At 38.8% G+C, this 1,153,433-nt stretch overlaps 4 protein-coding genes across 13 annotated transcripts in view; 3 read left to right on the top strand and 1 right to left on the bottom strand.

Moving 5' to 3' along the window:
- The window catches only part of FAF1 (Fas associated factor 1), a 144,906-nt gene extending 121,506 nt beyond the window's left edge, over positions 1–23,400 (top strand). The window contains exons 16-19 of the mRNA XM_085231272.1: positions 4,227–4,307; positions 4,766–4,843; positions 8,313–8,528; positions 20,251–23,400. Coding sequence (XP_085087398.1) covers positions 4,227–4,307; positions 4,766–4,843; positions 8,313–8,528; positions 20,251–20,334 — 459 coding nt within the window. The 3' untranslated portion in view covers positions 20,335–23,400. The remainder of the gene's footprint in view (positions 1–4,226; positions 4,308–4,765; positions 4,844–8,312; positions 8,529–20,250) is intronic.
- An 11,462-nt stretch (positions 23,401–34,862) lies between these two features.
- DMRTA2 (DMRT like family A2) lies at positions 34,863–37,016 on the top strand. Its single transcript, XM_085231772.1, has 2 exons — positions 34,863–35,885; positions 36,005–37,016. The coding sequence occupies exons 1-2, from the start codon at positions 35,393–35,395 to the stop codon at positions 36,871–36,873; spliced, it is 1,362 nt and encodes a 453-aa protein (XP_085087898.1). The 5' UTR covers positions 34,863–35,392; the 3' UTR covers positions 36,874–37,016.
- A 164,627-nt stretch (positions 37,017–201,643) lies between these two features.
- ELAVL4 (ELAV like RNA binding protein 4) lies at positions 201,644–275,897 on the bottom strand. Of its 6 annotated transcripts, none has more exons than XM_085231638.1 (7): positions 275,743–275,897; positions 241,909–242,149; positions 219,904–220,007; positions 210,586–210,739; positions 209,966–210,191; positions 208,605–208,643; positions 201,644–204,410 (listed from the first exon to the last, which is right to left on the bottom strand). In XM_085231638.1, exons 1-7 carry the CDS (start codon positions 275,758–275,760, stop codon positions 204,083–204,085), a joined length of 1,110 nt encoding a protein of 369 aa, XP_085087764.1. In that variant the 5' UTR covers positions 275,761–275,897; the 3' UTR covers positions 201,644–204,082. The 6 variants fall into 6 exon arrangements, with proteins under 6 accessions (XP_085087764.1, XP_085087761.1, XP_085087765.1 ...); XM_085231635.1 differs by lacking the exon at positions 275,743–275,897 and adding an exon at positions 262,243–262,374; XM_085231639.1 differs by lacking the exon at positions 275,743–275,897 and adding an exon at positions 260,140–260,303.
- Positions 275,898–291,410: 15,513 nt separating this feature from the next.
- BEND5 (BEN domain containing 5) lies at positions 291,411–1,144,763 on the top strand. 5 transcript variants are annotated; one of them, XM_085232376.1, is made up of 13 exons: positions 291,418–291,482; positions 307,516–307,638; positions 334,832–334,956; positions 503,327–503,421; positions 628,856–629,072; positions 741,382–741,421; positions 938,917–939,006; positions 962,568–962,682; positions 997,109–997,220; positions 1,046,518–1,046,670; positions 1,060,744–1,060,906; positions 1,131,942–1,132,038; positions 1,142,380–1,144,763. In XM_085232376.1, the coding sequence occupies exons 1-13, from the start codon at positions 291,440–291,442 to the stop codon at positions 1,142,501–1,142,503; spliced, it is 1,497 nt and encodes a 498-aa protein (XP_085088502.1). In that variant the 5' UTR covers positions 291,418–291,439; the 3' UTR covers positions 1,142,504–1,144,763. The 5 variants fall into 5 exon arrangements, with proteins under 5 accessions (XP_085088503.1, XP_085088504.1, XP_085088502.1 ...); XM_085232377.1 differs by lacking the exon at positions 1,131,942–1,132,038 and having other exon boundaries at positions 291,411–291,482; positions 1,060,744–1,060,969; XM_085232378.1 differs by lacking the exons at positions 1,131,942–1,132,038; positions 1,142,380–1,144,763 and adding an exon at positions 1,062,871–1,069,161 and having other exon boundaries at positions 291,411–291,482.
- The last annotated feature ends 8,670 nt before the right edge of the window (positions 1,144,764–1,153,433 follow it).

Genomic DNA, 1,153,433 nt, shown 5'->3' with positions numbered 1-1,153,433 from the left:
GTGCTGCTGGCTGCAATCACCGGATATTAGCTTTGCTTCTCTTAATAAACCTCAGCTTTCCCTGCAACCCAACCCACATCTGTAGTCATCCACAAGGCCATATGGATGACTTCTCATGGAAAGTAACTGCAGGTCTGTTTCTACAAGGTTTTGTTTTTGTTTTCATTCTTATCACTCGAGGTAAATTACAAAAATCAGTATCTGGAATTGGGCTGATACAAACAGGTAGGATTCTGCCTCCCCACCTCTGCTTCTGCCACCACAGAAACTTTCCTCTGCTTTGTTTCTGTCATCCCCATATGGCTCATACACTTTGTGTACACTTTTTTCTTCTACATATTCCCCATCGTGTATGTTTAAGTTACACAATGTGCAAGTCTGTCATCTCCAGTGAGTCAAATTAATGCTTTTATTAAACTGGTTTGTTTGGACAAAGGGGTGTTTCTCCTTAACGCTCCCATGAATAGCCTAAAGCACTTGCAGTTTTTAATTTCAGGAGTGGTTCAGTGAGATGAGCCATCTTTCTGGTGAACATTCAGCGTTTGTGAATAAACTTTTTTGTTTTGTCTTTTGTAACATCCATTTATTCACTGATGCTCTGGTAAATGTCTTTTGCTCATGCTGATCTTCTCAAGTTGTTTTATCTGGCTTTACTTCACAATAAAACTCATCCTAGAACGCAATGGGGAATAAAATGTAGCACATCTCCCTTGAAACCAATCAGGTGCAAAACTAATATCTGGGGTTAAATCATTAAATCCTACCTACAAACAACAACAACAAAAAGCCCAGCACTTCCAAGGTTGACATATCCAGTAAAATATCCCATCCAAAAAGCTGCCTTTTCTTTTTTTATCCTTGTGTATTTTTTCTCTGTATAAGCAGCAGGAGAAGAGGATGTTGCTATCCTAAATGCAATCAGAAATCCAGCTTTTTCATCCTCCTACATCTGGCAATGTCTGCTTTAGGTGCTTTAGAGGTGACTTCACAGAACGAATAAGGAATAATTATTGGAGAGTGTTATCCTATATTTCTTCTTAACCTTAACTGAGTTTTTTCTTAGTCTTGTTGCTGTGAATATTACTCAAGAATATTTGGTCTGGTCCGTTTTAACCCTCTCATGAATGTGTATTTACTATTTTTTGTGTTGTGATTTAACATCTCTAACGTGCATTGTAACAGAAATTAATAACTAAAGAGTACGTTCTGTAGAAAAATTCATATTCTCTTTATTGAGGATATCAGCTTTCAACTGAATGAACATCCACCCTTACTGGTGCACAGTCAAAATGGGAAGGCAAAGACCTTTCGTTCACCTCCTTAATGAATGCTTAGGTCATACGTTTTCATCTTGATGAGCAGTCTCATTGTTTTTGTGGTATCTTTGCCTGTAGAAATCTTTCAATATCTCTGTAATGTTTGACACTAATCACTGACTTGTCTTTACTCTTGCTGTCTGCTTTCTTGAGGTAGAAGATATAGTCCTGTGTGCTGTACTGTAATCCTCACATGGTTTCAATAACTTGTTTTCTTCCACTTATGAGTATGGCCTCTGTTTCTGATGTAGGCAGTTCAAGTGAACTAGGATAAGACTTTGTTTATGTCTTGATTTCTTGAAAATGGAAGATTGTCATTTTGTATTCATTGCAAAAGTAATGTGGAAGTGCATTTATTGATGTTCAGTAGATGTTGCAAAAATCTCACATTTTGTTAGTAACACATGTGACATGATTTTTAATTATTGCTTTTTAAAAAAATTTTTTTAATGCATTCTTTGTTAGTGTGATGAAAGATTCTTTGCAAAATATTTAGATCTGCTTTTTCTGTCATTTTAAAAAATGTTTTCTGGTGAATGTGAGTCATCCTTATACTTTGTGTGGTTTCTCTTAGAAAAAACAATGACAAAAATAAAAAAAACTAGACTACAAAAATAACAGCATCTGATGTTTAAAATTCCTCCGAAGTGTAATTCTGAATCAGAGAATACATTTGCTGTAATCACTGTAGCTGTGGTTGATCCTGTAGAGTGGGGTTGGTGTCAGCAAAACACAACAACGCAGAACTGCATTCCATATGACTGATTACATCTGCTTTTCTCCTATGGAAGCTGGAATTCCAGTGCTGTTTATTCTACCTGCAGATGTGTTTCTGAGATGTGTTTCAGTAAAAAGAATATTGTTTCCGTGTAATGCAAAGATTGGTGGCACAGTCATTTGCTTTTAGATGTGGCTTACATATTTTTGTGAGGACCGGGCAGTCATGCATAGCAATTCTTCACATTCCTGGCATCTTTTTCATAATCCAGTTTTAGGACGATGGTGACTGTGATGAGCAAGGAGGAAACAAGTATGTAGTTTTTAATGTCTGGAATTAATATTTATACTCTTATGGTAGGATCTATAGCATCAGTATATTTTGAAGGCACCAGCCAAATTATGTAATTTAAACTGATTTCAAAAATTACTCAGTGAAGATCCTTGTAAGTAAATGAAGCCAGTGCTTATCTGATGGACTCACTTCTCACTCACTTCTTGAGTTTTCTAGGCAGTTTTTATAATGCAGGATAAAAGTCAGTACACAATTTCTCATCAGTCGGAGGGTGGGTTGTTTTTTTTGTTTGTTTTTGGTAAACTGAAGTAATGTATGTTAATTGCTAGCAATCTTTGGCAAAAGAAAGAGCTTGTAGTTGCAACAATTGCATCTGATCTTTCACTTTTCCCTCCGGCATTACTGGACTTGTGCGAATCTTGAAATTCAGTAATGACGATGCATGAAGTTGCAAAACATGAAAGCTGAACAGATTGTCTCCAAAACAATTCTTAATATTTTTTTAAATGCTCATCCCCTGGAGGTTACCTCAAGTAGCCTTCTGTCTGTAAGTTGGTTTGGGAAGATAGTTTTACTTCCCACCATTTTAACCTTACGGTGTGCTTACAGAAAGTACAAAACGTTTTGGAAGAATTCAGTCTACTCATGTTGTAGCTCTGCTGAACTAAGGTGATGGTTTCTCTATCTTCTGTGAGTGAAATTTAGGAGGAATGATTGCAGAACAATGTGGGGTCCTGTTTTATAAAGAAGAGTTTCCTCTAGAAATACCTGATTACTTTCCAGATGGAGGTTGTATACTTTTTCCTGCAATTTATCCTTTTCTCTTATGGTTATGTGCAACTTCAGAAGTTCTTAACCACCAATACGTTAAGGAGTTTCATTTGAGGAACATTCCAGCATGTTTGCATAACCAGACAATAACGGTTGATGTACTCTCCTTCCATTGAGTTTTTGCCAAGTAGAGAAGTTTCTCGGAACAAATTGATTGGATTGTTTGGAAAATGATTCCTTTATGTGGAACAATCCTTTCAGATGAATGGAAAGATTACCATAATGCTTCACAAGGGAGTGAGCGGTAGATTTTCATTTCTTTGAAGCCCCAGTGTAAGTGCTGTGTTGCTGCTAACTCTGGGTGACAGCACTCAGCCCACCAGCAATTTTACAGCTAAATCTTACTGATTTTTGTAGGAAACTCTGCAGCCTCTACGGGGCTCTGGGAGGATTATAGGATGTGAGAAGAATAAGCACAGAGCAGCACGCCCTGTCTATGGCTGCAGCAGCAGAGGACAGAGCTATGGATTGCATACTTTGCTTTGTCAGATATCCCTGTGATGCAGTTATTCCAGCTTTCAGGGATATCTGCATCTTGATCCTCCTCTGTATGGATGATACCTCAGTTTGTCATTGGCATATTTTACTGTTTGCTAATAAGATACTTTGCTAGGTTTGCTGGCATGCTAACCTCATGTTTCTTGTCTGCTTGCCTCTGTGTGTTTGAGACATTTCAGGGCAGAGCTTGTTACTTTAAATCGTTGTATTCAGTATGAATTGAGGTCTGTGGGTCTTAATAGCCATGACCCTAGGCAGATCATTCTGAGAACAAGTTTACCAAGGAAGGACCTGGGAGCAGGCATCCTCATGAAGGACGAGCATTTGCCTGCTGTCAGTTGGAGCAGAAAGCAAGCTAAAATCCAGCCTTGTTCTCTAAACGCAATGCCCTTCCATACTACAAGGCAGACCAAGTGGTCAGCTGCATGACTGACATCCCTATGAGATATCAAATATTCTTCTGTTAAGTCATTGAGGGTAGAAAATAGCAGTGAACATGAAGATATGTGTCCCGGTTGTCACTGTGTGCTGCTAGTTTTCATTTTCTTTTTCTTTTTTTTCTTTCCCAGGATGAACGTGAAGCCAGAGAAAATGTGAAAAGGGAGCAGGATGAAGCATACCGCATATCGCTCGAAGCTGACAGAGCAAAGGTGTGTGTGGGAAAGTGGCAGTGGGAATGCTGGGACATGAGGCTCTTTACAAGCGGTGAAATCTCTGTGGAGCAGAGGATTCCCTCACTTCAGTTCTGCTTTTTAAGATTAGACCTTTGCTGTAGGGACTGTAATTGCCTTAAATGGCAATGAAATGGTTAGACAATTCAAAATGGAGATTTCAAAATATATGTAAAAAATCATAATAATGTTGTAAATTCTTGACGACAGAAGTTGAGTTGAGATTACTTTCCATTAACAAGCTTCAAGAGGACTATGAAGGTTTTATTCATATGGCTTTATGTTATGCAGATATGTCAGTCATCCGTGAACCATTCCTGTTCCAACAGAACAGTTAAGAAGTTTCTTTGCTTTCATACAGCTTAATGGACACCAGTGAACAGAACGCTGGAAAGTGAGGTGAACGTGTCTGATTACTGTTTGTTTCTATTTATTAGAGGGAAGCACAAGAGAGAGAAATGGCAGAGCAGTTTCGTTTGGAACAGATTCGGAAAGAACAGGAGGAAGAACGTGAGGTGGGCTGTTTGACTTTTTCAAGCTGCTCTCTGGATTTTTGGCGCTTCTGGAGGTTGCAGCTTTCATTCAGCACATTTTGTAACCTTAATTCAAAGTGTACTTTTTAATGTGAACCTCAAATTAATATTTTTATTAATTTCTTACCATATATGTGTAAAAGAACATAGGCATACGCTGCAGGTATAAATTACCGTGTAAACGGATTTACTTGTATTGGCAGCTTCCTCTTTTTTGACTCCTGGCAAGTATAGAGTATAGTTTGAAAGAGAAGAAAAAAGGCTGCGTTACAGCCATGTTTCTTCCCCTGAAGCCCCACCACATTTCAAAGGAAAGGTGAAACAGGCTAGTCATTAGAGGATTTTCTGCTGTTCTGTGAAGTGATCTTGAAATAGATGTCCTTACAGGGCTGCTATGAAACACAGCTATTTGAAAAGGACTTTGAAACCTTTGAATAAAATTTTCAATACACATAAATGTACTGACTGAAAGCAGAGTTGACTCAGTGTTGTCCTTTGGCTTCTAGGCATTGATGATTTTGTGAGGAATTTGCTAATGACTACAAAGTTGTATCAACATCCCAATTGAATATATATTTCCTGAGTATAGTTTCAATATTACCACAAGTATATAATATACTTTGAATATTTAATATTTATAAAATATGAGAGTTCCTTTTTTTTTAGTGGAACTTATATAACTTTTTTGCTCTGTCTCCCATCACTGATGGAGATTTGAAATTCGGCGTTATATTCTCATTTAATTTTCCGTTTAGTTGAAGCCTAGTAGAATCCTGATAAATCACTGCCTTCCTCATCCCCCCCCTCCCAGACTTAAACACATACTTGACATTTCAGTCTTGTGTACTTTGCTGATGTATGAAAAAATTGCATTACACAACTGAAAAAAGTTGGCTACCGATGCATCTATTATTCCCTGAGATAAACCCGATAAACAAACTTTATAAGCAATGCATTTGCATATATATTTTGACCAAGATAATTGCATTAGAAAATCTGAACCACCTAAGCATTCAAAATCCTTTTAAACAGTTCTGCATTGTAAATACTAGATTCAGTCAAAACCATCATATTCAGTGGTTTGGTAGAAAGATAGTTCACTTCTCCTGTATTATCCTACAGTATCTGGTGAGTTTTTTAGCTCCTGTTGTTAACATAAGCCAAGAATCAAAAATAAAACACAACTGGGTGGGTAACGTACAGAACTGGACTGTGAGAATTTTGTTGAGGATTCAAAAGGCTGCCATTCTGTGAGGTTAATAGCAATTGGAAATAAATCAGTACTGTAGCAGTAACAGACTACTGAGAAATCCATCACCAGATTGAAATAATAAGTATGTTTTATTTATTTAAGTAATTTGGTATGCATAGAAACAATAATTCACTCTGCTTTAGTATATCTGCTCCTGAACCTTTTCTTACACGTTGCCCTTCTGAAAAAAACTGTTTTCCTACATGAAGCCTGCAAAACTAGTCCCTGTTATCAAAACAGATGCGGGTTTCCCTGTTTTAATGTAGGCTGCAGTAATGAAAATAATAGGATCTGTTTGCTTAGTAGAACAAAAGGGATTTTAACAATAATGTTTACTAACACTCCCATTTTCAAGTATACAGATTACTTATACTGAATTGTTTTGCAACAGTGTTTACTTACAGAAGTGCCTTTCTGTTCAGTTCATATATTTAAAGTCAGACTATTGAGCTATTCACATACGAACATCTTTTTATCAACAAAACTGAAATTGCTTGTTCAGATCCAAGAGTTATTAATGTGATCCAGCTCATCATTGTTTTCTGACTTGATTTGCTAGTACAGAATATCCATTGTAAATTGCCATTTCACGTTGAAGCCTGGGAGACTGGTTACTTTGGGGAGCGACGCATTCTTTGCACAAAGAAAAGAGCTCTAATGAGCTACTGTTGTTTATTTTTCTATAATATAATTGATTGGGATCCGTAAATAATGTAGCATCTGTTGTTATACTGTGTGGGGAAATGTCAAAACAGAAAGACAGTAAGCAGGTGGTTGAGTGTGGAGAGAGAGAAAATTAAAATAGAATCTATTTAAAATATAATCTCATAGTAGATGAGCAAAAATGAACTCAAGTTCTATGTATAAATATTTATACTGAGCTATAATTTGCTTAGAGATTCGTGTGTAAGAAGTAGACTATTTAAAAGGCTTCATCATCTTGCTCTTGCCCATTCCTTTCTCTTCAACATAATCATCCTCCATCAGTTTCTGTAACTAAATGACCTTGGGGAGATATTCAAAGGCACAAATAGCAACTGTGCATCATGAAAGTTCCTTGAAAATCCAGGTGAATCAGTGCCTGACTGCCTCTTCATTTTGGAGAGGTGCCTTTTGGATGAGGGATTATTATGCTTTTTGTATTCGTTGCAATTCTCATTAACTGTTGCATTAAGTGAGGTGGTAGCTAACAAGACTGCTTTCTAAGTATGATCTAATTTGTAATAAGAATCAGTATCTGTCCAAGAGAGCCAACAACACTTGGTATCCCTGAAAATCAAGCCTACTTACTGCAGCAGTCTGAAATCAGGTATCTTTGGTGATGGTGGTGTTTGATTGTTGATTTTTTTTTATTTATTTTTTTAATTCTGATCAAAGTGTTAACATAGGTCCTGGAGGCAGGGAAAGAAGACTTGATTTCTGCCCTTAAAATCTTAACGTCAGCAACACACACCGTGTCAGCAGGAAGACATTTTTAGATACATGATGTGCCCTGGCCATTGCAGTGCTGCCTGGTTGCATGCATGTTGTTTCAGAAGATGTGCGCACCTGTGCTTGGAATAATTGTCCTGCAAATAATAATAGTAATTGCTGTCTTAAAATCTTAATGCTCCTATGTCTGTCTGCCCAGTTTTCTTCTTTGACTGTTCTGATTTTTGTATATACTATAGATATCTAATACATCTTCATGATATTTTTTATTATGTCTAGCAGTGGTTTAGTTTATTCATAGTAAATCTCTACATATATTTCTTCTTATTCTGAGCTGCCACCAAGTGCCCTTGTCTCTGTTACAAACTCTGTTTAGGAGGAAGGCAGTTTGATAACAAGTGCATTTCGAGAAATACTTTTACTACCTTCAATTTATAGCCATTAAGGAAGCAATTGGCTGCTTGACAACTACTCTCTTTCAAATTTTTCAAGGCTTTCTGCCAAATGATTAAATTACTTCTTATCTCTTTTGTGCGTTAACAGTAGACCCAATAAGATGTGTTATAAAAAAGGATTTATTTTTATTAGTTGTGTGGTGGGCTGTTATTAAGGACTGAATAGAAATAATTTTGTCATTGAGATATAAAGCAAAACTGTGGCTCTGAACACTGTGGTATATCTTGAAATTCTGTAAGACTTAAACAAAAAAGCTCTCTATGCTTTTCATCTGTTGTTAATATTGCAACCTAAATGGTTATTTTTCCTCAGGCTATCAGGCTTTCTCTTGAGCAGTCTTTGCCTCCAGAACCAAAAGAGGAAAGCACCGAGTCGGTCAGCAAACTGCGGATTCGGACGCCCAGCGGAGAATTCTTTGAGCGACGTTTCCTGGCCAGCAGCAAGCTGCAGGTTGTCTTTGATTTTGTGGCTTCCAAGGGATATCCTTGGGAGGAATACAAGCTTCTGGGCACCTTTCCGAGGAGAGATGTGAGTAAATATCCCTTCCAGGAATAATACTGCTGCTTCTGAGTTGTCCATGTTTAGTTGACCGGTACGTTATAGGGTGGTAGAAGATAAAAGATATGCTTGTGTAAGTTAGAGTGCTGCCAAGTGCCGTGGTTGTGAGCAAGCCAGATGCTAACCTAACAGTGCTGTCACATTACATACAAAAATGCACTGTTTCCAAAGTCTGTTTCCAATGGCATTAAAAAAAATGGTCAGTTTCTGAAACAAACAATTTGTGGATCACATTTAGTGAAAACTGCTTGTAAACACTGACTGTGAGCCTGCATCTCCTGCTTCCTGTCTCACAGAAAACAGCATCAGTGGTAGCATGCTGTTTAGGTCTGTTACAGGCTGGTATTTCTAGTCATTTTATTTTTGCCATTTTGTTGCAATTTTATTTCATGAGCAGGAGGAAGGCTCAGTGTCAGATAATAAATGGTTTTGAGCTAATCAGTATCCTGTGATGAATTATTCATCCACCTGTTACATCATACAATTAAGTAATCATTTATGCTTCCTACCTCCAAATTCTGATGATGTACTTGCTTGGGACTGATTTTCAAAGTCAATACCGCATATTGCTTACAAAAACAAATTCAGTTCTGTTGGTTTATCAGTGGATATTTATGTGCTGGTTACTTGATTTCCCTCAAAATATGCCTATTACTCTACTACAATTTAACTTTCACTTTTTATCTAGTCATTCATTACCTTACAGCAAAAGTGAAAGTCAGTGGATCTAACTGTGATAATAGGAGGTGCTGCGTGAAAGGTGAAGGTAATGGGTGATACAGAGTCGACTACAAATTGAGCCAATCAGTGATGGGTGAAATACAGCAGGTTTTGGCCATACTACCCCCAGTACTGCAAATGAGTTGGGGCAGCTCTGGGCTGGGGAAATCTTCAGGTGACTAGTAAAACCATTTTTCATCAAAGGAACTCACTACCTGAGTTGCTTTTCCATTTTCTTTCTTATCACTGCCAATGGAGGAAGTTCACTAGGAATAGGGCAATAGGGCTCTGACTGGCGTGGTGACAGTAACATTTTGTAACATCAACCTATTGCTTTACCATCCGATTTGTAAGCTGTTTCAAGCAGTACAAGTACTCCAAAAGGGGAAGAAAATAATGTGATTAACAGCTATGACCTTGGGAGTGGATGTGATTTCTGAAGATTTTTGGCATAACTCTGTAAACAAGATTATTGTAGTACTTGCAGCTTTTTTTCGACCTTGTCTTATATTGAGAATCTTAATCAGTCAGACTGAGAAGGAGCATTTAGGGAATGTCATTAATCACTAACTACCTTTACTCCTTAAGCATGTGATGTTGTTTCCAGTGGAACCGTAGATTAGAAGTCAGCTGTGTTTCCGCTATTATAGATCATTCAGTTTATTCAACAGAAAATAATCTTTTACAGTCCAAACAATGTTCATGTGTATTTAAAATATTCTGCAAGTCGTAGCTCTCTGCTTGTAATACATTTGTCTTAGTACAATTTGACTTCTACAAAAACCTATGAAGACATTACTCTCTTTTTCCAGTTTAAAACCTCACTGTCTAGACTGGCTGTATCTGTATATAATCACATCCTTGTCACCATTAATTGACTGGATGGCTCAAATGAGAATGAGCAAAAAAAGAATGGAAAAGAAAACAGGCCACTAATTCAAAATGGGGTGGTACCTTCAGTAAATTTGTGAAACTACAAGAAAGAAAACACTGAGGCGGAAAAATAATTTTATGGCAGGCTACAGAGCTGTTGGTCTGTTGCAAGACCCTGTCATCTTTTTGCTATGATTCCAACTTAATAGTGCCATGTCTGAGGAGTCACATAAATGATTCATGCTGATTTGACTCAGTGGCAGTGTATGAATCTGGTTGCCATTATGACCACCAGAACTAACAGATAGAAAGTAGTCCCCAGGGGGTTTCTAACTATAAATGACATCTGCCATGTTCCACAGACTTGGAAAGCTGGAATTGTTTAAGTCCACAAAGAGAAAAGTTTTGTTTGTTTGTTTAAAAAATGAAAAGAAAAGATGAATGCACTGAAAGCATGCTAACTACATTTGTTACCTTAAGCTTTGTGGCATACAGCCTCTTAAAAGTGCAGTGTAAGTTGTCAAGACCCCTCTGCTGCGTGTGTCACAGACATCCATTGAAGTCTGTGGAAAAAAAAAGTTTGCAGTGCTTGTGCTCAAGAAGAAAAAAGATAACATTTAAATTGTCTTTGTAACATTTTTGAAAGAAAAAAAAAATTGTTTTGAAGTTATCAGAATTACTTTGTGGAGCATTCACTGCAGCTTGATGAAAACATCTCAAGTTAATAATCTTTCTTCTCTCCTAATCTGTATTACAGTAACATACACACTCTCAGAAGTCTCAGACTTATCTAAATGAGGGGATTATCTCCAAGCAAATCAGCATTTTCTGGTGGGAAACTTGTCAGAAGAATTTTTACCTGTTTTTCAAAATATGCTTTTCAAAGCCATCAGTCCTGATACATTGAAGTATTTTCGCTTCTTTGGTAAATAAAAATTCATTAGATCTTAGTTCTATGTTCCAGTTGCTTACACAGATATCCTTAGCTAACTTAAAGTTGGTATCATAACCCTACTGTAAATACAAACTTCTACACATGAGTAAATACCCAGATTAACCTTTTCTAGACACCACTTGTAGTTTTTAAAGCAGCAGTGACATTCCAAAGCATTTAAGCACATGCAGCAACTTGTTATTGGGTCTTTGTCACTGACTGTGTTGTTCTTTCTACTAGCACTGAAATTAGATATTAACCACCTCCTTTCTCAGTACCTTAACCAAGACAGGACTGCATACCTTACCAGCAAGGTATTCCACACTAGTAGGCTGAGCCAGCAGGTAATTTGTTCCTCTACATTTGAAAATGTTTGGCAAGCACATCTTTCTGAGCAAAAAGCAGTAGTACAAGTTCTCTGCCTTATTCTTAAATGCACCTGCAAAGGCTTTATGGAAGTAAATGAATATGCTGTTTAAATGTGTGTGCTGATTCTAGATTTATAGTCCTTTTTCTTCCAACAGTCACTCCAATCTTCAAAATGCATTCAACTATAACAGAAAAGAGCTTACACTGAGCATATTAGCATGCTCAGTCAACTTTCTCTTCGAATTTTTTTAATCAAGGCCCTTTCTCTCAAAAGCCTTCCCAAACACTAATTTCACAAGTCATCTCAGCCTGCTTTCTGCAGGTCTGTCTTCTCCCACAACTCTGTAGACCTTCTGTGTGACCGGTTCCTCACTTCCTTCTGTGGAGATCTGCAGAAGTATTCCTGTAACTCTTTAATGTCTTGTAGACTGGGCGTTTGATCATGCTGTAGAAAAAAAGCTGAAATGAAACAATCTAGTTGAAGCTGTACTTCAGCTGAACAAATTCGCCCAGATGAGTGCTGTAGGGATTAATGGTACATTTGTAGAAGTTTTGCGGTTTGTATCAGAAGGTGAGGTCCTGAAATGCTCTCACAGGTCCATCTCATTAACAAATAAAGACTGAGCTTACCAATTTCATCTAAAAAATCAAAGCTACAGCGTACAAATTCTTCTGCTCGTTTCTCCTTGAAGTGGAACATCAGTTATGAATTTGGAATAATGCATTTTGCAGACTGCATTAGAGACTTAAGCTTTTTATTTACTGTATCTGGAAGCCCTAGTAAGCCAACATTCTACAGTATTTCACATTTTGTTTTTCTGAGGCAGAGCTTAGGATCAGGTGTCAGTTAAGTCACTTAGGGTTATTTAAATGCATTTAAAATGTTGCTTAATAATTCAGAACCAGTTTGCTCTGTTTAGAGTATTAAGATTTTTTAAATCCTTTTAATTAACCAATTTCAACAGCAGTTTGAATAAACAGAAACAAAAATCTGTGTCCCTTGAAAGCACAGCAAATGAATTTAACTCAAGTCACATGTCAATTTAAATTAGGTACAATCTGGATTTCAGCAAGTTTGGTGCCAAACCATTCTTCATGTTGTGTAGAAATACAGAGTTAGACAAAGCCAAATAAGATTGTTCATTTCACTGTTCTGGTGGGAGAAATCCTTTTTGACTCCCACGGTGAAAATGCAGCAACAGGATTGTAAGTTAAGCATCAGTACTCAACACTCATCTGAACAGGTGACTATCCTCTGATATTCTCCAAAGGGTAAAGTTATGATCTCTGTACAGCTGTGCTAGGTAGTTTAGCAATTTTGTGTACTTCAGTCCATTCTAGAATCCATTCTTTGTATGAACTGTTCTGCATTGCACCCAGTGCAAACTAATTCCTTCTAATAATTTGCTTTTAAACTCATTAGGTAGTTCCTGAAAAAATGCATGACCAGGACCACTTCTCAATTTTAACATCATCTTGATAGAAAGAATGAAGAAATATTTAGCTGGAGAGAGGATTCGTGCAGTATCGTGGTTATACCTAATAGCAGTTTTAGTATTTAGTCACTCACATAATCTGGGAAAGGAGCTTGAACAAGGAGGAATTCAGAAGGACAAAATGTAACGATTCACATAATTTAAGCAATAATATTAATTATATTTCCTACTATGTAAAATAGTGCCTATTTGTTTTCATTCACAATAATCTGAAATTATTCAGGGCAATATATCTGATGATGGCATGTAATTATCAACTTTATCTAATTTGCAGGAGGCCACAGACACAGAGTTAGTCATCCCTCCTCCTGGCAATTAAAACTGTCATTATGTCAGTACTACCTGCCCTTGCTTTTTCTCTCTTTGAGGATATATTATTTTATTTATTCAAGCAGCTATGTTTAGCTTAGTTAAGACACTGAGAATTTGTCTAAGTAAATTGGCCATAGCAGACTAGCATATTCCCGTGCCTCTTCTAAGGGCATGATTTCTGGTCTTTCTTCCTGTTCGCTGTTAACAGCAGAGCGATGGGACTGATAACTTTGGAATTCCAGAGGGCTGGAGCACGTATAGTTGCAAGCAGAATGCTGAAGCTCTTGCAATCCTTATGTTTTGTTGGTTTTGGTAAGTTTGTTGCTCACACAGAGTAGTGTCACATTCTTTCAGCCAACACCTACAGAGGGAGTAGTTGATATTCTCATCCTGAAGTTGATGGCAGTACTTGTAGTTCCTGACATTATAAGAGAGTAGATGCTCCTTGAAATGTAATGTCTGTTTTTGTGCAAATGTAATTTCTATATATGTAGTAAAAAAATCTGTAAGTATTATAGAAAAGATTTCCATGTTTTCTTCCAAGAATGAAAGATTTGATCAGCTTCTTTAGAGCTAGTGTTTGCATAACTGATATCTAAAGAGAAAGATTAAACCACTTCTTATATAAAGTCACTGAAAGGAAATGTAAAAGTTTGTTTACTCTAAAAATAATTGTGTTCTGTAGGTGAGTATAGTTTCTGATCTCGTATGACAACTGTCTGAATATGGGGAATGTTTAACTAATGTTAGCAAATAGGAGTGCATGTCAGATAAGCTGTTCTACTTAAGACTCACTGAAGTAAGCATTCACCAGAGAACTGAATGCTCAGTGCTGTATGTGAGCTCTTAGTTGAGTCATCCTCATTAGTTAACCCAATGACTAATACCAGCCACGTGATTAATATATTCCATCCAAGCACATCCCTCTGACCAGAAGTGTTCTTTTATTCAGCACTGCACCATTTTGCACGTGTTATTGTTAAGAGGAAGATGCCTTAGTTAAGCTGCAGAGCTTTGCTGTTGGGTATGGCATGATACAGCATAAAGTAGCTCAAAGACATCTTTTACTTTTTTTCTGCAGAATTTGTGCTGAATGTCAGTTTTGCAGTTTTATTCCCCTCGTAGGAAGAAAATGTAATGATAAAATACCAATAAAGAGCCTTTGTAGTACTATGATACTAAGAATGCTGTGTCTGCTTACCAGAAAATTTAATGATCTCCTGCTGTTTTGGTAATTGCATAAGTAATACATCAGACTAAATCACCAAAGCAGTCTTAGGCGCACTTTTCATTCTATTTACCTATCTACCACTCACAATGTTATACAGTAGATACCATTGTGCTAGCTGAACATCTTAATCCTTTGAACTTGATAAAAATCCTTTTGGATTGTTTTTCCATGCAGTTATAATTAAGTTCATATGAATCCAATCATGGATCGCTCTCACGTGTGTGACTGTGTTCCTATCTGTTCCCCTTCGGGACCTACGATTGCAAAGCAAAGTTCTTGCAGTATATTTGAGGCACTAAATGCGTTTGTGTGTTTGCAGACTTTCAGAAGATACAGCTTTCTTTTAGCATGTCATCAATATCTACTGTGAAAGCTACACTATTTCTGGGGCTGGGATCTGTCGTCTCTGTAGCTAGCACGTTTTTTTTAAATAATTAAATACACGAATAATGGTTAGTTTGGTATAAGCACGTTGGCAGCAGTGCCACGAGTAACAGACTGCTTTGCTCCTTGGCACAGTAGAAAGGACGCTTAACATACAAATGCTCTGATCTGTAAATGCCACTATTTAAATCTTTTCTACACTCAGCAAGAAAACTGAAAGTAAACAGTGTGAAGGTGATGGAGCTTTTCCTTTGTCAGGAAAAGAGCTGTTCCAGGCTATTCCATCAGCTTCTCTTTTTTTTATGAGAAATCACAGAGAGAATTACTAAATAGATCATTGATTTCAAACCAAACAGAAGGGATAAAAGACCAAAAAAATCTGAAGAGAGCTTTACAGCATCTCCTTCTGCACTCAGAATCTGGAGTTCTCCGTTGCTGGTCTGGGATTTGCTGGCACCAGGAGAGCTGCACCATCAGGTGTGTGCAGGCAGCTCATCCCACTCAGACACCAGCGCTAACCTCGACTTCTTGCTCTCCGTGCAACTTCTGTGATATTCTAGTACTATCACCGTTTCTTTTACGTGCATGTAAGAATGATGAGTATTTATGTCCTTTTAAGCTTTGTTCTGCAAACGTGATGTAGTTTTCCCAATTAAAAAAATTTTCAGTAGAATCATGAATTCATAATGTTGGACTTTTAAAAAGCACAAATCACTGCAACATCAAGCTTGGGCTTCTTATTTACACTGCTTATTTATACTATCATTATACTTAGTGTTTTATAAAACCAAGAAGAATACAGTTCCTATTTTTTTTCTTCATTTACTGTCTTAAAAGACAAGTAATGCAATTAAGGTTTCTGCACTGATTATAAGCTATGCAGCAAATTCTTTTCTTCTACCTGTTAAGATAAGTTGCTGGCAGTTTATACTAGATAGAGGGTATCTCAGGCAGCTGTACAGCTTTTCTAAGACTGGAATGCTTGCTCAAAGTACAGGTTATAGCATCAGTTTTCTGTCTTATCTGTATCTGTTACTTTGCTCTGTAAATATACTTATTAAATATGCTGGATCTAAAATAATGTTTTGAGAAAATCATTTGAGTGAAATGAATTGGAGTGTGATGTATCTGCATGAAGGCTTTGAAGTTAGAATGAGACTAGAGGTCTTTTAGTATGACTTATTTTTTCCTTATTTGAGATGGCTTTCTTCAATTCAGATGTAAATTATCTCAAAGTTTATTCAACTAAACCAGATCTAATTGCATATATTTATGTGAATTAACCCTACTTTTGTTTGTTGCACAAGTTGGACATATTATCTATATAACCCACAGATATTTCAATATGTGAAAAGAATTCACTATATTTATGTGTCATTCAGAAAATACAGGTTTTTTTAAACAGACCTCGTACTTTACCAGGTGTGCCTTTAAGTAATTTCTATTGCATTTATACTTTAGGAGGATTAGGAAACAGAGTAAAAGAACTCTTTGTCCATTAGATTCATTAAATGTATTCATGCGTGTGTAAATGGTATAGAGGCTGTGCTACTCAGGAATCAGATCCTTGTCCTAGGGTGGAGAGAAAAGTGAAGGGTGTGATATTTACTGCTTGGGTAAGTGTCATAATAATTGTGTATTTGATTCTTTATTTTTAAATGACCTTCCTGGGCATTAAGCCAATTATTTTGTCTTTATCTTTTCCCTGCAGAGTTGGGAAGGGTGAGGAACCACACCTTTGATAGTATAAAAGTACAGCTGTGCAGGATGCGAGCGTGCGATAGAATGGATAGGTCAGCAAAGGGGAAGACAGAAATTATACTGAAGTGATACAAGAAGGAACAAAATGTTGTTTATACTAGCAATATTTTTCACAATTGAGTCTTTTTTAAAAAAAAACAAACAGTACAAACAAGGTATTTGTTGAAAATAAAGCCTAAATAGTTAATATGTTCTTCGAGAGAAACCCAGAAATTAGCACAGCTATCCTTCAGTGGTTTTGCATAGCTGTATATCAAACTTCGAAGTGCTGCAGAAGTACTTCAAACCAACTACTCTGTGCTTAGTTGAAATAACTATCACAGAATTAATTTAAAAAATGCCTGTTGCAATAACGATTTCCTGTGCGCCAATCCAGTACAAGTTATATAGTGAAGCTCTTGGAATTAAAACCTTGGATTAAACCTTAGCTCTATTACACCAAAGCATAAGACCCTATAAAACTGTACCCGTAGATGGAAGAAAAATGCTGTTTTACCAACTGAAATGTACTTTGAAACGTTTTATACCTTGATTGCAAGATACAGCACTGACAGAAATAAGGTCTTGTTACCGCCCTCTGGGCACTTTGCTAGGAAACCTTCCCCTGAAGAGTGGCAGAGTCTGTGTAGAAAGTCATTTGCCTAAAAATGAAAACTCCTAACATACTGTTTGCTTTGGCTTTGAGTCAATGCTAAATGCATTTGCACGTTATTCTAAAGAATCCTGTGTGCTTGAATATTTAGCCATTTTGCTGTCACTTAATGTACTCTCAGCATCTCAACATTGTGCCTTTCCTTCGCCACCCCCCTCACTATGCAAATTTAGAACCCCATTTTTGGGGCTTTTATTTTACTTTTCATTATATTATAATGCTAAGAATTCACCTTAATAAAACCATAAAATGTGTGTTTTTAAATACATTTGCCTCACTAATTACTCTCACCATGGGAGTTGTGTGTAGACTCTAAAAATGCATATTTTAGTAGTAGTAAGACAAACGTTGTGGGACTTCAAAATACAAAGAAACATTTAAGCTTTTGGTATTTGATTAGCAAGTGCTGAGTGTTTAACTCAATTTATTCTGTAACCATAATCAAGAAGGCATGTAGTTGAGCATTATGGGTACCTATGTTATGAGTGAGTTCAATAGGAGCAAATGAGATTAAATATGTAAATACATGCTTAAATTATTTCCTGCATAATTGCTAATAATATGCAATAAATCTTTAAGTAATACAAGTATGGAGTTTATAGACAGTATAACTTAGATAATGTGCAGAGCTCTTTAGAGCAGAACACAGTGCAGTGACATGAGAGCAAAGTCTCAGCACTGAAATGACTCCAGAATGTGCCCTAATGCTGATGAAGCAAAGTACGCATAATGAAAATATTTTAATTCTTTGCATTGTGAAATAACCCACATAAATTTACTTAATGTAACTTATTAATATGCTACACTGGACACATCTTTGTGGGTTACAGCTCTTCTTTAATCTTTATTATACATAATTCTTTGGTTTCTAAGTCTATTCAAAAATACTTTCAAAGCATCTTAGGTTATATTTCATATGTTTACAAGAGAAACCATTTATTTTGGTACGAGATGGATTCACTAATAAGGCTGCTATTCTTTGTAGTGAACATCATGTTTACAAACCACAAATAACAAAGTAGAAGCTGCAGAAGGGTTATGGTGTGATAATTAAGTACAATGGCGACCTATATGAACAGAAAATGCCAAGGAGCTAAAACAAAGCAACAACAGCTTTGTTTGTTGACAGATGCATGAGCCATATTGTTAGTTAATTGGGTAATGGTGTAAACATTTGCAAACTCTGCTGTCCCTCAGTGAATTAAGCAGCACATTGAAATTATGGTGAAAATCTGCACAGTCCTTTTGCTGCAGGTACTCCACAATGCTTTTAAGTAACCTTCTAAGCTTCAGGTCTTTGAGGAAAGAGCATTACACGTTGTTAAAATTTGAAGTACTTGAAGTTTGCAAACCTTAGGGTTTAGATTAGGATATGAACCTTGAATTAGGATACAAATAATAATTTTTAAAATAGAAATAAAAATGCTAATAGTGAATAATTATTTTCCATAAGCTTACAGTCTAGAATATTTTTTTCATTGCCTACATTTGCTTTTCGTTGTTTTTTCATCAAATGTAGGGAAGATTTGTTTTTGTTCTCTCCTGCTTTTTCCTGCAGAAAGAGGTTGCAGGGTTTTAAAGCAGAGAGATCTAATTAGATAATAGCTTTAACTGAAAAGGAGAATTGCTTCTATCAGGTGCACAATACTTATGTGCAGTGAATTGCAGACTCCTGTTTGCCTCTCTTTCTGTGCTGGAGCGCAGTGGACTGTAGTAGAATACTAAAGCATCAAAAAATGCAACAAGATACTTAATTAGCATACCTCTGTAATCACAAACTTAAATGCACTACTTTGGCTGTTTTTTACATAACAGATTTGCTTTCTAAGATATTAACCTTTCAATAATTTAAGCGGCACCTCTGCAGGAATGCATAATTGGACTGTAGATAATAGGAATCTAAAATTGACTCTGGTGTTTTTACAAATTATTTTTCTCTTCAGCCACTTAGCAATAGCTCACCACACTACTAGAAGTGTAAGAAAATATGCCTCTGCTTTGGAAAACTAATTAATATCAGATATATATATATGCATCTGTCTCATACATGTATGTTTTAAATTCTGTTGCAGTCAGAAAGGTGAAACTATGTCGATTTTAATGGACTTAGGAAGTGATAGGCTCTTTAAAGGTAATTCATTATTTAAACAAGTATAGTTATCCAGCGAAACAAGTGAGATACAAATATATTTTAAATTTGTCTGTTTTAGTTGGGAGGGGAAGAAAAAAGACACAGTACTGTTTCTGTTACTTGGTAACAGGAGTGGTAAATTATGCATTTAAGGAAAGTACTACATTTATAATTTCTTACATTAACTCATAATATGTTGTTTGATTGAGGCTGATTTTTTTTCAAAGAATAATTTTAGAAAGCAGTGACGTGAAATGGTATAAACAAACTTAACTTCAGGAAAAACGCCCACGAGTATGGATTTGCATTTATACCCATAGCATAAAGCTATGATCTCTCACTGGAATTCTGCTGTGTTTCCACCTGCATTGTATGCATACCTTTATAATGTGAGAAGAAGTCAAGACTCCAGTAAACAATCCTATAACATGAATGTATGCATGTAACTGTGTAAATGTAAACGATACGTAGACATATTCCACTCACACTACGTATATATGCATGATATACATGCAACATAGTAGTTGGGCAGAAATGCAGTTCTGCCAGATGGTGAGCTGATGTAGCATCTCGCTGCCAGTGAAAGGAGGAAGGTCCCGCTCTCTCCCTTCTGCTTACTGCGGAGCACTTTTACTGCCTGCCTTGCACTGGACTTGGTGTTCAGTAGATTTCGTGTCAGTTCCACTCATTTCTCCACCATATTCTGGGGATTAGTGCTGACAACTTCCACGATGACTGACAGATTTCTTACAGTAAAAAATCTCAACTGTGAAGATAAGGAATTCAAAATAGTTTACTTACATGTATCTTTTCGTTCTCGTCTTTACAGGTGACCCAGCTGGATCCAAATAAATCGTTACTGGAGGTAAAACTGTATCCTCAAGAAACCCTTTTCTTAGAGGCAAAAGAATAGATCAGACAAGATTGTAGGACTAAGCATCTTTCAACAAGCCAGAGGCACAGCATCAAGAGGAACACTTCATCAGCGCCATCATCCAACTCAACTTAATGTCACAACTTTGCCTCTTGCAAGAATCCTGAAAATTTGAAATAACATAGCTACTTAAAGTTCCACGTACATGAGTATATGTTCCAACCTCGTTTAAATGAGCAGAGGATGAAATTCTGCTTTGAACACTGAACATTATGACTATGTTGCTCACTTATCATCCAGCTTTTGTTATAATTAATGCACTGTTAAAATGTGAGTGATTGTTAAGTAGAATTTTTACTCCTCAAATGCCCCTTTTTCACCAAGAAATCTTGGACATTTCTGCCTGTACTTTTGACACTAGAATGCTGTATATTTGATATCTCGCTGAGCCAGTGCTCTCATATATATGCATTTTATCTCTGTGTTTGAATTTCTACTTTGTCACCTAATTTAAAAAGGCAGAAAAAAAAAAAATAACAGGACATTCTCAGCCATGGAAATTTAACAGTATTATGGTAGAAAGCATATAATTTTTGTTAGTACTTTCTGACTTCTTTGATAAGATGTAAGGTTTTGTTTGAAGAATATAGTTTGACATATATGCGAGGTATTTATTTACTGGTTCTGCTTTGGGTCTCAGTTCTGATTCATATAGGAAGTATTTTCCATTACAATGCAGTGTGTGAAACTGCTTATTGCATGATGTGAATATTTAAATAACATTAGAAACGGCCAGGACCAGAAAGCTGGTATCTTGCCAACACTTCAGGAATCAGCCGATATTGAATATCAGCTGTTAAAAACCTTTCAAATATCAGATACAAAAGTTCTTTATTTCCCATCGAGAAAGAAATGGCAGTTCCCATGTTGGTGGTTTTCCTTCATTCTGGCGCTTGTTTGTATCCTATTACTCTGTTGTCCTAAAGCACCTTGTTTGTTTCATCAAACAATGAGTATCTCAAGAGATGGTGTAATAAGAAATCTGCCTTACTATTGCACACTTTGGACATTTTAACAGTAGATTACTGATCCCATCTCAAATTAAAGAAATCCTACTTCTGTTGTCTGAAATGTATGCACCAGGTACCTGCTGACTGATGAGGAGAAATCTGGTACTTAAAATATCTCAACCATGGAACAAACATACTGAGTCTAAGATCAGAAAGTACACTTAATGCCAAATGTGCATCAAAACAGGTTGGTTGGGGGGGGGGAGGGGTTGTTTTGTTTTGTTTGGTTTTTAAATCTGGACTCCAGGATAGTGCACCACAGCACTGCAGAATTGTCATCTACTAATCAAACTTGTTTGGTAGTGCCTGGCAAATTGTTTTCCACGTGTTTCTATGTAATACGCAGTGTTTATCATAGCAGGAGTTCTGTTTTGGAAAATTCATACTAAGCAAAAACCAACTGCATACATCTTCTAGTCTTTAGTCTTTTCTTTGGAAAGATGGTGATATAAAATTATATGTATGCCTATTATTAGGGTGTTAGTGAAGCTGATATATTGTTACCTTTACCAAAAATATAAATTTTGGAGCAGGGGAAAGCCTTATTCTACCTTTTGTAATTCTGTAATTAGTGAGTGCTACATCAGACACTTTTAGAAATGAATTATCTGTGACAAACAAAAGGTTTGGAAGTGTAAGTGAATCTTAACCATTTGCAGTTCACAAATAAAAGAATTCATAGCCAATAGAAAGATAAATGTATGTGTAATGGAAGCCTAAATGCAGATGCTTCATTCTCAACTTCTGTTTTCTTGGTAAAAGATCCACTGTTTATTAAATAAGACATTAGCATAGGTTGCAAATTGGGGTGACGCTGTTTCTACAAACAATCACAGTAACACATACAGGAGGATTTTAAAGTAATGCATATCTTTTTTTCTTTCTTCTTCTTTCTGAGCTGCTATTGAAGAAAGGAGTTGCTGAAATATTGCTGCAATTGAAAAGCAACCTTTCAGCTAACTTGTTTCTGTTAACCTGTTCCGTTTAACTTTTGTTTGATCTCACGGGCTGTTTTCTCTCGTTCAACTTTATTTCTGTATTTTGACTTTATATTCTTTACTTTGTTACTAGTTTTGTAAAGTTATCAAATGTGACTTGAATATTTGTTGAACGTGTTGAAGTCAGTGCTCCCAGGTTCTGTTAGGCCTTTTTTGTTCTAAGACAAGTTTTAGGGCTTTTTTCCCCTATTTTGTTCACATTGAAATTGAAAAATACACTGTCATTATCAAAATATTGTGTTGAGAATTAACTGGAAGTGTTGAAATTGGTGGTGTTACTGCCCTCTGGTACAGAAATCAGGAGCAGTATAGAAGGTGCATTCTGCCAAAATAAGTGTATCACTCAATTTAAATAAAGCATTTATGATTTTGGTCCTTAAATACTGATTTCAAAAAGCAGACATCTAGTCATCTTTCTAAATTACATCCTCAATGCAAGCAGTTTTCTGTCTAGAAACATTAATATTCTCTGCCATCATTTTATGCTCTCTTAAACCATGGAATTCACTTCATGTGCTCTGCTGGTTAATGCTCTCGTCATTCTACAGACTAATTTTCTAATTCAGTATTAACCTAAAACTGTAACACTTCTATTGCAGAAGTTATCCCTGATTCTACATTTTTTATCTCCAGGTTCCTCACATTAGTGGATTATCATTAATGTGATTAATGCATTAGTTTTAAGTCTTAAGGAATTACTGTTAATGAATGGAATCCTGTACAATGTGTTGGCTTTTGATATTGGCCTTCAGCGCATGATGGTGAAGTTGGGGCTGTCTTTGGCTTTTGAAGAAACTTCCTGCCTGTAGACATTGCTGTTCTAAATCTCCATTAGAGAATGTGCAGAGCACAGGTGTTTGTTGTGTATTCTCTGCATAAGCACTCTTTAATTTAGTGAGAGTGCCAAGGGAGTTTCTAATGGAGCTATGCTGGGGGTTTGTTTATTCTTTTTAATGTAGCAGAAAAGGACTTCGGCTTTCGTAAACTGTACGTACTCGGTGACATTAGAAATTTAAAATAAATTTTCAATTACAGTACTACTTCTACTAAAAAGCTATATGATTTCACTCTTCCGTGTGTGAAGAAAAGCAAAATCATTGTGACCCGGATTCACAGAAGGACTAAAGCATTTCCTTACTGAGCCTTGTGGTCGGACTCCTTAAATGACTCAGAGTAAGACTGAGGTTCCCTAGAATGAGGTCCATAACAAAAAATAAACCAAAAACCCTACAGAATACATGTAAAGAATCGCTGCCAGGCAGAACCAGAAAATGGTTACATGGGCTGACAGAAATGCTGAAGGTAGAGATGTCTGATGGACACTGTTACTCAGTGAAGCTGAAGGTTCCTGCTCTGTGCCAGCCCAGGGTGCCGCGTGCCACTCGGGGTCCACAGCTCAGAGGCCTATTAAGATAAGCATCGAGTCCTTTATTCCAACACCTGGCAGCACAAGGTACATCTTTATTTCAGTAGTGGTGGTCTTTCCATCAGTCTCCCCTGAAGTTTTTTACTGAATAGTACTTGACACTGAAGTTTTCCCAAATTGTGGCCAGCATGGGCCTGGGGAGAAACAAGCCTGAGTCTTCAGTGTTTCAGAAGACTGCTGTAAGATCACTATAGCACAGGCTACTTCTACTGTGCGAACTCACTCCCTGCTGTCAAAGCGGTTTGCCAAACAATGTAATTATTTAAGCTTGTTTAGAGGGAACGTGCAAACAGGAGTACGATTTTTCAGGTGAGTGACTGAAGTGCTTGCCTGGGATGGGCTATGCAGTCCTTTTCCAGAGACTGTTCATTGCAGTCCTTTTCCAGAGACTGTTCGTTGCAGTCCACTGCTTGGTGTGTGCATACCAGTACCAGCAAAAAGCAGAAGATGAAGCAGAGAATGAAGAGGAAAGGAGCACAGGAACGTTGCTGCTCCTGCTGCTGATTACACTACTCATTCCTGTTGGATTACATGGATTATGGGCATGAGCAAAGCTCATGGATACCCTTGCAGAATTGGGGTTTGGTTCAACACCATTCATAATTTTGAAGACCACTGTTATACCTTCGTAATTCTCTCATCTCTGAATTTGAGGAGCTCTTAGTTCATGGGTCTGCTTCATGTATAAGGTCAGTCTGGGTGGGGCTCTGAGCAACCTGCTCAAGCAGTAGATGTCCCCGTTCATTGCAGGGCAGTTGGACTAGGTGACTTTTAAAAGTCCCTTCCAACTCAAATGATTCTATGCTTCTCTTTTTGTATGTTTTTGCCTTCCCCGTATCATTTCTAGTATGTCCTATGCTGAGTGAATAAATTTCATGCCATCTTCCACGAAAGACAGGACTTGTATCAGGAGCTTACGTGCTGTCCTGGTGACACTGGTGACATCATTTTATTCTCAATTCCTTCTCCAATAATTCTTTTTTTTCTATTTGTCCCTGAATACTACTACACTTTCTCACATAAATATCCACAAAAAACCTACAATGTCTGTCTTAGATGGTAACACCTGTTTTAGGAGAGAGACCCATCTATAGAGTCAAGGCTATTCAGACTTCCCCAAATACACGAGCTTTACACAAGCATGTTACATGATTGCTGCACATCAAAATACTTTTAGAATGCCGTGTCATTATCTTAAATTTAGTATTCACTTTTGAATTTCAAGCAAATAAAGCAAATGGTATAAAGATTTTGCTAGCTGAAGCTTGTACCTTAGTCAGGGCTTTTCTCTGTGGATTCTTTATATGTGTAATAAGGGCTGAAGTTGTGCTGCAGCCTTAATACAATTCAGTTAAAATGTGACTCAACTGCTAGTTATAAAAGTAGACTTCATTAGTTTTTGTACTAAAAATAAAACTATTGGCTAGCAAAATCAGTATTTTGTACTTATTAGCAATGAATTTTGTGTTCTGTTTTCCCAACTTCATGCTGTGACAGCCTTCCACAGTTCAGTGCTATTCATTTTTGATCCAGTCACCTTGAGTGAGTCTGTATCATTCATTAATACCTTCGCCTCACTGCCGATAGTGTTTCCCAGGTACTGTATGAGCACCTTAAATAACACAGATTTCTACAAAGATCCCTGGGCACACTGCTGGTAACCCTTCTTGCTGTTAAACCCTGCTTACTACTTCCAGCTATCACTCTTATTTCTCTTGATAAAAGATGTTTTCACTGCAGTAAATGTTACTGCAGACGACCAGCTTAGCTTTCCTGCAATTGCCCTACTTTCATTAAGTGCTCCTTTTACACCCTGAAAATATGTGAGTCCAATTATCTTTCTGGCAGGCTTCCTATTTCTGATATTTTTAATTATCTTTTACACCTTTGGCAGTAGTTCCTCAAGATCTGTAGGTTGTTTGGTGTATTCCAGAAGTTAACGGTCATGTTCTCTTCCTTCTCCTCACATGAGTCTGTCTTGCAGTTACATCCTTCACTGTGCTGGCTTATGTGGCTCAATCACTGGGGCCTGGGGGATGGGGAAGAGAAGGGGTGAGATTCTAGAGTCTTTTTAAAATTAAATCTATATGTATTCTGAAGATCTAGGACAGTATCTTCAAATATGCTTATTCTTTTAACTGTGACAATTCAATTTCACTTTAGTATCTTCCTCTTCATGTAGTTTTCTTTGATTGAAAAATTAATTCTGTTTTTTTTTGTTTGTTTGTTTGTTTTTTTTAAGTAAAATACTGAATTTGAATATATTTTCATTCACCACAAAAAGTGTTTGGTATCATTTTTATTGCTTCTGTACTTTATTTAAGCTATTCTTGCAGTCTCCATTAGCGTGACTTGGTAGCATTCATAACTACATCCTATTCCTGATCTTGCCTTCCCAAAATTTACTGAGATTGAAAACTTGTTTGAAACTTCAAGTTCTGTTTAAGCCATTTTAAGTGTCTCACTATTATTCTAGTGTGCACGTAGAAACATTTCTCATTTAGTCAGATCCATCTGCCCTTTTTATATGGCCTGATTAATTTGTACTTTTGTTTGTGTAAGGAAAAGGAAGCATTTCCTAGAAGTGGTGGCAACAGAGAGATTCTTGGACCACAGTCATAAACTGACATCTACAGAGGAACTGAAATGATTTTGAGATCTATTTCCAAATACCCAGGGATCTTTTCAGCTTGACTGTAGGTGTTACTTTGGCTTTTTTGTTTTTACTGTAAGTATAATCAGATAGTTGCAGAGAGCTCTTAGTTACTGAAAAATACTTCAACATCTTTGTGATTTAGGCAAAGGAGAATAGCAAGGCATTGTGTGGCTGTTGCTGTATTGTGCAATGCAGCAGGAAAATGAAATGAACTGACACTTAGAAGATAACAGTTCCTTGTAAAATTTGTTCAATTCATTTTAACTTTCAGTTCACTGTTGTTCGCTGGTCACATGTAAAAATGTTTTATGCACATGAATTGAAAGCATCAAAGTATTCTCAACTGGAAAGTCTTAGTAGATGTAAAACTTTCCTTTCTTGCTATGAGCAATTTCAAGGCAAATGTGCTGTTTACTCCTCAGACAAAACACTGTGGCAGATACAGAATTCCTTCATTGCTACCAGTATTTTAGATGTTTTCAAAGGTATTTTTTTTCCTTCAGATAAAGTTTATTATCACGTTTCCCTCCTTTTCATGAGGTAATCACTGTACAGGGGATATATTTCATATCAATCAAAAAGGACTGTATTCAGAAGAGGATACATTCTAACCTCTTAAACCTCTTCTCTTGAGAACTCCCAGTTTTGCTTAAGAAACACCTTCCTGTTTTTATTAGTGTTTATTCAGCTCCCATCGCTGTCTGCTTCTGGAATCAAACTGATTTCCTTCCAATATTGCTACTTTTTTTTTTTTTTTTTTTTTTATTGTAACAAGAATGCTACTAATAACAGCAATAATCGTTGAGCGAAGAAGAAGTGAAGTTAGCACTATTTAATTCCAGTCTAGTGGCCATTTGGTGCCTGACTCATTGAGGTCAAATTTATCAAATACTACAACGATGTAGTAAAATAATTTCCCATCAGCAGAGCTCTCTCCTTAGGAGACCAATTAAACTAACTTTGCCGCATCTACGCACTCCTGGGTTTGTGAAAGGGGCTGGGCACAGCAGGACAAGAATCAAGCTCACAAATGAAGAGCAGTCAACACAGAGTAATATGGAAGGAAATTGTACTGTCAAAATGCTACTGAAGAGTAAAGCATTGTTACAGAAATATTGTTGTTTGATCTTTCCCTTTAGAATTTCAGTTTCTGTTGGGTTTCTTCTTTGAAGAAATGGTTAAAAACATTATACAAATTGAGATTCTTTTTTTTTAATTGCTGGCTCATGAGAATTTTATAGCAAGGAGGAAGTGGAACTGATTGCCTTCAAAGAGTAATTGAGACTTTTCTTTTAAAATCTTTCTGTTACCGTAATCACAGCTATTTTTAATTGCAGCCAGTGCACTTATTTCAAATGGGTGAGGGAAAATAACAACAAAAAAGATTGTCAGGTTATGTAAATATCACCAAGGAAAAGACCTAACAAAGGTGGTAGGATTCATATTAGTTTAACAGAATAGGACCCAAAACTTCATGCACTCTGTACAACGTGGTGGTGTTTGTATACATCATTGCTTAAGCACTGCAGGAAAAAATGTTCTGAACTGAAGGGGAAATAAATGATTTTTTGGAGAATATGTTGTAATTAATAACGAAAAAGAGGTCCTGTTCTTATATAATGGTATTATCCAAACCTGTAATTACATGAGAGAAAATAACATTTCGACGTGGAGCTACTGTAACTTCTCAACGTGAGCCTTAGGTCCGTAGCGTGTGATCTCGGGGACTGAAGGTTCTGCTGCAGCACTGCTCACCAGAAAGGGGAGCAAAGCGCAAACACAACCCACCTCTCTCTGGAGGATTTCTTTGCACTTTGCGCTGTCTGCGTTCATGGAAGACCTCGCAGGGTAAGCTGTGCCTTTCTTCACCCGGAAGGAAAAAAAAAAAAAAAAAAAAGAAAAGAAAACGAAAACGAAACAAAAGTTTTCCAAGTTTGCCTGCTTTGCTTTAGTTTGGTTTTACTTTCTGTGGTGATGATGTCGTTCAGCGTCTCCTGAGTTCAGCCCTTTTGGGTAACTCGGGTAGTAGCAGGCTCCTAATGTGACTCCGCTAGGGCTTCTACACGAGGTTGTGACCGCTCCCCGTCTTTCCCGCCGCTGTCCGCCGGCAGCACGTAGGGGAGCTGAGGAGCGGGGTGCTGCGGGACCCGTGCGATGCCACCTCCGTGTCCCCACCTCCCGCAGCCTCGGGCCGCCCTTTCCCTCCGTGTTTTCTGTGTCGACCGGACGTTTCCGGCGCCTCTCGCGCTTCGCTACGGGGATCGGCCTTCCCGCCTCCTGCCGGCGCGAGGGGAGCCAACGGTTCCCCTCTCAGAGCCCTCACAGAGCGCTGGGCGGGAAAACAGCTCCTCGGGCGGGGAGCGGCGGCTGGGGAGCCCTCGCACACGGCGGGATGAGGGAAAGCAGCAGGCAAACCGCGGCCTCGCACCTCGGGCTGCCTCGTGGGGAGGCGGGGAGGGAAGCGCTCCCTCGCTTCATCCCTCGTATTTATCCTCCGCATTCTGGTGGGATTGCGGGGCTGCCGGGGCAACAAGCGCCGCGGGGCGGGGAGGGAGGATCCTCGGGCAAATCCGAGAGGAACCGTCAGCATCGCGAATAAAAACGAAAGGCTGAACGCGCCATTCGGGTAGCGGAACGGTTGGGCAGGGCGGCAGCCGGTGGGGCCCTTCGCTACGCCCTGCCTCGCTCCTTCGTTCCCCGCAACGCTTTGCGGCTCGACACGCTCGGAATCAGAGCGGTTGTGACATTTCGGTGGCGGCTCATTGTGCGGAGCACTTAAAGTTTAAAAAACAAGCCCCATAGAAGCGGAGGGGCTTAAAGCAGCCCCCTTTGTGGGGCGAGACATAGAGTTTTGATTCGGGACAATGGTGTTTCTCAAATTTCTTCCAAAAACCTGCACCCCATCTGTGATCTCAATGAAATCGCTTTTCTCTCTGCCTTCAATTCATTTGGCAAAGGCGAAGCAGATGCGTGGGACGGGGTCTGAATTTTAATCATTCCGTTTTACCTGAAACAAAACGGCCGGTCCTTTTTACCATGTGTTTGAAGTTAGGGGACGGGCAGGGGGAATATAAAATATCATTAAAAAGCCCTCGGATCGTTAGAGAGCTGACGAGAGCCTCGTTAATGAAGCTCGCGGAGTGCCCCGTGGCGAAGTGCCGGAACGGAGCGGAGCGTTCCCGGCTCAGCCCCGCGCCGCCGCTGCCCGCTACCTGCGCGCCGTGCCTGTGCGGCTGCGGCACCCGCGCGTGTCCCGGCGGAGCCCCGCAGAGCCCCGCGGGCACCGGGCCGTGCTGGGAGCGCGGAGCCCCCCGGCACAGCGCGTTTAGCTGGCGATAAGGTGCGAAGGGAGAATCGTCTGTCGCTTTAATCCGTGCCCGAGGGGCTGGGAAATAAAAAGACAGAGTGGGGGGTGGGGGTGGAGGGGGAAGGAATGGACTCAAAGAGGCGAAAATCCACGCAACCGCTGAGGGAATGCCGGGGCGCAGCTCTGCTCCCGTTCGCCCCGCCGGCTGGCACCGAGTCGGCGACAAACGCCCTGCCAGGGCCGGCAGGAAGGCAGAAGGGTCCCACCCCGCGCGGCACCCCATTGCCGCTCCTTCCTCTCCCCCGGGAAGCCGCAGCCCCGAGGGACCGAACCCCGGGTTGTGGGTTTTTGCTCCGGCGCATGGGGTGGAGATGCTAGGGGGGGGTGAGAACAACTTCGCTGCGTGCGCCGTTCTCCTGTCCGTATGTGTGCGTGTGGATGGGCACAAGCGCCGAGAGAAAAGAAATTTTAGAGTAACAACTAAAGGCTTTCTTGTGCAGTTATTTTAAGGGCTTTGTTCAGTGCCTGAAGGGGGATGCGCCCATTTGTTCGGGAGGGGATTCATCACATGCCCCTTTCATGTGAACCAGAGGTTAACAACCTAATGAGCACTTGGTGAAGAGATGAAGCGTGTAAAGAGCCCGATTTTCCCAAATCCCGGCCTGCCGTCTCGGGGCTCCGTGGCTCCAACCTCCGCCGCCGGGTCGGCCCCGCAGCCCCCGGCCTCGGCGCTCGGGCGGGCGGCGGCAGCCAGCGGCCCCCGCGCAGTGCCCCGCCGGGAGCCGAGGTCGGCCCCGCCGCTACATATGTTGGGTCAGGTCTGCCCATTGTCAGCGCGTAAAAAGGTGTAAAAACTCCATCGGCTGTAGCTTTTTTAAAGGGAGGGCTTACCCTGGATTTGTTGCATAATGGATTGTTTAAAAAAAAAAAAAAGAAAAGTAGAGGGTTGAATTAAAACTGTTCCCTAGTCACTTTTAATTAGACCACTCTATTTAATTAGCAAAGTTAAAACACGCAATTAAAATTAGCTCAGTTTAACACATATTAAAGGAAATGGGGGACGCGGCTCCGGCTCGTGTTAAAGCCAAGTGGAGGCGAAATGGCGCAGTTCGCGTGGAAGCGGCGGTGCTCGGACTGCCGAGCGCGGGCCGCTCCCGGTTCCGTAACACCGGCCCTGAGCAGCAGCACCCCGACCCCAATTGCGCCGTCGGGAGACGGAAGCAGCTCCTCCGGGCTGCGAACGCAGGGCGGGGTGTTGGTAAAGCCCGAAAGCCCCGTGCTGGGCTCAGCAGTCCGAGCGGGGCGACGCGGAGCCCCGATTTACCGCTTATTCCCTTCCACGAGTCTCCTTCCCTCGTCTCTTTTTCCTCCCCCACTGGGAGCGGAGAAATGGAGTTAATAATGTTTCGGATAGAGGAGAAGTCCGGGACGACGGGACCCCCTCTGGCGCGCCCCGCCCGGGACCGGGACTCGGCAGGGCCGGGAGGAATGCGAGTCCTTCCTGCTGGGGGAGGGTAATTTCCATCCATGTAATATTGGTTTGGGGATAATTACTTTTAATGTCAAAAAGATTTAGTTTAATATCATCTCTATTAGGCTGCTGGGCGGATAATTAAAAGTGAAGATGATAGCAGCAGGGAAACAGATGGCATTTGCTTACTTTGATTCAGTAGGTAAATAATGAAAAAGTCAATGGCAAACCCCCTAGAACAATTGAAACCTTCGAGAGCACCAACATTAGCGGGTACTTACAAACCGTCTTCCGCTAAGAACGAGATGAAAATACACGAATCGAGAACTATATTTCTCTGGGCTGCTTCCGGCCGTGCGTGTCTGCCTTCCCGGCCCGGCAGCCAATGGCCGCGCTCTTTTTAATTAAGATTTTACGGCTGTAATTGGGGGAAGATGCGGCCGCACCGCTGCGTGCGGCCCTCTCCAAGTTTTGCACGGAGCTGCGGTGCACAGGGAGGGTTTGTGGGGAAACCGAGCGGGAGCGAGGAGAGAAATAAACAGCGGGAAATTCGGTACTAAATTACCGAATGAGGAAAGAAAAAAAAAAAAAAGGAAAGAAAGAAAAGAATGGAAAAGCTCATGTTGAGTTGTGTCGAGCTGTCAGGATGTACAGCGCTGTTCTGGAGGCTGCCAGAGCCCGGCACAGTGGATCACGAAGGGCACGCGCGGCTCCGCAGTCGCTGCCGGGACCGCTCGTCCTCCGGCCGTCCCGTGAATGGGCCGCGGCCGAACCGCGCTGCGGGGCTTCGGGGCCGCGGTTCAGTGCGTGCGGAGGTGGATCCTCCCCGCCTCGTCCCCGCGCTGCGGGACCCCGAAGCGAGCAGCCCCCGAGACAGACCCCAGGGGTGCCCCGACGTCGCCCCGTGCCTCGTCAGGGGATGCGGAGCGGCGGCCCCTTCCGCACGCGCACGCGGCTCTGCGGGCCGGAACGCGGCTGAGGGAAACCCGACCGCCCCAAAGCACGGCTTTGTGTCCGGGCTGATCCGCAGCCAACGCGGGTTTTGTGCGAATAAAACCAAAGGTGCGCGCCGCTCGTCCTGTTTCACAGGTCTGGGATTGTGAGAGCTACCGAGGCATTGGAAGGAATGGTTACTGTTAAAATACCTCTGAAAAGTGACAGTCAGGGTCCGGGCTCCTGTTTGTTCGGGACACTTTGTACGAAAGCGGCGAGAATCATTGGAACCCGTTTGGAAAGGTCGCTTTGGGCGGCCGGGCTGGGAGGAGGCGGCTGCGGGATTCGGGATTCGTCTGGGGCCGCACTGGGACGGGGAGCCGGCCGGGCCGGTAAGGGGCAGCCCTGCCGCCGGGAGCCTTCCTGGGGCTGCGGAGAGAGCAGGGCGTGGGAACCCGTTAAAATGTCGTGGTAGAGCCGGGCAGCTCTGACAGGCGTCTGCGGCGTTGCTGAGACCCGGGGCTGCGGTCTATATTCTTGCGATGAATATACGTATTTTTTCTAAATAACAGTTGAATATTTCTGTGTTGCATTCGTACTAATATTTGAAAACAAACAAACAAACAAACAAACAAACAAGCAAACACAAACCAACCCGCGCCCGGGGAAGCGTTGGGGATGGGAGTGTCTGCAGGGCTGCCCTGGGACAGAGGCGAGGAGGGCGTAGCGGTGTCCGAGCGCAGAGCGCTGCGTTCCGCCGTGCCGAGCCCACACGGGCACCGCCGCGCTGCATCAGCCCCGGCGCGGTGCGCGCTGCCGGGGTGAAGGAGCCGCGCAGTGCTCACGGTGCTGAAAGCCCATCGCCGTTTACAATCTGACCTAAGAGTGAGGCTCCAGCAGCAATCGCGGCGTCTCACAAGCTGCTGAGCAGCTTCGTGACTTTCTTTTATTTCGTATTTTTTTCTCCCGTGGCTATTTCCAAAGTAGATCACTTACAACCGCCGTGAGCGGCACGAATGCCTCAGCTCTTTCGTTTATAGCGAAGCTGAAAGAAAAGAGAAGTGGGAAGAGAACGGACCGCGTCCGGTGCCACCGACTGCTGCGGCAGAGAGGGGGGGAAAACGAGATCTGCGGGAAATTAACAGCAAAAACACAGCAAAGTGCCCGGAGGAAGAGGGGACTTCTTCCTGCTCTCTCTCCGTACAAGTCAATATTTTAAATGTTCCTCATCTGCCTGATGGAGTTCTACGAAATCCCACTGAAATCGGTTGAGCGGAGAAATTTTCCCAAGAGGGTAAAATAGTGTTTGCAAATAAAATTACATCGGGTATTTTCATGGCTGTGTTAAATAAAGGTGTTATAACACCTACATCACGGCTGCGGGCGGCAGCTGCACACGCGGAAAGTCAGTGGGAATGTGCTCATTTCGTAAAAAGAAAGAAAAATAAAAGCAAGAGAACGATAAAAGTGTAATAAAAATATCAAAAGTTGGAGGGATGCGCTGCCTTGCAGAGTTATTTCTCGTAGGCACTGTGACAGAAGGGCTGTGACAGAAGGAAAGGGGCAGCGGAGTGGCGCTGAGCGCTGCTATCCCTGCAGCGGCCCTCCGCAGCTCTCTGCGGAAAGTGCGCGGCTGCGAGCCGGGGGCAGCGGGGTAAGGTGCGGGGGAAAGCAAGGGAAAGGGAAGAGAAGAGAAGCCGGGCACGGTAAGGCAAGCAAAGCAAAGCAAAGCAAAGCAAAGCAAAGCAAAGCAGGGCAAGTAAGGCTAGGCGAGGCCGGGAGCTTCGTGCGGGCAGCGCGGCCCCGGGCGGCTCAGAGCGGCTCCCAGTCGGGTCCCATTCTAGGGAAGGAGCTGCGGAGCTGGGAACGAGGGGCAACAAATGCCGCGGAGCCCGCAGGCGTCCCGTGGGAAGCGGAGGTGCGAGACCTCGGGCAGCGGGAGCCGACGTTATCCGCCGAACCTCCCGTGCTGTTACCTCCTCCCCGAGCGGCGAGGTGACGTCAAAGCGGAGTGGTTAATGGTGGTTAGGGGTGGTTAGGGGTGGTTAATGGTGGTTAATGGTGGTTAATGATACGGGCGCACCGCTCCCAGCCCGAGCTCGGCACCGGGCCCCGCGGAACGGCAGGGGGACGGCGGGGCAGTTCGGGATGCGGCACTGCGGGTCTGCGGGCGCTGCGTCATCCAGCTGCGGGGCGGGGGTCGGGATGAAGGGGAAAGAGAAACAGAACGAAGGAACGAAAGGGAGAGAGAAAGAGCAAAAGGTAGAAAAGAGAGTAAAAGTGAGAAAAGAAGGGTGTCGGTAGATACCCTACAGACGGAGAGAGCTGTCGTTAGATTCTATTACAAAACAGGCTCTCCAGGTGGAAGGGAGACCTCGGCCTGACTTGTCACTGTATTTCCCCCCCATCCTTATGACAAGTGACACTCGGAAAAAATGTAAGAAACCCAAGTAGTAAGCGAGGCGATTACAATTTCAACCGGATTAAAGGAAAAAAAAAAAATCGAACTCAGGTAGCGAGCGATCGAGCACACTTTACACGCACGCACGCACGCACACCCACGCCCGCTCCGCGCTCCCCCCGGACCCTCCCGACTCTCCGCGGGCGCGGCGCGCTCTGGCAGCCGCCGGGCGGACGCGGCGGGCCCGTCGGGCGGCCAATCAGAGCGGCGCCTCCCGCCCCTGGCCAATAGCAGGCGCCACATTGTTGTCAAATGTTGCCTAATGGCAACGCGGGGCGCAACAATAGCGCGAGTGGCGGCGGGCGGCGCGGCGGCGAACGCGGTCTCCCGCTCTCCCGGCAGATCCGGCCGCCAGGGCCGCACGCGCCGAGCGGTGCGGGGCGCGTCCCGAGCGGGGCCGAACAGAGCGGAGCCGGCCCGGCCCGGCCCGACGCCGGAAGGGGGTCCCGGCTCCGCCATCCACTGCCTGAGCCGGGCCGGGGCTGCGGTCCGAGCTTGGCGTGGTGCGGCGGCTCGTGGGGCGTTTTTTATTTTTTACCATTTTTAAAATTCCTGCTGGATTTTAGTCGGCGAGATCGCGTCGTTGGAGGTGCCGCCGTGCCGTGAGGGTGTCCGCAGCTAGAGCGGGGAGCGGGGAGCCGGGCGGGACCGCGGCGGGATGCGCTCGGGGCCGCCCCGCCGGGTGAGCGGGGGGCAGCGCTGAGCGGCCGGGGTCGGCGCGCCGAGGCCGTATCGGGCGGGCGCGCGGCGGGAGCCGCGGCCGGCAGGCGCCGGGATGGAGCTGCGCTCGGAGCTGCCCAGCGTCCCCGCCGCGCCCCCGCCGGTGCCCCCCAGTTCAGTGGCGGCGGCGGCGGCCGCGGCGGCGGCGACCCTGCCGGTGAGCGTGGCCGGGAGCCTGCTGCGGGCCCCGCCGCTGCTGCTGCGGGCGGCCGAGAAGTATCCGCGGACGCCGAAGTGCGCGCGATGCCGCAACCACGGAGTGGTGTCGGCGCTGAAGGGCCACAAGCGGTACTGCCGCTGGAAGGACTGCATGTGCGCAAAGTGCACGCTGATCGCCGAGCGGCAGCGCGTCATGGCCGCACAGGTGGCGCTGCGCCGGCAGCAGGCGCAGGAGGAGAACGAGGCCCGCGAGCTGCAGCTGCTCTACGGCACCGCCGAGGGCTTGGCACTGGCGGCCGCCAACGGCATCATCCCTCCCCGGCCCGCTTACGAGGTCTTCGGCTCCGTCTGCGCCGGGGCCGGCGGCGAGGGAGGCGCCGGCGCCTCAGGTGAGGCCGCGCCGCGGGGGGACGGGGCCGCGGGCAGGGGGGCTGCGGGCCGGGCTCCGTCCCTCGGGCGGCCGCGCTGACGCGCTCTCTCCCTCCCTTCTCCCCCCCGCGCTCCGCAGAGCCCAAGGTGCAGAAGTTCGAGCTGTTCCCCAAGACGCTGCTGCCCGGCCGCGCCGCAACCCCGCAGCAGGCGGGCGGGAAGCCGCCGTCCCCCGACGGGGAATCCGCGCCCGGCACTTCTTCCCCGGACGGCCGCCACGGCTCGGGCTCGGAGAATGGCGACGGAGAGTCCTTCCTCAGCTCGCCCGTCTCCAAAGGGCCGAAGGAGGGCGAGGAGAGCCCGGGCTCCATCAGCCCGCTGGGCTCGGACTCGGGCTCGGAGGCGGACAAGGACGAGCGGGACCCGTCACCCTCGGCCGGCGGCCGGCAGCGGACTCCCATCGACATCCTAACGCGCGTCTTCCCGGCGCACCGGCGCGGCGTGCTGGAGTTGGTGCTGCAGGGCTGCGGCGGGGACGTGGTGCAGGCCATCGAGCAGATCCTCAACAACCGCGGCCCGGAGAAGGGCCCCGAGGAGAGCTGGGCTCGGGACGGCGCCCTGCAGGGCCTCCCGCCCGCTCCCGCCGCCCACCACCGCCCGCTGATCGCCGGCGCCATGGCCCCCGCCATCGGCGCGCTGGGCAGCCGCTCCGCCTTCTCCCCGCTGCAGCCCAACGCCACGCACTTCGGGGCCGAAGCCGGCGCCTACCCGCTGGGCGCGCCGCTGGGACTCAACCCGCTGCGCCTCGCCTACTCGGCGCACGGCCGCGGCCTCGCCTTCATGGCCCCGTACTCCACCGCCGGCCTCGTGCCCGCGCTCGGCTTCCGCCCGCCCGTGGACTACGCCTTCAGCGACCTCATGCGGGAGCGCTCCGCCGTGCACAAAGAGCAGGTGTACTCCGGCGGGCTCTACGGGCCCATGGTCAACAACAACCCCGAGAAGCAGTAGCGCGGGGCGAGGTGTGCGCGGGAGCGTCGGGGCGTGGGTTCCGCTGCGTGCTTATGGCCATAGGCACGGATATCTGCGGTGTGGGGCGCGAGCTCCCCCCGCACAGACGTATATATATGTATACTAGCAACTGTATAATGTTATAAAATGGAAATCTAAGTTATTAATGTAACTCGTAGGTGAACTCGGTATTAACGTTAAGCTAAGGGTTAGGCAGCGCGTCGTAACGCTTCCCAGCGAAGAGGCGAAATCTGTCTCCGGACCAGAATACGCCGTGCACCACCCTCCGTCCTGCCCCGGAGCCGTCCGCACACACGGAGCGGTGATGGCTGTCCGTAGGGGCCGGTGGGTGATTGCCTCCTCCATGTGTGATCCCAAGGACATTGCTTTCTTGTTCTGCTGTAGCGATTCTTGCTGTTCTAACAGGTAACTCTGTGTTTCCATTTCATAGAAATAAATGTTATTTTCTATTAAAAAAAAACAACAAAGGTATAAGTGGAAGTGCTTTGTCAGACGGTGAGGGTGTGCTTTGGGGAATGCATGTGGTGAGTGCAGTATTTAAAGGAGTTTATGACATTTATACAAACGCGTTTAATCACGTTTTTCATCGTTAAAGCAGAAAGCTGTCGGAAAATGTACAAATAAAAGCTCAGCGTGCATGTGGGAGTGACTTCCTATCACCTGGCATTGTCAAAGGCGTTTGTTTCCAGTTCTGCTCTTATTCACACCCGCAGAAATAAAACCGGCAGTGCACATTCAGCCGGGACATTTCCCTGAATACCTGAACTATTTTGCCGATATTCTACTTTTATTTTTTGTCATTTTCAGACAATCGGTAGCGCGGCTATAACAGACGTGCGGATGTGCAGCACTCCTTCGCCCCCCGGCTGTACGTGATTTGTTTACTATTATTTATTAACAATGTTTCATTTTTTTCTTGCAATAGCGAGCGGGTTGCTCTTCAGAAGCGGCCCTCCTCGGCAGGGAGCGCCGGGCCCGGGAGAACGATCCCTCCCGCAGGAGGAGTGCGGAGCCGGCGGAATTCAGGCTGTCAAAGCTCCTCAAGTCGATCGGTTCGGAAGCCCCATCCGGGCCGCGCTGTTGGCACTCTCCCTTCGCAAAGAGCTCCGCAATTACCGCTGCGCGATGACACGGAGGGGCGCGGGGGCGGCCCCGCTTATTGCAGAGAGCCTCCGGGTGAGCGGGGGAGGGAATGGGAAGGAACCCCGCCAGCCCCGTGTGCTGGGTGCGGTGTGCGCGTTCCTCCGGGCAGCCAATAGTGCGGATCGCTCCTCGGTAAACACTGCTGACCCCGGTCCGTCTCGGAGCGGCCAAATCAATATCGAGAGGGAAACTTTGCGGAGTGTCGTGTTCCAAGGGCGGGGGAAACTTAATATCACTACAATAAAACGGTTTAATAAAGAAGGGCTTTAATAGTGAGCTAATTTGATTGAGTTTCCTAATTCCATTTTAATTGGAAAAGGAGTTGTCTGTTTGGCTATAAAGCACCGGGGTTAAGTTAGACTGGAAAAAAAAAAAAAAAAAAGAAAAAAAAAAAGAAAAAAAGAAAAGGAAAAAAAAAGATGGACTTTGAGCATCTGAATAAACTTTTTTTTTTGGTGTAGGTCGGCTGACTTATTGCAGGATGGGTTTCCTTGCCCAGCGCCATGAATGGGCCGTAAAGAGCCACGTTCGAGTCCTGCTGGGGGCTGTTGGTTTAACCCGGCTCTCAGTTAGAAAAGGCCGTGGCGGTGGCAGAGTGGAGCATTACCAGAACTGCCGTGCCTTGGGCTTGGGTTCGTAGAGCTGGTAACAGGGGATCGCAACCATTAATTCTCATATGGGGACAGGAGGAGGAGGGGGTGAGTCCCTATGGGTGTCATTCCTCTGGGCATGGCAAAAATCCCAAAACCTTGAGTTTGGAGATCCGCATAAGGAAGCCTCTGGCACGCATCAACTATTCAGCGCTCTTTCAGAATGAAATAAAATGCCGTCACTTGAATAAAAATCCGCGGAATCGCCTATCAATTATTTGTGAGCCGGCGGCTGCTCGTAAACTTCGCTGTTAATTAAATCTTAATCCGGCGGTCTCAGGGACGGAGGCGGCTGTACATACAGCGGGACACGTTCCGCAGTTACATGAACTGCTGCAGTGTTTAATATGAATCAGTCCTAATCCACAGCATAATAAAGATCAAATTAGACTAACCATTTAGTAGCGAAATGACATTCCCTCACCTAAAATGAACCGCTCGGTGCCCGTTCGCGGGAGGCTGCTCGCAGCAGCTCCGAGCCGTTGGGGCCGTTCCTGTCCCACCCTGCGCCAAAGCCGCGTCCCCATACGGAGGTAAAGAGGGCCGGGGATCGCTTCCCTCCGGCTCCGCGTTTTGCCTGGCGCTCCGTCCGAGGCTCTGCGCAGCGCCCAGCTGGGTTGGGAGCGGCTCTCCCCGTCCCCTCACCCCGCTGCCTCCGTGGGACGTGTCCCCTTCGTTTCCCCCAGCGGCGCGTCCCTGTTCTGGGCTGGTCCCGAGGTGGGAGCACGTAGCTCGGACCCGTGCCGCACACCGACTGCCACGTTCCCCGGGAGAAGGGACACCTCTGCCTGTCCTTAAGTAGAGGGCACTACCCGTGCTGCCATAACATCCCCATAGCAACTGCAGCAGTCACCCCCGTGCCAGAACTACGACGACCCGAAAGCATTTCCTATGTCTCCATGCGAATAGCAGGTGAGGACCCCGAGAAGGAGCAGCTCCGCGGCCCGAGGGCGGCCCCGAGGCTCCGTGCATCCCGGGGGCCAGCGGCGCTGCTGGAGCCCGGCGGCCGCTCCGCGGTTCGCTGCCGCTTTTGGTGTCCATGAAGACACGTGAAGATCCATCGCGATGTCCATCTCTTTTCAGCTGGGTTCCACCAGAAATGCCAGCTCTTTTTTTGCAAAAAACATTCTTGCCTCGTTACTGTTCTTTTCCAGCATCCTTCCCCCACACCCTCCTCCCATCCACCTTTCTAATAGAGAAAGAACGAAAACCCACTGCTGGGTCTGAGTTAGAAGAAAAGAGAGACAAAACTCAAAATAAATGTACACAATGCTTTGCCTTTTTCATTTCTAAAACGAGCTTCTCATTCTCGGGAAAAAAAGAAAAAAAAAAAAAAAAAAAAAAGAAAATGAATGCTGGCAGTCGTTTTCATCTAAAAGCTGTCCCGTCAACCAGCTCCCTGCGTTTCCTGCATAAGTAGGAAAGAAGCCAAACTGAAGGAACTCTCTTGACCCGAGGGCCAAACATGCTGCCGGGCACTGAACTGCAGGGCACAGCTCGGCACTGCACGGCTCAGCACTGCACACCGGGGCACTGCCCTGCATGGCACAGTTCGGCTCGGCTCGGCAGGGCACTACATGGGCACTGCATGGCACTGCACTGCACGGCTCTGCACTGTATAGCATTGCATGACACCACATGGCTTGGCACGGCTCGGCACTACGTTGGCACTGCATGGCTCTGCATGGTACCGCATGGCTCGGCGCGGCGCACGACGCTTACAGGCAGGAGCAGCCCGTACCGACAACTGCTGCCGATCCCGCCGCGGTTCTGCCCGCTCCTCGAAGCCTCGGGATTTGATGGGAATTACTGAGGGCAACGTCAGTGCTGGGAGCCGACCGGGATGAGTGCGGGGCGGGGCAGGGTGCAGGTCCGCCCCAGGGAAGGTGCGAGGGGTTTAGCGGGGGAGGTGGAGCTGCGTGGAGAAGTTGCTGTGCTGGTGGAAGAAGGAAGGTACGAAGTAGAAAGTAGCGAAAGGCCTTTGTTTGCACAGCTCCTGTGCCGAGCAGTAACTGTGAGGCGGGACCCAGAGCAGAATGGCAGCTCAGGGCCAGCAGGGAGTTTGGTTTATAGGAGCTAAAGGAGAGTTCAGTTCCAGCGGGTGGGAGGCTGGGAAAGACAAGGGTGAGGCTGCCAGAAAGAGCCCTGCCTGGAGGAGCCTTCAGAACTTGATCGTGCGCAGTGCTAAGAGAAGGAAGATGCTCTGTGCAGGATTTTCTTTTTCAAGGAAATTTAGGAGTTCTTAATTACAGTTATAATGGCAGATCAGGAGATTCAGTTACATATGCGCTCACAGGGCAGGCTGTAAAATGTAAAACGGTGATGGGAGTTTTTACAGTGACTCATAGAGAGCTCATGTGGAAGCAAGTAAGTGGGAGAGATGGAAATGCTTAGAGACAGGAAGGCATTACTAACAGCCCCAACTACAGTGGGTTCTCTGCTGAGCATTTCTAACAGGGCAAAATTGGAGGCTTGCTCCATCTTAATGTGATAGTGAGCTCCTGTTTGTCAGCAAGTCAGTTTGGAGATGTTTTTCCTGTCTTATGTTCCCTCCTTTCTTTCATAACTGTTGTTTTGAACTTTGTCAATGTACTGTAAAGCTAGTAAGAATTATGTTAAGAGTTCTCTATGGTGATTATTATTATTTCTCAATACAAGAATGGACGAGAAATGACTGGGGAAGACACATCTTGATTAGTTGCAGAAAATGATGTAGAAAGTCCCAGAAAACAGTCACCTAGAGTCCCACTGCCCCTCAATAGTTGCAAATCTGCTATGTGTGTCTTTAGAAAGTAGCTGACTGTTGAAGTTGGCATATGTGATGGGTAGGATCTGCACAGATGTGTGTGGGGTTGTGACAGCAGGGCAGATGCTGGGAGGGAAGAAGGAAATGGAAAGAAAACCAGTAACAGAGTAAATCTTTTGATGAGGTCTGACAGGCAGATGGAAAGCATGAATTACAAAGGCTTTTAAAAAGATCTGTTTGGGGTTTATGTTTATGTTTACAGAGAGATTTAACAAGACTGGCTGGCCTTAAAATGCAGAGGTCTACTAAAATCAGATGTTTGGAAGTGCAGTGGGTTGCTTACTCTGACCCAGAATATAGAAGAGGTTCACAGAGATTCGACAAGACATTAGCAAGGCTGGTGAGGCAATGCCCCTGTAAATCATTTGGCAGATTCTGAAAAGGGCTTAGAGGTCAGCAGGTTGTGGAGTCAGGGAAAGGAGGAGGGCCTGATCCCTACTGAAGAGAGCTGGCACCATGAGATGCCAACCAAGAGCATCTAGGGCAGCAGGAGAAGGCACTGTCAGAACAAGCTTGGATTTGTGCAGCAGGGACTGACTTGCTGATGAAATGGCTTTATGGGGAACAAAGGTGTAAAAATGTTACCTTGCTTTCTTGTAAATGGGATATAGGATATTGATTTCTTCTTATGGCTTGGGGAACTCCATGGTTTTCTTGGGTAGAACCAATGGATTTCCCCAGTTTTCTAAATCTCCCTCTTGAAAGGTTAGCCACAGCTATTTACAGCCAAATGAAAGGGGCTAACACTGGAGATTATAATTTAAAGAGCTTTTGCTTTCCAAGGGAAGACTTGGATATCTCACACTGGTTATGAGAATTTAATTAAAGACCTGTTCAATAGGAGTAAATGGCAGGTGTTCATGCACACAGAAGATGGAATAAAACTGCAGTGCTCAGTCTAGTACACTAGAATGAAACTGCAAGATATGTCTGGCCCTTTCATGCCTAGAGGGATGAATTATGGTTAATTTTGCTCATGATTCCTTGCTCCTTCATAGAAAAGATAATCCTAACACAGTGGGACCAAGAGTAAGAAAATACTCTAGTACATCTGGCAGGCAAACTTGGGACAGTCCCTCTACTCCCTCTCTAAAATCCACAGCCTTCTTCATGAAAGCTTCGCCTTAACCACTGCAGCTCAGAGTTAACAAGGCCTCTTTACAAGTTATATCTCCTTGTGCAATGAGCAAAAAGGATCTCAAAACTGCAGCTGATTATCTTTCTGCCTATCTCCCTCTCACCCCTCCCAGATTCACTGGAACATACTTTTCAGAATGAAGGGGAGAAATATAAGGCCTGCTGGATTTGGGAATTCATCTATTGTAAAGCTTCCAAGTGTCATCTCTTGTACGCCAGAGTAACAGGTTAACTATAAATTACCGAGATGGTATTGAAGTATCCACACCTTTGGCAGACTCTGGAGAAGCTGGCGAAGACATTATGCTGTGCTTCACCGTTCTGAATTGTTTCTCAAGTGTTACATTAAAGTGTCTAAGGATTCTGAACTGTCCCAGTGGGAAATTATCCATTTTAGCTTATTAATATCTAGTCTTGGGACAGTGCCCAGCTGTTTTTTCAGTGCCTGGTGCTCCGGTCACTAAAAGAAAAGCTTGTTTTATCTTAATGTGGGAGGATATGTATATCTTTGATTTACAGTGAGCTCAAATCCTGTGCAATGTGTGTTCACCATCATATTTGGAGAGTAGGGTTGTTCCTAACTGTAGAACAGAGCTGGCAAAATGAGGTACTCAGCTATCAAATAGGAGATGGTTCTGTTTAGCTGCAAGTCTGTGTGATGAGGGCAATGAGCAATACTCACATGTACTAAAATCAAGGCTGACCTGTAATCCTTATCTCCCATGTTATTTTACGAATATTACTCTTCACTGAGTTAGTTGTGGTTAGGTGGGCTGAATTGAACGAGATCAAACGATACGCCATAAACTGTAAAAAGCTAAGACTGATGTGGTGGAGTCACTGGTAAAGCCTCTATTTCTCTTGGGTGCCTAGCAGGGTAGATGCTGCATCTGATGGATGTGGAAGATATTGGACAGAGGCTCTCTCATTAAGAAACTGCCTGCTGGAACTCCCTCCAGCCATCTGGCATCCAAAATGCAACAGAGAAAGGGATCCTGTTGGTGATTTCAGTAAATATTTTGCACAGAGCCATCTTTGTTGACTGTGTCTATTGCTTTGCAGATGTTTGTGGCATCATGAATCTTTTTCCAGCCTTAACCGAAACTCATGCTTTATCAATCCAAGAATTAACTTCATCATAGCAAAAATTGCTTTTTATCTCAAAGAGAACAATTTTTTAGACAGATCCTCAGATCATTTTGTCTCAACTATATATATATTTTTTGCTTTCCAACTACTATTTTTGTTAAATTTCATAAAAAATATTTGAACAGGTGAAAACTTTCAATGTTATTTATTTGTTTTCTGAGCATTGTTTTTTTTTTTTAATAATAATATATTGTGGTTATTTATATTAAATCTTTGGAAGGCCTTGTGAGCAATAAAAACAATTACAATATTGTATTAGCGTAATGCCCTGATTGGCAATAATTGGGTTTTATTGTGATGCAAGTGGCTGTGATTTAGTTTCTTTTCCTTCAGTTTAATTTTTGGTGCATGTGGGGGTCTCACATGTTATATTTACAGATTCTGGGCTCACCTTTGTTTCTTCAAAAAACCAAGCATTGAATATTGCCTTGAAGCAGGATGCAAAGCACAGAAGTGCTTCCTGTGGTAGCAATGTATTGCTGGTGCTCAATGGGTGCAGGCTCCTGATCTGTTCAGAGATTAATTAAATGAAGTTATTCTTGAAATAGGCAGGACTGACATTTCCATGAATGTGATACATTTAAAGTAAATCATGTTTATTTCTTATACCAAGTCTTTAAAAAGGCACAATTATCCCTTCTCTTTACAGGTTGGTTTGTTTAACTTTCTCTGGCTTATTCTCGTGGAATAAGAATGAGATACTGCAGTTGCAGAGGAGCATTGGGACCTTGTAAATGAAGGGAGATGTGAGGTTTTGTAGTGAAAACTGCACATGAGTCTCAGAAGATTTGGTTTGTGTACTAAATTCTGCTGCTTATTTATCAACACTGTGTGACCTTGAGCTACTCAAAACAATTTATATTAAAAATAAATGTCAATTTTTCAGTTTTAACATGAGATGTATAGGGCTTAAGTTGCAGACTTCTGTGTTACTTGAGTATTTATTTTTAATAAGGGTCCTAATTAATCATGCAATCTCTATTACAGGAAAGCTCTCCTGGACTCTGTCTTCATTCATTAAAATGTGTCAAATTCCTCGGAGTTTAGAGCAGAGCTCTAACAATGGCAAAAGAGACCCTATGTCCTGACTATAAACTAACATGTGCCAAAGAATAAGCTTGTTAATAAGTACTTGTTCAGTGAGAAAGTATAGCAACAAGGGGTTACATATTTCCTCACTTCCCACTTCACCAGCAGAGCCCCGACTTGGTTCAGGAAGCTATACTGTTGTGAGACATGGAGAAGTAAAATACGTTCTGCTTTATAATAAGTAATTCCAGCTCTGTCTAATTAACACTTCTTAGTGTTAATTGTAACCCTTTGTTCCATGTTTTTCAGGGACAGTATTTCCCAAGCACCGCTGATGAAATGTCAGGCAGGGGTAATAATTTTGTTTTCCTTGCTATTATAACATTGTGCCACAGATATAGTTATATACAGAGATATGTGCCAATCAACCAACAGAGCAAACAAGATGAAGAAGAGCAAACTTTCTCCTTAGAGAGCTCCTTAGGCAGACAACGATTTATGAGTTCTTCACCTAGAGAACTTGCACTGAAAATGGCTATTCCTACTGGCATTACCTTACTGAGATTAAAAATGATGAATAATTGTAGATGGCTTGTTTTATCAAGTCAGTAGACTTAACAGGATGGAGTATGGAGTGGAGAACAAAAATAATAACTAGGCTTCTAACATTAATGCTACAGAAATACCATTTTGCAGAAAGGCATTTGATGAACAATAAAGACATTCATGTTGATGGAAGTGGGGGAAATCCTGTTGGCTCTCCAACAAACCTATCTGTCTTGATTCTGAGGTCTGAAGGAATGAGAAAGTACTCAAAGAAAGTGGGAATGTGAGACCTACTGTCAAAACATCGTTCCAGTGCTGGCAATGCTGTAGGACTCTTTAATAGACAAGAAAATTAGGATATGGGGCCATGGCTTAAGAAGGTTTTTTCTTATGGAATAAGACTCAAAAATTGAAGGTGGAATTTAGTCTGCTGAGAGGGAACATAGGAAAATCACTGTCTCATCTAAACAGTTCTATGTGTGATAGCTGAGGAGACAAATACTGCTGTGATGACTCAGTGTTTTATAAGAGGATGACAGTGAGAGGAAAACCCCACTAAGGAGAAAAACAAAACCAGCGATGAACAACCGCTGTGATGAAGCATGAAAAAAACATAGTGGTGATGTGAATACCAACTGTAAGATGACAACAGTGTCCAACAGTTTTAGTCGCATCCTGTACAATTAACAAGCATTTCAGCTTTTATAATGCACTGCATTATAAAAGATTATCATCCTTTTACAATCTTGCTGGAGCCAAAGTCAGCATTTTGCTGCTGCGTGAGGTAAGGTGCAGTAGCTGCTTGACTCTGCTTTGGGTGGGAAGACCCCCCTCAGTGCCGCCCTGATGATTGCACCTGCTGGGTGCACCTGTTGATGAGTGCAGCTGTGGGAAACCCAGCAACACTCCACTGCCTCCTTCTCCCCCCAAGGATTCAGCCCCAGGTCCTAAAGCTGCCTCTGCACCCCCTGCCCAAGCTCTTGGCAGCTCTTGATGGTTGTGGCTGAGGTAGGGGGTTCGTTTGGCTTCCCGCCATTTCCTGATTGCAACAAAATGGCGGCAGAGTGCCCTGTGCTTCAGCTCCCTCAGCAGCTCCTGCCCCAGAGAGGAGCTTCCTGGGAAACCTTCTCCGGCCTTTGCAGTCTGGAGGACCCAATTCTTCATTTTGTGAGTATTTGATTTATTTTCATGTGTATATCTTGAGTTCTATCTTCTATTAAGCAACTTTTGTTAAGCACGGGTGTGATTTTTTTTTTCGCAGTATTGTTGAAGCACACTGCAATTCATCAAACACAGAAGGGTGGTGGAAACAAGATACGGTAATCTTTTTATTTGAGATTTTGGGTTACTGTTGGCTTAAAATATTTTAAAGTATAAGCAGGCATACCTGCTGTATCTAAGATAAGACAGATCTGGTAGGTGGCACTGACTCTTGCCATGTGAAATTACATTATTGTTTTCTGTTTTCATTGTTGTGGTCTTTTGAGAAAAGTGTTGAAATCAATGTGGGATATTACTTGTGTCTTTTTGCAGTGCATTTCTGACTTTGTAAGCAAGCAGCAGGTTGCACAGAGCCTTGCAGCCAGGTGCAAACAGCCTTGGCAGGGCTCAGTGGCACCCATGGGTCCAGCAAATGTGTTCTCAAGAGATCAGTGAGAAAGTGGTGTTTTGTGAAGGTTGTGTTGTGTATGTTGGGAAGATAACGATAGGGAGATGATCCTCCACTTCTACTTTGTTGTGATAAGGTTACAGTTAGATTACTGTGTCCAGTTAAAAAAAGACAGGGATCTTCTAGAGAGAGTCCAGCAGAGGGCCACAAAGATGATAAGGGGACTGGAGCATCTCCTTATGAGGAAAGGCTGAGTGATCTGGGTCTGTTCAGCCTGGGGAAAAAAGAATACTGAGAAGGGATCTGACGAATGTTTATAAATGTCTAAAGGGAAGTGGGAGGCAAATGGATGAGGCCAGGTTCTTCTCAGTGGTGCATAGCAATAGGACAAGGAGTAATGACCTAAAACTTGAGCATACGAACATGTGGAAGATCATTTTTATGGTAAGGGTGACGGAGTATCGGAACAGGCTGCCCAGGGAGGTGGTGGAGTCTCCTTCTGTGGAGATACTCAAGACCCATCTGAACACCTATCTGTGTGACCTATTGTAGGGTACCTGCTTTAGCAGAGGTGTTGGACTTGATGATCTCTTGAAGTGCCTTACAACCCCTCCAATTCTATAATACATATGAGAAATTGGAATGTGACATTAAGATCAAAATCTATACCTGAACCAGCTCTATGAAATTTATACTTCAAAGGTAAGATAAAAAGTAAGGTGGTAGACCTGATAGCCAATTTTAAACTTGAAATACCAAAGGCAATGTGTTAGACATGAGCTTGTAAATTCCTAACAAATCTCTCTCTCTTTTTTTTGTCTAAGTGACTTTCATACTGACTTCTTTCCTGTGTCTTTGAAGATTTCACAGTCTAGACAATGCAGGAATGCTTCTTCTGTGTGTCCTCAGGAATTCACCAAAACACAAAACTCAATAATAACAAGTTAGATTTTTTTTTTTTTTTTAAACATTGGTGAGGAAAAGCAGGTTGGGTGCTAACCTTGTGAATATGTTGCTTCTTCATGTACACAGACTAATGTTTCAGTTATCAGTGCAGTAGAACTGATAGTGAAGAGGAAAGTAATTTATAGTCAAGAAAAACACAACTGAGAAAAAGGAAAGGCTTTCTTTTTTCTTTTCTTTTCTTTTTTTTTTCCTTCAAAGATCTCTAGGGATTTCATGTTATTTTACTGATACTGAAAACTAAAAACCAAACAAAAAAGTCACTAGTCTCATTTTTCTTGCATCCTTCATGTAGTTCTTTCTTGATGACTAAGCAGATTTATATGAATATAACCCAATGGGCTCCTTACCTTTCCAGAAATGCACCACAGAATATAAATAAGGAATTGCAGAAGGGATGTGCAGTACGCATATTGAATTTCATCTTATTAACTGGAGCTTTGTCAAAATGAAATCTGATGTATTTAAGAGAAATAAGTTCTCACAAAGGAAAAAAAGAACAATTTTGGCAGACCTCTTAATATGTGTCTCAGGGTTATCTACGAATAACTAGAAAAAAAGTATGTGGGCCAAAAGAGTATAAAATGAAGTTACAAGCATATCTGGTTTCTATTAGTGATCTATTTTGGGGTAAGTAAAATTAAGTCATCTTAAGATGTATCTTTTTTTTTTTTCCCTATCTTTTATTACATCTCTGTTTAAAAATTCATTTTCTATATTACTTATTTATAAATATTTTTATTTTTTTCTCTATTTATTTCAGAAGTAGAAAGCTGCATTCCTAGAAAAATATTAAGAAGAAAGGGGAAAGAATACAGAAAAGATTTCCTTCAGATATATCACAATTATATAGGAAGGCAATCCAAAACCTCAGACCTTTTTGAGGAGACTGGATATTAGTTTAGACCTTTCTTAATTTTTTTTTTAACATTATAGTTGTTATCCAGTGCTTTTTTTTTTTTTTTTTAAATACCATTGCTGTGAAAGGCCTCTAGCCATAAAACTACATGTTAAGTTTTGCACTGAAAGTTTTTAATGAACAGCTCATAATCTAGCTAAAAGAAGGCATTTCTTCTTTGTCCTTCTGCAGCAATACTGTTTTCTCCTCTATGTGCTTTGTACTTTAATTGGCGTGTCTGTCTTTAACAGAATCTCTTCACCAACTCTTGTTCTGCCTCCTAAAACTTCGGCCCTCCTCTCCAGGTTAGGTAGCAGATTCCTGTGATTGCACGTGATACAGTTTTCAAAGTGTCTTCTACCTAATTGCCATTACAATCCTTTTGAATATCTCACCAGGCGCTGTGTCTTCAGCCTGTTTCTTCCTTGCTGAGATTTAGTCACAGAGCAGTGGTGTAGGATGCTTGAAAGGGCTCAGGAAGCTGCCTCTGTCCTGAGAAAGGCTAAAAGAGTGATTAGGAGAATGCAGGAGATCAGTTTGTAGTAGTGGTAGTTTACCCTAATCCTCTTTGTTTTAACAATCATGGCTAAAACCTTAAAGGTGCCATCCGTGCATGCTGAGCTCTTGTTCAAATGTCCGTAGTGGAAGTGCAGAGGTTAAGAGGTGCCTCTTTGACAAGTAAATTCAGATGGTGGTGCTGTGGTTTGGGCATCTGGCTGAAACTTAGAAGGCTTTGGTTGAATTTCCTGCTCTGTCAAACAGTTCCCATGTGCATGAGAGAAGGGTCACCAGGGGACTGGAGTGAATTCCTGCCCAAATTGTCACATACAGTGACTGGATGGAGTTTGAAAGACAAAAACAAGAACAATTACCGCACCTGTAAGCACTGGTCAAGGTGACTTGCTGAATATCTTCTACTACTCAAAGGATTTCTGTGAAATCTGACTCTTGAATTCCTGGTAGTCCATGAGAATCTCAGTTTGCTTTCAAGTAAACTTTTAACAACCTGGTTGAGGGAGAAAAAATGAAGTCACCAATCACAAAGGCTTGACAAAATTGAGGGAATGACATTGCTTTAAACATCACATTCTTCCTGGAAGTCCAAGACCAGATCTGACCTGTTGTTAAGGAATCCAGGCTGGAAGCACCAGAAGATAGGCTTTTGCCAGCTATCAGAAACAGACAGCAGGTAGTGTCTCACACTGACTTCCAGGATCTTTAGTCTTAAATTTAAATTATTTATGTGGTTAATGAATAATAAATTTAATAGTAATGATTAAGGCAGATGACTCCCTCTCCAGTTACAATGGTCACAGACAACTGAAAAATGTGTATGTTGCATACGCACTGCTCTGCCCTTCTGAAGTTTGTGTGCATTGATTCCCTGACAATCCTGTTTAATGCTGTGGATATTTCACTTTTTTTTTAAAAAGTGCTTCACCATTTCTTGCCACACACCTGGCTGCAACAGCATGCTTGGTTCAGAGGAAAGCAGCTCATCAGTGTACAGCATTTTGCTTTTCTGTGCAGTGAGGATCCAGAAGCCACAGTTTTCCTTCCTAAGAGCTATGGAAGCTGATGTGCCATTCCCCACTGGCCTATGCACATTGCCTGCCCTGTGACAGATTTCTGGGACAGGCACAGTGTCCTAGATGTTCTCCTTTCCCCTCCAAGCTGCCAGCCCCACTGTCTGTCCTGGTGGGAGCTGGAACAGCCCAGCAGGGGTGTGCAGAGAAGGGCAGTGCTGGCTTTGGGCAGGGTCCCTGCAGGCTCTTCAAGAAGACGGAAAATACTCCATCTCTTACCTTACCCTTCCTTCCCGTCTCCGCAATTCTGCTCGCTTCCTCAATGAGGCTTTGCAGAGTCTACATAGCACTTTTTTTTTTTTTCTTCTTCTTTTTTTCCAAACATTATTCCTCTTACCATTCCATCTGGTGTTTGTTTTGCTGCACTGCCTCTTGATTGCCCCATTTGAATACTATGGGAGCCTTTCCCTGGCTGTTTTGACAGGCAGATGCTGTGTAGCAAAGGCCATGTAGATCTGCAGGCTCTAAGCTACATTAACTTTCACTGTTACATGACAGCTGAGATGCACTGGTCTTGTGGGTTATGATATTTACTCAGAAAGACCCCAGACTGTCCTGGGACATTGCTCTGTTGTAGAACACTATCCATGTACTTGGTGGTAGGGAGGAGATCCTGTGTGCTATCTTTTTCTGGTGACCATCAGAAATGAGCTGGGCTCACCCTGCGCCTTTGCAGTTCCAAGCTTCTTCAAATCCCATTGGCTGTGGGAAGCATAAATAGTCACTGAATTGGTCGTTCCTGACTTAATTATGAGAGTGGGATCAGGCCCTCTGCTTGTGTTTCCTGTTACAGCATATTTATTAGTTCTGCTCTTAAGAAAGCTTGGATTTTACTTTTGTCTGCTTAGCAGAACTCCCACTGTTCTGCAAGGATCCGGTGTAATAAGTGGGCTGGAGCCTTAGAAAGTTTGCTACTGTGGCACCAACAGCAGATCTCATTTGTTGAAAGAAGTCTTTTGAGCAGAGTCTTGATTCTGCTGCCACTGTGTGGTCAAAGCGGAGCTGCTGCTTCAGATATTGCTGTTTTCCACCAGGATTTGCATGGAGCCATCAGTTGTGATCCAACGTGTGATTCTCCTCCACAGAACTGAAGATGGAGAGTAAATGCACTGACTCAACAGATTCTTTATACGTCTTACTGGAGCATCCAGATGCACATTTAGAAATAAGGGGCTGTTGTGCTGAGTAGGTATTAGGCCAGGAAAAACTGACAAACCATCCCTTCCTCAGCTCATAATTTGATACTATGACCACATGTAACAAACATAAAATGGACACGGCAAGGAAGAACCTTCTCATAGACACACATGCTTGAAATCAGAGCCTTGAAGGAAGGGATTTCATTAATGCCACAATTCCTCCCCACCCCCCAGAAAAATACTGGCTTCTCCTATGTTTGTAGGGTTGAAATGTAGTAGAACTTTCATAGCCTTGCATGTTTTTGAGGTTTCAACAAAGCACGCAGCAGAACCTGTCGTACTGAGCAGTAAATGACTGTAAGAAATAATCAAGTACAGGTGTACTTAACAAGAAAAAAAAGGCTTATATTAGTTTTGCTTCAGAAAATAATATAGTAATCACTTTGTTTTGCCAGTTTAGTAATATCCAGGAGGTTTCTCAGTCATTAATTCACTTGAGTGAATTAGAAATGTTTTATTGTAGTAATAAACAGCAATATGTCTTCAGGGTCTTTCAAAGCAAGTAAAATAGAAAATGTAAATTACTCTGTGGTTTTGTTCTGCATTCCTTGTTCATTCAGGATTTTGGCTTCAAGGAATGCAGGAGCAAGCCCCAAATATTTGTAAGGAAATCAGGTTGAAGAAATGCGCCTTGAGCCTAAAGATTAAAAAGAATAAAATGTCAGCTCTAGAATTTGACAGAGGGAGAGCATTCCAGCTGCTAAGGGAAAAGCAGGCTGAGAATGTCATGCAACACTTCTACTAACGCAATGTGAAAGGCAATTTAAATAAATCAAAGGACTATATCTGCAGCTTTAAAAAGTCCTTCTTCAATTCAGATGAAAACAAATATGTCACAAATATAAAACTGACTTGCAGTCATCCAGTGACCTCAGGTCCAATCTTGGCTTCATACTTACTGTGTTCTCTCCAGTTTTCCACTTTGTGTTGTAGAATCCACAGAGCTTTTGGGAAGGGACTGTTTTTGCAGGGCTATGCAATATCTCAGCTAACCCTGACTTGGGGAATGGGATTTCTGCCCACCACTTGGACACCACTGGCTGTTCCTGGCCCTCTGTCCTTAACATTTTGCCGTAACCCATTTCATTCTCATGCTGACCTGTTTACTTTTTCTCTCCATTTGCTCTGAGATAAATTGTGTGAATTACTTTGCATTTGCAGCATAATGGCATCCCAACACAAATGGGTAAGTTTGATCTTTTTTTTTTTTTACTGGCTTATTATTTACCATTTGATTATTTTTATTATAAAATAAATAGGAGTTAGCACCAAAGCCTCCAGCCTTATGTGTAAGTGTGATGTTGGCTGGCAGCTTTGCAGGGAAGGTGGTTACAAGGACTCTCTCTTCTATAAAGCTGCACAAACTAAGTTCTTTTGAATTTCTGTAATTTATGAGACTTTGGCTGCAGCTTGTTGTTTAGACAGAGTAGTGATAGCAGTGAGGGTGACCGGCACACAACATTTGCATGTAGGATGGTTGCATAAAATACATTTCCCTTGGAAACTGGGTTAAAAATAGAAGCCCTTTCCAGTGCCAAACTCGTCTCTTGTAACTAGTAGAGGCTTTTTGCCCATTCATGGGTGGATTGAGCTACCCACCCTTCTTCTGTGCCAACGTGTTTGTCACCTTGATTATACTTTCATGGGATTTTGTGAAATGCTTTTATTAAGCACGAGATGAGGAATATAGATGGGTGAGTGAATATAAAGTGAGTTTATAATGTGACCCTTTAAAAGTACTTTTTTTTTTTCTTATTTAAGGAAAGCCTTGGTCACATCTTATGTAATATTTCCAATTTCCTGGGTGTTTACATTAAGGAACAGCGTTGTGTTGCCCCCTGGAGATGCAGGCTACAGTATGCTGCAATCAAGGTGTTTCTATATATACAACAACAAGATGATTATTACAGTAGCATTGTGTTAATTCATAGATGATAGTACAGAGTAGAGGATCTCGGGATTTGCTTTTCTAACTCAAAGGAGCCTTGGAAGTAAACCTATAAACCTCTATGTTAATAATACGTAATAATTTAAGTTTCTAATTGCGGCTGGAATGGATCACTGCTCCTACGGCTGAGCGATAGCTGGAGTGACCACTAGAGGGCAGCAGAGACTGCGTTAAAGCCGCCGGTTGTCCCTCGTTTTAAACGACTTAGAAGAGGAGACAGCGTCTGGCAGCTGGAGGTTAGGCTGCCTCTTTTTTAAGAGGCACCCCCCTATCTCCCCTCTCTTCCCCCCCCGCCCCCCCCCATTGTTTTGTTCAAGAATCAACTTTATATGCCCTCAGGTTTCTCTGATGTATAGTAGTCCAGTGGAATGTGTACTTTTTTTTTTTTTGACTGTGATTTGTTTTAACTGCAAGTAGCAAGTTAGGGAAGATGCTCATCTAAATATGCTTTGGGCACTCATGACCCAAACTGGATTTCTGATTTTTTTTTTTTTTTTTTTTTCCCCCTTAACTGGAAATGTTTTTTTAAATAATGGCTGGTATACTCTTCTAGTGAGTCTGTCTGCAGTGATATCTGAGGGATTTTATCCCTTCAGTTGAGTATGTTCTCAGCAAAAAAGAGAATGAAGGTGCTTGAATGGAGCAGAACTATCTATCTGTATTTCTAAAACACAATTACTGCAGTGCAATTGATGTGGCTGCCAGGGTTCTTGGCACCAACCAAAGAGAGACAGCAGGTGGATAAAACAACCAGGCAATGAGAAACAGTGGGCACTCAATGGGCAAGTGGCATCAATTCCTGTCCCCAGTCTTGCACAGACCACTTCAGACTTTGTCTCAGGGGGAAAACTCAGGGGCTTTTTTATCTTATTACTCAACATGAGTAAAAAGTGCCAACAGAACTCATCTTTTTTGGCATTGTGAGTTTCTGCCTGATGTAGCACGAGAGAATGAAGCGACTGAGACTTGTCCACTGATTAACTTGTTAAAGTACTATTATGATTAGTCTGGGGAAAAGGAGGCTGAAGGGAGACCTTATTGCTCTCTTCCAATATCTGAAAGGTGCTTACAGCGAGAGCAGGGCTGGTCTCTTCTCACTGGTGACAGGGCGATGGGAAATGGCCTTAAGTTGTGCCAGGGTCACAACTTAAGTTGTGTCCTGGATATCAGGAAAAACTTCTTTACAGAAAGGGTTGTTAAGCACTGGAATGGGCTCCCCAGGGAGGTGGCTGAGTCACCATCCCTGGGTGTGTTTAAAAACCGTTTGGCTGTGATGTTAAGGGACATGATTTAGTGGAGGGTTGTTAGAGGTGGGGTAGTGTTAGAGGTTAGGTTGTGATTGGACTTGATGATCTTTAAGATCTTTTCTAACCTGAGCAATTCTGTGGTTCTATGATTATGCAGAAGTTATTTGGCATTTTGAATGACCAATCATGGTTATTACTCCCACAGACTGTGCACTGCTGTATCCAGAGTTCCCAAAGCATTCCTTTATACAGAGGATGTGACACAGACCTTGTCACTTGCTGAAGGAGATGCCATCTCTGTATATGTGCATATGCCCAATAACTAAGAATTTGCAAATTCTGTTGATTTGATGGTGGAAGTAAGAGTCTTGATGCTTCTGAAAATCCCTATGTATTTTTTTTTTCCACTTTTCGATAATTTAAAACCTTTGAAAGTACACCTCACAGTATACTATAGCTTGACATACTTATATTTCAATTTTGAAGAAAACCAGCTCTGAAGTCTGCAGAAAGTAACTGTGGCAGAATTATTATTGGTGGCATTTATTCTGTATGAGCAGCTGCAGATTACATTATTTAATATCTGTTTTATCTGTGTTTCAGAACTGATTTTAGTTTTACAACAAAGGCAGGCTTGTCTTATGAGAATCAAAATTATACTTAATTGAATTCTGCTTTGGGAGTTACTGTCAATCACACAACTGTGTGAATTGGGTAAGACACATGATTGCAACTATGATTAACTTCTTCAGAGTCGCTCTGAGTACTGTATATCACATTTCATAAAGAGTTGTAGAATCTTCAGAATAATTGTATTCTTCTGAAGGGTATCTTTTGAATGTCAAAATAACTCCATTTTCTTTGAGGGGACGTAAGAGGGATGAGATGAAGAGACATTCTTAAACTGAAAGTTGTAAAGATTTCTGAAATAGGGTCAGCTAAGATAATATTCATTTGACACGTGTAAACAATTAAGAGGGAATTAATAAAGAGCATGTCTGACAGCAGGAAATAACTTATGACCAAGTGGGGCAAATTTTCAGAGATTAATGCTTTGCTTGAAGGCAGGAAGGATTGTTGGAGGGATTGGCTGTGACACCTGCACTAAACGAGAGTGAAGAAGGCATAGTGAGTTAATGAACATTCATAACAAAATTCAGAAGACTTTATTTAATATTTGGAAAATCAAGTTGAGTGGTTTTTTTTCTTTTTTTTCCATTGTGTTACATAGACTCAGCAACAGAAGTTCTGCATTTGTTTCTAAAGTGGCTGGAACAGCACCAGAGACAACAAAATTAAAGAGACTAAGAAAGAAAGATACACTTTGGTCTTAATTAAAAAAAAAAATGGTGAGCATAAGGGGGATCAGTGTTTTAACTACAAATCAACTTCTGAGAGCAAATCAGCCTAGCTCAGAGCTGCCACTTGAGGGTGCAGTTCTTCACAGAAGCGCCCTTAAAAGGAGGTAGCTCCATGTGAAGTAGTCTTGCTCTCTTCCTCCATGTGTACTTCCTACCACCACAGTGTAAACCAGCAGTGAATTTCCTCCATGAGAGCAGCCTACATGTGAGTTAGCTTTGCAGCATCTCGAGGTGGGCAGGTGGTAAATTAGCAGTAGATATAAGCTGTCAGTGAGTCATTACGAATGAATGTTTATCATGCTGGTGTATTTCAGCCATGCATTTGAAGTGTATACCAATGCAGTGAGTTTTCCTGTGTTTATGTAGTCTGGTAAAAGAAACTAGCTTTTCTTCTCTTGTCTTACTGGTTCACCTTGCTGAGCTGAAGTTTAATCTTCTTTTGTTCCTGGCTCTCACAACTTAGCAACAGAGAATATAGACCACTTTTGCTGTTGATCATGAGCCTTTATAAGAGTAATTTGCTCTGAAAGTAATGCCTCCTATTTATTTTGGTGGAAACTACAAAAGATACAACAAGCACATTAACACTGATAGAGCAAATTCTCAGCTACAAAACACTAACTTTCAACTAGTCATCACCATTAGCTATACATTTTCACCAGTGATGAACAAAAGCCCTCATGCTGCCCTTGTAAAAAAAAAAAATTGTTATGGCTGTCTGGAGTGTGGCTTTCATCTTCCTATTGCCACTGCTGAAACATACCACCCATCCTTCACCGTGCTCAAAACCACTGTTTGATCTCTGTAAACATTCAGTAAGTATCAGTGAATGTCTGTGGGTGCATTTTTTCTGCATGGAGGAATTCAGCGACGCACCTTTGCTTCATCTGCACTTGTTGGACGTCATTTTGTCACACTGCTCCTCTGCTGCCATCTGTTGCACAGCAGCAACACGTAACGGAATGCTGGCAGGAAGGTCCAACCCCTCCTGCCATACCACCAACATTCACCTGCAATGTCACTGGCCAACATAATGAAACAGGAGGCAGTATTTTTGGAGCATCCTTTGTGTTAAGGTTTGTAACTTACCAACTTAATTCTTACTGTTGTAAGAAGACATGTTAAGAAGTGTAAGTACTTAGTCCAGAAGTAACTGCACTGGAGATTTCTAACTTTGGAGGGCAGCAATAAGATTTTGCACCCCTGGTGGTAGTTACCCTGTGTTAATATTCTCTTTGCTTTTATCTCTAAATTGCATCAACTGTCTCCAGCGACATTTAACTTACATATGTGAAGGGATGGCATTTTTAGATCATCAGAGTGTTATTGGATGAAAAAGCTGATTTTGTCACGGGACATCTGTTTTATTGTTAATTAGATGAAATAGGAAAGACATCAGAAGAGTACACACAGAAACTATTTCATAGTTCCTGCTTAAAATCTTGCTTGGATCCCTTGAAATTAACGATGCTTTACAGATTTTCACATTTTGATGTGAATTTCATTTAGGAAGTTTCAGGAACAAATGACAGAGAGTTGTTATCCATCTGTGCCTCTGTCTTTACAATTCAATTGCTCCATGCCATTGTACAGTCTCTCTTTTCAAAGCAATCAGAAGAAAGAGAACAACTGAGCAGTTCATTTGTCATTAAGAAACAAAATCAAAACAAAAAACACCTAAATCCAACAACTTATAGCATCTCAAGTTTTGTGCTTACCAAAATTAGAAGTGCTGTCTATGTTCTCCCATCCAGCTGAGTTGATCTTTTTGATAGCTGTCAACTTGTGGATGCTAAGATTCTGTATCCTGAGCTTTTCCTCCCATTGTGCATTTTTTTTTCTTCAACGTATAGTTTAAAGACTCATGCAGACTGGCTTTTCTCTATTTTCAGTTGTTTCCTTAAGTTCTGTCACATTGATGTGCTGCAGAAAAGGAAGCAGGTATAAAATATGCTCCTCAGGAGAGACAGAAATTGTCATTTGCAATAACTGGTGATGATATGTCATATTATTTCAGGATGAAGGAAGACAATGTTTCTCAAAGGAATAAAGAATTAAGAGCAATAATGAGGACTATTATAATGATATAGAAGTTTAGCTGGAAATAGGAAAAGATGTCAGGTGAGGCTGAGGTGATTTCATCTTTCTCGCTTGCAATAATGCACCTGCTGGGCTGGCACTGAGCACCCGATGGGTACAGTAGACCAGTGAGGTGTGTGGGAAGCCCTGCTCTCTTGGCTCCTGAGCCCTTTGACAGACACTCGTGTGGCTGGGCGTAGGGGGAGCATTTGAGGCAGTGGGCAATAGCAATGCCAGTGGGAAGAATCATGCTGGTGGGAGCAAGATGATGGAGGAGGAAAGGATGCACAATGGTTCAGTAGACCCTTATTGAGTAACTCTTAGAGCTGGAAAGGAGAAAAATCTCTTTTGCTGTTCCTGTCTTAAGAAACATAGGGGAAGGAATACATGGAGAATACAGAGCAAGTCATGGGCTGCACAGTTGGTGTTAGACTGTATCAGTGCTCGCTAAGTGCTGGTGTGGGGAGCAGATAGAGCAGAAACAAGGAAAGTAGAATTTAATTTGGGAGGGGGAAATGGATTTTAAGTCCCTAAAGTGATGTTAGCAGGAAAGCGAAGTGACTTTAAAAATGCAGTCCTCAGCTGTGTGCACAGAGCTCGTATTAAATTAGGATTATAGGATGGAGTTAGACTCTATCACTTTATTATTTAACTTTTTTTCTTTAGCGTGGCATCTGGCATAAGATGTGCAGTGTATTGAAATGAGGGTGTTAGACCATGTTCTTGGAGCTGTGCTGACTCCTGAGTTGAACAAAGTTGACTTTTCCTGTTTGCAACATTAACTGATGAATCAAAAAATCAATCTTTGGAGAGATGAGAAAATATTTGAGAGTTGGAAAATACCTTCTTCTGAGGGGAAAAAAAAATATGGGGGGGGACATGATAGGGAAAACTTAAATGATGTCAAAACATTCTGATAAATAATGAAGGAAGTTTTTTCACTAGTGCCAAAGTATTGCAGTATTTTAATATTTTTCTAAAATAATTATATAGCTGTATTTTGGAAGGGTACTTTAAAAATCATCTTTTTTTTTTTTAGTTTTGAAAAACAGCAGAATCTGATGAAAACTGTAGGCTAAGACAAAGGCAAGAAAATTTTATCCTTTTAAAAGCATGAACTATGGAAGTTATTTCCATTTAATTCAAACTGATTCTTTGCAGAAGAGATATAAGACATTTGGACAAATATTATTTGCCTGTTTCTGCTATTGTGCTTTGAATCTATTAAGCTCTTTGCAGCAGAGGAATTGAGGCAGGTGAAAAGAGATCCATTCCAGACCTCTCCAGTACATAAGTGCCTGTTGAGGAGCAGAAAGACAGGCCAACAGTCACAAGTAAAACATTTATGCAGAAGATGCTTTGTTGTTTTTTCCACTTTACCCATTATCTTGTCATTCTATGCCATAGTTTCTCTATTAATATTTATGCTTACAAACTCTCAATACCAGGTTATGCATGCACGTTTGCCACACCAGCTCTGCTAAGTGATACAGAGGTAGATTTCAGTGGCCGTTGCAGTGAGAAGTCATCCTTTCAGCTGATTCCCAGATGCTGTTGGTACCTCGGAGCTCAATGCTGTGTCCTCGTTTCCATTGTATTTTAGCTTTTTTTTTTTTTTCCTCTTTTTTTGGATGAAGCTTAAGATCTGCAGTGTTTGATGATCTTGATAAGGTGCTATTTACTCAACCCTTTTCACTCTCCCACAATCTCTAGACTAGAATACAACTAAAAAGAAAATAGAGCTTCTTGGTTCTCCAGACATAGTTGTTATCTTTTGCTGTGAGGGACCTGCCAGTCCTTGGAGAGTAACTCCTCCTCTCCTGAAGAACTTCATAGAGACACTTCCCTCCTTGTATATGGGGAGCATATATGGTTATTAGTGGGAGCTTCAGTTCCTGAGCTGCCACATGAGAACAGAGTGCCATCAAGTTAGGCAAGTGTTTTGCGACGAATATCGGCAAGAGGAATGAAAGAGGAATTGTGAGGAGGGATGTCTGCGCTAGCTGTGTTCAGTTCTCCTGGCTTTGAAGGTATAAAACCCTTTGAATTATGGAATAAAGTCCCTAAAACTCCCCAAGGCTTTTATAGAAGTGGTCAGAAAAGAATTGCCTTCTAACTGACCTCATGAAATATTGTGGAGTCTGCAGAGCTGTTATATATGCCTCTTAGAGTGAGGGTCCTGGCCCTTTGTTTCAAATACAAAGTGCACATTATTGTCCTATTTCTAGTGCAAAAAAAAAAAAAAAGGTTCTCAGTTCTTCTAATATGTAATATCCATTAACTAAAAAGATACATTCATTATTCTCAATGCTGTACCCCTTTCCTCCCTTGCTACTTGGTCTGGGACTCACGCTAGGGATTAACTTGGCAAAATACTTTCATTAGTGTGACTAAGAGAAGCTTACAACATGTTTCATTTAAAAGGGAGCAAGATTGATACCCTTTATTAGCGAGCTGGAGCAATCTCTGCCTTTTCTTCTAAAACAGCTCCGTATCTGTTTGGCTCTGGAGTGCACAATCTTGATGAATTGTGAGTTAACTTAATGGAGAGGAAAATGTGTGTAGTGCTGTGTGAGGGCAAAAGGGAGAAATACGGAATAAGAATCGATGGAAGAGAGAAGAGACTTGATGGAAAATGAAATGGCCTCTTCCCAAAAAAGTTGATGAAGAGAAAACAAACAGACTGGCAAGCAGGCTCAGATAGGGAATAAGAGAAACAAGACAGTCATTAAGGTGAGAAATGGATCACAGGCATAATGTATAGATTTTGATTTGGAAGAGCAGAAAGTGTGGGAATACTTGGATCACAGGCTTTGGTTCTGGCCCAACTTTGCTCAAATTAAATAAGAGAAGTTCAAAACAGCAAGAAAGGTGAAAAAATTCTCCTATTCCCCTTAAGGATAGGATCTGAAATGAATACCACTGGAAATTTAAACTCTATTGGCAAAATGTCAGAGTACTTTAGTGTATTTTCCATGGTTTCTGTTTCCAAAGCAATTGCTTATGAATGACTGCTTTTTTTTTTTATTTTTTATTCTTAATCCTATGGTTTTCTGTACTTGGGTATGTTTAGAGTTATCCTCTGTTACTTAACTGGCTAAGTCAGTGTTACTACTCCTGCTGGGACTGTAGTGACAGTTCAGACTCTCCTGGTATCTTATTAACCAATCTGATTTCACAAAATCTGCTGCTGCTAATACATAAGCCAGAAAAAACCTTGCTTGGTTTTTAGAGCTAGGTGATCTTCATGAGTGGCTGCTGGGACTGAGGTGGGGAACATGTGAAAATTGAACTGACTTGAGGAGGAAATCACTGGGAGATGGAGCAAGAAAGCAGGACTCTAAATACCAACGTGCTCTCATGGTGTTCCAGTGGAATTTTCTCCAAACGATAATGTGTAGAATATAAAGATCCATCCCAAATTTTAGATGCAATAAATCAACCTCAAGTTCATTTTACTGACTGATATACAAGACCGTTGCATTGGTAGAGTTGAGTATGTGTTTCATAAAACCTGAATATCTGGTTTTTGGAGATGATGAGCGAGGACCCTGGAGGATATAGATGCGTGTTACTGTGTACACAGCAGCTGTATCAGGGAACAGGTTATAGAAATCCTAAACACAAATGGATGCCAATGTTTAGAAGCCGTTTCATCAGAGTACCAGCATTTAGTAACTCTGTGGGTGTGTGCATATATTCCTGTATATATTGCATCAACATTGAACAAGCTCTCTAAGAAATTTGGTAAGAAAGAAATAGGACTTGAAATAACTAACAGAAGGTGGAGAGAGAAAAGAGAGAAAAAGGAAAAAAGACAATCCTCTACCCTTCCTCTGCCCACCCCCAAAGCAGATGAAAAGAGACTAAATTTTTAAAGATAGTCTTGGATAAAAGACTAAAATATTTATATCACCTTTTTAACCTGAATTTTATGGCAATGAAGTTTCACATGCATCTTCTATTACCTTTATCAAGTTTATGAGTAGTTCTCATTTATGGCTCCCTTAAATATGTATAAGACAGTTTTACTTATCTTGTTTACATGGGTTTTCTCTTTGGGCATTTGTCTCCATCACTGCATAGCATGTTTATGGTAATTTACTATAATACATGTATATCAAAGGCAGTTTAAATGACATTTAGCCTTGAATATATTTGAGATTTTTTTTCCTTTTAGCCAGTAGGAAGTCAAAAGATATATGAAAAGCTATTAATTTTCAAATGATAGTAACATAAACAATATTAAAATTTGTATTTGCTTTTTGGAACAGTGTGAGCAAGAAATACATAACAAATGGGGCATCACACATTCAGTTATTAAAGAAGTAAATAAAAAGTAAATTCAATCTTTTCACATGTCAAGGGTAATTTGGACAGTAGCTTGATTAGAGAGAACAAAATGTGTCTGATTATTTAATTAGCTTTAATGAGTGAAAGGATAACTTTGACTCCTCAATAAGCATTTGTTTTCAGTGGGCTTCCTTTCCGGATCTGTGTAAGGAGGTTGCCTTGTGCTATCCAGAAGTGTCCAAGTTGTGCATGATGAGTCATTTCTTTGCTGCCACTGAGTCCCAGTACAAATCTCCTCTGTGCTAGGGGCCAATGCTGTGCACAGCGTATGCTGTGTCTATGCAGCAAGGAAGTGTTTTGATGCCAAGGTATTTCAGTGAGTAGAAGTGGAAGAAAAAAATAAATAAAGCTGGGACCCTGTTGTTTAGGTACCCAAAATTGTTTTCCCTACCTGTGCTGTCTATTGATGTCAGAACTGGAATTGAGCACAGAAGCTGCAGGCCTGGATGTGCTTTACTGAGTGATCTGTGTTACTTTCAGCTATGTAGAAGAGTATGCTTTTACCGGAATGGCAGTGTTTTGAGGTGAATAAGTCACTGATTTTGTCTAGGATCCTGTTCATTCCTACCCCTAAGTTTGGGAGTACCGTTTACATATCTTTACAAACACAAAACAATGTCTGGGTGCAATGGAAAATGGATTCCTTGATGCACTGCAAAAAATCTCTAGGTGCTTATCTGCTCTGTTTGGTGCTGGAGAGCCTTTAAAAACCTGCTTACTATTATTAATCATTTAAAAGTTATTGTGCTGTTAGAGATACATTATGGAAAGCAGGAAACTTGTTCAGAAATCAAATTCCGAATATCAGAAAGCCCAAAGCCCAACTGTTTGTCCTGTTGGAGGTAGGAACCCTTCAGTACTGCAGAAATTTGACAAAAAAACTAAACTGCTTCCCCTCTTCCTCAGTCCAGGTACTGACTGCATGCTGGGGTGCTGACAAGAGAAAAGATTCCTCTTAGACATCACTTCTCTGGAGCATGTGTTTAGAGAAAAAGCAAATTCATTTTTACTTTTAGAAAGGATGGGTGCAGCTTTCATAGCACACGTACACAAATGTGTAATTGTGAAGCACTGAAATTTGCTGTATTTCAAATGCAGAAAGAGCCATCACGTTGCTTCAGAAGCGGAAGCAAGGACTTAAATTCTTTTTATGAATAAACCCAAATTGAATGATTGGGCATATGCATTTGTATTTGCTTTCTCTTTGTTCTTTGTTCTTCCTTTAGCAATTCATTTACATGCAGACTGCTAGTGATCAGAATGCAGAGCTCCCATACAGCAGAGCTGCGTGCTGGCATTGATCTAGTTGTCAGTGCCAGCTCAGCGGTGCAAGATTTACTTTAATTTCCTTTTCCCTTTGGTTTTTTTTTTTTTTTTTGACTCTGTGCTTTAAATAAAGACTTTTATTACCTCTAGAAATCTTGAGTAGTCATAGCTATTTTATATCTAAATAACCATGGCCCATTTCTATGTGATAGATAATTGCAGACCTCCCAATTTGGTGGATCCCATTCTTAGATATGTCTGAGTTTCTCATAATTGTTAGGTTTGGGGAAGGAGAGTGAATGTTTTGAGGCTCGCAGGGAGTGTAGCTGCAGGCTGTGTGCTTCTGGGGAGAAAGCTCTCATACGGTTCTGATGGAAGGTCTCAAAACTGAGTAAGGAAGGACCAGGAGTATTTCCTTTTCACTTAAATATCTGAGTTGATCAAAATTAGAGAGAAAGTACATGGACAGGCCCTAAGGAATGATGAAGCATACGTGGCTTGGACATCCTTTTTTGTACTGCTAATGACACAGGGCAGGCAAATATAGTAAAACATATCTTTAAGTCTCCATTACACTGAGAGAAAGAGAGTCGAGGTTGTCTTTTACTTGCTCATTTTTCTTGGCAAGAGCCACACAGATTCCTTTGTAAAGGAGAAAGATTTCATAAATGCTGCTATAGTTGGAATGTATTTGGTATGTGCTTTTCCCTATGAATTGTAATTGCATAACTGTGCAGTGGTGCAGTGTGTATATACACAGAACGATACAGGGTCAGGGGTTTCAGCCACTTTGCCTGCTTTCGGCATGGCTTTCATTAGTGAATTTATTAGGAAGATGTCCTGTTTAGAAATTGGAAGAGCACATTAGATTCTGTTCTTTAACTTTTCACATAAAGCACACACATTTTCTAAAAGAGCAGTGTGTGATGGCTGCACTAATTTTCCAAATACATTTTTTACTGGTTATTTTCAAGGCTGCCTTTAATGAAATCTCATATGAGAAAAATGTGGAGAATGTTCTTGGGTTGTGTTTTGCGCTTTTCTTTTTTTATTTTTTCCCCAAAGTTATTTGTAAATCTTGCTTATTTCTGTGATCCTGCCCAGTTTCCCCTGTCCTTCACATTGAGATGCTAACAAGCTATTTTAATATTCTTGCATAGAGCTGTTCTTGTTGCTCCACAGGTGTGCAGCAGCTCAGCAAACAAGGCCCTGCAGAACTCCTCCTTCAGCATTCTGTTTTTAGAAGGTGGCTCTGCCGAGGGCTAGTGGCTTTGTGTTGTTCTTGGGGCTTTTGACCTCCTCCTTTGCATCTGGGATTCTCAATCTGTCAGCTGTTCGGAGGTGAAGCAAATTCCTCTTCCAAGCTGGCAAATACCTAGGCCAGCATCTCCTCACACAGCAATACCCTCCTCTCAGCTTGTAGACAGGGCTTCCAGTATGTTGGAGCATTACAGCTGGTGTTTAGCTGTGATGGCTGGTTAGGCAGCAGTTCCCCTTGCTGCAGGATCTAATGATGATGTAATGGACCATGACCAGAGTTGTGTGTCTTGGTGTTGTGATGCAGGTGAGCACAGCAAGGAAGATTATCTGCTAGGCAGAGTCTGCAGCAAAGGAGGATGAATGCTGCTTTTAATGAAGAAACTGAGCAGAATTACAAGCAGCAGATTAATTACTTTCCCAAAAGGAAAATGTGCTTAGTTTCAAACTGGTTGTTCTAGTGAGCCTTGTATTGTATAACACTCACCTGAGACAGAGGCTGACAGGCCGTCCCAACCTTTAATTGACTAATTAATAGTTATTAATTAGTATTCCCTGCAGTTGTAATCTCAACCACGAGTTAATTGATTCTGATGGGGAATTAAATGTCCCATGTCAGAGATGAGTGCCCATAACAGCATCTGAGGCAGTTATTTAGTGTAACAGACTGAAACAAACCTGTTTTGTGTGTGTGTGTACGCTCACATCAAATTGTGTGAACTTTTGGTTTTGTTTATTTAAACCTATTGCTCTGTGCCTGCTGGATAACGTGGTTTGTAAACACTTAATGGAGACATTTAACTCTTATGTAACAGAGAGGGAGGAAGGGAAATGAAATTTTCAACCCCTTAGCTCTGATATGGGACTATTTCTCTCCAAAAACCATTGCAAAAACTTCTGCCTTTCTACTCACTTCTGCCATGAGTTAGAATCCTCTGGCAGTGAGAGCAAACTACTGGATTTGGTAGTCAAGTGCTCCAGCACTTGCAGTATTTCATAGAAGCATAAGTACCTTTGTGTATATTATGATTATTTAAGATATTTTGGAAGATAACTTCTAATGGGCAACATGACTTGATAGGCAGGTACAGCTGACAGAACAAACATTGGTTTTTCTGTTCATTTTACACTGTTTTCTGCTGTTGAGCCCTCTGTCAGGCAGCAGCAGTGGGATGGCACTGTTTTGGGTTGCTGCTGCTGTGCTGTCTGAATCTTCTTGTGGTGCTAGAACTTCTGAAGTCAAAGGAAGCCTTTCTGAAGGCTTTTCAGCCAAGTTATCCATTAGCTGCTTGTTAAATTCAAACTGTAAGCTTTGATTTATATAAATAAGTAAAGCTGATATTTATATTTCTATCGGCTTCATGGTGTTGAAATAGCTCCTGGCATATCCATATCTTATTGTTTAAAGTAGAAACATGGCAAATATATGCATATATGTTAATAGGAAATATGCAAACTCTGGAGCAGCGTGGGTCACTGTCATATTCTAGGCGATGTACAAACTATGCAGGATAAATCCTGACCCGCCAGTGTTGATAGGTGTTTGCCAAGTAGTGGAACCAAAATACCACTGGGAGCATGCAAGGATATCTGATAACCTGGTGTTCCAAAGGGAAAAGTGCAAGGATGTGGAGCTCCATGGCTGCTGCTGTTATACAACAATGGCATGGATTCCCAGACTTCTCTTGATGACTGTGAATGGTAAGCCCAGAACTGAAATTGTGTAGCCCATCACAAAGAGCACCAACAAAACCTTTCTGTCACCCAGACATGGAGTATTTTATATTGCTTAATTTCCTTGGTTATTGATTAGAATTCTTGATGGAGGACAGTTTGATCTTCTCTAACGTGATGATTGAGAGATGAATGGGAAGGTAAGAGAAACTGATAAATGGTTCTGAATTTAACACTTCAGGCTAAACCACAGAACTCCTGATTTCCATTTAAAAGGAAGAGAATTGCCCTGCAGGTGACAAACGGGATGCTAAATTATTTTGAAAAATTCAAGTGTCAGGCAAAGATGGGGAAGATTTATATGTTAATGGGATCCTCAGCACCTTAGAGTGGTGATGGCAGAAAAATAAATGCACCTATCTGCACCTTCAGATGTTATCACATAAGTCCAAACAGTCTCATGCTTTTCTAGGACAAAAATATAAGTGAATAAACATGTGATTGGGCAGAGTGCCTGCAAATAAACCTCACATTACTTTCAAAGCCTTTCTCTAGGATGTGCTGTCCCACCTGGCCTGACAGTGCAGTGGTTTGGGACATAAACTCTGCCTGCTGTAATGTGGGTATGGGTTTGGGTGCCCACAACTAAGGCTGGAGCACTGGGGAGGGTGCTGGCTTTTGTGAGCTTGAAAAGAAGTGACAGAGACCAGGAGCATTTCTGATGGGACATGACACACGCAGCTGAGCCCAGCTCAGCGCAGCTCTGAGCAAATACTTGCAGAAATCGCTGTAAGTGAGCTCCAGGAGAATACTGATCTGGTTGGACTTTACTTTAGGCCTTAAACTATATGTGTGTGTGTGTGTGTGTGTGTGTGTGTGTGTGTGTGTGTGTGTGTGTTTGTGTGCATTTCTCTATACAGCCATTTCTGTTTATTTCATATAGTTTCTTTCTAAATTTTTTTTTTCCCCTCAACTTGGAAATCTTTGGAATGAACCAGATTTTGCACTGGAATAGTGCAATCTGCCTGTGTCTTTTCTCGAGATGTACCTTGTTCTGAAGCACCCCACCAAGGGAAAGTACAAAATAGTTGCATTTTGTAAGTTTATTGAATTCCCGACTCCAATTTACTTTAATAAACTTTGAATTAAACTGAGGCTGGTGACAGAAGCTAAAAGCAATAAAGCGCTCTGCTGTCATCTTTGTACTGAAGAATATTTTACATGAAGGATCCAATAGCCATGGCAATAGTTTTTTTTCCTTTGTGTTAATATGCAAGGGCCTAATAAGCTTGCTAAACATTTCTGCAGAATTATCTGCTATAGCTAATTCAGCCTGGGCAAGGCATTTGGGCCTGTGGAGAAGCTCTTAGAAGATGTCAAGCATTTTATAAATCAGATAATTTTCCTTGGTCAGTAAAAGCCATGGAGATGCAGTCTCTGGGCAGATTGCACTCTTCAATTGAGACGTTAAAGTTTGTTTCTTTTCAGAAGCTGTATGAGTCAGCTTCAGGCAAATCTGAACATTACAGCGGAACTAAAACAAACATGAAGTGGAACCAATCCTAAATATATTTGCATCTAGATTTTGGCAGACATTGTTATGGCTTTCTGTATTTTATGTGCCTTTTTCATTTCCCTGTGAAATATTTTTTGGTAAACTGATAAGGTTTTTAAACCACTTTAAGTTGTTGACTCTTCCACTTATGCTAATGGTATTTCTTGCTTCACTACTTTAATTTTAAAGAGAGAATGACTTAGAGCTTTGCTTCTGCATTAACCCAGGCATCTGGTAGCAAGAATTTGTGCTCTTGAGATTGTGAAACAATTAAAAAAAACAAACAAACAAAAAGAATAAAGGAAGCAAAGATTTTTTTTCTTAAAAACGTGAGGATGGGCAAACACTTCTGAGATTGAAACCTCATATTTAAATTCACTGTAAGCAGGATAGAAGTGTAGCTAAAAACAAAAACCCATCCCATCCTTGTGCAACCTTATACTATGAAAGAAAGTATAGGAGTGGATAGAGTTTATATACATGGGAATGTAGATGTTCAATCAATGTGAGTTAAGCTTAAGCTCCTCCTTGTTCAGATAACCCAACAATGGGGACAGCAAACTCAGTTCATGGAAGGTATTAGTTTGAAGTGACACTAAACTGAGACTAACCTTAGTGCTGGCCCAGAGCTGGTAGGTACAATTCTGTTCTGTTCTTAATAATAAGTTTAAATGTATTGGAATACTTCAAATTAACAAAGTGGTTGTTGGTACAGTTTATTAGACTGACTTTGGCAGTGAAAGCACTGCACATAATGTACATTATTGTTAACCTTTCTTTTTAGTCACATCCTTTTCTTTTAAACTCTGGTATCCAGAAGATGGCATTGAGCTAATGCAGAGAGAATGGTTATAATGTCTCCCTGTCTCTTTCCTTCAAAATAAATGTGCATCAACCTTTTTGGTTTAAACGAGCTCTTGGTAGAGATGAGAATATTTTTCAATGGTTATGAAGATTGCATAAAGAACACTTTAATGTGGTCATCTGAGTAGGTACATAAAATACCAAATCCACTTCTCTTGTGATGATGAAGTGGTTTCACACTTGGTGGTGTGTTTTCCTTACAGTTTTTCAAGGGCCAGGTTAATTAAGAGAGCCATGTGTTCAGGTACTCTGTGAGGGATTCTATTTATTCTTCCTTCACCTTTTAGAAATATTTTTACATAGAATTATAGAAATGGAAAATAATGGATATACTACTAAAATCTGTTTTTTTTTTTTTTTTTTTAAGACAAAAAAGCCTTCCCAAACTATATATAATAGTTGAATAATTTCTCATCAGTTATTCTTTTTTTGTGTTCCAAGACAGAAGAAATGCAGTTTCGTAGTTAATGTTATAGATCAGCTCATCAGTCTTGCACACACTAGATGCACAGCATATGTATTTGATGAGTAGCCATGTTTGGCAATTGGCACTGCTTGTATGAGTAAAGTTACTTGCGCTTGCCTACTTGCAGGCTAAGAAAAACATAGAAGCCTGGTATATTTATAACAAGGTCATTGTGGAGATTCCTGGTCGATGTGGAAATAGAGCAGACAGGAATCTACCAACTACAGATAATCAATGACAAAGTTTTAAGCAAATATTTTGATATAATCCTGCCCCTAGAAATAGCTGAGCTGTTAACTGGTGATGTTTAAATGAAAAAATAAATAAATATGAGTTGCAGCCCCAAGTTTTGCATAGTTACAGCAAGCCTTTGCATAAAGACTAAGATACACTTGCCTAAATACCTCAGAGTTTGCTGTCAAAGAAACTCCAGAAATTTGAGCTTTTACTGCACTGTTTTCAAGATTCCTTTTGTGATTAGAACTGTCAGTGGAGACCCCATATTGTTCATCATTGAATACCTGCTAGGAGATGGTAGATACACATGTATCATAAGAATAATAATAAAACCTCAGAGCTGCTTGATCTAGCTATGTGTAAAGGAATATTAAAATACCTTTGCTATGAGTCTCTCTAATTATAGCACAGACGATACAGTTTCTTGCCATTAACAAGGGCATCCCTGAATAAAACTATTGCAAACATGTATAGTATGATCTTCATCACAAGGCTTTCTTATACCAGTCCTATAATACCACTAGCCAAGGCTAAATGTAGGTTACTAGTTTGCAATATAGATTCCTTTATGCTGCTAGAAAAGTACAAAAAAGCTGATATAAATGATAATAAAAGTCTAATGTATTTTGTTCTCTTACATCAAGGAAGCTTTCTGTGCAGTAGAGAAAGTTCTTTATGGACATGAAAGCTTTAATAATAAAAATCACTCTATTTTGGTGCAAATTTATTACTTTTTGACATGTTAATTATATCCTGCCCCATAAAGTGATGATTGGTAGTGTCAAGATTCCTAATCTGTATCCATAAAATACATTTTCCTGTTTTTTTTTTCCTTCACTTTCATTTTTGTGTAATATTCATTCATGTAGTCAGACATCAAATTGCAGAGAGGGGCATCCCATCCAGCCTTCCCTCTGCAGGAGGTGACAATACAGTGGAAACCTTAAGAAATGACTCAGCCTCCAAAAGACTTAAGGGGAGCAGACTGAAACAGTGTGCCCTGTCCTTGTTTTGGTGGTGTGGAGGATAAGATGTACTGTACAAAGTCATAAGGAATTTTGTTTAAGTGTTAGTGTTATTAGGTGCTAGTTCAACCGTGTCTGGTGCTCTGCTTTATGCCCCAGTGAAAAGTCCTTTACATCCATGAGAATGCTTTTCAGAACAAGGGCAGAACAATAAAAATGAGCCTATTAGTTTCTAAGAGGCCTTATTCCCACGCAATTAAAGATTTTTAAAGAATTTGGCTTGTTCCTGTGAAAAACTGTTCTACTGAAGTTTTGCAGATCAAATGTACCGGTCTGCAGCTGTACAAATTCTCTTTCACAGAGCATGAATGCTGCAATTTGCTAATGTACGTTTTGCTTTTCATAATATTCACAAAACCAGTTTACGGTTCAGAACGTTCACAAAGCTGCCATTTTTAAAAGTCTGAATACATAGCATGATTTTCCCCACTTTTTAATGCAGGTTTTTTTTTTTTTTTTTTTTAATGTGTCTTTTTACATAAACAGAACATTCAAATCTAGCAAAAGTTTGAAGGAATGATCCAAAAGCCTGAGCTCCCTGGACAGAATGCCACACACTTTTCTTACTTAAATTCAGTGTTTCTGGACATCCACAAGGATGCATTTACTTGACTTTATAACCTCTTGGTTAGTGCATGTTCTAATAAGCTTAGTAGAGTGAGTGAGTGAGGGATGCTACTGTTAATATCCTGGTCATGAGAAAACATTTCTAATGTCTTCCCTAATTGCTTGACCACTGGATAAGATGAGTGTGACGGTCTTTGTATGGACCAAGAGTTACGTCCTGCTTTTCTTTCTTTCGCTGATTATGATTTATCAACAGAAATTTCAAGTGTACATAACCCTGTACCATGCTGTGCAAATAGCTGCAATGGAGGGAGAATTCTCTTGTGAAAACCTCGGTTAAATATTCTCTGTAAACAGGAGAGGATGAGCAGTGCCACTCTACTAATGCCTAGGGAAAGATGGTGGAGAGTTTTGCCCTTACTGTTGCTAACAGCAATAAATAACTGTTGCACAACCTCACAGTTCATTTCTGTAGGTGCTTTGAAGCAGATGATTAAGAGGAATGTGAGTGAGTCAGAGGAGAGAGTTCCAAAGCAAAGTGCTGCAATACCAGCTGCTTGGATGCCCCATTGCAGGAATTAGTGTATAGTTTTAATGATGCCAGGGCTTGGATGCATTTCTTTGAAACTCACGCTTGAACTGTTGTTTACTAAAGTGTTGCCAAGGCGTTATGCATTGGGGATATTGTTATGGAGGGGAAAAACACATTGCCACAGATGCAGCGTGGTTTTTTATTTTATTTTATTTGGTCTGTCTGTATTGACTCAGCACCATGGCAGCTGTTCTCTTTTCAAATAGCTTTGTTTTCCTGAGGCATAGTCTATACTTATTTCTGGAAGTTGTAGAGGAAGGGGAACAAGTAAAGGGCTCCAGATGAATTTCTGAACACAACCATTCTCACGCTGTTCAGGAGTAAATTTTACACCCGCGTGGATTTTGCAGATGGCCCGGAAAGCAACAGAAACTTTAAGACTTAAGCTTTACGACTTAACAGTATTCTGAAAGGATGGAGTTGCCTGTACCTTTAGCTGTGTGTGTGTGGCTCAGGCCTTGAGGTAGTGTGGGCAAAGGGGAAGTGTGCCCGTTTTACAGGTGGGGAATAGAAGGGTGGCATTTGATGCTTTGCCCAGCATTTCAGAAAGTCTGTGACTAAGCTAAGGATAAACTCAGCCTTGCCATTAACAAGAAATTGCCAGGGAGTGCTTTTGGGGTGAGATCTGCATTATTCCTTTTCTAAGCCTGAGGCCATCTGAGTAAGGTTTGTTAGGTCTGCTGTAGTGATTTGCAATCTCACTCGACTGTTTGCTCCTGTCTTCCAAAAATGTACTACTTTTCTCACTGAGGCAAAATAGCACAGACCTTGTTGCAAACTCATAGAGAAAGCTCTTAATGTTGGAAAAGAGCTCCTTGTCTGTATAGTGCATGCTCCAGAAAGAACATTTAGTATCTGATTAAGGATTACTTTCTTACAGTAGATTATTTTTCCCCCATTTGTCATTTATTTTGCTGTTCAGGACTTTTCCTCACATACCATTTCTCTTTCCCACACAGTACTCAGCTTTTTGTTTGAAAGTTGGGAGGAATGCTATGTAGCCTCTCTTTAGGTGATTTGTATTCAGTAGATTCTCCCTCTGTGTCCTGTTATATGCAGCCTGAGACACTTGTCACAAGTCACCCAACAGATTAAGAGAGAAAACTTTGAGTCGCTCAGAATTTCCTAACCATATGCTTGGCCTTAACGGATGTGTTAAGTATCAGGTGATTCAAATTGAAAAGCTCAGCAGCTTTATAATCTCCTGGCCTCTTCAGTCACTCCAGCTTCTGATGCCAGAAGCTGAAGCTCTAAGACAGGCTCATTGTTGTGAGCACTCTGTACACCTTACCACTGCTGCTTTAGGAGCAAAGATCCAAAAAGAAAAGCTCTTCATTTCTTTCCTGTCATGGAGTAAGTACCTGAAAATAATTATACCCCTTTACTGGAAACATTTGGCATCAGTGCTGTGGCTCCACCATTAACATTTTCTGCAGTTTCTTTCCAGACTGCCAGTTCTTTTTTATTACTGTCTTGTTAGTGTGATGAAATGATGACAGTCTTCTATCCTTGCTGTGGATGCAGCCAAATGGCATAAGAACGTTTGTCTCCAAAAGTAACTGAACAAAAGACTGAAATGGCCAATTAATAAAAGCATCTGCCTTGTATTATCTGTAGAGACTGGCCATGCATGGCCCACAGTCTCAAGATTTTGTATGCTGCATCTGAGGAGATATGATTCTGTTTTAACTAAATCCAAGTACAGTTCTCCAAAATATGACTTATTCTTTAAGGCCTCCCACTTTATCTCTTTCCAAAATTCAAGCAGTTCTGCTGTTTGGATACCAAGTCTTTGGCAAAACTGTCTATGTTTAATGGGCCTCTGAACAGAGGACAATCTATATAATTGAGGGCTGATCTTGAGCCATATTTGCTTATTGCCATCACAGAAACACACAGCAAATACCCTGGAACTTTGAAAGGGCCTGTCTTGGACAATACAGGTCTGGATCTTACCTTCTACAGCAGCTGGTCTTTTATCTGTGTAGTGTTCTTACCCATAAATCCCAAGTTATTCTTGACTTTGAAAAGGTTTGTCTTGGCCTTCATTCTCTTCGAACTAAGCACAAATGACTGAACATCTCTTACAATGGCTACGTGTCTCTGCATTAGCTGACTCAAACAAATGTGATGCTATTTAATAACTGTCAGGAAACAAAAAGTCATTTTTCCACCTGAAATGACTACTTGTGTATCTTTTGCCCTTCTGTGGCTTACTCGCTTTCCTGATCAAAAGCTTGTTGAATCAGAATGTGAAAGCACCTGTGGTATCCCTTTTTGCTGCTATCAGTTCACTGTTGTCTGGCTCTTTATTCTTGCTCTAACACAGATATTTATATTAAAAAAAAACCAAAACCCAGAAACCTACAAAAGATGTGTAAGTTGCTTTATACTTCTCAACTTTTGTCTATCCTCTATTGTTTTTCTTTATCTTCCCTCATGTTCTAGATTTGTCCAATTTAAACTGCGTGCCCTTAGGGCAGGACACATCTTGGTGTGCATTAATTAATGTTTGAACCTTCCTATTCACTGCAGCATGTCAAGCACATTCTCTACTGGCTGGCTGAGACCTGATGAGCAGTAGGAAGGTTATAAAGCACTGTTTGAAATGGGTCTCTGTGTAGTCATTAAAGTGCATTGTCTGTCTATCTGCCTATCTCCTTTCTTACTGTTTTTTCCTTCAGTTCTCCTTGACCCAAAATTACATTCTCATTTTCCATCAATTTTCTCTCCTCTTTACCTGGCCAACTTTCTAATTTAATTCTGCAACAAAACATTCAGTAGAACAGAGGCACGATTATGCTTTCCTTTAGAATCAGGTCTAGTACTCTAAGAAGGAAAAAAAGATGGAATTTTGTGCTAGCTTCTCTTATTCACATTAGTTTTCTATAGTGACCTCTTCTATCCTGCAGATCCACTCTTAAAGGATTTCTTTGGAAAAAAGTGTTGTACTGGGACTGCTAGACGGTTATGTTCCTGCTGTTGGCACTACAGAAATGGACCGGGGATGATAGTTTCCTGCATCTGTTTGCTGGTTTGCTGGAGCTTTCTTCCTATCTGGCATTTATTTTAACATCGTCCTCTGAATGTGTTTTTTTTTGGTTATTCTGTTTGTGTTTTCCAGTCGTCTCAAACTCAGCTGCATTCCTATAATTTCCTTTTTTACTTTCCTACTTTCCTGTATAAATGTACTATCTTAAGAGTGTGTTTAAAATGCTGAAAACTGCTTCGGTGAAACATATTTTTCTATCTTGATGGCATCTTTGAAAGACTACCTGAAAGTAAGTATCTGGTAAAACTGTAACAATAATTGCGTTATGCAAAGTAACTGTGTGTTTTGATTTGTGAAGAACAAAGAATCATGTAGGAGATGCCCAGTATAAATAAAACCTCAGGACTTTATGTGGGAAGTTGTCTCATATCTGCATGCTAAATAGGCTTCACTTGATCCATATCTGCAAAGACCCTCATGTAACTGTCTGCTTCTCTAACATACTACAGTCAGTCCTCTACTTAAGAAATATTCTAAAAGCAGAATTGCCCCCTGGCCTTATGGGTGCCTATTTTTCCCTCAGGTGGCATTCACTAAGCTGCCTGTGGGGTAATGCCATTCTACTGCTATCAAGCTTTTTGCAGTTCCTGTTTGAGCTCTTTAACCAGGTTTCTGAAATGCAACGAGAAAATACATCTTTTGAATAGAATGCAATTTCCATTCCCTACATCCAAAAGGATAAGAGGAGAGAGCTAAGTTAAAGGACAGTATTGTGGCTGCTTTGAGCAGGTATGAATGAATACAGAGTGAGGGTAAGAGAGTTATTATATTTATTAAGATGTGGTCACCTGAAGCAGCTGGCTTTGCTTGAGCACAGAACTGTGAGAGAATAGATGCTTGGTGAATGATCCATGCAAGGGATGGAGGGAGCAGTTTAAGGCTCCTCAGTCCAAAATCTCAGTTTGTTTCTTGGAGCACTGCAGCCTCACTCCTCTTCTCCCCATATTCCCTGGTTCCTCAGCATCGTGTGCATTCTGTGGGGAGCCTGAGTGCCCAGCTTGTCGTGGAAGCTCCTGGTCAGCAGCTTCAAGAGTCAGAAATACAATGCTGAGTGAGAGCTGGGTCACTTCTGAGAAAAGGGTGAGGATAAGGATGCTCATTGAGCTTCTCACCAGGTGTGCAAAATCCTTTGGGAATCTTCAACATAAAATGTGCGGATGCCAAGCTGTTGTGTCTTTTATGTTCACAACATTGTTGATGCCTGGTAGGTGCATTTCCTTACTCCTCTCTCTACATTTTCTTGATGGACTGCTAAATGTCAGAGAATGGGTTTATTTCTGTTAATTTCTACAGAATTCCCTCTTTTGTCATCATCTGAGAATGAAATCTAGCCGTTACTTTTTATGAGAGTAACAATAAATTGAGTCTTTTAAAATTCAAGCCAGTAGATGTCAGCAGTTCCTTTTCAAACGGCTCTGGGATTGCAGCAGTAAATGAACTGACTTGTTTGCATCCAAACTTATATGATATAAAATATTTGCCCCCCAAAGCAGGAGCTGGATAAAATATAGCCAGCAAATGAGGACGAACAGCCTCCTCCTGGCTGCTTGTGAAAGTGGCATTAAGAAATGCAGAGAAATTCTTGGCAGCTATGAAATATTAAATATACTCTGTTTTAAAGATTATATATAAAGATAATCTTTGATCAGGCCATTGCATGACGCACCTCTATGAATGTTAAAACTCTGGCATATTTTTTTAAAATGTGAGGGCTGTGGTCTTACATGGTTATTTTTTAGCACAAGAAGTGCAGCACGTGCCGTGTGTTACAGCTGATGGATGAGATGGCAGGTGTTGGCCTGCAGTTGGATATATATTTTGTTCATACCTAAATTAGAAGAATATGCATTGTTGTCTTTTAATGACAACATTTTAAAATTTGATATTTCTATTTTTTTTAGGAGTGTGAAGGTTTTTATTAAATGGTTCTTTTCTGTTCCTCTGTAAATCAAGATCGCTTTCTCCAAAATCGGTAAAAGCAGCACAGGGGAATAAAAATAAAGCAGATAATGCTCTTGTTGCTAGCTTTTGGCCTGTGTTGTTAGCTGTGTTTAAATTAACATCCTTATCCTGTCCACTCCTTTGACCTTGAGCCAATATCAAAAGGATTTGCAAAGCTTTCCGAAGTCGTTTCCTTTCTTTTCGCTTCTGAGTCAGCAGGGGGAGCTCACACCCATTTGGTTCAATTAGTCAAATATTGGTTATTAAAGATGCTCTAAACTAGGCCATTTTATTTACACACCCACCCACACACCTCCTTGTATCTATGTATATGGAATTCACAGAGCTTATAATCCACACCTTAGCAGACTGTTTAAAAAGTCTCATTACCATATTTACCATATCCTCATCATAGATATCAGTTCTTATTAAAAAGAAGGGTCAGATGAACGAATGTTTAAAAACAGACCTATAAAACGATTCTGTTTTATTATCTCAAGGTGGGTGGAGGGCAAGAAGGTTTCCCTACAGCTCTCCAGGAGCTGATGCTCAGCTGAAGAAATGCTATGAGCTGTGAGCGAGCCTGGATCTCTAAGGCAGCTGGATGCTTTGGCAGCAGACATTAAGAAAGGAGTTAAAACTAGGCTGTTGTCAGTTCTTTAACACGAGAAGAGTAAAAGCAACATCTTTTTCCCTTAAATTTATTGGGAAAAGACACAGTCTGATTCATCTGACTGCCTTTGTGCAAAGCTGCTTCATTTTTATGCTGTGTGAATAAAAAGTAGACTTTTACTGCATGTTCACAATATTCTCAAGAATATCATTTGGATATGTTACTGCAAGTCAGAGAGTCTGTGGAAGTTCTTTCCTACTGCAGCTTTGTGCTAAATACTGTCACTTTATTAAATTATGCATATACTCCTGATATTTAGAGGCGTAGAATCATTGAATGTAAGAGAAATACGATTTTAAGTACAGATCATGAGAAATTTTAGCGAACTAAAAAAATAATAATAATTTTTGGTGGCAGGGGACAGTGAAGTGACTTGCCCAAGGTCACAGAGCAGTAAGACAACAGGGCTGGGAATAGACACCCTATCTCCTCCAGTTTCTGTGTGATGCCATGTCTGTGCCTTGGGCAAGCAGAGAGATTTTCTATTTTCTGATGGCCTTTAAATTTTCAGATGTTCATTAAGGTATCATGTATTATTTCCCCAGATACTTTTTCATTGTAACTGAGAATGTTTTAACTTGTTGATTGTATTGATTTTTTGATGTGGAAATAGCGGACTGCTCTATTTCAAACTAAATTTCAAGGCCATGAAGATGGTTAGAATGGAAAAGCCACTTAGCTCAACACTCTTGTTCCTTTTATTTTTATCTCGCTCAGGCATAGAAAGAGCCTGAGAGGTCCTATCCCTATCTTCTCTATCCTGGATGGAATCCCAATTACTTTAGGTGCTGGAAGAATTAGGAGGAAGAAGCAAATGTAATCTGTGATATAAGCAGATATGTAGCTGGCTGTGCTGGTGCTAGCGATATCTGAGAACACAGCAAGCACATTCAGCCTCCACATTCAGCAAATGTTCTGGCAGGTGCTGCTGCACCACTTTGAAGTCCTCTCTGAATCAGTGACAAATGGTGACTGTCCCTCTGATGGTCCTTTTGGTACCTTGCTAAGCTACAGCAGCCAGAAGTGCTTTGCATTTTTCTCAACTCTCAATACATTTCTGGATCCTCTATCACCACCTATGTTTCTGTGTTATTATTTTTATTTGTTATTTATTATTGTTGTATTTTTTATTCTGAAACTGTAGTCCTAAACCTAAAACTAGGGCTTTTAGAAATTGTCCTTAAATCCTTTTCCTACAGTATGTGCATAATTGTTCCGTTTAATATGGATTTTTTGTTTGGGTCAGTTGCTCCTAGTCCTATTTCCTCACAGTCGTCTACATTTGATGTATGTTTCCCTTTACAGGCCCAGTCATCTCCCTCAAGTAAGTCATTCCCTGATCATGACAGGCACGAGCCAACACTCTGCGTCTACGTTCTCATTGTTTGCAGTGAATTTGGAGCCTGACACTAAGGATGAAAGCCTTTGTCAGCTGTACAGGTTAGTGAGCAGCTTTCATGCAGACCTTGAGTTCCTGGGTGGAGGCAGAGAAAACACTTGGCTGCTGTCATCCTGGTGCATTTCTGTATCACTGCTCACACTGTGCTGTAGAAGCTGCAGTGTTTTAATTTCATTTAATTTTTTTCTTTTGAGGCTTTTCCACACACCCCTTTCCTGCATCCACAGGAAGAATCACTGGTGTAAACACAGAGCTTTGCTCTGTGCGTTTGCAGGTTACCCCAAATAGCAGAGCTAATGCTGCTGTGCTGTGCTTCTGGAGCTCTCAGCCTGCGGAGGGCAGTGTTTTTCAGCTATAAATTTGGTCCAGATCTAAAAGTGTGTGGCAAGTGCGTAACTGGCTCCAGTTCTGCCGATCTCCAGCTGCTTCCATTGAACCTGTGAGGATGGAGAGGGTTTTATTTTATGATTGTAGAGCAGAGTGAAGGAGTGCGGCAGGTGAAGGAGCAAGTGTAGCTAGCATAGGCATATATTCTTTTTATTTCTTTTTTCAATGTGTGTATTTTCAATACATTGCTATGGCATTTAAAATGCAGAGTTAGGAGAAAAAAGGAAAAAAGTGGTAGTGGTGAGGACTTGAGGACTGTACCATTTACACTCCCCCTCCTTCCCAATACCCATCAGCAAATTGTTAAACCACTAAGACGCTGGCAGCTGTGATATGGCAAAATGATGCTGTTTAGGGTAGCTCTCTCTTTGGCACAGGATTGAACAGTATTGGGGAAGACATGAAATTAAAAAGAGCTCGTTTAAAATTGACTGCTGATTACTCACTTCCATAAATACATTGGAACACAAGAAATTTATTGCACTTGGACATATTTGCAAGCTGCTTTTTGGAAATGGACAAAATACACTCTGAATAATTCACTTTTGCTTCTTGATTGGCAGGCAATCTCTCTATGGTTCTACTGAAAAACAAGGCTAGATTTTTCAGCAGGATGGATGTCAGAGCTTTGTTTTCATTCTTTCTGTAATGGTTACGAAAATTTGAAAATACAGGAGAACTAAAGAGAGAGTTGTTCCACTGTAAAATGCAAAACTGTAGTACTTTTCAACAAATGAGGAGTATAGAAGATGGTGGTCTGGATGCTGACTGAGCAGACTGAATTTTCATAAGCAATCTGAGTGAGAAAAGTGTAGCAATACAGACTAAAATAGTCTAGATAAAATTCCTTCTTGACTATAAAGTAGAAGAAGTAGATATCTATAAAACCAAACGTTTCAAATCCTTTTATCAGAGTTCTGAACAAAGAGACTAAGATCTAAGCAAAATGGACAAACAACAGAACCACAGGGAAAGAGCTCTGGAGGGTTTTTTTTTTTTCCTTCCCCTAGAAGTGATGCCATTCTTTTCCAATGTACCAACAAAAAATTGACCACAAGCAGGAAATGAAAGAAGTTATCTCTGAATAGTGTGTATAAAATACTCTAAAATAAAAGAAGCTAACAGGAACCAAATTAGAGAGTGATGTGAAGCCTTCTGATATCACACAAGGCATCATCTAAAAACAAAACCATAATGCAGGTCTATAATAGACCATGCTGTAGTCTGAAAATTCTTTTTTAATTGCCTCCAGAGCAGAAAAGAAAGCCCAAATTGATGCTTTCCCACTGCCATATTCTTATCTACTTTGTAATTACATGGGATAGCTAAAATCCTTTCTTTTTTAAAATAATACACCAAATTTCTTTTGTGCTTATATAAAATTGTATAAAAATTATTAAGACCTGAATGGTAATTAGTATTATGCCTGGAAATTAGTTATAATCTCTATAGGGTACATACATAGCTGTACACAGCTACTATGGATCTGTAAATGAGGGCAAAGAAGTCTGAGTGTTAAGGACAAAGTCATGTAAGTCATGCAGGCAGTGACAGAACTGGGAACAGAACAAGTGGAGCTTCGTGCTCAGTCCTTTTGCACTTGGAACAAACTGTTCCACTTATAGGCAGGGGAGGAGGCTGCTACTGAAGTGGCTTACTAGAAGTTATAGGCACTGAGTGCAACTCTGCTAACAACAGAAAAAGTTGGTGTTTTACCTATTCCATGTGTGAAGAGGTTTCATTTAGAAAGCTCTCTCTCTGATTTCATCCATGTTTCTCTGCTCTGAGGGAAAGTAAAGGTGGGAATGATATGTCCAATAGCTGCCATGAGCCTGAAAGAAAATTCATTTATTCAGTGCAGCAGGTACCTTTTCAAAGCTCTGTTAAAATACAGAAGTAGAGAAGATACATTTCTACCAGATTTCAGGGACATCATCTGATATTTATTAATGACTTAAAAATTTGCTTCTTCCTTGATGTGATTTAAAGTGTTTGTGCAATTGAAGTTTTAAAATTTGTTTTAAATCTTCTGCAAATTGTGACTCCAACAGCAAATTTGTTTTCCATTTGACCTGTAATGTCAGATATCATTGCACTGAGTCATGTGCTGCATCCAAGCAAGAAGACAAATTCTGGCTCCTTATTTTTCATTGACATTGTTTAAATGCAATAATTTTCAGCAGCTTGGTGATGCTGTTTGTAATACTGAATGATATTTGAAAGATAACTCAGCTCAGTATCTCACATCCTGTTAGATCCCATGTGAATTAAGCAGTTTCACACTGCAGTCAAAAGAAATGTAAAAGTAATGTGATGCACTATACAAAAACCAAAGAGAAAACAATTTTTTTTAGCCCTGTGGTGAAAATGTTATTGTATGTAGATATCTGCATTTTACAGATGGGGAAGCCAAGGCTGGAATTGTTTGCTGAAGATCTCGATGAGTTAGACCAGAACAGAAGTTGCACCCCCAAATGCTTCCTCCAACTGCTGATACCTATAGCTCTTTGTAATGGTTTGGATAGGCATGTGACCATTTATGATCCACCATTGGTATAAGCATTAATCTCAGTGATTGAAATTCAATATTTTAGTCCTCGTTATGCCTTTGGCAGGCTGTGTGTCACGTGACAGAGCACTTCACTTCTACAGAAATCATTTTTTCTATCTGTTATAAGCTGCAGTTAATAATGGTTACCCAGTGTCATGACACGTTTGAATTAGAAAAAATCTGAAACAAATGCCAGGTGGTATTACTAATTGTTAGGCTTTTATTTTAATTATTGCATGGATATTCGTAGAAAGTACTTCAAGCTAAGAGAAAAAAGCACTTCTGTTAGCAGAATAAGGCAAATGGGAAAAGGTTCATTGGAATTTGACAGATTAAAGGTGCATTGCTAAAATGGTGTGGTAGCCAACTATTACAGCTTAGAATGTTTATGTATAAGTATATAAATGACAATGTTTCAGAAACCTTGAATTTTATATAATCTACCTATGATCTTCCATTCAGATGAAAATGAAGACTAAGGCAGGAAAAAATACAGATTGATTGTACCTTTTTTTCTAGATTTCATTCTGTCTTCAGGAAAACTGAGTCAATGGCAAGAACTACAAAAACAGTTGCATGCTATCAGTTATATCATATAATATTGAAGAGATTAGAGAACAGACAAAAATGATTCCTTGCTGAAGGATAAATTCTCTTGATCTGCCAAGACAGTGCTTCATCTGCTTTCTAGCCTTAGGAATTGACTCCTAATAGGTGAAAAATATATTGTTCTATTTTTTAAGCCTGTTTCTACGTGATCAGCTGAATCCTATTTGTGAACTACTGTATTAGTAATTAAACTGATCATCATACTAACACATAGGAGGTTAGGATCTGGGAGCAAGACTGGGATATTCAGGTCAGTTCAGTAGCATGATAGGATCTACACAATGAGAATCAGGGTCCTATTTATAAGTACCTAACCATTCTGGGACTGAAGTGATTCAGTTGTTTTCTGAAAGAAAACTGAAAGAAAAAGCTTGTGCATAAGTCAGTTAACTCAGGGAAATTTGCATCCCAAAATCTCCTTGGCTCATAGGTCTACTCTTGGTCTTTTAAAAGTACTGCATAAAGCAAATAAGTGACATGCTTCTCCTATAGTACACTGAAAAGCTGAAAATCATATTCACTTATACTTAAGAAGCAATTTGTTGCAACAAAGAAGGAAATTGTAGTGATACTCTTTCTGAGCAGTTTCTGGGGTGGAAAAAAGGCTTTTCCAACTTTTCTAGAGAAATTTGCCCCTTTCTTCATTGCTCAGTAGTTTTGTGTGTACCAAAGAAGAGGATTCCATGGCTTCTGATATCAGTTTCATCAGAGCAAGTTGTTCAGAATGAGAGAGGAGACTGTCAGTGGACTTACTCGCTTTCTTCAGTGAGGATAAACAGAAGTGAACCCTTGACAGTAATTTGAGAGTGGTGGTTAATGTCTCTGAGATGGTATGAGGCTGACCTACCAATGCTGTAATTGTGTGACTCTGACTTGTTTCTGGATTATTTTCTAAATGTCATTAAAGCATTACTGGGGCTTCTTGTGCCTACATTCTGCTGGAAGCTTCTGTGAGATGCTTCCTTAGTGAAAGTTTGAAGCTTCTTACCTATTCTGCTATTGTCTAGAGTGCTGATTGTGTTCACCTGAGATGTTCACTGAGCAGATGAGTGAATTCTCAGAAAAGAGGAGGACTCAATGCTTCAGTGAGAGCAGCATTTCATTGCAAGGGGAATGAGAGAAAGATAGTCCAAAAGAGAGGAAAAGGGAGAGCAGGCAAAACAGTCAAACGGGAGACTTTTCAATAGTAAGGTCTCACTGAGCTTTGACAACAAAGACGGGGCTCTGCTGAACACGTAGAATTTCAGACAGGGACCTGAACTGATAAGACCCTGCTTGCAGCTCTAACTTATCCAGTCTTAATTTCCTCGGAGACAGCTAGCAAGATAGAAATGTATCTGAAGCAATGACAGCAGTGATCTGTGGTGTTTGGTGCCAGGATCCCAGTACTATCGAGGTCAATGTTTGCATGAGGTTATCCATCCCATAAATTCAAATTTTCTGGAGGGAGCTTTAACTTGCATGTTTGTCTTTTATACATATGTATAAGTAATATGTATATACATTCACCAAAACATGCATACATACATATGTGTATTCCATTTTAGTGTTTCTGGACATAGCACTTCCATTGCTGATGTGTCTATTTTCTTCCCTTCACTTCTTTGCACCATTCCCTGCAGAAGGCACCTTTGGGACTGCGTTCACCTTGCTCTCAGAACAGCAGAACTGTGCTCATGTTGCCGTTTCTTGTGCTTGGAGAGAAGTCTGGTGGACAAGTTTTACTTGACACAGAGACAGTCTCCTATGATGCACTGTGTATACTTTGAATGACATGTTGTCTCTCTGGTTGGAGGAAATATGTGATAAAATATAGCAGTAGTGAGAAAATGGTCCAAGAGCAGCGCATTCTGAAACAACCTCCTCTCCCCTTTTTAAAAATTGCCTTTAGTGTGGTTGACGGTAGTATTTCAAAGGCAGCAGTTGATAGCAAATGGGAAGAAAAGCAACAGTGAATTAAAGAAGATTTGAAGAGATAAAAATGGTAATTTATAGGTGAGAAAGTCTGATTAGAGATGTTGTTACTTTTTAGTTAATGAAATGACCTATCTAGTCAAATTGGATAATTCTCGTAGTGAGATATTTTTTCTTTATTACCAGATTAGCGGAACCTCTCTCTTTCCTCAGTGAAAATGAAATGGCAATTTTAGCATTCTTAATTGGTTTGGTTCTTTTCCACAGTAGCAAGTGAACTGAGAAAATACTGCTTATGAACAGGTTATGAACTTAAGTCTAAAATCCATGCACTGTCTGCATCAAATAAAAAAGTGGCTAATGAAACAGTCTTCAGTTTCTAATTTCACAGAGAGCTGATGTTGCTTTAAGGTGTAGTTCCTGCATAGAATGCATGCAGTGAATGAATATTAGTAATGAGAAGCAGAGTTAATTTGTGGTTGAATGGTGTGTCTGTACTCAGAGTGACAGAATGTGTAGCCAAAGCTATATATTATACCAAATTCCACTGAAAGCAGTAGTAGAAGTGTAGGAAAATGTTAAAAGGACCTCTTTTTGTTCCCAGACAAATCTGCAGGTGAATTAGAGATAATGTATAGAATGCTTGCAGTGATTCATAACCAAGTTATGCACTCTAGAATAGGGAGTATTAACAGTAAATTTTTAATACGGTGACTTAATGCATGCTGGAAGAGGGTGAATTAAGCAAATTAAACTGTAGGTGCCAAATGGATATTATTTAAGAACAGCAAAGTTTGCCTGAAATTGAACCAAAATGAAAACCCACCAGATGTTTGGTGTCCAACTGTTCCTCCTGGTGACATGTACAGGTGCCTCTAGTTGGACTCCTGTAAGTTTCCTTCTGGTTCTCAGTGCATGTAGCTCATTTCTCTGATGTTTTCCAAAATTCATAGCAGAAATGATCTCCTCCATCATCTGGAGTGCTTTGCTCCTCATGCAATTTTTTTCTTTTGCACCCAGTACTGAAGTTAATTCCCCTTATTTCTCCTGTTACCCTCTACCATCTCTGCCTCTCTGTTACAACACTTAAAAATTCATATGAAAGTCTGATATCTTTGTCCATTTTTTTTCTCTTTTCCAACCCCACGCATTCCTTATTACATTCCTTTAAGCAGATCAGTCATCTCATCAAAAAACAGGAGATTTCTAGCAGTTGGTTCCCCTTATATTTCTATCTTGCAAATGATTAAAACTACACTCAGATGTATAAAGTAACTATGGGATTTCTGGAGCACAGCGTGTATTTGGTACCTTTTTGTCAGACAATGCTCTTTGGGTCAAAACTTGTTTCCTTGAAAGGAAGATGTTTGAAATTGGAATGCTTTGGTTACATAATGTCTGCTCCCAGTGGTTTGTCCTCAAAACTACTCAGTTCAGTGCTGTGTGACAGTTCTTCACTAGCTCAGGTTGCAGGGAACTATATTGGTGATTCTGAAAAATGAATTCAATTTCTGTCAACAGAAGGAATAAATGTGCATCTGTGCAGGTAGACATGGATTACTGCATTGTCACAAGCCATTATGGGAATGTAGATATGGTAAACTTGAGAGAGAGAGCTGTCATCATGAACTGGTAGAGAGTAAGTAGTCACACAACCACCTATTGTCTGCAGTGCTCTGACAGGCTGGCACATTTTGTTTGTGGAATAAAACTACACTTCTCTAACCTCCACTGCACTACTCTAACCTCAAAATGCTGATAGGCCAGCTGTGAAGGTAGATTGTTTCCTTCCTAGCAGTAGTGTCAGCTACGTATTCTGGATTCCTCCTACACTCTGGCAGTAAGACTCAGCTTTGTTGTATTTTATCCTCTTTTGTTTTGATATAAAAAGAATAGATGGATACTGCTACTTATTCTGAAATATGTCCATAGCAATGTTAAAGGTTATTAATTCCATCTTGTTGCTTAAAATACCCATATAGCCATGGGAAGTGGAAAGAAAGCACCACTTGAATCAATCCAATTTTTGTTTTTGTAAATGGATTTGTTTTTCTTCCTATGATTTGGTGCAGGTGTTGTCAAGATACCTGATTTATGGATTTTAGTAACCCAGGGACAACTCATCACTTTCCTAATTTAAACAGCTAAGAAAAAGTTGACCTGTCTACTAAAAAGTGTTTTTTTCCTTTTGGCATGAATTCCAGAAAGAAAGCACTGCAGCTTTCCTAGGGACTGGCTGATGAAATGTTCTGCACGGTATAGTAATAAATATAGCAAAGGAGAAAAGAAAAGGAAAGCACACATCCCTTAAAATACAATTGTTCTTACCTTTCATTCTGAGTCTCTTTTGGCCATATATATGAGTGAAGCCATCCCAGATCCATTCCTGTAAAGCTAATGTAATTAATTGATGTAATAACGACCCTTATCTAGATACTGGTTCTGTAATTCCTAAAGGTATTATTATTTTTTTTTTTACATGAGAAAGTAATTAAAATAATCAAAAATACAGTGGAAATGTCTTTTGTTGTTGTTGTCTACAGCAGCACCCATCTCAGGTATAGAATCAAGAGCTGTGCTTGGGCTGCTGCAAATTGTATGAGTGAAAACAGACTTTGAGAGCAAAGTATTCACTGTTTTTGTTCAGTGTAGCTCCTGACCTCAGTTGCCACTGCAGACCCTTATAAATAATCCTGATATATTTGCGTTCTATAACTTCCTAGAAATTTAAAGTATTTGGAAAAAAATGCCTATATGTTAGCTCATATCTGAAAGCTGCAGTTTTTAAAAGCCTTAAGGAAATAATGCAAATTTGAGCAATAAGTGTTAAAATCCCTCTATCTCAAGTCCAAACTGAGACACACAGAATAAATGACTTTTAGAGTCATGCTGTGTCTAGCACAGGGTTTTGGAAGCCTTGAGTTGTTTTTTATGAAAAAGTTGCTAAATGGAGTTAAACATAATAAACATAAACCCAGAGCACTCTGGGTTGTTCTGATTAAAAATAGTTGCCCTGTAACGTTACAGTCACTTTTGTGTGCAACATCCTAGCATGCCTGATTGTTCTCTGCTTTTTTCATTTTCTTTTTAAAACATTAGAACCTGATCTTTTGGAAAATGGTATTTCCATCTGTGCTTGAACAGCAACAAGCAAAAATGGACGTAGAGTGAGGAGCTTATGGGGTAGACTAGCACAAACACTGACAACAAAGATTGAGGGACTTCTCAATTTTGATTTATAAGGTCAAGTCTTTGCCTCATGCCTCCATTTTGGGACTGGGGATACAGTGACAAGACCAGGTAGACAGCGATGGCTCCAGTCCTCCTACACGGTGCTATTATGAGCAGAGGCCATCGGTGCTGTCAGCGAGCACCGTTTGCCTGTGCTAAATTTGCTGCTGAAAGAATGAACCCACTATTGATCCATATGGATCTGTGCTGCAACTGGAGAGCTATACGTTCAGCATATGAACTTTCCTTGCGCTCTCCTCACTTTGGTAATGATTAGCGATGAGGGGCAAAAAAAGAACAGTGTGAAGGATGTCCGTGTCTCAGAAGAATCTAACTGAATCAACATTAGTTTTCTTCCTGTTGTCTCCCCTGACGCACAGGTCTATTATAGTGGTGATTGATGCCTCTGAACTTGGATTTTTTGCTAAGTCACTGTGTCTGTTGAGTGTGAAGGATTAAATCATGACCTTAAAAGGTAGAATGGTCTCCCTTTCACAGTACTTTTCTAACCTTGGAGGTGTGGTACAGAAATGTGGTGCTGGTGTCTTAAGGATGGACCACTTCCAAGCACATTAAATCAATTTTAAAATATTTATTGTGAATTGCAATAAATAAATTGATTGGTTTCTAACAGTGCTTTTGGGGAAAAAAAGAGAGAAACTCAGCAATCTGAGCATGGCCGAGAAAACTCATGGCTAAAAGTTTGTGGAGAAAATACTGAAGTGCTCACATTGTTGCTTTTAACATATCTGTGTCAAATAGAGTGAAATAGAGTTAAATTGGTGAGCGCTGCGTGAGCACTATGGGAACTATGCAGAGACAATGATTATCATGACTTCAGTAATCATGGATGCTACTGTGCGAAGATTTGGTCAGTTATATTCTAATCATTTAAAGGCATTTTTTTTATTTGCAGCTTTAGACTTAAATATTTTTTATTTTCAATTTGGTTGGCAAGAGGGTTGCTGCAAATATTTATAACAAATCACTCATACCAGAGGACACATTAAGTCTTGCAGCATAACAAAACTGAATTACCATGAAATAAACTTTCTTAATTAAACCAATTAAATTTCTTCCCAGTATGTAATTTAGAAACTCTGATAAACCCTGGTTGAAAAGGTTTGTTCTAGCCTTAAGCTGGCCTAAGAAAGAGTGAACATCTGGCCTGTGTATGAAAGGCCTATTTAGGCCTTAGGCAGTGTGCAAAACATTAGCTTCTGTCCATGGCATTGAATACTTTGCGTGGCCCCAGGGCTTTGCTAAAGGACAGTGGTATCATTAGGACACAATCATGTTTATGGAATATGTTGCAACTAAGATAAGTGAGTCCTCAGACTTGCACTGCAGCACTTAGAGCTGATTGAGAAATATTTCTGCTGCTTCACACTGTAGTTGTAATTCTACCAAAATAGATGCATTGGAAAAAAAACCCAAAAAACTTAAATGCTTTCTGAATGTCGATATTGGCAAACAGCACAACATTTTATGAAACAGTTTTTCACATTCCTTTTCTATTTCCTTTTCTATTTCACATTTCAATATTTTTTCAGGTATCAGTATCCATAAGGAGTATTGCTAGCAATATTAAAAGATCATTTTTAAGGCTACCATATAGAAATGATGCCTACACCTCGCTGCATGAATTCTGTTACAGGAACAGTCTGCAATGGTAATCAATAAGAAAGAAATACTCCAAGTATTTAATGTGGCTGGAGGAAAAATAAAGAAAACATAATGTGGCAAAACCATGAAAGTTTTACTCTAAAATATTTTGGTTGGGTAAACTCAAGGCTTTAATTTTGGAAAGCTAGTAAGTTTACCCAAGTTTGAAGAAAGACATGAACTGTAAGTCCAGAAGATGTCATCTGTAGCTTTTTCTCCTGAGCTCATTCCCCAAATAGGAGACTTCAGGAAATTATGTTGAAGACAACCTTCCCTTTTCTGGTCTTTCAACTAGTTTGGGTTGATATTTGCAGTAAAGACACCCTGTTTCTTATTTATAACCACATTGTCACTTCAGAAACATAGTCCTCAGATAACTAATACCTCTGATAGCTCACAAAGACTGCAGTCGAATTAAAAGTAAAAAGGCACTGAGCTGGAGAGAGTTGCAGCTAATCATATGAGGTGTTTTGTTTCAGAAATATGTAACATGCTATTATACATCTGAAAGTGTAATAACTTCTGGTTTGTATCTGGATGCAACTGTAATTACTGGCCAGGCCTGTGTTTAAGGATCTTGTAGTTGCCTCTCGTTTTCTCTATGCAATAGTAAAGATCAACCAGTTGGTCTGTGAGATGAAGCCATCATGAATCAAGCAGGATTTGTTACTTGAGGGCTTCTGCTTTGAAGTCATGTTCTTGGTCTCTTTACAAGAGATTTAATCCATTTTGTTTAAGGGCACAATAAGAGCATCTTCTATTCAGTTTGTTTTCTGTCCCTTTTCTTCTGAGTTTTTTTGTTTAAATATAAATAGGATTGGTAGGGTTGGAGTACTGTTCCTTTATTGAAGGAAGTGTGAAGAAATGCAAGCTGGGAGGAGCTCCTTCTCCACCCAGAAAAAGGAAAAAAAGGAGGAAAAGAAAGAGGAGAAAAAAAAAAAGGAAGGAGCGGGGACAGAGCAAAAATCTGTTGAGGGCTTTTGAGAGAAGCTGACGCTTTCATGCTTGTTTAGGAGCAACTTTGTCAAGAGAGGAAACTTTAAGGTAAAAGCAGGGACACTTGAAAATATGCTGTCATCTAAGATTGAAACACAATGTGACAACCAGTAGCCTGCTGCCTTAGGAGGAAGACACAATGCCTCAAAAACACAGTATTTATACATGGAAATGCAGTGTTCACAATTTATTCTCAGAAAAGTCACATATACGTGCACAAAATCTTGCTTGGTAAGAGAGAAACAGCCCTTACAGAGGCTGGAATCTTGCTCATTAGGATGCAGTAATACTGCAAAAAAAAAACCTGTCATTGTGCCAGAAATATTTCAGAGAGCTGCTACTATGGTCTCTTCTTCGCCAGTCAGGAGATGGAAGGGATGAATGTCCTTCTCTCAATAAATCTGTGATACGTTTGATGAGGAATTAGTTTAGATTCTACAAACTTATGCTGGTGTTACAACCATGGAAGTGCTGAAATGCATAATGCCTGGCACTGCCAGAGCTGCTGAATGATTTGCAAATATCTTTCAGTAATACTCAAATTTAAAACTACTGGCTTTTCACTGTTTCTCAGCATGGAAAAATCATCATCATGCTTACAACCAGCCCCTCCCCCTTTCTTTCAGCCTGTTAAGCTTAACAAATGTCTGAGAGAGAATATCGTTGCAAAGTCCGACTATTTCTGATGTTAACTTGACATTTCTTAACATAAAAAGGATTTGTTTTTCACTAGCCTGTATTTTTTCCCACCAGATCTTATCAGTGATTTCCCTCAACAAAACCAAGATCAGTTTTAGCTATATCTTATTTTCTTTTTTTATTTTAGGCTAGTCCTGCTTGGAGGTAAGCAGAAGCAAATATATCACAAATTCTGCTGTGGTTTATATTATAGATTCTTTCACAACTGTCTTTGAAAATGTTGCATTCATTTATTAGTGTGTCATAATGCTATTAAAACATTATGAAAGAATTGCTTTATCGTGGAAAGAAATCATCCAACATGTATTTGTTTCACCGACCAAATTATTATAGGCAACCTCATGGATCATAAAATAATTGGATGCTGTCTAATTAAGCATTATTGGATTTTGATTCCTACTTCTGATTCTTTTCTTTTGCCTTAAGAGTCTTCTGTGAAATACCTTTGATAAATGAGTTAAAGCTGACATGCAGACATTTTAAAATAAGGACAGACACCTGAAATGACGGTAAAAATTTTTATGGAAGTATCTTAAAGAGAAGAGGAAATCTATATTAAAAGGGTAAGGGATTGTAACAGATGCATGGTAACATGGCTTGCTTAAACTAGGAACACTCCTTATCCATGCCATATGCCCCTTAGCAATTTTCTCTAGCCCTACTGCCTTGGGCTTGCCTTCAGTTTTCCTGATTTCTGGCTGCTGCTGACTTCTTTACTCATTGTTAAGAAAGACATCCTTTACCATTTTCTTTTCTTGAACTGCTTGTGCTTGTTGTATGTCTTTATATGGCTCCATTACTGACTGCTTCCAACCTTAATTTCTACAAAATTACCATGCAGTGAAGAATTATTTAAATTGCATCACTGGGGAGTTTCACACAGAGGGAACAGGCAGATGTACCCAGTAACCTAACTCCTACCAAAGGTGTCTTTTGATAAAGCCGTGAGAGAGCCAGGAACTCTTGTTGCAAATTTCTCATCTGCAATTGCACCCAGGCTCAGGGCTGAGTTCAGATGGGCTTTTACCAAGATCTCAACCATCCAGACTTCCACATCCAGCCTGCCTGATCTTTCTGCATCATTCTTCAGTCTTAACATCCCAGCTTTCCTTGGCACTTAGCGTTCATTGTTCCCGATCACACTCAGCAACACATTTCTCCTTTAGTTCCCTCTTCCCATACTTATTTTTGAATTATTTTGCCAGTATTTTATTTTGTCTGCTTTCTCTCTGGATGGTCTTGTCCAGTCATATAATTTTACCTGTTGTTTTTACACAGTTGAGATGCAGTTCTGTTCCTCTGCTTCTGACTGGTCTCCATCCAATCCCATCTTCTTGTTTCTCTATCTGACAATTGCTCCTGGGTATTATGCCATCAGCTTAAACTTAATTGTATGCCTTTCTTTCTCCATCTTCTCCTTGCATGTCATTGTCGACAATGACAATATTGACACCATCACTGTGACTTGCAACCTGAGGCAGGTTTTTTTCTTGGTGATTCTGTTTTCTTCTGTGCTGCAATAGACAAGTCCTGTAGAGAAACAGTTACAGCTAACAAACACAGAAAACTATCTGAAAGCGGTGAGTGTGCTGACATGATGTAGAAGAAAACAGCGCTGTTGTACCACTTTTAAGTTTCAGGAGATTATGCCTGTAGCAACTAAGGTTAAAAAAACAAAAACAAAAATTGAAAATGTGTTAACTATGAGGACTTTAGACACTTTCATTATTTAATTTAAGACTTTAGGTAGGCTAAGTTAAGTGGTTAGGTGTTGTGCAGTGTTATTCTAAATTAAACAACTTCAAGTAATAAAGGAGAAACAGGTACAAAGCTGATTCCAATAGTGCTTGTTTTGATAATTAATTCTAAACATTGCATTAGAAGTTTTAGGGTGTTGTTTTGTTTATTTGTTTGGTTTGAGACTTGTATCTTAATTTTATGAACACAAACTATTTTCAGATTATTTGTCTTCTAAACGGCACTCCTGAATGTACAACTTCAGCCTTACCAGGCTGGTGTATGTTTGGATAACAAGAACTGAATTTGTCTTGACATCGTGTTTGGAATATTTCTAATCAAATATTAACATTAGCACTGCCTCATGTCCCTGTTATTTCCTTTATCTTTTCGCTCAGTCCCACAAGCTTTCGCTAGATAAGAATAACACTAATGCATTACTTAAAAGTTCTTTTTATTCCTTTACTGGAAAGCCTAAATAATATACAGCACAGAATGACTGGCAGCTATGGATTTCTGCAGAAGAAAACATTTAAAATTCTCCCAAAAGAGCCAGACCCCGTGGAGACTGACTTCATTCTTTGGCTTACGTGTATGTGTCATTAATGATACAGGAAGGACTAAGCAGTGACAAATAACTTTAACAGATATGGCTAAATCACCGTTTTATTGGAATTATGTGACAAAATTGAAAGTAAAACAGAATGCTTGATGTTGCTATAAATCTTTAATGAAAATTCCGTATCGTTGTGATATGTCAAAGATAGTCAAGCGCAGTCCTTTCCTTACACTAAAAGAGAAGCAGAGATGGATTTTGCATTTTATCTGTGGACAAAAAGGAGAAGAGGAAGGGTTAAATAGTACTGTAAATCTGCCTTGCATGCATAGAGACTGGCCTTGATGTAGCTAATGTATAGATGGAGAGAGGTGCGGGTGGTGAGGTTGTGAGCTGGGAGCCTGTCCTTGTAGCTTGTGCCCAAGACATGTGCTCTGTGCAGCAATGAGTGGACTGGGAGGCTGCGTGCCTTCACAACTCTCCTTGCCTGCACTGAGAAGCCTGTGCGTGAGATATGTGAGTTAAACATTTTTCGTGTCCTTAGGTTCTCCCTTCTTCTGTGTTTGAATCAATGTGTTATACTTAATTATTTACTGTCTGAATGCCTGCATTTGATGTGCACAGCCCTGAGTCTGCTTTTTGTAAGATAGTCTGCTGAAACCACACCGGATCCCATTTTCTCTCTTCCGTAGTTCTAGTGGTCAGATGTTCTGTCTCATCTTGTAGGCTTAACAGTTTTGCTGATAAATCTAACTCAGTGCTAATGGATGTGCTGTAATACAATATAGAACAGAAGCTAGGACCCTGTGGCCTGTCATGGACCGTGCAATTTATGGCTGAAGCGTCTCAGATATTTATGCTGACAAGAGAAATGATGTTTCCTGCAAATGTACTGGCCTGCTCTTCTGATTCTAGATACTTTTTTGGCCTATTTTCCTCCACGTCTCTTCCATTCTTGCCATCTACTCCATCACTCAGGGCTGTCAGAGCTCTTCTTTTGCTTCTGCTGCCCCATTTACTTTAACAGTGAGAGCAACTGGATGGCTGCAAGGATTTGCCTGGAAATGAAGTAGGTTCTGTAGTCAATTAACGCCAGCACTGTTATCCTTCTAACACTGATGTTATGGTTCAGTTTCACATGACTGGGCATGATTTAGAAATCACTGAGTGGCGTTCTCTGGCCACCATATTCTCTGGCAATTGGACCAAAGAACTCATACAGTCCCATGAGCATCAAAAATCTATGATACGTCAATCTTTTCTTTAGATATGTTCACTTTTGCTCTCTGAATCTGGCATTACAACCACATATTTCCTTCCTTCTCACACCCCTCCAATCTGCATTAAATGTAAGCAGCCTCTGTAAAAATATTGATTTGTGGTTTCCTTGCCATATAGACTGTAAATAATCTTTTTTCCCCCCATTTCTGATTGTACAAAAAATGCTCTCTTGTATTTTTTCCAGCATTGTGCAGATGGGGATGGCTTTGGTTACTGAAGAGGCAGTTTTCACTAAATTTTCATTTTAGTCTTCCGAAGAGTGCCCAATAATATGTCACGTAAAAAAAAAAAAAAAAAAAAAAAAAAAATTACATGAATTTTGCCACCCTAACACATTGTTCTGAGAATGAAAGAAATCAGGACATGTCATCATAGGTATAGCAAATCAGGCAAACATAACATAAATATTTGATAGTTCTTTTTCTGCCACACACTTGGTTTTTCTTTTAAAATAAGTTAAGGACAACACTGTGTTCAGGTTCGGTTATGCAGACACCTTCATCTCCTTTTCTTTTAAATTGTGTGTTACTAATGTCTCCCAGTTTTTTGCTTGTATTCATCAATGCTTTAATGGTTTCATAAAGTATAAATCCTCATTATATTTTAGCCGTCAGTCATGTGTACAAAAATCCTTTAATTTTACCCTGCATAGACACTGAAATAAAGAGTAAATTACATATTTAAAAATAAAATAGGACAACAGAATTCAAAATTGCCTCAGCCACAATTTGTTTATATGAGAATGAAAGAGAAGAGGGGGAGACTTATCCTTTGGGACTGTAAATGGCACCTCCTGCTGCGGTATTAAATTTACCATTTGCAACCTCCTGTGCTTCTCTGAGTGCAGAGGGTGGCTGGCGCCTGGCTTCTTGGCGCCAGAGAGTCAGCAAAGGTGTCTGATAGATGCAGACGTGGAGATGGGGTTGCTTGCTTAACCTTGCTCCAGCTCTGCCCCACTGGGGACAGCCAGCTGATCCCCCACCCTCACCCAGGAGAGCAAGGAGGCTCCAGAAGCAGTTTATGGCGTTAATAATTTATGTACCCTCGGTTAATCTCCCTTACAAGCAAGCAATTAGTTGGGGAATATTCGTACTGCCTTGCTATATATTTTTTATATAGTGATCAATTAGTGAGAAAATAACAAGGTCATAGAATAGCAAGTGTGGCTATTAATCTTTGTTCTTGGAAAAAATGCTTTTGTAAATATTTTTTTGGTAAAACGAAATACAGAGCAGAAAATGTTTTTGGCGTTTTGGGCTGCTGCTCAGCATTTCCTAAAAAGCCTTTAACAATGTGCCTGGTACTGAGTTTGATCATCAAGGCTCTCGCCCTACAAACATGTGTTTCAGAGGCTTGAAATTGCTCATGTGGGTAAACTTATTCACACACATAAATCTTTACAGGACTGGGTCTTTAATGATTTAGGGCAAAGCACCAGTGGAAAAGAAATGTTTGTTCTGTTGCACCTGCATGATGCAGCAGATATTGTGAGAGCACCATTAGCTACTTAACGTACCAACTAATGACTGGCAGACTTAAAGGAACGCAGCTGAATGGCGGGCAGCCCAGACCACGAGGGTTAATGGCACCAAATGGCGGAGTCTATAGGAGTACTGGAGGCAGCTTTGCTATCACACAGGGTTTCGGTAGCACTGTGTCATAGGACTGTAGACGTAGGGGTGACACAATGAGAATTGTTGACTTCCCTTTGAATTGACATTAATACAAGAGGAGAAAAAAAACACCCTCATCGAGCATGGGAAGGTTTTTTCTTTAAGCACATAACCACAGTAAATCTACATGAGCTCTGGTGGGTTAATAGTGATATATTTCTACTGTCCATCTAACCTTCCTTTGCATAATTATATTCCCCCTCCCAGATGAGGAGAGGAAACCTATGAAATCTATCACTATGTCACCTACTTATAGGGAACAGAAATCTAGATAAGAATAGCTGGAAGGAGCTGCAGCTGTGGCAGATTTTTGTTATGAGTGCAGCTACTAAAATAGGGTATAAGAGAAGAAAAGCAAAGAAGAAGAAAACAGAAATGATTCTGGAATACATCAAAGATACAGCAAAGAAACACAGAATAGAAAAATACTTAAAAAAAAAATTAAGATCAAATGCCAGCTCTAGTTTTTACCACAAAACACTAAGCTGATTTTTCATAAAATAAAAGAAGTCCCTGAATTGAGAAATATGTGTGTCTCTTAGATTGGATTGTGCAGTGAACAGTATCAAGAACTAAGCAATAATAAATCATCAGGCTGTATGTCAGAGTGAGCACTACAGGATAAACCCCTGTTGGAATTGTCATGAAGGTGACCTTATAAGTAAATACAGAAATACTAAAAAAAAAAATAATAAAAAGAAATCAATGTTCCCTTTAAAACTTGGAAACAAATCTATTCATGCTTTGTCTTTCACTATATTTGCTATTTTAATTTGCTGTTTATTAAATGAAATATTGTCCTATCTAGGGAACACTGCGTGATAAAATTATTGAAGATGCTGCTGGTGCAAAGCTATTTGTAGCAAATGAAATCCTGCTGTGTGCAATTCAGAACTTCATATTGAACAGTCCAGATAGGAGCGTCTGTGGATACCTCTTCAGACTTGCCTTAGTTTGCTTGTTTGTTTTTATCCTGTGTTATTGATCTCTACCTCATCATATGTTTGTGTGGGGAATGGCTTTTCAGATGCCAGGAACATATTTAGAGTCAGGTCAAGTGGATTGAATAGAGGCATAAAATCTGCTGATTCCTAGAAGATGTCAACGCATGACAGAGGGAGTCTGGAGAATGGGAGACCTCTTAAACTGGTATTGACATTGCCCAGAACTCCACAGCATAAAAAGGGGAAGAGTGTTCTGTCTCATAAACAAAGCTTGCACTATCAGCAGTGCCTTTGTGAGCTTTGACAAATAACATGCTATTCTTGCATGTGCTCTGAAAGGTGCAGTCAGTGTTAGTTTTTGAACACTGCAGTTAAGACTAGAGGATAAATAATGCTACAAGTACAGAATGTTTTACTCATTGCACATGTCAAAACTGTAAAAAAAAAAAAAAAAAATCCCCATGCTGCCAGGATAACACATCATTCAGATTGATTCAATACCCTCTGGACTATACAGAAAAAGAAATGTTTTAAAAAGGACTATTTGAGCTATGGTGAAGAAACAGGAATACTGAGCAATCCCCTATTTTCTGTTACAGGCCTCTTTGTGACCTTGGGCAAATTATTTATCTCCTTGTACCTCAGTCTCTCGTCTGTGATAAAATAGAAGTTGTAGTCACTTTTCTGGTAGAGGTTTGGATGCTTGGCATAAATGGACAAACCTGGATGGTGCAGCTACCATGGGACACACTGAACAAGGTGATTCAGATGCTAAAGTGGCTCCTGGCCACTGAGCTGGCTGCGCAATTTTGGGTATTTCTTCACTTGTGCCATAACTTGGCTATAAACTGGATAAACTGTGTGCAGTTTAATTGATCATTGACTGCAGTATTTTAGCATCTCGAGGGTTGCTCAGAGGCTTGATTAATATTTAAAAAGCCTTTTGAGATACAGTGATGGAAAGCTTTTATTGAAATAGAAAGAAATTATTGCTACCACTGCTCAAAGGTATTGCTTTCAGGGTTTGTTTTGATATAGTCTGCAACTGGACTGTCTTATCAGGTGTCTAGCATTGTTGTAGGATAGACTACAGTCTAAAACTCTTGTACCATGAGATTTTTTTCATTCCTCTATTCAATAAAATGGTTACATGTCAAAAATCTAACCAGGACAACACAAACTTGTGGCTTTAATATTGAGGCTGCTAAGAATGAGCTGCTCTTGCACAGAAAGGTGTTTAGGGTATGCAGGCAGGATCTTGAGGCAAAGATGTGCTTCTGCAGGCAGTAGCATGCCACATCAGAAGTAACATCATTGTGTTGTCACAGACTGTTGATTCAACACCTCCCATAGATTCCTCTGTTCACCTATCCAAAATGCTTTGTTACATAGGTATCACTAAATAAGTTGCGTGAATCCTACTGTGTTTTCAGTGCGATAAATCAGTTGTTTGGCAGGAACAGAGGAATTTTAAGCATTTGTTACCTCCTGTGTGTTTCTTTTAAGAATGAACTATTCTCACAGAGTTTGGGTATATGACACAATGTGTGGATTTGTTGGTATAAATCAGTACTATGAAGACTTTGCAGGATTTGCAAATATCTTATGAGCTTTTCTGTTCGAATAGTAAATAACTGACAATTTTTTGAGAGTTTTTTGCCCTTTTCTTCAGACCAGCTGCAGAGTAGATGTGACTCCTGCAGGACTTCTGCCTCAGTAATGCTGCTGATCTCAGTGCTAATAAAGAATGATTCACTTTGCAGCAGACACACAGGAAATGAGTAGAGCAGCACAGCTATTCACCAGGCCAGCTTTCTGTTACTCCTTCCTTTCTTTCTTGCTTCCATTTTTTTTTTCTGTAGCAGCAACTGAATGGAATCAAACTATTGATTGGCTTAGATTCACTGCAGCTAACAGCTGTGACTTCGGGTGTGGAAACAACCTGAGTGATGTCTTAAAAAGAAACGTAAATGTGTTACTGAAACATAAATGCACATACAAAAACAGTTCCAGAATCTTGTGCAAAAGCATTGTAGCCTGATTCTAGAGAATGGTCTCAGTTTGAAAAGTCAGGCATTATTTATTATATATTGGTTATCTATGTAATCAGTCTATCTTTGCGATGGGGACCCTGTTTCTCCCTGACTTGTATGCCTTTGTGCATTCTCCAAGGAGATGTGTAAGGTGAGAAAAAGCTTTTCCCCATCTGGTTTGTCTCGTGTGGTGGAGTCAGGAGGTGAATGAAGTGTTGAGTTGGGCTGAGGATCTGGGAAGAACTCCCAGGTCCTATACAGTGGGCATAGCCAAGTATCTGCAAGTGATAATCCAATCTGCTTTTGGCATTCTCTCACAAATAGTGCAACTGGAATTATTCCCAAACTCAGAAGTTCCAATGTAAAAGCACATTTTCCAAATGTGAAGGAGAGAATGAAGGCAGAAGCTTGCAGCAGTCCGTGCAAGACAAGAAAATGACATAAATATATTTCATAAAAATCTGCATAGGCATCTTTCCTTTGCTGGTAAGTGCTACCATAAAGAAATCTTGTCTTTGCCATGAGAATCTTGTACGTTTGCCCCTTGGCTACAGAATGCCTCTTGGCAGCCTAGAAGCAAACATGCTTCTTTAGCAGCACGGGGATCTGAGTTGGCTGCAGCCCCCCACTTAGCACCATCCTGTCTTTTCTGGTAGTATTTTGTTGACCTCTGTTAAAGACCTCAGTTGTGGGAAACTCAGTCTGCCATAAGCAACATATTCCAGGGCTGCACTGCCTGTGTTGGTGTGTTTTTTCTCAGTTTAACTTGGCTATTTCTGCATTAGCTGAGTATGTCTTGTTCAGTTCTCAAGGACATGGGGTGTATGTTGTTCTTTTTCTGTTTGCATGATTTTTTATTTTTATTTTTTACACAAGAGTGTCTTTTAAGTATTAACACCCCTTCTCAGATATCTTTTCTTTAGCATCTATCTTTTTTAACTGGTCACGTTACCTAATAGCAAGTAAATGATGTTTTCTTGGCAAGGCAACTTCCTGAGAGAATCATTGTTGGGTGCAACTCCTTTCCTTATTATCTTCTAGGCACTTATATGTTTGAATATTTAAATCCTTTTCTCTCTTCCTCCCTGCCCTCCCTCCCCCCCCAAGAAATGAAGCTGAGTAATAATAATAATTTATTATTAATAAATATTATTATTAATTTGTTAACTCCTTTACAAAGAATGGAAAGTATTGTATAAATCTAGAGCTTTTTTCTATTGCAAGCTTATAATTAATTTCCAAAGCTAACCATTAATGGCTTTGAGATCACTCGTAATACAGGTGTAAGCCTCCTAGGATACTATTAACTTAACTAAGTATTGCAAAACAGATACAGATTTGGTGTTCAATTGGATTTCCTTATGGCTATCCACTCTTTTCTTTTGTTTTTAAATATTTATAAGGTTTTCAGTACAACTGGTGGCCAGTCCATTAGGGTGAACTTTGACCAGGCAAGAAAGTCTTTCTAAATCTCTTTCACCCTGTTTTTATAGGAATGCTCAAACTTGTTCTCATATTTCTTGTAAGGTAGTCACTAGTGAATGCTGTTAGACTTAGCTACGAAGTTACTCTCTAGTAATACTCTTAAGGTAGTGCACAAATAAAACCTCTCTGCGTCATGGAAATGACAGCAGTTGACCCAGTAGCAGCTTCAAAAGACTTCCCCTAAGTGCTTTTTCCCTACCACAGACATACAGAAAAGGCATGGTGTTGGACAGTGATTTTTCTGGAAAATACATCACTATGGCACTGCCTGAATCAGACTTTAAGATTTAGGAACTGAATACAGATAGCTTGGTATTGTAGCTCATGCCTGACTCTACTGCTATCAGACGTTCTCTTTCTCACAACTTTTCTAACTTTTTCAGAGTTTTATCTTCAGGAAAACAATGCAGGGATCTGCCTGGCTGTGGCTGCTACTAACAGCACCTTCTCTGTATTTTAATAACTTTCTTCTCCTATCTCCCTGCCAATAGCTGAGCATCTCCTGATCTTTTTCTATTCACTTGGTATAAACATAGTAATGATGCCCATGTATCTTCTTAGTCAAGAGCATTATATACCTTTTACATATATAGAAAACAAATTTTCCAGAAAGGTAGTGATAAGGGTCGTTTTGTGCTGCATGCTATTTAATCTTCCTTGTGTCAGCCTTGACCCTTGCCAAGGAATTGAAAAGATGTAAAACAGCAAAAAGTAATTTACCTTCCATTGTTTAGTCCATTCAGCTTTCAGGATCAGATTTAAATGGTTTGCATTAATTACAGTGAAACCACATGAGACTTGGAGATCTATCTTTACGGGGATGGAAAAGATATAAGCTGTCTCAGCAGAATAAGGGTAGAATTTTTTAATGTGCCTTTTGCTTTAAAACCTTTTCTGTTAAAAATATAATAATGTATATATAAATAAATAAAACTTTTTTTCCAATCAGCAAAAAATAGTGTTAACTTGGCTGGAATAAAATGAGAACCATATCTGAAGTTTTAGTCTGGAATGGTCTAGTATTTAAAATACAGAATTTTTGCATGTGGATCTGCATAGCCCAATTTTTGTTGCCAGAGCAGAAGTCATAGACAGAATATTGATTTTTGTTTATAAATAATACTCTGTGTGTTTTCATGTAGCTCCATATTTTGGGAAGGTTTTCTGGGGACTAATGAAACTGGCAAGCATTTTAGCACTGGCAAAGTGATTGCATTATAAATGAAATGGACTTTCAGTGACGTACTGCTCAAAGTTGGTGGAGACAACTGGCAAATCGAGGGTGGGAAAAGATCAATACACAGAATCTACAGGACTTTGGATCTGTTATCCGAATTATTGATTGAGTGGAAAATTAAAGCAGAGATGCAGTGAGTTTAATTCTGCTGTGTGACAGGTGGAAAATGGGTACATTAATTAGGGAGACCCAGCAGGAACGTTCTCAGCAGGACTTGTGGCTGCTCCAGGGAATTCTTTAGTAATTGTGCCTCATTTTGTGGTGGGTTTGATGATGTCATGCTGAAGTCTCACTTTTCTGCATGCTGTATATTTTTAATCTTTAAACATTCTGTATTGGAGAGAGAGAAAATAATTCTGTATAGTGAACATAAGCAGGGAAGGCTTGTGTTTGGCTATGTCAGACTTCATTGTTCTAAAAACATAATCATAAAAGCTACCTGTTACCATTTTCTGTGCTTAACAAGCAGCAATCTCCTCTGTAAGTCCTTTGTGTTGCATTTCAGAGTTGTCTGGCTATTTCTCTTACACGGCACTTGAGTAGTCACTTGCAAAACCTGTGCTGTTCTCTCAATTTATTATTTTATAAGTCTGAAATAAATATAACTTGACTTAAAATAACCTGTTGCTTTTTGGGTTAGGCAAAATATAGCAGCTTGCATGAATGACCACAAGATACGTGAAGGGAAAGTGACAAAACAAATGCATCCCACAAACCAAGTGCACCTCACAGACCCATTTATCTGTGATCAATCTCCTCCCTGACACAGATCTCGAGAGATTTTGGAATGATGTGTGCCATGAGGGTCTGGGCCAAGTGCTGTGCTCTAAGATCTGTCTTTTCTTGAAAGTGGAAAACATTTTGTCCAGTACAAATTTCTGGTGGTTCCCAGCAGATCAGAGACATGCTACCAAGGAGGCTCTGGCCTGGGAAGAATTTGGTCCTAAAAGTGACAAGAAACGCCAAAAAAAAAAAAAGGTGAAAAGTAATACCTGAAGCTGTCAATTAATGTAAGACTGTCAGAACCAATTCTAAATTCATCAGAGTCTACATTCATTTGGACTGTTGCAAGAACTTTGTGTTCGAAATTCTCCTTGACTACATTCTTGGTCTCAGTCAGCAAAATTGGTTGTCCCAGGAAGGAGACAGGAAGAGGTAAACATAGAGAACTTTTGAAGTAAATTTCTCCCTTGATTTATTTCTGTCTCGCCCCTACAGGAGGTAACGTTTCTGCTATTTTTCATCATGATATTTGAAACATTAAAGTCTTAAAATAGGCACTTAGTTCCCTGTATTCAAATGTTTACTCACAGTGGTCTAGCAATTCATGTTTGCTGCCTGAACAAGTTCATCTTCTTTCATGAGGTTCAAAATGTCAAGGGGACAAAATTGCAGTTGCAATTGCAAAACTGCAAAATTGCCACCAGTGCAGTGCTAGGTTGAGGTGTCCCAGCAGCCATGCCTAATGCAAGCACTTTAATTTTGATGTAGAAAGAGTGGGTTGCCGAGGATGCTTTCAGGATCTGTAGCCCCAGGCTTACTGCACTGAAGCCGTGAAAGCCATGGCATCTGCAGCTCAAACCAAGGCTCTTGAGATTACTGGGTTCTCTTGCACAAAGCAGGCATTCAAAGCCTACAAATCTGACTCATCATAGAGCCTGGTGCTCTGAAAATGTTATAGCTACAACTTTTGGGGTTAACCTGAAAAGTTCCCATTGCAGCTGAGCAGTACCCACACAGTGGGTCTCTTGCTAGGTCAGGAACACCAACAGTTCCAGGGTTTGTGGCTCTAGCACAGCCAGCCAGTGCAGCTGCCAGGCTTCCTCTGTGACATGAGGCATGTGAAAGTCCTGAGTGGCCTCTGCTTAACCCACAGCCTACCCCCACAGCAGAATGCATGAATGATTTGCTTAGGAAGAAGCAGCGTGCTGCAGGTATGAGCTGCAGCTGGAGGGCCTGGAGTCCTTTGAGGTGCTTCCAGCCTGCAATTTCAGAGTGTTTTCATAGTTTTATACTTTGCATTTTAGACTTTTGGGCCAAGCAAAGAACCGGACAAGGAGGCCCAAGCAACTTGTCCCAAAGCAGAAGGCTTGGAAATACTGAGCAGACCTGAACTGGAAGAGAGTATTCTCATCCTTTTCATACTGTGAATATCTGGGTGATTCCCAGCTAATCTGGGAAACATTATGTTTCAGTGCTCCAAAATGTGATTTTTTTGAATGCCTCAAATCTCCAGTTCAACCTAATTTTGAACAAAACATTGAAATACGCATTTTTGCCAGTTGTGCTTTCTTTACTTTTGCCAGGTCTACAAGTTGTAGAAAATGAGCTGCAGCACTGCAGTATATCCAGGTATCTACCACATGCTTTTTAAATGGAAATCAGCCTGGTGTGTTTCTGTTACTTCAAGTACATAAACAACATGTACTTACAGACTTAGAATAGATGCAGGTGATCTTTAAGAAAAGCTTTGTGAAGTGTGGTTATAAATATGAAATGCTGAGTAGAGATAAGTATTTCAGAGCTTTGAAAGGCACAAAATTTATATTAGCAATGTCTCTAAACAAATATATAGAGAAGTGGTCATAAAAGTAAAGAGAAAGGATTGATTAAAGCCCATTATTAATATTGGTCCTGTTCATCCAGCATAATATCTTCCTAGCAGTGCCTGCTGTCTAATAAAACATAGGCTGATACTTGTATTAAAATGGTGACGATACTTTAATTGATCATGAGCAAATGAGCAAGAACGATCATGTGAGTTGTAAAAGTTGGTAAAGGCCAAAATACAGCAAAAGTCAGCAACAAAGTCAGTTACTGTAAATTTCAAGGACTTTCTTATGTGTCTACTGGCGCAGCCCAACTATATACTTTCAAAGGTATCTCAGTACAAACAGCAGTTTTAGAAAGGCTTACTGCCTCCATCCAGAGTTGTCCCTAGAGGGATGTGATTTGGCATGCCATGGTCTTGTCAACAAAATCTCAATCCAATTAGGTAATGTGACATTGTGGTACGTTTAGTTACCCTACCCGATTTTGTTTAAATATTTTTGTTGAAAAGTTACTGTCCCTATGGAACAGGATTTGTTCCTCCATGCTTTGTTGCGTAACACAGTTTTGTGTATAAATCCCATTAAGCAAAGAGTAACACTGAATTGCGTTATATGTGATCCAAATATGAAAGTTCAAATTTGATTTTTCTTAAACATTGCATTTGTGATTATGTTCATGACTATACAGTATTTTAATAAAGTGAAATGACTGGGACATGACATATTCAAAGCAGAGGTCAGATAATTAATTCACACATCCGACTATTTTCTCTTCCATCTTTCTAAAATTTGTCTTAGTATTCCTCTCTTTAATTCAGCATAATCTATACATTTGTGAAAAGGCATTAATTACGTCTGAATTCTTGAATCTTGTAATGCAGATTACTGTCCAGACTGTACGCACTATACAGTACATAATTTAGCCATGGGTGGCTATCTTGATAGTCTATGGATTGATTCTTCTTAGTGGTATACATGTTTTAATGGACAAACCTCAGGACATGTGATAACTATTAAAATTTTGCATATAGATTATCTAGAGTCTTTGTTAAAGTTTTAATTATGCAGTCAGTTGAAAATCCCTGTCTTAGGGATCAGTAAAGAACAAGTAGAAAATTGACATGATTAAATTCGAAAAGTCCGTGGCTGATAAATGAAGATAAGGAAGCAAAGAACAATGGATCCAGCAGTTAACTCTCTGCTACAATACAAAGCATCTATTTGAGGCCCTTTATTTAAACAGAAGGGCAATTTAATCTTTAGGTAACCAACAAACTACAGCAATAAATCCAAGTCCAAACAGAAGTGTGCTTGTCACAGTGGATGATTAGGGCCATTGTGAACAGAGGCCCAAAGCACTGTGGTATTAGGAATGATATATAAATAATAATGTAATATATTGTAGCCAGGGCTATTAGATAAGTTTTTACTGGGAGAAAAAATGACTTTCTTTAAGCAATGTGACTGTAAGAAGCAGAGAGGTCATGTGGTCTTCAGTGATCTGTTCTGCTCTGAATGTTGTCAATATAAAGAAATAATTTTATAAAGATTTGTGGGTCAATATAATATTGAGAACTGTTGTTAAAGATAGTTTCCTGCGTAGTTCAGTGCTCGTCACAGCTCAAATAGAAAAATAAAATGTACAAGTCCCCCAAGAAAACTAAGTTATGCAAAGAATCCACTGATTCCTGTCCTTCTTACTTCTGTAGATGAATACTCTCAATTGTCACTTGAAAAACCTGGAGTGTAGCCTGTTGTATGATCATAAACACATTCTGCTGTCAGAGAACTAGCAGCAGCTTTCAGCATCTAAACAAGGGCTTGTATCAACAGAGCAAGTGCACATTCTCATGTTATTCTGATGGTACTTTTTATTTCTTCTCTGTTGGATATTATATCACTCTTTCCTCCTACTCTTTCTAATAGCATCCTGATAGTGTCTGTACATTTCTGCAATCAATTGCCTATCCATGCTTACTGTCTTTATGATGGTTAAAATCCTTACAGAAGCTTATTCATAATAATCCACTTGAGCTAATCTTGATAGATGCATCAAGGTCTTCTGTTCTACTACATTTTTGCTTTTTTATTACCTTGGATGAGATGCATATAAAATTTCAAAGGCATTTCTTTGCCTAGCGTTAAAACTCAATGAAAATATTCCCTTCTGGTCCATTGACCACGTTAGTATGAGTGGAAACAATGCCACCAATGAAAATTGAGACCATTCTCTCTAATGCTTCAGCATCAGTCTTGCTCCTGTGAAAAGGTGGTGTCTTCTTTTTAGATAAGTGTTCACCAACCATTATTTGTTCTAATACATTAAACATAGTTTTAGAAAGGCTTGGATTACCTCCTTCTTTTGTTTTGTTGCTGCATTTGGTAATTTTCTCTGCAGAAGTCATGACCTAAAAGGACTTCGCTTAAAATCTAGCTTACTGGTAACCTGCATATCAGATTTGTTTTCCAGCATAACTGCCTTCTCCTCCTTTCTTTCCTCAACCCATTTATGTTTGATTTTACTGCCTTTCCACTGTACATAATTTTCAGGAGAGGACTTTTATTTATAAGTGCAAAAATAAAACTTCCAGTGTTTTGTAGGAGCTGAAGATGAAAACAAACTTTCTCATAAAGTGTCATTGGTTTTTTTTATTGCCTGAAAAGTGTTCTGAAATTTCAGAGCCCAAGATGAAGTAAATCTGTAAGCAATAGCATTTGGTAAAATACAAGGGTATGATGCCAAATCCTTCTTTTCTTGTAGTCACTTAAATCCAGCACAAAGGAAGACATTCTAGCTCAGGTCTACCACTTTTAAGCTAACCTGTATTTTGAATGTATGTTTTTTGTCATGGTACTTACTGATACATTTGTAGTATTATCAAAATAACCTGACAATTTGCTTTTATGGGAAATGAAGTTATTGATCTTAGCATCCAAACAAAATTAAAACCAAGGAATCATGATCTTCATGTGCTGTAAGGCTCCACTTTTCTCTGAAATAAGAATTGTGAGAGACGTGTCTGTCATTCTTGCTAGTGCATTCTCAGAGGAATGTTTATGTAAATGCTAACTAAAATCAAGTGAGCAGAACATCAACCAGGAACAGAGTGAGTGGAGGCAAAACAGAAATTTCTACTATTTCATGCAGACACTGAAGCAACAAACATGAGATGGGATCATTTTTTTAGCAAAGGAAGCTGTAGCAATTAGCAACCAGTAGGCGTCTTCTCCAGAGAAGGCAGTGAGTCTGGCTGATAAAACAGATGAATACTATCCCGCAGTTAAATTATTGCTACAGGAATTATGATGATATTGTTTACTGGTGCAGATATTCATGGAAATGTTTATTTTAGGTAGACTGGTGTCTATTTAATGTGTTTAGAATTATTTTAGTTTTGATTTCTACAACCCTGTGAAATTGATCCTACCTGCTGATAGTAACACGACTCAGAGGATTTGACCTGGTGGAGAATTCTCTAAAACAGTTAATAATCATTATTTTCCATCTGACAAAAATGCCTTCCCCAGCTGTATTTTCTGAGTCCTAAACTAAAGCGTAAAGGTTTGCTGGTATGGCAGGCCCCCCTTGTGGACACGCAATATTATTAACAAGATGTTGCTTGTGCCAGTGTAATCCAATACTACATTAAAGCTTTAACTTACTCAAAAAAAAAAAAAAAACAAACCAAAAACTATAAATTAAAAAGAAGTCACAAACTTAACTGACACAGCGTGGGTACAAGTTTTTAGCTTAGACGTGGCCTGAGGGAAGATGCAGGCTTCATCACTGGCTGGAGGTAAATTGCAGTGGAAACAAAATTTCCTGTTCTTATTTCTCAGAAAACTGACCCAGATCGTCCCTGGTGCTTCTTGTTCTGTTCATCCCAGGTCAGTTCCTCCTTATCTCTGCTTCTAACATTTTGCCTCCTTCATTTTCTCTCAAACATACATCAATTGAAGTGTCCAGTAAAGGAAGAAGATGGTCTGAAAAATTCCCCAAAACATAAAATGATACCACTGCTCTCAATCCACAGCTGCAAATCCAAATAATCTTTGCTAATGCTGAAGAAGAACAGAATTTGACCCTCCTTCTTAATACTTTTCTTATCAGCATTTCCCTCCTTACTGGTCATGTAGAGAACTCAGCTGGAAATCTCTCTATCACTTATTTTTTCTTAAATTTATAGTGATATTGGTAGTTAGTTTCTTCAGTCCTTTGACATGTATATCCTATCAAATCTGGACTGAGAGTCTGAAATATCTATCTTTCTAGGCTCTTTTCTCAGCTTTAGAAGGCCAACATTGAGTAGGTTTCCAGGGATTAAGAAAGTAACTTAGAGACCTATCGTCAGTCAGTCTCTTTTCTGCTGCATGCTTCATGATCGGGGCAAATAACTTGGGCACTTAGTGACATTTCTCATCTCTAAGGAGTACAGATGTGTTAAGATATTCTGAGACTGCAGGATGGCAAAAGTGTAAGGTGCAGTGAAGATATGAGGTTTGAGGGTTATTATGACAAAAATAAAATCAGAGCTTTGTGATGCATCTGCAGTCAGCAAGAAGCAGTTAATACATTTCCTGAGTCCTGACATGGTGAACTTTAAACTTTTATCTGTAGACAATGACATATCCAGCTTTTCTTTCTCCCTTACCAGTTTAGCTATATGACATAGCCTGGGTGAAAATCAGAAAACTGAAAATTTTATGAGGGAAAGTAAACAATGCTTCATAATTACTTGGATTAATGTTTCTCTTACAGGCATGACTTTTCTTGTGTACAGGATTTTTGAAAAAAGCAGAAGTCACAACATGTACTGATCATCCATGCAATTAAAGAGTATTCTGTGCCACGAGATAGACTTTCCTTTGTGATATTTTTATATAGCTGGAGTTAATGCTGAATATAATCTACATCCAATCAATGGTATTGTGCATCATCAGATGAAAAACATATTCAACATAACTGCTGTTAGTTCCTGTTTAAAGCCCTAATCAGAGTCTATGCCAACATGTAATCACATTGCAGAATAAATTGTTATAATATAAAGTATGTAGAATAGATACTAAGACATGCTAGAAGACTGCTTTCCATCTCCAGAAATAATTCCTGAGAGGTTTCCTTGGAAGTGCCTCAAACCACATGATCAAGTGACTACAACAGTTCTGACAGTAAGAGCTGCAGGGTAAGAATCTGTCCAGTATAGGAGCCAAGAAGTGTGGGAAGGGAGAAGGTGACCAGGAGGTTGATATCATGTGATTCCCCTTTGTGCACAGGCCACGACAATGTTCAGGTACCACTAATATCACCATAAATTTAAGAAAGACTAAGTGATGCAGAGATTTCCATCTCTGTTCTCTACAAGTACATAACTGCAACTTTCAATGCAGTTAATGATTATTTGTGCCTTTAAGCACCTCCTTCAGCATAAATGGTTCATCCTAGGAAACCTGTCTCGTCAAAGATAGCCTTTTGATGCACAATTCTCTCCTTGCATCCCTCTTGTTCTGCACAGTTCCTTGCTGGCTATGTTGCCAATTTTTTTTTTTTGTGTGTGTCAAGCAGCTTCTCCTAGCTCATTGTGATGCTGTTCCAAGTCTCTCTCCCCAGTGCCCTGTCCCATAGGCAGGAGCTAAGCAGCAGAGTAGTATTTGTATGACATTTTGTTCCTCCAGTCCAGGTTTTGTACTGCCTAGCAATGTGTACAAGAATCTCCCTGTCTTCACATGCTTTTCAGGTTGAAGATATGCCATACAACCCAGCTTGACTTTAATGGAATGGATAGTACATCTTTGTTGGTATGACTCTTTATGACTGAAAAGTTTACCAAGCTGACAAACTAGAGAAAGTGAGCTCTGATAGGGTTGGTACAGAAGGCCTCTGAACTCAGTCCACTGAAAGAAGTATGCAACCCATCTAAGGATCTGCAACTTCCTAAAGCCAAGAGGACTGAATGCTGGGCAGCTCCAATGGCACTAATGTGGAAAGATAGGAGTTCCCTTCTAATGAACAGCTTTGTGAGCTGCGGTGACAGCTGCAGGATAAGGAGGTGATTTACAAAAGGGCTGTTCCTAATGCATTTCCTTTCTCTTGTATCTCTCCTAAATCTCCATTGCTCTAAAAGCTCATTCTGGGACCTTTGTAACAGCCCAGAAGGCATTAAGCCTTGAAGGGAGCTAAGACAATGAGTGCCACATACTGTTTCCTACGACCTGACAGTTCATATATGCAAACATCTGCGTCCAGTATTTGAAATGTCTGTGAATGATCCTGCTAAGTAGAACTGTTACGTGGTATTTCTTTGGCAATTTTCTTCTTCGGGTTGCTGATGTATAATTGCCAGGGCTTCAGTATTCAGTAAGTACTGGGGTGGGTCTCAGCTGGGTAGTTCTGTCATAGACACATGTCTCCCAGAGCCAGGGGCAGTGTCAGGCATGTGATTCTCAACCAGATGCCCAGTCTGCTGGAGAGCGTTACGACTGTTGCCACCTACTGCACAGTTCATAATGATCCTTTACTCACCTTTCCTATCATCTTCTGATGGGCTCGTCTTTCCAAAATTGGAGATGTATGGATCTGTCTTGCTTTTCCCAGAAGGTCTTTGCGCTGCTTTAGAGAGAGCTATCAAGCATGTCCAGTGACTGTCACTCTCCCTTGTCTCCTGGAGCTCCCGGACCCATCTAATTAAGATGCTGTGCTTTGCTCTTGGCATGTGTGCTCACAGAGCACTCAATACACACACACAAAATCTGTCTTCTCTTCACTGATTCTCTCCTGTTTGGACAAAATGAAAATCAAGTGCTGAAATATAAACATGAGAGTTACAAAAATCTTTGAATGTTATTCCTATGGAACACATAGGCCAGTAACAGAATTATGATTTAAGCATTTTCCACACCATGAATCTGCTATTGCACAGTTTTTAATAAAATAATTTGCAGCCTCTCCCAATCAGTTGTGTCAGCAGATTTAGTTCGTCTTTGAGGCCCAGCAGGGATGACAGTCTATTTGTTATTAGAGTAATAAATAAACAAGGAACTTGTCAGAGGCAAAACTGGTATGTGTGCTTTTGTAAGATAAATGCTGCCTTTGAATAGACAAATATTTACGGTCTTACAGACCAAAATTGTCATCCTAGCTAAAGGCCTTGTGTTGTGAAAGTAAAAGAAAAAAAATCATGATTTCTGGATCTTTCCAGCGCAGGCAAAGATAGCAGTATGTAATGAAAACGTATCAAGAGATTTTATGATAACAAGCAGGCCATTTCAGTAAAACTATAGACCTGTAACCCTTTATCTTTGTACAGAGAAATTTATGTTGGGTCTTTATGTCACTGTGCTGTGGGATATAGCAAATATTAAAAATTTCTAACATCACCTCTAACATCATGTTCTTAAGAATGCACTACATGTGTTCTCTGCAGCTTGTGGCAGGAGGCTTTCTGAAATATCTTAGGGGAATTAGAGGAAATGATTTACAGAAAATCAATGCGATTCTTGATTCGAGTGCGGGAGTCTTTGAAAATCTTCAGAGGATGAGAGTGAGGGTGGTTGGTTTGTTTATCCCAGTCTAACCAATATGAAGTTATATTTTTGGGAATAATTATATTCTGTACAGAACTGGAAGGATATGCTAAATTTTAAAGTTTGTTATACAGCAAGTGATCTTTTATGCAGCTCTTCTTTTGTTGTGGTAAGCCAGTCACTGCATCAACTGACAGAAAGAAGTACGGAGTTGAAGGGTCAAAACAAGACTGACAAGGCTCTTAAGAATGAAAAGATGTGAAGCGTGAAAGCAAAAGGATGCCAGCTGTTATCAACTTTTAGGAGTTAAAGTTCCTGCATTTTGTTAAAAACTGGGGAGGAAATAAAAGATTCATTGAAGTAAAGTGAAAATTCTCATGTTCCTGTAAAGATTCCCAGGAGTTCTAGAAACACCCAAGAGGAAGGGGAATATTGTACATTTAATTCACTCCTATATGGAGCACAGATTATGTGGAGAATACTCCTTGTGATCTTCAGACCCATCGAATCAGTGTGTTTATTTGCTTGAGTAAAATGCAGCAACATAGAAGTTTGGACAGTTCCAATATCAAGTAGATCTACAGCTCCCAGTTCCTTGATACAGACACTGGTTTTAATGGGATGCAGGAGTCTAGATGATAAATGTCATCAGTAGTCATGAATGGCATGACTTTTTGGCATGAGTTTTATCAGATGAGAGATGCTGAGGGATGAAGTGGTGCTAGTACTGTCTCTATTCATATTTTGACATAAGGAATTGTAATTCTAGCTACCAAGTTTCTTTAGAAAATTCATATTTAAGAATTTTCTTAAATCATGCCACCTCTTATGATCTTCATGCTATGATTATATATCTAAAAAAGTCTTCAGAGGGAAATCACAGCAGGGCATTGACTCTAAGTTACTTTGTATTCTGAATCAAATCTCATTTAGAAGCAGATAAGACTTATTGGGGACTATCTCAGAGTTTCTCTTCAGGCAAAACTTTAATATGTGTCCTGTGTTGTTATGGTGTGATGACAGCTTATGTTTGAGTCAAATTCTGTTCTCACTTGCTTTAATTTGTCAGTCTTCTGTGACTATCAAATTTACCTTGTTTATACCTGCATAAGTGAAATGAGAAACGTTTTGCATTTCACAGGAACTACAATGAAGAAGTTACTGCTCTTACTTTAGTAGTATTTTTATAAGCTGGATCAATCTTTTGGTGCTGTCATTATCACGCAGTGTATTATGATCTGGAAGCTAAATAGTCTAAGCAGCAATAAGAAGTAAATTAAAAACCCCAGAGCAGTATGATTTCATTCTTTTTCACTGTGCTTTAACTGTAATGTAAAACTTGCTTTTTTTTTCAAAGGAAATAAAATTTGCTCTTCCGTCACCTTGTTTCTCTTTAAGGAGACTACCTCATAGCCCAATTTACCAAAAATAATTTCCTGGGCCCATTATGTGTGCTGTATCCTGATATACACTCAATTTGCTGAGATCATTTTTTCTGACTGTCATCCAGTCAGCCACACTACCACTGTGCTTGTGCCCCACATGGGACACAGAGAAGCAAGATTAACCACCATCTAATTTCTACTTTTGTCATAAATGTTGCCCATAACACATGGCAGACAAAGTGTGCTCTCTGTGGAGTTTGACACAGCCACTGTCTGGCAGTCTGGGTGGTAGAGAATATATTATTTATCATACTCAATGGGATGAGGCGGGCACTGAAGCTACTTATTGGAGCAGCTGTGAACCCCCAATCTCCTTAATTTTCGAAACAGGTAATTAACTGGAAAGTCATTTATAATAAACACTGACATCTCCAGAAATCATGGAATGGGTTGTTAACTTTGCAGCTTTATTGTACTCATATTTTTGTTGACAGCTCAGTACTGAAGTCTGTCAGAAAACTGCATATTCTTTGTACTGAAGGAGAAATGTATTTTAACATTTCTGTCATGTCAATATTAGGCATGTACAACAGAAGATATGTTTGGATGCTGGGTGATTTGGAGGACAGTGCAGTAGGAGATTCTTGTATTTGCTTGTTTTTAACTACAGTGTGAAAAGAAGTGACCCAAAATCTGAAAAAGGAGCATTTAAGTAAGTTCTGCCACTTAATGTTTGGATGCTGAATTGAGTCCTAAAATAATCAAATGCCTCAATATAAAGGCTGATGAATCAGTGAGGGCAGTGTACCTGTGGGTGTGAGACTGCTCCTGGAAAAAAATCTGCTTTATTTCATCCTAGCTTAAGTAAAGGGCCAAGGTCCATGCAACTGGGAGGATGAATTGGTTCTAACAGGGCTGTCATCCCAGATAAGCAATCATATATTTAAAGTAGTGATGTGGAGACTCACGTTATGAGTCCATGTATCAAAAATGACTAGTAAATGGAGTCACTTATGGCATCTAGGTGCAGTGATAAGGGTCTGGCAAATGCATTAGACAGATTAGATGCATCAGATAGGTGTCCTTACTTTGTACTCTGCTTGCCTACGATAAAACCTTCTATCTTCAAATGACTGTCAGAGAATATTAGACTGAATTTTCTGCTCCTCTCAAGAAGGTTGTTTAGGGTGAAAGACAGCTGATTTAAGCAAATGTTTCTGTTTAACATTTCTGAGATACGAGTTATCTTTATTACATTTTGATTCTTGTGAACGGCAAGCAGAATTTAGCAGAAACCTGTTGTTTGCTAACTGAATATAATCTGTCAAAATATGTTTGATACTAATAGACTAACCCCTGAGTATGTGGTAGTAAGCAGCACCATAGACTATCTATCAGGAGATGTTTTTTCTTAAAAAACTTCCAGTGTTGTGCTGGAGCTTGGCTTTACCTTAGAAAATTGCTGTGTGTGGTTGTTAGACAATGAGGGAAGTTCTTGGTAATATCACAAACAGCAGATCTATGACCCTGGAAGTAACAGCAGCTTTTTGATAAGAGCGATAGCTGAAATTATTGGTCTGGATTTGGCAGGATTTTCAAAAGTACTCCTCCATGAGTAGTTCTGTATCCACTGACATGTAGTAGCCATTACTTAAGTGGGAACAGAGTTAAACAAAGGGGGATTGCCTTGACAAAATCCATCCTTTTGTGTAGGGCGTAAGTATTAACGATGTGTGTTGAGACAATGTCTTTTGAGCAGTATTTCCAAATGCTATATTTCCTCTTAATTCAGAAACTTTCAAGATTAGAAAAGAAGGATGGAAATAGTCAGACGGGAAAAGAAAATCCAGATGTTATATGAAAAGTCTATCCGAAAACTGAGGCTGGTTCTCCTGCTGACTGCCCCTGCTCTTCATGCTGACTGAACACCATTCCCTGGTATCACCAGCTCATTTTGTGTATGCTGTGGACATGGAATGGGCAGCAGAATTCAACTCTGAGATTCTATTTACTAAATTCAATTTTGTTTCTGTGTTTTTACGTTTGCCTAATTTAATTGCATTTTGTCTGTTGTGGTGGGAAGCACATCTTCCTTCTTTACTGAACATAAAATTAGCTTTCAGTGGTGATTTGGGTTTGTTAGGATCTATCTGTGCTTTTTCTCTAAATGAGTTTGTTCTTTCTAAAGCAAATATCACTCTCATATTTTGAAGGTGCAGAAAATTTGTAATCTTGTTTCTTCGTTTTCCTTATTATGTTGTGTTAATTTATGTATACATTAACATGTATTTGCATGATTTATTCATTTAAAGCTGTAAATGTTTGTTTGAAAAGAAGCTCAAAGAGCTTTATCACAAAAATGCTAAATTCAAAATCATTGACAAAGTGTGTATTTTTGGATTTCAGCCACAAGAATAAAAACTAGGTCTATCATTTCATTTGATTAAAAAAAGTTTTTGAAGCTAGATTTTCATTTGTTTTAGTGTCTGAGGATGAACTTTTGCTGGCAATATGAGGCTCTGCTGCAAAAGACATTTTCTGGAGCATTTTCTTTCAGTCCTTGCATAATACACGTAGAGGAAGCAACAGTAGATCAGGGTGTAAGCTTATGATTGTAGAGAATATGCAATCACTAACTGTTGTGAAAAGGAATTCACAAAATACATCTGCAACAAATGAAGAAAACATATTTTTCCTGTAAAGATAAAAAATGTCTTCATTTCAATCACCAGAATGAAAACTTGTATTTGTACTCCAAGATATCAGAAGTTCCTTGCCATTAACTGCAACAATGAAATCAATTTTATTGAGGGGAAAAAAAAAAAAGAAAGTAAATATTCAGGAAATTTTCAGATAGTTCTGCTCCTTCTTTAGCCTTGAGCACATTGGACCAGAGCTAAGTTGAAGTAAAGCATTGACTCTTCCTGGAATCAGTCCTGGCGTCCAGTCTTCACTGCACTGCTGAGCTCTGACCATGATCTTGCAGTCATACAATCTTGACAGTGTACCATTCATCACCATCAAGAGAAAGCAGTCCTGGAGTATCAAATTTGCCACAAGAAGAGTACAATGCAAAGGGCTGGTATTTGTAGTGTTAAAAAAGCCATTCCTGTATAATAGGACAATGTCTTAGATTTTCTGTTATGAATATTGTCGTTCCTTCAGTTAAAATCAAAATTAGAGGCACAATGGTGCACTCTTTTTATTCTTTTGTTTATATAGTTCCTGCTGCTCTAATAGTTGGATATTTTTGATTCCTTCTGCCCAAAAAAAGATGAAATCACCACTTCAGTGTCTTGTTTTGAATAGTTGAAATTAAACTAAAAAAATTAAAAAAAAATAGAGAAGCTGAGTGGAAAATTGAAAAATCTGTAGCAGTGCATGGTGCTGTGTAAAATAATTGCCATTAATTGCTGTTTGGAGCAGGAAATAAGCGATTTTCAGTTGATGTTACATAGAAAATGACTTAATGAAAATTGCTATTAAATGGGTACACTTATACAAAAGCAGTCAATAAAAAGTATGGGGCATGGAAAATTTTTCTATTACTGGAAATTTTTCATTAAGTGCCTAGATATTCAGCATATGGACCATTTATCCACAGTCATCTCACATTTTCTGATAGGTCATCTCAACCTGACTAAAGAGCACCGTCAAGGCACTCCAGCACTTTAGAACTGTATTAACATGCTTTCGCTGAGGAAGAGTCCCTCAGGCTCTCAGTTAATTGTGGTCTATATCCATGTTCAAGCCCTGCCCAGTGCCCACACTGTAAATCCTCCCACTGTGCTGAAGAAGCTGCCTTAGATGCTTCTCCAGTGCTTACTGCAGGAGAGGTGGGGAGGAGGTTGGCCTCGTTTGCTCTGGTAAATGGGACTAATTTCTTCACTGCGGCACCAGGGTGGCTGATCTTAGAGGCAACAGAGCTTCAGGGCTGGACCGAAACTACCAGTCCTGTGACACACATTGTCCCACTCTTCTTCCACACTGAAGCAGTTTCTGACTTGCTCTGTTACTTATAATGTGCATAGGAGTTTTCACCTTGTGCCCAGCAAGCTTTCCAAGCTGCGCTTCACCTGACAATAGAGAGACAGCCCACTGAGACAACTCAGAACTTTTAAGACAAAAATGCCTTCAGTTTCTTTGTAAGTGTTCACTGAGATACCATCACTTGCTGTGAAAGTAATGCAGGCCTTTGCTAAGAAAGAGCATTTAAAATCTTTACAGCTTAACATTTCAAGCCACAGTGCATCTCCGACCATCCGTTGTTCCAGGTAAGCATTAGATGAGAGGCTTGCAAATCATCAAGCTTGCAGAAACCAGCCTGGATCAGCTGCACAGAGCTGTCTACTTTGGAGATATTTCCCTGACAAATGTCTCAAGGTGTTTCCTGCAGAGCTGTGCTCTGGGAAAGTCCTCACTGCATTTGGTGAAATAGCAAGAGGACAAGAAATTCAGTAAATTTGTAACCAGACTGCCTACTGATAGGTCAGATAAATTGGATACCCGAACAACTATAGGGCTACATTGTAAAAAACTGTTTCTGGTGCCCTTGGACTTCGGAAAGGAGAGCTTGCTCCTGTAATCAGCTGAAGATCCTCTTCTCTTCAAATCCAGTCTTCTGTGCTTTACCTTGAGGTCAGGATTCAGTCCTGAATGATTTCAAGCAGCAAGAGAGTGTTTTTTTTTGCTCAAGCAATCCAATTTTAAGCTGCTCAGTCTGCAGTTCTTTTCACACATACCCACTCTTCGCATGCTCTTGATGATCTGCAAATAAACAAACAAAAAAATCAACAGCCACCAGTTGTGAGTCCGCCAGCCTACTCTGTTGGATTGCACTGGAATTGTGTAGGCACAGGGATATTAAAAGAACTGTGTTGAAAAGGTTTTGCGTATAAGGTTGAACCTAGTACAGAAAATGCATGTGATTGTTACTGCACGTAACTGGATGACACAATTAGCTTAAACAGGGATAACAGAGCCTTTTAAAAATTCACTTCAGTCTCATTTACTTTATTCTGTGAATCAGAGAGATCCGAGGCCAAATAATGAAGATGGGAAGGAAGTACCCAAGTCCTGTGATGGGCACCAGGCAACTTGAATTCCCGGCATAACACAGAACTCCTTAAAGGCTCAGAAGCAAATCACAGACTTGTAATCTGAAGGTTTAAAAAACAAGACACTAATTAGAGGTCAGAGTTCAGCTCACCAGGCAATCTTGGCTTACATTTGTTGCTTTTGGATTCTACTTCTTGGATTCTGCTTACTGTATTATGATATGACACACTGGCAAAAGCTTCAGTGCAGATGCTGATGTGCAGAAGTGAATTCCGATTACACTTGAACTGGGATCGGAATTCAAACTTCTTGAAGCTACAGGTCCAGCATTGTGGTTTTTAGCCTTCTTTGCTGACAAAACTAGTGTTGTTGAAATGTAACTTTTCTGGATAAGCATCCACATCAATATGTCAGAAACATGAAAGGTAGGTTTTCAAAAGTGCTCCAAAGGCACATTTTGCAAGGAGATAATGTATCACTTGAATTTCAGAAGCACCTAGTCACCCTCTTCTGACTGATTTCCAGTGAGCTTTTTGAATTGTCATTAATCATTATCTTACTTCTTCAAGTTCCTCAAAACTTTACAAAACAGACCCTGATTGAGCTGAGAGTGCAAGTAACGTCCATCTGCATCTAAATTTCTAAGTTGGATCTTTCTGGAAATCCCATCTGTGGGATTTCCTGAGATATATCTGCACAGTGTTTTTAACAACACTGGAGTTGGTGCTAATGCAAATAAGGATGAAACTGAAAATACAGGTTACTAAATGAGCCCCTGCTGCATGAATCACATACTTGGTCCTGGCTTGGATCAAGGCCAGCCTTGGGATCTCAGGTACAAATTGTGATCATGAGCTGTGTGTGTATCTCTTTGGGAGTGTAATGAGAATTATAGCCTGATAGAAAGTCATTCAGGAAGAGTAGTGCTTGCTACATTTTGTACAGGATGGAAATTCTGGGAAATAAATCTTGTGATATTTCAGCTTTCCAGCTGCTCCTTTCATGTATGCAGTAGAAGGCCAAGCAGGTTCTGATTTTATTGGAGGTCATTCACCCATCCCTAGGAGTTGTTGCCTATTAATTCAAATATAGCTAAGATAAGTAGCAGACTAGAAATTTTGCTTTCTTTTCTATTTAATTTTCTCTGTGTTTTCCTGTGGTGCAGTATCACTGTAATTCACATATGAATTTTGGTTTGAATGGTGTTTTTGTTGCAAAAAAAAAAGTTTAATAGGAGCCTGAGGGTGTATAATATTACTGAAATGAAAGTTTTTTGAAACTCATATTTCAAAGCTCATTAACTTACACAGTTCTGTGGGGGGTAAGGATCAGCAGATGAACAGCAATTATCTATAATCTGCAGTACATGTACTGGTTTCTCCCTTAGCCTCATATCTAGGTTTGTATCTAAATAGATAACCAGTTATATGTTCATACATATGGTACAGATAGAGTATTTATCTTTCGAACCCAATGTTTAACACTACCAAAATACAAGGGCCAAATGATGAGTGCCCATGTAGTCACCCAAATCTCTCAAGGCTCAATAGCAGGGCTACATAGGTAACCTGAACCTGTATTCTACTGAATTGCAAGCTCCATATCTACTGCTCTTCAGCCAGCACTTCATTTAAACCCACAACAACATCAAGCAGCAGCAGAACAGGCCTCAGCACTGCTTAAGTGCAAGGTAGGTTCTTAGGGCTGTACTGCACTAGGCTTTGCTGAGGTTTCACTGTCTGCAATATTCATGGCAGATAGTGCTGAGCTGTTTCAGATTTACAGCATATGTCAGTCTTTATCTGTTGTCTTAACTTAGTCAGTTGTAGTAAAATGGATTCTGCTCTAATATCTAGTTTTAAATGGTTAAAAAATAAATAGACAAGTATTATAGCATGTTAAGCCTATAATATGGTCAAGTCAGAGCCAGTGTTGGCATCAATACTTAAAGACAGTGTTCCTTAGAAAAGCTAATTTTCAGTTCAGATTTTCTCTTTGTTTATTGTTTGGTTTCAGTCCAAATGCATTTAATTTATATTTCTGATAGGTCTATATATACTTCTCTCTTTACCTTTCCATAGGAGAATTTGAATCAGTTCTGCTGAAATTTCCATGTACAGTGACCTTTAAGTAAAGACAAAAAAGCCCAAAGGAAGAAAATAAGGGAATATGGGGTAGAGGAACTTAATGGATGAGATAAAAACCTTTTCTTTTCTGATTCAAGGGGAGCAGCTTGGCTAATTCTGACTCGCGATGGCCCAGATACCAGTGATATTTGTAGTACAAGAGCCTGGTGAATATGGCACATAGACACAGGAAGACATGTGAACATGGGAGACTGTGGTTGTCAAACCCAAGTGTGAATCTCAAGTGTTTGTGATAGCACTGCAGCTCTGAGGTACAGAGACTCTTATCTCTGAGATTTTTCACATTTGTAAATTTTATATTATAACTTATAACTTAGTAGATATAACCTTCCCTCAGATTCACTGCCTTCATATTTTTCTTCTCCTCGTCCTTTAACTGCAGTTCTGTTTCCAGGATTTCAAGGGTTTGCCTACAGATTTGGCCCTACGGCTCTGTCACTCTGTGCGTTTCCTCTGCTATGCCTCACTTCTCTTGCTATTCTGTTTTCCCATAAGACTTTCCCCTCCACTGCAATTCTGCTTCCTTAACCAAAATCTCTTCCTCTGATGTTTTGCTCTTCTTGCTCCCTTGGAATTCATCATCTTTGTGTCCTACAGGACCTCTGCTCCCATTGTTTTACCCTGGAGGTTTTCTTGCCCCGTGTCCAGTTCTTGAAAGAATTAGGAAGCACTGAGTGCAAGAATGTTTTCCCTCTTCAAGTTTCAGCACTGTATGCCAAGGCAGCTTGGAAGGGATTAGTTTTTATTTTAAAATGCTATTTGGGAGTAATAAAAATTCCTGATTAAGTTTTTCAAATAACAAAGAAGACTTGTTAAGGGATAAATCTGAGGTTTCCTTATGTCTCTTCTTTCAGCTTACAATATTTCACATTGAAGATGTTATACCTATTTGAATATCAAGTCCCCAGAGCAAGTAATTCTCCCCACTGCATGGGCACTGCCTTGCATGTACTCTTCTGCCTTGCACTAGCCACTGTAAGGGGAAAGGAAAGAAAAAGTAAACCTGATTTCTGAGATCAGACTGGATTCTCTTCATTTAGCTGGGTAGTAGCGTTCATGAAAAGTACCTTTGTGATTTTCTGATGGCACTGGGGCTGGGACAATCTGTTTACACTCTTGAAGGGCACAAGGACTAACAGAATTTGCTCACTTGAGTGTATTGATGTATGGAGCATCACTGTTTGTACAAGTGGCACTCGGCATGCTGGCAACTGTGTATATCTTATAACAACAGCCAACTGAACTAGTCTCTTTCTTCTTGACCCTTTGCCCACTACCAGTTCTCTCTCACTCTATTTTTTTTCCCTTTCTCTTTTTCTCATTTTCTTCCCACCACTGTTGGAAATTTAACAAGAAAATTTCCTATTCCCAGATTTGTAGCGAACTGTAGCTCTTTCAATTGCTTTTACTCAGGGCTATGACAGCTCTTCACTTTGAATTTTTATTAAAAAAGCTTAAAGTGGGATGGGGAGTTTATGCTCCTCATCTAACTTTTAAAAATAAAACTGTTATAGTTCAAAGCCAGGACAGCTGCTGGTAGCTGCCATTCAGAATGTTGTCTGTCAGTCTGATTTGTAAAATGCCTGCTTCCCTCTTCCCCACCCAGCCCACATTCAGCATTGAACCTCAAAGCTGTGATGTCACCCGGGGGCTGTATGTACAGCAAGTGCCGACTTAAACATCGCTAGGCTTTTGAAACCAAATAATTGAAAAATCAGTTTCTTCTTACTTTCCTGCCAGTACGACAGAAACACCAATGCTGAAGAAGATCTGCCTGTTGTCAAATCAGTGCCAAGAACATGAAATTATGGTCTTCGTCTTCCCCCCCCTCACCCTCCCCATAGTTTCTGATCTGCTTAAAACCAGTTTAATAAATTCAGATCCAATATGAGTCAAGTGTTGGAGCTGGTGCCAGCTTGCCAATTGCTGTAGGATGGGCACAGAGCTCTGAAGCTAGGAAGAATAAAATGTTTCTATCTTATAAATGTACTGTTTTGCATGCTTATGCACACGTATATCAGGTGCCAAAAACTGCCAAATGTTATAAATTCCCGGCTGGCTCTCTCACTGGTGAGCTTTACAGTGTTCATAGTGGTTTAAATAATCATCTTGCTCCAGAGGTTTGGCTAAGAATACAGTCCTCAAATCAGACTCAAACTACCCTAGAAGCAGTGAGGCAGGAGGCAATGATAAAAGGCGATACTAGGAGCTTGCTTTGAAGTTTTGTCTTAGGTAATCTGTAATGCTTATGATCTTGAGCAGCCCCGAACTGTATAAAGAACCATGCTTGCAAACTTCCATCTTCATGGGGTCAGCCCTACAGGAGATGTGACCACTCTGCTTGTACATGCATCAGAAAACAGACAGGTGCTGGGTGTTACTTAGCCACTCCAAATAGTTGAAAGGAAATAGTTGTTGTCTTCCTCTCAGATACTGAAAGGGTTAATTTTGTTTTGTTTTGTTTTGTTTTGTCTTCTGAGTGGCTGATGTAGCTACTGCTGCAATTATAAAACCAAATAGTCTCCTTTTGTAGAACTATTAGCATTGGCAATGATATCAAGCACCAATTCATCAAGAGCCACAGTGTCAACTTCAGTTTGGTAGTGCAAAACAAACAGAAAGCTGAGATGCTGTTCTGGGGAGAGGAAAAACTGCTCTGGGGAAGGCATCACATTATGGGCACCTTCTTCTTTTAACAATAACATTTAATAGCCTTTTAAAGAGCATTTTCCCCATTCCCCCAAGTAATTTCTTGGCAGGCAGTTAAGAGAAAGGAAGAAGTTTTTTTCTAAGGGCTTTTATATGATACTAAATAAATCTAGCAGCCTTCAGAACAACAAACCCCTCCCCTGCTTATGCCTACTGTGCTGCCCAGACTGTCTCTTAGTACCAGCCCTAGAGTGGCCTGATGGTGTCTGTCTGGTAAGTGCTGAGAGCATTATCAAACCACACTGAGGGCTCAGCTCTCCAGCAGATGCCAGATGGAACCAGCATTAAGTTATTATTATTATTTATTAATTACGCACCTGACTAATGCACAGAGCAATTAGTGCCAGTTAAAAAGCACGTTTTAAATGGAAAACAAGAGACCTTTTCTCAAAAAATGTACCTGTTATCCAGGGATAGACACCTTCTGAATGGAGAAGGTTTGTCCAAGACAAAGCAGAAGAAGATGGAGTCTTGGTCTTCTCAGTCCTGTGTCTCTCTTGGCCTTCTATTTCCACAGTGACCTTGCAGACCCTGCTGTCACACACAAGTGGTGGATGACGACTGAAGACTACTGAATTTGCCCTACTCTTTTACAAAGTTTGTCCTGTGTGTACAGAGGATCTCCCAACTCTTTTTGCTGGATTCCACTGGTGCCCACAGAAAAGCAAATAGAATTTGCCTGTGAAATGGAACCAGATTCTGCAGTTGAAAGAAGGTGGCAGATGTTGGAGATGCAGACCACAGTCATGCATCTGAGCCTATGATTCCCAACAAAGGGAAAGAAATATAAGCAATTGTTTGCAGAGTGACCAAGAGGTAACAAAGATAAAAAGCCTCTTCTGGCAACTAGAGGCAGCATTAAACTCGTAGGGGTCAAGGTACAAGACATCAGACCTTTGTTCTTCCGCTATCATTTGTAGGGATACTTAATTTGCGGTCTTTAGTGGAGTGGGTATTAGTATTACTTGCCCCAAAAGTCAGTTTTCCACGCAAGGTGGAAGTACTGACGAGCAATGAATAAGTGATGGTTACACAGAGAGTGGGGTGAAGGCTAAGATATTCTATGAGTCAGAAAAAATCAAATCAGAGAAACAAGTGAGTATAACAATGTGGAAAGTCTTCTCACTCTTTTGCCGCATCCTTTTCTTGACATTTTATGCTCTGTTGTATATTTTTTCTTGCCCTAAGAACTCACGCGGGCAGGATTGCTGTGGCTGAGGGATTTGAAAGGATTTGGGAGTGGCTGGTATATCGTGGAGAAGCCAATGCAGAAACTTTTGGAAGATCTGGGAATGGAAAAACCAATGCAGAAATTTGTGAAGCTGTTAGGAGCAGCTTTGGGAAACATGAGTAAGAGGTCAGAAAGAAAGAAATGAATCTACTTGTCTGCTCAACATCATTCTTGGTAAGACAGATGGCTTTGTAGTGGAGCCAGGATTCCTTGGCCCAGCCAGAACTGACTCAGGTTTGACTTCCGGAGGTAGTAGATATTTCTTGATATTTTGTCCTCAGCTGTAAGCTTTCCTGAGGCATATTTTTTTTATTTTGAATTAAAAAAAAAAAAAAAATAGCACTTAATGCTATACTCAGCCTGTGAATTGGACTGAATATTCTGCTGACGATCCAGTTCTTGACATTTGCATGCCATGGAGTTATGTAGTGCAACGTGCTATACATTATTCATGCTTTCATGTACCTCATTTTCACTCTCTGTGACAGCACTTCCAGGATCAAGGTTCAGCACACTTCAGTGGACCTGCAAGCTTTATGGTTCTGATGCCTGGAAGCAAAACAGCAAAGAAGCATTTGGGGATGCGAGGTGTCTTTTGCCCAATGGATTTGCTTTGGATCATGCTGGTTAACCAGGTCTTTGGTCAGCAGGCAAATAGGCAATATGTTTGGCTCAAGCATGCACCTTAATTAAAATGAATCAATTAATGCAGATTAAATTAAGATTCAATTTTAAAACAGCTTAGTTAAAGCAAAACAGATAGCTGTGTAGACATTTTGATCTTTTTAAACAAGACTTTTTTAGCTGAGTTTAAAACATTTAGGTCGACGTGAAAGAAGGTGCTTGCCAATTAGTAACAGGAGCTTAGCTCATCTTCAATAAACTGCTTTAAGTAAATCAGAGTAAGCTTGTGGGCAGATAAGGACTAAATAGGTCAAAGACAACTGGTGTTGACTTAATAGATTTGCATTTCCTCTTGGTTAGTCGAGAGCTGATGCCCTCACACTATAGGGTGCCTTTGCTGATAGTGCTGTTTTTCAGAGTGTTATAACGCTGAGTTCCTGACCAACTATGAAACCCCACATAATGTTCTTTCCTCTTTGTGCTGGCCTCCTTCTATTTTGAATCAAATTTGTGCTTGAGATGTCTAAAATTTAAATCAATAGATTATTTTCTGTGCCTATAGCCCTTATCCTGGAATGTGGCAATCAACAAGTGCACACCTCACATCAGAAGGATGTTGGAAAGATACCTTTAAGACACTTCTGTAATTCTCTGCTTCACTGTAGGGATAGCAGAGCACTGTTTTCCATGCAGCATCCACCCAGGTGGCTCTAAATGATGCTGCCAACAGCCCTTTGCAGCTGGAGAAGATTAACCTCATCATCCTCTTCAGCAGGCTGAGTACTCTCTAGAAGAGGAGTTCCTATAAAGGTGCTGTGCTGAGTACATGTGTGTTTCCATGTTGTGATCATCTTTCAGTAGATGACTTCTTCTTATGCTGGCTGCAAGGTTGTCTGGGCTGCTGTGGGAATTGCAGACTGCTTCTAGAGGAAGTTCTGCACTGATAGTCACAGGGAACATTATATGAGTGTAACATACTGGTACTGGTGAATTTGGGATATTTCAGTGGAATAACTCAATGCTATATGTCTGAGAGTTGGATTCCATATTTTTCCTTCTTTTATGTTATATCAAGTAGCTCTGGAATGGTTATTTTAGTGGTGAGAAGTATGTACTCAACAGGTATTTAGTACCTTGGTTTTTAGATGTACACGTCAAAGACACCCAATGGCTGCATCACTCCCTCATGTCCTGATAATTTCTTGAAGAGAACTACTATGGTGTCATGTCGCTTCCCAAATATCAACTGACCATTGGTAAGGCTTCTGGAAAAGCTATAGTATATCATTATTTTCATTATATACATGAGAGCTGCTGGAAACAGGAGCCCATGGCCTCTCGGGTAGACCATTTTCTGCTGAAAATGTTATCTGAAGCCTGCATTCAGTTTACAAATGCTTTGGTTCCTCACAGATCCCAGTTCCTAATAACAAATAAACCATGTTTATCATGAAAGAAAAGAATGATGAAAACCCCAAACCCAGAGAGAAACAACAGTCAAGTGGGAAGCAGTGGGTGCACTGCGCTGAGCTCTGTGGGTGCACTCTGCTGAAGTTTTGTGGAGGGACACAGAGCATGAGAGACCTTATGTTGCTTGGAGACTGCTGCAGGGACAAGTGTCCTGAAACTTCTGCCTGGTTCCTTTTGTTTGGCCCAAACTTGTTCTCTGATTGCCCTCAATGTATATAGGACTCTTAGATAGGAGCTCTCACCTGACACCTACATGATGAGGTGCTCTGTGCAGAGGGCAGCGTTTCTATTGGTCTCCCTGTTTTTGTTTTTTTTTTTTGATGGGGGAACAAGTATTGGATGTTTCTGGCACCTTTGAGCTCGTTAATCATAGCTGTGAACTCAGTCCCACCCAGGCATGATGTAGGGTTGCCAGGTGTTCATCATTTAATCCTGATGAATTATTGGGCTCTCCTACCAAGGTGATCCTGTTGGCTCTGCTTCTCAGTTTCACTGTGTCGCAGTGTTAGGAAGGGGTGTTGTGTTCTGTTGTGTGTGGCCAACTTTCCAGACTTTGGAGCGTGTTACTGGAATACTCTTGGATGTTCTGTACCTGTAAGTACTCATTGTGCTTTCTGTGTGATTGTGTGATTAAAATTATTCTCTAAGGTTACTATCTGAGTGAAAATTCAGCTACCGTTTCCATGCAGAATCTTCTCCTGTACTTGAAATGTTGTCCCATTCTATTCACCCGTCAATTTAAAATGACAGATGTCATTTCTAGAGTGGGGCTGGTGCTCTTCTGGGACGCTTTTACTTGTGAGCCAACATATCTCTTGTTTATATTTATTACAGTCTTCTTCTGTATGTACGTTTTGGGTTCTCAGTAATAGTCTGCGTTTCTACTGTGCTTAGGAAGAAGAGAGTCACGTTTATGAATAGGGGTTACAGGTTGTAAAGTAATCATAGTAAAAAATGAGGCTTGTACGAATCTGGGCCTTGCTGCTAATCACGAAATAGGATGCAATTGAAATTAAGTTCCTCTTATTCTCTTCTTTTTTCTTTATTGTCATGAGTAATGCTGTAGTATTTCTAGGAATAGCGTGTAGAAAAAAGCACGTCAGTGAGGAGTTAAAAATATTGACTTCTGGTACATATGATAGGAAGACTTTCCTTAGTTCTACAGGCAGACTCATATCAACTTTGAATTCAGTTTAGGGATTGAATTTAACATGCATAACCCACTGGGTTTGAAACTATAAAGGGACTTAAAAATGTACAGCAGATAGGACCTTAGAAGTCTAAAGGATCCTTCACAAGATGAAAAGTATTTTATGTTGTTTGAGATACAGTAGTATCTGAATTACACTTCAAAAAGCTTACCACATTCTTAAAATACATTTACAAGGAGAGATAATAATGTGCAGTCTTAAATTTAGGCAGTGCATGTTCACCAATAAAATTTCATCATCTTGAATAATTTATGCTGGGTGGATGTTATCACTGAACTTAAAGAGAAAACTGAAAAACGTGGAGACCCCCGCTTAGTGCTGATGACTGTGTAATGTGGTGAGTGGTTGGAAATTCTTTGGGGAGTCCACCAACACATTCTTCTTGTATATTTATAAGGAAATGGTGGTATTAAAGTTTCATTTTCTTCTGTTTTAAACCTAAGCAAAAACAGGAGTATAAAAGCCATCGAGGAATGCAGGAGTATTACTAATGTTTCAGAAAATGGAATTATTAACCATAACACAATAATGCTCAGGGCCTGCTAGATGTTGCCTACTGATCAACCCACCTTGAAATTATGTTTATTTGCTTAAGTGAGTTTTTGGTTTATATTCTGTGAAAACATTCTTTTTCTTTTTCTTTTTTTCTTTTCTACACGTGAACCCAAAATTGCTTAGTCTGTGTCCTTTTCCCTCGGATACGATACCATAGCAGCAGCAGCACACGCAGTTGCTAGCTAGGTAGCTTATTATTATGGTCACACTCCAGCACACAGCATACTTGTTGGAAGTTTCCAGAAATATTGCACTGCAGTCATTTTCCTTGCCGTTATGCTAATGGAATCAGGAAAATCAATTGTCCTTAAGGAACAGGGGAATGAGATGTGCTGTAAATGCCACAGGATGAGTGATTGGTTGATTGCAGGGATGGTGATTCAAACGCGCCTCATCTCTACATTATCCTGATGAATTTTTATGGCCCTGCCTTTTTTTCTTCTATAGCTGTGGAGGAAGGTTTATGGCTTGCAGCTTTTTAGTTGATTGAATGCAGCTGGCATTGTTGCAGTGCAGAACAAATAGGTACTTTTTCTTTACAGCCTTAAAAGTAGATTGAAGAAATTGCACACCAACATTTTTGCAACAAAAGCATTCTTAAAAATGCAGATATTTTATGAAATTACTTTGCTCTCCTTCTCTACCGTGAGTAATCTTTCTATCAGAATAAAGGACAAAAATTGCTTGAGATTCTAGAGGAACATATCTCCAATTTTTTATTCTTATCACAAAGAAAGCTAACTAAGGGGTTTCATTAGTATTCATTTTAGCTCAATGTAATTTTCTCCTTCCTAGTAACAAAAAAAAAAAGAAAAAAAAAAAAGAAAAAACATATGCCTGTAACACCACTGAACCAAAGAAGGTCATCCTAAGTATATCAGCGTTTTCTGTACCTCCTTCAGACTGTATTCACAAGGTAGTAAGGATAACTGCTTCAGCTCAAATTATAAGAGTTACAGAATATAGAACACTATATAACACAAAGGATCTTTTTTGATTGACTAAAACAACGCCTGTGATCAGCTGAGTGCTGAATTGCTGATAGCTAAAACCAAACATGCAAGAGCTTTCTATTTATGTCCAATTAATTTTCTGATAATTTATTCTTCTGCTATATGGTTTACGTGTTACAGACAATGTTCATATAACGTAGGGAGCTTTTTTATGCAGCGTCTTCTACAGACCTGGAAACTCAGCCTTTTTTTTTTTTTTTTTTTTTCCCCATTGAATCAGTAATCTTGAAGAGGCGTTAAAACTTGGGGTTATAGTATTTCCTTACAGATTATATAATTACACCATTACGACTCAGTTTTTAAACATTTTTTCCATTATGCTTTGCGTATATTTAATATTTTCAAACACAAAAGGTCTACAGTAGCTATGCACTGTGACATCTTTCTGACACAGCCATGTCTGTGTATTTCTACCCTGATTTATATAAACTTTTTTATTCTTGGATTGCTCCTAGACATTGCCTTCCAGCCTCATGATTACTTGCTAATAATTACAGAAATCTATAAGAACTTAAGATGAGGTCAACAGTTTTTCTTTCATGCCTAAATCTGGTGATCGTCTCTGTAAGTGAAAGAGTGTGCTATTGTTTTAAATACAGAAGGGCTGATTCACCACTGTGTTTAATCTCATAATAAATTGCGTCTGTGCCAAGTGGGTGCAAAATATTACTGCTGATATGCTTGGGGAATTCTGGTTTCATCACATTTTACACTGAGTTTGCACAGGTGTTAATATCAGCATGAGTGTAAGAATATGGGGAATGCTTCCTAAATTAAACGTAACACCTCTGTATGGAAAATCAAGTTCAAATTCATGATATTGAAAGGTTTTGCTTTTACATAAGCGTCACTGAAATAAAAGATTTCTCTAAGATTTGGATCAAAACTGAATTTAACAAGAAACCTATGTAGCAGAGGATCGTGCATGTGTAACAGATGATAGTACACACACCGGGTAAACGCAGGTTTAAGTAGGATATAAGTAATACACAGTGCTTGTCCTGTGAATTTCACCTACTGACAGCATTATAACGAGAAACAGAGGTGCCAGATCTTAGAGCTTACCTTAACAGAGCAAATGCAATATGATTTTTTTAGCATTGTGATGACTCTCTTCACAGATGTCATGGATATTGATGACACTGTGTTTTAGTTTTTGCCGCCAGGTTACTGGAAGCAATTTTATTTTTATTCCTTTATTCATCCTGCTACCTCTGTCATCAACACTTCCCTACAAAATATGTATTCATGTTTTCTTCTTGTTTCCGATACATAGCCAGATAAAATTATTGTGAATTGCAAATGCCTCATCTTAGAAATATGTACTCTTTTTTTTTCTTCCTGTCAGATAGATTTGCTTAGATTTAATTTTGTATACGTAATATTGTTCTTTCCAGTGTCCTGGTTCCACAATGAAGCAATTTCCTCCAAATTGGTAATTCATTAATGTGAAGTGGTAATGACCTTCTTAGCTTATTTGTTAGTGATGATTCTTTTCTAATCTGAAGCACATAAATGTAGTTTCATTAGCACATTTTATTGTCAGAATTGTCGAAGTTTTTTGTGTTCTGTGTGGTTGGGATGCGTATCAGACACAGAGAAACAGAAGAGCAGGAGCTGCGTCACAAGGGCTTGCTGGCACAGATTCGTGTCTTCCGCCGTGTGTGTGGACTTACATTGATAACGCCTTAAGAATGGCTTATTATCATAGTTACACAGGCAGCGAGTCAGAGCTAGCACTCTAACACGGGTGGTCTTTCTTGCTAACGTTTTGGTCAACCATCTAAGGGGACGCAGGGAAGGAGAAAGAAACCATTTTGAATATTAATGAATGAGGGAAAATCACTGCTCAGCAGATTACAAAGCCCACACTCATTCTGGTGAGCAGCAAAGAGAAGATGTTCCTACATCTGTTTAGGCAGCAGAGAGATATTCCCTGTGGAAGCACGGGGGCCCTAACAGCCCTGTCTCCTGTGGACGTTTGTGTTTTCAGTGCATTTATTTACATTAGGGTTGTTTGAGCTGTATTATGCCTGATTGAACCAAAGTCTCTTGGAGAGCAAAGTGCTTTTATTTTGACATTTTCACATGGAAGTCAGCCATCACCTCTATAAGGAGAGTAAGCAAGATTTATGATGGGAAAATTGATTTCCTTTATACTCTTTTACAAAATACATCCGAGCACAAAAGATAAGCTAGACCTCTTTGTTTGCTCCTTCGTGCTGCCTGATGTCAGGGCTTGCTGGAAGTGCTGTAATATTTTAAATCCTAATGCAGCGAGGAAGGCAATTGGCTATTGTTTCTGCATCTTGATATCTACACTTAAAAACCTTAGATGATGAGATCTTTATTGAGACCAAGCACAGCTTCCAGCCTGTGGGAAGGAGGAGCTGCCTTCAAGGTGAAACTGTGCCTAGCATGTGCTTTTGGGCCATCTCCATTGTTCATTGACACAAGTGCTTTGGCTTGCCCATAGCATGTTGCCTAGGCCAGGACAGCAGTGATGTCCTCTGGGGAGGGAACAGTGTGCTCCACACACCAACACTGCCTGCCTCCTGGTTTTTGGGATATGTTTGTGCCTCTCTTTGCTTCTGTAGCTGCCGTGAGGAAGTTGGAGCAGGGATGAAGTTGTTACCAGACCTACAGGAAAGCTGGGGAGGGACTTTATATATAAGAACATGTAGCGACAGGACTAGAAGAAATGCATTTAGACTGGAAGAGGGTAGATTTGGAGTAGATATTGGGATGAAAATCTTTACTATTAGGGTGGTGAGAAAACCGGAACAGGTTGCCCAGTGAGGTTGTGGATGCCCTCTCCCTGGAAGAATTCACAGCCGGACTGGATGGGGTTGTGAGCAATTTGGTCTAGTGGGAACTGTCCCTGCCTATAGCTAGGGGTTGGAACCAGATGAGCTCCTAACTCAAACCATTCTATGATTCTGTGTCCCATCCAGTGTGTAGCTCACTTGAATGCAACACTTGGACCAGTTTTTCCAAATGCTTTATATATGTGGTTTGTGAAGCACCAAGAGAGGCCATGCTGAGTTTGTGAACTGTGCCTGGCTCCTGTTATCATGACTGACAAGTAGTTCTTCTCAGTGAGAACATGATCAGCCCAACAACCACAGATCAGGATGTGTTTAAGTTGTTCCAGGATCTGTGTCCTGGTAATTATTCCCTCACCTTTCACTTCATTTATCATGGGCCTGATTTTTTTCCATAGTAAATATTTTGAGTTAGAAACAACATGGGCAGTAAGTCAAATAACGATGTTAACATTACTGTGACTTTTTGCTGTTTTCCAATTTTGCATAAAGTTACAGAACACTTTTAAGGTAGCTAGTACTTATAGTGCACAAAACCCACATTTTCTCGTTGTCTCCTTATTATACATATCTCGACCTTAAAAAAAAAAAAAGTCCTTTTTTTTTTCTTTGAATAGAAAATATTTCTACTTGTTTTAAGCTGAACATAGAACCTAGCTCAAAACCCAAAAACTAAAATTCCTGATTATTATTTTTTTTTTTTCAAATTTGTGTTCATCAGAGTGCTATTTTGCTATATGCCTTACTAGAAAATAGCAATAAATAGGAGAGATGTCAGTTAACCTTGGAGTAAGCTCATCTGGGAATGTACATACATTCTTTTGTGACTCTCCTTAGTTAACATGTGTACTATGAATAGAAAACTAACAAAATTGAGAGAATTTGATTACTATAAAGTAATCCCACTAGAGGGTGCAACAGAGTAAATTATTTCTTGCATGGCGATGTGTTAAACGTGCTGAGAATCAGAATGATTCCTTGTGACCGAGCCAGCTCCAGGAGTGACTAAAGCTCCAAATGTGAAGTATTGTCTGCCTGCTACTCCTCGGTCATCAAGGCTATGGCATCAAGGCAATTTTTCTAGTAACTGAGCACTACCTGAAGTAGAGAGCTTTATTCTGAATTGTGCACTTAAAGCCTTTCTGGAGCAGACTCTATTCTGTGCGACAAGAGAAATGCAGAATATCCACCTTTGATTCGGGATTAGATATATATATATAGTTTTAATATGGAGTTATCTGATATATGTATTTTTCTGAAATAGACACATCCTTTTTTATTTTTAAATTTGGAGATGCTGTGAGTGGCAGACATATCAAGTAAGAGCCATTTGATGTTTTGGTTTCTTCCTGTTTCGTTTTTATCATGCTTAATTTACATGCTATACTTTGATGCTATACCCTTTTTTTTTTTTTTTTTTTTTTTCCTTTTAAAATCTAAGTGCTAATCTCACATGGTGTGTGTATTCCAACAAAGAAAGAAAGATTTCCTGGTATCCTGTGCAAAGAAAAAGAATCCAAATATAATTATGTGGTGCGTTCTGTTTTAATGAAAGTTACAGATGGATACAGCTTCTGCTATCCAATAACAGCTGATGTGCAGCCAAGGTGTATACTGTACAAACATGTTAACGGTGCTGAACCATTTCTTTAAAAATTACCTTATTTCCTGCAGCAGTTATCTGTAAAATAAGCCTTTCTGCTTTTCCTTTTGTTTTTCTGTGCTTGGAGAAAGCTGTTCCCACAAGCACATCAGGGTTCGTATACTATTCAACCAGTATTTTCTCTACATTTGTAGAGCAACCCTATTTGGAAAACAGAGCATTAAAAATGCAAAAAAAATGCAAAAAAAAAAAAAAAAATCCTTCAAAAAGCCATTTGTGAGTAAAGTGACTTGCAATTGCTACTGGATTTACAGAATTATTGACTCTTGCTAATGGTACAGCGTCAGTCCGATCCAAGTGTTTTGGCTGTGTGTTTGCTGCCGGTACTGCTTGGTCAAGGGCTGTGTGAAAGAGAACAGTTCCGTAATCTCTCTGAAAACAAATATTTAATGAGAGATCGTGCAGATAATTTTTTGGTACAATAATTCATTGTTGTGTGCATGTGCATGTCGGAACAGCAGTTTCTGAACCTCGAGCTTTGTGTGCTGTCAGAGAAAAGATAAGTTGAAATAACATAAGGGTCTGGTGTAAATTGAAGAAATACGGGAAATTCAGTTAAAGGCTGAAATGCCATCTTCAGTTCTCCCCTGCTGTACTTGGTTATTGAAGCATGCTTGGGAGAGAAGGTCACCCACTGCTCAGAGTCTCAGCTAAGAGAAGGTGCGATTATCTGAGATGCTCAGGTACAAGGGGATTACTGAAAGATGATGTTTTGGCCCAGCTTTGGAGTTTTCCTGGCTCCGTTTTGTTTAAATGAGTCTTTTAATGTGTTTGCAATTTTCTTCTTCTGGCCTCCCTTTTGGATTTTTTTGTTCTTGACATTAGTAAAGTTTACAAACTTTTAATTTTTTGTGTTTATTGTATCCATGTGTTTATGAGTCTGAGATATCAGAGTCATTCTGATGAGCAGCCCGAGTTCTATGGAGGAACTATTCTATCCATGAAGTGCTTTAATGAAGATTTGGAGTAATTATGGCCTAATGTTAAACCTGCAGCTTGGGCTTCACTGTTTTTTGAACAGGTATTTATTACATTTTAGTAATATTAGTACATTTTACATTTTAGTAGTATTATTTTAAATGCTCTAGGCTTGATCTATGCCTGGTTAGCTTCTTTGGTGCTTGACTCCTCTCTACTGTACTCAGCAGCTTAAAAAGCCAAGCATGATGTAGTCTGGGGGAGACCTATCATGCACAACTGCATAATACATTGTTGGGCCAATGCTCTGACAGCATTTTTAAAGGAATGGAGTTGCCAGGATCAGATAATGTACTTGGAGATCCTGGTTCTACCTTGCATCTTAACATGGAGACGTACAATTGTCACACTGATTGTTTCATAGAAGACTTTAAAGAAGCTTTGTCCTACAATTCTGGAGGCTCTGTGTGATAGGCAGCTCTGCTTTATAGGGCAGATGGAGGTGGCTGACCTTGTTTCCCTTAATCAATGAGAAAGGAAGGGGCCAGTGGCTGAGATAAATGCCTTGCCCTTGCTTACAGAAGAAATCTGCAAAGCCAGGAACAGCAGCAGAGTCCAGCAGAGACATTTCATACATGTGTAACGAGCATCTGTCCTCAATGTTAGGACTGTTAAGTGATGTCTACTTTATCATTTATCAATTTCACACACAATAATTTCTTGATCTTGTCATTTCTGCTTTAAGAAAGCCTGGCCTCCCACATTCCTGGCTGCCTTTGTTCGCCCCTGCCCTTCCCTGCCCTATCCCCCATTACCATCCTTCAGTTGATTGTGGTCAATGAGGCAGGTTTGGTGTGCCACATAGCTGAGTAGCTAGCAGGCTGTAACATCAGGAGTGGAATGGGAAGGTCCTAAAATCTGCTGCTGATGAAACACAACCATTTTTCCTTTGTGATGTTTGCTTTGGAGCCTTCCTCATTCTGAAATTTCTTATTCTTCAAGCTTTGCTAGTTCAGCTACATGTGGGCCATGCAGAACAGGAAGAGAAGCAGAAGAAATTCAAACAAATAATAAGATTACCATTTTTTTTTTCCCCATACTGGTAATAGCTTATACTTAGAAAACAGCATCTCTGCTCTGTATTATAAATAGGGACCTGGGAGTTTTGTTATTACTGCATTTTGTGCTCAAGTCAAAGAGAGATTTCAGGGAAAGTCATAGAAATCTATAAACTTGATCTCCTGATATTTCGAGTTTTCAGGCAACTGTAACTTCAGATGACATATTGCTGTGTAGCTATCATGGTCTGGGCTAAAAAAAAATCAGCCTGAAAACTCTTTCAGCTTTTGGCACCTAAATCCTTTGGTATATGGATTTATTTAGAATAAATTGTCAGTCAGATCTGTAGACCCAATATGTGCTTCATTAAGTGTTTGACAAAGACATCTCAGACAGTAATCAGTATTGATGCTTTCTTAGTAGTAGTAGAAAGCGGTATGTGATAGCATTGCTTGGACATCCCTGAAGTTTAATTCCATTACTGCATGGAATATCCTGCTGTTGGTTCTGGGGAGGTGGCTGTGTCTTGGGTGTGACTGTATGGGCATTGAAGGCATAAGCTTGCTTTTTAGCAGAGATCTTGGAAACAGAGTCAGTGTGTCTGATGTCTGCAGAACCATGTTCTTATTACAGTAATGGTGTTCTGTGGTTATGTAGAAAGGTAAAACTTAGAGATTGTGGTGCATATAGCAAGTTGCTTGGCTATGAGGAGCTAAATGCCTGTTGAGGTCCTTGGGATTTGTTTGCGTGTAGCCTGGTTACATACCCTTGAGATTAGACTTTTTTATGTTAGTTACTAATGAAGTGTAGATATCTCCAGAAGAGACTATGTCAGCCTCCTCTGCAATAGTTCACTCCACGCTGGAAATGTGGGAATATTTTATGTTGAGCAAATCCATCCCTAACCAGAGAAAGATAAAGCTTATCCTTATATGTCAGTAACTAAGAGGAGTTTCCAAACACATTTGGAAAAAGATGTCTAGCCAAGTGTTTTTTGTTTTTTCCCCAGTAATTTTTGAGAAATGAAAGGACAGAAATAGTCCCTACAGTTCATGTACTGTCAGAATTCAGTCTCTACTCTAGATCTGCTGGAACATTCCTGCAGGAAGTAGCAGTGACCTCAGCTATGTGGGGACTCATCTGTGGCTGTGTGTTCACCTTGTAAAGCAGGAGGTCTGAACTGCATGGTTTGTGAAACCACTCCAAATATGTGCCAGTTAGGTGCATTGTGCATTGACGAGCCCTGCGTAGACACTGTCCTCCATGTTTCATTCCCGTGCTGTCACTGAGGGACAGAGAAGGGATGCTTATTGGACATGTAGCATCTAAATAAGAAAGCATTGCAGTTTTAGAGTTCAATGTCTCATACTGTCTATGATTTGTAGGGCAAAGCCAAGGCACAGATGGAAGATAGACTTGTAGAAAAAATTTAAGGATGAGGAAGCCAACTTTGTCTTGAATAAATGACATGAAATGCTGTTTCCTTTCTGATAAAATCTGGGACTTCTGTACCTAAGAGTTTCTACATTACAAACTTCTGATATTTTTTTAATTATTATTTTTAATAAAGAATCCTAGAAGACTTTTGTAGGTAGAGAACTCAGCTGTAGTAATTGGCAGTGGCAGCTTTCAATTAGCAGATTTTTTTTTTAAAATTCTTGTGTTCCTAAGTGTAGTATCAATTTTCAGAGAACACATGGCAATCATTTGTATGTTGACATTTCCTAGAAAAATCAATTGGATATCTTGTAAAAGGAATATTATGTAATACAAATAAAAGTCTTGTGGTTTTATTTACTCCCCAGTTTTTTATCCTGCTATATATTTTTCTTTAAAAAAGCAACAAAACCAAAAAACCTATTCAGCTACATTTATGGCACAGACTTTATGGGGTCTGTGGCAATATACAATACAAATTTGTATTTCATTCAGTACGTTTGTTGTAGTTCTTCCTATGAGAGTTACAGGTGATTTGTTACCTCTGCTCTGCAAAGGTTCAGGATAAGACATGTGGCTGAAGTTCCTGACACATGTAACAAGTGAAGAGAACCTCATGGCACACCTGTGTGCAAAGAGTTGTGTGAAGAGATGCTCAATTTTCTAAATATCAGTCTGTTTTTGCCAGAAGTTCAGCAAGAATTGGCAGATTGAGATAAGGAGAGAATGATTACATATCTGGATGCAACACACTGATTGACTTAGGAAAGCTGGCTTAGTTCAGGGAAATAATTGGCAGGTGTTTTGTCCTGTTTGCTGACTTGAGCCGTGAAAGAAACATTGTGAGCTTGAGGGAAGCCCGTAAGAAATCTGTATGTCACAGTTGCATATTTGGTGATCAACTCAGGAAAATAAGAAATGGCTTAGAGAGAAGAGCCTGCACTATTTAAGGAAGAATAGTTTGTGATGGGAGAAAACACCAGTCTGTGCTGAGCATACAAAGATAAAATCAGATGAAATGCTGCATGTGAGCATTTTCAGGGTGACTGTAGGAGCCTCATGCAGCCAGCAGTGGTTTTGCTGAGTGCCAGCTTCACTGACAGAAAGTGTGCTCTGGGAAAATAATATAGAGAGATGGGCAGATGTTTTGGCTTTGTGATACTGATATGTACTCTTTCATTGTTTGATAAATCACATGTAAATGAAAGGATAAAGGTTCAGTTTCAGAAGTTATCCACCTCTGGAAAATAGGTCTTCACACCTAGAAATAGAAATCTAAGGCAGAGCCAGTGGAAGCCAGTACACGGACTGCCAGCTATTCGTTCCACTTGGAACATGTTTGGAAAATGGATAATTATGGTAGGAAAGTAATAAAGAGCTCAGCTATCTGCTGCCTCTCACGACGTCTTGTTGCCTACACGGTGCTGAATGCCAAATTGGAGCTCTGCTGTTTCTGTGGTCTGTGTGGGTGCACCCACTGCTCTCCTTTGCTCAGGAGACCCTGGGACAGAGGAGAATCAGGCTCTTTTTGGGGTGTGCGATGCCCAGAGGATGCTGTGCAGCAAACAGGGACGTGTTTAGCACAAGGCAGTGTCTGGCACTCTGGGTGTTGTAGCAGAGAAGACCTCGTCAAATCAAGGATTTTGTTAAGTGAGAATGCAAAGTGAGCCAAAAGCTACAAGAACGTTGCTGTGGGCCCCATCTGGGAAAATGCCACAGATGAGATATTGTGGGAGTATGTAAGAGGATAAGTGGTAAGAAAAATGATATCTCAACATATATAAATCCTCAAAAATACATGAGGGTATAAAGTCTTAATATTAATTTCAGCGATATTCAGAGATTTTTTTTTAAAGTGGTGCCTCTAGGGGCTGAAGTAAATAGTTCTCTTTAGTATAAACGTTCGATTGAATTCCCAGTGTGCCAAAGTGATTGGATATCACTAGTAGTCTAGAGTTGCATGAACTGAAATAATGATTGGTGTAATCGAATCTAGCCCAGCGCTTCGAGGCACAAGCCGACCATTTGTGGAGATCAGGATGGAGCTCTTCCATCCTTGTTAGGGTCACTTAATGGATGTTACATCAGGGAAAGTGTTTTTGTTTTGTTTTTCATTTCTGTTATAGATTGCTCAGGGGTGAGTACAATGCCGTGGACTCATCTGTTGAGGGGAGTCATTACAAGCAATCCTCAGGAGAGCTCGCTAACGAAAAATTAGTGAAAGGTGAGAAAGGTCCCACCTGCGTCTGTTCCCTTCAGACTACTGAAAGCTACATTGTGGCTCAGGCTGTATCCCTAGTCAAGGAAACCTCTCCTATACCCCTGCATGAAGTATTTGTACATCAAGATCTGGTCATTATATGTACGTTCAAACCAGGAGAATGTAAACCTTAGAGCACCAGAAGGAACCTGGTCTAAAACCTTTTCTCAGTTTATGAAGTGTGTAGGGAGATAGACTGTGGGCAGCTAATGTACATTCACATTGTGTCTCTTTCTGCTGGGTTTCTTGGGGGTCAAAACCTTGGAAACTAGCTGTGGAAATGCAGCAGACAGCTCAGGAGGCTAATCCAACATGAGAAGTATTTCCTCACAGTATCATCGAGGAAAAAATAAAACCCTCTCTGAAAGCCCTGGAAAAGAAAGGAGAAAGATTGGAGAGAAATGTATTTCAAACAGAGCCCTTGATTTTCATGCTGGAGTGTGCCACGTACATAATGAATATGGACATCTCTTCTACCCAAAAGGGCTTCGCATCGTTCCTTTTTTAAAGTGGGTCATTTACTGCACATGTGATTGCAATAGGTATCATTCATGGAGGCACATGATTTAAATATTGTGATTATTGATAAATGCCATAGCCAGTTCCAGTAAGAAAATATGCAAGTTAAAAGAAACACTGAATCATGAAACTCTAAAATCTGAAACATTCCCCCCTCACCTTTTTTAAACCAGAGGTGAAGAATTCCTCAGGCACGAGTCTTCACTGGAAGTTTTCCAGCTAGAGCCTCATTATCTGGTCCATTACTGCATTACTGTAAAACCTATTGATTTCAGCCATAGCGATGTGCTAGGAAAAATACCCTGTTCAGGGATTTAATCACAGCTGTAGCCTTCAAGCCAACCAAAGAAGTACATGGAGTTGGTGAAGAACACAGCTCATCCACTTGAATTGACGCAGGCCAGGGAACTGCTTGGTCTCTGTTCTGGGATGTTTCTGAGGCAGGAGAGGAGGTTGGGTGCATTCTTGTGCTGGCTGGAGAGATGCATTTTGGTCAGCTGCAGCTTGCTGGCACCAGGGAATCTCTGCTCTGGCTATGTGAAATGAGTGTCAGAAGTGCATTAGTGCTGTGGACACATTTTGAAGTAGCTGGTGCTCTTTCCCAAGTCTGTAATGGCAGCAATCAGGAAAGCAAGATGACTCGCCAGAAAACACAAATGGCTTGATACTGAAGGATACCTTGCATTTATTAATTTTAGTTATGTGAGATACAGACTAATAAACTACATTTGTAGTATAGTTGCCAGTTAAGTTTTTCACTGACTGAAGATGACCAGGAGCTTTCCAAGCCTTCTTTGTTAAAATGTATATTTAAACCAAAACTGACATTTCAGAGAATATGGAGTGATTGGCTGTAGACACATGTCTTTGTGTATCATTTCTGAATATGCAGATGCTGAACAGTTTTTTTTAGCAGAGTAACCTTCAGGATGGAGAATAGAAAAAAGTACCACTGGAATGTACAGAGTGAAGGAGAGGGATAGTACGTCCAACTGGCTGTGGACTCAGCTCGCAGTAAGTGCATTTCTCAAGGAGTTTGGGTGCCTGGTTCACAGATTGCAGCTGTCGTGGAGCGCACATCACAAGGCTATGCATTATGAATGCGTCTGTCTTTTAACTTGAGGCACAGGAGGAGTACAAAGACTCTTTAGGGCCTTCCCTAAATGAAGGAATGGCTGACTTTCTAAGCTTATATAAGTCAAATCTTGGGCATGCAAACACCAGCACAACCTCTGGTGAGAGGTATGTGGCTGTGACCTCTGTGCTAGCTGATCTGGGTAATTCTGGAGTTGCATTGTAGCCCTTCCTGCAGTTCTGACTGTGAAGATGATATGTACTAGAAAAAAGTGGGGCTCTTATAACAGGTTTAAGGAAATTATGTTGCCCACTGTTTCTGTTTTCCCAAAAATGCAAGAGTAAAATTGAAAGCATTTATGATAAGGCCATCCCGAGTGTGTGAATGCTCCCAAGTGAATCCAGAACCTGAGACCCACCTGCAAATTGCCTTCTGCTAATGCAACCTTAGCATGAGTGCACTGATGACTGAAACTACCAGCTGCAGTGGATCTGGGAGCAAAGGTGTGAGGAGTACTAATGTATCTGCAGAAAACAGCACTTAATTAGTTGATTGTGTTTTTTGCAGTTTCTGATTGTTCTTAACCTGTAGCAGCTTTATGAACTGTTCTCTTATTAAGGGGTGACAAGGCCTCTACCCTTATAGGTATTTAGATGCCTTGATTTCTGCGGGAGTTAGGTGGCTCAGCACTTCTGAGGCTCTGAGTCATAGTTCAGTTGATGGATTTCAGCTGCAGGACTTCTAGTTAGTTGTGAAACAGGTGGTTATGTTGATATTGGTTTTAAATGAAACACTTAATCTTGGTCAAAAGCAATGTTTTTCTTTGTGGAGCCTCTAAAGTCTACCTGTAGCTTGTTCCAGTCCTCTTTATCTCTTCTATAAGCCAGGGCTTGTCACATGGAGAAACATCCCTGCTTCAGTTTGTGGTGATGAGTAGTTAAGTCTGTAGCACAGAGTGACAGTATTTTTGTGGGACTTCCTCTCAAGTTAAGGAAAATGGTGAAATACTGTCTCTGTTTAGACTCAGAATAGCATCTAAAAATTGGGTATGCACTCAGATTTTGAAATCATTTACCTCTACTTAAATTTGGAATGTGATGTTTGTTTCAATAAGGTATGTACAGACCTAAAATGAAAGTAGCATTACTGCAGTTGTTGACTTATGTTAAAATCTATATGGAATAACTCAAATGCTGAAATGTTTCTCTAGTAAAGGACATGTCAGACATAATTTTGATTTGGAAAAACCTAGAAGTAGTAGTGGCTGGGGTCCATGCATTTACAAAGGTGAACCTATCTATTCAACTCCATTTTGGAGCTAAGAGAAAAAACAAAAAAGACAGCTAATACATTTTTTTTTTTTAATTTTTATCATCATGCTATTTGTAACTGATCTGATGAAAAAATTAATATATCACTTCAAATTAGAAATCCTTCCATTTGATTTCTACGACAGGCTCAGCATTTCGTAGAATGGAGAGACTGTAAAGTCTGAGATATCATGTTCTGTGCTTGTATGGGGAAAAAAAAAACAGTGCAGTGTTAGTCCTTGATTAATTCTTATATGATTGTTGTTTTTTACATGATCATTATACGTATATTCCTCCCAGAGAACACAGCAGAGTAGGTACCCTTATGTGCTCTGTTAACACAAATCAGAAAACAGCTTTTCATTCTCAAATTTCAGTGAAGCTGTTTTTGAAACAGGAGTAAAAATGGACATGAGGTTTTCCAGGCAACTGCAGGGTTTATTTATACATCAGGAAACCTGATGTTTAATATTTGTTCAAAAGCCTTCAGTAACAATTTCTACCAGCCAAAGCAACACACTTGACAAGGAGCAAAACTGAACTCAGCCAACAGGCAATTTATGGCTCCATTCTGTGTGTCTGCTCTCTACGTATTACTGCAAATGTCAGTGTGGATGCAATGAGGAAGCTCATTGCTTGACCTCAGAAAGAAGAGTGACCTATCCTTTAATGGAAATCTGTTCCTTAGTGTTGAGGAGTGGTTCAAGGAGTCACTGGACTTCACCCTGGCATTTCCAGACTTTCTTTTGCTCAAATTGTTGCTGTAAGTCCATGCACAATGCCTTATCTGGTACAAAGAGTTTGGTATGTGCATAAAGAAGAAAAAACTCCCTTGGCAGTAGATGAGATGAAGCTGGACAGTCTTAGAACAGCTTACCTGATCACAAAGTAGGATCAAAATAAAGTGTCTCAGGGTTTGAGTGCAGCCATTGCTCTCCTGAAGTGGGACTGTTTGCCACTGATAACTCCTGGAGTTCTGCTGGGCCGTAGGTAAAAAGTATATTCACAAAAGGATGTAAATTAGATCTCTTAACATATGCAAGTATTTAACTCACAGCCTGGCTAGGTCCCAGGCTTGGGCAAGGACTGTTAGGGATTGCTGCTTGAAAATGCCTTCATGGAATATCACCACACTGAGAGATTGCCCTTGCTGAGAACTCCAATCTTGGCTACTTTTTTTTTGTTTGTGTGGATTCAAAGTCAGGGCTAAGCAGTGTCCCAGGGGCAGGGGGTGCAGGCTAGAGAAGTTTTAAGTGAGTTACATAATGTTTTTTTGTGTGTGTGAACAGAAGTTGTTTAAAGCTGTTTTAAGGAGTTCAAGGAAGGGTTAAGCTCTTTGCACAAACATAGCTAGAGACAGGAAAATGTACTTCTTGAATGACTGGTCTGATCACAAAACTTTACTCTAGTGCTCTTTGTTTGCCTTTTCAATGAATAGAACAAAATGCTTCATAAACATTTGATTAATGTTTCTTACAACATTTTGAACTCTGCCTTCTTTTAGTATTTAAACTTAAAAACCTAGTGCACTGATTTACCATTTGGTTATAAATTTGACTGTATCACTTCTCTACCATGAGAAAATACTCCCTGCGCATGAATACTGATTATTTCACAGTTGTTTATGAAGTGCATAATGGCTGGAGTAGGTTAATACATTTAACAAACAAATGAACCACCAGGCAACCTGGCAAATATGGGATAAAGAAAAGATGACAGCTTAAATTCTTTATATAGTCATAAACCCCAACTCCCACCAAGATAATCATAAATAATAAACTACTCATTTTAATAAAAATGTGTTTTTGGAGAGATAAGAAAATATATAAATTTATGTTAATGTTGCTTGTAGCAGACATCACTATGAATATTAAGAAAGTGCAGCTTATATTTTAATCACAGTTGTAATTTACATTCACAAAATATTTTTTTCCCTATGGTCAATTAGAGGGGTAAAGATTTTACTTTAATTTTTCTAAATAAATAACTGAAATGAAATGTTTGTAAATTGCTCTGCTGTTGATCCTCCTCTAGGACGTTTTACTGCTTTCAGGTAATTTGCAGGTTCTTGTCTGGAATAGTTATTTAGACACTGACATTTCTCCTGTGTCTGGTGATGCTTTGATATTGGGGGAATGTTTTAGATTATGATTATTGTGACGCTCTGCTACAAGACAGCGCCTCTCACTCGAAGATCTGCTTTTAAAAGAATACTGCTTCTTTATGAAAGGAGAGAGATGGTGAAGACCTCATAAAATCTGATCTCTGAATCTTCACTGCATCCACACAAAAATTTTTCTTGACAGGCAGTTTCTTGGCATTGACTGGCTGTTAGCAGGAGCAGTGCATCTCCTAAAATGCCAAAGTCCAGTTTTCTACACTGAGTGGAGGAGGCTGCATTGAGACTTCTTCCATGACATTTCTACAATAGTTATGAATTCATTCTAAGTCCATTCTAAGGCAAAACTTGCTTAGCATTGTAATGGAATGAATGCAAAAGTTTAATCCAGCCAAGTGTTGAGCTATATGTAAAGTTCATTAAGTCTTTGCTGGTCAAATAATACTTTCTGCTTGCAAGTAAATCTCAGCAAAGTTTGTTCTTGGTCCTCTCCTTAGGAGATGGGAGTCTGTTCTTAAGTTTCCTGCTTATTTTGATTTTTACTTAAAAAAACAAAACAAAACAAAAACAAAACAAAACCAAAAAATCTGCCCATCTACTATGTACAATATAATTTTAAGTTCAGTTTATCTTTTCATAGAATGTTTCTGTCCCACTGAAACACACTATCATGGCAAGAACTGCAAATTTGTGAGATGTAAGCATGTGTTTAAGTTAAGAACATTCTTAACTTTGCTGAATTTTGACCTATTTGCTCATGTAGTAAATGAATTCATTCTTATAAATCAATACTATAAACACTATAAATCTGCTACTATAGGACCATTCTCCGCCCAGGCCAAACAAACTATCGTTATTTAACCCTGTCCTATTTACATGTCCACTCAGCTGATGTGTAATTTATTAAGAGGAAGGAGGTAAGGTTATCTCAGTGCTGTTTTAAAGAAAAGAGAAGTATTCTTACTGGATATTTAGTGAAATACTTTTGAATTTATAAGGCTGTTCTGACAATTCCTTTTGCGAGTTTGGGTGTCCCCACATGAACCAAGAAGAGATGTGCTTCTTTGGTACAGCGGTATGTCTGGGTTGGCAGGAAACAGATTGTTCTTATGGTGTCCACAGACAGATTTAGAAAAATAGCTCACCAAGATAGGTCCCAAAAGGGACTAAGGTTCTTGATGCTTGCATTACCTAAAATAAGGTTCTTAGCTCTGGGAATAGAGCTCAAAAGCCAAAGGCAGATGCTTGAGTTTTCGTATGTTGACTAGAGTTGAAGGAACAAATGTAATGATAGGAAACAACTTAAAATGAACAGCATGCTGTGCCAATGGGACCATCCAAACTCCTCTCTTCTGTTTATTAGGAGCTTGCAGTCAGTGATCTCTGCAGATGAGTATCCAAATATCATAATTATTCCTACATTTAGAATGCAAAAGGGGCAAGGGTATAGGACAAACAAAGCAACTAAACTCTTGCGATGAGAATGTTCTCTTTGGAAAGAAGGAATTTAGATTAAATTTCACTCCTATTGAGGAGGTTCATATATCTACCTCCAACTTTCAATAAAAATATTCTTCCTATCAGCAAATTAGCTATTTTACAGTGGTAGCAAGGGATATGTTCTACATCTCCAATTGAAACTGGGCCAGTGTGCAACCAATTATACTAGAGTCATGGGGATGGAGAGAGAACAAGCAAGAAGAAGTCTATAATCTGATGGCTAGAACTGAAAAACAGGGGTGTAAGGATATTAGCGTTTGAAAGAGGGCCCACAGATGTACTTTTATATATATATATATATATATACTATAAATATCTGAGATGTGGAGGGCAGAGTGGTGAGGCCAGTCTCTTTTCAGTGGTACGTGGAGACAGGACAAGGGGAAACGGACATAAGCTGCAGCATAGGAAGTTTCGCACGAATGTGCATAACAACTTCTTCATGGTGAGGGTGACGGAGCACTGGAACAGGCTGCCCAGGGAGGTTGTGGAGTCTCCTTCTCTGGAGATATTCAAGTCTCGCCTGGATGCCTACCTGTGCGACCTGGTATAGGGAACCTGCTTTGGCAGAGGGGTTGGTCTCTATGATCTCTAGAGATCCCTTCCAACCCCTACAATTCTGTGATTCTGTGACTTGCTGCTTGACATACAGTTGCCTAAAGCTTTGCATTGTTATAGTAAAATAAAATTGAAAAGTATCAAAGTACGAGGATGCAATAAATGAAGTCATCCAGGCAGAGTGGAGTTGTTATAGTGATTAGTTTTCTGGACATCAAAAGAGACAACAGTGTAGCATAACCAAGGGGAATTTATTAGCACAAATCTGCAAACATCTCCATGGGAAGACTATGCTCCAGAGTTCTCAGCAACCCTAAATATGTATCACGTAAGTCAAACCTATGCTTTCTGTGTGCCACGGGAAGTCCAAAAGTTCCTGACCTCATTGCTGGAAGCAAGAACAAATAGGCACTGATTAGACTCAAGTTAAGTACATTTCACCTGAGGGCTCATTAACTGTAAGAGAAAGGGAATTGGGATGTCTTTTGAATGCAATAAAACAGTGCTTGTACTGTAAAAAAATACTGCCTTGATGGCAAAAAATGTATATAATGAGTTTTTTTTTTTGCAAAGATTATAGAGATACAGCTTAAAAAACAATTTTCCAACAAATAACAAATAATAAGTACAAGGCTTTATGTTAAAGTTTGCAATTACTAATATGGATACTAGAAAATACAGTCCAAAGCAAAAAAAAAAAAAAAAAAAAAAAAAAAATAGCACAGATAGAGTATGGTTTAAATTTATTATATAAGTGGGTATGAAGGTGAACATAACCACAAGAAGGCTGATTTGCAAATACAGAGATGGAAAAGGAAAAAAAAAAAAAAAAAAACCACATGAAAAGCCCCAAAACAACAGAAGTAATAGGGAGGAGATGTTCCTAAATGAAAATAATACTGATATTATATATAGAAGAATAGAAAAAGTAATTAGCATATCAGATTTTTAATCTGGTCAAATCCAAGCTAACAAAAGATACCCTTTATTGAAAAGAAAAAATGACAACAGCAAAAACCCCACCCTCTCCACAACAACAAGAAGAAAAAAAGTGAAGCATGGGTACTAATTCATCAGAAAATTCATCTAAAGGAAAAATAATTAATAATGCCAAAAGGTCACTTTAACTCCCTATGGAAGGACTGTTCTACTACTATTGAAAATAGTCTTTATTTGTACTTACATAAGTAGTGCAGGACTGTAAAAGAATCAAAACAGATCCAGAAGGAAGACAACTTTGTTAGCAATGTTTATTGTATTTTGTATATTCAATTATCATTGAAAGATGAAGACATCAACATTTTTAGTGTTTGGTTTGTACTTAACAGGCATGGATTCACAGATAATACTCATCAGCTCAATGCAGGGTACAAAATCAAGTAGCTGTTGTTAAAGCATAGAGGTTGGAATGAGTTTATGAAAACCAGAGGGAATGGGCACATGAAGATTCCTACCTTTTAAAGGAAATACACTTTATTTCTCTCAATCTCTAAAAATACCTACTAACATCTCTTATGTGACATTGTCAGTGTTAGATATAGGGCGCTGTTAGATAAAGACATAGGCAGTATCTCTGACTATGCCCTGATCTTAAAAATAATGTCCATGTCAGAAGAAAAGGTGAAGATTAAGTAGCACTGAAAAAAGACTGTATGTAAAACAGCAAATCACACTGTAATCATATGGTGGACAATTCCTAACAGAATTCATCTTCAGAGTCCTGGAAGGGAAGCCTTTAAAGCAATTGTAGAGGGATATGTATTTTAGTTTGTAGGGTGGTTTTAGGGGGGGAAGAAAGCGGGGGGCGGGGAGGGAGTGATGTAGAATTGACCATGTGGACTTAGAGCAACAAGTTCGCACTGTACAGGTGCAATAATGAGATAGAATTCTGTGAGAGGATACATATGAAATATTCATTCATAGATAGAACCACTATGGATGAAAACAAGAGCCAAAACTGGGTTTGCAAACTCAAATTTTCATTTGCGGACAAGTGCCCTTCAGCATTTTTTTTCTTCCTAATGGGGAATAAATTAGGCACATTAGCAGCCAGATGTTTTAACAGATGATCTGAGATGGCTGCAAGAAGCAAAAAGAGGGCTCAGAAAGAAGGCCAACCAAATTAAAGGGATCACAACATGCAGCTGACATATCCCTGTAAAGATGGCTATTAATAAATATGCAAACACTGCACAGTTTCTAAAGGCCTTGCTGTATAGCAGAGATACAGAGTCCAGTGACACAGGAATAGAAATGACCACTTTATTAAAACTAGGAAAGAGTCATATACCCTATGGATGCTGCTTAGAAATATGTGGAACCAAAGTATCTTCCTCAGGAGGGCTCTTTGGTGGAAACCAAATACTTAACAGATATCTTTTCTGCAGTTAAAAATAGTTTTGTAGCTCAGCCCAAACAAGGATGTACCAAATCAGCCTCCCTCCTGAGTCAACAGAAAGCATTATTTTCCACAAAGCACTGTCAGGTCTATAGACAACAACTGCTTAAACTGATGTAAACAAAACTGTTTTAGATGAAGAAGTCCCTTAGATTAAATACAAGGAATTCCTCTGTAACATTTAGCACTAAGTCTAAAAGGACATTTACTTTCAATGTGCAGGTACACAGAAAGTGTTTTTCTTGGTAGAATATTTCTGTGTTCAAGTGCCTCAAAAAGGAGGAATGAGACTGTTCTGTTCATTATAATTTGTTTAATTATTGAACTATTAGTGGCCAAGATTAGGGACACCAGAGAAGTTTAGTAAATAAATGTACTGGGAATAGGCATTATATGCTGATTACTTCATGCTAGCTATACAAAATATCAATTTAATGAAACAGAAGCTTTCATTTGGGAACAGCTTTACATACAATGCCTAAGTTTAAAAAAGAAGATAACTGTCTACTTAAAGCAATATCATAAGGGTTGGATGTATAGGTATAAATATCAGAAGAGCTGTGTACTTTATCATATTAGATTTATATTATGAAAATTTTCTATAATGAAGTAAAAAGTTGCATGTTTCCATAGGCAGAATTCATGTGTTCTACCTATAGACAAGCATTCTTTTCTCAGGGGTTGATTTACAATGCTCAATTCTTTTTTTCTCCTAAGAAAACAAAGATGTTAATAAGTATATTTTTTTCTGTGGTCAGCATGAAAAACAGTAGGAACAGCAGAACTGCATAGATCACTCATTTGTGAAGTGACAGATCAGTCTAGAGCTAAAATGCATTTTTTCTGGAGAGAATCTATTATGGACTAAGAGCAGAACAGAGATGAGCGTGAGTGTCAAGGCAGAATCTCTTTATCAGGCTGCATTTCATAATTACGGTCCCAAGAATGTGCATTTATTAATTAGGTCTTTGTGAGGTATAAAGAAAATAAATTTCTGGGCTGAAAAAAGAGCATTTAGGTGATAAAAATAAACTCAAAGTTCTCTTTTGGGATGCATGATGCTGGAATGAAGGTACATTGCGTTAAAATGCATACACAATAAGTTAATATGGTTTACTTGTTTTATTGAAACACATCTGGAAGAAAATAGCAACAGTAACTGCATAAAAGCTTTTCAGACATTGGATAGCATTTTGGTAATTAGGCTGATGTCTAGACTGTCTAGTAATGACTTTTTTTTTTTTGAAGGTAAACTACATTAAGCTATTTAGTTATGAAATACAGATTATAAATATGAAACAATTGGGAAAGAATAAAATGCTAAGAGCGAAATGAGCAGAAGTAGGTGATAAGTATTGGCTTTGCTACTAATCAGGTGGTGTTAGTTCTGTTCTGCCTGGTTCACAGAATATGTGTAATAAAGTACATCTTGTTGTGTTGGATGTCTGTCTAAAATGCCAAACAAACTGTCTTTCAGAAAAATTATATGGCACTGTTGCATTTCAATGTGTACTGGAAATGTGACAGAGATAAAAAACAAACAAACAAAAAAAACAAAAAAAACCCAAAACAACCTCAGGCAGGGAACTTTGCTTTAGGACTTAAAGGTATGCAGTGGGAATTGGTGCGCTAACAAGATTCCAGTTGCCCTTGTCTATAACCTCCTCTAAGCCTGAACCTGCGCCCTATAGTAATCTTTCTTACAAACCATGTAGGAGAAATAGCATATCCAGTAAGAGAGGATCAGTACAGTTAGGGTATTAAAGAGAAGTGTAAGAGGAGTAATGTTTAAAAAAAAAAAAAAATAAAAAAAAAATCAACTAAACAAGAAATTAAGATGATGCTGCGGTATAATATTTAGATGGAAAAGAATGGGAAATAATGTACAGGAAGATCTTTTCTTAATAGTCTGCACTTGTCCTGTCTCAAATGTCCTACTCCTGCCCTGCTGAAAGTCTTCATCTTCTTGAAATCTAAATTCTTGTCTTCAAGATGAAAGATTAACTGTAAAATTAAGCTGTACTTTTTAATTTAAATAAAAGATAAGGGGTTTTCTCTGACAATTGAAGACTAATATAGTATGTATATATATATATATATAAGCTCCAGTCATTGGAGACTACAGTTTTCTACATTTTCTATCGAAGAGACAGTATAGGGACATCTACGTTTGCCAGGGTAAGGAAAGGATCACTGTCACCGACACAGGATATGCAAAAGTTTTGTGCAAGCAAATGTTCGTACCAATTACAAGGAGGTCAAAAATTGACTTCTGCCTACCTTGGCAGTATCTTTTTAAGAGCCAGCTGCAAGTGTCTTTTTCGGCACTAAAATTATTTTTAATGTAATGTTTCCTACTTTGGATGAAAATAGTTTTTACAATCTAAAGTGGGACTTGAGCCCAGTATCCCAATATATAAAGCCATTACATTAACCAGCTGAGATGCTCCGTCATAAAAAGATAACTACCTTTACATAAATAACTCCTGACAATGCAAGCAGGGCTCGTCTTTGAAGGTGAGAGAGTACATCATAGTTTATTGTATTATACAAATGATAAAAATGATATTTATAGATCAGACTACATTGACCCTAGTGATGAGCACTGAGAGATTTACACTTTAAGGGAAAAAACTTTTTAAGAACTGACATCATCATCAAACAATTTGTGTTTCTCAGTGAATCCATAAGCCGAGCCTAGTGTTTTAATGACTAGAAATCATGAATATTAAACTAGAGAAAAGTTGACAGTATTTAAATGAGCATCATTAAGAGACACATAAATTAACAGGATTTTTAGTTCTTGTGGAACCGCCGTTTCAATGTTAATTAAACAACTGGAGTGCTCTTGTGCATTCCCAGCAAACTGTCCCTAATGTGTTCTGCTGAATATCATTATGGGTGGCTGCCTTGCTGTTTAATTATTTTCGAGCTGATTTTTTTTTTTTCCATTGCTGCAGTGGTTTTATGCTTGTCTTGCATTCAGAAGGTGATGGGGCTTAATCCCAGAGGAGTCTGTCAGTTTGATCTACATGTGGTGCCTATACTGAAATACCCATTTTTGTAACTCATAAAACATGCACATATAGTGTTGCTGCCTAACCCTGCTGAAAAAGCCCCACTGTTGACTGCATTATCTTTGTATGTAACAGCCATTTGATGGCTTACTGGGATTTTAGCAGTAGTTCTCTATCACAGTGGTAATCGTTATTTATTCCATTCTGCACACGCAGGTGGTAAAGAATATGAATTTAGTTATAGGGAAGGGAAGCAAAATAAGCGTGAGTTCTAGTTATTTTGTAAATGTTAAGAGAAATGCTACTCAAAGAACTATGTGCTATATCTGTCTAGCAAATTCACTGTCCAGCTGTTTCTTTACTTCTAACTGCAGTAGGCATGTGTAAATCAGACATTAAAACTGTGTGTCTTTTCAATTTTGGACACTCACCTAGTCCTCTCAGAACCAGGTCTATGGGAACTGCAGACTTTGTACCTCCTTTACTACACCTTGCTTTACCACTCCCCTGTTAAGTGTCTCTGCATCTATCCTTTCCACTCCACCTACCTTACTTTATGTTTGAAGGAGACATTTCCTCAAGCTTTCACATTTAAAGGTCAAGTTGGGTGGGGCTTTGGGCGACCTGATCTAGTGGGAGCTGTCTGTGCCCATGGCAGGGCAGTTGGAACTGGGTGGTGGTTAAGGACTCTTTCCGCCCCTAACCATTCTGTGATTGATCATGAGGCCTGAAATGAGGCTCTATGGACTTTTGGCGATCAAGACCACCTCTGCTTTGTAAGTTTTTGCTCTTGTTACCTCCTCTTTTGTTGATAGATCATACTGTGTTCTGTGAAGCTCATGTCTAGATGCCAGGCTGTGCAGGTGACAGAGCAGGTAGGCATGAGAGGTGGTGGGATCTCCTCCTTGGAGACTTTGCAAAGCCAACTGGATGTAATCCTGGGCAAGCAGTTCTAGGTTGCCATGCTGGAGCAGGGTTGGACCATGTGGACCAATAGGACCCTGCCAACCTCAACCAATGTGTGATTCTGTGTTCTTTCCAAGCCCAGGCAGATTCCTAAGTCTAGCACATACAAATAGACATCTCAGTTAAGTTAACCATACACATTAAGGTGCTGTACTGTAAAAATGATGCAAAAGCAGTGCCAAACAGCTATATAGGCTGCATATAAAGAGGCCATTGGAGATTGTGCAAGAAAGAGAATGTGCCTTTTCTGTGCTGCCTTTGCAAAACAGAGCAAAGGCTCTAAATACTGATTAAATGTAAATGAAGTCATATGCTGTCACCCTGCTTTCTCCCCTGCTACTCTGCAGCATCATTATGACCAGAGAGCACTGCCTCCACGTTATGGTTGCATGTTACTGAAACCTGTCAGATCTAAATCTTTGGGTCTGTTAATACATTCTTAGACTGTTTAACCTCAACTGACTGACAGCCTGGCCTGCAGAATAGAAGTGGATGGCAATGTGACAAGCTGCTGGCTGGTCAGCCAGAGTTTGAGGAAAGGTCTTCTATAAAATTTGTGAGCTGAAGGAAGAAAGAAAAATCCTCCTTTTCTGCCCAGGAGAAGTCAGACCTGGTTGTATCAGCTGGAGGTGTTTCTGTACTCCATATCATTGCTGTGTATCTAAGTAAAGCGAGAGTGCAGGTGTTTAAAAAAAAAAAAAAAAAAAAAAAAGGTCTACCATCCTCCACATTTTGTCACGCCAAAACTGCATAAACATGCCTATTCCTCGGAGTAGCAGAGGTTTTCTTCATGAAGTACAGCAGTCCATAGAGATAATGTACTTAATTTTGCTGTGCTGAAATTACGAGTAATAAAGTAGACGGAAATTAGAACTCTGATACAATCCTCAGTTTTAGGATTATCTTTCACTCTGAAATAAAATTTTTAGCCAATTTTCTTGGAAATGTGACTGAACATTTGTTGATGGGGAAAAGTATTTTGCATCCAAACCTCAATTTAATTAACTAAAAGTTGTTTCTGAATGTTTTTCCTTCCTACCTACCTATTCACAGTTGCCTGTATTAATAGAAACAGTTGATAGATGTCTTCAGGGGAACTTCCTATCTAATTAGTAGATTTTTTTCATACTGCTTCTTGCCAATAAAAACAAAATCAAAATAGCCAAACAAAGCTAATTATGTGGTGCTTTGAAATACCTGTCACTTAGTTGGATGTACATTTCCTCCTCTCCTTATTGTACATCACATCAGTTAATTGGCATTTATATATAATGCATTTGACTTTCTACTGGAATACTGTTGTGACAGTTTGTGTAGGAAGTGATATCCAGGTCCTTTATGAACTCTTCCTGACTGGAGCAGCAAGGCAAGAGACAGCTGTACTTTACAGAGTAAGCAGGTGTGTCATGCAAGCAAGTTATTGACCCTATTTGTTTAGACTAATAGCTAATATGCTATGCTCATCTCTCTTCCCCCCTTCCCCAAATCTCTAAGTAACTGGCGTCTGTAGGTTTGAGTATTGAAGGTAGATCTGGGACTGCACAAAATTCTGGGTATCTGGATGTAAGATTTAGCCTTGGTTATATTAAATGCCTGATTTAGCCTCAGTTTTGTGAAATGTGAAATGTTATTCATGTGTGATCTCTTACAAGGTATAAAATTGTTCTTGGTTTTGGGCTCCAGTACTGATTTAATAAAATTTATTCCCTTATTCTCTCCAGATTTGTTCTAACTTAACATCGTGTTGCATTACATTTTTATTGTCTTTATTTTACTTAAGTGATTAATGGGGCGTTTTTGCAAGTAGACTTACTCTTCTATAAGTCACCATCTCAAAGAACTTCTACCAGCTTTAACAATTCACTCAGGCTTTCCTGACTTTGGGTTGGGGACATGGGGGCTGAGAGACAGAAATTTGTGCCGTTACATTCTATATCACATAAAGTAATGTGCAGCTCATTGAATGCATGCTAAATATTGCTTTCATAGCTCTATTTAAGTAGTCTGCATGGTTTCAGATTGTATACTACAAGCAGCTGGCACAGTGAAGACAGCACTGCCTTTTGTTGTTTTTGAAAGTCTTGTCTAAGGAGAGGTGTGTCAGCTCCTATGGATATTTAGAAGGGTAGGAAGCTGAAAACGCCAGCAGCAAATGCAGAGGGTTGCAGCTAGTGCAGAGGGAAACAGAACTGTATTGAGTGAAACTCTTGGCTGCAGGTTTCAGGAGGGAGAGCAACAAACCTATGCCAAACTTCCATCAGGTTAGCCAGCCAACAACACCAACAGTAATTCAGTAATTAAGAATAGGAGGCAAGCTTTCTTTTGCTCTGAAATTTGCAGGAGGAACAATGTGAAGCCCATAAGTGGAGACCCTCAAGGGTCATGCTGAACATGTATTCCTAGCACTATTGAAGGCTGTGTCTTACATGTGTTGGAGGGCAATGATCTTCCTCATTTACATTTATTACAGCGGCCAGGCTGATATGATTCTGATTTATTAGACTGACATTTACCTTTGCCTCACTTGTATTTCTTGGAAATATCTACTACAATCTATAAATTCCTATCTGTGTTCTGGATGAAAAAAGAAATGTAATGCTTCAAAAAATGCATTTTATAATGAAGACAACTATGACATCTTATTTCTCCTCAACTGACTTCCTTGTGTTTAACTTCCCTAGTAAATACTACGGAGCACAAACTGCTACTCTTGAACACAAAGCTGTATACAAAACAGTCATTTAATTTTGCTGGGCCAATACACTGGATCAATTGCTGCTGTTTAGATGCAAGGTGTTTTTCAGAGATTTTCAGAGTGTTTCTGTGTCATTTAAGTATTGCAAACTGCAAATAGTGTTTTGTCAATAAGGTGTCATAAAGGTGAATGCATTTCTAAAAGTCCTAAGAATAATGAAAGTGTTTTAATGCTCTTCTCTCCCTGTTTTGCGTTCTATTTTGCACTCTGCATACAGGTATCAGTGGTGCAGCAAAGTGTTGGAAACCTGGACTAAACTCATGATTTTTTTTTTTTTTTTTTTTTGCCGTTCCCATCAGACTTGATGAAATTGTATTTGGATGCCCTCCTTTTGAAAGGGGTAGTGTACCAGAGGTGAACTGGTTCCCAGGCATAAGTAGTAGCTTCTGTGTGCAGTTTATGGTGCAAAGGCACAAATATGGCAAACCAGGTCACGTTTTCCTTAGTGTGTAGGAGGAAAGAAAAGGTTGCAATCCCACTGTTTATAGAAAGTCTTTGCGAGCCTGTAGTGCAGTGAGATGGGAATCAGGAAATGCATGAAAGCAAAAAACCCAGCAAATAGTAAAGGGCTTGAGGAGAGCCCAGAGCCTAGGGAATGTTTGAGGAGCAGGAAAACAGGGACATCAGCAAGAGATGAACCCTTGCTGTAGTGTGTGGTTCTGCTGGTTTTGCTTTTCTCCGGGCACAAAATCACTGGAACTAAATGGAAGATATTCATTTGCTCAAAGCAAACCAGTCTGAGGCTTTTTCCTCTTATATCTCACCTTCAGTCTTGGACTGATGTGCCAGTATCTTGGGCTGCGAGAGACTGAGTTGCAGTCCTTGTGCAGCTCCGGGTGCCTGGTCAAAGGGTACTGTGTGTGCAGGGAGCTCTGGCAATTTGCAGGAGGTTTGTGATCACAGCATTTGGAGACAAAAGGCTCCTGAGCAGGAGCGGTTAGTTGGCTCCCTATCAATTGAAATTCAGGTTTTCATGCAGCAGTAATCTGATATTCTTTGCTTCTGCCATTCTGGGCTGCTCCAGCATGCACATCAGAGCTCTACACACAAAATCAGATATAAAACAGCTTTTCAAAATTCTTTCTTTGTTCTGAGCTTTTAATGTTTATTTTTCTTCTACACAATGGCGATTCTAGTTAAAATAGCATTGCATCGTTTGGCTCTGGTTGCTAGATAATTGGGGAATCTTTAAAGTGGATTTTCAAGTTGAGAGTAATGGAGACAATTTATAGCAGAACAGATGGTTGGCCTTCATTTGCCTGTTGACAGGTAACGTGTTGTCAGCACTTCAGGTTGTTATCATACAGAGAACAGCAGTTCAGGATCTTAATTGGGACCCAAAAGGATATACTCTACAGCATTTCCTGGGCATTTACAGGCACGGGAAGATGTACAAAACAAAATGGGGGAGGAAAGAAAGCTGAGGCATACATATGATTCAAATGCAAAAACGTTGAGTTTCTGCATGATGATTTCACTGTGCAAATCTTTTGACGAGAAGAATACAAAAACTGAGAGGATCAGAGAACAGGGCAAACTACTGCTTCCTGTGCTCAGGGTACAGCTGGGGTGCCTGCATCCTCACACAAGGACATCCTGCTGTAGCAACTGCAAGCAGTTCATTACAGCAGCAGAACACGTTGTGCATGGAGCTATGCAGGGCACCTAGAAGACGCTTAGGGAAGTTGAGGGATTTCTCACTGACACTTCTCTGTGATTCAGATGTTTGCTATACAAGTAGGGGGCAGCTGATACCGCTGTCTTTGAGGAAGCAATGTTGTGGTTACCTGTAATGTACCTGTCTGAACAGGAAGAATCATGGAAACACAGAGTGACTTGGGTTGAAAGGGACGCCAAAGATCATCAGGTTCCAAAACCCTGCCGGAGGTGGGGCCATCAACCTCCAGAACCAGATGTAGGTTGTCCTGGATCTCCCCTCCAAACTGGTCTTGAACACCTTCAGGGACAGAGCATCCATAACCTCTCTGGGCAGCCTGTTCTAGCACCTCACTACTCTCTCTGTAAAGAACTTCCCTCTGGCATCCAATCTAAACCTTCCCTCCTCGAACTTAAAACCCCTTTCCCCCTTTTCCTATCTCTATCTACCCAAGCAAAAAGTTGATTCCCTTCATTTTTATAATCTCCTTTTATATACTGAAAGGCTGCAATGAGGTCTCCTCGCTGCCTTGTCTTCTCCAGGCTGAAGATATCAAAAATCTGTAACAGTTTTCTAATACCAAGGTTTACATGAAGTATCAATTGCTAGCGTTGTTATACTTTATATTGTTATGTTTAATTGCATAATTTGGTGTGCTGACCTCCTCCTGGGAGGCTGTGTTTCCAGAAAGTCAGTGGTTCCAAAGGGTTGGAAGAAGAAATGCCTGTTTCAATAACTGCTGGGAAACTAAAATATATGCTGTCAGCAAGCAAGCTGGCGGCATGGCCCATAGGGGACAAATTCCTCTCTCATATGTGCTGCTTAGAGAGATTCCCCTGAAATAATGCCATTATCCTCAAGAATATTGTGAACTTTTGCTCTTCAAACATTCTTTACCTCTCACGTCCGGTTATGAACTCCTTTCACAACTCATTATTATTATTGAGGGCTAACAGTGTGCTTGGCCTGAGTCAGTAGCACGTAATTCCTGCCTACAGGGCTAACAAGCTATGGCGGGCTGCGCTCTTTCAAAAATGAAATCGGAGTCTAGAAGCAGGTCACATCCCAGCTGTGATATTTTCCCAAGGAAAGCAGCTCGGTTAAGCATACAGATAAAGCATGATCTCCATCTGAGAGGCACATGATGCTGTATTATTTAGGAATTACTGTTTAAAAAAAACAAAAGCAATCGCTACCAGGCTGCCTTCTTCAAGCCCTGGGACAAAGAGTAGAGGAAGGAGACACCTCTAACACAACTTTGTTTTTAAGAATAATGAGACATCAGATGAGATACTATTATAAAACTCATTGAGATTCCATGCAGCAATAGAGCACCTATTGCTCCAGAAGTTTCAGGAGCACGTGCGAAATGCGTGCAATCTGGATTAGAAACAGAATGCCCTCCAGCAAGATTTGTTGTTGTTGTTTTTTTTCCCCAGCAAGCCACAAATGCAACTCTTCTGCTCAAAAATAAAAATGGGGAGAACTTTACATCCATTGAGGAGAATGAGAAATTCACACCACTGTGCTTTGCCTTGTGGATAAGTAGCTGATCTCTGCTTTCAGGAAGACCTGTTTCTTCAGTCAGGCAAAATTACTGGGCTTTATTCAGTCTACAGCAAGGCTTGGATGCTCACTGTTTCACCCTTGCAAAAGACTATTTGGGCCAAATAATGATTAAAAGGATATTTTTAACTGGCTTCTACAGGCAAAATGTCAGAGGATTTGTTTATGAGTCAGAGATTTAACTTCTGTTTAGGGAGCAGCTCTGGAGCACTTCTGAGTTGCTGCAATATTCCAGTGCAATGTGCTGAGTTTACTGTTCTGTGCAAAATTGAGTGGGTGCTCTACATTGGACTGAGAGCAGAGCATCCATACATGGGTTCATTGATGCTCAGCTTTAGATAGATGAGATGTACCATGAAATTAGCAGGCTTACTCATGCTGAAAGCCATGCGTGGTTTGGCGCTTTGCAAGACTGGAGTCGCAGAATAATGGAATGGCTTGGATTGGAAGGAACTTGAAACACCATCCAGTTCCAACCCCCCTGCTATGTTCAGGGTTGCCACCCACTAGATTAAGCTGCCCGGGGCCCCATTCCTAAACCAAAGTTGCCTTTTGATGCATGGTACAGATATAATACAGGTAGCATCATTAGCAGCTGGTCTACTCCTCCCTGCTACTGCATCCTTGTGTGCACTTGAAATGCACGAACAGCATAAAAGCACTGTTTATTTACTCTCTTTGCTCATTTGGATATTGGAGACTTTGTTGAATCCAAGCTAGCAAAATTAGCTGAGCTCAGGTGGCACAAACATGTTCTCATCAGGAAGCAAGTGAAATGCTCCTGACCATTTCTATGAAAAATTAAGTAGGGATGAACTACAAGTGCTGTAGAATTGAGGGGGCTGTTGAATGGGCTTTGTGACACTACTGCTCTCTTTGGGTGTGCCTGATAATATTTAGCTCCTATGTAGTGCTTCCAACTTGACAGAAAACTGCATATCTTGAAATCTTGGCCAAAATTTGTGTAATCTCAGGCATCTCTGACAACTTTATGCACAATATGATGAGATGAACTGCTGTAGAAATGAGACGTAAAGGAATAAGATTTATTTATTTAGTAAAGAATGGGATTAAGGATTTATGCTAATAATGTACAGTTATACTAAACCTCTGTCTGCTTTTGGCTACTCTTAAGCATTTTCTCTCTATCTTGTGTTTTATCTGTTAAATGAACCTGCCTTAGCTGCAGAGATATGAGCAGATGCCTGGAGCCTACCTTGCTGAGAGGGATAGAAGCTAAGATTTGGTGATATTTGACAGATATTTTACAGTTAACTGAGCAAGGATGTACCAAATTCATTTGCTATTAAATCTCAGGGAGAAAATGGATCTCACTGGTGTGCTAGGACCCAAATTTTGTTCAGGTTAGAGCACAGCCCCTATCTGCAGCCTGCCAGCCCTTCTTAGCCTAAGTACTGGGGCCCTCCACCCCACTGCCTTGGGGGAGATGCATGCAGCATCTTCTGGGGTTTGTGGGACTGGAGAGCCCAGGGCAATGCTTTGTACCCCCTTGCTTCCCATCCCGCACTCTGGGTGAACCAAGCACATTCTACCTCTAATTATCTCCAATTCATAATTAAGCAGATTTGTTTGTTCCTCTGCTTTTAAAGCTTTCTCTTTCCCTTCCTTTTTCTTTCCTTACTGTAACATTTCCTTGTGATACTGAAAAGAATTTCTTCATTGTTTGGACTAATTTCCAAACAGATTAAAAACTGTTGTAGCAGTCAAGCTTCAGTTCCTTCGTTTATTAGATTCAGAAGACAGCAAATTCCTTAAAACACAGATATAAACAATTATGGTAATGCATTCTGATTTTATAATTAGTTTTCATCACATGAAACATATATAAGTTTGGGCTTCAGGTTGTTTTTTCTTTTTTTCCTGTCCTCTTCTTCTCCCAATTCTAAGTTTGGAGTTCATGCATTTCTGTTCTCAGATGTGCTCACAGTCTTTGGGCCATGTGGTAAGGGGTGTAAACCTACCCCTCAGAGACACCAAAATATGAGAGAGAAGGCCGCAAATGCTGGCATAGGAAGTATTTTACTGTAAAATGCATAAAGTCTAACATACCTTATCTTTTTTTTTTTCTTCATTATGAAAAAGAGAAGGAAATTGTATAAGCCTTGGGATGCTTTCTGAATATTTCCATCCCCATTTCACTGTGAGATCAGAAACCCAGAAACTCAGAGAAGCATTCAGAGTCCAGGTGAAATGAGGCACAAATAGTGCTAATTCTGAAGTAGGGTAGAGTGGCTCTTCTCACAGTGAATGCTGGAGGGGAAGTTTTTGCCCACTGATATAAACATGAAACTCTCAAGTACTTCATGGTGAGTCTGACCTCGCCCTGCTGGAGTCAGTGAGATGTTTTCCAGTGACTTTCTTGGGCATGGAATCAAGACGTTGAGGCTTTGCTGAAAGCTGAATTTGGGCCTCTCCCATTGTTACATACAAGATCTTCTTAATTTTTGTTTTAATTACTTTTGTCTTGCACATCCAGAAGGATAGGAAATGAGTTTTATTAATACACTGAGAATGTAATGATCATTAAAGAATAAAGAAAGGATTATAGTAGTCTGGTCCTGTCCTCCCACACAGAACCCCGAAACCTAATTGTAGCCCTTGAGGGTTTGAGTATTGCCCTGCTTAATGATAATTTGTGTCACTGCTCCAAAAAGGAAGTGGCTGTGAGGGCAGGAAAAAAGCTCTGATGAACAGTAGGAGAGATTAAATTAGCATGAATGGGAAGAAGCCCCATATGGGATCGTAAGATCCATTAAGAGAAGTATTTCCAGGAGAAAGAGGGAAGCATTAATAGCAGTGTACAAATGCTGATGAGTTTCGAACGATCTCATCTGTATAATTCTCATCACTTACCTTCAAGGAAAATGAAGTCAACCTGAAACAGGTGCTGGAAAGGACAGCAGGGTGACAGAGGCAGCTGACTGGAGGGCCTGCCTGACAAGTGGGGACACAGCTATTCTGTGCGTTGAAGGACAGCAAAGAAAGCCTTGAGCTAGCACCTGCCCAAGCTACTATCTCCAGATGGTGCGCTCAATGTAGAAACAGCAGCACTAGTGTAGCCCTGAACCTCTGCTGAAGTACACTGCAATGCAGCAGTGCTTATTTGCTCAGGTGAAAAGCTGTACCAAAGCACCTCTATAGCTGTCTAGAGCTGATGCTGACTCTTGTGGAAGCCAGGTTGCACAGCTTTTCTGGGGCTGTTGCATGTCCTAAAAGAGTTTGCTGAACCTATTTGAGTCAAGACTGAATGGATATAATTTCTCTCTTTCTGAGGAGAGAAACACATACTGAACTGTTGACTGAGTGCATGCGTGCTGTGGGAAGGGTGGAGGAAGAAGAGAGAAAGGAGCTGTTTAATCTGGGGCAAAAATAAATGTATCTAAAGTGATTATGATAACAGAAGGAGCTCTAACTGGCAGAGAAGCAGTTTTGTAGTGGCTTTACATTAAGAGTTTTGAACCCACTTCTTAGCTGATGTTCATTAAAATATACTTTAGCTGGCAACTGGATCTGCGTGGACTTGGCCTTCTAGTTCTGCACCCTGTAGTCAGTCCTTTGCTGGATAAAATATCCCACTTGGAAGTGAGAGTTGTACAAAAGGAGTCATGATTCCTGGGTAAATCTTCAATAAGTGCCAGAATGCTCAGTAAATTCCCTGAGGCCAAGAATTCACAGGGTTTTCTGGGCTCGATAGTGGGGTCTACTATAACTAAGCACAATCTAAACACAAATGTAATCTAAATATTTTTAACATTTTATGAGTAGAACTCACTGCAACCTAGAAAGAGTCTCAGAATCACATAGAAAAGGGAAATACTGTCACCAGCAGGCATGGAGAAGTGAAATGGCACAGCTGTTGTTGCATAGTAGGTTGGGGACAGAAAGAATCCAATTACTTGGGGCCAAGTCTAACCAGTGGCTGATTTATACCATCTTGAGAGGATGAATAAGGGCACGTGTAGAAGATAACTTTACCCAGTGCAGATGTGCAGCCACTTCTGGCTGATATCTCTGAGATGGAAACTAAATTATACGTGGTGACCTTCAGCAAAGCCTAGGCAATGGAAGTATAGATTTGGCTAGAACTACAGAATGTTTTGTAGACCAAATCAGAACAACCAATTTTTTGTTATTTGATATAAAGTTTGCTTTGAAGTTTCTGGCAAAAAAAAAACAAACAACAACAACAAAAACCAACAACAAACAAACCACAACAACCCAGCACACTATCAAATTAGAAAAACTTTGAACGTTTTCAAATGCCTGATGTTGCCACTGGCTGATACCCTGAGATCTGTGCTACAGCACTGTTTAAGTATGAACTAAGTAACTCCTCTTAGTATGAACTGAACTCTCCAACATTCTCACTGGTCCTACAGCTAATCTTGATTCATCTGTGATGGGTCTGAGTGAGGATGCTACATGTATGGAATGTTGGTAGCTCCTTGTTTGTGCCAGGACATAACCCAGATAATCCTGCACAGAAGGCTGTGAGTGTAATATTGCAAAGAACTGAAGCTCAATTGATACAAAGATCTTTTTACTTGTGCACAGGGCAAGGATTTTAAGGTGAGCTGCCGATGTGCAAGGGCAACAATCAGTTCTTGGGGGGCAGGACCTGTCTAAGATCAGTGTGAAGGCATGCTGAATTTATGCTGTGTATTCTTAAGCACTCTGTCAAAGGCAGGATATATGCATATGTTTATTTCACTCTTCGGGGCAATTTATACAGACTAGAAGAGACAGAGACAGTACAGGTTAAATTTTCAGGGTGGAGATTTAGCCATGTGAATCCTTTTAAGGTTAATGGAAATTGTACCACTAAGTCCCTTCACATCACTCAGTGAATAGTCAGTAACCCTTCTATTATATGCTTTGACAAGAATTTTATCATAAACAGGATCAGCACCAGAAAGAAAACTCATTTGATGAGCCAAATGTATTGATTATTTTAAGGACAGCAAGTTCTGTTGTAGTTGCTGTTCTGTTCAGAAGCCAAGACATATGAAGAGTTGGGAACAGATTAGGTTTCTGTAAGAAATAACTTTTGTTATCCTGTCTGAGATCCTTTAATAAGCCTTATGATGCATCAGTTTTCAGTATTACCCCCATGAAGAAGATGTCATCAAGTTCTCATCCTGTTCTGTTCCAAATACCTCCTGAGAAATTTGAGCCACCTTATCTACAATGAGAACTGTGTGTGTTGAGCATTTGGCACAAGCTGAGCTGTAGTGAGAGGGTTGCCAGATATGATTTTAAACTCAGATCTAGTACTCTGAAGTCCTGGACATGAGATGCTGTTTTTGTAATATCTGGATGCAAAGTATTCTGACATCAGTAGCGTTGCACTCTGTGCTGTTAGGTTTCTTTCTATTGGACCACAGCAAAAAACAAAAACAAAAAAAGCAAACCCAAACCAAACCAACAAAAAACAGGAGAGCAAGGGAAACCTCTCCTGTGCAGTGATCTGTATCTCACCAGCATGCAGTGAAGCTGCTGAGATCTTCACCTGAGCAAATTTGAGTCCTCCAGCACCAGACCGTCTGTAACCTCCTGAATATACTCCCCATCACTAAAATCTCACTGCTTCAAAAGTGGCTTTTGAAATATTTTTTTCCTTCAAGTCTGTTAATCTGTGACAAGATAAGGGTTAAAAAGCCTTTCTACCTCTAGGACAAAGCAGTAGATTATCAGCTTTATCCTTCTCATGAACACCCAGGACACAGGTCAGCTGAACCCTTATGTGAGTCAGGACTCATTTTCTCTAATATAATCATATGTTTGGTGATGGATTCAAAGAAAATTGCCTAGTACTTGCAGGGTTAAATCACTAATAATGATGTTAGTAGTGATCTGGCTGGCGAAGTATAATTCCTCTGGGATCATTTTCTCCAAGAAAGGCAGCAGTGTGCTGTCGTGCTTTTTGTGAGGAAGGCATAATACTCTGGTTTCCATGTGGATTAGCTGATGGCTTTCACATCTAACCCTTTTTTGGCACTTGAAGTTATATCAGTGCTGTGATAAGAGGGTGACATTCACTGTTCTCTGCCCATCTTTTGTCTTCATTTGTCTTCATTACCGGGTTTTGGTAACCTTGGAGAAACAAGTCACAGCAACCATCAGCCCAACTGACAAATTTGCAGGCAGGCCAGGGTGCAAGCAGGACGATCTGATGGGATGTGAGTCCCTGCTTCTCCTGGGTAATGCACCTTCACAGACTTCACTCTTCAGGATGATCTGGTGTAGCAAAAAGGTGTGAAACAGGGAAATCCAGACCCAGGTAATTCAGCTCACGTTTAAAAGGAGGTTTTGCTTGTTGATTAGGTAATCCTTCTCTAGGAAATGCATGGCACCAACTGCTTTTCATGCTAGATTAGTGCTCCTGTGGTCAATTTGCTTTTACTAATGTCAGGGCCCCACGGAGCAGGTTCATCTGTCGCATAGCAACTGCTTCAGCAGCAGTGGAGGTAGCCATGCATAAAAGATTACACATGATGGCAGGGCACAAGTGTGAAGATTTTCAAAATTAGATACAATCTCAGCATGAATATGAACTGCAGAATTGACATGGAAGGATTTTTTTTTTCAAGTCATCAAGTTTCCATATTTATCGGAAAAAATGGCTTAACTGCAGCGCATGTAAAACCAAGGAAATGCAGAGGGCAGTCATTTAGAAAGAGCAGCAAACAAGCCAGTGTCTGTATACAAATAAATGTAAACAGAAAGCCTCACACAGTTTCTGCCAACTGTGAGGCTGCCTTTAGTTTCATGGTACAGATGCCCTCAGGAGCAGAGACAATCTACAGTATTTTATGTACATTTGAAAAGGTCACACTCTAAAATGTCCCACACTCACTGGTAAGAGTGGCTGATATAACATACGGGCCTTCATTTACAGAGGGCATCAGAGTGACCCGAGCATTTCCTGAACCCTGCTCCAGTGGTGCTGGGCTCTGCCTGCCTTGCTGCTTTGTCCTCAGGTACAGCCAGCTTTTACTGGCTGCCTTAGCTCTGGCTTCTGCTTTGTCACACAGTCCAGCTTTCTTGGACATTTCTTTTCAAACAACATGCAGTCTTCTCTTAATAGATGGACAGAGCAAGAGAGATTGATCGATCAGTTATTTTAGAAGCTATATGTCAAGGACTTTGTTTTGTTGCTAAAAGAGGTTTTTCTTTTGTCTCCAAAGTAGAGCAAAAGTGAGAATTTCAAGATCTTTGTATCTGAAGTGCCCTGCTAATTTGATGGACTACTTTTGCAGGGAAGGTTTGTTTTTGTTTTGTACTCTTCTGTATTCCCTCTTACCGGCAGGACAAAAGGCTCGGCTCCTGCTGCAGAGCACCGTGGCTGATCCTTTTGTATGCAAGACCATCAGACTTGCCTGAAAGGGGAACCTTGGAGGTAAATCAGGCTAATGAAGCAGCTCAGAGAGGCAGTGTGCATTATTTTGAATCCCACAATGATTTCAAAGTCAACACACATACCGTACCAAGTATTTTGAAGCCTAACACACCTGTAGGAGAGCCAAGAGAAGGCTGTTCACCTAGTCTCCCTGATGCTTTCGTTTAACCGATACCAATTAGGTCTCCTTTCACAGTGAGGAATACAGGAACCATTTTGCACTCTGGATAAATTTTATCTAGGCAAGAAATTATGTTATGACAGTTGCTATCCGTGATGCTAAAATGCTTTTATTAGGACAATTACAGCTCTTTTTACTCCAGGCTGATAGAGAATGCGAAAAGCTAGCTTTGCTAGAGAGAAATCAGTTTGTTAGGAACGGCCTTTTGCTGCAAAATATCAGGGTCTTCTGGATTAATCTCCGGATTATAGAGATTTCCCAAGGATAAGACAGCTAAGTCATCCTCCGCCTCTAAGGAAGACAGCATTGTAGCTACTTTGGCTAATCTAAGACAACAGCTTTTCCCTTAGAGGGTGTCAGTAATCCAAAAGATTGGTAGATAAAATAATTGAAGTTCTCAGGGGTTAAGTTTAGACACTGCAGCCATTTTTGCAAGAGCAGCAACTTATTAAACTGACAAAGCCATACTTCGGTACCCACTGGCCCTCCCTCAGCTGCCATCATAGCACGATCTCCTCAGCTCATGTTTGGGGCATTCTGAGGGGATGAGAAGGCAGGAGGAGAATAAGTAGGGCCTCATAACCTTCAAAGCCCTTCCTTGCCATGTGTAAGATTGATAATAATGTACAGTTCCTCTGTATTTATCAACTTGAGATGTGAAAGCATACTATAGACTATAATGAGAAGGATTATTTTGCTCTATACCAAAAAAAAAACCAACAAAAAAACAACAAAAAACCCCCAAAACTTTTCTATCTCTGTTTATAAGTGGGAAACAGGCGCAGAGTGTTTAGCTGACATTTACCATCATGCTTTATACTGGTGGCATGGGAGGGAGAAGATCCCAAAACCCAATGATCTGTTTTGTACTTTAATGACCCACCTCATGTTCTGTTGGACCCAATGGAGGACCTCAAAGTCCAGTAGCTGGTACTGTGTCATAGAGATGAATAACAAGGAGTTAGCCTGTGCCTGAAGCCTGGCACACCAAATAAAGCACACAGTCTGTGAACCAGAGGGCCCTTCTCCCCTTTCTTTATCTGTCTATGTGAGCGTGCACAGCCTTGTGAGCCACAGCAGCATTTCATGGGATGTCTCTGGTTCCTGACCCTCCCCTTGCATGCTTCTCCAGAAGGCATGGAGCCATTTAGCTAGGGAATAGAAAACTGTTATTAAAGCAACGCATTATTCAGGCTTGGTCTTGATGAAAGAGAGAGACTCTCCCAGGGGCCATCCAGCCATGAGTCTTTGTGTTTGAAGAGCCCCATCATTAGCCTTCACTGTTTGCAGATTATCTGACATTTTCAGGCAAAGTTTCTGATAAAACACATAGAATAATTTTCAGCCTCTTCTTACGTGATATTGCCATGGGCTCATTTTCTATCTTACACTTGCACTGCCAGCTGTATAAGACCAGCCCTAGCTTTACTCAGAGCACGTTTGGCAACTCCTATTTTTCAAACAGTCAAGTCCTTCCCTGTCAGAGTGTGAGCAGAAACATGCTGCCATTTTTCTGGAGCTATTAATAGGAGACAGATCATCTTCCTTCCCTCACAGAAAGGCTGAAGTAAAGATAGGAATCTTGTCTTTCTGTCTGGATGTAGAGAAGGTCGTAATTATATTTGCACAATGAAAAACAATTGTTTCTAAAATGTATGTGCATCCTACGAACAAACATGTGTACTAGTTTAGTACTTATGGTATGGATAGATTCTTTTGTTCCTTTTTATACTGTCTTTTATTTTCTTCTAAAAAACACATAAAGAAGAAGGAAAGAAACTGCCCAGTTTGACTGATTAATGATTAATGCTGTCCAGCCTTGCCTTTAACAAAAGTCAGTGCTGGTCCCTGCGGGAGGAGATGCAGTTCTCCTGGAACTGTGGGATAATGGTGACAGTCACACCTTCCTACTAAACTTGATAGGCGAAGTTTGGTGCAGTGAGGTGCTTCAAAACTCTTGTTTTTATTTTTTAATATATTTACTGCTTTCATCCTGCATATACTGTTGGTCTACTGCAGCACATTTTCAGAGCAGTACCAAAGTAAGCAAAACTATCAAGTTAGCAACCAGCCTCATTGTGCCTTTGTACTTGTCAAAGGACATGCATATTTACAGATAATTGAGTAGGGCTATAAAGCTGCATTTTAAACTTTTATTTTTCATAACTATTTTTTATATTTTTTAATATAAATAGTCCCAATGTCTGCAATTTCTTTTCACATTCATTTTATCTTACCACCCTGTAAAATCAAACCATTTTATGTTGGAAAAAAATGAATAGGTTTGGAGTGGCATAGCAACTAATATTAATATTTTTTTCTGGTATTTGTGGTGATTGTATATCAATGATTTTATGCTTCAGCAAAACTGTATGTAGCTTCCAGATCCTTCAGCTGAAATCTGTAAGGCTCTGATAGAATTAATTTTATCATCCTTATCTGATCTTAAATATTTACCAGCACAGCATAACCTCTCTTCTGTCTAATACTGTATTCTGCATATTTTTACAATTTATTCTACAATTGTAAAAAGTCTGACACTAATAAGAACAATACGTGATGTAATGGCCTTTTCCCTACAAATATTTCAGATCTGATAATATCATCATTGAATTCTAATTGTGAGCAAATTGTGTTTTATTAATTAGCCTGGTTCATTTTTTTGAAACAAAGTTCTGGAGAATTATGACTCTGTTGATTCACTCACAGAGGTAGTAAAGAAAACCATTAGATTCTGAAGGAGACTGAGTTCATCAGAAGATACGTTCTCACTATTAATTTTTTACCAGTTAATACTAAATTAATGTTAAATGTACAAAAATTGGCCATTTTGTTTGATTCATTTGCCTATTGTCTGGATACATATTTACATATTTGTCTTATTTTCTGGTCATCGAATTATACATCTAATGCTCTCTCCTTCCCCTTTTTAATCCTACTTATATCACTGGTGTGAAATTGATCACTTTTCTCCTTTTATTTTTTTTCAGTGTATAGCTGAATTTCAGTGATTTATTCAAGTTTACCTTATTTTGGAAAAGAAATATCATTCATGTTTACGTTTCTTAATTTGAAAAATATAATTCAAGAAGAATTATGCTGTATAAAATTAGAGAAAAATAGTCTCCACTTTATTTTTCATTGATAACAACATTTTCTTCTGGAAGAAACAATCAGCCTTTCTGTTTTCTCTTACTTTGTTTTCCTCATTATACCTTTTTAGCTTAATAGCATTTTGCTATCGCCTACTTTCACCTGAGATTTGATGCTTCCATTTTATTGTATATTCAGTTCTACAATTAGCATTAGTTAATTAAAAACATCATATTTCACTCTTAATAGCCACTGTATCCTATTCCTTTCTTTATTTAGGTACAGTTTATTTTTCTTAGTCTGCATTGTTTAAGCACCGTGTCAGTACTGTCTCACAGCAGATTCACAGCCTTCATCCATCAGTGACAAACAGAACTCTTTGTTCATCAAAAATTTTTGCTTAACTCCTGGATTCCTGAATGACTATAAGTGAGCTTGAACTCTTTACCTTTCCTCATCATCTCTTTCACTTTGGAGACTTAAATCTTGTCTTCAGTGTCATCTACCTCATCTAAGGTATGGCCCTGACTTCTCTTTGGTTTGTTTTCTTTCTGTATGATCATGAACTCCAGCATGCACTTCATAATTGAGAGGCACTGTGGTAACATTTGCCAAAAAGGTACCTAGCACTGGGAGTGAAGCCTAGTTAGTTGTGAGGCTGCCAGTACAGATAATGGAAAGACAAAGGCACCTCGAGAGAGCAATTAAGTTTACCTATCTCAGGCATGTGCCATAAGATGGATACAAACCACTGCCAAGGCAGGGTCTTTTCCTCTCACTGGTGACTGCAGTACGAGCTGAAGTGACTAGCTTAAATTCAGAGCCCTGACTTACCTGAGATGACTAAAGCTAAGTGAGGAATGAATGTATCATCCAAGGGTTATACTGAACACATCACCTCCTACCTCTGGCAGGGAACGAGGTGCTCCATTTGGGAACCAGACATTTAGTCACTGTATGTGTATAACAAGATGCAAGCAGCCCCATCTCTGAATGGAGATGCTCTGGACAAAGCAGTTTCTACTCACCTAGATAATTTTTCTCATGATGGATTTTGCTGCTGATGCTGTAGATGGTCAAGCCCTCAGCTCCCACCAGTTATGCCAGTTTATTCAAAGGCTGTACCTAAATTTTGGGACACAAAGATTGTACTGCAGTTTCCAAATGCAGGCATTTCTTGCATCTCACCCATATACCACAGTGACCTGAGAAAATGCTGTATGGAATCCTGCATCCCTTATTTCTGATCTGTCAGTAAACTTCAAATTGATCTTTAAGCTTAATTTTATAATAACCCATAGGTAGTTTAAATATTTCAGTCTGTTCACCTCCTAATCACCTTTCCTTCAGGCTAAAAAATTCCCATTTCATCATTTTCTCAGCTACTATGTTAGCTTCTCTAGTACATTAATCATTTGGTTGCTTTCTGCTGTGCTTTCTCCATTTTATCTACATCTCTCTTCCACTCTCATGACTGAAATTGGACATTAAATTCCAAATTTGGTCCATCACCATGGGATCTTATAAAGTAAAAATATAATTTTATTGGTTACAGATATACCTCTTTCTTTATGTGTACTAGCATATTACAAACCCTGTTTAGTGCTGCTGCCTGTTGAACTGAGGATGGATTAGATGGATCAGTCAAATACACCTAGGGCTTCTTACTCTCTAATGTTAACTACCTCATTACCAAATCATCTATTTTCAGTCTTCACGCATCTCTGTTAATATCAGCATTATTTGCTATGTGGATACCAGTTTTGTGTGAACAGCAGAGGAGGAGATTACAGTATGCAGTGAGGATACTGGCACAAATCAGAAAAATATTTCTTTATAAATTTCAAGGATGATTTTTAAGGGTGATTTTTTTATTGGGGTTTGTCTTTCTCTTCTGTTTTTTATTTTATATTTCCTTTATATCCTTCGCTTTTCTACTAGTTCTAGCAAAACTATTATATAAATGGCTACATCCTTCAGTGGTGGTCAGCTCTGCTTTCATGTCACCTGTATTCTTTGTAAATATAGAGAATAATCCTAAAATGGTTAGTCTGGGATATGACAATATAGCGAATGTTTCAAATCCTGTCTAAATTGCCACTGATTTTATCAGGGACACAGACTCATCTTTTTTTTTTTTCTTAAAAAAAAACCAAACCCTATAAGCACTCTCAAAACATATAAACAAAAACCTCAACCAGCTGATAAAAAAAAAAAAAAGCACCTTAAAAGCAAGCAAACCAAAACCAAAAACTCCCCCAAAATCCCAAACAAAAAAATTCCCATCAATCAATGAGAAATCTGTAATTATATTCTATTCAGGAAAAATATGGATGCTCTTGTTTTCTGGACAATATTAATATTTTTTTTTTCCTCAAATATTTGATTTATATAATCAGTCTTCCTAGGATTTCATGCAACCTTGTATTTATACAGATTTACATTAATCAATTGAAAGTTTCCTTTGGATCAGTGTCTCATACACTTTCAGTAATAGAATAGACCAAGGGAATAAAATATAATGCTAGAATAATGTAGAGACAAATGGATACAACATAGAGTTTTCTTTTAAATTTCTTACTACATTAGTGAGAGATGGGTCCAATAGTTAAAGTATCAGGTTCAGGTTGAGGAAATTTGAGTTCAGTTGAGTTCAGTATCAGGGCAAGTCATGTCATTTGTCTTTGCCTCAGTTTCTCTGATGAGAGAACCCCTGTAAAAGCTGAAAGCACTGGATACTGTGGCCACAGAGACCATGTAGCAAAATTAAGATTTCAAATGACAAGTCTATTGTAATTCTGTTTTACAGAATCAAAGGCTATGCATTTATGCAGTAACTAGACTTATGGAGAATATGGAGGATTTGGTCATTAGGCTTGGAGGGTTTCCAGTAGGCTTTAATGTGTGGAGGGAAGGAAAGAAGTATGGAGCAGCCACGCATTAGTGCACTAGTTTGCCTTCTGCAGAAAGGAAAATGGGCCTTCCAGACTTCTCAGGAAGCCTCAGAAGTACTTCTGGACAGAATACAAGAAGATTTACAAGGGCTAAAAATGTGGGCCAGACTATCTGAAAAAATATCCCCTGCATTGAGGACAAAACAACTGCTAACGTTGTTTTGGGGAAAAAAATGCCTTTCATTTTGAAATGTTACAGGTTGTTTGGATATACATTCATCCATCCATCCATATAACATACGAAGTTCCATAGAACATATGAAGCTTTGTATTGTTCATCTAAAGTAGTTTTCTGTTCTTTTATGATGTTCAAACAACACGTTCCATTTTTATATTGACATAGGCACAAAATTGTGTCACTGAGAGCTGTTTTTAATGTATGATATTGAATTTATGGAGCAACTGATGCAATATGATGGTTAACCACATTTACTTTAGAAAATACTTGATGATTCCTGAAATTCTCTCTGCCCAAAATATTAGCCAATATTTCAATAGATGTAAACTCAGAAAATGGATGCAGATGATTGCATCTCTGAAGAAGAAATCCCCATTTACCCCAGATGATGACTAGACTCCAATGCTTAGACTGAATATGTACGATAGTATTTATTTTTTTTTACCAGAAGGCAATCAGAAGTAGGATTTTCAAACAGAAATTGTACTGGTATAATCTATTTATCTGGGATTTAAGGATTAAAAAAAGAGTAAGAGAATGACTTGGATGCCCATGATGTAAATAAGATTAGATAATGAATCATTTCCTAATGCATTGAGAAAATAAGATTAGGCTTTTCCTGGTCATATAAACAGCTTTTTATTGATGACCAAATCCAAGCCACTGAAAATAATCCTTTGCTTATCTTCATCTTTTACATTGTACTGAGAATATGTCCTTAGAGATGATAATTTTAGGCATCAAGGGTGAATACTGCAGTTTTTTGAGATTGTAGGATATAACGTGACAATGAACTGGTGATCCACAGCTTATAGCATTTTCTGTCTCTCAATTTCTTTCATTACCTTATTTTGTGAAGTTTAAAAGCAAGCTGAAACTGTAGAAGTAATGGAGTTATACTACTAGTTTCAGTGCAGCCAGAATTTACCTGGGAGATTTTATGTCATGTCTGTCCACCAAGCACAAAGAACTAGACTTGAACTATTTGCTATGTGATAACAAATAATGGTCCAGGGAAATAGTACTGATGTTAGTCATCAGCTAAAGATGGGGAACAGGAACAGTAAATGCTTTATTTGCTGAGTCTCCATCTTTTATCCTTTTCAGGTTTCAGATGTCATTAAACCTTTTTTATCAAAGTAGTTTTAAATTACCACATTAATTTCAAAATCAAGCTAAGTGAACCATTTTCATCAGTATCTGAAAGAATTCATTATAAAGTTGATTCACTAAGAGCTCTCAACTTCCTACATCAAAAGAACAGCACAATTTTCACAATTCAATATGTTCTTAGGGTGAAGGTTCAAAATATTTGTTGAGCTTCTATTGAAGATTCATGTAAAACATTGTAAAAGCATTGCTGAATTTTTTTTCTTCCCAAATATGTATATGGGGCCAATATGCCATGGGATATGCATCTCCAGCTGCTGTAAATCACTACGGATCTGTTGATCCCATCCAAGCTACTCTAATTCATAGAGATCTGACCTATTAAAAATTGTTATTTCTACTTCTACATGTTTATATCCTACACAGTCTTCAGTGATGGTAAAGGCTGAAAGTAGGGAGTTGATCAGTGTGAGAACAAATGTTACAATTTTAACTGTGTTCATTGGTATAAATAATGTTGTAATACTCCAAAGTTCATAAAGCACATAACACAGTGGGATTTGTGTAGTTCTTGTGTACTACCAGAGAATAGAAGAGAAGGCCTGGAGAAGAGGAAGCTCAGGGGAGACCTTATTGCTCTCGATAACTACATGAAGGGAGGTTGTAGTGAGCTGGGGTCAGCCTCTTCTCTCATCTAACTAGTGATAGAACTAGAGGGAATAGCTTCAAGCTGCAAGGGGAGATTTAGACTGGATGTTAGGAAATACTACTTTTCTGAAAGAGTGGTCAGGCACTGGAATGGGCTCGCAGGGAGGTGGTGGAGTCACCGACTCTGGAGGTGTTCAAGGAATGTTTGGACGTTGTGTTGAGGAACATGGTTTAGTGAGAGCTATTGGTGATAGGTGGATGGTTGGACTGGATGATCTTGTATATCTTTTCCAACCTTGGTGATTCTGTGATTCTCTGAAGAGAAACTGGAAGTTTGGACAATTGTTTACTCAAATCCCTAGAGTCTGGAATGACAATTTTGCACTAACCTTCTTTTGTTGATTACTTTGTATGAGTAGTATTTCTATATATAAGGTTGTTTTGGATGTAGTTTGAATGAACTCTACTTGAAAAACCAAAAGCATACTCTACTGTGAAATCTTTATGTGGTCTTGCTGGGTAAGTGAAATGAAGCAATTCCTTTCAAGGTGTTTAGTGTCACCTACAGCTTTATTCTTTGGCAGTCTTGCTTATTTTTACTGAAAAATAGAAAATCGTGCTCAGATCTAGTGAGAAATTTTCAGGGAATATTCTGTTTGACATGGCAAAGTGATTTCAACAAAGTAAAATCACAGTTCTGCTTGCCACACCATCCTCATTGTCTGATAGCAGGGAGTGGGAAAATTTAGATTAGATATTAGGAAGAAATTCTTTACTCAGAGAGTTGTGAGGCACATGCATATGTTGCGCAGAGAAACTGTGAATGTCCCCTCCCTGGAGGCATTCAAGGCCAGGCTGGTTGGGACCCTAGGCAGCCTGATGTAGTGGGTGGCAACCATGTCTATGGAGTTAGAACCAGATATCTTTAAGGTCCTTTCCAACCTAAGTCATTCTTTGATTCTATCAGACCTTTCACTAATAGCAGATGGGAGATACTGGTCCCAGAGATAGCCTAAAGGCTTGGGGCCGTAAAGATGTTGGTTTAGACTTGTGAATATACTTTTTCTTAGGGTTTCATAGTGAAGAACTATTGCTTGTTTCAGTTTTTATTGGTACCATGTTCCATATGAATCATTCCTTTGCTTCTGAAAAAAATGCCTTAAGGGAAGTTTTTAAGATAAGAATTTTGGAGATTTTCAGTCCTACAGAAATCCCTCTCCTGAACATTTTCATGGAGAGTGATGTTTGGGTCCAACAACTCCAAAAGCAGATCAATATCTACAAAAGCAATTAAATACATCAGCAGAAGAATAAGGAGAGCAATTCAAGAATGGTTTGCCACTGCTAGGAGAGCCTACAGTAATAGATGTCCTGGTGAGGAGCAGCGAATCACAGTGGCACGATATTGCACACTCAAAGCTGACAGAGCACAAAGAACCAGAGAATTATAGAACAGAACCACAGAATATTCCAAGTTGGAAATGACAAACAAGGATAGTTGAGTCCAAAACAGGACCACCAAAAAATCAAACTATATGTCCAAGATCACTGTCCAAATGCTCTTTAAACTGAAGCAGTTCGGTGTTGTGATCTTGAGGAACCTGTTCCAGTATCTGACCACACTTTGGTGCAGAACCTTTCCCTAAACCTGACTTGACCCTCCTCTGACACAGCTCCATGCCGTTCCCTTGGGCCCTGTCACTGTTAACAGAGAGCAGAGCTCAGGACTGCCCTTCTGCTGGGTAGAGACAGAGGCCTCCCCTCAGTCTCCTCTGCTCTGGGCTGAACACACTGAGATACATCAGCTTTTCCTCATACATCTTGCCCTCCAGATCCTTCACCATCTCTGCTGCTCTCCTGTGGATGCTCTAATAGTTTTCTCTCTTTCTTATGGTGTGATATTATTAGAACTGTTAATGAATCCCATACCCTGTGTATTTTCTTTAGAGTAATCATTTCACATGTTCGCTGGAGCAGCTGGAGCTTGCCAAATGGAGGCAGTGAAGGTCAGGTATCCATGGAGAGAGAGAGATGTTACTTCACCTAGCTGACTCTCAGGTCACCAGTATAACTAATACTATATTTTACCTTCTACAAGAACTGTCCTAACTTTTTTAATTGTCTCCAACACTACACAACAAAATTCCTACGTGGTATCTAGTTCTCTCTGACATTAGCAATACACAAGAGTCTTAATCTTGAAAATTTTTTCAGAGATATAATAACTCACTTTCAGATAGGATATCTATATGCAAGCAGTGTACTAATGTGTTAATATTCCCTGGAAGTGAACACTTGGGGGAATTTGTTCAATCACTTGATGCCTCTGGGTGCATCACATACCATTTGGGTTCCTTGTGTGTTCTGGCAGTGGGATAGAAACTTCTAAAAAAAAAAAAAAAAAAATCAGCTGTGAGAGCAGCCTTTGTTAATTTCCCTCCTTGAATCACTGAAAGGAAGTGTGCTAAGGATGATACAAGCCTGCTTGTAAAGAAGATACTGAGGAGATGTTGGGTTGCTAAGGCTGTAGATGTGAATTGTTCTGTCACAGCACTTTCTGTAGCGAAGTCACATTGTGCAACAGGTGCGTAGCTATTGTTACGAGATATGTTTGTGATTATCCACAGTTATATTGGTGTGGCTGATTTAGGGATTCATCAAAATGAGCTTGTACCTTCCATAAGTGTTAACTTGGACTTGTACAAAGAGCATTAAAGATGAGCAATCTTCAGTATTATGCTCTTCAGAATTTTACAGTGAATGAGCTACGTGTCTTTGATTATTTACGGAGCACTCCACACTGTAGTAATTTCAGAGTAATATCAAGATATATGTATTCTGAAGCTTGTTGGAATAGAAAAAATGATGCCAGCGATATTTTGTAAAATAAGTACAGTATAAAGGTCATTGTGGGGAGATGTAAAATTACAGGATATCTTGGCCATGAAATTCAGTTGAAATAAGTTCAGAAATTATTAATCTGTCCTTAGAGTGAAATGATGCATTGGCAAATCTACAGCGAACTGAATTTCACTTAGGTTTTTGTTTTAAGTGAAAAACTGAAGGGAAGAGAAACCCCAGCTGCACAAAGATTTTCGATTTCACCATGTTCCCACAGAAGAAACTGCAGTTTTGACAGGGCTTCAGCTTCAACTGGCAGCATGTCCCATAAGAGATTTTTTCCTATCCTTTCTTATACAAAGACAGTGTTTAGTATTGTATCTCTGTGTGTTTGCCTGGAGCAATCTAAGGTACTATGGTTTTTCTAATATCAATTCACATTTGATTTTCATATTATGGCTGTTCAAGGTTTCCAGTAGTGTTTTAGTTTTAATTTGGCAGAAAGTATAAGGAGAAAGATATCATACATCAGCACCGTACAGCGTATTGTCACACTTCCTAATTCATTAGACAATAAGAATAATCTACCACTTCCAATTTAGATTCAGTAAAATAAACACATGTATATTAATGATTTTAAAATATTTCTGTTCAGCCAAGCATGTCGTCTTTATGCAGAATAGCATCAGATCAATAATTAGTTGCCATGCATTTTAATAACAAGAGTTTTTGCTTAAGATTGTTTTTCATAATTTTGCATTTATGTTTGACAAGTTCAGGAACTTGTCTTATTTGAAAAGAAAATATTAATGCAGAAATTACTTCTCATTGTATTATTGCTTGCCAAATCTAATATGTAAATACCCAGTAGAACTCATGCTTATGTTAATGGGGAGAGGATCATAGAAATCTTGTAGACAGAGTCTATTTGTCCCACTTTGTTCCACACATTAGTATTCTCTATGGTACTTAATTATTCAGTGTTTTAATTTTAAATTAAAAATAAATACTGTACATGAATGATAATTTGAGTGAAATGATAGGAAAACATCGTCAAAATGAAATACAAGATAGGTTCCTGTATGGCGTACTTCTGGTCAAAAAGAGTATCACGAAGAACTTGTTCCTTTATTTCCTAAATTTAACTCTCTGCCATTGCTGTGGATCTGAAGAATACATATCAGTGACTGGTTATAATGTGGAAAAGCCAGCTGAAACTGCAGTATAGCCAAAGGCATAATGAACTTATTATTTAATACTGGATTTATTGCTTCTGTGCACATTTTGCAGAGTATGAAGATTGTCACCTTTAGTTAGAAAATTCATAGCTGGCATAAGAAATAGTTTTTATATACGGATTTTCTTTTGTGTTAGTGGCTTCTCAAAATAATTCATTAAGAACACTCTTAGAGATGACAATTTTGCCCAGATTTGGCTCTGAGAAGAATGTTCTGGCTATACTGTTATACCACTCTGAAATGAAAGAAAGCTTCTATCTCCCATACAGAAATGGCTTCAGAAGTGACCTTCCTCTAGAACAAGTTTTGTTTGTTTCTTTTTTTTTTTTTTTTTCATTTGTAGTAAACACAGAAGTTTATGACAGAAGCAGTTTTACTAGGGAAATCAAAATGCTATTGCTATGTGCAAGACTTGAACACCGAGTGGCTCCTTTAATTTGATTCCAGGATGGAAAAGAAATTTGTGCATAGGAACAAGGAGCCAGAAGCATCTTTCTTTCTTTTTTTTTACTTCTGATATTTTGGCTTGATTCAGAGTGGGAACTTGTACTGGTCGCTATCGTAAGGTTGTTGCACTGATATAACTCTCCTAATCATCTTGCTTCTGCAACTTCAGTGACTGAAATGCAACATGATTTAAGTCACAAAGTCCTTCTCTCCTGTACTGATACAATGAGAGCAGCAGTGTCTTTTCCATATCTGTTTATGAGAACCTTGTCATAGAAATAAGCCTAGAACTGGGAGGGAATTTCTGGGTCACTAGCTGTGAATTTAGAAGCTAAATACTTGGGCTAGCTCCTTTTCAGAGTTACTGCATTCTTATTCTAAAAAAGTGATATTTATTACATAGCCACCACACTAAAGCAATGATGTGTAGATTAAACCTATTGCTTCCTTCTTCCCCAAGACTGCTAGCCTGTGTTCAACTTGTAAGGACTAGAAGCAAACCCTCCTTCACAAATCTTATCTCCCTTTCTCAGAGGTACCTGATGTCATTGGCAGGCTCCACCTGCAGGCAGGTGTTCCATGACCAAGGACTTTGTTCTTTCTCAACTCATTTCTGAGGTAGTTCTGAAAAGCTCTCTGCCTTCCTGCTTGATTATGAATGAAGATAGTTTTCTTTGCTCCCTTAAAAACAGGAGTCATTGCTTCCCTTCCATGAGAGCATTTTGCTTTGCTGTAGTTGATTTTTCTTGCTTTCCCTCCCAAGCAGGGACCTGCTGTAGCTTGGACCTGGCCTGAGCAGTGGTTCAGTTGCTTTCCACTTTTCCTCTTAACACATTCCACTTTAACCACATTTTGAAACGCACAAGCTTGTTAGGTGCTTTTGTGCTTGTTGCATTTATTTGGGGGAGTTTGGAAGAGGCTCTCAGCTCTAGCAATACATAAAACATGTAAAATTACACATTGTTATTGATAACAGTTCAAGTAAAAGTCTGATTGTTGCATTGTTAATTCACAGTGGAAACAAGCAGGAAGGGCAATCCCCTGTTGTTTCAGGTGCTCAAATTGTGTAATCCTGTACATTTATATTAAGCTCCATTATACGAGTGGTTGGATTTTATTCCCCCAGTCTTACTGAACGGCTGTTCCAGAATATCTCTGCTCTTCTGATTAGAAACTTTCTAATTTCTAGCCTAAATTTATCCTATTTGTACATTTTGCTTTAGTAACAACATTAACCTGTAGTGTAGAATATTTTTCTGTCTAAGGTGTTCTCCAGGTTAAACTGTTCATTGACTACAGCCATTTCCCCTCTCTTTCTTGCCGTTGTCCCTCATCCCTCCTGTCTCAGCTGACATTCTTTGTACCCATGGAATTTTTTCTTCTTAAACATGAGGTGCAGAATTATTCATGTTATGAATATAAGCATATGAATTCCTTGTGCCATCGTGTTCACCCTTCACATTTGGAAATACCTTCCTGGATACATCCTGAAGCTGCATTTGTCTTCTCAACAAGTTTGTTACACCAGCACCTCACACTGTACACGGTCATGGGGGAGCAGGGCTGCTAAATTCAGGAGCTATTCTGAGTAAGCTGGACTATGTGTGAAGGGTAGGGATGTGAATATATATATTTTTTTAATAAATCAACACTTCACTTTGACAAAGTATCTGTCAGTTCTAATTGGTAAATTCTAATAGTTTGTAGGCTGTAATTTAATAATGAAAGGCTGGGAATTCTAAATGAAACAAAGACAAGAATCAAAGCAAAATCTATGACAGAAAAAAGTTACTGCTAAGAATTGCATTATCCAAGCAGTGTATTTTGCAGTTAAATTTTTTTCAATTCATTATATTTGTCCTTCTGGTTATCTGAACAAACGTTCTACTTTCTGTGCAAATGAACAAAACAAACAGATTTACCTGAAATGTTGAAGCACTAGAAAATGTATATTTTTTTTTGCCAACTTGTAAATGGAAACTGGGTAGTTATTTGTACAGGAGACACACTTCTTCACCTAGAGAATACTCCAATAAAGAAAAATAGAAATAAACCACCTTCCTTAGTAACACATTCCTGTTAATTGAGGTGGTAAATCAGTACCAAGGATATAGGACATTCAAAGTCTTCTCTAAGTGTTAAGATAGGAATAGCCTTTTCAATACAAAAGCAGGGGTATTACTGCATATTACCATAAGATACTTAAAATTATGATTGGAGCTATGTTTAATGTTAATTAATTCCAACTGCATAGAGAAACTACAATCTGAATTTCCAGGGGGGCAGAACTTAGAATTTTAAATGAGTTAGAGAAACATGTCATATTGAAGTGAACTGTCCAGTTGTGTGGGGCTGGAATGGTGCACTTGATATTGGCAGCAATATCCCAATCGTGGTATCAAATAGACCTTTTATCCCGTAAAAGCTTCAGTTCCTGTGTATGAAACCAGGAGATGATACTAATTTTTCATGAGATACTAACAGTTCTACTCAAGCATCATGTGTATGAATTGCACAGGTGTTCTGGTATACTATATATATATGAAAAAGCTACACCAAAATAATTTAGTTATATGTAAATGCGACTTTATTCTGATGCCAATACTCATAAATAATCTAGAGGGATAGATAATTGTGAGCAGCTGTACAAAATAGTCTGTAACACTACACAGCACAACAGCCACACCAGTTTGGGTGTGCAGGTATGCTCTTACTTTTCACATGGTGCCTTAGAGTTCAGACCCTAATTTGTCACAGCATTTAATCCTTGGTTTTAATATGAGATAAGGTTCAGTGGTGGATTTATATTTAAGCTGAGTCTTAAGACAAGTGCTTTGCCCTTTAGTACAGATGCAGTAGGATATTTTTTTTCATATACGGCCCGGAAGAATGATTGGCAAAGACTCATCAACTTAGAGCATATCTAGTATACCCAACATTAGGAATAAAATGAATTGGCATTACAAATAGATGTTTTGGTAATGCAACAAGATCTGTACTGCATTTGAGTCTAACCTTTGTCATGATACAAATAAGCTGGGCCGTTTGTGGGATTGCAATGCGCTTCAAAAACCTGTAAAGCTCCAGAACTTTGTGCCTTTCTAAGGATGACTGTATTCAGAAAAAAGGGTTTTGCAAATGTGCAGCCTCATGGTTTAACTTGAAGGTTTGACAAGTGTGTATTTTAGAGAGTTGTTTTTCCTTTAGTCAACAAAAAACGCATCAGACCCCACAATATACTTTTATGCTCAGAGCCTTACAAAGTCAAAATTGCTATGGAGAAGGGGGTAGATTGCTATATCCTCTTTGCAGTTTCAATTAAAAGGCCTGATCGTCAAATGAACTCACTCTTCGGGCTTTGCAGCAGGCCCTGAATTGTCATTCACTTGCTAATTATACAGTCTGTGGTGCTGGTGATTAGGGAGAAGAAAATAAAGGCTGAGTTTGACTGCAGATCTGAAAGTGAGCTTTCAAAGGTGACTATTAGTGAAACCCTCTTTTGACTTGCAAAGCTGATACAGAGAAAGATTAAATCTGGATTCAGGAGTCTTGTTTTGATTGAGAGACATTTCCAGCTGCAGCTACACTTTGCATGGTTACATTTTAGCCCAATCAATATGCATAGCGGGTGGGCCATGAAGAATCCGCAGTATCAACTGCTCACAGGGTTAGAAGTTTGCTTTCCAATCAGACATGAACGTTAGGCTTCAGTAAATCTACTGTACTGAATCTGTGAAGCAACACTTTTCAAATATAAGGCACTATTGAAGTAAGTAAGTATAAAGAAATTGCGTTATGCTGTATAATAGGTAATAACAAATTTTGGCAATGCTTTAGAATAAATGTTCTTCTGATATTGTTCTGTTACAGATATTTCTACTGAAAGAAAATTCTGTAACTTCAAAAATGGCAGTCTTCCAGAAATGGAAATACATTGATCAACAGGAAACCTAAGGTCTAAAACTGCAAAGGTAAGATTTAATATCAATTTAGAACTTGAAAAAGAAGTTAAAATATATGGTAGAGTATTTTAACAATCAAGACTAGATGATAGCAAGGAAAGAAACTGTGGATGGCTAAAAGGGGATGAATTTAACAATAGCACAGATGATTTCCAAAAATTTGATGATTTTGTGTGCTTCGGTAGCCAATTCGGGCAATGACTCTGGACTTGAATGGGAAAAAATTGGCTTTATGGAAATGATGCAAAAATCAAGGAGTTGTTTCTTGGGATTTGTGTCACAGTAGTTTGAAGGAATTGACATTTGAAACTGCATTCGTACTTGAAGAATATTTTGGAATATGTTCAAGTAGGAGTGGTATGAGAAATTTCAGACACGATTCCTATATTTAAGACAGGAAAAACTGTAATCTAGTTAGGTGTAGGTATATTAACGTGACATCAGTAATACGGCAGGCTTTGGGAAAGAAGAGTAATAGAGAACACAGAATATGGAAGAAGTGGGATAACACACAGTATCGGTTTACCAAAAGCAGATTTACTGGATTATCTTGATAATCTTTCTTTAGATTATCCTGATCTTTTTAGACAAATAACATAGCAATGGATGTGATGTATATCCACTGTGAGAGAAGCATCTGACACAGAGGTACATGGAGAGTCATTTGACTGGAAAAAATAAAGATTATACCCAGAATTGTAAAATGGGTAGGAACTGCCTAAAGGAGATAACAGATGATGTTGAAAGAAGGAATACCAGGTTAGAGGGAGATAAAAATGGAGTTTCTGAAGTCACATTCTGGGGACCTATATCGCTTAATATTTTCATTAATCAGCTAGGCACAAAAAGAATAAGAACCTGCTAGAGAAATGTGCTGATGGCTTAAGCTGGGAGGGAATTGTCAATAGCAAGGCACTTCAGACCATACAAATAAAATATCCTCAAGGACTGGGGAAATTTAAATGGGATTACATTCAACAGATCAAGTAGCAAGGTCATGTAGCTGGGGACTAATGACAATTTCTAATATAAGGTAAGGCTTGTTAGTTGGACTGATACAGGAGAATTGTGCATATATTTTGGCACTATTTCAGAAGAAGCATTTCCAGTCAAAATTGGAGTGCAGAAGGCTTTGGTAAGACTTCCCCAGGAATATGGAGAACAACTTTGGCCACTAGTGTTTGAAAGAAATTCAGCCTAGAGCGGGAGCAGAGAAAAGGTGAATAATTTGATGGGGGAATAGACATTGCACTGCAGCATACTGAAGGCTTTAAAGAAACAGCCATAAACAGACAGGAGTGAAGAGGAATATTTTAAGCTTTGACAATATTGATAAATAAACAACTAATAGTAAACCACTCATCAGTAATTTTACCTTGTGTTTTAGCAAATAGTTTCTAATGTAAGAAATGGGTTTCTGGAAAGGCATTTAACAGGAGCTGTGGGGAAAGCCACTCTTAATTGTGGAAATGGGTACATCTGAGTGATTCAGCAACGCATCTTCATGCTGTAACAGCAGACTGGGCTCTGTAGGTCAGTGGTCTCTGTTCAGTCATCTTGTTCTCATTCATTCTGTTTCTATGGTCCTACAAAACAATTTCAGCTTTTAACTCTGAAGTCCCCTTAGATGAAACCCAAGTACTGCTGATCCAGAGCAGGGTGGTGACACTTGTAAAGGCTCAGCAAATTTGGAGACTGGGGGAGTGTTTTACCTGTACCCATCTCCTTGGTACTGAGAAGAGAGAAGCAATCAACTGTAGTCCATAAAGAGCTGAAATGGGCCTGTTCATAAATCAGTGGTGTGTTTCCCCAAATATTCTGTTGACTAGTACAGCTTTAATCCAGAATACTTAGCTGAAAATATTGGCTTTTCATTGACAAACTGAACAATTTCCCTTCCCCTAGCCATTACTTTTCTTTTGTGTGTTTCTGCTCATATCTCTTCCATTTCCCTTATTCAATTTGTCTAGCAAGAATGAAATAAAAACATGCTGACATTTTCAAAGAAATCAGATACTTCCCATGAAAGTTTTGATGGAAAATTTTCAGAGAGCCCTGAGGCTCAGGAGCTAGTTACATTGGGGTATGGCCAGCTAAATCTGCTGCCTGAATCAGTGGGAGTAATGCCTCAGCCTCTCTTGGATCTTTCAGGTGATTTACTTCTGAGAAGGAAACTTTTGCAGGGAGCCTTGTGCTCTGGGTGGCAGCAACTTTGCTCTCACAGCAGTTCTGGCTGACCTTGCTGCGAGTGGTGCAGAAGGCTGAGCCGTGCCTGCCTCCACCCTCCTCTCCTCCCCCCCTGCACTGCAGAGGCACACGAGAACTGACCACAGTATAGCATTAAATGTTTTATTTTTAAATTTTGCCAGACAACACGTGTATCTGAGGAAAAAAAAAAAAAAAAGCCAGAAAATGGGGTATAAGTGCTTGTCAATGTCAGACTTGATCATTGTCAAATAGGGGCTGGATTCTGCAGCTATGCTGCATGCAGGGCTCCTGTTTCCTTCAGTGGTGCTCCCAAACCACAGCAATGTATGCCTAGAGAGATGGATAAAGGCAGACAGACATAGATACAGACTGACAGAATCAACCCCCAGATGGAGGTTGCTTGAATTTACCAGAAATTAAGATGCTGTACTGCTTAAGAAAGAGTTCCACGATCTCATTAAGTCTCTTTTATGTCTCCCTTTTTATTTTGTCCTCCACCTTCCTACAGAAAAATACTTTGTGTCATTTCAGATTGAATTAGAGGAAAATTGCCTATGGACTAAATAAAATGTTTGTATACTTTCCTACTAGCATAGTCCTACACTGAAGGCTTGTGTTTTTTAAGGGAGAAGAAAACACAGCACATCGTAGTAATGTCGTATATTCTAACTTACTGTAGCAAATCAAGACTTTTTAATATTTTCTTATTAAATAAAAATGCCATTTATCATTTTCAAATGAAGTGTTAATAGAATCAGCTCATACACAAACTCATGCATATAAATCTATAAATAAATATAATATATACATAAAAAAAAATCCTTACTGCAGAAAATGATCAAGCACCTCGTCAGCAATCCATATTATATTTGTTAATTTGATTCCTGCTAAAAGATCACTTAAGTGAGACCTGATTTCTTTCTTTAACGCTTCAGGCTCCTTTCATCTAAGCAGTGTTTATTAACCTATTTCTGGAAATCAGCATAAGCATAAGCTATATTTAATCTGTTCTTTGCATGTGCTTTGTTTCTGTTTCTGTGTTTTACTTTGTTTTTAATTCCAGTTTAAGTATTAGTTACCGAGTATTGGTCAGTATTAAAAATAACTGAGTTCAAATAGCAAGAACTGAAATAATAAGTTCTAAGATTTATTATGTGTGTTTATGTCCTTTAGGAGGATTCTGGTTGTAGTTTAATTCCAGAACTAATGATAATGACAGCAAGAATAGAATACCCACTGCAAGAGTATTACTGGGACCTGATGAGTGAGTGTTGGGGTACTTCCCACTTTTACTGGTGGCCCAGTTGTTTTGAATGGCAGACCTCTTGCCCGTATTGCCCTGGTTCCCCATCTGAAAAGTGGACGTAAAATATTGAGCTCTTCCACTGACTTGAAATCTGCACATTGTATTCTATGTCTAGAGTACTTTCTCATCAAAACTTAAAGCCCCAGTAACTGAGATATTCAGGATTTCACTCACACATTTCATCAGCAGGCCAAGGGGAAGGAAGGCTGCAATAGGGCAAACTGTTGTGTTCAGTGTGAGAGCACATCAGCTCAGGATCACCCATGTGAGCTGTGCACTGTATGTCCAGCTACATCATCAAATACCCTCATTCTCCAAGGGTTCCACCTTCACAATGTTAGAGCTGAACTTTTGCAGCTCCGAGGAGTTTCTCCTAACAGTTTATGTTGTGGGAGGTTTTGTCTTTCTCCTAGCTTTGTGTGCAAGGACAAAACTCTTCTGAAACTAAATTCTCTGCCAAACTTAACAACTCTCCATTTGCCCCACCTAGGGTTGTGGCTACAGATTTATAGAGGAATGAACCATATTGACTGGAGATCCACAGAATTCCTACCAAAAGGATGAAACTTTATGCGAAGCTACTTCAAGGAGAAGATTGTGAGAATGAGACAGTCCTTATAAAAATGAACGTAATCTGAGAGCAGAGGTGAAATGATACCAAAAAAATCAGGTAAGAAAAAGGTATTTCGCTGCTTTAGCCTGTTGGTTTATAGCAGTAGGTTGCCTACAGCCAGGAGACAACTTTGGGTCCATTGGAGAAAGTTCCTAGCCATTCCCCATCAGGCACGCGGGGCAAGCAATGAGATGACTTGTTGAATATTAGAGACTGAATTGATTTCAAATTCTTTGACAGAACCCAGAGCAAATACAATTTGCTGGAGCCACTAAGTTCAAACATGTTCCTGAATGTCTCTGTACCTCACAAGTGTCTTGGGTTTGTATGCATTGATAAATAGAGAGGTAATAAATCTTCATACTATTTATTGCTCTGCCAATATGTATCTTGGCAATATTCAAAGATATGTATGCATACTTATGAATTTTATTTTTCTTCAAAGGAGCCAGCTCCTTGTACTAACAATCACAGCTATGACTTGATAGACTCCTCTTTACCTGTCATGCCTACAGAAATCTCCAGAGAATTAGAATTCTCATTAAGTGCTCTGGAAAGCAGAATTTAATCAAATGTATGCCAAAGCTCGCTGTGAAAAAATGTGTGACTATAAATTGCATTTCTGTGGAAGTTGTTGCAGTCCTACAGTAACCGCTGAAGTCTTTTTTATTTATCGTACCAAGAATGCAGAATAGATAAAATTAAATCCTCCATAATCAATGGCTGCAATTTACATGTGCTACTTGTCAAAGTGACTTTCTCCAGTCCCCCAAAAATGCCATGTAATGTGACATCTCACACATTTTCAGGAACACCCTAAGATGAATCTGAAAGATAAATATTGCAGTTGTGAGTCTTTCTGTCACGATTCAAATAATTTTAAAATTGCTAAGATGTATTCCTCCAACAATGTTAAAATTGTTCTAATGCAGGATAAAATGGTAGTTTTAGTCTCTGTAATTTTTACAGCAGCTTGTAATTTCCTTGCACTCGTTACAATCCTCAGATGAGGAAAGATTATGGGAGAAAATGTTTTCACTGGGAAGTCTACTCTGTTGCTCATCTTCCCCATAAAGAATATACTGAGTATTTAGAATTGAGGAAGGCATTTACAAGTTGTTTGGTACTGTAAGTGTAAAGTTTGGCCATTTGATTTGGATTAGTGCCATTTCTGGACTTCGTTACAGGGATAATGATGAGCCCACCTCCTGGTTTCTCCCCAAAGCTTCCTTTTATGAACACTGATGCACTCATTTATATCTTCTGTCTGGGGTCACTCAGCACTGAGCTGGGAAATTTTAGAGAACTGTGAAATGTCAGAGTGCAATACTTGTGTCCTTCAGTTCTGCTTTGAATTGGTTTTAAGCCTCTAGATTAGAAGAACTATGATTACCACAGAAGGAACTTTAGGAGAAATGTTTGAACAGTAAAACACCTCAAAATGCAGGTACCTTAAATGTACTGAGATCTGACAGAGTGCTGTTGACATGTGTCACTACTGTTATATGCACTGCACTGAAACTTCGGGCTTATTTGGTGATGTGTACCACAGTGATCCTTTCAGGCTGTCGTTGGGCTAGGTGCTGCTGTGACTGCAGCTGTGCTGACATGACAAAGGGAAAGAACAGATACTTTCTGGGTAAGCTGATGGAGAAGGAGGAACAGGGCCATCCTCCGGGCTCTTGCTGAGGTTGAGAGAGGAGGAGGATGAGGTGGTGTTCAGAGAGACCTTTGTGAGGTTGTTGCATCAAAACATGTTGAATCTGTGTCTTGAAATATTGTCTACAGATATTAATGCTCTGCCAAGCTGTACACTTACAGCCACTGCATCAGCACTGTGCTTTTGCTGTGACGAGGATACATTTCAAAGGTGGAGTACCAGTATGGGCTTAGGTATGTCATTTTGGTACATGTGAAGGACTGTGCACAACTATACTTCTCCATGGTGAGTTCAGGGAAGAGCCTGAGCAGATCAGGCAGGAGGAATCCTATGGTGACCTGCTGGCACAGAGTGAACGTTTTAAATTAGACAAACCCTCTGCCGTGGGATTGGGCTGGCAGTTCTGTGCCTCTCTCTGTTTGCCTGGGAACAGCCTGGATTTTCAAGGCAGGGAAGAGAGAGGGTTTTTTTTTTTTTTCCTTTTCCTGTATCAGTGGTCAGTAGAGAATTCCCTGCACCCCTCTCCCATTTTATATATCCCCATACCTTTCTGGGGCAGCCACTGGCCTTTTCTCATTCTTTGGCTGCCAGGACCGGCTCTGAGGCACAAGGTCCTACATTACATGCCTAGAGAATAACAAATCTGGCCTGTGCCTTTATACTCTCTATCTTCATTGAGGTAGAGATCTAGAAACTAAGAGATAAGCCTCCTCCCCACCCCCTTAAGAATGCTGTATATCTTTTTTTCTTATAAAGAGCTGTTGAATACATCATCACCTCAATTACAATTAAATAGCAAAGAAATTCCACACTGGGAAAGGTTTTCTGAGGGTATATTCTCAGTTACTGCTGAAGATTAAAAATAACCTTCTCAAGCAATAAATTGGTTGAGACAGTAACAGGACCAAAATCATAGTGAAATCTAGTAATGAAATATTAATGCTACCATGTTAAGCTGGGAAAATCATAAAAATTCATTTTGCAGAGCTGCGTAGATCCTATTACTGGTGTCCTGAGCTAGCTGGATTTTAACGTGCAGGGCTTTCTACATGTGTCCTGTTCCTATATACAGTTCCTATTAGCAGAAGAGATGACCAAACTCTTAAGTCATGTAACTGCTTCAGGAAAGCAAAGAAACTCTGTTGGAGTACATGGCAGTAGCTCTCTAGAATTAGCAGGCATGTTGTGAGTGACACAAAGAGAGCTGTCAAGTACCTGATGCTTTGCTTTACCGCTCCGCTAAATGGCCATTGTAGAGCTGTGGCAGACATACGGGGGAATTTTATTTCTAGGGCAACATTATTTTGTGTGAAACTGAAATTAGATAAAAACTAGGCGTAAAGGTACGTTTGAATTTCAGTTGATATTCGTGTGCTGAAAGGACCTCCCTCGGTTACTCAGTCTAGCTGCAGGCTTTCTTTCAGGTCCTGGGACCTGCAGCCTTCAGAAGTCAGGCCAATTTAAATTGTGTAGATTTTGTTGCTTTACATAGCCTATTTGAATTCTGTAGGTTTAAAAACCTGCAAGGTAAATAGGTACACTCTGCATATGCCTGTCCTACTGTCTCAGGCCGTGGCTTTCATGTCACACAATTAAATAAGGTGGGCAGAGGAAGCCTTGCAAATCAAATACATAGGTGCTTTGCTACCTGTGTGCCAAGGATAAGGAAGCTAAACAAAAATATCCCAGCAGTTTCCAGGACTATGCCCGTGAGCATCACTTCGCAGCCCTGGTCCCTTGGCACACACGAACCTTGCTGGCCTGAATTGTGCCATTTGCTGAAGGCAAGAGCCTCACAGAGCCACCAAGGGGACTCTGCAGGGTGGCTTTGTTGGGTACTTGTGCCCCAGGGCAGTGCCTCGGTGTGCTGAGCCTCTCATCTGAGGGCTGAAAGGCAGCAGAGAGCATAATCTGTTTTAATGGATCCTTCTGCTGCTGTTGAATAGCTCCCTGGTTTGGATTACTTCTGCTGCAGGCACGATTAGTCAGCATTTGACAGGGCAGGGGGTCTCAGCGGGGAGTCCACAGCTAGCTAAGAATAGGAGCCAAACATTATTTTCTGGCTTATTTGGGAGAAAAAGCCTGAAGAGTGCAGAAAGTTTGTCCCTCGTTGTTTTCCTGGGTAGGGGAGCAGTCTCAGAGGTGATGAGACAAACACTTGAGGATGGCTGATAGCACTGGAGTGCAGAGTAAACAAGAAGATGGTACTGGATCCCAGAGCATGGAAAAACATCGGGAAGAAAAGCTTACTGAAATCACGTGAAGTCATAAAACGACTGACAGGATGCACAAACGGTTCTCACCCCTTTCCACCTGAAAGAACTGGGCATGTTGAGAAAATGCTCAGTGTTTGCCTTTGAATAATGAGATAAAATATAATGGTCAGTAAAGTTAAGCTTTTAAGAGTAAATCAGTTCTGTTTTCACTGGAAGGCAGCCTGGATTACCCTGAAACACTGAAGCCATCTGCAGTTCCCACATCGATTTTCTTCTCCACGGCACCGAACATACAAAGCCAGCAGGCGCCTTTGAGTGCTCTCTCAGCCGCATGGAGAAAACAGATAAAGCCCTCTGGGCCTCCTGCATGTTTGTGCACAGCTTCACCTGTGTGACACCTGGCTGTGCCCAGCACAGGAATCAGCACAGCGAGCTGGGAAGTCTGCTGAATTGGCATATTTGTGTGGAGGGGGAAATGCTGCCAGGGAACTGTGACCTGCCTCTTCTCTGCAATGCACCGACGTGCAGCATCCCAACAGGAGCAGCATTGTTTTGTGCCAAGTGCCTCGGAGACAGAGGAGACTGTGCCCGATTCGGTGGAAATAAAAAGCAACCTCCTATTTTTGTTATTTGCTGCTCTAGTGAAAACCGTGCTTACCCTGATCCATCAGAAAATACTGTTTTGCTTTCAGGCAACCATAGTTTTGGCCTTTTCAACTGAAAGTGCCCCAGAAGGGAGGCAGCTTTCTGCACTGTGCCTGATGTGCCGCTGCCCAGATGACGGTTGCACCAAGAGCAGCTCCCATGCCTCCAGCTGCTGGAAAACTCCATTCTCCATCAAGCCAAGTGGCTAAGCAGCGCATGGCAGTTCCTGTGTGCCTCCTTTCATTAGACACTCAGAAAAGTGAGAATAGCATCAAATAAGGTGAGGGGCCCCACTATTAATAACCAGCAAGCGAGTGTATAGTTACAAAAAAGATCCAAATAAAAACCTGTGAGCTCAAGGAGAGACCAAAACAGCCTTTGATGTTTCTGGGCTCTCAAGTTAGGTTATAAGCCCCCATCATAGAGCTCAGAGTCATGGCAGTGCTCTCTCCTTGCATTCAGCATAGCTGCAATTGGTGGAAGTATATGTAGCAGGGAGCAAGGCTGCATGGCCTGCATGCCCTGCACTGTATCTGCATTCCCTGCAAAACCAATACTTCTGCAAAGGGCACCAAACCCATCCCCAAGCCCCATGAAGCAGAAGACTGGGTGTCCTCATCACTCCTGGTAATGCTCAGCATGGGAATGGCACTACTGCTGCTCTGCTGCAGCCCTGTGTCCTGCAGAAAGCCACAAATGTCAGAGGAAGATGACGGAGTATGAATTCAAAGGTTAGTCTGTTTTTTCCCCTAAGCTGTAAAGGAGGGAATCACTATCTTCTGAGATGGATAGTACCATTAATCAGACACTGAAGGGAGTTCAGTCCCTTGTACAGTGCCAAATCATCCGGACTTTTATCTTCACAGCCCTGTGCAGACAAATCTGGGCATGCTGGTGATGGGGGGGGATGGGGACAGAGTTATTAGGGGGAAATTTTTGAAGCATAAACAGAATTTCAGCAAAAGGTTGCTGCTGCCATGACATGATTATAAATGAGATGATCAACCACAAAGAACATTGTTTTTCATGGCTTTAGCTGTTCCAGCGGTAGAAGTAAAAAATTTAAAGGAAAAGGAAAGGAGTTCTTTTAAAAAATTCCAGACATTTTAATTAATGCCAATAGCATTAAAATATTACGGCTTGAGATGCTTATGAAAAGTCTCTTTTATTCATTAAATTTCCTAGACCCAATATAATTAGAATTCTTAACATTCATGATCTCTCAGCATTGGCTTCCAAAATTAATGGTCTGAGTAATTTTTTACAGCAGATGACCTGAGCTTAAAAATAAATGTATTGCAGTAGTAAACATCAGCTTTTTGTAAAGGCAGTGCACCATTTAACTACCATTTAACTCCTCTGAGGAGGAGAATGCCCTCCATTTTCTCTCATCCAGATTTCTCTGTTCAAAGGACATATTGAAAGACCGGAATTTCCCACATGTGTAGGAAATCCCTGAGCATCACACATTCTTTCTGCAGGTTGCTTATCTGTGTGCTGTGGAAACAGAGAGGGCTGTGATGATTGCAGTGGGCACGGGGAAGAGTCCTGGGTGAGGCAGCTGAATGGTGTCCTGCAGACGTGGCTGCTGCCAGCTCTTGCTCTGTCAGCCTGTGGCGGTCATTTAACCCTGATGTTTTGCATGGGGCTGCTAAATGCGTGCTGCTCGTTTTGGCATCTGCTTGCCAGAGCACAGAGCTCCTGCTGCTGGGATGTGAACTCAGAAGAGCCATGTGGTGCTGGGGATGGAAGCTGCTGCTTCCCACCGGGCGTGGCAGGATCACACAGATCGTCTGGCAGCTTCTGACAGCGAGCCTCGGGGTGCTGCAGCAGTGGAGAGGAGAGCCAGTGGTGCCGGTTGGTGCAAATCATCTGCCTACTTCCCTGTGTCTCATCCTTTCTCCAGGTCTATCTCTTTACTGTGATGGTCACAACCCCCACTACTATTTCCCAAGACTCAGTCCCCTTCTCACTCTTCAGCACCGGGCTTCCCGCCCCGTCCCACTGCCTGGCCTCACTATCTTCACCCAACCCAACAAACTGTCCCTATCACTCCTTGTGGCTGCAGTTTCTCTTGGAACCTGGCCTGAGTCTCCTCTATGCTAACCTGGCTGAATTAATTCCCCTTGTGGTCTGGATGCTGGAACACGAGTGATCTTCATGCCCACAGGTCAGTGATAGGGCCATGGGGAACCGCTCTGATGCTCAGGACAGGCCATACTACCTGGTAACCCACGGTGTGTGAGGCTGTGCTGAGGGTAGTGCTGTGTGAGCACCTCTGCTTGGGGCTGGAAGGGACTGCTGTGTTTGGGGTGAGCTGCTGGGCAAGGCAAGCGCTGCAGGACAGGATCTGCAATGCTTTTTGGATTTCCCATTGCAGAAAGTCTTTACTGAGGAAGTCGGGTTGGATTTTTTTCAAGTGCTCTCACTTGGCCACACTTACATGGATTTTCACAGCAGCAATGAAAGGAGCATCCTTAATACAAAGGTCACAAGTCGGCTACATTTCTGCTCCCCTATCCAAAGCACGAGGAGACGTGGTGCATCTTAAAGAAGAGGATGTCAGTTCTTTTTCTCTTTTACCATTACAAAACAGTACATTGTTCCCTGGCCTTGCCCTTGGGAATAGCTACATTGTTTTGGCTGAAGCTTTCCAAAAAAATTCAGCCTGAGGCAGATGCCCAGAATGGAAAATGACAAGTTACTGGTCAAAATATGACAGTTATAAGCAGCTGAAAGTAGGGTCTTGTAATTGGGAATGTCAGACGGTCTTGACAGTAGGCAGTGCTACCAGCCCACCGACCTCAGGAAGGCAGCTCAGGATTCGTGCGTAGGTGGAGCACTGTGTGCGCCTCCTTGAAGCCCTGGTAGTTCTATAAGTGCTGCAAAAAGGGGCGGCAGACGTTGCTTTCCTGGGTGTTAAAGCAAATGCTGCCGCCAGCTTTGTCCTCTATTCAGCCCCGAGCTGGGGACTGCTGCCAGCTCGGCACAACCCCGCTGCTGCCTCCCAGACAGGGAAAGGGGACAGAGCCAGAGCCGTGCGGCCAGGCATGCCCCAGCTGTCCACAGCTGCTACTTGCTGGAGGAGCTGGTGTCCCCATCTCCTGGTTGCTAAACTGAAGGCTTTGGGAGCAATCTCACAGGGAGCAGTGCAGGTCTCTGCCAGCAGCCCCATATGCTGTAGGCACTGGAAGTGCCCTGCGCTCCTCTTCATTTCTTGGCCTGCTACAAGTGCAGTGAGTGGGTTTGTATCTGTGAGCTCTCTGCTGGCTTCATTACAGGGCACTGTGACTTGAGCTAGGAAGGCTGTAACAGGCCCCAGCCGCTGCGTGAACCTCTGTGGGATGCAATTCCAGTCCCTGGCACGGGGACAACTCCCAGCGCCGCAGTCAGTCACTGTGCTTTCATTAAGTTTTATATTTAACTTTCCCCCAGCACCTGGGACCAGGAGGAGTATGCTAGTGTCTCAGAGCTGGAATACTACATTGAATTACCTTGTTGGTTTATCTGGTCATAATAGCAGGGAAGATCCCACTGCTATAGTTAAGAGTCTGTCAGCATTTCCATTATAAACCTCCTATTCTCAAGAGGTTTCTACTTAGCTGTAAAAATCTGTTTCCGTTGCACAAACTTAGTTTATTACATGGCATAGAACTATATTTTATCTTTTAATATTGAAAATACACACGCAGTTCATACTGAAGTATATAGCTGAGTATCCGAAGAGGTACTGATCTCTAGCACAGGGAACAACCTGTTCAGTGTTGCCTCTTCAGTTTAGCTGACAAAACATCACTCTGGCTATTTTCACAGATAAGCTACTGCAGTTTGACAATCTCTCCTATTACTGGCACATGAACTCATTATATATATAATATACATTAATGTGACCATTATACACATTATACATAATGTGAACAAGTGCAGCACAGTTGACGTAAAGGAAAGGGATGGGGTTTGGCACAAAGGCTGTGAGCCCCTCTTTTCCCTTTGCTCTAGATGCTGATTCAAGGACAATCCCCACATGCTCTGAAAAAGCAAAGCCAAGCCTCTGACCGGCTGCCTGGCAGGGAGGGTTTGGCAGATGTGTCATCATGGGCTTCTGTGCTGTGCTCTGTGGGGAAGAAGGCAGAGGGAACTGAGGCACAGCCCTGCAGGTCCCTATGAAGCACAGTTCTGAGTTTTTTCTTTTCTCCAAACACAGGCTGGCACAGAAGGAGGGCACTTCTCTCAGAGCCTCCATCCTCCTGAGAGGGTATGGCGATTGCAAGACACAGAGCAGGGTGTGCTGTGCAGTGAGCCTCTGTGGTGAGTGTCACAGTAACATTTTCCCTAGAAATTTCTTTCTTTTTTTTTTTTTTTTTCTTCTGGTAAAAAATTGCTCCTTATGTTTTTCCTTGGCCTTTCTGTCTTTTGAAAAGTCACGGCAAAGCAGATTATGCCCTGGAGACCTAGAAGTGCTCCCATATTCCTGTTGTGGCTGTACTGCTGTCCAAGTGACTCTGACAAGGCACCTTTCTGTTGGCTGCACTGCCTGGCTGCCTTGGCTTCCCTCCCAGCCCACCTTTATTCCTGCTCATTTGGTGACACTGCTGAATTTGATGGTGTTTGCTCAGGTAGGAATTTACCTTCAGCTTCCACTGCCTTCACTCAAGGTGGCTTCCAAGTAGAGTCAGGGTTTTCTTGCTCCCAGCTTTCCTTTCTCTTCTTCCAACATATGTCTTCTTCTAACAGTTCTGTTTCAATTCCCTCCCTTTACACACTTCTAGCCCTTTGACAAGGCTCATTTTTCAGGACAGAGGTTATATTTCTCATCAAAATGCTGGCAAAGATAAGGGTCACATAGGCCCATGGACCAGCTGATGGAAATTCATCTAAATCCCACACTGACGGTTCCCCACCAATAGCCAAGGCTATGCAGGCATGGCTGCGAGCCCATGATTCAGCAACTTTCACTGATTAATCAAGTCACTTCATTTTTTATGCATGCAAGTTTGCCCAAGGCAGCTGTGTTCAGTTGCTTTCTCGTCAGAATGTTAGCAGTGCTGCGGATGTCACAGGGTTTGTGATATTGATATAAATACATATAGATATGCGTAGGTTTCTGATTAGGTTGAGATTTTGAATACTCTTTAGTGGCGTTCGTTCAGTTGATAGAATCCCTTCTGCACATTCACATGCACGTTGTACCTCTGATGCTGCTTTCCTTAATTACCAACACACTTTATGTGAGCAAAACATGTAACAGGCCCCTTAGCATAAATTATACTTGTGTGTGTGCTGAGAGCCCTTCCCAGGTGTGAGGGGGTAAACACATTAGAAAGCACGCACACCTTGGAACGAGTTTAGGTAGTCTTCTCATTTCTTGAAAAATTCTGCTATGTCCCTTAAGAACACCACTGTGGAGCACATGGTGGCTGGGGCAGAGGGAAGCTGTGCCCTGTGTTTCCTGCATGACCTCATGGGTTACTGGGGATGTGGTGTAGATTTCTAGATGCTGATGGGTTTGGTAGCATCGTATATGTGTGCCTTGAGGCAGCTCTTGTACTGAGCAGTGAGGCATGTTCTGCTGGTAGCCTTGGCCCACAGAAGTCATTGCCTTTCTTGCCTCTGAATAGTGATTCAGCTCGGTGCCATATCCCAAACTCTGCCCCTTGCCTCAGTAAAGGACAGGCAGGAGCTCAGGACATGGGACTTGACATTGTGTGGCTCTGCCAAGTGTAAAATCAAGAGCACACCTTAAATTAGTGTGTTAAAAAAAGAGGAGGGAATATTAGAATAGGAACATCAGGCTTCAGTGGAGTCAAAGAGATACAACAGATATTTGTGTTTGTTGGCATTTTTTTTTATGGCAGCAGTATTTGTTGATGTTTATTTTTTTTCTCTTCAGTAGAACTGTGTTTGTTAATAATTCTAATAATAAAACATCCACAACCAATGTGAGATTTGCCAAATTTTCAAAATTGTGGCTAAGTTGAAGAGAAAAAAAAAAGGATTTCTATCTTTTTTCTTTTTTTTTTTTTCCAACTCTCCCTAAACCCACAGCACCAGGTGTGAACTGGCAGCACCTCCACAGTGACTGCGGCCACCAGGAGTTCAAACACACCCATTGGCTTCGCACTGTCAGTTGCAGCAATTATTGCAAATGAACAGACATCACAAACAAAACAGAAGCCCAACCTTGCTAGAACCTACTCGCAGATGGACAAATTTGTTATTGTTTTCACGATCTTTTGCAGTGTGTTTGCAAGTTTCTACAGCCTTGTTTAAATTCTAGCAAGGACCTTTTTGCACCAACTTTGCAGGATTTCATTTGTGAGTTGTACATTTAATTCTCCACAGCAGATGGTAATGTGTGGGTGTACCGCTGTATATTTGCAACAGATTCCTTATCCTACAAAATTAATTAAGTGTCTCATGTGCTGATTTAAAATCAGAATTGCATTGTTTGTAAAAAGCTAATTCTTGCATATCATTTTGCTGGGACCTGTGCAACTCAAGCACAGTGTAAGGAAGAGAAGGCTCAGTGCTCCTCTATAGCACATAGCAGCGCTGCCAGTCCTGTGTGCAGTCTAAGAGCTCGAGATCTCTGTGTTCGTTACTGAAATAAATGTCCTTATTTGATAGTCTTGTGGGGTCTGAAAGGAAGCTGTGCAGCTGCTGCTGGGAGGAATCCTGGCTCTTCGTGGCCATTGGTGCAACGCTGATGGCTTCTGGGGTGGAATCCTGCACTCGGCACCTGGTGTGCATTAGGTCTGAGGGACAGAAGGAAGTGGCCTTGTGCTGTACGTACCTGGGAGCAAGCAGCAGGAGCTAGGACAAGGCTGGTGATCCCACTGCTGTGATGTAAGGAGGGCACTTTGCTGGGGAGCGGCTCAGGTAGCGGACTTGGGATTTTGATCTTTTGCTATTTCAATGGGAAATAATTTGTAGCCTCTTAAATTTCACTCAAATTTTAAATGTTAATACAAAATAGTTTAAGCTCTTTAAAATGTGCTGTTTACAAATGTGATACATGTAGATGGCAAAATGTCAAGCTTTGTGTGAAAAGCAGCTGCTTACGTGTGTGTTTACATCCTCTTCCCAGTTATTTCTGCTGAAAGGGCATTTCAGAGAATTGCTAATATGATGATAGATGAACCTGTCTGACATCAGATGTGGTTGGCTTAAGTTAATTGGACCTTGTGTCTGTCCCTCTGTTTGCCTTCCTTCCTACAGCTTTTCCCGGTGCATTTTCGGGCTTTCTGAAATGCAGGATATGAGAACAGGAGCTCCAGAAGCTCGGTGACACCTCAGTGGGTCAGCCTCTGTGCTCCCTGCACGCAGTTTCTGCTGATGGCCTCAGCTGTGCCTGTCACACCAATAGTCGTGGTTCTCGTGCGGTGGCAGTGACCCCTCACCACCCCTGGGATCACAGCGAGTGCTCAGCATTGGGCTGCAGGAGCTGCGCGCCCTGTGAGGTGTGTGTGGGTTTTGCTTTTGGTTCCTCCCAGCAGCTCCTGTTTTGCCCACTTCAGAACCTACTGAAGCTCGGCTGCATTGTCTCCATCACTTCTGGGTTTCAGAAGTCAGTTATTTTTAGACTAGAAATACTGGATTAGCCTGAGACGGCAAAGCTTTTGTAATGTTCTGGATTTGTTCTTTCATTCTGCTCCCAGTGAACAATGAATTACTGCTGTGCAGTGAGCCTGGGCTTTGAGCTCCTCAGGGCAGGGAACGAATCTGCCCAGTCCTCGCTCGCTGACCCGGCTGTACCTCACCTCACTGCAGCCACTGAAGGGGACGTGCAAGGTGACAGCCCTGCCTGCTCCAGGTGATGGCAAAAAGGGACAGTCCCCGAGGCCTTTCTCTCTTGCCCCCACAGCTGAGCCAAGTGCTCAGTAACACCTGGGTGAGGCAGGGTCCATCCAGCCCCCATGCAGTGCCAATGGAAGCAATTAATGGTAACAGGAATGAGTCTGTATGTGACAGACCTGCTGCCGTAGTACTGGAAGCCAGGCTTCCAGAGCAGAAGCTGTGGGCCTTCCCCCTACCAGCCCCTGCCCACCCTCACCCCATCCCATTCAGCCCAAGCACAGCACTGAGGGAAGCACGCTCCAACCCCCCAGGTGATTTTCCATTTAGGCAGCAGGCTCGCTAATTGCACAGTGATTACCCTTTCATGAAAGGAATATAGAAGTTGATTACTTTGAGTGAGTGGTAGGGAGCAGTGGTTCGGAGCAGAGCCTGTGTTTCAGTAGGAATTCCTGGTTCTGCTCAGGCAGGATGGGTGCAGGCAAAGGCAGCACTTGTAGCCCCTTTTATCCAGCACACAGGTGTGCTGCTCTCCTAAAGCAGGTCAGGACTTTACATATCACAGCCATGACACCAACATGGCTTTTTGTTTTTCTTAAACAGGCATAAAAGCCTTTGTACAGCTGATGTAAGAGTGTTTATGAGTGCGTAACAGGGACATGGGCACCTCATATCAAGAAGATGCTGAAGAACAGCAGCTGAGCCTGAAGTGGATGTAAGGAAATTAGGCCCTTTCATAGTCAACATCACAACCTCCAGAGCACAAACAGGCTCCTGCCTTAACCAGCCCATCCCATGCTGCCTGCTCACTGCTGGTCTGGCCATGTGAGGTACACAGCAGAAAGGAGGAAAAAAAAAAAAAAAAAAAATCAGGTGAAGGGAACAGATGGTGTGGTGTACCTGGTGGCATTCTATTACAAGCACTACTGCCTGGGTAGTTTTTTTTTTTTTAAAACAAAGTAAGTTAAGATAAAAAGAACTGGACTGGTGCATGTTAAAGCCCTAACGTGTGCATCTGTGTAGATCAATGGAAGGCATGCTTCAGGGCCAAGTCTTTAAACAGAGCCACTGCTTCCTGTATTTCACACCATAGAAGGGGCAGATTGATTTAAGGATGAATAAAGCCAGCCATAAATTTAAGAACCAACTCATGCTGGGGCCTGAAATTAATTATTATAATCAACAGGGTAACTTAATCTCACAAAAACACGAGTTTATTAATAGGTGAAGGAGCTGAAAAATTGCACAGTCCATCCAGCCCACTGATACTTTTCCTAATCTGTTACGAGATTCAATGCTGCAGTTTTACAAGGTACACATTCTCAATTAGTGAATGTTACATAACATAAACATGAACTGAATATTTGCATTAATGGGATTCAAACAAGTCAACTGAAATATCAATTGTTATAACATGGTGAAAAGAATTAAATTGGGAATGTGGTCACACACTGTTGTACAGCAGGTATGTACACTGTTTCATCTCGCGTGACATTCACAGCATGGTCATAGAAAAGTCAAACTAAATGACTTAGAAAATATTAATGCTGAAATTCTCATTACTTTTGTTTAAAGTTGATACTGAGTTAATATTTTCATTGTGTAAAAACATCGTATATGGTAGAAACCCTTCAGCATCTCCCACATTCAAATAAAGGTATTGAATCACAGTTACAATTTGGTCTTTGGTGTCAAACATCTTAAATGGCAGATTCCTTCTTGCCTTCAGAAGGAGAAAAAACAAATAATGAATATTCTTAGTCTGGTCCAACCAAGACATTCGTCTCCAAGACCTTGCTTCTGAGATCAGACTAACATCTCCCTCATAGAAGGTGTGGCTGGGATCACTACGACATCTGAACACGGTTAAAAATGTGGAAAGTCCATAGCCATTCTACACACTTTCATTTATTGTCTGGACAATTAAAGTACAAATAATTCAAACACAACAAGGTTATGAAAAAAACATTTACAATACTTTCCCTCAGAAATGATCTAAACTAGCAAGGTTAACATGAAGTCATTCATTATAACTAAAGTATACAACTGCCTGGTCCTAAGAAAGATTTTTTTAAATTATTATTATTCAGATAGTAAAACACATTGTAGAGAAAAGATTCTGACATGCCTTCCCCACTAATGCTTAGCAAATGCATCAAAACTTTCCCAGCAAACTGCGCTCATTCATAGCAGATGATGTATAAAGGTTTCCCTGAACATTGAATGAGTGTTCCTTTAAACTAAAATCTAACATTGTTAAAGTAAAAAACTGATAAAATTATGATGCAGCCTTTGCTTCAGTTATTTGTCTACTACAAAAGTTTGCCTCTTCAGTGTGAGAAAACAATACTTAGTCTACATGCAGTTAGTGGGTATAGCATGGAAAAAATGCACAAAATAAGCACAAGTTATAAATAACCATAACGTTTTATTACCATTAAGACTAAACTTGTATTGAAAAGATTTTATATAACAAGACAAGAAAAGCAATAGCAAATTTAACTATCAACTAGATTATGCATAGCGAGTAACTGTTTCTAGTACTCAGGGAAGAGCATGACCCTTTTTTGTTTTAAATATATAACCGTACAAAGCACAAACATACTAAAATGATCAGTGCACTGGACATGGGAGAGCACCCCCTCAGTCATTTTGTTCCCTTAGCTCTGTTTTCCCCAATCTGAATTACATTAAAATAAAGACCCAGTTGTTTTCTTTTCTACTGTGCAGTAAGAAAAAATATTCACAACAAACATGACAATATATCAAACAATATTTCTACACAAGTTACCTTGATACCTCTGTCACTTAAGTATCATAAGAAAACATTTTAAGACATATACAAACAAAACTAGCAAAGTGTTACAACTTATAATAAATTAACCAAAAGAAAAAATAACTTTATATATATATATATTTATATTATATATACACATACACACACAACAAAATGACACAATAATATGCTTCTTCCCATAGTTTAAGTAAACAAATAAGTAGACTAGCCAAACTAGCTATATTTGATTTTGGCCATATGCATCACATCGGCAATTAAATAAATAAGTGTTTCAAGCAACATAAACAGTGTTCCAAATGTGCCAACACAGCCCAATTATATTAGCATGGGCTATAAAGTGAATTTGAAAATTCTTAACAAATTTAAAGCAAATGTATTCTTTCTAAACACATTACATTTAACTATGATACTAAGATATGTAAATAATTTCGTAGCACCTACTGCTCAAACCAAGGAAGTTTTTGATCAAAATTAAGTTTTTTTTCTTTTTTTTTTTTTAAACTTTTGTTCTGCTGATATCCCATACTGATGACTTAAAGAAAAACCATCTTGCAACTCATCTCCTTGCTTTTGGGTTTTGACTGTGGGTAACTGCGTGCCTGGGAAGAACACTCTCCCGTACTGTATTTAATATTTTTATTACATGCTATGAAAAGATACGAAGATCATCTGTTTGTAGCCCATCCTTCAAAAAACAATCTACTAATCCAGTTTAAAACACACATCTTGATCTCTAAAAAGTTACCAGTGCAGTATGAACATGACAAAGTTGTCAATTTCCCCTAAATTAGCCAGTCAAAATATTTTTTCTCAAATCCAGATTCTCTTGTAAAAATTCTTTATATTTTATAAAAATAGATTTTTCTTGAAACCCATTTTCAGCAAAGAGACCACCTCTTTGGCAACATTGTTAATGTTATTTAAATTGTTATGTCATCAGGTATCCCCCTCTACCCCATTCCCTAACAGAAGACTGTTTAGTTCACATGATATAAAAGAAAAAAGGAAAAATAAAAAAAGTTGCAAAATTATGTTCTTCTTTTTGCAATTTTTATTGTTCCTCTTTAATTTACCAGGGGGGTTTACCAATCTGATTAGATCAATGTTTTCAAAAGAAGAAAAGAAAAGAAAAATCTTTTTTCTCGCTTTTAATCCCATTAGTTTGTAAAAATTGTTTTTGTTTTCTTATTTTTTTCAAATGAGTGAATGGTCATCTTAAAAAGACCCACCTTCAAGGAAGGTAGTAAAACTAGCTGGCCGGGTAAAAATCCCTGCACATTGTTATCTATGTATATTATATTCAACAACGACAGCTATGAAAGAACATTCAATGCATCAAAGGTTTTTTTTTTTTCTAAGCATTATAAAATCCTTTCCTGTTCCTCACAGGATATCCAATGTTTTAATACTTAGGCAACACTGGCTTATAAAGTCCATGGTTGAATATAAGCCTTGAAGAGTTTTTTTTTGTTTTGTTTTGTTCGTATATATATTTATATATATATATTTTAGTAAGTAAGGATATGAAATTCAGGATTTGTGGGTTTTATTGGTTTTAAAGGAAACTTGCAATACTCTGTCTCCTAAACGGTATCCATTAAGGCTGGCAATCGCCATGGCAGCTTCGTCGTAGTTGGTCATGGTGACAAAGCCAAATCCCTTGCACTTGTTGGTGTTGAAATCGCGGATCACCTTGACATTATTGACTGCTCCGAAGGGACCAAACAGCTGCCACAGCACGCTCTCATCTGAGTCGGGAGACAGGTTGTAGACGAAGATGCACCATCCAGTTCCAGTGTGACCAGGTATATTCATTCCGACAAGGCTCGTCATACCATCAATTGTGATCGGGGAGAACCTACCAAGTAAAAAGAGGGGTCTATTCTAAATATATCTCTTGGTACAAGCTACATGGAACCAAGACTTCCAAGTAGATAATTGGGTGTTAGCTTAGGTTCTCAATCCTATCTCTGGAAGATTACCACATAACAACCTGGGTCTCTAACTCCTATGCATGCAGAAGGGATCTCTACTAGATAAAAAAGACAATCTGGGCAGAAAGGCTTTTCCCTTCAAGGATATAGCCAACTGAGATGTTATAAACATCCAGAAGTTCATCCTTAGCACTTCTTTCAAGTCAAATACGGTCTTCACGTTCTGCCTAAAGGAGTCTGTAGGAGTTTTCCTCATATTTCCAACATCGTGTTTCAGAGTGATGAAAAACTAACGCTTTACTTTTAAGAAGTTTGCTGTGCAAAAAACAGTCTTCGAAGTTTAACTGAAAGAGTAACATGAAATACCATTGTCAAGATTCACCTGTACCAGTAACCTCTTTTGGCTGAACATACTATCAGAGAGCTCTGGAAGTGGTAGATTTTAATTCTCCCCTCACAGCCCTTATCTGACAAACTGGGAAAAAAAATCCAGTTTAAAAAGTCCTAAAGCCAGTCAGCCAAATAGACAAAGATTTACGCAGCAATCACAGAAGTCCATCAATGTCATCAGTGGGCATATGTCACTAATACCTTCATACTGTGAGACTCCATGTCCATGCAGGATCTTAGGCTCTTCAGACAGTCAATGGAGAGAGAGACAAGCTCCTGGAAATCTAACACAGAACTTTAAGCCCCCTGCACTGCCTTTTAGGGGCCTGTTGTGTTTATCTGAACATGTGAACTAGAAAGCTGAAGCCAGGTGATGTGTTCATGGACAAAGAACTGACACAGATAAGCACAGGCTGGGCAGGACCTATGGAGGACATCTGAACAGCCTTCTGCTTCAAGCCAGACTAAATGGCCTCACCCACAAAACATTCTGAAATCTTCAAGAGTGGTAACTTCACTTGAAAACCTCTGCTCTGGGTTTGACCATCCTCACTGTTCACAATTCTTCCCATACATCCAGTTGAATTTCCCTTGCTTCAGCCTGTTTCTGTTGACTCTTGCCTTTCGCGCAAATGAACTCTAAGAGCTTGGTTTCATCATCTTTTTAATGCCCTTGCAGGTATCTGAAGACAGCAGTCGGGGGCTGAATTCTGCACTTGCCTTTCCTGAATTTCACCAGGTTCCTCCAGCTCAGCAAGGTTACCCCAAAAGCAGCCACAGCCAACAGCACAAGGGACTGGCCCACTCCTGCACCACACCAGTGCTGCCCAGTTAGCTACAGGGGGGTGCGCTGCAGCCTGTGACTCAGGTTATTAATGAGGATGTTAAGCAGTATCAGCCTTCAGGATCAACATAATTTTCCATTCATGAGTTTGAAAAAAAATGACATGATTTCTGAAGCTACACTTTGGGATATGTTTTAAAATAACTGCACAGAGAAAAAGTCTTAATAAAAACCCAGTTTCACACCAATTCAATGATGAGTTTTAATACCAGAACTGAATAATAATTATTCCTCAGGATTTTGAGGACTGAGGGAATGGAGGGGGGCACTCGCAGCATCACTAAGATGCTCGTTCACGCTCCAAGACTTCTTTTATAATTCCAATGTTTCCACACCCGTTTTGCTATCCACACATTATGCAGTGCATACTTCATAACTATAAAAGAAACTGCATACTTGATGGCTGCTTCTTTTGACTCCTGATGGCACTTTATACATATATTTGAGGAGAGTAGATGCTTGGAATACGCATTTGGAGCTGAAGAACATCACTGGGGTATTGCTACGCTATAAATGAGCAGTTTGCAAATGCTCACAGCCTTGGATCTTCAGACATACACAGACGTTTGTAAAAACAGCTTATTAAGAATAAATGACAGTCTTCCTACTGAACTTCACTTTTTGCAAGTGAACATCCTTTAGTTTCTCTCCCACATACCGGATCTAGCAACAATATCGCAACAGTTCGTTCAGCAAGGCTCTGCTAACTTGCTTCTACAGCTCAGGAAATGGAGATGGCAGGACAAAGCCAGTTTATATGATCTTTCTACTACCTGACATGATGGAACTGTACAGAGGGCTGCAAGGACAAGAGCTTGTACAAGCCAACAGCTTCACATTCCTTTGAAGTCAGTAAGACGGAACCTAAAGCCCACTGCTGTTAAGTGCCACTGTGCTAGTAACATATGTAAGCCAGAAAAACAGTTGACTGTTTTCTGCTATGTTTAAGATGAAGACAGCACTAATGTGTACACAATCTTGTACGTGACATTACTGTAAAACCTGTAGAATGCACAGAGCCATGCCTATCATGCTCTTACATAAAATTCTGCATTAGGAAGTTCGGCATGGATACAAAGGGGTAAGGTTTCATACAGTTCACTCAAGAGCAGTTTTTCCCCTTGATATATTTAGTAGCTACACAGCTTTCTACCAGTGGGCCATGAACACAGGAGATAACACGATTCCAAGGAAAACATCCATGAAACCAGTACAACAAGTTTACTGACACAAATACAACATTACCTACTGGTGGGAGCAGAGCTCCGAGTTACACACATGACCTGAAGTCAGTGTCAATAAAACCTACGGTCCACCCAAGCACATCTCATCTGCTGTCTGTATTCCCCTAAATACAGGATGCAGGAGAACAAACTGAGCCCCTGCACCCAGGAACACTACATAGTTTAAGTCAGTTCCAGAAGCCAATACAGTACTTTTCTAGTGACCCTACATCTATATAATTACAGAATTTGCTAGTAAAATTTTTCAAGATCTGAAGGAAGGAAAAAAGCCAATCCAAAATGCCTGAAGAACAACTATTTAAAACAAACAAGCTGTTGCTACTTCAAGTTCATGCAGATGTATGACGAACAAGCAGGAAACTCATTTTTGTTCTTTCTGAAGCTAATAAGAAATCAGAACTGGGAAGCCTCACTAGTTAGAACCAAGCACTGCAATTCTGAAGGAGTAAAAAACCAAAGAAAACTCCCTGAACACCACTGTCTTCCGAGAGTTATTCGCATCTGATAGATACTCGAGGCTCTGAGTTCTGCAGTTTCTGGCAATTCATCAAGAGACAAAGGAGAGGGAAGAACTCAGGAGATGCAGAGCATGGCAGATTCTGGTGCTAGTTCTGAGACCACCACCACTAAAATCACAGTCATGAAAACAGTGCACTGACGAACGAGGAGCATGCAGGGGAAGCATGCAGCCTGTTTTGAGCACTGCTTCACTTCCATAAAGCAATCTCTCTCTGTACAGCAGCTACTGTGGCAGCAGTTAGAAGTATGCTGCTGTCTTCTGCTACAGATATACTTACCGTGCCATTTACAGCATGAGCTTTGTAAAAAAGATCAAGCCATTTTCATGTGTGGTGAGCAGACCACTTCAGAAGATTAAGTAGTATTTTCTCATCTTAACTGTGGGAATAGCTGGATGTCTTACATCAGGAGTAAGAATACAGCTTTATTTTGCCGTAAAGTTTGCTTGCATTGATGTGTGCCATTAGGAGAAACACTGACAAAGTCAACTCATTTTAGCTATCAGACATTGAACACACTGATGAACACAGCGCAAGTGCACATCAGCTGGACTTTCACACACAAGAGCACATACACACAAACACATTGCTACTTGAAACAAAAAATAAATCAAGCATCACTAAAATTTCAAAGTATTAAACCTGTAACAAAAGAAACATAGGGCAGATTAAGGTGCACACAGCTACAGCCTGAAGTCAAACGTGGGAAGCCTGACATAGGACGATGAAGGTCTTAACTGAGATTTGGACAACAGTAGCTGAATTCCATTTTCAGCTGTTATGTTTCACATAATCAAATCAGAGATTATTTAAGAACTCAGTAGTTAATAGTTCTGAGTCTGAACCAAGTAGACAGGACAACTTGAGTTTGAATGCTTGTAGCTGTTGCACCTCAACCATTTGAGAAGCCCGCCTGTAAATAAAAAAAGGTTGAAAAACCCACAGAATTTGTGTGGCCTTGAAAACGAACAAAACTGAAGTCCAAACTTAAAAAGAATTTGACATGCTGGTGGAAGAAAAGAAGGAATTAAAAAAAAATAAAGTTAGTGAATTAAAAAAAATAAATCGTAGCACCAATCTGTGCCAACACGGACATCTGGCAATCTGTGGAATTCTAATTACCTCTTTACGCCATAGGCCATATTAAGCAAATTGTCCAGCCTGAAAAGAGAAGGAGGGTCTTTGGGTTAATGTCTCACAGATGGCAAGATCGCTCAATGGAACTATTATTAATAGCGTTCCATTTTCAAAGAAGAAATGTTCAACAAGTTTCCCACACATCTAAAGAGCCTAACAACTCGTGGCCTGCTTTGTTAAGTTTGAGATTGTGCTTAAAGTTTCCACCACTGCATTTAAAGCAATTTTAATTCATCTATGGCCTTAACAAAAACCTTACTTCTCCTGGTTTGATTTGGTTTTAACAAGATTGACTTTTGTTTTGTCAATTTAGACAGTATTACAAAATTTTTGCAAATATTCAACTGCTCACCTTCCAAATTAACTCGGAAAGAATGACAGTACAAAATGAATGGAATTGAAGATCTTGATTTTAGCTACTTTAACAATCTCTCCACTAGGATAAACTTAGTAACAATCCTGCACAATACATCCGTTCAAATGACCACAGAGTTTTGCAGAACGCATACAATCATCAGCTTTCTGTAAACCCTTTACTGACAGAAGCTGTAACTTCACAGAACACAGCTGCATTGTCAGATACACTAAATACATGTTTGCTTCTGAATCAAATTACTTTATGATCTTCATTCATTAGCACTTGCTAACTAGAATAACCTTTGAGTAATTTGGTAAAGCTACTCAGTTATAGAAACATTCACTTTTTTTCCCCAAAAAGCAGCTTCAATTTGAATGCTGAGTTGCCTGAAAGCTGTTAAAAGAATAACGAGGACATCATGTATTGCAAACGCTGGCTTATGTATCAGATGGAATCAATATATTCAGAATATATACAATAAGGTATCTCCAAAGATATTTTTGGAAACACATCAAGCACTAATACAAGGTCTCTTCACAGTAAGAGCAGATATCTTAGGCTAAATTTAATGATACTGCTGCCGACTGGAACAAACTCAGCTTTTTTCCTGCTACCAATCCATTGTCATTAACATCAAAGTCTAGGCTGCATCAAAACTGTAATAATACAGCAGAAAATAAAAGCATTACCAAAAAACCTGCTAAGAACAGGGTAGTCACTGCTCATTTGATTATCAGTGCAACTTTGTTCTGTCCTCCCTTTTTTCTGAGGCTTCATGAGATCCGATAGTACAGAACTTCAGCTGTTTTAGTAAATACGACATGACTACTGCTGTCAGCAGATTTTCCTCCTCATTCTCCAGGAAAGAATATTTAATTTTACAAAGAAAATCAGGTCAGCCTACGCAACTAAAGCACATTTCTCCTGCACAGCACCTGCCCCACATCATCGTCGCTGGTAGAACTTCAGTTCTTTTCCAGGTAATTACCTGAATCTCTGAGCCTGGTGGTGAAGCGGTCCAGGGTAGCGTCTGTTGGGAGATTGATACAGCTGTGAAAGGAGTGCCTGGCTTGTTTTCTGGCTGGGGTTATTGGCAAACTTCACAGTAATTGGTTCTGTAGCACCGCTAGGCTTCTGGCCATTTAGTCCCTTTATGGCTTCTTCTGCCTCTATTCTCTTATCAAAACGGATAAATCCCACACCTCGAGAAACTCCTGGGAAGTAGAAACATGCAAACAAATGAATATATGCAGGAACAGCCTCATCTATGTCACGATGAAACAGAATGTTCATTTTGATTTAACACGCTGCTTGCAAATTAAGATAAGTCTTATTATAAAGAAAAATACCATTCCCCAGTTGTGTTCTTCGCAATTAGACCCTACAGTATTTAATATAATCATTTCAAGAAAACAACACTGTTTTCCAACCCCTCATTAAAAAAAGCAACCAAGTACAACTCTAAGCAGTAATAACTACAGAGTACTGGATATGTATTTTACACTAGAAAGAAAATCACATCATCTTAAACCCAACCACCAGCAAGCATGTGCAATTTTACCATCTGGAAAAACATGCACGTGTCAAGGAAACTTTTTTTTGTTTAACCTGTGACTTGATCAACCAGAATCCGTGAGGTGATGATGCGCCCATATTGTGAGAATAACTGCTCTAATTCCTTCTGGGTCATTGTTTTCGGAAGGCCGCTGACATACAAGTTAGCATCTCTGATTGATGCTGAACTTGGACGGGCATACGACACCTAGGGATTTAAGAAAAAGAAATACCTATTAGTAAGCAGAGCTGCCCTTTGCATTTTGAAGACAGATCTTATTCTCCACTAGAATAAACTCTACATGCAGTAGGCTGAACAGCCCTGAAGCCGAGGTGCTACCTGTCAAAAAAAACCAAACCAACCAAACCAGGAAAGGTTACAAGAACAAAGGCAGCTGGAGACTTCGACAACAAATGCAAGGGTTCTTTAAGCACAGGCACAAAATAGCTTTTGTTCAGAGGTAGATTAATGTGTGACCTCCTACGCGCTGCTTTGTAAATTTACCCCCATGAGTTGTGGGTGTATGGATGATGTACTGCATCCAACGTGCAATAACCTTGGAACACACCGCACCCTCAAGTTCTAGGGTCTTTTCTTCAAGTATCTGAAGCAGATCAGGTTATTTTCAGAGTGATCTTTTGTGCTCTTTGTATTCTCATCCTGAGCTGGCAAAACCTGCTCCAGATGAAGAGGAAAACACTGGTAAAATGCAACTAACTGAACATCTGCTCAGGGAACTGCATACTGACACTCATCATCATATCTGCAGTTTATCACAAGAAGTTCCCTTGCACTGCAAGCCCAAACCAGACCATAAAATATTATGGCCAAATAAACAAGAAAAGCAAGCTGAGGCACTGCATGTATGCCATCAAAAAATTATTAAATCAAATCCTTCAACTGCTCTTCTGCCTACAAAAAGACAAATCCGGAGCTAAAAGAAAAATCAGATCTATAAACTGTAATCAGATCTATAAATTGTAGTATGTGCATGAAAAGCCCTCTGCACTAAGATATACGCATTTAGCATAGCAAATTGAACAAGAACACTTCCCAGATAAGGCCTAATTGCAAGCATTCAGTACAGATCACGAAGAATTACTTTGCAGCACATCTGAAACAGAGTCAGATCTAAACCTGAATATTTTGCACTTCATCTTGATTTAAATATAAACAGATCAGTACATTCCTGCACCATGTCTTAAAATGCCTTCTGGAAGAAATGAGGGGTCCTGTCACAAATATAAAGCTTTCAGTGATCGTTTTCCTCTCTTCCCCAGCCTCAGCCCCAACACAAATGATGTCAAATGGATGTCTTTATGTGTTTTGTGTGTCAAAGAGTTGTCTTTATGCGCTCCACACCTAAAAATAGATGTTGACTCAACACAGAAAATGATGTGAATGACTAATATTTGCTTCCACTATCTTCTGCACATAATAGCAGACAAACTCAAGATTTCTCGTTTTAATATTTTTGGCAACTTCTTTATAACTTGTACATTTATACATAACCTTTTCAAACGAACATTTTGAGAGAAGGCTAAAAAGAGGAGATAAAAAAATTAGGGAAGAGATGGAAAAAAGAGATTAAATAAAACATTTGGATCGACTGAGACAAGCTCAGGGGAAGCACACAGGCCTAACAAGCTGGGGAACAGTAGACATGGTGCCTGAAATCAGTTTTGTTGCGTGTGGTTTGATGGCTTCACGCTCACCCCTCAGGCGAGTACTGCTGCATGGCCACTGTGTGATCTGGCACAGACCCTGGAAGACCAGCTCCAAAGCCTCCCAGAACTGAGACCTGCTACCAGGCACAAGGAACGGGACCAGGGTCAGTGTTTGAGTTTCAGAGCTGGAGGATCAGCCCCACACGGGGTGCAGAGCATGGTCCTGAACCCATCTCCTGAGGTCAGAGAGGTGCCTGCTGCACCACACCAGAACATCAGGCCAAGCAGAGCCTCTCTGTACCCTGCAAGCGCCTTCCTTAAGACGCACTGCCAAGGTTCAGACACCTCCAGCTTAACCTGCTTCAGAAATAACAATTTAAAAAACACTTAAGAGCCTCTCCGGAGCAGGGGTAGGGACCTCTCCTATTCCTCAAAACTGAGCTCTGCAAAATTAATAAAGTTTCTAGGAAAACAGCCAGAGGTTTCCTTTGGGTTTTCTCACTCTGGCACATTCATTAACCAAACGCCACATTACAGGGAAGATGAAAAGTACTAGGATATGCAAAAACACCGCTTCCCAGAGCGGTGAGTGCCTGACATTTATATATAAGTACATACACACACCTCTACGTAGGAAAAAAAAAAAGGCTCAGCTCTTTTCTTGTGGGCTATGCAGAAACGCAGAGCTAAGAGCCTGCATGCTCAGAAATTCATCTTCTCTCAGTACATGTAAGACGCATCATCACTCAGATCTAATTCTTATTTCCTCCTGCAATCAAACACTCAAGTTGCAGGGGAGCCTGGGCCAAAGAAAGAAGCTGCCAAAAGCAACTCAGCTCTCTTCAATATCAAGGAGAAAAGGTTGCAAGCTGAATGGACATGAGGCAGTAGTGTCAATTATTTATCTCCTTCTGAATCTTTTTCATCTTCCCTCTGAGGTCAGCCAATGACAAATCGATTGGTTACACCACACCATCCTGCTTTCAAGCTATTATTCAGTTAGTGCTGAGGAGTGGATGTCTTCCCATGTATTAACTACCTAAGGAAGAAAACATCCACCCCAACCCTCCCTCCATCTGATCAAAAGCAATGTATACTAAGCAAGTTAAAATGGGTGCCGAAATCAGCCCTCATTTTATCACTGAACTATAAAGGACTCAGGAAGGCTGCATTAATTCTTTATTAACATTGCTCAGAGCAGTGTTAATGCTCTATAACAAAATGGCCTGTTGAAAAAAGAATATGGAAATCTCAGCCACCATAAAAAACCAGCATGAGCCAAAGTATACCAAACTGCTGCCTGAACCGGGCATTTCTCAGCACTCAAAGTGTCTGTCCATTTGTATGGGCACGACAGATTATTCTTTGCTCTTCTGCAAGGAAGATAAAATACCATCTAGTCATTTTACAGCTTACCGACCTCTAATGTTAGTTTCTAAAATATACAGAGTAACAGTATCCTAGCTAGGAAATCTCTCGTCTGTGAGCATCAACCTGTAAGGGCTTCTCTCCAGGATGAGCTACCTTCAAAAGAATCTAGGCTGCACTGCTCTCTCCAAACACTGCTGGGGAGATACAGGGTCCAGTATTTGATACCTTTCACAGTAATGAACCATTCTCTTTGCTCATGAGCAAAGAAGAATCTCCAAGTCAAAGTAATTACTTTCCCTATTGATTCCATACTATTTCCCAATGCAGGAAACTTTTCGAAAAACATCTAACCTCCAGACTTCCCATCACAAATCAATGCAGTCTGGTCTTTCCAAGTCAGAGAGCCCACAAAGACACTCAGAGGCATGAACGCATCCCATTTGTCTTCCAAGGCATGGCTCTGAATGTTATCAGCCACCATTTCAAGAATGATGCTCCTAACTGTTTCACTGCTGTTTCTCTTCAAAGACTCCTTCAGCTCAAATGCTAATCCTGGACTTGTCAAAGTCCTTATGAAACAAACCAGAGTGACCTCCCGGCTGCTGCCCGCTCCAGAGAGGACATCACTGTTAAATGACACGCTGGGCAGCCTTCAGAAAGTCCTGTGTAACATCTTCAGAAGTACTGAGCTTCACTGTGACCTTAAAAACATTTCTGAAAGGCTCTGTTTTGCCTGCTTGATAAGCTCTCAGAAGTATGATCACTGGCGTGATTTTGGGGTGAGTCGCTCAGCTTTCATGCAAGGCCCAACTACGTAAAATGGGGACAAACCTGTCCTGTGTCCACCACCTTCTATGGCACTGATGTGCTGGAAGCACTTAGACAGAAGCAGTCAGAGCTCCACACATGCATACAAGCACAATCTCCCTTTCTGACCATGATCTACATAATGGCAGACAACTCATTACAGCCAGAATACACTGTTTCCTCACAGCCACTCACCCATGCCTCAATCCTGTGCCAAAACTCAGTCAGAATTAACTCTGTCAGAACCAACCCAAGAACTAAGATCTGGAATATCTTCATGTCAGAGGCACTACTTTCTAGCCCTGGGCTGAGGATGGCAGTGACAGGGGTTTTTGGAGAGTGACAATGCACTTTGCCATATACCAATTCAATGCTAGGACTCATGATTGTTGGTAAGATACAGTCTATCCCAACACTTCAGGGGAAGCATCTACAGATGACAACCTACAGGCACTCCGGCTGTACCAAGAGCTGGACTAAGAAATAATTGCTCCGGCTCTGTAGAATGAAAAGGAGCTCACTGGCAAAACTGAAGCAGTTAAAAAAAGACATTTCAATTAAGAGCAGATGCACAAAACTACAGGTAAAGACTCTCTGGTGCCCGCTGAAAGCAGCGGAGCCAAATCTGAACCTTCAAATTCACCCCTGAAAGGTCCTTTGAGTCACATCATCGCTACAGGCAAAGGGATTTGTTAACCAGCATTGAAGTCCAAGCAAGAATGCAGACAGAAGCCCTTAAAGAGCAAAAACCTCAACTTCATCACAGCTTTCCAGATCTGAAAAATCCTTCCATCCAAGGCTTTATCCAAGTGCTGCAGTTGCAGCATACACTTCTCTGATGAAGATTCTAACATGCAGAAGCTCAGGAGAAGCTATTACCTTGATGACCAAAGGAGGCACAGAGCAGTCATGTCCCCACCATCCCCATGCCCAGCTCCTGACTCCCCACAGCCCCGCTCAGACCCACCACCAATAGCTGTTCCTTCCACAGAAGGGACCGGAGCTGGCTGATCTTCGGTTATCCTACAGCAACAGGATGGGCTGCAGCTTGGCAGACAACCACGAGTTGCACAGAGCCTTAGTGCTGTAGAAATACCTGGCCTTTAAAGAAACACCAGAGCAACTAAATAGCCAAGTAGTAACACTGTTACTTCACTTGCAGAAAATACAGGAGTATTTTCTCCCACAGATCTACTTGCTATATTTTCAACTACCACCACCCTGTCCCACTGATCAGAACAGATTAGAGTAAAGTAGAAGTAAACATATGAACAACAGAAAAATAGTAGCAGTTCTATCCCTTGTTATTTTTTCACTGAACTGAAAATGAGAATAATCTGAGATGCAGAAGCAGCCCCTGACCAGAGAGGAATGATGCTGTTTCTTTGGTATTACGTCCACCAAAGCTTTGAGACAGAACCAAAAGGAATTCAGGGCTCACAGAACCCAGCTCCTTTCTCCCCTCACAAAGGGTTCTTTCCACTCCAGCAGTTGGCACAGCACATTACCTGCTCCTGCGGGAGAAGAACAAAACAAATCTATTTCTCAGACAACAGAGAAAAGGAAGGAAAAGGGGATATAAGACCACACTTCAGGTGGTCAGCTGCTATTTTTTTTTTTTTTATTTCAAACCTGCTTTCAGAATTCTGTTCTGCCCTTGTTCCAGCAGCCTCCAACATGAACCAGGTCACCTGAATCACCAGTAAGTAGCAGAACACCTCCTTCGTGTCCTTTCAGATGCTGCCTAGTTTTTTTCAGGGCAATGTAGGATTTAAGCAGCCTCTGCCCCATGCACCACACATTGTTTTCTCATATTTGATGCAACTGAATTGCCAGGCAATCTTCAACAGCAACAGTGACCTTTCGTATGCTTTTATGGATGGGCAAATTTAATTTCTAAAAATAGATTCAATTTCTGGAATATACATTTACTTCAACACATGCTGCATCTTCCCCTCATTCTAGATTTTGTAGAGCTATGCCAACCTTTCGCTGTAAAAATGAAGTGAAGCCCTTTCCCCCCCCGACAAAATGAGGGTGCTATGAAACAGCATAAATAACACATGCCCTGCAATCAGCTGAGGAGGATCGTAACGTGTATAACCTATTACCACCGAACTCATAACGCTTCCCTCAATGCTTGCTTCCCCCAAACAGATTTCTCCAAATAGTCACCTCTCGACTTTGACTTGAAAGGGCATCACTGACTTAAATAATATGCACATAAATATTTTAGCTGCTTCAGTGAAAAGGGATTATTTATTATAACGATGAAATAACAAAATGCATTTCATTCGGTTATTTTAGTCCACACATCTGAGAGCAGGCTGTGCTGGGCTGTTCTGCTGATCCTGCTGGAAGCCAGATCCTCCGGAGCCAGCATGGCTGCTTTGCAACGCATCAGGAGGAAGAGAGAACATTCGGCTGCCACGAGATGTTACAGTAGTGGAAAGGACAGGATCTGGGGACACATGCAGAACTGGAAGCTACTGAAATTATTATTATTATTTCTTTTTTTTTTAATTCTCATCAACAGGAATTAAGGCTTATGGGGTCAAAAAACAAGTGCAAATGTGACCCCCCTGGAGCCAGCTATCACCCAGCCCAGGCACACGGACACAGGATTGCTGAAGCAAGGAGATGGGAGGGAACAGCCAGCAGAGCCAAGGTGACCTTGGGGTGCGGAAGCGAACCGTGTCTCTAAAAGGCCTTGCACAGCTTATTTATGTGAACTTGCTATCCAGGCAGCTCTCAGACAAAACGCAGCTGAAGAAATACTAGTGCAGGCTGCAGCTATCCAGCACCCACAGATAGGCAGAAGCTGAGGGCTCAACCCATCCATCAGTACTGCACAGCAAAAGCTGAGCCCTGCTCACAAGGAGAACAGCATAAATTCATGCTCACTACTTTTCCCCTTCAATGTTATTTTAGTGTTTTAACTTATTTTTAGCCTACAGAGCTGTATGCCACCAAGTCCCTCTCCATGTATCATCTGAGAAACTTTAATGCATCAGAGGCGAGCCTTTAATAACTGTAAGGGCATCTCTGCTAGACTAAAGTAACAGGCTCTAGTAATGAGGCAGAGGAGTTCCAAGAGATAGCATGCTGGCAATGTACCTGGCAATGAACCCCACTGCACTGCAGGGCAGTGCTGCATGGGGAGCAGGTGAGCAGAACATAACAGCACTGAGCACAGCTCCGCTGCTCCAGGCAGTGAGCACATGGCTGGTGGCACAGGCACGGCCAGAACACACGGAACATGGCTCACTGCTCAGTTAGTACCAACACAGGAAAGTTTCCTTCTCTACAGCAGCACCAGGGAGAGAGACTTCATCTAGGAAGTTTTTTTTTTTTTTTTTAAATGAGCAATGATACAACTTAGAAATACAAAATGCCATGGGTAAGGTGAGGCAGCCACACAATCCTACAGTTAAGAACAGGGTTAGAGGCAGCTGGTTTGGTGTCCCTCTGTACAAAGGTTGGCTACTTCAAGAGCAGACTCCTTTGGTTTGGTTGTTGGTGACAATTAATATTTAAAAGCACATAAAAGAAGTTTATACAATTCCTCCCAACCCCTGACAAAATTACGCAGCTCCTGTACACGTAGGTTAGGTTGATCTCTGCTTATTAGATTTAATGGCTTTCAGGGGTCCAACAAAGTGTCACATGCTCCAAAAAAGTCTTGCAGCTATTAATAAGCATGAAACAAACACCAATCTAATAAACTATTGGTACTGATAAAATTTGAAGGGAATAAAAAATAAATGAAAAAACATTTGGAAAGGAGTTCTGGCATGGTAGGTTTCTGTATAGCACAGAAATTTCATTATTAAAGATAAACCATTAAGCCTTCCCTTTTTAATTCTGCAATTTATTTAAGTGCATTCATGAGAAATGTAAAATCATTTCAGGAGTTTTGGAGGTTATTTTTAAGCTTACATGGTTCTGTAACTGTGGAGTATCAAATACAATAGCACTGCTCTGGCTCACAAAAATAAGAAATGTCCTGATTTTGTGTTGTACAAGAAATGCAGCACCTCTGATAAAGCTAATAGTGTTCAAAATATAGATCAGTTTTTTAAAAAAAAAATCAAGTGTGGCATTAAAGCTGCACTAAGTTATTAACAAAGTATTTAAGACACAGTAAGTGTTCTCCAAATATTTTACTTTTCCTGACAATGTAAAAGTAATCTGGAGAGCAACTCACTTCCCAGCTTTTAACTGTAAGCAGAAGAAAGTGCTGAGTCCAAGTGCACATTTCCACCTGCAGTGGTAGATAAGACTGGAGATTCTGCTGCTCTGCCATATTTTTCCTGTAAATTTTTCTCTCAATTTAACTTCTCAAAATCAGGTGGAGTGCACTCAGATATACAGCCTGCATCCATACCTATGGGATGGACCTGTCTGACCTAAGGAAGGCCTGGAAGGAGTAAGGTCCATGCAACTGCTATGCTTAAAGCCTTCAGAACCTCTGCTCCTGACCAGCCAGAGCAGAGAAAGCTTGCTTAAAATGATCCTCAGTGATGCTAAGAAACTTAAAAATATATATGTTTGCCTTAAAGAACAACACTACCTAAGCCTCAACCATTAGAGAGAAAAAGAGTACTGACCATATGCTACTTTCTCTAAGATAAACTAGTTCATGCTCCATGGCTGCTTTCAAAACAAAATTGTTCTATTTTTATATTCTATAACATTTTTAGCTTTAAGCACAATTGAAGTACAGAAGAATGTTTAAAAAAAATGTTATTAATCTAGGTTCAGCATTCTCAAATAATCTACTGCAGTTTGAATCACATTTGCTGGTTTGTACCCTTAAGTTTTTTTATTCATATGTCTTAAGCTGCGCTATTTATCAGATCTCAGGATGGAGAAATCTTCTGTAAGCCTTTCTGAAACAGTTTCATCAGCCAGGCAGCAAACAACGCGACTGTAGAAATTTGCTTTTCTTGTGAGACCACTAAAAGAGGTCATTGAATAACTAATGGTCTATTACAACAATGAAATGAGAGACTTCAGTGGGATCTCTAATCCCTCCAGCTTTTAAAAGAGTAAATCAGACTAAGGATGGGGAAATGGAGATTTTTTTTTTTGAGAATGAAATACCCTGACTTGAGAGATGTACCTTCAATACCTGCTAATGACACAGGTGCCACTGAAGACTAATTCCATGTGAAGGTACTTCCCATTAAGACAAAGGAAAATGTGCGAGTTAATTACAAATAGGTGGTCCTGTATTTTACATCTGTTTATGGTAACAGCATCACTGCGGCTGTTCTATTCTACATTTAGATCTCACTGCAACATTTTAAGGGAGAGGGAATAACAGGAGGCTCCTTAACAATAGCTGCAATTTTAGAGAAGAGATTTCATCTCCTGCACATCTTTCCCCTGTTCCAAGAAGGAGCTTGTTAGCTGAGTGCCCCTCGCAATGACAGATTAAAGTAGTGGTGAGATTGCCAGAAACTGTTTCAACTACTTAACCTTCTTCCTGAATTGAGCAAAAGGCTTTTCGTATTGTCTTACCTTTATGGTTTTGGTCTGGAGTCTGAGTCCATTTAAAGTGTTAATGGCTTTCTCTGCATCCTTTGGATCAATGTAGTTAACAAATCCATATCCTAAACTCTGCCCTGTTGAAACAAAAAACAAGGAAAAAGGACTCAATGTTTTTAGTTTTTTTTGGAAGCACACAGCTTTCAATATCACAATCAACATTTTCTTTCACTGTTCCTTTCACCACTGCTATCCCCTATGGTCTGTATGCCACTCTTCACTACTTCGTTACCACCCAAAACTTTTTTTTATCAGCTTCTGCTGTTAAAGCTGTCGCTCTAAAGATTCTACTTGCAAAACAGAAGGAAGCAAGCCCCACCCTTCTCCAAGAGGTCACTGTAAAGGTACAAGGTTTGACATCAGCAAAATTACGTAAGAGTTCCCAATAAACCTAACTGGTTGACTTGCCAGAACAGTAAGGAGGCCACCACTTCCAAATTTTAAACACAGATGCTACAGTTTATAAACAAACCTATAGGTATTTGACAATGCGAAAATTAGGAAACAATGTTTTCACATCAACCTTTAGGCAGCTGGCTGAGAAGCAGACAGCCACCTTTACATCTCATTTCATTGCTCAGCGAGCAGCCAGGAAATGGGAGGAGAAAGGACAGCTCTCAGATAAAAGATTGCATTAAAGCTTCCCTCAGTGCATATAAGATGACAGCAAAAGCAAAACAGTACAACTGCTGCTGTGCATGGGATGGCAGGAGCCCATTTCAGCAGCCAAAATCATTCCAACAGCTTCTGTTCTTGCTGTTTGACTAGCCAAACCTTGCTCGTGATTGCAGCAGGAAGAGGAGACCCAGATAGAAACTCCGGCACCAGCGAGGCAGCAGCAGCACTACGAGAACCTTATTCACACAGCACAGGAACAGAGCAGTGCATCTGCAGGGGGCCATGGAAGCCCTACCAAAGACCTCTTCCCAGTTCCCAAGAATCACATTGCAGCATCGATCTGAATGCAATGCAAGAGCACGGCTTCCCCTCCTTCCTCTCACGCCTCCTCCTGAAGTTATTTTGCACATTTGGAAAACGCAGTAATCGCTATGTGTTTTTCCTTAAGGCATACGTACTTAAGACCCCACAGGCACAGATAAGCTCACCACAAAAGCCACACGAGCCCGAGCAGGAAGCAGTGCCTCCTGCACCTTGGCCGCGTTGCTGCCGTGTCAGCAAACCCAGCAAAAGAGGGGAGTGTGAACATCTCCCTAAGGGGGAAGCAGTGCCCTTGGACTTGGCTTGCCAGGAGGTTTCCATCCACACAGCAACAAACCCAGCTCCCTCTCACTGGAAGAAAGCAGTGGCTGAGAAAGCAGCCGCACACACGGAGCGCCTGGATGTACCCCGCAGGCATGGACTCTGCCTCCTCGGCACAAGGCTTTGTTTCTTTGTCTCCTGGACTACAAAAAAAGCATCTGTGTTTTTCTCAGACACCACCAAAAATACGGTGCTTGCTGTACCACAAATAGGGAGTGCTTCTGTCTTACAAAATCTGATCAAAGCACTAAGAGCTGCTAACCACGCTATGTAATACCTTAAAAATCCATGGAAACACTGCAGCTTGTTCCTAAAGTGCCCACATGCAGGCGTATGGGTAAGAAATGGCTGTTTTAAACTACAATGTATTCAGGGAGCAATTTCATCCAATCAATTTAACTTCAGACAAAAGTCTAAAAACATACCCAGTCCTCTTGGAGAACTGGATTAATCCCAGCAAAAAAAAAAATTCTTACCTGATTTACATAGCATTAACCAAGAATGAACTGAAGGCTGCCTAAGCAGAAACATGGAGCAGATGCTCCTCCTGCTATGCCTTCCTCCTATTGCCTGCCCAACGTGCTCCATACAGCCCTAGCTCCTGTGCATCTGAATGTACCTTAATGCATTTTGCTCGGTACACTCCTAGGGAGAAGGGAGCCCTGCTCTAGGAAGCTATCCTTGTTTTGATAGAAGATAAAAGGGATCAGGGCCTGGGTACCCCACATCCATCTGCCTGCTCTTCCATCTCTCACACACTGATCCTCAGACACATGCAGCTAACACAAGGCTGGACAAGGTGCTGGGACTTGTGTCATCCAAACACGGGCTTCAGTGTCCCACCACTGCTACGTCCACAGCACAGGGGCTGGCCAGCTTCTGTGCTACAGCAAGGACTGTAAATACAGGAAAACAGTAACACACAAATTTCAGGCCATCCAATCTTCTCCTTGGACTTCTCTAGTAATACTGCTCAAGTTCAGGTATTGGCATCCCCAGTTCTTACTACCACTGGAACCTTATACAGGCATTTTGTCCAAGGCAAAGGATAAGCCATACTAACGCGAACAAAGCTGTTTGTGTGCATGTCTGTAGAACTTGGTTTAAACAAAACAATCACAGTCAAAATTTTGCTTAGAGTAATAGCTACACAGATATTTAATCTTTATACTTCTGAACATCATAGAATGTGCAACTACTGACAGCTCAAAGTTTGTTATCCATAAGCTATCTATTGTGACTTCGTATTACTATCCTAACTGCTTTAACGGCTGTTCTAAAGATGTTAGGACATGTCTACTCAGCACTCTGAACACTGAGCTCCTGGTAAGTTACTGGGTTTTCTTTAATTAAGATAAAAAGCCCAAACCTCATACCCTTCGCAGTCTGAAATCTCAGTGCCGTTGCTTCAATCAGCAAATCCCCACTGCTGCATGAGGCCATTTACTTCACTTTGCACCAGTGAAGCTGAAGGGGAAAAATACCTTTCCATTAAGAGCATGCCTCTTCAGAAAGATCTTTTGCTTGGACTACTTTGTGCTTTCAGGTATTTGGTATACAGTGCATCTCTCATGAATGCCACTGTTTAATGAAGACAGACACACCTCTCTCAGAAAGTAAGAAATTGGAAAGAAAATAAACCCAGAACCAAAATCATTTTGTGCAGAGCTTTACGACTGCTGGCAGACATCATAAAGTTTTACTGTGCTAAACATTTACAGCTAAGAAGCAACAAGAAAGATATACCCAGCTAAAAATATTATTTTCAAATTACTCTCAGGAGCAACACACCTTATGTCAGACAAAACAGACTTCAAAAATGAGTAACTAAAAATCTTTCTTTCTGGGAAAGAAAGAATTTCATTTCTTCTCCATATTCTGTAAGTAAGAGCTTAGGCTCTTATCCATCTCCATCATATATTCTTATTGCCTGTACTCAAAAAGGGCAACATTTCTTAGGACGCAATCTGGCACCGCAAAGGAAGCAGCTGGACCTCTCAGTGGGATGCCACACAGACACTGAAGTTCATTCCCATGCTACGCTTCCCAGGAACAGCACTGTAAATAGTAAATATTTCCTGTAATTTGGAATCTAGTAGGTCACTGCATGCTGTGATTCAGTAGGGTACACAAGAGATCTTTCCAAACGATCCTAAAACATCACCTTTCTGTAGCACTATTACCACTACTTTCATTACTTGTGAAACTTGTAGAAAGTAAGTAGCAGACCTCCTGTGATGAGGTAACAAATAGGTCCAGTCAGTGCTAGAAGTGATCCAGATTTCACTGCCTTAAAATAAACCCAAACACGAAGTCAAGTCCAAGCCTGCAGTGTAAATATTGGCTACTTCAAAAGGCTTCGTTTCAGAGTTGGAAGCCACTGAGATCACAATGAAATCAGATGAGCAAGGTGGAAAAATAAACATAACCTGTTCAGAACATTCAACCACACATCCTCAAACGTGCAACTATTAATGAAAGCCATACTAAGGCTTTCAAGGCCTGTACTTGCCTTCCTCTACCACGCTGCCTGCTTGAGCTAATGCCACATTTATACTTGAAGAGATAAAGGGGAAACAGATGGCAATGTAAGCAACAACAGAAATATCAACGGAAATTGAGGTAAATAAAGAGCCCAAAGAAACTCCTGGCAAAGAAAGTTCAGAATAACCCTCTTCTTAAAAAAGAAAAAACTAAGAAACTACAGGTTGAAAAGAGACCTTCAAACTAGCACTGACTCACTAGTCGATCTTAATACCAATGGGGCAGAGAGCAGATGTGTTATATACACCTAAAGAAACACTATGAAGTGCAACCAGCAACTCAGGTGGACGGAAAGCAGCTGCTCCTAGCATTGTTCACGTTTAAATGAGATGACTGTGCTACTTGCACAGAATAGCCCTCAAAAATAAGAGGCAAATGACTCGTTATTTTCAGTAATTCTTAGAGCACTAAGCAAATTCCAGGAGCTTGAAGGAAAGAATTCTGCACTGAAATAGAAAGAGGTTGGACTGCATGACCCAAGTAATTACAGGTCCATCAGCCTAGTGCTGAGCAAGGCAAAGTTACAGAACATTTGATGCTGGACTCTAATAATAAAGAATTAGTGAAGGGTAATATAATCAGTGTCAATCAAATTAGCTCTATGGAAAATAGATTCTGTCAAACTGAACTGACATCCTTCTTGATGGGATTACAAGTTGGACTTATAAATTTTAAGAATGTCAATTTAGTAGCATTGATAGACTCAGTTTTCTATAAAGCACTTGATTTGTTACTGCTTATTAGATGACTAAAAATTAACACGGTACACTTAGATGAATTAAAAAATATCAGCTGACATTTCAAACTAGGAGTTGTGAATGGGAAGTCAACAGAAAGATGCTTTTCTGTCCATCTCTCTTTGTAAACAGATCTTGGCCTTGAACTGTTAAAACATTTTTGTTGACAAGTGGAAAAAAAACTCCTGGCTTCAGAATGTTGCAAACAGCAGAAGGACAGGATGAGAGGAAATGAACCAAGAGGACAAAACTCAGGTACAAAGCAACTGAAGCTCCCCAAAGCATTTCAAGTAGCTACATACCTTCAGACAGCACACACCCAAGATCACAGCCCTGCAAACCACAACTCCCAGTGCATTTCCCAAGTACAAATTTGCAAGGGAAGCGAAAGACTCAGAAATATGGAGATAATCAACTACATGTCAACCCTGCAATGCTGCCAATAGGGTTACAATGATTCTTTGCGGTACAAAAACCCCACACTTGAATAGTGGAAAAAAACAGTAGTTGTAATCCAATTCAGTTGCATGGTTAACTGCTGTTCACCAGACCTGGGCATGGTGCTGTGTGTTTCATGTTGAATACCAGTACCTTGGAGATGGTAGAGAAGAACCATGAGAAGAGCCAGGACTGAAATGCTCTTTCAACTGAAGAGTTAAGAGATCGATCTGTGCTAGAGATCAAGGTGAAACTTAACAACATATATCAGGATTTGAAGTACAGATTCCCACCCCCCCCCAGTAGTGTCAGTTCTCTGGATTACAGAGAAATACTAAAAAAAACTGTGGTCCCCACTACAAAGAATTACTCACGAGAATAGCATTGGTGCTCTCCTGTTCTCTGCTGACTTCCTTAAGCTGTGTTTTTTTTTTTTTTTGCCTCTTGCCCAAGTGTAATACCTAATTAAAGCTGCCCGCCTGACAGCCATAACACGCACAGCACCAAGTGCCGATGCCTCTGTGTGACATGATATCTTCCTCCAGAACTAGGCCAAGTCTGACAGCTCATCTCGCATTAGCCAGGCAGAAGCCGTCAGACTGTAACAGCCTTCAGTCACTCTGGGTTTAGGACCAAAGGACAGAACAATGCTTACCGCACACTCTCCAAGGCTTCTGGCTCCAATTTTCAACCACTTAAACCTCAGCCAACGTTCAGGGAAGAAAACAGTGCCAGGCTGAATGTGTCTATTGAAACAGCTGATCTCAGCAACCGCTGCCCACATGTGACTTTGATGCATGCACTTGTGCACTTCTGGACCTGACCAACAATCCCCATTCATTAGATACATTCCCCAAAATACTATCAACAGTAGCAAGAGAACATGCTCATCACTTTTGCTTGCTGGATAAAAGAGTTACTGTTTTCTCCATCTTCTAAATAACAGCCTCAGAAGAGATTTGATGCTCAAGGTTCTGCTTCTGGTAGCCTTCTTTCAGAGCACAACCCTGTAAACCTCCAATCCATCTCAGGAGTGTTTTAAATACTTTCCTGGAAGGACAAAGAACGCCTGCAACTTGTATGAAAAGCCGTATGAAGAAGAGGCTTTTGGAGAAGGTTACATAAATGCCACTGAGATGATGCATTCAGAATGTACAAAGAAGGTCAAGTGAATTGTCGGTATTTTTATTTTTGTATAAAGTTTCGGTAACATTTATCAACAAAACACTGTTTACCTAGAAAAAGGAGATGAAATATGTAGAGAAAATTCTGACTAAAGGAACATGATATTCAAGCATAGGACTGAAGCTTTTCTGTAATAGCACCATTAGTTTTACTCATTCCATACTACTTCATCAAGAAGCAAAACCTGCTCTCACCCCAGCAATGCACTCCGCAGTAACAGAAGCCAAATGGAAGGGAAGCAGCTCGAGCACACAATCCTCCTCAGCCCAAACTATTAAACCAAGGCCACACAACTTGCCATAACAACTACAAAGGTAGCTAGCATGCTCTGTGCTTAGCACAGCTCTCACAGCATCAATCTAGCCTACAGTAGTACTGTACTACTCATACAGAAGCTACATATTTCTACAGTCTAGGATATAATCAAGAAATGTTGCCCATTAGGAATGAGAAATCTTCCATCACACCAGGACTTCCACTTTTGCCAAACTTATGGGAAAAATATGTAGCCTTAAAATGAGAGAGATGAGGAATAGCTTTTTTATTCCTCCACTTCTGTAGGAAGCTTTGTTCAGGAGCTGTGTCAAATTAATGTATAATGGGTACCCTTATTAGCTCTTCTCAAAAGATGCTCCTCAAGAATAACAAGTTAGTTGGGTTTAAATATAGCCCAGCCTAGAACCTCAGACGAGTTTGATGCTACAGTACACCTACAACTGCAGAGCACTGCTAGCTCTTAGTTGAAACCGTTACTGACAAGATTCAAATAGCAGTGGAAGATGCATCTGCTGAGGTCCCACCAGAGAAGAAAGGCAGGATTTAGCCTCACACAGGGAAACCCTTTTAGCAGTTGCCCCCCCCCCCCCAAAAAAAAAAAACTGTCTGGAGTTTTTAGAGTGAATAGATAAGCAAAATTAAACCCAAGTCTCAGCAAAAAATCCCTTTGCTCCATAGGCAGAAGGCTAGATCTAGCTAAGACACCTGCGGAAGTGTACATGCTGACACAAACCCTGCTCAGGAAGAAGATCCCTCAGCAAATTCTTCCCTTAAAACACCAAAGCCCTGATCCCCAAACAGCAAAGGCTGAGTTCTCCTTGTAGGTGGGAAGAAGTGCCAGGACTGAGGCAGTGGTAGGAATGTCAGAGAGACCGGAATGAGAGCTTGTTTGCACAGGAGACAACACTTCTGGGGGCAATTACTTACACAATGCACTCCCAATATGATCTCAGCACTGAGGACTCAATCCCCCCCAGCCCAAGTGGAAGGGGCTTCTCCATCCCAGGCCCACTCTGCAGGCACAGCACTGGATAACTGAGAATCCCCAAAAGGAAGCCCTTGCCAACAGCATGCTGCATCCCACGTAAAGCACTCCCTCAGGGAGAGGATAAAAGGGAAAACGAATCAGACATACAGACACCACTCACTCAATTTTAATATCTGAATGGGAAGTGCCAGATACCATGACAACAAGCCTCTAAGAATAAAAGGGGAAAGGAAAAAAAAAAAAACATTGCCCAAAATGTGAAGCCAATGCTATAAATGTAGCTAAAACAATCAAACCATTATTGCTAGTGAGGTATCTGTGATCCCTGATCTCACTGCTGCCATGAGGAAAGCCACCAGGCCCAGAATACAGTCACCTCAAAAATGAGAGACTCAAAAAGCAAAAGCCCACAGCAGAAAACAAGGTCATTCAGCCAAAACCTTGCCTGAAGTGAAAACTTGATTTCACCAGGCAATGCCAGAGGAGATTAAAAGAGGATCAGTTTTGTCCTTCTTTGCAATTTTGACAAATCCTTTAATACAAGACGTTATTTAATGCCTTGGTTTTTGGAGATGCTGAAGCAGTAACAGCTTTTACAGAAGTGAAATACCAACTGACAGCGGCTGCCTTTCCTCAAAATTAAACACTGAAATGCTTCTCATTCTGGATGTAGCCCTACACACCCATCCACAGAACAACACAAATTAACAAATTAAGGGTGCTAGGCACAGCCCGCTACCATCCAGGCACCACTAGATCCTCCCAAAAACCAGGCTCCTACAGAAATTTCAGGAAGATGTTCAAAACCATGCAATCACTTCCTTTTAAACACGACCATAACAGTAATATAAAACATGCTTACTCTTGCATACACTGCTTCAGAATCTTTTTAAAGGCTTCTAGCATTTCAGATGTTCTGCATCTCGTGCAAAAGACAACTTTGCTCTTACCTGCATGCTATACAGAGCCCTAACAAAGTCAGCTGTGTAATTACTGTACTTGAGGACACAGACTAATCTGCATGCAAAGCTTAAGTGTCAGTTTGAGACAGATGCTGCTGACTTGGCTGGAGCCTTCTGTGGTTCCCATTACCACAGCATGGAAGTGCTTTATCTCTGCAACACACCTTTCCATGCAAACACACTTTCGAGAAAGTACTTTGATTCTTATTTTAAAGGAAGAAAAACTGAAAGGCAATGCAATTTCCAGGGTAAACTTGGATGGCAAAACATTATCAGAGCAGGAAACTAAAGCTGTATTCCCCCTTCCCCCCACCCCTAGCAAGACAGTAACCTTATTATTGGACCACAGTGCTTTTGTGTGTTGTGCTGGGCTGGAGAATCTTGTAAACAACACACACATTCCACATGCTACAGAATATCTTGCCTACTTTCTCTTGTGATATATATAAATTTCTGTTTGCTGCTTTTACCAGCTTTCTTCAAGTGCAAGAACTCATTTTCAGCATGGGTACATACACACTACTGGATGCTGTGATCAAGTCTGTTTTCAGAAACCACTGCTCCTGTCATACACAGGGCAGAGTTCAATTTCTGAACAAACATTAGGATTTCTCCCCTCCTCTGATTGACATCTCCTACTGTGTTTTTTCAATCTTCCCCCTTCCCTAAAGGAACCACACAGCTCCTGAATTAGCAGCTGTTCTGAGAAGAGCAAGGCTGCACTCCTCCCCGCTTTGTCCCTGAACAGAACTGGGACTGTACTACAAAAATCCACTGTTCGGGAGACAGGCATGAATGGAAAAGAAGCAGCCATGACTTATCTTAAGCAGTACATTCAATTCTGAAGAAGGGACAAATTGAACACAAGAAAACAAAACGTAAAAACGTAACAGGCTAAATTATACTAATACTCAATAAGCAGCAGCGAAAACAAACCACAGAGAAGTGAAAAAAACAAACCAATGCAGAAAGTGGGAAGCAACCGTGTGGAAATAAATTTGCAATAGCAATTAAAGGAGTCACTGAATTAGACAGAAACATGTCATGTGTGGAAGGAAGCCTTCCACAGCCAAAATAGGCTGCTGTCACATCATGCAGAGGGAATACAACATTGCTGGAAGAGCAGTGTATAAAAAAAAAAAACAACAAGCAGCTACCTTCAACTGTAACAACAAATGTATGCACTGAAGATGCAAGGAGAGCAACAAACTGAAGACAAATGTCAGTGATCAGCACGGTTTTAAATCAAGCATGACTTAGGGCTTGAAATGACTTAAGATACAAGATCAGGAATGCACAATGTTAAAAAGTTGTAAGATGCTACCTCCTTGGCTTCATGGAGACTAAAAGGAGAACCAAAAGCCTAAGATACTTCAAATGGGTAAAGACTGACTGAAGAAATATATTTGGAGTGTGTTACTCAGTGTTACACAAAGGGTGAAATTAAGAAGGTAAATTATACGGTCCAAAACCCAAGAGGAAAGGTACCCCAACAGTGACAGTGCTGGTCATCAGCAAGGTACATCAATGACAGCAAGTGCACCTTCCTCTCCTGCATCCTATTCCAGAAACTGCTATCTTCAGATTTTAGATGGAGCAGAAAGCAGCTCAAACATAATACATAACGAGGGAACAGAAATGGAAGGCAGACTAATTTGATTTAGGTCAGGCTTCAAGCAAAGTGACAGTGACTTCTGCATATTGTGATCCCATCACACAGATTTGGTGCAAGCACACCAAACCTTCAGCTTTTTGTAAGATGGCAGACATTGAGATTATGTTTGTGAGATGTGCTGCTGTAGAAGGTGAGAGTGGAGGGATGAGGAGAAGAAAAGTAGAGCTACAGTAGAGCTCAGCCACTCACTAGGCTTCAGCTTCCCCAGTGGATCAGAACATCACCAGCACAGAGAAAAGAAAACTCTGCCTTAATGAAATACAGCAGAGCTGAGTTTATAGGAGATGTTTGTTACAAGATTAAGAAAATGCTCTCCCACAGAGGAACTACATAACTGAAGGAATCAGGAAAGGCACAGCTGAAGTATGAAAATCCAGTGAATCTTCAAGCCTGGAAGCACTTTGTGGGGGAAACAGCAGCAGTAACACTTGAAAGGAAACGACAGAGGCACATAAAACTGGAGAAAAGGGAGTATGCTTCGCAAATTATGCAGGATGTAAAACAGCAGCTATGAAACGTGGTTGGCCACAAATTCAAAAAGCCGTGGTATTTTTGTCATTAAGTGATTTAATTTAGCAATATTTACGGTTTTTGTATCTAAACAGGCTGTAGACAACAAAAATCCAAAAGCCACCACAAGACTAAGAAATCGCACAGCAATTCCTAACAATGACTCAGAATGCCTATTCTGTCTCAAGAAGCCCACTAATTAAACTCTGAGCTCTACTAGCCAGTCTTTCCAATGCAGAGGACAGTCATTTATTACAGGCCAGAACTAAATTTAATATTAGCAACAAAATCTGTGTCTACAGCATTTTTGATCTGATCAGTGAAAACAAATAAAAGCTGCAACCTGCCAACTCCAAAGGTTAATCTGTAGTATTAGATTTACTCAGATTACTTTACATAGCATCTGGGAAGATGCTGAGAAAAGTAAAATCACTTGATCATATTTCAAACTGTACTACCTATAGAATTCTGCTACCTGTAAGTATTTGACTGTATCGAGCCTACTTAAATTTGCTTTAGCTTTAACGTAGAACTTTCAAGAACTGCATAACAAGAGGATTTGTTTTAAAAAAGGGTATTTCCAATGTCTGTTAATATTTCTCAGACACTTACAGAACTAACGAAAGCTGTTTAAATCAGAAAGTATTAGAACTGTTGTGTGCATTACTAGCCACTTCTATCACTCACATTTATCGATAATTTCACTGAAAAGGAAACCAGTCCTCAGTAATTGCTTCCTTCCCCTCCCTGGTCTAAAGCATGTTTCCACATGCTATTTTCAAGCCTATCAGAACTAATACACTCTTCACTTGATTTTTCTCCAGATTGAAAAACAAACCTTTTTAAGGGTGACACAGTCTACCAGTATGTTCTTCAATGCTACCTATACAGTTCTAGATACACCATGTGCAGAAGTCACAATCACAAGCAATTCTGGCTGAGTAATCACCAGAAAATGTTGTACAGATTTTGATAGATGAGTTCAGTAAGGAGACATTACTTTTCACAATATTAAGCATGTAGGTGGGTAAGCAGTGGAAGGGACAGGACAGAAGGAGCAGTCAGTTTACACATTTTTTCCTTCCTTTTGTTTCCAGATAGCAGAGTACCTCACCTAGAGCAAGAAGGTACCACAGCTTTACAGAAGAAAATCAAGGTAACAAAGCAGCTATTCCAATGCAGTACAAAGTATCAGGGCAAAGGACCTACCCAGTCAGTCTGCCGCCCAAGATGCTGTTCTTAAGGTCTGGAGTTGTTTTGTTTAAGAATGAAGTTTCCAGAACAAGAAAGAAGAGAACAAAATGGGGGGGAGAGATGCATGGGTAAATGAAAATGACACAGATACAGTATGTAGGAGAACAGAGAAGTCTAAAAAAGGAATTGCTGGAAAATACTTTTTCCTTGTTACATGTCCTATCTTACCATGCCCTACCTACCAGGGAAACTGAAAACACCCCCTCCATCTAACCAACAGCATCTTAAGGAAGATGGCCTCATTTTTGGGTCCTAGAATGCTGTAAGCAAGAAGCCCGTGGATGGTAAATTCAGGTGCTGTAAGAATATGTGTGAGACTATCTGTATAGGGCAGCAAGGACACTATACCTCCTACCACACAAACAGCATCCCCTCCAGTGCAGCAACAATTAATCATACTGAGGATGCTGCCATTTATTTGCTTGCAGGTGAATACAGTGCAGTTTTTCATCCATCTGCTGTTTCAACACCCTTTTAAAAACTAACTAATTGAAAAATATTCCAGGCTCCTGTGAATAAAAATAATGAGTTCAGTTTTTTCCTCAAGCAGATATATTCCACTGATTAAACAGATGCTATGAAAGCCATAAGAACAGCAGTACTGGGTCAGAGCAGCACTCTGCCTAGTCCAATATCCTGTCTTCAGCAGCACCTGCAAGACAGTAACTTGCACTGAAATCCCCCAGGGAAACAAGCAGCAACACCTGCAAAGTCAGTGACAGATCCTGCTCAAGAACACATTCAACAAACCAAAGCAGTGAGTCAGCAAAAACAGAGCTGGTGAGCAGAGTCAAAGAAATAGATCATGGAATTGCTCAAGTTGGAAGGGACCTTTATAGGTCATCTAGTTCAACTCTCCTGGAATGAACAGGGACACCCACAGCTAGGTCAGGCTGCCCAGAACCCTGTCTAAAATTTACTGACAAGAAGGTTCTCTCTTCTTCCTCTACATTTTTAGAGTCAAAATCTCACAGGGAAGAGAGGGACCCTAAGACAGGCATCACAGGTGGGAAACATGGTATCTGAGCAAAACCTGAAACAAAGCTCAGAGTCTAAACAGAGATACAGAGGGCCTAGACAAGACTCATGCTGTACAATCCACCGTATAGGAAGTCAGAGGTTGCAACTCTCTTACCAATAACTGCTCCAGGAAAAGATATGAATCACAAGTCTAAGCTCAAAAATGCCCATTTGCTGCCAGAGTCTGAGCATCAGAACAACTTCCAATAGCTAACAGATTACTTACTATAACCAAGTAACTGCTGTTGAGCTGCATACAAAGGTTACCGGACATGCAATTTCAGCTACCAAGTAAAACTATTCTCTAAGAGTGAGTACTGAATAGATAAGCAGCATTAATGATATGCAGGTGTAGAAAACTAGTAAATCCTCCTCCTATCTACTCTTGCATATAACGACTGTTTGATTACAAAATGACCCTCTTAAGTCCAATACCTTTCTTGAAACACTGGAGTTTGAACCTCTGAAGTTTTCTGAAAGCAAAACAGAAGGATTTTAAGTCCAGCAAAGCCTTCATTTAATAGCTATCCCCAAAGGAATGCTACCCTCTGCAGAGGGTCACTCACTCAAGACACAGATGGGAGACAGGTTGACTTGATCACGTAAATGGGTCCTCACACAAGTTAGACATATCAAAATGACTCCAAGAGCAGAGATCTGACAGATGGGATTTAGAATGGATGGGATCTGAAGAGGCACAACTGGGATAGCAGCAGTAGAGAGGAAGAAGAGGGGAGTGCTCAAGATGTATACTCCCATGGGCAACACGGATTTGAAGGTCTCAAAGTTACTTTCAGAAGCTGAACTGAAGGAAACCTTGCAGTACTCTTCTGGCTGTATGGAGAAGCATCTGCACTCTAGAAGAGAAGTGATGATGGATCAGCCCTGTAACAGAAGGGGCAAGAATTCCTAGCTCATGGAGTCTGAGAAAGCTACTGCAGGCAGGTCAAATCATCCTGACCATGATTTATAAGACGCAATCTTATAGCCAAGAAGAAACTCCTATCACAGTGTTAGTAAAAAGCAGAGTCTTGTGAAAAGAAAGCAGGAGCTAGGGCAGTTTCAGAACTATTTAGAGTGGTTTTGCACAGGTCACTTCTGTCCTTGAACAAACTGTCTAAGGAAAAAGCTGGACAGATAAGCAGGGGTTAACTGCTGCAGCATGGCATGCTGAAACACAGAAGATCTTCAGCTGCAGACAATGGATGAGCACTTGGAAAAAAAAAAAAATCAACCTTGGAGCCCTGGAAGGTGAAGTATCTCTTGGTGCACTGCCTACTACTGCCTTAACAGGCCCCAGGTCAGCTGGAAGATGGCACAGCATTAACAGACACTGCTGCCCATCTCCCAGTGCTTCACTGGAGTTTATTCCTTTTTTCCCCTTTTATCCTTGTCTTCCTCGTGCTAAAAGGAAAGAAACAAAGAAGTTAAATACTGGAAAGCTGGACGAGTGCTGAAGCATAGACCTTGTATATTAAGAGGCACTATGGTTTAAAAAAAAAAGGGAAAGCAGAACACTGGAGCCAAGGACAGACCATCACCAAGCAGAGGATTTCACCAATCAACCCATTTCACCTGACTGTTTCATGGTAGATGGAACACCTTCATACATGCGAAGGACAAAAGCAGCCTTAGACAAGAAGGGCAGCAGATACATGGAAATGCCTCATCAATAATCTATCAAGAGGTCACAGTTCCAGAAGTAAATGTGCTAGTGCTCTACAGGAAACAGTACTTGTAACTCATTAGACTTGATAGGAATATATTACTTAAAACAAAGAACAGTAGACTACACTAAACACGCATTGAAGATATCTGACACCTCAGAACTGTCCAGTATTCAGACTGCTTAATCACAGAATGGCCTGGGTTGGAAGGGACCTCAGGGATCATGAATCTCTAACCCCCCGCCATAGGCAGAGCCACCAACCTCCACACTTAATACTAGACTTCAGTCAATTAGAAAGGTTTCTCTCAGCTCAAGGGTCAAGCCTTCTTGTTCTCTGCCTATTTGCCTCTACACTTAAACTACTTTTCCCCAAATAATCAAGAAATCAAAGTTCTTTTATTCACTCATGCAGGGCACACACCAGATAACTGCAGAGGCGATAAAGAAAGTGACAGATGCAAATTTGGTCATTTTCCCCGTGTTCAGAAGAGACATCAAGTCAAGCCAAATACAGTTTTAGAAATCTGCCAAGATGCTCATCATTACTTCTGTGTTCCTTCCCATACAGCACTAATGAATTTAGTTCACATACTTAATGCAAATACTCTTTTAGCTGATCAATATTTGGGAATTGTTTTGAATCCGCAGCCCTTCGAATAGGCTAAAACTTAATTTCAGTGTTACTTATCTCCTCTCCAGCAGAGAACATACTTCAGGAAATCAGAAGCTACAAAAATAAACTGATCTTAATTTGGTGACCTAGTCATTTTATCAAGCCTTTAATAACATTCAGAACCATACAGTTATAATAATTCTGGATTTTAGGTTTAAAGGACTCTGACATGTCTGCTTTTTATGTCTTCCAGTATTTTACTTCCATGTGCAACAGATGTTACAAAAAACAATTATAGCCAAAACTTAAAGCATGCTCTGTGTTCCATCTGATTTGTGGAAAGTCCCTTTTTCCAGAACATACTGCAAGAGTTGTCTTCATGAGGACCTGACTTTCAGCTATGCTATTCTGACCACTCTTTCCACACTGCATTTTGACCATGGACTCACCTCTCACGTACATCTGTTATCTACTGAAACATAGTGAGGCCAATCTCAAATTACTTTCTGAACAACTGAAGGTTATTCAGTGAATTTGACATTTTCCAGTTAAAAGAACTCCAGTAGAGTACTAGCTCTGCTGCATATTCATCTATCCCCCCTACTTCATTTCAGCATGTATTTTAAGCCCTCTACTTTTAAAGAAGTGAAATGGAGGGAAGTGAAATACTACTGTTTACAAGTTTTTTCATCCCCCCATTTGGGGTGGAGTGTGCTACTAAATGTTGCCTCTAAATACAAGTTAAATCCCAGAATTGTATTCACTTCACAAATGGTGAACGCCACAATACACAGCGCTCTTCTATTCTGAAGTACTGCAAATTCTCATCTACCACTGGAACAAAGCAGCTGCTGTCAAGCTGATCTGACAAGATCTGTACCAAATAAGTAATCAGAGATCAGTGACTAGTTATCACTGCTTCACAGAGAATTACCATAATATCCTTCCAAGTCAACAAGGGAATAAACTATCTCTACAAGGTATTTTTCTCCTAAACCCTGTTATTAGGTAGGCTTTATGCCATGAGGCATGAGTTTATATATTTCCTAAACATTTTTATAAATCTTATCTATCTAATCCCTACATTTTGTAATCCTGTCTATTTAATGTATTTTGAATGGGCAAAAACTGCTGGAACAGGTAATATCTCAAAATGGAATGAACTTCCCAAGCACAATCAGCAAACAGGACATCTAATGTAGAAGTAGTTTATGCCCAGATGAGGCTGTTTCACAGCGAGCTATTCTTATCTGCATATGGGCCACATAGCTATTTTCTTCTTGCCAGCAGGAAACATTTTTGGTATGCCCTTTTACAAAATTGCTACAGCAAACGTATATAAAGCACCAGTTGTCTTTGTACATGAAATTCCTACAGCTCCTAAACATAAGTGATTCAACAATTTATTTCAAAATGAAACAGGTATTTCACCCCATGTTAACAAAAAAACAGTACAATTTTAATATCTCAGCAACTTCCAAGCTGTGACTTTCCAATTCAGACTACACCACCCAACTGTCATCTACTGTCATGAACTGTATTACATAAAAGTCTCTTTCCTAAAGAGAAATACAACTAGATGTCTTGCTTCTGCTTTGTGTCTTTCATTATGGTCTTGGTTTTGTTCCTGGAGCTTTCCAAGTTCGCTCCTGATCCCAAGATGGATACTGTGACTTTGCTCTTACCTACTCTATCAGGGAGCAAAATCTCCCACTGAAATAAAGCTTCGCTCCAAGCAGTAGGCAATACCAGAAGAGGCTGGCTTACTATGCTTAAGTACTGTTTTCTTGCTTTTGCACACTTTGTCAGACTCAAAAACTTCCCTTCTGGAGAGTCTTACTATTAGGCAACATGATTATACCTGGCTTTCTTCCCTCTTGCCTCCTACGGTCACTGTCACCACTTGCAGTGCCAATTAATGGCTTCTCCTGAGGATACAGACCCTTTTCCATGCAAGGCTCTCAGAAGTCACTGGTCCTGGATGTGAGAATTAAAACTGCTTTGAAAAAAAAAATATATATATTTAAGTCCTAGATTTCACAAAGCACCAGATAAGAAACCTCAGCACAAAGCATCCCAGACAGAACCACCAGTTCAGCACCATTCACTATCTATCCCAGTTAAATTACATGTGTGCCTTTCATTTTACAGCAGCACATCCTGGTACTTGTTTGTAAGCCATTTCTTGTACAGGGAACTTGGGAAAAAAAAACAACAAAAAAACCAACTAGTACAGAGTAATGAAAGATACCAGCTTCACCCCTCACGAGGTTCTAGAACAGAACAGATTCACACTGGTGTGCAGGGAGTACTGCCAGAATACCTACACCACTGCAGACTCAATTTACTGTTGTCTGTAGAAATAAGCCGACATTGTGAACACTGCTCACATGGAAGAGAAGGCTGTGCTTGTACTCATAATACTGTGTAATTTCTGATTCTGCCATTTTGTAGCTTTTAGTTGCTGGCTGGACAATCCACTACTAGACAAATCAGTAGTTTTCTCCTAACATGTTCTAACACAGATGATACCAAATTGAGTCAACTGTGTCTTCATTCTGCCTCTGAATCATCAATATTTATATTTACAATGCCATGATTATTTCTGAACTGCAATCTTAATCCTGGTCTGTATCAGTTCTGTCATACTTGAAGTTAAAATAAAAGACATGAAACTGTATAATCAAGAAGGAATTCAAAAGGAACAATTTAAAACAGAAATGCTTTTTGGGGATAGGAGCAATGAAGTTCCTTGATTACGCATGCAAAGAACATCAAATTGCACCACAAGAAGGAATATGCAAACTCTTGTCATATGTTAAGTGATGCATAGAAATTCTGTATCAATAAATATTCTGCTTTACAGTGTGCCTGAATCATTGTAAGGTATGAAAAGATTGAGATCTGAAGACTCTAGATACTGTTCATTTGAAGATCAGGTGATATGAATTTCTGTGTAGAATACAGAGAAAAAAATCTTAATTCAGAAGAGCTCAGATGGGTTAAAAAAATCAAATAAAAAATTTTCACAAGCATCTTTCTTCTCCCACCCACAAACAAAAACAACAAGGATGTGGTTGGCCAGCAGCGCTCACGATGCTTCTGACGGACACTACGCTGACTGAATCTTTTACTTCCAAGGATGGGACAGAAGGTCGGAAAATTCTGAGAAAATGCATGCTGATGAACTCAAGCCATTCCCTTCCCCAGCTTAAGTCAGAGATTCGCTGCTAGCTTTCCTGGAACAAAAGAAGAAATGAAGTGCATCTGCAAAAACATGTGGTTTAACATCACTTGTAAGCATAGAGCCTCATACCCATCCAAAAACTATAGTGCTTTTCCATAAAGTCATCTCCTTTCATCTAAAGCTGTACTAAAATGTTTATGCCATTTGTGTTTCTTTCTTTTTTTTTAAACTCAAATTCCTTCTCCTCATTTTTGGAAAGCAGCTGATTAAACCTGAACAACTGGGTTGTTGGACGAAATATGCTGTAGCTATGAAATGGTACAGCAGGGACCAGTTTCACTGTTAATTTAAAATGCTAGAATTAATTAGGTAGTGTAAATGAAGAATTTAATAAGCACACTTTACAACCACAAGTTCTGCTTTTATTAAACACCCCAGCCAAACGAAGGCAACTATCTTCAGTCTGTTTTTCCTTGTCTTGCTCCCTTACAATCTCTGCAGTGAAAAAAAGCATTTTCCTATCACAGCCCCTCCCCCATAATTAAAATTTATGCCTGACTTCCATCTCCTCTTTCGAGTCATTAGCATCTTTTAAAAATGCTACTGTATATCCTGCCTGTTCTGCAAAGCTACCAAACAAAACCCAAGTTTACAATTTTGGTTTTGAATACCAAATTAAAGGCTGTCTTAGAAGCTGTCATTCCTATTCAACTCGGCACGGTGTACTACCAAATTAGCATATATTTTTTAGTAAGGGAACATGGTTGTTTAAACATGTGTCTTTCCAAAACGAGGGGTAACATCACGAATCAATTTCCTTAAAAAAATCTAGTGCTGTTCTAAAAGACCTGCAAAAAGACGCAGAGCAGATGATTATTGCTGACATGTACTCTTTAATCCACTTAAAATAAAACAGCTCAGACCACAAATTCTCTCAAAGGGATACTTTAACAGACTTTGGTTAGCTTTAACTCCCTGAATAAAAGCATTTTGAGAGTCTAAACATTTTTTCACAGTATCTGTGCACCTGCTTTAATGGGATAGGAAGCACAGAATTTAATTGGTTCATGCAAAAAAAATTCAATCTAGCCTCAGAAGTATGTTGAAGACTTTATAATACTGTTTCTCCAGACTAGCTACTTAACATGATTTGGTCTGTGACATTTTCCATGCCTCTAAACAAATATTTTAACATTTGTTTACCAGCATACATTTAGCTGAGATTTAAGATAAAATTTTGAGCAAACAATGAAAAATTCAAAAGCAAACAAACCCAAACTAATTGTTTCAGACTTCACCAGTTCAGCGCAAGTAGCTTAAGAATTTAATATTTCTTCTACAGTACAGCTTCACTGTCAAATAAATCTACAGTGACTTTTAATATGGAAAAGCAGCAGAAACCCCCTGAGAAGTCAGTTACTCTTGTAACAGCCTACTGCTTTAGTAACCCTGAATTAATACAAGGGTGAAAAACGCACCCTGAAGTGTAGCGATGCTGTATCATCACAGGTCTCAAACCTGATCAGATTAATTGTTTTCACAAATTAACAGGCTTTGGAAGACAATCCTGCTGGCTTTTTTCCTACCCGAATTTGGTTTGGTTAATTTCTACTTGCATCACTTTTTAAAACATGGAGGCTCTACTTCACACAGGGATTGTGTCCAAAAGCATATATATAAATATATATATATTTTTTTTAATTAAAAGGAATATTTGCTATGAAGTTACTGAATTAAATTCTTTATAAGGTTTTTAAAGAAAAAAGTATAGGTAAAAAACTACCCAAGAATGTGTCAGTGAGATCACTTTCTCACATCTTCAAATATAGAGACAAAAGCCTGGAGATTAAATAGAACAACCAGATGAAGTAACAGCTCTCCTGACAAAGACTGCCAATTCTCTACAAAAACACAATATCTAGAATTCTGAGATTCTGTTTCAAGGAAATCCCCATCAACAAGGAACACGGGAGGCAAAAAAAGTTACTAAAATACAAGATCTGCCACAATCAAAATTCAAGCGAGGCACACTTGTAGATGAGTTAGTAATTCACTTGGGTCTCGAGTAACTCACAGTTCTCTTCCCCAGACCATTTTCAGACTGGAAAGAAAAAAATATCTGGGGCTAAAGCTTGTCTGGTAGTAGATATCAAGTGTGTCATTTTGGGGTACTGGGACAGACAGGCATGTAAAAGCAGAGAACTTCAGCTCTCGGCATGGAAATTTTTGGAAAGGAGAATACGAGCAAATGGTTTTTCTTTTAAGTTGAAAAAGAAGAAGAAGAAGAATAAATAAAAGAAGTCAAGTTGATTTTTCAATCTGTTTTTTTCCATACCCTGAAGCTGTGCCCCAATCAGAAAATATATTGAAATAGATACATCATGGTCAACGTGCAAACAAAGCTCTACCGGACCACACTTCTGAGGACTTGAGCTGCCCTGGGGCTACTGCCATTTATTATGTGCCTTGCGTTAAACAAGAACATTGCTGTATGTCAGGAAGTAAATAAAAAAGAAACATTGCATGTTTAGAAGTACTAAGCAGATAATCCTAATGCTGCCAATAAAACAGCTGCCAGGCTGTTACAGATGTAGGTATGAAGACTTGTCTTTTCAATTCCTCATTTTGACAGTGCCTCTTTCCAGATGATGCACACTTAAGCTGCCAAGAGCACATAGTTGAGAAGGGACTGCTCCTATGCTAGAACCCTTTCCTTCCCAGGTCTGCTGCATTTGGTGCTGAACATAACACTGGTGACATGCTGAACAGCAGAGACATTTCAGCTGTTCACTACCTACAGTGCAAGTAGACAACCTATAAAACTAACCCATAAAGCAAACTACATGAAGTCACTGCTCACCCCCGCTGCCGTTCTGTCCATCAGTGAATTTCTGGCTGTGGCAGCAAGGATGCAGAGGTGCATCAGCACCTACCTACACCTTCTTTAGCAAAAGTGGAGACACCACTGTCTTCCATGAGGTAAGATCTGTAATTGGAAGCTTTTCTCATACTGAAGGCACCAATCAACGGGTGCCACCCCACAAAGGAAGAGGTCATTGCAAACTATGGTGTTTTCAGGAAACAAAGTTCATTAGCCAATAATCATATAAATGTTTAAGTGAGATCTGGAGCAGTAGCTCCTAACTACACACCGCTGTGCTCCAGGAAGCCAGAGATAAGGGGCTGTGAGGGACACACAGAACTACTGTGGCTCTGAAATGTTAACATGCATAAGTTTGATGAAGATACTATGAAGTCCACAAGAAGGCCAGAATTGTGAACTGTTGGTTGGTTCAAGCAACTCAGATACTGTTATACAACTGAGTCAACGTTAATCAGGAAAAATAAAAGAATGATGAGGCAAGTCATGTCATCATCTGAGCTCTGCTGCAAGAAGCTGCCTAGGAAGCATTAAATACACGCACACTGGTAGTGTCTGTTCCACTCCCCAGAGCTGTATGTGGGCTGAAGAACAAGGGTTCACCTGTGATCTTCAGCCAGTACACAACTGAAAACTAAAGGCTTACCATCAGATGAAGCTTATTATGATACCTGCAGTATTTCAAAGCACTTGCAACATAACATGCACTGAGGTTTTGCTGACCTTAAGTGTAAGCAGACCCTGATGTACAGGAAAGCAAGCAACACTCAAGAGCTTACCTGTGATTTTGTCTCTCACAAGCTTGCAGGATTCTATTTCACCAATGCTCCCAAAGAGACTCCTGAATTCCTCCTGGGTCATGTTCTGGGGTAAATAGTTGACTATGAGGTTGGTTTTGCTGTCATCTGTGGCAGCCCCCGTCTGCATGGGGGAAGGGCAGTTTCTACTGTTGCTGGAGGGTCCATTGGTTGTATTGGAAGTAGGGCCATTCGACACCTGAGGCTCCATGGTGCTAATTATCTAAATTAAAGAAAAAGAAAAAGAGAAGAAACCTTAAGTTTCAAAGATATAACTGCTGTTTTTAAAAGATACTTACAAACGAATGAGTAGGTAGCATTCACAGCCAATTTAGATACTTCAACAAAAGAAACCGGCTTGATTCCTCTGTTATTGTTGCAAAGTAGGTCATGCTAGTCTTTGGCTGTGAGCATATACTAAGATGCAGTTTAAAAAAAAATCCTTTTTTGTTAATGCAAAGCCGATTTCTGCTTTCATCACACAGCCATTTTCACAAATGTATATTTAAACCACATAAATTTAATTATAATTTAAGGTAATAATCATAATTAAAATTATAGTTCCATTAAATCAGATGAAATAAGTGTACAGCTCTATACGAAAAGGTAAAATATTTTACCTATTTAATAACTGTATCACAGAGTGCAATGACAACAACATTAACCAAGCACAGCCAATCTGCAAAGTGTCATCATTCCAGCTGCCTTTAGTTAATAAAGGCACTGTGTCCCAAGGCATACCACCTACTGGTTCCTGGGATGACCTATATTCTCCAGATATATTTTTTCACTAACGAACTGACACCTCTTTAAATAATAAAGCCCTGGATCTGCAATCTTCAGAGATACAAAGGTCTTCAGGTAAGTTACTGGAAAGGTTTAATCAGATAAAGCTTATTCAGCGCAGAATGGTATTTTAACAAGTGGTTCTAACTTGAAACATGAAACTCCAATTTTTCACCAAGACTTCTCTAAAATGCCACGTAAGAAGCCATTTTGCTCACACAGACAGGTGACTGTGTCCCTGTTGTCACAAGCATACCCAATCATGTGGGCACAGCTGCCTGCATGCCCCTCTGCCTGCAGGATACACACTGGAGAACGCAGTCTGCAGCAGAGCTGAACAGACATGGATGAAAACAAACCTGGGTGCTCCAGGGCTCCACAGGGACCTGCTGTGCCCAGGGATGGGGCAGGACACAGAGTGAGCAGGAGCCATGGGAAGGTGCACCACAGGAAGGGCATGGAGGAGAGCTACCAGCACTGAGCCTCGTGCTCATCTCATCCTGTAATTATTATAATTACTCATGACTTAATTAGCTTTCTTTTTTGAAGCCAGGGAGGTATGTATTGCAACAAATTAGGCTTGTAGTTGGGTTGAGAGGGGGGCACCAGAACAGAGGAGTATGATCTAAAATTAACTGTACCAAGGTGCTTAAGTCTCTAATTAGCTTAAGTTCTGGTCAACATTTTTTGTTTTTACATTGATACATTCTAGCCTTTATTTAAAGCTACGTTTATTAAATAATCCTTCATTTTCATCAATGGAAACAAGTTTTAAATTACTATGATTTTGATTACTGGACTCCGGAATACAATACGTGGTTTGACCATTTCCAAATAAAAGGAAACCTTGCTACATTATGCTTGAACAGCAAGGCCTTCAGCCACAAAGCAGAACAGTTCCAAAGAAGTGCTAACCTTGAGGCAGCCAGCAGCCTAAGAGCCCCACTGCCCACTCTGGCAGCCACATATGCCCAAACTCCACTGACACCTCAAGTGAGGCAGCACCCACCCATACGTTCAGCACTGCAGACCTTCTGCTTACCCAGAATTAGCCATACTCTCTTCCCCAATCCGATTTCCGACACGTATTTACTCACACACACTAAGTGCTTCAGACACCACTAAATCTGTTTAGCTCAGATGTCCAGCTGGAAGATAATCTTTTGATCTCCGCATCTCTAGCCTTACGGCGGGTTCTTGCTCCAATCCTAAGCTTTGCTAATAATCCACTGCTCATGCAGGCTCCTGCCACTCTAGAGGTAGTACATCAAGCTCAGCATGCTTAAATTATACACATACAGACACACCATATCAGTCTCATTAAAGTAAAATCCAGTTGGGGTTTTCCCATTGTCCCCCCCCCAGGAGCTGAGGAGGAGAACACAGGCCATCTCAGGCAGGACAAGGCCTGGTCCTGCCCCACCAAGCAAAACCTGACAGTTAGCCAGGTTCAGTCAGAAGATGCAGCGACAGAGACATGGCTAATAACAGTGAGACGACTTAGAGCTGCATCCTTTCCAACACAAAAGCCACCAGACACACTGCAGTTTTAGGTACTGGCCTGGCCCTCTGAAGCCAAAAGCACTGCTCGTGGCTCCAGCTGCAGTAGAAGCTGGCCTTCAGCACAGCGTGCTGACAGAGCTACGTCACCTATTATTAGCAGCAGCAACAAAAGCTATGTATAGTTCCTCACGATAAACAGAAACCTCAATCTCTTAAAAAAAATCTATTCAAAATTTGAAGCTGGCTGTGTCCTACTTCCATGTTACGCAAACTCCTTTTAGCTGCATTTTAAGCATGCTTACCCTCGATGCAGTAAATACAATTTAAGGTATTTAACAAATACAGAACACTGGGAGTACATAGGCTGCTCAGTAAAGTCTGTTCTTGAACAAATACACTTCCTCATATAGCATCTCCAAATACCTCAGTGTAAGCCAGTGTGACCCCAGGCACCAGGGTTTCCTCCTGGCTGCTCTTAGCTCCAATCAGATCTTCTGACTTGTCAGTAGTAGTGAAGCATTTCTTTTCCTGTTGGCCCTTCAAAAGTACTACAAAATTGTAGATCACTACAAATTGACCAGTATATAAAATTTAGATAAGAGACAGTATTTATTTACTGCATAATTTCAAGTCTGTACAGAGCCATTTCTGCATAAAGGAGCTAAATGCCAGAGGAAGCAGAGAAAGTTCTCACAGACCAAAAGGTGCATCAGTTATTTTACACATGTACTGATTCACATCATTAGTAAAAACTTAGAAAATTAGTAAGAAACGTAAATCCCAGTCCTCCTTTTCACCACTGTCCTCAACTCTACAAATCAATGAGAACATTGACAGCAGTTGACTTAACATTAAGAAGCTGTCAGCACACAGTTCTTTGAATTCATGTAGTTATTCTCACGTGAAGTTTCAGCATACCATTCACCTCATCTACAACTTGAAGACAGAGACTTTGAATTCAATACTTATATCGCAATATGAATATTTTCCAAGTAGATGCTACAGTTTCCTCAGCAAATAGTTCATTCTCATTATGTTGTAATTACTGCTGATAACATTAATTAATGTTAGTACTTCCTATAAAATCCTATGAAAAGAGGTTATGAATTTATCTTTAGCTCACGAAGGGCTCACCTGGATATCTACAAAATAAATGTGGAAAACCCACCAGTGACTGCATACAAAGATTTTTTGAAATATAAATATACTGTAATACCTTAAAGATCAGTTATACCTCCTTACACGCTACTTCAATCTAGCAACATCTTTGTTGTTCTGCAGCCCTTCTCTAACCTACTTTAGCTGGAATCTCACTAATGCAACCACTGTGTACTAACGTGCCCATGCTACTGATACAGAATCACAGCTTTTTGCTCCCCCTCTCATTCCCTTTCTATATACAGATAAACAATAACTGGATAAAAAAATGAACTGCAGTTACTATTTTTATACATTAATAATTTAAGCACCAATACTTCGAATGTTCCATGTTTGTAACATTCAAAACCAAAATTTCTAAGACTGCAATTGCGTTTTTTATTTTTCCAGTTAAAAAAGGCAACTCATACCTCAAATTCTAGGTACATTTCAGATTGCTGCTTATAAGAATTGCTTCTTTGTGTACTACTTTTCTCAGGATGGCAATGCATCAGCCAGGCACCAGGTATTTTGATTTGACAGATTTCACAAAAGGAAAGCTTTGCTGCTCAGGAATTCAGCATCAGCCTTGCCTGCATTCTGCAATACGCTGCTTACCAAAAGGCTTAGTATATCCCCTCCTACAAAATATCAGCAGCACATGCATATTACAGCAATCCCTACATTCCAAACTATATTTCAGAAATACTTGTCGTATCTCCTTATACATTTTCTCCAATTAATTCAATTAATTTAATGCTGCTGAATTATTAGTGCCAACAATAACGCAAAGAATACCTGTATGTATAAACAAAGCGATTACAAAGCTTAAACAAGCCACAATGACTGACATTTATCTTCAGTTGCTATTACAGTAAGTGTGTAACATCCATCTACCATTACAAAGCACAGTTAATGAATCATTTAGAAAACTACCCACAGACTGAATTAAGACAGGCTTATCTTCCTATTGCATGCATAAACAATAGCCAATGGCTTCATAAATGTAAATATACATGTTTTATATTTACAAGATTTGCTCTCAGTAGACTGAAAGACGTCTGTCTGTTGGACTGAAAGACTGTCACAGACACACACTGCGAGGAGTGTGTGCTCAGCAAATTATTTAACACTCATTCTTGTTATCCAAGTTACATAAGCTCTGCTGCCCATTTTCCACAATAAAGAGAAATTAATTTTAGATGTCGAAAAAAATACAGTAGCAATTAACAATCTTAAAAATAAGCATATGCGCAGGCACTGAAGCGCTTTAAACATACCACAATCTCTCCCTTAAGAGCCTGAATAAAATTCTAAGAACTCTAAAGGATTCATGTGGACAGCTCCATTTTGAGGACTCAGAAGTCAAAAATGTTATCTGTGAATAATAAACTGTTCACAGCACCTAAATGCCAAGAAAAACGATGGGAAATTACACCTCATGAAGAATTCATGAGGTCTAATTTTATTTTATTTCTAACTGTTCATTAACGAACAAACTCAGAACATTCTCTCAAAAAAAAATTTAAATAATGCAGAGCTCTTACTTCATCTAAAAAAGCTCTTTAATTAGCATTGCAAGTTGTTTGCTTTTACATGGGAAAACAAATGGTGCCATGGCAGAGGTCCCACAGCCATCTCCTGAATAAGATGACAAAAGGAAAAACAAACAGAACCTCTCCAACAAAATAGAGTCACAATAGTTTTCTTTCTATAGAAAGAAAGAGGTTTTTAAAGTCCCAGCTTCTCTCTTCCTCTGAAAGCAAGGAAGTCAGCATGGCACACCAGCTTGGTCCCACAAGAACTTTCCCAGCAGGTTGGAAAGCCCAATTTGTGAGAGCTACCTGAGCAGCCCAGCCACAGGCCTTCCATCAACCCCCACCAACAGGAACTGCCGTGCCAAAGCCAGAAGGGCCCCTCACAGGCACTGAAACAAGGACCTTTAAGACCTGGCCCCCCTCAGCCCTCCACCAGCACCATACGGCCCTACTCCGATTTCATGCTGCTCCTTCTACTGACTTCAGTGGCATTAAGCACAACTCTACATTTTGGTTGAGTTTTGCTGGATCATAAAAAGCAGGACAAATCTTGTCTTCCTCTCACTGGAATGCTTAAAAACAATAACCCAGAGTTCCAGCAGCATGGGTAACAGGCACACCTCTCCTCGTGGGCACACTGCGTGCTTCCGTCAGCGCTGACCTTTGGAGAGGCACCGAGTCTGCACCAGAGCTGCACAGAGCTTCTCCTCTATAGCACAACTGTCAGATTTCACTGTCAATTACGTTTTTATTAAGGCTTATGTACCACACGACTAGACTTTGCTACCATTTACTTAATAAATACATCGTGAACATGAAATAAAGGAAGAAAATGAAGCTTTTCAGCAAACTTGCCTGGAAGCAAATCCAATATCCCAGAAATTATTTTTCTAAAACCTCCGTATTTTGACTTACTCCCCAATGACCTACACGCTCTCACAGGTGCCCTTCGCCTCCCTTCCAGAGGAAGGGATACTTGATGTCCTAAGAGATACGGCTCAAAGACTCAGCTGAAGATGAGCAGTCACTGCTGATGGTGGCAAGGCTACTGTCCTCTTACTGATCTGTTTCAGAATGCACTGTACTCGAGTTGAAATGGTGTCCAAACATTTTCACCAAGTTCACATTTACCAGGTGCCATAAAAACACACAACTGATCCCAGTGGAGAAGACAAATGCATTCACTTCAATGGAGTACTTCTGCTCAAACAAGAAAATTATTTTCATAGCTCAGCTTGTCACGATCTCGTTACAGGCTGTTGTGTGACAATGCCAAAACAAAACAGCCTGCCCCCAAATTGCAGCACAATGAATGTAAAGTTTATTGGCAACATGACTTATCACAGTAATGCCTGAAGGACAGAATTGATACCAGAATCAAGTTATGCCAGATACTGACAGGGTAGGAACTGTTGCTGCACCAACACAATGAAAAAGTTTATTTTCATTTCAAATTTTGCCGAAGGGGCAAAGCAAAATAAACCAAAGGAAAGTATAAAGGAAAGTATCTTAGCAGATTGCTGTAGACACATGGTAAGCTGTGACAGCTCTAGAAGGCTAACTCTGTATCCTCAAACCCAGCCTAGTCATAGGGTTACCTTCCCTTACCAAACTGGTAAAAGGCAAAACAGCATTATGATGCACCAACTCATGATTTACCTGAACTTCATGAAATGGTAATAAATGCTTTCTGCTCCCACAAAGTATGAGATTTACAGATTTACATTTTACTTCCATGACAAAAAAGATTGGGTGGGGAAAAAAGGCAAGACACTCAAGTAAGCTGGATCCATTACAACATCAAGGTCTGAGTGAGGAAGCCATTCTCAGAGTTACGTCCCGTAACCACACAACAGATAGTAACAAATGCACTATATCAAAAACTGCGTGTGGTTTCTTATCCTCAGTGCAGGTACTCCAAGGTTGAGAAACAGGACTGGGAAGCAATACAATTAGGGTCCTGTAGTTCAGCACTTCTCAAACCAACAGGAAGCATGCTGAACTGGAGAGCAAACACAGGCAACCACCCCACACACAAGGAGATTTCTGGGAAGCACAATAAAGCATGCACTTGTAAAAGGACACTGTCAGAAAGAACATGAAAACAACTTTATCAGATGTATTACCTCAATCCACAGTAACTGTGGTTCTTTAGGAACTTCTACAAGGCTTGATTTCCATCATGGCAAGCAGATACTTTAAGATGTCTATGGAGAAGTTATGTGGCTTGGAAACTTCAGCACAGTTGAGTTCTACTCTTCAATGCTCTCCAAGCATCAAGCAAAGGTCTACAGCAATATACCAAACAGCCCTGGAGTGCCCAAGCAGCTGGACTTCATTATTCTAAGTCCCTTCTGCCTGAAACGTTCCATCAGCATAAGGAATAGGAAGAACTAAGTAACAGGCAGCATCAGGGGAGTTACCTACTACCCCTGCATGAGGTTAACTCTCTTCTAAAAGTAAACTAACTTCTAGGAAGTCAACTGGTTGTACTTTAGAGTCGTTTCACTAGAATTTGCTTGCAATCGTTTCTGACATTGAACTTCATTTACATATGAAGATATAAGAGAATTCAGCCTTGATTTCACAGTATTCAATCTTCAATCATAGCTCAGAATGCAGCATCAAAAGAAGCAATCAGAAAACACCAGGAGAGGAAAATGGATGCATCTTGGGTCAGCTTGATAAATTCTACAACCAGCTCAGCTTAGAATACTTTATAGTTCCTTGTGTGCCACACATCACGGCCCTGAACAAGAGCTCATGGCAAGGAGCAGGCCTACCTGTGTGCCAGAACAGGGCCACCAGTGTTCCTGGCCCACTGTGCCCTTAGGGAGGCCTCTGCCAAAAGGCCCAGACATTTCTGAAACCTAAGCAGAGGAAGCACGGTCAGACACTGCCTTTTGAAAGAACACGGTTTCAATCATCCTGCTGCCTCTGCCAAACTCATATTGGACAGCTCCATTCCTAAAATCTCACAAGGGTTTACGTTATTTATTTAATCAATCTGTACTGCTCCTTATTCCCTCCTGGCTTTTTCAGAAATCAGGATCTACTACTTGTTCTTTCAAGATGCATATGAAGGCTGAAGGAGTCTGAAAAACAAACAATTTCAGCAGAAAGATGACATATTTCTCTGATTGATGCTCCAAGCCAAAATCTGATGAAAGCATCTTTTCTGCAATGGATCACATTTTATTAGACTGATGCCACGAAGGCAGGAAAGAAGTCTCCCACTAACTGCTTCATCAGTCTTGAAAAGAAGATGGAGACTAGGAAAACTGTATTTAAAGATCTGCCTCTGCAGGATGATAAAACCAGAAAACGGCGAGTATGATACAAACCCGTAAGGACCCGCAAGGTTCTCAAAAGCCTGGATACTACATAGTACTAATAATACTAGAGAATGTACTAATAATACAAGAGAACGCAAGGGTCAAACAACTGAAACAGCCCATAAGTGTAAAGTAAACAACCTAAAAATACAAATATCATACAAAAATTAAGTGTACTTAAATCTTTCTGTAGTTTTTGTGACTTTCTGAACTCTATTCTCAGCTCAGTTTAGTTTCCTAGCCGCTGCCTACTTTAGGTAATATATAACACAGTAATGTAGTCAGTAACTTATGTTAGAATTATACTACTGGTGTGAGAAAACCTATGTCCTACCATGTAGTTATGCAGATTTCCACAGCTATGCATTGTTAATGCAATAAGCAGAGAGCTGCAAGTCTTCATTTGCTGTAGACCTGTCACAATTCCACCTTTTTTCCCTTTAAAGAATACTTAGAATTAATTGAAACCCACAAATTTAGGTAGTGAGAACTGTACTACAAGCCATACTGTAAAAATGCTACTGGATCAAGATGGAAAAAACCTGAAGTCTACTTACCAGCAGTTAAAGCAAAGGCAGGCCAAAGCAGACTCTCCCTGAAGTCCAGGGACATCCAATCCCCCCACCTGTTATTACTATCAAAGTCCTAGAAGCAAAAGCTATGATTTTCAAAAGCCTCTAAGTGATCTAAGGTTCATTAACATTCACTGCAACAGGATTTCTGCTCCTAAGCCATTTGTTCTCTCTTTAGAAAGTACTGCCTGTATGTTTTCCAGGCAAGCGAAGATTATGTAGGAGTTTATAGCTTAGCAAAACACACCACAACCAATGTATTTCAGACTCTGTCCTCAGCAGGATCTTAATGAAGACACTGGTAAATGCAATTCAGAAGCACTAATCAACAGGTGTACATCTTGACTGCTGGCAATAACATCTCCATAGATACTACTGCTCACAACTTCAAGAGATATACCCTCCGAATGGACATGGGGAACACTGGAATTTCCATTTTACTCATTAGAAATGTTAGCCTACTGCAGAGTAACAGCACTCTTCCCTGTCCAGTCTTCAGCTGAATTAGATCAGTAATGAACAAAAATTCAAAGCATTTCTGTAATTAACCTCTAATTCTACTGCCCTGTAACACACCATTATTACTTCCAGAGATATCTGCACAAAAAATAGGGATCCTTGCTTCTGCAAGGTGCTATGGTAGACAAAGTTGCAGTGAATTACCCTGGAGTAATATGACCACATAAGATGCAGTGGGCACAAACAAAATTTAAGTTGAGGATTTGAGAAATTCCTGGTGGTAAATGGTAAGAACTGATCTTCTATGATACGGAGGAGTTGCTTAGTCTGATGCTATCACAAGTGAAGCATCTACAAAACCGCTTAAACAGAGTTAAATAAAGCAATGTATGGGACAAATATCTCAATAGTATAGAAAGATCCCATACAGAAAAAGCACCTATGCTGAGATCAAAGACCATTACCCACAGATTAACAGCATACTATTCAATTGATGAAGGACAAAATATCAAGCACATGTGTGCCTATCACAGCTCCAGCTAGAAGATCCTACCAGTTTATCCCTGACAAACTCCAATAGCGTCTACACTAAGAAAAGGAAATAGGCCCCAGGCCAAGCCAAACATTTTCCTTATTCAAATTACTAAGATGCATCCTGAAGTTTCTAAATAAACTCATTAACTACATTCTTATTCAAATAAATGAACATACCCTGAACATTCAAATATCTTTTGAAACTCCTCCTAAGATAAAGGAGTGAGCCTGAGGATAAAGCAGCCCTGGTTAAAATACAACAAACGCTCCTGCCAGGTGCAGAGGCATGAAGACAACAGGTCCCAGCCACCTGCAGAGCCCAACCTCAAACCCTATACACTGGGTTTTGCTTAGATGACAATAGGCAATCATTAAGAAAGTAGAAGCATTAGCTATTATTAGGCAGAACTGTCCTAAAAACCCAAACACAGACTAACAGCTTACATAGGTACTTAAGAACTGAAGGAAGAAGAAAAGAAACAATGCTAATACCTTTTCTGTTGAATAGCCTCTCCTTCCAATCCTCAGCGTCTAGACTCAAAGCTTCTTTAGAGCTGGATCCAGTCCGTCAGTGTTTCACCTCAAACAAGAACTCTGTCATTGTCTCGAGGTGACCCTGGGTCATTATTAAAGCTTAAAAAAGTCCTCTAAGCATCTCTGGTTGCTGGGGCATTCAGCCTAGTCACTCTGGGGCGGGAATATCTTCCTGCAGCAGCCACCAGGACCACATATGGCTGTAAAACTCCTTGATAGCCAAAGATCATCATGCAAATGCTTGTTTTTTTTTTTCTAAGTAGCAAGGACTAATCATGGAAATTAAACTCAATTTCTATCCCAGTGAGCATCTACATTTATGAGCACTTCTTTCAGTAGCTGAGTAATGACAACCAGAGACAATAAAAAAGGAGTCTAAAAATACACTCCTCTTTTTCCTGGATTAGTGTGTCTACAGTTAAATATAAACTGTGCTCTATAAATTATCAAACACAATGTCAAATTCTGAAGCGTACTCCGGAATCTCTCACAGAGCACACGAAACAGAAAATGATAATTTTGTCCTGGCCCACTTAGTCTAGAGAACAAAATGCTACCGTGCTGGATCAGCGAGGCCCTTCCATCCCTGGTCACATTGAAAATGGCCACAGTCATCACAGCAGTTGCATATTGAATTTTTTTTTTTTTTTAGGGCCCTCTGCATCAAGCGAAGAGATTAATTCCCTGAACAGCTGCTCTTACAGGAAGGAAATCAAACTGCAATATTGCTACAGAATAGCTGGCACATGCATATTAGGAAGAATTTCCAGTGTTCGCGCTTTCTGCTAAAAATGAACTTCCCCCTACTCATCTACTGCCAGTAACTTCATTTGGAACAAAGATATGCAGGGAACACTATTAGGACTGTTTTTATTTAAGGAATACTTGTTTACAAGCATTATTACTTCTACAGCACTGTGACAGTGCTTTCTGCTCTGCAGGAATGAAATGGACAAGCGTGCCCACAAGCCTCAGCCTCTTCTAGAAGCATACGGTAGAAGAAGCCACTGGCCACCATCAGAATACCGAGATCTACCAGCAGAAGGTGAATCCAAGGACAGCAACTTAGTGCTGCACTTATCTTTTCATTAAGTACCCCCAAATCTGATTCCCAGTGAATAATGTGCTAACACCTCACCACAAAGTAATGGCTTAAACATAGGTTAATTTGTATTATCTAACATGGAAATGCAGAAGACTAGGGGAGGCCACACAACAGCTCCAGAGGGCTGAGGAAAGGCCTGGCCTCCTCCCCACGTACCAGCATTTGACTCTCACCAGAAGGCTTCTATTATTTTGCCCAATTCGCCATAAACTCTCAAACATGAACTACTAGGAACAGGTCAACTTCCACACATCATAGCAAACATTTAGAATTTAACTGAACTGCAAAGTCTTCCAATAACGCTTACCCTAACAATAACAACTTTCAAGTCACAAATACCAGCTTTCCTTCTAACAACAATAGAAAAAAAAAACAGACTTACAGCAACTGTACTCATCTGCCCCACAAGAGATAACGTGACAGTCAGCTCCTGGAATTCCACATTCTCAATGGGCCACTGCGCACAACATTACGGGATGAGTCAGATCCATCTTAAATTATAAATTGTGAGTATTGTTGTCTTTGCCAGTTTTCAAGTATGCAATAATGAAAAATTCATGAGGGGAGAAAGAAAAAAGGACAAGCTTCCTTCATCCCTCATGTACCTACAAAAGCTTTTAAGCAGCACTCAACCAGGGAGTGAATACAGAGAAGCCATCAGCTCCTCCGACCAGCTCGCACGCAATCACAGGCAATGCACAGGTCCAAGCGCAGTGCGGTGCCCTTCCATCTTCTTTCCAGCTGCATGTGAAGGGTTAGATGGGACCACATCCTCACCAGCCATCTCAGAGGAAGTAAGAACTAAAAAAAGGGACAGCTTAGTGGCCACCTGACAGCTCTGCAAACACTCCAGACTGAAGCAACTGACTCCAAGGAGCTATGCTACTGAAAGGGCTCCAGTGGTGCCAGTGCCCTCTGCCAACATTGAAAGTCACCAACAGGGACAGAAATGCATTACGCAGAGAACATTCCTGAAGCACGGAATTAGAGAGCAACTTTCATTTGCATCTGTTCTGAAATACGTTATCGTGCTGCATCCCCACGACTTCTGGAAGCTCAGAAGTCAAATACTCTACAGCCCCAACCCTGAAAAGTATTGGTACATGATCTCACACTGGGGAAAATACATTTAACTGTAAGATATTTATTGCTATAAAGCATCTCATATGAATTTAGTATTTAAAAAAAATATAAGTGAATGTAGGGAAAATTATTTGAGACTTCAAGGATGCATAACTCTCCATCACAACAGCATCGCTGACGCAATTCCATGTGCCTTAGCAACAAAAGCTTACTACAGAGTCTTACATACATCACAACTCTAAATATCAAAGCCAGGCTTGTCTCTCATGGTGTAACTAACCCATTTTCAGAAAGGACACAAAGGTCTAGTTTGTGGGTCTGGGTTTTTTTTTTTTTTTAGTATTTTCTGTCTTTAAATAAGGATTTATTTCTTGACTTTTACAGATTTGTTTCACTGAGAGGAGAATTAAATACGTTGCCATCAAAGATAGAACAATAGGTAAAAGACGCTCAGCCCCTTCCTTCACTTTATGGGGCCCTAAAGAAATAATTCATTAGGTGACCCAGTATGATTAGGGAAAACAGATTATCATTGCCAAAAATAAAGATAAATCTAACACTGGTGTTACTGAGCTCATTCTGAATTTATGCAAGCAATGTAACTGATACAAATAGAACAATATTAGATAGTTGAAAAAATTGCTTTCTTACTCTCTCATCTGAAAGCACCTGATTACTAACAGTGATATTCCATTACTATTGCATTCTCTCAGAATACTCAAATAAGTAAACAACAAAAGGTCTCATCTTCACTGCCCCAACCCAAAAGTGGTTATAATTAAAGGCACGAACAAAGTAAGTAACAAACCTGCAAAGTCAAGGCTCTGAGAAATCAGCGGGCATCACACCACCGCACCAGCTCAGTTCTATCACTCAATACCTCCCAACTAGAACAGCGCAGTTTCACGTATTTGTGCCTCGTTCTTTCCTCCAAGCTTTTCCTTCCTTTTCTAGACAGTTAATTTTAGACAATTACTGCCTCTGACACACTGAGACCTTCTCTCTCCCTTCCTCCTCTTACTGTATATCTAGTGACCTACAAAAGCCCCCTACACCTAAAATATTCAGGAATTTTAGAAAGATGGATCATTTGAAGGAGGAAAAAAGAGCAAGGAAATTCATTTGAACGCCCACTTCTTCAACATCTTCACTTGACAGTATCTCAAACATTCCAATGCGCTCAAACATTACATCTAAATCCATATTAAATACTGATTTTACTACAACTAAATCTGTTTTACTTATTAAACTGTAAACATTACCTTCCTTTTCTACAGAGTTCTGCAAAAACGTGTCCTGCTTGTGGAGCTACTTGAAGTCGTACGCTTTTGATAACCAGATGTACGCACAAACAACGCAAGAGTATTACCTTACATAAACACCCTTTCCATTTTCACCCCAATGCCAGCACTTCCTTTAGCATCCATGTGAATGGCACAGAAAGACACACACATGAACAAACAAAACGCATGCATGCTCATCCCTTCCTCCATCCTTTCTGGAAAGGAGAGAAAGAAGGAAAGAAGTGCAGTGGGGGGAAGGGTGCTTTTCCAGAGATAAGCAAATTTTGCAAAATTTGGCCTATCATTTACAGAGGCACCACAGTTTTTATCATCGCTTCACTTGCAAAGAAAACTTTGCACCCACTTCTCCCCCCAAACCCCAATGACATTGAAAAAAATACTGCATTGCAGTATTTGCCAGTGCATCCAAGTGTATCCAGTCAGCTGTCCCACCGACAAACAAATGTACATTTTAATGTGTCCAGGCATGTCAATTAGTTGTCTAGCGGACACAGATTGCCAAAACAGACGAGTAGATTTGTCAAGTTATCTGCATCTCTCTCACTGTAACATCCTCTGCCACTGCCCATTTCTTGCCTGGAGTGCCTGCTGAAATATTTTCAAAGTGCAAGTTACTGAAGAAGACACCAGATTCCCCTGCCAGAATGTGGGATGCAATCAGACTTTATTTCTCCCGAAAAAATCTCGAGGAGCAGAGAGGCTGTAGGTTATGTACCACCAGTACGACAACTGCACGCAGAAGATAACCCGCATTTAATTAATACCCTCACAGCATTTCAAGTAGGAAGGTTGGTGAAAAAGTCATCGTAGCCTAAAAGATGTTTCCAAAAATTAATATATGTGAGATTAACACAACCGGATTTTCTTTCAATAGAGTCAAAATATTTATCAGGAGCAAATAAAGATGAGGAAGACTATTCCAAACCCATTCAAGTGAGATTTTTAAGTACACCCCTTCTAATTCATCCTTTGTCACAACAGCTCGGGCTCACTTTGAGAGCTCAAAAAGGAAAAATTAATAAAGAAGAAGAACGCAGAGGAGGCAAGAAAGGCAGACAACAGCAGAGACATCTGTATCTAACATGGGAACTTGATTAGTAAACTACATGGAGACGGGATTTTTAAACTGATGGCCAGGACTCACACTGCATCAAAACCCAATTCTGAATTTCATCCTTTCTGACTAGATGTTCACCAAGATAGCAGTGGCTTTTTCTTCTTTCCAAAATATGCCTAAACACAGCTGCAATTTCTCCACCTTTTTATTTAAACTGGAAGAGGCTTTACGTTTTTATCTTTCTATAGTAATTCTGAGCAATTTAACTATTAATTTCACTAACCTCACTGCTATTTTCCTATTTGAAGGTCTACAGTGTGATCCCTTACATGCAGAGAGAATGCCACTATGTTGTACAGGCTGTATTCATTAATATCATCCTAAAACAAAGAAAAGAGGAAGACTGAGGCAGGAACACGTGCGCCATAAGACAAGGACCACATTTTTAAATCTTCGTAGAAATACCAAGCTGAACAAAAAATGAAAATGTAAGTGCTAGCTGATGCTCTTAAACAATGCAGCTGTGTATAATAAAGGCACCCTTATTTATTGGCGTGACTAAGTTAACAGATTTAGAACACAGCATCTCTGTTTCAGATGGAAGAAAAATCATTTTACTCACACATACAACTATAATACTTGTCAGAACACATCTCTGCACACGGACAGGCTGTGAAATACACAATTTTACACATGCACACACACCCTCAAGATTTTCCCCCTTTACAATGTAAAGCAGCGCAGCTTTCAGAGGGCCATTCAGCCACTTCTTTACAGAAAGGACTGCAGCAGAAGCAGTACTAAAAACAAAGCAAATCAGAAGGGGGATTTAATTTCTTTTTATTCCTACTCAAATCGAGCACTAACGTCCCTGCTCCGATTTGCATTTGAAGTAATTGTGCACGAGAGAAAAGAAGAAAGTAAGAAATAATCTGAAAACGAAGGCAGAAAGAAAGGCGTGTTCTGTATCCGTGCTCTGCTCCTCTTGTGCCTCCTGATGTGTGATAGATGAGCACGTTCTGGGCAACCACATTTTTATATCTCTTACACTACCGTCTATCGCTCAGTAGCCGCTACGCCGTTTAACGCTCCAGCACCGACTGCCTCGCTTAAAGACGCACTTCTCTATCGCACATTGTTTGCCACCACAATGAGAGCCCATCACCACCAGCAGAATATTCAGCTGCAGTTCCCAAAGTAAAGTTGCCACGCGCAGCCTGCCATTGGAAGTGGCACTGCTACAGCAGATGGAGAATAGACGGTGGCTCAAGGTGGGGCTGGAGACGGAGAGGAAAATAATCCCATTATTTTCGTAAATTCTGCTCAGCGCATAAACGGTAGGATCTGGTGAACTCCCCTGAACTGATTATCCTGCCATATAACCATCTGATTTTGTAAAAATACCAATATCACTTAACACAAAATCACCGCTTAGGGTAAATTCATTCTACCTACTGTTCTCATAGGGACATTTGCTGGAAAATTCTAAGAAATGATTTGCAGAAGCTATCAGCTGTGGGAGTTCACTATTATACCTCTGTCAACTTCATTCAATATAATTTACATTTTTTTTTTTTTATACTGCCTCGCAGGATTCCTTGCCATTTTTTGCACGTACAATTTCACAGCAGGGAGGGGGAAAAAAGAGGAGAAAAAAAAAAGATAACCCTCTTTTGCAAAGGAGAAAGAACAGATGCTTAAAAACAGATTTCTAGAAATCACTGTAAGCCTGAGCCAGAAATGTAATTAACACCTATTTATAAAGAATAATTAAAGTTGTGACTGCCACAAAGAATAGCACAGATAATCGAGGTAGCCCCTGCTTTTTTCTTTTTTTTTTTAGATTTTTTTTTTTTTTTTTTTTTTTTTTTACACTGTTTGCAGTATTCCCACATGATTGCCACCTGCTCCCCCACTCAGCTTCCCCTCTGCTCGTTTCCCCGGCAACCTTTCATTGGCTTTTCCTCCCAGCTATCGCTTTCAGTTCGGCTGCTCAGTCTAATCTTATTTGTTTTACACCCATCAAAACAAGCAGGCAGACAAAGGCAATCCTGTAAGAAAGGGAAAAGACCGCCGCTTTGTTTCCCCGGCCGCGCTCCGTGGCGGCGGCGAGGGGACCGGGCGGGGGTGCATTGTGCGCGGCCCCCCGCCCCCGGGATGCGATCGTGCCATTTTGCACAAGGCGAGCACAAAAGGGGAGAGCGCGGCTCGGGTCCCTCGGCTGCCAGCGCGGGCTAAAAATAGAATTACTATCCGCGCACAGAAATATGGCTTTTTCCCTTCTCCTCGGTACGAAGGAAGAAAAAAAAAAAAAAAAAAGATGCAAAAAGCTCACAGTGCGCGGCCCCCGGCCCCGCGCAGCCCCGCACTACCTGACTCCCCGCGCACGGCCCCACGCGGGGCCACCCGCACCCCCCGCGGCGCTCCCGGCCCGGCGCGGCGCTGCCCATCGCGGTGGCGGCTCCCGAACAAAGAGCCCCGCGCGGTGCGGTGCGGCGGGGCGAGGCGCCGCGCTCACTTACCATCTTCAGGCCATTCCACTCCATCTGGGATCGCCAAGATGGACCCTCAGAGCCCCTCACCGAGTCGGAAGCAAAGAGAGCGTTATGTAAAAGCTGACATTCCTTCTTACAGCGCGGCTGCCCAGCGATGCAACAAAATCGACATAGACTAGGCGCTGCAACACACACAGCCTCCTCCTCTTTTTATGAGGTCATGACAGGAAACTCTTTGAAATACAATATGCAGCATTTACCGAAGCTCATATAAATCACTCGCTTTTAAAATTACCATACCTATTGCGCAGTCCACCAAAAGAAAATTACCAATCTCGAGGCTTTTTTTTTTTGTCCTCCCCTCTCCTCCCCCCCCCCACCCCCCCGAGGATTTCGCATCTCCGAACGCCGCCGTGCACGCACCCCCCGCTCGCACAAAGCCGCCGTCCCCGCGCCCGCCACGCACCGCCCGGCATCAGCGCTCCGCTCCGAGCGTACCGCCGCCACCTCGCAACGAGAGTACATCCTTTATTAAAGGACGCGCAGACATTAAATATGAAAGGGAGGGAGGGAGAGAGGGAGAGAGAGAGAGAGAGAGAGAGAGAGAGGGGGGGGGGAGAGAGAGGGAGAGAGATCATGGACGAGCACAGCAAGCCACCCCCGTGTGAGACAGGCGGAGAGCGATGCACGTTTGGGGAAATCTATGTCAGCCTCTACGTCTACCTCTACAGACACCCGCTGCGCCCCGATCTTAAATCTACCAATACCTACCATAACCATTCTTAATGGCAAATATTGGGTCTTGAAAGGCTTCAACTCTTCTACAGACTGGCTAAGGTTTCGGGGACCTGACTTTTATTGGTATTTTTTAAGATCCACCAAGCACAGTGTGCGCAGCGGGCGCGGGGGGCGCGGGGCGGGCGGTGGGGCCGCGCTGCCCGCTCGCTGCTGGCGCTGCCGCTGCTGGCGCTGCTGCCGCCGGCCCCGCGCCGCGCCCATTTATGGCCCCATCTGTCAGCGGCGCCCGCGCGCTCATTGGCCGCCGCCGCGCGGGGAGGCGTCGCGACATCAGGTGCTATTGAAATGAGCCGCCGCCAGATTGACGGTGTTAATGAGCCGCTGACCTCCGCCCGCCGCGGCACCGGGCGGGGTTCCGAACCGCGCCGCTCGTTAAGGCCCGCGCAGAGGAGGGCCGCGCGGCCCCTCCGCGCCTCTCCCCGCGCCTCTCCCCGCGCCGCCGCCCGGCGGGGAGCAGCGCGCGAGGCCTGCCGTGCGCCCCAACGGCCGCGCCGCAACGCCCCCCGCTCGGGCAGGGGCGGCCCGGCCCTCGGCCGGCATTGTGCTGAGCGGAGCGTGCCCGAGTTCACCACACACACACACACACACCCCCACACACACCCGCGGCCCTCCGCTGACAGAACCGCCGCCCCACGCAGCGCGGCGGGTTAGTGACAGTTCTCACAGAGCAGCGCGTTCGTGTTCCATATTCTGCGATTCCTCGCTCGCAGGTTGGCCGAGCCAGCAAGGCGCGGCATCCTTTCATCGCAACTGACCTGGAGTTCGCACGCACTCCTACTAAAGCGTACTGCTCTACGCACACGCAGGGATCGCCTCATTCCACCATTCGGGCGTTTCTGGCAGCAAAGACGGTCCCTCGCAGTTCAGTACTAAAGGGAGCACTCCCAAGCCTGAGGTAAAAGCGAAGCAGTGGGATGAGCCCACACGGAGCTCCTTCTGAGGAGAAAGAAGGGCACCTCTGTACAAAGCACCACACACACCTTCGAAAATGCCTAACTGGATAACCACCGCTCTAGAAGTTACATTTTCTTTTTCAGTATAGATGTGCCCCCTCGGAGCTGCTCAGCTCAGAGCTGACAGCCGTACATCTCACATTTCTTTCAGTCACACACACGCTCACAGAACACATGAATACAATGTATGAAATACAGTCAGATCACAAAGCTCAGCTCCAAACTGACCCAGCACAGAGAAAAATTACATTTACAAGACATCACACAACCTAGCTGTGTAATGAGTACTGAATTTGATTAAAATAGGAACAATGTGAGGAGGCTGCGGAGGGTTTCTCTCACCATACATCTTTTTGAGCACATTTCTAGCTTGGGAAAAAACTAGCAGAGATTAAACTCGCCTGGAAGATCCGTTTCCTAACTCGAATATTGAGGTGACCCGCTCACCAAACACCGGCATCACAATGCTACGGAGCCACTTTATTACCATACATTTGTGTGCAAATATACATTGAATATTGAAGTTAAATTTGTAATGCAAATTTTTACTTAAGGTCTCTTCTGGGTTAATAACAATTAAAGAAGGAAATCCAGAAATTTTATGCCTTTTCAAGTTCAGCTTACTTCGTTGCTATAAATTGGTTATGCATATCAGAAGATTCAGCCATTTTTCTGAAACAATAATTGCACGCTGCTCTCCTAAAAAATACATCAGCTCTTTCATTTGTCTATAAATCCAGGTGCTCTGCACACCGACCGCGTTCCCCAAAAGCGCCCCACACACAGGCTTTCCGAGGAGCACTAAAACAAACGCTCAACCGTCCTCAGAGGCCTCCCTCCGTAAAGACAAAGGCAGAATCCTATTGTTGAACAAGTCAACCTTATTCTCGTCTTTCCAATAGTACCATTTATCTCTCAGAGTAAGCGCCTGGCCACGGCATCACAGTTGTGACACATTCGTAAAGCATCAAATTCTCAATACAGCCCCTCCAGAATCCACCAGCGAGCATATTTTTAACGCAGTCTTCCATCCCCACAAAACAGAAACTTGTCTTAAACAGCTAATCCAATATCAAAATGAAATCACAGGGTTGTTTCCCACCCCCCCCCTCCCTCTCCTTACCATAAATGAGCAGTTTCTTGACTCATTAATGACAGTTTCCCTTAAAAGAAGTGATCTCATATCACTGAGCCCCTCTCCACCACGCATACATCCCAAAGGTTGCGGGTATCTTAGCATCAGTAGCCGCTAGCAAGCTCTCTCATACAGAGCCCAGATGGACTATACCAGAAGCCAATTCAGCGTTAATAACTACCTACTCTGTGCAGTTTAGAAGCCTTACGTGGCATAATGTCCTAGGCAACAGCAGCCGATTGAAACCGCAAATAAAAGACAACCCAATTCTCCAAAAGCATCAAAAGGAAAAAAATCATAATAAATTCAAGAATGATTTTTTTAATCTCTTACTTCCAGAAGATTAATCTGAAGCCTTCATAAACATAGGAAAAAGGAGAAAAAACAGATGCTGCCCAGAAAAAGTGACAAAATATTACCTCATTATTTAACAAAGCAGCATTAAGCGTCCTGCTGATTTCAAACATCTTGCCACAGATTTTGGTTAAGAGAAAGAATCCTTTGCAAGCCCTCTGTCTGCAAAGGGTTCTTCAATTTTCTTGCGCACAACAGAATAGTCAATATGTTATTTCCCTAGAGTTCGCACATTAAAACATCTAGTCAGTGAGCTGAATTTTCCCCTTATCACACAGTAGACTCCTGTTATATGTACTGCTCTCTTTGCAAGATTAGCCTGCCCCAAACATGGCTGTTGTTTAAACTATTCTTTAAAGTAACAGTTCACTCCATAACCACCAGGTGGGCAGTGTACACAGATTCAAGTAACCATCTTAAAGATTTCTTCTTGGAATCGCTGTAGGTTGTGATATACAGCAGAACCTACAGCATTATACCTATCAAGCAGGAGAAAAAAAAATGCACGTATGTGATTTAAATACATATATACGGTTTGCACTGTTTTGTGCACTTCTCTCTCCAGAAGTAAGCTCAACTAAAAGAAAAAACACCAGAACTTTCAGCATTATTATTTCTTTAAAGAGACCTTAAAATTTATGAAGGACCATTTCTTCCAGCAAAAATGGACTAAATGGTAACACCCAATCAGTTCAGAGAACAAAATGTAATTAGGAGGGAAAACACACCCATTGAAATGGTCCGTACTGCAGAACAAAATTAGCATCAAGTTCAGCGTGACAGCATCTCAGGAATACACAAAATTCAGTGTGTAAATAATTCACATGTGGGTAGAGTCTGTTGGAAAATACTAACTATACCTCCAAGCAAGTTTGCAGACAACTTGATAAGATTATGACATGACGTAGTCTGGCTTAAATTCATTTATGAAACCACTGTTGCATGCATCAAAGCATGTGACTGAAAAAATGTATGGGAAGGACACACTTTTCAACAGTGCATCTCCAAATTGATCAATTCCCCATTCCCATGTCTGGGAGCTTCCCCCCCCCCATTCTTACTTAAGACCAAATAACTCAAGAAATACTTCCATTACTATAGAAAACAAATTTACTCAGTGCTCTACAGCAACACCCAGAGGCCTGAATGAGATCGGGTTCTTTTGCGCTCGGTGCTACACAAACTTTTGAAGTTGTTTCTTACTAAAGGATTTAGAAGCACACTAAGACAGCACAACACAAATGTGGGAGAAGACACAACAAAGATAAATACCAAGCGTCTTTGTGGGCCAGGATGGACAGCTATGAGAATTACGGGATCTCCAGCCACTTCCTACACTAAGGCAGAACGCAAAAGGTTATTTACTGTGGTTAAATAATGGTATGGACCATGGATTCTTTAGAATTTTTACCTAAGAAGTATCACTAATTCTTTCAAACACAGCAATCCTTGCTGAGTAAGTACACACAGAGTAGTGGTTTTCTTTGTTGGCCTTTAACTAATATTAAAGTGATGCAGTAATGACTTAACCTTCTTGAATATGTATTGAGTTTCAAGTCATCCCTTTTTATATGAGGAGAAAGAGGAGAAAGGTTATTTGCATCGATTTCTGTTTGCATGAAATAAGCTTATTTTCTCATTCACCATATGCCTTGAACACTAATTAAAAGTGTCACTTTCTTCTAATGTAAAAGCATAATCATTCAGTAAATAAGTACCCTTGGCTTTCTGGACTTTGTGATAATCTATTTAAGGACTTTTTATTTCCAGGTAACTTCAGTGCTTGAATTACTACATACTCCTCTGATTTAAAGTGAAGTGTTTTATAAACATACATTTCCATCCCCCCAAACAAAAAAAAAAAGTGCATCTTTAAGGCCCCACACTCCTCTTATCCCGAGGCAAATCCATCCAATCAATATGAAACCATTCACATGCCACCATCTGCCAAGCTGTAGAGCAATGTGGCTGGAACAGACCTCTTATAAAGCAGCAGTAGTCTCATTTTCAGTCTATTAGGAAAGCACCAGAGCCCTCGTGCAAGGACACAAAACTCCAGCTCAGCCTCTTTCACACCAGTTCCTCTGTGCACTGCTGCATAACTCCTGTAATTTTGCTGCTAGAGTTTTCATGCTAATCATCAAAGCATGAGGGAGGAGAAAATGATCAGTAACAGTCCTATTTCACTGCAGTACAAAATAAAGAATTCAGTTTAATTCTATCCTAATATGATTACAGCAAACCATTTAAGTGCTGCTGCCTGCGAACTACAGCCTGACATTTCCCATCGCCTCATTTTTCACTCTTCCAGAGGACTGAACATTTACACTTCGAACTGCATTTATTCTTTCTGAAGACATTTCTATCAAAGTTATTCTTTGATCAGAATTAAATATTTTGTCGCTTGACAGATAGGAAGGTGCAGGTGGATGAGGAACAAAGGAGATGCATGTGAGAGTAAGAGATGGATTTGAACTCTAAAGTGATTTAATACAAAACAACAGACTAGGGAAGGACATTACACAATGCAAGCACTAGGGTTTGCCCTATGCAGTAATTCAAGAACCTCCACAGAAAGTCTTCTCTTCAAGCTATCACACATCAACACTATCTTTAACAACACTGAGCTCACACATAGCCTTTTCATCAGCAGATCTCACAGTAAATTAAGAACTCATCCACCACTTACAGCATCGGCAAACTCACTGCATGAGTCTACCTTAAATAAAGCATTAGAAGACTAAGGGAACATATCAGGGCACAGCCACTTATTAACGTACACAAAGAAAGTAGTTCATCTCTTAAAACCATCCACAACATGCCAAGAAAATGGGAGAAGATGCTTGGGAAATTCAGGGATGCAGGAAGTCATGAATCCAAACAGATAAAACTAGGGCCAAACAGCCCATGGCACCTCACTGCAAATCAGACTTCAGCAAAGAGAACAGAACAAAAAAGCAACCAAAAAGCCAGTCCAACAGATCACTCTGAATGAGTACAAGAGTTAGGATACAACAGAGCAGAGGTTTCTCCACCTGCTGCTCCTTGAACAGCTTATTAACTTGTTTATATACATACCAGATTTTTCTTTTTTTTTTTTTCCCCTAAACTGAGTAGTGTTAGAAAACCCAGCAAATAAATCACTTCACCAGCTACCTTGTGGAAATCAAGGGACTGCAATGCTTTTTAGGCAATTGCTCTTTGAGGTTAGTGAATTTATTAGGTGTTCGAAGAGTTGAATTTAAGATCTCACTATAAAAATGTATAAAAATAGTGATAGCCCACAGGCGGAGCACAGCAGTTTTTGACGAGATAGGTGCTGAAACAAGACAACAGTTGTGGTCTGGAACTTTTGTTCCCTTCTTTTATTTGATGAGCGTCTCACAAGGACAAGAACCCATCACTGCCTCCTGTTCTGTCCCTGTTGTGGACCCACCAGCAAACGAACAAGCCCTAGGCTGATGCAACATGCTGCTTATGTGCTGAAGCTGCCCCTGCAGCAGGAAGACTAAACATGCCATGGAAACCCTGTCACCTTTCTAATTGGTGCCAACAATGACAAATCCAAGAGGAGTTCAGGATCTAGCTCCTCAAAAATGCCAGGAGTAAAAAGATGAGATGTAAAAAAAAAAAACAAAAAACACAACCAGGTAGATTTAATACATAAGCCTCCTAAAGAAATCACAATTCAGCTGCTTCTGTACAAGTATGCTATTTAATGTTGCTTGCCCACTTTTCTGTTTTTCCATGCCTTATGAGATGTGTAATTTGGATGCTGCATTGCTGCTCTAAGTATCATACACCAGTTTTCCACAGACGGGTATATTTGCAAATCCCACTGTGGATACTTACGTATGAAGGCTGGGAGACTGGAACAAAGCTCCCAAGGGCACAGCAGAGCACAGAGGTAACAAAATGAGTAGATGTAAATAGCTCTGATCACGAGCAAAGTCTCAGCAATGCACTCAGATTTGGACATGCATGTAGGGCAGTGAATAAACACACATCTAAGAATCTGGTGAAACCCAGGAAACTCGTCCCATGCCAGCTGCACAGGGCTCCTGAGGAGGCAGACAGCCCCGCTAAGGGCCAGGAGGACTGGGACACACAGGAGTGGCACCTGTCCTACACTTCCCACAGCTGGTGTTGGCATCACAGCTCCGCTCTGACTCTCAGCAGACAGACACCTCAGAGACCACAGCATCCCTTAGTCATACTGCTCCTCTTCCCTGGCCAAAATTCAATGCCTTTTAAAGAACCCAGAAGCACTGCACTAAAGTAAGAGGCAGAATATATTCTAGGAAGACATGTTAATAAGAGATAAAGCCAATTCTTTCCTCCCTTCTCCCTTCCTGGCTGCTTTACTTTTGCTTCAGAAATACACAATTCAACACTTTCTTCCCGATATTGTTTCCTTCCTTTTAAAGCTACAGATTTTCAAACTTGGATTCAACAGCAGACATCATGAAATCAGCAGCTTGCTTTGCCATCACTGTGAGCAGAATTCAACCCTATCTACAAAGAGGGTAAACATTTCTACCTGCTGTCAGCTTTGCATAAAAAAAATTTGCAGTTTCAACCAAGCACAAATGAAGAAGTTCTCAAAGATTTATGACTGCATTTTTAAAATGTATTTACTTGTAAATAATGAAAGGACTTAAGACACTGAATAAGTTGAGACTTGCCAGGGAGATTTACAAGAGTTCAGCCATTTTTAATGCACCTATGCATGAGCACAAAAACCCTCACAGAAGTGGAAGCGGGGCCCTTCAACAAGCACTGCCTAGTTTTAGAGAGGCTGATGAATTTGGTTTAGACTCTTCTGTTGCACAGCATTCTATCCACCTTGTACTCAGGCCAAATAATACCAATAAAAACAAAGCTAAAAACCTGAAAGGGGGATTAGTCAGGTGACTTTTCCAAGCTTTGAGACAGTGATCAGAAGAAGATCTGGGGAAGATGTGAGGTGGTTGATAGGGGATCACAAGAGAGGTGTAGCAGGAATCAAAGGAGACCAGCAAGCAGAGTGCAGAAGGGTTACAACTCCTTCAGCCTGCAACTATGCAGGAAAGATATAGAGCCAGGGAAGACAAAAAAATACAGAAACAGTACAAAGAGTTATCCGTTGTCCCAATTTCTTATTAGAACAGCTGGCTCTTGGAGCATTTCAGTAATAGTAGGCAGAATGGAAACTGGTCTTAAAATTTCACATTCAAAAGTTATCAGTTTCAACTGAGTCAGCCCTATCATGCACCTAACAGTAACAGCCATACTACCCAAACCTAAGGGGCTTAAAAGGCAAAAAAAAAACCCAACAAACAAGTCTGAAGTGGCTGAACTAACAAATCAAACTTTTCTTGCAAGTATGAGCATAAGCTCTGGGACACAAGCATCTCTACAGGAAGCTTCTAAACTACACCTATTTTTTAATGCCTTTTATTTTATAGATAGGTAAGTAAGTGTTAAAAACCTGCTTGAAGAGTACCCCAAATCCCAACTCAGAGACAAACGGCTCCATCATGAACATGACTCATATCTCTTTATTGTGCAATCCAGATTCCAGAAGTGACAATTTTATAACCATAACAACAACGCTAAGGTACAGAGAGGCTAAAAGGTGGAGGAAAAATAAAGCAGGCACAGTATTTCAAGATAGGCCAGTAATGATTCTGAACTCTCCATACTGAGACTTGAACAGGAAGAGGTTATAGAAAGGCAACTACAAGAACAGCAAAGAAAAATCACAACAGACTCTTTCTCTCCAGGATTTATGCTGCTCATGTCCTGGGATCTGGATGCCTCTCAGTGGTCTGAAAGACTTCAGTTTTTCCTGCCCAACTTTCACAAACTTTCAAATGCATTTATTACTTTCATCACATTACTTCTTGCACTGTCAGACATATCCTTGCAAATACTTCTCAGCTTCCTTTGAATTAAGGCAGATGAAGAAAACCTATTCCAAATTCATTTATAGCAATAAAAACTTGTCTAAAGGTTTAACTTGCTAATAAAATGACTTGGGTTACAATTCCTAAGTAACACATATGTAGTGCTTGGATTTCCAGGGAAGCCCCAAGAAAAGTATTCCAACCCATCCAATTTATAACTGACAGGACAGCAACAAATTGCATCAGAACAGCTGCTCTGGAAAGCTACCCAGCTACAGGCCATCTCCCTGCAATTTAGAGAGTATTTCACTCCATCACTTGAACACATTTATATGCTTCCAAGCAGTTTTCCTGATGTTTTACAAGGATTCCCCAATGCAACAACAAACAATCTTTCTTTTAATAATATCATGGGATGCATTGTAACCCGCATCTAGGGACACCCCACTCTGCTCAGGTAAAGCTTAGTTGCTCTTCTAACATTGAAGAAAAAAAGAAATTTAAACTTGCCCAATAAAGTTTTTAATTTTACCATTTTCCATAGCCTCAGTGCCAACAGTAGCATGCATCAAGAAAGCAATCTCTTGGAAAGTATTTCAAGAGAGCTCAAGTAACCTGCATACACCTAGTGAACAAAGAACACATTTCCTCTGTTAAACCATGACAAATGAGACTTACTCTTGCCTTTTCACCTTCCATCTACCACTGGCTATAGCACAGAGGCTTCAACGCTACCAGCACAGAACGCTGTGTCTCCTCACACCCAGATTGCTTGAGGTACAAATCTTGCCCCACTGACATCAGTTCACAACTCCAGTCTTCACCATCAAGACACACCACATACACTGCCATAATGCCACAGGCTATGCAAACACCCATGATGGAGATCACACACTGCACACATTGCTGACAGACGTGAAACTTCCCAAAGCAACAAACTCTGGAATCCCATCACTCGCTTTTCCCTGTGGAAAGCAGGGCCAACCTTTTTGTTGTATCGTAAGATCATAACAGTAATTTATTAAAAGAATCTGTCAGAACTAGACACTACTGCATGTTTACTAAGCTTTTAAGTAATGAATGAAGGAAAAACATCTGACAGATACATCACATCAACTACACAAACCAAAATAAAAAGATACTAAAAATGCTGTTGAAGACAACATGTAAAAGTAAACACTAATATCCTGCTCCAAGTGTTTCCACAAGACTGACAGAAACAGTTTTAAAAATACTGCAAGCGTAATGAAGGTTCTACTTTATTCAGATCCCAGAAAAACTACAGTTTCTACACAAGAGATTGCTTGTAAGGCTCAGATTAAGACAGACAGGCCAGATGCTCTGCAGTGCCTAATTCACCCATCAGCACTTTACTATCCTGTCCACAAACTCAGCTTAACCATTCTGTTAACAGGTGACCACTGAGTGCCACATCTGACAGGTTAACAGCACAAAGGAAGCAGCATGTGGTATGGGACTTCCATTGAGTGACAAAAGAATCCCCAAAGCATCATTCAGTGCTAGATAAGCAACACGATCTGGCAAAATTTCAGCCAGGTTTCCAGGCGGATGATCTGCAGAGAGCAGCATCAGGTTCAGAGAAAACTTCAGCAGGAAAGCTTCAGATTCAGAAAGCTACAGCTCCTGAGCCTCCCCTACCTCACTCCTCAGACTCTTCTTTGTCTTCAAGAGGGGACAGGAAAAGCTGTGACCCCGGGAACACCTTTCAGGAGGTATGGCTGGTACTTCTGATGTCATTGTGAACACCTAAAGGGCAGATAAGTGAAATCCATGCACAGAGCCAAGAAGTACATGTCTGTGCTACACTGCAGCATCCCATTATTACAGATGATTTCTTTGAACTCCTGTTTCATAAAGAGTAGTTAGTTCTGGGTGCTAATAACCCTGATTCAGAACTCTACTCAGCAATGTACTCATTAGCTAGACCATCTGTGTAAAGGGAACAACCTACGCTGTCACAGCACACAGAGCCTGGGGCTGACCTTAATATCTTCCCCCACATACCAGCAGAGGACAAGAGAGAAGCCTGGCATCAGTTTCATCCTTTCCTCTACTGAAGGAAGATGTCTGGGCTAGCAAGCAAGCTTCACACCCCTGAGGTCACACTGCCAGCTGTGGGAAATGCACTGTAGCAACTCCTTTCTCTACAGTCCTGGTGGTAAGGTGGGAAATTTGGCTGCCCTGTTAGTGTTAAGACATGACAGGACTCTGACTTAATAATGAGAGACTTTACAAGCTATGTGAAATAGGCCTCCTGACACTATTCACAGCCACTGTGAGTTAGCTGATGGACTGGAAAGCACCCAGCGTGACATGGAACTGCAAAGTCTACAGCATTTGTTGCTTTTCATCTTCTTGTTCCTTCCTCTGTATCATAAATCTACCTGCAAGGACAAGCTACCACAAACTGCACAGCAGGCTCTTCTGCAGGTTCTTCCTACCTGCATGCAAGTCAACCTCAAGACTCAGACCAAACCACTTGGGTGATCCATCAGTGCAGGAACAGTCTTCCCATACACAGCTTGAAGGACAACAGAACAGTGAGGACAATCCAAAAGCAAGTGAAACTGCAAGTTCAGATTTTGTCCTTTTCAAAGCAACTTAATTCTTCTGGAACCTGCTTTACTCATCAAGAAGTTTCACAAAGCTGGTATCAGCTTAGCATCTTTGAAACTCCCACCTTTCTGTCATTCATTCCAGACAGGCCAAGGGGTTAGAAAGCCATCAAGCACAGAACATATGACAAATAAACAAGCAGGACAGAGTAAGGACTTTTCTTAGAAAACTAAGATTAAAAAAAATCACCAACAAAAACTATTTGAAAACACATCCACTTGAATGAGGAATGGTTTTATGTTACTGGCAAGTGACAGACCTGGAAACAGGAGTCTCAAGTACATGACTGGATTCATATAAACACTTTTTAAACAGAGCTTGCTAGCCTCCCATCTATAAACAGCAACAACCTCTAGCAAAGCCACTAGTACTCAATACTACACTGCAGCATAACCTGATTTGGGACAACCAAGCCCTACATACCCAAAGCAGCCAAAACCAAGTGCTCTGCAGATGCCCAGGAAACTGGGATCACCCAGGCATTGGCTAACTTGCAATATTCCTCAACAAACTGAACCAGATTAGCTGGGGATATTATTATTTCCACAAAACAGCATGCACAAGGTGAGTAAATCTTCACAGCTAGACATAAAACAGTGTTTAGCATCCTGCACCTGGTCAAAGAACATGCCTAGAAGAATGAGGTTTTGAGGTCTTAGTGGGCAATGCGCACAGGAGATAAGCAAGCCTTCCTTGCCCCAAGGGCTCCAGACCTTCTCTTTTGGACCTAGCAAGCCTCTCCAATAACAGTGCTCCTACTAAATTATGACAGTTTTGATATACCTTGGAGGATTGGAGTTCTACATTATCAGTGAGCTCAACCAAAGGTAACCTCACATGGGCTGCTGCAACTAGAAAGGATGTCAAAGTGCATGAACTGGGGTGTGAAAACACTCAGTACAAATTTGCAATTATACCTTCTAAGCACAAATAAAGACAAAAAGGGTACAGAGTGAACAGGCTTGCAGGGAAGATTAAAATCCACTATTTACATCCTACCCTCAAGGAAGCATCAGCAGTTACATATTTTTTTATAGCAGGCCAGTGCACCTAGCTGAAAACTAGAAATAAAGGGTAACTTAAATAATAAGATGCAAGGATTATACATTGCAAGGAAGTATGGAGGACAACGGTTCAAATAAAGTCAACCCTGTTGGAAATAGTGCATGAAATCCCAGAAGTGACAAAACTACCAGTCAGTGAAGAAGATGAAAGGAACCAAGTGGAAGAAATCAATCAAGAAGAAAGATTTTTCTCCTTTTTTAAAAGGCAGGCAAGGGGCTAGATAACATAAGCGGACACACATGCAAAAAGAAACCCCACAACATTAGCTGTGAGTACAGCAAATGATAAATTTGATAATAAACTTAGACACAGGAACAGATTTGCTTCAAACTTAGGAATGACAGCAAGCATTGAGGGGTGCAAACAATTTTTCTTGCACTGGAAAAGAAAATTGTTCTAATGCAAATGGATGAGCTGATTAACAAAGCTTGCAGAGTCTGTTGTGAAAGACGGGTGAATGGAGAGAACCCGAGGGAGACACTAAGAGCACGTAAACCAAATCAGGGAGCAGCTGACTGCATTTAGAAGGAAGCAGCTATAGGAGCACTTAGAAACACGAAAACAAGAATATGACCTAGGCACAGTAAACATGCTGAAGTGGATGGGAATAGAAGGCATCTGTTCATTGTATTCTTGAACTGGAAAAGTATCAGTGTAGTTTCACAAATACCATTTGTTATTATTACTTTTGACAATCAGGAGGAGGTAGGGGATTATTAGAGCTATTATTTTTTACTGAATTCTTAAAAACTTATTTGGAAGCTATATTTACTTTTTCCAACACTAAAACCAACTGTTGAAGAGGGGGAAAAACCCTTAATTTATGGAAATCCCAAACTCACTCTCCCATGCATTAACTTCACATCATTACTAGGACAAAGGCTACATATTTTCTCTATTGTGAGGATATACAAGCATTTTTTTTCTTGAAAAATAGTTTACTACATCATTGAAATTGCAGAAGCATCTGTGCACTTTGGGGACTTCAAACATTGCATCAATTATCTGAATAAATAATGAAAAGACACTGTGAATAAAGTGTTCCATCAAGCCCCGTTCACAAGTCAATTGCTTTTTGAGTCTAGTAATATATTGTAATATTTATATGTTATTCCATTTTACAGGAGGTTAGGAGTTTTCTGTGCTTCTGTGCTATAGTTACTACAGTTTGGGGACAAAAACTGCTAGAATACAAAAGGCTACAGGAAGCATAACACACACTTAGATCCTGCACTGCAAAAATCTCTTTCCATACTAAAACCAAACAAAGGAAGCATCAAAACTCCAACTGGAAGCAAAGGGACACACCAAGTCCCACCAGCAGGTCAGGCCAGTGACCAGCACTTAATGCTTTAAAATTGCGTCCCTGTCAAGCAGCACTCGGTCAGGGCAGAGCACGAATGCCTGTTTGTTGAGCTGTCGTTTCCAAAGAGTCTCTGGCTGGCACCTGGAAACAGCACAAGCATAAGGCTGATTATCATTTCTGTAACCCCAGAGGAAAACGATCAGGCAAGATGTTTGAGTAAGAGCAATGCTGTTCGAAGGCAGCATTCATAAACAGAACAAAGACTAAACAAAAAGCTAAACAAGTACATCATAATTAACAACAACCACCAAACTTTTAATTAAGATACGCAAGAAAAATCAAGGAGAGCTAATTAAAAAACACAAGCGTATATACTTCCTTAGAAAAATCTGAATTGGTACTGCAAAGCAAACAGGCTAATTGTAAGTGATCACAATTATTTTGTCACTGTTACACAGCTTAGGCACGATTTTTCAGCCTGCCGTTTTAATCCTGATCTTGTTTGTACTTCCCTGTTCTCTGATGTAAGATTCTCCCAGCCAAATTCTCCCAAAACTGAGCAAAACTGAAGAACACGCCACAGAAACTTAACTTCACACAGCAGGCCTATTTTGTAATTAGTCTGAGGCACTCTTTCCTGCCTAGGACAGTATTATTCTCACAAGGCCAGAATTCTAATTACGGTGCACTCCCCCTATTCACTCTGAACAAACCCAGAGCTCACAGAAATGGGTCCTGATGCACAGCCACATTAGGGCCACTGCACTCCACCTGCTCTTATATCCAAGGCTGCCAGACCAATGTAAAAAATATGATGCAATTTCATGTATTTATCTGGTAGGTACGAACTTTCCTTAAGGCTAAAAAAGAAGTTACAGATAATAGTAATCTAACTGACATTATTAAGGTTTCACTACTTTTCTCATGTAGTATCTTTCCATAGAAATACATCCACTTGGATTACTAATCCAATTCTTCAAAATGGTACCAGGCCAATCTGAACACTACCAGGTAGTTAACGCTGTCAGAAACGTGCCAAGAACGCCGACAGAGTTAAAGAACTTATTTGCTACATATCTATTCCCAGAAAATTGAAGTTTAATATAGAAAAAAGCTATAATAACCTCAAATATGCCTAGGAAAAAATAAAAACAGGTACAAAAAGGAATTACCACACAAAATGCCAGAACGCCAACACCAAGATGATTTACAACTAACAGCCTCCACGTCCCCCCAGAGCAGCGTAGAAATGAATCTATCACCCTACCAAGACCAGTGCAGCTGAGAAAAAAAACTATCTTTTAAAGTTCTTTCTGTGCCAAAATCATACTTTTTGAAACTCTTAAAATGTCTTACATACAATAGGAATTGACAGGCCAATGGAAGTCACGTGCAGTTGGTGAGGGAAAAGGCTCATTCCTGCACGAAGGCCTTGTTGCCTGCACAGCCATAAGCCTCATCTCCTAATCAGTCTATTTTTTTAAAACCCAAGCCTTAATTGAATTAATTTGCTACGACTTCTTCTCTTGCTTTCCCCTAAAAAAACTCCAAACATTAACAACCAAATAAATGCCACAACACTTTAACACCTCTGAACGCTACCTGGCATACAAATTTGATTTACTTCTCGTTGTTTCAGCACCCCCACCACCCACACATCGCTCAGCACAGGTGATGAACTCACACTGAATGCCCACGGGGTTCTGCTTTGACCACGCCGCAGGTTGCTCCCCACAGCCCCCAGCACCGCACTCCTCACAGTGCCCTTCAAGGTGCTTTAAACAAATAAATAAATGTGAACGGCTTAAAAAAAAAAAAGCTTACTTTAAAGATCCTAACCGTTTTCTTAACCTCGAGCAGACAGGTGCTGGCACAACAGCCTCACCCGCACCTGTGCAGTACTGCAGCACGTGCTGGGGCAGCAGGCGCAAATGAGCAGCCACTTTTAACACATTACTTGCACTGACTCACCGCAAAACAAACTGAAATACTTGCAAAGTTCACTCTTTTCCCCCGTTTATATGCAATATCGCAATAAGCAACACTGCTGAGCATGAAGCGACCTGCTAAGACCTTAATTAATTGCAGCCCTCTCCCACCTTCCCCCATCCCACAAAGAAAAGTTCAGAAAACTCCCCGAATCCATTTTTCAGCCCTACTTTATAAGCCCCCCCCCGACCCCGCAGGACCCCCACACTGTGCTCCCCCCCACCCCGCAGCCCCCATCCCGCGCCTCACCGCGCGGTGCACGCGCATCTTCCGCCACGGGTTGCAGGAGGCGCGGAGTCGGCGGCCCGAGCAGCGCGTGCGACGGTGGCTGCGGCGGCACGTGGCGGCTGCGGGGTCTCCCGCGCTGCAAAGCGGGGCGGGACGCGGCACTACGCAGCGGCGTGAAGCGGCGCCGCCATCTTGTCGGCGGCAGCGCCCGGCGGATTAGGGGTTGGGGGAGCGGGGATGGGCTTTTTATCTCGGCAGGCGCTGCGGGGAGTCGGCTCCGTGCTCGGCGGCGGCGGCAGCCGGGAGAGCTGTAGGGCGGCCGGGGTGGGGAGGGGAGGGAAGCCCGCGTGGCTCGGTGAGCCCCGGGCGGGGTGAGCCCGGAGGTGGGTGCCTGAAGGGAAGAACCGAGCCGGGGTAACGTACCCAGCGGGTGTGCAGACTCTGCTCCCTCCCGGGGCCGCGACGCATCCAGGTGCCTCGCGGAGTGGAGCTGGAAATAAATGAAAGGCAGCCGGTGGGACGCGGTGCGTGCAGACCCCTGCCTGGGGGTGCTTCCTTGCCGCCAGTGACCTCCTCCGATAAAGATGTACAAAGAAGAATTTTGAGCAGGTTAAAAAGCCTCTTTTTCAATCAATGCTCAAGGAACGGATAAGATGATGTGACACAAATGTATGATCGTGTGCCACAAATAGAACATTGTGGGAAGCTTTCCCTTAAACATAAGCTTTGTCCTATATTTTTTCAAACAGTTTATTTCCTTGCAGTGTAGGTCATTCTTAACATTAGGCTAAATTTAGCCGAAGATGCACCAACAGCAGAGACAGACCGCCTCGGAAGCTGAGCGGGCTGCAGGCTGACTGCTGGCCTGGGCAGGGGGCTGGCTGCAAACCCTTCGCTTTTTTAGTGCTTTTTCTCTGCAGCTCGATTAGGGGTAATAAAGCCGCAGCTATTTAAATAAAATATCTCTAGAAAACTAAAAGTTTACAGTGTGGTTTGTGTGGTACACTCGTGTTGCAAGCCTGAATGCAACCTGCATTAATTTCAAGGGTATTTCTACCACATAGCGAGGGAAGACTGTCGCCCTAACATCTCAGGGCTTTTGAAGATCTGTACCTGGGACTTCAAAACAGAGGCCTAATCTCTGCTTCCACTAAGGATGGCAGAATTTGTACTTGTTTATGGACTTTGATTTTCAGTTCTTTGTGTATAAATTTAGCTGTGGGCGGGGTATCCTCGGCCAGATTTTTCCGTATTTGCTATACATAACAGAATGACAGAAAGACATACATGATTCTGTGTTAGATTGACAATGAATTGCATTTGCTAGCAAATACTGGATCAGATCCATCTGTTTCAGAAATTAGCATAGCAGCAATTTGTTTGTTTGGCTTCATCTGTCTATTAGTTTGGTCAGAATCCTCATTTTAGAGACAAACTAGCACATACAGAAAGGACCTGTGATATTGTCTGTACAGGCATCCTATGAAACAAATTATTCTAAAAAATGAGGTTATGAAATGCAATTACCAGAAAAGTAGACAGAGCTAAATTAAGATTTCTTCCTTTTTTTTTCTTTCTTTTTTTTCTTTTTTTTTTTCTGGAAACTTTTTTTTTCTTTTTTTTTTTGTTAGTGCATTCTAGCAGTCTTAATATATGAGAAATGTCATATCCCTAAGCAGTATGCTGGTAGCAAAATACTTCTCTCAAACCTAAGTTGTGTTGCTGTACTTGTAGATACTCCGCACCTTTTCTTTTGGTATATTTTGACAGAATTAAGGAGATCCTTCCTGACTCGCAGCCTCTACAGCCATCTTTCAAGGTGGTATTGATATTCTTAAAAATTGAGAAGTCCATTTTCAAACAAGGACATAGTCCATTAAAAGATATCACCTAATGAGACCACAACTTTTCTAAAACCATTTCATTCTAAAGTCCTATATGCCTAAATTAAATTACAACTTTTAGAAAGATGTGCTGTTTTTTTTTTTTAATTTACAGTATATTGAATCTGCACTTTTCCGTATTTCAGTTGTTTCCAATGATTTATTAGATTATTGAAAAAAATATTTAAAAACTATACTAAATATTGGTTACAATGCAAGTGTATCTCCACAAGCGTAGAAAAAGGTCTGCATCACACAGTTAATGATCCTTGTGTGATATTTCCTTGCTGATACGAGTCTGGATTCATAGGATATTCCTAACTGTCTTTTAAAACTATAATAGTAAATAGTGCTAAGAAAGTCTTCTGTAATCTTCAGAGTACAGACTGAAATTTATTCTAAAAAAGACAAATCTACGTAGGTCTGTTCAAATACGAAGAAACGTGGATTGTTATCAATATGTTTCTTACAAATGAATAGTGCTAATATATTTTTTAACTACGTAGTATGCAGAGTAGATTTACTTCATTCTCATGTCACTTCATTTCTTAGTTACATATCAAAGCCACCAACAAAAACGCCTTCTAAAATAAGAACTTACGTTTCTCCTTCAGAAAAATGAGTCCTATGTTGTAGGCAATGAAAATGCTGTGTAGTCTCAACTCAGAGGCTGTGAGGGCTCATTCTACACAGGAATTAGGAAAGCACCTGTGTTGCTTTGTCTACGCACATCTGTCTCTTCCTGAGCATCTAATTCATATTACTCCTCCCACAGTCCGCCCCATTTCTTTGTCTAATCTGAGCACCCAACAATAGGCTCCGTAGAAGTTTAGGAACCTGGGCCGAATGGAGGGGGTGTGATTTGCTAATGAGAAGTGGCTTACCTGGTTCACTGTTGAAATCATCACAGTTTGATTGTATTACGTTACGATGAATAAGAAATACTAATGTCAGTGACAAAATCTAATAGCTTCACGGGGCTATATGAGCATGAAGTTGAAATCTCCTATTCAGAGTACAGTACTCTAGATCAGTATATTGTTAATGCATACCACTTTTTAGAGTAAATACCAAATGTTGTCAGAAATAAGTATCTGTGTTGTTTTTTTTTTTGTAATAGAGGGAGAGTATAATTTTCAAGGTAAGCTTATCTTTGCAACTGACTATAAAAGCTATAAACACATAAAAGGCTTAAAAGACATCAGATACAAACTTCGATTCTTCACGTAGTCAAAACTCCTGTGCAACCAGTGTTCCAACAATGGGTATTCTTCAGGAATGCTAATAAACTATATGGCCAGATTCATTCAGGATTTTCATTTAGATCATGTTACAGTGTATTGAGGAGTGATTTTTTAAATTATAATTAGATATTGAATGTAAGGCAATGTGGTACCATAGAACAAAATTTGTTAGATGTTTTATTATTACATAAGAAAAGACTTGTAAAAATGTGGCTTCGAGACTGCAATTTCAGTTTGTTTATAATGGGAAGGTTAAGAGATTGTACTTGTGTTACAAGAAAGATGGCTGAAAATTCTTCCAGCTAAAGAAGGATTCTAGACTTCCATACCAATTTCAGATTTCAGAGGGAAACTACTTTTTATTAATCTTCTTGTCCAGCTCTATCGTAACGCATTTAGCCCATCAAGCACTGTAAGATTTAGTTAACATGTCTTCCTGATTTTTGAAAATATGCAGAGATGTGGCTCACTATAAATACTGAGCATGACATCCAGTCATCATAAGCTACTGTATAGAGAGGGGATGAAAATGATGGTGGATCCCACTGAAGATTAGCCTTAAGTCTCTTTCTGGTTTTACTTAGATTCAGAATAGTAGGAGTTGGGAGGAAGAAATAAATAAAACATTTTTTTGGAAAGCAGGTGACTATCAGAGCACTGATTTAAACCATGAAGACTCATCTCTGATCAGCCCTTTAGCTGATCAGAAGAATAGTGTTAAGAAGTGAGATTGGTTAAGAACTCTCCACGCTGCCCCCCAAGTGGCATTTATCAGAAAATTCCCGCTTTTCTTTTGACTGCTATTGCACCCTCTCTGAAGTTCTCCGCATAATTTAGTCAGTGAGTCCAACTGATTTATCACAGTCACTCAAACATGTTTTTACACCATTCATTGAATATTTCAGTACAGGTCTAATCTCATTTGGATTTATTACGATTTATCTTGGATTAAGCATTTATCTGCTAAGGATTTTGACCTATACTATGAGGTACTGATCAAGCATAGGAGTTCAGGAACTTCTAAGCACATTAGAATGAATCAGCAATGTTCTTTTTTAACACAGACTTCACACATTATCTTTTTTTTCAATCAACTTTACAACATTCATGCAGATACATTGAATGAGCATCTAATTTTCACTTAATACAGCCAGTAACCTGGAAGACTCTTAGCATGAAGTAGGAGGAAAGATGCATTTAATTAGGAGCGGCTTAAAAGATCAGGCCTCAGAGCCATGTAACTTCTTATTCACTCTCCCTTGAACAACCAGTGTAACAATTGTTTTTTTATGTACCAATTTAAATGTCTTCTTTTTGAACTGAATTTTAGCAAGTCTTCTACCCCCTTTTTCTACTTATTCTTGTTTGCCAGCCTGAAGTGGAAAAAAACAAAAACAAAGACAAAGATGAATCATATATTTATCTTAATGTTATTTTTTTCTTATTTGGATAGGTTCATACTGCTTCCTCTACTGATATACACGGTACTACACCAGTGGAAGTTGAGTGTGGTATTCTCATGTGACTAAAAGAAGTCAGCCTTTGGCTTTAGTTTGTGGCAAACCTACCAACGTATACCCAAAAAGAACTTCTAGATTTTCCCATGCTTACTAATTTTGTATATTTATCATATTTTAGAACTCACATTTTATGCGACTTTAATTGCACAAAAGTTAGAGAATTGGAGTAGCCGCTTTAATTTTGTATGTAAGCTTTTCTCATAGCTTGTCTTTTTAATTTATGATAACACAGCACAAAGAGTGCTTAAATACCTTAAGGCAGTCTTTGGTAATACTAGAAATCAGACACTGGATATGAAACTGCACAATTTAACATGTTTACACACTCTTATTAAAGGAATTAGGAAGAAAATGTATGTTTCATTTCCAGTATGCATTTCTACCGTTTGCTAAATATTGTCACATTTAGAATGTGCAGTCATGTAACAAATGACTATATTGTAGTAGTATTAGTCATGTTGAGGACTCTTCTTGCTTACTAGGGATGTACAGTATGGATGTAACTAAAGAGATGAAACCTACGATTTTAAGAAAACGCTAGCACCTGTATGTCTGAATTAATTAAATGGAATAATGGAATTTGATTGTGTTTTTCACGTGAACACTTCGTATCTCGTTTCTTTACAGCGTTGGGGTACAGCATGGTTTGCACACCTTGCCATTCCATCATGGAAGACAGATGCACTTGGTCAAGCACGGCAAACCTTGGTCAATCCATGCTGACTGCTATTCACTTTCTCTTCCTCCTTCTCCAGAAATTACATCTAAGGATGTGCGCCATTATTTTCCCAGAGAAAAGCAAATGCTGACTAGCCTATAGGTCCCCAGATTGTCCTTCTTGTCTTCACAGAATGGGATTTTGGGTGGATTTGTGTGTGATATCAGACTTCCACTTCAGAGTTAAGAGATTTGACATAGTCCATAATAATACGCTCCATATAAACCAGGATTGAAAAGTCTATAAACAGTTATTGATCTCCACATGCTACTGAGGAAATTTTCCAAGATCAGTGACAGCTTGGAATCACTGGCATTTTAAAATTATAGATCACTGCTTCACTTTTTTGGCATTAACAATCTTGCATTATGGCGATGAGCATGTTAGATGTGCATGGAAAAAAAAAAAAAAACAAAATGCTTTTAACATTTTAGCATTATTTGTTTGAGCAATATTAAAGATAGAAATTTCCTGATACAATTCAAAATAATGGTTTTGTTTATTAAAGATATACATGCATTAAAATGAAGTTAGGATAAGAAAAATGCTTGTTTGTGTGAAAAGAATATCTGCTTTCTCTACACAAACATCTCCTGAGGTTACTTTGATTCATACCTGATTATGTTAATGACTAAAACAGGTTTTTACTTCTGGTAACATTGCAGAATGCCTACAGTTATAGATGAGTAAAAATAATTTTCCATCTGCCCCAAGTCCTTGGCAGTACAACTCAGTCATTTCTTTCCCTGAAATTATTTACAATGAGGAGGATTGGTTTCAAGTCATTGTCCTTATAGACACTGTCAAAACCTCTTTGAACTTCCCTATCATTCAGGAGGAACTGTGCACTTACCTCCAAAAGGGCACATTTTACATGACAGGAAAGGGTGTGTTTATAATGTGTTAACATGTTATGTGTTAGCTGTTAGTACATGCTGAAATCACCTCTTCGTTGTTGATGACGTTTGGAAATCCTGAGCTTGTTCCACGCTGCCTGAGGTAGGAAGGACCTAATGCTGTTCCCACAAGGATCCTTCCAGCTGGTGAAGTATTTGCTCTGATGCATTCTGAAGGACATTACATATGCCTTGGCTGGAAAGGTGATGATTTCTATGTATTGGCTGAGAGAAATGAGAAAAGTAAACAATGGGAGTGCTAGTTTCATAATTTACTGTATTAGATTCCTGCACCACAAAAACACATTTTAGATATGTTTTAAGAATTTGACTAATAAGATTAGTTGGCTAGTAATATTTTAAGGGAAATGCAATAGAAAATGTTAAATCTGAATTCGTAAAGAGGAAGCAAGCATTGCAAATGATAGGCAGCTTTGAACTAAGAACTTTGAATACAGACTCAAATTGTCTAAGATACAACTGGGCTTGCTTTATTTCTATGACAGCATCAGTTCATCCACTGTCTCTCATGGCATGATATATGCAAAGGTTTGTTTTGCTATCTCATTTTCTTTTAGGGAAAGAATTGTGATCACTTATCTAGCATTAGGAGTACAGAGACTTTCAAATTTCTCTTAAAATATGTGGTATTGCAAACAACGGATATAAAATGAGATTCACACACATAGCTTTGCTCGTGGCCAAGAACTGTGTTGCAATATGCCGGAAATCCAAACATCCTCCTACTCCCAGAGCCTTGCTGACAGATCTGCAACAACTTCTTTCTCTTGGAAAAGCTACATACAGAATCAGAATAAGAAATAGAGAAGCACGCTTATTCTGAGAAACTAATCTAATCTATAAAATGAAGGCTAAAGATTCCTTATCAATATGAAAATTGCATTATTTTTGAAAATTCTACACTGTCAGGTAACAGATTATCTAACCCCCCCGAAAAAAAACCACAAAGAGTAAACCTTGTCATTCCTGAAACAGCAACAACAGCAACCCTTAGGATTAGTGTCATTGTTTTCTTATGTAGGCATTTAGACTGACAAATCATTTGGTTCCTGCGTAAGTACAGGGGTGTGCATTAATGGAACTTGATACAGAAATAGAACCTTAGTTCAGCAGATCCTCCTTTGTAGAAAAACCAATTAAAAAGCAAACACAAGGGAATAGAAAAACAAGTAACTTTTATAGGAACGTATTTTTTAAACAGAGCATACTTTGCAAGAAGTGCTCTATTAGATACTACATATTTTAATTAGCTGTTTAGAAAATCAAGTTGACAGTGTCCTTTAATTAGTAGACGTTGACTTATTCCACATGTATTATGGCATAGTGAATCTTATTAAGATAAATGTTTCTCTCTGAAGAAACGAAAAAAAAATCCACTATCATTTGTTTGCCTACCAGATTGCTCGCCATCAATATGTCTGCTACTTAAAATGATGAATTTTAGTCACATATTTAATTAGCTAATAGCTGATCTCACTGTAGGGTCTTGATCCTCCTTACATGTATTCTTTCATCCTCAAAAAGTCTCTGGTTATATCTTGTTTTTGAAGTTTTCTTTTGAAATTGTCCTTGCTACTTTCAGACTTCAAATGCAGCAAATTAAATTAATAAAAGTAAAAATTATTGTGAAAACATTTAAGGTTTTGAGTACAGTTGTATATCTACTGTTCATTATAACGCATTGCTAGAGGCTATGGATTTTAAAAACATTTAAAAATGTTTGTTTTTCCACTTGGATTGCTTCAGATACTTGGTCTGAGAGAAAATTATGTGTGCTTTTAAACGCTATTCGCTTATTTAAGGTTTCTGTACATTTGCACATCGCTGCTCAGTATGCAGCCTTCTCGTAGAATTTGTGTTGTTTGATGGCAACAGTTGGACAGTTGGACAGTGAATGTACTTGATTCTATTCCGGGTCAAGATAACTGTTTAAAACAAAAAGATGTCTTAATTGTGTTCATGGACATCATTGGTTTGGAAGAGAACTCTTTGGGAGATACTTTGTTATTAGCTGTTCATGGCATATGACAAATGGTACTTCTCAGTCCCCTCTAATAGAGCAACATTCAAGGAGAGTGCTTACTGAAGTGGGAGCCTATGTCTGGCCTCCAAACCTGTGTTTTTCTTTACGAGGTGCAGTGATGTATCATGCCACCAGTACCAAGAGGACAAGCAAGAAGAAAACTTCTTTGTTACAGGGATTGCGTTTGGACAGGCTATAGTGACAGGTGTGGTGCTGCCAGAGAGGACCAGTGCCAGAGATGGTGGTGCAATTTGGAGCTTTCCTGTGAATAACCTGGAGGCAGACTAGGGGGCTTAGGGAAATGTTGGCTGCCATCACTTATTAAAGTTCTGAAGAAGCTCTGCGAGATGGATTTGTCAATGAACTTGTAGCTACATGGACTTGTCTGCACCTGCCATTCAACTGGCTTTAGCTGAACTATTTGTCTATATATATGCACAAAATATCTGTCTTACTTGTAAATAAATTTTCTTTAAAAGGAAACTTCAAAATGCTATATGGTTATTGATATGAGTCCTTCACAAACCAGATATTCCTCACAGGCAGATGACTCAATATCAGAGAATTTGTTCTGTGAGAGCAAAGGGTATGAAGGAGCACCTAATGGGTGGACTATTGTGTATGAATACAGTGTGATATTTATTAGGCTGTTTTTGCTGCTTTCAGCTTCCTCACAAACACTGAACAGTAATCTAGCTTCTCTATAGAAAACTGACTATATTACTTAAAGAAAATTATTGTTTGACCTCTGGAGCATGTTATTACTAAGAGAAGGCCATAACTGACTCTTTGGATAGACAGTTATTTGTTCTTCCTGTTGTCCTATAACAGCGTGGATTATAAACCTTATATCCTAGTCATGCAGGCAAAACAGCTACTCTAGCCCTGCTGTTTAATTAGTTTTTGCAATTGGACATTGTTTATATCTCAATAAATGTTGCCTGAGTAAAGACTTCCCCTCACCCAAATATACTAGATGTTTTTTTTCTGTGAAGGTCTGAAGTAAGTAGCATCTATTCTCATGTTTGTTTTCAATCCTGCCTATTGTGTAAATCTCTGTAGGTGTGCAATGCTAGGCTGGGATATTTTACTAACATTTCTATCACTTTTTGCTTCACTGAATGGAGCAGTTCTCTTTAAACATTCTTGCTTACTGTAAATCTCAGGTCTACCCCCACAAACATCAGGACCATATGTACCCATCCAGGCCTGAAACTTGGGAAACCAGATCAGTTCATTGCCCTAGAGTGGGCTTTTCAAATGATGTAATAACTGGCAAAGCATAATTGTTCTTGCTGTTCACTGTAGAGTGTGAAAACAAGCGTAAGGCAAGCAAGGACCTTGATGGCTGAGTCTCACTGATCTAAAGCCCACACATCAACCTAACTACCAAAGGCTATCTACATGCACCCTTTGAATTCACTCCTTTGATACATTTAAAATATATTTTTTTAAAAAAGCCCACGAGTGCTCACTTCTGTCATAGGCTGATTTTACCTCTCTCATCTTTCCAGAGATACAGTACCTACATTAAAAGATTTTTACTCCTGTGGATACTAAAAATGATTAAAAGATACAAGAGAATTGCAGAGTATATAGAATCTTAACATACAATGCTTAAAATATGCCTGCAAATATAAGTATAGGGAACAGTCTGGAAAATAATAATACATACAGATTCATGAAAAGTAATATTTATTAAATATTTTCCAATAAATATATTAAAACATCACACAATCATACATTTCAGTTTGAAGCAGCCAGCAGGACTGTCAGAGTCAGGTTAACTCCCTGGAAACATCAACAAAGTACCAGGGTATAACACATTGCACATTAGGTTTGAATGTTCCTCAGCTGTCCTCATCCACACATTCAGACACCAAGATATCTGACTCAGCCCTTCATCTTTCCCAGATAAAATGCATTTTTCTTGTGAAACATGTAAACCTTTCCAATGGGAACTTAAAAATGAAGGTTCTTAATTTCCCCAAAATAATTTTAAAAAATTGATCTCGTAATAATGAGGGTTTGCTCCTCTCCTTGGGTCACATTTATTTTTCCATTCTGCACCCAGTTGTCTGACCCTGACCTTTCCCCTGGGGTTCTTTCCTTTCCTCACCAATTGCAAGGCATAAGCTCATACTGGCAACCAACCTCTTTCCAACAAATCATAGAATCACAGAATCCTTGGTGTTGGAAGGAACCCTTAAAGATCATCCAGTCCAACTCCCCTGCAACGAACAGGGACACCACAGCTAGATCAGGTTGCCCAGAGCCTGATCCAGACTTGCCTTAAAAGTCTCCAGGGATGGGGCATCCTGGGGTCACAGATTGCTCACCTGTGCTCAGTATGGTTGTAATGTACTCACTGGATTCCTTAGGCCAGTGTTTTCTCTGTGTAATTACACAATACTGATACACATCCATGAGGACAATCATTAGGGCCCGGTAGTTCAAAAATATCCGTAAAATGTAAACTTAAAAAAAATATTTTCAGGAGTGAAATGAGATAGTGCTTCGATTGCATGGGCACAAATTGATCCAACTTTTGTGATCATGATGTCTCAGGTCTCATATCAGTTATCTCAGCATAACTTTTTGATTATTTCTGAAGTCATGCACGAAATGAGGGGAGACACAGTCTGACCTTTCCAGACTTGCTGCATTTTAATTTTTCTTATGCTTAGAAATAATTCAGAAGAACCCAAGAGGTAATATTATTTTTGTATAGAACATCTTAAGATATACTAGGCATGTTCAGAATACATTAAAGATACTGTCCTGACCCAAGAAATTTACAATCTGCTTTTATGTATTACATAACTAATGAGAGAAATAAATGCTAGAGGAATGGAAAGAGTGGAATGAGTTTACAATAATAAGATTATAACATTTCTCCAATATATGCATGTTTTAAAATTCACTTCAATTTTGCTACCTCAGTATAGGCTTTGATTTTCATTTTGGCTCTTTATCAGATTACATTTTCTCTCTGAATCTACCAGACCATAACATCCTGGCTAAAAACTCAAGCCAGACTATTTTCTTTTTTTAAATTTTGTTATATGTTTTATTTTATTTGGATTGTATCTCCTCTGCTCTGCCTTCACAGCCAATGTTGGTGGCCTGTTTCTAAACCTTATAGCCTTTGCTCTGACCAAAGCCAAACAAAGTTGAAGTACCTGCATTGCGTGTACTCAAATTCATGCACTACTTCTTCTGGTGGGGTGGGGGGAAAAAAAAAAAAGATTATATGATTTCTATATAATTGCACTTAGATTTTTATATCTCCACTTTGAAAAACGTTATTGTACCATACACCATATGTGAGGTGCTTGAAATGCATGCACAACCTGTGCATTAATATTCTAAATTTCCATTCTCATCCAGCCTTAACAGCCATTTAAAAACAATTTGTGAAAAACCAGTAATGCCCTTTTTTGGCTTCTTTTTTGCTATGTATAAAAACGTTTTTTTTTTTCTTTTTCAACTTGCCAATTTTTTAAACACTCTGAAATTATCAGGATTGTAAAATTGAGTTTTTATTGATTTTTCTGGAAGATATTTGAGATTTCAACGGGTATGTATTGACTGCAGCCACCTCTAGTTGAATCAGAAGGACTGAATGCACAATGCAAGTCAATCCATCTTTGACATATTTGAATTATCTTCATGTTAAGAAAAAAAGGTGTGATTAGAAACAATTTTTCCTGTATTTGCTTTTGTGGCGTTATGTTGTCTCACATTCTTTTGTAGCCATATAATACTGTGGACTGTGGCAAAAGATAAACAAAACAATAGAAAATCTAACATTTTAAATACAAGAAAGATTGAAAAAATAGCATACTCCTCAAGTCCCTATAGACTATAAATAAACAGAAAGATAGCACAAATCCATATTTAGAAAAATAATTTCTTCCTCGATATTTAGAACGGGGTTGTCAGTCACATTAATTTTTATGTAAATTTGTCTAAGCTGATGAATCATAACTGAATAATTGCCTAATCTTCCTGGTTTTGGCCAGTATTTCCATTTGTATTTCTATTACTGCGGTTTATTTTTATTTGTTTATATAATGCTTCTTAAGAGTCCACTCTGGGAACCCATATCTAACACAGCAAAAAGACAGCGCCTGCTTCAAGTCACTTTCAGTCCGCACAAGTTAATGCCAGAGACAGACAAAGATCAGAATAAGACAACACTAGTCACACTGACAGACAGTAATCTTGGCACACAGCTGACTATTTATTATCATTTCTTCAGTAGACATCACAGCATAGGAGATTTTTAGGGAGGGATTTGAAGGAGAAAAATTAGGTGAGTGGGAGTGAGAAGCAGCAGTGAGGGAAAGCAAGAAGGTGCTGGTTTGAAAATGTAACAAGTAGAGTTATTACTGAATGAAATGTGTGGGGGGAAGACGTTGATTTCTCTATAGGATATTAAAAGATGATAGGGTGGGAATAAGCTGTGAAGAGCCATAAAAGTGAAGTAGCTCTTGCTTGCTAAGATATTGAAGGAGGGATGCAATAAAATAAAGAATATGGCTGAAATAATAAATGTGAAGATAACCAAGGAGATAGCATTTTGCTGTAGTATTCTGTTACTCCCTGTTGTTTCATGATGTCCAAAATTAGATTATTAGCTTTGGAAGGGAAGGGACCAAAGACATCTTTATACTAAAGAGCACCCTAACATCTTTTCACATGCTCTAAAAATGCATAAATAAAAATGAACGAGTGTTTCTCCTGATCATTCTTTCCCTCATTTTTCAGTCCTCATTCTTTAGGTTTACACCATTCAGGTATCTTTCCCTTTTCAAAAGAACTTTCTATATGAACTTTCCAGTTCTTCTCTCAAGTCAAATTAGCTTACTGTTTTTGGAAAGACTGCATATCATCTATATTTAACATCATTTCAGCTTGGTGAGGTGACTATAACATAGCATTAAACTCAGACTAAAAAAAACTTGAGCGTGGCATTTCTAGGTTTTTCAAGTGTGTTAACTCAGAAAAGCTAATTTGACTGAAAAAAAAAATAAGTGCTTTCCCCAGATATCTCTTATTTCAATACACCTACAAATATGTGAGTTACTGGCAGCTGGAGGCAGAAGGCCTTTGGATTAGTATTTGTGGTCACCATAGAAGTGAGTCTCTCAGAGAAATGTGAATAAAGAGAAGGTCATACCAAGAACTGATTTGGAAGGTTTCTCCACAGGCACTTAATTCTTAGAAATTTACGGATGAAAAATGCTATCTGACTATTAATAGCTAGGAATGAAATATGGATGAGGGGACACTAAAGCTGGAATAGCAAGTAGAACAAAGGGGATAGGGGACTTGGGGACGTAAGAAACCAGACAAGAGCTGCAGACTTGGACAGAACTATGTAAGACCTAGATAAAAAAGGAAAGTTTAGATAAAAGAATGAAGAGCTGAATGTTATGAGAAAGTATTTTAAGAAGGACTGGGACATGGCTACCAGGGAACCTTAAATAAAAGAAGTTATACAGACAGGATAAAAGATGAGCAAAAACAGAAAAGTTGCCCTAGCTACTGATATTGATATGGTCAACTTTGCAGGGAGAAAGCCAGAGTTGATAACAGTCTAGAAAAATAAAAAGGAAAAGCAGTCAGGTTAGGTCTGTAGCAGGCAGGAGGTACAGTAATGCGTGGAGAGAGTTTCCAGGGGAGAATGTAAAGTACATTAAAAACTTGAATTAGTGCTAATAACATTTCCAAATGAATACACAGAACATTTGATATAAGCAGTCATCAATGAGGCCTGAATGGACAGAAGATAATACATGCAGCATAATCTGCAGTGAGGTCTCCCAGGATCATTTGCCAAGCAACAAACAAGGCCTGGGAGATTTTCTAGTCCAGGGAAATGGTGTGAATGGAGCGCATGGGGTGGAGTGCTCACCATAGTTCATTGTCAGCAGAGAGACAAACCAGCCTTTGCAGTGTCCTAGTTACCACATGTAGTTTACGAAGGTTGAAGAAGTGTAGACATTGTTTTCTCCAGAGCTTGAATCTAGATGTCCCTTGATGGCTTTTAAGTGCTGGCACAAAGCAAAGGACAATATCCACGTTCCAACAGGACTTCTAACCTCATCAGAAAACCCCCTTGGTGAACTATTTTAGACATATATTTCAGTCACTGAAACAGGAATGTGGCTGTGTTTGAAAACTTGTGGCCGTGGCTGTGGTACAGAAATATGTTGAGAATGAAGAGAAAAATAACCAGAACAGTATGAACTCAAGGAAGAATCAACAAGGCTGCAAGAGCCAAGGAAAAACACAACAAAGAGGAGGTAATAGATCCTACAGAAAAATCTAGCTGTGTAGAACTATGTGAGTCTTGTTATCAGGTGTTGCAGTGGAGCAGAAAATACACATAGAAGATAGGAAAACAGAGAGATGGAGAAAGGTACAGTTTCACTTGCCTTGATTTTCAGACTTGGAGTGTTTCAGTAACAGATCACTGGTCTCTGTGGTAACATTAATTTATTAGCTGTAAGTAACCAAACACATAAATGTTTATGTAGCCATAAACAGTCCTGCCCATTTCCATTGCTTAGCATTGCACACACACTTCCCATTTTAGTTAGCCACTCAGTTTGGAGTGTGTTCATCCCTCGTGTCTGTCCATGGATGCAAATACAAGTGACTGAAGGATCTGTGCCCACACTTGTGACGCTGCCTGCACCGAGGACACATGATGAAGGTTTTGTCTCAGGCTTGCATTAGCGAGACACGCACGGTCAGACCCAGCACTCCGTGTCGTTGAGGAAACACACATGTAATTATCCCCTCTGCACCACACAACTCACTGCTGTATTTGCCACATGCTGGGTGTCACCCAGCGGGCCTGCAGCACACGTAGGAGCCCTCTCGTCCCCAGGAAGCCTGACTGTGTTTGCCATATGGTCGCACTCACCTGCTAGGGCGAGAGACAGACGGGCAACACACACACTCATAATGAAGCCCCCCACTGGGCTGCCCTAAAAAACGAGGGAAAAAAATGGCCGTAACTGCTGTCTAATCAGAGCGCCGTGAGGGCTGTGCGGTAGGGCGGGATGGTGGCACACCTCTGCCCGCGGCCCGGCCCCTCGCGCGCGGCCGCCACGTTCGCCAGCCTGGGAGACAGCGGCAGCGGCAGCGGCAGCCCAGCGATTGCGGCCCGCTCTCGGGCTGGCTGCGCGCCGGGATGGCTTTTGCAGGGCGGGGGGCTCTGTCAGCGCGATGCTCCTCCACACCCCTCACCTCCCCTCCTTTCCGTTCCCGCCGCGCCACGGCGGCTGCGCGCGGTCCGAGGGAGAGCGCGGGGCTCCCCGGCGGTGACGTGCGTTGCTATGGCGACGGCCAGGCAGCGTCTCGCGCCGTGGGGGGGGGGGAAGGGGGGCTGAGGGGATGACAACAAATATGGCGGAGAGGAGCAGGACGGCAGAGACGGGTCAGTGCCAGCCGCAGGCGCCTGGGCGGGGGGAGAGGGGAAGAGACCCCATCTCCAGGGGATGAAGGCGAGGGGCTTCCAGCAGGGAGGAGAAAGCATGCCTCGCTTGGAGTGAAGGGAACGGAGCTCTTCTCGCCGGGGAAAGGGAGGGAAGCTCTGAGGTGCAGAAGGGGCCCGAAGCAGGGAGAGAGCTCCTTGCACGGGGAGCTGCGAGGAGGGGCAAGTCCCATTCCCAGAGGGACGTCTTCCAGGGGCGAGGTGGCCGTGGGGTAGGGAATGAGGAAGGGCTGCTCAGGACCCGTGCGGGGACTGCTCCGGCTGCGGGGCTCTGCGGGGCGATCAGCGCCGCGCACGGGGACGGAGCGCTGTGGTGAGGAGGAGAGCAAAGACTGGCGGGAGGGAGCACCTCACACGAGAAACCTTTCCCTGCTTTTCCTAGAATGGAAAGTAAATGATACGTGAAGGCTGAGGGTTGGAACTGAAGCCGCACCACGGTGCTGCCGGCTCTGGGCTGACCTGCAGGTGCTGCCTGTCCTGTCCCTGGGTCTGTAAGGAGGGCTTCGCTTATGGCACCTGCAGCGCTGTCAGGGGCTCCAGCCGATGGCTGAAGTGGGATTGTCCCTTCCGACCCTGCTGGTGATAGCTCTGGCTGTGTGTGCGAAGATAAGTTTGTAGGTGAAACTCAAGTTCTGGGCTTCTTCACGTGTGGTATGGATTGTCTAGGTACAGGGCTCTCTCCTATTGTAACAACACAGCGAAGGTCTTTTCCATCTCACAAAAGCTCCCAAACTAACTTATGAAAATTTATCAACTGTGAGGATGAAACAAAGGTGGTGACAGCTTTTTTGAGTATTTAATACCCCACAACATCATACATGTGAATTTACTAGATTCCTGGACCAAAAGCTCATTTTTGTTGCCTGCTGTGCATGTGCTTTTCTCCCCCAGAAGTGGCTCCACGTGTGTGGAAGATGCATTATCCGTAGAACTGACTTTGGATTTTTGGACCACTCAAGGTGAAATAAAGTGAAAAATATGCGAAATGCTCTTGTCCTCTGAAAAACAAAACCACAAGGGCTGTATCTGAATTGATTGGCCTAAGGTTCTTGAACTCGCAGTCTGTTTCAAGCCTACACTTTATGAACCTCTGAAACCGTGTTGAGAAGTTTCTTATATATTAAGCTTTCCATGGAGCAGGTGATTTGTTTCATCTGCTGTACAGCACTGTACTAAACACAGCTGATCAACTCTGGCTGCACCATGGAATGGAACGCATCTCCAGTGGTCATTTGACTTTGTCAGCTTCTCTGCAAACTTCATCCACCTCTGCGTATGTGCTTGCCAGTAACTTTCTATACAACATGGTAGAACTTGCTCACTATTTCTGGATTACTGCATAAAGTAACTTTTACATTGTGTTTTCTGCTATATTCTTTAAATCTGTATCTTTACAATATTTGGTTTTTGTTTTTTACTCTGTCATGTCCATTTCAGCTGGGTAATCCATCATTTTCTTATAAATGCACTGGTTCCACGAGCTTGTGCTGAGATCAAGTTTTGTTGCATGTTCCAGATACATGTTCATTTCAATTTTTCAGTGCCTGTCTGGCCATTTTCTAACTCTAATTTGCAGGCCCCTTCCTGTCTGGATTACTAGTTGAGTAATTTAAATGCAAAAAGTCACAAAAATAGGAAAAAGAAGTCCCAATATTTTCATGGGGCCTGAGGAATCTGAATAAAACAAACTTGTGGTCTTGGCCTATTTATTTAGAGAGGACATAAAAGGTAGGCTCTAGAAGTGTCTGTCTCCCGCCACACCTAGTATAGGTTTCTGACACTGATGTCATATATTGCAGGTAGGGAATACTCTTTTTGATGGCACATCCTACTTCCTATGTCATCATGCTCTGTCAGATTTGGGACATTCTTGAGGAGATCTGAGTCTTGCTCTGGAACCTGTGTGCATTTTTACACACATTCAAATATTTCTGTGTGGTTGGATTGGATTATCTTTGAGGTCTTTTCCAACCTTGGTGATTCTATGAATCCAAGATTCTACGGTTTGCAGGGAGAACAAAGCTATCAAAGGACAACATTGTTCAAACTATGTAAGTTGATTTAGCCAGTGTGACTGTTACACTTGCTGTTACTTTTTTTTTTTTGCAAATGTTTCTGTTCCTGAGTCAGAAGATACAAATTATAGCTGTCTTATCTTCTCTTCTTGAAATATTGTTAGTTTTAATTTTCAAATGAGAAAACTGCAGGACAGGAAGACTGAAGGTAATTTACCCATGCTTTACAGCAACACAGATCACTTGTTATGGAAGTGCTATTATTTTCCTTGTTTTCTTACACACATCTGAGGTGTTTTTAACCTGCCTAAATTTAGTTTTGAAATAAGCTGTGTCAAGAGGTTCTGTATATCAATTTTTGGTAAACATTATGGAAAACATACCTTTTATCATGTAAGAATTTTGTATTTCAGTTTTATTTGTATTTCCTTATTCTTTTGTCATAGGAAATTAAATATTAATTGTTCATGCACTGATCATTGTAGTTATTGTTTCTTTATAAAAACTTTTAATATTTTAATTCTTTTTTTCATGTAGAATATTTTTGTTTCTGTAGTAGATTTTGCACATTTGTAAGCCTTTTCTATTTTTTTTTTCTCATAAGGAAGATGAGGACACTCAACTTTCTATGAAGTACAAAAGAAAGACTGCCATCAACCCTTCTTACACTGTCATACTTAGCATTATTTTTTAGATCACAGCTTAAGCCAATCTATGTGTTTTAAATGAGATTGAGATTTAATACAGAGGGTAGATTACTTCACATCTGTCTACTGCAGTATTCATATTCTGCATATTCTGCTACTGGGCACCCTGGATTAGGCAGACATTTGTTCTAATCCGTTCAAATAGTTCCTGTGTTCTGATGTTTGGTTACAGTGCTGCAAAGCAACTACTTTTGGCGGCTGGTTCCTCTGAACTTCTCAGATCAGCTTTCTACAATCAGCCGTAAGTTTGTCAGCTTCTGTGTTTAGGTTCTCCATGTCACAAGTTTGGGATAAAGTCTGCAAGAGAATGAAAAGTATTAAGACTAATGAGTTACTTCCAGGTGCTTCTTGGTTTGCCTTCTTGGTGTTCTGCTCAATGGCCCTTGATGTCTCACACCTGTAGAAACATGGGATGCAGCAAGATAACCAGTTCAGTTGAGTTTCTTCAAAAATCAGGTCAACATCATTCTTACAATTCAAACATGACCTTATTAATTGTCAAAGGAAGTTTCAAGAACAGGTCTGAGTGAGTCCAGACTGCCTGAACTTGCTTATTTTTTAACCTGTAAACCAACTTCTATCAATGTTTACATAATCATTTCATCTTTCTCATAAATTGAACATGAAGATCAAATGAAAGTATTTATCTGACTTTAATGTGACAGTGCTGAGTTGCTGTTTTGAAGCAGAGCTTTTTACTATTCAAAAAATGTTTGATCAGGTATGGTATGAACGCATTCTAGTATGAAGAACTTCCTGCCATCTTTTAGGTGGCATTAGTTGTTAAATAAAGAGCTGAATTAACTAAGACAACCAGTTCTATAGTCAATTTTTTTTTCTTTAAATATAAGCCTTATGGGAAACAGAACTCTCATCCTTTAGCTTTGTCATGAAGAAATTTAAAATAGGGTAAATTACCTATTTTAACACTAGTACTTGTAGTCTTGGTCTTTAAAATAACGCCAAATGTCACTGGTATTTCTGCTCTCCTAGGCAAATTTAATTTCTTAAATTGAGTTAGGCTTTCTTAAATTCTTTCTGAATGTTCACAATGCTCACATGTATATAAACAATAAAGCTTATTTCCTAATCTTAGCTTTGCAGTTTACCAGTCTGTATGCATAGCTGAATCCCATGCTGGGGAAAGGAAGTGCATCTGCCTCCTGTATCCTCCTATCAGCAGGAAAAGATTTCAAATCAGACAATTTATAAGGGTATTGGGCCCAGACTTGCAGATGTTCCACATGGTAAAGAGCTATTTGCAGATGTTTATAAAATGCTGCAGTATGTATTTGTAAACAAATTCAAAATTCGTTTTGTTCGACAAATACGTTTGCCAGAAGTTACTGACAGCATGGGTACTTGATTTAAGGCATGTCGAAGTCATGGAGATACTACAGAAAAGTTTACTAGTAAATGTTTAGCACTCTAAGACCATTAACTACTTTGCTTTTTATTTATAGAGATGAATAATGGTTGCTACAGAAAAATAATATAATAATCATTACAGTATATTACTGCTAGACTCATATTCACCTTATTTCCCACTTTTTAAGTTATGTATTTGAAACAATCCCCACTGGAAGAATTTGCTGAAGAAGAGCTGCTAATATCTTTTTGGTGCTTATAGCTTTGATCATGTTCTGTTGCATAATTTGCCATATAAGGAAATCTGAGAAATATTAATGAAGCCTTTATATACAGCCAGAAGATATAATTTCAGAAAAAGAAAGAGAAACAGCAATGTGTTGGGTATTCCAGTTGCCACCTCTTAATGGTTTACCATTTCCTAGCCATATTTCAAACACTTTTTTTCTTTGACAGATAATCAAAGCTTTTGAAAGTTACTTACCTCAAGCCTCCCAACATTTTTCTTTCAGAGAAGTTCAAAGCACCCTATTAATTATTAGCACTTGTGAGACGAGGTTTTTGAATTTATAAAAAGTAAAATGAGACATATAGTGAATTTAAATAGGTTTTATACTGAGATTTGTAAAACAAGTTTCTGCAAGTTTTTTAGTGCTGCTGTCACTGTATTTGCAGAAATGCCAAAAAAAAAAAAAAAACAAAACAAAAAACAACGAACCAACCAAACAAAAAAACTCCCAACAAATAAAACAACCAAAACCACATCAACCTCATTGCATTTATATGGCCTACAGAGCATTAGTATTTTTTTGAAGTCCATTTTAAGTTCATGAAGATAGCTTTTACATTCAGCTTCCTGTGCTAAAAAGTTGCTGGCTTGATCTCCATGTGGGGCCACTAACAGGCCTGGGAAACTGATTTTCCTCACAAGCAGAATTATCAAATAGGATACCTAATAATGATAGCTGTTATCTATCACAGAACTGGGCAACTTATCTAGCCTTTTCCTTCCTCCTGCTCTTCTTTCCTCCAGCAACACCTGTTTAGAAATAAGAGCAACAGAGTGAAAGGACCATATCATCTTTACATTTCCTTTTTTTAAAAGCTAGGATATATAGCAGAACAACACCAAATCTTGGATGAATCAGGTGCTACAAGACCTGGGGAAGAATTTGGTACAGACATTTACTGCTAGCATCGTTCAGATCCAGCAGTGCTGCCACGGCTCAGCAGCAGCACTGAAGGTTCAAATGGGCTCCAGCAGACCCACGTGGCTGTTTGCACCATGCTACATCACTCTAGTTTCTGGAGGGTTAATTGTACTGCCCCTTTCCAGAACTGTGTGATCGTATAGAAACCAGCTCAGGTTTCTCAAGTAATCCCCAAATGTAGTTGGCATGCAGAGCTTTGACACAGAATTGCTATGTTTAGTTTGCATTTTACCTGAGATAATAAGTCTTTCCAGCCTCAAGCTGTGTCTGCAATTAATCTGTGATAGAGGTAAACCAAATTACAAGGAACTGAGAATTGGCTATAGGTGCACATTTATGTGCCCCATATCCCAGTTTCTTTGTCACGTTGTCTCAGTAACTCCTCTTTTTTTTTTTGACAGTGCCACAGAGGGCAAGTTTGTCATTTAAGAACTTTGGAGTGCCATACTTTTTAACATCAGTTTGAAATACGTTTGGTGGGGTTTATTTTTAAATAGTAATTTTATGATTTGTGTGTCAAAATTGTTAGCACAACTCTTTGATGAGAAAAGATATTCACATATGAATGTGTATAGTAATGTGCTTTCAGGATTGATTCTAGTTTAGGTCAAGTAATGTATTAAGGCTAGAGAAAACATTTATACAATGTGGTACATATGGTTACTGATATGCCTGTCCCTATTCTTGCAGCATGGTTAACTGGCTAACTTCATAGACTTGTAGTGGCAAAACCCATTAAAAAGAGTGTGTGGGTAGAAAATAGTAATCTTGAAATATTATTGTTACATAAATAAGCTGACTTTATTTCATTTGCTTGCTAATTCACACAGCTATTTACTAAGCAGTGGCTCTCTCAGTCGTGAATGAGAACTGGCAAGCTTTCACTTTTATGTATTATTTCATAATCACCTTGAAAAATGTGTTGAATTTCAATCTCTTCAAAAGCAAGAGGAACACCAGTTCCTGTGAAACGCTAAAGCAGAACAGCAGGAATCCATTCCAAAGAAAGCCCGACTGGATTCATTACAGGTCTGCTGATGTGTTTTCATTTGCAATAAGCAGTAAAGCTAGTCTGCGATTACAGTAAACTTTAGAATAGGATAACACCTATCAAGTGGCTATTATATTTTCATGCATATAATCTGCACATGAGATAGCATGCACTTGATGAATGAAATATTCCTTAAATAACCTATACAAATCCAAAGTCAGTGTGGTTACATTAAGGAACCTGTCCATGTAAAATAGGATTGTGAGATAAACTTGCCTGTGGACTGCTTACCTGTGCCTGTAGTCTGCAGTCCTGCTGAATCACAGATGTTTTGTAACTGCACAGAATAACATTATATCAGGCAGTTTTTTTGTTTCTAAGGAGTACAAATAGTTATTAATTTGATCATAGATCTTTCTCTGCATAAACCTTCGAGTAGGTAGAATTTTGGTTTGTGTTCTGAATATTTGAAATAATTCGTATGCATTTCACATTCCTATAAATATTGTATCAATGTAGCATTTGCACAGTTAAAAAACTGCTGAATATGGTGTATTAGTAGTGTGCTCAGTAGTGTTCCTGTTACTACATTGCTGATGCAAGGGACTTAATGGATCGAATTTGCTTTGCTGACACTTTTATATTAGAAAACAGGAATTCTTAAACAACACTTAAACCTTTTGCTCCACAGTGATTACACTTTGTGAGTAAAATAAAACACCGTAATGATCTAAAGATTTAATTTGATATGAAATTCTAGATTACGTTGCAGTGTTTATTACGTAAAGAACAATATCAGCTATTTGTGTGGGCAATGCTTGGGTGGAAGAAACCCTCAATGGACTAAAAACTGTTGCTTTTTGGAAGGGGCTATTTCAGAAAGTAGAGGGAGAGACACTATTTTCAACTAAGAATTTAAAGGAATTCTTTCAATGAGTAATTATAATTATGGCAGTAATTAATAGTTGATTAATTTCAACAACCTTGGGGAAAAAAGTTATTCCAAAAGTAGCTCTAAAATCCCCAAATTATTTTTGATGTATTCTAATTAAGAAAATTTTAACTTTGTAGTGAAGGAATCAAAATCTGTCTTGCTGTGTACACGACTACTGTTGACTGACGGAAAACATGCCTTCTGCTAAACGAAAAGTAAACAAGAGGCAAGGATAAAACCATATCTTTAGATTGTGCACATTTGAGAGCCAAGGAAAAGTAGAACTTCAACCCAGAAAAAAATGCAAAAATCATGTTGCCTAATGCACAGGATGGAGAACTGAACTTAGGGATGGCCCAGTTTTCACTTGTTGCACTTAACCCTGGCAGTTGCAGCACTATGCAACTAGCTCTTTTCCAATCACGTGTGAAATGCAGGGTGTTGAAGAGAAGGGTGGTGCTATGCAAAGCTGCTGATGTGCTCCCCCATAAGATTTTGTGCTTGGTGGAGCCACTATGGAAGGCTGTCTCCCATGGCCAAGGGTCTGTTGCCAGTGTAAAGATGTCAGCGGTTGAATCAGGAACTGAATTCATGTCTCTTGACAATTAGACACAGTGATATTCAAGTTTTTTTTTTTTTTTTTCTTTAGACAGGTCAATCCACATCAATTACTGCAACCACAAAATAGGCACTAAAAAAACACAAAAACAAACAAAAAAAAAAAACAACAACCCAAAATATTTCTGAAGGATGGATTTGGTGTAGTACCACACCTGATGGTTTTGGGGAATACTTGGGAATGAGAGAAAAGCCAGATCCAAGTTAGAAGCCACAGCTGTATTGCCTCCGTGCCAAACCTGAATTAATTCACGTAGTCTAGTTTTTATCTCAGGCACAGCATCCCATCTGTAGCTGGCTTTCTTTGGCCTTTTGTGGCTCCCAGCAGATAAGCTAATGTCCATCAAAATATGGTATGGACATCTCTTCAAATACAGGTCTGGAAGCCCCTGCAAAATCAGCAGTGAAATGTGAAAGGTGTAATTTTCTTAAATGGCAAAATACTGTTGATAAATTTCTTTTATAACCTAGCCAATATTGAAAGAATGTAGTGTTCTTATTCTGAAAGCAATAGAGGATGATTGTACTACATAGTCTGTAGGTCAGATCTGCTGTTGCTTATTCAGTGTAAGTATGGATTAAGTCTGCCTCTCGAAAGCCTTCTGCATTTAAAATTAAATTTGATCTGCCCCAACCATAACTAGCTGAATCAACATCTTTTGGCTGGTGCTATTGAGGTTACTCAGAAATATATTTTAGTAAGCATTTTTTAGGTAGTCATTCTGCATTTAAAAACTTTATCAAAGAAAAGCTTTTGAAAATATCCAGTATAGACTTGTGTCTGAATAGTGTACCCGACAGCTTATGCTAGTTATCCTGCTTTTATTCAGTGCTTCATACCTTGGGCAGATATTGGAACCATGCATGTGCAGATTGTTCCCTTCCTTTTCTACCACTTCCATCTTCCCCATGTTACTACAAAAATAGGTGCAAAAAAAAATTTTTTTTTTTTTTTTGTGGGTTCCCCCCAGAATTATGCAACATGGGAAATGTTCACAGCTTTTCAAGAGGATCACCCTTCCACTTCTTTCTCCAGTTTCTTGTACATTTCAAAAATGCATGAGATCCTGAGAAAGAAAGCTGTAGTACGACACAGGGCATCAGCTTTAGCTCTTCATTTTCCCCCGTGTCATTGAATCCTTATTTCTTCTTCCTTGGTAGGAAATGTTCCCTCCCTCCTCTAATCCTTTGCTGATCTAGAACTTGAATTCCTCGGTAGTCTTCAACTGGCATTTCATCATCTCCCATTACTCATATGTAGACCCAGTTCTCTGAGTCATCTCTTATGGGATGGACTTCCTCAAACAACTGCCTTTTTTTTGGATGTAGTTCTGAGGACTAGCTGAGTCCTGTGGCTATTTACTCCTTTCTCTGCTAGTGGGAGAAGTATGTGATGCATCACACTTTTCCTTACAATTTATATGTTTTATGCTTCTATTTGGTTTGTTTTTTGTTTAAAGAAGTATTGCTACTATAGCAACTGTAGCATCATGTGATACTTTTGATATTATCAAATGCCAAATACTTGTTAAGGAATAGATCAGTGTATCAGATGAAATTCACTGTTTCTTTCAATGTTTCTAAATAAACATATTTTTTCAGTGAACATACTTAGCACTGTTAATTTTTTCAGCATTTTTTTCCTTTATGGTGATGAGTATTTTAGTGGAGAGGTTAGAAATTGTAAGTACAGTAAAAAGAGTAATGGATATTATTTTTTTTCCTCCTTTACTGCGTTTGAAACACAACTTGCATCTTTTTTCTTCTTTTATGTAGGAAAACTCTTCATACCTTCTTGGATATTTTTGGATTCACTAAAGGGATACAAAAAATTCAATTTCCATTTGCATCTGACAAGAATATATATCCTTGGAGGTTGTCCATGTTTAGGTAATAAATAAATATTCTTGAAGTAAATAACGAAGTTACACTTTTAGGTTCAAGACTGGAAAGAAATATTACCTATAAAACAAAAAAAAGTCATATTCTCTTTTCCTACAAACTCCTAAGGTAATACCAGTATCTCGGAATGAGGGATCAATGTTCAGAGCCAGATGTTGTCTTCAGTTTTCTTCACTTGGTTTCAGAAAGGAGGTATAAATGACCTTGGTCTGATAATTGGATCTCTATCTGGATCCATTTTTTTTTTTTCTAAGATTTCTCATCATCTTTTCATGCTTAATCAGCCAGTAAGTTAAGTTGACAAGCACCTTTATGTACTTTTTTGTTTTTGCTTCCTTTTGGGCCTCCTACTGTCTGCTCAAAGTGAGCACTCAAGCAAAATGTCCTTTGCAGTACTACCAAACCCTTCATACAGACTTCATGTGAACATCACTGATTATTGTACTTTGATATATTTGCATATAAGAACAAGACTTTTTCCACTCTCAGCTTTGATGCCATTCCTCTGCTTAAGTACATCAGTTTGGACACATATATCGAAGGAAGCATGAGGTATTTAGGTGTACTTGGCCTTCTGACTCAAAAGAAAAAGTTAATGGTGCATTAGCCAAGGAATCGCATTTAGAAGGTTAAGAGGGTCTGTTGCCTGGTAGCCTCTGTAGAAAAAGAAGCCTGCTCAGTAGAAGTAAAAACATACAAAAATGAAAAACAAGTAATGGCAATGCTTCCTTCTTATTTGCACAAGCTACCATACGCTTTTTCTAGTTGTTAACATGAGCTGGCAGTTTATTTTTCCTGAGCAGTTTCAGAACCTTTGCAAAATTCAGAATTTACCTGGTAATCTCTGCAAAAATTGCGTTTGTTTTTTATTTTGTATGCATTCTTGGTTATGAATATCTTCTTGGTGTTGTGAGACAGTCTCTTGACAAGCAGTCTGTTGGTCAAACTGTGGGAGTAAAGTAATTGAAGTGACAATTACTGTAAAGATGCTACATTTCAAATTGTGTTTCTAAATAATAATACAAGATGTTACTATTTTTTAGAACTAGACCAAGCTGTGAGAGAATGTGGTATTATGGCATTCTAATTGTTTTGCTTGATCTGTAAAGCAGGCAGAAGTAACAGTGTGGGCACACAGTACCTGAACATGAGACATCAAGTATGCTTGGTTCCTGGAGGGTATTTTTCCAAAATCTTGGGATCTGTAGTCTGAATGTAATTTTTTCCTTTTCTCTTCTGCTTACAGATTGTGTGAGTTAAGTACATTTCAGATTGACAACATTATGCAGTGTGTTTAGATTCTGAGGATCATGCCCAGTCCCTTCTTCAGGATGTGTGGTTGTGAAGACCAAACTGACAATTGCTTTTTCTTCTCTTTCATTGCATTTTTGAAGCCAGTGGAATTGGAATTCCAAGTTCCTGACTGTTGCTGCTCATAGAATTTGTAGGATAGCTATAGAGCACTCAGAACTTGTAGCAGACATAAGTTCTACCAGTGTTGCAGAAGCTAAGGAATATTATTATCTGAATCTTTTAATTAAAATATTCAAAGAAAAGTGGAACATAATGAGCTATTAACAATACAGATTTCTTGGAATTCCCCTATAAATGCAGATATAAAATAATTTTGATAATATTACACTGTTTGCAGTTTTCTGATTGGTGGAGAAAACACTGTTATTGACATATCCTTCATAATAGTTTCTAGTCCAAAACATAAGTTGAATAAGATTCACCTATGGACTTGTTACATTCAGAAGCTATTAGGAACTATTGTTAAACACCTGAGCAAATTTCTGTTTATTGCAGACTGTACTGAGAGTCCATATTCACTTCTTTGTATGGGTTTACAACAACTGTATTGTTCAAGGCTGATGATGGTCTTTGCTACAATACTTGGAAACTCCTCTTGGCCTCTGGAGGATGAGAATCTGGTTATTAGATCTTTAAGCAGTGTAAGTTATCATCATAATTGGCCAATATCCAGATAGGGGAAAATTCTATAACAATTTTACTCTATTTGGCATTAATTTAGCCAAGTTTCAGGAAGTCACTCAAAATAAAACAGTTTTCACTGTGTATATTTTAGACCTATTGACTTGATTTTGATGTGTGTATGGGAACTGCTGAGTCACAGCCTGAAGCACTGATTGAGCACGTGGGGAAAGGACGGGCTCAGCCCTGGGAGCACAGGTGAAGGCAATTCAGCTGTGTGACCAGAAGGGGTGGAGCCTGGCTGCACCTCTTTAGACCTCGTTTAAGGGATGACTGGCCCTGTGGAAAGTTCTCTGGTTGGAGATCCCTCTCTTGCGGTGTCTTTCTAGGTCTTTGGAGATAGGTGAGCACCTTTACTTTTCTTTTAAACTACCATACTATCCATGCAAGTCCCTTTCTTGTTACATTCCTGTACCGCCCTTCTACTGTGTTAATCTTTCCGATTGTAACAATGGGTCATTCAGAATTCAATTCCTATTCTGGACAGAATTCAAAGTAGAATATTTAGATTGTTCACAACTGATTAAAAGAGCCAGTCTGTGCTAGATTTGTAATCAAAGGTGAAGCAAGTTTGTTTTGCTGATTTCTTGTGAAGAGCATTGGATTTTTTTGACTTATTTTTTGACTGTACATAAGAGATGAAATTAACTTGAAAATTGCCGTATTTGGAAACCAATTTGTTTGCTCATCCTATTGTTAAGAGCGATAATTTAACAGCTATAGAAGTTCTCTTTTGTGAACAACAACAATCCTTATTTTGGTCCTGATAACAGAACGAGCTGAGAGATGTCTTGATGACATTTGTAATATTTAAAGAAACACTTTGACAAAGATCAGTTGCAACTATTGGGTCTTTTCAGGTTATCTTACTTTACCACTTGTTTATACCTGTTAGGCAGTAAGCCTGATTATGAGTATGATGTGGGTTTTCCAGGCGAAGTTCTATCTGTTTTCATGCAGCTGTGCTCTCTGCTATTTAATGTTGCATGGGGATAGCTGCTTGCTGCCATCTCCCTGGAGTCTGAAGTTCATCACAGCTGGAAGTGGGTTTGTTATTTACCCAGTGCAGGGAATAACTATTACTTACTTTCTCTAGAAGCTGCAGGTATTTTTTTTTTCTAAATGTACCTAAATTAGCATGATGTTTACTGTAGCAAATACCGTTTCCAGCCTTGCCTAAATTAAAAAATTGTTTGCTTTACCCTTTGAACTTGAGAATAGTAAGAAGCTCTGGAAGTTTCCAAAGTCTTCCTGCTAAGACAGGAAGTTCCTTGTAACTGATTCTGTTCATTCTCACTATTTTGATGTGAAGCTTCACCACAGTGACCATAGTGGTGCAGACACTGGAAGACACTGTCCAGATTGTATTTTAAAAACTTGTATAACAAAAAACTTGTATAACAACTTACAGAGATTTTGTATACTTACAGATTTTTTTCTTGTTAGAAAATTGCCATTGAAGTTTAATACTGTGGTAGAAGTAAATGCTAGCGATTTGCTGGGGACTTCAGGTGTTTAAGATACGGAGAAACAGTATAAATAGCCATGTGCCTTTCAACCTATAAGGAAAATAATTGACCAAATAAGACCTACATTATGAGAGAATTTCTTTGCTAAGTTACTTTTGCCTGTTCTTGTTTTATCTGACCTTTTTTCCAAAGGACAACTTGTTCTTGAGAATAGTGCAATATGTTCTTCAGTTAATTCTCTTCTTCCCCTTTCATTTGGTTGAGGTTGGAGTGCTACCCTACCCCATAATGTTCAGTTATGCATCCTTGCCATCATCCAGGAGTAACTACATGGGGTTCCTAATTTGTGAAGGGAAGGGGCCTTCAGCACCATGTAACATGGTTCTCACTATCTAAATATTGTAATGTATTACAAGCAACACTTGCTGCATCTGCTGATCAGACAAGTGTGAAGCCATGTTTCATTTTGTAATACAGCAGTGCAAGTTCAGCTTAAGTGCTCTCTGTATCAGGTAACGGAGACAGACCAATTGGGACATAATGTTGTGTAGTGTGGTCTGTTCATCCTACAGTAGTCTTGAAGTGGCAGTGCTGTTACCTTTCCTCATTTCACCTTTATCTAAGTAGTATTTCCCAGCAATCTTTTAAGAATTAGAAGCCTATAATTTTCAGTTGAGACTTGCAAGAGAGCATTTACGAAGAGAAGTTCAGTCTTCTTACTGCTGTACTCAGCTGCCTCCCATCTTTCACTTTGGTCCTTGGCTACCCCAGCATTCTTGGGGGAGATCTGCAGGTTTTCCCTGAATGTTGTTTTGTATTTTGGACTTAATGTGTTGAATTGTAAACAAAGATTTTGACTAACTGCTACAGATACGTGGGATCTCTTAATCAAAGTGGCACTGAACTGCAACTTAGGAGATTGTTTTTCTGTGGCTGCTGTTATTAATTGCATGATTCAGAGGGATAAGTTGCATTGAGTGATATGATCATGGCCATACAGACATATGGATGCCCTGTTCAGGTCTAGGTCTGCCTCTGGTGTTACCAGCCATTAGCAGCATTGCTGACATATTTTGCATAGACTCTACAGTGTTTTGTTTTTGTTTTTTTTTTTTTAAGGATGAAAATATGGTTCAGCAAATGATTTTATATTTAAAGAGAACAGTTATCCACAAATTGCTATCTATAGGTAATCATTCATTCTAAAACTAATAACCTTAAGGTTGCGAATAATAATTTGGCTAAAAAATGTTAGCACACAGTATTTAAGTTCTCAATTTTTGTATTATGATAAAATAGAAAAATATCTAAATTCTCTGTTCTGTTACAGGACTTCTTGAAGAAAATAAGTTTCAAATTTCTTCTATGGAAGACTGCAAATTTGTATGCCAAGTATTGACATAGATATACGTATTTCTAAATCTGGATTTATATGCCTCTGAAAATATGGGTGTATAATGGAAGGGCTGCCAGACCCTTTAGCTGTGGTGTCACTAACACACTGATGTAATTTGTTACCTCAGCTAAGGTGTTTTGCCTCAAGAGGTAGAATATATTTATGTATGGAAAGGTCACTTTTAATTAATAAGCTGTTTTCATCATTCAGGGCAATATGAATTGCTTGTAACATTTGTGTGAAATAGTTTTCAATATAAAAATAAAACAAATTGAGCTTTATGTCACATTCATCATCGCCTATAACCCATTTAAATGTCAAAAAATCAGTTCAGACCAGAAGTCTATTTCTAGAAGCCTCAGTAGCTGTATTTATCAGAGTGAAATAAGATATTATCATCCCATTATTCCATCATGCACCTTTTGCACTTGAAGACATAAAGTTTACTTCTAGTTTTCCCTAACACAGAATATAGTTGTTTTGTTGTTAAGTATTGTTGTCCAAACAGTAATTAATGAAGAAAATGAGCCAGTGTTGGAAGAATGAACAGCAAATTATGTTATTATATATATCTTTCATTAAAATATATAATGCAATATACAAATATTAAATTATTTTCTTCTACATCTCTCAAACGAAAAAAATCACTGTTTTTGCATTTGTATTTGAAAACAAATTTTGTACACACTGTAATTTACTAGGCAGTGTAACTTGACTGAGAGGACAAGGTTTTCAATATGAGCACTATTGTGCATTCTGACAAAAGTTATGTGGTGGTATAAAAAAAATTGTCCTCATATTTTATTTTGAAATAACTGTATATTTTGAATTTTTTCTCTACTCAAGTTCACTTTCTGGCCTTGCTTGTTGAGAAAGCAAGGTTTGCACGATCACCCCTCCATGAATGTGTCTCTAAGAAATTTAAATCCACAAATGGGAGTGGGACCTGACTGTTCTCGGAGATTCTAAGTTTACAGTGAGATGCATGAAAACAGGCAGTGGGATAGAGGAAAAAGATCCCATTAATGTCCATAGGAATATGATGTGATAGGTGTTCAATTCTAGGCAGTCCATGCAAAGTGTGTGTATTAGAGAGTTCCAGTCAAACTAGATCCAGCTGAAGATTAAATTTCTTTGTGTAAGGAAGTTCAGCTGTAGGACATGGAAAAGCCAAAAATCAGGCTGTGTGGTTTGTTAGAGAAGCTTTAATTTACAGTGTAATTTTAACCAAATTCTTAAGAGAGCTTTGAAAAGAGCTCATTGACTGGTGGGAATTCCATATTATTTAGAGAAGCACATTCATTTATTGGTTTTTAATTGTGTTTTTTTTTTTCCATGCTCATGCTTTATTTCTGCTTTTGCTGCCATAGGTAGTGACACAGGAGGTGATGAAATCATAGCAGGGAATGTGAACAAATACACTGTTCTCCCAGCTGGTTATTCTGGACAGCCTAAAAAAGGACATCTTGTATTTGATGCCTGTTTTGAAAGTGGTAAGCATTTTCAGCATTTCTTTGTTACCAAACTGTCAGTATAGTAACACATACATCACTTTTTGATAAAAAGCATATTAATTTAAAGACTTGTATTAATCACTATTTTACTCACTGATTCGCTTCAGAGATGACATAGAGTGCCCAATAAGAGAGAATGTGAAGTCTCTTACCTACAATACACATTTGAATGGGTCTTTCTCTCTTATTAAAGGTAGATACATAAATGGGTTTTCCTCTAGTGCTACATGGATTATTATACATGCAGTACTTCTAGAAACAAATTGAAGATTTGGGATATTATAAATGTTATTAAAAAAAATTCTTAGGTTTGCTGCAGACGTTCACCTAACAAAGTATCAAGCCCATTCTTATGTAGTTAAAAAAATGTTATAACAGTGTACTTATTTTCTTCAAATATATTTTTTGTGTTTCTTGTGGCTGAGTTCTGTGTTGCTGTGGTTGTTCCAAGTTCTGCCTCTGATGTCAATGGGAGCAGATTTAGTTTTTAGGAAGCTATTTCAAATTGAAAGAAACTATTTTTACAAAAGTTATAGTTAGTATACTAATTTAAATAATCTTTTTAATTGTGTGTTTATATGTATGTGAAGGTGTATAGATAATATATATATGAACAGATAGCTCAGTTTAAATCTTCATGTTACATATATGCTTGTCTCTAGATTTTTTAGCTTACATCTATTGTTACTGGCTTACAGACCTGCAGAGTGCTGTTAAACACCATATGTACAAAAGACATTTGGCAAGATAAACTATAGTTTCCAGCATGGTTTATATGAGGGATGTTAGTAATGCCAAAACTGCTAGAGTGTCATGTAAAATGAGGTTTTTATGAAGAGTTACATGCCTCAGGGTAGAATAGTGGCTGCCAGTTCCTGGATAAATATTAAACTGAGTTATTTAAATCCTCTGATTATTTTGTGTAAAAGGTGACAATGACAGTTACTACTAAATAGTATCACTTCTATCTCTGGAAGTTCTAACATTAGCACATTTCTTAAAATATTTTGCATGCTATTTCATAAGTTATCAATTTATGAATTTGTAAATCTAAAAATAGTTCATGAAATTTGTTCATTAGCCAAGTTAAGAAATTGAGTTTTTTGTATGAAGCTGCTGTGCAGTGAAAAGGAGGATCAATTGCAGCCATGAAATTATATGTGAAGTAATGTGAAGAATGCTGTGGTGGTTAAATTGCAATTCTTGAACAATAGACTTAACAGTATTTTTTAAAAATAAAGCTCTGATGTAGTTCAAAGGTAATGTTCTTAATTTGACAGTTATAGCATGTGGTAGAGGCAGATGCTGTATGAAATACTGTGTTTGTTCACACTGTAGCATGATGAGTCTCTGTTGCTTTGCATATTCAGACACCTCCAAAATAGAAATATGAATAAAATTAATAACTTCATTTATTTTTGCATGATGATGATGTATTAGAAAGAATACTAATAATGTTTTTATTTAACAATGAAGTGAATTTACAAATTATGTCAGCCAAATAATTGTTTACAGTAACTTAATGGGTCAAAACAAATTAACTGCTTATTGAATATTTGATCAAATTGTTTTTAAGGTTACAGTCTATCCCTTATATTAACCTAAGAGTAATATACAGCATTTCATAGAATCATAGAATATTCTGACTTGGAAGGGACTTACATGGATCATGGACTTCAACTCTTGACTCCTTACAGGACCACAATGAGAGCATTGAACTCCTGCAGGCTGGAGTTTTTCCCTGGAGGTTGTGGTCCTGATAAAATTGACAGGATGAAGCAAAACTGACTGACATTGATACCTGGAGAGTAACTTGATGATTCCCTTTCTAAATAAAAGCTATATTAAATGCAATTCCAGAAGTGGCTTTCCTATCCTTACATTCTGTGTTTCCTTGAAATATCTGGTTGATAGAACTGAAGGGTCCCTTCTGGATTTATTTTTCAATGACTCTTTAATTTTTATATTGCAGAAATGGAGGTATGTACCTTTTTAGAAGAGAAAGATTATGACACTTGTAGAAAACAGGAAAAATATTAACACATGTAAAAGAAATGTTAGTAATTCTTTGATTTTTTTTTTTGTGATGGCTGTCACTAATAAGTAGTATTGAGGTGTGTGAATTTGAGGCAGAGGTGTGTTCATGTAGTCTGAAAAGCAATGCCTATTTAGCTGTTTAAAAGGACCTTGTTTTATAAAATCATAAAATCGAACTGAAATAAATGTAGTTTCTTTAGTCCACTCTTTTATTGAAAAGCAAAATATACTACCTATACTATTCCTGACAGATATTTATCTTCCCTTCTCGCAGAGACTTAGTGAGGAATGTTTCAATAAGAAAGCAGCAATCCACTCTGATAGTTCTGTTTGCTCATTATAAGAATCTTTTTCTTTCAATGAGAGATGTTCTCACCGAAAATGCATTAGTCCTTTTCCAGTATGATGGGTACAAAAAGGAGATTACTCCTTTCTTTGACTTAGTGGAAAGTTGTTATCTTCCCTTGACCTTTCACTCCTCAGGTTAAATAACTGCTATTTTTTTCAATAGTTCCTCACTGGCCATATTTCCCAAATTTCCTATCGTTCTTTATTTCCTCTGCACTGCTTCCAGCTGTTCCATGCCTTTCTTGATGTGCAGTGATCCTAGATGAACATGATATTCAGATATGCTGATGCCAATACCTTGTAGACTTTATTGCATGATATGCTTTGCAATCTGTTTACTTCTGTGACTCAGTCCAATCTTTTTCACAATAGCATGGCACTACTGACTTTATTAAATTTGTGATCCTTTATATTCTCCAGATCCTTTTCAGATGAGCTAGCAACTAGACTGTAGCTTGCACTTAACTTATTCTAGATAATTTTAATAGTAGTGAAAGAATATTTACTGTAAAATAAATAAATAATTGAAAAGGAAGAATAGAAGTTGAATCATTTATCTTATAAATAACAGATGAAAGAGTAAAGCAGAGAGAATATAATCAACTTGCAAATATCTAAAGAATTTGAATTTGTGTTCCCATAGTTCAAGCTAATGTTCTAACAAATGGAATCTTCCTTGTTGTCTTTATTAATATTTAAGAATATGAGTCCAATAGGAACTTGTCACATTCACTTATCATTAGCATAAAAGAAGAAAATTTAGATTTCTTGTACTCATATGTCACAATGTATTTTTTTGGGTGCTGATTTTCCCAAGATATGAGTTGGTTGTGTTCCTATTCCATCCCAAAACTATCTCTACAAAGAACTTATAAAAGGTAATAAATCTCATATTTGAAATGTATGAGTTTGGGTCAGTCATAGTTTCTTTTTGCTATTATTCATTAAAACATTATCAAATTATCCTGCTGGAGTGTAGTGCTCTGTACTGTAAATGTTTCTCTTATCTTCTGCTTTAGAAAAACTGAGAATTTTGCAAAGTAAAATCCTTCTAGGAAAGGGTTGTGTTCACCCCTGCTGTTTGAAGAAGTCCTTCCTAATTGTGTCCAGTCCAAACTTTGATGTTCTTTAGGGAATCAGGTACTTTAACATCTTCAGGGCAAATTGGTATTTCAAGCATTTTATTTTGTGAGGACCTAAATGAAATTAAATTTAGTTTAGCTAGTTACCTGTACTGTCTTGTTTTGGCTTAGAACTTATTTCTGATGGGATTGGTTCGGTCAGTGGTCTCTTTAGTGTTGTGGCTAGGGTTTATTTTTATTTGCTCAATTTTGGAGATTATAAACTAGTATCCCCCAGTGATGAGAACTGTTTTTTTCTTCTGGGAACTTATGTAACAGCTTTGCTTTCTTTTGCAGAAGGTAATAATTCTTTATTAATTTCATGTGACTCACATGAAACCTTTCAAATCTGTTTTGCGAAGTGAACAAAGAAAACATGAAGCAAATGTCTTGGTCTTTAAAAAGAATCTGGTATTTTTATGGTACAGATGCCAGTTCAATCTTTTGTGAAGAATGCCAGTCTGATGTTCCCTCTCTACAAAAGGAAGGGTTTGGGCAATAATCCTGCAGCATGGGAACTTCAAGGGTTTGACCATAAATTTTCCAGGCTACAGAAATGTTTTATCAGGACTCGGATAGAAGGAAGGACCTGAAAGGGACATCATGACTTTCTTCTAAGCCCAAAAGCATGACTGAGGAGGCCAGAGTATAATATTGTAAGGTATTAGAAATAATTCTGTAGCTCTGAAATGGACTACAAAACATGGAGAGATTGAAATCTGTGCATTTGAATTAATGGTTTTCTTCTGAGAGTGGTGGTTTATTGGGTTTCTGGGTGTTCAAACAGACTTCCTTGCACAATCAGCTCATAAATACGGAGAAACCTCAAGTGTGCTGGATTCTTGGATTACTCTAGAGGGTGCCATCAGACAACATGGATGACTTGTTCTTTTGAAATGCTGTCTAGAGACTGTTCCAGGAGGGTACAAAGCATGGCACATGCTGGCATGTATTCAAACTGTGTTTCTACAGCCTTGAAAAAGCCTGCAAGAGGTGACATCCACTGGGCAATCATCTTGCTCACTGCACTGGTCATAGTGCTTTGATAGGACCAAATTTCCCCTGAGCTGAGAATGCATGTGTACCAGAGAGGCTTGCAGACCATTTTTTGTACTATGCAAGGATTGTCTTTGCATGTTAGTCACAGGCAGAATCAAAACAAATGTGTCTTTTTCCTTCCCCTGATTTTTTGATGTAGAGACCTGGCAAATGAAAACTGTTGACACTGCCAGCTATGTCTTCACTGAAGGTCAAAGCAATGAGAATTCAAGTATTGCTCCTTTTGTTTAGTATATCTGGATTGTCAGTCTCCATAGGAGTGCTGGTTGGTCAGTCTGGCCTGTACATGTTTGTGCATTAACCACAGCACATGGTCTTGCCTGGAAGGATGTCATGGGAAGCAGGAGTTAGCGATGGACTGTTAGGTGCTGAATTGCAGGGACAGCTATGGCAGTAGAGGAAGGAGCAGTAAACAAAACCCTGATGTCCCAAACCTGACAAGTAGTTTCTGCTACTCGTAGCTCAAATTGCTTGCTTTATCATTACGTTTGAGGATTAAAGAGTAAGACTGGCTCACAGTGGTTCTTAAATCTCAGCGTTCATGCTGTTAAATACAGGGGCCTGTTCTAAGGTTTTGAAAATACATATTTTGGCTTGTTAGACGAATATAATGCTGTTTAAATGTTAAAAATACTGTGTTTCTTGAAATTAGAAATGAAGCAGCCGTCTGCTTTTATTCTCATTTCAACCAGAAGTGGAACTCCGCCAAGAGTCATTAAATCTTCCATCCTTTGGATGGATTCTTATTTTTTATGAAAAAAATGTTGTGATTGGGTAATTTGTGTATTGTGGCTTATGTTCAAAAGGTTGTAATTAAAGTTCTGTGAAATTTGAGATTCAACCTCAATTACTGTAAGCCTCATTATTATGTTGATAGATATACCACCACCTTACAGTGAATGTTTGACAAACATTGATGTGTCTTTTCCTGCAGCTGGTTTATAAAATATTTCATATTAGAAATCTGATAAAAAATTCAGTGCTGATGAAAACTATTTTAATCAGCTGGAAAAAAATTAAAACATACAATGTATTAAAAGATCCCACGTGACTGAGAAGTACCCTCATATCTTTTTTGTTAAGGTTTTAAATATCTTTCTGTATTTCAAAAATAGGATAATGCACTTATAAAACACTTTAAGCAACACTTAAACTTAAAGTAAGTGATTGTAATTCTGCTGATCTCATTGTAGCCACTTACAAGTGTGAAATAGGCCTTTAAGCTTTACCACCAAAGATATCTTTTGAACAAAACCCAAGATGGTGTAGGATGAATTGCCCTTTGGGGATACTTGTGTCCCAGTTGCTAAGGCTTGACATGTAACTTTAGATAGGTAATATTAGATGAGATTAATCTTACCCATGATTACAAAATTACTGTAAAATTTGAGTTATAAGAAATTTTCTGAAATGGGTGTTTGTTTGCATAAAGTTTAAAAAAAAAAAAAAAAAAGGAAATTAAGATGATACAGAAGATGATGCTTTTAATGTTATGGACAAAGAAAAACTAAAGCACGCCGTAGGAAGTAGTTGCATTTTGTCTATCTAATGAACTATTGTAATATGCTTCCAAAATTGTCAAACAAAATACCCTTCTTTCACCTTGATTTCACTGGCACTACTATAATGTACTAGATGGTGAATAAAACAATGCAAACAAGACTAAAAATAACATAGTAATAGAAATAGTTTTTTTTTAAAAAAATTACTGGTTATTTTCTTCCAGCACATTTAAACATTGCTGGTAGGAGACCAACCTGCTTGTTGGAGCAAAAACTTATTTTTATTCAGACTTCCTATTTCATGGTAGGCCCTGTTTAGTTAGAATCGCTAGATCAGGTAGATTTTTTTTTAGTTTTTCACTTCTATAAGAATGCTCACATGCAGTGTAGAAGCAAAATAAATGAGCATTGATATATTATAATTAGTGATGATGCCTGTTTTCAGCCTAGTTTTGTGGCATTGAGGTGTATCTGATTAATGAAACAGTTTATTTTAGTTATTTTCTTATTTGTTGGCAGTAATTTATACCATATTTCACATCAAGATATTAAGTGGTTATTGCTTCCAGCAGGGATAATTTAACAAATGTTTCCCTCCTCTGAAAATGTCTGTTCCCAGTTCAAAGCAGTGTTATTCTATCAGAGTATCAATACTTGTGGGCTACTGCAGGTTAGAAGTCACAAAAAAATTAAGAACAAAAGATTGATTTAATATTTTTTATTTTTTAATGATGACCCTGGGCATAGATTAATGGATGTAGCATGCACAAAGTGATATCAGTTAACATATATGACATTACTCAGATGTCTCAAACTCCGGAAAAAGCATGTGAATGATTTATGGAATTGATATTAATCTCTTTCCAGTAAATGCATTACTAAAGTTACATGGGAAATTGATGTTACTGCTGTAATGCCAAATTAATTTCTTTCTTGCTAGGTCAGCATTTCAAATTGAACTAAATATTAACCTTTTAAATATCTAAACAGATCAAGTATGGAAGACTTTTACAAATGGAGGAGTGCTTTGTGTTGATGTGATATCAGTTAACAAATAAAGTTTTAGTCAAGTATTTTAACTTAGGAGAAATGGATATCAATGACTTATGGAACTAATGACAATGTGTTAAGAACTACAGAGTATAATGGTATTGCTAAAAATTAGGGGATTAGCTGTAGTTAGTGATATACATTTTCAGTCAGTTTACTTGATAATCTTCAAGACTTAATCTTTCCTTCGCCTCTTACCATGTTTGCATCTTTACAGCAAATACAAACACCGAAGTGGTTGATTTGTTGTTTGACTGGCCTGAAGAAGGTTGAGAATAAGCAGCTGGAAATGGATACAGAAGTGTCTTAGATTGGATAATTTTAAGTTCAGAGCAGAAATTCAATATCCTCTGTATGAGGAATAACCAAATAGAGTAGGACTCCTTAGTCAGGAAAATAGACAACTGACAAAGCATATATTGGAGGTGTATAAAATTATAATTCTCAGTCAAAATGACACTGAATATTGAGCAGTTGCTCTCTGTCTCTTTGTACAAAATATGGGGGCTATTGGATGAAAGTAGCAGATAATATAAGAAAGGCAAACAAAGGGCAATGGTTACTTGCATGTTGTTTAATTAAGTTGTGGAACTTGTTCCTTTGTGATATTGTGGATGCTAGTTTGTGTCATGCTTTCTACCAATAAAACATCTGATAAGACCAGGGAAGAAAAATCATTTGAGAGTTACTATACACTGACACCATCTCTGGCTCAGAAGTTTCATAAGATGTTTATTGTAAATCGAGGGATTAATCAAAAGAGAGATATTTAAATGACTGAATTGTTCCTGCTCTCTTATCTAGGGATCCCTTTCTGGCACTGTTTCTGCCTAGAACTTGATCTCACTAGGTAGATACATCTGGTTAAATGCTTAGTCATTTTTAGTTCATATGTTAATATTTTATATTTGACTATATTCTAAAAATAGATTAAAAGCTATAATCACAACATTAGCATCATTCAAAACTATAATTTGATAAGATAATTTCAAGATTTTCCTTCCAATTAATGTTTCCATTCAAAATAATTTCTTATGAAGGTAATGGTTGAAAATGCTTTGCTATCATTATCAGCAGTTATCCAGAAACACCTTTGATGCAGATCCTTTAAGATTTAATGCTATGTATTCCTAGTTCCTACTTAAATACATTTACATCAAAATTTCAGATTTTGGTGTTTTTTGTTCTAAAATTGCTCTTTGACATAAAATTAAATTATAGAAGATCAACAAGAAAAATATAGTGTACAGAGATGATAATGATGTTTTTCAGAATAAGTAGAAGAATTTTCATGTATACTGGGTTCTGAGATAAATTTCCCAGTTTCCTTTTTCTGGCTCCATTCAGATTTTTCCATCTGGAAAAATGATAAAGGGAAGTATAAGAAAGAATAACAATGTCCTTGCCAGTATGAAGGAACATTACATTACATTGAGCAAATACCCTTATCTGAATGTACAATCACTGAAATAAATGCAGCTGTGTTTATTTCAGCATAATCAGATATATTTGAATATAAAATCATTGACATAAATGCAGCTGTGTTTATTTCAAACTGCTCATGTTAATACGAACATGAATATAACATCAGTTAATCACTCATGAATGTATAGAGATAGGTATATACAGTGACACAACAGAGGGGCCTGTAACTGTTGAAAGTACCAAAAAAAACCCACACCCAATTGAGTTTGTGATTTACCTAAGAATATTTATAACAGCACTGGATGTGGAGATGCAGAGTTCTTTGAAATCCCTGGATTTGAATAAACCTACAGTTACTTCACAGAGAAACAGGTGATCTGTTCTTTGGTTACTAAGGGAATAATCACTTTGAAATATCGATTCTTCAAATAGAGAGCCAGGTTAATTTTCAGTCATAGTTGGGTTTGGGTCAATCTCTTCTGGTGGATGTAATTGATAGCATTGCAGACCCTATCTTTACCTTAGTTTTTTTCTCTGATTTTGAGCCTTGAGAAGAGCTGTGAACCACTATTACAGAATTTCATCTTAGTGAGTTCTCAAATCAAGGGAAAATCCAGAGAAGAGCAGTGCCAGTGGGGAAAAAAAATCAGTATTTTTTGTTTTATTAGGGATGCTTCTTGCCCTTTCCTCATTGTAGTTCTCTGCCTTCCCTGTGCTGTTTATTCTTCTCTTCCTTTTTGAATCAGAGCTGTCCAGAATTAGAATAAATTTGTAAATGTACTTTATGCAGATGATGGTATGTAGATGGAGGAGAAAGAATGGCTGTACTCAGAATAAGGTGAAGTGCTGTCAGAGTAGTAAATATTTTGTAGCTAAGAGGTAGTTGTAAAGCTTTATTTCCACCTGGGAGAAGGCTGGAATATTCTGCAAGACTCAATAGTGGTATTTTGTTCAGTTCAATAACCTGCATTATTATTCCTGTTATGAAGAAGATAGCAGCACAAAAGACTTGGTTCTTGACTGCCTAGCAGCTTTGTGAAATGAGTGCAAAGTGGTTGAGAAATGTTGAGTGCCTTGCATTAGTTTTGTATAAACCAAATGATGAATGAAATTTAGGAAATTTCGTATCTTATCTTGTATTATATCTAGTAGGATTTGATCCAGCAGTGATGTTATAAAGAATAAGGAGAGGGGCTGAAGCAGTGAAAATACAGTGTGATCTGAAGATTTCCATCGAGTCTGCACTCACAGGGATACTGTCCACACAGTTTGGTGCTGCTATTACTCTGCTCTCACTGACCTTGAACTGAATGTTCTTGGTCATTTCCAGAGGTCCCTCAAAATAATCTAGAAGATAGTCATCTTTTTTAAAGTTAGAATACATCTCAGGTAGATTGTGTTCATTTCCTTCTCCCTCTACATTGTTTAAAAACTCTCAACTGCCTTCTGTTCCAAAGTTAACAATTCAAATTAAGAGCTTTACTGTCTTTAGCTGCCACTGTAATGTATGAAGAGGCAAAAGACTGAGATAGGTAATGGTCTGTAGTCCTGAAAGAATAATTGTTGAAAAACATAATTCAGAATTGGTGTTTCTACATCAAATGCCAAATTTTTATTCTCTGAGTGATACTGTTTGATTTTTAACATCAAATATTTTGCTCAGCTTAACAGTACTTTAAAAACATTTTGGGTACATTAAAGGTTGGTTTGCATTTATTGATTCTGTCTAGTAACCTAATTGCCTTCTAGGTTTGGCCTTTAGCATACTAATTTTGATTTAGTGTTTGTATTTCTGAAAACAAACTGGGAAGAAACCATATGTTATCACATGTGCTCTTTAGGCAGCTACTGGAATTCCAGGAACTACTACGTACCATAATGGGAAGGTAAATTACCCTAATGCATTAAGGATTTATTATTATATTCCAACAATTAGTGGTAGAATCACATTTCTGTTTCTTTCAACTAAATCTATAACTCTGTGTTCATAGGCAGTATGATTTATTCTGTTTTTTAAACATTGTTTATTGTTGCTACTGTACTGTAATGAATAATTTATTTCCAGTAACTTTTTCCAAGTTGGTAAATGAATGTCAAATTTCTGAGATGAAAAACTTTTAATCTTTTTCATGAATGCAATATTAAATAAAAAAAAACACAACACACAACATAGAGCAAAAGAGTAATACATTTAGATTATTTTTTTTTTGTTCAAGCACTTTGGTCTTTAACTAAGAAATTACATTTGCAGTGAGTTTTGATAAGTTTGGATTTTTTGGAGACTTACGTTCCTCCTTCATCTTTATTCTTATTTCCACTTTTTTAGTTGTTTGTATTAAGGTTCATTTATGTGATGCCTTTCATATATCTTTCATGTTGCTGTTAAGTTATATGATTAAATATCTTCAATACTCGAGTGATCATATAAAAATGTATATATACCTGCACTGAGTTGACTGCCCCTTTTGTAGACACATGCATATTAGGTTTCATAGCAATGGTAGCATAGCCCCAAATGTCTTTAGACTAGACAAATACTGAGATTGTTATTTTACTCTTAGTATTGTGCTGTTACATTGCTGTCAGAATATCTGAACTGGCCAGTTTGTGCCTGTATTGGACAATGTGATGTGATGATGCACTTATTCCTCTGAAATGTGTCATAGACACATTCCCTATTAAATAGTAAAACTAAGACAAGGAGTAGATCACCAATGTAGTAAGTAATCTCTGCTCTTGTCCGAAAGCTAAAAGATGATAGTAAGTTGTAAATTCAGCTTTTGGCTGTTGCTCTGCATTTCCTCCAGTTCTCCTGTATCACTAACTTTAGAATGGATCCATTTTCACTTACTCCAAATAATTGCTAGTCTCTTGCTTGGTTTTCATAATCTTTTCCTGTGTTGGTTTTGTTTCCTCTCTGCATTTTTATAAATGTTGTTGCTGAAGTATCTTCTGTTTTGTACTGAGAGAATTTTGGGCTTCATTTCATGAGTGCATATACCCAGAGCTATATCAAATTAATGATTGTTATCTGCATCTCCAGGACTCTGTTATTTTCTTTCCATTAGCATCTACTTTGTTTTTCACTACTCCCGTCTGTGTGCTCTTTATCCTTTTGGATTTAGCGATATATTTGTTTCTTCCCTCGTATTTGCACTAAATTTTCATCAGGAAATGTTTCAGTCCATTTTATTTCAGTCGTGATTTCCATTCTGTTGTTTTTCTTTCCAAATATCCCCACAATTGCTCCTTGAAAGATTTTCTTAAATGTATCCTTCTAAAACATCTCTCCGCTTTTTTTTTTTTAATGGACCAGGATATCCTTAATCTGTCTGTATGTTCTTTTGGATGGGAAACTTTTCCCATAAAAAACATTGACTGTGCATGTTAAAACTTTTCTCCAGCATGGAGGATTTATGCTTAAATCTTTAGAGCCTGGTTATAAGCAGAGATCTTTGGAAAAATTTCAGTAGAACTATAGTGATTTCTGTTGTCTTTGGATGACTCATAAGTTTGTGAAACTTTTGAAACTTTCTATAAATTAATAGTCGTGTGGCAGTTGGGAAAATTTTCTGCTGGTCAGAGGTCAATATGAGTGAATGCTAGAAGTAAGATAACTGATTAGATGACATGAAAATAAGAACATTTTAAGCAATTATAATCAGGTTCAATTAAAAGTGTCTGCTTGGTATGTCTATAGTGTAACAATCATTATGACATCTATGTATCTTTTAAGGTACTTATGCTTAAAGTCTCTTGTTACATATTTTTCATTATTAATAGAAATGTTTAAAAAACATTAACTTGCTCCTATTTCATTAATACAGTAAACATAAACATTTTTATTTCTACATGAATAAGCATACCTTGTAAAAGTTATACAGATAGAATATTAAAATTAAAAATCAGGAATAATTAGTTCATAAGGTGATAATTGTTTTTTTGTGCAATTCCTTGCACAGGAATGAAATAAATGTTTCTAATGCATTTAATATAGAGATTTTTTTATGCATTACAATGAACATGTTATGACAAGTGCATGCACATAAATTCAAACTCAAAGTTGCAATTAACCTTGGATATATTTAAAAACTAATTTTAATTAACCCTTTTATCTTCTGGTTAATGTGCTTTATATACCAAAGGACTTACATTAATACACCAGTAGCTTCTTAAATACAAACAAAAATTATTTTGTTTAAATTTCAGTATAAAATGACCTTGCTATGGATTCTCTGACAGGGTGTATGTACTATTAGTATAATATAGTATATAACAAAAGTACTGTTTTTGTTTTTTTATTTTAATTGAAAAGATTTGAATACACCTTTGGGTTATTACATAACTAGGTGAATTAGCACCTCTCTCTTTAGAAATCCAGTAAGACTGGTTTTGAATAGAAATAGTGCTATGTGTATGTCACTGCTTTTGGAGACTCAAAGTAAACATTCAAGCTGTAATTGATCAAGGTCATGTCATGCACACAAGAAACTATAATACAGCTCAACTATCACTGCATTTTTCTTGCTTCACAATATTGATTTTATTTTCCATTTTTCCTGGCCATCTTTTAGGAAAACAGTCTGTTTTTAACATATAGGACCTTGTTTTCTCATTTTGTATTACTATGGTCCTACCAGACAGAAATAACAAACTTGAAGATGCAATAAAATTAAGATTTTTTTTAAAATAATCCACATAATTGGAATCCTAAATGAAGCTTAACTGGACATGCTGATAGGCTGAAAACTCTAGATAGCAAAGAATTACTATAAGAGCAGAGAAGTCAGTATTGTTGGGATTACTTTAATACTGGAGCATCCCTGCACACCGTGCCCGTAGATAGCCCAATCCTCTCATTTAGCTCTCCTTCCAAGGTTTTGCAAATAGCTTATTGACTCAAATATGCCTCTGACTATACTGTGTACTTCAGCCTGTATATAGACATAATTAACAAGAGAATAATCTGACTGTTCATCTTACTACTTTCTTAATATGGAATAAAAATTACACAGATAAAGCATCTCAGCTGAAGACTTGCTGAAAAATAAAGATTGTTCCTCCTCAATAGGAACCAACTGGTTTCTGTAAAACCAGGTGCTACCTGTCTTTCTTAAGAGATTGATAGAAGTCAGACCTGCAACATGATGGAAATACTCAGAGAAGCTGACAACTTGTTTCTGAATTGTGAGGTGGTACTTCCCCTTCCAGTAACTCTGTGTTTCCTTTTAGCTTAGGAAGGAGAAGACTTGCTCCTATTACATGGATATAGTGAAGTAAATTCTCCTGTCTCTGTGTCTTAGACTCTTCAAGACCTCTCTGGGCCCTCTGACTCCTCTTTGCTGCCTACTAGCATAGCTGTAACATAAGTACTGTTTTGTCATAATGTTTTTGTTGTGGCAATTCTCTTATTTTTTTGGCCATCAGAAAGGCACTGGGATTGTGGAGACTTAGTTGGGAGAGATTGTGAATTTTTTTAACTGTAGTGTCAATATTTGGCTAAGAATTCGATTATGGTTGTAGCAGAAATGCCAAGTCACAGCTTAAAAGAGTGATTGAACACCTGGTGGGCAGGCAGGGCCAACTCAGAGGAGCTCAAGAACATGCAGTGCACTTGAGTGACCAGAAGGGCTGGAGCCCTGATTCACCTCTTCCCAGACATCCTTTAAGGGTTGGCTGTGGAAGTGATGGTATCTCGTTGGAGATTCCTGCTTATCTGAAGCCTTCCAAGGCTAAGCGCCTTTTTTCCCCTTTTATTTCTGTATTCAGGCTGTTGCATTTGGACTTATCCTTACTTGCTGAAGCCTAGGACTCTGCTACCCTGCTATTATTGCTGTGCTTTCCATCACATTATAGTGTTACAAGGTAACATAGGAATTACAATAATAGTCATGTTTTAATGTGACTTTTAAAGTCACAATTTCCCTTTTTTATTTTTGTGTATTGAAGATAAATATGATAAGTATCAGTAAAAACAAACAAACAAAAAGGTGGGAGGCTTTGTTGGACTGGCTTTACCTCTTTGAAAAGGGAAACCTGAAATCCTGGGTTATGAAAGTAGTATACTGTAGTATCCTTTCTGCCTTTTGTGAAGACATGAAAACTGAATACAAAGGGCATTCTGAGAAGGATCTACCTAGTATTGAGTTATTTATTTAATTGTAGCACTTGCATTGTATCTGCATATATACATAATATTTGAGCTCTTATTTGAACATCTTTCCTACCAATTTCCTCTCTCTAACAGTCTTTTCCTCCATTGTATACCTTCCCTTTTCTTTGCCCTCTACCCTCTATATGCTTTCAGCATTACTTTCTGATGAAATCTTCACTTGTGTAAACCTGGGGAGTAAAATATTATGTTGATGGTTTGGCTTCTGTTGGTATTATGATGATAACCGTGGAATGTGCTGTCATTCTTACTGTAACTGTCCAAGGCTGAGAACTTTATTACATTTCTGAAAATCTTTTTACTTTCATCTGAAAATGAAAGGAAGCAGAATAAAATCAAGTTTACATTTGAACTAAGCTGCATGATCACTTATGTATATAAAACTCCTTAGGAAACCAACTTTAATTTTTTCTGTTAATACAGTTTTGTTCCCACTTTATGACAATTATCATATAAGATATTATTTTTTTTTTTACTGCCACAGTTTAAAGTGAGAGCATTAAGTTAAATTAATTTAACTTCTGTTGGCTAATGGTAATAGTAGTACTTTAACAGCTGTTTGCTTTCCTGAATTGTCCTTGGTGCTGAAATTGCTTTTGTATCTAAACAGCAAAATGTGTTTATAGGGCTACAGAATATGGAGATAAATTCAGCCTGTCAAACAGATATTATTGGGGCTTTTTTTATACTGCATTTCTGGGAGTAGATCTTGACTACAGTGCTTTAATTCTAAGCTGTGTTGTGCCTTTGGACATCTTACAGAACTGTTCATGGAGCTTTTCTGTTTGATTTATGACCTTGCCTGCATGGACTTCTGATCAGATTTTATTCTCATTTAGTGCAAGAAGGGCTAATTATGAAAGTGACAAAGACTCTTTCATTGTGCTAAAGCTTTTTGAATGACAAAAAGGGGGCTTTAAATTAAAATGAACTTTAACAAGGCATTTTCACATTGAAGTGATACACACTCTACCACTGATAGAGTAATTCATTTTCAACCCTTTCTGATTCTATAAACACATTGTCTCACAAGATCAGTAATTTTTTACCTCTCAGGCTAATGAAGAGTGGATTGTAGACCAATGAATTCTCTTCTTGCAGAGCTGTTTTGACATTCTTAATTTTTTCTTAAATATCAAAGAAAGGACAAAGAGCTGTGATTTTATTGCATTAATATTAATAATCATTTATCTGCCAGAAAACATTTAAATATCACTTGACATTTGCAGAGAAAGATTAATGTTTAATTTACTACAAACATAGAAATACTTTGAAATAATAAGAAAATGCTTTTGGATTTGCAAAATGGAAAAAGAGAACCCCAAATTAAGACAGACATTCAAATATAGTAAAGTACTAACTATAGCAGAAGACAAAAACATGTTGCTGCCATTTAAATGTCAATATTTAAATAATCACTTATGATTGAAAAAATTACATCAACTAGCTTGTTTAGTTAAAGTTTTGACTAGATCTTAAAAAAAAAAAAGTGCAAGCAGTTTTTTTTCTTTGTACATCCATGTTGGTACAGTTAAGAAAGCTGCTGTAATTTTGATCAGTATCATACAAAGCAACATAGTGTAGCTTCTTGTATGTAAATTGTATATTATGCACTGGAATAAAGCTGAGTTCTAAATGGTATGGGTATTTTATAATTGCTGGTGAGACTGGAGTTCAAGGAGGGCTTCCAAAGCAGGCTGGTGACTGGAGAACTGCTAAGATAGCAAGCCACAGGAGTCTGAAGAATGTGCATGAACAACTTCCATTTCTGAAAGATCAAAATACAGTATAATAAATAGGAACACAGAAATCACCTTGTGTAAAAACACATCATACTAAGAAGTACAACAGATCAGCAGGTAGATAATGAAGCTGTGCATGTCTAATCGGATGAAATAGCTAAAAATGTGCCTAGATTGCAAGAAAACTTATCTGTAAATTTTATCATGGAGATTATAATACAGTGACTTTAGCTCAAGGTAATTAAATAATGGGGTTAGTGTAGTGAATAAGAATAATGTTTCTAGCCTTCAAAGTGTGGGTTTTTTTCCCTACTAGATTCATAGTAGCATAGATAACAAATTCAGCCCTAGTAGAAGTCTTATATAGGACAGGCATTTGTAATGAAAATCTATCTCAGGCCAGGGTTCACTGAAACATTTTTTTAAGTTACAGAAGGAAAATGTTAGCTATAAAACTTTCAATTTCTTTAAAAATCCCACTTGTGATCCATCTCAAATGCAAGATTCCTGTGCAAGATGATGATTGGAATCTTTCAATTTTTACTCATTATTTAAATAATAATAACAAAAAATCAAACTAACTTACAGCTGTAGAGACGTGTGGAGAGGTCTTTGAGGAAATAATTTAACTATAGGTCTTGAGACTGATTGAGGTTTCTATCAAATAATTTTCCTCAAGTGGCAGTTAGTAATTACATTGTGGAAGGATTCACCTGGAAAAATAGATCTGTAAGTCAGGTGCTAAACTAGACCAATTGCAGAATTACAGCAATGCCATAATAATAATGCTGTAATAAATGAACAGAAATATCTTTGCTTGTAGAATGAAATAACTGCTTTGTCTTTTGTCTTAGACCACATAGTCTTTGCAAAATGATTTCTGTACTGGGAAGTAAGCATTAGATAAATAGGGCTACTGTAATGTACTTCAGAATGAAGATGTGTAACTTTCATGTTTTAACTATTTGCAATGTGTTGCTTGCCCATTTGTGATGTCTAGGCAGCAGATAAATAAAGTCTTCTTGTGCAAGAGGCAGCAAAAGCCTTTAATGATACATATTGAGCATCACGCCTGGGCAAAATAAGTAGATGTATTTCTCTCTAATATGTACCAATAATGGCACATCCTGTTGTGGTACAATAGTTCATATTCTCTGATCTGTTTTCTTTTATGGTTAAGGCTGTGGATCTTATAATTTATTTATTAGCTTATTAATTATTTATTTAGGATAGCACCCATTATATGCTAAGTGACTTACAAAGAGAGATTTCCCCAAATGCTTTTAGTTTTAAAGCTCTACTTTGAAAGATGAGATACATACAAAATAGTGAGCTACTAGTTCTGATAACAGATGTATGTATTTTAAAACAGCTGAGTTTTGTGATACTAATACACAATTGTATTCTCATTTTCTTTTAACAAAGATTCACTGCCATGGGTAAATAACTGCCCATCTGTCATGGTGGTCTTTGGGGAGTTGATAAACAAGGAGCAAAGAAGTCAGTAGTACACTGTTTTTTCTGGGCATTTGGTGGTTTTGGTGTAGTGGGTGTACAATGGCCACCTTAGGATATGGGCTACCACTTTTAATGCATTCATGACACTCCCATCTACTCTTTTGCTCTTCTACTTCATTGCTGCCAATTTCTATATTTAAATCATTTCTACTTTATTTGGAGTATTTATACTGCAGTCTTGGACTCTACTGATATTTTTTGCAGTTCTTAAATATCTCACAGATGTCAGATTAAAAATACTGCTTTTTTCATTCTTTTCAATTTCTATACAAAATGAACATTGATATTTTATTATTTACAGCTTGAGATTTTTAGCTCCTTCAACTGAAAGCATCACTATTTATTGATAATGACAGTTTTGAAATGAGGTTCTTTGGCTGCAAGGGATTAAATATCAATCTGATATGATCAAAACTATAAAATTCCTGAAGCAAGATTTTATCATAATTTCATTATGTATACTGCTAAACCAGCTGTTTACACAATAATGCTTGTAGTATATGGGGATGTCCATTACTACATTGCTTGTGGTGGTTATTTTGAGCAGTAATCACAGAATTGGAGGGATTGGAAGGGACCTCTTGAGGTCATTGAGTCCAATAATAATATAGAATTGTTGCTTTTTGTCATTGTTCTCTAAACTGACGTCAATATCAAAACAGGTTTTGTTAATGAATGTACAAAGAAAAAATAATCCAGTTCTTAGTTCATGCTTTCCTGAAAATTATGGTAGAAACAGAACAAAGGTTGCTCCAAAAGTACCATGGACAGTACAACAAATAAAAATTGTACAATAACTACTTGATAGAGCAAATTCTAAGTGAAGACAGTATTTTCAACATACACCTCCATTAGCTATTTTCACCAGTGATGAACAAGAGCCTGCATGCCATGCTTGTAACAATCGATGTCAGTGGGGATGTTAACTACTGTCACCACTGCTTAAGTGTATCATCCACCACCTCACTGTTGTGGACATCCATCGTATGGTCTCCATAAATGTTTATCAAGTGTTGATGAATGTCTATGGGTTCCTTTTTTTCTACATGGAGGAATTCAATTTCACACCTTTGCTTCATACATACTTCCATGTCAGATGTCATTTTGTCGTACTGCTCCTCTGCTGCCATCTGTCACACAGCAAAAAAAAAAAATGTAATCAGAATATTGTTGGGAAAGTTCAATTTCTACTGCCATACCACCAACATTCACCTCTGATACTGTGGGCCAATCTTATAAAACGGCAGGAATTACTTCTGGAGCAGCTCTTGTATACCTCATGTCTTTTTATAAATGAGATGTAGTACTTCTGTATCTTTTCTGTACGTTCTTCTATACATGTTTCTAATCCACCTTGTTTCACGTGAAACTCTCCTGCTTGTTTTCTTTCTAAATGATGTTGTTTATTCTTCTGAATTATCTATAAAGGAATGTACCAGGTAATGTGATTAAGAAGCCTTTGGGACAAATGCTTGAGAGGATTTAAATAATTTATTTTGTGAAATCTTTAATAGTGTCTCCACCGAAGGAGAACCTTCAAAGTACTGCCCCAAAAATATTAATGACAAGTCCTTTTCTTGCAAAGTCTTTTGCCTTCAGTAATTTTCTACTCTAAAGAAAACTCTTTGGCCTCCTTAAGTGGCCATTTCCTTTTTTTTTTTTTTTTTTGCTTGATTCAGAGGCTGATCACACAACTTTATTTCAATCAAATGATACAAATTAGAAGCTGTAAGTGATAAATTCTGCCTTTGACTCTAATTACAAAGTTTCAATGAGATTGTAGGTGTGATTTAGTCTAAACCACGCTGTTTATCAAGTTAAATTTTGGAAATATTAATACAGAAGATTTATATGTTTATTCATTATGCTTCATGGGATCACTCAAGCAGTCGCTGTGATCCTTGATAGGACAGAATGATCTTCAGGGAATGGGCCTATGCACCTTACTTATATCACTTGCAAGGAAAAATATTGGAAAAAGTATAATTTGAAGTAGGATCCTGGCCAAGTATGGAGAATTACTTGAGAATCATGCTTTCATAATTATAAATCCAGAGGAACACCATTCAAATCTATGTTTCACCAAGAAAAGTTGAATTGGAAAAGATGAGATCATTTTTAAGTTTTGGATTCAACACTCTCCATGCTATTGCTGAATCATTTCATAGTGGAATAAATAAACAAAGGGAGACCAGTAAATTATATATACTTAAAAGACCAACAAGATGTATTTTATGCTTTATTATTCATGGATAACAAAGGTGTAAAAGCTAGAACTTTGATATACTGTCAGTCACAATCAGATTTTATCATGTGGTCTAATTTCAGTCAGAATGGTTTCGCTTCTCAAAGTTGTGTATTAATATATACATCTCCCTTTCCAGTGATGGGAGCTGGCCTTTTACCAGTTGATGTTCATTCCTATAAAGTCCTTTTCCACAATTAGACTCACAAAATCTACTCATTCACTGCCCTTTGGATGTTGTTATTGATAGAAATTTTAAAATTTAATGAAGGCATAGCAATTTTAACTTGTTTAATTGACGTCGGGTGGGATAGAGAAGAGACTATCAATAGAAGTCTGAAGCATCCAACGTATACTTTTGAAACACTTTGCCTGTTTGATAACACCAAGTATTTTTCTAAGGCTTTGTGGATTTTGATAGAATGTTATGATCATCAGTATTGTTTTACGAGAGATGTCAGGTTCTCAAAATGCTTAATTTTGAAAAGTATTGTGATTATTTTCAAAATATTGATTTAACTACAGCAGTGTAAATACTACTTTGCTGTTTATAAATACAATTTCAATAATTTAAATATACTTAATTCTACACTTTTTACTTATGCATATGTGTGTCTTATGGTATTTGTTTTTATTCAAATTGCGTTTTTTGCAGTTTCATGAATCTTGATTTGACATATGCTTTGGGCAGGAGTCCAGATGATGCTAAAATAATCAGAGGTTTTCAGATATAGTTGTTACTTCATCATAGTTTTTCTTATTTAAAAATCAAATTGTATTTACAAGTTGTTTGGTCCTAATAGTGCTAAACTACTTTTTATAAAATCTTTCCACAGATAAAAAAGCATAAAGCTAGTGAGAATTAACAACTTATTCTTAGATGTGTGAAAGATTTTTTTTCTTCTGAAAAAAACAAAGTTTTTACAGATCTTGGTCCCAGTGATTCTGCTTCTATTTAGGATATATCGGTAAAAATTTCTTTGCGTTATCATCTGAATGTGTTTTGTGTTCCTTAAGTATGAATACTATTGGGAGTATTCCACTTTCTAGATTTCACCTTATTTTGTAAGATATGGAATTGTATGAAAATATAGATTAATACTGTATGGTCATCTTTGGACTTGATCTCAGGTTCAGCTGGTGAAGATGATGTATATTCTAATATGTTCCTTGGTTGTTTTTGTTTAAAGAATTTGTATAGATTGAAATGCAGCTGCAAGTGTATTAGTGATTTTTCTATTTCTTACTTGTCAAGATTTTTATTGTGTGGATGAAAAATAGTATTTCAAAACCTGGCAGCATATTGACAAAAACAGAAGAGCACTTTATGTAATTCTTTTTGAAAAACTACCTCTTTTAGAGGCAGAGATTGCCTCGGCTCCTTCCATTCATATGTAACTTGATCAATAGATTTATTGATAGCTTTTAGCCAAGGTTAATTTTCCCCCACCTTTCCACAGTTCACCATAGTGCTCGCTATTTGGAATTAAGAAACTAGAATTAGGCTCTGTAAGCAGGGCACGCAATATGCAAGTGTGCTAGGTGTAAAAGGAGGCATTTGACCTTTTGTTGCTAATCTGTGACAGGTGCAGGCTATTTTCTTCCAAATGGTGTTAATTTTCATGTGCAAATCCACCCCCTGAAACCTGCATTCTATATATCCACCACAGGGGAATTGGTGGTCATCATGAGTACTGTAATGGACAGCTGAGAGGGATAATCACTGATATTTCAGCACATTCATGCTTTGCAACTTAGTCGTTTTTAGTGCACTTCTGTTTTCACTGCTTATTAGGGAGGCTGAAGTTAGTTATTCATTGCTGGACAAAAAAGTGTCTGAGAAAGTTCATGTGCAGGGAACAGCACATTGTTACAAATTAGTTTCCTTTACCATTTCTGGCAAACTCATTACAAAGTAATCGCGCCCTGTGCTGAAGTGCACTTCCTCTGGGACCAATAACTGTAAATAAGCAGGGCTGCAAGCTGGCTGATAAGTTGTTGTTCTGAAGATAACGGTCCTTTTTAGCAGAGTGTTTGACCTTTTTCTTTATATTGCCTCAGGCTTGTCTAAGACCCTCAAGGTCTATTTTTCATCTTAAAATTCTCTGTAGGAAAGCACAATGTGTGGTTTAAGAAGATTTTAGGATTGCTTAACATATCTATATTTTTCTAGCATTTTTATGATAATTGTTAAAATGCATAGTAAGTTTAGCTAGTGTTTTCTTAAACAGGTTTTCTTTCTTTGTGTAAAGTATACTTACTATTGATGTAGGAAGCAATATATGTTAATATTTTATGAGGACTAAGTGTGTGTTGCATGATTAATAAATAGTAACATGTTTTTTCCCTGACTTCTATAGAAACTTGAAACGTGTCATTGACCCCTTTTACCACTTGCATTTTGAGAGCATTGCACTAAACATTACTCTGTAAAGCAAATATAATTAAAAATTTCAGCTTGAATGATTAAAGAAAAGGATGTCTCTTCTTTTCTCAGAATGTAAAGAATATTGAACAGAACTGTGACTGAAAATTGAGCATGTCTTAAAAACAAACCTCAGGGAGACCTCAGGGCTAAGTGAAAGTCAGTTTATAGACATTTGGGAACCTAATTTGTTCACATCTTCCTTCGAGTTTAAAACCAAATCTGTGCCAGTAATTCTGTGAAGTAAAATAATAGGGGAAAAAAACCCACAACTATTTTCAGAGTGACCAACTCCATAATGGTTTGTAAATGCTGACTACTCCAGCAAATTTTTTATTTTACTTTTAAGTTACAGTCAGTGATTTCACAAACGCAAGTGCACCCAAGCTGTAAAAAGAGAAATAAAGTAAGAAATACCTTAAAATGACAAAATTCTAATCTTACTGCTAAATTTGTTGTTTTTCCTCTGCTGACTGCATTATTTAATTAATAATAGTATTTAAGATAAATGAAAAGTTAAAATCTTACGTTTTACAAAGTTATTCACAAAATATGCAAATCGCAAACTGTACAGTGATGATCTCTTAAAATCTCCTAGTTTACTATGCATTTCACTGTGTTATGTGTAGTATTGAAATATAATTCTCACACATTAGAATATATTTCCCAGTGTCGCTGTGAAATTGTTAACTTAGATTATGATTAATGTTGGGAGGTTTCTTCTTTGATACAAAAAAAAAAAAAAAAAGAAAATGAACGTCAATTTTTTTTTATGAGGCATATATGAAAATCAGGAAGTGTTTTGTTCTTGCAGTTCTAGGCTTCTTTGTACCAAAACTGCTGTCTTGTTTAGTGACATCGCTATGTGGGTTGAAATTAGGCTGACAGATTGTGAGCAAAGGCTGTGATACCACGAACAATAGCCTATTGAGCATGAGGAACTTGTTGAATTGGTTACCAGAGGCATTAGTGTTAGGTCCAGCCTATTTAGCATCTGGAAGACAGAGAAGAAGTACTGTGCTAATGGAAAGTACAAATGATACTAAACTGCACATGGCTGCAGGTGACTGCAGCAGCTGAGATGTATTGTGCAGGAACATAGTAAGGAGCAGTTCTAAAGGCAAAAGGCAATAAAGTGAGATACAACTCACAAAAGGAAAATAGTGCATTAAGCAGGTAAGTATTCAAACCGAGTATTTGGGATAAATAGAATAAAGCGGTGTTGGGAGTCTCTGGGAAATCCTTCACACAGTGTTGCAGCTGCTGCTGGGTTTGAGTTGAGTATGTAGCTCTCCCAGGGCAGACTGGGACCAGCTTTTCACCATCAGTGATTTCACTGACCTGTTCCAGTTCAGGAATCCCCTGGGCTATGCGAAAAAGTAGCTGTGAGTGAGCAAACTGTCCCTGGAACAGTTTAGATCAGTTCAATGTTAAGACAGAAGCTGAGATGTGTGATAGGTCAGAAATCAAGATTTTGTTTTCGATGGCTTGCAGTTGAAGTTCTTAATGGTCTTCGAACTTAAGTAAAAACATTCAGACTTGAATTTTATTTGGAAATCTTTCCATCAGATTTTGTCTGCTGTTTTGTGCTGCAGGTAATTTGCTCTGCATGGGGGGGTTACTGGGATCATTGGAGGCTTTTATATCTTGTAGTTAAGAAGCAGGACCTATTCCACAGTCTGTATTCATCAAGCCTTCTGCCTTCATGTTAAAGGATCTGTCAGTACTGCACAGACCACTTGAGTTGCCATGACTTTGGGTGCCTATGCATTAAGCTATGTTCAGAGAGGGCTTGTGACCCCGTGACCTGAAGAGTGGCCTGTTCCTATTCTTGTTTCCCTGTGGCCCTATGTGAGGTAACCGGAATCCAACCTATGCTGCTACACAGCTTGGACCACCCAGCTGTAACTCTCACTGCTCTTCCTCAACAGGAGGGGAAGAAAATAAGATGAAAAAATCTCATGGCTTGAGACAAAGGCAGAGAGATCAGCTAGCAAATACCATCAAAGACAAAACAGAGTCGATGAGGAGAAAACTTTTAAATTTATTGCAAATTAAAATAGGATTGGATAGTGAGACAAATTAAGTACCAACTTTCCCCACCCCTCTCTCTTTCCCAGGATCCTTTGTTCCTGCCCCCACAGTGAGTGGCACAGGGGCACGGAGAAGGGCAGGTTCTCAGTTTCTAACAGCCCCTCTGTTCTCTGTTTTTATCCTCACACATTTCCCTGACCTGGCGTGCATCCTGCCCAGGCAGCAGGGCCTTCAGGAAACAGCCCCCTGCTCCAGTGTGCTCCCTGTACAGGCTGCAGGTTGTCTGGCCCTCAGCACCTTGAGCACCCATTGCTGCCTCCTCCCCTGGCTGTGGTGCTTGCAGGGCTGCTCCTTATCTGTTCCCTCAGAGTGTGTGCCATGTTTTGCCTTTCCTTGAGCACTCCTTCACCCCCAGCATTGCTGAGAGACCTGGCCGTATGCTGAGGAGGGGCTGTTGGAGCAGGCCCAGCATCTCCACAGTTCCTGCACAGCAGGTGATGTTATCTGTTTGCAAAAGATATTCTTGCTGCACAGCATAGCTTTTCTCCCCACCCCCCCCCAATATTTCTAATTCCAAATGTATCCTTCAGGCAAGTAGTTAGGAACAGATTGTTTGCATGAAGAGGTTTTCTGAAGTGGGAATCGGTGAGAAGAATCTTCCTCTGAAAAGGAGGCTGTGGGCAGGAAAGCAGAGGATAACATTAAAAATAGGGAAAGTTGAAAGTTCTTGCTGTTCAACTGGTAAAGCCAGTAACAATTTAATGAAGAAATTCTGCAAATGTATTGGTGAACAGATTTGAATTTTATTTACAGCTTCTTTACCCAAAAGCAGTTTATGATCCAAATTTTCGTACTTCTGCTCGTGTTTAGTAGCATGCTACTGATGATCAGCTACAGTGACTGAGATGAGACTTGCTGAGGAGGAAGTTGTTTAGTTTCAGTGATGTTATTAAGTAACTATTTGAACAGCTTATATCCAACTTGGGAATATATATTTAAATCCACAAATATATCTGAAACCACAAAAACAGATTGGGTCATCTTATAGTGCTAGTTTGTTTTACAGGCATATATTGTAACAGAGCAAAGTTCAAATGATAAGGTGTGATAGGATGATATTTGTTTTGGATGAGGAAAATGTGAAGCTTGTTTTTGAATTAGTATTTTTGTAGTCCACTGTGAAGTGGACAGTCTAAACCGCGTATTAGATATCCTAGCACACTTCAAAGGAAAAATGCCAATTTAGCAATTTAAAAGCACTCAGCAAGTTTTCCCAGTGCTGAACTTCGCTTCTATAGACTGTGTTTGCTTGCTGAATAATGCTATGGGGGAAATTTGTCTTGATTACATTTAAAATTTTTATTCCATGAAGTTCACCAGGAAAAAGATGAAGGCTTGTAGCCTCATTTGTTTTGTGAGCTGATACTCACCTAGATTGCAAAGAAGTATTAGGATGGCTCTTGAATCATGGAAAATATAAGGTCCTTGCCATCTGAGGAAAGAGTGGGCAGTGAGCACCAGCCTGAGGTGCCAGGTGGAAGTCTGAGGCTTTCAGAGGTTGCTCTGACACGAGCAGCAAATGGAAGGAAAGAAATCCATGCACAAGGGACTTGAAAGAGATGAAGAGATTTTTTTTTTTTCCACAAAGTAGGAAAATAAAGTTAATACAAACCATCCTACTATCATTTCTGTTAACAGAGAGAATCAAAGAAGAGGTCAATTTGAATAATAAAAGCCCTTGCGGTTGTTTTTTTTTTTTTTTTTTGTGTATACAGATATGTTTTGTTTACTGGTAAGTGTGAGGCTGCTCTGAAAGTAATGCCTCCTAATTTATTGTGTTGGCCCATGACATCAGAAGTAAATGTTGGTAGTATGGTAGTAGGCTTTGAACCTTCTCACTGGTATTCCATTATGTTTTGTTGCCATGTGGTAGATGGCAGCGGAGGGGCAGCCTGACAAAATGGCGTCTGACATGGAAGTGCATACCAAGCAAGGGGTGTCATTGAGTTCCTCTGTGAGGAAAAAATGGACCCACTGAAATTTGTTGACACTTGCTGAATATTTGTGGAAACCCATAGGTGTGAGTGCAGTGAGGTGGTGGGTGGTGCGTTTCAGCAGTGGCTACAATAACATGAAATACAAGGCACGTTGTGGATGGTCACAAACATAGCATGCAGTTCTTGTTCATAGTTGTTGGAGACTAGATAGAAAAATACTGTTTTGTAGTTGAGAATTTGCTCTATCAAATAGTTATTTTGCTCTTTGTAGCTATTGAAGTTTGTGGAAATAAACTACTTTGAGTGAGCTATGTATTTTACTCTGTGACCATAATTCAGTCATTTAAAAATAATTTTTTTCTATTGCAAAGCCCGTTACACATGCAATATACATTTTAAACAGCAAAGTTAAAAATTTTTAAACTTTTCTCTTTGTAGTTCTTGTTCTAGGACTTATCCATTTATTCAAATGCATTATTTTTCAAATGCTTTTTTAGGTAACCTTGGAAGAGTGGACTACATCACAGAATTTGAGTACGACCTTTTCATCAGACCAGATACCTGTAACCCACGCTTTCGAGTTTGGTTCAACTTCACTGTTGAAAATGTAAAAGAATCACAGGTAAGTACATATTAATTTAAATAACATGACAGCTTTAAACATTGCTTACACCAGAATATCTTATATTTTCCTTCTAAAAGAAAAAAGATGTTGTCTAGGGCTTGTAACTATCAATTTGTTGTAAAATACGTTTCTGTCCTTTGAATTTTGGTAAGTAAAAGCAATTAGCATCCTGACTGGATATCACTATGTCTATTTTCTGCTGTCTAAAACATGTAATCATTACAAAGACAGCATAAGAATTACCACCTAATGTTATTTGTATTGATAATGGCTGATGTATACTAATATATATATGTTTATCTGATCTATATATGAAAACCAAGTCCATCATACGTGTTGAAGTCTTAGCATTCAAGCCTTCATTTAAAACATCTAGAATGAGTTACCATTCCAAACAGATATTACTGTTGTGTCGTGTAACAGAAGAGAGGTAGTCTTCATGTGGGTCCTGTAGAAAACTTTTATCTTCAAATGTGAAAGAACTTGATAGGAAACGGCTTCATCTACTTTTAAATAACATATATTTACATTAAAAAATGAAACCAGGACAACAAAAACATGATAGACAACTGGAGAAAGTAAGTATTTTTGTTAGTTTAAAACAAGTGATAATAAAAAAGTCTTTATTTTCACATTGATAAATCAGCAAAGATTTATTTCCACTTTCCACGTGTTCCTGGTATTTTATTGTTTATCACAATCAGACTTTGATTTTTCACCTAATGGTGGGAAAAACCCCATGCTTAGTAAGAGAAAAACTGGAGAATCTTGATACTTGGATTTCTACAAGACTAATATCTTTATATCCACCACTGTACTATTCCTGTTACAACTAGAAATCATGAAATTTTGTTTATCTTCCTGGAGCCTGATAGTTTATCAGACAGGCCCTTTCCCCTGCTGTGCCTTAGTCAACTATGATCAAATTATATAGTCACGAGATGAATGAGAATCTGTCTCAAGGAGGCAAAGAGATCTGGTAGAAAGATACAATATATATCTAGTGCTTACAGGATATTTGTTTTCATGGTTGTCTACATGAAAGAGAACAGTTTCACTATTTAGTTTGACTTGTGAGGTCTGTTTTTATAATGTGTCTTCCTATAATCTTTTTTTCATCTCTCCAATTTCCGTTAAAATGAGACCTGCATGAACTTAATCTAGTCTGGAACCTTATTTAGGTCTTTGTGCTAGCAGACACGGGCAGTATTAGTCATTGCATCTCAGCTATATTAAATGAATTCTAGAAATTGCTATTTCAAATGTTCTGTGTAACCTGGTTTGTGCATCTTGATTATTTTTATTGCTGTAAAATAACAAAAACCATCTCATGCCGTATTTTACTTAGAACTGTTGCACTAATGTGCAAGTAACTTCTATCTCTTTACTGGCAGAAGCACATATCTTAACTCTATGAAACTAATTGTCTGTATAAATTATACTTACTGTTGCTGTAACATATAGATAATGTGGCAGGTAGACAGTTCTTTGTGTTAACACATCTCAGGTCTGATTTCAGCCATTTAGATGAGGTTACTAAACTTACCAATTTTTTTTCATATTACGTATATTAAATTTCCTTCTTACTGTTCCTTTTCATTGTTTAAAAATCTTAACTTAGATTTAAAAAAAAAAATTGAGAGTTTTCATACAGTAAGAATCTCTTCAGCCTTGCTTAATATTTCACACTAAAGCTTTTATTCATAATGAAATTTATTTCAAACTTATCATGAGAAAACAAGTAACTTCCTTTCACTATCTAGCTTAGCAATCATCCATTTAATCTTTCTTCTGTTGCATCAGACAGTGACATCTAACAGTGGCAAACTGATAAAAAGTGAGTGAAAAAGGCAAGGTGGAAAGGCAAGAATGATACAAACGCTGAATTTTTCATTTATTTTTCAGTTTAACTACTAGAAAGTAGTGATTTTTATAGTATGTTTAGTACACTGTGGTGTATTATGAATCTAGAGAGAAAAATGAGGAGAAACCTTGGAGATATTCTTGTCAATCTCACTGTCCATGTGTTCCGTTTTTTTATAGTGCAATTTTGTCTTAAGCTGTGGAGCTTTCACCACTTGTATTTGGAAACCTTTCCTCTCACTAATACCGCTGCTTGATATTTAGTCTAAAACTTTTCTCTATTAAATCACTTTATTCTTAGTTGTAATTCTGCTTAGTAACTTCTGATACAAAAAAATCTTCTCTATCTTTGACTAACGTACATTTGTTATCACATTCTTCAGCATTTATCTCTTATCCTAGCTATCATGTTTGGTTCTTTCTGTCCTGTATCTGACTGATCACTTCAGCTTAAAGTATTTTTCTGCTTTGGGACCTTTGGACTTTCATAAGTGAATCTTTCCAACCCTTTGATAATTAGCCTAGTTTCCTAGGGAAACAAGTCTTATATGATCACACAGTCTATGTTATACTTGCTAGCCCAGATTTTTGTGTAGTTAATGATCTTTCTCCACTCCCTTCTCTCTCAATAGCTTTTTAATCTTAGCCCATTTCAACCCCACTGGACAGGAATTCCTGTAAGTTTTAGGGAAGTAAACAGCCAGATGGGCGAAAGACCCCATTAGTGTTCCCACTGGCAGAAAGGCTGTAGTATGAGATCATTTCTTATTCAACATCAGAGAATCCACAGAGGAGATGCACAGGAAAAAGTACTCATTGGAATTTGCATATTTTTAAGATAGCAGAGAATCCAACCATGAAATCCAAATCCATAGCACTTAACGGTTTTACTTCTTGGAGAACTTCTTTTGTTATTATTCCTCTTCCTATTCCTACAATATTTTCTTCATAATATGGAACTGGCGTTTAACAGCCAATTCTGAGTTCACTAGCATGCCAGCTTACAGACAAGAGATTCTGGTCCCTTTGCTCTGTTGCTCTCAATATAGACAGCTGAAAACTGCAGCAGCCTTTTGTTACTTTGTCACTATGGAAACCCATACCTAATTTGTTGTTCGCTATCGTACATAAGTCTTTTTCAGAGTGATTGCTTCCTTTCTTATGTTACACATGTGTTAGTTCCCTGTTGTACTTCACTAACAGGGGCAGGTAAAAGAGCTGTTGTGTAGCACAGCAGTGAGAGCCAGAATCTTTTCAGAATTACTTTTAGAAATTTGTGATGAATTTATTTGATGCTTTTTGCTATATTACGTTAGAACCAGTATAAATTTTCTTTCATGGGGAAACTGGTAATCAAACTCCTTTATCACTTGGGCTTTCAACATCACACGTGATTTTGTTAGGCAAATCTTACGTTTTGTTTTGTTTTTAACAAGGAAAAATAAAGTAGCTAATGGTTTATGTTTATGGGTAGAAAGAACCATTATATAATATGCCTGTGAGGTGTAAAATTTGGCCTTCTGTCCTCCCCATATGGTTTCTGACTTGCAAGTCAATTGGTCTGATAAGATCTGAACTGTGGATTCCTTTAGTAATTTGTTCAATGAATTCAATTAACAAGGATATGGGAACAAACAACAAAAAAAACCTCACAACTGATGTGTTCTATGTAAGGACTGTAACCATGCTATGATTACACTTACAATAACCTTGGAGAATGAAGAAAATAGGATTTTCTGTAGAACACTCATTCTGATGGGCAAAGCCACCAATTTCTCTAATTATACATCTATCACAGGCTACTGTCTATTTCTGGACAATGCTCTTTATTGGGTAAGATTTTTTCCCATTAATTTTAACCATGGCCTCTACAACACTCTGTGATTTTGCTAACCTTCTTTGTGAAATTGAAAACTGGATGAACAAATGTCACATCTAGTTTGCATTTCAAGTATTTTAAATAGACAGTGCTTCAGATGCACGACTGCTTCTGAGCTAGAATGTCATTAAAGGTGTTAGAAGCAACAGTGATTAATTTGAGAACTAAGGAAAAAAAAGTGTGTACATGTGATAAATTATAAAAAAGAACTTGCAAGTATACCTCAGAAGATTTTACAGATGGAAGTAGTAATTATTTCATTTTGGGGCCATAATTAGGAATTCTAGTTAAGGTGTAGACCATCAGTGTTCCAGATACAGTAGCCACACTAGGGAAAGATGATCTCTGTACTGGCAAATTTACTTCTGCTGAATTTGAGAAGAGATAAGAGATGAATGCAGCAAAGTGATGAGAAGATGAAAAATATATTTGAGGTTATAATTACTCTAAAGAACAGCAGCCATATTATACCAATGCACGTTTAGGCTATACAATCTATTTTGTATGTGTATGTACTCTGAAGAACTCTGCTGATGAATCGTGCTCAGAAGTGATATTTTCACTGAGATTAAAAAAAGAATTTCCAACATAAGGGGTTTCCTAATAGTGCCAAATTTTGTTCAGTAAGTGTTGATAAATATGTTAGGAGTTCTCCATCATAAAGATACTGACAAAACATTGAGAAGGATAGAGGAAAAAATTGGATATCTGGTGAAGGATTTGATCATTATCTCTTGTTAGGAAGCAAACCAAGGTTAAAATCAAAGAATCGAATGTTATTTACTTAGAAGGCATTCTCCCTCTTGTAACATTCTCCCTCTTGTAATGCAGTTGCAGCTGGATTGAGAATAGAATCTTGATTCAAGTTTTCTTGTTATGTGTTTCTATGGAGTAGGGCATAAGTTATCTTTTCTTTAGAAGTTAAACAGGATGCCAAGTTAAGATGGTTAATATATTTGGTCACTATAAGTTCACAGAGATCTCAGTAATAGTTTATTCTCTCTCCCCCACAAAATAATTTAAAAAAGAATAAAAAAAAAAACCCACAAAACAACAGTAACCAAACAAACTGCAACCTGTACAATCTTTAATTTATTTTTCAGTGTATTTTCAGTGCATATTCATCACTGGCACTGGGCTTTTTAGTTTTCCCAGGTCTCTATTACTGTCCTAAAACAACTTGGAGATCATTATTTGAGATGCTTTTTTACATATATATCTGCATGCCTTTAAAACATGAGACAAGCTATTTTGAGTGCACTTTGACATCTTTTATGTAACTGCATTTAATACAGGGTAAGCAAATTTTTATAAAACATATGCCATTCAACTTGAGGGGGGGGAGAAGGAATGACATAACCAGATTCATGATGCAAATTTTGTAAGATCTTATAGGACTGTAGCATCTGATAATATGGATCCATTACATTTGTTATGAGAAGGGCTTGAATTATCTGAAATGTGTATTAGAAAACATAATGGATTATTTTGAAGGAGCTTCAGAACTTCTAAAAAGTAGTTTCACCGATCTCTTCATTAGAAAGCCTTTTAATATTGTTGTAAGTTGAATGTGCAAAGTGCTTAGGGTTAGATGATATGTACAGTAGTAATTGAAGTCATTATTTACTGAAAAAGCCACATGAAATGTTAATTAAATAAAAAGCAAAACAATGACATTTGAAATAGATTATATGTTCATCTCAACATTAAAAAAAAAAGAAAATCAATTGAACATACCGCAGTTCTGAAGAAAAATAGTTTTTCCATTTTTGAAACTTGTGCCTATGTCGGTCATGTATAAAATTAGATTTGTAAACAGTAGTTCTTCCAAGTTGGAATCCTTTCAAGCATGCATAATTTTATTTTGAATCAATAATTTTTGTTGTGCTTGTAATAGGTTGAGGGTGCATGCAAAGCTTTAGTAAGTTCAGTACAGTACGCATGTCCATGAAATTATCCAAAATTGTCATGATGTGTCATCTTCTGAAAAGTTACAAAGTTTAGTAAATACAGACAATATTCAGTAAAACAACTGCTATCCAGATGAAATTTTCTCTTGGCATGATAGTGTTAAATTCATAAACTTTTCCAGGTGTCACAAAGAAAATTTTTAGATGCCAGTGTTTTCTAATTATTGCAAACATACAGTGTGTTTGAGATATTACTCTGGCTTATGCTTACAGGAGACTAATGGCCAGGTGTGTTTAATTTCCTATTATGATGGCATCTGTCACTCTGAATGTCAAGAGTATGTTATAAATGCCATAAACAAAATCAGCATTATGTCGATCTCGATGTCAGTGATGTGACATGCTTATTTTCTTTCATTTTAAAAACTTTATGATTAAAACTTTATGATTAAATACCTCCTTTTTTTTATTTCCAGTGTTAATTTTCGTTCATGCAAATCTGTTTTAATTCTATTTTTATAAATGGGAAGTGTTTATGCAAGGGTTGTCATTGCAATATTTTAAGGGGGCTTGTAAGAAAGATGGAGAGGAACTTTTTTTAAAGGCATGTAGAGATGGGACAAGGAGTAATGCTTTCAAATTAAAAAATGGTAAATACAGATTTATCATATGGAAGAATTATTATTTTTTCGTTATGATGGTGGTAAAATCCTGAAACAGGTTATTCAAAGAAGTTGTGTGTCTCATCCTAGGAGATGTTGAAGACAAGGCTGGATGGGGCTTTGGGCAACCTGTTCTCATGAAAGATGTCCCTGCCTGTAGCAGGGGAATGAGACTAAATGGTCTTTAAACATTGTTTCCAGACCAAACCCTTCTACAGTTGTAGAAAGTGAAGCTAGTGCTGAAAAATTTTCTTTTTTTCTGCCAAGAAACTCTAAGAAAGGAATGATATTTTGCAGGACACAGTTAGCTTAGAAATAGTTTGGAAAGAGCAGTGAAGCAACCAGTGCTATGGCAGGTGATTAAGAGTGAGTCTATTAAGCATATGCCTCTAAGAATCCTCTATTCTGCTTTTAAGTGTTAGAGATGAAATGAGAGCTAGATCCTGCAACCCGTTTCCTTCATCATTGTTTTATGCTACCTGTGATTTTAACACTTGAGCCCAGTATTGGGTCATTGTGCCCAGAGTGTTTTTGTGTTTCTAATACAATAAATGGGAGGGAAATCAGAAAAAAAAAACCTTGAATTTTGGTGTTGTGAGAAGTAGTAAATCCTTCACTATAGTGAGCACCAATAGCCTCCATCAGAATAATAAGTACTACATCATGCAGTACTGTCGCTGCGTTTTGTTGGAAAGAATGTGTAGTTAGGAGACCCATTTAGCTAGCATGTATTCACTCACTGCTCGCCAACCAGCAACTCACTTTTAGTCCAAGTATTTCACACATTTTTTCAGTAAGTTTTGTGGAAATCCAGTCATGACTCAGGGCTTGTGAATTCAAATCATATTGCTCTTGGATTGCACAAGAAAACCACAAGCAATTCGTCCTACTTTTAGCTGAAGTAGCCTGACTCACTAAATAATAGAAACTTCTTCAAAGCATAAAGTGACAAGGACTACAGGTCTGGAATGTGGGTCTGGAACTGCTCTGGAAAGCTGAGGGGTATTTGTCTAATAATGAAAAATGATGGAAAAGCAGCCCACCTGTTCCTGCTGTGTTCTGCCCTGTGTCACTGATTCTTTTCCATCTTCCCTCTTTTAGCATTTTTGTCTTGTTATTTTTGTGGAATTTAGAAGTGGAATCATACTTACATAGCAGGTCAAGTTAAGGATACTTCTAGTCTGGTACCCTAATCTGGACAATGTCCAGTTGATGCTTAAAATACTATAATGAATTAGGAAAATATAGAGTAATCCTCATTTTAAACACCTCTGTCAGCAGTATAAGCAGAACTGATCTGTGCACATTGCACACACTGCAGGAAAATTCTGGTTACCTGCTGGTCAGCCTGATTGATATTCATCATGTTGTGTGTTGTGATACCACAGAGTTCTCACCCTTCTAAATGATCAGAAGTCACCAGAAGCTGCCTCCAGATTACTTTGAGCAGAGGCAGGTGTATCCTGTGAAATATTTCATGTCTGTCTAACTTGACTGTATATTTTGTGAACTTGAAGCAATATTCCTGCAGGTTAATTACGTGGTTTATATAAAGACTATTTTCTTTTTTAAATGTGCTGTTCAATATTCAGTCTCATTTTTTTCCCATTATGAGAAATAATGGATCAGGTATTTTGTTCTATTGATATATTTCTTATAAGCATACAATTTGTCAAATTCTAGAGATAGTAAGCTTTAAGTTATACAACTTAAAAAAAAAAAAAAATTACAGGGAGGAAAGAAAACGAATAGCCCCTGGTTTTATAGCTATTATTTATTTTTACATAAATTGAAACTGGAAGTTACCTCTGCACAGTATAGGTGACCAGGATATTACAATAAGTATAATTAAATCAGTTTTTTCTAAAGCCAAAAATCCTTAAATCTTCCTTTGAAGAAACTGTGAGATCTTTTTTTGGGAAAGAAAAAAAATCAATTTTTTGCTTTGGGAAATCATGAAGGATAACAGTGGATTTATATATTGACTCCTCCCCCCTCCCCCAAAGAGAACCACTGGCTATTTAGTACTTAATATGATATCACCAACTGATTATAATTATATAATTGTAATTATATAATTAAATATATAATTGTGTATAGTTGCACTGGTGTAAGATCTGGCCTGTAAGCCTTAAATAGCCAATGTCTGCTTATACGTGTCTGCTCATAATGGCTCTGATAAAGCTCTATAGAAGCTTCTAATTTTCATACTAGTGCTACTGTGATGAACTGCAGCTCATTACTGTAAACTGATGGCAGCTGTTAATAGTATTACAGGCAGACACTTTTTATTTAAGGGAAACATTAGCCAGTAACTGGTAGATTTCTGACACAGTATTACATAAAGCTTCCTGTTAGGAAGGAGAGCAAAGAGAAATGGATTCGAACCCATTAGTATCAGAATTACGTGTCAAAAAGCTAGAGCAGAGTTCAATTTATTTCTGCAATAAAGTGTAAGCTAGAGATTGACTTGACAATTATTTTACCTTACATTGCTCTGGTTGTTCTGAGATGACTATTCCAACATCAAATCATCTTGTTTGGACATCTTTTACTAAATAACGTGCTAGTCTAAATATGCATTATGTTATGTTGTAGCTAAAACTCAGAAGGCTTTTCAAGAAGAAATGAGTTTTTTATTACTGTTTTTACTAAATTATGCATATACAGTGGAACGTATTCAGTGTAAATTTAAAACAACTCCAAGTGTTTCTGTGAAATCTGGTGAATGTTGCTGACTATAGTTTACATTGTCATTGAAAGGATAATATTTCTGAAGCTTTTAGTAGATTGGTATAAGCAATATAAATAATCTGCCCCAAACTTTTGTTTTCTTTAAGCCTGCTACTGTATGAGATTATTGCTTCTGCTTGCTGTTTTCCCTAATACTTTTCCAGTGTAAATGACTTCCTTACTACAATTTTTAAAGGTGAGAAGGGTATTCTTAACACCATTCTTGTGTGTTTTATATGTTTAGCCTCTAACACTGAACTCTAACACTGAAGACCACGAGTTCAAACCTTAAACTTACACATTATAACAAGCTTTTCTTGGAATGTCGAATCTGACTATTTCTCTTACAATGAAACAGTGATTCTCTACACAATGCTTCTAGTAGTATGTAGTATTTTTTGTTTTGTGGAGGCTTGTTTACGGTGCTCATACAACCCTCTGAAAACTCATGTGAAGCTTCACACACAAGATTATTATTTTTGTACACTGAGGTATGGTTTCTCCTTGCAGGATTTACACACTTTAGTGCATGACTGTCAGAAGTGACGCAGAAAGTAGAATGTTGCTTACACTGCATCATCTTGTTTGTATTCTGTGCAGTTATGTGGGCAAAACTAATCCCAACGCTTGAGGACTGCAGAATATCATGGGATTTGTGGTAGGACATGTTTGCTCCTTAAAATTTGATACTGAGTTCCATATGTTAGATTAGAGTTGCCTCAATAGCCAGATTAAACAGAATATCCTTCCAGCAGGCGTGTGGAATGGCAATTCCATGGGTTTGGAATAGCCAGGATTCAAGTATAATAGCTGTTCCCTGTGGGTTGTGTCCTCCCTATGGCTGCAGAAGGAGAAAACAAATTTATGTGAAGCAGAGGCTAATACAGCTTCCTACCTAAGTAAACTGTTATTTTACATGAATTCTAGCTGTTTTTATCACAAAACTAATTTGAGTAATGTATACTTATTTTATTGATTTAAAGACTGCTAACTATAAAAGCCTGCAGAAAGAGGCTGTATGCATAGAGGAAAAGAATTTCTTTTTGCCAAGAATATCTCATGCATAAATACAAATGAATATTTTAAATGTAAATGTTTGGTTAGATTAGTCTTCAGAGATGCATATTGATTTCTGTTGTTACCCTTCAGTGAGATTTAATGTAGGTTACCAGGAAATCCTTTCCAAGCACATACTGGAGAAAAAAAAAAAAGAGAATATTTCCTTGACAGTCAGTGAAAAGAGAACAGAGTAAATATTAACAAATTAACTGTGTTTACTGCATCATCCCTACTGGGAGTCTCTTTCAGCTTTTTAAAAAAATTACTCATTTGATGCTTATTGCAGAGAGGTTCAAATTGTGGTTGATGTGCTTGGAAGAAGGTTTTCCAATTCATAGCTCAGTGAAAACAAAGCTTCAATGTTCTTGATTTTTCTTTCTTACACTGGATGTAGAGTTGTGGCTCTGGCTCTCTCACTGTAGCGGTAGAAATAATGTGAAAGTTTGTAGTTTAGACGCGCAATAATTTGGATCTCATGGTATTGGAGGTCAAGTTCAGTACTAAAGTGTGTTCTATTCAGTTCTCTAATAAGCCTTGTATTCAGAAATTTCTGAATGTTTCATTGGGTCTGATAATTAGGGATTATAGTAATTTTACACCTCAGTGGTTAAATAAACATTGTTGAAGAAATAAGATACTTTTTCCGTATTTTTCTTCTTTGTTATTTAGATGTTACAAAGTATTTGAAGAATTGCATTGGTCGGAAGAGGAACCCAATAGTTTTCCCCCACAATTTATATTATTTTATATCTATCTATAAGAAAGTATCAATTTTAAATCAGTCACTTTTAGTTTTCAAATACTTACTAGAAGATTTGAGACTCAGGAAATATTCTTAGGTCACTTGGATAAAATTAACTTTGCAAACCGCATCTGGCAAAGCAGGGATTTTCCCCCTCTTGTTCTGCCAAATTGGAAGTTTTAGGTAAAGCTATTTGAATTAAAACAAAACCCAGGCAGTTACAAGGAGTCTTAATATTATCTTTAAACTCTTATTTCTGCTAGTTATGGCCAATTGTGTAGTTGGGTTATTTAGTTTGCAAGTAATCCATAGAATTTTATATAAGAAATGCAGTCGTTCGTACGTGAGTTTAAGAGGTATAAATATACAATGCAACCAGGTACAAGCAGTATCCCATATCAGCAAATGAGTAAGAAAACAAGCAAATGCAGCCTGTTGTCGGTCACTTGTATTTTTATTGATACTGATTGTGTGAGTAGAAATTAAAGTTATTTTAAATCTTACGTAGTGTTTTTGTCTTGACAGCACTGCTAGCTTTAAGTGTTGAACCTTGATATTTATTATAATGTACATCAACAAATCCTAACAAATCATACGACAGCTACAAAATGGAACAATTTTGGCTTTCTTGACAGTGCTATTGCTAACCTTCCTTTTTTTTTTTTGCAAATGGTTTCAAAACTATTAATGTTATGTCACTTAAAGGACTGTCAATGATGCAGGAGAAAACACTGCAGCACTCCTGTATATTACTTTATTGTAATAAGGTTAAATCAGATGTCCTATGCTCCACATTGCTTATTGTGTAGAATAACAAACATTCAGACTTGTTAGTAAAACTCTGCTTCTGCTATTTCAAAGTAACAGTGATGCTTGTAGTTGTATAGGGATGGTTGTAAAGTTAGAAATATGAACATTAAGCATCTATGTATTTGTATGTTCTCAAAACATTTGGGAGCATTTGGAATTTGGCTTTTATTATGATCTCTCTCAGATGTACTTGAGGAAACAAAGCAGAAAGACTTTAGGAAAAATATTAGTCTTTGTGGTAGAACTGGCTTTATAAAAAGTCAGCCAAGCAGAGGCTTTTAATATAATTTTCTCCTGACTTAAAACAATCTGAATTTTATCACTTTATCAAACTGCATTCCTTTGCATGAAGTATGTGCAGGAGATACTTCTGAATTTGCATTTTCATTAGATTTAGCATTCAGTACCTAATGCCATAAATTTGTTTTTGAAACTTTAATTCCCCTGAGTGTTCCAACATAGTGAATGCTATTTGCTTTGTATTATGTTGGCAGCAAATCTGCAGTGAAAATGCTGTCAATATATATTCATAGCTAACATTGTTAACTAAAAGCAATATTGTTTTTCTATTGTAAGCTGTCACAAATGTTTGGCACCCTGTTGTGCAAGCCAAAAATATGTCAAAGAAAGGAATGAACGTTTCTGAAGAAAAGTGCAGTGATAGTTTCAAATTTTCTACATTGAAATACTTCTCTGTTTGTACAGACCTTTACATTACTATGAAGCACAGTTTTTAAGGATTCTAATGTTAGGATATTGGGAGAGCATGCATTCTGTTAGAGATATTATGTGACATGATAGGAGCACAGTAAATGATACAGCTATTTCAATTTCCAATGCAGTACTAATCGAGCTGTAAATTCTGTTCTATTAAACAGATTATTTTATTAAAGATGTACTATTTATGGAAAATGAATGAAACTTTAAAAATACATTCAGGTATAGTTATTTTTATTCTAGATCAAGTGTATAAATAACTGCAAAGTTTTTAAACATTCCTCCAGGAGTTATTTTTTTGTAAGTTACACTGATTTGTTTATTAGATTTTTCCTCAAGCATTCATTCTCTTCTAAAGAAACTGGTATATTTTTGTCTGCATGCATCTCTTGCTTAGGGACATCTCAGAACAAAGTACTTCTGTGGGTAGTAACAGGTGTAAGAATAAAAAGAATAATCTGTCTACCACACAAATAGCCGTGGTAATGCTAATAAATAATAAATGCCTATAAGTTAAAATAAGACAAATTGAAATCGTTTATGCTACTCTTGCAAATATTTTTAAGCCAAAGTACTTTTGACCTAGGCAATGTAAATTGAACTTCTAAGATAGTGGGGGAAAAAAAAAGGTGCAATGAAGACTGCTTGCCAGTGTCATTATTGGGATTTACCTAATCATAAGGTCATGTATTTGGGAAATGTTTTTGGGAGAACCTTAACACATGGAATGTTCAATGAAGTGTTCAAAAACATTCCTTACATTCTACAGTATTCTATTCTGCTGTTCAAGTACAATCCTTGGTAAGTCTGGTTGACCACCTCTTTACACCCAGCAGTATATTGGTGATACATACTAATGTGCATTGTCTTTTATAATATTGGCATGTATCCCAAGTACACTGATTTAGCTACATGCTGCCAATAATAACTTAGTTATTCCTTTCAGCTGGTTTTACCAGTCTGCTTTATAGTAATCTCTGCTTTCTTATGCAGTTTACCAGGGGAATTTCTACCACAAGTGATTTCACAGAGTCTCTGTTATGGAATCACGATTTTCACACATTCTCTGAGAATGACAAAATGACAAAAGTTTCCAACGACTTCAGTGAGATTAATAAAATACAATCAGTATGTTGGAAAATTGGCCATTTTATTTGCTTGCACAGTCTTCTATACGTTCACTAATGTACTTTCAAATATGATTGCAGAAAATTCAAAGCTTCCTGCAGTGATAATGGAACAATATATGACAGTAGCATAATTGTGGTGTACGTGGCAAATATTTAAACATCAGGAGACATTTGAAGTAACTATCTTTAATGCTGTTTTGCTTTTTAGTCTCCAGTAAAGAAAGTTAGGAGAGGCATTTTTCTCAACCTGTTTAGAGCCCACCTTTCTGGGATTGTGCTCCTACATTCATTTTGAGAAGACAATCACCCACCCATAACTTTAGTACTTCAAGAGAAGAGCATTCACTAGTAATCACTTTTTCTCTTAGAAACTGTGTACACAATAGATGCAGTAATGTGAGGCACAAATTAGAGAAATAGCAGAAACATAAAGGCACGTACTGATGGCTCCCTTTACAACTGGTGCCTGTGACTTAGTCCTACAAACTTCTATGAGAAAGACAATACTTAATGTTCACTTTCCAGGGAAATTCATAGGCTTTACCCACTTCAAAATATTTTTTGTCCAGGTGTAATCTTGATGTGGACTGAGGGGACAACTGCATCCATGCAGGGAGACTCACAGTACTTCCTAGTATAATGTAGGTGACCATGTCAATAAATGAGGTTGGCCAGTGCAAATGAGGATGACAAAAATCAGAGCCGTGAGCATGTGGCATTTTCTGAAGACTGGTAAAGTAAAATATACTGAGTGTGCCATCTCTTGTAACTAAGTTTTGTTTATTGTATCAGCCAGCATGGTGTAACTTAGAGACAGAGAAGTAAAACTAGGGCTTATTCATTTACAGACATAGAATGCACTTCACAGACAAAGGAATAGTAGGTTCTGGTTTTTCACAAAAATACGTCATTAACAGTAAAAAAAGACACCAATCTATGATTAAGTAGACTATAACTTTGCATAGCTACTTTCATTACAACATCAAGAATGTAAAAAAAAATCTAGAAAATATTTTTATTTTCAAGAATGATACGGCAGTTGGAAAATGGAGTTAGTGCTGAGAGACTTTAGAAAGCGAGTAGATTTTTTTTCAATCATTCAGCACCTTGGTTTATCATGTCTAATGAATGTGCTTGTGTACTATGGTAGTCAAGAGATAGTAACAGAAGCAGGCATTTCTGATTATCGCATGTTCTGTTTTAATTAGGTTACATCTTTTACCTGACTTTCCCACTAATGTCCAAATTATTGACTATACTGAAAAATAGTGTTTTGTATCTTAGAATTCACTCCATCAAATAATGCTGTTGTGCTCTTGGTACTTGTTATAGCTTCCATTGAAATGAGTAGGAGACATTACTTTTGGTGCAGCCTACAAACTTATTGTTCAGGATCATTTTCACTGTTTTGTTTTACTGTTTTGTTAGATAAAAATTTGATGCTGTACCAAGGATGAAATGTGTACAACAAGCTATTGTGCACAAGCCTTTGTTTCTATAGCTTGTCCACATGAATTTCTTTAAACATTTGTTCTTTGACTATTACCCTTGCATGAAAAAATATAAACATTTCTATTTTATACTGTTCAGTTTAGCCTTTATAAATGATGGCCTGTTGCCAGTGTCCGTTTGGAGAAGTGATGGCACAGAAATGAGCAAGACACTTTTAAACTTTTTCTGGTAGTTAGATTTATGCTTACCTATTGAGGTATTTATATGAAGACTTCTCTGTGATGTGTTACCCTCTTTTTCTACTAGAAGGAATGACTCAGAATTATCCTGTGGGTGGCTATTGCTGCAGTGGAGCACGAAGACTAAGAAATTAATAAAGTAAATAAGAAGGTAAATATAGACCAAAACATCCTCATTTACTGTTAGAAATCAGAGAGGAACAGTATTAAGGTACATAGATGAAACAAACCAGCACTTATCCACAGTGAAATCTATAAAATGTCTTCGATTGCTCAAGGGATCTTTAGATATAGCATTATTTTCTCTATCTTATGGATGACTTGACCACCTCCGCTATGAATTTTTCATGATTTTCCTGACCCAGCAGCTCTTGCCTGTGGAGAGAGTAATACAGTATTGATTTGGGTGTTAGGTTTCTGCCTTTTTTTGCCACAACAGGATTTTTGTAGACTAGAAACCTCAATCCCTGATTACTCATTAGAGACTTGAACAACTTTTCTTAGATTTGGAATGTAAAAGGAGAATCACTTAGTTATATTGTCATAGGTAGCCTTTGTAGAGGAATTTCATCTCATCTTGATAATTAGTGTTGTTGTTATTAAACTTTCCTAATTGAATTGGCACTGGTAGGCCTTCAGATTGAAAAGATACTGTTGTCTGTTTAACAATTAGTGTATTTGCAGCAGAAATTATGCTGGTGATTGTGATTAGTTAGAACCATACTGAAAAACAGTAGAATAAGTAGGGGTCTGTCCTCCTGCATTCATCCTGGCGTTGAGATCTTAGTGACTTATTTTCTGTGCTTCTCAAGCATATTAGAACAATATTGAAAAGAGGCCACGATGTTGCGATTTCTCATTTAAACTGTTTTGGTTTTTTAAATAAAAAATCCATATCTTACATCCTCAGAAAACTTACTCGCAGCATTGCCATGGAAACAAGATTTTTAAAAGGGACTTAACTGAAATTTAGCAGCAGTTTTTATTTCTTTGTGATTCATACTTCATAAAAATGCAAATGTCAGACTAATACATGTTTTACCTTAATATTTTATTCTACCATTTAGGCTTAATTGGTCTAATGTTTTTCTTAATTAAATTTTGAGCATCTTTGAATGATTTCAAAATTGTACTGTGGACCTATCAAGCTTTAAATTTTGACTGTGTGACAAACATTTAAGATATTGTCATAGAGGAAAATCAATCATTTCAACCTGTAATCACAAGCACAGCAAAAGATTTAGAAGATCTAAAAAGCCTTTTCTTCTGGGAAATTTCTTGTCCTTTGTAATCTTCCTTTCTAGTGAAGTATCATACAGCAAAAAGCATCATTTGTTTCTTTTTCTCTTTATTCCATCCTACAATGGATTATTGGATAAATTTTGTTGTTCTCTTAAATAAAGCTTTTATTCATAGATACCGTAAGAGGCATATTCTGATTATCCGAAGTCACAGCTTGTACTTTGGTATACACTCATATCAATAGGTGTAAATATGCTACATAACCTGAACGTTTTCATTAAAAAATGAGTATCAAGATCATTAGAGTAGACAATCTGATCAAGACTGAAATGCAGTGTTGATGTAGAAATGCAATCTATGTGCTTTTACTTTCAGTGTGCTCGGTTGAAAGAATACTATAGTACAGATTGAATATGACTTTGAAATTGTTTAACTTTAGCTGGCTTAAAAAGATAGAAAGATAGAAATGCATTATGTTAGAAGACAGTTGTAGCTGTATCTCATCTTCCTAAAGAAATGTACTGTTGCCTTTGAGGATGTGTACATAGTCCTTTAAAATAGTGCCACAAAGTTTTGAAATTTAATCTTTTTGAAAATTTTAGATATCAGAAGTCTTACTGCGATGTCTTTTTTAAATGAAGAAGGTTTTGGGCTACTGTTAATGATTCTGCCTGTTTGCTAAAAGTTAGGAAGCCAGCTATTTTTCTTATTCTTTTTTGGCTATTACAGACTTAAATATTATATGAATCTTATGAATAAATGCACTTTTTTTTAACATTGTCATGGTATATTTACATGAGCAAAATTCCAAAATTTATGGAAGGTGAAAATCAGTTCCTTTAGTTCTTTATTTTATACTTGCGTATTGTCCACACAAAGCAACTTACACAGTGTTGTAGCTACACTAGTTCTTCACTGGTGAAATAAGAATTGGTCCTTTACTTCAGTAAGACAGCCACTTAAAGCCAATGTCTTTTCTATGATGGTACACTCAGCTATGCAACCTTAAGAGTTTGTATTACTAGTAATAGAAATTTTAAAAAATAGTGTTCACCAATGCACTCACTTAAATTGCTTGTGCAGTACTTATGGTCAATAGATGCTACAACACTGAACTGTAAATAAACTACATTTCCTTTTTTCTTTGTATTTTAACATGTTTTGAACATATCAACCAGGGGAAGATTCATGTAAAATTGTTTTACTGAAGAAAAGAGAAGTGTAGTCACATTAAACGCAGAAATATGAAAGCTTTTTCCTAATTGACGTAAATCTTATATTAAGAAACTGTCTGTAGTAATTTACATCCGTTATCTTAGTTTAGATTTGCATTAGACCTAGTCAAGATTTATGAACATAAGCATTTTCCTCTCTCTACAAATACCTTGTTGGGATTATAAAGGTTATACATGTATGCTGAATGATGAGAGTCCAACAGTATTTGAAGCTAAATTTTATGGTAATTTTCACTGAGATTAGGCAGCATTAAATATTTATAGTAACCTGCTAGGAAAAAGGTAAGTTTTCCCATCAGACAATGATTGCATGAATTTGACCACTCAGTAGAGCCTGTGGAAAAATGTTTTAGATATATTTGTGATGTTTAGTGCAAGTGAAAGATAAGTGCATTTATTCTGAAGTTGTCCATTATTTAAATACATGAACACATCAAACAAATGTATCATTTCTGTCTATACTACAACTGCATTTAAAAGCTCAGAAACATGTTGGTCAGGTTCCCAGAGCTGCCCACTCAGATTTAGATGTGTGTATAAAAGCTTTCTGTTGTAAACACAGCAAGTCCTACAGTCTGAGCAGTGTTTGCCCATTTTTACATGCTCAGCTTATGTACATCCTTTTTAGGATTAATGCTTGACATTCGAGACTAGTTGTACTTACCACAATGAAAGATAAAATTCTTCAATATTCAGACAAGTGTGCATTTGCAGGAATAGTAGTAGAGAACCAAAATAAACATACTGAAAACTAATCAAATCTGACTTTTGTACTGAAACAAGCAAATAGCATTGTTCAGCAGTGTATCTACAGACACTGTTGCTAGCATATTAATACCACACCTAATTGACATGATTCCTATTTATGCTTTGAGCTTGGTACTACTTGCAACATTCAGTTTTCTTTTTCAAGGCCTTGTTTTGGTAAAGTTGAAGCATGTTCTTCCAAGTTCCTGTTTTACTGAAGATACATATTAGCAAACTTTTTTTTTTAAATGTAATTGACATGAATGTGTTTAACAGTTAGTCTTGAGTTCCTCATCTTGTAGTCCTTGAGTGAACTCAGAATATGTATTTGCCCATAAAAGAGCGAATGATCAGATTAAATGCTTGTTATCACATACAAAACTGGAAAGGAACATAATTGTTTCACTTTCCTATTTTCTCATATGTGTGCATTCAGTTAGTTGTACATAATAAATTAACTTACACAGTTTCATTTCCACTTTGCTTTTTAAGAAGAAACTAAGGGGTAAAGAAAAGTTAATGACTAGATTGTGATCTCTTCCTGAAAGGCACATTTCTAATTTCTTCTTCACAGTGAGGGTGACGGAGCACTGGAACAGGCTGCCCAGGGAGGTTGTGGAGTCTCCTTCTCTGGAGATATTCAAGTCTCGCCTGGACGCCTATCTGTGTGACCTGGTGTAGGGAACCTGCTTTGGCAGGGGGGTTGGTCTCGATGATCTCTAGAGGTCCCTTCCAACCCCTACAATTCTGTGATTCTGTGATTTTCACTTTGCATAGCATCAGGGCAGAAAACACATTTCTGATAAATGTTAATAACTGCACGTTATTCAGAAAAAAAGTTATCAACAGGGGGAAAGAGGTCATTTTGGCTTCAGGTGCTGGTGTGATTCCTACATATACTCACGGTATAATGTAAACAAGGGATATGCAAAGATGTCTCCAAACTGTAGAGTTCTTAAAACAAAGCAAATAGACAACTAATGATTGCTACCTTTTATTTTAAAATTTGTAGTACTAAGTCAAAAATAACATGGATATTATCCTAAAATTTAGATTACCAATTTGATGTTCTTTTTCTATTTTGATTCAAAGTATAAGGAAAACTAAATGCAGTTCAACCAGCATGTTGCTTGATATAGTTTTTATTTTTGTGGGATTGTTTTTCTTGTCCCTAGAGAAATCCAGCATTATTGGGTCTGGATATCCAGGCCTGTTTGCATGGACTTATTGAGCAGTAAGCAGTTGCTTTGCCTCCATGAGGGATTCCACTTGCCAACAGCAGGATCATAAAAAAAAGTGCAGTAATTCTGAATAAAAAGCCCCAAACTTATGTGACTGCAGACTGTTTTGATAGACATCAATGAAAAGAACTGTAACTATAGAGAAGAATGTCATATCAATTCATACTAAGCTGATTCAAGTTAAATGGAATGGTAAACAGGAAGTGGTGCAAGATAAGATTTTGATTTTAAAAGGTTAAGATTTGAGAATGCAGGGAAAGTAGGACATAGTAAGAACTTAGTGGTCACTAGCTGGTCATCTTTTGACTGTCCTTCCTCCTGCTTCTGATATACAACAATAACACAATAATGGATGTAAAAGGAGCTTCTAATTTAGAGAGTTCAGTGCTTTGTTATGTAAATCTTGAACATATGTCAATGAATGTCAGTGGGTACCATTTTTTTTGCATGGAGCAATTCAGTGCCATACCTTTGCTTCATATGCATTTCCATGTTAGACTTCCCATCTGCTGTCATCTGTTGCATGACAACAAAATGTAATGGAATACTGTTGAAAACATGCAATCTCTACTGTCATACCACCAACATCTGCCTCTGATGTCTGATGGTGACCAAACAGTGGATATGAGCACAGTAAGGTAGTGGGAAGTGTGTTCACTAGTGGTGACAGTGATGTGAAAGACAAGCCATGTTCTGGATGGCCATGCACAACTGTCCCATCAGGAAATGAAGAGTGACTTGGTCAGCACATCTCCATTCATTGGCTCGTGGTGGTGACTATGTTAAACAATAATATTCTGTAGCTGAGAATTTGTTCTATCAAACAATGCTATTGTGCTCTTTGTATCTCCTGTAGTTTCCATAGAAAGAAATAGGAGTCATTACTTTCAGAACATCCTATGTATTCCTATACATGCTGATAGCGTCAAATCATTTTAACATGTAGCTTTTAGTGAAAGTAGCAATTAAACTTACAGTGATTTGTATTTCTAAATGTTGCAATGATTAAAGGTGTTACCACGATAGTGAGAACAAGACACGTTTCACCAAAAAAAAGGTGAAGACTATGTCTGAAAGCAATACATTTTATTTTGTTAGTGCTCTTATAGTTGCATGAGTCTGCTAGTTCAAGTTTCTGTGTGTGCTTTTAAAGGTTCACATAAAATAGTACGTGTAGATTTTTAGTTTCTTAAGCTTGTTTAGAGCACTAGAATTCTACTTGAAGGGAGAAGTGCAGAGCCAGGACTGTACTTCAGTTTGATCAATACATTCTTCCATTAATATGAACTCTGGTCTCAATATTATGAGATATAAATAAAATATTAATGCACATAATTTGTGACCTAATATTTTCCTTGGGTAGCCCCAGAGCAATAAAGCATTGGTAGAAATAAAACTGTAAGCATGGCTGCTGCAGAAGGACAATTTCAGATTAGTATTGAGCAGGAACTGTGTCAAATATGGGAAATCTGTGGAATGTGGTTCTTTTCTCATAATACTAGGTTTTAGTTGTTTAGTTTTTCTGTGTGAATCCTGAGACCACACAAACACATTATAACCAGTAACAGTTATTTATAATCTTTCACTACAATTCCTGGAAGTCTCACTTTTCAAACTGCAGTGCACTGCAGTCCACTGATACCGTTTTGTTGGTTCAGAATGGTGATCTGAGCGACTCTAAAAGGCTGAGCATAGTAGCATTATAACAACCAATAATATGAACTAATAACCAGCATCTTCCATCTACTGGTTAGTCAGCTAGCCGGGGGTTGAAAAGTAAAATATTATTAGTCAAAGGTTAATATCATATCGTGATATCAGATGCGTGAATAGAAAATACAAATAGATAATGAAATACTTGTTTAGCAGCCTAAATAATGCCAGTGAACAACTACTTTTTAATGACATGCTACTAAAAAATAAGATAGCACTGTATGAAAAATGCTCTTTCTGCCTATCCTGCAATCTTGAAGTCTATATTACGTCAAGATAAATTGGAGAGTGTTAATAGATAGAAAGCTTGAGAATATGCTGCCTAATAATACAGTATAATGCTTGATGTGTCTGTATGGTGTGTGTAAGGGTCTACCAAAAGTGTGCAAAAAGGAAAAATCTGACTGGCCAAAATAGTTGCCCCTTGTTTCTCTCTTTTTTCTATAAATGTTATGTATGTGGCTATAATTTACTTGGCCTTTAAGATTTCTTAGAATAGCAATAACTAAAGATAGGAAAGAAATATTAGCTGGTGGTTTTTTGAGAACCAACGAAAATTACCAGCTAATCAGAGAGGAGAAAACTCTAGTTCATGCATCAACAAGACTAAATTTGATAGTAACATTTAATATTCTTTACCACACTGAAACATTCTGTTATTTGTGGTCTCACTTACTCTGTCTTTCTCCAAGACTGAAATTTTATTTGGTAATGATATATTGATGATTGTTTTTCCAGTTTTTTTAAGCTTTTTAATTTTTTTTTTTGTTCTTTCCTCCTCTGTTTGGTGTTCAGAAATTCCACAATTATGTTATAAAGGAAAATATTCACTATATTAGTTTTACATTCAGTGGTAGATTTTCTGCAGTGAAAAATTGTGCTGAGAAAATTTTAAATCTTTATTCCTCCTTATTTTAAATAATTTATTTAATATTATATTTATTTAATGATTTAAATATGAAATATATTTTTTTTGTAATAGGAATGACAGGAATTTTCCTGGGCAGCCAGTTCTAGTGGGTGGCAACCTTGTCCTTGTCCATGGCAGTAGGGTTGGAATTAGATGATATTTAATGTTTCTTTGAACTTAAGCCATTACTTCTATGGATTGTTTTCAATTCATAGGATTTTCATAATCCTAACTCTTAGCACTTTTGTTGTGAATGGCAATTCTAGTTTTGCTGTATGAACAGTGAACAGAGTGCAAGACCCCCTGTCAGAAATACAGACTTTCATGTAATGTAAGGAATTTTTCAGGAGTAGAGAAATAGACTTTATTGGAGACAATCTTCATTTCAGGAAGCAAATTCTTATAATTATTGATTAGGTTGGTTTTCAGCATAAAACAAAATTTGGACAAATGAAATTTAATGTAGTAGTTGAACTTGTAAGTAAAAATCTGATTTTCATAATAAAAGCTAAAAGGCAAAGAGTGTGCGAACACAAAGAGTAGCATTTTGATAGTGATTTGGAAGTAACAGCATTGGGAAGCTTCTTGTGAGAAGGGGAGGTGAGAGCTGAAAATGCAAAGGAGGCCAAAGTGGACTTCTTGCAGGTGAGGGAAGCAGGGAACGACTCAGGATGGTAGCCAGATTTAGCCAAGTGTCCATATCGCCATGCATGTCCAGAGTGAGACGCCCGTGTCAAGACCGAGGGTCAGAGTGGAGTATCTGACAAGGCCTAGACCGTGTATACATACAGCTCATGTGAAAGTCAAAGTTGAAGCATGAGCTTAAATGCAGCTCCCAAATGAAGTGGCCCATGCCCCTGTATCTAGCAGTATTTCCTTGAACAACCTGAAAGAAGATTGCACATCAGGTCTGGCCTTGCTAAATGGGAGCTAAAAGCTTTCACAGAAACTGAGATGGGTGTTTAGGGGCCTTCAGGTAAAGTTTCTTAACGAGAGAGGAATATTGGAAAAAATAGGGGATAAACTGTAATAATTTTTTTGTTTCCTTTTTCCCAACTTTGAAGAGCATTCAGAATCAAGATATAATAGGGACTGAGGAGTTGAGATTAATAATTGTTTGAAAGTTAATAGTCTTTGTAGCATCAGAACTTATAGTTTTTACCTTCTCTAATGTCAGAGGATCTTTACTGTCATGTATTAAAGAGCTAAAAAAAAAAAAAGGCAGCAAAGTAATCTTGTTATTGGGGAAATAAGGAAATTATTTTTGTCCTTTTAAAATGCCTCGCTTTATTTCTTCTGATTTAGATGAACTGAAAAATGAAATTTGCAGAACCTCTGAAAGTCTCTATCAATGCAGAATTGTATGTTACTAAGACTTTAATTGTAATGAATAAATATACTTGATAAAATTTAATATTTTTTTCTAAAAAATCCTAACTGTCAGGAAAGTACCAAAAAATATGAAACAACAAATACTGTGAACATATTAATAGAATGAAGGTAAGAGAATCACCTTGGTAAATATTCTGGAAATGTTTATGGAACAGTGGAGCAAAGATTAAGGAGGCTGTATATGTGACAGGAAGGAAATGTGAACCAGTATGCAACAGTGGTGTAGTCAACAATTGTACCTGGAACTGTTTTGTTCCAGTTGTAATAATCAGACAAAAGCAGCCACAATGAAAATAACAAAAGTGATGTAATAACATTGATTATTTCTAAACTGTATATAGGTGTAAAGCAACATATGTACTGTAGTATATAGAAATGTGAAATAAAAAAAAATAGACAACATAATTTCTAGTAAGTCGAATGTAAAAAGTGAAACTACTGTAGAGGACAGGCATAGAATGAAAAATTACTGAGCATACACAAATGAAAAATAATTACAACCAAGATGAAACTGATCAGTGCAGTACTGCCGAGTTTAGTGACAAGTATAATTTTATTTGACAATTTTCTAAATGATGTGGAGAAGTAATAGACCTTGAATTATGTTCTTACACTGTACTAAACTGGAAAATGCTGTGTGTTAATGAGGACAATAATACTTCAAAGGTACTGAAAGATTTTAAAAATATAAATATATTTTATAAATATTATAAAGTCAAAGAGTTTGAAAATAAGAATCCCTTAAAAGAAAATTAAGCCATAAATGTTATGTCGGTCATATATCTGAAAACTGGAAAATGGAGATTTTACTAATCTCAACTCGACTAGTGTTGACTTGGATAAGGAAAATATATTCTGTTAAGAAGCCTTAGAAGAGAAGGGTATATTATCTGGCAAAACTGCAATCCTTTCAAAATTCTTCATTTAAATAAACAATATTTCCTGCAATGTAAAAAATGTTTACTTTAGACAGATTTCATTATGTTTTATGATGCAGATTAACAGAATGCATTAGACACTGCAGAGTAAATTTTTCTCCAAATCTGAATGATTTTATTTACAAAAATATGTTTCCAGGTAATAATAGTAGCTTGTCTTTCTGGAGTGTTTCTGTACGTTCTGTAGAGATTTGTACCTTGATTAATTTTAAAATGAGTAAACTACTCCTTTATTAATTTTAAAATGAGCAAGTAAATCTAGGTAAACAGCACAAAGTTGGAAAGTGTGGGTATCTTTCTAGGATTCTCTTTGCAGGCTATGCATTAAAAATAGACATGAAGTTTATATCTGCAAATATATTGATATACTAAATTTTGCAGAGTACAGATTGATTTTAGTTTTGCAGTCTTTTAAATAATAATGCCTTCATGCATGAACTTCTCAAATTTTTCTCTTAGAAGGATGGAGAGAGTAGGCAGACTACAGGATGGCATTATAGAATCCTCCAAGGTTATTGTGATGAGATATAAATTTGGTTGGTTTTTTTTCTTCATTAAATGAATTGATTTTTGAACCTTGAATATCAGGTGTGTGTTACAAAAGTAATCAGCTAGGGAATATTTATTAATTAAAGTAAATGTAAAAGAAATATATCTGAAAGCTGGAATAATGTCAAATTGCATACTGCTTTTTAATTTACTCAATAAAAATACAGTGCTATGTTTTGCTGAACAAATAGCTTACTTCCTTTATTATTCTGAACATACGCCCTACATGTATTATTTTAGCAAAAAAATTTTTCATACCTCTGTCTCTTATTTTCTTGCATTTTATTGCTTTTGCATTTATTATGTTTATCACTTGCAAAAGTGTTACATTTTTAAATTCAGCATGCATATTGGAGTGGTATCCCATAGGAATGTTAGGAAGTACTGATCCTCCAAAAGACAATGTATGTGTGAGGCTCAAGGATGAGAGGTGCTTATTAAACATTATGTATAGTGCACCAGATAACCTCAGTCAGGCTTCAGAGTCAGTTTTGAAATTGAAGTTTTTACTGTCTCTGTCTTGTAACTACGTGCTTTACCTTCTCACTTTATTTGTGGGCAAGCTTCTTTTTTGTCTATCTGTCATATGAAAAAAGTTATAACTACTGTTTTTTTCTAGAGGAGCACTGCAGAAAAATGCTTTGTCAATCTACAGTAATACAGAGATCTATTTGTTGTTCAAAACAAAACAAAAATTTCATCCACAGGAAACCATTCAAACAAAGTGTGTAATTCACATCCCAGGTGTTTCTTTAAATAGAAATACAATGATAGATTTTTCCCTAGCTTGTTTGAGGATATTTAAGTTTCCTTTTACTGGCATTAGGAAGAATTTCAGACCAATGATTCAGTGGTTTCTTCATTGGAACATAGTTTTTATCTGCTCCTGAGCTTCTTTGGCATTTTCATTAGTAGTTTTCCATAACTGCATTGTGCCAAAGAAATTTCAAGAATAATATGAAGATGGGACACATTGTCATTAAAGACAAGGATCAGATTTGATGAACGTAGAGGATCGTGTAAAATTTAAGCAATATAGTTGAAATAAGGTATGACAACACGCACTGAAAGATTTAGTGACTAATAAAATGGATTTATGTCATAAAATGGAAGCTGTTAATTGCTAAACACAAGACATGAGCAATTGTGTATATTAGCTGATTAGCTGTGACTGTGAGGCATCAGTAGTGTCATTATGAGAGGCAAGACCTATTGCCTTCAATTCTGGTTACTACTGTTGAAAAGAAGTTCAAAGATTAACCAGTACAGAGAAGGGTTATTACAATTATAGATAAGTGCAGAGCTATCTTAGAAGAAATGACCAACCCTTCCTTTACCTAATATCTGTTAATTGTGAAGATATTGTCCCAGTTGCTGAATAAGTTGTTTTAGCTGTTAATTATCTCCATTAACAGAATGTTTTTCCTTACTTCTGTATTTGTCTAGTTGCAGTTTCTAACTATTGGGTATCATTATGTCTCTTTCTTTTGGAGAAAATTGCTGTCTATAACTGTCTGGCATTTTCTACAGAACTTCAGCTGCAACACACAGTCTGTTTTAATCAAAATTAAATTGTTTCAATCTCTTTTAATTCCTTTATCAACTGTTTTAGTTGTTTGAAAGAAGATGAACTTGCTGCTTATAGTATACTTTCACAATTCCAGAGAAATTCGTCTCTAAATAAGAAGTGTGGATGTACACGTATATTTCTGTCTTTGGGAAATAGAAATATGTTTGCTTTCACGTAGCTGGCTGTCTTTACTGACTCCTTAATCCTCTAGCAGCCAGCATGCAGAGCCTTTATAACATAAAGAAAAAAATTTCTCATGGCCTCCAAGTTTTGGATGATACTTATATGAGATGACCTTACATTTAAAGGAAGAAGGGAAAACACTTACTTTACCATTTACGTGTTAAGTATGTTTATGGATATCTATATAGTGTTTCCCACCAAATGGCACTAAAGTTTTCATGGCTTAGTGAATTGGGATTTTAGAACTGCAAGGCTATTCATTCCAAAGCAGTTTTTGTAAATTCTTTTATATGCCAACTTGTGTTGGTAAATCAGTAGATGATTCTTTAATTAGTAATGCCAGCAGGACTGCAGATGGAGACATTATGCTCTGAAGGTGCAAATGAAGTAGAGATTCCAATCTCTAGTGAACATTAAATCTTCTGGGATGCCTTTCATAGATAAGTGTTGACTAAATATATTCACTAGATTGCATTTTGGTCTTTGTTTCTTATCTTACTTCTTATTTCCATCTTACTGTGGTTAGAAAACGTCAATTGTATTTCATCTGCAAACTATATGTTCATAATGGTATATAGAGACAATTTTAACATTAAGTTCAAAAAATATATCAACCAAACAGTCTTATAAAACAATTGAAACTTAATTTTCTGAAGCTTAATTAGGTTTCTGTGTTTCACAGTCTAGTGTTACATCCTATAGTGTTTTCCTAGTGTCAGAAGATAGTTTTGAACAGGACAATGGAAGATGAATAATATTCAGTCATTTCTTTGTAATTCTCCCACAGTTGTTGTCTGAGTAAAGCTGATACATATAAAATGCAAAATTACAAAAGTTTTAATTTCTAAAACAGCTGGAAAAATGTTATAAGGAATGCAATTTTTGACAAAAAGTGTTCTCTTTTCACATTGTCATTAAACACAAAGTATACTCAGGCTCATAAATATATAGGAGCTGAGAACTTCATCATTATCAATAAGCGTAGAACAAACAATGAAAGAGCAGAAAATTTATTCTTTGAGTAGGTTTTATTTCATTCCTTTAACTTCCTGAGCAACAAATTCTTTTAAAATTCTGGTATAGTCTCTGGGGATTACCACAGCACCTTTTCATTCAATAACAGAAAGTCTCCCATGTAAAGACAATAATTACAAAATCCTGGGCTGTGTCACCAGCAGAGATTGGTCTCCAAGATTGATGTATAACTAGTGCATAGACTTAAAACAATGAGGAAGTGTGCATTAAATAATTTTGGATTGAAATACGTGCTGTAAAAATTACAAGCAGAGCAAGAGCTATTGCTGTTTATTTATACATACCAGTCACAAACATGTCAACTGTAGAAAGGCAGCTTAGAATATGTAACTAGTCTACATATTGCACGATGTTGACATAATTGCTACCTCAATTACAAACATGCATACGTATGGAAGTAGAAATAGAGCCTTCTTTCATAACTACACTAAATGTGTTGAGCACTAAAGCTGAAAAGACTTCCTTTAAGTTAACAGAAATAGCAGGTTACATGTTCTGTTCTGTTTAGGAAGGTGTCTGTTAGAAGTTGTAGATATAAAACCAATGCCAGGCTATCTAGCATTTGTAGGACAGGAAATTCCATAATTCAAGAGTTCAGGATGTTTTTTCTTCTTTCTTTCCTTCCTCCATCTCTTCCTTCTTTCTTGCATGCCTTCCTGTTTCCTTCTTTCCTAGTTTTCTTTTTCCCTCTTTCTCTGTTTCTCTTCCTCTTTCTTTCTTTTCCTTTCTTTCTTCCCTTTTTCTTGTTTTTTTTTTTTTACTTTTTTTTCCCCCAAATATTTTAACCTGTGTCTGTTGTCTTGTCCTATTTCCAAGGACATTTGATTCCAAAGATAACTTTAAACAAACACCGAAGAGCGTTAACAATATTTATTGACTTCTGCCTGCCAGAAGGTCTTATGGCTATGTGAATTTACTTCCAAGATGTCTAGGTGATCAGGCTTAATCATCCTTAGATAACAGAAAATTTAGAATTGCTGAACACTTTGTCGTTCTATGTATCTAGAAATAAAGTGTGCAAGGAAATATTTGAAAACCTCAGTACATTCATAATGGAAGAATCTTTTTAGCTGAGTGCTAGAGGAGGATAGCATCAGGGTAAACTAGAGGGGTATTCCAGTGTGTACATGGTGCAGAGGATCAAGGCTCAGAGGTGCTACCTCTCATACTGTGATCAGAGGAGAGAAAACTAAAGCACGTGAGTTGAATCTTGTTTGGTCTTGTATGGCATATGAAGTCATTCAGTATTTTTTAATTACTGCAAGAAAACTTGGACACTACATACAGTTCAGCAGAATAGGTCAACATAATGGGTTGCTTCTAAGAGCCTGGTTTGTTTATTACTTGAATTATTTAAACCTCTTTTTTCTCCCAGCCTAGCTGTTGTCATTGCGGATGCCTCCTCCTTGGAGCTTTTCAAGTCAGGTTGGATGTGATCTTGCACAAAATGATTTCGCGTAAGGCTTCCTTGCCATAGGCAGAGCAGTTAGAAATAGATGGTGTTTAAAAGTCCCTTCCAACTCAAAGCATTCTATGATTCTATAGTTCTGCAACCTGGAGTAGTGCAGATGTTACTGCAGAGTAATTCTGAGTTAAGGACAGTCAGATCTATCCATAACTAACAGAAAAAAAACATAAGGAAATTACAACTAGTGAATCTCTTAGAGGTTTTGTTTGAAACATCAGAAAATGACTTCTTTAATTTTCTTCAGATAGTACTTTACTGACATGCTGACTGTATAGTCCGAAGACTGAAGATTGCAGTTAAGACAAGATTACTTGTCATAATTAATTTGTTAAAGGAAAAGAGAAAAAAAATACATATTCCTCCAAATTAAGTATTTCTGATATACCCTGTAAATGCATTTTCTCTTTAAATAATCCTTTTTTAAAAATTTGTCAATTTGCTCTTTTCTCTTTACACTTGAATCTGTTTCATTTTCATTTTTCCTCCTTCAAGCACAACTGAGCTCTTTTACCTTTCTGACCTGGTCTAACAACTGTGCCCTGGTCTGTTTACCAGCTAAGTGAGGCTCAAGGGTATTTGAATTCAATTTGGGTTCATCTTTATTCCAACAACAATGTTGCTAAATTAATATTATTACAGATTGCTATGATACTGAATATGAACACAAAATGTCTAAGAAATGTTTTTTTTTGTGGCCAAAGTAACTAGTGCATAGTTATAATTAATGTTCAAAGATAGTACATGACATACTATAAATTCCGAGCTCTGTTTCATGTTCTGCAAAATGCTCTCTTGTCTGTTCTTTTTCAAAGTTGATTCCCTGTAAGAGAAGTTTTCTAGAATTTTTTTTTAATGATTCATTTAAGCTTGACACATCTTAGTGAATGCTGGAACACTGGGGACAATATTTTTCCCCATTTGTGTTCTTACCAGACAACAGCTTGTCTCTTAAGAGGAAAGATTCCCCACAGTAAACTGTAAAAGCAATGTGGTTCTTTTTGTTCAATAAAAGAGAGATAATATTAGAATGCTTTTTAAGTTTTTCTTACAGCTAAGACATAGATGGCTTAACTTTATTCTATATAAAACAATTCTGAAGTGAAGCAAATGTGAAATCCAGGAGAAGCTGAGGTATAAATTCAACAGCAAAGTCTGCATAGTTTCAAAAAAGAATATTTTGTAAATTTAATGGATAGAGGAGAAACAGTAAATGCTGTTTAATCCTGATCTATCCAGACTTTTGTCTCTTATATTACTAATATTAGTAACAAAATGAGGAAGTAAGGTCTAGGTGAAATTACATTATGAGTGATAAAGTATTGCTTTGAAAGCTATCTAGAGGGTGCTTTTTAATGGTTCAGAGTCACAACTGAAGAAAGTATTGAGTGGGACTCTGGTGTTCTGTTGCTCCTGTTAGAGTTCCTCATTAGACTTTGATGATAGAATTAAACTTTTAGTTAACAACAGCATTCTGGAAAAGATAATTAGTATACTGAGATACACAAATTGAATTCAAAATAATCTGACAGCTGGAGAGGAGAAACAGCATCCTTCAATGTAGAAGCAGAATCATAACCTACAAAACATGTGGAGTAAATTTTTTAGCTCTGCATTGCGTGAGAAGGGTCAAAGCGTAGCTAACTTTGCATACTTCCCTTGAAGGAAACTGTGAACTGATTGAATGCAGCTGAAAGAATGTGAAGAGACTGATCAGAAATTGGGATAGAAACTTACAGACTTAACCTGAGAATTCAAAATTAGGTGAAGGTGTCTAACTGTGGAGGCAGCAAACCACTTGAATGGCCTGCCTGGGAAAATTATGGGGTGTCCATCATTATGTATCCTTAACATAGATTAAACAGAAAGCTGCTTACAGTGGCAAAGATAGACCTGCTTCTTCTGTGTGTTGCTGAGATGCAGTAAATGACATCTGAAACCATTTGCTTTAGAATAATGCTTATTTTCTTGGTAAATCAAACTTTAATTCATGTTATATTCATACTAGTAGGAAAACAGCAGAATCTTGATTTACATCTTGATTACCTCCTTTACCTTCTCATTACCTAGGGGAAATTAAGTAGTTTGCATTAAAATTGGCTTGCATATAGAACAATGTAAAATATTCACTAAGAAATATGTACAAACTGCATAGTGCAACCATTCTTGCATTCAAATTAGCAGTTTCACACATTCCTGTTGACAAATGATAATCATAGGGATTTGTATGTAAACCGTAATTCACGTATGGGAGCCTGATTTATGCAAGTAGCTAAATAAAACTACTGCTTTTATGATAACAAATAAGTTTCAGAATTAAGATTTTAATTAACTGATCTGGGGTCAGTCCTGTGAAGTTGCAAACTGTGGCCCCCACTTAAGCTGATTTTGTCCAACATCAGTGAAAGTCTCCTTGTGGTGCAAATGAGGAGTTTGTTTCACTGGATGCTTCACAGTATGAAGGCCTGAATATACATCATCCTAGTTTGCTGAGTCATATTTAATCAAAAGATTCTTTCGATATGTTCTAAAGTGGAAAATCATGAGGTGTTACAACTTGAGAGAAAGCATGTAAATACCTTGAAAAAATGATGTGGGCCCATAACGTTATTCTGTGGAGAGAAGTTGGAAATAAGGAATTTCTCTGCCCAGATTATATCTTCACTATATACCCAGGGGTTGTCCATACTGTTAACTCAGCTTCACCTGTTAGAAAAGACAAAAGTACGTAATATATTTTTAAAATAATATGTATTTGTGTAAAATACTATATGAATTATTGATATTATTATTTCTTAACTTTTGTTACTAATTCTAATTATTTTTTCCCCAAAAGAAACATCTCTAGTTTAGAATACACCTAAATTTTGTATCTTGTGTGAAATATGGTGACTTAATGAAAGTCAGCTGAAAAAATATTTGTATTTGTTAGTCTGTTAAGTTAGTGTTAAGTCTGTTGGCAGAAAGATAAAGTTTGTGTACATATATGTATATCTATTGATTTAAATGGGTTTTGCTGCCAAGGCATTACAAATGGGACTGTCAGTATAGCAGCAGAGTACATCAGCAGTATCAGGACAGGAGACTTGGACAAAATTCTTAATGGACAAATCTTATTTAAAAGCTAATGTAACTCACTTTTCTTTTACTCTTATACAAGAAAAACTATAATTTTGAGGTAAATATATTTTTTAACTGTCACTAAAAATGAATCCAATTTGGGGAGTACTCTATCTTGAGTAAGTATTTGGTTATTCCATACAGTCTTCTTAAAAATGTCTTTTGGAGGAATCTTTGCCAAATGGATTCGTTCTACTTTTATTGAAGTCAGGAGAAATGTACTTGTCCAGATTAGAGTATAATCTGTGCCTTTGCTTGCTCCTTATATATATACATGGGAATATATATATGTTTATATATATACAGTAGTTGTGTTTTTAGCCATAAAAGACAGTAGCTTTCTTATGGGTGATGCTAAGTACTCAGAGCTGTACTTGAACTATTTTTGTAAACCAGGTTTTGATCTTCAGATTTTTTCCTTTAAAAATTGGATTTTATTCTCGGTTCATGAGATGGGAAGTGTTAAACTACACTTGTCCTTGATTCAGTTTGCTGCTTCTTCATGGTCCAAATTGCCCTTCATGCAGAGCTGAGCTTGTAATATGTACTCGAGATGCTGAGTAAATGCTTTCGCTGGCTGTCCCTGGCTAACTTACTCAGCCAGTCTGAGTCACCTTCAAAACATCAAGATTATGTGTACATGCACTGCAATAAATAACCACCTGCACTGAGCTAATGCAAATTGAATTTGTTGAAATATGGCCTATTATATTAAAATTTATGTTTCTATTATAATTTTTATTGTATGAAACAAATTTGTCCTGTATAAAATTACTGAGAAATAAGACCTGTATCTACATACAGGAAAGCTTATCTTTTCTTGTGAACTATTTAATAATAGAAGATATGTGCATGGCAAGAATCTAAGTGACTTTCTTTTTTTGCATCCTCTTAAAAAATTCATAGCTGGATTTTGTCATCCTTAAAACAGGTCAAATGACTTAGTCACAAAGTGCTCATGTATATACTCTGAATATATATGATTAGAGAATTGGTTTCTTTTTGTTCTCGAGCCAGTTATTTTCTAAATCATATCAGTAGATTAGAAATACACCTAAAACATACTTGCTAAGGGAACTTCAAGACAAAACTCAGCTGTAGGACTTTTCTAATTCTAAATCTGTAGAAAAGGTAAAGATGTGTTGAGAACAGGGGATCTTGTATAATGCCATTCAGAAGCTGATGTACCTCTAGCTTTTACTGGACTGAAACGAGTTACTTAGTGAACCGTGTACTTTTTCTGAATGAGAGAAATAAACATTAAAGAAGAAAATTTGAAATCAATTGGTAAATATGCAGGTACTACATTAGCCTTATTTAATGTTAATTCAGCTTCATTGAATTCATATCGCCATCCATAAAAGCTGCCTCTGCTGTTCAAAGTAATATCCAGTATATCTCAATTAATGATGTTTTAACCTTTCATCCAAGTTGGCAAACGGAGTGAAGCTACATCGTTTAACCATAAAAAAAAATCGAAATAAAAGCCTAAGAACAAAAAGAGAAGTTGAAAGTATTTTTATTTCTGATCACTGAAAAATTATAAACAGAACAGACAAAATAACATTAAATCATGAACATTCCTAAGTCTGATAGAATGGATAGTGCTTTTGTGGGGTTTTAGATATTTGAACTAGACTTACAAAAACTGCAAGAGTTTAAAAAGAGTTGAAATAGTAGTAGGCCATACCTGGTTTTAGGTTCCGTAGCCTGCTTAGGCCTAATAGAGAAACATTACATCTGAAGAGGTTGTGTCTGTCCATTCCAGCAGACAAATGGGAATCTTGATTGAGTCTATTCTGGACAGCCTTCTGTGGGTTATTTTGCATTAGTAGTCTATGCTTGCTGGCCACTGCAATGAATAATGATCTAGGCATTCATTGCTATAATTGTGACAACGTTTTTCTATTTATTTAAAATTCAAATTCAAATTGAATTTATTTAGTTTGTAAAATGTATCTTTCTGCTAGTATGGTTCATAGAAACTAGGACTAAGTATAACAATTGCCACTCCTATTTTCGGCCTTTTAGTCGTAGATTTTAATCATTGGAATGGGAATGGGATACTAGGTCTTTGGAATTCAACTCTTTTATTTTCTATAATACCAAGATGTTATTTTTTATTAATTGCTCCTGGTTTGTTTTAAACCTTATTAGCTATATGTGGCATTATTTTTTTTAATTACAAGTAAAGACTTTGTGCTTTTACTTTTTATAAGTAAAGAAATCTTTGAGGTTCCAATAGCATTGTCTCACAAATACGTATTGTTATGAATTTAAACTGTTGTATTTTTCACTTTTTTTTTTTGTCAAATGTAGCCCTAGTACTGAGTTCTTAGTACTTTGTGTTCTCAAAATACGTGATAAATCATATAGGATGGGTGATGTTTCTGAGTTAGTGTTGCTATTAATACCTTCACTCTTGAATCCCAAATTTTGCTTTTTTCTGGTACAGTCTGAATATGAAGCTTTTTCTCCTTTACTCCGTAACAGAAATGGTGGCTGTCATGAATGGAAGGGCCATATGCTGCTTTGAAAAAGCAGCAGGGGCCATAGAGGCAGTTTATAAATGATCTGAGTAAGAAATGAACAGAGACCAATTAAGCTAGTTAGGAGGCCAAAGGTTTTGGGAAGTGAGGATGCTAAATTTGATTCGCTTCAAAAATGAAGATAGAATGAAAAATTACTAAAAAAATGTTTCTATCTTTTCCCTAATAACTCCTTCATTGAATAAACTATGGCTTTATTTCTTCTACTTTTTTTTTTTTTAATGTGAAACAAGGAGTTCAACATTGGAAGTTGTTGAATGTCAGTGAAATTACCAGGGCAGAAGTAGTGGCCACTCACAATAGGTCTTTTGTCACTGAAGGAAGTCTGCACATTAAAGAATGCATGCACAATTACCACGTTAATCAGGCTGGTCAAAACAGGTGATCCAGTGAATGTCTTTGTGCCCACTGCCTTTTAATGCTATTCACCCATTTATCTATTATAACTATTCATTTAACACCCCAGGTGTGCTAAGTGCTTTGCAGATACCCTGAAGATGAAACTTCCTTTCTTAAAGAACGTAAATTCAGAATATCCAGAATACAGATTGGATGGTAATAAATACAGGAAAAATCTGAGTGATTCTTTTACCATACTTCTGTTAATTTCCTGATTCTTATTTAGTGTTTGAGAGCTATTTTGGGAATATGTTTTAGTCTTTTTCAGGTCTCTGGAAAGCATCCAATTAGTGAGAGAAGAGGAAATAGCCAACCAAGGGTTTCCAGATGTAAAAGGCAAAACGAAAATGTGCTACAGAAGGGAGCTAAGGGACAATTTGAATGCAAAAAGCAGGCAGATTAAGACACAAATGTTTTATTATAGTTACTATTATATATTTCATAAATGCTAAAAAAAAAAAAAACCAAACCCAAAAAGTGAGTTCAGTATTCTATCTATATTAATTATGTAGAAAGAGGAAAAACAGGAGACACATTGTGCTGACTTATATGTGTGGGGAAAATTCATATTTACAGTTATGAAGACATTTATTACAATAAATTTAATCTTTAGGAAAGAAAATACTTTCTACTAAGGAACATCTGAGTAGCCTTAGACAACCTTAGATGTTAAAACATCATGGATATATTTAAAAAGAAAGATTACACAAATAACTACCACAAACTTCATACTGCAGTGTGTGAATGACTACAAGTTATTATTTGACTGCTTAGTGATAGCAGTCACAAAATTAATCCATTATTTGCTTTTCTCTTCTTCTCTAGCATAACTTTGCCTCCCTCTATACATACTATAAAACAATGTGACAAGGGCTGCACTTCTGTTGTATGGGGACCATACAAACATTGTTTGACCAGTGCTGTCTCACTGTTTCCTTGTGCTTTCCCATATGTCTGCCTCTTTGTGTACTGTGCGTAATGCACTTTTGACAGACATCATTTCTTATTTCTGTTTTCTGGCAGCACCTAGAAGAAGAGAGATGCTGATCAATGTCTTAATCTCCTAGACATTAGGGTATATCAGCAATACACAACAGTAGCAAAATAATGTGAATAATATAGATTTCTGTTTTGCCTAGATAAACAGAACAGCGTAACATAGAGTATATGAAGTGTACTGCATATTTAAGTACCTCAAAACACTTCAAGATTATTGTGATCCATTGTAATTGCATCATGATATTGCCATTATATTGCAGTCATGTTATCATTTCAGTAATAAACATTTATCGTAGGAATGTTTGTGTGTACAACATAATTAGCTCTAGAATAAAGCATGCTAAACACGAGGTGTGATTCATTAGAAGGCTGATACAATTGATTTTTAAATTCTAACAAGTTCTTTTAACTGTTGCTTGTTAAAAGTGAAAATAGACAGTAAAGTTTTGTTAATTACAAGCTCTCACGTAAAACAAGTAGTGATTGAAAGCTTATATGTATTTAAATACTAGCACAATTAGTTATTGTTGAATTTTTCATTTTCTGTCACTAAAATTTAATTACTAAGTCTAGATCTGCTGTATTTATGGTGTGAGGTCTTAACTAAGAGTGTCCTTTATGTACCAAAAAATGGATTAATTGAAGAATTTAAACTGGGTCTTCATGGCAAAATCTGACCTTGAGATTCAATATAGTTGTTTTGTTAAGTAGCTATAAAATAAAAAATAATTCCATTCAGTTATTGAGATAATAACCACAAAAGTAGAAGCTGGAAATCTGTATAAAAGTTTGCTGAATTTTAAAAGCAAAGTATATTGTTGTAAGCTAATCACTTAATTATTCCATTTGTTAAAACTTCTGCCTTCTGAGGTTTGTCTGTATAAGCTAGTGATCTAACTCTAACTTAATTAGCTTTGTTACTGGAAGAAATATAGTTGTATTAGCTCAATGTTTATATAACAGTAAGTTATATTGTATCCATGTCTTCTGAGACTAAGGATGTCATCCAATTCTTATAGGTATGACACATAACACCAAAACAAACAGGGAAACAAACCCTGGAATTGTTGAAGTGTCATTTTCATGACATAATCTAGTAGTTTTTGAGGTCAATGCAATTAGCTGTAGATTGAACAAATTAATTTACATACCATTTTCACTGCTGCTTTTGGGTTGCTGTTTCAGAACAGCATGAAATTATGCTTACTCGTTTACCTGTGTAGTTGCCTACTTGGTTCCTGCTGAACCACCTGAATTTTGTGTCAGTTTGGTGGCAGTGTTTAACTTAGATGTGGTTACTATTATATGCTTTCCATCAATAAGAATCTTTTAAATATATGTGGGAAAAAAAATCAATGTGTGTATTATCATGTGGCATATTATGCTATATATTTCAGCAGATATCTAATTTTTTTTAAGATTTGTTTTCTGTCTGATTTCATAGGAAAAAAAAAATCATACATCTGGACAAAAACTAATGCTTGTAATGAATACTTTTCCAGATCTCAGTGTGCAAAGAAAAAATGGCAGCTTTTGTTTGTGAAGATGTTTAAGGACAATAAGGGACTATGGGGAATGTAGAGAATGACCTAGTTCCTTTCAGCTCCACAGAAGGCACCAAATAATGGCTGGCTTCTTGCAAAGAATATTCTTATCAAATTTAACACCTATCAGCAATAACATTTTTCTACAGTACTTTTAGTCCCTGTATTACATATCTGCAGGTTTTTAAATTGCTAGTCAAAATTGAGTACTCTGCAGCTTTATAGGGAAAATAACTATCAGCTCTTTACTAGTTATTATAGGTTAGTCATATTAGAATCAAAGAAACATAAGTCTGATCAGGAAGGGATCTATCCAAACAATTTCTGTCTAAGTCTATCCTGTATTCAAGTTGAAACTTTCTGTAAGAATCAGATCATGTATTCTTCAAAGTGATAAATGATTGTTTACTATAGGTAAGAGCAGGCCTTATTTCCTAGACCTTTTCTGGAATTTAATGACGTGTCATCCTGCCAATTTTTTTTCTTTATTTGAACTTTTTCGTTGTTATGTTCTCTAAGTAAATCACTAAGTAGTTAAAGCCCAAACTACTAGAGATTATGAGGTCTCCAGTATTCATTTTTGTTTTTCAAAATATTCTTATGAATAATTCCAATTTCCCCTTTATTTTACAACTTTATGTGACAACTTATATTGTTTCAGTATGGTTTGTTGCAGAATGTAACTGCTACCATTTCTAACTCTTCAGAATTAATTTTGAAATTCTTTTACTATTAGTCAGAATAATCCCTTCATCATGTTATTCTGTTCACAAAACTGTCTGCATTTATTTTAGCAGTTCCTTGCATGCTTTGAAAATGGAGGGCCAGATTTCCCAAGATCCATGTGAATTGCATTTCCCATATTCTTTTTGCCACAGCACAGTATCTGCTTTTATTGAAACAGAAGAACGTAAGGGAAAAGCGTATGAGAACTCTTTATCTGATCAATGAAGTAACGTGGAGAAAAGTATCTGATTCATCAAGTTTGTCAATGGCCAATAAATATTTATCAAAATCTGCATAGAGACCCCAGGATCAGAATTATATTTTGAGTTCTCTAAAGTTCATACTAAAGGAAGATAAATTAATGAAAATAATTTAAAGTGTTTAGATTTTATATCATTATATCAGACTGATAAATTTTTGGGACATTTGAAGATATAATAATATAATCTCTGTACAGGTGCAGTTATTACTACATGTGCTATAGTATTCACACTGTGATGATCAAATAGAGCTTGGCAGATGTGAAATTAAGTGTTATTGCTCTAGCTGATTTTTATTTTTTGAGAACAAAATAGCATTATCCTCTTTGGAAATGGTCTCTTAATCTGAAGATATTTTCCTCTGAGGAGATGTGAGTTATGCATGGGAAGTGGTACTCAAAGCTTTGAATATAGACCTCCTATGAATTTTTTTTCTTTATATATATACATATGTCTTAATAACTTCAGCAAAGAACAACTTCCTACAGTAGTACATAATTTTTGAACTCTTAGACTTATATTACTCATCGTTAATATCACAAAAGAAAATAAAATGCTGATGAAAGTCACAATAACCACAAACTGGGAAAGTAATAAATAATGGTAAGGACGGGTGTGCACGACCATATAGGAGGGGAACCTTTATCATAGAAAGAAAGGCTGTGAATGAAACCAGGGTAAAATCAGGGTAAATTATGAACTGAATATAAAGTCAAGAAGTGTCTGGATAAATTGGAATGCTCTAGAGAAGAGCCACACAAGAATGACAAAACAATGCTTTGATAATGACCTCTTCAGTTCAGTAAGTAAGAGTTTAAACACAATCACTGAAAATTCACAGAATCATAGAATGGTTTGTTTGGACTTTTAAGATCATCTAGTTCCAAACTCTCCCCGTAGGCAGGGACACTTCCCACTAGACAAGATCTCTACTATAAACTCTTCCTTAAGTTGTTTTGCTTCTGGTAAAATAAATAAAAATGCTTCTTTCAGGTAAATAGAACATAATTACTACCAAGCATTGTCAAGGTGAAGTGGTAGGCCTGAAGATTCTGGGAACTTGTACACCACAACCAGACTACTTCATTTTAATCAGAAATGGTACCTTCCTGAGATAAAGTACATAAATAAATAGAAATCATAGGGGAATGCCTACAATTGAAATGTGTTGTCATATGAGCAGAATGGAAATGAAGCTTGCAGAACTACAAGTTCTGAAATTTGAGGATATACTTATATTTAATCATGAAGAAGACATATTTCTTGTATTATGTTCCTTTTCCAGGTTTGTATTTGTTTCTTTGAAGCAGCATGTGTTGGCTCTTGACTAGGGTGTTGAACTAGATAAACTTAAAAAGGAGTTAATTTTTTGCTAACCTGCATTAAAATTTCAGGTTGGCCAACATGATTTTCTCTCTTTTAACACTTCGCAAACAGCTTCACTAGTTTGCATTGGAGATAACAATATTATTAATCATTGAGCAATTAATTGTCATAAGATTCTGGCTGCGGATTTGCTTCTTACTTTAAAGAGAAAGTTGTGTCATTAATATCAAGAAAACCTCGATAGGTAGTGCAATAGGGAGTTACCTACTGAGTAGCCAATGTGTTTAAGGGACACAGTGAGAGACAGTTCTTCATGAACTGCTCCGTCCTGAGTCCTTCCCATGGAATACAGTTCTTTAACAACTGCTCCAGCATGGATCAAAAGATCCATGAGATTCCACAGAGTATGGTGTGCTGTACCTGTTCTATGCAGGAACAGATTGCTCCAGTCTGAGTCTCTCAAGGGCCACAGATTCTTCCAGAAAACCTGCCCCAGTGTGTATTCTCTGTGCGCTGCGACTTCCTCATGGCATATCCATCTGCTGCATCGTGGAGTCCTCGATGAGTTGCAGTTGGATATCTTCTCCAATGTGATACTCCATGGACTATATGGGAGCATGTTTCCTTAAGCTCCTCTCTAGGGGCCCCAGGCTAATCTCTGCTCCAGCACCTGGAGCACTTCCTCACCTTCCTTCTTCACTGACCTTGATGTCTGCTGAGTGCATTCTCTCACATTTATCTCACTCTTCTCTCACAGATCTAGGTTTCCAGGCTAGATCAGATGTTGAAGTTCTCTCTATACATCAAAAACTCCTAAGGCTCTCTGAGGGCCATTCATCCCATTTTAAAACAATTTCTAAGGGGGAGTGATGGACTGCTCTATAGAAATACCTGTTTGTCTCAATTTCTCCAAACCTATGCTTTTGATCACACCTATCAGCCTGACTCTTTGTTTGATCTATATCCAAGCCTTGCAAGCTCTTTCTTTCATCTGTTACAGATGTTATTTCTTCCCTACACATACTCCTAAACTCTTCCTCCACAGTACTTCCAACTGAATTGCTGTTGTTCAGATATATGGAAGACAAAGGATGAAATTAAGAACCCACACTTATGTGCATACACGCTTTACATGAATTTGTGTGACCAGGACCCACACCAAACAGAATCCCTGTAATTCCACTGCTCTGTGGATATGCGAGCTTCCCATCCCACATTCCCAAGGAGAGACCGCATCAGTATTTTGTTTTGTCTTCTGTTTTGTTTGTGTGTAATCCTAATGAGGAGATCAACTTCTCTCTCCTGAGCCAACATCCTGTAGCCACATCTTAGCCAATAAGAACATACTTTTATCTGTGTGCCTGTTGTCAGTCAGAACACCTTGGAAGGACTAAACTATCTCCTCAAACCTGCAGGTACAAATTTTGCAACAGTAAAAATTCCCCAAAGTGTAAATGCCATGGGAAGGAAGTTAGTCATTTTGTTATCAAGTGCTATATGTAAAGGATAGAAGACTGACTCTCCAGAAGGACTAACATTTTTTTGACAGATACAATTGGCTGGTTTTGTCTATGTCCTACCTTAATGGATGACACCTGTAAAAAAAGTACATCTATTTTTAATGGGATAATATGCCTAAATGACCCAATTTCAGGAAGAGTGCACTTTCATGAATATTTATCTAATATGAAAACACTAAAGTAAACTAGAAACAACTTTCTATAAATAAAAACAGCCCGGAGGGTCAAACAGTGATAGACTGTATGATATGAAAGGTAATTTAGTATTGCCTTATGCGCTAGGTTAGCAAAACAGAAGCTAGTACATAACTGCTCCTCACAACAGCAGTCAATAACTGTTTTCTTACCTTTACACAAGCAGTTTCTTTGTACTAAGGCACTGAGAGCATAGAGTAAGGAATGTCTGACGCAGATAACATAGATAACACATTTTAAACGTATTCTCATGGTTTGCTGTAACACCCCCCTCCCTTTCTTTCCCCACACTCTAATTTTCTTTCCTCCTTCTATACAATTCTTAATTCGTTGTTAGTGTGGGCTGACATTCCAGTTTATAGTATGTTTAGGCAGGAGATACATTTGAGCTTGCACGTACAGCTGAATCCGTAGTTATCTAGCAGATTCTTGCCAGTAAGTTTAATTTCATCAGGATGTTCCTATTCAATATAGACTTCTTTTTCCTATAGCAGAACAATAGCCAGTGCTATAGGATGTCCTGGGAGGTGAAATTAATGCCAACAAACAACATTTGGGGATGTGCACTTATTGATTGTATTCATAGACTATCCAGCAGAGTGAAGTTAGTCCTCTTCAATGCTCTTGAAAATCAAATGAAGTCGTGTAGGCCTACCATGTGATGTATATGTTTTCTTAGGTTGGCTGTTTTTTTGTGTGCAGTTTATTTAGTTTCTAAATATATCAGTAGGATCTAAGAGTGGGCCACTAATATTAATTAGAACTAGACTGTACTCTTATGTCTGTTATGCTTACAAATGAGGGGAAGCGATCTAGATAATGAGAAGATCAGTATTAGAGCAGAACAAAGGACTGTACTCCTATATTCTTTCAAATAAACATATGGAATAATTACAAAAACCTATTATTTTAGTAATCTTTATCATAAAATTATATTGTAGTCAGATAAACAACATATTTATGCTGAATAACTTTGTTCAAGTTATAAGCAATTACATTTATTTCAAAGACATTCGTATAAAATTCTGTAATTTTTAAGTTTGGCTTTTTTATATGTAAATGCCAAAACACCTTATCCTTGACCAGTGTTGAATTTGATGCTTTACCCATTTAATCAGGTATTGTTGATCATAACATTTCTCTCTACTGCTTTTCAGTAGAGTAATACACCTTCATTTATGGAATAATCAGTATTTGAAACAAGGCAACATGTTGATATCACTTCTTTTTTTATTATTATTCTTTAAGAAACACCAAATCATTACTTTTTGAGTTTAAAAGAATATCCAGTTTAAATAACAACATATATAGGAAGTATGTGAGAATTGCTTTCCTACACAGAGATGAACTATATGCAAACCATCTGGTTCCAGACAGACTGTAACTCCTGAACCCACTAAATTCTTGCAGGTTCTGTTTAGCAGGCTGGCCTGGGTGCCTTCCCTTACAGAAAGCCAGGCCATTGTCAATTAACTTATCATTAACAACTTGCTGCATGAAAGCTAAAGCGCTCAATGGTATCAATAGGAACACCGAGACCTGGAGCCACTTCCTCGTAGGAGGATGCTGAGTGGATTCATTTTCTCCATGTCATGTATCAGTCCTGAGCTCGAGTTATTTTAGTATCCACCCAAAGCAGTGAGCCTCTTGACTTACTTGAGGATGGTGAATACTTTACACACAGTTGTTCTTCACATATTTAAAATTACATGAGGTACAAGAAGATGGAAACATTTTAAGAGCTGAAGAAAATGCTTTATAGTGGGAGATTTAAATAGCTCAATCTGTTTATCTTATCAAAAGAAGATTGATAGGTAACATGATTACAGTGTGCAAGTAAATTCACAGGAAGAAAATACCGGGTATTAAAAAGCTTTTTAAAATTAAAGTACAGAAGCATGTTAGAAACTAATGCCTGAATCTTAAAACAGATAAATCAACTTGGGAGTAAGGCACAAATTCTGACTGATCGGCATCATTAACTGCTGGAGCAAGCTCTTAAAATGGGACTCTTTGTCTTGTGACTTCTTTGAAATGGGACTCAATATATGCTAGCAAAACCCAAGTCCTAGTACTAAATAAGAGGGTGAGTGGCATCTTTAGTGACCTATGAGCTGCAGGAAGCTAACTTAAACATCTTACAACGCTTTTGGCCAAACCCTTTAAGGAATCTATGAAATGCCAAAATTCTCTTCTGCTGGAGACATATTGAGCCCACATGCTGAGTTTGTAAAAACACTTATGCACATGCTGAACCTTGAAGTGTTCCAAGATAGTCAAAACCAGAAATGGGAATTTATTATTTGCCAGGGCTTTTAAATATTATTTTGTGTGACATTTTATAGCGAAGATTCTCGTGCTGAGGTTCAATAGTAGTATGCTCACCTCTTGCATCTGATCAGTTGCAGAGGGTTTTGTTTTTCTGTTTTTGCCTAACAACATGTATTTAAAAAAACAAAACAAAATGCTCTTTGACTTCACAGAAGTCAAAGACACACGTCTAACAAACTGAGACAGGGCTAGGATTTCACCCTAATATTTAGCTAACACTTTTGTCTGGATATATATGCAGCTCCTGTACCTGTCACAAAGCTTTTAAGGTTTTATGAGTTGGCAGATGGAAGGCCTTGGACAGCACAGTTGTGAATGAAAGAAGTTGATTATGAAATTACCTTATTATTATACATTATTATATGTTATTAATCATACTAGGTGGAGTGTTATGAAAAATATTGTGAAGTTTTATTTTGCAGTATTTGATATTTTACTTATTGCCATATTTTATTGTTATAAGGTCATGGCAGTGCACTGAAATGCTGGACAGCAACAGAATAAACTGGGAGCATCCAATACATCTCCACATATACTACAAACGTTTTTATTTTAAAAGTCAGTAAAATAAGTAAATGACTCTTTCTTATTTTACCAGTGCACAACTTTTTCCTAGATTGCTACCAGTTTTTCATTTTCAAAGTCCATATTCTGCATCTTTTCTGTCGTGCATCCTCATCTCCCTTTTTATAACACTATCTCAGAGTGATTCATTTGTGACAGTCACAGAAGCATGCACTCCAACACCCACACGCAGGTAAATCTGCTGTGGTGATATATTTTAATTACAGATTTAGTCAAAAGTAATTAAGGTTTTATGTCACAGGGATAGCGGAGAGTTTTAAAAATTCATGTGGTTTCAGTCTTTGTGAGTGTGCAGTTTGTGACACAATGGCTTGCAAAACAAGAACGACCCCTTAGTGCTGTTAGATTAATTAATAGAAAGAGAATAAAGTTAATGGAGCTAGAAAAGTGCAAAAAATTGTGTTTTTTACACTGTATATCACACAGATGGAATGGTCGTCCTGGGATTGCGGCGGGGGACAGTAATTGCATTTTAATTACAGTGCTGATGGCTTCTGCTTCCTACCAGATGGAAGGCCCTTTTAAAATAGAGGCACAATAGCAAGCCTCTGCTTATTTTCTCTTCTGATACTGGCTAACATAAAGTGACACAAGACAAAAGCTATTATGGTATGGTTTGATCAGAAAGACTTTATTCAGTGCTATAATACTTTCTAGCATGAAGCAAATCCATTCTCTGCCAGTATTAAAGAGACACTTTTTCTGTCTAGAAACTAAAATGCAAATATGCAGTAAACTACCTACTGCTTTTATTAGTAACAATCATAGTTAATCACATTGTTGCTAGGTTGATAATTTATAGAAGGAAAGACAGACAACTAAGACTTTCTTTGTTTAGAATACATAGCAAAGATGGTTCTCAGGGTGTATGGAACATGGAGTAGGTTAGACTGAAGTTAGCAGATGTGAACTTTACTGTATGTCCTTTATTTTACAAATATTATTGGAAGTTAGCAAACATGAAAGTGCTGATTATTGAGAAACTGGTGTTGTGGAGAAGGGTCAGATCTGTAAATAGTGTGAAAATTGCATTCAAAGCTATTAAATTACATTAAGAAGCATACCTTTGTAGATGCACATACAGTATTCATAAGTGAATAAATGAATTATATTTAATAATGTTCCACCTCTTTGTCATAGTTTAAGTGCTTTATACGTTAGTTTTCTTCAGCAAGGTGTCCTTCCACTGTCATTGCATCTTCAAAATTAGTCTTCATTGTTTGTTATTTTAAAGATATATATGTATAGCAGTAATATTATTTAATAATCTAATAATTAATAAAAATTAGCACATTGTAGCTCAGAAAGGTTTGAATTTTAGAGCTAGGTTGCCAGCAATTGAGCTTTCTCCTGGGCAGTTTCCAATTTACCCACTGGAGTCATCTCCCTGTTATCAAGTATTTCTGCTCAGAAAAGAAATTCTGAGCAGGCTGCCCAAAATGCATGCTGTGGGGCTTGTGAAAATGGGGAAATGTTTTGGGGAGATTGGAAGGTCCAACCAAAAGATTCCCCCTGCCCCTTCTGAAGCTCTGTGGATTTTGAACACAGACAATAGTGAAAAATCTCCAGTCTGATTATTTTTTGTAAAAATATATTTGCAAAAGCTAGCATTTTTTGCAGCCAAATAAAACATTTACTGTTTTTTCACATATTAAATAATGTCAGGTTTTTTAGTATTATAAAAGGTCACTTTGAGTATCAAAATGAATTACTGAGCAAGCAAAATATTCAGTTCTTTCCTCAGTTTGGTTTTCATCAAATAGTAATCAGTTAATTTATTGTAATCAGTTAAAGTGGGAAAGCTAGCAAGCCTGCTGGAAAAAGGTCTGAGAATTCTGAGTATCTTGACAAAACTGCGGAAATGATTCAGTAGAGGCAAAAGCAGAGTGTTAAATGTAGGAAGGAAAAGTAAACCTAGAATGAGCTGTAAAATCTTCTATTAGGGAGTGTGCCATCTGAAATGGAGGGTGACAGAGAAATAAAACCTGAATTTGAATTATTGTAGCTGAATGGCAACAAAACAAAACAAAACCAACCCAAATAACAATGACTGCAAACAACAGATATTATTCTGAAATTTGAGATTTGTAACTGTAAATTTGTTGTGTTTAAAACATAAATATTACACTTCACCTTAGACTGTGATGTTAACATGGGTAACATCTCTTGCTGTAGACTTTACTTGAAGAAAGATAGAAGGAACTTGATGTTTAGAGGGAAGCAGTTTAAAGATACAGTAATCAATGATTCTTATCTTTATGCCATGGGATTTTACTTACAGAGAAAAATATTTAAATTTAATTGTAAAGGGTTTTTCTAACTACAGGGATAATCAGGCATTCAAACGGACTGTTTAGGTCATATGAAACCTCTTTTTTTTGAAACTTTAAAGATATTTCCATAATCTAACCAGGGATGTGTTGTCAAGATGAAATTGCAGTTATCTTCATAGGATAAATGCCTATGAAGAGTAGGTTTGGTGTATGTCAGTCTATACTTCATCTCTGTTTATTATCATCTCTTACAGTCTAGTTATTATGTGGTTTCTTATAGCTCTTCACTGCTTACAATTCTCGCTTTTTTGTTCTTTCTCTAGTTCCTCTAGATAAATATAAAACAACAGCAACAAAGCCAGACATTAGATAAGGTGGCAAAACAGTGCCCCATATAAGATATGAAATTTCTAGTATTGAAAATCATGTTTGTGTTGGGAGTTATGAAAGTGGTATAAATTGTGAATTTTTTTTAAGCAGCTTAAAGCGTGACTACAATTTTTTTTGGACATTCAATTCAGAGAAACACTGGTATGTTGACTAAGTCAAGAGAAAAATGACAAAAATAATAATGAAATGGAAAATAATTACTTGCTACCACGGACAAGGATTGAAGGTCATGATGCAGCGAAAGAAAACGTGCACTGCAAAGTATAAATAGGTACACTGACATCAGGGTTAGCACATCCTTTGCTTAAATGCTCCCTTGGGTAAGATATGATCAAATAATGTTTGGGAAAGGCACATGATGATGAGCTGTAAACATTTAAAGGCTAAAAAACTGAAAGGAAGAGAATTTTGATACAGTGTAGGAAACTATTAAAAACTAATGAAATAAAAGAAAACGTTATTCTTCTGCAATATCAAGAAGTAATATATCCAGTTACATCTGAGGATGAAGGTATGACAGTGGGATGTTAGGATGGTTTTCGAAGAGTGATGATACATAAAAACATAAAGGTGGTAGCATAATGTTGGAAAGAAGTCCATCTGTGACAATCGCTTCTGACCTTCAGCAGATACTTATGTTAGAAAATAAAAAGAGAACGTGAATAAGAAGAAGCTATGGCACTCAATATTTAAAAATCAGAAGCAAAAATCAGTAGAAAAAATATGATAAAAACAATGCAATACTGATTATTGGAATGGGGTACATGACTTAACTTTGTGTTCATGGTCAAAAATTACTCCTCATTATTGCAGTGTCCACTCATATTTTAGCTTTTCTTCCTAGATATGCTGCTACATCTTTGGAAATAGAAAAAAAAAAAAAAAAAAAAAAAAAAAAAAAAAAAAGTATTTGCCAAGTAGAAATGAAGCTTGTAATTCTTTCTAAGTAATTTAAATATCAATATCTAGTAGTGTCAAGTGGAATTTAGAGCAGTCCCATAAAGGAATAACTCAATGAAATGCATACTGACTATGTTGTTTCATTGTAATAGTGAGGTTTATATCACTGTTTGCAAAGGTCTGAAATGGCTAAGAATTCCCCACTGTCAAGCTCCATATTTAAAGACATTTTTACAGATACAATATTTCTAGCATTAACATTATAGAATTATCGCACACATTATACACAGACTAGAGTACAAAAATGGCTTTAGACTTGAAAAAATTAATATGCAATTCTTCATGTGAAAATTGCTACTAATCATCACAACACTTGTAAGTACTTTGTATGATAAATATCTTATGCATTCAGCATGTATACTTTTGTACTGACATGATTATGATAATCTGGCCTCCAAGATTTCAAAATAGAAAGTCGTAAGTTTTCTTTCATTCTAAGATATAGAGCAATTGCACAAATATATTTAGATCACAAAAAGTGTAATAGTATTGGCAAACACAATGGACATTCTTATTAAATATCAACTTTAATTGTTTCTATTATATTTCTAACAATAAATAAGTGAAGATTCATCTAAATACCATGGATATAGGTGCTATAGAAATTAGTTAAAAGAAACAAATATTTGACAAGTGTATGTCCATATTTAGGCAAATTGATGATTTCTGGCACTGTTATAAATTTCTACATTGTAGAGAAAGTTTGCCAGCAAGGAACAGAAGGAATATTGACTTTTTACTAGAATGACATTTCTATCAAATTAATTATAAACTCAGGAAATATTAATCTAATTGAAATAATAGTGGTAAAAGGAAAATGTGTGCACGTGTTTGTTTTTTTTCGTGACAGTTTAATAGTTAACAGAAAAAGGAAGGACCTGAAATTCAGTAAGAATTAGAGGAAGTAATTGCAAAGATTGTAGCAATTCATATAAATATTATTGAAAAGTGCTAAAAATAATTGTTTATTAAAACTCGATCTGACAACTGTGGAAGTAATTTATTTGTTACTACAAATAAAGATAATTAGATAATTAAATAATAAATAAATAAATATGTAATATTTATGGGTTCTATATCAAGACACGTGCCAATCAGCAGATTATTATACATAAGGAATTTTTATGACACAACAGGAATGGCAATAACCAAATGAAAGCGGGATTCACCTTCCTGTTGCATTTTTATTTCACAGATTAAAGAAAGAGTATCCTAAAATAGATTACAGTGTTTAAATTTAAAAATTGATATACTCTTAATGAAGAAAAGAGACTATTGGTGAGGTTAGTAGAAGCCTCAAGTATACCTCAGGCAGATGTTCAGATGGACTGTACTAAAACCAGAGTGAAAGGCAGATGCTGAGAAAAAGCTGTGCTGTCTTGAGAGGTGAGGAGTTAGGGGGCGCTCCGCATGTTTTAGGCACAGTACTTCAATGTAGAGTGGTTTAAATGCACACTTCCGTTAAAGCGCAGTATACAAACACGGACTTAGAATAATACTAGTTTTTTCGCCAAAAAACAAACAAACAAACAAACAAAAACAAAAAAACCCAACCAACCAACCAAACAAACAAAAAAAACAACCAAACCAACTGGCCAAGTGAAAAAAAAAAAGACAAAACACTGAAAAAACTGCAATGGCATGCATCTTGCTTGCGACTGTAGTGAATTTGATAATGATCTGTAAACGCTGAATTGTCTTTGATGTTGACGCCATTTTCTTTTTAGGTGCATGAATGGAAGTTGATGAACCTGGAAAATGTAGCACTGAGTGCTCTTGACCCCAAATAGTTTCCATCAGTATTCATGGCATCTTCCATTATATAGAGAAACATATTCTTAGCGCTCTGCTAAGAGAGAAGCTACAACGGCCTTTATCACCTCATTTTGTACTGACTATGAAAAACAGGCTACAAATAGGCTGGGTGAGAGTGTGTTTTAGAACAAGCTTAGTAAGTGGTTGATTCTTGAATCAGGAAGTTTGCCTGGCAGTGTATAAGACTTCCATCTTTTGTTAACTTCTTTTGTTATCTTCTGAATGACATGGGATGATAATTCCTCTTTTTAATTATATATATATATATATTTCCTAATATATTGCTTGGTTTACTGAAGAGTTATTGCTGGAAAGAACAAAATCTTTCTTTGCACCATGAAAAACATGGAGCTCCTCAGTGGCCATCAGTACATATTCCTTGCTATGCCAGCCGTATGTATGTTAGGCTATTTATTTATGGGAGGTTTGCTTTGCTCACTGCAGCACTCAGTTGCAAGCCCAGCACATCTCTTGGTTCATCTCCCTTTTGAAACACTCAAGAAAAAGAGATGACTGTCAGATGGAAACTTCTTAAGAACAGTGCCCAAAGATCAGCACAATAGGGCTTTCAAACCTGGATTTCTCTCTTCTGTCAGGACACCTTTGAGCTTTTGAATGGGCACACTTTTCATTTTAAGCAGCCACCGGATTTGGTAAGCAGTAATATTTTATACTTTCCTGGAAAAGTGATCCAAAACCAGGTTGAAGCATCGTGTCTTACTGTCTGAGCAATACTAATGTTCTGAATTTTTCTGAAGGTTGCTTTGGGCCTGAGAAACTAGTTGACTGATTCTTAAATGTTCTTAAATGGGCTTTCCAAACTCTAACTCTATTAGATTCAGAGGAGGTTGAGGTATCTACAACTTGATTGAATTCTCTGCAGGTCCTGGTACTGGCCATGTGAAAAAAATTGCATCACAAGTGATAACAGCACGTAGCTTGATTTTTGTTAGATTTGCAAAAAAGTAAAATAATTGGTGCTGCTTGAATCTCTGCAACTTTCTCTTGAGAGACTGGTTGTATTCACAAGGTAAAATTTCTTTTCCTGCTTGTGAACAGTAGGTGGGTAGAAGCCATTCTTTGGGGAAGGTTGTTAACTATAAAATAAAATGAACCCATTCTTGCTATATCCGAAAGCTGGATTTTGGAAGCAGAACATTTTGCTTCAGTGGCATGCTATGGTGAGGTTTGCACACACCTATTCCCATGAGTCTTGCCTTTAATCTGGGCTTTCTAAAGATACAGGAGCTTGCTTTATGCATGTTTTTCTAAATAGCAGTTCTTACTTTTGCTCTGAAAGAGCTTTGTCTGTGTAGGGATACAAAGCATAATAGAAGGGAATGGTTTTGAAAGCAGCTGATACTTCTGAATGATGTGGTATAAAGAATTAATTATATTCCACCTGTAATGGCAGTTTTATCTCTACCCTTATATAAAACACCTGTGCTTTTGGTATAACAGTATTACAAATCTATTGTTCCTATTGTATGTGTAAATTTTAACATTGTATCATCAAATACATCATGGCTGCATGTTGCTTATTTTTATTAATTTTCTCACATAATAAAGATAGTGTGAGAATTACACAGAAATGTATCACTTCTCCAGAAACATTTATTTAGGTAAGCATTTGCATATTCTCCATATGTTGATTCGTCAGTGAAGTGACAACCCTTATCTAAAGGATACCCACATAAATAATAGAGTAAATAAATATATAAAAGACATTTATCAGAGAGCAGCTAAATAAACCCCAGCATAGTAAGAAAATATAAATATTTTTGTATCTGTTACTAAGAGTAGAGGTTGTGTTTGACTGAACACTGAACACAGGAGATTGTATTCACTGTCTAGGGCAAATCTGCCTATCTGCTTGCTTCATGTTCAATATCTATATTGTGGGAAAAATATTGTTCTTATTGACTTCCTTTGTGAAACAATTTTCAGATTTAATGCTGAATAATGCCATATTTGAGATATGTATTATTTATAGAATACTGAACACAGAAGTACAACATCAAAGGGGTTTTTTGTGTCTAGAAATTATCCAGAGTGTGGATTTGCAAGTTTTCTGGAAAGCGTGTTACAGCCATTAAAAAACATAGATACAATTTAGACCATTTAAACTGGGGAATCACTGTAACAGGAGCCACGTAGTGGTAATGTCTATGACAGGACATAGAGAAAAGACTGCAGCTCTGTACCAGTTCTTTGAATCACTTCCTATTTATTTTTTAGCCTGCAACAAGAATTATTCCATTATATAAATCATGTTTAAATTCTATAGAGGTTCCACAGTTTTTAAGTGTTGGCTGTAATTTAATTTGATTTATGTATAACAAAGAATTAAAGTGTGCATGTCAATATTGCAAATGCAATAGTTTTATCACTCAGTTGAGTAATAGTCTGTATGCAGGCAAAACAACTTCAGAACATATCCACTCTTTTTCCTTTGCCATTTGTTATTGGTACTCTGATTCCTCATTACATTGAACAGGATGGGGAGAATTGTGTGTGAATCCTTTTACAAGTATCTTCTCCAGCATTACAAGCGTAATATATCATTCTCTTTTCCAACATTTCTACATAGATTTAGTTCTAAAAATAGATATTCCCTGAGCAGAAATTCTGTTCCACACTGCTCATTCCCATGTCCAAGCCCATTCAGTCAGGTTGATTATTTAGAACGTCTTCCACAGCACAGCCCAAAAACTCAATGAGCTTGATGAACACAGACAAAATAGAAATTATGACTTATGAAAGACCACGGAAGATTTTTTTCCTGCCACAACAGTGTCATTATGCTCTGACAGTTCCTGTTTCAGTACAGCTCTTCCTTCGTTTCCTGAGTTCTTTCTAGACCAATCTATCTTCAGCAGTTTTCTGGTTTGATTGCCTGAAAATATCCTTATGTAGGTCAGCTTATTGAAATATAAAATTGAAGGAGTACAAAACCTGATTAAAATTCCTCTTAAGACCAAATGTGCCTGTTTAGATAACGCTCTCCCTACAGGTTTTTCTTTTAGAATAAATGTTCTCTAAAACTTTTTTTTTTGTTGATTAATCAATATATTATTAGTAAGATCTTTTGCTCATAAAGGAATGTATTTTATTAGATGATTCCTTATGTAAAAGTTCTGATGCCTCCTTATGGAGAAGCCTCTTTTCTGTCACATATTCTGTGCATAAAACTATCTGTTTTTATGCATATAAATGCATGTGCATTTACACTACACAGATAGAGTATTTCTTTATAGACTCCTTCTGTTCTTGCATATCTCAAAATTTTCTCATTTAAGTAACATTTATTACTACGAATACTAACAGAGGACCTATTCAGCTGTGATATTCATCTAAGAAGAGAGCAGCAAAAAAACTATTATGGTTATAATTATCCGAACAACATTTCTGTGATACATATCCTTAACAAAAATTGTAAAAAGAAGAGACATTTGTTTATGAGAGAAATGGTCTGCAAACTTAGCTTTCATTAGAGTATCATGTCTACCATGACGTTACAGTATGACTTTCGTTTAGCATTTGTATAGAAAAAAAACTGTTTAGCAATTAAGTTGTAGCCAAGGTCAGCAAGAAGGAAAGAAAATGTGGGAGAAGTACTTAGTATTAAGTACAAGCTATAGCCATAAATCTACTGTTCTGACATGGGTCAGCTAATGTATCATTTCTCCACCTCCAGTTTTTAAGGTAGTAGATTATTTGAAGCCAGGTTGATGTGCTAAAAACAGAAACATGATTATTATTATTTTTTTCCTCTGGCATTTGACATAGTTCTAGAATCAAAGACTGAAATTCTGTATTTTAGCATTTATTAGGGTTTAATATATAGGTATGGTGGCTCTTATTGGATAGAATGGTGAATATGTGTGTCAATATGTGTATCTGTTAGGTTATACTTATGCACTGGTTCATGTGCAGAACAGTAATCGCAAATGTATTTCTTGATTTTGCTTCACTAAAATTCTCACCAGCAATATTTCATTAATGTGTTTGTAGCACTAATAAGTTTCAGTGAGCCTCAGTTAAAGAATGTTAATGGCCATAAGTAGATATCTAAAGTTTTTTGTAATAAATTGCATTTAAAATATTGCGTTATTGCAGTATCATGTGACTTGAGAATTCAAGAGGTGAAGTGAAGTGAATTTAAGGTACTGGCACAGAAAAGACCTGTATTCCCTTCACAAAGTTTTAGTCAAAGTGAAACATCCATTACTGTTAGAAATAGTTTACACTCATATTTCCAGAGAAATTTAGTTCATCAAGGGCTGAGAAAAAAACACTATATATCTTACCACTGAATAAAATTAACAGTTACATCTCTCCCACCACTGTCAAATTGAAGTCCTGAAAAGAGAGGACAACTTGATACAACCTCCTTGCGAGGACACAAAAGAACAGAAGAGAAGGATCTCATTCTTTTGTATAGAGTCCTGCCTAGAAGAAGCCTATGGGTTACAGCCCTGGAGTGAAGAGAGATCCAGGAGAGACAGTTGATTTTTAAGAATCAGCTCCTCCAAACACACAAGTAGAAGCAAAGATAAGTGACCTGGGAGAAGTATAAACATACTGAACAAGCAGGGATAGTGTTTGGAAAGCCAGAGCTCACTTGGAGTTGAATCTGGCTAGAGACCTGAATGACAACAAGGAAACTTAATGCGGGTATTTAGCAATAGAAGAAAGACAGGGAAAATGTGTCTGAATCCCAAATAGGACAGGGAATAAAAGGCACAGAGAAGACTAAGGATATTTGAACTTCTCAGTCTTTTCTGCTAAGAGCAACGATCAGGAATCCCAGATCCCTGATACTACTGGTAAAGTACAGTGCAAGAAAGGATGTGGGAGTGAGTATCTGGTTAGGGAACATTTAAACAAGCTAGATTGGCAGTTTAATGGTCTTATCAATGTGTGTAATATCCAATGGCAAGGTATAAAGAAGACACAGCTATGCTCTGTGATGCCCCATGAAAGAATAAGAGGCCATGCATGCAAATTATGATACCAGAAAGTCAATTCAAAGAAGAGTAAATACCTTTTTTTTACTGTAAAGTTAGCTGAACATTTTGACTATGCTAAAATACTTGGTCCATTCTTTATGTGGTTACTAAGATTAATGGCCTTTTGTGTAATTCAAAGAGCTTTAAATATACTGAGTCTTTATTTAAATTTTCTGTGTGTGCATGCTTGTTGTGCAACAATAAAATGTTTTGTGCTCCGTACACAATTTTCAAGGCTTACAATAAATCCCAATGTTTTTATATCTCCTTAAACAAAGGTTGAAAGGGAGATAAACAGGGGAGTCAGTGCATGGTGAGGGAGTATGATTTCAACTTCCCACTTTCATGCAGTGCAAATGGCAGTTTCTTGCTGTAACTGTGACCTGAGAAATAGGACTGGAATAGTTATCTTAAGGAAGTTTTTTTTCTTTTTTTTTTCTTTTCTTTTCTTTTCCTTTCTTTTTTTTCTTTTCTTTTCTTTTCCTTTCTTTTCTTTTCCTTTCTTTTCTTTTCCTTTTCCTTTTCTTTTCTTTTTTCCATAGCATCTATCTTTGTTCTGATGCCTATTTCAAAATACAGAAGAGGAAGGATATTTGCTTTGCTTACGTTGGTTGCTGGCATCTGGCTTGCTTATTTCATTAGTTTAAGAAATATGTGCATAATAATAACATTCTATTCTATTAATGAATTTTAATGCAGCTGTTACTTAAAATTCCCTTGATTTCTTACAATATTATATATTTTGGCACAGATTTCAGGGAGATTTTGATCTTTGCCTTATAAAAGTGAGTGAGAATTAGGAAGTCAGCATGTCTTTCCAAAGCTAACCTTAAATCCTCAAGGATTCTTGTGTGAAGAGATAAAAAGAATAAATTCAGAAAGGAAATCAGTCCGGTATAAATGGTACTTTTATTTACCTTCTGTGCTGCAAAGAAACTGCAAGGTGGGCAAGTCTTTTGGTTCCTTTAGTTCATAAAATCTATATGAACTGATTATGATCACACAAAAAAATCCACTGCATAATCTTATTAGAAATGACAAAGGGTTCTGGGCCTTGTGCTCAGACTGGTAGGTCATATTGCCTCATTTAACTTAGAAAGGTACTAGGATTATTTAAATCAATTACTTCACATTTCAGTCTCAAAGCCAGGAACAAAGGTGTCTCAGCTGTGTCTGCAGGCCCTTTCCCCAAATTGCTGCCAAATTTTTCAGTGCAGGTTTTTTTTTTTTTTTATATATATATATATATATATATACCCAATGAGTTAATGAGTTTATTTTCTTGAAAAATTACATAAAGTAATTTTCTAATATTTCCATATAAAAATAGATGTATAGGTTGCATGCATGTTTGTGTCCATTTGTTTGGTTACAGAACATTAGCATGCCAAAGTGGTATAGTACTTGCTATTAAGAAGTAAGCATTTGCCATTGGTTACTTGCACAGTGATGTACCATAACTTCACTCTGTTAGTTTAGGTGCTGAAATAAAGAACAAGATAACATTTCTGTCAAAAGGTGTTAGTGTAATTCACTAGAGACAGAAGCACAGAATAAGAAAGTTTATGACAATTTTCAGTTTGCACCTGTATGAGCACCATAGTGTTTGAGCCTGGGTTTAACCTCAGATGGACACAGTTCAGTATGGAGCATCCCAACGTATGGGTAAGCAAGCTAGGCTGTATTTCCACATGGTTCACGTTAGTATGATCAACTCCATTTTTAGTTTTATTTTTTTCTATTTAAGATGCATGAGCTGAGAACAGCCCAGCTTGTCATTCAGACCAGAGGTTGCATTTATGTGGCTGGGAGTTAGCATGATTCTCTCTTCAACAGTAACAAGCAATTAGACATAAACATAGTGGAAAGACAATAAACTAGAACTCTGGACTACTACCTTTAATGCTATTTTTCACTATGGGCCTATGTACTAAAAACCACCTGAATGCTGCCTTAAGGAAACTGATATTTCACAGCCTGAACTGATTGATAATTGAGCACCTGGTGAAGGGAGTGGCTGGCCCAAGAAGCACAGGTGCAAGCAATTCATGTGCTTCCCAGGTGAACCCAGGGTCCATCCCTCCCAGAGCTCATTTAAGGGCTAGCCTCTAAAAGGAGTGTCTACTGAAGGACTGCCTCATGAGAAGAAGTGGTCTATAGGCAGAAAACTCTATCGTTGGTTGGGTGAATCAACTTTTTCCTGTATATGATTGTTGATGTTTGTAATAATACTTTGCCTGATATTGCAAAGAACGTAACAGAAGCAATTTCATCGTCTCTAAGGACCAACATCTAATTATAGAGGTCAAAAATTACTTTTAAGTTAAAAAAATAAAATAAATTAAAAGTAAAGTTTTTTCTTTAACATAAAGTGGGAGTGCAATAGAGAAAAACTCTGGTTGCTCCTTTGAGTTGTTGTGAAATACATCAACTTTTAAAGTACCACCATATTTTTTATACTTTGAACCCACTGAACTTGCTAAGAATATTCCTGAAGTTGTGGTGCCTCACATTTAAAAACTAGGCTGCCTGCAGTTTTAATTTAAATGTATGATTGGATGCTGCTTTGTTTTGCTGGGGAGGAAAGGATTAAACAGTTGTTTTTGAGATATATGTTGGTAAGCACCTTCATGGGACTGATATAGTAGGGTCTGACAAGTAGGTAATAGAAATTGGAGGATGGGTCTTAGAACATCCTGTTTTTTAATCCTACTTCTACAGACCTTATAATAACAAGTGAAGTTTTTAAGACTGTGAAGGCTTGATGGTGTTAAGAGCTTGTATAGTTATGAGAACTCCAGGTTACGACAAAAGCCAATAAGTAAAGGAAGCGTTATGCAAAACAGATGCAACAAATACTTGATAAGGATGGTACCTCTGAAAAGTGTGAGGACTGACTGTGGACTACTGAGGAGCTGGAGATGCCCACGTAGACTTCTGTGTGAGCACGTGTTGTTGTACGGTCTCCAAACACACAATCTCATACTATTTCTAGTACAAGGTAGAAATTTAATGAGTAGTGATTCAGTATTTTGTTTTATCATGTTCATGTGAGCTTCCAGGCTACAGTATGTGCTGTTTACTGTATGCTGTTTAAATGCTATGCTAAAGGCGGAACAGTTAACTTTCTCATGGGCTTTTCTGTAGCACTCATTACTGCAAGACTGGAATATCCTACAATCAGAAATAAATTGACACCTCAAACCATGTACCTGTACCTTGAGGATAAACTATTTCTGCTCTCAAGCATAGACAAACATCAGGCATACTGTATATGCCCAGTTTGGAAGATTTGAGACTTGATTTCTTTGAGTACTCACTGGTATGCAGTGCTTTGCTTGATGCATACATCCTATTTTCTTTAGTTGCAGCTGAGACTACTCAGCCATTCTGCAAATTGCGAGCTGAAGAAATGATATAAATAGGAGCACCTGGGAGGATCTGCTGTTTAAGTTGTTTGCTCTGGGTTTGGAATTTCTCACAGAGAAAAGGGTTATGTGCAGCTCTGTTTTGTATGAGGTAGTTTTTGTGCACTCCTACTGTCATGTTGAGGCTTTAGTGCAGTAATTTATAATGCTGTGAGGTAAGAGCTTTGGGTTATTTATGATTTTCACTAAGTTGGAGCAGGTGGATAACACTGCAAGAAACTTTCAAAATTGCCCAACAACGTAGAAGCAGAACTCCCATTTTCAGAAGCACATAAATTGCTTATAAGCTTAGGTGCTTTTGGAAAATTACTTTGTCTTTTTCTGCAATAAAGATGATGAAATAATATCTATATCATTGCTGAAAGACAAAAATTCTAATCTGAAAATTATCTACATGCTATTTCCAACGGTACTTTGAAATTTAGTTGAAAGCTATTAAAGAAGTATAGCTGAATTAAATAAATGCAATATATATCTGTCTTGTGAACAATATATAATGATACTTCAAAAAAAAAAAAAAAAATCCATTACGTAACAAGGCTGGTTCTTTAGAGAACGTGAATACTTTTTGAGGCAACACCTTTAACTTTGCAGCTGCCAACAGCAGCACAAATATTTGGTCTTCTCTTTATTCTTACTCAAAATGCTATAGTAAGTGTTCTTGTCTAAGGGAAGTAATCTCCTTGGACTTACAAAAATAAATTTGCAATGTATTTATGAACACTTCAAACTATTTTAAACTCTGTGTGGAGTACATTGTCTTCATTGTCCAGATAAAGATATACCTGTTCTAAAAGGTCATCATGAGAAAAACTGACTCTTTTAAATTCAACTGAATAGTTGAATTTAAAACTGATTATTTCGTAAATTGCTGCATGTAATTTAGTATATTAGCTTCGATTAGTGCTAACAGCATAATGTAATGAAAATACATAAATTGCTTCTCAAAACTGCATGGGAAAGGATGAAATAATACAGGGAATATCACTTATGAAACTGAGGAACATTTTCATAATTAGTAACAAATTAATATGGTGCAGAACATAGAATTAAAATCATGCACAATTCTTTCTATTTATTCCAGATTTCATATGCTTACCGTTTCCCTTAAATACTTCTGTTTTCTGTAAAGCTCCTCTGAAGTATTTGGAGGACTGCTCATATAGAGTGTAATGCTTTCTCATGAGGATAAAAACGTGTGTTACCGTAATGTTCACTTTAAACCAGCTTTTGACTATGAACTGACCTGAGATCTCCAAGTTCAGTTTTGCTATATCTTCTGGAGTTTTTGGTATTGATCTGACTTAGCTTCGTGCTTTCAGTCTTGTAAACTTTTGAAATACAGTCAGTAAGTCAGCTCTACCATCTGGTTGCAAACAGTGTTTTCAGGAAACTTTTTCACTGTCAGTTCAGCAGGTTCCTACTATATCTAAATAATACATACTTACTGATATTCTCTAAGGCTAATTCTTAGGTTAGTTTCAAGCAGCATGGAATGAAATAGTTCATAAAAGTGCAGGTATATTACATCTGTGAGATTAACATGATCAACCCTACTTTCAGTTTAAAATAATAAAATCAGTTTTGACAAGTCTCACTTCCTGTAAAATCACTTTGTCTGGCATTATTTATGTTCTCTCCTTTAATTCTTTATCAACAGAATCCCATATCAGCTTTTTCCTCTATTTTCCCCACAATTTGTAGTTACCTGGGTCATCTGCTTTGCCCTTCATGAATATTTGCATCATCTTTTAATGCTGTAAGAATTTTTTTCCTAGTTCTGTTAACTTTGTTAAAAGTAGCATCCCTTGGAAGACAACTTCAAGTTTCTAAGAATAATTGACTGAAAAGACATTTATCTGAATTATTATGTAATGCTTTGAAGCACAGAAAGTGAATCATTCAGCAAGCAAAACTGTACAAATACCAAGAACCATTTCAAATTGTCTGGGCATCATGGGTTGTAATTTGTATTCTGGGTTATTTGGGACTGAGTTGAGCCCTGACATTCCTTATGATTCTCTGTACTATAGAAGAACAGAATGATTTCCAATAGCTATGTCTAACAGAACAAATGCCTGTCTATTTGTTTATCTGCATTTGAAAGATTTGTAATACACAATTGTTAATTGTGTTTGCTACAGCTAGCTTGCTAAAAAGAAGTGCATAAGAAAGGAAATAAGTGTGGTGTTTGTTGCAGAGTAAGGAAAGTGCAGGAAAGTATACTTTGGCCAATCCTTTCACATTGACTCATCTGTGGTTTGGCCTTAACATTGCTCATTTCTGTCCTGGCAGTTATGGTTCTTCTTTTTGAATAAAGCTGAATTCATCATATCATATATCTTGTAACATTTTTTTAAGCCCATTAGGAAATTACTATAGAAATGCAGTTCATAATTTTATGGCAAGGATTGCATGTGGAAGTAATATTAACTTCATGAGCATAATGAACTTCTTGACTCTGTCCATGTTAATGGTGAAATCATCATTTCATTCAAGTAGGCATAGGATTTGTCGAAATCTTAATTCATTGTCAGGCCTTTTGGTTATCAGTGAAGAAAATGGTCCCCAAATGAAACTGAATTCACTTATTTTCTTCTTCAATTACAAACTATAATTGTCACTTAAGAGTCTAGAATGTACTTATTTTCTAAACTATTCACAATGAAACTTGGGAAAGAATTGCTGCTGCAACAGTCTTTACCAAAGTTCAGTTTAGGGACCAACCTGCAGAGGAAGCCGAACAGGGAATTCAGCCTTAATGAGTAACACTTCCTTCTGTGCCTCCTCCTTCTTAATGTGTTTATACTGAACTTTGAAAGGTCCTTGATCCATTCTGCTTGGCCATGGTAGTGGGCAGATTTCAGTCAGATATGGAACACATGGGGAAAACTTTAAATAACAGTTTTGTGTTGCTAGGTTTTGTCACAGTTAAATGTCAATAGGTAACAATTCTTGTATTCTCTCTCCTTGCTTCCTGCCATATTGCACACTGAGGATTGAAATGCTAGTCCTTAAACTTTTTTTCCCCCCTGTATATTTATTTATAACTTATATACATATATATTTATGTGTGTGTATATATATATATTTAACAAGGAGAAGACTGAGGGGATCTTATCAATGTTCATAAATATCTAAGGATGGGAGTCAAGTGGATGGGGTAAGATGGTGATGCCCAGTGGCAGCACAGGCAAGGGGCAATGGGCACAAACTGGAATGATAGGGAAGTTCCATATAAACATGAGTTAAAACCCCTTTGCATTCAGAGAGACAGAGTCTCTAGATCAGTCTCTCCAGAAAGATAGTGGAGATGTCCAAAACCACCTGGATGCTTTCCTGTGCAACCTAAACCAGAGAGCCTACTCTAGCAAACATTTTGGACTAGATAATCTACAGAGATTCTTGCCAACCCCTACAGTTCTGTGAGATATGGTACTTGATGTGTACTATTATACGTTTATAATAGAATTACAATTAATTTTTAAGTGTGTTTCTTAAATGATTTTGACATTAGAGGCTCTTAATGAGTTAAATACTGGAGTGAAGTACTGCACAAGTTCTGTGACTCACTTTGTATATCCTTGATAAGAGCTAAGGCAGAGTGAGGCTGATAATCAGATCTGCACTTAGAAAACAGGTGCTTTTTCCATACTAAAAAAAATCTGATCTCCCAATCCTTCAAAAAAAAAAAAAAAACAACAAAAAAACCTTAACCTATCTTTGAACCCTCTAGAGAACTCACCTGCCAAAGCTATGTTTCAATTGCATTGTAGCCAGGTCTGGATTTAGAGACACAATACGTGTGCTTTTTCTCATATTTCTCCTTTCTCTGTTTTTCTTCTATGCGTGTTTCTCTTTTATTTTGGCATTGATTCTGCAGTACAACTCAGATGTGCTCATGTGAGCCCACACAATGTAAGGTAGGTGCAGCAAATTGCACAATCAAGCCTATTAAATGGAATTTTACTTCCATAACAGAATATGACAGCTGTCACTTAAAACAGAGAATTCTTTTCCCCAACAAGCATATTTTATTCTGAGACAGCATCACAGGAGATCCTCCCCCTTCAAAAGGGACAGAAAAACAGATTATAATAGTTATTTTAATCTTGTTTAATCACCTGAACAAATATATAGCTTGGATATGAACTGATTTACATGTTTGACACCAAAAGGTGGGGGTAAGAAAATTTCTAGCAAGTGACCCGCATTTCTTTGGTATTCAATTTGAAAAGTAAAACAGGCTTGAATTTTATTTTGATTATTCCATCTTGTTCATAAAGAAACTATTCTAAAGTGAGAACTCAGCGCTGCACAGGCTTCAAGTTCTATATAGCCATTTGTGTTGTGTTTGGATCATTGGGATATATTCTAGTACTGTTCTATGCCTGTGTATATGCCAGAAAACCTAAGATAATCATAGGTAGAACACAGAAATTTACTCTGCACTGTAGCCTTTCCATAGAGTCTGTTTAAAAAACAAACAAACTCTGAAACTCTCTACTGCAAAACTCATAGGAGGACTTCTGGGAATAGTCTGTGGCATTTTTATTCCTTCTTCACTATAACTTTTATGAATAAGAATTGAAATGTGTGTTATTAATAATTCTGCTTCCAGAAAAAAACTCTTCATAGAATAGAAATACTGGTTTTAGCTCATGATCTCATGCGATATATGTGTATATGCTTATAACTGAGGCCAGGAGTCCCAGATTTGGCTAGGTGAAGGTAAAATGATTAGTAGCTAGATTATTTAGGTTGTCTTCTGCTTTCTATATGATGCTTGAACTCTGAGCGTATGAAAATACAAAAAAAAAAAAAAAGTGTAGAAACTCATGTAAGTGCCAAGTTAGATAGTAATGGCAATATAGTAGGCTATTGGATACAATATGCTAAGCGTTTGAAATTTCTCATAGAATCAGAAAACCTAGCAGGCAATCTGTAGGTCTATGAAACATTTGCCTTACAAAAGGATAAGATAGTAACAGAAGCTAAACAAAATTAGCATTTTTATTCACATTAAAGAAGTTTAGGGAAGCTAGCACACCAGAACCTATGAGATTCTCACATGCAGTTTCTACAATCTGTTTTTAAAAAAAATCTATAGTATGAGTAATAAAATGCTTAAGAGATCGTAGAAAGGTGTATGTCTGATATCTCCTAAACTGAGAGTGGCATAAACAATTTTACTGGATGCTGCCCAGTCTTGTTATCTGGCAGAGCGTTTCACACAGCAGAAAATGCTCATGTAGACTACATTGCTAGACTTTGTTTTAAAAATGTATTCTTGAAGACATTAGACAAATTAATGTTGGGCAGCATCTACAAGGGCTACTAAAGAATGCAAGCTAGTTCTTGGTGTTACTAAAATACTGACTACTGGGACATACTGGGAGCAATACCACTCCGTAGCTGTCATGAAATACCATTTCCATAATGGCCACTGGCAGACAGGATGCTGTGCTAGATGGACATTTGTCTGTTTCAGTCCTCCTGCTATGTTATGCTTACAAAGGAGCCGTGTTAGACTGAAAAAAAAGTATTTGAAAGGTTGTAAATAGTGAGTAATGGGCTACCTAGACTGGTGGAATTTCTGATGTGCTCTTGCTAGCACTGCTGTGAGCTAAGATCGCAGAATAGCTGAGGTTTTCTGTACAGACAACATGTTATCTTCTGGAGGGAGTATGAAACTTTGAATAAAATACATAAATGATAGTAAGTTGTCAGAAATTGAAACTGGCAGTGAGGGCAGTGACTTATTCCAAGGACCTTGAGGTCTAGTCTGACCTTCTTTGGTCTTCTGGTGAAACTTCCACTGAATAAATTTTTAGAAATGTAATCGCTAAAAAATGATGTTATTTCTTCAGCTCTTCCGTGTGTACTCAAAAACTGCCAACCAAAGCTCACCATACTAATTATGTTACATTCAGTGGAAGATTTGCTTGTGGGAGGACTGCACTGAGCAAGGTTTCCTCCATTAATAGGAAGATATTTATTCTTCTGAATACATTCAGAATTAGAATAAACTTGAACATTTATTTGCATTTCTGTGAACAAAACACAAAATTCTCGTACTATTAGTACAGCTTCATTCATCTGATTAAGAAATTTGTTTTAATGAGGCTATTCTGCATTAATTTTTACACGAATGTGCTCTTTTCCCCATAGGTTATATGTAGAACTGGCTTATAATAGCAAAATTCATACTGTTGGAGGCCAGGCTCTCATATTAAAAATTGCAATATGAATTGACAAGTATTTGGAGAAAAATATCCAAGTTGAGAATTTATAGAACCTTTAGCTTTGTTAAATAATATTTAATAGCAAGCTGTTGACTGGATGGCATTAGAAAGAACCAATTTGATGTAGTTTTTTTAGCTTCATAAAGCTGTATTTTTTCCTGTCTCTCTCCTCAATATTAAATTTCATGTCTCTAAATGGTATGAGTTGGCTTTATTTTCCTCAGTCAGAGCCTTTAACGTTGATGTTATTGATTCATTCTAAAAAAGGAAACTATGAAAGGCTTCTTCAAAATATGTGAAATTTGATCAATTTTCTCCTTTCAAATTGGAAATACAATATGCCTAGTACTCTAGGATATGTGTCTCTAAGTGGACATACATAATAATTTTCCGTTTTATTTGAATGTTCTGGCTCACCACCTACATTTTCTAGATGCTGATGTTCTAAAGTTAAGTAAGCTAACATGGTAGTTCTCAAGTAGTAATTTATATTGCAAGTAAGGCATTATTAAAGTTAAGTGTTTCACAACCAACTCGATCATGTACATTTTTCAAATACTTAGTATGATATTTGTAGGTGCATTTCTACCATACAACAGTAGCTTTTAGAATATGGTGTGAATTCCTATCATTTTCTCTCCAATATGAATTTTATCTTGGTGCATGCAGTTGTGTGAGTGCTAAAACGTGAGTGACAATCCAAGGAGGGAGGAAAATATAAACAAAAATGGGTATCTTCTGTCACTGTCTTAGGAGCAAGCAACAGTCCTATCTTTTTTTAATTTAATTTTAATCACTAGGGGAAATAACTTTCTTTAAAAAAAAAAAAAAAAAAAGAAAAGGAGAGATCTTTGTCATGTGGGTAATCAGATCAGTAGAACTACATAGTACTGAAGTATTCAACTCTGAATTTCTGCTTTTACTGTGTTGTGACCTAAGAACTGAGATTTATGTATTTCTCTAAGGTAAAATGAACAACGCTTATTTTCTCTTCCAGAGTGACTTCTCTTTATACTGGAAACATAAAAAAAAGAAATCCCATAAAGACTTCTTGAATGTAGAAAAAGATATTTAGACTTCAAAGTTCATTTTTGTTGTTTTTAGTAACAGACTGACTATACAGGTAGAACTAGCAGTTCGTAGAATGTAAGCGGAAAGAAAGGGTGGAAAGCGCATGATACAGAATATGTGATTGGTCCTGCCTGCTGGGAAGTAGTGAGTAGATGGAATTTTCCTCAGATATCTCCTATAATCAACTAAAACCTGAATGTTTTTGTTGATGTCTTTTGATGTTGCAGGTACTGTTGGGAGTTTCATAGGTTTCTGGAATTCCTCCTTAGGGTGCAAGATCTGGCCTGTGTTACAGGAAAAGGCATGAGTGTATCTGTGAGGGGTGCTGAGCTTTACCACATCAGGAAAGGGGAAATGATGGAAACACTGCTTCTTGCTAAATTTAGGTGTTTCAGAAGTAGGGAGTTAATGCAACAGATAGTAGCATATGAAAAGGAAGGGAGTTCTAGGGGAAAGAAGCCCTTGAAGGCTTTACATAACAAGTTAGTAAGTATCTAAGATATCTAAATTGATATTACTGTGACTCTGAATTATCTTCTTTCTTTTAAACTTGAGAACAAACATTAGAACTAAAATTATTGGGGGATTACATAATAGCAAATATCTGTCATTCTCTTTGAGGATTATTACCTAAGGGCTGTGATTTCATGCTTGGAGTTTTTTTTCTTCCTATAGTCCGTATCTTGGCTCTCAGAGTGAATTTTACAGATAGGTATTGAAGGCACCCAGTTTTGTTTTATAATGATGGTTGTTTTGGAACATTCAAAGTATAATATAAAAGCAAAAGCAGTACATATTGTTCTTGCTTTCAGAGGGTAGATGCACTCTATTGCACATTTTTACTCACTTTATAAATTCCAATCTGTCTTTTCGTAACTGCTTCCTTTATCCTTTTCCACAGAACTTCACATCTTTTCTCTGTTGTACCATACTTTTTTTGTGCTCCTTTTCTCTGTTAACTCCCAGTGTAACTGTTGTTTTAGCTCCTCCTGAACAACAGCATAATCCCTGCTGGTGAAATTCTGTCTTTAGCCCGGAAACTAGGAATCTTGATAGTCATGCTGTTTTCTTTGTTAAAAGATGTACAGGTTTTTAAATTCACTTAAAACAAAGAGGAATTCTAGTCTTTCTTTTAAAATACAACAACAGCAAGTAATTAAGTCAAGAAACTATCTTTAGACAAGCTTTTCATCATGAAGGATCTGGAGTTCTTGTCAAGTTAATAAACGACAGGATTAGTACCTAAAAAATCTGCAGAGCCTATAGCATCCCATTCTGTTTTGCATATTGCATTTAAGATGATATTTATCTTGGAATGCTGGATGATATACAGTTAAGAGGTTATAAGTCAGCTTGCCTTAAAGCACTTCCTTATTAAACTTTTAATAAGAACATTAGCAATTGGCACTAACAACTTCTGTTTGTACTGGAGATGACCATACTGAGTGAATTGAACTGCATGGATAAATGTAATAAATAACTCAGAGATGCTGCGTTTTGCTGTGTAGTTCATTCTTTAATTAGATTGGTATCTTTGTTTATTTAATGATGGTGATCATGCACTAAAATGATTTTTTGAGGACATCTTGTAAAGAAGAGGAAATCTGAACAACAGGAGAGCAGTGTTCCTTTCCTTAGCATTTTTCATCTTGGAGGCTTGCAGGGAGTATAGATTACCACATCCAAAAGAAGATAGATCTTAGGATAAAAGATTTGTTTGTTCTTTTGCAATTCACAAAAAAAAAACCTACTTCTCACTAGTGGAGTCTATCAAAATCTTATCCTCGAGCTGGTTGTTTTCATCACTTGAGTTGGCGATAATTTGGTTAGTCACTGCCAGTGTTTGGACCCGAGTGATGTAGGATGTTACCAAGAGGCTTGCATGTTCAAACATACTTTAAAAGGGGCTAGGCCTAGAAATGTTTTTTCTAGCAGTCCTTACTGAATTACTCATTCTTAAAGCTTTATTTTTGCGTCTTCAGAAACCTCAGTGTGAGTGCATGAAGCTCATTGTGTCCCAGTATGAAAGCATGCTACAAGTACCCTTGATATATAAATGGAGAAGATTCTTCTAGGCTTTGCCATAGTGCCCGAACTTATTTCTTAAAGAATAAAACTTTGAGGCAAACTGAAAGGGATTTTTCTGAAGCAGTGGGGGGGCAAACTGGTTACTTTAATTCATCCAAACCTAAAATAAGGGTAAGGATGATGTATCATAGCTTTTTGTATTGTTTAAGTCATTGTTTTTAGTTAGAATAATTAGCCCCTATTATAAGTAGGTATTAATTATTTAGTATCATTTAGTTCAAACTTTTAAATCAGCAAGAAGCTAGCCGTGTATTTGTCAGTCGCATGGCCCTTTTAGTATTGTTTTTTTCTTCAATTCTCAACCTAAACTAAAGGCACCTGGAAGTTTGCCAGCAAGGCTCTCCATGCATTTGGCTATAACACTGTTCTCAGGTTTCTACCTCTACCTCCATTTACCTTTTCTGATGATGGATGTTTCCCTCTCATGAATATTCAACAAGAATCATCTGTTAGTAAAACATATGTATATCTTTCACAATGAATATAAAAATGTGTATAAGCCAAGCTTTTCTCTCAATGATGCTGCTGGCATAGTGAAGTGACTTTTTTTGAAGACAAAAGAAATGTTCTGTACTGTCATCAAATGAGTGAAATTTGACTTTTTTTGTCCTGCGCTTCACTGATTGTCAACTTTTCAGAAAGTGTTTCCTGTTACCTTGTCAAAAGTAACAAATGGAGGTACAGTTTTTGTCACACAGTGGGCTTGCACTTTTTCTTTTGCATTACATGGCGATATGATGTATTCTAGTGCGATGTAAAATGCCGATGCCTCTTTTAAGCCCTACTCATGTTTCAGTTGATTTGACTGTAGTAGCAGGAGCCCAGCCTCAGACAAGGTGTTTAAAAGAATCTTTTGTCTAAATTAGATGATTTCTTCTGTTCCCCAAAAGCTTCTCCATCCATTTCATTCTGGCATGTATTTTCACTGATTTCTGCCTAATGAATTAGGTTTTTGAGCAAAAAAATTACCTGATTTTTATAGCTTTGTTTCCTTGAGTGAAAAGCATTATTTCCATTAAAGACAGGAAACTTTTTTTAAATCTAAAACTACATTGTTTTTAAAATCAAACTCATGTGGAAGTTGTGTATCTACAAAACTCTGCTCTCAAGTCACAGAGCTATCTAAGCAATAATTCCTATAAACAAATAATTTGTTCTCTTTTTATTTCTACCTTTTTGCACTTTTTTTTCCCCTGGCACTTTAAACTTTCTTTTTGCTCGAGGAGAAACTAAACTAATAGTATCAGAACTCTCAATCTCTGGCATAGATTGGCCAGAGAAGTCATCATAAAGCTGAAACTTCCTTTGAACTCTTCCTTCTGAGATGAATAATGTGCAACTGCCACAACATTTCAGCTCCTTACCATGCAGCTGACACAACGAGTCTTATCTAAGAATAAGTAAAGCTATAAAAAAAAAAAAAAAAAACAACTCTGGAGGGTTTTCTTTGTTTTTGTATTTTGAATAATAGGTGGCAAGTCATGTTTGACATAAGGCTGCAGAATGATTAGGCTAAGGATTTGGAGTGCAGCTGCACTGATGACATTTGGCAGCCTTATTGACACACTGTATTGCCTCAGGCTGATGATTCTTTGCAGTTTTTCAGACATCTCTCGCAGTCTGTTTAGGGAGAAAACACTTAATTATATCTACTTTTGAGGTGGTTTGTCTCCAGCCTCCATCTCTCTCAACTTGTGGCAAACTGAAGCAAATCCTAGTCAATGCAAAGTTGACTAGCCTGCTTCTGACACATAAAAGGAATCCTTTCTTACACAGCAAAATACCCCTCGCTGGCAACCTTCTCAAGACTGACTTACAAGGTGATAGTAGAAAACTGCTTTTGCTTTTTCCTCATTTGACTTGAGTCATTTGCAAAATAAATTCTGTGCGGTTTGTCACAGGCACGAGTTACCCAGGGCAGTTTCGGGAAGTGGTATTCCCTACACCTCTGTCCTACTCCTTTCCTTCAGCATAACACAGCGTGTCTGTAGCTACGCAATGTGGTTACAGTCAGGTCTCTCATCCTAATCATCTGGACACAACCTAGATAATATTGCAGTCACATGTATAACAGTAATTGCTACTGAGTAGATTGCTTAATGGATTATAAATATCTTTTCACAGTTAACTTCTCTGGCTCTCTGACATGTCTTGTGTGTGTGAATTTGGTGACCCAGGTGCTGTCCTTAGCACCTGAGATCATTACTGGGCTGGAAATAAACTTGTGCTTGGATTCATGACACCTGTGGCAGTGCTGATCATAAGGCCACAACTGAACCACAGAGTGCACTCCAAAAAATGGTGCAGTCTTCTGCCATGAGGCACATGCATATGACATGTCCAATAGAAATCACAGAGACTTGAAAAATTACTACTGCTGGAAGCTATGCAACTGTTCCCGAGGTAAACTTGTGTCATTAGATATATAATTCATATTACACATCTCATCGTTGCTGTTCTTTAAAATGATTTTTACTCAGTGGTCAAAAAAATCAACTATGCAGAAATTCAAAGCTTTTTCATAACTTTAACTTTGCTGCATTTAAATATTTGGTCTGATGTCCTGATTTTATAAGCAATTCTGAGGCCATTTGGCCTAATTTGAATTTTAGAAAGGCAGCGGGGCACTGTTGTGTGACAGTTGTCACTGAGCTTTCCTGTTTCCTTGAGATGTTGTTCTCTGATGTTTATAACTGTGCAGTCATCTGCAACTGAATCTTTACCTGCTCCTCCTCAGTGACATGTGGGTTATCCATTAGCTTGTGAATAATCACACTAGAGGTAATTTTGTTTTTCAGCACGTACTGGATATCTGAATATTCTCTTGCAGAATTTTTGGAGGCTCAATGTTTTTTTTTTTGTGTTCTACAAAAGGTGAATTCAAGCAAACATGGTTTGTCTAAAAAAAAAAAAAAAACCTTTTTTTTTATATATCCAAAGTATTACATTATTTTTCAGACACACTTCAAATCCAAGATTAAAGATATGGAGTACTATGGGATTTCCCTAAATAAAGAGCCTGCAATGTTACTGTTATAAATGACTTCCTGAGAGAAATTGAAATAATAAGTTTGAAAGACTTTTAGCTGGGACTTTGTGTGTAAAAACTATGCTGTAATGCCTCTTTTATAGCAAAATAATCTGAAGAAATTTGCCTTTTTCCTTCTTCCTGACCATTGATTGGGAGGAGTGAGAGTGCTGACAGGAAGCTCTCATTCTGCTTCTTCCTTTCTAACCATGAAAGATAAGTAGAACTTCAGCAGGAATAGGAATTGGAGAGCTTTACTGAGGTTTGTAGCCCCACGGAATAAAAGAGCTGATGAACTTTGAATGAAGTCCATTCTCCACTCTCCTCTTTATGGTATGAAAATGATGGCAACACTACTTGGTCTTCCAGTGCCGTTTTACTGAAACGTTTAGACAGCAAAGAGAGACATATGTTATCTACAGGTATTCTACTCTCTTCGCTTGTAGAAGGATTGAGAATCTGGTCATACACTGCATGCTTTGAAGCTAGTTCATGTGAAAATACTTTCCCTAATGAGAAAACCCATTCAGTCATCAACAGATACTACCAAGGGTAAGATGTGAAACAGATTTTTTTGAAGAATTCTAATAAATATTTTTTTCCATACAGTTTCTTTTATTTCTACATCATTAAATTTATCCAGTTATAAATGCCTGAGTAATCCTACAGCTGAAATATTTCATGCAGAGCAATTTACAAGCATGTAACTGACTAATACAACTATTCTTTGAAAGCACAGTGCATTTTTTTTCCCAATTTTTGTTGGCGATATTTTCACTCATTTGCTCAAAAGTATCTCACGACAAACTCTGTTATGTCAAATATTTGAAGTACAACGATCTACTTTTAGATTCCACTATGGATTGTTGTGAAATAAGATCAGTTTTGTAAGTTGGCTGTTTGCATTTTTTCCACTTCCACAGTGGTGCTTGATCTTAATGAGATCAATTCTTGAATAGTGCAAAACACTTTCCTGTTTTTGTGGTATTATTTTCATTGGAGTCACTTACTAAAGACCATATAAGGTGTGGAAACAAAGTCTTACCTTTATTTGACTGCATACAGCAGGAATTACACTGACCTAAGGCACAACTGTATTTTATCTGATGTATTTTACTTCTGGCAAAGAAAAATGTGCTTGTCAGTATCATTTTTATTTGAGCCCTAAAATGTGGTAAGTTCACACGCGCTCTCACACACACACAAAGATATCAGATGGTTTAAATATAGCTTTCTTGAAAACTTTTTAAAGGTATCTCACTATTTTCACACATCAGTCAAAAAGTTTCAGTGATTTTTGGATCTTCCAGACTTCAGATTTTTCTTGGTATTATAAGCTTGCCCCAGTTAAGTGTGTTCACTACAGAGCATTTTGTCACTTTATAGCTGTATGACAATCCTTTGCAAGTGAATATTCAACTATGTGACTTTACATGATTTACTCCTCAAATCACAAATAAGGAGTGTATGTTGTAGTCCCTCATACATAAAATAGCTAAATTTATAGTATAGGAAATGCGCAATAAAAACACACATTGTAATGACAGAAATCAGCTTTTTGGTTGACTATAATTTCTTAAATTCTATTGTACCAAAGGATTAAAAACAACAAAACAACAACAAAACAACAACAAAACAACAACAAAACAACAACAAAACAACAACAAAACAACAACAACAACAAAAAACCCAACAACCTGGCCTTTATTATCTGTATGAAGACTTGCCACTAAATGTTTTTTCTATCAATCATCCTGCTTTGAGGAATTCCATTACAGGATGGGCTACCATTAAGGTTAGGAAACAATCTAGTGTAAGACATTCACAAAGCAGAAACCTGCTATACTTTGGAACAGATGAACTTAGTCTATATTAATTTATTTGGTGGAACAAAACTCTCATTAAATTACTTCAAGTAAACTTGTTTCATTATTTGGAGAATTAGAATTATTCCATCTCAAATCATGATGGTGGGATTTAATGTTTAGATACTTGTTTTGACGCTATGTTCTTTCATGCAGCACAAAATATCAGTAAACTTGAAACAGACAATTTAAACCAACCATGTGATGTTAACCAAACTGAGTGTAGAGGTATTCTTTCCTACTCTCTTAAGAGGGACATACCAGAAGCACTGTAGTTACATGTCTAAACTAAAGCTCTGCTGAGGTTCAAATCCATATCACTTCAGTTGAGAATGAGTATGAAGAAATGTGAAATAAAGTGTTTAGACACCAATGTACTTTGAGATAGCAGAAGCTTTAAAAACTGTGCAGTAGGGTGACAGGAGCAAAACCCCGCTGATGTCCTATTCTGCTGCTGTTTTGACCAGTTAACTTTCCTTGTGTTTTCCTTTGTATAAATGTTTTACATGTTTAGTTAAGATAAATACCCTTAATTTAAGCTTCTTAGTCACTTAAGTGCTATGATCATTTGGAGCACCGTTTGTGATGTTTCTAACAATTTCCTGTGCTTCTGCAGTGAAATCATTAGTAATTTCTGGTTTTGTTTGTAATGCTCCTTTTTTGTCCCATGAAAGGAAAGCATGCCTTTTAAGAATTTAATGCATTTACTTGATAATGTCCGTATCATCAGGAGTCCTCAGTAACTGAGAAAGACTAAAGAAGTCTGAGGTTTGTTTGCTGCGTGCAGTTGTGTAATTACTGTGTGACTAATGGGAAGAATTGAGCTCAGTGGGATGCGTTTCACAAAAACTGGAGTTTCCAACAGTTTATTTACTCTAAGCAAGTTAACTTGCCCTGACTTCAACGTTTGTCTGAAAAGCTGTTATTTATTCCCCCACTGCAAGTCACTATATTACAATGGACAGAATGAATGCTTTATATAGTTTTGGTGTCAGTGAACATCATAAAAAGTTATACAGAAAGATTTTTAAGCCCACAGGACTCTGCCTGAGGGGCAACAGGAAGACTATTGATGGCAATATCTTTGAAAGGTCATTAAGAGGATTTCAAGGATTAAGCCCTCTCTTTTTGTCTGGGTGGAGATTAGTGGGGGAACCTGTACCAGTGGACATGTGGCGCAATCAGACCTGACTGCGGAGTTCCCTTTGTGCTGTGCAGGCAGTTGGACAAAAGGCATCTTAAGACTGAGAGTGTTGGCCTTGCAGCGCCTGGCGCAGAGGGGTTGGGCTGCATAGAGGCAGGGTGAGCGGCTTTGGGAGAAAGGCAGCTCGAGGGTGAAAGTATAATGTCAATTAAGACAAAAGAAAACACTGTTATATACAGATATGGAAACTAAAGCTTATAGGAAAGCTTATGGGGCTGAAAAATAGCAGAGTTATAGTTCTTTTTTTTTTTCTCCTTTATAGATTTCCCATTTTACAGATCTTGGCTGAAGGTAAATAGGACAGTGCAGCTCATAATTACACAACAAGTGCAAGAAAAGCTCAGTTAGTACAAGAATTTAGTACTGTATGTTTAAGAACATCTTTGGTGTTTGGGACGAAGGACAAAACTTGGTAAATCATGGAAGTACTGAGGGAAGCAGTAGAAAGTTGTAGAATGGTATTAATCTTCACATTTCGCTATTTTTAAAATGAAGTCATTTATTCTGCTAACCACATTAATATTTTCTTAAGCAGTGGCTGGTGATGATTTCTGTTGTGCGTATATGGAAAGAATTATGGGAAAGTTCAGCTTGCTCTGCATGTCTCCGGACCGGCTTCTTGCCTAAAGCAGGACTTAGTTCTAAGCTGAACCAGGCTGTCCAGGGCCTTTCTCATAGAGTTTTGAAAATGTTTTAAAATGGGCACTTATACTTAAACCCACAGAAGTTATATTTGTGTATAATTTTGAAGGGTTTTTTTTTTTTTTAAACTTGTTGGAAATTCCCTTGGTGGTTTAAGGCCCTGGACAACCACATTTAGTGGGTGGTAAGTGTGCCCATGGCAGGAGTATAGAACAAGATGATCTTTCAGGTGTCTTTCAACCCAAATCTTTCTATGTTTGAAGTTGTTAAACCTGCTGCTGCCTCTTACTTTTTGATGTTTTCCTTTTCTGATATTCAAAAATCCAATTACACTGCCATTTAGCTTTCCATTCTCCAGCATGAAAACCACCTCCTTTGGCCTCTTCTGCACTGAGAGCTCCAGGTCCTGCAAATGATCTCTCTGTCTATCTTCTAGCATGTCTCCAGTTTTCAGTTTCCTTCTTGTAATGAAAGCCCCACATAAGACACAGTACTCCCAAAGAGTGCCAACTAGTGAACAACATTTGCTTTTCTGCTCTGTGTAGTCTGCATGTCTGTCTTATCTAAGTACTCATAATAGATAGCAATCTTTTTTTTTTTAATTGCGAAAAGACTGGAGTTACTTAATGCATTTAAGAGGGCAGTATGACTTGGAACCAGCCCACAAAATAGAAATGTAATATTTTATATAAAATATACTGAAGTGTCTGGAATTATTGTTTGTCCATAAAAACTGGTAGGGATTTCAGGAAGAACTGATGCAGGACTACTGTTTCAACATAGCAGTGATGCTTTGATGTGTGGCCTGGAAAACATAATGGATTTTAGAATAACCCTAGTCTTGTGATCTATTTATTTTTATTTTAAGGTTTTTTTTACTCATTAGTTTCTAAAACTTTGTAATTTGTATTTTGTATGGAAATAAAGTAGTCTCAGTGAAATTAGCCATTTCAAGTTTGCATTTGCTTTTCCCTTGTAATAGATAAAAACATTATAGAAGGAAATAAATATTAGAGAAATAAAGGACTTTTATACAGAAGGCTTACACCAAAGTGCCTGCTAAAAAGAATGAAAGAATTTAAAATGTAATTGAAAAATAAAAATGAAAGACGCTTTCCATAGAATAGTTAGGAACTAATGTTCATGGCTTTGCAGTATATGAAGCAATAAACTGTTTTCATGGGTGATTAAATGCTGAAACGAAGCAAAGATGTTTGATCACCGTGCAAGTAATTTATTTCAACACTATGAAACATGATTCCTACCATAAGACAAGATAAAAGAAGATAGAACAATATTTCTCTTCCCTTGTGAAGGTTGGTTAGAACAATTAATAACAGATACCAGATGGTTTCAAGGTATAGGCAGTGGACTCTAGACTGTTCTTTTAAATTTGGAAAATATCAACAGTAAATAAACATATCATCCTTTTTTTTTTTTTCCCTACCATATGCAAAGTCATCCGTTTCTACCAGTCTGTTTCTCATAGACAGCGTATGCAGCATCAGAAGTCATCATCATGGTTGGCATGTTTGGTCCTATTTCAGAAAACAGAGTAAAGGATACATTGACAGTGTCAGTTGGGAGTGAAGTAAATGAGTTTATAAACTCAAATTTGTGGAATTAGGTGTGCACAGTTGCCCACATATATTTGCAGACTAACAGACCATGTGTAAACACAGATGTATTCTAGGCTTCAGTTAATCTCACTTAAAAAAATTTTGGCTCATATCCTGTCCTCTTTTGGGGTTTTAACTATTAGAAAGTACTTGAAAAAAAAAAAATAATAATACAACCGAGTATCCAAATACCTGAGAAGTGAAATAGAATAACAGCCACAAGACATCATCACCATAAATTGATTTATTTTAAAATTAACAGAAAGATGTATAGCTTTGAAAGAAAACCTGTTGAGTGTTTTTAAATCAAAGTAAAAAGATTAAACTTAAAATTCGAAAGCCTTTCTTTCATGGTAAATTCTGACAGACTTTCAATAAGTATTTTACTGTTCTGTACTTTATATGGTTTCTATTACTGATGAACTCCTATGTTGAACTTTCCCAATTAGAAGAATCTGTCCCCTATAAGAAATCAGGCCCATGTATGGAATCCTAGTGGGCAATTTGGTACGCATGCACTGTTACTAGTCTGTACAGTTGATTATTCTACCATATTTGCATTCATAAATATCTCATTAGAAGTGTTCTTTTACAGGAAAATATATTGGATGGGCTTGCTGATATCTTCTATCTATTGCTTCTGTGGGGTGAAGAAACAAATTTGCTAGGTTTTATGCAGTTTGTCTTTTAGTTCGTTATTATTCTAAATATGGTATTTCTTTATGCCTACTTCATTTTAGTGGTAGAATACTTAAATTTATCAACAGTGTCTGGGCTCCCCAGGACAGTGGTCTCAGGCTTGAATTTTGGGTGGTCCTTGATGGAACCAGGATTTGTCTTGATGAGCCAATTTGGGTATTCTATCACTCTATGCTTGTTGCTGTGGCTTTTCTCTTCAGTAGAAGAGGAAGTAAAACTTTGTATGTCAAAAAGTAACTTGTCTAAAGCAACAAGCTTTGGCATTTACAGTAAGCAACATTTAATAAAAAATGGATTCCGTAGTCCAGAAAACCTTTAATTCTGCATGTGAGGCAGAATCTTCATTATAATGGAAAAAAGAACTTTTGTTTAAAGTATAAGTCTGTATCTGGGATAACTTCTACTTTGTCCATCTTCCTTAGTGTGCTATATATATCAGACCCCAAACTGCTGGAAACAGTTCTTCATGCCATATCTTTCTAATAACTTAGATTTGCTTAAAACTTACCATGAAATCAATAAAAGTATGGATGTTATAGATTATCATAAAATGATAACCTGTGAGATGGGATACAGACTGCATTTGGTTACAAGATCCACTCTCTCCTCAAAAACATAAAGTTTAAATATACAAAGGCAATAAAGCAGAAAAAAAATGTTAAAAACAAACATACAAAAAAAACCATCCCCAAAGCCAGCAACATCATCTTCTCATCATGAGTTCTCTTACTCTATAAAATTCCAAATGTAAATAAACATATGGCTCTGTTTAACCTCGGCAAACAGAACTGATTTATTATTTTGTGTATTTTTGCATATGCTTAGTACTTTTAGTTGTTTGTTATATTTCTTAATTTTCTGTCACCTCTGTCCTTGACAATTTCTGAGTATTGTGTAGCAGTGACAGATTTTCTTGTTGACTGTAGGATTTTACTTTATTGCATACCAGTGAATTCAGTTTTTTGTTTTTGAAGATTAAATGACATTCAGAGAAAAATTAGAGCGAAACACAGAAGTGAATATATAGGCTTCCTTATGCGATATGCACCAATATACACGAAGTCTGGGAATGTGCTGGTATGACCATTTTTTTAGTTGTATAATACACATTAATCAAATGAAACAGAATGCACTATTTCTGTCCTTGATTTGATTGGGAGAGTATGTTTATATTCTCTCCAGAGAAACACACAATTTGCACAAGGATCTTAGAAAGAACAGTAAGCTCTAACTAAACCATAGTTGTCTTGAAGCATTGAGAAGATCTTGTAAAAAGGAAGGGAGAAGAAAATAGGACTTCTCATTGGCAAAATGCTGGGTGGGAAACTTTGAGTCGTGCATAGCATTTGCTAAAAAAATTAAAATATCAAAGTTGCTATTTGCATTCAGCAAGTTTGGCTGAGCTGTATTTGCAATTGCTTTGCACTAATTTCTCCTCAGAATTGCAGCAGTGCAGTATTGCCATTTGCAGTGCATAACTTTCGATGAAGCAATCAGTCCTGAAATGCTATGATTTAGGCAGATTGACGTCTAATGCCACACTCAGGATCCTGTGCTAGTTTTAGAGCTGAAGGACATCTTAGCTTTTAGCTCTTCCCTGTGGCCTCTAAACAAAGATGACATTCATACTTGGGGAGTTCTGACATTCAGATTTATTATGAAATTCTAATTGGAAATGACTTTTTAATAGAATAGTAACATCCACAAAAGTAATAAGGAAAGAGGATAATAGTGAAGCGCTCTGACCATTTAATTAATGTTAGACTAACCTTAAGATGTCATAAATGTCATTTTCCGTTGCCTGTGTTCAGCCTGAGTTTGGATTTTAACCCGCAGCTATGTGTGGTTGGTGGTGGGCAGAGCACTAAACCTCATCTGCCTGAGGATCAGTGCCTCTTCTCTTCCCCATACCCTTTGGCTCAATAGCCATTCTATTTTCTTCCTGTTTCTCAGTGTCTACTTGTGGCTAATGCAGAGGCTGGCAGGCATGCAAACTAGTTTGAATACCTGATAGCAGTGGGTGTGTTTAATTATAATATCTATGTTAGCTGTTAAATTTATTTTATTTGGTTTTGGTCTTACAGAGCTCTTTGCATCTATTCAGTACATAATAGTAATAATACTGTTACAACATTTATGATTTTCACAGCATTGTACAAATGCTGTCTAATTTACCCTATCTGTCTACTGCAATACACATGCTAAGAGAGTTGAAGTGGCAGTTTGCATGGAAGCTTGGGTCCTCGGGGCCTTCCCTTCTGCTTTGTTGCTTGTTCTCGGAGACCTATATTTACCACAGTCCCACACAAATCGTGTACTTCCTCTCTGTAAAAAAGCCTGAGACAGAAATCTCAGATTGTGCACAAAGGTTCTTATTTTCCTATCCTTATTCTGCTGTTTTTCTGTGCTTAACAATACTCTTTTCCATCTGTCTCTACTTCTAATGTATTTCCTCACTTTAAACCTAGAGCTAATCCTCAGTGTTCTTAGTTAGTATTGTAGCAGTCAAAGTAGCTCTAGTCCAGAATAGTCTTCAATGACAGGATGAAACTTTGAGTCAGTGCGAAAACCTTTGCAATATTTCTTCTGGTGCAACAATGCCTACAAGACATTTCTTATTCTCTGGATGAGAATAAGCTGCAGTAAGAATCTCTGTGGATCACTGAAGTACAATTTATGTAAATTATAACAGCAGCTTCCCTGAAATTAAACAAATGGATCTGTTGCAGCACTCACTATTTAGTGGCCTCCCCCCTTTTTTTTTTTTTTTTTTTTTTTTTTAGGGCCTACAAACAGTTTCCTCTTTTTTGAGCAACTGGGAATAACTATTGCTTCACCTTGGGACTCCTGCAAGTTATGAAGTGCAATTGCCCTCCCCCCTCATTATATGTGGGTTAGGTCAGAAAGAATCTACTGCAGTATAATTCAAATTAATTCATTCACATTGTCCAGTGTTGTTTTGTCAAGTTGTCTGTAAAAATCAGGCCCTAAGCTATGGTAAATGATAAAACAATATATGTGCCATTTCACTTCCACTTCTGCTAGGAACAGTACTAGTCAGTCACATTGTATTTTCAACTCTTATTCATCTGTTCAGCTTGGTAGTTCATATTTGATTTTAGGATAATATATTTTGTGAAATACTCCCCAGCTTTGGTTCCATCTTTGCTCAGTAAAATTATTTATTTTACTTTATTGGAACAGGAATTCTTGGAATAGCGGTGGAAGCCTGCTGGTTAACAAATAGTGAATCTTTCTCTTACTTTACATAAATTTACCTCATGTATGATATAGGCTCTTATAAATTGCAGCAATTTTCCAATTATTTTCTCTGAAACTAAAGATATGTTTGAGAATGAGATTTTAATTTTTTATGAAATGTTAAGAATGGTTAGAATTTTAATAGAAAAAAATTAAACATTATTCTGCCTTATCTTTTCCTAGATAAGAAAGTGGAATACAAAGAAGAATGTTTGTGATGTGACTGGAGAAAGCTAGAAAATATTAACTTTAATACATAGATGCAAGGTTCTTAAAGCTCTCCAGTCTTACTGAAATTCATAGAAATTAAGAATATTCATATCTTTGAAGATGAGCGGTTTCCTAGGGATAGGCTGGGGTGAGGGGGGTTGTTTGTGTGCTGTTTTTTTCTTAGCACATTGTGCTGTGATTTTATTTTTTCTTTCACCTTCGATTGAAGAAGTGTAGCTACTGAAATGAGAGCTCAGTAAGAAGGCACAGAATGGTAGCTATTCTTCCCTCTAACTGTAAAGAATGCATTTAACATGCTCTTAAATGATGATACAACAACTTTTCTGCAGCCAGGTGCTAGGAGGCACTGTGGTTTAGTGAGTACAGGAGCGGACTGATACATTTGGTTCAGTCACTGGACTATGGAACTGTTTAGGGAAATTCTGCTTCAGATAGAATTTATCGTAGAATCACAGAATGGCCAGGGTTGGAAGGGACCTCAAGGATCATGAATCTCCAACCCCCCTGCCACATGCAGGGCCACCAACCTCCCCATTCAATACTAGACCAGGCTGCCTAGGGCCCCATCCAATCTGGCCTTGAACACCTCCTGGGATGGGGCGTCCACAACCTCTCTGGGCAGCCTGTTCCAGCACCTCACCACTCTCTGTAAAGAACTTCCCACTGACATCCAACCTAAATCTTCCCTCCCTCAACTTAAAACCATTTCCCCTTGGCCTATTGTTATCTACCCTTTCAAAGAGTTGACTCCCCTCCTATTTATAGGCTCCATTTAGGTACTGAAAGGCTGCAACGAGGTCACCCTACAGCCTTCTTTTCTCCAGGCTGAACAAGCCCAGCTCCCTCAGCCTGTCTTTGTAGGAGAGGTGCTCCTGCCCCCTGATTATCTTTGTGGCTCTCCTCTGGACCCTCTGCAACAGCTCTTTTTCTTGTACTGAGGGCTATCTTCTTTTCCTTCGTAGATTATTCTACCCTCTCCTGTTGAAAGTATGGAATTAGACTAAGGTATATAAATAATGATTTCCAAGGAAATATTTTATTTAACTCAAAATTTTCCAAGGAAGACTAAGGTAGGATGCAGTAATAGCCTTCAGGATTGGCAAAAACATATCAGAATTTCTGGTTTCTCTGTTTAAGTATGAAATGTTTCTGTCATCTTATAGGGCTGAAAAGTGTAATTAACATTTTATGGAAACACAAGTTTTCATTTGTAACTTCATTTTGTAATACTGAGTATTCCTGGAATGTGAACTCCATCCACATCAAAGCAGTCTCCCATCTGCAATAAAACCAGATTTTTTTCTCTCACATCTGAAAGAAAGGTAGACAAAAAGGTTTTCCTTTTGTTGAGGCTAATGAGGGTCGGTCCCTGCTATTGTACTCCCAAGATCATGACAAAAACTTAGAAGAAGGTAAACTTCTCCATTCCAGGTGTCTGTTAAGTTGGATTCCAACCACTGTATTGACTTGCATCTAGTGACATTCTTTATATTCTTAAACTACAACTATAGTCTTAAGATAGTCTTTGGTTTAATGTATCTTATACATGACATCATTCTTGGAGTCCATTTGGTCTCTTATTCACCTGCTGCTGTTTTATGGCTTTCAGACAGTTCAGTCAAGGAATATATGTGAGGCTCACCCTATGACCTTCTTGACCTGGCAATCTTCAACTAATCTTGAAAAAACTCTGTCTTCTACTAACAGCATGTTCTGATCTGCTGATATCATAATCTGAGATAAATCTTTCCTTTCTCCTAGTCCATTCCTTTTTGCCCCACAAGGAGAACTTCCCAGTCATCTTGAAGGATGTCTGCTGGCTCTATTTCTTTAACTACTGTTTTTTTTGTTTTTTTTTGTTTTTTTGGTTCCTTGCTTTCTAGTTCTATTGCCCATAATTAGAAATGTATTGGGAAGCAAACATGAATTTGCTTCTCCTCCCTGATGCAGACCATTTCCTGGAAGCAAGAAATGTGGATGGTTTTTTTTTTTTCTGTAGATATCAATAAAGACATAGATGAGGAAGGATGACTTCTGTCTTTGAAGGTCAACCTTAGTCCTGCTAAGTCAGCCTTAAACTACACTGTAGACATGCATATTCCTTAGAGTTATTTTAATGTTAGAGCATGAAAAGCTTAATATGTCTTGAAAACAGCCTTCAAAAATACAAGAACGTAGGACAAAAGGAAGATAGGAATTGTATAAGTCACAGAGTCTAGGGCTTTTCTATTGCAGAAAGCCTCATACAAGTCCTCTCATTCGAAACTCCATCTTAAAATAAATTGGAATTTTTCAAATAATTACTTGGTGGTTTTTTTTGCTTTCAGAACTGAATCATGTGAATAATATAATAAAAATACGTGGAAATATTATTAAAACTAACTGTAAAATTGCATTTATGTTTAATATAAAAATATGTAGCCCACAAAGAAAAAAGCCTTCATTATTCTTATACAATCCTAAATAGTTATTAAGGTGCTGAACCTTTTAATAAAGAACAAGATTATTTTTAGAGCAAACTCAAAGTAACAAAACCCCTTTAACAAATTATCCATAGGAGATTGTTAGAGTTTTAATCGGTTTCCTGTACTTAAACTCATTTTCCCAGCATGATGTACACTATCTGTGGGAGCTTTTCATAAGAAATTCACACTATGATTACAGCACCAGCTATTTCAAGTAAAAACATTGTGAAATATTACTATTGTTTGGGCAGTTGGAACTGAAATGATTGAGTGAAGGATGATAGTTATGCTGCGGGCTAATTACATGGCTAATGTCTTTGCTTTACATATCAATAGATGCTTCTAGAGATGAGCAATAACCGAGACTCCATTATCAGTCCAATACAATGCACTTAAATTAGTCGCCATTTATGAATACTATTAAAATAAAAGCTGGTTAGTGCTTAGTGATGTTGCACTTTATATCTTTTTTGTTTTCAGTCTGTAGATACTGGACATGGCATACTAGGGAGTTTTGACATAGAGAAAATGTTCTTAAAATATTTTGCTATTAACTACATATTGATTAAAATCACATTTTTTTTTTTTCCCAGTCGAGTATGAGATCACAAAAGGTCATTGGAACAATAGGAAAAAAAGGCATTAAAGCTAAATGTTACCTTTGCAAATGCAGTAAACTAACTAGCAGACTGTTACATCAGTGAGAAGTTTCATTGCCAAATGCCAAAGCTCATTGGTGCAATGCTAATAGATGCTTGGTTTCAATTTCATAGCTGCTTAAGGAGCTATTTTACTTGGAGGAAAGGCAGATTTTATGTTAAGCAAGATATTGTCTCTGCATTGCCACTGTTTTCAGAGTGTGGGGAAAAAATGTACAAGAATGTCATAGAGGCAGCACACAGATGAAAAACAATTAGGTTTTGCTGACGATATGCCTTTTCTACTGGCAGCTTAACTATTTAAACACAAAGATTTAAAAGATAGGATTAATTATAAATCCCTATTAATCACAGAGTTCTTGTTAGATGTTCCCCCCTCCCTTCTCTGCTCTTGGACAGCACAGTACTTATCATACGGGATACTTCACATCTTTTGACAGTAACATTGAATGCAATGGTGATATCCAGAACTGATTAATATTTGGTGACAGCAGGCTTTTTTTTTTTTTTCACTTACTTACACAACATCTAGTCTTCTATAATCTAACATTTATAGAGCAAACTATCAATCTTCAACACAAAAATAGTTTTGCTGTGCTATATTGCTGTGGAAGCTAGGAAAAAAACAAGAATTGTACAGTCAAATTTCAAAATGTTGTCGAAAGCAAATGCTTAGGAATATGTTATTTAATTAAGAAGGGTATGTTTAAAGCAAATGCTGAAATTCATTAGATGTCAACTTGCCTTAGAAATAAAGAAGATGGAAATATCTAAGATATTTTTGAAGAAAGGCAGCAATGTATTTCCCTTGCTACATATGGTATTAAACAGGAAAAGGATCAGTCAAGTAAAATGGCCAAAATTATTGCTCCATGAAACAACACAAAGCAAGGAGAGAGATGTGTATGGTGAGCACTTTCAAGTGATGGACAAGGACTATGAACCCTTCTTTAAATAAAGAAACTGAAATTTACATGCAAAAGTTACTATAGGTGTAGTTCACACACAATTGTTTAAACAAAATCTTCACTGAAGACTGGAAGAACAGAGAGATAATTAAATTACTTTTGTAATATAAGTTTTGATCAGTTCTTGCATTCTGTGTATATTTTTTTCTACACTAGAAAAGACGTTTCAGGCAGCAAGGCTTCAGGGATGTTAAATGTTTGCTGGTTAAATGTTTGCAATTATAATCATCATGTTTCACTTGTGGAAGTTGATATTAATATCAGTTGATTTCATTCTGTTTCTTCACATGAATGGTATTTAAGAGATGGATTTTGTTTTTAATCAATTTTGTGTCAAAGTTACAGATAAATATGGCTTGCTAAGATTGCTGAGTTTTTGAACCTGCTCTGATTACATTCCTAGGAAATGTTTTTAAACAACCACTGAAGTAGAAGGGAAGTATGCCAGCATGGCACCAAGTTGGAGATCTCATTTATAGATTAAGTTCTTTTTTTCAACTTATAAATTCCAGTAAATGAGTGTGTGTGTGTGTGTGTGTGTGTGTGTGTGTGTATAATTTTTTTCCTGTCCCGATTACGTTTTCAAACACATACCTATCTGTCTCTTCATATACTTAAGAAAATCATAATTCCCAACATTTTACGCAGCTTTGGGTAAATTCTTGGCTAATATAAGTGTTTTGCATTTTCAGAAATATTTTCAAAAAATAACAAATTCAATGTGAGGCTTAAATTTGTCCAAACTGATTTTTCTGACAATATTGCCAATGATGTGTGTTACGTTCATTTTAAGTTACCATTTTGTTACTATTCTTCCCATGTGATGCATGTTTGGAGAGTATTATTGTTACTGCTTTATTAAGTAGTGATTAGTGCTCCATTCTTTTCAAGGGTGCAGTGCTTAAATTGAGTGGATGAAATTCTGTGCATACCAAATTTTGTATGCTATATTACAACCTTCTGATATTTCCATTTCAGCTACCACGAGCGAACAGCTTCATAAATGATGATGTCTATACTCATTCTGTAGATGTAGCAGGAATCTTTGCATTCACGGAAAAGAAAGTGATGTTGTTCCAGATCAGAGGTGATTGTAGCAGTGCAACTTGCCTCTACCTGTTCAGTGAACAGTTTGCCGTCTTGTTATTTAAAGAGCTGCTCAGATATCAGAGTTTTTATACTTTGTCTACCAGCTTTAGGAATCGATTCTAATTTGTTTTCTTTCTAGATCTATTGCCACTGTACAGTGGATACCACAATGAATATGAGATTACACTGACTGTATCCATCTCTTCTGTGAAATATTTTCAACATCCCAACTCAAAGGATTTTTCCAGAATATTTTATCATGATAAGAGACTCAATCTTTTTGTGGCAGAGCATTAGATAAAGCCACTGGCCACCTTCTCATTAAAGAGTCCATTTAGCATCTATTTAATGACAGACAACATAGGAGTGTTTTGCATGAACAAGTAAGAAAGTGTCACGTCAGCTTCTTAATATAAAGGAGTGTTTTGTCTTGGGAAACAGCGTATTTTCTTACAGAACAATAATATGCATTATTTATTTCTCGTGCTTCAGAAATACATTGGCAAGTCACATTGGCAAACATTTCTCAGGAAGTCAAAAATGGACAGTCAAGGATTTGATCTTTGTCTCCATTTGATCAATGCTATTGGCTATTTCAATGCCATAGACTGTTCTTGGATTTCTTACATCTTGTAATGCTCCAGAGCAAGACAAAGTATAGGTTTTCACTTTTCTAACATCACATTCAGTAGGATTACAATCTGTCAAGACATCAAGGCATTACTCAGACCTCAGACTGATAAATGCAGCTTTGATCTGGCAGTGCTGTTACTCAATGCTCTCAGCCCTTTAGGCTGACAAACCCGAAGCCTTCAACCTTTTTCATACGTTAATTTTTAGATCCTGTTAGTCGTCTTGGTGACCTTCTGCAGGTTTTCAATGCCTCTTATGAACTGTGAGGAACAAATCTGAACACATAATTTCTGGTGTGGCCAAACAAATGCTGAGCTGAGTCAGAAATTTCTTTTTCATTTAATTTCATAATATGAAGAGTCTTGTTGATTGATTAAAGTTGTGTATAGTGATTAGCTCTATTTTAAACACTTCTCACAAGTAAATTTCGAAGGAGTTTGTATTATGTCATTGGCATTTCTCAGATGGGAAGATAAGGCATATGATGGTGAAATAATATTTGAAAGGTCATCTCACACACTGAATCTGGGAAGAATCCAGGTATTGGTTATATCTAACCTTGCACGTAGAAAAGGTGTTAAACTATGTGAAAAATGAACCAGTCTTCTGACTTATTTGTAAAACAGTTTCTTTTCAAAGAAATCTTCCACAGATAGTTGCTGCAGAATAGCCTGAAATCACAAGCTGATCTTTTTGCTTCGGGTACAAGTTGCTATATGAGTTTCTATCACATCAGATTTACTTTATCTTGTTGCTTTACTTGCTAACTCAATATTTTAAAAAATTTAACGTACAAAGTACGGTCCTTCTCAGAAGGTCTTATAGTGTCTAAGAAATAGTGACAATTTAACAGTTGCTCCTAGCCTTGCCTGTGTCTTAAAAATGTTTTCCATAAACTGCATAGATTCAAGATTAAATTCTACTTTTATAATATACTGAGATAAGAGAGAGAAATATCCGCACACAGTACTTCATAAGATTGACTGTGAAACTTTGCTTTGAATTATCGATGTCATTTTGGCGAATTACTTTGCTTAAAATAGAAACAGGTCACATGGATTATAATAAAATTCTAAATGCATTAGAGACAAGTACTGAATGAAGTGTCACCCTACAGAAATATACTTGTCTACCAAAAAATAATTAGTTTCTGATTGACCAGAACTCAGCCTTCTGGACTGCGTTGCAATGCAGCATGGGGAAAATGAATGTGGAACACTATGTTCATTGCAATGTAGTCTCTTTTCATGGATTGTAAACTACATCCAATCACTTCTTAAAGTGATAAAATAGAAACATCAAAAACAATTTTAATAAATTTTTGACTTGCTCTTCCTCTCCCCATTGTATTGTTCCTGGAGAAGTATAAATTATTTACCTTGGTAATTTGAAGGAGTGGATGTAGTTTATAATACTTTCTCAGAAGTCTTTTTCTAGCTTTTCATGCGGTGTTTTCTGGTTCTTCTTCATGATCAGATGGGCAAAAGGCCCAAAATTTCCTCTAAGTTCCATCTTTAATGTGAAGCATGTTTTCTGATGTACACAATTTCAGTCATTGTCATTTCTGAAGTTATCTCATTCTTGCAAAAGGAATTGCCATTATTAATGGAAAAATTACTGAACAGTGAGGAGAGACTGTGACAACCATATATAGAAGGTCAAATGACTACTTAAAAAAGTGGAGCAGAACTTAGATAAAGGAGAGAGGAATAGCAATAGGAATTACTTTTGATGGTGGTCACATATGGAAAAAATGCTTAGATTGTTGAAAAGTATTGTCAATAAATATAAATATGTCAGCCTCAATAAGATGTATATAGGACTGCTGAAATTAAGGCACTTTTCAGTGGCTGAACCAGATTGATGTGCATTGCTACGGCCTTTTTATTTTAATTCAAATGAAAGCTAAACAGTTATTAAAGAGGAAAAAAAAAAAAACAACAAACAAAAACACCTCCATAGTTAAAGGAAGTTTTATGTGAACAGGCTGCAGATGCAGGGAAGATTGCTTTCAAAATATGATGCTGTTTTTTGCATTTCCAGATTACTACAACTGATTCTAGGAGGAAATCTTAATTTCCATTTTTTAATCTGTTTCAAAATAATTTGTTTCAGGGCACACAAAGATATTAGAAGGAAGTTTTTCACTCGGGGTGGTGTGATGCACTGGAACAGGTTGTCCAGAGAGGTTGTGGATGAGCCATTCCTGAAGGTATTTAAGACCAGGCTTGATGTGGCTCTGTGCAGCCTGGTCTAGTGGTTGGTGACACTGCACATAGAAGGGCGGGTTTTCAACCCAGACCATTCTGTGATGAGGGTAAAAGAAACCTATGGAGGGTAGGATGCCAAATGTACCTTATTTTATGGAGTTATGATACCAGTTAAAGTCTCGTTTATGTAGCTTACTAGCTTTTCTAGGAAACAAACTGCCCCTAGCATTCAAGAGAAATCCTAACCTCTCATTGACTCTCTCTTAGCTGCTAGAGAGGTCTCTAAAGGCAGTGGAGCCTCCCTAAACGTCACATTTACTGATAATCTCAGTCTTTAGCCCAAGAGTCAGGCTTAGTGAACTCAGGGCATTGGTACAGCTACAAGTGCAGGTGCTTCCTCTCAAGAAGTGACATTAAGTAGATGAAAGAAGGTCAGTGGAGACAAGCACAGGCAGGCTGCAAAATGACAACATTACTGGCAGAATTATTTTCTTCATTTTTTAAAAAAGGTCATTCTAATGCTATCTTCAAAAAGAAGTATGGAGATTAAAAGGAAAAGAATCAGTGTTTTCATTTTGCCATTACAGGGTTATATGCAACAAACTGTTCTGCAAGAAAACCTATCATATGTTTTGTATTCTGTTATAAATCTATGTTTCATAAACAAAGAACAGTTGCATGTGGCTTTTTTTCATACAGAAAGCAAGAGTATAATCCTATAATCTGTGATGGTATTTCTACACTTTAAAAACTTATTATATTTTTAAAATGGATGAAACTGCAGTATAATTATTGATAGTCTTTTTGGAGCTATTTATATTACAGTATCCTTTAGCCTGAAAAATTCCACATTTCAATGGATTTAAGTCTTTAGGGTTGTCAACTGTGACTGAAACTTAGAGACATCAATCTGCACTTAATTGTAATGTTAGGCTTTAATATATGGGTGCCATGAGGCCGGTCACTAACTGAAGACTTAGTTCTTTTCTTATATGCAAGGTATTTTGATATTTTGTTTTTATTTTGTGTAGTGATACAGAAAAGGCGAACATTTCCACAAAAAAGTTGTAAAGCGTAGTTGAGAGAAAAATTACTTGTCAGTAGTTTTTATGATGAGTTCCATACTGAGTAGTGTGCTCAGCAATTAAGTAAATACATTTTTTCCCAATTTTCTTGGAATAAGACTATTTTATATTAAGGAACTGCACTTCATCTGGTATTTAAGGGTACTTTAGGGAAGTGAGTAACTTATTTCCCTTTCATAGATGGTATGTTTGAAGCAAAGGGTTCTGTTTACTCATAGTTATACAGATATTGAATGGTAACTTAAGAAGTGTATCTTTTGATGTCTATCTACCTACCTACTGTTTTCACAAGAGAAAGATGTTTTCTTAAAATGATAACATGCAATGACCTATTTTTAAGGTATACTGTAACTTCAAAGTCCTTACAAAATTATAAGAGCTCTTTAAAGACATTTCCATTATTCTTTTTTTTTCTGAGTAACTTTGCTAATATTTCCAGGAAGGTGAGGTGGATTTCTGTGTCTTGTATTTTTGCGCAGGAGGTAGGACTATGTATTAAAAAAAACAAACAAACAAAAAAAAATTCTGATAAAAACATTTCTGCTCATTGTTACAGTAGGCTATGTTTAATGGACTATATTTAGACTGAATATCTTCAATTCCAGAGTATTCCTTAGTTGCTTTGCTGCACTCTTCATGTATGTGTGCAGTAGTGTTTAAAAACAAACAGGTTACATTTACTGTACTCTGTGGCACAGAATGATTATAAACTAGGAATTGTACTCCTGTAATGAAAAACATAACTTCTGAACACTGAAAACATTCCTCTGTTTAATATCTGAACTGACATGCATGTGTGAAATTAATAATCGCTTAAATTTTGAACAATGAAAATACAGGGAAAATTACAACATAATGATGGAAAGTGATGCAACTGAAAGTATCGACAGGAAGAATAATAGCTTTATCTGACAGTGTTTTGACATCACTGATGTACTATTGTCACTGGAGACCTTCCGTTCTGTGTTTGTGATAAACTATTTCAGTCCGTATTATCCCAATAGAATAACATTGAAAACATCTAATGTGTGATAGTCTCTCACTAACTGTGAGTTGACATGTTGATTGTTCTTTCATACCTGAGATTTGTGAGAATACTGTTTAAATAGTATTCACCAATACTAATGAAGTACGCACAGTTGACAAAGGAGATACGGGTGTTTGGGAATTGATTAGAATGTAAAGAAGCAAGTTAGATTATCTACTCCATTTTGTACAAAGTGAAGGAAAGCAATTGCAAGTTAAAATATACCTACAGCAATTCCTGCATTAAACTAATCTGAAGTTTATCGTCATCATCTAATAGACCAATATTATAGATCTTTATCAAAAGACTTTTTGGAACCTTAAACTTCAAAATCTCTATTTTGAGAAATGCACATAATGGTTGTAAATGTACAAAATTTTTATAGAGCTCTATCAATTGTTATTTTTTCCCAAAGAGAGAAAATCATCAGAACTAGCAGAAGTAGGGAGAAGTGTAACAGAGAAGCGGTGGAAAAATATACCTTGGGGAAAATGATAGAAATCTGTGGTCACTGCAACTGTCAACTGAAATACTTACTGGGTCAGAGCATCTATTTCTGGGCAAGCCTACAGTTTTAATGTGGTGTTCGGTGGTATGCAGTTCAAGTGCTCCAGGATGATAAAATGTAGGGGAAGGCAACTTTGTTTTCTGTTTTCTTGTGCCACTTCCATTTTTCTTTGGGTTTTTGGCTCCATGTAGCACAATTTCCTAGTCACGGTATAAAGATTGGGTCAGGATGTGACATCCTCATCAAGCTTCAAATTGCTTGTTGAGACATCTCATATTAGCAAGTTAGCATATTTAGTCTTAGGCCTGTACAGTGTACTGCAGAAGACCCTTGAAGAAATATGAGCTTTGTGGAAAGGACACTGCCAAGACCGTCAGCTGCCAGTCAGCAGAAACAGTTTAGTATAGGACAGCCTCCTGAAGATGGACTGCAGTCTTTTGCTAATCCCTTCTACTGTTATCTATAATCTCATCTCAGGAGCCCAAATGCACAATGATGTTAGAAAACAGTAAGGAAGGAGGAAGTGCTCCTTCTTTACTACAAAGCCTAATGAGTAAATTCTCACCAAATTTATTATACAATATCGGTTGAATATGAGAAAACATAGGTTAATGTTTGAGAACAGCACACTGATGAAAATTTCCATATGTGGTGATAAAATTTGCAGGAGTTTCTTTCTTGCAACAAATGTGTATATCTAGTTCTTAAAGCTGCTGCATCTTGGCTTTATTTTAGATACTTTTCTCAATCCCTGCCAAATATTTCTTGTTTGGCTTACCAAACAAGATTAAAGGTATCAGTATACATGAAGATGTGCAAAAAAATTTGGTTTGCTAATGCATATTGTCTCTGGAAAATGGGCTCAATTTCTTCATTTAGTTCACTAGTTACTATGTTTCTGGTAAATATTTCAATCCCAGGCATAAAGAAGCAGATGGGAATAACACTTGAGGGTGCCAGGATGTGTGGGAGAGGAAAGGACTGTTAAATTATGAAAAGGAATTTAGTATTCAAAAAGAATAGTCTGTGTGAGGAGGGAAGTGGACAGGACAAAATCAAGGGCAAGAATTAGAGTGTATAATGTGAGGAAGGAAAAATAAAAGAAAAGTGAAAGAGGAAACAGCAGACTCCAAAAATCAGTTAGATTTATAAGTTTTCTGTAGTGCTTTGGAGCAAAAAGGAAGCACACTATATGTGAGAAAGCTATCAATGGATGGAGAGTTGTGCTAATGTTCCTAATCTGCTTTCTGTGTCCTTTTTTTTGTTCTCAGCGAGCTTGTATCTTTTACACCGTACCACAGAGGCATACACACAGTAGTTTTTATTCTCAGTGAATGAGACTTACAGGTTATAATGGGCCGGGCTATTAATGCAACACTCATAGTATAACAGGTTTCCACAACTTTGCTTCTCAGACTGATAGAAATAATGGTCTAATTCAAGGCGGAACTTATGGCTGTTTTCTGCCTGTTCTTGCAAGGGTTGTTTTTTTTTTTCCCCCCCAAAAACAAGCACTTTGTTACTTTGTTGTCTTCCTGGCGTATTTATTTATGCAGATTTGAATTCTTCAGAACCTTTATTTCTTTACACTTCGCAGTCCCCGCTGAGCCCCGTGTGTTCGGTTAGCTCCTGTCCATGGTGCTGAAATCTCTGCCCATCTCATCGTGGCTCTGTAAGAGCTCTCTTAATGGCAACCAGAGTGCGTTCAGCGCAGCATCATCCTAATCTGCTGCCTTTAACATGCCCTGTCCCTTGGTAAAGCTCTTAGTCTTGACAGCTCCTGACATCCTATATATAATAGAAATAAAACAGGAGCTGACAGTTTGCAACATTATAAATAAATACCTCATACTGTGAGTGATACAAGAATGTTGTATTCCTTTAAATTGTAGAAGATGAGGCTTTTAAAGTATGTTACCACTGGCATTTTTTTTTCCCCTGTAACAAGGGGCTTAGACTGTAGGCTAAGGAATGTTAAATAAATTTCTCAAGCTCTAATGACCTCTATCAAAAAAAAAAAAAAAGTTGAATTGGAACTGCTGACCTTGTCATTGCAGACACTGCAAAATTTATTTTACAGTTTCCTCTACCAGCATTAGTTAAAAAAAATATATATATATATAACGCTGGTAGTAAATATATATATAGTGAAGGCTGGAAAAGGATGCAACCACAAGTGTGTTAATTTAAATGTATATGTTTTCATGTCCAGTCTTATGAAGATAATTCCAGCACTCAAGCGCAATTTAAATAATGATAAACAAAATAGTATCTGATAATAAGCCTTTCTGTTCATTGACATGAGTAAAGTTATATTTTAGAAGTATCAAACAGAATTACCTGTGCAGAATAATTTTAGTTTGCAATCTCCAAATTTTCTTTTTTTTAAATGACAACCTCTTATTCTTCTCAGAGTATTACTGCAAGCTACTTTAAGCACCCTATCATTAATCCTGAAACATGTATATGTCTTCCTGTATTGTTAGTTAGACGAATGTTTTTTAGCTCTTACGATCATCTGTAGAAAATTACAACTTTGAGAGAAATATTGATATTGTAAATTTGCAAAATATAATATGATCTCAAGTGCAAAAATATAATTGCCTGCTATTATAGAAAAAAAATGGATTTGATTTTCAAAAAATACCTCAGGGAACTGCAGAACAAATGCTCCCTAAATTTGAATTTGAATTTAAGCACCTAATTTATGTAATCTTTGCAATCCCTCCATCTATTAGGTATCTACAGTCTGGCGGGGTACATATCTGGGATTTTGCCAGAGAGGCTTTTTCTGTCCCTTCATTTCACTGCACATCCAGAGCTGCCTAAGTTACATGCAAGAATTTACAGCCCTGACTCCACTAAATGCAATCTGCATGCTGAAAATACGCACTTTGAGTATTTCTTTCAATCAGTTTAAAATGGGGGCCTGTATCTTCTCTGATTTATATCTCATAACTAAATGATCTTAAGGGAAAGTATGTCCATTCAATATTCCTTGTGTTTCAGTATCTCTCATTTCTGCAGCCACTTCAGTCAGTGTCTCCCTGCTGAGAACTGCTGAAGCACATGGCCTTTTTTGGGGGAGCTGTCTTCCTCTACCTCCAGAGGTATATATGCCTGCTCCTTAGGTGCAACACAGAGCCAAAATCCCTTGGTGGTTTCAAACTTAAATTATAGTCTGAATTTAAGTAAAAATTGCATGTCCAGTTTTCTGGGCATTTTCCAGTATCCCAGGCATACAACAGAGCCTCCTAGATGACAGTTGCATCTAACAGTGCTTTATAACGATTAAGCTGAATTGGAAAAAACCCTTGTAATTATATTTGGTACTCTCAAAATCTCCATTTTCCACCTGGGCAAGTGCTAAAATTGTTCTGTGACTCACTGTTTTTTGTAAATCACTTTTTTCCTTTTTTTTTTTCTCTCCTGGAAATAATGAACAAAACTTGCTCATTTTCCTTCTTTCTTCAGAAAACTCCTAAGCATGTAACTGTGACTTAAGTTCTCTGATTACAAGATGCAGTGATGCTGTTTTTTTTTTTTACTAATTTGATAAAGAAAACTAGTAATTTGGTGAGGGAAAAGTAATAGGTCTGTCCAACTAGCAGGTTTTATAACTTTTATTGAGAGAAATCCTAAAATTCCCATTCTCTACTTCCTCAGGACAATCTCTTTTAACTTGAATGAGATAATAAGGCTTATGCTGCTTTGTAAAGTACTTTGAGATCCATGGTGAAAAGGATTTAAATATTATTGAAAGGGAAATTTGATTGAGTTCAACTTAAGTAAGGAACTTCAGGATCCAGTTTGTGGAGACTGCTCATTTTTTCACCATGTGCCCCTTTGTCTTCATAAATTCTTCAAACTTTTGTTACAATGTGTAGTGAATTACTTTGCCCTCAAGTAGAAGTGTGTTGGAGTGATAGTTGTGGCTGGCCTTGGAGCAGGGGCTATCTTCTTGCTCTTGTACACAATCTGGTGTTTAGTGGATACGTTTTCTTGCTGAATTACTTGTTTAAATAGTTTACTTTGACATGTGGCTGCAGCATTGCAAGGAAAATGCAGTTCTTTAGCTTAAATAAAAATATCCTTAAGTAACAGTTCATTTATTAGCTATGGCCATTTAGTTTAGAACTTCGGTGGAAAAGTCCAATAATGTAGGTTACAAGTAAGATTTCTGCTTATGAACTTAGTCAAATTCATGGAACACAAATAATAGAGCTTATACAAATAACAAATAATTTCATGAAAATACAGGCATGTATTTTGAGAGAAAATGATAAATGACATGGAAATACAGATGGAAAAAGTATAATCGTATCTATTTCCTATTGATTTTTATTGAATTAGTCTTAACTACCACTTAAGCATTTTGTAATCTACTAAAAATGCTTTTATACTGTAGAAATTTCATTTTATGATTTGGATGTAATGCAGTCAAAACATTCAGGCTAACATCTTCATACTGGGAAATTTAATCCACCTATTTTTATATAATGCTTTTGGATTAAAGATAGTATTTCTGGTATAGCTATCTAATTATACATGTGCCTTGAAAGAAAAATCATTTATGTAATAAGACAGTATTAATTGTTTACTAATGTTCAGCGACTAGAAAATAAACCTGTGGAAGACTATGTGAAATTTAAGTGATCTTGGAATATACCTTGATGCAAAAAGGATATACTCCCACTGTCTTTGTAGTTTGTGGAACTCAAGATCAGTTTGTCACTGAAACAACTGATATGAATTCTCTCTGTAAAATCTATGACTAACATATAACTGGAGAATTAGGACCACCTATTTCTCGTTAATGAAGCATCATACTCTCAGCCATTTTGTGGGGGGAGGAGAAAGAGAGTGGGTATAGCTTGGTGTACAGGTAGGGGGAGATATCTTGACGTAGATACTGTAAGAGGAAAACACATAAAATAATTCAGGTATGAGTGAGGTAGCCAAGGAAGAAAAGGATGTGCTAGTAACACAGTGAAGTGCAACTTCTATGTCCAAAACTTGTTTTATCTGGTGCTGATGAGAGGATTTCCTCATGTGCGCTATGGCTATTTAACTTATGTCTCTGCACTGTCTACCATGTATTGGAAGATGACTTCTTTTAAAAACGGTTGAAAATGTTTAGAATCAGTGTTGCTTTCTGTCATGGATTGGGTTGACTCAGTCAGAACTTCTGTTCTAGGAATTGATAGAGGAGGAAAACGTGGTTCTCACTACTGCAGCAGATTGCTGTGTACTGACTTTAAAGGTATTATGTCCTGGATGCAATGTTCATGTTGAGAGAAGCATTTGGTTTCTTAAAATGTTCTGGGCCTAGCAGCTGTAATGGCTCTGTGGAGGTCAGATAGAAGTATCAAAGAGATCTTTCCTCTTTCTTGTTTCCTTTTTTTTTTTTTAATAATAAAAAATATCCTCTGAATAAAATAAAAGGTGTAACAAGTCAGTATTTAATGAAAAAGAAAGAACTTTCTGTCTCTTGCTATTGTTAAAGAACAGCAATTTTTAGAAGGAAAAAATAATTTCATGTTGTAAATGCCATCTTTTGTACATCTGCAGGATCTGGTGACAGTGGGTGCTTTACATAGAGGTACTTAACATATGCTCAACAGGAAGATTGGTTCTGTGAAGTGCACATGTTTTTAACTGTGTGAGAACAAAATAGGAAAGAGATAATCCAAAGTATATATGATAGAATAATGCTAAAATACATATTTGTGTACTTTGCTTCACAAAGATATTGTTGCAGAACTAAGGCTAATGTAACTTCTTAAGGGCTGTTCTATACATTGTGTGTTCAGAATATTTTCTCTTATCTTTATTTAATACATATTTAAATGCCATACTCAAATATTTAAATGCTACACTTAAATCTAAATAATGTAGTTGAATAAATTTAAATTTTAATATTTAAGATATTTAAATGATACCTTTATTTGCTTAACCCAGCTTTTTATCTCAAATTTTAGGGAGTCTAACTGTGAAGAAACAAATGGTCTGTTTCTGAATGTTTTCCATCTAAAAAAAAATGCAAACAAAATCATTGTGAAATAAGAGAAGGTTTACATTCATGTACACAAAATAATAAGTACATTCTTCTAAAATAGAATGTTTATTTCAAAAAGAGAGGTATATGAGTGTATAAATGAGCTCTTTGCACTGAATCAGCTGCTGTGCTGAATTGCTAGGGAATTAAATGTTAGCAGATCAGTACACACTGACTAAATACAACCTTAAAACTTCTCTTTAGTGTTTCAACTTAAGAGATGCAGAAAGGTTGTAGGGCTAATGTATGATACAGGATTTATATGTTAAGCAACTTAAATTCTATTCCAAAGATAGTTTCAATTGTAAGAGTCTTTCTATTGACTTGGATGGACTTTGGATTGAGCTCAAAATGAATATTTTTGCTTAAGTAAATAAGAAACATATGGTAGACAGCTGATTCTCTTTCAGTTGTTTGTTCAGTTAACAGCTTCTTCAGAATCACTAAATTTATTATTGAAGTATATAGATTAGGGATCAAATTAAATAATTTTCAAATTGCCTACTCATATTTATTGGATTCTTGAATGGAAAGTGAGTAAATTAAACTCTGAGATTGGTGACTAAGATAACTTCATTCAGAATATTCATCCTTCAACATTGAGGCTCCTTTCCTGAGATGGGTATTTTTTATTAGTAAACTCAACTATTGAATCATAAAAGATGTTTAAAAAGAACTTTTTAAAATTCAGAAATCTAAATTGTTACTTAGTAAATATTTGTGCCAGCACAATTCATTTTTTTTCATGGAGTTTACAGGTGTAATAAATCTTTTTCTTGCATCTACAATACATTAAAGACTTTTCTTCATGAAGAATGCTTATTTCTGATTGTTTTCTTGCCTATGGCTGCTATTACAATTTGGCATTGACTGCCGATTGTCTTCTAAAATAGTTTTGCATTTGCTCAAATATTTCTTCTATGTCTAACAGAATATTTACTCGCACAATGTGTCTCCAGTCATAGTGGCTGTAGGCTAGTGCCTTCTGCAGAGTGACTGCATGTCTTACTAGGTAGATATTTTTCTACATGAAGATGACAGCTGTTATCTTCTTTCAACCTATTACAGCATATTAAATATACCAACAGTAAACTGAGGCACACTTAACCATTTTTGTTCATCATTTTTCCCCATTTTGTGTTTACGCTGTTGAAAGATTCTTGTTTTGTTTTTAGAACCATTTCATATCTCAGTTTTGTTTTCCTCTTTTTATTGTACTTCTTTGTTGATCTTTTTTTTTCCCATCGTTTCTTTTTATTCTCCGTTTCATTTCAGAACCTCAGTGCCATTCAAGATGATGCCATACCTTTTTGTCTGCCTGTATATGTCATTCCTACTAAACCCACTGTCTATTTAATATCTGCATCTTCAGTTTTTCCTGTCATGCTCTGCTCTTTCTTGTCCTAACCTTTCAGTCTTCTCCCTCCTCTCTTCCAGGACACACTATGTTTCAGGCTTCATATTTCATGCTGCATTTATAGACAGCAGATCTCTGCTTGCCAAAGCTTGCAGCTTCACTTGCCTTTTGTGATCAGTTCAGAGAACCGAAGGCTCTTTGATGTATTGTGGGGAGAAGTTTTACTCAAATTCCATTAAATGCATGGGCCTCCTCTTGCCTTCCACATAATTGCTATTTATCATATTGCTGACACACGGATGGAAGCATTCTCTTTTATGTTAAGCCTGAGCTATGCCAAGACACTGGAAGCCAATAGATACACTGCTGTGGCTTAAGTCAACAGTGAGGTATTTTTACAGGTTTGACATATTTCCACTCTTAACTAAACCAAGAAAATTATGAGAATGAACAGAGTCAGAGGCTTTTTTTTTTTTTTTTTTTTTCCCTGAACATTTTGATCACAGAATCACCAAGGCTGGCAAGTTAATGATGTCAAATATGTATAGTTGTAAAACCTGAGGCCACAGTCGGGATTGAACAGCAAGATTCATCACTTTGCAATGTACAGATTTACCAAACTATGGGAAGACTTTGCTCTGTCATTGCCCTGTAAAAAGCATCTGTGATGTATGGGTGCATAAAGCGGTTTTAGACTGGAATAATGCACTAGAGTTTGAGGGAAACTATGCCAAATAGAAAGAATTTATCGACTTACAGTTCATTTTCATCCTCTGGTATGGCTTCAGTATTGTTTTTGTTGGCAACGTGATTTGTGCTGATATCACTTCAAGTCTGAGACAAGATGAGGGGACTAGACTGACAGAAGAAACATAAATGCATATAAATTGAGGTTTTTTTTTCAATTCATCTGTAAATATGAGTGTTGGAATTCAGCAAAAATGTTATGATTAAAAATGTAGAAACCTACACTTAGATTCCTCCCTGCAGCCACAGTTTGTGTTTGCATCTGCAAAGTGTACACCCCTGGCTTGGACCTGTAATTATTTATCTTTTGCTACATCTCTGAATTGAAATGTGAGTGCTAATTGAAATGCTTACACTGCTTTGCTTTCTTGTTGGTGTGACTGTAATTCACACCCACTTAAAGAGAAGCTGATGTTGAGAATCTGCTATGTGAGGCAGTGCAAGTTTTTTAAGGATGTATATTTTGTCTTTCACTAACAAAGACAGGCAATCAAATTCTCTGAGATATAGATAATCAGAAGAGATGTGAGAGTTTAAATTTCTTCCCCTCCCATACAATTGACTTAGTGGAGATATTAACAATTTTTTTGTTTAAAACCTCGATTGTAACTCCTCAGTATCTATCATAGAATATTAAAAAATTAACTACAGAGGCAAAGTGCTCATTGGCCAGAGAGAAGTCTAAACAAAATTGAGGCAGCTCATAGTGGTCATCAGCAAGTTTGACCCCTAGGCAGCCTCAGAGGCAAGTTTGGCAACAGCAAATGTAGATGCAGGAAATAGGCTGCAAGAAATGTGGCTGGGGAGTCTCACAGGACACCTCTGCCGTGGCTCCAAGGAAGTATTTGCTGTAGTACGGGTCTTACATCTGCCAAATGGGTGTCTAATGTTATGTGCACAATGGGCTTTGGTTTCAAGACAATTATAAAAAGTAATACCACTAGTTTCCATAATAATGTGTACAACATGCTGATTTAACTGTATAATACTATAAAAAAAAATGTAACTACATTTTGCCTACAATTATTTTCCCTTTAATGGTATGCTCAGTGTCCTCAGGAGGAGATCTGCACAGGCTGGGATGGAATGTAGCCATATAGTGAATTTTAAAAGCCTGATGAGTTGGCATATACTATTCAGAGTAAATGTTAATATTTACATCATTGTCAATTTTGAGTGGTCATTTCAGCATTTATTTTTTTCTGCCAGAGTGGTTTGGGTCTGAATTTCAAGCTGTGTGTTTTTTAATAATGCTAATATGAATATAAATCTTGTGTTCATATAAATGTATACTCCTGTACAAATACTATCAGTAACATATTTATGAAGTGTAAAGTCTTAAAGAGTTTAAATGAAACAGTGGGAATTTACCAGCAAGTGGGGCTTCTTCTAGTGAAGGCAGCAGTTCTGTATATGTTTTACTACAAATTTTTATTCAGAGAGAACATAAGAGAGTGGAAATGGGGGTTTCAGCTCAAAATGTGAAAATAGATGACAAATCATTGATATGTTCCTGTGGTTTAGGACAGTTCTGTTCCTAAACCTTTATTTTCTGACAACAACAGTGTTGCTCTTGTGCTCTGATTGCTGCCTACCACAATTATCCTAAACATCTTGCCACCTTCTATACATCTCCATCTGTCTATATTCCTTTGTTGTCTTCTTTGTGGTAAAGCATCTAGGGCAGGAAATGTGTTTTTGTTCTCTGCTTATATAGCATCTAGTGCCTAGAACATGGCACAATGGAGTCCTAGCCAAGGACAAGAGCTATGAAGTTTTATGATGATAAAGCAGGTATTATTGCCAACTTTATATCTTTTAGAAAGTTTAGTTATGTAAACTAGCTTATCCCATGTGTTTTATCAAATATTTTATGTTGTTAAATTATTCATGATAAATTCATTCTTACTGCTCAGCATAACTTTAAAATATAATTTTAGCAAGGAAAGAAATATTTATAAAGGCAAATTAGAGTCAGAAATAAAAGTGATAAATTAATGAAAGTATCCTGGCGATGGCAACAGTCCAGATAATTCTTGTCTCTGATCTGAGGTCATTTGATCTTGTAAGGACATAGTTGCATTTGTATATATTATATGCTGGGTTTGCCCATCTTTGTAAGCCATGGGAGTAGCGGAGTACATGGGAATTTTTGAAAAGATTTTGAAGGAATATTACGTTTTAAGTACAATAGCCATTAAGGCACATGTATACAGTACTGCTGCTGGGAAGTGCCAATACCATTTCAAGTTTCAGTGGGGAGCGGAAGAGCAAGAGAAAAGAAAATAAGATGTAATAATAATGAATAACCTTTAAAGAATTGCTGTAAGATAGAGGTAGCAAGAGTAGAGAGAAGAGTCCATGGCCCTGAAGCAAGAGGCTGTTCATAGCAAGGTGTGCCATTTTTTACTGCAGAGAACTATAACCGTGCCTCAGGGACAGGTCCCTCATGGGACAGGAAAAGGTTGTAATAAGTTCTTTCTATACAGTAAATATCATATGTCAATTCCATACTGGATCTATCCTTTACTAGTTTATGTAGACTAAAATGTCAGCAACATATTTCCACTCAGTTTTATGTCATTTTCAAAAAGGCAAATATTTGTGATAGCTACATTGGTAAGAAAAATGGGATTATAAATGCCTGACTAAAAATGATCCAGACTATTATGGTCTTGGCCATGGCCTTGCAATCAGGCTTTTAATGTAAATGTAATTTCACTGAGACAGCTTAGAAAATCAAGGAACTTTGTGTTTTGCAAAAAGAAAAAAGACAAATTGTATATTCATTTTATATTGTAGTATATTTGGAATTAATATTTCTATCAAACTGGAGGAAAACCAAAAATGTGTTGACCAAGCAGAAAATATAGATAATGTATTTGTAAAAATTAGGAGGAATTGTTAGTCAGTAGGGGTTACATTAGAAATGCACATAGATAAGCTTTGCTGTTCTGTTTCATACAGCTCCAAAGTCCTATGTTCTAGTGAACAATGAAAATAAGTATTGCTTTTTAATTATTATTATCCAAGATTTTTTGCATGAGTTTTGTTTGTTTATTTTGACAGTAATTAGAACAAAATAAGGACCTAGCAAATATAATGATTATGAAGGCTTTTGGTTCAGAAGGATGTTGTACAAAAGGCCAGGGTCATTTTCAGTCTTTGTAGGAATATCCCACACTTTTTTTTTACAGTAACGACAGCTTTTCTGCACAGTCTTTTTTTTCAGATGTAAAAGACTTCAGAGAATTGATGCCCTCATGGCGTCATCTTCGTGTGCCTGCAAATCTGGTTGAAGCTTCATGAACTAGCATACTTGTCTTTCTGCATGCTTGTTCTGTCCTTTCTGCTCTGATTCTTTACACATGTACAGAAAAAAAAAAAAAAATTAAAAACATTCAGTGACCACATACTAAATTGCTTATGGTAGCAGACACCAAGAAGATGTTGGATAATACACCAGATCTTTCTATATTTCAATTATATGACTTAAATCAGAGAATCATAGAGTATCTCAAGTTGGAAGGGACACACAGGATCATAGAGTCAACATACTGGTTCCATGCAGGACAACCTAAAATCAGCCTGTGTATCTGAGAACATTGTCCAGATACTTCTTGTACTCTGGCAGTTTGATGCCATTACCTCTACACTGAGGAGCCTGTTGCATGCCCACCGCCCTCTGGCAAAAAAATCTTTTCCCTGTGTGCAAGCTGAAATTAAATTAAAGATGGCAAACAAGTGAAAAAGTGTAAGTGACTGTATAAAGGGCTTTTGTGTAGTGCTCCTAAGCTCTTGCTAAATGCAAACATAGAGATTGCATTGCATAAAAAGTGATGATTCCACCAAGTTTCTCAAATATATATATAACTATATAACGTATATTGCACAAGATCTGAAGAAAAGAACTGGAAAACACAAGAGTTGCTTATGACAGAGAGAAAGACAAAACAAGCAAATTGTCACATGGTAGCAGATAACTGGTCAAAAAAGGTGGAAAAAACTTCAGTGTGCTTCTGTTTAGAAAAAAATCTGAAAGCTTCTAAGACAGCCTGAAAACACTGTCTGTAAAATTTGTGGTGTTATGCCATTCAGTACTGAAGATGGTCAAATGCTGTTGAACTGAATGAAAGAGAAAATCCTCTGTCATTGGCACAAACATTTCAACAGTTTAATGTACTGTCTGCCTAAAGCTCAAAATGAAGTTCTGCTGTTCCCTGCATTGGAGCAATACTAACATATACAGCAGGTTTTTTTGTTGGGGTTTTTCTTTTTTCTTTTGAGCTCTTGTGTAGATATTACAAGGTGAAAAACTATGTCTCAGTGATTTTTCCTCCTGAAACATTCAAATGCAGAGAGGGAAACATTCAAATGAAGAAAGGGGAAAAACAAAAATGTTGAACTTGTTTGCTAACCTATGGGGGTAGGAGAAAATTTTTAGAATTCAAAGTCGGAGAAAACATCTGCCTCCGGAAACAAACAAGACCACCTGTATTGTGTTAATTATCTGCTGGACAAAATCATTTTCTGAGCAATATCAAGCATGTTATTGTGTTTGCTGAACTTCCAGTCAAATGAGATTTTGCTCTGGGTGAGCCCCAGCCCAGTGTACTTTTTGCAGTCAAATATTCTTAATAGCTAATAAAAGTAGCCAAGGTTTTGTCCAAGATGGAAGGACAGGAATTTTCATTGTGAAAAATGACAAGCACTGCTGTATCTTTACATGATTCTTTTCAAACATCTGTGCAGTAGCAAGCAGATGCATGTTTCCTTTCCTACCAAGTTTCTTAGTCTGGTGTCAGCACAGCAAAGCTGTAGTTTTGCTCCAGATTTGCTCTGGCCAGAAGTATGTGAAGTTAATCCTGTGAGCTGGCTGTGTATCTTTGCACTTGCCAAACAAATTCTGCTGATTTGTCTAGATGCTATTTTACACGTATCTTTCTACTCTTTATGTGCATTCAGGATGCTTGGTGCAAGCACTGGAGTAACAGCTCACCAAGCATTGCTTTTATTACAGAACTCCTGCCACAATAGGTAAACAAAGAGCTACATCCTGTGTAGGTGTGGCAACTGTGATAAAAGATCTCTTGACACAAAAACTAAATGCATCCTTCACAGTAGTTTTTGCAGCCCAGCAAAAACCAATCAAGCTAAAAAAAACCCCATAACCCACAATAAAATGCCAACAAACCTACTAGCCAGCCTCCCGAAAATGGCCTGCACCATCTCCCATGAATACTCTCTGTGCATGTAGAAACACAGAAGATTTTGAAGTTGGAATCTGAAGAACACATTTTACTGTATAGTTGATAATGAACCATTTCCGAAAATGGGTGAGATTTATCTCCAGCATAACATCATATGGATTGCTGGAGTTGAAAAGTCGACTTAGGAACTTCCAGATACTATCTATTCACAAGAAATGAAGTTAACAAATGAGGAAATAGGAAAACATGTATGTTACTTCCTAGATATTAATCTGCGGTGATTTCTTTTATGCCTACAACATAAAGAAATTTAAAGGAATTCATAATGTTTTAATTTGTAGTTATGTATGAGTTTGCTCTAACAGGCAAAGCAGCCTCTGTAAAATGTTGCTTTTCACTGTACCTGAAGTTACTCTGTCCTTAGGTTAGCACAGCCTTCTTGGAAGTAATGGTGTGATTAAATTTCCAAAATATTTTTGTTCAAATAATTTTGACAATTATTAATGAGAAACAAATCATAATGAGAAATGTGAATCCAAAGTGGGACCGCAGGTGCCTATTCTCTCTCACTTGTGTTACAGTGTTAGCTAAGGCAAGTGCTAGGAGTATTTAAGAAGTTATTTAATTGGTTCCTAAGCACCTAATTTTTAAGAGTGGAGCTTAACTATCGAAATACGTGAAAGCACATTTACTTGTGCTTCTATCAACACAGTAGAATATAAATGTAGTTTAGAGAAAATCCTGGAAAGCTTCTTAAATTCTTCTTTGGAAAATGGAACACATTATCCTGTAATTTTTATTAGAGAAAAGTTGTCTTTTTTTAAAGCACATTTCCGATTAATTTTAATGGGACATTCATACATGTGTGAAGGAAGAATATACACTTTTTATTTTGAGACTGAGGAGGGGAAATGAGTCTTGAATATAATGCCTAATATCTCAGGAGTTATGAATGTCCTGATCATATGGTGATGTTTCTAGCAGAGTAGTGGAACGAAAGAAGCTGATATTACATCACCATCACCTTCATTCTGCTACTTTCAATCCTTAAAAACAGGCTAGTAGAATAAGTATACTAAAACATGAAGTGTGTCTGTAAAGTAAAAGCAAAGCATTGCTTTTCATTTTCCAAACACCCATCAACATCTCCCAGGGCTTCGCACTGGGGCCACTTCTATTTAATGTCTTTATTAACTATCTTGATGAGGGGACTGAGTGCACCCTCAGTAAGTTTGCAGACAACACCAAGTTGGGAGGGAGTGTTGATCTGCCTGAGGGGAGAAAGAAAGGTACTACAGAGGGACCTGGATAGACTGGAGTGATGAGCCAAGGTTAACTGTATGAGTTTCAATAGGGCCAAGTGTTGGGTGGGTCCTGCATTTTGTTCACAACAACACCAGGCAACCCTACGCGCTTGGGGAGGAGGGGCTGGAAAGCTGCCTGATGGAAAGGGGCCTTGGTGTACTGATGAACAGTTGGCTGAATACGAGCCAGCAGTGTGCCGGGTGGCCAGGAAGGCCAGTGGCATCCTGGCTTGTTTCAGGAGTGGTGTGGTGAGCAGGACTAGGGAAGTAGTCCTGCCCCTGTACTCAGCATTGGTGAGGCCTCACCTTGAGTGTTCAGTTTTGGGCATCTCAGTACTGAAAGGACATTGGGGTGCTGGAGCAGGTCCAAAGAAAGGCAACAAGGCTTGTGAAGGGCTTAGAGAATATGCCCTACAAGGAGAGACTGAAGGAACTGGGGCTGTTTAATCTGGGGAAAAGGAGGCTGAGGGGAGACCTTATTGCTCTCTTCCATATCTGTAAGGTGATTACAGCGAGAGCGGGGCTGGTCTCTTCTCACTGGTGACAGGATGAGGGGAAATGGCCTAAAGTTGCACCAGGGCAAGTTTGGGTTGGATATCAGGGAAAACTTTACAGAAAAGGTTGTTAAGCACTGGAATGGACTCCCCAGGGAGGTGGTTGAGTCACCATCCTTGGATGTGTTTAAAAACTATTTGGCTGTGGTGCTCAGGGATGTGATTTAGTGAAGGGTTGTTAGAGCTGGGGTAGTATGGTTAGGTTATAGTTAGACTCGATGATCTTTAAGGTCTTTTCTAACCTGAGCAATTCTATGATTCTAACACAAAACGTTGTAGACAGTGATGCTATACACTTGCTATCCTGGCAAGATTTATATTCTTTACTGGTTTATTCTGATTGGTCTTTTGTTCTTTCTTTGAAATGAATGTTAAAATAAAATGAAACAATATGTTTTGTGTTAGTTAATTTTCTTCAGGAAGCAACATAATATAAACATGAGAACTGTTTGGTTGCTTTCTCTTGAAATACAAAAAACTTCTCTGAATTGTACTGGTCTCTCTTTGTATCTTATTTTCATTAAAACAATAGTCTACAGAATGCCCAATACGATATTAAATAAAATGGAATTTATTAAAGCTTACTGTAATAAGAGCCAAATTGCACCTGATTTCAATGGATAAATTTTAAGAAACACCATAAAAATATCATATCAAGTTACTGAAAAAAGTATCACTAATTTTTTTTTGTCTCAGAAAGAGGGAAAAAAAAGATAAATTGTAATATCTATGTATAAAAGTATATTAATAATTATTTTTGATTTATCAAAAGTCTTCTACATCATCTAATGGAATCCAGTGATAGCTACACTGACCCTGTAAGGCAACCGAAATGTTTAAGACTTGGCTAGCTTTAAGCGGCACTGTCCATGCCTGTTCTTGGCATTAGCCAGTGCCTTGGACAGCTATTGGGCCATTGGGAAATATCCATGTGGTTAATTAAGGGATCCTGCAGAGAACATTACAATCTTTAGTTCTTCATTCTTTTGATTTATGGTAGTGTTTGAAACTGGGATCATCTGGGAAACAGGGTTTAGAGTGATAAGTTTAATGTTGGAACCATGTAACAGGCAAAAAAAACATACCAGTTTTCTGACATACAATTGTATTGTTTTTCAAATTTTAAAATAGCTTGTTTTACATAAAGCAGTTAAAGCAGGAAATCTGCAAAAAGACAGGAAATTCGAAGTGATCTCTGACGTTCTATCATTAACTTGTCCTCTTGTATATATCTTTCACCGCAGTGTAAGTGCGGTATAAAGTGTCATTCTCCACTTGGAGTTTTTTTGTTTTTTGTTTTTGTTTTTTTTTTGCTTTTGTCAGGTTCTGTCACAACTTTGCTATATCAGGTACTCTTGTTGTGGGAGCAAGGAATAAGAAATTATAGAAAACTTATACATAAATCCTGAAACACATCTGTATGAATAGGACAATTTTATTTAGACTTGACATGGAAAATAAAGAGATTATGTTGTAATTCTACTGGAAATAGAAAAATTATTCTGTCCAAGCACTTCCTTCTTTGAAAAGGTCTTGAGGGAATTTAAGGAAGAATGAAGGGAATCGATGCCCCTAAGTACAATATGTGTTCTTAAATTCTTTAATGCAGTAATTGTTCTTTTATTATGAGTTAGCCAGCCTTTATAGGATCATAACCCATGGCTCAGGCATGGTTGCATTACTGCAGCACAGTATTTCTAGTAACAATAATCAGGTTTATAGGAGGCACTGTTGCATGAAAGAATCTCTCCTGACAAAGGAGAAGAAATTAATGATTAAAAATAAAATATCAAACAAAAGAAAATTGTGTTTCTAATCATGTGAGAAACATAAGACACCAGAAATGAGAACTGTGAACTCGAGTTTATCTTTTCTCAACAGAAATTTTGTACAAATGCAATTTCACTGATTTTAGAATAGTTATTTTCTACTTGTATAGTATTAAAAAATATTTAAATAAAAAAAAAAGATTCCTTTTTCTTTTCTTCCCCTAGGTTTTAGGATTTTAGAGATTTTTTTAATATATATTGGACACAATTTGTCTTTCAACTAATACTTTGTTACTGTCTTTAAAATGTGAGGATGCTTGGATTTAAGGTGCCAAATAAATGCTTTACATAGTAAAGAAAGTCTGATGGGAGATGATTCCATCTATAGCTGGATGGAAGATGGTATCTAGATGTCCTCATCCACAGCAGTGGAAGTAGAGAAGGAATTGTGGCTTATAAAAAATAATTTAAAAAATCTTATGCTAAGGAATGAAACTCAGCACTCTGAGGTGTTAAGTCTACTTGCCAAAGAAGGTGTCATAAAGCTCTTTTTTTGGCAATCAATGAGAAATAATGAAAGAATTGAAAAGTAACCATCATATTTTAAAAGCACTTTTCCCACATACTGTACACATAAAAATAATAGCACGAATCATTTAAATGCTGTATCTGTTAAATAACTGTGTATCTATGGCACAATTCTCTTCCTAAAAAGGCGCAAAAAGCCCACAGTCTTTGGCAAGGTATTTTAGCTCTCAATTCTCCTTTATGCTTTTGTAGCTTAATCTGCCTCAAAGGTCTTGTTCACTTAGGTGTATGCTGTGAATTACTTTATTGTTATGTGCTACATGCATGCAATTTCTGACCCACCCAGTGGAAGACAAAAAAGGTTTCCTCAAACATCTGTTTTTGTGGTTTTTTTTGTTTTTTTTTTTCAAAATGGTTATTTTCATATATTCTATTCCAAAAGATGTCTACGATGCATTCTTACAGATAGATATTTTCTTTCTGGAAAATTTAAAAGCACCATGAGCCATCTGGTAGGATATAGGAGCTGCAGGTAAGCACACTAATAATAGTCAATGCTACCATAACACGCTGTGTTTTCAGCACTGTAGGCATCAAGTGATGAATTCTCTGAACATTTCTTGTGCTCAAGGTAAATGTTACTAATCTCTTCAAGGAATCTGCTTGGTCTTGCTGAGAATAATACCTGTATGCTTGCCAGCCTTAGAACCCTAAAATCTGCTTAATGTCTTATCTGCTGACGTTTGTTCTTTGTCCATGCCTTCTATTTCCTGCCCTTTCTACCATCTCAGCTCAAACCCTGCCTTCCCAGAGAACCTGCAATGAAAAAAGCAGTCACTTTCTTCATGGATTGATTTTTTTTCTTTTTCTGAGAGATCTGAGTGAACTCAAGGAAGTAGTAAGCTCACATCAAGGTGTAAAGAGAGACAGCTTTCCTCACAACTGCCAAGCTGTTACCCTATGGAAATAGGATGTGTTGTTCTGTGCAGATCATTACTGTAGTAAATATACATACATATTTACTAAGCTGGAGTCCCTGTATGTTGCTAAGTTCTTATTAGGTGAAAGAGACAGGCAGCAGTAAGTGTAATATATTGTTACAATTAATGTTGTAGCCTGTGACCATGTTTAATTAATGATTTGTATCGCGCTAGCAGTATGTTTAGTGTATAATTAATTAGCCTGCAAGCAAAAGAGTAAGGAAGAACAACTTGAAAACTGGTGGGGAAAAGGGTTCTGGTAAATGTTAGTTAAGCTGGTTCTCACTGTCTTTATTCATTGTTGAAGTTATTTCAGTTTTTTTATTTTAAATGAACAAAATTAATCCCTACGCCTTTGTTAAAGAACTCTAATGGATTACTTGCTCTACATGGGATTCTGTTTGAGTTCCGGATATATAATGCAATTGCATGGGGTTTTTTTTTAGGTATGTGTTATCTCTTAGGCAGGAAAATCATCAGTTTCTATTCAGTATCTGTCAGTGCTTCAAGTGGATGTGTTACGTTTTTCTCACTTTCCAACATGACAGACACTGGGACTGCAGCTGTGTGTTGGTCTTTCTAGTTCTGGCAGCTGAATTCTAATACTTTCTTGGGGCTTTCTTTGACAAGTGTGCTTTTTGGTAAGGATGCAAGGAACTTCCCATGCCTTTGCAGTTAAAAGCACTGCAGAGTTGGCTCTGCTTCTGTTTTTTGGGACAGATGGACCACAAGGCAGGCAGAGGGGAGGCAGGCAGTTTCCTTCTCTCCCTCTCTTTCTGGGCCCTTAGATCAGATCAGCTGTGTTAGTGGGTTCAGGGAGAAGAATGCACCCTCTCTGCTATGTAAACCAGTGCACACTTGGTAGAAATATCTGTAGGAGAACTCAGCACAGCACTGCATTCAAGATTCTTTCATGTCAGCTGAAGAAGCACTGTGCCATCCCACCACCTGGTACGTGTGCCTGCTGAGGTATTAGGGCTGTAAGCAGAAAAACAGAACCTTGTGGAAAAACATGTGGCACAGAATACGTACTGACTAAAACTAATAACTTCAACAAAGGTGTTCTAAAGCATTGAGTCTACTGGAATCAAGGAGAAATGCCCCTTCTACAATTTGCAGGTAATAATTAATAGGATTCAAGTAAATTCAATGCTGATCTCACTCCACTGTTTTTCACTGGGTTTATGTGTCTTGCAAATCTGTGTCGTCACAGAATGAATGGGTTGATGAGGATGACAGCCATACACAAGCATAAAAGATAATGTAGGAACAATGTAGTATGCGTAGTATGTAAGATTTCTACAGAGAAACACTGACTACTTCTTTCGTAACTTGCTCTATGCTTCATGAAATCAGTAAATAGCATTAACTATTCAAGTCAGGCATAAGTTTTTCTGTCTCTGGGTGGAGATCCCTACAATGCTTGCACTTTTTAAATGCAGATAATTAAAGACTGTGGCATAATTCTCCTCTCCCTCAACCTAAAAACAGTTATGAGTAAAGTCAGTGAGACAATTGGTTACTGTCACATAAAAATAACAGAATGTCTTGGGCATACATTGAGAAACCTAACTTGCAGTTATTTGAATAGCATCTTCTGTATACAACTTTATTTATTTATTTTTAACTTAAATGGCAGAGTTCCACAGTAACTGTAATTTGGAGGTAAATAGCAGCAGGCCAAGGAAAGAGTTGTGATATTGTTTAACATTAGGTAGGATTGGGACAGTAATGCCAAATTTTACATTTTTTTTTCATTGTTTATTGTTAAGGGAATAAAGGAATCTATGCTATCTGTTTTGCTTGTAATTCAGTAAAATGGGTCAGTGCTTGAGCTAGCAGTTGCTCTGAAATTACAATGACTGCCTGTAATTAAGAACTAATTTGTAGTCATAAAAAAAGCCAGATAAGGGGCTATCCACTTCATAAAAGATGAATATAATCAAGATAACTGGCACAGCTGCTGGCCATAGGCTGTCCTCCGTGAGCACACGCAATTCCCATGATTCCTGACAGACCTTACATGTCTGCCTCAGAAGGTGACTACTTAGAAAATTTCTTTTAGATCAATGATTTGAAGTGATAAATTTTATAGAGTGATGGAGATGGGGCTTGGGGAGGGCCGTGCAGCCATTTATTAATTATATAGCATTAGCATTCTGATGGATGTCATGTGAATGAATTGGGTAGAAATGTGTTTTGGCTCGCTGGAAAAAGTCAAGTTTGTTTCAGAGGGAAATATCAAGGCTGAATGTGCCATTTCGTAAATGTAAGCTGGAACTGACTTCAACTAAAGCCATTCTTCAGTTGCATTTGAATATGTGGACTTATTTTTCTTGATATCACAGGCAGACCCAACGGCAATGCTCTGTAACCTTTTAATGTGTGATATTTGACTAAATTCTGTACGAAAACAGTCAGCATTAGTTTTACTGCAGAAAACATCTCTAAAACCCTGTTAACTGTTTTCCTTATTGAAACAGCAATTATGACCTCTTTGACTTAACACTTATTCTACAGAAATAAGCAAATGCCATTTGGCTCTATTCACTTTGTACTTTGTTTCACACTTTCTTAAGATGTATCAGTAGACTTTTAATTATCATGAAAATGATTTTATTAAGCATTCTCCTTGCATATTAAATGCAGAAGACATTGTTTTGAGCTTCCTTTGCCTCCTGTGAATAGAATGTGGGCAGACATAAAAAAATCAAATTATTTTACTAAATGAAAACAACCTGAGCAGAAGAAATCATTTTTAATAATGACAGCTTGGGTGAGAGTGTCACCATTTTCTATCAGTTTGCTCTGCATCACACAGGAGCTCACTTGATGGAATGTTAAAAAAAAAAAAAAAAGTGTCTAGTAAAAATAAGCTGTGACAGTCTCTAAGTAAATGTAATAAATCAGGAGGATTTTCAAAGGGAATAAAAAGTGTCATTTATGATGGTTACAGCTTATACGCCCACTATGATTCCTGTTCTGGTACAGTTTATACTCTCCCATGGTAGATAAAATTATTACTTGATCTGTCAAAATGGAGTGACAAAATTTTTGTGGGTAGACAGCTTGCTTAAGAATAGTAAAGTTCTATAATGTGTTTGCTATCGTAACTCAAAGTACTGTAGAAAACAACAAAGCAATCATTGTTCAGAAAGTTGATATGAAACTGGAGAAAAGAGGTTAATAGAAAAAGATCTTAATGTTTTAACCATTGCATTCTGGAGAAGTAGCAAACATAATTGGAGAAGTTTTTATTTCAGTAGCATCTAAGACCTAAATTCTAGCTTCTTTTTTTTTTTTTTTTTTGCTCTAATGTCATAAATTTGTTGATTCTCAGAGAATTCACTCAGTGGGAAGTGAATCTCTCAGATCCAGATGCTCATGACAAATCCAAGAACTGACTGATTTCTGAATGCTAGCTCAGATTACAGCTTAAGTTTGCTAGACACTCTTATTTGATGTATTTGATGTGAATCTGTGATATTTGGCCTGAACATTCAGAGGTGTGGAATATTTAAGCAACCTCAAGTACTAAATGTATGAACAGATGCAGTTGCAGGGTAACTTGCATATAGGTGGAAAACTGTCTGCTCTGAGACTTTGTAGTGTGAGCATAAAATGGTCTTCAGGCCACCTCTTTAAAGAGGCTTGCTTTGTTTCTAAGTGCATTTAGAGAGATAATACTTCAGGTTCACAAATCATTGTCCTGCATGGTAGCCTCTACTTTTTGAACAAAATCATGTAGGCAAGTCATGGTGTAACTGCCCACACAGGTAAATGCCTCTCATACCAGAAGGCTTATGGATAGAATTAGTCACAGAATCATAGAATCATTTGAGTTGAAAAAACCTTCAAAGGCCATCTGGTCCATCTCCCCAGCAATGACCAGGGACACCTACAGCTCCATCAGGTGCTCAGAGCCCGGTCCAGCCTGACCTTGAATGTCTCCAAGGATGAGGCATCTGCTACCTCTCTGGCAACCTGTTGCAGTGCTTCACTAACCTTACTGAAAAATGCTCTTTTCTTTATATAAGGTCTAAATGTCTCCTCTTTAAGGTTGGAAGTGTTTTGGCTTGTCCTATCACAGCAGACACTTGATAGATTTGTCCCCTGCTTTCTGATAGCCCTACTTCAGCCAGCAAGGTGTCAGCAGTAAATAAAGTGCAACTGTTTTGACAATGGGAACACTTAGCTTTAGGATGAAGTGTGAAGGAATATAAAGTATTCGCCATGAGTTGAAGCCTTTAATGTTTGATTAGGAGTCTTTCCAGCTCCTTAAACTCAGCAGGAGCTATAGCTGGGACCTTAATAAAAGCCAGACATACTCTTCTGAATCTTTTTTCCTTTGCCTGCGCATTTCAAAAGCAATACCATGGACTTGGGCTTCCTGTGCTAAATGTGGAGTTGGAGTTCTGTGCTCTGTTAGAAAAGGCATTTAGAGAATGAATTCATTTGCATATTTCCTGAAGATAAAATCACAGTTGAAAGGATGATTCCAACATGGGGAATAAGCTCTATATGTGAAACTTACTGCTAGTTATCAATTTCTAGATACCACTGGATCCCACTGAACAAAGAATGTGGTTGTGAAAATTTTGTAGTGATCGATCTACAGTGGCTAAAGGTACATCTTCACATACAAAGAAATTCCTCTCTCTGATCCACCTTATTAAAGGTGTCCTGTATTCATACTACTGCATAGGATTCATATTGCTTTGGTATGGCAAAAGAGGAGTCATGAGGGACAAAGCAATCTGAATTGTGAAGCTATCCCCTTCTTGTGAGATGAAAGAAAATCTGTAAGATGTGCATCTCCATCTTCCAAAATGCCTGGTGAGACATTGCTTTGGGGTTATCCGTATCAAACACAAACTGGTTTTTATGGAATTCAGTTCAGAACTGCTGCTTATATGACTGCAAGAATATTTGTTACAGTGCTTGCTGCAAACAAAGTATAACTGGGTTTCTCTGCATGCAAAGGTGGACATTCTAGAAGAGAGAAAACATTCACATGGACCAATAGAAAAGTCAGCGTTATGTAGTGTCACAAAGCGGACAGTGGAAATCATGACAAAAGTAAGCAGAGGACATCAAACACACCACAGATTTTTTTTTCCCAAGAGCAGAATCTTCTAAATATAGATTACAGTAATTTACTTTCAAACAACTCATTTTCAGCATCTGACATGTTCATTAACCCCAGGTAGAAAAATTATTGTGGTGCATTAATTTTTCACCAATGAAGACATTAGTCATATTTGCAAGTATCATTAGTGTCTGCCACCGAGGTGGAAAAGTCTTACTGTCTCTCTTCAAATGGAGGATGCATTAGAATGTTAACTAGGGTCTGCTGAGTTCTGTGGGTTATCAACCCTTGCACACTTTTATGCACTGAATTTTAATTAGACTTTTGTAAAAGTACATCATTAAAAGACATGCTTTATATGGGAGTAGGACAGATATATAATCCTTTAGTAAAATAAGGTAAAAAGTACAAGGATTTAATGTAAGTATTCTGATAGTTTTTCTGACAATATGAAGAGTACAAGTTCATATATTCAACCGTATGCGTGCTCAGCAATTGTAAGTAAACAAGATATAAGGCATAGTACTCCACAGAAAAGGAGGGAATAGGGTATCAAAAGCTACTAACCATGTCTAAAGGTAAGGGAGATCAGAGAGACTTGGGTGTTTCTCTTTCCATTCAGCTGTGAGAAGTCCCTTATATCATACTTAAACATCCTAAAAGAGAGATAAATTATTGGAAAAAATCTTGAAACAATTGGCTCTTATCTTTCTCAAATGCTTTTCTGTACAGTCTTTCTTTTGGATGTTCCTAAAATCTTTCATTTTATCAAATCTTTATAAAAGGTGTTTTGATGCAACATTTTTTTATGATCTACTTCTTAATCCTTCATGGAATAAAAAAAAAAGTCTATTTCTTGCTTCTATTAAGGAAATGATGAAAAAGTAGAGCAAGTAGCAGAAATATTGCTCCAGTGTTGTTCTATTTATATTCTTTAACATTAAAAATATTCAAATGATATTAATGGAAGTAAAGACTCTATACCTATATTACATATATAGGGACTGCTGTTTCAGATGTGTTTGGTTTTTTTTCTTCCATAAATAGAAAAGTGACCTGACTATAGGTGAAGTTGGAAGAGATCTCTTGGGTAATGATCTGGTTGAGAGCTGTGGAAAAATGTTTTTGTTGTTTATTCACCTGGATAAACAGTGAGAAAAACTGTATTGCATGTAAATGTGCAATATAATTTATTTCATATTTACTTGCACACTATGATGATAATACCTCTTTGGAAACAACATAAACAAGTGCATCTACTGTGGCTGCTCATCTTGAAGTCCAGTAAGGCAGTAAATCAAAATGTCTAAATGCTGCAGTTGGGAAATTAAGTCAGGAATGTCCTTTGAACATCAAATATAAAAAAAGCAAATAATCCTCTCAGGGCTTTGTTGTGTTGGAATTGTCATGCCTATGAAAGCTCAGCTTGACAGGTACTTAATTTGGTCTTTTTTTTTTTTTTTTTTTTTTTTAATAATAGCACAAATTCTGATTACTTATTGTTTTTAGGAAAGTAAACTTTGGTCCGACAGGTCCTATCTAGTCTTGGAACCTGTTGATTTTTGTACATGTGAATGATTATTTGATCCCAAAATTTGTGTGTGATGTCCAGATAAAAGGAGCAAAGGATCAGGTGTTACTTGTTTAATTTCAGTGATCTTGTTTGGATGTTTTGTCTATAATAATATGGCCATATATGAAACATTCTGTAAATTTATTTTCTCAATACAACGTATTCTATTAAAAACCTTTCTAGGAAACAGAGAGCTAGTTGAATATTTAATCACTGTATTATTTACTTACACCTAGTGTTATTTTTCTGACTTTTACACACAGAAAAGCTATGTATTGAATTTTCATTTATTTGTCTTTGAGCTCAGCCATAGGAAGCTATTCTCATCTCTAGATACTTGTATTATTTAAGCACTTTTTGTTTTGATGGAAATTACTTTTGTAGGAAGAAATTTACCGCTTTGACTATGATCAGGGCCACAGCTCAGTCCGTAACACTCACTGCTGACATGCCTATTTCCTACCTGTCAGAATGAAATACTAATGGTAGGTCCTATCAATTCTGACACTGCTTTCTTACTTTTTATAACCAAGGTCACTTTGCTTCAAGTTTACATTTTCCATGCAAATAGAAATGAAAAGATAAAAGATGTATTTTTAACAGCAAATTTGCGCTGATTGTGTCTTAATATTTTTCATTTCAAAGAATAAAGCATTTGAAAAATTTAAGGTGATGGATAAGTCATTTAATTCTCAGAAAACAGCAAAAAGGTGCCTTTTCATCTTTCTGTCTAAAAACGCATGAAAATCAGACTAGTTAATCAGCCAGTTCTTTTCTCAGCATTAATGTTAGTGCATTCATGTTTAAATGAGCATCTGAAAGGTGTTTAAGGACTGTTTTCTAAGAGTTACAAAACACCTGTTTTGCAAAGATTCTGGAAAGTGAAAGCAATGGTCTTCTAGGGTAAAAGACATTACATTTCTCTTGAAAGTACCAATAGAGGCTTGCATTTCAATTCCCAAGGCCTACTTTTCACCAAATTTTTGTTCTTTGATCGTAATTTTCATTTTGTTTACTTAATATCATGTACTCGTTTTTATACTCAGAAGTGAGAAGCCTTGTTTATACTTGAAGAGAACAAGAATAGCACCATGGGAAAACAGTGTCCTTGTAACATCTGCATACTTAGTTGTAATACAGGAAAAACTTCTAACATTACACCGCCAACAACATCTATCAGGTTTTAATGGAATCTCGCTTTCAGTAGCCAGGGAGAAACAATTTTTGCCTGCTTAAAGCTGATATTATGGGGAGAGTTTTCTGGCTGCTGTGTCTTTCCTTTTGTTATTTTCATAATCTCGTTCAAAATTAATCTACTTAATTTAGATGACATTTTAACTTTTTAGCTTTTTTTTTTTGTTTTTAATGCAAAATAAAATTCTGAATCTTTAGTCAACTGCAGTAATGCTATTCTAGCACAGCTCTGATAGAGACAATCTTTTCATAAACTGGGGAAATATAGAGGCTTTGTTTAACAACACCTTTATGTATTGAAAAACTGTGAAACAGTCTATTTGTTTTGTTAAGAAACACCAATAAAAGTAGTGGTCTTCGTGGTATTAAGGTGTTCTTGTGATGAAGCCATAGCACTCCACTTGGAATTTGAGTCCCTGTAGCAACCGAATAGCCCTTATTAAATATTGTATCCTATGTAGTTTTTGCAATAGAAAGGAGTGTTTTCTAGGCTTCTGCTACACTGTACACCCCTTTGGATCTATTCCAGTTTTGAAATGGTGAATTAATTAATTTTTACAAGATAATTATCTGTTCACGACATTCAGAAATAAATATTAGTTTTTTTAAACTGATGAGTTTTTGTACTGGATAGAATAATTCATAAGTGTTTGTAAGTTATATTCTTGCAGAGCCTCATCCTTATTGTCTTTTCATGGGAAATAGAAAAACTTTAAAACTTCCCAAAATATAGTTGGTATGTTTGGTCACCTCACTGTACACTGCTGTTCTTTCTCTCATCTTGCTAAAACTACACGTAGCTTTTGATACTGGTAGTGTTTCTTACTGCTTTGCTTTGCTTCTTATTTACTGTACCTGCTAGTTTCCTCTCTTTTCCACCACTAGTTTAAATTGTTCAAAGCAGTACTATATTTTAGAAAGGGTTTTTATTTGCTTACCAGTAACATCAAAAAACAAATAATGTATAAGAAAAACTGATTAGTTATATTTACATTATTGTGATTTTCTAATATCACACAATATGCAATCTGAGCAGTTTCCCTTTCCATGAAGTAAAAGCTTAATCAACAGCATTCTCCAATTCAGGAATAAGTCAATAGATTCATAGAATCACAGAATTGTTTGAGTTGGAAGGAACTGCTAAGGGCCATCGGGTCCTCTGCAGTGAACAGATACACCTACAGCTCTGTTAGGTGCTCAGAGCCTTGTCCAACTTGCTCTTGGATGTCTCCAGTAACATCCACCATCTCTCTGGGCAGCCTGTTGCAGTGCTTCACCACCCTTACTGTAAAAAAAAAAAAACTTTTTTATAATACTCAGTCTAAACACTTATAGGACCTTCACATACTCATTCAGTAAGTACAGAATAAATGCAAAGAATTACATTAATAATAAGCATTAGAACTTCTACTCCTATGTTCCTTGCTTGAGTAGAATGTAAAATAAGTTCTTTCAGTAGTACTGAATTTGTATAGGCTTGGATCATCACTGTTTCTGCCTACTCAATGGACAAAAACAGACAAAACCCCTATTCTTTTGGAAACTTTTGTTATAGTCAGGATGTTGATCCGTGTCGTTATTTCCACAACTTCATCCTTATTGGAGAAATTCCTTTATTAAATATTGATTTGTGTTTTGTCTTTATGAGTATCATGGGAGATTTTATGGGCTGGAAAGGGCACAAGAAGTAGTACCTGTTATCATCTTTTTCCTTTGACTGTCAGAGGGACTTTGTGATTTTTATGTGGTCAGCTTTGGAATACTGTAAATATCTGGTTCCCGAAGTAGACAAGTTATTTCAGCAGATGTTTGGGTCTAGAAAACAGCTAATCTGCTTCAAAATCTGCAGGATTTTCTTTGGTATTCTTCAGTATTGAGATTTCTCTGATGTTTGGAACAGGCAAAAGTACAGAGAGAGAATTCAGCACTGGGAGCGCTCTGACTCTGAGATCTACTCTTGACTTTGCACCTGGTGCTTGAAAAGCTGTCAGCAGGACGGTTAGTGATGCCTCCATCACTCAGTGTCCTGGCCCAGAAAGATGTAGGTGCAATTCATATTACTGGAATGCACTGAAGTCTTATAATAGAACATAAAGGTTCTAGGGAAAGCTGATATAGCCCATGATCTTCTCTTTTTATGCATTTCTTTATGCACAAATAACTTTTTCCTGTTGTTTTAATTTTTGCTTACCATCCCTCAGAGTCTCTATCCTCTAAATCTATAATCTAAAATCTCTAAATCTATAAATCTAAAAATAAGTGAATAAAAGTGAAGCAGAAATAGATGTAATGGGTAACACTTGTCTTTTTTAATGAGCCAGAATTGTATTTGTTAAATTTGGTTTTGTATCTTGTGTATGATGTCATTAAATATAGATATTAAACATCTGTCATTTTTTTCATTTTTTTAAATTAAAAAGAATTTTTTTTTGGGGGGGGGTGGGGAGGGATGTGAACTCAGAATTATTTAATGGTTGTAGCTGTACAGGTTGAGAAAATCCATGGAAGGCATGTTAAGGGCTGTTTTCTATTTTGTTGTCAAAGGAAGAGTCTCAGATTATTCTCTTCTTGAATAATAAGCCAAAAACTCCTATTGTAATGTGCATACCCAGCATTGTATCTTTTTCCTTTCAGACTGAAGGGAATAGATTTATTTATCTAATCTGTCAATCTAACCTATGCATTTCTGATGCACAGACTTACCAGAGGTCTGAGCACTGTTTATGTTGCTCTGATTTATAAAGAGTTTTCACTGATAGGTGGCCTTGATGTTCCTCATTTTCTGTGTTTTAGCAGTTGGTGACTCTCTTTTGACTGTTATTTGTTAAGTCTTGTTACTACTAGGCTTTAATTATAGTTCCTATTATTTTAAAGCAAATGATTAAATACAAGCTCAAAAAGGGGCTTTAGAAATGCATAAATGAGAATTACAGATGTGATAAGCACACATCAATTGGCTACTGGGGCTTTTCACTTGCCATCGTTCAAATAATAATTAGAATATTTAGAAGCTAAGTACAGACTGGAGACAGAAAATCAGATGGAAATGTTTAGATATGATGATATGGTGTACAATATAAAAGAGTCTTCACTTGTGTGGATTCACGCACAGTATGGGATTATGTACATTTTCCCTTTGTTTTGCAGAACCATTCCTTACACGATATATAGCAGCTTTTTATAGTAAATGAAACTGCTAAATATGGATTATGTAGGAGCTGAATTGATGAAAGACCTGCAGAACAGCTGCGTATTTAAATGCAAAAAGGAAAAGAGCTGTCTAAATTCTTATGGTAGGGACAGTCACAAACACTGTTTCAATCTGGGTTTAACCAGACAAGTGTCAGGGAGAACTTTAGAAACAAACAGATTGAAAGAAAGGAAATTTAGTAATTAAAATAGAGCAAACAATAGTGGTGAATGAACAGTAAACAAAATGTTAAATAAACAGTTCCTTGAAATATCTGGGCCCATCACCATTAGGCATACTTCTTATAATTCATGTGTGAAAGAACTGACATGACCCTGTGGTTTAGGACCAGTAAGGGTGCATGAAAGCTGTATAGCTAAATGTGATTGCAAGAATTCCAACTTTGCAAAGAGAAATCTACTTTTTTTGCCATTTCTGCACAAATATTGGAAGCAGCAGTGATGTCATTGCTGCACTGATGGTAAAACCAATAATTTACTGTAAGATATTTTAAACCTCCATCCTACAAAGCATTTAATTTTTGTAGCTGAATCCTTGCTCTCTCGTGACTATTGACTCTCCATCAGGCTAATTCAGCAGTAAATATTTTTTCCTTTACCAATGTAAACGTTTCTGATTTCTTATGCATCTCATCCTCCTCTCTTTATGCCTAGTGATCTCTATAGATCCCTTCTGTTTGGATAACCATGTGCATCAGATGGCAAATAGTTGGCTGTTGGTTTACATGTTGTAGGGATCAATCCTTCGCTGTTAGGGCAAGGACCTAAGATGTGTCTTTCATCTTTATTTTATCACTGCAAAATGCAAGTGGGCGTGCAAATCGTAACTCTTAGCCAAAGCCATCTGCTCAAAAATATTATACAAACAGACAAGTGAGGTTTAAACTAATTACAACTTTCATCTGTTTATAAAAATTATTAATTGCTATTGCAACCGTATATCTGGGCTTCCCTGAGTTGTGTCATCTTTTTTTAATCCAAAAGTCTCACCCAGGCACAATCTGAAGACTTTGGACAATTTCTGGTGATCTGTGCGCACCCACCAGCCCTGCAGGAGCACTAGCAGATTCTCTGATGGCCAATCAGTACTCCTTGTGCAGAGACTGCACGTGTATTTTTTCCTAGATTATTGATAGTAGTGTGGAAGTCCTCCATTAAGCTTTTTATTACACTGTTACCACTTAGCTTGTTTTTTGCACATTTAAAAGGCTGGTGTCTTTGGAACAGCAAGGATTCACACTGATACACAGTTTTATCTTTGGTTTAGGCAGTCTTTCATGGACAAATGGATGAGTTTTGTCTGTGAGAGTTTTGTTTCATGTAGGCTCAAGAACTTGGGCCGAACAGTCTATTTCCAGGGACTCTCAGCCAACCAGAGTTGAACAATACTTCCAAGCTTCCATCACTTCCTCTTTCTTCCAGTGCTCTCTCCATCCCGTGGGCTGTCACATCACCTGATCATATGAAGAAAGCTTCTGGGGTGAAGTCAGCAGTTCCCCTAACTCAAATACATTGTCTCCTCTATTGCAGTGCAGTCTCCATCCTCAGCTCTGTAACTGTCAGTTCAGGATGGCTGCCTGGCCCCATTCTGCAGGTCACTGAGCACAGTGCAGGGGCTGCACAGTGATACTGCTGGCTTTCTGAGTAACAGATGGAGAGCCATAAGCTTTGTCACCAAGTGTTGCCCGAGCCAGTAACAGTTGTATGCGCAGTTCAGGGTGTTGGTGTGTTTGAAATTTTATTTGTGTGTTTTTGTGGTGTTAGCGTGTTACTGTAAAAAAGAAAAAAGAAATGGATTTCCTCAATGGTGAAAGAGAACTCCCTTTAAAAACTGTTTAGGGAAAAAAAGAAAGCATAGAGGAAAAAAAAACCTGTTCATGTTTTATTTTTCATTTACAGGAAGTTTTAAGATTTTTTTTCCCAGTAATTTACAAGGTTTTCAACAAATATAGATTTTATCTTTTCAAGTGGTATTTTTCAAGAGTATTTTAGATGTGTTCTTTTGGAGTTATCGGTTGTGGTCAAACTGTCCTATGTGCCTAAGTAGAAGACATGTAAGCTGAGAATTTGATCATACATTTAGCATTCTCTGAAGTAATGACGTTAGTTCTCTTTTCCATTATTTGTTTTTCAGCATGTAGAAATCTTTTGCTTTCCCAGGGTTTTTTAGGATCCATATTCTGATAATAAGCATTTATGCTGCCATTTACTTACACCATAGTCTTGTAATAGCAAATCTGCAGAGCAGTAGGCTTTGCTTAGTGAAAGATAGCACAATATTTGCTTAGAATTTGTGGTGTTGGTTCATTATGAAAAAAAGTAACCACCATACTTAACTAATTATTGGATTTTTTAAGCCATTGTAATACTAAATAATTAATGATTTTACAACTGACTTAATAAACAAATAACAATTAAACTTCCACATATGGCTTACTTTATAAAGTTATCCTGCCATGCATAACTAACAGGTTTGCTACCACATGCTAGGGATAATACTGTTACAACTTTAATGAAGCTGGTGGTTTGTCTGCCACAAGAATAACATAAAATCATAGTAAATATTAAATGCAGCATAGGCTACAGATTGTGCTGTGTTTCCTTTTGCTAGACTAAGAAAAGGAAGACACCTTGCATGGAAATTTGCAGAGAAGTTTAGTGCCAGTAAGTAATTTCATCTTACAGTTCCATGAAGAATATTGACTGAATTTGAAGGGAAGTCACTGCTTTGCATTGACATCTTAGCGCTATGGCTAAATGTTTATTTTGGAAAAATGTACTCTGTTAAAGCCGGCATACTGTTCTTATCTTCTGCTGGTTTCATGTCAGTCAAATGTTGCTCAGTCTGGACATTCAAAACATCTAGGAAGCAACTTGTTTGTAATCTATTTTCTGAGCTCCAGGCTTGTAAAGCTGACATGGCACAATGGGCAAGGCTGTTTGTATCCAAACATGACCTAGTGGAGCCAGCTGGACCCAGGGAGCGTTTTTTACTTGCAGTGGTGCTGTTGTGATGGCTGGGTTCCACAGAACTGGCTAATGAATTTTCACTTACCAGAGCCATCACCAGTGAGGACTAAATGCCGCACAAATTTCTTATGAACCCAAGAGCTGCCTAGAGAGACATATAACAAGGCCACAATGTTCAGTGAACCTGCAGCCCCTGATAGTCCATGGACTTGCTTTCCAATCTTGCAGCTCTGTCTAGAATTTGCAGCTGCTGAGGTTGTAAGGCAGGAAATGCAAGGAAAGAGGAGCCAAGGAGCTAGCTGTGAGCCTACTGCGCTGCTGCAGTCACAGCTGGGTGAAACTGCACTTCTATGTATTCTCTGCTGCTGCCCTCAGAACCCTCGCATTAAGGCATCACTCTGAGTTCTCTCTTTAATTATAAGTAAATGAAATCAAAACATCATGTAGATACTTGCAAAGACTTGAATATATTAGAAGTGCAGTTTGATGGATATTTCCTTCATAAGGTGATTATAATCACCCTCTTATCTGATGCTATGGTTTTTGGTGTTTTTTTTTTTTGTTTTTTGTTTGTTTTTTTGTACGATTTTTTACTGTTCCTTAAGTTGAATTATTTTGAATAGAGAACCTTGACACGAAGGGAGATTTTCAACGCAAATTGTCTATATTATTTCATGCACATACTTCAGCTTTACCTTTTCAACTTCCCTGTAATGTTTTATGCCTTCTGACATTTGTGTCAGGTCTATTTTTGTTTCACAAGCAGGCTATGTTCTTGTACACCTCAAACTGTATGTCATCTTTCTACTGCCAAAGAGATCTGGACAGAGGTTAGAGTGCTATCTTTTTCAGACCAATTAAGTTCCAGCATAATCATTATACATAGACTGTATTTGCTTACAGAATAAAGAACTTGCTTTAAGCAGAAGCTTAGATGAGATAACACCCCGAGGTTCCTTCTAACCTGAATTATTCTGATTCTGTGAAAGCAAAAGTCAAAGATGCTTGTTTTGTTGCCTAAAATTCTGTTTTTGAAAATTCAGAGGTCATTTTGTCTCAAGATAACAGAGCAGTAGAAATGGGAAAAAATAGGTTTTCCGGGAGAAAGGTGTAACTCTACCTTGGACACAACTAAAAATATGCTTAAAATTTCCATCCTCTGGCTTCCAGGCAGAAAATACCTGTTCTTTTGATGTCCATATAGTCCACAGAATGCAAACTTGTTTTTCCCGAATGCAAGCATATGCTTTTAAAAAAGACTTAATTGAAGTGGAAGACTATAATTTAAAAATAAAAGTCCCCACAGTTGCAGGTTGTGGAGAGCTCATGTTGTATGAATTTTTTAGAACACAAATATTTCAGTGGCTGAGTTGACGGATGACTTTGGCAGCCTGTCCTCAAACGATCTGGGATTTTTAGAAAAACAAAAAACAGCACCCTCAATGCCAGGCTCTAAACTGTATTTAATAAAAAATAGAGCTTTGTGCAATGTGCTTATTTTGCTTTTTCTTGCTATGGGGCCCATTGCTGTATTCAGCCATTAGCTTCTACCTCATTCTGTCAATATCCAGGATGGGAGAGCCAATAAATTGCCCTGGCTGCCTTTTGGAAGATGCATGCTAAGGAGAGAAAAACATCTACAACTTAGCAATGACTGTCTTAACTCTTTTTCTTCTGGGTTGGCTGATCATGGTTATTTTCTTCTTTGATCTTGAGAGTCTTTTGAGATCTTGAGAACCTCTGAAGGGCCAGGAGCATACAAGTCCTTGCCCAGTAATGTGGGTTACTGTTTTCTGTATGTAAAACTCTACTGAACCGACAATATGCAGCTTATTGTGGCTTTATCTAAAAATGTATAATGCAATTTAAGATAAAATGGTAACTACTGAACTTCACAGTTTATTTTCCTGCAGTTTCTATTGCCTTTAAGATTGAAGGCTGGAAGAGAAGAGTACACAAAGCAGTGCTTTAGTAAATATGCAGGAAATTTAAAGCCAGGAGACGGGTCTTTGATTATGTATCCAGCTGTGCTGTAGTTTACTGACTTGGTTTCTTCCTTTCTTAAATTGTCCTTTGTCACAGGCAGTTTCAGTATAGAAATATACTCAGTTGGCAATAAATCCACATGCTTCTTTCACTGCACCAGTTATAACGTCAGATCTTGTGCAGTCAATCAAATAATGCAAGTTACATAGCTGTTTTATTTACCAGAGAGTACTACAAACTAGTACTCCGTGTCATTACTTAAAAATAATTAGAAAAAAAAGTTTGTTAGGAGGCTGCGGTAAGAAGTAAGCAATTTAGTGCAGCTTAGCATTCATGCTCTGTTAATTACAGAATCATGGAATCACAGGATAATTGAGGTTGGAAGGGACTGCAGGAGAGCTGTAGCCCAACTTCCTTCTCAAAGCAGAGTCAGCTGTGCAGCTAGATCAAGTTGCTGAGGGCTTTGTTGATTCAGATCTTAAAAACCTCCAGGAATGGAGATAGCAAAACCTCTCTGTGCAGCCTCCCTCTGTGCAGGGATTGCAGGACATTGCATTTCTCCTTGATGAGTTTCACAAGGCTCCTGTCTACCCAGACCACCAGCCTGCAAGGCAGCCTTGCCCCCTTGAACATGTTGACTGGTCTCTTGAGTCTGGTCCCCACTATCTGTAAAATATTGCTGTATGATTCTAATGTGGCTGTATCTACTATATTTACTATATTTCTACTATATATTTACTATGGTAAGAATGAAGTAAATAAGATTTAGCATCAGTATTACATTTCTGTTCATATTGTGGTTGTTAAGATGTTATCAAGAAGGCTTAATAAAACTTACCTATATCATATTGATATTTAAAATACATAGAAATACATTTGAAGGTGTAATATCTATAGTATTTAAATTAAATGTTAGTTCTTTCATGATGCTGTGCATGTTCAATTACAATGGAGCCCTCTGTGTTAAGACATGCAGTCAAAAAAGATAGATAGTTGCTATGTGTTTCCTGAGTATGTTGCTAAGTCAGTACATAGGCTCTAAAATGCCTGATGATGACCAGTTTACAAATCAGAAGTCTGAAAATAGTGGTTTGGTGCAATGTCCCATGGTTCTGGAATGGGAAGCCAAATCACAAGTTCCGTTCCACTGTCCTGGCATTAGATTAATCTTTTTTTTCTGGCAGCTGTTTAATTCAGAATAAATGTAGATCAGAACTTTTGTTTGAACACAGTGGCTGTTTAATCGTGCCAAAATGTTTCCACTGTTCCTGCTTTTTCTTTCATTATATTGAGTGCTAAAGAAATTATAATCAGCAAAGCACTAGAACTATCACTTGGCTATCCTGAATCATAATGAAGCACTGTGTGGCATTTTACCATTCCAGTTCCTGATTTGCGTTTAAATTTGATATGCAGCATACTGAGTTCACATTATTGTGTAAATATTCTCATTATAAGCTATAATTTGCTTTTGATCTGAGAAGGTCATAAACATGCCATCAGTTATTTCATAGTCGTATATAACAATTCATTGTTTTTAGCTACACTTTGAATGGGAGATATCTGCAGTAGCTCTATGGCAGTGGCTGGCAAATGCTGACTTATATCAATGTCTTGTACTCACTTCATGCCTTCATTTCCTACATATAGCAGCAGTGATTGCTGTTTCTGCTTTATTCTATGGTAGGTTAGTGTTATGCCAGATATGCTACTTTGCATAATGCTATAGAATTCCTACCATTAGGCCCTGAAAGATATCAAATAGTGTTATTGTGCTTTTTTGTATCTGTTTTAGTTTCAGTGGATATAAATTGGAGGTATTTTGGAGCAACCTACATACGCTTGGATTACGGGAGCATTAGTAGAACCAAATTATAGATGTGGAGTGACCACACTGGTGTTTAAGGCTGGTGTCTCAAATTCACTTGATTAGCTATCTGAAGACATGAGCTCTGTCTTACAAATAAACTGCTCAAAAGTTTTGTTGCATGTTCCTCAGAAGGTACAGTGAAGTGGTGAACAGGTTTTTGGTTTCATCTGAATACTTCATATCCAGCAACAATTGACTCTTACTTTTTTCCTACCATTATACTCACTTTCCTTTTGCAGAATTTGCTGAAAAGCAGCCGTGTCTTAAGACAGCTCCTTTTATGCAAGTTTCTCCTGTGGTGTCAGAACGTTGATGCAATCTGCAGGGATGTGTTGTGGGTTAGTCCTATTGACACTGAGTTCACTCCTGCCAAGGATGTTTTAAAATGAAAAGTAAATCAATTTCTAGAAAAAATATGTCACTAATAGTTTATCAATTAAATATTTAGGATTCCCTTCACTGGGATCCTTAACATTTTCACAAGAGGAGTAACTTACGTTACAGCTGAGATTCCTAGAGTGCATTTGCTGTGTGTTGTCCAGGATTCTAATAATACTGGATATCAAGCAGAGAAAGCCCAAATTTTTCTGGCAAACTGCTCTTGGCATCACTTTGTCTGGAAAATCATCACATGGCTTATAAAAATCCATTTCTTTCCACTGTAGTCTCACACAGTAGAAGAATCCACAAAGCATCCTCATCCTTAGACATGCTTTTCATATCTGAATAAGAATGTCTCATAGTTCTTGGTGGCTGTTCATTATTTCTACCTTGACACAGAAGTCAGATAACAAAGAATATTCATTTTTGCCCCCGACTTTTACTGAGAAAAAGAAACAAATTATCCCCCTCATTTACATTTACATTTAATTGGTGAGAGATCTTTTTGTTTTTTTCTGAGGACCTGGAAACAGATTTGTGTCCAGATAGATAGTTTACCAGTGTCTGCCTTTGAAGGCCAATTAATTGAAATGTGGATATATACCTTCCTGGATCTGTTTAAATACATCTTAAGTATGTTTTAGTATGAAGATCTACACTTTTGCTTACAGACCAACAGCATACAAAAATGATGAAAATAGTCATTTGTAAGACAATCTGTGTAGTAAAGGAAATTATTTTGCATAATTAACAAAGAAGATAGCAATCATCATTTTTAAAAAAAAAAACAAAAACTTTTGCCTATGAATGCTTCCTAGTGATTGCATAATACTCTACAGCAGTGAATTAGTAAAATGTATTGTTAATGTTTTTGCAATTTGTTGTCAGTAATGGTCTGTACATAGCCATTCTTTATTTGGCAAATTAATTTTAAATCAGGAATTTGTTTTTGCTGAAAATACACAACACCAAAGGCTGAGGAACAGGATAACTTCAAAATATCTGAAATTCAGCAGCAAATTCTTTCCTTGATAGAGGGCCTGCATGAAACTCAGCGTTTCAGTAATTCTGCATTTAGTTCAGCATAGAAATGGGAATTATATACTGCCTATGACTACATGTAAAGCCCGCAGAATCCAAGAGGTGGGAGGCACAGAAAAAGAGATTTTGTGTAAGAATAAATTTGAAGCTGGGACTAAGTTCCCTAACATTCAGGATAAAAGACGATGATTAAATTTGTTAAAGAAAGCCTTCTTCATTTGTGCTTACACATGCTAGTTAATATTACAGTGTGACTGAAGTCAGGAACAAACTCTCGCTGATATCGGTGGAGCCAAAATTTAGCACTTTGGCTGAGGGAAGCAGTAGATCGTCATTATTTCTATCTTTCTTTGGAACTCTTGACTCCAAGGAGCTATTTGCTTTGCGTTTGCCTTTGCCTCTGGGAGATCTGCTTTTCGCTTCTCTAGATGTAGATCTGTTCCTTTCTGCCACTGCCAAACATCAAGCAAGGAGGCTTCTCCTACATATGTGGAGGTGCACCTGAGGAATGGTAGTTTTTCCTTTCATCTTTTGTGATTTCAATCAAGAGGCAGTGTTTATAAATGTGCTATTTTTATTTGGAGCTCTGTTAAGGGTGTTGTGCTCTGAATCAATATCTCTATTTTGACACTAGTCACTGTTCTACTGGCAGTACTGCCTAGTGACTAGAGACTGTGACTGAACCCACCAGAAACCACAACTGCTGGGAACCTACAGTGGTCAGTCATATGCAAGAGCCATAGAAAAATGTGTGGGAGCAAAGCTTTTTCAGTTTTGGTTAAGGATATACACTTCTGGTGTATCTTTGGCTTTGGTACCAAGAATAAATATTTTTAATCACAGAGGATTACCCTCAGAAAATGTTCAAAAACTCACCAGTCCCTAAAGGCAAGATTCACCCTAATAAAAAAGTGTGTCTGTGTGTGTGTCCCTTAATTCCCACCTCCATTTCTGCAGCAACTTTTTTTTCCAGTTTCTCATTTAACATCTTGTTTGTGCTTGATGTTACCTTTCTCTTTAGGAAATACCAAGCAGTCTGTATTCCACAGCTGCAAAGTTACTGCTGTCTTGAGGCTGACATGGAAACAGATACAGAGTTATAGTCTGTTTAAATGGAGATTAAAATTTTATGTAGCAATTAATGGTTAACTAGGGGTAAATGAACCAAAATTACCCAGCAGAGTCTTTGTTGAACAGGAACACTGCTTAATGTCCCTTGTTTACTAACAGTCTGATAATGACTGAGAAGACATTTCTTCCTGAATACTGTCAAGTCCACACAGAATCTTAGGCTGTGCTTCTTTGGTGCTGCAGGAAGGAGATCGGGGTATTGTAAGATGTCCCAGACGCAGATTTGCTCTCCTTACTCACCATATGTTAGTGCTTTGGAATCTGTGAGCACCCAGTGAAAGTGGCTGACTACTGAAAGTTGTAATCTTTCATTTTAACAGAGGTCTGACACAACTGATATAGCTATAATGCAATGTAGCATTCACACTGTCAGCTTTCTCCAGTATGTGAAATGTTTAAAGGCCCCTGCATTTGTTTACCAGATGATCATGCAGGAAAATTACCTTCTTGTCTACAAATGTAATGTTCATCCACACTCTGCATGACAAAAGCAACGCAGATACCGGTTTAAAGCTGGGAGGCTGGGAAATGAGATCCTGGTTTTTGGAAAACTGTTGCCAGAAAGTGGTTCAGGGCACCTTACTCAAACACATGCAGTTAGAAATGTTGATGACCTCATCATCACTGACTATTTTCTCTAAATGAGTGCTGTTTTTTTTCTCCCATCGTAAGATTAAATGAAGTCTTGAGACTGTAGTACAGCATATGAAATAGTTATTTTTTCCCCTTATTTTCCACAGCAATCCTCCTAAGTTGTTCACTAAAAGAAGGCTTCAAGCAAACAAGAATAGCAGTTGAATCATCTGCTATACATTAAATGTACATATAGTGAGAATTAAAATCTCCTGTGAAGATTTAAATATTGTTTTGTATGAAAGAGTGGGAAGGCAAATGTCTGTCAGTGTATTTTATATAAATGCTGTTTTATATATGCTTTATATAAAAACCTGTGACAAATGATTTGAGGAGTATAAGGGAAAAGAATCCTGGGGAGTGAAAAAGTGCTGTTCGGTTCTGGTTTTCAATACTTGTAGATCAATTTAAAAATTAAAATGGGGAATATCTGATAAGTGCTTTAGTTTATGTGATAATATTTTGCAGAAAAAAAACTGACTATTTAGATTCATAACATACACAACTATCATCCCCAGAATAGTTAAAATAAAATTACAAATAGCCACTGATACAAAATTCAAGCGTGGGCAGATTACATTTCAAGGCGAGAAGCCATTTTGCATTTACTGGCAGAAGCTGGCATCTGTTTTTAGATGTAACATCCTCAGTGTAGCTGAAGAGCCTCTCAGAAAGAACGGTGCTGGGAAGAGCTCCAAGTGAAGACAAAGCCAGGTTTACAAGATGTGGAAGTGAGCTTGCATTCGACTTCTACCACTCAGCAAGACCTACTGTGTAGTGAGCTCAGTGAGGTGCAGAACTAGTTCATATTTGGCAGAAACGGGAATCGCTTGAGCTTGAGATTGTCATGATCTTTTCCAAATAGCTCATTACATTTGCAGCTTCCAGGTGGGCTGGTTGGTACTCTTTGGTCTTTATTGCTGCTTCTTGGATGACTGGGATTTTCCCCTGATGTTCCTCAGCTTGACTGTGTGTGACAGTTCTGGCATTGTCTTGGCAAATTCGAGAACTGGCAGAGAAGTGCCTGAGATAAGGAATCAGATCTCATGCTACACAGTGTCTTTACTGACACTGTTAAACTACTCAGAAGACAAGCTAACACTTTCTTTTTCTTGGCCTTGGTGCCTTGATCCAGTACTTACATGCTGAGATGGGACTGTCAGAGCCCTGACAGCTGGCATGATGACACACATAGAAGCATCTCTCAAGCTTATTTTTCAAGCTAATTCCTTAAAGGGCCTGAGTATGTGAATGACAGTATCTGCCAGGCTCCACTGTACCTGAGTCAGCACTGGCTGTCTCCAGCCAGAAAGCTTTCCACAATGCTTCTTCCTCACCTGACTGTGCAACATGCAGTATGGGGTCTTTCACCTTACAGCTGTGCCCTGGGAACACAGTTTGGAAAGACAATTGTTAGTGTATTTTTAGTGTTTAAGTAGTAATAAACCTTTCTCAGTCCTTGAGAGAGACTTGAGTAAGAAGATTTTTTTTGAATGATCTTGTTTAAAATTTATTCCTGCAAGTGCAAAGGACGTGCTGAAGGCACTCTCCAATCACCTTGTAGTAGGCAGCCAGTTAGAGCAGCAGCACAGTATAGGTAAGGCTCTATCTAACTACTGTGTAAAATCATCTCATCATGTAAAATCTTCTGTTGTGTGAGCATGTCCAAAAAGGCACCCTCCAATCTTGTGTCAGCTGCTGAAGGCCAGGTCATACACAACATAGGACTTGAAATCTTAAATAACTGAATAAAAAGAGAATCTGAGCAGTGATGTTCACAGACCATATACATCTTGGTATTTTCTGGTTTTAATATGACTGCTCTTCATAGACAACCTTATCAATATGCCTAGGATGGTAGTATTCAGGAGCAGAAGAAGTGGGGGGGGGAGGTGTTTACAATGGGAAGGCTGAAATTCTAACAAGTACATCACTGACTCAAAGTCTAGGTAATGAGTGATCCCATCTCTCAAGCAAATAAGGTTTTTGTCATTTCAGTAATTAATAAGCACACTTAAAAGTATTGATAAGTTGGTTTGTCCAAATGAGAGGTGATTGAGACACCTGCAATCCCAGCCTTCAGTATCCAAACAATAAAAAAATAAAATAATTCAGAATGACAGATTTTACAGAAAAACAAATAGAAAACCCAAAAAACCAAATAATTAAAAAAAAACCAAACCAAAACAAAAAACCCCAAAGCCTAATCAATTTAGGTCAAGTGTTTTGCACATCTTTCTGAAATGCTAATGTTTTTTCTCATTTAAAAAAACTTATTGAAAACAATGTCTCATTTATATCTTATAGAATGCAATGAAGGCAATTTGTTAGTTCCTGTACACTGAGATTCTACTTAAATAAATCCACTTTGTCGTGTACCCTATTTACTTCCACTCTAAGTGCACTTCCAAAGAGTACTTAAAAAAAAAAGTCACTTAAAGGTGTGCAAGTGATCAATGTTGCTTTGATTCTAACTGCCAGATATTCGGTTAGGTAGTTATTTTTATCTAAAAGTTTTCAATCTGCACATACAAGCTAGAAAAATGGTGCTTGTGATCAGGGATTTTCACCTTGGAAAATAAAGACGAGTCTACAGCTATAATGGAAACACATTTGCTGAGTTGTAACAATTCTGTCTTGGCTATAGACTGACCATAAAGAAAGTATCTAATTGTACTAGACACACTTTGGAAAGTTTCCCAGAGGAATAATAGATAAGTTAACGGAGCACTTTTTTAATTTTGCAAAGTGCACTCTTCCTTATAATTTACTTAATATAGAAATTTAATGTACTGCAGTTTACTGAACAAATTACATTTGAGGTATTTTAGAGTTAGCATGAAAGCTTTGCTTTGGTAGCCAGTTGGACTTTATGATTTGATTATCCAGATAAGGACAAGCAGTAACAAAGTTCTCTGTTCTAAGTGGTTCCAGGGATTATCTCTCAACCATTACCACAGTTCAATGCAGAATTTAAATTCCCAGGAAAAAAAATAAAAATAAAAAGGAGTACAGTAGTGCTTTCCAGCCTCTGCTGTAGTTAATACTTAGTTTTCATCTGACCTGTCTGAGAGGATTTCATTTTTATTCTGTAATAGATTTGTAAATGAACTATGCCTGCATGTAACAATAAAATAAAATTATAGGAAAATATGAGAATGCTGGAAGTGAATATGGCCAGAATCAAATGTCCTCCTTGGGTGCTGCAGTACAACTGAGGTTCTCTTTCTATTTATTTGAGGAGAGCATCCACAAAAGCAGAATTCTGGATAAGAAATAACAGCATTTTGTTTTTGCTAAACCATTCATACAGACACGTGATTAATCATAAGTGATTGTTCTGTCCTGTCCTGTTGTAGGTCAATCATGTAATTCAAACAAACAAACAAAAAAAGGACAACGCAGCACACAATTTGTTTTTAAAATTATGTTATGATTTTGTTGTTAGACAGAAGGTCAAATGAGTGTTTGTACTTGGAACATAGCATAAATTATCATAAGCCCCCAATTAGCTTGTTAAAAAGCTTAGTCACTTACCTGAAGGAGCTGTACGTTTCTGTGTTAGGCACAGAACTGTAGGCAAAAATCCTTGCTACCGTGGTTTTTGTTGTATTTTAGATGCCCTGGGATGGGCATGCAAAGTGCTTGGAGGGCAGAGACTTATCTAAAGTTTAAGAGAAGCCAATGTAGAAAGCAGAGTTTTTGTGTGTCCTTGAAAATCTATGTGCTGAGGCACTGCTGCATACTGTTCTGTTTGAAGTTTTTATTAATGGTTTCTTTATCAAGAGGAGTCATAGAAAAGACAGGGCATCAAAGAAAAATAAGTGTGCTCAAACCTTATTGTGTCTACTGCTGTTGTCTTTTGCAAACGGAAGTTTGAAGTTGGGCATTGAGGACAGTAGTCGGGAAGAACCTCATGGGATGTGGGAGAGGATGGCAAGCAGACTGGTTGAAGGAAGTAATATGACAGAAGACGTTAGGAGGCATTAATGAAACCTAGTCGTTACATTAAACATGACATAGTTTTCTAGTCAAAGACACAGGTGGAAGACATTCTATGATGAGGTGGCTGGGAAGTCTGAGAATCATCAGACTGAAGACTGGTTCAAACTCTTGCAGCTGAATACTTCCAGCTAATGAAGAATGTGATGCAATTGCTCTTACGTTTAATTGCAGCATTCTATTGATGGTTAACAGGGTGTTCTTGTCTTGACAAGAGATCATTATGATGGCAGGAATGTTTCTGAAACTGAAGTCTTGAGTGGTTGTGTAGCCATTTGTCTCTGCACCTTGTATATGTCCCTCCAGAAAAGAGAAAGGCTATCTGCAAGAATTTCAGTAAATTTTCCTCGTCTAGTGATCAAATTTGTTGAATGATGCTGTGGTCCATAAGAACAAACACACAACTGTCATTAAATACTGAAGACTGACAATGATTCTAGGACTATATGTAGTCCTACTCAATTGAAAATGTTAAGCTTAGTCAACTATTTTTTTGTGGTTTTCTTTTTTTCAATCAGACTTTTATGAGTTTCCTTATGAATAGTTTCAGAAAACAAAGTTTAGTATCAGATAGCAATTGACTGTCAGTTTTATCAAGAACGACAGGTAAAATGAAGAAGAATTAACTGGTAGGCAATATATTCTGTTCATGAAAAAGGAAGGAAATGGTGCCAAATCTCTCCAAGAGATGGTGTGTTTCTCTTCCAGCTGTTTTGTCGAGTAATAGAGAAAGATAAAGTTACTAAGAAATGGTCCATTCCTATTTTGATATTTCATATTTTCTGTGGTGCTAAGATGTTGAATTCTTAGAGTGAGGTCAAGCTGTTTCCTGGCTGGTGGAAGGACATTGTTTATTAGTATGTATTCCAAATGTAAGAAATCACTGAAATAGGTAGATAAGATTGTTTTATTTTTTAACACAGCGCTAGGTAATACTATCTGCGCTTAGATTAATGGTATGCATCAGAATTTGAATAGTTCTTTGGTGAGAATTGATGGGTACAGATGAAGAATTAAGTTTTCTTATCTGGAACATAGCCTCAAGATAATTTCAGGGAAATATTTTATGCTTCTGCCTTTTTGAAAAACATATATATGTTGTTTGCTTTTAGCAGAAACATATAAATGGATACATCAGTAAAATGGCCTCATGAGATTAACAATTAATTAATGGATGATTTCCTGCAAACAAAGATTTTTATTAGTATTATGATTTACTGAGAGTAACTAGTCATAGAAATCTCTACTATTGTCAAGTTGAAGAACATGACTGTATCTTAAAACCAATGTGAAGGATTAGGTATTGTATTTTATCTAGGACGACAATGTAATATCTCATGCTCTTGTGAAGTATGAGCTTCAGTGACATCATGTGGTCAGGATACAATTTGTTTTATTTGATAGAAGGCATTTTCAACGCCTAAGAATGAAGACATTTCAGCGCTTTCTGAAAACCATGCATGTGAAATATGAGCATATAACCTATGGCTATAGCATGTCATCTGCAGACATTAAAGATTGGACTAATGATATGGACCTCCTAGAAACATTATGATGAAAAATTAGAGAGAAGTTGAAAAAACTGCTTTTTCTATCTCAGAAGATTGCTCTTCAATTCAAGGTGGAGCTAAAACTATTGTTCTAGACCATGGAATGGCCAGCTAGAGAAAAGCTGATTGCAGCCTGTTTCCATATATGTCCTTGGAAGCATGACTGGAGTAGCAGAAGTCATTTCTTGCCTACACTTGTGGATTCACTTAAAAACATAGCTTAGGTACAGCAAGTTGTTATTATTCACAGTCATAAAGAAAGCATTAAAGGCATATGCTTTTGTTTGCTCAGTGTTCTCTGCTGTCTCAATAAAGCTGGAATTCTTTCACAGAAAAAAAGATCTTGAGAATCTTGACACAATGTTCACAAGGCTGTTATAAAGGAGGTAAGCTGTACAGACACATAAAATAGTTAAAATACATTACTGTCCACAGCTGAAAGAAAACTTTTTGTAGGCTAGAAAGATTTACATCAGTGTTTTATTTTTGACTTTTGTTTATTTTTTACTTCTAGCAAAGTGTTGTAAGAGACGGCCTTTAGCTTGTCAGAAAGTAACAAGTGAAATTAATGGAGAGTAATCTCACAAATAAGCAAATGTGTAGATTTAGTGGGCAGATTGGACTTTTGTTTACAGCTCATATTTCAAGCCATTATGCCCACTGAATCTAATTGCAAGGAAATTAATATACTCCCGCTACAGTGAAGAAAAAAAAAAAGAAAAATATACTTTACTTTTTATTGTCTCTTTTGATGTGCAGATACAGACTATCAATTGTTTTTGAAGAATAATGGCGGATGTCATTTAATTAAAACAACTTAAATAGTTTTCTGCAGGTAATCACATGTACGTCCAAGGAAGATTGACTTCTGCCTTTAACTTTTATATTTACATTTTCCTTTGTATTTAATGAATATAGTTTTGAGACTAACAATTTGAATGAATTTTCTATCATTTTTTTGTGTAGGATGCTACTGCTGCTGAGTGTTAGCAAGTGCATTACTAATATATGTTTATAAGTTTTTTGAAATTGTAGTTTTAAACATTTTGTCTCTTCACCTTTTCTAAGCAATGACTGTTGCCATCAGATACTTTTCTCCCGTATTTTTCTCACAGACCTCCAGGGAAAAAATAATATTTTTAATTGTGTGTATCCAGACAGAAAAGTCTGAAAGACAGACTTGGATATCTAGAAATGCCACTCGTCTCATTAGTATTTTGTATAAAAATCTAGACGAAAGTGGTGGAGGGAAGGAGTGAACAGATTTGAAAGCTCACAACCCAGTAAATTCTGAAAATCTGCTCTTTCTTTGTTTAGATGAAAATTTCAGAGACTTGATAAAACATAAAATGTGAGATAAGCTGGAGGTGTGAAATAGTTCGGTCTCTCTATTTCTTTCATTTTTTTCTTACAACTCCTTATTTTATTCAGGTGCATTTGTAGTCAAAAGCCTCTTATCAAATGTGTGCTTATAGTTGAAAATGACACACCTGCCCAGTATCTATGGTAACAAAGGCTCTCTTCAATCTCTGAATTCTTGGTGCTCTTTTATCCTCAGGAAGCATAGGTAATAAATATTTTTAACAGTCTGTTTTAATTTCTGTTGCTATTTCTTTGTAAATTTTCTGTAGTAATCTGAGCATCCTACCGCTGTGTGGACTGTTCTCCACAGGTTAGAGTGCATTAGAGTGCAGTTTTTGGTTTTTTACTTGTAAATATAACTTCAAAATGTGAGACAGAAAGGGTAAAATAAGTACTCTATTTTTAGAAAAGAACACTAGTCAATTTAGAGTTAACTGTAATACCTACAGCTACGACAAAGAATTCGTGCTTCCTTAGGTTGACATAAGAAACTGCAGATCTATGGAGTTGCTCCTAATGAAAACTATAATAATCTATACTCCATTTTTTAAAATAAGAAATTATCTTCTCTTTCAAATATGTACTAAGTAAGCTCTTTCCTCCTGTTGAAATTGATGAAAATGGAGGAACTAGTTTCTCATGCTATCAGTTAGCTTGGATGACTCTGCACTGAATCAATACACCGTGGAAAATAATCAGATTAATAGCTGTATTTATAAGCCCTGACAATTAAAAAAAAAAAAAATCCAAATGCAAGGCCTGTTTTTCTTAAAACACTGCTCACTCTTTTCAGAGTTGTAAGTACAGTCAGTATTAGCTAAAGAAAAGGGCTTTGGTACCATCTGTTTTGTCTTGTTCTGAGATTCTTTCAGTAAAATCAGAAGACAGCTTGGGCATATTTTGAGTTTAAGTGGTATTGTGTGTACGTTCTTTTAAATCAAGGTGAAGAGACAAGTTCCCCTGTGGAGTTCAAGAATCACTTAGCAAACCACATCCTTGTCAGAAAATGTAACAATATTCTTTCTTTATAGTGCACTCTATTCAAGGCTGCCTTTCATAAGACTACCCATGACACAAGGCTGCTATTCTTCAGTTCCTCCTGCACTCCTATTTCTCATTTGACAAGCACCTTCCAACAAGTGCAAAATCATTCACTTCTAAGAACAGTCTTTTATTAAAATGTGATGTATTCCTCGTTTATGTCCTATCTATGAAACCTCATAGAACAAATCTACTTTGCAAAGGTCTATGGGTCAGATATTGTCCCCAGGAACAGCCATGTAAATCTCAGCAGTGTCACTGAAGTTACTGTAGATTTATACTCTTGTGGCAGAGCAGCGATCTGTTCTATTTGTTAAATAATTCTTTAACCACTGTATCATTTTAATAGGAGTGTTAGGAATGTGACGATTTATTATTTTATTCTCATTACAGCATGTCAAATTTAAATACACAATAGACAGGGATATGCATAATATTTTAGAGATGGAGGAGTTTCTTAAAATTACTGAAATGCATGCTTGAATCTTATCCTGAGAAAAGTTTTGCAAGTGAAAGAGAGTAAATTGGATGTAGCTGTGAAGACAAAACCAGTACATGAATTCAAAGAGTAATATGGTCAAAATAGCTGACTGGGAGAACAAACTTTGCAGCTGTCTTGAAGAGCTATGAACTGCTGTAATCTATAATCAGAACTGATCTGATACCAAGTGTTGTACCATTGGAAATACAAAATAATGGCTGAGAGGATTCACATCTGCAAATAGCCTCTAAACCAGTGGCTAGAATCCCAAACTGAGAGATGGAAGGATAATTTGAAATATGTTCTGTTTGACTCTAGGGCAATGGAGATATCCAACAGTGATTTTCCTGACTTTTGGTAGTGAGATCTAATTGTTATAGCTAGTTTCTTAAGCCTATAGAAAACTACTTTGAAAACAACAAACTTCTGTACTTCTTAGTCAGCTACCTGCTTGGGAAATCAGGTATTTGAACATCTATTTCATGTGTTTCATGCCTTATATTTCCTTTCTACCAGCTAAACCTAAGCTTTTCCTATTGTTGCTTATTTTTCAAGTTTGCATATGGTTTTCAAGTATATGCAGGTTACTGTGTAGAAGGGGGTTGGGGTTGAGCTGGGCTTGCATGTAGTTGGGAATGCTTGTACCCTACTCAGCTGGACCCCTTGGAGGGAATCCAGAGCTCAGAAGTGAAAAATAGGACTTCATGATGTCAAAGCTGCATTGCCATCACTACAGATGACGCTGCCTCTTGGTGAGGAATTAGCCAATGCAGTGGTTGCTGAAGGCAGAATCACAGAGACTCTCTGCTGGGTATTTTGCTTGCCACCTATGAGGAAACTTTGTTTCTTCTCTTCAGCCTGTTCTTTTTCAGATGTGAACAACATTCACAGAATCACAGTATGGCCAGGGTTGGAAGGGACCTCGAAGATCATGAATCTCCAACCCCCCTGCCACATGCAGGGCCACCAACCTCCCCATTTGATACTAGACCAGGCTGCCCAGGGCCCCATCCAGTCCGGCCTTGAACACCTCCAGGGACGAGGCATCCACAACCTCTCTGGGCAGCCTGTTCCAGCACCTCACCACTCTCTCTGTAAAGAATTTCCCCCTTTGCTTACAACCTGATACTTAACTTCTGGAAACTGTTGATCTTTGAATCATCAACCTCCAGGTGAAAGTTGACCTTCAGGAATGAACGGAATGGGTAGTTTGTGCTTTCTAAGTATATTTAAAGACTGCACTTTTTCACTCTCATTTGTATTTACTTCTGTGTTACCGAGTCCATGGAGAATAGTGATAGCAGGGAGCAGAGGTCAAAGCTTTTAAAACAATTGTTTAATGTTATAAAAGAATTATGTTTTTCAAGGTCATTCTAATACCCTAGTCAAGAGCAATATCATCACTGTGTCTTCACGTAATCAGGTTATGCTTAATAATATATAATGCTGAATACTCAAAATGAAGATGGAATCGGAGAAGAAGATTATGATAAAGAAAGTAAAGTTGTCATCATCTTCATTTGATCAAATAATTGCTACTGAACAATGAAGCTCCACATTGGCTCAGTGAACTTGTGCACAGAGGTCATCCAGAGATAATACATAGTTTTCCATCACCATTTCAATTATCAGGTTGTTTTCAATTTTTCACAGAGCTAGCATGAGTTTTAGAACCCATAGGGGGGGAGGCTTATTCCTTAGAGGATGGCAAATTCTCCTCAGACAAAATAAGAAATAAAACATGAAGTCCTATGTGGTTTTACCCAGTTCTTGTGGGTATAAATATTCTCTTTCTTGAAAAAGCTGCTTGAGAGAAAGTCCTTTCTTAGTTGCTTTCTACAACCAAAGAGAGCAACGTACAAAGAAATTTGTAAAGGAGAGAGAAATGAGTGGGGAAGGAGCTGAAGGCTGGGAGAACAAAGGAAATGATAGTTCTAAGGGGAAGAGAATGTGATTGCTCAGGAAATAATTAGACTTGTTACTTAATAAATAGTGTTTCTTCCTTTTATTATGCAGTTAGAGCTTGTTTGGTGTCTGTGAGGAAATAATTGATTTGACTTTTAACAGACACTTAATGAGTTATAGAATAGCTTAGAAATTTTCTTCACACTGTGAATGGAATTGTTTTCACAGCTGATTTATGAAATTTGTGAAGACAGGCCCAGAGTTCTAAACCAAAAGTGAACTTCTCCTACATGGAAGGTTTATTTGGATCATTCTTCATGCTCAGCCTACTTGTAGCAATTGGAATAAATGTTCTACACTATCTTTTTCTTTCTCAGCTTATGAGTGTTTGAGCCTGAGGTGCTGTTGTGAGTCGCCCTTTGGAATTTTGTTTTACAAGTTGTTTCATGGTGATTGACAGTGTCATATCCTGTTGCATAGAAGGAAATGAGGACAGGCTATCTGCGTTTTGGTGCAGAGTAAACTTCAGATGGATGCATTCAGTCATTAATTTAAAATTCACTATATGATTTTATCTCCAGTTTTAACATCGTAGCGTATAGATATTTATTTTTGAATTGCCTAGACATTACAACAGTCAGGGAGTTATCACTTTTGCTGCACTCCTTACTCTACCTCTAGTCTTGTTACTTTAAATCGGAGGGGTAAAATATGTCTTTTGCAGGCTCAAAGACTTGAAACTCACTAGGGAAAGTGTGACTGTGGTCAGTTGCCTGGCTTTGTTTAATGAATGCTGTTTCACTGAAAACTGAAAGAAAAACCTCCTTTCTCCCTAACTTCAAATATAAGGAATAAACTCAATGTGTAATCATTAGAGTCCAGGTGAGTTTTTGTATTCTCTTTCCATTGATTTGCAACAAGTAGGGTTGTAAATTTGTGAATGCTGTATAAAAGCTGTTTGGTGAGCACATACATGAAAAAAAAAAAATTCTGCTATTATCCAGTATTAATATGTTGCATGTGATTTGGTAGATGCTACATATCTCCGTGAGCACAGAGGTATACTTTTAAACAAGAACAGATAATAAATAGAACTAGTATACTGACTATGGGTTATGTTTATTATGGAAGCCAAGCATAATGCAAGTGAGGGATACAGAGCTGAAGAGACTCCCTAACGAAAGAAATTTTTTTAGTATATATAAAACAAACCTGCCAACATAAAACCATGAGAATACCATAAATGCCAATTTTATTCTTAATACAGCTTATTATTTTTACTGCTGTAGTATTCAAGGAGCTGAAAACCACTGTGCCAGACGCTACCAATACTCATGAAGGATATTTACACAGACTGGGGACAACACACATCTTTAGTCTTCATTGACCAAGGCATAGGGGCAACAAGAGACTGGAAATAAATAGGGCCTGTAGAATGGAAGAACACACTTGCAACAGTGGGTCACGTTCAACATTTGGATCAACTGACTTAGGAGCGTAGTAGACTTCATCATTTGAAGACTTTAAACAACCTGATATCTTTTGTAAGCATGCATTGTTCCATCAAAAGTTTCAGGTTTTATGAGAGTTGTGAGGTGATGCTAAGTGCTCCACAGAAGGCTAGATAACATTTTTTTATGTAGAAACAAAGCAGAAGTTTCATAGTGTTTGCAATCTAAATATATTACTTAGTCACCCTCCTATTACTGTTCTTTTCTTCAGAATAACCAGAATTTTCTTTTGCCTAAGATGTGGGCCAGAAATGAATGCAGTAGTCCAGCTGGTAGGTTACAGATAACACAATCACAAAAATTAGTTATACTTCAGGTAATTAGGAAGTTTGCTTATTCTATCATTAATTGTGCAGCTGTTTAATTTAAATATAATCTGATTCAAAGTGTTAAAGTTTATTCCAAGCTGCATGTTACTGTTTTCCCTGCAGTCTGCAGCATTTTGTCAGGGAAATATAAAATCTGGGAATAAAAGGAAAACACTATTTTTTGTTTGCAAAATTACATGTTATGCCTATCTGTAATTTTTTTTAATAAAAGGAACTAGAAGTAATGTAATTATTTCTACTGGGAAAACCCCTCAGGAGCAAGTTGTACACAGTAATTATGATTTTAGACTGAGCTGACATCTTTACTAAGTTCTGCGTTATCTTACCCTATATTAAGTATGTTCGGTTTTTGAAGTGGGTGTTTCAAATGTCTTCTCTTAATTATCACTCTGTAACTGAAGAAAAAGTACAAACTCACAGCCCCTAAATGTGAAGACTGTTTTGATTTGGTTTGTTTTGATATTGTTTTTCACATATAAATCATAAAGAAACATCTGTGACTGAAATGGGAATAAGCCTCCTGGTGTTATCTTATTTCTTAATTGTAGGCTCTCATTTTACAAGGCATGTGTTGACTTGGTCCTTTCCTTGTCATGCCCTCCTCTGCTGTTTATTTACTTATATGCAGGCAAAGCTGCTTATATTTTAAACCTATCTAGGCTGAGCAAGCTTGAAAAATGCATGTCAAATTTGTTTTAATTCAGGAACTGTTTTCTTTAGCTACACATGTAGGCTTGCTCCATTCTTTTTTTATTTTTCCTTTTTCACACTGGAGTCATAGAAATGTTTCCTCTGGGGAACAGAAGGAGGCAGGTGTTATTGAGAACAGTCTTAAAAGAATTAAAAGAAGTGAAACCATTATTAAAGATACCTTCAGATAAACGTCAGTTTTTATACTTTCTGATATTTAACTCACATTTCAACGTTTTTCTACTTGAGCATCTGTGGTGTGAGAGGACTCTTTGAAATGATCATGTAGGGTTACAAAACAGAGCTTCTATTGCTGTTATGCTACTAGTGCTGAAGTACTAGACTGAAAAAGTTTTGAAGAATTTTGGATCTAAGCAGCCAGCGTGTTTGTCACTTGGTGGTATTATTAGGATCAAAATCCCATTGCACTGTCTGTGGTTGGATGCTCTTCACCTTAGCACCTTAGTTCTGCAGTACTTTCCACTTGACTGTTGCACAGTATTACACGTCACTTCATTTGCAAATATACTTCTGTCTTTATGAAGTAGATACTGTTTTTCCTCTGATGGAAAAGTGTTTTAAGCAGGAAGGATTAATGAAGGCAATAGGAGAGCTGGTGCATTGGCAATGAAGCTGCTCTTCCCTCTCTTTAGATTTTCTTTCCTGTTAATACATTAAACAGTAACTGCATCTAAAAAAAAATGTTCCATTTTATGTCCCAGAGCTTTACAGACATTAATTAAGATTGATAATATCCAGAAAAGACAGGTTAGTGCTACCACTCATGTTTTGCAGATGAAGAATGGGGTTCACAGAGTCCATGACTTACCACAAGGTTACGTGTTGTTATCTGTGTCAGAATCAGGGTTGAAACTTGGGACTGAATACTCTTCTTTAACAGTGCGCAGTGACAAACCAGCCTTAGGTCTGTGTCACAGATTTGAGAAAACATTTTTCCTGCCAGGTTATCTTGATTAATCGACTCCTGTTTGGCAGTACATGTGGTGGCAGTGTCTCAGGCTCCCCGTATCCTGTTTTGTGAACCTTTTAAAGGTTCTTCTCCATCTTGCACAGCTGTCATATCCTATCAGAGTTATTTCATGATTAAGTAGAAAGTGTATTTTGCATCTAGTTTTTAATGTGCAAAAAAAAAAAAAAAAAAAGGGGGGGGAGGGGGGGAAATGGGAAATGCAAGCTGGGTGAAAAAGTAAAAGTTGTACCTTTTAGACAGTATTGAGCATAATCTTACAGATGTGATAAATCCATGTCTTTAGATGATTTATATTGCAGCTAGCTGTGCACCCAGGCAAAGAAAAATTAATAGAATAGAGCCTTAAAGTTTTGGAAAAGAAAGAAGAGATGAAAGTATTTGGAAACACAGAAACTGTTTTCCACCACAACTGTAATCTTAAACAATTCAGTTCTGATAGTCTGAAATGTTCTGAGAATAGAATGCAAATTCATAAGTCTGAGCCTAAAGAAGCAGCTGGAAATTTCAGGGTTTGAAGGGACAACCTTCCCCAAATATTTCTGGGTATGGTTTTAGAAAATATATGGCAAATGATGCATTTTGCTGAAATGTATTTCAACGCATACATATAACAAGGGGAAAAGGCAAATAAGGGTGATTCTGCCTGCATTTCCAAAAATAACGTAAAAATCCTGTTAGAGGATAGAAATTTCAAAAATAAAAGGCAATGCATAGGGCTTTCAGTTTTTTAAGATATATGTTTCTAAAACAGACACTAAATTCAGAGATCCATTCTGCCTGATCTCAGAAATTTCAGATTTTCTCTCTGCTAGAGCAGCAAAAGTAAACTGAGAGAGAAAAACGGAGAGATTTGAGAACAGTACTCTGAATTTTCCCATTGCATCTAAAAAGTCATATAGTGCATATTTTCCTGTAATTTTGTTATATTAAAAAAAAACAAATAAATTATTTAGAAGGAATTTTATCTGTGTCTTTTTCCAGCTTTGATTTTTGAACTTTTGGGGAGGGGGAAAGGAGGGGAAGACAGGAGAATGTACAAAGAACACCATAGTTTATTGACTACTTCATGAACAACTGAGGTGTTTTTTTTTCTAGTAACATCCCCTTCATGACATTACTTATTCTTTGAACCTTGTCTTTCTAATTAATTTAGATAAAATTAAAAACAGCATTTCCCTTATGGATTGAAATAATAGGCTTGCATCCTTAATTTTGTGCACTGTAGCACATTAAGATAAAGCATTTTCATACTGCCTGCTTCAAGAGAAAAACTGTGGTCAGTCCATGTGTTTTACATTGTGAAAACTGAGTTTTAAATGGATCTACTATAATCCCATCTCACTTGCATGCATTGTCATTAACTTGTGATTTTAACATGCTCTCTAGAAAGCCAATTTGATTTGTCTGGAATTTTAATACTATTTTAAAGTTTATATAAAAAAGGAAAGATAATCCCAGTGGCAACTGGATGGCAAAACTAAGAGTTTGTAAGAATCAACAAAGAACCAATGCTGACTTGCAGGCAGCAAGTCATTAAGCAGGATGCTGAAGTCAGGCAGAAATCTGTGGGCAAAGATCTTGGTATACAGTTGGGTGTCACTCCTCCTCTTGGAACCCAAGACATTCTGACTCAAAACTACATTGCTTCTCCTGTCTAGACAGAGTTTTACCTGGCTTTATTCAAGGAGCTTTTCCTCAGTCCTCCTGGTACTTACAGGAATGATACCTCTGAGCCTGCAGCCATGCAGAATCTGTAATAAAAAGAATGAGACACTAAGGTATGGCCCTGGGAATTTCCTGCACTGTAAACCGATGCAGGCAGATAAGTGTTACCCCTTGAGAAAACACTTGTGGACACTTTTGCAAATGAATCCTACTGGCTTTGTGCCATTGCACTTACAGTGTCCTACCACTGGGAATACCACTGGAACTGATATTTCCACCCACCATTTAGAGTACCCTTTTTCATCCTTTTTCTCAGTAGCATCTTGAACTGTTTATATTTCATTGAATTAATAGTCTGTTTTCATGCTGCTGCAGATTTGTCATATGGTCCACTAAATGAGTATTAAAAAAATGTAGTCAATTTTGGCAGGTGGTTGTTTTTTGACTGTAAGGTAAATTTGTGCTAATGTCATCCACAGTGAAATAGTTAATAAAAGTAACATCAGTGAGATAACAAGTGCCGTTCACACAGCTTAGAGTTATCACCTCTACCTGTCTGTAGACCTGGGAGGATATAACAGTGTATTGGATTATGTTTATATTCTGTTCATATTGTTAAAGTGTTAAAAGTCATGAGGGAGGAATACTTCACCGTGATCTTACTGAGTTTATAGCAAAGGGGAAGAATCAGAGAATATTTAAATACCACAGTGAGGGCAAGAACAACACAGTGAGTTAATGTGAGAAAAGCTGGCTGTAACACTGAGACATCTATGACACGTTCCTTTCACGTATCCCTTCTCACTGCTTCTGGGTAGTTTTAAGAAACCATGTTTAAAAAGATAGTTTAAGAACGTACCTGTAAAGTCCTGCTTCTTTTTTTTTTTTTTTTGGACTGGAAGTTTTGCTGAATGTTATACAATGCTGGACCACACACAATGGGAAATCCCACTTACATCTTTACATTGTTTTACAGATATGACTAAACCTATTTTTTTGTTAATTAGCTTGTAAGCTCTTTGTGGCAGGGACCAACTTTGTTGTTACGTCTCTGTGCAGTACTTAGCCCAATGGGATCATTGCTTATTATTCGTATCAGAGACAGCTTAAGTCTTCTCAGCAGTGTAAGCAAAATTGAATTTTGTTGCCCCTGGGAGTGCTGGCAGTTTCAGTGAGGTTTTCAAGGAGACATGGTGGAGTTCATGGAGGGCTTTCAGTGTTGGGAGTGTCATTATGTTTGAAATGACTGTGAAATGTGATTGTGTTGCAGAATAAATCTAGATTATTATAGACTCTTAAAAACCTACAGAAAGGTCATCATAGTACTGTTCAGACATCTTCAGTTTTGCACAATCCATCTCTGCAGGTGGCAGAAACACAGCCTAAAATGGTTACATACAATAACTATTTTGAATGGGTCAGTGAACCACGCAAATGGAATGATGCAAAGGTGGAAAAGATGGAGATGTTGCAATATGAGCTTGTGTCATCTTGTTTTGCATGCTACAAGATGGCCCAACAAGTGCGACATCTTGTCCTGGTTTCTTAAGACCTGACCACGCTTCTCAGTAGTGTCACAGTAAGCAAGGAATGTCACAGAAAAATCAAAACCAGATCAATGTGGATCACAAATATGACTCTACTGGAGCTTCCAAAATCAGAACTACTCTAACTCTAACAAAATATTGTTGCTAAAAAATATCAAAGTATGAAAAGAATAAACTGACTGCAGCAAGCTGCATTATACGTAGTCATAAAGGTAGGTCACTCGATTGTGAATAGAAGTAAAATTTTCCTTCAGGATTCAAACTGGCTAAAATGATGCATATAAATAAGATTTCATGGTAAAAAATGTGCTAGTTACTTTCTCAGGTGGGGAAAAAATAATTTAAAGTTTGGTTAAAAAATTGTATTCTACTTGGCTACTGGTTTTTCAAAACAGCACTGTCAAATGATTCTAACACTTTAACTCCGACATAGTTATTTGATTACTTAGAAGAAGAAAGTGAAAGTCTTTTAGAATTATCCAGAAGTATAAAAGGGAGAATGTTACCAAATGGTTTGAACTTTGAAAGTGTGACCCTTTCAGGTGATAATTCTGGCATTAACTTAGAGACATCAGTCTGCCTGCAGACTAACAGAAACTAAGAATAAGTATTCGCTTTCAGGTGTTGCCCTTTTCATAATATTCTGCATAGTCATTATTTATAGGCATACAACAGAAATCTTTATCATATTTTTTTTCCTTGCAATATTGCTGGTATCTCAGTTGGTCAAGCTTTAACACATGGAAATGATGAGGCATGTCTATCGGATAATTATTATTGCATTCTGTAGTAAAATGGCTCTTAAAAATTCTTCCATCTATTTGTGTGAATGTGTTGCATGTTAAGTGATGATTGCCTAATTTGAGTCTTAAAGTTTTTTGAGAAATAAAAGGTGAGCATGATTCAGTGTTGGTTAAACATTACTGAGGTTTGCATCAGAATGTTTTAAAACATTTTGTTTCTGATGCTGCCTAAAATTGGATTTTTGCTCAAACAGTACATAATGCCTTAAAGAATTAAAGGATATGTTACAACAAAGCATTTATGAGTTCTTCTGTTAAAAATGTAGCTCATCTGAAAAGAAATCCTGATGGAGTGGAAAGAAATGACTGAAGTTGTCTTCACTGACATGTATTTGAGTTCAGAGAAGAAAATAACCATGGCCTGTAGTTTTCCATGCATACTTCTGGTATCTTCAGCTAGAAAATGTTCAATCTTGAAATCTGTTTTTCTCAATTTCTTATAATGTGTGGAACTGATGTCTGGTTTATCTTCACATACATCAAGACAAAGAGTAGCTCTTTCAGTAAGGCATGCAAAGGGTTTTATGGTTTTATTAAAACAGAAGACATGTTAGAAAGTTCCAAAAATGATTATAAATTTGATTTAAATAATATGTTCCAGCTTAAGGTAACTAAGTCTAATACTCAGTGCACAACTTAGAGAAGAACATGACATACTAAATAAAATGCTGTCCTCTTGAATTATTAGGTGTTTCAAAGTTCCCTTCCTGTGTGTCCCCAAAGTAGGTACAGTCAGGGTGTTTCATGAGGAGATCTTGTGAGGAAGAAGCATCAATTTCTACCTGACATGTAGAGTATATACATTAGATACAATATGATGATGAAAAAAATATCCTGGCAGGCATAACATTTTTGTCTGACTGGAGCATATTGATGGATTGGAGGAAAATATGGTGTACCTGAGATTTCAAGGAAATTAGGTTCAAGTTGACTTTGCTTGAATTTCATATGGTTTCCTTCAAAGACTGGTTATACTGTATTGAGTGCATGTATGTCCACTGGAGTGGTGAGGATTGCGCTTTTCTTTTTGGAAATGTAAACTCAAACTTCTTCTTATTTTTAATTTTTAGTATTTAATTGATCATATGCATGAAGAAGAACGTACACTCTTTTTCCTTTCCCTTCCTCTCATTTTTTACCCATACAGGCAGATATGTGTACATAACATCTACTTTTTTTCAACTACTTGCTTATTTAAGAAAATGCCATTACCAACACAAATTCTACACTACTTGATGTAAAGCTTACTTATACACATATCTGGATCTTACTATTGGTATAAGAAAAATAAATGAATGCGTTGGAAGTAACTGAGAATCTTTAAATATTGTTCCAGCTTCTTTGGTGGAGAAGGTGATTCTCTTGATAGTGGAATTTAAACCCTTATCTCCGGTCTGTGACTTTGGACATTCTAGTCGGCAGCAAATGGGAAATTTCAGAGTAAACAGCTACAAGCAGGCAAATACTATAGATGAATTCAGTTGCTGCTGCAGTTCTTCTGTGTAAAAGCTTCTGAGATATGATTAAAGTTGAAGCCTAAATGTAGATAAATCAAATAGGGCTAAGCTAAGTCAAAAAGGAAAAGCAGAAGAGGTTTATTTACTTTTAGGGAATGAGATTACTGTTTAAATTGCTTTTCATCTCATTATGGGACTGTTATGTCTGTTACCTCGCTTTCTAACATTAAATTACTATATACCACAGATTCCATTTATGACTTTTTGAGGGAGACATTTAAGACTTTTCCTAGGAGGACTTATATTCATTTTTCTACTACACAAAAAGATTGAAATTCTATTTGAAAATAACAGTAAGTAAATTTATCTAAATAATGATTAGTTACGATAATATGGTCACAGCAATTGCTACCTTAAACGTAAAATTTGAAAAAGTCTTTCATATGTTACAGATCTCTGGATTAAATAGCTTGGTACATTTTGATCTGGCATTGGCATGATGTTTTGAAAGTATATTTGTTACCAAGATAGTGGCAGTTTTCTGTGGGGCCACGTTCTGCAGTCTCTAACCCTGAGTTGCATTGTTTCTAGTCAAAGTTTTCTAAAAAAAAATAAAATAATAAAATACTGCAACTATACAAAGTTTATTCACAATTAAAACAGCCAAATCCCTGCAAGCAAATGTGTTATAGAGCCCTTCTTGCTCACAGATGAAAGTTTTTTGTAATCTAAGTGAACTAATAATTATACGTAGATAATAACAATTATACTGACCTTTTTTTTGTCTAGTTCATGACAGTGAACTGTGCAGCTTAAGCACTTAATAAGCCCTTTGTAAGTGATATGACAGGATTCTGTCACAAGAGTTTGGCGCATGAAAGTAAATTAATGTTTATACCAGCTGAAACCATTCCTGGTTTCTTGATGAGTACTTCAGTACAGCGGACAGCTTACTTTTCATATAAATAAAAATACACATCAAAGATAGAACCTTCAAAATATTCTGACAAATCCACTGGTTGTAGCAGAACATCTTGCGAAGGTACTGAGTGAATTCTGACGCTATAGCCTAGATTTATAAAAAATAAATCTGGAAAGCAGCAGCTTCTGTCTTTCTCTAGTTTCTTTTCCTTTGGATGTACTCATAGATAATAATTTCATAACCAAATGATTATCCATTAGTAAAGCTGGAGGAAACATGAGAATTCTGAGACAATAGCAAATTAGTTAATAACCTCTACAAAATCTGCATTAAGTGTCTAATGACTTAAACACTTTCTATTTATAAGAAACAGAGCATAGACCTACTTGACTTAAGAAGGGAAATTAAAAGAAAAAAAGGTTGAGGAGGGGAGGAAATCTCTGCTTTAATATGACCTCATTTTAATGCACCCACTTTCATCTTCAATTTCTAAACCACAATAAGTCGCAAATGCTTCCCACTTCACAATAGGAGCTTGGGAATGAGAAACATTGATTTCTACCTCACATGTATTTAACATGATCAAGGAAAACTCCTGATGAATGTTGCCATGGTATATTAAGGGGCTAGATGAAAAAAAATAAATCGTATTATTTTTGGAAAGCAGAGTTTTTTTGTTTTTCTTTAAATTTAACGATACTTGCAATTATGATATCTGATGAGTATTTCTTTGGGTGCATGCAATCTATATTTTCAGGATTCACCATATCAGATGACATGGAATAGGTTTTCTTTTATATGTAGCCCTGTGTACGAGCTGAGTAAATATGACATCTAATTGAAAAGAACAGCTATGTGACTGAGAGTAATGGAGATTAATTAATGTTGTGTAATTGCTAGAGAATTGTTTGTGATAAATTTTGCAGGAATTTTGTACACAATGAGAGCATGAGAGACTGCATTATAATTGTCATGGGGTTCAAGGATGTCCCAGTTTATGTTTTCTCGCAATTGCTCTTTTCCTCCCTAAACTGTTTTTTCTCCAGACCAGATGTTTCTTCCCATACTTAGTTTTAGTAAATGGTTTAAATACTTGACATCAAATTCTGTCAATGTGTAAGTAGGTTTAATGCTGCTTGCAGTAATTTTTTTCCCTGTGCACACCAGGGCTGCAATCGGCTGGCCAAACAGGATTTGTTCAAGTCAGGATTTCGACCTGGAACAATAATGCAGCTTTAGCATCTGTCCCAACAAAATTCCATTTAATATCCTTAAATTATTCTCTTATGTCAATTCTGATTATATTACAAGTACTGTACAGTTGGAAGCACTGACACAATGACAATATGCTATATTCATGAAGTATTAGAATTTTTCTGTAATTAGTTCAATTAGTTCAATTTTAATTTTTTTTTTTTTTGAGGGGAGAAATTGCATTTATAGGATGACTGCAGCAATATTAGTAAAAGGCAGGAAGCTATATCATTGCTAATCAATCTAGAGAGCTCTGTCTCTTACGGATGTCAATACAAAGTTAAGTGCTAAAATAATTGTAGTGTAGGCTTTCTCATAATTACTGTTGTTCATTTGGTATGTTATGGGGAAAAAAAAAAAAAAAAGGAAAGAAAAGAGGAATTTGCTTTGCTGTCAGCAGCCGCAAATCTCTAAGGAGAACGAAAGAAGATAGCAGAAGGCTGATAGTCATCCATCATTCCTGACAATTTCACAGCCTAGAATAACTTGACAGAGACCCAGAACAAAATGTTGTTGAGAATTGAATGCTGCTAAGCTGAGTGAATTGACTTTCTGATGTCAAAGCAGGACCTGCTTGAAGTGGCTGATTTTCCTTTTCTGATTTCAGAAACACTGATGCTTAAACTGCTTTGTGAATGCTCTCAGCAGACTTGGAAACCAGGGAACTGTTTTAAAACTTTCTCTCCAGATATTTGTAAGGGCTTTGTACAATAATATAAGTCAGGAAGTGTGCGAATTTGGTTGCACTTACTAGAAAAGAGATTTGAACTTTACATCCTCTGCTCTAGACAGTCTGAAGCAAGCATAAGGAATCAGAATTTTTCAGATCGTGTCTTGAAACAAGAAATGTTTCAATGACCTGGCTCACGTCACCCCCATTGCCTCTGGGGCTGTATAGCCACTCTGTCACTAGCCTTGGGAAGGCAAGAACGGTCACAGGTTCTTACTGGACAAAGTCTGCTTCTGCAAAAAAAGAGAATGAATTGACTATCTTTGAATGCCCATTCTATTATTATTATTATTTTAATTTAAAACGTTCTTGCATTGAGTTTAGAATTAGGTACAAAATCTCTGCATTAGAACATCAGAATAAGTTGTGACACAGCTCCCATTTAAGTAGCATTTGTTTATAAAGGAGATCATTTTCCAGCTATTTATTTAGGAAAAAAAAGAGATTGAAAATTTTCCTAAATTATGATGATTAGATATTTATTTACCAAGAAATATTGCCAGTTTTATCTAGTATTGAAAGACTAACCTTCTAAATTTCTCACAACTGTTAAAAAGTACAAAGAACACAAACTGCAGAGTTTTAGTGGAAAGAGCTTTCATTTTGTAAAAGCCACGTTAGATCCTAGTAGTATAAAAAGAAATGTAATGTAAATAGGATGCGTAGGCTAAGCACACCAGCACTGATCAATAATGCATAAGACTTAGCAGGTTTTGTTGTAAACTTAACTGTACAGGTTTAGTCAGAATAGGGTCCGTTGCTTTGCACGCAGACATTTGAAGACTAAGAACAGGGAATTTCATTAGACTGGAAAATCCTCTGCAGCCACTCCCCAGTCTCTTTGAATATTTTTCAGATATGCTCTCACATATCTGTTGTCTGTGTTGTTTGTTTCCTTTGATTAATGGATGTATTACCAGTACAGTACTTCATTGCTAATTTAACTCCACTATAAATTGGCATAAGGAACAGACATCTTCAAAGTGCTCTGCTTCCCAGTAATGATGTTATATCAACTGTCTTTATTCTCATGTAGGATAAAAGGTTACAGAATCAAACCTACTAGTCTACAACATTTTATCTTTGTTTCCAGTTTCCTTACAAATATAACGGACAGTGCCTATTAGACTGAGGCATGTATCTAGCAGTTTATGACTTCTTGCATTCTTAAAGCAGCACCAAGAGATATTAACCAGGAAGTTAGTGACCCAGTTTTACTGTGTCTTGATGCTAAAACAAAAACAAACAAAATATTATGTACCATAGTGCTGTCTCATCCTTCTTTATTTCTTGTCCTTTCCCTTCCCTTCATCATAAGGAAAAACAAAACAAAACAAAACACCCCTCAGCTTTCATAAGAGCTAATGAATAACTTCTTAAAAGAGAGAGAGAGAAAAAAAAAAAAGCTAAGCTTTCTCACATTTGAAATTTAGGACAACAATATTCAGTATTTGTCTAGAAGTCTTATCTAATCAATACACTCCATCCAAAAAGAGTTTTCTAGGGATAAAATAGCTGTCATTGTCACATTCTAATCTGAATTTACTTCTCCAAGTGATATAAAATATTTTATGTCTCTCTAATTTTCTAATATATCATATATGAAAGCTTCATTGAAGACAATTTTCTATATCCAATTAACTGACAGTTATGTCATAACCAAGGTATTTGTATTTCTGTGATGTAGGATCTTTTTCTCAGGGTCTAACTATTTCAAAGAATGAGCATATTTGAAATTTTGCATGGCTTTCCAAAAGGAGTATTTGAAATGTTATGAATTCGATATTTTATATTTCTGTTTGTTTGCAGATTAGTTTCTAAAAATGCTTTTCAAGTGATCAGAAATTGTCATCTATTTGACAAAGACAATGTTTCAGGTATTCATCATTGCGTGATGTTTGTGTTTTGTTTACACTGCTTCAGTAATTCACTTCTGGGAGTAAAAGTTGCTTTTGAGGTTCAGGCATGCTGCAGGATGCCAAAAAGGCATCAGATTCTCGTGTATTTAAAGCTTTTGGGCCATCAAGAGATCAAAAGCTGCCAGAATCAAACCTGAGATCTGCCATTATAAATAAGACATATTTTTTCTTGAGAGAGATTGTCCTTGAGGTGAAAGAAGAAAAGAGAAATGAGTTGCCCAGTTGTTCTTTTTCCATAAGGGAAATCTGTATGTGAAATAGTGTATTTATTTGAGAAACTGTGCAACACATCAAGGTCTGCCATAAGACATTCTGATGCTGAAATAATCATTTTAGCTCACTTAAACATCTACTGAGATGAAAATATATCTTAAAATCCAGTTATCAGCAATACCAAATTCTTGGTACAACAGCTGCCCTTGTTTTGAACCACAATTTGCCCTTACAATCTTGCATTTATATATGGAAATTTATGAAATTGAAAGAAAATGTGTTTTAATAGATGTTGAAACAGCTTTTTAAAATTTATCAGACCATTTCAAGACTGTTTATCTGGATTACATTTAATGAAGATAGAAATGACCATCATTAGAAAAAAACACCTGTAAGTTACATAAGACTCCTTACCAGAAGTGACAAGCTTATTCAACACATTTACCATTGGTTATTTTTATAAAAAGACGCTCTTCCTTTCCGCCACTTCTTGGTAATGCGATTAAAACCCTGAAACTCCTTATAGACATCTTCATATATGTTTCTGTCTGAATGTTTTTGGATTTTTCTGCTTGTTTGCAGTTGGGGTGGACATAATGCAAAACTACTATAGTTATCACCTTAAAACTTAGCAATAAGATCATCCAAGCAAATGTCTATAACAATTTTATTTCAAGACAATCTATAAGAATCGTTCAATAAAGATGTTCCTTATATGTATAATTCTCCTTTATTGATTTGTTCATATTTTTAATAGGTTTTAGAATTGTCAGCGTTCCAGTAAGATATCATGTAATCTTGTTTATGGTTAGGATAATTGAGTTACAAATTTGGACAAAATTTTAATCTATCTAAGTTGTGTTTTTTTTTCCCTATAGTCACTTTTCCCAGTCAATTACTTAAGAAAAAAAGCATCTCTAAACATGAGCTGTGGTACACAATGTGAGAAAGGGAATTGCTCTCTCCAAGAGAAGGTATCTGGCCTACATTTTTAGGAGGAGGACAATGTTTAGTAGTGGGCTATATTTGACCCCATAGTCAATTTTTTGTCAGTGTTTCATAGAAGTTGGCCATGGTAGAGACAAATAAGCCCACAGTTACTATTAAACTTCCTTTATACATAAAGACAACAAAACCTTCTTGATGGGAAAGGGTTACTTATCTGCAGATATTGATCTGAACTTGTGGTGTACACAGGTTCTACATGTTGGGCTGAATTGTCATTTGAAGAAAGAAGATGTCCACTTCAAGGGAGTCTTTGCACCAAAATTTGTACTCAGTGCTATCAGAGAGAATGAATGACTCAGCTTTCCCACGCTGGGATTACAGCAGCTGGGGTGAGCACGCAGTGTTCAGATTGCTTTGATTTATGCTGAGGAAATCCCTGATGATCCAGAGCTAGGGCAGAGCTAAGCCGAGTATTTTACCCTCCTGAGACACTCTGCATACTCTTCTTGCAGCTGACACCCCAAATCTGAATCAACATTTTGTTTCTCATAGTCATATTTATAGCTTAAATCTTCATTTCTGGCATATCTAAAATTCCTGTTGACATCAGTGTCAATCGCGTAAGGAGCATAGAAAAGAGTTTTCCTACGTGATGGCTATTTGTGTTTAGCTGGGAGACTACTTGCCCAGTTTTGTGAGAAACTCCTTGTTATTTTTGAAGCTTGTGTTAGTATTCTTTTTTCATAATCTCCTACTCATGCCTCTGCACAAATTTCTTCTTTTTCTTGCCTCATTTCTGATAAGTGGATTACTTCCTTTCCCTGTGCATGGCCATGAAAGTAGTCTTGTGAATTTTTGACTTTGTGATGGTTAGTTATAGGCTGGCTCTTGGTGCAAAATTTGACATATGATTACTATACATTAGAAGTGAAACTAAAGGGAGGTTTATCATATGCATTTCAGTAAAACAAAACAAAAATATGTGTAAACTGCATCAGTATTTTGAGATGATATGGTTAGAGTTTCAACTATATTCTGGAAAAATGAAGATGATCAGCTGCGGTTACTTCATGAGGGAACTGAGAATGTCTCAGATCTCTGCTTACAAATATTTTTACTAATCTGATGCTGATAATCTGTGTCTTCTGCTGTTGTGATTTTCAACTGCATGAAAATATTGAAGGAATTGTATTTGAATATGGTTTCCGAAACCACTTCTCTAAGTCTTTTTAACAGACCAAGCTTGAATAACACAAAGTCTAAAAGCTCTTCCTCAGTATTAGGGCTAATGTTAAGATGTTGTATTTAAATACTTGGTTGTGAGGTTGCATTTCCTCAGAAGAGATTTTAGCAATTTTAATATTCCACCAAATGGGCATATTAATAAATGTGGAATTGATCTATTAACATGCACAGAGCATTTGTGGTAGCCTCAACTCTGTGCAATTGCTGACTTGTAGAAGAATAAGCAGGCATTTCCAGTTAATGCTTTCTCTACCAAGAGAGGACAGTTTGAAACAGATTTCTGCACTAGCTTTTGGAAGTGAACTGAAGCAAAATCTAATCCGTAAAATATTTAAAGGGACTTTGCTCAAATATGATGCAATTTCTTATAAGATGTTCAGTACTGTTCCATGTTTATCTCTTTTTGGAGACTCATTTTTGGTGGAAAATTACCAGAAGTTGTGCTCAGTCTTGCTCAGTATCTACTCAATCTTTCTGATAATATAATATAATAGTTTGAGCAAAGTACTTCAAAGTCAATAAAGATGAATGATCAACTCTCAAATTCCTCTTATTCACACAACATTTCAGATTGTTCTACATAAACTACCAAAACAATATTGCATTTACAGTTGATCTTCTATGGTAATAAAAATGTCCCCGAATCCCAAAGCTGCAGAAGTGTCACTTCCAATATACAGTAATCAGTTGCTAAGCGTAAATGAGACTATGGGATCTTGGTAAATCCAGCATTTTCCCCCATATTTCTAGACAGTCTTAAAACCTGAATCAGAAATCCGCCCCCTCTACAGGAAGGAACTGTGAGTGTTTACTTAACTTGAAGCCTCTGGGAGCACTAAAAAGTGTGGCCAAATAGATATGTTTGGGAGCTTTTTCGGATACGAATATCCTTTCATTCATGTTTAAAGCTGAGCCAGGATAAGATGTAAGCTACACCAGTGACATTTTTTTTTTTTTTTAAAAGGATCTAACTGCAGGACTGCAGCTATGCTGCCTGCCCAAATACTGATATGTTCATTGTCATTTTTTTCCTTTCTGAATATGGAGTCAGTGTGTGGTTGGAATGACACTTGTGTTATACAACTGCAGCACAGGTCATGTTGCTTTAGGACACTGAACTCTCCTCTTCAAATCCTCCAGTTTCTTTTGTTTAGCTCATGACATTGCACTGCCAAAATACATTTTTTACAGGCTGTAAATCACCTTTACAAGTGGACAGAGATCATCATTTGAATCTAACATTCAGCATTTCAGCTTTAGAACAGGATTTTCAAAGCCAAGAGGACATTTCAGATATTCCCTTCCTGTTATGGTTAGTTAGGTTCTTATTCTGAATTCTTATTCTAAATGTCAAATAGACAGGTACATGAAAATAGCAGGAATTAGATCAGATTTCCTTCTACTTACCTCTGTACAAAACGTTGAATAGTCTGTTATTATAAAAGCTGAACACTTGGGGTGGAATTTAAGTAGTGAAAATTGAAAACACAAGAAAACATGCTGGAGTACTTTAGAAATAATTTAGAAATCAATTTTTCAAATTAGTATGACAAACTTCTAGTTGTCAATGCTGAGTCCAATGTACATTAACATATCAATTATGTTTCCTTATAGAAATAGGTGAATTGTTTAACTGCTGAAATATTTAAAAAGGAGTTGATTGTAAGTCCACAATCCTTAACAGCAAGGGTTGTTAATTTCATAGAAGAAAAAAAGAGGTTATGTGCCATAATAGTATCCTTTAATTTTATGAAAATGATGACATGGTTTATATTTTCCACAAAGAACTGTTCTGAGTGGTTTTCCAGTGACACTGCAGCTTCTTTGGGATATAAGGATCCTATTCCAGTTCTGTCTCAATATAGGGGAAGCAGAATATGAGCAAATCTTTTTTCCATTACCATTCACTATGTATGGCAGAACAGAGAAGATTCAAAGGTTTTATTGTAATAACAATCAGAATACTTCAATTAAAAAGAAGAGAAAACCAAGGACCTCTGTGAATGACCTGGACACCGAGCCCATCTGTGCTTATTTTCTGGAGCCATAATTAGAGTTGTTTTATATGTTTGCAAAGCTAGGATCCTAGTAACCTAACCACTGCCACTGGCAGCAGTAATGCTTGGCTGTTTACACCAAAATGGCTTTGCTTTTGCAGTGCTTCAGAGAATACTGAAGCAAGTATATTGGTGCTGGTTTTGAGCTCTTCTATATATTGTGCCTTTCAGCTTTCTATGCTTTGTAATATCCTTCTTTCTACCACATGTTTTTTTCCACAAGCTTCAGAGACAAAAAATTGTTTTTTAAACAAACAATAGCTTTAATGCCAGCTGCAAAAAAACAAGTAAACAATTGCTAGAAAAACATCCAAATCTCTCTTCTAACAGGGATTTCTTTATCTTTCTTTTGCTTATTGCAATCCCACATGTAAAAGCATTTGCTTTCTCACTGTCCAGCTTGGGTATCAGTTGGATTACTGCCTTTGTGTTTGAATACTATTTAAATTGTGATTATTATTGTCTGTGTTCTCACAAGTTGAACAAAATCTTGATCCACACAAATATTACTGCTTCTCTGTCATTTCTAGTGCTACTTTCACCTACTGTCTTGCAGCATTTTAGTGAGAATGACAGTTGTCAGCACTCCACCTGTATGCTTTAAGCCTGAGTAGTTATGGCTGTGCATCAGTTATCCATCACAAATGGCTAATTTGTTGATGAGTGAATCTCTTGTTAGTAGAAGTAGCTTTGATTCTTGATCATAGGCTGACTGTTGCACTTCTTGATGGGCTTAGAAAAGTATAAAAGCTGACTTACAGAGAAGAAAGAAAGATGCTCCCACAAGTCAGTACTTACCACTTCATTCTCTGGTCTTCAGTAGCACATTTTATGCCTGTGCTTATGGGCTTTTATTATTTTGACAGTGGTTCCCGGTAACCATGGCACAGGGTCTATTTCTGGTCCTTTTCACTTTTTCCAGACTGGTCTCATTGTTTTGAAGCCTCCTGCGAGCTCTATCCTGTGGATAGTATTTGGATCAGAAAACATTTTGTTGTTATTTTTTATGACAAAGAATCAGTATTATTATTTTAAATCATATGAAACTTTGCAGCATTTCATCACAGGCTAAAAAAAATCCATTAGGAAAAAGAAACTTGAGTCTTTTCAGCTGCTTCCTCTTGAGGGATGTAAGATATCAGCAAATTTTGCAAATGTGTTCCAGAACAGCCAGCTGTTACTACCCACCTGCAGCCATAATATTGATGGAAATGAGTATGGAACCTAAACACACATAGCTTTTGTGATTATGTGGAAAGAGTTTAATACATGACGATACTTCAAATGTCATCTGGCAACTTTTGCAACATGACATGGAATATATTCTATACTGTCTAAATTAGGAAGCAATTTAGCCAGTATAGAAAGTCTCATTGGAAGACCACCCATTGTTTCTTTATTTAATATTTCAACTGATTTCTGAAAACATTACCCAGGTATGCTGAGAAAGTAAATGCCACAAGCAGCAGGGTTTGTGCATCCAGTCGAAGGTCAGATAAAAGTTGCTCATGTACTACAAAAGTTGCTCCTACAGTACTACAATTAGCTAGTAATGTAACTAGGATTGATTGTTCAAAGTCTATGCATAAATGAAAAGAGAAGAAACAAAATAAAAGTATCTTTTTTTTTTTTCCAGAACTGATTAAATAAAGATAGTTTTATTTTATTTTTCCTACACCTCTGTTGATATTTTGCTAAAAAGAAGTGAAAGTTTTGGCAAGAAACCAAATCTGTTTTCAGTTCATCTGTAGCCTGATTATATGCCCTGTCAAGACTCTTAGTATTTTCTTTTTGAGGAATCAGCACAAAACAAATTATGCTTTATGACAGAATTTTAAAAGTTTGGAGATCCTGGCCTAAGGAAGCAAGCAAGGACCCTGAATTCATCTTTCATTCCACTTCCAGCTTTCTAAAAAGACATTTTTGAGGTCTTGAAGCTTCAGATTATTGATGCTCTGATGGCAAGTAAAAACATTACTAGAAAGCTGGCTTCTGTCGGTGGGAAAGGGTGCTAACTAATAAATATGCTATTTTCCCAAGAACGGTTGAATGGAAAGACTGTGTTACTCGGTGTTTAGGTCCAGCAACACACAGATTAGTGGTCAGCCCACAGCATAACACTGAACAGAATAGTGGTTCCTGCTGATTTGAAGAAGCAATTACACAAAATATTCTGTTAATGCTTGCTTGCAGCACCACAGTAGTCTTTAGATATTGCGGATGATAATTATGATGTAGTATTGTAGATGAGGGTACATGCTGTAAGGCTGGCAAGGAAAAGGAAAAGCAACGGAGTGCCTAGAATGTGACAGACAAGATATCTCCCTTTGTCTTCCTTACCTGTGTGGGCAGAGTCTTCTCGATTGTCCTTGCATTTCACAGCAATCTTTGGGACAAAGAGATTGTTGAGAGGAAGTAAATGACCACTCCAAGGACTAACAATGGGCTGATAGGGGACCATCATGGTGCTGGAAGGGTAGATGACATTGAAGATCGCCAAATATGGCTGTGTATGTTGGGCATTCGTTGGGTGTGGGTAGGATAATGAATTTGGGATTGTAATGAATATGTAATACATGTGAAAAAAGTAACCTGTTCACGAACGACAAACTGGTGGAGCATTGTTTCGATGCTACCCCAGTGCTGCCAATAAAGAATACCTTGCTTAACGGTAACAAAACTTTGCTGTTAAACTTCTACTTACCGATTTCTCTAAATCACTGCTCAGATCCCTTTGAAAGCTTTATGTTAGAAGGTGGCCTTCTGCACACTATCCCTCTCCCCGGGCCCAGGTGAGCAAAATTAACATCAACAGTGAGATTCTGAGTGAGAATTGCTGCTATACACAGGTGTTGCAACTGTGGGTCTGCACTTCGGTGTTAATTTGGAGGCGATGAAAGAACTGACACTGAAATGGGGCGAAGGCCTGATTTGGTAATTTTTTCGAACTGTGAAGTTTGTCATTAGCACCTCAGGCAGCGGCCTTTCAGTATCTAAAAAGGGGCCATAGGAAGGAAGGGGATGGGCTCTTTAGAAGGGTCTGTTGTGAGAGGACAAGGGGAAATGGTTTCAAACCGAAAAAGGCGAGACTTAGAACGGATATAAGGAACGTGGTTTTTGTGTTAGGGGTAGCGAGGTGCTGGAACAGGTCGCCAGCAGAGGTTGCGATGTGGACATTGCATAGCACTATATCTGAGGTCTTACTACAGTAAAATCCTTTGAGTCTTATTTTTATATTGCTCTCTGTAGCATCCTCAATTTTAGCATTTCAGTCTTTTAAGTAGCAAAGTGAAGATCTCTGCTGAGGGAAAAAGTCCTATAATTCACAATCTGTGAGCCATTTTCTGCATCGCTTTTATAAGACTTCGTTACCTTACAAGGGCTTCGCAATTTCACAAGTTAACAAGACACAGGTGCAACTGATTAGTGAGCCTGGTGGAGCCCAAGATGGTTGCTAACATCCTCTCTCAGTAGGTGAGTATTTATTTTCCCCTTCTGTGTGCCAGCAGGTTTTGAAATCTCTTTAGCTGAAAAGACTAAATGTTACCAATGTTTAGAACTTTTCAGCCTGAAAGGATGTATATTCCTGCAAAGGAGAAAAGGAAGTGTGACTTACTTTAAAATGTTAGCAGTAATGAATGATTTAAATTCTAAAAGGTCAGAAAAATGACCTTGGTAAGATTTCATTGGGGATTTTGCACAGAATGGGTGTTTGTATTATTTGTGATCTTCAGCATCTTTAGCAGTTGCAGGTAACTGTTTTTTCTTCTCTGTTTTGAAGTCTCTTTGGTCTAATTTATTTTTATATAGCCTTATATAAGGTGCTTTGTCATGAAAGATCCTAAAGACCTCCTGACACAAATATAAAAATGTAGTTATTTTTGTGAGAAGGCAGCAGTCCCATGTTGCCAGTTTCTCACTTTCAGAAATGGTGAGTCTAAAATCTCACAACTTGTGGGGTTGGCTTCAGAAGTTCATTTTTCTTTGCTTTGTGTGTTTTTTTTTTTGTTTTTTTTTTGTTTTTTTTTTGTTTGTTTGTTTGTTTTTTTGTTTTTTTAATAGAATGTAATTCTAAAGTAGATCTGACCTTAAAAAGGAGGAAAGCTTTCATTTATAGAACAGAAGGGAAAGATGCTATAAAAAAAAAAAAGAGAGAGAGAGAAAAGAAAGGATATCTCAGCTGGCAAAATACTGCCGATTTCAGGAATTCCCCAAATGCTATAATATCTAAAGAATCAGCAGGAGAGGAAATGAAGCCATAGCCTTCTGAATCTTTAACGCTTGTTCAGAGCACAAGAGTGCGGACTTAATGTCATCAGATGCATTCCAGTATTGCTACTTTGTGCCCAGCCTGATTACCTTGTCTGGTTAAATGATGAAATTATTCCTGTCTGCCTTTGAATTCTTAGTCCTTGCGTAGTGAAGGTTGCATTACTCTGGTAGCACGAAGCACTGTCCACCGAATTGGCATTATGTTATTAATACTACATAGATATAGTCCTTAATATTTAAAATGTGTCACATAAATACTAAGAAAGCCCTTCTTATTAGCAACCCTCTTTTGAGTTAGATATAACTTCTCATATTTGTAGCTATTTGACTGTGCCAGGTGTCTGCCTCAGGCTGAATTCTGTGGTGTTCTCTGGTTTGTTTGTTTTCTCCTTTTAATGTCAACTATAGCAACTCTGTTATTCCTGAGAAGTTTGCTGGAGAAAATCACCCAAAATAAACCTGGTACACTTTTTAAGGGGCTTAGTGTGACCTACTCCTGGGGGAAGGCACTTAGCCTTTAGTGAAGGGGTGACTGATCTGCTGGAGATGTGCGTCAGTGTTGGTAGATTCAAATGGAAAACCTGCCACAATATGAGTGATTTATGATGAACTTTTAAGTTTTACCTTAAGGCTTACCTTGTGCTTACAGAAACATGTTAGAATATGATGTAAGATATGGCCATCCATGCTTAATGACTTCAGCTCTGGTGCCAAACCACCCAGATGTGTGCTACTTCCTCCAAAACTTCTTCCAGCTTCTTCCAGCCCCAGTCAGGAATCTGTGTTTCTGGTAATACCAATGGTGCTGTGTGCTTTAGCCATCTTTTCTGCCTGCGTTCAGGGCTTGTTTTTTACCTCACTCATGTTTTAAAAAAACAAATCATAAAAAAAGAACCATCCAAACAAAATAAAACCAGAGCAAACCTTAACACTTGACTGTGCTTTGAATTCCTGAAACAACTTTGCAAAGGTCTACCAGAAAAGCAGATTTTTATCAGTAAACTTTCAGATAAGGGCAGGACAGATCTATCTTAATTTTTTTTATCTTAAAGAATTTAACAGCATGATACTTCCAAGATGCTTAGTGCATGCATCATGGAAAGGGGACATTGTTTTTCAGAAAGTACCTGTGTGGTCTCGCATTGTCCAGTATCTCCCACCCCTAGCAGTCCAAGCACAGCACCTAAGACTGCAGCAGATGCCTTCCTTCCTACTGTGAAGATCCAGTGCAACATGTTGTGTGCCCCAAAGTGGTTCAGTTGTGCTTGTTGGTGTTCTGAGAGGCTTTTCTGCATTGTGCCTCTTCCACCAACCCAGAAGTTGCAGCCATTTGTCAGAATGATGTAGTAGGTTTAAAATATGCTATGCCAAAAACAATCATTATGTGATTTCACTTCAGTAACAAGTTAGAATATTGCTTCTTTTAGTGGTATTTATACCTTCCGAAGTGAATACAAGGAAGTATTTTTGTTGTGAAATTTCTCTGCCGTTTTTCACTGGATTGATGCTCTGGAGACAAGAGCAATTCCTAGGGAATTTGTAAGAACATTTCATCTAGTTTTATTTTCTTAACTTTGCACTCCTCTTTAAAAATCGAGTAGTTTCTCATTTTTCAAGCTCCTAAATTATATTGCTCATTAAATGCCTCCCGCTGTATGCCTCTATAATTCATAAAAAAGTATAGTGATAATTTTCTTAGAAGAGAGTTCTTCAATGTGCATAGCATATATCTAGTGTTGTTGCCCTTTATTCTTTACAACTGATATATTATAGAACAAGCAAAAATTAAAAAAATAAAACTAGTTATGTTCAGAAAATTATGCTTGCTATATCAGAAGCTGTTGTTGTAGTGTTCAGTTCAGAGAAGTTTGCATACCTTATTGAGTGAGCTGCATATTTTTCTGGCTGAGGTGTGTGTACTGTAGTCATTACGTTTTTGCACACTTCACTGACTGAGCTGCATGGGCTACTTCAACTATCACCAGGAATACTTGACTGAGTTCTGCTGCTTATTTGAGCGCTTTGGTTTGTGTGCTTTATTACTTCAGCGGTGTATGTTGATAAAGTTCTGTTCTGCGCCGTTAAATTTTTCATTCTGCCAATCTAACTGTATGCCGTGCTGAGAGAACTGCATGCATTGCTAACTGCTTACTCCGTGATGAACATGAGTGGCTGAAATGTTATAATCTGCAGTGCTTTGTTAAATGGGCTGCATGTTTTTGTTTTTGTATACGTTGCCTACCCAGTTGTGTACATTTGCCCTGCTCATTATACAAAATAAGCCTGATTGGAATAAGAACATTGTCTACCAGCTGTCTGCTCTGAGTCAGTACGTAACAAAATTAGCAACTTTCTCTTTCCAACAGTGGCATGATTGCTTCCAAAGTTTAAGGCAATTGGTTTGGAGATCTTGTTTGTTTCATTCACTCTGCAAACATGGAGATTGACAAACCAATTTGTAGCAACTTAATTTGTTTTCACAAATATGAAAGAAGTGGAGTAACAGAGGAAAAATTCAGCGCTGTAGTATAGGAAAATAAAATGCTTTCATGTAGGTTGTGAAGTGCATGCAGCATGTGTGTATATATTTAAACATACCTAAATATAATTATCTAACTTAAAGCCTTATATTGTAAGTGTAGGATAGAAAATAACCAGAGATGTCTTAAGATAGATATTTCATCAAATAAGCAACATCCTTGGTGCTGAAAAATAAAACAAATATAAAGTTTATAAACTGTGTTTATAAACACTAAGAGTTTATTTTTATAACTTATTTCATGGCTGTTACAAAAACTCAAAATACTGCTCAATACCCGTAAACTCATGTGCATAGATATGTAGCTTGCTCATTAACGTTGATACAAAACTGAATTAGCAGCTTTAAGAAAGTGGTTTTTTTTCAACTAGCTGACTTTGAGCCATTTCCAGTGAAACCAACAGATTATTCTTAAATTTTGACTAATTTGCAGAGTTTGCATATGTAGCAGCTTGTGCTTCCATTTATGAAATCTTCAGTGCTACCATGCTTCCAAAAACCGTTTTTTTTTCTTTCTTGAGTACAGAGCTTAATTAGAACTATATGTGTATAGTTTGCCTGGATTCTTACCTGCCCCACATGCAAATGTAACTGTATCTGGCTCCTGTTGTCAGTGTCCCACTGCTGATTGCTTTCACTTCAGTGTTATAATTTACTGTATTCTGAACAGACTGCCTTGGAAGGTCCATGTTTGTTTTTGTGAAATTTTACATATGAAAGCTTAATTGATCTTATTGCTTCAGTCAAAATTGCTAGATTTCAAGCAGTGGCCACTTAATTCTCAGCCTTCTCATGAGACATTATTTAACAATGTAAATATTATAATAGTTCACTGTAAAAATATTTGTGAATATCTAGGGGCAAATATAATTTTTAGCAGTCTTCAGTCTTGATACCAGTGGAAAATAAATGTAGAGAGAGAGAAATACAAATGAAATGTATTAGTATATCCTGGAACATCGTATCAAAGTTAATTTAGTGTTCATGTTTCAGTTTTTCTGTGTACACTAATGTTGCATATCAGAAGTGTGAGAAACCAGCTATATTGGATTTAATATCTGTAAGGCTAATGTAATACATGAAATGAGCCCAGTCTACTCCAGACTTTCTTAACAGAAACAGGATAAGTAATTCTGCATGAAGTGATTTACAGCAGACAGATGGTAGGGAAGAAGGTTTTGTCTCTTTTTCTTCCCTCTGCATGAATTTACTTTTGGTATCAGTCCATTACCAGTGAACAGCTAGACTTTTCTCTTCCTTTGAACCGATAAATGCCAGCTGTAGTCTCCCCAAGCTATCAGTGTATACTAAGATGAGAGTTGGGCTCTCATCACTACCATATTCAAACCAGTGATGGCTATGTGCAATTTCTGATGTATAAGTGTGTTGCGTAGTTTTTACAGTAAAGAATTCTTACTTTTGTCAGACAGAATGAAGAGAAATAATCTTTTCTTTGGGGGGAAAAAAAAACAGAAGTTTCTATTTTTCCCATCGCTGTGTAGAAATAAGAATCTTTAAGAGATGAAGAAGTTGAAAGGTTTTTGTGAGATTAGTTTCCCTATCTGCCTGCTTTCCACCAACATCTTTAGCAGATAAGCTGGACTTGCTTTTCTGTTTTTGAATCTGAGTAACATATTTGTTTGTTTTGATAGGATTTCTACCAGAAAACCAGTGCATTAAATTCAAGCTTACATTCAAAGTACGTTACTGCTGCTAGATGTAAAATGTAGGCTATCAAAATACTAGGAATAGACAGTATTATCTGAGATCTATGGAGACTAAAAGTACTTCAAAGCATAAGATACATATCCATTCCATATTTTCTGTATGTTTTTATGCAGCTGGATATACGATAAATGTGGAGTATTTCATAATTTATAACTGAGATTTATTTCTTTTTCTAGAGAGTAATTTTCAATGTCGTCAACTTCAGTAAAACAAAAAGCCTCTATAGAGATGGAATGGCTCCAATGGTGAAATCCACAAGCAGACAAAAATGGTAAGTAATCATTTCAAAGGCTTGCTTACTAGGAGAAAAACTGTTTTACTTGGGATTCTTTTATAGTGAAGACCTTCTGGCTCAGGTGTAGCTTTTAGTAAGAGTAGGAATGAACTTGAACGTGTGAGCAATGTTGTGAGAATAGGTTCTCTTTGGTGCACGTGATCTGGATGAGTTCTAGAGGCCTCTTCCAGCCTTGCTGTGATGATGTTTTAGTATCTTGTTCCAATAAGTGTGACTGAAGCTATGTCTGTTTGAACACATTGAACAGCGGAGGTTTTGGCTAAATTGCTGTTCAGTCATCTCCTCACCATCCAGCTGTGAACATGGTCTCTGGCTCTGGTTTGGCTTGTTTAACATTGCAGTCTCCCAAGTGCTTGCAAATGCTATGAGGTAAACAGAATTTCTAAAAGGCTTTTTGGATTTGGTCCCGTTGTTTTTGAGAAGTTGCAGTTAAGAGTATGAACTCTGCCCTCTGAGTTGACTTCAATTCAATAAGCAATATTTGGTCTTTCATACATTGATGTAGATGCAGCTGAAAACACCAGAAGGTCAAACAACTTAGTCATAAGTTATGCAGTATATACAACACAGAAAATCATGCAGATATGGAACACAAATAGATGGTGCACTTTTTTTAGACCAACTGTAATGAAATGTCTACTGTGAGTAATATGTAAATCTAATGAGTCTAAATGTATGCAAGACTTTCAAGAATTATATAATTTGCCTTTAGCTAGATTTATTTGAATATGGATAGTGAGGTTAGACCACAAGTGTACAGTAACATATTCTTGAAAGCCTTTATTGGTTAATTATTAATCTGTATGTAATCTGAGTCTTATAAATATATTTTCCTTAAATACTTGAACAATCAGAAAATTTCAGTTCACTGAGTCTTTAACTATTGTGATCGTGAGATTGCTTCCTCTTTGTCTGACCAACAGGTAGGGCTATTTATATTTATTTTTTAAAATTAGATAGAAAGGTCATCTGGACAGAAAAAAGCTTCCTCAGAAAACAGCCAGTAGTTGGAGTCAATTTCAGCTCAATAGGTGTATGTAATAACATCGAAAATTAATTAAAAAAAAAAACCTTTTTTTTTTTTTTTGGTAGCAAAAATCATGTTACTTGTTTACTATTTAACTTCCAAAAAGCCTTCTTGGGGTATTTTGGGGAAATGTCAGACTGACTTTAGTCATATTTCAGAACCTTTTCTTTCTCTCACTGGAGTCTGGTATTTGCAGCTAAGTACATTGTGTGTTAAGTCTATATATAAATCAGATATTGCTTTCATACAAATTTTATGCCTTACTTTGGTTTCAAATTAAAGTGTAAATCTTACAAAACAATGCAAAATGGTTTTTTCTAGAACATATAGGCTCTTTCACTATTTTTAAAACTGATTTCTCCTTCACTTCCCAGGAGATCTATTTATTTTTGTGTTTTATATTTTTAGGGGGATGTATTTTGCTCCTATGAAAGTGAGGAATGAATAGCATTGCCTGGAGCCATGCACAGTGTAGGCAGCAGGTGCAATGCAGCTTCCTTTTACAGGGCTACAACCATACTTTAATCCTATTTCAGAAATCCTATCTCTAATTTCTTTCTTTAAAAAAGATAATTATTGCATTAAAGTATCTTTTCTTTTTCTGATAGCCCAGGTATGAAAACTTGCTGTACCTTGAAGGTGTGAATTAATTCATACTGTTATCAGGGCCCTCAGTGATATTGGGGTCTCCTCAGTATAATTGGCTTGATGTTATAGGAATTATATGTATATTTTTCAAGAGGGAAAACATTGATTATTTTTGAATACGTGCTTTCTACTAGAGCTGCCATCCACGTGGCTTGTGCCTCTTGCAATTGCTTCTTTATCTGTTTCCATGGTGTTCTAATGAAATCTGTAAATAAAATTTTCTGTTTCTGTACTGAAATGAAATAAGATTTCTATGCACATGCAGTGTACAGGTAGTTGTGGTGCTTGAACAAGAGTAGGACAACATTTGGCTTGCATTGATTTGGTCTTGTTTGATGCTTCTTATGAATCTAGAAAGCAGTACTGAATTGAATTGCTTAATGCTGCTGAAGTACTGAGGTTTACATGAACGTACTCTGGGTTCAGAGTTGTTAAAGAGAAATACTTAGGACTCTTCACCTTATACTAAAAATTAAACAAGCATAGTGATTTAGTAAATATAATGTAATTTGGTAGGAAAAGCAGATATTAATTACAGGAAGTTGAAGAAACACAACATATTAAAAAAAATTCAAGAAATAAAACTACCAGAAGCCGTGTTCTACAGATTTTTCCATAGCTTCATCTCTGAACTCTCCTGTACTAAATATTTTAGGAACTCACCATTATTGTGCCGGCCTGTGGAGGCCTGTCATACATACTGAAATTCTGCTAACTTCCTCTAGCCACACTGACAAAAGCAATGCTGTGTCATACACAACTATTCTGCCTTTTTGAATACAATCAGATTTGAGTTTTATGATGGCAGTATCTAATATTTGTCTTGCATTTGAGCAGCCTTATGTCCTTCTGACTCAAGTAAAAAAGTTGCTGCTGTATTCAGGGTAGAATTTAACCATATAGCTAGCAAAATCCTCTGTATCAAAAGCAGATTGGCCTCCAGAGACAGTGAATTTTAATGTTTGTTTCAAATGTGGTTATGTGAACATGGCTCCGAGCTTTGCGTTATTTTGCAAGTTTGATTCTCGACTCTGGAACAAATCATTGCCGAGTGCTCTTGAAGTAGTGTGTCAAACACAGATCAACATTTTTGACCTGTATTCTCTTGCCCTGTGGGGTAAGATCTTTAAATGCAGTCAGCATCAAGGTTTAGCTCAGTGTTAGTGATGTAAATGGGGTATATCACTGTCATCAAAGCACTCTGTGTGGACACAGATGTTCTGGTGTTGACATGTTCTTCTCTTTTGAAGTAAGGCCAAATATTTCCAGTAATGAGCTACTTAAAAAGGGGAAGAAGTATGCTGAATGATAAGGAAAAACCAGATTTCATGGTAAAGAATAAGATTATTTTTTAAAAAGAAAACTGGAAAAATGATTAAAAAGATATGCATTTCCACCGTAAATGTTAATGGATTTACTGAATGCTTATTCACAAGAAATAGAGGCAAAAAAATAGAAACAAGTTCTGTGTCTCTATTCCTATTTTCCAGGGTGTTTGTTTTTTTTGTGGGTATGCTAGGTTGTTACTGGGTTATAGGATTGTGTCAGTTACATCAGTCAAATCTCACCACAGTGAATCACAGCTCATACATAGAAATGCAGTGCTGTCACACCATTTACATCAGTTACGTTTCAAGATGAAAATCAAGGCTTTATTTCAAGCCAGTGGAATGGGCCATGTATGGTCACTTAGCATTTCTGCTGACAATTATCTGCTAATCTGGAATTATTACACTGAGATTTTGAGTAAATAGTTTTTTTTTCTTCCTTGATAATGACTACTTCAAATACAGAGGATTGGTGTAACAGGCACCTGTTCTGTTTGGGCCTTTCTGATTTGTGGAGGTGAAGAGTTGAGGTTGAGATGGGTTACAGTAAATAGCATTTTTGTTATGCTGATGCAGTTTTTAGTGTAATCTCTCTTTTATGCTTCATTTTAGTGTGATCTGTTTTGGCTGTGTTTTCTTAATCATTTCAAACTGAAATCTCTATTCTTAGAAGCTATTAAAATCTATCATGTGGGCATGGCTGTGGAAGACTGTTTAAGTACATATACCACATCATTATATTTATTCTATGAAGTTTTACAACTTTCTCAAAGTGAAATAGAAGAGTGAGTTGTTAGAGAGGCAGCAGATTTTCCAAATGATGAAGTGAGCAAATATTCCCTTTGGACAGAGAACAGCTATAACTCTTGATTATTCAATGTAAGCATTGCCTCATTGGGGACATTAGTTTTTTAAATTGTGCTAATCTTTTAAAAGTAACAACTGGCCACTCATCACCTTAGGTATTTCAGCAAGATCATGTGCAGAAGTCTAATTAGTATTTATAGAACAGCAACTCCTCCCAGTAGAATAGTAGTGGTAGCTGGCAAATATCTGGTAGACACCTGTTAAGTCTTCAGACATCCATTGTATTTTATTCTGCATTTCAAATGAGCAGAGAGCAGTAGGTGAAGTCCCCATAATTAAGGGACAAAGGATAATAAATAACATGGTTCTCGAGTGGATGAACACAAGGTTAAAGGCTGCTCTGCACTTGTGATACTGTATTTCAGGAAATGTTTGTGTGTAAGTAATAATGCTAGCTCAAATGCTATGGAGGCTACATCACAGAAGAGAAGATTTATGTCTAGATTTAAACGTGTTTTGTTTATAATGTCAGGTTTTAAACTGCTTCTTGGCAAAGCCGTCACTTTCTTTCCCGTCTTTTATCTCACTTAGCATTGATAGCTTTTAACTGGATAGCTGCCTTCGCCAGCAAGCACTCTACTACCTCTGTTGCTATAACATCTACTGTTAAATTCTCACAACACATTGCTTCTAAAGTGCATTCCTTTTGCAGTAAACCTGGAAATACAGAAAAAAATCCAGTTAATTCAATTTTGAGAGTATATGCAACTTGGTAAATATTGTCATGATGAAGAATTTTGGTAGACATGGAGAACAGCAATGCAAGTTTTATGAACAATACTCCCATATGTTCCATTCATCAGAAAGGGACAAGACTGAGAAAATCTGCATTTTGAGTAGCTAAAATGTGTTGTTTCTTGCCAAGTTTCTTTAACATTTGTCTACAATGCAGTGTTACAATCACTACCATGTCTATCAGGCTGCATTATACATTCAGAGACTTCCAACAGCGTTTTTAGTATGTATTTATATATCTTTAGCCATAAGATAAGCTGTTTGTGGAATGAGCTGTCACTTGTGGTGAAACAGTTTGAGAATAAAGCACTAAATATATATATGGCTTGCTAATCTGAAAGACTAGTAATGCTTACTGTAAAATATATGGTGGACCAGGATTGTTGATGGTATCAACTTGAATTTAGGTAAAGAAGATTCTTTTATTATTACCTAGTTCTTTCTTTGCCTGTTTTACAACCTTGGCTATTCTCTGGAAGTTTGTGCCTTTGCCAGTTTTATAATGCTGCTAATTTTTTTTTTTAAACTCTGAGGGATATGGTAAGCATGCCTTTGGAGGTTCAAAAACATATTTTCTCTGAAATATAGAGATGTATATCAGTGCAGGTTTTAGCCAGGTGCGGACCTATCTAGTAAGAGCTGCTCCCTCTGGTGCAGCTCTGCATAGGGTCACCATGCTGGTCTCTGGCCATGGTTAAAATTCTTTTAGAAAAGGAGGTCTGCTTCACATAGATCCAAATCTGACTGACTGTATAGATGCAACTGGAGGAGTGGAGGAAGGTGGCAGTAAATGTCTGAAACAGTAGTTAGAGAATGAGGAGAGCTGCTAGGAAAATATAGAAAGCTGTCTGTGGAACCACAGACTCAAATTCAGTAACTTGTAGCTTTTCACTTAGAGGAAATAGGGAAAAGGACATGATCTTACTGAGCTTTTAGAATCCCATATTAAACAATGAGGAAGAGTTTTGTCTTGGTCTCAGTGAAGTGTTCTTTGAAGGAAAATAAGACTTTTTAGGTAGTTTTGGGGAGTATGTATATAAGAAAGTAAAACAGCTGCCTCCGATGTTGATTGCAGCATAAATCAGTGTTGTGCATATTGTAAAATAACAAAACAGAGTGGTTGAGTCTGCGAAACCATAAAAACAAATGCTCCCTTCTCCAACCCAGCCAAAGTAGTTATTCCTAGGAGTTTAAAGCAGGTTATATATCTCTTATCAGCAACAGCCTTTGGAAATAGATGAGAGGTTATCTTTTGCTTATGAAACTATGAACTGCATCCTTACGCTAATGTGTGTTTGTGTAAATGAAATGGGAATAGTTTATAGCAAGAAAGCAAGCTATGTTTTACTGAATGGATACTGTGCTGGAAGTTTAAGATTCACAGAGTTATACTGGGGAAAGTTAATAGCAAAGAAATTGGATTAATATAAAAGCAAATGAGAATTAAGATTTGGAGAAAATAAGCAGCTCCAAATGGCTACACAGTCATTATTTTAAAAACTGAGCATTTTGTGTGTGTGTGTGTGTGTGTGTGTGTGTGTGTTTCCTCATCATTATCTTACTGATTTCCTATATATCATTTTATTTAGATTATAGTGGAGTGCAAAAGCCTTGTCAGGATCAAGTCTTATTGTGCTCAGTGCCATGGAAACATATAAATAGACAATGCCTTTTTCCAGAGTTGTGAAAATTTTATGATTGATTTTAGTAAGAGCAAAGTTAGGCCAATACTGAGCACTTCTGAAAATTCCGTCCTTAAAGATTTATTCCAAGCAGTAACTGTTTAAAAAATGGCATACTGCTTACATAAGAGTCTAAATATTTGATGGTTATAGTATTTACAACTAAAACACCAGAGGCTATGTGCTTTAATACCTCAATCTGTTTCCCATATACTCTGTCAACATGAGTTCCCTGCATTGATTGAGGGCACTCTGTGATCCCTAAGGTTGTATTCATGAAAGGTTACCCTTGGTGCTACTTTATTCATGAAAGGTTTGAAGCATGTAGGAAACAAATGAGTCTGTTTCTACTAGGTACATTTTTGGTCTGTGGTAAATAATTATGGGGGTCTTGGTGAGAAATTAGAAATCTTAAAGAGGTGATGCTGTCTAAAAATACTTTTCCCTCACTCCAGTGCAAAGCACAACAAACTTTGCAGTTGGAAGTCTAAAGTAAGTGAAATCTAGCCTTTTTTTTTTTCCCCCTGCTGCAGTCCATGGAATTGAGTTGAATGTCTGCAAAATATGACTGCAGCTGTGTGCTGCACCCCATCCTGAAACAGGTCATTCTCCTTTCTCAAGTGATAGGTATTTGGTGGAACTGATTGCATGAAGTGTTCAAAAAACAGTGAGACCCTAACGTTGGCAGGTTTGGTGGAACAAAATCTGTATAAAAATTGAAGCGCTTTCTCCCAGATTGAGTTTATAAGTTAGACAAATACAGGCAGCAGTGAACTCAAAGCAGAGTCAAACTACCAAAGAGGACATTGCAGCTTTTCATTGCAATTTTGTACTTTGAACTAATGGAGCGAAGCAGAATGAAAATCACCTCAGTTAAGAATGGCATTTATCAGTCGTAAGTACTTAGTGGTAAGAGCCCTCACAGACAAAGCTGAGTGTCACCAAGAAATGTACTTGAAAATCAGTCTGTTAACACAAGGCTATACAAATAAGACCCAAAAACTGTAATCAGAAAATGTAACATCTCTTTAAGTTTGTTTTAATGGTCTGAAGAGTGCTAGACAAGTTGAATTTAACAAGATGTAATAATCTATGGCAATGTAATTGAGAATGCATCAGGACGCAGTATAGTTTGGTTACATTTTTGCTTTCTTTCACTTAGACTTGCATCTTTAAAGATCTTTTGACATATTTAAACAACAACAACAAAAAACCAACCATAGTACTGGTTGAATTTATATATTGCATATACTGTGCTTTTGCTATATATCAGAAATAATATTTTAGGAGAAGTTAGCCGTAATGGCCAACCTAACATTTGTAAATGTTTGAATCGTTAACAACCTTTTTCATTCACTTGCTATGAAAAAAAAAAAAAAACAAACCAGTAACAATGTTCAGTGCAGAGCAAAAGTGAAGGGGAAATGCGTGTTGGGAACTTCTGATAAAAGTAAAATGGTCATCTGCACCCACCTGAAATTTGCTGTGATATGGTAAAAGCCAAAGCGATGACTTCAATTTCTTTCAATATAATGGAAAATAAACATTTTTGCTGCACTGTGGAAAATGAGAACCGTGGAAAAAATAAGCAATAACTATGCCCATTGATATTGTAAGAACAATGTTAAAATATTGAATGCTATATCCTGAATTTTCTCACATGATTTTACAGCTGCATATAACAACGAAATACAAAATCCTATTTTTTTAATGCTGCAACCAGAAAGGTTAATTTATGAATTAATGTTTGTATGATATGCCATTGGTTTGAGAGAATTAAATTTTAATGATAAAGATCTTTTCTGCATCTTAGATGCTGAGGCAGTGGTTAAAACTTGTTTTTCGAGCTGCTTCAAGTAAGATTATTGAATTCTAGCTTGAAAGTGAAATGTCTTCCTGCTTCACTGTATTAAGTATCTGAGATTGAAAACCTAGCGAGTTTCCCTAGTGTGATTAGAAAGTATCCAATATTTTTTGGCAGCAAATATTAATTCCAGTCTTTCTGTGTAGTACTGCTCAGGCAGGATAACTGGCTGTCAGACGCTTGGTCTAATGGGAAGGTGAGGCTCCGGGATCTCAGTGGAAAGCTGATGGCTTTGCTGAGGGTTTCCTACCTTTGGGAAGTGAGAGTCATTCTGGAAGAAGAGTTGTGCTGGCTGAGGGAACTGAAAGGTGCTGGCTCTTGGTTTGAATATGGTCCATTGGGAAGATGAACCATTAAAATAGGTGTCAACAGAGCAGCCCCTTTGTTAGTGCTCTGTGCATATCACCACTTTCTCTTAGTAAAATTCTGGTGGAATTTGGAGTTTGTATTTCTTTGGTAGCTAGGTTAGGCAGTGTCACTAGTACCACCCCTTAGTCTGGGGCTTATCTATAGCATGTGTGCAGGTGAGTAGCAGGTGAGCTGTGGCTGAAGTGTATTTGTGCAGCCACAGGGCATTATATTTGTTGGATATAAATAAAGCTTAAATGCTGGCCTTTGTAGTTCTGTGCTGGGCAGAGCATCCACATGCAGTTCTGTTTGGACTCATCATATTTGGGATGAGTGTTGCATATGGAGGATGGCAAAATTGGTTTCATGCTTGTGCTCCCTTTCTTGCTCTGTTCCTTCAATAAATGTGCAAGTCCAGCCTACTAGTTTGTGTATGTTTGTTATAAAACCCTCCTCCCAGGCTGTAAGTAAGCGTGGGAAGGTTAAGGGTTTCAAAACCTTGAAAATGCTCATCCTATCCTCTTACAACTTTTTGTCAGCAATTGTTTCACTTATCAGTGTGTTGTGGGTTTGTGGGCATGCAGCATTTCCTGGAAGCTCACAGCAGTCAGATGACACTGCACATCCTAAGCTTTATTCTGCACAGCCATGTGGCCGGGCCTCTCCTGTCACGGGAGGCAAAGTGGAGGCATTCCACTACCCCAGAATCTGATGTGGGTGCACAATTTTATGCTTTTGATTCTTTTGTAAGTGGCCAAGTCTTCCCTGTCATAATCATCAGATCAAGGTTCTGTGGTGCCCTGCTGCAGCTGGAAGCTGTGGCTGCATTTCTTCCCCTTTGGGAAAGAATTGCAATGGGAATGATGGAGGTCCTCTGTTTCCTTTTAAAATAAAAAGAAAAGCAACACACACCTAAGTGACCATCAAATGCTCTTCAATCTTGGAATTAATACAACAAGAACATGAAAAAAGGTGCTTGCATCTGTCTTGTGTTGCAGATGGGAGACTGATATGTCAGTGTGCTTCGTTTGCACTGACCATTAAGATGTTTTTCCAGCTCCAAAATCCTAGTAACGCAAACCATTTAAATTTGCATTGCTGGACTCTCCAGGATGTGATTTCAGATGGAGAAGTTAATAACTTCCTAAACTTCTCAAGTTAACTGGGAGATGCTATTGTAATTGAGAAAGAAAATTATTTATGTTAGTCTCATAAATAAGACTTACCATTGCTCAGAAAAAAAGGAAGATCGTACTCATCCTACAAAGAGTTTTGCAGAGCTGGCTGTTGGGAGTGTGTGATACCCTTCAGCAAATATATAGGAAAGACCACTGCAACTCCAGATAAAAGGAGATTCAACTTGAAAGGATAGAGTCACCATAGAAAGAAGTTGAGGAATATCCAAGCTAAAATAATGTACTGTGCTCTTTGTATAAAATCTTCTCCTAATATTTTTCTCAGTGTACTTAAAAAAAGCACTGTTACCTCATGGCTTTGAGACCAGTAGCGATACAACAATTTAGCTTTGATAAGGAGAAGAAATTTTCCCCATCTGCTACTCTACTGGATAGTTTAATGTTCTTATGTTTTTTTAAATGTCATTCAGTCATTGAAGCAGAGTCATACAGCATATGTGTGTTTGTGTGTAGGTTTTTATTAATACAGAAACATAATTCTCTGGGCCCTCATAACAGATTCTTGTTCTTCTGGGGGTGCTGGTGGAGGAGGCTGCAGTGCAAATCCTGCTTGGGAAGTGTTTGGCTCACATGGGTTTCATGAACTTGAGGAGTGACTCAGTAAAGGGAGAAGTGCAGCTGCAGGTGCTGTCAGATGGGCTTCGCCTTATTTTCTGTCAATAAAAGCTAAGTCAAGATAAGCAGGAAAGGACATCTCAAATTTACTGGGTGTTAACCCCTGTAGTCAGAAGTCTGATATTTCTTTAAAAGAAAGAATCAATTAGAGGGAATACTGTTGGTGCCCCCAGTGAAATCAAAGACTTGATGTAGATGGGAGTCATGGGTATAAATAGGCAGATGATTACAGTGTGTTCTTCTGTAAAAGTAAGACTAACCTTGTTTTAGTGCTGTGTCACACTCTTTGTGCATATATGGTTATGGTAACTGTTACATTATGTCTGTAGAGCATGTAGGGTTTACAGTGAGTTAATACATGCTGTCTTGGCACTTTGGTGTTTCATCATGTTGTACCAAGTATGGTCACCAAATGGTTACCTGGTGGAAAGCTGTCCAATTGCTGCTTTTGTGCCATTGCAAATTAAGGGTCTGTGGTCTGTCCCTGCCCCCCTTGAAGCACAGAGATAAGTGGGGAAAAGTACCAGGCATCAGTTAGAATAATGTACAAATAGCTTTTCTTTTGGAAGTTTGTAACAGATGGAGCCTTGTTTTCCTGCCATTATCTTTATTAGTAAACCTGGGGCTGGAGGCTTGTGCATCAGTCTGAAAGGGAATGCCAAGCTGCAAATCTGCCAGTGAAGAACAGGGTGCACAAGGGAGAGGGCTCATCAATATTTGAAAAAATCTTAAAGTGCTGTGTAGCAGTCAGTCATCGTGTTTTTCTGTAACCGTGAATCTCACAGATTTATTTTAAAGTATTCCCTTACCTGCCCTGATATGAGATGCTTGTATGTTAGAAGTTAGTATCTCTGATCTGTGCGGCTGGTATTCTTTGACTGGACTCTCTCAGTACTGTGAAAATAGATCATTCTGGATTTGTCATTTCTAATACTCTTTAACTCGTCTCCGTGTACTAGGGAAGTACAGAAACCAATAAGCCTGATGAATCAGAAATGTCTATGGTGTGTGTCTGTTTGTGCGTGGGGGATGCTTCTTCAGTTTGTTTACTTTTCCTTATATTTTGGCAAAGTATTCCAAGTTTAGGCTGGGCTTCAAAAACATATCTGAAGAGAGGAAATGAAAGCATGGATAAAAATGGAGAGAAAATAGTAGCCCAGAGTGAAATGTGTGACTAACTCTGTGTCTGAGGCCTCTTGATACTAAAATTACAGAAGGAAATAAATTACATGTTGACTGTGTGCTTTTCTTCCAGTCTTAGAGCAATAGAAACCAGGATGTCTTCTATATAAAGTAACACTGAACTTAACTGCAACCATGCATAGGAAACTGTATTTTAGCTCCTTAAAGACTCTTAATCCTGCTGCACAATAGAGCACAGCATTTACATTCCCAGTACTGCCACTGTGTGGCTTCCTCTGAAATTCTGCCTGTGAGGAAAACCATTTTCTACCAACTCTTCATCACAGTCAAAGCACTGTGTGTAGGAGAGAGAGAAGTGGTGACACTAAAATGGCACGGTGCTTGTATTTCAGGATGCATACTCATCTGCTGTATATTTTTTGTTTTGCCCCGTTGGGGGGGAGGAGGGTGTTGCTTATGAAATTTCTGTTGTCCAAGTGTGTATATATATTTCTTCAGCTCCTTAATGTTAACAGTTGAAGTCGTATGGCTTTTATTTTTTCTTTGTTTTAAAAGTTGCTAGACTATTTTGGTTTCAAGCCCCAAAGTTGCTGTAAATCTCCTTACAAGGTTCTAATTCTTATACAGTGCAATGCCAGAAAGACGCATTAACTGACAAAATCTTTTGCTCACATAAAGGCTGTTTGTAGCTTTAACTCAACACATAATTAATAAAAGCCATTTCTTTTCAAGCCATCAAAAAATGTGGATCAAGGCTTAGAAAGCCTTCTGGTAAGTGAAGCTGGGATGTTTTACAGCAGATGCACAAGTGGTGTATATATTCACGGACAACATTTACAAGTATCACTAATACGTTCTGCCTGACAGCATGAGCCACATGCATGAGAAGTTAATGGTCACTAATGCCTCAATAAAAGCAGTTTACTGAAATGCTTAAGATGAATCTTTAAGCACAGATATTTTAAATTCTACTTTGAAACTGCACTCCCTAGCACTACTTCTGTTGGTATCTGAACATTTTTTTTAAGTGTAAAAGTCATTTTATAAGCAATTAAAAATGTCAAAGCCCTCCAACACCTAGCACAGTAGTTACTGAAGTCAAGATTAAGCAATATTAAAAAATAAAAGCATTAAGTCAGTTCCATTAAATAAAATCTTTTTACTGCGTTGCTAGTAGTAAATGAAACTTGGACCTCAACCTGCAGCTGAACACCCATTTTTTACCTTCATTTTCTGAAAGGCATTTTTGAGAATATAACACTGGAAGATGCTGAAATACACAGGCTTCACATTTTTGTGGCAGATGTGGCAAATGTAGGCCAGAGTCAGAAAATCTGGATGCTAGTAGTGACTGCTGTGTCTATGACAGTTTGACTTCTGCTCTTTTTTCTTTTTTTTTTTTCTTGAATGCAAGAGCTTCAGAAAACAGTTCCTTGACAACAAGTCGAACATACAGACATGGGAACTCAACCATACTTAGAAGCTAAAGTCATATTTCATGTGCATAGTAGTAATAAGCAAATTGTGAAGTTGATAATTGCAAACAAATAAACTATTCAGTAAAACTTGTGTAATAAAGAAAGGAAAAAAAAATATATTACTACTTAAAATAGTGCTACTGCATTTGGATTCTACAACAGAGCTGAAAGCATATCTCTGGAAGTACCATCCAGTCAAATAGCTAATAGCTGTCTTGGTTGTGCATATAGATAGAAACAATTGCCTTGAGAGGATAAAATGAAAGTCAACTGCAGTAGAATAAGAGCTTTAAAGCAAGTAAATAACAAGATCTTGACAGGTTTTGAGGAGATGTGTATTTTTGCTTGAGGTTTTGTGGGGCATGAGCAGAAGGCTGATCTCAGGGAATCAGCCGTCTCTAACCAAGGTGGTTGTAACATTTCATTGTCTTCCACACTGAATTCCATCACAAGATAAAAATATAACGCTTAACTAGTGTTTATTATCGCATTTTACAGGAGGAGAGATAAAGGCAAAGGATAATAGATTTTTTTCAAGGTCATCGTAAGGATCAGCTTCGGAGCAAACTCAGAATTTTTTCATTTGCTTCTCAGTTCAGTGATCTGAAAGGAGGAAAAATCTACTACTAAATTTACTACATTATGCTGTTACTTTATTATCTTAAAACTACATCCAATATGTAGTCTGGTATGTAGGTCTGTCTCAATTTGGGCTGTTTATTTTTATTTTTTTCAGATTTTTCTAGGAGCTTTAAAAAATAAACTGTGAAAGTTTCCAGGCCTTCACAGTGCAGAAAATTGTTTGTTTTGTTTCAGAAGCATATTGCTGCTCCTATCAGGATTTAACACATCTTTTTATTTATAAGGGAACGTTTATATTCATTTATTATAATTTGGGATCCAGAATTTGCATCTCATAATACTTACATGGAAGTTTTCTGCTACTAGATTTCTGAAAAATCACATTTCTACCCACCTCAGAATACTTGCATGACTTTTAGTGTTTTAAACCTGTATAAAAATATACCCAGACACTCCAAAGCAATAAAAAAGGCTTCCCATAAGCTCCAGAACAATTAAACTTAGAGTGCCCTTCTAAATAAACTATGTGCTGGGCCAGTAGAGCCCACAGGAGATGGCCTCTTTAGATCTAGTCTTTACAGGGATTTCTGCTGTAGAACTTCTGTGCAGTTTGGAAGCTTGTCTCAGTTCTAACTGCCTAGAAAACTCACATATCATGTTAAGATTTAGCAGTCAGAAGTTTTCCCACTAAGTCTGAACTGCTGAAATGGAGGTTCATAATGGAAAGGTTGTCATACCCTTTGAAGTGGTACCTCTATAATGTGGCATATTAAATATTTAACATAGTTTGCAGCAGATAAAAAGCAATTTTGTTTAATTTTTCCTAAATATTAATGCTATCATGCACCTTAATCCTTTCATTATAATAAAAATTTGTTTAAGCTCATTCTTATTAAACATTTTCTAATTTATAAGGATATGGATGTTTTGCTTCTGATCCTAACAAGTAATAAGGCCAAAATGCCATTGTAAAGAAAAAGGGAAGAATAATAGGCTAGGAAATAACTTTTTTCTTTAATTAATCTAAGGACACCAAAGACAGTGCTGATCTCCCAAGTAACCCACCTTGAAGTAGTGGGTCACTTGTCAAGGAATGAGACCAAATAACCTGCAAAACACTTGGTGAAATGACTTGGAAAGTCATGTATGAAGATGTTGCTATTCATTGCTGAGTGAGGAACATTATCCCATCTTCATCTCTGAACTGTAGAAAAATTAAGGAAAAAAACCTCCCTTCTAGATTACAACTGGCTTCAAACCATCTTTTCTCAGACTCCTCGAACAAAAAATTTTTGGTAATTATTCATACTGCTAATTTGATTTGTTGTTCCAAATAGTTAATAAGTTTGCTGGAGGCGGTAAACACAACACAATAGTAAATGCTCATTTCCCGTAACCCGTCCATCTACATCTATAAACAGCAGCAAGGTATGCTATGCATATAAAAACTAGCAATAGAGAAGATAACTTTAAGGTAATGCTGTTTTGAATTGGAGTATATTTAGGCAATACCAAGGATACAGATGTCTCCACTAATTGCAGCAAAACTGGGTCCATCAGATGTGGGTTTAGACCAAGTTTTGTACTGAGTCTTATGTTTCCAGCTTACTTCAAATGTTCTTTTCTTTCCTTCTTTCTCTCATCTAATTCTAATTTACACACAAGAAGATGTGGAAATTCACGCGCTTGTTTCAACACCACATTTTTCTAATTATGCTTCTTGTTTTTCCTCATGGAATGACTGTTTATGATTCCTGGTGTATTCAGGCCTTAGCTGAACAGAAAAAATGTTGTTAATTTGCTGGTACACAAACAACTTTTTTTTTGCACGTTTGGTAGACTTTTTAAAACCAATTTATTTTTAATATTAAGCTGATTAAAACTGTCTTTGCATAATTCTTAGACCTGCTGAATCCTGTTTTACTTGATATTCTGAGCCAATATAACTTGTGCAGAATGATTATATAGGTACTTCTGTTGAGAAAGCAAAGGATGAACTTGTAATATAAAGAACTGAATATAGTGGCTGTAGGGATTTTGAATACAGTAGGTCAGCGTTTGTTTTTTTGTCAGCATAAATGTGGAGAAACCTTGGGGTTTAGCTGGAGTTATTTTAGATTTACATCACCGTAAGATAGGCTACTTACCTCTACTCTGTTATATTATGGGATATTGTGGTTTCAGTCCAGTGAAGCGCTTGCTTAATCTTGAAAATGTGAGTAGTTTACTGAAGTCAAAGTGAAGCACAAATTTAAGTGACTTGCTGGATATAGTAGTCTCCTCTCAAATGCCAGCCATGCAGAGATTGTCATCAGCTGTGTATTCACACTTGCTTCTAATCCAAATAACTGTCTCCCAAATACTCTCTGCCTTGATGAGATCAGCAGCTGTGTGTAGAACAGCAGACTGAGGCTGAAGTAAAGGCATAGAGATGAGATTGGTGAAGTCAAACACTCCAAGAATGGGAATGCGCTTTTATTTTAAAAGGTGCTTCTGAATGATGCTCTGCTTCTGAAATATACTCATAGTGTGTAAAATAAATAAAAATACAACAACAACAAAAAAACCCTACCCAGAAACAACAACAACAAACCCCACAAGGTTGTCCCTTCCACCAAAAAAAAACAACACCCAAAAATTACTTAAGTTGTCATCCATTCACTTTCTTTCTTCTCTGACCTAGAAGACAGGTTGCATATGTGCCAAGAAAAACTTGCAATTTCTCTTCAACTATATCAGCTGCTTAATCATCTTTCTTTGCATCCTCAGAAAATACTGAGGCCCAACAGCACTGATTAGCCAAAAAAGTTGCCCTGTACTTTGCTTTAAGAGCATAAGCTGGGCTCACTTTTTGCAATTGTCTAAGTGGTAGTTCTGTTCTGGAAAACTGAGGTCATATGTATCAAAGTTCAAGTTTATGGAAGACAATTTCTCAGTGGGGTTTGTGTTTTAGATTTCTTCTGCTGGAACCAATTAGAAGAGTAAGGAATCTCACTGTCCTCTGTAATGGAATGGAGAACCTTTGTCAGTGACTGTGATGAAAGCCAGTAAAAACTGTTATGGGACAGATCAGTAATCAAAAAGGAGCTTTGTAATAGTAAGAGAAGCTTTAAGACAGCTTTATACACTTTCTTCTAAGAAGATATGGTAACAAATCGCCAGTCCTAACGGAACCTTGAACTCGGGTTCCCATCAGAACCTGATGGATTCCCATCAGAACTGCTGAGTCATGCCTGTGCCTTTGAAATGACATGTTATCAAAACAGTTTCATAAGAATTCCATAAATCCTGTGGTGTTTTTTTTTTTTTTTAATTGAGGTGAAAGTTGTCAGCAATAAGTTACATTAGCCTGAGTATTCTTGCAAGGAGATTGGTAGAAGCCTTACTGATGAAACCCTGTAGAGTGGTATGGAAGGAGGACTCCTACAGAGACAAGCAGCTAGACTTCCATGCCTTAAATCTTTCCTGTCAAAATATTTAACTTTACTTAGAAGTGAATATGGAAGGTTCTGATCCTAGACTGGATAGTTGCTACTAAGAACTTAAGGAAGATTTTTTGTTTATTAATGTGTTTATGCACTACATGTTGCACCTTCTACTAGCTCAGTGACGAAGCTATGTGCTTTCTGTCTGTATGCATAGGAGATTAGTCATAGTTAATTAGATTTTTGTACAAATTAAAAGGGGTTGACTTTGAGTAAAAACTGCAAATACTCAGGTTGACTATGTCTAAAGAAATCTTTTGCCATTCCTGATTAACACTTCACTGAAATCTAGAGTTTAGAATTAATTCCTAAATTATTTATTTTCTGAACTAGGGACTGAAATGTAAATATCTTTTTTTTCTTTTTTTTTTTTTTCCAGTGCTCTTAATGTTCTAGAATATTTTTAAACAGCAAAAGGAAAGACCATGTTCTATGTATCTCACAGTAGCAACAGACAAGTGAACAGAAATGCAACATATGAAAAGAAAAATGAAAATGAAGGTTTGAGTCTAAAAGCAAAATGAAAATTTGTAGTAGTAGAACAAAAAGTACAGTATATTCTTGACATTCATGGGTGAATTTCAGGGATAAATGTTGACTCTTATAAATTTTAGTGGCTTCTAAAATGTCTGGAAGTACCTGGCAAATTAAAGTGAAATGGTAGAAAAGGAAAAGGAGTGGATATCAAGGCAGTTTGAATGTAAACTACCTGGGATTAGATTAGATAATTTTAGACCTAAAATCCATTGAAAATGAGTCTTGTTTTTTAAGTAATAAGATCCTTAAAATTCAGAAAGGTTTACGAAAGCGTGACTGTACTCTGCCAGTAATGGTAGAATGTCTTATATTCATGCCCTTCTTTGCAAATACGAAGGTAACAGAAATTTCTCTCAAACCTGAAAAGATCTTTGGAGATGCACAAAAATAGGGAGTTACAAAACCCATAGTGCTGTATGTGAAAATATTGAAGTTCTATTTTAAGTATTGCTAAGCATAACAGAAACTTTGCAGTGGTAATTGCATTGTCAATCATGTAGTGCCCCATTGCTAAGGAAATAGTAGGTTAAAATCTAGCCATTTTGGGTTTTTAATGGATACTAAATTGAGTTTTACAGTGAGGAAATAATACAAATGATTCACTCCAAGAATTAAACTGTATATATTGCATAAGCAAGTTAAATCGTGAATTGTTCTCAAATTCTGATTTTTTCATTTTCTTAGTCTAGTAAGGGTTATTATTGTAAAAGGTTCTTTGTGTACTCATTCTTAGCTTATTGGTAAACATCTGTTGATGAAAGACTTCAAATAAGAAAAAAGCAGAAAGGGCAAATGAGCAGATATTTTAGTAAATTCTTTTGTGTCATAGGTGTACATCAGTAATGAAACAAAAGATAAATCTGAATTCTTAGTGCGTGAAATTCCAGTTGATTTAAAGGAATATAGTCTGTAAGCATAAAATAAGCATTCTAAATAGGGTTAGTGAGAGCAATAGTCGTCGAAGCGAACTGTGTCCTTTTTAGTAGAAAGGTGGTTCAGTAAAAGGTGATCTGCTGTTGTAGAGTCATTACTTCTGATACTTACTATGATACCATGGCAACATCAGAATTAGAAAATGGGGCAAGCAGTCTGGTAGAATCTAACAAAGAGTATAAAAGTGTAAAAGGGAATCTACAGAAGAAATTACTAATGAGCAAATACTATAGGGTTCTGGGGAGGAATTGGGAACAATGTAGTCCCCTTTTGGGAACAGCTTCAGTATGATTTTTCTTCAGTAGGAAACGCAGAAACTGTAGGAAAGAACATTTAGGTTGGTAATAGAAGTGGAAACATTAAAATGCTACTGTAAAGAGAGAAGTGACACTTCTAGGATGGGAAGAGTTAGAGATCAGCTAGCTTTTGGAATCCACAAAAGCTGCAATTTGTTCTAAGTATAGGTGCTACTACTGTGCCTATATGTTCAAACAACAGTGTCCTAATTAGGTCCCTTCAGTTATTTTTGTGAGTGCCTAAAAGAAGACCGTATTGTAAGAGTTGTTTAGGGCAATCTGCTGTCCAGATTTACTATGCAATCCTAGCAGAGGATAGAGGCAGTATTTTGCTGGCATTGTTTGTATTGCAGAAACAGATAGGTAACTCAATTTTGACAGACTGCCATTATGAAAAATAAAGCCACAGAGGCACAATGAATATATGATTCTAGATCCAAATATCTGATGGTCACAGTACCTCGGTACCTGAGCATTCAGTAAGCACAGATAAACATATGATGGGCAAGATTAAGACAAAATCATACATGATTATCGAGAAGACATGAAATAGTTGTAGATCATAGCAAACTGTTCTCATCTGGCTGCTTTTTCTTCTCTCAGGAAATGTTTATGCTTTGTTTCAATGGATTTGTGTACATATCACAAATTTACTGCAAAAGTTGTTGAGTATGTTTCCTGCCTATTCTGTGTGGGGTAGATATATTGTACCACTTGTGTAGCTGGAGGTTCCTACTTCAGCTGATCACAGGTTACAGATTTGGATGTTCTCAAATTAACTTTATGAACTGTTGGTTATTCTCAATTCAACCTTATGACCTGCATGTCGGAATTGTTGAAACTGAACATGAATGAGCATGTGAGGATTATGGTGTTGGCTATCCTGCCATTTAATTTCAAAAACAAGCTGGAAGAAATTGCTTATGAAATTGATTGATCATTTGGTGTGAGGAAGTGATAAGGTTGTGAGAGGTGGAAAGCATAAAAAATACATTAAGCTTAATGCTCACCTTTTCATTATGGTAATTTTGTGGCTAGTATGACAGCACCCCCTGTGTAGGCCTGAATTTGGCTCCTACAATCAATAATAATTTCGTTATCTATCACTGCATCCTTTCCTTCAGCCTTTGCTGACAAGGTCTTCTAGGCCTCTAGGGTCTGTTTAGTGGCAAGGTTCAAGGAGAGTTAGCAGCAATGGATGAGGGTTGAGCCGGAGGCTGCTTAAGGGAACTTGTCTTGTTCAGGTCCATGGGAGCAGATGGGTAGCATTCAAAGTGCTGAAAGCTGGCAGATGTCCTCGAGAGGTCATTGCCTATCACCTTTGAAATGTAACGAAAACTGAGGGAGGTTCTTAGTGACTGGAGAAAAACAAATGTTTTGCCCATGTACAAAAATTGCCAAGAGATCTACACAAGGAACCGTATGCCAGGCGGCATCACTTTGGTTCCTGGGAAAATCGTGGAGCAGGTTCTTTGGCAGGACAATGCTGGGCATGTGAAGTGGATGGTGTGTGGATTTACCACAGGTAAATGAGACATTACTGGTTGCGTTCTTTGATAAAAGAAGTTGGGGATGATAGAGGGAAGTGATTATTTACCTCAACTTTAACAAAACATTTGATACTGTCTTTTGACAGTATTCTTGTAAGCTGCTTTGGTCTAAGTGAATGGGTGATCAGACTATCCTCAGACATCAACTCGGGTATCTGAAAATCAAAGTCTTGAACACATTGAAGGGAATTTAGTTAATTTCCAGAGAATGATTCAAAAATGTGTATAATGTTTTCAAGTGATGAAGTCACTTACTCTTTACAGGGTTGGAAAGCATAAACAATGTTTGGATTTTCTTTATTAAAGGCCATGCAATTTCATTTTTCAGGTTAAAAACAACCAGAAGATAATGAAGAGCATGCATTAAAACTATACTAATTGCGTTTGTTTAATAGTAGCAGTATAACATTAAAGCTCTAACTTATAATCCCTCTTTATTAATAATTACTATTTTTTTGTTTATTTATGGTTAAACCCACTGTATACTAGGCGGTCATCAAACACTGGAAATGACACTTTGTTAATTAGGAAATTCAGAGCTGTGGTTGAAGCTCTATGTTCCTTTATTATTGACAACAGCACATTTTTCAACAGACCAACATTGTAATATAAGAATAAATGTTTTAAAATATTATGCAGTATATTATAGATTGAATTAAACTTTTGATTCTTAACCTGTGCTTGGCCTACTTAGTCTTCTCGAGGGTTCTTCCCCAGTCTCTCTGTGTGGTTAAACACAGCTCATAAATTCATAAAATTGTTTGTTTATATCTGTGAGTGGATAGAATAGAATAGGGGGAAGAAGGAAAAAAGGCAAGAATACTTTGTTTTTATTGACTGTATCGATAGGTGATTAGGCTATGAGCTGGGAGATGAGAAGGGAACCTTCTACTATGCTCTTCTTTAAGCAAGCTGGCAGCAGCCAATTGGGAAAGTGTCAGACCTTTCTGCTCTGTTCTCACTTCCTCCTTCCCTGTACAATGGCTCATGGTGTATGTAAGAATATGCTTTCTGCACAGGCTTTCAACCACATCAGCCTGCAACAGTTAGTTCTGGAAAAATATGTTGCATGAGGATGAGGACAAAGGCAATCATGGACCAAAACAACATTCCTTATTCTTCTCTGGAATTTATGGACACAGTTAGTATCTCTTGCCTCTAAGGCTGATGTACTAGCACCCTTAGCATAATGCTCAATAGATAGATCATTAGTAAGGGCTTAGAAGCATTGCAGTCTTAGGGGGGATGGATGTAGGAATTTGTAAACTTCTGTTTAATTTCTCTTTTTTTCCTCATACTTCAGAGCACTGTTGATGAGAAAATTGGAGTGACCTTTCTATGTTAGTGCTACATTTTTCCTTGCAAGTAGTAGCACTTCAATAACAGCATAAATTAGTAAGCAGAATTTCAGCAGGTTTATAATGATGCATCCTAGGGAGCTGCACTAAAAACAGTTTCATATAAAGGCATGTAGATCTGGTTAGAAAATAACTGTTTGTTAACCAATTTCACATACTAAATGAATAAAAAATCCTGATTTGCTCTATTTGAGAGGAGAAAAGATGAGCATTGTACTTCCCTGTCTTAAAAGGAGGATATAACCCTGAGAAGAGCAAGCAGTGATTTAAAGGATTTAAATCCAGATGGGATTACAGTGGAACCATACTGAAATATGCTTGTGCACGCTGAGTCATTGACTGAGGAGCTGATTAACACCTACTTCCGACTGGGTCAGGTGTCTCCACTTGCAGAGTCTCCCCAGCCTGGGGCTGTCAGTCACTCACACCAAGCCCTGCTCTGCCCGCTCTTCCTGTGGGTCACAGCTGCTCCATGCAGCCAGAGGACTGGGTACCTGGCAGGTGAAAATGCCCATGCTGAGATGGCAGGGACTGGGAATGCTGTGGGAGAATGTGTCCTTGTTAAATAGAACTGGAGGTTTTAAAATATATCTAACGTTGTTCTTTTTTCAACTTTTTTTTTTTTAAACTGTATTCATATTTCTACAAAATTTCTACAAGTTTTCTGCCTATGAGTTTGTTTGGATGTGTTTTGAGATGATTTAGCATGAAAGATTCCACATAAATACATAACATCAAACGAAAAGCTGTAAGACATTGCAATATTATGAATTATCTTGAAATAAACCAAAAGGAGAGGTGCAATACAGCTAAAGCATATGGGGTGAAAGAAAATGTTGTCCTTACCTCTGTGTTTGTATGTGAGCAGTTACAATTTGATTTCTTTTCTTTATTCCTATTTTTAAATTGCATTAGCAATTCCAGATAGACACTTAGTCTCTGAAAGAAAGGCCCTTGACATTAAGTGTACTGAAAGGTCATTGAGCAGTCATAACTTTGTTTTAATTTAAATGCACTTATCCAAGAAAACTAGGCACTGATGTAACATCTGCTTTTCAAAGGGATTCTGCCTTCTGGCTGAGCTTTGCAGAGGTCAATTGAAATGCCTAAGGTCACTCAGAGTGTCAGAATGAGGGGTGGATATCTGGAAAACACACTGAGGAACAAACCTACTTGTTTCCTGGAAATTATAGGATTCTCCTTTAATCTTCAAGGTAAACAACATTCCTATCTTTTCATCATTCTGAAAGAAAAGATAGGAATGTTAAAGATGCTGGCTCCTGCTGTGCTTATTACTATTGATACTGAGTTATTTGTAGAGGTTTCTAAATTCCTATCTAGAAAAAAAAAACTAGTTAATGTGTTGCAAAAGCAGCAAATACTGTTAATGCAAAAGGCTGAGATAGCTCACTGCATTGTTGCTACTCACCATGTTTTCTAATTTGTTTCCTAATACTTTCTCAGGGATTGACTTCAGTTAAATTACACTGTCTAAACTAGCTGATGAGCACACTCAAAATCATAGCTATTTTAGGAATGAAAGATCGTCTACCCCGTCATTCAGCAGGGAAGGAGTATGCAGTGACGACTATGATTAGCACAAGGAAAAAATGTTATGCTGAGGACAAAGTGCCATTTTAGCCTTGGAAATCTGTACAAAATGTTTGCAGTATTGTAGTGATATCGTTCATTTTCATGACTATTAACCCTCCAGCTGTCAAAATTTTCAAAGTTTTTCATTCAGTTTGATAAATACCACTGTAACAAATTTGAAGAAATTCAGGTTAGTGTTTTGCAAAAGCAAGTTCTGGGAAAGCGTGTAGTCAGTACTGCATCTGCAGTAAAATCACTGTAGAATTGCTGTGAATAAAAAGTAATTAATGCACAATTAATTTAATCTGCATTCAGTGTATACCTAAATCTCCCATTGACTTTCATAGGCATGGAATTTTGAGATGTACAAGGAATACAAATCATAAAACTTGGTGTTGGAAAATGATTGAAGCTAAGGGTAGGTTATGAGAAGCGATCTTAAGTGATTTTAAATGTTGCTGAGTGTAAAATCAAGGAAATGTCTTTCAAGTAGTACAGTACTTATACCTTCACTGCTGACAAAAGAAGCAAACAACTGTGCTCTGATACAAAAGCTAGAAAATATATGTATATTTTAATACTATTTTTGTAAGGTCATATGTGAGAAGAAAACATGTAGAGGAATAGATGAGAAGTACGAGTGTGCTTTTCTTATTATAGCACACTAGAGCGATCAAGAGAAACGTGACCTTTTCCAAAGGTGATGCAATCATTGCTGTTTTTAACTTATTTTGCCAATTTTCTGATGTTTCACTTGCCATTCAATCCCCAGGAGACTTTCCTCCCACCTCCCCCCTCACACACACACAGGAAATAAAGTAATTATTAGAAATCCAGTTTTCTCTTTCTGGAAATTTTGTTGGCATACAACTTTGGGTACCAAGGTACTGTGGCAAAAAACATTTCTCCCAAGCTTTCTAATGTTATTTTTGATACACTTTACAGTCTTAAGTTCTTTTTTACTGCATCTGCATTGGCCATTAAAAGGTCTGTATCAAATATTTTTCTTCTGCTTTTAAACTGCATGTGTATGTTTGAAAAACAGTTTTGCTGAAGTAAAATGTAAACTGATCAATCATACAAACAAGACAAAACTCCCACAGAGCACATGGGGGGAAAAGAACAAAGATTATTTTTGTCTGTCTAGTTAGAAGTTTGCATATGCTTGACTATATCTGACAGGTTGTTTGTGCCTTTTAGAAGATGAAAAAAATATACATTATGGGAAGAAGAAGAAATAAAAAAGGGCGCTGATGAGTACAATGGCAGCATTGATTTTTGTACGTTTGGGGTGCTGACAGAATTCACAAGTGGCAAAGCAGACTGAATAAGTTGTGTTATGTCATCCCTGCAAATGAAGATAAATGTATTGTACTTTATCACTGTGGGTTATATTCCAACTGGAAGATTTTAAAAATGGATTTTTAACTTTATACTCTTTTTATTTATATATATATTTAAAATATAAAGGAAGTATTTCATGATTCAGTACCTGATTTACCAGAATAGCATTTCCTGATTTCTTTTGGCCCTACTAGAATAACACTGCCTTGACATGGCTTAAGTAGTAGTGAACTTCATTTGTTCTATTTGATTTTGATGGTGTCTTGCAAACCCTTTATATGACGTGTTATGTCTTTGTTCAAGTACGCACCCTTTAAAGTACTGACACATCCTAATTTTAAATATGCACAAGGAAGCATTGAATTAGGCTTGCTTGGACAAGCAACAATTATAGAAATTTTCCTGAATAATTTTGAAAATCTATCCTGAATCCTTACTCAAATGTTGAAGAAACTATTGAAAAATTGTAACCCCTATCACCTATCTGGATAATGCTCTGGTTCTCTAAACTTCTACTTCTGTTTGGATTTGTGAAGCACTGCATTTCACACTGTGTTCTAATCTTCAATGTATATAAACTTTTAAGTACAAAAGAATCTTTGTAATGGAAAATAGGAATTAGGTGAGTAAATGCTATGTATGATGGACTCAAAGAGCAGACCCAAATGAGTTGAGCCATATGGCGGCAATACCTGGAGAGCTCAAAACCAAGAAGACTGATTGGTTCATCTCTGGAAAAGAGAGAGCAGATCCATTCAGTTTACATCTGCAGAAAACTAAAAAGAAAGCAAACAAAATTCTGAAAGAAGAGATGTCAGGTACTACTGGTATGTGTAGAAAGATGAACTGGAAAGAGATGTGTGAAATGAGAAACATGAATGTGTTTTGTTGTGTTAGGGAGTTTTGAGAAGGCTTGTATGAACATTTGAAATGTTGGGTGCTAACCCCAAACATTTTGATGAATGCTTGATCAAATGAGTTTTGTGTTCAAAAAGTTGCTCAGGCTACTTAATATTTGATATAAGAAATCAATCCTCGTCTAAATTCATGTGTGACCCACTTTGTATACTTTTGGGGAATATCTGTGGTGAGGCCAAGGAATTTCACATGGTTCTTCTCATTAGTGTATGCACTGACTTTCTGCAGCTTGGGAAAATGTATATTTTTTCCTCTCCAGTATAAGACTCTAGGGATATAGCCTTTATACCTTTCTGCTTCTCTGAGATTTGTGTAGATCCCTAACATCCAACAAGGTCAATAAGTGTCCCTGTACCCCCGCTACAACTGCAAAAGTTCTTTTTCTCCCCACCCCAGGGGAGACTTGCAGCATCAGATGCTTCCTAGCTAGCATGTATCTCCAGGGTGTTCTTCAAAGAGAATTTGCCAGTGCAGATGAAAAAACAAATGCTGCTTGTATTCATTCTCCTCTGGATGTTTGGCTGCATACCTGCCCTGTGCTTGTGGCCAGCTTCCACCCAGCTGCAAATCTTCAGTCCTGCTGAGAACCTTCTGCACAGCCCAGCTGCCTGAACCACGGGACAGCTACCTTCTGTTTCTGGGCAGAGGTGGAGAGATGTGTGTGCAGAGACTCCTTGTTTTGGGGAGATCAGTATGATTTAGAGCTGGTATATCTGTGGCAAACCAATTTCTCTATGTACAATAACCTTTGCTTTTGTAGAGCTAGCTAAAGCGCAGTCAATTGAATGTGAAAGAAGCTAATTAAGAGACAGTAGACCGAAGTAGTCATAACAGTAATTTCTTTGGCTTCAGTGAGCTTACTGCATGGATGAGTTTTATTGGAGTTCATATTATTCATACAGAAAGTATGCCCAAACTTAGAAATTTCGAAGTCAAAACTGTATTGCACCTCTGAACGCTGTTTAGAAATTTTACAGAAGGTTTAAAAGAGTTAAACATAAAATCTCTCGTTAATTACAACGTGCTCTTGGTTCTTTCAAACCCACCTCTATGAGAACGTGTCAGCTGAGCGCTGGCTTGGGGAAAAACTGCTTTAATTGTTCAGCATTAAGTATTTGAATATTGAAACGCAGAGCTCCTGCACTGTGATTTCTTGCATTTGAATACTGATCCTTCTTGAACTTTAAAAAAAATATTGTACTTACTCAAGTCAGCCAGTCACTCAGTGTTTGAGAAGAGGGAATCCCAAGAGCACCAGATGACACACAGAGGAAGCTCTTGAACTGGTGTTTTTTTCCTGAATGTAAGTGGCTGGTATTTGTAACATGTTTTCCCAGTCAGAAAAGGATAGAAGAACCTGCTTTGTGTAGGTGTTTGTTTCCACATCTTCCATGTAAGTGGTGCTAGAGGGTTCATAACTTATTCACACTGAGAAGGCAGAGTCCTTTCCGGATTGGTTGGCTTGTCTCATTTTATATTCCATCTAACTGAATTCATTCATGAGATTCTAGAAATTATTTTGTGGGTGCCTTACAGCGCTAAACTCTGCTGAATCTTGCATTAATAGTCATTTGAGCTGTTTCTCTGCTGTGAGTCTGAATGGCATGCTGGCTGCTAAGACTTCTAGTCCAATTGAGAAGAGTCCATCAACGACACTGAGCCTGATGTAGCCTTGACCAAAAAAAAAAAAAACAACAAAACAACCAAAACAATAACAACAAAAAACTCTCATAGTGATAAGTGCTGGGATGAATAAGACAGCCTTGGTATTGATAGACATGGCTAAAATCAGATCTGAGAAGTTTAATTTTGGAAAAATAAATATTTTTGAAATCTTTAGAAATTTAGTGTGTACCTCACAGCAATCTGGACCTGGGTAATTTACTTATGGTCACAAATGGAGCATAAACAGGAACTGAGAACTCTCAAATCCCAGTACAGTGCTTTCACCATTAATCCTTGACTAATTTGATATCGTATGATCTAGATTTTGCTTCAGCCAGCTGTTTTCATCAAGTTGCTAGTGTCACTTTACACTGGGACAGCTGGTCAGAGTAGAATGAGTAACTGTCATCTGCGTGCTTCTCCCTTTTGTACCCCTGGCATCATGTGATATCTGCTGGAAGCTCAGGAGAAATATAAATTATCAAGTGGGAAATAACAGTGTCTATGAACTTCAAAAAGAAAAAAGTTTCTGATCAGAGTTTTTGGAGTCTGAAAGTCAATCAAAACTGCTGGAATTAAGTACTGTTTGTTTAGATAACAGCAAATGCTGGAACAGGGGAATTTAATCTCACACAAAACATCTGTATTCCTGTGCTATACATGCTATGCAGAGACCCAGGTAAATGAATTAAGATGACCTGTGTGATTTGTGCCATTCCTCTTTTTTCTTCTTGCTTAGCTGGGGAAGTGTCAGGATGATTTTACAAGGAAATAATTTTCAAGTGATATAAATAATGAGATTTAAAAAAAAAAAAAAGTGTCCAAAAATGACTTCGAAATACTTAAAATCCATCCCTGATATTTGAGAAGAAAATGCTAAGCAATAAAGGGGCTGAATCTCCACCCCATGTATTGCACAGGAAATTTGCACACACAATCTTTTATTTGTTTAATGGGAGATGTTCACAGAAAATCCATTAATGTTTGTAAAACTTCAGCTTGAGAAATTTAGCTATGGAAGGGAAAGCATTTGTATTCATTAGATGAGAGCAGACTTTTTGCTCATGATTTGGGTGGAATTTAAAATGATTAATGCAGCTTAAAGTAGTTAGGTGATAGGAATTTTCTAAAACATTTTATCTGGATCTAATAAGCCCTCTTGGGGATACAAGAGCTTATGATGCATATAAGGAAATTTAGTCAGTTTATTAAAAACACATTTCCACTATAATGGTGTTCTTCCATTGTATCTTAAGATTGCCTGGTATTTTACCATCTCCTGCCTATAGAGCTTGTAGAAGCTCCAACCATGTGAACTCCATAATCTGAGAGGCCCATCTCTTCATTGCAGAGACTGGAGTTGCAATCAAATTGCAGCTAAAGTAGATAAGGTTCAGAAATGCTTCATCAAAACCTAGAGTCCTAAATTTCTTCACTGAGGAACGCTTTCTTAGTAAATATTCTAGAAAAATGTTCAAGAAAGCAAAAGCTTTCCAGATAAACTAAACCCTCAAAATTTATAATTAAGCATTCTATGTGATTTTCTGATGACTAAAAGCTACTTTCAGTACTCTTAGTTAAATTTTATACAGAAGGGAAATATGAACAGCTTAGAATTGTCTGAAATTATATCATGGATTTTTTAAGTTTGTGGGGTAGAAATATCAATGTCGATGAGTATAATAAATCCTTTGCTGGGTTTATAGTGGAGACTAAAGCAATACAGTTGCTTCTTAAGATCACTGGTAAATCAGCCTTTGCAAAGTCACTATTGCTGTGTTCAAAGCCAAACTCACTCTTAGATGGAAAAATAGTACAATGGTGATTCAAATATCCTAGTGTAGATTATCCAGCTGATGGATGGGAAATAGGCTGCAGGTACTGGGACACTGAGTCCCACTGTGAATGAGTCACTTTGGCACTGCACTGTGTAGCAATGATACCAACTTGGATGCTCTGGAAGATCTGATTCAGCATTGCTACTGACCTCTCACCAGTTTTTTTCCTACCATATCACTTTGCAGCCTCATTTGCGAGAGAGGAATGACAACGGGCAGTAAGGTGACAAGCATTCATTAATCTAAAAATTTGCTGAATAGACTTCAATGCCATGTCTACTGTGCATTTCTGACCTGCAGATTGTATTTGAACTCCTTTGAAGAATGTATGTTATTGAGTTAGAGAAGTGGAAATTTTAAAATTAGCAGACAGAAAGTACCGATATAATGAATAAATATTTTGCAGAATGTTATATGATGAATGTGATTCAACATAGTAGGTCTGCATCTGTAGGAGAAACTTTTTCTCAGAATAATGTTACAGCCAAGTTGCCACACTTCCTGCTTATCTGTAAGATCTAGGTTATGAGAATGCTGGAGAAGTCTTCCTGTAGTAGAAAATTTTTCAGGAGTGAGCCAGTTTGTATCCATGATCATTGCAGCTATGTTGGCAGAAATCTGTAGCCTTGCAGTTTCTTGAAACTGTATTTGCCTTTGTTGTTTTTTCACCCTGTTCTTCTACCTTCTTACAAGGACTCATTTTAATGTGGCTATAAATTTCCAGAAGGAACATTCTGAGCTGAATGCCACAGAAAATAAACCACTGTGACATAATGCAGTGGTGCTTTGTTTCTGAAAGGATGTGCTTTGGATCAAAAGCTAGTATAATTTGTTCTTTGTTAATATCTGCTCTATGGTCAAGATGGGGGGAAAAAAAAGAAAAAGAGGGATTTTGAGCTTTTAAATTAAACTGCTGGTTACATTAAGAGAGAACAGGAAAGGATTTACAAGGTGGCATGGTGCTATTGGTGAGCCTCAGTATTTCAGACCTCAGTGCTGCTGGGAAGCAGCAATGTGCCTGATCATCTTGTTCTTTGCAATGGTATTCAGCAGTGCTCACCTGACTATACTGGCTCTCCAGGTTGTTGCAGCTACAATGTACAGCTGGCAGTATGGTGTCAATGGGGAGACAGCTGTGAAGGCAGATGTTGGGATGTGACAGTGAAACCTGAAATTATTCTGGACCTGTCATAACAAGGATGGATGTTTTTAGACAGGATGCACAGGAAAAAAGAACTTTTTGGGAAGAGAAAGTGGTGTAGGGAAGATGGGCTGAATATTTGTTCAGGGAAGTAGTCCTCTGCTTATTGTCCTCAGTCAAAATACAGAAATGGAAGTTTGCAAATAATCTCTTTTTAGTTTTTTTTTTTTTTAGTTCCTATCTTAATTTTTTTTTTTTTTTTTAATTTATTGCTGGGAGAGGTGGGATTCTATAGTCTGCTTTTGGTGTGTTTAATAACTTCACGTGAAGCTAAAGTCTGTGGTTCAAAATCAAGAGTGTTTATTTCTAGAAATGTTATTAAAAGGTTCTTCTTCTGTTCTTTACTGGTGGAGGGATTTCTGCACGCTTTTCTACTGTCAAATTGTGTACTTCTAAATGTTTCCTTGAAACACAGAATTTCTTTGTAAGTGCAGATGCTTTTAAAAACTGTGTTAAAATAAGTGTAGAACAAAGGCATAGCTAAGCCTCAGTCATCTGGTGGCAGAGATTCTCTCTTCCTACATATGCACACCTCTGCAGTGACCATAAAACCTTTGTAGAACCTGCAAGGATCTACTGCTACTCACAAAGATGCCATGCTGTTGTGGGTCTTTTGTGAGTCTTTATAGCAATCTAAGGGTATGCTGTGTGTAGATCTACTTCTCCTGGAGGTGTCTGTGCAGACTGGCTGAAGGGTTGAAGCTGAATAAAAATTTATCACTTGTCATGCTGGATGGAAGAACTGTTGATGTGAAGGCAGAAGAAAGATTTACTCATTCTCACCTATTTGAGGCATTGAACCTATTTGAACTATGTTCAGGAACCAGCAAAGTCTGCTTTTTTAGGTAGGGGATGCTAATCTATAGCACTACATAGTTCAGTAGCAGATTACAGAAAATTTTCTGCAAGAGCTTTGCCGGATGATTCCTGGTTCTTGCCTTACGATCTTATGGGATGTAGATGGCATCAGCTTGTAGAAGAGTGATGAATTCATAGAAGTAAAAACAATATGCACTACACCAGATCTGTATTCACAACTCCAAATGCTCCTTTTCTTTGCATTCCAGCATCCAAGATGGCAGACTACGGCAACAGAAAATTTTCAGCATACTTATTGAACTAGTTTATATATTATTTTGTCTTCCCTTTGCCATCCCCTTCCCACTTAGGGGCCCCTTCATAATGGAGAATTAACTGAGAGGGTGAATGACAACATAGTTGCCATAGGGTGAAAGACTTCAGTTTGGAATCTTCTTGGCATACAGTCCATAGCATTTCTAATAAAATGTCATTATAGCTCTCCAGGTTTCTCAATTATTGTTTTAATTTCTATTCTGTGTTTGTTTATCACAACAGGAGCAGTTACTCGAATTATCTTTGCTGTTGCATTTTTAATAATACAAAACAGCTCCTTAAATTTTTGTTCTGTATAGCGATAAAAATAGCTAGATGGGGAAATGTGCATCTGTTGTGGACTTCAGTGGCCCTAGTTATCTTGACTCAAAAAGAACAAGCAGAGGGATCAGTCTGGGTGATTGTAGACCCACCAATCTGTAACTGTTTTCCTCGTTTGCAGATATCATCTTTTACTAAGAATATGACAAATCACAGAATGACTACGTGACTACTGAGTTCATGAACTTTGATAAGAAGAGGACATTATTGTAAATGAGTTAGGCTTTAGTTGTTTCCCAGAAAGACAGACTTAGCTATTACAATTTACTTTCATATATGCTTAATATATAGGTGGATGGTGTCTTGCAGTGTTCCTTGGATAGCCAGCAAAGGAGGAGTTATTCAGTCCTTGGCCACATTACAAGTCAACTAATTACATTCTTCCCAAGAATTTCCCTTAAAAGTTCCAATTCTTTACTTTCTTTTCTGAAGTACTGTCATGTCATGTTTCTATGAAATGCCTGATAGTGTCTTGCATCTGAAGTGGCTGTATTTCAGTTATGAGTGAAGTGTTTCTATAGATGGAGGGTTGCACCCATGACTAGCATGTGTCAGTGTGATGCACTGATTATAGAGAAGGTATTTTAAATATAGCAGTGATGAAGTTGAGTCTCTACATATTTGTGCTTAGAGTATAAAATGAGGCGAGTTCTTCTTTCCACCAGATTATCATACATACTAATCTGTCCTCAAACTGCATTCTGATACTTTACACATACTGACAAGTATTTGTTTCCACTAATATCAGAAAAAAGCAGAAAAAATCCTATAATTTAATTGTTACTAACACATTCATTGCATGATCATTCAAAAATGGGTATTTGATGGATGATTGAAACTCATGCCTGTAAGTCAGCTACTCGCCTTACTAAGCTTCCTGTTCTTCTCAGCTACTCTTGAAATACTGCAGTTAAAAACGTTTAAACAGTTAATAGCGATAAGTATGTTTTTATTCTTCCTTTAGGAAAATGATGAAAACAATTCTGATTTCAAAACAAAACATATTCAGGAGTTTGGTATATGTGACTACTTTAAAATCCCTTGAGATAGGTATTTGTAGGAAATATTAGGAAGCTTTTAAGTAGTATTGAGTTTTCAAATTACAAATAACTTCCTGGGCATTTGGTTTTTGCCCATAGCTGCTCCTGAAGAGTTGTAGAGAGCAGTGGAGAACATTAGAATACCTGGATACTGAAAACTCTAAGATAGGGTCAGGAAATTACTTCATTAAATCAATATCATATTGTGTTGAAAATGTACTGGAATGAGTCACCATCTTGAATTCTGAATATAGGAACAATAAATGGCAAACGCAGAATGTGGTATAGATATATCTTTTTTCCTACGAGACACAGCTAGCTCAAGGTGTGCATCATTCCAGGACATTAGGTAGGTATCATTTCATATTGTATTTGACTTACATTAGCACAATCCTGAGCACTAACTTGTGGCATGAGCCTGTGTTTAGCTGAAAGAATGATTGGAATAGAGAGGTTCTTGGTGGGAAATGCTCTTTTTACCATTTTTCACCTTCATATTGATAGGCTGGCATTGAGGTGTCTTTTCTGCTTGTTTGCAGTTGCAAATTCTTAGTAAATTTTTAAATTGCAGCAGAACATCTTGTCTGCATTTTATAAATTCACAGCCACTCTACTTAAATACAGCTCTCACCCACACAGAGTTTCATTTTCAAGAAAGTCATAGCAGTAGAATATCAGCAGTTCCCACAGAAATGACAGCCCAAGCCTTTACTTCATAATATTGAAAAATTTCCCTAACTTGCAACGTTTCCTGAGGGAATGTCAGAGTTGGCATACATTTCTGCCTCTTTTCTCTAATTTTTAACCTCTTACCACAAATGAAAGCTTGTAGATCTTTTTTAACAGGTGGTTTTTGCCTGGGAGAACATGACAAGTAGAAAGCCAGAGAACTGTGATAAAAATTAAACTCAGCAAATCTAACTAGTCCTAGTAAGAATGCAACAGAGAATAACAAATCCTCAGTGAAAAGAGCTAAAGATTGCTTAATTAAACAGGGTTGCAGAATTAGATTTAACTTTAAAACGTGAAATTTAAGTGAATTTCTTCAGTTAAGAAATTGACTTCCAGAATGCCATCCTATTTTCTTTTTCAGGGCTGGCATGAAATGTCATAATGTTCTGTTTTGAGTCAGAGTCATCTATTTCACAGAGAAGGTTTCAAAATCTGGGGGATAGCCTTTTACCCCCATATTTTGAAGCTTTCCCAAAAGAAAAAAACTAATTGGTGAGTTTGCACTCTAGACTAATTTAGAATGAAAACACATAAGAAGAGTGATGTGGCAGCAAATTTCACAGGATATCTTAGAAGCCCTTGAAATCAGTGACTAAGCTTTTCTAAAAGTCAGTTAAAAATAAAGGAGCTACTATTAGGGAGACAGAGAGATAAATGCTTCTTTTGAAGAAAGGTTTGGAGCAAGTAACTGAAAATAAATGTGATGTCCCCTTTCCAAAATATTGCATTTATGATTTATTCTGCCCTTTGCAACTCAGGAACTGTAGATTCCCTTACAAATCACAATCCTATCGCTTTTTAGCCTGTGATAGAAGAGTCTGAAATGGATCAAATTGCGTTAACAGAAGTTTTATGAATAGCCCAATGATTTTATTTTAAATCTTCAGAAGATTGTACTGTGGGTGTGAGGTGAGCAAGATTAACTGAGCTTTTAATACCTTGTCACCATCACCTGAGCATCTTTGGCAATTGTCACCTGTCTGGATTTTTATGAATGTAAATTTCTACTTAGTTTGCATCAAAGACTGTGACAAAAAGTTTTAAGACATCGAACTTCATGGTTTCAGAGGTCCTTGGCATTGCTCCTCAAGCAAAGGGCCCTGAGGCGATTCATCTGAAAATGCAAAAGTGATGCTGACTGGGGACATGGCAAGGCCAAGGTGCCTTAGGGAAATGATGGTTCAGTGCTTCAGCAGGACAGCTTCCTTGGATGATGCCAATTAAGCTGTAGCTGTCATTTAAAGTTGCTGTCTTCTGGACTGCACCTCCTGTGCACAAGTGGGAATCAATCAGTCTCTTGTTCAGCGTTATAAATAAAAAAGAAGGTTTGTGGTTTTCTAAAAGCACCAAAAATCAAAGTCATCCAAACTCAAAAGAGCACGAACAAAACGTTGTTCATTTCCAGTAGTGACAATTATTTCTTGGACTGTTTCAGGAAATATTTAAGTCAGTCATCTCACAGGTTTCGTGTGTTAGTTGAATTAAAATAATTCTACCACTTAAAAATCTTTAGAAGACTGTGAATAATTTTTGAATTAAAGTAGTACCGTATCAATAAACAAGCATGTAAAATGCTATAGTGTAATCAGGTTTATTGTTTCATAATAGGTTTATAAAATTATGAATATCAGAGTTTTATTAATGGGACTTTTAATTATCCACTGTAGTGAAGAGTGATGTAAAATATCTAACAGCTCTGCTCCGCTAATTAATATGGGGATTCAATGGTTGTTAATTAAGGGCAAATGGGACAGGGCTAACACAATCCACTTTTGACTATGATGAATAAAAAGTCAAATCAATAGCTTATTTCCAAATTAACATGATTGATAAAAAGTCAGCTCAGAGCACAAGACATTCTTCCTAAGGGAGCTTCGATTTTAATGTTTAGACAATATAAAAAAAGAGCACTTCTAAAGACCTTGAAATAAAAGTACAAGCTACAAAAAGCCTCAAAGAGCTAAAATACAGATTTGTAGAACTTGTTTGTAAGTATGCAGCTCTGTGCACAGTGAGTCTTTTCAGATCACTTTCACTTCTAATAGGTTTAAATCATGCTGATATATGAATGAGTAATGTATGTAATACATTCCAGGAAAATTATCCATTATTTGCTTTTCTTTATTTATCAGATATTCTGACCAGCACTTTATGTACTGAAAAAGCAGGCCAAGGAGAGGGGAGAAGCAGCTTGCCAGGAAATGGTTTATCTGTCTTGCCCTCTCAAGTGCTAGCAGCCTATCCTCTTCTGATCGCTGTTTGCTCATTCCTTGCTTTCCTGCACACAGCTAAACACTAGAAACTTCTGTTTAAAATATTCAGAAAGTTAAATCTGTGTGTATATCTAGAAAAGCCTGCAAGGTAGAATCCAGAGCATTTGGTAATGTACTTATGTGTACTGAGACAATTGATGTGATAACATAACATTCACTCTATTCGGTGGAGTCTGTAGTCAAGAGACTCCGAAGTGGTTGTCTGGAATCAGTAGAAATCCTGAATATCTCTATGGGACTTAAGTCTTTCTCACCACATCTCCTTTTGGCTACCTTGCCCAGGACATTGGGGAGCCATTCCCATCTGCTTAACTTCTACAGTCCAGACCTGTCTCAAGATGTCTGGTACCTTCTATCTCCTCTGAGCACGCTCCTAAAAAAAAAATAAATTCTTCGTATGTGCATTAACTTAGACGTATTCATGTGGGATGTATCAGGTATTTTGATGTGGCGTGTAAGCTCTCAAGTTTGATATCCCTGTGGCTTAAGGAGATAAAAACCCATGTTTTTCATGAAGTATCTTACTATGAACTCCTTTGTTTTGGGATTGTTTCTGGTTGTCTTGTTACATCAGGGGTGTGTAATTCAGCAGTGAGTATCTGTGGTAGGTATTCAGATATCTAATGGTGGCATCATGGGCAAAGATTTTAGACGAGGTTTAGCTGTTAGGAAAACAAAACAAAACAACCCTAAAGCATTGAAGACTTCTTTTTCAGCTTGTTTTAATTAAAAACTAAGTAAAACAAGAAAAATATTTTATCTTTATCAGAGAAAGAGATGTGAGTGCAGTTTGAGATACAGTGAGTGTAATTTGCATAGTTTAATATGAATCTAAGAATTTGTGATTGGAAGGAATTTCTTATAGCATGTTACCTTGTCCTCTTCTGTTGCAGGCAATTATGTCACTTAACATTTTCATAATCTACCATGTTCCAGCTCCTTGGGATGCTGTTTGTATGCTTTGACTCTTGATAGAATGCTAGAAACCTTCTAATTTCTAGTGTAAATTTAATCATAGGCAGTTTATTTTGGTTTTGTTTGTGGCCACTTTCTTCTATTCCAGTACTAGCCTTTACTTTTTCTTCTCCTTGGCTTTGTATTATCAATACAAATCAATAAATAACAATTTAGTGGTTTTTTTTGCTTTTTTTTTGTTTGTTTGTTTGTTTTTAAAGTATGATTTGGCTTTTCTAAGCAAGCTGATTCCACAGGTTCCATTTATTTGATAGGATTTTCCTTTCTAATTATTTTAATATAATTATCTGCATATTTTCCAATTCATTTTTGTAATCAAGGATCTAGATAGGACTTTTACAGTGCTTTATGCTGTTCTATGAATACTTTCTTAATCTCAGCTGTGAATATACTTGTGCAGTCTACCTGAAATCCTTTGCCATTTTTTGAGTTCATCCATCACCTTATGTCTTTTTCTTCTGTGTTCTACTTTATAGTATTTGTGGTTTATGGTATAAATCCTTAGTAACCTCCAGCTGCATAGCCTTTGCTGCACTTAATTTCATCACACTTCTATTGCTTTACTCATCAAGGCTTTCTGGTTCTTTGTATGTACTTCCTAATCTTCTTATATGTTGACAGCTTCTCTTTTTATTCATTAGTATATTCCATTGTATTCTTACCTTTTTGTAGTGAATATTGTCATGAAAAGCTTGAATCCAGTGACTATCATTTTGGTGAGCAGGTCGTTTCTCATTTAGTAAAACGATAATACCATGGGAGTGAGCTTGACCAGACTTTGTGCTTTAACGGTATCATTAAAAAAGTACTTAAGTCAATATTGCTATGATATCACAAAAAGATACCATTTGCTATATGGGCTAGGAAGTTCATCATGAACACTTCAGGTTTTAAATGTTTGGCTTTTACTATTGCTAGTCTATAAAAGTACATATATGAAAAGCTATATTAACAATAACGTTTTCTTTAATTAATTTTTCCATGAATGAATTCCTATTAGAAATTCATTCTTACAACATTGTATTGTGTTGTGATGCACTTTAGTGAAATTAACTCAAAGAGCTACTCTTTGCAATTTTAATATTCCACTGGGTTTTCCATTCTAGAAAACTCATTATTATACATGTACAAAGCTGAAAAGAAACAAGAGAGAGGCATATTGTGTGAATAACAGTCTGGGAAAAGAGACAGCTGGCATGATAATTTTCTAATAAAGCTTAGAAAAGGCTGCTGTGTCTTGAAAAAATGAAAGAGTTTTAATTTGAGTATTCCTTTTGTTTGGATTTGCTTTGTACTAAAAAGTTCTGAATCTTATTCACACTTTTTATGAATATTAACTGAAAAACAAATATATCTTGTCAAGTCCTTCTACTTGGTAGGTGCAAAAGAATCAGTGGTGTGTAGCCAGAGGGGGATGGTATTTCTTATTCTTATCCACTTTTATTCTCCTCCAACCAGACTGTACAGTTTGTATCTTGATAAATGGAGATCTTCTAAATCAGGGACAAGTTAATAACACATAGAGCCTTTAACTGTCTATGTGCCAAATTGCACATAAGTGCAATTTGTACAAAGGTACTTGTAATCTTTTTTTTTTTTTTTTTTTTTTTTTAAATTCTCATCACATTTAAGATAATGACCTTTGGAGACTACCTGAAAGCCCTCAGTCAGAAAGCTGTGGCACTGGTCTTTTGTCAGGAAGATACTGGGTAGCAGTCAGGAATTAAACATTTAACCTATGACCTTCAAACCTTCAAATTCGTGCAAATGTTTTACTTAATTCCTTTTCTTCCCAGGTAACGTTTTAAAGACTAGATATGACTCTCTTATAGGTTTTAAAACAGATTTATACATATGAATGCATATGAATATTTACATTTAATTACAAAACTCCAACACATTCCCAGCTTAGAGAGGCAATTTAAGGTGAAATTTTAAATGAATATGGAGGGAGAATACCATTCAAGTGAAAAAAGAAACACAATCATTGGTTAGTACTGCCTTTCAGAACTGGATTGCCAAGACATTAGGTAGCATTCGCTAAACTCTGCAGGTCTTGCGTTTTAGATAATGTAATGAATACAGCTTTGAACACATTTTTCTAAATGTTTTAAAAATATATTAGGCCAGTAAAATACCTTTTTTCTATTATTCCTTGTCTTGATATATTTTGCTAATATATTGCCCTAATATTAGATTGTCCCAGTTCTTCTCTATTTACATCCATTCATCCTTTTTACACAATATAATATTGACATTAATGAAGTTACTGATAATTTATTCCACAATAAGAAAGGAATCAGACTTGTTATAGCTGGTATCACAGTACATGAGAGAATCAGCTAATTGCATTCCGTTAGTAATTAAGGTGGAGGAATATGAAATACTAATGTTTTGTAAACCACACATTTAATAGCCCAGATTCCTAGTGGTTATGGGGCTGTAGGTGACAGAAAAACAGAGGCTTCCACCTACAGATAGAATTGTTCTGTTAAAGTAAAAACACTGACAGAAATTTTGAAAACCACAGTACACAGTCACACTTATGTGGCATTGATGTTAAACTCTAGTTACTTCTTTGACATTTAATTAATAAAATGGATGATTGTTTTCCTTTCTTCTGTTTCATTGCAACATAGGTTTGGGTTTGTTAGTTTTTTTTTGGTTTTGTCAGGTGGTTCTCAGTATTTGAACTACTACTTTAGACTCAATTTTCTGTAAAAACTTGTCAGGTGAGTTGTGTATAGCACAGTGGGTTGCTGTCACTGCATTCAGTTTCCCAAAATACTGTGTAGGCTTAGGGTTGTTTCAGCAGATTCAGTGCTACAGGTGGCAGCAAGAGGCTCAGTTATAGCTACACACCAGCTCCACTGAAGGCAAAGATTCAGTGACCTAGCAGGAAGCAATCCTAATGATAAAGCCAAGAGAGTTCAGGTTAAGAAATCTTCAATTTAAATCAAGTGGTATGGACTCTCTTCTGTTAGGAGAAGTTTGGAAGCTCCCTACTTGGAAATGGAGCCAGAAAACACAGGTACACAAGATAATCAAATGCTGGTACTGATTTTCCCCTTGGTCTGTAGCACCTATAGTTTCTCCATACAGACAAAGAACTTTACATTTAAAAATCCCTTTCATACACCTGTTAAATTAATGGAGTCACAGTTATTCCTTCATTTCATTCTGCCTACTGGCAACAAAATTTTTAATAGGATTTTAATGATACTGAGTTTTATGGTGTCATGAAAGCCATGAGAATCATATATAAGAACATGCTGATTTTTGAACCTAATTCTTCTAAAAGGTGGCTTTGCTGTTTAGAAAGACATGCCTGAGAGACTCTGAGGTGGCTTTCTTTTTTGCATACTCATTATCTCGATTAACTTCATCTAAGAATATACTTTGTGACTGGCTTTGAATAGGTGTTCTTCCAAGCTTCCCATTCATTTAATGCTGAAGTGTATCTATCAGTCCAAGAACCATTCCTATATCCACACTTTCTTAGTCTTTTTAAGCAATATCTTCACTGAATCACAAAACAAAACAGCAGGCATTTAGAGTACCTGGAGAAGAGATTCAACCCTCAATAGATGATACATTTTTAAAATACAGTGTATGATGCCTAACCACAAAATGGAAATTGTCTTGCAAAATTAGCATTTTAATGCCAGTTATATCTTAGTCCTTTGAATCTCAAAATGCATTAAAATAAAATCAGCCTGTAGTAGGATCCAGTCCACTCAGGTGGAAACAAATTAACCCAGTAGTACTAGTTTCATTTCCTGGAGAGCATTTGAGTAAAATACCGTGGAACTGACATTACCTGTGTTATCTCCTGGTGACAAGTCTAATGAACCATCTTACATAGCAAGCTTGAAATCACAGTTGGTATCAAATTGTCTGCCATGATAACTATTTCTGGAATCATTTTGGTTATTACAACTGTTTTCATGAGCTTACAGTGGTGTTGGATTGTGACTGTGACATGTTTGAAATATGGAGGTTCACTTTGGAGAATTGTCATTTGGGAAAAATCTTTAACTTACAAGAATAGGTTTTCTCCAGTGTCCCACTTCAATGACAGTGGATGTCACCAAGGACCATAAGAGATGGCTGGGTATTGAATTGGGCTTGATGCTTCACAGAAAACATTTGTAGTTAAAATAATAGCGTACCCAAGGTATTTCCTCCCCACTTCATGTCATCACTATTTATTGCTGCCATAAAATTGGACATGAAGTGCATATCTTAAGTGTTCCCTTTTTTCTCTAACTCATTTTATTCTTTGGCATTGAATGGCAGTTTATTTGTAAATTAAGAATAAGTGTGAGTAAGAAGAAATGGATAGCCCAGGTGATAGGTAACAGACACATAATCTTTCATTTGTAGCTGCCAGTTCAGATTTGGCTTGGGTCTGTATTGACAGAAATACATTATCATCTGATAGTTGTTTGGGAGTCTGTGTGAAAGGAGCTGATGGCATTCACATTATAAAAAAAAAAAAATAAAAATAAAAAAATAAAAAAAAGAACAACAAGGAACGAAACCTGTCACAATTACATTACTTTGGCAGCTTCAGTGAGCATGATGATGAACTTCCTTCTGACATCTTAAAGCAGATTTCAGATTAGACTTGAGGCAAATTGGCAGGATGATGTGGAAATTTGTAGTCACTCTCCCAGTTTTATCTATCCTTTGTCTAATCAAAGGACCTTAAGCCTGTAAATTTAAAAAACAAACAAACATAGAAGTGGGTTCTACATGACCTCTTTTTTTTTTTTTCAGATGCTCAATGTGCAATTTCTGCCCTCTGATTGCCAGGGAATACCAAATATTCACAGCAGCTGTAACTGAATAATATGATTGAGACACTCTAGCTTTTAAAATGTTCATCTCAGGGATCTACTCTTGGGCACATGTAAGTGTGCCAGATGGAAATATAATAGAATCATTTTTGTCCCTTAGCCTTGTGTAGTTTGGTAAAATAAACTACCAAATACCAACAAGAGCCCAAAATCCTTTAGCAAGGGTACAGACTACCAGCATGTTCTGAATATGATGATATTTAACATAATTTGGGAAGTGCAGTGTGTTAGTACGAACTCCCTATTCTGTCTCTGGGGCAATCATACCATTTCATGTTAGCAATAAAAAAAACCCTTAAACCACTAAGGAAAGTGCCAGCCAAAAACATCACTGCCAACAATTATATGCTAGATGTGTGTGGGAAATAACATATGCACTTAAAAGGAGTGAAAAAGAAGGTATGCATGGTTCATAGCATTTTATCTTGTCTTGAGTTTCAGAGTCTCCCTAAATTTAGAATTAATTTCAAAGAGTAAAAAAAATCTCTGGGAACAGATCAAGTAGGAGCTGTGTGATGAACCAGATTTTCAGACCACAGTTTTCTTGCAGTTACAAGGGCACACATAAACAGAATGGCCTTCATTACTCCTTTAAATAATTAATGCTTCCAGTATACCTCAGGTATTGATTATATGACCAGTTGTTAATGGACAAAGCTAGAATGCCTTATGGTATTTTTCTTTTATTTATACTTGAAATCTCTAATAACCTGAGCATATGTCGATACACATGTAGGTACAAGGAGTAGGATTTTAGTGGTGACTGGAGTGTGACATGACTCATCTCCAACGTAGAAAAAATAGACAAGTTGTATTATAGGGGAAGATTAAATGCAAAAAAAAAAAACAAAAACGAACTAGAGAAACACTGTACAGAATACTTTTATGATGCTTGTTTAGGAATTAAAGTGAGGAGATTGAAAAGGTTATTGACTTTGATCTACTGAGGCATTTTCTATTGTATTTTTAAGAATATGTTTCACCTGTGGTCCAGTGTTAACTGGATTCACTGTTATCTGTGGGAAGTCAAATTCAGGTCAATTTTTATTTTGTCCATTCAAGATGTAGTTCAAATATATTTATACTCTTCGGTAGAAGAGCGAGCTTCTGCCTCAGCTCTCTTAAGTTAATAGACATGGTAACTCTTTCAATTAATACTGAAGCTAGACAGGAGGGACAAAATATCATGAGCTCAATTTGTACTACATACAAATAAGTGAAATCTTATTATCTACACCTACACACTTCTCAGTTTGGCATTTGTGGATTATGTGGCTGTCTCTATTGTAGGAACCATCGTACACAGCTCATTGAAGAAGGTAGCTTATTAGCTTAGAATTACTCATTCAAGGAAGGTAAATCTTTTCATGCATATCTAGTCTATCTAGTGCACATGTGAAAAAAGTCATTCTCCAGGCTGAATTGGGGTACACTATGTATTCATTAATAACAAAGGACACACTGTGGAGTTTTGTGTACATCTTTTACCATTTATTTTCATAAAAGGTGACCACCCTTGGCACAGCTGCAGAGAAGGTCAGGGAAGAAAAGAACAAACACAGCGAATGAGCTTTGTTTGTCTATTCCAATAAAGCAAAGCCTGAAAAAGGATAGGATTTTTCATATAAATATATTATAGGATTGATGTCCAAGAAGGAAAATTGGCATCAAGCTAAAAACAAATAGGTAACACTGTCAATGAATAAATTTAGACTGTAAGTTAGGAGTCTTTCTGAATACTAGAAAAGAGATTCTGATAGTAGAGGAAATCTACCTCATTTTTAGTTTGAGACAGTTTTGAAGTAGATAAGATAATGTACTGGTTTTTGTTCCTTGGAAGTATGATTTAATGACACAGGAAGGCTTTTCTAGTCAGGAGGCCCATAAGCCCTAAGTGGGAGGGTGGATTCTGACTCTTATATTGTAGCTCAACAGCTCAAACAAGAGGTCATTAATTTTTCTTGTACAGGTATTTCACACTGGAATATGAAAGTATTGTAGGAAAAATATTGAAGATCACATTCTTATCATGGCACAAAGTGAGGTTTCTGACAGGCTCAATTCTGTAAGTGGCAGCAGCATTTGCTATCTTATTCTGACAGTGGTCGTGCTCAGGTTCACTGGCTGCAGCACTTGCAGCTACTTAGGAGCAGCTTTGAGCATTGTTGGTCCATCTGCAAGCTGGTGTTTCTGTTGGCCATTAATTGATTGCTGAAAGCCAGGTGTAGTCATGGCTATTGTCTCGTTTCCTCTCCCTTTGCTGTTATAACCAAAGAAATAGTGGGTTGTTTTTTACAGAACATCTACTTGCTTGGCTTTAGCTCTGGTTTTAATGCCAGAGTCATTTTTAGCTACATGCATTGCAAAGAATTCAAATTAATATTCAGTTAATAATCAACATTCAGTTGCTATGTAATTATCTGTAACGTTTAATGGTATAGCATGTGCTCTAAATGTTTTTATTTTTAAATATAATTCCTGTGTGTACATGAAATACCTGTTTTCTTGGGTTGGTTTTCCCCCTCCCTTTTTGGATACTGATAGTACGTGCAAGAATTAGATTTTTCCATCTTACATTTTCTTGTATTTTACAGTTGTGCCATATGTTTGCAAAACTAAAGTCTACCTTTGCAACTCAGAAATATTGCAGAGATTAATAAACTTCATATATGGCTTTCTATTGCAGCTGTAAATTAAAAGCAAATTATATTCATATTGTTTCTATATATTACTGTTCTTTGAAAGGAACATTTTGCCAAAGATTTTACGAATTATGCAATTTACTCTGATACAAGTAAAACTGCAGCAGCAAATACTTTCATTGAGCATTAGACTTGAAAACTAGTGTACTCAGGGGTTTGATAATAATGTTCATGAGCGACGCTGAGCATCAGTCACATAACTGGGGGTTATCGATATACATCTGAACCTGTAAATAAAATGAGCCAGTTGTTTTGCTCTGCTGACTTAGACTGGAGGCACAGTGTTTCCCCAAAAGATTGCATACTGAATTCAGCACTACTGGATCAGAGCATTCAGTCGCTTTCAAACTCACTAGTATTCCTCCGTGGCAAGCAAACAATAAATGCTTGAAAGTAGCTTTGGTAAAAACAACAAAGCTGTATCAAATTCATCTTGGTACTCTTAAGAAAGCTAATGTTTGCAAGTGTCTCACTTCGTGCAAAATTCATTTTAATGATAGAGTCTTAACAGTATGTTAAAGTGATCTTTTTTTATTACCCAGATCCTTATCATCAGGGTTGCATATGTTTAATTAGGATACGTAGTTCTTGTTTGCTCTTAACATTGCCTGAAAGTGTAAGGCAGTCACCATTTTGTACTTACAAGTTGTCACATGTTGCAGTTCTTACATAAATAATCCTTATGAAATCAAAGAGTAGGTGCCTGAATACATATCTATTCAAACTTTATGTAGGGTGTCCTGAATTTTGATGATTGATTATCACAGTAAGTTTTCCCACTCTGTGAGATTTACACAGGAACTAGCTTAAAATTTATTTGAGCAAATCTTGAACCCTTTGAACATTTATCTGGAGGGAATACTTAAATTTTGGGATCTTGCACATATATTATTTGTGCCATATATTGGCACAAATACTGCTGTTACTACTGATAGTAAGGAAATCTCTCAGCTTTCTTGTCCCTGAAAGATGACTTTCTGCTTACTGAATACAGTTAGTTTTGCCCATGCACCAAGAGCCATGAGAGGAAAGGGGCAACAGTGTTAGCTTGCAGGAGAGGCAGGAGCCTTGTAGGAGTCTGTTGCCCTCATGGCACCTTGCTGAGGTGCTACATCTCCAGCTGCAAATGAGTCCTAGAGCTTCCCTCTTGACTCCAAAGACAAGTAGCTGTTTTGATGCTTGGACAGATGAATGGAAGAATCAGCTTAGCTGGCCATGATTTATATATTTGACTTTGTATTCGGATCTTCTCGTTCTTGTATTTGAATAGAGTTAGATAAAAGTGTTGAATTCTTATTGTCTTGTTTTATACTGACCACAAAGTCATGGACAGCATTGTGTTTGCTGAGTTGATTCGTCACAATCATAGCCAAATGCTTTGCAATTCTGTAGTTAAACAAAGCTGAGTACAGAGTAAGGGAAGATCATTCCCACACTTCTATTCCGTAGGGACCCTTTAGTGCTTTGTCCCGCTGATTTCTATTTTGAAAATAAATTGGAAAAATCTTTTAGAGGAAAGCCTTCAGAATATGAAGCCTTTGGGACCTTCCAGTTTGAGAGAAGCATAGTTTTATTTGCCTTTAAATAATAAAGTTTATTTTTTCTGTTTAAGTATTTATAACAAGTGAGACTGGGGGTTACAGTATGAAGTGCAGAATTCCATCTTCCAGAAATTCCTCATAGTTTTTAATTACTATATGCTTTTAGAAAGCGATAATATAGAGTGCTTAATCATTCAGATTAATGAAGTAATATCTGTAGAGCAGGCAAATGCTTTTTGTGAAACTTGGCTTATACGTTATGTATCTGACTAACAGCTGTGCATTTCATGGCTAACCCTTTATCCTGCAAACTGAAGAAGAAAATAAAAATGGGAATAACTAAATGTACCATTCTTTTGAATTTTCACAATGGAGCTTGTCTCATTGCCTTTTAATTTTTGTGAACTACTTCTAGTACTAAATACAGTTTTTCATTGACTGTATTTTTTGTCTTAATCCAGCAGTCTCAAAGCACTTTATTAACTTTAATTAAATTTTTATATTATGTTAAAAAGAGACTTTTGAAAAATGGCGTTTGGGGAATACTGTAACCAAGAGGTCATTATTACTGCTCTGAAGTGCTGCTGAGATTAGGCTTCTAGTTCCTCTACCTTTGGTTAAAATGTAAGAGAAGAAAAGATCTGATTTGAAATGCCAGAAAACAAAATAAGTTGCTTGAACTAGTAAAGTTCAAAACCAAAATTATACATTTAGTATCACAGAATGTTGTAATGAGTCAGTTTTAAAGGCTATTATACTGCAAGGCACAAAGCACTTAGCTGAATTAGGAATTTTTTAGTATCAGTGCAAGAAGTTGCTTTGCTGAGAAGCAGATGTATAAATCTGTCTTCTTATCCCACTGGGCGGTTGCTGATGAATTTAAAGAAATGCCCCAAAATACTGGGAATAAAATAGATGAATTCTGGATCCCAGTGAGTTCTTCACACAATCCGTGTACAGACTGATTCTCCCTCTCTTCTGAGAACAGAATTTGCATAGGAAGAACAGCAATCCGGATAAAGAGCACTCCACAAGATTACCTTTTTTCTAGTCTTATTCTGATATGGACTCTGTATTGTATTTCCTGATCTGGATGTTGCTTCTCAAACACTGGATTTGGAATCACAGGTACAGTTTCTCCTTAAAGCTAGTGTCTGTGCAAACAGTAGCTTTGGATATTCAAGAAGAATCACTTGTGACTCACCAGTATTTTAATGGAAAGGTGATTGTTGCGATATTCTTAGCGTTCTTTCTGGTCATTTCATTAAAACTTATTATATCCATTCCCCGGACTGGGCCCCAAAAATGCTTCTGCTTGCATCTTTAAGCCAAGTACTGACTCTTCTATTGCTCTGACACTCTGTGTGGGGTTAAGTTTTAAAACTGTATCTGTATTGTTGAAGGTACAAAGGAAACCACATTAATGTTAGTGTGAGCGTTGATTTAACCCAGTTACTCGCCTTTTCCCTCTCCTTGGACTCCAGAACAAGTTCATAGTTGTTACTTTGGCTAAGAAGGAATATGTGGTTTTGTTACCATTTTAGTGAGAGCTTCATGTTTTTGAAAATGGAACGCCCAATTCTCTCTTTTTTCCCCTCATAAGAGGTAACCTGTGACAGAAAGCACTCATGTGGGGTCTTCCCCTCACCCTGGCTGCTCAATTGTCTCTTGGCTCTTGCTGGGCTCAGAATCTGATGGAAATGGCAAGGTGGGTGTTGCTAACTCAGATGCTGCAGATCCAGCCTTGCCTGCCCCTGTACTGACATTGCTGTGTGGGCCGCAGGCTGTGTATGCCTGTCTTAAAACCTGATGTGGTTTTCATTACTACTGTTCAGACAGAATATCCTGAAGACATTCTAGACCTCAGTCTGAAGATCACAAGCAAAATGGTTTTCTGAAAGCCTAGCTCTTAATTTTTCAAATACTTGTCCTTTATCAAAAATACCACCTTGATTAGCATTCAGCTCGAAAGGGACCCAGGACTTGAAGGTAATGTGAGCAGCATGATTCAGACAGCACACTGCGAGCGCTGTGCGTGGAGGCTTTCGCAGTGCCTGCCTGCAGTAGGGAGAAGAGCCTCGCTGCAGAGAGAACAGATGCATTTCAGAGTCGCCCGCCAAAGGGAGTATATTATGCTCCCTTTTTAAACTTTCCCAAACACACACCATCTGTTTCACACTAGATACTTATATGGTTTGATCAAATTAGAAGTCATGCTGAAAGGGAAAACTAAGGTTAGCACGGACAGCTTTCTTAAAGCTATAGAAGTCGTGGCTCTGTTACATTAAACTTTGAGTATTATACTGAGTAAGCCAGACAAAACATTGCAGGTTAGTGACATTCCAAAGGCACGTGTTCACTATAGTCTCAATCCAAGCAGTATTTGTGAAAGTGAAATGGAGAAAATATCCTATAAAATAACAGCAGATGAGAGAAAATGAGTGGTGGACATCATGAACAGCTGATAAAAATGAGATAAAAGTGCTGAAGCAGATGTTGACTGGTTCAGAATAGCTACCATTAGATATGCCTGACTGCAGAAGAAAGCTCCGAAAATGCTGGAGTTCAAAATCTTCCCTCTGGCAAAGAAAGGTAGGATCTAGTCCCAAAATCTATGCTAAGGAAGTCACCTAACAATGGTATGCCACTAATGTGAGTAAAACTGAGACGAGCAGAGGAATGTCAAAGTAGTGCAATTGAATAAGGATAGTATTTGTGGTCAGAAAGGAAGGGCGTGGAAAGGGTCTGGGGGATTACAAATCTTTCATGGGTTTATCCAGGCAGCTCTTAGACCTGCTTCAGTTCTGAGGCTTTGATTTTCTAAGGTATTTAGACATTGCTTCATTCAGCATTACAAAATGTGGCTTCTATTGCTAAGGCAGTGAGTTTCCAGTAATCTTCGTCACTTCTGAATATAAAGCTTAGGCTCCTTTGGGTGGATCTTGGTGTCTATATTCAAGCTTAGGTGTCAGGCTTAGCTATGTGACTCCAAAGCAAGTTTTCTTGCCATTCTTATTCTCTGCTCTGAGGTCCCTGGCTGGGTTTTCAACATGTAAACTGTGTGGGCAGAAAAGTTTTGCCTCTGCAGTTTGGCTGTCCAGCTGCTGTGATCCTGTAGCCTCTGAATAAACCTGGTAAGCATTTAGGGTCAGCATAGTGGTCCTACACACCGAGGCCTGAACTGTTTGTAGCGAAAAGGATGTGGTACAAGTTATTTCCTTTTCCTGAGACAGGACAGTGCAAAACCTGAGATGCAACTTAAGAAAGCATTATCAAAAACTTTGCTTTTATTGTGTTAAAAGTGTTTTAGTTAAATTTTAGGCTTAATCACAAAGTACATATGTCCTAAATTATCTTGTTTTGAAGTCTCGTTTGGTTTATTTGAGACAATTCTAAAATAAAACTACAGACATACAAAACACTTCTAAAATAATGCCAAACGCTGTGGAAAATACACTATATGGAAGACAATTCTGAGCCATCTAGCAGCAAGAACTTAAGATATACTCTTAACTCATAAATATTTCTATAGACCCTTTTGGCATTAGTGGGACACAGCTGGTAGGGCAAATCTGAAATAATATTTTTATTTGTTGTTCCATTAGAATATTGCTTGCTTTGGTATCTACTTCATGTTCCTCCATCCCTCTGTCCCAAATAGAAATATACAGGCTTAAGACATCTTGCTAGATTTTTAATTACATATGCACAACTTTTTAACTTATAGGCAGAATCTCTGCATAAAGGAGAGAGGTTTATTCCCTGCACTTTTAAAACTGGGAGACATTGCAATTTCCACGCAACATCTTGATTACATTGCTGCAGATGATAGCGTTTTTCTAAAAATTAATTTGCTTTTTAAAGATCATTTCACAAGCCTGCACTGACATTCCCCATAAGCAGAACGTGATATTGTCATAGCAGATAATCTATATCATGAGGTCTTCAGAATATCTGCACGGAGGACTTTCAGAGCAAAGCTACTGTGGTTATTCCTGGCCTATGGGCTAAGGGGATTTAAACTAGCAATGTTGTCAGGATGTTCTTTGCTGATTAGAAATTAATTTCAGATCTTCACTCCCATGATAAATTTTGCACAGTTTCACATAGGTATGATCTAGAATATATAAATACTACAGTGATATGGTAGAAAATGAATTGGTGAAAGAACTGCACACATCTGTCAAATTTTTATCTTACCTTGAATTATTTTTGTATTAACCTTTCCTTTAATCTACACACTTTTAGCCTGAGGCAAAACAGTCTTTGCCTTACAAAACCATCTGCCTGATTTCAAGACTTTCATATCAATGGACAGAGCTAGTGAAAGACACCATGTAACAATAGGCAACTTGACAGAATCTTGACAAACTTGAGATAAATTATGAGGTAAAGAACATACAATTGAATGCTGACTGATAAACGAATCTTATTCTTAATTTTATTCCTGATGATTGAGAGACAGCTAAGAAGGAAAGCAAAGTCACTGATCTGTCAGACTTATGATGCTGTGAGAACATTGCCTATTTTGTCATGTGTTCTGGAAAGTTGAAGCTTTAAACCTGTAAGGAAGCATAGTGTCCTAGTGTCAGCTGGGGTATGATTTTCTTCTTATGTCTATTTATACATATATACTTCATTATCATTACTGTTATTTCTCTCTTTCTTCTCTGTCTTAGTAAATAGTTTTTATCTGCACTATGAGTTGAAGTGGGTGGGTAGAGCAAAAAGCTGTCAGGTGTTCAGCTGCTGGCTGGGTTAAACTGGAACAAATACACTTCAGACAAAATAAATGAAGGGAGAATAAAGTAGATTTGCTATCAGGCAACGGTAGCTGTGTAGTACATTGAGCCTCATCCCACTGTTGATATTGTTGGTCAACTTTTTTATGCTATTGGGAACAAAATCAGCTGGCTTGTGCAGCAATAATGACTAGACCTTAAAATGAGTGCAAAGTGGGGGAATTGTTTTCCAGGTTTTCGGTGGTTCTAAGGAATGCCCGTGCACTCTCTGAAAGACAGAAGTGAAAACGGTCATGGTGTGATAGAAACAATTAGAGATTGTTGCCAGAGCTGAACTTTAGACAAAAAAGGTACTCTTCCTCAAGAACAAGTAAAGCTATAGTAATGAGATCAAACACATTAGGTCAACAAGAGCTGTTGTGGTACCTCTGAATCCAGTATGACAATACAAGTATCTGGTACTAGGCAGGAACTGTCTGAAGTGAGAAATGTAAAAAGAAAAATTGCAAAAGAAATGGACACAGAATGTATCTATAATATTCAGATCACCCATTCGTTGTTGCTAGGCAAGTCTTTTGCTGTGTTTGTGCAGTACAGTGAGGTGTTAGTCTATCACAGGATCTTTTACGTACACACAAATAATGGTAAGCATTTCTATTCCTAGCTGAGCAAATTTAAACAAGAATGCTTTCTTCAGAAATGCAATATTGAGCGAACAGACCATGAAATCTGTCACTGGGCTTTTTTAATAATCTATCAGGTTTTATATGCTGTTTTTATAGTACTGGGCTTAGTTGTAATGTCTCACAGGGACATTTTGCAAGGATGCACCCTGTTTTTATTTGCAATTAGAGCTGTTGTCACTCTCCTTAAATAATGCATTTCATAATTTAAAGCAGACAGGGAAGACTAGGCAAACATGAACTTAAGTGTATCTCTTCATTGCTCCTGCATGAAAGTTTAAAATGATGGCATTGTCATTACTTTCATTGCTAAATCAATGTTCCAAATACAGTAATCAAATTTTAGACAGAGGTTACCAAAAGAGTTCTCACTGAAAACTGCAATGTTTGGCATTATGTGTTTGTCTATAGCCTACCAAGCAGATGGTAAAACATTAAAAATATACCTGCTTTTACAGTACTTTCCAAATATAATATGCTTGCCAGATCTGTAAATTTGGCAAGCCATTCCCATTAATACAGGAGAAGATAGTGATATAGTAAATGGAAAGAGCAGTAAAACTATATATAAACTATACAGTACAGCTGCAGTCGCTATTGTGTATATTTCCTTTTATCCCAAGGTCACTAGGGACAAAGAGGATTCTTTTATCATTTTATAGAGACTGGATTTTGTACAGTGAAGTAAGTTAAAAATTCTTTGTGTTAGATCCTACAAAGGATAAAAGGAGATGAGCATGAGTCCAGATCCAAGCATTTTTGAGAAAGTGCAAATCTGAATGTAAACGGTTTGAAGTGTTTTTTCCCTGATTTGATAGCAATTCCAGGTATAAGCTTCTCTTTGAGAGAGCATAAAGAAACCAACAAAATTAATAGTATATGAATAAAATATTGGGGACTAGAGTCTCTTAATCTGTTGATAAATGTCTCATCTTTGTTTAAAACAAATTATATTTAAATATATATTTGTGTTGAGTCAGGGTCCAAGTTTGCAATCCTTACTTGCATCATGTTTCCATGCTTAATGTTTAGTAATGCTAAATAGATCAATTTTTATCCTGTCTTTTTAATTTTTTCCTTATTTTTTCTTCTTTTATGTGCTTTTCATAGACTTCAGTTGGAGTTGTGTGGAGCTGTTGTTACCTATCCTGACTTGTTGAAGCATATTCTCACCTTCTCAACAACTAAAGAAATTTAATTGGGCAAATAAGTGCCTTCAGGAGTCCAATGAACAGACCTGAGGCCAAATTTGGGAAGCTTTGTACTGAATCAGTGAATCAGAGAACATGGTATTAGTAACTGCTAAGCAACAGGGATGTGGGAAGAGAGGTTAGGATTCAATTCTATATGTGGCAGAGAAATGTGTGCTTAATTATCATATGCAAATATTGCATTGCTAACAAACTTAGACTGCAGAATATGGGAGTTATAAACATCTGTCTGATAGTCAAGCTTTTTAACGTACTTTCATTGTCTTAAAGTTAATATCATATTGTCCTAACCTGTTCTGGCAACAGCATTCCAAGGTAGAAGTGCATTTTGCTGCTGTGGATTGTACTCGAGAGTCAGCTGGTTTCCCTTTTCATTCTGTCACTGCACTGTTAACTGCCATGGCCTTTCATGAAACAAACCTGGCATCTTTGGCCCCAGATGCCCATCCCTGAAAGTAATTTTTCTTACAGTAACATATGGACATTAGCATCCCCGTCTACTTTATTTCATCCTTTTTGTTTGTGTCTACTTTTTGCAAGATGCTGAGAAACTATTAGTTCATTTTTTTCAGTGACATCTAGTCCTTCTAGGTTCTTATATCCGTCCATGCTTTCATTATATTTCTACTGATGAATATATGGAGAATTCTTCGGTAGTTGGAAATGTTCTTCTAGCAAAACTTCAGGATCTTCGTGGTAAACCACAGCTAGTGCAACACTCCCGGCATTCTGGGATATTGAATGTGGCATAATACAGATGTCTCTTTATCATTATTATGACATTGCATCAGTTTATGCTGTGCTTTATCTAAATGTGAGCATAACCTGAAGAAAGTAGATGCCAGTGGTGTCTGAGAATAGCTAGGTAGTCTTACAGGCAATGTATAACAAAAGGAATAGACACGAAGGTTGCCCTACTGATCTGAGTATCAAACAATAATAGTTCAACTGATATACTGCTGTGTTATTGGAGTCATAATGGAAGAATATGGGATGCATGAAAAGTATCACTGATTAACACTGAAAGGTTTTAGAGAGTAATTATTCTAGAAAAATTTGTTTTATGGAAAGTTTTTGCTGAGTTCATACTAATTCCCTTTTAACTGTCATCATTACCGCTACAGTGCTGTATTTTAACAACTCTCAGTTTTGTTACGGCTGTGAACCTTTCATAGTTTCTTTGTCCTTAGGATGTCAGACATGAAAGGGAGGTAGTGTCATGCTGTTCATGAATTCTAGGTGCCTTGATCCTTGATCACTTTGTTAAATCATTGGAGGGAGGTCCCTCTGGGAATTTTCAAAAGTCTCTGAAGAGTCACTTATGAAAATGAATGTACATCTCACGTAACATATATCGCTTCCAATTCCATCTGGAGTCAGGCTTCTCTCTGAAATGTTTCCGAACGTTAATCAGTAATCAGGGCACAGACTGGCACATGCTGCTGGGCTTTGAAGATATTCCTATCCTGTGATTTGTCACATCCTCAGTAACACTTTGCATGATTTTTATACACATCCTATTAGGCTTTCTTGCTGAAGGACTTCACTTTTCAGCAAAATGCTTGACAGCACCCAACTGTTGGACGTTTTTGAGAGTTTCACATCAGAAAAGTACAAGGTGCTACTTGATGACTGTTTGACTGAAGGACTTGGGAGTGGGTAATGCTGTCTGTCTCTGTTGTAGTGGCACTGCTGGGTAACACTTCCGAAAGTTGATCCACATCTGTATTTCCCAGCCTGGATGCTGTTAGAATGTATCCCAGATGTTATTTCCATTCAACAGGAGAGATCCAAATGCACTGTCTTGTGCTATGTAGTACTCTGTACATCTGCTGCCCAGGAGTGGGCAACTGCTTTGACATGAATTACCACCTCTGAATGAAAATGAATCACAATTGTTTTTATAGAACTGGCTGATGTTTCTTGGTAAAGTGATTTTTCCTGAAAAAGAGCAGGAATTTTTTTTAAAAATCCTTCTTATGGTAATAATTATGTTTTGGAAAAATAAAATTTCAGCAATGTTTTGAAATTTCAATTTTAATATTTCAACATTTGTTTTAGACTTTTATGCTCATCTTTAATAACAAGCAAGAGAATAAACAGTTGAGACTACCAGCTGTAAATTAGTGTTTGTGATGATTCTAATGTAACAGAGAAATCAAATTAGTTGTTAGCAAAGTCTAAATTTTAGCAGTTTTTCAGCATATTTGCAGCAATTATTTACTCTCACTTACACTGTGTATATATGCGTGGGGTTGCAAAATATTTCTAGCAAGAGAAACTGAACTCTTATCGCTAATACAACTGATGTGAATTTTAAATACCTTTATTTAAGTGGTTGTGAAAACGTTGTGTGTTGAATAGATATTGTTTGATCATATATAGGGCCAGGGTAAATTAAAAAAAAAAAAAAAGGATAAATTCCTAAATTTTGTGAAAAAATTTTTTGAATTAATAACTGACACCTCTGGAGTATCACAAATTTATATCTACAGTCAAAGCATCTGGAGAATATCTTAAAATATTTTAAATCATTCTGTAGTTCGATGTGAATTTAGTATCACGAAACTGATTTGACCTAGCATATTCTATATTATTCTGCTCCTTTTGCCCCTTTGGTAGCAATATCCTCTGATAGGTTCTTCTCTATTCCACCCCTGCAGGAATTTAGAGGAATATTATAGAAAGAAATTATAGAAACATCTGCAGTGGGGTTCGTTGAGCTCTTATTGAGGAGTCACTTCATTTTTGTGCCAGGCTAGCCAGAAGGTGAAAAGGGAATGTATAATACCATTTTCTATCGCACTCAGATAAAGAGATTGCCTTCCACAGTTGGACAAGAGGCATTTACTGAAGAAATTATTCTGTAAGGAAATAACTAATGGAAAACAGACCTGCAGTGGACATAAGAAATATCTAAAGATGCTCTTGGGAAGAACTTTCAGCTATGCAATGCTAGCATGTACAGTTATAGAGGATTGCAAAACCACATCTGCCAACTGAAATAACTGGTAGTGAACAAAAGATGATGAGTGAAAGAAAATAACCATTGGCATGGTTGTGAAATGCATTATCAAGTCATTTTCAGCCTCAGAAACTGCAAGAGCATTCCTGTTTTATTTGTGGGAGAACATGCAGGGTTCAAACCTGATGGTACAACAATGAATGAATTTGTAAAGTTACAATATTTTCTTTTTTCAGTTTGTCTTGCATTTCATACTATTGAAGAGATCTGAAAGGAAAAAAAAAAAACACAAAAAACAACAACCCCAAAACAAAAACAAAACCCAAATGTGTTTATATAGCATATAAAATATAGCAGAGGAATAACTGTGTACTCTGGAACAACTTTCATTTCTCTTTCATTCCCTGGAGTATACATAGAAGAATAATGACTGGTGCATAATTTGTCACTGGCTAAATCTGACCTGACCCCATCAAGCTGCCAGAGTCGCTTTCTGTACTTGAAGAATTAGCTTCCTCACAAATAAAACACCCCTTCCACTAAGACCTTATCTCTGAGCATACTAGTTTTCTTTGTCATAAATGCTGTCCTGTAGCCTGAGATGGACAAGAATTCCAGTAGTATGGATTATTTTTAGCAATGTGTATGAAGAGGTAGATTAGTCAGAGATGTGAAAGGAGGAAAACAATTTAATTTGCTTGCAAACATTGTGATCTCCATAGATAGCTGTAGTGGAGCAGTAAAGAAGCAACAAAGCAGAGCTATGGAAGGCCAAATAGATTGATGAAAGACACTATCTCCAAGTATTAGGCCACATTTCCAGGTACCCTACTTGCAAGTGAGTTCGTCTTATGCTCTTTGCTGCCATCAGGTCAGATAAGTGCTATTAAAAACAGGTTCCCTTTCAGTCCAGACCTTCATCTGATGAGTATATCTGTCCTTAACAGAGAAGTGAAACATATGAGCAGGCTTTGCTAAATTAGATTAATCTACTTTCCAATGACTTTAAAATTTATTACTGAAAGTACAAATAGCTGTCAGCTCTGAACTAATTAAAATGTTAGGATTAACCTAAGGGGTGCAGTTGTCCAAGCTTCCAGCAAATGAGAAAGGCAAATGGACATTTAAATGATACTGACCTAGAATGGAGTTCTTAAGTAAAGTAGTTGTTGACTTTACACGACATGCTTAACTTCTGAAAGCAAACAATTGCAGAAGAAATCAATTCCTTAACTGTAAGTAAAAGTAATGTTCCTTCCGTTACCTGAAGTAATGATGGTTTTAGCACGTAAAGTGAGAACCTGCTACTTCTGGTTTATAAATGCAAATGTAATTTATGATATGGTATTTAACAGTTGTAGTAGGTGAAGATTGTTTCACCTACTACACCTACCTACCATTGTTTCACCTACCTACTTCACCGGTAGCTACTTGGTAGTGGACTGCGTTTTATCTATAAAAAACTATAATCCCAAGTCAATTTATAAGAAGAAACAGCATTAAGGTAGCAAAATCATCTCTGTGAGAACAGTCAAGATTAAGGATGTTGGAAAATCTTGATTTGGACATGTTTCCGTACAACCATAGGACCAGACTTATAATTTGCATGTGCTTCTTGAGCAGATTACATGCAATTCCGTTTGGCTAACAGCATGACATTTCTGAGGCAGGCTTTGTTGGTTATCTAAATGTCCACCAATGGGGAAGGAGTTGAAATCACTAAGCCATCCTGTTAGCCAGTTGCAAATCCAGTTCCTCTCTTGTTACACAGTGGAGAGGATAGGCCCTTGAACCTGAGATCCTATCTTAAACTACTTCTAGGCCAGTTGGTGTTTTTCCTTTTTATCTCTATGCTGCCACAAAATGAAATATGAAATTTTGTGGAGTTCAGTTGAAAAATTAAAACTTGCATAGAGATGAAAACTTGTGATTTCGAGAGTTCGTAACCTGTCTAAAAGTCTTACAGTAATTGAAGGGACATCTTCAAGCATCCACTGTGGGAAGTTTGGATTTACACTGTTTAAGGTAAAACGTAAAATTGTTAATTTTAACAACTGGAAACCACTCTTGTGAAGATTCAGGATCTTCACATTGAAGATCCTTCACTAAAGCAGGTGCTTTCAATGATAACTTTAATTTAGCTAGCTTTGCAGCTAGAGAGAACAAGCATACTTGTTCTTGACTTGACATACTTGTTTTTTAAATCAGTTTTCTTCATTTGATGGTTCACCTTTACCTGTTTCTGTTTTTATACCTGCAGTATGTAGCTATCACAGTTAATTCTACTAAAACAAGATTGTGGTATTTTTCTTTAAAAGCTGCAGTGTTTCTGAAATACATCTGTTCTCTGTTTCTGCCTTAAACTTGTCAATTAATATAGTTAATCTCTGTGGAGAGTAACAAGTAAAACATTACAGTTTCAAATTAAGCCAAAAGCCAAAGAACAGATGAAATTCTTGAGAATGAAGAGCTTCAAAAGTTATGTGCAGAAAAATACCCAAATCTCTGCTTTATTTAAACAAGCATTCTAACTAACATGTTTCTCAAACTTTCCATTAAGTGTGAGTGAATCTTTAAATTCAATGCACTGATATGCCTGGATGCATGTGGCACAAAAGTAATTGGCTAATAACTTATTAGCATCTGAAATGCATTTGGAAAAGCTGGCAGCCATTCACTGTCGGTCTGAGGGGCTCTGTGAAACAAAGTGAAAATTCTATGTTATTTCTAGAAAGATGGGCAATTGAACTTCACTTTAAACTATTGTATTATTACCACAATGGAACTATCAGTCAGCCAGACAGACATATTAACCAAGCAGGCCATAAATTTCACAAGATCTTGCAATTGTATTTCTCAGTTTTTTTATTTGTAGCTTTCTTAAAAGTTATTGCTCTTCCACTGGCATCTTCCCACGTATATAAGGGTTCTGTCAGCTTTGACCTTCAAAGCAAACTTTTTCCAGGTGCTTTCTGTCACTTTCTGAAGTTACTGTGCATATCATTTGCACAGTGCAGCCATCATCAATCAAACTCATGTCACTAAGCCCTGTTCCTATCTACTGCCCAGTGTCATCCTGGCACTGAAGGCATCAAAAAATGTGTATTTGAATTCCTCTCATCTGAGTTTCAAATCCATATTTGTAAAAAGCCCCCAGTACTAGTTAGCCCCCCAATACTAGTTAGTATTAACTGCATAGGATTAGTAAGACTTGTGACCAGACTGCATGACTAACAGTAAAACAGCTTGTGCATAGCTCTTCATCTTATTACCAGACTTGCAGTTTTGGCTTGTGTGAACTGTTACTTGGCTAGTGTAAGGAGGGTGTTGCAGACCTTCAGAACACTTGAAACAATTGACCTCCAGTACCATGTTATGTGGCTACTAGTTCTCAGGAGAGTTCCACAAGAGGGAAATAGGGAAATTTACCCTACCGTTATTGCCAGTCCTTGTGCGTGCAGATCATGAGTCAGCCTGTCAAAGAAAATCTCAGTATTGGCTAAAAAAATTCATCAGATCATCGGATTGAAACACTAATAATTCGATGATGAGAAAGGGACAATGCAAAGGGGAAAGTTGGAAAGTGGAGCTCCACCAAAGGGAGATATAATTTTCAAGAAAGACCTACCTCTGGGGTACATTCACCACTGTGGCTTCCCAGCAGCTCCCAAATCACAAAGCTCTTGGATCTCTCCTTAATGAAGTGTAACTCAAAGCTGGAGGCCTGACTCCTGTGCTTTGTACCTCCTCTCTTTTTCTTCTGCATTCTATGGTGGCAGTCAGTGTGTTTCACCTTTCGTGCTGGCTAGTAGTGATATTGGTCTTGACGACCTCAAGTGTCAGATAAGGCTGTGCCTTTCTGTACGATTTCTGTAGATTTATAACACAGCTTTTTTGTTCTAGTCTCATATTTATAATAGAAATTTTGCTGCTGTAGAGAAAGTGATATGTAGCTGTGTTCTGTTACCCAGACACTCATTTGAGCCTTTCTGTATTAGAGTGTAAATTTGGAACACACACGCGTAAGCAATAATGCATAAGTAATTGCTTAATAACTTATTAGAGTCTAGCTTCTGTTGAGACACTGGGGAAAAGCTACAGCCAATTAGTTGTAAGAGGGCGGTGGTACAAAGTTAAACTTTAAATTATTGCTGGAAAGGTGAGCTGATAAACTTTAAACTAAACTAGTATATTAGCACTACAATGGAACTATCAGCTCTGTATAAAACATTAGTATGACAAATTAGTGCTTTGATTGTGCTAGATATAACCATATTTGTATGTTTAATTAAACAATCTAGGCTTCTATTGGTGTGGGTCAATGCAAAAAATGTTAAAAATAAAATTAAACACATAATTAAGCTGACAAGAGATAAAGACCCTTGTGCAGCAAGTTGAAGGCACTTAATTCATAAGGAGCCTGGTCCCTGAAGGCTGTATAGTTTATTAAAGTTACTGAGGCAGAGATGTGATAAAATATTTTATGTAGTTCTTTAAAGGCTAAATTGCTCTGACACTTTTAAAGTCATGAGATACAGTCAATTAGGATGTCTTGTTATCATGTTTTTCCCTCATAAAGTAATCTAAACAAAATCCATGGTTATACAGACAACTTCTTACAGTTCCTGCAGTAACCTTTTTTCAAATATTTCACTGTGATACATGTGATGACCCCTCATCAGCCATTCTCACTGTGATAAAGTGCATCTGAAACATTAAGTCTGTTCCAAAATGACAATGTAGAGTTGGTGGGCTAACAAGAAGAGGGAGATAAATTGGAATTTCAGTCAAGATTTAAAAGCCATCTGGTCCTAGAGGCTTCCAGATTCAATTCACCACAGATAGTCTTAGAATGACCAAAACAAAGGTGTTATACCATGGGAAAATGTCTTCCCTGGATGTTTGGAGCTGGAAGAATATTGATTACATATTTTCCTACAATTACTCTGGATTTTAAAATAATGGATGTTTAAATGTCCATGAGAAGATGTGTATTCAGTCATTTAATTGTTTTTCACCAGCTGGAAAGCCTATTTACCAATTTATGATCTGCTTTCTTTTAGGTCTAGAAATATGTTTGTAGGGTTAGAGATGAGTTTTAAAAGGTGGTTGTAGTAACAGTTGCTTGTCATTTTTGGCAAATGTTTGGCAAGGTTGATCTCTGATATTTCTGGGGATTGAAGAGGTTATTTTTCCTGTCCTTTCTAATGGAATATTTCCAGTTTCTAGTTATGCTGCCTTTCAGCAGTCCTTTTTTTTTCAATTCTGTCCTTTATCAAGGTCACAGGGGCATCTACTAAACTCTTACTGGACTTCAGAATTTTTTTTTTTAAATATGACCCTCTGCTTCTAAACCAAACAGGAAGAGGGAAGAAAACAAAGGATAACAAGCCATATTTTTTCAGAAAAGGTAAAGAAAGGCAACACAGGGCTATGAAAAAAGGATTAAAACTAAAACAGTTGCTTATAAAATCTTCCTGTTTTACATGGATAAATATTAACACAGGATATTTCATTTCATAAGAGAAATCAAATTCAGTCTCATGTTCGTATCACTTCCTCAAAATTATCTTACGTTTGACAAAGTTGTCTGAATTCCAAGTCCTGTATTTGTCATACTGTGTAGTGTGATGTGCGGGGCTGGATGAGAGCCATCTTAGAAATTACTGAAGTGTGGGGCATGCTCATTTTTTTCATATGAATGTAAACAGCTGAAAAATAGAAGTACATTTGCAAGCATCTTTATAGAAATCTCTTGATCAAATAGAGATTTTTCTCTGGATTTTGCAATGACTATGGGGGCCTCAGAATTGTCATTTAAATCAAAGTTTTAAATTTATGGGAGTGTAGGCACTTGCCCATAGCAGTGATGTTTACAGCTGTCTAGGAGCTGCAGCCAAATACTCCATTACAAAATATCCTGATAGAGAAACAGAAGGAGTAAGAGGAGTTGGCTGCTCAGAGGCGGGTTATTGTTTGTTTTGTAAGCAATGAGCCAATACAATGTACAGCTTTGTATCCTCTTCTGAAACTTTTTGCACTGTCTACTGTGAAACCAATAGCTGATCATCTGTGACTTCAATTCCTTACTGCAAAGAGGCTCATGGTCTGTTTTTTTTCTTCCACATGTTTTAGAGTAGGCCTATCCGACACTGAGAAGAGAAAGAGGTACGCAGATTTTGTGTTAATCTTTGAAAGGAAAAAGAAGACTATGTGACTGGATTGACAGTATTAATGCAGAGCTCCTGCCAGGCCTTGTAGCCTATCTACTCCAAATTTTGGAGATCTGCATTGCAGATCAGAGAACTGTCCACAGATCACAGGAAAAAAAAAAACACCAAAAACCAGCACCTAGTAATAAGGGATTCCCAAATGAATTTTTGCTGCATCTGCACATTCTTTAGTTTTCCAAACTTCTATTACTTTTGACTGTAAGTCAGTTTTGATTTATCATTTCAACTATAGTTTCTATATGAATATCAAAAGAATGAGAAATTTTCTTCAATCTTATTACAGTCTGATAAAGGAAAAAAACTCCTTTTGACTGAAAAATTCTCACAAGTTAATTTTATTCAAATACACTGTGAGGTTACATCCAGTAACCCATAAGCACAATATTTATGAAAAAGATTATTATACAATACTTTAAAAAGATGTATGCAGGACAAACAAATTGTTTTAAGTATATTTTCCTTTTATTTAGCGTAGAAATTCTGAAAGCATTGGAATTTCATGCTTGAGTGCTTCTGTTTTTTCATCAAAACTGCTCTTGCAGATGAAACCAAACATTCAGTGTTTGAAAGTAAAGGGAGAGATTTGGTTCACCGTAGGATAATGAAAACTGAAAAACAATTATGCTGCTGCAATCAAGATCTCAAATACAGATAACTAATTTCGCTTCTCTTCTACATCTCCAATATATACTGCTTATTGTTCTTAAAATATTTATGTCTTTGAATTATTTACGGAGCAGAGCATGCTTGCACTTCTTTAGCATAGAAAGAGATGAAAGATTATTTTGTGTCAACATAACAGAAGACAATAATAAATCCATAATGTAAATAATATGCCTCAGAAAAGAACTGTGTATTATTATATGTGAATAGATCACAGCTGGGCTCTCCTTGTAATAATTTCTTAGCAATATGGAAATACTTGTTTTGACGGAAAAAAAGTAATCGGGAAGTCTTTTTCTGCAGTTAGTTTCTTGATACTTGAGATAGTCACCTTGTACTGGGTTTAGATCTTATTGTAGAGAAGATTTGAGAATATAAACACCAGCAAACACTGGATTGAGTTCAATTCTTATCTATTTTTGAAGTTATGGATTTGCGTTACTAATGTGAGCAGTGTGAATTCTGATCTTTTCTATTGTTCTGTTTGGAAATAGTGGATAAGATTTCCCATTCCTAGATAAGTGCCAATCTTTTTTCCTTCTAATTTTCTTCTTCACTGAATTTCTTTTAACATTCTCAGTGATATTTCTGCTTTATTTCAAATATTTTGAAGAAAACCAGTAACAGCAAAAAGCATCCAGTAAAACCAACAGGATACTTTTGTATCTTGTGCTTGAAAACACTTTTGCCTTTTCTGTTTTTCTCCTTCACTTGCCTCTCTCTCTCTTTTTTTTTTTTTTTCTTTTTTTTTTTTTCTTTTTCTTTTTTTTTTTTTCCCCTGGCCATGGTAGTAGTGGAAAGAGCACAATGTGCAGGGAATCCTGGACTCTTCTGTGAAGGAAAATGTTTGGTTACAAGGATGTTGAGACTGAAGATTTTGTTTGCGTATTTGCCTTTAAACTGCTGTATGCCTGATCTTCATTAAACACAATTAGGAATCAAACTTTGCAGTTCATGCCTTGGAAATTTCCTCCAAATTTTAGAGATTATTTAGAATAGACTTTTTAAGAATGTGAGAGTTACCAAATATTTGTTTCATCCAAAGACAAGCACCTACAGGACCCTGACTACACAAGCCCAAGTTTTGGGCAGTGGTAAATTCTTTTTCTCTAGTTAAATCTCAGTGGAGGTATGTGAATGGCCATTGTGTCTTCTCACGAGTACTTTTCAAAGGCTGCAGATATGCAGGGCTTTTTATGATGGAGCAATGGAGAATGCTCTAACAAGGTTGAGGTCAGTATGCTGGCTTTAGAATCTGCCCTCCAGCACTTCCATGAAAATCCAACCCAGTTAATCTAACATTTTGCATCTTCAAACTCGCGTAAAAAAATTAGCTCTATTTTTAATGCAGAAGCCAAATATAATTCTGAACATCTTTCCAAAAATGAACAATATTCAACTTAGAAATTGACACTGTGAAACAGAGCAGGAATGTAGCCAGCCAGTAATATCTGAGAGCTGGCAGTTCAAAATCATTCTTAGGCATCCATGGAGTATATTTCCCACATCACAGTTTCTTTTTAGCCCCAGCAATAATGACAAACTGTATTAAAAATTTGAAATGTTGGGCAAAACAAAAAGAATAAAATATTTGAAGAGGGGGGATAATGGTCACAAATGTTTTCCTTGTGTTTCTTGCAGAAAGACCCATAAATGGGGCCTCAGACTATATCCTGCTGTCATTGAAACCAATTAGATTTTTTGCATTAACTTCAGTAAGAGCAAATGCAGGCCCCTGCAGATGAAGATTGCTGTCAATCATAATGGAGGTCATAATGGAGAAAAAGATATGATTCTGTCTTCTAATATAGTGTAGGATTTATATAATGGAAGGAGAAAGACACTTTAATCTGGGGGTTACAATGTTTGTATTTGGTCTTCTAAAAAAAAAATCACATAAAATTGTTCTGCTCGAAAACTACTGAGAGTCTTTCCCGTACTAAAAAAACAATGCTATGATTTTGCAATTACTGATTTGTGTAGTTAAAGAGTAGCTGAAGCAGTTACTTCTATTTTAAAAAGAACAGATATTTTAACAAAGCTGCCAATTTTTTTTTTTAATTTTTTTTTGCATATTTTGGGCATTTGAAATGCAGCAGACCTATCCTATACTGTGTCCCTACATCATTCACATTGCCCTTTTAGATCAGTGGGAGTAAAGATCATTTGCATGAATTAGAGTAGCAAGATGTGGCATACCTATGAGAAAAGATCTAAATGGGAATTAGAAGGAAGTTTAATAGTCTGGGATTTTCTTGCTTGTGGTTCTCACCCATAAAATTAGATACTTCCAAACGTATTTAAATACCAACACAAAATAGATGACAGTTCTGAAAACAGAGATGCTTTGGAATTCCAATGTAGCTGAAGTTTTTCAAGCAGTGAATATGCTAGGCAATTTTAAATTAAAATATGCTCTAGGAATATTTGAGTTTGTGATATTCTCCTGTTGTTTTGTTTTTCTTTTATTTTGGGAACCTAAGCCATGTTTGCACTGTTAATTTAGTTTTTTTATGGGAAGCCATTAAGCAGCTGATTATTGAATTGTAAAATTCTTCATATGGCAATGAAATAATTCATTAGGGAGTAGAAAGATGTATGTGAATTGTCATCTTTTCCTCTCAAGAAATAGTTACCAGTGGGAACATATAAGTAAGTTATTGCCATGCTGAAATCTATATGAAGTCTTTATTCTATCCATTGACAACTTAATGCATTTGGTTTTAAAATTCCTTCTAATTGCGTGATTTATCAAATAATGTGCACCTTTAATATTAGCGTCAGTGAAATTGAAAAGAAAATACGTGCAGGTAGTAAGAATCCAAACGCTTTCGGTGCACAACTTGTGTGTGGTAGAATTTATGCAAAAAATTAGTACTGCAAAAGTCTTTTGAGTATTTCTTGCCTACTTCTCCTGTCAACTTTGGAGTAAAATTTAAAATCAAAATCAATATTTATGTTTGGTAAAGATCCCACACAGCTTTCCTTTTCAAAGACAATCAAACTTCCTTCAGAGAGAAAATAGATACTCTGCAGCAAATTCTTTGACTGTGGGAACTCCTATAATTGCAGGCAGAAAATGACATGATTCTCATTAGTCATGGCTGAACACTATTAAACAGCATCAACACAACTGATTAGCTTGTTTAAACCACGTATTAAAATAAGAAACTGAAAAGAATTGTTCTTCAGTGACCAGCACTTCCAAGACCTTTGGGTCCATGGGAGTCAAGCAGAGGACTTTGGGATTGTAGCTGGTTGGAAAGAGTCTGAAAGCTGCAAACCTTTGGGAGCTTTAGCATCCTCCTGACTTGGGAAGAATTAGCACCATGAGTAGGAAAAAGTAAGAATGATCTTTGGAATTAGTAGACAGGCAAGAGTCTGCTAGAATTCCACCTCAATTTTGCTGAAAATTTAGAAATGTAATTATTTCTGAAAGCGTCATTATTTCAATGCTCAGTGAAAAATATGTGTGAGATTTCTGAACAGCTTTTCTTAGATGTATTCAGAAGCACAAGAATGGAGGATGTAACACAGTGTAGCCTCTACTAATGTGATATCACTTTTATGAAATAAGCCTGATGATAAGCCTCTGTGGGTAGCTCGGGCTAACGCCTGAACCCTCACACATGCAAGAGCAATTTCTATCATCCAGTGTTAATGGGACAGTTGAAGCCTATTTTGAAAAATGTGTCCAGGGGCTGCTGGTACTATGCACAGGTAATCTGTCCTGTTTTGCTTATTGAATGAGAAATAAATACAGTTAAGTGTGAAATAAAATAGCACATGAAATTCAGTATAGATAAATATCAGATGATGCATGTGACAAAAAAAAAATAAAATCCTAACTTCATGTACTGATAATATATCAGTACATATATACTGTTAATATATTTTGATCTTATTCTGAATGTTCTGAAGCAAGATATTCCATCTACAATAGGAAAGCTTCTGAGTGTGTTGGTACTCAATGTCAGAAGGCAAATTTAATGCTAAAAATCATTAGAAAAGGAGCATAATAAAATGGAGAGTATCATTACATTGTTAAGTGAAAATCCACGATCTCTTTGCACCTTGAGTAAAAAACAGTTTTTGTGTCACGTCTGTGTCAATCCTTCCATCCCACCTGGCCTCAATCTCCAGAAGGCCACAATGGAACTAAATAGCACTCTACAAAAGATCTAAAAAGATAAGTAAAGCTATGGAAGAGTTAGGAATGATTAAATAAATGAGGATCTTCCAGTCTGGAAAAGACTGATAGCTATGACAGTAGTCTATAAAATCTTACAGTGTGCAGATAAGACTTAATTGTTCTTATTCTCTTCCCAGTCTTGTCTGAGAGCCAAGGGAGATCAGATGAAGGTAGCAGGAGCCAGATTCAAAACAAATAAAAAGGCATGGGTTTCATGTGGTAGGTTGTTGATCTTGCCAAAAGAATGATGGATGCTAAAAGTTCATATTGGTTTAAGGGAGAGACAAGGCAAATTCATAGAGGTGAAATTCACTGAAGGTTAATTAAACACGTAGATATCACATCTAGTTCAGGAACTCCCTAAGTTGAAAACAAGAAGAGCTTAAGTGAATATTAGGGGAAATATCATTTATACCTGTTCAGCTTTTATACTCTTGCATTTGGCCTGCATATATACTTATGACCACTGTTGGAGTCTGAATACTGCACTAGAAGTCTTTGGTTTCACTCAGTACAGTTGTTTTTATGTTCTGAATGACTTTCCAGATTGACCTAAGTTTGAGGGATTGTGTATTTTTATTCTGAAAAATACTATTAAATGCTTCAGACTTGGAACGCTGAGTCTAAATCCAAAATGCAATTTCTGACCTTGATGTGAACTTTTTAAAACATGGATGGGAACAGAAATTCCCTGGTAGTAAAGATATCCTTACTATCAAATAAACATTCTTCCTGAAGGTGCAAAACATGGGAATACAACCTGAAAGCAGATCAACACTGATTTGCCCATGCAATCTATTTTTCATCAGCCCAAACAGATGGAAGTCAGAAGGTTCCAAATTTGGACTGTTGTTATCATGCTGCAAGAGGAAGGTTGTCTTCTCTGGTCTGACTCAGGAAGTTCACATCTTCAGCTTTGTCAGCAATGTGATGTAGTGATCAGAGTTGATGGTTTGTGCAGGTTCCGGGTAATCCAGAAGGATCACCTCTTTCCTATCCCAAAAGACAGTACGCACCACTTTGCCTATTGAGGTCTGTGTCTTGAGCTTTCTATTTGATGGGGAATTCATATGTTGCCACTCCATGGAAGGCTGTTTTGATTCCGACTCATAGTGGTGACATCACGCTTTGTCATTAGTAATGATGCGATCCAGGCAACTGCCACCTTCAGCCTTGTATTGGTTCAGTAGTGTTCTTTCTGTTCCTGTGTGAATGTTCATGCAACTCACTTGGCACAAACTTTGCAATATTCCTGTACTGCCATTGTTGTTTCCAAAGCATTGAAGCTAATATTCAGCCCCGCACGCAGTTCCTTGGTTGTAATCTGCTGATTCATATAGCTGAGCTGATCGACATGTTCTTCATTTCATGGTGTGACAGCTGTGCTTGGCCGTCTGGAATGTGGCTAGTCTTCTCACAGAACAGCCATTGATGCTTTGTAGTGCATCCTGGGCAGACACAATGCAGCCTTTGTGCTCATCTTGACAAGTGAGGTGAGACCAGCCGTTCTGGTAAGACAGACTCATGTGTAAGCCTTCAGACCAGAACTGGGACCATTTCGTGAAGGAAAAGGGGGCATAGACTGCTGGTCGTGGTGCAGATTTCCTCTGTCTTTAGCTCATAACTTGCTACAGATTAGCCTGTTATTCTATAAATCTGGAGGGGCGTAGGGTAAATAGTCACAGTGTTATCCTATTACATATCCAGGTTCTTTCAATATTCTCTGCTTTAGACAAGAATATAATTTATTTTCATTCACTTCCACCAGGTATAGAAGCCTTTTCTTTTGACATCTTTGAAGCATAGGTGTGATGGGATATCTTGTGCTAAGAATTGTTTTCCCTTGTAAAGCTTTTGAAGCATTATAGAATCTCATTTTTTCTAATCAGCACTCTGGTTTCTTGTGGGCTAAAATTAGGCTTCCTGTCTCTGGCATACGAGGCGTCAGTGCGTGTGACCTTCAAGCTGCCATCCGGCCTTGAAGTGCAATTTTTGCATCGGGAAATCTAGAGGCAGCAGCTTTCGCCCTTTTTGCAGCAGCAGCAAGATCATCAGAAACAGTCAACTGAGCAGCAACTGCAGGCACATCACTAGCAGGGAGCCATGTTACTGTGTGTGCAGAGAGCTTTCCAGCTCTGAAAGTGCTGACGTAGAACAGGACTGATTCTCCGCTGCTGCCTGCGTTCCTGCAAGGTGACCACAGTCTTTGCATGAATATTAATGGCTAAGCTATAGAATGATGAAGAATCAATACTTTAATCTGCACGAGGATGATGTGCATTCCTTATGCATTGTAAAACGGCTGCACTACAGTGTGTCTGAATTTCACTTGTATGCTAAACTCATCAACGAGCTCTCTTCTTTTGAATTATGCATATATTACACAGCCTGTTGCCTACAACAGATTTATGACAATCTCATTGCCCCTATGCAAATCTTTGGTTTTAAGAAAAAGCATTTAATGTCTTTTCTCTACTGAAGGAGAAAAATCATTGTGCAGAAGTGAATTCAAAAAGGTTTTATTACTCATGCTGTACTCTTGCTAACTTTCATATTAGTTCCACGTTGTGTCTGGTCAGTCAAATGACTGTGTTTGTGATGCTTTCAGAACTTTGTTCACTGCAGCTACAGAAAAAAATATCCTTTGCCCACTTTTTATTTTCACGTATCAACCTTGGCAGCTGATAATAATAGAGCAGAAGTTACAGCTTGGTAGTCAGAATTTTAGGTGATTTTAATTATGATGGATGAAGAGGAGAAATAGCAAAAACATTCTTTTAGTAGTACTGAGCAAATATGATGTGCAACCGATATACAGGTCTTCTATTACAGATCTGTCAAATTACCCAAGGATAATTTGGGGAGCTGGCAGATTCCCAGCTCATCAGTTTGGTAGCACAGACAACACATGCTGGTTAGTTTTGCTTGGGCTTGACATATGAATGTCTGACCATCACCAGAGTAGCTTAATTGATAATGGACATCTGATTTGAAAATAGGTGTGTTCCCCTTTAAGTGGTAGCTGTCACATCACATCACGTCACATCACATATGTCACGTCATGTTCCATTAAATCACTTTATATGCTGGCATGATGCAAGATAGCATGTTGAGGGGCTAATGTAACGTGACAGCTAATACCTGCTAACAATTTGAGTGGTGAGTGTTTGGGGCTGAGTGTGCGCCAGGCTTCAGCTGAATGTGTATGAGAGTGCACTGTCCTCACTCAGATACAGAGGTTTTCTTTCAAGGGGAACTTCATCAACTGCCCAGCGCCTCGGAACCAGCAGTGATGTGCCGTGTCAAGTGACTTACAGCACCTTAAGGGACAGTCTAGGGGAGAGATAAAAGAGCTGTCTTTCTGACATACAGAAATTTGACATATATTGCTTTTGTTTCTTGGCTCCTGGCTCATTTTAGGTGCCAGAGTGTTCTGATGGTTTGCCTAATACAAAAGCTCATAACTGATAAATCAGCTGAAGCCTTGATTAATGCAAGACAATTCAGCTAAGTGATCAACTAGAAAACTTTCAATAATCTGCAAAACATGCTATACTGTTTTCATGATCGAGTCAAGTTTTCACATGGTGTTTATACAGCACCCTCTGGGATCTCCACAGGTTGAATTACAGCATATGCAAGATTGAGTTACGACCTGAGCAAAGGCAATGGGGAAAGCACAGTATGTGCAGCTTCCATTTTTCATTGCTTGCACTACATTTGCAGCAGTGTCTGTAACATAGACCTTGGGGAATCAGAGTCATTGCTAAATCACAAGGGAAAGTTCTCATGTAGCTCTTCCCAAATATTGATTGTTAGGCAATCTTAGAAACTTGCTATGTAAAGAGATTTTTTGCTTGTAGACTGCAGGGATGCAAAGGCTTCTAAATTAAACATAACGGAAGATAATAAGTCTCCTAATTGGTGAGGTTTTGTCTCAGGACTTGTTGCTTTCTTCTCTAAGTCTTATTAATATCCTGAATAACTCTTGTGTCTTGCATTATCTATTTAAAGAACTGATTAGGCTGCGTTTTTTTTTTTTTGTTCCCAGTTCATTCTTTTTGGATGGTAATTTAATGGCAAAAAGACCAGTCATTTTCTGGAATTGCCATGACACGATCATTTAGAGTATAATTTGAAAACTTGGAGAACTCTGCATCAATCATGCATGTATAGTAATTGCTGTGATAGCTGTTTCTGGGCACTTAATTATTACGAAACATTAGGACTGTATGTCCTTTTGCAATCTTCTTGATAGCCTTTTAGCTTGCACCATATCTGTGTCATATCCTCCACTTCATGGAGCGTATCAGTCTCTGAACAGGTAAGTCCTTTTGAATGCTTTTAAATGCTGGTTTCCTTGGGTACTTTAGAAACAGCTAGAATGGTCATTATACTGAGAATAACCATTTTTCAACTAATTAAATTGATTCTGATAACTCACAAAATGCCACAGCTTCCACACTCTAGAATTGCTTGTGGGAAATGCTAAATTGACGCTGATCATTAATTATAGATTTTCACCTCTTTCTGGAGTTTACTGTAATGGGGGCTGGTATAGATTAACTTTTGGGAGCAACTTGGAATCTGCAGCTTGTGTAGAATCCAGCAGATCCTGCTTGAAGCTGTTGATCAGGCTGAACCCACGTTTCACTCTTAACCATGGAGAATGTCAAACGAACTGCTATTGTTTTTTCCTTAAAAAAAAAAAATACAGTTTATTTAATCCATGTTAACAAATACAAATGATCTATGGGTGTTTTAGAACTTTAGACTTTTGTATAAGGCCTTAAAATTCACCACAGATTGCGTAAAGATTGATGTTTTGTGATCTTGACAGGAGGGTTCAGTCTACTTATTTTGAAAAAGTGGAGTTTTCCCATTCTCTGCATGTCCCAGCTAGAGAGCTGTGTTGCATCATTTCTTTTCCGCCCTTGGTGGAATGTTTGCCACTGCTGCATTTAGACCAGGGAGTGACCTCCACCACCCTTGCTGGCTGTCTCAAGGGGGTATCTGGGAGCAGGGGTGAAATAAGGTTTCCCTACTGGCTCTGCTTTTGAATCCCAGCTGCTGAATGTCCAGCTTTGCCTACATAGCTGTGTTACAGATGGGGAAACTGCACATCTCGTGTTGGAAGTAGGAGGAGTTCTGAGTTTCCACTGCTTTGCCTCATGGAATGCAGTGTTGCTTAAATGAAAATAGTGCTGGGGAAGTATGAGGATACTGTAACAAGTGCCACTGATGAACCCATGCACAAATCTGACAGTTTTCCTTTCAGCTGAGTGTGGAGAAGGCCATTTCCTTTAAGGAGAAAGAAAAGTACAGAAGAGCTGGTAATCAGTGCTGTGTCCAGCCTTTTATTTTCTCAATAGCACTGGAATCCAAACAGGGAAAATCGGTAGTGTCATTTTGTTGTTTTGCATATGCAGAAAAGGGATGAGTTAAGATTTAAACAATCAAATGTTTCATTTTGCAAACTTGCTGCTATTTTGACATGCCCTTCCTTTTCCACCCTCTGTACTTTCCCATGGTATCCCACGTGCATGCACACAGACTGTCCAGTGTGTTAGTGGGCATCTGTGCAAAATTACATTTAAACACAGCTGCTGGAGTTTTGCCAGCTTCTATTATTGGTCACATGCAGAGAATGACAGTAGCAGACAAAGCACCCACTGCAATCTTTCATTGATTCATACATTCCTGTATTAAATGTTTCTCTTTAGATGCTAATGTTTTGTTGACTGGAACACAAGCATCCTCCTAGAGTTATGTATCTGTAATCAAAAACTAGATCATCCTGAAAATTAATATTTTGTTATTTATTCCTGTATTCCTTTTAACGTTTCTGCTGTAACACTGGCTGTGATGGTAATGCTTGTGCACATGTCATGGTACAACATGAAATTGCTCTATGGTATTCTGTCAGCTTAGGTTGTTTAAATTAGCTGCTGGTAGTGGCTGTGTAGCGAGCTGATTCCTGGAAACCTGCAAGGAAAATCTGAAACAATCAAGTTAAAGTACCTTTCTTACACAGCAAGCTAGGTGGTACAGACATCTCACATCTGAACATTAGTTCATATGTACACATGACTAAACACCTAAGTCTGTAATGATGTTTGTGAGTTGTTCCTTTATTTGAGAGGTCAAGAAAATGATGTCTGCTTTTAAAATGAAGTAAATAAAAAATATGCATAGGGAGGAATATACGGCAATCCTGCTGCCACCTTTTGATTGTATTCAGTAGTTATGAATAGTATTTGCAAATCATTTCATCCGAGGTAGCAATTCTTAAAAAAGTACATATTTACCTCTACAGAGGAATAATTATTTAAAGAATTGATGCTATAATTTTAACTGAGCAGGCAGCCATGTTAGGTAGTGCATTTGATGTATGGCTATATTAAGCAGTTTTGCTCAAACTGTGTAATAACTTATACATTTAAAATGAAAGGATGGATAAAAATGATAAATAAGTAATGAATTGCAACTATGTTCTATTCATTTTATAAATTTATCAGGTCTTTTCTGTAAAAATATTTTTATTAAATGTATCTTAAGTCAGTGGCCCTCTACTCTGTAATTAACCAGACCTAACTCTCTTGTTCTCTGCCACAATGCTTTGTAGAGGTTGCTCAGAGATTCCTCAAGTCCCTGCAAATCACCCATTGGGACTGAAGTAACAGCATCTTCTCATATATTGTGTTTGAACTCCGTAATATAGCAGTTTTCTGTACATACGTCAGATTGTGTAACGGGGCTTCTTCTTGGATAGAAGCATATCCCAGCATAGGGGAAATGTCTTCTTTCTAACAGGTGACACAGGTCTATGGTCAAGCACGTGATGCTGTGTAGTCCTTGTTCTCAAAACATTTTTTTGTATGCTACCAGGCAGAAACATATATTTTCCAATTCCTGCTACATGTGGAAAATAAGAACCTTGGAGTGTTGGAATTTATTTTCAGGAGCAATTAACAGGAGCTGAGACTTTTTAGGAAAATCCTTTGAAAGGGAAACCATGATCCCCCCTACAGACAGGCCAATTACATGAGACTGCAGCAGCAACAGAGTGGGAGTGGGCACATGGTGCCCCGAATCAGCACTGTGTTTAGCAGCATGGGTAAGTGGTGATATTATTGATGGCTGTAAGGCTCTTGTAAAAGCTTTGGGTTGCCAGCAGGTGTGAAATGTGGGAAGGGAGCTCTGGAGCCAGCAAAAGCAGTGGAGAAACAGGTAGAGAGAAGTTTAGATGGCTTTCGTTTCAGGGCACATTTTCACATGATACATGACAAACTATGTTTGAAATTCTTGGTAACGGGTGAAGAATCTGATTACTAACAGTCAAGAAAAACTGTAATGCACAGAAGTGCTCAAATATTTCATAAGACTGCCTCATGAACAGATTTTGCTCATTTACAGCTGAGTTGTTTGTGCTTCTGTTTATCTCAATACCCATTACACTTTCATTTACACTATGACAGTGTTTGGCTGTATCTGATTCTCACCAACTCAAGGCAATTAAAACTGCTGGCCCAGTGTCACTTGTCTTGAAACATGCTCAAGAATAGGAATATTAATACATCCCAGCATTAAGACTGAAATGTGTGTATTTAATGGCTTTAGTTATGAAGTAGAATAGACTGATTATAAAAGGGTTAGGTAAGTGCAATTGTTGAAAATAAGATGAAAAGCTGACTGTGGTGTTATCATCTGGCTGTACTGATAGCTGCAGAGATTTCTGGGTACAAAATAATACTGAGCCTATTATGATAAAGTATTAGCCCGAGTGATGCACACATACCCAATTCCAGCACAGCATCTTTACCCCTTCGTAGCTGTCCTGCCTAAAAACAAGCTACTAATATTCACAACTGGTAGTAACTAGTCTGTGAATGTATAACAAAATGTAATTTATCACAAAGTGTAGCAGGAATTTGAATAATGAAACTAATGTGTGTAGATCCTGGATTTTTTGCTTTTATAGAAGAATAGCATGTCTTTAGGTGAAAGACACAGCCCAGAGATGTTGTCTGCTTCAAAAAGTGTGATAGGTCAGCTGGGAGAAACCCTGACCATGAGCAAGTATATCAGCCCTTGGGGGGCCTTTCCCTGCCTCTTCCTGTACTCTTTTTCTTTTTGCAGTTCATTTCCTGTTTTTGTTTACCCACTTCTCATGTGTTAATTTGTTTCATTATGACTGGCCCACGTAGGCTTAAACCAGTTTTCAAACCTAGGAATAATTTTTCTCTAGAAATACTCCTGTGTTTTACTGTCTAATTGCTTCTCTGTCTCATCTGCTTCAAAATGACAACTGGCTGCAAAAGAAATACATAATTTTTATCATGTGTGGTAGCGGTAAGTCCTATTGATGTCTGGTACCAAATATGTAGATAAAGTTCTTTTTAACTGATTATCACTGCTACTGGTCTAAACTTGGCACCTACACAAATCGCTTTGCTATCACTGAAACGGATAGAAGAGAATAACCTGCCACTGCAAGTGTGAGAGGGTAAAATCGCTGTTGGCACCTCCTAATTTTACAGCTATAACTATGAATAAATAGGACTTTTCACAATATTTCCTTGAAGTATCTGTTCAGAAAAAACTCAGCCATGGTATTCCTTAGTTGCAACCCTTAATTCTTTTAACATCTTCATAAAAGTGTACTGGACAGGGATAAATGCTTTGCCTGAACCAACTATCTTACTGTTTTTAAAACAGTTCTTATCTGTTCCAGCTCTGTGTTTAATTCCAGCATTTTATTTCTGCTTATTGAATATTATTACAGATAACGTGCTTTTTCTACAGCCACTTCTTGCCTTACCTGTCTTTATGGGCTATCATGAGAAAACTTTCCCTCCATGTGTTCGTTAATGAAAGCTCTCACAGATTTCACACTTGAATAATTTAGTTTAGTTGTTGATGACTCAGATGTATAAACCATTTGTTTCTTTCCTTGCAATTGTCCAGCCATTCCAGACCTTAATAGGATCATTCCCTTGGATGTTTCATCTTCGTTTATATGCCAGTATGGCAAAATAGCTGTATCACTTGCACTGCACTTAATTTCTGATAATACAGCTACAAAGTGAGTCATTCTAAACAAAAAGGCTGGCTTTAGGACATCTGTAACTGCTGCCAAATCCTTTTTGTGGATATGAGTGGGTACAAGTAACCCAGTCAGCCCATCTACCAGCTGCTTCAGGTAATATAACCACCTCAAGTTTAAAACTGAGCTCTTGATTCCCATCTTCAACATGGGATTTCTTTTTATTATTAAGTGCTAGAGAAGGATCACTGTAGAAATCTAGTCTGACTGTATTGTAGTGAAGGGCAGGAACAGCACAGCCTCTGTCACATCGGATGTTCTTGATCATCATTAGTCATATCCACATGGGCTCCAGCAAATAAGCAATAACTATGTTAAGTTCTTAGTAACACAGGCATCTTACTTGCTCAGCTTACAAAGAGTTGGTAGTGCAACACTCTCTGTTGGCCTTTTTAAAGGCCTTCCTCCAGCTTCATCCCTGCTCAGTCTGTCTGTTCCGTTACTGTTCGTTCCGTTACAAGAAGGCAGAAAGTCTCTTCTGAGTTCTGGAAATTGTATGCTTGTTCCCAAGGGCTTGATCTCTTGTTATTTGGCATAATTTTGAAGTGCCAAATACGAAGATGGTTATTCTGAAAAAGGTAACTCTATCCCAAAGCCTAGTGCCTCATTAGATGAGGGCAGAAATTCGTAACATAAGCTGCTTCTCTAATACGCCCATGTAGTGTAATATAATTTGGTCAGAGCTTGGACTTTTTCAGGGTGAAATCTGATATACTCACTGGACAGAACATGATAAAAATATTTTGTTTCTCTTATTGTAGTAATCTAATTGTCGAAATGTAATGTGATCTCTTTTCCTGGAGCATGACATCTAAAATAGCATAATTTGTCTAACTAGGAACTATTTATATTTTTCCATGAAAAGAACAAAACCCATGTGTTCAATTTTATTGGTTAGAGAGATAAATGCCTCTTTAGTATGTTCTTGGAAGTTGTATTTGTTTATGCCTAAGTAAACAGCATTATATTTTAACCTACTTATGAACTCATAGAGAAATGTGGGAGCAGATATTTGGACATTTTTCCCAAATGAAAATTTGAAATGAATTTTCACATGTAAAAAAGACCAGATATTTGTTAATTCAAGTCTACACTAATTACCCAATGTTTTTAACTGGAAAATAAGATAAGTGGCAATCTTCTGGATTCTTTAATGTTCTGTTTTAGATTATATGAAAAATACATTTGAATATAGAACATGAAAGGAAAGGATGGATGATTTGAATAGTTTTAAAATGACTACGGTGGCAACAACTGTGTAGTGTGGATTTAAGTAGACGTGGCAAAGACTTTTTATAATGGATAGCTGTTTGGGGGGTTCCTCTATAGGCTACTGTTTCTTGCTTTTCTTCCTTGAATGCTGCAAGGTATTTGACTTCTAACTTGAAAGATTTCTGTTTCATTTTTCTTCCCAACAGTGTCATTCATTCTGTTCTTTGAATGGGTCATGAAAAACACTGCAGAAGTATTTTTGAGATTTTCTCTATTTATGTCTTTTCTTTGGGCACACTCAAGGTTGTGTCAAGCTTGAAATTCTTATTTCAACAGAGACGGCATAATATTTTACTGTATGTGACTTAGCAAGGTGGATGTGATTTCTAGATGGCTCTGCATTAAGCTATCAGTGGTTGTTGTGGTCCTGTGTCCTTCTATCAAGGCCAATTCAGGAACTAGTTATTAGGGTAGCTAGAGGAGAGAACTTAGGAAAGGCTGCATCACTAGCAGATGTTGCTGTGACTGTCATCTAAAAAAAACCAAATTGTTTCTTTACATGTATAATGAATGAAGGTGGTAACAGAATGGATGGATATAAACCAGCTAAACTGATTTCCTCATCTTTTGTGTTTAACCTTTTCAAGTTTAGGACGCTTTAAAGAAGGTGGTGTGCAATTGGCAGACATGAAATTTATCTAAATAAAAAGCCCGTTAGTACTTCTGCTTGGAAAAGACTGACTTGAGGTATGAGGTCTCATACCTCTTTTTACCCAGGAGATTGCAGTGTCAGTAGCTTCTTGTGTGTTTAGCTCACTGAAGCTAATGGCTGATTTATCCACTTCTCTCAGGCTCAGTGAGCAGCAATAGTCTCTCCCTGTCCAGAGATAGCAATAACAGCAGAAGCTGTATTCCTCTGCAGGGGATGTCCTGAGACACTGAACCTCATGAAATTTGAGCTGAGGTTTCCTGGGAGTGCCTGAAGCCCTCCCTGTTGACTGTCTGTACATAGAACTACAAAGGAGGAAAAAACGTTTACACTCAAGGTTATCTATAGTGATTCCAAAGTGGCTCCCTGGAGAGAGGATCTAAATTCTGCTTAATATGAAAAGCTGAGTACTGGTATTAGATAGCAGAGACATATCAATCCCTCGAAGAAGGTAACTTGAACCTCTGGCATCTCTGAGATCCATTACACATGAATTTGGTAATATGATATTAAGTAATTTATCATTGAAGTGTTGATGGGAGTCAAAATTACCACTACTCTACAGCACAAATATATGCTTGAAATAAAAATTTGCACCGAGAGGATGGAATACTGAAATTATGTTGGTTTCTGCTGACACTGTTGCCATATAGTTTGCTTACAACAAACAGAGGAGAAAATTGGGGCTGACCATATATTAGCAAAAGGGTGTTGCTGTAATTAAGAAAATGGCATAGACTGTTGTACAATAATAATCTCCTGCTGCTGTCTGAGTGTTGAAGAATTTATTTTCTAAGCGGGAGACATTGATCCTGCGGCAGTGTTCTGTTGCCGTAACTTTGTTTACATCATAAAGGAAAAATGATAGATGTAATCATTTAATTCATGGTGCTAAGAAGTGCCAATTGCTCATTCTACTGATATTGATCTAAGCCATTCAAACTGGCTTATGTATCAAACCTCTTAAACTTTCCGATAATTGGAAACCAAATTAAAAGCATAGTTTGGTCAGCGTGATGTTTCCCAAATACAGTTGCGTCATTGGTTGCACTTTTTAATAAAATCATATGTACAACAAGTAACTAGTTGTTATTAGGTTATATTTTAAGAGGTAACACATAGTGTAATAAACCAAATTTACAATAATAATAATAATAATGAGGGTCTTGACTACATTTCTTCCCAACAAGTTCCCCAAGTTCTTTCAAATGGGGTGTTCTTGGATTCTCTTTAGGTAGAGCTTAGTAGAGTAGCTTTTTAGAACAAGGATCTTAAGTGCATTTATTTATTTCCATTTTAGCTTTCATATATATTTTTATCTGTATTATCAAGGGTTTCTGTGAGACTAAATGAGTATCCATGACCTATCAAAGAAGGATAAATAACTAACATTAAATGAATATGCAATCTCATAAGAAAGAGTTATAAAACATGAAAAAAAAAAATGTAAACCTATTAAGGATTTCAAAGGAGTAGTGTTTAGCATTTGTAAATTCAAATTAGTAGGATCTAAATTTAGTGAAAAAAACTATTCAAATAAAGTTTGTCTTTAAATGCAGCTGCGTGGGAGCATTAACCTTCAGAAAGTTTTAAATATATTTGAAAGGAAAACCCACCAAAAACTAATTATGTACCATTTTACTTCCCACCAGCTTCACTGAAGAATGAAGAAATTGCCCTCTTTAGGTCCTTTTCTACAGTTTATACCATTAAAAATAGATCTTTCTTCTGCACAACAGGAAACACTGAAAGCCTGGTTTAAATTTTCAGGAAACTCCCTTTATTTTTGATCCTTTGAAATTGTAATGTTAATACATTTTCAATTAAATATGAGCAACTCTCTGAGCATCTCAGCATGAAATAAAAAGGGATTCTGGGACCTTTCCAATTACTAAGGCTTGAAGATTTTTCTTAATTATTTAACTTTTGCAGTATTTTTATTTAAAATAAAAATTGTGCTGTAAGGCTCCTTCTGAAACAGATATGAACACGACAATCCTCTATTTATTTGCCATTTTAAGTAATTTATCATGTGAAGTCTGAATGGAAATTTGTTTTTTTCTTTTTAGTATATTGAGTTTTTGCTAACTTTTAGTATCTGTGCTGTTCAATGCCATGCTTTTGTATGTTCCTGAGGAAAAGACAGGGATGTTCGCTTGTTTCATCTGTAAATAAATATGTTCATGTGACTAAAACAAAATATTCCCCCAAACAACTTGGACAATCAAGAAACAGCCCTGACACTTCACTACAAAGTGTTGATGAGTGAGAAAAAGGTATTTTATGTGCTACAATGTCTAAATACGGTGTTAGATGACAACAGTTAAGAAAGAGCCTCAGTTTGACAGATACGGGCTGTATGTTCCCTAACTGTAAATAGCAGAGCATGGGGAGAGCAACTAACACTTACATACGGGTGACAGCATCAGCAACAAATCGTTATGTTTGATTGATACCGTTTAACTGTTATTGCTTCCTATCAGTTGCATGGAAGAAACAATGCGCTAATAACACCCAGCGTGGACTTTTCACTTCATGCTCTTAGAATGCTGTTTCATTAAATAGCTGTCACCTGCATGGCTGGGTGAGGTTGGGAGTTGAGTGCTGCCTCCACCCAGCTGTTAGCGCCTGGGTTGTGGTAGGTGTTGCAGAACAGCCAGCTGTGGATTCTATATGTATATTTCTGCCTCCTGTGTTCTACACTGTTTTCTTAGAAATGGGAAAGTAAGCATATTATTTCCTTTCTGAATGTTTCTCCTTCATCATCAACAGAAATATTCTATTGTGTTACAGAAATTTCAGATTTACTCATAATGTTGACGAATGGGTCCACATCTCTGAAAATGGTAACAGTTACTGCAACCTCAAAGTGAGACAGTATGCAAATACTTTTGTGAACCATAATACAGTGTCTGAGAGGTTTTGTTGGTGCTTGTCTCGTATGTTCATCTAAAAAAACATAAGTTGGGAAGAATAGCATATAAGCATAAAGAAGTGATATCCGATGTTTCTCCTGACAGTATGCAACTTCACTTTGTTATGTCTGAGATGGTTCTGGGTCTATGTTATGTAACCAGCCCCTGTATAACTGAGAATACAGACAAAGCTACATGTATGGCTGGTAGAAAGGAGTTTGATTTTCAGTCAGAAAGCCTCCTTTCTTGTATTGAAATTAGTATTCAACATCTTTAGGTGTTCTCTAATGGGTTTATTTTTCTGGTCTGAGAAAGCTCAGAGAGAAAGTCACCATGGTTGTATTGGTGCTTTGACATTCAGACTCTCCATCACTGACATTTGTAGTTACAGGGAGTCTCAATATAGAAGTCAAAGTTCGTCACATTTAGTACTAAACTTTATCATTATGTATATATCCCCTTCTCTATTCAAAGCATGGAAAATCTGTTAGGTGGGTTCTGCAAAGACAAATATGACTGATATTTAAGTATGGCCTTTATTTTTTTTATTTTTTTATTTTTTCCATTCAAAGGAAAAGGTACAGAGCTGGCAAACAATTCACTGTGGAATTCAGAGCTTTTGTTTCCTGGTTCAGAAGTGTGTTTCATGTTGCCTTATTAACTTTTAACTCAATGAAAGTGACATTATCTGAATTACGAGTTCACAGCTTGTGAAGTATGTGGATTCTGTGGTTGTAAATTCGTCCTGCCCGGGTCTTTATACTGCTCCCACTATCAAACATTTGAGGTTTTGCCAAGTATAAAAGCTTGTTAACAGACCTATGTGGACAAAGTAGCATTTATATCATACTTATTTCCTTACTCTTTCAACCTATAGGAACTAAGTAGGATTCAATAACTTCATTCCTCACTTGCACAGGAATGAGATTTACTTTTCTAATCATTCTTGGCTCAATGGCAGTGATTTGTGCAGGTGTGTTCCAGTGGTGAGAAAGCCTTGGTACCTGTGTAGAGTTCATTAAGAGTGTTTCAAGGCTCTTTAGGAATGCAGCTGTTGGAGGAAGAGGGAGAACAGATGGGTCATGGTTCCTTGGGATGGTCCACCAGGGGCTGTGAGAATAGAAGATCTTCCCTAATATTTCATAAATGGCTTATGGAACAAGTAAGATAAGGCTATGATGTTCTTTGGTTGAAGTGTCATGCTGTGGAGATGTAATAGATGTGGGATGTATCACTATGCTTTTTATGATAGTTTTGAAGAATAGTTTATTCTTTTTTCTAATAATCCAGTCCTCAGATTTTATGTGCCTGGTAGAGATGGGGTAGTTTCTGGAAAAGGTTTGTTGTGCAGCTGGAAGTGGACTATAAAATATATTGTCTGTTGTTTTACTCACGTAGATCTGCAAGGAACCTAGAAGGACATAGAGACCCCAGGCTTGATAACACTTGTGCATGAGTTTCAGTATTTGAATGAGTTTATAGAAATAAGAGCTCATACATTAAGACGAGTAATGTCATGTGAATATTTATATAGATATCAGTGTTTGGGGTTACCCTAATGATATACATAAACATGCAATTTCCTAGTTAGCTTGTGCTTGGATCAGCAACAGCTTGTTCTTCTAAATGTTTACAACATTCTATTTTATTTTATTTTATTTTTGTGAGTGAAAAAGTAATTTTTGAAGCTAAACTTCAAATAAGTAGTTTTGCAGACATTTTGGGAATGAGAATAGACAAGAATAAATATTGAATAAAAATACCTTGTGAAAACTGGGGTCTTTAATCAATTGTTCTACCTTAAATAGTGTTTTTTAAAGATTGGCTACTGTACTTTTACCGACCACGTGTTCTGAATATCCTTGAGTTACTCTTGAGAGCTTTCATTGATGACAGTTTGGTTTAATTTAGCTACCACTACAAAGAGATTAGGTTGTCAAGAAGATATCATTGGAGGTTTAGGGATTGTTGAAATCCTTCTGAAATGAAAAGTAATATACAGTGTAACTTTCTTTGATAGTTCTTTCATGAAGAAACTGGATGAAAATCAGCCACAAGGGAACTTCTTTTTTTTTTCTGGACAAAAGAGAAAAAAAAATCTTCTCATGTTTAACAGTTAATAAAAACTTAAAAAAAAAAAAAAAAAAAAAAGAGGGGAAAAATGAAAAGAAAAAATGAAGCTGCAGCTACTAGCTTAACTCCTTAATGGTGAGCTTTTCTTTCTGTTTTCTCTCTCTCTTTTTTTTTTTTTTTTCCAATAGTCCATCCTGTCACTTTCACTTATTTCTGTCTAATTTTTGCTGTTTTTGTAATTGGTGCTGGTTTGATTCTACTTTTAGGTGTAATACAAGTTTAGAGATTATAAACATTGTGAATGAAACTGGTAGTTTGAGAAACACTGCTTCGTATAGGAGAGAGAATAGTACAGGACAAGTGTGTGTTCAGCATGGATTGCTCCTGTAGGAGGAATACCCATGCCAGAAATTAGTTCATTGTTTAAGTCTGTTTACTGCATGACTCTGTAGAAAGCTGTCAACATTGCTGCAGCTTAGTATCGGTGATTTTGATGAGACATTTGTTGAATTGAGGCAGTCAAGACAGACATGCAAAACTCTCTAATTTTTAAGACATAAACGAGGAACTCAACACTCGAACATTCTGTATAATTTACTTTTCTAGGTCTCCTATTAATAAACATGGTTCATTTGGTTAATCTGTATGTGTAACTGAGCAAACTTTAATGTGTGCAGTCGCTTAACTTTATTTGAGCACTCTGTTGTTGATGAGAATATGCCAGGAAAGCCTGTGAGGCATACAACTTGCTGTAATTTTTAGATAGAGTGGTATATGATCCTGTGCTATCATAGAATCATAGAATGGCTTGGACTGGAAATGTTCCCAAGGATCACATCAAGTTCCAGCCCCCCTGTCCCCATCCAACCTGGCCTTGAACACCTCCGGGACAGAGCATCCACAACCTCTCTGGGCAGCCTGTGCCAGCACCTCACTACTCTCTCTGTAAAGAACTTCCCCCTGACATCCAATCTAAGCCTTTCCTCCTTGAACTTAAAACCACTTTCCCCCTTGTCCTATCGCTGTCTACCCAAATAAAAAGTTGATTTCCCTATGTATCCATTACTAAAACATCATCAACAACAATAAAAACACCAAGCATTTTAAAAAGGCTAATGTCATGTTTTTAAGCTAAAACATTTTTGATAGCTCTAAGTACAATAATAGTAAAGAATGAGTATATTTGAATTTCCCTTTTTGGTTTTGTTTTTGCTGCTTGTATTTTTCTGAAGAAATCCAACTCACTTTCCCACCACTAAAATAAGCATAATCCTTGATCTCCCATAAGGAAACTTGGATTCAAAGTCATGTATTTTACTTTGTTTGAGATTAACTAATCCTCCACATTCTATTCCATTCAATTTTCCACTTCAAATGATGTTTTCTTCTGGTATATATGAATTCAGAGCAGTTACGGTTTCCCAGTATACAAACTGTAATAAGACAGAGTTGTAATTAATTTGACCTACCAGCTCAGCCTTGTCTGGTGCTCAAATGGTCTTCTAAAGTCGCAAGTATGAAAACTGAGTTTCTTGTCAACAGAAATGGAATATTTCTTTGAAGGTAATTGTAGAAAGATATTGGCCAGTTAGAGGGTCTCTGAAACGATGAACCTGCAATTTCTGACAATTTGTTTGTAATCTCTGGTGGTTTCATCTGTCTTGAGCTGCGTCTTAAAAGCTGTTTCATAGAAAATTGTTTACGCCACTTTGTATTTTTTTCCTGAATAGCTGTGAATCTTTAGCTGAGAGTGCTGTTAGCCATCTTCTGTAGTGAGCTGCATTATCTTGTAAACATTTAGCTTTATCCTGCGAATTTCGGCAGATTGGTGCCAAACAACTATAATTCAGTTGGCATAGTTTCAAGCAAACTGAATCGTAAATGGCTACAGAGAGTTTTCATTTTGTGTCGGAATGTGTGGAATTTACCCACAAAATCCCCAATAACTTTGTCTCTGCCTGCCTTAATTCTTTTTGCTCCCTTATTTTGAATGGAGGTCATATACTGAGAGCCAGAAACAGTGCTCCTTATAATCATTCATTGCAGTATAAAAATGCCAATATATTAGCCATTGATAGAGAAAGCTGGTTATGTCCTTGGATTTGACAGTGATCTCCCTGTGATTAATTCTGAGATGATTTTGTTTTGGTCCTTTTAAAAACTAGCTTAGATTGGGGTCTTATGGTGTGCAGGTTAAGAACAGCTGAATGCTGGAATACAGCTTTGTACATAATATTCCTCCAGGTGAGTAACTGCATTTCAAATTTGTTTGCAGATCAAAGACAAGCATCAGAATGCGGGTTGATTTAAAAGTAGCAGTAGGCAGCACTGAACTTGAAAAAGTAAACTTGACCCATCGTAGAGCTACATTTGCAGCTTTCTAGCTGACTGCTGTTCGTTGTAAAACTGAGCAGTCTGTAAGTTTCCTAATCTTTAAAATGGCATGGTGCAGTTTGAGCCTACATTTCTGGCACAGTATTTGATCTTTATCTTCTTATTCTGAGCAGCAGTATTTGAAGTCTTTATAGGTTGCTGTTTATATTAAAATGTACGGGGGAATGGGAGGAAACATTGTAGAATTCAGTGGCTGGTATGGTAGCTGTCTTTGATTTAAACCCCTGAACAGCACAGGGGATGCTTGAGGAATTCTTTATTGTAACTGAAACATAAAATGAGCCTTCTTCCTACATAAGGCAAATCCCAAATCTCCCTGGAACTGTAATTGACTCAGAATGTGATTAATGTAACTTAATTGTCTTGACTGTACATACATCAGCCACATCACCACCATCTGAGTCCAGGGTGCACTGAATCGCTGTCTAATATCCAAAGGCACTTTAAAGGATGTCATCCTCTTTGTCTAGATGCTGACACCTTTTCGGATGAGGAATACCATGTTCATCCTGTTATACCTTGTTTATACCAAAGATCTGATTGCTGCCTACAATACATTAGGCACATCAGAATGGCATTCTCATTCATTGGTGCCTATCTGAACTGTCATTTGAAGACAAATTGAACAGACTGACACAACCTTCTTCCTTTTAACCTGAAATGAAAAAATATATTAAAAATATTGTCCATTAATCGACAGCAGCATATGGTCACAAATTGCAATGCTGCTGTCTGATATAGTCCTAAAGAAGAGAGCAGAAGTACAGCTGATTCACTTAGAATATCTTTGTGTAAACTCAGCTGTAAAGTTTGAAACTAAATGTCCTTATTGTACAATTTGTGAGTTAGTGCCCCATCACTCCCCCTCCCATTCCCAGTCATTAAGTAGGTGTTATGTTTTTGTTTTGTTTCGTGCAATAAGAATGTAATAATTTCAATCCTTTGTTAGCTTACCCCTGGAATGGTGTATATTGCAGTATGAGCTACAGAATGGTAAAGGGGTTCAAATTGGTGACAAAGCCAGCATATTAATTCAAACATATATGTGTACGCATTTAAAAGAACACTTGAATTTTGACAGAAAACATTGAAGACATGAAATTCATGGTTACAAGTGAAATGTACCATATGTCCTCCAGCACTTAGACACAAAGATCACATTAACAGAGTAATTAAAGGGCACCCTGTTGTGGCTAGGTGGTAGAAGACATATGGTGTATCATGACTAACCATGAATTTTGAAGTTCTTATTGTTTTTGGTCATAACCTTGTTTGCTTTTAACATAATGCAGTTTCTGTGCATTAGAATTTGTTTGATGTGTTGGATGTTTTACTTCCAGCGCAAAGTCCTTTTTGAAGTTATGAGCCTGAAAAATTCATGCTACTTATGAATCTTCTATTTTAATCTACAATAGTTTAAAACATTAGCATCCCAAAACAATGACTTTTTCATAAAGGAGTAGCACATGTGTTTGTGGCTATTCTTTGTTTCACACTTGTACTCTTTTATTACCAGTGCAAGACATAACACATGACACAGAGATGCTTGGAAAGTATAGACAGTTGCAGTCAGATTCTGCAGTTTTCTCCTGCTCCTGAAAATAGAGTAGCTAATGTTCTGCTTCTTCCTCCTCCTTTGTCACTAATAGCACGTGTTATGCAGTCAAAATTCAGCTGAGAATTTTACTGATAATGTGTAAAGCAAAATAGGATCTACTTTGCACAATTTCAGGTGAAAGATATCCAACTGGAACACAAGAAAAAACATTGATTTATCTGTAAACATGTGTTATTCAGGGACCCAGGCGGTTGTTAAAGGCTCTATATTTACATAGTTGAATATCTAAACATAGCCATCCTCTGTAAATGCGAGTCTGTTAGAGACTGAAAAACTGTGCATAAATAAGCCTATTGTTTTTAAGCAAATAGAATTCTGAAAGTTTTAGTCTAAGACAGCAAAGTCAAATAGCTGTCTCAGCATGAACTATTAGCTGAAACTAGGCATTTGACATGCTTTTTTTTTTTTTTTTTTTTGATGGGGCTAATCAATGTGAAATTTGAGGCTGACTTTAGGAGGGCTATGATGAGGGGCTGAGTACCTGGGAAGATCTAGGTTTTTCAAGATTTAAGTCTTAGGGTACTTGTTGCACCTGAGAGGCCTGATGGTCCAAGGTAGCTGCGTAGGTGCGGATCTAACTCAACACCTAGATTTCCATTGTGAGCAGCCCCTAACATCTGTCTTTTCACCAGCTGTTGATTTGGTGGATGTCCTTAAACCAGTTCTGAATGTATAGCAAATGATAACTTTTCTCCTTTTTAATCCCCAGTATTTAAGAAACTAAAGCTGTTTACTGAGATTATAAATTGAGAATATGTATATTTTTCTTCAGCCTCAGTCCCAAGAAATTGCCCCAACCAACCAAACTATGGTAATATTCTCATCATACGTTTTCAAATCTGCTCCGGTTTGCATTAAATACCTGAATGTTCACAGTGTCAGACATTAGCTGTTCCACAGAATTTCTTTCCATCCTTTGAATATTCCATGTAAGATAAATGTACAGTGCAGGGAGTGGAGTCTGGAAGCTTACTCTTAGCCATTAGGCCGAAAGTGTTGGATAGTCAGTGAGTTAGTAATGACCTCATGACATGGGAAATACAGGAAAAATATAGTCCTGACCACATTTGCCTTTCCAGATGTCTTCAGGAGACTTCAGAGAAGTTCCAGTCATTGTCCATTGTCTGCTAGAACTACTGAAAGTTTTCAAAACTATATAGCTATTTATACAGCTATATTTCTGATTTTTTTTTTTTTTTTGAGTGGTGTTTTGCCCACTATCTTAAACAGAAAAAATGTTTAACTTAGTTGTGGGGTATTTTTTGTTAGAAACAAAACACTTGTCTGGGCCTAGAACAGTTATAATCTGTAATGTCTGGATAATGCAACGTAGCCAAGTGTAACCTTTAATTAGGTTTGCCTTCACAACATTGCCAAATGAGAATCTGAATTTGTACAAGCATCCAGATCTCCTTTTTGGCATCTTCTTTAATATCTGAGAGAGCTTGTTTTCAGCTGTTATTTTATGCTGTTGGCTCTACAGGCACCATTACTGTTAGTGGAAACTGTAGAAGAAGGTTTTATTTCTGAAGGGCTGTTTTACAAATGGACTTTACTGAAACCAAAATTTCTTCAGTGGAAAATTTCTGTGATTTCATCTTCAAATCTAATGAAAAGAAATGTTCAACTTAGGAAAAAAAAAAAAAAAAGAAGATTATGATTATTTAGTCTCCAAATGATGGGGTGCTTCATTTGGTCTTTATGATTTCTTATTCTTCTTGGATTTTCATACGCAAAAATTAAAATCTGACCTATTCAGTTTCTCTGTTTGGACAGAGAATATCTTAAAAGAATTATCTGGGAATCTTTTCATTAAGTGTGTTAAAACCTGTAGCTCTCATCCAAGGCTATACTTAAACATAAAGTCTCTGACATGAGAAGTTAAGTCTTATTCTCTTTCTCTCTCTCTTTTTTTTTTTGGTCCCCATCTTCCATCTTTTAAATTTGTTCTGTTTTTGGAAATATTTCTGTTGATTTCTCTTACATATTTATTTAAAAAATTAGGAATAAAATGCATTGTTTAGCAAACCAGTATTGATTAACTTGCTGAATTATTTGTTTAATAAACAGTCTAAACACACAAAAATAGAAAAACTGACATAAATAACTTGAAGGAATATGCAACATAAGACACAACTCCCTGTTGAATGCAAAAGGCAGTGGTCAAGGTTATGCTAGCTGCATTTATACTGATTCCAAGGTCAGCCACAAGGAAAGCATGAGGATATATCCTCACAGTGTTCCTTTGGTTGAACAAAGAAATATGCTGATGCTCCACAGTGTTTCTTTGCGATTTAATCAAGGACATGAAATCAGAAAAATAAATAATGTTTTGTTTAGGTAAGTTTATTGTAGAAGCTACCACCTTTTTTTTTTTTCCTTTTCTTTTTAACCTTTCTACTTTCTTTTTTGTTGACAATCATTATAATGGTAAACTGAAAATCTTCTGAGCAATCTTAGACTGAAATGATAACCAAATCTTCTTTTCTCTGTCTTGTAGCAGCGACCAGTGAAGAGTTTGACAAATTTCAGCACTACTTATTTCTGGTGCTGAATTTGCTGTTTTCCTAATCTCCATTTAAGGAAGTTTAAGGGTTTGTTTTCACTTAGTAATGTAATATGATTGAAAAAAGAAGCCTTGTTAGATTATTATCACTGGAAGATTTTGAATAAAAACTCACAAAAAAGAAATAATAGAAATGTTCATATCTTCAGTTTCATTTCTTTTTCTGCAGTTATTCAACTGCAGAATTTAACCTACTTTCAAATGCAAGGAAATATATGTCAAAAGATTCAAACCTTTATTTTTTTCTCAACTGCTGTTCCATTTAAATTAGTGCTTGAACGCTACTTTTAAGTCCTTTGTATCCTTTGGAGTATTTATGTAGGCTGCCAGGGAACCACTAACATTAAAGAGGAAAATAACTTTTGCTTTGTACAGAATCCTAAAAATCCAGCAGAAACTTAACAATTGTGGTTAATTATTCAAATCCAATTTTTTAATGAAGATGTATTAGCAAGTGAGTTTTCTGAATGTCACTTTAACGTCACTCTTCTCAAGGCAGCTGTTTTTAGGAGAAAAAAAACAACATTGTAAATCAAAGTCTATTTGGCAATGTATAATGGGAAATGAGAACACTCACGAATTCAACTTAGAGAGCTTAGGGCCTCGACTCACTCTTAGGTATATATTCTGTTAAAAGGAAGGGTCTGATCCCAAAGATGACACTGAAGATACATTAGAAGTACTGTGAAGGTTTCTAAACTCATCTGTAGGCACAAGTGTTAAACATCTTTGCCTTCACGTAAGGGCATTCCTTATTTTGTGACTGGGATTCAGGGAGGTCATTGTGAAGTGGGATGCCTGATCATACCTATACTTTTACTTTAGGCTTTTGATTAGGCTTACACATATTTTTTTTAAGTCACAGTAGTAGAAATGGTGGTGCTCAAGTAGACTTAATTGTCCTATAGAACAGACCTGTGGTCTTGCAACTTGTTGTAAATGTGCATTTTTTATTTTATACTTACTTATTTTTTAGGGATGTGAAAATATAAATTAATATTGTGTCTGTATGTATATAATTGGAGTATAGGAAATTCTGTTAGTTTCACAGGGTAGCTTAGGAAAAACAATGTGTACTCATATTTTGTACACTACTTGAGGGTACTAATAGCATATCCAGCTACTCCCTTTCTGAGGGCTTGCCATTTAGAGACCAAATCAAAGCCTTTCATAAGTGGACTGGTGTGACCAAGACTGTATTATGTGGTGCACATATTGCACCAGCTTATATTGTGGTAAGGCATTTGAACTGACGCTGACATTTTTTTTACTTTCTCTCCCAATCTGACATTCCCAGCTCACTCTAAACCAGCATCTGTGCAATTCTGTTGTCTAACTCAAACATCTTATCTCAGCAAACAAAGCTCAAACTCAATATGTTATCAACAGGACATAGCAGTATTAAAGAAAGCAGTGGATTCAGGCAGTGTTCAACCTTAATTGCAACTCAAGATTGAATATTTTTCCCTTCCAAGTTGGTGTTTACACAGCTCTAAACATTAACTTCTCACATACATTTAGGAGGCAAGTCAGATACTGAAATGAGCAATGATAAAATATTGGAATAACAGCGATATATTGGGAGTTTTTTAAACATCTATTTATAGTGTGCTTTCTTCTCCAAGGATTGGGGGAATAGAAGCTAGATTTTCTTCTGTTCCTTGATGAGTGTTAGCAATGCATATTTGCTAAAACAGTTTCACATGTAATACCTTATGGTATGGTACTCCTGGTACAGTACCTTATGGCATTTTATTTAACGTTTGTGAAGTTTTCTGATTGCTTCCCAGATAATTTATTTTTATTGGCAACTTGCTTTGTGTGCTCATATGGAAATGAAACTGAAGAAGGGTTATTTTATGTATCTATAGAATCTCCAAACTGTTTAGAATTAATAATAAACTGTTTAGTTGCTGCTACTGAATACGACTTTAATAAGTTGAAATCAAGTGTTTTCTTTAACAAGCTGGAGAATTCCTGTTGAGAAAAATTACATACTATGAAATTAAAATAATACCAGGAAGATACCTTAGAAGTGTCTTAGCTAAAAGTGACAAGAAATGAATGCTCCTGGAGTCATTTTCAGTCCATCTGCACAGGCCCAAGATAATGTTTTTTATTTAGGCCATGAAGAGTAGACTCAGTGCAAGTTAGAAATGTTATTTCTTACTGTCCATTGATAAAATATTTCTAAGTTATCTTTATTTTTCTTATATGCATCAGTTCATCTGGGCACTCGCTCTGGTAGCTGCTCTTTGTTTGCTGCCAAGTATAACTGCAAGTCCCAGAACCATTAGCAGCTCTGGCTTTATGGACCTTTATTTAAATCACAGTTAAAATCCAATCTGAGGTAACACTGCTATTCTGTTTTTATCGTGTTATGTCTCATTTATGATAAAAAGAGAGATGACTTATAAAGAAAATTTGTAAGGGCCTTTCCAGCATAAAAAATATAACCACAGTTGTCTCTGTTTTAATTTAGAAAATACTTGCAGCATTTCAAATAGGATTATTAAGATAGAAATTATTTGAACTGAAATTATATTGCAAAGGTGTATAGCATTGTACAGCATTTTCTTTAGCAGATGTTTTGTTGTTTTGTCACTGATTTTAATTAAGAACCATGTGTCTAGCCATTGTATTTTATATGGTCTAGTCACGTATAGGGTCATTTTACAAACTCCTTCACCCCAAAGGAGCAGATGGTTTGAAAAGCTAGACTTAGTGTGACAAAATCCAACATCTTGCTGCTTCTATTGTTTAGAACCTTGCCCTTGTTTTACGTGGCATGCTCTCTAATGCTCTGCCTGTTCCACTTCTAATTTGCTCAAGTGGAGTATTTTTATTTTCCGTTGCATTTCTTGGGAAACTATATCAGAAACCATATCAAACAAGCTTAGCTCTATACTGAAATGATGTTACCTATTTATTTATTTATTTTGCTTTGTCTTTTTCTTTTGCTACAAAGCCAAAGGTTGTTTTGTAGTTCTTTCTTGTGCTCATTATATTTCAAGTTATTGCTAAGATTCATAGAGAGTCTCAGGAGAGTTGGAAAAGGGTAGATACAGGTGAGCAGTCAGGAAAGGCAAGAAGAGAAAACTGAAACAAGTAATCCCAGAAGTAATAAAATGGATCTCCTAGAGACAAGGGGTTAAATATGAGTATACAAAGAGACATCTTATACATTTTGCTCATTCAAAATATACTTCAAATGCCAAAATAATCTTTTCTTCTCTTTTTACAAATTGATTCCAATTTGTTAGACAAAGTTTGGAATGAAATGACTCAAACCATGCCCTTGTTTCACCAAGCAGTTTGTTACAGCATTTTTATTAATTATATTCAGACTGCAAGAACTGTCAGAATGTAAATTCCTAAGGATAGTTTGCCAACATCTATCACTGGATTAGAAACAGCTCTGCAAAACCTTCAGCAAAATAGATAATATTCCATCATAAAATCAATAGAACTAAGCGTTGTCAGCATAGTGCTAACATTCCAGCTAAAACAATTTATAATTTTAAAAGAAAATACATTGTAAATAGAAGACAGGCAGCATTTTTTTTCCCTCTGGATCCACTTGAAAAATACAACCCCTAAACAGGATCAAAATGTAAGCATTTTACTGCTAGCTTGTGTTTGTCAGCCCTGCACGATCTCCCTCCCTTTACCCTTTTTTTTTCCTACCACATTTTCCTGAGTTGAATAAATAGAGTTTATCTTTTGTGAACTATACAGCGTTCTACATATTGATCACCTCACTAATGGCATTGGCTGTACACAAGAAAACAGCTTATTTCCTCTCCTCCTCCCATGGAATAACTGCTTTTAGGAGGACTGAAATATAGAAGGGAAGTAAAATGATATCTATGCTCATAATTATGCAAGAAGTGCTACTTTCGTTGATGCTGAGAATATCGTGCACAACTATGGTTATCTGGTATTGCATCTCAAGAGCAGACTTCAAAGTAATAGTCTTATAAATGCTGCAGTGACCCCAAAATGTCAGTCTGGACTACAGTGTATCTCTGAGAAGCTTCCAGTCTTGACTGACAGATGCTAGATAATAGACTTTTAGGTTCCTTTTTGGTGGTCAATAATCATCATGTTGCTCTTAGTTTCTTGTTAGTTTGAATGACTTTAGCTTCAACTTTCAATCTTGGACCTTGGCTAGAGGATGGCTATAGAAGCAGGATTAATTCTGAGGTTCATTGCTAGGGTACGTACACTGATTCCAGCACTGTGTTAGGGTTTCACTAGACTCCTTGTTACTTCAGAGATCTCTTGGATGGCATTACTTTGATTTCTGCAGATGCCTTGTTATCTTTATGAAACTGTAAATTCCTTACTTGTTCAATATTAGTAACTGAATACAAAGTCAGGTGAAATTTAGGCTGTCTTGATGCATCAGCTCTTATATAAACATATACCTACTCACTATCTTATTTTCTGTAATTCATATTTCAATTTTCTGTAATTCATGCCGCTGGCCCAGCTGGGATGCTAAGTAGTTGGCATTCCTTGAAGATCATCCAGGCTCTAGAAAGAAGTGTGATAGGTCAGTCACTGAGAAGTCCATGTTCTCGATGGGATTTTGACTGTAACTGTGTGTAGTTGTTGAAATAATTTTCTTCTGTAACTTTAAGGCTTGTTTTTCAGGGCATCTTTGAACAAACAGTGCAATGATCTGCCAAACTGCAATTAGAAGGAAATAGACTCATTCTAAGAAGTGTAAACAGTGTGCTAGAGGTAATAAAAATATGGTCCTTAAGCAGATCAGTCTTGAACCCTGAACAGGATTTGAGTTTGCAAAGAGTTTAATTGCTATGGTGAGACTCAGCATCTCGCAGGACTATGCATTTAGTGTCCTGCAGTAACACATGCAGTTTATATGGATTTGCCAACAAATTCATGGAATTTTTGTCCTTAGCTGTATCAGCTCCCTGTTGCTTGTTAACATGTTTTGCCAGGAAATTCATGGCATTTTTAGGTCCTCAGCTGTGTATTAATCAACTCCCCGTTGCTTGTTAACATACTTTCCTTTTCCTATCTGTGATCACAATTTACCCTTTAAAAGCAAAATTTGAAAATCTTGGTATACCTAAAACTTATGTCCTAACTTAACTTCCTTTCTCTTAAAGGCAAAAGCTATTTTATTTTATTTTACTTACGGTGAGAAGGGTAAACCAGGTTAACCAGAGAGATCATGGAGTCTCCATACTGGGAGACGCATCCTGCTGTGCTGAACCTGCTCAGCTGGACGAGTCTGTGTCCAGAGGTCTCTTCCCAACCTCAGCCATTGTTTTTTTTAAAGTCCAGAAAGAAAAAATGAATGAGAAGCAGATTAGGTTAGACTAACAGCTTGCGATTTAACTTAAAATATGTACAGTCATTTTGCTCTGAATCACTTTTATAATTATTTTGATATATTTTGTCATGTATTATCATTTTGAAATATTGGCTCATTCAGAGACATTTTTTTTGTTTTGAAAATGTCTTTTTGTTATACTTCCAGGATGTGTAATGAAAACACGAGAGAGAACATTTGCCTATGTAGTTTCTAAATATCTTTTATATGAATTTCTTTGCATTACAAAAAAACCTAGTTCTCTTATAAAGGAATATATATCAGTAAATTCTTCTTTCTGTGTAAAACTCAGACAGATATAAAGTGGTTCTCTAATAATTTATCTCCATGTTTTATTTTTCATTTTATTTTATACCTCTGCTTAACATGAATGGTGAGTTTCCCAGGATTTTTTTATTATGATGCACTAATGCCAGGAAGTTCCTGCAGTTAATTTTTAAGGCTGTATACTTTTTTAATGGAAATATAGCTTCTGTGGACAGTTGCTGGAAAGACAGAGGTTCGTATGCAAACAAACCCTGCTAGGGATGTTCTGTAAGCAATTTCTCCTGTATTCCAGTGGGATATTTCCTCTCTTCTCTATTTCTGCACCTGTTTATGAGATCTAGTTATAAACTGGCAACTGACGTGACTTAAGGGATCTTTTGAAGACCTCTAGATCACTTTATTCTTTAGAGTTCAGTCCTACAAACCCATAAGGAAGAATGTAGGTAGGACATCCTACAAACACACAAGGAAGACTGTACTTGGACATTTCCATTTACATACATCACCTAATAACTTTAGTTTTGCATTACACTTTTATATTAATGCTTTTTTTTTTTTCCTGTAAACTATTTGACTGTGTGTGAGACTGCTAAACCAATCTGCACGAAAATATAACAAGTGCCTTTGATTATCTCATTTCAGGCCTTCAGAATTTTGAAAATAAAAAATACTGCATCTATCATATATATGTATCCTAGCCCTGGAGAACATTCTCCTCTAGAACACAAACAACCAGGAGCTCCATGTTATGCTTCTAGGAAAACAAAATAAATATGAATGAGAGTTCATCTACCATCATTATTGGTTATTGTTATTGGCAGCTGCAAGTCTTTTGGAGTTGTGAAGGTGACCTAGGTGGGGCTGTAGTAATTGTTGGAGCACGTTAGTATGACATACCGCTATCTGTATTTTTTTCTGGGTCACTGCCTAACCTATTCCAAATACTTACAGAATGCCTGGATTTGTGTATTAATTAGTCTGAATCAAATATTCATCACATCCACGTTGATGGGATTGGTTGAAGATCTGATTAACTTTCAAGTGGTTTAGTCCCTAAGCAGATTCTTGTCCAACTGAAGGGATAATTTACCTTCAATCTGTACTTCTTGTTCCCCTTACACGGAATTGCTCCAAAGAAGTGTCCAGTCTTGAGCCTTCATTGACCTTTTTTTGCTCAGTGTAAAAGTCTGACGTAGAGCAAAACTATCGTTTTTGGATAAGAGTAAGCCACATTATTAAAAAGATATATGTTTTGATTTTGGAGAAAAAGAGACTATGAAAATACTGAACGTTTTCTATGTTTTATTCTTATCTATTACTGTGATTGACTAATATTGGCAGTAATGGTTATGTTATAATAGAAAGAAAGCCAAGTAAATTGAGCTTGTACATGGTGTGGAGGGGAGCAGGTCACTTCCACTAAGCATGCTGAGGCCTGCAGAAGGAACAGCTGCTGTACTGAAGCAGAACCTTTCAGCAGAATCCATGAGCAAGGTTACTGGAACGCTAATAACCCATTCAGATAGTCAAAATTAGTAAAATACTCAGTATGGTATAAAAATGAGAGTAAGATCTATGTGTGTTCCTAAGGAGAAAAATATGAGTTCTATAAGCATAACAAAACCAAGCAACAATGCACAATTTGTTCAATAAAATCATTAAAAATATTGTAGTAGTATATTGGTAGCATGCACTTATCAAGAAAATGTACCTAAAACAATAAGCTGCTTTCAATAAACGAGTCTTTAATATCTCTAAGCATTAGAAAATTTAATTTCAATTTTGGTGTTGTGATGGGGAAAATAAATTAACTTGTGAAATTAATCATTTTATTTTTAATGAAAAAATATAAATACAGAAGCAATTCTTAATCTATTATATGACTTGAGGGGATGATGACTTATATTAAAAATACTATTCTGCTGGAATTTCTGCTACTATGTGAGATAATTTAATTTGTATCATTTGCATATGAAAATATGCAGTGAACTAGCAGCAAAATAACCTTTACACAATTTTATAATAGCATAAAATATATTACACTTTCAGTTATTAAGCATGAAAATGCTCTAATTTTGTGAAGAAAATATATAATTCAGAAAAAACTGAAGTTAAAATACTTAATAAGAACTTGTATCAGATCCTTGCAATTTGCTTTGTTATCAGTCAGAGATCTGAATTAGTTAAAGGTATTTTCAATTATTTTATTCTGTGGCTTTTTAATTAGTTTTCTGATGCAGAGGTGTATTTTGTGCTTTGCATGCTTTCCAGTAAGGTCATCTTCACAATAGCCCATATAATCTTCTAGAGATGGACATGATAGAATGTCTTATATCTACGTCTAACATTCCTGTTATGTGTTATTATCTTCCTATGGAAGTCATTTTCTCTAACAACCATTCTTCACTGTCATTTGAATATCTTGCTAATAAATTAACAATCAGCATTCTTCATTAATGCCTGCTTTATTATTATCATTGAGGACTCTCGTTGTGCTTTTAACTACAGAATATGTGGGCTATTTTTCATCATTATTTTGTCTCAACTCCTGGTACATCCATTGTGATAAATGGATAGAGAGCATTAAGAGTTCTCTTGGAGTAGGTTTGGATGAGGAGATGATCAAAAATATGCTGCTGAAAATGCTAAGAAATGTCCTTTCTACCTGATCTTAGTACGATTTGGGCACGTTGGGCATGCTTCTTAGATGCCTAATTAATGGTTAGGAGCTGTTCTATAGTTTATCTTAAATTCATCCCTACTAAAATGTACTTTATCAAGTATGAGTTTTTTGTTCGTTTCTGAATGTGGTTCTGTCTGTCCTTTCATCTCTGTTGGGTGAAGGAAATGGTCCTGGGTCACCCAAAGCACATGTTGGTATTCTAGCCAAAGGGCCACTTTCACAGTTTTGAAAATGTTCATGAAAAGAATATTTCTGAATTTTGGTAGCAAGATGATTCTCTAGTCATTTTAAAATTATATTCCTTATTTTCTCAATCCTCTACCCACATAAATGAACTCAGACCCACTCTGTTGACTCAGATCATACACTGGCTAGATCTTACTCTTTTCTGTTGAGAAAGCTGCTGCATGTCTCATTCTCCCCTTAGCAGTCTGTTCTGCAGCCCTTCCCCATCACGTTTATTAGAAACAGCCTCTTTCCAAAAAGTTGGCACTCTCCTCTTATGTTTACAGAAAATTTCCCCAAGCATTTGGCCTACATTTTAATTGGCTTCTGGAAGGTTTTTTCTTTTTCTTTTTCTTTTTTTTTTTTCTCTTCTTTTTCTTAAAATAATAATAATAATAATAAAAATATATATGTATATATATATATTATGAAGATATCTTGTTGAGGAAGTAGCAGTATCTTGCTACAGTTGGTGAAAGCCAAGAGGAAACAATGTGAGTTGAAGAATTTCTTCCTGTTCCTCCAGCTCTTTGCATGTGCCATTCTCAGGATGCGTAGCCCAAAACAGAAGAGGAAAGCTTCCTTTTTTCTTTTCCTATTTGTACTCTGTTTTGAATAGTTTCACATATTCCAAAGTTGCAGTTTTACATAAATACAATTATTATCCCACTGTAAATTGAAGTTGCACAGTTCTCATAATACGCCTTATAGTACTACTGCCTTTGCTATCTGCTTTGTGTTTTCCTTATTCTGTGAATTTTAGGCAGTAGAATGGAGAATAGCTTCCAAGAAGGAAACAACATAAAATGAAATGCTGAAGGACTGATAAGAAAAATATGCAGATCAGATATAATTACAAGTAAAAGTTTTTTTTTTTTTTCTGCTGCCACTATCAAGATAAAATATAAGAGGTGACATGTTAGTTGTTAGCTGATGTTGATTCCTCATCTTCCCAATTTATCTCGCAGAAGGATTTCATTCTATGGCACAGACAGTTTACTTCTGCAAAGAGAAATGGATCACAAACCTTCACATTTCTTAGCTTTTGACAAACTAGAAATCAAATAAAAAATCTATTAAAAGATGAATTAGCTTGATGCTCCTGTATGTTCTCAGAATAGACATACACACAAGAAAAATACATTATCTCTATCTAAAAAGATAATACATGGATGTTAACCTTTTAAAAATAAAACTAAAATGTCATTTTCTATACTTATATTATAGAAGATACGAAAATTTTGGTAGTGTGATTCCATGTGGGGTTTATACTGTCTAGCTAGTAAAAGAGATCTTAGCTTGTCAAATAAATGCTTTTTATAGCAATACAATCTCTTTAATTGGTCAGCAAACCAGAGTAACTGTGATGCGCCCTTAAGAGCGACTTCTATAAATTTTGCAGATTAATCAGGAGTGAAATAAAAAAAAAAAAAATCCCCTTTAAAAGGCCAAGGGGAGACAAAAACCTTTTACCAGATTTATCTTGTATATCTCTAGTGAAACCCTGACTAGCCTGAAGCATTCACTGTAAAAGTTGGAAGAGAAGAATGAGCAGTGTTGCAGTCAGTCACAGTAATTCCTCTTGGGAAAACTCTGGACCCCACTGCCCCTTGCATCAGTATCTCCTTGTGATTTTAGGCCAGGTCTTGATAGACTATTTTTGTTACATCCTAGGCAGATGGCCTTTGGAGGGTCCATGTGTGTCTTCTAGAGGCCAGGAATCAAAGTATTCGTTTTTCTCCCCGTTGTTCCCACTTCCATGCTCACTGTGATAGATCAGTGCTGCAATTTCATAGATTTATTGGTCTGAGTGTATAAAGCTTTGTGTGTGTGATTGCCAAATGCAGTACCTCAGTGTTCTCTCTCTTTTTTTTTTTATAACAAAGGCTAACAAAGGCTTTCTTCTTCACGCCTCAGGTATAACATTGCATCCTCTTCTAAATCTTATGGATTTCTGTAAAATATGTGTTTTGTTTTAATACTTACTGTGACTCTCTTTTGTGCATTGATCTTTATATCTTTCCCTATATAGTTTGGAATTATTGTGACTAGTAGATTTCCTGAGGACAAAACCTGAAATCCAGGTTTATGTACAAGAATTGTGTCTGCTTACACTCTTTTGGTTGTGATTACAAGTCTTTTATCTGAATTGCAACTTTTTTTATTTAAGATCCAATGCAGTTAGATGAGAGAAAGTGGGCCTTTTTTTTTGTCTTTTTCTTTTTTTCCCCAGCAGACCAGCCCTTTTTGCTACCCTTGCTTCCTTAAGGAATGGCATCAGGCAGAACTATTCAGCAAGGTTACCAGTAGTTCTGGAATAATTTCCATCTGTGGCCCTTTCTTAATGGTTAGATGCTGATAACCAGAGCAGTGTGGTTGTGAACACTCTGAATACTGAATTTTCTCTGTGTTTTTAGTGACAGTTGAGCTGTTTGAGGATATATGACAAAACATAACTGGCATACGCTAAAGGACTTGCATCAGACAGATACTTTCAATGTCACATACCTGGCATTTATTGGAATACCTATTCTAATTGATGTCACTCACATCCAGTACATGTCTCTGCGCGGCTCTATGCCAGTTCTCTTCCAAAAACTGTTGTCTGCTGCTCTATTCTGGGCGTTGATAGGAAAGAGTCCATTTTCATGTTACTGAAAAGAGACTCCTGATGGCATACTGAAACCATCAGTGCTGTCCAAATATATGTAGGTTGTTCTGCAAGTAATGCCTCCTATTTATTTCCAGGGAGACTGCAACAGCTATTAAAAGCCCAATAGCACTATTTGATAGAGAAAATTATGTTACAAGTCACTATTTTTCAAGTTACCACCTTTAGCTAAGCATTTTCGCCAGCAATGAATAAGAGCCTGCATGCCACACTCATAAACATCTGTACCAGCAGTGGTGACTCACTGCCATCACTGCTGCACCATCTCACTGTGCTGACATCCACTGTTTGGTATTTCTGTGTTTATTCCCTGTGGCTCCTGAGGAGAATCAGGAAAGCAAGAGGTCCAAGCGCTGCCCTCCTTGCTGTGGCACTGCCTCTCTGCAGCCTCCGTCTTTCAAGTAGGGCAAATGGTGCAGGCCATCTGTATTTACACCAGTTCTCTCAGCAGGTCTCAGAAAGCTCTTACATTGCTTGTGTATACAGTTCTTTAATTGTATGGAAATTCACCAGGCACAACTTTAATGAACAACTTTTCTTGTATTCAAATGAATAAGACGTTGATGACTGCTTCTTTGTACACAGCAAATGGTACTTATATGAAAGCCACAGTAAATGAACAGCGGAAGCTGATTTATTCACTAATTTGTTGCAATGGCTGTTCCCATGCTTATCATAACACTGTGTATTTAATTATCTCTCACTCTAATGCAGGTATATTTTTTTGGTTAAATCTCAAAGTAGGAAAACTGTGTTGAGTTTTTCAGCCTGGTTTTCTGTTGTTGTTGTTTGGGGGAGTGGAGGTGTTCTTTTTTTCTTTTATTTTTCCTTTGCAGCTGGTAAAACTAGCAGAAACTAGCATGTGTCTAGTGATTAAGACTTTTTCTCTTTGTAATTGTCAGATTGATTGGGACAATTGAATGATAATGAAAAACAGCTTGTTCCCTCATTTCCAGAGGTGACACTTTCTGCATAATACTGCAAAATACAACAAAAGGGTTTTCTTGGACGCTGCTTAAAGTTAATTGACAGCATCTGTTGTTTGGAACAACGGAGAGAAATAGCATTCCCTTGGCTCTTGGGCACGTTACTCAGGATTAGGCACTGTCACGCCAGCTGATATCTGAATACAGTGTATCTATCCTCAGGGTCTTAGCTGGGCTTGCCCTTGTATCAGGCTTCCCCTTTGTAGACATCCAAGTTGGAAAAATACAAACGATTTGATAAATTAATGATGGATGTCTTGAAAAATATACGGTCATTAAAAAAAAAAAAAAAAAGGATAAGATAAACTACAATAAACAGTAGGGTATGAAAATAATAGTTATGACCTCTCTTTTTAGAAACATTTTTTATTTCAGAAGTCTAACTTCAGACTTCCAGTGCCATTTTATAACTGCTTGGGATCTATATATCTTTAACAGCAGTGATCACCCTGGGCACAGCACTTACTTGCTCGGACAGATGAAATTCTAAATAGATGTGAAAGCACGTGAAAGAAATTTTCATTCTGCATTTCTCACAAAAAAAGATGCAGGCTTAATTTTGATCTTCGCTTGGCCATATGAATTCTGCAAGCCTGACTATCATTAAATATGTACATCCTTCTATCTATTGGCAAGCTTTTCTTTTCATTGCTGCTCTTTAGTCAGATGTGCATTTTTCTTTATGAGATTTAATATTTCTCTTTTAAAGCATTGATCAGTGTCCAAAGTCACTTAAGACCAGTGGAAAAATCAATAGGGAGCGCTCATTGGCCGCCTTGGCGGCGGCTGCTGCAGCTGAGCACCAAGAAAGCAGCGATTTGATTTGATTTTGCATTTTCAAGTCATTCCCTTTCTCTGTACTCTCTGTCAGTAAACTTTGAAATTGCTGATTTGAAAATAAATGAACATATGTTACTGTTTGAATCTTTCTTTTACTGCTTTTGGTACTTAGTGCAAAGTGGCCTGCACAAATATTAGCTTTATTATTGCTTAGATGGCTGCAGGTGTGTGGCGAACTCCAAGCTGAACTCAAGGTCAGATATTTTATGATGTAAACTCTTGAAGCTGAGATTTGTGTTTAGATGAAGGGTTCATCAATCAGTGCATGTTAATGAGCCAGTTTTGTCATGTAATTCTGGCAAGTAATTTGAAATTTTGCTGTTTCACTCCTGTGTTGAATTCAGTACCGTCAACAGTCAGATATTGAACTGATTATAATCACTACCGAGGAAATATTTCCTATTTTATGCTGTAAAATGCAGAATGCTGTAACGTAAAATATGCTTCACGATGCAAAATATAACAAATTGCCTTTTTTTGTCTTTCTGATCTCTTTAGGTATTGATACAGTTGCTGAATTGAAATAGAACTAGCTTTTCTGTTCTGTGCAGGTTGGATGTGGCACTGTATTTTATGTGTTCATGAATGTAAATAATGCTTTGGGAAGGGACTAAAAATGCTAAATGTTCCAATAAAATACAGGCTTGTTGTGTCCTGTGTTAAATTAGTTGGCTTTAAATTGTGCTTCTGCCTTTAGTATATATCTGCCTGTATGTACTGATATATGTTCACCTGCATAGTGTGTACAATAATTTCTCTACTGATGCTTATTTTGTATTTATAATTAGGAATAGCTAAAACAAAACAGAGAGTTGTGTTCTGTTTCAGAATTAAGCTAACCTAAGTACGCAAGGATTGCATTCTTTTTGGTATCAACTGGACTTTAGCACTTGTTGTAATATAAATGCTGTGGTATTCGCACATCAGCCGCAGATCCAAATGGTGTTTGGAAGAGAAACTCTAAAGATTTAATATATTCATACAATGTTAACAATGCTACTACAGTACTGAGATATGTAGATTTAGAACTATATAATTTGAAAATGCTTAATGTAATTGAAAAAATACCTTAATGCTACAAATACTGGTAGGAAAGTTTGGGATATACATTGCTCCCGTAATATTTTCTCTTCCCTTTTGGACTGGTTAGGGCTGATCTCAGCAGTGTCAGCAATTATTATTCTGATTACTTGCCCCTGAAAGGCATTTGCTTGTACCTGTGGGGACAGAGAATCCATTTGCCTGGCGCCGGGGAGTCGGAGGCACAGGCTGGCGCCAGTGAAGAGAAGGGAAAGATGATTAATATGTCTTATAGATTCACTGCCTCTTCACTTGTCCTAGACCTGCCAGTAATTCCACTCCCCTGTGGTTCCACCTTGATCACAGATAATGGAGGCAGATTGAAAGTTTGAAGACACAAGCCTTTCTCTCCTCCTGAACTGACATTACTCACCCAGGCTAAATGAGCTGTACAACCACCGGCACCTGCCGATGGGAAGGCATCTCAGTGCACTTAGCAGTAATGCTGCAATAAAGCAGCAACTGTACTCTAATTAACTGGGTTTCTTTTCTTTCCCTTTTTCTTTCTTCTTCTTCCTCCTCTTCTTTTTTTTTTCTAACTGCACAGCAGGCTGCCATTAGCAAAGCTATGATATTGCAGAGGAAACAGTAACAGAACTGTTTCTTCACCTTTAGAATTAATTATGGCACATATTCTTTTCCTCTTTATTTCATTACCAGAAAAGTATAATGCAAGGTTGTTTTGTACCAATAAGGTGGCTGTAGCCAAATTATGAATTTCAATGAAAAAAAAACTAAAAAACTATGTAAAGAAAACTATATTCCTATTTATCTTTTTAAAGATAAACATGTTTTATTTATTCATTTATTTAACTTAAACTGGACTTCATAGGCCAAATGTCAAAGAAGAATAATATCATGGGACCATCTTTGCAGAACAACTTTTAACATAAGTGTATATATTTGTACAGGTAAGAAAATGAGGTTTATGTTTTGAGAATAGACGAACAGCAGAGAGTAGGGTATTTACCTTATTTTTAAGGAGATATGACAACAATCTGTAAAATAACATATACATAGACAGTAAAATAACATTATATATACATATATATGTGTGTGTATATATATATATACACACACATGTAAGTGCCCATTTTGCAGCTTACTTTTAGATAAATGCCTTACTTTGAATCAGAAGAGTTATCAGTTAGAGATAGAATGACTTTTTTTTTTTCTTAACCAGGTCTGAATAGAATGTATAAAAAGATTTTGCAGTGGGAAAAGGCATTGTCTTATATATTCTTCAGAGAGATAAGTCATAGCAAGAATCTCTGAAAATAAGCTTTTCTTGTGTGTCCATGAAGTACTTTGCTCTGTAGTTTTCTGTGGCTGAAGGACTGAGCATTTTACAAAGATATCTGGTATTTTTCAAAGTCTTTGATTTCTTGGGAGAAAGTCTGAAAATCCTTAATGGGCACAGTAATTTTTAAGTGCTTTTGGCTTGTTTTGATTTAAAAGGTTTGTAAAAACACATTTGTAGTGTCTGGATAGTGCATAACTGTTTAAATCAAGTTAAACATTGTGGTGAATGTAATTGCACTTCTAATATAGATACTCTAAGAATCTTTGTGTAATAAAAATGTATTCCAGTTAAAAAAAAAGAGATCCATATAGTCTAACTACTAAATGCAAATGCTAAAGAAGACCAGAAGGTCAAGCTAGAGAGCTAAATTCTGGCAGAAAGCCTGATTTCATGTGAGAAAAGTGATACCATTTTAAAGTATCTAGGATATTATTATGTTGAAGGAAGAGAAGAATAAATGAAGTAGTCCAATGTATTTTAAAAATGTAGTAAAACCAGGAGTTCAAATCTTAGAAATCAAGGCTTTAGCAGAATAGCTACTAGATGCTGTATAAAGTAGGAAATGTTCATATGTTACAAGGTAATAAAGAGTAATTTTGTTGGCAGCAGAGAACACAAAACCTGAATTAAAAAAATATCTCAGTCATTGCTCATCTCATGTAGCCACTGAAGAGGCATCAGTTTGGGGATGATCTTTGAACCTCCAATTTGTGGTCCTGCTAGCTGGCTTCTTGGAAGAATTAGCTAATGTAGTGCTAGGGACAACCATATTCAAGGAGAGAGAATTGGGGTTATTGTGAGAAAAAACATGGCCCATTCATATGGAAATTCTGGGCTCAGAAGTTGTAAAGGTTACCAAGCTACTAATGGATGAAGGTTGATTTATTGTAAGAAATAATGGAGAAATGTTGTAATGTTTTTTCAAGGGAAAAATACTAATTTTAGTTAAAAAAAGAAAAAAGAAAAGAAAGGAAATAAAAAAGCCATGTCATGTTAGAATTTCATTATTAGTCTATGCTCTATTGAGAACTTCATAGCTGTGATCCATTAGGTATTGTCAGACAAAGGACAAATTCCACTGGTCTCCTAGGATCAAGGATTTTTTCTTCATTGAATTAAAGAACCTGTAGAAAGGCTATTATCTTCTTAAAAGTAAAAACATATAAAGCACCTTTTAAAATAAGTTTCTTGACAAACTCACAGTTTTAAGTGTAATATAAGTGATAAGATATCTGGTTTAAGGTATCTTAATAAGTGGAAGCGTTATCATTTAAAAGCAGGAAATGGAGTCCTGGAAAGATGAAATTACTTTCAAAATATCATAAAACAACATATGAGTAGATCTGAAGACAGAGGACAGGTCTTCTGAAATTCACTCTCCCATTGCAACCACAGGTTCCCTTGCCTTTTCAGCTGTATGAAAGGCATGCTCAGAAATGCAGTCCTTTCTTCACAGTAGTCAATCTGAAAATACTTGAGAGCTGCTAAGAAACAACCTGTACTTCACCTGTCAGGTTGGGTACAAAGCATTTTGTAAGGATATTTCCTGTTTGGTGTGGGTGCCATTTGCATGAAGTGGTAACTAATTAGCTATTTTAATCGAAGGAAGTTCCATGGCACATGATTATCTACTTCAGCTGCCAAGAAAGGCAAGGGCAGCTTCAATGTTATAGGCAAATTATAGGCAGATTCTTGGAAAAGACAATAAAATAACAAGTTTGAGTCTGAAAAAATATTGTCCATTTTATTTTTTTACTATTTTTTTTCTGATAGTAACATATTAGTTTGGTGTTCTTTGGTATTTACTACTAAACAGAAGGAGTAACTATGATTACAGTTACGAGTGGAAGTGCTGATCTGGCAGAGGATGGTAAAGTGTTAGAAAATATGTAGGAGAATAAACTTCACAACTGTATGTTACTTAAAACATTTAAGAATGGTCAACAAAGTCTGCAGTATGGAACAATATGCTATTCACATCATCAGTATATCTTTATTTCTTACAGAGTTATGGGGAACAGACTTCCATTTCTTCATTGGATCTGTGCATGTATGCACAAAAGATAAAGGTCTTTCTCAGAACCCACATTAATTTTTACTGCATAGTTTGGCATTTTATTATTAATGCATTTAGAAAAATAAAATGGTATGTAAATAGCATGTGATTTTTTTTTATGATGGCATCTATAGATTCATCTGGGCACGGCTGTTGTCATGAGTGGGCCCTGGTTTACTACAGCAAGCAGTTCTTTTAGATAGGTGCTAGTGACAGCAAGCATCACACCTACTGTGTTTTCAGATTTAACTTTTTTTAATAATGCTGTATGCTGGATATTGGAAGACTAGTCATTAAGTTTAGATGTATAATTTTGTACACAGTGCCACCTGGAGAATTTGGGAATAATGTTTTAATATGGGATTATTTTTGATTCATTTTTTTTCCTCATATTTATTTATTTAATCTTTTCAAAAGTATTAGTGAGCCTGCCCCAAAACCACTGTGTTTAGTACAGCTACCATTTTGCTATATGAAACGTTTACCAGTTGTCTTATCAAGAAGATGAATCTCTTTACAGGGACTTGAGTGAGCATCCTGCATGACAGTAATTTTTGAAACCCAAGTATAGTAGCAAAGTTGTCCAAGTCGTTATAGAGCTGTCTGGCTTTACAAGCATTTGTGGTTTGTAAGATCCTGTGTTTTGACTTATGGATTTCCTGAATGCTTAAAGTCCCATGTCTGGATTTATCCCTAAGTACTTTAGTCATAACAATATCAGTAGCTGAGTCCTAAGCAATGTGTTATGAGAAGAACTCTAAATTGGGTATTCCTCAGCCAGATACGCTGCCTGATCTGATGAGCACAGAAACTTCCTAGACTTTGCAGAAAACAAGTACTTATATGGTAGCTTGAGAGAGAACCCTACCAAATTCTCTCTGCACAGGTGATTTTCACTGGGCTGCTTTCTTTCTAACATCTCTTAACCACATCAGGTAAAATGAAACGTGTGTAAAGAGAGAGGCCATTCCCATCTTTGCCTAGCTAGCAACAGAATGGCTGCTCCATTCCCTGGAGACCACTTTGGCAGAGGGTCTCCTAATTATTGGCCTAACTACTAACAATACATAACAAGTGACGCTGCTGCTGTCTCCAGGGTCTGTGTGTTAGAAGAAAGGAATAGTCTCCAAGTCTCCACTTTAAGTTGGAAGTGTCTAATTCCCTTCAACTGTTCAGGGACATGACGCATCTAAGACAGGAGGCAACAGCATGCAACATTAAAGTTGACTGTCCTCACAGTGAAAGCATTGTCAAGCACTGGAAAACACTGCTCAAAGATGTTGTGCAGTCTCCATCTGTGGGAAGGTTTTCAAGACTTGACTGAATAAAACTCTGAGCAACGTGTTCTGATCTCACAGCTGACCCTGATTAAATCTAATGATTTCCTGAGGTCTCTTCCAATCAGAATTGCCCTACGATCCTGTAGAGGATCATTGTTCATAGAGGAGCAAAGCATATGAAATGCTCGTGTCCTTGGCATTTTCTATTGCCTCTAACCATCAGTGCTGACTGTAGTGTAATCACATTCAGAGGTGCCTAAGTCCCTCTGTACATTGGATAGGCAGAATATACGCTTTATTTAGATTTGTGATTGTTTTTCAGATTTAGCTCTAAACAACCATTCAATGTTCTAAGAGTTTCTCATACAAAACCACTTTGATCTTACAGATGTACAAAGCACGATGAAAGAAAATCAAAGTAACTGCAAGCATTCCTGCTTCATTATGATTCTGGGCAGATTTGTGGAGGCTTTCAAGAAAATTTGTTCCTGCATTGAGCAAACCTAGGGCTAGATTTTAGAGAAGGCTTACTCAGTTTATAGCTGACATCAAGGTCGTTAGAAATGTTTGAACCATGCATATTTTCAACATGAATCATTATGGTTTTGAACAAGTGCTGTTTTGAGATTTTGTCTTTATTATTATTTACACAGGTGCTTTGTGGTGGTGAGATTCACAGGTTAGAATTTCTAAATTTGGAAGGATGTTATGGTAAACAAACTCACAATAAACAAATGCAAAGTAACATGAAATATTAATGTTTTCACAAACCTTCAATCTATTTTGTGCTGTTTTTTCCACAAATTCAAAGAATAGTTTTCAGAGATTCTTCAGGAGATTATCTCATAGTGCAAACAAGATACTCAAACAGAGGATTTTAATCATCTTAGCCATTATTGTTTTGATATTCAGTTTTGTTCAGAGATCTTATCATTCCACAAGAATGAGCAAAATTGGTGATGCTTTCATAATGCAATGTCATCATCAGATCGTCTTGTTTTTAAATAATGTTGATGTTTTCAAATAATGTTAATCAAATAGAAGGTAGATAACCTGTTGTTTGAAAACTATGACACTTAGTCCATTGGAGATGACAAAAATGCACTAAAAGCCATTCTCACTCCTTCAGTGGAGCAAGCTGGGGCAATTGCTTTGGTCTCTTAAGTTCATTAGATTCCCATTACGGGAGAGTAATGGGACTCTCATGACTCCACTGTGAGTCCTGACCAGAGAGTCAAGTTTTTCTCCAGCCCTACTATACTGATCTAAATGACTACCCACAGAGTAATTGAACCAGTAAGTATGCTGCTTAGGTGAAAGGGCTGGACCATTATCCCAGAAATAAGCTCCTTCTCCTTGAAACGACATTCTGCTAAACGCTGTAGGATCCTTGACTAAAGCAGTTTGTTCTGGTGCGTAATACTTTCAGTTTCCCTGATGTGACACGAGGAAATGAACACAGAGAAGATCAGGCAGAAGTTAACATCCCTTCTTCCTCATATACAGTTTTATTATGGAGGCAAGATACAGTTTACCTTCATCAGTAATCACTGTGTAGTTCCAGAACTTCTTTGTTTCTGTCCATGATTTTATGGGAATGGAACATATTTATTTTTAAGGGAACATATGGCCTTAACTCTCTCACTTGTTTGGAGAAGAATGGCAAAGCAGAAAATACAAACTATTTCAAGTCTTTCATAAATTAAGGCATTTATATTCCACCTCTCCTCTGACTGGCATAACATTTTCTTTCCTGTATGCTGTTTGAGTGTGTTTAGTGGCTACATGTGAGAGCAGTGGCATTTATATGAAGTGAATCTATTACATTCTTTATAATGAATAGCATGTAACTGTAAAACATATACAGTTTTTTCATTTTGTCCTCCTCTGGGAGACTACGACAACATTTTGGCAAGTAGGAGTAAACAGCTTTGTGTTGGCATGCAGTAAATTAAACGGAGTAATTAAAATCAATAGCAAAACACTAGCTAGGCAGAAAGGTCATATAACACAACAGAAAACTGTTGGGTAGCATATTGCAGGAAATCAAAATAAATTTCTGAACTTTTCATTATTCTTTACATGCCTGAAACTGGTCTTAAAAGGCTTGTGAGATACAACAAGGTATTGATAGAAACAGGGTCATTCTCTGAGATGAAATAAAGACATTTAAATGCTAATGTATGAGTATTTGCAGTGTGCAAGTCTGACAGGCACAGTGGAAAATGTAAAAGAAATCTTTAGTTTTACTACTGCTTTATAAGATTTCGTTTTTTAGATTGGCTTAGGGTATTATTTAGTAATACCTGTAAGAGTTGAAGTTAGGCATGAGTCTCCGTTAGTATAAGTCTCCTTTATAAGCTTTAAGTGAAATTCTCCCTGGTCAGCTGGCTGGCCAGTAATGTTCTGCCTCTGACAATTTTGTGAGTTCTTCCAGGTGTTCATCTTGTAGCTTGGAAAAGGATCAAAATTTTTAGATCAAAAAGAGAAGTAATTCCAAGGGGAATAATGACTGCAGGAATGTGTCCTAACAATTAAGAGATATGTCAAATTTTAAGGTATGGGTAAGGTCTTTTCTCTGATTCTAATGTTCTAGGAAATTGATAACACTTCTGTTTTGAAGATGCTATTCTAAGTTACTTGATTTCTCTTAGCACTATTGTTTCTAAACTGAAATTTGTCGTAGGTTTTTGTTTTCTCTGCTTAAGAAACATGTTAGCAAGGTGACAGAAGAAAAAGAGGAAATTGAGAGACTTGATTCTGGGAAAACTGGATATGAAAGATGAGTTATTTAGTTGTTTCTTAGGAGAGACTGGAAAGGAATCAAAGGCATAGCTAACCTTTAACAAGTGTGCTGAGTCGTGAAGTTGCCATAGCCGTGTTGTTGGAATAATGTTGATAAAAGGATATAAGAAAGTGAATACAGGTTAAAGGTAATGTATTTTGTAATGTATTTTGTAAGACAAACTGAATGAGATAAGAGAATCAGAAACCTTATGGCATGTGAACGCTTCTGGTTGGACTTGTCCTTTTTTTTTTTTTTTTTTTTTTGAGCTTAACTTGTTGTTTTAATAAACAATATTACAGCCTTCCTTGCCTTTCTTGAATTTGCCAAATCCATTGTTTCTCTCTCAGGCAACTATCAAAGAGTTGTTGTTGTTTTGTCAGGTATAAAGGGTATGAAATTTTGCATTTACAAGTCTTTCCTTGGGGCTTTGTTTTCGAGTTTGCAGCATTTCTCCTTTGCAGTTTTAAAGAGTTTTTTCCTGATTGTGTTCTGGGGCACTGTGCCATGTTACAGAGCGTTCATCTGACAAATCACAGCCTTCATCCAGTCACGCATTAGACAGAGAGTCGTGGAAAGAAAGTATGGGTTATTGTTGGTGTGTGTATTCCTATGTATTCTTCAGGTCATTTAATTTCCTGTCCGTTGTTTGTAATTTCAACTTAAAACAACACTTATTGTTTTTCTGCATCTATTTATATGATCTTTTTTGAATTTAATCCTAGCAATTTTGAAATAATAACAGAGATAGGCAGTTTTGTATGGGCTGGCTATGTGATAACTGCCCTGTCATTTAAAAGCCACAGTGTATTGTAGTATCTGAGAGCTAGTAACTGGTTGAAAACAGCAACTGTGCAAATGGAACTGTCACTTAAAAGTTGTGTTCGGATTTGGCTTTATTTAGTGTTATAAACAAGTCTTGGCCTTTTATCCCGTTCCCTTGAAAACACGTCAAAATCCTACAGTCAGCATGGGATGTACACAAAACAGATGCTCTCATCTGCTGATGGGAGATTCCACCGATCTGGACAGTGGGATTATTGTAATACATGTGTTTACTTCCTATAAGTTAGCTGTTAACTTCTAAGACTTGTGGAGAAGGACCTGGGGGTCCTGATGGATGAAAGCTTAATGTGAGCCAGCAGTGTGCTCTTGCAGCTCAGAAAGCACACAGTATCCTGGGCTCCATCAGAAGAGCAGTGGCCAGCAGGGACAAGCAGGTGATTGCCCCTCTCTGCTCTGCCCTTGTGAGGCCCCATCTGGAGAACTGTGTCCAGGTCTGGTGCTCTCAATACAAAAAAGACAGAGCTGTTGGAGAGGGTTCAGAGGAGAGTTACAAAGTTGGTGAGAGGGCTGGAGCACCTCCTCTACAAAGATAGGCTGAGGGTGCTGGGCTTGTTCAGCCTGGAGTAAAGAAGGCTGCGGGGTGACCTCGTTGCAGCCTTTCAGTACCTAAAGGGAGCCTATAAACAGGAGGGAAGTCAACTCTTTGAAAGGGTAGATAACAGCAGGACAAGGAGAAATGTTTTTAAGTTGAGGGAAGGAAGATTTAGATTGGATGTCAGGGAGAAGTTCTTTACAGAGTGGTGAGGTACTGGAACAGGCTGCCCAGGGAGGTTCTGGATGCCCTGTCCCTGGAGGTGTTCAAGGCCAGATTGGATGGGGCCCTGGGCAGCCTGGTCTAGTATTAAATGTGGAGGTTGGTGACCCTGCCTGTGGCTCATGATCTTTGAGGACCCTTCCAACCTGGGTCATTCTGTGATTCTGTGGCCTTTCAGTGTAAGTTTTCCTTACACTGAATTTTTGTAGTAATTCATGGAATAGGAAATGATATCTACCTTCATGTCTTTTAATGATTAACCCTATTTATAAACCTTATTCAAATCTGTGGCTTGTATTCAAAAGGATTGTGTCTGCTTAGAGCTAAGATAACACACTACTGTAGGCAAAATGAGATTGAAGCAGACTTAAACAAACATTTCTAACTTTTCTTTAACAGTATGCTACATAATAGATTATTGCTTTCTTTTTTTAATTAAGTTCATGTGTATGTATTTTTCCCTATTACCTCAGTTATAATACCTTACTTTTTTTCAATCTTCAGTATTGCATAGCTAAATTTGCCAAAATGCCACCATAAGAGTTTATACATGCATGCATGTGTATTTAACACCTCAATACATTCTTGTCACATTTAACAGATAGGAAATTGTGACTGATATGTTGTGTAAAGGGGGGTCAAACTTGTTGGTATATTAGTTGTAGAGTAAAAGCTTAAAACTGACCATCATTGCTACTGCCTACTAATATTTCATTTGCAATACAGAAGGATAAAGCTGATAGAACTGATGGTAGGTTTTTTCACATCAGTTTTTACTGAAGACTGGTATTTATGACTTGAAGTTAATCATGGTCTTTTTTGAGGTTATCAGTGCAGAAAATGTTGAGAAACACAGACTGTTCAAACATCTCAGATTGTTTTCTGTATTTCCTTTAGTTAATTATATCGTTACACATTGTAATGTAAGACTCTCTCGTGGAGTTATGCCTGCCCACTTTCTTCTTATCTGAAATCTTCAGGCATCACACATGATATTAGGAGTATGTGGTTGTGGGCCTGGGCTAGAGCAGCTGAAGCTTAGATAATCTCATTGATCAGGCTCTGGAAATACAAACATTTAAACAGCCATTTTAAGAGTAAACACTCTGGAGCCTTACAGCGTGTACCTAGAAACCACTGAAGGCACGGTTCTTGCATGTGCATATTTATTGCTTGGATCTCAAACTACCTGCCATAAATTGCCAAGCCTCTTCCCAGAATATGCTGAAAATTTGACTCAAAGAATTTTTCAGTGGTAAAGGGGGAAAGGGTCTCCTGTCATTTAAACTCCATGCATTTCCCGAGAACACAGAAAAAACACTTTTGTTGGCAGAATACAAAGTTTCACATTGCACCGGTAATCATTGACTCGTATCTTGTGAGTCAGGTTGCATTTGCAGTTCACAACCATACTTTCATGACGTATCAGCTTCCTCACTGACTTGTAGGCAGTGTGTGCATTCCTCTGCTGTGTTTTATAACACTGTAAAGGGGAAGGGACATGTCTGGAACTGTCATTATCTTTAACAGTAAGAAAATGTGTAAAGTCTTTCAAGGCTAAATAAAATTTTATGTAATTTAACAAAATGAATCCTTTATCCCCTTTTCCTCCTCATCAAATCTATGTAGTATTGCAGAAGAGAGAGGTAATGCTCTTGTATTCTAAACAAACACAGCAGGGTGAGTGGGACGATACTTTAAAATATACATAAGGCCTGCAGTTGCTCCATTTTGTAACACTGTTCAGGTAGGGGAAAAGAAAACAACACAGATTTTTCCTCAAATGAGTATGAAAGAAAGGCTGTCAAGAAAAATGATGCTGGAACTATTATTGTGAAAAATTGGAGTGACCTGACTGATATTACACATATAGTTTGGAAAAACAAGATTAACACAACACATACCATTTTTCATTTCATTCTGTCTTCAACACCAACCACTGCAGCATCTCATTTTTTAACTTGGTGTTTAGGATGAGAAATCCCATGTGTGTGCAATTGCTTCTGGCTGCCTTGTCCTTTCACTCCCAGCTTTCTGTCTGCTTACATCTTTCCATGTGTACTGTAAATAAGAAGTGACTGGGAGGGCAAGATACTTAGTCTTTTCTTAGATCAATACCACTCCATGGGTCAGCAACTAGGAATGCTTGAAAAGAGAGAAGGAGGGAATTGTGGTTTATTCCCTCTGTAGACTGAGGCCAACACCTTTGCAGTGGGTTCATCTATATTACCTAGGAAAAGAACCTGATAAGGTTATTTCTGAACCGGTATCTGCTGACAGAAAGACCACTGTGAATAAGCTTGCAAAGAATTAAGTAAAAAGAAAAAAAAAATTTTTTTCTTATTTAAATGAAGATTTTAATGTCTCGGTGGCCATATGCATGTCTTTTCCTGGAGATGACATCAGAGGGGAGAGGGATTGAGACAAAAATGATGTGGAGTTGGTGGGCAGGATGTCTGCAAAGCCCTAGCTCTTGGTCTGTAAATCAAAGTACTGAAGTTCTGTTTCATGTGTTTCACTTTCATCTTTGAAGAGAGAGGCTTGTTGTATTTACTGTTCCTCTTTTAGCTAAGAAAACTGAGACTTTTCTTTCCAGACTTCTTTTTTTGTGGTTGTTTTTTTTTGTGTTCTTTTTTTGTCTGTCTATGTTTCATATGATGGCTCTGAGTGCTGTCTGCAAAACAAATGAATGAAGAACCCGAGCTTGAGTGTGGGTCTACAGATCATAATGCAGGTTTAGCCCTAGAAGTGCAGTTTTGGCATTGTTAGCAGCAGGCTTAATACTGGCTTGGAGAAGAAGGAAAAAAGAAAAAAAGAAAAGGAAAAGAAATATGGGCTTTCCCTGTAGGAGAAAAGGCAATATGTTTGGAGATGGTTGTTCAGTGACAACATTAAGGATTCTGAGTGTTATAATGTTTTTGTAACAGAGGAAAGTGGGAAGATGGAATATGAAGGAGATATTAGAGGAGAATGGAGAACAGAATTTGTGTCTATGCAAGATGGGTAGACTGGGGAAAAAATAAAAAGTTTGCAATGCTAAATTTAATTTTTTTGCCCTCACATTGTCACATCTTGTATATGTTATAAAAGTGATATGCCTTCATGCAAAGAAATCTGGTGGTTCTACATCATAAATCAGTCTTTATAGCAGACTAGTTTTTGGAAGAACCTTGGATTTGTTATTTCCTGGGAATAAAGATGAGGAACTATCAGAGGTTGAGAAGATGGGGCAAATTGATTAATTAAAAAGCAGTAAATCATCAGCCCCACATGATTTATGCATAAAAGAATTTTGAAGAAGCTTAGGAATGAATTAGCTGAACCACTAACAAAGATATGCGCTCTCATTAAAACCAAGCTCTGTTCCAGAGAGTTGGTAAGTATCTGGGGTTTATCCTATATTTAGACCAGTAAGCATTACATCTGCACATTGCAAATGGTCAAAACAGGAATTTAAAAGGGAATAATAAAACACCTGGAAGATCACGATGTGAGAGACTTTAATGAGAACAGCTTCAGCTAGAAAGAATCACGTCTCGCTACACTGCTCAGAACTTGGTGAATGTGCCTGTAAAAAGAAATGGGCATGGCCATGCCTCATCAGACCACAAGTCCCTCTTGCCCAGCACTGAGCCTCAGACAATGCCCTCTCTTAGCCATGTGATAAAGAATAAAGACTAAAAAGAGAATAAAAAAAATTAGATAACCCTTTTCTCTGCACTTGATTGACAGGAACAGTGACCCAGTTTTGGATTTACGGTGGTCACTGCGAGCATGCTGACATCATCCCTTTCCTGGGGACACCAGGACTGAGCTTTCTGGTGCTCAGTGAGAGAAGTTTTCCCCCTCACAGATAGGAATCAGATGGCATAATAAAATGTATTTATAAAGAGGAGAAAGGAGGAGTCTGACAAGGTAGACGCCCAAAGTAACAATAACCACGTTCTGAAATATATCTGTGACTATAGTCTTCTTTTTCTAACAATACAAGTACAAGTTCACCAGCTTGTTTTCATCTGCCTTCACTTACAGCTCAAGAACAGTTGCTATTGCCAGATAGTCAAGTGAAATGGGATGTGCTAACCTGACGTGATGCATTTCTTTTTCAGCTGTTTTTAATATTTGTTTTTAATATTTTAAATATATATATATATTTTGCCTGAATTGATTCAGTTTGATAGAGGGATAAAGTTTAGTTGGCCTAGACTTCCCTACTTTTTCTCTGCGTAACAAAGTAACCCTTTCTAACAGAAATATAATTACAATACATGAAAAAAAGAAGTGTTTCTGGCTTGTCTATCAGTCTTTTCTGTTTATCTCTCTTTGATTCTATCAGATGCTGACATACCCTTTTCCCCTGGGAATTCTTGGGAAGGTTTTCCTCACCTTCAGGTTTCAGCTACCAGGCTTATGGGGAGAGCTGCCTGATATAATGGATTTTGACTTTTTAAAAGCTTGTGACAAAGTCTGTCACAAGACACTGCTACAAAGGCTAAGTAGTCACATATGGTGACAGGGCAAGTATCGTCATAGATCAAGAAACGACAAGGAGACAAAAAGGCAGAGGGCTAAGTGAGCAGTTTTCATCACCATAAAAGGCTAGCAGCTGCATTCCTTAAAGTTACCTATCAGGTCATATGCTAAATATATTTATTAATGATCTAGGGAGAGAGGTGAAGGATGGGATGTAATACTTAGAAATGATGCAATTACTTAAGTAATTTAATCCTGTAGCTCACTGTTAAAAACTTCTGAGCAATCTAAAGAAATTACTCAAATCAAAGTTCAATCCTGATAAATGGAAAGTTTGTGTGTGGAGGAGACCAAGCAAAATTCTTATCCTCTAACTGAAGGGAAAAAAACCTGAATATTGCTGGTGGCAGTTCCATAACAGAAGCCATTTGAGATGCTGTTATGGTGGAAAAAGCGAACAAGGTGCTAGAAGGCGTAAGAAATGGGACATTAAAAATGAATTACTGAACTCAGTCTTCATTGTGTGGAGACAGAGGAGAGGATAAAGCACAATATTATGGGTAAGTATACCGAGCTAACAAAGTCTGATCCTTGGTGACAATTTCCTGTTTTCTTTTGTCTTTATCCTCTTCATACATCATCTACTCACAGTGATACTCTGATCCTTAACAGAAATAATATAGGTTGATATGGCTACTGTTTCCAGAGGGCTTCAAAGCTTCCTAATAACAGCTCACTAACCAGGATATTGCTGGTAAAATCCTGTTTCACATCCATTCTCCTTCCTTCGGTGGTTAGTTAAATGTTGCACCAAAATAACATAAATTAACAATCTCAGCTTTGTATTTAGACTGAGAAATCATCAACATTTTTAACATGGATTTCAGAATTCAAACATTACTGAAATAATTCCTCAAGTTGAGGCTCTTAAGAGACTTATAAATTATTCCTGTATAGAAGAGAAGTCACCTGAGAATAACCTAAATGAAGTTAACATAGATTTTAAAAATTATTCTTGCAGAAGAACAGGGAGTGGTGGGAATAGACGAGCAGATGGGAAAGAGAGAAGAAGAGAGAAGAAAAGGCTAATTAGGTAATTGAGGCTAAGAGGCTATTAGAGATGACCCAGTAGTCTACTGGTAGTGCAGTCCAGGGACTTGAATTTGGGATTGAGGTTGATCCCTTGTTCCCACGGCCACACATGCTCTAAACATTGCAGGGACTTGATTTTATAGCCTGTGTTTCCTATAAATATATGTTTTCCTGTCAATATAATCTGGAGGGGCTGTAAGTCAGGATGTAGTGGAAACAAGAAAAAATAAGGGGGTAAAATGCTGAATTTGAGCATATAGAAACTGAAATATTATGCTAATGGCTAAACTGTTTAGTGAAATTCTCCAGTATTCCTCTGAACTGAATGTCAGAGAAAAAAATAATTGAAGTAAATGTATTTTGAATAGGTTCTGAATGGGCATAAACTGTTGTTCACTGAGTAGCCTTTAAAAAAAGTAAAAAATTAGTGCACAGGATTCTCTCAAGAATATTTTTTTACAGATAGTGGAAAAGGGGAAGTCCGAAAAGGTCATTTCTTTCTAAGTCACTCCAGTAACCTGTTTCTGGCCAATTTGAAGGTGACTTGCTTGAGGTGCACTGATGTTGTCTTCTTCCTTCAGTTTCCCAACCTATTTTCATTTCTGGTCTAGCCAGTGATAAGTTTTCTTTTCCCTTTAGTATTCTCATTTCTCTTTGGTGTTGGTATATTCATCTTGTCTTTTGACACTGTCAGTAGACTTGTTCTTTTATAACCAAACAGTCTGGTGTAGGTCATAGCTAGGACAAGCATTGCCATGTGGTTTTCAGATTTATATGCGGAGGTGGAGCATTTCTTATCCTCACCTTTTCTAGTACAACATCATTCATGTTGACTTGATTCTTTTAAATCTCTCCACTTCTTGAGCGGTATTTGTAACTATTCTTTCTGAATTGCTGGTGAAAGAACTTGCTTTTCTTTTTCAAACTCTGAAACTGCAGTGGTATAGCATTCAGAGATGGTTTCTTCCCACTTTCCATACCTTATCCAGTACTTAATATTATTTTTTTTCTCCAATTTTTATCTCTTATATTACTTATTTTAAATTTGTTTCTTTCTCAGGAGCAGCATTCTAGGACAGAAATGCTAGCTCTTGCTTCTTTGGCTTGCATGTATCACCTCTTCAAATGATTGTAGTACGTGTATGACTAATTCCACGGTGTTCTTTTCTTGCTTAAACGTTTTTGTGGAAAGTCAGCTTTTTTCATTCTTCTTTTATGAGCACTGCATATATTGCTATTGAGGCAATACATGGCTGGAACACCTGTCGTCAGTAGGCAAATCATATTTCAACAGCAAAAAAATACCAGCACCATTCATTATCCCTGTGGTTTAAAACAGAGTTTCTGTAGAATAATTGTAGTATTTGAACCAGTGGTTCCGAGGAAAGTCTCTGCATTGTGATCTTTAGCAACTGGACAGAATAAACAAAAGATGGAACAGAGAGTATAGCTTTGGTTATAATGTAGGCAGCAGGGAGCAAAGAAGAATATCTGCTGTTTTGCCATTGGGAACCCCACTTGTACCTGCTTCTGGTAAAAGACTTTGGATTTTGCTGGCAACTGACAGCTCCCCTTAGATATATTAAAGTGTTTTCTCTAAAGAGGGCTCTGTGCCAAGTCTGGACCTCAGTAAGCAAGTTTAGTATTTAGGGGAGATAGACTTATAAGTGGTAGGCAGCAGTGAAGAGAACCTCCAACAAAACCTTGTTAAGTTTTGGAGACCCTGAAACAACAGCTCAGTGTTGCCTGTCTTATGTGAAACTGTTTAAAAGAATCATTCAGTTATTTTTAAAAGATTATTACTTGCCAGGTCATAATTTAGCAGCTTTCCCATTTATAATGTTATGCTTGTTTTAGTGAGTCAAAGGGTGATTTCATTTTTGGCAGAGCCCAAGAACAGGTTTTCAGCATTGCTGTATATCTCATGATGCTGATCTGCTAGCAGGGGCTCACTTGCTGACCCTTCTGCACTGCTTCATTATGCTTCCCACAAGGTACGCACTTTCCTCAGCCATTATTTGTCACTTATAAGAATAATGACTTCAGCTATTTCCCTCTAGTTTTATGTAGAGTAGTTTCATTATGGTTTTTTTTGTTGTTGTTACTGATATTATCACGGGACCTAGAAGACTGGCCCATGGGCAGGGAAAAAGTTTCTGTGAGGCATTCCACAAACACAGGACAAAGAACATTTCCCACTGCTACATTCTATTTATTATTTCTCTCTGCTGAATTTTACTTAGCACTGCACCGTGCTGAAGATACAGTTTTGTTAAAAACCTTTCTTAATAAGTTCCCCCGAATGTATTCAAGCGTGTATGAAATATGGGAAATTATTCTCACAATATTTTCTCACATGAATCTGTTTCTCAATTTTGACTTTGGTATTCTAAATGATAAATTTACTACAAATGTTTAAAATCTAGATACTCTTCTTCCCCCCCAAAAAAAAAAATTAAATGCGCCTTCTTATTGTGGTCACTTATTTAATTAAGTTTAAGAAAGAAAGTGAAATACTCAGTGTTTTCCACATGAAGTTATAAAGAATAAAGCTCACAAGTAATTAGGATCAGTTCATTATTGTTTGAATTACATCTTTATTTTCTTTTATAGTGGTCACTTAATTATTTCAGTAAACATTAACCCCTTGAGTGCCATATGCTTAATGTCTAGATCTCCTGGTTTTTATGAAAGCCATTGATTTATACAGTGCTTCAGTTTTATGCCTACGAAGAAGAAATTAGATAAATGCATAGGTGAAAAAGCTTGACTAGGTGGTGCAAGATGATAAAAATATTCTGAGAATATTCTGATAAATACTAGCAAGAATAAAAACAGGACATAATTTGCAATGTTTGAAACTGAGCTGTGCCAAAATCCATTCAGTTTTATGCAAAAAATATTTAACACCACCAGATATATTTAGTCACTTGAAGCTCCGTGAATCAAATACAAAATTCTGTGAAAGAAAAAAGAAATCTGTAAACTTATTATGTCACGAATTCACCAGAAATTCTGAAAATAGTGGCTCCATTTGCCAACAAGAATAAGCAAGAAGAAAGGTAATGGCTTACACCAACAGAGAAAGGACTTGTTAAGACCATCAGTTTAAAAGGGCTGCCTCCCAGAAGAGTTTGCAGTACGTTTTTGACTTCTTTATATTTTCTCCAGAGTTGGTTGAATTTCTCGCAGTTAATAAAAGGGACATTTAGGTCCAAATACTTTGTCTGGTATTTTGGGTGGAGTCAATAAGGTTATCATAAGGTTAATACCTTAAGGTTATTTTCACAACCAGAATCAGGTTTTGTGTTTCGAATCTCTTTAAAATCTAGGCATAATTTCCTTTGAGGCAGTGACTCAGTCCCACTCCTATGAGTGATATAAGAAAGCTTGGAAATTTGTAGAATTATTAAGTTGTATCCCTATATCTGGAAGTTGTTGACAATTGAAAATGATCTCACATTATATCACCACAGCAAACACAGCATTGCAATCAGATTCACTTGAGCATTTCCTTCCAAGTCCAAACACTGACATTGTCTTTTGACCATTGATCGTTTACAGAACCTGCAGATTTTTGTCTTTCCTTCCAAGGTCATTATTTTACTTGGAAGCCTATTGACTGGGATATGTCTAACTCAGTCTTGTACAGTCAAGGAACTGAATAAATACTTCTTGCGTGCCATATTAAGAACAGTCCAAAGACTATTTAATCTGCTCATTAAAGTCATTGGAAATTTTGCTGGGCAAGAATTCTCTTCTTTAGTCATGCAACATAGGGAAAATGACCCTCAAAAGGACTAAAGGGAAAAGACATTTTGGTCTTTAATTAACATCCCTATGTGTTTAAAACCTAAAAAAGAACGGACACCACATTTCCCCCCATATTTGTTCTGCAACAACTTGATTAGCTCTCAGATTTCAAAAGGAAACAACAGTTAAAAAAAAAAATACATAAAATTTAGCTTTAAGCTCAAAGCTCTAGATAAGCTAGAAATGGAATTAGGTTATATTCAGAATAGAAGTATTGTTAGGATACTGAGTTATGCATAATGCTCCTTACTGCCTACTGTAGTAGCAAAGGGTACAATCCTGGGGCCTCTGATGTTACCCAGGGATTTGACTCTGACCAAGGACCTCAATTTGCTGATAAACTAACAAATTTGATTTTACTGCACTCTGCCAAAGTGGGATTTATGTTCTGGCTCCATTTCTGACAGCAATGAAGAAAGCATATAGGAAAAGACAGGCACGTGTACTTGCACACTTAGAGTAACAAATCTGCTGGGTTAGGACAGCTTTCTTGTCAGATAAGACCCAAGCAGTCTGAATTTGTTTCAAAATGATGTATAATACTAAGCTTCATTTCTGCGAGTGTATTTCTGAAGACAGACTGGAACTGACTGACTTGCATGTTGTGCTCTGTGGCTGTACTTGGAATTGGGGTGGTTCTCCTTTAAATAACTGCTCAGAAGCGAGAAAATTCAGGCAGTTGTGTATCAATTAGCAGGGTGCATTTCTTCATGCGAGCTGCCTGGAAATGCAAAATGACAAATCTGAGTATTAAGCTTTCCGCTATCGTTTTGCTTTCCTACCTCTAACTACAAATCAACTTCATTGTGACTCACAGTGTAAGAAGTTGGTGCATTTCTGCAGATCCATGATAAGATATTTTCCTTTGGTAAGAAATGCAGTTGCACTCCGCAGTCTGGATCTGTCCCTGCCAGGCCCACATGCATTAGTATTCCACTGGCAGCTGCCTTTAGGTAGGAATATTGTTTTTGTCCATAACCAGAGGGAACAATCAGACTAAGCCGTTCTCCGGCTATAAACCAGCCAAAGTAATTGGGTTTAATTTTAATTTTTGTAATAGCTTTAAATTAATAGGAGCAGCTGCTGCCACAGTGTGTGGGTGTCCTTTTCCAGAAGGCATAGAACAAAAAAGGGAAAGAGTAAACAATAGTGTGTCTAGGACACAAAGGTTAATTCAAGAACTGAGCAATGTCTTTTCGTTATCAAAAACTCAGTTGGTCTCAGTATGTCTCCTTTCTTTTTCTCTCCCCCACTCCCTTTTTTTTTTTTTTTTTCCCCTTTAATTCCCTGATAAGATCTCAATCTGATTAGGCTACCTTGTGTAAAGATGTGCTGTTGGTATCTAAACACTAACTCTCTTTTTCTATATGACTCACAAATAGATTAGCAGTGACAAAGTGCTAGGAGAGATAAAAATAGATTAGCAGTGACAGGAGTAGTATTATAATTATTTTTTGAAGATATGGTTTGAATTAAGAGTTTGGGGGCACTTCCTGCCCTGAGAGGGTGAATTTAAACCTAGGAACTGAGCATGCTTTCTGCTGTTGTGTCAGACACCAGATAGTGAAATGTCAATACCAGATGTCCTAGACATCAAGATTAGCCATAATAGCCAAATGCAGCCATAAAGTGATGTGTCAAAGTGGATAATAAAACAGATGCTTAGCTTCTATTATGAAGGAGCGAAGGAACAAAATATCAAAAGTGCCTTTAATACATTAACAAAGTTGTCTTCAACTTGCTTAAAAGTAGAAAGTTATTGAACCAAGGAGAACTACGTGTAATTTAAACATTAACTATCAGCAGATGAATTTCAATTAGTGTTAGCCTTTCTAAAATCTTGATTTTCCTCCTTATTGGTCTCATTTTACATGAATTTTTTACTGCATAAAGAGAGGCCTGTCCTTTATTATTTCTCCCATGCTAATTTTGAAACAAATAAAGTTCAACAACTCAGCAACATACTATTTAAACTTGCATTATGTTTTGAGGACTGGGAGCTAGAATACATTTACCCAGAGCCATATCATCTGCTTGATTTGAGATCAAATGAGGGATGTCCTATAGCACTCCGGAGTAAAGGTGAATGATAGAAATATATTAAGATACTGGAGAAACCTATTAGGTTAGGGTACTGCATGCACACAGCTGGTGGCACTTTTCCCCTACTGCTACTTTAAAAAAAATTGAATAGTTTTTTTTTTTTTTTTTTCCCCTATCTTTTGCATTTGTGGCTTAAAAATCATTTTCAGATGTTAATGATAAACACATATCTTATTTAAAACAAAAAACGCTGAAGGAAATTCTTGAAGCACAGAAAGTTCAAGAACCAGAGTAATAAAAGCAGCAAATAAATTCTTATTTCAAGTCTAATTGACTGCTTCACTGGCTCTTTATTGTACTATTTCAAGAACATCTCAACTCCTTTCTGTTTCTCTTTGTAGCTCCTGAGTCTTGCTGATCAGATTCCTTAACTGCTGCTCACTGGCAAGCGTACTTCTGCATAATGAGAGGCTTTTGTCCTCCATTCCATATTAGCAGTGAAAGGCCATAACTGATGCTCTGCAGTAGACCAGTTTCTCGGAACTATTACAAAGAGATGCATTACTACTGCTGTCTGTAAATCTTATTACGTTTTCCCTCACCCTGATCCTAGCTTAGCTGAGATCTGTTCCAATCATTAGATGAGACCCGTTTATAATATTATGTAATTGATTCAGTTAGAGTCTGCAGGACCGTAGTGTTTTGTTGGCAAACAAGACTGGTAAGTTAGTTACATCAAATTAGAAGTACATGGCATGACTAGAGAATCTCCTGCCTAAATAAAGGTGGAAAATCCATCTATGTAATGAAGAAGGGGCACAAATAGAAATATTGAGCACTTCTGCTTCGTAGAATCAGTGTTTGATGCACCTCTGAAACTCATTTCCTTTGAGAAATTAAAGAATAACTGAAGTTGGGTGAAAGATGTCAGGCAGACATTTTTTATTCTTTAAACAGATACCAGCTTAATAGCAATGACATAAATAAATGTCTGCGCTGTAATTATTTACCATCATGTATATTAATTTTTATCATGTCAGCACTTTAAGCCAGAACTCTCAAGGAGGGCAGCAGTCCAATTTGGAACAGGACCAAACATCCTTTTCTCCTTTACTTTCTAATTTAGGACCAGGTTATTTTCCCAATCCAAAGTTTTTTTTTTTCTTTCCTGTTTTCATTTTCCCTTAAGAATTTATCTCCAATTCATTGGCTAGGTGCTGATACATCCCCTGACTACTAAGAGGGATAGCTTCTTTGTGTGTATATGTATATCGTGCATATATTATACTATGTACTGTATATATACTTGTACTAAAATTCCTTCACCAATTATGCCTTGCCTGTGCATGGATGAATCGGTCGTGTATCAAAGGGTTTAGCCAGGTTCCAGCCAGAGATTTGCCTGGAAACTCTGTAGCACTATGAGTTTGCACAAGCTTGGTAGCAAAGGAGCACACAACTCAGCTGCCTATGTATCTTTAGCACTTCCTGGGAGTTGGTTTGTCTGAGTGTGTGTAACTCTCTCCTGCTATACTGGCCCTACAAGCTCAGACCTGGCACAGCAGCCATGCCTAGCACAGGCCCAAGTGTGGAATTTGCGTGCATGAGTGCATGCTCTGGGATCTGCATTGTCTAAAATTGTTTTACTTCATTTACATGAGAGGAAATAGGAATCTCAGAAAGCACTTTAGTTTTCAGATTTCTTATGAACATATATATGTTGATTTATGTGTGTTGCTTTTTTTTTTTTAGGCAAAGAATACCCTCCAAAAATGTGTATTACTATCGCTGCCCGGACCACAGGAAGAACTATGTCATGTCATTTGCTTTTTGCTTTGACCGTGAGAACGACACTTATCAATTTGCCTACTGCTACCCTTACACCTATACTCGCCTTCAGCACTATCTTGACAACCTACAGAGGAGGAACATGGACTACTTTTGCAGAGAACTGCTAGGACTCAGCGTGGTAAGTAATAGGCATTTTTACCAACTGGCAGGCTTCATTATGAATGCTTACCCTTAAATGCCTACAGAGAATAATTCATCATCCCTGCTAAGGTAGACATGCACACATATTTGTTTTACTGTTGTCAGTGACACATAGAGTAGCTTTACCCACATGGTGAAATATAGACAAATGCTAATTTAATTTCATGTAAAATATTTCCTTTGTAATATGCAAAGCAATGCTAAAATTCCTATGTAGGATCAATTGACTACTAAAGGAGGTAACTGAAGCAGCTTTATTGAAGAAATGTGATTTTTAGAGTTTTCTATCTGTTTGCTTTTATGGAAAAAGCTTTTCTATTCAGAAGGAAATCAGCGTCTTTGGAACAAGAATATAGCTTTTCCTGGTAAAGTAATGCAAAACATTTTAAAAGCAACTTATTTTATTTAGTCTTAAGAATGTCTGCTTTGGTAGATTTAACTGAAACGGGTTTAGTGCTCTCAATATATAGACCGTAGTGGACACGCAAAAATGAAATATGACAGTTCTGGTGGAGGTAGGAGGTTTAACGGTAAGGCTGAACATAATTTGCTACGACCTTTCTCTGAAATGTTTTTTGTCCTGAAGATTTGGAAATCATGACTCAGCCACTGCCATATCAATTCAGAAATCATCAGATTAAGAAAAGAAATTGCTGATTTTTTTTCCCTTTTGTTTTCTCAGACATGATAGTGCACCTATTCCACAGTCCTTATCTCTTCTCTGAAATTTGATTTGGTCCAAACTTGTAGTGTATGTGTATGTCAGAAAACGAAAGCTGCAGTTTTTATGAAGGCTGCTGATTCTGGCAGCTCAGGCTTTAAAAAGAATCCCAGCATATATTGTAAAAACGAGAAGAAAATCATATGAATAACCTGCTCTGGAATAAAGAACTGGTTTCCACCATTAGGTCAGGCCATTGAGTTCCTTGCATGGCATAAAACTCATTGTGCAACCTACAGAGAAGAGCAAAACCAAAATTAACAAAAAAATTTTGTTCTTAACCCTTTTGTCTGTTAAGCACAGTTTTTGCTCTAAAGAGGACTGTTACATATCTCTGAACTGACATTAATGATTAATCATTCCAATTAGGGGGACAAACAATTACAAAAGCATGGGGAATTTTTTTTTTAATTAAAAAAAAAAAAGTAAAATCTTCAGAGGGTGGGAGGAAGGAGCGCTATCATTTTAATGTGTGTAGGGTTTTACTCATTAATCTTAGGGGACAGAGCTATCATTAATTCTATAATGAAACCAAATTTGTTTCCTTTCACTCTGAAAATAGTATATAAACAGTCACATTTGCATATTCATCAGAACCCTGATCTGACTGATTAAAACACTGAGATAGAAGGATTTGTCTTTTATCTGCATTTTGACAGACAGAGCTAAACTCTTAAATCATGTTAACATTGTGTTGCCAGTAGTTGCTAAACATTATTTTTCATATTTCAGCAAACTAAACAAACAGATGCCGTTCAAAACGTGGTAGGAAATGTGCTGTGTACAAGTCCTGATTTTATATCTATATGTACACACACAGTATGTTTTGCAGAAATTGATATGGTAACATTTTGCAGCTCACCATGCTGATATGTATAAAAAGCTTCTGAATCAGGCTCGTGCTGTAATCTTTGTAAGTAACATTACAATCTCAGAGCATTTCTGGCTTTTCTCCACACACAACTGTCCTAGAACAGCTTGGTAATTTAATGTCTTTGCTGAGCTTGAATAGACAATTTCCATAAGTTCTCTGTGAGTTAAATATTTTAACATAGAGCTTTGTTGCTATCATACATCTTTAAATGGTGAAAAACAGCATCCTTCAGTCTTCGCTGCACAGTACTTCATCAAAGCAGAAGCTGGCTGTACTTCAGAGAATTGCGTGCCATATAGGATAGATTTAGAGCTGAAAAAGAGAGCTCCATCCCCACGCTGGCCCCTTATGTAAGATAAGAGGAATCAGATTGGCATAACGAGGCCCTTAAAAGCTCTATTCCTGGCGAAGGGACGATACCTCTGGTAGCACACGGTGGAAGGAAACATAGAGATGCCTTCTGAGGACAAACTGTGAAGTCCTCCTGCTGGGTGTGGGACTGAATCACGATAGCATGTTAGGGGAAGGCTGTTGCATATCTGCTGAATGCCATACAGCCACTAATGCCTTTTGTTTGTTCCAGCTGATTTTACATGTCGCTTCATTAGTTTAAGGTTGTGAGGATGGAGAATGGTTTGGAACAATTTAAGTTCTCCTGGATTATGAAGTTTTGATCTGTGCCTCTTGTAGACAACAGAATCTTGCCACAGATCTATGTGGTTATTTTTTTTCTTTATAATGGAACAGTGAAATGCTAGTCACAAGAAACCATGCTCAGATGATTGCTCCTGAAGGCTTTCTGAGTGCACATTTTCTTGCATGTAATGTTTTCAAGGCAATCTAATTTCTAATCTAATTTCATATTTTCTCTAAAGAAAGTACTATGCCTCCATTAACTCCTTAAATGCTTTCACTAATTCTATGAAAATTGAAAGTGAAATATCAGTGTGGGACATGTAATTGTCATTAGGATGCAGAATGGCAAAATGGTTCAGAGCCAAATGGCAAAGATTCCCATTGCCAGTGTGAATGGATAACTTAGCTGTTTTGCTTCTGACCTTTAATGTTTAAAGCTTTACTTCAGAGAGCTATCCCACACTCTGGATGTGCCAAATGATCTTGAAAATAGTCTCCCCTGCAAGCTAACTATGATGGCCACCCAGGTGTCATTTAAACTGCTGTTTTCATTCTGCCATTGTTGCCTGTAGATAACTTCAGACTTTGTATGGATTGTCCCAGCAGATCATACGTTCAAAATCTGTAATAAAAAGATTGTGCAGTTGTTTTCTGTGCACATTATGAATGAGTCTGTCATCTTGGCAGACATTAGGCAATACTATACAGCATATTATAATGAAAAATAATTCATTATTTTATTTGAAAATATAAACGCAAGCTCAATTTCTGCTACTTATATAATCTGTATGTGTAGTGTTATAAACAGTACTGCAGACTTGGCAAAACATTTGAGTATCATTGTTTAGAGATGGTAATCTAAGTTAACTGCACATGAAGTGTGTGGACGACTGATGAGACCTGTAGCTCTACTGGCATTACGCTATAAAACATACTAAATTAAGTAAGTATTGGTGAGACTGGCTCCTGCAAATTGCAACTGGCTTGGCGATATTTTTATTGCTCACTTCAAAAACAGAAAAGATTAATTGTAGACAGATACTTCCTTTTACTCCGTTAGGCAATGGTGCTACCAAATTATGCTTGAGGAATATTGCAACTGCACATAAAAACCGCGGGCCTCAAAGGGATTTCCACAGCGCACAGGCACTAGTACGTGGAATTCTGTTAAATTAAATATTAAACGTACATATTTTAAAACAAGAAGGCAATATGTCTAATGCAGAGCCCTGTAAGTGAGCCAGTCTCTAAAGTCAGACTTGAGATACTGAATGAAACAGATTGGAGCACAAAGTGCTTCATTCTGATGCTTCACCACTTCAGTGTATGCTTTTAATTTATTTAAGTTACTTCTCATGATGGTATCAGAGTGAATCAGAATCAGGCCCCAAGACTGTAAACCTGCACAGTCGATGTCACATTGTTGGTTCGTTGATCAAATATCCCTTACTTGATGTCTAAACTACTGGGTACCCCAGTAGAAATAGCTAATCAGTTCTATTGATATCTACTGGTCTATTTTTAACTGCTCAGTTATGACTGTTTTAAAGCATGAAGCAAAGAAAATAGACAATTTTTCTAAGGTTAAATTTCCCATTTCTGTGTACAGTGTTAGGTTATGTAATAATGGTTCTATAAAAGAAAAGTATAGTCTTCATCTTAAAAAAAAAAAAAAAAAAAGAAGTCATAGGCTTCAATGTGATGTATCATGTTGGTATCGTATTCTGTACTTTTCAATGGACCTGACTGCAACTAGGTTGAAATATCATCTAAATGCAATTTGTGGTAATTTACTTGGTCTGAAATAGGACACAGAAGTAATGCTAAAAAAAAACCCAAAACTATAAACCTAGCTTCTCATTTATCTACAATGCGAAAGTACACCCACATATATGCTTAGGGCACATTTAATCAGTTATATATCTATGTGTACATATAGTACTGCTTTTCCCATATTATTCATAATATGGATGTTATTCCAAAACTATAAATGACATTTTATATATTTCTACAAATATTTTCTTAGCTGGGTTTGGGTATTAGCAGAGGTAGAGGTGGGCCTAAAAGTAACACCAACACTTTTGGAATTAAATCAGTAATGTATAATATCACAGAGTGCAAACAGCAAAATTATATAAATCACAGAATCACAGAGGTTGGAAGATACCTTTGGAAATCAACGAGGCCAACCCCCATAAAAAGAAAATGCAGAACCTCAGTCTTGAACCCAGCATCCTTTGGTATATGATCCCTGCGCTCTGTGAGTGCTGTAGTCACTAGGTCAAATAACATGAAAAGTAACAAGGAATTATTCCATACATATATTCATTTTAAGGAAAATTTCTTAAAATTTAAAGGAAATTCTGGGAGATAAACTAGCTAGTGAGATTTACAGACAAGGAAAGGCAGACAAAACTGTTAGTCTTGCAAGTTAAGATCTTGCAATACTGAGAAACTTTACCACATATATAATCTTAAATTTTAGAAAGAACAGTGTTTTCTATCTTAAAATCATTTCCAGAAAGATTCACATATATTGTTGTTTTTCTAACAAATCTTAGAATTATAGAGTATCATGAGTTGAAAGGGATCCACAAAGATCATGGAGTCCAACTCCTGGCTCCATGGAGGACCGCTCAAAATTCAAACCCTATGTCTGAAAGAGGTGTCCAAATGCTTTTTGAACTCCAGCAGCTTGGGGCCATGCCCTCTGCTCTGGGGAACTGTTCCGTGCCTATTGCCCTATGGTGCAGTCTCTTTCCCCAAACCCCACCTGCCCCTCCCTGATGCAACTTCATGCCATTCCCTCAGGCCTGTTACGTCCCCAGAGAACGGAGCTCAGTGTTGCCCCTTCACTCCTTATGGGGAACTGCAGCCACCATGAGACCTCCCCTCAGCCTGCTCTGGATCCAACAAGCCAAGGGACCTCAAACACTCTTAGGTCTTCCCCTGTAGACTCTTCTTCTTATGTAACTTATTCTATGTGTTCTTCCCCATTCTTTTCAGTTGCCTCTTTCTGTTACAAAGGGAAAATCCAAAATAACTGTTAGGCCTTTTAAATTCCAGGGCCATAAAAGATTGTCATGTTCTTTTCTGTGTCTCATCCCAGTGTCATTTTGCTTACTTTTATATTCCAGTCTGTCACCTTTCTTTGTTCTTACTTATGACTCTCATGCTCCCTATTTATTTCGTCTTCTAATACATACATCCACATGTTCAAAGTAGCTGTAATGTAATTTATTTGTCATGGAGAGAAAAGAGAAAGAGCTTCAACCTGGAGTGGAAACATGTTAGTATCATATTGGTCATCCTGACATACCTGAGTTAATACCTGGATGCAAGAAGACAGTTATTCGTTTAATGAATGAATGATGTAACCCCAATTGGAAACAAACTTTCTTTGTCTACAGTCAGTTGAATCCTCAGATATGGGCAACTGTAAGCTTCTGGGGACAGGGTCTACCTCCTTTACTTTCCGTTTAGTGACTTGCTTATTAGAACTCCCTTTTCAGTTGGTGGTTGGGAAATAATGTTATTTCATGAATAATAAATAAATAAAATGGAATTCTGGGGTCCTCTATAGGTACACTAATGTAAAGCTTTTTTTAAAAAAATTTTAATAATTTTAAGATTAACCTACTTGTTCTGAAGGACATAAATATATTTTGAAGATATGTGTGGCCCTGGAAATTATCAAACTGCCTAGATTACATTCATTCTTTCAGTCTCATTTGCAGAAATTTGTTTTCCCTCTTTTCCAGCACAGCATTAAGCAATAATTACCATATATATAGTGATACTGAATGTACTCACATGTAGGGGAAATAGTGCTACACAGTGCCGTTAGCTGCATTTGCCCGGTAACTCTTTACTGCATTGATTCCACTGGGATTCTGACCATGTTTTAGTTGACTTCTATTTAGACTTCCAGTGTAGTTGTGTAATGTTTGAGAACAGAATTATATTTTAATGTATATTCTTCATCTGTAGACCCAGAAAATTGTTAGCCTAGCCCACATTATCTGTAGGGTTGAGTTCTTGGGACTGAAGGCTTATTTAACAGTGTTAGAGTCTACTTAGGCAAAAGGATTTGAATTTATCCCTTTTAATTTAACCAAAGAAAGAACTATGTATTGGTTTAGCTTTATGGTAAATACAGAATGTAAATATAATGTATTAAAATCTAATTACTTTAGGCAAAGTCTTGTTCATATAATTTGTGTAAGCTGAATATTATGATTCTGATTCAGAAAAAACATAAACACAGAAATAAACGTAAGCCTGTTAAATATCTTGGTAAAGTTATTGGCATAGTTCCAATCAAATCACATATGTCTAGAATGGCCTTTACATTCAAGGTCAAAGCAATCAAGACTTTGCAAGATAAAGACTCAGTGCCCTAATACATAGCCATTATCTTGCACTAGCACTATAACAACATGAATAAAGGAAAAAAAAATAATCCTAGACTTTGAGCAAAGGATCGCAGTGTTCCTGGCCAAGCATACTTCTTACAAAGTAACAAGGAATAATGATGTTTTCAGTCTGGTATGAATGTAAATGGAACTGGTTATTAGTTGATTTATATTTCAGTTCCTGTAAAATGATTGCTTCAGTAAGCTCCCAAAGGCTTGCTTATCTAACATTTCACCTTTACCTACTGTACACTGAAGCTGAGAGCTGAATTCGAGAACTGGTGCTAGGATATGAAAAGAATTTGCTTCCTGTCATTGGTAACCAATGTCTAGTGGTTTTGTTCACTCCTTGTAGTGTAATAATAAAGCAAATTTACAGTGAGATAGAAATGGTTTCAAATAACTTCCTAATATTATAAATTTCCCACTGGACTGAATTTTAAGACTTGTGAGCCGGTTACTCTCCCTTTTAAAATAACAAATAAACCATTCAATAACAAGCAACCAAAATATCTGTCACATTCAGTCAGGATGTGAGTTTTCTGCCAACCTTCCTGCATGCACTCTTCAGATTCATCATCTCTCTTATAATGGAATATACCTAATAGATAATACTCAACAAATAAAAGGAAGTCTCAAATTTGATTTAAAGAAGCGCTTATCTGCTACCTTATATTAGGATGTTTCATCACTCATTCACATCTTGTTGTATAAACTGGTTCAGGTAATGTATTCTGCAGCCCTTTTTGCAGCTTGCTGTAAATATGCTGAATGCCCAATTGTAAAGAGAAGACCTTTTTGTAATGTATCTGTCAGGTGTGCACTTGAGGCCTTCTGCATAAGAGATCAGTGCCAATTCTGTAGCTCTTTATCCCTGCCTTGTAGGTGTTCAGTAATACTTTATCCTAGTTGTCCTTAAGCCTTGAATGCTGAAAGATGGCTCTAAAAAACACTTCAGTTTGTGTGTCAAAAGGGAACCTGCATTATATCTTTATACCACATAGGAATGAAAAAATGTATAATAAGAATAAGAAAATATCTTAATGCAGATGAAGGAAGTGTGGTTCACGTGGTCCAAGCTGCCTGACTGTGCCCTTACTGTTGACACTAAATATTTGAATATATATACTTGAAGAGATAATGTGAGGCTTGCCACTACCTACTACAGTTACAGAAAGCACAGTGGACAATGCTGTGTATAGCCTGAGGTCCATTTTTATTTGCAGTGTGGATTTAGTGGCCCTTTTTAATCAAAGGATAGTGCAATGAATAAGTACATCAAGCTTTCATGTAAGAGAGGCTGCTGTCACCATTATTTTAAGACATCAGATTATATTCATATATATTTTATGTTAGGAGATCATAATAGTTCCAGGGGAAAAAAGAATGTATTTCTAGGAAATGCTAGCTACTTCTAAAGTGTTGTTATTACTCAGAAATATTGAAAGCAATATTTATCTTTGTTTTGAAGACAAAATAAAGTACAAATAACATGAGGAGACAGGAGATTTTCAGTATAAAGTAGTAGGTACTTAACTGTAAGCTGGTGTGTTTTGTTGTTGGTAATTTTTTTTTTTCTTTTTTTTTTCATTTCTTAGGAAATATGAGATACAATTTAAAGCATTTTAAATACTTGTCAAAAGATATCTTATGTAGCAACCAATTATATTGATACATGAAAATAACTGTGTTCTCTGATAAAGATCCTCTTATTCCTGTTTTCAAACAGCAACTGAGCACCATACTGTGGCAGCAGAGAACAGCCTCAGAATTGAACACACATTGAAAAGGTCTCAGTTGTGTGACACCTTCTATGAAAAAGAACATCATTCTTAGGCCCAGTCCAAAGTTTTCACTCAGACTTCTTTAGAATTATGGACGTATGTTTTTAGAGAAAGTTTGTTTTTACGAGCTACCTTATCTGATGTTAAATTTGTCTGATGATAAACAAGTACTGTGGATGAAGACAAAGGAAGCATTTAATCAATTTCAGGAATTTACATATGTACTCATTAAAAAAAAAAAAACAACAGTAGTTTCAGAAAATATGTCATCCATCTGATGGTAGTGTCATTGCAACCATCTTGTAGGCAATGAGACTACAGAAACTGAAAATAAATAGAAGCAATAGAAGGATTACGTGATAAAGACTTTGATATAAACTTTCTTAGTTTATCCATAGTAAACAGGATTAATTTAAAAGGAATTTCCCTTCAGACTAGATCATTGCAGTCAGGACTATGGATAGTACAGCTGATTTGTCTCCTCAGGGCAAACACAGTTTGGCATACAGATTTGAAAATATGAAAATACGAACTTGATCTTTCAGATGTTTTGACAGAAGAAAAATAATGAAGTGAAACTTTTGATAGTTACATACCAAAAAGAAATCTAATGTTTTGGAAACCAGGCCCCATTTACAACTGCAGAGCTCTTCAAAGTGTTGTCCTCAGCATGCAAGAAGATATTTAGAAATTGAATCTGTTACTTTGCACAGTTCATGTGACCCAAAACTTCAAGTCTGTTTTTCCTATTTGCCTTGTGAGAATGAAAAATGACCGCTAAGGTGTTATGTGCAATGGAGAATTTATAGGAATGTCAGAGATGACTGATTAAGGGCACTTTATAGATTAACAGATGAGGGCTAAAACAGAGGTTGGTGGTGATGTATTGGAAAAATAGGAGGAATTCTGGCGTCAAGATGCATCAAGATTTGTCTAAGACCTGGACATTGATAGTAATCCAAACTATGAATATTTCAAAATCTGAAAGGTAATGGTCAGAGAAGGATAGCACTACTGCTCAAAGGCATTGAATCTTTGCCTGCAGTGAGTGGAAATGAGTTAGTTTCATACCGCCCTGTAGTCTGTCTTCATCCATACATCTTAAGGGAAATTGTCTAGATCTTTACTATGCCTCAGGCAATTAAAGTACCAACATAAAGTACTTTGGTGTCTTTTGCTTGAGGACCATTTGTTCTTTCATGAATTAATGGTATTGTGGGGTCCCAGAGAACCTGTAAGTTTTTTTTTAAATATGTGATTGAAGTGTTTTCTTCATCTTATTGAAGAATCCAGACAGTATGTATTCTCACCCTCAAGAGTACAAACAGCTCAGCATGTGAACTACTGAAAGAAGAATGTATGTTTCAAAGGTATGATTTTCAGCTGTTGTCTTCATCCGTACAAGATACTCTGGCAGCACCACATTTGTCTTCATCTCTAGCTGATTTTGAAATCCTTCACAGCTTTAGAAATAAAACTGCGCGTATCCTCTAGATTTCTTGTGTAGAAATAGATAAGATTTTTTAACAGCAAATATCACAGCAGAGCTTCCTCTGCAGTCCTCCATTTAGAGGAGGACCCAATTAGACTTGGGTGCACACAGACCAAATTACATTATAGGCTTATACTGCACAGACGTGTAGAAAGATATTATATTCCATGTGATCAAACAGAATTCCTATATGTCCTATCTTGGCTGAAATTCCAATTAGCCATGGCAACCAATGAGGGAAATATGCAGCAACATAAAGCATCTAATTCAGTGCTGACAAAGAGGTGGGATATATTGATCTGTTTGGCAGAAAACTTCATTTTTTCTTCATTCCTATAATTCAGATTTTCTCATTACTGGACACAGATGGCAAAATATAATTTTATTAACTATAACCATTTGTTTTGCAGTTCATCAATTAAATTCCAAAGAGTACAGAGACTAGTTTATGCTAGCTATTAACAAAAACAAGTTAGTATCTAGAGCTATAATAGAAATGGTGATAGATGTTGCATACGATACTTCAAGATCATTTGTTGCTATGACAGTAATGAAGTAAAATGAGACAGGGTCTCTGGAATCTCAGATTTTTCATGTTCCCAGAGAGTTAGAGATTAAAAAAAAAAACTTTTCTCTCAGAGAGCTGAACTTCATTCCTTCGAAGCTACAACTGATATACGCATGTTACAAAATACGTAGTGTACTCTCTTCTTATTAGAAAGTTAAATCAGAAAAGAAGGGAAAATGATAGTTTGTAATTATCCTGAATAACAACTGTCTCTACTCTTAACATCAGTATGAAACACCAAATTAATATCAAGTGAAGTAAACTGAAAAATCCCAAATTTCCAGAAGCACACCTTTGCAGGAGTGGATGAGGAGTGCACTTCAAAATCCTTTCCTAATCTCATTTATTGTTTGCTTTCTTTTTTCTACTAAGATGTTCATCTTTTAGGCTTTGTTTTGTTTCTAACGTCCCAAGTGCTACAAGTGTGAGGATGTAGGGTAACCTATATAGTAGCAGCACAGACTGTATATGCTATTGGAAAACATTATTTATTTGTGTCCTTGATTGAACGGGGAGCCTACATGCACAAATGTACAATTCATATCATTTGGCTTCTCAGAAATTATTACAGGGGAGCTTACTAAAAATTACAATGGTATTAGATCTTAAAATGTTTTCTTTTTTGACTCAAAAATGCCCCATAATAATTACAATGTAATGACTGTAGTCTAGTGCAAAGAAAAAGATATGGTAGTAAACTCCTAGCAAACCTCTGGAACTGGTCATACATCATCAGATCTCCCTGGCCACACTTAACTTATCAGTGTAACGCTGATGGCAGATGTATTTCAACAGTGATTATGAATAGAAATCCTTACAGCAGATTCATACTATATTCCGTGTGCTGGGACTACCCATCTGTACCCCTGTTTGCAGCCAACAAGAATACTAAATTTTGCAGTTTTGTTCCAGGGACAGTGTGAGTCAAATCTCTCTAGGAGAGACCTTCAACTTTACCACAATTGGGTAAGCTGCTTTTATGTTGTTTACTGCCAATGATCCTGAATGCCAAAGATGTAAAACAGTTTGCCCATAAACAGATAACGTATAGCCAAGTCTTTTTCTTTTCAGATGTCCATTTTATCTTTCTAGCATGGACATTGTTTAGTGCCAATCCTCTTCTTTTGCATCCTAAAGCACTGCATATGAATGTATCCTGGTTTCAGGAAGTCATGTTCATGGCAAGTTTAAACACGCTATCTAATAAACCAGAATCTACTAGAATAGATTGAATTTCTGTAAGGGAAATTTATTATGCGATAATTTTAGCTTTTCCTGTCTACCAGTCAGTATTATTGGAGTTATTTAATACTGCTAAGTTTTGAAAAGCTCTCCTTTTATCCCTGTCATTGTTTTCAAATCTATATAGCACCTAAATGTGCCATAGTCAAATCATAATTCATGATATTGCTGTCAGTTTCCATAAAATTTGCCGAAGGCCTTTGAAGTTCTTTCCACTGATACCAAATCTACCTCCATTATTTCTTTCATTTCCCATGACACCTACGCAGCAGCATTGGTCACAGTCTCATTACTCTCTCTCCATCAGTGTTGCCTTCTTTTTGAGTGTAATGTCTGTTACACTCAAGAGGCAGTGATGCAAGGAGTGCTGATATCTGATCTCTCTTGTGCCGTGTTTCATTACAGCAATGATTCTCCAAGATTACATTCAAAAAATTTTCTCAAAGGTTTTTCAGAATTAACCAATTATTAAATTATCTGCCTAAGCTTTGTGCTAGTTTTGAGAATGTCACTGACTTATAACATTCTAGAAAGAAGTTAAATTTCCACTTGTACACCTAAATTCTTCTGGTATAACCTGTGAGTTGATATTTCATTATGTGATTTCTATGCAGGTTTCTAGTCTTAACAATATAAAGGAACAAAACACAGACATTTTTTTTGGTAGTATCTTGCAGATTAATCTTTATTACCTCTTGGATAAATCAATGGGGGAATTACTGGAGTACTATATATGCATTATAAGTTTAGTATTGGCTTCTATTCTGGATTTTTTTTTTTTTAATCTACCTTAGTTTCTTCTTAAGCAGTGTAAGCCTTCATTTATTTGATTTATTATTTGACAGTCTCACAGTGTTGTGTACAGAGAAACAACCACACATAAAAAAATGTTAAGTTTATCTACAAATCTGCTTCCTTGTACCTTCTTGCCCCTCTGGTTCATATAATTTAATGTGGCCAGAGAAAGCAGGTGTACTAGAGCCATTGCCAGGAGTAAATGCAGGGAAAAATGGACATAAGTCTTTGAGAAAAAAAAAAAGATGAGATCATCCAGTTATCATAAGATACATGTAGATGTTTTCAGTAGCTGTTTGTCTTTCAGTGTCACCAGTGATGACATACAGTCTTTGTGCTTGCTTAACATTCAGAAGACACTTATGACAAATAGGGTCGTGAAATGATGATGCTTACCAGGTTTGGGAATATGTATTGCTATCATTACTTCAGAGGTCAGTTTTAGCTTTTTGAACTTTGAATTAGGGTCCAATCATCTTCAGTATAATTGTGTGTTTTGGAAAAATGTCTGTGATGAATGAAATGTAGGCAAAACTATTGTGGTTTTTGTTTTTTGTTTGCCTGTTTCCACGCACTGATATTGTTGAAGCCTTATCAGAACTGGGTATATGAAGCAACCTGAATGTGACCACATATGTGTTGAATAGAATTGAAATAAGCAATAGCTATCTTGATTCTGAAACCAAATATTAAGATGAGTCAATGATAGTTCATAACAATAGCTTCAGAGACCTTTTTTAATGTGAATTTTTTTCACTCCTCTCCATTATTCACTGCAAGTAAGCCAAGAAATGAGATCAGAATGCCTTCACTCTGCTTGTAGTCATCTGCATCCCAACTATGTTCAGTGAATTTTCACAGGAAAGAGGATAATTGAGAACTTGCAGAATTTATATTTGGTGCTGAATTTCCAGAAAGCATTTCCAGCCCCTAATGATATGCTGTTTATGAACTTGAGACATCTATGTTAATAAATCTCCTGACAGGATTATTTCCCTCATCTTGATCTTTATTGAAAACTTCTGATGATGTCCCTTGGAAGAAATGAAACATTCAAGAACAACTGTTGGATTTCAGGAATGCCAGAAAGGGGAAATGTCTCATATGAAAAATTCAAATGTTGAAAAGTCTTAAATGTAGCTGCTGTTGTTAAATTTCTGTCTTCTTGCAAGTCCCTACTCTGCTCTGGAAAGAGAAGTGTGTGCATTTGGTTTTGTCCATCAGAGAGCTAAGAGACAGAATAATGTTCAATCATGATCTTAATCACAGCACAACAGTTTCCACTGAACTGACTCTATAGAGGATTTATTCTCTCATCTATTCAGGTGCAAAAAAAAAATTCTCTTAATGGGTGGTGCATATGCTACAGTAAAGAATAGACCCCTTTGTATTAAAATTACATGTCTGGGATTTTAACATAAAAACTGAAAAATCCCACAGTGCAAAACTGACTTAAACTCAATTTCCCTCTCCCCCTCTTACAATGTCAAGATGCCTGAGTGCTCAAGTGACTGAGTAAGTACTAAATATTTAATGCGTGGAGGTTACATTAACTGAGTCTTTGATCTGAAACTTCTTAAAAACATCTTAAAAGCCCTTCAAAAATGGGTTAGTATTTCATTACCGTCACTTAAAATAGATTTATTTTATCAAAACATCCTGTCAGAAAACCCAAAGTTGTGATTAATAACCTACCGCATTTTGACTAAAGCATCTCCTAATGCTAGTTTCTCAGTGTATCAACAGATTACCCATTGCAGGAAAAAAAAAAAAATAAAATAAGCTGGCCCTGTCACCTCTGTTTGGCAATTACACTTATGCAGAGTATTTGTGCTGAGTTTCAGCAGATATAGACATTAGAATCCACTGTGGAATTCTGCATGCTGGTGTTATGCAAAGAATCTCTTTTATTTAAATTTGAAATTAAATTATTATTATTATTTTTCACAAAACAGTGGTTGTGGGGCAGTTCTCTGTAAATGTTTTTGTATAATATTTTTTGCAAGTATTTGGGCAATAGAAGCTGCTTGATTTTAATCTACACAGAGTAATTTGAGAGCAACACTGCTGTGTCATGGCTCTGATATTTAGATTTATTTGTTTTATCTATCATTCAAAGGCAACAAACTGCAGTATGATATTATATGAGTATCTGGTAGACATGTAGATGCCAGGAGCATATGCTGAGACAGGTTTCTTGGTCAAGCATATTCTGGGATAACAGAGGATGTTAAACACTACATTCTGAGCTTAGTCTAGTATCCTATGCAGTCATATAATATTACTTTCTCAAAGCAAGAAGTAAGGATTTATTCTCAAGTGACCCTAAAAATAGTAGTGAAAAGTACATGGCTGAACCTTCACAACCTGCTTTGAAAATGTATTTCCCTTGTTTCTTTAGGGAAATGCATCTTTGTCAGTGTATAGCTTATATCAGGAATGCTTTGCATATGAAAACCACGTGTAGATTGAATCCTATTATATAAAGTCAAGGCTGATTTTCTGTGGAGTTCTTTTGTAGTATCAACATTAAAAGATGTGTTATAAATAAAAGTGGAATATAATTATAAATGCCCTTCTGATGAAAAAAAAAATCCTTGATTACCTTTGAATTCTTTTGCCCTTTAAAAAGGTTATATTTAACTGGTTCAGTTTCTTTCTTGATGTTTCAGGTCCCAAGGGAAATCAACCTCCAGTACTAACTGTTTCAATTGGGTTATATGACTTTACTTTGTGTCTTGCATTTGTTAACAGACAGATTATATAACACTGCAGGCTAAACGTACATTGTTCTGTTTTCCTCTACCATTGTTACTCTATGTTGGGAGGGACGGACAGAGAGGTGGGGAATGGTTTTCAATACTCCTGCTGAAGTTAACTCTTTCTGATAATAGCATAATCAACTTGAAAGTAAAGACCTAGGAATCACATGAAACGTCACATCCTAAACTATAAAAATATGTTCAATATTTTGACATGCTACCTATCATCTTGTTCCCAGTGGCATAAAACCTGGTGGCACTACTGGCTGGATTTTCTTGAGTTTCCACACTGTAACTGAGAAAGTAATTTGTGCATGTGTGTGCTGCCACACTGAAATGCTGGAGGCTAAATTCTAGAGTTACCTTCCATTTCTAAGTAGTTTGGTGTTGAATGGCTTTAGATTCATTATCCTTATATTTCATCAAGTAATAGGCTTTCTTGGTAGAGGAGGAGATGAAAGGACCTTTTAAAAAAGCAGCTGTAGAAAAAAGAGAGAAAAGAAAGAGGAATTTCATCTCGGGTGTGTTTTTTATTATTTTGGTTTTGTTTTATTGTGTTTTATTTTAGTCACTGATCAATACTCCCAAGAGTGTGCTGCATTTAGAGAAGAAAGGCAAGCAAGCATCTTAACTAACTAGCTGGAAGTTGATTGTAGTATGCTGGTGCTTAGACAACTGTTAAGAGGGAAAGAAACATTTATGGTGAGAATCAGCAAGAGCAGGAACCTGCTTTAATACTTTGCCTATTTCATGTCACAGGTCCAATGTACTACATCTGAAGATAAATTCAGACCAGATTTTCAAATTGTATGGCATAACATTTGGAATGGATTGGATAATAAGATATGGCAAATGATATTTTGATTCAGAATGCAATAATGTTTGTATTTGAGAGACTACGTTCCTGGCAATAGTAAGAGATTACTGTGATTTGGCTATGATCTATACATTCCTTGTGCAGTGAGGTTGCACAGAGGAAGCATTGAGTTGTTCTGGCTGCTAATCCTCCTTTGCAAATAAGTATGTATATAGTACTGCATTTTTCACCTGTATGAAATCAGAGAGTTCAATGAAAGCTCATGGGTTTTCATTATTCTACAGTCTAAGTGAGTAAGAAAAGACTTATAGTAAGAATATCTACTTCTGCTTTTGAACTTCTGTGCTTTTCTAATGCGATAAAGAAATATATATATATTTAAAATAATTATGTTGAATTTCACGATTTCCTAAAAGTATGTATATTATAAAAGCCTTTCCAGAATCTTTTCTGTCATTCCTCCTCACTCTTTATTCCTCTTATTCACTCTGAGATGTCCTGTCATGAGTAAAATGCTGTACTGCATATTCTGTGTGAAAGCCAAACAGTGACAGATTTACATTACATAAATTCTTTCAACATCTTCTTTAATTATTAGAATAAACTGTTTGCAGTCTATAACTTCTGTAAAGTTTTTGTTTAACAAGCAGAATCCAGCTCTTCCTCTTCCAGTCTGGTACACTGTGTGCTTTAATTTATTCTATCTTTGGGGATAGTGGATAAACAGTGAAGTTAGACTTCTAAGAGAGGCAGAAATTTTGAGTTGTATTTGCAGTTCTGGAGTTGTGTTTTTTTAGCAAAACATTGGTGCACTTTGTACATATTTTTCTGGATTTCTGTCAATACAGGGGGAAGTTTGAATTAGAATAATTTTTCATATTCTTCTCAAAGCCACAAAAGCTGTTTTTTGTTCATTATTTTGCATGTGATAGTCTGTCATGCAATATGTTGAATTTCTCATCTACTACTCACATCTTCTCAAGCATTCATATACCTTCAGAGTTGATACTGCTCTTCTTTAGTGGTACTATACCTAATTTATTTGTCATGAGCAACTTAAGGTATGAGATGTTTTAATTCCTGGCTATATGATTATTACATTTTAAAATGTGCTAGCTCAAAATTCTCTTTACATGTAATTTTTTTTTTTCTCCTTTAGGGAAATTATTTCAAGTCTTTAGGTTCTGAGCAATTTTTTTAACCAGCTATCTGTTTTTTATCAACTATCTTTGTCCAATAGTTTTTCAATATTTATGAGATTGGCTGGTAATCTTTTATGGAGAAAAAGGACTTACAAAAATACTGTAGGACAAAAGTCTTATCTGAATACTAGCTTCAGTCTTGATTTATTGTCTGTGGTATCTCTGTATGTTTCACATCCTAGATTGCATTTGATTGCACAACTTGTAAAACTAACTGTGGAAGAATGAAAGTCTTTGAGAAAAATGTCCCCCTGCTTAGCTTTTTGCATAGCTGTTACTTTAATCAGTATCTCAGCAGTAAAGATCTGATGTGATCAAAGTCCTGGCTTTCTCAGTCTTCTCCTGTCTGTAAAGACACTTTTTTATCTGCATTCAGTAAGCACCCTGAAGATCTGCAAAAGTATCCAGGCTCTCTATCTCCTTCATCTCTCCCATAGTTCTTTCTGCCATCTCAGCTATTGTTTATAATTTACCCATTCTAGTATTCAGCAACAGTCAAAATCCTTCTTGCCAACTTATTCCATAATTTGTTTCGCTATGTTAGCAGACCATATATTCTCATATGCAAATTGCTTCTTTGGTTTTCTTCAAAACTGCGGTATTTGGAAGTAGATTTCTATAATTTATTGCAGAAGTAACTAGTATGATTAGATTTTGCTTAAAATTGCTGTCATTACAATGTTATTCTGGGCATTAACTTGGGAACAGGAGCTCTTAACCATTCTAATTCTCCATTATCTTCATTAATATTGTTCTAACATTTAACACGTAACCAGAGTAATAGCATGTATACTCTGCAGTTTTAATATTCTTTGCATCAGCGTTAACATTGTGTGTAGTAAAGATCCCCTAAACTTACTGCAAAATAATTTTATTCATGGACATATGGGAGTTAAACTTTCATCGCCTTACAGTTTTCATTAGATAGGGGCTTACTGGTACCATGGCAGAATGCTCAAATAAGCATTTTAATGTTGAATAAAGGTCAACACACTGGAATTTGAAACCATTAATCCTTTTGCTCTTAGAGTAGACAGAACTTTAACGGACTAAATAACACATTAAATAGTAGACTTAAAGTTCTGAAGAAGAAAGATATGCTTTCAAGTTAACAGTTTAGACTTTTAATTTAAGCAACAGAAGTTCATTTTATTTTTATTTTATTTATTTTATTATCTTCTGTTGTTTTTCCACATTGATGGGAGAGGAAGTTTCTGAGTTCATAGAGCTATGGAAAAAAGAGTTCTTGGTGTATTATAGGATCACAGAGTGGCTTAGGTTGAAGGGGATTTTAAAGATCATCTAGTTCCAATCCCCCTGCCATTGGCAGGGTTGCCAGCCTCTAGATCAGGCTACCCAGGATCCCACCAAACCTGGCCTTCATTGCCTCCAGAGATGAGCCATCCATAACCTCTCTGGGCAACCTGTTCTAGTGCCTCAGCACTCTCTGAGTAAAAAAAATTATTCCTAACATCTAACCTAAATCTCCCCCCTTTTACTTTAAAGCCATTCCTGCTTGTCCTATAGCTATCAGACAGTGTAAAACGTCAGTCTCCTTCCTGCTTGTTAGCTCCCCTCAATTACTGAAAGACTGCAATGAGGTCTCCCTGGAGCCTTCTCTTCTCTGATGTAAACAAGCCTAACTCCCTTGATCAGTCCTCATAGGAGAGAGTGCTCCAGCCCTTTGATAATCTTTGTAGCCCTTCTATGGACCCACTCCAACAGTTCCACACAGGGGCAGAGTAGAGGGGGACAGTCACCTCCCTGTCCCTGCTGGCCACTACTCTTTTCATGCAGCCCTGGATACTTTTGTTGGTCTTCTGGGCTCAAAGCACACACTGCTGGCTCATTTCAAGTGTTTTTTGTCCATCAGGATCTCCCAAGTCCTTCTCTGCAGGGCTGCTCTCAATGAGTTCTTTTCCCAGTCTATACTTGTATCTGGAATTGCTTCAACCCAAGTGCAACAGCTTGCACCTGGCCTTGTTAAACTGCAACAGATTCTCATATGCCCACTTTTTGAGCATGCCCATGTCCCTCTAGACAATGTCCCTCCCTTCTATTGTGTCAACTGCAACACTCAAACTTTCTGCAAACTTTCTGAGGTTCCGCTCAATTCCGTTTGTCTATGTCATTGCTAAAGGCATTGAAGGGTGCTAGTCCCAAGATGGAAAACCTGAAGGACACCACTCATGATGGGCCTCCAGCTGGATGTGGACCCATTGGCAACAATCCTCTGGCTATGTCCATCCAACCAATTTTTAATTCACTTAATAGTCCAGCCTTCAAATTGATATCTTTTAAATTTAGCAATAAATTGGAATGGGGTCATTTCAGCTAGATGACATCAGTTGCCCTTCCTTTATCCACTGGTGCTGTAACTCCATCACAGAATGCTGCCAGATTGATCAGACATGATCTGCCCTTGGTGAAGCCATGCTGGATGTCTCAAAATACCTCCTTATCCTGCATGTTCATGAAAAGTAGGTATGAAAAGAAAAGACCATGTGCAGTGGAGATTATCCCAGTGTTTTCAGGTCACAATAATTATATCAGTCTAAGGATAGAGAGGCTGTCCTCTTCATTTGAAAAGAAGATCAAGCTCTCAATTAATTTTTGGACTTTGAAAAGTTGTGGCAGCTCTCTTGGACATTGTAGATTCTTGAATTACAACTGTATGGCCTTTTGTTGAACTTTTAACCTATGTATGACTGAAGCCTGTCTTTTGGGAATGCATCCAGTCTTGATTTCAAGACATCAGGAAACAGAATATCTACTGTTTCCTTTGATAATTTGTTCCAGTGTCTGATTACTCACTGTTAAAAATGTCAATCTAATTCTTGAGTAGGATTAATCTTGGATTATAAAGAAATCTTGGAGGTACTGGTGGATGGTAACCTGGACATGAGCCAGCAATGTATCCTCTCAGCCCAGAATGCTAATTGTGTCTTGGGCAGCATCAAAGGAAGCATGGCCAGCATCTCAAGGGATGTGATCCTGCTCCTCTGCTTTGTCTTCGTGTGATCTCAGCTGTAGTACTATGTACACATGTGGAGTCCTCAGTAAAGGAGAGCTGAGGACATGTTAGAGTGTGTCCAGAGGAGGGGCACAAAAATGACCCAAGGGATGGAATACCTCCCGTTAGAAGACAGGGTGAAGAGTAGAAGGTTCTGGGAAGACCTGAGAGCAGTCTTTCAATATCTAAAAAGTACAAAGGAAGGGAACAGACTCTTTAGCAGGTCTATTGTAATGGGACAAAGGGAAACAGTTTCAAATGAAAGGAGGGAAGATTTGGATTGCATATAAGGAAGATTTTTTTTTACACTAAAAGTAGTGAAACACTAGAACAGGATGCTCCCTAAAATCTATCCTGAATCTCCCTGACTGCTTTTTAAATCTTTTATGTCTTGCTCTATCTGACATCAGCACAAAGACTAGGCTTCTTGTTCGTTTTTATTTGTGGTTGTGTTTAAAAAAACAAACAAAAAAAAACAACCAAACAACTTTACAGCTACTTTTTATTTATATCAATTTTTATTTCTTCTCTCATAACCCTAATTCATTACATTTTTGTTAATGGAGATATTTTCTTGACTTAGACTATTCTCATCAATTTCTTCTGGATTGTCACCAGTTGAGCCTCATTTGCTGGAGGTGCAGTTCTTCAGAGTAGATGAAATAATGCAACTGCAGCTTTATCAGTGCTGAGTGGATTCTTTTCTGACTTGCAAGCTACACTTAATTTATGCATTGCAGTAGGATGTTTATCTTTTCTGGAACATCATGGTATTTTTGATTGGTTATCCAGCATGTAATCCAAAACAACTTCTCATTTTCTACAGAATGGCTACCAAGTCTGTTGTACCTCATCCCAAGAGGTTAATTATTTTTGGCTAAATACAGTATTTTACATTTATCCCTACTGACCAAGCTCTATAGCTTACAAATCAGGCCTTTAAATTCAACTAAGGTTAATCTGAATTCTGATCTGTTGTTCAAAGCACCCGTAATGCTTCCGAGTAAGACACTGCCATAGCAAGTATGTTTATAATGCTATTTTCTGGATCATTAATCAAAATATTAAATGCTACCTGACCTAAGAGAGACTCGTTCAGACTCTCAATTTGAGATTTCTTTTCCTGTTGAGGGGAGTGACAAGTTTATTGGTAACTGCTGTCTGAGTATTACCTTTCGAGTCAGTGTCACACACACTGCATACTGTCTTCAATTGAATCATGCTTCAGTAGTTTGCTTAGAAGAACATAATGCAGAAGAGGGTCAAAAATATTCTTAGGTACACATGACATCTGATTCTTTTCCTCTGTCCAGAAGGTCTGTTATATCCTATCAGGGAAGAAAATTAGATTGCTTTGACATGATTGCTCTTGACAAATCCACACTGGATATTATACATATCCTCATTATCTTCCAGATGCTTACAAATAGTTTGTTTATGTATTACAGTATTTTTCCATGAATTAAAGATAAGCTGATTGGCCTATGATTCTATGATTCTCAGGCTTTCTCTCTTTTTTAAGCCTTCCTTTTTAAAAATAAATATTACTTTTGCCCTTTTTTTTTTTTTTTCCTTCCAGTTTCTCCATTGTCCTTTATAAGTTCTGATAGGTAAGTCCCAATAGCTTTCAGATTCTTAGCTAGCTGTTTAAATACTTTCAGATGAAGTTCATTGTGAAACTATATATAAAAATATCTGTCTTAGCTAAGTACACTGAAATTTGGACCTTCTCCATTTGAGGCTCAAATTTGGTTCTTTGTCAGTGACATTAACTGTGATAGCTACATGGCTGCAATTGACCTTACACATAGGTCAATACTCTGAAAATAGTGCCTCCTATTTATTTCCATGAAAAGTACAAAACAAAAAAAGAGCACAAGAATGCTATTTGGTAGAGTAAATTCTCAGTTACAAAACAGTATTTTTCAACACAGTCCCCTCCACTGGCCAATGCATTTTCACTGGCCATGAAAAAGAGCTTACATGCCATGATTTTAAAAATATACACCAGCAGAGGTCACCTAATGTCACTGTTGCCACTGCTGAAAGGCACCACCCAGCCATCACTGTGCTCACATTGAATTTTTATCTCCATAAACATTTAGCAAGCATCAATGAATGTTGGTGGGTACCATTTTTTCTGCATGGAAGAATTGAATCACACAGCTTTGCTTCATATTCACTTCCATGTCAGAAACTGTTCTGTCGGATTGCCCCTCTGCTGCCATCTGTTACACAGCAACGGAATGAAATGGAGTTTTGGCAGAAGATTCAATTCCTACTGCCTTACCTCCAACATCTGCCTCTGACGTTGTTGGCCAACATAATAAAATAGGAGGCATTACTTTCAGAGCAGTCATTGTCATAAAGACTAAAGTAGTTAGTCTTTTTGGCATCATCTATCATATTTCATTCCTTACTAAAATAGTGGACCAATTTTTTCCTTGATCTCCCTCTTATTGAAATATCTATAATGTGATTTTATTAAGCTTCATGCCTCTTGATGGTTGCGTGTTATCTTGAATTTTTTCTTTTATGCCTACCGAATTTTTAGTTAATTTCTATTGCTATGTCAGTCCTTGTTTTAGCCTGTGTTTTTATTTCTAAATAGATAATTGGGTTTCCTACACCTGATCATACCGGCCAAGTAACATAGTGACATTGTTTGTGTAACTAACCTGCTCCTCATAATCTGCCTGTCCATAGCTGACAGCTGCAGCACATCCACTTTTCCTGCTAGATCTTCAATCAAAAGATTGGGCAGTATGAGGGTAATACCTATTTATGTGTATTTCCATCAAAAACATCTGCATTATATTACAATTCTGTAATTACTAGTTCTGGGGAATTTCATTTAATTAGTTCTTAGGCATTGATCATATGCTTTATTGAATTTACAGAATTTCAGATTTTTTAATCTTAGTGACATTTTGAAGTCAGTCAAAAGCTTCACGAGTCAATTTCAGCAGAAATCAGTTGCATTTCTTGTCTGTATTTTGATTTTTCGCTTTGTAGAATTGGAAACTAATTGTCCTCAAGCAGGGAGAAGGTAGGACAATAAGGCTGGATTAGGATGAATACCTAACTAAGAATATAGTTATATACCAAAACTTATCTCTTGTTCATAACGGAACATAGAAATTTATTTGTGAAATTGGGGGGAAAAGAAACAAAAACAAAACAAACAAACAAAAAAACAACAAAGAGAGGACAAGAAAGAGGCCTCTGCTTGTGCAGCTTGCTTTTAGGGGCATATATGCTTAAACTCTTTTCTGCTGGTTTTCTTAATCCTATGTCTCTGATACAGTTGTATAACGCTTCACCTAATGAATGTCTTAACACTTACATCTACAGGTTGCCAGAGGAAATCACCTAGGCCTGTTGAACTCAGCCTCTTCCTAGCCTTTGAATCTGCTCTGCTCTTTGGCCAATGGCTTCCATTGTTTCAAAGATGACAATTTATAATGCAGTACTATTGGTTTTGATGCTTATATTGAATGAATGGCGGCTCCAGAGAGGTCTTTGATTGCCCATAGATCAAAGTCATATTTGCTAGCCATCTCCAGCCCTCTCCAATATAACGATATGCATTGACAATTATGATACTAAGTGCATTGTGATTGTTTATAGATCATTTCTTGATTTAGCCAATTGAAGTAGTTATAATATCACTGGTGACACAACAAATATGAGGAGAGAATAAAAGATTTGATTAATATTGTGAAGTAATGAGATAGACCATTTGCTTACAAGGAAACTTGAAGGTTAATCATTCATACTCTAACAAAAAATCAGACTTTGTGAGATCATATTATAGTTAATTGAAGAAGGCAAATTCTAAGTATGAGAGTCATCCATTACTGATGCGTAGCCTTATTTGTTATTTGACTAGATTTGACTTGCTGGTTAGGATTTCCTCATGTAGAAATGTATTTCTCTCCATATTTGGAGGATGGCAGCGAGTGTGGCTCTGTCACATTTCATTACTTTAGACTTTACTCTGTTTCATTTCACTCTGCAGTAGGACTGCTTCTGAAATGGGATTATTGACCCCTACCATTGATCATGCTACCCCAGTGTGTGAGTGGGTGTGCAGTTAGTACTACTATCAAAATATGAGCATCTGAAGGTAAAAATAATACATGATCTGTTGTGTAAATAGTATCTATGGATCTTTTTCTTTCTTTTTTATCCCCCCCTTTTTTTTTTTCTGAGGCTAGCTTAGATGTCAGCAGGATGAAAGGAAAAATTGCTACACTTGTGCTAAATTTCCCCTGGGAAAGTAAATTATGGACAAGCATCCAAGGACAACCCAGAAAGAAAGGGATAAGATATTGATGCATGCCATACCTCTCACTCCTTCTTCCTTGTCCCACAATTGAGCACTCCTTCAATGAAAAGTTACGAGTTTCTTGTTAAATTGAATTTCTCTCCTCCTTGTCTCGCAATTTATTGTGATGTTGAAAATTTTATAACTTGGTAAAAACTGGCAGAAGCTTCATTTGTCCCCACAAAAGGCTATCCAAGTTTGAATAGGTTTTGAAACAGAGCAATGAATGCTCGCACTTAAAGATAGATAGTCATGTCAGTACCTAGTTTACAGGAACTTTTTCAGTTACTGCATTTTTTTTCACCCTTTTTAACCATAATGCTTTTTAGGAAGGAGGGAGGATTGTGGAAGGAAGAGTGCTGAGGAAGAGAATTTTGTATCGATTTAGTATCGTTTTTCCAGGTCTCTCTGAGCATTGTTTTCTAATTTGTTTAAAGAGAACTGAGAAACTTTGCCTCTTAAATTTCAAAATTTAGTGCTTATAGAAAAGAACTCTCTCCACATTCAGTCTTCTCACCAACTTCTTATCCTTATCATCATCAAACTCAGTCTTCCATTCCCTCTCTCTGCATCAGGGCTTCTCAGTCACCATACCACTGGTTGTTCCTGCTGCTTCTGCATAGCTTATTTTTACTCTCAGCATGCTCCAAAATGACATCTGACTCAGCTGGCCATTGCCTTACACCTGGCCACCTGTGTAGATAGGCATCAGAACCTGGAGTCCCATCAACTCTGATGCCACTTGGGATACACTGTGAGAATATGGGAGTGCCATGCACAGAAGAATGCTGTGCTTTTTTTACAATTTGTAGCTTTACCACAAATCTGAAGGTACAGGTGCCCTTCTGGCATGTAATAGAAAGGAGGTTCCAAGGGCAGTGCCATCCAGTTGTTGTGTATATGCTCTCTTCAGTCTTTTACACTCTTTCCTCAGCAAGTTCTTTCATTGCCTTTAGTCCTGTGAATAATGTAATATTCACCTGTAAGGTGATTAGGAAAAGAAGACAAGAAGTAAGGACTGGAGGACTGCTTGGGTTTGCAGTGCAAACATTTGTTTTTTTGAGACTGGCAAAAGTGGAGTGGGTGGTGAACTACGGGCAGGGAGAACTAGTTCTAAGAGTGTTTATCATGAGAGAGGTATTAGGCACAACTGCTAGAAAAGGGAAATTAAAGAAATAAACTTCTGGCTGCAGCCTGTAAATAGTACTAGGGCAACCTTTAAAATTGCTGAATGCACTGTCCAAATATTCCTTCCAAGCATACTTAGAAATGATGGACTGCCAATATCAAATAGTAAACAGCCCTAGTGATACATGCCTTACGATTGCGTCTTCTGGTTAGAATGCATTCATTTTTACATTCACAAGATGAAAGTTTCGGCTACTACAGTATGAAACTATATTACTTATCTAGTATATTAGACATCTACATCTGTACCTCATGTGACTATGGACATATTTTACCATGGATAAAATGTAAAAAAAAAGCATTTAGATTCTACTCGCAACTTTCCTTTTTTTTTTTTTTCTTTTAAGAATTTGATACTGGGAATACCTTTCAAACAATGCACTATTTTGTTATTAAAGAAATATACTTCCAAAGAAACAACAGGTGTCAGCTTCCAGACTTACCCATGGGTGATGATGATGTGATTTATTTTTCTTTGTTTACTTTTGCATTCAAACAAGGGGGATACTGCCCTGTGACAAAGGAAACAGCAAATGTCAATTTTCTGAATATTTTTCTGTTGACAAGCAGTATGAATCTGCTCTGATATAATTTGACAAACTGTTAAGCATTCTCAGTTATACTGGACTTTCATAGGAACGGCAAATATTTGGCACAATTGGACCCAGGGGTAAGAAAATAATGACAAAGTAATGTATGTAATTTGTAACAAAGTATGTAATTTGGTTTCTAAGTCATGTTCTAGCTTCCTATGTCAGCAAAAATCTACACTTACTTAGATTTCATGTATTGCACTAATATGCTCCAGTTGGTAGATAAAGATGTATCATAATATAGATGTAATATCATCCTGGGCTACTTGAGCACAGCTGCCAAAGTCTGCTACCATTGCTTGCATAGAAAAGCCAAAGTCTTTAATACAACATGCAAGCCTTTTTGTACTCCTGCTAATTATTAGAATTAGTCAATTTCAGCAAGTCATAAAATGCATTTCATTCTCCAGAAACCTATTTTTTTTGTCATTAGCAATGCCAAGTCTCCTTTTGCATATTGGATTATGAGCCAAGCTGCTCAGCTCTGTCAAAAGGAGGCAGTTCTGTGTGGGTGCCAAAGAAGAAGTTGTTAGTCTGTAGTCAGCTTTACAGCCACAAAATGCTGAGTGAACAGGATACAGGTGGCAGCTGAGATTTACAATTCAGGATTGCAACTGGGTACCAAAATTTTGTACCAAAATTCCTCCTGATTTCAATTTTATGCCTCCAAGTTCTTTTTTAGACAAAGTCCCATGTGATGCAGCTGACATTCTTGTCAGAATATAAACTCAATGGAGGCAAGATTGATTCTTTCCTCACTTAAAACAGCATGAATATGAATATGTATATGAATGCATGGTTGGAACAAACTATTTCTCTGAGGACATTCTCTGGGTTCTAATGATCTCTATGATCTTTTAAATAAAAACAAGGTGAGTATGTCTGCAGTATGCAATATGCAAAAGATTGTGATTTCCAAAACAGTGTGCTATATACAACGTGAATGCCATGCTGTAGCTTACATTCAGTGGTCACCTGAGCTCCTGTGAGCTCTCTGTTTTGCTATCTCATGGCACGTGCTCCTTTGTCACATCCCTCCATGAGCTGCAGTTGGCAAGGCTGGGCAGTTTGGCTACCTGGGAGTACCTAGTAGGGGAATAATGTAGGGATAACTTATCTGGATTGTATCTCCTCATTGCCTGCTGCTATGCGTAGTTAAAGAAAAAGGAAGTATGATGGAAACATTCATATGATGAAAACTTTTATACTCTAAATATTTGTCATATTCACAGTGGCCTGAGTCTCGGCTTTTATCCCATACCCCTAGTGTATGACTGGGTTGTTGCTGTAAGGCTAAAAGAGAGCTCAAAAGAGGGTATGGTTTGTTTGCCTGATTGTCAGGTGAATAGTTTATGCCAAGCATCTTGAAAATAGTCCATTTAAATCTGAGTTGCCAAATCAAGTGAGTGTCACTATAATCAGCTCTGTGTTTACCCTAAACAGTGTGTGTCCTTATTAGTACCTTTTCAGTCCCCTCAGACATGCTGATATTGATTGAATAAACACTAGCAATAATCTCAATCAGCAATAAGACATGATATGCACACATACCGTAACCTTGATGTTACTATCAATAATGCTGGAAGATTTCATTTGCATTCTTTTGTGTGTGTGTGTGTGTGTGTGTGTGTGTTGGTATAAACATCACAGCACTGTTTTCTCAAACTGCCTTTGTATCTCCTTCAGTGCTGTGCTTGTTCTGATTTGCTCCCATGTAGAAGTTAGCTGTTTGTCCTTTGTCCTGTTCTCCATTTCACAGAAATATCTCAAAGCAGTTTAGAAATACTAATCGAGACAGGATAGCCATGCTACTTTGCTAAGCACAGAGCATACACTCTTTCACATCCCAGTGGTACTGTAGGAGGGAGTTGAGGTAGGCAGGAAAGTAGCAGAGTGGTTGTATGGCTGGGATATGTTCCAGAACAAGGCAGGGCATCTTTAATTAGAGGAATGGTCAGGACTACGATTCTTGCTCTGCAGATGAAAGTTGATATTTTGTTCTTTCAGAGTCATAGTTCTGACTCACATCAGCGATTGGAAAACTACAGCCTGCTGAGCCATTACTGTCTTTAAAGAAGCATTTATTTATTTGTATATTCAATTCAGTAATGTTTATATTATAACACCAGCAGGCAGTATGTCAACAAATACGAAGATTTCAGGTTCAGTCATGTTAGAAACTAAGGGAAAGTCTCACATAAAATGTCTCCATATCTGATTTACTTAAAATGTCTGTTTTGCTAGAATGACACACAGAATAGCCACGCTTCAAATGTGGCTGTATTAGAGCTTGTGAGTTCTATTTGCCTCTTTTTTATGTGGGAAGTACTCCCATCCTTGTGTGACCAGCTATATAATAAAAGCAGAAAGAGCAAACACGATCTGTTTTCTTTGACTTCTCTGTTTGCTATCTGCCTGTCTTTCATGGTTTCTTTATGCAAGCAAAAATATTTTGTGAAGCATGAAGCCCTGTGGCAAATGCTAATCTAACCAACAATCAGGAGAATAATTGTTTTGCAGGCAATATTCTCATTCTGTAATAGAGAACAAAAGCCTTGCAATTAAGAAAACAGAACATTAATAACACACATTTATCATTCTATATGAGCTTATTATTTCCAGTCCTTTGCAAATAGTTTTAATTTATATATCATTCCTTACAAAGCTGTATGTTAATGTGATCTGCATTGCTGGGTTAGTATTGAGAAATATTTTTAGCATCTTGCTCTATAAACTTCTCTTTTCTGGGTTCTTTGAAGGACAGAGCACAACCTTGAGATCCACAAAATGTGCTCTTTGTCTTTCTTGCCTGGAATTCTGTCATCCTATTCTTCAGTCTAAAACTGGATTCTAGTTTCTTTTTGAAACAAGTGTAATTCCTTCATTTCCATCTCAGTGTTAGCTTATTCCTCCTAACCATCTCTTTTTGCCGTTCATTCTCAGATTTGCATCGTGCTCTGAGCTGGATATTTGTGCATAGGCTTTCCTATAGCCCCATGCTCCTACTGGAGACTTTGCAGCTCTTCCTGCACCATCCTATACATCCCAGCTATTTTTTCCCTCTTGGCCAATGAAACTAGGTTTTGAAACTAGGTGCTATTGTTACTTTCTCCTTTGTTGTTTGAACGAGACGAAGCTCCTGGGAATAGAGCCATGGCTTCACACTGGTGTCTTATGGCTAAAGAGCCACTGACTTACATCAGAAGAGAGAACAAATTGCATCTGCTAAAATGCCATTACTTCTGATTTGCAGGTGTGGGTTCTTAATACAGAATTCTTATCAAAACTATGTCTCTTTGTTGTATTTTAGCCATACTGTATAAGCAGTGCTCTAGTCCAAAGGCTTTTGTAGTTACCGCATTTCCCCATCTCTGTGCTTAGAAAGCTGGATGGTGGTGGAATAGTTCAAACACAAACAGATTTTATCTTTATAAATCTCTTTAGCAATATATAGCTTTTGTTTTACAAAACAAATTTTGTAACAAATATTGAGGGCTTGGATGTCAAAGGATTATTTTAAAATGTTGTAAATCAAATACATTACCGTGGTTAGGTTGTGACTAATTTTTGTCTTGCTTTGGCTGTTGTAGGCTGATGCAATTCTCTGGCTGAGATCAAGGGAGTGAGCATGTGAATAAATTACTGATATTTAAACAGAGGTGTTAATTTGCAATGCATGAGCTGCTCCATAGTAACTGCTTATGTGCACACTCTGACCTGGTGATAAATGAAAGATACTGTCAGTTAGTTTCCATCACTTAAAGTTAGCCCAAAGAGAGAGCCCTCTTTTTCAAAATTTCTTTTCTCCCTAGAGAGAGCATTTGCAGTGAACTACGCATACAGCAGTGCTGTTAGGAAAAATATAAAAGATAATCAAAGACAAAAAATGGAGTTAGAAGTTTGAGAAAAATATTTGCTTATCAGATCTAGAAACGTAGCCATCATAAAGTGAATGAGATAACTTTGCCAAAGTGGTTAACGGCTTTTGAGAGTGAAAAACTTATAACACGTCAGGGATGGAGCTTTTCCATTTGATCTTTCTTACATATGGTTAACTCTTGTTTGTTGGCATTGTTTGAGATTAGACTTAATTGTCCAGTAGTGTTTTCTAATGCTTTTTTTTTTTATACCCTTGACTACCTGAGACATTCACGGTGGTCTAGAAAATATGACACAGATCTACAGGACAATAACTCCTTTCCATATGGGCAATAGGAAGCACTTGCACTTACACAAAGTTCCTATGTTTGGGCCATTCAGTTCCTCCTGGCTACAAAACAGACAAATTTATCCTCCGTATTTTTCTAAATCTCAAAAGTTTAGTGAGATGCACAAACTGTTCTGAGTCTTCAATGCCTGTTTGTCTTTCAATCCAAACAAAAAAATATTAAAAATGATACAATCAATTTCAAATACATTTATTTGGGAAAAAACCCACCACCTTTACTCATTTTACTTATTTGGTTTACTCAATTTTCTTGCCAGTGGAGCAAAAAAATTCACCACTCTCCTTAACCACTATTTGTCATCTCTCCACAGATTGTTGATAAAGGAAACAACCTTTAAAAAGCAGTTAGTGAAGGTAAAAATACCATTTAACAATCATGAATAAAATACTAAATATTTACTGTTTTGACTTGGATTCCCATACCAGTTTTGCTGAATTTCAGTCTCTGCCGTCCTTTCAGTCCTTTACCTTTGCCAGGGTGCAGGTGATTTATCGGCTGTGGGTTGTCAGACCTTCCTTCACTGATAGTATTATTTATCCAGGTGTGCTGCACTATCAGTTTGTGCATTCTTATGATAAAAGAATGTGTAAGGTTGTTTTAAAAAGGTAAATTTAAAATTTAAATGTTTTATATATATAAAACATTTAAAAAGAATGAAGAAAGCAAAGGTAAGCAAGTGTCCTTAGAACTTGGTATAAGATTTTCATCAATATAGACACTTGCAGGAAAAAAAATTAACTCGGAAGGTGTTGCCTCTAGGTAGGTAAGTGATATACTTATGACAGTAACAAGGGATGTCTACAGTTTTGTTTCATTTTGTTTTGTTTTTGTACTTTAGAAGCCTGATTTCAAATTTGGGTTTGACAGTGAGATAAATATAGCAAATATATTTTCCACTGTTTCTTTCCCAAACCAAAACAAATGTTTTGCTCCAGGGTGTGTTTGGAATATACAACGAATCAGTAGTAAAAGGAAAAAAAATATTTAAACACTATCAAAGTGTTCTTAAACATCCATTGCCATGACATTATGGTATTCTAATGCTGCTGCATAATGTGGAAGGAAAATAGAACACTTAGGGAAAGTAGTTTCTGAGATAAATTTGATGTATTTTTTTGGAGGTGAGAGAGAGTCTTATGAAATGGTTTTAATGATTTGAGGTCTATGATAGCAAATAATTTATCATTTCATCAGTGTGATATAAGTGATTGTTCATGGTTAAACATGTGGAGAAAGATCCTTTCTCCACTGAAGAAATAGGACTTGTGCCATTTTTTGTTTTAATTAGTGCAGCTGTATGTCATTTAATTCAATCCAATGCTAGTCTATCCAAAATGTATGATAGAAGCTGTTTTGGATTGTATTTTTCTCCATTTGCATTTTATCTGGGTGGTTTAAAATTTGTTGATGTTGCAGGCACATTCCTACTTTGGTCCGTTGTTATAAACAGCAAATTTCTGGCTGAGGAAAATAGAACGGTCTTCAGTAGGAGCTCACATAGTGTTGGGATCTGGAATAATTGCAAATTAAATGGTGTTATATAACTTTGCCCTTCAGAAATTTGCTTTGAGAATTTTTAAATCCAAATAAAAAAGCTCTTGCTTGCCAGTTACTGGAAAAGTTGCCACCAAATGATATAAAGTACATGCTGTTAGGTATTAGTGCACAGCCTCCACAATGTTACTAGGGGGCTCAAAAAGCTGGATTAGCTATCTTTTGGGAATTAATTTGTTTTTAGCACTAAATACATGGTCAACCACACAGCAGTGTGATTAGCTGCCATGGATTTCTGTTGGCACCATATCACTTTTACTCAGTGTTGTAATTACTATATGTTAGACAGGTTAGCAAAGGTGAATTCTTAGTCTGTGGTTACTTATTCTTCATCATTTATTGTGGTTTTTTTTTTTTAAAGAGAGAAAAAAGAAAAATCCTCTCAACACTCTTTATATAATCTTCCATTACAGAAAATGTTCTCTATCTCAGAAAATACATAAGAAACAGATTTTGCCCTCCGGATGGCTGCAACTTAGTGGTCAATCTGTAAAACTTCTATTGAGTAACACAGTGACATCTCCATATTTCTTTGTCCTTCATCTCTGTTCCATTTAAAGGAATGTAAGTATCTGAGTAGAAACAAAATGGACTACAGAATGAGCCACTGCTAATACTTTTGCTTTCTGAAGTCTGGATAATTATAACTTTGTTTGGTTTTCTCACCTATTATGGGCAATTTGTCAAGTGGATGTTATTAGTAGAACTGTAGTTTAAAGATGCTTCTGATCACAATCTATTTGGCTGCAGTAAGAATGTGAAAAAAGTTGCAAATTGGTTATTACCCTGAGTGAATTTTCAATATAAAAAAAAGTCCTCTTTAAGTGAGACAGAAAAATGGGGACTTAAATCAGCGAGAAAGGTGCATGCTGACTGTACAAACAAGAGGACTCGTTGGTTTCTGTGATGTATTCTGTAGAGGGTAGGAAGGATCACAGCCATTCCTTTGCAAAATAATCAGTTCCAAACTACAGAGACTGCTCTGTCCCAGCGTATGAACTGCCTGCAGTAGCCTGCGGCTTGTTTCCTGCCACAGGAGGAGGGAGAACAAGGACAAAAAATAGGCACTGGTGATTGGCCAAGCTCTCATCTCCAACTACGTGGTGTCAGGAAGACCACGTTTGAGACTGAAGCTTTTATATATATCTATTTTGACTTTGCCACCTGTCTTGCACAGAATGAACTCCTGTCGAGGGTGAATTGCGACTTTTTTTAAAAGGACAAGGTGACATCTGAAGAACAAAGATGCGGATGTTAATGTAGGGCCTACACATTCAGATAATTACATTGAACACGGTTGAGTATCCAGAATATACGGTGTCCAGGGCTGCTTGAATTCTATAGCATATTGTGTGTACAGTATTCTGCACAGCCTGGCAAACGTCAGTGAATTCAGTAGCACTTCTGTGGCAGTAATGACATGTAACCATCTGTGATTTCGCACCTGCAGAAGCCAGTGTCAGCTGTTGAAGTTCAGCAGCCTTGGCTTTGCATGAATTTATTGCAAAAAAATTCACTCATTTTCTAGCCGTGGAATTCAGATAACCCTTTCAGTGAACTTTAAGTTCTTACATATAATAGACCAAAACTGTGCTCGAGAGAAAACCTTTACCAGACTGCCTTTCTGATTAAATACTGTTTGTGCACTGTAGTGCCTTTATAGAGTAAATAAGAAGTTTATATAAAAGTAATAGCGTTGCTGACGCTGGGACACTGCTCAGTGCTCCCACTGGTACCGGGGCCGTTTTGTGCAGGCATTGTGTGAGCACACGCAGGAAGACAAACTTTCCTCTGAAACATAGAAAAGGGAAAATGTAAACAGAGGCCCCAAATGGTGAGCTGGCCTGATAGGCTGTACTGCAGCACCATGGGGAATCCAGGAGTAAAATCTCCGTCTTGATTTTCCCACCAGTGCCTTAAACACTGCTTTATGCCATCTGTCATGAAAATGAACAAGGTTGGCTTGCTTTCTCTAGCTTCAGACTCTGCTAGCAGGCACTCACATGATATGATTTTATATAACTAGTTGTAGAATAAATACAAACTTTGTTTATTCTGCTAACAAGAGAAGTAGTTCTATTAAATTGGAACAGATCTCAGCTGTTTCTTAACAGAATGTATGCTGCGCTTGGTATTTCTCACGTGACCACTCTGATTCATCACAGATGTCGATGTATTGTTGTCTACATCCTTGTACAAAAGACTTTTGTGGGGATATGCAGGCTTTGCAGAAGCCATCATCCTTTTCATTTAAGTACTACTGGACAGGCAAAACATGCTATAAGGAGATGAAAAAGTCTGTGGGATCAAGTCACTGCCTGAGACCTAGCCACGGCTTTAAAATGAATGTTTGGTATCATAAAAGTTGCTCTCTATAGATAGATACGTTGGTTTTTTTTGTTTTTTTTTTTTGGTTTTCTGAGTTTTCTGTAACAACCATGGCCTAATACGTTACTTACTAAGTGCTAGTTCATGGGAGTAGTACTTTAGATTTTAACATAAAAGTGTTTTGAAGATATTACTAAGATTTCCACTCTTAAAAAAAACCTGAGAAGTGTAAGAAAAAAAAGCCTGGAAAAGTTTTTTTGCAAGGAGGAGCACACATAAGTTTATTTTAAACTGAGCTTTTCCCATACTGTTGCAAAGCAAACTTTTCCAGCATTCTAATAAATTCCCATGAAGTAAAGTCCAAATCTTATTTTTTCACCACTTGTTCTTTTCAGTGGAACAATTAAAAAGGTTCAAAGATGATTATGAATTTTTAAATACTGAATGACTCAAAAAAATGTGAATGGCAAAAATTTTCTAATGTAATAGAGCTTCGTACGTGATGATATATCCGATACCTTTGGCCAACTTACTGACATCAGATAAATGATTATTTTTCCTAATTCTTGACAATATGTGATTTAAAGAGGAAACATAAGTTGCCAAGAAAACGTTGCCACAAAATGAGTGAATGATTTTCTTTATCACATAGGCTGGGGGAAAATCATTTTCTTTATTAATAGTTTGATAAAAAAATTATAATATTTAACTAACGTTAGTCACAGCCTTTGAAGTTGTTCTATTTCAGATGCAGAATGGGAAATGATGTATAGCCATTGGAAGATGGTGTAGAAAGGAAGAGATGTAAGAAACCCAGATCTCTGTGCTGTGAAACCTAATGCACAACATAGGAAAAGTAAATTATGAAGAATTCACACTCACTTAAATCTGTGTGTATTCCTTTAGCTCTGATTAGGTTATTTACAGAACAAGTTACTAGATGTGGAACCATTACAAATAGGAAGACCTTTGTAAACCTCTCAGAAGGTGAATAGTCCGTTAGTCTTTAGAATAAGGAATATAATCATCTAGTCTTACATGCTCTAGTATCGATACATGAAGTATGTTTATAGACTCACAAGGCTGGAGGCTTAATCAGTAGTTAAATGAGGTAATGAAATAAGAGTTATTCCTAACAATTAAGAATTGAATCCCACTGACAATTCATTTCTAGTACCATAACCAAAACTTTTTTCTGCAATTACTACAAAACTTCCTGTCTTCTATAAACTAATTTGGAGTAAAAATCCTAATGGATGCAATGGGTATTTATAGCTTAAACAATAACAGTGCATAACCTCTGGGATCGATGTAATTAGAGAAAATCAGTAACAATAGCAAAATCCCAGTAATCCAGACTTGAAATGGTAGGTGTTAGGTGCCACTGTCTATCTTCCATATCTATCGTCTTCTTGAGGTAGATCTGATCTAAGTAATAAGTTTCTCTCTTCTTCCTCTTGTGTATCCTACAGTGGCTTTTGTGTAACGAGATCAGGAGTGAAGTTGATTCGGTTATCACCTCCTTTTTGTAAATTCCTTGAATACTTCTTAGTCTCATTCTCTGAAAAGAAGTCAGGGGCCAAATAGTTGAATTTATTCCTAGATGCCGTGTAACAAGCAAAGGATAAATTCTTTGCTCATATCTTAAGCTTTCCTCAGTCCTTTACTACAAGACAGCATTATGGTTATTCTCTGAGTCATAGTTATTTTAGATGAATAGTGCTCAAATAGGATATAAAAATAACACTCTGGGAGATAATGAGGTAATCGGAAAAAGTTAATGCAATGCAGTTGAAACAAGTGATCCACAAAATTTGTGCAAAATTGCTTCTTGACATGAGTCGTATAACTCATCAGACTGCTTAATATCAAGGTTTCTTTTTAAACATCTTCAGTATTTACTAAAACAAAATTATTGTACTTTTAGCTAGCACGTGTGTATTGTTACTGGAATATGAATCAAGAAAAATAAATTCAGTTGACCAGTTGCAGAGCGAATTTGTGAAGTAGCTTGTTTTACTTTGTTTTTACCTACAGTTTTTAAACATACCTGCTATGTAAGGTTGTCTCAAGTTTTCGACAAGAAGGTACGATGAGGAGAGGCTGAGAGATACGTCTCAGAAAAATGCTTCTGTAACATTGACAACATGCACTCTCAATAAACAACAAAATAAATAGTTTTATGAAACCTTTCAATTTTTTAATAAGTCAAAATACACTTTTCTGACAGCATAATTGCTTTTCATAGTAGACCTTAAATCTGCACCACTATAAAAGAATAATGCTACAGTAGATCATTTGTGAAAACTTAATGAAAACTGAGTTAGTGAACCTCAGAGTCAGTAGACCTTGAAATTCACTTTCAAAAACTAATTTGCAGTAAATGTATGAGAAACATATTTAGACATGATAAACTTTCAGTCCTCTGTTAGCTAGGTGCAGAAGTTTATCTTGATTAACTATTTTTGCTTTTAATTAATCATTCATGTAGGTAGCCAAGATGTTGTGAGCTACACTTCCATTAGTGACACTCATCCAGCAAGAGCAGCATTATTTATTTTTTTCTTGACTTCCATAAATAATCGAATATGCCACACTGTAGCATTTCTTTGGTAGCCTTCACTTTGTGTATCCTATACATCATTCATGATCGATGGGCTACTCTAAATATATTTTGGGCAAGGGAAAAAATATAGCCTTTGTTGGCAAACAACAGCTATTTAAAAGCACTAAGCATTAATTTTATGTGAACATAAATGCTTTACATAGCTACCAGTATGCAGATAAAATTATAACAAGCAGTCAATGGATCTTCCACGGTTGCTTCAACCTTCTGATTTCTCTGTATAATTTGTGTAGATATTGGTTAGTAGCAGCAGTTTAGCCTCTCTGTTGAAGGGAAAGGAGGATGGACCAGCGATGATCCTAGTGGGAGATGCACAATAAATATTAGTATGTGATTTTCCATTATCTGTTTTCCATTAAATGAGAAGAGGTTAGCCCAGGTATGCTTATGATCATGACTTCTGCAGTAATGCAACCTCTTCAGTGAACTTCCTACTTCAGAAAGTGAAAAATATTTTATTTAAAAACATTGTGAAATAACAATTTTGTGCCTTTTATCTCAACCTTCTTATTTTCTAGCCTGGAGATGTTTGGCCTTACCGGCAAACGGGCACAGGCCTATGTTTACTTCCAACCAATAATTCGTCAGTTCTTTTCAGGACTTGCATCAGTTGCCCATGCAAATTGCAAAATATGGTTTTGCTCATATCAGTGTAATCTATCTGTTTTGTTGTGAATGGCTTTTAGATATGTTATATATGCATTTTATCACCATAAAGTCGTTAATCATGGAATAAGAATGATATTTAAAATGTACCAGACTGATTTCAGCTTTCAAAATTGTCTGTAGTATAGAAAAGAAATCACGAAACATTGAAAGTCCAGGCTTATAGGCCAGAGATTTCTGTGGTAAACTTTCTGCATATGCTTTTTCTCAACAGCTTTTCTAAATGTAGGAGTGTGCAGTCATTGTATTACAGAAGAGAGAGAGAGAGAGAAGGAACGCACAGACATGTTCGTTCTCTTACAACAAAATCAAGTTCAGTTTAACTTGGCTCAGTGATAAACAGAAATGATTAGATTTTGTTTTATTATCTGATCCATTGCAAAGCTTTCACTTCTGATAATAATAAATAATGGTGAGCAGTTACACAGCCATTGTCATCAATAACTCAGCCCTGCTTGAAGATGAATAATATATACTTAGCCTGATTTTAAAGATGGAGTAAATAAGATGAATGCCTTTCCCATGGTCACAAAGAAAGATAGTATAAAGATTAGGTTGTTTCTCAGACTCATTCTTCATCCCAAAAGTCTTCATGAATTTCTTGGTTACAGCTAAAATATGATCTAAAGTGCTTTGGCATATCAGATGCAACAGGTAATTTTTCTAGTGTTATTCTGAATAACCATATCAGTTCACTTGAAGCCTACTGATAGCTCCTAAACTTGTGAAAATCATTTTCTACTTTATACTGTCTCTTAAATTTCTAAGGTCAGACCAAGAGTAAGGGAAGGCCTGAGCACTCTTTATGACAGAGGAAAAATCCTAGTTTTTGTGGGTTGTTTGTTTGTAGTCATTGCTGTTTGTTTGTTTTGTATTTGTGCAGATTTTGTCAAAGGGAACTGATCCACCAGTATGGTTTTTGAATTCTTCAGAGAAAAAACAGCTGAAAAGAAACAGCCCCCATTCCTTGAAAACAAACAAACAAAAAAAGCCCAACTCACTGTAACCATAATAATCAGAGCCTCAGCTCTAGAATATGAATACTTGGGTTTCATTCAATCACGTTTTAGAAAAAAACAATTTGAACTTTCAGGCATCTAAAGGCATTTGGTGGAAAATACAGCCAGTTAGAACAACCAGAGGAAGGATACCATAAAACAGCAGTGGCAGACTAATAATTGCTTGGGTCTGCAATGGGAATTAAATGCAAGGGTTTGTTTTAGTTTCTGTTTGTGTACCCCAGGTTCTAAATGAAATGTAAAATATTTTTCCTTTTCAGTGACTGCCTGATTCACCCTGGGTAGGGGTACAATCTTTTCCTGTTTCTGGGAGGTGGTTTGCAGCCCAGTGTCCTCACTCTATCCCCTTGAAGTCAGTGACAAAATTCCCTCGAATTGACAGAGGCAGCAAGACTGGACCACTGGGTCCACGTCCATAAGAGATGTGAATATGTTTACCTTCAAAGCAATGTACCACCTACCTGTTGCCACCAACCTTCAAGGAGGTGAAGAATGGCTAGTTGACAGACACGAGATTGAACCATTGAGTAAAGTGCTCTAATATTTATACAGGTAAAGTTTTGCAGGTGCAAAATGCCTGCAAAAGCAGTTGTTGCTTTATAATAGTAAAGAAAAGACAACACAAGTACACACAAATACATTACTGGACAAATCACTCCAGTTGAGAATTCTTTTCTTTTCCTTAATTAGATAGATAATGCCCTAATCTGTTTGGTACTGTTTCACGTCTCTCTTAGTCCCTTAAAAATACTGAGATGAGGTTATCACACAACTCCAGATTTGCCCAGCTCTGCAGTCCAAATGTAAATCACTTAATGAGAGTGCTTTTCCAATCATTGCACTTTAATTGGCTCAAGTGGAAATAAATGACGCATGTCAGTTGCAGTCATTGTAAAACTTTTCAATGTAAGGTATGACAGGCTGATGAAGTGTGTGTTATTAAGCAGGGTATGTTAAATATTAGGTATCAACAAAGGACTACTGATGTCCTCCCTTCACTGGTTGGCACAGAACTCTCCTGTTGGTCTTTGCCCAGTGTTGCTCACATTACTCCTATAAGATAAAATCATTCGCCTTGTGAAATTCATTTAGTGAATATTAGAGATTCCTTATTTTCTTAATTTGGCAAAATAATATTTTTAAAAGGTAAGCTTTCTTTTGATAAATCTAATTGCTGAAGAAGGACTGCTTTCTCATAAACTGGAGTAAGTAAAATTCACAGGTCTTTCCATTTGATGGAATGTGGAAAAATGCAGTTTACTGTAGAGTACTGATTTATCTAAAAATTTATAGTAATGCTTCCTTATTTTACATAAATCTCAAATAATAATAAAAAAGGGTGGTTAGCACGATCTGTTACTTATGCACTTATATCTAAAACGTTGGTTGGCACCTTCTGTGGTGGCACAGGGAAGATAATACAATAAATACTGATATTTACTCTTTTCATATTTAAAATAACAACAATCCTGGCATTTGTACATTACCATTAAGTTGTTGTTGCAGACCTTATAAAGCAGTTAAATATGCAAAGTATCCTTTTACAGCTAGATGCTTCTCCTGCTGCCTCAGGTTCAGACTCATTGCCCAGACCTAAAGTATGGGGCATTTTTATGGTGTCCTTTGACACATATAGTACTGACATGCCCTGGAAATCCTTCCAGACAATATCAGCCACAGCATGCAAAGCTGGCCTTTAGCTGGTTTCTCTTGCTATTTGACCTGGGATTTAAAGCCATATGTGGCATATCTCAGATTTAAAATAAGAGAACAGGATAGAACTCAGTGGGACTGGCAGTAGAAAAGAAAGCTGTTTACTGGGAAGTAATGTGTGCATTGGGATCCAAATTATGTCACTGTGATTCTGGTTCTAAGAAAAATCCAGTCCTAACTGTCTGAATCATCCTTTCTAAATCCAGGAGCGTAGTTTGCAGGTGTAGAAATTAAGTAGCTTGGTTCTTAAAATAGGATGTGTGAATACGGCCTAAGAGCCTTAAAGGCAACTCATTTTTGTTCATCACTGCTAATTGCTAAGTGAATTTTAAGGTTCTTCATCGTGTTAATTACAGGATACTAAGAAATCCCAGAATGAATCTGTGAATTTAGAGAGTGTTGCTATTACTATATGCCTCAGTCTTTAATTATGATAAAATTACAATGGGATTGCCTAATTTTAAAACTTAAGTTTTTAAGGGGGAAATAAATAGAGCCAGCTCCAGTCCCTTAAGAGGCTGTAAAGAAAGCTATTAGTGTATGCCAGCGTTGTACCACTCTGACTCATCCTTAAGATGATCATCTTCATTACAGATGAGGACAGATGAATTCAGTGTGGAGGTGGTGTTTGGCTCACGTAAGATTCCCACACCTCTGCAAATCTCTGTGGCCTACATCCATGGATGTACGTAAATACATGGCTAGCTAATATTTCAGGATTAGTTTTACTGAAGTCAGAAAACACAGATACCATTTTCAGTACCATTACAAGAAGACGACGATGGAAGTTTTGGAAAGCTATCTGTTTTGCATTAGTATGGAGGGAAACGTGTTTTGATTGCAGTGGAGGAGGGTAAGTAGGGTAGGGTAGTAGGAGTAGGGTAAATAAAATGCTGACCAGCAGCACCATAGACCTTGCAAATGTTCTTCCAAATTGTGCAGAGTCTTTTCGTACACAGAAATTCTCAGCTGCATTTCTTAGTGAGTCTGTAGGCCTGTGGATCATGTAAAATTCTGTTGTTTGCGTTAATGTGGCAAAGAAAAAGGATCACTGCAAAATAAAGCGTATTCTAGCATATTCCGTGATAATAATGAGGCTTGATCTTTCTTCTCTGTTTTGAGCAGCTGAGTAATAAACCTTGTTGAGACTTCACTTGATTGATAGATGGCTTCTATCCAGTGACTTCAGATAAGACGGTAGCAAAAAAGCAGCACAAAAACAAAAAGGAAAAAAATAAAAATGATCTCAGGCTGTTATGGTCTGATGGCTCAACGTGCTGTTTGTGTCTGCCAGCATATTGATTCTTTGCATTTGCTAGCACTGAACTGGCACTTCTGCCAACTGGAAGGGTAGGATCAGGAATGACAGGATGTAGGGAGTCAGTGCCTAATTTCTGCAGCTTCAAGGCAAACAAGTAACATGGTAATGATTTAACTTTGATAGGTAAAAAGAAGCTGGTGATGTTGACCTTTGGTTACTAACCTCTCAGTTTGCAGCAAAACCTTTGAAAGATTTCCTTCTCATTGTTGTTTTGCAGAGCTAGAGAGGCATTGTAATGCAGAACGAACTTAAGGGCTTCTCTCTATGCGTGTTACTAGCAAATTGACTGTGTGTATGTCAGCATTGGGCAAAGAAAAGTGTTGTGAATTAGTACTTCTATGCAAAAACACAATAACATTAGCAATAGAATCTACACAATGAATCTGAGGAAACGTCACAAATAAGTTACAGGGAGAGTCTTGTACACGTGACTAATTTGGATTCAACCTTTCTATATTCATACAAACTATTAGTATCACTAGGTTTCTTATGCATGGAGAAGGAACAAAATACAACTAAGAGGTTTTGCCATGTAAGTGGAACATTGTTTTGTGTTCAAGATTTACAGAAGGATGTATTCTGATTTGTTTTGTCTTTTTGACTGGATGAATGTTGCTTGGAAAACTTGTTGAGATGACATACTAGAAACTTTATTATCTAGATTGTCATTGCTTTTTTTTTTTTTTTTTTTTTTTTTTTTTTTTAAGTCTGTATTTGGAAAGGAAATATATTTACCCTCCTCTTGAATATAATGATTAATGTGCATGTTAAAGATCGTTGTGTTCTTCCCAGCTTCCCCAATGAATAGTCTAGTTTGATGCTTAGAAATCTGTTGCTCAGTTGTACATGTAGCTACGGAAGGTGTAATCAGGGCAGAGACATTTACACATGTTGCAAATAGTCAGATTTGACTATAAATGGATAATATCTAGTAGTGTGCAGGGAGTAATGTGGGAACATTACAGAAAACTGTATTTCCTCTATGTGGGTTAGTTAAAGATTTAATTCTTTATGTAAGATGAAAGGCACTGTAGGTTTCTGAAAGGTGCATGCATTTGCTGAGCCAGAGAATAATTATAGCACAGTGAGTTATAAAATTGACGTTTCTATGTTCAGTTTCATTGTCTTGTTGTAGCCTGTGTCTTAATGGATTAATTAGCCTTCCATTAGTGTATTTATTCTGGGAGGTTGAGTAGTACCTGCTTTCATTTATCTGACTTGTTTTTTAACTATTTTATGAATCTTTGTTCTTATGCAATCATTTGATTGCAAAATTCATTCCTAAAGGGAAAAAAAGATGAGGCCAGGAAGGAATAGATATGTCATAGTATTTCAAATCTGGTTTGCATCCAATTTGCATTGATCAAGTTAGAAGTCAGATTTTGGTAGAGTTCCTGATGTGGTTATTTAGAGATTAACTTTTTTTTTTTTTTTTTAATTGAAAGGCATTGTTATATATAAATTGGTTTACATTTTTCTTTCAATTTTTTTCTTACAAATGCTACCTTTCTTTGTCTTGCGACATTCATTCTCATCATGACTCAAGGTCACCTAATGTTACTTGTTACTCAGCTACCAGCTGCAAATTTTCATGGTGTTGATCTCAGTGAGTTGGTATCTGATGTTTCAATCTGTTTCTGACTTGGAAACCTTTGAGGACTTTGGACCTTGTTGAGATGATTGCTTTCCCCCTTTGTCTGTCCTTCCAGCAGAAATGTCATCAGAGTGAAATTATCAGAACAGCTGCCTGAGTATTGATTCAACAAATATAGCCAAGGCTTCAAATGAGCTGTAAAGAGTAGCAGACCTAAAAGGCTTGAGCATTGGTCTGCTTATGCGGTACCATCTCCACTCCTTTTTCTCTGTAAATACTCTTGGCAAAAAGATGCAGAGAAATCTAACCCCTTTCCAGTTTATTCTCCCTAACTTCCATTTCTTTGTACCTGCTCTTTCTGTTAACTTATTTCTGATGGTTATATTCAGTATTGATGTTAAAGACGGTCTGAGAATCCTACAGCAACTAAAAATTCCTTTCCTACATGGGATGAAATAAGGACTTACAGTGAGCTCTCTTGCTGTATCAATTGCTCTAAACCAACTGTAGGCTTTCAGCACATAGCTCTAACATGCTGCACTGGTAACTTTAATAACACTGACATGAATTTTAATGGCTTTCAGTTGTGTTCTAAAATGGTGGTTTTTATGTGATCGTGTAAGGGAAAGCAGTGATTGCTTTTACAAGCTTCCATTGCTGTCAGTGTGAATCTTCTGTATTTGCTATACGTCAGGAGTAACATTATTTGTCTCATGTATAGGTAATGTCCAACACAGGTTTATGACATGAATGGCAGAACATAGATGGATGATACCCCTTGCACTTGTCAAGGCGCTCCTTGAAGGAACAAGGCAATCAGCTGCATTACTTTCTGGGACTTCTCCATCCTCTGATGATCATCCCACTATTTTGCAGACATGGCCAACACAGAGTGTTAAGAACACTGTGATATTGTATTTTGTTTAATCGCTTGTCAATATTCCTCCTTTAAAATAGCCAGGCTGTTGATAAAGAAAGATTCATACATTCCATTATTTCTTTAAATAACAAGAATGAACTCTTCAGCACAAGTGAAAGCAGACCATATGCCTTCCCTTTGGGTATCCCTTGGCACTGAGGTTCTGGCATCACACTCCTTCATGTAGAAGCCAGCAAAAGATGTTTAATGGCTTTCAGATTCTGAAATGAGTTCTGAGGCCATGTGTGTCCCTCTCCAGTTGTCTGAGGAGATGAGCTTGAATTACAGCTCAGCCATTGCTGCCAAGCACTCTCCATTATTCCAGCAGACCAGGTTGCCAAGCAGGATTTATGGTCCTTTTAACTCAATATCAGGCATGGAGCAGCATTGTGTGATACAGACTGTATACCAGAGATTCTTATCAATGGAACAGGACTCTCTCAAATCAAGGAGATAATCAAGTCTGTAACTACCACACTAGTAATTGGCACTACTCAGAACATAGTTAAAAGTACAAACTAGGAATGCAGAATAAATGACTTTGTTTTTGCTGTAGATTAACACATGCTGCAGATCATACAAATAGCTTTCACATTAAGATTTTCTAACCTCCTTCCCAGCCCTCTGCCCATGAAGGCTTGAATATGCCTGCAATACAGTAGTTCTTGTGACTGGATACAATCTTGATAATTACAATTGCATATTATTTTTAATCAGTTGTGATCTGAGGCAAAGCAAGCTTGTCTGTTGCTAATAGCAATGAAGCACTGAATATATTAAGCTTTATTTTTCATTCCTATGAACAAAGAAAGTTACTTATAGAAGTAAACATTGTTATTCAGATCTAAAAGAGGAATTGGTTTCTTTTGTGATATTCATAGTTTAAGTCTCAGTTTTAGCTTGAACGAGATGTATATCTTTTCAGTTATTTAAAGCCAGGGAAAAAAAAAATCAAATCATTTTGGAATGGTCTTCATATATTTGCAGATAAGATAGGCTGTATAACTTCCTATGCTTTTGTATCTCTGCTAATTTGAATATAATGAGCAAACTCTCACCTTGGAAAGATTGAGTCCTCAGGGTTAACGTATTAGCTCTTTATCTCCACTGCTATAAAAAATGTCATTGCCATTCAACTAATTATATTAAATAGTTACAGATATAAAGTACATGGAAATAGTTGTTCAACAGGCAGACAGAAATAAATGGCATACCAGCTATAATTTTCTTGACTCCATTTTCCCAAAATATTGCTAATTTGTTAGAGTGTTGAATGCCCAAGCCAGTGCAACAAATGGTGCCGCTGACCTTTAGTGTAAGCTCAGAAACAACAGCTGTAACACAAAGGTAAATTAGGACATGGCTTATGTCAGTGTGATTACAGTATCTTTGTACAAACCAACGAAAATAGGAAACAATAAAAGAAGGTACAACATTTGCTCTTTACCATTCACCATGAAGTATTTGATTATTCAAGCAAATTCTTCTTCTGTGATAAATAACTTAGTGGATTTTACTGGGTTGGATTCAGCTTCAAAAAACAGCTTATTTGGTGAATCCTTTAAAAACATGATTTTTTCCCTGTGTCTGTGCTAGACACAAGCACCAAAACCTTACATGCTATGTATGGATCTGCCCAGATTTTTTGTGTGAAAACTCCTTTTAGACGTGTATTTTGTCCTGACTACTACGAACACTTATTCTTTTATTCCTCTTCTATTTCATCTTGTTGCTTGAGAACAAAGGCATTGCATTTAGGTTACAAAGCAATCTAACTAATGGCTAAATTAGTGGTATTCAGAAGATACAAACTAAAGCTAAATTTGTATTGATGTTTACAGTTTCCATTAGATTTCTGGATGACTAAAGAAACCAATTATTAAGCTGAAATAATGAGACCTGATTTTCTCATGTTATTCCACCATCTGAGGCTGTGCTGAGAGAACCACTACAGAAGTCATCCTAGGTTATTAGAAAAAATCCATGGAAAATACGTTCACAACTGTACTAAAACCTTAGATAAATAAAACATGACTTGAACGAGCCTATCCTGGAAGCTCAACCGCTTTCTCACAGCAGTGTCAGTCAGACCTCATAGTGTGTTCATGGTTTACTAGGAACTCCGTTTTCAAATTTATTCCTTTGGTTGACATTAGTGAGCTTGAAACATAAAGAAACTCTAAAAGAACCTGAGAGGAAAGACCATTTTTTCCTTTACTTTATTAGAAAGGGACTCAGAGGTGCTCTTTTCTCTCTGCATCACTCCCTGTGCCAATAATGAGTTAGCATCTGTTAGGGTCAATTAGGCTTCTCCCCCATGTCTATGGGGAGTGGGCACCTTGGACATATTCTGTGAGGAGTCTTTGTCCTTCCTAAATTGGATTCATTTGACTTATTTGTTGGTATTTTTATCTGAGGCAATGGAAAAATGAGGCTCTTGTAGTGTATACCATGTCAGAAAATTAATGTGCTCCCTCAGGAGGTGTTTTGGGGTCTTGTCCAGTTCAGAGGGAGTGGGATTTGCTCCTCTACGGCAGCACTTGTTGGGGATGAGATGCTTCACTTCTGAGTTATGTGTAGTGGTTTGGATCTTTTATGCCGGCTTTAATTTCTCTTCTACAGAAGTTATAATGTGAGAAGGTTGGCATATTAAGGGTGAGCAGGCTGTTCTGCCTGTCGATTTTGGAAGACGATACGAATTTCTGTTTGGTGGGTTTCCCTCTGGTTCCTCCTCCATTTTCCATTACGTGGAGAACAGCTGCCTGAAGCACCTGTGAGTGTTTGGAGGTTGAGTGTCCAGCATGGGGTACTGCCAGGGACAGGAGAGCTCGTCTGGCCAGAAAGCTCTCCCTCCTGGAACCATTTCACTGGCTCACTCTCCATACTGAGGGGGTTCCCATCCCTAACATGGGCAGTTCTGTGGGAGCAATTAGGCCCATGGAAGTCTCTGGCTTTGTGCTCACTATTCATTGTGCTCCCTTGACTTCAAGGCTGCTTTGGCTTGTGTAATTTTACAAGCTACTGAACCAGGACCTATTGATATTTAAAAAATAATTAAAAGAGGGTATTGAGTATTAAAATGCTGCCTTTATGCAGTATCTACTTTTCATATTACAGCATAAGATTTTTCACTCTACTTTTGCTATTATGAATCCATTACATGTAAATGAATGAATAGTATTGTTAATAACCATTTACAGCATACAGTGTAACAGCTCCAAAGGAGCAATTAGAGTTTACTGTATGCTGTGAATATATATGAAGAACAAAACACAGACCTCAGCTAAACTGTAATGAGTGCATTGACATAACATCAGCTCTTCAGAGCTAAAACTCCATAGCATGTGAATGGCAAAACAAAACAAAACAAAACAAAATTCAAAATCCAGACTCTTCTCCTGTAAATCACCTAGCTACAGTGTTCTGTGATGGGTATCATTACTGGTAACTCTTCTGCAGTGTTGCTGGTAATGGAGAACGCAACGATTACCCCTTGTACTACAGAGGTCAGCGTTTAGTTCGCAGTGTCACCTGCTGTAGTGCTGGGAAAGCCCTCGCATTTGGGTTATCTTGCATGTCAGCAAGCAGTTTCCCCACTGAACAGGAGTAATAATAATAATAAAAAAGTTTACAGGAAGATTCATACTTTGACATGCTTGATCTGTAGTATTTCAGAATACAGTCTAGGCTTTGTGTGGGCAGGTGCATTCTTCCCAGAAAAAATATTATGAGAAAATATGGTGTGTAAGTATATATATCTATATATGTATATATTAATCTTTGAGCTCTGGTAACACCTTCAGTACAGATTCAGTTCCAAATAAATGCAAATATGTGATAGGTTTAAACCAACCCATTTCAATATAAATTTCTTCTTCTTCTAATATAAACCTGGAGATAATTTCTTTCAGAGGTAAAATACATTTTATCTCCTCATTAATTTGATTCTAACAGTCCTGTGACAAACTTTATGGTCTACTGCCTCATCATTGGTGTAGTGCGGGGGAACTGTTCAGACAGAGCTCAATGAGTGCTCACAAATTGCTTCCTACCTCCATTAGGCTGACCAAGGACTCACAGTTCTTTTTCAATTATATTTTGTGTTTTAGTTTATTGCTTTTGATTGTAGCTTTAATCTGTTCTACAGGAAATGTACTGAAATTCTTCATGTTCATTGACCACACTTAGGAATTAGTGGAAATTGAAAATTAAATGACTGTCCAAATTGGGTTCTAGTACTGACACCCTTGGCTTTTTATTTTAATTTTTCATCATGATCCTACAATCACAGAATCGTTTGACTTGGAAGGGACCCTTGCAGGTCATCAAGTCCAGCTCCCCTGCAATGAATAGGGACATCTGCAGCTCCATCAGGTGCTCAAAGCCCCATCCAGCCTGACCTTGAGTGTCTCCAAGAATGAGATATCCACCACCCCTCTTGGCAATCTGTTCCAGTGCTTCACCACTCTTATTGTAAAAAAGCTTCTTTCTTATCTACAATTTAAATCTCCCTTCCTTTAGTTTGAAACCATTGCCCCTTGTCACAACAGACTCCGCTAAAGTGTTTGTTCTCTTCCTTCTTGCAGCTCCCCTTTAGAAACTGAAAGGCCGCTCTCAGGTCTCCCCAGGCTTTCTCCAGGCCGAACAGCTCCAGCTCTCAGCCTGTCATTAAAGGAGAGGTGTTCCATCCCTCTGATCATTTTTGTGGCCCTCCTCTGGGCATATTCCAGCAGGTCTATGTCTCTGTCATACTGTGCCGGTATCAAGTCAATTTGAATAAGTAGGCCATTTGGCAACATCAGGAAAATGAGAACCATAAAACTTATTCTATCTCTTCATGATTTCTCTAATCCAAAACTAGTGGACTGTTTTTTTTTAATATCTGTTTTCTAAGCACGTCTCCTTTAATTAGCTCCTGTACACTTCTTAAATTTCGTTCACTGCCAAAATTAAACTGTTTTCTGTATAGCAAGCAGATTCCAAGGCAGATGTCCAATCCTTTTGGATTTTGCTTACTGATTGTAACAAATTTATTCCTTCTCTCATGCAGACATAGAGCTAAATTCTCTTGTTGAGCAACAGACCTACACTGAGTATCTGTAAAACCACAGCAACACAGCAGGAGCTCAGAAGCATTATTGGTAATAATTTCCCCTGGATGGCCTTTCATTTTACTTCAGGTTTCTAATTCTTATCTCTTCTATTTCTTTAGCCAAGAATTTGGATCAAGCTTGAACTTGACTTTGGTATATGCACCTTATTCTAAAAAGCCCAAGGAATATTGTTCAGGAGGCTTCTCAGACAAACCATGTGCCCAAGCCACTCAGTTTAGAGTATAAATCAAGCATGTATCCACAGACTATCTGAACTATCAAAGGGAAGAGCTGGTGTATGGGAGGATTGGAATGCCAATCCAATTAAGAAAACTCACTGATAGATACATCAAAGATATATTTAAATGTATTAAGATCTAGATTCATATCTGGTTTAGGGGGTGATATAAAGAATTGCATTAGATTCTTGAAATTAACGGATCCAGGTTTTGTTTGCTTTGGATCCCAAACAGCTTAGTTATGCTCAGTGAAAGGGCAGAATGAGGTTAGGCAAGTAGGATCAGGCTCAATTATTATTCTGCTATCTTTAAGTAAGAACTTTAAAAGGGAATATGCTGAGAATGAGTTCCTTGTTCTATTTGAAACGTGTGTCATCTTAAGAGATGGGTTCCCAGAGGTCCAGGTAGTATGTCTGCAATTTGAAGAGGTCTCTGCAGACTCATCAGCCAAAGCTGTAACTGTCATCTGTCTGTATTGTATCTGATTTTCCATATTAAAAGGTCACATTCTACGTCCTTTATAAAAGGCAGGAGACAATTTTTTTAACTCTTTTTGAAGGAAGCTGCTACTTTTCTGAGTAGCTAGAACCACTGTGAAAATCAGCTACAAGTTATGCCTTACTTATGCATAACAGGTCTGTACTGATTCTATCAGACTAACTGCACATGCACAGAGTAGTTTCTAAGCTATGAACAGTAGTTTGGCTGGCTTTGTTCCAGGCTGCAGATACTCTGGAGCAGCCCTGCTCCCAGAGCCCCCCAGCTCCTTAGCACCATGTTTTGAAGTGCCGTTCATTGTGCAAGTAAACATGCACACAAATTCAATGAGCCTGCCTGAGTGCATGAAGTTGTACATGGGGTGAACATTTGCAGTTGAGACCAGACTGAGTGCAGCCAGGTTGGGTTGCTCTCAGGCAATCAACTCCCCAAAAGAAATAAAACAACAAATGTGCCATTTAGGCCATTCTATGTGTTGTTTGTAAGTACTGCAAAGGAGGACAAAGCACATTCTCCTAACAACTGAAGAGTATTTGTTTATTTTCTCTTTGTCCCTGTTAAGACACTCTCAGCATGCCAGAGCTGAGAACCTTTAATTTATCACCTTCCTGTGCTTGGGGCTTTATTGCACTCGTTTCTTAAGCTAATGCAGGTGGTAGTGCCTTGCTTTGCAGCTGGTTCTGCTGTTACTGATGGCTGCAGTACATCGTTTTTCGCTCTGCCCCTATTTCCTAGACATATAAATTGTTGCTTCAGCTTATTTCATTTGCATGTATCGGTTCTTTATCATTTTATTGCCAATTCTCTGCTGTGACTCTAAAGGAAGAAAGGCATCTATTCCCTCTGCTCAGCAAGCTTTAAAACCAGTTCTGTGCTACAGTTGTTCTTTGTTTCTTTATAATGCAACATCATCTATTGTTTACAGAATATTTATGGGCAGTAGAGAATTTGAAGCCTTTTAGAATGAAATGCCTCCCGTTCTTTCTAAAAGTCTCCCTACGCCTTTGTAAAGCACGAAGTATATTGGTGGTGTTCAAAAAGTGGAACATGATTATAAGCATAGTAGAGAGGAAGAAAACTGTCCATCTAAAAATGGTTCCTCTTACTCAGCAAAACCTCACTGCATTCTGAATCACCTTCTGATAGCAGTGATACAGAAACTAATCTTATACCTGGTGGTACTGCAGAGTTGATATAACTGGGAAAGCAGAAGCCGGATTTTGGCTCTCACATTTTTGTATCTCTAGCTTCAGCTTGGAAACTTACACGTGCTGGGTACAACTTTAAGTACAAATTAAGTGATTTAGGGTCTCAGTGGTATTTTCAGTCCTGATTTAGGTGCCTTGGGAAGGAAAAGCTCTTTGTATTTTTATGTCAGTGAGATTTTAGGGATTTTTTCTTTGAAGACAGTGATCATATTGTCATTTGCTGAACATAAGTTTGTTCAAAAAAAGTGTACGCACGATGGAGGCTAGTTATCCCCATAACAGAATCTGGGTGTTGGTCACCACCCAGCAGGAATATTGTATAGACTTATGTTAAATTACATACATTGAATATAACACTATCAAGTTCTAAGTAATCACGCTCTCACATGAGCACATGAAAGGTGAGATTAAAGTTTTATTGAAAATCATATGCTCAAATGGAAAATAAGGTCATAAAATAAAAGGCAGTGTGAAGAAGCAAAACAATCTAATTGATATTAATTTTTTTAATACTAAAAGTTACAGCTTGAGGGCTCAAAGGGCTTTTCAGAGGTGGAATGTGAACTGCTTGCATTTTGATGAGGCCAACTTGAAAGTAATGTCCTCCCTGATTAGCGCAATGAGCATCATTGCATTTAATTGGGTAATGACCTCTGCTTACTGAATGTTATAAACTTGAGTGAAATTTGAAAAGAGGTACAACAGCAAGCTGCAGTAATCATGTTTCTATTGGTATTGCCAATTGAAGATCATGAATGATAAACATTCAACCACAACATGTAAACAGTATTTTCCCTGCAGAATTTAGGCTCAGACTGATCACTTGTCTCTCTTAATATGATTTGTCCTGGCTATTGAAAACAAGGACTCCTCCCTCCCCCGATATCTCTTCTAATGTAATTAGCATCTAGTCAATAATGTTCAGCATTTCATTTTACCGCTTTAATTAACAAATTCAATTTGTTCAAACCGCTGTGAAAACAAATTAAAAGCCCAGTGAATAAAAACCTCTGGTGCCAGAGATGTGTCTAAGGTGTTCACCAACACTTCCATCATTAAACAATCTTCTTTTGTATTTTTTTCCCTATAAAAATGATTGGGATTTTTAAAAACTTGTTCTGATTTTTGTTTCCCTGGAGTAAATCCTGATTAATGTAGGTGGGGTTTGTCTGCCTTTTTCATAGTCAAAAAATGGTTTCATGCCCAACACCCGAGTCCAAGGAACAAAGCAAGACATTGGTTTCATTCTGCTGGCGCTGTGAGTGCTGAGTTTTTTCTTTTAAGCCTTTCTGAAGGTTCCTCATCATTCTTCAGAGTGCCACTTGGGTGTCTCACTCCCCATCCACACCAACAACTTCCAGCAGGGATTTTTGGTGCAGACCCAGCAGGGGCTGTGCCAGCCACAGCCGCCTCCGTGGCAGCTTGTGTAGCCAGGACAGGGCTGCTGCCTTCTGCTTTGGCTTTCACAAAGTGCAGTCCTTGGGGCTGGAGCCTTGTGCTGCTCTCCCACGTCTGCCCCATGCCCAGAAGGGACACAAACTGCAAGGGTACTCCTGTCCTATTTCATCATGCTTCGATTTCATTTTTTCCCGTTTTCTTTTGTAGATGAGAGCATTTATTGTACAAACATCAGCAGAGCTCTGGAAAGGTTGAAACAATACAGATCAGGTTTAATAACTACTGTAAATGTCCCACAGTGTTGGTCAACAGAGCAGCGCATCTTTATGTGCGCGATAAACACAAACATTTCCCCCCTGCACGGTGGTTTGGAGGTTGGCCTTCCCTACCTGAAGAAGGTCATTGGCAACTGCGGGCTTTCTGCCTACATGCAGCATTTAGCTTTGCAATATTCATGCAATAGGTTTTTAATATTTACAGCTTTAGATTTGACACAGCTCTCCTTACGTTTTCTGATTGCTTTGGCTTTTTCTGAGACCTTCCTAAAGTGACTGTTCCAGAAACAGGCTTTAAGAGAGTAAATGTTAGCTACTGAGAACCAGGGCAGTGAATGGAGGCTGCTGAGGTGAGCATCAGCAGCTGGGGGTGGGGGGGGGACAAGGAGGAGTGGAAGCAGCAGGCTGCAAGTACTGATTCCTCACTGCCTTTGCTTCATTGGGTGCATGGCAACACTGAGTGTATGTTGTGAGTTTTCCCTCAGCCAGGAAACCATTCTGAGTGCATCTCCTTTGTCTCTCTCTGTATAACCTTTCTATCTGCAATATTGGTGAGATTGCTTTGAGAAATTTTCTTAATATTGACTGGTGGGTACAATAGCATTAAGATGACTGCCAGACTAGAGGGAATTTTTGCATAAACCTCATTTCTACAGGAAGAAAGGCTGAAAATGGCCTTCAGATTTGCGTGTTTTCCTATGTAGTGCCCTGTAGTTCATTCCCCATGAGAATGTGGAGCCTTTAGTGCTCCATTGAGTTTATCTCCACTTCCAGGTGCTCAGAAGTTCATGCAACTGCATATGAGCACTGCATTTGAATTTTTTTGTAGTGTGTTTACATCTGAAAGTAAAACCAGAGCTTTTCTTGCTTCATCACTGTGCAGGACACTTGTGGTATTTACTTCAGGTTGAAGAACTGGAAGAAATAAACCACTAAAACCTGAGCTCTTAGGAGGAAAGAGTGACAAGACATGAAAAGCACTACTCTGTATTCATGGAAGCACATTTGAAATATTCAGATGGGAGTGTTTTTAAAATCTGTGTTCGTATTCCCCACTCTTAACTTCTCTGCAGTGGAGTCACCAATCCCTATCTTTCCTTTAAAACTGCCATTATAATATTTAGAGACACATGCTGGTGGTGTGCCTGAGCAAATCTGCGTCTAAAATGACTGCATCTCTGCTCAGATATGTATAGCTCATGTCTGTCTGTCTCTCTTGGTTTCTTTTCTTTTCTCTCTTTTTTTTTTTTTTTCCAAATGTAGCTGCATGCCAAATGGTATAAATTATCCAACCATCTGTCCTCCTTCTTCAAAACCCCAAGGGAAAATAGATCTAAAGTGTAGCTCATTTTCACCAAAAATGCCGATTGTGAGAGATCCTCACTTTTGCATCTACTCAGTTTGTAACCGGCGGGAAGTCCCACAGTCTTAAAATTTTGGTAAACTTGGACACTTTAATAAGCAGGTGGCCACTGCTGCCTGTGTTGGGTGAGGGCAGTGGCTCGTGGTATTTCTGGAGGGCTTTCTATCACCCCTGGCCAGTAGAGGAGCTCCCCCTGCCTGTTCCTTTTGCAGTGTTTTTAAAAGGTGTCTGAACTACTCACATTTTCCTGATATTTTCTTTCAGATTTAATTAATTTCATCTAATTATGCAATCCCACCCACCCCCCATAGTTTTCTGTCTTGTAAAATAATAATAAGGAAACTGATTTTGCCACATGAGTCAATCTGTGAATCAAGTAGCCTTTACATTTTTTCCCTGTCTCCTGAGCTTCTGCACCAACTACTGCTACCGTGTGTGCATGTTTCCCCCCATTCTGTCTTTTTGACTTGTCAGCTGAAGCTGAAATGCTAATTGAAATCGAATCGGCTTGTCACTGTGGTGCCACCGTGCCGCTCTCCCTCTGGTGTGCTTGGTGGTGTGTTTGCTCGCTGGGAGTTGGGAGCCCTTACGGTGAGGAATCAAAAAAGCAGGTGGGATCCTCTTCTTACCGCCACTGCCACATCACGCAGTGAGTCAAGCTGGTTGAACCCCGTGGTCCTGTGTAAACTCACTGTATTGGTGGCATTCTCCAAAGCCGTGTCTATAAATCCATCTTTTGCTAACTGCTTACCAATATAGGTGATGAGCATGAGCAAAGGCAGCTGAATCTGGGATAGTTCTGAAGTCCTGGGCATTTTTTATTTTTTGCTAAGTTTTTATTAAATGGGGAACTCATCAGCTATGCTTCCGCATTGCTGTCTAACATATTTCATGCTCAGTTGATCTAAAGAGATAAAGAGAATCAGATTTGAGATTAGGAGAGCTTCAAATATAAAGACCCTTCAAAGATATCTAGCCCTGGTGGCATGATGATTTATATATTACCAGCAGAGCTTTACAACAGAGATGAAATGAAGTAGGTAGTCCTGCAACCTCACATATAAAAACTTCATCATTTGAAGGAATCCATGTGACCCTTAAAGTAGTCTTTAAAATCTCCAGAAGATTGAAAATTGTTCACGTTACATTTGTGAACATTATACTTCTTGTGTCACTTTAGGAAGAAGGTAAAGCAAATAATTTTTCCCCACATCTTAGTAATAGTAAACGTATTACAGGTGAGCTTTTTTACTGGGCTTGTAGCCAATACATCCACATTGTGTTAATTTTATGTAGCAGTGCATGAATAATATACCACCAACGGCATGCTCCCAGAATTTGCTGTGGTCAGTAAGATCTTTCCTGGCTGAATCCAGGGGTCTTAATAAACACATAATTCTGGCTTGTTTCCAGGATATACATTCAGACAGATTTTTCATCAGTTTGAAGCTTACCCATTCACATTCCTGCACGACCACATTTATGAATGTAGACAATAAGTGAAGTTTTATTTCAGTTGTGCACAGAAATGTCACTCAGATTTTTGAATTGCACTTATTTTAAATTGGCACTGTGATTGGAGCCCAGTCATAATAAAGATAAGTATATAAGTGGCATTGGGAAATTCACATACATTTTGGTATGCGAACCTCTGTATCCTTTGAAAATAATTCCTCTGCCTCAACAGAAAGCATGTTAGCTGGAACTGTGTACATTGTTACAGAAAGAATTTCCAGATCACAATTTTTAGTAAAACTTTGATCTTCTGGCTTATCTCTGACAGTTATTCTGTTTCAGACAAAGATCTCTTCCAAATTTCACTGGAGTTGTAGCTACCCAAGCATGTGTCATTAGGCAGAAATGAAGTATAGTTATTGGAAGATGCATTTTAGCATTCAGGTATTTTAAGTTCTTTTCTAAGGGAGTGGTCCTGAATTAATTTTTTCTTATTAACTTAGTACACATTTTTCTATTAGCATAAGTACAAGGGCTGCTCTCCTATTTTATTATGTTGGACCATAATGTCAGAGGCAGATGACGGTATGGCAGTAGATGTTGAATGTGACTTTCATCTCTTTCGGCCAATGAAAGATGGACTGTGTGGGCAACATTTTCCTTGCAACGATGCCATCACAGGAGCTGTAAATTAGTGGGCCATCTCCGCTGGTGCAGATATTTATGAGCACAACATGCAGGCTCTAGTTCTTTGCTGGCAAAAATGCACAGCTAATGGTGGTGACTGGTGAAAAATAATGTTTTGTAGCTGAGAATTTGCTTTAACAAATAGTGTTATTAGGCTCTTTGTATCTGTTGTAGTTTCCATGGAAATAAATAGGTAGCATCACTTGTGGAACGACCCAAATATTTAACCCTGTTATCTTGTGGATCTGTGCTCACTTAACCACCATGATAATCCCAATTCTTCCCATCTCCAACAAACATGGAAAATATAGAACTTGACATCAGAGGGACACTGCCTTGGATCTTTGCTTTCTCTACCCTCCAGACTTCAGCAGGAAATTAACAGTTATTGAGACATAAGATCTTTCAAATGTCAATGACCATCAAGTTCAAAATCAAGTTCGTATGCTCTGGCTTATAATGACAGATGAACTGATTATTTTGCCCCGATTCCTCAGGCAGCCTACATTTCCTGCAAGGACTGTGTTTGAAGCATTCTCCAAGTGTTACGTCTAGTGATACATTTAGAATCTGTTTGCCTTCAGTTTTCTATCCATAAAACAGAGATAATGGTACACCTCAAAGGTGTATTGTCAGGCTTAATCCATAAATTTTTATAAAGTTGCTTTCAGCTTCTGAGATAGAAGGCACTAAAACAGTGCAAAAGATTATTCATACTATTATTATTTTATGAGTCATGCCAAGATGTTTCTTCCTCATAAGAATTCCAATAAGATCTAATTTCCTTATTGCACGGAGATATTTTCAAGCTTCCACATTTCCTCAGGAGCAAACTACAGCTCTTGAAGTGACCAGTACCTTTTTTCAGAGTGAGGTTCAGTGTCAAATTCCCTGTTAGTTCTTAACTGTGTTGAAATAATTTGACATAAGCACAAAGATTGAGATTGATATCTTCCAATTACCTGTGGTTTGTAATGTCAGCTTGACAATTTTGCATTTCTAGAAGCTCAGGTTAATAACCACTGTGCTGAAGCTGAATAATTTATGGATTTTCTGGTCCTCCAAGTTAGGAAAAAGCCTTAATAACACATTAAAAAAAAAAAAAAAAAGAAAGAGAGAAAGAAAAAAAAAAGAGAACTGATTACCTGTAATTGCTATTTTATGAAGGTATCTGTTGTAATAACATCAATCTGGGTAGGAAACAAGGCACAACAGGTGTGTTAAATAGATAAACAAGGACAGAGGAGGGGTTGTACAAGCAAGATGATAATTCTGAAGCAAATGCATTAGCATAAAAGTAGAAATCTTAGCTTGCTGCTTGCCTAACCAGTGCCAGATTGGAGTGACTTGTAGCTATCACTCAGAGGCAGAGGAAGGTGTTAAGAACATGTTTAAATGAGAAGACGGTGGCAGCTCTACAAATTTTGACAGTCAGTTTATCTGAGGCACAAATTCTTTGCTCTTTGTTCTTTACCAGTTCCCGAAGGGCTTGATTTTCAGAAGTGCTGAGCACTTGCAGCTTCTATTGACTTCAAGTGGAGTTTTAAGTGTTTTGCACTTGTGAAAATCATGCCCAACTGGATTAGCACAAAGAGGTTTTTCTTTCAACATCAGCCAGGAATCTCTTTGCTTCGTACCTGACTTTTCCAGCAAAATGCAGTTGCTGTTTCCTAAGACAGGCAAAATTGTATTATTCTATTATGTATTTCAGTTCCTTGGTGTCTTACTGAATATGTGTTGGACTTTATTATGTATTCATACCATTTCTCACAAAGTCAAAGAAGTAAGAGATGGAAAAGACCTGTGAGGGCAGCTACTCCATGTCTCCAATAGTTCAGCATTGTTCATTTGAGTATGTTTTCTTGTGTTTTGTCTCTCTAAAATACAGGAGACATTCTGATTTAAGGTGACAGTGACAAAGGCAGTGTTCTGCCTTTTATCTTTCTTGAAAAAATAATACACACATTTGGGAAAACAGGAAAGTGAGATAGAATATTTTAAATCCTCCCTCTGAATTGAGAAAGATTTTCTTTTACTCTAGAGAGTATTCTTCCTCTCTTTTACTCTAAAGAATGTTCTTCCTCTCATATTGTCATCACAGGCAGATTTTTCATTAGAAAATAAGATTGTAAATGCTGGATTTTCTGTAGATGGGATTCTATTTTGGTTATTTATTTATTTATTTATGTTGAGCGATGCATAAGAAGAGTGATCTCTATTTCTGCTCTTTTCCTGTTTCATTGATCTCTCCCTCATGATTTCTGGATGCTTCTCCCCTTTGGCATGAGACCAGGGATGGAAAATACCCTGCCAACTACTTCCACCTATGTATGTGTTTTAGTTCCACAATCAAATATATCTTTAAGCACCATATTCTGGAGAAGTCATTGCAATAGACAGAGTGGGCCATAGTGCTGCTATTAAATTCAATGATAGGAGGAAGTGTAATCATTCCAGCAATAAAACTGGCTGCCCACTGCAGCAAAGGCTCTCCCTCCTCTATCTGCATTAAATATAATTATTGGAAGAGCAATCTCTGGATATATTTCAATAAAATATTTTCCCATAGTATTCTTTTCTAGGGCAATAGAATTTGTTGTCTGCTTTAAAAGCCATTATAAAAACAGCCATCTTTTGAAATTCTCATTATTTACATTCTGAATCTCCTTCAAATTTTCTCCTAGCAAGATAACATTTGCGTTCTTAAAATTTTCATTGTTATTACATCTAACATCTAGCACCTGAGGATTTTTGCTTTTATTATCATTAAAATGACTGACTAAAAACTGGAGGAGGAGAGTAACCTTTAATTTATACTCCTGCTCGAGAAGAGGTCTTTTTATAGTTACATTCAAGTCTTTTTTTTTTTTTTTTCTTGTGGATCATCTATACTATTAAATAGCTTTTTTTATTCCAATTTAGGAGACATTTCATCTTTAAACCTGTACTTACATTAACTTTTGTACATGGTTGCCCAGGCAACAATGTAATTGCATGAAACAATGGCATTCTCCTATGTACCATTTATGGCAAGTTTGCATTTGAAAAAACTTCTTGTCTTATCATCAAAGCAGAATTTGTAACCTTCTGACAGCTGAAGGAATGTTCAGGGGCCTTGATTCATATTCATTTTCCCTTGTAATTTTAATGGGTACCGTCACCTTTCATTTTCAGTGTAGTTCCTCTTCCCTCTATGATAGTTACTGTTTTACATGAAAATTCTAGAGCAGACAGAAGAAACTGATTAAAAAATAGCTCCAAGAAAAGGCTGCGAGTACCATTGTTCTAGCTTGTAGCCTGTGAAGTTGCCACTGTTTAATTGATCTTCTATAAGCTTATCTTTCCAGTGAGATGTACCATTATTATACATTAATCAGCACCTCCAGACATTATCACTGAGGTAACCAAGAGCTAATCAAGCAAGAATGGAGATGGCAGACGCAGAGATGTCATGCATGCCTTGCTGTCAGAGTTTCAGCTTCCAAAAGAACCTGTTTTCACAGGGCTGCAGACTGTGTATAACCTTGTCATAGCAGTGGAAGAAGGGACAAGCATCCTGAATGTCAAACAGGCAGGCCGCGTGGGGAGCTGGCGCTCCTGGAACCTTCTCCATGGCAAAAAATAAAGTGACACTGTAATAATAGTAATAAATGATGCTATTTAAGAATAAACAAAATGTTGACATGTTGATTAGTTTTTGCTAAATAGCAGTTTCCAAGGGAAAGAGAATCAAGCAAAGCAAATTTACAGAGGAAAATATTCAAAATATATTAATCAGTCATTGCGAAGTGCCACTAGAAATTGCTTTCGTGCTTTTTAATTGATTTTATTTTATACACGCTCATATAGAAAAATAACCACCCCTCTGAGTTTTCCTGAATGTTATTTCTGGCAGCTAGACACCATCCTGGGAAAATAACAGAAGAGAAAAACAATACGTAAGTGTCCCAGATTCATTAAATCAATTTAACTAAAAGTATGCTTATTCTTGGAGAAAGATCTGTTGTCACTTCACTGTCAATCGTCAGAATCTGTAATTTGAGGTAGAGTGGAGCCTAAATTTTGAAGGGAAGCGGCTGAATCTTTGTGCTGTAGGTTCTGTCATGTGAGATGAGTTACAACTGCTGGCATGTCTGGGCTGCTTGCACGTTGGCATGTCGATGCCTTGGTGGCACAGTTGAAATATTTCCTCCCACAGTCTTTCTGGTGCTGGTAGAGAAACAACTCCAGTGCTGGCATCAGTGATGTGAAGCTGCATTGGGGCAGGCCTGTTCATCAGTCTGTCAATGATAATGATTTGTATAATTTCCCCCAAAACGTCTGAGGACCTGGGATCTACAAGGTTACCTGAACTGTATGCCAGAATCACAAATTATGCAATGGAGCAAGAATGGGGCTTTCCCCTTAAAAAGGGTATAAAACAAATGGCCTAACTTTGAGACTGACATACAGTTTGATTTTGGAGATTTTAAAATGTCGTTATAATTTGGATCATATATTTTGTTCCAAGAAACTGTAAATTAAACAAATACACCGTGAGAGATTTAATGACTGGATGTTGCATAGTTTTCACTTTGGAATTCCACTGATTGTTGATGTTTTCCAAATATAAACAGGTAACAGATCAAAATTTGCCCAATGAATACATATATTGTAAATGTAAAACACTGAACAAACTGCTTGCTGGCGTACATCCATAGACAAGGAGTTTTGCCAAAAGGTAGTTTGGCTCATTATAGCTAGTAATTTGATTATTAATAAGTGGAAAAATGGTAGTAATAGTTGCTAAGCTTTATTGATCCCATTCGCAAAACTGTATTACTTCCATGGAGTGAATCTTTCAGGACTGATTTACAGCTCTCATTTTGATTTCAGCAAGGATCTGACATTCATGATGGTTTGCAAGACCATGGTCATTAATGAAGATCATTTCTGTTGGGTGAGAGGGAAGGATTGGTTTTGTTTAATTATAAAACCCCCTAAGAAACAGAAATACTGCAGAGGGATAAATGTTTCCCTTTCTGAATATAAACATCTTGGCATCACCTCACTGTTTATTTTCAAAAACTGTCTAAGTTTTGCTTCGATATTTATCTAACAGCAGGGGATCATTATCCTGTGACAAAGTTCTATTCCACTGACATTATCTCTTAATTAGAATTCATCCTTTTCTAGTTCTACGTAGTCAGTCTATACTTCCCAAAAGTCCCATAGAACAATGTACATTTTTGGAGAGGGAAGAAGGAAGGTCTTGCAGACCATTAAGAGCTGTTTAATAAGCAGCCTGGTATGGAAAGGGCTGCTTTTATTCTTCATGGGCATATCTACAGAGAATTGCTGATCAGGGCCAGTCTTTTCCCTCTCTTGCATCATGCCAACTGACTCTAAGTGATGCATCAGGCCACAAAGGAGGACAGTGCTATAACTGAGAAAATAAATTGCTTGTCTTCTCTAGGAGAAAAAGAAGAATCAGCTTATGGCTGCAATCCCACTATGCTGGGAAGGCACTGGGGTAAAGAGAAGTAAAGAGCAGCTTTGTAAGGTTCAGTGAATGTGCAGCAGGACTGTGCGCTTCTGTTGCTAAGGCTGATCACTCTAGTTTCCTTTGACTCTTCTCTTAGAGGACCCAGACCCCAGAAGTATATGTTTGGTTACGTAAAACAAAAAACTATGAAAATCAATAATGTAGATGTGTTAAGACTGTAGCACTGCTCCTACATAATGACTTTTGGTAATCTATGCCTTACATCATCATGAAAAGCATTTTAAATGTCTGGGCAGTGAGCTCTTAGCTCATATTAAAGTAGGAATTTCAATTAGATGTCAGTAGCTCCATTTCCATGTCCTGCATTTCTGTGGGTAGAAATGTGGTTAGTCCTTCCTACTGCTGTTTGGACACATTACATCTTCTGAATCAATAAATAACTTCTACCCAAGAACTGCATGCACAAATAGAGCTGCATCTCTTGGCAAAGATGGCGGAACATTGAGCAGCTGCTATGTGACATATTTTCTTTTACATAGTTCATTACACTGAATACCACAGCAGATAGAAGTAAACCTAGAAAAAATAATAATTATCCACGGGATGGTAAGAACAGTCTCTGCTACAGGAATAGTCCCTACGTACGGAATCCAGTGTGAAACTTCAAGCCACCAGGTGTAATTGAGACCAAAAATACAGAAACCTCCCCTAAGATTAGATCCCTGAATGCATATCAAGAAAAAATTAAGTTCTAATTGTCTAACAAGTTTCAGATAATATTAAAGCATACACTTCAGCTTTAAATTATTTGTGTCATCTAATTGAAAAGTTGGCCAAAATTATTTAATGATGTAGTGCTACTGAGAGCTGTTATAACTTTATTGTATTGAATTATGCAGTATCATACTCCATTGTCAAATGTTTCCTTGCTTCTCATTAAGGCTGTGATTCATGCTAATATTATATCATTTAGACAGGTTCCTCAAGCGGTGTTTTATTATTATTTGTTAATTTATGAAGCATAGATTCAGTGCATTGTGATACTTTACTATTTTAAGGAGGGATAGAATATTAAACGATGAAATGCATGCAGATAGTCAAGGATAAGTTAGCTACTGGGAGACAACATATGTAAAAAGATTAAGAAGACCTATAATATGCCCCCCAGGAACTCAGAATTGTAGAATTGCTCAGGTTGGAAAAGACCTTAAAGATCATCAAGTCCAAGCACAACCTAACTATACTACCCTAACTCTAACAACCCACTACTAAATCATGTCCCTGTGCACCACAGTTTTCCTAAATGGAGTCTTCCCTTTTACATGGGCTCACATTCCTTACAGTTTTAACCTGCATTTCAGTGGAAAGTGTTGAATTTGTCCCCCTTCTGCAACAAAACAATGAGAAACAGTCATTTTAGCAAAAGTGATGTTGCCAAGGGTGGATTTGCTGAGTTCTCAGTTTTGGTGCTCTTGTTCCAATCTTGAAATTTCTAAATTGCCTTTATTACTATGACTGGATCCAGAAAGCTGGTACTTCTTTTTAATTTCCCTGCTATTATAAACCATTCATGGAGCGCAGGTGTTATGCTAGATGGGTATGACTGTGCATTTACAGTGAAAATTCAGATCAAGTACAGGCATGCACAAAGTTTTCTACATTTCTCCTCGTGCTTGAGTCCAATGTGTTGGCTGGAGAAGTGCTCTGCTGATCTTTTGGCCTTCTCTTTAGCTATGTTACACTCACTGCTACATGAGACTTTCTTGCACTACTCACATGGTTTGGTGGAAGAATTGTGTCTTCAGTCTTCTCTCAGCTCATCTGACCTGCTAGAATTACAATGATTTTTCTTCTTTTCCTTTCCCTAGAAGGACAGATTTTCTTTTTTATTTCTGCATCTTTGAGAGGTGGGAGAGAATCTTGGAGATAAATAGGTCATCAAACGTCTATCCAGTTCTTAAAATATACTTAGATGCTGAAAAAACATATTGACATCCTGACATAAATACCATGCCTCTCCTCTTGTTCCTCAGATTGCTGTGATTGCAAAGCATTTGCAGTGTTACAGGAGGTATTTCTACACCATCATCTTCCAGAAGCTGTTTGTATTGTTGATGATGAAGAATTACAGGGCAAAGATGACTTAATCAAATTATGGATACAAAATGTAATCTTACAAATAGAAGGAACCAGGTGATTTGAAATCCAACCATCTCATTCACTCTCATGGAAATCATACTAGAATCAAAACCTCAGAATGTTTATTGAAATAATGCAGAGAATAGGATAGCACAAAGATGGTTCTCACATATACAAACTGAATTGTTTTTCCAGGAAGACATCTGAATCAACTTTGATTTTGCATAAAGCATTTTGCTTTTATTTAAGAAAAAGAAATGTAAGTTTCTCAGCAAGTATCTGAGATCTTTGTGCACTCATTACAAAATGCCAAACAGTTAAGCGCTTACAAAAAGTACTGCACCGAACATGGTGATATTTGTCTCCTTTTTAACATTGGCTGTTCTTAAATTCTTCCAATTCCATTTGCTGTGAAAGAGAAGTATTAAAAGCACGGATTTATTATTATTTTTTTTTCCAAGTTCCCCATTAGTGGTCATTATTTTCCTGCTTTTGTCCTTTTTTTTCCCCCTTACAATTTTGCTGTGAGTGATTCTCTCTGTCATCTTGCCGTAAATTGATTAATACTGCCCACTGATGCAGTGCACCACATGGCTAATATATCAGTTAAATGGAAACAGCAAACACCACCTGCTCCTTCAGGCAAATGGCACTTTGGAAAATGGAATGTGTAATCAATAGAATTAAACCTTAAGCAAAGCACTGCAAACAAATCCAGGGGCAAGGTCTTTTTAACTCTATGGTATGAAAGATTTTTCTTTTTTTTTTTCTTTTTTTTTCTTCTTTTTTTTTCTTTGTTTTTTTTTTTGTAAGTGATCTTTTTGGCTTTCTTTCAAGTATATCAATTATTTTCTTGTGATACGCAGTATTCTCACTATAAGTGTTCTCATATAATTCTGCATTGCTTGGATCAAAGGTGATATTTTATATGAAAAGTTGTAAAGTTGTAGATGTGTTTGATTCTCTTTACATGTTGGAGATTTACAGGACAGGACGAATGCTTGTCAATGGCAGTGATAGGTAATAGGATAAATCCTTCCCATTGATGGGGAGATAAACGCCGCTTGAATTTCACTTTCAAATCTGCTAGAGGCTGCTTAGCATTAAGGCATTTCCTCATTTGTGAGCACTTTTAAAGATTAAGGATTTGAAGAGCAGATGCAAAAGACAGACAGAACTTTTCAGCTGATGCCAGAAGGATCTTCCCCTAGTAAAATAAATTTTAGAAATAATAAAACTGGTCAGCTTTGGTTCCCTGGTGAAAGAGTAAAAGTTTGAAAAAAGTATTTAAAGAGAAGGATAATAAATACAGGGGAGTACACTAGAGCAGAGTACCCTTGCTATTTGCGTATAATAAGAGGAATAATCTGTGATCAAGAACATTTGGAAAGAATGTCTGACTCCTTTAGGAAAGCAAATCATGGCTAAGGGACTTTGTGCTGTCTAACACACAGTATCTAGTAACTGCTTTGGCTCAGCAGACTGTTAAGGAAAACTCTGTCCCTAAACTTACTCCATGGATCAGAGAAGCTCTCAGGATACCTTCCACATTGAAGCAGTGCTTATGGCTCCAGACACTTCATAAATCTGTAGATGAAATCTCATTTAGAACCCCTCTTACACCTTATTCCACACCTGTAAATTGCTATCCTTGACAGATCTGTGAGTTTGTTTAGAGCTGCATTTTTGTCTCAGATAAAGCTTGTTAAAAAAAAAAAGAAAAAAGAAAAAAAAAAAAAAGAAGAAGAAGGCCAATCATTAGTACATACCAAGTGACAAACAAGTAGTCAGCTACAGTTACAGGAAAATAGCCCGGGTCTATCTCACGGCTGCTTCTAACAACTCACAGCAGACTCCATTCTCTGTTTGTGGTGTACTAGTAATTACGTTCTCACTGGCAGGATTTAGAGTTTGGTTGCCAGGGCCCAAGCACCATGTAGCAAGTGTTTTGGTAATGAATAAAGACGGCAATCAGCAGCAACCTGAGAGCTAGCTGAATGAGACAATCTGGCGGGCACTGAGGGGGTCCTGCTGGCTTGCTCAGATGGGCAGCAGGCAGGGATGAGATAATTGATAGGAAAGGGTAATGAAAGGAAAGGAAGTAGGAGAGGGGAGAGCAGAGAACAGATTTAGAAAACAGACAAAGATTTTGACCTTAAAGCTAATAGGCTACTTAGGATATTATTTTATAAAGACTGGGATAAAATGAGCTGGCAGCTGAATGTCAGTAGAAAATAATCCTTTGTGTATGTGTGTGTGCTTGTGCGTGTGCAGTGGGCTGGGGAGGGGGAAATCCCCACATGCAGATCTTAGGTGATCCCTAGGAAATAATAGAAAATATGTGAGTGGTTATGTGTAGGATCCATAGGACTGCAATGCTCTCTTACCTAAACAGCCTGCTAAAACACATGAACACAACTGTGAACTTTCATGCTTACAAGGGAGAAATTCAAGGCAACAGATATGGCTTATTCATGTAAATAAGGAAGGGTTTCATATTTTGGAAAACTGAATGCTGGTATGAGGCTTATTGAATTCAATAAATGGAGTTCCACTGATTTTTAAAGACCTTGAACTGTTTAACTTTGGAAAATGAAGTAGATATTTATCTTTGAAAAGCTATGAAAATCCCTACAAAAAGCAGCACATTTTCAATTGTAGGACCTGGAAAAAAAGGAGATTCTAAGAGTTAGAGATGCAGGTGTACTTATTTTCCTTTGCAGATAAATCATTTACTTAGACATAATTACTTCTTCAGCTTTCACTGACATGGGAATTAAACTACAGATTAAATCCTCAGTCAGAGAGATCTAACACCTCCCAAAACACAAGAGACAAGCTTTGTGGAATGAAGATCTTTTCCTGTAACTTTGCATCCTTCTGACACCAGGCATGAGTTCTTGCAGCCTTGTGGGCATAGCAAGGGGTTAACTTTTTGCATTGCCCTTTCTTTGTTCTTTGTTTAAAAAAAAAAAAAAAAAGAATGACCACAGAGGTCAAGACAAATAGGTGGGAAGATGGCAGCATGAACCACATCAGTATATATTATACCTGGTGATGGGACATTGTTTTAGATCCTCTTACATATTTTTAGGATATGTTTTCAATCAATATTGACAAGCCCATATAATCACACTCCTAAAACTTTAGTAATGCTAAATGTTCTTGGTTTTGGGCAGAAGTGCACCAGCACTTTGAGATATTTGCTATTGAAAATGTACTATAATAGCTAGAAGTAAGCCACAAATGCAGTTTTCCTGCCAAAATTTCAAACAGAAAAGGTATTCTTCATTTTCTGGGATTTTGAAAAATTTCGTGCTGTGTTACTGTGTAGAGTTCATCAGTCCACCACTTTCTGAGAAATATGGAAACATAGTAGTGATAAAAGAAATAATTCCATGTAGAGCTTTACAAAGTGCTTTGGGATCCTTTGAGATAAAAGGTACTATGTCAGGCATTATGATAGGTAATAGTTATTAATATCTGTCATATTGTGACTTTCTCAATCAATTTTATTGGGCTTAGAACAGTCTCAGGAAGCTCTCTTTTACCCAACTTACCATAATTGTGATGCGACCCATATTGTAACCTCCTTCTTTCCAAGACCTTTTGATATATATTATAGATGCTCTCCACGACCTTTTCCTGAAAGCTTTTTAATTGAAATGTTGTCATGCAGCCTCCATATTTAAGATCATTTTGTATTTTGATGGCTTTCAAACACAAGTTGAAAGTCTGTTACAAATGGGGAGGAGAGTGAAGAGTTGGTTTTTCTGTGGGCCTCTTCCAGATGCAGCAGTAAGTGCTCCATCTAGTGCTTCACTAGAGTTGACTTCACTGACTAGATGAGTCAGGATGCTGGATGCTCTGAGATGTGTCAAGTTCATCTCCATCTTTCCATTCTACAAAATTAATACTGAAGTTGCAATGACTTACTGCAAATGCTATTGGCCAAATTACACTTGTGCAGAGGATGACTTGTTGCCATACAATATACATCTTTGATTTCTCCATCATGTTTGGACAGAGAATCTTTTTGATCAGAGGAGCGTGGTAGAGGTTGTGGCTGGACTCAATTGGATTATTATTTTTCTGGGAGGGGACTGTTCTTTTGGTTTGCAATTGAGCAGTTCTTAGAGTATGAGAGTCCTGTCTTCTTGTTAGTAAGTTATGGTATTGTTAATTATTACTGTTAAAAATAATAACATTTTTTGCTTGGTAAAATGAGTTCTATGACTGAATTTTAACTGTTCTCCAAATATTATTATGTGAATGCCTGCGTAAACACTTTTGACCTCCAGATATGCTTGTGTTATAAGCTCATAAACTAAAAGATATTTCAAATATATTTTCTTGAAGATGAAGAAAGTTTGACTCCAGACTGGGTAATTCAGATTGAGACAATGGAAGAGAACGCTATGCACTTAACAGTGACTGCATCCCAAAAAATAAACATATAAGCTAATTCTTTTGACACATAACACAGAGAACGTAATTCAGAGAACATAATTCAGCACAATGAGTAAGCAAGGTACAAAAGCGATCATCCCCTTTATTCTGAATTGTAAGTAGAAGCCTATACAATGGTAAACTATAATATTGTTTCATAATGACAAAAATCCAAACCTTCACTAAGTTCAGAAAAGGATATTATTTGTTATACTAGAGCACAATGCTGTATTGCAATTCAGAAGTGGATTTATTCGTGCTACATCTTTCTGTTGCATATTCTTTACACAGGGTTTTCACCAGTTCCATCTTTTGACCTTCCACACACGGAGAGGCACAGGGTATGCAGCAAAGATCAGACACTGCAGATAAAAAATCTGCAATGTTGATTAGACAAGAGAATTATTCATTGGGCCAGATTCTCTGTGGTATAATTTTACTTAGCTGTATTGAGTTCATTGACTGATCTTTATTGACCTTATTTCTTTGTCTTCATCATGGGTATTCTGATCTACATCAGCTGAAGATCTGGCTCTCAGTATTTAATTTGCACAATAGATGATAGAAAATCTTTAGAAATGGAATCTGCAGTGTAATTAATGAGAACTGATGCTTAACATTGGATCCTTTCCCAATAGCCTGTTATGTGGCACTAAACATCATGGGCCAAGTACTGATTTCACATTTTGACGCCAAATTCCTATTGACCTCAACAGGAGCTTCATGTGAGAAATGATAGCAGGATATATTCTATTATTTCTCGAAAAGGTCAGTGTTCTGATAAAAGTGGATGAAGCTGTCTTTTTCATAGCTGTCAAGCAGCTTGGCTTAATGTAGTCATGGAATCTCACCAGGATAATAGAAATCTGGCTTGCTTGCCCTGGTATACCACATTGTAGCTAACCGTGAGTCCTTTTCCTTGCTTTATATGATGGCTGAAATTCAGACTTTTTGAATCAGATATTAACTACTGAAAGTACGAGTGGTTCCAATTGGAGGAAAATGCACGTATCACTCACCAACATGCATTAGCCACTTATATTAATTCACTACTGAGATCTTACTTCTGTATTTTATGTTCTGTGCATGAGGAAGGAAATTCTTGAGTAGATTTTTGGCTCTCAATTAATAGTAGAGTAATAACTACAATTCAGACACCGAACAGCATTAGCTTCCAGAGAAAAATCAGTTTGTTGCTGATCACTCAACACTATTTGTGGCTCTGGCAAAGACTAATGAAAATATTCATTAAATTTGATATAAGTATAATTTACCATTATTATAGTTTTGTGGATCCACCATTTTGTATCCGTGATTTTTGCCTGCCTCTTGATGTCCCAAATTGCTTTTTAAGTGTGATCAGAACAAAGCTGTTTTGACTGTTTTCTGGTGTCCTGCAAAGAAACTTCCTGCCCCTACAATCCACCAGGGGAGAATGGAAGAGTATAAAATCAGAACCATAAAGAGAAATTTAGTGGCACATTTTCCCCTGCAGAGCTGTTAAATGTGCCTGGAGCCAGCTGGATGAGCACAAACCCCATCTACCCCATCCAGTACTATAGCTTCGTCTGTGGGAGCTGCCCTGAAGCCTGATCTCCTTGGCTCAGGCTCTGTCCTTTCTTCATCCCCTCTCTTTCCATTTTGCCTTTCAGCTGCCAGCCTCTCACCCTCTGAGCCTGTATTCATTGCTCATTTTCCCTGCTAATGAGGATTTGCAGGTTCTCTTCTTGCAGCAGTTGGTAAGGGCTCAGGCACATTTGTCCTCTTATGGTATCTTTTTGTCACAGCCACTTTTACAAGCGTGCACATAGGATGAAATTCAAATGTTCCCTCTTAAGGTTTTTGACTTGCTTGCAGATAATTTTGTTGTGTTTTTTTTTGTGTGTGTTTTTGTTTTGTTCTGTTTTTTGTTTGTTTGTTTGTTTTTATTCCTTTCCTCTGTATGTTAAAAGACAGAAAGATTCCCTGATTCCATACTGTTCCTAGTAGTTTCCCAAGTCCTATTTTAGGAAGACACTTCAGATTCTTCAGTCCTGATGATTCTGTCTCCTTTAATCTCCATTTCAGCCTCAGTGATTCTCTGCTGAGAAAACCCTCCACATGAGCTCTTGGGATAATAATAAGAGAAAAGGAGTGGGGGGGGCTTCAATGTCTTTTTGAATCCTTGCAGCTAAACAAAATTTTTCTTTGCAGAACAGGCAATGGTGCAAAGTGGAAGTGCATGGCCTTTTGGTTGTTAAGGTATTGGTCTCCATCTGTACATGTCTATAGCCCTAACAGATCCTGTTTCAGCACTTGGCTGAGTTTTGCTCCAAGCTAGGAGCTTGTTCTGGGGCTTTCTCAGTAATCAGTGTTGAAAAAGACAATTATAGAGTGAATTTGATCTTTTGTTAGTTCAGATGCTTTCTGGTGGTGTCTGCCTCTCCTTAGCTGTATATGTTTCTTAAGATGAATTAATTCCCAAATAAGCTTTATCAATTCAATTACAAAAGAAAGTGTTTTCTCCTTAAGCTAATCTTGAGGTGAGGGAGTAGTTGCCAGGATATTTTCTGGAAAGGAACCTTGATTTTGGAAAAGACTTCTGTCACCTGAAATAGCCTGGATATTTTTTCCCATTTTGAGAGGTTCTGTAAGGCTGCAGTGTCCCCAGGCTTTCTTGGAAGAATGAGTGGAATGGCATGGATGTTTGAGGAATGGTAGCGTTTAGGTAAGGCTTTATTTCTGACAAGCCCTGGCACTTAATAAGCTTATATATACTATTAGAAAAACAGTTTGCTGTAGCGAGTAGCACATAGGCTTCTGTATGGGCTTCCTTTCTGAGAAACAATGATCCCATCAAATTGCCAGTATGACTCATGCTAAGTGTTTGAATCATTTTTATTACACCGCTGATGATGGCTTGGAAGGCAAGTTTTTGGTCATCAATTTATGCTGCATCTTTTATATTGACTGACTCTTGTATATCAGAAACATGGTCAGCTAGACATTTTTATGAGTTCAGGGAAAGATGTTCTGTGTAAATAACATCTAGTCAAGAATGAAATTCAAAATGGGCGCATATGACCTGATAATGTATAAGTGTGATGGCTTTAGAGCTATATTTAGTTTGTAGTATACTAAATCAGAGAAATGGATAAAAAGATTGCTCAACTGAAAGAAATATGCATTATGATGCTAAAGGACTGAAAAATTTTATTTTTATGCATAGACAGCTAGGTCCTGAAACATAACTGAGAACTAATAGTTTCAGAGGAAAAAAAACAGTGAAAAAGAAAAAAGAAAAAAAACCAAGCAGGTAAACCTTCCCCTCCTTTTTTACCATTTCTTTTCTGTGGTAAGTTTGTTTTCCAAATATTTCCATCTTTGTTACACAGACCATTAGATAATAATAAGTATTCAATTTGATTATTTTAAGGTAAGTTATTAACAGTCTAGCATTGGTTGTGTGTATACTGCATAGGTAGCATAATACTGTACTTTTCCAGGATTCATTTTTTACTTTGTAGCTCTTTCTTTGCTCTATATTGCAACTCCTTAACATGTCTTTACAGTTCTGCTTCCTGACATCTTTTATAAGCTTCAGGTACAGTTTATATCTTGTTCTTCCTTTACCTTGAAGTCTCTGCCAATATAATTTGAGAATATTATGCAAATATAGGTTTGGAAGCTTAGAAATAACTGGGTCATTTCCCCCAATACTTAGTTTTGCAGACTTCTGTGTAACCAAACAAGGACGCAATTCAAAGGGGCTTTGGCTTGGGCTGAACACCCCTTCACAGGTGAGCTATGAGCAAACAGAGGAAGTAATGAAGGATCTGGTGATTCCTCCCACCTCCCTGCCCATCATCACTCTGATTTACAAATAATCCTGTTGAAGTGCAAAAAGTAGTACCATCTAGGAGTTCAGACCTGAAGGCTCAACTGGCTGCTTTTGTGAAAGGGTGCTGAACTATATTATGTTTAAACACTTCAAGTACATGTATATAAATGCTAGCTTCCAAATAGCTGGAAGCTTTTCAGCTTTTTTATCTCAGCCTAAGCTAAATATTATGCCTACACTTTCTAATGAAGAAGGGTTTTTTTCGCCTCAGTTGTATTTTAACCACTACATTAGACCGTGTATGAAAAACTCAATAATATGCCTTAAGAAAAGCCTAAAGGAAAACCCTACCCTAGAGTCTAAGTACGTTTATCTCTTCATATTAGTTAAGGGTAAGGCTTGCATGTAGTCCCATTATAATCAGTGGGACTACTCCCATTAGTATGTCAAGCAGGATTTGGCCCTTTGTTTGTGATTACACATTCTCTGCCTGGTCTGTTAGACTGAAGGGTATAATAAAATTAAACTATTGGATTAGAATGGTAATTTCCAAACACAAATCAGCAAGGGAACATGATTACACTCGCTCTTAGGGGATAAAGTGAAACATTCCTATTTCTCTCTGGGTTTTTCTGGGCTGCCTATTGGAGGTAATCATGTATCCAGACAAAGATGTGAAAAAAAATGCTGAAATATGAACAGAATAATGTGTTCCTAAAAAGAAGAGGGGGAAAAAATCAAACAACAAAACATATTCTCTTGATTCTTCTTGACATTTAGAGCAGTAACCACATCTGAAAGCTACCAAAAATCATTATGGCCTGCTCCTGAACAGATTTCTGGAGTAGGAATAGCTTTTCCACATGAATAGCTCTCTTTATCCAAATAAAAAGCCACATTTTTCTTTAATTTATGAACTAGGATTGTTACTGTAAAACAGTGTGCTCTGGAAGGGGCAATGACTTTCAGTGTCAGTTGGACTATCATTGTTAGGAACTTATGTGTTCATTCAACCTTGTGGTCTTCAAAAGATGAAGAGAGCAAGGTTTACGAAACCAATGTTATTATTCATTGGTTCACTGTTAAAGCTGGTGTTCAGAGGTAAAAGCTGAGTTTTGCAGGGCATGAACTGCACTCTTGGAAATTATTGAAAATTGCCCTGTTGAGTTATGTGTATTTTGGATCTCACAGCGATTTGCATTTCAGCTTCTACAAAGTTCTTTGAAACACAAGACATTAGGCTTCTGTGTTTTCTGTCAGGATAAATAGCATAAACCTCATTTAACAGACAAGCAGAACTGAGGCCACAAATGTTTCATGCGCTTCCATCTACAGTTGGACCACGTTTTTAGTCCTTTGAACACCATTTTCCCACTGAATTTCTTGTTTTCCTTCCTCTCGCCTCCCTGACATTTCAGTCTTTTGCACCATCATGTTGCATTTCTTGCCTCAACATTTTTTATTTTTTTTTTTTAACAGCCATGTAAAAGTGCAAGCTGCACAACTTTTAGAGCATATTCACTTTTCCAGAACAATATAAGACCATTGGAAATGCCCCACTGAGTCAAACCATGGTCAACCTGTGCACTGTTCTCCCAGTGGCAGCAGGAGATGCTGTATAACAAGAGTGGATGAGCCTGGCCACTGCCTGCAGTGTCTTCCCCTCCCAACCCCTCAGCACTGGATTAGGGACATTAGAGAACACATCCCTGCCTGTTCCCTTTTGGATTTATTTATGAATCCGTTGCCCCTGAGTTTTTTAATCTCTTTTTGAACTTGCCAACGTTATCTGCCTCCACAGCCCCCCATGGCAACAAATTTGAGAAGCACAGTGCCTGCTGTTTAAAAAAATACACTTTTATCTGTTTTAAGCCACTGCTCTGCTAAGTTCAGAAAGAATGGTAGCACCTGGATTTAATTGTTAGGTTTGGAGAGTAGTAGCTCTGTTATTCTGAATTCTGAATTCATCTTACCCACTACCTCCAGGATTTTATAAACCTCAATCACATCTCACAGCTTTCTCTTCTCCAACTGGAAAAGTCCCAGCAATTTCACAGTCTCCTCATTAAGCAGCTCCTCTGTCATCTTGTGCATTTCTAGCCTTTCCCTGTACCTTCTCTCATTCTGCTATGCCCCTTTCAGGAAGCAGAGACCAAACAAGGTATAAAAAAAATGCATGTTCACATGAGCCTATGTCGTAGCAAAATCATTCTGCCTTGTTTGTGAGTTTTTTTTGTTGGTTCCCAACATCCTGCTGGGGATTTTTTGGCTGTCATTGTAGCAAATACAAGTGAGAAGTGAATATATGATGTATTTCTTCCTAACTTGGATGGGGAGGAGTGGAAAGAAGTAGTTTACTTAAGTTCTAAATTATTCAGGATGAACTCTTTAAATAATCATTTGAACACAGGCTGCAAACTGAGTTATTTGACATTTTCCTTGTTTTTTACAGGACAGGGATTTTCTCTGTTCTCAATTTAAGAAAGCAACACAAGTGTAGTGCCAGTGGTGATTAGGATGGTTTATGGTCAATGCCAGCAGTTTATGGTTAGAAAAAAAACAATAGAGTAGATTATCTTAGAGAAGTCTGTTGTTTTTTGTATTCACTGGCACTGAAACTGAACTAATATTTAGGAAAGAAAACAGAGAACATGCAGGAAATATATATTCAGTTAAAATGATACCCAAATGTTTTAAATACAGCCATTCTAATGGTCTGTGGAGAGCATATCAAACTCCTTATAAACCAAGTAAAATGATAAACATCTTTCCTTTGTCAGACATGCTGCAGCTGCTGCAGCATTTTTTGTGTGATTTACTTACAAGAGATTTTGTTAAGTGAGATGGAGACTATTGGATTCACTGGAAATGTGGATGGAGCATAGGGAAAGGTACTGGCACTTGCCAAGGCAGCAAGTCAAGATGCGTCCAGGATGCTTCCCTGCATCTGAGATATGCTAGTGGACCTGGCACAGAAATGTGCCCAGTGAGGGAAGAAGATCTGGGGTACACTGCAGAGCACATACGCTGGCTTGTTGCAATAACTGGAAGTCACATTTTGCTTTGGACTACAGGCAGCCCTCTTTGGCTGGTATTATGGTCCCTCTCATACTTGTTGCCTGGCATAAACAAGCAGGATTAGGTGCAGTATAAACACAGACCGAAAGGACAACCTTTGTCTCTCAGTAGTTTACAGTGCACATTAAATGGGATGGCAATCTTTTTCAACCTCTGAAATGACTGTGAGACCAGAATTGCCCAGGGATTCAGATACAATGGCAATGGAGGTGTATACATACTGAAAAGGATGGATAACTGAATAGAAATGACTGTTCTGGTCTCTGTTAGAAATTAAGTGAACTAAATTTTGTGAACAGAAAGAATACAAAAAGTAGACTTTAATAACCTAGTATTTTACTGGGAAAACAAAGGAAGATTATTCCAAAATGTATTCATTTTCATGGCATCCATTTTTAGATCATCAGGTGTCCTCAGGTGAAGCTGTATAATAGAGACATACAATTGTGTCCCATATTTGCTAATGACTCCCGGTTATATTCATCATTCAATACCTTTGTCATTAAAAGAAGTAGGTAGATATCAATTAAGTACATTTTTTAAACTAAGGACAAAAAAGAAAGGAAAATCTTAGTTAAGGATTAGGTGAAACTTGTGTAACTGAATGCTTGACGAATACTGTGGGAAAGAAACTCATACTTGCTGTACAGGAAAGTGTTAAGAGAGTTTAAACTGCCACAAAGCAGAGTGAGGAATTCAACAGATAACGTCCATCTAATAAGAAACTAGCAGAAAGCCCTTAGAAATAAGTGGGTTTCATTCCCTTTAGGTCTCCAGAATTTACAGTATCATCCTTTTAATTAGATAGTGATTAAACTTTCATTTCCATGCACTGTGTTAGGTTAAAAAATATAACATTACATTCAGGAAATGGAAGAGAGAGCTTGAAAAGTCCTTTTAAAATATCTGGAGAAGGCATTTTGATGTTGAACCTCACAGCACTTCAACTGACTCAAATAGGGTGTAAGCTAGCCTGCTTTCCTTGCTATCCTTATGTTCTTCAGGGAGGAGAGTCCACAATAGTAAAGCAAATGTGTTTTTCTCTCAGTGGCATATGATACAGAGAAATTCAGAAATTTGACACAAAAAGCCTATCTGCCCCATTTTCTAATGGCATGGCAGTAACTTTCCAAGCAAGGAAATATCCTCTGCTCCCCATTACTATGTATGAGTAGTTAGTGGCATGATGAAGCATTTTATTATGCTCATCCAGAGAGAAGAAAATTTGCTCGTCTGTGTCTGGGAAACAGAGCTGGAAATGAAAACTGCCATGATACTTCAATCCAGCCAGGCACCAGTGGAGTTAATGTATTTCAGCCACATAAACTGCAAATATATGTAACATGGCGTGTATAGAAAGGCCACTGAATCTTTAAAGGGGAACAGGCAGAGCTAATAGGTTTCTTTGAATATAAACATCAGTATATATTTTTGTGACTCAACTCAGCGTATTCTATATGGGTTGTAATTTTAAAATTAGTGGTTGGAGGGAGAGATAAGCACCATCAATAAATTAAACTGTAACCCAGCGGTTTAGTCATGAAAGGTTAAAATAAACTTGCTTGATTGATTATGAATTTTAAACAGTTTTTCTTCAATGTAATCAGTGCTCTACCAATGTCATTGCTCATTAAAGAAAAGATTTTCATTCCAACATTTGATTGAGGATGTTTTTTCTCATTTGCATTTTGCTTTCTACCGAGTAAGCATCTTGCCTTCAGAATTATTAGATTTTTTTCCCCCCTTGTCTGTCCATAAAAGCCGTAAAGTGGGATGGAGCAGTGATTTAGAGGGATACTACATAAAGATTGAATGAAGATATTGACTACCAGACCCTAATGCAAACAGGACTGTCTGATGGACTGCCTTTGACAGGATGATGGAAGGGGGCCTTGTGGCCTACTTAGCTGCCCTTCTAATTGGCCTTTATGAATATTTAATGAAATCAAGATGAAATTCAATCAGAGCTTTTACCTGCTGAATCTTAGGAAAAAAAAAAAAAAAAAAGCAGGATATTATTAGATTTTCCTAGCCCTTGTACACAATAAGACTGTACTGAAATTTCTGTATGTTAGTCAGGTGGCTGAGATGCTTTGTATCCGGGGACTTGGTTTCTTCCAAAGGAATTAACCTTTTTACCACAAAAAGCAGCACAAATTTCCATTTGCATGCATCACTGGTATTTTATTACTGGCATAGTATAATGTTTAAGCCATAAACAAGCAACAGCTTTTCCCTTTGAAAACATACCCTTAGCAAATTCTTAGTCTGTGCCAATTTGAAGCCTTTTAGGGAACTTTGAGGTCATATAATAGTTTCAGAACTATATAATGTTGCAGCCTAATACTTTGTGCCACATCGGTTGATATATGAGAGAGAATTTGCACGATCTCATTTCTCAAACATAATCTAGGTTGCATCAATAACATTACATTATAGCAATGAGGTATAAAACAGTCTGACAGGCTCCTGCTGTAGTACACTCTTACATTCATTTAAATGTAGATTTTGTTTTTCTGAGTGAAATGCCAGAAAAGCTTTTCATAGAAGCAAAATGGACAGATTAATCTATAAATGGTAAATTCAACAGTGAAGAAGGTTTTCCCCATTTTTAGTATTGTGAATTTTATCATTCTCCCCCAAGATAAGCTGTTTATTCACAGTATGTTGCTTTTATGCATTTTCAGTATCATTTTTTGGACAGAAAGGAGTTTGGTACTCCGAGATAAACGCAGCATGTTAATACTAAGCAATGCATGAGTAAAACCTTATAGATGTGACTAAATATTGCTATTTAAAGGCTTGATTTTGTTTTTTTTTTTTAAAAAAAAAATAGTTACGTGGGCATCAGTAATGGTCCCTTGGGTCTCTAATGCTGATGTCACCATGTCTATAGCACAGACTTGCGCAACAGACAGGAGCATGCTATTATTAGGTGGAGCATGGATCTTCTTTTGATGTTTGGATATGTGTGACTATCCCTTCCTTAACACATACACTAATGAGGCTGTGACTGGAATGGTTTGTACAGTGTTGTGCTTCAGGACCATGTGATAAGCTCCTGGATACTGCAGATGCTTTTAGCCTGGTACTCTTTACTTCGATGTGTCTGGCCAAATAACAGCATCTAAGGTGGATAATGAGATAACATCTTATGGATAATGAAGGGAAGACCTCATGTATAATGAGGGGGAGACCACAGGTCTGTGTGTTCTAGTACCTGGCTTCAGCAGCATCTAGTGACAGGCACGCAAGAAGAAAGTTGTCTGAGTGAACCTAAGTGAGCTTCCACCTTCTGAGCAAGTGACTGCATTAACTGTTCCTGTCTCCACCATCGGACAGGGCTTCCTCAGGGCCTCCACAAGGCCCCTCTGGGTTTCTGCAGGAGCTAGAAATATCCAGAACATAAAACAGAACAAAAAAGTGGAATTACAAAAGTTACGGTGAAACTGAACAAACTGACAATATCAGGGTTTCTGCATTTCAACTGCACCTCTCTTTCCTAACAATTGACTCTTGCTTTACTGTGAAAGCCCCAGCTGAGCTGACGCTAAATGTGCTTGGTCAGAAAAGTGCCCCAGGGTCACAAGGAAGCTGCTATGAAAGCCCAAACTTAAGGGAAAAGTACCTGCACTTTTCTCTTCTGCTCTGACACTGATGCATGCTTTATCTTCTGACTGTATTTTTTTCTTCTCCCTTTCGGTGGTGTGTGAGCTGCAAAGCCTGAGAGTTGGGAATTCATAAGCAAAGTCTGAATTCTCACAGGAAAAGCAGTTCTCCCCAAAGTTCCATTCCTTTAGGTAGCTCTTTACCCAAGGGACAGACATCTAATATTAAACAGCAGCCTACATCCTGATGAGTGAAACAATTTTAGGAGCAAAGTAAATTAAGTCATTTCAGCATATTTCCCTTTTTTGAGTCTTTTGAATGTATACACAAAATAGAAGGACAGGTGAGAGAGTGAATACTCATGCATGTAAGTGCATGCATGAATGCTGAGCTAAGAAAAATAAAAACAGTCTTTTAGAGACTACAGGTTTTATACAATGACAAGTGCAGAATTGGCAATGGATCCTCAAAGTCAATCTTAGTATCACTTTGCGTGAACTGCATACGTGGACAAGATATTCCAGCCTCTCTCTCCACTGGGAAAAGTAGTGTGTTATTTGTATATTATTGCCCAAAGTCCTTTTGTAATCTATCCTCATGGCAGGTGTAAATGTCACATATCTTTTCATACATCTGAGAGAAGAGTACATACCAGACTCTGAAACTGAAAACTACCTTCTGCAGTATTCCTCACTAACTACTCCAAGTATTTTGTGAAGTTTTGTTTAAACGGACTGGGAATATTAATCTCACAGCTCTACTTCCAGTAGACTGAACACATTAATTTGCCTTCAGACCAAACAGATATGCAGTGGATTTACTCATACAACTTGAACTGCTTATTTAAATACAAACTTTAGCAGAGATGACTGAAAAGAAATATTTAGGGCTTCACAGAAACATGGTCAAAAGCAAATAAATTTTTATGCAGAAAGATAGGTATGCTTGCTTTCTCAGAATCCAAGGTATCAGTATTTGTTGGACAATGCCATGTCAGTGAATGATATATATATATATATATGAGAGGGTTTTTTTTTGAATGTGTAGGAGTTCTTCTATTTATCACTCTATTAAATATCAAAACTTATCTGACATTACATTTTAACATCTTACTGGCCTTCAGTTGTAGTTATGGAGTTTCATCCAGCTTTCACTCTTGTCTAAACTCATAACAGTGACCTGAGTGGTACTAAGGCAGAATAATTTATCAAGTGAATGATAAGAGAATATGAGGACAATAACAAAGTTTATCTTCAGGTCAAACTCAGCTATTCATGGGGGATAGGGATGCTTTCCTTCCTGCTGTTGATCAGAAATGAAAGCAGATGCTTTAGATTGGGATGGTACTGCTAACAACACTGGAGGTTGGTTGGAGGTAGTAGAATACACCAGTGACTCTCCTAATACTCTGAAGGGTTTGAGATGAATGGAAAGTGTCCCAATTTGGTCTTGACACATTACAAATAGGAAATTAATTTTTTGTGTATCTGTATTTACTTCTTCTCTAATTACTTCTTGGAAGAAACTTGTGCAATGTAAGAATCCCGTGGATTCTAGAAATCATGGTCCTGATCTGAATCTCTCCTCATCCTGGGCAGAAGATCAAGCTGCTAATTGTATCATGGCTACTTACCAATGTGTAATTGCAGAATAGAAGTCACAAGGGGTATTAGCTTATACTGTAGAAAATGAATATTTGATAATAATAAATAGGGTGCTGGTCAACAGTACATTCAGCATGAGCCAGCAGTGTGCCCTGGCAGCCAAGAAGGCAAACTGTGTTTTGGGATGCAGCATAGCCAGAATAGAGCTCTTCTCCTGCTATGTTTAGCACTGTTGCAGCCTCACTTGGAATAGTGTGCACAGTTCTGAGCTTCACAGTATGGAAGGGATGTCAAGGTACTTGAAAGCATCCAAAGGAGGGCAGCGAGGCTGGTAAAAGAGCTGGAAGGCATGGCCTGTGAGGAGAAGCTGCGGACACTTGTCTTGTTCAGTCTGGAGAAAAGGAGGCTCAGAGGCAACCTCCTTGCTCTCTGCCAATTCCTGAGGATGGGAACGGAAAGGGCAATGCCGGCCTCTTCTCCATGGTAATTGATGGTAGGACATGAGGGAACGTCACAAAGCTGTGCCAGGGGAGGTTCAGGCTGGGCATTAGGAAAAAATTTCTTTACCATGAAGGCGGTCAAACACTGGAACAGAATTTCTAGCAAGGTGGTCAATGCTCCATACCTATCAGAGTTCAAGAGACATTTAGATAATTCCCTCAGTTATACACTTGAACTTTTGGTTAGCCCTGAATTGGTCAGGCTGTTGGACTTGGTGATCTTTGAAGGTCCCTTCCAAGTGAACTGAGCTGAATCGAACTATTCTATTCTACTCTACTCTAGTATTTTTTCTTCATTTATATATAGAGAGACTGAGTAGCATCAGAGAATTATTTTAGAGGCCTTGACAAGATAAGTATTGAGGTCAGGGACAGGAAGATAAGCTGGCAGTCCAGATGTTCTCTTCTCTTTCACAGAACTGTCCTTGTACCTCAGCATTTAACAATGATAAATGGCAGTTAATTTCATCCTTTTTTTTTTATCATTTTTAGTTTTCTGTATCTTTTTTCTCCCTCTAAATTAAGAACCCCCAGTCTTTGATATAAACCCTCTTGTTATAGAGGTATGCATCCACAGGATTTCTTTCATCTGTTTCAAGCAGTTAATGCTGTTTGAGGTACAGTGACCAGATCTTAATGCAGCAAGTAAAGAAATATGTATGTCTGGAGTATTATTTCTGTCTGATAATCAACTCATATCTTTACACTTTACAGAACCGCTGTGCAGTTCACTAAATGTAATACATTTTCAGATCATTTGAGGATAAATACTACCTAGAAGCAAAGTACTATGATAGTATTATCAGGTGCTTTGTATGCCTAAGAAGTGAATTCCATTTCCTGGATCAGACAGAAATAAAACCCATATCCAAGCCTATGTATTATCTATATACAAATTCAGAATGCTCTGATCTCTCACTCTTAGAACATGACACAAGATCTTTCCTCAGCTGATGTGGTGTTAAATTGATTGGAGACATTTTATCTAAAAGTACGTCTAGACTCCGAAGCTCAGCAGTCAGAGCTTGTGCCCAATTTGCTTTAGCTTAATCCTGGTCTTCCACTAGAAATTCAATAGTAGTTCTTCTCTTTTCCACATTGTATAGAAAATGGAGCAGAGCTAGAAAATGGCGTTAAATACAAGTCTGCAATTCATTTCATTTCAGTAGGAATTATATTGAGTAGTAATCAGCCACTGTTCATGAAAACAAAACAGTAAGTAGTAAGTATGGCGTGGTGGTGGTAAAGAAGATTCTTTCACTGTGCATCAGATCAGAGATCTTTATGGAATTAAACTTCCTGAATATACTATATACACTGAAAAGGGGAAAAAAGAATATCCCAACTTTACAACGGCAGGTGATCAAGTTGAGAAATTATCTAAAAGGCTGGTAGCTGAAGTTAAACACAGTTTGAAATAAGATATGAGACCTTCAGCTGGTATAAATCAGCAAATGCTGTAACACCTGAAGAGTTGGTCCAACATCTTTGGATTACGATAAGGCAAAAAATTTTGTGCGGCACTTCCAGCAAATTGGAATCTTTCACTGAAGCTATTATTATGAAGAGAAAGGATAATTAAAGGGGAGGAGTGGCTTGTTAATATTAATAATATAATATGAAACAACTGATATAAATTAATCCCAGAATATAGGGTATAAATGTTTCATTGTCTTGAATCTAGAAAGTAGGATGCATTTCAACAAGAACGCATAGGAGAAACAATTACACAGATGCATGTACGTTATTGCATTGCAAGGAAATAAATGAAAACCTTAAATTATTACTAAATAGCTACAATTCTTTCCCCGCTCTTTTCTGTTTTGTCAGGAATAATGACTATGTTTATGTGCCAAAGGAAGACAAATATGTATTAGTCAGACTTCTGGTTCAGGACTGAAGCCTATGACAGTGTCTTTAATAATATACAGTCTATTTAATATCCGTTTTTTTTGTGTCCTGCACAACTTATAATTATTGCCAGCAGGCAAAAAAGAGAACAGTAGGGGAAAAGAATACAGTGGGAAAATCTTTTCTGATCACTAACAAACTGTGAAAAAGATAGGCAGAACATATTAGAGACAGTGTTTGGATTAAAGTGTGTGCAATGAATTGTACGTATACTATGAGACAGTTAAACCTGGAAAAGAGGTTACAAAATCTCCATTACATCACAAGAGATGGCGGCTTTATAAGATTTAAGACCTAAAACAAAACCAGTTTCAGCCTGCAGGCCTTTTCAGAGTCCAAACCATGCAATTACAGGTGCTGCAGATGGTGCAAAGCTGAAGGCGCTATTTATTTTTTGGTGGCAGACCAAAAGTACTCACAGATTTTAAAAAAAATGCTTCTTATTTGCTTTACTCTGTGCTCCCTCAGCAGTGTGTTCTGTGGTTGCTTAGAAATGAACAGGTTTTTAGAAAACTGACTCCAAGTTCAAGGGCCAAATTCTCTACTGGCATGAGTCCACCAACACTAATGGTCTTAAGGCAGCAGAAAATTTGGCTCAAATACAGTCTGATTGGATAGTCTGTCCATGGGCTCCAAGAAGCCCAGGAATTTGTAGTATAGTTTAACTCAGAGCAGACTGTGAGTATGGGCTATGCTTTTCATAGAAAAATCAGAACTAGAGATGCTCTATGGTATGCAGTGGAAACGCAGCATTTATCTGTGTTACTAACTACATTTGGAAGACGTGGACCAAAGCTGTAGGAGTTCTGGAGTCAGGAGTTTAACAGGCAAGTGTTATTTCTATTCCCATAATGTAGATACTGGGAAATCACCGCACTGGTTCATACAGTTCCACTGCAGTTGTCTTCTCATAGGGCACTCTCAGCTGAAGAAAACAAAGACATACTGACAGTACATGGTAGGGTGGGAAATCTGCAGTAATAGCCTGTGCAATCTTGGTTATATATCGAGACACATTTATCTCTGACTTACTGTTTCTCTAATTTATTTTTTTTTTTTAATAGAGATTATGTATGTTGGCTATCCATACAGTTAGATATTTCAGCAATTGAGATTTGTCATTTTTAAGTGCTTTTTGTTTTCTTCTGAACAGATATAATGAAATTTTATCGCTCAATATTTGTAGAGATGTTTGGGTGTTAGATATATTTAGGAATTAGAAGCAATATTTAATGCCCAACAGCTAAAAAAAACCCTGAACTCTCGCTTAATAAAGGCTCAGGCCATTTTATAAAGACTTAGACCTCTAGTGTCAGCATTTTCAAAACAATATTAACTTTTGTCATAAAACATACTTCTTAGAGAAATAAAATTAAAATTGACAAAGAAATTCATATATGACCATTTACACATTTATCTGCAATAACTGGAAGCAGTCTAACTGGTACTGTTGCCTGCTTTGGTTTGATGGAGTCAGATAGATTTGACTGTCCAATGTAGAGTAAATGCGTCCTCTAATATAACTGGTATTGAATATTAAAGCTGTCAGGAGAGACATTTTGATTCCAAAATTGATCTCTACAAACACAATTGCATGTAGATAGCTAAGCCTGTAAGTTGCCACTGGTATTGTCTATTTTATTGAGTCTCCAACTCCCCCACTAAAGAATGTGGCCCTACCTAGATTGACAATCTTGGCCCAGACTACTTAGCTTGTTTCTTCTCCTAGTCTTGGTCCTGTGCAGCTTTTCAGTCCTGTCTACTACTTCTATGAAATCTCCAATCTGCAATTTCAGAGAGATTTCATAATTAATAGAAATATTTTTGTTATTAATCTGTATTTTTCTTCACTGCTACAGTAACTGGCTCAGAAAATAATTCACAAAAACATGACAACCCTCTCTCCAACTAAAAGAAGGCAATGCATCTTTCACCGTGTTCATACTGATGTGGACATAAACTCCAAAGGCCTCTTTCTGAAAACAAGCATGAAGAAAGAAAACCCAGAGGTTTTCACAAGCATTGGTGCTACATAAGCACTGAGTTCGTTTTGTGACACCAGACTATTTATGATTCTCATGTGAGACATTCATCGTTCTCAAGCAAACAGGCCAAGACTAACACCACGCATGTCGTTACCATTGCTCAGTACTAGATTTATTGGCATCGACTCTTTCAGAGTAACACAAGGTAGCTCAAAGCCATCCTGCAGCTACTCATTAAAATTCCCCTCTAGATGCTTTCATATTTTAATCCCAAAGCAACCAGATTAAGGAAAAAGAGGAGAATTAGCACTACGGGGAATAGAGTACTGCATAGACAGCAATGCAAAAGAGAGCTGGTTTCATACCCTTCAACTACTGCTGATGCTATTGACTCTCTGTCTAGCGCTATAGGGTTCCAATTCTCTATTGCTTTCCTCAGCCAAGTCTACACTTTATTTTTCAGATCTATCTGTGACTCAAGGAGAACACACTAGTCTGTTGTCTTATCAGGAAGAATCCTTCTTTCCTAACTTTAACATTTAAAACTAAGCATCTAATCCAAGCTCATTGTCCAGATTTCCTCAGTAATATATGGAGAGAGAGAAGCTCATCTACAGGGCAATTTATTCCATTCTGAACTTGCTGGCAAAGATAGATAAGATTAATTGTTCTTTGGAGGTGCCTGTTTCTCTTCTGTTAAAAGAAGCCTAGTTGACCAGCTTAGCTTTGATGCCTATCCTTTAAAGATAAGTAAGATAGATCCCATACACTGTGACTTGACAGACTGCCATTTTCAAAACATGTCTATAAAGATAGTTCTCCTTCAAACTTACTGTTTGGTAGACCATAGATGACTCAGAATCTTACTGACTTTCTCAAAGCACAAGTGGTCAATTTGTGTGGTTTCCCTTAAGTTACTTACCTACCTATGCCTCTACTTTCACAAATTACGATTAGTTTTATTCTGTCACTTTTATTTTACAGAGATCTCTTATTTCCTAACTTACTTACTATTTCTGCTACTTAGTATAATAACATGATAGAAGTTAATATCATTTCAGACTCTAAAACTGCATGATGGACTTAAAGAACTTGGGAGGAGAGAGCATGAAAATGAATGAGTGCTTTTACAAGCCATTATTTTAAACTCTTATTCAGAACAGGAAAGTCACTTCATCCCTGTCATATTTTTTATTTACAAAGAGGCTTCCCTATCTCAACAATTACATGGAAATAATTTCATTGTTCCTGTCATTTCTCACACTAACTGTTTCTATGCAGATGTGCTCTTCATATACATGTGCAAATATGACTAACGTAGAGCATGTCTAATTCCATTACAGTCCAGCAGCGTTTTGTTTTTCATCTGTCTCTGGAAGCTGTATGTGTGTGTATTTATTTATTTTTATCTGATATTTATTTTTTATCAGATATAGCAACCAGTTAAGCACGTGTGGACCTGATGGCTGGAAGATGATAGCTCATGTTTACCAACGTGGCTGTGTGTTTTTCCCCCACAGCTGCAAAAGCATCATGATGTTCACCCACGTACATGTTTCTCAAAAGTTTTCCTAGTTACCGAACATAGAAACTTTTGAGAAGAATGTTCTTAAAACAGCTATATTCAAATACAGCTTATCTGTTGCTTTTTCGTTTGTTCGCTTGTTTGCTTTAGTTATTATTATTCATCTTGTTTATGTTTTGGGGTAGGTCTTTTTTGTTCATAAACTATCCGGTTGTGCAATACCGTCTTATGCATCTCAGCTTTTCTGCTTAACTGTGCAACCAGTGCAGCACAAATGAGCCTCTAACCTCAATGCTCAGATAGAGCCTCAGCAATTGTTATACACTCGTGCTAATGAATATAGGTATCTAGCACAGGCAGCAGTGTTGGATTTCAAGCTGCTGGAGGTGACGACTTTAGAGGCACAGAAAGATCAGAAATATTACCCCAAAAAAACTTCTACTCCAGACTGTTGGGCAGATCTCTTGTTTCTTTCAAGCCTAATTCAAAGAATTGGCCCTTTTGGCTGTGGCAATGTTTGTATCAAGGGTTCTTCCTGTTCCTTCAGGAGTCTCAATCTCTTTCATTTCTTTGTATGTGTTCTTGAAGCTTTGTCTTCTCAAAAAACTAAACTTAATTGGATTTCAGAGAATAAACAGAACAAAATGTCTTCAACCCTTAACCTTCTTACCTTTTACTCTCTCATATAAGTTATATCCATTAAAGTTAACTGGCTTTCTGATTCAGAATGCTAGTATTTAGTGCCACTTGAAATTCATCTGGCTTGTTTTGCTTGTTATTTGTGCTTATGTAATGGGGTTTAAAGTATTTCAAAACTCATTTCCCTATTTTCAGGTTTTCCTTACTCTATAGCATCTCTTGCTAAAGAGACTTAAACTTGAAATGAAGTTTTCTGCATCCTTTCTTTGATACTCTTGAGAATGCTCCTACTCAAATTAATCTCAAAACAAAATTCAGAAAGAAGCATCAGTAACCAGATGCATCAGGTAAGTAGTTGAGTAGCTGTCCTCACATGCCTTCCACTTTTCATAAAGTTTAAGGTGAGTTTCATTGCACTTGACAACAAACCGTAGTGGAGACCTTGTTCAAGCCAACCAATTGGTTTTAATGGCTAGTGTGCACAAAGCATCTCTGGAAGATGATTCTCTCCATTTATCTAAGAGAAATCAAACAATTCGCCCTGTAAAGCTATGTGATTTTCTCCTTTTATTGACAATAACAAACCAAGTCATCTAGCTTACGATAGATGACAAGTTGATTAGTTTTTAAAAATATATAAAGTTCTAAAATCAGCCAGTTCCAGGAGACAAGGAATACAGTCTTGAGGGGCTACCCTCACTGTCACACTCAGGCATGGAAATGAAGACAGAGCGGATAACTGTGCAGAGCTGAAGGAGAGCTTCCAGAGGACCATCACGTATATGTTCTGAATTGCCTTCTGGATCAGACTGTCGTTATGCTGCTAAAAAGAGAGGCTAGCCAGCTAATAAAAGCCCCTAAATTGAGTACCTAAATTTAGATAATGTCAATACAGCAGCATAGCTGAACTCAAGTTTCAACAGTGAATGGATTCGTCATTTTGTGTCTCTGTTCTGAAATGGCTTCTAATTTACAATCTGGGGATTCAAACATTGCAACTAAGTGGGTCTTGCTTTTAGTCATTTTTTTAAGATGCAGATCTAGAACTATTTACGCCAACTGACGATTTCTCCTGCAGTCTTTAAAGAATTAGAAAGACTATTTATGAAAGATTTATTAAAGATAGGCTTCTTTTATTTTCCATTTTATGTCCAAGAAGTTTCTTGTTGTTCAATCTGTTTTAGTAAGTATTTTTAAAATATCCTCATGGTAATATATTCTATGTGTACTTGAGATCAAATGCAATTTCCTTCTGGATATTTATATGCAATTATTTTATCCAGGCTCCTTTCCCCCTTTTGCTATCTTAGCAGTGCCCAAGGTTACTTTAGATCAACACTGATAAACTTCATTCTTTGATTAAAAAAAGTCTGATATCAAAACTCTAAGTAGACTGTAGACTTCCATTGTTATAAACTCCTTATTGTCTTGGGTTCATAGGCTGCAGTCTCCAGAATATTGAATTACTGCACAGCTTGCTCTCTTTTCCACTCTGCATTTCAAAAAGTGTTCATATATGATCATTTTGTGGATGACATCTGAATACCAACAAATTTGAAAGTTTGCAAAGAGAAGCAGATGCCAGGAATATAACTATTGCTCAAAGGCCTCTTTTGAAGTTTTCTGGCTGTTAGTAATAAAATCCAGTAAGTGTTTTAGAATCACCCCTAATTTAAGACACTTTAAAATATTCTACTGTCTATTATTGTCATTACATTTATAAAGGAAACCATATAATCTCTATTATAGGTAGAGTACAGCAGATTCAGTGTCAGGTTGATTTCTGTAGACAGGAAACTAAGAACTTATTGAAGCTTATACCAGATGATGGCAAAACCAATAATGGATAACTGATGTTTTAGACAAAGGATCGTCTTCCTCTGATATAATAAGTGTGCTCAAAATAGCCCTACAAAGATAGAAGGATTACCGTTCTGTACTGAAAATAAAGAAAAAACAAGTATCATCTCTGCTATTTCATGTCACAAAATAGGCATTATATTCAGGCTACAGTGCAAGAAAATTTGAATAAAGCTAGCAAAATCTCCAAGATTATTTTTTTCCTAGGAATTTAATGAAGCATCATCTTACCAGACCCACTCCCAAAAAACAAACCACTGATTTAACTGTGTTGTGAAGCAGACAGTGAAATGTTGTTACACATTTCAAGTACTGGAATGAAATTGCAGTCCTGGAATTTGGCAGACCAGCAGCACTAACACATGTACTTTTTATTTTAAGAGTGAGCACACTAAAGATGGACAATGCAGAATTGTGCTGGTCCAAAACACAGGACCAGCTGTTGCATTTCTTAATTGACCTGTTTGCTGAAATATCTGTTGAACTAAGTTGGTTATAGATGATTCCCTTTCTAAGACAAGGCAGGCACTGAGTGAGCTGAAAACTGGTGGCATTTTGCTGCCAGTGAATGGGTTTGGAGAGGGGGACTTAAATCCTGATTGCACTGAAAAAGGGACTGAACTCCACAGTAAGACAGTGCTGCCAGCTGGGCCAGTTGCAGCTTATTGCACCCAAAACCCATGGGACCAAAGGTCTTATTAGGAAAGGAGGAGGCATGCAGGAATAGGGAAATGATGAAAAAATAATAATAATTAAAAAAAAAAAATTAACAGGCAGAAGAGCTGAGGAAAGCAAGCAGCTATTGTTGGAGAAAGGAGCAGTGACAGCAGGAGACTGAGCAACACTAATCACTGCTAAATCACTAGAAGATGTCCCCACTAAGCAGAATTGCCACCCCTGCTAACCAGCAGCCATTTGACATTAAATATTGTGGAGCTGAGCTCAGTTCTCTCAGAGGCATGCTGATTAAAACTGCCCTGATGAAATGGTGTCTTCTGAAAGAAGTGGTGCTTAGTATTTTGTCTTCATAATACTTTAAATTGCACTATATCCCCACGAGGTATTTTGCCGTTCTCCATTAAAAATGGGCAACTGACTTCTAGAAGCACAGAACAACTGCAGTACTCAGCTGATTTCAGTTTGGTTTTGTGGATGCTAAGATTTTTTTTTTTTAAACAAATATTTGAGTTTTTACTAATTGCTAAGTAATAATGTATTTCTTTTAACCACATTTGTTTTCAAAATGTATCGGTGTCTCTAAGTCATTCTTAATACTTAATGCCTAAAGGTTGTATAAAAGGCCAGAAACTGTTCCTCCCACATCAGTGGGAGATATTATGGTTATTATTACATTTTTTTACTATACTCACTTAAGTCTTCACAGCATTAGCTCCATTAGGGTCTAAAATGTATTTTCACATCATGAAAGCCTAATATTTTGAAATTATTTGTATTTTAGAACAAATGTATGAAGTACTTAAAAATTATTCCACGCTCAAAATGTTTTCTGCCATCAAGGAAAAAATCTGAAAAAATATAAGAAAGCGATGAAAATATGTATGTATAAAAAGAACTCGTTGATCAAGGAAGGATGCTTCTGATAGAGAGGAGGAAAGTGGGAGGGTTTTCCCTTTTCTTCCCTAACCTCCCAAATGATTGTGACGCCTCCTGCGTTATGTACTATCTTGGTACTTTGGAGGATCTTTAGAGGAAAAAAGGTTGTATTTTGATAATTTCTTTTTTTTTATAGGAATTCAAAGGAATCTTTCCCAACAAATAAGAATCATTACACAAGTAGAAGAATTCCCATCAAATCCTGCTCTTGCATGAGCAGAGGAGATCCTCTTGTTGTGTCCTACGTTGCTCGTTGGGAGTAACCATGCTTTTTTGTATTTCCCTTCCACTGTTGGGTCTAAGGAGGAGAAAAAAAGCTGCACACATAGCATAGACTTCATTCTTCTTTTGAGGTTTTTATCTTGTCTTATCCCAGCTTTCCTTTTAAGCCGCACACCTTTGGAGTAGGAATTTGTATTTGTCTTCTGCAGCCCCAGGGATATTCTCTTTACTTACCAATTCAGATGAGGTTTAAATACTGTACAGTTAGCAAAGTAAATGAAACACATAGGACTCCGTTGCCCTTAAGGAATTGTTAACGGTGACATGAATTTCACTCTGCTCACTCTGTGCAGTGTACTCTGATGCATAGAAGGGAAAGAATAAGAGGGTGAAAGGAAGTGAAGAGCAGTAAGTGAGGAGGTTAGGCAGGACTTACCCATGGAGCAGGCTATAAGAGACCTGTAGTGCTCTTGCGAAGTGCCCCAGGAAGCAAGTGGCTACCTGTGCAGTTTGGATGGAGAACATCTACTTCAGCTCAGCAAATATCTTACCATACCAGTCGAGGACTGCCCATTCTTCCATACAACTGAGAGGTTTTTGTTTAACATCACACTATCTGACCATCTTCTATTTGAAATTAATATCATCAGCCACACTCACAGAATCACAGAATCACAGAATCAGAATCACAGAATGACAGAATTGTAGGGGTTGGAATGGACCTCTAGAGATCATCGAGACCAACCCCCTGCCAAAGCAGGTTCCCTACACCAGGTCGCACAGGTAGGCGTCCAGGCAAGACTTGAATATCTCCAGAGAAGGAGACTCCACAACCCCTCTGGGCAGCCTGTTCCAGTGCTCCGTCACCCTCACCGTGAAGAAGTTCTTACGCACATTCGTGCGAAAATTCCTATGCTGCAGCTTATGTCCGTTTCCCCTCGTCCTGTCTCCACGTACCACTGAAAAGAGACTGGCCTCACCACTATGGCCGCCACACCTCAGATATTTATAAACCTGGATCAGGTCCCCTCTCAGTCGTCTTTTCTCAAGGCTAAACAGACCCAGTTCACTCAGCCTTTCTTCATAGGGGAGATGCTCCAGGCCCTTCACCATCTTTGTGGCCCTCTGCTGGACTCTTTCCAAGAGATCCCTGTCTTTTTTATACTGGGGAGCCCAGAACTGGACACAGTACTCCAGATGAGGCCTTACCAGGGCAGAGTAGAGGGGGAGGATCACCTCCCTCGACCTGCTGGACACGCTCTTTTTAATGCACCCCAGAATGCCATTGGCCTTTTTGGCCACGAGGGCACACTTCTGGCTCATGGCCAACCTGTCGTCCACCAGGACGCCCAGGTCCCTCTCTGCAGAGCTCCTCTCCAGCAGCTCATCCCCCAGCCTGTATTGGTGCATGCAATTATTCCTCCCTAGGTGTAAGACCCTACACTTGCTTTTCTTGAACCTCATCCGGTTTCCTACTGCCCAGCTCTCCAGCCTGTCCAGGTCTCGCTGAATGGCAGCACAGCCTTCAGGCGTGTCAGCCAATCCTCCCAACTTCGTATAATTAGCAAACTTGCTGAGGGTGAACAGCTTACTTGAGGGAAAATAAGAATTTTTTTCTTTTCAGGAGAAAGAAGTCTTTGTAGGTTAGGATGTTGGGAATGGTCTTTGTTTGTTTGTTTGTATTACTTTTATTAGTGTGGTAGATTTGGTGAAGAAGGTTGTGTCATATGTCACTTGCTGAAGGAGGCATCCTGGTCCTGGTAGAAAACTTCTTTGAATAAGTCAAGGAAAACCTCACAAACCCAAAGCAGTATTGACAGTCCTAAGAAAGAGTTCTCTTCAAAGCCATCTGTGTTTTGTTCATCTTGAATCTGTAGAGAACCCCCTGAGGCTTCAAGGAGAGAGGACACTGGCACAGAAGTGAAAAACATCCTTCATCCTCCCCATCACTTGACTAACTCACAGTGTTATATAGAGAAGGAAGGCTGCCTCGGGAAGAGAAGTGCTGGAAATCAATATTTGATCAGATCTGCTTGTGTTTATTGGCATAAAAGAATATTTCATAGAATCATTGAGGTTGGAAGGGACCTTGGGAGATCGTCTAATGGACACTTAATGTCAGTAAGTGTTTTCTAATCTGATTATTCCTTTTTCATAAACAGATATGGTCAGAAGGTACTTCTGCCTCCAGGCAATGATACCAGCTACAGAGGAACCCATAACAGCTGCTGAGAGAGGCCCTGGCTGGTAAACACAGTGCCCACATTCAGGCTAGAATAACCACTTTTTTAGCTGTTTCTTGGATGCTACATAGTATTAATGCACAGCAGGATTCTTCTGCCTTTTTACCATTTTTTTTTCCTAGTGGTTAGTGGTGCTGAGGGTGACTGTACAAGTTATGAATCAAAGTGAAATATGAGGTATACCTGTGATAAGTGAAATGATTGTAAAAAGGGTACTAATCTTCAAGGTGGTTATTATCACATTAGTATAGTAAGACCTCTCTCCAGCTCTGACAGCTTACAAACGCCCAGTTCAGAACCTGGACAAACATCCTCTAGACTTAGAAGAACTGATTTTCACTATTTATTTATTAATGCAAACTGGAGATCTTCTTCCAAAAGAGAGATTTGCATATACCTCTCCACCATGCTTATGCGATTTTGAAGAGTTTGTGGACACACACTTTGCAGATGGCTCAAAAAGTAGCTAATTTAAATTTATTATTTTTTTTCAATCTTCCAGTCATAACTGCTACTCTCCTGCTCAGAGCAATGGCCTCCATTCTGAGGCATGATACTGAGACTTTGTGAGTAGTGAAGAAACATCATTAAATAATTTACTCTCTGTAGGGATTTATAGTGTTCCTCATCACTGTGATATATACTTGGCTACAAGTAATAGATAATTATAGTAGATGTCAATAGATATTCCTTCTGTAATAGCTAGCCATATTCTAAACATATTTCTCTATATGTATATTGCACATTATTTTCTAAATATATCTTTCTGCATTCAGACCTGCATTGCCAACTTAGGTTGAAATATACAGTCAAGTCTTGAGCACATACCAGCAGGAAAGTAGCTGGAGCTCAAAGGATTTCAGAATGGGCTGGAAAACTTGTATAGACCAGAACAACATTTCTTCCAACACAGTACAAATTATACAGTTCTTACACTGTTCAGAAAGGAGAATACATGAATACATGATGCAGAGTTATCAGTGAGTATTTATTATCAAATAGTTAAAGTTAGGTGATTTTCATAACCCTGTTGAAACCCCATGGAGTTGAAAACTATTTTATCAACGTCATGAGTATGTGAATACTGTGAGGAAGGGTAAAAAGGGACAATGCTGAAGACAAAAGGAAAAAAGCAAAAAACACACATACATTAAACTTTGGATGGTAAAATGCCAAATGATAACAGAATATTGAATGTTTTATTAACAGGGGTTTTATAAGGGTTGCTTAATATTGGGGAATGGAATAGATAAGCATGTGTGAGAGAACAGAAATGAGAATTTTAAAAGTGTGAAGCAAAAAGAGCAGGTTTGAAGATGCAGAAAGTTATCTGAGAACTGATTGCATAACATACGCATAGAGATGTTAAAAGATCAAAATGGCTGTTGAGAGTGAAGCTGTAAATCGGGTCCTTTAAGAAAGGTTTTTTGCACGCCCATTTTTTCATGGCTGTTTTTTCTCTTTTGTTCCATGTTTCCTTCATTCTGTGCTGTTGCTCAGAAAAGGCTGTTGGGCACACAGGAGCTAAGGCAGGATTGCTGTGCATGCACAGTAAATCCAAAATGTCTGACACACATTGCTCTCACTGCACAGAAATAACTGCACATTACAGGCTTGTTTGTAGAAAGGGATTGCTCCTTTTTTCTTTTCTTTTCTTTCTTTTTTTTTTTTTGGTCCAATTCATTGAACAAATGTGTTAAAGAACTAACATGCGATGCTTTTGTGTTTCACCAAAACTGCAGGGAAATCACATGTTTTTTCTTTTTCTTGTCATCAACACATTTTCTTTATTCAAGTAACAGTAGGTGTCATATTTCTTTAATTATGCCCAGCTATCATATGTTGCTTTTATTTGTTGAGGATGTTAGTTTCAGGGAAAATAATTTAGACAGTTCCATTTTTCAGGCAACAATACACTAAATCCTGTACTTACAAATTGCAATTAGATAAGAATTCTTCTTCCCACAATCAAATGTGGCAGTTTCTTACTGGAAAGTAATGATGAATCAAACTTATAGTATAAAATGAGAAGATCAAAGCATTCAAAGAAAATGTAATGAAGAAAATACACTTTTATGGCTTGGCATTTTAAATGTCCTCTGTTATATATCACCGTGGCAGCGTACAATAATGTAAGTCCTTTTTTGGGAATGAATACAGATTAATGCAGCCTCATTTTCCCTGTCAGAATTTACTTCTTATTATGATGATATTTATTCCCACACCCCCCACATACCCCTCTCTTCCTACCCCAGAACTTTAAAGTATTTTAAACACATTTAGCCTATCAACAAGCCTTTGCTAAAGGGTTTTGTAGCCTTTGGTAATGACTTCTAATTTACGTGACTAATTATCCCGGGATAAATAGAGATGAGATGCTTTAGGATAAGGCTAATCTGCATGTCTGCTGGCAGCTGAGTAGTGTATTTTATAAGGATACAATACTCAGCAATGCACTGGAATTAAGGTTCTGACAGAAGTCAGGTAAATTCAAAATGAAGGCAAATAATCTACTTCATAAGCTGTAGTAGCTGAATGTGAGAAAGAAGCCAACGGCATGTCGTGAAAATAAATTATCAGCCCTGATTCTGGAGCTTATTTGGGTCTGTTCTGGAGCCTGAATAGATTTTGTCTATATTGTTTTCATACATTTACAGAATGTCTAACTCCTTCAGGAGCTTACGATACAATGCTTATGACATCCAGAGCTAACTTGCACAGAGCAGAGAGAATGACAGGTTACTCAATTCCCCTTTCAATTACTTAACCACAGGATCCTCATTCTACTTCTTCTGAATTGTGGTATATTGATTTCTGTTGTGACTCAAAAGATTTTAATTTTTAATAAAAAGTTAGTCTGATATTCTCCTTATATATATAAATCTAGAATAATCTGCCTTTTGCAGACAGGACAGTCAAATGGAAAGACCCCACAATACCTACAATTTTTATAAAGAGTTCTCCCTGAGCTCATTTAGCCAGTACCCCTTGCCTTGCAACCTCACTGGACAGCAGCAATACCAAAGCCTTTGAGGCCTAAAAGAGAGAATTGTAACATAATGAACTTTTAGATTTCAATAACCCTTAACAAAAACTGCTAAAAAGCTCCCACAGTGTGAAATCAGAGTTGTAGAATATCAGCTGATGTGAATTGCAAGGAAGTAAAGGGAAAAAGTTCACCAGAGCTTTTCACTCTTTCCTATCCAAGGCCAAATTAACAGTTCTAGGTTGTGTTGTTTTTTGTTTTTGTTTTTTTTTTGTGCTGATAAATGCTACAGAACTTGCCTTAAACTGCTCTTAAGCAAGCTCAACCACCACACAGACCCAAACCCCTTTTTTTTTTTTTTTTTTTTTTTTTGAGAAATATGGTAACAACTCCGGAAGATGTTTCCCTTGAAAATCCCAGTCCCCTAGTCAACTGAAAGGCCAGGTGCAGTGAGTTTGCTAATTCATTCCAGGTTTCAGGGCATTGCTCCTTCACAGGTGATCAGCAGCTGTTGGAAACCCTTCATCTAGGTAAGAGCTTTTGTACTAGCAATCCCAACAGCAGGAAATGAAAATTTTCTTGATGTTTTTCCATTTGACAGCTTAACCTATAGTTAAACTTCCATGGAAGAGCTGCACAGTCTAAGCTGGTCTTAATATTGAAAGGAAGTTTCTTGTGGACCCTTTGTACTTCCTGGCACGTTTCCCAGGAAGGGAATGAAAAGCCACTCACTGCACTTGTTCCTTGGTCTCTCATCTGTGTCCTATTTTCAAGTCTAAGCCTGTGGTTTTATCTCAGCCAATCACACCTTGCCTCCTCTTTGTGGCTGTTCTTGGCTAGCCCCCAGAAAGATCTTTGAGGAAGTTTGGAGTTTTGTGCAGTTTCTTGCGGTCTGAGGTTTCTGCAGAAGGGCCACACAGGGAACATCACAGAGCAAGAACAGCAGCCCCTTTTGGACTGGTAAGTGAAGGCTTCTATGCACATGAGTTTTTCCCCAAAACATACCATGCAGTAAGATCAGCCTGTGCTACTGATGCTGAGGTTTTCAGTTGAGAAAGCAAAGAGCTTATGATGAGCCTTACAGGGCTGATCTGTGATGTATTTCTTTTGTGACCAAAAGAGGGAGCCCTCACAGAATTATATATGCTGTTTACTTCTGTGATCCGCTCTTCAAGGAGGTCTGAATTTAGGACAGTATGCTGTTATAGAAAGCTTATGGCCTTTTTGGTTAAGAAGAAAAGAATTTTGTGACACAGGTAATGTGAGATGTCAGGCTGGTGTTCTTTGGATTCTCGGTGACTTCAGGTCACAAAGAAAGAAAATACGTTTTTCATTTTTGGAGTTATACAGCTAGCTGATGTTATTAAGTATATGATGTGGTTTACATTAAATATCATATTTTAGCATTCTGGCATTGGAAATAATGATTTTCAAAGCTTGAACAATACTGTTTGGTCACTGGATTTACTGGAAAAGAGATATCATTTTGTCTGTTCTAATATGGGTCCCTTCTGCCTTCAGTTCATGTGACCTGCAGGTATCAGAGGTGAGGTCTGATTCACCTCTTATCCAGCCCAGAATGATTTATTCTGAAAGACATGGTTTGTAGGTTGAGTAGGAACCTCCCAGTTTGTCGGATGATGTAAAGGATAAATTATCACATTTTTTTTCTTTTTTGTAATTGCTTGTATGGCAACCTTTAGCGAGGGACATTAGGAATGCAATGTATTGCTGATTTTTATCAGCAGACTAGGCTTAAAGGGCTGCAAAAGCAGAAGCTCTTTTATTACTGTTTATCTTTAGGGGAAAGCTTTATTGTTGGGTCTGCAACAGAGAACTGCATCAAATAATAAGTTTACCAGAGAGGCTCAGTAAGCGTTGATTCATAGCTCACCCTTACCTCTTTCTGAGCCTGAAATGGCTAAAGGGAACTCTGACCACACAAATTACAAGTATTTTAGGTGATCTCTGCCATCTTTTCTAAGCCTCTACTACTCCCTAGACTAGTTCCCTCTTGAAGAATTTTTCAATCTGATGGCTTCTGTGGCTCTACGGCTCAAATAGCCATTTGGTATTTGCCTGGCACAGTGGCTCTCTTTTCCATTGGGATGCTGTTTGTTGTGGACGTGACAATCTAGGATTTCTTATCTCCCCACTTGGCCTACAGATAAGAAGAAACTTACAGAATAGTTAATTTATAAATATATGTATATATATATATGTATATATATATTTAAAGTACTTTTATCTGATCATTTGACATATGCTGTTGAATATTTTCAAGTGCAAATTCAGAGGCTTCATCATGACTTTCCTTAGTGAGACTCAAATGCTTAGGACCAGATTCTCAAAGAAACGTTGACACTCCTGAGACAGTGCATGTCTAATACACTCCTAGGTCAACTGTTCTAGAAAATGTCACTTTACATGCACTGCTCTTGGCAAGGCTGGAGCTTTACACAGCAGAGTTGCATCAGAACAAAATACAGTTTAGAAACGCATACCAATGATTTGCTGTTAATAGGTATTGTGTGAAGATTGCTTTGTGATTGTTGTAGTATAATAGCAGTAAGATTCAGAATAAGTGCAACGAGTTGATTGGCTGAGATGGAAAGGATCACATGTAGGTGATAACTTTTTCTTCTTCTCCATTATGTTCCTATTGTCTTTTTGAACACCATTACTATTCTCAGTCCTTTAAAGAAACATACAGGAGACTTAGGGCAGCAGCGAAGTCGATTGTAATCAAAATACATGATAAATCAGAAAAAAATCAACCCACAAATAACGTTATGCATTTTATTTAAAAGAAGAACATTCAGAGTTAAGACTGAAATGGCCAGAACGGATGTTTCTGACATTTTGTGGATGTTCTGCATAGGTAGTGTGCCTCCAAACATTGGATGCTCCTATATGCCATATGTGCTGCAATTCCGGAGCAATACAGCAGATGTTTTAGGTGATCAATTCAGAACTCGGTGCCTTTGTTTAGTTCTCCCATTCCCAACTTTATATGATGTGAATGTGCCTGTCATCATAAGGAGAGGAATCATTCAATTTATAAAAATCTGCACATAATTCATAGTGTACACAGTAGCAACACTAGAGCACTCCCCAGACCAGAAAATTTCATGTTCCTGAGAGCCCCAAATGCCTAGTTAGGAAAAGCAATGGTTGCTAACAATTAGCTTTGTGTGGCTTGAATCAAAGCTTAACCATTTTGGGTTAGTTGGTTGTTTTTTTTTTAATTTTTTTTTTTTTTTTTAGTTCATTGTGCAAGGTGGATGAAAGCTGACAGTTCTGATTTCCTTGTTGATCAGAGAGATCAACAAGCAACTTGGGAGAGCAAGTTTAATTGTTTATTTGTTTTTCCCAAAAGTTTCATCTTATTTCTATGTAATCTCCTCCAAAGCCACCTTCCTAACTGCACCTGCAGTTACCTGCAGTTCTTAACGCTTTCTTCTCTGATATTTTGTGTGAAACGTTTTGCCAGCTGTGAATATGGAAAGTGCCTTTTCTGCCCTAAGATGTTTTAAACCTTTTTTTTTTTTTTTTTTTTTTTTTTTTTTTTTTTTTAATCCCAAGAAGCCTTTTGGTAGTAATCCTAAATCCTAAAAATCTGTTCAGACTCCATTAAAAACGTCTTTGGGAAATACTAATTCTATTGTATCATCTGACTTGTTTCATCTGTTTGCTTGGGGATTTTAAAAAGACTTGAACTCACATGTTTTCTTCAGTTGTGACAGCACAGATACGTATCTGATGCCATGACTAAGGCAGTAAAGAGACTTTGCTTCTGGAGTGGTCTGGAAGGAATAAATCTGCCAACACCTGTCCTCTTGTGGGTCTGGGACAGGAGCGGGTGAAGTGTGTCGTGCTCCTGTGCTGGTCCATGCCTCCTCTGAAAGCTGAACCTATGCTGCAGAGGACCTCCACTGCCAAAGAAAAAATGTTCTCTGTCTTTGGTGCCCAAAAGAAAGACTTAAGCTCTCTGTGAGGAGTGAATTTGACACTTGGTTTTGCCACTGTAAATTGGAATGTTTATGTTTGTGGATGGATGTGGGTGGATGTTTGGTGTTTTGTTTGTTTTAAACTAAGTCCTGAAATATAGCTGTCGGACACAACAGAGTTCAGGGTAAGAGCAAGGATAAATTTTCCTCATGTGTTCACCTATGAAACTTTGTTCACCTTTCCTGTAACTGTGAAATTGGCTTGAAATGATGGACTGGTTCTTGTGAATTACTATTGACATAGCAGAGCTCTTTCAATAACTAAAAAACATTATACTTGTTGGGAAAGTCAAATGTTTTCCCGAATGGTATGTAAATGTTGCTTTTAACATCTAGAGAATTAATTTTTAAGACTGGTGTTCAGTGAATGTTTGGAAACCTATTGGTTCTCCTCTAATAAATGAAGAATTTAAGTGGCTTTGATGGAAGCAGTTTAAATGCAGAACCATATTTTTCTGAAAAGTACAAGTTTCAGAGTGACTCTCAAATCATAAGTAAGCGTTCACATTTCAAGTTTTTGATATAAATATATTTTCTGTGTAAACCTAAGAACCGCTTTGCAGTAGATTCATGATGTATTATTTTACTTCTTTCATTGTTAGATGTTTGCAACGTGTCTGTGAATAAATCTCAGCTTTTGTCTTCTGAAGATGTGATTTCTGAGGAGCACAGTCTGCCCTCAGTGACTGTCTCAGGAAGTGGAATTGAAGAAATTCAGCCTTTGGTTGGACTGAGCCACAGAGCAACTGCACACTGAGACAAACCCATCAGTTTTATATAAAATTCATTGAGTTAATATTTGGTTCCTTTTTCTCTCCCGCAGATGTCCTTGAGCTTTGGGTGCTTCACAGAACAGGCTTAGACTGGTCAGACTTCTGACAAGCTCTTGCTCTGTGTTTTTAGTCACCATTAGATGTATATCAGATAGCAGGCCCCCAATGAATTGCTTATAGCACAACAGTAAAAGAGCAATAATTTGAAACAGTTAGCAACTAGGCTAATGAAAAGAGGATTTCAGTCCTCTTATCTCTGTTAGCTGTACAGGACAAATGTTGTTCCTTATTTCATTAGTCAGAATAACCTGACATAGACCAAAGAGAGAAATGAAACAGTAATATCTGGGTGGCCTCATTTTCTTCCACGGATCCATCTGAGGCTGCTCTCGGGCAAGTTAACTCAGCTCAGTGATTCTGATGAACCAGGTTTTTATTTTCTCCTTGGCTATAACATAATGCAGAGAATGTGTATAGCTCTTATCGACAGTTGTGAATAGAAATGCCTCTGGAGTGGTTTTCATGGATTAAAGAATCCAGGAGATGGATTTGGGCTGAAGTGCCAAATATCAAAAGTGGGATCAAAACGTTCAGATCTGGATGTCTAAGGTTATATGGCATCCTAGTTCCAGCAGTCTCCATCTTATTGATTTTTGCTAACATTTCTAAAATCACCATCCACAGATTAAATGTGAATTTTGCTGAAAAGTGCACAAAGGCAGACTAATCGTAGAAGTGACTGTAAGGAGTCTCATCACTCCTTGTTAATTTTGGGGAATTTTGCTGTAGGATGCAGCCTAGTGGACCTTGATCCTGGTTCTGTGCTTCAGGACTTTTCAGATACAGAAGTTTGATGATGATTTTAGAATATGCCGTAGAAAGCTACAAAGAAATTGCTTTAGAAAGGAATAAGGAAGTGTTGGGTCTGCTTGGAAAGTAAGGTTGTTCTTTTTATCTGTGGGTATAGCCTGCACCCATTGCTGCCATTTGACTTCTGGACAGTGTTTACAGTGGCTGTAATTTAAAACTCAGTATTTAGAGGAGTGATGTTGGACTGCCCTGTGTGGTTTTTTTAAGTGAATATGAGAAGCAGTGGTCCAGTTTGGGGAATGGGGAGGGGGAGGGACGTTGTATATGTTTGAATAATAGAAAAACTCACAGCCAGAGACTGTGAAAGAAAACAGACTCAACCTGAAATGAGATGAAAAGCTTGAAATTAGATGAGACTGCAGTAGTTGGACATATAAATTTATATTTGTCCAAACATACTAGATTCTAATTTAACTTTTCACTATTATTTTGATCATATTGTCTTGACTTGTATACAATAAACAAGTAAATTTGAACAGTATGAAGAGAAAATACTTCTAGAGAAAGCAATCCTCCTAAATACCACATGGAAGCACAGTTCTTTCTCCTCTTAGTCTTACCTGTCCTTATTGCACATATATCTTTGGCTACAAAACTACCGTGACAGCTGAAACAGGACTTGGAGGAATGGAGTTAGCTGCCTCCATGCTGCAAATGAAAAAATGCTATTTTTGTCTAGCTGTTGTGCAAATCTTTGGAATCTGATATTTCCAGTCTACTGATTTACATTCCCATAATATTAGCAGCTTGAAAATGCAAATGATACTGGTCTATAGCATTTCATCTGCGTGGAGGAAATGAAAAAAGGAGAATGAAAGAGGCAAAGTGAACGTGATGTGAGTAGAGGGCAGGTGAAGTTAGAACTGAAGATTAGAAACTGAAATCCTCCAGTCTGGTGCATTGGAAATCAGTTTCATTGACTCCCTCATGCAGATTTCCTTTGGCTTCTCAAAATGAAGCTTCTCTAACCATGCACCCGTGGCAGTTGTGCTGCTGAGATTCTGTCAGTATACTGTCTTATATCATTTCCCTATGTACCTTATAAAGGTGTATACAATTTAACAAACATTTACTCCATCTGCAAAAGTAAATAGACACACCATAATATATACACATATACCATGCAAAAGTAACTTCCAAAATGTAAGGAGCTCTGTCTTTTCCTTTTGAATGCTTGGAGCTGCAGCTGTGAGATAACTGTTGGCTTTGAAACAGAATGCTGATGGTTCAAACAGAAATCACTAAACAAAGATTTTGGAGGTGATATAGACTGTAGGTCTCATGCACACCATTTGCCAGTTATAAAGTTCTCCCAGTATTTGCTCTGCTTTGTGTCATACAGAAAGCTCAGCTACTGGAGGCTTACTGACAAAAGTTTGCTTTGCTTGTAGAGCTCAACTGTACACTGCTGAGGTGGATTTTTTTTATTTGTTTTTGTCTTTGTATCTTTTTTTTTAATGTTTCTAAGATGCTTGATTGAGAGTTTCCAGAAATGCAACACACTATTGAGGCCTTCTAAATAAAATGGCATGCATTACCATTGTGTGCAAGTCACTCAGTTGCCTTTAAATATTGGCATCTTTGAGAGAAAAGAGAATAGATCTTGAATGTTTGCAGAATACCTTCCATCACTGAAACCAGGACCTGGAAATAAAACACAACCGGATAGTTCACATGAAATCAGATGTAAAATGAGGGAGCTCTTGGAGAGGGAAGAGAGATGGGGCTCTGGGGAGTCAGAGGGAATGGCAGTGAGAGAAGCTGTGTGTTCTCATGTTTATTTTCACTGTGTTGCTGGATCATAGGGACTTCTTAACGCATAATTCATAGGTTTTATGCATGAAAATGCAGTAATTTTTGGAAAATTTATATGCAGAAGGAATTTAACTTTTGTGCTGCATCTTTTATGCATCTCTTTTTTTTTTCCTTCTATTCATATTGCTGTCCTTATGGTACGAAGCCACAGGAGTCCTGTTTCTTAAAAGTTTATCAAATAAGTGTTTCCTTTGACTTTGCCCAGGTGTATTAAGGAGGAGATGCTGCCAATGCTGTAATGCAGAACTTCACTGTGTGGTTACATGCTGCCCTGAACAGAATACCAACACAGAGCAAAAGCCAGCGTGGTGCAAACACATGCTGCTCCCCAAACAGGGAAATATTTAACTTCTTCCATAGGAAGAAACTAGAAAGAAAATTTATTGTATTTCAGGAAATTTCCCGTTGGCTTTCTCAGATTTCTAGTTCTACATTTGTTTTCCCCTCTATTTTGCTGAAAACCACGGTTCTATGAACAATATTTCATTTTCATTCAAGTCAGACTTCTTACCCCCAGAGTGTGCCAGCTATTTTGGACCAATGGTGGTTTGTTGAATTCAGTATTAGTTGGCATGGGCAGAGTGGGGCAAATGCTTCAAGCTGATAGTTTGATTGTTCAGATCAGATGAGGATACTGGAGCTTACATCCCAACCTTGATAAATATTTAATTAACTATACAAAGAAAAGGAGGGGTTGGGAGAATTGATCTGCTGATCAGGGTGTGCATGGCTGAAGTTCAAGCTCAGTATCCAGATGGAGGAGAGCAGGGACAGGAAGCTTTGGTTTGTGCTTCCTTTAGCATGTGTCCACAGGATCCTGCAGTGGCACTGTTAGTTCTAAAATTCCATGTGTTGGAGGTTAATCTGTCTCGTCTCTTATCTAAAACAACCCATAAACAATGGCTCCTTAGTCAATAACCCATTACTGCTATAGGTAGATATGCTTTGTTTCTAATTAAACATTCATTGAACACTGTTGTTTACCCTCTCCCCACATCCCTAAATGGTGCAGTCTCAAAGTTCATAATTGCTTTTCCTGATCTATCCCTTTTTCTCTCCAAACGCTGCTCCTTTCCTCCCTAAGACTTAACAAGGAATTCACAACTAAAGAATGGCTGCATGATGCCTAAGAAGCAACCTGCATCATGTATGGATTTTGTTTTTTTGATAGCACTCTGTGTGGTCTGTATATTATTTCCTGCCCTGTTCACTCCTTTTTTTCCCCAAAATAAATAAAATTTAAGGAGAAGAGTTTATTAGCTCCTGCTACTTACTATGTACTTTAAGACATAATCCGCTGCTTGTGGCATTACAGTAATCTCTATAGGCATTAAGTAATTGATGTCACAAACACAGGATTATAACCTCAGCTCTGCAATCTACATAATAATACACCAAACTATGAAAAACCTGCTCGGTGGTTTGTTACCAAAACAAGCCCATTAAAATGCTGAGTTAAACTGTGGAATGAGTAGAGCCTAAACCCTTGCAGACTAAGCGTGTAGGCTTCATTTAATAGGTATGTGCAGCCACCTCGTTGTTTGTGGAACTGCAAAGAAGTTTGAATCAAACTTGGATGTGGGCTCAGACTCCCAGGATGTCAGAGAAATGGGCCTTATCCTCTTTCTTTGCTTCCTGCAGGCACAAAGCTTTTAGGGAAGAGCAGAGCGAAGCACAGACAAGATACTGGCTATATCATCCCTCCTTCTCCAGTCTTCACCGGGGCACAAATACCAGTGTGTGTGCATGTACTCTACATTCTCTATACAAGGTGTGGGGTGACTACAGCCCTGGTTATCTGCAGGTCATTCAGACCTGCATTAACTGGGAAGGTGGAATCCTATGAAGTTGGGAGCTCTGAGATGTTTGCTATTTGAGTTAAATAAAGTGATTGGCTTTGGCTGCCATATTTTGATGTGGCTGAGAGACTGCACTATGAAACTGTCAAAGGTGTCCTTTTATGTACTCATCTGAGAGGTTGAGCACATAATTATATGTCACTGTATACATCATTAATGATATAGTTGCTACAATTCTTTATATTGCATCACCAAAGTGTATGAGGATGCTGTTTTTTTTTTTTTTTTTTTTTTAATACAGATGTAGAAATATAGAATAAAATTAGAGAGATGTTCTGTCATCCTTTATAACTCTCACTGGCAAAGTTAAGGATCGGTTCATTCCAAAGCAGCTCATTCCTTGTCTCCTTCCTTCCACACATAAGAGCGCCTTAATGACTTCTTGTTGCATTTGCAAATATTTATAGGGATCTGATGAACTTTTTTGTTCCTAGTGGTTCAGTTAGACTCTGGATACTATCTATGTGTATGTAAATAAGGCAACTTATAGATAAATCACCAATAGATGTCATTGAAGAATATATGGAGAAAAGATTGTGTGGCCAATAAAAGTGATGGCGCACACAGAAAATTGCTACCTCTGTGTGGCTGCTCAGCTCCCGTGGCTGTTGCTTTGGACAGTGATCCACTGCTTTCAGTGGATCTGCCCACCAAGCCTCTGGGGCTGAGTCTTACTGCTACCACTAGAGGAACTAGAGAGTGTTTTCATATGCCCAAAGAGATCACACATGGTTTTTCAGTATTTCCTGTCTCCATTGCGTTGATGTTCTTTCTAAGTAACTTCTGAGCACAGCAGGGCAGTAAGAACTAGGGAGGAGCCTATTAATAAATAATACATTATGTACGAGTGTTGTATTCCAGAGATAAATAGTTCAAGCAGAGAGAGGAATATGTTTTAGCTACTTGTTCAGCAGTGTTTCTGAGAAACATATCCTTGACACGAAGGTTTTATGAGAGAAATGTGCGAGTGTCAGATATTAAGTAGAATAATATGTGAAATGTAAGGAGGAGCAAAGCAGCTTAATGGATCACTGCTGTCTTTTATCATTTTGGCTTGGTTTTGTTCTGAACCAGAATCAAATTATCAAATATTGCAAAGATCAAATGTCTGTAGAGGTCACTGTTAAAATGGTTTTAAATGCTCATTATAGCTCTTAACATGAGCAACAACATATCCCAAACCACTTTATAAATGTTCCCCCACACCTATATTATCAATAATTGATTCCACAGAGTAGGCTACAGCAGATGCAATTTACTTAAACCCCAGTCAAGTGTCAACAAGCTGACTGGTTCGTTTTATCATAGAGTCAGGGAACGTTAGCAGCTAATAATAAAGGAAGTACAGAATGTGAGATCTTGTTTCACTCTATGAACAAAAGCTTGTGATTTCAGGATGGGGAAAAAAAAAAAAGATTATTGCTTGACATCATAATGTAACTTCAAATAATAATAATAAAAAGCTGTAAAGCATCAGATTATCCGTTTTAACAAGATTTGAATTAGTATCTTATTGGGGTCATTACTTAAATTGAGATTCTCTCTTCAGCAATGTCATGCATTGTGAAGGGAGGGAGGGTGTGAGTAGAGAAATTCTCATTTGAGAAACTAGACAAACGTGAAATGCTTGCATAATCATATTTACTTTCTTCTAACATTACTTTAAGCCTTCATTACCCATCTTGTGGCAATGCAAATGGATGGGGTACAGCCTAAACCTTTCCTTCATGGCTTACAATTTCTCTTGTCATCACAGCCTGTTTATAGAAGAAGAAAACTAACTTAGAATTTAAAATTTAGAAATTAATTTAGAAGAGACAAAAATACCAACAACTTGTCGTTAATCTTCCAGGAAGAAAAGTCATCATGCATTTGATTTTAATTTTAAGCTAATTGAATTGCATTGTAGATTAAAGGTGGTACAAAGAGAACACCTGTTCAAACCACATTAAATTGGGATGGAAGAGATCGAGAGAAGAGACCAGTCTGGATAAAAGACAATTAGGAAGACAGAGTCTTCCTGTGCTCACAGAGTCTCAATTCCAGCTTTGTGTGGGTAAACTGTGGGAGGAGATGCTAGTGAGATAGCAGCCTGCCCTTGGCTTCAGAGCTGCAGGGAACACTGCCTGCAGAGCAAAGTGGCACAGACCTAACAAAAGCTTTCTGAAGATGAAGTTGTTTTCAGATCTGGACTTAGGAGACTTGTCGTGGCCCACATAAAACCATACTTTTAGATAGATAGATAATCAATTAGGGAACCCCTGTCAGAGCACTGCCATCTCCTGGGATGAGGGTGCATGGGATGAACAAGGGAGCTTTCAGCAGAGGAGCTGCTTTTGTGAAATGCTTCCTATCTTTGCTGGGTGTTGGGTGCTTGGAGGTGATGTTCCAGGGCTGAAGGCAGGGGCAAGGGTATCTTTTGGATCATGGTTAGAGGAGGAGTGTAGGAGAAGGAAGATGACTTTATAATTGCTTTTTTTTATCACTCTTTCTAACTATATTGACTTTATACTTGACACAGCTTTGGCTGGCAAGTGAGGCCCAGATACATTCAGAATTAGATATGACACGGTTCATTCTTACATGAGAAGAAAATCATCGGTTGCTACAGAAACAGCTCCATATCAGTCTCATGGGGCATCTTTACATCTGGCTTTTTTTCCTTCTCTTTTGCTAATCTGTAGATAAGAGTCAAAGCAACTGCAGCACATCCCACATCTATGTAAAAGGTTGGAGGAACACTGCAGAGAGCAGTGTGTGAAAGAGCATCTCATAGATAAGCCAAACTTAAATAAATGATTTAATTTCCCTCCCCACACACACATTTATTTTTTTTTTCTAGTTTTGCAACTCTCACTGAGTTAATTGAGGTGAAAATTAAATGACACCAGTCGGCAAGTGCTATAAGGACCACAAACATCAAGGAAGGGAAAGGGAATACTCAAAAAGGGAGTTGCGAGGAAAAATTTAGGGAGCAATATATGGAGTGAATTAGAATCTGTCGAGAAAATTGCATATGGCAATAGAATAATATTCCAGATTTGCTGTTAGGCAAGTTATTTAATGTGATAAATTACAGAATTAGTTAAAAATAAGTGCATATTATTGGTGAACAGGGACCATTCTGCTCATTTTAGACCAGATCACCAGCTAGAATTTTCAACCTTTTTTTTTTTTTTAATGTAATTAATTCTCGATGCTTAATAGATTAATATTTATTGAGTGAATCAATGCTTAATGTATTAAAAATTTGCCTTCCTTGTATTTTAATATGATTTATTACTCATCAGTGCTTATTGCATTAATTAAAGACTGTTAATTTTATGGAAGTGAACACGATCTGCTGCAGGTTTGCTGCAGAGCCCTGTGCTATAGGGACTGTGCCTCTGGATAGCACCAATGATGGAAAAACGCACATAGTGGGAAGCCAGTATGAATCACCAATGGCCTCTTCATGCCTTTGGGCTTTCAAATAACCAGTGAAAATGAGAATGTTGCCCCTTACGGGTGGCACAGGATTATAGCACTAGAGATACGGGGATGATAAAGGGAGTATTTCTGTTTTCCACTTACCATTATGGTTGATGCTGTGGAAATCATTTTAATATATATATATATATTTTTTTTTTCCTTTGTAGAATGCCTTTTTGCCAGTGTAGGTGAAATGCAGCATTAGTAATATGGGACACTATCACCTTTTCTCAGACCAGGAATGATAATCATTATATTTTATAGTGCTCCGATAGTAATTCTTGGGACATGAGGTTGCCTGAAGATTGGGATAGCCCCAAGTATCTCTGCAGGGGCAGGTGTCTGAGAAGTGGAAAATTACTAAAGGCAAAGCAAAAAGAAGCCAGACATCTTGAGATGAGTCTTTCAAGAAATCTGTCAAAACAAGGAGAGGGTGATCATGCTAGAAGGGGGTAACAGCTGCAAGTGGCAGCTTTCATCACTGAAGGGAGAAGAGGATATATCAAGCCCCACAGCCATGATATTTCTGATGCAATTATTTTATTAACTGTGGGCACTTTGTGTAATGCCTTTCTCTTTAAATCCAAATTCTGTTGCTTTTATAGCTACTCATAAGTGTGCCAATAGAAATGAAAAAAAAGAAAAAAATCCATATAGTTACTAGTCTGCTTGCATCCAGCTGAGCCCTGGAAACCGCAGAGAGTTAGCCCCTGAGATCTGAGAGCAGGCTTGAATTTCCGGAAAGTGATTGGATCCATAATTAGTGCATTTTTGCATGTTTAAATGCATGATTTTGAGATGTGTTTTGCCGTTTCCTTCTCTCCAGGGCTTGGGTGAGTGTGTGCAAACTTCCCTTGCTGTGCTAAATGAGAGAAATCTCTTCAAGGTCTGCTGAAGGTCAGAGTAGAGGAATTTTTTTTCTTCCTGGGTGCACAGGTCAGGCAGTCAGCATAGAGCTGCAGCCCAGAGTACTTGGATGGAGTCAGGGCCAAGAGCCTGGTGGCATTTCAAAGTCCTCACAGCATTTAGGTGTTAGATGCGAAATATCAGTGCTGCTCCATTTGAAGTCAGAGAAATAACTTGTGCTTAAAGTTCAACATGTACACAAAGATTTCTTGGACCTGTAGTTAATTTTTTTTTTTTTTTTTTTCAAGGCCAGTTTGAAGGCAGCATCCTATCAGGAAGAAGAGTTTCACTTTGTTTCATGTTTTGTTTAGCCTATTCTGTATGCTTTTATCTTCTTGCAGTATCGAGTTAAGCAATTTCGGTTTTTATTTAGTGCTTATTCTAAACCTAGCTAACAGCTTTAGGTCAGGATTGGAGGCCAGTTGGGCTGCACAGGCATTTCTGTCTTTTCAAACACTCTACAGTCTGCAACCTTCTTTAATGTAGACTATTTATATTCCATCTTTTTTTCTTTTTTTTTTTCCCTCTCTCCCAGTAGAGAAGCTTTTACTTTTCTGCTCTAGCTGTTCATTAGATATACAGCATTTGGAGTTCCAGTTGTGATGAGAAATGTAAGCAAAGCTTTTGGCCCAGTGGGTGCTAAGTCCTAGCACTTCATAGCTTTATACATGTGACTCAGGATTAAGGCACAGAGTCTATATAAAATTCAACTCATTAGGAGACATTTCTTCTTACAGCTCCCACTGGGGAGGCAGGCCCTCCATTTGTTACTATTGCTTACTTTGCATTATTGCTCTCTGGGAGAAGTCTGGAGTGAGCAGAACTCAGTAGAGCTGGGATAACATTTCTGAATGGCTCTTGTGCAGGAGACACAAGGCAATAGGGCGGGTTCTTCTGCTCCATTTTACCAGTACATTGGCATGCTTGTCTTAGTTTGACCTTAGTGTTTTATAAGAAATCAAATGTCAAGCATACTGCTAAAATCATACTCAAAATGCCTTGTCAGAGTTAAGCAAACAAGGAATAATTATGAAAGCAGATAGGAGTTAGGTTTCTCTCAAAGGTGATATCCACTGTACAAGAGCTAAGGTACTGAAGGCAGCAGTGTTTCAAAAAGTGTGTTTTTCTCAGCCTGACACCTCACTTAGCTTCCCAGCAGGGCAAATGCAGTTTTGGGTTTGCAACTCAAGTATATCCAGTAGATGCTCACCTGTGTTCACGTACTTCAGCCAGTGAAGCTCTACTTGCAGAGAAACACTGAGTTTGGAAAGGAGTTTCATCAGCTGTAATTTCCAGAGATGAACATTCACTGTAGGGAGTACCAAGTCAGTGTTTCTTCCTCAAGGACTTTAAGCTGTCACCCAGAGAATACAGTGAATGCAATGATGAGAATTAGATTAGAAAAAGATCAATAGGACTGACAATAAATGAAAGTAACACAGACATTATTGAGCAGATTAGGAGAGAGAAATTAAACTGGACAGTGTAATCTGAAATGCCAGCTAGACACACTAATGATGGGCAAAGTTAGGGAGAAGACAGAAAGTTAGAAAGCTGGGAAGGAGAGGCAGTAACAGGCTGTTTGTGAGATGAGGGGTAGCCATTCCAGTGATGGTCTAGTGATGGATGCTTGCAGGCCTTCCAGAAACAACTATTTGGTTTAAACTTGATTTTTGCCATCATAAATCCCTGTATTTTGTGATCTGTAGAAATATTCAGTGCTGATCAATTCTGACAGGCTTTGGGGTGAGGGATAACTGGTGGCAATGCTATCTGCAGGCTAGCTGTGCTCAGCATAAAAAGAAACTTTCCTTTTATCAGTCTTGAATTTGTCTATATCCCCTTACAAGTCTTTGAAACTTTTACCCCAAGGCAATGTAATTGTGCTTGATCACATCCAGGCTATGAGTCAGTGATTGATATGAATAAAGAACTTGGGGTTTCTTGTCTTGGTTCCTTGTCTCCTTCCCTATGGAATCAGAAACTGCTTTCATAACTATATCGGTCCATCTGTGCTTCTAGCTATCCATTTCAAGTATATGCTCCGAAGAAGAAATAGTAACACTTTATAAGTGCAAATAAAATCACATTAAAAGGACTGAGCTTGTTGTTGGGGATTTTTTGTTGTTGTTGTTTCTCATAAAGTACATGCGGATCCCATCCAAAAGATTTACTGTGAACCATGTAACTTGTAATTAATTCTGCTATAAATGTCAGAACATTTACTTCACAGGTCTAAGCTCACCCACTAAAATTAGTCTCCTTTTAACAATTCCTTTTATAATTTGTTTTTCAGCAGAGACGGCAGCTTGACCTTCTGACAATAACCAGCCCTGGTAAGTGAGTCTGCCGCATGGTTCTCTTCTCTTTTCTTAAAGAGATGGTTGTCTAAATATATATATATATTTTTTTTTCCCCCCAGTCTCTGACATGCAAAATGAAAAACACTGTTCCCCAGAAAATCTTTCACGTAATAACAAGTGACAGCTATATTGTGCTTGGCAAAGCCCCGGGCAGTTATCCGTTCACAGAACTGCCTCTTCAGACCTTTACTCTATGAATTTGAGTGTTGATATTTCTTTAAGCCTCCTGGGGTTACAGTTAGCGGTATGTCTGCAGGGCAGATGCCCTCAAATTCACAATGTGTGTTTGACTATCACAGAAATGCGAGTTTGGCTTTTCTCAGTGGCAAATACGAGCAGTTTGGGGAGCAGTGGGACAGTGGCCCTGTGTGCGTGTGGTGGGAGACAGGAGGTCCAGGCATGGGTGTGGAGAACCCTGATGTGCTAAATGATCTTCTCCATAACAGCCTTTCTTGTTAACCTGTTGAGAAGATAAACCAAAGTATCTTCTACTGTGGATGTGGTGGGCTCTTTGGCGTAGTGAGCTCAAAGATCTCAGTACCGTGATTAAAATGTTGGCTGTTTGGGTATTTCTCTTTGATCGCCGCTGTTAAGACTGGGTGGCTATTAGTTTATTGCTGGTTTTTGTATCAGTTTCATTCTGTTGGCTACTATAGTAGTTTGCTGCCCACCAGCTCCAGGCATATGCTGTGCTTGAATGGCGCTACCTTTCGGTTATTTTTCCAGTTTTCCAGCTGTATATGCACATTAAGCTTTCCATTTGGCATTAACTGGGATTAATGAGTTCTGGCTTTAACTGGGAATAACGTATTAGGAAATGAACAGGTGTTTTGGGAAGTGAACAAAATGTGACTCATTTGCTTGGATAACAATTTTGCATCAATAATTGTTCTGACACTCTAAATGTAGATATCATCTGTGACATGGTTTCTCCTTCACTAACCTTGTTAAAATAATAAGAATTAAAATAAGGAGGAGGAACGCTTTGTTGGGACAGATGTTTGAGGCTATTGGTAATTGCATCACATTTTTGCATGTTCACTTTTCATGCAGTTTGCAATTATGTTAATGTATGCTCAGGGCACTTGCTGATAAAAGCAACAATACAGTGTGATACAGCCATTGTCACTATTCTGACTGTAACTTCAAGGACAAACATGGCACACTTTTTTTTTTTTTTCATTTTTCATATCTTCAATATTCTTTGCTTCTAGAGGAGAAAGAAAAGGAAAAAAGACCTCTGAGTGTCTTAAGGCATTCAGATCTTGGATAAGGGCACCAAAGACCACCTACTTCTTTAATTTAATTTAATTTTGATTAAATAAGACCAAAGAAAGGTTGAAACAGAATAACCTTATATGAGACGTGTCTGTAAAAGGAGTTTTTGATACCTTTCTTGTAATTTTAAATACAGAAGTTACTGGTACAGTGAAAGGTTGACTTCACTGATTTTGTGCATCAGTGCGATTGCAGTAAGTAGCTATTGCTTCAGATTTTTGGGTTTAATACAGCAACTTATTAAATCAACAAAGCAGTTAATTGGGATGGTCAAAATAGCTATATTTGAAAACAGCTTCCAGTGACTGTGTAGGTAGACATACTGCACTAAAACGGGGAGCACTCTTGCCTAGCTCCAGGTGACTTCTGAACACTGAATCACTTATGTGTGGCACTGGTGGAATAGCTCGTGTGTGTGATTAGTTGAACAGGTGTGCATCATAAATCTGAACTCAGGGCATTCTGAAGGAGGGGGGGGGGGGGTTGGGAGAGGAAGAAATGCAGAGAGTAAGAGATGTCTCGTATGCAAAGGCGCACAGCTAACCTGTCCCAGAGCTAAGAAAGCAGCTTCAGAAAGCTCTACAATGTGCCCCAAACTGGAGGAAGTCTTTGCTTTGCCGTGGGTTCCCAGAAAAAGCCAGGCACAAATGATGCATAAGCTGGGAGCGAGCCAGACTCCCTCATGCTTGAATATATCCCTTTGAAGTAACTGACACCCATGTAAAATTTGGAAGGGAGTTCACGGCTCTGCCATACTGCTGAGTAGCTGGAGGAATGTTGAGTTAAATTTATCAATGCTCTCGCCACGCTCCTTTCTTCTTGCCCCTTGACATGTGAGTTACAATTAGACTGCAACATGCTGTATGGTTCAGGGTGCCAGATTCAGAGCTGATGTGCGCAGTGGGGTGGGGGAAAGATTTTAAACATTCATTAGTAGCTGGCAGGGACGTGCTGGCAGGGAGTGGGACATAATGAGGTTTAAGTTTTGGTAATTTAAATTTTCTTTAAACTTAGCTTTTCTGCCTCTGAATTTGATCCAAAACGTTTTCTCTACACTTTGTCTTCTAGACTTTAGGTTTCAGGACCAAATTTTCAGGTGGCTTAATCTGATCTGCCTTTAATTTCTATGTGATCACGTTCTCCAATGCTTTGAACATGCACATGCAACTGTGTCACGTTTCGTGGTAAGCACTCAATAGTTGCAAATAAGATATCCCTGTTTCTATAGCTTTTCCCTGGAGACAAAGATTTTTGCATCTCCTCTGTTTACAATAATAATATAGCTTTCCAGTTTCTCTTTTCAGTAAGGTAAGTTCATCTCCCACAGAAATATTTTTAATTATTGATACCATAAATGGAAGTGCGTTGGAAACGATTGGCTTTGAAAATAGCTAACGTGATATTATCCAAGAACCATCAGGAAAATTCTTTTGAAATTCTCTTTGATTCACTCGTCCTCAGGGCTTTATCCTTTTCTACCAGTCTCTCTACTGCCAATTTAAAACAACATTCTCTTGAAATCAGTGCAATGTCAGGAGAAATTCATCAGCACCGTAGGTGCATGTTTCCCAGATGTATATAAACCTACTACATTTGGCAGCAGTAAATTGATTGCATTTAAAAAACCTGCAGTAGTTGAATATTCTATAGTGCCCAGCTTGGCTACAGCGTGGAATATAAAGTATTTTAAGTCTCTTTCAGCTCTGTTTTAGGAGAAATGAAGTAAGAGCTGAGTCCATAATTCCTTCCTCTCGATTTGTTCAGATTTTCCTCTGACCACATTAGGAATTTACACACACTGACAGAGTGAAATATCCCTGATCTCTGTGGAGTGACACTGAGATTTGATTGGGAATGCTAATGACTGTGTGTGTGTGCTGTCCCCTAATATTCAAGCTCTTGCACTTTTAAATAGGGAAGAAAGCTTGATTTAAAAAGTATTTATCAGACTTATCTGTAGGGTGAAATATTCTCCCCCCCTTTTAATATCTTCAGTGCAGCATGCTCTAAAAATGTCTCCATTTCATTAATTTGTGATATGCTGCTACAGGAATTCTTTTAAGGTGGCTTTAGTTTCTGCCATACATATTTTACTGCTTTAAATTATAGATATAGGACTGTTGCCTAGTTAATTTTCTCTGGTTAGGAAAATATATTTCTGCTCTCCTGGTATTGCATAAAATGATATGTGGGATTTGCTCTATTTTTTAGCTGATTAAGTTTTGCATTTCTACATATTACTGCTTATGAGACCTCAAGTAAAACTAAGCAAAGGAAGAAGTTTTATAGTATATTTGAAAGTTTCATTTAGCCATAAATTCCACCACTAAGCCCGCCTACAAGACTTTTCCATTACCTTCCTGGACGGTCTGGCTATCCTCTTCTTTCTAATTGAAGCATGAAAATAATATGAACCCAGAGTCATGAAGCTGGAAGATGGGTATTAGTAAAAAACGATACAGAGTAATAAAATGTGACAGAAAGTTGTTTGCTGTTAAAACTTGGCTACTATTTTTGATGGTCCTTATTAATTAATACGACATTGATTTTGTACTAAGGAGGTGTCAAGTGTCTGGGTTTTTAAACAGCCTGACATAATTATTGCTTGTGTTTGTTAGTGAAAATTCACATGCTTTTTTTTTTTTTTTTAAAGATGATGGAAAAAAGATATTATGTATCTGTTTGCTAATAAGAGTCTTTCATTGCTAAATGATTAATAGGAGGGAAATCATTTCTTGTATCACTATGATATGGTGGTGGTATTAATTCCCCCATGTACCCATGGTATTCCAAAGTAGCCTGGAGGAACCGGACCTCACTGCTCTGCAAGGCAATCAACCCCAATTGTTTGAACCCATGGTACAAGAATTTCTTTGCCATGAAAAATAAAACACGCATGCTGAAGTCTCAGAGTAAAATTAGCGTTGTCAGTTTTAGCCGAACCCAAGGAACACTGGAAGAAATTTGTTCCACACTTGGTGATCCTTTAGCAAGATGATGCACTATCAGAGAGCACAGAGAACGCACAGTGCCATTTTAGTGCCATTAGGTTGGTTTTGGCCGTCCTGAGCATGATTAAGAAATTTGACTGTATCCGATTCCTCATCTTCACAGCATCAGAACAGCTGTAAAAATTTTCATTTGCTGTGATAAGGAGGATTAATATTGTTGCTTATAATTACTTATTTGTGCAGATTGGTATCCTCCTAATTCTTATTTATACCTCTCTGTTGGGTTGGAAAGAACAATTGCAGAGATTCCAGGTATCCATTGACTGGTGTTACTGTTCCTCCTGTCTTTCCCCTGAGTGGACAGTCCTCTCTCACAGCATGTCCCAGGAGTGTAAGTTTGCCCTCACCTGTCTGTCTGTCTCTCCTGATCTATGCCCATCTGTCTCCCAGAACATCATATATCTCCATCTCAAATATTGTACTTCTGAGCTCTATTGAAATGACTTTCCTTTTTGCTCCAATAACCAGAGTTTTTCCATTTAGTTATCCGATATTTACTTTTAGTAAGACTGTTTCATCCCCACCTTTGCATTTTTTTTTTTAAATGACCTTTTTTGGATTCATGTAGAATAAGTGATATTTACGAAATCAAAATAAGGCTGCAGAAAGGATATACTAAAGGCTAATCCATTACTTTTGAAGAAAAATATCAAGTTTTTCCACAATACCTTATTATTATTCTGGGTCACCATGATGTTTCCATGCACCTTGGCATGTCCCTTTAATTGGATCCTTACATAGGGAGGTCCGGCATGGCTGCATTGAAAGCTGACATTTCTAACTAACTGACCTTTTCAGGCCCAGTGATACTCCTATAATGATTATCCTCTAGCATTGTTTGGACACAATACCACATACTTCACAGCACATAAAGAATATGTTCTTTGAGAACTATTCAAAATGCCCAATCTCAAGTTAGCAAAATGAGAAAATTGGGTGCAAACATTCATCAGAGTGTTATTGTGCAGGTATCGATTTGAATGCCCTTTCATTTCTCCAGGAAAAAGTGTTGTATTATAGAGCTCTAAATTAACTTCTCTTCGTTTTTTCTTTTTTTTTTTTTTTTTTTCCCCCCAGTAAGTATAAAAAGGTCAAATTCATTCATAAGGCTGAATAGTTTTGCAGGATATAAGCAATAAGATAGCAATCAACCTTCAAATAACCTTTAAAGAGACAGTATCTTTTCTTATGACCAGTAATTGATTTGCTCATTAGGTTCCTGTGTACTCTTTGGGGCTCACCTAGCCAAAAAGTGTGTAAGACCTGTGACAAAAAGATGTCAGCCAGAACAAAATAGGAATAAATCCTCAAGTTGAAATATAAATATTTTATAGTTGGGGGAGGTGGAAGGGTTGGAGTTGATGAAAGGCTTGACGTTGCAGCGTGAACTCCTTAGGTTGACTGCCATAAAGATGAGCAAAAAAAAGTCCTTGAAGTATGATTTTGGTATTAGTGAGGGTGATGATGATGGTGTTCATACAAGCTGGAAATTTGAGTGTATCTTCCTCTGCCCTTCTGAGTGCAAAGACAGATGTGTTTGGAGATGGGTGTGGGTCTCCCCAATACACAGAAGGTTTGTTCCCAAGGTGAAGCCCAATGCGGCAGGCATCACTGTGTGGTTCCATGTTTAGGAGGAGTTAGATTGCCAGGCAGTGGCTTGCTTTAACCATAAGTGCTGTTTGGGTGTGTGCATTTGTATGGGAGTTAGTGCTCTTTGTCTACACAGAAATAAAACTCGAATCTAGCTCGTCCTGCTGTGACCTTCACAGCTCTGTGGGCAGGGCTGCCTCACCTATGGAGCTGCAGTTGTCTCTTCCAGATACCAATCGGCAGATTAGTGTTCTGTCCGTGTCCGTATTTCTTTTCTGCATGTAAATCCGTGTTATGTTTTCAGTATTATTTTTATGAATTGCACATACACTGAGGACTATCTGTGCATAATTGATTACAAGGAGTTGTCTTGGTTTTTATCTTTGATCAGACTTTTCAGAAGCAGCGAGTATCCCAGGTGACGAGGCTTTTCATGCTGTAAATGTTTGCACATAATGCTTTCTGTTGTACTTCACAATGTGCAGAATGAGCTCACTTAGAGGGAAAATGAGCAATTTTGTGCAGAGGTGTATTGTGCTGCTTCTGTTTTTGGGCAAGCTTGACGAAAACTTAAAATAATCTCCTCCTCTCTCTCTCTCAAAAAAAAAAAAAGACCAAAAAATATCCAACAACTTTTCTTAGTATTAAATGGTTTTAGAGAGCATGGAAAGCTTTTTTTTTTTCTTTTTTTTTTTTCCCTTCCTTCTTTTTTAATGAAATTTTAATTAGCAAGGGCATCTGTATGGAAACAGTTCATTCAGAATTTTTTTTGTCTGTCTGTTTAATTATCTGTTGAGTGACCTGAACAAGACTCAGTGGAAGATCAGTATATTCTCCCTACCTGGAGGCAGCAGGGGTTACACTGGCATCACAAAATGGAGGGCAGTGCAGCAGTGCCTGAGCTGGGTGCTATTCCTGCCAGAAACAATCCCTGACTCTTGCTGGATTTTGCTGGCTTGAGTGTGCTGTCATTCTGGTGCTGCTGGGTTGCACCTGGACCCAAACCTTTGCTTGTGACTTTATTTTTAAACCTAGGTGGGCACATGCATCTAGCTGTGCTCCACTTCTATTTTAGTAGCCTGTGTATTCCCACCCACAAGGATGTCGTTGTGCTGGATGTGCACCTTGTGGCACCAAGCTGCCCCCCCCGTATTTGGTACCTGAAACAGACAAAGCAGGGGTGGTAGCAGGAAAAATAGACAGAGAATGTAAAAAATGAAGTATGATTTTAATAGAACTGCTTTTATTTTTGAGAAGATTACCTCTGCTGTCCCACTACCCCCTTCTCTCATTTGCTGCTGTAACAGAAAATGGTCAAGCATTGACACAGAGCTAAATGGATGAGACTGAGGAAAAGGGAAGCTGGAACTGCACAAGAGAACCTTTTCTTAGCTCATTTTTTTTCTCAGAATTGCCAGTGGGCTCATTTTTTTTGGTATGCAGAGTGCTTTCTATTAAAGCAGTCAGCCAAGGTCACTGGGAAACCCACAAGAAAGGATGACCTAGAGGCTTTATTATTATTTTGAGCTTGTAACTTGAAGGCACAAAGGAATTTTTTAGGAGATTTGAATGGGGAAGGTGTTATGGCTTTGCAAATCTGATTGAAAGTGCAGAATAACCTAAAGTGGAGCAGTGACTTGTTCATCACCCAGCACAGCGCAGTGTGGTAGGGAGTTATCTGAGATGCTGCTAAAGGAGATAACGTGGGTACTGCGAGGCGGTTGTATCACTGCAGTGTCCTTTAAAAGCAGGTTAAAAGAAGGTGAAATGCCCTTTCTGTCACTGCGGTCTGCTTCTGACGTGGCAGCTGGCTGAGATGTCAGCACTGGACTGTGCAGGTGCTGTTTGTGCTGGGACAGAGTGCTGGCAGTGGTGCCAGGGATGCAGGCAGCACGGGGTGAGGTCTGCAGCAGGGCCTGGGGAGGGCAGCGTAAGCCACAAAGTCATGTTTGCTGGGCCATACAAATAAAAATGAAAATAAGCGTGTTTGAACCATCTACAAGACAGCAGGGGATTATATTATTCTTGATGTTTTTATCACATTACCTGCTCTGTTACTCAGCTGCAGCTATTGTCCTTATCCTCTGGGGACTACTGAAAGGAGGAATCATTTGTAATGAGCCTAATTTTTCTGCCCATCTTTAGGACAGTCTCAGAGTGATGCTAAATGTTGCTGTGCTGCCGTGCCCTGTGCTCACCCCGTCTGCCTGCTGCACCTGCCAGGGGCTGGGGAGGGCGCAGGGCCCCCAGGTTGATGCAGAATGAATCCCTATCTGGTCACTTAGACCTGCCACAAGTCTGTGCTGGGATTTGATCCAGAGCACCCAAATGGCCTCTTATCTGAACCAAACCCCTAATCTCTGTCAAAGATCTGACGCAAGCAAGCTCCTGGGCTGTGTTAACACATGATGCCCAACTCAACTCTCTCACCCCAACATTCTGCATTTTGTTAATCCTATATTCTAGGCAAGGTTCCCAAGCGGCCTGAGCATCCAAAGACAGCTGCTCTGGGCTGCGCCACTGGTAGGAGCGAAACAAAGCAAGGCGTCCCCATCCCTCTGCCCAGGCGAGGGCGATCACTGCAGTACAGGGCTCTAGCAGTGGCTGCAGGAGCACTTGTGGCATCTCGACAAATGCCTCCCAAAGCATTTGTGGTGCTGTGCGTCTGTACCCAGCACAAACAGATGCCATATAATAGCGCTGCTGCTAATAAATATAAACCGTATAGATGTCAGGTTGCCCTGAGAATGTATTCTCCCCACAAACCAGGCGTCTCGACTGTGGTGTTCAGGAATTAACTGCAGGAGTATTACTCTCTTAAGGCTTTGTGTTATAGTTCTGTTTTCTTCACCTTTAACCTGGCAATGGATTATGACCATACTTTCTCTTATAACTAAATGCTCTTCTGTCCTTTGACAAAACAGATTTGTGTCTTTTCATAGCTTTCCGTAGAGGGCTAATAATACATGGGAAAGCTTTACTGCCCACAGGAGACTTTTCCCAGCCGTAATAATAAGAAATGCTGTTGAAAAGTCATGATCAATGTTAATTCAGTTATTTTTCATTTTCTTTTTTTTTTTTTTTTTTTTTTTTTTTGTAATGAAATCTTCTACTTTGTGCATTTTATCCGGCACAACCCCATGAATTGCTCATTGGAGAGAGGGGTCATTGGTTATAAAAATGAATTCTTCCTGTCTGTCCTCATACAAAAATAACTGCAATATTTTGAAATGATGTATTCAAGGGAGAAAGAAAAGTGGAGTCTTGGATGTATGAAAGATGTAAATGTTGTTTTCCAGGTTTTATGGTTCCCAGATGCCTCCTCTAATTGCATAGCTAACCCTGAGTTTATTAAGTTATTTTCCAGAGTCAAACTCATTTGTAAACATGTCAGAATAAAAACTAAACTTAAAAAAACAAAAAAAAACAAAAAAACAAAAACAAAAAAACACAAAGCCTTTGGATTAGAATTCTGGAGTGATAAACAAACTAATTTAGAATGTATTTGCATGTAATTTACATGTGCCAAAATGGGATTGCATGTGGTTTGTAAATACATGTCTTGAATCTATTTAACGCTACAGAATAGTGCAGAAAAAATTAATTGTAGATTTAAAAAAAAAAAAAAAGGTTAAAATAATAAAAAGATGGCTTAAAATGGCCCATGTTTGAATGTGACTCAATGTGCAGAAACTGGTGAGGAGAGATAAGCACGCAGAGAAAGCTGTAAATTCTAGCAGCAACATCTGTAGTAGTTAAAATACTGTGTTTTATAGCAATCCCTTACCTCCCCCCATGGACATTACTTTGGCATCCAGCATATTTATTATTCACTTTCTGCAAGAGAGGTTTTGCTAGCATAGCCCTAAAAATAAGGCCTGTTTTCTCCTTCTTCGTGTTCAGTCTTGTTCATGGTTAATGCCATCAGCTTCATTTGAAGCATCTTGTCCAATTTTGCCTGCACCCTTTGGCACACGATCACCATTTATAATTTTCCTGCTTATTGCAGTGCTACCAAAGGACCCATCAGCCAGTAAATCCTCCACCTTGCCAGGCATAGTTTCCTGAGAGAGAAGAGAGCTAGGAGACAGAACTTTATGTATTTGTATGTTTGCAAACCAAAATTTCGGAGTACTATTACCTGCTGTTTATTAGCAAGGAGGAGCAGATAAGAGGAACTCTTTTCATAATTTTTTTTCAGGCCATAGTACTTCTATTTCAATGTGTAGATAAATGTCTTTAAATATTTTCTTGTACTTCTTATTATTTCATCTCTAGAAATTTGATTTCCCATTTGAATATGAGCTATTTTTGTATATCTGCTTTGAACATTAATTATTAATTAGATCTAAGTCTCCTTAACCATCCATTTGTTCCGAAGGAGGCAGCTGGATGAAATGAGAGAGATGCATCATTATATAGCTGATAAATTAGCCTCTTATCCCAGGAGAAGCCAATTCCTCACCACCGAGGCTGAGACATACCAGAGGCTGGGGTGGAGGAGTCTCCCAGCTTCTGCCCGTTTGGCGTTTGATACAGAGCGTGAGCCTACTGGGATGGCTTTTATAATTAAATCACTGGCAGTAGTGAAAAAGGAGTATCAGTCCCATACCCTCCATTCTTTCAGAGTTACTGCTGGTGAACGGACTTAGTGAGTGGTAGGCTGGTGGTATCTTGAATGTCTTTAGGTTGCATTTGAAGGTGGGAAGTTAGAAACACAATAGCAGATAATTAAAAAAAAAAAAAAAAGAAGTGAGGGTGGCAACTAGCACCAATGACCAGCTGTGAAAAAAGGAGTTTTTCTCATTTATTTTAATTATATTTTTTGTTCAAACGTTTGCATATTTTTCTCTTATTTATTGAAACCTTCCATATCATTTTTCAACAGCAAAGGAGACGCTTTGATTTAAATCTGCATATGATGTGTATTTAGCTCTTTATTTGTCAAGTTCAGTGCAAAAACAAATTCTTGTTTACATGAAAATTGCCTATATGTGCTTACCTATATGATCAGTCAAAAAGCTGGACAGTGGATTGCAGAGCTCATCTGGCTAGCTATAAACCTTGTCCAGTAAACACAGGAACGCCTTTGGAAATCTGCAGTGTATTCATAAGACTTTGATTTCATTTTGTTGCCTTATGCTGCTGAGTGGTTCACTGATCAATGTCTTCCAAAGATGGGGCACTTTCTTCTTGTGTTTTTTCCCCATACTCTTTGTTCATAGATGATCAGTTCCAAAATGAAACAGTGTCCATTCTGATGTTTCCTCCAAACTTCACTAGAGGTCGGGCACCTTGTTCAGTTCAGATGGATGTATAAATGCCATACAGTTGAATTGCAGTGGTCTGTAATTCTGCCAGTGATGTAGCCTGATTTCTTTTATTGAAACTAAGGCCATCCTGTGCTGCCATGGCATTTCTAAGGACAATGGAGAAGACAGACATAATTGAATTTCTGTTCTCTCCAGGACTAAATGGGAAACTCAGGCAGACGAACCACAATGGATCCTAAGCTGGAATAATTTCATTTTCTGATTTCATTAAAATATGGCTGGCAGGAGTGATATTCATCTGTGATGGACTTAACCTTGAACAAAGAAATCCACGAAGCAAGTTATTCCTACCAGGATGATATTCCATAATATAGAAGTTAAAGAACTCTTTTTAGATAAATAGATGCACTGTCCCAAATTTCTATGCAGTTGTTCTAACCTAGCTTTTACTGCTTGAGAATGCTATCTGAGTCATTACAGATGTCTGCTCAGACCACAATAGCAGTCAAAAGTGTAAGTAGAATATTTGAGAATACTAGGGAAGCTGAAGAACAAATCAGATGTAGCAATGTCGTCCTAGGCTCAAAATAGACAGTAAAGCTAGTAAAACACTGGCAAAAAAGCAGCATGGATGATCAGTAAAATGGCTTTCATTTAAAAAGAAATCAAGTTGAAATGTGTTGTGTTTTTTTTTTTTTTTTCTTTTCCTCTAGGATCTGCCACTAGTGTAAATAGAGCTTGAACTCAATTTCTAAAGGTGTAAAGTCATTGGGTTGGTTTTTTTTTTTTCTTTTTCCTATATTTAAAAAGTGCTACAACCAGTGCCACGTAACTGTTTTTTAAACCGCATGGTTTTGGATAAATACATAATAAATAAAAGCCTCTACTGGCCTCAAAGTGTGTGGTTGCCTCATCAACAGAGATCATAACAAGTTTATATTCATTAAAGTTGAAGAGAAGATGATTACAATCTCAAATGTGGTTTGCTTGAGAAGGGCTGAATTTCTGCAGCTGTATAAAATTTCTAGGAAATAATTGAACAGAAATGTGCAAGAGTGTTAGAAAGTAAAACTCAAATATATGTCCTTAATAGAAATAGGAGACAAAAATAAGTATGAAGTTTAAATACGAGGGAATATTATAATTATGTTTTTTATGTAAGCGATAGAAATGAAGGAAACATCTCAATGAAGCTAAAACTTCTACTTCAAGTATATTTGCTAGTATCTCTTTTATTGCAAATATACTGTAACTCTTTACAACTCTACAAGTTTGAATTCTTTTTGAGGATGCAGGGAAGGCAGATGTGTTCAGCAGGAGTTTCTTCTGGTTTCTTTTGCCTTGGGATGAAATGCTTTCAAGTCCAGTAGTAACCAAAAAGGATGTTGTTTTTATCACTGCTACAGGTAAATACTGCCAGATCAGCAGGCTGTGACATTCCTTGGGCAGAAGTCCTAGAGGAGCTGAGATCACATGAGACCCAAAGTCATGAGTAATGAGTAGAGTTTGGAACATGGGGAGATACCATTTTATTGTGCAAACACTCAGAAAGGAAAGTACTGCGGTTCAGGCTCTCATGGACTGATATTTTGACAACAACCCCCAGGAAATTAATGAAAAGACTAATGGAGGTTTAGTTTGCAAAAGTTAAACACGAATGAAAAGTAGTCAGCATTTTGTGAGAAAGGGGATTTATCAAGTAATTTATCTTAATGTTTGAGTATATTATAAATTTAGTTGATAAAGTTAGCTGCACGATCTTTTTAAGGTGTTTGATTTAGTGCCTTACAACTTTTTTAAAGTATAGAACATATTAAATAGGTTAAAGATCAGTCAGCTGCCACATCTCACAAATCACTCATCGTGGGAGAATCTCACTTCAATAGGGCTCTTTTTTAATGGGATTCTTTTCACGGTAGTGGCCCAATGCAGTCGCTAATGATGATTTGTTGGTGATTAAAACATCACTGTTGAGTGGTTGAGAAAGATGTAGAGCAGTTAGTCATACAGCACAACCTTGATCTCTTGACTGGCTGGATCAGGTTGCACTATATGCAATTCAATATTGCAAAATACAGAGTTCTTCTGCTTAAAGTCAGGACTTCACCCAAAGCCTGCCTAATGGAACAACATTGATTGAAAATAACTTGGGATTCTGACTGACATATAATTAAACTAGATATAGTCTGGAAAGTTATATGCCAAAAATACTTCTATTTTTTTTCTGAATAGTTTTGCAAGTGATTAGACTGGATCAGAGTATTTTAATTATCTTGCAAAGTATAAAGTCTATATGTGTACCATAAACTGTTTAGGTATCCAAGAATGGCACAGAGGTATTGGAGAGTGGCTATAGTTGGCTGTATATGTCTGGGGATATGAAATGAGCACTGATATTGCCATGATAAAGAAAGACAAGATTTTGTAACAGCACATAGAGAACTGAGCAGCATGGAGAGAATGCAGATAAAAGCAGAGCTTTCTTACCATCTCCCCTCATACTGATCATACTGAATGGAAAAGTATCCTTAAATATCAACTCTATTTGGTAAAGTAAATATGTTTTCACTCTTAGTTGAAGTGTAATAAAACCTGGTCTGGAATTTGTCTGATATTCCTGTTTTGAACTAGGTTTTGGTGTATAGAATAGTAGAATTCTTTGAAGGAAAACATGGGTTTTATTGTGGCTTTAACACAAAAGCAGGGCTCAGAAGTGTATTCTTGCCTGACTTTTGGGTGACCAATTACACCATGTACACTAGCTAAAATATTTCACGCCACATTAAACAAGGAAGACATAAACAGAAGTAACATGGGAGTAAGGCATAATAATTTGTCTTGCAAAGTACTCTGAAGTTAATAGCACAGATGGGGAGATGGATTGAAAACAGAAAATTAAGACATGAATCAGCATGCCATTGAGCAGTCTACCAAAAATAACATTTCTGTTGTGCTACCTTCCTCTTCTGCCTTGAACAAAGTGTCCAATGTGATGAACTATGACTGGAAATCTTTGGGCTACATTTCAGTGTCCCAGAAAAGGAAAAGTTGTCAAAAGATATAAAGATACAAGGAGTGAACAGAGCAGCCATGCTTCTGAAACAAAATGATATTACTCTTATTTTAGATGTGGAACTCTGACAGCATCTCACCAAAGTTAAAGGTCAAACTGGAAGCAGGGAACTCACAATGTTAAACTGATAACGTAAAAGAAAAATTAGCTTGCATGATGTTGGTTTGCTGCTTTTCAAGGCTTTTTTTTGTTTGTTTGTGTGGTTTGAAGTTGGGCTTTCCCTCTAACAAGGCAAAAGAATTTAATGACTTTATATTGTTTGGAGTTGAGTGAGTGCCTGCAGGCTTGCCTGATGAGAAAAGTGACATCCTGAGGAAACGTACAGCAAATTACAAACAAAACCCTTATTAGTAGTGGCAGTTACCTCCTGTAGTAGGATTGATTTGGAATCCCTGTAAGGATAGTGCTCTCAGCAAGCTCCACAAATAAAAGCATTTCTTAGGAGTTCATATTCGAGTTTCCTTGGTAGTAATGTTCAGATTCAGAAGTTATAGGTACAGCCCTTTTCTCTTGCAAATGCAGTGAAATAAGCTGCTGCTTCTACTCAACCTTAGAGTAATTTTAAAGAACAACAAGGATTCAAAGATTTGGGATGCTCCCAAAGAAAGCTCCACGGTGTGGATGCATATTTTGTCTTGGCTCAGAAACCAAAAGGATCATTTTGATTTATCCGAAGAGAGAGCATGCAAAGAAAAGCAGGAGAGAGAGGTATGCAAACAGACACTTTGCCAGGGCAGCAAGGAAGGGCCTGGGATGCAGCAGGGGGGTGTAGAGAGAGTGTGGACTATTTGTCAACAGCAGTGTGAAGCAGTGGCCGTGTTATTTTGGAAACTTTTTCTAAACTAAAATTTTCATATGTAAGCAGTCTAAGAGCAGCCTTGACAGGAATTAAAACAGACTGCAGTACTTGTTTTGTTTCCCATCAACCACTACTTATGTCACAGCAGCAAGAAGTGAAAAGTACCAAAATTTTTGTTCCTCTTTGCTCTGTACAACTAAAATACCTGAAAACACTTACTTTGAAAACCCAACGAGGCACAAGAATGGTGACAGTAGAGAGATATGCTGAGATCTAATTCTAAACCATGTTGCCAAAGTTATGTTTAGACTTGTGCATTGTGTGGACTGGCAGGAATGGATTTTTAGAGCAGAACAATTGGTGTTGAAGACATCACGCCTCTACTGTATGTTTCGGAGGTTTTTACTTTGGACTAGGTCTCACCTATTGACTTTGGTGTCTGCTGGTGGTTGGAGCACATCTTCAGATTTGATTTCATCTGAGGGGAATCCATTTTGTGTGCTCCAGGATTGCTCTGTGATGTGAGCCAAAGCATGAGATGTGCAGATAAGAGCTGGTTTCAAAACTTAAAGTGCTTGGGATGTCATATGGAGGAAATAAACTAATTGTCAAGTGGTTCTTCCATCTCTCTTCTTTGTTTATAACTCAGAGTATCGCCAGAAATATTCTGAAATTGAATTACTTTTGGCATTGTTAATTTAGTGAGTGAAAAATCATTGTTAATAGAGTAAAATAATGGTTGTCATTGGAATGCATCATGTGGAAAGGCAAGCATTTAAGTATTTGGTGTTTTATTGTTTGAACAATGTTTAGTAGCTATTAGTTCTTATCACTTGGAGGTTAGACTTCTGCCCTTGCTAAACACAACTATTGATCTTCAGGTGTGAAACCATTCAGAAATGTATTAATACATCTGTTAATTGAATACACTCATATTCTGATTATTTTTTTTCCCACCTTGAAGTATGTTTTACTATTTTTTTAGAGGCCAGTTAATTTTCAGAAAGGACCAGTGTAGCCAGAATCACAGGCTTACCTGTCTACTAAGAACTCATTCTTTGCTACCTTGCAGTTTGACTGCAAGCCTTGAAAGTTACATGCAGTATTTTAGGCTTCTGACAGATAAACTATAAGTAGCAATTGCAAAGTGTCTGCTTACATTGCATCTGATGTATGGGAGTAGCTTGCTGTAGGTGCACTGCTGAGTATCTAGGACCACTCTCCTCTTTTAAAACTGCAAAACAGGATTTCAAATCCTTTTTCAAAGTTTTCTGATTTGAATTGATATTACAATTTAATGCACTATATTTTCTACAGCCTGGGAGGGGAAAAAAAAAAAAAAAAAGTCATGTCACATTTCATGCATCAGGACTTCATAATGCAGGGTATCCCAGCACAATGTAGTACTCTATTGCCAAATGCATTTTCTTCTCAGGAAACAATTGGCATTGATTGGTGCTACTAATGAAGCAGTAGGTTAGCTGGATGCCAGTCTGTTCTTCTAATGATAACACTTTGTTTCTGAGTAACTCAGTAATCAATTCATCTCACTTCAACAAGGACTTGATATTCCTCACTGATACTATCTTTCATTCATATATATATCAATGAAATATCATATATTCTATGTGAATTATTTTTAGAGGCTTCCCTTTTATGAAACATTTCTTTCTCTTCTCTGCTTGAACTTCTAGGACTTCTTACCAAACAGTACAGAGGATATTTTTTTTAATTTGGTTGTGATGGGGAAAACATTTAAAGAATTTGATCAGAGAGTGGATGAATGCAATGAAAAGGGTTTCTTTATGCTTTGTTATTCATTCATCTGTTTAGTTTTGATTCCTTAAGTGGCCTGCAAGGAGAAAAGCTACTTGATAGAAGTCTGAATTAAAGCCAAATGAGAGGCTGATTTACTCCAACAATACTACTCCATGTAGCAGATTTGTTTGGATGACTTCTCAGTTGGTAGCAGTCATTCTCTCGTTAGTATAAACATGGTTTACCTTCCAGGGTTACTCTTCATTTGTATAAGGGCTCAACTCTTTTACACAGTAGATATCAGCTTTGGGAGTGTGAAGACCTTATTTAATGACACACCAAGGTTGTTACCTTCTGCAAAAGCTGGTGCATTAATAATGTCTGAGAACGTTTCCTCAGTTTTATCACCGCATTGGTCTTTTCTTCTCAGTGGCAAACTTAAAAAATTTGACAGGGTAACCTAACACATCCAGAATGGTGTTAGAAGCAAGATGCTCCTGTGCATAAGCAGAAATAATATTGGATGAAGCACATTTCTTATCCGTAAAGATTCTGAGGTCTGGGTTATTTTTTGAATTTTAATGGAGAGTATGCTGAATGCTGACAAACAATTATTTCTAGCTTTGTGAGGTCACTTCTAAGCATTGTTTGGAAATTGTGCCCTCTGTTTATTGTTATTATTTGTTTGTTTTTCCTATACGTGAGCAAACTTGTGGAGATTCGGTTAGGCTAGAGACTTCAGTATCAAAGTTGGGAGTGTGTGCGCCCACAGCAGACTCAACAAGCCCTGGCAGCCCCAATAGTGACCCAGCAACTCTCAACAATTCCCCTAAAGGAAGAAAGCCGGAGGAAGAACAGTTCAAGCCAGCCTTAATGCTCATTCAGCCTCTGGCCTTTTCCCCAGGGCTGTCAGCAAGGGTGTTAATTAGTGTCAGTTGTGACAGCAAGGAATGGCACTGGTACCACAAATGTATTTGCTAAACCAGTTTGCCAGCAAACAGTCCGCAGATGGAAGTGACTTTGATTCACCACCATCTTGGGCTGTGGTTTAATGGCAAATCTAAAGGTAAAAACTGCCTGACTCACTGCTGTTCTCTGAACTCCTCCCATATTCCTTTGTTTATAAAGAAGGTTCTGGAAGGCAGCAGTTTAAATGTTCCGTTTCCCCATTTTAGTTATTTCCCTGACTGTTGTAGTTTGCTCTGTAAGTATTTCAATATCGATGAAGATATTTTCTCAAAGACATCTGAGGCTTTTGTTTATCAGGGATCAAAGGAAGGAATAATCTGTATTTTTGCAAACAGATGCATGACAACACGGATATTGCATCTTCAGTGAATTGTGGAGTTAATGTGCCCATAATGTGCCCAGTCTGGTCCAGAGGCTATTCCAGTAACAATGTGCTTTAGACCTTATGAAGTCTACTACCTAAATAAAAATAGGAAGTATAGTATCAATTTCCTATTTAGTTGTTGAGAGTTACAAGATTTTCTGGCCTATCTTGGATGTTTGTGTCATGGTACAGCTTCTCTCTTGTCCTTTTTTTTTTTTTTTTTCCTTCTTTTTTTTCCCTTTTATTTCTACTGTTTTCTGCAACGTCTGGCATTATCATTTCAATCCATTGATTCTTTGGCTCGGGGCTCACCCGATTCTAAGGTCTCATTTGTACTCCTCTCCACCTGTTTGAATGGCAGAGACCCAGCTGCCAAGTTCTGCAATATTTTGCTCAGTTGAGGATTGTGGCTGGCATCAATGCAGATTTCATTTAGTTATGCTGGCAGCTTTCACACTACCTCTGGGCTTGCTATAGGTGCAGACACGAGTGTTTTTGTCACTTATTCTTCTTCCATAGTTTAAAAATGTGTAAAAAATATGCCCAGGCAAGTTGTTTCTTCATCCAAATTTCCTTTATTAAACAGGCATGCCATTTCCAAGGTGGAGGCATGCAATTGTGCTCTTCACTTGGCATCACGTTCTCATGCTGGCGGAGATGTTTGTGCTGCCCTTGGCATTCCTCCTCTATGTTTTTCTCTTTCACTCTTGGGGTGGCTTTGGCAGCTGCAGTGTCCAGATGCAAAGCTCTCACCTCTTTTCCAGCAGAGGCATGTGAGGTCTGTGTAAAAAGCTTTCTGGCAGAGACTGCATTTTGCCTGGCTCTACTTTGCTTCCCCAAGATTTGCTCTTCATCCTATAGAGGTACTATTCCTGACCCACCAACAAGCACAAGGAATTCAGTTTTGTAGGGTGTTTTTTCTTAGACAAAGCAGCTTACCTAGCGCACACTGAAAGCCCTATTAGTCCCTGTCTCTGCTCAATTTCTTTTGTATAAACAGCTAGTTTGACATTTGATGAATTTGTCATCTTATATCTTGTAAGCACAGCAATACCATGCACTCTTTGGAATAAGCAGTTCTGCTAACAGCAAGATTAATACTGCATGCTTGAAAGTATGGATTTTTTAATCTTTAATAAGTAGTGAGCTCACACTACAATTTTTTTCCCCTGATGAAAATATTTTAATAGTCTCTCCTTTGAATAGTCTGCTTGTTTTTATAAAGAATAAAGGAAATTATTTTTGCAGGCCAATATCTTTTATCTAATAGTTTGTAATAGTTCAACAATTTCAAGTGTTATTGCATGCAAGAGTGCTCCACACAAAAGATGGAGATAGAGTTTTCCTTAACCTGAGAGAAAACTGAGGACAAATTCAAGGAGGAGTGTTTTTGTTGATGTCTGCCAGACTGACACTGTCCTGGAGCATTTGTGCTGGCAGAAAGAAATATCTTTAAAAAAAAAAAAAATTATCATCAAATTTAATTATTGTAAGTGGACTTTTTGTTGATAATTAAGATTCACCATTGGAGGATTTTGATCTAGTGAATTTGGTAGCCTAACACTTCACTTTAAGATACTTCAGATAACTATGGAGTATTCTGGCTTCAATCACTGTACCTGTAATACAGAATCCTTAAATATTATGTTGTCAGTAGAATTCTGAGCTTAAAATATTTCTTTTTAGAGCATAGAACAGTGGTAAAGGAGATATAATTGGCCAGCAGGTAATCTAATTTTGCAGGGGGAGGGCATTTGGAAAGGTGCAGAATACTCTGGAAATCTAAGCGTCACGTCCCTTGAGCATGAGAAAGATTGGATGGTGTCTTCAGTTGTTAAATAACTTGCTGTTTTGACACGTAGAATTTGGGTTGTTGGAAATATTTTCGTGTTAAAACTGGTTGTTCACAAATGCTAATGGTGGCAATATTAGTGTCATATTTTGTATCTTGTCAGTTCATAACCTTGGCCTGTATGTAAGAATTGGGGTGAACTGGCTTTTTTTCATCTCTTGTGATTAACAAACAGAGGTTCATGACTGATGTGATGTGACTCAGTGTCAGAGCCTGCATGAGCTTTGGGAGACACAGCTTCTGTTTTGTGTCTCGCACCAATCAGTTGTTGTACTCAAACAATATTTCTGCTCTTTCTCATTCCTAAATCTCATTTTTCCTAAATCTTTCTGGTCCGTCTAACCACTTCACTTTCATAGCTGCAGATATTTATAAGGTGCTTGCTGCAGGAGTACTGAAGTGTCACGACATTAAATGAAATGCTTAAGTCTAAATAAATAGTGCATACTCAACAAACATCATCTGCATTACTGTGAAAGTGTTGCTTATGCTGAAGTTTTCATGAAAAGTTGTTGGATCTTTGAAGGAAGAGGAATCACTACTGATGCCATGGAGAATGCAAGTCCAAGATGCCTCATCTAATGAAACCGTTACGGAGGAAGTAAATGTTCCGATGGACAACTGAGTACCATGTCCAGAGATGTTCACACCAGCAATATAAGATCAGGAGGTTGCCACTTGGGCTGGTATCAGGAAATATTTCTGTTAGGTCAATAGCTTTTACCCTATAATAAGACCACAAGAAAATAGAATCATCATGTTTGATGTTCTGATGTCACTGAATTGCTAGATCACTAAGGACTTCATAGCTAATAACCAGTACTTCATTTTGCACTAGGAGTGAAGCTGGCAGTCAGCATGAGTCCAAGAGCAGGTGCAATATGCTCTTGTCCATTTACTCATCCTCTATGGCAGGAAGCCACATCCTGCACCAGCTGAAGCTGCCAGATGTCCTTTGGGTCAGTCCCATAACTACATGCATTGTAGTAGTCAAGAGTTTCCTTGCTGTTTACTTTCATTGACTATTCCTGTCCCAGTTGTTACATTCACAGAATCACAGAATGGCCAGGGTTGGAAGGGACCTCAAGGATCATGAATCTCCAACCCTCATGCCACATGCAGGGCCACCAACCTCCCCATTTGATACTAGACCAGGCTGTCCAGGGCCCCATCCAATCTGGCCTTGAACACCTCTAGGGATGGGGCATCCACAGCCTCTCTGGGCAGCCTGTTCCAGCACCTCTCCACTCTCATAGTAAAGAACTTCCTCCTGACATCCAACCTAAATCTTCCCTCCCTCAACTTAAAGCCATTTCCCCTTGGCCTGCTGTTATCTACCCTTTCAAAGAGTTGACTCCCCTCCTGTTTATAGGCTCCCTTTAGGTACCGAAAGGCTGCAGTTAGGTCACCCCACAGCCTTCTTTTCTCCAGGCTGAGAACTCACATTAGCCTGTTAGTTTAGAATTCCATTATTCCACATGACTCCTTGGGAGTGCCGTAGGGCTGAAAGGGGTCTGTTTTGAGATAAAAGTCTCCTACTGCATGTTGAATTTTTTGTTTTCTGCACCTATAGCTACCCACAGTAGCTATCACTGATGCTGTTCTAGATTATCTTTCATGACACGTTCGCTCATACTGCATTTTATCCATAGGAACAGTAAGTTTTCCTATATCGAGAAGTTCCTACAGAATAACATATTCCATTTTCTAATTACTACATTCTTATCTTCCTATTCTTAAACACAAAACTGAGTAGTGCTCCCTTTCAAGCTGAATTGGTAGAGCCTGCTGTATGATAAAGTACTGTCATGTAGTTCAGGCTTTTTCTCTAATGGCAGCAGTTAGCTAAAGCAACATTTCAGCCAGCTGACTGCGTGCCTAGGTTATAATTTTCTGAGATGACTTCCGATTGTGGTGTTTGCCTGCTTTGTGAGACAGTGAAGGACATCAAGCACATCTTCATAAGTGTTGTGAATTTTTATTTACAATTCAGATCAAGATGTGTGTTTAAAAGTTTTGCAAAGATGCAATACTTGATCTATAGTTGGCAAGAAAAACTGTTACTGCAAAATGAAATAATCCACTCTTCATAGGCCAAATAAATTGGAATACTGTTTATAAGAAAAAAAAGAAATATTGGAGACTGCTGAGTGACAAATTTTATTTTAATGCTTTGTCTTTTTTGTTTGTGGGTTTTTTTTTTTTTTTTTTTTTTTATTCTTGTAAGAGCAATTCTGCATATCCTGATATCAAATAATTTCTCTTTTTTGTTTGGACTGTTTTTCCAGTGGTTAGCAAAAGGACAGAGATAAGGTTATTTGGCCTCCTTTATCATGTGCCTGTATTGTTCTTGTCTAAATTTTGCTTTTCTGGGCTTTTACGACTTGGGATGGTTTGGTTTTTTTTGCTTATTTGTTCTTTGTTGATGATGATCTTTTGCTCCCTGTTTGTTTTTAAATAGCTACTCACATTTTTGCAGAGTTGTTTGTTTACTCCTAATTTGCTCATATATAATCTTAGGCTACCATTTTTCTTCTGTGTGAGAATATGAATTGTTTGCATTGAATGCTCCATTTTCTGCACTCTCAGGTTTAAAGAGTAACGAGCTTGAGTATGTATGTTTGTACTTTAATAATATGCACATCCGTCATGTTCCTGCGCTGCTGTTTCACTGATGGTAATTCAGAGGGTGCTCCGAATCCGCATTCACCAATTGCTCCTTCCTCTTAAATGTCATGGTTGTCAGTGAAGGAGTGATTTAAAAAAAAAAATATTAGAACAACATTTTCTAGATTCTTCTGTGATCTGCTGCTACTTTCTCTCATGCGATGAGTGATGAGAATCATTCAGCAGGGACAGCTTAGAAAATGATAGCAGCTGAGTAAATCTGACTCATAGAATTAAATATCATGGATCAAATGGGTTTGTGCCAAACTTTCCCAGTGGATTTAATGTAAGACTCTGACCCTTGTGGTATTACAAAAGTGGGTCAAATTTTCTGTGCTTGTACAGTAGGTCTTTTGACATTTTGCCCAATGCCAGTGTGCACTATCAAAGGTTTTATCATCAGCTGCCAAGGAGATAGCTACAACTTTTGAATTCCAATAAAGAGTGTAATTGAATGGACTGTGTCTCAAGAAAATAATAGGGGAGAAATGGATAATGGCTGTTACATTTCTGTGTTGCCATGAGGAACTTTGGCACCAAGGCTCTGCTGGAGGCTAGATGGCAGAGATTTTAGCATCAGGAAGGGGATGTTTTTGTCTTTGCATGTTGGCAGAAATGCCCTCTCAGCCCCTTCAGCCACCAGATTCCAGTCTACTCTGCTGTGTCCACAAGGTGCAGGCAGGTCTGGCATGTGGCTCAAAATGGAGGCTTCTTATGTTTCCTTCTCTTAGTACTAGTGGCCTAGTCTTGATCTTTGCCATCCACTTCACTCTGACTCTAATTTTAATTCAAAGATTTTGCTGTCCTTCTACTTCCTTCCTTTTTACTTGGTGTTGGCGGTCCTCAACCCTAAACATTCGGTGCCCATTTATCTCAAATTAATAATGGTGCTCTTCTGCACAGCCCCTCATGTGAGGTAGAGCTGATGAAATTTTTACTGCTGCAGTCTATATCTTGATGAGTAGTGAGTTCCTAGCTCTGCATCTTTCCCAACTTGTTCCGGGTGTGTGTCATTTGTGTTCCACGCGTTGGAGATCAGTGGACCCAGAGTTGAGTCCTGTTGCTGTCCCCAGAGAGCAGAGCTCAGCACTGCCCCCCTGCTCCCCATGAGGAGCTACAGCTGCCATAAAGCATCCCCTCAGCTCCTCTGCTCTAGGAACAAACTGAGGTACCTCCACTGCTTCTTATGCATCTTGCCCTGCAGACCCTTCACCATCTTTGTAGCCCTCAAAAAAAGCCCAACTAAATCTAGTCTTCTGAAATAGTGATAATCCTCCTTATACTTCTGGGATGACACTGGAGGGTAACATTTATTTCTGAGCACACGGCGTAACCTAGAACCAGCTTCCCTTGTAGTTTTTATAAGTCTTAAATCTGGAAGCACAGAAGTTAATAGTTTAGGAAAATTTTGCTTTTTTTTTTATAATTAAGTCTGTAGAAGGTAGAAATCAACAGTACAGAGCGTTTTCCCAGCAGAGACCGTAAATTAATTAGGAGCAATTTGCTGTCAGAAACAATTTCCATAATTTTAAGTAAAAAAGCAGAAAACCTGTTTTTATCCTGAAGTGATTTAACTCCCGTGAAGACGAATTATGTGAAATTGTGATTTACCTGCTCCTGCCTCCTGGTACATGGGAACGATGCAGATGACGGTTCAGGCGGAGGTTGTTAGTGCTGGGGTAGAATTTCTAAGAGTGATGCCCTCTCTGCCCCACCCCCCACTGTTCAGATCTTGACCTTTTCATAACAGAATTGTCTTTGACACTTGCAAATTCCTGTCAGGAGATAATGAACAAATTGCAGTGCTAATCGAACACAGGCCTTTCCTAGGCTTTTGCCTGATAGTCACGCAGCAAAGGTCACTGTCTAACTAATGAGGGCTTTGGGTGATACCTTCACAATATGTGGGCTTTTCTGAAAGGCCAAAATTTATGGGTGCCACTTGGGGACAATTCAGCTATCACAAGCATCTTAGAAGTACAGGAAGGGATGATCCATCCATCACTAAAGCCCCATTATTGGACTTAAACACTCAGCTTCATATGCATAATTGCCAGACCTTGGGTTCCTCAAAGGGCCTCAGTGTCATTATGATAGATCCTCCTCCCTGTTTACCAGGAAGAATGAACGTTATATGGTCCATTGTGGCATTTAGTATTGCAGCCCATCAGGATTTTAGGGTGATTTGCGGATATCAAGTCACTGAAATGCTGATTTAAATGAAGGGAACATTTGCAGAACCATAAATTTGTCCTGTGAAGTCTATTATGTGGATACCTTTCTGCAGCTGATAAGCATTAAAAAATTTACTGCCCCAGCCTTGCATTTTTCTCCTTTTTTGGTGGCCTTTTCAGGTGTGAATATATGCTAGTCCTTTTTTTTTTCTTTGCTGATGTACAATTAAAGCAGCCTGACCTCTGGCTGCCAAAGGTTTCACCAAAATATGTTTTAGAAACTCTGGTTTCCAGAGGATGAAATCTGCTGTATCGTTAGTTTTTGCATTAAAGTGATAGGTGCACTTCATTAAGGCTGTTTCCAAATATGTAGGAATTATAGGCTGGATCTGAAAAGGTGCTCGATGATTAATTAGGGCACTATCCTCAAAATCTGCGAGTTACCTGCAGAATGTTAAGCTAGACGGGAGAGCGGTTATGCAGTAATGGTCCTTCGCTACTCTCAATGTGCTAGCACCAGATCACAATCTGAGCAATTACATTTCTGCTGGTGTCAATGCATTTCAATCTCATGCAGACTGACGCTGTTTCCCTTCATAAAGAGATCCGCAGGATTACCCATGTGCAGCTGCTGCACTTCAGTGGCAGGTGAAACGATCCCCACATGGAGTTAGTTTATCAGTTGGGCTTGCACTCTTGGATGCTGTGGGATGCAAGGTGCAACATAAATGGATGTTATATAAATAGTTTTCAGTTCTAGAAATACAGGCTATAGCAAATGGTGAATGAGAGTTGACAGCGTAATCAAAATCTGCATTTCACGCTGGAGGATGGCACTCTGTGCAATACAGTCTGTTAAGTAACACCCAGCATCACTGTGCATTTCCAGATCTTCAGTGAAATTATGAGATGTGAGTTTTGTTTAAGTTTGTATACTCTTCTTTTGTATTTACTTAAAAAGATCAGCTTTTTCTTCTTTTTTTTTTTTATATTTTTTTCCTTTTCATTAGGTGATTATCTCGAACCTGCCTACTTACTGACAGAATCTAAAACCCCACCAGCTGAGGATTTCTGTATTTCAGTGGAGTGGTTCTTGCTCAATGCCTGGGTGCCTCTTAGCTCACAGAACTGCTGAAAGGCAATGAGGACACCCTCTCCTGGTCATTCTCTGAATGCACTAATGTATTTTAAAATGAACTTGCAAGTTCTGTTTTATATGTGTATGTTTTTATTTAAGATTGCTTCGAAATTAGTGCTTATTTGAACTCAGAATCTGGGACAGATTCAGCAGTGAGACTCCTCCTTTGGACTGCCATCACCACGTGCATCAAATGCCAGGTCTGGGTGAGTTGTGCTGGATATGATAATTTAGACATGCTAATCCATGCAGTGAGAAGCACTTTGTTTTAACAGGGTTTGAGCACTGCTATCAAGATCGAAAACTGAATGGTTCCGAGGTTTATCTGCCCTTAAAGTTGTGTTGAAGGTTGGGTTTGTTTGTGTAAGGTATCTTATGTCAGTGAATTGTCATTTTGAGTCACTTTGTAATCTCCTCTCCAAGTAAATCCTGTGGTCATTGCTCTTTCTGTTCACGGTGACAGCACCAGAAAGATCAGATGTGATGCCTATTGATTAATGGGCACTGGAAGTACTTGGTGTTTTGGTGTTTTTTTTTTCCTCTTCTTCAGAGATCTTACCTGCTATTAACCAGATGAAAATGTTTTTACCTTGGGATGGGAGAAAGCTTCACAGCTCAGACTGCTAGGAACGGCACTGGGTTCTCGGTGCAGATGTATGAGTTGAAATGTGTGAACTCTCACAACTTAAAGGTGTTAAACTTTATCAAATGGACTCTCCTGCAACCTCTTGGAGACCTGCTGCTACACATTATAACAGAAATAATTTCCATCTGATTTTTTGAAGTACCAAAGAGACTGCTAACATTGCCTGCTGATCATAGGTCACCTCTTCTTATGTCCATTTGTGTTGAAGAATGGATCCATAAGACCTAAACTTTGTGAAAGGGGAGAGACTATTAGGAAATCTGGCAGTTTCGGGACAACTCAGCAGGGATGTGAAAAACCTTTTGAAAAACCTTTTTGAATGAAATGGAAAATCTAATATGGCCTGAAATGAGATCTAGAGCACAGATTTTGTAACATTAGGAAGAGTATTCCAAAATGAATTTGATTGGCTTTTTATGTAACTATTTAGTTCCATACAGCTTGATGCTATTTTGAAATACCATCCACCTGAAGAGACTTTGTGGACCTGATAATCCTGACATGCCTAGAAGTGAAGAATCATGTAAAAACCATAATGGTGTTCATGCCCACTGAACAACGTTCTGGCTCTTAGGGTGTTCTGGTTTGAGCGAACCTGTTCCTATAAACTTTTTTCTATAGAGCAGTGTTAGTAGATAGCAGTGCAAGGCTGTGCTGTAAGTACTGTAAGTTCTATAAGTTTAAAATGCATTAGGTGCCACTCTCCCTGGGGGTGGTAGTTGCTGGTGGGGTATTAGCTGTAGGACCTCTGGTAGTCCTCTGATAGTGAATTTTTCTATGAGCCATAGTCCATAGTATTGTACAGTAATAATGTTAATAATGTGTCCTTTACCTTGATATATAATTTAGAACAGTATTATTTAGTTTCTCAAAATGGGAGGATCATTATAACTGAGAACATACATGACTGGGAGATAAATTCAGTGGGGGCAAATAATAAATACGGTGATGTCCTATATATTAAACATTTTGTAAAAGATTGGAGCCATGGGAACAAATGCTCTAAGTAAATGAGTAAAATTCCTTGTGTTGTTTAAGGGCAAGGAGATATTGTTTGGCTTGGATCCAAGTCAGTGCTCAAAAGCATGTTAAACTTTAATGAGGTGAATAGTCTCCTTTCTATGGTGTAGAACGTTTAGGCTTAATTTTAGGCACATGCTTAACTTCTTTGCCAAATTGGTGTCTAAAAAAGAGTTACGCTTTTGAGAAGCAGGAATGATATCACATGACTTCTATATTTAATCACAACTACCGAAGGCAGCTGGGAATTTGAATACAGAATACTTAAAGCAAACTGTTCTTGATCAATCCATAGAGAAATACTCAGAGGGGGAAAAAATATATACAGTAAATTTGAATAATGAACAATTTTGAGGAAATTGCAATCTGCTTGCAGACATTTGGAGAGCAGAAAGGAAGCTAAATTTGTTGAGTAAGTTACTTGCTGTGATCTATTCTCTTGGCTCTAATTAGAGGGAAGTGAGCAGTGAGGGAACCCAGAAAATGAGACTGCTGTGGACTGAAGTGCCCAAAGAGAAGACTTTAGCTTGGAAGGCTTTTTTAAGTGGATTATTTTTCCCCAAGTATACTTTAAAGAGGAAAAAAAAAGCACACACACAAAAAATGATGCTTTAATATGTTCCTTTGAAAGGAATGCAAACTGTTTAAACAAACAGTATTGATGCCTGACAAATTCAACAGAAAACAGGAATTTGAGTGTTTACCATAAGAGATTACTATAAGAGCAACTATATCAGTTAACAGCAGGCAAGTCTGTATTTTGGTTTACTTTTTATGTTAAGATTTATTGCTGCATTGCCTAATTATTTTCACTGGCTACTTCAGCTCAGACTTACTCATTAATAGCATTTCGTTCACAGTACAGCAAATCATTCTCTCTTCTGTCTTTGAACATGTTACATGATGGAGGGTGGCTGTGTGAAATACTAAAATATAATCATTACTGCTATTGTTTCTTCTAAACAAAACTTCCTGCCATTAAACTTGGGGTCATACCTGGAAACCATTAAATTCCAACACTTCTTTGATCAGGCCGCCTCTTTCCTGCCAAGAGGTCTCTAGCAGTTGTCTCAGAGCACAGCAGAACTTAACTCATTGGTGAAGGGCAGAGTGTGCTCAGGCTGGTGATGAAAAATGTCGCTGTAGGAACACAAATGTCTCTCTTTGTCCTTCTGCTCTAAGCTGAAGGCATATTGCTTTGGCCTTATCTTCCTGCATTGGAAAATACAGGGCAGCAGTGTATACATACAAAAGCCATGAACAACTGATGAAGAGAGTAAGTGGGAACCTCTTCCCACCTATCACCAGGGCAACTCATTCCATGAAGGCTCTCAGACACTTTTGATTCTGTTGTACTACAGAGTGCAGTCAGGAACAGCTACTTCACAATGCCAATGAGCCTGTACTCCCAAGTGAATTAACTTCTTAATTTTTATTATTATTTAATCTTTCCTATGCACCTAAACTGTTGTGGGCAAGATGAGTGCTTTTTAATTGTTTCCACATTTCCTTTTAAATGTGACTTCCATTCCAAATTTCTGTAATTTACAGTTCTTGTGATTAATGCATCACCACTATGGATTCTCTTACAGAAGCTCTTCTTATACACTATTACTTAGACATAATTGCAATACCTGTGTTTTAATACTGCAACTGAGTGAAAAAAAGCAACTGAAGTAGTATGTTTGCTCTATGCATGCGTTTAAAAAAAAAAAAAAAGTCTGAAATTACTTGAGTTACTTCCTATTCTCACAAGCAAAATAATCAGAATTTAGTCCAATAGTTTTTTTTTATTCAGCTCTAATAGAAGGAGTGGCGCCCATTCTAGCTTGAGCAGTCTCAGGCAGCAAATGTCAAGACCTCATTCCTTCCTATTTCCTCTCTGTACCAATGACATTCTTGTTCGTGCCACTCAGATCCATGTTTTTTCCTCTTGATTTCATTCCTTGTATGGTAGCCTTGCAGGATTGTTCTCAGAGTAGAACAGCTTGTTGAAAGGTGTTTGTAATAACAATTACACCTACTCCATTCACTAAAGCGTAATCTTTATCTTAATCAAAAAAAAAAAAAAAAAAGGTCAGAAGATAAAATATACATCACAAACTACTCCAAAGTTCTGCTTGAGTTATTTTTCAATTACAGCAGGTGAAGCAGAACGAAATTGTTACAGCCATTTATTGATTGTGTTACTATCCATTAAGGTACAACAGAAGAAGTCCATCATATTGTGTAACAACTTAACTATTTAAAATAACAAAGGCTTCCTATTGTTTCCTTTTTTGCCATCATCCTGATGAATACATTCTACTTCTGCACTGGAAATCAGGTTCAGGAATCATAATGAAGAAATTTTGTATTTAAGTTGACATTATTTCTTCTCCTAGCTATTGAAATTATTCAGCTTTTTCATTGAAAAATAACTGAAGCAGAACAAAGGTAATGAAATATATTAATTATATTAATGATGTTTTAGTGAAACTGGCTGCTTCCTAAAGAGGGTGCATATATAACTGTAAGAAGAGATTCTATCAGCGGGTACACAATTAACAGGTAATGCTGTCACAGCAGTAATTTTAGCTGCTATGAACCACTCATCCATCTGACAGACAAACCTTTTGAAGTTTCGTGGTGAAGAACAAGGTTTCGCAGGTCTCCTAAGGTGGGGGAGTGCTCTCTGCCAGGGGGAGCCAAAGGGATAGTGGAATAAACAGCAGATGTGGTGAGATGGCAGCGTTTAGATGTTGTGACAGAAAACTGGAGAGGAGCTCTCAATTCAGCAGCAGAGGTGTTTAGCTGAGCTTGATGAAAGGATACCGGTATCTAGAAGCAATAAATAATGGGGCATCACTGCATCTAAAATACAGTAATTGTTATCTAGTTTGCCCCAAGTATGATGAAGGTCTTGAGCTGAATGCTGAAACATTACTGTAAATGTGTGTGCATGCATACACATCTGTGTGTTTAACAAGCATCTCAGCACCTTGTCAGCAACCTAAAGAGAGTCTCTCTGGACTGCTGTGGGTATGGTAAAGACAGATCCTACCAGAGAGGGAATGTTTCTCCCATGTGACAATGAGAGGTCCCAGCAATGCTGGCCACCTCTGCTCAGGGAGCAGGGTGGAGTAGGGGGATGTGCAGTAGTACTTCTTGTAGGTAGTACTTCTTGCCAAGGTTTGTGGCACAGGATCAAGCCTCAATACATCAGGCCTGTGTAGTATTCAGTTTGTTTCATGTTTATTTTCGTAAGTTCTTACTTTCACTCGTGTACCAACTGAAACTTCCTACTGATTGAACAAACAAAGAAACAAAAACTTTATGAAAATGACAAATAAGATCCCAATTCTATTTCCACTAAAACTAGTACGGAAATTATTAGAACAGGAACCAGAATCTCCATGTCTTAACCATGTTGTTACCACCTCTCTTCCAATTTTCAGTTTTCAGATCCTTCTTCCCTAGAACTGAAAAACCTGTGGTGTTATGGCAACTCCTAATGTGAAGTACTCATTGCCTTTGCTGTAACCATAACTTCTCTATACAAACCTACTCACTACACATCAGCTTCAAGCTTCTCGTAACTACCTTGAAGTAATTTAGATATTTTTATTACAAATATCCATTTAAAGACAATGCAAGGATGGCATTCATACTAGAGCAAGGCTTTGTGGTATATTATTTATATCTTCAAATCTGTAATAATCATTTTGGGTTTTGTAATTGTTGGGAAGTTTCGTTGCCAATTTCTGCATTCTCCATGCTGTCACTGAGCGTTTGTGCTCTTGCAGCTCTCAGATGTCTTTTATTTGACTGGTACAGTAAATACCTGTCAGGCTCCTAGAGTTCTGTCATCAAAGAACCCCTTGATCTCCATAATTGGTGCTGAAAAGCTCGGTACAAATACCAGTTGTGTGTGTCAATGTTCTTTAGGATCGACTTGAGAATTTTTTTTGTAGGGGAATACCTTCTGCATCTGTTTGGCTGAGGATGCACTGAACAAATGTTAATGCCCATGGGGACTGGGTAAAGAGGTTCCCAACCTACTGAGCCTTCAGGGTCTCTGGTTGTTTCTCAACATACGGAGAAGTTGAAAAATAAATATAAAATGCCTTAAAACATTACTGTGCACATATATAAATTTTCTCAATATTGCTTATGTAGTATTTGTGTATTGTGTTAGGAAAAATGTCGCCTACGTAACCATTGTGGAGGCCAGTTTGGGTCTGACATTAGTGCAGTGTCACTGATTGCAGTATAAGCATTGCTGATCTACCAAGCGATGAAGGAAAATGTCATAGATAACTTTCTATCACTGAAACAAGATACCGTGTGAATGTGTTGTGCGATTGCCCATCAGGGGTTAATTTTGTTCTGAGAGCACATTTGGGACTGTGTTCAGGCAGCATACAAAATCAAGGCTGCGAATCAAAGGAAGCAGGCTATCTCTTCCCACAGATCTTGCAGCAAAATTTAGGAGCTGAACGATGCAACATGTGCATAAAAGCTTGATAATGTTTTTAAAACATATCACTTGAAATATGTTAACACATATGTTCCTTCATTTAGAACTCTTTCAAAATACATAATTTGGCCCTTTAGCTTCATACCCAACTCGTTAAAGCTCATATGCATACAGAAGCCTTTTAGAAATATTCTTCTGGTTCTTCCCCAACACCAGAGTGACCTTTTTTCCCACCCAAGCATTACAGAGTCCCTGCTCTTCCCTTGCATCTCTCCCTCCAGCTCTTTCAGTGTCATTTCCAGTCTGGTGGCAGTTTATCCCACCAGCATTTACAAGGGTGGCAGCTAGCACAGTGTGCCTGAGGCAGGATTCAGCTCGCTCTCATTTCCAAAGTTTAAAGGTTTCTTGTGGTTCAGTGTTGCCTGATTGTCTGTTTGTGAATAATTGGCTCTTTCTAAGCATGAGATTCATTTTATTTTTTTTTTTTATTATCATTATCTTTTTATCAGGATTGGATGAAGGGGATAATAGAACCTCCACTGCTATAGAAATTTTTGATTAAATAAGAAAATCAAAGTTCCATGTCAGTTTCTCAAAAACATTGAAATCTAGGTAGCAGTGTACAATCCGATGCACGCAAGCTGTGTATAAAACCCAGTTTAATTTCTCAGTCCCAGTAAGATAATGAGCCAGTAGGTAGAATGGCATTTTCAGTAGGTGTTTTGGTTTGAATACTGGGGAAGAAGCTGATAAATCATTGCTCAAAAGTTCCTCGGGTAAGGCAAGGTAACTCTTTTCCTGCCATATTTTCAGTTAAATAAAATATGACCTTTACACGGTGCTGTAAATTGGCCTTGAGCGCACCTCTAGGTGGAATTACCTTCGCTTCCCAAGTATCTCATGCTGCAAGCTTCCACTGAGCCGTCTGTGCATGCATACATATTACAATGCTGATTTTGTAAAGTCTCCAGTTACTCAGATGTATGGCTTAATCAAATCAGGCTCCTGATTTCTGAATTTTATATAATTTTGTTCTCAGTAGTCCCCTTTCAAGGTCAAAGGCAACCTCTGTGCTTTTAGGAATATTCTACTTGCAGAAATTTTTGATGCTATTACAGTTCTTGATTTTTTACCAGAATGTATTTTGTCCCACCAGGTGGGGGGGGTCACAAGATGGTATTGAAGAATACCTGCAGGTAACAGTGTTCTTGATCTGTCTCACCTGCTGTAAAGTGAGGAAGAAACTTGTGTTTTAATTACCACTGTTGATGACTTTCCTGTGTACTGGGGTCATGAAGCCTTAGTCATGAGATTTCAGAACACCAGGTACTGATTGGGATGAGAGGAACACACATGCTCACTTAGTCTTGAACATCTGAGAGTGTCTATAGATGTGACCTGGTACAGAAATGTGAGAACTGAGGGAAGAAAGAACAAAAATGTTGCCACGCTTTTCTGCCAAAGTCTGGCACTGAGAAGTTGGAACCAGAGTTGAAACAGAAAAGAACAGAAAATGAATATTTTTGTGTGCATTTACCAATCCATTTTCTGCATTTGTACTTTGCTGGCTTAGCCTTCTATTGTGTTTCCAAATCAACAGTATCAATCAAATTATTTTTTTTTATCTTATTTTCAGTGCTTCCCCACCTTTCTTTCTTGCTTCCCATCTATGTATGCTACGTATCTTATCAGTACACGAACAGGCAGAAAGTACAAATAAATATTTTGGTGTGAACTACGGCTCCATTTCTAATGCCTGCTGGATTTACCAAGTTTTAGGAGTAAACATTTTATGTTTGATTATATTTTGATAATGTGGTATGTACTACAGCACGTTCTTCGTTTCCCCCACAACATATGGGGGCTTTCTGTTCATTGTCTTTCACTAATTTTCAGTATTTTCCTTTGAGCTTTCAGCAGCAAAGGCATACACTTCCCTCAGTACTTTGCATTTCTTCAGAAAAACATTAGGTGAATTTGAGTAATTTCCTCTTGCAAGAATGTTTTGTGTTTGAGTTTAGGTGAATTATATTCTGCTGATTAGTGAAGCAAGTGCTGTGCTCCATCTGCTAGAGAATGGGAATGGGATATTTATAACGTGATGGATGTCACTGTTGGGTGGGTTTGCAGTGCTTCAGTGTGACTAAGCGGTTCGCTAGGGCTGTAGGCGGCTTTGTTTAGTTTGTTTTAAAGAGAACACACTGACTTGGGGATAGGGAGTGTTACTGCAGAACTGTGGCTTTGTGCAAGAACTACAACTAAAGAGTTCAGCATCAGGGACAAAGCCAAGGCATGCCGCCCTTTTAAAAATGAAGTCAGGAAAACAAATGCACAGAAACAAGGACTGATGCACATGGAATTTGATTTATACATGAATATTCAATGCTGGATTTTTTTTCCCCCTCAGAGCAATTAGAGAAGGGGAAGATGTTAGATTGGTGAAATTTCCTCTGCACTTGTGCGGTGTCTAACAAGGATGTTCTTGTCCTACTTTGCTTAGAACTAGCCACCTGCACTTCTAGAGTTCTTCTAAAATGGACACTTTTGTTCATCACCAAGGGCTGGTGAGTATTTCAGAAATGCTTTGTGGCACTGGTATGCTGACACTAGGGAATGCATCCTTTTGTATCAGTGCGTTGGATGAGGACTTGAAAACTCTGCAGTTCATTTCGTAGCGTACTTTTCCTTACAATATGAACAGCGACTGTTTTTCAGTGTATAAAGATGACATAGTTATAATAAAGCAAGAAGTCTCAAAAAGATCCCCAAAGCAGGAAAACTAATTACAGCAGAACTGTGCAAGAATGTCTTAGTACTGAACCATGCCAAAATCTGTTGCTCTTTAAAAGTCAAAGGGATGTATTCCCCTCTTTAGTAAAGCAATTATTTTTCTTAAGGTCATAAAAAACAAAACACATTATTTGAACAAATGTCAGAATAATAGAATAATATGTCTGTGATAAAATATAGCATTTACTTGCTTTTAGCATTTGAACTGTGACAAATCTGAAAAGGAAATGAGCAGTTACTGCTCTAGTTAAATAGTCCTTTTAATATTACAAGTACGTTTACATTGCTAGACTCATGTGTGCCTTAATGATTCCTGGAAGCACTATGACTTGGCCCAAAGGGAAGCACAAACCTAATACTTTATATTGTATGAATTAAATGCAGCTAAGTGAAGTGTAGGGAAATTAAAAAGAATTAGGCAAAACAAAAACACTACTGTAAAGCTTTTATTAAACACTTAGAAAGTGAATAAAGAATGTGCAGGAAGGAATGAACTTCTGATTCATTTACCCAAATGCTGCTTACTGCAGCCTTCTGGCTGGTGAGTCAGACGCAGTCCTCTATGCCTAACACATCCAGATTCAGAACTCAAATGGGTTCAGTCCCAATTGTCATCCACGTGAAATGATCAGATCTGAAAAATGTGATCTCCTGTGCCGCTGGAACAAGTGACCATTGAAATTGTTACAGATAATATACGGTGCTCTGCCAGCTTAGTTGATGCTGCATGGATATTTTTTTTCTTCCTAGTGGACATTAAGATCTTATGCCCCAGCCAGCTTCTGCTGAAGTGAATGGAAACAGGAATAGATTCTGTACAGTAATAGATAAATTAAAGCATACGGTAGCAGAGAACCTGATGATTAGATACCCAGGAAGAATAGGTTAAACCTCATTCACATTCATTCTGAACACTGAAAAAGCTTTTTCCTTCATCGTTTTTTTTCTAGAGATGAAAAACTACTGAGTTTTTCATTGAGATGTTTCTTAGAATTTATCTGCCAAATTGTCTTTGAGTTGAGTTTTGTGCCCAGATCAAGAACAGGCAAGAGGTTGATAGACAGAAGTGCATGGGCTCTAAGTGACCAGGAGGGCAGATGACCCCCCGCGTAAGAGCAGCCGACAGGATGCTGTTGTTAGCAGTCCAATGTCCTAGTTTGATTCTGATGTCAATGAATTTCATTCAGAAGTCAGATGTTACCAAATAGGTAAAAGCCAGGATAGGCTTTTTATTTTGGTAGTCGTATGAGAGAAAAAGCTAGGAGAAGTCAGTAAGTAGAAGATTTAAATGGAGCATGTTGATTTTTGTAGACTCTGTGAAGATGAACAGAAGATGAACAGAAGATGAACAGAAGATGAACAGTTGCTTTCCTCCTAATTGCTAGCAGAGATAATAAAGAAAATTTTATTAAAACTAATTGCTAACTGGTTCCTCTGAGGAACAGAGAAACATTAAGGGGAAGTGAGAGAGGATGTTGCAGAGTCTTGGGGCAAATGTATGAAAAAGAAAGCAAACAAGTCGGGAAAGAGGAGGAGAAGATGAAACAAAAGTTCACTCAATGAAGTTGAGATAAAGGTGGAATTATGCTACGTTTGAAATTATTTTTTAATTATACAAAACCAAAATGTTTGGGTTTTTGGAAACTAGGTCTTGTATTATTGTCCGTAGGATATCTCAGTGTTTTTATTTTCTTTGCTTATTTTTTAGTTCTGACTTGGAAGTGAAATACCTTGCAATGCCAACATTTCAAATGCTACAGGAATCCTGGGTAGTATCCAACTTTCGCTGATGTTATTGTACTGTAGGTCCTACAGGAGGACTATATTGGTCTTCCAGAATTAGTGTCTTGTTTCTGGGGAAAAAAAAAATTGCTTCTCCTGGCTTTGTTTGTGAGTCAGGATTTTTACTCTAAGTGACCCAGTGATTGTGCATATACCCAGCAGAATTCTGCACTGCTTGTGGTCATGGTGATTGCTCTATGAAGAGAGCTAATGTGAGGGATAACAATCTCTGAGTGTGGGCTTGGTTCTCACAGTGAAACATACACTGGGAAATGTCACTTAATGCACTAGTTTTATATATTTTCTGCTTTTACTTATGCCTTCGTATCTCTTATTTTCAGGTCATTTAAATAAGAGACATGTGGTGGGACTCTATCATTTAAGCAAAATTGGTATTCTGCCATCCATGAAATTGCATGGACACCTTCAACTTATCCCGAAGTGTAAATTATGTGTATTTCTCTACTTTAAAAAGTCAATGTGAATAAATGCTTAAAAATATGGGTCACAAAAAGCATTAAAAGGGATATATGTTTTTTTCTCACCAGGGTTCATTTTCTTATTTCTTTTTCCCCCACCTTCAAAGCACATATATTAAGTTGAATTGTTGTTGACTAAATAACAGGAGTATTTGACAATTGCCACCAACTCATTGTTTTAGTCTGGATGCTTTTATTCTCTGCTGGAGAAGCAACCGTACTTCCTAGTTTCTGTGGGAGCAAGCCCAGAATAGTGGCTTGAGGTGTTTCCTGCCCACAGCTGACGGAATCACACTTCTGTGCAGCATCTGTAATTTTATTGCCTATAAACCTCAACTCAATCTAAACAAATCCCTTTGATTTCTGCCTGATGGCCATGTAACAGAGTTCTACCACACTGAAAGATGTGCATGGCCACGCCTACACCATCCATGTAGCAAAAGGACGTTTGTATTTGTTGCAGGCAAAGTACAGGAGAAATATCTAGCTATCACGCTTCTGTTCTCCCCCTAAATTCCAGGTGTCTTGGTTAAAATGCAGTATGGAATATTCAATCTAATTACTGGGTTTTGCAGGACCAGAAAATTGTAATTGTAAATGGCTTCCTTTTTATTAGCACTCTTATACAAAAGGACTGTAAACACCTTGCCAGCAAAGGAGATTGGATCTCATTGCTCTCTGCTACCTGAAACAACACTGAAAAAAGGAGAATGTCAATCTGTTTTCTCTGTTGGCAAGAGATAGGACACAAGGAATTGATCTCAAGGTGTACCAAAGGATGTTTAGATTCATCATCACAGAGTGAGTGGTCAAGTATTGGGATGGGCTGTCCATGAAGGTGGTGGATTCCTCAATCCCGTATGTATTTAGGAGCAGTGTGGACATAGCACTAAGGGGCATCAGTAAGTGACGGGACTTGGTTGGCTGAGTTGTTGACTGGACTTGGTGATCTTGAAGATCTTTCCCAAACTACATGGTTCTATGACCATACTACAGAGTCATTAATAACCATGCCAAGAGGTTCCTCAAGCATCTAGTCCAACTCCTATCCCAAAGCAGAGAAATCTGTTACATGCTCAAGGGGTGTTTCTCTAATGTTGAGACAGAGATTTCCTGTTCTTTGTAGGAAGTAACTATGGTGTCTGGCAGTCTTAGGTCAGAAAGGTCTACTGATATCTAAACTAAATTGACTTTGCTAAAATGAGAAATCCATTGCTTCTGCCCTCTTACAGAGGTCCACTACAGAGAGTAAACTATTCCTTTCCTTCTTTTTTTTTTTTTTTCCCAACAGACTTTTAAACATCTGAAGCTTTTCTTGACACAGAAGAAGTTTGTTTCTTTTTCCTTTTTTCTTGAAGCTTTTCTTGATACCGAACATCTTTTCTCCTTTGAGTCATTTGCTGTGTATCGCCCTTGTGAACTTTGCTTTCTCTTGGATTTCCTGCAGAATACTTTTTTTTCATTGATCCAACTAAGGCCTTACAAATGCTGAATAGACTGAACAGATGAAATTCCACTTTCAATATTTGCCTCATTTATAAAGTTTGATGCCATTGACTGGTGTTGAGTTTCTGATTTAAAATATGCTATAGTTTTTCTTACAAAATAGCACTCTTGTTACTTGTCTTCTAGCCTGTATTTGTACAGTTGGTTATTCCTTATGTATTACCTTGTCCTTATTGATCTGTCACGATTTTTTCATCAGGCTCTTTCTCCGATTTGTCATGCTCATTCTGAATTTTAATCCTGTCCTGCAATATTTCTGTGGCCTTTTCAGTTTGATACCAATGACAGAGTCCCTGAAAATGATGGAGGGGGAGGAACAGGAAACTCAGTCTGGATAACTTATTTCCTAATTCTGTCATTTATTATAAATTGTTTGGTCTCTATGAAATGTTGTTAGTAAGCTGATGCCCACAGTATCAGTAAGATGTATGTATAGCTATTATTTCTTAAGGTACGTTGTTTGTGAAATATTGAACTGTTATGAAAAATTATGAAACATTGAAACTGAAGATGACAAACAATGGCTAAATACCAGCATGGACAGAAGTTTTGAGCTCAGCAATCTGAGTTTAAGCAGTGTAATACCAGCTGTTTGCAAACCTGGAAAGAAAAGAGAGCAGTTGGAGCATACAGAAAGAATAGTTCCCAGCTTCCAGTTTGCATTACTGTCCCAAAGACAGGGAACATTTGCAATTTAATCTGGAGTAACAGCAGCTTGACTTTTCAAGATTAGAAGACAGTGATTCAATTAGTTAATGTGTGTGCCTACTCTTCAAAATACTAGCCTACCTTTTACAGATAGAAGCTGTTCTCTGATGGAGGAACAGCTTCCTCCATCTCTCTGTGTAAGGTAACTCGCACACTTGTTTCAGCCTGCAGGGTCAGGATGTATAGTGGGATCTTTTAATAATCCCAAATGGCAAGACCTGCCTGCTCTGTTCTGTCTAGGAAAGCTTGATTTGCTCTTCTGGGCCTCCTGCAGGTCTTGAGGGTGGTACAACTTGGATTAGATTTTAACAAGGTAGAACAGGTTGAATATATAACAAGTTCTGATCCTATCCTTATGTTGTCTGAATGTGCTGCAGTTGTTCCAAGCTTCCTTGCTTCACCTGCTCTTCAAACTGCTGCTCACATACTGTTGGCTAAAAAATGAATGAGGAAAAATACATTTCCTTACTGGTTGTGGCTGAATTTATGACTATTGAGCCTTCAACTTTCAGTTATGATCTGTGCCATGTATATAATAACATATTTTCTGCAGGTGATGAGGTTTCTGTAACTTGTGATGAACTGCAGGCAGCACTTTGGTTTATTTTGTAATGCTTCTTTCTGTGTACCTGAAAATGGGTCATTTTTCTCCTGCAAGAATCACAACAGGTATCTCCACAGGGGGACAGGCAGGAGTTGGACTGCACAGGGAAGGAGAGATGCTGCTGTTAGTTCTACTCTGTTTGAAATATCATTGAAGCTGGAACATACCCTGATGCAGGCTTTAAGCTTGCTGGGTGAAAATTGTTTACTAGAATAAATAAAGAAATGATGATGATGATGATGATTGCCTCCTTAACACATACAGTGGAGGGAATAAAAATCAGTCAGCTGAGGGTTTTGGTTTGAGGACAGCAGAGACTGTTTCCTTGTGTGACCTTTATAACAGGTGTCAGACTTCATCCTGTATGTATCAGACTACTGTGGCATTGGATATTAATCCTGATGGAAAAGGATTATGTGATTTTTGCAGGCACTGAGACAGATTATCCTTTTTGGGCTAGCTGGAAGGTAGCGAGAGTCTGTCTGCAGATGCTGTCAGGAAACAACGTGCTGGAGGAACTGTGCCAGAGAAGCCAAGTATGGACAGCACTTCTGACTTGAACTTTTTTTTTCACTTTCCATTTGTTCTTCCTGTTGTGTGAACTTGCTGCTTTTGAAGACTTGCTGCTTCAAGCAGGGGCAGTGACATGAATTGTAGTGGTACAGGCTTTGAGAAGTCTGCCTAACAACAAGCTCTTTGACACGCTGAATAAAAATACCAGAAGGAAACGTTGGAATATCATTGCATTTTTAAAGATGCAGCCTATTCTAACGTTAAAGATTTTACCCAATATTTTGATTATTTATGTTTTCTCCTTAAGTGATAAATTTGGTGTTTTGCAGCATTACATTTAGCCCTCGTAACTGTTGAGTTTCACAAGGGATGATAAAAGAGGAGCAGTGATGGTTTTGCTAGCTTGTTCTCTGCCCCTTTCCATCTACCCCAGGGGATGCATGCCATCCTTAACTTCTCAGGGTTGCCTCCCTGCACTTCCCAGGTCTATCCCGAAAAATGCTGCTTCCAGAAAGAGGCTTGGACCACAACACTTCAGTTTGGGACTCTTTGCTGAGATCTGTATAATTTTCTTCACTTTTTTCTTCTTCTATGATATTTGTAGACTCTAGTGTAAAAGAAAATGTGAACAAGTATGGAAAACTAAAAACATGTATTTAAGCTCTTCTATATTTTCCTTCTGAATTCTGAGAAATTTCATGCAAAAAATGTGATCTCAGACCTTCCAGAGAGCAACCTATTCTTTCTTAAACAGGAACCTCTGTTTCTCCCCAGATATGTATATCTTTCCTAGCTGTCTTGGAAGGAACTTCATGGACTTGCACAGTTTTCAGGCAGCCAAAGTAGAGAAAAATGAGTGGAAAAAACACTCTCTCTATGATGTAAGTGAAGAAATCTTTGGTCTCGATGTCAGTAGCTGCTTCTTCTTAGATACATGAAATGCCCAGTAAAAAGTGATCTGAAAATAAACGTGCAGTGCTTCTTTTTTTTTCCTTTTTTTTTTTTTTTCTGTTCCTGAATTTATGTATTTAATTAATCTCATTCTGTTTACATAATCCATTTTTACTCAGATTTAAAAAACAAATGCTCTGACAAATAAATCCAGTAGCAAGTGTAGGACACTGCCTGGTATTGCTGCTCTGAATATGTCAGCTGCTGAACTGTGTGATTACTCATTGTTCAAGTTTCATTGAATCAAAACACTACAGTTTTATGTTAAGATAGGCGTCCAAAACCTGAGCCCTTCAACTGCTGTATTAGCTTTAAAATGTTTTACTGCTGTTCAAGGAGGCATGCCAGTTTTAACTGTAATAATTCAAAAAGTTGTCAATAATTGAAGACAGCTCGCATAGGCTTTTTTTACTTAATCTGGTTCTTTTATTTTGGTTGATTTTTGTTGTTGTTGTTATTTTGCTTTTCCCTGTATCCTCATGGACCCAAGAGAGCAATATATAAGCATCAGGTGAAGGTCATTAAAAAAAAATTAGTCTATTGATTTCAATGAAACCCAGGCTCAACTCAGGATATTGCATACAAATTACAAAAGCCCCCAAATTAAAAAAATCAGCCACACCAACAAACACCAAACAATCCAGTAATAAAAACGTGAACAAGAATTATGTATTTTATTCCAAGATGTGCAGTTGTTCCACCCTGTCTTTGCAGTAGTGCTTTATATTTCATGATACACACTCGCTGTGAGCACCCCACATTTGTTGCCTGGTTGTATTTTGACTTATTGCCATTCCTGGTTCCATCTCCATCTTTCACATTTTTGTGCAAGTTAGTGCTGCTGAAAATGGACAGTAAAACTCTTTAGCTTATAGTGTTGCAACTATCTTTGTCCAAATGAAGATCTCATTTAATTGCTTCCTTTTTCATTTAGTCTCCACATTTCTCCTAGACTACGTTTGTGCTTTCAAGCTGTAGTTTGTTAGGAGCAGAGTTTATATATGTATTTATAGTCTTTACTAGGCAGACTTCTGTTTGGCTGTGCATGTGCATACACTCTGTTGCAGTATTCTTCAGTAATATAATAATAGGTTTAAAAATGAAATCATTCACTTTGGGAGATACAATGTGCTTTTTACAAAGATCTAGCTATTATTTGCAGAAAGATATTATTGGAAGTACACCTTTAGATTTCAACAGGCAGTAAGCTATTCAGACAGACTAAGGGACAGGCAACTCAGTGTGAGGTGAGTTGTTTCAGGCTGCTGGAAGGCTGTTGTTCCCACAGGGCATACCAAGAGCCTTAACACAACCCTTGGAATAGTTAGCAGCCCCTGTCTCAGTTAACACCACATTGTAAAAATAGTCACTCTGACTAGCAAACAGACAGCTGACCTTATAATGCTCTACACCAGAGCCAGTCATTTTTACACTATTCTTGATTTATTCTGCTCCTGGATCATTGCATGATATTGGTAATCTTTTAGGGAGAGTTTCATTCCATGTGGAAAAATGTGAGGCCCGATGATAATAAATAGAGAATGCAGCAAGGGCTCTCCCTAAACTCAGGTCTTTACTAATAGAGGGGCATACACGGAGGGAGAACTGCTTTGTTTTGGGTAGGCATTAAGAGAGATTCCTTTTGACATTGTTGGTTGTTTATCATTGGAAATGATTTTCTAATGTGTCTTAAAATTCTTTCTGTCCATGAAATGGATCAGACATAAGGAAATAAAATGGAATAAATATTCAGACCATGCTATTACTGAATGACAATTGATACTTTCAGTGAATTTTAAGTATCCATCAGTAATAAATTACAAATAAGTTTTTATGCTGTGCCTTCTGAAAATATTAGATTTTATTAAATAACATTCAATTAGTGAAATATCACTCGTTAGGCAAAATACCTACAACATGTGCCACTCATCCCTTCAAAAGGATTATATTAGTCCCTAAAATTGAGGTAAGTGAAAGGCAGTTTCCAAGGAATAGCATATCCGACAAATTCAAGGTCATTTTATCTCAGGGTTACTATTTGAGCTGCTTAATGATGGTAATTGTAATATTGCCTCACTCATTGCGTGGCTTGCACTACCTACTCACTTGCTGAAACAGTCACACGGCTCTGGAAGTCAGCCTAGCAGACCGATTTGTAACCAGTGGCTTTTAAGAGAGTTTTTGTGACATCACCTTCTGTATCCCTGCTTGGGTCTAAGAGCAGTTACCAAAATACAACTCAGTGGTTAAGAACCTCTTCTACTGCTCGCAACTAAACATCTTGCTCCTTGAATCCTTTCATTGCTTCCCGGTCTTTTCTATATCAGTGCTAAGCCTCTTCTCCCTGCTAAGGCCCACATTCAAATCTTGTCTTTGCACATCTCAGTAATTATCTCCTATATCACTTGTAATCAAAGCACTCCTCCTATCTTCACCACATCATTGTTATCATCATGTAACTACACAAGGCCTTCCTGATACAGTTCTCTGAATTTTGTTTTTATTCTTAGAACTTCTGTTGGGAAATATTACTTGCATTTCTTTCTTCATCATTGCACAGACAGTATGTCATCATGGGTTGTTTCTCATATACATGAATCAGAGCTTTTTTGTCCCATGCCTGTGAACTGCTGGTAGCTTAACTGGACATACATATGGTTGCAAATGCTCTGTCCTACAGAGGTATTTGCAGAATCATCATCTATGACTGTAATCATTTCTGGACAGGAAGTGGGTTGGCATTTTATAAGGAGATGCAGGGATATGTGTGGTCTATAAAAAGTCTCTGTAATTAATGTTGCTCTATCAGATGATTACAGGAATTACTAGCTTGTGCCACCATGATACAGAAGTCTAAGTCAGAGTTTAGCATTTAGGAGGAAAGAAAAAAACTAGGGAGAGCAGTGTCAAACAGTTCTAGATGGGGTAGCTCTTTACATGGTTATAATGCCCAACCACTCAGAAACACTCCTGAGAATAGAGTGATATCCCAGTGGATTCTTTCCTAAATTTTAATTTCTGCTAATGTCTCAGACTTCTGTCTCTCCTGGTCTCTATACATGTGTTTGGGAATTATGGGCATAGAGAACCTTTGCCTTTAAATTCCACCAGGTGTTTTCCTGGGAAATTTGTGTAAGCATCAAATTGCTTAATTGTTTGTCAGACTAAAAAAAACAACCCACAACAAACAGGGGAGGACAGTAATTGTCCCTTCTGCAATCTAGAAAATAATACTATAAAATATTGCATCAGCTGTTGGCAGCTGTAGGCTTGCATGCCTACTAATTTACAAGCACTCCAGAATCCTTTGTAATCCAGCCATTGCTAATTATATTCGTAATGATTTATTTAAGGACTTTGTGCAAGTCAGTAAAAAGTCACCCAAAAAAAGCAAAATGAAGATCAGGTGGCTGGAAGTGCATGGAATAGAGAAGAATATCCCAACAATGGAGCTGAGATGAAGTTTATGCGCAGTGAATATCTTTTAAAAATAAATAAATGAGAGAGAAATAGCTTTATTTTCAGCTCATCATATAAGAGGCAGAGTTCCTGATTTGGCACTAGGCAGTTCCTATCAGAGGTTATTAAGAGCAGGGAAACAGGTGTCTGGTGGCTGGTGAGGAAATGAGAAGCCGTGACACCTGAACTGAGATCACAGGCATCTTCCTGATGTTGCGTCTGGAGAAAAAGTTTTAACTGTCTGCTGCCTCTGTTCCTCCTCTGGACGTAGGGACACACGACTCTCAGCTGTTAAAACTTCCATTTATTTGTAAGACTTTTTTTTTTTTTTTTTTTTTTTTTTTTCTGTAGAGAACTGTAACGATGCACATAAACTATATCCTGTCCTGAGCAAAATGCTAAGTTAAGAGAAAGCTATGAAGGATTGCGTAGTGGAGCGCAACACTTTTCAGTGTTGAGTCTCTAGGTCATTCTGAAGCAGGGATTTGAGCAGTGTCCCTTAGGATTTCTGTTATACATGCTGAAATGATCAATCAAGGATAAAAAATGGACTGTTCTCATCTCATAGATCATTTCACAGTGAAACACTTAAACTCCTGGCTGCTTTCTGAAAAACAGAGGATCTGCATTAATAAGGTGACCTTATCATAGCCACCCCTGGGGGGGAAAGAAGGGAGAAAAAAGATTGTGGAAAGAAAGTGAATCCAATTTTTAATCTTTTTTTTCAGGGAGACTTAGATTCCTGAATGCAAATTACTTTGTATTTAAATTGTGTGAAAGCACAAAAGGTTCATGTCTACAATTGACGGTTATTTCGTTAGCTGACTCACAGAGCCGTGCAAATGGTTTCTAGTGTTAACTTTCTTTGGATTTGTTTTCTTTGTTCTTAGCAGATCTTGCAACAGTGATCATTCTGATTAATGTATTCTACGCTCCGCTCTACTCTTGATTCATGTTTTTTGCAGCAGTCAGCGTTCTGGCCTCAGTAAGGTGAGGCTGTGCAAAGTGGCTTTTGTGTTTCTCCAGTAGTGCTCATCTGACAGGCTCTCATCTCCAGCTGGAAATGAGAGAAGCATGGAATCCACTGTAATGTATTTTGCATGGTAGCACCCCTAAACACAAGTTAAAACAGAACTTTCATCAACAGGTGTAGGACGGTCTGAGATGTCATCCCCTGTGACAGCAGGCAGGCCACGCACATGCTCTGTATTACTGAAACATCAGCTCTGTGACCCTCTCTGGCCAGGTGTATTGGCTTTGTGCCTCAGTTTGGATAGCATGGTGGTTCAGCAAGGCTCAATACACCCCCAAGCTGGAGATTGTGTGCTTGGCTTTCAAAAAAGATACGATATTAACGTAAGAGTTAATTTTGGAGGAAAGGAGAATGCATGGCTTAAATTTTGCATAGCTTAAATTCTGCCATGTCCCACTTCAGGCACATGAAAATTAGGTGGCCTGACTATGCTAGATGTTGAGGAACCAATAATCACGTGAAGAAGGAGTAGTTCTTCCTACTTTAGATTGATGGGAGATAATGACCCACCATGCACCTAAAATACGAACTTTGTTGAGCTGCTGAAGTTTCAGTTAAAGGCAGGCCCTGTCTCTCCCACCTATTGAAGTAGACTGGATACCACTATCAGTTGGCTTTGAACTACATCATCTCTAAGGTTCCTTCCAACCCCAGTCATTCTATGATTCTATGTAATATAAGCATAGATGTAAAAACAACAGTTCTGCAAATCACTTGCTTAATTGCTCCAGATACACATAAATCATGAAAAAAAGTTACCTGAGGCCTGCAAACCCTTAGTATCCATTGCCTCTTATCCATTTTTTTTTTTTCAGCACATTTTCTTTTAAGAACGTTTTGGCATTCGTTCTTGCACTCAATCTGCCATACCCTGCTGCTGCCTCTTATTTTTTTGGCTTTTCCAAATCTCTCATCAATGCCTCAAGCATTACATTGTTCTTCAACCTGCATCAAGTGCCTAGTCCTAAAATACAAAGGCCTCAGTGACCTTGGTTTCTTCACAAGCCACTTATCTCCATTAGACTCCTGAAAATCACAGCTTCAGGAATCGTATCATGGAAAAATGCCAGGACAAAATGTCTGACACACAAAGTCAGAGCTTCAGCAATGAAATCAGAAAATTTTCAGGTATAAACACCTCCCAGCGGAAACAGAAAACATCACTTTGAAACTGTTGTTCGCGTGCAGAGCTTGTGAATTCATCAGAGAACTTTTTTCCTTCTTGTGAATATTTTCAAGCCATTTTCCATTTTTATAGGAAATCTAACACAGAAAAGGCTTTGTCTTGGTTGTGTAAATCAGAAACTTGTTTTTTTTTCAGGTTCAGATCCTTTACCTCTTATTTTTTAATCTTGATTTTTTATAGCCATCTGCAAAAAAATAGCAAGAAAAGGTTTGGAGGGTGTCTACATAGAAGGTTCAGAAAGAAAACGGTGGAAAAGTAGGTTATTTTTGCCTTCCAAGTGAAAGTATTTTTCCTTGTTCTCACTCTTCTAATTCAAGACAATAAATATAAAACGATTTTTTTAGCTTCTTTCTTGGATATATTCAGTTTTTAGCAATAGATGTTTAAAGAAGTGAGAGCATTGGGAAATATATAGTTGATGGATACTTGAAACTTGAGGTGAAGGGAACAACAGAGTGACTCAAGCTAAGTCAAATGAAACCAAAGAGTATTTATTAATTTTTTTTTAATACTTTTGATTTGAAGTGAAACTCTTAAAATAAATATTTAATAGAATTTCATCAAACTCTTTTTCATTTAAAATTTTCACAAAATATGAGTTTGGTACATAACTGGACAGCTCTCCCACCTGCTCTGGAAAAAGAATTCCAATCTGTTCACCCAAGATAATCAAATGAAAGCATACAAATCAACTGAAAGCATACAAATATTCAACATGCAAAATATTAAAGAGAAGTAGTAGATTCTGCTATTTAATGTTTGCTCTAAGTACTTTTTTTTATGCCAAATGCTAGACTTTCTGAACACTGTGACAGAGAGCTGTTACTTGTGAACAACAGTTTCAATGGTTTTGGTTGAGTTTCAGCTTAATGTATGAATCCCACGTCCTTGCTGTCATGAAATCTCCATTTTACCTCTTTTGCAATATTGCTGGCATATGTCTCCAGCTGTCTGTTGCTGACATAGAATTGCTTGTGATTATCTGATGCTGAGCTGTTCTGCTCTGTTTTTGTGTTTTTAATCTCTGCGACAATACCTGAAAGTGTTGTGCAGATCGTGATTATTGAGGCAGAGTACAGTTGTCTTTGAATTTTATTGTCCTGCATAGAACATTGGGAATTCTAATGATCTTTGTAGCCATATTGAATGTGAACTAGATTTTTTTCTGATTTTGTAATTTAACATTGCAGATTGTTGACTTATTGACTACAACATTAGCATTTTTCAGATTGGCAAATTGCCTTGTAGGAGTGTCTCTGTGTCTATTTATATATCATCTGAAGCCTGAAGTATGGAATACATTTTAACTGTCTGGATATAATTTGATAAGTTGTATCCAAATTTCTAAACTTAAAACATGAAAGTTACATACCAAAACTCATTTTACTTTCCAACACAGAAGTACTGATTACTGAGAATCTTCCACTGGTGCTCACTAAGTAGCATCCCAAAGGTCTAGTTGCCATTTTAGAGGAGTTTTTAAGACAGAGGAAATTCTAATACTCTTCTTAGATTTCCTAAATATGGAGTATCTCAATGAGCTATTTCAATGAGGGTAATTTTAAAAAAATAATTAAAAAAAATAGTCGCGTATTCATGTATCAGCTTTTTTTTTTTTTTCCATTTACAATTGTCTTAGAGTCTGAAGATGTAAAAAATCAAAACCCAAACAAGCTGAAACATGTAATGCAAAGCAAGAAGCAGTGAATATGCTGCCTGAGAACGTTTTGTCAGGGGAAACATTACCTTGGAGGTATTTAAGGCATTTAAGAGCAAGTCTAATTGTTAGTTACATTTATTGTTTCCCACTTCATCAGTACTTTTCTCTAGAATACAGACCCCAACATAAATTACTGCAGAATAATAAGCTTCCCTCAAATCAGCTGATTTAGAGTCGCTGCCCATGTATGTGTTCTTACAATTGCAAATGTGTGTTAATCCACAGTAGTTTGCTCTCAATTGAATGAGTTAGCTTGCAGTAGCTTGGTTACCTGCTATGCTTCCACCTTCAGAAGTGATCAACAAGAAGTCAACTATTATATTGTACACTGAGCCTGAGATTAGTAAAAACATATATTTTCCTGGGGAGGGTTTGACCTGGGAATTCATGACTGCGTAATGAAGAAAAGGATGTTTACAACTGGAGGCACAGAGTAGGGGTCTGAATCTCTTCAGCCAGATGAGGAACCCAAGTGGGAGATATCTGGTAAGAGATGGGAGATAGCACTGTGGTGCACGCCTGGCCTTGCTGGCCAGTTGGTAAGGATAGCTCAGTTTGTGCTTGAAAAGAAGTTTGTGTATATACCCGTGGAGAATTTATATATCATGCTCTCCAGCCAGCTGACGATTTAAAGCAGTATCTTGAGCTACTGCAATGTGCTATTTCTATTTCATCCTTTGAACAAAATATAGACTTCTTTTGTTCTGTGGTTGGCTTTTTTTTGTTTTGCTTTTTTATCTCTTGTGGTTTTGGATAAAAAATAGGTTTCCTTTCTATTTATGTTCACTAAAAACTGTGGTTATTCTCAGTAGTAACACCTCTGCATGTAATATAATCTTTGTTGTCTCTCCACCTCTCATCTTTTCTATTTTATTACCTCTTGCATGTACTGGTAAATAAAAAGGGAGTGAATTCAGAAGATATAGGCCACTCGGAAGAATGCTATATGTATCATATCGGAGAGTTCAGAACATTATGGAAATATTTACAGTTCCAAAAGAGTCAATCTGTATACCAAAATTGAATTTAGGAGTGGACATAAGCCCTGTGTACTTTAGCTGTTCTAGAAGGACTGATTTGCAATATTTTATAGCCTCAGAATGGTAAAAGTAGATATGACGAATTTACCAAAGTCTGTATACTGCATTGCTCCACCATTTCTTATTTTCATTGACATTATTTTTTCATCAGTTTGGACTGTGTAGGATGTGCAGACAGTGTATGTTCAAAATATTGGATTGCTGTGCTTTTGCATACAAACCTTATAAAGAAAAAGAAATACCAGACTGTGTATACAAGCATCAAAATTTGATTATATGCAGGATCTAATCTTAATATCACACCATCCTCACTGAAAAGCATTGCAAGAATATTCCAATTCATATTCTGAATGGTGTGTTTCTCTGCATTCATTCTGTGGAATTCTTATTCCTACCAGGAGAATATCAGTATATTGAACTGAATAAAAATGTGTACATTAAATTGCTTATTCAAATGTCCAGCTTTGATGTTTGTGGAAAATTTAAGCAGGAGGCAATATAACCTGAGTTTTGTTTTATTGATAAGAGGCTAATGTGAGTTACAAAACAGGAAAGAATAAGAAGTTGTATAATATGCTGAAAATGTGAAAAAAATGCAGATTTCAGTTATTAGCTTTCATGGCTGTATTTGCATAGAAATGTACTAACGGCTGGAAGACATTTCACGCACGAACTTGATAGAGGATCTTTAAACATATTCGTGTTAGAAGAGTGCTTAAAGGAAACCTCAAACTTGAAAATTCTCCTCTTTGTTTAGAAAACAAAAACAACCACAGTTTCCCTACAATATTTTAGTACAAGATATTTCTTCATGAAACAAAGCTTCCTTTGTTATGAGAAACACAGTGGCAGACTATGAAGGTGCCTCTTTCTGATCACACTTTAGAAAAGACTAATTCTTCTGAATGTTAAATATTTTTGTACGGTAGATGTTGCTCATGCTTTTGTGGAAAATATTGGCAAAGCACGAATTGCCTGGAGGATTCAAACTCCTCTTGTTTTTTTTTGGATTCCTACAGCATTTTCTACTTTGGGGGAAACAACTTCCTTGCAAGTGGGGCAGAGATGATTGCCAATTTTCTTTGTTATGTGAGGTAATTGGTGTTAAGCCCTCCCTGAAGAACTAGAGGAATTCCTGTCTGTTATAGTTAAAGCATGTTAGGAATTTCTGTTACTTGGGTGACAGCAAGCCCTTCCAGTTAGTGTTTTTGAGCTGATTTTTTCTGTCGTCTTGTTTTGTTTTAATTCACGTACTAGTGCAGAGCAGGTGCAACTCCATTCTGAACTAATAAATGATAGTGATGTCTGGTCTTAGAAGAAGAGGAAAGGTTCATGGGCTGTAGGAAAGATTTGCATAGCAGTGACCACTTGCACATGCTGTTTCTAGCAGTTTTGACATTCAATTTGCCAAATATGACAAATTATGTTCTATTAATTTAAATTTGGTTATTAATGAGACACAGCTGAGGAAGGCTTTTTTTTTTTTCTCTAAAATATTCCACGGATTTTCCTGCTCTGTTATCTCCATTCACTTTCCAAAACAGGGATTTTACTGCTCACATTAGTTGAGGTTCTTCAAAGGAGCTGCTGGCCCATCTCCAAATGTGACTTTCATTAAAAGTAGGAAAGTTGATCTTCTCTTCTGAAGTGGTGAGTTGTGAGCATTAATTCCTGGAAATATTTTCTAAAACCTCACTTCATACTGAACTATAGCTAGCCCTGGAAAGGATTAGAAATAGCAAGATGAGTATGAATTTAAAAGCACTGAATTATGAAAATTTAAGCAGTTTTGACTCTGTCCTCACTTATGCAAGCCCATTCCTGATGATGATGATGACTGTCGAGAACCTTACCAAAAAAGTAGAACTCATCTCTAGAATCTGTCCTGTCTTCTGCTGAAATCAGACTTACAAAGGAAAGTAAAAGTGTTGTGAATATGGAGGTACCATTCTGGAAAAATGCAGTTGGTAGTAGCTGACTTTTTTTTCTTCTGCACGTATCTCATATTATTTTTGTAAACCTCTCAAGCAGTACTGGCCTATACAGAAAAGGGCTACGGGATTGTTTTCCCTGCCAGTATGAGATATAAATACTGATTACAGATAGAACAGTGCTGTAGAGATGGAAGAACAAAAAAAAAAAAACCAAAAAAACAAACAAAATGGAAATATGAAAAGGATCACGATTACTGTCTTACTCAGAATCTCTGTCTGAAGCATAATATAATCATGGGCAGTGTGTAGTAACTGTAATGTACACTGAAGCCAGAAGGTTATGTAGAGTTGAGACCTTGCCAAATTAAAGTCCCTTTGATACATATGGTATGGAAGGAATGACATTACTGCAGCGGTGCGAAATGTATATATGTAAAGCTACAGTCATACTACTAAAATAACTATGAAAAGCCAGGAAAAAAAAATCTGGTTTAAATAAAGGAAAGGAACATTTCAAACCAAATTTTCAGAGCTCCAGATCGAGTGAAAATATGTGGGCTGAAACCATCGGTGGATGGTAGCAAGTTCATTAGGACTGCAACCACAGCCATGTGCTCAGCACAGTTCTAGAAAATGGTGGCAATGGTACCAAAAGGACATATTTTAAAGGTGAGTCCACGTCTGAGTTAGCTCAAAGAAAATGTCGTCTTCCTTGCTTTCCTCTCGGGCAAGTTTATAGTGTGGAAAACAGCATACTGCTGGAATACAGTGGATGGTGTTTGTCAAGATTTTGAATGGTGCGCAGTAGGGTAGGAGCTGGAAGTCACAATGATTTGAAAGACCCAGTTTCTGGCTCTTTCTGAGTGAATAACTGGGTGAGAGCGGGGAGAGCCGTTGCCCCATGCCAAGGCAAGATCATGCCAATTGCCAGCACCTCCTGATTCCTGTTGACTTTCTGTGAGCAGATTCAACCTTTAATTTGGAAAAGGAAAATACAGTCTGGCACCCATTTTTGAAGGGTTGCCAGCCTCACACCTATCCTATAGCATGCCAGAATGGGAAAGATAAGTATCTTACAGTATCCGCAGTATCAGTATTCATAGCAGCAGACACTGGAATTTTGTCTTTTCAACGTAGAAAAAAATCCAAAGAACATAATTATTTATTTTCCAGCTTTATAATTGTAATGATGATCTTTGGATTGGGAACTTTAAGCAATTTAATGACTGTCTCGCACTTTTTTTGGCCCTTGCTTTCTCCAGCCAGCCAATAACAGCAAGGAAAGCACCTCCTCCAGTGATCACTTGCTTAAACGTTACTTTGTCATGCTACAGAATATACCAGCTACCTCTGGGAAATAAATGTCTCTTGTGTGAATACAGCCATAAAGTGTTTTTGAGGTTTCATTTCTTTGCAAGAGTATTCTGTTAGGACATGCGAGTTTAATGTAAAAGAAGATTGAGTAGCATCCTTAGCCTCAAGAAAGGTTAGACCACTCTCAGGAATTGGGACTAAACAGCCTTGCAGTGCTTCTCCTTCTCTTCTGGGGACGGTTTAAGGACAAAGATTTCAAAAGATTAAATCTTAAGAATTTATCTATGTAATCTTGGTACTTTCCTCTTGGTATTGGAGCACTTTGGAAATTATATCTGGATAGAAGCATTATCCTTGTCTGTCTTCTAGGTTTTTACAGCAACTGGACATTATTTGTTCCATTTGAATTTTGTGTAGTTATTATGATGCTGAAAGAAGAATGTTGTCTTGAGAATTAAACATTATTGAAACAGCTAAAGCAGGATCAACCTTTGGGAATGTCTGCCTTGCTCAGTCTAGCAGTAGATTCTCCTCTTCCAGCCACCCTCTCCCATTCAAAATACCAAGACGTTGTATATGGCTTTGTTCATAGAGAGATTTGTTTATTTACACGTGGAAATGACTTTTTCTTGCACTTTATCGTGAGAGAAAATTAGATACTGTGGAAGAGATCAATTTGAGGTATTTTCTGACCACCTGTTAGAGCATATTCTTGATCAAAATTTAACCAGATTATGAGTGGATTGAATACGTATACATACATAAGCTTTTGAATAGTCTTCAGTTCTTGACTGTTGTTAAGAGTCTTTAAGCTTATGACTTTTTTATGACTTTAAATGCTATTGTTAAAATGCAGTAGATTATCTAAATAATTGTGAACACATCTCTCAGGGTACGTTTGAGCTTTAAAGCAATTATTTAAGAAATGTATTGCTTGGAAAAGAAATAAATTCAGAAGAAAACAATAAAATTTTCTAAACCACATATCTAAGTAGGGATTCCTATAGTAGTCCAACATATAATTATTGCTGAGTAGTCAGGTAGTAGTGAAGCCCCTTCACCTGGACGGTAAAAGAAGATTGGAATTTCTTCACCAGTACATTTAAAGTCAATATGGCGTCCCTTGAGGTTTTGGTACAAAGGGTGGAAGTAATGTGACTGATGATCCTAATTTTAATGTTTTGCTGTAGAAGAGATTTAGCACCTGCGTAACTATTATTGGTACCATTAGCTTTTCATTTTGTATTTTTATGTGAAAACACATCAAAACAGCAGGCATCAGCTTTTTTTTTCACGCTCTTTTTTTACTTTTCAAGAAAAATAGCAGCAGAAAAATATAGGTTGTGTTCCAGGAAACAGCCGCTCACAAGTCCCAGAAGGGCTGGGGATGTGCTTTGTGGTTTTCCTGACTCTTGGAGTGACACTTTTACTTTTTAAAGCTGAGGCTTCATTTGTATTTTGAAAATATGACAATCTCTTTCTCAGCAGGGTTGCATTGTTTCTAAGAGGCTGAAATTGCTACAGGATTTAAATCTGGTGAGGATCCGGTTATTCCCTTAACAATGCATTTTAGAACACCCGCCCGTAAAATAGCTTGACATCTGTAAACTTGAGGCCATATTCTCCAGCTAGATAGCACTCAACCAACTGGCTGGAAATGGGGAAGGCGTGAAGGAGAAAGGAGTGTCGGTGTTGTGTATTCTGTGCTTAAACCGATCTCTTCCTCTGCTTCACAGCTAACTGATGCAGATTATTTATAGATTTCAGAGCCAAAAATTAACACAGTTCCTTGCAGGCAGAAGAGAAATGTATGGGATCATTATTAATTCTTTAGCATTATAGTGCCTTCTGGCTCAATGTGCGTGCTGGGGACCAAGTGTAAACACACATTTATCATCGCGACCCTTAATCTGTTCCTAAAAATGTCCTTCAGTGGGGAACTGTAAAACAGCTTTTCTAAAGGATTTGAGACCTTTTTCTTTGCCACTGACACAAAGATCTTTACAGACTTTGCGTAATTGAACCTTCAAATGTAAAATGTTGTGAATGCTAGTTTAGAATGTTCCATTTTGTAAAAAAGAGAACAAAAAAGCACAGTGCAATGCTAGCTGTCTTTACACAAATGCCTTTTGTTTTCTTTCTGTGAAACACTGGGGCAAATTACCCAGGCTGATGAGAAATTTCCTTTTTTCAAGGTCTACCCTAATTTCTGCATCCTTAGCTTCTTTTAGTTCCTCCTATTGTTTCTAGTTTCTCCATTTTTGTTTTCCTTTCTCTTGACAGCAGTCTTAGGGTGGTGCTAATAGATTTCAGCTGCAGAGGAAATATAGTACCAATAAGATTCGGCGTACCGAATCCCTCTCTGGCCACTGAACTTAGTGGGATAAAATTGTCCTTCATGTAATTCTAACAGTGTCCATGGAGTAATTCTAGCCATTGGCCTGTTCTGTCATCTCTCTGCAGCTCCTTCTACCTTCATCATAACATAAGGTGGAGGAGATAGGATCCCTACAGCAGCTGCTATTGTTTGATCAGCAACACAATCTTTGTTGGAATTTCATTTCCCTTGCAGCCTTGCTTCTAGAATACATTTGTCATCCATACTTTGTAGCAGACTTATATTTGCCTGTAATTACATACCAGTCTGGCAATACTTTATTGTTAACATAAAGCACTGGTGTTTAAATCCCCAATCTTACACTGAAGTATTTGCAAAACTCTGTAATTGCTAAAATAATAAAGCTGCCATTATTGTATGGGAAGTTTACAGCCTGTTACTGAAATACTTGGATCAGCTTAACTATACCTGTATGCATTCCTTATGTTCTCATGGCTTAAGAGACACACTTGTGAGTTTCTGATGCTTTCACAAAATGGCTGAGGTGGGAAGGGACCTTGTGGATCCCTTTGAGCTCAGGATGTTCTATTATTCTGTGACTAAGACTTCTGGTAGCCCAGGGCCACACTCAGACGTGTTATCTCAGAGCATGCAGGAGACTCCACAATCTCTGGACAAGCAGTTCCAGGGCTCAGTGAAAACCTCACTTTTTTCTGGGTTGTGGTCTGCTCTTATGTACCATATCTAAGAAGTCTACAGAAGATAGCTAGGAAAAACAAGTTTGGTTTGGTTAAACTCAATATAATGGGTAGAGATATCACTCCAAACATGTATGGATCTGCAAACCAGGAAAGATAAAGTATTCTGGTTTCATTTTGTGTTGGCTTTCTGCAGGCAGAAAAACAAAAATGTTCCTGTCCTGTTCATTATTCACTGTGCTGTTGTTTGGCCTTTACACAATGCCCCACTTTGTCAGTTTGCTCCCAGTTAGTTGGGCAATGCAGACCTCAGCACTGGACACCAGAGTTGGAGTAACTGGTGCAGGTGCATTATAATTAATTTTTTTTCCATACAGAAAGCTCAAAACATCCACACCGAATATAAACGTGTCTCCAGCAGCTTGGGAACTTGTGCTGCAATGAATGGCACGGTCTCCCAGCTTTGTTTTCATACACTTGCATAGAACATCTTCACGTGGGGGATGGCAAGGAGCCTCTGAGTTCTTCCAACAGCGGCCACTGGACGTTACCATCGGTGCCCCATCAGTGGTTCAGCAGTAGCATCACACTCAAGACCTTCACACAACAACGCACGTTCGGACTGCGCTGCTACTAAGCCAATAGGTGCCGTTCTGCGGTGCCGCCTGCCTGCGACCCACCTGCTCTCCTTTCCCCCACTGCTCAAAGTATTGGCCCGGCCTGCGTGCGTGCGTGCTCCCCGTACCCCCACAGAGCAGGAACAGCCCCACTTCTGTACGGGCCCCGCACCGCAAAGAGTTCGGTGCGTCGAACCCCCAGGGGCAGCGCCTCCCCGCCCGGCGCAGCCCCGAACCCGACGCGGGAGGGCCGCACCCGTCGTGTCCTCGCCGACAGCGCGGCCCTCTCCCGCCCACCCCTCAGCCCGGCTCGCGTCGCTCCGCGCTGGATTGCTCGCGTCTGCCCGGCGCTGGGGCTGCCCGGCTGGCGGCGCGGCCAGGCGAGCTCAGCCGAGCGCAGAGGCGGATTTTGAGGAACAATAACAGAGCGGGGAGTGCGGGACCGGCGCGGCCGCCCCGCCCGCCGCCGCACCATGTACGCCTTTGTGCGGTTCCTGGAGGACAACGTTTGCTACGCGCTGCCCGTCTCCTGCGTGCAGGACTTCAGCCCCACGTCCCAGCTCGACTTCGACAACCAGAAGGTCTACACGGTGTACCGCAACCCCGAAGAGGCGGCGGAGGAGGACGACGAGAGCACCGGCGAGTGGGGGGAGCGCCTGCTGCTCCACAAGGCCCAGATCCTGGCGCTGGCAGGTGGGCGCGGGCAGGGCCGGCTGAGGGAGGGGGCGGGCGGGCGGCGGACGGAGCCCTAAGGGGGGAGGGGGGCGAAAAGGGGGGGGCCCGCAAGTGACCCTCAGGGCTGGGCCGGGGGGCCGCAGGGTGGGGAGTGGGGCCGTGTTGGGAGACCCCCCCCCCTCACCGAGGGGGAAAAAAAAAAAAAAAAAGGGAAGGTTTCCCTGCCCAGCGTATTTATAGTGCATGGAGTCATTTCTGCACCTTCGCAGCTCGTGTTGCCACATTGGAGCTGTGTTGCTGGTTTCTGTCTGCTGTGTTAGTTTAAGCGACTTCCCAAATCAGGAGGCAGCAGCAGGGGAAGCGGAGCTTTGTGTGGGGCTTGGTGGTGCTCAGTGTGTTTGCTCCACGATTCTTGTACACACGGCTTCCCTGCCTACGAGCACCGCTTCAACTGCACATTTAAAACGCAAACCCATACTTTGGCCATTTAAACCCTGGTGCTGCTGTGTGGTTACCCACGTCGTGTCCTGTTGGCAGCACAAAGACTTTCTGTAGTTTCCTTGCAGCCGCAGAAAACTCTGTCTTCCTCACAGCTGGTATGAGAAGAAAGTTTGAGGGTGTTTGGAGCAAGCTACTGGCTGGTGTGGAGGTGTCCCATAGGATGGGACAAGCTGAGTGTCACTGTGTGGCCCACAGGATGCAGGGTTCCGGTCCTGAGTTCCACATTTGGGGAGAAATACAGCCCTGTGGCCATTTCCCCAAATATGGCCTGGGCTGCGGAATCTGCTCTCCTGCACTGAGAAGGCCGTGCCTGCTTCTCATCCCCAAACAGGGCAGTTTAGTGCTACAGGCATGTAAAACTAGTGTTTTCCTAGTTTTTATTTTATTTTTGGAAACAGCAGTTATTGAAGTGGGTCAGCTGGTGGTCCATCTAGTGCCTGAGTCAGAGAGTGACTTGTACCAGTGGCCTGTGTACAGTAGTGGCCATAAGCAGATGCTTGGAACAAATAAGAAACAGGAGAGCTTGTACATCATTTCCCTGCAGAGTTTTTATGATTTGTGAATATCTGCAGGAGTATCCCCAGAGTTCAGAAATAACAGAGGCTGACAGAGGAGTGGATTCTTCTGCAAAGTTTTTGTCATTCTTTGCCAACATGCAGTGTTGTGTGTGACCTGTCTGTAGCACAGGAGAATTGGTATATGAATTATTAGTGTGTTGCCTGCTGTCTACATGGAAGACAGCAGTGTCTCTGCTTGGGGTTTGCTTGGCCTCTTCTCAGAAGTTACCCACATGGAGTTTACCACCTTCTTTCTTACTGGGGAAGTGCCCTTTCTCAAGTGTTTCAGTGTTCTCAGTGATGCTGTTTTGCTCATGTGGTGAGCCTACAAAGTTGCCTCAGTTTTCCAGCAGAAAGTGCTCTACTTTAGTCAACTCACTCATCCCAGACAGTTTGTTCCTAAGAGAAGTCTACTAGAGAGTTTTCTTCATCTCTCTAGATCCAGAACACGCAGTATATATTGTTTCTCCAGAGGGCAAGGCTTGTTACCTGTTTTAGAGATCTACATTAATTGCTCCTCAGAGATCTTAGTTTTTACAGGAACTTTTCCTACCGAGCCAGAAACACAAAGAAACACAGAACTATTTTTATCATGTGTGCTCCATCTCAATACATGTGATGTGTATGTGTAAGTTACATGTTTTTCATATGAGTCTTTATTCTGGTTCTTCTTTCCTTCCTCTACCATATAAAAATTCCATAACTGAATTAAACACGCTGTAGTTAAAGGATTAGTTACTTTCAGAGTTTTCACTTTCTCACCAAATTTTTAATGTTGATGTTTATTTTATAGTGGTTAAAACACTGGGGATAAAAGTATCTTCATGTAAGATTAACTTTTGGTTTCTAGTGACCAATTAAGTTTGTGTGGCAAACAGATTAAGACAACTTGTAGCAAACGTTACGAATCTGATGTTATGCAACCTGCTTTTATAGTGTAAAAGATGAGTTTGAAAGTCAGTAATGTGTTACATACTTGCATAGAACTTTTAATCCTGAAGCATTACAATGTATGCTAGAAGTAAAGTAAATAAAGTGGGTAAAATAGCTTTTATCTTTAAAATGTACATACTGAGATGATTTGGAATTTCTGGAGGGGAGCCCATGTCTGCACAAATTAGTGTATCAGTGACTTTAAGGATTTACTACTTTGGTTTGGGGATTGCCCATTAGAAACAGTCTTTAGGATCACTGTGATAGTATACATATTCAATTTAAACAAAAAAAGATGGAGGAGGAATTTTCTTTTTATTTTCAGTTAGTTTCAACATGCTCTGTTATTTTCTTGGTAGAGTTTCAACAGGTTGCACACTGATGTTCCAAAGCTGTTCAAGTAAGCAAGATGGTACCTGCTTATATGTATTTTCATGATCTAACAGTGTTGTTGCAGTGGAAGTTAGAATACAAAAAAACCTCTTAGCTTTCTTCTTTAGTAACATCAAAAAGGAAGGAGTAAAGAAAGAATACTGATACAAGAGCTACTTGAAACAACTCTTCTACTGTCTTAAAAAAAAAAATAAAAATACACTTTTACCATCCTGACTCTCTAGTTCACCTAGAGATAGGTGTATGTTCACACCTACAGTACAAAATTTATTGGAGCATTTGTCTTGTAAATTGTTTGTGAAACAATTGTCCTGATTTGAAGCAGTTCTTTGATCCCTGTGTTGAGGTTGGATGTTCAGAAATCTGTACATCAGTGAGAAATATTATGGATTCTGCAAGGCAGGAAGAGCTGAAAAGGGAAGAATGTTGGGCGTGCTCAGAACAGCACATAGTTGCGATAGACTTGATATGATGAGGAGATAAATACTTTCTTCTGACGACTTCAACAGTAGTACATAGTGGTATTAGAGCAGAGGGATTGTTCTGAGCAGCAGTACATGTCTGTTGTTCCTCTGTGTGTGTGGTTGGGAACTGCTGCTAGTGGTTGGGGAACCTTCAACTATGTCAAAAGTTAGCCAAAGACTAAGGCTGAAACAAAGCAGGTTAACCCCTGACTAGGGTGGTTGTAGAGAGCTAGCCATAGAAAGCATGTTAAAATGAGTGTTCTGTTCCATAGCAAGATCAGCATTTGGTTAACAGGCAACTGATGTTACGTAGTAATAAAGGAATCACTTTATTTACCTCTTGGATGGAAAATACAGCTCAGTGGACTGAAGCTGCACTGTAAGGCAGTTTCTTGAGGTGGCATGTTAACTGCTCTTTCTCACTGAGGATAAAATAAATAGGCAGCTTTTCAGAAAGAGCTTGAGCCTTCCTTCTGATCATCCACACCTTTTATTTTTATTTCTTTCATGTCCTTTCATCTAAACACAAAAGCTGTTTTTCTCGTCCCTCTTGTTGAAACAGGTGTGCCACTTGCAACTTTTTTTGCTCCTGTCCGATGTAATCATTGTCAGTTTTGTCCATAAGCATGTGTACACCTTAGAGTGATCCTTACATGACCCTGCTGGAGCCACTTCTAATGCTCATCACATTGCAAAGCAAGGTGGAACAAATCAATGTACAGGAACTTTTTGAAAGTTTACTACTCCGGGCTGCATCTGTTGACAAGTTAATAGTGACTGTCTTCTAATTGGAGGCATTCTTTCCTGACTGCAGTAAATAATTGCTCTCTCTAGCTACTGCCCTTAGCACTTCCCACCTGCACCATCACAGCAAACACGTCTCAATCAGATCCTGACTGCAATTCCCTGCCTGCCACAGCAGGCACATTAATACCTGTGTGCATCTGTATTCTTCCTTGTCCTTTCATAAAATGTGATTCTCCACTTTTTATTTAAGTAGGTTTGATGATATTTTTTTATTATTATTTTTTCTTTTTAAAGTCTTTAAAAGTCTGAACAGCTCATGATGAGGTAATTTGCTGTGTTTCAGACAGATTTAAAGTCTCCATTCCTGGAACGGTTTTCAATTAAATGATTTTGTTGCTGTGTTTTGACTAAGTTTGAGAGTGGATTAATCTTAAGAAGCTGAAGCTCCCTGCTTTGAATAGTTAATGGAGGAGAGCATTGTCAAGTGCTGGAGCAGGTGAAAATTTACAAGTTGGGATTTTAGGTTATACCAAGAATGTGCAGCATTTGGGTCAGCAGGTGATCTTGATGTGTAAAGTCATTCTGAATCCTTTCACTATTCAGACAGCCTGGGGAGCTGGATTAGGCAGAGCCGAGTGTAGCGATGCTGTGGTGTGTGCCATGCTCAGACACACTGTTGCCCCAAGTAAGGTAGTGCCTTGAGGGAGTTGTAGGAAGCCTTCCAGCAATGGCTTGTCAAAGACTTTGGTCTGTTTTCCTGGGATAGTTCAGGAGTACCTGTGGGCTGAACTTTGCATGGCTGCCCATGAGCAGCCAGCCCAGTTTGTCCTACCCGAGCACTGGGGCTTCCCTTGGGGTGACCTGGTCACTGAGCAGGGCTGAGCCCAGCGGTGCTGAAGGAAGCTTGTTCAAAACATAGTTCATTTCCTGTTAATTTTTAACTATTTCAAGAGGAAGAACGGATTCTTTTTTTCCGTTTCTTCCATATTGTACTGTAGGAGTGTGTCTGAGTTAAAGAGCTTGTTCAGCATTCAGCGTTGAAGTAGGGCGCATCAATGCAAAGCTAAGTGGCAGCATCAAAAAGGAGTTTAGAACTTTTAAAACCATATCCAGTAACTATTATGATAGTGGTGATGGGTATGTATCATCAGCAACATAAAGTGTAAATGAAAAGGAATTTAAAAGCAATTTTACTGCAAGATTTTACCCTCTAGTTATTTCTTCCTATATATCCTACTGTGGAAAGAAGTATCTTTTGGTCTCAGCTGACCTGCTTGTTCCTCAGTCACCTTTGCTTTTTGCTTCAGAAGAGTCAGAAGTCATTTACTAGTTTATTTTTATGACACACGCCCTTACGGGCCACTTACAGCATTGTCATTTCTCTTGGTCTTAATACACACATTATAGCATATAACACAAGTTATGCTTGTAAATGTTGCGTAAGTTTAGCTATGGTACAATAAAAATATGAATTTCAGGATTTTAATAAAATTGACTTCGAAGGTAGTATGGGAAAGGTAACTATGGTAACTAACACTTACTAATTAAAATACGCTAAATTTTGCAGGGAAGTGAAAAGGGAGATTAATTTAACTTATCGTTTTTGTTTTCTTAATTTGACTGTAAAACATTTTTTCCAGTGCTAGCCTAAGTGCTACTCTTTATTTGCTGGGTTGTTGGGGCTTTTTTTTGTATTTTTGTTGTTGTTGTTGCTTCTGGAAATCCTTTAAAAATAGCACCAACTGAACCACATAATATTTGTATGGAAACTAAAAAATATATGAATCTACCCACTATTTCCATAGCAAACTCATTCCTCAGGCAGAGAGGTTATGGAGGTTTCCTGGAGAGTTCCCTGTAGGCTGCTGCTTTTTCTGGCCTTTATGATCAGGAAATCATTATCGAGGGTTGGTACTAATGAAGTTCTTTGGTGTGATTCAGGCTGACTGCCTATAGCAGGCAAATTGACAAACTGTAGCTGTCATTGAGAGGATGATGTCTTGAGATGAACTCTTGAACTTTTTGAAAAATAAACAGCTTTTGTAATAGGTAAATTTTCATGAAATACTTAGCATGTCCAGGCTTTTGAAAAGTAGTTCCCATAATTGAGTTTTGCATATAGGTACGGAGTAAAGACTTAAAGGATATTAATCTTATGCTTGTTTTCAAGAATATATATTTTTTCATTTAATGGAAATAATACATTATTGTTTTTGATTCCAAAAGGATTATGAGAACTGTTCCAGAATAATTATATTCCTTTATGCTGGAGCAGGCTGCCCAGAGAGGCTGTGGATGCCTCATCCCTGGAGGTGCTCAAGGCCATGGGCAGCCTGGCCTAGTATTAAATGTGGAGGTTGGTGGCCCTGCCTGTGGTGGAGGGTTGGAGCTTTGTGATCCGTGAGGTCCCTTCCAACCTGGGCTATTCTATGATTCCACGTTTGATGTGCTCAGAGTTTTGTACAATATTAAGAAATCTGCACAGTGCTTCAGTGGGGCAGATGGAGACACTGAGATAGACAGAGAGATCAAGTTATTCAAAGTCTGTATTTAAATAAATATTGGATCCAAGATTAAAGCTATCCTCGCCATTTTGGGGGGAAAAAACAAAAAACAAAACAAAAACCAACCAAAAATCACCCACCTTGATTTCATGTTTCTCAATCTGCATGTCTTTACTTGATTTAATGGCTCCATCATTTTCTACTGCCAACAGACACTGTTTTAATCCTTTAAGAAATTAAATAAGAGGGTTTTGTTTATAAAAAGAATAATAACCTATATTGGTTAAAAATAAACAAATTAAAACTTACATAAATTATTATTTATATTTGTTTTGGGCTATGTTGCTTTTGGTTAATTATTGTTGGAGAGGCTTCGTATTAACTTATGAGTTAAGAAATACATCATCAGTGAGCTTTCTTGACTCAGGTTTCTGGTACATCGTCCTCCTTACCCAATATCTCCAAACCTCACAAGCCTTTTTCCAGTTTCATTTAGAGTTATTTTCAGTCTGGCTTCTATTCTCTCCATTCAAATGCAATTCATAAGGTTTAGCAACCTTTTGGCTGGTTTCTCAAGAGCATGTCTTCACCTGTACGTGCTTTTTGGCCTTGTTTGTCAGTATTGCTGCTTGTTATGTTCTTCCCTGATGTTTGGAGCACACTTCTTTTTGAAGACATTTCCCTGGTCGCTCAGTTGTCTGTTGCTGTCTTTTTCTCAGGATGTTTTTCATGGGTATTTAGTTCTTAAATTTTTGAGGGTGATATTAGCCTGATGGATACTCTGCTTTGCCTTTTTATTCCTTACTTTTCTCACTTCCTGAAATTTCTTTCCAGCTTCCTTCTCTGACATCCTTACGCAGAAATGTTTGATCCCTTCTCTGCCTGCTCCCCTCATTTTAGCTGCTTCAACTTCAGTGGCTCACTTCCTCGCGTATCTTTTGCATTCTTACACCATCCATTCCATTGTGTTGTATATTGCTGTGGTTTTGAGTTTCTTTGCTTTGGTAGAGGTCTTAGGCTCAGGGGTGGTTTGTGCAAGAAGAATTTTTCTTTCTCTATGTCCTGATCACCTTCTGAGCCTGCAGGGTTGTTATACGTTCTGAAATCACATCTTCCTCTTCAAGTCTTTCTTCTTGACTTCCTTAGCTAATGCAAGAAATTTATGGCTCTTTTATTTCTTTCCATTTTCAAATAAACTAGCTTGGTTTTCTTTGTTGTATTATCACACTGCTTTCATTTTCAGTCACAGTGATATTGATTATTGTTTATTTGTGTTTAAGTGCCACTTAGGAATCCATGCCCTGTGATGCTCCATGCTTGTATTTGTTTTGAAGCACCAAGTATACCTTTGTCTGTGGGTTTTTTGTTTAGTTCTTGAGAGTCTGTCTTGTTTTAAGTGTGCACTGAAAGCAGTGCAAAACCTACGGAGGCAATGCTGTTCTCTCAGGCAGCAGTGAGGCAGTTCTCCCCATGCTGCTGCGTTGAATTCTTTGCAGGTGCTGCCCATATGTGTTGGGTATATGCCTAAAAATGGGAAGAGTGATGTTAAATTTCTTGAACTGTCAGTATATCATTTTTCACAAGGGGTGGAATTTTTTTTGAAGGCTTAGGGAAAGGATGAATTTTGCTCAAGGTTCTCTCATTTTATTATTGTAAGATTTATAGCATCACTGAGCCCCTTATTTGGGCTGATCCAAAATCTTCCATTCTCATCTACTCAGGGTGCAGAGCAGTCTTCCTCTAGTTTTTCATCTTTGACTCCAGAAGTTAGAAAACAAACAAACACACAAACAGAATGTGAACTATTTTTTGAAGGGATTAGTTTCTTCAGTATGTACCACTAATTTAGAAAGTAAGGAATGTTTTAAAGAGACTTTGAGTTTTCCATACTTCTACTCTACATCCCGGAATATGGTTTTCAATTTTAGGTCACTAACGTATTTTTACTTGAATTTAACCAACTCATTTCCTGCCCTGTCAAACTCACTTTGTCTGCCTCAGTTCCCTACTGCTGTAGACTCGAAGCTATTGCATTTTGGCTCAGATCCACCCATTCTGATGCAGAAACGAAGGCCCTGACTGAAGGAGACATTCCAGGAACAGTTTATCCTTCGCTAGTTGATACTGATTCTCTAATGCAGGCATGGTTTTTTGACTTTTTTCTTTCCTTTACTTTTCTTTTGGCAATGCTGAAGGCAAATGTCTTCCCAGCCACTCTGAAATTTCCCAGCAGTTTGTTTTCTTCTTGCTAGCTGAGGAACAATGGGAGACGGCCATGTGGACTGAGAAGTGCTGTCACGTGCACTGGCTCTTGAGCCTCGTACTTCAATACCTGCTGAGGTTGACTGGTGAGATCTCTCCAAGCCTGACCTTTTCCTGGTGTACTGTTATTCCAGCATTCTTCATTCTGTGTATTGAATCACAAAATACCATTTTCTCTTGACTACTGTGCACAAAAGCAGTTTTTCATGCTTCGTGTCTTCTGGAATGTCTATTTAAAGGGCAGAGGGCTTCAATGCTGTCTATGCTTGCATCGTGCTTCTGTGCTGATTATTTCATTACAAGTACCTAATTAATAATGTTAAGTGCTAGTTCTCAGTGGTCAGTTTCACTAAAACACTTATTTCACACACAGGAAGAGCAGTAGATACAACTTAGTGACAGTCTGTTTATGACCACCAAAGGGAAGGTATAATCTTTAACTTGTGTCAAAGTTTAAATGACTGGGGGCAAAGTCTGGACAAACAATTCACGTCATTGCAAAAGGCTCTGAGTGACAGCATTTCTGGGACTGCCTTTCTCAGTGTGTTCTATAGCTCCTGTCAGCAAATTGCGTCTTGTCTAGTTATTTAGGTTCATATCCTGGTTTTCTCCTGGCTCAGGATTTGTGCATGTTTCACATTTTCAGGATTAATCTTTTGTCCTTGCCTTTTGTGGGCTTACACAACAGCAGAAATGGAGTTCTAAGAAGAACAGATCAAAAGACACATTCATGTTTCTCCTACCCTTCCCTCTGGTCTACTCTCACTTCCCTCCCACCCCTTCCCAAATACCATTAATATTTACAGAACATGGGCCAGTACTTAAGCATTATGCTAAAATTAAGAATTTTTTTTTCTGGCTCTATCTGCAGCTAATGTGGAAGACAACAGAAGTTAGAAATGTACTTCAAGAAACAACAACAACAAAGGCCTTTTTAATATCCAACACACTGGATGAATTGTGTTAGGTATAAATAGGCCTAGAAATGTATGTAAGAAAACATTGCATGGAGTTTTATTGGAAGACAGAGGAACATAACGTTATTAGTTCATCAACTACATGAAAAAAATCCTGAGCTTTAACTTACACAGGCCCATTTTTACCATTGTTTCTACAAATTTTGTGCATGTGGGGAAAAGTAATTCTTCAACTCACTGGTTTATTTACAGGATAAGCAGTAGTATCAAGAAACCAAACGCAAAGGTTTGCCAAACACAGGAGAGACTTGTGCTGATAGTTAGACACCAATAACTGATAAACTAAGCATTCGTAAGGAGGTATATAAATACACTTTTACATTCAGTCCACTTGTAGAGTCGTGTAAATACAGACTTCATAGGCAGACTGAGAAACTGAGGGGAATGGAGGCTAAAGAATTCAGATAAAGTGCATTGTTTTACTTGACCCCCAAACTGGGTTTTTTCTTTCATTTCTGTTCTTCAGAGCATCGAATGCGTTCTTAACCTTTACAAGTTGACTTAAAAAATAGAAAACCAAAACCAAAAGAAAAATATTTCTGTTCTTCCAAATTGTTTTTATTTTAATGTTTTGTATGTCAGAAGGTATTTGCTGACTTCACTGTAGCCTGCACATGCACTTATTCCTCTGTGACTCCTTTCCAGAAGTATTTCAAGCCTTTTTTTTCCCAGGCCGTGGGCAGAATTGATGGTGTCCATTTCCAGTTTGCCTGGAGTTCTGGCTAGGGCTGACCTCAGGTAGCTGCCAGCAGGCACTTTAGGTAACTATGTGAAGCAATTGGATTATGTCCACCTTGTAATGAGGCCAAGGGTTATTTCAGACCAGAGAAACAGATCTGCATTCTTTAAACGCAGAAGAGATGTAGAATGTTGTTCTTCATGTTCTATGGAAGATGGTTTGGCAAAGCAACCTAGGGAAGCTTGCTCTGCAATAAATGTGCACTCAAAAGAATTGTGAGCACATATTTTAGTGAAACGCTCCAGTGCATCAAAGTGTATACTCACAGAAAAATGTATATTTTTCTTTCCATCTGGATTTATTTATTTTCCACTTTTTGATCTTCCAAGAAGATACCAATACCCATTAACCTGTCCTTCAATTAAATTTGTATGTTTGGGTTTGTTTGTTTTTTAGTAAGGGCTGTCTTATCCTCTGCTCTCTTACAGTAGAAGTGAGCTTGTCACTCTTCTGATGAACCTGTATTTTCCAGATAAATGGAAATGTAGGGTTGGTTTTTGTGTGCTGTTGTTATTTTTCTGTTTGTTTCTTTCTCTGTGTATTTTTGTGGGTTTTTTTTTCCCAACACTGAAACAGTTGGATTGCCTTTTTGTTTTACTGGGATAAGCATCCATGGTGCTCTGGGGAACAGAGAATGATCTAAAATAAGCCTAGCTGTTTTCTGTTGTTTATCTGTTTCGTTTTGCATCTGTCTTAGTATTTATTGCAACCATCTGCATTTCATTTCAGGTTGTCTAATGTCTTATTCTGCGTTTTCTGTGCCTTTTCTTTTTACATAGCCGTGGGCTGTAATATCACCATTTGCCTACAAGAGATCCATTTCTATCTGTAACAAAATAAATTGCATTCATCTGTGTAATTCATTTCTAATGAATGCCTCGCTCCTCATTAAACAGTGATTTACCTTTGTTTCCCTTTTCTGTGTTGTCAACTCTAACCATTTCAAGGTCCTGTGGAGAGATGCTAATGTGAGAAAGCAGAAGTCAATGCAACTAAACACTAAGAAATGTCATCCTCATTAGCACCTTCAAAAATATTCATGGGACGTTTTCTGAAATACAGTTTGCAGGTGGATAAGAAGACTCAAAACATTTTCTTATTCATAGACTTTCAGTGCACAAATACAACACTTCAGACTTTAAAGGCATCGCTCCTTGTTGAAGTCCTGCATGGGTAGACAAGCTGGGGAATTCTTTAGACTTGGTTTGCTCTGCAAGAATTTCACAGGTCACAGACACATTTGGGATGACTGTACTCTTGCTTCCCTGCCCCCTTTGCATCTTTTCAAAAATACTAAAATGCTTCAAACATTTTCAGGAAATACTTAATTTTGAGGTATTTTAGAATGTTTCATACTTGAAAATATTTTACGTAAATTTTTTGAGATTCAGAGATTTCAACATGTCCTGCAGCATCTCCTCTTCCTGCCTTGATCTTTGCATGACTGCAGAATCTGCCATGTTAGCAAACAAATCTGTGCTGCTGATTGTTGGTACAAGTACAGTACAGGGTAAATAACCAAGTTTATTTTCACTTTAAGCCTCAGCAGAGTCTGAACTATAGCAACAGATTATGAATATGAAAATACTTTTGGTAAACTTAAAGTGATGCAGATGCTTTTAGGAAGTTGCCTTATTTACAGCATCTTTAACTCTTATTTAGTGATAGTACTACCCACTTGTTGACACTTCTGATGATTCCAGTAAACTTAGCTCGGCATTTTACAATACTTAAGCTTGGGTTTGGCCAGATGATCTCCTGTTGAAACTCTAGCATTGTCAATGGCTATCAGTTGAGTTACGCCATGCATTAATTTGAGGGGAATGAAGCATGGGACATTTTTCTTTCTTTCTTTTTTTTTTTTTTTTTTATAAATGAGTCTTACTGAAGTCATGTAGCATTTGGAAGTAAGAACACTGATTAATATAACAAAATTTTACTTTCGATATACATTTTAGAGGACAAAACTGACCTTGAGAACAGTGTGATGCAGAAGAAAATTAAAATCCCCAAACTCTCTCTCAATCACGTAGAAGAAGCTGGGGAGGTTACAGATTATGGGGAAGAAGATGTGGAGCTTAGACACAGTAAGGTACTGAAGACTTTCCTTTTTTTTTCTTTTGTTTTTTTTTGGAGGGGGGAGGAAGTGCTTGGGGCATATACAGACTTCATAGCTTAAGAATTCCAGTCCTGCTTTTGATCTCCTTAAAACATTGTGTTTATTGTAATTGGTTCAAATTAGGAGTGGAGGGGATATGGTATGGGTTTTCAAAAACCTGATTCGTGTGCAATCAAACGCTTTCCTGTTTATATGGTCTCACGTGGCTTAATTGCTATTCGAGGTTTTTGGAACAATGCTCTTTCACTTGGGTGCAGAATGCTTTAAAAGTGACCAGCTGTTCTCGGTGGCACTTATGACCTAATGCACTTTGCTTGTTTGGAATTGGAAGAGGTGCTCTGAGACTTCTCAAATACAGCAGTGCTTGGGAAGACAAAGTGACAAGGCAGCATCCCTATATTATAACTGCCAGTTGCCTTTTTGGGTCCAGATTGCAGAAGCCCACTATGTAACCATATTTATTTTTTGATATCGGATGATTTCTTTAAAAGCCTGCCAACCTTTGGAATAAAATAATGTTCTGTGGCTTCATGTGTTTTGCAGCTGCAGGAATGATGCTAATACATCTCTTTATGGTGGGCAAGCTTTTTTTTTTTTTTTTTTTTTGTGGAGCAGGCATAACATGAAGTAATCTCATTTTCTGCCACATTACTCATGGATATTGTGGTATGGGAATTGATAGTGTCAGCTTCTTGTCTCTAGTCTATGAACTACATTTGCTTTCCTTGCAGTTGCTTGGAAGTCCAAATGCTTTTTCCATATTTGGCCAATAAAACGTAGTGACTTTTACACATACTGTTACATTTTAATACTGCTGTATGGGCCCCCAAAAACAGGTGTGCTTTAATTTATAGAGTTTGGATTTTATTTAGAAGACTGAAGGTAAATTTCTGCCAAGAGTTCAAAGGAGGTGAAGCTTCTGCAATGTAGAACTAACAGTGAAACAATCAGTTGATCAGGGAAATGAGACTAGATGATACGTTCTGTCTCCAACTTCAGTGTTTTCAATTCCCTTTCATTGTTTTCTGATAGTGTTAACATGTTCACCCGTTGGGCTAATGTAGCAGAGGAAAAGCCAGAAGGCTTTGTCTCTTCATGTGTGGGGAGGACAAGCCCTCAATGCATACAGCAGCTTTGTGTGGTGTGCTCCTTTGATCTCTGATGTCATCACAGGTGACAAACATAATTGACTGTCTCTCTGACCTACCAGAAAAGCCACTGTTGTAGGAAATCTAGATGTTAAGCATGAACTTCAATGGAAAAGAGATCTAGATCCAGTGTTATTTTTTTAATAAATTAGCTTTGTATATGGAATGGAGTGACCTATTACACAGTCAGTTTGCAGGTGTTGCACAAATGCAGAAAGAAAGACCTGAAAGAAAGATCTCTGTGCCTCAGAAGCTTGTATATGCATTTTGCTGAATTACACCTGCATGATAGCTACAGCATGTGTCTTCAAAAGAATTTGATAGGCAAAACATTTTTGCAGGCAGACTTTTTTTTTTTTTTTGCATTTTTTAATAAGTAAAAGAATATTAACAGTCCACAAATCTGTAGAATTTTAATTTATAATAAACCTTACTATAGTTCTAATTATTATTATTTTTATTGTAACATTCAGAGGCAAGATGGAAGGAAACAAAGTGAAGGTACACACAAAAGCATCGAAGCAGTTGTTGCTCGCCTTGAAAAACAAAATGGGATGAGTCTCAGTAATACTTCCAGCCCTGAGGAGGCTTTCATGGAGGCTTCAGAAGGGATGAACAACATGGACGATGCTGTAGTCCCTCGGATTCTGTATGAAGAATTGCTGAGGAGTTACCAACAGCAACAAGAAGAAATGAGACACATTCAACAGGAGCTTGAAAGAACGCGGAGGCAGCTTGTGCAACAAGCAAAGAAGCTAAAGGAATATGGGGCACTCGTGTCAGAAATGAAAGAGCTCAGAGACTTGAACAGGAGACTCCAGGATGTACTGCTTCTAAGACTAGGTAGTGGTAAGTGCCGGACTTAAATGGGACAAGTTTTAATGAATTTTGCAAATGTGATCAATAGTAATGGAAACGTTTTTGAAGAATAGCAGTGGTTGTTAAACTGGACATTGGATGTTAAAAGGGTTTTTCTGCTATGGCTGTACAATATACGTCGAATTTGTATGATATGTATGTCTGGGTTTTTCTTTAATGGTAGAAGAGGTCTTTGTGCTGGTTTGGCTGAATCAGAGTTTCGTTTTAAGCAGCTGTATTTTAACAGGTCTTTCAACTTCCAGTATATGCTGAAAAAGATAATAAAGTTTAATCTGCAAAATATACCAGTATGTTCCAGTTTTAAAAAGAAAAAAAGAAGAAAGAAAAGGCAGTGCAATGAAAATATGGGCAAAAACTATTTTACTTCTTTCAGTTAGGGTTTTTTGTTATGTAAGTGACTGTGTTACCTCCCATTTTCTGCCCCCACTTCCCGTCAGTAGCACACTGGAATGTGGAATACACCTGAACTTCTTGGCAGTGGCTTTAAACAGCCATGCTGTTTGAAAAATAATGGCTTGTTAAAGAGTAATTAAGAAAAAACTTTCTATATTAGTGTCCCGTTATCAGCACTTGTTACAAAATACAGGTTTGTGTAATTTGGATTTAAATTTTAAATATCTTGAGTAATTGCTAAATTGTTTTGGTTTATAACAGTTATTTAATCATTATGTTGGAATAAATGGGAAAAAAAGACAAAATAAAAAGTTCATCCTTTTCATTGAAGATGATACCCTCGAAATACCTTCAAATATTTTACTGAATTATGTTTATTTGCTAATAGAATGTGGAACTGTTGTGTTGAAGATTTGCTCGGTGACTGAAACTTGGTTAAAATTTACGCATCCAAACTTAGCATGCTGTGTCTTATGTCTGCCTTTGTGTATCTGGAAAATTAATTTTTGCATGTTAGTTGAACATTGGCTCTTCTACTTGAATGAATGCATGCAGTTTGCATGGAGATCTGAGTTCCATTCACGTACAAACCTGAACCTGATAGAGCATGTGCCTGTGCTGTAGCATGTGGGTAAGGTGTGCTGGCAGAATTTGGACCCTGGTTCTCAAGGCTAAAGAGTTAAACTGGGTGTTTGCGTGTGAACGCTCATTGTTGTTATGCTCTGCATAATTAAAATGCCATTACTTATTATAAACATTATAGTTAACTTTTAAAATAAAACAGGCAAGATTTCCGCAGTCTGAAAAAACACAGTGTGGTTGGCAGTAGATTCTACTGAGCTTTCTAAAAATTTTCCTTGGATGGAGAGATGTTTCTTCATCTGCAAATAGTTAGCTGGAATTTATGTGAATGGAACATCAACCAGATGTTTGTAGGCAATGGGGCTAAACAGCATAAAATACCAATTTAGTTGGTAGACTTGACAACAGTTTGAGTGGTGAGACCAGCAATGGAATGGAGACGGCTTCTGAATTCTGTCTCGTTTCTTTCACTCTAAGAAAGAGTGCTGCTTTTTTTCACTTGAGCCACGTTAAGAAAGCTTAGAAGAAAAAGAAAAAAAAAAAAAAAATTAAAAAAAAAAAAAATAGAAAAACTTTTGAAAAAAGGCTGGAAAAAAAACTGGAATCTTCACTCTATTGGACCCTCTATTGGACCTGTTTGTTATCAGTATGCCCTCTGCTACATAATAGAAAATACATCTTAAATACGTTGAGAACAAGTTAATTGTATGCCTGGACAAATACTAATCATGAATAACTTCCAGAAATCCTTTATAATAATTAGTTGTAACATTAAAACATTCTGGAGGTGGGTTCTCTCCTGGATCCCTTTGGAACTTTTCATGGATGACGAAGGTAGAATTTGGCCCAATGGGCTGTATTGTGTGTGTGTGTCATGTGTGTTTTGTGTGTGTTGTGTGTACTTGTATACTAACTGCTGCTAACTGTTGCCTTTCATTGTAGCCTCTCTCACAGAGGAAAAAAAACAAGTTCTAGAAAGATTAGAAAGAGAGATATCTTCAGCGACTTATAAATTAGAGAGTCTGATGACACTATGAAAAAGTGCTCTTTTTAATCAGGGAAAAAAAAAATCTTTACGTATGTATTTCTTTACTTTTCCAGTCTTGTAAATGGAGTATGTTTGAGTATGTGAAGAATCTCTGAAAATGGTTCAGAAAATAGGTTACATCCTAAATCTATCTTTGGTTGTTGTGGTGCTCTTCTAAACTCAGAGTTTCAAATGACATGTCATTTAAGTTAAGCTTTACCTCTAGCAGGCTGAACTTAATGCAAACTAATTGCATTTCTCTTTCACCATAGAGACTTCTGATTTGCTTGCATGGGGTGACAGCTGTTTTGTGTTGATGAATTGCAGCTGTGGGAAACACGTCCTTGTTGCCATTTTAAACTTGCAGATCAAATATAGAACACCCTCTTGAGTTAACATTCAGTCAAGTATTCAGTCTCTTACTTTCCTATCAATATGCTGATTTCAGTGAGAATCAAGAAGTCAGCATATTCTGCTCCAGACATAGGCCTTCGTCTCTGCTACTAAATCCTGAGCTGCTGCTGTGGGAGGAGCAAGATTCTCAGTGTTTCACATGGGGACAGCAGAACCTGAGGGCAGTTGTGGCCAACAGCGGTAGTGAAATCACTACTAATCCATGGGTAATAATAGAAAGTTTTCCATCATTTCAGTATGGATCACTTCCTGGAAGATACAAGAATTCAACCACAGTTCTAGGGCTCAAGGCAGCGTGGGGATGGGATGATGATAGTGGAAGCAGTCACAGTATCCCTTGCTCATGTTCCCTGAAGTATGTACGTGGCCAGAGCCTCTCTGCACTTGCCTATTGTGATGGCAGGAAGCCTTGTAGCTTGTCTTTGCTCTGTTGCATCTAAAAATACACTAATTTGCCCTGGTTTTATTAAGAGAGAATGAGGTGACTTTGAAAATCAATGGCTTTTCCCTATTTGCCTAACTTTAAATAGATAAAAAAGATGAGAAGTTCAGGAACTTCTTCTAAAATTAAGGGTCTACAAATTAAGATATGGATAGTTTGCTGTGATTGTATATGACCAGAAGTAATGAAGTTGTATCAGGGATGCTGTTTGGGTGTAGATCTCTTTCAGACATGCGTGTTGCACTGCTAGGAGTTAATGCTTCTCTGATGCCTAAGAGTGTATCCACCTCAACTTGTTCACAAAGAGCTTATTTTAATTGTGGTCTTTGTGGTGATGCAGTTTACAGGGTCATGGGACTGACAACAGGATAGACAGAATGACCAGGTATTTGTGCGTCTTACCATACGCTTAAGGAATTACTACTGTTCAGCTTCTCTTTATCTATTTGGCTTTTTGATGAAAAAAATCCAACATTTCTAGCAAGTAGGCGTACAGGAAATAGAATATGTAAAGCATGATCATTTCTCAGACTCCTGCTGTTTTCACTCAAATTCTGGTAGACCATGTTAGCTCAGGAGGTGTTTAAGGAGAGTTCTGCCTCTTCATAGTGCATTTGAAGTTGAGAGCCTCTCAGATAGTAAGGAAACTTTACAATCAGAAAGAAGACTTTTTCAAGAAAGCATTTGTTTCTTGTTGTGTCTTGAATAATTGTCTTTATTTTTTCATGATCCATACGTAATAAGTACTGTTATTAATCTTCTAGATGGCAACATTTTTTCATACCTACGTATCCCTGTCCATTGCTCTTTTTAGAATAAGATGCAGAGCACAAGAGCTACAGAGATAGAACTTTTAAAGTATGGTGCATGATAAATTAGGCATACAACACCCACTGGTATGAAGGTAACAATGCAAGTTGCATGTCTAACTCATAACGTGTGGGCTGAAAATGCACTCTTTAGTACTTACTGAAAGAAACTGGGAAGACTACCTACTTAGAGACAGATTTCTGTTTGGGAAGAAGAATCAGTGGAGTATAAAAGGAGACATTTTCAAGGCTTTTTGTAGGTGATTTCAGCAGCAAAGCATGAATTGAATTAGAGATCTTTCTGACCTGTTAGAGCTATGGTTACTGGGGACTTCAGTCAGCTATTTTTCTTGGGGGATTCTGGAAACCAGAACCCAGCTGTGTCAATATATTACTATAAACGTGCAGTAAAAGACTTCTAAGTAGCAACTACTAAAAGTGTTTAGATGAGATAAATGTTTCCTTCTAGGAAGAAAGTGATTATACTTAGGTATCTTCCTCGAAGCAGTTTTCGAAGTATAAGAATAATACATTTGAAGAAAGCTCAAAATAGCACTTTGTTGAACAGTGTTTTCTTAAAAAGCCAAAAGTTCACTTCTCCATCTTAAATTCACGTGGCAATTACATCCCTGCATCTGCCAGCACGAAGATCTGTGCAAAGACTCCGGATGGTTCAATCAATCAAGATTTTTCCCCAATTTGACTCATTTTAACACTTTCAAGTGTTGAAACGTCAGTTTGTTTCAGTCTCACCATGGTATATGCATGATAGTTCAAGTGCTTATGAAAATGACTGTGAAATTGTAATGCAAATGTTATGTTCTTGTGATTTCTCTCTTTGTGCCATGCTTGCATATCGTATGGCTCTTAAGACACTATTGGTGGCACTGCTGTGTAGTTGTGCAAGTCAGCTTCTTGTTTTTGGATGACTTCTTGTTGCTGAGCATTGACTGGCAGTCATCTGAGAACAGCTAGCTAGCTATGTAGGTACAGAATAAGCTATAGGATAAAGGTCAAATACTGGCAGTTGGGGAAATGCTGATATGACCATGCGATAATCTATAAATGAAACTGCACAAAGTGGGAGAAATTAATACGTTGGTTGATCCAGTACAGGAGTTGTTTAAGGAGAGTGACCCAAAAGCTCTTGTTCTGAGCTGACTTGCAGCCATAGATCAGTTCAGACTTTTGTCTGTGTACGAGCCCTGAAGGATGCTGGTCCATAATGGTGATACGCTTACTGAATTGTCATTTATTGAATCTGTGCAATATCTGATACGCTGTAGCTCTTACAAGTAGGTGAGTTGATCCTTGTAGTTCTTGAAGGGGGTGATGGCTGTAGTCGGGGCTCTGAGCTGGCAGCTGTGCTGTTAACAAACCACTCTCTCTGCATGGGACCTCTGTGGCTGCTGGAGCTTCTCGTGAGCTTAAGAGGCATCAAGAAACCTGGACAGGCTTCAGACCATAGCCTGTTCTTAGACCTCTGGTTTAACTGCTGCCATGAATGGGATAATAAAATCCAGTTCACACATTCTTTTTATTCTTCTGCCTTTTTAGGAGCTCTTGATCAATTTGACCTGGAAAAGAAAAGATGATGACTGACAATATAATTATCCTCCTTTGAAACCTCAAAACAAATGATTAACATTATTCTATTACTTAATTTGTGCTTAATTTTTGTTGATTAGTTTAAAAATAAAAATTGGAGTGGTGGATGGATTTGGATGGATTGGAGAATCAAAATTCTAATTTATGGTTTTATTTTGTTTTTAACTTTGAATAATCTTTCTTTGCATGATACTTCAGCATAAGTAGCCTAAGCCTTTTTCCTTCGTGACATTTTTGTAGATGCTCAAAAATATCTAAAGAGTTTTCAAATTTCTATTAAATATAAATTATCCATATAACGTTAGGTATAATTATCTCAGTAAATTATGGAGGCTTCTACATAACTATATAGTAATTCTTATTTAGTGAATTACTATTGTGTCTTTTGATTTATAAATTCACTACCACTGCAGCAAAATACCCGTAATGTGCACTGAAACAATTTTAGCCACATCTGTAAAAGTTCTTATGTGTTAAGAATAAAATTTAACACTTAAATTTAAATTGAATATTTTAATCTTTATAAGACAGAGTTACTTATCCTGCTCTTGCTTAGTGATGTTCACAGGATTTTGGTTTGGGCTCTTTCTAACTTTACTGTGAACTTGACCACTGTGATATTTTACGCTAACCATGGGTGATGAAGTGATTGATGCCATGTTCTCTGGGATAGCAGACAGCTCTCTTTTCTTAACTGTCTAGGACCTGCCATTGAGCTTGAAAAAGTAAAACCAGAAACAATTGAGCCTGAACCTGAGGTACAGAAGACCTTCAGTGAGGAAGCAAATACATCAACGTATTTTCCTGCCCCTGTTCCAGTAATGGACAAGTATATTCTCGAGAATGGAAAGGTATTTTAAATTAAATTAAATGTGGCATGAGTAGTTTGTAAATGTCCTTCAGGTGTTTTTTTCTTGTGGAGTTTTCATAACCCTGGGGATTGTGCATGATACCAGCTTATACAAACTTCCCTTGTTTTTGCGAAGGTGTGCTGTTAATGCTGAGGAAAATGATGGAATTATGCAAATGTGAACAGCACTGAAAATTATGCTCAGTGTTGAAAGCATAGAATGCTGTATAAGACAAGGAATAAAATTAATGTGCATGCACAGAGTATTCAGTTAATGACATAAATAAATCCACTGAGTATACAGCAGTCAGTGACGCACATTGTAAAGTTACGTTAGTCTGTTTAACAAAAATACCTTTTTTCTTAGAAGGTCTTCAATGTTTTTAGTGTGCTATACTCATATTGCAGAGAAACCTTCATGCTTTGGTTGGAGTCCAGCAGATAATTATGAACCCTGGAATGAAAATGGGCTCCACAGAATATGGTAGGAGCGTTGCCTTTGAGATGAGCTGAAGTAGTTCTGCTTTCCAGATGTTTTTATGAAGTTGGTGAAATGCAGTCTAGCTGCAGTATGCCAGCACCTCACTGATAGTTTTTCAGACTCCAGCATGTTTAATCCATTGTCTGCTTATCCACAGAGGCCTGCTTTTATAGCTGTTGCCATTATGATTAAATTAACGTGATATTTCTTTTACAAAACCATATGTCCTTAAGCATTGCCTGTGCAGATCCATTCTCTTAGGATATGTAGGCATTCAGTTCCACAATCTGAGAACCCTTTAGGAGGAAGTGTCCATTTCAGCCTTCACATGGAGTAGAATTTAGTAATGGAATAACATCACATGCTACAATTTCTGTGTTATAAGATTGACTGCAAAAGTGCCTGTCTTTCTTAAAGGTTATTGAACATAATTGTTGAGGACAAAACGTATATGAAAAATGGTGTAATTTTGGCAGTTTGACAGTTATTTTCTTCAGGTAGCTTTTCTTGCCTAATACACGTATTTAACATGTGTCATTTGCTTTTTTTTTTTTTTTTGTATTTGCATATTATTGGCAATGAAAACTTACAACATATTAGTGTGACAGTTTAGTTTACTTTTTCCTCTCTGTAAGGTTTGTAAGCTAGGGTATGTCCTTTAGTATTTGTATGCAACTTTTTCTGCACCTTTATTTCATCTGCCAGCCTCTTGGCACTTGCAAGTTTTCTGTCTTTACAGATCTCTTACTTTATTTTTTGTATTTTTGGGGTATTTTTAATTTTTTCTTATTTTTGGGGGTGCTTCAGCCAGATCAGATGCCAGAAATATAAAATAGTAATTTATTTAGTGTTGGATAGCTTTTTTTTTTCCCCATTTTCCTGATTCCTGTCTTTTTTTTTTTTTCTTTCCAGTATTTCTATATTGATGTACATTTCTAGAGTAGTGGAAATACTTTTTTAGAAATCTTACCCCTTTGTGGCATTGTGTTTGATCTTAGCAGGATTCTTTCCATGCAGATAAATCTCTCTCCTCCAGAGGGACAGCAGAGTTACTGAACAAGAGCCTATGGCATTCATTGGAGGGAGTGGAGGGGGGGAAGTCCATCTTCTGAGATACATTTTAAATGTATTGCACTTGTTAGCACAGTTACGATGGTGAGCATTGCTTTGAATTTGCTGCTGCTCGTGTTGCACTGGGCTTAAAGGTTGATCCTGCTGTTGCTGAAGTCAGGGGCAAAGTTCCCATTGATTTCATCAAACCAAGGGACTGGCCCATGGGGCACCTCTTCCAGCAAGAAGGTAATGAATTCTGAATTGATACAGTAAGCTTCCCATAACTTTGGGAGTAATAGGAAACAGTACCAAGCCTGTTCTACAGAGAGGTAAACTGAGACATAGACAGATTAAATTTCTTACTGTGACACTGCTAGAAATAGAAAAAGAAAGACATAAGATTTCTGTGGCTGTGGCTGTCTGTCACGTCGTTCCTGTTACCATAGGGGTTTCATATCAGGAATCATTATTTTTTAATAAATGAAGGACGTTCAAAGAAGAAGTGATCTGTCAGAACCATAAATATCAAAAATATTTGCTGTAACTTTATGTTTTATTTTAAATATCTTAAAATTAATGAACATTTGAAAGACTAAAAGTTTATAGCAGGAAGGAATCAGATTTTTGATCAAATAGGGGGCAGTCTCTAGAACTGAGTTAATATAACAATCCAAAATCTCACATCACGACATTCCATGTCTCAGTTATAAGTAGCTGTTGTGTTCATTTTTACTGGTAACTTTTCCAGATTAAAACAGAAATAGCCAATTTATACCTGTAAAGTGACTTTTCCGTGCACAGGCTACTCACTCTGAATGAAGGCGTCTCACAAAATATATACAGAGCACAACGAAACTTTGAATTATCTCAAAGAATTATGAAGAATCTCAACAACAGGGAATGAAAGAAAGAAAGGGTGTTCATGTTGTGCTTATTACTAGTTCCATTTCTGTCTATTATGAAATGTAAATTAAATGTGGACTTAAGAAAAGCTTCTTAGAATCCTCTTAGTATAGTAATTCCTGCAGTAGATGCAGCTTGCTTTATGATTTTATACTTTTTTTTTTTTTTAACAAAGTAGCTGGTAGCCAAACCATTCTTATTTTCCTGTTTAAGTTTTTATACAACTACTTACTCTTGAAAGATGCTGTAATAATAAAATATTTCTTCAGGCTATAGCCCACAATAATAATTAAGGCAGGCTTCCGTTTAAAGGAAAATGGAAGTTTGCTTGAATTTGCTCGAATATGGGCTGTAAAATTATAGCTATATAAAATTTTACAGTAGCTTTGTCCAATGTTCAGTGAATTTAATGGGACTTATGTGATATTCTTCAGATCCATATGGGTAACAGACACAGTTTATGTAACACCATATGAAAGAAGTAAAAATCTGAAAAACTAAGAAGAAAACAGCTAAGCCCAACAAGTTCTCCTAATAAAGGAGAGAGTTATGTTTACAGGATTTTTTTTTTTTTTAATGATGAGGAGGCAGTAAGCTTTATTAAAGTTTTCCTGTTACAGAAAGAACCTCCATTTAATCAGATTTTATGAAACCTGAATTTTGGATGTAACAGTCCGGTCGATACATATTTTTGGTATTTTCCACTTTTACAGAATTCTCTGAAAGCAAGTTTTATCATCTTGTTTTCCAGTGCAGTGAGTTCTATCAGTGATTGGAATAGCTCGGTCATGCACTGCCTTGTCATGGGTACCGAACAAGTGTGGGCCCAGCAGGGTGAAGTTAATCAGCATGCGAACAAGGTTTTCTGCGTGCTGAGGCTTTGCAGGTGTCTGCACTGTATTCCAGGGATCAGGAGCATAGACAGATGCAGGACAAATATTAACTATGGTTCTGCTGCACAGGGCCAGCATTTGGATCCAGTTGGATTTACTAGTTGCACTCGTGTCAGATCCCTGCTGATTATGGTGGAGTCATTTTCCTTGCTGTTGCTTGACAGAGCCTGGTTATCAGGAGGCTTATCAGCTCAAATGTGCACAGTACCAGCCTAAGGACGGTGCTCAAGTTCTTGTCCTGCATTTGTCTTAAGTCTGAAGCACTGAGAACATTTAGGAAGGGATGCTGGGTAGCCCTGTGGGAGTCAGCCCAGCATATTCAGCACTGAAGACTACAAAGCACAACTATACTCAAGCAAATTTGTGTTGGAGACTATAGTGGCTTTATGCTGCATTTCTCAGTACCTGTATTATTATCCATTTTTACTACTCTAATGCAATATCTCTGCTCTCTGTATCTGGGTAATGGAAAGTTTATGATGTTGCAGCAGTGGGTCATTGCCTTACCACAAAGCAGTATTTACCTGGATAGACTGTTCAGGCTAAGTAGACTTTATTATAGAGTTTGATTTCTACAACACTTACGAAGTCTCTTGGCTTATGCTGAAATTGGAACTCTCAAAATTGCTTTTGCTCATCAAGTTACTTTAAACAATCAGGCTCAGTCCTGCATGCAGGAGCAGGATATGGCTTAGGCTTCCCTTCTCTGCTACCTCCCTTCTCTACTGCTCCAGGTCTTTTTCAGCCAAAGGGAAAGGGAAGTTTTCATGTTAAAGAAAATGTTTTATTTTGCTCCTAAATTAGGCCGGTGCTTGGTTTATATGCTGTGCATACCTTTATAATAATACTGGATATATTTCCTGTTTCCTTCTTCTATCTCTATTCCTAACCATAGTCTTGGGAGGTAGGCTATGGGTGGGCAGAAATCAAATTAAAAAGGTAGAGTAAGAAGAATTGAGGAAAAGAAAAGAAGAGAGACTCTCTGACCCACAAAGCTGGAAAAGTTTCAGTGTTAGGCAAAATGGATTTTTTTCAACCCTAATTACTGTTATTATAGTACCTAATATTAATGTTCAAACAGCACTTGGAGACTGTTGTGTGCTACGTACCGTAGATAAGCTGTTATTATTACTACCTTCTAGGTCCATCTTGGCAGTGGAATTTGGGTAGATGAGGAGAAATGGCACCAGCTGCAAGTAACACAAGGAGATTCAAAGTATACAAAAAATCTAGCGGTTATGATTTGGGGAACAGATGTTCTCAAGAACAGAAGTGTCACAGGAGTTGCAACCAAAAAAAAGAAAGATGCCGTTCCCAAGCCACCTCTCTCACCTCACAAATTAAGCATTGTCAGAGGTAGGTTATTTGAAAACTTTTGCTTCCTGCTTTGAAGTTTAACCATTAATCACTGAGTTGAAAGATGCTTCTTCTCAGCTCATGTAAAATTAACTGATTAAAAACTGTAATTAAAATTGCTATTGCATTGTCAATGCATACATATCCAGGAAAAATCAGACACATTGCAATAGCTGTGCACAGCACAGTCCTTCACAGTCGAAGAGTTGTATGTTGACTTCAGTAAGGTTCTAGAAGATCATCATCATTCTGAACCACTTCCAGGACAGGACTCTGAGCTTGGAGAATACCACATGATTCTGGAATTTGTTTGTAACATAACAGTCTTTCTAAATGCACCTATTGCTTTTAACAAGCCTGAGAGTAGCTTTACCACATTCTTCCATCCAGAATGTAACCAACTCTGACATGAGGCACAGAAACAGTTACAGCTGTGTCTGTAAAAATATGCATGCCTTCAAAGCTGAGAAATAATAGTTTTACTCTTTTAAATGGAGAAAATGTAAATAGTAAAAATTAAATGTTGCAATTGAATTGGAATTTGAACAGGAAGTGTAAATCATTGGCAGGAAAAAATTGCAGCGACACTTTCAGTAACTGCAAGCCAGAACTATGTATTTAGTACTGAGAGATAGAGCAGGCCTTCTCCTTTATTTAAAATGAATAGTGAATTTCAGTCCCTTTGTATCATCATGCTTGTGTTTCGCATTCATTTCTGTCTGTCTTGGTATTTCAGCCTTCTTTTTAAGTTAGAACTGAGGCAGTTCCTCGTGGAATACCTAGCAAAATTGGATTTTTGGTTTTGTGTCCAGACTAAATTGCAGTAGAGCTGAAAGAAATCTCCCTATTAAAGTTTCTTCTGCACTTTGATTGAGCTTCGTTATTCTGTGTTTCCTGTTCTTAGCCACTGTGTGCTCTTAACTGTGAACTGTCTCATGAGCAGTTGTAATGTGCCTTGCAAGTACCACTTTTTGGAACTAAGAAATACTATTCCTCTTTGAGTGTGTGCGTGTCTGTGTCTTTGTGTTGTGGGGAAAAGTTGGAAGCTGGTATTCCTGCTGTTGTCTTTCTTACTCCATAAGAAATGAGTAAAAGACATGTTTTTGGTTTTTTTTTCATAAACTTATCTCGAGAATAAATATAGAAATGCAAGCTGTTCCATACTGATTTTCCACTTCTGACCAGGACCTTTTGGTACAATGCTAACATACAGTAGTGACTGGCTGTGTAAGGAGTCCACTCTGTGTCTTGTCTGCTCCTAGTAGAAAAAAGAATTAGTTGCCCAGTTTACAGATGTGGACTGACAAACCTGCAATAAAAAGGGATTATTGTTCATTGCAGTGAGCTTTCTAGTTTCTCAGCTGGAGGCTGTTGCTTCTCATTGCTGCTGGCAAGGTTACTTATGTGAGAATTTGCTCTTCTACTTCAGTCAGGGCCAGTCTGTGTGTCTTACACTATTTAAAGGATGTCTTTTTTCTAACTGGTTTTGATGAGTGATTTTGGAAGTGCACTCCAACAGATAAATGGTGAGAGGCAGATTGAGCTCTTCCTTTAGTGCTCTTCCTTAACTTCATGCTCCCCAGCAATTCAGCTCTTCCCCATCTCCTCAGTTTTCTGTGTTTTTTGTCAAACTTTGGCTTCCTGCCTCCACCATCACTTGAATTCTGCTGTTTACTCATTGATTTTCCATGTTTCTCTTTTCAGTGTTTCCTTCACCTTGTCTTTAACTCTTTTTTTTGTTGGACTAGAGACTGCGCGATTTCCTCTTCAGCCACTTAGACTGCATGGCCAATACTTTCAGGTGGCAGCAGGCAGTGCATAAATGTGGTTTTCCACATTTCTGTGTCTTTTTCATTTGTGTTAATATTCAAGATCTTGCCCCGTTAAATTAACAGTGACTCCTGGAAAGCTGGAAATAATCAAATGAGAAATTGTTATGTAATGGAGAAATAGAGAAGAAAAAAAAGGAAGAGTAACGGTTGGACAAATGCTGGAATGCAAGGAAGGTAGTGGCTTTGTTAAGGCATCACAGAAAAATGTAAAGTTCCTTGTTAGACTTCAGTTTGAGTAGACCTTCAAGTTCAGGTCTACCTGAATCTTTGCTTAAGTCAGAAATAAGAAGGAGTGTGTGTATACTTCTCTGAAGTAAAGCAGCAGGAGAACCCATGAATCAATTTTTGGAGCCCCTGAGACACCATCTAAACTACTGTTTCTGCAGCCTCTCAGAAATGGAAGAGAAAGAAGATGAAGAGCTGTTATAATCCATAGTCATGGATTATCTGGGTCATCCTGACTTAAAGAACCAATGCTGATATATTAGTTCTGTCAAGTAATTATTTTTTGTGGCTGTAGCCTGTATTATACTGGAAGTTCACTGTACTAGGTGTATCTGCTGCAACCTTTTGGGCCACATTCATGAGATTGCAGCAATACAAGTTTATCCCATAAACATGCTGGGTTTCTTCGGGTTCTCAGTGAAATGCCTCTTTCTAGGCATCATACTTCAATTCATAGTTTCCTTATGGTTGGCATTTCAGCTATTGGGATTCACACTGGTTAATTTTATTTTATATTCAGTGTATATCTTATAACTTGAAATTCATATTGTTTTAGATGCTCTCATCATTCTGTGGACACAGTAGTATATTTAAAATGGATTTCTGAGCAACAGCATTAGCTCTTAATGACTCTGGTATCTCAGGCTTCTTTATAAAAATTTTCTACTGTGTGGTATGTAACAAAGAAATTATAAAAAGTATGATGCATGAGCACTGCTATAAACCTTGTTAACATGAAATAGCCTTTTATAAAACTACTGAGAGGTTTCAAAGTGAACTACAAAGCATGCATAGTACTTAATTTTCATAACTTTTTAATGTGATGCATTATAAATGTTATAAACCATGTTAATTAAGTGATAATCTCTATGGCTTTCTGTATATAAAGCAGTAAATGGCCACTGGAATAGGCAAAGCAGAGCTGAGATTGTTTAATCAGCCTGGAAAGCTGTTTATTGCTAGTAGCCTACTCAACAAAACACATTGTTCGGGTTATGAAAACAAAAAGAAGAGCTTGCCTGTGTCTGAGGAGTTGGGTGTGTTGTGTCAGTTTCAGTAACTTGTGATGAGTCCTGGTACTGAGTTGCCAACACCATGAACAGGGTTGTCTCTACTCTCGTTGTCTTCATTGCTTTGCAGTTATTACTATTGCTTGCTTTCTGTGTAACAGTTGAGAACACGAAGTGCACTGTGCAACCTGTGAGAAGATAGCACTTTCCCTGGCTAATTTACTAATAAAAGTAAAGTATACCCCAGGACAGGGCATAACATAAAGGTGCAGATGCTAATGGATGATGTACAGATTTAAAAAGAAAATAATAATAATAATTAAAAAATCAATGGATGCCTTATCCTTATCCTACTGGTTACTGCTTCTCTTTCTAACCATTATTATTTACTGAATGTTTTGAAGATGCAGTGATAGAAGTGACAGGAAACTGTAAATAACAGTTGTGAAACCATTCATGTGGGAGAAGATTCAAAATTTACTCTGGAGATATGAAAAAATATCAGAGTTAGGTGGGCAAGACTGACAAGGAAGGTTGGAGTTAGCATTGTTTCTGTATAGAAAGCCTCTTAATGCTGTCATGGTGTAACTATAGAAGGTTGTCATGCCAAAGATTCAATCCTGGTGAAAAAAATCTTTAACAAAATAGCCAGTGAATCAATGAGAGCTTCTGTTGTTTTGCAACAAATACTCAGTAGTGATGTCTCTTGAGCAGTTAGCCTGAAACAGGGCTATATTCTCTTCTAAAAATAGACTAATGACGCTTTCCTTTTTTTTCTTTTCTCCCCAGAATGTTTATATGATAGAATAGCACAAGAAACTGTGGATGAAACTGAAATTGCACAGAGACTCTCCAAAGTCAACAAGTACATCTGTGAAAAAATCATGGATATCAATAAGTCATGTAAAAATGAAGAAAGGAGGGAAAGTGCAAAGTTCAATTTGCAATAAATTTTGGATTTTTAATAAAATCTTAGTGTTTTACATAAGTGTTGTTTTTTATTATTACTTGTGTGGCATTTTTGCTGATGGGAAAAACTGCCCTGAGACGTTACTTTCATTCTATAACGGATTCATTTTTTTGAGCAGTTCTGTCAGAAAGCCTTACTATAGTGCAATCTGTTTTTAAGTCACGTCAGATCAATTGTAAGTCCATTCACAATGAAGCAGTGAATTTTCAGAGGTTTTCCAACGAGTTGCAGTGGGATACCCACACTTCTGTATATAGGCTGTAATCCTACAAACACAAACCCATTTTGCACATATTGCTTTACTGGAGTTAGTGCATCTAGGCTGCAGGAAAAATCTGTTCAAAAGGAAGAACTCCATAAAATTCACTTTGCTATAGAAAAGGATTTTATTGTATTTTACAGCGTGTTTTTCTGATCTGAAATTTTAAACGCTTGTTTTTATAAATCTTTGGTCAAAAACACAGAAAGAGTGCATCTTTTTCACTTCGTATCATGTAGTAAGAGCACTATTGCCAATGTAATTAAAAAAAAAAAAATCCAAAGTTGTAAAATCATGGTAATTTATTTTTTAAAAATATGTAAATATATACTCATATATATATATATACACATATATATATAAACCGTTCTTTTTCAGGAACCAAGGAGCCTTTCAGATTTCTGGTTTTGGTACAAAGCTCTCAAGTATGTCCATGTTATTATTCTTGATACAACATTTGTATTTTCAGAAGATTTTTAAAATGGCTACACTATGGCAAGATTCTGTATAATAGAAAATCTATTGCCATTTCCCTGTGAGTCTGTAATTTAACCTCAGCTATTTTAGCACAAATTTGAATTAGAAATAAAAATACATTTTTAACCCTGAAGTTAGTCTTTGCAACACAAAGATATGAGACATAATTTGTTGTGTGTCTGAATTATATCTTGCTGTCTGTAACTGGAAGAAAATAGCCTTACTTCTTGTTTCGTGAAGGATGAAACATTTTTTGAGAATAAGGCAACTTAGGACCTGTACCAATCTGTCTTGAGGAAATGTATTTGTGATGTTAGTTAATCATGATTATCTGCCTTTCAGCCTATCTGTTCTGAGTGTCACCATTTGGTTCTTTTCCACCATGGAAACCTTCCTGATGTCAATTTGAGACATGTCATCTCTTCTCATTCTCCTTTAGCACCAGCACACCGTGACGTGGAACCTGTTGCAGTGTCCTGTGTGCACAGATGATGTGTGAGGGGTGATGTCAGGATTCCTTCCAGAGCTGGGATAGAGGGAAGGGATGGGGCATGCAGTGTGCTGGAGGTGAGATGGGGGAAATGTCACCTTGTCTGTTTCTGTATGCCACGTGTGCTTAAACAATGTCTTAATTTAGGGCATAAGTATTTGTTTTTTGCTTTCCAAGGTGCAATTCTGTGATTGATTTAAGCCAATCTGAGTATGTCGCACTGCCCAAAGAGTACTTTCTCTGTCCATAACTCTGCATTCCAACCTCTTCCCTTAAACCAGAACAAGTCTGTCAGATCCCACCGATTTCCAAATCTCATTTCATAGGGGCTGGTACCACTAGGATGGAGCTGGGGAGAATTTGTAGCGAGGGCAAGAGAAAGAGTGTCTTTTTACGGTGGTTAATGCTTAGCCTGAAATTGCTTTTACCAGCCTTGCTTGTCTCCTGTTAATCTCAAAGTGTTCTTAGGTAGTGTTTAATGAAGTGCATAAATGTTTATGCTTCCTAATTTGGGATGCTAAATAGCAAATTAGTGTTTATAATGTCAGTGCATGTATCCTTTTATTAATTAAGGAACAGAATAGAAGAAACACTTAAACGTCAAGCATCCACTTTTCAAGCAGACTTGTGATTGTACCATTTTTTTTTAAGCGATATTAAGAAAATCCACTAGTTTGGGGGGAAAATGTCCACAATTTCCTCAGTCTTTTATGGCTTTAGTACTAATGTGTTTTCATTGTAACAACTCTAATGAGGAGATCATGCTACGTTTCTTAGAAGATAAGTCTATTTGAGACAGCACTTTCTGAAACCTGGTAAAAGTAGATTAGAATTTAATTAAAGTAAGGAGACTAGCTGCCCCTAAAATGCAAAGATTCTATCTTTAAAACCAGTGTCATCTTTCTCAGCTTTCTTCTTGACAGACTTGTCCCATCAGATGTTAATGCTGTAAAAGAATTCCCACGTACTTTATTGGGAAAGGTATCTTGGAAGACTTCCATTTATTTCTTCTGAAGTTTCTTCCACCATAGGTCCAGCAGGCAGTTTTTAGAAGAATTGAAAGAAACTGGAGTGTGTTAGAGTAACACAAAAAGGTTCACTTCCCCACAGCAAGAAGTGTTGTGGAGGCTAATTCCTTTGGATTGGGCAACTGGCATTTAGCGTGAGCACTGCTTGAAGTTGAAGTAAAGGAACAGGATGTGTTGAAAATAATATGCTGATTTGTTGTGTTTTAAATCATGTTTGTATTTCTGGAAATAAGCTTTTGCTAATCATGAGCCAGTTTTTCACTCACTGTAGTTATAAAGCAGTTTGTGGAGAGCTCTGTAATGGTTAGCAGGTGTGTATGAATAATATCTTTGTACTTCAGTTTGGCCATTACTCTTGTCTTTTCCCTCCCCGTGAACCCATACAGAAACCATAGAAGCCTTTACCGGAGTGCCTGCTTCAAGTAAGGAAATAGGGTTTGGTTGTCATTTATTTCACCATTACCTAAGGAAAAATAGACATTTTGAGAGGGTGTGCTTTTCTGAATTGAAATATTGATTGATAAATTAGCTGTGAATGTCGCTATTTTATTCTGCCTCTCTGACAAATGGTGTTCTTATTGGTACATTAATTCTTTGAGAATTTGTGTCTGCCTGTACTCCATTTTGCTTTGCTCATAGGGTATCTGCCAGGAATCTACTAGGAAACATTATGCCGCAGCAGTGCCTACTAACTTTGTATTTCATGTGAAGCAGGGCTGAATTGTGGCATAACATGAAAGAGGATTTCTCCTAGCCTGTAATACTCTTGGATCATCATTCTCAGGGTTGTGCTGTGCTATTACTTCATGCTGTAAACCTGGATTTGTAAGCATCATGAAAACACAGATTTAAGAGGAAGTGACTTCTGTCCTGATCAGTGCATGCTGCTTACTTCTTTTTTCATCAAAATAGAAAAAAGGTATTACTGTTCTATGAATGATCTGAGTGCTTTGTTGCCACACAGTGCTTCTGCAATTTGTAATATGTATATTCATGACCTGTTCCGTATTAAAAAGCCTCTGGCACTCCTGCAAGGAAGCTAGACTAGAATTAACAAAAAGGGCTTGATTTTCCATTAGTGATTTTATAAGGGAAATGAGCTACTGTATTAAAGGGAAGAATCCTAATAGAGATTTTAATACCTTGGTCAAGATGCTTACCCACTCAATAAAAAAGAAAGCTAGTATTTGTTGAAGAGAGAAGTCATCCTGTTTGGTTGTACAAAGGGTCTGGATTTAGTGATGCTTCGTAGAGGTAGAAGCTATGTGCGGATTGTTTGGATTTTTATTATTTTTTAAACACATCCAGACTAATGTTTTTATTTATTTAGTCCTGTTGAATATCAGCTATCAGCAGGAGGAATTTGAGATTGCACGTGGGTAGCTGTTGAGCATGGCTGTCAGATCAGGCACGATCTCCCTGCGGGAGGTGACTTCTGCGTGCCGTACCTTTGATGTCGTATCTGATAGATCGCTGCGCTACGGCTTTGTTGTCTTAAGTGTAGATTATTGTTCTCTTGGAAGTTTTAAGTAGCAATAAATTGAACTTTATTTGGTTTTAGTGAAATTGCAGAGATAATTCAGCTTCACGCTTCCTGAATTTGTAGACTTTAAAAAACTAAAGCTGAGTGCAATTCATTGTTAAAATAATACTATCTTGATGCAAAACCTCAAAGGAATGAGAGCGTTTGGAATTAGGACAGCTGTATTAGCTGTAGCCTGGCTGTGTGCTAATATGCATTCGTGTCACTTGAGAGCCCCAAACTTGGCTGGTTTCTTGAAGAGAAGGCAAGGTTGTGTCATACGGACACAGGAGTGATGCTGGGGATTATATTCCAGTGTTCCATCATTTGGTATGAGAAAGGCTAACTTTCAGGAAGACATAAAGATGAAATTTCTGCTTCTTCAAAATGAGGTGGTAGTTTTCTTTTTTTCAAATATTTGTCGTTAAGTGCATGCCTTTAGTCTTGGATTGATGAAGTCATAACATCAATTGCTTTGACTTTATTGGTGTCATTTTTTTCATCGTAACAGTGTGGGATGGTGAAGTGATTCATAGAACACTGGGGCAATAAAAATGCTATGAAGTACAATTATTGCATGTTTCATGCTCAGTAGCTAATTTTTAATTTCACCATCTTGGACATTTTTTCATCCCCTCAGGCTTCCTAAATAGGAAATGAGAATCATTTGGACTTGGAAAACAGGAACAGTAATTCAAAAAGGAATTAATTTACTTGACTGTTCATTTGCTTTACTTTTGCAATTATTTCCGCTGTTGCGTTTGAACAATAACTTTCTCTCTGTGCATCAGATACCACTTGTTCAGTCCTTTAGGGAAATAACAGTCCCGCAATTGTGACATCAGTTGTTGATCCAAAAGTTGAAAATACCTCACCTATGACATCAGAAGTTCTATTAATGGCAGGGCCAATGCAGAGGTAAAAGCAACTCTGGGAGGCGAGGAAGAAGCTGAGCCTTAAAGGAATTTTTTTTCTTTGCTGCCTGATAAGTAGAGAACTTCTTTCTGTGAAAGGAATAATTTTCTCCCCATTTTGCGGCATAGCAACTTGAGTTGATAATAAAACCTAAATGGAACTAAACTCTTTGTTAGTATTTACACCTATTTTTAATGAATCGGGCTTACCTACTTTAATATGAATTTTTTTTCTTTAGTGATTTGGAATTTCTGAGTCACAGAAAATTTACTGAACACCTAAAAGATACTTTCATTATAGCACAAGAATTGTGAAAAGTTCTGTGAAACATAAGAAACTATGCTTGCTGGGGCTTGCATATCCTTTATAGCCATCAAGAGCTTTTTTACTTTTGAGATGGAGAAAACATCCCAAAAGTCCCAGTTTCCTGAGGTAGACTAATTATCAAAAGAATTGGCTGTGAATGTCCTTTGGTAGTCAGAATGAACCTGCACTGGGAACATGCCTTGATATGGCCGTATCACACTGGTGCCAGCCCTTGCCATGTGACACACAGAGGAACGAAAACCATAACATGAGAGAGTTTCATAGTCTTTCCTTTATAGTTGAATATATCTTAAAATAATTCCCAAATGTTTACAGAAATAATCTTACTAAATTGCAGCATAGTTAAGTAATAAATTGTATTTTCACACGTTTTCAATTTTTCTTGTATTAACTGAAGTTTAATGGGATATACCTTTCTTGATGTTTAATTTGAGATATCAGTCCTCTGGTAATTGCAAGTAGTTCACTGGACATTTTGAATCTGTGAACTACATGTGCCAAATTCTTCCCTTTCCATAGAGTTCTCTGCAGGGCTTATGGGAGTTCCTTTTAAAAAATAATTCTCCAAGTAAGTAGGCCTGCCATCCATTACATGTGGATGGGCAAAGCATCAGCCTCTAACTTACTGCTTTGCATTTCCATTTTTTTAAAGTGCCTTTAATTATGAAATGAAAAAAAAAAAAAAAAAAAAAAAACTTTTGAAAGTGGGATTTTGCATTTTGCATTTTTACTGAATTGTTTGTCAATGTGTTTTGGCTTTGGCACTTGCTGGTTCTTTGCAGTTACAAGGATGCTTTCATTCTTCCAGGACCAGTTTCCATTTCACTGTATATTCTGACAGGAAGAAGCAATCAGAGATGTAGGAATTTGGGATTAAGCAGGTGAAGGCTGTAGCATCTCTGCTTTGGAGCGCAGTGCAAGGAGTTGCCCTCCTTGCTGGAGTAAGGTCAGACAATTGATGGGATGGCTGTTCTGCAGGTACATAGGGAAGATTATTTATCAAAGCATTGGTAACTATGTACAAATTCCACTCTGTAGCTTTCCTAAATTTAAAATGAAATGGATTCCCTCTAGCAGGATCCATGGCTGGTGGAACAGGGCACCTTGCAGCAGGTTGTGCTTTGCACCTTCCCACAGAGAACTAATACATGTGGTTTAGATGAAGTCAGCAGCCAAAGAGCAAAATCTCAAGCCGATTGACTGGTATTTAAGGATACAATCAGTGAGAATTTTCATTAATTATAAAAGTTCAATCACTTGCATACCAGGAATTTAATCTTTAACAAGTAGAGTAATCAGCATTTTCTTCTACAGTCAGGACCTCTGTCTTATGCAGTTACGTAGCTGTATGTGTACAGATATAACATACCATTACTCTGTATTACTCTGTGCCAGGTGTAGTGGAAATGCTGAGTTACAGCTTGGAGCCGTGATTGAGCACCTGGTGAGAAGGCAGGGCCTACACAGGTGCATGCAATGTGTCTGAGTGACCGAAGGGGTGGAGCCAGGATACACCCCATCCCAGACCTCATTTAAGGGTTGGCAGTGGAGGTAAGGGTTTCTTGATGGCCATTTCTGTGCACCTGAGGTCTTCTGAAGGTAAGCAGCTTCTTTGCTTTGTTTCTGTTCCCACAGCTGTTGGTTTTGTGCAAGTCCTCGCTTTCTGCAGCCTAGGTCTTTGCTACTCTGTTGTCATTACTTTCTGTTGCGTTGCAGAGTTACATCATGTAATTGCATAAATTGATAGTTTTCTGATGTTCGCCAGTTCTGGCTGTTTCCTGGGTGTTTCTTTTCCTCTTCTATTACTTTTGCAAGCTGGAGATGGTCTGAAGTCCTTGCCTTAAAAGGAAGGGGTCAGAAGCACCTCCCAATCCATAGCTTGCAGGGTTCTGAAGTGAAATATCTACTTGCTGTTTTTGGAGATAAGTTACACAGAGCTAGAGCCTTTTCTTGGGAGATCTGGTGCTCTTCCTGATGCTGTAAGGCACACTTTGCAGTTCAGGGACAAAAGATAGCAAAATTTTCTTCTTGCTGTGCTGAAGCAGGTCTTCTATGTAGCAAAGAAAATTTTACTCTTATATGGAGGCCTCAAAGTTGTGAGATGGAATTTCCTGTAAATATGAGCTTTCATCAGTATCTGAAATTGTTCCTTAAAACAGAGTTTTCCCTGCTTCTTTTCCATAGGCAGAGATAGCCTGCAGGTTTCCCACTTAACTGCAGTACTCCAGCTAAGATTATCAGTTTCATACTACAAACAATGGAGAGCGTTTTGCACTTTGACAGATTATGCTGATTTATGACATTAAATTGCCTTATGGTACTCCCTTTTTCCATTTACTGTACAAAAAGTAGCTGCCTGTTGATCTCAGGAAGCAAGAGCTATTTGAGGATCTTGTGATCTAAGTAGAGTTGTTGAGAATGTCCATCTTAGCTGTTGAGTTTTGTGCCATGTGCTGGGTGGAAGCAGTGCAGGCTGCGGTGTGGCTGCTTGGTGGGTCATTCAACGGAGCAGTGTGGTCCCCACCAGAAAACTTCCCTCTTTTCCTTCAGAGAGAAGTATTTGCTGGGCTGCAGCATGCTGCTTTCAGCTAGAAGCAGCCTTGATGCAACAAAATGTTAAATCCATCTTTTCTGCTAGTATTTTATTCCAGCCAGCAGGTAGCCACCTTGCTATTCGACTTCTGCCTTGTTTTTTGTGTATGTTTTTCTGGCTTAATTTCCAGTTCCTTGTTCTAAATTTATCTTAATATACTTTTGACTCACCTCATGCACTTCTTAATAGACTGAGTTTCTTCATTCTTCCACTGCCCTGTGCTTCTTGAGTGGCAGCTCATTTTTGTGATACATTTCCTCGATGTCTACCCAAATTCATTTTATTTTTATGGAAGTGCTACCTACGGAAGAGTTGTTGACATTCTCTTGAATACTGTATTTAGTTTAATTACAATCTCATGCTTTAGGACACGTCAGTTTGTATTAGAATGTCATATGCACCAGTTATAATTTAATTTTGTGGGGCAAATATAATTTGCTTCTGTACAAGGCGGGGGGGAGGGGGGAAGGTACTTAATTCGTTCCTGATCAACTGATACTGCAATGTAATTCCCTTCTATTTTTTTTAACTGCGTAGCTAAGTATAGCTCTGTTATGACAATGTTGTATTTATCTCTATATTCTTTTCTCTTTGACTCAGTCTTACACCTGTGCCAACAATGAACAGATCACGTTGTTCCTAGTTGTCCAAGTGTTTCTCCTTGTAGTTAGAGCAGAGTGTTCTGCTGAGCTGGACAGGGGATGGCAATATGGGACTGGGCTAAAAAGAGCAACAGGTGAGCAGTGTCTAATGCAGTGGAGATAAAATGATGAAACTAGAAGGAAAGCAGGCTGCAGTCATCTTAGCATCGTTTAATTTTGTGTCATCTTTGGGAGAGAGGTGTTTGGAGGTTTCTTGTTTGGTGATATATAGGAACTGCCAAGAAAAGGCAAGGAGTCCTTATTGTTTTGTTGTTATATATGCTGAGAAGGAAAGGAGGGTTTCCTTAGAGTCATAATAACTTACTGGAATCATCTCAATCTGTAGCTTTTGGCCAAAATCACATAAAGAAATTGGACTTGCCAGGAGAAGAGCTTGCTATGCCTCAATCCTTGCTATGCATACTTTAATAAATTAAAGGTTGCTTTAGATAAGAATTACATGTATTTTGTTTGATTATTTCTTTTAAATAATTAATATTCTCAGTTAACCTCAGAGACAAGATAAGGAACTGCTACGTTTCTCCACTGAGATGGTTTAATAAAAATTGTTCTTTGAGAATTATGAAGGTCAAAACAGAATTAAATATGTAAACAAAGTACATCAAGGTAAAGTGAAAAAACTTGTAATTAATCCTTTTTTAAGAAGCCTTTTCCTTCCTTTGAGAATTTTGAATGTTGTCAGACAAGGTTCTTCTAAGTTTCCTTCATCATCTCTAAATATTCTCCATTAATTAACCTGATAATTTATAAATGTTGTGACATTGTGTTGTTAAAAGGTGTTAGAAATTTTGTATTTCGCACATTTTGAAAAGAAATTGTTTCTCTTTTAAATGTCTATTGATATTCGTGTATTTCCTATGGATTTTGAAATGAAAGCCACTGCCTGTTCCTAGCTGACATGCAGGTTCATCCAGGTTCCATTCACAAGATGTGGGCAGGACAGCATCATGGAGCCAGTCCTGTTCAAATGCTGACCCTCAGGTGATGAGCTCAAGGAGAACATGTAATGTGCTGCCTGAAGTTGGCTTTTTTCTCTCGCGGATACTGAAGGGTGGCCTCTTCTCACGTGAGCTGGGAAGGCCTGTATAGGTTTTAACTAACTGGAAGCTTAATGATAAGACTTCTCTTCTGAAGATCGAGTAGAAACTGGACCCAAAAGATTTCAACTTTCCAGTGCAGGATGATACCAGTTGCTCGTTCTCCTTGGAGAAGAAATTTAGTGTCTCATCATAGTCTGAGCCATGGTGGGATTCACGAGGTCCCATTTAATCCCCTTCCTATGGCAACTCAGCTTGTGCCAGTGCACAAAGGGCAACATGGCTCTGCAGGGGACACCATGGGCTTGTTGCCTCAGAGGTGTGAATAGCACTGGGATGATTTGTATGCCTTTCTGTATTAGCTTGCATTTGAACCCTTAGTACTTCTGTGGTGTATTATCTACCCCCCCACACTGTCTGCTCGTGGCATTCCAGTCTCTCTGCATACGTTTAATATCAAGGCTAATAATGGTCAGGTTATTATAACCTGTGTAAAATTAACAGAGCGTCTGCACTGGGGGGGAATTCTTAGTGATATACAGGCTATGGAGTTTGATACTTGCACTTACAGGTGGGTTTCTCTCTAGCCAGTGATTTGTGAGAGATTCCTTCAGCTCATTCCTCTGTGGATCTACCATGCCCTCCCCCCTTAACAAGGAATTTCCCTGAAGTTGTTTTATGCTGACAGAACCAGGACAACTGTGTTCACTCCCTGGTCTCTAACCTGTGATAAAGAAAAGGAGATGCTAACTCGATCCCATCCGTTTAAGAAATCCAAGATAGGTCATCTGTGGCTGATAATTTTTCCCCTCTTTCAGAATCTTCCCATACACTTTGTGCATCTTGGCTATTCAGGAAGTTCGGCAAAAGCTGGGGACCTTCTGTTGCTGGCTAACAGACTCATCTGGTTTGAGTCACAAACTTCCAACTAGTGGGACTGTTTGGGCAGAAGGTTGTCCTGTTGGCCAATATTGCCTGCGCTCTGGGTATGGGAGTTGTCTGTTTGTGCTTTCAGGGGCCCATGTTGGAATTACTGGAAGGATGCAGTCTGAAAAGTGCAATTAAAGGAACGGATATTTTTATTGCAGGATTTTTTCTTTGTTAAATACTTGAGCAGTATTTTGGTAACCAGTGACATCCTTTGAGAGTTTCTCTGGTAACTCATTACATCTGAAAGGCTTTATAACCAAGTCATCTTTTCTTGTCAGACACATGGAGGATGAATAGATGGTTTTTGCCTGCGATTTCCTATCTCAGGGGAAGTGATGCTCAGCTGCATCACTGCTTTTAATTGCCTCCAGGCTCCTGCAAAACTCTCTCTGTCCCCTCTGGCTTGACCTACATCCTTGCAGAACCACAAATCCCTTGGCACTGGTTAGTGGAGTTTGAGCTCGGGGTTGAAAGTCCTGTTGTTAATCCCTGTCTCCCAAGGCTGCAAGCATGTGCCAGTCTTTTTCTTGTGTCCTTAAATTCATCTGGAGGTATTTTGCCTGTAGAAAAGATGATGATAGAAACTGTGAGTGCTGACTTGAGTGATATGGATACTGGATGTGTCAATATGCTGAAATCCAGAGAAGGATGTGTTTATTTAGAGTACAAGTACTTTATCAAATCAGAAATCCATACATAATAATATATATTTATTTTTCCCTTATGAGAATAGTGAAGTAATGATTCCAACTGTAGCCTGGATTGCATCGCTGCAGGTCAAATCAAAGACAAGTGTATTACTGTATCGGATTATCCAACTTAATTTGGAAGGGCTTACCTGATGGAGGAATAAGATGATGACATCTAGGGTGAATTAATGTAAACATTAGTCTGCTATGGAAAGGAAACATTTATAAAATATAAGATCAACGTGTTCATTTTGGCACAGGGAAGTATAGCAAGCGCTCCTTTCCAGGAATGTCTGTTCCACCATAATTTCTTACAGTGAAACTGTTTGGCTGCACTAAAATAGGTTATCCTAAAGCCTAGAGTTCTGTCAGATGCCAAAGTTTTATTGATTTTGGAGCTAGTCGTTCTTTAGCACTGAATGTGTACAGACCCGCTGTTGGATTTTGTCAAGCAAGATTGAAGTGACCTCTCTCGTACATTTGAAGCCCCAGTGTTACTCTTTCTACGCTTAATGATAGATGAGCCTAGAACATCATTTGTCAGGGCTTGATATTTTTTTTTACCCCTCCCTTCCAGTTCCAATTTGTTCATGAGGAAATGTGGCTGTATAGTCCTAAAATGAGATTTTGCATATTTTCTTCTAATTCTTTTTGTCTCTGGAGAGATAAGTTATATATACTTTACCTTTCCTAGACTGAAATGCTTTTTATGTTTCACTTGGTAGATGTGCTCACTGTTCACCTGCTTATCTCAACTTCTTCTGTACTTGTCAGGACTTACTTGATCAGTGATGCTTTGTACTGAGTTTTATCTGGAGTGGTAACAGTACCTTATGCAGTGACGCTATCTCTTGAGAAATACCTTTCTCTAGAAATATCTTCTGCTCTTTTCATGGCTTTGTCATGCTGAGGACTCATAATTTAGTGGTAATCAATGACTTTGCTGAGATTGTTATCTTTTCTCTGGGTTTCTGCTGTGCACCTGGCCTTCAGTAGGTCTCGAGGAACTTGTATTTAGATTGTCAAACTTAATCTCTGCTCCATTACCCCATTCTTGAAAGTCACGTTTTCTTTCCATCTGATACTCCTCTGCTCCTGCATCACATTGATGTTAACCTCCAGCATGGCACCATTAGTAGATGTTTCTCCTCCTCCTGCCAAGAGTGTGTTCTTAAACGTTGCTTATATCAAAACTGCCTCTGCTTTTATGTAAATTTCTGTCTATTCTAAAACGATTTGTAAAGATCTGTGGGAGCCTCAGTCTTGCCCAGTGGATCAGGTATTATTCTGAGCAATAAATGAGTGAGAATGCTCAGAAATAGGGATCTGGTTACTAGCTCAGTGTCACATCTTATGTAAAAAATTAGCACTGAAGGCATAATCCTGGGTCCCTTGCTCTAAAACTCAAACAACACTGCCTTTTAATAGGAGATTATACCATGTTTTCTAAAAGCCTTTGGATATGTCAATGTAAACTTGAGGCTGAGATCTGGAAAGCCATCTGGAAGATTAGTTTAATGGGAATTGCATTTCATATCCTCTCCTGGGCAGCTTTTTAAACTGAAGCCTGGATAATTTAGCCACCAGTACTTTGGGTGTGCTCTTGTGGGGTGCCATGTGTTTAAGTTTCATAGATGCTGTTATTATAGTATAATAGGTTAAGCTTCATTGTTGTTTTTACTTTATATATGCACACATATATACACGCTTCAGATTAACAGGTCCAGTGAGCTGATAGCACCTAATGCCACATTTGTCTGTATTTTTCTGTTTCGGTAGTACTTATCTTAAGGACTTTAGGCAACATTCATTTGAAATTTACTAACTCTTGAGCTGCACATGTGATATATGGGGGGAAAAAAAAAAACCGAACGCAAATATCCATGTTTCTCCCTTATGCTTCCAATTCTGATTGTCAGTGTGGTGTTTATTGTGGAGATTATTCTCAAGGTGAGGGGTGATTGCGAGCTTAAGTAATAATGCAGAGTGAGATCTCCCAAGGAGCCCAGCTACAGAGAGTGCATCCATGGGAAAAAATAAATACGGAACTTTGCATCTGGCTGTGCAATGTGGCACTTCTCTTCTAGTTTGGATTGGCATCGTTTATTCTGCTGCATCAGCACCACCTTGGAGTGCTTTGTTTCTCAGGAATACAAAACATATTTGCTTGCATAGAAGTTGCCACTCAGTTGGCGCACAGAAGTTTGCACACAGCTTTACCAGTCCATCCCTTAAAGCCAACCTCCTGACTCTGAGCCAGACCTACAGGAGGAGAATGCACACCAACTGCAAAGTTCATCACTTCCAAAAAAATAAATTACGGAAATTACCTTTTAGGTTTATTTTGAGTACATGGGAAGACCACCCCAGTGGTGCAGAAAGGTCGAGTACAGTGTTTATCCCTATGCAAGATAATCTTCTGGTGTTGAAGGTTGAAATTTGCAATTAAATTGCTGCAGCTTACAAATTATAGCTTTGTGTGACTGTTTGTGTATGAGAGCTTTTGGTCTACAGTAAATGCAAGCTTAAACCTCTTCTCAGCAAGCTGAGAAAAGTCAAGCTGTTTCAGGGGTTTGCTGTGATGCTGTGCACATGGAGGGTTACTGCAGCTCCTGAGATACGGTGAGAACAGGAGCTGGCATGCTGCTGGGGGTGAGATGAGTGCCTGTGGTCAGAGTAAGTTGCTATCAGCACCCAACAGGGGAGGAGGGAACAACGGAAATGGAGTATATGAACAATTCCAGTTCCCACGATTGCATTTAAGGCTACAGTGACCCCAAGGGAGTTTTGAAGAGCAGTGACGCACTGGCACAGGCTGCACAAGGAGGTGGTGATGTCACCATCCCTGGAGGTGTTCCAGAACTTTGGAGATGTTGCACTGAGGGATGTGGTCAGTGGGCATGGTGGGGTGAGGTTGGACTGGTGACCTATGAGGTCTTTTCCAAACTAAACGATTTTATGGATTTCCTATTTTACCCAGACAGCATATTGTTTTGCAAAGTTGTAATAATTTGCAACTGAGATGGCTGCTCTGTTTTCCACCTGGCGTTCATAGGGCTGGCAGCCTGTGTCATGCCACCTGTTTTGGGTCTGTCCATTTCCCTCCTCCTGCCTTGATCTCTGCTTTTAGGTGCATGTCCACAGGGGCTGTGGCAACAAAAGCTGTATGATTCTAATTACAAATGCACAATCTACCTCTAGAACTGCAATCTGAAGGCCTTGTTGCATTTCTTTCTCTTTTCTATTGTGTCTGGCTGTGGCCTGGCGGCCGGCCCTCAATATACCTACAGCGTGGAGCTGGTTTTTGCACCCATTAAAGAGAGTGTTCTTGGTGAGTTCCAGACCCGAACTGCAGAGAAAGGGGTTCTCTGTTTTTAAGGGACATGTGGTTGTGACAAGAGTTGCTTGAGCTCAGAGCAGATACACCAAATCTGAGGTGGCCTTTAGAGGGAAGTTCCCTTTGGGAGATTTCCTATTATGGTGTGTTTACATTGCTGTGCATTGTGAGGAGGCTTTCTTAGGAGCAGCTTTTAATCTTCTCTGATGTGGAGTGCAAACACAGTTTTGACATCATGCTAACAACACGTTTGTACATGGAACAACAGTCACCTTTTAAATAACGATGGGAATCACAAATACACGCTGACAGAAAAATATATTTAAATGGTTTCTAGTCTGTGCTGTCATAAGCAAAGCAGCCATTGTATTCCACAGAGCTGCATGCTTTAAGTGCCTTGAAGGAAAAAAAAAAAAAAAGAGCAAATTCTGAAGTGATTCACAGTAATAGAATAGAAAATGTTTACATATCTCAAAACATTCTGCACAGTAATCGTGCCATCTTTTAAAATTTAACTTCAGCAAATTTGAATCCAAATGAGATGAAGTCTGAAACATAAGCTTTCATGGTAAGGTACGATTCAGCATGTAATCTTTTGCAGGTGGCTGTTATTCGTTTATTATTTGTATTTCCATATTGCTTAGCAACCCCAGTGCTGGACCAGGACTTGGGTGCAGTGAGCGCTCTGCTCGCGCTGATGGAGCGGATGGTCGCTGCTTTGCAGTGTGATGCCTTGTACCAAAGCCAAAAGTAAATGGGTAAATGGGTAATTTCTCATCTGCTCCTCTTTGAATGAGGAAAAATGAAGGCCAGCTGAAACTCGGTTATGTGGTTATCACGTATGTAGCTCTTGAGATAACCGAATCAATGCTAATATCTGCAGGCCTCTCAAGCATGCAGGCACAAATGGAGGTAGTTGATCAGACTTTGTTTGCTGATGGCTGCTGAGCGCAGTGCAGGCGGGGCTGTTTTACTCTGAATAGCCACTCGCTGACGCAGTTGCTCATGCAAGCAAATAACTGCTCCTGCTTTGTGTGACCCTGCAGTTAAAGACGAGCAGCCTACACCACAATGTGAAATACTCACTAATTACCTCTCTGCAAGTGGCACAGCACCAGTATATCCTTCAGATGCTACGTACGTTTGCTTGACACCTTATGTAAGTCAACATTTGCAGATATGTATCCAAGTCCTCATTTAACCTCTTAAGTAGAGATGTCCTGGTTCTTCAAGGGAAGCGATGCTGGTAGACAGCCCTTGTACCTTCATTTGAGAGCTAAGTTGGAAGAAGACAATCTTTCAGTCTCAACATCCTTCCACCACTGAACTGAAACAGCACAGCTGTTCTTAAGCACGTACGGGAGGCTGCTGCTGTAAAGTGACAGAGATTTAATATCGGTGGTTTTGGCTCACTAGTCGTGGCTGAGCCCTGCAGTGGCTGGGTTCATAGCCCTGCTGCAGGCAGGGCTCACTGATCTTCTGTTTTGCGTTGTGGTTTTAGGAGTTGCTGCAATACCATGAGCCAGGACACGAGGCAAGCAATACCTGCAGCCAGAGTTCAAGGAGTGTTTGGACGGCACTCTCAGATGTAGGGTTTGGATTTTGAGTGGTTCTGTGTGGAGCCAGGAGTTGGATTCTATGAACTTTGTGAGTCTTTACAAATCATTCTATAATCCTACTGTTCAGATGCCATGCAGGAACAGGCTATGGTGGAGCACCTCAAGATACGCAGTCCCACAAGGTCTGTGGTTTGCATGTGTGGTAGCTTATTGTAATAACAGGCTTTTATTTGTGGAGATGTACCAGGGAACCATGTAAAATGCCTTTGTATCAAGAGGTTAAAAAATGACTTATGTTAATTTTGGATTCTAGCCAAGTTACACAGCTGTTTTAGTGCAAGTGGGAGCTAACAGACCAAAAAGGACACATCGTTAATATGTCACTCTCGAGAGAGATACAGCCATCAGCAAACCCAAGCTAGGCAGGTTTGGCTGCAGCAAATGGCTGGGCAGGGGGTGGGTCCTCAGTGGTGGGCAGATGTTGGCATTACAGATGAGAGGAACCTTCCTGCGACATTATGGTGGGATTCTGGAGTTCAGAGGCGCTGAATTTTCCTTCCTGGAGCCACAGGGAAAACTCCGTGGATAACACTGCCCAGTGAAGGGAGAGGCGAATGTAGTAGTGTTTTGCTTTTAGTTTGCTTTGGTTTTGTTTTGTTGATTGGTTGTTTTGTGAAGTTTCCAGTGCATTCCTGCTACTGGTATATATGTGATGGGCATATGAGGCAAGGAGGGGCCGGGGCTGCCCTTGGTTTGTTGGCTATGAACAGGCTGCAGTGAAAAACTTCTCTGCTCTTCTTTATCTGTTTGCCTTTTGATATTAGTAGCTGACAGATTTCCACTCCTTAGCATTTGTTATCTGCTTTGTATATGCCATTTGTTATCTCCTTTGTATATGACAACAGCGTAAGGCTTTTGTTGTACGTATTTTTAATAAGAAAATGCCAAAATGTTTGAAAGCTAAAACGGATATTACTTTTCTCAAGGCGCAACCAGCCTTCCTTTAGTAGCCCAAACTTTGGACAAAGTGCATTGTAAGCACTGCAGAGTCAGAAGGTACTTATGTGTTTGGGGGTGGGCCTGTTATCTTTGTGATGGTTCTTCAGTTGGGTCCTGGAGACAGAGCAATAAGGAGTTATAATTGCAGGTAGTACTGAGAGGTGATGTTCGGCCTTTGGTTCAAAGCTGAGCTCTCCAAATTGCACTGCATAGATTTGGTGTCTGGGAAGCACGTCTTGATGTGCTGTGGTAGCTGCAGCCAGGGAGAGCCCTATCAGCTGGATGCTGAGACAATATGTGATAAGAGCTGCTGCACAGATTTTGTGATTTGCATGTGATGTATTGCACTGGGGACAGACAGAGGAAGTTCCTCTGCCAGGAAGCTGCCAGACAATTTTATGTCACCATCAAAGGGATCAGCAGTGGTTTCAGCACTCCCACAGCCAAACGCTGTCAGTTTCTGGAGGTTTCCTGAGAGTTTTGAAAGCTTTGAAAGCAAAGACACAACCCCATTGTTTGATGCTGCAGGGAAGGGCAAACCAAACCACAGTACTACTGTATGCTGAACTCCTGTGAACTCTTCTTTCTCATCCCACTGTTTGTCTGCTAGGCCCTGGGCTAAAACAGCTCTCTGACATTTCACCTCGTGGCCCTCAGCTCATTGCTGTGTCAGGAAAGCAGTGTGTAACCCTGCATAAACGTGCCTTGTTGTAGATAACTGAAGAAGGAACCATTGCAAATCTGCATCTGCCAGAGGGTACCTCCTGCCCCAATTGAAAAAGCAATGCTGCGTCTTTAAAAAAAAAAAAAAAAAGAGTAAAGGACTGTAATAAAAAATAAGACTTCTCTATAGCTGTGGAGTATGTCCTGCTGTAAGTCCCCATGTAGTTACAATTTTTGAGCTGGCTGGCTCTTGCGTGTCTGCATCTTGCCTTTCTATGGGATATTTGCTGCTCTTTCTCTCCCTGCCCTCAGCTGTGAAAGTGGAAATAGAATCATCAAGATTGGAGAAGACCTTTAAAATCGTACAGTCCAACTCCAATCCACCCCACTGTGCCACTGGCCGTGTCCCTTTGTGTCACATCTCTACAGCTTTTGGACACCTCTGGGAAACGGTGGCCTCACCACCTCCCTGTGCAGCCATTGCATGTGCAATCCACTGCACATCCATCACAATGCACCCTGACTCTGTTTCATATCCTGAGCCTGTGTGGAAGTGCCTTTATATTACAGAAAGAAAATAATGAACTTAAGTGGAGAAAAGCTGGGGCTGCTATTAGTGGAATTTCTTCCAGTGGTGCAGTGCAGATTGAACTCTGACTACAAGAAAAAACTATTAGCAGCAGATATAGAAAGTGTTCTTTGTAAATAAACTGCAGAAAGTCCTTTCTGTGTTGTGTTTATGCCCTCTGCATGAGATAGGCATCTGCTCACATAACCCTTGGCGCTAATCAGAAGGTCTGAATCTGCTTATCAGCTCTGTTTTTGCAGTGCCGTCCTGCCTTTGGCTCCTCTTTTCACCTGTGCTGTCTGGACTGGGGTGCTTTGACAGAAATGAGGTGAGGTTTAGAGCTGTGTAAGACACCTGCCTTACACAACGCTGTGAATTTGCTGCTACAGCCCTGCTTTGGAGCACTGCAGGCTCTCCTGCTGGGTTCTGTCCCCCGAGGACAAGTATTCTCAAGATTTGACAAACACACGTTGTCTATACGACGTGACTTAGTGAGAGCATGGCATGTAATCTAAAGGCTGTGACTGCAAGTTATGAATTTGCTAATTAGCACCTAGCCTTGGCTTCTGGTTAAGTGAGGAAATACCGAAACCTTTCTGCCTGGAATTGCTCTTTAAAATAGGGATACTAATCTGAATGGACCTGATGGGTATGCTATGCCAATTCAGTAGTTAAGATTTTCAAAGCACTTTGAAGATGAAAAATGCTGAGTATTATTGGCCTTTTATCTAAAAAGACATTTTAAAACATGAGGCTGGGGAAAGATCTGCATAAATTAATGCATGTGTTGATTACGGTCTATCTTTCCTTTTCATCTGAATGCATTAAGTAGCGAGAGAACTGTACGAATTTGTATCTTTCCTTTTCATCTGAATTTATTAAACAGTAAAAGGACTCTGTGAATTAGTAATCTAATTTGAACATCAAACCAAAGGCAAAATTCTTCCTAATCCATCTTGCAGATCTCTTCTCAGCAATAGAGATTTCTTGCATATCTCAGGTTGAAGGATGATATTTCAGGCACAAGTTTTGATATTTTCTGGATTGATGAGACTTCAATAAGGAATTATTTTTCCAAATCAACCTTGGAAGTCAGTAATAATTCTACTTCTTAGTCAAAAAATAGGAGCATCTATCAAAACCAAATTGCTAGCAGAAGTCAGTAATGTTGAACCAGGAAGTTTTCACTAATTTCAGGAGGGAGTTCTGCTTTATAAATTCCTGTGGCATTTTCATCATTTGACAGTCATTAATTCAATCATCTGAACATTTTTTTCCTTCAGTAAATGTTCTTGTGAATAGACAACTCTTTTGTGCTTTGTGAGATTTAATTCACATCTGTGAAATATTTTTAATTCTAAAATATAGAATATCGTCAAAGTGTGTGTTGTTTTGGTTTCTGAATGTGAGTTTTTGGAGAGACAGACATTTATTTTAGTAGATGGGATATAGCATGAAACTAGTGAAGAGCTTGGTCTTGGTTCCATGAGCTGAGACATGTTACAGGTTGGATATTAGGAAGAATTTATTCTCCAAAAGAGTAGTGATGCACTGGCATGGGCTGCACAGGGAGGTGGTGTGGTCACTGTTCCTGAAGGGTCCAAGAACTGTGCGGATGTGGCACTGAGGGACGTGGTCAGTTGGCATGGTGGGGTGGGTTGGGGTTGGACTGGGTGATTTTAGAGGTCTTCTTCAACCTTAATGATTCTATCATGTTATGAGAACTTTGATCCTTTTTCTCCTTCCAGTTTCAAATCTGAAGAGGCGAGGGTAAAATTACAGGTATGTTGTGACAGTCTTTGAGGAGATTCACAGTTTTTCAAAGAATGAATGTATCACGATGTGGTGAATGGAGATGGATTGATGGAGGAAAGGCCAATTCCAGTTACTTGGGAAGTTGCCCCAGAAGTTTATATCATTCCACCTTGCTATTGATTTCAGCAGCAGAGAGAGATTTGCCTTTATGCAGACAGCAAACTAAATGAGAAAAATAGCTGTAGTTATTTGGTTTGTTGTTTTTATTTTGAAGTGTTGCTGAGTTTGTTACAATTTGAAATAAAAGTTATTCCTAGTAATAGCAAAATGCTTGTTTATTAAACACTCTTATTTGTGCTTTGTCACTGGTTTCCCTCGTGCCAGGAAACGTGGCTGCTGAAATGGTGTCTGTGATGGTCACTTGGGTTAAGAATCTGCAATCAGCAGCCACTACATCATCCCACGCTCCTCACCCTCAGCTCCCTGCACTTGGACCTTGAGATGAAAATAAATCCCCTAATACCCTGTTGGCAATGTGATATTGCTCTGGCAAGAAGGCTCAGAAGAGGTATTTGTATACCTTCACTGTGCTGTGAGGTTCCTTTTTCTGTTTTAAACTAATTTTGCACTATGGTGAGATGTAATGGATGAAATGTTACCTCTGTGCTGCAGAGGAAAAGTTAAATTGCATTTTTTTTCACAGAAATTAAAGAACTCTTTGGTAGCCGCTGGAGTAGCTCTAAAGCTCATCTACCAGTCAACTTGGTGCTTGAGCAATTAAAGAGGTCAGGCACAAAAATATTGTGTACCTGGAGCTTTGCCAGCCTCTTTTCCCATCTCTTATCATGCTTCCCATTTGGGATTCTTCCACAGGCTTTGTTATATTCATCATGTAGATTAACGGTCTGCAACTATTAACAACAAACTTTGATGCTAGAGTGGGAATTGCCTGAATAAACAATTTCAAAGGTAAATGGAGTCAGCTCTGGAAAAAAAAAAAAGAGAGCTCCGAACTTCTTTTAATTTACAGAGGTCAAAAAGTAAATGGGATTGTTGCTTAGGGAGGGAACTTGAGGAGAAGATGCAGCATTCACTCCAACAGAGGGACAGAGGGTGAAAAAATTGACTCCTGAAGTTTGAGTTTAATTGGCTTTATTCTTATACTTATCAGCACAGCAGACAAAGAGATGCTGGTAGGTATAGTTACACTTTTTGCCTTTTGTCATTGGATGAGAAGAGATCAGTGTGAATCCTACAGGGGATGAGCAGGAAAGAGTTAGCTCCATAAAAGAGAGGACAAGCAGCAGGGTGGGAAATGGGAGAAGAGTGGGTCTGAGGCCCTTGTTTCTGGTTGAGTTTCCTGACTAGCTTTTCCCCAGCTGCCCCACAGCTGGTTCTGAGGAGATTTGTTTTATTTCATTTTGGTCTGGGTTATTTGTGCTGAGCAGCGCAGTGCCATTTCCAGTCATTTTTAATTGCAGAAGAATGTCACTTCCAGTGAACAGGCATTAGGTTTTACTGAATATTTCCTGAGAGGTTTAACAGGATATGAGGAGATCAGATAAGTATCTGTAAAACATCCGACCTCGTGCTATTCGCTTCTGATTTATTCACAGCTGAACTTGGTTGCCTGAGGTAACAGTGTGGTTTCTGCTGATTTGTCAGCCCCATCCAGCCTGCCCTAGCATATCCTTCTGGCAGGAGAGGAGGGCTTGGAGCCAGGGAATGCAGAGAAACCCTGGTAGCATCTTGGGAAGGAATAACAGAGGCATTGGATTCCTAGAGGGGCAAACAGGAGTAGCAGCAGGGATATACCATGGAAACTACCTGCTGCTGGTGAAATCATTTGCCCTCAGCCTGATTTTTATGCTCAGAGCTGTTAGGATTAATGCTTAGCCCAGCCAGCTTCCCACCCTTTTGATCCATCCAACTGCAATGAATGAGACAGTACTCAGCAACTTCACTTCATCCGTCACTCTTGGGACTGCGCACGTAGTTCTGCTCTTCATCCAGACTCTGTGTTCTCTGATAGAGCTTGAGGTCCCAGGCAGAGGCTTTGATTCTGCATTCTCTTTCTGTCTTTGCTCACTGCATGGAGATGGCTCTGCCCACTGCAGTAAGGAGGGTGTTGATCTCTTCTCAGGTGGAGAGTTAGATGTGATGAGCTTCATGGTCTTTTTCAACCCAAGTGATGCTACCAATAAGCCAACACTGAATCTACAGCATTAACGATCAGCTCGTTAATCAGGGGATAGCAGAGCTACGTGCAAGTTTCAGTTGGAAGCCTCTGTTTCCTCTTGTCAAATGAGAGGCTGTTCCTGTTCCACCATGACTCCCAGTGAGCACCTAAGTCACAGATTAAGGCACTGGAAGAAAGCCTCAGCCCTGTGCACTACTTCATTCCAGCTTTCTGGGTGAGCTGTGAAATATGTCATGAGTGCACGTCTATTGGTAATTAAAACTGACACAGATGGCAATGTCTGCGATGTTTCCTTAAGTCACAGCAAGTAACAGAAAATGAAGTGATAGTTTTAGGTGGTGGCACATGTAGCTTCAGGTGTGTGTTTAATATTCAGTGTTTATGCTCTGACTGAGCTGGGATGTGCTTTCAAATGTTATTCTGTGGCTGTGCATCAGTGCACTTTTTTTTTCCTTGTTTTTCTTCTGACAGGTGGTGATGTTTTGATTAAAAGTAATATCTTTATCATACCAGAGCCCATGTTATCAGTGATCGTTAATGGAAGCTTTGTTTGTTGAAGTGGGACACATGTAGTGGAGGTGTCTAAAATGGATGGAAGGCACCTAGGAGGGCTTCAAAGTGCTGGAAGTAGGGTTAAAATAGCATGCAGAGGTTGGGGGAACCCAACCTAGGTTCCGCATCTCAGTGTTGCAAGTAGGACTTCAGGGACATAATGTTGCTTTCTTTTCTAAAGATCTTATTTTTGTATTCTTAAAGAAGGAATGGGGGATCTAGCAGCACCCTAATGGGAATTCTGGATGCATGATGGTTTTGTTTTGTTTTGTTTTTTTTAAAAAAAAGGCTGTTGTTTATATTGTTTATTCACCTGGGTATTTAACTGAGCTGATTACAGATGCACCAGGTGGAATAGGACTTTATGCAGCTTATTGCCCTGAATTAAGACTAGACAATGAAAGCCTAAGTTTGGGCCAGTTGTTGACTTGTGGGCTTCCTATGGAACAACTGTTGCTAAATATGGGGAGTTTTGGCATGCTTAAAACATGTGTATTGGCAAAGGGAGATGCTTACGAAGGAGCTGGTGGGTAGGAGAGGGAGAATCAGAAAGGGTGAGTCCTGATAGTTGATGTAGGTGTTTGGGTTTTTGTATAAGAGTGGTATCCCCTGAGGAGGCTCTGTAGTATTCCAAGTATGTTTGTATCAAGTCCATTTTATGGACTAAAGCATAATATCTCATTAGTTATCACTGTGTATAAGTTCTCAACCTGTGATTGTATCACATTCTTCTCTGGAATAAACATGTCAGTCAAAGAAAAACAAATTTTAATTCTGCCACTGAAAGACACAATTTTTTTATTTTTATTTTTTTTTACTTTTATGTTCCTATGGGAAGGTAGATAAACCTTCAAAAATTGAAAATACACTCTCACTTTAAATTATTCTGCTTTTGGGGTCACATTTTAATCAAAACCATGCTTGCCTTCAGGAAAAAAAAAAGGAGTAAAGTTGATTGAATTTAATAACTAAAAGAACATAAACTGTCTACTTTGAAATGTATAATCTCACATGACATTTATTTCATAATATGATCAAATCATATATGTTGTTATGGGGACAGTCTTTATTAAAAATGCCATTTATTTTAACAAGCACAATAAAAAGAAACCCATACTCTTTTACTGTGGTGGAGGAAAAAAACTGCTATTAAGCTGCTTTCAGCTAAATGAAAACATCTTTCAAGATTTGTTCTAAAATATTTAAATAGTGCTGTGGAATTTATTCATTTGCTGCCTTCCAGCATGAATAGAAACCCATTAAATTATCTTAAATACAATAAACGATATAGAAGAATTTGTTTTGGTTAGGAATATCCTTTCCTGATGAAGAAATAAGATCGTTTAAATACAACATTTTAATATAGGCCTATAATTATGTCATTGAAAGCCCAGTTCCAAGCAGAGTGAAGTATAGAGCTAGCTCTCCGGCTGCAGCCACCGCCTTTGATAGGCACCAAAGGGGAACTGCCAGTCCATGTCCCCATTAAAAAGGGAATGAGCGGGAGACCATTGTGAGCACGTAGTACGAGCGAGGCAAAATGCACAGCCAGTCACCAGGCTGAGGTATTGGTGAATGGTGGAGGCGGCCTTCCCCATCCAAAGTAGGGATGGGGAAGAACACAGGACCTTGTTCTTCCCCTGGAGTTCACATAGCAATCGGCTTGGTGACAGGAGCCTGTTGTAACGCATGAGCCAGATATATCTGAAAGGTTATGATGTTGTTATGCTCATGCTTCTCTGGAGAAGAGCTTCATCTCAACTTCCACTGCTTATCCTGAGATGTTCAGACCACCTGATTTCCCGCTCTTGGTAGATCAGGACTAGTGAAGAGATGTGATTCTTGATCCTCAAGCACTCATTCAGTATGTGTCTGATCTGGAGGGCAATGATAGGATCTGGTCATCTTTCAGCTGAGAGAGCAGAATCTGTAGCAACATATACAGTGGTTGCATTATTTGCAGGTAGGAGCAAGATAGACTTCCCCTCTGTCAAATTCCAGAAGCCAGACTAAAAGGGAATGACTATATATTGGTTTGTTGTGGAAACAATTCTAACATTTAAGATATACTCTGTTCCAGATTATCAGTTTAGTTTCAAAGAGAACTTGCTTTATAGTATATGGAAAGCGATTTATGATGCTTTCTTGAAGAAGTCTGTGAAGTTTCCAGCTCTGAAACTTGTAACTGTGGAGGTTGTATCTACAGCTGTTAAAGAAGGGAAGAGTTGTGCAATTGGGTCAAAGCCTGCTTAGATTTTTGTCCAGAAAGCAAACTTCTTTGCTCTAAGGGAGGTCATGATGTTTAAGTAAATAAATTCATGAATGCACTATTGGACATTTTAAAAATATTTTTAAAAAGGGAAATGTACCTCATTTTCTTAATCTAAAGCCTCCCCAGCTAATTATTTGTATGGAGGGGAAGGCAAAGCATGGCTGCATTGGCTTTTATCTGGTCCATCAGGGACTACTGCTGCCCCAGGGCTGGGTGGGAGGGAGCAGCTTACATATCTCAAGCATGCAGTGAGACCCAGGGCAGCAGCAGCACCAGCTCCAGCAGGGCTTCTGGGACTGGCACACACGATGCTTGCTAAGCTCTCTATCCCTTTTTGTTGACTTGTACCAGGTTGCATTATATGACCATTCGTATATCTAAAAGACTATAGCATGCTTTTCCTCATGCTTCCCTAGAAGCATGAGCTCATGGGTTTGGTTTTTAACGTGTGAGTTTTTTTGTGCTTTTAGTGTAGTGGGTTTTTTTTTTTTTTGGTGGGTATGCTTCTTCTGCCATAGTTTATACTGTCCCCAAGGTATTAGTACTCATCTTGGCTTTCCACTGACTTCTCAGGGATGTCTCCTGTGGTGTCTCATGAGGTTTGCTCTGACAGTCTCTGCGGTCTCCTGGAGCACAGAGGGGCACAGGCTGCATTGATTCTTGGGAAGGAAATTAACTGTGAAAGGCACTGGGGACTACAGGATGCCACAACCAGGCTTCTTTCTGAAGTTTCTAAGAACATGCTGACCTGTATTTTGGGTCTGAAAGTCAATGAATAGTTCATGCAGTTCCATGACAGCAAATGATGCTAAGGTCAAGAGTGTTTGACCTGAGAAAAAATCTCTTGTATGAAAATCTGAAGGATTAAGGATCGGTGTTAAAACAAATATTGTTCCCTGTGATTGTTTACTGAATGCCCAACTAGAACTGATCACACACTTGCAGCTCTGTCATAGGCAGAAAACTAAGTCTAGGTGTGCTAACTAAACGTTTGTTTACATGAACACCCAGAGCTCTTCCTTTTCCTCAAAAAAAACCAAAGATTCTCAGTTGTCAACGTGGATGGATTTGCCATATTTATACATATAAATCTGTTTCAGTAAATAAGAAAGCATGGCAGAACTAGTCTTTTAAATTATGAAGTTATCGGCAAGGCAGTGTTGTACTCTTGAATGTGTTTGAGTGAGTCGTGGCTGTGCCACTAGTTTACCTAAGCTTATTTTTAAATCAGAATACTGACAGGCCCAGAACACTAAGTGATAGAGGATTGCTTTGTGATGTTCTTCGAGGCATTGGGTTGGACTTTCTGCAATCATTTCTTTCTAAATTGGTTGTAGTCCCCTTTCAAATTGTCAGAGTAGATCTCTTCTGCTTCATAGCACTTGAGAAGCAGGTGGATGGCAACTGCTCAGCCTCGTTTGATCCACGCGCTGTTGTTCGATGGATAGAGCACATCAAACTGGAAAGCCTTCGTGGTATGGCTGTAGTGCTGGCCTGCTCAGTGTTTGGACTAACAGTGAGAATCCGTATCTCAGATACAAGGAGATCTGTTATCTTTAATATGCCCCAAGAGAGAAAACTTGTGCTGAGTATGGCAAGTGTCAGTGTGACACTTAAATGCAAAATATACGGAGTCAGTCCGTCATTGCACAAAGCATCAGCTGAATAGTTTTGGAGCAGAATGATCCATGTGAAGTACATTTGATCAAGATTATGGATCATTCCCAGGTTTTTTTATGTACAACTCTTGCCCCATCTCTCTCCTATTTTTTTCTATCTGAAAAAGGGGAGAAAATTAATATGGCAGTGTTGTGGGGCACAATTCAAGGAAGTCTGCAAAATCCTTTGAGTTCCTTGCATTCAATATGAAGGAGAGGTCCAGCCTTTGTCAGTATGTTCCTATGTTTTCTTGCTGCACTCTGCAATAATACATAAGATGCGAATGTGCTCTATGTCTTTGTTTCCTGTAGAGATTCCTTTGCAACTATGAGTGCTGGCTTATTATTTGAAAATTCACCTGAGGTTTAGGCCATATGATGTGAAATAAAATGAGAATGGAAAGAGAACATTTCTTGTCAAATGGATTTGTGTTCTCTCATAATGAGAAATCAGCATCCTGCAATGTGAATCTGCGGATAAATTCCTTGCAGCAAAAGCTCAGCCTGATTCAAGAAAAGGGCAACCAAGCAAGCAATCCAAGGAGGACATCTTCAAGTCTTTCTTCTCAGCGGCTTACAGGGTGCCTCAAAGTAATGATGTTAGCTATGCAGGGCATTTGGATACACTGGGGGTGATAACATAAACTGAGTGATACTATCTCTGAGGGTTCTTGAATCGTCTTTGAGATTTTAAGGACATGGTTTTAGGGATATAGTTTAGTGGATATGATAGTGATGGGTCGACAGTTGGACTAATAGATCTTGGAGGTCTTTTTCAACCTTAATTATTCTATGACTCTGTGACCTTGTATCAGTGACCTACTCAATGGACAGTAAGCTACCTTCAAAGCAACCCTACAGAAACTGGATTGTAAAGCCAAATGTTAGGAGAATTATACGTATCAGTGATGGTCTTATTTATCATCTTTATAGCAGCTTGCCACAAAACGTTTCGTAAGCATCTTTATGCTTCACAAGACCAGTAGAAAAGATTTCCTTGTGTGCAGATACAGGATACCCAATTTCTTTTCTGTGCTTTGCTATTTCCCTTGTGAATATTTGCTTGAAACGGATTCTTTTCACACGTGGTTTGCCTGAGCAAGGCATGTTCAGTTAAGAAAGGCATGGGCTGTGCTGGTTGCCTGCTGGGTTTATATATTCCCCAGTGACAGTGCAAACTGTGTAATCATCTTCTAATTCTGAATATACTTTCCTTAGCGTGGTGTGCCAGGAGATGGATGTGTGTGCTGGAGGGCTTCGATGCAATGTCTTGAGGAGCAGGGAGGTCAGCTCCATCAGTGGGAGCTGACACAGTGACAGAGGAGGAAGAAATGACACAGTAGTGAGGGGACAGAAAGCAGTGGCCAGGGGACTTCCACAGCATCTGCTCTGCTGCATGAGAATGCTGAAAAAGACCAGGTGTTTGGAGATAGGAGGAAGCGTATGTGTGCCTTCAAGCACAGGACACCATCATCTCTCCCCCCCAGTCATAGCAGGGTGAGCAGTCCCAGCATGGATATCACTGCAGGAACTTGCTGGCTTGAAAGAGGCTCAAAGTCTTGTTAATTTGGGTCATCTTTATAAAGCCTTCCACCATGCTGCTGTGTTGGGATTTTCTCATGCTGTTTTCTGGTGGTGGCCTTCCCCAGTGAGGCTTTATTTCTCTAACACTTCATACAAATATAAAATGCAGGGAAGAAACAAAATGACACAATTCATTCTAAAAACATGGAATAGAATAAGGCCAGATTTTCATTTAAAATCTCTCTATCCACAGATACTGTGAATTGTGATGGCACAAAATTGTTAAATTGCTTTACATTTGGGAAACCTCAGTTCATAAAAAATTGCTAACAATTTATTTTTGTACTACATGGTTGACATCATTCTCTCACTGCTGGTTATATACTTTTTTTTTTTTTTTTCCATGCATGTCTGCTGAGGTTCCAAGAAAAACCCAAGTGTGTCATACAACATTGCTTTCTGATTTGCAAGTTAAATAGTTTACATAGGCAAAAATGTGGAGCAATTGGAATATTCCCTACCCAAACACTTAGGGACTTGAACTGCACATTTTAGCCTGGCAGGCCTCCACTGATATTTTTAGCTAGGGAAAAAAAAAAAGAAAAAAAGAAAAAAACATTTTGAAGTAACAAGGAAAGACAGATCAGATCTAGGAAAAAAAAAAAAAAAAAAAAACCAAAGCCATGAAGCTAGAACACTATTGGGCATTTTGTTGAATGTTGTACTTCTAGTGTTAGTATATATCTTGCTCTGTGCATACAGAAATGCACTGTGCTTTGACTTTGGAAGTTTGAGACCTTCTGAAATGAATGTTCCCGAGATGGGGTTAGCCTTCTTGCTGATTGATTTAGTGTTTTGGAAACAGGAAAGCCATCAGGAGCTTTCTGCTCAGAAAGATTAGCATTCAAAGCCTGCTGTTTTTTAATTAAAAAAGCCATTTAAATACAAGGGTTGGGGCTTCTGCCAGCAACCATTAAAATACCTGTTTTGTAATTATCCCCCAACCCCTCTTTCTATTTAATTCTTACTTTTTTCCTCCTCTTTGTTTCTCTCTTAAGTTCCTGACAGATTCTCCCTGTTTCATCTACCTGCTCTCGTGGCACTGCACCTCCTGCTGAGGTTAGCAGCTGGCTGTAAATCTCATGCCAACCCTGCTGCAAGCAGCTGGCAGGAGGTGTGGGAAGGATGTGTTCAGCATCCGTTTTTCAGTGACTGAGCTGATCCTATCCCTCCTGTTCGGAGGATTAGGAGCACCAGCTGAGCTCTGCCACCAGCACAGCCACAGGACTACAGGGACGTTGTTCCGTGAGGAATTCCCCCAGTGTGTGTGTCACCATCTGCACACGCAGGAGGGGTACATGCAGCAGGACCCTGGGTGGAAACTTAAATAGGAATTAGCTAATTAGTACGCCATGTGGTCAATGTGTTATCTGTTTTTTGCCTCTCTTTGGGAAACTGGCTCGTGGGCAGATGTACAATCTTACTGTGGCAGATCCTCAGCTCGCATTGCCTGAGTTCTTCTGTTTTATCTGTTTTTGAGATCTCCCTGGGTGTCTCTGTGTGTGATGCCAGTGTTTCCTAATGCAGCTTGCAGATAAAAAGGGGGATGTCTCTCAGGGGATACCTCATCACTCTCTACAACTCCCTGAAAGGAGGTTGGAGTGCAGTGAGGGTTGGCTTCTTCTCCCAGAAAGCACTAATAGAATAAGAGGTAAAGGCCGCAAATTGCACCAGCGGAGATTCAGTTTGAGTATTGAGAGAAATTTCTTCTCTGGAATAGTGGTGATGCATTGGAACAGGCTGCCCAGGGAGGTGGTGGAGTCATTGTCCCTGGAGGCTTTCAAGGTGTGGCACTGAGGGATGTGGTTAGTGGGGGAAGGGTAGGTGGTTTGACTAGATACCCTTAGTGGCTTTTTCCAGCCTTAATTATGATTATGAATCTGGTGTCTGAAGGTGGAGCAAGGGCAGTGGTGAAAGGGTGAGTTATGGAGACTGGGGGTAAAAGTGAAAATGTAGTGTTCTGTCTTTGCTTCTTCCATTTTTGCAGCCCTCCAGTGCAATGTTCCTGGTATAAGAAGTTTGCGTGGTGACAGAGCTCTTGACAAAATACTTTGCATGAGCTAGGAGCAAATCCCTGGAGCAGGCTGTTGGTGTAAGGCTATGGGTGGAAACTCCTCCAGCAATTATTTAACGAAGCAATGATCTCAGTATCAGCTAGCTGAAAACTTCCTACTACAATCCGTGGAGCTTTTCTTCCATTATATATAGAAAATTATGTCTTACACAAATTGATAGATGAGTAATGAAACAGATGCCAGCCTCTAATTTGTCTTTAAATGCGTACATCTTCTAGATTTCCTTTAAACTTTCTGTTGTATTCTTTCAGTGAAAACAATCCACATGCGGGTTTTACAAATACACTGATACAGTTTTCATCTAATTTATTGACTGTATAAAAACTTAGGGAAAAAGTGTGGGAGAAATATTAAGGTTCGTAAGTGTCTCTATTCAAATCAGCAATTAAAATTGGCTTTAATTTGTGGTGAAAATGCATTAAGAGCAGAGCAGAATACTTCTGAAATTCCACTTAAAGTGATTATCTGGTATGAGATATCTACCATCCAGCATAAAGTCCATGAAGATAATTTATTGCTGGGGCATTCTCTTACGCACCAGCATTTCCCCTGCTGAGATAGAGAAGTGGTATCAAACATCTGATTGCACTTGCAGCATAAATGCCAAAAAACAGCAAAAATAAAAATAAAAACAAGTGAGCTTTTGTGTATTAACCTGAGAAACAACCACTGTAACTAACCCAACTATGAACTGGGGATTATGGTTCACGATTCGGCGTGTACAGGAGGAGCTGGGCCTGAGAGATCAAACCCTTTTATGGCTGCTGGAATGGGTCTTAATTTTCATTATTCTTAGTACTAGTTTGCTGTTAGAGAACAGCCTTGAAAGCCAATAGCAAGGTATACTTCTGATCTCATCTCCTTTTAGAGCTGATTGTTAGATAGGATGAAGGCTTTTACTGCTTTTGGTTACCAGATAAGCTCACATGCTGAGAGCTCTAGGTGGATCTGAAGGATCAAATCTGTTTATAATTCATCTGTGCTCAAGGTGAGGTTATGCGATAGAATTTCCATTTTTATAACTTTGCTTTAAAAAAAAAAAAAAAAGATGAACAAAGCTCTTTGGTGTATTTTCAAAGAGCCCCGCCTTAGGAAATGGCAGAATGAAGTTGGTTTTGGTCTCTTTACTGAACTCTTGCAGAACTGTGTTAATAACCTTCTTTTAATGTAGATTTTGGGTGCATGATATGCACCTAAAGAAGGATGTGCACTAGACCATGGCAGTAAATCATAGATCTTATAAGGTGCATAAGTCAGACTTGTGTGGGCTGACAGCAGCCAAAAACGTCTTTCTTTATGTCATTTATGCTTTTATTCAAGGTTTCTATATCATATTGTTTATCTTCTTTATTAATTTTGTCATCAAAGCAAAATGCGAACTTATGGGGAAAAAAGTCCTTATTGGAAAGATGATATTTGGTGGAAACGTCTGAAGAAGTCATCCTTATGGTGTTGCCAACATTTTGTCTAATGGTCTAGGTTTCCCTAAACATGAATACTTAAAGGGATTGCAGCCTAGGTCTAGATAAAGCCCAGATGGCCCATAAGGAATGAGAGTTGGTAAAACATGGCATCTTATTATGCAGAGCAGAAGATGCTCATGAAAAATAATGTGCTGGTGTCAGATCTTAGCACCTTGGGAAAGATGCTGTCACCATCTAAGTCATTTTCCCATATGACAGAAGTCTGGAGAAAGTTGCCAACGCCTGTTATACTGAACAATGTAATGTATCTGCACTTCTCCCTGCAAGCGTGGTTGTGTAGCACAGTAGAGCTACTGATGGGTTCCATGCTTCCTCATGGGAAAACAGGGGAAAGAAAGAGCGAACTGGAGCGGTATTTTAAGCGATATAGTTATGTAATATCCTTGTTTAAAAACATAAAAATCTAACTGCCTCAATGCTCTGCCACATAATTCCGCAGGACATGTGAAACACAGCACAGTACAGCACTTAGTCTGTGGAGGATTCCCTTGTCACTGTCAAAATTGTTTTAGAAGTCTAAATTAATGCATAGCACTGCATTTATTAAAATGTGAAATAATCATAAATTTTTCATTCTTTGTACACTTAAGCTAATTTTCACATAAATGAAGCACTTGGCAGTTGAAATTCCACATATGGTTGACAGTGATGTTTGATGTCAGAACAATGCCCTGAGCTCCATGCAAATTAAACATATTTTAATTATTCTGGATATCCATTCTTCCTGTACAGTGTGTCTAAGTAGAATATTAAAAGGGATTTTAAGTCTAATGTATTGTCAGCAGCTGACTCCAACAGCCAGGGCGATTCCTCTTGCCTTGCCTGGTGCTGAAAGGGAGATGACACAAAGTGAAAACCGTAAAGGGCACAAGAGAAAGCAGAACTTTTCTTAAGCTGTGGAAGCCAGTCTGGTTTACTGGGAACATGCTGAATTCCTCCCTCCAGCAACAGCCTTTGTGGCTGTTGGACAGAGCTGTGGAATTGCGAGGGCACGGAGCCAAGCCAAGTGCAGACGTGTTGTGCTAGGAATGGGGACTCGGGCTCCTGCTGTGGCTTCCCAGGCACCAAGTGTCAGTGCCATATAACACAAACTCCAAGTTTCCATTACAGTGACAATTCCCCGATTTCACTTGAGCGATTCCAGGGGCAGTATGGATAGCAATAGCGACCGTGCTGTTGGCATGCTGGGCATGAATCTGGAAATACCCATTTAATTTGTGGCATTCTGGGGGAGATCAAGAGCTGGGTAATGCTAAATTTCAGTTTCTCTTCTGGTGTTGTTTTGTGTGATCAACATACTTATAGTAACTAGGTTTCTACAGGTGTTCAGCGGACTAAAGGCAGGTAACTACATTCATCCAAAGAAATCTATGGTGGTGTTTAGGTGTTTTCAGTTTCCCTCAAGAAAATGAAAGGAATTCAAGCATCTTAAAAATCCTCTCAATGTCTTTTAAAGAATATTTAAACTTAGAATGGAAAAAAAAAAATCTATCCTGGCGTATCTAGAGCATGATTGCAGGGGATCCCAATCTCTCTCTCTGAAACAAATGGGAGTGAAGCTGAGGTCCAAAGTAAAGGAGATTTCTACGTAGTGAAGGTACTCTTAGGGACAAGTCCTGGTGGGATCTGCACCCTCTGCTCCTGCCTCTTCTGGTCAGTATCTACTCATTGGCAAGATAGAAGTCCTGATGCTTTAGCGTGTCCTAGAAAAGCTTTGAACAGTATTAGTAGTGTATTTGCTCACGTATGTTAATCTCTGGTAACTGTAATTTACTAGTTCTTGCTACATTTTTGCTGTTAGTTTCTCAAGCTTCGAGCTGCTCTCTAAACGCTAGATGGCTGCAGAAAGACTGAGGAAGGTATGTGGCCCCAAGGAAGATATTAGTAGACAAGTCTAAAGCTATGAAACCAGTGAACTGTAACGACTCAAGAGTCAAAAAGCCACTAATAAGCTTCTAGATTATATGGAGGTGAGGATTCTCTTAGCTTTTCAGTCAGACTCTTATTTTCTGTGGAAAGAAGGGGTTTTTTTGAAGAGTGAATGCAAACACTCCAGTAAGATCTGGCTCCTTAAACCTTGCTCCTGTGGGTTTTGTGTGGAGGATCAGCTATTAAAATGTACAGAGACATCATTAAAATGAGAAATAAAAATTCTGACACCGTAAAAGTACTTTATTTTTCTCCTCTTAACTTTTCCTGTTTCAGCTTGAGGAATGAAAGCTTCAGTGCACTTATTAACTTCCCAGTTAATGAGATCTTGAAACAGGGATGCTTTGCTTTGCTCTCCTCTGGCTCATCATGCTGCATTCTTTTTCTCTTTGGAGAGTGAAAATGTGGAAAGAAAAGTGCAGGACTCATTTATGTGCTTGATGGTTGTTGTGAGCAGATAGATACTAAGTTGGCTTTTTTTCAACTCAGCCCCTTTCCCTGTGTGTGTTTCAGGCTTGCTTTTTGGCACCTTCAGACATAGCAAATACTGGTGGGTAGGGTGCTGTTCACAGCAAGCAAAATATGCTTGCAAACTTCTGCCAACATCTGAAAATACAGATTTAAGACTCCTGTCTCTGCTTCCTTTCCTGTTTTAAGAACCTCTGCCACGCTCTCTGCTTGTGCCAACAAAGTGAAATATAAATATAGGAAATAATACAAAGTTGGGTTCCAGCAAGAAGTTTGCTGTTAAATAATACTGCAGTGTCATATGTAGGACACGACATGAAAACTACATGTGACTGATGGAGAACACATAATTGTTGTTCCTCGTGATGAACTGTTTTCAACAGGTGATAGGACAGAACTGGAAGGCAAGAGAATAATAGGTGTCTGTTCTGGGAACAAAGGTGAATGTTAACACTCAAGAGTAATGATCTTGCTTAAACTGTCAGAAGATGGAAATGTAACATTGGATCGGACTTCAAAAATATTGAGTGAGCCTATCCTTTCAGTAAGTTTAATTCTGAGTATCTCATATACTCCTATTTATGGAATGAACCATTCCTCCAGTAGTACTACAGTGAGATGTGTAGTAGGCGGGTTCATCTGTGTGTGCATGTTTGTATCATTCTTTCCCAAGCTGCAGAGTGTGAATCTAGTTTTAGAGAGAAGTTGATCTCACGGGGCTGGTGGGCTTACGCCCAGCATGGCAGAAAAGTGCACATCCCTTTTCCATGCACAACTACCACACACCTGTCACTTCAGCTCAAAGCCTTTTGCTGTGCTTAAAGGTTAGTAAGGTAAATGGTGGGAAACAATGAAGCCTGAGAAAAATGGTTCTGTATTGGCTTTCTACCTCGTAAGCATTTAACTGGCTGCTTTGTAGAGGCAACCGGGGGGGGGAGAGGGAGAAGAGGGGACAAGCTGGTGGCTATTACTTAATAGATTGCATTGCTCTAATGAATTGGTGGTCACAGCAGATATTGTTGAGGATGTGGCATCTGAAGATAGATGGGATTGCATTCCAGGATTTCCTTGCTTCAGTTGCATTCCTCCTCTTTCTGCTTCAGCTGCAAGTTCCTAATTGTTCCGTTTCAGCTCAAAAAGAGTGTCCTGAAATTAAAGAAAGGACTGTAAATGTGGCAGGATAAAACATATCTTCTCTTGGCTCCTTGTTTACAATGTGAACTACTCAAATGATTTGGAGGAAGGCGGGGAAAAGACTTCAAGTGCTGCAGGTAGATTCCTTTTAGGTTGCTTTTTTAATTTATTTCTGGGACAGGTTTGAGAAAGAATGGTGGAGAGATTAGCATGTGTAGAAACAGCAGATGTGAATTTAAATAGTGTTTTTTTCATCAACTGGAATACAGACTCTTGTACTGACTGGTTGAAAAGTCTTGTAAAGGTGGTAAGAAATGGCACTACTTTTGGGTAAATTAGGAAGATGGTTTTATGATGAAAACATCCTCATGCAGTTGTATATGGTGCTGTTCTGGGAACCCCAGTAGTAGCCAGGTGATATGATTGATATGAGATCCTTTCCACTTGCTATATTTTTTTTATTTTGTAAAGCCTACTTCTGTATGGCTGTTTGCTGAAATAAGTGACATTCCTCCCTTGGTGGTCTCCCAGCTGCTGCTCAACAGGATTAAATTTAAACTGGGATTCTTCTAAGAAAAGTTCTGGAATCAATTGCAGTATTGATGCTATTCTGGAAAAGAGGCAATCAGCATGTACTCAATGAGCATCTCTGCCCTCAATACTGAGCAGTGCCTTTAGCAGCCCATTGAATTGGTGCATGTGAAGGTGGAAGAAGCTGGCATTTTCAACACCCAGTAGGAATAGCTGGGTTGGTAGGGGGTCTGCCAGGTGCTGAAGGCTGTGCAACCCATCTCACGAAAGCCAGGTGCAGGGACATGGGGCTGGCTGAGCATCTTATTGGAGTTCTTTATAATTGGCACTGGGACAAGTTTGTACACAGCCCAGCTGGAAATACTGGTAGTTTTTTTTCTTCTTTATTTAGCCCTCATTGTATTTGCAGTGCTGCCGTTTGTATGGACTACTTTAGGGAATTTAGGAAGTTGGAATAAAAATCTAGTTTCTTTACAATCTGAGAAGAAAATTAAATTATTCATCCAGGTGGAGTGATTGAAGGAAGGAGAGCAACTGATGAACTTTGACATGCTGCCCTTCCATTATAGAACCAACATTCAGAACTAAGTTTTAGTACTCTTTTGGGATAAACCCTGGAAGATAAAAGTGCATGTGATTAATTAAATGTTTAATGAGATCTATGAGGGCAAATTTATTCCAGATTCCAACTGTAAAAGCTAAATATTTTTTAAAAATATTTTTTTCTTTTCTAGGCTTTGATTTATCTTCTTTCTTGTAGTCTTCTATCATCTCCACGATATCTGTATGTTTTGTGTGAATGACTCTTCCTGTTCAGTGTAGCTGTTGTTTGGATTTGCATATGCACATCATGCTTGCAGATATGAGGTCTGAAGGACTGACCCTGGTAGAGCAACTTAACTGCTTAAAGTTGACTGTGAGTGCTTTGTAATAGTTTTGAAAGCCCTAAAACGACTGAGTCAGTTTGTAGGCATTAGCAGCAGGAATTATATGCCTTGGGAAATCTCTTTGGGTTTCTGTCAGCATCCTTATGTTCTCGAAAAGCATTGAATGCCTTAGGATCTGAACAAGTTTCTGGAAACCTAAAGCACATACCCATTAACCATATCACAATACCCATGGCTGGGAGCAGACTTCAGTTAATCAGAGGAAGAGTCAGGCAGAGCACATGTGTTTGGGCAGGACATGCTGTGGTATCCACCACCTGGGTAAATGTATATGGAACTTCATGGCTTTGAACCAGGATTCAAAGTCAGAATTTAAAAACATTCATCTTTTTAGGATGAGCTAGCAAAAGGAGGGGATGAAATGAACTGAGAGATCTCCAAAAATCGCATGGGTTAGGTGGTAGCTCTGTTCTTAAAATCTAGGTAACTTCTTTTGTAACTGGTTGGTTTGCTTTTGTCACTAGAGGAGATATTTAGGAATTTTCTTGTTGAGCTTATGGATTGCACTTCTCATTTTCATTTGCTTATGTTACCTTGCTGAAAAATAGGTACAGTTCAGTCTTAGAACTGCGTATTTAGGCTGGGTATAAAAGCTGCCTGCTTTGAGATATCTCCCTGCTGTGTCAACACTGAAATTCCTTGACACTTCTATGTTGTTGTGTTCTGTTTTTTTGTTTTTTTTTGTTTTTTTTTTTACCATCACTAATGTTGATGCAGGACAATTTACATTGCCTTTCAGGATGGTAATTAAAGAGGCCAACAACCACTGTCAATTAGTGGGGGAAAACAATCAATATAACATACAATGAGCCCTAACTAGCAGGAAGGCAATTAAGACAGTGGAGATAAAACAGTGACCAGTGACAAATGCTAAATCTCTTCCCGGGAAAGTAGGTGAGAAGAAAACATTTGGTCCCTAGGTATAGTTGAGTTCCTTCCTCAGTCTCACTACTGTCTCAGCCCATCACCTTTGCCATATCTGTTAAGTCTTAAATTAGTTGTGCTATACTTCTGGTCTCCTTCAGAATAGTAGGCATGACCAGTGTGAGCTGGTCTGCTGAAAAAGCGAAGTCAAATAAGACTCTTACACTTCTTGTGAGTGCTGTTATGGCTGTGTAGGCGCTGCCTGTTCAGTTGTAGCCTCATAATGTGAGCAGTTATTCTCACCAGCCTGCAAGGGCACTCAAAACTTCTTCTTGGACATGAGAATCAAAAAACACAGAAAAGATTTTCCAGGGTGTGAAGGTCTTTGAATTTTTCTGCTTGATGTCAGTAATGAATTAACACCGATGTGATGTGAATTGTACTGTGGTGTGGTTAAGGAAAGGCATGATTCTAAACTGCTTTGGCCTTGCAGAGAGCAAGGGAAATGCCTCTGAGGGCACTGGGCTTCTGTGGCCACAGGCCCTGGGCAAATGTGTGCTACATGTTGAGCCTGACCATGCCCCTAAGTATTTGCTGAAATGGGAATTGTACAAGTTATCATGCAAGTATGCCCAAGATGGAAAGATTTAATGTACCCTGTATCTGCCAAAGGCTTCTAAGACCCAGAGGGGATAGTAATGCACTGAGGGCAGATCTTTTAATTGTAGTATCCATGTCTGCTTGATTGATCTGATAGAGTCTTGAGGAAAATTTTATAGGTTTAATGTGCATCAGCACCAGAGCTGTTTCCATTCTCTTTGGTGCATTAGTAGTGTCGTTCATAAGTGTTCCCATGCTGCCCTGCCTTACTGTGGGAGTGAAAAGTGCAGAAGTTCATGAATAAGTTATAACCTGTACCCTATTAATAGTCCCACAGATGATATGTTATGGCAATCCTCTACTTCCCCCAACCCTTCAGCTTAACTCTTACCCTGCCTGTCAGGAAGTGCACTGCAAAATGCCTTTCCTGATGCTGCTGCAAAAGCTGAGCGCCCTTCCAGCTCTAGGTGGGCTGTGGATTTGCACGGTATCTTTTGTTCCTTCCTAAAGGGAAGCACCTCTGGATGTTGTTAGAGTACTTGTTTTTCTTTTGGAGCAAATGAAGTTGGGATTTTTAAGGGCAGAACCATCATTCTTCCATCTTACTGCTGAAACACAACTGGTACTGTGACATCTTAATATCAGCCAGGGTAGCCAGGGTGTTTTCCAAGACTAATGTTTAAAGCCATTATGATAATCAGGAAGGTGTCAGAGGGTGTTGGCTGACATAACCTTATTCAACAGGAGGGAGAATATGTCACTTACACCATTATGCTTCTGACTTCTAAATGGTTGGTATTAAGAGCAAGATAGGTTAGAAAAATGCTACCTGGCTTTATGGAGGTGCTTCCCCTGAGATTTCAGGGAGCTTTCATTGTGTAATAGTTAATGCCAGAGTGATATGTACAAGCTTTTCTCATACTACAGTAAATGTCTCACCACCACTCCCACTTAAGGAGTACAGCTCCTTATTCTTTCTGTGGAGCTATGTTTTATTCCTACCTCCCTGCTCCAAATGTGTCACTTATTTCCTTCATTCAATCTGCAAGAGAAGACTCTTTAGGTGACTTATGAATAAGGCTCTGTGAATGACTGTAAACCAGATCTTCATGTTTGCCTATGTGAGGAAAATTTCTAGAGAATAAATTTGTTGGATGCTGATTAACTCCACTGTCACTAATTTAGTCCAAATGCATGCCCTTGCCAGCAGGACTACAAATGAGCTGGCCACAACCAGGTGTCATTCAGCAAAATAATCAGGTATTTGTGATACTGGTTTAAACCTTTAAGAACTTTGTGAAACCTTTGGATAAAATAGTTTTGAGGGCCATTCTTCAAGGTTGGATTTGAAGTTTTTTATATGCCACGTGCATGAGTACAATCCAGAAATTTTCAGTGGTTCTCAACCAATTCTCACTCCTAATATAAAGAGCACCTGCGCTGCTGTATATCTTTGCCATGCTGGAGCCTTGTCAGAGCAAGTGTTAGATGTGGAAACTCATGACCACGGGGGAGTGCTGATGAAGTAACATTGGATGAGAAAATGCACGTGGAAGAGTCTTTATCAAGATGTGATGATCCCAAGCTGCCAAAACCCTCTAAAATCAGGTTAGAGCAACTTTCAAAGTACTTTCTATATGCAACTTCAGATTTCCTAATTGCGTGTCTTGAGTGAAAAAAATTGAATGTTGTTTCTTTCCCAATTAATATACATAAGGATTAATTTTAATTTTATGGCAGAACAAATGATTGTTCGCTTCTGATCCAGGTTGCACCACGACTGTAGCTAGATTTATGGGAGAGAAAGTGGGGAATTTATCTAGTATTTAAAAACATATGCCCCACAGATTTTCTGACACCACCAAGGAAAGCTTTATAAGCTAGCCCAGATAGATGGAAAGCTGTGATAGGTCTTCAGCTGAAGGCATTGCTGAGATATTACAGTGATAGTCATGTTAGAAAAGATGATAGATTAGATGCAGCCCCGCTGGAGGGGGCATGTGTGCGCAGACTGTTGAGTGCTCTGTGCATACAGAGACGCAGCTCTGGAGCCATCACTTAGCAGCTCTGAAATGTCTGTACAATTTTTTATGCTGTAATTTTGCATTGTTCATAAATATTCATAGGTACCGCTGCTTCTCTTGATCATATTTTAGTGAAGCAGTACAGTCTGTTGGTTCGGAAATGAAACTTGGAGCCATTCAGAGCTCCAAACTTCCACCCAAATGGATTCCCAGTAGCTGTAACTAGGCTCTTAACCTCATCCTGCTCCATTTTTCCTATCTGTAGCTTAGCTATCATGTTAATAAGTGCCCCCTTGCAGGGGAAGGGAAGGGATTAATTTATGTTTGTAGAATGACTCGAGCCCCTCTGTTGAAAGGTTCCTCAGAAGTGCAAATGCATTATTGTTATTAGGACTCTTCTCCATACTGAGTCACCTCAAAGAGAAATGCCAGGCTCTCATTAACCATCCTGGGGCTGGATCAATATGAGTGTGAGACATCTCTGTTTGGGAAACGGTTTTGCCACTCTCTGCATTTTAGACAAGTTCCACCTTGTTAAACTTGGCCAAGGTGGAGATCAGAGCTCCAACTGGTTAAGGTGAAGGGGGGAGGACAGAAGGAGTGGAAGTCCCATGCTTTTGAGGAAAATCGGCACTGAAGTCCTGGGGACATTATGTTAATGGCATTACTCAATTTCTGGAAGCAATGCTGATTAAATATTCATTGACTTTGATTATACTGAAATTAGGACTAAAGTGTGAACTCAAATTGAGTGGAATAATGGCAGTGTAAATAATGCATACTTTCTAAATTGAAAACACCAGCTTGCGCTCTGCTCCCCCTCTCCCTACCCCCTCAGTTTGTCATTGTGCCATTTGTTTAGGAGATGATTATACTGATGTGTGCATATCCAGCTATCATTTTTACCAGCTGGGGGAAAATGTGAAATTAAAGGTTTTCCACATTGTTTGCTTTTCCTTAGTATTGGAAAACAGAAGTAAATACAATGCAACAAAGACTAAGCTAGTTTCTTTGATGTGAGAGTCCACAGCTAGAAGAGGGTTGGTCCAGTTGTCAAGGTGTAATCTGGGGACTAGGGTCAGTTCTCTGGTCTACTGAAGGCTACTTATGTGACCTAGAGGACACCATCTGTTCTGGCAGCATGCTGGAGGCTGTTGCATGACCTTTCATAGAGGTGAGGTTTTAAGGAGTCTTGAAGGTGTGACAAGTGCTAACACATGCCTTTGTCCATGCAGATAGCAGCTAACTCCACTGTATTTCTCCTGAGGTAGCAGAGCCTACCAGTCTCTGGAAAACATGTTTACTGCATGGAATAAGAGCCACCTCCCTACCACCAGACAGGCTGTGTTCCCCAGCCACCTCCATTCATCCAGTCCTTTCTCTGCATGAGGGCAATAGCTATCAGCCTTGATGGAGCCATTGCCCCCACTCAGACCCCACTGGTACCAGGGGGCTACAAAGCCTATCTGGCTCTGGGGCTACATGCATCCAGATATGCTGTACCAACCTTCTGCAAACCTACTTGCTTATATTTCTCTTTCTAAAAATGCATCTTCTTGGCTTCATTTGGGTGGTGTATCAAAAGCATTTCTTTTCTTAAAAAAACAAACAAACAAAAAAAAATCCCTCTTTTAAATCCTTTAAAATCAGAAGAGTATTATTTTTAATACAATCCATAATGCAGAAGCTGTGTGGCAGCTCTGGATGGCAGGGTTGCCAATCAGTTGCTCATTTGCTAGGAGCTGTGTGGGTTCATCAGGCCCAGGACTACATACATGCTCCAAAAACCAAACCAGTGTTGTTGTGAGGTTTGGTTTTTTTGTTTGTTTGTTTTTTTAAAGTTCATATGCTGCTTGCAAAGAAAAAGCCCAGTAAAGAACAAATCATTTAAGGCATAGCCTTCCTTCAAGCCCTAGGGAACCTGCTTTCTGTGACAGTGTGATGGAAGGGTTTCTTATTCATATTTGGCTTTTCCCTATGCAGCAGGCTTGGTGCTATCTGAGGTTTACTCTATTGTGAAGTTCTTGCTGGAAAATAGGGGAATACATACCCACTCTGCCATACAACACGGATTTTTTTTTTTTTTGAGCCTCTTTCTCTGAGGAGTTGCTTTCTCATCTTCTCCAGATGAGGTGGGTGGTGGTGGTTTTGCTTTTTGTTGTTCCTAATGACCAGAAACTTCCCGTCAGAGGAGGAGACTTTGGGGCATTTTGCAGCAGAGACTGTTCTGTTCTGCAAAATGTCTTTTCTTAAAACTGCTTTTCACAAATCAAAGGCGAAGTTGCCATCTGATTAAAACTTTGTGGGATTAATTCCTTTCATCCTTTTAGCTTCACCAGTGCAGCAGAGGAGGATAACGGCGCTGTTTCCTATAAACATCTGGACTTTAGGAAGTTAACAAAGTGACGTTTGGTATGCTGAATGATAAACAAGTACAGGGGAATTTGCTCAGATATAAAACAGAGATTTGTGTTGGAAATTGTGTAGTGGTTATAGTTCTCTGATTTCTATGAGCTGGCAGACTTTTTTTTTTTTCCCAAGGCTTTAAGAGTATCTTTTATTTTATTTTATAATGAAATATTCAAAATGATATCATCCCACCTGAACAGATGCCAGGCTCAACACTGCCACTTAGTACTAACTCACTGTTGCATGCCCATTAAAATACTGGGGCAAATCTCCAAGAACCACTAGATCTTAGGAAAAGATGATAAATTTTAAACTGAAATCATTGGTCTTTTTTCCCCTCTTCATAATAAATAAATAAATGTGTTTCCCACAGAGTTAGTTCTGCTTGAAGAGCTCTTGGCTGTGCTTTGAAGCGGGTTGGGTGTTTGATAAATGCATCTCTGCAGTCTTGACTGTTCTTAGTTTTTCTCTACCTTCCTTGGGGACATGCTGCATGGGGAGTAGGTGAATGGTCCTTGGGAGCTGCCTGCTCCATGGAATGTTTTCCAGCTGTCTGTCCTCCTGTGTGGCATTTTGTTAGGCTTGCGGGTAAATGCAGCTCTCTTTGGTCGACAGGCTGACACATGAGCTGTTTTTCTCTGCTGTAGCTTACTATCAAACTAGGAAGCTATAGTTGTAGTTTGCTGGGTCAAGTCTTTGCTCTGAGCCAACGTATCAGTAGCCCTGGTGCAGAGTACTGCACTCTGGAAGCACTCAGATTCTTGTTTTCTGAAAGTTTAGAGTCGGTATTATTTCTTTTTTTTTTTTTTTGGTTCACATCTCTTTGCAGCTTGGCAAAGCACACACGTACTTAATAATCTCAGCTTGTCTCTGTGTAAATAATTAATCAGAAAGGGAAAATAATATAAATCCTAGATATCATATTGCTATTAAAATTGCAGAAGCATTAGTGCATCCAGTAAGTATTGTTTCTGTAATTAGATAACCTTTCTGGGCTGTATCAGCACTTAGGATAGGGAACATAGGACCATCTGCTTGGAGGCACCCGTGGTAGGAAGGAGGAAGCTTTGTTTTGTTTGAAGACATGGATTTCCATGCAGAGGGAAGGAATTAGCCTAACACAGAACCAGAGAAAATTTATGCTGCTTAGTCCTTGGCTCAGAGAAGCCATTTTTTTGAGAGCTGCCTATTGCAAAGCAGTGGAGGTCTACTGGTGCTTATGCTGGGTCAGAGTTGAGTTGAGTTCTGAAGCTGGGCAGGTGTCTGCAGTCCTGGGCTGCACGGTTGCTCCCAGATCACAGGTGTTCTCTGGGCTGGCTTTCCACCTGGAACAACAATCTCCAAGGATCAATAAAGTGAAGCAGTGGGGATGGCAGGTCCCCAGTAACACAGCCTAACTCTCCAAGACTTTTACCTATGTTTCTAATTCTTCCCCTTGGTTTCAGAGCTTCTGATCTGCAGAGAAATAAGCACGTAAGGGGGAACACTGTGGTCACCAGACTCTTCCCTGTGATTTAAACCTACTTTCTGTTGGGCAAATACGGACAAGTACTCAGTTTCCCCAGCTGTTTTTCAGGTTTGCTCCACGCTATTAGCGTCTACACACTGAAAAACATAAATTTGTAACTGTAGTTCACTTTTTGCATAAACAGTGTTTCCTTTTTCGTTGAAAAGCTGATAAAAATCCCATCGGGACATTGCTGAAGTTCTGTAATAATGGTGTTCTCAGTAATATCAAGAAATTCAGTTTCTCACTTGCATCTTGATGTCTTAGAACTTACAGTATACAACCAAGTTTTCATATCTCTGTACAGTACTATAATCATGCAGACTTCTCATCCCATGAGTAAGATGCATGAACATTTTTAATATGTTTGCTAGGCAACTTGGGCTCTCCCCACGTGGACGGAAGTGGTGTGTCCTGGCTTTTTCCAGAGGAGAAACCTAGGTTTAATGCTGTTTTACTGTGGATTACATATGGAAAAGAATCTGGCTCTGTCACCACTCCCATTGCTGCATATTTTTTTTTTCCATATGGCAAAGCTAATATATGGTTAGTGGAAATTAGAGTGTTTCTATTGCACAGGTCCAGAGCTGAATTAGAATTGATAGCATTGCCCAGGACGGAGACATATGGACAGATGCTTTAGGAGCATCTTATTTAGCATTCATCGGATTTATACATGGTAATAGTCAATTCTACTAATTCATACTCTCAAAAGTGGGAAGCTTTTCTACAGGTTAATTTAAAGTGGATTTTTCAGAGGATCCTGAACAGATTAGGTATCAATCCTATCACCTTTGAATGGGAACTGAATGCTTTTCTTTATTAGGTTCTTTTGAAAATCTATCACTTGAAGATCAATCAGTAGAATAATTACAATTGGACTATGTCTCAGTTGCAAACAATTGGTTGAAGTCTGAGACTATTTTCAAGTTCTAAATCACTCTTGAATGATTTGAAGGAAAAAAAGAACTTATGTGGGTGCTGGCTTGGCGGGTGAGTTTTGCAGCCCCTGCTCTCATTCAGATGTAACTGCTAGAGTGAATTAACCCCCCTAAAAACAAAACTCCAGTAGAACAGGTGGTTGTTTCACTTTTTCTCTCCTTGGGGACAATGACTGTGAAATTGTGGTTGTGATAGAAATTCTCAAACCATCCAAATCTCTCACTGACGGGGATGGGATGGTCCATGCCTCCACTCTTCCATCTCAAGAAAGTCTGGGGACGATTGGAGTTCTCTAAGATAGCTGGCTTTTTGGATCCATGCCGTGATCTTCTGAAGGTTTCTGATCTGGACAAATGCTTGCCTTTTACTTCCTCTGATCCTTCCTCAGCAACATGCGTGCATATATATTTGCAGTTGCCAGTGAAGACTAAGAAAAACACTTCCTCTCTTGTCTGCGGCAAAGGGGAGAAAATCTGTCTGCAGTAACACTTCCAGTGTGTTTTTTTCCTTTGAAGCATCTGATAGATGGAGCTGGTCAATCATTCAGCCTCTAGTTAAAGTCGTTACATGGGATGAGAACTCCAAATCAACAATAAATTATCCTGCAGCTGCTTCCGAGTTCTCCAGCACATCCTATGACAAGGATACTCCACGAACAAATGTTTCTATGGGCAACACATGTTCTTCTAATAGCTCTTCATCAGTGTTCTGCTTTGTGAGCTCAGGGTTTCTGCCAGGTGGGTTAATGGTGGACTACAGAGAATCTGTTTTTCTGCAGTGGCGAGGCAGTGGGACTGCCCATTGGTGTGCAGATTTTTCACTTGTAAAGCATGTCTGCTCTGTCACATTAGACCTACCTACAAGCACATTGCAAAGTAGTATGTGCTGGATGTGAACTAGTGCGAGAATTTAGTCCCTTGTTAGCTGATGATCTGAATTTCAGCATGAAAATCCATACATATGCAGTTTTTTTATTTGCTGTTAGTAAATTTTTCCTGTGAATTGAAATGTGAAACAAACAATGCTAGTATTCCTTCAAAGTGATAGCAATTGAATTGTTCCTGCTACATGAAGAAATGAAATATGTTGTGATCTGTTGAACTTAAAATAGAGTAGAATATGCTAACTTTAAACTGACACCAGTTTTTAATTATTACATCTTTCAGAGTTGTGGCTTTCAATGAATCTTGATTCCAAACCTGAAAAAAACTGTCTTGATCTTGTGTCTACTGATTTTATTTTTCTGAGCTCCTTTTCCATATCTTTCCCACTCCAAATCCAAGACTGAATGAATTTTTAGGTGATTGTAATAAGTAATTCTAAAATGTGCTTTTTTCCTTTTAAATTTACAGTCTATCTGTCACAAAAGTAAAGGGAGCATAAGCAAAAACACTACAGGAATCAAGGTGTTAGTTTGCCACACCTGTGACTCCTTAGCAGCACCTGTGGCAGATTTGGGTTTTTGCTTTGCCAATTCACCCCAGGACATAAAAGGGCAGCTGAATGTGTGCCCCCTGAAGCAGGGACAAGGGCAGGAAATGAGGAGTTACTTGCTGTGCAGATGCTAAATTTGCAGCAGAAATACACTGTGACCTGTTTAGCTATTCTGACTATAAGGATGTACAGTTAAAGGAGAAAAACAGCCATATGTTGATTAGGAGCTGCTGATGTGGGACCTTTTGCAACCAGAGATGCCTCCATAACCACTTGGTGAGCAAGGAGTTCCCTGTCCCTGAGGCCTTTGCTGGAGCTTCTGGCTGCAGGATTGGTGTTTGCTCTGCAGGTATGTGTGAGTGTGGCTTGTTGACCATGATATGCGAAAAGACAGTGTTAGACTCTTGCTAAGTAATGTTCTCCTATTCTTATTTCTAAGTAGCCTCTTTTTCATTTGCACAGTAAAAATGGTCATTCTCTGGGGTATGTGGAAGAAGGCCTTTGCTATGAACATCCTGTTTGTCTAATGCTAAAATGCTCTGTTGCTTTATATAGCTAAGAGCACCTAAGGAACATCTCTAAAGAGGCTCTCAAGTCACCTGGCTTGGAATGAGGAGGAGCATATAAGACTAAAGGGAATCATTTGGGAAAGTCATACTGTTCTGGGGCGTATTGCAGGAAGCAGGGCATTACAACGTATTGGTGCCCCGAGTAGCACTTGTAGCACTTCTTGGCACATTGATTGAGAAGCTGGAAAATCCACAAAAGGAGGTTAATGTATAGCACCAGTTTTTTTCCCAGGTCTTGTAGATAGCGTTGGGCATGCTGGTGTTGCATGGAACTCCTTAAGCCTTCTCTGAAAGGGTAGTGAGGCACTGGCACAGGCTGCCCAGAGAGGTGGTAGGGTCACCATCCCTGGAGGTGAGATGTTAAAGGAAAGGGTAGGTGTCTAACAGAATGACGTGATTTAGGGGTGGTGATGGGTTGATGGTTTGACTAGATGATCTTAGTGGTATTTCCAACTTTAATGATTCTATGATTTCCTTTCATTTCACTCTACGCTGTGATGCTGATGCGTGAGTAGAAGGTGAGGTCCTGCTGCTGAGCAAATCTACAATTTCCTAGCACCAGCTTCCTGCTAAGGCTGTTGGCTTCATACCTCCTTCTCCCTCACCCCAACCCTCTTCCATTGTACAGTGCAGACAATCCTTCATTGCAGTACTGAGAATTATTTTCTTGTTTTAAATCTCAGTTTGAAAATGTCAAAGTTCAGTTTTTGAAGAGAGAGAAGTCTGGGTGCTAAAAGCAAAAATGTTCTTTTTAATTAGAGTTATGCCCTCGAGCAGTGAGAAACCATTATGTTTTTATTCTTCCTCTGTACTTCTTCTAAAACCTTTTACATGATCAGACTAAAAGGTAAGTGCAAATGAGTAAGCAGCTAGAGGAGTAAAGTAGATATGTATTAAAAAAAAAAAAAATACAGAGAAAAAGAACAGCAGTGGGGAACCATAAATCTTGCTGGTTTTTATTTATGAAATAATTGACTTTTAAACTCTGCTGCTGTTTCTAGAGACAAGATATTTGAGAAGACCATTTCTGTCTCAAAATACTGTACTTTGGGCTGTGTGTGTGAAGCTGAGCACTGTTTGTATTACATCTTCCAGTGCTATCTGTAATGTGATATGATGGTGACATGATGCTTAGTGGAGGGAGACTGATAGAGAGGCAACTCTGCTACCACACCTGATGCAGCTGTAATTCACAGTGGGTGTGAAGTACTGTGAGTGCTGCTTTGCATCACAACCAGGATCCAGGGTCCCACAAACACCGAGGGGCTGATAAATGTTTTTGCATTACCAGATGGTGCCATATGTGTGTCCACCTCTTGGTGTGTCTGACCAGGACACACCAGAGCTGTTCAGATCTGGTAGTTCCTCACCTGTAAATGTGGCTGGAAACACTGTGTGCTTACATGCACCGAAGCCCAGCCCATGTTGTGCAGCTGTATGGTTCTTTTCCAAACTTCCTGCTCTCTGCCTGAGCACTGTGTGCCCTGCTCAGGGGAAGGAAGTTCCAGTCTGAGGAAAAAGAACCCACCTTTCCCCATATTCATCACATCTAACAGTTGACACAGCGTCTCTAGAAGCTGTTAGCTCCTGGATGTGCTGTATGCATGTGCAAGATAGGGCCCTGCAGCGTGCACACTGACTGGCAGATACATTCCTGCATAAATTATATTTATGTATTACATGAAAGAACGCGTCAACCAGTGTGCGAGACTGACAGGCAGGAAACTTTGAGATAACGGAGCAGGGGGGAAATCTCACCTTTTCTGGCTTATGTTTTTCCTAATAAATATTCTTGCTCTGAGTGTTATAAAGGAGCATGTTGTTATTTGATGCAAGATACGAAGGCAGGAATATGTTGTTGTGGAAATGAAGGCACCTCATTTACCCTGTTCTATATTTGCCGCAAGATAGTTTTCTGTCTGGGGCAAAGGCCTGATTTTCAAAGGCACCTGGAGCTTTATTTTAAAGATATGTTTAACCTGGGCCACTACGTGGCCCCACATTGGCCTGTGCTGTGTGGATGGCAGTGATGTTCCCTGCTAAACACTCCTGCAAATCTGAAATGGAGAAGATGAAGGCTACTGTCATGCATTTATCTCTTTTAGTGCATCAGGTATTGAGAATTCAAATCCAGAGCTAGAAACCTTAACTACAATTCAGATGTGCAGCAGTCAGTTGACCCACGAGACAAGCCATGCCTTCATGAGCAACCTGGGCTTTGTGATGCTGGACGAGCTGTGTGGATGGCTCGTGGTACAATGGGGATCCTATCTCAGCCAGTCCTCTGGGCACTGCTATCAAGTGCTGCATGATGGGAGGATTCCTGGAGGCCATTATCATATTTTGATTTTGAAACGATGCCACTAAGCTAAATTATCTCTTTAGTGATGACTAGAAAAGACACAGTATGGCTGTAGCTATGCTTTGGACCTCTGGTTTGAACAAGTGCATAGTGTATTCAGAAGCTTTATATGTGCCTGAGACCAAACCTCTTGTAGGTACAAACTCAAGAGGAGGAAAGGAACCACGAGGGTGATTTAATGGAGGCCTGGTCAAATCTGACTGAAGAAAATAGATTTCTATGTTTTGTTTTGTTTCCATCTTGTTTTTGCTCCTTCGTTAAAACCCATTTTATTTACCTCAAAGGTTTTGTATTTATTCCCACAGTGAAGGATGGAGTGAGGGAGGTTGGAGAAATAGAAAAGAAACATTTTGGTGGCTGTGGCTGTCTGTCTAGATGCCAGCTTTCTTCAGGGAAAATCTTAACTGGCATGCTGACTTGAGTCCTGAATAATAAATAATGAGGTGCAGGGTGGACAGATGGGTGATGGATGAGTTCTGCAAGGCTTAAAGGGAGGCAAATTTCCTTTTATTTACCGACTTTTTTTTCCTTAAGGCTTTATTCAAACACAAGAGAACCAGATTCTCAGCTGGAAAAATTGACATCCTCCCATTTAAGTGGTGTTCCATTTCCATCAGGCAGAAAAAAACAAAGTTTTATAGGCAGTGATTGTACCTCCATGCACTGTGGAGTGCCAGGGATGCCAAGCTGCCCCTTGCAGGCTGGGTGGTTCATCCCTCAGCATTGCAACATGAAGCAGAGGGTGTTTGCATGAGGTGCTCTCTCTTAATGACACTATCTTCATTTTTAATGACGCTATCTTCATGTTCTTTGTCTGTTCCTTGTAATAATGAATCATTCGAGTCTGGAAACATCTTGGGCTGCGTACGGCAGTGTAAATACAAGTGGAAATGTGCATCTGCGTTTATTTTGACAGGGACCATCTCTTGTGAAGGTGTTTATTGTTGGTTTCTGTTTCTCTGTATATTGGCAGTTACTTTGTTTCTCTTCTGTGCAGCAATGGTAGGACTTCATGGTCTGAGCTTTTTGAGTTCCCCAATTTTAAAGTGACTGGGGGCGAGGTTGGCCAAGAAGTGTTTGCTGCTTCTCTAGAGGATTACAGGAGTCAAAGATGGGTTAAATGAATGAAATCTAGTGCTCAAGCTGCACAAAGTGTTTCTGGCTCTGCTGCCAGCTTGTCCTTTCCTCTCTCTCCATTCAAGTAATCCCCTCTCCCAGGGTTGTTCCAGAAGCTGCAGCTGGCTGCCTCCTACATACATGTCCCCAGAGCCCCTTCAGCCTGAGCCACAGTCCAGAATCGGCTGTCTGCGCTGGGGTCCTTGCCCTGAACGCACCCTACTCCTGCAGTGCTGGTGCCCAGAAGCACTTAGGCAATAGGGATTGAGATGTCTCTTGGAAAAATTTTCTCTTTACAACAAATTGGGGTAGCCCATCTGTAACAGGGGAGCTAGATGGAGCTCTTCATTGGCACAAGTTGATCCGGTGGTGAAAGGACCAGGGTCCTCCCCTCCCATGTAGTGATCCTGGCCATCCTGCAGGCTGTTGGATTATCAAGCACCTGTGTGACTTTTCTGAAATGCTATGTCTGATGCCAACTGCGTAAAAGAACTTCTAATCTTTCAATTAAAAAGCCAGCCATAGAAGAGGCTGTCTCAGCTGCTCTGTCTTGATAAGAAGGGAAAGCTTTGCAATGTGCTGTCAAGTCATAACTCCTTCACGCATGCGCAGGTCTGCTCTGCCAAAAGCAGACACAGATGCAGAAAGAAAACCTCCCATCAGTTTCATCTCCTCATTGAAATCTATCTTGTCTGACGGGGAGCCTTTTGAAGATAGACGCTTCCCACCTGTAGAACTCACCTAGGACTGGCAGCATCCCACTGCTGTTGCCTGAGGTCTTTCCTGTGCTCCCTTGCTGAGATTCGCAGTCTGAAATTCCCTCCCTGCTCCTGCCTATTGAAATAAGAAAAATAAAATATAAAACACACTTTAAGAGCACAGGTTTGCCTGTTAATCCCAAACACGTCAGTGTTTAGGCATCAAAAGCTTAATCATCCATTATTTATCTGCTGCTGGGAGAACACGATGTTTAAGTTGATGGTAACAGAAGAATTCCTACAGGTGTTTCTCCACTTGTAAACATTTAGGATGAAGGGAAGTAACTGCCTTAGGTTTTTTTTTAAAAAAAAAAAAAAAACAAAAAAACAACCTTGCCTTGGACTCCTGGGTTACTGATCAGGAATTTCTATTACTTGAGCAATGTTTCTAATCAGCTGAAATAGCAACTGCTGTGTCAGAGGATTATTCTAGGAAATGAGTATTATATTTGATTATAACATTGATTTCACACTTATTAAATCCTAGCCAAAGAAGGTGCCTAAGAATATTATTTCTATCCTAAAGTGTTTTGTTACAGGCAGCATTTGTGCCTGCTAAGCTTCTCTTAAGCTGGTGGTTATCCTTTAAGAACAGTGTTCATTGACTGAAGTGAGGGTGCTGGTATGCTTTGCTGAAAGAGGGAAGCACAGGCATTTAAAACAGCGTTCTTCTGCTTGCTGAGGGTGCCTGTGTTGTGGGTGGGTGTGGGTGTGTGTGTGTGTGCGCACACCAGACAGCCTAGTGACATGGTTTTGATGGTTGGAGGCTTTTGAAAACTTCCATGATTGCTTAATAGGAACACCGGTTTTGCACAGTTTTAGAACCTGACTTAGTATGTCTCCCTCTCAATGCTGGAGTCTTCTGATGAGCCTCAAGTCTAGGAGCTGGAGCAGCAGTGGAGATAGGGTAATTGGTGCTCCTGCTGGAACTGGCTATTTGGTGGAGAAAAACGTATAGCACAAATTTAAGTGAGCTCCTGGAGCTTTTCTTGGATATTATTTGTAGAAATAAAGGATGCTTACCGCTGAGATTACATGATTTAGCAGTCAGAAGGGATTGTTGTGAGAAAGTCTCTTCTTCGGTACCCCATTGCATGTCACTTGATGGTTCCTAATTCCTCACAGCCACTAAAGGAATCACAGCTTTTTGTTGAGCTAAGAGGATTCTGCTGGGAAGACACCTAATGCTGCATGCTAAGTAAACCTGCTTATTGGTTCTGATTCAGTTAACAGTGGTATCAATATGAACGTGTGCTCAGAATAGTGAATGGATGGGCATGTATAGTAACAAATCCATTTGAGGACTCGGTTGAGTATATGCTTACTCTGAAATTCTACCAAATGCCTATGATAATGTTCTGGATGATCATAGTGTCACGTAGCATCCTGTCTATTGGAGATACCTGCTGAAGGTGGTAGTGCCACCTGACCATCAGTAGTATCATAGAATCATAGAATGGGCTGGGTTGAAAAGGACCGTGATGATCATCGAGTTTCAACCCACCCCCCCTGCTATGTGCAAGGTCACCAAGCACTCGACCAGGTATCCTAAATGCCTGCTCTTCCCTTATCTCCTTTTTCCTCGTTTCCATCAGAGAAAGCTGATGCCATTTTGAGTGTTAGATGTTGACTGGTCTAGTCATAATGGACATCTGTGGGACAATTCGTAGCCCATTGCTCAAAACCTTTAAAATGCTGGACCCTGTGAGGTCAATGAGCTGTTCCTGGCTGGCAACTAAAGGCAGCTATATGCCAAAAGAAGGGGATACCAGAAACCCAGAATGTGGTGGTCTCCTTTTGAGTCAGCTAATCCATAAACATTAATCAATTATGCCAATTAAGCACTTAGAGAAGGTGAACCACTATGTAAGTACCAGGTGTTGTGGGAAGCCTGGGTCATGGCAATGCCAAAGGTGCCATCTCATGGATGAGAGATTAAACAGGTCTCTGCTATAACTGCTCATTAACGATTCTGTAACAATTTTCATGACAGAAATCCTCCCTGGGAATTGAATGTGAACCCCTGATCAAGATCTAAGCTTATTCTTTCATCTTCTGGTCAGTAAAAATTGAATGCAATTGCTGAAAAACTGCGCTACATTTCTCTACTAATCCATGAGCTATGAAAAACACTAAACCTGAAAGTAACAGATGGTAAAAGAATAATGATGGATCCAGTCAACAATAATTTCCTGTCCTATAATTTCTTCTGGCACTGTGCTGCAAGCTGAAAGGCTGAGCTAATTTCTGGACTGTACCATGGTCTTTCTGTACGATGTGAGATCAGATCATATAGGTCCATGCTCGTCATTTTAGATGCCCGGCTTTGGTCCCTGGTGATGACTTCAGTTGATTGTTCTTGCAGTGCTTGTACTGGACATGGCTCCAGCAGCTGGCCCAGTGGTGCTGAGCAATGCCCAAGTGCTCTGGAAGTTGGATCCTCAGTGACTTGGACAGGGACTGAGAAAACAGCCTGAGCCAAATCCCCCTCTCCTAGGGTCATCTACAGGCAGGCTTCCAGGGGTGAGGGACTACTCTGGCTGCAAGTGAAGGCATCCAGAGTTAATGCCTGTTGTCGGCTGGAAAGGGAATGAAAACGTGCCTCCTTTACAACAGCATGACACGGCCAAGTTCGTTAACATTTATTAGGTAATGATGAGCTGTGCTATTGAAATGCCTGTAAATAAGCAAACCATCTACAGATGGCCACTTAATGGGCTCTGCTACCAGGCTGTAATACCTGACCCCACGCGCAGATGTTGCTTTCCTGAAGCAGCTGTGCCACGTGGGTCCACTTTCCGCCAAGACAGCTCCCCTCCCGCAGCAAGGACGACTGAATTTCAGCTTCTTGAAGCCTATGTGCATTCTCCCCCCACACTCCAGCCCCGTTCCCAAGGTATTATCATTTCCACAGTTTGTTGTTTGGAAAAGCAGGCTGTGGTGCCTGTCATCCTTTGTGTGCGCTTTGTCTTTGTGCCAGCTCGCATCCCGAGGAACTGCAAAGTGGCACCCGCACTCTCTGTCTCACAGCAGGCATGTTTTGCATTTACTGACACATGGGGAGTGACTGAGTAATACTAACATGAAAACAATTCTGACAGAACAAGGGCTTGATGCAGGGGGAAAAAAATATCCAGGAAAACAGAGCGTGTGCAGCATATGCTAGTGCTTTCACCAGTTCAATAAATATTTATTGTATTTCTTATAATTGAGTTTCTCTGGCGAAAACCTAAGTGGAAAAGTGTAAGGGGAAGTTTAGGCAGATGGCCCTTCATTTTTATTTATTTATTTTAAGAAAAGCAAACAAATAAAAACAGGTCTCCCACCCAAGCACACCAGCAGAGGTGCAGCACAAATGAGAAAATATTTCAAAAGAGCGTTTTCCCAGCAGTGCGGATAAGGGGGGAAGAAAAAGAAATAAAACAAACAAAAAAAAAAAAACAGTGAAAAAAGCACAAGATATGCAGACTCTACAGCCTCCTCTCTCCACTGATTTGAGACTTGGGGTCTTGTTTTGTGACGTTTGATTTTGTTTCGGATGGATGTGTAGAATCTTCATTCAGCAAAATTGAATATCAGATGTCTTCCACTTAGAATCTTAAAAAGAAAAAAAAACAAAAACTGGAAAAAGCAATAACTGAGAGTGCTGTAACAGAAAGGCTGAGTCCATTAAAGACCAGCTAATAGAAAAGACCTCTGATATGGTGGGAATAAATCTAAAAATCAGTAGATCTCATGTTGACTGGTTATTCTGCCATAGCTTTTTCCCTGTCACCTTTCCCTCATTTCTGCAGCTGACTGCTGGGTCTGGTTCTCTTTTTTTTTTTTTTTTCCTTTTTTTTTCTTTTCTTTTTTTGACTACCCCCTCAGTTTGCCTTGGTTGAGCTGTGAAGCTCCTTGGATTTAACAAGAGTCTTCAGGCTGTTTGGAATTTGTCATTTTTAATGCTGCTTTTTGGCAGAAGCATCCATGTTCTGTGACATTTCCCTTTAATTTAGAGCCACTTTAGAGCATCTGTAAATGGTCATGAGATAGGAATTTTAATTGTTCTAATTATATTCCTGTCTCTCCCAACCCCCTCTCTCTAGTGGACCTTTTTACGTTGCATCGGAGAGAATTTTCTTCTTCCCTCCTCCCCCCAATACTTTTTTCAGATACTGACATTTGGAGACATTCATCAAAGAGTAACTTCTACTGGAAACCAGAAATCCATTAATGAAGCTGGAACTATTTGCATAGCAGAAATTATACTTAATAACGTTTAAGGGGAAAACTTGTGTGATTGATGTAGAATACAATTATAGTTAATGGTCAGGGTGCAGGGGTGTTAAAGCGTATTGTTTTTCAGAGCTGCACTTCATTTTCTGTAACACTGGAGCCAGCACTCCTTTGCAGGACATGGGGGCTGGAGGAAGGGGTTGTTCCCCATAGCCCTCCTGAAGGGTATCACGTAGGGTGCGTGTTGCACCATAAGCTGCCTGTTGAGGAGAGGAGGCATCTGATTTGCAGCAGATAGGGCTGACTTCTGGTGGCTAAGCCCTCCAACAAGGCCTGCAGAAATGCAGTAATATTTATTAGCTTGTTTGGGGGTGAGGGAGACGCCATTTATAGGACTGCTGTCCTGGAGAAGGGAAGGAAAATGGGGTTTGCTTCAGACTTGAGTGTCTGATATCTGGCTATGCGGAGGGCACAGGCAGGAAACACTGTGCTTAGTGGCCGTGGATGTGATGGGCTTTTTTTGGAAAGTTCAGGTATTTCATGTGTGGCTCTGTTCCCTAAGGAGGAGTTAATGGGATGGTCGGGAGCACAGCCCAGGAGGTCACTGAAGAGAGGAAGCATGTGAAGCTGATTCAGATGCTGATTGTGTGCCCTGCAGGGAGGCTGCCTGGGGTAAGTCAAGGCCAATGCTATTAAAAGAAATGGCTTTGCACTAGCTTGGAGGAAATAACTGCAAACAGGACCATAGGTCATACTCCTGCTCCGTGCTCTAGAGCTCAGTTTGCTTTCCTGAGATGTGTTGGCATCCTGTGCCCAGCAGGAGCTTGCTGGGGTGACCAGGGGGTCACTTGTGAAGTCTCTAGTTCCATGACACTTGTGGAGCAGGTTGTTCTCTGGGTTCATAGCAGATCTTGAGTTTTTGTGCTGAAGCAATTGATTGCTCTGCAATTTGGAGTTACTTATACCCAGTGCACAGTGTTAGCGTTTATTCTGGGGCATCAGTACCCAAGGATGGGGAGTGCAGAGGTATAGTGGTTTCATCCACATTTGGGAAATCACTCAAGGTGGAGGGCTGAGAGGAGCAAGCGGCCAGTACTTCACAGCCTGGATACACTGGGAGCAAAACATAGTGAGGTGGAAAACAGATCTGTCTAGAAGACTCTAAGTCTTTGGGCGTCTCCAGTTTGGTAGAGATATCTGCTTAATCCTCTACAGAGAAATACCAGGCATAAATTCCCCTTCCTTTAAGCCCACAAAGCAGCAAGCCTTGAGGAGAGTCATGTTCCTCATGGAGATGAAGAGTAGAGTCCCCTCACATGGGTCTGAGCAAAGGACACCTGTGTGTTACCTGGGCTATGGGGCCTGGGGTTGCTGGGGAGGACAGAGCCCCACGCGTTCCCTCCCCACAACTGCAGCCTTACGCTGATGGCAGCACGTAGGAGGCCACTGAAGTTCTATATTCCTCTAAGGATTTCTGGATTATGGGGTTTGTTTTTCTGTTTTTAAAGGGATCAAAGTTTCTAAGCTGATTTTCATTCAGATGTCTAACCGATAGTGGTGACAGCAAAGGAAATCAAAGGAGGGAATTATTGTCTGTGCATCTCAGTTAGTCATTCTTGTGGCTGCCTTTATCTGTGAGAACATTTCTGTTCCTTAAAGCCACACTTAACATAAACATAAAACCTTTTTGGCAGGTGGGCTCTGTGCTGGTACTCGGATTGCTGGATTTCTCTATGACAGATGGAGTCTTTGTCCCTTTCAGATCTAGGGCTTTGCACTTGTTTTCTGTTTTTAACTGCCTTTTTGTTTATTACTCAACAAAGGGAAACCACATAAAGGGAGTGGGGGAAAAAAGAATGTTTATTATTTTTCAAGCAAAGAAGAACTTAAATGAAGACCTTCCATCAAAACTTCATGAGCTTGGGGTCATTTCAATACGTTTTTGCAAGATGATTTCCTTTAACCAGAGCGTGATTTACTGTATCACATGTCAGCTTGCAGATTAGAGCTGAGGGTTCTGCCTACCAAACAATTTACCCAGAGGAATTACCATTTGTCGTGACAGCAGTCTGTGACTTGGCATCCTTTAAGATGGTGACCGTCATATTGAACTCAAGTTGACTGGCAGTGCCAATCCTCATCTACCCCCAGTATAACCTGAGAAAACATTCTGGTTCAGAGCCCGAGCTTTTGAAAGAGCAAAGGCTCTTTCTTGCACAGCCTGTTTGCTGCTGCATGCTCTTTAGTCACGCCTGTAGCTGTACCATTCTACCTTGGATTAATGTGCCTGGAAGGACCACTTGACGTCCAGTCTCCTCATAACTGAAAATTCAGCCTTGAAGTTTAGTTCATGGCCTGGCCTTCTGCAGAAGGCAACTGCAAAGAAGCAGGTAAGACCTACAGATCCAGCTGAGTCAAAAGGTGTGAGAAAGGCCGGGCACAGCTCTTCCCCCACTGCCCTCCGTCTCTGCAGTAGAGCTTATTTCCTATTCCAGGCACACTGGCACCTGAAGCCTCTGCTGTGGAGTGGGAGTTTGGCCAGTAAGTTGCAGAACAGTGCTGTACAGGAGGCAGAGTGTGCCCAGTGCAGAAAAGCAGCTCCCTTCTCACCTACCTGCCCTGTTCTCATTAGCTGCCTGCTCGACAAAAACAAAGACAAACGTGCATATACAACTACCAACAGAAACAGAGAGAGGGAGATAGAATGAAGGAAACAAAAGCAAAACAAAAAAACAACCTGGCCAGTTGTGCAGATTTCTCAGAAAGAAAGCAAATCAGCTCACCTGCTGCAAGCTATGAGAATGAAAAGCAAGATGCCTAAATCAGGATCCCATCAAGAGCTGAATCTGTACATCATTATTTCTTGTCTTTCCACTCTATTTAGAGGATGCTGATGACTTTGATTTCACTCAGAGAGATCCCAGAACAAATCATAGATTGTATGCAGCGTGATAAATCTGTTTTGCAGCCAAAGACATGCCTGGACCAGTCTGAGGCACATTTCATTTGAATTGCAATGCCATTAGGTGGCATAAAAAAATTAATTTGCCAAACTTCCACTTTGCTTGAGCTAATGCATGAGCCCAGTGCAGGCTGCTGCCCTTCACCCTGCACAGCTGGGGCTGAGCAGACCATGCAGAGTTCTGGGTACACATCACAGCAGGGTTAGACCTGAGCCAGGTATGTGCATGCAAGCGGAATCTGTGTTTGTTATGCTAGGGTACTGCTGTCTATGTGGCAGTGTTCCAGCCAAGGCTGAAATGTAGCCATTTCTGGGGTACAAGGTGTAGTTTAGGTTTTTTGACCAAACTGCTTAGGATTAGTTGTAAGTTTGTGTTTGGTAGAAAAGAACAAAAGAAATCAGAATTAACTCAGGTAGCAGCTGGCCTGTGGAGTTAGGTCCTCTACTTGCAGAAACCATTCTGGAAGGAAGCGATAAGCCTTCAGTTTTGTGTTCTCTAAAATGTCATTTTTTTTTCCTTCTCTGTTCCTGTTCACTTCAATCAGATCAGTAAAATGGTGCCAGCGAGGTGGCTGGTTTGAGGAGAAGCTTTCTTGTTTGAAGAACCATCAGTACCATCTCTTATGGAGCCCAAGTTTGAGTTTTGTTGACTCTCCAGCTGTAGTACTGATCCAGATAGAGGGTTTAGCCTATGAGGTTTGAGGGGATCAGGGCACCAAGAGCAGTAAGAACAAGTGGATTGAGTACTACGGTTTCCACAAAACAAATCTCACAGTCACAGATAATTGAATAGATTTCTGTGCTTATTCCAGTTTTCTGAGCTCCAGAGATGCACTTTAAAGTGCTTCATTTTACCCCCAATTAACTTTAATTCATCTTGTCTTGAGCTCTTGAGAATGGAAACTCTGCCAGATTGGCTGTCTTTAGTCCTTTTTTTAATATATATATACACACACACACACACACACACACACACACACACACACACACATATATATATAAAAGAAGGCAAAAATATGAGGTTCACATTGATTGCACCAAATTCTTTAAAATAAGAGCATTTGAGTGAACTACTAAATTTTCACCTCTATGGAAATAAGGCTCTATGCAAAGTGGAGAGCCTGATAAGTGATTATTACTTTCTGTGCAATGTAATGGCCTTGAAGTACTAAAGGGGAAGAAAAAAAAAAAAAGAAAAAAAAAAAACTTGAAAAAAAAGTTCTATCAGTTTAACTCATTCACTTGGTAGTGTCTAATGAGTAATATTAAATGCTTCTACCAGAAAATCAACGTTTGGAAGGGCAAGTCACTATTATCCCATTTTTACATCAAGACCAGAATGTATTAGATACAACTGCAGCTCTAGTTTGTCACAGACACATAAAAATTGCTTTGGAATGATGAGAGCGGAAGGAAATAGCAATTTCTGTGAGTATGAACATGGCCTCAGTAATGCCATTTTGCATACAAACTCCATTTTGTACAGATGAATTGTTCACATACTCCATTTTTTTTTTCCTTAGTCTTTCTGTCCCCCCTTTCTAATATACAGAAACGTATATTTGGTCAGACATTTGACTACTGCGGTAAGATACGTTAGGCAAGTAAGTGGGAGGAAAAACAAAGTAAGGGCAAGAATAATGCTGAGGAAAAACTACTAATGCAAGTGCAGAGCTTCTCAGGAGAAGAGTTTAAATAGAAACCCTTTGAACTTGGAATCTTCCATGGTACGGACGTTGAAGTAGGGTCAGCTGAGCAGTATTGTGGTTTGGGACTACAAGCGCAGTAAAAAAAGAGAATGTAAGCAAGGTAGAAGCTGGATAACTACTGAGCAAGTTACAGGTGTCCATCTTGTCTTTGACAGCAAACACTGAGTAAGAAGTTATTCCTATTGCTTTGTTACTCTATTTAATTTGGCAATAAAGTCTCCCATATAGCAAGAGCACTTATTATTGCTTCCTGACCACCTAAAATTGCAGTGCAACAAGAGAACACCTAATAGCCAATATGTTATCCCCATGGAAGGAAATGATCCATTACCAAAATGCAATAAACTGGCAGGCAGGAGGGCAACTAAGCATTTTGACCCTATTAGCCTGGAGATAGGAAACCTGGTAATCCTAAATGTGATTCCCTCAGAGATAAGTTTAATTACTGAAAATGCAAGAACTGCAGAGAGCCTGCAAAAATCCCTCTTTCTTCAGAAGCAAATGGAAGCAGAATGGAAATCTAACAGTTAGAATGGAGACAAAAACTCTACAATTACCCAGTTCATTCTCAGGTAGTAATAACATATATATTGACTGTCCAAGAAGTTATCAGATGGCCTCTTGAGTATATATTTCTGCTGTGCCTTTGTTTCTCTTTATTGGCTTTCTCTAGTATTTGGATTGTGCCCTCAGTTCTGGAGCTCTCTATGCCTGGAGGTTTGTTGTGTCCCACAGTTAGAAGAAGAAGAACCAGAAGATCTGATCATAGACAGCCTTCTGACAAACAGAGAAGTTAATTTCATGATTGCTGAACCCCATAATGCTACTAAACATGGCCATCAAGGAAAAGTTATATTGTGTGAAGTGGGAAGCATCTTTGACCCCCCCCAAAATCATCCTGTATAAGTTTTTGTATTAAACATATAACTATGAATTCATGTAAGCGTCCAAGTGTGCAAGTAAATGCTGGTGACACAGGTTCCAAATACACCATGCATGTTTGAAGGGCTGCTCTGTGCCATTCCTTTGACGGTTAGTACTTCTTAATGCAACTGGGGCTGGGCTGTGATAGTATCACACAAATTCTCACATTCTGTGTCCTTAGAACTCTTTCAGGAGCAATGAGAGTAGCTCAGCCATACAGCTGTACAAATCACAAATGTCTGCATTTACAAACTCTGCCTGCCTGGGTGTATATTTTTAATAGTATTATCTACTTCTCCCTCTATCTATTGAAAGTAGAAGTAGCAATATTCCAGGTTATATCCTTGCTGATTGTAGTTGATAGGTAGCTGTTTGTCACCTATTAAAGGCATTATGTACTCTGATTAAGGTTGCTAAAAGAAATCTCTTCATAAGTAGCTAAGGGAAATCCAAAGACAGTTATAAAAAAGCTTAACTAAGTCTATGTCACAGTCTGCATTTAGCCTGACAGTCATCCATCTGAGATTCCAGATCTGAAAATATCCATATGAATAACTCTGAACAAACTCTAGCTCTTTGAAGAACGTGTAAGTTTCCTGTGCAGGTACAGAGAAACTAGGGTCATTCTGCCCAGATGTTCTGAACGTGCAGGTGGTTACATCAAAACCTATACAAACACAAAATGTATAGGATGTATACTTCTCATGCTGTGACTCATGGCTGTCTGAGTGTCTGCATCTATAAAGCAGTTGAAGTTAACTCAGTGGAGTCTTAACAATCTCTGCCAAAGTTAACCTGAAGAGAAGTCTTACACTAGGAGCGTGACTGTGGATAGAGGTAGAAGGAAATTACTGATCTCAAACAGAGTTGAAGGCAGTGATTCCTGACTTTTTTCTCCCTTGACTTGCTGAGCAACTAAAATTCAGATGTTAGCTATATCAGATAATATCTTCTTGAATATTAGTTGTACTGTTTTGTGTTTTGGGAAATAATAATCTCTCTTCTGAAAGAGTTTGGCTTCTTCAGTACAAGTCTCATGTGTTTGTTAACTAGCATGAAAAGAACTGGGTATTTGATTTTTGAAAATAACTGTTGTGTGAAATGCTGAGAGCCCTGAGGTTCTTTTATCTATTCTGGTATACTGAGCACCAATCTAGGGAAGAAAAAAAACTCAGCAGAAGTTCCATAAATGTGTCATCCCCAGAGCCTGGTTAGCTTGATTCATCAAACTGTTCCAGCGTATCTGCATGAAATAAAGCACAAACTGTATCCACAGGTTGGAGAACATTTGGGTGACCCAAGTCAGCCCAAGGCAACCTTTCCTCCCTGGGAGGAAAATGCTACAATTCTGGAAGTCTCACCTGCTGTCCCAGAAGCTGGAAGTAAAACCAGCTCCTCTCATCAGCTGAAAAACAATGAGGACCATGGAATTGTAATTTTGATCAGCAAGGCAGGAGACAAGTGAGACTTCAAGATATGGTTCTGCATATTATCTCACCTAAATGGTTTAAAAAAAAGTCTCTACGATTGAGCAGAAATAATTGAGCTCTTTAACATCTCAGTAGCAGAGTACATCAATCATGGGGGGGAAAGAAAAACCCAATCTACTAATAGAAAGAGTGGTTGATTAGCAGCGGGTGCAGTACCCGCCGTTGTGGCAGGGAAACTATTGATAAGGAATCACTTAGAAGGAACCTGCATCACTGATGAGCTTAAGGAAGGGCCAATGCCCTCGTGTCAGTATGGGGAGAGGGACAGATGAAGCAAGACTGGAGGAGGAGGCAGGTGACCCCACTGCTTATACTTTGCTTCCAGGCTTCTTTGTGCCATCGCGTGGGGCTGCTGCGAAATGCCTCCAGCGAGTCGTGAGACTTGAAGTTCTCACGTCTGTTCTTCTTGACTTTAATGCACTGATGCTAAGCCCAGGGTCATTGGTAATATCTTGAAGAAGTAACAAGTGATTGTGTAAATATGTGTCCCCCAGCCGTCTGTTTCTGTTAGACAGTGCTGGATATTTTATCACAAATTAATCATGCATTCTGACAGTAGCCGGAGTGGCATTTTCTGCTAAACTTATCCCTTTAATTAAATGTAGATGCTCCATCTTCAGGCTGACAGTCTCAGGACACCTGTTTAATTTTTTAATTGGGGCCAATGGTTTGCCTGTTCATCATGCTTTTCTTTTTTGCATCTTCTCATCCCCATACATGTTCGCATAACGCACTGAGCAGAGCTACAGATATTGAATAGGACAGGCTGGGCTGACAGCTAAGGTCACTTCAATGAAGTACTGGAGTGCTCGTGTGCTTCAATGAGAAGGCTGCTGTGTCTGTTAAATGCAGATTGACAGAAGTGTCCAAGGGACAACCTTTATTTTCTATAGGAAGCATTTAATTACTGCTTTGCATTCAGTGGAAATGCTTGCAAGTTTCTGCACTCAGATCTCCCTAAACCATCATGTGTCTGATCAGTTTTTTTTCCTTTCCATCCAGCCTGCTTGAAATGTTTGAGAGTTGGGTTTTTTTTTTATTTTTTTTTTTTAGAGGATTTGGAGCATTAAAATGGCCCTTTTGATCCTTTTAGAATCTCAAAACAAGTGGGTGAGCTACTCTTTTCTTTTGAGAATCCAGATGCATCTGCCCTTCTTGTGTGTGATTTCAAAAGGATGGTTTGTAAATACTGTGTTGTTTTATGATTGCATTCTGAATCTAATGTTTGATGCTTCATTCCTTTTAAGTGGATGGTGATTATTTTTTTCTTCTTTTAATTCATAATGCTTTGTTGAAGTCAAGAAAGATATATGTATATATATACTTTTTTCTTTTAAGTAATACAATGTGCATTTCCAATGCTTTTCTAGCTAATGATCTTTAAAGACCTTGCAGAATGTAATTAAACCATGCAACACTTGAGGTCTGATTTCTGCAAAGCTTGTTTGCTCACCACATAGGATGGCTGCTGATAGCATTCCTCTGTGGAGAGGCCGCTGGGTCTCCACAGCTCTTCTTCCAGCTCTCTGAAGGCACAGTCCTCACTGTAACTATCTGTCTTGGGTGCTACGGCTCAGCAGGAAAGGAAACTTAAGCTCTTTCTGCTCACGTTGCACCTATTTCTATAGAGCAGTTTGCAAGGTAACAGCTGTCAGATGGCTTCTTCTAAAAATGAGTTCTGGAATAATATCCCATTTATTCAATTGACTTAGGTCAGTGCATACCAGGGCCGTGACTGTGGTTAATTCACATTGCCTCGAACCTCATTCATGCTGGCGGTAACTTAGGCTATGGCAGGAAACCCTCCTCTGAGCAAAGTAATTTCACTTTGCCCATGTTCTATATGATATAAGAGTTGTTCAGAATCATTTTTGTTTACCTTATCTGTGGCAGCCTGCAGGCTGCAATCCCATGCTTCCCAATGTATCCCATTGTATCTGGATCACCTTCCCTTGGGCCAGGGTGCCCTAGGTTAGCCCACAGCACATCAGTGTGATGCCCGTTTTTATTCTGATTCTGGCATGAAGAGATAGGTTCTCAACCTTGGGGAAAGGTCCTGCTGCTTAAATTCAGCAAGTCTGACAAAGGGGAAAGAGTCCTTCCACTTCTGCTTTTCCATCTTCCCTGTGTTTCATTAAGTGACACCCCCAGGAAAGAGGTGATGCTGTTGGCATAGTGGGATTGTGCCTGAACACAACTTCTGCAGCTTTGGTTAGGCTTCACCTGCTTCCTGGGGGAGCAGACTTTGTGTTCCGTGCTTTATCATGTTCAGTTATTTAAACCTGCTTTTTTTCTTTTTGCTATTTAAGTTTATTTTAGAATCATCGCATACTCCAGAATGCATGGGTTGGTTTTCTTATTTAATGAAAAAGGCTTTAACAAAAAGTAATAAAAGATGGCTTCTTTCAGAAACAGTCATTAACCAATACCAGAGTGGGACACTAATCCTCTTTTTGGTTGCTTCCTATATTGCTCCTTTTTCTGCTCCTCTCCTCCCTCCCCCAAAGTAGCACACAGCAAAATCCTTTGGGGTTGAAGAAGAAACAGTCAAGGGCAATCAGCTCTCCCTACTTGAGCAAGCAGGGCTGAAAGCACTGTGCTGAGACAGAGTATCCAAATCTGGAGAGGGATGAAGTACTGAAGTTGAAATCTAATCCAAATGTGACATGTTTTGGTGAAATAAAAGCCTGAAAAATGTTGATGCTTATTTAAAATGCTGATGATGATCTCCTGGCTCTGTACTGACAGCCAGATCTTACAAGTCCCCAAAGTAAACTCAAGTAGATCTGACCTGCCTCCTCCTTAGGGTTTAGCTTGTTCACCTTTATCCCAGGGCTGCTGCTGGACTCATGCTGATGTATACACAACACAAAATAGAGCCATCAAGAGGATTTCTGCGCTGGCTCTGGATCTTTCTACCCTGATGCAGACCACTGAAGCAGTGTGGAGCAATGTATGGAGCCGTTCCCAAGCCTGGCAGTCATGGCAGGCTTAGATATGGAAGTTCATGCTAAAAGCCTACTGTTCAGAAAATATTTTCACTTTTACTCTGGGATTTGCCCAGGAGTGGCTCTCGTGTCTGAAAGCTTGATAGTATTTGTGAATGAGCTGGTCCCAGTCCAATTCTTAATAGCCATCTGTATTTCTCTGCATCAGACTGTGATCTAGCTCGGTCTGATTAGCACAGCCCTGGAGAGAGCCACTGGCTAACAATCACAGTGAGAAACCTTACCCTCCAGCTCTGGACTACATCCATCACACCAATAAGTAAAGAGATGTGTGAGATTTTTTTATTATTTTTATTTTTATTTTTTTGCCACCAATGATACAGCATTTGGTCAGAGTCTCTGCTTCTGATTTAAAGGTTTGGGGATAGGTTCTGCCCCCCTAATTCTGGCTCAGTAGTAACTTTGAATTTACCAGTAGCCTTACCAGTGAAAATAGTTGCAGAGTAAAGGATAATGTGATGCGAAGAAAGGTAAAGAAAGGTAAAAGAATTGGCCCCATGATTAAAGCACTAAAAATAGCTAAATAGAGTTTCAAAGAAGATGTAATTACTTCTTTTATCTGCTTCGCTCTTATCATTTGTGAAAGTTACTGGATGTTTCTTGGTGTGTTTTCAGACCTGTGACTTGATTGCATATTGCAGAGTCTTTTATGCAGCTCCTGAACATTGCAGCAATCTCTGCTTAAACAAAAGTAACGATGGCAGTCAGGTACCTATTGCATTTGCTATTTTTGTCCTGTCAACTCATGCTTTCAGAAAATACAATTTGAAGTCAGTTTCTTCCATATTTATTCTCTATCAGTGAACTCCCAGATCAGATCTGCTCAGGTTTAAAGTCAAAACAAGGTTTCTGTACCTGCTGGTGCTGAATGCTCAGTCTGGCATCCAAATCTCAAGCTGTGCTCTTTCTGCCTTGTGTGTTATCATATTGGCAGTCATGGCTTTGGAACCGGACCCTCATCAACAATTTTGCCAGAGATGCAGAAGGTGGAAAAAATTTGCTTGCTGGTCTGCGTGAGTTTTGGTTTTGTCAGAAAACTAAACATGCATTACACACAGCTCCTTTCTCCTTTGCGTTGGGGTATCTCTGATGTTTTCAGAGCTGCTCCGTGCTTGCATAGGGACTGTTGAGGGAAGAGCAGCACTTGGAACAGGCTCTGATGGCAGCTCTGGGTAGTACTATAGTGTCTTTTTTTAACTGACCTTACCCTTCTGCTTGAAAGCAAACAAAAAATACCTCCTTCAGTTTATGGTCTTCATTGTTTCCTGATGCAGCCCATTAGTGAGACAAACAGGCATGCGGTACTGTACAGTACTGTGCGATGTGCTGTGGCTGCTGCATAAATGACAGCGTGACTGTTTCCCATGTGTTTCCTCAGTGAGAATCTTTTTAATTGTTAGGTTTTCTCTCCATCTTCCATTAGCGTGATGTCATTATACCAAAGCTCATGGGATTTTACACTAAATATTTCATGTCGAGAAGCAGAAATGGTAGCTTTTTATTTTTTTTGCATGTCATGGTTTTGATTAGGAATTCCACTGATCCTTGTCCAGAAGAGCCCTTACTGAAATTCAGTTAGGGAATTAAAAGCTAAAAAGTGCATGAAACACTTTTGTCTAAGTTAGGCTAATAGGTATTCTTACAGCTCCTCAGTTTTTTCTTTCTTTCAGGCAACCCTCTTAACCTCAGCAGAGACAGTAACGTTCTAGTAGGAAAGACAACCAAAGAGTTGGTTTTGGCTTGAATGTGCTGCTAAATGCAGGAGAAGTTGCTAGGGATATTAGGAATAATAACCCATGCTTTGGATGTTCAGGAATGTTCTGAGGTCTCCATTTATTACAGCATCTTTTTCCTTCTCTCCAAGTATTTTGGATCTAGTTGGAAGACTACTGCTAGAGGCAGAATGACAGTGAGAAAGTCAGTTCTGTCATGTTTTTGTTTTTTTTTTTTTCAAATGTAAACAAGCTTAGTCCAAATGTCAACGTAGTTTCCATGTGTTCTTATAATTTGGCTAGCTGGGAAATCTATGGCTTTTTCTCTGAGGTTAAATCAAACTATGCCTATTTATATAAAAAGAAAAATGTTCCCCCCAATTTCTTCCTCTGGGGCTAAGTGTTGAAGTATGCAATCTCAGGGAGGCCAGCTGCCAGCGCAGAGAACGTGAACAGAAAGAACTTTCCTTTAATGAACGAGTTTATTTGCCATTAATGTTGTCGATTGGTTTCATGACAAAATATCTCAGTGCAAAACAGAGCTGCCTTGTCTTCCATCCAGGGGCTGCTTATCAGCTTTGACGTTACAAGCTATTCCGTTGTATGTTTTCAGAGGATTGTGAAATTTCTTAGAGCAAGTGGCAGAAGGTGATTTTTTTGTTTCTTCAAGGCTGTGCATGCCAAAATCTTGACAAGGTGAAGCCCTGTGTAGTGCATTTGTTGGCATATTTCCTTGCCCTTCTGAAAGTCTGTTTTGATTTTGTTGGTTTTCTGCTCTGTACCTTCAAGCAACAATTCAACTTTAACAATGCATGTGAAAAACTCCACAAAGAGTTACTTCTGTGCGATGGCTGGCTCAGAAAACAACTCTTTTCTGTTACTTACGTCCCTACTCTCAGCTGCCAGCTGAGACATACAGTGCTTGCTCTACTGGATAGCGCTTATACAAATTGTACTTGTGTGGGCAGCACCTGTCAAGTCCTCAACCTAAGTACTCAACTCTGAGTCCTTAAGGCTTTGTTCCCGTGATTTGTTTTTATTCCTCCCCTCCATAGTGTGCCATCACAACTTCTGGAGTTGCTGATTACCATCAGCTAACCAAATCTGAAAGGTGGTAGTCTCAAAAATGAGTTTCTAAAGTCTTTGTGGAAAACAGTTGAGAGGATGCTTTCATGACATTTTCCTCTGCCCAAATTAAAGATGGCAATTTGGGTTCAGCTCTTCTTACATCAGAGAAGCTCACACGGTAGAGCTCTTGGAAAGGCCAAGCTGTAGTTTCAGAGGTTCCAGCTGAAGATTGTACTATTCTGGCTATCTGTATTGGTCAGTGATGAGATGTGAATCTGCTGGGAAAAAGGCTTTTCCTGTATGACCTGAACGGTGTCGACTTGTGTAGCAGACAGGGACACACATTTTGCCCCGTGCAGACCTAATTTCAGCTGCTGAGGTTTTTCGTGTTGGTGGTGATCTGCAATTTTTGCTCTTGCTCAGACCTTTCATGGGGGTTTGCCTTCTCCCCACCACCATCAAAATTTCCCGTAGGGGCCTTGCTGGGAGCAGTGGACATGGAGGCTTGATTCAGCTGCCACTCAGAGCAGTAAATCCTAATTCAAGACATGTTAGGTGTTTACATCCTCAGTACTGGACTGGCAGCTGTGGGGACAACAAACTAGTCTGCAAATTTCTCACAATGTTCTGCCTCTAAAACAATGTCTGTACCCTGAGGGTACACAGCTTGGAGCAAGGATTGATCAGCCAAAGGCAGCAGTGCAGAGCAATCCCTGCAATTTCTGCTCGGGGCTGCTCGTGAGCTATTTGCCTGTCTTTCTCTTTACACGTAGATTTTTAAAGCATTGGAAGATGTTAGTTGGGAAAGTGGTGCTGTTTTGGAAATGGAACTCAACTCTTGCAATCTTCAGCTGTAACGCATGAGTGAAAATAATAGGAAATCTGAGTGAAGCTGTAGCTTTGTCCCAGGGTGAGAGATGTTTGCCATGTCTTCTCCAGGAGTTTTGGAATCACTGTACTGTGTTACCCTCCCAGTCACAAAAGCTGTTTCTGTCTTCCTCTCAAAATAAGGTTTATTTCTTTCTCCCTGCCAGCCCAATCTCTATCTTCTATGCTGACCCAGTACCCAGCTCAATATCTTACCCTTTGATTTTACAGCTGCAATGAAATGTGTAGCCACCGCACTGTTTAGATTTAATGAGATACCTCATGCAATTGCTCGCCTGCTTGTGGCTGGTATCATAGCTTAGATTTCCTTGCTATCTATCCTGGCATGCCCCATACTTTATTGGATACTCAGATTAAATCTTGATTCTCTTCTTAAGGTATCTCTGAAACATGGGTTCAAACCAAAGCCTAAACAGATGGAGAGAGTTGATTGCACTATGTATGAGAGCTGCTCCGAAAGTAACACCTCCTATTTTATTATATTGGCCCATCAAAGAGGCAGATGGTGGTGGTATGACAGCAGAAGTTGAACCTTTCCACCAGTATTCCATTCCATTTAGTTGCTGTGCAACAGATGGCAGCAAAGTAGCAGCCTGAGAAAACGGCATCTGACATAAAAGTGTGTATGAAGCAAAGGTGTGGCATTGAATTCTTCCACGCAGAAAAAGATTGTGCCCATTGATATTCATCAGCTCTTGCTGAATGTGTATGGACACCAAACAGTGGATGTGAACACAGTGAGGAATGTAGTGATTCCAGCAGTGGCGACAGTGACGTGAAAGACAAGCTACATTCCAGATGATTGCACATCTGTTACACCACAAAATGAAGAGCGTCTCAATCAGCTCATGCACACAAACTGGCTAATAGTGGTTGCTAGGTTGAAAAACAGCATTTTGTTGTTAAGGAATTGCTCTATCAAATAGCATTATTGTGCTCTTTTTATCTGTTGTAGTTTCCATAGAAATAAATGGGAGGTGTTACTTTTGGAGCAACCAACATATTTTTTTTCTTTTTTTTTTCACTTATTCGTGTGGATGGATTTGTAGTTATCTTAATGATGTTTGGCTGATGTCTGAGAAGAGCCAAGGTGGCAGGTTGCCCAGTGTGCTGCAACTGATCTGGAATGAGCTGGGAGCCTCCAGATCCTGGGAGGAGGAGGGACTTGGCAGGCACAATGTCCCACCTTCTAGTGTCCTTGGCTTCAGGAATTCTTCATGCCTATAGCTGAGAAGCTCAGTCAAGCCCAGCATGTCATAAAACAAATCTGGTGCGGATGAAAATGGCATGTTTGCTTCTTAGCAGATCCCATTTAAGTGGCAGCATGAGCCGAGATATCATCTGCTGCGTGTGCTCTTTGTTCTGAGCTTGTACAGACGGTGATTTGCATGGCCATCACTTCCAGAGTGTCGTCTGCCTCAGAGCAGATGTTCATCATTCCTCTGCTGAGACTATGCTCTTTTCTTCTTGTTCCTTACTCTTGAAACAAATCTCCTGAAGACATTGTCATCAAGACTGCAACTCTGCTGCCTCTCCCTTTGAGTGACTTACACTCAGCTAATATCAGTACAGTTAATGGTACTGAACCCTCCTAAAGGCAGCTGTTGCCTTTCATACTGCCAGCCCCTCCCAGCATCAATTTTCCAGACATTTGTACATGTATTAGTAAAATGGAAGTAAGCCACTCTCTTCCATGAAAACAAGACAAACAGCTAGAGGTGTCATTCTATGTGGATACTGATGTCCTGCTGAAAATAAATTTTTCCTATGGAAGGTTGTGAATATCAGCTGTTGATGGACTCAAGGGATTGATGATTGACTGAAGCAGTCCTGCTAAAGCTGATGAGTTTGGTGTTATGTGATCAAAGCTGTGCTCACTGGCATTGCGATGTGATTGTAGGTTTTGAGGACAAGATTAGGGTAAGTTCTATCTTATATCATGATATACAAAAAGAAGTTCCTGGCTGCTTAATATACTGTGAAAAGTCTTTTGTCTATCCTGGTAGTGTGAAAGCATCTCCTCTTTGTTTTGTTGCTTCAGTTACTTTTCTTGCATTTAATTTTGCCTCTAGAGTTCCTGACTTTTCTTGCAATACGTGAAACCAACAGTTATCCACTGGGAAAAGACTCCAAGATCTTGAATTGCAAAAACAAGTACAATATGTTACACAGCAAAAACAAGGGTTTTTTCTGTTCTCTCTCTTCTCCTCTGCCCACTCGCTATGCCCACCAATGTGTTTTGTATAATACAACTACAATTTTGGACAGAACTTTCTTTTCTGTACTTTCTTTCTTTTTCTGACTGAATAGAGCATGTAATTCCTGCAGTAGGATTGCTTTAGGTTTGTTCTTTAAGTGTTTCTTGGATGCTGCTATTGAATTTGATCAGTTTTTTACAGATAGCAAGATTCCTGTCTAGTGCTTTTGTGCCTCTCTTTCTGCAATATGGGTCAAATGATGCAATTAATTATAGGGACGTGAAACATTGCCCAGTATTTATTAGGTCCTGACAGTGTGGTCTGTGCCTCATGAAACAGGAAATCACAGCGCCTGCTTCAATACTCTAGAATGCTGAGCAGAGCAGTGGATATTACATCCAAGCAGTATCTGGGAAGGATCAGATCATCAAAGCTTGGTCTTAAAGTTGCATGTGGCTCTTTTGTTACAATTAGTTTGCAAGTCCTTGCTGAAGCAGTGTCTCTCTGGAAAGATGTAAACAGAAGAAGTGTGATCAGGCACTTAACAAATAGACATCCTTAATGCGTTAAGGGGCTGCCTACAAGGGAGGGCTTTGAGAGAGAGCAAAGATAGGAGCTGGTTGGGAGTGTTAAAGGGAACATGTGATATAAGGGGAAGGAGGAAATGATGAGAGCCAAGCTGCTGGGGGGATTAGGCTTCTGTGAGTTGAGAAAGAAGTCCAGGTTTATTGTGGTGTTTTAAATGAAGTCAGTGGAGGGATTCAAAGATGGGATTAGCACAGCCCAGTGCAGAGAGAGAACAAAATGATAGAGGAAGAGCGCTGGGCAGAGAGAAAGTGAAAGGCAGGGAGCATTGAGGTCACACCTAGGCCGGACAGGGAGTATGAATCAGGTCAGACCTAGATCTCTTAAAACAAAAGTCACTGTTAGATTGAGCAAATAAGACGTGAGCAAAAGCAGGTAGCAGAGTGGTTTGAGAATGCATCTAAATGGGAGAATTCAGTGCTTGGCAAATTTCTTCTTCCCAGGAAAGCATTAAAGAAATATCTTTCCACCTGTGTTTTTCCCTTTACATTTTGGAGCATGAAACTTCTCTGGGCTTGCTCAGGCCTGATCTGGGAAAGGAGAAGTGGCACAGGATGGCTAGCACAGTTTCACATGCTGGGGTAGCATTTTCCATTTTGTTAGGTGCTAAAAGCATGGGTTGAGTATTGGAGTTCCCTTAGTCCCCCACTCCTCAGTACTCAGGTGCCAGCCCTTAATGCTGAGAAAACAGAGAAGGAATAGAAGTAAATGGTGAGCCAGTGCAGACTGCAACCTGTTCTGCAGGAAATGGGGTATTAACTCCTACAAGGGGCTGGCAGCTGGGGCTGCACTTGACAGTGTGATGCCTGCTGAGATTAGAGTCTCTTCTTGTCTATTTGCATTTTCTTGGAGGCTGATTTACATAATGCAATGCAGTAACGGGATGCTGACACGTGACTCTGGAATTGCTTATTTGCATTAATGCCAATCAGTTGGTGCTGGCAACTGTTTTTTTTTTAATTCAAAAAGGGAATCTTACAAGTCTCCTGGCTAAACCTGCTAGCTAATCAGCAGGACATTGGACATCAGATTCTCTGTCTTGTATTGAAGTGTCCCTGAATTAAGACTCAGGGATAATAATGCCTCAGAAGAGACAGACACAGAAACCCAGCTGGAACATTCCCTTGATTGCTTGTTGGTATATTTTTCAAATGGTTTTTGTCAATGAAGTGAGCTGATGCATGTGCCAAATTCGTATTTAAATTGTCCTGCTCCTTACTTCCTAGCACAAATATCCACCCACCATAAAGTGCTTTGTGCCGTATCTAATGATGCATTCTCCTGACGCACTGTTCCCTTGGCACTAATGCTTTCTTTTTGCAGAGGTGGGTCCACGTTATTTATTTATTTATTTATTTTGTAGCCCCTGTGGTTAATGAAGCGTTGAATCTTCCTTGCCTTTTTCTCCAGCTGATAGCCTGCTCTTTATATCCCGTCAAGGGAGAGTTCTCAGGGGTATCTGTGTGTATTGGTATGAGCTGGATCAAAGAGATGATGAGCAGAATATCTTGCTGTAGCTGTGAGATCTGAAAGCAGTGCTATTTCTTCAGGCACTTATAGTGCAGGGCTTTGGTTTGCCTAGCCAAGTGCCAGGTAAACTATGAATTATAGTTTAAAAAAGCTTTGGGACAGTTCACAATTGTGTACCTTGTTATGAAATCAATAAGCAAGTCATGTCAGGTCTTCCTAGCTGAATACATGTTGCGTTCTTTTAACACACATTTAAGCTTTATTATCTCCCCCTACTCTTCTGTGATTTTTTTGTTTCTCTCTACTCCCTCATTCTTCAGCACTGTAACCGCACTTCTGTCTGTCTTTTTGAGCACTGTAAGCTAAATAATAGGCACAAGTGTTATAGCTGCTGGGATTAAATGAGACCTTCTGGAGTATTTCAACAGGGACCAGGCCCCTTGAGCAGACTGGAAAGGGCCCAGGCTTGCATATGGACAGCAGGTTCTGCGAGTTGACAAGACTGCTCCCGCTGCACAGGGTGAGCAAGCCCTCGATGTATCAGCTGCCTGCAAACGGTTATAAAGCAATCTGCCACAGATTGGGGAAAGGTTACAAACATATGGAATCACTCATTTGGCTATCTCTGAGCTAGAAAACAAAATAAATCTGTGCAATTTACCCAAAGTATGTGTAGGATACAATGTCATTTTTAAAGGCCTGTTTTAGAGTCTGGTGCTAAGGAACGGTGTGTTCTGGGGCCTCCCTAGTAGGCAGGAAGCACACACCAAGCTGTAGCTACTCTGCACCCATTGAGGTGACAGCGGTGTGGTAGACCATCTGATGCTTAGAAATTAAATATAGCAAGATGAAAAAATGAGACTAGATTCTTAAATCTGTGCTTTTTTTTTTTTTTTTTCTTTATGGATAGGTGTAGCAAACTTGATTTTCTCTTTCACGGGACTTTGCTCATCTGCTGTGGGTGGCAGCGCTCTTTATACATGACTCTGGATGCTCAGCTGGTGATGGGTGGTGATGGACACCTGCCAGTTTGGTATCAGACAGGGACATCTCTGGTAGATGAAACATACTTTGAAACGCTTGTGTGAAGGGGCAGAGAAAAAAGGAGGAAAGCAGACGCTGTTAAGGGATTATCTGATCCTGACTCATCTGACATGATTGTCTGGGGTGGAGAAGGCAACTGATGTGAGCAGTTCCTTCCAGTCCTTGCATAGTGCTTGCAGATTTGCAATTGCTACTCTAAAATGAATACTTACATAAGGAGGCAAAAGCTGGACAAAACAGTCAGGAAAAGAAGCTGGACTGTACTGGAGGCTGTTTCTAGTAGCACTGTCTGCAAACAAAACAACATGTGCAGTATAAAACCTATTAACTCAATTTGCTGTATTTATGCTTTGTGTATTCAAGAACAGCATGTTGCTATGGGCCATCCTGTAATCCAAATTGCTTCACAGGGACTCAGAGCTTTAAACTGTTCCAGAAGTTTCACAGCACTTTCTTCCCTCCAGAGGCCACCTGGCAGCACTGCAGATTTCTACATGCGATTTTCATCTGAGGTCTTCCCCAGCTATGTATAAATCATGGCAGCAAAATTATCTGAGAATGCCAGAAGCTTTGAAAAAGCCCTTTGGGGCCAGGATGTAAACAGGCCTATCCTGATGAGACTTCATTTCTCCTTCACTGGGGCTTTTTTTTTTTTTTTTTTCCCCTTGGATCTTCTGAGTTGTCCTTTAAACGGTTTAAAAGTGCTTTCAGGAAGTCACGTGAATGCTTTCATGTTTGAAGTGCGCTGGGTCAACATCTGCTCAAAGGGCAGATGCTGGGTTTTTAGGGCATTGCACCGAAAATATCTGCTGATGGGTTTGGTTTGCATCTGTGGTGTGTGAGTGCCTGAGCAGGCCTTCATGCGATTGACCCTAGGAGGGGGAAGGCATGCTTTCTGCAGGGTTCACTGTTTCCATGTTTGCTAATTCCCCTTGGATGTTGTATGGAAGCTGGGCGCTCCTGCTGGTGGCTGAGAGGATAACAGTCTGTCAGCAATGGGGTCTCTTTGCGCAGATCTGAGGGCTCTGAAGTGATTTAGGTTCATGTTGCTTGAAGTGGAAAGCTCTGACGAAGGTGAAAGCTGAAGCCCTGTCTTCTAAGGAGATTCCAATCCAATCAAACAATGCTACATTAATTAGCAACGTAAAGGCGTAGACCTTGAAGTCCACAGGAATGACTGCGTGGAAGCAGGTATTTGTTATATCTGAGTAAAACATGCCACAGGGGAAAATCTTGTAGTGCTAGGAGAAAGGCAAATAAGGGGAAAATAAAAGCAACCAGCAGTGAGGCGGTGGGCAAGTCACAGCAGCTATCAGGTACACATGGATTATTGGGAAGGCTGATGGATGTGTTGTTTTCCTCTTTTTGGCTGGTAGGTGGAGTCAGCTCTGGGCCGTCATAGCCAGCTGTGCTGTTACTGCCCTAGCTAACCAAATAGGTGCCTGTGCAATTGGTCATGAGATAAAACAGGAAAGAGCTATTATTTTGTTAGCATTGGTTCAGGCATAGTGGATTGGGACTAACAGACACATTCAGCAGAATTTGGCAATACTGCAGTGTGTCTCTAACCTTGTAATTTATTACCATTGGACTCTGCAGAAATCTTTCAGTAAGCAGATATCTCCCAATACCCGTTGCTGATCAAAGGTATATATTTTTAAGTACTAAAACTAGTGTATGCGTTGCCTGATACCAGTGGTGGGTAGAAGCGATTCATTTATTCTGATCTAAGTGGGCATTAGAAAGTGTACAAAAATGCAGCAGGTGGATGATGCAGAGCTGTTCCATTTTTCCTTTAATGTAAGAAAGCAGAACATAATTGCATCAAGTAGTGCTTTTGAAATATCAGATGTCCATTAGTGCGTAATTAGCAAGTTAATGATGTGTTGCCAAACATGCAATGACCTCTTTTTCTCCGCCAAACTTCTAGACACTGTTACTTGTAGTGTTAGCTTCTTGAATTTGCACAGGGAAAATGTATTCTGGTGGCAGCATGGTTAGCTGTGTGTTCTTAAAAGGGCTCATCTGTCTGGCCTGGCTATGTGAAATGCTGGAACTTCTGGGAGCAAACTGAATGTCTTTGTAACATGCAGTAAAATGTTATTCTTAATTTTTGCTGTTGCCTTGGATGCGTCTAGGCTTCCTTAGAACAGGGATGCTATAACAAAACCAAAATACCACCAATAAAAATGGAAATTTTAAGCTGTTTGAGGATAAAGCTGAGGGATTTTTACAAAGTTTACTGCAAGAGAGTCCAGGATTTAGCATCTAGTCCTTTCATATGCTTTTCTGTGCTCCATATATAGTATGTGATTGTCTGAAGGAATAATTAATTACAGATCTACCTTGATCTTTTATTCAGATAAAACTGATTAGCTTAGGAGAGCTAGGTTATTAGCCAATGTGAGTCTCTTGCAATAAGCTCGAATCCAAATGTCGACATTTTAATTGAAAATGGTTGCTGATTAGAAAGGAATGTTCTTTTTGTTCATTTCTGACATAGTATATTATGTTAGGTCAAGTTCCTTTTGGCTCATATTAATGAGATGACTTCAGTGGTGATTAAAAATAATAATTAAAAAATTGCTCTCTAACTAGAAAATCTCTATCTGTTTGGACAGTGAATGTTGTCTAGGGTAAGCAATTGCATGTTCCATCAGAACTAATTTTGGCATTTCATTATGGCACGACAAATAGCTTTGTGCATGTTGTAATATTATCTCCAGTGATACTGGCTTTTGAAGTTTGCCATGCTACGTGAAACCTTCAGTGCATATTTTAAAGAATGAAGTGCAATTTTTCCAAATTTTCCTTATAATTTGGCAATTACTGTTAGGTTTTTTTTGTTTGTTTTTGTTGTTGTTGTTGTTGTTGTTGTTGTTTAGAACAGTCACATTGTGTTTTGAATGCAATTATTATTTACTGTCCTAAATCAAGTTTGGATTGGCCTTTGCCTGCAAGTGTCTCGCATATCTCTTCACTCCTGAGGTCCTTTTCTTTGCTATGGTAAAGTGTTCTTTGTATACCATATCCTTTGTTTTGATCACCAGCCTTCATTGTAATGCCTTCTTCCATGGTACCTTTCACATAGATCTGCCTCTATCTCTTGAAAGATTAACTGATCTATCTCCTTTCTTGTTCTTTTTGGACATAGTTTTCCTCTGAGAAAAATGATGCTTGTCTCCTAATAAAGATGAGTTGCATTATGTACTGCTCTGGAAGGTCTTGTGGTGTTACCTTTTAAAAGTTGCATTTGCTAATGTTTACAGCTAGACAAGATATATTTCTTGCTTTGATAGTCTTGGTCTGAAAGGTCCTGGATCTTTAGTGTATACAGACTACATCTCACGTTAAGAAATTAATATATAGTGAGGAAAATTCTTGGTTCACGTAACTCTTCATAGTCTATTCATTTGCATTTGTTTGGGTCATGGTTTTATTTATTTTATCTTAATACCTGCTAAATCAAACTTCAGTGGTAAGTCAAACTGTGGAGTGATTCAGAGTTCTGCAGAATTTCCTGAGGAAGGCAAGCTTGTAGCCAATTTAACCACCTCTAAAACTTATTCTCTTTCTGCTCAGCACACTCTAATCATAGGTAAATAGAACAGAAAAATTTGCCAGTACTTTTTCTCCATTTGAGATTTTTGAGGGGAGAAAAAAGGTATCTGAAAAATCAAAAGTTACAGAACAAAAATGTGCAGTGCACCATTTCCCCCCAGAGAAACACCAAGGTATTTAAGTAGAAAGGGGAATTAGAAAGTGATATTTTCTTCACAATGGTCAAAAATAAATGCATAGTAAATACAGGGAGGAAGGAACCTTCTTGGTTTTTGTATAAGAAAATTGTACTTAACTCCAATCTATTGGAGAAATTATTCCAGAAAATTGTAGTTGGGCTGTGTGAGAAAAAATGGCTGCTGTAAAGTTGTCAAGGTTAGTGTGATCTGTTGAAACTTGCTGATGGAACTGCAAGTCACGCAGCTCAGCTGTGCCTTGGGAGCAGCTGTAACATGCATAATTGCCCTGAGATGCTGGAAAAGAGAGTGTGTGTTCAATACCAGCTCTCCTGGGTGTCCACCTGTGTCTACACTAGCTGGATTTTTTCTTTTTTTTTTCAAGACATTCTTCTAAATAACTCAAGACTAGAAAGTCTTGCACACACAGCTACACAAAAATTTAGCATGGTGTTGCATTGATGCTAACATTAGTATATCTTTCCACTGGAGCACCAAGAGACTTCATTTCTGGGCTTTGATCAATCTTATCCACATTAACTTCCCTACTCGCCTGCAGAGCTTGCCAGATGTGGTCCAAGGTGTACAAGAGAAGCTGCTAGTTCATTGGGCACAGGGAATCAAATGGTATTTAATGGCACTCTGATCACCTTCCATGAGGTCCAAAATGCTAATATGCTCTCTGTTGTATTTGAGACAGAGCTGGTTGGTAGGTGTAGCGGAAATGCTAAGTCATGACTTGAAACAGTGATTGAGCACCTGGTAGGAAGGCAGCTCCAACCCAGGGGAGCTCAGGTGTGTGCAGTGCACCAGAGTGACTTCCCAGACTTCATTTAAGGGTTAGCAGTGGAGGCAAGGGGATCTCTTGCTGGAGATCCCCGTATACCTGAGACCTTCCAAAGGTAATCTTTATTTCTTTGCCCAGGGCTGCTGTGTTTGAGCATATCCTCGCTTGCTGCAGCCTCAGACCTAGCTGTTCTGTTGTCATTGTTGCTCTTTCCATTGCATTACAATAGGTTAGTAATTGCAGAGGCCACTGAGGCAGTTGTGTGCCTTGCAAACAGAATAGGACACCTTGACTCTTTATTATCTTTGTAATGTACAGTATTTGTATAGTATAATACTTGCTGCATTATTCTAGAAAATAGATGTGTTGATATTCTGTTCAAGTACAGCTATTAAATGAGGCCTGACTAAACAGGAACTCTGAACCCCATGACCCTACCTATGTAAATGGTGGCGATCTGTAAATCCAAATTTGAGAATGGCCCTTCTGGAGTAGTTGGTTGGACTAGAAACTGCCAGAGGTCCTTCCCTGTGTGCCGTGTTCCGTGGTGCTTCTTCCAGGTCCTTCAGAAGAGAAAGGATTTCTTCTAGTATTATTGGTCTGAGTAATTCATTTTTTGTTGTGAATAAACATACATTCACTTAGAATGTATTTCCATACATTCTACGTTTGTTTGGATATGTGGCGGAAGGGGCAGTTCAGGAGCTGATGAATTTAAAGAAAACTATAAGAGCGTTCATGATAGCTAGGCAGAAGATTGTCACCATTTGACAATTTTAGGGCTTAGAAATGCTTCCTATTTTGAGCTGGATGAAGTCCTGAAATGTCAAGCAGTCAGTGTGGGTGCTTTTTTGGAGGGGTTGAGCTAGGGGAGGGAGGATTTGCTCTATCTCTGCTTGAGAACAAGGGAAATAAAATGTCATTGGTATTTTGACACACATCCCTCACTTCAACTGTGAACCAAAAACATGAGGTCATTTAGAAAATATGGATATGATATGCATGAACAGTCAGGGAACTTGAAGAAGATTACCTTAACTTTGAAATTCAAATTGTGTTAAAACTAATCCTTTCTGGCAAAACAGTTGTTTGGATTAATTGGTGTGTTATTTGATTGTATTTTCCCAGATAATACTGTTTATTTTAAGCTTTCTATTTTTTTAAAGGCCTTACATTTGATCAATGGCCAAAATACTCCATAAGGAAGCTGGATTATTTTTTTTTCTGAGGTGAAATATACATCTGGAAAGCGTAGTAAAGAAAACCCAGGAATCATAACTTTACCTGTTTTTAAAAGACTGTTTTTAATCTTGACATCCTAAATAACTGTTTAAATCATCTACAAGGAGAAATATATCAATACTATGAACTTATATTAAAAAAAATAAAAGCAGCAGATGTGACTGGCAGAGTATGCGTATTTATAGCTTCTCTATTGCTGCTGTAATCTACATTCATTTCTCTGTGACTCCAAAGAATTGTACTAGCAAGACTGCATATCTTAAAAGCATTTGAATGATTACTTGTTCATGTCAGTGTGTAGTGAAGCAAAGGAAAATTCTTTTTCTTTCCTCTGCTAATATACCCTGTAAGTAAATACTCTTTAAAAATTATTACCTACTTTGGCCTACATCATGCATATATGTTCTGATGAAATCTGTGATCTTTTATGGCCTTGCATGAACTTTTATTTTATTTTTTCTCATCCTTTTAGAAACTGAGAATGCGCTTTAAGTTTTCTGCAGCAAAATATGCTGTCAAGTACTGTAAGCAGTTCAATTAGAATATGCTTATTTTAGAAGATTGCTTAAATGAGACTTAACAGTAGGAGAAATTGATGTGAACTCTGCTTTTTAGAAGAGTGGTGCACCTGCGTTCTGATACATTATGCTCATGTGAAGAGCACAGGACTTGGTCTTTTTGGAGCACTCATTTAGCTGCTGGCAAATGATTAAGTGGTACTTGACTAGATTCTGCAGTATGTGGAAAAACTCTGATCTTTGGCTTCTTCAGCTAGGAAATGCAAAGTAATAATGGAGGAAAGAAACAAATACGCAGAATGCAGTGAATAATATTTTGTTTTTGCACTTTTTTCGATCTTTTCATTTCAGACTGAAAACAAACTGTCTCTTCAATGAACTAGGCTGATCAGCTACCTAGAAACACTCCCATTAAAGGTTTCTATTTCAGATATTTTTTTTTTTTTAGTTTTCTTTGGAATGAACATATGCTGACAGTGACAGACAAAAATCCATTCCGAGCAATATTTTCCCAGAGGATTATTTTTATTACCTATGTACACGAATTACAGTAGGATGCAGTAGCTAGATCAAGCATGAATACAACTCTTCCACGTAACATTTCGGTCCTACGATTAATCTAAATCTACCCAGGCATCCAGAAGCAAATGAGAGGAAGTAGGAAATGAAGGCAGAGAAAAAGAAGAAGAGATCTATTTTGGGAGAATGATTTATGTACTTTTTTGGGATTATGATGTGATCTGTGAGCACTGAAATACAAACACTACATGTAGTAGAAAAGCAAAACAAAAAATTAATTCAAGTGCCAAAAAGTCTTTTTGACAAGCAGAGTAGGAAGGAGGTTTCACCAAAGCATGCTGTTGACCTGTTAGTTTTTCACCTGCTTTTCCATGGCACGCAAATGATACCTAAGAGGGACAGGTGAGATATAAAGGTCACTGAAACTTGACTTCTGTGCTCACCTTGTTCATTGGCAGACCCCATATCCTTTTCTGTCTCACCTCTTCCCTCTTCTCCTTCCTTTAAAAACATCAGAAAAACTGGTTTTTCTTACTGCTATGATATTTTAGAAGTCTGTTACAGTCCAGAGGCTGGGAATCCAGAGGCAGACTCCTGCTTTGAGCAGACTTTGCCCTATGTGCTCTGATGTTTTGTGATGGCAGAGGATGTTGTCACTTCTCCAAACAAACGCTCAGTGCTCAGGCCAGCAGTCCCACTGGGGGCTTCTAGGCACAAAATAAAGATGATTGTTATGGATAACTTTTTCACCACACAGCACCTGCCCTGATTATTATTATTATTATTATTATTATTATTTGTCTTAAGTAGCACATCTCTTTGCTGACGCTTGACTGCAGTGACTCATCATACACAGCTAAATCAGCCATGTAGCGTAATGCAGTGTGACTGATTCAGCCAGCTCTGATGCAGCACGATGAGAGTAACTTAGAGCAGGAAATTTCAGTGCCCTCCCCCTCTCTCCTCTAAAACTGAGTACAAAGGGAAAGTTAAACATCTTTCCAGCAGTAAAGTGTTTTGCTTAGGGGAGAAGTTTTTGTTTTCTGTCAACTAAGAAGCTTTAAGGAAAGCATTAAGATCTTGAACCAGAACTATTGAGGAATCTGTAAGCAAAGCTTGCTAAAAACAACCAAACACAAGTCTTCAGTGCCTTCATCACCTCAGGCATGTACCCAAATGTGCAGTGAGGATTTTCAAGGATAATTCCTTAAAATATTACCTTGTGTTGTATAATATGGAAAGTGTATACACAGACTTTATCCATTCTCACATGTATATACTTCTTCAGCAGCTGCACTAAAGACACCTGACGACAAAATAGCACGTGCTTATCTGGTTACCTGCATCAGCTGGGAGCAGTAACATCATTCTGCCTGGACACATTTTGCTGAGATTTAAGCTAAGATAATTTACTTCTCAGTCTGAATATGCTGAACCACAGCAACGGTCTCAGCTGATGCATGGTAGCTTCTCAGGCTCAGTAATTGATGTCTGAGTAATTGATGTCTGAGCTTTTATTCTTGGATGCTTTGTTTATTTCTGCTGATGCTGGTAAAGCTGGTTATGCACACCTGTTGCTGAAGCTCAAATCACACTGTGCTGTAGGAAGTCAACCGCACTGCGTGGCATGTTGAGAAGAACTGGAGGAGCAGTAGGTTTGGAGGTAAAAGATGAGGGTTTCCTGTTTGTCGTGTGTTTTCATTTGTACCAAAATCAAGTGAATGCAACCATCACCAAACCAGACTGTCTGTATTTTGTGAAGGGCAAATGTCACCAAATACTCTTCTCCCAGGTCAGGAAATATAGTTGTATTATTTATGAAGTAAACAAGGTTATTTCTAACTGCATCCTAAAATGAAGGAGTAGGGATGTATGAAAAAGGTTTGCTGAACATCTTTGCTTTTTGAAATGTCTAGCTGAACTATATCAGAGTGCCAAGTAAGAGTCTGTTAATGTGCTTTCTAAATTTAGATCTTAGGGTAATGGTGAGGAGCTCTGCTTTCGGAGTTCTTTCTCCATTGAATTTGGTGTTTCTGCTTCATTTCTTACTGAGTATCATTGATTTTAAGAGTCTTGCAACACAGATTCTCTTTTAATCAGTTTGAGGGGCTACCGTGGTGTGTGTGTATAAAATATATATCCTTTTTCTTGTAAGATGAGAGATTCATTGAAGGGAATGAGTTTGACTTCACAGCTGACTTTGATCCTAGATGAGATCAGCTTCTGAGGCCAGAAAAATCAATTGTCAACCCTTAGTCCAACAGAACATCCTCAATGACTACATCTGATTTTAAATTTTCTAATATTTTCAAGAGTTTTGATTTGAAACAAGATATTTCAGCCTCAGAGAACTCAGTAAATAATCTCTTCCACCTTCTAGTGAAAGAGAAATTTTTATTATGGCATGCACAGATATTTTTCCCCATATTGTTGTTCTGTAAAAGGTAACTCAGCATCAACACCTGCTTCTGCACAGCAAATGCTCATTCATATCCTTCTCTTATACTCTTTCCATGGTATTGGTTTTGAAATACTTACTGATTGAGTTTTTTTCTCAAGGTTTGTTTCACAATATCAGCTAAAGATTTTTAGACAGCAGGATAATAATGATTGTGATCTACAAATCGCTCTGCAGCCTGAAGAATGTCAACACTGAGCATAACCACAGTCGTGTAGTGCTGGCAAAGCATTTGCAAGAAAGCATTCAACTGAACTGGATTGAGTTAGAAATGCTCAGCCAGCACTGCTGGCTTTAGTGTTTTCTGTGGGAACCCAGATTTAGTAATTTTTCAGATAATTCTGTGTAAGTCCCATGATGTTTGTTCTTTAAGGAATCTTGCAAAAATAACTGTCATAAATCTTGACTTTTTGTGTTCCTAAATGATCAAAAGAGTATGAGTAAGCAGAAAGTGGGAGTTGTGTAGTGATTAGTGAGGAGCAAAGGCGTGTTATCCGTTCCCGGTGAGTTTGTCATTCTGTTGTGCTTACTGAATACGTCACGGAAATCTGTACTGAATCTCAAAGAAATATATGAACTTGGTTCTTTGTGTTAAAGAGTAGAGCCCGATAATTATGTTCAAAGGTAAAACTGTTCTCATTCACAACCATAAACTTAGAACAAGAAAATAACCCATACATTGAAAGGGAAAGGCAGAAAGATTGAGAAATTGGATGTGGATTTAGTTTCTGGTCAATTGAAAATTTTCTTTGATATAGGATGAGTGCTGTTCAGCATAGCAGAATGCATGCTCAGGAAATGCATAATGTAGAAATGAAAGACTTCAGAAATTTGCTCATTAAACAAAGCAGTGTTCCAATAAGCTGCACAGATTATGCCATTGATCTGATCTTTTGCATGTTTTCTTTAACTTGTATCTCTGCACATACTAAGAATGGTACTTCTCTGTATAGCTTCTTTATAATCCAGTTTATCTCAGATTTTAATGTGCTTCATTCTTAATTTTGAAGTTTAAACAGTTTAATTTTGAATTAAACATAATTCAATTGTCTTCTCCACTTTCTATGAAAATATTAAATATCTGTACATATTAATGTAGGAGTTCTGCCAATATCTGCCTGATACTTTCCAAGCAGGCTTAGTTCATGAGAAGTAATTTAAATATCAAACACCAATCTAAGAAATGGTCAGTGCATGCAAGTTAAGTGACAATTTTGTTTTTGGTGTTTTTTTGTTTTTTTTTTTCCAGTTTAAAACATAATTATTTCAAGTTGATGATGCAGAATTTCATAGGTTCATTTCTTTGATCATGTTCCCAGTGCAGTCCCCTCACCCTCCAGACATTGGTGTGAGTGGTGGTTTTCTGTACCTTGTTCTTCAGTGGAAATTCTGTTGATTACTTATACTTCCCCAGGGCCTGAGGTTAAATCCTGGATTTAACTCTATCAGGAGGTGATAGATGATTTGATGTCGTCTTCATCAGGAACCATTTTAAGCCCTAAATTCTTGTTAGGCTCACTCGCTCCAGCCTCCTCCAACATAATGTCTCTCCAGCCTGAGGCCATCTTCCTGCCCACTGCTGTTCCTGTAGGTTGAATTTTATTCTGAAATCTGTTTGAAATCAGGGTGTGGAGACAAACTTCTCAAAGTCTTATCTGGGAGGGCTAGATCTGCTCGGAGTGTCATGCCAAGGGGTGAGGGAGATCAACCTGGAAGGAGCAGGGCAGATGGCCATGAAAGAGGAATGTTCAGTGAAACTCCCTAAGAGAGTGAAGGATTTGTTGGGATCTCAGCACTGGGATGCACCTCAGCAAGGGATGCTACAGTACCATGGTCCAATGAGGGGTGTAGGGGATGACTGCTTCCATGCAGACTTGAAGCTTCAGCAGCTGTTGAGTGCACATTGTAGTCCTGTGGCTGACATCTAATAAGCACACTGCACACTACAAAAATTATTTTAAGTGAGCGATGACTTGTGTAACATTACATAAAATAGCATAAGGCTGAAAGCGTTCTCTGGAGGTCACCAAATGTGATCCCCAGCCAGTCTGGGTTCAGTTACCAGTTCTATCACTCAGGAACTGTGTGTCCTTGGATAAGCTGTTGAACACTGTTTTCTCCTATGTGTATGAGAATGCTTATCTCACAGGTGGGGATTAATCAGTGTTCAAAAAGTAATTTGAGATCTATGATGAAAGCCACTGTGTAAGAAGAAAATATGTGACTGCACAGCAGCATCTCAAAGATTATGATCGCCAGCATTTCCTTTTGTAAGCTTAAGGAAAAGTGGTGGCAGAGATTTTAAAGAAAAGGGAAACACACTCCTCTGTACAATATTTATTTATAACACAAAGCACCAGCTCACGCTAAAAACCCACGTGTGTTTTATCTCGCATGTGTGGTTGTGTGGTTTCAGTTATCTTTGCAAGAAAATGACTATTCTTGCTCCTGAGACCTATTTAAGCGATTATGACCGAAGTTAGTTCACAACAACCATTCTTTATGGTACTTAATCAATAAATCCCTGAAAGCAAACTAAGCTTCATTTACTTTCAGGGGTAACTGCAGGAAAACAGGAATTGTCAGATAAAGCTGGGGATCAGCATTCCTACCTCAAGGCCAAAGGTCAGTTATTAGTACACAGAGATTGTAAATTTAGTTCAGTCTAGCAGATACTGAAATAAGGGTAGGATAGAGTGGAAAATTATACCTCTAGGGGACAACACTTTAATACATGCAATAACTGATAAGATAAGCTTCTTTATTACCAAAAGAATGCATTTAAAAACCATATATAATTTGTCTTCATGCTCAGGGGAGTGACGGAGGAGAGGGGGACTATTTGGTGAAGATAAGTGGATCACTGGAATATTGTATTAATATTGTGCTGTTTCCTGAGGATATTTAATATGTTATGGGGGAATGAGAGGAAAGTACCCCAGGTGAAACACACATCAGATGGGTGTTTAGCATGGTTTGTTTCCTTTATGGAAAGTTAGCTTTGTGCAAACTTGATTCCCAGTATGAAGTTGTTAGCATTTAAATGCCAAAGGGGAAGGGAATACTACAGAGGATACTCTGCCATAGGTTACTACCCTGAATGATGTAAATGAGTGAAGCTCTGATGGTGCCTTCCCAGAATCACTGCAGAATTCGTCCCATAGCTTTAGAAATGCTGTCCTTTGAAGCATGTGCATCTCCAGATAATCATGTAGGCATGGCGGGTTAAAAGGGCCTAACTTTGAAAAATAAACTTGGTGTGTGTTCATGATAAACAGATGGTTAATGACTGTAGCAGTATTTTATGTGGTGAAACTTGCACCTCAGTTTATTTTTGTTAATTTCATCATTCTTCCCGCTTTTTTTAAATTGTGAAACGTTTGAATAAGGAAAGGATATTGTATTTGTTCTTATATGCACAAGACCCATGTGATAATCAGTATTGTGCTTTCAGTAAAACGTAAGTAAAATTTTCTGTTAGTAACTTTTTTTGGCTAAATTAATTTGAATGGTGGATATTCATTACCCTTAGTGGTGGGTTCATTTGAGATGGAGGATGGATGCTGGAGTATGTGTGCTTCTAAAAAGACAGTATTAGATTTATTTTTTTTTCCTATATCTACCTTGTGCATACTTTGTTGAAGCATATATCATAACTTCACATTATTGTGCTCAAATATAACAATTTCTTGGCAATTTCACAGGGCAAAAACTTCTGATTTTCCCTGAGATAGCAGTTGTATGATCTTGATTATACTTTTACTTGATTATACTTGATTATACTTTTTTTTTTTTTGAAAACTGAAAATAACCTCCTTATTAATTATGAAAAAACTTAATTTAGTGAAATTGATGGCCCAGCAGTAACCTAATACTCTTTGTATATAATTTTGAATGTGCTGCCTGCAAATATCCCACTTGTCTACCATCATGCTTGACTGGGACCCTGCTTCATTACAATTCCCTGCCAGAACAAAATGGTTAGATGGAGGGTTTTAGATGGAGCTTTTCATTGGGTTAATAATTGAGTTCCTAGAGGACCTAGCAATTTGGAGGCCACAACTTCCTTGTAATGCAAGCTATATAAAAGTAGTATAAATCACAGTGAGAGATGAAACGATGCATTTAAAAGCACTCTGAAAGAAAGAAACTACAGCACAGTCAAGTCTTTTGATTGTTCATTAGCCAGTTATCCACGTTATTTAGGAATCATCTTGATCTCTTCAAAAAGCTTTTTTTTTTTTTTAATATTGGCAATCTTATTCTACTTCTTAATTTCACCTTTCAAAAAAAAAAAAAAAGTATGCTCGGTGGATAACTGACAATAAGCTTCACAGAGGCGTTTATGATAGCATAGTGTTGGAGTTCCACAGAACTGCTAGCCATTGGTAAGTGAAAGACAATGGTACAATTCTTGTGCTGCTGAACATGTGATGTAAAAGATGACAGAAGGTTACAAATAATATCAGAATTATATTTATTTAAATTATTTACAGCTGTTTTACCATCAGTATGTTACCCAACCTGATCGAACTTTTCTTTGGCTGTTGTACAGTAGCTCAGCTCCATGTACTGCTTCTCTTCTTTGCACTTCTTTCTCCTCTACTGTCTGCATATTCTACTGGCAAACTAGAAGATTGTGGTGGTTGAGTACATTTATTCCAGAATATTTTCTCAAAAATAAGAAAGGACTTTGCATGAAGAAGTAATGAGTCCGGAAAAAAATTTGAGCACCAAAATACTGAGATATCTATGTATCTGGAGAAGATATTCCTAGAAGTTTTTGATTCTGAGTATTTGCTGTCCCTGTTGTTACCATTTACCTGAAGGGTTCAAATTGATCATATTTTAAATTAAGTGTCAACGTTAGTCTTTGCATGTTGTACTCCATTAAAGGCCATTAATATAAACTGTTATGACTACCAACATTGTACCCTTCCTTTAAAGATATTTCAAAGGATAAAACAGTTAAATATAACCAGTATTAGTTCTTTGTTTTCCGGTCAATATACTAAGGCCTGGAATGCTGCTATGTAAATTCTTTAAAAATTTGTTGAGAAACTTTCAGTAATTCACAATTGCTGAACTGAGGAGTGTTCATAAAGTGATTATTAACCATCCAAGCAATTAAAAAAAAATTCCTTGGGGAAGTGGGGGGGGGGGGGGGAGGGGTGAAGGAGGCAAATGTGATCAACAAGGGCTTGTTGAGTACAGGTATAGCTGCATGCTCTCTGGTGATTGTAATGAGAACTATGGCTTTTAAAGCCCCAGACAGCTTAAGGTTGTTGTCTTCTTCCTCAGCTTCCTGCATGCAAATTGAGTATCTGGCAGTTGTTCAATCTCTGCAAAAAATCTCTAAGAGCGAGCAAGTGTTTTTAATATGATAAATGATGATGTGAGAAACCTTTGGATGCTGATGCAGATCGTGAAATGGGTGTAATTACTTGATTCAAGAGCTTTATCATATAGGTTTTGGTTGATGGGTGAGTGGTGTTTTGTTTTTGAGCTGGTAGCATAGCTGCCATGGGTGATTGATCTCTTGGAACCAGCTGTCTTGTTCTGTAACCCCTGTCTGACTTGGATGATCTTTCCATCCTGGTGCTCCCCTAGGAACGAGTCTTTTTCCGTGACTAGCTTTAGGAAGTTGATTATCCAGGTTCTACCACTGGGAATCAGCCTGTGGAAGAACTTACTAAGTTATAATTAGGATTCTGTCTGCAGAGCTTCAAACTGTACAACTTCCATGGATATACACAATAGTGCATTTTGCTTGGTTTCAAACTCCTGCCAAGTTCTTGCCTCAAGTTTAAAACATCTGTCGGTAGCAAGAGACAGCAGAGTGGTTTAACTTAGGGGAAAACTTATAAGAGACACATTTCTACTGTCAGATGCTCAGCTACCAATCATCTGTAACCAGATTCCTCTTGGTCACCACTCAACAAGGTCATCACACCTTAGTAATGGGAATAAGAATGCTGGTATTGTTCTGTTGATTCGTCTCATTCTTAAAGGTGTTTTCCTCATCAGTTTTGCCTCTGAGTAAGATTAAATGACCAAAGAAAGCATTCACAGAGGTTCAGTGGAATTATGCACTGGATTTTCACCCACCGAAGCCTGCCTTCAAATACTGGTCAGACTCAGATGAAAAAGAGCATGCTGTTTTCTAAGTTTCAGATCCAGTTTCTGGTCTGATGTTTTGGTTTACTCGGGTGGCCTCATGAGGTTCACCTCAGCTCAGATGATTTGAGCTTATCCTTCTGGATCTGAGGACTGAAAACTTTCCTTTGAAAGATCTTTCAGCAAATGGCACTGATTAGGTTTTGCAGACCTGGGTTGTATTTCAGAAAGGAAGGAAATGGGATTCATTAATGGGGTGACAGAAAGGAATTATCCATTTTTATCTACAAAGAATGTAAGGGGAAATGGTACTGTGCTTGGTAATTCATCACTGAACATCCTTTTGCAGGCTGGAAATTATCTTCTCTTGGTCTGACTTTCCTTGTCAAGTCTTTGGGTCATCATCAGGAGGTCATTGAACAACTGAGATTGGAAGGGACCCACAAGGACCACATGAATTCAGAATGGACAAAATTATGGAGCACTTTCACTGTCCTTCATTCTGCTAGTTGAAATAATCCACCTGGAATTATCCATCTGAAGGATGGGCCTGAAGAAGTGATGGGATGGTTGTGTCTTTTAGAATACCATTGTACATGAGTACTGCTTTTTCCTGATTTCCGTTAATCCAGAGCTGGATTTCAAAAGCAGGCAAACTTGTGCTTACCATGGCAGTGCTTGCTTTGTTGACAGTGCTGAGTAATTCTTAAGTGTGCGGGAAATCAGTGAAATTTTCTGAACAGTGGGAAGTTTTGATGTCATTAACAAAAAGATGAATGTTAACTAGCAGCTGCAAATTGGTGTGAGAAACATAGTAGAAAGTGCTTCTTTTTTTTTCTTTTTTCTTTTTTTTTTTTTTTCCCTACTGCATACTGTTTGAATCAGCAAGGACGACCAGTGCTCCAAAATGTCCACAGCATTCAGGATCTGAATTCTGCAATTTCCAAACATTGACTTAGCTTTATGTCTTGCACCAATTGTGCTCCCAGAATATTATGGGTCAGAGCACTGCTTGCCTTACAATTCTTTTCCCTGTCAGTTTTCATATCGTACTTACCTGTGGAGTATATCAACACCTTTCAGCTGTGCATTAGCCAAGATGACCACATGTCTGTCTCTGATCAGGGTGCAGACTTGCCAAATGGGCTTCATTTGTGCTGAGGCTACCATCCAAAAATAGGCAGATAGGATCGGGAAAGGCAAGGCAAACAACATTAAACATGTAATGATACCAATTAATGAGTGTTTGCTTCGAATTTTGGAAGATGGGAAACCGTTTCACAAACCTGCTAGGGTTGTGTTTAAACAATAAGTGCCTTCTTTCTTTTAAAGGGAAACAATCTTACTTTATTTCAGTTTGCTACTTCTAGCAGTGTCAGCTTCCTTAATTATTGCTATTTAATTATGTCTTAGCATTTGAACTCTTCTCATTAACCTACATCAGAGTGAGACACCTAGGATAATGCAATGGCAAAGCCAACGTCTTGTGTAATTTTTTTTCTCTCCACTCCCTCCCCAAATCTCCAGAATTAATTAATTGAATGCGAGAGCATCTGGGCCACTTAAGTATTCGAATCATGCTGCAGCATGGGTAGTGTTAGCCTGCTATGGCTCAATAAACCTCTCATTCTCTTGTTCACGGTTCATTTGAATTTTGCAGAAAACTCTGGAAAAAAAATGAGGCGTTCAAATAAAAATGGTGCAGATAATGGTAGGAGGAGATGAAGAACTCAAGCAAATGTTTACTCTAAGTACCATGTGTATGTGGTGCTGTCATCCCTCTAATTGAAAAAGGGAATGGGCTTTAGAGCAGAAACCCACAAGCCAGAGCACCCAGGCTCTGTTTCTGTGTGACCTTCAGCTGTCACTGTCGTTGTCCTCTCTATTTGAAAGCAGACTTTTTATTCTGGTAAAGTAGCAAAGCCTAATTTCTTATTTGACAAGTGCTCTGAGATCCTAGGAGAAAAGGTATAATAAAAGTGCAAAATAAAACTATATGTGGCAGTATTACTCCTGATTCTAATGGATTTTAGTAGGATCTTTAATCCTTTTATCTACCATGAATAGATGTATTGTCTATAAAAGAAACTTTAAGCTGTTTCACTCCACTTTGGTAACACCTTGGTAATGCAAATATGTCTTTGGAGTGTGCCTCGTGACAGTGGAAAATGAAAGTACAGGAATAAAGTGTAATGACTGTAATGGGGATTCTTTAATGCAGTTACTGGACCTGGGTAGGACTTCAGTAGTTTCACTGTAATTCTTTGCTCTCTGCACCACGCAAACATGATTTATGCTGCCTCTTGTCCCACCATAGTGTATTCCCAAGGTGTCCTTTGGATTACTCAATTTTGGAGCAAAACAGGGAGTATTACACCATATCTGTGAATTGATCTGAGGTTTTGCTGAGGTTTCTGTGAAAAGCAGAAGCATGATGATGTTTTCATGCTGAGAATTCCTTATGGTAAGTTTGGTGGTGATACCACTGGAAAAGGACTGGTTGTGTTTTGTGGAGGGAGAAAAGGAAAGAGATTAAACCACAGATTTGCCTTGGCTGAATGAGAGCTTTGAGCTGCCTGGGTTGGAGACTCCAGGCTCGCTCTGCAAGGAGGCTGGAAACTGCTGAGGCTGCCTGATCTCACAAAGACCTGCTTTGCTCTCTGTAGGTAGTTGACTCTTCACTTAAATACTTGAAGCCAGATGGGTTGAATCCTGGTTGAAAGTCAGGGCACAAGAAAGCACTTAGGTGCCTGGCTCTTCTTTTACTTCTAAATCTCATGGATTCAAAAAGGTTTCTGAGTATCTTCTTGGATCGGTTCCTGCGTAATCAGTCCTGCAGCCTCAGGACATCCTTTGTCAGGCTTTGCTCTCCAGTATTTTTCCAGTGAACTAGAGGAGCTGTTCATTCCTCTGCCTGAGGCTATAAGCGACCTTCTTCCATGTAACACTTGTTCCTAGTGCTGGCAAAGGGGATCTCACATTAGCTTGACTCTGTGCTGCTTGACTTTTGGGACCAATGTACAAAATTCACTACTGTCAGCACACTAAACATATTTAAGGCTTCTACCTGTAGGAGTCAAGCTAAATGGGAGAAGATGGTTCTCCTCTGAGTTTAGGGTCTGAGGCACTGAGTCTGTCCGAGATATGGTTATGGGCTGCTCTGTCATGCAGTGAAACTTCTTTGCTTCTCTTTAAGGAAAAAGAGTTCTGTTGTGCTTTTCAGTGGTCATGTCAAGTTGGTCGGCAGTGTACTGGCACTCCCTGCAGTTTGTGTACCTGCTGCAGAAGTAGCAATCCTACTGAGACTGTCGCCGTTTCATTTTGACTGCTTGTTATTTCTTGCTGAACTTGATGATGGATATTCCAAGGACAGGTTCTTCTCCCAGTCCTTGACAATTAGATCTCTGGAATGGATGCTAAATTTGTATTTTCTTTGCCATTTTCTTGAGGTTTGCTTTGACTCACTCTTCCTTTCCATCCCTTGATAACTGAGCAAGCCCTCCCCTCTAGAAACCTTTGACCTTCTCTCTACAGAGAGGTCTTGTCTTCCCCCCCAAACCAGGATGTCCAAAACCAGGCTATTTTTATTGCTTTCCTTTTGTTTAAATCTTGTATTTTTCCCTGATGTGCAGAAACAAAAAGGTTTTCTTCTCTTACTTTTTTTCCTCTCTTTTATGACTGAAAGCCAGGATAGGAAAAAAGGACTAGAACCATAAGCAGTTTAAAAAATGAGACTGCTTTGTGTCACTAACTCTGCAGAACAGGTCACCAGTCAGGGACGTTAGCCTCTTATTGCTTATGCTTAGTGTTTCACATTTTTTATTTGTCTTTACTCTTATTTATCTGATGTAGAGACATGCATTTTTTTGACAATCACCAGCCAATAATTCCACATTTGTCATAGAGAAAATGAGATAATCATCGCGTGGCCTGGTATTACTGGAAGGGCAGATTAGATTTGCTCAAAAACAGTGGCATTTTATGGTTACTTTTATGCTCTGTAAATAGAGGAAGAGACAGATTGAAGAGATTACGTTACAAAAAATTCCATTTCAAGTCACTGGGGAAGCAGGTAACCTTCAGAGCTGAGCTTTGCATAAGAATGCAATGGGAGAGTGTTTCTATTAACTCTGCCAACTTCTTTCAAAAAATATACTGTCTGCCTCCCTACATCAGCCTTCCTCCTGAACTGTTTTCTCCCTGCCACCCACCTTGTCCCCTGCCAGTGCCATTAGAGATGAGCCAGTGACTCAGGGTAGTTTCTCAGCTGAGGCAAGTAGTCAGAGCTCCATTGGCTTCAGTGGAGCGATAACAATATATGCTGGTTGAAGGATGCTCCCTCATGGTTTGAACCTGACCCTGTGTTTTTTCTACAGGACTGGGATTTTGTTTGGTTCTCTGTAGTGACAGGGATCACTTGTGAAGTTTTCACCTGCATCCAACATTTGAGGCTGTTCATGACTGGAGTATTAATTTGTTTCAAAATGGTTCTGAATCAAAATTTGGGTAAGCAGATTTGGGTAGACAGTAAGTCTTGTTTCTGATGGAAAATCTGTGGATGTTTTAAAACAAAACTCATCTCCAAAATGAAAGGATCTGAGGAAATGGCTGGGAAATAATTCCTTTCTGTGTATCATGTGCTTTTATATCCATAGGTGTCCATTGCTGACCATTGCTGGAGATGAGGCAAGAGGCTAGTTGGATTTCTGTCTTATGCAAATTTTACATCAACACAGATTGTTATTCTCCTGGGTATATAAAAGAATGGAAGTATTCTGTCGGTGGTGTGACAGTATACAAGGAAGGATTGTGGCTTTTATGTAGAGTGAAGCTCAGTGCATGTTTGCTTGTTTGTTTTGCTTCAGTGAGGTACTATAACTGCCATTGCAGAAGCACTTGATAATAGTGATTGCTTCAATGAAAAAAACATTCTCTTGTGGCTATTTGCGTAATTTTGAGTATATGTTAAATAAAACCAGAGATTCCCAGATACTTGTTCCTTCAAACATAAGAACTGTCCTTCTCTTTGCTCCTGAGCTATCTACATGGAGGGGAGCATTTCAGGAGTGATAAATGAAATCAAACCATGGATTATCATGCATGCCTGTACCCACCACAGAAATAAACTGAGGTAGTTAGGATGAAATAGTTGTTGAGCTCAAATGTCTAGTTGTCAAAATATCCACCAATGTTACCTTTAATAAAAGATTCATAGATTCTTTTTTCATCCATGTTTTAATTAGATTTAAATGAAAATAATTTTTCATTGTTTGCTCTTCCAAATACTACAGGTGATTGCTCGTGTCCCCGATTAGTAATATTTAATATATGCCTTCAAAACTTTTTAACTTATGAAATGATCCATTGTTTTTTAATATTGATCATGTACCTTGTGCAGCAAGCTAAGTGAATTCCCAATCACAGTGTCGGCTTATTTCATTGCAATGAGGACTTCAGGTAGTGAGGTACTCTGCTGTACTGAAGGGAATGTACTCATTTTGTACTACTGTACAAAAGAGAACCCTAGATCTACTGAAGTTAATGGCAGAATTATCTTTTGGTCCACAACTTCATGCTTAAGGAGAAATGCCTGAAAGGTGTCAGAATGTAAGCAGATGAGGCCAATGGGTAAATGTGGGAAAGGGAACTGAAAGGTCAAAGCAGGCTGGTGTTTGTGCTGTGACAACGATCTGGGGCTAAAGGCCTGCTTAAACCAACATCCCCTTTGCTGGTCAGCTGTGAGGAACTAGATGTTCATCCCAGTCCTTTAGACTCTCTACTTCTGCTGAGGTTACATCATTTCAGAAACCAGAAGTGATCCTTTTGATTGTTTGTGAAAGCATCTAGGTGCCCAGTTGCCTGTACACCATTATATAAATGATCCCTCTGCAGAGTTTGCTGTCTGAATATAAGATAAGCAGTGAGTCTTATGAAAAATCCAGAATTTATTTCTGGACTACTTTCTTCTGCTGTCTGTGTTTACTCAAATAATACGTTGGCTTAGCTGTTGCTGTAGTAGGGAACTTAGAGGTTTATAGGGAGATTGCATTGTTGTCTCTCAATGATCTGTTTTGTTGTTACATAGAAGCATAACCTTTTTTTAAGAAAAAAAAAAAAAAACCAGGGAAATTTAACTTTGCATAAGCCCTGCACATAATCAGAACAACTGCTTTTACTTATGTTTACTGTTCATCTTGTCAGCCCTAGCAGTGTCCTGTTGAGAGGCCTCCTGGTGTCAAGTGCACTCTCTTTCTTCAATATGAAAAGGAATTTGTATTTGTAATGAATACTCATACAATAGATGAGACTCATATGATCTGTGTTCCATGGAAGAAACAAAGATTTTTAGCCTCACAAAAGGAGTACTGTTAGAATTAATGTGCAGGGAATTCATGGTGGCACATTCAGAGTCTATCTCATCAAAGGAGCCAATGGGCGCCCTTCTGCCCAAATTGATGGAGTGGCTTTCATTTACCCCAACAGTGAATTTGTTTCCTACCCAGCCAGATCTAATACTTTTTGACACAAATAGATGGGAGGATCAGTCCATTAATGCAGAAGATTTAGTAGCTATTTGGTGAGTTTTTGCATCTTTGACATTTCAGAATGGAGCTTAATGATACAGCAGTTTAGCATAAACAACCTGACTTCATCGGGACATTTCTTTTCCTCTTTCTGCTACTTTCTTCTCCAGGCTTGGCATTCTTGGTGCGTCTGTGACTTGGGACAGTAGGGTCCCTTTTCAGGTGCACCTACAGGCTGTGCTGCTGCTGCTAAGCTTTCTTTGTGAGGCAGGAACTCTAAAAGGGCACAGGTTAGTTTTTCAGAGCTTAAAACAATTCTGTTTCCCTGGTTCCTCAGAATATGTTGTGTTTAAATATATAAGAAAAAAAAAACTTAAAAAAAAAAAAATTACACACTTTAATAGAAATACTTTTCCTTCATTAAATTAAATCTCTAAAGCCCAATAGCATTTTCAGTGCTTATATGAAAATGCCAGTGGGGATTTGAGATTAAAAGCGGTATTTTTGTACAAGTCAATGAAGATCTCAATAGGAAAGAACACTCTTCAAATATAAATTCCTCCAGTATCGAGAAAGACAGATTTTTCTACTTAGGTCCTTGATAATGCTTCTCCCAGCCTTGTTATGAAATTCTGTTTTCACATATCTGATATAAGGCTGTTACACATTAGCTCTCCATTTAATGAAATCTTATTAACGGTGCCTTTTTTATTATAGAGATATGCCAAGCTACTCAGATTTAATTCATGTTTAATGGTAAACACGAGATGCTGTGACCCATTTGTATGCAGCTCGTGTTCTCTATTTCTATCCAAAAAAGTAGTAAATTTAATGTTAGAAATAAAAGCATAATATATCCACTGTTGACTTACTAGTTTCATCTGGACATCATGAAAGGCCACTATATGTGTGTGATCCACAGCCAGATAAGTGGGAAAGGAATAGATTATGAAAACAAAATGTTTAAGAAAGCCATATTTTTCTTCTCCCTCTGAAGCCTTCTGTCTATTCAAGCAAATAAAACCTTGAAGTCTGCATTTTTGTAGATAAAATACTGAGTGATTGAGGTGCCGATTTCGGAAAAGTGCTTTCCAAATTTTCCCAGTAAAGAGAAAAGCATGCATGAATTGTTTTCAGTAATAAATGCACGCAGATGTAAAGTTCTTTTCAAATACCTCAAAGTGATGTATTAAAAAACAAACAAACAGAAAAACCACAGGTAACTGTTACTAGTGTTATTAAAATGGGGGAAGTTAATTGTAAAACTAGAGAGGCAAAAATGGGCTGTAGGTACTTACAGTTAGTTCTTGTATCAAGGGACTTCCCATATTTTGGGCAAGACTGTTGAGCCTGTTAAGTACTGACAGAAATGGGTGTTGTTGCCATTGTGCTTTTACAGCTATGGTGTTAGTTTATTTTGATTCCTTTCCATTCAGCACAGTAGTAGTAGGAGAAAGAGATGCATATGGATTTGGAAGGGACTTGGCCAAAAGGAGAACTATGCCTGTGGATGCAAGCATCTCCTGAATTTGGTGACAACTGAATACAGTTTTTGAAGCTTTAAACTTTGGGCTTAAATAGGATTTAGTTTACTTTAGTTGCTAAATCTGCTTTTGGATTTATTCTTGAGTGTCTTTTGAAAGGTTACTCATCAGTTTAGTGGAAGACCAACAAAAAGAACACAGGATTTTGGTTTTCAGTCCTCATATTTCAGACAGTGCTACATCACATCTTTGACAGAGGACAATGACCTTCAAAAAGTTTTCCATTATTTTTGAAGCTTTCTGAAAATTAGGACAGTGGTTTGGGTTCAGCCTTGACAACTTCTGAAAAATCTCTTTAGGGTATAGTCCTAAATGTCAGTTTGGACATGTCTGATCTGAGAGAAAGCTGTGGGATTTTTTTGTTGTTGGCTTTTGTTTGTTTGTTCTCTGCAGTGATTTGAAAATCTGCTTGAACTTAATGTCACAAATCTTATTTTTTCCTTTTCTGCCTTGGAAACGTGCAGTTCTGCATTATACCATCACTCTGGAAACAAAACTGCTTAAATTCACTTTGACTCATGCCTGCTGTCTGTATGGTAATACTTGTAGAACCTATCTTCCTTCTCATTAGCCACAGTTATTATAATCAATTGATCAGGAATGCAAAGATAAAGCAAATTAAGAGTAATCTATTCTCTGTTTCTCCTAAATAAGTTCATAAACTCAGAAGGCAGTCATTGCAAGTGCTGACCTAGATTTTCATTCATATTAAGCTTTTCTGTCATTTACTGGTAGTTTCTAATGAAAAGGGCCTTCATGATTAAAGCTATCAGTTGCTGCTGTTGTTTTTCTACTTGTCTGGAGTATATATCTATTCATTTTTCTTTAGTTTGAAATCGCTCCAAATATCTCAGATGTTTTTTTTAATGGGAGAAGAGTGGGTAATGTAGCTTCTGTTAGAGATGTGGGTCAGACCAAGCAGGGACAGTCCTTACAGCCTGGTGGAGATGGGGAAGATGAGATGCTGGTAGTTACGCAGCCTGAATTGGGTAAGCTGTTTAACCCACTTGAATTCATCACTTGAATGGGCTTGGAATTGCTTTTCTTTTATTGACAAAGGGCTGCTTGAAAAATACCTCTGCTATAGCCTGAGGGATATTTGGGAAGGATTGTACCTCTTCTGCTACTGGGGGACACTTAGCTAGAACAAACATGCATGTGGTCGCGTTGTGTTCACCAATTTGTAACTCAAGGAGGAACCCCAAGGTTGACTGTTTGCTCTGAAATCCACCTTTGATAAAGGCAGGTAGTGTTGGATTCCAGGTTCGTTGAAAGCCATTAGCATTCTCCTGCTGTATCACATGCAGATTTTCTTGGCTCACAAGAATAGCTTTACGTGGAGTATGCATCCTATATCAGCAAAATAAATGCATGCACGCAGAGCTATAGCCAGGGTTTATAAGGCTTATTGGAAGATGTACGAGCAACTCCCTCCTCCACCTCCTCTGTCCTTATTTTCAGCTGACATTTCCCCTGGCTGTGTTTTCCCTTCCTCACTTTTCTGTCCTTTCAACAGATTGGGGTGAGAAGGGTTGTTTTTACTTAAATAACTTAAAATCATCAGTACAGTCTTTGAGTTGTCACTATCCAGTATTGGCTGACCTTTGGATCATCTGATCATGTTTGGGGCAACTCTAAGCTCTGTTCTGTAGCCCTGGCTCAGGAATGCAAATACTGGGTGGCAAAGATCCTTTTGCTGAGGGGACATTGGTTCAGCCCCCATTCAAATTGAATAGCTGAACAGCCAAAACTGTATCAAATGACATACTCTTCCATGTTGAAAGTTCCCCTGTATTTGTCCAGGAACTTCTGTACTATACATCTATAAACTGAGTCCCTACATTCACCAGTGTTATTTGGCTTTGTAGGAGATGGTGTAAAGGGATAAGGGGGAGAGCTAATCTTCTTTGCTCCTTTTACTTAATTTGGGTCTTCCCACTGAAATCAGAAAAAAAATTAGAAATGCTTGCTTACTAGAATGCAGCAAGATGTCTGCAGAGAAAAACTTACTGTTTTTCAACAGAGGAGTCTTTTCCAAAATAGTTGGTCACTGAGCCTGGTTGTCCAAATACAGTCCCATTTACAGTCCCAATGACTGTCTGGTTGCTTGCCAACAGTGTGCACTAAGTGGGACAACACAACCATAATCGTGTGTGGTAGGGTCCTTGCTGAGGCTAAACACACATCAAAGTTTCTGGACACGTTTTCACTGCAATCATTGCCACTTTGTTTTGAAAACCTGTTGCTGGCTTCTGTCACCTCTGCTGCTTTCGAGATTCCCAAATAGGCTGCATCACATAAAGGTGAAGCCTAGAGTAAAACTGTGAGATGTCTTGCTGAATACCAGATCATTTGCAGGATAGTGGCAAGGCAACTGAAAAGAACCCTCTGTGAATGAGGGTGTTCTGCATGAATCCTTTTCTAGAATACAACCTGTATTAGAACATCTGTACGAGATAAAGATGAGGCTGTGGGCAGTAGAGTTTTTGAGCTGAGAGCTTGAAGTGACATGGTCAGATTGCACAGAAGAGAATGCACTGATGCCAGAATGGTTGATGTGGCCTGAAGTGTCAAAGACCTTAAGGAGGTTGAATGATTCATGTGGGTTACTTAAAGTTCTTTGAAGTGACTTTCTTCCTCTTTTCTCCATTTTTGTGGGTCTTGTAGGGTTTGCACAGCATGTGGAGCTGGCACCCTTTGTAGAGTTGGATGGATGAATATATCAAAAATGAATCACAAGCAATAAAGTCCTAGGCTTTATGCTTCTTTGGCATTGAGTAGCACATCAAGTTCAAGCTACTTAATTAAGGAGCAATAAACAACATGTCAGTATAGATGGAAGGAAGGACACCATCACAGGATGTGGCATCCCTCTGTGATATCAATTACTGTCTGAATTTTTTTTTTCTCCTCTTAATTTTTTTAAAGTAAATATCCCCATTCTGCATACTGACTCACATTTTGTATTGATGAGAAATATAACGCTTTAAAAAAACAATTGCACTGTAGCCTCATTACTATGAAAAATCCATTACATGGAAGTCATTTGTCAAAGCCAACTGTTTAGTTGCTGTAATTTACATATTTATCAAGTTTGATTGGAATGTAATGACTTTGACTTTCTTTATTTTTTTAACCTTTCTAACCCTCTTTCCATGACGAGGGCATTTCTTTTTTTTTTTTCTTGGTGGAAAAGGGCAAAACATAATTCAATTTAGATTCATTAATAAATATATGTATTAGGTTTCAAATTTCAATATTTTATGTTGGAAATGAGTTACATATAAATTGATGTGGGGTCTTACCAATCCATGAAGCTTTTGTCCCTACCAAGGGATCTGGCTGGCAAAGAATAGCACTCTGTAAATGAGATAATGAGCGTCAAGATATGCAGTTAATATTGGATCTCCATAATTCTAGTAGTTGAAGGATCAGACACGCATGGGTTTCCAGCATAATCACATGATTTATTATGTATGATTACTTTCATTTGCATCCAGTGCTGGGAGGTTTGTGACAGAGCACCAAATAGAAGCATTATATTCCCTTGAATACAGGTCTGGAGACCTAAGGAACTGCTGAGGACACTGATCCACACAAGCATCTTACACCCCACTGAGCTGTTACAAGACAGACAGGCAGAGGTGATGAGAGGCTTGCTGCAGCAGCTGATACTGGGAGTTGTTAAAGCTGAGCAATGTGGCACTGCTTGCTTGCAACTGGCCTCAAGTGAAGAAACCTCTACCCCCTGCTATGGAAAAGGCTAGAAGATATGATTCACTGGCTGTGAGAATGGCAAGTGAAGAGCAGAATGCCAGCTCTTATCTGAGCATTGAAACTTTCTCTATAAAAAGATTGTAAGGACATGAGAATTGAGTATGGTGGTGTTCCTGTATATAGGAGTTCATTTGAAGGGGTTACCTAGTTCCTCTGGAATATTCCACTGCCTGAGCAAAAGCTAAAACAGGGCATGCAAAATTAAGGCATTTTAAAAAATATCAACACCAACAGAAGAGGCAAGTGAGAAATAGATTGAAATTCTGCAAAGGAAATTGCTGGATGAATACCAAAGAAAATATCCTCGGGTGAGACAATGGAATCATTTTCTGTAGAAATTGGGTGCTTGCCAGATGAGGATGGTCTAGATGGGCTTGAAAGGTCCTCACCAGATCAAATATAAGGAGAATACAGATATTTTGGTGACTAACTTTGAGATATAGTGAATATCAAGCAGCAGGTGGTCAGGCACAGATATAACCAAAGTGACAAAAAATGATCTGCTACAGGTGCTTTGGCATCCAGATCGTCGGCCCCTTTTCTGTCCTCTGCTGCTTCACAGCATCTCCCACTTGACATTCCAATCTTTGACGTGTCCCATCCTTTAAATAAATGATGACTGAGAGTGATCCCCCTGAGCTTCAACTTGGAGTGTGTTTTTATTAATTTATTTCTTGCTGTGCTAGATTTCTCCCCCTCCACTTTTAAAAGCTCCTTTGACTTTAATTAAAATTCTCCATAGGCTTATCGCCTTGAGAGAGAGACAGTGCATATGTATAGATTGGTTTTAACAGTTTGATGACTAGCTATGTGATACAAAGCTTGCACAGCCTTCTAGTGTGTATGTGTATGCAGACAACAAAACGATTTTTCACTATGCTGTCCATTTGACTTTACTCCTGAATATTTGGACAGAAAGCTCAATTAGGATAATTGAACTGTAGAATTGTTTGAGTCGGAAGGGGCCCCTAAAGGCCATCTGGTCCAACTCCCCCTGCAATGAACAGAGACACCTACAGCTCCATCAGGTGCTCAGAGCCCCATTCAGCCTGACTTTGAATGTCCCAAGGACAGGGCATCACCACTCTGGGCAGCTAGGATTGGTAATCACTTGTGCATATGAAGTTAATGGGCTGCGTGCAGAGAAGAATTCTGTCTGTGTGAGGATCTGTTCTTAGTTTGCAGAAAGGCAGGGCACAGACGTAGCAGGCTGGTGCAGACTGCTGGAAGATTTTGTGTGTCCAGGTAGAATTTAAACATTTTGGTTTTGTAACAGAGAGGAAAAAGCCATCTCATAGTCTGTGAATCAAAATGGTAGCTTACTTAATTCTTGATCCTTAATGAGGAACAAATGTGCCCACCCTCTGGCCACGCATCTCACCATTCTTCTACAAAGGAAAGGACAAGAATGTGGCAGGACTTTGTCTTGCCAGGCCACAGAACGGATGGTACAGGCTAAGTGCTCTTATGTGTGCAAAAGAGCTGGTAACTCAAGTTTTCATGAGTGAGGAGCTGCTTTCCAGCCCATCTTTGCCTTCCCCCTTACATTAAAAAGGACTGTTTTCTTATCCTAATTTGAAACCAGTGTCTAAAATGACAGTGAAGACAGGATTGCTTCTGGGCTGCTTTAGGGATATGTATGAGTTTTGCCCTGTGGTGAGCTGAGGGCTGTGTGCATCCCCCATCTTGCTGAGGCATTTTGAAATTTGCGTTGGATATATAAACTCCTCTACTGAGCACCTTAATTTTTTGGTGCTACATGCTCAGGTCTGAATTCTAATTTCAGGCAAGCGGCGAATGTGAAGAGAGAAGCATCTTTTTTGTCTTGCAGACTTAAGGCTCTCTCTGAAGGCAGTGTTGGTGCTTCTTGGAGGTCAGTGTCATCTTCTGAAGAGCAGTGTTCTTCATGAATCTCATTTCAGCAGGTTGCTTTTTATTGACTGCAAGCTCAGCTACCAAAGAACTTACTGTCATAGTTCAATAAAGGCCGAAACCTTTTGCAGAACACCTTATACGTTCTGCCTGGGATCACTGCTTTCAAGTCAGGCCTTGCACACAGAGGACTTTGTTCTTCTTAACCCTGTCAGTTCCTCACCTTCTTCCCAGGGTGGGTCTGATGCAGCAAAAAGAAAAATAAGAAGGAAAAAACCAACACCTCCTGTGTCTGTACTTAAGCATGGAGTGTCCCCACTCCTTTATATAACTGGTATTTTGGAAAGAATAAGCGAGAATGGTTCGTGATGTTCATATCAGTGTCTGAGATGTAGAATATGGGAGATGAATCCAGTGACAACATTGGTTGCATTGCAGCATGCTTTGCTGGCAGAGGAAGGATACCGTGATTATGTTTCACTTCTTTTCCTCCCAGAATGAGCCACACCTTACTTAGAACAAAACAGCTGTGTAGATATCTGTGCAGCTTTGTCTATCGCTTCATACTTCTCTACTCTTTTTTTTTTTTCCACTCCTTTTCCTGTTGAGGTCTGTTGAGGCTGTTTCTTAAGAGAAGAGTGAGGCATAGCCCCAGTGGGTAGTATCCAGGCACATCTTTCCTGATCTCTCCATGCTGGTCTTGCAGTTAGTCCATTCTCTAATACTTTGTTCACTGGCCTTGTGAGATTAGGAGTGCCAGACTAGTAGATTCTGGAGTTGCATCTCCAAACAGCTGTAGATAGCCCCTTCAGCTCTCCCTCTTATTTTACTTTTTTTTAAATTTATTTTAAGGTTCCATAGTGCAAGGATGTGACTCTGCATCCAGAAACTTAAGAGAATTTCAGATAAAACTGTACTGGGGCTCTAAGTCCTCTTCTGTGCACATGCTTCTATGCTTTTTTTTTTTTTTTTTTAAATTTGGAAAAATCTAAACACTGAAGTTAATCACAGGCAAATCCACAGCAAAACTGGAACAAAGGTGTCCTGGCTGCTCCTGTAACTGCTGGACTACTCTGTGAGTGGTTGGTAATTCCCTCTTTGCTATCTTGGCTGAAATTCTGACATAAATTATTCCCTTATCTTTCAGCCCATGCATACTTGTAGCAAACAAACATAGCCTTAGCCCTCTCCACTGGAGAGAGCTGATAGAGAATTGCTTTATAACACGCCCTAGCAATATCTTTTGAATCCCTGGATTTTAAAGACAAACTGAAAAGATACCAATGTAACTGTAGTACTGCAGGTGGAAATGTCTTCCATCTGAATATTTTATTTCTAGCCCTTTGTATAGAGTGAAAGCTGCTGGGACAGGGAGTGTTTCCAGAGGGAAGATAGCTGTGAAAAGACAGAACAAGATAGGTACCGGTTTGCACTGATTCCTTCCCTAAAGATGAGGCCTGTTTCTGTGGCTGCAGGCAGCTCCTTAGTGTTTCTCCCTCTCCTTGCTAATGTGTGGTTGTGGAGTTCAGTTAAGAGAAGTTTGTGGAACAGCTGTAGGTCTTTATGCTGTCATTCATGATAACTGGAGAAGTGCTGCTGTGTATGTAAGATACTGCTTTTCTATCTGCATCTGCTGTAACATATTTAAAAAGAGATAAGTGGGATGTGTTTTGGTTTGTTCAGTTTGCAGTATGATACCCAACACTGCAAGAAAAAAAATGAGTATTGCAGATCAGCATCCATACATTCAGATACAGATGGGTGTGTTTTGATGCTACAGAATAGCACTGAAAGGCACCCAGGTAAAATGAAGACATTTAGAAAAAGAGGGCTAGAATGATTTTTTTTCCTGCTGGTAAAATTTATTTTCTTGTTCTATACCAGCTGAAGGACACAAGCGTTTTGTGGGATTTGGGGAATGATTTCTGGGGTTCTGGGATTAGGCATCAAATTTAACAAGATGATATATAGCTTTGAGGAGACACATTTGATGTACCACTTAGCTTTCCCATAATTTACTGCCTGCCTGTGGTCTCTGGAGGGCAAGGGGTTTATCTACACTCCAACTTGACTTTATAAATAGCAAAGCAGGAGAGGGAAAAAGAAAGTAGGCTGGGGACCTGCCTGCTAAACTGTTGTGGTATGATGGTGATGCAGGTAGGTGACATTAAATGCTACTGTCTGCATCCTTAATTATGAGTTGTCATCACCTTGGCCATTTGAGGACGATAATGTGCTGTTCATATTCCAGACTGCTATTCTTATTCATAGAACTGTATGTTCTAACGTTCAAAAGGGTATGTATAATTTAAAGACAAAACCTCAGGTTTTTTTGGAAGTGTTTTTTTCAGCAGAGAGGAGGAGTGAGGAAAGACGATGTAAGTGTACTTTGACTGGTTTTGCATGTGGTTAATTTGCCTTCCTCAGAAGAGTGGCAAGCTGGCATTATCAGACCAAATAGAAAAATGATTGCTTCCAAAACTTAATGGAGATTAAAAACAAACAAGGGGGTCTGTGAGGTAAGGAGAATCTTGCCCCACAATCATTTGCCATTTCTGATTTGCAAATAGCTTTGCAGTGTCATTTGATCTGTGCTTCAGCACAATTTTTACCAGGAGACACTTCTGGCCTTTTCCTTTACAGTCAGATCCCTTTGCTGGGCTATTAGGTTGAAAATGCAGTCAAGTATTAACATCAAAACTGTTTATGTAACCTGCATGGAACCCCTCCAAAATACCTTGCAACTGAGGGAGGGTAGGGGAAGGAAAGGATGAAAAGCAAAAGCTGGATGGAAATAGTACCTGCTCTGGATTTAAATGCAGAATCACACAGAATGGCTAGGGTTGGAAGGGACCTCAAGAATCATGAATCACCAACCCCCCTGCCATGTGCAGGGCCACCAGGCTTTCCAGGGCCCCATCTAATCTGGCTTTGAACACCTCTAGGGACGGGGCATCCACAACCTCTCTGGGCAGCCTGTTCCAGTACCTCACCACTCTCTCTGTAAAGAACTTAATAGGTCAACTCATTTCAGCAAATAGAAGTTAGTCTGTTGATATATGCTTGTCTAGTTAAACTGTCATTGACGTTCACTTAGCTGCATTTCAGCAGAAGTTGTTGCCCGTTAAAGAGACCTGAAAGGCATTGTTGCAAAGGACTTGAAGGAGGAATAAAGAACTAGCTAGGCAAGGAGACCTATTCACGTATTGCAATTTCAGATTCCTGGTGGCACTGAATTGTGTTGGTAATTCATTCAACAACTACCTTCGGAACACTCTGAGCCTCTCATTCCTACTCCGCCCCTGTGCTTGTCCCTATAGGATGCTCGTGTATAGCACAATCCTAAACGTTCCTTTTTCTCTTTTGGTTGGAGTACATTTAATTTGCTTTAAGCAGGAACAAACCTAAATCTCATGGTCTCTGAGTAAGGAGCAGTTATGGAGGGAGAATACAATGAATGTCTTAATCCTGTGTCACCCTGTCTTTGAGACACTGTGTTACATTAAATTGATTTTGCAAATGAAAGCTAAAAGCTAAGCAAAAGCCCCCAATCTATTTTGCCTAAAGATGATTTTAGTGCTCTTTATGTTCCCCTAAATGACAAACCAATTTGTTACCTGCCTACATAAACATTTGCCTATATTAGCACCAGAAATGTTTTATTTTTATTAGCCCAAACTTTATCTTTTTATGAAGACACAAGGGCCCAGTAAAATTAGTGTGCAAATATAATACCCAATTTGCATTTTTCTATGGTCAGCAGAAAAGCTGAGCAAAATCAATTTGATATTAGGTCAGCATATACATCAATAAAGCATACACGCACAAAGGACCATTGTAATGGTTCCTGTAATTTCTATGCTGCCAGAGTAGAGAGATTAAATAATATTAAATGCTCCAAAATAGCTTTGCTTTTAAGAGGGATGTAAAAAGAGAAAGAAGAGAGACTTTGGTATAAAATGGGCAATAAAGGATAATAGTTGCACAATCTCCAACTTTAAAACATTGTGACAATGATCTCAGAAGCAGGCTTCCTGCTAAAAGGCTCCAGTTCAGCAAAGCTCTTTTGCCAACACCTACATTTAAGCCCATTTTTAAACACAATAGAAGTCTGTCAAACTAAATCATATATTTAAGCACCTGACAGAGTCAGGGCCAGAGCCTGAATGAAAATCTGGAACTTGAGAGAATTGGATCCAGTTTAGAGCATGCCAAGCAAGATCGTTGCTGGGTAGAATCCAGGCACAAGTGGGCTTTGAACAAAACTCCTCTGTGCTCTACCTGGGACTACCTAAACATGGTGGAAGGTGAAGAGAAGCAGTAAGGGCATCTTGTAGACTTCCCCTGCACACAGCTGACCTTCCGTGGGTTCTTCTGCAAGGTACTTGAGATCCTGCCTATGCCCCTTCCAGGAAAAAGGGACTCAGAATAGACATCTGACTTTTAGAAATTGTAGTGTAGCCTTTGCTTATTTCTGTGGTATGAAAGGATCTGTTTTACCTGCTTAGTTTCTTTGCACAGCCTATGTGAGTCTTAAGAAAGAGGATACTGGGAAGTAGCCTGCAATCCAACTATAAGCAGGCAAGAAGAGCTTGTGTTTATTTGACTCCACCTTGTCCAGTGAGATTTGGTAGGGACCAGAAATGACATTCTTTTAAAACATGTGTTGTTGAGATGTGCACTCCTACTTGAAATGACATCTGTGACCAGAAGTAACAAGAACAAATGGTATTAGGTGCTAATCTGTTCCCTCGGGAAAAGCCAGAGTACAGTAAATGCTGCTTGGATTTGATTTGCTAAAGCGGTTTAACGCGGCAGAGACTAGACAGCCAGGACAGCAGCGACATCAGTGTTTGCTTTCAACGCAGATGTTGTAGCTCTGTTGGACACAGACAAGGCAAGACAGCGCAGAGAAGTGTAATGCAATAGAGTTCTTTTCATTTCCTCTGTGGAGTCTTCAGCTCGCGGGGTTTTGAATACAAAATGCTGGCAACAGCCCACCTCATACTGCAAAACACCTGAGAAAGGAAGGCAATGTGGAATTTGTTTTGCCAATAGATACAGAGGCAAATTGTTCAGGTCTCAGTCAAATTCTTCAGGCAAGGCAAATATAGTTAATGGTGACTGCACTGGTAGACTTCAGATGGGAAGGAAAATGTTTAGCTCAGTCTTGAACTTACCTGCTAGAAGTAAGAGTAGAAAATAATTCCAGAAATTGATACGTTTTTTTCCTTGGAAATTTTTTTACATCCGATATTTTCAAAGATTCATTGCTATGGTAGCTGTTGTAGCACCACAAAATACATTCTCTCCATTTGTAAAGTTGGATAATTCATGGCTAAGTGGGTCTGTAGTTTAGGTTTCGGCATCTACTGAGAAAAGGTACATATCTAACCTTTTTTTTTTTTATTTACAAATTCTATTGGTCTCTTCCATCCTGCTGTAGAAAAGATGCATTTTTAGTTGAATGTTAAAATGTGCAATAGTGATTTGTAGCAGTATCTATTGCTAGTTTTACTGGGTTGGCCTTGGCTGGCTGCCATACTCCCACCCAGCTGTACTGAGTGGGACGGGAGAAAATGAGATGAAAAAGTTTGTGGGTTGAAATAGAGATAGGGATCTCACTTGCCTATTACCCTCATAAGCAAATAAATTTGACTGGGAAGGAAATTAGTTTAACTTACTTCCAGTTGAAATAATCTCAGGTAGTGAGAAACTAAGACTAAAATTAAAACGCCTCATCTTCCCTGGAAAACTCCACTTGTCACCATAGGCTTCCTTTCCTGCTCATTAAAGTTGGTTTGCTGATGCATCTTCTTCCTCCCACACTGCTCAGTGTTAATGCAAATGATGTGGAGTGGTCATCAACTTCTAGCTGATGGTGTTGTTTTCCTTTTTACTGCCTCCCACTTTTTTTCTGCAGTCAGAATTGACCCCACATCTGCTATGTTTGTCAGAGACATTCTTTCTTGTATTTTTCTGTCTCTGGGGCTCTGAAATGCCAGAGTGGTGAAGTTGGAGTATGAAAGAATGAATGACTGGTTAAGTTGTGGGGTGAGCAGCTGTAGAACATTTAGAAGGACTGAGGAAATAAATGCCCCGCAGAGATCTGTTGTCCCATTGCCTCCAGAGAACAATCAAAACCAACCAAAATGTATTGATTATTTCTGTGATTTTGTTAGATATGAAAGCTGTGAAAACTGAGATGAGAGAACTGAACGTTTATAAGAACCAGGAACTTTTTTCTTTTTTTTTTTAAACAGAAAAACAACCAACCAGAAAACTCTGAGGTGATCTCAGACCCCAAATATCTTTCTATGTTTGGATATGCATGTAATGCATATACCTAATTTAATTTTTTTTTTTTCTTTTAAAGCTTGGATTTAGTTTTCAGTTGCCTTTCAATGTAAAAACTATTTCACAGCAGAGATTTAAATTGAATCCTGCTGTGTCCAGTACTTCCCCTGCTGTGTGTGTTCAGATCTAGGAAAGATACTAACTGAGGTCCTGACCTCTTATGGTCCTTAAAATCCCCAAAACCATTTTGAAGAGGCATAATTTTTATTTCCTGTTTGTTGAATGCTATCACTGCACAAACAGAGGGAACACACTGTGTGACCCAACCTGTTTACAACTAAGTAAATGGCCAAAGCAGTGCGGTTTAAAGGGGTGGGAGGGGGAGGAGGGAATTAAGTGCTCAATTAGCCACCTTTTATGGTCCACCTCAGAGGTCCTTGCTATTTAATGTAACGGGGCAAGTCGTTTTCTTAACGCAATTCATGTAGTTGTTCTCTCACCCCAGTTTACTTCTGATCTCTTTTCCATACTTCAATATTCCTGAGTATCTCTTTTCATCAGAGCAGATGAGGACCCAAATAGGAGAGGAAAGATCCCTCAAAGCAAAGCCCGTGATAATGAATATAATTGGTTAGCACTTCACCATGCTTTGGTGCTGGTAAGGCTTGCATCAAGTGTTATGCAGGGTGCAATTGGCTTTACATGTGAATGGACCCCCACTGTTCTTGTTGCCCTAGAGGGATATTTATCACAAGTGAGAGAGCAATTACAGTGCAGTTAAACTCCCTGTAGTAAATCTTGCGTTTTTTTTTTTTTAAAAAAGAGAGCTAACTTTGTTGTTGCAGGTTTGGCTGCGTGTCATTAGATTTTCAGCCCTTGTGCAGTCTGCTGCTGTGGCCTGGTACGGAGACCCAGTGACGCTGCCTACTTTAATTATAGATTGTGCTTATTTATAATGTATGACCAATTTTAATAAAAGGATATGCTTTAATATTAATGTTCCTTTGTGTCCTACATATGGAACCCAGTTTAAGGATCTTTTGTCTCTCTTTTTCCTTCTGCCACCTGCCACTCTGCTGCAGTGAACCTGCGCCCAGGTGCTGAACAGAAAGTGGTGTTCATCACTGCACGAGTCCATCCTGGGGAAACGCCTTCTTCCTTCGTGTGCCAAGGTGAGTGCCTACAACATCATGGTTTTGTAAGAAAAGGAAATACCAGATTGGGTTTCCTACACATCCACTTGCTGGATTTGCCTAATTTTGTTGGTCTGATAGAAGGCTGAGTTCATGGGATGCTTTTTTCCATAATGAAGATACTAGGGAGTCTCTCACCTCTACCCAGAGCTCAGTGAGAATATATCAGTCCTGAGATTTGTGAATGTTTGCTGAATTTGGTCAAAACTGAACAGTGGGCTCTGAAATTATTCAGGATTTTTTGACAGTTCAAGATGCATACATGTAATATGGCATAAGGCTCCTTTCTGTAGGAAAAAAATGATGGAAAAATTCCAGGAGTGGTTCTCAGTTGAGTGATAATTTTTCTCACTATCTACTATCTTCAGCATCTTTTCCACTGTGAAGCAATGGCTCTAGTTCTCCTGTGTAATTCTAAGAGGCCTCTATTTGTCTGAAGCTGCTGCTCTGAGAAGCACAGCTTCCAGTGGCTGACAGCTGTTCCCTGCACAAAGCATTCCTGCTAAAAATAGAAAGCAAATTACCCAGCTCATATTTATAAAGAGCTGTAAATCCCAGGCTTGTGGGTACAAATAAATAAATAATCCCGGCAAGAGTTCGTATAGCTTCATTGTATAGGTCTGAAATATTGTACTTATGGTATGTGACTTTTCACGGTGGTAAATTGTCGGTGGTATAAATCAATGCAACTTCCCTGAAACCAAGGGAATGTGTTAATTTACTACATCAGCTCGGATATGGCCCTGCCTTACCAATGAGTTGCATCAATCAAGCTTACGCAGAGCTTATTATATTGGCTGCTCGTAATGCTGCAGATTGGTTTGGAACTGGTCCTGTTGGTACCTAAAGAACTCAGTAGGGAAGGTCTGGCATGGCTTCATGGTCTTCTCTGTATGTTTCTCATTTTGGCCAAGTCCCATATCTGGCATCTCTCTGAAGCAGAAGGTCAACAGCTGACCAACACTTTTGCTGTCCTAGCCCGATGGGCTAAGGCAGTACCAAGCCTCTTCTCACCCACCTGTGAATAACAAAGGTAAAACACTTCCTTTTAGAGATCAGACCTCCACAGTAAGTGCAGGGAAACTCAGAGAGTTTTCAGTCTCCTGTGGTAGCATAGTCAATGTAGAGCATTATAGTACACATGGTGTTTGTTAATGAATATGGATTTTTAATTGGATGCTTTGATTCTGTTCATGGCTGCTGGCAGAGCCCTGTGAAATGAGGGCTGAGGCATGCTGCTGAGGTGGTGTTTTGTAAGTGATATTATTTTGATAATGGAGAGTTTATACAAAAAGGGGGGGGGGGAAAGGATGTGAAAAAGCGAGTGGCAAATTTAGCCTGATGAAACAACTGGATGGAAGTCATGCTCTGATTGTCTGAGAAAAACTTTGCATTTTACAGGAAAATTAAAATAAAAAGAGAGGGGGAATGTAAGAAGAAAGGAGGGGTCAGTCTTGGAGGAGCACATCAGAAACTTGCTGTGACTGCAGTTATAATGCACGCTTCACTCACTTGGAAATGCACAGATCTGAAGGCACTGAACTCCACTGTGCATCGAGCCATTCTGCCCAGTGCAGATGAAGCTGCCTTGTGTGTATAATTAGTGTCAAGACAAGTAGAAATGGCAAACATTTCAAGGCTGTTGCTGCGTTGTTTCTAGCATTGCCAGATGTGAAATTGGGTGCTTCCTCCATCTTTGGAAACTTTTGCGTGGTAGGGTCAAAAGAAGGGATGAAAAGGATCCCTTGGGCAATCAAGTGAAGGCATAATAAGGAATTTTATTTCTGGACTCCTGGGAGGAATTTTGGCAGAGTTAGATACTGCAGATTTAATATCCAAATGCAAGCCCAGTCAGTGCATATGGAACATGTCAGGATTTTTTTCCTCGGTAGAGAGATTTCTTCTCGAATGCTTGATTATACTCACCACCTGAAGTATTAAGATACGGAAGCTAATCCCAAAGATTCCCCAGGTGCAAGCAGCATCTTATATATGGAAGAGCAGTATTTTGACTGCCTGGGCCTGGATAATCAGCCAACAGAGGAATCAATGATAAGTTACAAGCTTTCATTTTTCATTCTTCTATTTTGTTCTGAATATTTTATTCAGTTCTGGGTCTGTCGTCTTTTTTAAGGCACTGAGCTTGTAACTAACTCCTTACCTGTCTTTGGTCTAGCATCTCTTCCTGCTCTCTAGTGTAGCACCCACACCAATTTCCTAGGGTCTGACACCAGTATACTCTTCCACTATCTGGTTAAGCAAGATGCCCTGAGATGAAACTTATATAACCTTGATGCATCAGTATGTACTTGGTTGTGACTATGGAACTTTTGTCTTCCACCTTATCCAGATGTGGAAAGCCTAAACAAGAATATTTGTGTACCTGTGGGAAAAGACCATAAATGCTTCTTTCCATTCAGAGCTGTATTGTTTGAGTCATCCCTCTTCATACTCCATACTGAAGAATCCATCATAAACTGGGATTTTGATGAAAATGCTCCTTGTTCATGTAGATGTGAGAATATTGTAAACTCAGATGCAAACGTTGTTCTCCTTTCTGCTGTGGAGTGCTATCAGCAGTAGCCAGACTTCCTTAGAATCATTAAACACCTCGTCCAGCAGTTAAAAACAAGTGCCATAATATTTCACACATGGTGCAGCTGCTGAGCTGTAGCTCTCTTCATTAAAAGGCAGACAAAACCCCAAAGGGCCTCTTCACAGAAAGATGGATTACGAACCTTTTGTTTCTGTTTTGGTCTTTTAAGAGTTATTACAATGCTTCAGGTCAGCCTTTTTAGGACATTTTTCTGATAGTTCTTAACTGCTTGTTGTGAAGTTTGAGGTCAGAGATGGAGAGTTAGTCAACAGAGAATGCATCGCATGAGTACCCTTTACATCCAAAGGTTGGGCAGTGCTCTCCTCCTCAGGCTGTGACACTCATCGTGAGCACTGATGCTTGTCATGTTTGGGGATGAGAAAGTAGGAATAGGGTCTAGGATGTAGAGGGTTTTCAGTTTACTCTTATGAACATTTTCTAACAGACTGGAGTCACTGCTGCTACTGGAGAGTTTTTATCGTTTAAAAAAAAATAAAAGTGAATTCATTTTACAACTTGAATTAATCTCTGTTCAAGTTTCTGAGAGGTTTTAGTTATGATTTTGGATCCTTTTTTTTTTTTTTTAATACCTCTCTTAAAAAGTGAAAAAACAGTTCCCCTCTGTTCCCTCAAAGAAAAAAAAAATAAAGAAAACTAAACAGTATTTTTGTTTCAGAAAATATTTTATATAAAAAATATATGCTACTTACTGTCTTTGTTTCACATTGCACTTCTAGGACAAGTATCTTAAGCAAGTAGATAGATACTTCTATCTTACAGATGGGACCAAATATCAGATAATGCCTATATACACATGCAATATGCACGTGTGCGCAAAATCTGTCAATGAGTTCCTGCCCTCTAATAGCTGATGTTAAGATAGCTTTTCAAAGGCTTGAATTTCATTTAAGATCTGGCAATAACAGTATTTTTTTCCAGTGTTCTTAGTCTTATTTTCCTTCCTTTGCCTGCTAGATTTTCTTTGTGGAAAGCCGCAAATGCACGTGGAGTGTTGTAGGAGATTTGTTGGCTAGCATGTTGAAATTTGTCCTGTATGCCTTGGTTTTTGCAAGTCTAGCACCTGCAGCTCTAGCAACTCTAGATGTACTTAGGCTGGACTGGTCCTCAAAAACTCATCATCTTCTGTTAGAATGGGAGCTATCTGCTGTCTTTGTAATATGTTTGCCACTGTGATGTCCATAATGCCATTTAAATGTAGAAATAAAATATGGTCCTATAAGCATTTACTCTAAATAAAGTTTGCTGATTTGGGAGCCCAATATGGAAAACCCAGTACTATAGAGATGACAGAGGGATCCCACGGCCGGGTTTGCAGATGCAGAGCATCTTGTACTAAATGCAATTTGACCTGAAGCTGACCTTGAAGATTATGGGCTGAACAGGGAGCAGCCATTAAAAAGAAAATGTAAGGAAAACAGGCACCTGGGACTCTTATCCATAAGAAATGGAGCAAAAATGACTTTTCAATCAATCTCTTTTCATTACCGCTGCTTAAATGGATGCTCCCTCTAGCTTCAGCTTAAATCAGATGATATGAAATGAAAAACCAGACTACACTGGTCGGTGTCTTTTGGTTTTCAGTTAACATTCTGTCTGTTTTTAAACCCCACTCTCTTCCCACTAGAGGGCAGGAAAAAAAAGAAAAAAAAAAACCAACAACATTTGTACAAATTTTAATTCTATATTTAAACAGTGGGATAGAAGGGGACAGACTGCCTGAAAACAATGTTTCCACCAACTGTTTCTGCTGTTGTAGAATAATTCACCAGGCTAGTGGGTTATTTGAGCTTGCTCTTTACATAACTAAGGTGCTATTTCCCCCTTTGTGTGCTACAAAGGATTTTATTTCAGGACAGATTCAAGATGTTCTCTTATTTATTTATTTGTTTATAGATTTCTGGAGGATCCCTGAAGGAACTAATAGAAAAGTCACTGCAAAAGAACTGGCACTTCCCTTCCCTTTCTTTCTTTCTTTTTTTTTCTTTTTTTTTCCTTTGTGGGAGACACATTGCAAATGTGTAGAGTCATTCAGGAACTTGTTGCTTCTGCTTGGAATTTCTGCTGAACACTGTCATCCATTATGAAGAAATAAGAGAAATAAGCTGCACCTGGGTTAAAAGTTGCTTTTCTGCTTCCTTTACTAAGCATAAATCTTAGAGCATTAAGAGTGTAAGTGATAGCTGAAAGACAGGACAGGGCATGTTTTAAATACAAGAGTATATGCAGCTAATAAAGCCATTACACATGAAAAAAAACCTTTCTGAATTAACACAGGTGATAATCTTGCTTATTTAGTTTCTAGAGTTTAAATTTAATAAATTAAATAGTTTCTAGAGGATAAATTTCACCTAGAAAGATGGAACTCTGTTCCGTAGGTATTGGTATAGGATGCTTTCGTTTTAGCAGCCATGCTGGAGGAAAACACTGAGCCCAAAACGTGCCTTTTGTGGTAGAGATGGGATCCTCAGGGCTTGAGGGCGTAGTCTGCTGGACTTCACCTAAGGCTGAATTTATGTTGGAATAAATGCTTGCTTTGTGTAAGTTCTAACTTCATTCTATGTACTTTATTTGTTGTACTTTTCCTTTTAGCAAGCTAAATCTTCATTTCTCAGCTGTATTTCATAGCAGAGGAGGAAAAAAAACATAGAATTCCATAGAATACATGAATCTTATACAAACATGTTTGTCATATTAATGTCAGGTTTCAGTTCTGTCTTCTCTGCTAAATAAAAGCGGCTGGAAGCAAATGCTTATACTACGCTGGTTACATCTAGGCTCAAACAAGTGAATATTTCCTTATGTATCACGACATAGCTTGTGATTCATCTCTTAGTGCAGGAGGTGCTCTGCTCTGGCCATGCAGCAGCTCCCAGATACAAGACTGCCCTTTGTGGTACCATTGCCAGTGTTTCAGCTTGCTGACTGCATTTCTGTTACTGAAGAGAATGAAACTAAATAGAAGCTCCTCCTTAAAGGGCTTCATACTGTCTTCCTCCCACAAAAGTACAAAAATGCTGAGCTTCCATTCCTTTTCAGTATTCACCTGTACCCCTTGCAGACCTCCTCTCCCAGCTGCAATATATAGGAAAATGCATTTGCCATTTCTGCTATTGCAGAGTTCCATCCCTGAGGTGACTGCTCTTAGTTAAGAAAAACAAAAAAGAAAACTCTTTTTATGAAATGAATGGCATCCTGTGTACGTAAGATATTATGCATATGTTGTGGTGGGAGTGGATGGAAGCACTCTGTTCATTTAGCCACAGCTTAGCACTTAGAAGCAATGAGGGAGCATGGCAAACAGAAGCTAAGGTTCATGGTCTCTTTTATAGGGGTTCAGGAAACCTAATGATGAGAAGCAGACAAAGACAACAGAATTCAACAGCCCAACCATAAAATGAGCTGCAGGGCTCTCTTAAAGTTGCATTCATCCTTCTCACTAGGACTTTTTTTTTTTTTCCTTTAAGAGCACAGCTCCTAAGCTTTAATACAAAGGGAAACACTCTCCTTGACTTCTAAAGCAACATGAAAAACACTATTGTCTGTCCCTTGTAAATCTCCTGGATGGGATTTTAGTGTGAAGTATCCCAGGGGAGGGAGGTTGCTCTGAGGATATAAAGCGCCCATATCGGAGTAACAGAAATAAAAGCTCCTCTTAGAAATGTTGATGTAAATAGGCCATAAGAAGAATTTCTCTTACCCAAAGCGATATTAGGTATTACAAGATAGCACATTCTGAATCAAATTGCTGTGGTCTCAGGCAGGCGTGAGAGGTTACACAACTGGTTTCCTGAGCTGGAGGAAATTTATAATGAGGTTAAATTTTTCTGGCTCTGTAGTTTTGTTATTCACTCTTACTGTTCGCTCTTGGTATCCCTTCAGCAGCAGTGGGACAGTGAAGCTGGGCTCAGCAGACAGTTTCACCCCATAAGCCTAAACCTGCATGCTTGCTTTGCATCTTCTGTAGTAGGAGTGGACCTGTCTTAACTCCTCATCCCTAGGATAACAAGGTCAGCTTTGCTTACCCAGCTAAGAAATGTCAACTGGTTTTGTTTGATTCAGTTTGCTCTTTGCCCAGGGCAGGCATTTGACTACCTCTGCTTTACTAATCCTCTTTACAGTAATCAGAGTTAAAGGAGCCCTTGGTCTTCAAGAGAGGATTGAGAAAGGCTCCACTGCACAACAGCAGGCAAATTTGCTTTGTCTCCGGGTGGGATTGCCCAATTAATCTCTTAAACACACTGGTTTTGCAATGTTTTTTCATTGCTCATACTTGTGACTAACCTTGAAGATCATTTCCTCCCACCTCTAACCAATCTGCCTCCAAGCCAGAGCATGTCATCTTTGTATCAGTACACTGTGGCACTTCATTGGTGTCTGAGGACAGGAAAAAGAGAAAATATTGATATAGCTGAATTTCATGGTCACTTAGCTCCCCTTAATGTGGTCTGTTTTTCAGCTGGAAACTGGAATCCAGGTGGATTTTGAAGATGCTTGTCTCTTCCCAGTTATCAGCTATCAGTTAGATCGAGGCCGTTTTACATGCATATGGCTCTGAATAGCTGTGGGCAGCTCTTTTGGGGAGTGGTATTATGCTCATGTTGTATAGCTTCTCTGGGCCTCATTGAGAGAGCAGGCCTTAGGAGGTACTTGGCTTATAGCCAAGAGCATCCATTGCACTGTGCATATAGCTTTCCCCAAGGAGCTTGGCATCCTTGGGTCCCGTGGTGCTGGTGGGTCAGGTACTAGTCCTGCCCAAGTAGAGTTAGTCCAGAGCATGAATATGCAAAAATCAGAACAGGGATGTAAAAAAACAAGTTGAGTGTTGTCTTTAGATTCCACCTGAGTGGCTCTGTTGTCAATGAAAAAGCAATGGCTCACAGTGAGTAATTGTCATTAATTTCAAGGAGTCTGTGCTGTGAGCTGAAGCCCTTTCTGTAAGGGCAGCAGTGAGATATGTACTGATCAAGCTGCAGGTGTTGTAGCAGCATGTCTGGTTTCACAATTAGCTCTCTTCTTGTTTTCACACTTTTCTTTAAGCCTTTTCTTTCTCCTTCAGTAGCATCCAAGCTCTTCCTCACAACTGATATTAATCTTGCTAGTCTATCGTTTATAGCTTTGTCTTCTGACCCTTTGTTCCTTGCCTGCCCTGACTCAGTTCAACTGAATTGATTTTTGTTTTCATTTTGTTTTCAATTCCTTTGTCTCAGAGATGCCCTGTGCTTGCCTTCCTTCTTCTTTTGCCTCTGCAGTAGCTGCTGCTCTAAGGAGCCTGCATTCATGTGTGGCTAGGGCTTGACTGCTGAAGACTTTTTTTTGACATGAGGGCACCTGGATGAAATTCTTCCTCTGCTCCTGAACAGGTTGCTCACCTGTTTTGCGTGTCAGAGTATTGTGTACACGTTTGTAAAGAGTCTCCTTGACTTCTGCTGCTTAAATCTCCTTTGGAGGGCAAGTAGAAGGGACTCATGATGAAAGCAAGTTCCTCCCTGAGAGAACAGCACCTTTGCTGAGGTCATCTTTGCGCTTTCAATGTGGTCCTGGTTTGCACTCTAAGGATTGAGAGAAGGGGGTAACAGGGCACATGCTCCAGCCAAAAGTAGACATACATGCCTTAGCAATCCTGCTTAATGTTGTCTCGAAAGAAATATAATTGTGCAAGTTGTTTTGATGGATAATGCTTGGACAAAATTCTATTAAATGCTTTATGGATAAGAAATTAGAACGTGGGTTTGGGATCATAGATTCTTAGAATCACCAAGGTTGTACAAGACCTCCAAGATCATCTAATTGAACCATCTACTTACCACCAATATTTCCCCACTAAACCATATCCATTAGTACAACATCTAAACATGTCTTGTATACCTCCAGGAGCAGTGATGCAACCACCTCTCTGAAAGTCACCTTTCCCAGGAAAATTGGGCCCTTAGTGATAGGAATGGCTGCTAAATAACCATTTCCAGATGTGCCCCATAGTGCCAAACTCAAAGGTCTGGTATCTTATTACCCCTTGCTGAACATGTAATACAACCTTGGTATTCATCTGTCCTCTGACATAGAGATTAGTTTAATCTTTGCTTTCTCTTTATGTAGTAGATGATTGGAGATGGCTGAAAAGCTAGTTAATTTTTTTAATACCGCAGTTTTTCAAAGAATGCTTTATTAGTAATACTGTGAAAACTCACTTTTGTGTTTCTGTTTTTTGTTCTTTTTTTTAATCTTGTATTCTTGTCTCCCTTCCCACATTTTTGTCACTTTATCTCTGAGGGAAGAAAATTATGAAGGGGAGAGGAGTTGGGAAGGGAAAGAAAGAAAAAAATCAACTATTGATCTGTTTTCACAGTTAAAAAAAGGAAGAAAGGAAAAATGTGTAGGACTTTTTTATGACAATAACGTTTCCTTCCAAAGTTAGAAGAAAAATTCAATTTTGAGCCAGCACACAAAATATTAAAAAAGTTAAGTCCTGCCTTATATTATGGTCAAACATAAGCCAGGTTTTTGTGTGACTGTAGAACAGATACATTATGAATAATAACAGTATGGCAAATCATGACACCAAAGTGAGAACAGGAGGATGCAGGTTCCTTGCTGCAGAACAAGCCAGTCAGGCCTTTTGAGCTTTGAGCAAAACCTCGTCTAGTGAGAGGTGTCCCTGCCTATAGTAGGGGGGGCTGGAACTCAATGATCTTAAAGGTCCCTTCCAACCCAAACCATTCTATGATTCTATGATCTGTCAAATGGTGGCAAAATTGAAGACTGGAGCTGCAAAAATGCCTTCTCCCGGGAGATGATACAAGAGTACTGTCTTTTTAAAGTTATGTCTGTGGGAAGGAGTGGGGAATAGCAAGCTCTGTTCTCCTGGGTCAGAACTGGAATCCCTTGGAAATTAACCCGTAATTCACTGCAGGCAGGCTGGCTGCCCTGCATTGGATCCAGCAGCTGAGAAGTGACTCCTTCAAGTGGCTTTGAAATAAACCTTTACTCCACAGTGCTCATGTTAGTCCGAGGTCTCAGCTTCTCTGGTGTTTTCAGTGGCACTCCTTCCCTTCTGATTCCTCTAATATTTTTTCTTCTTCTTGGTGATGTTCCTAGAGTCTAAGGATAAGAGCAAAATAACACCTTGACGTTAGTTTATGTGGTCATAGTGCTGCCAGAGTCATTGCTGCTAAGTGCTTGGGGAGAGGTTCTGTCTGAAGGCTTGCTGGCACTTGAGAGTTCATTTGCATCAAGGCAGGCTGTGAATGTAGAGTGTGGTAGATTGTTTCTTGAGAAATTCTTATTCTGGAACAAGAGCATCTTATTATTCCTACTTAGTTTAATATGCTTCAAAGTAGATTCTGCAATAAAAATGTCTCCAAACAGAGTTCCTAAGGAAATGTTTTCTTCTTAAAGCAGCAACAACAAAGCTCCTCAGTGCTTAGAAAAGCCCTGAAAGTTATATCTTGCTAACTTCTTCCCTAGTGCTCTTCAGATGGAAATGTGTACTCCTTACCTGCCTGGAGAATTTTACCTCTTCATGCAGAGATGCTCGTGGCAGACCTACTCATGTGAAGACAGTTTGCTCTCTGAACATTCCATCTTCATTGTTAATTACCATCACCTTCAGGATATTCAGTGCAGCTTCATTTTCACAGTGAGGCTTTCTTTGGAAGGGAGGTGGGGGTTTACAACTTATTCTGCTGCTTAGCAGCCAGGAGCTCATCTTAGTTGATAGACAGTGGCCCTCATTTATTTCTGTAGAGCTTATTCTTGCCTGGATGCCATGCACTGTAAATAAAAAGAGATCCCTCTCCACTGGTGAGGAGTAAAGCAAAGCTGTTGCAGTGTTGTTTTTTTCATGTAGAGATATGGTTACTTTTATTGTTGTTTTTTTTTTTTTTTTAATAAAGATTAAAATCACAGAAAAAAAGCTTTTTCTTCCTGGAGCCTGGTGTAAGCAGCTACCCAACAAGTTCCCTCCAGCAGCTCTGGAAGCAGCCTGAGGATGTACATCTTTCATCTTGAATTCAAGGCGAGAAAATTCAGATGCAGCCAGCAATTTCTTGGCCATCATATCTTCCCAGAGGATTAGGATTTTGTTGAATAAATTTCTCTCTTGTTTTTTTCCTTCAGTCTGGTCAGCTCATGAGTCACCCAGAAGTAGTTCAGATATTTCACACAGTCCCTATTTTCATTGTCTGCAGAGACTGAAGTTACAGACTTCGCCATGTATGTAAGACTTCTGTTTCATTTCAGTTTAGATCGGAATTGCTGTGCCTACTATCGGCTCACGTGTATCAAGGGGGAAGTGTATACAGGCCTACTTTTCTCTCACAGTTGCTTAGTTTTACCTGTGTGGCACTGTCAGATGTTTTTCTGTTGTGCAACCCCACAGAAGGTGGAGTGCTGGCACTAGCTTCAGAAGGAAGGTAGCCATCTCTTGCAAAGAGCGAGGTTGGCTGTGATACTGATTCCCCTTTTATGTTTCTTGTGACCAGAAGCAACCACAGGAAAGTGTAAAGTAACTCTTTATTGAATCAGCAGGTGTTCTCTTTTTGTTTTTGGAATTTAATAGGTGTCCATTTTAGAGGTACCGCTTCATTGGATGACAAGAGAAATGCGCAGTGCCTGCAGACTTTGTTCTGCCCCACTTGACTTCAGGAGTTTTACAAGTGCCTTTGCCTGGGTGGAAAGAGATGGGCTGCCTTGCACCTTTTTAGTTGTTTTTTTTTTTATAGAAGGGCTGGAAAATCTGATAAAAGTGAAGCAATATGCACTGCAAGCCTAGTAGAGTAGAAATCAAAGAGGCAACCAAAAGGTGCCATTGTAGATGACTTAGTGTAAATATTCACGTGTCGACAGTAACAGAAAGTGATCACTTATCCCTAGAGGGGGAAGGAGGGCAAAAAACCTTACAGGTTTTCTGTGGAGAAGGTCTGTCATCATTAGAATCTGGAGAATGTATGCTTGTGCTATTTTTGTACATGAATTGCAAAGCAGCAGTTCCAGTAGAGGCCAGGACCTGGGGTTCAGTCCTGAGGAGTGAACTCTTTGGCTCTACTCTTCAGCTGAGCAGGCTGAATCTCTGAGCTGGAGCACAAAAAGATGCAGTGTGTGCTCCTACCCAAATTCCTCTCAGCTCAGATTCCTGATTCATTCTGAATCTTGTGTGTTTATCCCACACTGAGGGGCCCAGGGTGTGAAGGCACCACAGCACCTGGAGGGATGGCTCGTTCCTTGTGTGCTCTTGCTGCTTTCCAGCATTGTGTGCTCTATGTCCACACAAGCAGAGCTGGTCACACCAGCAACCTGTATAGCCAAGTGCTCCACTTGTGACCAACAGTAGCCAAAGACAACTGTCACTGGGTTATTAAAGGTGAAGGCAACTTAGTAGAGATGATCCCAGATATGTTCTTGTGGCTCTCCACAGCTGAAGGAAACTGGAAAGGATAGTTGTGAATGACTTTTATGCTCTATCATATGGCTTAGTGTTCCTGTCTGCTTCATACCTATTGCTCCAGGGTCTCTGCTTGACTGAGCAACATACGTGTAGATGTTGGAAACCATTTTTAGAATGTGTTTAAAATTACAGATTTTTCATTTTTCCTAGCATTATTTATGCAATGCCTTTTTCTCCTTTTTGCTGTGTATTTGATTTTCATATGTAAATGTATTCTGTCTCTCTCTAGAGAAATCTACCTTTTGCCTTCTTGCTTTGCAGCACATTTTTGCTTAGGCTGATCTATCCATCTTCTTATGTAGTTATTATTTGTCTTCTGTAGATTTGTGTAGACCTTATTTCAGTTAATACTGTAAGAGTAAGAGCAAACTGTGGCTGCATATTTGCATTTAATATTGCAAAAATGTGTTATATGGCACGTCCTGGAGGGAAGGAAGCATTAGGTAGCTCTAGTTCATCCTTCCATTCCCATCACCCACCTTTGTTAAACTAAGCCAACTTGAGAGCCTGAAGTATTCCCAGAGAAAGGCAGAGCTGCCAGATACCGAGGTGGTAGCTTCGGGTACAGGGGGTGCTTGGAGTCCTGGTGAAACAATTCATCAAAAAGCTTGAAAGGAGAAATTACATCTTTGGCCATTCCTTGTAGTCCAGCAAACTTCAGTGGTTTCCCAAATAGAACAAAATCTGCCTAGTTCTCCCTAAGTCCCTAACTGAGTTTATTTTCATTGCTTATGAGCTCTGCTGGGAATGTATTTCGGGTGCAGGTGACTTTGGAAACTTCACACTTGTGGTGTGGTCCCCTTGTTGGTCCCTGAAGGGTTTCTGACTTCCTGATGTCCAGTTATTATGGTGAGGGAAGAAAATTGTCATGTTCGAGCTTGTGGGGGAATCAGACTGGTCCTAAGTGGAGCAGCAATAACAAAATAACTTAGATTATTGCTCTTTGTAAGACTCTTCAAATAGAAAACTGGAGAATGAAGGGTTTTTGTTTCTTTTTCTCCTCTTTGTGCTATGCAAGCTGTGGGTATGCAGCTGAAATTCCCATTCAGTGCCATGATCAGAAGACTGATGTTTTGTAAGTTGGTAGTGATAATAGGAAACAAGGCCTGAGTTAACTCTGCAAATGAATATGCCTGCTTAATTTCTTGTTCACGCATTCAGGATCTTCCTATTTTGCTTGCATTTTTTTTCCCTCCTGCCATTGAGGCACTGTCCTGGGTTGTGACCTTCTTGTCTTACACATCATGGAAGGCAGAATCTCCTGCGTATCGGTTCAATTCCGAGGCTTAAATTGCAGCTGTATTTAACATTAGTTAATTCTGTAAAAATTGAGGGCCATAATCCAGCAAATGTTTTTAGTGCTGTCTTGGAGGACTTGCACTCACGGGAAGGACAGATTTTGAATAATAATGACCAAACGCATCATCTTCTGAAGCAACATCTTTAGAACGATTCTGATAAATCCCAAGTAATTCATTAATAAAGCAAGATCATCTGATTCCTGCAGTGTTTCCCCAGGAACTCTATTGTTTCTTCCCAGGAGGAAAAGAGACATCATCTAGGGGATGTTGATCGACTCATTTTGATGCAAAGAGAACTTCAAGCTCCTTACAGCATATTAGGAAAATTAAAGAAAACAAAGCCACTCACTCAGGCTGTGCTGTGCACAGAATTTATGAACTCTTCGGGCAATCCTGCAGCAGCTGTGTGCTCTTGCCAATATGTCCTCTCTTTGACAGCCTTGCATGTTCTTTCAAGTTGATTCCACAGGCTTTGCTGTTGTTCCAGTTCTCCTGGAGATATTTATGACTGTTCATGGGGCCTGGGGGAGATTAGTTTGTAGTTAAGCAAGTGACATCAGCCATCAGGGTAATTAAGCGGCTGAAGAACGGGCTCATCTCCGCAGAGGTCAGGAGGCAGTCTGCTCCCTTCTGTTCATTCCAGCACTTTTTATCAAACAAATCCAGCCTTGGCCTCATTTTGCTTTCCTGTGTGGGTCTGATTATTATTATTTTCAAATTTAGTGGAGATCTCATTACTGTAAGGAAGCAAAGAAATGGGTGCAGTGAAATAGAGGGAAAGATTAAGCTGATACACCACCTGCACTCACATTGAGTACCATGTGCTGTCCTGGGTGGAGGTGGATGTTGCCATTAACATCCTGCTGCTTCTCTGACCAAATGTTCAAGCAGCCTGCTGCTGCCACGAACCCCCATGCTGCAAGCTGTTGAGGAGCTAGCCTTTTCTCTATGCCTTTTTCTAAAACCTGAAAAATCAATGGCATCAAAATGAGTCCTGAGGCCATAAATTGTTGGTTCCAATGAATGAGGCAAAGCTCAAACTGCTAAGTTCCTCCAGGTCTCCAGGTGTTAAATAGCTGCTACAACATCAAAGCAAATCTCAGGGCATGCCAGAAGCCTGCTTTGTCAGGGTAACCTTATGTAAAATATGACCTAGATGATGGTGGTCTTTTGTAACAGTATGTTTCTTGTGGTCTTGTTCCATCATCCAAATTCTGTTTACTAATTTTATTTTTCAAGCAGGATAAGTTATAATAAGGAACGTGGAAAGTTTAAAAAGTAAAAACTAGACTTGCTCTCACAAAATGTTTGATTGCTTCTTTTGTGGTTGTCAGCTTCAACAGACAAAAATTCAGAATGCCACATTTTACCTGGGGCGATCCTGTGTGATGCTGAATACCACCTATGGTTTGTGGAACACATTTAGTGCTCCTTGATTTGTGTGGAAGAAAAGATGACAGTAGTGCTGAGAGTACTCAAGCTTGCATTTCTGAAGTGTCCAGCAATTCTCATTGTCTCAATTGCTAGAATGTTTACTGCCTTCTGTTCTGCTGGACTGGGTTTTAGGAAGAGCTGGGAGAGGGAATGGACAGTCAGTAGCACAGACCTCCTGTAGATCTCTTCCAGCTGAGTAAGAATAGAAAAATTTTCAGGATTTGCTTACAGCACTTAGCAACCTTTTTTGTTGTTGCTTAATACTTACCATATTTCCAAATGTATTCAGCACTCACGTGTTCCATGCATTTGTTTGCAAAATCCATCTGCTGGTTTTGGCCCCAAAGATACCAGCTTTGTTGCCCTGCAAATCTAGGCATTGCTTTCTCAAATTGAACTTAGTAAAATATCAGGGTACGGTAACAACCTGCCAACAATCAGCAGTGCTAGAGATCACAGTCTGGCTCCTGGTCCCTCACCCTAGCCATCAGAAATGCCAACTTCAATTATGTTTTACTGGCAATGTATATATCTTTTCAGCAACATCAAGATGTTGTACTCTACCCTAGCACCAGCAATCACATATCCTCCAAAGCAAATGTGAATCTTTTTATGAGGAAAGAGCCAAAGCTCATAAAGATACAAAGGAAATCCCAAATACTCACCACTTATTTTTTTGGCACTGAATTGATTCTACTTCTCTGTTACTGTTTTTGTGTCTGACTAGGTGACACTGAAATCCATTCCTCTGCATGATCTCCCTGCATGAAATACATCTGGAGCACATGTGGTTAGAACTCTTCAGTATTTTGGGGCGATGTTTGAATGGTCTAAACATAGGCATCAAGCAGAAAGCATGGAACAATCAGTGCACATGAAAGATAGATTATGTAAGTGTATTTCCTTTATGTGAAAACAAAGAGTATAAGCGTAAGTAAATAAATCCACAGGATGTTTTCCAGCCCACTCTATTCCATATGTTCTTAATCAGGGGGCCCATTAAGATGGGCAGGAAAGCCTACCTAGTGGCACTGTATGGTCTATCTTATTCAGTGGTCCTGGGTTGTTTTACTGTGGCAAGAAGTTCCCAAATAGTTTTTTAATTTGTAGTCTTAATGTTACTGGAGACTGTAATGGCAGAAATACATTCTGGTTCAACAGTACAAGGTGGATTTTAATACCTTTATTGTGTGTTCTGGAACATGATTGAAATGCTTGGGCCATATTTTAGTGCTGTAAAATATTAAAGCAGTTGTTAATTACAAATTGTGATGTGTTGATCTGTCCAGGTAGGCTGACCACTCAGCTGTCGTTCTCAGACAATTACACACCAAAGAACATATGGGAAAAACCTGGAGGGATGGGGTGGAGGTGAGCAGGTGTGATGCCCTGAATCAGGTCAGGTACTTGCAGAACTTTATGTGTCTCTGGCAGAATCCATTTGCAAGGCTCTTCACTGCTGCTTCCACCTCTTGTTTTCTTCATCTGGGTTTGTGTTTCAGCCACACTGACTGCGAGGTTAATTATTACTGGGAACCCATGCTGACTGGTGGAGAGGGAGGGAAACGATTTAATTTTTTTTAAGCATTCTTTGGATAAATTACTCCTAGTGCTTACCAAGCACATTAAAACTTGAGTTAAAATCCAGAGTGCCTTGCTCTGGCATTTTAAGCATTTGTTGCTCGTCATTACCAATTCCTTTGCACACAGCCCTAAAGCAGAAGCATGGTTTTCTCTGGAGCTGACATTAGCGCTGTTTCATTGGGCTGGCAAAATGCAGTGAGCTAGTGTGTTCCCTGGGAGACTGGCTGTTTTCCATTTATTTCACTGCTCTGGAAACAGGCCTAGCTGTAATGGCCTAACATATCTTAAAACAGGGAAATTACTAATTCAAGTCAGTGAGCATATTTTCATTTTAAAAGAGTAACAAATTAAATAAACTCCCTGCATTTTGCATTTGAGACCTCAGTGTTTCATCTGCTGTAATCTAATTCACCCATTCATTTCCTGCACATTCATTTTATCCCATTATTTGAAATTTCCTTTGCTTTTAATCCTGTGTTTTGAAGAGACATAGAGTTACAGCGGAGAATAGATGAGAGAGCAATGGTAAATAAAAGAACAAATATCCCATAAAACAGCTTGATGTGCTCCTAATCAATATGCTTATCACAGCTGAATCCTTGAAGTTAAGCATACAACTTTTCTGCCTCTGGTTCATTAAAACTTCTTTAAAGATAGCTGAAATTGGGCCGTGTGTGCAGTCCATCAGGTAACTGTTGCTATTTTATTTTTTTTTAACAGCTATGATGGCTGGAGATAATAAAAAATAATAACCCTTCTGAAATAAACCTAGAGATATTTTGAGGCATTTTCAATCATTGACACACTCAAGCAATGGTATCTTATTTAGTGCTGAAAATAGTGATTTGTTTGGTTGGGACAACCTACCATGATTAAAAACCAACAACCATGATTAAAAAGTCCTGGTAATCCAGATCAACCTAACCCTCAACATGCTAGGGAATGCATCTAGGTCACCTTTCTAACTCCATTTTGCTTGCCTCGTTTGGGTCCTCTTTGTCTTGTCATGGGTAATGATGTTGCTTAGCCATTGCCACCTTTGAGAGCTTCGTGTTCACAGGAACCGTTGGCAGCTTCTCTGTGTTTTCTAACATTTGATTAGTTCTCACTGTGTGGCACCCTCAGGCCTGTACAGTTCTGCTCTGAGCCTATCCTACGGGGAGATGAAGTCTGAGCATCAAGCTAGAGGAAAGGTAGGGTGTGATGAATACTCCCTGACGTCTTTGTGCATGGCCTTGCATCCCTCTCGGAGTGTAAGCATTTCTCCTGTGTTTGTGTGCACAGATGATGTCCAGAGAGAGAGTTAATGAAAAACAGGCAGTGTGCTGGATTTTCCCACTCTCGCTAATTGCAGCAACCACTCAGGCGTATGCATGCAGATATACATTTAGGGTTGGGAGCTGGAAACTGTTAATTTATACTCCAGGCAATGAGATTTTCTTCATCTAACACTATAACCAGTGTGTCTGGTTTACTTTTCCAGTGCTCCTTCACTGCTCATATTTTATTATTTTTTTATGAAACAAACTTTATTTTTGCCACGGATTCCAAAGGAACTTCTGGAAAGCAATTAATAAAGCATCACTTTTCAAACCCATGAATCCCTTCTGTCTTGATAAGATTGTTAAGATAAGGTTTCTTGTTTTCTCTTTACTTCTTATACCCCATCTTCTCCCATTTCTGTCCCAGTGGAAAGCCACAAATAGCTGAGTGGTGGTCTAAGCACTAAGAAGAGGAGCAGCACTATGAGAAGAAGTAGGATCAGCATCTGCAATGATCCTCTGCTTATGGATCACATGCAATGATCCTTTGTAGAGATAATTTCAGCGTCAGCGTGACGTTAGATCATGTCAGTAATCCTGCTGTGAGTCAGCTCTGCTCATTTATCACCATTAAACTGTTTTTTTTTTTGTTTCCCTCTCCACCTCTTGCTGTGGGGTTGAATATTGGAAACACTTCAGGCTAAGGTATTATAGGATCATTTCTGGCTATTGACTGGCCTGGGGGCTGTTCTGACAGCACACATCTGCATTCTGCAGCCCCCACATGGCCTTGCTTTGGTCTGTGCTGACTGAGGTTCAATGTGAGGATGATATCTTTCCTGCCACGCTGGGATGGAGAAGTGTTTTTTATCTGTCATTTTTTTCCCCTTTGCAGCCACAAGAAAAGGATGGGGGATGAGCAGACCAGGATCCCTTTTCCAAAACAGAATTCCTTCATGCCTAATGACAAGACAACAAACTTCACATTCTTGTTTACCTACTTTCCACAAATGCACGAGCATAACATCTTTCCTATTGGTTTCAGTGTCCTTTAACAGGACATTTCAATATTTATACAAGGATGAGCGTTCAGGGCCCCTTTTATACTTATTTTCCAGTGAATATACCATATGTTTGTGTTCATGCTTAAAAGTTGTGCTCTCTTTAACCTATAGACTCTGGTAAGCTGACTGTAGGACACCATCAGCTAACCACTCGATGTTAGGAAATGGGTCTGAAAATATTAATCATTTCTTCTTTCTTGTCATATGCTAGAACACAGTCCAGGATACGTTTGCATTAGCAGTTGCCATATTGCATTAGGATCTGTGGTAATTAGGTTTTCAGTAGTAGGAACAGGGCAAATGTATGATATAGTTATACAATTAAATGTATTGTCAGAGTGAAAGGATGTGGTGAGGCAGAAAGAGGATAATGCAGGCTTTGCTTTGGAAGGAGCAAATGTGAAGAGGTCATGTTAGAGACGGCAGGAAGTTTAAACAGAGTTTAAAGCAGTTGATTGAGGAAACACAATTTCCGCTGTTCTTTCTGGGTAAGCAGAGAAGGTTGCTTTGCTTCATTACAGGAGGAGGGATGGTGGCAGAGGGTGGGTTAGGCTGGGTTAGGGAAGAGAAGTGTCACAGGATCTGGTGTTATGATAGGTGCGAGGTGCTGAGCTGCAGGAGAAATTCCAGCAAGCACATCTGGTCTTGAGAAAGAATTATGGCAGCAATGTGACTCTTACTAGAGAAGGTCTGGTCCAGATTTGGCACAGTTTCAGTGAAGTTCGCCAGAAAGGACTGATTAAAAAAACAACAGCTCGTTGCTAAGATGTCTAGTGCTTTATGATAGCATATCTAACAGCTTGCAGTTGTCAGCACTGTTTTCCTTTCCCCTGTTTTTACTTCTTTCTTTCTTTCCCCTCACAACAACTGTGGAAAGCTCCTTAAAGTTAATATAAAGTCTGCACTTGATTTTGCGTGGCCTATGGATAAGCCTCTTCTCGTGTCATGGCTGATTGCTGATTTCTGAGCCGTTCTAGTTCCAGGCAGCATCTATAATTGCATGTTATTATTTAAAAAATGATTATTTTAATTACTTTCCAGAAAGGAGTGTACCGAAATACTTTCTATTTGTTTGCTTCTTTTAATTGGAGAACTTTTACACACTTTCATGTGCCCGAGTAGGTCTACTCCACCAAGTTCTTTCTTTTATCTTGAAGCGACTTGAAGAGACAATATGCAGTTAATGGGACATTTTCTTTGACCTCTAGCTGTGGAGATTTGTTTTTAAATAATACTTGTCGTATTTTTCATAGATGGTGTGACTGATTCAGATTGGATTATTTCATTTGACCCAAACTGGGGCTGTGGTTCGAAGATCCAAGTAATCTGTGGGCAGCTGTTTTTTTTTCTTTAATAGCAAACTAATTGGCAGACCAATTAATCTGCTCATCTGTGAAGAGAAAATTTATAGCAATAAGTAGTTCTATTTCCAGAAGTCATTCTCTAAAGTAACATTACAGTGGCCTTGTTTACTTCATGCCCTGCAACATGATCCAGTGCTTCAACAGTAGCACAGGTCAATTAGTGGACAAATTAAGCAATTATTAGCCACTAACAAGGGTGACTGGCATCATTACCCTTCCTGTTTACCAGCAAACTGTTATTTTAATACAAAGATCAACAAATAAATTAGGGCATCTGTTGTATTGCCATGTCTGCCTTGAAGTAAATGATATTAAATGGGCTTTGGTTGCTGCCAAATTCCTAACCCCAGCCTAATGAGATACACTGATATGTCTCTTGCTGATTACAGAAGCTGTAAAATTTAGTTTGTATTGATTTATTAACAAGACCAAGTTCTCTGGTATGATTTCTTTTTGTTTTTTTCTAATAGTTTGATATCTGTCTTTTTACTTTAAATGTTATTGATCCAGAGCCCATCAGGTTCCTCTGAAAGACAAAAGTCTATGCTAATTGTATTGATTATTTGGATGCTTACAATAGTTTTATGGTGAGTTCATGTACGTTTTCATCTGGTGCTTCTCCTTGGAGTTGCTTTTCTTTCAGGCTACATTTCTCTTTGTCAGTTATTTTTAACACTTGCTTTGTATTTCTGTCATGGGGGTAAGTCTTGGTCAGATTTAAGTAATATGGTCTCCTAACTATGCAAGTAGAGTAAACTGTTTCTGACTGGGTGAACATAACTGCAGAATGTTCTAACAGATTGAGGATACACTGGGAGATGCTGGGTCTGATTTTCTACCAATCTGCTCTGTGTCCAAGATTAGTCTGTTCCCTCTTGTCTAGTGTACCTGGTGCAACAGTGTGTTGTGAAGAGCCAGCATTCACTCATAACATGTTTATAGAGCCTTTCATGCTACAGCATCTGCTTGGTTAGGGAATAATAATTCACTTTGCAAAGCTGATAACTGCACCTTCTAGTTGCTGGTTCGCCTTTGCAAGCTCTGTGAGTGTGGATGCATCAGTAACAGGAGGAAAACAAGCAGAGTCTGGACAAGGCTCTTGGGATAGCTACAGACAAAGCAAAACTCTGAGACACTGGGCTCTTGTGCCAACTCCTGAATGAGGGATTCCGGTATTGTTCAGTCTGGCGAAGAGGAGGAGGAGACTATATCTCTCTCTATAATTCCCCGAAAGGAGATTGTGGTGAGCTGAGGGTTGGTCTTTTCTCCCAGGTAATGGTAACTGAATGAATGGTAACGTCCTTAAGGTGAACCAGGGGAGGTTCAGGTTGGATATTAGAAAATTAGAAAAGGTCTTTTCCAACCTTAGTGATTCTGTTTCTGGGTGGTTAACTCTTCCACGTCTTAAAGAAAACACAAATAGCTGTAGGGTTTTCAGTCTAGTTGCAAACTTTTTAAAATTAAAACCAGCATACTGTCTCCAGAAGCCAGGACCTAAGTGGAGGACTGAATCCTTTTCAGTAGGTTTGAACCCTCCCGTTGTGCTAACTATGGGTTATGTTTAGACACTGTCAGAGAATGGTCATAGCAGCAGTTTAACTTATCTAAGCCTTTTATGTTTACATACAGGAAACCTGGTTATTTGGGGTCCATCTGTGTCATTTCTTCTTGTTCTTGCTGTTGTATAATGAACAAAAGACAGAACACCAGTCCCAATGCAGATCGGTGTTCAATTTCTTACACTGGGAGGAGATAATTGCAAAAAACATTTCCTGAGCAACATTATTACGTATATGCTAATTTGCCTCAGAAATTCAGGCCTAGTCTCTTTTCCTGTGGAAGATCCAGTCATAGAAAGGGTTTAGTCTTCAGGTTTAGTCGCTAATAGATGAGAAAATTGGTGATGTTTACAGTCAGATACACCTTGACCACCGTAGATATTTCATAAACTTCATTTTACCCCTTATGTATGCTTCAATAAATTGGAAATAATTCCAATAGCAACATAGGCTTAAATTTGTTAATATTTGAAATACAAAGTGGGTGTTATGATTTAGGCCAAATGAAGTACGAATACAAAATGTGACATTTGGGTCCTGTTTTTACAGAATGTTTCAACCAAGACATAAGCAAGTATTTTTAACCTGACACATATTTGGATTTTAGTTTGTATTTTTCTAAAGATTTTTACTGCATCATAAGGAATCAAGTTTAAACTCAACTTTCTGAAGTCACCTAGTTAGCCCATGCCATCTCTTCTGTACTTAACTATTGCTTGTTATATCTATTCCCTAGGGTTTGCCTTGTCCGACATTAAATGTTTCTGATGATGGGGTTCCACTATTCCCCTGGAGAGATGATTCCACAGTATAATAGAGCTTACCATTAGTGAAATTTTACTCATGATCAGCCTTAATTTTTCTCTGCTTAATTTTATCCAGTTACTAGAGCATAGTGATTGATTTATTCTACGGAAATTCAGTAAATGGTTCCTGCTTCACAGGATGGACATTACAATAAATAGCAAACTGTCATGACCTATCTGTGGGTGTCCTGAGATTACACAGGAACTCAATTTATTTCGACATTTGTTCCCTGGAAACTATTCCTGTCAGTACCAACTCAGTGGGAGATAAGCAATGAATGGAACTTCTCGGCTGCCTGCCTTCTGCCCCCGTGCCAACCTTGGAGCAAGGAGAGGATGAGTTACTCCCTGAGAGCAAGCTTAGAGGCAGGAGCCCTGGTGGGGTCTGATGCTGGATGTGCCTGGAGGAAGGGATTTTAGGATCTGTCATTTTCCTTGCTGCCATGATAAAGGATTTGCCTTGATGAAGCGGAGTTGTTCCTGTTTTGTACGGTGTAAAGCAAGTGATGAATCTGACCTTATGAATTCCAAACTGTCAGTCTCACAGTTTTCCCTGTGCCTGGTACAGAGTTGATGTAACTCTCCTGAATATAGTAGGATATTTTATACCTCTTCACACATTCAGATCTCTGTGTCTAGGGTAGATCTAGATACCTTCTTGAACAAATTTGAGGCGGTTCAGGTCAACGGATTGCCACTCCTGAACTGCATGGCAGTACATGCCCATGTACGTACATGCTGGCCATGTAAGGTGCTAAGTTTAAACTAGTCATTAGTTCTCAATTTTACCACTTATGAGGAAAACGTTTCTTGTGATTGAGCTGATGAGAAGTAACTTGACTAGTTCTAATATAGTGGTCATACTGTATTTGAATTATCAAGATGGGCTAAGGATATTTATTCTTAATGTTGTTATTTCTGGAGATTTTTTTTTTTTTTTAAGTAAAAAGTGTTATGTGATTGCCAGTGGCTGGTTCTGTTTGAAGCAGAACCAAGGAACCAAGAGGAGCGATCATTTTAGTCTTTTATATGTGAGTTTTCAGATAGATACCTGGAAATTATTGACGCTATAAACCACCTCTCCTCAAGTTCATCTTTTGTTTTTCTCAGGTATAATTGATTTCCTTGTGAGCCAGCATCCTATTGCAAAAGTACTGAGAGACCACCTGGTGTTCAAGATTGCACCTATGCTCAATCCCGATGGAGTATACCTAGGAAATTACAGGTATGATATGGAGAATTAATCTCTATATTGTTATATCTACCTTATACACACTGTTCTGTTTTGTCACTGAATGGCTTATTTTCATTCATTTCTTTTATACTGGAGGTTCCCACGTGACTATAAAGCTTCCTGAAATTCCCATTGAGGAAGGGGACACAATGGCAAATTTGCTTTCATCAAGGGTAGACAGAAACTCCCCAAGATAGAAGGGTATCTGCTCTGCCAGCCTCCTTTATGTGTGGGAGCTGAAGTCAGCATGGAGCTAGACCTCAGCTATGTTTTATAAATGCATTCATTATGCTGCTCATCAGCCTCTCTGTAAATGTGTCAGTCAATCACAGTTTTCTTCAACTACCCAGATCATCCATTAAAGTCACAGATTTCAGTCTATGATTGTTCTGTAATAGATAGTGATACATAGAATGGAATAATCACCCACCCTATGCTAATTTTGCTTCATTTTAGTATTTGAATTACTGCTTTACCTCCTCCTCCGTTGAGAACATACCCAGATAATCTTTTGTTTTCCCTAAAATTGTTTGTTCTTTATGCATTTATTTACAAAACAGATGTGCTGCTGGAGGTGATAATGAAAAGCAGTTGATAAGCTGATGATTAGTTTGTGAGGGCAATTACATCTACCACACAGTTCTCTGAAGAAACCCTTGAGAATTGTAATACAGTGTATGCGGTTTTGCTTACAGTGCAAGACTAAATAACACTATACTCTGAAGCCAGGCTACTTTGAGGTTTGATCTAATTAGGTTTTGCATTGCTAAGCAGAATAAGACTAGATTATTGTGTGGATGGGGAGACCACTGAGGAAGAAGATAGAAGTTGCAGAGTTTGGTGCTGCTGGCTCTGTTTTTTGTTTTCAGGTGTGATTCTCAGTCCGCCTGTGCTTTGTTGCTTCCTGAACTGAAGCATTAGGAGACTGCCTGGGTAATTTCACCACACTTATGCAAGTTTTATATGTGAGACTTCCAAGGACAAATAGTCACCCTCCAGCTACACCGATACTTACTCTGCTCAGCTAATCTGAAAGCAGAGAGCAGTACCCTAGTAGTGGTGTCTCACAGCACCAGGAATTTATTGTAATGGCTGTGTCACCATATAGGAATGAAGCCCTAAAATGGCTTTACAATCTGCTACTACATTATCTTGTTGCAGGTGCCCTGCACCTAGGCAAGTCCAGTCGCAGTTAAGTAGCTTTCTTTTCCTGCCATAAATTCACCTGCCCTGTAGGTTTTTCTCCTGCATTGTTATTTATACCCTTTGAGAGGCATGCAGCTTTAGACATGCATATGGTTCATAACCTGAAAAGCCATCTGGGAACCCAGGTATTACAAAAGGGCAAGTGAATTCATCTGGAATTGCTGAGCCTGGTATTATACTATTGTTTTAGCCTTTCATGATATGCAGAATTTTCAGCCCTCCTGAACTAAAAGGACTTTTAATGAGGTAGTTGGAAAAGCATTTGATTTCCTTGCAATTCTTCACTTTATTTACAAAAGGCCTAATGTAACTAATAAGTTAAAAATGAGGGTAATAAGCAAAATACTACCTATTATCTTGAGAAGAATATTAAAAAGCCTAGTAATGTGCCGGCGTTGTAGTTAACTAATGCTGAGTGAATAATTTACAGCAAACACTTTATTTCCTGCTCATACAAAATCCACAAGCACATCAGAATTTATTTGCTTGAATTTGCTGGATGAATTTAAAGGAAAAAAAAAATCTCTAAGGATCAGTTGGTAGTATTTGAAAATTTAACTCTTTGGCTTCTCTGTGATCGACTAGATAAGTCTATTTCATCTCTTTTGGTCTTTGTTCGGATTAGCACATAAATAGAACTTTCAGTAATCTTCAATGTGGCATGGTATAACACAGAGGTATCAGCTGGGGGTAACTCTCTTTGGCTTGCAAACAAGGTTTGTGGTGCCATAGGCAGCAAGAGCATTTCTAGTCATTTGAACTTCTCCTTCCTGTTATCTCCCTCGCTCTCAAAGTAGCAGCTACTGACTATTTCTTTGGTTCACTGAAGGTGCACGTTCAGAGCTATGCAAGTTAAGACAGTGAAATGGGTAATTAAGCCTCATTGAGTTTGTAAACTGATCCTTTGCCATGGGGAGAAATTTTGTTTTAACCCCAGCACAGCACAGCTTTATACGGTTGGCAAAGTATGCTGTCAAATGGACTTTGCTGTCCTCTGAAATCCCAAGTGTAGTGAGCACTCTTAAAAGTCTGAGTATGTCAGCAGTTCTTGTAGAGTGGATGGGATGTATTAGTTCTCATGTTCTCCATACACATTTGCACAAGGTAATGTGGTAACATTTGGCCGATGGGGTTTTCTTCGTTGTTGCTTTCAGAGGTGAAGGACTCTTGTGGATGGTGTGTCCCTATGCAATTCTCTGAAATATATATTTTTTTCCTTTGTTCTGAGTTGCTTGTGAACTAAGATCTAGGAGTTTAAGCCAAAACTGCAACAATAATACCAATAATTGTCTATTATATATAAATTGTTGCTCATTCTCAAGGGAACAGACCAAATAGGTTGTGATTCTACAGGGGCTTTCTTGTGGTGCAATGTTCATAACCAGCAACAAGTGAGTTTAATATCACGGCTATAAAACATGACTGCTCGCGGCACAGAAATACCTGTGAGGAATGTTGTTTCTATGTTGCACATACTTTGAGGGGGCTCTAAAAGAAACCATCATGGGACTGAATGTCAATTCCTTTGATATCCGGTTTAATGCAAGAAAAGATTGCTAAACTTTACTGATGTATTCAAGTATGTGCAAGTGTTTGGAAAGTGTACTGTATTTGGTCCCCATACAGTTGGGAACAAAAAGCTAAGGGTCATCCTAGCTAAAACAGTGGCCCTTTAGCATGATTGTCCCTCTGTTCTGGCAGGTGATTTGTCCACAGCTCTCAACAAAATTGAAAGACCCTTTTTGATGGGGATGGGGCATAACTTTTTTTTTTTTTTCATCATGAAAGATCATGGCAAAAATATTTGTGCACTTCTCGATCCTCTCTGATGAATTAAACTCTGAAACAATTTTAGAAAGCAAAGGAATACTGCTGTTGAGAAGAGAGATTTCTTGGCTTTTCTCTACTTGTGCTATAGCATTATCATCTTCTGAATCTATTACCATCCCCAGGGAGGTGGAGTTAGACTAAGAAAAAAATGTGTTCTTGCTTTAAAAGTCGTGCATCCCCAGGCTTGGCCTGAACTTTCCTTTATCAAGAGCTTGTTCTTAAGCTGGCATTCTGCAGTTGAATGCTGAAATGTGTCCCTGCAGGCAAGATGACTGTACCACACTGTCTTAGATTAGTTCCAATTTGTCAGTCTCACCTTCCAGAGATGAAACCCCATACTAGCACCAAAAGGGATGTATTTCTTAGTCTGGGCAGATCTTCACTGAGATGTCTCAGAAATGCCATGACAAGGTGCTTGAAATATCCTGACTGTTTTCTAAAGGCTTTGTTGTGTGACCCACTAATGCTTCCCTTCCTTAATGTTTCTTTGTTGCCTTTGATGTGTTAGCTGTGGCAGTGCCACCCTTCTCTAAATTAAAGCCATGAATTAGCTGAAATGTTCTGATATGTCATCACTAGAATATCCTTCTATCTTGACTGTAGGGACTTCAAGAGTTTGTGTGGATGGGGGAAGAGGGTACATGCCAGTTCTGATCCTTTCTTGTTTCACTGTCAGGTATTATGGTTCTGAAGCCAATAAAGTCTCCTACTTGCTTGTGTGAGGGTTCAACAAAACAATTTCTTGGTTGAAAAGGAGGCCAACCCTACTGAGATTGGAAAGCCCAATTCACTGTAGGTGGTGGCAGAGTTCATACATAAATGAGAGCTGTTTTGTCATGAAATGTTTTGGACAAATGGCATATTTTAGCCCTGGAAATATAGCTTTGTAAAAACTCGAAACTGCTTGCAGAAGTGGGCTGAATTTGACAGTTTGTTCTGTGTGGGGAAAAAAAGTGAGAGAGAAAGGCTTAGAGAAACAAAGTGATTAGTTTTAGCATTTTCTAAGAAAAATCTTTTGTTTATTTAATAATGGCGTGATATGTTTAAAAACTCCTTTGGTAATATCCCTATTGAAGAATCTGAAATAAAATGAGGAAACTTTGCTTCAGATCAAATTAAATACTTCAGATTGATCCTACTAAGGTTTTTTTGTGAACTTTATTTCGTGACTAATAGTCAAAGTGAAACATTGATGTTCACATGTAATGGCTGAAGGGTCATTTGACAGTAAAAGCATAAGAGGATTTTATCCAAAACGTCTTAGCTTTGAATTAGAACTATATCTTGTAACATTTGGTGACTGTCTTTGGTCTTTGACATTAACACTTCCAGAGGATATATATATGTGTACACCCACATACATAATTGTTCACTGTTCACAGTGGCTGGATATGCAATGTCATTCATACTGTCACTTGACTTCTTATGAGACATAGCTGTTCATGTGCATGTTGACATTTGCCTAACATCTCTTGATTATTTTTCATGTGTTTTTTTGATGGGAAAGGTTTTTTCCTAGCTTCATTTCATGAATGTGAAACACATGCATTGCTTTGAATTGAAAAACAGCGTATCTATCTCAGATGACAAGATGAAGCTTTCGATGGAGTTTATTTTTCCTAATTAGACGTTTGTCATTGTATATTCTATATAACAGCATATAAGTAAACAATCATGGACCTTTTGAATAAATTTATTGGTTTTATTTATGTTACTGGGCATAAAAAAATCTATAATTACCAGGTACAGCCGCACTATAACTGGTATTTAATGACAATTACTTTTTGTTACCATAGAAATGAGTCCAAAGTAGTTACCTATAATTTCTCATTCCCAAACCTCACACATGTTGTATTGCAGTATTACCATAGTAATTGCCTATTAGTCATCATAAAATAAGCAGTTACCCAGAAGATATCAGGATAGTGTGAAATTTCTCATCTCCTTCAAAACTTGCGGCACATGCCGCTTCTCGTCTGCCTTCAGTGGGATTTCGCTTGAGTGACAAAAATGTTGGTGGTACATTAACCCAAGGGATGAAAGGATGTGATTGAGAGAGAATTATACTCTAAAAATACACTGCTGGGAAAAGTATGTTCCATACCCTGAAAATATAAGACTAAGTGGTATTATTTAAAAGAAAGAGGCATGTTTCAATTGCAGGAGATGGAGATTTGTTCCTTGCTATGAGTTTTCTCTGGTTTTTGTTTGTTTGATTTTAATTCACCTCTAACCAGAGGTTATACATCTGCAAGGGTTTGTGAGAACAGCCGTGCTGCATCAACCTCACAAGTTCAGTTTCCACCAGTGCAGCAGTGGACGGTGCCAAGGGAAAGGTCAGAGCAGGAGATGCTTATAGTGTTCTTCATCACATGTACTTTCACAGCTTCCCATACTTTTCCTGAGCTGTTGGGATTTCTCCTTCATTAATTATGTGTAGTGGATCCATCTTCCTAGTACCTGTCCAGTTGAACTCGGATAAGGGAAGTGCTGGCACTTGGTCTCCTCTGGCCCAAGGCTGTTCAGCTCCTGCCCCATTGTGGGAAGCACTGCCTACATCAGGCTGCTGTCAGCTTCACCCACTGCTCAGTGGCCTCTTTTTCTCTTTGTTTTTGTTCTTAACTTAGATTGCAGGTTGCTCAGGGCAGTGAGCTGCTTTTTCTACCTGCCTATATCACGTTTAGCAACAGCCATTTCTTTGCATCACCTCCATCCTTATGGAGGTGGGAGGGGATGAGGCATAGCAGAAGAGAAGCTTTCCTTTCCCCAGCTTCTGCTTGGAATTAAGGAATGTTCAGAAATGGTCTGTGCTGTCCTTCTCCCTGGTCATTTGGATCTATTGTGGATTTTCCGGTATGTGCTGAGTTGGGGACATGGAAAGCAGAATCTGAAGTGGTTCTTCAGTTGTGACCAGGCGTGCTTTAGACATCAGCACTGGAAAAGTCCAGGAAGGCAAAGCAAGCAGTGAAGATTTCCTCTTCACAGCATTGTCGTTCCTCTCTTGCTTGGATGCTTTCTTTCCATTGTGGTTCTTATTGCCCATAATGCTATAATCATAAACAGTGATCATGGTCACTGGTTGTGGTCACTATTAATTTAAACAAACAAACAAACAACAACAACAACAACAAAACAAAAAAAAGTTTCCTTTTATTAAAAAAAAAAAAGGTAATCTTTTATCTTAAAACAAATACCGGGTTTGCAAGAGGGTTCCTATCTACTGCCATTGAAAATGCTCTTTATATTGATGTGGTAACTGCTCATTTAAACCATATTACAGCTCCTGAGTATTTTTCAGTTGCTATTGATGTGACAAATTCTCTTGCACAGAGGACTGCACCAATCAATAGAGTCAGTATATGTGCTTTAACAACAAAGCCACATGCCTTGGGGTTCCAGTTGAATCTGAACCTTTTAGTAGCATTAAATAAAGCTATATTTATTTTTCTTTTGGTACAGGAAAAAAAAAAAGACCTAATTTAATACAACTTGTTGCAAGGGCTTGAAGGCAGCATTATGGGACCAGTTTCACATGTGATGAATACATAACTAGTGTTGAAGCTGCTATTTTGTTGTTATAAGCAAACCGTTCTCTTTTAGCTAGATTGATCAGGGACTACAGAGTAGCCTTTTATTTTTACGGAAGCAGGGAGAGAAGTCATAATGAGAAATATTGAAATCATAGCATTTTTATATCTGCCATTATTCCACTGAGAATGAGACATGATGTCCTTAAAGAGACAGGGCTATTTATTTTCCATTTAAATAGGACCATTTGTGATTATTACCTTTAAGCCATTATGCAGAGGATAAGCACCCAACTCATGAATCCCAGCCAAGTGAATCGAAGTTTTGTACCCGAGTGCCATTTATGTCTGTGTGTTGCTGTAGGAGCCTATTCTTGACCTTCACTGAATTCATTTTTGCATATCTTTCTCTTATAGAATATATTTGCAATAAATAGGGGTGTTAATGTCAATTCAGATTAAATGCTCATTTCTTTTCCTACTCTCCTGAATAGCTAATCTTAGATCTGAATGATCTTATTTGGATTCCTTTGCTCTACTTTCAGCTGTAAAGCCAACTGATGTTGGACTTCCTTCTCTTTCTCTGACCTTTGTCTAGTTTGTGTATCTGAATGGTGATTTGAGCTCTTGCTCATAGTAGTAAACAAATGAGGGAAGTCACCAGTTTGAGATGTTTTGTTGTTTTTTTTCATCTGCAAAAGACTTGCAGTTAACTTCAGCCTATTTACAGTGGATCTGTGCTTTGGTTTCCCTAGCTGCAATTTAGGAATAAATTAGGTCTCATATATAAGGTTAGCTGTGGACCTTACGATTATTAGTGTGTGGTTAAATAACACGTTGCACTCATTCCTTTGCTTTGAGGCGCTGTGTAGGTACCAAGCAATATTGCTTAGAAAAATGACATCCTTAAATATACCTATGCAATCAAAGCTATGTTTTATTTCTGGTTTTGCAAGTGAGAGGAGGCAGAAACGCGTTGAGCTGGTCACTATCTCATGATGTATCAAGCTGAGCTCTACCTTTTGAACAGCAGTTGCCAGGCTGCCATCAGTGGCTTTTAGACTGAAGGGCTGCTCCAAAAGCCTGTTTGCTGGACACAGGAAGTTATTGCTATGACACTACCTAAGAAGTATACCATGTATTTACAAGTGCCATCTGCTGGTATGGTTTTCTGAGCTATTTCCAGAGGCAGGTGTAAGGCATGCCTTCCTTCTAACAGCCTTTTCTATCAGCAATCTGCAGGCATCTGCCTGCTTACATGGCACACGGTTAGCTTCTAACTTGAATTGCACCTTGCTGCAATTACAACAGAGATCCTCCTGCTATAGCAGGTGTCTCTGCGGCAGCTGTGGGCTGATGTTGCATTGTGTGGGAAATGTTTGCATAGGTGCTAGCAGTGGGGATCCAGCTTACCAGTGCCAAGGCTTTGTCTCCTTTTTTCCCCCAAATTACGTTAATGTACTGCTGCTTTGCTGAAGATCTGGTTCAGGAAGGGGCTCTTGAACACCTACAGCCCTACAGACAGCCAGGCTGTATATGGGGATTCAAGATGTTCTTGTGCTATCAGGGCAACTGAACCTGTTGTACTCTCACTAGACTGCTGCCTCCATCCCTTGCTTTGAGAGGATTCTGTCTAGCATGGAACAACTTGGCTGTACTCTCCTGGCTCTGGAGGGGTTCCCAGATGCTGCTGTCTGTTGGTCCAGGGGACACAACCAGGCTGTCATATTTTAGCTTTACCAGGGTACGTTTGATTGATGGTTCATGCCAAAAAGATTTTTCTTTGCAAAAAGTAACTGAAAAATGTAAACTGCAAAACATTTTCCTGTAGAAATGACCAATTTGAGGTCAAATCTTGCATTAATGAGGTCACCCGCTGTTCGTTCCAGGGAACAACTTAGAGGGATAACATGGAGGGGGTTTTGTTTTCTATCCATAAGCGTAGGAACACCCAGCATGTACTTAGCTCGTATCCTATTTTTGGATTGTTTCACCGCAGGTAGTATCTTAAAAACTTCCTCACCGTGTCCATTCTGCACTTCTCCTTATTTAATCAGCATCTGATTACCTAGACCTACAGATTTGTCTGCCACTTTTAAGGCAAAGCAACTGATGAAAAAGCTGATACAAAAGAGGTCTCCATTTACAGAAGATCATCAGCAGCCACTGATCCCTCTCAGGGCCTCTGAAAAGCTCCTTGCTTCTAGTCAGTATTTATGATGTGACACAAGCAAAGGGTTTAGTGCTCACCTTCAGCTTATGTTGGAAGTATTTCTCACATATCAATGGAGATGTTGTGTATTCCTGTTCCATCTGCTGCTGTGTGGGTAGTGAGGGGGAAATCCCATCCAAGTTACTAGGAAAACAATAGCAGCCTAAGGGAATGTTTGTTTAAGTTGCTTTTTGTTGTTTTCTTTTCCGCTGTGGCAGCTGCTCTGTTGTCTTTTTGTTGTTGTTGTTGTTTTAAATGGTGGCACTTAAAATGATGGCAGCTTGCTGTATAATTTATGATATTAGACCTCAGGGCAGTGTCATATAACATGAAAAAAAAATTCTGAGACAAATCGAAATAATAAACATCCATTATCTAAAACAATATGGTTTTATTAAAACAGCATTCAATAACCTAATGATGTGCATCACTTCTGGGGAGTGGAAAGGGGCAGATGCCTTAACGCATCTTGGCTAGCACACTGACTTGCAGAATCCCTAATCTTAGTGACATAGAGGAGCCTTGTTTTGGTCCTCTCCAGTAATGGATCTTAGTTTGTTGTTGTATCACTTCTATGCTGAAGAAAGGGTGCCTTTTTCTTATGCTAATTCATATAGGTGAAGTCTCTCAGAAGATGAACTATGTGTTGAATCTTAGAAGGAGTTTTCAAGGTGTTTGTGTGAAAACTTAGGTTATGTCGTAAAAGAAACTTTTTCTGTAGCTATTAGTACACAAATCTTTGTTGCTAGAATAGGTAGTGATTGGAGACTGCTGTTTTACACCTGATTTAAGTTAAGAAGAGTGTGATCTGGCAGCTGAAGGGGCAGTTCAGCTCTGTTCTCTCCTGACCACACATCTCTGTCATCTCCTTTGTGCCACAACTGGTGCTTGTGTGGCAGTGCTATGAGCCAGAAATGGATTGATCCTGCAGAAATCCAGCTCGGCAAAATGGTTTTCACTTGGCTTCTTGCACAGCCAGAAAAATGGGACCACAGCAGGGACAGATCTCTTCTATTAATGGTTTGGGTGTAATGCACTTAAGGTAATTCTGAAGCTGAGATGTTGATAGCTGTTGTGTAGTTATTCTGGACATCCTAGAAATGAAGGACGGGATGACCACTGGTTTCCTGAGTGCTGTTGGTACATTCACAGACAACCTTGCATATGCTATCTCTTTCTTAGGTTTATCATTTACTAGTAGGTGCAAATGGTTATTTTTACTGCCCACTCAGGGTCTTCATGGAGTCAGAGGCTGGAGATGAGCTGTTTCCATGCAGCTGTTATGTCCTGTTACATATGTAGTGAAAAACTGTTCGTGAAATCCCTTTCCCACTCCACCCCCTTAAAATACAGCAGCCAACATAATGGTGCTGACGTGGCAGCAGGAGCAATTAATCTCATAGCAGATTACCTTTTCCCTGCTGCCTCTGGCACCAGGCAGAAGGGGGATGTCAGGATGCCCTGGGAGGAGGTGTATGTGACATCTGATTGACAGCTGATGGCTCTGCCTGGTTGGTGCCCGGGAGCTGGAGGAAGAATGCTGACATGGATGGGTTGTGGTCAGGAAAGGGATGGATGTGACATTTGTGGACACACAGTGCTGAATCACACAAGCAGTATCCATCTCTGCCAGTGTGAGTGGGACAAGTATTCTGCCTCTTCTTCCCCTCCCAGACTGGAAAGGATGTATATTAATAGAAGTATACGTGACTTAATGTGCAGCTACTCAGTGTTAACCCACGTCCCCAGGGAAAAGAAGTGCTTATTTCAGGTTGTGCAGATCATAAGCCTGCTGTCTTGTGCGGTGCATGTGCTCTGAATACTAATGCTCTTTTTGCCTTTTCTTTACTGACACAGCCATTGAGCTGATGAATTGTATAGATTATACAATGATAATGGATGGGGAAGGGGAATAGTAAATCCTGCCTGTTTGTAGAGAACAGCTGGATTCCTAATAACACTGGAATGCTGTTGTGGTGGGGGAAGTTTAGCTGCCCGCTCCCTTTCATCGCTGCCATTCAGACATCCCAGTGTTTGCATAAAGATGAAGCTTTCCAGCACCCCGAGGCTAATGCAGCAGTTATCCTGGGAGTCTGCCAGCTCTGTTGGATCTAGGAAGAGTCTCAACTTCTCCATGGTGCCTCTGTGTGATGCCTTTGGGAAGAAAGGAAGATAAGAGGCCTTGTATTTGATTTCCAAGTAATAGCTGGGTGAGGGAATGGTTTCTCCTTGTAAACCAAGGAGCCCAGCTCCTAGTTGCGAAGTGGGCTGAGATCTGATCTGATCCTGTGCAAGGCAGCAAGTAATCTGCATTATGGAAAGTCTTAGGGCAAGATTGAATTGGGAATTTCAAGAGCTGCGAGAAGGATGACACATAAGTGTGCAAAACTTCCAATATTTTGTATTATTAATAATAAATGTTGTTTATTAATTCTAATTGTAACAAGCTAGCAAAGGAGACTGAATGTTCAGATGATTGATAAGACTGTGGCGTTCACCAAAAGCCACAATCCTTTTCTGCTAGATGCTGTACAAGCACATCATAAATGATCCTCACTTTCCCAAAGTGCTTTCAGAGCTAAAAGTGTGGCGCAGCAGGTGTGCAAGGCAATCAAGTGAACTGTTATAGCAAGGAAAGACAAAGTGCTAAATATAATTTGATGAATAATAGTAGGGCTTTTTCTCTTTCTTTTGTGATTATTTTTTTTTCCTCCCTCCCCTCTGGTCAGTGGCAGGATACACAATAGATAACTATACAATCAGGATAAGTAATCTTCGTATATCAATGGATAGTAGGGCTTCTCTAGATTTAGTGAAGCTGGAGAAGGAACTTTCGGTGGCAAAATACATTTTGCAAAGGGAGGTTGAACCAAAAGGTGCATTTCTTCAAAATGGATTACGTCTAGATGTTCCTCTATTCTCCCTTTCTTCACTGCTTGGGCATCTCCCAGTACAAGCATTATTTCAATTCTAGCTCTAGGATTTTTGCTGTTCTATTGCAGCTGAGCAGTATTATGGTTCTACTCATTTTTTTTGCACCTGGATTAAATTGCCATTTTGTGCAGCTGGAGGTAGTTTTGTTCAGTAGGTTTTGGAAATTCACAGGTGTTTAAGGCCCAGTCAATCTTTTGGCAGTGCTGGCTAGTGAGGAGGCTTACACAATGCTTCAAAGCATGCTTACACAAAGCTATCAATTCCATGTAAGCACTCCCAGCAAGTTTTGCACCCCAGTGGTTGTCCATGGATAGATCTTCTGTCTGCTTTTCCAAGACCGAAAAGAATCAAATGACAAACTGCCAGTCTTTCTCCTTTGTTTTCTGCAATGCCCTTGCAAATCTGTATGTCTTCAGCAGCTAAAATCTTTGTTGTTGTTTGTTTTTAATTCTTCTGGTAGAGTTTACCTTTACTTCTGGTGTTGACACGACAGGAGAAACTAATGGCCATGTAGGCTTGCTCTTGACATCTCTTTCTCGCTGATGCTTTGCTAACTGGTGTAAGAGAAAAACAGGTCATGCCCAAGAGATACACACCGTTATATTGGTATAAGTGAGAAGTAAGCACAATCCTAGCAGACAGTTCTTATTCCTTACATTGGTCACCCTTTCAATTACAGATCTGATCTGCTAAAGTCTTGTCATTCTTATTCTAGTTTCTGTTAATGAAATGCATTTAACTGTCAGCTCTTGTTAACAATAACAATGCAGCTGAGGATTCATAAATTCCCATGGAATTCAAATGACTGCTACCTTAGAGGATCTCGGCCAAGTCCTTTTTCATCTTGAAGTTGGAGGAGAGAGAGCCTCAGCTGGCTTGATCCAGCCAACCTGGATATTTCAAGCAATGAATTTATCTCAGACTTATGTCTGATTCCTGTCTGAAATAATCTGGATCAATATTCTAAGAACTCTGGGTTTTTCAAGTCCATGTCATCATTGTTGATTGGTTATTTTTGTGAATGGGCAATGCTTCAAGGGAGATATCTGTGTGTGTAGGGCGTGGTAAATTGAGAAAGATGATCAGTTAGCCACTTTTTAGCTTTCAAATGTAGGTTTATCAAAACACTGTTCAGTGCAGATGGAATTCTTTTGCAAGAGGTCTGTATGTCTGATGATCTCTTGGTCTTCCTTTAGATAACCGAATGAAAAAAGTTAGACACACTACCTACTTAAATCATTTAATCCAACTGAAGTATCCTACAAGTTAAAATTCTGGAGACAATTCATTCCTTTCAAATGACAAATTCTATTAGAATCAGTAGAAGCTGGAGGCTCTTTCTTTCAACTGTCCAATGCAGAGGGCTTTAAGCTTTGATACCATGTAAGCTTAGTAGGATACAGAAAAAACATCACAGGAATAAAACTTCATAATCCAGTTAACTTTTGCTGATACTTTCCTGAAAACTTGTATTAAACAGAAGGTGTTAGTTTTAAGGTATAAGCATTTTAATTTGTAGTTGTAGAAGGTCTACAGAAGCAGGATGAAGGTCAGCTCTGGCCATTTTGATCATTGCTATAATGATCAGAACAGATTTGTACCCGCCGTTCCTGAATGGCTACTTAGACACGGAGTTTTGTTTTAGCAGTCACATAAGGAATAATCAACGAACAAAACCTTTTTCTCTTTTTAATTGAAAACATACAATCTCTAACCTATAATATAAAAGTGGCAGTGGGAATGACTAATCAAGATGAAAGCAGGCCATGAATAAGTGTTGGCGTGAGCAAAATAAATATTATGCACGTATTCTTTATAAATGGATCTCCCTTTCTTGTTTAGTGCTGGAAACAATTCTGTATTTTCCTATATCTTGGGACAAAAACTGTGTTAAAATCTGAACTCTTGAATAGACTCAATCTGACTTAGACCAGTTGGCCAAAGTAAAACCTGGTGTTTAGTTTTGTCAGGGGAATATTTTGTGGTCGGGCATCTTAACTAAAATGGTCACCTGAACTACTCCATGTACGTGTTTATGCTACTATTTTATTATCTGAAGACAAGTTTTCTTACAAATTAGAACTGTTGCCAACTATAAATTGAAAAAAAATATGGTAGAAATGCCAAACAGTCATTTCCATGGTTGGAACTATTACAGTATAACTGGTTGATATTAGGAGCTTTATTTTATACCACTCCATGTTTCTGAAACAGTACCTCAAGAAAACAGCAAAGGATGAATTAGCATCGTTGCTCTTTATATGCACCTGTGCCTTTTTCACTATGTCTTGCTGAAGCAGGATGATGCAAAGAGCCAACTGGGCAATGCAGTTCCACTTGTTAAGAAAGCCTTAGATCTGCACTGGATTTGGAAGCTGGAGCTCAGGTTTTCATAAGCAGAGGGTGGTTCTCAGGTGCTATGGTTTTAGTTTTTGACAGTGAGATATGTCAAATGGTTCTAGGATCCAGGTGAGGAGTGTTTAGCTTTTTTTTTTTTGTTTGTTTGTTTTTTTCAATTCAAGACCTTCTGTAGCACATCTTGAGATCAAGCAACTAAATAGTTGATTGTGAAATTTTGAGCTTTGGAGTTGGAATTGTAGCTTCTCATTGGTCCTGTGTAAAGACTCTACAGTTATTTAAGATAAATGGATTTTCATATCTATGGGGCTTTCTCTTTTGATTCCTATTTTACTGCTCATTTCATTTAGATGCACATGTATTGGTGTCCTTGTACATGCTTCTTGGTGGGATTTCTCATCTCCTGCAGGCCAGACACCCAGTTCTGCCATATAAATGTTGATAATGGCTTGGCTTCCTAATACAGCTGCTGCCATCTGATTTTGTCCCTTTGTGTGAATGTGTCCAATAGGACGAGCAAGCCTAAACCAGCTGCAAGTAAAATTTCCCCGGGGATTACCTGCAGGCATAAGTGCATCAGTGTTGAGACTAGAGCAGCTGCCTCTGTCCTGTTAGCTAAGGATCTGTTCTGGGGCAGGATGAGACATCTTGGGATACATGGCATATGAGGAATGAAATTTGGAGGAGAGCATTCAGCTGCATGACAGCATTATGCCTTAATGTACTTTGTTTTTTTCTCTTTCTCTTGAGGCTGTTGAACTTATCCAGAGCTTGGAATCCTGAGCTTCTGTATCTGCTTTAAAACAAAAAGAAAAGAAATCTTTGGCAAATGTCATTGGAGGCGTTTCGCTTTGTTAAATATTTTGTTTAATCAATGGAACTCTTCTGGTTGCTTATGAATTATCATTAAAGATTACCTACTAGTAAAGGGCTTTCTGTTAAAGGGCGCAATTGGATAATGCCCTTAATAATATATTTTAACTATTGATCAGCCCTGAAGTGGTCAGGAAGTTGGACTTGATGATTTTTGTAGGTCCCCTCCAATTTAACTATGCTGTTCTAATTCTTGAGGTAGCTCTATAGTTAATCCTGCACATAAGTGGATGTAGTTTTATCCACATCTGAGAAAGTATTTCTGGGAGCAGTTGATGCCATCACAAATAAGTTCGTGGTAGTTTCTGCAATAAATGTTTAGGTCTGTGAGTAACAAGAACATAAGAACTGCATGTTTCAAGGCTCTACTGGAGACTATTTCAAGTCATTCTATAAGGTCAACGTGCTTTGAGTTGTTTTCAGAACTCTCTTTATCACAATTTTTTAAAATAACTAAATTCCTTTTGAAGAGAGTATCATTTAATGGGCATTTGCCTGTGTAGCATGTCTCTATAACTATATAGGAGTCTCACAGTCTTTTAATCTCTGAAAAGGAAGGACAGCAGGCTTTCATTATATACAACTGAACAGGAGGGAAGGTGCTGTCATCTGCTTTTTTCTCTTTTTCTAAAATATTAAATCTGCTGCCCAGAGATTAGGAGTAAAGGCCTGGTTCCTCAGGGAGGACTCAGTGCAAATTCGCAAACTTATTTTGGCATATAAATTAGCTTTCAGCTATGGATGCTTCTTTATTTTATGTTCTTGAACTACAGCTACTCTGGGGTGTGTATTTAAAGTTAATCTGTGTCAGTTATTTCAGCAACATATTGTGGGACAGAGTCTGCTAACAAGAAATTAAGAATTAGCTATCTTACAATAGGCTGAGTCTGTTACAGACAAGGACCTGACATCTTTCACTTACAAAATATAATAAATGTGAGCTCCAGTAGGAAATGAGAGAAGATTGCCACTAGTGTGGGACACACTTCTTGTGTTGACCTTTGACTTGAGTAGCAACAAAGTTCAGGAGACTTTTGGGAACGATGCTGAGGAGCAGAATCATAATAACGTCTGATACGCTGCTTTATTCCTGGGCAATAAATGGGGCTAGAGTGTAAGAGCTAAAATTTGCTCTGGGCACAGATGATCATTTGCTAAGATGGAAAGTAGCAGGTTGTCCTCGCATGAAGCGTGCAGCTGGAAACCAAACTTTGTCCTATCTGGCTATACATGTATAGATTGGTGTGTCATCGAGTTCTGCACTGAAAATAAATAATTAAATACGAATAAAAATCAGGCAAGATGAATTTCAGGGTGTGCTGGGTGTATTCAGAATACATGAATATTCTGAAGTTCTTTACCGTTTTTGGGATTCCTCAAAGTTTAGTTTTCTAGCTCAGTTTGGTGTGGCTTTTTAAAAATCTACAACAGCATGCTTTACTCCCAAACCATCAACAGTGTTTTGCAGCTCTCGGCTCCCTGCTGACCAGGGGTTCTTTTTATAATAAACACATTCAGTAGACAGAAAACTTACTGAGGGAATGATACAAAATTACAGAAGCAATAATTACACTCACTCATGTCAGAGCTCTCTTACAACAAGAAATAATAATGAAACAACATTTACTTTATCCTTTTTCGGGGGCCAATAAAGGGTAATGTGGCCGTATTCAAAAAGAATTTTTTTTTTATAATACTCTATATTGCCTTCATTAACATTTTTTTCATTTCTTGTTTTATAACCCTTTTAATTGAAAGGGGTGGAAGAAGGGGGGAAGCATATGAAGGGCATGTTTTGGAGAGACAACAACAAAGTTTCCTCCTATGCATTATTGGTTTCACTACAATATCGAGAATACTGCCGTCACTCCATCACACTGCTGTGGATTAGTGATTTCATTAAAATATTTTGTTGAAGGTCTTTTCATAGAGGGCTTTTTGTTTTTGTTTTTTGAAGTCTCATTTCATCCAATTAACTTCTCTATATCTCTGAGGTTCTGCCAGATCAGTGAGACAGTGACTGCTGCTTCCTGGGAAGCCAGCTATAGTAGTAGCACAGGAGTCACATAGAATAATAAGGTTCATTTTGTTGCTGTATAAGAGTCGAGGAAGGCTGGAGAGCCCCTCAGCTGTTGAGACCTTTTGTCATTCTGGAGGTTCCTTGGTTAGAGTGCTGTGGGAAAGGAAGAGCCATTTGGGTGCTGTGTGGGTGGTCTTTGGCTCTGTACTGAGCTTTGACTATTAATGTAATTTTAGATTTATTCAATACGCAGTTGTGTTCTTTGTGCTTGCATTTTTAAAAGAAATTAAAATAACCTTGTACACAGGTTCCTTGGATATAACACAGCATCCAATCAGGAACAGACCTGATACAAGAGAAGACAAGGTAGCAAGCCAGAACTCTTGATGTTTCCCCCAAAGGGTGAGCTCCCAAAAGTTAACCTAATTAAGGAGGGCACTTAGGCCGTGGGGTTAACAGCTGTTCTGGAGGCTACAGAGAGCTCCTTTAGGAGATGAGGTTAGACTTTGGAAATAGTTCCTTGTGGGAGTATTCAGAAAAATTGCTGTACACGTGTGCATGTATGTGCGTGGAATTCAGAACGAAGGGTTTTGATGCAGCAGCATAGACAAGGATGGAAATAGGTCAGTCAGTCGTTTAAGTGCTCTCTACGTGTTCCTTCTCTGTGACAGCTCTGAGGAGCAGTTGGAAGACAGCCTGGGATTTCATTTAAAAGCATGAACCAGAAGAAAAAGAAAGGAGGGGGACATTTTGCTTGTTTTGATGCCCACGTGTCCCATTTTCAATTATTCCTCTCATCCACACTCACTCGGATGCAGTGAGATGCCTACAAATGAGCCATGAGAGAATTTCAAAGGTTTGGATGCTCCATTCTGAGAACTACATGGAAAATAGGGGAAGAAAAAAAAAAAAAAAAAAGAAAAGAAAACAAAAAAAAAAGAGAAGAAAAAATAAACCTGTGCACCTCCTTGGGTTGTGAAATATGGTTTGAAATTGCTTGAGGCCAGTGTCCCCTGGGGTTTTAGTGTTTTGAAAAACATGAAGGACTTTGTGTACCTGATCAGGGGTTTGCTATTTTCAGTTGTCAGATCTTGCACTGCAGATTTGGATTTCTGCATAGTAGATATAACTCACTTAAATACCTTTTATAAAAGACGAGATTGCTATGTTCTCTTCCTTGTTAGCAGCTACTTCACAAATTGTAAAATGAAATTGAAACGAGAGTTGGATTCACTTTGTTTAGCTCTTAGCTGAAAGTCAGTCATCTATTCTAGTCTGATGTCTTAGAGCTGTCTGTGGTCGGCAGCACAGTCCCAGGTGAACTAAATTGCTGTCTGGATGGATTTCTCTGTTAAAATGGGGAGTGGAAAGAGTTGGGAAGGGTTACAATGAGGTTGATCTGCCCTCCTTAAGGTGTTTAACATGAGTCAGAAGGTCTGCTCTCTAGCTAGAGTAAATTTACTGACATCCTTGTGTATAGAGCAACTCAACAGAGTTGCACAGACAGTTACGCTGACTGGATCTGGCCCAATGTTGTTGGGTTCATGTGTGTGTGTTCTATTGGTGTATTTTTGTCACTGTTTAACTGTAATTCTACCATTCTCTACTAGTATTCTCTTAATCTTGACATAATTCAAAACCCAATTTCATCCGATTTTTTCCTGGCAACCTGGCATTTGTTATGACAGAAGTAGATACATTTGTGGGTTGAGTTTGCACAATGCTCTAGAAATAGATTCAAAAGCCAGACTTGGTGATTGCTCCCATTCTCCACATGTCATAAGCAGTCAAATAATGACTTTGCTCAAATGTCCCTTTCTTGCAGTGATGGATTAGTAAAAGCACACCATGTTTGCAATAGGACTTTGGTTTTTACAACTTTATTTTTCTGTTTGAACAAACCATGAGCCATGTTAGTCATCCCAAGTGTGAGCAGCACAGCCACAGGGATGGCTGCTGAGCACATGTTGTGTCTGTACTTGGAATGTCATTGTTCACAAATGGGAGTCCTGACTTCTAATTCCAGGAGCTGTGGTCACAAATTTGGAGGAAAAGATTTTGTCATCTTTGAAAACTGTCCCAGTAATTGTGCTGATTGTCATAGGTAAGACTCCTTTCACTTTTCAGTAATATGTTTGTGTATTGTTCATTATAGAGAAGCAGTTTCAAATATTTTTGAAAGAGAAAAAAGTTGATAATTGGCCTTTTTCTGCTTTACATCTATCTCTGAACCCCTGTCTGATAGTCATCCTGTTAGAACTGTCAAGAGAAGTAAACATCCTTTTTAACCCTAATGAAATACTGTTTTTCAGTTACACTTGTGTATTGCATCCCAGTGAATGGGGGTAAATCTGTAGTGTTTGTGGCAAGTAGGGCTCTTGTCTGTTCATTTTCTCCACACCTGTACACACTGGGTAAGGTTCTCTAAGAGACATCAACACGAATTTGCTTTTATCTTGGCTAAAGTTGCCTGCCTCAGTCTAGGGCAAGTTGCTTCTTCATGTCTGAAGATAGTTTGGCTAACCTGGCATGTTTAGTTGTCCTTTGGCCTCTTGATGAATGCTATTTACTCTTTACTCCTGCCTTGATAATTGTCCATGAGAAAACATGAGTAAATTTGGAGCTGGGGTTCTCTTCTGGTAAATGAGATTCACTGAGGCGTCTTAAATCCTTACATGAGAATCTTGGATCTCAAACATTCAAATGAAATTCTTGTGAGGATATGCTGTTTCGGTGCACTTGTTACTTACAGCTGATGGTCTGTCTGGGTTTTCTGTGGGAATGACCTTGCTTGGAATAGCAGTTTTGTTTGCTGGCTGTAACCCAGAAACATGGAGGATACACACAGAATAAACCAAATATTTTTCTGCTTCTTGCAGAGAGGGACATGATTTATTTACTTTTTTTCAGAGACTTGATTTGCTATTTGTGACTCTGTCAGACAAGTCCAGCATGATCTTGAATGATTCATTCAATCTCTCTCTGTTTCTCAGTTGTTTTAGTTGCAAAGTGAGACTAATACCATGCACCTGCCTTGCTGCTGCTCTGGAGAATATTTCATTAATACCTATGAAACGTTCCAAGAATCAATGAAATGCAAACCGTGGATGTCTGAGTTTTAGGGACTTTGATTAAGCTCTTTAAGTACAAAGTCTTTAGTTCTGAAAGTTGAGGAAACTGTAGAACTGTAATGTCTGAATGCAAAATCTCCATCCCTAATTACAGGCTGTGTGAAATGGCTCATAGTTTAATAGACAGTGAAGTTCAGGTCAATGTTGTGTACCTAGACATAAACTAATTAGCCACATCATGCAGTGAAATGGTCTGTTTGATAAGAATTGGTCTGTTTGATATTGCATTCTTGGGATCTGAGGGAAATGGAACATATCAGTAAGCCTGTAACTAAAGCGTGGATCTCTGTGAGGCTGGGGAAAACAGAGAATATGACGATGGATGTGATTACATTAGCCTGTGTGGTGAGGACATCAGATATTTATGCTTTCTGCCTGACCAGGATTAGATACAGGATGAATTCCTCTTAAAATATTTTCTCTTCTTGATGCTTTTTTTTTTTTTTTTCCCTTTTCATCCTTCCTCCTACAGAAAAATGTTTCTTCAGATTTTTATTATGTGTAGTTTGTTAGAACGTGATATTTTTGCTTCTGGTACTAGCATATGGATTTTTGTGTGTGACAAAATAGCACTTCACTTAGGAATTTTTGTTCCACCTGTTGTTGCTCAAGATCCTCAGTTATAAATCCCTCTTTTTAGTTGGAATTGCTTTCAGGCATCTACTGTGACACTTGACGTTGTTACAAAAAAAGTAAAAATTCAGCAGCATAATTTCAAGTGTCTGTCCAGATATCAGGCCTTTCTTTTCTGTAGATTTTTCTATCACCTTGCATTGTGCTAAACAATAATACTAATCCATTCAATCACCTGGAGTATTTTGCTAATCTGTACTTATCCTTTGAAGCTATCTTCAGTATTTAGATAGGAAATGCAAGCCGAGACCAGGGAAATACAAAGTGATTGTGATGTTCTTTTTCTTTTGAAGGAAGAATTTGGTGTCGTCTCTCTTAAATGAACATGCTTTCCAATTTGGTGTCATGTTATTGATAATCACAGAGTATTTCTGTGCCCTGCTTTTGTTTAGGAGCTCTTACAAATCAGGCTTGTGAATTTTTCTTTCCTTCCTATGGCATGGCATTAGCATGCTTATTTCTTTGTGTGGCAATGATGTTAGCATATTCCTTATTGTATTTAACCTCCTCTGTTGGGATATTTTACTCAGTGTTGTGGGGTGTCTTATCTTATGGCTTTATGGGTTTCACTGTGATGTGATTTATCTCATTTCATGTACCTTTCACTGCATCTTTATCAGATGATTAGAAAACAAATGGAACTAATAGAAGAAAGTGCCTGTGCACTTCATCTGAATAGAACAAAACTTTGCATAAGAACGTAAGAAACTATGCAGGAATGTGCCCAAATTTTTAAAGATATATTTTGAAGAAAAAAACGAAAATAACTCTTATCTTTCTCCACCTGGATTTTTCATCTTCCTTCTCATCATTTCTAATTGTGTTGCCAAAACTGCTTTCTCAACTTTAAAAATCTTTCTGGAATTAAATGGCTTCTGGATCTTGACAATGCAACGTTTTGATGCATGTGTTTGTCACATCCTGATTAGATTGGCATAACTCCTGCTCTCTTGGCCCCATCTCAAAACTCAATTCATAAAACAGAGTTTCATACAAGATGCTACCGCTAGGGTGACAAAACAGTGAAATTCAATCATACCACACATAAGTTATCCATTTTCCAGAGGCTGATGGGAGAAGTTGAATTGTCAGGACTCTTATGAGCTGTTTTACTTTGTTTTCCTTTGTCTCTGTTCTTGTCTTCCGGGCTTCAATATATTTTCTTTCAAATGGAAGAAAGTCATTTTCATCTCGTCTTTGTTCTGGCCACAGAACTATTGTTTCCATGTGTTACCATTACAGGTGAACTACTTAATTTTGAAAGCCTTAAATTTGTTTACTTAGATCTTCTCTTTCAAGCTCATTTGTGGTCAGGGTGACCCATTTCACTATTGTCAGAGTTTGTTTTATTTGATTAATTCCACCCTGTGAGTTTGAATGTGAATTTCAGATAGGGATACCACAGTGTTCTTGGCAAGTATTCAGGTCAGGCCAGTAGAGAAGAACAATTTGATTTTGAAAGTAGTAAATTGCTCTTTTCTCCACATGCCTCCAGCAATCCCATTTCATGGGCCTTAAGAACAAGTTGCTTTGAAATTCTGTTGCAAAGGAAAAACAAGAGTCCACTTCCAAAATACTTAAGGTGGAAGCCCTAACTCCCAAAATCAAAGAACTACTTCAGTCCACACTGGAAGACGCAGCACTTGGATCCTTGTCTTAGCTTGAACAAACCACATATCAGCACCATGGAGTAGCTTTCTGTCTTGCCTGCCGAATATGGAAGCTCTTCTCCACGCAAAGTATAGCTGAAGGGGCTGATTCCTGAACCCCACTGGGAAGATGGCACAGTGGGATGGGGTGGATGCACTTAAGTTTTGCTTCCTCATATTAGAAGCAGATGGATCATGGATGTAGTCTGAACTAATATTCCATGGCTTTTTCAGTTATGCTTCAAGATGAGCTTACCATGGGAGGCACTGCTGGTGCTGAAGCAGTGAGTAGCAACTATGCAGTGCCTCATTGCTTTTAATGTTGAGAGAATAAGGAAGCTAATGGGAAAGTCTGCTGGGAAGGTGGGATTTAGATTGTCTGCTTACAGCTTAAATGAGTGTCTATACAAATCTGGAACAGAAGAAAGCTCTTTAATCGCTTAATGATCACTACAAGATCATTGCACTGTCCCATTAAAACCTTAGTCCCATGTCAGCTTGAATATGGGCAAAAGATGAATTTGTGAAAAACAACATGTTGGGGGGGAAATAAAAAATTCATTTAGGCTTTTCAGATTCATAAAGAGCCTTAGCTGAGTGTAAGCTCTTTAGAAGCTATTCCTGTGGCTTTCTCTAGAATCTGTTCACTCATTCTGAATTTTAACTCAGATTTTTAAAAGGTCATGTTTGTTAAGGAGAAAGCAACATTTGACAGGGCTGACTTATTTTTTAACAATCTTGGGGGTAGCGGGGTAGGAGAGTTCCACTTACAGCCCAGTGAATGAAACAGGCAAGCTTCATCTTTGCTTCTAACTTTCCTAAGGCTTTCAACAGTTTTTAAAATGTTCCCTTCGCTCCAGGCTCCCTACTTCTCAGTCTTTCTGTGTCTAGAGGACACTGTCAATATCCGCCTCCCACCTCTAAATTCTAAGGATGAATTGTTTCATGTTTGTTTATGCTAAGCCATGAAAGCTTGAAATTGAAATCTGTTTGCTCCTCCACTTCCCACTCATATATGTTCTCATTCATTGTACATTTTTGCTATAGGATTGTATCTCAAGGGTGCTGAACTGTGTTAGACTGCAAATATGCATAAAGAAAAATAAATCACTCCAGAGGTCTCTTGTGAAGCCTGCTGTCCTACAGCTGGGTTCTCTGGTGTCTACTGAGCTAAGAGCAGTAATTGAAACTTTCCATTTATTTAGGGATTTTCACAGAATTAAACGAGAAAGATATTAATGTGGACTTCTAGAGGTTTTCAGTCTGACTCCTATCTGAAAGAAGAGCTAGCCCTAGTGTTATATTTGTTTCCTAAGGCTCTTTCCAGTCACATGTTAAAAGTCTCTGGATAGAAATGCATGGTTTTTTGGTTTGTTTATTGTGGTGTTGTTGTTTGTATGTTTTGAACATTCGGATTCGCTGTTGCCTAATAAAGTCTTAGTTCATTAAGTAATATTTTCTTCAGTAGAAATGACCATAGGAGCACCCTTTTTTCTTCTGCTTAGTTGCCTATGTTCATAGAAATTAAAAGAACTGAAAGTCTTTGACATTATTGTCATCCACTGACCCAAAAATTCCTGGAAGATAACATAGGCACAAACAGTGTGGCCCAACTAGCCATTTCATTTAACTTACAGGATACAAGTCACAGGCAAAAAGTACTGGGTACTGCAGCATGCACAACCATGTGAGCATTTGTATTTTTTAACCCCAAGATTGCTTTGAATTGCATTTCCTTCCACTGCTGCACCATCTTAAATTTCACAAGTAACATACTTGAGATGATGAATACTTGTTCACTTAACAGGGGATGATATTGGCTGGCTTTTGCACTTGTGATGTTGACAGCAACAGGCATGAGAATTTCTCGGAGATGGTACTGAAGCAATTGTAAGCTTTCCTATAAAACTTGACTGAAGTTATACTGAAGCCATACTTCAGTTTTTGATCAGTGGCATACAAGGTTTCTGGGAAATTAACATATGGCCGAGAACTTCTGTTTCATTTTGCTGGCATAATTTTAGTATTCCTACGTATCTTAGTGCTTTACTACCCATTAATAATTTGTCTGATTGAATGGACAGTTCACTAGAAAATAGTATAGACCATGATGCCAGAGAGATGCAGTTAGACTGAAAGAAGTGCGCATCTTTGACAGTTATGGAGCTCTCTGGCTGCCAAAGTTTGAAAGCAAAGTTTCTAAGGATGAGAAGAGAGGTAGAAAGCCTGATCCAGTGATGTGTCATAATTTCATATTGGATGATCTCTTTAAGGATTACATAAGAAAAAAAGCATCAGTTCTGCATGGCAGGTTTAACTCAAGTATCTGGGCTGACAAGAAGCTTCTCACTCATAAATATTTAGGCAACACAGTGGCTTTTTTGATCAACAAGTATAATGTGAGAAGTAGGATAATAAGTATGCTAAGATCAGCTTCCACCTGAAATCTCTCCTGGTCTGCATGGATAAAGGTTACCAGCAAATTTAATTTGGCATGGTGCTTCATCCTCAGCTCCTTTATTCGGATGTTGCATGTCCTCAGAAATGGTTGTATTCTTCTATAAATCATAGGAAATTGTATAATACTAAAAATTTTTATTAACTGATAGACACAAAATTTTCTGGCCATTTCCCCCCCAAATGCTTGTTTTCTATGGATATCAACAAAAAAGCAAATGCTTCAAATCCCTGATTTATTATTTTTTTTTTTTTTTGATTTAACATTCTCATCAGGATTCTCAGACTAATCTTTCACTGTACCATTATTCATTGCAATGAGATGTTTTCAGTGCACCAGAATCAAAATGTGTAGTTTCAGCTTGGCTTAGTATCAAATCACATTCTGCTGGTGTGTTGCAGTGATTCATAGGAGTTACAATTTGAGTGCTTTTACATTCCCATTCTTCTGCATTGGACAAGCATCCATTTCAGACAACTGACCCCTAACTCATGCAATGGCACCAGATCTCCTCCTACGCTGTTTTGACTTAGTAACAGGGGATGCCGTGGGGTAATATAAGAAGTAAATCTTTGCCAGGTAGCTTGCTGTCTAGGGCATGTAGCGTGGGATTGGTCCCATGGAAAGTCCCATTTCCACCAATGGGACTGGTGGAAAATGCAAAGCCAAAGTGATCTGAGGTGGAAATTGGTAATAGAACAGAGACCACCGTGCTGTCAAAGAGTTCCTCCTTTTCTGTGTTGTTTGGGCTGAGGCAATACCATGCAGTGAAGCTCAGATGGTAAAACTCTGCCCCTTAAATTAAGAAGTGATTGGAAAAGATCTGAGCCTGATTTAACTTCCTTTGAAAGCATCTGGGCTTTTTTGTTGATTGCAATCAGTGGCAGATCGGGGCTTTATAGCTTGCCTGCCACCTTCTGAAATGTTATGTGACAAACTTGGCGCTGGTGTTATTTCGGTTATGAAATGTTTGTTATTTTATCGTAGCAGTGATTACGGGAAGAACATTTGCATCATGCTCAGAGTTTCTGGTGGACTTTCCAAAGATGTATGCTCTGGTATTTTGTGTGTTGCTGTTTTTTAACTGACTTGGCCACGCTGTCCCTTTGCTAATGTGCAATATTCATCTGGCAGGTAGTAAAACAACCTAATAGAATAAGGTTAATATGCTCTCTTTAATTAGATAGCAATATGTAACACACCCAGTGGGCCAGATGACCTTGAAAATTAAAGTGAGAACAGAGACACATTTGAGAGGGGAAAAAAATCCTTAGTTACAGGGAGCTGGGGGTTGAAAGAGCAAGAGGAAACGCTGACATATTTGTGTGTATGTATATGTAGATGTGCTGTACATATACATATAAAACCTCAGAGAATTTCTCTCATAAAGTAGGCTTGGATATCTTATTGCTTTTAGAAGCATTTCAGAAGAGAATGTTAAGTGTGAAGCAGTGCAGTCTTACTGGAAGTGAACCTCACTAAAATTCAGACTATGTCAGAAAACCTTCCTGTGATTCCATAAACCACTTAATCTCCATCTACAGAGCCTGATATATCCCCATCACTGTAGTGCCAAAGTACTTCATAATCCTTCATGTATTTCCTCTTAAAACACCATGGAGGGTCAGTAATAAAATTATTTTTAAGAGAGGAGAACTTAGGCACTGTAGTTTTTCTATAGGCTGTGTAAGATGTCCCCACAGTCTTATGTTACCACCCTAAGTTAACCACTGGCTTATTTTTCCCTCTTCTGTAATATTATGAAACCTGTAGCTTTTTTCAGGTCTTCATGAAATTGTAAATTCACTTAATAGTGGTAAAGGGACTTTGTATTGGTACGCCTGTTTAACAGATGTATCCCTGACTCTACCTGCTGCTAGCTACTGATGCATGAATAGGCTGCTTTCAGGCAGCATGCATGGATTGAGTAACCCTGTGCAGATACGATAAAAGAGCCTTCTCTTCCACCAGCTCAAAATGGATGGATATTTATGTATCCAATCCAAAACACATTTGCAAGAGGAGCTAGTTGCAGATATGGCAAGACTGTGCAGGAATGCAATCAGTATACTGGCTGCGTATGAGTGGGAAATACCTAAGTATATTGGAGCCTGTTAGCAAGGATAGTTCTAAAGGAAGCCAGCGGTCAAACTCTCTGATGCTGGGCAGTTAAATCTTGCTCGTTAGCATTCAACTGCAGGTTGCCAGTCCTGTGCTGCTTTACTGTTTGCATCTCATCAGAATAGAGTACGTCTTCTTGACACTTTTGGTAATAAGTCAGACTTGCACTTCAGGGTATAAAACAGGAGAAGGCCTTTGAGATGTGGAGATGGATTTCTTCTAGCTGATTCTGACACAGACCTATTGAAAATGTGTGTGTGTGTAGCATCACTGTCATAACATAAGTGATGGTTCTGGATGCAAATTGTCTGGCAGCCTGCAGTGTAGTGAAGTAATTGGTTAATGCTATACAGAAGAGTAAGGGCAAAAGTCAGGCATGGTGCTAACCATGTAAGGTCTCAGAGTTAACTGCAGCAGCTCTGGAATTAAAAACAAAAAACAAAAAAAAAAAAACACAAAATGGCTGAATTAAGGTATAACTGAAAAACACCCCAAAGCCATTTATCATCTATTAATATCTTACCATTTGATAGGAACCTTACCTCCAACTCTCCTAATTCCTAAACTTGGCTGTTTTAAATACTCTTCCCATTCATTCATGTGGTCATTTTTTGGGCCTTGAATACAGTCAGCTTCAGCTCAAATCAGTGTACGGTAGATGCTGAATGTGTAGCATGCTATGTAATATGAAGTTCTCTTAAAATATCTGTCCTTGGCCTCTTAGATATGATGGTCCAAATTAGCAGGCGCCTCTTATCTCAGTCAGTGTGTTCCAGTGATTCTTCTGTGAACTGGGGACAATGTAGTTCCCTCTTGTATCAGTGGAGCTGGGGAAAGAAGTCCATCAGTGTTTTATACAGCAATTGTGTCTTGCAGTGCTGAGCACTTTAGGAAAGCTGTGAGGAACTGAATAGCTCTGTCTCCAGAACAGCTCTGAGCAGCATGCAGTAAGCAGGAGCCCAGGGCTGTGTATCGAGCAATAAGGAAAAGACAAAATATTGAATAATCTGCTCATTAATGAACAGTGTTGATCCTGTGTGCAGAATAAAGTAAGAGCCCTGTGGAAAAACACCCTGTGCTCCCATAGTTGAAGGCTGTCAGAATAATGACATACGCAGAGCTGAATGAAGGCTGTATGTATCTGTGCAGCTGTGGCATATCCAGACTTCTTAAGAGCATGGGTTTGCTCCTTGAACTGCAGCTTTCCACGTGTCATAGATCTGACAGTAGGAGCTGAACCATCTTTTGGGACATGTTTGTATAACACCGGTCTAGAGGGAAGGCACTACTCCTTTCCTCTTGCCTGAAGGTGAGTAGGTTAAGTAAGACTGCCAACTTCATCTGACAAGAACTGTGTGAAATAGACGTTGTAACGTGGGGAATGTTGGCATACAGCAGCTGGAGTGCTCGCTAATGATTGGGAGGTGTCATGTATTTAAAGCATGTCTGCCTTTCTGAAGGGGAAGATTCTGAGAGATCATGTGGAAGATGAGAAGTGTTGGGAAGACTGGGAAGGAGGACCTGAAGGAGTTTGGGCTGCAGGGAGCACTCAGAGAGGTGGAGATTCGGTAAATTAATCTCATGTGAAGCTAAGATTCTTCTCAGTGTGTTACAGCTTGTTATCCATGAGTTGTAGGTGGCTCTTGGTCTGCATCAGGGAAGCTGCAGTGGTCAATATCTGCAGTGGAAATTTTGGGGATCCAAAAGTTGGAGAAAAAACTGCTGTTTTCTTCTCATTAAGTGAACTATATGCTTTGTTTTGAAAAGGCCAAACAATGAATCAAGCCTGAAAATGGAAGCACTGTAGGCGGTGTCAGTAACTTGGTTAAAGCACCTAGGTGTTCTAGATTGATGTGCGTGTGACTCAGCATGCTGCTGGGAGTGGGAGTCCCAGAGCACCTTCCTGGGGTGAGACAGAGATGAGCTGCTCCTGCAAAGATCTGCGTGTGGAGCCAGAAACGGGCTGCCTCAGAAAGATCTTGGTGAACCTATGGGCCGCCTCCCTGGGGACGTGCTGGGAGTGGTGTTTCTTGACAAACTGAAAAGTGGTCTGGAGAATGTGTGGGGAGAAACTGTGCTGATGATCAGCTCTTACCACCTTACACCCCAAAACACTCACAGGGCAGAATTCTCCTCTGTGAGGGATGGGTTTTATTTCCAGTGCTTTGCTTCGTGCCCAAGAGTCCTTCTGGCATTTCTGAAGACTCAGGCTGTTGAGGGAGAGTTTAATATTGGAATTGAGATGTATCCTGCAGATCAGAGAAGGGAGTCAGCCCATGTCAGGTGCAGAGGCGTATTCTCCTTGGTGAGTGTGTCTGTAACGCCTATTAAAAGCTCTGAGAAATGCACGTATTCATCAGAAGGAGAAAATATCCCTTTGTGTTTATTCTTATTTAACATTGTTTACACAGAAAATGGAGAAACATATCTTTAATCGTCATGTACTGTTTAAAATTATGTCAGTACACCATGCAGCACTCATTCTGTAAACATCTACTCCACCGTGTGGTCTCTGGTAGCTAATGCTATTCTGCTCTGTATGGCCACTCGTGTTCTGCCTCGAGCACACTGCAGTGGTTATGTTAAATAGCCTTTGTGAAGGTTTCCAGAGCTCTAAATTAAAAATGCAGAAAGCTCGGAAGGGGGGAGAGAGAGATGGGAGAGGGATGCTTTGTAGCAGGAGCGTTAGAATATCTTGCTACCTAATTGCCTTAGAACATGTGGGCTTGAATGAATCCTCTTTAATGAATAATAGGCAAACGCATAAATCGCAAACCCCAAGCACCCAAATGATGAAATGTGCACTAATGAAGACTCTGACTTCTCCAACAACAGCAGGTGTAGAGTTGATTTGTAGAATGTCGTGAATATAACAGGTTTAAAATGATATATTTATTAAAAGAAACAAGTCTTCCATGTGTTCCTCTTGTATTCACTCTCCTGCTGCACGACTACTCTTCTCGCATGATATTGCAGGCTGCAGACTCTCAGCAGTTTCTTGCTGTTACTCTTGCCTCGAAGTGCAACAATGGAGACCAATTACCCTCTGTCTCCACTTGTATTGCAATAAGCCTAAGGTCCCCCCACTACCTTTTCAATTTCAAATCCTAACCCTGTCGGTAGAGCCATTTGTGGATTTGAACTCCCTGGCTTTGTGCACAGCATTATCTAGAGATTCACCTGGTACTGATCCAATGAACCAACGCAACCTTACAAAGCTGAAGGGAAGAGTGTAGAGTTCTCTTTGTATTAAATCATATGCCATGAAAAAGGATTTCTTTAACTCCCTTCCTCCATTATTCTCTGTATCTTACCTTGTGGAAATGGGTCTGTTAGTGAGAGACTTGGACTCACGTGGTAGGGAAAATGAATGGGGGGCAGAGGGTGGGGAGAAGAACCCAAGTGAAAAGAAGGCAGAGGTCCTGGAGGTTTCTGAAACTTGAAGATTGCAGAAAGTAAAGACATAACTTGAAAGAATAGGAAGCAGCCCTAACAATAAACCTAGCATATGCCTTGATACTAAACCTTTCTCTATTCGAGCAAGAGATGAGAATGGTTTCAATACAGCAGATGTCTAAGAAGTCTGTAAAACCTCTGATAAGTTAAGCCCCCGAGGCAAGGAGGTTCTGTCCAGACAGGTGCCCAGCAAGCTGAATGCAGGTCTGAACATTTTTTGGTTTAACTGAGTTGAGCTGGTAACCTCTTGAGATCTGGCTGTCTCCCAAGTAGGGTGGGATAAATACCGCAAAATGTTTCAGTTTCCATTTCAATTTTGAAGCTCATTTACTTTGACTGAATTTGTACTGTGTTTATGTAAATTTGTAAACACTGTAATAAATTTATCTACTGGTAGAAAATAGAAATTTTGGAAAAAGACTGAAGAACATTTGTGAAAAACAAATTCTAATTCAATCAGAGTAACGATAGAACCTGATTTAAATATAAATTGTCAGAAAACAAAAAGATATAGGTGACATATATATCTAGCAAACCCTAACTAGTACAGTCCAAAATTCAAGCAATTGTTAATGGCTTAAATATTTTAAATGACATGTATGTCATTTCTATCAGCAATTACTCTGTAATACAAACATCAGGTTTTCATAGTATGAATGATGTCTGCAGTGAGGTAATAGCAACAGTTTGCTACTTTGCTTGTTGTAGGAAACTCAATTCCTCCTGATTACACCTTTCTCTAACCAGTGAGAGTCTGTATATATCATTCTTACCTGTCTCTATGTCAATATTATCTTCCATGTTCATTGGCTTGACCTCATGGAATGTAGTATTTTCCAACACCCTTACCCTGGAGATGTTCACCTTCTTCACCTATCACTAATTTTGAAACCACTTGTGTCTTCTCTTGAGCCTGTTGGAGTCTGTGACATCTCCTGTTTTGTTTTTTTCCTTATCACTCTTCAAATGTTTTTCTTAACTGTCCTTTGGTGGAATTTATCTAGCTTGGTTTATGTTGCTTTTTTTTTTTTTTTTTCTATCCTCTTATTTTTGTACAGAGTGCTTTAGTTCGATTACTGCACAAAATAAATCTAATCTCCAGCAGGAAATACTTGGAAGTCCTTTCCCAGTTTGGGAAATACTCAGTCATATAAGGAACCATGCTGAAGCCACTTGCAGTCTGAGTAAGGGAGAGATCTGGTCTTAAGTACTGAGAGATACCCTGTTATATCGGTACATAGCTGTTTCCCTTTGCAGAGCTGCTTACCTATATTCTCACTTTGTCTACTCAGTGCTTAAAGGAGCAGATGAATAGTTAAGCAATGGAAATAGCATGCAATGTGTACTAGAAATGAACTGCTTAAAGGTTGGTAGGGGGAATTACAAAGCAGTGCAAGATGCAGTTTTTAAGTTATCCTGAGCTTGCATTGGAGGTACTACCACAAGGGAGATTGCATCATCTGGGAGCAAGAGAGCATAATGAATGCTGGATCTGTAGTAGGCATGTGGGAGACTCTTGCCGTATGTTTTGGTCATGTCCTGATATACGTGAGCTTTGGGAGACAGTTCTACATGTAATAGAGTCAATAATCAAATCTGAAGTAACAAGGAACACAAGTTGATGTTACCTTAGAGAGACCACAAGTTTGCAGCAGATAAATAATAAGGATGCGGTAGATACAAATGTGTCTTTAGGCAAAAAGGAAATAAAAAATAGACTTGAAAGAAAAGAAAAAAAGAAAATTTTACACTGTTGCCATACTGGAAAGAAATAGTAATGCCTCCATCAGAAATAAAGTTAATTGTTGTTAAATTGATAAAGATGTGATATCACATCAAAGACTGGCTAAATGATATTTGGAAATTGATTTAGGATCCTATTAAATAGAGCTCAGAGGAGCTTCCCAAATGAATAACTTGTTTGTCAAGTATCGCTTCTTTCTATTTATAAAGACTTGTTGAGCAGAGACAACTATCTTCAACTATTCTTCTTGCCTGAACTATGAGATTCATTACTAACAAGAGATTCACAGAAAATTTAGCTATTGCCAAGTGCAACACCTGGGTATTTTACAAAAATTAGATATCGCTTACTTCTGTTCCCTGTAGGGATGACTTACACAATGTTATCCAATAGTCCCAAGCCCAAGATTAAATTCACACATAGGTTGTCAATATTTTAAGTTTGCTTTTGCTTCTCTATAGCTTGCCCACTTCAGTGTATTTTGGAACTAGAGTAAAATCAAAATATGCCTGTTTTCTACAGTGTTATTAGTTTGAAATATTTAAATGGGAAACTTCAACCATAAGGGTATATGATTTGAGGTTCTGATATCTGAAGAAAGTTGTCCTGTAGGGTGTGCATGCTGTTTTCTTGGGAATTGTTTTAAAATATAATAAGATTCATCATGATCACCACAGCTTCTGTTTGTTAAATGAAAACTCATTCCTGTAATTCTGTACTTCTAACCAGTTTTATCCCAATGTAATTCCACCTATGTCTCTGAAAGTACTTCTGATTTTATATCAATGTCTGTGAGATCAAAAGAAAATAGGATTAGGAGAACCGACTGGAGAGAGAGTTTATGTTAAGACAAAAATAAATAAATAAAAAGAGAGAGAGAGAAAAGAGCTTGTGTAATGTTTTGTTTTATGTTGAGGTGCAAACAACAGCCTTAGTTGTCTGCAAAATTGCTGGGGTGTCCAGAGAAGACACACAGCTGTTCTGTGGATGAGCAGACTGGTAATGGCCAAGACAGGGAGGCTATTTTCTCTACTACGTCCTGTTTTCATCCCCTCATCTTTCTTAGTATTTCACCTGTCTGTATGCAGCTTTTGTTTGGGATTGATGTACACAGTCATCTTTCTCGACTGCTAGGGAAGTGAGAGCGTTTCCCTTTCTTTTTGCCAATTAAACTAATGTTTTTCAGTCTTCAGATTCTTAAAATTTTTATCAAAAGATAATGCCGCTGGAGTAAATCTCTATTGTTTACATAGGTGTGTTTAAAAGATTAAGGCTGAACAGGCATTTTCATAATAGACCAGGGATCAATGAAAGCCCTTGTTTTCTCAAGAAGATTTAAGGCTTAGCAATGAAGTTGATTTTTTTGTTTGTATTATATAGAAAGTTGCATTTCTGCCTGGGCTTTTGTTATTTCTGTGAACTTTGTGTAATCTTTCATAAAATTCCTGTGGTGATCTTAGATCGCAGTTCCTGATGTTCTGCTTCTTCTCACTGGTCCCAAGCTCAGCTTGAGAGAGTAGAAGGGACTTATCTCCCACCTTATATCAGTGGCCAGGGATTGTCTGGGTGATCTCCGCAGTAAAAAGGGGAATGATTTCCTTCTTCTGTTTATGCCTCCTCCAGATTTTTAATTTCTTGGGTGTTTCCCCTACCAAGAGCCCCAGATTTCACTAGGGCTTCACTCAGAATGGAATATTACTCCATGGGACCAAGAGCAACAAAATAAAACGTACAGACGGCCTACTGAGAGGTATATGAGTCAGGGCAGGAAGGAGAAGCCAAGGTGGCATGTACGCTTCACTGCCCACAAGATCCAATGGCCAAAAAGCATTCTAACTTAGTGTCTTGGCTGGCTAACTTTTGTATAGGCAATTGCAGAAGGGGAAAAAACTAAGGCCCTGGGTTAGTGGAACAGTTACATTCATGCTTTAAATCCTTTAAGCACGTACTTAATGGCCATTGATTTCAATGCTCTTAACGGCTTTGCTGAGTCAAAGCCTGACTGAGGGCAAAGTAAAGGCGTGGAGATGCCCTTCATCCTTGTAGCTGTGGATCTCCAGCTGCAACACGGCACAGATGGGGACCCCCAGGCACAAGCAGGCTTTTCTACACTCGTGTGGCCAGCTGGTGGAAGGGGAAGGAGAGAGAGAGCATCTGTGCTGGGAAGGGGAAGGAGGCTGAATGAAAGATAGTTCTGCATCTGAAGCCAGAAGTGTCGGAAGCCCATATATATATTTGTTGTGTTCTTTTTATCTGTGTGCACAGGTGCTCTCTGATGGGTTTCGATTTAAACCGGCACTGGGCAAATCCATCTCCATGGGCTCATCCCACCTTGCACGGAGTGAAGCAGCTCATCGTTGAGATGTACAACAACCCGGTGAGTTGGGAAGGGAACGGCAGCCACTCACCTCAGGTACAGACTGCCTGCTCCTGTGGGCGTTGTGCAAGCTGCCAGCAGCCCTGACATGGCTTAATCCAGTGGCAAACCAATATAAGGGAGAAGTAAGCACACACCACCCCCACTGCATGAGATCAGGGAACATCTGAAGTATCTTTTGGTTGCAGAAAGCATCTTAGTGGAGAAAGCAAGTGAAATGAAGTTCAGCTCGGATTAAATATGAAGTAATGCTGAAAGCAGGCCCTAAATTCAATTGAGCTGCTCTCGTGATGTCCTGAGCTGGATTTGAAACAGCAGGCCCCCCAAATTGAATTACTGAATGGCATTGATGCTTAATCCATAGCTCCGGCAGGGGTTGCTATGTAGCATGCAGAGCAGGAGGGAGATAATATTTGCAAATATTATATAAATACACACGCACACACTCATGCTCACTCAGAGAAGCAGAGGTGTTCTTGAAGGTGAAATCTTAGCTAATCAGAGGAGATGAATTGCAGGGAATATGGAGAAGTGGGAGGCAGGCAGATAGCTATTGAATGCTTGACATCAAAGTGCAGAAGGATTATTGAATGCGGCACCTAAGAAAAACTGCTGAACAACGATGGAGATGGGTAGGAAAAAATCACTACCAAAAAATAAGAGTAGATCTTACAGCTTGTTATTTTATTCTGTATGGAATTCCTGATATTTGTCCTTTGTTTTTGCTTTGGATCTTTATTTTCATGGAGGCTTTTTTTTTTCTTTTTTCTTTCTGATAGTGTTTTGTTTTAAAAAAAAGAAGGGACCTGGTTTGCCCAGAGTTAATAAAGAAAGGGTATTCCTACCCTTGGCTTCATCTTGTGTAGAACAAGATCTAAAGAGCTACTTCACTGTAACTCCTGCTTCTGCCAGTACATCTTCATTGGACCTTTTCAGATAGATAACAGTAACACCTGTACAGAAGGGGCTTTAGGAACAAAGAAGACAAATTAATAGTTAGTGTCCTAAATAAGGGGAGTAATCCTATTGTATATAAAATATTTTTTAACTTTGCTAATTGTTTGGCTTGCAATTTTTTTCTGTTCTGTTTGTGCCATACCTAGCTCTGTGCCTAAAGCTCTTCATCCATCCTATATATTAGAGTGATGATGATGGATTGAAAAGGAAGGAGCATTCCAGATAGTTTGATCTTTGCTACTCCAAAGAACAATTTCCTTCTAGAAGACAGAGTGTGCAGGCTGCTTCAGATGAAAAGAAAGTTGTTTTCTTTTTGTTTTTTTTCTAGGGACAAAGAGTCCTTAAAAATTATGAGAGGGTTGGGTGTAGGGAAAGCACATTAACTAGTAAAGCAACACCTCTTGTCAAAGTTAAAAGTCACTATCAATGAACTAAAGCTAGTCGGCAGAAAAGTATTTTCAACTTTGTCCCATTCCTAGGAAGCTTTAAAGACTCTGGTAGTTTCCTGTTGCCCTGTGTGCAAAGAATCAATTTATTTGCTCTGGTAGCTGAAATGAAAAATCAGAAGAAATGTTTGGTTGAAGTTGTTATGAAATGGAAATATTTTTCTCCTCCATCTCTCTGTCTCCCACCCCTCCCCAGTGATCAACCTGAGATGAACCAGTTCCAGTTCATTTCCTTCTGAGAAAGAATAGGAGCCTTTCAGACACAAATGTAACATTTCATTTTCAGGGTTATTCAATTTTTTAAAAAAATGCAATTTAGGATTCTTTTTTTTTTTTTTTTTTTAATTAGACTTCTAGCAAAGTCCAGATGTCTCTTCAGTTTCGTTTTTCAGTGAATTAGCTACTCACCAAAAACTTCTTGCCTGCCAGTACCATTGTTGAGGACAGTTTTAGAGACCCCTAGAAATACACGGCTGAATAAGGGATTATTGCTTGATTGCATTTTTTTCAGGCAGTAGCAGATTCTTAGTCTCCCTGATCCAGTAATATTTGTATTTAAATTGTATATAAAGTGCTGTGACAGAAAGGGAAAACATGTCAGCTGCCTCTGACCCTACTGACAGAGTGCCAGAATAAAAACTTGCTTTGAACCAATTGAGGCTGCTGAAAATTGTAAGTACAGTCCAGGTGTACAGTGTACCTTTCAGATGAGCAGCACGTGATGGCTGGTTGCACGCACAGTGGTAAGGAGCTGTTGTCAAACCATGATGGATCAGAGAATCTGCATCCACGTTGGTCTGTCCTGTCACCTTTCCCCCCACTGGGGAACATGAAATGAAATAAAATGCAAAGTAATGATCCCTGCAAAGTACTGTAATAAAAAATAACCTCCATCCCTTCCCCTCTAGACAAGATCTGTCACGAGGAGCTGCCCGCAGGAGATTATGTTCTTTAAAGCAGAGGAAGTTCAGCTTCATGTTGCTATTCCAGAATGGCTTGGTGCAGGCCCCTCAGATATATTCATTCCCTTAAATCATTTAAGGAAAATTAGCTGCCATAAGAGCATAAAACCACATTTTAAGTATTGCTGCACAGGAGGATTTTTCTTCTGCTGCTGCAGTATGAAAGATAAGCTGTTTCCTTTGAAAAAAGTTCATTCTGGAGTGAGGAGGATGACTAAATAAGTCAAGTGGGTATGAGGCACATACACAATGCCACATGATTCCAGCATTACATGGTCCAGGGCTGAGTGTTTACTATAGTTACTGTATAAAAATAAATGAAAGCATCTCTCGTTCTGTTTTTCTCTAGTTTGCTCTTTTGCTCGCGTATTTTACAATGTGTGCTTATTTTATTTTTAAAGAGTTTCAAATTTCATAGTGACCACATTTTAGGAGGAAGTGGATGGGTCAAGAAATCAGACACCAAAAGCTTCCAGTCATTCTCTGTCATTGATTTTGAAACAATCACTCCTGATAGTAAGTCACTGTCATTTTGTTGTCCTATTTGAATTGAGGGGGTACTCTCAGCTCCAGGTCTAGTTTTGTCAGTACTGCAGATGAAATTGAAGTGGCAAACTTGTTCTTCATCTTTTACTGTTGGCTGAAGATATCTCTGTTTACAAGTACCATTCCCTTCCCATACACCAGACATCACTGCCTTCCCTCTGCAGCTGTGATACATGTAGATGTTTCCCCTCTTCCCGTTGGGCCAGGGTAGATGAATTTGTTCGGAACATGAATGGAGTATTTAAGCCAATTCAGCTGACTTTTGCCTGAAGTACCTCAGACAGTGTTCTTATGAACCATTCCAGCAACTATAACCAGTGGGACCAGAAAGTTCCTGTGGAGTGTAGAGAGCTGTTGGGAAAATGGATGTCTGTAGTCCAGGCAAGGAATCTGATAAATCATATAAGCACAGCTGGATTTAAACACATAAACAGTCTGGTTGACTTCAACAGGGTTCCTTGTGTGCTTATTTAAGCAGGTCTTTAAATGTTTTGGATAGGGGATCAAATATTCAGCAGTGGCAAACTCAGACTATAGATGATCTGTGGAGATCAAACAGTGCTTATCTCTGGGATAACATGAAGCCTCAGAAACTGAGAGCAATAGAACTGCTTGATTGACTGGACTGATTTTGCATAACCATGCAGCAATTTTCCTGAGGAGCAAATAACTCTGTAAATAAGTTCACTGAGTGAACTTAGGTGGCATACTCAATGCTAACTCAGTCCCCTTGAGCGTGTACATTATATGTACATTATGTATATCATATGATCTTTAATCACAGGGGTTTGTGTTATTCTCTTGGTCAGACCCTTGCCTCACTGAATTCTCCAAATGGGAAACTTTCCCAGAATAAGTAGCCATTTGAAGTCTTGTTTCAGAGCTTCGGTGCTGGTTGTACAGCCTCATCCTGTATTTACTGTGCATTATTCTGATCCTACACTGAAGATAGGATTGTTAATCTCCTTGTGGGCTTTTTATTTTTGTTTATTTCTATACCATGAGAGCATTTCAGAAAAATTGATTATTTTTTCTTGGCACTTTCAGGAGAGACAATTACATTGTACTTGTATGATTCGAGAACAGAGGCTGAGACAGATACAGCAGAAGTACCTACCCATTTGACATAGATAATTTAAGATGACTGGGACCAGATTGGTTTCATGTCATTCACCTGCTTTCCATTGCTTATTTTCATTGAAGCTGGAGACCTACATGCAAATGTTTCCAGTATTAGACACTATTAATCTTGTGCTCTGACTGAGCTGGAAACCTGACAAACAACAAAAAATAAAACCAACACAAAACCCCCACCTACCTGATGTGTGCTCACTAATTATCACCTCCTTTGCCATGCATACATATGCCAAAGTCTTAAATTATTTTTATACAGGAAACATTTCCCTTTCAATTCCTCGCTTTGAAGCATTGCACCCTTTGCATACTTTCAATACCATTTCGAGTGAAAGCTTTCCTTGATTCAAAACCAAACATACAGCCGAAACGTAACGCCAGTGTGCTCAAGTCTGAATCATCTGCTGGGCTGGAACCTTTGGATGCACCACACAAACACTTGCTACATGAGCTGATGAGTTTGCTGATGGCAATGTGCTGCTGGTATGGACTGGTGTGAGGGAGGAAAAGGGATGCTTTGCCTACGGGCTTTGTGGGCATCTGCTGACAAGGGAATTAATAAGAAGATAGGATGAGTAAACATAATACTGCAGGCATGGGGTTGGCAGTTAAGGATGAATAACCACTTCTTTGGTTTTAAGAGATTTTTTCTTAAGATTCCATGTGCTGGCTTAGACTTAGACAAAAGCATCATAATTTTCAGTCTTGCTGCATCTTTGGAGGTATTATTTTTGATCCACATAGATTTGGGTGTGCATGTGCTAAGACTACAGAAGACCTAACTTTTGTCTGATACGTCAATGTAGGTCTAGATTGTTTGGCAGATAGTTGCATTTCTCTTCACAAGAATAAATCTGCCTTCTTTCAAACATAATGGCTGTACTCTTTGTTGGTTCTATATTACAATCCACCTATAAACTCTTGTTTAGATAAAAGTGGACATCCCCTCTCTGGAGCTGGTTTCCCTCAGTGCACCATCTGATGTATTTACTGCTGGAAGACAGGAGAGACAGCTTGCCTGTGGAGAAGACCAGTGTGGCAAAGCTAGGGGAGTGCTATGTATGCTACAGATCCAGTCCTGGGTTGTCATTTGTACCTTATGGGTTTCACTCTGGGCAACTATCATCAGCACCAATTTTCATCAGTAATTCTCAGCCTAACTTAGTGCATGCTATTCTGAGTTGTTCTGAGGCAAAATGGCTGATATGCTGCTTCTTAGTTCTCTCCTTATGAAATTAGAGGAGATTTTATCTCTTACACAGCAAGCGTTCAACTAAGTTGACCTGTGGCTGCTTTCTGTGATGTTTGTGTTTGTACCGGATTGTTACAGTTGTGGAAATGCACTGCCATCTTGTCAGTCCCTGCTGACTGAAAGGTAACGTTTTAGAACTGTAAGTGCATTTCTTATTTCAGTCCTTTGTTGAACAAAATGCCAGTGAGGGCAACCTTTCTTTCACTGCTGCTAGGTCATAATTTAACAACGGAATAGATAGATCATTGTCTGATTCTGTAGATTTTTCTACCAAGTGCTTTGTATTTTGACTTTGTGCCATCCTGTTAAACAAGCATAATAGGAGTTAGTAATGCTCTGGCTAACATTATACTTCAGACAAAGTAAAAATATTCCTGTTAAGCTCTTCCCATTGTTAAATATGAAGTCCCACTTGGAACCGTGAACTCCTTCTCAAAGTAATGGTTGTGGAAGGAATGTACTGGTTAGGCCACCCTCTGCAAACAACCTGACTTTTGTAAAAGCTCTGGGAGTTACAACCTGCATTCCATCTAAACCGAACAGGTTTTTTGTTTCTGTTTTGTTTTTGTGCTACTCAGTGACATATTTGGACCTTGCTTCACTGTGCTTTTGTCAAGTACTCTAGATTCCTAGGGGATGTGCCTACATCTACCAAGCTTCTTTCTGCACTCGATGTGCTGTTGAATCATATCACTGTGGGGGTAATCTCTGACAGAGATGTAGTTCTTAATTTTTTTTCTGTCTTCTTTCGGCAATGTTTGTATCTAGAGTAGGAAGTGTTTCAGCTAACCTACCTCTCTCACAAAAGAATGAAACTTTGGTTTGTAGGATTTAAAACAAAGCCCAAAATTTTCTCAGTTCCAATGCAAAGACATTGCATTGATGTGGTCTTAGTGCCTGATGCTTCAAAGCTTTTCTCCATTATCATATTCCTAAATTGGTACCCTTCTGGTTAACTCTTCCAGTTTCTGAACTGTGGTAGTAATACTTGCAACCTGTGACTTGGGGCACCAGCGTGCAGCAGCACTTGCAGGTGGCTGCTCTGTACATCCAAATCAGGCACATTTTTCTTCCCTGTAGTTCACCGTTCTGAGAAATCTTTGTACTGATGTTTTTCTGTTTGGGGCAGACATGTTAGTTATGACCTCCACTTTCCAGTGATCTACTGTACACCTTATTATCTTTTCTTCTGGATGTTTTATTGCTATTACATGGAACTCGCATTGTTACTTTCTTAGTTTCAGCTCAGCAGATCTGTCTCTTCCCACAGCTCTTAAGAGCCTTTAGTCAAACCCTTCTTCTCTTTTACCTTGGATCAAAATATTATCCATCAAAGCTTTAGTACCCTCTCTACCATCAAAACATGGTTGTATTTTCCTGGGACATGCCTAGGGGGCTGAACACAACTCAAATATCCCTCTGAGGAAATAATGTCTCCTAAAATAGTTTTTGAAGATGTACAGCCATGTTCTCTGTTTTTCTAGGGGCATCTGCCAGCACCCTGCTGATGAATCAGACCCATCTCTTCAAAGAATTTTCCCCCTTGTCAATGGAGGAAAATATTCCCTTTATATAATATACACTTTTCCCCCTCCCCCCCCGGTATGCACAGATTCTATACAGATTATTTTTCTCCTTCTCTCACATCTTCCTTCTGCTTCTACCTTCTTTAATTCCAACAGCTGTAATGTTATTAGATTCTTCTTTTAGTGTCTGTACTGGGGAGAGCAGCATTAATCAGGGAGTGGCTGACACGTTCAGCGCTGTGTTGAGAGTTTCCCTGAGCCTGGGAGACATCTTTAAGCTCCTCCTCAGCAATTCCAGCTTCGTGTTTCTCCTCCCCTTCTCTGTTTTCAAGGAAAATACGGGGTTTGAGAATTTTTTTTTTTACTCCTGTAAAATTCCCCCTTCGTGCCTGCTCCCCAGCAAGTGCTTCTATAAAATAGATCAGAGTCAAGGGCACTGGTAAGTCTGCTTTGGTCAGCGGCTGCATTTCAGCTGACGAGATCAGAAGAGAATGAGCTCTTACAAGATGCTATGGTCAGTTCCAGTTGGCTCTTGCCAGAGATTCTTAGAGATGGGGCTTCTCACAGGACACAAGTGGAAATGCCTGGAACAAGCTGATCCATTTTATTTTTTGTACTTCAGGCAGCATTGGGAACATGCTCTTTGTTCATGCAGCTCAATTTTGTGCCTGGGATTGTATTTGCCTTTTAAGACACAGGGGCAAAGTCACTGCCAGGGCTTTTTTATTTAATACAAAAGAGCTCTTAGTATTCAAAAACGATTTACAGACAGCTGGCCAAGTGTTTGACCTAACTGTGTCTGTTCATGCTATTCTACTGGTGCAAGATAGCTGTAATAGAGGCTTACCCAGCCAGTGGACAATTAGCCCAATGTATGCAATGAAGATGGGAAAAGTGAAATGCTGATTTTAAATGAGGATATTGACATAATAGCATCTCAATCAGTGGGCACTGGAATAGCAGTGTAAAATTACTCACGAATAGCAGAGGAAAGCAGGCCAGTAGAGGAGTGACACTGCAGATAAAAGAAAGCTCAGAAGCAAAAAAGCAAGGAACTGAAATTGTATCAACAAGTACAAATCTGACAATCTCGTGCATTAAAATATCATGCCCAAATAAGCTGGTAACAGTAAGCATCCTTTCAATGGCATGCTGAGAGCAACTGAAGAAGCTACAAGGACTCAGAGTATATTGCTAGTGACTGGGTAAATGTCATGACCAAATTTGGTACAGAAACTGTACTTATGCACTTTTAAAATGATGTCATCTTCCAGAAAGAAATCAGAGAACCCAGAAGGGAAAATTAGATTTCTTTTTTTTATTATTATTCCTGAGCAAGGATTAAGACTTGATTGAAGATGTAACTGTCAGAGAATCATTCTGTAGTAATAAACATACTCAAATCCATCATTCCTCGTGGAGTGTAAAGGCTAAAAAACCTTTAGATTTTCACTCACTTTTGAAAAAGGAGCAACATAAAGTGGAGAAGAAAACTGGAAGGAATAGCTAAGAGGGCAGAGCAGGATAAAATGACACTTTCTGGTGACATGACAGCTATGTAAAAAGACCATTTTAGGAATCCATTTTTCTATCTTTACCGTTAGGGAGTAGACACATACTGCCCCTGTTTAGGAAACTCCACAACCTTAAAAAGAAAAAAGAAAAAGAAAAAATTAAAAAAAATTAGGCCACAGGAGAAGTTACCAAAGGGGAGTACTAGACTGAAGAAGGCCATTAGCAGTAGAAGGACACTCTTTGAAGCCTTGCTCAAATGAACTAAGGAATAAACCCCAATACACTCTGGCAAGTTACATGCAAAACTGTAATAATATAGGACAAAAACAGTTTTGAAGAATAACTTGCTAAAGGCATAAAAACTAATAATAAAAACTTTTTCAAACACATCAGAGGCAAGAAGCCTGCCCGAAGGTCTATAAGGTTGATAGATGATCAAGATGTAAAAGAAGTGCTCAAGGAAAATAAGGTCATTGCAGAAATGCTAAATGAATTATTTGCTTTGGTGTTCACTATGAGTAGCCTAGAGGGAATTCCCAAATTAGAGCTGCTTTTTATAAGGGGCAAGTCAGATTATATGGGGAAGAGTGTTATAATGCTACATGTGATTTTGGAGGAGGAATTTATACTTCACAAGTCCGCTAGCCTCTTTTGGAGGCATTGATAAACATGAAGATAAATGCCACTGCCTGTTGCATATCTTGAATTTTAATAAGCTCTGGGAAAATCGCTACCCAAATGATTCTAAAGAAATTATGAATCCACGTTGTTGCTGGATGAGATGAGCAGCTTTCCGTAGGATTAAAGACAAGTTAAGTTAAAGGTAAATTTTCACAACAGATGAAAGTTACATTTGCAGATCACTTGAGATTATTTAAAATATTCAGAATGTTCAGAAAAAGAACGAATGAAGTTTTCTGGTGTTACACAATGTTTGATTTAGTCAAAGTTGCATCACGGAAAAATCTTATGATACTGAGTGTACAATGGCAGATGAAGTCCAGTGTCAATAAATGCAAAAGCACTTGTGCTTCTAGTGGATGGCCAGTTATGCTCAAGACAGCAAAGACTCATCACTGTGGTACGTCATAGTTTTACCTGTGTCTTGGGTAAAGTGTACAATTCTGAAAACCTGATCTCAGAAATTACTAAGCAGGGAAATTCCGATGAAGGATAAAGAAAGTGAAAACAAGAAATTTGAAATAGTTTGTATATAAAAATCTATATGGCATGTGCTCTTATCAAAAATAGAGAAACAAGTAATCTAGCAAAGGCTCAGAGATCTACAAAATGCAAAATGCAAAAAAAAAAAAAAAAAAAAAAAGGATAGTACTTGGTACGGTATTAATCATATTTGTGATTTTGCTTGCACTGTTTTCTTAGATGAACTTTTGCCACCAGTATCTGACAGCCTTTTGTACTATTCCAAGGAAAAGGGAGAACGAAGTGAGTGAGTGATGGCTGGGCTGGGACTCTTGCTTTCATGGGTGAATGATAGGACTTCTTTTGAGTAAAAGAAAGCTCTCCTCTTTCTTTCTAATTATCCTGTTTTACCTCTGCAGCCCTGTAATTATGGTACCTGGGGCTACATGAGACTTTTTGGAGGTAGCATGCAGAGCTATAGAGTATCACTAAGCTGCCAAAAAAATATGTGAAACCATATTCTAAATGAGAAGAGAAAAACGTAAAAACTGTGTGATATTCCTAGGTGGAAGATAGTGGAGGACATTATATTTTCTATGTGATCATACCTAAAAATATAGGCGAGGTCCCTTGATATCTTGGCATATCTAATTCCAAAGTAGAATTCTACAGGTCAGATTCTCTACTGCTCTTTTCCATCTTGCATCTGTTTTACTCTGCCTTCCAGAGTTTGAGCATGAAAATGGGAATCCTGGGAGAAGAACACAGCAGCTGTTTAACAGCTTAAAGAGAGGTATAGGAATTAATGCATCCAGTGTGGCTATTTCAGGCAGATAGGTTTTAGCTGCAGAGTGGATGACCAGAGAGCTGAATGAGTAATACTCTTGTGAAAACTGTAACTTTGTGATTTTAAGTTGCCAATATCTTTGCCTTTTTGAAAATTCATCCTACAAGAATTGTAATGAAGGAGCGATGCTTCCTGAGTTGTTATTTTTTCTTCAAACTGAAAAACCCCACTTTTAGACTTGCAGGCATCAAAAATATCTTAATGCCTGTAGCATTATTAGCTGGCTTTTGCAGGCAGAAACTCTGCAGTTTTGCATGTTTGCTTGATCTAGAGCCCAGTTTAAGCTGTTGAATGGGGACTGTGTCTATAATGTTCCCTAAGTGCTATTATACAAAGAGATTGCTTATTTGAATCATTAATCAGTCTCTGGATGGCTGTAAGTTCTTATATTTCATGGCTGGTTTTCATGATGTATGTGACCTATTCATAATGCTGCTCAAGCCGCATTGGAACAAGACTTAATTCCTCTTCTTGTTAAAGCTTTTCTGCTGACTACCTTCACTACTAGCATAGTTGTGAAGCATATATACTGTATGCTTAGAAACTATCCCAAACCCAAAGGACCACTATATGCAAATCTCTACCGGCAAAAGTTCTTCAGACAAGAAAACTGTAGCTTAACTTTTTCAAGTTAGCATGATAGGCTGTTGTTTCCTATATGGATGTGTTCAGTCATCTTTCCAGAATCTGATTACAATGTGCCTAGTGAAAAAAAAAAATCCAATTAAAATTAATGCATTCATTAGAAGAGTTTTAATTTTATTCTTTTTGGTAGGTGCATCCTATTGTTGAAATTTTACAGCATCAAAGTTAGCTGTAGCTCCCATCTTATAAGTATTTTGAAGGCTTCTACTTGTTGTCTTCAGCAGTGCTGACACCAGTAGATCAATAGGTTTTTAAAACCAGACAGGAATCACCGTGATAATCTAGTCTGACTTACATAGTACTAAATATCATCCATCATAGTTTTCCTAAATGGGCATCAAAGTCTGAGCTTCCCCAACTTCTGGTGGCTTAGCTGTTAGAGAGAATGACTGATCTAAAAAAGCTAAGACATTTTATCTCACCGGAGCATCTGGCATGTCAAATCTTTCTCCAGATATCCTCGAAACCCTATTCCTGTGCTGGTCAAGGCTTGTTAAACTCATCTTTTTTTTACTTTTTTTTTTTTCTTTTCCTTTTTTTTTAATGAATCACTTCCTTTTCTATTCAGCATATCTACCTTCTGCAAACTGACATGCAGTGTAGAGTAGGATTACTGATCTGGGTCACTTTGGTGGCCTGAGCTGCAGAATCTGATGGTGTGATCAATAAGGCCACCTGAGTGTGTAGAAAGCCTGGGGCTCTTCAAGATGTGAGCTGCTGCCTTCCTTTCTGTTTGGGTTACTTGTGTCAGGGTAACTCCTTTAGAATCAAGGCTGTTAATTATTTATTGCTTCTCAAAATAAGCCAAGAAGAAGAGGAGGGATCACATTTTGGTAAACATAAACGTATGTCTGGGAGAAACAGAGGGTTGCCTGGTGTAAACAGCAGAGCCTAAGTTAAGGTGAACACAAACCATGGAGTGTTTGCAGTTGAGAAGAGGAGGAACTATGCACTTAGAGGTGCTAAAAAGAGCTCTGCAAAATTCTATATTCTATATAAAGGATGTAACATGAGTACAGCTCTGCTGCCTCCCTCACCGTGGTATTTTGGTCTGTTTTCCCCTTTTCATGTCTTGAATTTGATATTTTTTTTTGTTCTTGATGGTTTAGCTCAATAGTATCACTGCAGAATACCTAATACTGTTAATGTTACCATTTTGTTATGGTAAATAGATTGTTGCTTTGAATGTTTTTATTTATGGACCTTGCATTTCAGTCTTAATTTTCAAAAGTAACTTCTGAGATCCTGTCCCCTCTGATTATATCTTAAATCCAGAGTTCTAAAGGAAGCTACGTATTGGTTTATGCCCTCCTGAAATATAGTCATCTCTGGAAAAGACCCCATCAGCACAGCAATATTTGAACGCTGTTTACTTAAGTAGAGAATTTTTTTTTTCTGTTCTGAGTTCAACTAATCTATTGTTTTATATTTTTTGAAAATAAACCACCTCAATCTTAGTATTGGTCTTCTGCTAGGGAATTTATGGTGTTTTATGACTTCTCCCAAACAGGGTTCTCACTGTAGAATTAAATCTCAGCAGGAGTAGATTTAATCCTCTCAGATGACTTGTAGTCTCTGGAAACATTATTGCCTGTGCTCCTTTTGTGCACCTGCCCTTCAGGACTTGGTTGTTCTCCTCTTGCTGCAGTTAACTCATGCAATAGAGACAGCTTTTTATTCTGTTTATGTCCCTTGGTAATGGCTGTATTGATCTGGCCTGATGTAAGCAAAGGTTCACAATTTGCCAAATGTTGCTAAGGGTACCAGACTATTGCTGTGACCAGCAGACACATTCCATCATCCGTCAGCCGCGGTGTGCGGGAGCAGCAGGATGCCACATGTTGGTGACTCAGGAAAATAGCATGTGTTGGTACCCAGCATATGTCACACTTGGAAGTTTGTAAAATTAGAAAGCGCTTTTTTTTTTTCTTCTTCTTCTTTTTTTTTTTTTTTTAATGTTTGTTTCATCTGTTGAGTGAAGTGGGAACACTAAAAGGTTATCCTAATTTTCAGCTGTTGGGAAATGAAAGCCACCTTGGCAATGCTGTGCAAGAACACCTATGCATTTTGTTTTTAAATAAGCCAAGCGTTCCTTTCTTTTGAAAAATGAAAAAAGTTGAGTTGCTGAAACAGACCTGAGCAAGAATAGGAATGGGGAGGAAGCCGGGCTGTTGTCCAGCTTGACAGCTCAAGGCAAATCACTTAATTATCTCCTTGCTTGCTCAGTTCTACAAGAAATTTTCAGTAGAAGGTAACAGCTAAGGGAAAAGATTTTGAGCCGAAATTCTTAAATGTAGTAACTCAAAGTAGAAAGGTAGAAGTCAGAACCGCTGAATCTGCAGTTCGAGGATTTGGATCTTTGTTTAGAAAACCATTTAAATCTGCTTATCTGGTTTTCCTAGCACAAAATCCCAGTTGTCCCCTGTAATGAGAATTATTCCAGCTCTGCAATGATAAGTGTCTCATCATGACACACACACACAAAAAAAAAAAAAAAAGAAAGAAAAAAAAAGAAAAGATGTGTTTTAGAGCATTTTTAAAAGCAAGGGGCCTGAGACTACAGAGTGGCAGTGAGAGTACAGAACTATTAGCTCATTAGATGTGTTTTCTCAGAAACCAAAGTAGTGGAGAGATTAGCTGATTTGAAGGCCAAACTTTTCTTTTGTATTCTTTTTTGTTTGTTTGTTTGTTTGCTTGCTTGCTTGTTTGAGAGCCAGAAAATGCTGATTGCTTGATCCCGTATCATCGTGGTTCTACTTTGTGAATTCCAAAGATCATTCTCCAAGTGGCATGGTTACTTTCTAACAAGATTACAAAGAGAGAGGGGAGAGAGGCAGCGACCTGCTCAGTTGTACTCTAGAGACCCTTGAAAGTGTGATTTGGAGTGGATTGTCTAGAGAGCAGTGCTAAGAGATGTGTCTGACCCCTGCGTTTTATTGCACGGATTTTACATCTGTCACAGTAGTGGATTGTTGCTTGCAAAAACAAATATTTAGAGATTATTGGCTGTGTTAGTCAAAATGATATATACTGCTGTTGTATAAGAAGGTGGTACTGCGTGCAGTGTTTTTGCAAAACTACTTTGTTCATTTCTGCAGTATTGTATAGCAAAGGGCAATGAAAATTTATATCATAATAGACATTTGTGATTTTATGCTATTAGTGGAAATAACTTCAAATGCAGTTTGCCATGTCTGAAATGGAAATTCATCCAAATGAAATATTAGCTTAGTTTTCAGTCTCATTCTGAGATCGCCAGAACAAAATCTTCTACTGAAGTCAGTGGAAATTGTAAATGATGATTGTGGCTGCTTTTTGCCATTCAGATTGATTGATCCTCTGAAACCTTTAATATCTGTGCACCAAGAGTATTAGAAGAAGAAGTGCATGTGCCTATACATATATTAAACCTGTAGTACGCTTTACACATTGTTTTCCTGTTGATAAGGTATTTATAAAAATATTTATCTGCATCTTTTCCCCTTGGAGTTTCAGAATTGTGATTGGGTCTATTTATGCTGCAATTTGGGGGAAAGACCTGAGCGTTTGGAATAAAGCTTTGGGAGCTGTTTACCAGATCATCACAAAAGGTGTGGTCTGCGCTAGGGACTCAGACCCAAAATGCTCGGTCGGAGCTGCCATCTGGCTTTGTAGGCTGCCCAGCATCAGAGGGGTCCATGCTATCTGCAGCACAGATCCTCGGTAAGCTGTAGGGGGCCATCCTGCAGAACTCAGCACTAAGCTGACAAGAATTGTCCCCCCTCTAACTGGTGCAAAGGAGATTTGGCTTGAGCACTCTGCTGGCTGCCACCCTCTTTCAGGACACTGGAGGGAGAATAAAGCTAGGCATTGGCTTGGCTGGTTCTGCGCCTCTGTGAACTTTGTTATTAACAAAGTTGATACCCTCTAACTACATTGGTACTTGATGGGGAACATGATTTTTATTTTTTATTTTATTTTATTCTTTCAGACTGGAATTTACAGACCAGTTTGTGGGCAGAACAGATGTTATTATCCCTCCATAAGTATAGCTTCTACTTGCTCGTTGCTTCCTTTGGCTTGGTAGAGTTGATGCAGTGATGTACAGGGGAAGCTCAAAACGTTTGTTTAGGGAATTGTTACATTTCACAAAGAAAGGACAGTGATACTGATTTACCCTAGGGTTTGCAAATGTTTAAAGTCATCCTGACATCAGTGCTCAGTCCCTCTGTGCGCTGAAAGCCCTTCAGATAAGATAAGTGCTTGGCAGCTGTCTGGGCTGAGCGTGGAAGTTGCTTTCAGCACTACAGCTTGCCCGCTTTCCCTCTGCCTTCAAGCCCCAGGATTTCCTAGCACTGATTAAGGAGGTTTCAACCCTCTGCTTCCCAGATAGGCCAGACGTGCACATGACCTTGCACCACACACTCAAGAAATGGCCCTTACATGCTTTCTGCCCCCAAGTTCCTGGCAAGATGCCTAAAAGTTGGAAACAGTTACGTTGCTAGGAGAGTACTGAGGAGAAGTCTTCTTGGGGAAAAAAATGCTCTGAAGATGGCTTTTGGTGTGATCTGTGAAATGAGGTGTCACCTGGGTCTAACAGCATTGGGGTAAAATTACTTCTAAGTATGGATGTTGCATATTTATGCATACATATGTGCAGGTCAAAGTTCTCTGATCTGGCTGTCTAGAAAAGGTCTTTCTATCCACACTGAAACTTTCGAAGATGAACAGTGTGATTTCCACCCTCCTGAACGTGGGAAGACATGCTTCTACCTGAACATCCGAAAACTAGCCTTCTTTGTCTGTGACTTTCATAAACAAAACAGCTAGTTCTGGTATTCAAGCATATATTTCAGTACCAGTAAACCCCATTTATTAACTGTTCATCTGGACTATTTATACTCAGTACTGCTTGCTTTCTCGTGGTGCTAATCAGGCCCTGTGCATTAAAACTAAAGGGGAGGAAGAGAGCAAGACACAAATTTAGAGGTCAAAACGACATGTTTAGAAACTAAGAATATGAAAAGGGAAAATTTGGTTGCAACAGTTTGACATCAGAAATGTTATTCATGAAAGAAGAATATCTGTTTTTTTTCCTCTCTCTCTCAAAATATCTTTAAAAATGCATCTGGTAGTGGCCCTGAGGATTGTAGCTTTCAGAAACAATTCTCAGATGAGATTTGTATGAAAAAACATGCTGAAATTTTGCTGAAGGTGCAAAAGGACAAATAGCCAGACAAATGGAGATAGAAGGGCAGGGAGAAGATGTTAGTTTTTTCCTGAATGTTCTTTTAAGTGTTTTAAAGTAATTTTGAAAAGCCTCATGGAATGGGGGAGGAAACGTCTTTACTGTACTTTGGGTGATACTTGAGCAAGCTTGTTGTATTTTGCAAGGTGACACCCTCAGTTGTGATAACGTGGATGAATTGAATTCAGTAACAAAACAAATAACATGCAGGTTACTAAACTGCTCGTGTTACTCATGACCATATTGCATTCAGAAAAACTCTCCATTCTTAAATCTGCTGCAAGCTGCCATGGAAAATCCCATCTGTCTCAGGAGAGCAATGCAGGAGTCCAGGGAGTGCCACAGCAGGCACAGGGCCAGCTTATTTCAGAGCATACAGAACCTTGTTGATGCATTCAGGTGGCGTGCTAAGAAAAGAAAACCTTTTAAGAAGCAGTTCTCTAGACTTCTCAGAGGAGCTGGTGATTATTTTTATGGTATTATAAGAGAGATATCCAGTTTGTTTCCTTTGAAGACTTGTTCTCCTATCTAATGTCTAGCAAAGCAAAGAATCTTGAACTGGAAACTTCATCTGGCTATTTTTAAAGAATCAGAAAGTTAGTTACAAATTTTGCTTGTGAGGCTGCTTGGTGCCATGTGGCCTTTATATATTCAGTCACCTGGCAGCAACACTTCGCTGCTTGAAGGAAACATTGAGCTATGTGTAAGGGATAGATAAGAGTGCTTGGGAAGAAATTACATTAATTCAGAATAAATGTGTATCTGTAGCCTCTCTAGTGGGATATAATCCTTGCAGTTATTTCAGTCAACCTTAGAAGACTGCCTCTTAACTCCAGCCATCATTCAGTTGACTTTACCCACCTCAGTGGTACCGCAGCCACAACCAGATTTGGAGCGTGCTGCTGTTTCCACCACAACAGGGTGATACATTGATAGCTGTGCTGAACTGCTTAAAGAGCCAAAGGAAAATAGAAAAAGCTGAGCCTGTTTTGAGGCAGTAGAGGAGGGATGCAGTCTGGAAGCAAATGAAGACTGTGCCTCTGTTTAAATTATTTTGCCGTAAGGGTGTCATAGTTGGCTGGTTCCATGAAAGGAAAACTAGTCCACTCTTGGTACCAAAGCTGCCTCCTTTGCTCTCTGGTTGAATTTTGTCCCCCTGACAATGTATAATTGATGCATTTTGGCCAACAGACCATTGCAGCTTCCCACTCCTTTTCTGAACAATTGACATTTTGAAAGTTAGGCCTTACATTTCATCTCCATCTTGCACCGAATCGGGGCGTTCTCATCTTGTTCACCCGACTCAGGTCAGTTTGCAAGCCCTATCAGCACGAAGAGGAAGGTGGGGGTGCTTTCTGAGACGAGAATCATTTGGTAAATGATCCCTTTTGCTGTAGGTGGTTTCAGTCTTCAAAATGACTTTCTCACTGTTGCGACAAACGGTTTCACTCTGCGCCAGGAATTGGCCTGTCCCTTTGGACATTAAATGAGCAGATGCCTAATTAGCCTATTATTTACCATGGTTGAGATAGCTGAATTTTGATGAAAGAAACTTTACTTTAATCATTGATTCATGACACAGATGCTCATAATGTGCATTAGGCTGTTTAACCCTCTGTAAATATAGTTGCCCCATGCATCCTTCCATAAATATCCTGGCAACTGCTCTGTCTTCCTTCATTCTTTGTGAGGGAGATGCTTGGGAGTGCCCAAATTGATCCTTAATGCTGGTAATGCGTGTAATAAATGCAAGCCAATGACACCAAATGGCACCAGGGCACTGTATGGCTTAGGTGTAGAGCTAGCTTTCAGGGGAGAGGTCCCTGTGCTGGCATGGAGCGGAACATTGAGAAAGAAGCTGAGCCATGTCTCCTCTCCATGTTCTCCTTCTGCTCTCCACTCCTGGGCTGACAGTCTTTGCTGTCAGAAGGGCCCATCTATGCGTCAGAGAAGCTCAGGTGTGTGGTGGTGGGGGGTGCTGTGCACTGAGGGACTAGGCAGATCCAAGCAGGCTGCAACACCCAGTGTGCCATGGTGCGCTCACAGCTGGAGCCTCTGCTCCACACAGAGCAGCCATATTTCTTTTAAGCAGGTGCCAGCACTTCTGTAAAAAGCATAGCAGAATAATCACCTGGTACTTCCTAAAGGCCTGAAATTTTCTTTCGCAGATCCCTTTTCCTCAATTATGACAGACTTCCCTAGATAAGATCCTGAATTCTGGAGAGGATTGTCACAAATATCATTCGAATGAGCCAGGTGTCAGTAGGAAAGCAAGCCCTTTTTAAAAGGCTTTGAGAGCCTTTTCAAATGCAGTTTTTATCCACCTCTTCACACCCACTCCCCAGGCTGCATCAGCTCTCATATGCTCTTTGCGTTATCAGTTGTGTACTGTACGTCCAATGGCTGGTGAAGTGAGAGGCCCAAAGAGGCAGAGCTGTAAAAAGAAGCTGGATAAACATCGATTGCATTTTAAAATCTGAATAATTGTTGGGTCTGTACTATTGGGAAGAGAAAAGGAGTTAAAGATTTGCTCTCTGTTTGGTGTGATAAATGGCACGTTCTATGTAATACCGATGATGGATGCAGCCTGAAAGGTCAGGGGAATTCCCAGCACAGGGTCTGACCTTTATTTTACTCATTTCTCCACACTGAGTTTAGAATAAATTCACCAGCCAGAAAGAATCTACCACTGGAGGTTTTCTTTTTGTGCTTTATATTTGAATGTGCACTTTCCCTTTAAATTCTTCTTGGGGATTTTTTTTTCTTTAATTTTATTTTTTTAGTAGGAGGAGGTGAAGAGAAAGTAACATTTAAAAAAAATATATTTGGAAGATCTCAGAGGCCAAACAAAGAGGAGACGCTTTCTTTTTTTGGAGCTTTGAGATTAGTCATGCTGCTGTCTGTTTTGGAAAAGTGTTGATATCGTAATAGAAAGCCCAATCTTGTGTTAATATGTATGGACTGATATAGCTTTCTCTGTGCTGCAGAAATCCTTCCAACTGTAATAATTTGGAAACCCTTTATTCTAAGAAGAGCAATTATCAGAATCCAGCATATTTCTCTCCCTCCCTGCCTTCAAACTTTGTGCTCTCTTCTAGATTTTTGACTTGCATAAGCCCCAAAGAGGAAAGGATTTATTTAGTGTTCACCAAAGTTTTAACACTACAAATTGATGTGAATAAGTTAGGGGAAAAAATCCCCTAACTGTGGTATCTAATAGGCTGCTGGAGTAGACTTCTTATGGAGGATACTGTATAGGAGCAACTCAGATGTTTCTGGAAGCACTGGTGGGTCCATGCCTCTATGAACTGAATAAATAAACTTATGTCAGAATTTCCAGTGGGGAAACTGAGCTGCAAATAGACTTAGAGAATGCACTGGGTTCTCTTAAAGTGGTTGTCACCAGAAGAGGACAGAAAGGTAACATCCTTCCCAGGAAAATGACTGCAGTTGGATGTGTTAAATTCAGAGAAGCCCTTTCTCAGGCCAATAAGTTGTATAGTATGGCACAGAAACCAGCCATCTTCTGCATGCATGCAATTGCACTGTACTGTCTGTGTACATCACCTGCATTTGCTGCTTCACATTTTTGTTTTAACAGCCAGCATTACCTGAGCTCCCTTTAAAGACTGTTGAAGTGTTCAGATGGCTGGCAGAGATCTGGAGGAAGAGCAAGAATACTGATGCTGCAAGTGCCGATATTCATGCAGGATACACATTTGTATAGTTACAGTGATTTATTTTAAAAAGAAGTCTGTGGAAGTACAAAATGTCAAAGAGCACCTACAAAGGTACCACTTGAGCAGCAAGACAATCCAAATTTTCCCTCACTTTCAGGTGTACCAAAAGGCTTTCGTATACTTGGTGTCAAGCAATTTCAGATTTCTTGGACAACACAAGGAAGACTTCTGGCAGATGTGAGGTATTCCCGTGACATGAGGTATAATGTTACTGTGATCATCCTGCTTTCAGAGTAGAAATGAAACAAGGCTTTTAGGAGGAGAGGTAATAATTTTTCTTAGTCCAGCTGGTATTTTTGGACAAACAAAGCAAGTTTGTCTCTGTTTTGTGATGCAAACACTCTGCAAGCAACTTGCATCTTACACATCTTATCTGGTCCCTGCAGAGCTGGGGTGAATTTTCACTTAGGAATTGCGGGCTTCTAAAAGCTCTATTTAAATTGTGGTATGTTAGCTTTATAACCAGCTGTTCATAACACTTTGTTCAACAAGTTTTGAGGCCTGCTGAGTATAACTTGCATATTTACGATCCATTTTTGATGTTTGTGGGAAAAAAAAGTAAAGGGCCTATTTTCCTTTTCCGATTAAGTCTCATAGGTGACAAATGCGAAGAGCCTGCAAAATCTGTTAAATGTTATTGGGTATCATCCTTGCCTTGGAAGTGTTTAGCTGAGGGAAGTGAGGTTTCTCTGCTTCAAGGAGGTTTAATTACTCTGAACATATAAAATATACTCATCCATAGCAACGTCTGAGCTTACAGGTTTGTTTTGAACCCTGTGTAATGAAGACGTTTCTTTTTTGATCGCAAGTTCTGGATTCTTTAACACAATGTTAACTCATTACATAATTAGGAGAACAGGTCTTTCAGAAGAAATCTCTACCATAATCCTACTGAAAAGCAGGTATTTAAAAACTGGTTAGAATTTCAATACACCTGCAAAACAGAAGCTTTTGTGCATGAATTTAAGTTAAAAAGTGTTGCACAAACTGGAGGATCTTTTTGTTTGTTTTTTAAGTTAATTTGACTTGTTTGAGAGTTGAATTCCCATCTGAACACTACTAACGATAATATCTTTGGCTTCTTTCATCTAACGGATATTATTTACAGATGACAGTAGGCCTACTTCCAAAAAAATTATATTGAAAACATGATAGGAGAGATAAATTAAAAAGAAAAAAAAGAAAAAAAAGAAAACTCAGATGAATGGGTTTCTACCTTTTGCATATGGCAGCTCCTGAAAAGAATTAACTTTGACCAGTTAATCAGTACTAACATTTATTACTCAAAATGTTATCCCTTTTGATCTGGCAGGCTTGTTTGGGATAATTTGTTAAAGATGACAAAAAGGCTCATATGCTCCTCATTCATTTTGACCTTTCTTACTATTAGGAAATTAATTTCAGAACTGAAACAAATGTATTAGTGTTGTCATTAAAAAAAAAAAAAAATGAATACCTTACCTTCAAGCTGTTTCTTCATATTAATCCATCACGCTGTAACATGATCGCTTTTTGACACATAACATCTTAGCAAGATACCTTTGACATTCGCACCAGCTCTTATTAAATACTGCACATACATTCTAAGTGCTGGAAGTTATTGATAGGAAAAGGTGAATAATAAAAAGTATACATATGGAAAACACATGGAGGGGAGAGAGGTTTTCTTTAGTGAAAAAGTTTACCAGGACTGGTAATGTGGTTTTAATGTTTTCAAGGGTAAAAAGGGTAAAAACACTTAGTGTTTTTTTTCCTTGATGATGCTATTTTTTTGTAACTGACAAAGCAGGGATCAATAAATGGTTCTAATCAGTAGCTTTCTCACTGAGCACTTTCAGGTTTTCTTTCATTTTTGCTTAGTAGTTTTGATCCAGTCAGATTTCAAAGCCTGAAAGTTCCTGTTCTTGTTGTAACAGTGTTTGTTTTCCCCTATTTCATTTTAATGTTTACTGCTATTTACCCATAATTCTCACCGTGTTTCCTCTCCAAATTGCCTGGAGCACTCAGAAATATGTCGGTAGAGGCCTTACTGAATAGCAGTCATGAGTGATCTCTTTCAACTTCTTCAGCTGTATATGAAAGCAAGCATTTGAACCTTTATGGACAAACTAAAAGATACTCTACTCCAGTACATAAGCTACAGCCCAGGTGAGCACCGGTAGCTGTCAAGTGCAGTTGATGTGGAATGTTGAAATCATAGTTGTTAATGAGGGCTTCAGCCAGACAGGGTCTGAAGTTCAGGTGAGATCTGTGTAAGCATTCACATATTTGGATGTTTGTTCAGAAGAAATTCTGTTTACCGTTCACATTGCTATGTTGGGGCTTCACAGCATTGGAAAACTTCAGTAAGAGTCATGACACGGGAAAGAATGGGAATCATACTAAGATATTGTGGATATTTTGTTAAATATACTTAGCATGTGGTGGGTGGGTCTGGCCTTATAAAGTTGGTTACATCAGGTAAGCAAATTATTGAACCTTGGCAGCTTCTTTTATATTTGGGAATTCCATCTTTCCGTAATATCCACTTAATATGTGGATTTTAAATCTATGGCTTGTGAGTTGACTGGAGTAGAAGTGTCACATCATCTGTACTTTAAATACCATGTGGATAAATCAACTGCTATCATGTCAGAACAGCAGCACATACTGTTTGGTAAAGACAAGTTCAGAAAAATGCCAGTTGTATGCATGTAGATGAAGTCTTCCTCCTTTCCTTCCCACTTATATTCTTTGTATTGTAAAGTTTGGTTTCGTTTTCCTTTAAAATATCCTTTCTGACATTTGAATGAGCCTGAGAAAAATGCCATCCAAATATAGGGTAAATTTACAAACTGTAAGCATGGACTGGAAAGTTGAAAAAATGATGGTGGTGATGGCTGAAAACACTTGTCCAACACTTTTTCTTGTCCAAAAATATAGCATCACGTACATAATACTAGAATACCTCAGCTATTATTTATTTTTTATTATTCTGAATATATTTACTAAATTGGCTAAGTAAAGTAAGATACGTTTTAGAGATTTTCCGTCTCTCTCATCTCACCTCACTGAAATTATGTATGAATACCTGCTCTCTGGCTAATATTTCAAAAGAAATAGTGAACAGATATATTATTGAAAAAAATTGCTGGTGGTTTGCTATATATCCATAAGACCAAATACAGTGAACTCCTTGCACAATCCAGTAGATAATGTCAATGTGAGCTGGTGGTGCACGTTGCTTTTTGAAACTAGACCCCATCTGATCTTCAATCACATCATCATGATCGAGGGGTAAACTCTTGAAGGCAGATAATCATGAGTCACCTGTACTGACTTCCTAGTAGGTTTGTCCTTCCCCTAGCAAGTTGGAAGACAGAGATGGGAACAATCTTTGAGATCAGCCAGTCCAGCCCCACAGCCAGCCAAGTGGTTTCTTACCCTACTGTGTACAGTTCTGTGCAGCATGTAGGCACTTTGTACTGCATGTGTGAAAATGGCCGTGGTAAAGCAAAACTGATAGAGTTCTGATTCTAGGTTTTTCTTCTCTTTTCTAAGGGTTGTGGAATACATGATTTTTTTTCTATTAGAATGAGCTCTCTGTGTGATATTTACCTTAAACACAGTTTAAAAATTTATTTTGCTAGGGTATAAGAACAGAAAAACACACCAGTGCAAAACATACCTTTTAGATAAGAAGATGTTTTGGTTTTAAAGTCCTTTAGCTGGGAAGTCTCCATCAGTAATACTTTGCCCAGCTCTGCTCTCTTCTCTTTGAGAGGTTACAGGCTGCTGCTGAAACTGCTCCCACTGTCAGAGGCTGAATTTCTGTTAGTGTCAGTAAAAATGTGATAAGTATATTGTTTCCTGCTTGACTTTCCATGTGGATAGTTGGAAGCACTTTGGGGACACCTTCCTTACCTTGAATATCAGTGGTCCTTGTGCTGTTGGTGAGCTAGCAGGCATGCAGTGGGGGATGAGGAATAGCTGGCGTGCTGATGAGGCCCTGAAATCTGCTCTCTGCAGCTCTTTTGGGGGAACTGGGTCTTTTCATTTTTATTACTAATCATGGACTTTTCATTCAGCTGCTCTCAAGGACTGTGTGTAGGTTACTCTTTGAGGTTTCTTAGACAGGGCCTGTAACTTGATCCGTTATTTCTTTAAATTAATTCAGACTATATTAGCCAAGGAAAACTTGACTCAGCTCCCACACTAACATCCTTCCTGCTCCTTCTGCAATGGCACAAATATGTGAAGAGTTGAGATTGGAGTCTGGAGCCATAATTCCTTGCTCGGACTCTCTTCTCACTTCCCGCAGCTATGAACACATACTTCATGCAAGTGGTTTCTGTGCTTGCACTGAGAAGGCAGCTGCAGTGCTTAGCCCCCCAAGCCACAGAAAATGCTAACTGTTCCTTTAAAACATCTGCACGGTGACTTTCCTTTTCCCTTGATCCTGCTTCTGGCTGCCATCTTCCTAACAAGGGAGTTGTTATCCAAAGACTTGTTATCCCTCTCTCTGCTGACGACTCGCCTGACAGCTCTGTCTGTATGTAAATTAACTTTTTTTTTTTTATTTTATTTTTTATCCAGAGGCATTTCAGTTTTGGCAGTCTCATCAAAAAAGCATATTCTGCTTTAAATTACCCCCCAGTTCTCCAAAATGCCTCCCATGCCACGCTTAAAAATCATTCTTTCTTTTTCTGATTGGGAATTTCAGCAACACTTTAGTCTTAAAATAAATGGCTTGTTTGCAGTTGGATACTCCCCGCACGCAGACACCTTTTGTTATTAATATGTGCACATCTGTTTGCCTAATTATTTGATCTCCTGCATGGAATGAAAAGTCATAATTTTTCTAGGAGTTTATGTGAGCCGACCACAGAAAATCTCTTGATTTGGGGTCACAGCCGCGTTCATTCCTTCGCCTCGTGGGCAGCAGTCCAATGTCAGTCACTTATCATAGATAATCAGTCTCATCAGGTTACTGCGGAGATTCAGCCAATTGCAGACGCGCAGAGGGTAAATCTGGCCTTAACTCCAGGCTGAAAGTGGCCTTTCAAAACTAATTTGGGGATTTACAAAACGACAGACAGGCTCTCCTTGTGTGCTGTGCTGCCTGCTCCTTGTTAGTGCTGGTTGGGTGTTTTTTTTTAATTGCCTAGTTAATATAATCTGACACACTTCTAATGGCCCGCTGGTGAGTTCAACAGGGTACTCGTTTTCATCAGGTGCTGGTAATAGGGTAAAGGAGCTTGGTTTAAAACCTGTTAAAGATGCAGCAATCTTTTTTTTCTTTCTTTCTTTTTTCTTTTTTTTTTTTTTTTAAGCTCACTGTTAGCAACTCTTCTGGAGTCAGTGCTAAAGGATATTAATGTCAGGGCTTGCTTTGCTACCAGGCTGAATTCTGTCTGCTCTTGCGTATGTTTGGTAAGTAGGAAATTGCCAGCCCTTGTGACGAATCCTGGAATGGAGCTTTGGGATGCAGAATATCCAGCTGAGTCTGAAGCAGAATAAACTGGGGTCACAGGAGAAAACCCACTGAATAGTGCAGAAACACCAAGAGGATTGTCTCAAATCCATATCCCGATCCGACAGTGGGGATAGATCTATTTCTGACCATCTCTCTTTGGGGAGAGACTGTTCAGGGGAGAAATTCTCCATTCCTAGAGAGTGTGCAGCAGGTGAGAGAGCCACTGGTAAGCTGTAGGCTGTTTCTGGAAAGTCAGGTAGGAACTAGCCAGATGCATTCTGTCCTTCTGTGCTGGAGTTAAGTATTGCAGAATCCATTGCTGCTGAAACATACATTTTTTATTTTTTATTTTTTCCTGATAGAGCATGACCTACTTTAAACATTTCTGAGATAAAATAACCATTTTTCAATTCCTTACGTGCCCCAACAGCTATTCCCAACTCTATTTCTAATTGAAGAGAAGCTTTTAAAACTGAAGTCAAAAGTAAAAAGTCTCAGTGAAAATGAAGGTTTTTAAGGTTAAGTTTTTTTGTTCATATATGTTGCTTCTTCCAAAATGTTGTACGGAATTAAAATGTTTCCCATTTGTGCATGCTTTGAATTTCTTGTTGTATGTTTTGATTGAATTCATGTTGCTTAAGAAAGTTGAGCATCGGTTGAGTTTCTGGGATTGTTCAGTCTGGAGAAGAGGAGGTTCAGGAGGAGGCTTTATCACTGTCTACAATGCCCTGAAGGAGGATGTAGAAAGGTGGGGGTTGGCCTTTGCTCTCAGGTTAACAGTGATAGAATGAGAGGTGACAGCCTTAAGTTGCACCAGGGGAGGTTCAGGTTGGGTATTAGGAGAAAATTATTCTCTGAAAGAGTGGTAGTGCATTGGCACAGGCTGCCCACGGAGGTGATAGAGTTCCTGTCCCTGGAGGTGTTCAGGAATCGTGGAGATGTGGCACTGAGGGACATGGCCAGTGGATATGGGAGGGGAATGGGCTGGCAGTTGGACTAGATGATCTTAGTGGTCTTTTCCAACCTTAGTGATTCTGTGACTCCATGACTGAACTTGCAGTAATTATTTCTTGTCCCTTGCTGTGAACTTCCCTTCTCATGTATCTGAAGGAACCAAAACAGAGCTAGCTGTCAGTCCTGCTTTGACTTTGCAAATAGGGATGGATCAAAGTTCTGGGTTAATTTAGTTTCAAACTATATATAATTTGGATACATTTTTGCAGCTGAACTTTGAAAAGCAACCTCACGTCTAATTGCAAACCATTCAGGCTTTATTGAGGTAGTCAACATTATTTCATCAGAGCCTTTGGATTTTCATGGTTTCTTGGCACAGGTAATAATTAACTGACTGCCACCTATGCTCTCTGATCCACACTGTGTGCCTGATACGCAGTCTATACATTTCCTGCTTATGGGTCTTGACTGACATCATTTTGCCAGGGAGAATGGGCTGTGATGAAGCTCTGAAGACACCTGGGTATGCACTGAGCTATAGGGCTGCCCCATTTCCTCTGGGACATTCAAGGTCAGAGGACCAGAGATACCAATTTTGCTTGATATTGAGACTGCACTGCTTTCCTTTTGTGCTTGGTATTGTGGCTGAGATGGGAAAGCCTTGCTTGTGCCCTCGTATCACATTGCTATCCCTTTTATTTTCTTTGTGATCACCGCTGGAAATTTTGTCCGATTAGAAGAAACTTTTACCTCTATTAAGCCCCCGAATCTCCATCAAGCATCTGATAGACTGGGCCCTAACGGCAGCCGCTTTACTTCTTTTCAGGCACCATCCATCAGGCTGACAGTGACTGCCGATGGGCCAGTCATATTGTCTATATTTCATACACAAACATCAGGCCTGCTGACAGCACTTTGCACACTCGGAAATTGCTTTTGCTGTGAGCTGAATTTCAACTAGAGCTTTTTTGCTGGCTCCATCTCTCAGTGTTTATGACCCTCAGGAGCAGAGGAACTGCTGTGAATAGATAATGCTGAAAGCACTCTTGTAGCACAGAAGGTTTCATGTCTGAAGTATTTAATGTTTACAGCAAATTTGGTGTTTGTTAATTTGCATTTTTATGCATTCCTTAAAGAACTGTCACCTTATTCTCCTGCTTGTCCTTTGTACAGATGTGTGGCAATTTCTGCTGGGGGGACAGTGCTGATAGGGGTGGGAGGAATAGGAGAAGAGGTGTTAAAGAGATGGGAAGGAGGCAGGGTAGAGCTGCAAAGTGCTCCATGGCTCAGGCAGCAAATCTGAATAATACTGCTTCAGAGGATGGGAAGAAAAAGCGTGTGAGCAGCGTGAAGTTACCCTTTTGCACCAGGTTGGAATAATTATGATAGATAGCCCATCGCCTGTTTAAAAGTCAAACGCACTACCATGTAGGATAAAGGATAACCTGGAAAGGATTGCATCTGCTTGTCATTTCCATCAAAAAGTAAGCATGTTATTTTCATTTCTGGAGAGGACAGCTACCAGCTAGTAATGCACCCCTCCCAGCAGATTAATTGTATTTCTTGTTGGTATAGAAATACGGTTCAGCACAACTCTAATTGTTACACTTGTGCCATATGTGAGTTTTCACTTGGGTTGGTACCTAAGGGATTGTAAATCTATGGGTATGCTGGAATCTTTGTCTCTACTGCTGTGCATGTTTTTCCAGGAAGAAACATGTTGTGTTCACCTATCTCTTTGTTTCCAGCTGTCATTGAGAAAGTTTGTGCCTGGATATCTCTTGGAAACTGAAGAGAGGACAGCAAGGAAATAAAGATGGCTGTTTGGAAAGTTTGCAGTAGTTTCAGTTGAACTATGAGGGTCACATGGATTAACCTACCCCTGCCAACTGTCCCCCAGGCAATCAGAGTGCTGCAGCTGGCCAGGCAGTTTTATAAGGACTGTAAAGAATGTACAGAGACATATCCCTGTAAAACCATCTCTTACCTGAAAGCTCAATGAGCCATGAAATTCAGGAAAAGAACAGCCATTTCTTGGGAAAACGTAATGTTAAATGTCCCAAAATTAAACTCCAAGCCAGTATATTTTTGATGTGCAGCTTGAGTAGCCTATGTTCAAGGAACATTAAAGAGAAATTGTCAGAATAAAAATCCCATGTTAACAGGAAAAAAAAAAACCAACCCTCAGACTTTTCTCCCATTACCAGGAACAGTTTATTTTACGTGTTTAAACCTAAAGATTTAAAAAACATTATTTATTTTTTCATTTATCCTAACGGCTTTATTATTTTTTTCCCCACCCCTCTGATCATTTTTCCAGCTTCGATTGAGCTGGAGGCTCAACTCGCCAGTTTGTCTGCATATGTGTACTTGATTGTATTGTCATGCTCTAGCTCAATATCTTCTGTTTTGGTAGCAAACTAAAAAGGATAATGTTTATCTCCATGTTCTTTTTTCTACAGCCCAACTGACATTGTGTTAGCGATTTTTTTTTTTTTTCCCTACCCTTTTGTGCTTTGATTTTTAAATGGAAACTGAACGTTGTGCCTATAACTTCTTGACAGGGTTAAAGAAGGACACTTCTATTTCAAAAGTAATTAGAGTATACGAAAACTGTGAGGCAAAACTGATTTTCAAGAGATGTTATTTTATTGATGATATATCGTGTGACCTTTTGTTTGATTGTTGTTGAGATATGGGAATAGAAGGAATATTTCCTGCATTGATTTAACCTGAGGTACAAAGCAGTGAATACAAGGGCAGTTTCTTAAGTACAGAGTATCTTTCAAACAACAGGTTATCTGGATATTCCTATTATAATAACTCTTGCACTTCCCTCCAGAACACAATGAATGGTAGTTGCGTTGAGGTCTGCGTAACCACAGGTTATTTGTGTACAGCAGTTCCTGGGAGCTCCTGCTCTGATCAGCATCCCATTGAATTTGCCCTGCTATACACTATGAGCGAATGTCTTCCAGGAGGAGGTTGTGATTTATGAAGATTAGACAGACAAGCGTTCGGCAATGCTGTTATAAAAGTGAGAGCTGAGAGGAACTTGAGTGACTTGTTGAAGGTCAAATGCAAAGTCTGTGGCGGAACTGAGAAATCAGTGCACATATCATTTCATGATATGGAGGCTTCCTGCCCCTTCCATCTCTGCTGGCTGGAAAACAGCGGAGCGGCTTCCTTGAAGCATTGTGGCAGGAGTACAACCTTCAATGTGTGATAAATGAGTCAGGAACCAACCACAGGAATCCACAAAATATCAGAGTCCTGAGAGATATGCTCCCAGGTAGCTGGTGCCTTGTCCTCATCACAACTTGTGTGGAACAGAGCCAATACTGTGTGAGCCAATATTATTTACGTTGGGATATGATTTCACTGCAGAAAATTTGGTGATGTTCTTGAGCCTTATCTAGCTGTAGTGTGAAGGAAGAGGAAGGATACCCGCTACTATATGATGTATGTTATGATGGGCTGTACGAAGGGAGGAAAAGAACACAAGCACTTAACTCTTCCCTTTGATAAATCTTCACATGGCTGTTAGACTATAAACAGTTCTGAAGCAGTAAAAGAAGTGCTTTGTGATGGTTTTTATCAACTTTGAAGCTCTTCACAGAGCAATAGGTGACTTTTGGTAGTCATGGGGACTTTCAGTTTCAGAAGCAACTGCCTACCATACTTTGTAGCATGAAGGTCTGAGGCAGGTCCCTTTTGATGTAGAGGATGTGTGGCAGGTTCCACGTCAACATAGAATCTCATTAGGCATTGCTGGAAGGAAGTGACACAGTCAAGACGGTATTCAGTCCCTTTCTTTTCTCTTATCCATGGGGAAGCAATGTTCTTTCATTGTTTGTCATCTTTAGGGATGAGGTAATGATCTCAGCCCTATTCTCTGGATGAGGGAAAAAAATCCAAAAACACAACATTTTTAGGTTCTCTCTTCCCCCTTCCTGGTTTTGGTATTAGAAAACTGTGAGGGGTGTTCTGAAAGTAATGCTCCCTGTTTTGTTTTGTTGGCCCACAATGTCAGAGGTGGATGTTGGTGGGATGGCAGTAGAGGTTGAACCTTCTTGCCAGTATCCCATTGCGAAAAATGGCAGCAGAGGGGCAGTCTGACACAATGGCATCTGACATGGAAGTGAAGCAAAGGAGTGACACCGAATTCCTTTCACACAGAAAAAATGGCACCCACTGACATTCATTGTTGTGCTTGTGAATGTTTATGGAGATCAAGAGGTGAGGAAAGCATGAGACAGCGAGTGGTACATTTCAGCAGTGGTGTCAGGGACAGTGGGTCATCTCTGCTGGTGCAGATTTTTACAAGCATGGCATGCAGGCTCTTGTTCATTGCTGGTGAAAAGGCAGAACTAATAGTGGTGCCTATGTTGCAAAATAGCGTTTTGTAGCTGAGAATTTGCTCTATCAAACAGTGCTGTTGTGCTTTTTGTATCTTCTGTAGTTTTCGTGGAAATAAATAGAAGGCATTACTTTTGGAGCAACCTATGCATTTCCTCGGGCCCTGTTGTAGTAATATCAGTATTTAGAATTTATATCTGAAATAGCTGGAAGTCCCCTGCAAACTGTGTTCCATTTAGGAACATTGGGTCCTCACATCTCCCTCTCCCTTCTGCACGTATATATGTGCATGCAGTTATACCAGTGATTCTTTCAGGTTGTTTGCTGCAACACTTCCATTTTAGTTCAGTAATTTCTAATCAGCTGAGATCACTTAGCAAATGCATGCAGAAACTTATTTTTGCACTACATAAGAAGTAATAATTTATTTCCATGTCAAAGGGTAATTTCTGTCTTATTGCTAATCTTTGTATTTTCTTCATGACTCTACAATAAATGACAATAAGTTTGTCATGGAAGGAAGACCTAAACAGTGTGTAATTTCCAAGATTTCATCCCCTAGAGCTTTCTTGATTATTGATACATTCTGTCAGTTAAGATTTACATCATTGATTAGTGTGATTTAGGTGTCATGGCTTCACATTCTTTGAGTCTCTCTCTAGCAAAGCAAGCAATTTAAAATCATTGCATGTGATACAAGATTTCAAAGCAGTAATTCAGCTGCAATGTTATGTATGATCTAGCATTTACTGCCTACCTACTATAACAACTGGCAGTTTATAAACTTAGAGATTAAAATGATGAGAGCTTTAGAAACTCATATAACAATAATGAAGTAGGATGTGAATGCCTGTGATATTTTTTTTCCTGCAGTTTTCTTCAGCATCCTCAGATATTTGGCAGATATTGGGAATGTTCATAGCTGTGTGTCCTATCCACAAAATGCAGATTAGCCATGATAATCAAGCCAGAGTTCAGAGTTGTAGGATTCCTACATGTCTGTCTTCTAAATAATGCTATGCAATCTGAATATCTGCCTCTCTGCAGTACATCTCTGTTTGAAGTGTGAAAGTGAACTGCATTGTTTATTCCCTCCAAGTCTCATAGTTATTTAGATTATCACTGGATTTGCTATTGTCTGGGGCTTAACAGTGCTGCCAATGATCACAGTCAGAAACAAGATGCTGGAGTGGGTGGGTTTAAGGTCGCACTATGTCAGAAAACCTTTACATTCACAATTATGTCCATGCTGTTGAAGAACTGGATTGGTCCTTTCTGTTCTTGCCAATGGATTCAGATTCTCATAGCCCAGAATTTTCATAATGAAAGTTGTTTAAAGGTTGTCTTGGCCAGAGCTGTGCCTTGGCTTAGCAGATATTACATTACTGCTGTTTCCAGAGAACTAAAATTTCCCCAGGTCCTTTCATGCAGCCTATCTGTAACATACCTGTTGACATGAAAACACAAGTTTAAAAAAAATGTAATTCATAAGAAAAGTCTAATTATTTGTGACATTTCATCCATCATGTCCTAAGCTTCTCCAGAGGAAAGTAGTAACATTTCGTCTCCTTGACAGCAAACAACACATTGACAGACTGAAAAATGTTCTGCTATATTTCAAACTGCAGCATTTATGAGTAAAGAGCAAGTGCAAAATAAATAGCGAGACTAAAGAGCAGGAACCCACAAAAGTAGGGGGCAGAAGCTTGGAGAGCTTTCTAAAAGCTTTCTTTTGGTATAAAAGAAAACAACAAAACAATCCTTCAAAAAATAACCAGAACCTCTCAGGGTAAGCAATCCGTTGGATGGGAGCAGTAGCAATACCACTCAGCCCAATCTTCATCACCTTTCTTAACTGCTCCTGCAAGGAAATGCCTTGTGTGCATGTTGCAGCATAGTACAGTTCGTGGAGAGCAGTAGGAACAACTGAAGACAGGTTGCAAATAGACTTTTAGGCTTCTCCCTGCTTCCACCCACGGCACTTCAGGACTTTAAAATGAGTGCTTATGTGATCTGAAGGGCAGAGAAGAGCAAGGCGATGCAGCCTGCCCTCCTTATTTATGTTTTCCATGAAAAGGGTACCTAAGCTTCCAAACATTGCTGTTCATACCAAAAGTAGCTTTGCTCCTGAATGTTCCTTCTCTGACAAGCTTATCTAGCTAATTCCCCGTACTGGCATAGTTATCTCTGTCTGTTCTCTCTCTGTTATTATGGGGCTTTTGGTGACCAGCTGGTCACAGATGACCTATCTCTTTCTGTGTGGCTCTTGTAGCCATGCTTCTAGCCTCTATTCAAGAAACAGTAGGTCTCTTCCCACTTCAGCAAAAAAAAGATCTCTATTGGTAACTCACATTCCTACACATGTGGATGTTTGACTCCTACTCTTTTCCTTGGTACTCAGAGATCTCATATCTGTGACACATTCTGGTTCCATCCATCGATGAACTGTGAAGGTCACCTGTGATGGCATGCACATGCAGCTCTTGACTTTCCATTCAAACCCTTATGCTGTGCTGTTGGCAGATCTTGTGTTCTCCAAACTCCGTAATTCAAACACTGGGGTGTTTGGGTTATTTGAGGTGCAGAGTTCCAAAGCAGACTATCAGTCAAATCTTCCATCTCAGAAGCGTAATGAAGAATTGTAATGAGGTGGAGAATTTTGATGTTGTTTGGATATTCTTTTCTGATCTCTTGTTTCAGAAGAAATCTTTGCACACAGATGCTGTGGAACAGAATCTCTCTTTTAACTCTGAAAAGCTGCAATTGTTCTTTGAGGGAAATGCAGGTTTATGCAGAGATTCCCAATCTTTCCCAATCTTTTATGGGGTAGATGCTCTTTCATTTCCATTCTTTTTCCTTTTGTTTTATGCACGCGCACATGCAAAAAAACAACAACAACAAAAACAACAACAACAACAACAAAAACAAACCTCAGGAGTACATCATGAGCCAAACTGTATTTTCTGTTTATTGCCACCAGGTTAATAACAGTAATGGTGCGAGGAGAAAATGAAGTGTTATGTAAAATCCTGCATTGCAGATTTTGGTGCTGATGCAAAGAGCTCAATAAAGTGTAACACTTTAATCATGGAGATAAAAATCACACAGCAGCTTCACAGTCTTCCAAGATGCAGAGCCTTAAGACAAAATATAAGTGGGAGAGAAAGAGAAACTGATGATATTACTGAGTTCCAGAAAAGTTAGGGAAAAACCAGTCCGCTTACTTTTCTCACAGTGCTTTCATTCAGACTCTGTATTTACAAGATAAACAGCTGCAAATGTGTATATGAATTTCCTGGTATTAGAAAGCAAAATGCCACTGCCTTACACACAACTCAATGACATTTACGGGAACTTGAAAACCTTTTAAAAAACAAAGCAAACAACTCCTCCCTGCCGAAAATGAAAAGGTATAACTGTTGTTAACTGTGGTAATCTTTAGTACATATTCAGCATGCTAGTACAGAAGATGGCTTGAATTTGGTGGGTGCTTATACAGCGTATCTTTGGTCTCTGTATCTTTGAGCTGGTTCACTTGCTGTGAAGCAACTGATGTTCTTCTTTGAAAAAAGTTTGCAAATGCTTGTCTTCCCCACAGCTTGGCTATTAAAAAGGATATAAGAATATTTGCTGGGGGGAAAAAAACAACACTCACAAAAAAACCCTTGGAAATACTTCGGGGGCAAGAAATATTCAGATAACTCAGACCTGTCATGTAGCTTTTCTCCCAGTAACTGAATACAGAGGAGCTGAGTACATAGGAGGGATTTCTGTAGTGAGCCCACAACCTGACAGGTATTTCTCCACACCAGGGTGGTGCAGTGCCAGCAGAGAAGTCATCTCAAAGAAGTTACATACTCAGTGTGAAATGTAATTCACTTTCAGGTGGTGCCTGACCCTTTGGAGATCAGTTGCCATTGCCTTGAGGAGCACAGCAGCCTGATGACTCACATAATGCAGTACACGAGCAGACAAGCAGAAGGTAGACAGCTGTACCTTAGCTTTGTTGCTGAGTCTCCATTGGCCTTGCCCTGTCCCAATCCCTGTGTATTTGCAGCTGGTTGGAGCTGCCTGTTTAAATTTATTGCACAGCTATTCCCTTGGGTAAGATTCAAGGTTAATTCAAGGGCATGCTAAACCTTGCTGGAGCTGGAAGGTAACCCAGAAGGTTTAACGTTTCCACCAGCTGTGATAACCATGTGCGCCTGAGTTAGGGACCACTGATTGAAAATCTCCTACAGAGACAGAATCAAGCATATGTATTACTGTTTTTTGGTAACTGATAAACTCTGTCATCACTGCTTACCCATGATATGCCCATCATAAAGTCTGTCTGATTACATGGCTGGCTTAATCCATATAGCATGAAAGCTGACATTTTATATTATTTTATATCCTCTTGTCCAGCTGAGTTCACTTGCATGGAATTAACAGATGTCAGATTCGGACGTTGTGGGCATGGATGCCATAGAAATGTGTATAAATACACCAGACCTTGTGGACTGTTAAAATTGGTCATGGTAAGTGATGGCAATGCAGGATATGTTTCACAGGATCCCATAATATTAAGATCAGGGTTGTTTCAAGCTGGCATCACTCTGGAGGCTAAAATTGCATCCTAAGGGTTTTTCTGAAACGAAACATGTCTGTGTCCATGAACAGTAACTGTTTTCCTATGGTGCATTACAATATTCATTACCCTTTGACGGTGTCATATTAATGGTATACAGATCTCAACATTTTCTCAGTGTTATACATCATATTTGGGTTAAAATACCAGGTAGGCTTTAATTACCTGCGTGTCTGGAAAGACTGCATACCTAGTGGCTGTGAGCTCATTCATCAAAGTGAAGGGACAGTGGTTCTGGGAAACCTGCCATATAGTGTCAACAGACTTTGTTTGCTTTTGAAGATTGCAGGCAACAGGATGGATTTGAAGTGCTGCCATCTGAAGTAGAGAAACAAATAAAAACAAAGTCCTGTGGGTGTTAGAAAACAAACAAAATAAGCAAAACCCACATCTGTACAGTCTCCTCCTTGCAGGGCAGGCCTCAGCCCAGGTGGGTTTGTGGTGGTCCTTTGGAGCTTCTGCTCACACCTCTGGATGTCCGTTCAAAGGAAACAAGGAACACAGGTAGGACCCATCCATGCTAGTTATTTGGCTGGAGTGGGACACAGGCCTAGAAGGTATCACAGGGTACTACAGGGATAGACACAGCTGTAAAGACCTTGTAAAGAGCTTGGAGAAGGAGACGAGGAATTTTTATTTCTTAGGCAGACTCCTTAGAGCAGGATAGGTGGTCTCCGGGGGATCAGAGGGGATGCTGGTGGTTGTTTGAGGAGAAGTCTGGTACAGGTTGAAGACATATGTTATGGCTCTCCCACTGGCTTACTTTAAACCCTTTTGTCTCTCAAGCTTAAATTCAGAGTCAAAAGTTTAAGATGTTCTCAGTCCTTTATATTTTACTTATCCTTTGCATATACCCCTTCACAAACAGGAGATGGAGGGGCTGATACCACGAAGGACAAACATTAGAGTATACTTCCCAATAGTAAAGCAGTGCTAGGACTGGAAACACTGTTTTCAACATTAAAAAGAGCAAGTTAGTTAGTGATTTCCTACTGCTGGGTACATAAACGATAGCACTCCTACCTCCCAGGTGTTTAGATTGTATGTGTACCTTCTCCAGCTATTTGTGTACTATTTCCTCTGCTTTAAAAAATGCACCCAGTCTATTTCTGTGATTCTTCTTTTATTCTTTTTTTCTTCATCTGTTTTGTATGAGTCTCTCTCAGTATAACACACAAGAGAGAGTTAAAAACAATTGATATAAAGCCCCACAGAGTGGTGACTGGATTTGTGGTTAACTGTGGTTTTAAAAATGATGAGGTTTCTTTTTGTCTATATCCTTTTAGCACTGTGGATCAGCTCCATCTAAGAAAAAGCCAGAGAGTGGCAATCCAGCTCTGGACTGAATGAGCTGCTATGGTACATCATCTGTTACTGCTGGGCTGCTCCAGCGAGATAAATTGGTTAAAAATGGTGCTGTATCTTTCTATGGACTGGGATGGCATTCTCTGTGCATGTTACTTACCAGTGTATTTGATTGACTCAGTTTAGAGTCAGTACTCGTTTTCCTTGCCAGGAAGAAATGGGAGGAGAAAAAAGAGTTAATTGTTGACAAGCTTTGGGGGCCATCACAGTATTTGTCTCCACTTCCATTATTTTACAATAGCTTTAATACAGTGCAATTATGAACTTGTTCTAGGTTGTCTTATTTTCTCTTACAAGCAGTCCATCTCATGCCTTGAAACATCCACAGTAGTTCCAGCAATGAACCCTGTGCTGTTGTAGCTCTGAAATCTCTACAATTGCAGTGATTTTCAGTTGGACAGTGACCCACTGTATATCTGAAAATGTAGATGTTGCTCTCAGGGAGCTATATTTGGCATAATTTACTCCTTGGGGACGGGGCACAATGAGAATACAACTTCTGCTGGTCTCAGCTGTTGAGTAAATCCCCATCAGGCCTAATAGCCAGTGCTCCTTTCCCCTTGATCAGGTGGGCTTTGGTCATTACTGACTTAAACATTGTTCATTTAATGAATAACTCTCAGAATGCAAAATTCTCCTGTTATCCTTCCATTTAGGAAAATTGAGAGTTTTTAGTCTTTTATACTCTGCATTCAAGAGATGAGAGGGGAAAAAAACACCTAAATGCCTCCATTTAAATGTAAATTTTGACTTTTCACGTCTGACTAAATAGGGTGTTTGTTTTTATAAACAATATATATATATAAATAAAAGCCATGGAATTGAAAGAATAAAATCCTTCTCTTGTTGATGTTGATGTATTTTTCAGACAGCAATCTTTGCTCTCATCATGCTATGTATTTTTCTGTTTCTTTTTCCTTTAAAACTAATTTTGCTGCGAGAACAAGAACAGGAGATCATTAGGAGGAAATACTCCGGTGCTGGCTTGCACAGAGAAAACATGCCATCTGCCTAATGCGTTTCATCTTGTGTCAGCTTAATATGTGCTGCTTGGGTTTAACATGCCAGTCGCTAGCCTAGAAAGAGTTCAAGCAGCAGCTATGACACATAACCTGGGTAGGGCTCCAAATCCTCCCTGCCTTTCAGAGACTGCTTACTCTGAAGTAGGCCACAAAATTCTGGACAGAATGTGCAATTCCCATCACTTACCATGTTCTCATATCAGAGTCCAACAGACATTTGTGCAAGGAATTTAAATGGTTTGGGATCATAGAATTGTTAAGGTTAGATAAAACATCAAAGATCATCCAGTCCAGCCATCCTCCTATTACCAATATCACCCACTAAACCATGTCCGTATTTTCAGCCTTCATCATGTCATGCTGTCAAGAAGCAAAAGCAAAGCTGCGACCTGAAAGCAGGCTGGTCAGGCCGAGGAGCTGGTGGTTGAGGATGTGATGGTGTCTCCCAAGGGCAAATCTCTACAAGCTTTTCCCTTCTCTGCTATGTTAGAGAAGAACTGGAGGAGCCATTTGGTGTAGCATCCTGCAGATATGCACACTTGAATCCCAAATGGAGGTTAGTCACAGGGCTGAGCCTCCTCGCTGTGAATGGACAGGTCTCTCTGTATTCTGTATTGGACTGTTCTGGACTCTTGGTATCTGTCCCTGCTCCAGTGTGCAGTGTGGATCTGGCTACCTATCAGGACAGAACACGTTTTTGAGGCTCAGCACCGTCATCTGCATTCATCCGTGGCTGAGGTTCAGAAATGGGCCCCTTTTCTTTATCAGGTATTTCCTCTTTCAGTCACAGACTTCTTGCCTGATAAATGGATGGCATATGTCTAAGCTGGGTAAATGTAGCTGGACATATTTTGTTACACTCTGTGTAATAAAGACTTCGCTTATTTTGTTATTAAGAAAAGAAGTTGGCAGATAGCTTTAAATGTCTGCCTAAGGACAAAATGAACTGAGTTTTGTAGATAGCTGGGTTTTTTTTTCTTAATAAATAAATAAATGGAAAGATTTTTATGTTGATAATAAAAATAACTAATGCAGAGCTTTTTCCACTAGTGCCTGGAGACATGGACAGATGTGAGATTTTGAAGGGATAAAGAAATGAATTCTGTTGGCAGGTAGTTGCTATAAAAATGACTATCCTTCCTGCCTCTTATTACAGACCAGCATTAAACAAATGAAGAGTTTCTGAGAAAGCTAATGATGACAGGATCAGGTTCCAACCATCAGAGATAGCAGAAATCTCCTCCCTTCAGAGAAATCTGAAGTTGAAGGGAAGAAGTTCTTGGGAGAAATGGGAACTTTATTAAAGTATACTTCTGGACTTTCTCCGTTCACAGTGTGATGTGTGGGAGCATAGAGGCGACCAAACTGTTGCAGAAAATATAAAGAAATAGAGCGAGTTCACCAAAAGTTTGGTTTACCCATGAGTTGTCTGCTGAAGTTTAATGTGATCGCTTTCTGCTTCCAGAGAACTTTCACTAAGCTAAGTCATGAATGTTTGGGTTCTATCTTGTTTCTTTGTCTCTTGGAATAACAGGGTAAACCTTGTGGCATTTCTCTGGTTCCTCTGGCTAGCAGAGCCTGTGATGTATCTTTGGGAAGGGAGATCAGCCCTCTGGAACTATTTTGATGTGACAAACATGGGGCACATGTGACTTCTCTGTATTTCCAAGAGAGTTTCAACAAGCAGACAGCAAATATGTCACATAAATAATTCATTCATCATTCATTCATTTATGGAGAAATGTCTTATTCTGAAATGTGTTTTGTTGCTGTTTCCAGCTTTTCAGAGGGAGATGTACTATTTCTTTCCTTCTATTCAAGTATTATTCTGTGTTCTAGATAAGGGTTGGGTCAGTTTGTGGAATGATCATAAAGCAACAGGCCAGTATTCAATGTTAAGTGCGAGTAATATTGCTGACTGCCATTTTTCCTTTAACGTTCTGATACCATTCAATGAACTGTTTATTGTCCCTTCTCCTGACTACTGATTTGAAACTTTTTAAGTTTCTAAGTGGCATATATGTGTAAGGTCGGGCATATCATGTCTTGATTGTAGAAAAAAAAAATCAGTAACAAACAATTAATAACTTCTAACTTCAGCAGTAAATCAAGGAGCCTACATTAGGAGTGTGGTCAGTCACTGTTCACTCCCTGCATAGTCAGCGATCAGAGAAGAAACCACCAGATTTCAGTAGTTTCATTCACATGTTGAAGAAACTCCTGGGATTACTGAGGTAGTATAGCGTCCAAAAAACGTTTTTTTTTTTTGCTTGACCAAAAAGTGAAAGCTATTTATTGTTGGGATTTTGTATTTATGCAGCAAACCAGACCGAGGAAAAACGGATTATAAGACAGCAGCAAGTAAAAATTAGTCAGATTTGCCTGACTTCAGATCTCCAAACCTAATTTGAGCAGGAAGCTGGGTCCTTAGCCCAATGTGGGAAGAAAACATCACTTTTGATTCAGATTTGATTCTACATGCCAGTGAGATGGCCAAGTTGATAACAACATATTTAGGGTTCTTCTGTTACCAAAATTGTCTGTATCTTTCAGAGTAGCTTGACAAACCCAAATTACATGGTTTTGCAGAACCAATCGACTGAAGCAGTCAGTAAAGTGCATCATAAACTGGCTAGTCAGTCTGGTGTTTAGTGACTGAACCTGAAATCAGAACGTGGACCATCAGTGCTAATGGTTTAGGAGACATGGTTTAGATAGTTTAGGAGAGATCAAACATTGATCTGATATAAACATAATTCAGAGCAAATTGTCAACCACTGTGAATGTCAGCAGCTGCTACTCTCTGGGGTGGGAAATACTCTTCTTACAAGCTATTATAGTTTTGTTTAGCCCTGCCCTATTGAATACTCTTCAGATTATCTCTCTGATTACTTCTTATGCCACTGTGTTAAATTGTGAGTCCCAGATGTTTTGTGAGACCTGCGTACTCTTTCTATAGGAATTAGTTTTTTATATATGTATGTATGTATTACAGTCCCCAATATGTGCTTAGAGGGAATATGTTTCCTTTGAGATCTTATGGCTTTACTTATAGCCTCCATCAGCTGCCTTGCTGTTTGGTTTGATGGGCAGAACACAAGGTGGTATTGCCGGCAGCAGCACAGTTGCCTATCAGCCAATGTGGGTTGGGGAATATTGGAGGGAAAAAAAAATCAGATGCATCTGATGCTGATAAGTGCCTTGCAGAAGGCATGATGTGTTGTGCTTTTAGTCATAAAAGCAGATCCTTCCAAAGTGACCATTACATTTTAACTTTTATAGCACTGTACAGGTAATAAATACCACTGGTTGTAAAGCATGGAGAAAATATTCTACAGTTTGATGTGAAATGCTATGCTGATATGTAAGGGTGAGCTACCTCTGAGTCTGTAAAACTCAGGAAAACCTATTCTACCAGCTGTGAATGAATCCTGGGTCAACAAGAGAACGTCATGGACAACTCTTTCTTTCTTTTTTTTTATTTCTTAGCTTGTTGTTCCTCCCACAAGTAGCTACGGCTCCTGTATAGTCCCTAATCTCTTTCAGTGTCCTTATGTTTCTGTTTATCTGCTTTCACTTTTATCTCTTCCTTGGATGTACTTGTCACTGGCCTGAGTGCAAGTAAAGAGGAGACAACTTTCAGAGGAACAGAATAAGACTAACAGCTATGGATGGCTTCTGCTTTGCCAGGAAGGCAGAGAGATCATTAGTTTGCTGTTCAGCTGTCCATCATTAGCAAAACACATGCACAGTGTCCATTTGTAGCCTTCCTGTTGCTTCCCAAGGAAGAAGGTGGCCACGCAGGCTTTGAATGAGATATCTCTCGTCGTTTCCTTCTACCTGACTGGACAGGTTGGCAGTTTGCATGCAGATATATTTGTGTCTTTCTAACTCCACACTGGTCTGTCTTCAAGGACTGTTTGCATGCTTTTCATGAACAAGCACTGCATTAAGTTTCTAAGATCTACAAAAGTCATATTCTGCAATATAAATTAAGGGCTAAATGGAAAATAAGAATAGTGATGCTGCAACAAGTACAAAGTCTATTTGGCTCAGTATCCAGTCGCTTATTGTGGATATTAAGGGACAGACTGGAAGAATAGGACAGAGCTTCTGGCAACATGTTATCTGAGGATTTTCTGATTGAGAATTTGCATTCACTTCTTTATGTGAGATGATGGAATATTTTTCTTTGAATTTATCTAATTGATGTTTGTGTTTTGGACAAAATCTGGTAGCAGTGATTTGTGCGGTAAAAGGTAATTTTAAAAGTATTTTATTTTGTTTGCCTTAGGTCTTCTGCCAGATGACTTTATATTCTGCCAGCTGTCACTTATTTAATGAGAAATAATGAGTAATACCATATATTATTTGAGAGACAATAGAAGTTGGTCATTAGAAAATTTGATTTGCTTACATGTATTTTTGCCCAACTGGATTAGTCTCTAGAAGATTAGGGGACAGCGAGTCCTAATTCCTAGCCATCGCTTTTGAATCTATCTTTGCTTTTGTAATTGGAAGAGAGGCAGGCAATGTCTTCTGGCCTTATTTATGTACTTGAAAAGTAAAGACTCTGTACCTTGGTCAGAAGGTTCTGTGAGGGTATAATTAAAAGTTATTTGTAAAACAGAAAAATATTAACGCTGCTAAGAAGTGAATAGTTGAACAGGAACTCTTGAACTTAATATAGCTTCAGGTGTAGGCAGCAACTAATGAAGCCTAAAGACATTACATGCTTTGCCCTTGGTTACACAGCAAGCAACTGTCTAAGGAAAAGTAGTAAGGAGTATTAAATTCCCTGATACAGCTATTGGGAACATTTCAACTGAGAAAATTTGAAGAACCAGACAAGAGTCAAACTGGATCGCCCAGTGACAACATGACAGTGACAACATGACAACATGGTCATTTCGATATTTCTGTTTTGTATCTCAATTTTTTTGTCGTTAATTGCCAGAATAACAATGCTGTCACAACTTTACTTTTTGTTGTTGTTGTTAACTAATTTTCCTTCTATTTTATATTGTTCTTTCCCTTTCCCCAAAAGCTTTTGATTCTTTTCGCCATAATTTCCCCCTCCCTTCTCAGAAAAGCTCTGTCTCTATAGAGCCAGTGCTGCTGCAGACAAGTGAGCACAGCAGGATTTCCAGCAGGGCATACAGAGATCCAGATCTTGTATGGTTTCTGTGTCAACGGATGCAAAGTACAGACATGCAAGTGAGGTCTGAGATGTTGATGATCTCAGTTGGCCCTGTACAGTTAGTGTGAGGTAATGGCCTAATACCCACTTCAATCCCAATGCTTTATTCCTATTATGCAGGCTACTAAAATCTTCAGAGCTTGCTGAGGTCAAAACCCATATCTCTGGCTTTATTTGCATGTCTGTTCCTGTATAGAGGAGACAGAAAGGATGTGACAGAACAATAACTCTCCTTGTTCTCAGTTACCCTTCACATTTTTTGGCTGGAGGTCAGGCCCAAAATCCAAAAAGAATGTATCTCTTGATTCCTTTTCATCGAGGGTAAAAATTATACAAGAATTTCCTATGCAGCTGACTCAAAAATCTTGTCTAAACTTGATCTGGGTCTTAAAATTGTCTCTTTGGCCCCTTCCTAATTTAATATGCATTTGAACAGCAGTTGCTTCTTGCTAGAGCCTTTCACCTCCAGGTCACCCTTTCAAATCCAATTCAGCCCTGTCGTGACCAAATGTTACCACCATCTGACGGCTTCTCTGCGTCCTGTGTGAATTGCTGGCTTCCATCCCATAGCTGGTGGACAGGTGCCTGAATAGCAAAAGCTGACAGAGCTGACACTAACTGGAAGTCTCTGCAGAGGGGTCAAAGAGTGAATCAGCCTGGCAGATGAATTAACACTTAACTTGTACTCACAGTGATGCTTTATACCTTCAAAGTGCTTTACAAACGTCAGCTAATCCTCAGGAGGTGTTGTTATCTGCACTGGCAGGTGAGAGGAACAAGCATGTAGAGGAAGAGCCAAGATCAGAATATGCAGGTTGCTGACTGCCCACTCCAGGTCTAAAAGCACGTTTGGCTCCTTTCAGCCCTACTGATGGGCGTACCACAGTAGGCTTCAAGTTAATTGAAGGAGGCTCTATGTTATTCTGCAATAAAAGCATCTCTTTCTTTGTAAGACAGGTATGATGGTAGCAGTCTTGTTGGACATGCCATCCTTTTTCTGCATGAATCCATGGAGCCAACAGAAATCTCCATCCTCTTTGACTCATGTCAGATTGTGCCTATTATTAAGAAGTATCATTCAGATAGAGAAATTGGAGTGTTATCAGATGGGTAAATAACGACTTCTAAATTACAGCTGCTTTGGACTAGTCCATTCTGTAAAACAACAGCTCTCAGAACATTATTGAAACAATCTGAAAAAAAATGAATGAAATGTCATGAAGAACTGCTAGGAGGTCGCACAAACATTGATGCACCACTGATTTTGCAAGCTGTTTTTCAGGAACACTTAAGACATTCTCAGACTGTGCAAAGGTCTATATCTATAAGAATAAGGAGAAATTGACTTCTGTGCTTGATGTCAGTAAGAATAAGAGTGTATCTAAACTGACATATTCCCGTTAGCTAGAAGCAAGAAGAGGAAATACTTTTTAAATCTTTTTAACCTTTAGAAGTTTTTTTTAAAATTGTAAGAAACTTTTCTACTATTAATTGCTTATGTAAATAATTGCTGCCATTGCCATGGTGTTGCACAGTGGTAAAAAGATCACCATGAGATGATGAATGGAAGGGGAAAAATGAGGTTGCTTCTATGGTTACAAAGGGGTAGTGGCATGTCTCTGAAATAGTACCTCTAATAATGCATGGCTTACACGTATCATCTGCAGAATTAGAGAAGACACTGTGGGCATCGCTTGTTCCAGAGGTTATAGAATCAACTTTTTTTTTTTTTTTTTTTTTTTTTTTTGAGGCTTTATATTGGTCTTATTAGATTTATGGAGAAATGTGGAAGAAGGTAGAAGAAAGAAAAGTGATTTGGGTACAATTAACTTCATCCAAATCTAGATGTTTCAGGGGAAGTTTGAAAATAAGAATCATATCCAGACCACCCAAATTTTGCCTGATGTCCCCTTGTGTAGTCATGATAGATGGGTGTTGTGCATCCCTAGAGTGAATCAGCGCACTGGACAGAGTGCCCTGTAGCTGAGAAGGCAAGGACTGATGGCTTCTAGCTGAATGTCAGCTGCTGAACATGTGATGCTGAATGGTCAGTTTTCCTTGGTTTGTCTTATTAGCTTGTGCTTATGTTTTCTGGTATCATGTGTAGGAGCTGCCAAAATATTATCATGGGGTTTATATGGTACATATCTGAAGACATATATCTGAGATCTTTGCACATTTTTCTTTTGAGAGACTCTAAACCTGAGGAAACTTCAAAGAGCAGGTGTTCTCAGGACTTCTGAATCCTTTCTGACCAAAAAAGGACAAACTCCTTATGTGGTGCCAACTGTTATATGTCTATTTGCTTCAAACAGTGACTGAGCAGTAAGGCTGGAAAGTCTGCCTAGAGGCTGTTATGTCCTCTACCACTAACGACAAGCTATGGTTTTAATGTCTTGCATAAAACATTGAGGAGTTTATCCCATCCCCTGTATGATATACTGGACTAAAGAAGGCTTTGGGACTGTATCTAAACCAATTGCTATGTCCAAAAATTAATAATATCCATATTGGAGTGACAGCTGGTGGACAGAACTGGCTTTTTCCTGCATCACTTACCTCTCTAGTGGCCCATGTTCTGGGCTCAATGCATATTTATCTTTTTATTACAGCTTTTATTGATTTTTTTTTTATTTCTATTTCCTTAAGAATCATAATTGTACCATTCAAAAATCCAACTTTGGTCATATTGGCACTGGCTATTAACATCATTCTTTCCTTTTGCTCCTTACTGACCTTCTAAAGGTATCTGACTAATGAAATTAATACTCAGACAAGTGAGAAAGCTTTCTTATAACACTTCACATGATATCACACACCAATTTACACTTTCAGTACTGTTTCACATCGTAACAATGAATGTGAGCTTTCATTCTCTATCCATGGTTTCTTTCGTTTTCCCCTCCCTAATTTATATGTGTATTTCTCAAGCTGTCAGAAGTTTTATTCTGACCCAAGAGAACAGTGAAAAGAATGTGTCGTAAAGGCAGGGATTCAAATAAACTTTGGAGCAGAAATTTGTTTGCTTATTCATTTACTCTCTTTTTATGTAGTAAGCGTCAAGAAGAGGCGAAGACCATTCTTTTCAAAGGAGAGGATGTTAACTGTTGTTTTCTAGGAAGTGGGGTTCAATCATTGTCAATCTAGTGAGTGTTTTGACACACAGAGGAAAGAAATAGCAGGTTTGCATTTGTTTTCTCAACTCTGTATTCTCGGGTCATCCAGGTAATTATAGCTTTACTTAAAAAAAGAGAGCATGAGAGAGAAGCTCTCTGCTGCTGCTTGTAAGCACAAAGAAAAGACACTTGGGGGAATTAAATTGATAGATGACTTTTATAAGGCATCTGAATCATTTTGCATTCTACCTCTAAAGCAGAAAATGATGAGTTTAATATAATGTTGTAGGATGTAACTTGTAGTCTCTGAGAAGGAGCGATGGCAGCCGGAAATGTTTGAGCTTCGTTATTCATTATTTTCTGCTTAAACGGTGAAGCAAATGTATCTATCAGAGTTTGAGCCACATCTAACTTTATTCCCATTCTCACTTGTAGATGCTACTGCATTAGAAGCCATAGCCAGGATGGGTTCTGCTGAGTGGATACTGTCAAATGTCCATGGGTTTCAACAGTGGATTGGATTGGATTATGTTCTAAGTGTGTTCATGTCTGCACATTTATATAGACATAGTACATTTACTGACTTTATTTTCCCTTTAAAATTCACCACATCTCATTTTTGTTCTGCAGATTATCCTATTTCTTCTGCAGAACATGTCTGCAAACGTAGTTACTACTACTTTGAGTTAATATCCTAGTAGTAGGCAGATATCTACCACGTGGAGGCCAGAATATCTCTATGCCTTTGAATAAAGAGAATTTTTCCATTAGGAACTCGTGTTATATTAACAGTGGAGCAAGCCATTCTGTTCCATAATGGAGAATGCTCAAAATGTTTTCTTTTGATTAAAATAACAAATGTGATCAGAAGAAAAGAAACGTGAAACACTGAAATACTGTTCTGGTCACATACAGCAGTGTCTGGGAGCAGTGTATCTAACTGGCAATTACTCGAACAATGTTTAAAAACTTACTGAATAGAGTGGACCATTGCAAATTTTGAGTATATTTGGTGGGCAGGAATATGTGAAATTGAGATTTTATATATTCACTAGAAGAGTAAGGAACAAAGACCAGAGAAAAACAGTTGAAGAGTGGTTGTTGGCAGACTTAAGAAGTGACTCTTACATGTTGTAATGAGTAGCTGGATAAATGTTTCATTACCTGTCTAAGTGATGAGTTCAATGTTGAATGTCATGGTTTCCAAATAAGCAATCTGGAAATTTAATCTTTAGGTCAAGGTGGTGCCTGTGCAGGACAGTTTAGGTTGCGGTTGGACTTCATGATCTTGAAGGTCTTTTCCAATCTGGGCAATTCTATGATTCTATGACAGTGTTTGCTCACAAATAATTACCAGCATAAAATGTTTTTGATAATCAAGAAAGATCTTAAAAAAAACTTCAGTATTGCCAAGAGACTATCTAAAATTCCCCTGAACACCTTTATCAGTAACTTTTTAGTAAGAATCCTAAGAGACTTTGGAAAATTGTCTGTTGATACTGTGTAAGGCTGGTTGATTTGGTCAAATCAAAGCTAAGCTGGGGTTCCACTTACACATATTCTACAGGTGTGGGTTTTTTGCCAGATAATCACAGAATCACAGAATTAACACCATATGGAAAGTTGTATGACTGATCTGTGCTTCTGTGCATTTGTTTGTTTCTTTTGGAAACAATTTGAGAACTATGGATGAAGAGGTATCATATGATACCTCAGCACGGATTATGTCATCTAAGCCAGCAATTTTAATTGTGCTGTTTAAGACACTAATGATACTAGTCTATGGTATATCTTGCTGTTCTTCTCAATTACTTTATATTAATAACTTCGTCCCTATGAAGAACTCTGTCTAGTTGTTCTAGAATAAACATGTCTTAGGTCACTGATTTCTTTGTGAAGGACGATCATGCTTTATAAATACCCACTGCAACTAGATTATCTCCTCCCTTCAACACTAAGTCACTATTTGAAGTCTACAACACAATCAGTTTTATGGTGATGTAGAGACGTACATTTGATCTCAGCAAATTCTGTTCTTGATGGGGATATTATCTTATGAGGAAAAAAAAAAACAACATTATTCAATCTTAATTTTTAATTTGTGCGTGTTTGGAGAGGAAGAAAATCATATGTGGTGTTTCATCCTGTCGATGCTAATCTTTCTCTTCAGTGCTGTATCTCCAAATTGCAGATGCATGCTTTATTGCCCTGTTGATCCTCTACAGCACAGCAAAATGTTTTGGCACTAGCAGACAATTTATTGTTTTAGAGTCAAATACAATTAAATGTTCTTTTTCCTATGAAGCATGGTCAGATATCGATATTGCATTAGCTAACATCTTAACATTGGAGAGGCTTAATAAGATGCAGTATTACTCTCTCTAGGCTGTTTAATTAAACTAAACATTCAGTGTGTATTGTACATTGGTTTTCTGCCAAGGGAACGTAAATCTGTATCATATTAGTATCACATACCAAATGATGTTCTCCCCCCATTAGAGACTCTCTAGAAGAGCTGACACTGCTGTCACATGAACTGCTTTTGTAATACATTCGACTGATATGTAGCTCAGTATTCTCCAGTAGCCCGAGCAACTTTTGTGTGCAGACCAGATGTGTCTGGAGAGCTGCACATTGCATTTTACTGGCAAGGGTTGCTACAAGCAGAGAGGCATTCACAGCACTTTATTTTGTTTTTTTTTTCTGTTGGATGCTACAAAGCAGAGTAAAACAAATTTCCATGTGTAAAGCAGGATTAGAAATTTGTGGTATTTGTCTTTATAAGCAGAAATAAACTGAATGGGAAATCTTGAAGAAATCCTTACTTACACAGTTTTGAGCTGCCAGAAAGGATAGATTTGTGTACTGTAACACACAGCCATGCAGTAATGCCTTAACAATCTTGCTCTGGAACTGTAAGGTACATATTTTTATCAGTGGCACTGACCCTGTGGTAATGCAAAGAAGAACGCCTTAGCTTTATTTTGCATGTTATCCTGTGCTGCATAAATGTTTCAGCCTGCTCAGGACAGATAGAGAAATGTCTGTCAAGGTTCTGAAAGAAGGTGTGAATGGCTGGATGCATTAATAGAGTGTCTTCATCATGGCTACCCAGCATTGGCACTGTGGATATATATATTTGTGGATGGCAGTGGTAGATTTACAGAAGGCATAATCTGCATACCACAGTTATGATTTATCTCATGTTGTGTTCTTTTTTTTTTATATTTTTGTCTGCTTTTTTCCCCCTTAATAGAAGATTAACCTGGAGTTCTACATTGACATCCATGCCCACTCTACCATGATGAATGGCTTCATGTATGGGAACATCTTTGAAAACGAGGAAAGATTTCAGCGACAGGCTGTTTTCCCCAAGCTACTCTGTCAGAATGCTGAAGATTTCTCTTATGTAAGTTATCTTAATTCATTTTTGTGTGTGTCCAGTTTATTTTTGATGATAAATTTCTAATTTAATTGAATTGTACTAATTTTAATATGAATATGGGACTGTTTTAAATTTTAGTTGTGACTTGCCATTATCCTCCCTCTTACTTTCTCCCAAAGTGGTATGATGTGATCTCATGTATTGTTAGAAGCAGGTTCTTCATCTTCCACGTTATAACCTTTGGTTCTGATTTATTGGTACATTTAATTTTTATCAGAAGATCTTTTTGATCAAATGCATCAGGTTTAATGTTTCAGTGCTTATATTACGTTACATTTACAAACTTTTGACTTGTGTGCTTTAAATAATGGTATAATATCAAGTAGAGGTTAGAAAAATAAACTTGATGAAAAAGATTAGATAATTTTGCAAGTTGTGACAAGGGTTATATAAGCTCTTAAAATTATTTGATCCTACTATGGAAAAATGTTTTTCAAGAAAATCTGCAATCGCTCAATATATGTCTTGTAATTTAGAAGAAAGTTTGTGTGTCGTTATCCCTGAGAGTTGGAAATAGATGGCAAGCTCCTATAAATGAGGTGGTAGAGGATATATATATATATCTTAGGAGTGAGCTTCAAATAGAGGGAAAAGTTCTTTATCCAGCACTTGTTGCAGTTGCTCCAGAGAAGCTGGTGGATTTAGGGCAACTTTCAGTGATCAGGAGGAAGGGCGGTGAGTGACATTTGGCCCCATATGGTAGGAACAAACTCATTTTAAAATCACTGTGGATTCCTGCACCAAGCAAAGAGGAGTGGAATAAACTTCTTTTTAGGTCCTGGTTTTACATCTGTTATTTTTCTACCCACTTTTGCTCCCCACTATATATTTTCTCAGTCTCTGTTATCCCCTTCTTGCTAATACTTCATCCTCCTGGTACAGAGAGAGAAGCATGAGTCTTCTCCAGCTGGGCATAGTGCTTGCCTCCTCTGAAGAGTCATCTCAAGCAGCCTGTGGCAGTGGTGGTGGAGAAACATTCCATGTGTTTAGCTCTAGAGAAACAAAATCTAACATCAGACACAAAAGTAGTTGAGCCTGCACAGCAAAAATTGCTATAATTGGAAAAAAGGCCATTTTCATCGTGGTGGGATTTCTCTCAGTTACTGTGGGAGACTGTGTTCCTCTTAGTGAAACTCTCAGTTGACAATGGGAAAATCTTTGAGAAAATGACGTAGGAAATGGAAGCCAATAGGTAAATATACAGAGCATTCCCTACCATTTGACTCTCAACCTCCTTTTTGTAGAAACCAGCTATCAGACATGCATCTTGACATCTAGAGCACCACAGTTTGACTTTGGTGTTACACTCAGAGTGCTGAGCTTCCAACCCACATTCTATTGATCTCTGGAGACCAGAAACCTTTCCCCTGCCATCCAGCCAAGTCATTCTTATCAGGACAGCTTAGGGTATAGAGGTGTTGGAAAAGGAGACAGCCACAAAGTGTCCCGTGTCTGGGAAGCAAGAGGAGTGAATATTACTGCTCTGAGTGGGAAAGTTTCTGTTCCTTTCTTTTCAGCTGCAGCCATGTGGGTTATGTGACTAGTTAGAAATATCAGGGGTGAATATTGCTGCTGGAAATAGAGGAAAAGAATCCAGAGCTTCCTATGTTTTCTAAAAGGAGGGAAAGAAAAGTGTTGAAGATTAAAAATAGTGTATGTAAATATGCCCTATTGACTGCTCAAAGGGAAGGGGGGAAGTGCATCGTTAACATTACCAGGCGGGTGTTTGAAAGTGTGGGAATGGACCACTGTTGTTACTAATTAATTTTCCAAAGCTTCAGGAGGTCTCATTTACATTGTGTGCTGCTGCGGCCATTTGTTGGGATTATAATACTTCAACAGCAGCACTTCAAGTGAAAACTGGCGGCTGCATGAAGTGTTGTCCATAATTGACTAGCTCCATGTCTTCACACAGCACAGAGACAATGTTCCATTATGTTATCCATTGACAGTATCATTGAAAAGATTACTCTCCTTAAAGCATCTGTCAACCTTGATTGATTTACAAGGGACAAAGAATTGAAAAGGTTTGAAGTGCGGGTACAATTTTTGCCACCGTTTAGCATACATAATGGTTCTCCTTTGATGTCAAAAGCTCATCTTCTATTAATAATGCAGAGGGCTTTTGAATGCAGGCTACTTGTATGGAGTTCCACACTAATAACCTACTTGCTGTGAAATGGGATTCACTTTGGAGAAGCAGTCATTTGTCTGGGTTTTACATGTTCAGAATGAATCCCAACTCAAAGGGATTTCTTTCAGTGCTCTGCATGATTGCAGCTGAGCTCGGCACGGGTTAGGGGAAGCAGGCAAATCCTAGCCTGCTCCTCCAGCTGAGAATCTGGCAGAAATCACGCAGCCAGATGCAAAGGAGCATGAACAACAAGCCTAGATGATGCGATCAAATGTCTTGTGCTGTTTTGTCTGGCAACCTTCTATTAATATACTTTAGGGTGCATTTCATGCCTGGACTGCTTTCTTCACCTGTCATTTCCAATAGACCCTCTTATTTAAATGACAGCATGCAAGGGAGATTGGTGATTAGAATAGGGGATATGTGCCTACGTGTTGTAGGACCAAAGGCAAGTCAACCAGCATCTCTGTACTCTATCTGCTGAGCAGATCGCTTAACCTCACAGTATGCTGGAGGGCTGACTGTGGTTTGAAGGTAAAAGTTGTGAAAGGAGACAGAAGTTCTTTATTTGTATGTGGCTTCTGATACTGGGGCCTGGCTTTGGTTTGGCTGTCAGCATGTGAAGAGAAAAGTGGATGAAAGAAGAGCTAGGAAGGTTTGCTCTCAAATACGTGACAGAGATGCTTGGGCAGCTGTCTCTGGGGAAGAGGACAATTCTGGAAGTAAAACATTTTATGATTTCAGGGTCTAGGAAGGCTATTTTTAAACACTGGGGAGTAAATATAATCCGTATGAAAACTCAAACAGTGAGAGCTGACAAGCTCTTCTGAAAGGCTGACTCACTGGGTATTCAGGAGCAGCTGTTGACACCACGTCGGAGCGCATTACACATCAGCCATGGCTAAGAGTTGTTGCACTATTTGGAGGAGTGTTCTTCATTTGACCTTTCTTGTTCTGGAGAGTGGATTAGTCATAACAACAAGATACAAGCACTTGAACGTTTCAAGAACCTGCTAGTCTTAGGGGTGGCTAATTCTGACCTCTGTGATAGTATGAGAGGAGACCATCTGTTCGCTCTGGTTCATTTAAAAGAAACAACAGCCTTTTATGGATGGCTTTATCATTTTGTAAAGATTGCTTTGCTTTGCATTGAGATGAAAAAGACTAGCCAGAAGTACTTGGCTTAATCTTGTGATTGTTTTTTTGTTGTGGGTTTTTTTTTGTTTGTTTCTTTATTTAATTTTGTTTGTTTGTTTTTTCCTTTTGTCTCAAAACTGGTGCTACTTGGGACACCTTTGAGTTCTTGTTTTCTTTTCTCGCTTTCAGTCTTCCAGCAGAGCAGCTTCCTTCGAAATACTCTTTGTCATCTTATCTTGTGTGCTGTGGCTAGCAAAGACCCTAGTAGTGACTTGGGATCCCACTACACTGGACAGTAGGTAAACCTACTGAGAAAGCCCACATACTGCAAAAGCTTCCAGTCAGGAAAGAGAAAAATAGCAGGTCGAAAGGCACTTGCTCAGGGAAATCAGAGAATAAGACACACGTTTCCCGAGTGCCACTATCTTCAGCAGGAGTTCAAATAGACTTCTGCATGGCTTAAGCTATGCTGTGCACTCAGTAGTAAAATCTCTGAGCAAGGACCCACCCAATTTCCTTTTGGAACCCTCCAGTGTCATAACCTAGTGACCTAAAACATATTTTTGAGAGTATCACTGACTCAGCAAGATGAAATATCTCAAACATGGGATGGTCTGGTCTATTACTTTATTTTTGTTGTTAAAACTGACTTCTTCGTCGTTGTTGTAATTTACTTGGGTTCTTTTAGTTTGGATGTCTAAATTTGAACAATCAACCGAACAATAGATTTGAATCTATCTATATTTTCTGTTGCTTTCCTTTAGGTCTCCTCTATGTCTACTCATTTCCACAGTACCCCCCTTACACATCCAAGCCTTTTTAGGTGAAGCATGTTCCTTCTAGCAAACCTCTATCTATCCATTGGCAGACCCGACTAGTTGTTGTCACTTACTCTGGCTAGACATTTCCTTCTTTGTCCTGTGAGCCATATTACTAATTCCAGTGCATTTGGGGTTGTCTCTGAAGGAAGTGCTGGCACAAGTGCCAGAGGGAGTAATAACAGCTGGTGGACAGTGAAGGAGCAAACTCAATAATCTGTTCTGAAATAAAGAAGAGCCAGTTTGTATTGCATGTGACTGAGCAGGGAATGGGAGAGCAGCGAGCAGGTTTCTCAGACCTGGAATTCATCCCAAAGTAAAATCCAGACTGTCTCCACCCACTATTCCTAAATACTTTTCAATTGTGCCAGCCAAAAAGACCTTTGTCCAAGAAAGCATAAATAAGTTGCATTATTGCATTCAGGTAGTTTTGTTAACATCATGAAAGCTTAACAGATATCCTCAGAATCTTGTTAAAACTGGAGGACAAGAAATGATCCTACCTCCTTTTTTTATTATCTTGTAGCAGGGCATTTCCAGGAAGATGAATATAGCTTTATTTACTTCATTGCCCCTCTGGGATGCATTTCTGCTCACTGCTTTGCTTCCTGGACAGTTTCTCCATACATTTATTATTTATTCTTGGAGGCTGGGTGAGGAGAGAGAGGAAGAATTTGTCTGGTGGCACAAGGAACAGGCTGTAAAGCCTGTTCTTTTCTGACCATGATAGATTTTTGTCTCACAAGACATTCACAGCTAAATGAAACTGCTCCATTACTGCTGAACCAGTCCACTCCTCTTTTTTTAATACAGAGAGATGAATTGACTTGTATTACAAAGAAAAGGAAAAGGAAGAGGATAAAAGTGTTTGAGTAAACAGATCTTCTTTCACCACCTTTTTGCTCTGTTGTTTGTGCATATAAGTTTGCAGTCCCTTTTCCATCCCCAGACAGATAGAAATTTTGACTAGGTGCAGAAGAAATAATTTTTTCTAGTAATTTTATAGCATATTTACATCATTTTTGAGAGACAGTCATTATTTTTACCAAATGCCAAGATGGTGGGAAGAGTTGGCAGCCTCCTAGAATGGCACCAATAAAAGGAGCTCCTTCATGTTCAGATGCAAGTCATCTCTCTTGCAGAGTGCTGCAAATTTAGGGCAAGAGATAATGGCCTTGTGCCAGGGGAGATTCAGATTCGATATTAGGAACAATTTCTTCTCAGAAAGAGCGGTGATGCACTGGCACAGGCTGCCTAGGGAGGTGGAGGGGTTACTGTCCCTGGAGGTGTTCAAGGATGTGGCACTGAGAGACATGATCAGTGGGGATGGGTTGGGGTTGGACTGGGTGATCTTAGAGGCCTTTTTCAGCCCTAATGATTCTACAGTTCTGTGAAATTTCACTGCACTAGAACAACTATGCAATGAAGGAGGGGTGAAAAGTGGGTCAAGAACTGAGAAACTGGCCCCTTCCCAGTATCTCTTTCTGTGTATTATCACTTTAAGTACATGATTTATTAACAGATGTAGAATAAAACATGGTTCAGAAAGGAACTGTTTCTGGAGTAGTCAGAGAGTCCAGGAGGACTGGATGTAGTGTATACAGCATCTCCTCAGGAAGGGTTGTAATCTCCTGCTCTGCATAGACAAGAGAGCAGAACGTCTCTGCCACAGAACAAAGCACTTTTTCTGCAGAGTATTCAAAGCAACTGCATGTGTGTGGTGGTTGTATTTCCCTTTCTGCTTCTCATTGTCCTAAGTTTCTATCATTTGTATAAATGATTACGAAAGCACTCCCAGGAGACTGCACACATGCTCATAAAACTATTGTAAAGAGGAACATTGCACGCTACTGCTAAAGGCTATTTTACTGTATTTGTGTCTTTGTGGAAACGTCTCATTTTCTACTGACAAATAGGGAAAGTGAGAACTCCAGAGACACAAGTTATTTTCTAAATGGTGTGATTATTCGGTAGAGCTTAGACTAGAAAATGCCAGCTTTGGCATCTTTGGGGAAGGATGTTCTGTGGGAAGCAGAGGTTGCATTTATTTTTTTATTTTTTATTTTTAAAAAAGAAAGAGAGGAAGAGAGAGGAAAGCAGATATTTTTTTTTCATTATTACCAAGAAGCATGTGTAGATCCCTTACAAGTGTTTATCAGCTCCGCTCTGTAGGGGTGCACTTTGGTGCTGTACTGCTTGAGGAGGTGGGAGCTGTATGTACAACCCATTTCAGAGCATGTGGATGGGTTGTGGGGAATGTTAAAACAGGCCAAATGCCCATGCTGGTGCTGCCAGTGTAATTGGTCCAAGATGCAGAGAGAGGCAGCAGAGCACTGTATGGAGGGGAGCACAGATTACCAGCTGGGAGAAGTCAAGTGCAACTCTCAGAGGTGAATAGCTAAAACCATGAAGCATGAAACCCAGTTGGTTGTCTATCTTAAAAGAAAAGCTAATTTGGTAGATTTAGTTTTGAGGCATGAACTGAGAGCCTGTAAAGCTTCCTCCTTCTGGCTCCTCTGTTAATGGCCATGCAAATGTGTGTTTTTGTCAGCAAGTTCAAGCAGGCATGACTGAAAGACACTTGGGAGGGTTGAAGGAAAGATGTTGGTATCCCTTCACAAACATTGGAGGAATAATGGAGACTCCGAGGGAGCAGATATGTGTGTGTGGTTACAGAGTACTTTTAAACTGTTATTTCTCTGAGGAGAACTGAGCTTTAAAGCCTGAGAGTGTGGTGCTAGGCAGGTTGAGTTCATGGTACTCCTACAGTGTGATGCTGATGCTGTTTCCAAGCAGTAAGAAGGAATTAAAATGAGCCAGGCAGTAGGGTCATAACGTTTTGAGAATATTTGGTCTTAAGATTTCAGTTTCAGGCTTTTCTCTTTCACGTTCTTAGGAATTCTGGGCAAACTATGTCAGATCTCTGTACACCTTCCCTCAGACTTCTACAAATTGAATTCTCTTTTTTTTGCAGTTCAGAAAATATTTTCTTAATAAACCCAAGGCTTTCTGATGACCTCAGTGCTCCCTACCGAGCAGAGAAGTTATGAAACAAAAAGCTGTTATCTGTGGAACTGTCAGAAAGATGTGAGAAAACTCTTTCCACAAGAATATCAACCCAGTCTGTCTGTCCATAAAGGATCTGGAAAACCTCCAAGTAGGAGCGATCCCTTTTTTGAAACGATCCTGAACTTTTCAAAATCTCCTGTTCCCAGATTTCATCAGTCATGAATGACTTTGAGATGAAATGCATTTCTCTCCTGTGCATCAGAAACATGGCAAAGCTGTAAGGGGAGATGAGTCAAGCAGCAATTTTGAGTTGTGTTCCCATTTTTTTTTAAATCCATCTACATTTCAGATGCTATCTGCAGCTTCTTTGTGAAATGAATTGAAAGATGGCTACCTGATAGCAGCTTTCTGAATGCCATGATTTCCATGTCTCCAGACCCAGCTGGCATAGAGTTGGTTGCCTATCACCAAAAAAACCCACTAACACGTACATTTTCCTGTCTATTAAGAGAGTTAATGGAGCTGGTAAGAGATGGGTGTGAGGAGAGAGTTAAGTTGGCTTTAGAAGTGAGAAGTTCCCTCAGTGCTTCTGGAGAAGTAAGGAGATCAGTTTTACTGGTAAGATAGCTTGGTGAGCTAATAACTGTGAGAGTGACAGGCTCAAAGCAGTGAGCGCTGGCCGTGCCATGGCAGTAATTAGCTCTATCCCTATGGGAAAATTGAGCTGCCAGTTGCACCCCTCTTACAGCACCCTGTGGATGGGCTAACAGAAGAGTCAGAATTGGTAACTGCACTATTTACAGTCTTCTGTAGAAAAGATTTCAAAGTCAGTGCATTTCTGTGCTCTCTTTCTAACTTCCACAGACTTCAATAAAGCATTCTAGAAAATGGGAGTGAGTGAGTTATAGCTGGTAGCGTAAAACTCTTCATTGAGATAGATTTGACATCATCTGGGCTCCAGTCCATTTCCCAACGGCACGTCTATTCTTCCTTGATGGCAACTATGTCATTCCTTTTCTCTAGAGCACTAACTACTAACTTTTTTTATCACCCTTTTTTTTTTTTTTTTTTTGCTACACCGGGGCGGTGAGTTGAGGGCTTATAGAGGTCAGATCTGCTTTAGAAATAAAGTTTGCTCTTCAGCTAAGAGAGCAGCATCAATAGAGATTTGTGGTGAGATTGTACACTAGTCCTGCTCACACTTGGCCACTGCTTGTGCAATGAAGCAATTTGTATACGTAATCCCAGTTTATCCCAGTAGGTAAAGTGCTTACTGCTCAACTGCAAAATGTACAAAAGGTGTGGAGGGTTTTTTTGTTTTGTTTTAAGGAAGAGATAGCTTCAGCTGTGAAATAAAACTCATTTCCCAAATGGAAATGGCATAAGGTGACCCAGCATATTTTTAATTATATGTTGTAATGTGAAACCATTCTTTAATTATGAATCCTCTAAGTTTTTATGTCTGTGCTCTTCTCCAGGGAAGATTTCTAACAAGATACTCTGACTTCTATGAGCACACAATTGAACATGCTCCTTCCTTTTCTATAAGTTACTAGACCTACATCAGCTATCTATATTGGCATATGTGAGGATCTCCTTATTCTGAGTTTGCAGATACTCTCTTTGAAAAGACAAGTGATCTTTGGGAAAACATTTGCAAGCACACTAGAGCTTAAGTTTTTGAAACCCTATGCACTTTGCTCCTTCTTTCCATGGACACATAAAGCAATCAATAGTTCTTCAGTAGATGTGAACAGCTGGTAAAATGTATCTGTTGGATTACAGGAACCCCCTAGACCTTGTTAAATCAGAAACTCATCTTTCTCAATCTGTTAGAGCCTGTGAGCAGATTTCTGTCTGGTGGATGATTTCTCTCCTAATTCATTTTCTAAGTCATCTTGTACTTTATATGTTCCTTTCTTGCTGGGTTAGAGAAACATCTCAAGATTGATCTTAAGTGATGCACAGTCTATAGCCTGGTTCCCATGCTAGGAGCCTGGTAAGGTCTGACTGTGGTAATGCCTCGATCCTTTTTCTCTCTAATGTGTTGAGCAATTTGAGAAGAAAACAAAGATTCATTCCCCAATAGCTCTATATAAGAGAGCAACAGTTTTTGTACCATGTCCCTTTCTCCTGCCATCCATGAAAGGTAGAACTGATGCTGCCATCCATCTCCAGCTTGACACTGAGCCTGAATGGTATTTCGGCCCTCTTTGGCATCTCTTTTTCCACAGATCAGTGGACCCACATTTACTGGATGTGCTTCCTATCTTCCCTCTTGTGCAACCCTAGGCTTTCTAATGCTATAGCAGGACAAATCCCCTGTGAAGCCACATGGTCACTGAGCAGAACCACTCAGTGTACACCAGGAAGTCAAAGGATAGACTTGGGTATATTCAGTCTCAGATACAGACTTTTCTTGTTTTCCTTCTTTGTCTTTTGGAGACCCTCTTGTACTTTGATATGGACATGCAGAAATAGTAAACTGCTTGCCTTTACAATGTGAATGTGGACAGCTTAGGACATTGATTCTATTGTTCCTAGCAGGACAGCAGAGCAGCACTGAGAAGCCAAGGATATCCATCAGCCATATTACAGCTGCCTAAGCTGTTAAATTCACTGAGGGTCACTGTGGTCAAGTGTCCTTACCAGCCAAGAGACAAGACTGCCCTGGAGACAGGGATTCTAGCACACTGAAGTCTGACCAAAGGCTAAGAATGTTTTGTTTTGTTTTGTTTTTCCATGGGGGCTCCTCCTGTGAAGAATTCGCATGCAGATTTTTCCTGTGTTTCCATCCCATGCATCTTTTTTGCCACAATTGTCCAATTGGTTTACAAATTTCTTTGTCTACCTGGATGATTGTTGTCATTCCTAGTGGGAAAATCAGTCATACAGAAAGGGTTCAGCAGAGCATGGGGAAGAGAGATGAGATCTGATAGGGAGGCTTGGGAAATCTGCCTGAGAAGCAGAGTGGCTAGATACACCTCAAGGTTCCCAATTTTGTAAGATCCAGGTGTCATTTTCTGGTGTATTTTTTCTCACCAGAATGTGAGGGAATCTTTCATCCTTCCTCTTCCACTCCTTTAGCAGTGAATTATCATTACTTGGCACCTCCTAACCCTGAAGATGGCTAATTTGTGTACTGAATTTTCTCACACAAGCTAGGAGGCAGAGTCCTTCTGTGAGCTTTAATGTATCTGTGTGTTTTAATAATGAATTACTGTTGATTCTGTACAAATATCTCTATTTAAGAACTTCAAAGTCTTTGGTGTTTTTCTTCCCCAACCCTGCCTCCTCTGATTTTGTACTTCTTGCTGCTGCTGTTGTTGACACTCCCATGCGATTCAGCCTCAGAGAAATAAATATTTGTTTAGCTGTTCTCCTGCTGTGCCTGCTCAGTGCATTTGCTTAATGATGACTTCAGTTCAGCTTTCCAAGGGTTTTAGAGCAATAGATTCTCCCAGAGAGAAACAATAGACTCATTTTCTGACATTGGTACCTACATTCTTTCCCCGTCTTGTTGTCCCTTCTTCCCCAGAGTCAAGTTTGATTAAATAAATGTGCAGGCAAAAGGCTATTTCCTTGCAATAATAATACATGGATTTTATCCTTTTTGTTTCAGTATTATCAGTTGCCAAGATCAGGAATCAGTGCTTACATATTTTTCCATTCCATTTATCTTGAGTTGAGACAGTGAGTAACAGTTTGAACTCAAGCAAGTACCTGCTGCCTGACCTTGCCATTACTTGAATTTTCTTGAATCTAGAATTTTCTTATTTTCTTCTAGCACATCAAATCACATTCTTGCTTGTAACATTGTTCTAGAGCCAAGCCCAAACCATTGTTTCAAAATCTCCATGTGTTCATACTTGGAAGGGTTATTTTATATTTCACTATCTCAACCTGCTTAAGTCAAATCAGAGATATTCCTTTCTACGCAAGTTGTTTTTTTTTTTTACCCTGTGGGAACTGCAGCACTACCTGGCAGGGAAAAACTATTCGAAATAATTTTGCACAGGTGAAACTGGAACTTTTCTTTAAAAAGAAAAGAGAAAATTACAACACCAAATAGCATTATAAAAAATCCAAACTGTGGAAAGATCCAAATTTTGTTTTCTCTTCTTGGCATCTAAAAATCCTTCCTTAAATTACTTAAACCACTTACAATTCACTTCTGAAATATGGCAAGTATAATTTTGCCAATAACTAGATCCAACTTCTGAGCCAATTTCTGCCAGAAAGCAAAAATCACTTCAGTGAAGTAATGCATCAGACTCTCTTCATCTACTTCCAGCTGATGAGGTTTCAGCTTATAGCAGAGATTGTTTTTTATTATACTCTGAGTACACGACCTGGCACTTGTGCAGCTGAGTTTCATCTGACTACTATCACTTTGGTCCTTAAAGTCATCCCACTGCTTTTTTGTATGATATTCAGAGCCTCCTCCATAATGATGATTCATTCCACAGTGTGTCATCAGCAAATTTTGTTGGCATGGTCCTCCTTTACTGTGCCAAGAACTGTGATGAAAATATTATGTAAGATTTATATCAAGAATCATCTCTGAGAAATTCAACTAGTAACCTTTATCTAGTTTGACTGAAATTATGGGAACTACAGCTGGAAAAGGACCTCAAGTCCAAACTGGATCCCAAAGAAAGATGAATTATACTTGGCAGATACTTGTCCAATTTGTTTGTAAACGTACTGTCTTCATAGATACTTAGTGACAATAAGTACCTCAGCTTCCAAACGACAGGAGCATTTTTGTCCTAATGCCTGCCCTGAATCACTTCTCCAACATTTCCGTTGTTTTACTTGTGCTGAGCAGAGCAATAGACTTAGCTCATTTTTCTTGTGAGTGGTGCTCGTGCTCACAAACCACAGTAACTGTGTTCTGACACGTTATCTTCTTATTTTGAGCTGGCTCCACACATCCAAATTCACCAGCGGATGCTTTAGTACAGTAAATGTTCCACCATAGACATTCATCTGAAGGTGAAGCTCTATCCACTGAAATCAACGTCCTTGCATTATGAGGAAATCTCCAGAGTATGTTCATCTTCCTTTCTGTTTTTGATCTTAACTCAAGATACAGCTTCCTCCAGTTTCAGGGTCTTAGTCTTTTGAAGGCTTCTATTGCAGGAAGTCAGAAAACTTTCCCTCTTCCAGACTTCCTCAAGTGTTTTATTCCATACAGCAAATTAACAATTCATTTTCCCATCAGTCCTTAAGAGTGCCTTACCTCTCTGTCCCCCAAGTATTCAGACCGTCCTCAAAGATTCTTCCACGCAATTTGAAGGAAAAAAACAGGATACATACATAGCAGAATAAAGTCAGTGTACCTTCTTCTGCAATATTATGTTACCACTAAGGCAATACCACGTTTAGAAAGTCCTACATATAATGCTAATAAGAAACCCAATTCCATCTTATTCTAATTAACCTGGAAAGCCTTCCTTTTTATAACACGAGAGACTTCAAAACATTCAGAATGCTAATAAGCCTACAGGTATTTCCATTCTTCATATCTTTTGGTATACGCTATTCATCAAGAATTGTTGCTCATTTCAGTGTTAGTGTGATTCTGTGGTCTATAGAATTTTAGCATTTTGAATGATTGCATCTCTTGTTTGTTATTTTTTTTATAGACAAGATAAAAAGTCTTATTTTCCCTGGTTTTGATACATACTAACATTATGTTAATAAGAAAATACGCAAGTCATAAGGTTCAATCAGAGAACTCTGGGTTGCTCAGATAATTTACCATGGGAACAATGACTGAACTGTAAACTATATGCTGAGGGTCCTTTTTGTTTCTCTCTTCTCTGGCAACTTGAAAGTCTTAAAGCAGGAGATATAAAGGCTTTTTATGCAACCAATGCAAATTGGATTATGAAGCTTAGGGTTTTTTGTTGGTTTTTCTCCCCTCAGCAATCATTAGGTTACGCTTAACCCAAAGTGGTTCAGCCTAGTGGATATTAGGATCTGGTATCCAAAATGAAATCAAATTCCGTTTTTATGTCTTTGGTAGGAACATGCTCTGAGACTTTGATTAACCTAATGGTGAGCTCCACTTTAGTATCCAGATAGAATCATGGAATCACCAAGGTTGGAGAAGACCTCCAAGATAATCCAGTCCAACAGTCCACCTACTACGAACATTTCCCCACTCAACTATGTCCCTTTTGTACTGCTGTGCCTTCAAAAGAGAACTAAAATTCATTTTTGGAAATACTTGGAATCCTCCCCTTCATCCCTTAAATGAATAGTCATAAAGCTGCATGGTTCTTAAAGTCAGTTCTTCAGTAATAGCACAAAATACAGTGTTTAACACTGTGCTTCTAGTACTGTAAAACAGTATATTTTTCCACCGGGAGAGCAACACCCAGTTAACACTTAAGTTAGTGAAGTGGAAATTTCTGTGACCTAATTTAAGAACCAGTCAAATGTCCTAGGTGAGAAAGTTTCACTAGGATGTAAATACTGCTGTATTTCTACTTTGCTTAAAGAGTCCAGGCTGGTGAGAATGGCTGAGGTATAGGAGAATGCAGTAGAAAGAAGAAAACCAATATCCAAATAATGTTTATGGGTTAGCATTTGAAATGAAGGGTCAAAAGTGTTCCTTTTCAACTCATACATCCAACGGGCTTTCTCTAAGTGTTATCCACAAGGGGAGAAGAAAAGCTAATCTTACTTGTGAGCTGAGATTAATTTTGTGAAAGTTTTCAAGGCCTTATTTATAGTTCTGTGCCAGAATTGTATTTCCATTAATGGTCTCTCCAGGCTACCACTGAAAAAATATTACAGTCTCAAATAACATAATTGAGATTTGGCAATATGAATTTCACTGTTTTGTATTTTAACAATCTGCTTCCCAACCCTTTCCTTGTTCCACTCACGAACTCTCTTCGTGTCTCTGTGTTCTTTCCCTGGCAGTCCAGTACATCCTTCAACCGAGATGCTGTGAAAGCAGGGACAGGCCGGCGTTTTCTTGGTGGGTTGTTAAATGATACGTCCTATTGCTACACCCTGGAAGTCTCATTCTACAGCTACATCGTGGGTGGAACTACTGCTGCTGTCCCTTACACAGAAGAAGCCTGTATCCTTTTGAAATCCTGCCTCTTCTGCTCTTCCTGCAGAGCACGTGAACTGAGCACTTAAGGTAAATACTTCTATCTCAATAAGAGTTTGCTGAGATAGGGACACACAAGTGGAAATGTGAGTCTGCTCCTGATGCTTTAATTTCCCTCATATTGATTCTCCATACTATGGAAATTCAAGAAGAGAAAGGCACATTAGATCAAATAAACCATTTCCCTCTTGTAGGAGATTGTCTTACACACTTACTATGGAAACAAGTCCTGGAGAGCCTCTGATCCATTTCTTTCCACAATCTTCTATTTCTTTCTTCATTTCTCTCCTTATTCGCTCATTATACCTGCATTTGTATTATTGTTTTAATAGCAAGTTGAAAGTGCATCTTTGGTACTGAGTTAAAATAACTTCTCTGCCTTTGAACTGCTGCCAAAAGGCTCTAAAGGGTTCATTAGGTTCTGCAGCTGCCTCAGGGCCAGATCTTTAATACTGGTTGACAAAGAAATGGAAAGCGAGCTCTACAAATAAAGCTGACAAAGTTGTCTGCATTTTTGAGGACTCGTAGGTGCAATGTCTCACTGCTGAAAAGGCATGTATCCGTCTGGCTATCTCACTGTATCCAACAGTTTCTAGAATTGTGATCTTATGACCTGTTTTTATCTTTTTTTCTTTTCTTTTTCTTTTTTTTTTCCTGTCCTGGTCCTCACTCAAATAACCATTGCCTATACTTTAAGCCTGAATATCTTATTTCATTTTGTCATTCTGTCTTGGTAGCTTTTGGAAAATAATTCTGAATCATTTGCATGGCTGTTTTTTGATTTAGCTTTTCCATGGAAAGTAAAATCTGGGAGAGGAGACTGAATATGTTAAGGTGACTTAGAAGTCTTGAGCATTTGGAATATAAAGTCCTTTTTTTCCAGTCATTTTAACTATTACATCTGCCTGTTGCCACTGAGGTCAAAATTTTCATGTTGGTTTAGATATTTATTTTCTTATATTGGTATTTTGGCCTTGTAAGACATGTGCCTTATTTTCGCTTTTAATTTTCCTCCTCACTTAGCACTCTTTGTACTGACAACTGCTTATTTATCTTCTTATTTATCAAGAATAGCTTTTGCAGCAAGGAGTGGGAAGAGTCCCTATACAAATGCGATCATGATTCCCTTGAGTATGTTTTTCTTGATGACCTGCAGGTCATGCTGGCTTAGTTTCTTTTTCCAGAAGGATTCCAGAAGGCTGTCTGCCTATGTCTTATGCTTTGCTGTCATTTTGCCCTGGTAGGTTTTATTATTGCCTTTTCAATGGGATTCAGGAGGGCTACTTATGACAGCTCTTCCTCAAGTGTGCAGTTTCCTAGTTAGAGAAAGAAAAGGAGCTGCTTGATGCAGACTCTAGTCTTGTCTGCTCTAGCACAGGAGTGGTTGGATTTATGCATACTGTATCCTGGCAAGGGAGACGTTTTCATCACACAGAAGTGACTGTAACCAAGAGGAAAACAATTGCAGAACGTTCCCATTTAGCCTGAACAACTCTTCCAAGCTATTTGCGAGTCAGTGATTAATTAATGCTCAGATTTTTTAATGGACCTGAACCAAAGGCACAGCCAGTCAACTCACATTGGCCTCCAAGGACAGGCGTGCTTCTGTTAACTATCTAGCTACATGCAGGCAGCAAGTCAAGCAAATAAGTGAAGAAAATGTAGCAAGCCCAAATACTGTGAACTGGTAGGGAAAGTATTCAGGAAATCTGCCTTCAAAGACTTATCTCTTAGGACTTTTTAAAAATTATTATTTCTTATGATGAACATCCCATAGTGATGTTATTGGTTTGTGGGTTGTTTGTTTGTTTTTGTGTTTTTTGCTATTGTAGTTGTCTTGATGGGGTTTTTTTGTTTGTTTGTTTGTCTGTTTGTTTGGGGTTTTTGGTCAATTTTTGTTTTGTTGTTGTTTTTAATACAACCTGGATCAGGATGGCTGGAATTGCACAAATTTCCTCAAAATTACAGTCTGTGATTCAACTTCCACATTAGGCAACCTACAGAATTTATGCAACCCACTGTCTTGAACAGAGACTACAGAGATCATACCCCATATTCAGAAGTGAGCTACACTGGCTCATTGAGAATCTACAAAAATATTCATCTAGCCTAACATTTTTCTAGAGTTCCTGGTAGAAATAAACTCATCTGACAGGTGAGAAAAGCTGAATAAACTGTGAATAGTGTTCTGTTTGCACTGGTGGCATGTAATTCTACCTGTCAGCCTTTCCTTTACAGCATTCAAGGCAAATAAGATCAAAGTACCACCCCCCTTTCATGACATTGTAAAAGTGTATGATTTTTTTTTAAATATTTTTGTGTTTCTTGGGGGTTAGGAGCTACATCACAACCTCTACATGAGTCTGTATTAGATATGTTTCTACAATGGATAAGATTATGCATTTTGTTCAGACTTGGATGGCTGAAGTACAGTAATTATTGAAATAAATGGATAAACAGCTTACATACAAGAAAATGGGAGACAGACGTTTAACACAACAGCATTATTTGAATTCTGATGTTGTCAGAATGGTACCTCAAAGATTCAGCATTTAGGGGATTATATCTGGTTTGTTCTATGAAAACAAAGAGCAGAATTCACTTCAAATGAAATCTGGGAGTGAAGGGCCTTCCATCAGTCTGTGCAGAGGGTTTATGTCTTGGGATCTCTGTGGTGGGATAACAGCATTCTGTGAAGCACTGAATTTCTGTTCTCTTCTAAAATAAAAAGAGCTAATGTGGTTACATGAATGTCTCAGGCATCAATTAGCATTATATCAGTGATATTTATTACTGGAGTGCCTCTTGTGCTTTGCACTATGAGAATATTGCATCAGGTGTAACTTCCTGAACATCCTGTTATACATTCTTTCAGAGGTTCGTATGTACCTGGTAGTGTGCCCAACTGATATGTACCTGGTTTACAAGAAACATTAGGGATATGTTCTATAAGCCTGGCTCTGCAGAATATCCTGTGATAGCATGCTGTAGATAACAGTGAATGTACTGTGTTTCAAAGCCATAATAAGAGGATTGTAAGCTTGTCAGTTTGTTGCATGGAAGTAAATGGATAGAGAAATGTTTAACACCATTCTCACACACACACACATTTGGTGGTAACTGATTAAAAAGGCAGCATAGCAACAGTTTGCTCAGCACAAGGTAAAGAAGCTTTAACGTGAGCTGATATGCTTCCATTAAATACCATGTTTTACTAGGTATTTACTGGGCTTATGACACGAGGCACGTAAACTGTTCCATAGCATTCACTACCAGAAGCTCAGCTGCTGAGCTGTCTTAGGTACACAACAGCCTCATAGCTGGGCAGGGAGCAAAGGATAAAAGAGGGGGAGGAAGGATGAATCCACAGCTGCAAGACTCTGAGCGCTGCTGATAGCACACCCAGAATTGCTTTCCTCAATAGCCACTGATCAGCAGCTGTCACAGCCTGACCTAAGAGTGGCCACTAAAGGAGCCTCACATCAACAGTTTTCACATCTACTGGGTTCATTTTTTTTTAGAGTGTTTGAACTGGATCCCTGCTGCACAGCAGGCATCCCATAAGAGAGTATAAAAGGTTTCACTCCTCCTGAGCCTTGCCAAGAAGTAGCAGACAGAAATGATGGAGACAAGGCAAGGTGTGACTGTAGCCTGGTAGCTGTAGGGAAGGATAATCAAGATGAGTGGGTGCCACAATTATCAGTGTGTCCTTGGCTTCATTTTTATGGTAAGCTTTCCATAGATAGGAGAGGTCCCACCCAAAGACAGACCTTTAATCATCTATTTATGTAGATTTACTGTTGGCATCACTTCTGAGTGGAGCAGGAGACTGGAACCCTGTACCAGGGGTCTCATGGAATAGTTCCCCTTTGTATGGCTTTTCTAAGTACATCAGTTTACTTTTTTGATGTAGTATTCTCAGTATATAGAAGGGATTCAATGATACTTCTTTTGTTTAAAGGAAACAAAACAAAACTATGCTTTGGAAGTCACATTTGAAGAAGAAATAGACATTATTGCTGTTATCCCAAGATAAGTCTTATCACATTACAAACAGCTTAGAAATGAGCTTGATACTTTAATGCTGTAGCTGAACCGACTTGTAAAGGTATGACTTGTTTTTGCCATTTCACTGTATATGTTGAACTGGAAGCTTTGTATTCATTAAACAGGGTACAGTTGCACTGCTGAACTCCTATGTTTATGGACGTAAAAGATGTCTTTGTGGCTACATCTTGTGTGCACACTTGTCTGCAGATGCAGAATGACAGCTTGGATTGGTTGGAGTCTCTTGAGGTGTCTAACAGGTAATTGAATCTTGGACCATTGGGACAGGTGGGAGCCAGTTGGCTTTACTCTTATTCTCCAGGCTACCAGCCTGCTGCTTGACCTCTGGGGACTTCAGAAGTTAAATCCTCTAGAGAAAAGAGTCATTTGCTTATATGCAGATTCTTCTTATAGAATACTTGGATCTCACCAAGTCCCTGTCCAGCAGAAAAGAAAACTGTATGCAAACAATTATAGTAAAAGCATCTACAACTTGTAGAGCTTCATCTATCTGCTAGTCCTTTAGGGCAATGTATTTGGCTATTTGTAGCTTCTTTCTTTTTTAGCAGCTGCCTGCCTTGATCCTCACAGCTGTGTTAGCGGTATCCTTGGAAGATCCTCACATGCCAGGTTATAGACCTCGCAGGTTCATTCCCACCCAGTAAAGTCAACACTACTAGCAAAAGCCAGTGAGATATGCAAGGCTATGCTGATAAATCCGAGGGAGCTCTTCAGAGGTTACCCAGCGTGGCTTATGTTTGAACTCGAGTTAGAACTTGTTGCCAAGATGATTTCTAAGTCAGGCGTATAGTCAGAAAAAGACCTCCAGAGGTCTTCTTCTTCATCCTTCTTCTGTTAAGCTCCTAGAAAACAGGCTCCTTTCTGTGTGTTGCAGAAAAAAAAAAAAAAAAAGAAAAAAAAAAAGAAAGAAAAAGAAAAAAAAAAATAGCATTAATCCTGATTCTGCAGAGATTTCCCTAAGAGTGACCTCCTTGCACATCATCAGTATTTGATTCTTTCTCAATACCATGTTTTCGGCTGTCTTTGAGGAAAGAAAACAAAATCCACTTTCAAATCCCCAGTCTGTGTGAAAGAGTGTCAAGGTTTACAGCCGCAATTTCAAATGCTCTTAATATTACTGGAAGCATAGAGTTAAATTATAGAGTTGTAAAGTTACTTTATAGTGATAATGCTGTCAAGCATCAATATCTCTGCCCCAGGGCACCATGGAAACTCAGTTAATGATATAAGAAGCTGATATTTTTCAGGGTTGCAGCTGTTGGCTCGTACCCAGAAGGAATCTGTGTGTTTGTTCATATCAGGTATGTACAGGGGAACCTGATCAAAGAAAATTAAGAAAAGGACAAAGTCTGTTTAATGAAGTGCAATGTAACCAAATTGAAAAGCATTGCATGGTGTTGCTGTATTCGCACCTCTTTCCTCCGCAGAGTTCGATACAGTGGACAGTGCTGTAAAGAAATAATTTAAGAGGAGGAGTTGGGGGGGTGAGCAAGGGTATGTTTGGACGTAGGTTTGTTTATCTCCTTGCCTGTAGCATTGACTGTATCAATCTATGCAGACATCATCTGGGAGTGTCAGTAAAGAAATGGAAATTAAGGCAAGTGACTACAGTCAAGTTAGGAATATCTGTAATTTTTGCAATGGATTTCTTAGCATGTGTATCCCAAAGTGCTTTGATAGCCTCAGATGAGAGATACTATAAAAGTGCAAAGTGTTATAAAGGTGAGGATTTTTTTTTTTTCTTTTAAAGAAAGATATATTTTTTTCAGAAGTATAGAATATCTGTCTTGGAAGCTGTCTTCAAAGCATTTTCGGAGGATTTAACCAGATGATTCCTGTTTCTTTTTGGCTGGGAGCCATCAAATACCACGCATGTGGATGGGAAACAATCTTGCAGGTGGCAGCTGTATTCAGAGTGGTCTTACATACTCGGTCCATTTCTCCCCTTGTCTGGGTGCTCTGAATACCTTCTGTTCAGTAAGCGTTTACATGGCTTTCTGGGGGGGAAGGAAGGTGAGCAGGTCAGACTTGAGAGCTCTCAGTATTGACAAACCTAGTTGGGAATAGGGACCTCGTGGACATTAGGAGCAGAAGCATCTTACAGAAGCACACGTGCAAATAGTGACCTTACTTTCAGCCAGCTGTGTTCTATTCTGTGCTGGCAGAGAATGTGCTCTTTGGCCCAGGTAGGGCTGTATCCAGTGACATGAGAAGACTGATACATATAAGCCAGCCAAGATGAAGAAGCCCAACTCCAAAAATGATCTGATATCCAATTCAGCCTTTGGGGTTTCTCTTGAGAGACTGCATGCTAACTTGTGCCAGACTGCCACTGAGGCTTTACTGATTGAAATCCTCCCCAGTGCTTTCCATCTGAGCTATCAATGACTTCTGGTTGCTATAAAAGCAGCTAAACTAGTGGACAAAACTCTGTAATTCAAAATGTTTTTGTTGGTGGCATAAAAAAATCATTTGCCTGTTAGTAATAAATATTGCTACATTTTTTCACTACTGTTTCTGTTACCCACAGAAGAAAATAACTTCATCCAGGTACAAGTGATGCTTTCACTGAATGGTTAGGAGGTTGATTTACATGAGGAATTGAAGAGTTGTGGCTAATATAAACAAAAGGAAAGCTCCCTGTAGGCACTGCTATCCCTTTTGGAACTGGATCCAGGTCTTGAACGTTTCTCTTCTGGACTGGCTTTTCTGTAAACTTGTATTTTTCCATTGTCTTATCAGCAACTTTGACAAAACTAAGCATATGGAACTGATAGTGAGGCTCCTGGGTATTCAGAATGCTATACAAATGCTATTAGGCATGTAGTTAAAATAATTCTTTGGTAAATGTTAAATTCCTATTAGTAACACTTGCTAAACTTAAGTGCAAAGGAAAGGGCAAGGCTAATCTGAAAGGCAATGGAGAGCAAGGTTTAAAAGATATTAACGATTTGTTGGAAATGTCTGAGGGGAGTGGTTAATATGACTAAAGAGTAACATCTGTGGGTTGAAGATTGAGGTTGGGAGAGGGCTTCCGCCAGTGATATGCTTTGGAGCTTTCCCAAATGTCAATGGGAATGAGAAAAAGCCATTCAAAATGAGGCGCTTTTCAAAAAGCAATAAACAGAAAAAAATTATAGTGTCTCTTCTTTAGACCTGTGTGCTTTCCTGCCAGCCCATTGTGGTGGTTGTGTGTCTCCATGTTTGTCATCTTTTCTATCTTCTGTCTCCTCGCTTCTGGCTGGGTCTCTTGCTCTCTGCTGGTCCATCTTGTTTGTGGCTTTAGGTCATTACCACTACGCCTTGCAACAGTGCCTCCATGACTTCTTGTTGTCTCATCTGATTTTTCGCAAGTGGTGTTTCATTGTTCAGACACACCCAATTTCTGCTTCTTACCCACTGTGTGCTTTCTTTCAGTGAAACTATTGCTTCTTTCTTTTATATTTTTTCCACCTAGAGGCTCAGCAGGGCTTTTTTTGTGATTAAAGGGAATTCTAGGGCAGGAGCAGAAGCTATTTTTTACTACTACTTCCTTAGTTCCTCATACCAATTTCCTGAAAGGGAATCAGAGATATGTTTTAGGGAACTCAGCAAAGAAATTAGTGTCTTGCTATATGTGTATGTCTGTCTCAGTTGCTTGACCAATCGCAACTGAATTTGACAGTGATGAAGGTCTCAGAGATATTACGTTCCTACAAGTTTCATGACAAATAGCTTCCTGAATGAGTACAGAGACCAAAATTAATCTCCCTAGTAGGGACAGCTGCATCTCTATTGTTAGAAACCAGAGGAAGACAGTAGGCATGATAGTCAAGGAAACAGACCCCACATCTTACTGCCTTCCTTGCCTGTCATTAACGAGGAAAGACCTCCCTTCACTTTCCTTTTCTCTACACATTTTTATCCCTAATATCACTGAAATCCTTAACAAAGTATATATTATGCTATCCTGAGAAGCAGATGCCCCTTCTCCATCAAGCTACTGTTGAAAGGGGCGAAAAGCCTGGCAGGTAGAGTGCATAGGTAAATGAATACACATTCAAGCCAATGTCACTACATGCTCACCCCAAGCCAACAGCTTTTCTTGTAACCAAGAAGTGACACTTTGTCCAGGGTTCAGATCAGGGAAGTCTGAACGTGCCTCAGTCAGAAAGTAAAGATAATCTGCAACTTTGAAGTAGTATTCAGGAGAGTCACTTTTGTGTTTCTGTAAGAGCAGGATGAGCTGATTCTCTCATTTCTCATCCCTTAACAGAACAGCCCAGAATCAGCTCAGATCAAAATCAGTCCTCTGCTGTGTCTTGTCTCTGACAGAGGCCAAAAGCAGGTACCTGAGAATATAATAATAGAATAAGCAAATAATGATACTTCCCCTGAATATTCTCCCTTTGAGAATTGCTTTGAGCAATTAGTGGTTTGGAATACTGGAGCTAGAGTTTTTGATTATCATCTGTAGGAACACTCAAGTGGATGTCTCCGATGAACCTCTATAAATTTTTAGTATCCACAGGACTCCTTGCCAGGGATTTCCACAGCTTAGCACTGTCTTGTTTGTTTTAAGCCTATCACCTGCAAACATTATTCAAACATTATTTTTATGACTCCTAATTAATACACTGGAAGTGGCATTGATGCCATCTGCTTTCCCCATGGGGCTCAGTCCTCATTTTTTCATGTTTGAAGCCTCCTAGCCGACCTAGTTATTCTCTGAGTACTTATCCTGTGCACTTTGAGTGAAATAACATTTCTAGATCAAAATCATTCTTTCATTTCTGGAGTTGATATATCGTCTTAGCACTTTCTTTCCAGGTATCCACAACCACATGAGTTGCTAAGCAATGGAGAATCAACTCCAGTGACTCCAACAGCAGGGTTTGTATTTGCTGTGCATTGTGATTATTGCTTGTGCTCAGGATAAAGATACAAGCACCAACATAAGAGAGATGGTTTTCAGGTTCAGAGTACACGCTGCGATCATTATGTGTCCACTTGCTCATGCGCTTAACCATCTCTGTGTGTTCTGCTGTACTTTCCCATTTCCTAAACTTGAGAGGGATTCAAAGTCTGTTAAGATAATTTAATTTCTGTTGATCATAGGCTGGAGTTTTGGCAGTCTGGTGAAGAGAGCCCAGGAATCAACTACTGCTGAGGGAATACATGGCTTTTGAAATTTACTGTTTTAAAGCAACATCCCAAATACTATATTTTCAGTCATTACGGTTGGTGTGCATCACTCTTTCTCAGCAAATCAACTCCTGGATTACATACTCCCACAGTCAGTTTGCATGTATGGTTCTGTCAGACCAGCTATTTCATTTTCTAAAACCAAGCAACCTTTATTAAACCAGAAGCTGTCATCTGATGCCAAAAAAAGACTAAATGATAGGTAACAGCCCATTTATCCTTTCTTCATTTCCCAGTCCCTCTGAATTCCAGCTTGCAGGTTGGCTACTTGAGATCTCTTCTGTAGCAAAGAGGGATCTGCAGACAGTAGATTGTTGCATGTAGCAAAAGCTCACATTGGACTAATTTCTGCAGATAGTTGGCTGAAACAGTGTTGGAGAACATGGGTAAAGTGACATTTTTCTTTGGATTTTTCCAAGATATGATAAGTGGTTGGTTCTGATGGCAGTATACAGCTTCAAACTCCTTGTTTTGAACTGTGTGGCAGTAATAACTTACTTCGAGAAGCAGCCTATGATTTTGAAGTTAGTAGTCACACATTCTCATATTCTTGCTGTGATATCCATGAGGTATGTGAGGTTGGGCCCTTCCTGGGCCAATAGAGTTATCATCCTAGTGCCCCTTCTTCCTCTCTTAATGATTCCTGCTTGCATCACATCCTTCATGTGTCTGCCAAGTAGAATTTGTTGCATTGACTATCTTTCCAAAGCCTGCCTAGAAGGGCAGCCTTCCTTCAACCAGGATGCAAAAGGACCTGCGTCTCCAGAACCATCAATATTTTTCTTGAGATGATAAATGAACTGCCAATAAAGTGAGGCAGCTGCCAGAATTCTCTGAGAAACAGATCTTTAGTCCCAGTTTATCCGTGCTTGGTTTATTTATGTGTCTGGAAACTTTGGAGATGCAGAGGACTAGCCTCTCTGGGAGAGACACTGAGAATTAGGTGGTACAGATAGATGGAATGGGAGTTTACGGACTGGTTCAGATGTTAGCTGTTACTCTGTGCCAGTGTTACCTCAAAGAAAAAAAATGGCTTGAGATTCATAGGGAACACCCCAGAAAAGAAACAAAATTCCCCAAGGCAGACCTAAGTTCTCAGACTTGCTGTATCATTCCGTTTGTTTTTCTCCATCTCTTCTGGTCTTTCTTGCCTATGATTCAGGGTTTTTTTGCATAATGTCTGAAATTTGTGTTGCTGGCAAGATTTTTCAAGGAGACAAAATATGTTTGGAGGATTGTATATCCAAGTATGTGCTCCTACAAGTAAGGTTTGTAAGGAGATCAGCCTTATATTGAAGCAGGTGGTACAATTGGAAAAAGGCAGTCTTTGTCTTTAGGGCCCTTTTAATGGGCAACCAGTGTGTGTGTGTAAATTGTATACACTGACTCCATTGAGCTGATTTTTTTGGTTCCAGCCAAAATTGGCAAAGAAACAGTTCTCAGAAGTATTAAGTTTGGGCAAGATTTCTAAAAATAGATAGCTGAGCAAAAGAGAGACTCAACAAAGGCCTGTGATGGGGGAAAAATTGGATGGAGTTTAAATGTTATTATGCACCAGAAGATCTTGTACTGAGGGACACGGTTTAGTGGGTAATATTGGAGATAGGTGGACAGTTGGACTGGATGATCTTAGAAGTCTTTTCCAACCTTAGTGCTTCTATGATTCTATTATGGGGGCAAGAGAGGGAGCCCTGCTGTAAAAAGCACCATCATAGGGAGATTTTTCACTTAGCACATAATCCATTTTACTGGAATAAAAACAAGAATATGGACAGGATGTAATTTGCTGCATTGTAGGTGGGGCAATTAATTATTATTTCAAAATAGACCTGGCCACGTGCAGAGCCTGCACGACCGTAGAGCACAGGCTCAAGGTCTTTGCATGGTGAGTGAACCTTCAGCAAGGTCAAGGCAGCACAAGTAGCAAGGATGAGCACTCAGAGCCCTCTCTGAAGAGGACTGCAGAGGCCCAGCAGCCTGGTGCCTCTTTGCACATCGCAGTGCAGCCAGATTGGGCAGAAAGAAGTGGTCTCCCCATCCCCAGATCCCTGCCTGGGTCAGCACAAGCAGCACATATTGTGTTGCCTGTAGTTCAAGTGCCCTCTTCTGGCATGAAACGTTTCATTCCTCAATGACATGTGACTGAAGAGAAGGGGATGTTTTCCTGATGGTTGCTGAAATCAAGAACAAAGCAGGTTTTCTCTCCCTTTTTGTCCACCCTATGTCCTGGCTTGCCGTGGCAGGGAATAGAGGTCAGTGAGAAGCCTCCCTGTCGTACCAGCCTGGCTGTGTCACAGCATTTCGGTGGGACAGTGCTATAATGAGGCCTTGTTTGCATCTCTGAGGTCATTAAAAATGCTTGTTTTCTTCTGTTTTGTTTTCTTGCCTTGTCTTTAGCTCGAATAAATCTGGAGATGTGTTGATTTATACCAGCTGAGAATTTGGAATCCTTCTCCTGCTTATGTTTTCTGCTCTCTGCTGTATATAAATCATATATTGTCTATTCCTGACCTGTTGATGTCAGTAGTTTTCACTGTGGATCCCTCTGGGATCCCAAGTTGACCTGTATTGATTAGGAGGGAATGCTCCATGATAAAATGTGAGGAGAGGAGGACGTGCAGCTACTGTCAGAGGAGTTCCCACACTGAGCACTCTGAGGCAAAGGGAAAGTTTGATACACTTGTTAATGTGAATTCAAGGTTAGCAGTAAACAGCACAGCAACTGCATCTGTCTGTGGAAGGATTTAAACTTAGCCTTTAATAAGAAAAAGGAGTTTCCTGCTCTGCTTTATTGCATCAGTTACCGTCAGGGGCCTTTGCATGTGCTGTGGATTTTTCTCTATATTTAAGGAGCATTTCAAGCAATAATTGATTATAGCTGAATTTGTGTTATAAAGTAGGGAACAACAGGTCAGGGCACTTACACTATGAAACAAGTCTGAGCCTGATTCCCATTTAAATCCTTTATAGCAGAAGGGTAGTGGCTTTCTTCCCCCCCTGGTAACAAGCACAGTCTCAGCTATTGAGTACAATGCTGTATTAATAATTCTGCACTTATTGTAGGCTCTCTGAATGCAAATCCTTCACACACAAGCTAGATTGGCGTAAGCCAGTTTGAGAATCACATATACAACTTGCACTGCCCTCCACTGGGTTTGTGAGGAGTGAAAGGAGCTGGAGTCAGGATTGCCAGGTTTTGCAAAGCACCGAGCTGGAAACAGAAATCCAGCTTCTCCTTTCAAGGTGAAAAGGACAGAAGAGATTCTGGAGGTTTTGGTCTGCTTGAGGCTTTTCCTGCAGTGGTCCCTGCTCTATTACATGCACTTTAAAACTGCCATTCGCTGATGTTGCTTCTTTGTGGTCACTTTGCTTATTAGGTAGTTAAATGAGATCTCAGGACTGAGGTTCAGGAAATGTGATTTCTAATCATGCAGTTTTATTTTAACTCCATGCCTGTGTTTCTCCCTGTGTTCTCAGTCCTGGGTGCTTAAATGATGTTTGAGCAGAGACAGTCTGTGGCTTTATACAGCACCTGGCACAAAGAAATCCTGCTCTTGGTCAGACCCTCGCACTGTTACCACACCAAACCCAGCAGTGCAAGATCTGAGATCTGAGACAACCTAAGGGTTCTCAAGCCAAGGCAAGTTGAGATGTTTCAGTAGTTAATGTGAACAGACACCACTGGAAATAACAGGTAGTACTCAAGACTTACCTTATGGCTTTCAAAGGGATTATCCTTTGTATGATAGAAGGATAAAGAGAACATACTTCTTTTCTAACATTTCATTTTAAAGCTACTACTCAGCATGGGAAAATGTATACATGAATCTGTGTGTGCATTAGGTACACACACATACCAGAACTTTTTTCTTTCAGTATGTTCTCAAGATTCATGAAGCAAATGAATTATGACAGACAGAAACTCTCAGGTCTCTTTGTGTTGGGGAGAACCAAACCAGCACTGCAGGGAACAAAGGTGTCCCTCTATCAGTCCTCTGCAGACTGCCCTAGAACTGGAGCAACCCAGAGTAATGGTGCTGAGAAGTTGGTACGATAACAAAGCAAAGCAAAGTATAACAGGATGACAGCGCAAGGCAGCAAAAATAGGTGGCTTTTGTATGACTATAATAGCACCACCTGCTTTCAGAATGTTAGTCATCCTGTAAATGTGTCCATTCCAGCGAATATCCTTGAGGGAGCTGACACAGAAATCCATAGAAACGAGGCACGAATCCGAGCAGAGAAAGGGAAGAAGCGCAGGGACTCGCCAGGCTGAAAGCAGTGACTGGTGGGGGGAAGGCAAGCAGCCTGAAATGTGTGCTTGTGTGTGGGTGTGTATGGGGTAGCTGAGGAGAAGTACGTGTGCTTCTCAGAGGGAAGAATTTGCTTCCTTCCCATCACACCTCAGCCCCTGCTGCTTTCTTTGATTTTCCTCTAGTGGGGCCAATCTAGGCACTCAGTGATGATAAACAACCTGGTATTGCAGGGTGGCACGCACAGTGACATGGGAATATGGAGAGAAAGAGAAGAACCCAAAAGGACAGAGTTTGTGCGATATATTTATGTCCCATGTGTGCTGTGCAGTGCAGGCACCTTGAGAACCTCATCCCAGCAGTCCTGCTGCAGCCTGATGGGGAGAATGCCAAACCCCCAGCCTTGCTAGTAAAAACAGCTCCCCCAGAAACACATCCTTTTCCTGATGAGCTGTGTTTGCAGCGATCCTGGTAGGAGGTTTACATCCTGTCTGATCAGGGCATTTGGGGGACTTTCTGTTTGGTATGTATGGAGGATTTTGGCTTTCGGGATAGCTGTGTTCAGCTGTGAGCTCAGTCACTGACTCTGCCTGGCCTTGGGCAAGTCACGCAGTCTTCCTCTTGCATCTCACGATTAGCAGGCTTTCAGCTTTGTGATCATAGCAGGTTTTTTTAGCATTGCATTTGTGTGTGCAACACACAAATTTTTGCCAAACAAAATTTTGCCAAAGCAACCTGAGAGCAGAAGTGATGTTGTGCTGACATGCACAGCACACCAGCAGGGCTGCGCCTTCAACTCCAGCATACAGGGTGCTGCTAGCAGAATAGCACATTGTCGTTCTCTGCTGGACCAATGTAAGGAAGGAAAAAAGGCACGTTTTGCCAGAGGGATTCCTGACCACTTACTCATTATGAGGGATCTGAATTCTGTTTGTGGCTCTGTGAAGAGCTCGCAGACTTGGTGCTTTGCTCTGCCTGTCCTTTCCTCTGGCAGCCCTCTTGAATGAAAACACGGGACAGGAGGAGGAATGACGCTGTCTAGACAATGACACAGGGCTAGGACACAGTCTGGTGAGATAAAAGGAGAAGGGAACAGGCACACAGAGTAAAGTGATTTGCCTAAATCTGCACAACCAGATCTCCTGACTCCTTCACTCTCCCTCCTGTGGCTTCTCTTTAGGAGATGAAGTTGATTGATTGAAATTGCCCTTTTTACTGATTACCATTTTAATAATCTGCCCAGTAATGTCAGAAATCCAGCATGAGAGATGGTTCTTTTGGTGCAATCTGTTTGTCACTTGCATTTCTTTCAGGTAGGATCCAAAATCGGACCGTTTGTATTCTCTTTTTATTTGTATTTGGGTTTGTATTCTTGTCATCCAGGCATAACACAGTGTTACTGCTGCAGCTGCATTCTTACATGACAGGGGAATATTCTTATTACGAGGAAGTGAAAACTAAAAACAAAAACACCTCCCCTCCCGAAATAAATTTACCTGCAGAAAGAAAACTGTAACTCTTAGGTCTTGGGAAGATCTCTTTGTGTATCCATGCACACTTCAGCTCCTTGGCAATGGCCATCTTGTGTAACATGCCTGCCTTTTCAGTGTGGGATGGATACTACTGTTGTCTTCTTCTTTGCCAATTCTATTTACTCACAAACCCCTTTGCCTGTTTTCAGTCACTTTTTATGCCTTTTTTGACTGCAAAATCTTGGGAAGAAGACAGCCTTTAGTGCTGATAAGGAGTTTTTGTCTTGGAGTCTTCCCTGACCAACCCCTTCCTTCAGGTCTTAAATAGGTGAATAATAATCCAGCTCCATGCCCTGGGGTTCTGATTCTTGATGGGTTTTCCCACATGCTGTCAGGCTGCAAATAAACAATATTTGCAAGAAAAAGGGACTGAAACCATCTTGGCTCCTTCCACTGAGAGCCAAATGATGCAGTGGCTGCAATGCAAGAAGAAAGGATATTCCTGCTCCCCACTCATTTCGCTCACAGCATAATCATTTGGAGTAATAAATCTTCTCTAGAAACTGATGGAAATGCATGTGGAATGAGAGTGCTATCAGAGGAGAAGCTGTGAGGGTGCTTTTGCCTTTGTGAAAAACAGCCACAGGCTCTCCTTGCCTTTCATTCTTTTCAATTGGTCCAAAATGGCTTCCAGTGGCCATGCCCATCTGACAGCTCAGCCCTGGCCCTCCCCCTGCCCCTCACCTGTGGCCTCCGTGCCCACAGGTGTGGGGCTGAGGAGCAGGGGTTGTGCGCTGACCCTGTAGTGGCCTTAATGCGCACCTGAGCAGCCTGAAGAGGGGCCAGGAATAAAAAGGAGAGATCTGGAGCAGCGAGCTGCCTGCTGTGCTTGCTCCTTAACCCTTCAGGAGCAAGCGCTTCCCACAGCCTCATGAGCAAACAAGGACACAAAAAAAAAAAAAAAAAAAAAAAAAAGCAAGCACGGAGCTGAAACATTTTATTTCCCCTACTGGGCCTGCCAATTAACCCTGTCAGGAGTTAGAAAACCACACTGGGCGCATCAACAGAAAATGAGCTGGGGAGGGAGAGTGTTTGAGGAAGGCGGTGCAGAGACCTAATCAGCTCCCTGTCTCTCGGAAGAGCTGAACTGTGGCACAGGGACAGCGGGAGTGAGTTTGCAAACGCCGTGCTTCAGAAACTGCTGCAGGGTAAAACAGCCCGAGAAGGCCAGATCGTGGTGGGAGTCTGTCTCCAAGCTGTCTGGCTGCTCTGTGTCTGTCCCTTTGCAAATGCCACCGCCCCTGCTCCAACCCCTGGTTGCTGTGTTGTCCACGGTGACTTCATGACGGGCTTGGGGCTTTGGAGAAGGCTAGAGGGGAGAAGGAGACAGCCAAGACTTCTTCTTGGAGTACAGGTCTGATGAGGAGTGGTTGAGGGAACTGGGATTGTTCAGACTGGAGAAGAGGAGGCTCAGGTACCTTCTCTCTCTACAAAGCCCTGGAAGGAGGCGAGGTGGGTGTCTGCTTTCCTCCTAGGTAACTGCCTCAAGTAGCACAAGGGGAGGTTCAGGTTTCTTTGCCAAGAGTGGTCGGTCATTGGCACAGGCTGCCCATTGAGGTGGTGGAGTCACCGTCCCTGGAAGTGTTCAAGAACCATGGAGATGTGCCACTTAGGAACATGGTTTAGTGGGCAATATTGTTGGTAGGTGGATGGCTGGACTGGATGATCTTAGAGGTCCTTTCCAACCTGAGTGATTCTATGATTCTCTCTGGGGCTCTACCTGCCCAGGACTCATCCTGCTGTCAACTGGCTTTAGCACTTGGTTCTACATATGTTTTCTGTGGCATTACATGAGTTGATTGCCTTTTCCTTTGCTCCAGACAGTGGAAATTTTGAGTTGGGCTGAAAATAGGAGCAGCTGGATGGGTTGGATGGAGCATGGTGCACACAGGATGTATTTTGGATGTTTCCTTTCAACAAGCATGAAGAGGCAACGAACAGAGCAGGGTATTGTGCTCAGTGTCACCCAAGGGATAGTTTGGTCTGTTTGCTGTGAGGATGGTGGAAAACTTAGCATACATCAGTTTGGCACCTTGGGTACAACTTCCTCCTCCCTGGCTTCCCACTACACCGCTCATATGTCCCTGGTCTCCAGTATCCTCACTGCTTTTCTGGTTCCTCTCAGATGCTGGTGGGCTGTGAGGGCTGGCACACGGTGCTTTCCCTGCCTTAGCAGAAGAATAATAGCACAGAAGAATAGCACAAACGGGAAAAACAGGCCTATTTTGAAGTTGAGCTGTACGGAGTTAATATTCTGATTCTCAGGCCATGAAATCAATCTTCCAGGTGAATTTGTGATCTTTCAAATTCATTTTGGGCACGATGCACATCTCAAATGGAACTGGCTGCAGATTTTGACGTCAGTAAATGCCTTCTTCTCTTCAAAAGAGCACAGCCTGGATTTCATCTTGTTTTTACACCTTCACTTCTCCTTGTAAGGCTCATTGTCACCACCAGGTCTGGTGTCATCCAACTGCGGCAGTGAGACCAACACTCTGTGCTGCAGAAAATCCCAGAGCACAACACTCAGCAGCTGCCAGAGCTTTCTGCTGGCACCTGCTCAAGGCAAGAAAGAGAGAAATATCACTTTGTCTGCCTCCCTTCATTGCTGCCCACCAGGAAACCAATATAGACAGCACTTTGCTCATTTGCTTGAGAGACGTGCAGGTTAGATGAGCAAGGCAGACACCTTCAGCCTTTTTAGCCTTTTGTATAATGCATGTTCCCTTTCTCCCATCCCACTTTTCTTTGTAGCATTCCTGCTGCCCCATCTCACCGCCCTCTAAGAAGCCAACAGGGAATAGCATTTTGCTGTGCTTTTCTCCTGTGTTTTCCCACCCGCCTTTAAATTGTGTGAGTCTAATTGTTTTGGGCACTAAAGCTGATGATGGTTGCCGTTGGGCAAGCAGTGAAGGGATACTTTTAGCAAGGCAGCTTTGAGGAAGATTAGGTGTTTCTGATGGTTCTTGGGACAAGTTTTCTCTCACCTCCTTCCTCCCCCTGCTTTGATTCCCTTCTGACTCATGGATAGCTGCTGACTTCCTGTCTCTCTGTGTAAATTGGTTGGTAATAAATGTATTAAATCCCTTTTTCATGGAAGAAACCCTGCAAGTCAAGAATGTCAGCTTCTTGTCAATTGTCTTCCCTTACACCTGCTGGCTCTCTTGTGTCATTCTGTCATTGCTTGCCCCATGTTCTCCCTTGATCCACAAGCTAAAGCACGTTTCCAAGGTCTGCTTCTGTCGTCTGTTCTCTTAAAAGCTGACGAGCTTGTACCATTCTTGATATTTGGCAGCAAGGAGTTCCATAGGTAATCAGTGTATACAGGGAACTCAGTGTGCTGAGCAGGGCCTCCACATGAGATCAGGACTTGCCTGGTCTGGTCCTTCTAGGGCAATGCTGTGCACTTTGGTGAAGCTTCTGCTTGACTGAAAACTCACAAAACTGAGTAAAAATGGGAGAGGTATTGCTTCATCACCCCAAAATGGCTTTAAAATGTATAGATATGATATGAATAAATATTTTGTTAGACGTATATTGAGTTAAATTAGGTAAAAGATGCTTTCCCCCCCAGGAAAAGTGGTAGAGATGGTATTGAAATGGGGAATAAGCATACTCATCCACTGCAGAGAATGTAGCTGCATTGGGCAGCTGGTGTGCAGCAGAAAATTTAGGCAACAAACCTAACCAAACTTGTTTTCATGTCCTGCTAGCATGCGATAAACAAAAACATGATATAAGGAATTGTGATTCAACAGATGAGAGTGAACAAGGTAAAAAAAAAAAAAGAAAAAAATTCTTCCTGGTGGTATTTGTAGCACGGACCATAATAGATGGAGGTTATTTCTATTTCAAAATCAGTGTTCTTTAGAGACAGGCCGGTTTATTAGGAGAGGCTGGAATTGTTAAAAGCACATTTTCTATGCATCAGAACAGTTCATATGAGGCTCAAGACTTGACTGGTCTGACCTCAGGCAAGGTTATGCACTTTGATAAAGCTTTTAGTGACGATTGAGTTTGACTGAATAGTACTAAAACTGAAGCAAACTGGGAGACATGAGGCAGAGAACACTGAAGCATCCGCCCAGTTTTTGCAATCAGGTCATCAAGGACTTCCTGTTCCAGAGGCAGCATCAGGTCATCATTTTTAATAGCCACTGATCTACTTGTCATTCCCAATTCAGTATCTAAATGTTACTTACAGCATTGATTCAAAGATTAGGAATCTGCAAAGAACACAAAAGTGCAAGAAGATACAATAGCTTGAAAGGAAATAAGGAGATATTTTTTTCTAAGCTTGTTCTACAGAGGAGGCAAGAAATTAATTTACAAGCAGTGAACAAAGCACTTTTTTCTTGAGCAGTCAAGACTTGACTTTGTATGGAAGCTGAACACCGGAGGATAGATCTACTGTGCTTCCTCCAGTCCCACACTGGTAATGTAGCACTGCCCCCACTCTCCTGATTCAGAATGCTGTGGGGTGAATGGAGCTGATGCAGGTGCTGTGATCCTCTGATGTTCTGGCATAGGGCAGATGGCCCCAGTGCTTGGCTAAGCTTTGTAGGGGTGTTTTACAGTTGTGTGATTTGCAGCAGAGGAATGTGCATCCCCTTGTGACTAAACATGTGACACTGGGTCAAGAAAATAATAAGTGAGTTGCAAAAGACCAAGTGCAGTGTTGTTTGATTTTATGTTTGGAAGTGACTGGGATCCATTTCAGAGAGGGTGGTCTGTAAAAGTGGGGACTGTTGCTTATGTTACCTTAGGTGTAGTGAAGCAAGTTAGGATTTTAAAATATATTTGTTAATTAACAGTAAAGTACAAATGTGTAACATTCATCCTTTGTCTTTTTTTTGGGGGTGTGTGCCAGCTTGTTGCTTTGTGATTTGAATTGTGTTAGGGAAAATACCTTTCTCTGCCTCTGTGGGCAGGCTGGAAGGAATGCTTATGTGCAGTTCTTCTTAATTGCTCTCTCAAGTTTGTCCAGCTGAGGACTAGAAACCTTGGAGAGTGGAAGGAGGAGTTTTGTACCATTCTGCAGGTTCTGTCGTCCAGAAGTCAGCTATGAGTAAGGAATGTAATACCGTCTTTGCTGTTATGCCAGAGGAGATGAGGTTCATAAAAAGGTTCAAAATGGAGTTCAGCTACTCTGTCATAACATTGTATGCATTTAACTTAGTGTTAGATTATTCTAACATGTAGGTGGTGATTGAAAGTCTGCCCAGTGAAGGGCAATGAAGGAGTTCTCACAATGTAAATGTTTTCTGGCCTGATGCCACATGCATTGATTGAAGTAGAGCAAAAGTCAGAATTACTACAAAACTGAGCACTGAAAAATCAAGACTTGTGTATATTAGATCCCAAATCTATACTGACTAAACCTTCTTTTCATTGTCCTTGAAAGTTGTATATGCTCAGGAAAGAAAATGGGAGTGGCTCTGAATTCCTCTTTTTGTCCATTTCATGATTGCTTGCTCTGAACGGAGGGGAAAAAAATGAAACTTTCGTTTCCTTGACTACAGCACTTGTGATGTCATTTGTGTTGTATTTTTTATTCCCACCCCCCTTTTAGGATCCTTTCTGATTTTGTTCTCGTATGCTCTCCTTTTAAAGCCCACATTTGTCCTATATGTCTTCCTGCTGCCCATTTCTCTATTACAGTATGTATCACTTTGTTGTATCTAGGTCAGTCACTTTTTCACAACCAGTGCAGTGTATTTGTCAAAGCGTTGGTACAGTGTGGTTTTAATGTCCAGACTGAACAATAGACTTCCAAAGGGTTATCTTTTATTGCTTCTCATGAAGATGGAGGACAGTCTAGCAAGTTTTATTTATATAATAAGTTGATTCTGCTTCATTTATAGGCTCGATGTCTCTAGCCTGTGCTATGCTGCTGTGTCAGTTGTTTGTGCTGGAGTGGGTGGTGTTTGAACCTGCATTATAGTTCTGCAAAATTATTCCCTCCCTTCCTCATCTGCAAACTGCTTAAGACCTGATTGTGTGGGAAAAAGCCTCTTTTGCACATGTTTGAGCGGGCAGAATCGGAAATAATCTGGAGATAATAGACAAGTTTCCCCCAAAATCTCTTCTCTCAGAGGTTTGGTTTTCATTTTGGAGTTTGTGTTTTTGTTTTTCCTCTGCCTTATGCAAAGGTTACTGCATTCACCTATAATCAAGGTCCTGCTTATGCTCAGGCTTGGCAGAATATTACCAATACGGGTTTTTTTGCCAGCTAAAGACTTTGCTGTAATAGCAGATGTATGTTCATTTTGATGCTCTTTTCTGTTTAACATTAAGCGACCTGAATGTTGTTTCTTTTTAGCGTTCAGCTTGATCCCACTCCTAGCTTAAAAATGAGTTAGGTGGGTGTGACACCTGATCTACTTCAGAAAAGGCTGCTCTCCTCTTGCTGTAGCCATTTCAGTTTCCCCTTGCAGAAGCCCAAGGCAATTCCCATTTTGTTCTGAGATCTCGCAAATAAATTGTATTGCCTTTGCATTTGTCAACATTAAGGGTTATTTGCCGTACCTTTTCCAAATTACCTAGCAAAGCGAAGGACTCTGTAGAATTTCTTTGCTTGCTTTTTTTCGTTTCCCCTCCGTGTCCACTTCCCCAGTTTTGTGTTGTCAGCAGGCTTAACCAGTTTTCAGTCAGGTTCTCTAAGCCATTTATATAAATTAGGCTTAGCAGGGGTTCCAAGCATCGTGTGGCGATGAACATTACTTTGCATTTGTTGACTTTAATTTTCTTTTGCCGTATGTTGACCTAGATCTAAATTGTTGGATATTTCTTGGCTGCTTTTCTCACATCCGTTATATGGCCCCACTGGCAGCTACAGGAACTCTGAAAACAACATTGCTTGAAGTCATTTACACAACCTAAAACTAGAGCAGGAAGGGGCATATTCACTGACCTAATTCAGCAGGTCTCATCGTTTAGGTCTCTTAATTAACTATGACTCTCTTTTGCTGTTCTGTAGCCTGGTTGCTATCTGTTCTCATTTGCTACACGAACTCCTTGCAAAATTTCTGCTGAATGTGCAGCTTTCCATAGAGGATGTAGCCAAGCTGCCTAAATAAGCCACAATAAATTGTATTGCGTATCCCTTACTCTTTGATTTACTCTCCTCTCCTTCCAAGCCAAGGAATCTTTTAAAAGTTTTCATCATCACTTATCAACTTCAAAAAATTAAAGCACTTGGATAGAGGTCAGAAGGCTGTACTTGTCTTCACACTGCTTGCTTATAGAAGCAAGAAGTACTTTCCATTTTGTTCTCTCGGATTCCAAGTGCTGATCCATGTCTCAGGAACAGGTGCTCTGTGTGATATCAGCCAGTGCCCCCCATAGTCACTGTGCCTTCGTAGCCTTCCTTTCGCCTTAGCTGGTCTCTGAACAGGTTCAAGAGACTGCAGGGGGCTTGGCACAGACTGACCTCTGCCTTTCCTGTCCAGGCAAAGAAATGTGATCATTAGAATGATTTCTCGTAGGGCCTATTTACCTTGTTGTTTGCAAACATGTACTTTGGTGCCTATGACTGCTCCAAGGCTGCATCCAGCAAAGAGAGGGGACATCATAGACATGCCCTCTGGTCTGTTGTAAATTTGAGTGAGTTGATCATGTCTAGGTTGTTTGTTTTTACATCTTGTACAGGACTCTTAATGTTTCAACTCAGTAAGAATGGACTGTTCCCATGCTCTCAGTTTCAGGCCCTTCCCTCACTAGAAGTTTGCAGCAGCTGCATTTATTTTCTTCTGGGTTTAGGAGAGAGAAAACCCCTCTTGGAGCCCTCCTTGGGATCAAATATTTCCATGCAATGTCTATATTAGATCACTGTTTGGCCCAGTAAGGGCAGTATGCTGAAATTAGTCTTGCATGACATTTTCAGAAATGTATATAGATAAAGCATAATCCTTACATCCCAACCTCCCCATTCCAGCTGTTGAGCAGGCAGGAGTCTGGAGCAAGTGAGATTTCTGCTTTTTGACACTCCATTTTGTGGCCTGTGAATGCCAGGGCACTCAGCTATTGTTTACCACCCTGCCCTATCTTCAGTAAGGATTTGTAATCTGCACCCAAGTAAAGTAAAACGAGGCAAGAGGGCTACAACACGGGTTTTGCAAGAATCCTACCTCTACTCTTCCAGAAATAGTTCATGTATGTTCATTGCCCTCTCGAAGACCCCCCCATACAGAAAAGGCAGATTGCCTGCCCTTCTCCTATGCCTTCACTGGAAACAGAGCTTCCAGTGAGGCAATCAGCTTGTTTCATTTCGCCAAGGAAAGGACGGCCAGGGCTGTATTTCAATACATCAGGAGCCCCTTGAAAAGGTGAGGCCCTTTCTGATAGTTCTGTAATGGAAGAGAAGCCTAAAGAGAAGAAATGTGACCATTTCGGGGGCACAAAGTCATCGCATTTCTGCTGTTACATTCCGGGAACAAAAATAGCAGGGACAGGTCCCAGCTGCCGGCCACAGTGTGTTTGAAAAGGTTATCAAGACATTATAGCATGTAAACAGCAGAGCTATTAGCTCTGAGCTGTGAAAAGTTTCTAACCTTCACCGTGAAAACCTTAAATTATTTTTGAAGTGTTAATGAAAGTCAGCTCTCCAAAGATGGATGCAGAACATAGAATTGCATTAGACAAATGGCAGTAACGTTTTAATAGTCATCGCTTTGAAAGCCCCCCTCGGAGAGGATCCAAGGGAGATGAAGACCAGGCACTTTCATGAGACTCTTTTTCAGGGGGGTAAATAAAGTGTGTTTTATATCAAGCTGTTTATGGAAACGTGGACACTGTGGGTTTGTTTAGCATGTGTTTGGGATCCCGTTCTTAATTCCAAATTCCTGGATGCGTTCGAGTGGACCAAGGGAGCCTGATGCAGGTGTTGGTACCACGGTGTGATGGGTGCCCACAGCTGGGTGCCTCCCTGGGTTAGCCAACCCCCACCCATTTCAGCAGGGTTGAAGCATCTTTCTGCATCTTTATATTCTCTGTGTATGCCTCTCCAAAGATATGAAAGACATGCTAGTGACTGATATTGATCTATGCATATATGTCTCTTCTGTGCTTTTTTTTTGTATAATTCAATTACTTAATTGCTAATTAACTCTAATAGGCACTCAGAGGGAAAGGGTGCAGAGGGTTCGCTCCTCCTCCTGAAGTGCCTGTCTTAGATGACCCCTTTCCAATGGGTGTGCATCCAGATTTAACACTGCTGCACCACCCCCCAGCCTGCCTGCAGCAGCACGAAATGCTGTGTCCACATCACATGAGTTCATCTGGCAGTGCTTAGGCTGGGAGAGATGAGGCTCTACAGATCAAAGTGTCTTCACCTGTTACAGTGTTTTTTTCCCACCCTTGGTCGTAACTTGGCTGCATCCACGTCTTGTGGAGCCTTTGAGGAACTTTCATAAATATTTCATTTGGGATACCTTCTTACAGCTGGTGCATAATTTTCTGCAAGATGGAGCCAGGGAGGATCGAGTTTTGCTCTGTTGTGCCCTGGAGTACCTGCTCATGTTTCGTGATAGAAGATCAAGGAAAGAGCTGTAAATACAGCTGCATGCAGACTGTAGCTGTATTTAAACACCAGATTCCCTACGAGCTGAGAGGGGTTTCAGCCAAGTTCCCTGTATTGAGCATTCTCATTGCATCCTTTGGGTTCCCTCTTTGAGACCCATTTGGTACTTTTGCTTCATTTACACATTTTTGCAGGTAGAGCCAATTTTATATAAAAGGCTTATCTTCCTTTCACTCTATTCTTGTGGTCAGGTCAGATATTCCCCTTTCTTCCCCTTTTTGCAACAAGGGGGAAAAAAACAACCCTTTCTTTCATAAGCTCCATAACCATTTCATGCATAATAACGTTTTAGGCTTTTATTACTCTGTTGAGACAAAGCAGGCTCTGATGAATTTCAATTCAGCACAGAATCGACCATGCTACAGTGTCTAGTCATACAGAGAAGAAAACCTCCCTCCAATTCTGGAACAGGTTGAAAGACTAGCAACTGTGATTATAATACCAGAGTCAATAAAGCTTAAAGCTCTGTCTGGCTTCCCCACTAAGGAAGGTGAAACAAAACCTTCCCTCACCCCTCAAATCGATTTTGAAGCCATTGCACAGGGAATGGCGTTCATCGGCATTTTCATTGCGTACAACGTGGACTCATTTCTGTGCTGTGTTCAGTCAAAGGGGCTCTGGCAGTTGGGGCAGGTTTTGTAAATGAATCACTTTCTGGCACTGCATCTTCTCCTAATCCTCGCCTCAATGTTTTCAAAGTTTTTACTTTGTTTTCCTCTTCTGTTGTTTCTTTTTTTTTTTTTTTTTTTTTTTTTAATTCTCTCTCCTTTTTCCCTGGGGAAGTACATGCAAGGGAGGTACAAGGAAGGGCACGTACTGCTGAAGCTGGAATGCAGAATTGCCAGATGTATATAGGAATCTTTTAAAATGGATTTTTTTTTTTTTTGGTATATTTTTAGGGCTTCATTCTGTTGCAACATTAAGTTTTTCTCTCCAACTGTGAAACTCCAGTTGCATTTCTAAGTAAATGCTGGGGAAACCTCAAATAATTCCATGGCTCCTGGAGCCTATGCTTTTATAGTATAGGAAATACTGTAGACCTGCAGAAGCTGCAATTTTTTGTAAGCCTGTGTAGCCTGGGAGAAAGGGGGAGCTGGATGAGGGCGGCTGGTCTGTCTTTGTGCTCTGCTTGTGAGCAACCAAACTGCTGAGCTGGAATGGGTGAAATCCTGGCCTCAAAGGTCCCCCCCCCCATACAGCTTCCCCATCTCACTGTGGCTGTCTGGTTCCATAGATGTCAAGGGAGTCCATATGGTCCTCTTGCAAGGTCACCTCAGGAGGTGAGGCAGAGTGATGAGAAGCGACGCTTTTGACTTTAAACACCTTGTTCATATTTTCTGTTTGCCACCTCATTAAATAAAAAAAAAAGCAAGTGCAGGGAGAGATACTTTGCCAAGTTCGCAATGTGGTGCTATCCACCACCAAGTGTGAGGGCAGAGCAGCCAGCTGGGGAAAGCTGTCCTGTACTTCAGGCCCTTCTTTCTGCAGAGGAGTTTATGCAGCTCCTCCCTGGATTTGTCCCACCTCTGTAGTATTTTGGATGTTTTTGCATCCTTGCTGTGTTTCTCTTTGTGGCTCTACAAAGTCAGGTATTGCGCAGGACAGAGGATCCTGCTTTGATCAACCATGCACTAAGTGCATATCCAGTCTATGCAAAACCCTCCCTATATTATTCTTCTTGGAATCTGAACTTAAGGTAATGTCCCTCAAAATAAAGTGGCGTGGAAAACCTTTGTAAAAATCACACTGGCAGCCAGAAGCAGGAGCTTTGAGTTTGAATTGCCTAGAAAGACTCCTGCAGCTACCTGGAGCATCACATAAGCTTCCAAGTAGTAAGACTGGGGGAAGATTCAATGGAGGCTTTACATTTTTTGGATAGCAGCTGAAGAGAAGCAGTTTGGTTAGAACCCTTCGTGTCCTCGCTTTGAACCTTGATCTTGTGAAATGGTTTGCATGGGCTGAGTTCTCCTCCTCGCCAACAGTTAAGAATTTTCTACCCCTTGGCCCTCATATATGAGCTGACATATCCTTCTGCAAATGTCATAGCTCTCTTCTGAGATGGGGGATGGTGTACTTATTACTGTACTTAAATTAGGTGAACTGAAGCAGAAGATAGTGAAGGTATTTGGAAGCATTTAAAATGCAGAAAATTTTCTCCAGATACAGAGGACCTGAGACTTCCCTCTGTTGCAAGAAGTTGCATTACACGGGGAAAGTGTTTGATTCAGAGCCTCATGCAAGCACCTTGTCTGTTCAAATTGAGCTTAGAGTGTTCCAGCTGATGAGAATTTGGCCCCACATGTCTTCTTCCAGCGTGTTATTTCATGGTTCCTGTTTGGAGGGGGGCAGAGAAAGAGATTTAAAAAAATTAAATTAAAAGAATAATAAATTACAGAGAAGTTGCCTGAGGGGTTTAAATATCCTACTCTTGGCAAAGTAGCTTCATTTTCTGTATAATCCTTGCTTTACATGTTTTGTGAGGGGGGTAAAATCTATTCCTCTAGGAAAATTTTCCACCCCACTTGTATCCAAACCTCTTGACTCTATTGACATTCATGTCTTCAATTCAAGCCTAAATTACAGTGGCATAAGCCTCCATTTAGTGGTGGTGCAGTTAAAAAGGCTTTGGGATTTGGTTTAGCTTTGCTGAAATATATCAAGACTGTATTCAAACCTTCTCCCATCCAATTTGTTCTGGAGCTTCTGAGGAGAACGTGCATTCTTAAGGAATGTTTCTCACTGTCTTTTTATTCATTTCAAAAATGTCTTAAATCCCTCTTTCTTGTTTCTATTTTTATGGCTTCTTTTCCTTTCCTTTTTTTTTTTTTTTGTTTTCTTTTTTTAGTTCTGTCCTTGCAAGTGTCATTTCTTGATTTTCTTGCAACAGAACAAATCTGCAATGTCACTTTGCTAAATATGAAACACAACTGAATGTTTTCAGGCACGATGCAAACAAAATGGGAAAGAAAGAGAATAAAGGAGCTTTTCTGGTGATTAAGCCAAAGGAATCCTAGCAAAGGATCATCCACTCCTGAGTGTGAAGCCCATGCTGTTGGCCGAGGCTGACTCCCACACCAGGACCATACAACCCGACAACTCTAAGTGAGGAAGTTTGTTGATTTAAACAACTTTAGTGAATTCCCAAAATATCTGGTTCTCTTTTCCCAGTAGCAGTGAGCCTGACCCCAGCTGTAAGCTGTTGTTTCACTAGAGCTAGACAAGTCCATGCTGATTTGTACTGGTCTGAGGAATTGATGGCTTTCAAAGGCATAGTTGGTCTTTCAACCTGATGCGTTGCCACAAATCTGTTTGCCAGTGTAATTTGTTCTGAAACAACACAGGGGAACCCTAATGAAACAGTGCTGCTTAAACACTCAGAAGACTGGAAAGTGGCCCGAGGACAAATGTGGGTTGGTAGGGCCATGCTATTATTGTGCCATAATGACATCTCTGGCAGTGTCATTTAGTCTCATAACCCAACTTGTGATTTTGCACAGTGTTACTCCTCTTACCTCCATGTTTCTGCTTTCCCTCCCCATTGCTGACCCACAGTGCAGTCGCCAGCTCTTCAGAGGAGCAGCCTTTGGTTGGCAGCTTCCTCTGTGCTCTCTGACCCCATCTTCTTCCTTTGGATCACCAGGTTAAAACAGCATGTATTAGAATCATTAGGTTATTAGTATTTAACATCATTAGATCTAGAAGCAAAGATCCACTGGGCTGTGCGGTTATTTATTTATTTTTTTGTCTGTGTGCAATACATCATCATCAACATCTGTTTTGTTTGTGTTTCCATAGTGAAATAGGAGCATCATGAAAAAAAGAAAAAATCCAAAGGCTCTGGTTTGTTTTAATATCACATGCTAGGGACTTACTTGCAACAAGCCAAGCTGGAATGCTGTAGGGAACCCCCAATGTAATCAGAAAGCCTCACTGAGTCCAGGAGGGGGTGTGCTTACGAGTCACCATAATGCAGAGGAAGCCCGGAGTGTTGCAGATATTATAGCAGCACTTGATGTGTCTGCGTCTGCCACTCTCCCTGGATAGAAAGTACAGCAGAGCAGAAATTGCCCTGGAAAGTAATTATTAAATGTTTTCTGCTGATCCATCTGAACGGTACCATTTTCTCAACGTCAGGCATGCTGGCAGGTGTAACTCAGGAACTTCTCCTGGCAAGGGATAACTCTCCTGACAAGCAGATCTGAGAGTCATCAGACTATTGGTGTGTCCTCTATTCTGCCTGCCATTTGCATGGCTGCATTTGAAACAATGAAGTTATTTAGTGTACAGCACTGTAGCAGGCATCTTCCTTGAACCCAGTCCTCTGCTGTGGTATATGGCATATTTAGGGCCATGGTTAGTGGGCAAGCTAGTGATGGGTTGGCAATTGGACTAGATGATCTTAGAGGTCTTTTCCAACCTTAGTGATTCTGTGATTTTAGGATTCTATACATGGTAACCCACATATTTTTTTGGGCCTTTCTCTAACTTCCATTTGCTCAGAACTATGTATTTTCCTGCTTTCCATCCATCGTGACTGTGTGTCAGCCCAGGGCATTTCACCTCTTCTTCCCAGGAGAATATGCAATTAACAGACACAGTGCCTATGGGAAGAATTTCATTGCCCAATGAATAACTGCATTATCTGCTTGAAATCTGGAACATGTCTTGGAGATTAAAAGGACCTTGTACCTTTCCCCCTGTTTGGCAATGGTGACTGTGATCTTTCAGTCAGAACTGTTCTTTCCTGCTGTCTGGCTATGTACAAGCACAAAGCTGTCTGTCTAGCCATCACTTCAAGCCTGGTTAAATTAATATTAGCTCTGAGAAATAGGTAATTATTTTCCCTGTTTATTTGGTTGCACCTATAATTATTGCTTTACCTGGTGGGAGCCATAAGCTGTTGTAATTATGCTTCGTTAAAATGCTGATTAATAACGTCTTGCTTCTAAAAGGTGTGCTGAGGGACTTGCTTTTCCCTGGCTAGGCTTATTAATTGTAATGTAGATCTATGTACCTATCTATTAAATCTCAGCTAATATACATAGCCATGATGCTAAGATTATATTTTAGTACCTGTGTTAGACTCACTAACACTAGGAAGGAAGTCCAGACCTCAGGATACTTTCTTCTCATCAAACAAACATTCTCTCTTGCGATGAATCTATTGCACATTTCCAAACACATCTAGAAAGGACAAGATGAGAACTGGTAATAAAGGTGCTGTCTGTAAAGTGTACTTCTGAGCTCCTTTAAGTTCATGAATTTAAGACTGCTTTGGGAAGGAAGGAAGGATTTCCATTTTACAGATTCTGAACATGAGGCACGGAGAATGATGTGTGCACATTTCACAGGAAAAGCGGTTCTACAGTTTTGGTCATTGATTCATTGATGCCATGGACATAGATAAGTACAGTATACACATAATTTATGAGCACATGCTTTGCCATGGTTTAGTTAGCCACGCAACAGAAGCAGGCCTTACTGCCTGATCCTCAGTAAGACTGAGAAGGAGGAGTTCAACTAAAACCTAACTTTACCAGCTACCTGATAACTTTTGCAGTGTTGTTTTGAGATAACTGCTCCTACCTTCTCATTCTCTTTTGTCCATGATTTTTGTTATCAAGCTGGAGCAGGAGGTGGAAAATGCTGAACCATCTTGATCAAAATACCACTTTCTCCTTTGAGGCAGAACCAGAAGGTGTCTTTATTTGTTTGATAGTGATCATATTTAATACAATAACAGAACAACTGTTAAAGTGCCACATAATTTGAATATTTAATGCCCAGAAGTTGAGTTGTTTTCCCAAAGTTTTTTCAGTATTCACGTTCCATCTGTCACCTGTATGCATACGTGTTGCCAAGAGCATCCTGTATTAGTGTGGTGCTTATCTTACCAGTAGGATATGTTTATGGGGATCTCAGGATCACTGTTCCTACTATTACTGTGTGTCACGGTGGCCCTGGGATTCAATACTGTAAAAGAAAGCATCACAGTCTCCTTATGGTGTCCTCCATTTTCCCAAGGATACCTGCCTTTCAGGTTTTAATCCTGCCAGATTGGTGCAATTCCATTTTTTTCTTTGGTTTGAGAGTTTTTTTCCTTTGTTTTTTAGATCCATTTGGTTGTAAAAATAATGCAGACAGACTTTGATTTCAGACTTCCTTAGTCCTAAAACAACAAAAGAAATCATAGATATGGCTCTAATTTGGATCATCTCTAATAAATTCTATTAGTTGAGAATAGTGTTGAGAGAGTGTTTCTTGCTTTGTCTAGGCTTTTTTCTCATGTTTTTCTTGAGTAAATGGTTGCCATTTACTCTGCCCAACTACTGCAGAGTTTAGTCAGAACAAAGTGCCGTCTAATAATTAGCTGTTCTTTAGATTTTGTATCAAATCTCTGAATGTAGAGGACAAAAGAAGTAGTTGATGGCAATGTGTGTGTTAAGGATGATTGAGTGAGCAAGAGCAGCCAGAGCTTACTCTAAGTGAGGCAAAGATTTAGTCCATAAGTCCATGAGATTGAGTCTATACATCTTCATTAGTGCTTTATGCCTTAAACGTGGTAATGGTCTCAGGAGTGAACACTGTATTTGCACATTAACTTTTTCACTTCTGAGTAACCTTTTTATACTGGCTTTGCCTGGGCCAGAACTGATACTGGGATCATGTACTGTACTTATGCAGAGGGCGGTCCCAGCCTTTTTATGTTCCCTGTTCTTGACTTCAGTTAGGTTTGGCTGTGCACTTAACTCATTACAGACCCTGTTCTGCTCATGGGTTGTCTCGTTCAATGCAGTTTTATTAAGCACAGTCGTATGGCAAGTCCACTACAGAAGCTAGAATTTGGGACTGCAGAAGGCAAAGGTTTCCTCCTTCATTTCCCAGCTCCTTGATCTTGTTTCAATTTATGTCCACTTGCTTTCAGGATTTCTCACTTTTTTTTTTCTAGAAATTAAAAACAGGTAATATGGGTAGGGCCAACAACTGTATAGTGAGCATCTCATCCCCAGCCTCTTCTAAGCACAGGCTCCATTTTGTAATGGACTCTAAGCATCCATAGCTGCAGAACCTTTGGCTGCCTCTGCAGTAGAAACACTGCTCATTTGGCAGATGGATATGTACCCAATGTGGAATGGAGCAGAAAGGCTCTGTTGTGAGGAGGTCTAGGACAGTGTGTGCAGACTCTAGAAAGAGAAGACATTTTGTAATGGTTGAATCACTCTGGTTCTTCCAGATCTGGGTTAAATGGAACGGCTCAGTTCTGCATGGAGGGTGCTTAAAATAAACCTGTGATTTATTATCTTTATTCTGAAACCTCTTTGTCATAATTACCTTAACCTGTCATGCAAGTAAAGTACGATGGTTTGATTCCAGACATCAGATACTACTTTGTATTTTTTTTTTCATATGTGCCAACTTAAATATTTTCTCTGCGTCCCTGGAGCCCAGTACCAATTGGCACAGAAACTGTGGCATAAGTGACTTGTAAGGTCAAGTTATAGGCTGCAGCAAGGATTACATGTGAGGCATCCCAGACTCTTGGTGCTGAGGAAGGTGTAGTGCGAAAGTTGAGTTGTGTAATTTTAAATAACAAGTTCGGCAGATGAACAAAAGTTTGCATCACTTTTGGAGGGGACCAAGTACTGCGGCATGGACAAAGGTATAAGCTGTAAAGTTTTGATCAGAAACTTGGGTTGAGCTTTACTAGAATTAAGCAGAAACATGGTAAATTAAGAAAAAAATTATATCTGAACTTGCACCTTCCTCGCTTTTCATTGGACTTAAATCTTTAAAACTGAACTCTCACAAAATCCGAACAAGCAGAGATGCTTGGGAATTGCAAATATTCCTTCAAATCTTGGTGACTTGAGTCCTGCTGCAAAGATGGATACAGTGATTTCAACAGTGGTACCGAGTGCTCCTCTATTCATCTAGTCTTAGACAAGGATGAGCTGCCTTTTTCCTGAGCATAGTAGGCATTTTGCAAAGCTGAAATACCCGTGCTTTCCTCACTGGCCAGAACAGATTGAGTTTTAGAAAACATTACTGAATGTTTTCAAGCTCCTTTGTATGAACTCTGTTCTTATTTTCATGGGTTTCATCATAGAATGATTATTTTCCTGTTTATTTTCTTTTATTTGTTCATTATAACTAAATTTGTCCTCCTCCATGTTTCTGAGGTAAAGGCTGTTTTATGCTGCCCTCATTCTGTACTGCATCCTACTGTGAGATGGTTGATTAAGGTATGTTGGCAAAGCTCTTTTGAATAATTTGTGTTTTTCCTGCTAGGCAGACATATGCCTGAGTTTGGAAATGTGTGGCCAACATCTTTGAGGATGTGTGAAGATAAGGAGTAGAGTAACAGAGCTGGTGTTTGTCAGGGATTGTTTGTCAGGATTCAGGCTATACCAGTGCTTCAGGTAGACGCCACTCCCCATGTTAACTACAGCTGGGTATGAGTTCATGAGAAGAAGTCTCTGACAGCCACATTAAATTGAAAAACTAGTGCCTTCAACTTGCTACTTATTTCTGCTGTGACGTGGGGATAGGATTACATTAAGCTAAGTTTCTATCCTTAAACCTTCTGCTTTCTTCTTGTCTTACAGACAGCAGACTAGTTTTTCTGCCAGTCCATAGTTCTTGCAACTGTGCATGTTTATGATCTGTGCCTTCTACCTCTAGGGAAGCTCTTGTTAGTTTGTGGTGAAGAGAAATTGTAAGTGAGAAAAGAACGTTATCTTGAAAGTCATGAGATTTATGACAAATAAACACTGTCATATTTTCTGTTGGCTCTGCTGGTCTCTTGAAGCCTTTAATGCAGCGAGAAGGGTTGAACATTTACTGTGGCTTTCATTGGCCAAGAATTTCCTTTCTCTTCCCATTGGAAAAAATAAGGTTTTGGAAATGCAAGTGATATTGCAAGATATACCAGTACCTTAGGATTGCTAAGAGCTCTGGGGTCAAATCCCTGGGTAATATGCAACTGATTGTTATTAGGACATAACAGTCGGTTAGTTGAGGACCTTGTCATTTTTGTCTATTTCCTGCATAAAGAGAAGGCTAGTGAGAAAGGGATCTTTTCATTCATGCTTTTTTCTCCCTCCTTTTCTAAGAAAATATTCTTATCAGTCACCATATCTAGTCACAGGCAAGCTGATATCACTTGTATGGCTGGCTTTTCTGTCCTAATAGTCTCTCAAAAACTCACAAAAATCCTTCAGGCTGCTGGCTCAGTTTTGGGAAGGACATCGTGTTATTCACAATCATTTCCAGCTAAGGTATACATTATTAGGAAAAATTTATACTGCATATTTAAAGGAGCTTGATTTCTCTTTCCTGTTGTTCCTCTTTCCCTCCCTTTTTTTTTTTTTTTTTTTTTGTTCTGATTAGACAAATGAATCATGCAAGTGAGTGTTCCCTGCAATGCCACTAATTGATGGGATGCTATACAATTGCATTGCAATAACAAAACACTTTCAGCCTCTGAGAGATTAGTTGCATTGGCCTGGGATTAAGAAACCTTTGAAATCCTGAATCTAAATTACCATTCTTTTGACTGCTGTTTGTGACGCTAATTAGCTGTGTTAATTGGATGTTTTGATACTTGAAGAGCAGAGCAATCCAAATCTTTTTTTTTTTTTTTTTTTTTTTGGAAAGCCAAAATTATTAATGAGTTTGGCAAGGAACCCAGAGTTTATTTTAACTCTGTACACTTCTATATTCCCATTTTTGTTTTAGGTTAGTATTTTTTGTTGTTTTTTTAATATTGCTATTATTATTATTTAAGCACTCTGAGTAATCAGTGTAGGAGTGAATGGTAAATGTTTGAATGCGCTTTCCAACAGAGAGCTCTGATGCATCACTGTCTCCAAATTATTAAACTGCTGGAGAGAAAATATGTCCAAGCCAACATCATTTGTATTGCTGGGGAAGTGGGGAGATAAAGGGGGAGAAGTGTGAAACAGATGAAGAAAATTAATGTGAAGCCATATAGATAGAGGGGCTTCCTTTATAATCACGCAGTAGGCCATCTGAAAGGAGCTTGAATTTAGTTTCTTCTGCATTGTCGTGTACTAGCTTGCTATTCTTGCATTGGGCATCATGCTAGCTCCCCGTCTCTGAAGTCATAAACATGAGTTGGTGAATAGTTGCATGAGTATTGAGGAAGGGATAGAAATCCTTTACCTTGTAGGATCAAAAATCAATAATTGCTTCCTGCCAGAGTTCTTATCATATGGCTTTATGGTCTCAATTCCGTTCTGATAAACTTTCTTAGCCCTTCTTTCATTCTCAGTTTAAAAAAAAAAACAACAAACAACAAACAAACAACAAATCATGCCAACTTCTGGGGGAACAGAATCACATTTTACTTTGAACCCAGGCTATGCTGTGATGGGATTTAGGAAATAGGCATACATAGACCATATCTTAAAATTAACATATCGTTGGAGATTTTATGCCTGTACCTCAATCTTTGCCAGGATGTTCCTGCTTAGCATGCAGATCACTTCTGTCAACTCCTGGGGCTCTCTCTGTCTGCCGTGCAGGGAGTAAAGAAATGGATCCTGACCTTTGTGTTCTATCTGGGCCCTGGACGCCAAAAGGTAGGTTGGTGACTTTCTCATTGTTTCTTGAGCTGAAGGGAATTTGACTCTTTAAATCCTCTTGCAGCTATGTTTCTTTCACAGGCACAGAATTAACTCAGTTACACTTTTAATTACTGGGCTTTTATTCAAGTTTGAAAAGTGTTGTCTAAAGGCATGCATCCAGTTGGAGCACCATCTGGATGGGACAGGCCAGAGAGATTCAGCTGCCTCTGAAAAAAACACCCAGAAAAACATTTAAAAAAAAATTGATGTGTAATTACAGTGTGAAACAAAAAGCCCCAGCTTAGCTAACACCTTTGCAGCTTTGTGCCATGGCCCTGGGGAGATCCTTCTCAGGGGGGCTTGGGAAGTCGGTTCCTGAGCAGGCAAGAGGAGTGAGACATGGTGGAAAGCTGATGGATTTAGTCTCCAGGGCAGGAGTGGTTGTTTGGTGATGGTAGGTTTTTTTTAATGACTTTTCAGTCTCCATCTGTCAGCATTTTCATGTGCTGACACTGACGACTGCGTTAGAGAAAGCAGCACCTCTTGGCTTGGTGGCAGCCTGCTAGTGGGAGGGCAGAGGATGGGGCTGTGTGTGTGAGTGTATCTCTAGGGGAGGCTGGAAGCCATACAGTAATGAAATGGAGCCAGGTTCAGATGTCTGCAGCCTAACCACTTCCAAAGCAGAATAAACAACACAACATTTCAGCTTTTCACTATGAACAATAATCAGCTTTCTGTTTTCAAACAATTTTCTAAATACAGCACAAATACAGGAAAGGCATCAAAACTGTTCTACAAACGCTGAGCTTACATGGAAAATCATTTTGCAAAATGCTTTTTAGCAACAATTTCTTCCATCTTTCTTAAGGTTCAAAGATGAGTAGCCAGGGTGTACTTGATGAGGGCCTGATGCTTCTGACAGCCAACTAGAGATGTCAAGAGTCATGAGTGAACAGCTGTATTTGTTTGGTCAGCTCCTAATTGCTCTGACCTAACCACTTGTGATCCTAAAGGAAGTTCCTTTAATAACATTGTAATTTAAGGAGATGTAATTGTTCCTGCCTTATGCAGACAATCCCAAAGACACACAGACCAAGCATGGCCATACATGCCAAGGTTGAACAGGAACTCCAAACTAGAACCCTGAACAATTTTCCATCTCAGCCTCAGTTATTTAAATGCTAATTCACTGGTCTGTGGTGTTCCTGAGGGCTCAGCCCTCGTGGATGTTGTAGACCTTGTTCCTGACGCTTGGTATTTTGGGTGAATGCATCATCTACAATTCATGGAGTAAGAAAGGACAGACAGTGTCTGAAAGGTCCTTTGCTGTTTGTCTGGAGGAGTATCCTGTGTAGAGTTTTGAAAATGGTGACTACAGTGCATTCATTTTTAACCAAAATGGTGCTACATCCAAAATCCAAGGAACATGATCAGTATGAACATTTGCAACCCTGGCTTTCTCCTGAGAAGAATATGCCTTCCTCCTAATTAAGGCTGGCTGTCTATCTAGCTATTCCCACTGCTGGCTGCCAGCAATAGTGCCCATTGTAGTGTGGGTGGAAAATATGCAGTTTTCAAATCTCATTTATTCTGTATAGTCTTACATTCTCTCATGAACAGGCTGCTCGTTCTCAGTGGAAGAAAAAAAGCAAACAAGCCAAACGGCTCCAGCAGCAGTGTGGTCTCAGCCTACACACATAGATAAGACAAGGGAACATTTGCCTCAGCGTCTCTTTTCCTCTACCAGCTCTGCTGTGTCTGGCTCCCATGGTCTGCTCCATTTTTCCTAATAGTTTCTCTGTCCAAAGTTTCCCTCCACATGTGATTTTGTGGATTATTTGACTGTACGGTTTATCTGAGGATTTATTTTCCAAGGCTGGTACACTTAAATGAGTGTGAACTATCTGATATGGGGATTAAACACATGAAATGTAAAGGCTGTCATGGGGCATCCCATCCCGGCCCCAAACATTGTCTATATACATAAAAATAATTAGCAATTCATTTCATAGTGGCCCCTTCAAACCATAATCACTGATTCAAATTAATGATCTAAGGAGTGTCACTTGCATGTCCTAAGGCTAGTCAGTCCCAGCAAGAAAAAAAGCAAACCCTCTGAACAGCAGTTAGCAGATCCATGTCTTTTACTGTCTCTTGGCGAGAGAATGTGATTATGTGGTGAGCAAGAAGGTTCAGAACACTCAGATTTGAGATTTCAAGTGATTGATCATTACTCTAAATGCCTGGTTGAGTCTTATGTCTAATTGGTATTTTGAAACACTACTTATTTTTCCCTCTAAGCCTTAATGTGCTAGAAGGAGTTGTCAGAGGTTCCTGCTTAGACAGACTCAAAGGATGGACTGCACTCAGAGCTGATTTGACTGATACATGGGGCATCAACCTTGGTAACACATGGGATTCTAATAAAAGCAGATCCTTCACTAAGAACCCATTTTTTTTTCTCTAGTGCTTTACACCAGTGCATTGGATATTGTTGGGATATTGCTGTTTTCTGGTAAGGCAGATGACAAAAGCTGTGTCATAACCTTAGCTCTGATTAGAAATGGACACGCACTTCCAGGAATAGCGACAGAAGCTGTAGACTGGGAATAATCAATAATTGCTCTTTTGGCAAATAGATGACCCTGTGGGCTCACAGAAAAGATTTATGGAAGGCAATGTGTTTTTCTTATGAAAAAGAACAATAAGGGATAAAATGTCTGTTCCAGAACTGTCGTCAGTATATAACAGTGGCTGATTTAAACTGAAATTCTGTTCTTTCCTTGTGGTATATTCGCATTGAATGTGATGAAAAGGCAGTCTAAAATTGCTGTGAAAAGAGTACGCATGCACCACATCAAACAATGGTTTCAGTGATGCTGTGACAGCTGCCAGTGTGTCTCTTTGTACGAGATGCGTAGGCACATCAACTGGTTAGTGAGTGAAGATTAGCACAGAGAGCATAAAGGGAGAAATAGATATTAGGGATAAAGTAGCAGAGGAGCCATTGTGATGGCTCAAGTTTTAGACCTTCCTTCAACTCTGAGCTGACCATGGAAAGGAAAAAACTCATAGAACATCTCTGAAAATGCTCAACAGGGTCTTTGCTAGAAGAGGTCTGGTCTGAAGAGAAAGGAAGTTTCCAGTTTTTGTTTGGTATTGAATTCAGAAGTAGGACCATCTTAGCAGATACAGGTGAGCGGGGGGAATCAACTGGCATAATTCCGCAGCTGGAAATGTTAGACATTTGCAGAGAACACTGAAACGCTGCGACTTTTGGACCGTGAAACGTGGATCACTTAAATACACACTGAGGTACTGAAAGGAGGTGAAAATGTCCAAACCAGAGGCTTGTAAAATGTGAACAAATATTCACTGCCATTTGTTTGCATTACTCTCTGATCTCTGTGAAGAAATTCTTTAAATTCCATTTGGAGATGCTCTGGTGGTGAATAGCTGTGTTTTAATTTAGATTGCTTTAGCTCCCAAGAAGCTCCATTTCCAGTAGTGATTTGAACTCCAAATCCTGGCCTGATTGATCTTGTCTCACCTGACAAGTCACAGTTGCTATTGTTTTAATGCCTGGATTGGAGCCCAAAATGGTACATATTTGTACAGGGATATGACTTGCCATTCTATTAAATGAAGCAATGCAAATAATAATAGTTTTCACTGAAATAGCTTTATAGCCATCTCTGATTTCAGCATCATGCTGGGTCTGTACAGCGTGCTGCTAGGATGTGTTATTGTTTGGTTCATGTTGAAAGACTCTGATGTTCCTGTGTCAATTGGAGCCCCCTTGTGCTATGGACATCAGTAGTGCTCAGGAATTAAGTTGGAGAACCATCACAGACAAAAGGAGGAAGAAAAGGGTCTGATCCTTTGATTTACAAGGTTAGGGAATTGAACATACACAAAAAATTATTTGTCAGTGGGATCGTATGCCCTCTGACAATAGGGGTCCTATATGTCAGGCCACAGTGGGAGTTCCCAGCAACAGCGAAGCTGATGTGGCAGAGGGGTAGGAAAAGCTCTCCTGCTCCATGACCCTGCACGCTCCCTGATGGGTTGAGACTACAGTGAAACTTTGTGAGTACATCAGCTGTGAGCCCAATTAACCCTAATTTAGGCTGGGTTTATAGAAAAGTGATTGATTATGTCTTTATCTCTCTTTCTTTCATCACTGCTATACACATAGAAAATCAGATATCAAACAGGTAGCTCAGAGAGGTGGTGGATGTCCCATCCCTGGAGACAGGGTCAGGCTGAACCAGGCTCTTAGCACCTGATGGAGCTCTAGGCGTCCCTGTTCACTGACGGGGAATTGGACTAGATGGCCTTTTAAGGTCCCTTCCGACTCAAATGATTCTATGAAATACATTGCAGAGATCACCGTTTACTTAGCTGAGTCTTCTGTGAGCTGGTGAATGAGCTAGGATGGGATGACCAAGTGCCTGGGATTGCCTGAGATCTGCTGCATCTCAGGCGTGTGTGCAGCCCCTCTGGGAGTCAGCCCTGCATGACATGTCCAGGGACCCTGGGAAATGCCTGACAGTGTCAGGAACCAAGCCCAATTCACTTGGGTGACCCAGGTTACTGCCATGCACCAGAAAGTGAAAAAGAAATGCGTTCATATCTATCTGTGCACACCACTATAATCCAAAACATATTTAGCGTGTGTATAACTTGAAATAGTAATGCTCCTCCATGCAGGAGCATATCGATTTGCAGAGAAGCAATGGCACTGTAGGAATATGGAGCTTTTATCCCACAGACTTATTTTCTGCAAGATGTCAGGCTGTATAATCCTGTACAGCTCTCAGCCTGGTTGCCATTGGAGGAGGCTGACAGTTTTCCAGCAGTTTTTCGAGCTCTACCATCCCCCATGAGCATTTGTTCTCCGTGTGTGTGTAGGTGGATTGATTGCTAGGTAGCTCAGTAAATAGGTTGGGAAAATAATACTTAATTGACTTGATATTACAGGTGACTTGAAGGAGTTGGGAAAACAATGTCAATTAAACAGCAAACATATATGTATGTCTGTGGTTAATGTTTTTTAAGTGCTTTTGGAAGTGGAAACTCCTATAATTTCAAATGCTATTCAGCTCTGGAGTGTTTTTATTTGTTTGCGTGTGTATGTAAGTGGTAAACAGAACTAAAGCTGTAGTTTAATCAATAGCTTCTTCATAAGCCTCATTCAAAACAGGGCCCAGCTCAGCAGATGTTGATGGCTGAATTTCTATGATGTAAAGACCTCTGTCAGATATTACCTGTGATTCTAGATCTTCTGCGTGCTCAGATTTTGGCATGCAACTGCTACAGATGAATACAGCAAAGTATGCCCTTTAATACTAGCCGTGCTTTGAGTCACTTCAGGTGGTTGAATATTGCATGAGAAAGCTCCTGGAAATATGTGGGATATCTTAATACAGTATTTTCTTGGAACTGCTTGGGCTGAAGTAGAACTTCGTAATCCAAATAATATGGCAGCCTGAGTGTCCACAAAACATCTGTCATTGGCTTCTTACTAAATGTGTATTTGTGTAAATTTAGCATCCATGACGTCTCATAATAGACCAGGATCCCACTGTGCTAACTGTTGTATGAATGCAGAGCAAAGTCTGTATCCTGCAGAGTTTGCAGTCCAAGTCTCCATTAGCAGTAGCGAAGATGCCTCTACTGGTGACAGCAAAGTACGCCCATTTATTTTTAGAATAGTTTGTGCTCCAATGTTAGCTTCTGGGGCTGGTTAATAAATCACAGGTAAACGCATACTCATTTATTTATCAGTATTTACCGAATACTCTGGGCAAAAACCTACCGCTGTACAGACTGTACGGAACTGCTCACAGTTGATTCTTTGTTGGGTAATGGAGCAAAATAGTCACATGATGTGGTATCTGTTCTCCCATCTGCCCAGTTTCAGTTCCATTACAGACTTTTAGGCAGAATAATCAGGCTTTTTGCTCTTCTTAATTGCTTGAAATACAATGCTGCTCAAGGTTCCAGAGGAAACAAGCCCTATTGAGTGATGTGAGACACAAATACTAACAGAAAGCCCATCCTGGCTGAGAAGGCTGTAAAATTTAGATGGACAAATGTATTATAGAAGAAGAAAAAGGCATGTGCAAGCTGAGATAGCAAATTAATTGCAGAGCCGAGAACAGAACTTACATCTTGTGCCTGCCAAGTCAGCGCCACTTCTTCCCAGCCTCGGTTTGGAATTTGAAATCTCCGCTGCAGCATTCAGGATCACACTGGCCCCATACATTATAGAGAAAAACAAAACAGCATCACAGCAAACTAGCAACAAATAACCTGAAACTTGCAATTGAGAATATAATGGCCAGTCATATTTTTTAATATAGAATTCAGACAGCTCTATCTGGTAATTCAATTAGTGAAGGAAGTATTGAAAAATAAGAACTCCTTTGATAATTCTCCCATTACAGCTCACGGAGAACCCAAATCCTTGTGATATTAAAAGCATAGTTTCACTGTGACAGTGTTGTTGCCTGTTCTTTTCATGAGGTTTTAGGAGAAAGTGAAGACCTGCCATAAGAACAAATGCATCCCTAGGCCCACCAAGTATTATTCATGCATAATTGTATGCATGTTCAGATTAAATAAGGTATACTTCTGGGACGCTTACCTGATTAATCAGTGTTTTTCATATATCATCTGGATTTCTCTCATTTGAAAGGCCACAGCAGATTCTTTACAAATGCATCGGTTCTTTTGTTAAGATCAAAATACCAAGTAGTATTTTCACAGCACACACAGTGATGTGATGCATTTGTCCATTGCTTGTTAAATGGTCAAGTTTCAAGCTGGCCTCAATTTATCCCACATGGTCCTTGGTATAAATCAACACTGCAATGAGTTATTCTCATAATGATAAAAAAGTCCTTGCTTCTGAGGCTTATCTGGGAAGAAAGGAGAAAGTATTGGTTCTGAAATTGCCTGGTTACAATCAGATTGAGTGAAAATTGGAATATAATAAAATACCTGAAATTACATCTTTGCTTCCTTTTATGCATGCCCCTAGCTAGTCGACACACTGTATTTGCAGGGTTCTTCTCCTGTGTCTGTCGTTCCAGTGATATGTCAGAGAGACGACGACAGAGAGATTTTTGGCTTCTATGCAGTATGATGCTAAAGCTGCAGAAATAGCACAAGAAGTGTTTCCCTGAGCGCATACAATAAGCAGTAAAAACAAATACCAGACACAGTGGCTCCAAGGATCATTGACTCTGTTCGTCCCAAGGGTAAACCAAATGTTTTGTGGGGTCTAAAATAGCTGTGTAACATCCTTTTGTTGCTTTTTAAAATTCTGTGTTCTGGTAGAAGCCAAGAGTCAGAATGGCAAAAATAGTTTTAAAAGTCCACCTGTACTCACCTGGCAGTGGGACATTGAAAGAGTTGCTCCTCCAGGAGCTGCCATGAATCCAAAATGTTGAACAGAGTCCATCCTTTCACTTCTTCAGACCTCTCCACTAAGCACTTCTGATCACAGGACCATGTCTGTGCTTGCTGGAGTAACTGTCTGTTTTCCACTTTCTCAAAGGATATAAAAATAATTATGTCCTTTCTAATTTATTTATTTATTAAATCTGTATGTTCCTATTTTGTATGATATGTAATACTAAGACCTAATGTTAATGCTTGGTCATTCCAGCATCTATCTCGCTTAACCAAATGGTGATGTGGATGTAAAGGTCTTTTATATCCCTGAATTTCTTGTGCAGACTTCTTGTCCTTTGTTCCTCTCTTGGACTTTTTATAGTGTTACTGTATGTTGCTAAGCAGTTACTCCGTTTCAAGAGGTGGTTCCTTGTTAGGGCTAAGCAAAAGTCTAGAACATGTTGGATTGTTTGGGGAAAGAAGCACTCGTGCTTCTTTCTTCCAGTCCAGATTATTGGAGGCAAAAGGGGTTGTAAAATGTGAGGAAGGTATGGAATTTCAGAGTATGCTGTGAAATTTAGAGGCGTCACTAATTAAAAGGAAAACATGTCTAAATCCCCATGCCAAATCCCATAAACTCTGTTGCAAAGCTATTGACAGACTTGCTTTAGGCCCAAAGATAGTGGTATCTGAACAACGAAACCTAGATCACTCTAAACACTGAATTTATATCAGTATAATTATGTTGGATACAATTTTGTATGTTTTTTTTTTTTTTTTCCTAACTTATTTTGTTTCTTATATAGCTGTTTCTCTAAAAACACTCGATAGGTACTGTTCTATCTTTGGCATTTCTAAAAAGGATTTAGTGTCTCTTTCCCTCCAGGATTAAACCATACAAATTTGGTAGCACATCTGACTGTTATGGAAATATGATAGACTTTGACCTAATACTGGCCAAGGGGTTAAACACCAACACTTAGATATCAAAATGAGGTCTGTCCACCAGCATTCTTTTTCCTCATTGCTTTCGGCATCAGTGCCTAATGTCCTGGGGCAAGTTGGGAGAAATTCAGTGGTTGACATGAGAGTTTTAACTTCGTAAGGCTTAACTTATGGAGGGAGTTTGGAAAAATAAGTTTAAGAAAAGTTGGCACCTTGTGAATGAGAGTGACTTTGTTCATATTTTTATTTTAAACAGCCCTGGAGTGGTTAACCTCAGTCCACTTTAAAGTGCAGTATCACTGAGTCTCTGCTCATGCATACTGTTGTAGCATGGACGTATCAGGCAGGATGCATCATGAAGAACTAGGAGAATCATAAAGTCTGTGTTGTCCTTTAAGGGTAGGTCAGTCTGTCCCAGCTTGGTAGCAGATGTATCCCTAAGGTTCCGTTGTTCATTTACCATGAACACTTACTCTAAGATTTACATCCATTTGTGTCGAAACTTAAACAGGGCTTTATTTCCTCTCTATTTAATTGCCATCCGCTACAAGTACAAAATATTGAGTGAGAGGTGCTTCTCCTCTCCTCTGGCTTCACAGTTCATTGTACAGTAGGTGCAGGCAAACAGGAGTATGAGTAGAAGGCTTCTGACCATATCTTTCCATTGGGCATGGTCCACAGTTATGCTTTTCTTCTCTGTGATTAGAACTAATTACTGCTGCTTCCGCTGTTGTGCATCAAAGAGAAGACAGCTGAAGATATCTGCCCATGGTGGTTGAAACAAAATTAGAAAACAGACAAAGGAGGACAGAACTGCTTTTTGAAGCCAATGGATGTTGAGTTAATAGTTGTGCTTCTTGCTAAAGAAGTATTTGTCTATTCTGCATGTACCTGCTCCCACCCCAATCAATAGCAAATCAACCCAACAGACTCCTGAGACGTACAGTGTGCATATAGAATGGAGATAAAAGTAATAGTAAAAAACTGCATTTGCATGGAAAGTAAATGCATTTGCATAGGAAGATTTTGATATGTTCGTAAATACAGTCCCATTGGCTTTATTTCTTTATTTATTTTCTTTGTATTTTTATTTTTGGTGTGTAATAGATTTTATTTTTCCTAGATTGTTTCAGCACGCTATGCAATGCATTACCACTTTTCTCCCAGTGAGCTGCTATTTCCATATAAAAAGTAGAGTGTTTTACGGTCAAGCATATATTTTTAACACTAGGGAATTTAAACTGCACCGTGTATTTGTAGAGGTTGCTCAGTGCAAGAGCTTCCACTTGAGAAGATCAAACAAATTGGAGAAATGTTCTGAAAAAAAGAGAGAGGGAGGATGCGATTCAGAAAGCAAAAGCAGGAGTCTGTGCACAGAAAGAATCAGCTGTACAAATAGATAGGGGCAGGCAACAAACTAGAAATAAAAAGGTTCAGGGAACTGTGGTTCTCCAGCATGACACAAATTCTTCTCTGGGGGGAAAACAGCAGTCTGCCTTGGAAATAGGTACTGGGATGACCCCTCTGCTTTGCTTAGTGTTAATCAGGTCACAGCTGGGGCATTGTGATTAGTTCTGGGTGTGTGTTTGTTTTTTGGTTGTTTTTTTTTTTTTTTTTCAAGAAAATTTGGGTCTGGAGGAGAAGAGTTGCAAAAACAATTGGAGATCTAGAAAACTGGATTTGAGAGGAAGGATCAAAACAACTCAGGGTTGCTTAGCAGAGGAAAAAGCAGGATAGAAGAAGAACATGTTACAGTCTTTAAATACTTGTGTGACTACAAAGAAGGGAGTAATCTGTCCTCCGTGGTCATGGTAGTTGAGAGTAGGAGTGATGGGCTTAAATTGCAGCAAAAAGTGAGGAAGGGTGCAATAGCAAGGTCTAGGGGGCAGGAAGCTCAGGGATACCCATTGCTGCATTCAGAATAAAGAAGGTGCCCATCTGTCAGGAGCTGTCTGAGCAACTCAAGGCAGAGAAAGAAGCTGGACAACCTCAGACAGTCCTTTCCTAGAAGTCTGTATGTTTAAATTTCATTTTAACGGGTCCATTTGATCTCCAGCCCCTTTGCTAGACTGCAGATGTAGGCCCAGTGGCCATATGATCACTGGTGTGACTCAGAAGCTCTGTGACAGGCAATTTGCTTCCTTGGGTCTCCCACCCACGCCCAGCTGGAGGGCGAGCTATCTGATAAAAGAGCTGTGCATCTCTGAGTGTCCGTTCCAATCTTGTCACGGATAGCGCTGCTCAGTCTGCTCCTATAAACCTTCCTCAAAAGCAAATTGGTAGAATACATTGAAGATCTTCCATGCGGAAACCTGTCAGCCTAAAGCAACATCTTACTATCCAGGAAGAGCCATTGTGGGACACATAACTATCTCTACATTGGCTAGCAAGTGGAAAAGATAACTACAGCCAGATTTTGTCTAGCAGCAGATGGGTAAAGCTGACTCGCTCTTTGTCCTCTTGTCTAGCCAACTCTTCATTGCGTTTTTTCTCTTCTACCCTTGCCAGCTCTGAGGTGGGGCCACAGACAGTTAACCTGGGGGATCTAAAACCAGCAAACCCAAAATAAGGTGTAATGAGTGAAGAAATTTTTAGTTATCCAGTGACTGGCGGAAAAAAGAATAAATAAGCTTGCTGGTCACTTCCATCTGAAATAAATCTAGAAAAAATATCTATAGAGCAACAGTCTGTAGATCCCCAAATCTGTTTGTAATTATTGAACTCCTTCATTATGCTTTTCTCTTAGAGCATTCTTGGCATTAGGCTGCAGAGGAAAAAGTCCTGTTTGTAAGTTGTTTTTTCTATGAGTCTCCTGTTAGAATCGTAGACTCACAGATTCATTACATTGGAAAAGACCTCTAAGATTATCCAGTCTGATCCCAATCCATCACCACCATGAGTACTAACCATGTCCCTCAGTGCCACATCTCCACTGTTCTTTAGACCCTCAAAGGACAGTGACTCCACCATCAAAGGGAAAACTGCTCACAATGGAAAATTCACCTATGGAAAGTGTCAAAATCTATAATCTCTTAAATGTCATCTTTAGTCTCCTTCCATTTCTGGAGTGCTAGATACTGAGTTTTGGATCCTGAGATGAGTGTGGCCTGCCAAAAAGCCACAGCTGCTGATCCCCTGAAGCACAGTTTACTCAAATTCTATGCTAGTGTAGTAACCAACAAGCATATTTGGGTCCCTTTATTGTTTTCTCCATATACACTGGTGTAATTTTATCCTTGTCTTCTTGATTTATATTTGGGGGATTCTTACCTGGCTAGAAGATCATATGTTCCAGTGCTCAGGATGTGACATTTCAGCACTGTGATTCTAGTAAAAAGCCCTGGGGGATAATTCAGAACAGGAAAAGGAGGCCTGGGGAGTATTTTTGTGAAGAAGTATGGTCAGAAGAATATTTAGCTGCCATGTACCTTGTGTAATGGGATCGGATCAGAACCAGCAGACTGGGGAGAGAGCAGATGGATGAAACTTCAGCACTGCCTTGCACAACAGTCCTGGGAGGCTTCCTATGTAGCTCCTGGCCAGTCTGGGCTCTGATGGATTCGTGGCCCAAATTGCTGCCTCTGTTTATCTCTGTGAGTGTGGTACAAATCCTAGTTATTAAAAATCAAGAACAGAAAATCCAATTCAAAATGTAATATCAGTGCAGGTCCAATTGTGAGTAGGTGAAATAAACTAACTTCAGACACCAATGGACAGTTGACTGCTGCACAGTAACACAACACAATTTAGTACAATTTTCCACAGTTGACATATGTTGATCAATATAGGGCTCAGAATTTAACAGGCATAGAATTTCAATTAAACTGAATTACAGAAGAGTATAGTCATCACCATGCTAGAAAAGAGGTGTTTTAGCAAATGAAACAGACAACCCCACTTTCTGCATGCTGTGCTGCAGCTGGTCTGTGAATTAAAAAGTGGGCTTTATCTTTCAAATTTTCATCAGCACTTAATTCTTAACCAAACCGTATCATTACGGTAAATTGTTTTTTTCTTTTCTTTTTCTTTCTCACCTTTTCTGTTACTACTGGGGATACAGACTGATTGCCTCTAAACTGACAGGCACTTTGTTCCAGGGGTGGGCATGCGGCAAGACAAGCCAACCCTCGCCCAGGTGAGTCTATTCCTTTTTGCTTGTGTTGGCCAGCAGCTGCAGTATGCTCAGCCATGCCAGTACAGAGCTCAGCCATGTATATCTGCTGCATAGTTAGCTATATGTGCAGAAGAACTCATGGATGTGCATTTTAGATGTTCAATGAGATGCACCACTGTGAATATGCACATTTCAAGTGCCCACTTGTTTGTTGCTCTTCATGCAAACGCTGATGACTTGTTCAAAAGACATCACTTTGTGGGTATGTATGTCCTGGTGTCCACTTAATGCATCACAGAATCATAGAGTTATTATGATTGGAAAAGTCATCTAGTCCAACCCCAACCCATCCCCACTGTGCCCACTAACCATGTCCCTCAGTCTCCACGGTTCTTGAGCACTTCCCAGGGATGGTGACTCCACCATTCCCCTGAGCAGCCCATGCCAGTGCCCAACCACTCTTTTGGAGAAGTTATTCCTGATATCCAACCTGAGCCTCCCCTGATGCAACTTAAGGCCATGACCTCTCATCATAACTCTGTTACCTGGGAGAAGAGGCTGACTCCCATCATGAAACATTGCAAATGCTTACAGAAAGATCCCAACTGCTGCCACTTAGTGCTGTTTATATTTGTTACGGAAAATAGCAAGGAATCAGCTCATTTCAGTGAGGTAGACAAGTGGATTTTGACTGAGGTTAAGAGGCAGGAGCAAAGCAATAGTCATGAGTGACTAAATTCGTAGCTCAGGAAATTTGCATTGTCAACAGTGTTTTCCAGTTGTGGCAGAAGTGTTTGGGGCAGCTTCCCCTGGTTGAATAAGAACATAGATAGCATAGCTCAACAGACTGCTATTTACTGAGCTGCTGTTTGGCTTTCTCAAAGGGCGTCTCCTGGATACCAAGAGGCTGGTCCAGGTTTCCCTGAAGATGCAGGTGCTTTCAGCTGCCTCCAACTTGTTCTGCTCTGGAGAGATGTTGAGTGCAGACCATTTTTTCAGAGCGCAGTGCTCTAAAATGCAATTGGTGTGAGACAGTTTTTGTGTATCTGTGCTCTTCCCTGAAACATCCATTACCAGCCAGGCCACCAGGGTGTAGGGAAAGGCTAGTAACTCTGCATGCAGAGCTGACCCACTGTCTCTGAGTCTCTTGCAGGTCACACTGTGCTGTATTTGAATGCCCCAGAGATGGCGGTGAGATACTGTGAATGGTGTGACATATACAAGAAATTGCTTTTATGTCTTATTATGAGAATGTTGTATGTGTGGGTGAATTTAGTGCTGGATTATCAGCCCTGAAAAATGTGTCCTCTGAAGAGCTTAAGTATGCTGCTGTGTCTTAGCACTCATTTGGGAGGGCTAGCTTTAGAGGTGAAAAGTAAAGACCTCTCAATAGGCTGCTGAGTGCCTTGTTTCTCTGTGAAAGCAGGGAACAAGGGTGTCAACCCTGGCAGCAGGCTTTGTCATGTGGACACATTTCCACTGGCAAATGGACCTAGGACCACCTCAACTTCAGACACGACAGGCACAGAGTTGATCCTCTTCGTCTCCTTCAGCTGCAAGTTTCTGGTGTGCAGTGGAAAATCAATCCGACAATGTCTCTGGCTGCAGGTGAGCTTTCTGGAGCCCTGGTACCTCCTCTCTCTCTGTGTCTTGGTGTTGATTATCTGGAGAGGAATGCTGTGCAAGGTCTGTAAGGGATCTCTCCGCTCCCTTCATGTTTAAAGCTTCCTGCAGCCTCAGATAAAGACAATGTCACAATTTAAAGAGCTGTGCTGTGTCTTCTCCCTCAACAGGCTCCTTCTCTTTGAATATTCAGGGTCTGATTCTTCTCATTTTGAAGGTAATTGACATTTCCATCACATTTTACTTATTGCTCTTCCTACTAAATGGCATTAAATTCACTTCTCAGTGACAGGATACACAAGAGTCCTAACATCCCCTCATTTGCAAACACAGTAATTGCACACTATTTTCAGTCAGCACTGGCAGGTTTGGAGCCTGATGGATGGCCCAGTGGCTGCATGTCTCCATGTAGAGTGTCTCACTTTGGTCTCACCTCCTCCAGGAGACAGAGCCTGGAGAAGCAGAGTGAATTATAAGCCATATTATCTCTGGAGGTGTTCAAGAAAAGGGTAGATATCACATTGAGGGACATGGCTAGTGGAATGGTGGGGATGGGTTGGGGTTGGACTAGATTATCTGAGTGGCCTTTTCCAACGTAATGATTCTGCTAGTAGAATGCTAGCTTTCCTGGCATCACACCATTTTCAGTTAATCTACAACTCAGGTAAGCTGTGCTTACTGTATGTTCAGGACACTGCAGAACAGCACTGGACAGACCACATATTTAACTCTTGGTTTGTATCACTCAGGGGAAGAGAAGCTGTGAGGATTAAAATGTTTGCACACTTGGACCCTAGTTAAGGAGAGAGAAATACAAAAATTCATCTAAGTACGTGATCACAGAATCATTAAGATTGGAAAAGACCTCTCAGATCACCTTGTCCAACCCCAGCCCACCATGCCCAATAACCATATCCCTCAGTGACATAACTCCACGATTCTTGAATGCCTCCAGGGACAGTGGATACACTGATCCTCCAGAAGCCTGTTTTCCTGCTGCAGTATGGGGACGTTCATTAGTGAGAATGGATGTGAGCAGTGCAACTCTCCCGTGCTTCAGCTGAAGGATCAATTGTGTTTATATGACATCCCAAAGAGAACAGTTCCAGTACAGATCAAAAACTGCCTGGGCCAAGTAGGGCCTTGCTCATTTTACAGGCTGCCTTCAAACAGATGCTGTTAAGCTGTGTTTTTTTCAAAAAACACTTTTTTCTTTTAGGATTTATTATTACTTTTTTTTCCTGTCACTTAAACTTCCTGTCTCTGTGAAATAAATGGAGAGAAAATACAGTCAATCTCTCCACAGCATTGCTCTTTTCTTGCTTCCTAGAGTACCTGCTAATTAAACGGTTTGTTTGTTACATTTCCCCTCTTGTATGAAATTTGTAAAATATAGCTGCCTGACTGCAAAGCCACAAACTCTTGCTGAGAAAGTCATGTGGTGCACAGGAGCGAGCATCTTTTGGGTTTCAGCTTTAAGATTTTGCTTTCCTATAGGCCTGCAGAAGGCTGTATCCAATAGCTAAGTCAGAGGTGGCCCCAGGAACGGTGCTGTAAAGCAGCAAGGGAGCTGAGCTGGGTCTCTCAGTCCTTTTGCTGAGGGATGCTTATTAATGCACTGCTCAGAAAAAGGGGAGTTGATCTCCAGACAGCAAATGGAGAAATTGCCAATTGGTAGCATTCGGGCACCTCTGAGCTTATTGCTTTGCTGGACCAGCAAATTAACTCTTGGTGACAACCATTGGCTTGGGAGAGGTCCTTGGTAATGGTGCAGAGTCAAGAGAGCTACGTGGGTCATGGCGGGTCAGCACACTAGAAATGGTTATTGTCGCTTTTGTTCAAAGACTGACAATAAATAACAAGAAGGTTTGACTTTTAAAATGAACGCTGAAACCGAACTGAACTGCAGGCCTGTACGTACTTTGTGTTTACACACGTTTGGCAAAGCCAGAGGTTGTGACCTGAGGTCACTGCAGGCTGATGAGAGGGGAGCTCACCTCAGGGAGCGCTTCTTCATTCTTGCAGTTACAGAAATCCAGAGATGAGGTGAAGGGAAAGGATCAAATGTGTTTATGCTTAAATCTGTGAGCCCTGAGTGAAGGTTATACAAATACCTGGGAGTGTAAATCTGAAGAGGAACTGTGTACTTACTGAAATAGAAGAGAAAATAGTTTTGTGTAGAAAGAATAAATAGTTCAAACAAACCTATATTGTTCCTAAAAATATCATCCACCCCCTCTAAATGTTATTGCCAGCAAATCTGGCTTTGATGTCTTTCAGAGATGCATCCCAGGGAGGTGCTCCTTCAGCACCCATCCTGTTGTTCTGGAAGCATAGCCTGTCCTTTCTGCTTTCTGCAGTGGCTAACACAAAGGAAAAGTCCGGCTTCTGCCTGACACCTTCATCCAGCTTGAGGATATCCTTAGATATAACTGGGTTTGGAAACATTCTGATCATAAAAATTAAATGAAGATGTAAGCTAAATCTTATTTCCTACTGTTCCTGCTTCTGCTCATCTCTGACATCAGTATTTGATGTATATAATCAGCTGATCTGGGCTGGAAAGGTTAGAAGTGAAAGATGCTCCTGTCTGTTACGCGTTAGCAAAACAGCAGAGTAGCTTTGGTCTGGTGAGACTTGAGGCAAATTGACTTAGCCCACATAACTGCAACTCACTGTTTCCTGGGCAGGTTGTAGCCATGGACTGAGGTAGCCAAGTTTCTTTTGGATCAAGTTTTGCTGTACAGACTTAAAAAGAAACTAAAGTACAGGATGGATTTTAACTGTATATTGCTAAAATGTCTTCAGGTTTTTGTCTGTAATCAGGCAAAATCAGGCTGTTTCACAGGATTTCTGTCATCTTGTGCTGCAGAAATCTTCTATGACTGGAAATTCTCTCCAGTTTTTCCTCAATCTTGAACTCCCAGGTATAGGATTAAGCCGAAATCTGATTTCAGTGCCAGGATCATGCTGGCTGTGAACAGCACGAAAATCAGAAAGGCAAAGGGGGGATCTGAGACCAGTCCTTTCCTGTCCTCCTTAGCAGCTCCATATCTATTCATGGCATAGCTAGATGTCGCTTCTCAAAGAAATGCTCTTCAGGATGCTCATGACCTCCCCTACACAATAGGCTATGACTGTTTTTCTCTTGTTACCATTTTGTAAGAAAGATACAAATTTGAGTTTGTCCAGGGGTGTCTGCAGGTGCTCCAGGCAATCTGGGTAGGCAGAACTTGTCAGGACGTGATGGTCAAATGGTGGTGTGCCTTTTGAGCAGCAGCTTCTCCTGAGTTGCCATCTGTCTCCAGACTGATCTTGCTGTGCCTTTAGCTGCAGATGGACGGCCTGGTGCACACCAGGCACATTGCTATCTTTACAGCATGTTCCTGTTGTTGGTCACCACCCAGCAAAAGCAGCTTTCTCTTTAAAGAAACAAAAACCTCAAGGAGGCAGCTACAGGTAGGAAGTATTCACCTATCTAGTGGGTGCTTTCTGTTTCAAATGATGACTTTATCCTGTATCCCAGTGTCTTAATTTTAGTTTCTGCATTGATTCTCCTTTGTGGTTCTATTTCAGTATGAGTTCAGAGCAGTTTTGGTTATTACAGCTTCCTCACGTTCAGTGACTAGAATGTTTTCGTTTGTACCTTTCTTCCACCTTTGTCCTTTGCTCCCAGCCTCTCACATCCTACTTTTCTGGCTATTCACAAGGGCTGCCATTGTTTCTTGAGTCGTTCATACATGACAAATATTGATGCATCTTTTACTCTTCCCCATGAAGAGGATGGGAGTAGAGGCAGGTTTTTGCTGGGAACAAATACACCAGTAATATCTTTTCAACCTGACAGGCATAGGATAGCTACCACCAGTTCCTGATGAGGAGAAGTAGATTCCCAGTCACCTCTCAGATCAGACTCATTGATGAGGCACTGGCATTGGTTGCCCAGAGGAGCTGTGGATGCCCTGTTCCTGGACTTGTTGAAGGCCATGTTGGATGGGGCCTTGGGCAGCCTGATCCGGTGCCTGATTTAATGGCTGGCAAATCTGCCTGCAGCAGGGAGGCTGGAATTGGATGATCTTTGACCTCCCTTCCAACCAAAACCATTCCATGATTCTACGATTATCAAGAGGAAACTGAGCCAGAGATATCAGAGCCAGTTTTTCACTTGAAAAGTCTGGCTGTCTTTTCCAGTGGCTTCCTTTGGATTTTGGAGCCAAGGTCAGTGGTATGTATTTGAGTATTTTGGTTTCTCTGTCTACACAATGCCTAGCTGGGCAGTCTGGTGGTCTGTCTCAGCTCCCTGTCCTGTGCTTTGCCAGCTGTGTGCCTCCCACTTCATGGCATTGCATGAAAACAGCCATGCCTCAGTTTCCCTGCCTGCACAGTGTTGACTTGGCTCAGTCTGCAGAGGGTGCAGAAGTAACTTGGTCTTAATGCGAGGAAAATGTGGAGATGTCTGTACCTCCTGGCTGTGCTGCCTACGTGACCTTTACTTTTCATGGTGCTGCAGGACATGTCCCTTTGCAAAGCCACCAGAGAGTCTGCCTGCAAACCTCTCTATCACCTGGACCCAGGAGCTCCGATCCATCTCCAGGCAGGAACCTCATCACTCACAGAGCTTTTAATTCCTGGGAGAGGCAGACGAGACGATATTCAGCAGCTGGTTATTTCTTCCTTTCCCTCAGTCCCTCACACCGAGTGTCAGTTTAGAAAGGAAAAAAAAAAAAAAAAAAAAAAGGCAGAGAACTGGCCATTAGCAAGGAAAACAGTTTAGGGAAGAGACGAAATAAAAATGCAATCAATTATCTCTCGCCGTGCCCAGGTGTGTGGGTGCAGTCAATTTTCAAAGTCATCGAGAATTTTAGATGAGAAAAGGGAAGCTGTTCATGGCAAATTGCAAGTGTTGGGGGAAGGGGGAGGGAGAAGGAGAGAGAAAGCAGAGAGAGGAGAGAAGGAGAGATTAATTTCCCTCTTGAGTGAGAAGTGTGTTTGAGACAGACAGATGGGCTGTAAATACTCCAAACCAAGGACAGGAGCGGAGACAAGGGAGAGGCTGGTGATTGAAGTGTGACTGTGATGGAGGGAGCACATTTCCTGGCCAAGGTGACTGGGTTTGTTCTGAGAGGGGAGATTTCTGAGACGCGGCTGCCGCTCTTCACATCAACCTGGAGCATATTTAGACTTGATAAGTGATATCCAGGTCCCAGAGGGGTTTTCCTTAAGGGTCAGCTTCAACCGCCTGCCTTGTAGGGAAGTCTAGGGGGGAGAGGGGAGGGAAGAGAGGGAGAGAAGAAAGGGAAGGGGGAGGGGAAGGAAGGAAGGAAAGAAGAAAGGAAGAGAAAGACGCTCTTCTTTCCTCATTAAAATTATTGAGCTGTCTACAAGTGGTGAGCGAAGGGACCATGTGACCGGCAGTTAATCACATTGCTGTGAAATGTGACTGCTGCTGATAATAGGATCTTTCCTTCAGTAGAATTTCTGTTTCAGAAGTAGTGATTTTCACAAAGAAAAGAGGTTGAGGGAGATATCATTTCAGATCTAACGGAGCCTGTGTACATTTTCTTTAAGGAGAAAGCCTCCTTTTTCCTTTTCCATTTGGCATCCTTGTTTGTATTTTTATTACCGTCATCAATTTTTCATCTTCTCAGCCCAAACTCTCCGTGTACAAATGTAGCCCAGCTCCGCTCTGTCTGCTGGCAGATTAGTTCCCATTTAGTCATAAAGTTAACCAACCTTGTTCCAATCAATTAATCCCTAGAAGCTTTAATTTATTGATGCCCCAGTCTATGCGAGCTGTCGAAAAGATGAACGTCCTGCTTCAAAATGAACTGGTCTGCCTTTCCTCCAAGATGCCGGAATTACAAGGGGCTGGTAGTAAATAAGCATTTAGAAATCCCTTCTGTACAATCAAAGGCAACAGCAGTAGAGAAAGGAATAAAGGGGATTTTAGCATGCATGAAAAACAGTGCAATATATGAATCAGGCTCTCAGGACAGGAACAGCGGGGCTGTGGGATCAGCTGTCACAAAATTGATCTAATGTACGACAAGTTATTACGGGTGTCACAGGCAAGTGAACAGGTGTTGGTCCAGACACCTTTCCCCCATCAGGTCTGGTTTGCCAGAATCCCTTAACTCCTTGTTTGGGAGCCTGAATTACCTTCACCCTTGTTCTCTGGGTTTGTGACTGGATTCAGTGGTTAATCCAACATGAAACTTCTCCAAAGCACATTGAAATAAGCAGGACTCTCCCTGATGGTTTCCTTGCCGTGTAGATCAGGTGCTGCTAAAGCAGATGCGCTAGTCAGAACTAATTAGAGCTGATCTGGTTGCATAAGAGAGGAAAAAATGTAGCACTGAAAGCATTGAAATATTGAGATCGTTTCCATGTTACAAGGTAGGGAAAGGACCTATTTATATTTTCCTTTCCATGTTTTAAGAGTTGTTATTCACACATGTTCTTTTCTGAGCATACCACATTTGGAAAGCAAAAAGCACCCATTACTGTTCTGATATTAAAAATAAAAATTAAAAAAAAAAACAACTTTTAAAGATAACAACAAAAGCAATTATAATCAGCCCAAGTGTTTCTGGAAAAACAAAGAAGTGCAGGTGGAGGTGCTAAGCTGGGTTGAAAAAAGGGCCGGGTCACAGCTCTTGTGCTCTTCCAGCTGCAGGACAGTTTGGCTCTTCTGTCAGTTTCACCCTCTCTGATCAGTCTGGCATGCTCTCCTGCATGATAAATGATCTGCAAATAGACCCACGTTTTCCAGGCTACATCAGCTCAGGATGACTTTCCAGGCAGTCCTTGGCTGGTTGTTGGACTGTGAGCTGTTTTCTATGGGAGCTGGGCTTTGGCAGGTGAGCTGCTTCAAGTGGGCTCCCCACACCCATGGGTTCACTGCCTTGTTCTCGCATGGGCTGAATGTGAGTGAGGTATCACAGGCTGGTTGTGAGAGGTGAGCCAGCAGAACGTTTCTCTCTTGCAAACTGCGAAAAGGGATGTGTTGTAAGCATGGAGGTAGCTGGAGCAATTGTCTTAAAGGAAATCTTTGTGGAAATATTGATGATGCTATTCTCTCCTTGCTGTGTCCAGGCTGCCTCCTCTCAAACAGGAATCACCTTGGCCAAGGACAGGCATGTTCCTATGGAGCATGTCAGGAAATTGTTTCTACTCTTGTTTTTGCTGCTGGATTTCCTTGGTGGGGTTGGAAACATCACATCTGCTTTTGTGCCTTGGTTTAATCCACTTGCGGGAGCTTGTGAGCCTCTGAAAGGTTTTTTCTATTGCTCCGTCAAAGGAAATTGCTTTATTTGTTGCAGTGACCAGTCCTTTATGCATCTTATCTCCTGCGTTAATTTTGGCATGCAAGAATGTGGATTCTCGGGTCTGTACTTGAAGCTGTACCAGGTGTGCCTGTGCAGAGGGCTCTTTGGATCTTGGTTGGTTTTGCTGGCAACTGAGAAGATAAATTAGTCCTGAAAATGAGTGATCGATGTTGGTGCAGGCTGTGCCCAGGCTGATTTCGGCAGTTAGCTGATCCCAGCTCAGGCAATGCACCCAAAGAGGTGTCCATGCTGCTCCTCTGACCAGGTGGGGTCTCTTCACTTGAAGCATTTATGTTCTTCCTTTGAACACTGTCTGGTGACAAAGATAGGTTGTTTGGGTGGGGTGGGTTGTTTGGTCTGACCTGGTTTGGTATTTCTTGTGAAAGAGTCCTTTATTTCAGTTCTCTGCAGGGTTTTTCTAGAGAGCTCAGAAATTCCCTGTCCTTTCTGCTTTCTCTGCTCTTTCTCTACTAGAAGGTATATTTCTCTATTAGTTGAAAATCACTTGCTTTAGTCCCTGCAAAATTGTCCACAGAGTGGGGACCAATTACCTGTACCTTCTTACTCTACTGAATGGTCATCCTACCAGAACATGGCCCCAAGCACATCGGCTCTCCTGACTGCTGCCAGCCCCTGGCAGCACGACCCAGCTGCCTTTCTTCAGGTTTCCAGCATACTCGAGGTAGGCCTAAGGGCCCTATTTGAATGTGGTTCAAGATACATAGTTCTGCCTCATTTCCAGTCTCACAGCTTCATTCTCCAGCCTGTCGTCCCTCGTCTCCTGTTCCTGTTCCCTACAGCACTGCTGCCCTGCATGCATATGTTTCTTGCTTCCCCTTGATTGCTTTTTGCACTTTCTCCCTTTGCCCACACTCGCTTGCTTTTGCAGGCAGCGTATTTATTGCTAGCTGGCAAATGCGAGCACTTGGACATACATTCAATTATCTTTGAACAATTTCCATTTACTCCAGTGTTGCTTTTCTCCCTTTCAGTTTCACTGAACACTGCCTGCATTTTCTGAGCTTGTCTGCCTGCAGTGCAGCCTGCTGCTGTTCTCTCTCCTTTTTTTTTTCTTCTTCTTTTTTTTTTCTTCTGTTTTTTCCTTGATTTCATTAAGCTCCCTCACTGAGCTCTACTGACCATGTCCCCACTACTGTCCTTTCTGTACGTTTGCTCTGAGAAGGGCCCAAGCTTACCCTCAGTGTGTTAAATGCTCCCTTCACCTGGTAGGAAATCAGTGGTACAGGCAGAGTGGGGTCTCACCCCCAAAATGTCTTTCTTTTTGATGTACAGTGATCTCTACCTCTCTCGTGGTTTCACTCTTATCTGTTTTTCCATTTAAACTTGACTTAACGCTTTACTTTTACACTGGTGAAGTGCACTGTGGAGATAATAAGGGTCACTCCTGCTTACCGTGCAGGTGAAGGTGTGCTGCTGATCAAGTTCTGCTCAAGTATGTAATCTACCCTGTGAGCTGTGCTCTGAGACACTGCTGCCCACTGCTCCTCCTCCCTCCCCTCTGGCTGGCAAAACATATCTCTGTTTGGACCAACTCTTCCATTACATCTCTTATGTTTTTGTAAGAGGCATTTTGATTCAATATCCACAAAGAGATGGGGTATTGCAGCGAGGAAAGCGATTGATTATCCAGCTCTTACATCTTGCCTGACTTTGTGGGAGAGTCGCTTTGGTCAAAATCTTCAGGAACAGAGAAATATCTGCAGCACAGAGGCACTCCAGCTATTTTTAAACCAGCTGGCTTCGGCACAAGAGAAACAGCATGAGGTGAGCTGTAGTTGGAGTGCTTCTAAGGATGGTTCGAGTATCGCTGTAACACACTGTGGTTACTGTTGTGACTGCAGGATGAAGATACCGGCCTGTCTCACAGCAAAGCATGCTTCTCCTCCCATGGTGCTCATTGCACTCATGCTCCTTGACTTAATAAATTCTGGTCATCTGGATGAGAAACGCTAGAGCTATCTAAAGGTTGGGATGCCTGAAATTAATGAAGGGAGATGGCAGAGGGGGAACTACCTGGTGAACAAGTAGGAAGTTGGAATAGAGGACTTTTAAGGGTCCCTTCCAACTCAAACAACTGTATGATTCTATGAACATAAGCCACGTGTCTGAGCTGTCTTTCTCCACAACTCCATTAGCAACACAAGCTAGTGATAGGAGTTACAGTGATGGTATCTCTTTTAAACAACCTCCCACCCATGACAACAATTTATAGGTTCCTGATGAGTATAGCCATCAGACAGAGCCCTTTCCCCTATCTCCTGCAGGTGTGGGGTATCGCTTACTTATTAGGTATGGAGCTAACTGAAGGGTAGTTAATGCCATCAAGCTTTGGGAGGTATTTATATTTTTAACTACATGTAAGTGATTATCAACATTATTAATAATTACAGTCTGCCTCCCAGCCCCTCTGCTCCATTCCACCCTGCTAATTGCAACGCTTAGATCTCAATGAGCTCATTATGATTTGTCGATATTCAGCTCTTTGGCTTGCTCACTTAGTCAGGACCTTGGGGACACAAATGAGAGCTAAAGATTGAAAATGCCAAGCTCCCAGGGATTTGAGTTAGCGATCATCACTTCTTCATCTCTATGCACAATTTATTCAGAGCTCCACCTTCCCTAATAAATTATAGATCCCTCAAAGGGAAGCTTTGCCAAGGGATGGGCAGTTGTCTTACTTGTGGGGGAGCCCATTCTGTGCTGTATTGAGTACCATTGACATCTGGTCCTCACAGGATTGGATCCCTCCTGCCCTTCCCCTCCGCCCGTCTCTTCCACCCCTTTTGGGAAGCATTAACCTTTTCAACTTGATGTATGTGAAAAGGCGACAGTCAGGAGTGGCAGTTCCTAATGGATTCTGTGTGGTTGGTTGTTTGTTTGTCTGAACTGCCTGCACTGCTGTCCAGACCTCTTGGAAAAGCAAGCTAGAGTGCAACCAATATTTTAATAAGTAGCAAAAGGTGAAGAGGCTTTTAAAGAACTGTGTTTAAATTCAGAAATAAGGAGTAGATGAATGTGGGGCAGGGGATTTGGGATTTAGCCCAGCTGAAGATAGAAGCGTGTGCAGCCTTTAGGGAGGATCTTAATTTTCAATCACGGGCCATAATGGTGAGATAACTGTAGTGAATCTTTTGAAGGTTTGTGGTTCCAAAGGGATGGATTCATGCCCCTTACTCTTCCTCCTGGGAATGCAAAAGTAGAGATTGGTGCTACCCGTCTTGCCAAGGACTGAGAAAGATCCTGGCAGAGAAGGTGCCCCTGATGAGGTCTGAACATAGGGCATTGAGTTAGAGGCGCACCCCTCTGCCCACCCCTCCATTCTCAAGCAGGATCAGTTTTGCTTGCCCTTCTCCTTACAGCTTTTTTCCTAATTCTGCCTTAAGATGGGGATGTCATGGCCTCCCAAGGAGATATCTTTCCAGTGCTTCATTATCACTAGAAAGTTTCCCTCAAAATCTAATCTCAAGCTGTTTTCTTGTGAATTCAGACCATCGTTTCTTGCTCGATCACCTGCAGCTGCACTGAAGTTTATCCCGCTCTACAGCAGCCTTTACCCATTTGTGGAGCCCTCTCTCTTCACTACTTTGTGATTCAAAGGCCACACATCCTGTCAGTTTATCCTCCTCAGGCTTTCTGGACTCCCGATAATCCCCAGGCGACTAAACAGAAATTTAACCAGCTTTGGGAGCAGCGGAGTCTGACTCTGCTTGGTGCCACCACAGCCCAGTGCTGCATCTGGCAGGAGCCTGGGGCACAGCTGGGGGCTCAGCCATCCAGCTCTGCAGGGACTGGGGAAGGCACTGTGCATCACGGTCCACAGCTGCAGCCAACCTCCTTTGGCACTCATGAGCTTATATCCTATGGTGTTTCAATACAAACACTGTTGAAGGAAGTGGGTCTGGCAGTGGGGAGGTCTCTCCAGGCAATGCAGAGCATGGAGCTCTCCTGTGAGGTACAGAAACTTGTGAATTGAATTATTCCTCGTTATTAATAGTAATGGGTAGAGATTGGGAATGCAAGCAGACAGTGAGAGTGCAAAATGAGATGTGGCCTCAAAATACAAGAGTTTAATAGGAAAATAAGAAGGTTACGTAAGAATATTTTTATTTTATTTTACAAAAATAAAAAATAGAAAAGGAGGGGGTAAACAGCCTCTTATTCATGTTATCTTTATCTGCTGGGAATGTCATTCACCCCAGGCTCTCATTTTATTGCACAGGAGCTGTGCCAGCGTAAGGAGCAGCGCAGTAGACAGGTCTCACCTCTAGAAGGAGAATGTGAAGGGGAAGTGATTTTTATAACCGTAAGTGACACTCTGGAAAATGGAGAGATGTGAGGTTGCTGCTTAGGTCTCTCATAAAATCCAGAGGTTGCTGGTTATATTATGGTCAAAAGCACCTTGTTTTGAAAGCCCTTTTCACTAGCAAAAGCAATGGCTCTGAAGCTGCCCCACCAGTTAGTGCCAAATCCCCTCACGAGCACTTGTGTTGAGTTGCCCCTTCTATAAAACAAGAGCCTTTCCCACACTGACTGCATGTGTGCAGTTTCAGCCACTCCAGCAAACTCAGCTGTTGTTTCAGTGAGCAGCGGTGGAGTTTGGCACAGGTTTATTCCAACTCCATCGGAGATGTGAGGGGAAGAGACAGGCAGTGGAGAAGGAGAGAGTGCAGACCTTTCCAGCATCGTTATTTGGGCACAGACGCTCTGCTGCCAGCAGGCCTTCTCTGGGGGTATGATGCAGGAAAGCAAGCCAGTTTGGGTGAGTAGCTGTTTTAGCAAGGGCTTTGTGACAGCAGTCAGAGGAGTGTTATTTGTGGCAGAGACTATATATAACTATACGTGTGTGTATGTAGATTAAATATATATGTGTGTGTAGTCCCTTATCACTGCATTCCAGCTTGAGCGTAAAACACAAAGGAAAAATCAAAGGTTTTAGAAAAAGCTAAATTTATCTGGGAATGGGAATTATTATAGCAAAAGAGGAAATTAATTGGGGGGGATGGAGATTGCAGTAATATTTTACTCCTGCCTTATGCAAGCAAAAATAGCATTAGTTTTCTCTACCTGCTACTAAGAACCCTAATCTCTCCTGTCCTTCACCAGCACGATTCTGGAGTGACCACCTCCCAGGGAGGTGTGTCTGCTGACCTGCAGAGAGCTTTGTTCCAGCTCATGTGTGTCCCTACAGAGAAAGCTCTGAAGTGGCACGGTCTTGAGTCCAAGAAAGCAAAACAAGACAAAGATGAGGTCTTGGCATGCATGGCCCATATTCCCCACCCAGAATTTTATTTCATGTAACTCCTCTTGTTCTCTCTTCCTATAGCGCTGTTCAAGCCCAAGCAAAGCTCCCGGAACCTCTGACACCACTGATCCATCCCTTGAATTGGAAGCTCTCTGCTACTCAGCCCATCCTCATCCTTGCAGAGAGGGTAGGCTCCCTGTCTCGGATTTGGCCAAGCAGAGTTCCCATTGTAGAATCGATCCCAAGGTCTTTTTTCATGATCTAACAGCCCTGGAAATGTGTCACTCCCAGCAGACCTTTCTGCTGCCTGCAGCCTACACTACAGTGCCTTATTCAGAATCAATACTTGCAGATGCTGGAGATAACGCAGGGAGAGAAATACATTAACATAGCAGAAGAAACAAAGATAATGATGTTTTTCTTACATTTTTTTCTTCCTCCTGATATTACACAGAATAGGATTTTTTTTTCTTCTCCCCCTAGATCTTTATGATCTTCACTTTAGCAGGGCTCCAGACTCTTGAATTATTTCCCTTTTTTTTCAATAAAACCTTAAATCTTTTTCAAAAACTGCTTGTTTTAATTGAAAAATTTCAATCCATCAGTTTGCCTCTTCTCTACCCTCTCACCTTCTTCCCCTCCCCCAAACAGACCCATTTGCAGTAAATAATCTGTAGTCAGACTTTCTGCTCTAAAGAAATAAATAATTCTGAATTTGCTGAATCCCGCCTGATCTCCCACCTCTAAATCACTGCACTTTGTACTGAGCTCAGCCAAAATGTTGAACACACTGAAGCACGACTATTACTTGCAGACTGCAAGTGTTTTTAAAGGTACAGCCTCTGAGGCCGTGGTCCTTTTTCCCCCTGGGACAGTCTGAGAGAGGAGGTGAGCCAGTTTCTGAGGATAAGCTGTCTCTTCCTTGCATTTTGCCCACTACAAATGCAGACGTTGCCATATCCTGAAGGGACTTATCAAAGGCTGATGGAAGGCAAGAGGAATCCAGTGGGTCTTTGAGCAATTCAAACCCAGCCAGGGGAGGAACGTCCCTGAAAATCACTGTGAGTCTTGAAATCACTGCAGTTCACTTTATCTTTCCTCTGCTCAAAAACTTTAAAGTCAGTTCTGTGCAGGTTTATGTCACAAAGAAATTCAATCATCATATTTCTCAATTTCTTAATTTCTCATATTTCTTAATTCCTCTTTTTTCTTAATTTCTTCCCTTTAGAACAGCTCTTGTCAAAGCTATGTCCTGCCTCAGAATGCAAGCTGCACTTGAAGAGAGGAAAATGCAGCATGCAACAGACTACTGATGCCTAGTTATGATTTATACAATTCATGAGCTTCCAAAATTTAGAGATGAAAAACGCTTTATCCACACTTTGGTGTGTTGAAACATTCTTTCTACCATTTATCTTGAAACTGATTTTGTTTGGGTAGTGGTGACTGTTTTGCGCAAAGCTGTGAGTGGAATCTCTAATGGGGATTGTTAGACGTGAAGCGATGGCTGGGCTGTGGTGGACCAAGAGGATCCCAAAAAAGGTCCGCCCATGTTTCTCCAGTGTGTTTTGAAGGGTTTAATTTATATTGGAACTGCATTGTTCTTGCATTTCCACTGATAACAAAAGCGTTTAACACTTAGTTTTCTTGCTGTTCTTCCCTTTTGAGAACATCAATGATAGGAGATTGTGAATGCTGGATTTTCGTTTGAAAATTGCTTCCTCTCCCCTCATCCGTTTTCTGTGTATCTGTATGAGAGAATCAGCTCTGCAATTTTCATTGACTGTGTAAAGAGCTGAGGTCAGCTAATCCCCAAGGGCTCCTTCCCAGATTTGGCAAGTGACCAGAATTAAACAATACAATATCAGAAATGCTAAAATCACAAGAAGAGACTTAACCTGGGATTTTCTTGATACTGTAACTAACGATCAATCAGACAGCAATGTGAAGCCAGTAAATACTGGCCCAAATTCATCTGGGGACAACTTGACAAGGAGCTATTATAACCAGGTTTTAAGTAAATCACTTTAAGAGTATATCAGTATATAAAGGGATGCTGATGCACTATTTTCATGAATTCAAATATCCTGATGCTGAAATTCACCCTTTCTGGGCTTTTCTTTTTCATCTGTGAGCTTTGTTCTGACCTCTGCCCCTTAAATAACCTCATCAGGAGTCAGGGCTGCCAAGGTATTAAATAAACCATTTTCTTTTGTCATTTTACAGCTTAGGACATATTACCATTTACAGGAGGGCCCTTTTCCATCTCCCTGTGGTGTAGGGGACAGTGAGATGGATAAAATGTAACTTACAGGGGACAATGGGAAGATGGCATTACGATAATGGAGCAGTCAGAGACATCCCTGCAAAATGATGCTCACAGTGCTGGTAAATGGCATGTGGATTCAGAGGTAAGAATGGGCAGTGGACCCATTGCATTTTCAGTGTTACTTTGAGACATCTCACACCTCCCTGTTTCTGTGCTTGCTCTGGATGCCCTGTCTGCATATCTCAAATCCTACAGTTAGAGCTTCCCTTTCCTGGTCGCATGTGAAAGCAGCTCTGCAGTTCAGTCTCACGTAGAGGTTTCCATCGGTAGCAAAATGTATTCAGTTAGGTGGCTCCTTTGCTGGCGCTGGCGTGTGGTAGAGGGAGAATAGAGATCTCCCATGCAGCATCTCTACCTCCTACCATGAGACTCCTCCATTCCACACCCCAGGCACTGGCTGGGATCTTCTGCTTCTGTTGAGTTCATGTGAAGGGCAAATGCGACGGCTGATATTGAAATGAGTTCATGGGAAGTGCGGCGCAGCCCTTGCAGCACAGTCCCTCCGGCAGAGAGAAAATGCTGCTCTCGGAGGTACGTGTTCTCCAGCCATCCCTGTCAGAGGAGGAGGGAAAATTACAGCCCTCTGATTGCTCTGGGAGAGGAGTGTACAACTTCCATCTTTGTAATTTCTTCCACCACAATCAAGCTTTTCAGGAAAAGGGCCTAAAAGCCTGAAATAGTCAGAGTCTTTCCACCCAGCTCCTTCCTTCAGAACACACAAAAAGAATAAAAATGAAGACTCGTCATTGCCAGTACATTTCATTTCCAAAAGCATCTGTGCTGCCCAGTCCCACCTTGGATCAGGAGCAGAGGCTGCTAGGGATGGAAATACTCTTCTTATGTTTGAGAGTACCTGGGGAAAGCCCCTGTGCTATTTCCAAGGTGGCTGTGCTCAGGACTCTAGTAGATTTTAAGGCTAGAGGGGATAGCTGCCATTCTCTCATCTGACCTCCAGCCATATACCAGGAAAGGATGGTCAGCAGAACATCACAGAATCACAGAATCATTTGAGTTGGAAGGGATCCTTAAAGGCCATCTAGTCCAAACCCCCTGCAGTGAACACCTACAGCTCCATCAGGTGCTCAGAGCCCCATCCAGCCTGACCTTGAATGTCTCCAAGGACAGGAAGAAGATCCACCACCTTCTGGGCACTCTCCACAATGCCCACCTCCACTCTTAGCCTCACACCAGCAGCCCCATGACTATAGCAGACCCTCCCAGGAGCTGTGCCCACATGTACCCTGCAGCTCTGCAATGCCAACAGACTGGTGTGGTCTGTGCTTGCCTGGCACTGCTCCCAAGAAAATTGATAGGAAGAATGGGGTAAGTCAAGGCTAGATGTGGTTTTGGGCAGCCTGGTCTAGCAGTTGGCAACTCTGCACATAGCAGGGGGGTTGGAACTAGATGATCATTATGGTTCTTTTCAACCCAGGCCATTCTATGATAAATCTTGTCCACTCCCACACTCTCTTTTACAAGTTTCCTCCTTTGCTAATGATTTTGAAATACGTAACCAGATACACTGGAGTATGTGAACCTGGTTTCCTGAAAAGCCTGCCTTGAGCAAGGATGTAGCATCAGCAGCCAGGTTTGCATTGTGATCAGTGATTCTGAAAAGCCACAAATGTGTTCCCCTTCCCAAGTCTCCGAATTGCCCCAATTGCACTTTATCTGAAGTACCCCCCCACACACACACACAATTAGACTGTCATTGGCAGCTTCTCTTATTTGTCAGACTGTAGTGTCAGCCCTGTGAAACAAAACAAGTGACTGTGGCGAAAACAGCTCTGCTGAAATAGAGGACTGTTTCTGATCAGGCTAGGCGTGATATAGCACTGTGCTTTAAAGCCGTGTAATGCCATTTTCCATTAGAGCTCTTGTTCAAGTCAGGAAAGGGTTTGATCCATTGATGGAAGCTGTTATAAAGAGATGAGAAAACCTCATCCATATTTCTCTTGAGATTGTACAAAGCTGACAGTATGCTCACTGACCACGGTCATCTGGGACTCTCCCACACAAAATATCCCTCTTTTCATAAATAACAGGATTGTTGTTGTGGTGGACAGAGATTTGCTGCAGAATTCAGTTTTGTCAAACAAAGAGGTTCTTCTGGTTTTTAATTTGAGCTATTAAAAAGATTCATCCTTCTTTCTCTTTGTGAATCCTTCCCTCTTTCTCCCTTCCCTATTTTTCCTTCTTCTGTCTGTCTTTAAGATAACTTAGAGCTGTTTTTTGGAAACGAAAGACTTGCGTGGGTCTGATAAGTGATGCCTCTGAATTGGAAGGTCACGATTTTAAATCCTGCTTAGGAGTAAACTTGGATGAATTCCATAAACTAATAACCCAGTACGGTGTTTTAAATTGATGGAGGTGCTGTCCTCTAGATGAGACATAAAAACAGAGATCCAATCTGCTTGGCAGGGACCCCGCAGGACTTATCAAAGATGAGTGGGGGCTGCTAACTGTTTTGCCCTTGTCAAATCCTCGCCACCACCACCGCTTCTCTTCCTGTTCCAAAGCAATGACACTGGACCTTATGAAAATGAGACGACGAACTTGAAGGAGCCATCCTTTCCCTAATTATTTAAAGCAGTTTGCAGTGTCTGGCAAGAGGGGGAAGGAGAGATAATCCACTCACTTCAAAGTGGAATGACCCTGAATTTCAAAAAGCAAAACAAAAGCAGGCGAATGGTGCCACCATGCTCTGCAGCAGCAATATTATTAAATGATCAGTGAGCTATTAAAGCAGCAACGTTTAGTACCTCCCCTAATGACTTGTACTGCTAACTGGTTTCCAAATTGAGATTCTTATTGCCTTCACGCACAGACAGAATAAGGCTGTGTGCATGTTTCTGGAGTCTCCAGCTGAAGGAGACTGTTCACAATAGGATCAGTGAATCTTCTCTATTGAAAACTAGTAATGACTTCTGAGATCCACACTCCTCCTCTGTCCTGTTTTCATGCCAGGGCCAGAAGCTTTGGAGGGAGAGGCATGCTGGAGATCAGAAGTGTGGGGGATTTTGCAGAGAGCTCTGCCTGGTTCTTGTCTTATCTGAACTTCCTAACATCTGCGAAATTTGGCAGAGTTGTGCACGAACAGACTGCTCGGAAATCTCCCCAAAACCACTGATGCCAGTCAAAGAGCAAATACTGCAGGAACAGCATTTTCAGAAGGAAACTTGGGGATGCTGGTTTCCACTTCCAGGTAGGAATACAGAGCACGGAGAACAACAAATTGATGAAGGAGGAAGGGAGAGGAAAGAAAATCCTAGCAGGCAGTAGAGACAGACATCCACCCAGCTGCTTCCATTGTGGCTCTCCCAGGTGGGTTTCTGCTGTCCCATGGGAGTTCCTGTGATGGAATAGCTGGGCAATTGCCTGCAGGTGTGGTTGAAGTTGGGCAGAGAGTTCTTGTGGGCAAAAGCACAGCATGTGTGATTAGCAGAAGGAAAGACGATTACAAAACAACCCACCACACGACCCAGAAAAGGCGAGTTCTGGCTGTAGCTGCAGTTATTTTTGTGTCTGTGGTATTTAGTGAAGCAAAATGGAGTCTGGGTCTTCTGTGCACCCAAAATAAATGCAAATGTCATTGCTATGATTTGTTTTTCTCTATCAGTTCTGCACACTCATGCCACCTGCACTTCTGAGTGAGTCAGGCCATTTCTCGCCCAGGCTAGGCAGGCACAGGCAGAGACTGTTACTGCTTTTTTATGTATCAGGTACCTGCTTTCTGTGACAGAAACTACTCATCCTTTGTGGAGGTGGCTGGCAAAGCAGTGGCAGTGGGATGGTATGAGAAGCCAATATTAGAACGTGCACATTTTTTTTATCCTACGCTGCCTTGAATCTTACTCCAGACTACAAGCTGTTTCCATCTTGTGGCTTTTCAGTGGTTGGATGTGGTGGCACAGAATTGCATGATCAGTTTTATCAAAATGTTCATCTACTTTCTGTGTCTATGCTTGGCAAAATGTCTTTACCTTCTTTGTAAACTGTAAACAGGAGGTCTGTATGGGCTGCAAATATGGTATATACTATAGGAAATGGGGCTGGATGGGCCTGAGGGGTCTTTCTATATTTCTTCTCCCTAACTTCATGCAAAACCAGCTACAGCTAAGTTGTTCTTATCTGCCATAGGTTTAACTTGTTCTTGAAGTCCTCTGCACTGGAATTTTCCAGCTGTGCTTAGGTGAAGTGGTTACCAGTCCTTATTGATAGAAAGCATTTTTCAAGAGCTAAAGTTCAGCCGTAGAACAGAATTCCTCCAAATCAGGAGTAAAGCAGAGCTGTAAAGGCACCATGGAGGAGCTCATGTAGCCACTTCCTCAGCTGCATCCACTCTCAACTTAGGGTTTACTTCCCTGGTGCAGTGTGTCAGGCATTGCCCACCTTGTGAACACACGTGTTGTAGAGAGACAAAGAAAAAGCAGCAGGGCCAGCTCTGGCAGATCAGCCTTCTGAGAGTGGCACTGACAAAATGTCCTGAGACTTTACTGAGTCCAATTACCACTTTGCGTCTTTAAAGTGCTGAGTAAATGAAAGAAACTACAAGATCAAGCCATGTTAGTCTTCTCAATCCCTTAAATGCTTGACAGTCTTCTCCCCTTCTTTCTCATTTTCTCAGAAGACTTTGAACTCTTAACCTTTGCTGCTGCTTTGAGTTCTCATCTACAGAAACCAAACTACCCACAGCCATCCCCAAATTCCAGTAACAATCACAAAATACTTTCAAAGAAACTATGCCCTTCCTAGAATTGCTAAACTTTAAGCTGCCTCCAACTTCCTGAACTTTTGAGCTCATATGGTTATCCTCATCCATTGGTGCCAGCAAGCTGCAGGGAAGCTCACCAGGTACTGCCACAGCTGATGTCCCCATCCAACTGGTACTCTGTCCGTGCAGACAGCAGCCATGAACATCAGCTGCTTGGGCTGTGCTGTACCATTGGACAGAACAACTGTAGAATCACAGACTTGTTTGAGCTGGAAAGGACCATTAAAGGCTATCTAGTCCAACTCCCCTGCACTAAACAGGGACACCTACAGCTTGATCTCATGCTCAGAGCCTTGTCCAGCCTGACCTTGAATGTCTCCAGGGATGGGGTATCTACCACCTCTCTGGGGAACTAATAATGTAGGTGCCTACAGCATGCATCGTATTAGAATGGCAATTAGTGTGCTTGGAATAGATCCCTATAACCATCCCCAGGCACTGGAATGGAAACTAGAGAAGTGGAACCAGATAATGGGGGGAGAAAATTAGTGTCAGGAGTTATCCTCAGCCACTTGATCAGGGCTTAATAGCAATGCCAGCAGAGCTGGTGGCTGGCTGATAGTTTTTGGTTGAAGAACTAGAGCTAGAGACTGAGTCATGTCAGTTTGACCTCTCTTTTAAATAAATAAATAAATGATAAATAGAGAGCTCACAGCGATGCCTGAACCTGATGTCTCATGCTCACTTGTTTTGATGTGTCTAATGTAAGTGGGCGGGTAATAAAAGCTTCATTTAGAAGCAAGTGTCTTCACAGCCGCTGCTGGAAACCCCTGGGATGCTACACTTCTGGAATTTTCCACTAATGGAAACATCAGCAGAGAACTATTGGTGTAACGGAATGTGAACACATGCACACAAAACAACCCAGAAACAGTTTATTTTCCTAGACTGCTGGATGTCACATGCAGAACTATATTTAGTTCCCCAGGTTACATGCCCACCTCAGCTTCTGCATTAACACCCCTGCAATCCTGAAATGGCTGTTATAGTGACCATTTGGGGCAGCATTCTTGAAAATTACATGGTTATTGCAGTGTAATTAGGCATCGGGTCAAAATAAGCAATTAAAAGAGTCCTCAGCTATGCAGCTATGGATAATGGCATTCCATTGCATTTCTTCCAGTTGAACATCATCACGCAGACGATAAGCAGGAGCGACTCCACAACAGGCAGGTCTCGTGCTGATGTTTCACATAGGGAGGAGGTTCACCCAATGAATATATGGTCTTGGATATTACTTTTTAATGCAGTCATGGATTACTCAGCATATTTTTAGGCCACAGAGTCTTCAGGAGGTTCAGATACCCGCAAGGTCTTTTCAGCAGCTCATCTGTGTAGTGCTGGGTTCAGGGTTAGCCAAAACAGAAATCGTGGCCAGAGAGGGGAGAGGAGCCCCAGTGTTGTTGCTGACCTCCTGAAGGTAATGCGCAGCTCTCCAAGGCATTCTTCCAGATCAGTGCTAAACCACTATTTTAGCTTCTGAATGCAACACAACTAGGGAACTGTAGATTCTTCTAGGAGAGTGTGGGAGCTCCATGCTAAAGGTGGAGGGCTACAGCTCTGATCCCGGTATTAAATTTTTATGCTGGTACATGTCTGGTTTGTACCATGACATTGTTGACCTTGTTTCCTGGAGACAAGCGCAGAAATGCCACCTGTGTCCAAACATTTTTAGGTATTTATTTTCCCTGAGCGTGAAAATTGGAAGGCTCCTTGGTCTAGTCTGTTACTTCATGAACACCACGGGGATCTGCAGCCAAGTGTAAAGGGAAAGAGAGACCGTTTCCTCCTGTCTATGGTTTTATATAGCGTCTACCTGTGAAAACAAGAAGCAAACAAGATGACCCTTGCTTTATCTGCTTATGTAAGTCATTTTGCCTGAGGTCTAAGCACTGTGGGATGGTTAATGTAAACTTGCTCGTGCGTCAAATAGCAGTGATTTACCTCTGGACTGTGTGCTTTTATTATTAATATCTTTAATTATTTCCAAAAATACTCCTTAATTAAAAACTACAGATATGAAGCTTGGAAGGAATGTGGCCAGGACATTCTTGGACTATTACAGGCTGAACTCCTTGGTGGAAAGACCACTGGCAGCAACTCCTAAAACTCGGTAGGTCAGAAAGCATTTTCTTTTGCTTTAGTGGAGCTGCTTCTTTAATACCTTTCATGACTAAACTTCAGTGCTCCTTCATTATGGCTTTATAATAAGCATGCCAGTCTAACTGTGCTTATTTTATTGAAATTCCATTCGGAAATAAAGCATTTATGATCAGGAAAGATACCTGGTTTATGCCTGAAAAAAGTATTCAGGGGATTTGGGAGATATCAATATCTTTCCTGAATTCTGTCTGCTGTACACCAATCTCACACCAGTATCTTTAATGGACTTACCCTTCGTTTATCTCCCAAGAGTGAGAGAAGAATCAGACTCTCTTTATTTTGAAAAGTTTTAGTTCTGGAAGGAAAAACTTTTTCAGTGCTTCAGGAGATTATTGGCAAGCCTGTGCTGAAGGCAGTATTCTTCATTTCACTTTGGACCTGCGCTGACAGCTGGATGGCAGGCTTCTTCTGCAGTTAGGACCAGGTTTACCCCTCATTGTGAATCCCTAATCCAGCTTTTCAGCCAGTGTAGGCTGTTTGTCCAAAAGTGTCTCTTTTTTTGGACATGAAGTAAGGCCACTAGAGAAGCAAGGCACACAGGTATGAAGAGAGGGTTTGAAACGCCCGAGCTCTATTCTCTGCAGTGCTGCTGGCTCTCTGCGTGATGTTGGACCACTGATGTCCTTTCAGTGTCTGACCTTGCATGAACAGCGGTGGCAATACTGATTGAGAATTGCTATTATTTGAATAGACGAAGCTGGGTAATAATGTGAGAAGATGAGCTGAACAGGAACCAGAGCTCCTGTTGTATGGAAAACACCATGTTCAAAATTTGTTTCTGTTCAGAGGACAGAGCGTTTTTACCTCCAAACTCAAAATTTCCAATTAAGTCCATTTAGATCAATTGGAAAGTTTGGAATTGTTTGTTTTAATACACAGCCAAGCATAATTTATACTTACAATGGAAAATCCAGTTCCAAATGGAATTGTTCCTCTCCAGCAAGGAATGCAGATGACCCTTGAATATCACTCCCTTCTTTTCCCTTCTTTTTCCCCTTAAAAAAATACCTGTGAGAACAGTTGCTTGTTTACAGAGAAGCACTTTCCTACTGAAGACTTTCCACTGATGCATAAGATGGATGTTACAATTATCAGCTCAGGCCACAGAGCAATTGCTGGAATTGCTTCAGCAGACTTTAAAAATCCTTTTGGTGCAGCCATTCTGGCAGTTCCTTATGCATACAGTCCGAGCCAGCTTGACTGCATTAGGTGTTTAAAGGCCCTACTTTGGGTCCCTCTTCCATTCTGTGTTCGTGATCTCGACACAACAGTTTAGGCTGGCTCAAGGAGGATTGTCAGCGCTGCAGCTTTGAATGCTCTTATCTGCAGAGACCTGCAGGGTTAGCAGAGAAAAGCATCCAGCATCTTCCTTTCCTCTGGAAATTGAATGTATCATTTCTTTCAGATTCCCAGGGGCCGCAACCTCCAAGGCTAAAAACCCACAACTATTACTGAACCTAATTACCACCTGACAGCAAAGTGCTTTTCCGTAGCATCATTCAGTTACCTCATCAAAAAGAATGTTTGTTTGCCTTCTTCATTTTAAATTAAAGAACCACTGACGGTGGTAACTGAAGCATTTTAATCTCATCAAATATCCATGTCCATCTCTATAGAGACAGCCATGCCAGCAGGGAAAGATACACATCTATAATCGAGTCGAACAGAGCAGATTTCTCTTCTCCCCCCACCAGAATCTAATGGGGTGAGGGATCTTTTGTTTGGGGGGTTCTACCTCACGTTAAAATGCTAAATACTGTAAATGTTCAGCCTAAAGCCAACAGATGTTTTAGGAATAGATTTTGAAAATTCATGTTGTTAATTTCCTGATAGCTTTCAAATGCTGGTCTTCCTTGTAAGTAGACAAATGCCTTCTATTTGTCTTGTGGGTCTTGTCACCTGACATTTGATCAGAGCCTGTGTATGTTATTAAAAGTACATCAACGAAATGAAATCTTTTTTGAAGCTGTCATGTTAACTGCAAACCTGTGCACAAGAAAACCTTGCAAACTGCTGGGGAGGAGGAGGAAGATAGCTGTAGTTTTAAATCTGCCTTGGCTGGGCAGTGGCATTAGGAAAGGACTAGAATATATAAAATGATACTAAATATCTCTGTAATCAGGACTAATTATATGGTATGGTTATTAGCTTGAAACTGGACATGTTGTGACCACAGTTTATGAAAATATATTAAAACATTACCAGATTCCACATACTCATTGAAAGAAAGCTTCAGAGTTAATAAACGTGTAAGAGACAACTAATTGGCTGCTTTGTCCTAGTCTACTGCAGGCAGAATGATTTCTGTTTGAGGGAATTAATGCAGCCAAATGTGTTATAACGATAGCCCTGGAAATAACAGCAACCTGAATCACTTCCAGAGTACCTCTTGACTGAAAGACCTTAAAGAAGAAAATGTTTACTTTGTTATCACCGTGGTGTGCAGAAGGAAACTGAGGCACAGAAAGGAAGGGATGGTCCTGCAAATTGGTGCAAGTATTTGCTAGTGCCCAGATTCAGGCACCTTTAGCCCTGACAACAGCTATACTAGAGAACAGACAACACAGGCAATTCAGTGAGAACTGAATTAGGATCATCTGGAGCAAGAGACAAGAACAGCAGCTCTGGTTACAGGGCGAGAACTGACAGTGGGGCCAAGCACTTGTGAAGCTTATTCCAAGATGGAAAGAGGAATAGCTGTATCTTTATAAGGCGTTTATGTGCATGTAAGTGAATCCAACTGGTTGGATCTACAGTTGAACCTGTGGTATCCCCAGTGTATCCCACAGTCCTGCTCTTTCAAGGACCCTGTGATCCTAAATGAACACTTAGTTCAGAAAGATAATGTCCATTGTTACCAGCAAGCTAAGCAATTATTTTCCTGAAGGTGATATGTCTGCAGCAAGATGGGAAAGCATCGATGGCTCAGCTGGGGAGGACAGGAAGATTAGAATATTTTCATATGTGAGCTAATGAATTAAAAGCCTTGCTGAAAACGCTGGACACTTTCTGGAGTGATAAACCGATAGGCCCATAAATTTCTAAGCGTGAGACTTCTATGCTGCGTACAGAAGCTGCTGGAGAACAGAGTGCTGCCACTTCAGTGTGCTTCAGAAAGGCTCAGGAAAGTCCACCGGCACACAAAGACATCTCTTCAAGGTTGGGTTAAGTGGGGACAGAGCAGGAGAGCACAGCTGTCTGGTTGGCAATGGAAGTTCATGCCCTTCCTCTCCTCTTCTTGCAGTGCTGTTTTATGCTGCTCAGTGGCTAGCAAATTCTGCTCCTGCTGCACTCACTGGGAGGAATTTGAGTGGGATTCCCTGTATTGCTGTCAGAGAAACAAGCAGCTCTTTCTCTTGCTGTGTCTCTGTCCTGGGCACACTTCTCTACTTGTGCCAGAGTAAGAGTTAGCACTGGTTGTGTTGAAAGCAAAAAATTTCCTCCATTGAAATCTGTGGTATAAAAGGCAACATTTTTGTAGGAGATGAAGAGAAAGCAGAGTGCGTCTGTTAAAAAAAAAGAAAACAGAAATCTTGCCATGCAAAAATTTGCAAATGCAAGTCACCTTGTGCTGCCTTAGGCCTTTGCTCACGCCAACATTGCTCTGTTCTTTCCCTCCTGGCTCATTGACTGTGCAGCAGAGCTGTGCTTCAGCACAGCAGCGTCAGCAAAGTTGCTATTGCCTCTCAAACTGCTGACTCGTTTTTCTGAGAGCTGCTAGTCCCATGTTTCTGATTCTCTGTGTTCACTGAGGTCCAAATTGTGGAAATGCTGAGTGCTTTTGGCTCTCACAAAGGTTAGAGGAGCTGGACTTTGAACAGACACCTCATAATACCCTGAAAAATCCCACCTGGCCAGCAGAATATTTCTGCACCAGGTAAAACCCAGGCCCTCTGCTCATTGGGGTGTAGAAAAAGAAATCCATTCCTATGTGGGAAGCTCTCTGTTGATGTACTGATACTCATGAAGTCCAGGAGAAGAGGAATATCTCTGTCTAAGAGCAGGGAACTTGATGGCATGCAGCAAATAATGCCTGGAGTTACTGAACAACAAAAAAAGAAGAAAATATTGACTGACCCTTTTTTAATTGCTGTTTGTTTGTTGTGCCCTGAATGAAGCAGAAGTCTTGTTGAAGAAAAAGTAGGCTGTGATGAGGTAATTAAAGACTGCATCAGAAGGCATATCCGCCAGGAGGCTGAATTAAAATTGCTCTGACAGCCTTTATTCCGGTAATTCCTCCTCTTGCTGCTTGACTTTGCAGCCTTAATGATGATGTATAAGTTCACAGCTGTGTATCCAACTGGATGGATTGGCCCATGGGACTGCCCCGTCATCCTCAGGTGATGGGAACCATCATCTGCATCACAGTGGGTGGAGATGGAGAATGTCTTCTCCTGTATGGGCACAGTCTGATAAAGAGACACAGGACAATTCAGTCATTCAAATGCTGAGCCCCATCTGATATTAAGAGATGTTCAGTGGTTGTGTGGGCCTTCAGGCTCTGACTGATGCCATCCTGGGGATTTGCTGCTTTCTGGCACATGTGTGGGAGTCCTTCTGTCCCATGGGATCTGGGATGTTCTTCCCGTCCACTCGTGCTGTCTTTCAGAAAAACTTTTAAGATCTGCCTTCAGGATTTTTGAGATTTTACCTGCATCTGTCGGTGCTTTCTTTGACCTGGCCATGTCTGAAATGAGAGCTGGGAGTGAAGCCACCTGTCTGCTTTACGTAGATGGCTGCTTCTTGTCATTCTCTTGGGGCCCTGTTTGCTGTCACCACAGCTCACTTCCCCCAAACTTAAAATGCTGTCTTGTCATCTTCTCCCCCCACCATTTTTCAGTGGGGGAGCAGTCTTTAGGGAAAAACAAAAAAAGAAAAGAAAAAAAAAGTGCATGTCCTAGCAAGAATTATAAATTTTGTCAGAGCAGCAGTGCTCTAGATGATACGTGATCTGAAGCACTCCTAAACATTAGCAGGTCTGGACATTTTCCTTGCCCACACAGGATGCACGCAGGCTTCTCACCTCCCTGGGCTACTTATATCACCCCATTTCAGACTCAGGGTACTGGCAATGGCTCTTGAATAGTGCTGATACAGTCCCTTCCTCCAGTGTTGCTCCAGAGGAAGATCAGCAAAACTACATACTTACCATTTGTAGAGAACGGAGGAAATGAAGAAAGAAAAAAAGAATCAGCTGCAGAACCTTCCATCACCAGCCTGGCTAAGAGAGAGGACTGCAGCCTATCTTGGGCATTTCGCCTGGACCTGACCAATGGGTGCCCCACACCCATTGTCACTTTTGTAGCAACAGGTTGCACCAGTCTGAATTTAAGAATCTTTCCTGTGCCCCTGGAAGGGCTGTTTGGGGCTGTAGCGATACGCAATCCTACCAGCTAGGACAGAAATGCTTTGGGAGCCTGCAGGACATCTTACCACTTCCCTTCCTGTTCAAACAGTGAAAAACTCATACCAGTGTCTAAATAAAGCTCCACTTTATCCTCCCACATTGGCCAGTGCCAATTTCCTTTAAAAGGAAATAAAAATAAAAACCTGGTAAGGAGTCAAACAACTTCAATCTGATTTCCAGGGTTGTAAATGGGAGCACTACTATGGTTTAAAGGAAAATTATATGTTTTGCCTCAAAAAATAATTTTTATTTTTTCCCCCTTCTCAACTGGTAATTATAATCTGTCAGCTCACTCCCACGCGTGTCTACACGTTTTATGCAACTCTTGATACTTGTAGCTGTCATTAAGGAAAGCTTTTCGGGTTTTAAACTGTGACACATTTGCGTGGGTTCAATAAAAAGGATCCATTTGCAAGTTTTGAGGAGATCTGCCCTGCTCACCAAAACACCCCACTACAACAATTGCCTCCTCCAGCACTTGGGAGGCAGTGTTGGCTGGAAGGACTTCAGCCTGGATTTAGGCATGCACTCTAAAGCACGTGCAAACAGTCAAATGCACCTCAGCACTGGTCCTGCTTTCAGAAATCCCCACGTAAAGAGTGTGTAAAAACACACCACTTCAAGACTGGCCCAGGGAGCCAGCATGCCTGCCTAGCAGGGGAAAGTAATCTGCATTACTGTAGGAAGTAGGCTGGGTCCATGTTAACAATCCCTTTCAAAATGAAGGTGCTGTCAGATGGTTTAATTTAATTTACTCTACCATAATTTACTTTTGGAAATGAGCTAAATGAATGAATTGAATTATGGCTACTTTAACTCTGAAGGAGCATATCCACATAGGAGCTTACTGCGGTTTGACTAATCACCTTCACGGTTTACACCCTAAATGTATTTGGATTAGCTCTCTTGGGCATCCTCATGTAGATACCCCTGGAGACATCCACCTGCTTTTCCCTTCTTTTCCCGGGCTTGCTGCTCTGAAGAAGCTGGGGCTCGGTAAGCAGATTTAAAGCATCTGTGTTTTTTCCAGCCTCACCCCTGTGTGGGCTCTCCTCTTATTTCTAAGGAGCGGGATAGAGCACACCACTGTGAAAGCATAGAGAGTTGCTATGTATTGAATGAGCTGACTTGGGTAATATCTGGTGTATGTAGCACGATAATCCTGACATCATATTTCTAATATGAACAAACTCAAGACACGAAGAGACAATCATTTTTTGCTAGCAATGCATTATTCTCCTGCTGCTTCTCCTTAGAAAAGAGGAGGACAGAGGACAATACAAAACCTTCAGTGGCAAAGGGAGAGACATCTGCTGTCTCGTGAGGGAGACTTTGCAGCTGTAATATGGTACCTTGGTACCACTGCACTGATTCCTGCATTCAGGAAGGTATAGCCTCACAGTAAGGACTTGATGAGATCTCCAGATAGTTCTCATATTATTCTCCATGCACTGAGATAGTGGGATTTGCAAGGCCCAGAAATCATAATCTGCTCTAATAGGTGAGTGGTCACCTCACGTACATGAATTTGTGGTTGCTTTCTGGAAATGGACACTGGTGACCACATACAAAAAAATAAAAAATAAAAAAAAATCAAGCCTTCGGTAATGGCTGAGGATTTCTGACCTTTGCTCTAACACTGTAAATTTGTTTTTATAGCTTCTAATTGCCTTGCTTTGGAGCATGTACATTATCTAACTGCCAGGGCACTGACCGTCATTATCTGCTAGGTCATTTAATTTGTGGTTTTTTACATTTGAAACTTGTCAGACATTCCCAGAAAATACTGCACTCCCCTTGCAGTGTCAAATGTGGGCCTGGTTAATTGTGCATCCCTGAGAGTGAAGCATTTGAAGTAATCAGGCATTGATTGTTAGGCTGCAATGGCGGCCCATCTGCAATGGAAACACATCTCCTTTGAATGGAGGGGAGAGTGTAAAAATTAGATCAGCAGACACACGACAGCAACCAGATTTCGTGGTTTCAGGGATCAGAGGTTAGCCATTTTTCAGTCTTGATGATTCATTTTCAATCCTACTCACGTGGCTTTAATAACCTTATTTTCTCCTCCCTTTGCAGTTTAAATACAGAATTCTCTTCCGCTTTGCCCTTCTCAGTATGCCGGCTGCAAAGTCACTAACATCTATCACTCCCCACATCAATGTGCTTCACCAGTTGGAAACAAATGTCAAGAAAAGTGTGTGTGAAAGAGCCCAAAATGCCACAAGAGCACACGTGTGCTTACAGGCTGTGAGCTCACCTGCGCTGCTCTAGGACAGTGGTGTGTAAACTGCAGCTCATCTAAAACATCAGCCTGGTCTGGAGGTCTGATAATTCATTTTGAGATCCTTAAGATTTCCTAACAATTAAAAATACCAATGAAATTGTTTTAGAGGTGAACATGTGCAGAACATTTGTTGTAGATGTATATAGGGCTTGAATTCCTAAATATGGCTGAGAGAGCTAAAGCAAGCAACGTCTCCATTTTGTAGAACATGAAAAAAAGCCTCTCTGGAAACACCAAGATGCCAGACCTCCATGTGAATTATGCTCCTGCTGTGTTTAAAAAGAAGCAGTTTTGCTGTTGAAATCAGAGGTTGGCATTTTTTCCCATGGGTTCCGTAACTCAAAATTATGTTGAGATCACGCATGTACTGAAGGTTTTTTTTAGCACCAAAGGTGAATGTATTCAGATTATTCAAGTGGTGATTTTTTGTATGTACAATTAGTTGACTGAGAGATGCGGTATAAATTTGGTATTGTAATTGCTATGCCTCTGAGATTTGCAAACCAGTTTGCATGGCTGCAAGATTAACTGTTGTATGTGCGATGAGCACGCAGCAGGGCTGCAATTTGATCACAACTGTCTATCAATTGGCTGTACGGCCAAAAATCACTTTCTCACAAGAATCGGGTGTGAACTGAGTGCTTGATATCTGTGGTGCTTCAGCTCAACTAATGCTTGGATAGCTGCTAAAAAAGGGCAGTGAATAAAGATCCTACTGTAAGTGCTGTTGGTTAATCGGGGTTTGCTTTTCAGGTGTTATGCAGATGCAAAAATACTCTTTGCATGTTTCATATGTTGCTTTCTTCTCCTACAAAGAGCAGACAGCCCAGTTTGCCTTTCTGGGAAGGAGGTTGCCACTGCTGGGGTAAGCCCTGCCTGTTCAGTGCTGGGCATGGGCAGGCTGTCAGCAGTAACGGGGGCAGCCCAAGGGCAGGGATGGCTTGACTGACGTGCCTCCCTGTGTTTTGTGTGATTCGGTCCACAGCTGCTGCTGTGTTTGGGTCTCCAGCATTGTCTAGGAACTTGTCAATGTAATTATACACAGAACCAGAGAAAGCACTTGTTCTCACTTCTGTGTGCCTCTCAGGTCTCCCTCACAGGGTCCTAATTTATTTATTTTTGTCTCTGTGTTTTTCTCTTCAAAATACGTAGGTTGGTTGCATTGTGGAGAGGCAGTAGGTGCTGAACTGGTGGCAGTTGCGATGGCAATGGGGAGAGGAGGGCTGGGGCAGTGAAGCTCCCTCAGCCAGGAGTTGACTCAATAGGTCTTGTGGATTCCTACCAACTCAGGATGTTCTGTGATTCCATGACTCCGTCATGGTGTCCTAAGGCAAAGATTCCTGCTCCAGCACAGCCCCAGCACAGCGGGCTACAGGGATGTGGGACCTGTGGCCCTTCATGTTCAGCCTCCCATCGTAGCTATATCTCAGGGTACAAAGATGTGAGGATTGGTTCCTAGGTTTGGCTCTGCCCAGCAGCTAGATGGACAGACAGACAGGCTGAGACTGTTTGTGCCTGTCATGCACAACACAATGACAACACATGACACACAACTGTCAGGAGCCAGAGGGTGGTAGAAGTGCTGGGCTGTGAATTGGGTGGGTTTAATTAAGGTTTTTAAGCAAAGAGGCTGTGTAAGTAAACAGAACAGAAATGTTGAAGAATTAACAGATAATAAAGGCTAGAGATTTACTTTTCCTTAAAGCAGCAAACATCCAGGATGCACACTGTAAACACACACCCGGCAGCATTTTGCCTGGGAAGCGCACAGTGAGAGCAGAACCGCATGAAGCAGCTCTGCTATCTAGGATAGGCTGTGGGAAGCCAGAGGGCTGGTGCTGCCATGCCAGGCTGTGATGAGCTCACTGGTTAGCCTGTGAACTCCTGGGGCATCACTGAAAGAGGGCTTTATATTTTGTATAATTCTCCTCATCGGAGGTCAGCAGTTGAACCCCAACTGCTTTGCAAGGCCTGCAGCCCAAAGGGTGCTGAAAGGGTCAGGCCATAAACAACAGTGACAAGTAAAGTTCTGCATTATCATTAAATATTTGGAGTTAATGGAAGTGCTGGAATCACTGGCATCACATGCCATGTGATGGGTGCTCCCCAGCCACATGGGCAGAATTTGGCCATGGCTGTGAGCCTTCTTCATAGCGGGGGCAATGAAGAAGTGAGCTGACCTGGGAACCAGCTATCCTGGAAGCAGTATCTGTCCCAGAAGGAAATATTCACGGTGACATGATTGCTGATAATGGGGAGAAATGATGTGAAATGTTTCAGAAGTGCGGTGAGGAGAAAACAGCTGTAAGTGCATTGGCCTGAAGGGAAACAGGGCTTTCTCTTGGAGAGTTCAGAGATAGTGCAGAGTGTCTTCTGGAAGGACTAACCCTTCTCTGACCAGAGGAGCAGGGCACCAGCTCTAATTTCTCTTAACCACCTCTAATTTCTCTTGAGCAGCCATAGCCTCCCTTGCAGATGCACTTCCCTGTGAGACTGCAAATGCATCTCCTCAGAGCTCAGCCACCCAGGGTTTGCTTACCTGCTGTAGGAAAACCACAGCATTCATAACACCTCTCCTCTTTCTCTTCTTTTGGCAGGAAGGAAAAGCTGCCAGTCTTTAAATGCACCTCCCAGCAGGGCCAGGGGTCCAGCCATGCTGACAGCAAGCCAGAGAAGAGAAGCCAGACACACCTGAAGGACCAGTCTCTCTCTGCACGATGAGAGGAGAAGAGAGGAGAGGAGGGCTGGATTGTGTGGCGAGGTGGAGGAGTGCAGCTGGAGCTGGAACTGCTGATATTTCTCTTTTTTTTTTTTCCCAGATAAGTATTTCTAAGATAACAAATAGTCCAAAGGGAAACGAAGGAGAGGGAAATTAGCTAGAAATTTTACCATTGATTCTTTTTTATTTATAGACGGTAAATCAATTTCAAGCCTTTTTCTTTTTCTTTTTTTTTTTAGCTCTCATCTCTGGGAAAAAAAAGAAAGGAAAGAAAAAAAAAAGTGTGACCCAATAGATCTAGAGAAATCATTTGCAGTGGCTGAAAAGCTATTTGTTAAAATGAGAAAGCCTCCCCTTCCTCCACCAGCCCCTCTCTCCCCCTCTCTTTTAAGGGGTAATCCATACAATGAGCAAATGAGGGAGTCCTGGCTCCCCTGCTTCACCATGTGATGTCTCCCCATTTAGTGTCAGGCTCAGAAGCTTTTATGCCAATTGCATGTGCTAGCCCAGTTAGCTTGCATTATGAGAGCCTGATAAATAGCTTCTGGGAGTCAGGCAGGTGCTCCTCAGTGTGCCGTTTATCATCTGCTGCATGGTTAGGCTTTTGCTCTTCTATCAGATCATTTGAGGAAAGTGGGCATATGAGAAATGCTAGTGGTGTCACCTGTCAGGTGCAGGCACGAAACTCACTGCAAGTCCTGTCTAACAGGCAGAAACCATGTTCCTCCAGCAGTAGCTGGTAGGAGTCTGGGAAGAGTGGAAGTGGGCTTCCAAAAGATTTATGACTGAGGCGGTGTCAGCGAGGGGTAGCGCTGAAAAAGAAGGTGCTGAGACCCAGTGGATAGAAAGGGAAAGGATGAACCAGAATGAGGTTGAAGGGAGATATGTGAAACAAGAATGAATGAGCTTCCCTTGTTGTCAGGTGGTCCCGAAGAAGTAGCTGTCCCAGACACTCTGTAGTAAAGGATGTGAGGTTGGTTGCTCCTCTTCTCTAAGCCAGGACATGACCCTTGCAGTCTAGAAACAGGGTCAGGCTCAGCTGGGTAGTCATGCTGGGCTGGATAGAGAAGAAAGCATCCTGGGCAAAAATGAAGAGATATGAGGAAAAACTGGAAATTATAGGCAATGGACCTTCCAGGATATTTAAATTTACTGTCCCTAGTGAAAATATTCCCTGTATCTTCAGCAGGAGAACTGGCTGCAGGGCCTGAGCATTACCAACACTAAACCAACGTATGATCCTACAAAGAACTACCAGAAAGCAACCTGAGTTGTGTTTATGCAGCCAGGAAACCAGTAGTCCCTCATGTGCTCATCTGTCTTTGAATACTCTATCTGGCCCAGTGTCATTTTGGTTGTAAGGGAACTCTGCATAAGGTCCTTTGGGGCCTCTGCCATACAAGCTAACACAAAGCAAGCAGGGTCAAGGTCTGCATTCTGTGTCTCAGGACCTCACAGACTCTTCTGTAGTCCTATTGCACCACCCAGACAGCCCTCGTAGGAGCCACTGGCACATGGTTTCTATCTGATTAGCATGACTGCAGTCGGAATGAGTGAGCAGGTACAATTCAGGAGAAAAAATAAAATAAAAAAAAGGGCTTTGCATGCCTCTGAAAAAGGGCAAACTACTCAGGATCTGACAAAACTTGAGCTGATTGTGTCTATGTATTAGTCAGCTGCTTGCTGAGCTTTCATTAGTCCATTAGTTAGTTAGTTTGTCTCTGAAAAGGGTAACTTGGCTAAAATGAGATACCCAACTGGAAGGAGAATGGTTTAAAATACCGAGCAAATGTGATGTTGTCAGTCTTTCAAGGTGAGGAGGTTAAACTGTGAGCATTTTAGGGAGAATAAAATGCCCTCGTATGATGAATTCCAAGGCATCCAAAAGGCATAGTGCTGGCTCTCTGTCTCCTAGAGCAGAGTAATGAATAGCTGTGACAGTGTGATAATTAAAATGACCTCTTGGAGATATGGATTAGAAGGTGTGCAGAGGGGGGATAAGTTCTTTGAATTAATCTACTGTTAATTTATGACTATCATTGGGTTTTATAGGGTTTTAGTGGAAGACTTTCAAAGTTGGTTTACTGGGAGGAAAATGTTCCTTTTGCATATTCAGTGGGAAAATATTTGCAGAATTCCTTGTTATTTATTTTTGAATGGTTCTATTTATATACGTATGCATATATATAATAAGAGAGTTTCAGATATTTGCTTAGCTGCTAAAGGATTTGCTCAAGAAATATGAATAAAGTGATAAAAGTAGCTGTGGAATGTGCGTGTTGTTTCATTTTCAGATTCCGTCTTCCCCGAAGGCTCCCAGAGTCACTTTGAGACCAAGAAGTGGACAAACTGGTTCTGGGAAGCCCTTGGGCTGCCCTGAAATCAGCTGTCAGAGATTCCTTTGACTTGTAAGAGATTCATCTGACTTGTAAAAGTCAGCCTTTTAAGTTCAGATTTAATAACTGGATTTTCCTGAAATCGCTGTTTCTACTTCTTGTTTTCTGTCATCCACATCTGCCCAGAGCCTGCAGTTTTCAACTCCGTGAAGACCTAATGTAGAATCCTCATCTCTGCCAGAGCGGTATCCTTTCTGCTGAGATATCCCAAGCTTTAGTCGGATAGAAAGGACAGATTGGAGATAGTTACCCATATGGGAAATGATGACATCCCATTTGTCAGCTCCCATGGTAACCTTCCCATCCCCTCCACCTGCCTAGCAATACCATAACATCCAAACATAAGGTTATCTGCCAAGAGCATCTGCCTTGCTCTTCAGTCAGGCAGCATGCCCATTCTGGAGCCCACCCTCTCCATCCTCGTTCCAGCACTTTGTGTTCAGATTCTTTGCTCTCACATTTCATTTCTGTCTCAGTTTGTCTCCTACATCTTCTGTTCCACTAATTGCTGCCCCCACCCATCTTTCCACTTTGAGATCTCTATAATGTTGCCTCTGAACCCCTTAGGCAGAGCAAATCTGTAGTGCTTTCTCCAGAGACCCGCATCTGCTTTCATGGTTCACCAATAAACCGCTACTTGAAAGATCTCCTTGGCCTTCTGGGGCAGAGCTTGAGCCCTTCTGCTGGTTCTCTGCTAGCTTACAATTTGATGTGGCACTGTATGTGACCATTTCACAAGGGTCTGGGAAGATCGTCATGGGAGCTGCTCCCAGTCTCTAGTTCAGCTTTCCCCATTTGAGCACTGAGGTCCTTTTCTTCCATCTGAGCAGGCAAATCCCACTTCATAGCCTGTTTCTGGCCAGCCAGCTGCTGTGGTTTGAGCCCCTTCTTCCTGAGAAGTAGATCTGTGTCTCAGCCGTAAGGTACACTCAACAAGTAATTCCTTCCTGTTCTTGTGTGTAAGGTCCAAGGTAAGGTAACAGCAGGTATTCTGAAAGGTTCAGAAGACAATGCAAGGCCCAAATTGTGTGTCTGACAGGACATAAATAAATTTTCTTTTGGGAACAGATGCATGTATTTATCTGAGCCCGAGTGGGGGGCTCTCCTTGTGGGGAGCCTGGAGCCCACTGCATTGTCCTGCCTGCCCCTGCTCTCTGCCTTGGGAGTAGGTGGGCACTCCCTTGGAGGAGTAGCAATGACTTTACCTTGCTTTGCCCAGGACCGGCTCATGAATATTAAAATACTGAAATTAACTTGTTTTCTGTGCATTCTGCTCTCCTGACAAGAAAATCCTGCTAGAAACCCCTGCACAGGCAGTCTAACTGTGTTGAATTGGACCCTCGCTGTGAGGGGATTATATATTCTGATTGGGGCTGAGTTTGCAATTATTTTCTCTGCCACACCAAAGACCTTTACTGCTGAGCTACAAACCAGTTATAGGAACATGAAATGCTTTGACTTCTTCACTAGGGAAACATTAATCCAATCACAGGTTATGTCCATTACAGACTATGGCAATATTGTATACAGGAATTCCCAGGAGAAGATTCTACAAAAATTGGAATCTCTCTATAACCATGTTATGAGATTTACTGGTGTGGATAAAATGGGCAGAGTTAAAATTACCAGCCTGGCTATCTCTAAAAGACAGGTGAAGTCTGCTGGCTATCATTGCTTCATAATATTACAAATGGAAAAGCCCTGAAGTAATTGAATAACACATCTGCAGAAAAAAAGCTTGTGAACTGTTATAACCTAAAGATAGACTGCAAGGAAACAATGTGCATACAGCACCCGCTTAAAAGAAGAAAGATGCTTTCCTTACCTGGTGCAGGAAGATACCGCAAATGTAGATGCAGGTTCTCTCTGCCTCCTATATTAAATGTGTGTGTGCTTTATATGTGTATGTATGTCTATCTCTTTTCACATAAAATAAGTTAAAGCAGTTCTCTCCGCAGCCTGAAGCGTGGTGCTGGATGGTGACAATTCATAAGCAGAGCTCGCTGCATTGTTTTGTACCAGAGGTTGTTAAAAACATTTGACACGGTTGGCAAAAGAGCTGATTTTTGTCCCCTGCACATCTCTCTGTCCGTGCAGTGAAAAAGATTTCAAAGCACTTTGTAACGATGGTTTTCCTTGTGTGCTTTTGTATCAGTGTTCTGTGGGCCATAGTGCCAGTGTAACAGTAGGGAGCAACTTCATGGGGTCTGTGCAAGTCCAGGGCTAGCAGGACAATGTGTGCTGACACAGCTGCTGCTCTATGGTTAGATGCAATCTTTTTGTGTAAGCACACCCTGTTTGCACCCTTTGGAAGAGGACAATGGCCCACAGCCTGCTGACTTGCTCGCTATCTCCATGTAAATGCAACCGGATCGTCTTCAGGCATGGAGGAAGTAGAAGGCTTCCTGGAGCCACAGGTCCCAGCACAGCTGGCCATCATCTGTTCTGTTCTCTGGAGGTAAGTGCATGTCTGAGGGGCCTCAGATCAACTCAGACATGCTGTGTCTTGCTGTGGTTCTGGTGGGGCCTAGAGGAGCACCTCTCATTACTCATGTTCTTCCCCATCTGGTAGCTCAGAGTGGAGATCCAATGGCATCCGTGGGAGCTGTGCTACAGCACTGTGGCAGTCAGAGGCTGTCATAGCCAGGGACTGTGATTTATTTCCCATTTCATGCAGGCTAGCGTGCACAGTACATACTATTTTGGGAGAGTGAGTCTGGAGGGGTTTAAATCCTCCTGTGAAAGAAACACAAGGGAGGCTGAGCTCATGGGCATTGGGTAGCAAGGCACACACAAGAAAACTTTGAAATCAGAGCCCCTCTCCACCTTTTTTTTCATTAAAAAAGCTGTGTGTCATTGAAATATTTCAGACTTACAAAATATAAGACATTCAAGCAAGGCTTGAATGTCTGAAAGCAGTGGGAACAGAAACCATCCTGCTCTAACTTTACCTGCAGTACCAATCACCTGGGTATACAAAGGAAGATTTTCTTTCCAGCTAAGTGTCTGAAAGAACAATGAAGTGCTAGAGCAAGTTTTGCCATTGGGGAAGAAGTCTGCAATCCACCATTGCATAGACAAAATTATACTGAGTCTGAAAAGTCCCCTGTCCATTTTGCACCTTTACAGCTCTAAAGTACACTTGGTACTTTAAGCCTGAACAATTGCTGAGCATTTGTACCCATCTCCCTTTGGTTAAAGGTGAAGGTGGGGGATTTTTTTTAGTTTCACTCCCAGTCCATATCACATACTATTCCCATCAAGCGGATTTTTTCTGCTGCCACCATGCCTCATTTTAAGGAAGGATAAAGGAATTACTATAGGAGGAATTTTTTTTAGGTGCCATGTTGCCCATGTTATGTGATACATTTCTGAGATGTCCCATATTGAGCTGTGCTGCAGGAAATTATGAGGCTGCTTGCTTTTGTTTGCAGTGCTGAATGCAGGGCCTGCAAGGAAACTGGCACAGCTAGTGGGGAGGTTATTTTGTGGCAATACATATTGTACTTAGCACTTTCATTTCTTCCTCCCCTAAGGGAGATTCCTTTCCCTCTTGGTTGGTCACAGCCCTGTCACACTCCCAAAGAGTTTGAGAAGCTGATTCTGAGTCACAGGGTGGAAAATATATAGCATGTCCAGGGAGATTTGACTAAGAAGTAGGAGGAAGAGAAGGGACCAAAAAGCGACACTGCATGTGTCCCAGGGCAGTGCTGGCATGGGTAAGTGCTAATTAATAAATGCACATAGAACAAAATCCTTTCTCATTGTGAGCTCTCTGGGTGAAAAGTTATTGGTAAATTAATAAAAATACAAACATTAATGATACAAGCATTTGTATTAGCAATGGTATGGACTAGCCCACTGTTTCTGCACTTGAGAAGCTCAAGCACATCCAATGCAGTCTTCACTCTGTTAGAACACCTTCTAGTGCTGCCGAGCTGCCCATCATGCTTCAGGCAATTCCAATCATGGCTGGGCCAGTTCTGGCATCAGAAAACAAGTCCTGTCCCAAACCAGGCTGCAGGGCAAATAATTCATCAGCACGACTGCAGTATGCCAGTGCAAAATCACAGGAGAAACTATCCCTGTGCACTTTTAAACCATCAAGCTAATAAGTACCCTGGATGATAAGATGTAATCTTTTAAATGCAGTATGGATTTCTTCCCCTGAATTATGCATGATAATATCTTTAGGCATGAGCTTTTTTTTTTGCTTTTTTTTTTTTTTTTTTTCTGAAGGAGCTGTCTTTTGGTAGTGGTGGAAGTAATCACTATGTTTTACAATTAGGGAGGCAGGCCCAGCGAGGGCTCCCTGTTGCTAGACAGTCTCTGCTAACGGCTGGGCCCTAGGACAGTGCCAGAGTATCTCCAGGAGATGTGAGACTGTTAACACAGTGACTGAATGAGCAGATAGGATTCCCAGGAAAGGTAGCCAATTCTCACCTGGGAAGAGATGCACAAGAGGAAAGGGAATGGATTTCTCAGATTTCAGAAGGGATCAGATAAATTCATAGAATCATAGAATTGTTTGAGTTGGAAGGGACCTTTAAAGGTAATCTGTTCCAACTCTCCTGCAATGAACACACACCTACAGCTCCATCAAGGTGCTCAGAGTCCAGTCCAGCCTGACGGTAAATGTCTCCAAGGGCTGTGCATCCACCATTCAGAGCAGATTCTGTTACATACAAACCCCACTTAGGCTTGCTGGGAGCTCATGGGTGTGTGGGACCCACACAATCCACAGGATGCAATGGACACAAATTAAAAGAAACACAACATTCCATTTGAACTTGTGTTTGAACTCTTTTTTTGCCATGCAAGTGGTCACACTCTGGAACAGGCTGCCTGGAGAGGCTGTAGTGCACCCATCTTTGGAGATGTTCAAAACCCAACAGGATACAACCCTGGGCAAAATGTTCCAGGTGATTTAGTATGAGCTTAGCTGTTGAATGAGATCATCTCAGGAACATTTCCAACCTCATCTTTGCTAAGATATTGTTCCTGTTTCTTATACCAGGTCCTGACCACTATACAAGTCGCTGCAGCAAATCATATAATGATATCGAAATCGCCTGCAGCATTTTTCTCTCACTGTTCTGCAGTGTCTACAGAGGTTTGTAGCTCTTCATCCCTTCTTAGCACCTGGGGAAACTGGGACAGCCAGAAAACAAATGATTTGATTAAAGACATTTGGGAAGACAGGGGCAGAGGGACCAAATCTCCAGAGCATCACCTCCCACTCTCAGACCAGCACTACAACTGCAATGCCTGTGCAGTTGTATTTGGTGAGAGGTGCCAGCTGCACCTAGCATCCAGCCACAGCAGATGCTGAAGGTGTGGGATGCAGCATGCAGGGCAGCCCCGGGGCTGTAAATCACAGCAAACGAGGAGAGCTCCTGGGCTTTACCAAGGAGAGGATGGAGCAGGCAGCTGTGCTCTGGTGAGCTCAGCTGAACAACAGTCAAGCTGGTGCTTTAACGAAGGATGCACTCCCAATTGCTAAGAGCAGCCTTTACCCACCTGTGCTTCAGATTGCAGCTCTAGTTTCTGTATAACACCTGTTTTTTATTCTTTTTTTCCAGTGATTCTACAGGTCTCAGATTCGGTCAAGTTTATAACGCACAACAGAAACAGATTATAGATTGATGTTTCTAACATCACAAACATTTCTGAACTAAAGGAATGGTTTGGTGACTCAGTGTATTTTGATCTATTGACAAGTACAGCTTTATGAAAAGAAAAATTATATTCTGATTTTCTCATGAACATTGTAAATCATAGAGAAAAGTAGATGTTCGCACATGTCTACCTACACACAAACACAGAGCCCCCACTTTATGTATTTCCTTAAATTCCCCGTCCTGACTGACAGGAAAAATCTGCTTGCTGGTCTTTTGGTGAGCTGGATAAATATAAGGACTATGTTTGTATGGCATAGGGGAAGCCAGCCATTTATGGATAATTAATCATAGACATGTATTCTTTATTTCCTTATTATGGGTGACACAACAGGCTGAATTCTAATCAGCTCTCACTATGGTGGGTTTTCATGTCCCTGCTTTCAGCAGTTAACACTTTAGAGATATCAGCCAAGGGAAGAAGTGGAATAATATGGATTAGGACCACTCTCTGCTTTTAGTGATGACTTTTGTTCCTTCAGAGAAGAAACAAATTGATTTCTTGTTATTGTGGATGGCACCCTGGAAATGGGTGCAGCTAGTGAGAACAGGTATCCCACAATACTACGCAGAATGGTGAACTGAGTTAAACTAAAACCAGTGCCTGAGCCCAACTTTCCAATGCCTCTATCTAACACAGGGGAGAGGGATTGGTATGGCTGTATGTGGGAAGTTTGACAGAGCATGTGCCATAGTGTTCAGCTCTGATCTTGCTTCCAGCATAGCCCAGCAAATCTCGTTTAAGGATTTCCCACACAGGGCTTATTGCAGGAATGGCCCCTCCATTCATCTTGGTTTTCTAACTTAAAAATGCACTATAACAGAATGCTCTTCAGCAGAGACACAATCTTAAACCCTTCATTCAATGAGAAAAATAACTAACAAAGCTCTGACCCTCCTTGGATAATGTGCAGTTTTGCCTTTATGGTACTAAAGTGGTTTTACTCATAAGATAAGAATTACGTACTGTATCCTGACCTAAGTGACACCATGGTACATCTAAATTTGGAGTCAGACTACTGATGTAACTGGAATTGGTTGGGACTATGACTGGCACATGTGGTATTCGGTATTCTGGCATTTATATCCAAGCCAGGTAGTGGGATCCTTTGCACACTCCACACCTGGCCAACCCATGCTGCGTAAAATGCAGTTGTTATGTGTGCTGCTAATTGCACAGTAGGCGATTAAAATGGAGAGCATTTTAAAAGTCAAATTGGCCTTTTACATCAAGTAATTTTGGATTGGGGCCAGATTTCTCTGAATGCTTTAGATACCTAACTCAATCAATGAGTATGAGACATCAAAATGCCTTTGGAAAAAAAAACCTGCAGTCCTTAATCTTTAAATTTCATCTTTAATTTTGGAGTGAAATTGGTGCTTAGAAAATATAGCTTAGGGAGGGCAGGGAAAGAAAAGTCCAGTGAGGAAAACTGAAATCTCGCTGAGCCAGGACTGCCATCAGCTGAAGAAGAGATGAGACATTAGCACATTGCTCAGGCTGGCTTGCTCTCTGGAATACATTGACAAAATTGATGCGGAGAGATGACACCATCCAGCTCCTAAAAACCTACAGCCCTTTAAAATGAGGGCCCCTGGGTGACAGATACTTTTCCAGGCATTAAGACTGGCAGCCCAACCAAAGTACAAGATCAAGAAAGTAAATTTGAAGGAGTTACTTTATTACAGATAACACAGCCTTCGCCAGATAGCCACGCTTCAGTTAAGCCCACCGAACCAAACTCCACGTTGCAATTCAGTCAGGAAAAGTAGCTTGCCCTAAGATATGATACAGGACAAGCAAAATTAATAATTTTGAGAAGTATCATCATAGGAAAAATGTGAGGAGGTTTATTTTCCCTTCTTTTTATCAGGACTCTTTTACCTTCAGATTCTCTTTACTGGGCTACTATTCAAAGCCAAACTTTGTTTGTGCTCCTTGGATCCAGTTTTCATGCCCTAGCACAAAAACAGGCCTTGGGAAAAGAACAAAGCAAGATGCATATGCAGTGGGCCAAGCAGAGAAGAGATATTTCAGGTCTATGGCTATAGCTACTGACTGGAAGAATTTAAGTGATTTTTTGTGAAATGAATGTTTAGCCCATAAAGGAGTTTGGGGACACCGAGACTTAAAGGTTGATGACAAAATGATAGATCCTTGCTTCAAAGTCAGTCTGAAACTGCAGGAAGTTACTCTGAAATTACATGCTGGTAATTATCCTTTTGGGATATTGGGGATGCTTTGGCTGTCTCCTCTGGGGTTGCCATCAGTATTTCAGTGTCCAAATCTTTTTTATTTTACTAAGAATTAAACTTTCAGATCCCACATGCTGATTTGAAAAAATCACAGTTTGTATGCCAAAAACACCACACACATTTACAACTTGCTCCTTACCACAGGCTTTGTCTACAAATGGACATGGATCGATGGAGTAGGACCCAAACAATGGATGCAGACCAAAGACCAGCAGTTTGCATTCTCCCAGCCCAGGGTCCACAATGCAACATGAGAGAGCCCCAGCATAGAATCCAGCTGGCAGAATGTGCACTGGCATTTGGATCTTATGAAAACTTCATCCATATCCTTTTGTTACCCCATGGCTTCCAGGGATTACTACATTAAAGCAGTGATTTGGTCTTTAAGGGTTTGACCATTCAAGAGGCAAAGCAAGTCAGCACAATTTCTCTTCAGCACTTAAGCAAATGAATATTAAATTGAGGTGTGTATTTGTTCACCTAGTGGAAAAGTAGAAGGATGCTGGAGCAGACCATCACAGCATTGGCTGAGGTTGTTAAAATCCTTATACTAATTAATTTCCTTTTCTTACCTTAAAACCATTTCTTTTTTCAATTTCTAT

The sequence above is a fragment of the Meleagris gallopavo genome, chromosome 10 (assembly GCF_905368555.1).
Source record: "Meleagris gallopavo chromosome 10, MGAL_WU_HG_1.1, whole genome shotgun sequence".
In the NCBI taxonomy this organism is placed as follows: Eukaryota; Metazoa; Chordata; class Aves; order Galliformes; family Phasianidae; genus Meleagris; species Meleagris gallopavo.
Note: the sequence above shows the minus strand (reverse complement) of the source record. Positions and strands in the feature narration are given on the sequence as shown.

Bases quoted from the DNA above. Each gene is read 5' to 3' on its own strand.
- DMRTA2 (XM_085231772.1), top strand. From the start codon at position 35,393: ATGGAGCTGCGCTCGGAGCTGCCCAGCGTCCCCGCCGCGCCCCCGCCG. The intron at 35,886-36,004 runs GTGAGGCCGCGC...CGCGCTCCGCAG, and splicing joins GGGAGGCGCCGGCGCCTCAG to AGCCCAAGGTGCAGAAGTTC.
- ELAVL4 (XM_085231635.1), bottom strand. From the start codon at position 262,359: ATGCTAAGATACCCGCAACCTTTGGGATGTATGCGTGGTGGAGAGGGG. The intron at 210,740-219,903 runs GTAAGACAATAC...TTAAATCCCTAG, and splicing joins TCCAGACCAAAACCATAAAG to GTGTCGTATGCCCGTCCAAG. The intron at 208,644-209,965 runs GTAATTACCTGG...TTCTCTTTTCAG, and splicing joins CACCAGGCTCAGAGATTCAG to GCTGGACAATTTGCTTAATA.
- BEND5 (XM_085232376.1), top strand. From the start codon at position 291,440: ATGACAACAAATATGGCGGAGAGGAGCAGGACGGCAGAGACGG. The intron at 939,007-962,567 runs GTGAGTGCCTAC...TGTTTTTCTCAG, and splicing joins TTCTTCCTTCGTGTGCCAAG to GTATAATTGATTTCCTTGTG. The intron at 1,060,907-1,131,941 runs GTATCCTTTTGA...TAAAAACTACAG, and splicing joins CCCTTACACAGAAGAAGCCT to ATATGAAGCTTGGAAGGAAT.